Raw genomic sequence first — 1,136,579 nt, 5'->3', positions numbered from 1 at the left:
CTTATAGACTAGTGCGTAAACTATAAGCATTTAGAAATAAAAATGGGTGCAGTACCAAAATTATAGCCTTCCTTTGTAAATTCATAAATCATCTGCTACCATGGGAAACCAGGCTTCTATGCTGGCTCAGTGGTCAAGGATCTGCCTGCCAATCCAGAAGACCCAGGTTCAATGCATGGTCTGGGAAGATCCCCGGAGAAGGAAATGGCAACCCACTCCAGCACTCTTGCCTGGAGAAGCCCATGGACAGAGGAGCCCGGCGGGCTGCAATCCGTGGGGTCACAGAGAGTTGGCACGACTGAACAGCAGCAGCGATTTGAGACCATAATCGGAGCCCCTTTTGCGATTTCAGATGGCCCATCCGCACCCCTTTCTTCTCTCAGTCCACAAAGAGACCATAGTGGTGGAGCCCTAAACGTCGCCCAACGCCACAGCCCCTTCTCCTTGAGAGTGTGATGGGATTTCACACCCAAGACTAGCTTACTGATCAGCCAAGTCAGAAAGAAGATTGCCCTGAGTGGACCTGACAGCAAGGAGGTGACTCTTGAGAGAGACACTCCTGCCGTCCTGAGAAGATGAAGCGAGCTGCCACACGGGGAGGGGCAGCATGGAGGCAGCCCAGGGACAGCCCTGACTGTCAGCCCCACAAATCAGGACCTGCGTCCTAGAGCCGCAGTGAACTGGGAGAGGATCTCAGGTGAGGCCCTCCGAGAGGACTCAGCTAACACTTCACTTGCCTTCCTACAGCTGAGCAGAGGGCCCAGAGAGGTCATGCAAGCCCATCTTCATTACTGGTAAACACTGAAAGACGGCTTGACTCGATGCCTGGCTTCAGTTGGGGGGTCTCAAGTGTACTGCCTAATTCAGACATCCCAATGAACACCAGGGCTCCCCTCAGAGGCACAGAGCTTCCTCAGGGCTCCTGAGGGCTGAGCTGTATTCAGTAGATAAGTTTCATCATGGAGACAAGCATCAAGTATAGACAAAATTAACTCACTACAACAAAAGGCTTCTCAGAAGTGGAGACATACAAATCGGGTTTTGAAAGATGCATGGGAGTTTTGCATAAAGACAGAAGGAAAAAGTCCAGACACAGAGAAGAGCGGTGCAGGTGCAAAGGCTTGGAGAGACAGAGGGACAAAAGTGAGGTTTGGCGAGAGCACGTGGGGAGCAACGTGGTGGTGCAGGGTGCAGACCCTGGGTGAGGCGAGACACAGGCCAGACAAGTAAAGCAGGTGAAACGAGTCTGCTGGAGAGCTCTGCTTGCTCTGCAGAAGGCCTCTAACTTCACAGGAGAGGAAAAGGGGACAGTCTATAAGCAGGGGAGAGAGGCAATCAAACTCGCACTCTACATTGGCCATTTGATAGAAATAGGGACTTTCAAAAATAAGTTTTGAAATAATTTCAAATTTGGAGAAAATATTTGAGCACAAAAGTCTCCATCACCAGATCCCCACTGTGAACCTCAACAGCATGTGCTCTCCTCGCCTGACCCCATCTCTCATTTAGCAAGCATCTCTACACACACACACACACACAGACACACACACACACACACACACACACACACACACACGCTTGTGCTTAGTCACTTAGTCATGTCTGACTCTTTGAGACCCCATGGACTGTAGCCCAACAGGCTCCTCTGTCCATGGGGATTCTCCAGGCAAGAATACTGGAGTGGGTTGTCATGTCCTCCTCCAGGGGATCTTTTTGACTCAGGGATCGAACCCAGGTCTCCTGCATTGCGGGTGGATTCTTTACCATCTGAGCCACAAGGGAAGCCCAAGAGTTCTGGAGTGGATAGCCTATCCAATCTCCAGGGGAACTTCCAGACCCAGGAACCGAACCAGGGTCTCCTGAATTGCAGGCAGATTCTTTACCAGCTGAGCTACCAGCTGAGCTTACCTATCATTATTAGTCTTTTTCTGAGTCATCTGACAAAGGCTTTCAGATATGATTACTCATCGCCCTGAAATACTCCAGTGCCCAATTCCCCAAAGTAAGGACAGCCTCTCCTCCACAGCCCTCTTGCTCAAGAAGCAAAGGCTGATACTGCTCTACTATCTAACCCACAGACTGTCCCCAGGGCATTTCCTCTGTGGCCCCAACCCCACTCCAGAGCACACGCTGCAAGGAGTGGTGTCCTTTCAGTCTCCTGGGGTCTGAAACAATCACAGTTTCTCAGTAGGTAAAAGGGCACCTGAACACCCCATCTGTCTGAATAGCTCGCAGGCCACACTTGGGCCAAGCTTTCTCGCAGAAATGCCCCAGGCACGCTGCTCTGCTCCTCTCCACTTGCAGAGTCAGGACACAAAATTCCACCCTGGCCCCCCACCCCAACTAGGTCACATCTTCCAGTTTTTCCCTTTGAGATTGAAGAGTACCTTGTGACAGGTATTAAGGCCTCCACTACCATCCTTAGCCTCCACTAACAACTCACTGCAGCCCCATGATGACTGCTAAATGGTGATTTTTCAGTTTTCATCACTCCCAATTATTTACTTCTACACATTCAACACTCACTTGTCTACGTACCTTGGTATGGACTCACGGGTTCCTGTTTTACTCACTGGATGGTAATCAGTCAACATCATTCTTGAATTTGCTGCTCAAATTCAGTTCAGTTCAGTCACTCAGTTGTGTCCAAGTCTTTGCAACACCATGGACTGCAGCATGCCAGGCCTCCCTGTCCATCACCAACTCCCAGAGTTTATTCAAACTCATGTCCATCGAGTCAGTGATGCAATCCAATCATCTCATCCTCTGTCAGCCCCTTCTCCTCCCACCTTCAATCTTTCCCAGCATCAGGGTCTTTTCAAATGAGTCAGTTCCTCATATCAGGTGGCCAGCGTATTGGAGTTTCAGCTTCAGCATCAGTGCTTGCAATGAACATTCAGGACTGATCTCCCTTAGGATGGACTGGATGGATCTCCTTGCAGTCCAAGGGACTCTCAAGAGTCTTCTCCAACACCGCAGTCCAAAAGCATCAATTCTTCTGCACTCAGCTTTCTTTATAGTCCAACTCTCACATCCATACATGACTACTGGAAAAACCATAGCTTTGACTAGACGGGCCTTTGTTGGCCTTTGTCTCTGCTTTTTAATTAGCTGTCTATGTTGGTCATAACTTCTCTTCCAAGGAGTAAGCAACTTTTAATTTCATGATTGCAGTCACCATCTGCAGTGATTTTGAAGCCCCCCAAAATAACGTCTGTCACTGTTTCCACTGTTTTCCCATCTGTTTGCTAAATTACCCATATTTAATCAGGGGGCACCCTTCCCATTACCTCCCATGTGTCCTTTGACATCACTCAATTCTTTGATAATTTTCTTACTTTTTGGCACGACAAAGTATTTCAGGCTCAACGGAAGTACTTTCACTTCTTCAGCCCTGAAGTCAGCTATTTCTCAAAAGATCCCTAGTTCCTTTTACTGGAGAATGGTATTTAGGAGCAAGATCTGGGAACTATGCACATGATCTGTACACTTACATCATACTCCCTCCAGTGCCAGCCCAACACCTCAGGGCTCTTTCCAGCCTTCCCCTTTCCCATGGTTAGAAGATCTCCAACAGCAGGAAACCTGGCTTGCAATATCCAGCGTAGGTGTCTCTGCCAGTGTATCCAGGCTGACTAGCCACTAGCACTAGGCCTACCACTGTCCCTTCTGTGCTGGGGAGCAGAGGCCTCTCGAGAGCTTTTAAAGAGAGAAAGATTAAAGGGGTATCAATCAGTTAAGACACAACTGTAATAATCTAAGTGAGCCAACGAGGACCAAGCTTTCTCCGATTCCTCTAGTTGCACAGCAAAGAGATCCACTTGGTGACTCAGATGAAGAATTCATGATTGTGTCACCAGAGAAGCATCTCAGAGACACAGGAATAGCAGTCTTGAATAGTTTGGGTAAAACAAGTCTGGTTGGTAGAGTCAGCTAACAATTGTCATCCGCTATCTGCCTCTACAAGGATGAGGTCACCAGCCACTGCAGTAGCTGCCCTTCCACACCCCTGAAAGGAGTTCAGGGCAGAGACCAGGAATGAGGGAGGCCCTCTGTGCTCTGGGGAAACTGGCAGAACAGGCTTTTAGGCAGTTTGATATGTTCAGGAGAAGATTTTATGAGCTCAATTTCTTGCATCCTGTCATAGCTTAGAAAAGCACTACGATCATTAACAAAGACGCCTGCCCTTGTGACTAGTAGCAACCTTCTGCCAAAACGTGTCCCATTTCATGCACCTCCTTCACCAAAATCACACATATACTACACCCCCACCCCAGCCTCGACCATCTCTTTGGAACAGTTCCTCAGAACTATCTTACAGGCTGTCTTCTGAACTATGGTCCTCATTTTGCCCCAAATAAAACTTCACTCACAAGTCTCACTTTGTGTGTTTATTCAGTCGACAGCATGAAAGGGAGGCTGACTGTGCCCCTCCCCTCTGCAGTGAAGAGGTGCAGGGAATGAGCGAGGACACAAAGCTGGGAAAGGTTCATTAAGGCCCAGCCCTCCACCAGAGGGGAATCTAAAACAAAGCAGAACGGATTGAACTTAGAGAAGGCAGCACTTTGCTCTGAAACTAGACAGGATGAATGCAGAGGCTGAACTTCTACAGCTCTGCACTGGAACAGTCATGATCATGCTCGTCTCCTCTGAAAACTGTCTGCCCCAAAGGTAAGCAGCACCATGAAGAGGTTACAGGAGACTGGGGTGTAGAGTAACATGCCGTCAAAACCTAAGAGCTGGGCTGTGTTTGCCGACAGGCTCAGTGCAGAAGGAGATGGTTCCACCCTGCTGGGAAGGGGCCCGAAGTTCAGTGGGGGCACAAAGGCAGCAGAGAGGCTGGAGACAGACTGGTGCACAGAGTGTTTTATTAGGTTGGTGCAAACATGATTTCAGTTTCAGGCCACGAATTTTAAAGCATAACTAGGCTCAAACACATCTTTATTAATCAAAATAGGAGCCATTACAATCGACACAGCTTTCCCAATGAGAAATAAGTCTGCTTATTCTTCTAGCTTAAAAATCCATGCTTTGGGATTCGATGAACTCTTGGAAAGCATTTCTTGCCTCCTCTGGTTGTGGAAGTGTTTTCCCTGCAAAAATTTGTCAAGATGCTTCAAGAAGTGGTAGTTGGTTGGCAAGAGTCAGGTGAATATGGCAGATGAGGCAGAACTTCGTAGCCCAATCCATCCACCTTTGGTTGGTTGTACGTGCAGCTGGGCATTGTCGCGGAGAATTGCACCCTTTCTGCTGACCAATGCCAGTGCTGCAGTTTCAGGGCATCTAACCCATTTGCTGAGCATTCTTCTCAGATTTCACGGTTTCACCGGGATTCACAAAGCTGTAGTGGATCAGAAGGGCAGCAGAGCACCAAACAGTGACCATGCCCCTTTACTGGTGCAAGCTTGACCTTGGGAAGTGCTTTGGAGCCTCCTCTAGGTCCAACCATTGAGCTGGTCATCGTCAGTTGTATAAAATCTACTTTTCATCACATGTCACAGTCCAGTTGAGAAATGGTTCGTTGTTGTTGCACAGAATAAGAGAAGATGATGATTTTTCAAAACAACGATTTTTAAATTTTCAGTCAGCTCATGAGGCACCCACTTACAGAGCTTTTTCACCTTTCCAATTTACTTCAAATGTCCAACAACTGTAGAATTCTGAGTTCTACAGCAACTTCTTGTGTAGTTGTAAGAGGATCAGCATCAGTGATCCTCTCAGCTGGTCACTGTCGACTTCTGATGTCAGGCCACTACACTCCTCATCAAGGCTCTCATCTCCTTTGCAAACCTTCTTGAACCACCACTGCACTGAACATTCATTAGCAGTTCCTGAGCCAAATGTGTTGATGTTGCAAGTTGTCTCTGCTGCTTCACAAGCCATTTTGAATTTGAATAATAAAATTGCTTAAATTTGCTTTTTAATATAATTTTCCAAGTTTCAAATAAATATAAAATATACAGTAAGTAGCAAGTCATTAGCAAAAAATATAAAAGCAAGAAATTCACATTAAAATTATGTATAACATAACCACTTTTATTTAAGAATGTACTCCGGTATCAAACAGCAAAGTTTAACAATGCAAAACTGTAATTACTTTTGCACCAACTTAATACATCCCTAGGTCCCCAGGAAGCTTCCACAAGCCTCTTATCCTCATCTATCAGAGGGCAGAAAGAATGAAAATCACAATCACAGAAAACTAACCAAACTGATCACATGGATCACAGCCTTGTCTAACTCAATGAAACTATGAGTCATGTCGTGTAAGGCCACCCAAGATGGACGGGGTCATGGTGGAGAGTTCTGACAAAATGTAGTTCTCTGGAGAAAGGAATGGCGAACCACTTCAGCCTTCTTGCCTTGAGAACTCCATGAATAGTATGAAAAGGCAAAAATATAGGACACTGAGAGATGAACTCCCCAGGTCGGTAGGTGCCCAATATGCTACTGGAGAATAGCGGAGAAATAGCTTCTGAAGGAACGATGAGGCTGAGCCAAATCAGAAACAATGACCAGTTGTGGATGTGACTGGTGATGGAAGTAAAGTCTGACGCTGTAAAGAATATTGCGTCAGTCCAGTTCAGTTCGGTCGTTCAGTCGTGTCCTACTCTTTGCGACCCCATGAACCACAGCACGCCAGGCCTCCCTGTCCATCACCAACTCTCAGAGTCCACCCAAACCCATGTCCATTGAGTCGGTGATGCCATCCAACCATATCATCCTCTGTCGTCCCCTTCTCCTCCTGCCCGCAATCTTTCCCAGCATCAGGGTCTTTTCAAATGAGTCAGCTCTCTGCATCAGGTTGCCAAAGTATTGGAGTTTCAGCTTCAACATCAGTCCCTCCAATGAACACCCAGGACTGATCTCCTTTAGGATGGACTGGTTGGATCTCCTTGCAGTCCAAGGGACTTTCAAGAGTCTTCTTTAACACCACAGTTTAAAAGCAGCAATTCTTCGGTGCACAGCTTTCTTTACAGTCCAACTCTCACATCCATACCTGACTACTGGAAAAACCATAGCCTTGACTAGACGGACCTTTGTTCACAAAGCAATGTCTCTGCTTTTTAATGTGCTGTGGGTCAAAGTGGAGAGGCCTGACAGAATGTGGTCCACTGGAGAAGAATACTGCACAGGAAGCTGGAATGGTGGGATCATGAATCAGAGTAAATTGGAAGTGGTCAAGCAGGAGAGGGCAAGGGTGAACGTCGACATTGTAGGAATTGGTGGATCTAAAATGGACTGGAATGGGCAAATTTATTCAGATGATCATTATATCTACTACCGTGGGCAAGAATCCCTTAGAAGAAATGGAGTAGCTCTCAGTCAACAAAAGTGTCTGAAATGCAGTAGTTGGGTGCAGTCTCAACAATGACAGAATGATCTCTGTTCATTTCCAAGGCAAATCATTCAGTATCACAGTAATCCAAGACTATGCCCCAATTGCTGATGCTAAAGAAGCTGAAGTTGAAAAGTTCTATGAAGACCTACAAGACCTTCTAGAACGAACACCCAAAAAAGATATTCTTTTCATCATATGGGACTGGAATGCAAAAGTGGAAGTCAAGAGATACCTGGAGTACTGGGCAAGTTTGGCCCTGGAGTACAAAATGAAGTAGGATAAAGGCCAAGAGAACACACTGGTCATAGCAAACACCCTCTTCCAGCAACACAAGAGACAACTCTACATGTGAACATCACCAGATGGAAAATACCGAAATCAGATTGATTATATTCTTTGCAGCTGAAGATGGAGAAGCTCTATACAGACAGCAAAAACAAGACCAGGAGCTGACTGTGGCTCAGATCATGAACTCCTTATTGCCAAATTCAGGCTTAAATTGAAGAAAGTAGGGAAAACCACCAGCAGCCGTAACCATTCAGGTATGACCTAAATCAAATCGCTTACAATTATACAGTGGAAGTGACAAACAGATTCAAGGGACTGGATCTGATAGTCAGAGTGCCTGAAGAACTGTGGATGGAGGTTTGTAACAGGAGGCAGTGATATAGGCCATAATCAAGAAAAAGAAAGGCAAAATGGTTGTCTGAGGAGGCCTTACAAAAGGCAAAGGCAAAAGGCAAAGACAAAGGCAAAGGAGAAAAGGAAAAATATCCCCATCTGAATGCAGAGTTCCAGAGAATAGCAAGGAGAGATGAGAAACCCTTCCTAAGCGATCAACGCAAATAGAGGAAAACAATAGAACAGGAAAGACTAGCGATCTCTTCAAGAAACAGACAGCTTTGACGAACTCCTTTCCCAATTTGGAACCAGTCCATTGTCCCTTGTCCAGTTCTGGCTGGTGCTTCTTGACCTGTATGCAGGTTTCTCAGGAGGCAGGTGAGGTGATCTGGTGTTCCCATGGCATTAAGAATTTTCCAGTTTGTTGTGATCCATGGTAAGGATAACAACAAATTTTCCCTTCGAGAAAATTAGAGACATGAAGGGAACATTTCATGCAAAAATGGGGACAATAAATGACAGAAATAGTATGGACCTAACAAAAGCGGATGATATTAAGAAGAGGTGGCAAGAATACACAGAACTCTGCAAAAAATATCTTCATGACAAAGATAACCACCATGGTGTGATCACTCACCCTAGAGCCAGACTTTCTGGAGTGGGAAGTCAAGTAGGCCTTAGGAAGCATTACTACAAACAAAGCTAGTGGAGTTGATGAAATTCCCATTGAGCTATCTCAAATCCTAGAAGATGGTGCTGTGAAAGAGCTGCACTCAATACGCCAGCAAATTTGGCAAGTTCAGAAGTGGCCACAGGACTGGAAAAGGTCAGTTTTCATTCTAATCTCAAAGGAAGGTGGTGCCAAAGTAGGTACACCTTACTGTGGATCACAACAAACCGTGGAAAATTCTTAAAGCCATGGGAATACCAGACCACCTTACCTGCCTCCTGAGAAACCTGTATACAGGTCAAGAAGGCCCAGTTAGAACTGGACATGGAATAACAGACTGGTTCCAAATCAGGAAAGGAGTACATCAAGGCTGTGTATTGTCACCCTGCTTATTTAACTTATGTGCTGAGTACATCATGAATATTGTCACCCTGCTTATTTAATTTGTGTGCAGAGTACATCATGAAAAATGCTGGGCTGGCTGAATTACAAACTGGAATCAAGAATGGCAAGAGAAATACCAATAACCTCAGATATGCAAATGACACCACCCTTATGGTAGAAAGTGAAGAGAAACTAAAAAGCCTCTTGATGAAAGAGGAGAGTGAAAAAGCTGGCTTAAAACTCAGCATTCAAAAAGCTAAGATCATAGCATCCGGTCCCAACACTTCATGGCAAATAGATGAGGAAACAATGGAAACAGTGACGGATTTTATTTTCTTGGGCTCCAGAATCACTGCAGATGGTGACTGCAAACCATGAAATTAAAAGATGCTTGCTCCATGAATAAAACGTATGACAAACCTAGACAGCATATTAAGAAGCAGAGACATTACTTTGTAACACAGGTTCGTATGGTCAAAGCTATGGTTTTTCCAGACGTTATGTATGGATGTGAGAGTTGAACCATAAAGAAGGCTGAGCACCAGGGAATCGATGCTTTTGAACTCTGGTGTTAGAGAAGACTCTTGAGAGTCCCTTGGAGAGCCAGGAGATCCAACCAGTCATTGGAAGGACTGATGCTGAAGCTGAAACTCCAATACTTTGACCACCTGATGTGAAGAACTGACTCATTTGAAAAGACCCTGATGCTGGGAAAGATTGAAGGTGGGAGGAGAAGGAGCTGACAGAGGATGAGGTGATTGGATGGCATCACTGACTCAATGGACATGAGTTTGAATAAACTTCAGGAGTTGATGATGGACAGGTGCCGGGGGCCAGCGTGAGGAACTCCGCCCATGGCAAAACTCATGAGGAAGGAGGCTTGGCATACGCAAAGGTGTGATCAAGCCTCAGGAAACCCCCTGTTCCCGAGCATCTACCCCAAAACCAGAGTCTGTTTTATGCTCTCACCTACACCTCTGACTTTACGGGGGGCTCTCCCCCATAACCGTTTCTCTTGGAGAAGGAGTAAACGTGCAACTCCAAGGCAATAAAAATTCTTCGGCGTGACAAGAGTGTTTCAGCTTACGGACTCCTCTGAAGATTATCTAGCCCACCTGTATAGGTTCGTCCGGCCACATGTGATTGTTTACAGCCTCCCAACCTGAGAGGCATGAGATGTTTTAGACTTATTAAAGGCGAATTCTTTTGGGGAGTTAGAAATTATTAGTACAGCGGGTTGGTTAGGAATTATATTGGTGAAGGGTTTTTCATTTGTTGTGCCAATAATTGCTGCTAATTCCCTGCTCTGGGTGGGACAAGGATGTCTCAGGTCAAACCTCTCTGCTGACAGACTAGCTTGTGTGACAGGATTATCTATACTCCTGCCACATGATTGTTTACTACCTCTCAACCATAAACAGCACAGAGAGTTTTGGAGTATTTTGAGAGTCTTAATTAGCATAGGGTTTTTTCTTTTTGTTGAGTCAATGATTGCCTCCATATCCTTAGGCACCTGGGAATATATTAATCAATGTATTTGGACTATAGAAAAGGAAATATAGTAGTTTTTAAGGTTAGCAATACTAGACTTTTTGAGTGAATGAATTTTCTCTTTTGTAATAGATCACTGTGCTTGGTTATAAATCACTGTGTCCTTGTTATGTAAAAATGTAACTTTATCACTATCTTAAGACTAAACAGATCTTAAGGGGAACAGTGGTGAAAGGATTTTCATTTGTTGGGCTGATGTTTGCTGCTAAATCTCCATGTTCCCTATTCTTATAATGAATATAACTAGCATATAGGAAGAAGTAAATATTAACCTTTAAGCATATAGGAGAAATAAGCATTAACCTTTAAGATTAATCATGTTAAGCTTGGGTCAAATAAATTCCTTTCTTGATTGTAACTCACTACACCCTCACCCTATAGGAATGTAACTTTATTTGGAGGGTGGTGCCTGGTTTAAGAAAAAACACCCTTGGAAAAAATAAGTTTCTGGTTATCAGAAAGAAAGGATCATAAAATCCCTAAGACCTTTTTATGTGAAGCACCTGATTTTGATAAAGGTCAGGACTACTGACCCCCACGTGACTCTGTATTCATCCCTATGTGTAACAAAAGGTATATAAGCAAACCTAAAAATAAAGAAAATCGATCGGTTTCCTGAAAGACCGATTCCCTCATGTCGTTCTTTTCTGCTCCCCATTTTTCGGCCTGAATTCCCATCTGGAGCGTGGGTGCCCTCCAAGTCTACTTATTTGCCCTGGTTTTCAAGCCCACGCAAGAAGGAGCCCAAGGAGGGGCACCTTCCGATATTCACGTGGCACCGGTGGCCCAACGTAGATGGTGCAAATTCCTTGTCTTGGAATTTTATTGGTATCCCACGTAAGCCAAGTTATTCGGCCCCTTTTCTCTCTTACTATTTTCTGGCCGAATTCCCATCTGGTGCATGGGTACCCACCAAGCCTATTAATTTTGCCTGGGCTTCTAAGATCGGACGGGGGGACCTCAGTGCCTCCTCTCCTTCAGGAGAACGGGAAGACGCCTGCGGCCTATGTAGGTGGTGATTGGTATCCCATGTGAACCAAGTTATTCAGCCTCTTTTTCTCTGCTAATCTTCTAATCCCTCTCTATCTGTAATTAAATAAATTATTCCCAAAGACGCCGACTCCGTCCCCCCACCTTCAAATCACCCTGGATCCACCGGGGCTGGACCCCGGCAGACAGGGAAGCCTGGTGTGTTGCAGTCCATGGGGTCACAAAAAGTCAGACATGACTGAGTGAACTGAACTGAACTGAGGCTTTAAGTTGGTAAGGGCAGGAACCATATTTATTATGTTGATCATCATATCTTCAGGCTAGCACAGTACACGTCACAGCAGGTCCTGAGTGAATAAAGGATATCCCCTCCCCTCACCTGTGAGTCTGTATGTAATAGGTACACGTAAGTGTAGGTGTTTGTGGCTATGGAGATATATGTAAATATATAATCTCATAACATTGCTCTAGGATCTGAAACATACAACATTAAGCAAGGGCACTAAACCACAAGCAAGGGAAGGAGTGGTGTTTTCTTTCTGTTCCCCAAATTACATTATGTGAGTTATAGATATGTAAAAGGGTGAGTCTCATCCCTTTTGCTAGGCAGCAGCTTAAAGCTGGAAGGCCACCTGTCACTCAAGGCCAATTTACAACCTCAAAACAAGTAATTGCCTTGTTAACCTAGGAAGAAGCATGAGCCTTTCTGTCTTGTGGTATTTCCTCTAAAAAGCTGTAGAATCATATCCTATAGATAAAAATTTGGACGAACATGATCCACATGAGAAATCCTGCATGTCTGTGATAAAGCCTTTGACCTGGCGGCCTTGTTGTTTAGTCCATCAGTTGTGTCCGACTCTTTGTGACCCCATGAACTGCAGCACACCAGGCTTCCCTGTCCTTCACCATCTCCTGGAGCTTGCTCAAACTCATGTCTGTTGAGTCGGTGCTACTATCCAACCATCTCATCCTCTGTCATCCCCTTCTCCTGCCTTCAGTCTTTCCCAGCATCAGTCTTTTCTGATGAGTTGACTCTTCAAAACAGGCGGCCAAAGTATTGGACTTCAGCATCAGTCCTTCCAGTGAGTATTCAGGACTGACTTCCTTTAGGGTTGACTGGTTGGATCTCCTGGCTCTCCAAGGGACTCTCAAGAGTCTTCTCTAACACCAGAGTTCAAAAGCATCGATTCCCTGGTGCTCAGCCTTCTTTATGGTTCAACTCTCACATCCATACATAACGTCTGGAAAAACCATAGCTTTGACCATACGAACCTGTGTTACAAAGTAATGTCTCTGCTTCTTAATATGCTGTCTAGGTTTGTCATACGTTTTATTCATGGAGCAAGCATCTTTTAATTTCATGGTTTGCAGTCACCATCTGCAGTGATTCTGGAGCCCAAGAAAATAAAATCCGTCACTGTTTCCATTGTTTCCTCATCTATTTGCCATGAAGTGTTGGGACCGGATGCTATGATCTTAGCCTTTTGAATGCTGAGTTTTAAGCCAGCTTTTTCACTCTCCTCTTTCATCAAGAGGGTTTTTAGTTTCTCTTCACTTTCTACCATAAGGGTGGTGTCATTTGCATATCTGAGGTTATTGGTATTTCTCTTGGCATTCTTGATTCCAGTTTGTAATTCAGCCAGCCCAGCATTTTTCATGATGTACTCTGCACACAAATTAAATAAGCAGGGTGACAATATTCATGATGTACTCAGCACATAAGTTAAATAAGCAGGGTGACAATACACAGCCTTGATGTACTCCTTTCCTGATTTGGAACCAGTCTGTTGTTCCATGTCCAATAGGCTCTGTCCCTCCTAAAGGTGATCATTCAAGGCTGCCAGAAACTGAATTAAAATATCCTTCGAAACTACTGGATATGCTTTAAAAACTTACTTAGGCTGTCCTCTGCAACTGTTTGGCTTTAAGGAGACTAGAGTGCAAATGTTACTTTGCCGACTAAGGTCCGTCTAGTCAAGGCTATGGTTTTTCCTGTGGTCATGTACGGATGTGAGAGTTGGACTGTGAAGAAGGCTGAGCGCTGAAGAATTGATGCTTTTCAACTGTGGTGCTGGAGAAGACTCTTGAGAGTCCCTTGGACTGCAAGGAGATCCAGCCAGTCCATCCTAAAGCAGCTACGTCCTGGGTGTTCATTGGAAGGACTGATGCTGAAGCTGAAACTCCAGTACTTTGGCCACCTCATGCGAAGAGCTGACTCATTGGAAAAGACTCTGATGCTGGGAGGGATTGGGGGCAGGAGGAGAAGGGGATGACCCAGGATGAGACGGCTGGATGGCATCACCGACTGGATGGACGTGAGTCTGAGTGAACTCCGGGAGTGGGTGATGGACAGGGAGGCCTGCTGTGCTGCGATTCATGGGCTCGCAAAGAGTCGGACACGACTGAGCGACCGAACTGAACTGAACTGAGAGTGCAAATACAATTACCCTGCCTGAGTTTAAGCGGAAACACAGCGGTCAAGGGCGGTTTGCCCTTCTAAAGAAGGCATTCGGGAACCGCGGGCGCCCGTCGGAAACCCTGCTGAGGGCGGGTGCCGGGTCCCCGCGATCCCGCGGGCGAGAACAAGTGCCGCCCTCGCGCACAGAGCGGCCTAGCCGAGCTTCCTCGCCTCCAGGGCCGCGGAGAGAATTCCGTCAGGAAACCGTCCGTCGGCTGTGAGCGGTCAGGACCCGCAAACTCAGGAGCGCGGGCTTCTTCCGCAGTATCCCGGCACGAAGCGCCGCCCAGGTCACTGGGCGAGCGGAGCATCCTCGGTGAACACGGAAGTCCGCGGACGCCCCGTTCCCCGCCGCAACCTCCACGCAAAACCCGCCCGCCGCGCCTCAGGGGCGCCCCGCCCATCCGTGATGGCGTCACGAAGCACCGCCCACTCCGCCTCAGGGCCGCTCTCTTAAGCCCGTGAGGCGACACCCACGCCGGGCCCGGCCCCCCAGCGTCAGAGGCGCCCCGCCCCCCCGCGCGAGGAAGCCACACGCCAGCCAGCCCGGCCCACCCCCGCCTCCGCGGCGCTGGCGGGCCCTGTGGCGTGACGTCCCACGCGGGCCGGGCCCACCCCGTGTTGGGCCGCACCCAGGCCCGGGGCCGCGCCCGGCTGCCGCAGGGGGACACCTCCGCTCCTGGCCGCCCGCGCCCCCGCCGCGCCCTGCGTGCTGACGTCACACGGCGCCGCGGGCGGAAGCGCGGGCGGGCGGCTGCGCCGTGCCCTCGGAGGGGCGCTGCCGCGCGGGCGGAGGCGCCTCGGCCGGGAGCCGGGGGCAGCGCTACGCGGCGGGGCCATGAGCGGCTCCAGGGCTCCGGGCCCCGAGGCGGGCGCCTCCAGGCCCGAGCCCCCCGGCGCGGCGCTGAGCGTGGACGTGGCAGGGCTGCTGGCACAGCTGGCGCGCAGCTTCGCGCTGCTGTTGCCGGTGTACGCGCTGGGCTACCTGGGCCTGAGCTTCAGCTGGGTGCTGCTGGCGCTCGGGCTGCTCGTGTGGTGCCGCAGGAGCCGCGGCCTCAAGGCCACCCGCCTGTGCCGCGCGCTGGCGCTACTGGAGGACGAGGAGCGCGCCGTGCGCCTGGGGGTGCGCGCCTGCGACCTGCCGGCCTGGGTGAGTGGGCGCCGCGGACCCCGGCCCGCCTCCGCCGGGCAGGGCCAGGGGCCCCGGGCCCGCTCTGACCCCGCCTTCCCACTCGCTCTGGGGGCTCCTCGGCTCCCTTGACTCTGGCTCAGGCCAGACCGGGGATGCCCGCCCGCCCGCCACGGTCCCGGCCGGGAAAGCGCCGGGAGTACCGACCCGCCACTACCCGGCCCGGGTCGGGTCCCCGGCTGCCCGCTGGGTCGGGGGTCCCGCCCGCCCCGTCCGGGGTTCCCGCCTGTCCTCGCCCCGCCCGAGTCGGGGTCCCGGCCCTGACCGCGCCCGCCCGCCGGGTCGGAAGTCCGGGCTCGTCCCCGCCGCTCCCGGGTCTGGGGTCCCCTCTCTCCTCGGCCCTCCCACCTGGGGCGTTCTGAGCCCCGGGCGCCGGCGTCTGTCCGAGCCGTGTAAACCGGGGGTCGCCGCCGCTGTCGCTGGGCCCCCAGCCCCCGGCCCACTGTCGGCCCGCAGACCCCGCGGGTGGGCGCCTTCCCCTCTCCGCGCGGGCGGTCCCCGAGCACAGGTGAGGCGCGCCCCGCGCGCTCCTCCCGCGGCCACGTCCCCAGGCCTCCCGCCGCTGGAATGTGAGCTCGGGGCGCCTGGTGCGCTCCGCGGGCCTGAACGCCGCTCCCTTCTCTGCTGCGGAGAAGGCAGCCAGCGGTGAGCTGGGAAGGGCGGTTTCCTCCTCCCCTGAGACGCCTCAGCCGTTTCTTGGTTGTTTCTGACACAGTTGAGCAGTGAGGGTCCGCCGAAAAGTCCTCTGATGTTAGGATAATTGGAGGTTTGTTTCACTTCTTTGGAAGTAACGTTAGGAGCTGAGTAGCTTTTATGTAGGGTAGACTTGAATCCAAGGCGAATTTTAGGTGGGTGGGGGCAGGAAGTTTTGGAATAGTTGCGCTAATGGAAAGAGTCCTGGTACTGATTATTTTTACACCCAGCAATTCTCATAATTTATTTATGCAATGTGGAAACTAATGGAGTTGGCTCCCTCCTGCTTTCTTAACCATAAGTTGGTGTCGCAGTTTCAGGCAACAGGAAATAGTGCTTATTTTAAGATGAATGATGCTCGTGTTAGGCTTGATGTAAAACTTCATGGGGAAATGGCCAGCCAGTGACTTTCAAAAGGGTCGTTTTCTCTTAGCGGAGAAAAGGACTTGGAGTGTGATCCCTGTTTCCAGTCATAAGACATTTGTCATGGAGTATATGACACAGGCAGACAGGTTGGAAAGCTGGAGTGCCCAGGGTCAGGAGGAACCTAACCTAGTGGCTGCTGCCTGTGAGGACAGGGAGCAGTTGTAGTAAGAATCTCACAGTCAGGGACTTTGGGAATTTAAAATTCTATCAATACGTGGTGGATGTGTGCCCAGTAGTATTTGGAAGAGTCAGAATAAGTAGTGTGGCGTGAAGTGTAAAAACAGGAACTTAGAAACCCAGGTGTGAAAAGCCAGGAACAGAGGTGCGCTTTTTGGAAAGGCAGAGGACTTTCAAGTGGCATCTTGTGTCTTATGTTACCCCAAATTAAATGATTACAGAAAGTAGCCAAAAACAGTGAGTAGGGACATTACCCAAACAGCAGACATAATCAGGGTCGAGTCACAGGAATTGGGGGTGTTGACATTCATAGATAGTTGGTTATGGAACAGTTCGCTAACATCAGATTTGCTTGTCAAAGTTGTGAAATGCATGCTACTTTAACAATAATTTAAAAGGTATGTTTGTTACCATATTGAAGGACATGACAAATTATTATTTTTTTACCAGAAGAAAGGGTGATTAGCCAAAGATTCCTTTCTTGGATTTTCCTCTGTGTGACTTAAACTGATGAACCTTGGTGTTCATCTCATACAGTATGGAATTTTTGTTTTTTTCACGCAGCTTTTCACTTGTTCATCAAATTTGTATTTGCGCTCACATTACACGTATATACACTTAAACATGCCTGTATTGCTTAGAAAACTGCTGTGAGAATTCATGCAAAACTTGATTGTGATCATATCCAAGAAAAGCCTAGGAGTCTGAGGTTTGAGGAAGTTGTTTTAATACCTTTTTAATTGTAATACCCATGTGTTACTTTCCTAATAAAACCAGTGAATTGCACTGCCTAGAAGTGGGCCTGCTGTTCTGTTATAGCTAGGGACTAAATCAGCACTAGACATCGCTCATAGATACACAGAGTTGTTAAGATTTCTGTATTAGTAGTTCTTTGATTTTTACTGTACAAACTTAGGTTCTTCAGGTTGGTATTCTGCTTTGAACAAGATGTGTTTGTGCAGATTTCGTAGTGGGCCATTGACAGCTGTGATTCACAGCAGGGTAGAAGCAGAGGAAAACGTGAAGTAATGTGGTGCTCACTTCCTAGCTTCACTTTTGAGTATGTTTACTCACAATTTTTCTTCTTTTTATTTAGTAAAGTAAAAATTTATGTTGGCTGTAAAATGAGATGATAAATACGAATACTTTGAGAAAAATATATATACTATTTCAAATCAAGGCTATTAGGAGGATATGAAAAACAGCTCTCATTTAACATGTGACAGTTCTGTAAGGCTTTGATCTTACAGCTTTAATGAACCGCAGTACTATTCATTTCTTTACTCTTTTTTTCCTTCAACAGGGAAATCACCTGGTAAGTCTGAGTTGACAGATCGAGGACTGGCCTTTTTGCTGTCCCTGTGGTCATCCTTTGTTAACTGAGCCCTGTAAAATTAGACTGTGGGTGAAGAAAATTCTGAAGAGTTTTTAATAGAGATGTGTAAAGATGGTTTTCCACTACGGTTTTTGTTTATTTGAAAAATTAGAACTTGCTGTGGAGTCTACCCTTTTTCTGTTTTCACTGCTGCCAATTAGTGTTGATTCTGTGGCTGCAAATATAGAAACCCAAACCTGCCATAAATGACAATTGGTCTTCTGTTCTTCTTACACCTTGATGATCGAGATTAAAGCATAGTCAGCTTATGTGTTCTGCCGTTTTTACTATTATGCACTAGCTTTTCTTTAGGGAGAGCTTTCTTCCCATGGTTCTTCTGGGAAGCGCAGGAGAATTTTAAGTCTAGCCAAAATTTATTATGTGTAGACTAAAAACCAAATGAGCAAAAGAGAAGAATACACTTTGGTCTTATGTAAAGGAAGGGCAAATACTTTTATTCTCAGTGTTAATCGTTGATTTATACTATTAAAAAATTTTGTGAAGACTCGTCAACAGACTTGTAACTACATCATGTCCCAGAGTTTAGCTATTTTAAACTGCAGTTGCAACTTTAGGTCCTAGACCAATTAAGTGCTTGGAGAAACTGTTAGAACCTCCTCAGAGCTATGAAAGAGAGATGGATACTCCTTGGGTTTCTTTTACGCACCCGCTACTGCTGTAGTCACCCGCAGCTCGCTGTTACGCTTAGAGCTCCATGAAGTTAGAGCAGAGGCTCCACGGTTGCTGGACATGAAGCAGTAAATGCCTATTTTTTAGTTCAAGCTGAAAAGTGGATTTAAATTCAGGATCTATGCATGCATCTGGTTTTTCTGCTTTAGGTGACTATTAGCCTCACTTTATATTTCAAGATTGGAGAATGTAGAGCTAGGACTAAACTGTAAATAATTAAACAGATACAGGAATTTTAAATATATGTAAGTATATTAAATTATATTTAGTTAATATGTTGTGTTAAATTATATTAAATATATGTGTAAAATATAGATCTTGGTCCTGTGAAGAAGCAATTATGAACAACTGACTAGTCACTTAGTGTTCTCCTTAGGCCTGGTGAACCTCTTACTATATTCTTTGTGAGTTTTCATGATTTCTACATTGGTTGTGATATTTAACCTTAAATGATATCACAGATGTTGAAAGTAGATTAAAAACAACTGAATTGTAGACATTAAATGAGTGAGTTTTATGATATGTGAATTACTTGTCAGTAGTGCTATTGAAAAATATTATAGACATTACATTTCTTTTTAACATAAGTGAAACAGGTGATTAATTATAGTACAGAGTAAGCCACACAAACCACCTTGCTTATGGAATTCCAGCTAAAGCTGTTATAACTTTTTAAAATTATTGTTTGAATGTAAATTTGGAATAATTTATAAAGAATGCTTAATGAACGAGGAGGGCTTATGAATGAAAAAAGTAACTCCATAAATATTTTTACCTTAAACCTAATGTTACTTTCTACTTCCCTATGGCTCAGTGGTAAAGAATCCGCCTGGTAAAGAATCCAGGGATGTGGGTTTGATCCCTGGTTCTTGAAGATCCCCTGGAGAAGAAGGAAGTAGCAACCCACTCCAGTACTCTTACCCATGGACAGAGAATCTGACACAACTTAGTGACTAAACAGCAACAGATGTTACTTTAAGCATCGCTGCTAACGGAAGGAATAGAGATTTTGCTTCAAAGATATAAATAGCCTAAATGTGTGTGCCTGTAGGAGGTTGCGTGTGAGTTATTCTAAACGCTTAACTGTAATTCTGGGTAATGATACGTAATTGCCATGTGTGTTTGGGAAATATAGCTGATACATTGGTTTGTTTTTATAAGATACATTGTATCATAGGGCTTCCTGGAGGCTCAGACTGTAAAGAATCTGCCTGCAGTGCAGGAGACCCAGGCTAGATCCCTGGGTTGGGCAGATTCCCTGGGGAAGGAAACAGCAACACATTCCAGTATTCTTGCCTGGGAAGTCCCATGGACGGAGGAGCCTGGCGGGGTACAGCCTGTGGGATCGCAAAGAGTCAGACATGTCTGAGCAGCTAACACTTACGCTATCATAGCGTGATTTTATTTTTTTAAGGCCCACTGTTTTTTTAGAATTTTAATTAATTTATTTGTGTATTTGGGCCACCGTCATGTGGCATGCAGTATCTTGGTTTCTCTACCAGGGCTAGAACCTGTACTCCCTGCAGTGGACGTGAGAAGTTTTTATACAATACAGTTCTCCATGTTTATTTCGTGTATTGTGTGGCTGTGTGGGGCCTTCGCTGCCGCGTGGCCGTTCTCCTGGGACCGCTCTCTGGCTGCAGGGCTCTGCCGTCTCAGCGTGCTGCCTCCTCCTGCTGAGCGTGCGTTCTAGGGCACTTGGGCTTCAGGAGTTGGCGGCGAGAGGGCTCAGTAGCTGCGGTTCGCGGGCTCTAGGGCACAGGCTCACTAGTCGGGGTACAGGGCTTAGTTGCCCCACAGCATGTGGGGTCCCCCTGGGACCAGGGATCTAACCCCTGTGTCCTGCGTTGGCAGGTGGATTCTTTACTACTGAGCCCCCAGGGAGTCCTGGAAATGTGGAGTCTTAGCCATTCGGCCACCAGGGAACTCTTCATAGCATGACTTTAGAATGAATGTACCATTTGTAGACTCTTGGATTTTGTTGTTTTGTTATTCTCTTTTTTGGTTTCCATGCCAACACTGTGTCAGATTAGTTTTCCGTCTTCATTTAAAGCTCTAAGGACCCACCATCTCCAGTCGCGTTAGAGGTCACCTTCCCTTCCTGTGTGTGCTTATTCCAGGCAGCTGTGCAGTGGGCTGTGCTGTGAAGATGCCCTGGTGGTCAGAGAGTGGTTGGTGGGGGGTGTGTGTGGACACCCTAAAGGGCACTGAAGAATAAGAGGGAACAGCAGAATCGGGCGTGTCTCAGGGTGGAGGTGTCGCGCGTCAGAGCCCAGCAGGACAGCACAGTGGATCCCTGGGCTCTTCCTTGGGGCGGGGGCTGGGGGGGAGTTGTAAGTAAGGTGGGAGTTGTCAGCTGGGCCCAGGGGTGAGGAACGGAGGTGCTCAGACTGGGGCCTGGACCACCTGTCAGGGCGGCACTCCCATGTCTCTGGGAGGCTGCGCGATGTATTCAGAGCCAGGCTTGTGAGGTCGGAACATGGAGCCCTGCGCCGTCTGGAGAGCTCCTCCCCTGGCTGCAGAGCGCTCAGCGCTGCGCTGCTCAGCGCCTGGAGGGTGCTGCTGGAGGTGCCCGGCCACCTTCCCTCAAACACTCTGCTCTTTTACTCCTAAGGATCTCATTGTGCTGTAAACACTGAGTCACCTTGTGTTCTTTTGGAACTGGGTGGGGCATAGTTCTTGTATAAATAGTGTCTGTAGTTGTCTTGCATGGCATTTTTCCATTTAACATGTTTAATTCATAAGTTTTCTCATGGTCTTTTCTCCCTGTCAGTTGTTTTGCTTCATTTTTTTCCCTGCTTAACTGTTTTTTAACAAAAGTCTTATAAGTTTTGTTTAAAGGAAACTATTTTGGTGAATTTTTCCTAGAGTAAATGACATTTTAAGTAACAAGCCTAGCTTAAGTGCGGGAATCAAAAATGAGCTTTTATTGATTCATCTGTTCACTGAGCCAGTATTTATTAAACCTTTGGTATGTTCCATGTACTGTACTAGGTGATAAGTAAGACAAGGCCTTAAACTCAGAAATTTATAGCTAATAATAACACAAATCTAGGAATAATCCTAATTTTAGTTATAGTGTGCACTAGCGGTTTTTTCTTTTTTAAAAAATAAAAATAATACATACTCATTTTTCTTAAATCAAAAAACTGTATTAAAACATTCATATGGAAAAAGAAAGGCAAACCTTTATTAGATCTTTCAGTTGGTAAAATGATATGTTCATTTTTTTAAAAGAGTCTGCCTTTTAGAGCATTTTGTGCATTTGTTTAAGTAATAGCTCATCTCTTTAAAGGAGAAGGCGATGGCACCCCACTCCAGTACTCTTGCCTGGAAAATTCCATGGACAGAGGAGCCTGGTAGGCTACAGTCCATGGGGTCCCGAAGAGTTGGACACGACTGAGCAACTTCACTTCCACTTTTCACTTTCATGCATTGGAGAAGGAAATGGCAACCCACTCCAGTGTTCTTGCCTGGAGAATCCCAGGGATGGGCGAGCCTTGTGGGGTTGCACAGAGTCGGACACGACTGATGCGACTTAGCAGCAGCAGCAGCATTTCTTTAAAGCAGTGTATTGTGAAAGGGTTTATTGGTAAGGATTAAACCCTTTCTTCCAGGGTTTGTAGATGTAGCTAGCTGTGCATATAACTTCAATTTTATGTTGTCCTGTCTTTGCCTATTTTGGGAAAGGCAGCCTTGTGATTACTCATAGTGGATGCCTCTGAGACCTGTAGTTCAACATCTGTGTCTATTAAATGGATTACAGCAGGATGTGCAGAGGAAAACATCAGAGCGATAGCACTGTCAGCAGCAGTGACTTTGTTTTTTAAAGAACGTCGTCGTCGTACCTGGTGACTATACTTGAGAGTTAGTGATAACCGCACAAATGGAAGATGTGGAAATACTAATATGAAAGTGTTTATTATTCTTTCTTTTTTATTATTTCCAAAAATGTCATTGACGTTGAGCTTGCAGTTCTTTCTTCGTTCAGTCGCTTAGTGGACTTCATCTCTCCACTCTGAATGAATATGCGGTCTCGTATTCCTTTCATTGTGGCTGTGTGCTCAGGGGCTCAGTCCTGTCTGACTCTTGGCAACCCCGTGGACTGACTGCAGCCTGCCAGGCTCCTCTGTCCATGGATTTCCCAGGCAAGAATACTGAAGTGGGCTGCCCTCTCCTGCTCCAGGGGATCTTCCTGACCCAGGGATAAACCTGTGTCTCTTGTGACTCGTGTGTTGGCAGGCAGATTCTTTACCACTAAGCCATCGGGAAAGCCCTTTATATTAGGGCTAGACAAGTTTTAAAAACATGCTTTTCCGGTATGAGAACACATACTCATTGTAGAGCATTTCAAGCTTTGGAGAAGAATAAAAGGAAAAAAGCTATCTGCCGTCCTGCTAACCAGTGATAGCCATTATTAGTGTGTTGGTGATTCTCTGAATCTTCAGTATTGACATGATTGGAGGTCCATGGATGTATGTGTCTGTTGTATTTGCCTTCATTAAGCATTATGATGTGAACATTATGTCATTGTTCTTCAGAAGCATGCCTGGTTTTTGCAATAGTGTCTTGTTTATGGAGTGCCATGCTTTATTTAAATTGTCTCATGTACAGATTCCAAAAATAAGATTGTTAGTTACTGAAGGTTAAGAAAAGATAAAACTAGAGTCTGAAATATTTAATTTTTTACCTTTTCAAGTTAACGAAAGATGGTTTGCGTGAGCCATTCATGTAATCTGTCCAGGATATGTGAACTATTTTTGAACTCCTAAGAGTGGCATAGTAATTTTATAAGCAGAAGTCTAGCTTTAGAGGGCAGTGTTTGTTTTTGAATAGTGTGATGTTAAAATAAGCACAGTAGATTTATCCAGATCCCCTCTTATGTAAATAACCTTTAGAAGAAGAGAGTGCTCCCACGCAGTTACTCTTCGAAGGGCTTTTCTTCCTCTGTGCTGTGTTGGCAAGTGAGAGTTGGGTAAGCCAAGTCATTGCTTTTTGTAACACGGTAGCAGCATAGGGATGGTTGTTTGGAAATGGCTGAGAGGGCTCACTGCATTGTCCTTGATCTCGTCTGAAAATAGCCAGCTGTGTGATGGGCGTCGTCAGTGTTACCTGGCAGTCCTTGGGCACTGAGTGCTGTGGGTCACCCTCAGGGGCCTGTGTCACACGTGACGGCGTTGCCGCTCGGGCACACACTCGATCAGCAGGCTCGGTCTGGCCCGTGTGGTTTCCTGTCTGAGGCCCACCCACTCCCAGCTCTGTGCTCTCTGACAGGTCAGCACCCCTTTCAGAACCTTAGTTCCGACACCGTGAGGTGGGCACTGACAGGAGCCTCGGCTTGCGTGTTGTGCTCTTGAGGCTGGAATAAGGAAGGCCCCGGGCTGGCAGGGTGGCTGCAGGTCCCCTGGGCTTAGGAGTCCCTGCTGATGCCTCCTTTGAACTGGCTGGCTGTTAACCCCCAGCTTCCTGCTGCCTGAGGCGTGTCTCTCACCTTGCCACCGCCTCCCCCACTTCAGCTGGAGCAGGCAAATGACGGAGCTTCACTTCGTTTCTGTTTCACTGGGGTTGTTTGTGTTCTTGCTAAGAGTTTATCCACCATAATGCTTTATTATGAGTGGCACTTGAAAATATACCTTGTATTTTCTTTCTCTTTTTTCTCTGAACGTCCTGACGTAATATCCAAGGAGCCTGTGTTATCACCCCTCATCCTCGCTGCCTCTTCCTTAAAACAAATTCTGTCCTGCTGCTGTTCAGTCCCTCAGTCGTGTCCAACTCTTTGTGACCCCATGAACGCTGCAGAATGCCAGGCTTCCCTGTCCTTCACTGCCTCCTGGAGCTTGCTCAGACTCGGTCCACGGAGCCGCCTCGTCCTCTGTCCCCGTCTCCTGCCTGAGGCTGTGGTTGCCCTCGCTCTGCTGCAGCAGCCGCCCTGACACAGCAGATGGCCGGAGCTCATTCCATTCCCAGACTGTCACGCAAAACCTTCAAGTTCATGTGCTCATTTCCTTCCCCTTGTGAGTAAGTGTTGGTTGGGGACTAAAGTAGGGGTTTGAAACTGCATATCAATAACCTCAGATGCGCAGATGACACCACCCTAATGGCAGAAAGTGAAGGGGAACTTGGTGAAAATGAAAGAGGAGAGTGGTATAACTGGCTTAAAACTCAGCATTCAGGAAGCTAAGATCATGGCGTCTGGTCCCGTCAGTGGCAGATGGATGGGGGAAATGGAAACAGTGACAGACTTTATTTTCTTGTGCTCCAGAATCACTGTGGACAGTGACTGCAGCCATGAAATTAAAAGACACTGCTTGGAAGAGAAGCTATGACAAACCTAGACAGTGTATTAAAACCAAAGAGATGTCTTTGAGACCTTTGCTGACAAAAGTCCGTCTAGTCAAAGCTATGTTTTTTCCAGTAGTCTTGTCTGGAGGTGAGAGTTTGACCATAAAGAAGGCTGAGTGCTGAAGAATTGATGCTTTCAAACTGTGGTGCTGGAGAAGACTCTTGAGAGTCCCTTGGACTGCAAGGAGATCCAACCAGCCCATCCTAAAGGAGATCAGTCCTGGGTGTTCATTGGAAGGAATGATGCTGAAGCTGAACCTCTGATATTCTGGCCACCTGATGCAAAGAGCCAACTCATTGGAAAAGAGCCTGCTGCTGGGAAAGATTGAAGGCAAAAGGAGAAGGGGATGACAGGATGAGATGGTTGGATGGCATCACTGAGTCAATGAATGCGCTTGAGCAGGCTCCAGGAGATGGTGAAAAACAGGGAAGCCTGGCGTGCTGCAGTCCACGGGGTCGCAAAGAGTCGGACACGACTGAGCTGAACAACAACAGTAAAATTTTGGGCCAACTATAATAGTTTAATTTAACTTACATTAGATGTAGAGTTGTTTCCTTCTGTTTCCATCTGGTGGGCTGTGTTTCGGGTTTCTTAGAGTGCGGTGGATCTGCAGAAGATGAATCCAGTGATGAGGAAGGACAACGTCCTCCAGCCTGCTTTGTGCCATAAATTCTGCCCTGGAGTGCGTGTGAGATGCTGGGTTTTGAGTGTGCCACTCATATTCTGAGATACCAGCATCAGGGGAAAGTTACTCATCTGGGTGATGCTCTTCTTGTTTTCTCACAGAACTATTTCGTATCAGTCATTCAGTTAAGTGTGCTTAGTCTTGTAATTCTGGATCAAGAGTTTGAAGACAGGGACTTTTTCTGTCTGCTGCAGCATCTAACAGTTTGCAAGGAGTTTGCACAGAAAACCTAGTGAGTGGTTGAAACAGTGAACTACTAATACGAGGACTCTCTACACTCGATTATAAATGGTCGGGTAATGCCTGTGTCGCCAATATACGTATCTGGAGTGAGCTGCCTACTGACATCATTCATTTATTTCATTTGTGCCATAAACATTTGCATGCATGGCAAGTGAACACGTAAGGACTATTAATGCTAAATTAATGTACCAGATTTTTAAAACCAAAAAGCCAAATATAACCTGTAACAGAAATGAAAATAATTTTTAATTATGTTTTTTCATATACATAGATTTAAAAAAACTATTTGGAGCTGTTAGAAAGTGTTGATTTTACTTAATAGCTTGAATCTGATTGTGGTTTTACACTGGGGGAATGAAAGCATGAACACTGCTGTGTGTGTGAGGGATAGTCTTAGCGGGGCTGTTTCATCATGGATGGGCAGGAGGGGAAGGGGGCAGCCCCCTTGGCTTGCTCCCGGGACTGGGGCCACCGGAGAAAAGCTCTGCAAACTGGTGGCTTAAAACAGCACAGATTTATCATTTACAGTTCTGGGGGCCAGAAGTCTGGAAGCAGTTCCCGAGGGCTGAAACCAGGGGATCGACAGGCCCTTCCCAGCTTCTGGAGCTGCGTTCCTGGGTGCGTGGCTCCGCACCCTCACTGCCGGCAGCTGCTCAGTCCTCACATACTTTCTGTTTTCTGTCTGTGTCTGTTCCGCCTCTGCGCCCACCTGAGAGGACGTGTGTGATTGCATCACAGCCCACACAGGATGCAGGACAGCTCCTCAACTCAAGAGCCTTAACTTATCACATCTGCTAAGTCGTTTTTTTTTGTTTCGTAAGGAAACACGAGCCCTAAGGAATGAAACGTGGCCATCTCCTGCAGGGCCACCCGTACCCCTGCGTCTTGGATACTCAGCAGGAGGGTAGCTGAGCGCAGTGGCTATGGCTCAGCTTTGTCTCATCTGCTCTGAAAGGCCTTTCCCTCCACTGGACCTCTGGGCTCAGATTCATGTTGTGTCTTGGGTTCAGTACTGTGACTATTCCCCTTCATTGCCGTTCTCCTGGTGCCTGGGAATCACGTGTGTCCTTGTGGGTGCAGGCGGCGGAGAGGAGCTGAGCCCTTGGATGCAGCGTGGCCCAGCTGGGCCACAGTGTTTGTGTCAGGAGCTGAGGAGCGGAGCAGGGCCTCTCGCTGCTGGTGTTTGGGCCAGATCTGAACAACGCCAGGAAAACACCGAAACATTTAAAGCAATGGCATGTCCCAGTTTGAAAACTGGACGTGTAGCAAGATAAATCTGGCAGTGATGACCAAGGAGACTGAGGGGACAGAGTGGGGACCGGCTCCGAGCTGGAGGAAGGAAGCAGCGCCTGGCCCTGAGGGCTCCCTGGAGGGAGGGCCACTGGGCTGGGCTGGCGGAGGGAAGGCGGCTCCACTCCAGCTGAGCCCCTGGGGGAGCGCGCATGATGGCCTTCGCCAGTAACCATTCAGTAGGAGCAGGAGTTTGGAGGCCTAGGGATAAGGCTGGGAGATGGTTATCTTATCTTTTAAATGTTGAGCTTAAGAACCCTAAAGGAGTTCTTAGAGGAGTTGTCCAACAGCAGCCAGTGGCTGGTAGGGGAGACCTGGGAGCATAGCCAGATACCTCAGTTTGCAGGCAGTGCGTGCTTGAGATCATGCTTGAAGTGGAGAAATGGAGGAAATGAGTGTAGACAGTGTAAAAAGACCAGAGGCCCCAGGACAGGCCTTTGCTCCCCGGAGGAAATCAGGAGGTGGAAAGTGAGGAAAGGGAGTTCCCTGGCCGTCCAGTCGTTATGAGTCCTCGCTTTCACTGCCATGGCCCAGGCTCAGACCCTGGTCAGGAAACTAACATAGCACCAGCCACACAGCACGGCCGAAAAAAGGAGGGACACGGTGCATGCGCTAGTGCTCACCTTGCGCAGCTTCTCTTCCAAGCACTCTGCGTAGAGGAAGCCAGGTACGGCCACAGCGCACCTGCTACCGCCTCTTAGGAATGAGGGGACAGGCCACGCCAGCACTTATTCTGGGTCTGCGACAGATTTTGAACTGGGAAGTCTGTGAGTTCTCTGCCCTCTCTTGATGGTGGTGAGGAAGAAATTGGGGATTAGACATCACTTCATCTAGTCATTTACTAATGTGGGCAAGAATCCCTTAGAAGAAATGGAGTAGCCTTCATTGTCAACAAAAGAGTCCAAAATGCAGTACTTGGGTGCAGTCTCAAAAACAACAGAATGAGCATGGTTCATTTCCAAGACAAACCACTCAGCATCACAGTGACCCAAATCTGTGCCCCAACCACGGATGCCAGAGAAGCTGAAGTTGATCAGTTCCAAGACCTTCTAGAACTAACAACAAAGAAAGATGTCTTTTTCATCATATGGGATTGGAATGCAAAGTAGGAAGTCAAGAGATACCTGGAATAACAGGTTAAGTTTTGCCTTGGAGTACAAAATGAAGCAGGGCAAAGGCTAACAAAGTTTTGTCAAGAGAACACACTGGTCATAGCAAACACCGTTTTCCAACAACACAAGATACGCCTCTACACATGGACATCACCAGATGGTCAAAACCGAGATCAGACTGTATTCTTTGCAGCCGAAGATGGAGACGCTCTAATGCAGTCAGCAAAAGCAAGACCTGGAACTGACTGTGGCTCAGATCATGAACTCCTTATTGGAAAATTCAGGCTCAAGTTGAAGACAGTAGGGAAAGCCACTAGACCTAAGTCAGATCCCTTGGACAGTTGGTGACAGTGGAGGTGGCAAATAGATTCAAGGGATTGGATCTGGTAGACAGAGGGCCTGAGGAACCATGGACAGAGGCTTACAACATGCTATAGGAGTCAGTGACCAAAGCCGCCCTGTCGCTGAGTCCAAGCTCACTCTGCTCAGAGCACAGCAGACCAGTGAGTCTAAGAGACAAGGGGTCGAGGCAAGAAAGAGGCTTCATTCAGGGAGCCTGCTGATGAAGGAGATGCCTCGGAATACCCATCCCATCGGGTCTGGATGCCAGGTTCTGCTACAGATCAGAGATGGGGGAGGGTCAGTAAGTCAGTTCAGTCACTCAGTTATGTCCGACTCTTTGCAACCCCATGAATCGCAGCACGCCAGGCCTCCCTGTCCTTCACCAACTCCCGGAGTTCACTCAAACCCATGTCCATTGAGTCGGTGATGCCATCCAGCCATCTCATCCTCTGTGATCCCCTGCTCCTCCTGCCCCCAATGCCTCCCAGTATCAGGGTCTTTTCCAATGAGTCAACTCTTCGCATCAGGTGGCCAGAGTACTGGAGTTTCAGCTTCAGCATCACTCCTTGAACGCCCAGGACTAATCTCCTTTAGGATGGACTGGCTGGATCTCCTTGCAGTCCAAGGGACTCTCAAGAGTCTTCTCCAACACCACAGTTCAAAAGCATCAATTCTTAAGTGCTCAGCTGTCTTCACAGTCCAACTCTCACATCCATACATGACCACTGGAAAAACCATAGCCTTGACTAGACAGACCTTTGTTAGCAAAGTAATATCTCTGCTTTTGAATATGCTATCTAGGTTGGTCATAACTTTTCTTCCAAGGAGTAAGCATCTTTTAATTTCATGGCTGCACTCATCATCTGCAGTGATTTTGGAGCCCAAAAAAATAAAGTCTGACACTGTTTCCACTGTTTCCCCATCTATTTCCCATGAAGTGATGGGACCAGATGCCGTGATCTTAGTTTTCTGAATGTTGAGCTTTAAGCCAACTTTTTCACCCTCCTCTTTCTCTTTCATCAAGAGGCTTTTCAGGTCCTCTTCACTTTCTGCCACAAGGGTGGTGTCATCTGCATATCTGAGGAAATTGATATTTCTCCTAGGAATCTTGATTCCAGCTTGTGTTTCTTCCAGTCCAGCATTTCTCATGATGTACTCTGCATATAAGTTAAATAAGCAGGGTGACAATATACAGCCTTGATGTACTCCTTTTGCTATGTGGAACCAGTCTGTTGTTCCATGTCCAGTTCTAACTGTTGCTTCCTGACCTGCAGGTTTCTCAAGAGGCAGATCAGGTGGTCTGGTATTCCCATCTCTTTCAGAATTTTCCACAGTTTCTTGTGATCCACACAGTCAAAGGCTTTGGCATAGTCAGTAAAGCAGAAATAGATGTTTTTTGGAACTCTTTTGCTTTTGCCATGATCCAGTGGATGTTGGCAATTTGATCTCTGGTTCCTCTGCCTTTTCTAAAACCAGCTTGAACATCTGGAAGTTTGCGGTTCACGTATTGCTGAGGCCTGGCTTGGAGAGTTTTGAGTATTACTTTACTAGCGTGTGAGATGAGTGCAATTGTGTGGTAGTTTGAGCATTCTTTGGCATTGCCTTTCTTTGGGATTGGAATGAAAACTGACCTTTTCCAGTCCTGTGGCCACTGCTGAGTTTTCCAAATTTGCTGGCATATTGAGTGCAGCACTTTCACAGCATCATCTTTCAGGATTTGAAATATCTCAACTGGGATTCCATCACCTGCACTAGCTTTGTTCATAGTGATGCTTTCTAAGGCCCATTTGACTTCACATTCCAGGATGTCTGGCTCTAGGTGAGTGATCACACCATCATGATTATCTGGGTCGTGAAGCTCTTTTTTGTACAGTTCTTCTGTGTATTCTTGCCACCTCTCCTTAATATCTTCTGCTTCTGTTAGGTCCAGACCATTTCTGTCCTTTATCGAGCCCATCTTTGCATGAAATGTTCCCTTGGTATTTCTAATTTTCTTGAAGAGATCTCTAGTCTTTCCCATTTTGTTGTTTTCCTCTATTTCTTTGCATTGATTGCTGAGGAAGGCTTTATCTCTCCTTGCTATTCTTTGGAACTCTGCATTCAGATGGTTATATCTTTCCTTTTCTCCTTTGCTTTTCGCTTCTCTTCTTTTCACAGCTATTTTTAAGGCCTCCTAGACAGCCATTTTGCTTTTTTGCATTTCTTTTCCATGGGGATGGTCTTGATTCCTGTCTCCTGTACAATGTCACGAACCTCTGTCCATAGTTCATAAGGCACTCTGTCTATCAGATCTAGTCTCTTAAATCTATTTCTCACTTACACTGTATAATCATAAGAGATTTGATTTAGGTCATACCTGGTTTTCCCAGGTATGATCTAGTGGTTTTCCCCACTTTCTTCAATTTAAGTCTGAATTTGGTAATAAGGAGTTCATGATCTGAGCCACAGTCAGCTCCCTGTCTTTTTTTCGCTGACTGTATAGAGCTTCTCCATCTTTGGCTGCAAAGAATCTAATCAATCTGATTTCAGTGTTGACTGTCTGGTGATGTCCATGTGTAGAGTCTTCTCTTGTGTTGTTGGAAGAGGGTGTTTGCTATGACTAGTGCGTTCTCTTGGTAAAACTCTTATTAGCCTTTGCCCTGCTTCATTCCGTACTCCAAGGCCAAATTTGCCTGTTACTCCAGGTGTTTCTTGACTTCCTACTTTTGCATTCCAGTCCCCTATAATGAAAAGGGCATCTTCTTTGGGTGTTAGTTCTAAAAGGTCTTGTAGGTCTTCATAGAACCATTCAACTTCAGCTTCTTCAGCATTACTGGTTGGGGTATAGGCTTGGATTACCATGATATTAAATGGTTTGCCTTGGAAATGAACAGAAATCATTCTGTCGTTTTTGAGATTGCATCCAGGTACTGCATTTTGGACTCTTTTGTTGACCATGATGGCTACTCCATTTCTTCTGAGGGATTCCTGCCCACAGTAGTACATGTAATGGTCATCTGAGTTAAATTCACCCATTCCAGTCCATTTTAGTTCGCTGATTCCTAGAATGTCGACGTTCACCCTTGCCATCTCCTGTTTGACCACTTCCAATTTGCCTTGATTCATGGACCTGACATTCCAGGTTCCTATGCAATATTGCTCTTTACAGGATTGGACCTTGCTTCTATCACCAGTCACATCCACAGCTGGGTATTGTTTTTGCTTTGGCTCCATCCCTTCATTCTTTCTGGAGTTTATTTCTCCACTGATCTCCAGTAGCATATTGGGCACCTAATGACCTGGGGAGTTCCTCTTTTGGTATCCTATCATTTTGCCTTTTCATACTGTTCATGGGGTTGTCAAGGCAAGAATACTGAAGTGGCTTGCCATTCCCTTCTCCAGCGGACCACATTCTGTCAGACCTCTCCACCATGACCCGTCCGTCTTGGGTGGCCCCACACGGCATGGCTTGGTTTCATTGAGTTAGACAAGGTTGTGATCCATGTAGTGACATTGGCTAGTTTTCTGTGTGTATGGTTTCAGTGTGTCTGCCCTCTGATGCCCTCTTGCAGCACCTACCGTCTTACTTGGGTTTCTCTTACCTTGGGCGTAGAGTATCTCTTCACGGCTGCTCCAGCAAAGCGCAGCCGCTGCTCCTTACCTTGGACTAGAGCCAAATAAGGCCATCAGTCTTGCAAACACTGTCTAGAATGGTGCGCCTCAGGAAGAGAATGTGTTAGTTTCTTCTTCTGTGCCCCCTGCAGGTGGACAGGGCTCTGAGCAGAGGCGCTTCCGTTTAACAGGCAGAGGGGCAGCGTTCTCTGAGGCAGGCCATTCTGTGTGATTATACAGAAGCTACTAAAGGCAAGTCAAAGAAACAGTGCCAACATGGAGTCAGAATTGGCTTCCTCTCTGCAACAGTCCCTGAGAAAAATAAATGGAAGAAGGCAAAGTGGTTGTCTGAGGAAGCTTTACAAATACCCGAGGAAGGAAAAGAAGCAAAAAGCAAGGGAGAAGGGGAAAGATACACATAACTGAATGTAGACTTCCAAAGAATAGCAAGGAGAGAGAAATCCTTTTTAAGTAAGCAGTGCAAAGAAATAGGATGGGAAAGACCAGAGATCTCTTCAAGAATATTGGAAATACCAAGGGAACATTTCATACAAGGGTGGGCACAATCTCTAAGGACCTAACAGAAACAGAAGAGGTTAAAAAGAGGTGGCAAGAATACACAGAATATAAAAGAAAAGGTCTTAATGACCTGTATAGCCACAATGGTGTGGTCACTCACCTGTAGCCAGACATCCTTGAGTCTGATCAAGTGGGCCTTCGAAAGCTTTACTACAAACAAGGCTAGTGGAGGTGATGGAATTTTAGCTGAACTATTTCAAATCCTAAAAGATGATGCTGTTACAGTGGTGTACTCAAAATGTCAGCACATTTGGAAAACTTACCAGTTGCCACAGGACTGAAAAAGGTCAGTTTTCATTCTAATCTCAAAGAAGGGCAGTGCCAAAGAAGATATACCCTGCTGTACAGTTGTGCTCATTTCACATGCTAGTAAAGTTATGCTCAAAACCCTTCAAGCTAGACTTCAGCAGTGCATGAACCAAGAACTTTCAGATGTACAAGCTGAGTTTAGAAAAGGCAAAGGAACCAGAGATCAAATTGCCAACATTCTTTGGATCACAGAGCCCAAGAATACTGGAGTGGGTAGCCTTTCCCTTTTCCAGTGGATCTTCCCAACCTAGAAATCGAGCCTAGGAATCCTGAATTGCAGGCAGATTCTTTACCAACTGAGCTTTCAGGGAAGCCCAGATCATAGAGAAAGCATGGGAATTCCAGAAAAAAACATCTTCATTGACTAAGCTATAGCCTTTGTGTGGATCACAATAAACTCTGGTAAATTCTTCAAGAGATGGAAATACCAGACCACATTACCTGTCTCCTGAGAATTGTGTAGCAACAGGTCAAGAAGCAACAGCTAGAACTGGACATGGAACAACAGACTGGTTCCAAATTGAGACATGAGTACGTCAAGGCTGTATATTGTCACCCTGCTTATTTAACTTCTATGCAAAGTGCATCATGGGAAATGAAAGGCTGGCTGAATCACAAGCTGGAGTTAAGATTGCCTGAAGAAATATCAACAGTCTCAGGTGTGCGGATGTTACCATTCTAATGGCAGAAAGTGAAGAGGAACTGAAGAGGGTCTTGATGAGGGTGAAAAGGAGAGAAAAAGTTGGCTTAAAACTCAACATTCAGAAAGGTAAGATCATGGCATCTGGTCCCATCACTTCATGGCAAATAGTTGGGGAAAACGTGGAAGCAGTGACAGATTTTATTTTCTTAGGCTCCAAAGTCACTGTGAACGGTTACTGCAGCCATGAAATTAAAAGACACTTGCTCCTTGGAAGGAAAGTTATAACCAACCTAGACAGCATATTGAAAAGCAGAGACATCACTTTGCCAGCAAAGGTCCATCTAGTCAAAGCAATGGTTTTTCCAGTAGTCATGTACAGATGTGAGAGTTGGACCATGAGGAAGGCTGAACACTGAAGAACTGATGCTTTCAAATTATGATACTGGAGAAGACGCTTGAGAATCCCTTGGACTGCATTGAGATCAAACCAGTCCATCCTAAAGGAAATCAATCCTGAATATTCGTTGGAACGATTGATGCTGAAGTTCTGATACTTTGGCCACATGATGTGAAGAGCCTTCTCACTGGAAAAGACCCCGATGCTGGGAAAGATTGAAAGCAGAAGAAGAGGGCGACAGAGGATGAGATGGTTAGATAGCATCAGTGACTCAATGGATGTGAATCTGAGCAAACTCTAGGAGTTAGTGAAGGACAGGGAAGACTGATGTGCTGCAGTCAATGGAGTTGAAAAAGTTGGACATGAGTTTGCAACTGAACAACAATCTGGTAATTTTTATGTTAATAATGTCTACGTTTCAAAGAGGAGGAGACTCAGGCCTGGGGGTTCAGCTGTCACCACAGTCTCACAAGAATGAGAGGGGATGTCCCTGCAACCACGCCCTCTGCACCCCCCCCACCCTTGGCCCAGAGAGCACCCTCATTGCACTGGGGCCTGGCTCACTGCGTATGCAGCATCAGTCTCCTGAGGTTTGTGTTAAGCAGCAGGATAGACTTGGAGCATTTTTAGTCTCTATAATTGTGACAAGACCTCCTTCCATTTCCACGTTTTTGTGTGGGATCATTTTCTTTCTACCTGAAAAGCTCACATTAAAACTTCTTTTAATGCAAGTTGGACAGCAACAGGTTTTCTGTACTCACTTGGTTTACAGAAAAGTCAAGCAGATACAGTTCCCATATCCCCCAGGCAGGCAGTTTCTTGAGTTAGTGTCTTGTATTAGCATGCTACATTGTTGCAATTATTGAAACAGTGTGATACATTATTAAGTAAAGTCCCTGCCCACATTAGGAGGCTCTATGCTAGTCTTCCCTCCTCCGATCCCTGAACTCTTGGTGGCCACTTACCTTTTTCCTTCTCCAGTGCCTCAGGGAGTTGGAGTCATACACTGTGTAGTGTTCTCACGCTGGCTTCTGTTTCTCTTAGCAATATGTGTTTAAGCTTTCTTCTTATTTTTTCCTGGCATGATAGTTCATTTGTTTTATTTTTACTGCAGTCAGTTTCAAGTAACATAAAGTTATTCAAGGTCATTTAGTACCTTCACAGTGTCGTGCAACCATCACCTCTGTCTGGTTCCCTGAGTTTTCATCACCCCAAAAGAAAGCCTATAGCCCTTAGCAGTCATGCCACGTTTCACCCTCCCTGTGGTTGTGCCATCACATATATTTCTGTCTTTATAATTTTACCTTTTCTTAATGTTTCATATATATGGAATCATACAATATTGAACTTCTGCATCTTTCACTTAGCGTAACATTTTTAAGATCTTGTCTGACAGCATGCTTCTTTTATGGCTGAAGAGTGTTCCATTGCACAGGTATGCCCCACTTTGTTTATCCTTTCATCCTTTGAAGAACTTCTTGGGTTGCTTCTGTCTTTTGGCTATTATGAGTTGTGTCCTGAACATTGATGTTCACATTTTTGTTTGAATACTTGTGTTCCGTTTTGGATGGTATATACCTAGAAGTAGAATTGATGGGTTTAACTTTTGGAGGAGCTGCTAAACTGCTTTCCATAATGGTGGGAATATTTTATAGTCTCACCAGCAATGCAAGAAGGTTCTAATTCCTGCACTTGCCTGCAAACACGTATCATTTTGTGTTTCGATTGGAAGTCCTCCTAGAGTGCGTGACCTGGAATGTCGCCGTGGATAGATCTGCGTTCTCCAATGACTGATGCGCCTTCCCACACGCACTTCCTCCCAGCTTCACAGGGCGAGGCTGTCTCGCAGCGTGAAACGGCCATGCTGGGCCAGTGTGCCCTGGCATTCGGCAGCCCTGGGAACTGGCTGTGGACGTGTGCCAGCCCTGCCACTGCCCCGAGCCGTCTTCGCTCCCCTCCTCCAGAGATCTGCACCTCAGTCGCTAAGGGCAGGGGGAGCAGACGCTGTAGCCCAGCAGGCTGGAGGTGGCCGAGGGCGGGGACGCGGGAGAGTGCTCGCTGGTCTGGACCCACCTGTGCGCCGGGCGCCGGGCTCCGTACGGTGGAGGCTGTAACAGAAGAGGACCTGCCCTGTTGACCGGGCCCCTCCAGTCCCTGTCAGGGCCCAGGCTGTGCTTTCTCAGTGCAGGACACCTGCCAAAAGCTCTAGTTTGCTTTTTATAGGCTAGCTTCTTGCCCTCAGCAGCTCAGGAGTTTGGCAGATGCCTGAAGGGAAGCTTAGCTGGCCTCTCCTCCCCACCCCAGCCCCCCCCCACCCAGGGTCTGGGCCCCCAGTGTCGCTCAGCCGGCCTGAACTCCAGTTCCCTCTCCCTGGTCTGGTGAGGTTTCTGTCGGCTCCTCTGGCTTCTCAGCTGCACTCCTCTGGGTTTCTCAGCCCCTGGTGCCACAGCGGTGGGGGACAGGCGCCGCAGAGTGCTGCCTCGCTGCCCCGCGTGCCTTCTGCCCTGTGTCCTCGTCCTCCGCGCCGTGAGTGCCCTGTGACCTCAGACAGCCGTGCACTCTGGTCTCTTCTGGGTTTCTCATGTTCTCAGCAGATGGGCTGCTGCACGGTGCTCTGATCATCATATCTGGAAGCCAGTGTTATTTTTAGAGAAGAAACAGATTTGAACTCTAGTGTAATTCCATGTGAAAGTTGGAAGAACAGATACTTTCTGTTGGGAGATAGGTTTAGAAGAAAGAGGGCGGAGGTTGAGTTTTAGATGTGTAATTTGTTTCAAAATATTTCTCTGGGTAAATATTTTAAATTTAGGTGGGTTTCATGGTTTTGGGGGTTTGTTGTAATTGTTGTTTTCAGGAAAATACTGCCCAAGGTGTGAGGTAAATTTTAAGCAGTGAGGCTTGACGTAAACAGCTGTAGAAAAATTACAGTCAGGGCTTCACTTATTTTACCTGTGAAGTGCCACCTAGCAGGTCTGGTAAACTCTTGGAAATACCTGTTGAGCTTGACCATTTAGCGGACTTATATCTTTATGAGTGGTGAGTACTGTTTCTTGCATTTTATGCTTTGTAGCTTCAGGACAAAGACACCCTGAAAACACTGGGACTATTATAAATAATGGAGAAAAGAGTTCTGAAAAATGGGTTTTAGGACTTTTCACTAGAGCCCCTCCTGTGTAAGGAGGGGCCGAGAACCTGCCCCTGGAACAGTTTGGCCTGGCACTGCCTCGGGGACCCCAGGACCCGGCCTGGCGCTGGGGCTGCGTTGGAGGACAGCCTCGGCATGCGCATCTGCGCTCCGTGGCCTCTGGCTAGCGCCCGCTTTCTGGAACTCAGATTCTTCGCCTGCCGAGTGGGGAGGAAGCACAGTGGTTCACCTGTCAGGTTCCTGCACGGCCTTAGAGATAAAACAGCAAACGGGCCAGGAGTCGGGCCTTCAGGGAGGGCAGCGGCGAGCAGGGCAGTGCAGACGGGGGAGAGGCTGCTTTCAGGTGGGCAGCGGGCGTTAGCACGCTGAGGAGGAAGCGAGAGGTGCTGAGGGAAGGAGCAGCTGGCCGCCAGGAAGGACAAGCGTTGGTTGTTGTATATACACAGTGGATCGTATGACAACGCAGTTTATTTTCATAGTTTTATGGCTTTAGGAAGTGTTTTGCTTCTGGTGTATAAGCAGGTTTTAACTTCAGGAATCATCTGGGGGCCCCAGTGGTGTGACTCGGCTCTTCCTTCACAAGTGAGTGGACCAGGGGTCCTTTAAGGCCAGACCATCACCAGCGTGTCCTCATTTACTGGCTGATCCACTGACAGCTCTGAGGCAAGCCACTGGTCTGCCTTGGGACTCTGCAGTCACTTACTTGGTTTTGCTGTTATTTGGGGAAATATTTGATCCGCATGAGTACACAATACTACATGATCCACGGTCCATTGGAACTGGGGATTCGGAGCACTGACTGTAAATCATATGCAGATTTTTGGCTGGGCAGAGGGTCAGCTCCTCTAACCCCTAAGCTGTTCAGGAGTCAGCTGTATATGGTTGAGTTTTTTGTTATAGTCACAAGATTGTGTCAGTTCAGTTCAGTTCAGTCGCTCAGTCATGTCCGACTCTTTGCAACCCCATGAATTGCAGCACGCCAGGCCTCCCTGTCCATCACCATCTCCCAGAGTTCACTCAGACTCACGTCCATCAAGTCCATGATGCCATCCAGCCATCTCATCCTCTGTCATCCCCTTCTCCTCCTGCCCCCAATCCCTCCCAGCATCAGAGTCTTTTCCAATGAGTCAACTGTTCGCATGAGGTGGCCAAAGTACTGGAGTTTCAGCTTCAGCATCATTCCCTCCAAAGAAATCCCAGGGTTGATCTCCTTCAGAATGGACTGGTTGGATCTCCCTGCAGTCCAAGGGACTCTCAAGAGTCTTCTCCAACACCACAGTTCAAAGCATCAATTCTTCGGTGCTCAGCCTTCTTCACAGTCCAACTCTCACATCCATACATGACCACAGGAAAAACCATAGCCTTGACTAGACGGACCTTAGTCAGCAATGTCTCTGCTTTTGAATATGCTATCTAGGTTGGTCATAACTTTTCTTCCAAGGAGTAAGCGTCTTTTAATTTCATGGCTGCAGTCACCATCTGCAGTGATTTTGGAGCCCCCCCAAAAAATAAAGTCTGACACTGTTTCCACTGTTCCCCATCTATTTCCCATGGAGTGATGGGACCAGATGCCATGATCTTCATTTTCTGAATGTTGAGCTTTAAGCCAACGTTTTCACTCTCCTCTTTCACTTTCATCAAGAGGGTTTTTAGTTCCTCTTCACTTTCTGCCATAAGGGTGGTGTCATCTGCATATCTGAGGTTATTGATATTTCTCCCAGCAATCTTGATTCCAGCTTGTGCTTCTTCCAGCCCAGCGTTTCTTGTGATGTACTCTGCATGGAAGTTAAATAAGCAGGGTGACAATATACAGCCTTGACGTACTCCTTTGCATTGTGTAACCATCATCAAAATCTAATTTTAGAATGTTTTTGTCCATAAGCACTGGCACTCACTCTCCACTCCCTCTGCATTCCTTATGCCAGCCTCAGGCAACAGCTAGTCTCCCTTCTGTCTCAAGGCCTCCCTTTTCTGGATGTCCATGCCTGTGGAATCAGACACTGTGTGATCCTTGTGGCTTGGACAACCCATGTGATAGATGATAGAGGTCGGTAGATAGGTGATAGAAAATGAGAGAGGTGATGTGATTGATAGATACGATGGTGATGCGTTGATGATTGATAGATACGGTGCTGATGGGTTGATAGATAAATGGAGATAAACAGAGACACCTGTCCATTCCCTCTTGTGATGTACTCTAGTTGTATAATATGTAACCACTGGGGAAGTCTGGGTGACGTGCACACAGGGACTTTCTTTTGTAATATTGGTCTTTTGCAATATCTGTAATTATTTCAAAAGAAAAAAAATTGAGAGTGATCTTATGATCTAGTTACTGGTTTCTATATAATTATGCATTTATAGTGAAGAAACTAGTGGGTTTTTCTAGGAAAAATTGCACAGAGTTTGGGATTTGATCAAGAGATATATAAAAATTTTTGTAGTGTTTTCCCCTGAGATTTCTTATTTTCTTTTCCCCCTGAGATTTTTGTGTGGAAAACAAAGAATGACAAGGTAAGCTGTAGTATTTCTCCCTGGGTTATCAGTGTAACACCAAAACTGAAGGGCTTCTCTTTTTATTTTTGTTTTTAGGCATTTCTGTATTCCATGATCACAGTTAATTATAGACAAGCACTGAGGGATGTACTGGGACTTCTGTCTCAAACCTCCAATAAAGATAAATGATTATATTCAGGAAAAAGTCTCAGGGTTTTCAGGTGCTTGATTCTCTATTGTTTCTACATTGCATACAAATAAAGGAATAAAAGGAGAAAACAATAAGATTTTAGGTTCATAAATTTCTCTGACTTCATTCTCATAACTTGAGATATTTGTGTCAGTGTGAGAGAATGAAATTAAGCTTTTAGAAATATATATTTCTTTACTGTAAATCAAAAGATTCATTCATGGCTTTTCTGAATTTGCATTTGAAAAAACAAAACCAAAACAAACACCTCTCCCCCCAAAAAACTCCCACACGTTTTTCCAGCATAATTTCTCAGAGCTCTAAGATTTTGCTACACTTATTACAATGGTAGTTTTCCCCCAGGATAATTGTGTAGATATCTACAGAATGGAAATACAGCTGAAAGGCACTCTATGTTAGTGTTTAATTACAGAGTTGCTTTTTCTCCTTAGAAGAGTATTTAAAAATTTAATAAATATTGCATGGTACTAAGCCTATTTCTTGAAAATGAAAAATTTATAGTAAAATTTCAAACATAAGGTGACTTCTGATTTCATGTGGATGTTTGGTGTACCTGTCCGTTCTGTCATCTGTAAGTTTAACCCCAGCATCACAACATCGTGGTCTCATAGGTTCTTTCTTCCCTTCCTCCTTCCCTCCCTTCTTTCCCTTTTCCTTTCCTTTTCATTTTTATAGCAGAAAAAAGCTGGGTTGATTCCACTTAGTACAGAATGTGTCCAGTTAATTCAGCGCAGTAATTACCTCTCTATCTTCTTGTCCATTCCAGTCAAGATGTAAGCTTGTAAATTTGAATGGTAGCTCTCGATTTGAATTTAAAATAAAAAACAACCATATTGTCTTATGTGTTTAGCAAAGGAGATGAGAAGACATGTTTCCTGTTGTTGGACTCATTTTAATTTGTGAGATATATCTCATGCCAAAACCTCAACTTTAAACCAAGATTGTCAAGTAATTTCCTTGTGTAAGTTTTTTTTTTTTTCTTTTTAGCATTTATGGAAAGAAATGTCCATGACTTTAGAATTTTATTAAAATATGCTTCAAGTCTTTGAAAAATATCACAAACATGCATCTGTATGTAAGGCATTAACCCTCTTGGCATTAGTGTTTTGATGAAGGGGGATGTCTGATTGTTCTCCTGGGTGGAAGCTGTGGTGCATCCCTGTTGGGTTTTTTTTTTTTTTTTTGGGTTTTGCTTGTTTTCTTCTATCCCTGTTTTGACCCAGCCATTGATTCTGAGTCCTGGCTTAAATCCCCTTAATCATTCTATGCATGCAGTGAAATTTAAGTCCCCTTCAAAATTAAATGGATAGATAAATAGTGTGCCTAACACAGCAGATGCATGAGATTATAGGGCCTCACAGTGGCACTCTCCTCAGTGAATCAGAAGTAAGGGCTTGTTTTCACATAGCTTGGGCAGCTTTCCTGATTGTGGAAATCGTGCTGGGATAGACCTTGCTCTCTTTTCCTCTTGGCCATGCCGTGTGGCACATGAGACTTCAGTTCCCTGCCCGGGGAGTGAGCCCGTGGCCCCTGCGGTGGAAGCGTGGAGCCCTGACCACTGGACCACCGGGAGATTCCCCACGCCCAGCTTTTTCAGTTTCATTTCACTGTTTCCTGATCTGCAAAAACAGGTAGTGGTGAGCAATCAAAGTCTGCACAAAGCTGATCAGACCAGCCAAGGAATAGTAATTGTGGGTGCTGAGAAATATTAATTGCTGTATTTACTGTGTGACTATGGATTGATTGCCTCCTTTTTTGTGCACTAGACATAGATGAACCGAATTATTCTTTTACCCTCCAAAGGAGTATTTTGGCTTGCTGCTACCATTTGACAGAGGTTCTGAAAGACATTCTTCCCCCCACATTTTTAGCCTTGAATACTTTATTCTTTATAGAAGTAGCTATTAGAAGAAAGTGTCCCGGTATTTAGAAAAAAATATTAAGGTTTCTTGACCCTATTTTTCCAATTTCCATGCACACTGAATCTCTGGAGAAGATGGGAGCCAGCAGATTGGAACTGGGAATTGTGAGGCTTTAAAGACAGATGGTTTAATAACCCACGCGAAATGGATAAAGAAGTTTTAATACAGAAAATTAGAGGCCACACATGTAGCTGATGCTGATTTGCGTTTGAGTCATTTTCTCCTGACACGCTCCCCAGCCAGTCTTGAGGATGCTCAGAGTCCCCCTGTGCGGTGCTGGAAGGAGCTGGCGGGGGCCTGCAGGATGCGGTGCCGTTTAAACCTTGTTCAGACCCTCTTATTTGGAAGTTCTCGCCAGTGTCAGTGCTTGTTAGTGTCTCTGATGCTCTTTTCCCGTCATAATTACATCGCATAAAGAGGTTTTGAGGGACTTTTCTCCAGGCCTCATACAGACGCTCCCAGTGCCCCCAGTTCATCGCAGCAGGCCAGTCACAGGCGGTGTTCTGAAAGCACTGGCATAGAGACCGGTAGGTGTCTGATTGACCCAGGGTCCAGAGAGGGAGAACGGTTTCTGACCTCTTGGACTGGTGTCTGTCTTTCCCCATCATTGACATCTCCCAGATCCTGGTTTCTCCAGGCAGTCCTGGCTTGATTGGCCAGTTTACTGTTTGAAGTTTAATGACATTTCATTTCTAAATTGATCATTTTATCCATTATCTTTTGTATTTTACTTAAAGATGTTAAATCAGTAATGCCTCCGGTGTAGCTTAGATAGGCCATCTTTACTTCGATTTCCCAGACTGCCGGGGTCCGGCCCCGGTGGATCCAGGGAATTCGAAGGGTGGACGGCGTTGGCGAGGAAAGACTTGTTTATTTATTAATATAAGATTAGATTAGAAAGAAATAGTGTAGTAAAAAAATTAAGTGGAGGAAGAGGGCTGAATAGCTTGGATTACGCGGAAGACCAATAAAATTCCAGACAAGGAATTTGCACCATCTACGTTGGGCCACCGGCGCCCGCTTGAATATCTAAGGGTGCCTCGCCTTAGGCTCCCTTTTGCTCGAATCTTAACAGCCAGGGCAAGTAAGTAGACTTGGCGACCCTCCGCACCCCAGGTGGAAATTCAGCCTGAAGTTAAAGTAAAGAGGAAAGAGAGACACGGGGAAAACCAGTCCAGCGACTGGCTCCCGGCGCCAGACGTTGACTGCCTTCTTTTAGATGTTTAAATAAAGGAGTGAGTTACTTTCCACCGCAGTTTCAGTACTAATGGTGCTCGTGGGGTTTCAGTAGGGTTCCCTGCGGCCGCACTGTGTGGTTGTCTTGGGCTGAACAGAGATGTCTGCACGAGTGCTGACCATCAGCCGCGTCTCCCAGAAGAGAGTCCTCTGTTTAGCTTCAGTTCCAAACATTATCTCATGTTCAGAAATGGGGGAAATAGGATTTAAGTAGAAGATGTCAGCTGTGTGTAAACTGGTTCCATCCTTTATGCTTCAGGGAGGACTTTACAGTCATCGGGGTCTGGGCCTCTTCCCTCTAACTCACTTGTTTCCTCGGGACTTTGAAGAGATTATCCCTGGAGAGACTGTGTTTCCTCATCTGTTAGGTGGTACATGGACTGCTGACAAGGTTGTTGTGAGGACTAAAAAAAGGCATTGTTTGCAGGGTTCTGGCATACAGTCAGTGTTGTGTCTTGGATTTATTTTCCCTAAGCAAGCAGCTTTGATACTATCAACATCACATTAGAATCAAAAATATGCCTTTGTTCTTTTTGAGGAAAAGATTAAAGAGATTTCTTAGTGTCAACTCTTAAGTATAGTCAGAATTTCAGTGCTCCTACAGTGGTTATTTCTAGTTTGTAAAGATACTATGAATAATAAATGTGAAAACATGTTTCATAATTAGACATATAGAGATTTGAATGGATTTTCTTCTTTTCTTTGGATTTTTTAAAATGATTTAGAACCAAATGACATGTGTTCATTATTCTTCAATGCTTTGGGGACACATTTTCTATTTTCCCTGTACATCTTTACCTATCTCTCTGAGTTTTTTGCTACTTTAAATTGTTTTGTGGAATATAAACAAATGTCTGTGAGTATGTATTAGTGAGAAGCAGATTTTTTACTTAGTAAACAGAATGAAAATGTAACAGGTTTACTTTCTTCAATTTTGAAATATTCTTTTTCTTTGGCACTTTGAAACAATCTCTTATAAATTGAAAACCACAGAATTGTTGAATGTCTTGGGATTCTTTACTAAGAGATGGCTTGATTTTCAAATTCTTCTTATATAAACTTTAGTGATGTAAGCCTGTTCTCTTGCCTTGAAAGCTTACTTGTGCAGATGGTTTCTCTGCCCTCTCCTCTGGTAGTTACAAAATAGAATTCCTCAGATATTAATCTTATGTAATTTTCCTCCTAAAAAGCCCCAGGTTGACCCACTGCCAGTAGAACAAAACCCACACTCCTCTCTGTGGTGCAGAAGGCACATTGGGTGGGTCTGGACCTGATTTTCCAGCTTCAGCTCCTACTGTTCTTCCCTTCTCTTGGTCCAGCCAGAGTAAATTGCATGCTCCATTATTTTTGTTCAGAATGTTCTCGTTCTTTGCATGGCAGACCCCAGCTAACCCCATCCAAGCCATGTCGCGTGCTCTCTTCCCGAGTCTCTCCCATGGACTCTCAGAGGCAGCGTCGGGCCCTCCCCAGCCCGCACTGTGCTGCTCTCCTAGGCTGGTGGGCACACCTGTCCTCGCCAGTGCGAGCCTCCAAGGACACGCCCACACCCAGTTCTACGTTATGTCCTTGGCGCTGGACACAGCGCCAGACCCAGCTACCTTAAAAGCGACTTCTTCAACCTGTTTTTCTAAAAGAACTGTCTGTACGTTTCCGGTAGATTAAGGAATAGCATCTGGTCCCATCACTTCATGGGAAGTAGATGGGGAAACAGTGTCAGATTTTATTTTGGGGAGCTCCAAAATCACTGCAGATGGTGACTGCAGCCATGAAATTAAAAGACGCTTACTCTTTGGAAGAAAAGTTATGACCAGCCTAGGTAGTATATTCAAAAGCAGAGACATGACTTTGCCGACTAAGGTCCATCTAGTCAAGGCTATGGTTTTTCCTGTGGTCATGTATGGATGTGAGAGTTGGACTGTGAAGAAGGCTGAGCGCCGAAGAATTGGTGCTTTTGAACTGTGGTGTTGGAGAGACTCCTGAGAGTCCCTTGGACTGCTAGGACATCCAACCAGTCCATTCTGAAGGAGATCAACCCTGGGATTTCTTTGGAAGGAATGATGCTAAAGCTGAAACTCCAGTACTTTGGCCACCTCATGAGAAGAGTTGACTCATTGGAAAAAAACTCTGATGCTGGGAGGGATTGGGCGCAGGAGGAGAAGGGGACGACAGAGGATGAGATGGCTGGATGGCATCACGGACTCGATGGACGTGAGTCTGAGTGAACTCCGGGAGTTGGTGATGGACAGGGAGGCCTGGCGTGCTGCGATTCGTGGGGTCGCGGAGAGTCGGACACGACTGAGCGACTGAACTGACTGAGGAATATCACAGTGGTGAAGATGCAGTAACAGAATCAGACCTTACACCCGGTGAGCTGTCCCCTTCCTGGTGCATGGTGGTGAGTAGAGAAGTCCTCTTATTAGGTGTAGGTGACTCAAGGGACTGGTGTGTTTTGCCTGAGGTGTGTGACAGGATGCATAGGAGCTGGTGGTTTGTTAGCAGGAATGGCTTGAGGAATATCAGTGAACTTGAAGAAATCACGTTATGTTAGAGAAGGCAGATATTATATTTTTGAATAGTTTTGCAAGAGTAATTATTGTATTTGATCATTAAGGTGTTTGTTTCAACGTAGTCAAACTTTAGCTTTAAAACTTGAGGATTCAGAAAAAATTTTTTTTCGAATCAGATTCAGAGTAGGTTACTTGTATTATAAGAAAGTCTTGTTTCCAAGTATTCTCGCTGATATAATCAGTATGTTCAAAATCAATTTATGAAAACTCTTGTTACACAGTTTGAGTTACTTATTATATAAAATACTACTTTCTGTGTTAGAAAATTCTTGGTTATAATCTTAAGTTAGACTAATAACTGGAAAAGTAGTTCATGTATAGAAATAGAGGAAAATGTAAAAGCCTCATTCCGCTTCTTTACACTAGTTTGATATTTTTGCAGAGTTTTTCTGTACGCTTATAAGCATGTGTAACATATATAAAAGCATATGTTTATATGTACACAGAGAAACATACCAGTGTTTTTAAGAATGTGTGATCTCTGTTTAGTACATTTTCATTAATTGGAAAGTTTGGCAATACTTTATTACCAAACATAGTAATTTCTTGAACTGCTTTCATTGAGAGTAGAAGTTCATTGAATGATATTTGCACAGGTGAATTTGGTCCACTGTACTGACTTGCTCCTTGGAAGAGAAACTGTGACAAACCTAGACAGTGTATTAAAAAGCCGAGACATTACTGACAAAGGTCCGTGTAGTCAAAGTTACACTTTTTCCAGTAGTCATGTATGGATGTGAGAGTTGGACTATAAAGAAAGCTGAGTGCTGAAGAATTGATGCTTTTGAGCTGTGGTGTTGGAGAAGACTCTTGAGAGTCCCTTGGACTGCAAGGAGATCCAGCCACTCCCGGGTGTTCATTGGAAGGACTGATGCTAAAGCTGAAAAACTCCAGTACTTTGGCCACCTCATGCGAAGAGCTGCTGATGCTGGGAAAGATTGAAGGCAGGAGGAGAAGGGGACAACAGAGGATGAGATGGTTGGATGGCATCACCAGCTCGATGGACGTGAGTTTAAGCAGGCTCCGGGAGTTGGTGATGGACAGGGAGGCCTGGCGTGCTGCAGTCCATGGGATTGCAAAGAGTCGGACACGATTGAGTGACTGAACTGAACTGACAGGAAGACAGAGGGGCTGACAAGGGCCCAGTTGGTAAATGAAGTCCCTCGTTTGGTCTGTGAAGGAGTTCTCTGACCCTGGGAAAGTAGAAAGGAGCCATGTAAGTGTCTTGAGGATGTGAAGAGTTGGATGGGGAGGCGGGAGCTGAGGACGTGCCCCACCCCTGCTGGTGAACCGCGAGGCCTGTCTGTGCGGTGACTGTGGGACGGCTGGCCTGCCCCAGACCCAGACGGGAGCAGGACCGGGGAGCTCACTTCCACCTGGGGCCCTTCCCCTGCTCTCGTCTCTCCTCTCTCGTCCCCTTCCTTGAGAACTGTGTTTGTAAGTTTTTGTTCATTTTTATTTTAAAACTTTATTATATACACCTCCTCCCTCCACCCCACCCCCCTGAATGAATGGTAGCCAGTTGTAGCTGCTTTTCTCTGTATTTTCACTGAAAACAAATCTTGGCAGGTACTCTACCGAAGTGCTCCAGCAGCTCTGGCAGCCCCCGCCTGGGGCCGCTCCACGCTCCAGTAGCTGCGCAGCCCTCGCGCGTGGGCACGCCTGTCCCCCCGGCCGCTCGGGGCGGTGGTGGCCGCTCCCGGCGTGCTGTGCGTGCACCGTTTTCCTAGGCAGATTCTGAGAGATGGGATTGCTGGTTCACAGGGTGGAGGGACGCACGTGGGATTCTGTCATTACTCCTTCATCGTTGTTGGGTGTTCATGGACACGAGCGCTTTCCTGTGGCAGGTTTGGATGCTAAGTGAGACCAGTCTTGAACTGCTCTGCTCTGGGTCTCGGGGGAGCACTAGGCCTGGCAGCAGTGTTTCGCTGTGAGCTGCTGTCTGGTCTCTGTGCTTTGCCGTCAGCTGTTTCAGGCTTCGTACAGCCTTTGGGGTGTAGGTTCCTGCTGCTCAGTCGCTCAGTTGTGTCCGACTCTCTGCAACCCCGTGGACTGCAGCACTCCAGGCTTCCCCGTCCTTCACCATCTCCCGGAGCGTGCTTGAACTCATGTCCATGGAGTCAGTGATGCCATCCAGCCGTTGCATCTTTTGCCAGCCTCGTCTCCTCCCGCCTTCAGTCTTTCCCAGTGTCAAGGTCTTTTCCAATGAGTCAGCTCTTTGCATCAGGTGGCCAGAATATCAGAGGTTCAGCTTCAGCATCAGTCCTTCCAATGAACACCCAGGACTGATCTCCTTTAGGATGGACTGGTTGGATCTCCTCGCAGTCCAAGGGACTCTCAAGAGTCTTCTCCAGCACCACAGTTTGAGAGCATCAGTTCTTCAGCACTCAGCCTTTATGGTCCAACTCTAGGTAATCACCATTAAACACACATTTTCTACCTCTGGCTACCACTCAGGATCTCGTACATTTTAAGGCATGAAATCAGACTTTCAGGTTCTGCTCTTTCAGGGGGTGTGTTCTCTTGAGGGTTCGGCAGGCTCTGTGAATGGCGATCGTCATGCACCTGCCACTTCCCTTGGTAGCAGAGGGGCCAAGAGCACAGGCAGACAGCCTACTTTTCACCCCCATCTTTCACTAGGAGCGGCCCTGTACATTTGCGAGAGTAATAGTCCCAATTTGCAGATTTGTTGTAAGAATCAACTCAGGGAATGTCTCTGACTAACTTAGCGCAGCACCTGCTGCATAGATAGCAGTTTATACTCAGTCAGTGGTAGTTCAGTCTGGTGCTCAGTAGCTCAGTCATGTCCAGCTCTTTGTGACCCCGTAGACTGTAGCCCGCAAGGCTTCTCTGTCCATGGGATTCTCCAGGCAAGAATACTGGACTGGGTTGCCATACCCTACTCCAGGGGATCTTCCCGACCCAGGGATCGAACCCCCAACTCTTGCATCACCTGCACTGGCAGCCAGATTCTTCACCACTAGCACCACCTGGGGAGCCCAAAGGGTAGTCACTCTTATGATTTTATACAAAAGTGGTTGCATGGCATCACTGACTCAGTGGACATGAGTTTGAGCAGACTCCGGGAGATGGTGAGCGACGGGAAGCCCAGATTTCTGCTGCAACCTGTGGGGCCACAAAGAGCCAGACACGACTGAGCGACTGAAGGGCAAACACAAAAATAGCTTATAGTTCAGTCGTGTTGTCCGCCTTGCTCTCCAGAGGCCGCCCTAAGGGCAGGTTTATGGTGTGTGCCTTGGCCCGCCCTCAGCGTCCACCTTTCCTCACTGGCTGCTCCTCTGAAGCATTCACCTGAACGACCTTGCAGAGACCTTGCCCTCTTCGTCCCCCAGCCCCCACCCCTCTTGTAGCCTAGTCTGGCTGGTCTGGAGAGCCCTCCGCTTTCTCCAGCCCCGCACGCCTCCTGCCTCTGGGGGAAGTGCAGTCCTTCTGGTGCTCCGGTTCCCCTCAGGTAGAAATGGCTCCTCTGCAGCGACGTGACCTCCAGACAGGAGCAGCATCGCCGGCATCCTTTCCTAAATCTCTGCTTCTTAAGCATCATCTTTCTCAACTCTTGAGCCTTTTCCTTAATTCTGGAAGGTTACCATCTGTTTGGTTTTGTTCCAGGATGGGTTCAAGCTAAAACTTAATTTAGAAAACTTGTTGCCGGCGTTCCCGCCCGCCCTTGGGGTTCAGGCAGATGGAAGGCTTCCCATCCTGCGGCGTGAAGGGGCCGGTCTTAGGCGTGTGGGCGCGAGGAAGGCGGGGCTGTTTAGCCGCGGCAGACGTGGAGACAGTGGTCTCGCCAGCCAGGACCTGGCGGGTCATGGCCCTGTGCCCTGGTTTGTGCTCGGGGACCAAGCCTGAGAGGTGGGATTAGTCCTCAAGGAAGCATCTTCTTGGGCACATACCCCAAAGCAGCTGCGCTCAGCCGAGGCTGGGATGGGGCTTGGCTGTTACTGCCTGCAGCGTGGCCGTGCCAGGCCCTCCCTCCCCCCACCCCCCCACCCCCACCCCCCAGTCCCCAGGACAAAACTGCCGCACTCCAGCCTACTCCAGGCTGTCTCAGGGCCCCAGAGCAGTTTTCAGAATGTTTGCGTGGCCAGCATGTTCTTCTTTCTTGAAGGGGCGTGGAAGCATTTCTCAGACCACTCCCTGCTCAAAACTGCTTTAGCCTTTTTTCTGCAGGGGTTGTTTTAATAACAAAGAAAGCACTTTCTCAGCTATTTCTAAGTAGGTGTTTTGTTTTTTTTTTTTTTTCCCTACCCCTCCACTTATTTTCTCCAGTATACAGGCCCCATCATGGAGAACTGTAATTATAATCCTCGCTTGGGAGACTCTGTGGAGAGGGGCCAATTAAGGAACATTGTGTGCCGGATCCTTTGGGCCAGAAGGGGAAGAGAAAGGTGGGCTTCTGAGGCTCTGAGCCTGGAGGCCTACGGAGGGTGGGGTGCTAAGGGATGAGCTCGAGGTTTCGGGCTCTGCGGGTGCTCCTGAGGCCACCCGGGAGGTGGGCAGGGGTTTCAGAGTGTCCTCACAACATGAGAGCCTGGGCCACACGCTTCTGTGGAAGCTTTCCCAGCACTGGGTGAAAGAACCGCAGACACAGAGTAGATATACAGTAAGAATACCAACTGGCCTGGGAGAGATTTTACTTAGAGTTGTCAGGAGTTGCTAAGTCGTGTGTGTGTTTTCCTCTTAGGTTCATTTTCCAGACACTGAGAGAGCAGAATGGCTAAATAAGGTAAGAGAAGAGAGCACGAAACACCAGATATCAGCGGGGACTCGGGGGTGAGACGCCGCCTTCCCGTATTTGGGGATTTGGATGTTGACAGTATGTGAGCGCATTTGGACTTAGCGCGTTGGCTTCTGCTCTCAAAATAACTGAGACATTACTTTCCTTTCTAAGCAATGCAGACTGTGTCTTTGACATAGAAAGCTAACAGTACTCTCATAGTTGGACATTTGGCCCTGTATCTCCTCACTCTGATGGTAGTCTTAAGTGAAAATTTTAGAACATTCTTACGAAGAGGGGAATAACTCCCAAGAAATCTAGCCTTTTTAGAAAGGTTATGTGTTTAAATCATTATACTTTGAAGTAGATCTCTCTTATCTCTGTATTTTATATATCCTTAGAATTGTATAGTAAAAGCTAATATAGGTAATGATTACCCGTAATGTAATCACTGGAAGTTAGTCCATCCTTAAAGACAACTCATCAGTGTTTGCTAAGAGCAACACAGTTTTAGGAAGTTTTTAGCGCTGAGTTGAAGCTACAGGATTATCTGACTGTCTGCGCATACCAAGTTGCTTCAGTCACATCCAACTCTTTGACCCCATGGACTGTAACCCACCAGGCTCTTCTGTCCATGGGATTCTCCAGGCAAGAATATTTGAGTGAGTCGCCATGCCCTTCTAAAGGGATCTTCCCTACCCAAGGATTGAACCCTCGTCTCCTGTGGCTCCTGCGTTGCAGGCAGACTGTTTACTGATGGGCCACTGGGGACGCCCCTTTCTGACTTGTTAGTAGTGACTAAATGTGCTGATGTGTATAAACAGAACATTCAGCTAGAGTAACTGATCCCTGCAGTGTGCTGGTCAGTTAACCAGTAGTTTATTGTCATGATACATTTTTAAATTTTAGATGCTGTTTTTGCCTAACAAAAAAGGACGCCCCCCCACTTTTGCCTTTCAAAAATTCTGGTAAACTGTACGAGCATGATTTTTCATGGTGATTTAGGTACTGTACTATTTATTTGAGTGAGTGAAAGTTGCTCAGTCATGTCCGAGTCTTTGTGACCCCACAGACTATACAGTCCATGGAATTCTCCAGGCCAGAATACTGGAGTGGGTAGCCTTTCCCTTCTGCAGGGGATCCTCCCAACCCAGGGATTGAACCCAGGTCTCCGGCATTGCAGGCGGATTCTTTACCAGCTGAGCCATGTTTAACCTGAACTCCTTCTCTTTTCCAGACTGTAAAACACATGTGGCCTTTTATTTGCCAGTTTATAGAGAAGTTGTTTCGAGAAACCATAGAGCCGGCCGTGCGGGGTGCACACACCCACCTCAGCACCTTCAGCTTCACGAGGGTGGACCTGGGGCAGCAGGTATGTTTCCTCCCAGGCTCTCTTACCTGCGTGCCACTGGAGAGAACGCTCAGCCACCTCACGTTATTCTCTGGAGCGAGCTGTTTTCTGGAAGGCTGGCTGTGGGCGCAGGTCCCCCCCGGTCTCCTGTCTTGGGGTCTCTGCTCTATCGGGACCTCGCCTCCTTCGTCCGCTGGGGTGTCTCTGTCAGTCCGGCCAGGTCCATCTGCGGGCCCCTCAGCCGCACGTTCTCCCGTCACAGTCACCTTCGTACTGTCCTGCTGGAGGGGGGCTGCTGTGGAAGCTCACTAATGATGAATACAAGCGGGAAGGAGCCCCCGCCCCCTCCCCCGTGCTCCAGAGCAGCAGCTCGGGGCTCCAGTGCTGGGCTCGCAGCCCCGAGTTAGTGAGACCGCGTTAGTGACACCGTGAAGGGAAAGGTGGACTTGGTTCTTGGAGTCGAGTTACGTACAGGGGGTGGCCGCTAACTCCAGCGCTGCGGGAAGCCTCGGGACCACCATAACAGCTAGTTTCCTTTTTTATTTTTTTATGTCAGTGTTCACAATAGCTAGCAACCGCTGAAGGTAGCATTTTTCTATTGAGGCATAATTGACACATAACTTTATATTAATTTCAAGATAACATTGTTTTTATGCCGAATAAGAGTTCAGAGTCCAACAGTACTTTTTTTTATTTTTTGGCTACACTGCGACCCTGCAGGATCCTAACTCGCCAGCCAGGGGTCACGGCTGCAGAGCCCCACAAGCACCTTCCCCGCCCTGCGAGCACCTTCCCCGCGCTGCGTCCTGATGCCGGTGCTCCCGCCCAGCAGCGGTTCAGCGGGGCAGAGGACCGTGACCCCAGCCGTGCCCCTGCCCCAGGCCCCCTCCCAGCCCACACTCCCAGGTGTCGGTCGCCTTTCCTTGTCGAGGTCCATCTTCTTTGTGCACAGACAGGTGTGTGTGTCCTGCCCAGCTGGGTCATGCAGCTGTTTGCCCTCTTGGCTGAGTCTGCAGCACGCTGCCATTTTGGATGTGGTCCCTGTTCAGCTCATGGGGCCAGCGCAGGACTCCTGTGGGACACTGCCTCTCATTTCCACTTTACCTCAGTCCCCTAAAGGGACCACGACAAGTGGGAATGCACAGTTAGAAACCGGAATGCCACGTGAATGTGAAATGGGGGTTGCAAGGTTTTCTGTGAGGGGCAGGTGGTGAATAGCAAGTGTTTTGACAGCTGCAGACTCTTTCGGAGGCATGTCCTCCCCCGCCCCGCCCCCTCCTCCTCCTGTAAAATAACAGTCTCCAGCCCACAGGCTGTGTCTCTTGGTCAGGCGCGCTCACGTGCGTGCACATCTGGAATTCTTGCTCCAGCTGAGTTTGTCCCAGAAAGAATTACATTTATGTTTGTGTGTGTGCTTCCAACCTACTGCTGACGAAGGGTGAGGATGTTGAGAGCAGCGCAGGCCTGGTCAGAGAGCTCAGTGTCACAGGGCGCTTGGACTTCTGCTAGGAATAGGGGGCCCAGGCGTCTGATGCAGGGACCCTGCGACCTGGGGTGGTGGCAGCGTGGGCCCGGAGTGTGCTCCTGTGGCCGACTGGGGGGTCAGACTTCAGGACACCCGCACCGTCGGCGTGGGCGTGGGGACCCGGTGGTTCTTCAGCTCGAGTTTTTCGTGCCCAGCTGTTATATTGAGAACTTTCTTAGAAGGGGGTCTCAAATCAGCAAATTGAGAAAAGTTTCTGAAATGATGTTGAAATATATTATTGTCTGCCTTTTCTTTTTATAGTCATTTGATTCTCACCTTGTTGCCTGTATCGTCTGTTGAAAATATAGTTAATATTTTTGATTCACTCAAAAAGTCCCATTTTTATAAAAATATTAAAAAATAGAAAGTTATGACATAAAGATAAAATGAGAAGAACTTCTGTTTTAGACAGGGTATTAAGGGTGCGGGAGGGAGCGGGTCAGAGTCCCCTGGGGGAGACAAGGACTGAGGGCCTGGGGCGGGAGTGAAGCCAGGCCCCGGCCCCGGCGCCTGTGAGCTAGGCAGCGTTCTGTGGCCTGCTGGCCCTGCGCCCCGTGGGCGGCTCTCAGCCTGCAGGGCCCTGCTGAGTGCCTCACAGATGAGGGTGCTCAGGGCCAGAGGCCCCGGCGCACGGGGGGTGAGACGACAGCACCTTGAAGCAGAGTGTTCCTGCCCAGGCCTGGGACCCAGGCTCGTTTTCTCAGCTCTGCTGGGTCACGGGGTTGGTGTTCTTTACCCTTCCTATGTTTTAAAGAAGCCAATTTTTGTTTCAGCCCCTCAGGATCAATGGTGTTAAGGTGTATACTGAAAATGTGGATAAAAGGCAGATTATTTTGGACCTTCAGATTAGGTAAGTTTGTGTGTTTGTCATCGTTAATGATGTGTGATGTCACTTAGCTATGCCCATAAAGTAGAGAATATAATGAGCGCATATCTTACTGCTATTTGATGGGATTGGACTAGCTTCTTGTTGAGGATCTAAACTTAGCTATTTCTGGGTTTAGTTCCTGATAGCTTAGATAATTGCCATTCGTAGAACATGTTAAAATAAAAAAAATTAAAGGCACTACAAGAAAACTACAGGCCCATATCCCTTGTGAACACTGATGCCATAATCTTCAAGAAAATGCTCGCAAACTGAACTCAGCAACATAGTGAAAGGATTATACACCATGACCAAATGAGATTTATTTCCAGAATGTAAGAATGATTCATCGTAAGTGATTAATGTAATACTCCACGTTAATAAGAGTGAAGGGGAAAACCGCCTAATCATCTCAGTTGATGCAGAAAAGGCATTTGTTGAAATCCAGCACTTTCATGATAAAAGCATTTAGGGCACAGACGTCAGCATGATGGGCTTGTTTATTGGGCTTGGAATGCTTGGCATGTGTCCCCAGCAAGTAGCACGCTCAATGGTGAAAACCTGAAACCTCTCCTCTGAGCTCAGGAGCCCGGCGAGGACCCCCCTGTCACCACCGTTGCCCAGCACGGCACTGGAAGCTCTTCCAGAGCAACTAGGTGTGAAAGAAGCAAAACGCATACGTTGTTGGAGAGGAAGCAGTAGTGAAGTAGGAGGGTACAGAGTCAGTGCAGAGACTCTGTACGCTACCAATGAACACGTCCAGAGAGGAAGTTAAGAAAACGCCATTGACGGTAGAAACAGGAAGAACGAAATACTTAGAAATTAACCGCAGCGGTGGAAGGCTCGTGCAGTGAATACTACGAAACATTGATGTGAAAAAGAAGACGTAAATACACAGAGATACGGCACATGTGTGTGGTTTGGAAGACTTAATATTGTTAAAAGCCAACACTAGAAGCACTGTAAAGAGCCAGTGCAATCAGATATATGCATATAATCAAATATGTGGTAAAGGATTGAGATTCAGAATATGTAGAGAACTGCTACACTCAGCAACAACAGCAGCAAAGCAGTGTGGTTCAGAAACGAGCAAGGGACTGGAATGGACGTTTCTCCAAGGCAGATAGACTAGTGCTCACAACCGCACGAGGGCTGCAGACGCCGCTGCTAAAGCCACTGCGAGGCGGCGCCTCAACCCATCAGACTGCAGCTCTGAACCCAGAATGGCGAGTGAGAACGTGCAGAGGTCGGAAGCCCGGCACACTGATGGTGGGACTACAGAGGGCACGGTTGCTGTAGAAACAGAGCAGTCGCTCCTTAGAAACAAGGAACAGTCACTATATGACCCAGCACTTCCACTTCTGGGTGCATACCCCGAGGAACGGAAGACAGACTCCCAGAGGGGTAGTTGCGTACTTCAGTCCACGGCCGCTTTCTTCACGATAGCTAAGGCATGGAGGCGACCCGGGTGCTCACTGACTGTTGGACGGGTAAGAAGGCGTGTTGTGTGCGTGCAGGGGAGCGTCGTTCAGGCTGTACAGAGAAGGAGATCCCACAGTGGGCCGTGTCCATCCAGCTACGGTGGGTGCACGGGCCTTGGGGTCATCATGCCAAATGAAGCAGGACAGTCACAAAGAGATGGTGTGTGATTCCCCCCGTGGGAGACCTCTCGAGGAGCAGACCCACACAGGCAGAGAGCAGGCTGCAGGCTGCTGGGGAGGGGAGGATGGAAGTCACTGAGTGATGGGCATAGACTTTCAGTTTTGCAGGATGAAGAGAGTTCTGGAAATGATGGTAGTGATGGTTGCACAGCAGCCTGAATGAGCTTAATGCCACCGCCTTGCACTTCAGAATGCGTGAGATGGTAGTGTTATGTATATTTTACCACGATAAAAAATAATTGGGAGAAATCGATTAGGGATCTGCCAAGTGCCTTCCCTGGTGGTAAAGGGCTTCTCTGGCTCTCGTCTTTGTCCTTCAAGAACCTGCTTATGGCTTTGTGAGGCCCCTGCCCAGCTGTGTGCCAGCTACTGACTGACACGGCTCAGCAGGGTTGGTTTTGTTTTGATTAAGGGTCATTTTTTTTATCGTGTCATCTTTGAGTTTCTAAAGTGTATTAATGTAGTAAATGAACAGAGTCCGCACCAATTGCCTTTATTTTAGAAAGAAACAGAGTGTTATGATGATGTAATGTGATGGGAAAACTCTGCGTTCAACACATTTGGCACCACTGCAAATACTGCTGTCATGAGTGGAGTTAAAGAGGTGGCCCCGTGTTTGCCTTGGGGCCAGCTGCACCTGGCAAGGCTGCCCACAGGGCTGAGGGCGAGCTTCAGGGGGTGGGAACCTTGTTCTCTCATTCCATCACCGAGGGAGCCCTTCGCACACGTCTGTTAAGCAAACACTGAAATGAGTCTCTTACCTGGTGTCATTTTGAAGACTGCAGTCTGGCTTTTGTGGTTTCAGCAGACACAGCAGCGTATGCAAATTAGGCAGCTTAGATCTTTACGTCTCTGAAGCAGTCTGCATTCTACCTTTCCCTATGTTCCAGACAAGAACTGTAACTAGAGTACTGCCTGTAGAGCTGGGGAGGGAGTCACTGAGAGAGAATATAACATCGCAAGATCCCATCTTAGGGTGTGTGGAGAAAGCTTGCCATCCGCCATCTGCCTCTACAAGGGTGCGGTCACCAGCCACCGGGGTCGCTGCCCTTCCACACCCCTGGAAGGAGCTCAGAGCAGAGACCAGGAATGAGGCCCTCTGTGCTCTCGGAAAACTGGCAGAACTGACTTTCAAGCAGTTCGGTATTTTCAAGAGAAGATTTTATGAGCCCAGTTTCTTTCATCTTCTCATAGCTAGAAAAACTCTACAGTCATTAACAAAGATGTCTGCTTCTTGTGACTACTAGCAACCTTCTGCCAAAATGTGTCCTTGATTGTGTGCACCTCCTTCACCAAAAGAATCTATAGGTAGTGACTGTTACGGCAGGAGTGTGACTGTTGGCAGACTTCATCCCAGATGCCTTCTGTTGATATTTTGCTCATGTGCTTGGACACTGTCTGTTGTGGACACTGTTCCTCCCAATGCTCCAGGGCAGGAGCAGGATGACCCACTTCTAGAATCAAGGGTGGGCATCAGACCATTCAGGATCCACAAAAACATCGTGGGCCTGTCACGTTTTTATGAAGATAGACAAAGCCTTACATGCAGCGTCACACAGCGTTCATGGGTGTTCACATTAACGATTGAAGGGACAGTCGCTGAGTAAAACTGATACCTCAAACAGGTGTAACGTCTCTGAGGGCCTGAGCACTGCTGGTTTCTCACGGTGGGGGAGCCCGGGCACATTGTTTGTGATGAAATATGACCTAAGCTTTGTATATGTTTTAAACAAACAGAGTTATTTATGAGACAAATGAAAACTATACTCCATCAAGACACTGCTCCAGAAGCTGCCCTTTGAGAAGTGACATTTGTAACAAGGCCTCTGGCCAGGCAGCCCGCCTCGCCCTCCATGTGGCCGTGCTGAGCCTGGGGGCTGCGGCTGCCGCGGCCCAGGTGCTGGAACCCTGGCCTGGCTGGCCTGCGGGTTGCAGCCCGCCTACAGCCCAGCTTTGGTGGCTTTACTAGCACTGTATTCAGATTGTAGAGCCTGGGTCTGTGATTGTGAAGAGAGTGTAATCAGAACTTTTTCTTTGCTAGTTTTGTAGGGAACTGTGAGATCGATCTGGAGATCAAGCGATATTTTTGTAGAGCTGGTGTGCAGAGTATACAGGTAAGGTTTTTTTAAGTTTCATTTTATTTTCAGATGCTCTGTGCTCTATTCAGAAAGAAAACTGTGACGTTTTTATTAACTCAGAATTTCTTTGAAGTTAGAGAAACCTGAAGTCATATGCTCAGGAGTCACTGTCAGGATCTTGCATTCTCCTTTTGAGTCAATAAGGGCCTGTGAAATTATTTCCATTAATGTTTTGTTTTCCCATTTAAATTTAGATTCATGGTACAATGCGGGTGATCCTGGAACCATTGATTGGAGACATGCCCTTAGTAGGAGCTTTGTCTGTCTTCTTCCTTAGAAAGCCAGTAAGTCAAGGCCTATTTCATTCTCTTCTTCCCATTCACTGGCAAGAACGTGTGCATACCAAAGAGCGGAGTGAAGGGAAAGAGCTTATCGCACTTTATTCCCTTTGAGGCCTGAATCCTGTATGTTTTCACCTCTTTATGCTTTAACATCTCTTGATAGACTACTTTTTCCTCATAAAACTAATACGTTTGGGAATTCCCTGGTGGTCCAGTGGTTGAGACTCAATACTTCCACTGCAGGGGGTGAGGGTTCTATCCTGTTCAGGGAGCTAGATCCCGCATGCCGCATAGCCAAAAAATAAAAATAAAGTTATAATATTAATTTCCAAATGAAATTTTAGTACTCAGAAAAGCAGGATGTGGCTGTGAGAGGTTGAGAATCACTGGTACCCTTATATGGTGAATTACAGCCCCTAAGCACAATCTTCAGAGAAAAGGGGCTTTTTCGGTCACTTTCATCTGGAAAATATGAGAGCACAGTTCCCTGCCGTCTACCAAGTCCTTCCCCACCCCGATGAGAAATGAAGATTTTGGGATTTTGACTAGATGATTGAGACGTATGGGAATCTTTGAATTTGAAACTCTTGTACATCGTTTTGCTTGCTGATTTGTTTAGATTGCTACTTGCTTTATAAAAAACAAAACTGCAAGTTTCTGAAGTGCTGCCCTCGTGGAGCGCATGGACGGACGCGCTGCCCCATTTCAGGCTCAGTGATGGACGCAGGCCTCCCAGCCTCACTTCCCACTCTCGGTTCCTCCTGTTCTTTGATCAAACTGCCATCTCCCGCCACCGGTCTCCATAGGGGACGGTCCCAAGACTCCCACAACCAAGGTCCACAGATGCTCAGGTTCCTTAGGAAATGGCGTAGTGTTTGCTCATAACCTCTGCACAGCCTCTTGCATCCTTTAAATCATCTCCAGATCAGTAGTGACACCTAATACAGTGTAACTTCTATGTAAATAGTTGAAATGTAAATGATATGTAAATGGTTGCCTTAGTGCAGCAGATTCAAGTTTTGCTTTTTGGAACTTTCAGGAATATTTTTTCTTTCTGAATACTTTTGATCCTTGATTGGTTACATCTGAGGAGATGGAGCTGGAACCCTTGGACACTGAGGCCCAACTGTTTTTGATTTCTGTAAGCCTCAGTTTTCCCATCAGTAACGTGGAGAGTACAGTAATACCTCCAGTAAAAGATTAGATGTGACAACTAAATGTCCGTGGGTAAAAACACTCAGTATAGTACCTGGCATACAGAAGTCTTCAGGTATTTAACAAATAAAATATTTTCCTCTATGTAGGTTTAGTGTTCTGGTGGGGTCCTGACAGCAGAGGTCAAGGTTTGGTAAGCTTGGATGAAGGTTCTGGAAAGAGCCAGGGAGACCCACTGTCTGCCCTTGGACATGTCCCAGAAATTGGTGGCCACCCAGTCATGCTGACTTGACATTATTGGCGTTGCCTCTGTGGTATACTCTTGAGGGTGTTTCAGAATCCTTAGGTCACATTTAGGTTCATCTCAGGAGTGTGGATTAGACTAGACTGAATCGGGAGGCCTTTTCTAGAACTCCTCCAGGAGGTGGTCTGGGTTCCCCGGTAGCAAAGCACATGTCTTCTGAGTCTGTGATCCACGGATTGAGTTTCTTCATCTATAAAATGGAATTAATATCTTCCTTTAAGAGTGATTGTGAAAAGAAATTGAATCCATCTAGCTAGGACTCCAGCAATTGACGTCATTGTTTAGTCGCTCAGTTATGTCTGACTCTACGACCCCATGGACTGCAGCACGCCAGACCTCCCTGTCCATCACCAACTCCCAGAGCTTACTCAAACTCATGGCCATTGAGCCAGTGATGCCATCCAACCATCTCATCCTCTGCCAGCCCCTTCTCCTCCCGCCTTCAGTCCTTCCCAGCATCAGGGTCTTTTCAGATGAGTCAGCTCTTCGCATCAGGGGCTAAAGTATTGGCGCTTCAGCTTCAGCATCAGTCCTTCCAATGAATACTTAGGACTAATTTCCTTTAGGAGTGACTGGTTTGATCTTCTTGCAGTCCAAGGGACTCTCAAGAGTCTTCTCCAACCCCACAGTTCAAAAGTCTCGGCGCTCTGCCTTCTTTATGGTCCAACTCACATCCATTCATGACCACTGGAAAAACCATAGCTTTGACTGGATGGACCGTTGGCAGCAGAGTGACGTCTCTGCTTTTTAGTCCGCTGTCTACATTTGTCATAGCTTTTCTTCCAAGGAGCAAGCAGTTGATGTACATTAAGCAAAGGAGGAGGGGGAAGGGGGCCTTTAAAAGCAGAAGGAGCCTGTCCTGCTGTCTCATGGAGCCCATGCAGGGGCTGCAGCCGAGCATCAGGAACAGGGCGACTGGCGCGTGGCCACTGGGGCTGCCGTCCTCTCTCAGGCCTGTTCTGCCTGCTTCGTTCTCTCCCCCCGAGACTGTGGCCTCTGGTCCTTCAGGCCGCAGGCCAGAGTCCCAGCTGCCATGGCCCCAAGGAGGAGCGAGCCTCCTCGTCTCCCTCTGTCCTGGCCTGCCCCTCCCTTCCAGCTGCACCAGGCACAGGTCCTTGGCCCTGAGACCAGGAGTGGGCAGGACACAGCGTTTGAACGAGGGTCTTGGAGGCTGATCCTGCCACCCTCTGTGGGAAGCAGCAGTGAGGTGATGAGGCAGAAACTGGCAGGGGGGTCCTCGGAGCCCACTGCGCTGAGGAGGGCCCAGAATGGGGCCCCTGGGGAGTTTGGGGGTATTTATCCTGCCAGATGTTCTCTGAGTTTCCTGGAGGGGGGCTGATACCCTGCATTATTTTGGAGCTTCTTGCCGCACCACCCGGGTGCTGGAGCTCTCAGCGGCACCCCCCCAACCCCCACCCCCGTGTCCCGGGAGGGCCTGGCCTGCTCTCAGCACCCTGCAGCTGTGCGGTGCAGAGGGAGTTCTGCCCTGGCCTCTGGGCAGCCGGTCTGTCTCTCCTGTTTTTCTGTCTTGGCTCTCTCAGGGCTTGCTCCGGCTCGCCTGCCACCTCAGCTCTCTGTGCATTCAGGAGTGACACTCTTCCCAGCTTGCTGCGTCCCAAGTGGAAGCTGGAAGTCTCAGGGCTGTTAAAGCATAAGAAAAACATTCGTGACCTTGATCACCAGCCCAGACCAGCAAATTCAAAAGCTCTGGGGAAGGGCGGAGCCACCAGTCTGTCTGTAACAAACTTCCTGTGTAGGAGGCTGGCAGGCAGCCCTGAAATGAGCAGTGTCTCTGGGTTCGGATTCTGCTGGACCCACAGGCCCTCAGAGGGCGCTCAGGCTGAGGGTGCCCTGCTCCTGTACCTGCTCAGGCTGCTGAGGCTCCAGGTGCAGGGGGTCTCCTCCCCGCCCGGCCTGGCCCGGCCACGCCCCGGCCCGGCCACGCCCACCCTGCCTCGCCCCGCCCCTGCCCTGCCCGCACCCCACCCCACCCCACCCCACCCCCGCCCCATCCCTCACTGCTGCTTCTCAACCTTCAGAAAGAGGTAATTTCCTGTTCTTTGGAAACACTTCCCACTGGCTTTTCAGTGTCCCAAAGGGAGATCCATCCAGACTGCGGGCTGATAGGGAGGGCACTAATTTTAGTTGCTTTTCCTCTATCTGCCCCTAGGGCTGGGTGAACTTTTCTCTCTCACATACCTGGACACCTGTTCAGTAACACACCCTCAGTCTCGTCCTCAAACAGTCACTCACATTCCTCTCCCTCCATAGCCCTCCAGCTTGGATCTTGTGTCCTCTGGCCTCCCTTGTGCTCAGGGACAGGCCAGCTCCCCCTTCAGAGCCTTGAACAGGCGTGCCTGGAGCTTGCCTTCTTGCATTCATATGTCTTCAAACTCAACTGAGTCTGTCCTCCTGTGGATTCTTTCTCCGTCCCCCTAGTATTCTGCTTCTCTGAACTTGGGTAGCATTCGGGTACCTCCCATCATTCTGACCAGCGTCCTGCAAGTGGGCGCCCTGGTACCCCCGAGTGTACAATCTAGTTGTAGTCCCTCGACGCGATCGCCCTTTGGGAAGGCCATTGAGAGTCTCTTTGACCTTCTGATTCAGCAACATGCCCCAGGCTCCTGTTACCAGTTTTTGCCCCAGACCCAGAATCAGCCATTTCTTCAAAGTCCCCTGTTCCCTTTAGTGGAAGATACATCCAGAGATCACAGTCGCGGTCTAGGGCGTCCATGGGGCTTCCCTCTTCGTTCAGTCGGTAAAGAGTCTGTTTGCAAGACAGGAGACCTGGCTTTGATTCCTGGGTTGAAAGATGCCCTGGAGGAGGGCATGGCTACCCACTCCAGTATTCTTGCTTGGAGAATGCCATGGACAGAGGCGCCTGGCAGGCTACAGTCTATGGTGTCGCAAGAGTTGGACACGCCTTAGCAACTAAACCACCGGGGAGTCCTATGGAGGTTGGTTTCTCAGGACTTTATTAGAGTTGTTGCTTTGGAGTTTGGGTTCGTCCCCAGGAATCTTGACCCTTCAGTTACTCACAGCTGCTCACTCCCCAGCTCTGCCACTCGCGTGGCTGAGTAGTCGAGGCCATGCACTTTCACTAGCGGCTTCTACAGCGTAAAGCACAAGTGACTGCGTTATGTGCAGTATCCATCTTGACAGGAGCAGCAGTGCTTCAATCGGTACTTTTTACCTGTCCACATCTGTTTAATGGAATCTTAGCCAACTATATAGAAATTATTCTAAGATAAATACTCACTAGCTGCTGCTGCTGCTGCTGCTAAGTCGCTTTAGTCGTGTTCGACTCTGTGCGACCCCATAGATGGCAGCCCACCAGGCTCTGCCGTCCCTGGGATTCTCCAAGCAAGAATAGTTGAGTGGGTTGCCATTTCCTTCTCCAATGCATGAAAGTGAAAAATGAAAGTGAAGTCGCTCAGTCGTGTCCGACTCTTAGTGACCCCATGGACTGGAGCCAACCAGACTCCTCCGTCCATGGGATTTTCCAGGCAAGAGTACTGGAGTGGGGTGCGATTGCCTTCTCCGAAATACCCACTAGAAAAATGAGCAAAAGAAATACAAAAGTTGACTAAATGGATGGAACATATCCCAGTAATATCAGGAAAAAAGTGAAACTGAAAGTCGCTCAGTCGTGTCCAACTCTTTGCGACCCCATGGGACTGTCCAGTCCAGGGAATGCTCCAAGCCAGAATACTGGAGTGGGTAGCTGTTCCCTTCTCCAAATATCAAGAAAATGCTGTTTGAAATAGTGATAGAGTAACCATTCTTTAACTGCCAAATAGACTGATTTTTAACATCTGTGTTTGGTGTGGCTGTAAAGAAAGTACATTTCATACAGTTTTGATGGAAGTGTAAATTGGTACACTATTAGAGCAGTTAGGTAGTGACACGACTTAGCAACTGAACAACAAGGTAGTGTATGTCACCATAAAAAAATAAACATATATCTTTGACCAGAGCTTCCACTTTGTGACTGCTCGTCTCTGTGAGAACATGTGTGTGGAAAGATAGTCACGGAATCATTTTGTTGCTGTTCTTCAGTTGCTAAGTCATGTCTGACTCTGCATTCCCATGGACTGCAGCGCAGCAGGCTTCCCTGTCCTTCCCTATCTCCCTGAGCTTGCTCAAACTCATGTCCACTGAGCCAGTGATGCCATCCAGCCGTTTCATCCTGTCACTCCCTTCTCCTCTTGCCCTCAAACTTTTCCAGCATCAGGGTCCTTTTCAGTGAATCAGCTCTTCACATCAGGTGGCCAAAGTATCAGAGCTTCCAGTGAATATTCAGAGCTGATTTCCTTTTGGACTGGTTGGATCTCCTTGCAGTCCAAGGGACTCTCAAGAGTCTCCACACCACAGTTCAAAAGCAGCAATTCTTTGGCATTCAGCCTTCTTTATGGTCCAACTCTCATATCCATACATGACTACTGAAAAAACCAGAGCTTTGCATATACAGACCTTTGTCAGCAAAGTGATGTCTCTGCTTTTTAACACGCTGGCTAGTTTTGTCATAGCTATTCTTCCAAGGAGCAAGTGTCTTTTAATTTCATGGCTTCAGTCACCATCCGCATTGATTTTGGAGCCCAGGAAAATGAAATCTGACACTGTTTCCACTTTTTCCCCATCCATTTGCCATGAAGTGATGGGACCGGATGCCATGATCTTAGTTTTCTGATTGTTGAGTTTTAAGCCAACTTTTTCACTCTCCACTTTCATCTTCATCAAGAGGCTCCTTAGTTCCTCCTCACGTTCTGCCATTAAGGTGGTGTCATCTGCATATCTGAGATTGTTGATATCTCTCCTTGCAATCTTGATTCTAGCTTGTGATTCATCCAGTCTGGCATTTCCCGTGATGTACTCTGTACATAAGTTAGATAAGCAAGAATGACAATATACAGCTTTGACGTACTCCTATACAGGTTTCTCACGAGGCAGGTCAGGTGGTCTGGTATTCTCATCTAAGAATATTCCACAGTTTGTTGTGATCCACACAGCCAAAGGCTGTAGCATAGTCAATGAAGCAGAAGTAGATGTTTTTTTAGAATTCCCATGCTTTTTCCATGGTCCAGTGGATGTTGGCAGTTTGATCTCTGGTTCCTCTCCCTGTCTAAATCAAGCTTATACATCTGGAAGTTCTCGGTTCATGTACTGCTGAAGCCTGGCTAGAAGCATTTTGATCATAATCTTGCTAGCATGTGAAATGAATGCAATTGTAGAGTAATTTGAACATTCTTTGGCATTGCCTTTCTTTGGGATTGGAGTGAAAACTGACCTTTTCGAGTCCTGTGGCCACTACTGAGTTTTCCAAATTTGCTGGTATAATGAGTGTAGCACTTTAACAACATCATCTTTTAGGATTTGAAATAACTCAGCTGGAATTCCATCACCTTCACTAGCTTTTTTCATAGTAATGCTTCCTAAGGGCCCCTCAGGATGTCTGGCTCTAGGTGAGTGATCATACCATCGTGGTTATCCGAGTCATTAAGAGCTTTTTTGTATAGTTGTTCTGTGTATTCTCACCACCTCTTCTTAATCTCTTCTGCTTCTGTTAGATCCTTGCCATTTTTGTCCTTTGTTGTGCCTGTCTTTGCATGAAATGTTCCCTTGGTATCTCCAATTTTATAAAGAGATCTCTAGTCTTTTCCTTTCTATTGTTTTCCTCTATTTCTTTGCATTGTTCACTTAAGAAAACTTTCTTATCTCTCTTTGTTATTCCCTGGTGGCTCAGAGGTTAAAGCGTCTGCCTGCAATGCGGGAGACCTGGGTTCGATCCCTGAGTCGGGAAGTTCCCCTGGAGAAGGAAATGGCAACCCACTCCAGTATTCTTGCCTGGAGAATCACAAGGACGGAGGAGCCTGGTGAGCCCCGGTTCATGAGGTCACAAAGAGTCGGATACGACTGAGCGACTTCACTTTCACTTTCTTTCTTTGTTATTCTCTGGAGCTAGGCATTCAGTAGGGCATATCTTTCCCTTTCTCCTTTGCCTTTTGCTTCTCTTCTTTTCTCGGCTATTTGTAAGGCCTCCTCAGACAACCACTTTTCCTTCTTGCATTTCGTTTTCTTGGGAGTGGTTTTGGTTATCACCTTCTGTACAGTGTTATAAACCTCCGTCCATAGTAATTCAGGCACTGTCTCTAGCAGGTCTAGTCCCTTGAATCTATTTCTCACTTCCACTGTGTAACGATAAGGGATTTGATTTAGGTCATACCTGAATGGCCTAATGGTTTTCCCTACTTTCTTCAGTTTGAGCCTGAATTTTGCAATAAGGAGCTCATGATCTCTGAGCCACTGTCAGCTCCCGGTCTTATTTTTGCCGACTGTTTAGAGCTGCTCCATCTTTGGCTGCAAAGAATATGATCAGTCTGATTTGGGTGTTGACCATCTGGTTATGTAGATGTGTAGAGTCATCTCTTGTGTTGTGGGAAGAGGGTGTTTGCTATGACCATTACTTACAAAAAAGATAAACTGCAAATATTCTGAGTGCTCATCAATAGGAAGGTGGGTATATAAATAATAACGATTTTACTGGAGAAAATTATGACATCAAAAAACATAAGAACAGGCAAGCTATCAGTACCAATAAGGGACAACAGCTCTGATATTTTATAAAGTGAAAATCAAGGTATAGGGCAGCATTATGTACTGAGCAGCCCATTTCATTTATAAAGAAACAGACTTGTATAATTTGATAATGATAATTAGAAGTAGTTTGCATACTTACTATATTTGCCATTTTTTTAAAAACAGCTTTTAGAAATTAACTGGACAGGACTGACTAATCTTCTCGACATTCCTGGATTGAAGTAAGTACTCTGTCGTGCCCTGTGGCCAGCTTGCTGATGGCATGTGCGTTGTCGGCGTCGTGAGACAGCCCAGCGGCTGAGCGCCGTCTCCCGGGCCCCGTCTCTGCCTCTCAGGCAGGGCGCTCAGGCTCCGGAACCCGAGTTGCGCCTCAGGCTCTGGGTTGCAGCTGCACGCGAGCCCTGTTGGGGCTCAGTGGAGCCATTTCATTTGTCACGAGGTGTCTTTCCAGTTTTGGTGTTTTAATATCCCAGAAAAATAAAGAAAAGTTTAAAAAGTTTTCACGCTTACATGTTTCAAGACAAGCCCTTTCTGGCTGCGTTGAAGCTGTGCCGCCCCATCCCTTGCTGCCTTCTCTGCCTTGACGCGTTCCTCCAGGGCGGGGAGGAGTCCGCTCCGACACGCGGCTGCGGGATGCGCTGGGGGGCTTTGCTGTTCCGTGTGCTCTAGTGTCTGAACCTGAGGACTCCTTCCCCACCAGCGGCGAAGCCTTCGGGGCACGTCCCTCCGGTGAGGGCGGTGAGGTTTCCTAGTCAGGCTGCAGGCTGTCTGTCCTCCAAGACGGAAGGCGACAGCGGCAGACCTTCAGTCACCACCAAGCAGGAAGCTCGCTTCTTCCGATTTCACCGCTGCATTTTCAGGTTACGGTGCGCTGAGTGTTGGCTGCAGTTACGCGTGTTCCTGGTGGACACTTTGTTAATCTGTGAGGCTCTTCTCCCTGTTTCGCTTAGAAAATTGCATTATGAAAGCCTTGGTTCAGGCTGCTTTTTTTTCTGTTCCTTTGTATGTATTATCTCCTTGAAGTGGCCATTAGAAAGAATTTTATTCTGTTTCATTATCAGGAAAAAATGAAGGCTTTAATAAACTGAGGCATAGTTGTAATAATAAGACTTTTTTAGGTACTATGATTTTTTGGATATAGAAAAGTACCGTTATTTTTAAAAGATACTTGGAAAGGACAGCTTTAAAAGAATTTTGTAAAAGGGTTGATTAGGATTCTTACTTTCAAGAACAAACCCAGCTCACTTGGTCTTCATTAAGCGAGTAAAGGTTTTGACACACAGTTTGTTCTTCCATCTGCCAAGCGTGTGGAGAGCGCCTGCTCTGGGCGCTGTGTGGCCTGCGGCCCTGTCAGGTGGCCAGGGGGCCAGGCACTGGCGTCCATGGGATGGCTCCTGACCCACGTTCCCTGTGTGTGGCTCTGTTGCCAGGCAGGCTCTTGCTGTGAAGTAGCAGCTTCTAGATTCTATGCTGTGGCATGCTTAGCAACCTCAGTAGAAGATTCCAGCAAATGTCCCTCTGGTTCCAGCTGAAGTTCCAGAGTTGACCTCTGTTGGTCTACCTTTCCTTGGACAAATTTTCCTGGTTCTGATGATCAGGTCTGGGTCTCGTGCCCACCCTGAGAGGAGGCAGAGAATTCCTTGAAAAAGTTGCAGTGAAGGACAGGAAGTACCCCAAAGGAAGGGGTCCAGGAGTTGGAGGAAAGGGTGCCGGTCAGTGGCCAGAACAGCAAGTCCCTGCTGTTCCTTAGTGCAGAGAAGAATGTGCGTTCTGCTTGCCTGCCTTCAGTGCCATGACCCGTGCTTGCCAGGCGTCTCTGCAGTAGCGTTGTGGCAGAGAGAGCCAGTGGGCGCAGCCCGCAGCTCTGGAGTCAGTCCCAAACCAGCGGAAAGGGAGAAACGCACATACACGAGGACACACAGATACACACGTGCAGACGCAGCTTCGGCTCACTTCGTGGATTCATGTGAAGACAGACTCTGTGTGGCATACCTTCAAGCTGTTGTTTTATATATAGATTTCTATACACATATAAAACATTCTTATTTATTAGGTTTATATAGGATTGCATATATTGTTAAGAATATATATGCATATATATTAGAAATACAGGTGGAAACAGACACGCCATGCAAAAATGAGGCCATGGTATAAAAGAAATATAGTAAAATACTCCTTTGAAATTACGTATATTTATATATGACATTGGAGAAGGAAATGGCACCCCACTCCAGTGTTCTTGCCTGGAGAATCCCAGGGACGGGGAGCCTGGCGGGCTGCCGCCTCTGGGGTCGCGCAGAGTCGGACACGCCTGCAGCGACTGAGCAGCACATATGACATGATTCATATATGATTATGTACATTTCAGGCGGCAAAATATATGCATGTGTGCTTAACATAAAACTTGGGCCAGTATTTTGTGAAGATCTTATCAAGTAACAGCTGTGGCAGGCCTTTATCTTGTAAAAGTAAATATTTAATAACTTTGAACCTAACATAATGAAATCTTACCCCAAGCTTTACTAAATGAACGTCTGCCTGCTCCCTGCATTGACTGCAGAGCAGAAGCCAAGGTGTGAGGAGGTGGCAGGATGCCTGAGTCACTTCACCTCACCACGCGTATTCGCTCTCCCCACCACTGTTGAGTGAGGAGCCCTAACCTGAGTGTGAGAGGTGAAGGCTGTAGGTGATGGCCAGGGCCGGATCAGGAAGACTGGGAGGGCGGACGGCATGAGGAAGCTGTGCTGTGTGCTGAGCCCTGCCGCAGTCAGGACGGGGGGAACGGCAGCTCGGGGGGTGTGCAGCCCCACTCGGGAGCCGTCGGTGGAGGTGCCAGCTGGGCCTTCTGCTGGGGCACGGGCATCAGCGGGAGGTGAGGCGCAGCCCACCACCGGGGCAGCGAGCAGCTTCCTGAAGCACTTGCGTCAGCAGTGAGGTGCCTTCTGTCTCAGTAGATTTTTCGAAATAAACAAAACTCGTGCTTCTGCAGGGAGATTGCCTGAAGTAAGTGTGCTGGGTGCTAAAGCTTTGAGGGACCACTTCATTGTCAGCTTGGGGAGCACCGATCCAGTGTCCGCAGCTTACGCCCTCTGAGTTCCTCTGGAGTGTAGACACTGGTTAACTGGCCTCTTCACAAGAGCAGAGCTGTTTGGGGAACGTGGTTCCCACGTTGAGCTGAGAGGGCTGGCCCTGAGCCTCCACGCCTTTGTTGACATTTGGACCCCAGCCTGCAGCGAGGCTCGGCCATCTCTCAGGGCGTGATAGGACTGTCACTGTGTCCCAGGGAATGTTCTGGCTGTGGTCCCTTACATCTGCCTTGTCCGTAATGCTGACATCTGAGAAGTGCTGGCAAGAAGTAAGTTTCTCCTAAGACTCTGCAGCTCTGGCCAAAGGCTCTCTCGCACAGCCGTCTCTCAGGGCGCGGTAGGACTGTCACTGTGTCCCAGGGAATGCTCCGGCTGTAGTCCCTTACATCTGCCATGTCCGCAATGCTGACATCTGAGGAGCACTGGCGAGAAGTCAGTTTCTCCCAGGACTGCAGTTCTGGCCAAAGGTTCTCTCGCACAGCCATGCAGCTCAGGTTCTGTGCCTCAGGAGTGGCGTTGCAGAGACCCTTGACTCTCCATTTACACACATGTACAAAGAAGAGACAAAAAAGATGTTGGAAGGACATTCGTTTCTTTAGCCCCCACAGCTCTATTCCTGCTACTGAATGTGCAGTGGCGTATACTGTCTCAGATTGATTACGGAATTCAGTGCCCAATAAAGTGCAAAGAAGAATGAACTGTCAACTCTTCTACTTCATTAGGAGCTCTGCATATATAACAAGAAAGATGAGTTTGATGTAATAAATGCGAAACGAGTAAATGCTTGTTTTCACATTCTCTGCACTTTTATGTATGTTTGAAAGTTTATGTTAAAATAAGAAATTTAATTAAATGTATATTCAGTGTTAAATCAATGATAAAGTTACGTGGAAATGTATGAGTGTGATTTAGGACGTTGAGAAATGTAGCCAGAATCTTACCTCATGTTCTTAGAATAAATCCCACGTAATTGTCACCACAGCAGCATAAATACTGTGTTAGGAGAACTCGCTCTGACGTGTTGGTGGGATATTGGATCATGTTTATGCCGAGTTCACTGTTACGGGTGGTAACTATCATGAAGTGTCTGATCGCTGTGTTTTTTTTTACCTCCCACCTAACAGTGGTTTATCAGATACTATCATTTTGGATATAATATCAAACTATCTGGTGCTTCCCAATCGAATCACAGTTCCTCTTGTCAGCGAAGTTCAGATAGCTCAGCTGCGATTTCCTGTACCAAAGGTAAGCATGTGCTCATTGACACTTAAAAGGGACTGAGGAACTTTTCACGTACATGGGTGCTGAGTGTTGTATTTCTCCTAACAATGACTTTGCCATGTGGATCTTGATGCTGTAAAAGTGGTCTGTCCTGCCCATCCTTAGGAGGTGACTCGGTGGACGTGAGTCTGAGTGAACTCCGGGAGTTGGTGATGGACAGGGAGGCCTGGCGTGCTGCGATTCATGGGGTTGCAAAGAGTTGGACACCACTGAGTGACTGGACTGGACTGAACTGAACTGAACTGAACTGAAGGGCCACTTGGCCTAAAGCTTTCGGAGACTTAAGGGCAGTTCTTAAACCTCAGAGGTACTCACAGAAATTTAATTCTGCAGATGTCACTGCACGCTGTAAAGGACAGCTGTGACAACTTATTTACTGCCTCAGAAAGCACTTTCTGCTTGTGTGTAAGATGTACATTTTAGCCTGAGCTGGGAACCTTGTGTTAGGCTCCTGCCAGGCGTGAGGAGCAGTCGTCTGGAGTGCTTCAGGGTTGGATGCGGCAGGCGTGCCGTGGGTGTTAAGCCCCCGGACGGAGTGAGCGGGCAGGGCTGGGCTGAGTCACGGCCTGGGGCTTGGCGGCAGCTTCAGTCTGGGAGTGCATTCCTCAGAGTGTCTTCATCTGTAGGTTGGGGTGGCACCTCACACACAGAGGTGACCACACATCTTGGAGGCACCTTCATTTCAGTAAAGTAAACGACCTCAGCCCAAGACCACGAGGGCCTGCCAGCCACGGGTGTGGAATCCTGCCCGAGGTCCAGAGCACGTTCTCGGAGGGCTGCTCCTACTGGTTTGCGCCCCGCCCGTGTGGTCTCACCAACCGTGGGCTCCAGAGGTGGAGTGGGCAGCCTGTCACGTGGTGTCTGGTCTCAGTTCACAGTTTGTTTCATGAAGTAGAAGTAGCCAGCCTTTCCCCCTGCCTGTTACCCTTCTACTAAGCTCGATCTTAGTAACAGTGCACAGACCAACATTCATGAGCAGTCCTGCTCTTTTCAAAGTAACAGCATCCCAGTGCTCATATCCCCGTTAGTCTATTGCTGGCATTCAGCAGGTGTGATGGGACACGGGTGAAGTGGGGATGTCTTTCTCCCTTCACTTAGCGTCCTCGGCTCGGAGAACGCAGGCCTGCCTCTGCACACAGGGATCCTCGTGCTCCTGGGCTGCGGGCTCTGTGCTCGGTGAGCACTGGGGACCGTCTGAGCCTGCCCGGACCCACCCTTCATGCTGCTTAAACATGTGACCACAGTGTCTAAGCACTCAGTTCAGTTCAGTTGCTCACTCGTGTCCGACTCTTTGCGACCCCATGAATCGCAGCACGCCAGGCCTCCCTGTCCATCACCAACTCCCGGAGTTCACTCAGACTCAGGTCCATCGAGTCAGTGATGCCATCCAGCCATCTCATCCTCTGTCATCCCCTTCTCCTCCTCCCCCCAATCCCTCCCAGCATCAGGGTCTTTTCCAATGAGTCAACTCTTCGCATGAGGTGGCCACAGTACTGGAGTTTCAGCTTCAGCATCAGTCCTTCCAATGAACACCCAGGACTGATCTCCTTTAGGATGGACTGGTTGGGTCTCCTTGCAGTCCAAGGGACTCTCAAGAGTCTTCTCCAACACCACGGCTCAAATACATCAATTCTTCGGTGCTCAGCTTTCTTCACAGTCCAACTCTCACATCCATACATGACCACTGCAAAAACCATAGCCTTGACTAGACGGACCTTAGTTGGCAAAGTAATGTCTCTGCTTTTGAATATGCTATCTAGGTTGGTCACAACTTTCCTTCCAAGGAGTAAGGGTCTTTTAATTTCATGGCTGCAATCACCATCTGCACTGATTTTGGAGCTCAAAAATATAAAGTCTGACACTGTTTCCACTGTTTCCCCATCTATTTCCCATGAAGTGATGGGACCAGATGCCATGATCTTCGTTTTCTGAATGTTGAGCTTTAAGCCAACTTTTTCACTCTCCTCTTTCACTTTCATCAAGAGGGTTTTTAGTTCCTCTTTACTTTCTGCCATAAGGGTGGTGTCATCTGCATATATTTATCTGTAAAAATATGTGTCATCCTCTGCTGATTGGTTCATGAACAGTACCTGGTAACTTGAAGTATTTATGGTATAGAATGCTACCCCCTCAAAAGATAACTTTACCACTTGTGTTTACCTTGAAAGAAATATGGGTGGATGTTTTTTATCAATTAAGGAACATCTTAGGGAAAGAGAACTATGTTGTCTGTGAATGTATGTATCTCAGAGTTTCAGTTTCCTATGCATAAAATAGGTTTAATGACAGTATTTCATAGGATTATTCTAAAAATTCAGCTCAGTGATCGGTGCGTATGAAGGACTTAGGAAGAGTCACCTACATCCCTGGGTGCTGGTCTCCACTGCAGTTACCGCCCGTGGAATTCCTTCCAGGACACCGCACTGTTCCGGGCCCACGAGGCCCTGTGTCGTCTGCCTGGCTCCTGCCGCCGGCCCTGCCCAGCTGGGGCCCCTCCCTCCCAGGAGGGTCAGCAGTTCACTCAGGCTCCTCCGTCCCTGGCCTCTGGTCAGACCCTTGGGCCCCGTGGTCTTGCCCCTGAGGCACTCGTGCTTGCCTTCTTTGCGCAGGGGAGAGGCTCTGTCATGTCCCCGAGCCAGCCTTTGCTCCAGGCCTGCGGGTGAAGCGGTGAATAGTCTGTTCGCTCTTCTTTCCAGGGTGTCCTGAGGATACATTTTATTGAAGCTCAGGATCTTCAGGGAAAAGACACTTACCTTAAGGGACTTGTCAAGGGGAAGTCAGACCCCTATGGAGTGATTCGAGTTGGCAACCAGATCTTCCAAAGCAAGGTCATCAAGGAGAACCTCAGTCCGAAGTGGAACGAGGTCTATGAGGTGAGGGAGTAGGGAGTGCTTAGTGTGAGGTGAGGGGTGGGTGCTGAGAGTCCTTCCCCGGGGTCCGCTCCCGCCCGTCCCCGGGGTCCGCTCCGGCCCCCGCTGTGTGCTGGTGGCGTGCTTGTTCAGTGCGCAGTTCTCTTTGCTTTGATTTTCCATCTTTAAACATACTTCACCTTGTATCCCTACCTCACACACAATTTTAAACCTTAATCACGTTAAGCTATCTCAGTAAACAACAGGCCATTAACACACAAGCGTGCTCCACGATGAGGTTAGTTGTGTGCTGTTGTGTAAGTTTTCATGTAGCGCATCTGGACATCTCTCCATGTCCCAGGTACAGCCACTCACGTGAGAAGACGCCCTCATATCTCCACACGAGGGATCTGGCCTTTGGGCTCAGCACTGTAACCAGTGCCTTTTGGGTGTCGTGGGGCCGTATTTAGTGCACTTGGCCAAGATGCCTCCAGAGAATCCCTCTCAGAGGGAACTGCTGTATCACAGGGCATGCGGCTTGGAAAGAACTGGAAGGGGGTACAGTTTCTACCCCACCAGCCTCTGGTCCCCCTGCCAGTCTGTTGCCGGACCTCCCAGCTTCTGAGTGGTGGTGAGGGCCCAGCGCTGACCAGGGCTGCTGAAGGAGGGGACAGACGTCCGCAGCTGCAGCCCCGGAGACTGGGAGCAAGCGCGGCGCCGTGTGCAAGGGGAGTTCCCCGGGGCTCCTGCCATCAGCCGTGTCTCGGGTCCGACTGTGGGGCCTGGGTGCGGAGCAGCTGCTGGCACCGACGTCAGCTGCGGTTACGCTTGTAAGGGTGAGACAGCCGTGCACCGGTGCCTTCCAGGCTCTGGTCTATGAACATCCCGGACAGGAACTGGAGATCGAGCTCTTTGACGAAGACCCAGACAAGGACGACTTTCTCGGGAGGTAAGTCCTCGGTGACCAGGGGTGTGGACTCTTCCTCTTTGATAGTCACTCTTAAACTTGTAACATCAGAGCAGGTTTATTACATGTTACATGTGTGTTAAAATGGCTTTTTGATGCCAGGTTTGTTTCACCTTAGACCTCTTAAAACATGTTTTGTTCCTAAAACAAGTTTTACATGTAAGTAAGAAAAGGAAAGCTAAGTTAAACAAAACTTGAAATTCACTTTCTTGGGTGTGCTGCCCCATTTAAGTGCTCAGCCACCAACTGTGGCCCCGTACGCAGCCCAGCTCCCCAGCCTTGCACCCAGCAGGCCGCTGGGCTCCGGGCTCTAGAAACAGGTTTGTGAACTTCTGATTTGTTATTGGCCTATGGGGGTGGGGATAGATGGTAATTTACATTGCGCCTGTATATTGGAAAAATAAATACTGAGTTGTTTACTTAAACTGAACATGTACAGCTGAAAAAATATGAACTATCAAAAAATACACTTTAGCCTGATCTGTAACTATATAGATTATATAGTTATATATGCTGTATAACTGAATTTCTTGTGGCAAAAAAGATAGAAGGGTAAATGACACTGAACAGGTCTGGTTTCATCCAGGGTGGCCTGCGTGTTAGGCTGTGACCTCAGAATTCATTTGCAAGACCCTTTATCGAAGAACAACGAAAAGGGTGTAAGCAAGGCAACGGGCAGATGAGACTTGGAGAAAGCCTCTGTTAGATTCCGGCGTCAGCGGCTGAGACCGGGGCTGGCTGGGCCCCGGGCGTCTGTAATGGAGCAGGGGACGCGGGGCCGTGCAGGGCAGTGCGCAGGGACAGAGGAGGGGCTGCGGAAGACAGGCGTGCGATTGTCCCGCCCTGCTCGTCTCTGGCTCCGGGCTGCCTCACGCTTCCCAGCAGAGCAGGACTATTGAGGGAAGTGAGACGGGCTGTTGGGGTCGTTCCAGGCACGAGGCAGAGGCCTTCGTGGCCCTGGAGGTGCCGGTCAGAGCTGAGGAAGCAGGGCTAGAAAGGCGGTCAGCGCCTGATTCAGCGCACCGCGACGGAGCCCGATCCGGAGCAGCTGGTGTCGCTCAGACAGAGCACGTGCCACCCACCCTGGTTGAATGCGCCCGCCCCGCACATCCTGGGCTCCCCTGTAGACCCGCCCACCCCACCGCTCCCCTGTACACATGCCCGCATGCCGGGGTTGCCTCCAGATCACTGCCTGTGGGGAGGACCAGTGTTCCCAGCCCTGACCTGCCGCGCTGCGTGCCCCCTGCTCACTTCACACCTGGGTGGAATCTTGCAGGATGGAGCTTGTTTCTTGATAAACTAGCATTCTGTTGCTTTTCTGGAGTACTTTTTCATAGAGTAATGCTTAAGTTAATTTCAGTTTTCAGAAGTGGTTTTCTGTGTTCTAAAGTTGTTGTGTTGTTATTTCTGTAGTCTTATGATTGATCTTACTGAAGTTGAAAAGGAGCGCCTTTTGGATGAAGTAAGTTTCCTTCGAGTATTGTTCTGTTTCGTGAGTGTTGGTGGCGAGCATCCACGGCCACCACCCCCGGCGGTCTGAGAACTTAGCAGCCGCTCACAGACGTTGGGAACTTAGGCCTTCCAGTACCAGCGAAGTGAAAATAAATCAGCACCTGCCAGAAACACAAAATCCCCAAGGGTCCAAACACATGCCCACTCTGTGTCAGGCAGGCGTGGTCTGCTTCGGAGTCAGGGCAGAGTCTGGTAAGAGCTCCCGAGAATCGGGCATCAAAAGGTGGCTGGGAGGCATAGCAGAGCGGCACAGTGCAGTTGATGAGACATTGTCCCAGGAAAGATCCCCACAAACGCATCATGAGCTGACAGCCACAGACGCTGCTTCAAGCAAGATGCTGCTATCAGCATAAAAAGGATAAAAAGGCAAGTTTGTGATGGCTGCTAAAAGATGGGTAAGATTTGGATAAATAAGGCACAGTTAAGCAAGTCCCTGTGAGAGCCGCTCTCAGCCACACACAGCACACCCTGGACAGGCGTCTGCAGTGGCCCTGCTGCTGCGTGCCGTGTGCTGCACGGGGCCTCCCAGACACGCCCTGCACTCGGACGTCTCTCCTAACGCCGAGTGTTTGAGCACCGTCCTCAGTTAACAGCTTGATGGCTTTTAAGCTGAAACAAGTGTGAACCGATTATTGTTACATAGTCATGAGGAAAAGCACACTTGTTAGCATGTCTGATACTGGAACTCAGTGCTTGGGATCAATGTTATATTTTTTCTTGGCCCCTAAATTCTATGGATGTCCATATGTAGAATCCTGGTAGTGCTGGGTGGTACGAGAGGACATTTGAGTCCTTGCATGTCAGACAGGGATGGCATTGGGAGTCAGTGCGTTAACACACAGAGCGGCCCCTGCTGTCAGCTTCTGGGGCCAGCCGCTCGTTCTCAGGCCTGGAGCTAAAGTGGCAGGACTTCTGGGTTTGTAGAGACTGCTCATCTCGCGTGTCTGGTCCAGGAGGGCTTTGGCTGACCGCTCTCACTTTCTCCGCAGTGGTTCACCCTGGACGAGGTGCCCAGAGGCAAGCTGCACTTGAAGCTGGAGTGGCTCACGCTCATGCCCGACGCGTCGAACCTTGAGCAGGTGCTGGAGGGGCCCCCGGCAGCCCACAGTCCTGGCCCTAAGATTAGTGCCGGAATCTGTGCTGCTCACTCACAGACTCGGAGCAGTGACCTGACTCGCGTGCTATGCATCGCCGTGGTGGCGTTGGTGCAGATTAGAGCCAGCGGGGGTTTGCAGGCGTCCACAGGCTCTCGGAGGCCTCGGGTCTCCTGCTCGGGTGCCCTTCGGGGGCTTGGGGAGCCTCAGGTCGCCTGAGCACGGTGACCTGAACGGAGGCTCGTCGTGTTCATTCTCTGTGCTGAGTATATAGGATGCTTATTTCTCCATCTTCCTTGTTTTCTTGAGCAGTGTAGGCATAATTAGACAGAAACAGGGTAGAGCTTGGAAACCCACCTGCTGAGGCTTTTCCCTTCCGCTGTAGGTGCTGACAGACATCAGAGCTGACAAAGACCAAGCCGACGACGGGCTGTCCTCCTCGCTGCTCATCTTGTACCTGGACTCGGCCCGGAACCTTCCGGTAGGTGCTGGCTTCTGGCAGCGGCTCCTGCTGGGTTTAGCCATGTGCTCTGCGCGCGTTGCTGTGCTTTCCCTTCCCTGCAGCCCAGGAGAGCAGCGGTGGAGAGGGATACAGCTGCACTCCCTTCGTGAATGTAGTGTTACTTTCCACCTTTCTGGCTTACCCAGGGTGGTCAGAATTCGCTGGCGTGTTTTAGTACACAGGAAAAGAAGGCACTTAGTAGTTAGGAAAGAAAATACCCTGTGGGAAAGTGCTGATTACTGAAATTCATGCCTGAAGATGAAAATCGAATCCCTTTGGCATCCCCCCGGCTGTGGCACAGCGGGGTGAGGGGCCGCATGGAGGCAGGGATGCCCTGCGCACGGCTTCTAGCCCCGAGCACGCTCCGTGGAGGACAGTTTCACAGATGGTGCCAGCGCTTGGAGAGGAGGAGGCGAGCGAGCCAGCCCTGCTGTGGCGCTGCCTCCACGCTGAGGGCGCTGGCTTGTCATCAGAGTTCACCGCTGCAACAGCATGTTTTAGAGCCCGTCTACCTGTTCAACAGATGGCCTGTCTGCTCTATTTCATCGTGCTGGAGGCCAGTTTTGTTAAAGACTGCTGTCTCCAGAGGCAGGGTGTTTCCTTCTGAGACGGCGTGGTGGTCAGTGCCCAGTCACCTGAGGGCCCTGTGTGTGCCCACTGCGTGCATCCTTGTTGCGGGTGGGTGCCTAGGCGTCCCTCCTGACTGTGGCCACACCACCCTGTCCCTTTACCTCATGAAACGCACACCCTAATTCTGTTCAGCACTTCTCCAGGGTTTAAATGGTACATTATTTGGCTTTGCTCAAAAGCAGACTTGATGTATTTTGTGCATCTCTGTTTTATTTAAAATTTTTAACAATTAAAATCTGATTGATCATCTGTTTTTTTCGTTTTGCAAAGATGTTAACTGTGTTTATGAATGTGTATAATTGTACCCTTTCTTTCAGTGAAGGTTTAACCTTTCTGCAGAATTACTTGTACGGTAGAACTTTTTGTTTTTAAACACAGTTTAAGTTTTGAAGTCTTTTATAGTGCCTGATGGGACTGAGTTTGCTGTATGTTTTAGAATAGAGGGAAGGAGTGGCGAAGGGGCTTCTCTTGAGAACTGTGTGTTTTGTCACATTAAATTAAAATGGAATGGTGTCACGTAAGCAAGAGACAGAAAGGAACGTGAATGTATCAACCTGCTGTTAGAAGGCCACTCTGTGCATGAAGTGTGCTCTGGCCATCAGAGGCAGAGATCTTGAGTAGCCCCACCCGTGGGCCTGCTGGGACGGGGGTGTGCGGCGCCCCCGCGTCTCTGTGCGGCTCTCTGACTCTGCCTGTTGCATCCTGGGTTTAGTGCTTCTGTGCCTCCATTGACCACAACCCACCATTCTTTGCTTTCTCCTCCCATTCCCACCTTCCCAAGAGTATCTACGAGGGAAACTTTGGGTGTGGCTACTTAAAAGAGAGGCGAGCGTCGGGACTAGTGTTTTGTGAAAATACTGCCTCAGTCTATAGAGCACTATTTGTGAGTTCTCAGTGTTCTTCCTTCTTGTGTTTGGTGGAGGCTGCTAGAATGTGGACTGGGGATTAGTGCCGTCTGCTCGGTGCCGGAATGACGCGCATGCCTTTCCGTCTTGCATGCTTTCCGTTCCTGTGCGTGCTGCTCTCGTGCTTGTCTTGTGAAACGTAACTCTGCTTTAACTAACATTGTTGACTGCATCTGATACCAAGGTGGACCAGCCCGATGAGCCATGGAGGAGCCTTGGGCTCTGACGCTGCTCCTGGCCCTGAAAATTCTTTTTTTTTTTAAATCATCTAAGTAAACAGTGAAGCTGTAATGATTAAAATGGATTTTCTTATGGTTCATCTCAACGTGAGATGTAAATATTTCTTTGCAAGCTTTCAGAAATCTTTCTTAAATCTCCTTTCTCCTCCTGACCAGACACAAGGGGTATCAGAGCTTGGCTTTCCATAAAGGCCCTGTGAACAGTGGTGAGACAGACGCTCACTGCTGCCTGAAGATGCGCCTTCTCCCCCGCAGAGCTCCTGGGGGAAGAAGTGTATGTTGCCTTTACGATTCGCTGCTTTTAAGGAGCTCCCAGAATTCCCGGGGTGGGTAGCTGAGCATTCTGACCTTTGTCTGGGAAGTGGTTTCACCCCTGTGTCTCCTGAGTCTGTGCTCTGGAGCCTAGGCTCCTGGCACTGTTCTGGTCCTTTTAGCAGAGTTAGTCTCCCTTGCTTCGGGCTCAGAGAAAGCCGATGGCTTGGTCCTTAGTCTAGAAACTAATTATTGATTTAACTCAATAGCTAGTGAGATTCTTAAAGCTCATTTGTTTCATTTTTATTTCAGCATGCATACTCAATTTATTTTTATTTTTTAAAAAAGGGGGCGGGGAGCAGCATTTTGTCCCATTTAATGGATGAAGACAGTCAAGCCAAACGAGGGGCGGGTGGGCTGCTGTCCCCCCTCCTGTTGGGGGGTCAGGAGGCGGCGGTTGTGCCTCTGGCTGCTGCTTCCGGTCGCTCCCAGGAGTGTCCCAGTGGGGCCTGTGCTGGAAGCTGCTGCCCTGCCAGCCGAGCTGGCTGTATAGCTACTGTTTTCTGTAGCTGCTCCTTTTATAGGAAATGCTTCTGACCTTGTGTCGGAATTTTTTTAATTGCTTTGTTATATTTAGCTAAGGTGTTGATTTATCCAAACTAACTTTCCTCCTGAGTTATCAAAACCACATACTCTGCGTGATGATTCAAATATAGGTGTCACCAAAAAGTCCTGCAAAATGAATCTGGATAGATTGATCACTTTCCCCCTCTGGTTTTCAGTATGTTGTAGATCTGTCCCTTTGTCAGCTGTCCCCAAAGGCTGAGCCTGTTGCTATTTCCAGCGGAGGTTTTGGGTGGTTGCCAGCCCCACACTCTGGTACCTTCTGCTGCTCAGAACACTCCTCCTGTTCAGCCCCGTGAATGTGCTTTCACCCCTGGTCCTGTCTGGAAAACTCAGCACACAGACCTTGCTCCCAAGCTGGAAAGGGCCTCTTTATCCTGTGGCCTCAGCACTTGGACCTCCTCCTCTGGCCAGAGGAACAAGAGGGTGTTTTCTGACCCATAAAGGCCTCCGTGACCACATGCATCTCCCGAGCACTATCCAAGGGCTCTGCGTGCAGAGCTCATTGCGTCTCAGGCCAGCGGGATCCCTTCTTAGATGAGGTGCTGAGATTAGAGACCAGGGTTGCCTCTAGGAAGCCGCAGAGCCAGGATGCTCTGAGCTCAGCCGTGTGACCCGGAGCCCAGTTCTCCACCCTCCTGTCCAGTCCATCCTCGTATAAAGGGAACTCGTTACCGCTTCACTCAGGCTGTGAGTTCATAGTGCTGTCTATGGAGTCCGTCTGGGAGGAGTGCTGTTTGCACTGATGCCCACTCCACCTGCAGAGATGCTGGCTGTGTGACGTGGAGCCCTTGGGCGAGGTGCTCCTCCGCACTCTGTCAAAAGTAATTTCAGCTCGCGCTTGGGAACAGCGCAGGTGACTATTGGTGGTGAGTCGCCCCAGTGCCGGCAGTGATGTCCAGAGGCTTCATGCTGGGCCCCCACCGAGCTCTGTCTCGCCCCAGGCCTGGGCAGCCTCCCATGCCCTCACATGGCTCCTCTTGCTCGCTTAGCCCACACCAGAGCCTCTCTCCTTGCATCACGTCAGCTGGTGCACGCTGGAGTAACACGCATGCAGTAAGGTCACGTCTGTAGAGAGGGAGCTAGCTGCAGGATGGGTTCTCGATGTCTGCACTCAGCTCTCCTCAGCCTCAGGGCTGCAGTTCCCAGCCCGGCCCAGCCCCACCCCAAGGGGATCTGCTGGACCCACTGTTCCAGGGTGCTTCATAAAGAATAACACTCTATTTGAAGTTTATTCCAACTCAGGTGATAAAATCTCTCATCTTAAATGTTAATCCTCAAAGGATCTTGCAAAACAACTCTATCTTGCCTTTCTGAGGGCAATAAAGTAATGAGTTTTTAAAACCAATAAAAGTAGGACGTGAAGCCCATAAAAATAATTATAATGGAATAGTACAACTTTAAAGCGAGGGGAGCTTCTGAGATGGTCTGATCCGCTTCTGCGTTGCTTGCTTGTAGAGGGGACGAGGTAGATCAGGTCCCATCTTTGCTGTGATTTTTTTTCATGAGAAGATAAAATTCAGAAGGAAGAAAGGTACCATTTGCTCTTCCAGGATATGATTGGCTGGAGAGCAGTTGGGGCGTCTCTGGCCCATTGATTTGTACTTTAGATGAAACCTTCAGCTTAATTATGGTTGAAACGTTACGATTTTTTTCAAGGGACAAATCCTAGGGTTTGTTCGAGCTAAGGAGACCAAACAGAACCCTTTCCTCAGGTGTCATTTTTGGATTTTTCAAACCCCAAAGACGAGAGGGGTGGGAATAAAAGAACAGTGATGTAGAGGCTGATCTGTCTTAATGTTTACGGATTAAATGTTTAGTCTAAGAAAATCTTGGACATAAAGGTACTTTTACAGCTAATATTTACTGTTTCTTTGTGTAATTCTTTGTGGGTTTTGTTTAAAAAAATTTTTGTTCTCATAAGTTTTCATGTCATTAACCTTAACATAAACTCCTCATTGCATGTTTATTAACCCTTGGTATATTCATTTTCTTCTGACTTGAAAGAGTAACCCATTAGAATTTAACCCTGATGTCTTGAAGAAGGCTGCAATTCAGAAAGCTTTAAAGGTAAACTAATAGTTTTCCCTTCGAAAGTTGATGAAAACATATTGAAAGAGATGATGCTTTAACCCATATAGGTTTATTGACAGATTCTTCACAAAGTAATAGAGTAATAATTACTTGTTTGGTTGAAGAGAGGCTACTTTTATTGTTAAAGAATTTAGTAGTTAGAAGAATTTAAATCAACTGTGATGATAAATTTGTAAGATATCAACGTGGTCAATTAGACTTTTGTCCTGTTGGCCTTAGGCAGCAGTGTCTAAGATGCTTTTAAATCATCTGTACTTTAATTGGATTTGAGTTTGTGAAAATGGTGAGATAGAAGTTCTGTTTAAAATCGTAACCAATTTTAGACTATGATTAGAATGTGTGCCCAGTGCACTGTGACTTCCCATTAAAAAATCGCCTCTTCCAATATGCCACAGCAGGGCCATCTCTGGGTCGGTGGCCTCGGGCGTTTGGTGCTGCTCGCTGGGTGGCAGATCTTTCAAGAAGCTGTGAATCTCATTGAGTGAGGTTTATTGAAAACTAAGCTCCACTTCTTAAAACAACATGCGCATGTATTTTCTTGCTAAATTAAAAATGTTTTACTATTTTTTTCTGATTTCTTTGAGGCCTTATTTTAAGCTTAAATATTTAGGGGAAGGCGGGAGGAGTTCAGTGTAGTTCTTTTAATTCTATGCAAAGGAATCAACAGTGGGTTTTGATCCGTTTCATCCAGAAGAATAAGTTAAACTTCAAAAGAGGAAGACTAGCATTCTGCGTTGATACAGGATTTAGAAAGCCCTTAGCACACTCCACTGAGGAGGGGAGGTGGATCTCCTTTGGAGTACTAGTTGGTTAGTGGGGTATTTCCTCACCAGAACACTGGGAAGGAACATCTCCACAGCCTTGGCTCCCCGCTTCTTTTGTAAGGGAAGATTATTGACCTGCAGAGCGTGATGGCTAGAATGAAGGCTCTCCAGTTAGACTAGACTTGCAGGGCTTGAACCCCTGCACAGCCAGCCGCTCGTCAGTGGGCCCTGCAGTAGGCAGCAGAGGCCTCCCTGCTTTGCTCCTCGGAGCAGAGCGGAGCTGACGTTCTCACCCCTGTGGGAGTGCCGAGTTTGTTAACTGAGGTTGTGCATTTAAAGGGCCCAGTGTCGCTAGCAGAATCCGTATATTTTTAATTGCTATTGTGTTACCTTATTTAAGCCTAACAACTCGGTTCTGGAAATGGTTTTACGCCCATGAAAACTGAGGTTCAAATAAATGAAATACTTGTAGATCTTAGTAATCAAGTAGAGAAAAGCTAAGATGTAGATTTAAGACAGTCTGACTTTAAAAGCTCCTGTTTTCACTATACCCTGTGTGTCTGTCTGGTGCTGAAGCATTTTGAATATTGCGTCCTGATATAAGACTTAGTCACTGATGTAACCTTTTTTCATAGCATCCAGAATATCATCCATTTCAGGACAGTCAGCCCTCGGTATCTGCGGATTTTGTATCCACTAGTTCAATCTAGGATCGAAAATACCCTGGAAAAATCTATAGAAAGCTCCAAATTGCAGCATTTACATTGTGTTTACAGCTATTTACGTAGCATTTACACACTTTATTAGGTAGTGCATATAATCTGGAGACGACGTAAATTATACAGAGGATAATACTAGGTCATTTCATAAGTGAAATCTGAGCATCTTTGGATTTGGCATCCTGACGGGGTCTTGGAACGAAGCCCCAGCAGATACCGAGGGATGACTCAACACCGTTATTCTGTATGTGACTGAGACAGAACCCGGGGGCTTCCTTCCTGGCCTAGTGGTAAAAGCCAACTTAGCAACACAGGAGACTGTAGTTTGATTCCCTGGGTCAGGAAGATCCCCTGGAGAAGGAAATGGCAACCCATTCCAGTATTCCTGCCTGGAAAATCCCATGGACAGAGGAGCCTGGCAGGCTACAGTCCATGGGGTTGCAAATGAGTCGGACACAACTTGGTAACTAAATAACAACAACAACAAAGAAAGAAAATAAGGTGCCAGTTAAGGTTTGATAGCATTTATTTTACACTTACTGAAAGAATTTTTAGACTTAGGATAAACATTTTTCAGGATGCCATTCACACACACACACACACATAAAAGGAAAATATAAGCAAAATAAATTGGGGGAGGCAGTGATAGCTGCCTTTCTGCTATAGATCTGCCCCAAAGCAGGCACTTAAAGTCACCCATTGTAAATTTCATTTTGTTTTCAGAAATGTTAGAGTGTTTAGACAAGGGGCTGGGGGAATGTATTTAAATTGATAAGCTACAGTAAATAGGGACGAATGGCTACTTTTTCAGAGACTAATTAAGTGTATAAAGTTAGCTTCAGTATCAAAGACACAAAAGTAGCAGTAGCTTAAGTGAGACAGAAGTGTATGTCCCTTGGATGCCACCGAATGCTGACTTGTGGCTTGTGGTGCTCCATACCTCCAGCCAGAAGGGGCACACAGCAAAGGCAAGACCCCCAGACCATTATGGGGCCACACCTCCCACAAGGGAGATTCAGAAACAGTACCGCTGTCACACAGGATGTGTGCTCAGCTCTGGCCCCAGGGCTCTCACATTAAGGGAAGGAGGAGTGGATTTAGGGGGAAATTAGTATTCTCCCGAAGTAGTCTGTAGCCTTGTTTTTTTTTTTTAACAGTGTTTATTTCATTTTGCAGAATTAATTCACATCAGAAAGCTGAACCAGAAACTAGATTATCACAGTAGGTTCGGGCTAGTAATATTTTATTCCAATAATCATAAATTTCACGTCTGTCATTGCTACAGTGTTGAGGATTGACTCTAAAATTACTTACCTTAAAAACATTTTGTGACTTTCTTCTAATTTCCACTAACACAAATATTTAACTGCATCTTCTTGTGGGGCTAAGTTATAAATAAACCTCATATATGTTGCATTTTACCGTGTTTTCTTCTATCAGCTGTCTGCACTAAAGTATGCTTCTTACCATTTTAACTCATTCCTGAGTGTTTCTCATTGCATTTGTATCTGCTTAAATGCAATTTAGATTGATGTCTATCCTTCCAGTCAAAATTACTTAGCAGCTGGTAAGCAAGATTTGATGATTGCTACATGTTCAAGCAGAAGATACTAAATTAAAAATGTAAAACCATGCCTCTGACACGTTAGTATTTTTAAGATTCCAACCAAAAAACCTGTTCTGAACCGCAGGCTCTCACACTTGTCCTTCTTGTGCTTTTCTCTTTCCATTTGTCTCACTTTATTCAGTTGTTACCTGAGTTTTCAGAGCTGGAATTAACATGAAAGATTTTCAGAAGATTCCATTTTTTCAGGGTTGCTTGCTTTAAACGTAAAATACCTTAACGTTTTAAAATTGTTTGCAAATACAAGTTTCATTGCTTTATGTAGATACAGTTATGGCTTTGGGGGGTGCTTAGCAATTAATTGTTTTCCACTTAAATCGTGTCTAGATACTCCCTGTAGCTGAAGTATCAGAAGTAAATAGAAGTGACTTAATATAAGCAGTAATTCCATTTTTAGTAATCCCTATTTCAAGACATGCTTATTGATTTTATCTATTTTCTCTTTTTGGATAGTCTGGGAAGAAAGTAAACAGCAACCCAAACCCTCTTGTCCAAATGTCCGTTGGTCACACGGCCCAGGAGAGCAAGGTAAGGTGGTGACGCTCTGACTGCCCCTGCGACCTTCCTGCCACAGGCTCCGTTGAGGAGGGGGAGGGTGCAGGTATTGAGACTGTTGGCTTCCATGTCTTTGTTTTGTATTCTCAAATCAGTCATTTGATAATGAGCTACTTAATTTGGAATAAAATATATTCACTTAAAAATAACATGAAAAAGACATGAATTTGTTAATTATGTTTTTGCTTGATTTCATGGGTAGATGACATGGGACAAACTTCTCAGTTTCCTTTGAATGCACTACTAATACTTTGTTTAAAAGACAACGGTGTACTTAAAATTCAAGAAATGAGAATTGAATAGAAGACATTGCTGTTGCTACAACATGTGCTACCTTCAGGAAACATTCCTCCCTTTTTTTGACTGCTAACCGTTAATTTAAGAAACTTCCTGACAAGCAGCACTCCACAGGCCAGGGGAGTGGGGTCTGTCCATGCAGATGACACGCTGTGGCGGGGCCGGGACCTGGGCTGGGAGCTGCTGGCAGTCATCCCCCTGACACACGGCAGCTTGCATAGTTGATGCCTAGCAGCACAGCCCAGCTGGAGAAGGGGTAGGCTACCCACTCCAGTGTTCTTGCCTGAAGAATCCCCAAGAACAGAGGAGCCTGGCGGGCTACAGTCCATGGGGTCGCAAAGAGTCAGACACGGCTAAGCACAGCACAGCCCAGAAAACAGGTGTCATCTCAGCTTCCGTACACGGTGCTGGCTGCACTTGTCCACAGAAGACATCCTAGAGCTGATTCAGGATATTTATTTCAGATTCGGTACAAAACCAACGAACCTGTGTGGGAGGAAAATTTCACCTTCTTCATTCACAATCCCAAGCGCCAGGAGCTCGAAGTGGAGGTAATTTATTCGCATGTTTACATAGATGTGTTTATATCTCCACGTCACACCGCACACAGAGAACTGCCACCACGGACCCACCAGATGTGTCCCTGCTGTGCGTGTGAGCAGCAGGGCGGGAAGGGTTCAGTCTTCACCTTCTGGCTGATTGCTCCTGGTGTCTAGAACTGCAGCTGGCGTCTGTATGGTGGCGCCGCTATCAGCCTTGCTGTGCGGGCGCCCCGGGCGCTGCTGCGTGTCGCCTGCTCCCAGTCAGGGCACCTCCCTTCCTCCCTTGCCTCACTGCCCGCCCGGCCTCGGCCCGAGTGGACACCTCTGCCTCCTTCAGGTCCTGAGGCACAGCCTGGATATCTCCCTGTTGCTAAGTCTGATGTTGGAGGAAGTTTCTTTCTACTTCTGCTGGTTTGCTATAGGTTTTTGTCATGAGTGGATGTTGAATATTGTCAAAGACTTTTCTATGATGTTTGAGAGGATCATGTGGTTTTTCCTTTTGAAGTTTGTAAGTATGGTGAAATGCAGTACTGATTTTCAAATCTTAAAGTTTATAAACCTCGATTGATTTTCAAGGTTTAACATTAGAAAGCCTTGCAAGCAAACCTTTTTTGGGGAATAACCCCGCTTACTTGTGATGTAGTATCCTTTTTACATACTCAATTTAATTTGCTAAAATTGTATTAAGAATTTTTGCATCATAAATAAGAATAAAGATGTGTGGTGCAACACAGAGAAACAGAGCCATTATTTTGTGATAACTTTAAATGGAGTCTAGTCTGTAAAATTACTCAATCACGTTCGCACACCTAAAACTAATGTTACAAACTGTACTTCAATTTAAGAAAAAGAATAAGACGGGATAATAATTTTAAAAGATAATTTTTACACTGCATCTCAGGGATTGAACCTGTGTCTCCTGCATTCCAGGCAGGTTCTTTACCTACTGAGCCACCTGGGAAGCCCACTCACAAAATAATTTATAGTAACTGGACCTTGAATTTACAACAATAACTTTTCAAGTTCTGTAAACTTAGTTATTTCATTCTAAAATGCTTTTGTGTTTACAGTTTAAAAAATAAGCAATGAGGCTTTTAGGTTTTCATGTGTAGTTAACTCATTTGGTCATTTTTGTGTAGTCTGTGAAACCATCAAAGTTCTCACTTTTTTTGTTTAAACGGTCTGTAGCGTGACAATCTTAACAGGAATAGCTCCTGTTGTAGAGGTGAAGCTGAAAGTTATTATTCAGCAGCCAGATATTGCCACGCCTTTAAAGCAGGTATTGTGGATTCTGAATAGAAAGCGTAAAAGAAACTTAGAAATGTGTCTTCTCCGTGAGTGCCCATGTTTACCCAGCAGAGACTTGGCACAGCACTAGGAATATGTGTCGTCACCATTTTCGCAGGACTTGAGACGCTTCTCTCGAAGCTCTGGGTCTGCATGGACCGCTGCCTCCGGCTCAGGGCTCTTGCAGCAGATTCTTTGGACGAGACTTTCCATCTCTTATTCTCAGTATGCCTGTGAGGAGATGGCGGCCCTGTGACACGGGTGCCCTGTAGCTCCACTTGATACAGTGTTGGGTTTCCCTGAGGAGCTTTCCTTCTGCTCCATGTATGGACACGTGGCTGAGCAGGGCAGGCTGAGCCGTGTCTCCGGCACCCAGGTTTTGGGCCCCCTGCGCGGCCTGTCTCTGTCTCCACGCTGAGCGCTCTGTGTGTTCGCAGGTGCGAGATGAGCAGCACCAGTGCTCCCTGGGGAACCTCAGGATCCCGCTCAGCCAGCTGCTCACCCGCGAGGACATGACCCTGAGCCAGCGGTTCCAGCTCAGCAACTCAGGTCCCAACAGCTCTCTGAAGATGAAGCTCGCCCTCAGGGTACTGAGTGTCCAGAGTGGCTGGGGGAAGGGTCCCGGGTGGACACGGTCCCAGTGCCAGACGCAGGGCAGAGGGGAGTGGGCAGACGACTGCTGAGGGCTGTGTAGCTCAGGGCAGCCGTGACCAAGGCTTGTGCTCAGACGCCGATGGCAGCGGTGTTTCCTGGCTGTTGAGCAGGCCGGAGCCGTTCCTCACACTTTCAGATGAATCCAGCCAGTCTTTTTTTTTTTTTTTAATCCTTTGGCCCAGAAAGTATTGCTATCTGGATCAATAAAGTTTTCTGCTATTGTTAAATTTTCAAAGTCATTCAGAAGGGAGAATTTAATAAAACTGTAAGATGGTAGAGATTACAGGAAAGACAAATTCTGTCCAAAATAGACAATGATTCATTTGTAAGTACCTAAGGAAATGCTGAAAATAAAACTGGCAAACATATGGGAAAGTGCTAAAACTCTCCAATTTTTAAAATGCAAATTTAAATGAAGAACCAACTTCTTAAAAAATTCAGTAGTCTGTGGAGGGTGTGGTAGAAGCAGTCTCCTTGGGCCTGGTCACAGCCCCTCCAGGTGGGACCACAGTGTCTCCAGTGGCGAATCATAGAGCTCTGTGTCTGGAAGCCCGACTCCTGGGGCCAGCATAGCACTGGGGCTGTTGGCTGCAGCTTTACTTGGGGAGAGGCCTCAGGCTGTCGAGATGACCCCCGATGCCAGGTGTTCACGTGTAGGCTGCTCAGGGGATGTGTGCACACACAGAGCAGGTATGGAAGGAGCATGCGGGGTGGGGCTGCTTGCACGTCGACCCTCAGAGTCTGGCAGCCTCTCTTTCCGTGATCACTTGTAAGATGGTGGGATGGGGGTCTGTGGAGGAGGAGCTATGACCTGGGCTCTTCCTCCACAAAGCTGCCACCACCGTGCCAAGAGTGGCTGCCAGCAGAGGCCAGAGTGCGCTGCACTGTTGAGTGATGTGCGCACCCCTGTCTTACACTTTCTGTGATGTGGTAGGGTAGCTAAATAGGCCGAATGCTTTGAATGTTTTGTGCCAGGGTTTAAAGAAACTTTGCAAATGAGGATCCCTAAAGCTGTTCATGCGTGAGCCTGTGACCAGCATCAGCGGTTTTCATCCTGTGTCTGTTTTCACCCCGAGGTGCTCCACCTTGAGAAGCAGGAGAGGCCTCCGGACCACCAGCACTCAGCTCAAGTAAAACGGCCCTCTGTGTCCAAGGAAGGGAGGAAAGTCTCTGCCAGGCCTCAGATGTCTGCGTCGCCGGGCTCGGGTGACAGCGGCACGGCCCCATCCACGCCGGTCGCCGGGGGCGGTGAGAGGCCTGGCATGGAGGAGCAAGGCTTGCCGGCAGAGGCCGGCCTGCAGGGCCCAAGGGACCTCGGCCGGAGCTCTTCCAGCCTCCAGGCGGGCCCCGCCGGCTCCCCCAGCCACATCTCCGTAAAGGAGCCCACCCCAAGCATCGCCTCAGACATCTCGCTGCCCATCGCCACACAGGAGCTGCGGCAGAGGCTGCGGCAGCTTGAGAAGTAACTAGACGTGCCCTCGCTCTTGCGGAATTGACGCGGGCCCCAGGGGCTCTGGGGGGAATGCAGTCTTAACCAGACGGTTTCAGGCAGTGTGGCCCTTTTGCTCCCTGAGCCTCTGGCTTTCAGAGTAAACCTGCTGTTTTCTGGCGCCTAGTGTTTGGCTCACTTAAAGCTTAAGTTAAGAACAGTGGGGTGATCCTCAGGTCAGGAAGGCAGCATCTACAGCGGGCCTGTTGGACCTTAGCCCAGGCCACGGAAAGGCCTGGTGGGGCGTGCTTGTTGTTGAGGACAGCCCTGCTCTTTCATGCTGGGTCCACACCCGCTGCACCACCCAGCGCTTTGTCTGGGGATGTTTGTGTGGGCTTCCTACTCACGCCCATTTGTCACAGGTGTGTCCTTGGCTCCCTTAGATAACGACAGAGTCTGGTTACCCTGAGCCTCAGATGTGAGCCTTTTCCTCTCAGGAAGAGAGACTTGCCCTTTGAAGCAGCTTCCTCTGCTGCCCTGCTACGCTTAGTGTGAGGCGGGCCAGGTGGTACAGAGAGAGCACCTCTCCGCCCGCGAGCTCTGTGCTTCAGCCTGAGACAGGCCGGGGCTATGACCTCATCAGATGACCCGCGAGGCTGGGGCCGGGGCCTCTGAGAAAGGAGCGCAGATTCGGGCAGTGCCCGGGTAGACAGAGCCTCAGGAAGACAGAGTTGATGTCTGTAAGGAGAGCCCCTGTCTTGATTTTACTTTGGGCCCCAGCTTTTAGGAATTGGGCTATATTGAACCCTTGAGTGGAATGTGAATCCTGCTGGTCCATTTGTGCCCAGAAGTTTAGACAGGGCTCCCCTTCGTCGGCTTGCCGCCTCCTCATGCGAGGGAAGGAACGGGCTCACAGCCTCTGAGCCGTCTGTAGAGCTCGCTGTCCGCTGTGTCTCCCCAGCGGAACCACCCTGGGACAGTCCCCCTTGGGGCAGATCCAGCTGACCATCCGGCACAGCTCGCAGAGGAACAAGCTGGTGGTGGTCGTGCACGCCTGCAGGTGAGCGGCCTTGCCGAGCAGAGCGGGCAGGCGGGCTCCGAGTAGGGACTGTGGCCCTGGTTCTCACGGCATTCTCTGTTCACAACCATTCTGTTTCTTTTAATGCTCCCTTAAATGCCCCCTGTTACTGAGCCTTTAGACACAATAACGGGTGTATTTTCCTGTTTTTGAAGTGTCTTTGGGGATTCAGTTTCCAGAGCAGCTAACAGTTCAGAAGATCCAGGCGGGTCTGTGGGGTCATGGCAGGAGCAGCTGTAGCCTTTCAGGACGAGCAGGCCGAGGCAGCCCGGTGTGCACTCACTCAGCACAGCGTGCGACGGCAGTGCCGCTGTGCTTGTGTTTGGTTGTTAGTGGTAGGCCGAGGCAGACCGGTGTGTACTCACTCTGAGCACAGCACGCGACAGCAGTGCCGCTGTGCGTGCTTGGCTGTTAGTGGCAACGGTGCAGAGCTGGCTGGTCGCTCTCCTTTATGTGGCATGTCGGTCTCTGTATGAGGCTTGTTGAGTCTCTGCTGTGAGACTTGTTGGTCTCACTAGTAGCTCTGATGTAAGTAGGCGACATGAAAATTTGGATGTTCTGAAAAAGTGTTGGAAACAGGGAAGAAAAATTAGTAACGTTTAGAAACATGATTATGTGAGCGCGGAGGTCAGTTCAACATGTGCTTATTTACTGAGCACCTCCTGTGTTCCTGCTGCTGAGGTGGGTGCTTCCTCGGAGAGCTTCCAGAGCAGCAGGCTGGCCAAACGACCCTCCTCTGGGCTTTCGGGCTCCTCGAGATGAGTGAGCGGTTGGAAATGGCTGCAGGGACAGTTGAGCCTGGGACACTGTAGGTTTGAGCAGTGTGGCTACACCAACACGAAGATTTTTTTTCAGTCCTAAATATCACCACTCTACACCACTTGGCATTGGCTGACTCCGCGGGATCAGCTGATTCTGAACCACATAGGTCCGCATAGGTCCTTAACCTCTGTGCAGTTCAAGATCAGCTGTAATTAAATACTAGGTGTGTTTGGCCCAGTTGTTGGGACAAGAGCAGCGAGGAGGAGGTGGGCATGTGTCTGTGACAGAAGGGTTCAGGGGGACGAAAGGCAGAGGAGGGCATCCTTTGCCTGAGCAGAGGCCAGGGAGTGGTCCTGAGGACTGCAGCTGCACGGCCTCTGGGGCCTCCCGGGAGGCTGACCGAGCCCCTCCCTCTCCGGGGCCTCCCGGGAGGCTGACCGCGTCCCTCCCTCTCCGGGGTCTCCCGGGAGGTGACCGCGTCCCTCTCTGGGAGGGCCAGTGAAGCAGTGTGGAGGGCGATGCTGTGGTTTCCCTGTTGGCAGCAGAGCAGGGAGTCAGAGCGTCCCCCAGACTCTGGGCTGAAGAGACGGGCTGAGGCCACCTCCGTGGCTGCTGGAAGCCCGTGAGCACGGGAGAGGACAGTTGCCCCCGAGTCCTCAGCGCTGGGATCAGTGCGAGCGTGGGGGCAGGGGAGAGGACAGTCGCCCCCCGAGTCCTCAGCGCTGGGATCAGTGCAAGCGTGGGGGCAGGGGAGAGGACAGTCGCCCCCTGAGTCCTCAGCGCTGGGATCAGTGTGAGTGTGGGGGCAGGGGAGAGGACAGTCGCCCCCCGAGTCCTCAGCGCTGGGATCAGTGTGAGTGTGGGGGCAGGGGAGAGGACAGTCGCCCCCCGAGTCCTCAGCGCTGGGATCAGTGCGAGCGTGGGGCAGGGGAGAGGACAGTCGCCCCCCGAGTCCTCAGCGCTGGGATCAGTGCGAGCGTGGGGGCAGGGGAGAGGACAGTCGCCCCCCGAGTCCTCAGCGCTGGGATCGGTGTGAGTGTGGGGCAGGATCTCACTCACTCGCTTGCTGCCGTGTTTCTAGACCTAACACCCAGTGTTCCCTGGTCTGTGTTACCAGGAACCTCATCGCCTTCTCTGAGGATGGCTCTGATCCCTACGTCCGCCTGTATTTGTTACCAGACAAGAGGAGGTCGGGAAGGAGGAAAACACACGTGTCGAAGAAGACGCTGAACCCCGTGTTTGATCAGAGGTATGGTCCACGCTGCAGGGCGGACGTTCCACACCACCCTTCGAGGAAGGCCTGGTGGTGCCTGTGGGGAGGCTGACCGAAAAACACCTCCCTGTGAGCAGTCGGGGGCTTGTTGATAGATTTGAGTACCACATGGATCCTCAGACCACACCCCAGCAGCCTTGGCCTGCACACATGTGGCTGGACCCCAGTCCACGTGGCTCAAACACCACCGGCATCTGGGGAGACGACTAGTTGAGTGATGCTGACGTCCACTGATCCAGTTTACATTCCGTCGCTGAAAGTACTAGCTGCTCACCGTGCCTTCTGACCTGTGGCTGCACTTAAACCGAGGCCAGAGACCAATGAGCAGGCGCCGGTCTCGGTCAGCCACAGCCGCTACAAGTTTGGGGACCCACCTGCAAACCCGGGAGTCAGGCTGCTCACTCTGGGAAGACCAGCACATCCACGTGGCCCTGCGAGGCCTCCGACCTCGTCCTCTGCTTTGCCAGCCTGGCTGCTGGAGGCTTGTCCGGCAGCCTCTGGCCTCAGCCACCAGGAGCTGCCTGCAGATGCCTCCTCCACAAGGCTGCTTTGAGGGTGCTGGTCTTCTCCACACGGGGCTCTGAGCTCTCGCCCCTTGGTCTGCAGGGGAGGGACTAGCCTGGCCTGCCCGGCTGTCTCACACCACAGCCTAGGTTTTTCCCCAGGAGTCAGGCACTGTGTGCACACCGGGGCCACAGGGTCAGCTTCGCACGTTTAGGGTTCCAGTCTCCTGTTGTGTTTGGGAAATAATGGGGGGGGACGCGGGAAACAGTCTTCCTGAAGGGCCAGGTTTAAACATCTAGCTGAAGAGATCACTTCTACGATAAAGAAACAAAGATCATGTTTGGAGTGGACTCAAAAACAAATGTCAGTTTTTAGTTACAATAAAACAGAGCAAAAGGATGGAGGAGTGTAGGGTGATCCTCTTTTTCTGCTTCAGCTTTGATTTCAGCGTCTCACTGCCAGACGTGCAGAGGAGAACCTTGGATGTGGCCGTGAAGAACAGCGGCGGCTTCCTGTCCAAAGACAAAGGGCTTCTTGGCAAAGTAGGTTTAAAAAGTTCTGCATTTTGCAAAAACTAAACACTTGACCCAAAGTATGCATTTTAGACTGGATTTATGCACATGGGTGACCCACGCCAGCTAAGCTGCTGTGAGTGGTCTGAGTCAGTGTCGTGGATCGTCTCCACTGACACTGCGTGCTAACCTGCCAGCAAGGCCGTTTGTTGGCTGCAGGAAGGGCCTCTTGGGTATAATCGACCATAGGTTGTGGGTGGATCTTAAGGGTGGAAGAATTGAAAAGCGAGACACCCAAAATGCAAGTTGCCAGAACCCACTTCTATAGGCGTTTTCTAACCGACAGGTGCTGGTTGGTCTGGCATCTGAAGAGCTCGCCAAAGGCTGGACCCAGTGGTGAGTGTCCCCCCGACAGACACGGAGCCCGCAAGTCCGCTCGGGAGCCTGGCCCCCGTGACCGCGTGTCTGCTGTCTTCCTATGTCTCAGGTACGACCTCACAGAAGACGGGACGAGGCCCCCCGTGGTGACGTAGGCCGCCGCCAAGAAGCCCCGGCTGCACCTGCCCGCCCTGCACCAACAGGCCCCGCACACCCCCAAAGACACACCCACGCTGCCCCGCCCGGACACCCTCCCCGCCCCCGAAGACACACCCACGCTGCCCCGCCCCACAACCCTCCCCCCACCCCCAAAGACACACCCATGCTCTTCTCATAATTTCACGGACTTGGTTACTGGCCCCATGATGGTTTTATAAAATGTTGGTATTTTAGGCGTATTTGGCCAATATTAGCATTAAGTTTTGTATGTTTAAATTTCCTCTAGTATTTCAGCAGTTGTCACGGTGTGCATAGCATAGCGGCCAGCTGTTGTGTGTGTAAAGCTATATGTCGGCTGTCTCTCCTAGGAAGCCGATGTATGGACCTGCTTATTATTGCCTTGTTTTGTATATCACTGAGGTGTACTATGCTATGTAAATGGACTATTTTTTATGATCTCTACATGCTGGTTTGAAATTCAGAGAAAGTGGATCAAGGAAATATATATATATTTTTTCTTCTAAAACTTATTAAATTCTTATTACAAATAATCATTTTTGTCTTTGCAGGAAAAAGTTCTCAGTGACCTATTTTGTGGTGTTTCTTTTTAAAAAAGAAAAGCTGAAAGATTAGTAAATGCTAGTATATTTCTGCTCGTTATAAATGGTAAAAGAATATATGCAAAATACTTACACTTTCATAAATATAAAGATGTATTATAAGGAGTCAGTTGTAGCGCTTATAAGGAAAAATGTATAACTGAGCAATATAAAATATCACAAGAATTGTCATGGTTCACAGTGCACTAATCTGAAATTTCTCACATAAAATAGAATGTCTTAACTTTATTTTTAGTTGCTTGTTACAACTTATTCATGAAACAGTACAGATACATAATGCTTTCCCTGAAATACAGTACTTCAGTGTTAGCGGTTAGTCTGTTGTGGAATTTTCAGTGTTTTCTCAGCTGTAAACGAAAGACTAACTCAGGTTGTCTCTGCAAAGGCTGTGAGACAGGTCGGGGTGAGCAGATAGGACACGATGCGGGAAGCCGCCACCGGCGCAGGCGTGTTGGTGTGACGCGCACGGGGCGGGGCTGGTGCACGTGTGATGCGCACGGGGCGGAGCCGGCGCCTCCACCGCGGGGACCAGGGGTCTTGGCACGGCGGCCGCAGGCTGTCAGTAACCTCCTACTGGGTTTCCTCACCTCATGCCATGACTGACCTCAGTATTGGGATGTTGTTGTACAACTTTTATTTGGGAGTATTTTTTCTTAGATTAGGAAAAGCATGTTTTATATCCATGTATATAAAGGTCCCAAGCCTCTTGGGAAGTGAGATTCCATAGCCTGCGGCAGCTGTGCGTGCCCCAAACACGGTGCACGTGTGCAGAAAGCTTTAAATATTCGACGCTGCGGGATACAGATGACTTCCTGAGCCATGAGGACATCCTCCAGCCCTGTGTAAATACCGGGGGAAATGTGGCTCTGAGCTTAGCGACCTCACCGTGCGTCCCGCGTGACTCCTGGACGCTCGCGGGGCCTGACTGCCCAAGTGCCTGTGGGCGCTGCCTCTGCTCTGCCTCTCCTGCCCTCGGGGCTCAGCTCTGGCCCGTCACACTCTGACCCCGGGGGGTGGTGGAGCCCGGAGCCTCGCAACACGTTTCACGCAGCCGTGCAGACCCGGTGCCCTTGCAGCTTCCTGGGCCGTAACGCTTCTCCGAAGCCCCAGCGGAGACCACCTCCTCCGTCAGAGGGGGAGGCGTTGCAGACCTGACGACCGCACAGAAAACACCTAACTCTGGTGTTTTAGCAGCAGGAGAAAAACCGGTCATTACTAAATCCAGTGGCCTGCCCGTGGTTTTAGATTTATTGGAGACTTTTTAAAAATTGGGTTTGTTGTGGGAATTCCCTGGCGGTCCAGTGCTAAGAGTTGGATGTTTCACTACCAGGGACCTGGATTTAACCCCTGGTCAGGAACTGAGATCCCACAAGCCATGAGGTACCTGCTGCAAAAATCAGGGTTTTTGAAGGGCTTCTGGCATAATTTCTAAAAGAAGGGAAACCCTCACTGAAATTCAGCACACCCGTGGTTTCTGCCACCAGCCCCGGTGTTTGGGTCTTGCAGCCGTGCATTTCACCTGCTCAGCATGTTCTAGTACACGTTCTACATGGAACACTTTACTTAAGCAGTCAGGCAAAATAAATGCCACCAAAGGGGCAAAATCAAACAAAGCCAGTTAGCTGCACGATGCCCACCCTTTGTGTAGCCGGTGGGGCCTGCACAGACTCAGCAGCCAGCGCCATTCTCTGTAAAGGAAGAGATGACTCCAAGGCCGGGACTCTGCCTTTGTGGCTGACGGGCCTTCAGAGGAGACCTTTTGTGCCCAGTGGGGCAGCTGAGACTCGGCTTTAGGCCGGACCCCGGGCTCCATGATCCTGGCGATGGACAGTCAGTTCTCAGAACCTTCGTCACCAGTTCTGACTAACTGCTTCATCTGGGAAAAGGGAACTTCAACTTTTCTACCTTGACCCAAACCAATGGAAGGAAAATTAACGTTGGTTAATTTGAATTGTTACTTTATTGCTTATCCTGTGCCTTAAAGTATGAAGCGTGAGGCATTGCTTCAGGTTAAAACAAAATACGCCTCGCAGCCGAGTTCGCAGCCGAGTTCACCACAGTTGATTCCTTGTCAAGGGTCAGCCCTCCTTTGTCAGGAAGTGAAGCCAAATGCAAATAGTGGTTGTTTGTACGCGGTTGTTGCTTTAACGTCATTCTAGCTGGACCACCCCCTGCAGATGGAACACAGCAGAGGGTTTTTTTGTTTTTGTTTTTTATTGTAAAATGCCCTTTTTGCTCAACTAATTTTACATGACAGTGCATGTATTTATTCAATAAAACTTTTTGTTATCTTGCTTGTGATTTATTCTTCCTTTGTCTTTTGAAGTAAAATTTTTAGTGTGGAACCAGGCAGTTTGAAGTGTGTGTAGTATAGTACTTGTATGTTATTTGTGAATTCTTTTGTTTTCAAAACTGTATCAGCTCACTGATATTACTCCTTAGTTTCCATCATAACTTGACTCCTCTGCCTCTCTCAGACTCAGTTTTGAAAACAGCTCTTCTGAAAGATAATCATGAGTAGAAACAACAAGTCTTTAAAGCCAGAGCTCTGCGAAGTTGTTAAGAGAGTCTGGTCTGAACAGAAAGAGGGAAACCCCCGGAGGCAGTGTCACTGAGTACAGGCTCGCCTGGAGGGGCCGGGAAACCGGGGAGACGGCGCGCTGAGGCAAGGGATGCAGAGAGCTGGCGGACCTAGAGGATGGCAGGCTAATGTCTGAAACTAATCACCTGGACCAGGCCTGGATGCCAGGTTCTTTTATGTGTCAGACATGGTGGGAGGCGAGAAAACAAAATAAAACGACCGTTTAAGTTTTGCGAATGGCTCCTAGAGTGGCAAGCCTCGGGCGAGGGGATTTGTTAGTTTCATCTTCTTACAGCCATTTCACACGTGGTGTGAAAAAGAATATTTTCTGCCGTATCAATAAACAAGGATGAGCTAACAAGGGTTAGCAGTCTGTCATTTCAGACCCCAAATGTGAACTTTGAGCAGGTACCCCTCCCCACACAAGAAACTCTAGAATGCCACGGGTCATTCACAGGTGGGGGTGGGGGGCAGGTTACCTCCCAGTGAGCTAAACAAAGTCACATTAGCCCTGTTCCTGGCACACAGTTGATGAAAAGGTATCTATTGAATAAAGGATGTATAAACTGCAGTTCAGTTCAGTTGCTCAGTCGTTTCTGACTCTTTGTGACCCCATGAATCGCAGCACGCCAGGCCTCCCTGTCCCTCACCAACTCCCGGAGTCCACCCAAACTCATGTCCATCGAGTTGGTGATGCCATCCAGCCATCTCATCCTCTGTCGTCCCCTTCTCCTGCCTTCAATTTTTCCCAGCATCAGGGTTTTTTGAAATGAGCCAGCTCTCTGCATCAGGTGGCCGAAGTATTGGAGTTTCAGCTTCAAAATCAGTCCTTCCCAAGAACACCTAGGACTGATCTCCTTGAGAATGGACTGGTTGGATCTCCTTGCAGTCCAAAGGACTCTCAAGAGTCTTCTCCAACACCACAGCTCAAAAGCATCAATTCTTTGGCGCTCAGCTTTCTTCACAGTCCAACTCACATCCATACATGACCACTGGAAAATCCATAGCCTTGACTAGACGGACCTTTGTTAAACTTGGCAGACCTTAAATAACAATAACATGAATTTGTCCTAACAAGTTTCCATTTAAAGAAAACCAATTGGCAGTTCTTAGTTATGGCTAAACAGAAAGATACTGGAACACAGTGAAGAATCCTGTTGAGACAAAAGCCAGTGTATAATTGTCTGAGAAGTAATTGAACCAGGAAGTCTGTTTTTGTCTTAATCTGGAAACCCTGGGCAATACAACAAGGACAGAAGCAGGTTATAAATTTTGTCTTGGGAAAGAAGGTCATTTTCAAATACGAGATTGTCAACGTGAAAAACCTAAGCAATCGTATGAAAACTCTTGAACAGGTATTTCATAAAGGACCAGTTATAAAAACAAATTTATGTGTCTTATCCAATAATAGCTATTAGAAAACAAAATGGAAGACATCCTACAGCAGGCCTGGTGCCACACTGGCAGTGAGACCTGCGGCCGACCAGGAGCGGGCGCGGCTGGGCTCCGCTCCGCAGAACCCACCCTGGAGCAGTGCTGCTCTGGGTCCTGGGGACACCGTGTCGAAAACAGTGGTGGTTCTTTCACGCTGCAGCTCCCTGGGGTGGTGAGGCCAGATGGGACCAACAGGAGACTGACCAAAAAATCTTAAAGGAAAACCTGGGAAATAGATGTCAAAGAGGGCTTGGGAAACCTCTCGCGTCCCTGGGCGTCTAGGACGGTGTGCTCGTGCGTGAGAGTTGGCCGGTCGCCTGCAGCTGTGCTGAGGCTCTGTCGGGGGTGAGGGCCGAGCAGGAGCACGTGATGGGGCACTGAAAACACCCCCCCTTCCCCAGCTCTCCCCAAGTACCGGGAAAGGGACAGTCGCTCAGTCGTGCCTCTGCGACCCCACGGACTACACAGTCCATGGAATTGTCCAGGCCAGAGCACTGCAGTGGGCAGCCGTTCCCTTCTCCAGGGGATCTTCCCAAGGCAGGGATCAAACCCTGCCCGCATTGCAGGCGGATTCTTTACCAGCTGAGCTTTCAGGGAAGCCCAAGAATACTGGGAGAGAAGCCCAAAGTATTAAAGAAACCTCTGACTGGTCACTAGCTGACCAAATTGGCTGAGTGGACACTTCAGAGGCAGCATGTGAACAAGAACATGCCTTCTAGACAATTTATCCAAGAAGCTACTAAGTGAAAAATATCTGAGTCGAGGCAAGTATGTTCAAAGAAAACGATCCAAAGAATTCACAGAAAGTAGAGTGATTTTCAGGGGAAGAGAAATGATCAGAAGAACGAAGGAGAACTCTGGAGTGCAAACCACAGTACGTGAGACGTAAATGTCCCTGAAGTCCAGCGATAGGCTGGAGCTGACGGGAGAGTCAGAAGCTGGAGGCCGAGTCACAGACGCCGCCTCTCCCGCGAGCCCAGCGAGCAGGACGCAGCGCGGACCCGGCCGCTCGCGAAGCCCCGGAGGGCGGGGCAGCGGGACCCGGAAGCACATGCGCCGGGTGACCGGAAACGTCCCGCGTGAACGGCGCTCGCCGGGCGCCGCCGCGGGCGCGGCTCCGCCGTGAGGAGGGCCTCGGGCGCCTCCCGCCAGCGCGCGGTGAGGAGCCGCCAGGGGCTTCCGCGCGACGCCGGAGGCCAGGGCGCGGGAGACCGTGCCCGGCGCTGGACGAGCCCATCTCCAGCAGGACTCCCACGGCAGGAAGGGCGGCGCGTCCCCGTTCTCTCCTCACCGCCTCACCTGCCCTGCAAGGGCCGGCCGAGGACGGACGTCTGCTTCCGGCCATCCCCGTGGGAGTGGGTCATCTGCTTCTGCCGGGAGTGGCCGGGCCGAGAGCGGAGCCCCAGTCAGAGCGGCCCGCGCGGCCCCGCACGCGGCTCGGCCTCGGCTGAGCGGACCCAGGGGGCCGGAGCGGCTGCAGCCGTGCCTGGCGAGCGAGCGGGACGCAGGGGCCGTGTCGCGGGGTCCGTGGGAAGGCGCCTGGCGTGCGCGGGTGGGGGGCAGCCGCCGCGGCCTCAGCTCTGCGCCGGCTGCAGGCCCCCGCGCAGCGGCCCCGCGGGCGCCATCTGCTGCCCGCGGCCTGCCTGGGCCTGTGGGCCGGGGCCTCCGAGGGCCGCTCCCCGCGGCACAAGCAGGGCCAGTTTGTAAATACTGTTTTCATTCATCGCGGCGTAAGATACAGATATGTGCAGAAGCCCTAATCTTTCTGCCCTGAACTTTCCCAAACTGGCTGCCCTGTGCCCCACATGTGGTGACCAAGAGCACCCAGGTGCCCCCCCCCCCACCCAACCCAGGTGCCCTCCCCCCCCACCCAACCCAGGTGCCCTCCCCCCCCCCACCCAACCCAGGTGCCCTCCCCCCCCACCCAACCCAGGTGCCCTCCCCCCCCACCCAACCCAGGTGCCCTCCCCCCCCACCCAACCCAGGTGCCCTCCCCCCCCACCCAACCCAGGTGCCCCCCCCCCACCCAACCCAGGTGCCCCCCCCCAACCCAGGTGCCCTCCCCCCCCCAACCCAGGTGCCCCCCCCCAACCCAGGTGCCCCCCCACCCACCCAACCCAGGTGCCCTCCCCCCCCACCCAACCCAGGTGCCCTTCAGGATGCCTGGCCTGGCCCACGAGACTTCCACCAGCTCCCTGCACACCCTGAGCCGTATGCCCACCCCGGGCGGTGCCTGCCTTCTGAGGCCTGGTGGGTTCTACTTGAAGTAACTGCAGACGAGAGCCCGGGGGCCAGGCCAGGCAGCACCAGGGCAACCCCAGGAGGGTTTCCTGTGCCAGCCACGAGGGCCCAGTCATGGGCTACACATCGCTGCACTCAGGCTCCAGGCTGGTTCCTGTCCCCAGTCCCAAACGGGACAGTCGCACACAAGACACATCCTTTTCTAGAAGCTTCTCTAGAATCCGACAGTGTGGGGAAGGCTGGTCCTCAGGTGCTGGGTCATTTCACTGCTACCAACTGCAGGGCTGGATTTGTCCCCAAGGTGAAAGGCAAGCTGTTCATGGCAGTTTTCTAAATAAGTAAAAGTGTAAAGGGGTAACCCTCTGTTCTGTGTGCAAGCCCAGGCCCATGGGATGGAGATGGGTTTTCTTTTGTCCGACTTTGCTTTCATTTTCATGCTGATATTTCATATCAAATAACCTAAGATTCCCTTTCACTTGTCTGCAGGTTTGCAAGCTGCTTCAACTTGGGAGGCTGAGCTCTTTATTGGTGAACACGTTCAGTTCACTCGCTCAGTCGTGTCCGACTCTTTGCGACCCCATGAATCGCAGCACGCCAGGCCTCCCTGTCCATCACCAACTCCCAGAGTTCACTCAAACTCATGTCCATCGAGTCAGTGATGCCATCCAGCCATCTCATCCTCTGTCCCCTTCTCCTCCTGCCCCCAATCCCTCCCAGCATCAGAGTCTTTTCCAATGAGTCAACTCTTCGCATGAGGTGGCCAAAGTACTGGAGTTTCAGCTACAAAATCAGTCCTTCCCATGAACACCCAGGACTGATCTCCTTCAGAATGGACTGGTTGGGTCTCCTTGCAGTCCAAGGGACTCTCAAGAGTCTTCTCCAACACGACAATTCAAAAGCATCAGTTCTTCAGTTCTCAGCTTTCTTCACAGACCAACTCTCACATCCATACATGACCACAGGAAAAACCATAGCCTTGACTAGATGGACCTTAGTTGGCAAAGTAATGTCTCTGCTTTTGAATATGCTATCTAGGTTGGTCATAACTTTTCTTCCAAGGAGTAAGCGTCTTTTAATTTCATGGCTGCAGGCACCATCTGCAGTGATTTTGGAGCCCCCAAAAAGAAAGTCTGACACTGTTTCCCCATCTGTTTCCCATGAAGTGATGGGACCAGATGCCATGATCTTAGTTTTCTGCAAGTTGAGGTTTAGGCCAACGTTTTCACTCTCCTCTTTCACTTTCATCAAGAGGGTTTTTAGTTCCTCTTCACTTTCTACCATAAGGGTGGTGTCATCTGCATATCTGAGGTTAGTGATATTTCTCCCAGCAATCTTGATTCCAGCTTGTGCTTCCAGTCCAGCGTTTCTCATGATGTACTCTGCATATAAGTTAAATAAGCAGGGTGACAATATACAGCCTTGATGTACACCTTTTCCTATTTGGAACCAGTCTGTTGTTCCATGACCAGTTCTAACTGTTGCTCCCTGACCTGCATACAGGTTTCTCAAGAGGCAGGTGAGGTGGTCTGGTATTCCCATCTTTCAGAATTTTCCACAGTTTCTTGTGATCCACACAGTCAAAGGCTTTGGCATAGTCAAACACGTTAGCATAACTTAAATGAAACATAACACCAAGAGCTTCTTAGATCATTTTTTATGAACAATTTTTCCAAAACCTTGCCCGGATTGTCCCTCATGCCCTTCCAAGTGTGTGAATGCCCCCAACACGAGGAGCCAGGTCTATCTGTTCTTTAAAGAGTGCAGAAAACAGCTTTGGGGAAATTTGGGTGTATACACGGTACCCTTCTTTGAAAGTGTAAACCTCTGAAATAGCATGTTGAATTCTCCCAAATGTAAAAGGCCAGCTGCTTACGATGCTCCCCATCGCTTGGCAGCATTCACAGCCCACTGCGCACAAGACAGCGTGCAGGGCCGTGAGGAGCGGCCTGTCTTCAGGGGCCAGATGTGGACGTGTGCCTGGGCATGCATGGACGAGGATGCGGGAGTTGCCAGTGCACACACGAGTGGACATGTGTGTGCTGTGTGCTTGTTGACTGTGCACACGCCTGCCTTGTGTGCTTACACGTGTGTGCATGCAAGTATGTGGGTATGTGCTTGTGTTGCATGTGTTTGTGGTGTGTGCATGTGTGTGCACTTTGTGTGCGTGTGTATAAGTATGCGTGAGCATGTTTGGCTCTTCCGAGATGTTCTTCTCAAACCCAGGGTTTCAGTCTGGACCTCCTTGAGAGCAGAGCCTAAGGCAAGGCCCGTGTGCGTGTGGTTGTTTGGTAACGTGGGGCTGAGAGCGAGACTTCCCTTCTCCTCTGGTCTCTGAAAAGATAAGTTTGCATGAGAGAGTGATCGCCTATTTCTTAACACTTTGGTGAAATTTGCCTATGAAAACTTCTGAGCCGCCTTTCAGGAAGAGTTGGGTTGCCATTTTAACATTTGGTATTAGTTTATTCTCAATTTCTCATCAAATCAGTTTTGCAGACTATCTACCTCATGCTTTCCGATTTTTTGGAAAACAATTTCTTATCAATCTCTATTATATTTGTAGTTGCAGCTCCTTTTAATTTCGTAACACTGTTTCTGTGTCCCTTCTACTTTTTTCTTGATTAGAATTGCGAGAAATCCATGTATCTTATTAGTTTTGTGAAGAAGAAAAAAAGAAAATGAAAGTGTTAATCGCTCAGTTGTGTCTGACTCTTTGCAACCCCATGGACTGTAGCCTATCCAGGCTCCGCGGTTCTTGGGATTCTGCAGGCAAGGATACTGCAGTGGGCGGCGTTCCTTTCTCCAGGGGGTCTTACTGACCCAGGGATCGAGCCTGGGTCTCCTGCATTACAGATGGATTCTTTACCACCTGAGCCGCCCAGGAAGCAGATTCGTTTTGTAAAGATATTATTTTATTATGTCAATTGTTTTCTTTATATTAAATTCTGCTCTTGCCTCCCTTCTGTCTACCTTGGTTTACAGAGTTGAACATCAAACTTATTTTCCATCCTTCTTTTAAGACAGTTGAATTCATCTAATGCTAGAAGTTTTCCGTACATGCTGCTCTGCTTCCCCTCGCCTTCGGCTAAGCGAGTGCTTTCATCTAGATCTAGATGTCTGATAACTTCCATTGAGAGTTCCTCTTTATTCCCAGAGTTACACAGAAGATCTTTTAGCTTTCCAAACATGCTCCCCCACCTTCTGGTGCTGGCTGTGAATCTGATTGCACTGATGTCAGAGAAGACCCTCGTCATGAATCACTGCCTTGCCATGGGAAAGGGGCTCGGGTAACTCAGTGAAGCTACGAGCCAGGCCGTGCAGGGCCACCCAGGACGGATGGGTCGTGGTGAAGAGTGCTCACAGAAACGTGCTCCACTGGAGGAGGGGATGGCAGACCACTTCAGTGTTCTTGCCTCAAGAACCCCGTAAACAGTGTGAAAAGACAAAAAGACGTCACACCGGAAGCCCCTCAGGCTGTCCGATATGCTACTGAGAGGGAGTGGGAGACATTTGCTAACAGCTCCAGAAAGAACGAAGAGGCCGGGCCAAATCGGAAATGATGCCCAACTGTGGATGTGTCTGTGGTGAAAGCACAGTCCAGTGCGGTAAAGAACAACATCGCACAGGAACCTGGAATGGTAAGTCCATCCATCAAGGTAAATAGGACATAGTCAAGCAGAAGATGGCAAGAGTGAATGAACATCGACATCTTTGGAATCAGTGACCTAAGATAGGCAGGAATGGGCAATTTTAATTGGGATGACCATCATAACTACTGCTATGGGCAATAATCCTTAGAAGAAATGAAGCAGGCTTCATAGTCAACAGAAGAGTCTGAAATTCAGTACTTGGCCACAGTCCCCCAAAACGACAGAACGATCTTGGTTCATTTCCAATGCAAACCATTCAGCATCACAGAAATTCAAGTCTATGCCCAACCACTAACATTGAAGAAGCTGAAGTTGACCAGTTCTATGAAGATCTATAAGACCTTCTAGAACTGACACGGAAAAAAGATGTCCTTTTCATCACAGGGGACTGGAATGCAAAAGAAGGAAGTCAGGAGATACTGGAAATAACAGACACATTTGGCCTTGGAATACAAAATACAGCAGGGCAGAGGCTAACAGTTTTGTCAAGAGAACACACCAGTCATGGCAAACACCCATTTCCGATGACACAAGAGATGACTCTACACATGGACATCACCAGATGGTCAATACCCAAATCAGATTGATTATATACTTTGCAGTCAATGATGGAGAAACTCTATATAGTCAGCAGAAATAAGACCTGGAGCTGACTGACACAGATTATCAGCTCCTTATTGCAAAATTCAAGCTTAAATTGAAGAAAGTGGGGAAAATCCCTAGACCATTCACATATGACCTAAAGCAAATCCCTTATGATTATACAGTGGAGGTAACAAATATTTTCCAGGGATTAGATCTGGTAGACAGAGTGCCTGAAGAACTGTGGCCAGAGGTTCGTAACATTGTACTGGGGGTGGTGACCAAAGCCATCCCAAAGAAAAGCAAATGCAAGAAGGCAGAGTGGTTGTCTGAGGAGGCCTTACAAATAGCCGAGGAAGGACGAGAAGCAAAAGGCAAAGGAGAAAAGGAAAGATATACCCATCTAAATGCAGAGTTCCAGAGAATAGCAAGGAGAGATAAGAAGGCCTTCTTAAGTGAACAATGCAAAGAAATAGAAGAAAACAATAAATGGGAAAAATTAGAGATCTCTCCAAGAAAATTGGAGATATCAAGGGAACATTTCATGCAAGGATGGGCATGATAAAGAAAGAAACAGTATGGACCTAACAGAAGTAGAAGAGATTAAGAAAAGATGGCAAGAATACACAGAAGAACTGTACGAAAAAGGTCTCAATGACCCAGATAACCACGATGGTGCGGTCACTCCTAGAGCCAGACAGCCTGGAGTGTGAAGTCAAGTGGCCCTTAGGAAGCATCACTATGAACAAAGCTAGTGGAGGTGATGAAGTTCCAGCTGAGCAATTTAAATTCCTAAAAGATGATGCTGTGAAAGTGCTGCACTCAATATGCCAGCAAATTTGGAAAAGTCAGCAGTGGCCACAGGAGTGGAAAAGGTCAGTTTTCATTCCAGTCCCAAAGAAGGGCAATGCCAAAGAATGTTCAGACTACTGGACAACTGCATTCATTTCACACACTAGGAAAGTAATGCTCCAAATCCTTCAAGTCAGATTTCAACAGTAGGTGAGCCAAGAAGTTTCAGATGTACTAGCTAGATTTAGAAAAGACAGGGGAACCAAGGATCAAATTGCCAACATTTGTTAGATTTTAGAGAAAGCAAAGGAATTTCAGAAATACATCTACTTCTGCTTCATTGACTACACGAAAGCATTTGACTGTGTGGATCACAACAAACTGTGGAAAATTCTTGAAGAGATGCGAATGCCAGACCACCTGATCTGCCTCCCGAGAAACCTATATGCAGGTCAACAAGCAACAGTTAGAATATTACATGAAACAACTGATTGGTTCAAAAGTTGGAAAGAAGTACAACAAGGCTGTATATTGTCACCCTTTTTACTCAACTTATATATAGAGAACGTGGTGGGAAATGCCAGACTGGCTGAATCACGAGCTGGAGTCAAGATTGCCTGGAGAAATATCAACAGTCTCAGGTATGCAGGTGTTACCACTCTAATGGCAGAAAGTGAAGAGGAACTGAAGAGGGTCTTGATGAGGGTGAAAAAGGAGAGTGAAGAAGCTGGCTTGAAAGTCAACATTCAAAAACCTAAGATCATGGCATCTGGTCCCATCACTTCAAGGCAAATAGGAGGGGAAAAAAGTGGAAACAGTGACAGACTTTATTTCTTGGGCTTCAGAGTTCCTGCAAATGGTGACTGCAGCCATGAAATTAAAAGATTCTTGCTCCTTGGAAGAAAAGCTATGACAAACCTGGACAGCATATTAAAAAGCAGAGACATTACTTTGCTAACAGAGGTCCGTCTAGTCAAGGCTATGGTTTTCCAGTGGTCATGGATGGATGTGAGAGTTGGACTGTGAAGAAAGCTGAGCACCAAAGAATTGATGCTTTTGAACTGTGGTGTTGGAGAAGACTCTTGAGAGTCCCTTGGACTGCAAGGAGATCCAACTAGTCCATTCTGAAGGAGATCAGCCCTGGGTGTTCATGAAGGACTGATGCTGAAGCTGAAACTCCAATCGTTTGGCCACCTGATGTGGAGAGCTGACTCACTGGAAAAGATCCTGATGTTGGGAAAGATTGAAGGCAGGAGGAGAAGGGGATGACAGAGGATCAGATGGTTGGATGGCATCACTGACTCGATGGACATAAATCGGAGAAAACTCTGGGAGATGGTGGAGGACGTGCTGTGCTGCAGTCCATGGGTCACAAACGGACACGGCTTGGTGACCGAACAACAACATAGATGTCTCCACAATGCTCACTCTTCGGGGGGAGTCGAGCTTGTACCCCATCCTCGTCTTTGCCTCCTGGCCCCTGGCCCAGAGCAGATCCTAAAGGAGATTCTGAGACCCACTCCTTGAGAGCTGGGGTCTTGAGACAGCAGCTCCTGTGACCAACTGGGAGGGGCCTTGGCGTGGCTGCTGCTCAGGCTCTGGGTCCGGGGCTCCTGCACCAGAAGCACCAGTTTTTGAACCTTTCAGCCTCTTTTGCTGGGCAGGTGGGTCTGCCCGGTGCTTGGCTGCAGGCAGAGAGCCCAGACCTGGCATTGGTCCTCCGTGGGGCACGCCCAGCACACTTGATGGCAAATAGAAGGGGAAGAAAGTGCAACGAGTGACGGTTTTATTTTCTTGGACTCTAAAATGGCTGCGGACAGTAACTGCAGCCATGAAATTAAGACGCTTGCTCCTTGGAAGGAAAGCTATGACCAACCTAGACAGCGTATGAAGAAGGAGGACCCACACTCAGGCTGTAGCTGCTGTCCGTGACCTGCACACCCGTGGCCCCAGGACCTCATTCTGCATTCCTGTTCCAATTTTGCTCCACGGGTGCAGCGATGCATTTTCTGTTTTCTCCATTTATATCCTGACTCCTGCAGCTGCTGGGGCAGGAGAAATGAGCAGAGCACCGAAGTGAGCAGTCACGTCACCCTGACCCAGAGTCCTCACGTCTCTGTCATCCTGAGACAGCCGGGCTGCTGCTGACCGACACCTCCTCACCGTCAGGAGCCGTGGTCCACCAGGTGGCGCTGTGGTCAGGGCGATACCTTGCGGCTTTTGAAGGTTCAGGAAGGAGCCGTTTCATTCATTTCTGCATGTGCTTTAGAGCCGAAGGAGCCACTAATTGTGACAGCTCTGCCTTCCACTTTCCAAGTGAGGAGACAGGCTCTCAAAGAAAACGATTTGCCCAAGATCTTGTTAATTGCAAGAACCAGGTCCATCCCACCAGCATGCTATACAGGCGTCTTAGGACGGCAAACTTGCCTAACAAGGAATCTCCTTCTAAAGCCGAGATACTGCCAAATCTAAATACAACAAGATACTTACAATGAAGTCATTCTTATGAGATTAGATGAGTTGGTGGTCAGTTATTATTTTACTAAACTATCTCAATATCACAAAAACCTTTAGGCCATCTCTTGAATTTAATTATTCAGTAACAGCCAATTATTATAGTTTCCTTACTCTTTCACGAATGGACTTATAGGAAAATACCCACTACATGTAAGATAAAGTTTATGGTGTAAAGTGATTTAACAGGATAGACAGTTGATGTCAATTTGGACAAGACAAGGCTAACCTCTGAGCTGTGTGCTGTAGGTGCTCAACATGTATGTTCCTGGGAAAGGTTGTGAAAGGCAAGCCTCACTTTCCCACGCACAGAACAGTGTTGAGGGCTCTGCTCCTCACTAGGAGGTCCAAACCACATATTTCGTCAACACTGCTGGCCATGTGCGGAGAAGGCAATGGCACCCCACTCCAGTACTCTTGCCTGGAAAATCCCATGGACAGAGGAGCCTGGTGGGCTGCAGTCCATAGGGTCGCTAAGAGTCAGATACGACTGAGCGACTTCAGTTTCACTTTTCACTTTCATGCGTTGGAGAAGGAAATGGCAACCCACTCCAGTGTTCTTGCCTGGAGAATCCCAGGGATGGGGGAGCCCGGTGGGCTGCCATCTCTGGGGTCGCACAGAGTCGGACACGACTGCAGCGACTTGGCAGCAGCAGCAGCAGCAGCGGCCATGTGTGAGTGGCGGCAGGAAGGACTCCCTGCAGGGACAGCTGTGCACAGGGGCCGCTCTCCTACGTCCTGGGAACCGCCACCTGCTCTGTCTGCTGCCCCGCGCAAGGAGCAGACACGAAAGGCTGCACTGCATTGGAATGTTCAGAGCAGACAGATCCACAGCGGTGCTGTGCCAACTCCCGTTCCTGTCTTCCCAGCAGGCTCCCCTGGGACCATGCGCACACAGGGCCCCCAAGAGACCCGCTCCCACCTCCAGAGAGCTTGGCCAGGTCAGTCCGAGGAGGCCCAGGCTGGGCCGTAAGCACTCCCGGGTGATCCTGGTGCGTCTCGAGGTGAGAGCGCCTGTTGCTGAGTGCGGCCGCCTTCCGAAAGCTTCCTGCACATCCTGCTGCCTGTGAGCACTGCCCAGGAGTGTGGGCCTGGGAGAGGTTTCCATAGCAGCCCTGCTTTCCCACTTCACTAACTCGGATTCGAATCCCCAGCTAGGTACGTCTGTGTTGGTACTCAGCCTGCTGAGATTTGTTTATCACAGCTTTATTAACATATAATTCATACACTATAAAATTTACCGTTCTAAAGTATGCAATTCACAAGGCTGTGAACACATTACAGCCAACTCCAGATGGTTTTCATCACATGAAAGGCACCCTGCACCCATCAGCAGTCATTGTCAGCCTCTGCCATCTCCTAAGCTACCTTTGCCTATGGGTCTGTCTGCTGCGGACATTCCCTGCTAGTGGAATCACACACGGTGTGTCTTCTGCGTCTGCTTCTTTCACTGGGCATCGTGTCTTCGGGCTTATCGACATTATAGCGTGAGTTAGAGCCCCGTTCCCTCTAAGGCTGAAGAGTATGCCACCGTATGGGTGGGCTCACATTGTGTGCCCATTTGTCTGTTGGTGGACATTGGGTTGTGTCCAGTTTCATCGTGCTGGTGCTCTTTGAGAGGACAGTGATCATGACAGGGGTTGGAAGTCTGGCTCAGAAAGATTCAGACAGGGGCAGCGCCCCGCAGGTGATGCTCACATACGGTGGGCTCAGCACTATAGGTTCTATGCTTGTGCCACTCAAATTCCCTCTTTCCCCATCTTTTCCGACTTCGCTGGTGGCTCAGACAGGAAAGTATCTGCCTGCAATGCGAGAGACCCAAGTTCAATCCCTCGGTTGGGAAGATCTCCTGGAGAAGGAAATGGCAACGTACTCCAGTACTCTTTCCTGGATAGTCCCATGGATGGAGGAACCTGGTAGGCCATAGTCCATGGGGTGGCAAAAAGTCGGACACGACTGAGCGACTTCACTTTCACTTTTCCATCTTTTCTGCCAGCAACTTCTGCCCATTAGGATCGCCTGGGGATTCTGACTCTGGTTAAACACACGAGCGCTCACTGGCCTCCCTCCCATGGTCTGAATTCATTGGTCTGCACAGGTGTAGGCTCATGTTCTCATTAGCAGCTCAGGAAGTTCTAACCGGCATCATGACTAGCGGTGGTTTGCTCTGGCACATATCGCACACTCCTCGGAGCTACCTACCCAAGAGACCCCCACCTAGCTCAGTGGGGCTCTCCTGGGAGGTGCTGCCCCGGCCGCAGGAGCCCCGAGGAAGATGAAGGCAGATCGCTCCCCTTTCCCATCTTGTTCCAAGGTCATCATAGAAGGTTCAGTTCAGTTCAGTTACTCAGTCGTGTCCGACTCTTTTCAACCCCATGGACTGCAACACGCCAGGCTACCCTATCCACCACCACCTCCTGGACCTTGCTCAAACTCATGTCCATCGGGTTGGTGATGCCATCCAACCATCTCATCCTCTGTCATCCCCTTCTCCTCCTGCCTTCAATCTTTCCTAGAATCGGGGTGTTTTCTAACGTGTCAGTTCTTCCCATTAAGTAGCCAAAGTATTGGACCTTTAGCTTCAGTATCATTTCTTCCAATAAATATTCAGGACTGATTTTCTTTAATAAGAAAAGATCTCTTTGCAGTCCAAGGGACTCTCAAAAGTTTTCTTCAATACCACAGCTGAAAAGTATCAGCTCTTCGGTGCTCAGCTTTCTTTGTGGTCCAACTCTTAACATCCATACATGACTACTGGAAAAACCATAGCTTTGACTACACAGACATTTGTCGGTAACTAATGTCTCTGCTTTTCAATATGCTGTCTAGGTTGGTCATAGCTTTTCTTCCAAGGAGCAAGTGTCTTTTAATTTCATGGCTGCAGTCACCATCTGCATTGATTTTGGAGCCCAAGAAAATAAACTCTGTCACTGTTTCCATTGTTTCCCCATCTATTTGTCTTTAAGTGATGGACCAGATGTCATGATCTTAGTTTTCTGAATGTTGAGTTTTAAGCCAACTTTTTCACTCTCCTCTTCCACTTTCGTCAAGAGGCTCTTTAGTTCCTTTTGGCTTTCTGCCATAAGGGTGGTGTCATCTGTATATCTGAGGTTATTGATATTTCTCCCAGCCACCTTGATTCCAGCTTATGCTTCATTCAGCCCAGCATTTTGCATGATGTACTCTGCATATAAGTTAAATAAGCAAGGTGACAATATATAGCTTATTGACATACTCCTTTCCCAATCTGGAAAAATTCTGTTGTTCTATGTCCAGTGCTAACTATTGCTTCTTGACCTGCATACAGATTTCTCAGGAGGCAGGTCAGTTCAGTTCAGTCACTCAGTTGTGTGTGACCCCATGAACTGCAGCATGCCAGGCATCCCTGTCCATCACCAACTCCTGGAGTTCACCCAAACTTATGTCCATTGAGTCAGTGATGCCATCTAACCATCTCATCCTCTGTCATCCCCTTCTCCTGCCTTCAATCTTTCCCAACATCAGGGTCTTTTCAAATGAGTCAGATCTTTGCATCAGGTGGCCAAAATATTGGAGTTTCAGCTTCAACATCAGTCCTTCCAATGAACACCCAGGACTGATTTCCTTTAGGATAGACTGGTTGGATCTCCTTGCAGTCCAAGGGACTCTCAGGAGTCTTCTCCAACACCACAGTTCAAAAGCATCAATTCTTTGGCCCTCAGCTTTCTTTATAGTCCAACTCTCACATCCATACATGACTACTGGAAAAACCATAGCCTTGAATAGACAGACCTTTGTTGACAAAGTAATGTCTTTGCTTTTCAAGTTGACAAAGTAATGTCTCTGCTTTTTAATATGCTGTCTATGTTGGTCATAACTTTCCTTCCAAGGAGGCAGGTCAGGTGGTCTGTTCTTCCCATCTCTTGAAGAATTCTCCACAGTTTGTTGTGATCCACACAGTCAAAGGTTTTAGTGTAACCAATAAGGCAGAAGTAGATGTTTTCCTTGAATTCGCTTGCTTTCCTATGATCCAGCATATTTTGGCCATTTGGTCTCTTGTTCCTCTGCCTTTTCTAAATCCAGCTTAAACATCTGGAAGTTCTCAGTTCATGTACTGTTGAAGCCTAGCTTGGAGAATTTTGAGTGTTACTTTACAGTGTGTGAGATGCATGCAACTGTACAGCAGTTTGAGCGTTCTTTGGCATTGCCTTTCTTTGGGATTGGAATGAAAACTGACCTTTTCCAGTCCTATGGTCACTGCTGAGTTTTTCAGATTTGCTGGCATATTGAGTGCAGCACTTTCACAGCATCATCTTTTAGGAGTTGAAATAGCTTAGCTGGAATTTCATCACCTCTACTTGCTTTGTTCATAGTGATGCTTCCTAAGACCCTCTTGACTTTGGACTCCAGGATGTCTGGCTCTAGATGAATGATCACACCATCATGATTATCTGGGTCATGAAGATCTTTTTTGTATAGTTCTCTGTGTATTCTTGACACCTCTTCTTAATATCTTCTGCTTCTGTTGGTTCCATACCATTTCTGTCCTTTATTGTGCCCATCTTTGTATGGAATGTTCCCTTGGTATCTCTAATTTTCTTGAAAAGATCTCTAATCTTTCCCATTCTACTCTTTTCCTCTATTTCTTTGCACTGATCACTGAGAAAGGCTCCCTTATCTCTCTTTGCTATTCTCTGGAACTCTACCTTCAGGTGGCCAAAGTATTGGAGTTTCAGCTTCAGTATTAGTCCTTCCAGTGAACATTCAGGACCAATTTCCTTTAGGATGGATTGGTTGGATCTCCTTAGAGTCCAAGGAACTCTCAAGAGTCTTCTCTAACACCACATTTCAAAAGCATCAATTCTTCGGTGCTCAGCTTTCTTTATGGTCCACCCTTACATCCATACACGACTACTGGAAAAACCATATTTGACTAGATGGACCTTTGTTGGCAAAGTGATGTCTCTGCTTTTTAATATGCTGTCTAGGTGGGTCATAGCTTTTCTTCCAAAGAGCAAGCGTCTTTTAATTTCATGGCTGCAGTCATCATCTGCAGTGATTTTGGAGCCCGAGGAAATAAAAGTCTGTCACTGTTTCCATTGTTTCCCCATTTATTTGCTATGAAGTGATGGGACAAGATGCCATGATCTTAGTTTTTCGAACGCTGAGTTTTAAGCCAAGTTTTTCACTCTCCTCTATCACTTTCCTCAAGAGGCTCTTCAGTTCCTCTTCGCTTTCTGCCATGTGGGTGGTGTCATCTACCTCTCTGAGGTTATTAATATTTATGTGAGGTTTGTTTCTAAACATGATTTTGCCCCTCTTACCTTCTTATTGGGGCTTCTCCTTTGCCCTTGACAGGGGTATTTTTTTTTGGTGGGATCCAACATTCTCCTGTCAATGGTTGTTCAGTGGTTAGTTTCAAGTCTGGAGTTCTCATAGGAGAAGATGAGCCCACATCCTTCTACTCTGCCATCCTGAGAGGCAGTTGTGTGTGCAGATGCCTTTGGGGACCATGTGGAAGAGTCTTACGTCTAGGAGTGGTGGCACCTGCAGAGGGGCCCCTGTCTTCACACCCCTCCTCCTGGGTGTTGCCTGAGGTCCTCCAGTCTTGGGTGCAGTCCCCAGGCAGAGCAAGGGTGGGCCTTGAGCTTCCAGTTACTTCTGCTTTACCTTTCATTGTTGAATCCACCCCATGCACGTTTCCCAAGTTCAGACTTTTACTGCAGAGAAGGCAGAGTGTCCAACCACAAAAAGGACAGGCTTCTGCAGGGCCCCCCCAGCCCTGTGTGCCTCCAGAACTACTTGCTTTGATCACTTTCTGCCCCAGGAACTGAGCACCCCCAACCCAGAGAGTGGACTGGAATGGAAAGAGGGAGGAAGCGGAGCAAGGTTCCGCGTGGGGCAGCGAGGAGGATATGGGGTGTGTGGGACTTGTGGGTGTTTTGGGGTATGTATGTGGGGTTGGGTGTGTAGGTATTGGGGGTGTGGGGATGTGGAGTGTGTGTGGGGGGATGTGCTGTGTGGGGGTGTGGGGTGTGTGGGGTTTGGGGGATATCGGGTGTGTATGTATGAGGTGTGGGTTTGTGTGGGTTGTGTGCATGTGTGTGGGGGTGTGTGGAGTGTGTGTGTATGGGGGTGTGTGTGGGATGTGTGGGTGTGTGGGGGGATGTGTGGGGTTTGGGGACTTGGGGCCTGGGTATGTGGGTGTGGGGTGTATGGGTGGGTGTGTGGGTGTGTGTGGGGATGTGTGAGTTTAGGGGGTGGGGGTGGGTATGTGGGTGTGTGTGGGGGTTGTGAGGTGTGTGGGTGTGTGTGGGGTGTAGGGGTTGTGTGTGGGTGTGTGTGGGGCTGTGAGGGGTGTGTAGGGTGTGTGTGTGTGTAGGTGTGTGTGACGTGAGGGGTGTGTGGGTGTGTGTGAGGGGTGTGTGGGTGTGTGTGAGGGGTGTGTGGAGGGTGTGGGGGATGGGTGGGGTATGTGGGTGTGTGTGTGGGGTGTGAGGTGTGTGGATATGGGGTATGTAGGGTGTGTGTGGGGTGTGAGGTGTGTGGATATGGGGTATGTAGGGTGTGTGTGAGGTGTGTGGGAATGTGGAGTGTGTGTGGGGGGGAGTGTGTGTGGGTGTTGTGTGGGGATGTGTGGGTGTGAGCTGTGTGGGGGAGTGTGGGGTGTGTGGGTGTCGAGTATGTGGGGATTGTGTGTGTGCAGGTGTTGTGTGTGGGATGAGGGGTGTGAGGTGTGTGTGTGGGGTGTGTGGGTGTATGGGATTATGTGTGTGTGGGTGTTGTGTGGACATGTGGGGGAATGTGGGGTGTGTGTGGCGTGGGGTGTAAAGTGTGTGGGGGTTGTGTATGTGCGGGTGTGGGGGAGTGTGGGATGTGTGGGTGTGAGCTGTACGTGGGTGTTGGGTGTGTGGGTTCCAGGTGTGTGAGGGTTGTATGTGTGTGGGTGTGGGCATGGGTGGGGTGTGTGTGCGGTGTGTGTGTATGGGGGGTGTGTGCGATGTGTGGGTGTGTGGGGGGATGTGTGGGGTTTGGGGACTTGGGGGCTGGGTATGTGGGTGTGAGGTGTGTGTATGTGTGGGGTGTGTGTGGGGTGAGGTGTGTGTGCGTGTGGTGTGTGTGGGGTGTGTGGGTGTGGGGGTTGTATGTGTGGGTGTTGTGTGGACGTGTGGGGGAGTGTGTGGTGTGTGGTGTGGGGTGTGAGGTGTGTGGGGGGCTGTGGTGTGTGGGTGTCAGGTGTGTGTGGGTTGTGTGCGTGTGGGTGTTGTGTGGGGGTGGGGGATGTGGGTGTGGGTGGGCTGTGAAAATGTGGAGGCTGTGGGGGTGTGTGGCGTGTGTGTGTGCGGGTGTTGTGTGGGGGTGTGAGGGTGTGTGGACGTGTGGAGGGGTGTGTGGGGGGGTTGTGTGTGTGCGGGTGTTGTGTGGGAGTGTGGGGTGTGGAGGTGGGGGTGTGTGGACGTGTGGAGGGGGTGTGTGGGGGGGTTGTGTGTGTGCGGGTGTTGTGTGGGAGTGTGGGGTGTGGAGGTGGGGGTGTGTGGACGTGTGGAGGGGGTGTGTGGGGGGGTTGCGTGTGGGCGGGTGTTGTGTCGGGGTGTGGGGAGTGTGGGGTGTGGAGGTGGGGGTGTGTGTGTGTGGGTTGTGTGTGTGCGGGTGTTGTGTGGGAGTGTGGGGTGTGGAGGTGGGGGTGTGTGGACGTGTGGAGGGGATGTGTGGGTGGGTTGTGTGTGGGCGGGTGTTGTGTGGGGGTGTGGGGGTGTGTGGACGTGTGGAGGGGGTGTGTGGGGGGGTTGTGTGTGGGCGGGTGTTGTGTGGGGGTGTGGGGGTGTGTGGACGTGTGGAGGGGGTGTGAGGGGGGGTTGTGTGTGGGCGGGTGTTGTGTGGGGTGTGGAGGTGGGGGTGTGTGGACGTGTGGAGGGGATGTGTGGGTGGGTTGTGTGTGGGCGGGTGTTGTGTGGGGGTGTGGGGGTGTGGGGGTGTGTGGGGGGTTGTGTGTGTGGGGGGTTGCGTGTGGGCGGGTGTTGTGTGGGGGTGTGGGGGGGTTGTGTGTGTGGGGGTTGTGTGTGTGCGGGGGTTGCGTGTGGGCGGGGGTTGTGTGGGGGTGTGGGGGTGTGGGGGTGTGTGGGGGGTTGCGTGTGGGCGGGTGTTGTGTGGGGCTGTGGGGGTGTGTGGACGTGTGGAGGGGGTGTGTGGGGGGTTGTGTGTGTGGGGGGTTGCGTGTGGGCGGGTGTTGTGTGGGGGTGTGGGGGTGTGTGGACGTGTGGAGGGGGTGTGTGGGGGGTTGCGTGTGGGCGGGTGTTGTGTGGGTGTGTGGGGGGGTTGTGTGTGTGGGGGTTGTGTGTGTGCGGGGGTTGCGTGTGGGCGGGGGTTGTGTGGGGGTGTGGGGGTGTGTAGACGTGTGGAGGGGGTGTGTGGGGGGGTTGCGTGTGTGGGGGGGTTGCGTGTGGGCGGGTGTTGTGTGGGGGTGTGGGGGTGTGTGGACGTGTGGAGGGGGTGTGTGGGGGGGTTGTGTGGGGGGTTGCGTGTGGGCGGGTGTTGTGTGGGTGTGTGGGGGGGTTGTGTGTGTGGGGGTTGTGTGTGTGCGGGGGTTGCGTGTGGGCGGGGGTTGTGTGGGGGTGTGGGGAGTGTGGGCTGTGGAGGGGGTGTGTGGGGGGGTTGCGTGTGGGCGGGTGTTGTGTGGGGGTGTGGGGGTGTGGGGGTGTGTGGGGGGTTGTGTGTGTGCGGGGGTTGCGTGTGGGCGGGTGTTGTGTGGGGGTGTGGGGGTGTGTGGGTGTGTGGGGGGTTGTGTGTGTGGGGGGTTGCGTGTGGGCGGGTGTTGTGTGGGGGTGTGGGGGTGTGGGGGTGTGTGGGGGGTTGTGTGTGTGCGGGGGTTGCGTGTGGGCGGGTGTTGTGTGGGGGTGTGGGGGTGTGTGGGTGTGTGGGGGGTTGTGTGTGTGGGGGGTTGCGTGTGGGCGGGTGTTGTGTGGGGGTGTGGGGGGGTTGTGTGTGTGGGGGGTTGTGTGTGTGGGGGGTTGCGTGTGGGCGGGTGTTGTGTGGGGGTGTGGGGGTGTGTGGACGTGTGGAGGGGGTGTGTGGGGCGGTTGCGTGTGGGCGGGTGTTGTGTTGGGGTGTGGGGGTGTTGTGTGTGTGGGGGGTTGTGTGTGTGCGGGGGTTGCGTGTGGGCGGGTGTTGTGTGGGTGTGTGGGGGGGTTGTGTGTGTGTGGGGGGGGGTTGTGTGTGTGGGGGTTGTGTGTGGGGGGGTTGCGTGTGGGCGGGTGTTGTGTGGGGGTGTGGGGGTGTGTGGGGGGTTGCGTGTGGGCGGGTGTTGTGTGGGTGTGTGGGGGGGTTGTGTGTGTGGGGGTTGTGTGTGTGCGGGGGTTGCGTGTGGGCGGGTGTTTTGTGGGTGTGGGGGTGTGGGGGTGTGCGGGGGGTTGTGTGTGTGGGGGGTTGCGTGTGGGCGGGTGTTGTGGGGGTGTGGGGGTGTGGGGGTGTGTGGGGGTTGTGTGTGTGGGGGGTTGCGTGTGGGCGGGTGTTGTGTGGGGGTGTGGGGGTGTGTGGACGTGTGGAGGGGGTGTGTGGGGGGTTGCGTGTGGGCGGGTGTTGTGTGGGTGTGTGGGGGGTTGTGTGTGGGGGGGGTTGCGTGTGGGCGGGTGTTGTGTGGGTGTGTGGGGGGGTTGTGTGTGTGGGGGTTGTGTGTGTGCGGGGGTTGCGTGTGGGCGGGTGTTGTGTGGGGGTGTGGGGGTGTGGGGGTGTGTGGGGGGTTGTGTGTGGGGGTTGTGTGTGTGGGGGTTGTGTGTGTGCGGGGGTTGCGTGTGGGCGGGGGTTGTGTGGGGGTGTGGGGAGTGTGGGGTGTGGAGGTGGGGGTGTGTGGACGTGTGGAAGGGGTGTGTGGGGGGGGTTGCGTGTGTGGGGGGGTTGCGTGTGGGCGGGGGTTGTGTGGGGGTGTGGGGGTGTGTGGGTGTGTGGGGGTTTTGTGTGTGGGGGTTTGCGTGTGGGCGGGTGTTGTGTGGGGGTGTGGGGGTGTGTGGGTGTGTGGGGGGGTTGTGTGCGGGGGTTGCGTGTGGGCGGGTGTTGTGTGGGGGTGTGGGGGTGTGTGGACGTGTGGAGGGGGTTTGTGGGGGGTTGCGTGTGGGCGGGTGTTGTGTGGGTGTGTGTGGGGGTTGTGTGTGTGGGGGTTGCGTGTGTGGGGGGGTTGCGTGTGGGCGGGGGTTGTGTGGGGGTGTGGGGGTGTGTGGACGTGTGGAGGGGGTGTGTGGGCGGGTGTTGTGTGGGGGTGTGGGGGTGTGTGGGTGTGTGGGGGGGTTGTGTGCGGGGGTTGCGTGTGGGCGGGTGTTGTGTGGGGGTGTGGGGGGTTGTGTGTGTGGAGGGGGTGTGTGCGGGGGTTGCGTGTGGGCGGGTGTTGTGTGGGGGTGTGGGGGTGTGTGGACGTGTGGAGGGGGTGTGTGGGGGGTTGCGTGTGGGCGGGTGTTGTGTGGGTGTGTGGGGGGGTTGTGTGTGTGGGGGTTGTGTGTGTGCGGGGGTTGCGTGTGGGCGGGTGTTGTGTGGGGGTGTGGGGGGGTTGTGTGTGTGGGGGTTGTGTGTGTGCGGGGGTTGCGTGTGGGCGGGTGTTGTGTGGGGGTTTGGGGGTGTGGGGGTGTGTGGGGGGTTGTGTGTGTGCGGGGGTTGCGTGTGGGCGGGTGTTGTGTGGGGGTGTGGGGGTGTGTGGGTGTGTGGGGGGTTGTGTGTGTGGGGGGTTGCGTGTGGGCGGGTGTTGTGTGGGGGTGTGGGGGTGTGGGGGTGTGTGGGGGGTTGTGTGTGTGCGGGGGTTGCGTGTGGGCGGGTGTTGTGTGGGGGTGTGGGGGTGTGTGGGTGTGTGGGGGGTTGTGTGTGGGGGGGGTTGCGTGTGGGCGGGTGTTGTGTGGGGGTGTGGGGGGGTTGTGTGTGTGGGGGGTTGTGTGTGTGGGGGGTTGCGTGTGGGCGGGTGTTGTGTGGGGGTGTGGGGGTGTGTGGACGTGTGGAGGGGGTGTGTGGGGCGGTTGCGTGTGGGCGGGTGTTGTGTGGGGGTGTGGGGGGGTTGTGTGTGTGGGGGTTGTGTGTGTGGGGGGTTGCGTGTGGGCGGGGGTTGTGTGGGGGTGTGGGGGTGTGGGGGTGTGTGGGGGTTGTGTGTGTGGGGGGTTGCGTGTGGGCGGGTGTTGTGTGGGGGTGTGGGGGGGTTGTGTGTGTGGGGGTTGTGTGTGTGGGGGGTTGCGTGTGGGCGGGTGTTGTGTGGGGGTGTGGGGGTGTGTGGACGTGTGGAGGGGGTGTGTGGGGGGTTGCGTGTGGGCGGGTGTTGTGTGGGTGTGTGTGGGGGTTGTGTGTGTGTGGGGTTGCGTGTGGGCGGGGGTTGTGTGGGGGTGTGGGGGTGTGTGGACGTGTGGAGGGGGTGTGTGGGGGGTTGCGTGTGGGCGGGTGTTGTGTGGGTGTGGGGGTGTGGGGGTGTGTGGGGGGTTGTGTGTGTGGGGGGTTGCGTGTGGGCGGGTGTTGTGTGGGGGTGTGGGGGGGTTGTGTGTGTGGGGGTTGTGTGTGTGGGGGGTTGCGTGTGGGCGGGGGTTGTGTGGGGGTGTGGGGGTGTGGGGGTGTGTGGGGGTTGTGTGTGTGGGGGGTTGCGTGTGGGCGGGTGTTGTGTGGGGGTGTCGGGGGGTTGTGTGTGTGGGGGTTGTGTGTGTGGGGGGTTGCGTGTGGGCGGGTGTTGTGTGGGGGTGTGGGGGTGTGTGGACGTGTGGAGGGGGTGTGTGGGGGGTTGCGTGTGGGCGGGTGTTGTGTGGGGGTGTGGGGGGGTTGTGTGTGTGGGGGTTGTGTGTGTGGGGGGTTGCGTGTGGGCGGGTGTTGTGTGGGGGTGTGTGGGGGTTGTGTGTGTGGGGGGTTGCGTGTGGGCGGGTGTTGTGTGGGTGTGGGGGTGTGGGGGTGTGTGTGGGGTTGTGTGTGTGGGGGGTTGCGTGTGGGCGGGTGTTGTGTGGGGGTGTGGGGGTGTGTGGACGTGTGGAGGGGGTGTGTGGGGGGTTGCGTGTGGGCGGGTGTTGTGTGGGGGTGTGTGGGGGTTGTGTGTGTGGGGGGTTGCGTGTGGGCGGGTGTTGTGTGGGGGTGTGGGGGTGTGGGGGTGTGTGGGGGGTTGTGTGTGTGGGGGGTTGCGTGTGGGCGGGTGTTGTGTGGGTGTGTGTGGGGGTTGTGTGTGTGGGGGGTTGCGTGTGGGCGGGGGTTATGTGGGGGTGTGGGGGTGTGTGGACGTGTGGAGGGGGTGTGTGGGGGGTTGCGTGTGGGCGGGTGTTGTGTGGGTGTGGGGGTGTGGGGGTGTGTGGGGGGTTGTGTGTGTGGGGGGTTGCGTGTGGGCGGGTGTAGTGTGGGGGTGTGGGGGGGTTGTGTGTGTGGGGGTTGTGTGTGTGGGGGGTTGCGTGTGGGCGGGGGTTGTGTGGGGGTGTGGGGGTGTGGGGGTGTGTGGGGGGTTGCGTGTGGGCGGGTGTTGTGTGGGTGTGTGGGGGTGTGGGGGTGTGTGGGGGGTTGTGTGTGTGGGGGGTTGCGTGTGGGCGGGTGTTGTGTGGGGGTGTGGGGGTGTGTGGACGTGTGGAGGGGGTGTGTGGGGGGTTGCGTGTGGGCGGGTGTTGTGTGGGGGTGTGGGGGGGTTGTGTGTGTGGGGGTTGTGTGTGTGGGGGGTTGCGTGTGGGCGGGTGTTGTGTGGGGGTGTGGGGGGGTTGTGTGTGTGGGGGTTGTGTGTGTGGGGGGTTGCGTGTGGGCGGGGGTTGTGTGGGGGTGTGGGGGTGTGGGGGTGTGTGGGGGGTTGCGTGTGGGCGGGTGTTGTGTGGGTGTGTGGGGGTGTGGGGGTGTGTGGGGGGTTGTGTGTGTGGGGGGTTGCGTGTGGGCGGGTGTTGTGTGGGGGTGTGGGGGTGTGTGGACGTGTGGAGGGGGTGTGTGGGGGGTTGCGTGTGGGCGGGTGTTGTGTGGGGGTGTGGGGGGGTTGTGTGTGTGGGGGTTGTGTGTGTGGGGGGTTGCGTGTGGGCGGGTGTTGTGTGGGGGTGTGTGGGGGTTGTGTGTGTGGGGGGTTGCGTGTGGGCGGGTGTTGTGTGGGTGTGGGGGTGTGGGGGTGTGTGTGGGGTTGTGTGTGTGGGGGGTTGCGTGTGGGCGGGTGTTGTGTGGGGGTGTGGGGGTGTGTGGACGTGTGGAGGGGGTGTGTGGGGGGTTGCGTGTGGGCGGGTGTTGTGTGGGGGTGTGTGGGGGTTGTGTGTGTGGGGGGTTGCGTGTGGGCGGGGGTTGTGTGTGGGTGTGGGGGTGTGTGGACGTGTGGAGGGGGTGTGTGGGGGGTTGCGTGTGGGCGGGGGTTGTGTGGGGGTGTGGGGGTGTGGGGGTGTGTGGGGGGTTGTGTGTGTGGGGGGTTGCGTGTGGGCGGGTGTTGTGTGGGGGTGTGTGGGGGTTGTGTGTGTGGGGGGTTGCGTGTGGGCGGGGGTTGTGTGGGGGTGTGGGGGTGTGTGGGGGGTTGTGTGTGTGGGGGGTTGCGTGTGGGCGGGTGTTGTGTGGGTGTGTGTGGGGGTTGTGTGTGTGCGGGGTTGCGTGTGGGCGGGGGTTGTGTGGGGGTGTGGGGAGTGTGGGTGTGTGGGGGGTTGTGTGTGTGGGGGGTTGTGTGTGGGCGGGTGTTGTGTGGGGGTGTGTGGGTGTGTGGACGTGTGGAGGGGGTTTGTGGGGGGTTGCGTGTGGGCGGGTGTTGTGTGGGTGTGGGGGTGTGGGGGTGTGTGTGGGGGTTGTGTGTGTGCGGGGTTGCGTGTGGGCGGGGGTTGTGTGGGGGTGTGGGGGTGTGGGGGTGTGTGGGGGGTTGTGTGTGTGGGGGGTTGCGTGTGGGCGGGTGTTGTGTGGGGGTGTGTGGGGGTTGTGTGTGTGGGGGGTTGCGTGTGGGCGGGGGTTGTGTGGGGGTGTGTGGGGGTTGTGTGTGTGGGGGGTTGCGTGTGGGCGGGGGTTGTGTGGGGGTGTGTGGGGGTTGTGTGTGTGGGGGGTTGCGTGTGGGCGGGGGTTGTGTGGGGGTGTGTGGGGGTTGTGTGTGTGGGGGGTTGCGTGTGGGCGGGGGTTGTGTGGGGGTGTGGGGGCAGCCGGGGCGCCGGGCGGCGGGAGCGCGCACAGCCCAGGTTACTGAGGCAGGAGGTGGGCGTGGCCGCCTGGCGGGTGAGGAGCAGGGTGGCGGGGCGTGGCGTCCGGGGACTGCAGGGGCGGGGCTGCTCCCGAGGGGAAGGGGGCGGGGCCGCGCCGACCCCTGGGGACCGAGCCTCCAGTGCGCGCCTCCAGCGTCGCTGTCACAAGCTTCTTGACAGAGCAGGACCACCCGCTACCTCCCCAGATGGGCTGTTAGTCCAGGGTCCGCTCTGGACGGTTCAGCCTGAGGAGTGGCAGCTGCAGGCCTGTCCCCACAGGCGCAGTGAAAGGACTTCAGACGTCGGGGTGGGTGCGCGAAGGGCTAGTCCACGGCCTCGCGGGACAGCGGCTGGGGTTCGGGGTGCCGCTTTGTGTGGTGACCGCTGGAACTGGGCAGAGGGCGCAGGAGGCGCAGAGCACCTGCCCCACAGATGGGCCCTCACAGCAACACCCAAAGCCTCAGGACACGAAGGGTGGGCTCACGCTGGAGCCCTGGGGACGGTCCTCCTCCAGGTCTCGATTCCAGGTGGAGGACAGGCCTGGGGTGGGTCCCGGGGGACTTTGTTCCTTTGTCCTGGTGGTCTCAGTGGGCCCACGGCCAGAGTCTTAGAGATGGATTCTTTGTTCCTCCGCAGTCTGTGAACAGTTCCTCAGACCTTCTCAGGGTTCAGTCTGATCTGGCTGAGGAGTGAGTGAGTGAGATCCGCAGATCCCCACGGTGTGGGAAAGACATATAAAGCAAGAAAAGAAGCTTCTATCCAAAAAACTGTATTGGCAAAAGTGCCTTCAAATCGAGTAGCTGATATGATTAATAGTAATTCAATGTATCTGGATTAAGGTTTCTCAGAAACTGAGAAGGAAATTATTTCAAGTGACTGGGTTCAAATTCTTTTGAAATTCACATGGTTTCCAAGTCTTTGCTTTCAACGAAAATTGAAGGAAAGTCCAATCAAATTGTTAGCTGATACAAGTTAAATTAAAAGAAATTGATGATAGATCAGTATGTGATTTTCGGCATTTAAGTAAAATATGTTCATTGTTAGGGTATGAACATATTTTAGTTAAATGCTATTGTATTTAACTAGGGTATATTGCTATATTGCTATCAATTGTTTTTTCATTTCTGTCTGCTTTTTTTTTTTTTTTTAGTGTAAAAATGTTTTCTTGGGAAAGAGAGAGGGTGGGATGACTTGGGAGAATGGCATTGAAACATGTATAATATCATATATGAAACGAATCTCCAGTGCAGGTTCAATGCATGATACAGGATGCTTGGGGCTGGTGCACTGGGATGTCCCAGAGGGATGGTACAGGGAAGGAGGTGGAAGGCGGGTTCAGGATGGGAAACACGTGTATACCCATGGCGGATTCATGTTGATGTGTGGCAAAACCAGTACAATACTGTAAAGTAATTAGGTTCCAATTAAAATAAATAAATTTATATTTAAAAAGTTTCTCAGTATTTACAGCAATAAACATAAATCAGAATATACAACTTATTAGAAAACAGTCTTAAACATAGTATTAAGGAGTGTGTTTCAACAAGTTTAGTTTTATATGCAATACTTACCGCATTTACAATCAATTTATATATGACTTTGATATATGTGTAGGCTTCCCTGGTGGCTCAGATGACAAAGAATCTGCCTACAATTCAGGAGACCCAGTTTCCATCCGTGGGTAGGGAAGACACCCAGGAGAAGGGATTGGCTACCCACTGCAGTATGCTTGCCTGAAGAATCCCACGGACAGAGGAGCCTGGCGGGCTACAGTCCATGGGGTCACAGAGAGTCGGACTCGACTGAACCACTAACACTTTCGCTTTCATTCTGATATATTTGTATCCAAATTAATATGTTTGTAAATCTAGAGGATTTTGATCACAAGATAGTAAGTATATGTGTATGCATTTATTTATAAATATATTTTGCTGGACACATGGTCCATAGAAATCGCATGGCAGAAACAGATACTGCGTTAAGGACACAATTATGTGGGAAGCGTAGAGTTCACCCAGACCCGGAGTTCACTTGCTATTGTTCAGACGTCACTGGATGCATATAAAGGGTGATGTCACAGTTTTATTCTGAGTCAGTCTTTCTAATTATGTCAGAGGTTGTATCTGTTTCAATCACTTAAGCCAAGACAAATTTTGATGTCAAGCTAAAAAACGTCACGATCCGAGCTCGCGTGGAGAGGCGTGGCCGGCGCAGCGTCTCGGGCGGGGCCTCGGAGGCGGGGCCTCGGAGGCGGGGCCTCGGAGGCGGGGCCTCGGGGGCGGGGCCTCGGGGCGGGGCCTCGGGGCGGGGCCTCGGGGCGGGGCCTCGGAGGCGGGCGGGGCCCCGGAGGCGGGCGGGGCCTCGGGCGGGCGCGCGCCCTCCGGCGGCCCAGTGCACGCCCAGTTATCGCGAGAGCGGCTCGTGTGACGCGCGGGCGGGCGGGGCGCGTCCGGGGAGCCGGCGGGCGGGTTTGAATCTGGTCAGAACGCGGGAAACGGCGGGTCCCGGGGACAAGGTGAGCGCCGCGAGGTCGGCCGGCGGAGGGCTGGGGCGGGGGGCCGGGAGACGGGGGGTTCGGTCGGGTCGGCTCCCTAGCACCGCAGCCTCCGCGTGGGCCGCGATCTGAGCCCGCGGCCCGGCCGGGGCTCTGAGGCGGCCAGGGAGGCGGGCGCCGGGCCGGGAGCGCGCCACACTCCGCGCCTGTTCCCCCGGGACTGCGTTCAGGGGCCCCGCAGCCTGGGCCGGGCTGACCCCGGGCGGGATCGCCTGAGCCCCGGGCCGGGGGCTGATCCCAGGCAGGGTCCCCGAGCCCTGGACCGGTGACTGATCTCAGAGCTCACTTCTCTGAGCCCTTGTGCCCTGGGGGAACTGTCCTCAGGTGTCTCTCCTAGTTCGGAGATGAATGGTTGGCTCCAGGTGACAGGGGTTTTCTGCGGTGACAGCGTGACAGAAGTCTCTCTGAAATGTTTATCTTAGTTCAGTGCCAGACCTCCTGTGTACAGAGCACCCTGCCGTTGGGGATGGGAGTTGCCTGGCGAGGTGATCTCTCCTAGAAAGTCCCTCTGGTTGGAGGGACAGGGCCCTGTGCACATAGTAGTGGTCACTTTGAGAGAGACTGAGTGAAGTTGGAAAATTAATTACCCTTAAAGAACTACAGTCACAGTGCCAGAGAGAAAATGGGGGCTATGGCAGTGACTCTGGTCTCCTACTGGAAGTGGCTTACTGTGGAAATTACGTTTGGAAATAGAGCAAACCAGAAAAGCTACTAGAATCACAAACAAGCAGGGTCCCCATTTTAAGGTAAATGGTTCTGTGTAGTTGGCTGCACCTTTTTTGGAATATTGTTCATTTAAACTCGAACTCAGACTAGCCACCACCATGCATCAGGCTGTTGCTAGTGGCCCTCTTGCCTGCTTGGCGGATCAGAAGTCATGCCTGTCTCTCGGCCATCTGAGTTGAGGGCTGAGGCGGCCATACTTCAGTGTTGCTTATGTGGAGAAGTTATCTTCTGTTCTTGTTGTTTGATTTAAATGCTAAGATCTTGGGTTCTGCATTTGAGATGACTCTGTCATGGTAGTTGTTGCCGTTGGTACCGGTAATTTTCCCTGTTGCTCTGCTTGTGGCTGCAGGGTGTTTTCATTTATTTTTAAGGTAAGTGTCTTGCTACATGCATGTTCTTTGCAGTTGCTTCCTGACGTCTTTCGAATCAGGTGCTGCAAGCACTAGGCGGTGTAAATAGAAAATAGGATTTTTTAGGGGAGACACAGTCCCTGAGCTCTCGTCCCGCGGGGCTGGGGAGGAGTGCACCTGATGTGCACACTAACAAGCTCCCAGGCGGCCCCAAGGCCACACACTGCCTAGCAAGGCGACTGGCAGGGGTTTTCGGGATGCAGGAATGGTGCTTGAGGAAGGAGAGTCTTGAGGCGTTAGCAGCTCGGCTCCGTCTGTTCTTTGCTGAGCTGCCTCAGACCTGAAGGAGCATCTTGTGAAGGTCCTAGAAAGGGAGAGAGGTGAGCCTCCTAGAGCTGTTGGATTTCTCTTTCCTTAGTTGGTAACTTCATTAACAATCAATAAAAACATGATGTTATGTTGATACTGTTCTCAGTGAAGATAAGAAGGAAGTTATTTTTAATTATTTTTTATCGATATAGTTGATTTACAGTGTTGTGTTAGTTTCTGCTGTACGGGATCAATTGTGCACTTATCCACTCTCTTTTAGATTCTTTCCCATATATGTCATTACAGAGCGTTGAGTAGATCCCCCAGTGCTATAATTAGGCTCTTACTAGTTACCTTTTCATATCCAGTAGTGTGTATATGTCAATCCCTTTCCTCCTTGGTAAAGTTATTTTTTAGATGTTATAGCTTGTTTACGTCAGAATATTGTTAGAAAGTGTCCATCACAGGTAGTGTATGGATTTTCTTGCAGTTTTGGATACTAACTATGATTGTGTTTTTTTACTAGTGTTGCAGAATAAATGCCATATGAAAAACAGTTTGATCTGCTATGGAAAAACGTGAGACATTCATACAAGCAGTGTCTAAGGAGCTGATTGGAAAATTTTTGCAATTCATTCAACTTGATGTAAGTTTTATGTTTAGCTTAATTGTGATCTTGACTGTTAATATAAGACGTTTTGCTAAAATCATTATATCCACAGGTGAAATGTAGTCATTTCAGTGAATCTCTATGGACCAAGGTGTATTTAAAAAAGTAAAGCAAAACTATACACAATTAGATCTGCCGATGGGCAACTACTCACAAAAAGTGTTTCCTGTTTGCTTTAAGAGGGTTGTTGTGAGGATGCTAAGTGGTGTAACACAAGATGTTTCTGATTACTTACTTAAATGTTTATTGATCTCCTGTGGTATGCATGGCATCGTGAGGAAGACATCCTTTTTTTATCCTTAGGTTATTTACGTGTTGTGGTGAAACCAGGTGTGTAAATACAGCAGGGTAAGGGTTAAACTCATGCGAAGAGTTGACTCATTGGAAAAGACTCTGATGCTGGGAGGGATTGGGGGCAGGAGGAAAAGGGGACGACAGAGGATGAGATGGCTGGATGGCATCCTTGACTCGATGGATGTGAGTGTGAGTGAACTCCGGGAGATGGTGATGGACAGGGAGGCCTGGCGTGCTGCGATTCATGGGGTCGCAGAGAGTCGGACACAACTGAGCGACTGAACTGAACTGAACTGAAGGGCTAAACTGGGGCAGAGGCGTAGAGGGACCCAGATTTAGACATGGAATGTTTCCCATCCTGATGAAAAGGCTGTGGAACCAAAGATCTAAAAGGTGAAATAAGTTAACCAGTCAGAGAGGGGATGGAGGAGGGCTGTGCTAACCAACAGGGCTAACTCTGAAGACTGGAGAAGTGCCTTGTGCTTGAACTTAGAGATGTATGGTGTAAAAACACCAGCTGAGGAAGAAGGCAAGAGGTGGCACTTGGAATGAGGCCTCGACCATTCTGAGGGGTTGAGACTGTCCTGAGAGGAACAGGGACTTTTAAGCAGAGAGTGACCTGTGTGCAAAAGGATGAAAGAGAGAGAAAGACAGAAAGAGAAGACTCACCTTTTGGGAATATTCCTTTGAACACGAAGGAAAGGACCTCGTTCGTTCAGCGAGGTCCTAAGTGGGAAGAAGGCCAGCTTGAGGGAGGAGATGGCTCACGTGGGACGTGCTGAGAGGCTCCAGGACGCACGTGTGAGAGGCATGCAGGAGGAGGTGGAGGGGCAGGCCTGGAGGCAGGAGCAGCTCTGGGCTGGAGGCAGGCTCGGGGGCGTCAGCTCCGGCTGGGGTGCGTGGGATCATCTATGCAGTGTAACAGGAGAAAGGCCTAGGACCGACTCTGCAGGACCCCCGCTTTAGGGCCCCGACTCTAGAGTCTGTGCCCTCGGGGCGCATGGCACTTGCCTCACTCGTTCTGATCATGCAGTGAAAGCCAGAGCAGTGACAGCGAGGAACTGCGTGGAGGTTGCGGGGGAGAGCTCTGGACAAAAGCAGTGGGAGACAGAGAGCCCTGGGCCACGCGGACGGGCCCGCGGGGAGGAGGCTGGTGGGGCTGGGAGAGCTCTGGACAAAAGCAGTGGGAGACAGAGAGCCCTGGGCCACGCGGACGGGCCCGCGGGGAGGAGGCTGGTGGGGCTGGGATGGAGAGGTGGCCTTGTTCCGCTGCCCTGCCTCGCGAGTCTCTTCACTCCAGAGTGCCACGGCCCCCACCTCTGTGACTGACAGTCTGGAAGCGTGAGGCAGCTGCTCTGAGGCCTGCCCTTCCGCTGCCCTTGTTTGCTCATTTGTGCATATGCAGGGGCTGGTGTGTAAGTGGCGTCACGGCCTCCTTGGTGAGGCGCGTGGTGTTGATTTGTGTCATTGCTGGTGCGTTAGTGGTCCCATTTTTGTAGTTAACAAGTGATCTGTGGGGAAATGGGCTTCCCAGGTGGCTCAGTGGTAAAGAATCCACCTGCCAGTGCAGGAGACACAGGAGACGCGGGCTCGATCCCGGGGTGGGGAAGATCCCCTGGAGGAGGAAGTGACAGCTCACTCCAGCATTCTTGCCTGGGAAGTCCCATGGACAGAGGAGCCTGGCGGGCTACCGTCTATGGAGTCCCAGACACGAAGCGACTGACCATGCACGCATGCTGCAGGGAAGTAAGCTGAGACTAGGTCAGTTCTTTTCTCCTCATCCAGCTTCTGCCCTTAGGAAAAAACGAAAAGATGAAATACTGCTGTCTCCCGCCAGACTGAAAGTACTACGTGTTGGGGAGACGTGGCATATTTGAGAATTTCATCACTGCTGGGGATATGGAGACTGCTACACTGTTTAGAGTAACAAATACCTATTCAACTGATAGAGGTGAATGTATACAGACTTTTCAGTTGGCAATCCATTCTTTATTTAGTCCTTAAATAAGAGCCATGTAAAACAATGTTTTTTGCAGTGTTTTTGTGAAATACCCCAAACCCAGAAACAACTAAATGATGATCAACAGACGAATGGATAAATATATTTTGTTATGTTTATGCAATGGAAAGCTCTACAAAAGTAAAAACAACACTACAATGGAAATGAAATGAAACTAAATGAACTATAATGACATGCAGTGTATGGATGAGCGTCACTAAATAATGTTGGGCAAGAGAAGCAAGATATGAAAGAACAGAGACCCTGTGACCCAATTCTCTGCCAAGTGGAAAATAGACCTATTTACAGGACATGGTTTATGGATGCAGACGGTGGTGACGTTATCAAGAAAAGCACTGCAGTAATTACCATAAATGCTGAAGAAACGGGGAGGGAGGGCGGCAGCCCTGGAGGGGTGGTGGAGACACGTGGCTTTGTTTATTTACCTACAGTCACACTTGGTGCACTTTTCCATATGTGTATTTCACAATATCTTTAAAATATATTCATAGTTGTGGTTTCTTGCCTGAATCAATTATTACTGTGCTCACTACAAACTGTGATTTTCCAGTCCCAAACTGCTGCTGTTTATTTATTGCTTCTAACAGCATGCCAGTGCCATTAGTTAGTTATTGATAAGTTATTGGCTGTGTGAGCATGCTCAGTTGCTTCATTTGTGTCTGACTTTTTGTGATGCTGTGGACTGCAGCCCGCCAGGCTCCTCTGTCTGTGAGATTCTGCAGGCAAGAATACTGGAGTGGGTTGTAATGCCCTCCTCCAGGGGATCTTCCTGACCGAGGGATCCAACCTACGTCGTCTGCATCTCCTGCACTGTAGGCAGATTCTTCACTGCTGAGCCCCTGGGGAAGCCCAGTTATTGGCTACTATTTATTATCAGTATGGCCTCATTGGCTTTTATTTTATTCAAAGAGTTATAGTCCCTTCCTGTGGCTGTAGTGGTGCTCAGGTTGTGCCAGGTTGGATACAGGGACAAAGTTGGGGCCCAAGACTGGCTGGGGACCAGAAAATCAGCTTGCAGTCCTTGGCATGGCCGTATTATTACTATTGTGGCTCTTATGTAACCAGATTTCAGGCCTGGAGACGGAGGACATCTGGGTGGATTGGTGTGGGGGGCAGTTTTGCTAAGGGGGTGAAGGGGACTGACTAGGGGCAGAGGAATCTTCTGCTTTCTGTCTAATCATTCCTGTACTTTGCCCTTTTAGGACTGGATTTCAAAAACTACAGCCCGACTCTCGAATTTCAAACTTAGTTATTAGCACATAAATTTCTTTTGATGCCATTATAAGGAAGATAGAACTGTTCTCTTGTATTTGAAATGTAACAGTTGCTGTTTATTTTGCAGAATGATACTTGTGACCCGTTCAACCTAAATGAGTTGATAGATGAATTATCAAGGAAGCAGAAAGAAGAACTATGGCAAAGGCTCAAGAATTTGCTAATAGACGTGTTGTTGGAGAGCCCAGTGGAGGGGTGGCAGGCAGCAAAAGCCCCCAGTGAAGACAGTCTGAAAGCAGAGCAGGGTTCAAAAATGGTAACCCTCGTCCTTCAAAGATAAATTTCCTTTTTCTTGTTAAAAAAGTAATTGTTTATTGTGTATAATTGAATTTTACATGGTTAAAATTAAAGTTAGAAGACGAGAGTACCAGAAGTCTATTTAATGTAATTATACCTTTTTTGATCCTACCATTATTTACCTAGTATTCAGGGTTGCTCTTTTCAAACTGCTGACCTGTGTTCAGCTTTAACTAACTTTTTAGAATAAGTGTCAAGTGTGGCTTTATTTTCATAAATTTAGTAAGTTTTACATTTAAAATTAAATTTTATTTATTTATTTTTTTACTTATAGCATAGAAACATAGAAATAATCCATGCAATTACATCTGTGATTCTTGCTTCTGTGTCAGTAATAAATGAAAGAGAGAACTATGAAGCCTTACTGGAATGTGCTGTTATATTAAATGGTAAGTTGACTTTGCAGTAACGTGGGGTGTGAATGAGTGCTGTGTCTGAGTGACACAATAAAGGGAAGCCCCCAGCAGTGGAGAAGCAGGGCTCTTGTACTTCAGCTGGAAAAAACAAGCAAAGGAGCATTCCTTTAGGGGCTGTCCTGAGTAATTATTTCATTTGAGCCACATATAAATGTTTCAGATGGTGAAAATGTGCATTACTGGACAACTGATTGCTGTTTAGAGGTTTTTTACAAATATCTTATTTGAACCTTCAGGACCAATAAGAGCTGATAAAGGGGAAGCAGTCGTTGCACGTTCCTCAGCTGGTGATTTCCCGCCCAGCAGTTCAAGGAAGCCCAGTACCCGTGACACTGCCTTTTCCTCTCTTAATTGTGTCATGAGTATAACCTGGGGAGCAGGTGTTGACTCCTCCTGCTCAAATGTTCCTAAGTTGGTACTCTAAATTTTAAGTAAACTGTGAAGTGACAGTTATTAATTTAGTAGGAACACTAGTATGAATTTATGAGAAGATCTGATTATATAATATTTGAATGAAATTATAGCTATAAAAGGTGCAAAGATAACTTTGAGTGATTTTTTTTTTTTTTTTTAAGAAAAATCTCACAGGTACCCTTACCTCCCACTGTGTGAATCTGATTAGTTCCCTAATCAGAGTTTGTCATCAAATTCTCACTGGCATTTTCATTTCACACAGAAACTAGAGCCACTTGGCTTATGTATCTGTTTAGTATGCTCTCTCTTATTCAGAATTCTTGTGTGGAATTAATGTCTCTTATTAAGATTACCCCGGTCAGTATGAAAGGAGCTCGCAGATGCTTGTGGCTGTTACCACCAGTTCATCCTCAGTCTCCAAACATGAAATTCCCCATTAATTCAGGAATTTCGCTTTAGAGTAATGGCTTTCAGATGTCTGGATTATAGTTACGAGCACACTGTCAGTATTTTAATTTAGTTCTTGAGCTCTTTTGTTAATAACAGCACTACAGCTTTTCTATTCATTATAATAGTTGCTTTTACTATTTTTCACCAGTGAGCTGAGGCGTAGTTGTGGGGTAGCTGGTCACTCGGCCTGCCCTGGCTCAGCCGTTGAGTGTTGCCATGGGTGTCCCTGCGCTCGGGTATGGAGCGCTCATCGCTAGGAGTTTGGGCGATAGGGCCTCTTGGTCTTCTGAGATTTCCTGCTCTGTTGGGTCCGCTGTTACAGCAGCGGTGGGACAGTGTTTCCGTTGGCATTGTTTGTATGCTGTAAACGGGGTAGAAGTCTTGGTGAGTCACGCCAGTGTCTGCTGGGCGCACTGTGAGTCGCGTGCTCGTCTGGGCCGGATCTGGACTGGCCCCGGTTCCCTGCACGCACTCACTGTGCAGCGGCTGCTCTGTTGCAGGAATTTTGTACGCGCTGCCAGAGGGTGAGCGAGTGCTACAGGGCTCCATCCAGGACCTGTGCGTGAAGTGGTGGGAGAGAGGCCTGCCCGCCAAGGAGAACATGGGCAAGACCGCCTTCGTCATGCTGCTGCGGAGGAGTCTCAGGACGAGGACAGTGCGTTCCCTTTCTGCAGTACACGCTGCGCTTTGCTGAGAAGTGCACACGCTTATTCCAGTTAGGAGTCATCTCTGATCGAGAGAGGCCTGGCATGGTGGCTCCCAGTCGGGGTTTTCCCTGGGTGATGCTCAGAGGTGGGCCGTCAAGGGTGGGCCGAGCTCCACGTGTGTGCGTTGTGCACAGACTCTCTCCCCGTCTTCCTTGGTGTGTGGCCTACGGAAGGCTGTCCCCTCGATGGGAACTGCTCCAGGGAGGACTGAGCGGGGGCGTGTCAGGGAAAGCCTGCCAACCCGAGTGGGTGGGCAGGAGGGCAGCCGGGGCGGGGCTGTAGACTGCAGCCCAGGCCTGCGGACGCTTGGGCGGGCCCGCAGGAAGCATGGCGAGTGCAGGATATCACACATCCTTCAGTCCTTGGCATGCAACTCAGAGATCCAGAGAAAGAGCAGTTTTCTCCCCTGATCAAACAACAGCAGATACTTCTGTTCATCTTAGAAAACTGGGCAAATGAAGAGGGAAAACTGAAAAAAACAAAAATCATCAGTAATTCCACTGCCAAGGCAACCCTTGTCAGTTGAGGGATCTTGGGGTTTCTCTTTGCCCTCCCTCTACATCTTTGCTGACTTGTCACAGATTCCTACAAGTGAAATCTGTAGGTCAGTGGGTTTGAACTTGGAGCTCTTGGTACACATTGCCAACAGCTTTCTACATACCTTGCAGCTGATCCTGTTCTTACCTCCCATGGAACAGACTGTCCCACGGTGGCCTCCAAGGAGCAGTCAATTTCACGGCAGAAACCGTATCCTCAGCTCGCACTCCGACTCCCTGCTGGGCATAGGAGTGATTGAAAACTCACTGTTTGTGTCAGAACTTATCCATAAGCCATCCTTGGTTTCCCTTTTTAAAATCCATTTTCCCTGCCATCCTTGTTCACCTTTAAAATCAAGACTTTATTTAAACGTCTGCACTTGTGCCGTTTACCACAGTAGCCACCAGCCACACGGGCTGATTACGTTTCCAGTTAAGAACGTTCACGGTCTGTTTCCTGGCGGCGCAGTCCTGTGGCAGTCACTCCGTGGCCTGGCGTGGCTCAGCGCAGGCTCACCTCCTCGCTGGTGCATAAAATGGTGCGCAGGCTGGCTGTCAGCATCGCTGCTTGCTTTTGCCTGGGTTTTAGGAAAATGTTCTCTGGAGCTTTGTTTGCAAATTTTAAAATGTTTTCTCCTGTCATTTTTTTCTTTTTTGATGACATAAAATAGTCTCATAGTTAATTTGAAATGTGGCCTTACCCGTTATTAAAAAAAAAAAAAAATTAGTTGATTTTCTTTCCCTGTCATCCCCAGGGTGCAGACATATGTCGGCTGTGGCGTATCCATCAGGCTTTATATTGCTTTGATTATCATTTGGAAGAAAGTAGAGAAATTAAAGACATGCTGCTTGAGTGCTTCATAAATGTCAATTACATCAAAAAAGAAGAGGCAAGTGGTTTTTCATCTTGGTGTGTTTGTGAACTGCTTTTAAAAAAATTAATTTATTTTCTGACTGTGCCGAGTCGTCTTTGCTGCGTGCAGGGGCCATTCTTCGCTGCAATGTGTGGGGTTCTCAGGGCTTCTCTTATTGTGGAGCACGGTCTAAGTTGGGGTACAGCATGTGCGGTTTTCCTGGACCAGGGAGCGAACCCATGTTCCCTGCGTTGGTAGGCGGATTCTTACCCACTGGAGCGCCAGGAAAGCCCTGTGAGCTGCTTTTTGATGGAAGTTTTTCCTAAGTTTGTGAGTTTGCTGTTTGCACCATGCTCAGTGTCTTAATAAAAGGGCCAGCTTAACTGTCAAGAGCTATTATATTTGTTGCAATTCATATTTACTGCATGACAGTGTTAAGCAAACATTTTACAAGTCATTGTGTATTTCATCATTAAAGGAGATGGTAACAGGTGGCTGTGTGAATCCTGGGGGAGCCATGATTGCATTTTAAATTAAAAATGACTAAAAATAAGGTTGAGAAGGCACTTCCCCATGGATCAGATCTGGCCTTCTGCCCTAATTCCGGGTTAATTGGCATATAACTCAAAGCTATCATAATAAGGTTCTTGGTTTTTCATACCCATCAGTAAATCCAAAGCGAGGCTCCTGGCCCAGTGCCCCACTGTCCACCAGTGGCCACTCCCACACTCGGCTACCAAGCACATGAAGTATGGCCAGTCCAGCTGTGGCCTTAAATGTGAAATACGTAGGCATTTGAAACTTGATATGGAAAAAGAAAGTTAAATATCACATTAATAATTTTTGTGTATTTATTACATATTTAAATAACACTTTTGATATGTTAGATTACATAAATACATTATTAAAGTTAATTTAATCTTTCTTACTTTTATTAATGTGGCTATTAGAGAATTGAAATTACAGAGTGGCTTGCCTAGCTCTCTTGGACATGCTCATCTGTTATCTTTAGAGTTTGCTGTACTTGTTTTACTTTATTTATTTTTTTAAGAAGCGCTGCGAACATGAGCCTCAAATAATTTGTTGTGATTTTGGGCAGAGGTTTAGATTAAATAGAAAAGTTGTCTTTGTCCCGGCTCCCCTGGGGCTCTGCTGCTGCTCGGCTCTCCGGCTGCAGCGGCGGGACCGTCGCGGCGGTGGCTTCTGTTACTGCAGAGCGTGGGCTCCAGAGCAGACTCAGCGGCTGTGGGGCGCGGGCTTGGCTGCCGCATGGCATGGGGTCTTCCTGGAGTGGGGATCGAGCTGGTGTCCCCTGCACTGGCAGCCGGATTTGCTACCACTGAGCCCCCAGGGAAGCCCCTCTGTAGTCTTTTTGGTCATTGTTTCGTCACTCAGTCATGTCTGACCCCTTGCGACCCCATGGACTGCAGCACGCCAGGCTTCCGTGTCCTTCAGTGTCTCCCAGAGTTTGCTCAAACTTACGTCCATTGAGTCAGTGATACCATCTAACCATCTCCTCTGTCACCCCCTTCTCTTCCTGCCCTCATTCTTTCCCAGCATCAGGCTCTTTTCCAGTGAGTTGGCTGTTCGCATTAGGTGGCCAAAGTATTGGAGCTTCAGCATCAGTCCTTCCAATGGATAATCAGGGTTATTCCTTTAAGATTGACTGGTCTTTTTAGATTGACTGTATTTCCATGTTGGGATGCAAAGCATGTTGTTTTTGATATAGCATATAGCCCTGTTTCTGACTGCTTATGGCCTGGCGGACATGATTTGAGGCAAAAGGGGGCAGCGGTCACCCGTCCCCGAAGGAGGTGTTGGGAAGGACCTCGCAGAGGAAGAGGGCCCCCTGAGGAACTTGCTCAGGCCTCACACTCACGGTGGGGCAGGGCAGGCTTTGACCCCAGCGTGCCTGCTCCCCATGCACCCTCTCACTGGTGGCACCGAACGGCTGGACCTGATTGCTGCCCACAGTGGCCGAAACCTTCAGCTCTGGGGTTCAGAAAGGCTGACCCCTGGTGTCCACTGAACAGGTGGTAGGTCGCCTTGATCATACACCGTACAGTCTCAGTGTTTCCTTCTGCGGTGTAGGAATAGCGGCCGCCACCTCCCAGGGTCCCCTCGGGGGCACCCTCGGCCTTTCACGGGGCCCTCGGTGCCCGGGTGACGGGAGATACACTGACTGCCGCTGCTGCTCTGACGTCGTCATTGTTGGAGAGACGCTGGGCCTCTGCCCTGGGCGCCCAGGGCAGTTGTGAAGTTTGGGAGAGTAAAGTATAGAGTGGATTCAGACACACTTTATATTGACTTATACGTGGGCGTGTGTTCGCCGCTCAGTTGCGTCCAGCTGTTTGCAACCCCATGGACTGTAGCCCGCTGGGCTCCTCTGTCCATGGAATTACACACAGCAGTGGGTGAAGTGCACTTGTTGAACACACACACGCACACACACAGATGCAAACATAGATGTACATGGTCTTTCCCAGGTGGCTCAAGTGGTAAAGAATCTGCCTGCTCGTGCAAGAGATGTGGGTGCGATCCCTGGGATGGAAAGATCCCTTGGAGGAGGAAAGGGCAGCCATCCCAGTATTTTTCCACGGGAAACCGCACGGACAGAGCAGCCTGGCGGGCTGTGGTCTGTGGAGCTGCGAAGACTTGGGCATGATACCGAATGAGCACTTAGACGTACACGTGTGTGTTAGAGCCCTCTCGCTAGCCTTTGGGCCTCTCTTAAGTCTAGGGCGGCTGAGCTAGCTCCCTGGCCAGTTACTGATTTGGTCAGGCCAGTCTCCAGCCATTCTAGCTCAGTGGCAAGCCTCTTCTGGACTCCACTGGCAACTTATTTCCAGTACATGCTGTTAACCCTGCCTGTCGAGGCCTGATGGCCCTGCTGCTCGCACCAGAGTGTGCGGCCCCGCCTGCCCTGCTGCCCCGCGCGGGCCCCGCCGCTGCAGCGTGCAGCTTCCGGGTTAGAAGTACGGGTGCTCCCTTTGTCGGGAGCAGCGAGCTTCAGCACTAGTCACTACGCTTTCAAAGACCTGTTTGTTTTTAGTTACTGGGGACTTTTTATTTGGTTGCAATTGTAACATCACATTCTATTTTTAATTTATAGGGAAGAAGATTTCTTAGTTCTCTCTTCAATTGGAATATAAATTTCATTAAAATGATTCATGGGGCCATTAAAAACCAGTTACAGGGACTACCAAAGTAAGTATGAAAAACAAGTAGCATTTTGTGCTTAGTCTGGTTTTGAAAGTTTCTACTTGACCTGACTTTGGTCAGGTCAACGTTTAGGGGCTGCCCTGGGGGCTCAGCTGGTAAAGAATCCGCCTGCAGTGCAGGAGACGTGGGTTCGATCCCTGGGTCGGGAAGACCCCCTGGAGAAAGGAGTGACTACCCACTGCAGTGTTCTTGCCTGGAGAGCCCCATGGACAGAGGGGCCTGCTGGGCCGTAGTCTGTGGGGTCACGTCACAGTCAGACATGACCGAGTGACTAGCATGGTGATGATGATTAGCAGCTTTAGAAACTCTCTCTTCTTATTTATCATGTACTGTGGTATTACTGAATACTTATTTTCCTTGCTATAGGAAGCCGTTCTTTTTCAGTAGTGACATTGAAATTAAGACTTTACTTAGTGGTAATTCTTTACATAGATTATTCACCGGTTCCATCTCAGCCTCAGTCGTAGTAAAGTTCATGTGGCTGGAACGTCTGGTCCTTTGGGTCTGTGCGCACACTTCGATCTCCCTAAGGCGGAGCTGTGTGGGTGGTGGAGGAGCCCCCGAGGAGGGGCCCTCTACCGATTCCCCAGCCTCTGGGCCCTGGCAGTGTTGGGAGCTGTTTGCCGCATTCGAGGTCAAGTGCTTAACCTGCCCTGGAATTTTCAGATCCTCTATCCCGTCAGGCGGCTGTGTGAGAACTCAGCTGGGACTCAGTGCTGGCTCTCTGATTGTTCACTGGAATGCTGCTCCCTCCTCTCCCCTCATTTGCACAATATTTGGGTTGAGTCAGATTTTCCTCATTATGAGTCTATGTGAAACCTGGTATTTTAGGATTCCCTGTACCTGAGCTAATTAGTCTAGAATGACTCCAAATTAAAGTGTATTTGTATTTAAACTTTTTATATTTATAGTTCTTATTATAAATTTATCTTTAAAGTTTTTTACTTAAGAATTTGGTTCTGGGCGTACGTTTCATAGTTTCACAGAAAATAGTGAAGTTCTGGGGAAGCAGTGACTGAGGAGGAAGAAGTTGACATCTCAGTCCTTCTCCAGACTAGTTTCTGCTTCCTGCTCCAGGCAGACAACCTGTCTCTACTTTGGGAAGCACTAGTATAAAACAGTGTCTTCTTCCCTGGGAGAGGAGACTGCCTGAAATGATACATGTGAAAAATATAATTCTTCAAATTTGCATTAAATTTTTTTTTTTCCCAGATCTTTGATGGTACACATTGCGGAAATTTATTTCAGAGCTTGGAAAAAGGCTTCAGGGAAAATAATGGAGGTATTTCCTTTTTGTTTTATGAAAGGTTAGCACATTTTCATTGTGTTCTGGTTACTAAATAAATAGCCACACTAGGGCTGTTTGAAACCCGTTCGTGCCTGTCTGTCAAGCCAAAGCTCACAGTGAGCGTCCACATGGCGCAGGCGTGGTGTCATCCACAGCTACTCGGTCACGCCCACACCAAGCACCGCCTCAGGATGTCCCTCCCTCCCCACGACCTGCAGCTTGAGTGGAACCAAGGCTTTTGCGCATTTTGGCAGCTCTGGACCTGCAGTGTCCGACCACGTATATCTGCTGGGCCTTTGAAACGTGGCCAGTCCAAGCTGAGACGGGCTGTAAGTGTAAGAAACTCACCAGATTTGCAAGACAGTCTGGAAAAAGAAGAATATAAAGTATCTCATGGATATTTTAAAAAGAATATTAATTGCATGTTGAAATGATAGTGTGTTGGATAATTGGGCTAAACAAGATATATTATTAAAGTAAGTTGGCCTTTTTTTTCTGTTTTTAGTGTGGCCACTGGGAGGCTTAAAACTGCATTTGTGGCTGATGTTGTGTTTCTGTTGGCCAGTTCTCCTTGGGAGACTCAGGCCATCTCTTCAGCAACACAATTTGAGAATTTAAAGGTGTTTGTCTGAATCAGGCTTATAACCTTTAATGACTGTAATACCTACCTACTGGCTGTGTAATTCACAATTAAACAGTCATAGGCTCTTTTGGAAAAAAATCAAAAGAAAATGTCTGACATCCCTTACGTTTTTCTCACACTAGGTTCTTAGATGTGTTTTTTTCCTTCTGAGAGTAAAGGGGGCTTTTCTCCTGGGGAAGCAGGCCCTGGACCGGTGTCGGGGGCCGAGGGGAGGCTAACCACCCGTGTTTGTAGTTTATTTCTGTACATTCTCCTCTCTTGCCCGGCTTGCACTTCAGTTAAATATGCTGTCAGTTATCACTGCTGTCTGCTTCTGGGAAACAAGAACTTACCATTCCCGTGTCCCTGTAGACAGATTCTACAATAGTTTCTCAGTGCATAGTTTTTTGGGGACCTGGCAGAACCAGGATGTTCTTATGCATTTTTTGCATTGCTCTATAGTTCATGAAACAGTTCTCAGGAAGGAGTTTTTGTTCCCCCTTTTCTCTAGCAGTGATTTGAAAATAGGAGTTTGTGATTTAAATGTAACTGTTTAGGTCTGCACCAAATTAGTACCAGAAATGTATGCGTCTCAGTGTCACTTCATTCCCTCTGTCCCTTCAAGTTTTTAAAGCAAACTCCGGATGTGACGCCTTACTCCTGTGCACTTCAGGATGCGTCCTCTCTAGAAGGCCTGGTTGTACAGCGCCATCATCATGCTTACTTTGTGACCCCTAAGAGCCAACAGTCCGCCAGGCTCCTCTGTCCATGGGATTCTCCAGGCAAGAGTGCTGGAGTGGGTTGCCATTTCCTTCTCCAGGGGATCTTCCTGACCCAGGGATCGAAGCCAGGTCTCCTGCACTGTGGGCAGATTCTTTACCATCTGAGCCACCAGGGAAGCCCTGTACTAATATTTGAACTTCTCTGCTTTGTTAAGAATGTCTTCATTTTGAAGTCAGGATCCAACAAGTCTCCCAGTGGCATTTGCTTGTTACGTCATTTAAAGCCTTCTTCTCTTTGAAGAAATCTCTGCCATTGACATGTTGGCAAACCTGGTCAGTTGCAGAATGCCCGTGTTCTGGTGGTTAGCTCTCAAGGGTCAACTTCTGTGGCCCAGATGCCTGGCTGGTGGTGCCGTGAACCTCCTGTGTGATCACAGGTCGGGCAGCGTGGTTCCCACAGGAGTCACGCTGAAACCGAGGGGTAGCCTCAGGGAGCATTCTCAGTTAGTGGAGACAAGGTAAATGTTAGTAACGAGTCTCCCTCGGGTCCTTCCCTACTGCCGTGGAGTCCTGGGAACTGCCTGTGCTGCCCCTCGCCTGGGTTGCCTGCGAGACGTCTGTTTCTGTCAGTTTGGAATCCTGGCCCCCACCTTAGAGGCAGTTCAGTGTGAGTTCTTGGGCGGGGGGTGAGGTAAACTCTTGGAACAGATCCAGTTTTCTGAGATTATCAGATGAGTCAGGAGGGGTGCTCCCAGACCCACCTTTGTCTCTGAGCCCTCTCTGGCTTGATCCAGGCTCGCGTGCCATGTGGGGGCGCGCTCACCCATGCTCTCCTGCCCTCTCCGCCGTGCCCCCCCCCCACCCCGCTCTCTCTGAGGCTGCGCTCACCCGTGCTCTCCTGCCCTCTCGTGCCGTGCCCCCCCCGCTCTCTGTGGGGCACGCTCACCCACGCTCTCCTGCCGGCTGTTCCAGGCCATCGAGAACGACTGCATCCAGGACTTCATGCACCACGGTGTCCACCTTCCTCGGAGGTCTCCAGTGCACTCCAGAGTGCGCAAGGTGAGCCACACTCTTGCAGCACTTTTGAAAATTGTGTCTCATATTTTCTGTTTTTAGAGAGTTGTTTTTGTGAAATTTGTTAAGCTTTCACAGGCATCAGTTAAAGGAATTTTTCAGAATCTTGACATTTGGAATTCTGGGAGATCTACCTTGGCGCCAAAGGTTTGGTTAGGAAAGCAAACACCTGTTGTTAAGGCATAGGAACTGCGTTCAGACAGCCTTCGACTGCGTCCCTGGACATAAAGGCATCCAGAACCGCCACTCTTTACTGCCACTACTGCTGCTCTCTAAGAAGAGGCTGTCTGAGGCTGCTCTCACTGTTGGCTCTCATAGACCACATTTCCACCTTGTAGTCTGCAAACTGTATTGGATAAATGTTCTGATAGTTTCTCTTGATAGAATTTTGTTTCTAAAAGGTGGTCTCAGAATTTGGGTGTGGGTTTTATCCTCATGTTGTACATGATCGGACTGAACAAGTCTGCTGTTGGTGCGGTGGTTGTTCTGACGGAGTCTGATAAGCGGGGCTCCTGCAGGAGGACGTGGGGGCTCTGGTCGGCTGTGCGGGGCCGTGTCTGCCCCAGGCGAGGCCTCTGTGCTGTCTGCTGGTTTGGGCAACTGTGTGTCAGGAAGCTAGAGGAATAGAGATGAGGTGCCTGCTACTGTTTGTGTAGTGGAGTCATTATTTGTAGGCGTGAACTATATTAAGTTTGAATGGATAAAAAACATTTCTTATTATTGATGATTTAGTTTGTATTATCCAAAGATAAAGAACCAGAGATGAAAATACATCCGTGTGCCTTCCCCACCACCCACCCCACCCAGCACACACGGTCCCTGGCACTTCATAAGTGGTGGATAGTTTGGGTCATTTACTTCGCATGTCTGATTTAATGTTCAGATTCTGCTTAACTGTAAGGAGTGGTGTTTTATTAAACTGTACATATCTGTGATGTGGTTACTTTACTGCTGCTACCAAATAACTGAAGGCTTTTTCGTACCTGACTTTCCGTTGTGTAGAAGAAATGAAGGTGAGTACAGGTATCCTTGTCTGTTAGGTTTATGGGAGAATGCACAGCCAGAATGAAAGGCAGAATATCAGGTTTCACTTCTCAAGTGAAATGTATTCTTGGACTCCAAGGCATTGTTCTCACTGCTTATAACATATCATAGCTTCTTGCTTGAATCCTTTTTTTGATAAATACCGAATTTACCTGATAAGTCATTTTATTGATATGTTGAAAGACGCTTCAGAAAATACCTTAGAAGTCACTTGAAAGTAAGAAATCCCCTTATTGTTGATGAAGGTCTTCTAAAATTAGATAGTAGTGATGGTTGCACAGCTCTATACTAAACCCACTGAATTACACACTTGGTAAGTGTGACTTACGGTTTATGAATTGTACCTCATATAGTTGTTTAAAAGCTCTCTGTGAAGCAAGTACCATTAATACCCAATTAACGTCGCACACAGAAAGCAGACGACAGGCTGAAATCTCCTAAATGAAGCGTCTGCAGCCAGAAAAGGAGATCCCTAGATTGCAGCTCTCAGCTGCTGTTCAGTCACTAGGTCACGTCTGACTCTCTGCAACGCCATGAGCTCCAGTTCTCCAGGCTTCCCAGTCCTTGACTATCTCCCGGAGTTTGCTCAAACTCATGTCTATTGAGTTGGTGATTTGTAGTTCTTTTAGGGCAAAGTTGGTTGACATTCACTTAAAGTCTATTGTTTTATAGCCTAATTTATAAAAAAAATTCTATTTTTCACTAATATAACTTTGGCTGCAAGAATTGTGAATTAAAGACAAAAGGCAACACTGATTGTTGTTGGGGACAAGAATCTGAAGAGTCGCAGGAAGGTCCTGGCTGGTTAAAGCAGTGTGTTTTCTGATTGTCTGTGCCTTTGGGGAGGGACCTGACATCCAGGTTTCTCCTGGGAAGGATCACTGGGCAGTGACACCCCTTTGAGATGCAGTCACCCCTCGAGGTCTGCGGGCGATCGGGCAGCCAGATCCATGGATGCCCCAGGGCCTTCCTGAGCACTTTTCATCCTCTCTGGATCACGTATACCCGTTGCAGTGAAAGTGCTTGTAAGAGGCTGTGAATCTGACGTGATTATTACATAAACAGTTGCCAGCAAGTGACAGTTTCAAGCTTTGCTTTGAACCTTTCTGGAATTTTTTGCCCTCAAATATTTTCTATCCACGCTTGGTGGAGTCTGCAGAGGCAGAGCCCGTGGGTGTAAAGGGCTGACTCTTCGCATCATTCTGAATGCCCGAAAGAGGTTCTCAGAACAAGACAGTTGTAGCCAGTGCACTTTAGAGACAGAATGGGCTATAGGAACAGTCAGGCTGGCTCCTTTTCCATTTGACCCTGAAGGTCAGAGGTGTGTCTTTTTATGAGGCTTTGTGGCTATTGGTAGGTGAGTAGGAGCTGGAACCCGAGCCTTTGTGCAGCCCAAGGCTGTAGGTCTTCCTTTCCAGCACAGGTGCCTTTGTGAGCTGGCCGTGTTCCGAGCTGTCAGCGTGTGTTCTTGTTGTGGTTCCTGTTAGAAAGAACTGTGCATCCAAGACTTGTGAATGCAGGGGCAGCCTGTGCTCCCTGTTTGCTCAAAGTGGGATCTTAAGTGCTTTTTTGAAAACACCAATATTACTGTTCTTTTCTTCTTTTCTTGGCTCTTAGGTGCTGAGTTATTTTCACCATCAAAAGGAAGTTCGGCAGGGAGTGGAAGAGATGCTTTACAAGTTATACAAGCCCATCCTTTGGAGAGGATTAAAGGTGTGCCTCTTAACTGTCCATGTTTAGGATGCTAACATGCTGTGGGGTTTAGCATCTTCTGATTCAGGCACTAAAAGTAAGACTTGAGGCTGAGCACGCGTGAGATTCTGAATGAATACTCGATGCTTCTATTGAAAGCTTTTCTTAAGCTGGGGATCTGAATGGGTCTAGTGCTGCATGCCCAGCTGAAGGAGGGTCGCCATGCTCGGCGGGGTGGTGTGTGCAGAGCTGGGCGGAGCCTTCCTGGCCCTTAGGGCCTCCTGCTGGTGACTGGGGCCACGGTCACAGCACGCGAGGAGGTGTTGGACGAGCATGCGGGTCATTCTAACGCAGGTGACTCTGGTCTGGGGGCAGGACATGACTGATTCTTCATGACACAGTGGACCTTGAGGTAGGGAAACGTCTCTGTCGACTTGGAACTGGGAGTTTGGCTTCATTTAAGGAAGGTCTCACAAGCTTGGCTAGTTTAAATGTTACAGTTGTCTTTCATATGTAAATAGGAATGTGTCTGTGTTGAGACACTAGAAGTGTTGCTTGAGGGATTCTGCACTGACGCCTTTTTGACTGTCAGCTCTTTGGATTCTGAAACTCCTCTCATCATTCCAGGCCAGAAACTCAGAAGTCCGGTCCAATGCTGCACTGCTGTTCGTTGAAGCGTTTCCTATTCGGCATCCAGGGTTTAACGCCATTGAGATGGACAGCGAGATTCAGAAACAGTTTGAAGAACTCTACGTATGTATTCATGTGGCCGGGCTCCCAGCCTGCAGCAGTCTGGGCCTGGATGTCCCTGGGACGCCCCCGTGCGGCCTCCAGAGGGCAGTCTTTCCAGATCCTGACGTTCTTCCAGGAACCTGGCCTCTCCCGGTGCCTTCTGTGGCAGCGAGGACTCTCAGGGTCTGTTTCCTCTTCCTCTCCGTCTGTTTTGGAACCTCTCGTCATTTATTGTGTGTAGTTTGAAGTGTCTTATGTGTTCCCCCAGCATAGAGGCTGTGTCACAATGGTCAGGACAGAGCCCGGGGTTGGTGCCTCTGTCTGATAGCTGTGTACCTTGGGGCAAGTTGGGCACTGACTTTTCTGTCTTTATCTGTGTGCTGGGCGTGGTGGTAGCACCTGTGTAAAGTGCAGCAGTGTCGTGAACACAAACGCAGCTAGTTAGCTTTTAAGGAGGTTCGTGACATTGTACAGGAGACAGGGATCAAGAACATCCCCATGGAAAAAAAAATGCAAAAAAGGAAAATGGCTGTCTGGGGAGGCCTTACAAATAGCTGTGAAAAGAAGAGAGGCAAAAAGCAAAGGAGAAAAGGAAAGATATAAGCATCTGAATGCAGAGTTCCAAAGAATAGCAAGAAGAGATAAGAAAGCCTTCTTCAGCGATCAATGCAAAGAAATAGAGGAAAAGAACAGAATGGGAAAGACTAGAGATCTCTTCAAGAAAATTAGAGATACCAAGGGAACATTTCATGCAAAAATGGGCTTGATAAAGGACAGAAATGGTCTGGACCTAACAGAAACAGAAGATATTAAGGAGAGGTGGCAAGAATACACGGAAGAACTGTATAAAAAAGATCTTCACGACCCAGATAATCATGATGATGTGATCACTCATCTAGAGCCAGACATCTTAGAATGTGAAGTCAAGTGGGCCTTAGAAAGCATCACTACGAACAAAGCTAGTGGAGGTGATGGAATTCCAGTTGAGCTGTTTCAAATCCTGAAAGATGATGCTGTGAAAGTGCTGCACTCAATATGCCAGCAAGTTTGGAAAACTCAGCAGTGGCCACAGGACTGGAAAAGGTCAGTTTTCAATCCAATCCCAAAGAAAGGCAATGCCAAAGAATGCTCAAACTACCGCACAATTGCACTCATCTCACATGCTAGTAAAATAATGCTCAAAATTCTCCAAGCCAGACTTCACCAATTCGTGAATGGTGAACTTCCAGATGTTCAGGCTGGTTTTAGAAAAGGCAGAGGAACCAGAGATCAAATTGCCAACATCCGCTGGATCATGGAAAAAGCAAGAGAGTTCCAGAAAAACATCTATTTCTGCTTTATTGACTATGCCAAAGCCTTTGACTGTGTGGATCACAAGAAACTGTGGAAAATTCTGAAAGAGATGGGAATACCAGACCACCTGACCTGCCTTTTGAGAAACCTGTATGCAGGTCGGGAAGCAACAGTTAGAACTGGACATGGAACAACAGACTGGTTCCAAATAGGAAAAGGTGTATGTCAAGGCTGTATATTGTCACCCTGCTTATTTAACTTATATGCAGAGTACATCATGAGAAACGCTGGACTGGAAGAAACACAAGCTGGAATCAAGATTGCCGGGAGAAACATCACTAACCTCAGATATGCAGATGACACCACCCTTATGGCAGAAAGTGAAGAGGAGCTAAAAAGCCTCTTGATGAAAGTGAAAGAGGAGAGTGAAAAAGTTGGCTTAAAGCTCAACATTCAGAAAACGAAGATCATGGCATCCGGTCCCATCACTTCATGGGAAATAGATGGGGAAACAGTGGAAACAGTGTCAGACTTTATATTTTTGGGCTCCAAAATCACTGCAGATGGTGACTGCAGCCATGAAATTAAAAGACGCTTACTCCTTGGAAGAAAAGTTATGACCAACCTAGATAGTATATTCAGAAGCAGAGACATTACTTTGCTGACTAATGTCCGTCTAGTCAAGGCTATGGTTTTTGCAGTGGTCATGTATGGATGTGAGAGCTGGACTGTGAAGAAGGCTGAGCACCGAAGAATTGATGCGTTTGAACTGTGGTGTTGGAGAAGACTCTTGAGAGTCCCTTGGACTGCAAGGAGATCCAACCAGTCCATTCTGAAGGAGATCAGCCCTGGGATTTCTTTGGAAGGAATGATGCAAAAGCTGAAGCCCCAGTACTTTGGCCACCTCATGCGAAGAGTTGACTCATTGGAAAAGACTGATGCTGGGAGGGATTGGGGGCAGGCGGAGAAGGGGACGACGAAGGATGAGATGGCTGGATGGCATCACGGACTCGATGGACGTGAGTCTGAGTGAACTCCGGGAGTTGGTGATGGACAGGGAGGCCTGGCGTGCTGCAATTCATGGGGTCACAAAGAGTCGGACACGACTGAGCAACTGAACTGAACTGAATTGAATGCCTGTTGCAGTGGGTTTTTTCCGATGACTGATTTTCCTAGTGAGTCGTTAGGACATCAGGATGTGACATTTATTCCCACGGGGTAATCTCCAATCTTTTACTTGGTAGGACAGTGTGAGCCTCTGCTGATTCCTCTACAGCGCCTGCCATTTGCAGGGTCTCCTGACACAAGCGAAGAGATACTACTTATTGTCCTAGTCAGTAGAATAACATTTTAGGAAGGGATAGCAAAAATGCCATGATAGTGATGGTTACCCATAGCTGTCCTAAAATACTTCCTTTGGTTTGTTTGTTTTCTGACCCGCTATAAAAGAATATTAGACATGCAAAAAGCTGAAATAGTATAATGAGTATGTCCTGCTTAACCTCTTCACATTTACTCACCTGTGCACTCACATCTCACCCACGGTACCGCCCGCACATGCAGGGACACGCACCCGCACATGCAGGGACACGCACCCGCACATGCAGGGACATGCACCCTCCTGGAGGGAACCATCGTCAGTGTTTCTCCAGGTGCGCCGCATCCACATGTGTGTTTATTTAAAAGTCCCTTTGGGGATCATGGTTAATTTTGTGGACAAATGTTGCTGGACAAACCACAACTAGATTTTGGAAGCTTTTAGCCATAAGACCGTGAAAAACTTATGCTCTTTTTAGCTCAGGTGTCCAGCCTGTGAAGCACTTGTGGTTTTGCCTGAAGCGCTGAAGACTCTGCACTTGGACGCAGAGATGGGGTGTGCGCTGGAGGTCTAGCACTTCCCCTCTCACATGGGATCTGCCGCGGGTGCTTGGCCCTGGCTGTGGGCCTGACCGTTGATGAGGAAGGTGTCATCCCAGCCCACAGACGGGGAGGCAGGTTGCATGGGGGTTTAGAGTGTGGAGTCAGGCGATTTGAATCCCAGTTACCAGTTAATGTCTGATTTTTCTCAAATTAACCTCTTTCAAGTCCTGTTTCTTTAAAACTGGAGAAAATATTTTATCAGATTGTGATGTTTCCAATGAAAAATTGTATATAAAGCATTTAGTTCAGCCCCTAGCACTAAGGTAACAGTGGTTATAACTGTCCAAAAGGACATTACAATCTGTAAAGTGATGTAACCGTCCCACAGAGTCCGCTCTAGCATCAGTTCGGGTCAGTTGCTCAGCAGTATCTGACTCTTTCTGACCCCATGGGCTGCAGCACGCCAGGTTTTCCTGTCCATCACCAACTCCCAGAGCTTAATATAGTGCCCCTATATCATAGACAGTCTGTATTCAGGTTAATCATTGTGAGTTTTGTATGTGCTTTATTAACTATTTAAAATATAAAAATTAATACTTCCTATTTTGTTTGAATTTAAGGAAGGAAAAACACTAAAGGAATTTCGAGTCAATTAAATTTTTTTTTCAGAACTGTAAATATTAAATTCTAAATAGCTCCTTTAAATTAAAAAAAATACCCTAGATCATAGAGAACATTGATTTTACGTTTTTTTTTTCAGTTCAGTTCAGTTACTCAGTTGTGTCCAAATTTTACAACTGCATGGACTGCAGCACGCCAGGCTACCCTGTCCATCAAGATGTCCCAGAGCTTGCTCAGGGTGGGTGGCTGAGGTTGATGGTCAACACCATTGAGTCAGTGATGCCATCAACCATTTCATCCTCTGTCGTCCCCTTCTCCTCCTGCCTTGAATCTTTCCCAGCATCAGGTTCTTTTCCAGTGAGTCAGTTCTTCCCATGAGGTGGCCCAAGTATTGGAGCTTCAGCTTCAGCATCAGTCCTTCCAATGAATATTCAGGACTGATTTCTTTTAGGATGGACTGGTTGGATCTCCTTGCAGTCCAAGGGGCTCTCAGGAGTCTTCTCCACACCACAGTTCAAAAGCATCAGCTTTTCAGTGCTCAACTTTCTTTATGGTCCGACTCTCACATCCATACATGACTACTGGAAAAACCATAGCTTTGAGTACCTGGACCTTTGTCAGAAAAGTAATGTCTCTGTTTTTTAATATGCTGTCTAGATTGATCATAGCTTTTCTTCCAAGGAGGAAGCACCTTTTTTTCCCTTCACTTTCATGGCTGCAGTCACCATCTGCAGTGATTTTGGAGCCCAAGAAAATAAAGTCTGTCACTATTTCCCTTGTTTCCCCATCCATTTGCCATTAGGTGATGGGATTGAATGCTGTGATGTTAATTTCTTGAATATTGAGTTTTAAGCCAGCTTTTTCACTCTCTTCTTTCACTTTCATCAAGAGACTCTTTAGTTCTTCTCTTTCTGCCATAGTGATTTTGGAGCCCCCAGAAATGAAGTCTGACACTGTTTCCACTGTTTCCCCATCTATTTCCCGTGAAGTGATGGGACCAGATGCCATGATCTTAGTTTTCTGAATGTTGAGCTTTAAGCCAACTTTTTCACTCTCCTCTTTCACTTTCATCAAGAGGCTTTTTAGTTCCTCTTCACTTTCTGCCATAAGGGTGGTGTCATCTGCATATCTGAGGTTAGTGATACTTCTCCCAGCAATCTTAATTCCAGCTTGCGTTTTTTCCAGTCCAGCGTTTCTCATGATGTACTCTGCATATAAGTTAAATAAGCAGGGTGACAATATATAGCCTTGACATACTCTTTTTCCTATTTGGAACCAGGCTGTTGTTCCATGTCCAGTTCTAACTGTTGCTTCCCGACCTTCATACAGGTTTCTCAAGAGTCAGGTCAGGTGGTCTGGTATTCCCATCTCTTTCAGAATTTTCCACAGTTTCCTGTGATCCACAGTCAAAGGCTTTGGCATAGTCAATAAAGCAGAAATAGATGTTTTTCTGGAACTCTCTTGCCTTTTCAGTGATCCAGCGGATGTTGGCAATGTGATCTCTGGTTCCTCTGCCTTTTCTAAAACCAGCCTGAACATCTGGAAGTTCACCGTTCACGTATTGCTGAAGCCTGGCTTGGAGAATTTTGAGCATTACTTTACTAGCATGTGAGATGAGTGCAATTGTGCGGTAGTTTGAGCATTCTTTGGCATTGCCTTTCTTTGGGATTGGATTGAAAACTGACCTTTTCCAGTCCTGTGGCCACTGCTGAGTTTTCCAAATTTGCTGGCATATTGAGTGCAGCACTTTCACAGCATCATCTTTCAGGATTTGAAATAGCTCCACTGGAATTCCATTACCTCCACTAGCTTTGTCCGTAGTGATGTTTTCTAAGGCCCACTTGACTTCACACTCCAGGATGTCTGGCTCTAGGTGAGTGGTCACACCATCATGATTATCTGGGTCGTGAAGATCTTTTTTGTACAGTTCTTCTGTGTATTCTTGCCACCTCTCCTTAATATCTTCTGTTTCTGTTAGGTCCAGACCATTTCTGTCCTTGATCAAGCCCATATTTGCATGAAATGTTCCCTTGGTATCTCTAATTTTCTTGAAGAGATCTCTAGTCTTTCCCATTCTGTTCTTTTCCTCTATTTCTTTGCATTGATCGCTGAGGAAGGCTTTCTTATCTCTTCTTGCTATTCTTTGGAACTCTGCATTCAGATGCTTATATGTTTCCTTTTCTCCTTTGCTTTTTGCCTCTCTTTTTTCACAGCTATTTGTAAGGCCTCCCCAGACAGCCGTTTTAATGGTGACCTCCTCCAAAAGGACTTATGCCAGCATGTCCTGGGGCTTCCAGGACTGTTGTGTTCAGTGCCCCTGTGGTGTTGGAAAAGACTGTTGAGAGTCCATTGAACTGTAAGGAGATCAAACCAGCCAGTCCTAAAGAAAACCAGTCCTGAATATTTGTTGGAAGGACTGTTGCTGGAGCTGAAACTCTAATACTTTGGCCACCTGATGGGCAGAACTGACTCATTGGAAAAGACCCTGATCGTGGGAAGGATCGAAGGCGGGAGGAAAAAGGGACAACAGAGGATGAGATGGATGGCGTTACCGGCTCAATGGACATGAGTTTATGCAAGCTCTGGGAGTTGGTGATGGACAGGGAAGCCTGGCTTGCTACAGTCCATGGGGTCGCAAAGAGTCAGACACAACTAAGTGACTGAACTGAACTGACCCTGTGGCAGGCCACTGTCGACCCACGCCTCCATTGGAGACTCCTGGACACCCACAGCAAGTCTGGCTTGGTCTCCTGTGGGGTCACTGCTCCTTTCTCCTCGGTCCTGGTATGCACAAGGTTTTGTTTGTGCCCTCCAAGAGTCTGTTCCCCAGACCTGTGGAAGTTATGTAGTCAAGTCCCACTGGCTTCCAGAGTCAAACTCCCTGGGTCAGCGCCTTTGCCCGACCCCCAGGGTGGGGATCTGCTGTGGGCCCTGGAGCGTCTGTAGCAGTGCAGAGGCTTCTTGGATGCCATCGCTCTCCAGTCTGTGGGTCGTCTGCCCCATGGCTCTGCGGTGGGGCTAGTGGTGACCTCCTGCCTGTGGATTTATGCCACATCGTGTGCCTTCCAGGTCTGCTGCAGCCAGAGATGCTGACCCCTCCGCAGACCACTGCAGACCCATGCCTCTGCAAGAAACACTCAAACACTCACAGGCAGGTCTGGCTTCACGGAAGCCCACACATGCTGGAGTATGTAGCGTATCCCTTCTTCAGTGGATCTTCCTGGCCCAGGAATCAAATTGGGGTCTCTTGCATTGCAGGCGGATTCTTTACCAGCTGAGCTACCAGGGAAGTCCTCCGGTTTTTTCTTAGTGGAGATGGGTTTATGTTTTTCAAGTAGCAAAACTTTGTCAACAATCTTATAGAAATGGGATGTCACTGTGAAAACACGTATTTTAAAGACCTTTGAAAATTAAAACTGCCAATAACGGAATCTTGTTTGGGATGAAATGGATAGGGAGAGGCTTTTGTGTGAGCGGAGCGTGCTGTGACAGCCTTGGATCTCTTCTGGGAGTGAAGTGAGCGCGTCTGGGGAGGTGGTTGTGAACAGCCGCTTGAGAGCTGAGTTGCCGTGATCCTTGCTTTGCTGTGGATGTCCTTGGGGCGGCAGGTGCCTCTGACTGAACCCTAAAATGTCCTTTATTTTTCTGTGACAGTTTATAGTTCAGCCAGGTAGAAATTTTGTGTTCAAAATCATTTTATTCCAGGACTGCCAAAATATTTTGTATGTTTTCTGGCATTGAGGGCTCCTGAAATTTTAAGGATGATTTTCTTTATCTTTTGATTTTTTTTCTTCCACTATAACATGAAGTTCAGTGTGTTGGTTGCATGTTAGACACGGGAAACTTTCTTAGTAATCTTTTTCTTCTCTTCTTTCCTGTGTCCATTTGTCCCTAACCCCTTTTAGGGAGCAGTGCCGTGTCATGGTTAAATCAGTAACAGAGCTAGTTACGAGCAGGAGTTGTTTCTGGGGAGGGTGAGACAATAGTGGTTTTAGGCTGTGGCCACGTGGTCCCGCCACGGCCTCTACTGCTCGGCAGGAAGGCAGCGGAGTGGTTTATTCCAATGAAACTGACCTACAGATACTGATCCGTGAATTCTATATGATATTTACATGTTTCAGAATATTATTCATTGTTTCCAACCACTTGGAAGCAAAAAACAATTCTCATGTCCTGTGGGCCACACAGAGGCAGGCATGGGCCTCTCTGGCCTGTGGGTCGGCAGCGAGCTCAGGACCCTGTGGGTCAGGGCCTGAGTAGGGGGTTGGGGGGATCCAGGAGGTGAGGGAAGGCTTGATGAAGATGACAGAGGAGGCCCCCGGCATGTCTGTGGTCCCTGGAGGGCAGTGGCTCTCTGTGTGGAAACCGCATCACACGTTAAGTGCCGTTGTCCTGGAGGCTGACTGAGCCTCTGATGTGGGCTGTGTGCCTTAAGGCGATCATCTGGAATCATTGTTGAAGAATACTGTAAGTGACCCACACAGAACAGAAGCTATGAAACTTGAGCTCTCTCTCTTCCTTCCTGTTCTTTATTTTGTCTCTCTTCCTTGCTTTTTGTTTTTCTCAAGTGACCTATCGTCTTCACTTTCCCTCCCCGTTGTGAAGAAAGGGTTGGCCGGAGGCGGCGGCTGGCTCGGGGTCTCGCTGGCGGTGTGGCGCTGTCCTCCATGGCCGTCTTCCCTGCCTGCCGCGCTGGTCGTGGTTTTGCGTCCGTGGGTGGGTCGGGTGCCGGCGGACTCCCCGGGGCCTCGGCCTGGGCAGCAGGCAGGCCTGCCCGCGGGGCAGGGACGCAGGGTGTCCTGTGCGTGTGCTCCGCTCGTCCCGCCTGGGCAGCCGGCAGGGCTTCTGCCCGCTCCCCGGTGTGCCTGGCTCTCAGCACCTGTCTCCAGGCTTCCCAGTGGCTTGCTTACTGCCCCGCCGCCCGCCCCGACCCAGCCCTCCCCCCGCGGTGTCTAAGGCCTGGCCCGGCTCGGCTGCTCTGAGCCCTGTGGGCACAGTGCCGCCTACTCACAGCCCTGCTCTTGGGGAGCAGAGCCCCCCCGGTGTTTGCAGCTCCGCCTGCTCTTGTCACCCGGGAGGAGAGGAGGAAGGAAGTGCTTACTCAGCTGAGTCCAGCCTCCTTCTGGCCTAATTATGTAGTGAGGACTATTTTTGCTTTTAAATTCTGGGTTGGAAAGTTCCGCACGTAGCAGTAGAGGGTCTTGTGCAGGGGATCCCTGCGCCCTCAGACAGTCCTGGCGGTGCTGACCCGGCCCACTTGGTTCCTCCTCCCTGTTTTTAAGCAGATCTGAGCCACAAAGTATTTCAACTCTTAATTACTTCCGTGAATGTGTTTGTTGCTCGGTCATGTCCAGCTACTTGTGACTCTAATAGCTTCTGGTGAATGGTGTCAGATTCTTGATCTCCAAAGATTTAACTTGCGAACAGGGAGCAGACTTGATCACTCAAGAGCGTTTTTGTAGCAGAATTGAGGGTCAAAAAGGGCAGAGAAAGCTTCCGACACAAACCTCAGAAGGGGACAGAGAGTGCCCCCCACCGGTGCTAGTCTAAGCAAGGCCTCGTATACTCTGGCCAGACCCACTCCCGTAACTGATCTTAAGTTAACAAGATTAGAATTAGCAATAGAAAGCTCCCACCACTTATGGGATCCACTCCCGCAAGTCTTAATATAACAAGATTCAGAAGGTTTTTGTTAAAAAGGAGAAGCATGTCCTCAAGCAAGATACATTGTTGTTATATAATCCTTAGTATATAAGGTCCCATCACTTGATGGCAAATAGATGGGGAAACAATGGAAACAGTGGCAGACTCTCATTTTCTTGGGCTCCAAAGTCACTGAAGATGGTGACTGCCGCCACAAAAGTGAAAGACACTTGTTCCTTGGAAGGAAAGCTGTGACCAACCCTGACAGCGAAAGCAGAGACATTGCTTTGCCAACAAAAGTCTGTCTAGTCAGAACTATGGTTTTTCCTGTGGTCATGTATGGATGTGAGAGTTGGACTATAAGAAAGCTGACCGCCGAACAATTGATGCTTTTGAGCTGTGGTGTTGGAGAAGACTCTTGAGAGTCCCTTGAACTGCAAGGAGATCCAACCAGTCCATCCTAAAGGAGATCAGTCCTAAATATTCATTGGAAGGACTGATGCTGAAGCTGAAACTCCAATACTTTGGCCACTTGATGCGAAGAACTGACTGATTGGAAAAGGCCCTGATGCTGGGAAAGATTGAAGGCAGGAGGAGAAGGGGATGACAGAGGATGAGATGGTTGGATGGCATCACCAGCTCAATGGACATGAGTTTGAGCAAGCTCCGGGAGACAGTGAAGGACAGGGAAGCCTGGTGTGCTGCAGTCCATGGGGTCACAAAGAGTCAGACACAACTGAACAACTAAACTGACTAAATCCTTAGCACAGAGCTTAAGATGAATTGTTTTGTTGTGTGGTCATTAGCTCTGGTCCTAAACAAAGTGAGGTGTTAGTTGTAGTCTTCTCTTAGGAGAAGGCAACGGCACCCCACTCCAGTGCTCTTGCCTGGCAGATCCCATGGACAGAGGAGCCAGGTGGGCTGCAGTCCATGGGGTCGCTAAGTCGGACTCGACTGAGCAGCTTCACTTTCACTTTTCACTTTCATGCATTGGAGAAGGAAATGGCAACCCACTCCAGTGTTCTTGCCTGGAGAATCCCAGGGACGGGGGAGCCTGGTGGGCTGCCATCTGTGGGGTCGCACAGAGTCGGACACGACTGAAGCGACTTAGCAGCAGCAGTCTTACGTGATGGAGACAAAGCACAAAGACAAAAGTGTGTCCTTTTCTCCTCCTTGAGGGCCCCAGACCCTTTTCTCTTCCTCAAGGTCCCTGGACCGCTTCCTCCTTGAGGGCCCTGGATTCCTTATCAATCTATCTAAGATTAGCTCTCTTGACGCCACGGAGTGTAGCCTACGAGTCTTCCTCTGTCCATGGGACACTCCAGGCAAGAATCCTGGAGTGGGTAGCCATTCCCTTCTCCAGGGGATCTTCCTAATTCAGGGATCGAACCCAGGTCGCGTACACTGCAGGCGCATCCTTTACCATCTGGGCTGCCAGGGAAGCCCCTTTACTTCAGTAGGTGTCCTTAAAAGACAGGGTCCCTTTTTTTAAACATAATCCCACCACTGGCACAACTCAAGTAAGATGAATGGTGATTCCTTATTTGATCAAATATTCAGTCATTGTTCTTCAGTGACATTTCAGTGGGTTTTTTTTCCAGTTTTGCTTGAATCTGTGCCCGGGCGAGACCTGCGTTGTGACTGGACAACCAGCTCGCGCTCCAGCAGTCGCGCCATCTCCCTCTCTGCTTTCTTCTTTAGTGCTGGCTTCTGTTGTTGAGGAAACACAGCTACTTTCTCGTTTCCCACAGAACCTGTCCTACTTGTCATTCGTATGTTCCTCTGCCCTTTAACTCTCCTGTAAGTTGGTTAAATATGCAGTGGGTTAGGGTCACGTCTCCTTTGCACGTGCTCTGTGGGACCCATGTTTGTGGATCAGGGCTGTGTAGCCTCCTGTCCCCACCCGCCCCCTTGCCCGCCGCTTGGACAGCTGACCACAAGCAGGTTCACTGTGTCCTGAGCTGAGTGTGTTCTGGCATTTTGGAAGTCCATGAGAGTGGTTAAGACCCTGTGTTTCACAGGAACAACCAAAGTCCTTGTGTGTCCCTCTGTGGCAGTGTGGTGCTGGAGTCCCTGCAGGCAGCAGAGCCGTCGGCAGGGGCGGCAGGCAAGGCACCACACGTGTCTAGATCAGTTCGGTTCAGTCACTCGGTCGTGTCCGACTGTTTGCTGCCCCACGGACTGCAGCACGCCAGGCTTCCCAGTCTATCACCAGCTCCTGGCGCTTGCTCAAACTCATGTCCATCGAGTGGGAGATGCTGTCCAACCACCTCATCCTCTGTTGTCCCCTTCTCCTCCTGCCTTCAATCTTTCCTAGCATCAGGGTCTTTTCCAGTGAATCAGTTCTTTGCATCAGGTGGCCACAGTATTGGAGCTTCAGCTTCAGCATCAGTCCTTCCAATGAATATTCAGGACTGATTTCCTTAGGATGGACTGGTTGGATCTCCTTGCAGTCCAAGGGACTCTCAAGAGTCTCCTCCAACACCACAGTTCAAAAGCATCAATTCTTTGGCGCTTAGCTTTTTTTATGGTGTAACTCTCACATCCGTACATGACTACTTGAAAAACTATAGCTTTGACTAGATGGAACCTTGTTGGTCAGGTAATGTCTTTGCTTTTTAATATTCTGTCTAGGTTTGTCATAGCTTTTCTTTCAAGGAGCAAGCATCTTTTAATTTCATGGCTGCAGTCACCATTTGCCATGATTTTGGAGCCCAAGAAAGTAAAGTCTCTCACTGTTTCCATTGTTTCCCCATCTATTCTCTGCGAAGTGATGGGACCAGATGCTATGATCTTAGGTTTTTGAATGTTGACTTTTGAGCCAGCTTTTTCACTCTCCTGTTTCACTTTCACCTTCATCAAGAGGCTTTTTTGTTCCTCTTCACTTTCTGCCATAATGGTTGTGTCATGTATATATCTGAGTTTATTGATATTTCTCCCGGCAATCTTGATTCCAGCTTGTGCTTCCTCCAGTCCAGCGTTTCTCATGATGTACTCTGCGTATAAGTTAAATAAGCAGGGTGACAATAAGCAGTCTTGACGCACTCCTATCTAGATGGTTTTCTGTAAACACTCGACTACAGGAAGCACACGTGACTGGAGGTCCCCGGGTCTGCGTGTGACTGTGCGGGAACGACACGTGACTGGAGGTCCCCGGGTGTGCCCGGGTCTGTTTGTGTGACTGTGTAGGAACAACACGTGACTGGAGGTCCCAGGGTCTGCTTGTTTGTGGACTTGAAATGTCTGTTGGGTTGTGACTGCTGTTGTGCCCACGAGTAAAGCCAATGTGGAAAAAAGTGAACTAATTTAAGAGAATTTGGCCTTTTTCCCTTTTGTACTTGTAGAGCCTTTTAGAAGATCCTTACCCGATGGTCCGTTCTGCAGGGATCCTTGGTGTTTGTAAAATAACCTCCAAATACTGGGAGATGATGCCTCCGACCATTCTTATTGACCTGCTCAAGAAGGTAACCGAGGAGCTGGCATTTGATTTGAGCTCCGCTGATGTGCGCTGTTCGGTCTTTAAGGTAAGCTTTTAAATTATATAAGGAGTACCTGTTTATTATAGGATAGTTCTAAATTATAGAGAAAGAAGGAGAAGGCACTGGCGCCCCACTCCAGTACGCTTGCCTGGAGAATCCCAGGGACAGAGGAGCCCGGTGGGCTGCAGTCCACGGGGTTGTGGAGAGTCGGACGCGACTGAGCAACTTCCCTTTCACTTTTCACTTTCATGCATTGGAGAAGGAAATGGCAACCCACTCCAGTGTTCTTGCCTGGAGAATCCCAGGGACAGAGGAGCCTAGTGGGCTGCCGTCTATGGGGTCACACAGAGTTGGACACAACTGAAGCGACTTAGCAGCAGCAGCAGCAGCATAGGGAAAGAAAAATTTAAAAATCACCCCAGCCCTACTCCATAAGTATAGCATTATTCACATTTTTGTTGGATATCCAATGTCACTTGTGAAGAAAACAGAATGAAAGTGTCACCCAAAATAGAAGAAGGCTGCTTGAAATAATGCTAGTTTGTCATGTATGCTAGCAGAGGGGGCACAGTGTTTTAGAACAGGAGCTGCATGTCTTTAAAATTTCTTAATGGTGTTATCTATCAGAATGAACTTTTTTGTATACTGTGCGTACTTTGCACAAGAACCTACACGAACATTCTCTGTCCATCGCCCATTGCAGCAGTTCTCAGGACGCAGCCACACTTGTCTCATTGTAGCTGCTTCTGTCATCTCTCACACAGTTACTTTGAAGCAAATGCAGGACATGTATCAGCTCATCTGTAATCATTTCATTGTGATGTTTAAAATACATAGTCTTCTAGCGATGTCCTTGGTAGGTCCTCCTGGAGAAGGAAACAGCAACCCACTCCAGTACTCTTGCCTGGAAAATCCTATGGACAGAGGCTCCTGGCAGGCTACAGTCCATGGGGTCGCACAGAGCTGGTCACGACTGAGTGACTTCACTTTCACTTTGGTAGGTGTGCTTAAGACTTTGTGCTTTCACTGCAGGGGGCGCAGGTTTCATCCCGGGCAGGAAGTAAGATCCCACATGCTGTTCGACAGCCAAAACAATAAAGAATAAAGTCTCTTAAAAATACATATCTTTTTCCTAATAACTGGAAAGAGAGCGTGGTGCAGCGTGTCAGCTCTCCAGACTCGCGTGTCTGGTCTGAGCCTGGGCCGCTCCCTCTGATCCCCACCTAGGTGCAGGGCGGCTGTGGGGGCACACGGGTCTGAGACGTGGGGGGCGCTGTGCCCCCCCGTTTCCACGCAGCATTGAGTCAGGACATACAGGGGCGCAGTGGGCTGTGAGGAGGACGGGAAGGACTCGGACTCTGGCTTTGGGACCTCCCCACCAGAGCCTCCTCTTTCTTTCAATTCCTGTAAAACCCTTTAACGTTTAGCTTGGAAAGCTCTGAAAATTCTTTCATAACTGCCTGAGTCTTGGTTGAATGAAACAATGGATGACTGGACTACCAAGCACTGAACCCAGATCGATTCATTCAGTGAATGCCTTTCTATGAAATTGTGTTGGCAAAAGCGTTATTTTCTGTGGGAATATCTATTTTACTGATGGTTTTAGTAAAGATAGAACTGAATTTTTCTTACCTGAACTTTTCCTTGTTTATGTTCCAGTTTTGAACTGTTTGTCTTTCTTCTTTCTCGTAGTGTCTGCCGATCATTTTGGATAATAAATTAAGCCACCCGTTATTAGAACAGCTTTTGCCAGCATTAAAATACTGTCTGCATGACAATTCGGAGAAAGTGAGGGTGGCTTTTGTTGATATGCTGCTGAAAGTTAAGGCAGTGAGGGCTGCTAAGGTAAGGTGACTAGAGCTTTCTTATTTAGTACATGAGATAAATAAGTTTATTTATTTTCATCAACAAAAGGACAGAGCCGTTTTAGTTCCAGGAGCTTCAGTGGCCGCATTTTAAACTAACTGATGCCTGGTGTATTCTACCAGTTGTGTCATAAAATACAATTTGTTTTGTCAGTGTGTGCTTTCTTTCTGAGAGACATTAATGTAAGCAGTCCCCACCTTAAATTACAGTTTTATCATATACCTGAAAGTTTTTGTTGCAATATTTAAATGCTTGGCACACAGTAAGCACTTAAAATATTACTTGAACATATAGAATATGAGATCCCCATCCTCCAACATCTTACAGAAGGAAGCAAGGAGGCGTTTGTTGGTTTGTATGCATTTTGGTGTAAACCCCTGAGGTGAGAGTGTTTTCCCTTAAGTCTAATTCTGTTCAGCTTTTGGCTACCAATGTCACTTATGAGGTTGCTAACTGCATTATTATTTGGTAACAGGGTTTTCTTTCCCTACACAAGAGTCCTCTGAAGTTTACTTTAGAGTGGTCTTCTGTCGAGGCTCAGGGTTTGGGAACAAGCTGACACTCTTGTCGGTGTGGAGTCAGTGCCCAGCCCTGGGGTGTGTTCATGCCGTGAAATGCTGCCGCGTGGCCATGGCGAGGGGCACACTTCGTGGAAAGACCACTAAGTTAGACAGAGGGAGTGCAGATGAGTTGTGGGGTGTTGCCAGCTCTGAGAACAGGGACACAGCTGTGTGTTTGCTCAGAGCCGCCTCACACATCCCTGGAGGCAAACAGGAAGTGGACAGCAGTTTCTGAGGCCGGGGTGGGGGCGGCGCTGGGGGTCTGGAGACGGGGTGCTGGGGGGGACTTGCCCCTCCCGAGCATGCACATTGGTGTATGCTTTTCGAAATTTGAGCTGGATATTTTTTTAATGAGAAAGAGGTATTTTACGTGGCTTCCGTGGTCTCACTGCCTTGGTGTGTGGTCTGTTTCCGGACCATGCCTGTCCATCCTTGGCCAGAGCCACAGCCCGAGCTCCCTGCAGCTCTGCGGACGTCCCGGTGTGTTTGCCCTCCAGCTCTTCCTTCAGAGTTCCTGGTGGTCTGGGCCTTTGTATTTCTGTATGGAGTCTAGGATCAGCTTGTTAGTTCAACTGAAAGGCTGGCTGCAGGGTTGACTGGATTGTTGTAACAGCCTGTCGAAAGTGTGGTTATGAGTCTGAAGCAGGAGTTGTGGACTGTTTTGTTTGAAGTGCACATCCGTTTGCAAAGGACCACTGAGGGGACGGCTGGTGAGACGGCAGAGAGACCAGATGTCCTGAGACCTGTGGGTCTCCCGAGGAGAGCAGGGGAGGGGCCAGGTAGGACCTGGACAACATCTGTGACCGGAGAGTCTGGGGTCTGGAAAAGGAGGAGGAGCAGAGGAGGAAGCGAAACGCTTTAGTGAGACACTTCTTGTATCTTAATGCCCAGCTTGCCCAAGCAAGGCAGAGAGTGATTTAGCTGTAAGATCTCTGGAAGGTTTTGTTACGGGCACACAAGCCAGTTCTCTGAAAATCAAGATCACAGATGGACAGGCCGGTGGAGAGGCAGCTAGGAGGAGCGGGTGGGTGTCGCTTGCCCCCAGGTTGGAGCGCGGGCGCGTGGGCGGCACGGGCAGGGCCCTGCTGTCAGCGTGCCGCCCTGGCCTCTGTGCGCAGTGGGAGGCGTCCTGCCCTCACGTCCCTGTGAGCTCTGGAGGGGCTGCCCCGGAGGGCCAGGCAGAGGCTCTGGGCACAGACACGGAAAGGTGCTGGATAATCAACGCTGATTATACAGTCAGGTCCTGAGGCCCGGGGCCGTCACCGCTTAGTTAATTAGGCTTCTGTTTATGCTTTCCATCCTCAGTGCTGGTGATTTCAAGTTGTTTACTGTTTGTTTTGAAATTCTGCAGTTTTTATATTGTATAGCTGAGATTTAGGCCAAATCAACAGTATACTAATATTGAGATATCTTTATTAAGAAACCAATTTGGGATTTCTTAATATGCAATTATTTTTAACTTTAGAAATGAAACACAGGTTAGCAATTTTGTTTATGGTCTTGTCTGCTGTTAATGTCACCTGTGGGTAATATGTTTGGATAAAAATAAAACCTCAGGTAAGTGAAGAATTAATCCAAATTGTTCTGTTTTATTTCAGGAAAAGTAAATAAAAGAAAAATAGGTTAATATGGGGCTTTTCTGGAAAGGCAGACTTGCAGGAAATGTTCACTGTGAGAACCACCGACCCCTGGAGCCTTGGCATTCGGCATTTGTGCCAATTACTTGTTTCCATTCAAGGCGGTCTGGTCTCCAGGAGTGCTCAGGAACCGACCCTTTCAGTGTGAAGAGCCTCTCTTCTTGGCGCTCTCCCTTGGTCAGGGTTTCCTGGGTGTCTTGGTTGGTTTCAGCAGCTTTGGATGGACTCTGTGGTCTTGAGGCTGAAGGGCCCTGCTCTCCCGAGCACCCGGCTTCCCTCTTTGCATCTGGTGCTGTGCCAGCTGCTCTGGGTGACAGTCTGCTGATGGTGTGGCTGTCGCGCGGCTCCTGTCTTCCCTGCAGTAACTTTAAGAAATACCAAGTGTGTGCATGGAAGTGTCCCAGGGGCGTGTGGGGAGTGGTGGTAGGGTTGATGCTCAGACATTCCCACCAGGGGAGGTGGAGTGTGTGCGTCGGAAAGTGCAGGGTCCTCAGACCTGCAGGGCACACTGAGGTGTTGCGGGAGTGTGGAAGGCACTGGGCAGGCAGCTCAAGGAGGCCGGTCCCCGGGGAGGGGCCTCTGTGTTTACGGCTTGGAAACGACCTGAAAATACATGCTGACGAGAAGGATCCACCGAAAGTCCTGGAGAGGGGACTGTTGTGGGAGCAAGGTCCTTGAGCAACGTCCGTGTCGCTTTGCTGCTCCCGTCACACAGATGAGTGTGCCTGCACAAGTGACAGACAGGCTCTGACCCCGTGGCCCCTTCCCATCGAAGTCTGTACAGGCTCTGACCCCCATGACCCCTTCCCATCGAAGTCTGTACAGGCTCTGACCCCCCGTGACCCCTTCCCATCGAAGTCTGTTGTAATGTCTGCTAATCTGTGGTGGTCCCCATTGTTTTAAACTACCTGTCGAGGAGTTTGGCCCTTTTCTATGGGCGGTGGACAACTTGGACGCTTTTGAGCTGAGGGCAGCAGGCAGTTGTATGTGCACGTGTGTGCGGCAGCTGTGGGTGGTGGAGGAGGCACGGGGCCGCCCGGTCAGCACTTGGGAGATGGCAGGAGGGGCACCCGCCAGGGAGGCCTGTGTCTGAGGTGGGAGACCAGGTGCTTGCTTTAGCTTTCTGTGCCAAACCTGTTGCACGTGTTTAAATCCACTTTTCACGTTAATGGCCCAAAAGTTGTGTTGTTTCAGGAAACTTTAAAATTATTAGGCTGATACTCATTTGGGAGTCCACTGCTGCCCTGATGGATTATAATTAACCCCGGCAGCCTCCTGCTTAGCTGTCATGCGTGTCAGTCTCCTTCAAATATGGGCTTGATTTTTCTGCAGAAGAGTCCCACGTCCTGGTGGAGTCATTTGAAATGAGTTTTCTTGAGTATAAAAATTAGCTCCTTTTTTATTGTGATCTTGCAATTTTGTTTAAAATGTTCTCATGGTTTTCTTTTGCACATGTGCCGCGTTCACAGTTTTGGAAAATATGCCCCATGGAGCACATTCTGGCCCGTCTGGAGTCAGACTCCCGGCCGGTGTGCCGGCGCCTGGTGGGGCTCATCTTCAACTCCTTCCTGCCGGTGAACCAGCCCGAGGCCGTGTGGTGCGAGCGCTGCGTGGCGCTGCTGCAGATGAGCCACGCGGCTGCGCGCAGGTTCTACCAGTACGCGCACGAGCACACGGCCTGCACCAACATAGGTATGCGCGGCCCTGGGCCCGCCCCACGCTGTGCCCCCGCACCCTGCACCCCCTGCCCCTCCGCCCCCAGGCCCCCGCACCCCCAGGCCCGGCCCTTCACCCCAGCGCCTCGTCCCGCTCCCCGCCTGCCCCACGTGCTCGCCTCGTGTGCAGCGCAGTCTGTGCCATGACTGAGAACATGCGGTGTACACACACCAGTGCAGTTCTTAATGAGGTCCCTTAAAATAACGCTCTAAGTATCTGAGATTATAATTTCACTGTTAGACAATTCTGTTGAAGAAACGTGTGTCTTACTCGCTTTAGCAAAGCTGATCCATGTGATCCGCCATTGCCTGAACGCCTGCATCCGGAGGGCCCTGAGCGCCTGCAGGGAGGACGCCGAGGAGCCGGGGAAGGAGAATGCGAGCGTGAGTCCGGCGCCCGCTGGGGGTGGGGCCTGGGCGGGCAGCTCCCCGGTGCTTAGAGAGGGCTGGGTGGCAAGGCAGAGGCGCTGCTTCCGCGAGCTGTTACCTTGGCAGTCTTTTATTTTTCATTTATGCCTTTAGTTCTGATACACCAACTAATTATTTTGGAGAATCATAAGTAATTTTTTGGAGCAACTTCCTGTGTATTCTTTGTAGTTCACTGTGGAGTCTGAGTAGGATATAATACAAAGGAATTATTATTGATGACACCCTTTTCCCAGTTTTCTTTGCCTTAAGCGTCTGTGTATTTTAATGAGATGGGGGTGGCACACCTGGATGGGCCTGTTGATCTCCGTGTTTTACAACTAGATGGTGGTGGGGCCCCTAAGGATTTGTTCACTGCTCCTGCCCTAAGATTCTACTAGAAACATCGTCGGGTTGAATTTCAGGATACAAGCTTCATTGAGAATAGTTTAAAATGATTTATCGAGGAGACTATGTAGCTGATACTTCTTCAGAATCTGAAGTGATCAATTATATCATTAAAAAAGGAACATTTAAGACTTAGATACTTATTACTTACAAACAGTATCTTAAGCTTATAAATAAACTGTCATGCTTATGTGCTGGGGTCCAGCCCCAGTGGATCCAGGGTAATTCAAAGCGGGGACGGTGTGGCGAGGAAAAACTTATTTGTTTAGAAATATAAAGAGAGATTAGGAAGAAATAGTGTAGTAGGAAAATTAGTGGAGAAAAGAGGCTGAATAACTTGGTTTACGTGGAAAACCAATAAAGTTCCACACAAGGAACTTGCACCGTCTTCGTTAGGCCACCGGCGCCCACTTGAGTAGCGGAGGGTGCCCCGCCTTAGGCTCCCTCTCACGTGGGTCTCAGAAGCCAGGGCAAGTAAGTAGACTGGAGAGCCTCCACGCCCCAGATGGGAATTCAGCCTGAAAAGGAGAGGGAGGGAGAGGGAGAAAGAGAGAGAGATTTGACACGGGGGAAACCAGTCTTTCCAGAGACTGGCCCATCCTCTATTGTCCGGAAAGGCCTTATATACTTTTGATTTTACATAGAGATCAATGGATAACACAAAATTATGCAGCGTCAGCAGCCCTGACTCTTATCGAGACCAGGCTTTCTCTGTGCATACCTAGTTGTATACGCAAGTCTTAGGTGATTTACTGGAGAAGGCAATGGCGCCCCACTCCAGTACTCTTGCCTGGAAAATCCCATGGATGGAGGAGCCTGGGAGGCTGCAGTCTATGGGGTCGCTGAGAGTCGGACACGACTGAGCGACTTCACTTTCACTTTTCACTTTCCTGCGTTGGAGAAGGAAATGGCAACCCACTCCAGTGTTCTTGCCTGGAGAATCCCAGGGATGGGGGAGCCTGGTGGGCTGCCATCTCTGGGGTCACACAGAGTCGGATACGACTGAAGTGACTTAGCAGCAGCAGGTGATTTACATCATCTTCTGGCCAGAAGGCCAATTAGCATTTTACAGCCCTTTTCTGATAAGGGTAATAGTGTTGTTCTTCCCAAAGTCTGGTGCCACTCTGAGAAAGCACTAAATAAAGTTACATTGTTACATAGCAAGGACACGACAATTTATAACAAGGAAAAGGAGTACAGTGATTTATAACAAAGAGAAAAGTAATTAACTCAGAAGTCTAGTGTCGCTAACATCAAAACTACTATATTCCTATTTCTGCATCCCGTTTTCATTGATTAATATCCTCCCAGGTGCCTAAAAGATAAAGGATATGGAGGCCTGGCGGCAAACATCAACTCAACAAACTCTTCACCAAACTAATTCTTAACTCTAAAAGGCTCTGTATCTTTAAGATGCCTTAAGCTGCATGCCTCTCGCTGTTGGGGGGCTGTAAACAATTACAAGTTGTAAAAGTCCGGGCAGACGGGTCAGGTAAGTTAGAAAGGCATCAAAGGGGTTAAGCCGAGACATGCTTTTTATATGCAGGAGACTGTTTACTGGAGCTCTGAGTTAACGCTCTCCAGAGAAAGGTGGTCAGGGAGAGCCCCCTGTAATGTCACAGAGTGTAGTATAGCAGACAGTGAACAGACTGACTTTGGTCTCGGGGGAGATGCTCAGGCAGAGGACCCCTCGAGACCTGACTCGCCTTGCCCGCCAGGCCTCTCCGCATGACCTTGTCGTGGGTGGGGTCTCTGGTGCTGGCTCCCGGCACTTATGTACCTCTAAGGCAGGGTCCCCGGGCCGGACTGGCCTGTCTGTGGCGTGTAAGGAGCCAGGCTGCACAGCAGGCGTTCGCAGATGCTCCCCATCCCTGGCATTACCGCCTGAGCGCCCCCTCCTGCAGCTCACCAGCGGCACTAGACTCTCGGCGGGGTGCGAGCCCTACTGTGAGCTGTGCGTGCGAGGGCTCCGGATTGCTCACTCCTCGTGAGACTGTTAACGCCTGATGCGCTGGAGCTGAGGCAGTGATGCTAACGCTGGGGGGCAGCTGCAAATACAGAGTGTCCGTAGTTGAGGGTCTGACTGCGCGAAGGCCGCAGTGAACAGCTGCTCGCAGCCTCACATCTAAACCCTGTCAAGTGAGCTGCAGCTGACAGGCAAGCTGCGTCTGGCAGCAGGCTCCGAGTCAAAGCCTCGCCCTTGCTTCAGCCTGTGCCTGGCCTGCTCCTTACTTTATTTACCACCTCCGTCTCCGCCTCTTTCTCGCTGTGCCCATAAGCTTGCCCTAGCAAAATGATTACAAAACCAGATGTCACTGAGCTGCTGTGAAAATGGGGAAAGACGCCATGGTGAGAGAGGAGAAGGCTCTAAGACTGCCAACAAAAGAAATGTGCGTTGAATAGAACACAACGAGTCCTACTTAAACGATGAGTTCACAGCAACAGGTGGTTCACATTCTCCAAGCCTGCTTGGTATAATATGTGGCAACCAGCTATCCAGTGAAGCCAGGAAATCATCAAAAGTGCTTCACCACATGGAGACCAAGCACCCTGTGTTAAAAGACAAGCCTTTGAAGGTTTTCAAAACGAAAAAACATGAACATGAAGAACAGAAGCAATTACTGAAGGGCCACCACTTGATCAAATGTGTCTGCACTGAGAGTAGCATTCTTACTGGCTAACTGCGTTGCTAAACCTAAGATGCCTTTCACTGTTGGTGAAGAGTTGATCTTGCCTGCTGCTAAGGACGTTTGTTGCGAACTTTTAGGAGATGCTGTAGTTCAAAAGGTGGCATGTGGGCCTCTTTCGGCTAGCACCGTAGCTAGATGAATTGATGAAACAGGATAGTGAGGCACAGCTGTTAGACAGGATTGAATCACCATGATATGCAGTCTAGGTTGAGGAGCCTGCTGACGTTAGTAAGGCAGCGGTGCCTGTTTTTGGTAACATTTTTCAGGAAGGTGTGCACGAGGCTGTGTGCACTTTTGTTGCCAACCAACACCTCAGCTGCAGAACTACTCGAGTCTTTGAGTGACTGCATGCCAGGGAAATTGAACTGGTCGTTCTGTGTCAGCGTATACTGTGTTGGTGTGTACACGGATGGAGCAGCCATCAAGACTGGGCGGCCTCTGGCCTTACTGCTCGGGTCAGAGAGGCCACTTCTGACTGTGTCTGCACACGTGTCATCCGTGGAGAAATGCTGGCCAGCTGAGAGATGGCAGCTGAGCTTCATGCTGCAGGCCGTGATTAAGATTACCAACCACATTTAAGTCCACGCCTTTAACTCACATCTGTCTGCACAACTTTGTGAGGAAATGGATGCAGAGCACACATGTGTTCTCTTATACACATGAGTGAGATGGCTTTCGAAAGGTAGATCGCTGGCCAGAGTTTTTGAGTTATGAGAGCTGCTCCAGAGATTTCTTTTAGAAAAATAGTCATGGCTGGCAGCCTGTTTTAGTGACACAGAACGGGTCGCAAAACTTGCTCCCTTGTGTGGCGTAGTCAGCCTGCTCAGTGAACTCAGTCTGCTGCTTCAGGTAGGAATGGCAACTGCGCTCCAGTCAGAAGGCAAAGTGGCTGTATTCAGAGGCAACCGAACTGTGAGGGCTATGAGTGAACACTGGCGTTTTTGACATGTTTCAGACATAAGCGGAGATTCTGAAAGAGACTGAAGAGGGCCATCTTTCTCGGTTCATGCACTGTTGAAGCCTCACTTGGAAAATCCTGAGCATTGCTTTGCTAGCGTGTGAGAGGGCTGCAATTGTACAGTAGTTTGAGCATGTCCAGTCTGCTCCGTAATCCCGTTGTGGTTGCTGTCACTTTGGAAAACCCTGCTTCATAAAGACAGGATGTTGGAAATGGAAGTGGGCCTTAGGAAGCATCACTGTGAGCAAAACTACTGGAGGTGACGGAATTCCAGTTGAGCCATTTCAGTTCATAAGAGATGATGCTGTGAAAGTGCTGCACTCAGTATGCCAGCAAATTGGAAAAACTCAGCAGTGGCCACAGGACTGAATAAGGTCAGTTTTCATTCCAATCCCAAAGAAAGGCAATACCAAAAAATGTTCAAACTGCCGTACAATTGTACTCATCTCATACGCTAGCAAAGTAATGCTCAAAATTCTCCAGGCGAGGCTTTACCAGTACGTGAATCGAGAACTTCCAGACGTTCAAGGTGGATTTAGAAAAGTCAAGGGACCAGAGATCAAATTGCCAACATTGTTGGGTCATAGAAAAAGCAAGAGAGCTCAAGAAAAACAGCTACTTCTGCTTTATTGACTACACCAAAGCTTTTGACTGTGTGGATCACAGCAAACTGGAAAATTTTTAAAGAGATGGGAATACCAGAACACCTGACCTGCCTCCTGAGAAATCTGTATCCAGGTCAAGAAGCAGCAGTTAGAACCAAACATGGAACAACAGACTGCTTCCAAATTGGGAAAAGGAGTACATCAAGGCTGTATATTGTCACCTTGCTTATTTAACTTATACGCAGAGTATATCATGTGAAATGCTGGGCTGGATGAAGCACAAGCTGGAATCAAGGTTGCTGGGAGAAATATCAATAACCTCAGATACATAGATGACACCACCCTATGGCAGAAAGCGAAGGAGAATTAAAGAGCCTCTGGATGAAAGTGAAAGAGGAGAGTGAAAAGCTGGCTTAAAACTCAACATTCAGAAAACCTAAGATCATGTCATCCAGTCCCATCACTTCATGGCAAATAGATGGGGAAACAGTGGAAACAGTGGCAGACTTTATTTTCTTGGGCTCCAAAATCACTGCAGACGGTGACTGCAGTCATGAAATTAAAAGGTTCTTGCTCCTTGGAAGGAAAGCTATAACCAACCTAGTTCACTTCAGTTCAGTCCAGTCACTCAGTCATGTCCAACTCTTTGCCACCCCATGAATGGCAGCACGCCAGGCCTCCCTGTCCATCACCAACTCCTGGAGTTCACTCAAACTCACGTCCATTGAGTCAGTGATGCCATCCAGCCATCTCATCCTCGGTCATCCCCTTTTCCTCCTGCCCCCAATCCCTCCCAGCATCAGAGCCTTTTCCAATGAGTCAGACCAACCTAGACAGCATATTAAAAAACAGAAACATTACTTTGCCTACCAAGGTCCGTCTAAGTCAAAGCTGTCTATGGTTTTTCCAGTCGTCATGTATGGATGTGAGAGTTGGACCATAAAGAAAGCTGAGATACCATAAAGTGCTGAAAAACTGATGCTTTTGTGGTGTTGGAGAAGACTCTTGAGAGTCCCTTGGAGAGCAAGGAGATCCAACCAGTCCATCTTAAAGGAAATCAGTCCTGAATATTCATTGGAAGGGCTGATGCTGAAGATGAAACTCCAGTCCTTTGGCCACTTAATGTGAAGAACTGACTCATTGGAAAAGACCCTGATGCTGGGAAAGATTGAAGGCAGGAGGAGACGGGGACGACAGAGGATGAGATGGTTGGATGGTTGGACTCGATGGCCATGAGTTTGAGCAAGCTCCGGGAGTTGGTGAAGGACAGGGAGGCCTGGTGTGCTGCATTCAATGGGGCTGCAAAGAGTTGGACCCGACTGAGCGACTGAACTGAACTGAACTGATTATAACTGGTAGTAGAAAAGAAATACAAATTGCCATCTGGATGTTGTCATTCTAAGAACATATAATGGCTAAAAGCAAAAGTTTCTGAGTTTATTCTTTTACTTTTTCCCATTGCTATCTACTAAAAATCTCTGCTTTCTATTTAATGAAATCTTTGGAACTTAGCATATTTTTGTAAAGGAAAAGTGGTGCCTTTCTCAGGGGACTTTAGTGATAAGATTGCTATGCCTAATGTTAGAATGTAAAAACTAAAATCCAGATCGAAATTTTGTTAATTTGTTGTTTTTGTCATTCACGTAGTATTTTCTAAACCCCTGATAGTGTTACTGGTTTTAAATTTAGCCGTGAGTCGTTCCAAGTATTAAGAGCCTATTGAGAATCTGCCTTTGCGTCGCGGCTGGTTTTGGTTTACTGTACACCCTCTTTTGTTGCTCACTCAGTCGTGTCTGACTCTTTGTGACCCTGTGGACTGCAGCACGCCAGGCCTCCCTGTCCTGCACCATCTCCCAGAGCTTGCTCAGACTCATTTGAGTCATAGTTGCCATCCAACCATCTCATCGTCTTGTACCCCCTTCTCTTCCTGCCTTCAATCTCTCCCAGCATCAGGATCTTTTCCGATGAGTCAGTTCTTCACATCAGGTGGCCAAAGTATTGGAGCTTCAGCTTTGGCATCAGTCCTTCCAATGAATATTCATGAATGGTTTCCTTTAGGATGGACTGGCTGGATCTCCTTGCAGTGCAAGGGACTCTCAAGAGTCTTCTCCAGCACACAGCTCGAAAGTGTCAGTTCTTTGGTGCTCAGCCTTCTTTATAGTCCAACTCTCGCATCCGTATATGACTACTGGGAAACCCGTGGCTTTGACTAGATGGACCTTTTTTGGCAGAGTAATGTCTCTGCTTTTTAATATACTGTCAAGGCTTATCATAGCCTTTCTTCCAAGGAGCAAGCATCTTTTAATTTCATGGCTGACAAAGCGTGGTCCACTGAAGAAGGGAATGGTGATGTTCTTGCCTGGAGAACCCCGTGAACAGTAGTGAAAAGGCACCCTCTTTAGTTCAGGTTATTTGCTCCCTATACCTTCTCCCATTCCATTTGAGTAGCACAGAAATCCCAGCACTTGGAATGAATCATCCTTTGCACTTCGAGGTGGTGATGGGTGTGGGCTCCCACCCTGCACAAACGCGGAGGAGTCATAGAACCCTCAGGACATGGCGGTGCTGCCGTCCCCTGCCCGCCGAGCTTGGAAGGCGCATGTAGGCCTGCTGCTTGAGACCAAGCTGGAACAGCCCCTGGTCGAGGGCGGTGGGTCCCCTCAGACGCCACACCGCAGCCTTGGGGGTTCTCCCTGCCCGTCGTTTGCGTTTCCACTGTAGGGCTGGAATTCTGAGACGTGCTGTTAAAGACAGTGCCCTTCCCTTAATAGTCGAGTGACTCATTCTTTCACGGTGATTTTTGTCTCAGGCTCTGGACCAGACGCTGTCGGTGAGCGATGCCACGTCTATGGCAGGGCTGCTGGAGATCGTGGTGATTCTCTGGAGGAGCATTCACAGGAGCCTGGAGAGTAACAAGGAGGCCCGGATGTACACTGTGGACAAGTTTGCCTCGGTGCTGCCGCAGTACATGCGAGTGTTCACGGTAAGACGGCCGCCCTGAGGAGCGGAGCAGCCCCCGTGCGCGTGGCTGAGCCAGCTGCTGCCGGGACCCGCGGCGCTCGCCCTGTGTGGTGGGGCTGGGCGGCCTCCAGCCTCCGTCCCAGCGCGTGTCCAGGCGGCTCTGGTCTTCCATTGCTAATGGCCTGCAACCCGGTTTTAGAATCTAGTTTGATGTGCTGGGAATTGAGAGAGGAGTCTGTGAACATCCAGGATGCACGGCACCCTGGTGTGGGGGCCTCTGACGGCACCTGGTAAGCACCTGTTTCTGAAGCCTCTGAGTCGTGTCTGTGTTACTGGGGCAGATGGACCGTGTGTGTATCTTCTGCTTAAGTGAAGGAAACCCAAAGGCCATATTTCAGAACTAATGGAAATAAAACTACTATGTAAAAGTGCAGGTTTATTTCCAATTACAAAGAAAGTGTGGCTTAAACATAGAATGGTCATAGGTCTTAGGGATCGCTCTTCTCTTGGGAAAGTTTACTTCTGGTTCTTATACAGCTGCTTGTGTGACCTTAGACCTTTTAGCTTTTGGAGCTGTACTTCTGTGACTGTTAGGTCTCCGAGCTCCATTCAGCCCTTGAAACGCCCATGTGACCTGTCTGTGAAGGTGAAGGACGAAGGCTGCCCCATCACTAGGACGTTTAAAGGCTCAGACAGCCCCACTAGGCTGAGAAGTAGATAGAACACGGAGGAGGTCGGGTCCTGGATGAGCTGATAGAAGAGCAGTGTTCCTGGGGAGTGTCTGGGAAAAGGCAGGTGGTCCATTAAGTGCTTCAGTCCCGAGTGATTCTGGCCAGAGAGCCTCTCTGCCATCAGTCCGTCCGAGAACCTTGTGGTCTTCCTGTCAGTGGGTAAACCGTCTGTGAGCCACGCTTAGAGCAGAATTGGGAGTAGCGATCAGCTGTCTGTTGTGACGTTAAGAAAATATTTTGTGTATTGGAAGTTGGGGGTGAGGGTGGGTTCACTCTGCCTGAATGCAGATTAGTTACAGATGGAACTGTGAGTTTGCTCCTGTTTATTTTTCAGGAAAATTGTTGTTTCTTTTCCTTTTAGGACCCATCTTCTCTGGTTGTGTTGCCATCTGAGGGTATTTCTTATTAGTGATCTGGGTGGCGTCTGGCCTGTCGGCCCTGTTACGGCAACAGGGATGGCTGTGGTGAGGTGGCTGCCATGTGCAAAGTGGCTCCGGGGGCCTGTGTGCTTTCCTCACGGGTCCCTGCCAGCCCTGCCCAGAGAGCAGCCTTCTCCCTGCTGGTCCCTGCTGGCTGGGCTGTGGGCTCCACTGGGACTTGGGCTTGGCCAGGTAGCTCCGTTGCACTGCCCTGCCTTCTGAAGGTGTTCTGATTAAGAACTTTTCTGATGAGCTTCGTTTTCTTGAGTTTTGTACTGAGGGCACACCAGGTACATAGGATTGTAGTTTTTTTCTTTCATCAGTATTCTTTTTAGAATGCAAGTCAGTGCCTTCACAGCTAGGACTTTGGTCTGTTCTGGGCACTGCTGTGTCCCCGGGGTCTCCTGGTACACAGTGGGTGTTTAATAAGAATGACACATCACGGAAAGTAGGGAAGCATCCTGGGAAAGCCTGAGAAGACCCAGCACACCTGGAGCCTCGCAGAGCCCGGGTCCTGTTGTGTGCTGTCCCCACCCAGCGGCCCTGCAGCGGGTTCCTCGGGCCGCACTGCTCACATTCCCCTCTGTGTCTTTCCCTGCCCCCAGGACGACCGCTGCAGGACCCCTCTGTGCGTGCTGGCGTCCCTGATGCCCGCCCCGGCCGTGCCCACCTTCAGGTGCCTGCTACCCGCCCTCTGGTCTCCCCGGCGACGCCCGCGTGGCCTGCAGGCGGGAGGGCAGGGCAGCGGCTTCCAGGGCCCGGGGCACTGAGTGCCGGGACTCATCCAAGTGCAGGTGGGGACACGCGGTCTGAGCTGAGCCGCCGCAGAGCTGCAGCCGCACGTGGCCCTGAGTGCCTGGGACGCGGCGCTGGGATGAGCTGTGCGTGCAGGGTGCACTCTGACTCGGGTCTGGTGTGGAAAGAGGGCTGTGGCGTGCCACACCACGGTTTTCTACTCTGACTGCGTCTAGTGTTGCAGGTGGGCTGGGCTGATGTATCACTGAGGTCAGTCTTCCTTTTCAGATATGGTTATTAGAACCTTTAGAATGACACACTGGCCTGTTTTTGTGGCTCAAGTTATATTTTATTGGGCAGTGTTGCTTTAGAGTGTTGATTATTAACTCAGTAAAAATTACTTATTTTTATTCATATATATTTAAAAATGAATGTTTTGATGCTAGGCAAATTATTTCCCCAAAATGAAGAATCTGTACAGTCTGACAGACGCAGCACAGAAACAAAAGACTGGGGTTTTATGTGCCTGGCGGGCGCCTGGCACCTCACGCCCAAGGCACGTGGGCTTGGGTCCCCGACGCTGCTTGCAGAGTCACCGTTTTGTCCTGGAACTTACCCTGCCAGTGACTGTGGAAAACGGTGGATTTTTCCTGCAGTGGAGGATGTCCGCATGCTCCCGTGATAGGAAGGGTTTGTGTTCTGCAGCTTTTAGCGTCTCCGTTTTCCCCACCTTTTAGGAAAGTGAATAGTCGTTATCGAGAAACAGACGTGATTGTATGTGTGTGGCCCTTGCAGCTGCGGTGTGATTTCCACACTGAGGAACCAAGAGGAGGGAGCCGCCGACAGGACCTACTGCATCCTGCTCGACTGCCTCTGCTCCTGGGGCCACGTGGGGCACGTCCTGGAGCTTGTCTGCGACTGGCTGCCTGAGGAGCCACCTCAGAGCAAGGTAGGCGTCTCCCTGCTGCGCTCCCCTGAGGGCGGCGTGCCGGGGCTCACAGCTCTCCTCCCGCCGGTCTCTCCCTGCCCCTCAGGGTAACTCGGCCTCCAAGCGGAGAGTGCGGGTCCAGGACCCGTGTCCGGCCAAACCTGGGCTGGCGCTGGTCTACGTGGAGTATTTGCTGACCCACCCCAGGAACCGCGAGTGCCTCCTCTCTGCGCCCCAGAAGAAGCTGAACTGTCTTTTGAAAGCACTTGAAACATCCAAGGTAGGTCTGTAGGACAGACACAGGCTGCATGGAAGGTGACTGATGAAGTCAGATCTGAGTTTTCTGTGTCATGGTGTCGCTCTTCACCTGGGGGCGGGAGGGGGCCAGGCGCACATTTCTGGGCCCTGCTCCTTGTACCAGGCCCCGTCAGAGCCCGGCGTCCTGTCCTGTCTGCCTCTGCGGGTGGGCCTGCCTGCCGGAGCCGGCCACGGGCAGGAGGCCCCACTCCCAGGCGCTTCGCTCTCCGCCTCGTGTGGCCGTGGGGGCTCCAGCCCCCGAGTTTGGGGCAGGCCGCCCCGGGCTGTCGCCGTGCCGCCCTGTGCATTCACTCCCTCTCTCTGCGGCTGTCTCTGCAGGCCCGCCCCGGCTGCTGCTGCCTGGTCCTGTCGCGCCAGAGGCCCCCATGCACTAGCAGCGGGCGGGACGGGCGGGGGTGTGGGAGGCATGAGCTGGCAGAGCTTGGTCCTGGGCCCTGGGGGCAGCGCCTGGAAGAGCGGTGATCTTGCCGCTTTGTGGGAGGCCTGGCGGAGGGAGGAGGCACGGGATTCTCAGGACGGCCCGCGGCGCTGTACCTGCCCGGCACTCCGGGCCGCGGTGTCTTCGCCTTCCATGTGGGTTGCTTGGCCAGAGCACGGCCTGAGGAGTCCTGTTCCGCAGGGGAGTCTGGAGTCCATTCTGCAGACGCCAGGTGGCAGCCCTCCGCGCCTGAGTGAGGGCGCCGCCCTGCGGGCCTTCAGCCTGTACTGTCGGCTGAGTATCCATCTTCAACACAAGGTGTGTCTGTGGCTCGGGGCAGGGCGCGGGCTGAGCAGGCCCGGGGCTCTGCACTGACCTCTCTGCTCTTGTTTTTGGGCAGTTCTGCTCAGAAGGCAAAGTGTACCTGTCCACTTTGGAAGATACCGGGTCTTGGTTAGAAAGCAAAGTTTTATCCTTCATTCGCGATCAAGATGAAGAATACCTGAAGCTTTACAGGGTGGTTTATCAGCAGATTATCCAGGTTAGGAGTCTTGGGACATGGAAACCCTGCTCCACTGTGATGGGCTTCCGGGTCTCATTTCCAATCTGAACTGTGACTTCAGTCAGTAATGCTGCTTTCTTGAGTACCTACGCTAGCCTCTGAGTGTCCAGAGTTTATCTTTTGCGAAGCACAAACTGTGTAATTTTAATGCAATTTTGCACAGTACAGGTAACAGGTGCTGTTTTTAGAATTACAGAAAATGTGTTTCTAGATTTCCTATAGAAAGAAAAATGAGAATTGATGTGTCTTTATGGAAACCACTGTGTGAATACCTTCTCTCTGATTCACCGGGCAGCCCCTTAGGTATTAGGAGCTGTGCCAGCTGCGTGCGGCCCCTCTCGCCTCTGTGAGGAGGTCACAGCAGCATGTCTGTCTCTCTTCCAGACCTACTTGACTGTGTGTAAGGATGTCATCATGGTTGGCCTTGGCGACCGCAAGTTCCAGATGCATCTTCTACAGTGGAGCCTTGGAATCATGCAGACAGGTACCTGGTTTGTTAAAGGACTAGTTAAGAGCAACTCCCAATAAGAAGCAGTGCCTCCCTTTGCTCGACTCTCACTTTTGAGTGACAGACGTGTAACAAACTGGTTTACGTCAAAAAAAGAACTAGCAGGCCGAGGCAGCCAGGGAGTCCATGGTGCTTTCAGTACTGGCCGTGACAGGTGCACCATTTCTGGCGGGGTCTTAGGCTTCTCCCTTGGGGGCCGTGTGGCTGTGGACGGCTGCGCTGTGTGCCCACCTGTCTGTGGCTCACGTCGGGTGTCGTGGGCAGAGCTCACAGAAGAGAGCTCGCTGTCTGCCTGTGAGTCAGGAGTTGTTTAATGGCCCCCCACCCTGGGACCCCTGGGAAGTCGCTGTCACCCTGAGGATGGGGTGACACTGTGGCCCTGGTGACTGACACCGTGGTGTCCACACCTGCCTTGGAGGAGGTGCCAGGTGGTACATGCTGAGAGAGTGCCTGGGAAGTTGGCTGCCCTCAGGCCATCCAGGCTGAGGGTTATCTGGAGCCCCCCGGGATCGGGCGGGTTCTTGCAGCCCCTCACACAGTGGTGGGAGGAGTGTGGGGCCCAGGCCGTCCCCTCGGCCTCGGGCCAGGCTCTGGCTGAGAGCCCGCTGCCATGAGCCCCGCCCTGCGGCCTCCCAGCTGCTGCCACGTGGGCTCACTGCACAGCTGGAGCTGCACGTGCTCCTCTGAGAGCCGCAGAGGCTGGGAAGGAGGGGTTAAGTGGCCCTAACTGAGACACTTGCTAGAGGAGACTGAGAATGGTATGGTCATGGAGCAAGCCCAGCAGTGAGTTTGCGCCGGTCCCCTGGGGTCTTGTGTGGTCTTGAGCACTGGGGTGCAGGCCTCAGACCCCACAGTTGCTCCCTCCCTGTGCTGCTGCCCCTAGGGTGGTGGCTGGCCTGCCCCCGAGCTGCTGGCAGTTGCTTTGCTCTGCTGCCTCGATTATACGTTTCCTTATCTGTAACTAAAGGGCTTCAAAATACCCACAGAGGCTAAATAGTGAATAGGAGAAATCTTTTTGTTCCAAGATCTAACTTTCTGCTTTGTTTAATTCATTATGAGTCTCACTTCCATCTTAAGTTTAGGGCCTGCCCTGGTGGTCCAGTGGCTGACTCCATGCTGCCGATGTGGGGGCCCAGGTTCAATCCCTGGGCAGGGAGCTAGATACCACATGCCGCAGCAAAGACCAGCACAGCCAAATAAACAAACAAATACTTTAAATAAATCTAAGGCTAATAATTGAAACATTAAAAATGATTTGCATTTGGGTAACTCAGTTTATCATCTGGCAATTATTTTCCCCTAAGGATTGAATCTGGGCTTCCCAGGTGGCACTAGTGGTAAGTGTGGAGGAGTGTGGGAGTGCAGGAGTCCTAAGAGATACAGATTCGATCCCTGGGTGGGGAAGATCCCCTGGAGGAGGGCATGGCGACCCACTCCAGTATTCTTGCCTAAAGAATCCCATGGACAAAGAAGCCTGCAGGCTGCAGTCCAGGGGGTCACAAAGAGTCAGACACAGCTGACGTGACTTAGCAGCACACAAGGATTGAATCTGTTTTTAACACTTCTAAAATTCTAATTAGCTCCATGGAAATTTTTATATCTCCAATGTAGGCGGATTTATTACATAGAGTTGTCTTTTCCCCTCAAGTATAAGGCCCTAAGCTTCTAACCTTACCTTGGACCCAGCTGAAATGATCTTTGTATTTAGATATTTTAATAATCAGCATTTCCCGGGAGAGAATCTGCTATGAGCTCATTCTTTTAGAGTTTTGTTGCAAACAGAAATAGGTCTTTGTCATGAGGCTTTTGGGCCTTTCCTCTCAGACTCGTCGTCAGTGTCTCCGTCATGTGGGGAGGCACCTGCGGCTGCAGGAGCTGCGCTGTCCGCGCAAGCCGAGTCTGTCCACACTGTTTGTGAGGACAGTGGCTTTGTGTCTAATAAAAGGAGCCAGTTGTGTGGATGTCAGATTTTATATTAATCTGATCAACTTGGTACTGGCTCACCAGTAACACTCCTCTAAGTTACCATAATATATGTGTTAAGTGAAAAATGTAATAATTTCAACTAAATTGTGTGATTAAACAACAGATTTTCCCAACTTTGTTTCCAGTGAAGGGATTCTTTTATGTTTCATTGCTTCTCGGCATTCTGAAAGAGATAACTGGAAGTTCCTTGATGTGGAAAGCAGACTCAGAGGAAGAGGTCGCCGTGGTGTTTGACATGGTCCAGAAAGTATTTCAGCAGATGCTGGAGTGCATGGCACGGAGCTTCAAGAAGCAGCCAGAAGAGGGTTTGCAGGTGTGGGCTCCTCCCCCGGCAGGGTCAGAACTAAAAGGGCAGCACCCAGCTGGCGGCCCAGGGTGTGGAGCCAGGCCTGCAGGCCCTGGAGCCCGTGGGTGCTGTTGGCGTTGCGGGGAGGTGCCATGCAGCAGGAGACGGCTGCCCAGTGCCCCTTTCCACTGGTGCTGCCCCCTCTCCCTGGGGCAGCATGCTCCAGGGAGGAGGCCGGGAGGCCAGGAGCCCACCTCTGAGCGCTGCTCTGGGGACTGTGTTGGCAGTTCGGGTCAGCGGGCCATTGGCCCAGGAGCTCTTCTGCTCAGCAGGACAGAAGCAGAGAACTAATTGCAGTAGCTTGTGAGTACTCAGCTGCCAGGAGTGAAGAGTTAAAAAATGCTTCAGTGGGAGGATGTTTATGAGTTATTGGAACTTTCCATTTTATTCTGCCTTTAGCTTGTAGAGGTAATTGAAGGTCATTGGCCATATTTTCTGTAGCCTAGGTCATATTTGAGTTAATTTGAAAAAGTCCTGTTTTTGAGGAGTTCGTTCAGGTGTCTGTGATCTGTTATGTAATTTGTGCCAGAATTTTTTTTCCTCACTATTGGCTGTGCAGCTTTGTTCGGAACACGTGGCCTCATAGTGGGTGTCTTCCCTTAATGTCAGTGATATTTCTTCCTCTTTCGTTTTGAGAACTTTATTAATGTTGCTGATGCTCCTGTTCTCAGAGTTTTTCTCTGCTCTGGGGTAGAGTGTGTTCAAGGTACTGCCCAGGGCCTTCGGGCTGTGTGTCGTCTCCGGCACCAGAGAGGAGGGCGTGGGCAGCAGGGGCATCAGGCGGGACGGGCCTCGGCCCCGCGGATACAGGAGGAGGCTGTGTCCCTGATGGAGACTGTTCAGGACTAACGGTGGCTGATGTGTTTCTCGTAGCTCCTCTACTCTGTTCAGACTCCTCTGCATGAATTCATCAGCACCGTGCAGTCCTGGCACGTGGGCACGCCTGTTCACCGGGGCGTGTTCTCCACCCTAATCGCTGCGTCTGTGGTTGAGATAAGCCACTGGCTCCGGAAGGTGCGTTGTCCCGAAGCTGCTGTGTCTCGTTTTGGCTACTGAAGAGGCTGTTTTCTGCTGGCAGCATGTTCTTGCCTTTCTCTAGCTATTTTTCAGAGCTCAGGTACTGCGGGAGGTCCGCTTCTTCCATAGCTGCACCTCACGGTTCCGTGGCTGGTTTGTGTTCACAGCCGTGCTTGGCGGTGAGCAGGGTGTGAGAGTGCCCTGGTCCTGTTTCTGGAGCAGCTCACATCTCTGACTGCCGTGCAATACATAAGCCTTACTTTTTCTTTTAAGCACAGGAAGTATGAATCTGTAATATCAGTTTAGACAGATAGTTTGCTCCTAGTCCATAAAGGACTGGCCAGTTCCTGGCAGGAGCCTGTTTCATATGATTAGCCTGCTTGGTTCAAGGCCGACGTAACCAGGATGATGATTCAGCTCACAATAAAGCGCACGCTGTCAGGGCCTGGAGCCCTGATGCTAGTGTGTGAGGCCATGCAGCAGCGCCTGAAGACAGTAAACAGTGGGGTTTCTCTCTCAGTATGGAAGGGAGAGATTGACAGGAAATACCGTGGAAATATATAAATGCGAACATACAATTTCTACAAATGTTGTATTATGAAATCACAAATGTAAAAGAAGTTGACAAAATTGTAGGACATTAACAGAATTTCAGGCCCTCCTGAAAGCTTGAAGGGAGATCATTCTGGTTTAGGAGCGTGATTCCTGGCCTATACACAGCCTAATAACTGGAAGTTACTCAGGCCCGCAAGGCACACAGCTGACAACTGTGAGTCCATCAGTGGCTTGTGGGCCACTGTGGCCCATTTATTTACATTTTTTTCCTATGGCTGCTTTGTGCTATAACAGCAGAATTGAGTAGTTGTGGCTGAGATCATTTTGCCCACAAAGTTTAAAATGTTTACTACTTACTATTTACTATTTTACTGCTTTATAGAAAAAGTTTGAGTTGAGAAAACCTGATCTAGGCTAATAAGAATAACAGTTAAATTTGCTTAGTGTAGAAACACATTGTTGACAAAAGTAGATAATCAAAGAGTGTTTGACAGAGGGCTTGTCGAGTGACATGTGTCTTTTTCCTTCTGTCCAATTGATTGATACCACTGTGAATCATGATTATGATAGCCATTGCAAAAGTTAACAAAAATACTTACTTTGAGTTTCTGGAAAGCCTTTTTCAAGTTTGTAGGAAAGTTCAGAGAAATATAAAACGAGTGCTTAGCCCAGTCCCAGTCTCGATTCATGTTACTAACTTGACTTTTTTTTAGGTTTCTGATACGGAAGAGCTTACCCCGCCAGAGGGTCTTTCAGCCCTTCCGCCATTTTCAAGGTGTTTAATAGGAATAATAATAAAGTCTCCAAATATAGTCAGGTAATCCTTTTCTCTTTACTGTCTTCTTACTCCTCTGGCTGTAAGCTCTCAGTAACATTGGCTCTCTTCCTTTTACTCTCAAGATATTAGCATTATACTTGTACAAAGAGAAATTTTAACTTTCTGAAAGGAACATTCATCCACATAGTCTCTGGTTATGCTTATTGTAACTCCAGTTCATTCAGAGGGAAACATGTGCAGCGTTACTGTGCACCGCAGTGCTTCTGACAGTGGGTGCTTGGTTAGGCTCCGTGTGGTTCTCACTGGGTACGTGCTCATCTCTCCACGTGGGCATCACCTGGCCTGACTCCAGGGTGTCTTGTGCACAGGCAGCACTGGTGGGCCACACAAGGGAGAGCCCTGCGGATGGCTAATGCCTGCGGACCTTCCACAGTGGATATGTTTGCTGCAGACTCCAAAAGCATCATTTCAACAGCTGTGAATTATCTTTCAATAGCACATTATGTCTTTCTTGTGATATTATAAGTATGCAGAGGGCTTCATTCACTTACCAGAACATCCCTGTTCTCTTACTAGCAGCAGCATCTGATTTTAGTGTCTCACCTGTATGATTGGTCATGTTTACAGTGAAGAGTGTGGAAAGACTTTAATCATCCCATGTTACTGAAACGTGGTATTTCCCATTCTCTGAAATCTGGAATTCATGGTGGTTGATGAATCTGACAGAGTGTGGTCCACTGGAGAAGGGAATGGCAAACCACTTCAGTATTCTTGCCTTGAGAACTCCATGAACAGTATGAAAAGGCAAAATGATAGGATACTGAAAGGGAAGCTCCCCGGGTTGGTAGGTGCCCAATATGCTACTGGAGATCAGTGGAGAAATAACTCCAGAAAGAATGAAGGGATGGAGCCAAAGCAAAAACAATACCCAGCTGTGGATGTGACTGGTGATAGAAGCAAGATCCAATGCTGTAAAGAGCAATATTGCATAGGAACCTGGAATGTCAGGTCCATGAATCAAGGCAAATTGGAAGTGGTCAAACAAGAGATGGCAAGAGTGAACTTTCGACATTCTAGGAATCAGCAAACTAAGATGGACTGGGATGGGTGAATTTAACTCAGATGACCGTTATATCTACGATTGTGGTCAGGAATCCCTCAGAAGAAATGGAGTAGCCATCATGGTCAACAAAAGAGTCCGAAATGCAGTACTTGGATGCAATCTCAAAAACGACAGAATGATCTCTGTTCATTTCCAAGGCAAACCATTCAATATCACAGTAATCCAAGTCTATGCCCCAACCAGTAATGCTGAAGAAGCTGAGGTTGAATGGTTCTGTGAAGACCTACAAGACCTTTTAGAACTAACACCCAAAAAAGATGCCCTTTTCATTACAGGGGACTGGAATGCAAAAGTAGGAAGTCAAGAAACACCTGGAGTAACAGGCAAATTTGGCCTTGGAATGCGGAATGAAGCAGGGCAAAGGCTAATAAAGTTTTGCCAAGAGAACACACTGGTCATAGCAAACACCCTCCTCCAACAACACAAGAGAAGACTCTACACATGGACATCACCAGATGGTCAACACCGAAATCAGATTGATTATATTCTTTGCAGCCAAAGATGGAGAAGCTCTATACAGTCAAGGAGCTGAGTGTGGCTCAGATCCTGAACTCTTTATTGCCAAATTCAGACTTAAATTGAAGAAAGTAGGGAAAACCACTAGGCCATTCAGGTATGACCTAAATCACATCCCTTATGATTATACAGTGGAAGTAAGAAATAGATTTAGGGGACTAGATCTGATAGATAGAGTGCCTGATGAACTACGGACCGAGGTTCATGACATTGTATAGGAGGCAGGGATCAAGACCATCCCCATGGAAAAGAAATGCAAAAAAAGAAAAATGGCTGTCAAGGAGGCCTTACAAATAGCTGTGAAAAGAAGAGAAGCGAAAAGCAAAGGAAAAAAGGAAAGATATAAGCATCTGAATGCAGAGTTCCAAAGAATAGCAAGAAGAGATAAGAAACCCTTCCTCAGTGATCAGTGCAGGGAAATAGAGGAAAAGAACAGAATGGGAAAGACTAGAGATCTCTTCAAGAAAATTAGAGATACCAAGGGAACATTTCATGCAAAGATGGGCTCGATCAAGGACAGAAATGGTCTGGACCTAACAGAAGCAGAAGATATTAAGAAGAGGTGACAAGAATACACAGAAGAACTGTACAAAAGAGCTTTACAACCAAGGTAATCACAATGGTGTGATCACTCATCTAGAGCCAGACATCCTGGAATGTGAAGTCAAGTGGGCCTTAGAAAGCATCACTACGAACAAAGCTAGTGGAGGTGATGGAATTCCAGTTGAGCTGTTTCAAATCCTGAAAGATGATGCTGTGAAAGTGCTACACTCAATATGCAAGCAAATTCGGAAAACTCAGCAGTGGCCACAAGACTGGAAAAGGTCAGTTTTCATTCCAATCCCAAAGAAAGGCAATGGCAAAGAATGCCCAAACTACCACACAATTGCACTCATCTCACACGCTAGTAAAGTAATGCTCAAAATTCTCCAAGCCAGGCTTCAGCAATACGTGAACTGTGAACTTCTTGATGTTCAAGCTGGTTTTCGAAAAGGCAGAGGAACCAGAGATCAAATTGCCAACATCCGCTGGATCATGGAAAAAGCAAGAGAGTTCCAGAAGAACATCTATTTCTGCTTTATTGACTATGCCAAAGCCTTTGACTGTATGGATCACAAGAAACTGTGGAAAATTCTAAAAGAGATGGCAATACCAGACCACCTGACCTGCCTCTTGAGAAACCTATATGCAGGTCAGGAAGCAGCAGATAGAACTGGACATGGAACAACAGACTGGTTCCAAATAGGAAAAGGAGTACGTCAAGTCTGTATATTGTCACCCTGCTTATTTAACTTATATGCAGAGCACATCATGAGAAATGTTGGGCTGGAAGAAACACAAGCTGGAATTAATGTCATATGCAGATGACACCACCCTTATGGCAGAAAGTGAAGAGGAACTAAAAAGCCTCTTGATGAAAGTGAAAGAGGAGAGTGAAAAAGTTGGCTTAAAGCTCAACATTCAGGAAACTAAGATCACGGCATGTGGTCCCATCACTGCATGCGAAATAAATGGGGAAACAGTGGAAACAGTGTCAGACTTTATTTTGGGGGGCTCAAAAATAACTGCAGATGGTGACTGCAGCCATGAAATTAAAAGATGCTTACTCCTTGTAAGGAAAGTTATGACCAACCTGGATAGTATATTCAAAAGCAGACATTACTTTGCCAACAGAGGTCCGTGTAGTCAAGGCTATGGTTTTTCCAGTAGTCACGTATGGATGTGAGAGTTGGACTGTGAAGAAGGCTGAGCGCCAAAGAATTGATGCTTTTGAACTGTGGTGTTGGAGAAAACTCTTGAGAGTCCCTTGGACTGTAGGGAGATCCAACCAGTCCATTCTGAAGGAGATCAACCCTGGGATTTCTTTGGGAGGAATGATGCTGAAGCTGAAACTCCAGTACTTTGGCCACCTCATGCGAAGAGTTGACTCATTGGAAGACCCTGATGCTGGGAGGGATTGGGGGCAGGCGGAGAAGGGGACGACCGAGGATGAGATGGCTGGATGGCATCACGGACTCGACGGACGTGAGTCTGAGTGAACTCCGGGAGATGGTGATGGACAGGGAGGCCTGGCGTGCTGCGATTCATGGGGTCGCAAAGAGTCGGACACGACTGAGCGACTGGACTGAACTGCACTGATGAATCTTGGCCATTATTTGTCTTTCTATAATGGATTAAGATGTACCATTAAGTAATCGCATTGTTTCCTTTGTTTCAGGTCATTTTTAGAGGAACTGAAGGCTTGTGTCGTTTCTGAGGATATTGAAGGCATCGTATGTCTCACAGCTGTTGTGCACATTATCTTGGTTATTAATAAAGGTTGGTTAAGTCTCCTCTTATATTACCTGTGATACTGCCGAGTGTGTCTTACTTTGATCCATTTTAGAATGTTTGGGAACGAGTCCCCTGCCAGTCAGGCTCTCAAGGCGCTTTCCCCCAGCTTTCCATGTTCCACACATGTGCTGTCTGCCTGGGCGTCTGCTGTGTAGCTGCCCTGTACCAGCATGAATCACAATAGTTCCCTAACGTATCTCCTGTCCACTCTTCCCAGGACACATTATTTCTCCTTCTCTGTACCTCAGACCAAATTTCTGTTGATTTGTCACTTATTGCCTTTATCGTGTATGTTTAAAAGTCAGAATCATTTTTGCCAATGATAGTGTGTTTTGGTATTAATATTTTACGTATCTGTGTTTCGCTTAACTGTGTGTACTCTTGAGTGTTATAGGCAGTGGAAATACTACTGGAAAAATAGAGATACCTCTGAGTTCCTTACCAAAGTGTCAAATAGAGTAATAACTCTGCACGTGACTACTGCTGTGTTTCTATATTTTTTGACTAGTTTTAGTAACGTTCAAATTATTTTCTAAGGTATTATGCATAGGGGGCTCTCCGCAAAACAAGTGTCCCCATAAGCATGAGTGCATGGCAGGCTGCAGATTCGTGACAGGAGTTGGTAGCTAGTGTGGCCCCAGCCGGGAATCTGGAAGGACTTGCCTCGGCATGTCTCCTGGGGGCCAGTCAGCAAGGTGAGGGATGTTCTCCACGTGCAGGTTATGTGACTGAGGAGCGTCTGCGGGTGAGGGACGTTCCCCACGTGGAGGGTGTGAGAATGGAGATTGAGGAGTGAATGAGCACCTCGTGCTTAATAAGTGCTTAGACATTTGCCAAGCAGAGGTTGATTCTGAAATGTGTTAGTTTCATTACTGTTGAAGACAGTGATGATGAAGTCTGATGGCACGGACAGCAGAATGGGATCATGCCTTTGAGAACTACTTCAGATGTGAGGAAGTGTTTTTGTAATCCCTCACTGGATCTTCTAGCATCCTTTTAAAGGGCTTATTTCTGTTCCACAGGTCAATGATGCACTAATGTAGGCGAGGATAGGAGGCTTTGTCTTAACTAAAACTGTCCCTGCATTGAAAAAGTGCGTGTCCTTTTTGATTGGTTGTGTTCAATATTTTTCTGTCTCTAACAGGTAAACATAAGAGCCCAAAAGTGAAGGATGTTGCAGCTAGCATTGAGAGAAAACTGAAGACATTCATGGAGATCACTCTGGAGGAGGACAGCTTGGAAAGGTAGAGCGCCAAATATGCACCAGCGGCGGCTATCTGAGCTCTGCTAGGCAAGCCTTAATATGTGCTAGGTCTCACTTCCATTCCTGCCAGTTGCAGGCAGGTGGAGAACTGGGGATTGAAGGGGCAGAAGTGTTTCTGTTGGCAAGACCCCTTGCGCGTGTTTTACCTGCTTCCCCATTCTGTCTTTAAAAAGAAAACAAAACTGTTATTTATGAGATTCTTCCCTAGAAAAGTAAGGGCGTACAAACTCACTTTGTATGATTCTAACCCTAAGCAGGTTGCATTTGGCGGTTTGCTGCCCTTTTGAAACGGGGATCTTCACCGGATGCAGTCGTCTGTTCATGGGTGTGCGGGGCGGGCGCGGGGAGGTCGCTCTGGAGACTGGAGCGGCGCGCACTGCTGCCTGCCGTGGGGTGGCCCGCTGCCGCCTCGGGGGCTCCTCTCTAAGGACGCGCTCATAGCTGTTTCCCACCAAGGGTTTCTGCTGCCATGTACCGGTCTTGACATGCTGTGCGATTTCCTGTAGACTCTTCTGAATTGTGTCTGACTCTCAGACCAGCCACAGAAGCAGTGTTTCCCTTCCATTTTCTGAACACCATATGGTTAGGTGTTACAGGGCTTTGAACCAGGTAGTTCGTTTTATACAAGCCTAGGAGATAAACCACTTTCTAGATCTACTTTCTCCTCAGAAGAAAGGCTTTCAAAACCCTAAATTGCTGCCTTTTAACAAGATAGCCTTGTCTTCTTGGCAATCTGTAGACCTTTCTTTACTTTTCTTACCTTACTGCATCAGCTAGGGCTTCCAGCACAACATGGAAAGGGAGCGGTGAAAAGAGCCAGCTGTCGTGCACAAGGGCCAGTGGGAGAGCTTCCTGCTTCTCCCCATTAAGCACAGTGTTAGCGCTAGACGCCCTTTACCAAGTTGAGGTGTTCCCGGCTACTCCTGAGCCACAAATGGCTCTCATCACGGTGGTGTTGGGTCTTGTCAGAAGCCTTTTCTGCGTCTACTTACAGGACCATATCATTTTTCTTTTTGAGCCTGCTGATGTGATGGGTTACACTAGTTGATTTCCAGATACCAACCCAGCTTTGCATATCTGGGATAAATCCCAGTTGGTCGTGGTATGTAATTTTTTAATATACTGTTGAGTTTATGTTTTATTGAGTGTTTTTGCATCTGTGGGGTTTCCCTGATAGCTCAGTTGGTAAAGAATCCGCCTGCAGTGCAGGAGACCCCGGTTCAATTCCTGGGTTGGGAAGATCCGCTGGAGAAGGGATAGGCTACCCACTCCAGTATTCTTGGGCTTCCCTTGTGGCTCACCTGGTAAAGAATCCACCTGCAGTGCGGGAGACCTGGGTTTGATCCCTGAGTTGGGATGATCTCTTGGAGAAGGGAAAGGCTACCCACTCCAGTATTCTGGCCTGGAGAATTCCACGGACTGTATAGTTTGTGGGGTTGCAAAGAGTCAGATATGACTGAGTGGCTCTCATGAGAGAGGTCATTCTGTAGTTGTCTTTCCTTGTGATGTGTTGTCTGGCTTTGCTACTAGGGAGGTGCTCGCCTCATAGAATGAGTTAGAAAGTATTCCTTTCCTTTCTTCTGAAAGAGACTGTAAATAATTGGTAAACTTCTTCCTCAAACATTTCGCAGAATTAATTCTTCAGTGAATCCATCTGGGTCTGACGCTTTGGAAGGTTATTAATCATTTATTCAAGTTTTTGAGATCCTGGTCCCATTCCTGGGTCAAGAAGTTCCCCTGGAGAAGGGATTGGCTACCCACTGCAGTCTTCTTGGGTTTCCCTGATGGCTCAGCTGTAAAGAATCTGCCTGCAGTGTGGGAGACCTGGGTTCAGTCCCTGGGCTGGGAAGATCCCCTGGAAAAGGGAACATCTACCCACTCGAGTATGCTGGCCTGGAGAATTCCAGGGACTATACAGTCCATGGGGTCGCAAAGAGTTGGACATGACTGAGTGACTTTCACTTTCTGTTCATGCTGTCTGTTTCTTCTTGTATTTCAGTTTTGGCAGACTGTGCCTTTCAGGAATTTGGATCTCATCTAGATTGTCAACTTTGTGGGCGTAGTATTCCTTAATTATCTTTTATAATGTCCATGGGATCTGTAGTCATGTCCCCTCTTTCATTTCTGATATTAGTAATTTGTATCCTCTTTTTTTTTCCAGCCTGACTAGAGGCTTGTTGGGCTTTCCTGGTGCCTCAGTGGTAAAGAATCTGCCTGCCAAGCAGGAGACCTGGGTTCCATCCCTGGGTGGGGAAGATCCCCTGGCAAAGGGCATGGCAACGCACTCTAGTATTCTTGCCTGAGAAATCCCATGGACAGAGGAGCCTGGTGGGCTTCAGACCACGGGGTCACAAAGGAGTCGGACACAACCTAGCCACTAAACAACAACAAAGAGGCGTATTGGTTTTATTGATCTTCAGAAGAGCCAGATTTTAGTTTCTTTGATTTCCTCTATTGATTTCTTTTTCTTAATTTTTTTGCTTTCTGTCCTAATTTTTATTTTTATTTTTTCTTTTGCCTGCTTTGGATTTAATTTAGTCTTTTTTTTTTTTTTTTTTTTCTGGCTTCCTAAGGTAGAAGCCTAATTACTGATTTTGGATGTTCTTGCTTTTCTAATATATTCAGTTGGTGCTATAGATTATTATTACCGATTAAGCATTGCTTTTGCAGCATGGCACAAATTTCTATGTTACATTTTCACTTAGTTAAAAATATTTTAAAATCTCTCTTGAAATTTCTTCTTTGCTCTATGTGTTCTTTAGAAATGTATTATTTAATCTCTCAATTTTCCAGTTATTTTTCTGTAATTGATCTCTAGTTTAATTCCATGTTATCTGAGAGAAGACACTGTATGGATTTCTATTCTTTTAAGTTTATTAAGGTGTGTTTTATGGCCTAATATGTGACCTATCGTGGTGAGTGTTCCATATGAGCTTGAGAAGAACACATGTTTTGCTGTTGTTGGGTGAAGGCATGTCTAAATGGCAGTTGTATCCTGTTGGTGGTGGTGGGTTCATCTCTGTCTTTACTGATACTCTGCTTGCTGGATCTGTCTGTCTGTTTTTGATAGAGGGGTTTTGCTTTGTATATTTTGTTATCCTGATATTAGGAGCATGTGAATTTAGAACTACTATATCTTCTTGATGAATTGACCCTTTTACTTTTATGAGAGGTCCATCTTTTTCTCTAGCAGTGCTTTTCTCCATAGAATCCATTTTGTTAGGTATTAAGACGGCTCCTGAGCCTTGTTTGGTGAACATTTTCAGAATGTTAGTGATGTTTCAAGGAGGCAGAAACCGCACAGTGACAGGACAGCCTGAGCTCCCAGTCACGTTCCTGTCAGGGTGCCGGTGTGATGGGTTGGGGCTGGTGAGGGTTGTAGCGAACGCTCAAGTGTGGAGGAGCCATGCTCCCACTGGGGAGGACTTGCAGCCCGAGGCTGACCCTGACTCCCGGGAGGGCGAGACCCTGAGGCCTCCTGGGGGGACGCTGCCTGTCCGGCCCCTGGGAACTCAGGGGCCCTGCACGCACGGCGGTGCTGAGAGCTGCCGGGCCAAGCGAGCCTCGCCGCGCCCGTGCACTCCCCCAGCCAGCAGGCACCGTGGAGGGCCTGGAGGGCCGGGCCCCGCAGTGCCGCCCCTGTGGTCCGGCCTCCCGGCAAAGGTGGAGCCTTGTGCGGAGCCCTCCAGTGTCCCTGCCGACCTGCTTGGCGCCATGCCTCAGTGACAGGCAGCCGGGCACTGGAGGAGGGGGCTGGAGTGTCCTTGGTCATCCGCCAAGCACACGCGTTCAGCTGCATGCTTTATTTTGGAGACTGCTGACTGTTTCCTGTGCAGTTTAAGAAGGATCTTTGAGGGAGAAACCAGCAGACTCTATGTTTTATGAACCTGTTTTATTTCTGCGTCTGTGGGGAAGAGGAACGTGAGCCTCTGATGTGGAGGAAACTGAGTGTGTGTGTGTGTGTGTTTCTGAAAACACTCTCACCATTTAGTCGCTCACTCGTGTCTGACTCCTTTGTGACCCAATGGACTGTAGCCCACCAGGTTCCTCTGTCCATGGGATTTCCCAGGCAAGAATACTGGAGTTGGTTGCCGTTTCCTTCTCCAGGGGATCTTCCTGTCCCGGGGATCTTCCTGTCCCAAGGTTCAAACCCTTGTCTCTTGCATTGGCAGGCAGATTCTTTACCACTGAGCCACCTGGGAAGCCAGGAGAGGGAGGCAAAAAGCCTATGGCACCCGGTGTTCCCAGGTGATCCCCTATTCAAGTACCAACCAGGCCCGATCCTGCTTAGCTTTCGCGACCAGACGAGATTGGGCGCGTTGCAGGTGGTATGGCTTTCAACAACTGGGCAGTGCAGATATTCAGTAAGCCTGTGAGAATTACACACCAGATAATGACAAGTAATTGTCATAGCACATAGTCATACCCTCCGAAATGTGAGCCTCTTACAGGATTTCTTTGTTAGCAATACCGTCTGTAAGGACAGTTTTTTTGAATAGTATGGTATGAACTGCTCTGAGGGACATTTTCACTTGCACAGACGTTCAAGGCGAGTACTTGAATTGTGTTATTAGTTAACATTGACAGAAAAAAGGCCTTAGAAGTTCAGAACTTACTCTATGGAAAAGAAAAGAATATTCATAGAATTTAAAAACGGGTGTGTAAGATTTGGAGGGCTAACGGCTGAGCCCGTGACCAGAATCATGAGTCAGTTGGGCTCAGTGACTGAGCAACCAAGTGCAACGTTTCGTTTATTCATTGTTTCCGGAACTACATGCGGTTCCTCTGCTGAGCTGACACGCAGAGGGCAAGAAAGAGTTATTCCCTTTAAGGAGGAAACGTCCTAAAAAGGCAAATAGGTAGAGGCTGAAACACTGGCTTCCTTCTTAAATATTCAGGAAGCGCACTGTAGAAAAACCAGTGTGTGAGGGAAAAGAGGGACCTAGAAACCGAAACATAAAGAGCAGTCCAGTGGAGGACATGCAGCTAAGGTTTGAGACTGTATTTTTAAATATTATTTATTTTTGTCAGCATAGCGACATTAAGGCAGGTTTGCCTTCCAGGCTCTAGGAGCCTTTTGGTCTAGTTAGAGCTTAAGGCAGTGGGGCGTTAATTGGGAAGTGAGTGTTTTCTGAGCAGACACCCCGGCCGTCTCTGCAGGGGGGTCAGTGTCTTGTTGACTGGTCCGTTGGGTGCTGTCTCGTTGCACTTTCAGAGCCTCGCCTGCCGGGAGAGCCAGGCGGGAGGGGCGCCGAGGCGCCCTTGTGTCCCGGGAGCAGACACCTGCGTGCTGTTTTGCAGGTGGTTTCCGTGGGCTCCGTGCTGCCCACTGCCTGCTGTCTCCACCCCCCCCCGCCGCATCCCCAGGGCGCAGACGCACGTGACGGCACGTGTGCGGTGGTGGAGCAGTGAGAGAGACAGGCAGGCAGCCATCGGCGAGGCAGCAGGGCTGGGCCAGCCAGACACCGATAGGAGTCTTTAAAGAAAAGATCAGTTGCAGCCCGAACTAAAAGCCCTTCATTGGAAGCACAGCTGATGAACCAGAGCCTCAGCTCCTCGGGGGTCCAAACGGCCTCCATGCAGGGCAACCCAGAGCAGGACAGACACCGCTGTGGAGGAGGGTCCTAGGGGAGGCAGCCGTGCGACCACTGTTGGGAGAGAGTTTTCATGGCAGGCTAAAGACATACCCACTTGTCAAGGTTCTTTTCTGTTGTTGTTTCTGTAAGTAAACTTTAGGTGAGACTGGAGAGAAAAATGACCTCAACAGAAGCCCGCAGGCCCACGCACAGCGTGGCTAAGCAATACTGAGACTGCGGCGTGCGGGGCAGAGAAAGGGTCACAGCAGGGCCACACGCAGAGATGCGTGGCTCACGCCACAGAAACCCCAGACTCCCCGAAACCTGTCAGCAGAGCCCTTGTCTAGGCAAGCTGAGGGGGTGTGGTTGGCTGTGGCAGACTTGTCGGCGTCAGATCCTTCGTCCTTGAGGTCGAGTCACGGTCAGGTAGCAAAGTTCCTGTAAATCTCCACCACACGAATGTTCTTCTCTGTTCTGACAAGAAAGGGCACAGTCCCAGGACACTCATGTCACCCTCCGAGGTCACAGTCCTGGCTGAGGAGCAGGGCTCCGCTGGCGGCTCCCTCAGGGCCGGGCCATCCCCAGACCCTGCTCAGCTCTCATCCCCGAGAGAGCCAGGCACTCGGGACCCAACTGACACTCGACTCCTCAGGCGGCCGAAACGGGGGCAGTGGAGGAGGGCAGTTCCTGCAGACTGCTTCCATGCAGACCACCGCCGCCGTGAGGGTGTAGACACAGGCGTGCGTGAGGCTCACCACTGCCTTGAGGTCTGGGCCACGGCTGGCAGGCAGCCTTGGCGAGGGCTCTGGAGCCCCAGCTAACCTGCTGGCCCAAGGTGGGGTGAGCCGGGGCACCAGGGACAAGGCTGGGGCCTGCCTCTTGCCTCGCTTACCACCCAACAGCCACCATCGACAGCTGGTTGAATTGGCACTAATGGTCACTCACGGACAGGTGGTCCCTTAAGGGAATCGCTGCGGTGCCAACCAGTGGCTGAGCAAGACCACTCACTATTGGTCATTGACAGTTGATTGCTGTGGGCTGAGCCACCGCAGCGCTGACCAGCGGCTGAGAGGGACCACCAGTGGTCGCGTGCTCACTTGCCTGGCGATGGGGGCGGGTGATGGCACACAGCAGTGACCACCTGCCAAGGGCGGTGCTCCGCCACAACAGCACACCTGAGTCTGAACCAGATTCCTGAATTTTGAGACAAAGAAACATCTTAAAAACTTTCCTGTGTTGGCCTCCACGTGGCCCCTTGTGAAAGCTGGGACACATGAGTCTTACTGGAGATGTAGCCCTGCTGTGGAAACGCACAGGCTCCGCTGCTGGTGTGCAGGGGCCCTGAGCTGCGTCGGCGACGCTGTGTTGGTTACAGGTCGCCTTCCTTCGATGTATGGAGTTAGGTAAGATATGCTGTTGGCTGTTGGACAGCACAAGTCTGCACTGTGTGAGTCCACTTGTATGCAGGTACCTCCGGGGTAAATACTCTGGGACTGCCCTGTCCTGGCTGGCTGAATCTGTGCATGTGGGGGGCCATGTTCTCAGAGGGCTAAGTTATATTCAGATTTTCCACTTCGCAGAGGGTTGGCATCCCAAACCCCTGTGTTGTTCAAGGGCCACCTGTATTTCTTGAATTTCACCTGATTTCTCCTGATCTCTCTGAACGTGGCTACTAGAAAATGTCCAGTTACCCTGAGCCTGTGTTGATACTGTTTGGAGCAGGACTCAGGCAGGCCCAAGTGCCCGTGACAGCTCCGGGCTGAAGAGGGAATAAGCCGAGAGGCCACTTGGGGCCCAGATCGTGCCGCGTGTCAGCAGGGACGCAGAGGTTGGCTGGCCCACACCCTCTGAAGGAGCTCAGGGAAGGGAGAAGCAAGGCGAGGGGCTGACAAGCTGCCTCGCATCTGTGAGCCCCTAACAAGCGTCACCGGGGACGGGAGTGCAGGGGTGGGAGGGGAAGGGTGTGCGGGTCGCGGGCGGTAGAGGAAGTGGTGTGCGTCGTGCGCTGCTGGGGAAGCGGGCCTCGTTCACCGGCGCGCAGCGGGCCGCTGACCGTGGGCATGGGAGGGGCACCCAGGCCGCACTGCTTGCCCGAGCGTGTCAGCACCTTGAGCGGGCCCTCCTGGGGCCAGGGCGCGGCCTTGTGCGGGACGGACTATGCGCCGGCGAGTGCGGGCCTGTGAGGCGCTCTGTCGGTCCGTCTGTCCTGGGGCGAGTGTGGGCCCCGTGAGGTGCTCCGTCTGTCTGTCTGTCCTGGGGCGAGTGCAGGCCTGTGAGGTGCTCCGTCTGTCTGTCCTGGGGCGAGTGTGGGCCCCGTGAGGTGTTCCGTCTGTCTGTCTGTCCTGGGGCGAGTGCAGGCCTGTGAGGTGCTCCGTCTGTCTGTCCTGGGGAGAGTGTGGGCCCGCCTGGGTGCTCTGTCTGTCTGACTCTCTGAGGCGAGCGCGGGCCTGTGAGGTGCTCTGTCCGTCCGTCTGTCTGTCTGGGGCGAGTGCGGGCCTGTGAGGTACTCCGTTTGTCTGTCTGTCTGGGGCGAGTGTGGGTCTATGAGATGCTCTGTCTGTCTGTCCTGGGGCGAGCGCGGACCTGTGAGGTGCTCCGTCTGTCTGTCTGCCCCGCGGGCCTGTGAGGTGGTCCGTCTGTCTGTCCTGGGGCGAGTGCAGGCCTGCCGGGGTGCTCTGTCCATCCGTCTGTCTGGGGCGAGCACAGGCCTGTGAGGTGCTCTGTCCGTCCGTCCGTCTGTCTGGGGCGAGCACGGGCCTGTGAGGTGCTCCGTCTGTCTGTCTGGGGCGAGCACGGGCCTGTGAGGTGCTCTGTCCGTCCGTCCGTCCGTCTGGGGCGAGCGCGGCCCTGTGAGGTGCTGCGTCTGCCCGGGGCGGGGCGGGGGGCAGCGCCCACAGGCGGCCCGTGGCGGCGCAGCGCCGAGTCTGGCGCGGGTCTCACCCCGCTGCCCGCGGGCCCTGGCCGCCCGCCCGCGCTCTGCCTGGTGGAGGCTGCGTGGCGCCCGCGCTGTGGACGTGTGGGCGCGTGTCCGCCGCTGACTCTCTCTCTCTCTTTCAGGTTTCTCTACGAGTCCTCATCAAGAACTTTGGGAGCACTTTTGAATTCATAACCAAGCCAACGTCTTGGTCACGTAAAAATACACGAAAAGGACTTTACAGAAAGTGAGATGACTATTTTTCTAGTTTTTTTAACGTTAATAACCCATATAATAGAGAAGAGGCAGGGCTTCTTTTGGGGTGGGTATGAGTAGAAAACTGAGGTCTTTACATTTTTGTGGAGTGCCTGCACAAAGGATGCATTTAATTTAACAGGTTCTAGGTGTCACTGGTGCAGAAACCCCCATTGCATGGAAAAAAAGACAATTTTTTAGCAAACCTGATTGTTATAAAAATGACTTATGTATAATATTGCTTGCAAACTCTGAGTAATAAAGTGGTGGCAACTTTTTGTGCACTTGATTAATAAATACTAGTGTGTGTTTTCCCCTCCAGGGATAAGGGCTGAGTTCTGGGCCAGGCCTGACTCTCTGCCAGGGGCAGCGGTGAGACCCATGGCGGGGCCAGGTAGGTGTTGGGAGGGGGCCACTCAGGGGGCCTGCCGCAACCGCCCCCTGCCCCCGGGCATGGACGGGGCCCTAAGGCTGTGTGCACGGCACACGGACCAGCCCAACGCTGAGCCAGCTTTTCTTCCCAAGAGCCGCCCTGGCGGTGTCCTGCTGACTTCGTCTCAGCGCCCCCGTCACTGGGGTCTCTGCGTTCAGGTCCCGATAGCCCTGGCTCGGTCCGAGGCCGGCAGCCTGCATCCTGGGCGCTGCGCTGAACGCGCGCACATTCGCTCTCAGCACCAGCAGGAAGGCGGGCAGTTCTGATGGCGCAGGGCCTCTGCCCCTCCAAGAACGGCCTGTGCAGCAACGGTGCTGAGGGGAGGCCTCCCCGTGGGGCGTCTGCAGGCTGAGGCAGGCTGCTTGTCGCAGCTAACTCTGAACCTGAGACCCTGAACACCTTTGCTGCTTAACTAAGCCATGGTTTATACTGGTGAATGTCCTTTCTTTTCTTTTTCGCCCTTGATTTAGTTTCTAGAAGAGTCGAGCCTCATAAAGTGAGCTGAGGAGTGTTCTGTCTTTATTCCTGGGAGAGTTTGTGCAAGATGAGAAGTAGCTCCTGGGATTTTTGTAGCACTGAACTCTAAAAGGGACCTTGGTGTTTGTTTTCTTAGTGGGAAGAAGTTAATTTGCTTTTTAATTCACATATAAGCCTTCAGTCAGGTTTTCTTTTGTGTGAAACAATGTGTGAAGTAATGCAGTTTGTGGAAAAATATAATTCAGTTTGTATTGGGTCAAAATAGTTCAGAAAATCCTGATGTAGGCATATGCCCTAGAGAAATTCCGATATGTGTGCATGGAAGACAAGGAGGGTCTCAGATGGGGAGTGTGGGGCACTGGGAGGGTGGGGCTTCACGAGAGGAGTGGGTTTAGCACACACAACACTGAACACTGTTCACTCACGCTCACACGTGACGCTAGTATGTGGGTGAGCAGGACGAGAACACTGAATACTACGCTCACGTGTGTGACAGTATGTGGGTGAAACACGTGAACACTACGCTCACGCGTGACGACAGTATGTGGCTGAACAGGACGGATGAAGACACTTCCTGCCAGTCCTCCCCGCTCGTTCCTGCCCTCCACTCACAGAAGGCCTCCGACGCGTCTTCACACATGGAGTAAAGGCAGGTCCCTTCACTGGGGCTTCGTCACTCCCAGCGGGAGGCCCTTCTTGCTGCGCCCACCTCTGGGGCTCACGGGCCTATGTGAACACGTCAGCGAGTGTGTCCCAGCCGGCTCTCCAGACATCAAGACAGTGTGCCTCCAGCCCCCGGGGGTGGGTCTCAGCCCCGAGAGATCCCGTGGCGGCCGTGGGGTGCTCCGCGGGGCTGAGGGACAACCGCCTTGAGCCTCTCACCCCAGGGGTGTGTCCAGCGGCGGAGGGCGCACGGGGCTGACGCAGGCCCGGCTGCAGAGGATTGCGAGTGCACTGCCGCCCCCGAGAAGCCCACTCGCCTCGCTCTCTCCAGCCTCTGGGGGACGCACAGGAGGAGGGAACGGCGCTGGGACCACAGTGGACGCGTCCTGCCGGGGGAGGAGACCCCTGCAGGCAGACGGCACTCTCGGGGGCCGCCCCGAGGCCGCCGGGTCAAAGACAGGATAGGACTTAGGCCCGGCCTGCTAGGCAGGGGGGACAGACGCGCACTGCCTCTGGGCACAGGCGTGGGGTGCGGGGGGAGGCAGACCGGCCCAGCACTCAACCCCGTCCGTGGGGCTGGTCCAGCTGTCTGCCACCCCGGTGCCCGCACAGCCCTGCCTCATCTGGGCTGGGAGGCTGGGGGGAGGGCCACGGGCACAGCTGACCCGGGGCCAAGCCAGGGAGCCAAGGACACCGAGGGCCGAGTGGGCAGGGTGTGAGGGCACAGTCAGCCAAACACGCACGCACGCACCTCACTGCTGACACACGCAGACACGCATGCACACACCTCACTGAGTATACACACAGACATGCACCCTCACACCTCACTGGTGACACACATAGACACACACACACCTCACTGCTGACACACACAGACACACGCACACCTCACTGCTGACACGCAGACACCCACGCACACACCTCACTGAGTACACACACCTCACTGAGTAGACACACAGACACGCACGCACACACCTCACTGCTGACACACGCAGACACCCACGCACACACCTCACTGAGTACACACACAGACACACACACACACCTCACTGCTGACACATGCAGACACGCACGCACACACCTCAGTACACACAGACACGCGCACACACACACCTCACTGCTGACACATGCAGACACGCACGTACACACCTCAGTACAGACGCAGACAGGCATGCACACACCTCACTGAGTACACACGCAGACACGCACGCACACACCTCACTGAGTACACATGCAGACATGCACACACCTCACTGCTGACACGCAGACGCATGCAGACGCATGCACACACCTCACTGAGTACACACGCAGACACACGCACACACCTCACTGCTGACACACGCAGACACGCACGCACACGCCTCACTGCTGACACATGCAGACACGCACACCTCACTGCTGACACACGCAGACAAGCATACACACACCTCACTGCTGACAGACATGCAGACACACATGCAGACACGCATGCACACAACTCAGTACACACACCTCACTGAGTACACACACACACACACCTCACTGCTGACACACGCAGACACACACACCTCACTGAGTACACAGACGCACACACACACCTCACTGTTGACACATAGACACACACACGCACAAACACACCTCACTGCTGACAGACACATGCACGCACAAATCTGAGTACACAGACATGCACACACCTCACTTCTGACATACACAGACACTCATGTACACATACTTCTGACACACACAGACACACACACCTCACTTCTGACACAAAAAGACACACACGCACACAGCCCATCTCTCACACAGATACACACACATAGACATACACACCTCACTTCTCTCTGACACACACAGACCATGCACTCACACAGCCCACCTCTCACACACACACACACACACGCATGCATACAGCCCACCTCTCATACACACACACACATGCACGCACAAAGCCAACCTCTCTAACACACAGACACACACGTAGAGCCCACCTCTCTCACACACACAAACACGCATGCACATAGCCCACCTCTCACACACACACACATGCATGTACATACCTCACTTCTCTGACACACACATACATAGCCCACCTCTCTCACACACACACACATGCACACAGCCCACCTCTCTCTCTCACACACACACATGCACACACCCTACCTCACACACACACTTCTGACACACAGACACACACTCATGCACATACCTCACTTCTCTGTGACACACACACACATGCACACACCCTACCTCACACACACACTTCTGACACACAGACACACACTCATGCACATACCTCACTTCTCTGTGACACACACACACACAGAGCCCCCATCTGCTGAAGGAACCCCACACGCGGTGCCCAGGTCTTTAGAGAGAAAGCCTCCTGGGGAGGAACACATGGTCCCCAGCGCCCCTTTCGGACCGCAGGGAGGAGGGAAGAGCCTCCGGAGACTCCACCTCGGGCCGGGTTCCTGCTGTGGAATCCCGACCTGGCGGACCGGCGCGGCTTCCGGGGCCGCGGGCCCGTCCCCGCTGACCCCCAGGTTAGGCTCCCACGGCCTCTCAGTCCCAGGCTGAGGACCCCCACAAGCCCTACACGGCGCCCCTCCTCAGGAAGCCCGGCCCCCTTCCGGGCAGGCCCGCGCGGCCTGCGCTGCCCGCGCGTCAGGCGCTCCGACTCAGGCCCCATCGTGGGGTATGAGGGGGGCGGGGGGGGGTCTGCAGGCCAGGAGACGCAGCGAGGAGGCTCAGGCGGCCCGGAGCTCTGAGCTCGTCTCGGGGACTCCTTCTCGAGTCGGGGTCGCGGAGCGCGGGCAGCGGGAGGGCCCGGGGCGGGGCGGGGCGGGGCCGGGCGTGCCGGGGGCGGGGCCGGGCTCGGAGGGGCGGGACCAAGCGTCGAGGGGCGGGGCCGGGCGTGCCGGGGGCGGGGCCGGGCGTGCCGGGGGCGGGGCCGGGCGTGCCGGGGCGGGGCCGGGCTCGGAGGGGCGGGACCAAGCGTCGAGGGGCGGGGCCGGGCGTGCCGGGGGCGGGGCCGGGCGTGCCGGGGCGGGGCCGGGCTCGGAGGGGCGGGACCAAGCGTCGAGGGGCGGGGCCGGGCGTGCCGGGGGCGGGGCCGGGCGTGCCGGGGGCGGGGCCGGGCGTGCCGGGGCGGGGCCGGGCTCGGAGGGGCGGGACCAAGCGTCGAGGGGCGGGGCCGGGCGTGCCGGGGGCGGGGGCGGCGGCGCTGTCCGGTGCTGAAGCCGCGGCGGCGCCGGGAGCGCGGGGAGGAGCGGCCGCCATGGACTGAGCGCCGCCGACATGGGGCCGCCGCTCGCGCTCCTGCTGCTGCTGCTGCTGCCGCGCGGCCCGCCCGTCGCCCCCGCGCCCGCGCCCCGCGCCCGGCCGCTCCCGGGGCTGCTCGGTGAGTGGGGTCGCGGTCGGGGTCGCGGGGCGGCAGGGGCGCCTGACTGCGCGCGGGCGCGCTCCTGGGGGCCGGGGTGCGGAGCGGTGGGGAAGAGGCGTGCGGCGGCCGGGTGTGGGGCCGCGGCAGCGCCCAGCGAGCGGCGCGGGGTCGCGGGCGCGGCGGCGGGCGCGCGCTCTGCGGGGGCGCCCCCGCGCGTCCCCCCCGCGCGTCCCCCCCGCGCGTCCCCCCCGCGCGTCCCCCCCGCGCGTCCCCCCCGCGCGTCCCCCCCGCGCGTCCCCCCCGCGCCTCGCGGTCGCGCGGGCGTCCCCCCGAGGGGAGTGGGGGCGGCGGGGCGCGGGGGGGGCCAGGCCGCCGCCCCGCGGCCTGCGACGCGCGCCCGCCTTGCTGTTGAGGAGGGTCGGTAGAGGAGGGGCGGTTGAGGCGGGTCCGCGGGCTCCGGCCCCGGGCCCCTGAGGTGAGAGGAGCGCCTGTCGCGGAGCTGCGAGCAGAGCCGGCCCGGGCCTCGCCCCGCCGCCCCCCGGGCGCCGCCGTCCCAGAGACCGCGGACTGCCGACACAGGTGGGCACGGCCGCCCCAGGTCCCGGGCCCTCAGCGCCGCCTCGGCTTTCCTGGGCGCGCACGCAGCCCCGGCCTGCGCACAGCGAGCACGGAGAAGGCCAGCGCCACTCGGGAGGAGGCCCTCGCCTGCCCGGGGAGGCCCTGAGGGGGACAGCGAGTCTGGTCCTCGCACCTGGCGTCCCCGTCGTCCAGCCACTTCCCCCCGAGCCACGCCGGGCCCAGGTGAGCCTGCCCCGCTGAGCCCCGCGCGGGAGGCTCGGGCCCCCCGCCCCCCTCACTCTGCCTTGACCTCCAGGACCTTGCCCCAGAGCAGCCACAGAGGCCTGGCTGTGTGCTGGTCAGCCTTAGCTGGGCTGTGCTCCTTCCTTCATCTGGCCGGAACTGGCATGTCACCTCCTGTGAGAGCTGTTTGCTCAGCTCTCCCGACGCCGCCCTCCACACACACGGTCAGGGAGAACCAGGGTCAGCTGACACTGGCCACTCGGTGTTCCAGGGAGGGCAGTTTCCAGGGGATGAAGGCAAGACTGGTCCTCAGCTATTCTGTTTCCATTGTAACTGCCCGTTCATCGCAAGCTGAAAATCTCTCCCACTTTCAGAAATGGTAGAGAAAGGAGGAAGGAGGGGGTGGCTCAGGGAGCGAGCAAAGGAAAACCCAAAGGCAGACACAAGTGAACAGAAGAGAATCGCTAAGCTGCCTGGGACAGCGCGGCCCGACACAGCAGTGGTGTTCTGGCTGCCAGCAAAGTTGACTTGTATCATTAAGGAGAGCCTTATTCCCCCTCTGTTCTTGATGTGCTTCTAGGGAGCCTCCTGAACACAGTCTTGGTGTGGGTCAACCTTAGGGGCCCAGACCTTTTTGAACTGTCTCAGGGACTCCAGCTGATCGCTGTAGCCTGCTGGATCCCAGAATGATTGGACACTACCATGGCGGGGCGCACAGATAGCCAGATACTGGGGGACCCATCCTGGGGCTGCATGTAGCCACGCCCACCCACATACACTCCCAGCGTCCTGGGCACTCAGCCTTCTATCCCTGCACCATCCTCACCCAGGGGATGCTGCTGTGTCCTTAAGGGTCACACGCACAGTCTCCAGATGGCGCAGGGGGACCATGGCCACCCATGAAAGGCATATGCTGCCATGTTTGTTTTTCTCAACTCTCTGGATCTGGTACGTAACGGTCACAGCAACTGCAGTGTCCCAAATAACGATGGACAAGGAGAGATGTACCCAGAGACCATAGATCTGGTCCCAGCCATGTCACTCATACCTATTTATTTATTTAACTGTTAACACTCAGCTTCAGGTTAAGGTCTATAGAACACATGGTTCAAGGCGATACACATTTTGCCTCCTCAGTTGAGTCCTAGAGTCTAGAACTCACCAAGACCCGAGGCCATCTCTTTCTGCAGAGGATGCCTTGCCTTGAATTAGGGGCCTTTTCACATTTAGACAGTGAAGGAGCTCTTGTTGAAACCCTGGATTGACAAAACTACCACGTCTGAGTGTATGTTCATTGCTCTGAGCCACGTGCCACAGTAACTGTTGGCAGCATCTCAGTGACCATGGACATCTCACCGCTCCCTTTCCTCAAGGGCGCCCTCTCCCCCTTAATCACGTTAGCCTCCTGACCTTCAGCACCTATTCTGCCCGTGTCTTTCTGGTGCAGAAGGCTCCCTTATGGCACATGGTGGCCTATTATTTATGACACGGTGATCAGAGGTGCATGGGGCAGGAATAAGGCGCCCCTTCTCAAGGCTCTGACTTCACTCTGCTTGCGGCCAGAACAGCACTGCTCAGGTGGCGCTGTCCTGGGCAGCTTAGCGATTCTCTTCTGTCTTTGGGTTTTCTTTCTTCCTCACTCTGCCATTCTCTGTGATTTTAGGACATCCTTTTGTTCGGGTGCTCAGTACTTTTTCCATTATGCTGCTGTGAACTTGAGCCTTTTGTCTTTGAATCATTCTTCAGTTATAGGGAGGCTAGTTTGTGAACCTGCTCTGGCAGCCCCCACGTTTAAAGGCAGTCATACGTATTAAAGATCTTCCTTTTTTGCTAAAGAAACACGAATTTCATTTGCTATAGGACAGAATCCACCTTTTGTGCAAATTTAGCTTGGAGAATGCAAAGTCAGACCTGCTTGGCTTTGAAGATGGGCGCCTGTTTCTTTTTCTCCTTTGTCTTTGCCTCTGGCTTTGCCCGCGTGTCTCTCGCTCACCAGTGAGCCCACGCAGAGCTGAGGAGGGCGCTGCCAGGAGCAGTCGGCGTGCTCTGTCGCCGAGATGGCATGATGTTTCTCTTTAAATCAGTGCTCTTCCTGCCACAAGAGCACAGGTCCATCTTTGCTTCTTGGGGTCCGGAGCTGTTGGTTTTGCCTCTTGTATGATGGTGAGCAGCCTGCTCCTCCCCCGAGCGAGAGCCCCGCAGCCTGCGGCCTTCTCTCCAGCTGTGAGCCTTTCCTCTGCCGGTGGTTTCCGCCTCCTCCTGCTCTGGCCCTGCAGCCCCAGGTACTGATTGGTGTCCCTGTGCGGCAGGACTGGGGCACAAGGAGAACCTCAGGCTTTCAGGAGAGGGAGGTGCCGACAGTGGGCACCCCCGCAGATGCAGGGGCGTTGGGTGGGATGGTGGTGTGGCTGTCTCCCGTGTCCAGAGATGGCAGTTAAATGTATCAGGCTCAGGAAAAATGTGCAGGGAATGAACGCGGTTCTCAGATGGCTTCTTCTCTGTGCGAAGCTCAGCTGTGCATCTCGGCATCTCTCATCTCTCCTTTTAAACGCTCATCTGGTTTCGCACCTGGTTACCAAGCTCGTCGTCTGCGTGTGCGCCGGGGAGGTGTGGGGGTGTGCTCAATTTGTCATAGTCCTCTTTCTCTTTTCCTCGGTGGTGGTGCTGGCCCCCACTGACAATTTCTGAATGCCGTGAAATGTGCAGGCTTGGCTGGAGCCCCGGCTTCCCCTGAAGAAGGGCAGCAGGGTGCCCACAGCTCAGGCAGGGTGCAGCCCCAGGCTTGTCGTCCCGGGGCACGTGGTTTGATGAGTTCTGTGGCAATCATTGGTTCTTTTACATGATAATAATTTCTACATTCTGAGTTTATTTTGTTCTGTGTTTTACATGTAGTACTACCTAACTTGCAAATGCAGTTATTCACCCCTTTCCTCAGGATTTTTGGAAGTTAGGATATGGAGTGAGGTAGTAAAGTATGGAGAGATGGGGTCAGCTGAGCTGTCATTACACACGGTCTTATTAAGAAGGGTTTCCATTTCCACAGCCTCTTTGAGCAATACCTTAGAATTTCAAGATTTTTAAATGAAAACATGTTTGTAATTAAATGGGACCCAAACTGAAAAAAACCCTCAGGCTTTGGGTGACAGATATTTAAGATATGTCTGTGTATATGCAAATATTGCTAGTTTAGGGATGTTTTATGGGTTGGAGAGGCGGATAAAAGCTTAAGGAGTGGGCGAGGCTTTCATCTAGATGTGTGTCCGTAGATGCAGGCCTGGCAAGGCTCAGCTAGCTAAGAACCTATCTTATCTCTTCTGACTAGATGTTCCATTTCCCGAGAAAGCAAACAGTTGAATTCATGGGAGATAACCCTCTGTGCCATATAAAAGCACCTGGCAGCTGTTTTCACATTAGTCTAAACTGACCTTCATAAATGTAGACCCAGCTGGACTTATTTTTCACATCTTGGTTGATAGGAGGCCAGAAAACCGGAGAAGCAGAAAACAGTCAATGCTCTTTTCTGTTGGCTGGAAACAGAGCTTGTTAGGAGGACGAGGAAATTTTTTCTTTTAACTCCTGCCTTCTCTAACAGCTTGGCCACAACTGCTGTTTAAGTATCTAGGGCAGGAAGTGAAAAGAGGTGCGGTTCTCCTGGAAGCACTTATGTTCACATATTAAGTAACATTTTTGTTTGTTAGTCAGCTTCCAAGCTGATAAGTGAGTGACTCCCACATTAGTCTAAGAAACTGGACTTTGGACTTGGAAGTGCTGACGTGTGAAACATCAGGGTCCATCTGTCTTTAAAATGGCCTTCATGTGAGGTGTGAAGAAAGGAGGAGAGCATTGAGGGTTTTCAATGATCACTTGGTGTTGACTCTCCTGTGTGGAGGTGGATAAGGGAGCATTTGGGTCACTTATTTCGCCAGAGTATCGGCTGTAATTCAGAAAACACAAGGACATGCCCTCTTGACCTCATGTGACTAGTAATGGTTCCCATGAGGGCAGTTCAAGAGTGTGATGGGCTGGAGGAAATGAGCTAATAGTTATAAAACAGATTGGGGTGATTTCTCTCTGTATTCAATTAAAAATTATCACACATGAAATCGAGCTTCTCTTTTGGTGTGTGTTCTGTGTACAGATTCCAGTGACAGGTGGCAGGACAGTCCCGTAACCCCAGCTCTGCCCTGTGCCTTCCCTCAGCAGCCCCTGGAGTGCCGTGTGTGTGCTTACGTGTTGGCCCCAGAAGAGCTCTGGTGGGCACACGTTTCTTTCTGGGTTCCACAGGTGGGAAGCCTGAGGCCCAGAGCAGCTGAGAAGCACGCTGTGGGACGCCCGGTGCTGGGACTGGGTCCTGGGCTCTGGCCTCCTCCAGCAGCTGGCCCAGGATGGGGCAGGGCCAGCCCCGAGCGTGCAGGTCCCGGCAGACGATCTGTGTGCCCTCAGCACCTGCCCCTCCAGTTCCCAAGAACAGGACGTCTGTAGGAGGGCAGTGGTGTTCCAGACTGGGGCTTGTTCGGGCTGTCGGGCTCAGTTATCTGGTTGGCCTTTCCGAGGGAATCTTGATGCTTAGAAGCGGCCGGCTTGCTTTTGGACACCAGCCCTTCCCAAGATGGCAGGGGTGCAGTGCCACCATAGCACTCGTGGACTCCTGTGTGCATGCCCCCTGCTCAGACGCCTCTCTGCTTCCATCAGCTTTCTGAATGTAGCAATACAAACACTGAAGAAGCCAGCTTTCACTTAAGACTCATCATAGCAAATAATCTAATTCAGAGTAAGGGAGGAAGGAGGGGTTACTTTCATAAGAAAAAGTTAAGAGTGGTTCCATCTAAGTTGACATTTAGAGTAGCAGACAGGTAAGGGAGGGTGCCTTCTGATCAGTCCTTCTTCTTGCCTGAGGAGGTGAAAGAATGAAGCTTCCCTTGTGTGATGTGGGCAGTCTTTGTCCCAGGTGATTCTCAAAGCCCATTTTGCAGTCTGCTAATGTACAGTACAAAGGATGTGTTTGGAAGTTTGTTTGGGGGGAAGAATTTTCAGAAGAAAAACTGACCTGGTTTCCGAAAGGGAAAGGACTTCACATTAACGGTGCAAGTCAATTCTGACTCCAACAGCGAAATGTAGTCAACTCGTAAATGGACGGAGCAGCCCCTGAAGTTGGCCCTGGGAGGCTGATGCCTTTTCCATCTGGGGCTGTGGCTTTAATCCAGCTCAGAGCAGTAATTAACCTGAGGTGCGGCTGGAAGCCAGTTCAGCGATGTGTATGTTCTCTGAAGTAGCTGGTATTTTAGTGGCAGCGGCTGAAGCAAACCAGTGAGAGGAAGCACAGTCTCTCCGTGGCGGGTGGGAACGGGCACGTGGGTGAAGAAGCAGCCTGAGCGGCGGTCCACCAGCCTTCCCGCCTCGAACCGTCTTCCTTCCCGGAAAGGCACGTTTGCTTTGTCAGTACTGCGGGTCTTCTTGAATCTCCTTGTCTGGTTTTGCCTGAAAATAGGCCAAGGTTCAGATCACCACACTTGCATCTGAGTTAAGTGTTGTCTGAGCAACACATGAGGAAGTACCAGGGTCAGTTCTGGGCGACCAGGGCCCGCCCTTGTGACTGAGCCTCCCCCGCCTAGCAGCTGCCTCACCAGGGCGTTCTGGTCCTCGATCCATGACACGGTCAGCGTGGAGACCAGAGAGGATTCTAGCAGTTTCCAAACACGTGGTGGGGGCTGAGTGGATATGGGTCCAGGACACAGATGACATGCGAAAGGTTATCATTTCGGGGTGGGGTGGGCATGTTGATAGACTAAGAAGCTGCCTCATCTTTCTGTCAGCACTCACAGTGGGAGTCAAGAGAAATGGAGGACTCCACCTGAATCTCTCTGAATTTATACCACAAGCAAAATGCCAATTTTTTTGTGTGCTTTTGAGAGAATGTTATGAGATGGTGGGAGAATTCTTGATAATGGCAGTCCTAGTTGTAACCCTAGTTGTTTTTAGAAGCTGTAGGTTTCTCCAGCTTGGTGGCCTTACACAGTGGAATATTGTTATTATTGAAAACAGTGTGATTTTGCTGAGTCCAAGTCTCAGCTGAATCGATTACTGAGGTTTTTTTTTAAAAACATTACCATTTAAAATAGTGACATCAGAAATTCCCTGGTGGCCCAGTGGTTAGGATTCTGCATGTTTGCTTCTAAGGGCCTGGGTTTGATCCCTGGTTGGGGAACTAAGATCCCACAAGCCATGCGGTGCAGGCAAAGAAAAAAAAAGGTCAACATTATTTATGTCTTCTAGTAAACATATTTAATAAATTGTCACTAGTTCAACTAAGTAGAATGCAGGCCCGATTATGCTGTAACAATGAGGACAAGTAGTGGTGATAACATGTCTGTAGCTTATGCCATCCCTTCAGAGAGCATAAGGCCCCTGAGTAGAAGAAAGAGGGCTTGGATAATAGGCAGGCAGATTTTATACGTTTGAGCGTAAAGTGTACTAAAAAGAGATAGCACATTCTTTTCTCAAACGGTCAACACTTTCTTTTAAATAATATTTAACTGTTTGACATTTGACAAATTCAAAAATCAGAGCACCTTTGGGGGCATATTTGGCATGTCCAGTCTGCACTGTTTTTGAGTGTCTGTATTTTTGTCTTATCTCCAAAGTGTAAACAGTAGAGACCAAAGCCCTCGCGTGTCTTGTGGAAGCACTGGAGGGGTCACACCAGCACTTGGTACCCACGCGGGGCTCCCGAGGCCACTGCCGTCCGCACCACTCGCCTGGGCGGGTGTGAGGACGCCCCCGTCCTGCTGGTGAAGATGGCCGTGATGGTGGCAGTGGGGTGCGGAGGCTCCCTGCCCCCAGGTCTGAGGACCACAGCATCTCTCTGCAGGACCCAGGCTCAGACCTTGATTTCCGACCGAGGGTGTGTGGGCCGGGTGCCAGGCCCCCTCTGGGTCCGGTGGGCACTGCAGTCTGTCCCTTGGGCCTGTCTGTGTGGCTGCAGGAGGGAGCTAGCGAACCTGGCTGGTTGCCTGCCCCTTACCTACAGTTTGAGGGGTGATTCGTGCCCCGTATTGGCAGGCCTGCCCCCTCCCTGGGCCGCTGGGTTCCTGCTGGGAGCCCTGCTGGGCTCGGATCAGTGCCCCTTCCCCCTGGTGCGCACCCTGCGTTCACCCCTCCTTCCCCGCAGCCTTCCTTGTGCAGAAGGGCTTCAGTCAGAGTGTGGGTGGGAGGGAGAGACAGCAGTGTCAGAAGCCGAGGTGCCCATTTCTCGCAGCGCCAGAGGTGGCCTGGTGCCTGGCTGTGCACAGTCTGTCTCCCTGGAAGTGGCCGTGGCAGGCTGGGGTCTCCCGTTGGCTTGTGTCTTGTCTGGGGCAAGCACTCTAAAGGGTGCGTCAAGGGCAGGTGCTCTTGAGATTGCTCTCCTACATGAGTTTGTCATTGCTGGGAGTTTAAGCAGAAGGAAGTATTTCGACAACTTGAGTAAAGAAACCGTCTTTAAATGAAAAGAATATTTTTCAGAATAAAGATTGGATTCTCAGTCTGCTAAGAACCAGTATCACTTACTTCCTGATATCTGTGATCATTTCTAATGGTTCTGTATTCCTAACATGTCATAATGAACTTAAGCTTTAATTTACCCTCATCATAGAGAGTATGGGTGCATACACACAGATCTATAACCAGGACATGTAGAGATATTGCCAGTGTGCTGAAAACCATTGTGCAGAATTCATCGGACAACTACGTGTCCAGAGGAACAAACTGGTGCGATATCGAAGGAGCAGCCTGGGAAGGGAAGCTCTGTCAGTAAAGAATACTGCACGTGGGTACGGGGTAAAGAGCATCAGTGCGTCAGTGCTCAGTGGTGAGCTAGGTTCTGCTTAGTTACATCTGTTCTATCTGAGGAGAAGCAGTTCTCAAAGAATATCTTGATTTAGCTCTGTCCTGAGAAGATAAAAATATGCAATCTGTTAAAGGCAGAAACTTGGATATTCATATACATATGCCTACTCTTGTCCGCCTGTGTTTACATATGCGTTTATTCATTGGGCTGCCTCGGGTCTCAGCTGTGGGCCCCCACTGCACCAGGCAGGGTCCTCTGCCGCAGCGCGGACGCTCACTGTGCCTCCCAGGTCCAAGAGTTGCTGCATGTGGGCTTGTTAGTTGCTCTGCGCCACGGGGATCCCAGTTCCCTGACCAGGGATCGAACCCATGTCCCCTGCATTGCAAAGTGGATTCTTAACCACAGGACCATCAGGGAAATCCTTCTGAAGATTCTGAGGGAGTGAAACTAGTGTCGAACTAATTTTAGTGTTCCAGGAGACTGCGTTATTGGCATGTCAGTCTGTTGGTGATGTTAAAAAGTGATGTATTTGATCTGAATTGATACTGTTGAAGAATATGTTGCATTTGTTTAATGATTAAATGTTTTCCTTAGGAACTCTGAAAGAACATCAGATATCCACGGTATGTTTAAAGTCAAACACTAGGGAAAAAGAGTGATCGAGATTGTTAGAGGAGATCTTGCAGGAAATGAGATGTTTCACAGTGATTGTAGGAGATTGAATGGGTACTCGCTCCCAAATCAAAGCCTTAGCTTGACCGTGTCTGTGTGGGCATGGGTATATGCGCTTCATGTGCTGTGATAGTTCCTCCAGGATATCACAAGGTGCTGCTTTGCTGTGTAAAATAAATGACCAATGGAGGAAGAGGATGTCCTCTGCAGACAAGAGCGAGGGCTGCTTGAAGCGGCCCCTTGAGAGCGAGGTGCTGAGCTCCTTTACTAGCCCAGTGGTCCTCCACTGGGGTCTGGGCTGCCATGGGGACGTTTCTGGCTGTCTCAGCTCAGGTGGGAGGTGTGCTGCGAGGGTCTCCAGAGAAGGGGTTGGGGTGTTGGACAGCCTGCAGTGCACCGGGTGCCCCCACCTCGGAGGGCTGGCTAGACCCCCTGAGGAGCCCTGCTGTAGATGGGGCTTGGGAGGAGCTGCTGGCTGTGTGCTCACATCCGGGGGGAGAGGCGGGCTGAGAGGGCAGCAGGACAGCTGTAACAGAGAGAAGCTTGCCTTCTCCCCACGGCCCTCCAGTTCTGGTGGGGTGGCCGAGGACCACCCTCGAATCTGGCTCTGTGACTGCTCTGCGAGAAACCTCACCTCATGCACGTGGCCCGTGCCGCGTGCCTGTGTGCACGCATCGGTGTGCATGTGTGTGTCCATGGGCTTGCAAGTCACAGCTGCTTTACTGAGCTACTGCTTATTGTAGAGCTAAACACGAGTTCAGAAAGGGTGAGACAACGCTGCTGTTGTTCAGTCTCTCAGTCGTGTCCGACTCTGACCCCATGGACTGCAGCACGTCTGGCCTCCCTGTCCGTCAGCACCTCCTGGAGCTGGCTCAAACTCATGTCCATTGACTCGGTGATGCCATCCACCCATCTCATCCTCTGTCGTCCCCTGCTCCTCCTGCCTTCTATCTTTCTCAGCATCAGGGTCTTTTCTAATGAGTCAACTCTTCGCATCAACTGGCCCAAGTATTGGAGCTTTAGCTTCAGCATCAGTCCTTCCGATGAATATTCAGGGTTGATTTCCTTTAGGATTGACTGGTTTGCTCTCCTTGCAGTCTCAAGAGTCTTCTCCAACACCACAGTTCAAAAACATTAGTTTTCTGGCACTCAGCCTTCTTAATGGTCCAACTCTCACATCTGTACATGACTACCGGAAAAACCATAGCTTTGACTATACTAACCTTTGTTGTCAAAGTGACGTCTCTGCTTTCTAATACGCTATCTAGGCTTGTCATAACTTTTCTTCCAAGGAGCAAGCGTCTTTTAATTTAATGGCTGCAGTCACCATCTGAAGTGATTTTGGAGTCCAAGGAAATAAGTCTGTCACTGTTCTCATTGTTTCCCCATCTATTTGCCATGAAGTGATGGGACTGGATGCTATGATCTTAGTTTTTTGAATGTTGAATTTTGAGCCAGCTTTTTCACTCTCCTCTTTAACCTTCTCTAAGAGGTTCCTCTTCGTTTTCTACCTTAAGGGTGGTGTCATCTGCATATCTGAGGTTATCAATATTCTCCTGGTGACCTTGATTCCCACTTGTGCTTCATGCAGCCTGACGTTTCTCCTGATGTATCTGCATAGAAGTTAAATAAGCGGGGTGACAATATACAGGCTTGATGCACTCCTGTCCCAGTCTGGACTAGTTCATTGGTCCATGTCTAGTTCTAACTGTTGCTTCTTGATACAGGTTTCTCAGGAGGCAGGTAAGGTGCTCTGGTATTCCTTTACCTTTAAGAATTTTCCCCAGTTTATTGTGATCCACACGGTCAAAGGCTTTAGTGTACTCAATGAAGCAGAAGTAGATGTTTTTCTTGAGCTCTCTTGCTTTTTCTATGATCCAACGATGTTGGCAATTTGATCTCTGGTTTCTTTGCCTTTTCTAAATCTAGCTTGAACATCTGGAAGTTCTTGGTTCATGTACTGTTGAAGCCTGGCTTGGAGAATTTTGAGCATTACTTTACTAGCGTGTGAGATGAGTACAATTGTACAGTAGTTTGAACATCCTTTGGCATTACCTTTCTTTGGGATTGGAATGAAAACTGACCTTTTCCAGTCCTGTGGCCACTGCTGAGTTTTCCAAATTTGCTGGCATATTGAGTGTAGCACTTTCACAGCATCATCTTTTAGGATTTGAAATAGCTCCACTGGAATTCCATCACCTCCACTAGCTTTGTTCATAGTGATGCTTTCTAAGGCCCACTTGACTTCACACTCCAGGATGTCTGGCTCTAGGTGAGTGATCACACCATTGTGCTTATCTGGGTCACTAAGGTCTTTACTATAGAGTTCTTCTGTGTATTCTTGCCACCTCTTCTTAATATCTTCTGCTTCTGTTGGGTCCGTACCATTTCTATCCTTTATTGTTCCCATCTTTGCATGAAATGTTCCCTTGCTATCTCTAGTTTTCTTGAGGAGATCTCTAGTCTTTCCCATTCTATTGTTTTCCTCTATTTCTTTGCGTTGATCACTGAGGAAGGCTTTCTTATCTCTCCTTGCTATTCTCTGGAACTCTGCATTCAGATGGATATATCTTTCCTTTTCTCCTTTGCCTTTTGCTTCTCTTCTTTTCTCAGCTATCTGTAAGGCCTCCTCAGACAACCATTTTTCCTTTTTGCATTTCTCTTCCTTGGAGATGATTCTAATCACTGCCTCCTGCACAGTGTTATGAACTTCTGTTCATAGTTCTTCAGGCACTCTATCAAATCTAACCCTTGAATCTACTTGTCACTTCCACTGTGTAACTGTAAGGGGTTTGTTTAGGTCAGTCCTGAGTGGGGTGGTGCCGTCCAGCTTGTGCCTTATCCAGCCCAGCATCTCTTATGGTGTATTCTGCATGATGGACACGGCTTCCCAGGTGGCGCTAGTGGTAAAGAGCCCTCTTGCCAGCACAGGAGACATAAGAAATGTGGGTTCAGTCCCTGGGTTGGGATGATCCCCTGGAGGAGGGCATTGCAACCAGCTCCAATATTCTTGCCTGGAGAATCCCAAGGCAGAGGAGCTGGCAGGCTATAGCCCATGGGGTCACAAAGAGTTGGATATGACTGAAGCACGCACAGCACGCACTCTGCATATCAGTTGAATAAGCAGGCTGACAATATACGGCCTTGACGCACTCCTTTCCCAATTTTGAACCAGTCCATTGTTCCATGTTCAATTCTAACTGCTGCTTCTTGACCTGCATATAGATTTCTCAGGAGGCAAGTAAGGTGGTCTGGTAATTCTCTTTAAGATAACATTGCCAATGATTAATTATTGTTGTCGAAAGTAAAAAAACTTTTGTACTCATTAATATTAATATTGTTTCAGATGCTTAGTTTTTAAATGTTTTTTCAATCTCAGTAGTTTCAGGGTATACTTATCTACTGTATCAAGGCATAATATGCAGTTAGAACAATGTTTACTATTAATGATAATATATAGAAATCCATATTTGAAAAAGTCTGAAGGATGATTTTTAATCTTCCTGACCACTTTCTTGTTGGGTCTGATTAAATTGCCATTCCTTTCCCTGCCCTCTACAACTTTCCATGCCCTCCAGAACTTCCCATGCCCTCCAGAACTTTCCATGCCCTCCAGAACTTTCCATGACCTCCAGAACTCTTCTTGCTTTCGAGAACTTCCCAGAACTTTCCATGCCCTCTAGAACGTCTCATGATCTTCAGAACTTTCCATGACCTCCAGAACTTTCCATGACCTCCATGGAAGATATCTCCATGGGAGACAGAAGAAGAATCAGAGTGAAGAGTTGGGGGGAACTCTAGGAGAAGGTGGATCAGAGCATCAGCCAGTTCTGGGGAGGGCTCCCCACTTCCCAGGCAGGGGTCCTGGTAGTGTGTCTGAGGTGCTGTTCGGGACCCAAGTGGGTTGTGGATGAGAAGTGGTTCGGGGAGAGAGGACAGGCCTTGCAGGGTCAGAGGCCCAGCGTGAGCTGTCCCATCTTCGCCAGATAAGGTGTCGGGGGCCTTGCCTTTGCCTCCAGCCGGAAGCAGAAGTCAGCCTTTTCTGAGGAAGATGACATCCCCAGAAATTACAGGGGGCTCCAAGTTCACGTCTGTGCCCAGGACACAGACAGCAATCCACCCGTGAATGGCACGGGTTTGCACTGCACAAATCCACTTACATATTGGTGTTTTTCCATTAATAAGTCACACTGCAGTCTGAGGTTGGGTGAATCCATTGATAAAGAACTGCAGATACAGATATGGGACTGTAGCATCCATGGATCTGGTGTCCGTGGTGGGTCCTGGGGCTAACCCCATGTATACCAATGGGCAACTGTACGTCTTGAGGAAAATCCAGATATTTATCCTTCATCAGGTTTCTCTGTTCTCATTATGAACAAGGAGTGTCAATTTTCCCTTGAGCTATACAATAGTCATATAATGCGCTGAGCACTCACTGAGTGCCAGGCCCTGTGCCAGCACTGGACAAGCAAACATGTCAGTGTCCTTGTCCCCCAACCCTCCCTTGCCTCTGAGAACCTTCCCTGCCCTCCAGAACTTTCCATGCCCTCCAGAACTTCCCATGACCTCCAGAACTCTCCTTGCTTTTGAGAACTTTCCAGAACTTTCCAGAACTTTCCATGCCTTCTAGAACTTTCCATGACCTCCAGAACTTTCCTTGCTTTTGAGAATCTTCCCTGCCCTCCAGAACTTTCCATGGCTTCCAGAACTTTCCATGACCTCCAGAACTCTTCTTGCTTTCGAGAACTTCCCAGAATTTTCCATGCCCTCTAGAATGTCTCATGATCTTCAGAACCTTCCCTGCGCTCCAGAGCTTTCTGCGACCTCCAGAACTCTCCTTTCTTTTGAGAACTTTTTATGCCCTCTAGAACTTTTCATGATTTCCAGAACTTTCCATGACCTCCAGAACTTTCCTTGCTCTTGAGAACTTTCTAGAACTTTCCCCAGCCTCCAGAACCTTCCTTCCCTGCCCTCCAGAAGCTCACCAGGGCCCCTCTCCCGTGCATTCCTAGTGCTTGTCATACAGTGAAATTTTCCCACGTGAGAAGACCTTCATGTGTAAGTACTGTGTTTTTCCTTCTGTGGATAGTTATTTTGTTGTGCCTCCTAATTCTTGCCAGGAAATGCAGGTAACACTTGTGAAGTTGACTTTTACCTTTCGGGACCCTGAAGGAATAGATGTTTCTCATTAGCTGTGCTGACGAACATAGGCTTTATTAAAAAAATAACAGCATGCCAAAACAAACAAAAATCCCAAACCCTGCAACAGGCAGAATAAAATAAATGAAATATGGCCCTAGTTTGAACCTGGAGACTCGGCAGGCAAAGCTTCAGGTCCAGCTTGAGAACACACCTTTCAAAACGCTTCTGTGTGAATGTGGTGGCCCTGGGGAAGCAGGCATTTGGGAAGGCAAGCCTTGCTCCCCACCTCCTCCTCCACAGGCTCGGTTATTTGTTGTTTGGGTCCTTTGGGGCTTGGCATGGGGTAGCTGCTGGGGTGAGAGAAGAAAGCCCTTCTGTGAACCCTTAATCGAGGAGCTGTCCCTAAAAAGATAGAACGGTCACAGCTGTGCTGTGAATTGTTTCCTTAGGCACTGTTGGCCTCGATCTGGCAGTTTATGCACACTCCATGTGTCAGCCCTGAGCGGCTGAGGGGGGGCCCGCAGTCTGCAGGTGCCTTGCTGGCTGCTCCAGGGCCTGTGAGCGTGCTCTCTGTTTCTCTGCTCTGGGCTCTGCGTGGCTTGAGTTTGGAGTTGACCTTCAGCAGCTTCTCTAAAAGCCGTGTCCTAAATTAACAACTAGGAGAAACTGGAAGTGAGGTGTTTGTGGAAAGGACGCAAGAGTGAGGAGGAAGGACCCTTGCCTAGATCTGCACACTTGGTGGTGCAGGCAGGGGCGTGAGCGTGCAGACCGTGTGTGATGCTCGGCCAGTCATGGTCTTGCAGGCCCATGGCCCAGGCTGTGAGTGGACAGCACCTGAATCTTCGGTCGGTTTGTGGTCCGAGCTGCTAGTGTCCTCTCTCTGGCGGCTCCAGTTTGGCTCAGAGCTCACGTGTTCATCGCCTCAGAGGCTCCCCTGTTTCTGTAATGGGGTTCCAGGGGTCAGGGCAACACCCCTGTAGTAAGACCTGGCAGAGCAGCTCCGGCCCTGAGACCTGGAGGTCCTGAAGCCAGAGAGGGCGGGCCAGAGGCGGGGGGTGGGGGGGTCGAAGAAGAGGCCTCCTGCTCGGCGCCGGGCAGAGGCCTGGGGGCTAGGCTTGGCACCCGGGCAGGGAGGAGACGAGACTGAGCAGGGGGCTCTGACCGACTGAGGTGAGCTTTCCCTCTGCGCTGGTCCTGGGCCTCCTCCTCCTGGGCCTGGCGCTCTGCCTTTCCTGACGGGGTGAATGCCTGGTGGTGCCGGCAGCCTGAGAATTCAGACTGGCGTGCGTGCTCGCTGCTGGAAGGAAGGGGTGGTGTGGTCGTGGCCAGTGGAAGGAAAGGCGGCCCGCTGTGGCCTCCGTGGTCACTTGGTCTCTTGAGAGGGCGGCCCCTCCACGGGAGAGCGGGGTGCAGCTGCAACGCGGGCCCTCCAGCCCTCCTCCTGCCGACGCTGGTTCTCCTCCTGTTACTGTCGGTGGCCGAGTGCCTTCTGGGGGCAGCGCTGAGGTGGGTGCTCAGCCCCGCTCCACCCAGCGCTCCGGGCTCACCAGACCGCCCTCACCCGGCTCTCTGGCTTCTGCCCAGCCTGCAGTGGTCAGCGTTGTATCAGGCCACCGCGTGTCAGCGCTGTGGGCAGGGGTGCGCCCTCTGTTTTGGGAAGGCCTGACTCGATTTCTTGCTAGGCTGCTCAGGGATGATTCAATTCCAGGAACTCAGTCCCCACTCCTCACAAAGCCCGATCTGTAACCCACAGGTCAGCATAGCACCGGGAGGGGTGGGGAGTGTGTGTCCCAGGCAGTGGCACTCGTGGACCGTTCCCCTGGGCCGCCCCAGAGGTGGGGCTGCCCCCCGGAGATGGCGCACAGACCTCTCGTCCCCCCGGAGACAGCGCACAGACCTCGCATCCGCATCCCGATGGCAAAGGGGCAATCTCTTCACCTCGAAAGACTTAAAAGATTATATTCGCTCTTTTAAAATATACAGTTTGATCAAGTAACTTAGGTTTGGTGGTGCGGGGCCTTCGTTGCTGGTGGGTTCTTTCTAGCTGTGGGGAGTTGCTGCTCATTGCAGTGTTGGGTGGGGCGTCTGCTGCCGGTGGCTTCTCGTCGTGCAGCGTGGGCTGCAGGGCTCGACAGTCGTGGGGCGCGTGGGCCTCGGTGCTCCGCGCCTGTGGAGTCTTGCTGGATCAAGGCTCGAACCCGTGTTTCCTGCATTGACGGGCAGATTCTTTACCACTGAGCCGAAAAGGAAGTCCTCTTTTCTCTTTTTCTGATGCTTTTGATTTTTCTAGGATGTGATTGTGATAGCAGCTGGTAGGGTTTTTCCTTTAAGCATTTTAAATTGGAAATGTAAAGATTTGGCAACTTTGTATTGGTTCTCCCAATTTGAAAAAATGGTTACTAGTTTGTGGGATTAAAAAAATGCAGACTGATATTTTAAGGAACAGTCATGTTTCAAATTTCAGCTTTATTGTGTACAGCTGACACACAGCCCTGTGTAAGGTGTGCAGCGCTATGACGTGACTTCCATTTATCATGAAGTGATTACAGTAGGTTTACTTAACTAACATCCACCATACAGATAACAACAACAAAAAAAAGGAAACCGTTTTTTACTTTGGGATGAGAACTTTTAAGATCTACTCTCTCGGCGACTTCCGACTGCTCTGCATGGAGCGCCCCCTGCCCCGCTGATGCAGTGTCTCTGCGCGTGTGGCGGCCGACGGTCTGCCCCCGGAACTTTTCAGGGCATCTGTGGTAAGAATCACGGTGGGTGCGATGTGTACATCAGGCGTGTGACTGACAGCAATATTTGAAGACCTCCTTTCCCTGCAGACTCCCTTGTGTGTCGGAAAAAGGAAATCTGGTCTAAAAGTTGTTTTTCCTCCCAGACCGAGGACCCCGGAAGGAATGATTTAATGCCTCTATCATGTCTGTGAGTAACAGAAAAGAAGGAAGGGGTTTCGTGATATGAGTGACCGAATTCTCTACTCTCTGGGGACCTCTGCTTCCCTGTCTGTCTAATAAGGAAGCTCAACTAGATGTATTCATAGGTATACAGTTTGTAAACACTTGTTCAGTCGCCCAGTTGTGTCCAACCATTTGTGACACCAGGGAGTGCAGCGCGCCAGGCCTCCCAGAGCCCACCTTCTCCTGGAGTTTGCCCGAGCTCGTGTCCGCTGCGTCAGTGATGCCATCCAGCTGTCTCGGCCTCCAATGCCCTCTTCTGCTCTCAGTTTTTCCAGCATCAGGTACTTTTCCAACGAGCTGGCTCTTCACATCAGATGACCAAAATACTGGAGCTTCAGCTTGAGCATTCCAGTGAGTATTTAGGGTGATTCCGCTTAATATTGACTGGTTTTACCTCCTTGCTGTCAAGGGACTTTCGGGAGTCTGAAGGCATCAATTCTTCCGTGCTCTGCCTTTACGGTCCAGCTCTCCCAGCTGTATGTGACCACTGGGAAGGCCATAGCCTTGACTAAACAGACCTTTGTTGGCAGAGTAATGTTTCTGCTTTTCAATACACCATCTAGGTTTGCCGTAGCTTTCCTGCCAAGAAGCAGTTGTCTTCTGATGTCATACCACCGCGGTGGTTTTGGAGCCCGAGAAGAGGAAATCTGTCACTGCTTCCACCTACTACTCCCTTCTACTTGCCATGGAGTAATGAGGCCACATGCCATGATCTTGGTTTCTTTCATATCTAGTTTTAAACTGGCTCTTTCACTGTCCTCCTCCACCCTCAGCAAGAGGCTCTTTAGCTTCCCTTCGCTTTCTGCCACTGGAGTGGTGCCATCCACGTATCTGAGGCCGCTGATGTTTCCCCTGCCTATCTCGACTCCTGCTTGAGCTCGTCCAGCCCAGCATTCCCCATGCCCTGCTCAGCGTGCAGTCAGACAAACAGGAGGGCCACGGGCAGCCCTGCCGTGCGCTTTTCTCAATCCTGAGCCCATCGGTTGCTCTATATGGGCTTTACCTGTTGCTCCTTGACCTGCATACAGGTTTTTCAGGAGACGGGTAAGATGGTCTGGTATTCCCGTCTCTTTAAGGGCTTTCCACAGTTTGTTATCATTCACAGTCAAAGGCATTAATGTAGTTAGTAAGACAGAGGCAGATGTTTTTCTGGAACTCTCTTGGTTTCTCTATGATCCAGTGGATGTTGGCAATTTGATCTCTGGTTCCTCTGCCTGTTTTAAACCCACGCTGAACATCCGGAAGTTCTTGGTTTGCATAATGCCTAGCATGACGGCACTCGCATGGGCGATGGGTGCGATTGTCCGACGGTTAGAGCGTTCTTTGGTACTACCCTTCTTGGGAATCGGGATGAGGATCAGCCCTTTCCAGTCCTGTGGCCACTGCTGGGTCTTTCCGATTTGCTGACACAGTGAATGCAACACCTTGGTAGCATCATCCTCTAGGGCTTTCAGTGTCTCGACCGGAATCCCACCACATCCACTAGCTTTATTAATAGCAGTGCTTCCCAAGGCCTACTCACCATCACGGTCTGGAATGTCTGGCTCTGGGTGGCTGACCACACCTGTGTGGGAATCCAGCTCATTAAGCTCTTTCGTGCAGTGCTTCTGTGTCTTCTTTCCATCTCTTCTTGATCTCTTTAGTGTCTAACAGATCTCTCCCATTTCTGCCCTTTATTATGCCCATCTTTGGGCGAACTGTTCCCCTGATGTCTCTCGTTTTCCTGAAGAGATCTCTAGGCTTTCCACTTTTGCTGTTCTTTTCTTCTTCTAGTTTTATGCAGTGTTCATTGAAGAAGGCTTTCTTGGTTCTCCTTTTTATTCTCTGGAAGTCTGTGTTTATTTGGATGTGCCTTCCCTTTCTCCCTTGCTTTTCCCTTCTCTTCATTCTTCAGCTATTTTTCAGTTCAGTTCAGTTCAGTTGCTCAGTCGAGTCTGACTCTTTGTGACCCCGTGGACTGCAGCACACCAGGCCTCCCTGTCCATCACCAACTCCTGGAGCGTACTCAAACTCATGTCCATGGAGTCGGTGATGCCATCCAACTATCTCATGCTCTGTCGTCCCCTTCTCCTCCTGCCTTCAGTCTTTCCCAGCATCAGGGTCTTTTCCAATCAGTCAGTTCTTCACATGAGGTGGCCAAAGTATTGGAGTTTCAGTTTCAGCATCAGTCCTTCCAATGAACACCCAGGACTGATCTCCTTTAGGATGGACTGGTTGGATCTCCTCGCAGTCCAAGGGACTCTCAAGAGTCTTTCCCAGTTCAAAAGCATCAGTTCTTTGGTGCTCAGCTTTCTTTATAATCCAACTCTCACATCCATACATGACCACTGGAAAAACCACAGCTTTGACTAGACGGACCTTTGTTGGCCAAGTAATGTGTCTGCTTTTTAATATGCTGTCTAGGTTGCTCAGCTGTTTTTAAGCCTGCTCAGATGGCCGCTTTGCCCTCTTGTTTTTCTTTTCCTTTGGGACGGTTTTGTTCGCTGCCTCCTGGACGATATTGTAGACCCCCATGCATGGTTCTTCAGGCGTCCTGTTCACTAGGTATGATCCCTTGAATCTACTCATTACCTCCACTGCATACTCATAGGGGATTTGATTTAAGTTGCTCCTGGCTGGCCTAGTGGTTTTCCCTGCTTTCTTTAGTTTAAGCCTGAATTTTGCCATGAGAAGGTGATGATCTGAGCCACAGTTAGCTCCAGGTCTTGTTTTTGCTGACTGTATACAGCTTTTCCATCCTTGGCTACAAAGATTGTAATCAATTTGCTTGTGGTGTTGGCCATTCGGTGATGTCCATGTGTAAGCACCAGTTTTCAATACATAAAGGAATCGCCTCCCTTTGTTCTGTCTCAGCTGATGTAGCTGGCAGCGTGCTGGTCATCTCTGCATCCAGGACAGCTTGCTCTCCATCCTGCACCTTGGGGCTGGGCACGTCCCCTCGCCGAGAGTCCTTCATCTCTGCTCCTCCTCCCCGAGCACTCGCCACAGGAGGCGCCTGCCTCCCCCCTCCGTCTTGGAGGCAGCCTTCCTGCAGCATTTCCAACCTTTAATTAACTTGGACGTTGGGTTGCCTGCTTTCAGGGGTGGGCCAGGCCGCCCAGCACAGGTCAGGAACGTGTGTGTCAGGTAACGAGTGAGCCTAGAGGTCTGGAGGGAGCCCACGGAGTCAGCCTTGACATTTACATCGCCATAATGAAAAGCCTTCCTAAAATACACGCTGCCCGGGTAATGTCTGATCATCTCTGCTCAGAGGGTGGAAGTGCAATCGCGGGCAGCGCGGCCTCAGCCAGCCGGGTTGCCACAGTGACACGACAGGCTGCCGGGAGCCCACAGAAGCTGGGAAGCAAGCCCACACGCATCCAGAGACGCGCAGGGGAAGGCGCGCTTCATTCGCTCGGCTGATGAAGGCCTTTCGGCCTCCGTTACCACTGGGTCACTTCTCGGCCTTAGTGCTTGCTCACAGACCCGCCATGGACAGCGCTGTTGTCACCTGCGAGGGCCCGGGAGCTGTGCCCCGCGCACCGTGAGGATGAAAATCCTTTTCTCCTCTGGAGACGTTCGAAGGGAGGGAGCCTGGGAGCTCAGAGACGACCCTGATTGTGCCAGTCCAGGGCCCCCCACCTTCGAGGTCGCAAGCACAGGGACGTCAGCACCCTGGGTTAAATGCGGGCTGCCCGGCGGGTGAGCACAGGCGTGGGTAGGGAGGCAGGCCGCGGGGTCACGGGCAGGCCTGGAGGGCTCTGCAGTGGGCGCTGAGCCTCCGTCTGATGGGCTTGGCATGCAGTGTTCAGAAGCTAACAGGACTTTCTGCCCCCTCTGGGTGGGCTTCAGTGTCTTCAGACCAGTTTATAATCTTTGGGAGAGGTTTTCAGGAGGAGGAAATGGCTCGGACAAAGACCTCTTGGGGTGCTGCTGTGGTCGATGAGTGGGCTTGGGCTCAGATGAGGGGAGGCAGGCCCCTCCGTGCCTCCCCCTGTGGTCCTGGAAGGTGCGCTTTGCACAGACGCTGGAGTCAGATTGTTCATGTTTGTCACGCGGAGTTGTGACGCGGCAGAGCGAGTCTGCTCCGGGGGCTCCACTTGGACGCTTGGCTGAGGCTGGGTGAGTCGCACGTGCAGTCACGGGCCCTCACCGTGCTGGGTTTCCCAGGGAAGCTGCACTTCTGTGGGCACGGCCACTTAGTGCTGGGTTGGACGGAGCCTGGTGGCCCCTGGGTGGAGCTGACCGGCCGGTGGAGATGGCTCCGTCTCCTCCTCCAGGTGGGACCCTGCCGACTGCAAAGCTCCCATTGCAGATGGCAGTACTGGGAATGCACTTATTTAGCTCTGTTTTGACTGTCTGTGTCTTGGCATCACAAATCCTGGATGCATGAACTGTGTATTTGCAGTTAAAAGGTAACCCTTGCTGCAAGTACAGTCAGATCCCATTGCCTAGACCCCAGGCAGCGTGGGGCACCTTCATGCGTGGGACCCTAACGGCTTAGAAGGGGGAAGCCTCCAGCCTGTTTGGTCCGATAGCCTCCACATGGCACGTCCTGGGGCTGCTCTCTGCCCCAGGGCCTGGACCTGGTCTCTGGCGGCTTCTCCCAGCTGCAGACCCCAGGGAGAGGCAAGAGCTGGCATGAGGACAGCGTGGCCCTGCTGGCCCAGGCACAGTCCCTCAGGCCTGCGTGCGCTGCTCTCTGCTCAGCAAGACGCTTCCTCGCCCTCCTTGGTGTTCCTGGCTGACTGAAGTCACAGAGCCTGTTCTGGAGTGAAGGACTGGTCTGCTGGCTGGGCTGGGCCTCAGCTGCCCTGTAAGTAAACACGTGCAGGTGAAGGCAAAGCAGAATGGATCTATACGGAGGTGGGGACACAGTTGGAGTAAGGGGAATCAGGGAGGTGCCCCCAGGGCGTCCGTTGCTGGGACGGGGCAGCCACTCCCAGGCTGGCTCTCTGCTCACGTGTCACCCTGGGCTTGGGGGCCGTTCACATTCTTGTTCGGTCTCCACGCCTCGCAGAGCACGAGGGTGACTGGTGAGGGCGTGAGGGCGCCCCTGCCTCTTCACTCCTGGTGGGAGTGGGGTCACCTCAGCTTCTGCACAGATCTTCACGTGCACAGATCTTCATGTGCACAGATCTTCGCAGCTGCATTTTTCTGTTACAAAATTGTCCTGGAAACAACTTCCTGTTTGGAAGGAAGTTGAATGCGTGCTGTATTCATCCCGCAGAATCTGCAGCTGTTGGAAAGAATGGGGTGGACGAGTCTTTGGAGGTGCGGTGAACAATCCTCGGAGGAAAGTTGGCCCCTGGAGAGCTTGCCGTGGGCCTGCGCCACCCTGCCCTCTGTCCCCTCGGTCTGCTGTAATCCTCGCCACTGCCCTGTGCCGGGGGGGCTCCTCTGACGGGTGTTCTGTAGACCCACTCAGGCTTCAGCTCTCAACTGAGCCAGTGAGTGTCAGGTGTGAGGATGCACCCCACTCCAGGTTCTAAATATGTATACATGCTGCCTGTAAGTAGAGAAGACTGCTCATTAAAAGATGGGAATCTTTTCACAGTTTACTGGGGAATGGGATGAAGGGAGGTGAGGTGGGCCTGTGGAGACCCCTGGGGTCTCAGGCCCCCTTCCACTTTTCCGGCCAGGCTGGGCCTGTTTCAGGCTGTGGGGCTCACCGAAGGCTGCTGGCCCATGCTGACAAGGATGCCCAGATGCCAGAGGCAAGAGCGAAAGTCCGGCGTTCCTATTCAAGCGGTTGGCGCGGCTGAATGCGGTGTGATTAGCTCATCTGGGAGGGGCGCTGGTTGCCATTGAGTCGCGTTTCCGAGGTTTTGCAGCCCCGTTGTTTCTCCAGCCTGCACCAGCTGGGTGTCGGCCCTGCCTCCCCCAGACTTCAAATTAGGTAACATCAGGCCAGTTTGCACACTGCTGCATGAATGTGGCTTGCATTCATTATGCTTCTGGTTCTTCCTGAGCCCTCTGTGTCCGTTACATTTGAATCCTTCCGGTGTCACACTTCAAGAAAAGGGCACAGGTGAGTAGTTAATGCTGGATGATCCATCAGTGATTCAGCCTTTTCCAAGAAGCCACTTCAGGAAACACTGCCCCGACCCCCAGACTTCAGCTGTGAGTCTGTGCTCCTGCCCCCGCCCCCACCCCAGACTTCAGCTGTGAGTCTGTGGTCCTGTCCCCCGGCCAAGACTTCAGCTGTGAGTCTGTGGTCCTGCCACCCCCAGAATTCAGCTGTGAGTCTATGGTCCTGCCCACCCCCAGAATTCAGCTGTGAGTCTATGGTCCTGCCCACCCCCAGAATTCAGCTGTGAGTCTGTGGTCCTGCCACCCCCCCAGACGTCAGCTGTGAGTCTATGGTCCTGCCACCCCCAGAGTTCAGCTGTGAGTCTATGGTCCTGCCCCCCCCCCGAATTCAGCTGTGAGTCTGTGGTCCTGCCACCCCCAGAATTCAGCTGTGAGTCTGTGGTCCTGCCACCCCCAGAATTCAGCTGTGAGTCTGTGGTCCTGCCACCCTCCCAGACGTCAGCTGTGAGTCTATGGTCCTGCCACCCCCAGAGTTCAGCTGTGAGTCTGTGGTCCTGCCACCCCCAGACTTCAGCTGTGAGTCTGTGGTCCTGCCACCCCCAGACTTCAGCTGTGAGTCTGTGGTCCTGCCACCCCCAGAATTCAGCTGTGAGTCTGTGGTCCTGCCACCCCCAGAATTCAGCTGTGAGTCTGTGGTCCTGCCACCCCCAGAATTCAGCTGTGAGTCTGTGGTCCTGCCACCCCCAGAATTCAGCTGTGAGTCTATGGTCCTGCCACCCCCAGAATTCAGCTGTGAGTCTGTGGTCCTGCCACCCCCCCAAGACGTCAGCTGTGAGTCTATGGTCCTGCCACCCCCAGAGTTCAGCTGTGAGTCTGTGGTCCTGCCACCCCCAGACTTCAGCTGTGAGTCTGTGGTCCTGCCACCCCCAGACTTCAGCTGTGAGTCTGTGGTCCTGCCACCCCCAGAGTTCAGCTGTGAGTCTGTGGTCCTGCCACCCCCAGACTTCAGCTGTGAGTCTGTGGTCCTGCCACCCCCAGACTTCAGCTGTGAGTCTGTGGTCCTGCCCCCGCCCCCACCCCAGACGTCAGCTGTGTCTGTGGTCCTGCCACCCCCAGACTTCAGCTGTGAGTCTGTGCTCCTGCCCCCGCCCCCACCCCAGACGTCAGCTGTGTCTGTGGTCCTCCCCGCTCCTAGACTTCAGCTGTGAGTCTGTGGTCCTGCCTCGTTGGCAGAGGTTATGGCTCTCATGTCGCTCCAACCCAGGTACCGTCCTTGTCTGCATGAGGCAGTGGATGCTCCTGTGCGTGAGGGTTTGGCCGCGGCAGGCGGTTTCTCTGCAGCCAGGAGGACCACTGTCTGCCTCAGAGAGCAATTGCTGTAGGACACACAGGACTACCAGCGTTTCCAAACTTGGACCCGCTCACCAGATGCACAGCAAACCGGTCCACTGACACGAGGCTGTGGTGAGCGGAAGTTCAGTGTTTATTGCAGGGCCAAGCGTGGACAGTGGGCAGCTCGGGCTCAAAAGACCCGAACTCCGGATGGTTCTCAGGGGAGGGGCTTTAAAGACAAGGTGAGGGAGAGGGTCCCCAGGTGTGTGATCAGCCTGTGCACACTCTGACTGTTGGTGGTGAGGGAGAGGGTCCCCGGGTGTGTGATCAGCCTGTGCACACTTCTCTGGCTGCTGGTGGTGAGGAAGAGGGTCCCAGGGTTGTGATCAGCCTGGGCACACTGACTGTTGGTGGTGAGGAAGAGAGTCCCATGGTGTGTGGTTGGCTTGTGCACACTTCTCTGTTGGTGGTGAGGTGTCAGGGCGATATTTTGGGACCCTCAGTCACTGGCGTCTGGTTCCAGCTGGCCCAGGGTCTGTGTCCTGGTATCAGCATTAGCTCCCTCTCCTTGTGGGCTTGCCATCTCTGCAGAACAGCTCCTATGGTTCACAATGTTATCTGCGGCCTTGAGGCCCTTGCCTTTGTTCTATGTCTAAACTCTTTACTGTTTTGTCTTGCTTGATTGTTTTTGTTTTTGCATTTTCTCATTTTTCTGATTAAATTTTCTCTTTGAAACTTGGGGAAGACCTAGGAGGCTAAACCTTCTTTTAGAAACAAGAGGTGGGGGTGTAAGGGGCTCTGTCCCCAGGAAGGCTCTCCCAGTGTCCTGCTGGGTGTCACAGCCTCTGCTGCCCACTGGTGCCAGGACAGAGGGGGGAGACGCTCCGTGCCCTTGAAGGAGACGGTGCTCAGAGTGAGGAAGGCGTTTACGTCTCTGGTCGGCACTAACCTGCTCTGTCCACAGAGCTGGCTCCTGTCACATCCTGGCATGGCCCTGCGCCCCCCTCGTGTGCTCCAGCCTGGGCTCCTGCTGCAGGCCTTCCAGCCCCGAGGAAGAGGCGGTGGCACAGTAGAGGACAGGCTCTGTGAACTATCGAGCCGCTGGGGACTGCAGCGCCTCCTGCTCACGGTGTTGCTCAGCCGTCGTGGTCCCCCCAGCCTCCCGGGCAAGCGCCAGCACGTGCTGTCAGCCCTGAACGCCCGAGGGTGACGGGAGCTGTCCCTCGAGCGCTGGCTCCGTCTGTGGAAGGTGGAGGGGGCCCTCGTGCAGACAGGCTCTGGGTGCGGCCGTGTGGACTTGGTCCACTGGTCCCTTTTGGCTCACGCCCCTCTCCATCTCAGAAGACGGGGACGGGGGTCAGGTGGTCTCAGGAGGACTCATGTCCATTGGCCTCCGTGCTGGCTCCCGTGGCCCTAGACCTACGCTTGCAGGTCTCACTGTTGAGATGTCCAGAGACTTCCATCTGTGCACAGCCTTCAGGTTGCTTTCTCAGTGCCCACACTCACCCAAACCGTGGAGTCCCCGCTGAGGAATCCCGTGTGATCTCAGGAGTGGCACGTTCGCCACAGCGACGCCCGCCGGGCAAGCAGCCTCTGTCTCCACAGAGATTCTCCACCTGAGAGGTGATCGAGTCGCTGGGGGATGCCTTAGGATGTGGCTGCAGGTCTGGAGCCGCGATTCCGCATTTCTGGGGCCGCACCTGGAGAGGAAGAGTTTGTGCTTGTAAGCTCTGTCCTAGGCGGGAGGAGCCGCATCCTCTGTCCGGTGACGTGTTGGGGGTTTCCTCGTCTGACGGTGGGACGGGCGGCTGGACTGCACCCACGGTCTCCCGGGACTCGATGCAGCGCCTGGTCCCGGGTGTGCAGGGGGCAGGGCCTGCTGTTCCCACTCACTGAGCTCCGAGAGCTTGGCCCCTAGTTGGCACTCAGTAAATATCAGTTCCACTTTCCCCTGATGACAAACTGAAGGCAACCCTGTATGTTTCCCCTTACTGGGTCAGCACATTCACTTATCATTCTGTCACCTCATCAGAAACCATGTAATGTAAACATGAACATATGCCCCCTTCTTAGACCCAGAATAACTGAAAGCAGGGCTTCGAGAGATCCTTGATGTTCACACCAGCATTATTCACCAGAGTCAGACTGTGGAAGTGAGCCAAGTACCCATCGAGGGATGAGTGGTCCTTCCACACGCTGGAATATTAGTCAGCCTTGATCTGAACTTGGAGGACACTATGCGCAGGGAAATGAGCCAGTCCCCTGGGGACAAGCACTGTGACTGTCTTGTAGGAGCCCCTGGAGCCGCCAGACATGCAGACAAAGCAGAAAGGTGGGGCCAGGGACTGGGGTGGAGAGTTTGTGTTCCGTGGGGACAGAGTTTCAGATTTGTGAGATGGGAAAGTTGGAAAGGTCTGTTGCACAAAATGTGCAAATACTTAACACTTAAAAATGATTAAGGTGGTAACTTTTGTGAAGTGTGCTTTTTCTCACATTGAAAATGTTAAAATGGATAAACGGGAAGAGAAGAGCAGAGAGGATTGAGTTTTGCAGTGGCGTCCCCGCGTGGTGCCGTGTGGAGCCCTGCGCCCCGCGCCATGGCCGCAGCTGTGTGCAGTGGCTGCGCGCGCCCCTCCCTGCCGTCGGCGTGGGGAGGCGGGGGGCCTGCTCTGACCGAGTCACCGTGAGAGGCCGTCCTCGCCCCTTCACCGGGGCCACGGCTGCCTCGTCACCCGCGCAGTGTGTTGAGGCTGTTTTCCTCCTCCGCGTGACAGAACAGCCGTCTTCACGAACCTTCGCGGGCGGTGACTGTGGGGGCTGAAGCGTGTCCCCGGGCGCCCAGGTGCCAGGCCGTCCGTGCAGCAGGCGCCAGCCTCGCCGCCGCGGCTCCCAGGAGTTCTCCGGTCCTCTGCATCTTCCTCCCCAGTTCCGTTCTCACCTACAAGACCGAAGCTTCTAGGCTTCCTCCTGGTACAGACACACGCCGGGATGTTCCTGCTGGCTCTGCGGCAGCCGTCAGGGTGCAGGGCCACCGCGGGAGGGTTGGCAGACCGTGGGCAGCCTGGGCAGGCGCGCCGGGTGATAGCCCACCCCAGCCAGCGCCAGGCAGAGCAGCTCTGCTTCTGCCCTGCATGTCCTTGAAAGGACTCAACCTCCACTTTACAGACAGCAGGCTGTTATGCCCGTCGCGAAATCTCCCAGTGACCACCAGGGAGCCGATATCCGATGCAAAAGCAAGAGAGTTTTTATTACCAAGCTCGAGCTGGGGCTCCCACCGATACCGAGGCAGCAGCTATAGGGAGGAGCCCTGAGCTCTGGGTTACATTGCTTATATAGGGTATTATCGCGCGAAAAATTCAAAAAACGGGAGTCTCCGGGTCTGATTGGTCACCTTCTGGTGAAGGGTTAGGTGTTGAGTTCTGATTGGTTCTCCTTTCCTGGGCTTGACTCGAATTTCCCAGGCTGGCCAAGGGTTCTGATTGGCTCGAAGGTGGTGGGGTGAGGTCAGGGGATTTCCAAAGACTCTCTTCCCGGAACCTTACAAAATGGAGTAGCTTTGATTCTTCACAGGCGAGGACTGGGGCCCAGGGACAAGCCCCCTTCCCAAAGCCCATGCCCAGGCTAGGGTCTCTGAGCAGTGTGTCTTCCTAATCAGGTGCTCCTGGGCGCAGAGGCACCGGCAGCAGGGATCTCAGCGTGGCTGCGCAGCTCCGCCCCGAGGGCAGGTCCGCTGCGGGCCAGCACAGGCACCTGCTGCGGCGAGCACTTCCTGGGCAAGAGCCGCGTCCTGGGAGCCACCCCGGGGACATCCCGGCTCCTGCCAGAGGCCGCACAGGCCCGAGAGGCAGGGCCGGCATGCCTGCTGGGCTGGGGTGGGGGATTCAGGTCCACGGCTGCCAGAGGGGCCTCTGGGCGGTCCCTGGGTGCAGAGGGGAGCAGAGGGGGGCCGTGTCTAGGATGTAAGGACGATGCTTCCTTCACCACCGTGGCCCATGCTCTCATGGGAACCCCTCAGCCAAGCTCCCTGTGGCTTTGGGGGCACAGTGGCAGGCCCCCTCGGGCCTGTACGGGGGCATCCAGCAGGGCCGCTCTATGAGGCTGGCGGGCCGGAGTTGCCCGGCCTGCCCCGGACTCACGTTTGGCTCAGTGCTGTGTCGTAACTGACACCAGTCGGCGTCTTGTGCCCTCTGGGTTCCTGCCCTCGACTCCAGCTCTGCCGGCCTCTGTGGATCCACTGCCCTTGCATTATTCAAGGAGGAACTGGATCCACACAGGAAAGCCCAGGGGAGGAGCACAGCGGCGGTTATCTCTGCCTTCTGAGGGCACACACAGGGTAAAATGAGGCTTGTAGTCGGGGACCACCGCTTTCCTGAGGGCTTGGTGAGCCTTTAGGTTTGTTCTATAAGCTGGTGCCTGGAGCCCAGTGCAGTCCTGGCAAGTGTCCTCAAAGCACCGAGGGCGGGGCGGGGCTGCGGGTGGTCTTGGATCGGCAGCTGCTAGGGCACTCGGAATGCTGGCTGCCTCCATGAACTTGGCGCTTCCAGGACTCTGCAGTAAGGGTCCTCCATTTCCACGGGAAATAGGCTGTCTGACCCACCTGAACACCATTCTGAGGGGGTTTGGGTATTCCATAAGAGGAAGCAAGAATAAAGCAACTTGAAAAAAGTCAGCTCTCCCTGCTTGAGTGGGATGGTGGACAGAGGTCCACAGAGAGGAGTGCAGGCCAGAGAGCAGCTCTGTGAATCTCTGGCTGCTCGACAGCCTGCCTGTTGCACCTGCTCCGTGGCCTCGCTCCGGGGGGAGGGGGCACTGGACACGCGCGGCTGCCCTCCTGCCCAGCAGGTAGGCACTCAATGTGCATGTGCCCTGGGGAGACGTGTGACCTGTGACCACTGTGCACGTGCTGGGGAGGGAAGGTGTGACCTGTGACCCCTGTGCACACCCTGGGGAGAGAAGGCGTGATCTGTGACCACTCTGCACCCTGGGGAGAGAAGGTGAGACCCCTGACCACTGTGCACGCCCTAGGGAGGGAATGTGTGACCTGTGACCACTGTGCACACCCTGGGGAGAGAAGGCGTGATCTGTGGCCACTCTGCACCCTGGGGAGGGAAGGTATGACCTGACCACTGTGCACGCCCTGGGGAGGGAAGGTATGATCTGTGACCCCTGTGCATGCCCTGGGGAGGGAAGGTGTGACCCTTGACCACTGTGCACGCCCTGGGGAGGGAAGGTGTGACCCTTGACCACTGTGCATGCCCTGGGGAGGGAAGGTGTGACCTCTGACCACTGTGCACGCCCTGGGGAGGGAAGGTGTGACCCTTGACCACTGTGCACGCCCTGGGGAGAGAAGGTGTGACCCTTGACCACTGTGCATGCCCTGGGGAGAGAAGGTGTGACCCCTGACCACTGTGCACACCCTGGGGAGAGAAGGTGTGACCCTTGACCACTGTGCACGCCCTGGGGAGAGGTGTGACCCCTGACCACTCTGCACGCCCTGGGGAGAGAAGGTGTGACCCCTGACCACTGTGCACACCCTGGGGAGAGAAGGTGTGAGCTGTGACCACTGTGCACGCCCTGGGGAGAGAAGGTGTGACCCTTGACCACTGTGCACGCCCTGGGGAGGGAAGGTGTGACCCTTGACCACTGTGCACGCCCTGGGGAGGGAAGGTATGATCTGTGACCACCTGTCATGCATGTGCCCTGGGGAGGGAAGGTGTGACCTTTGACTTGATGGTTGCAGGCACAGGAGCCCTTCTCAGCCCACGCCCTCCTGGCTGCTGTCATGGGCGGCGCCTGGTGGGGTGACAGCTTTCCATGGAAGGTCATGCATTGGCCCTCTGATCACCTCAGACATATTTCACTTATTTCTCAGGGGACAGAGGCTGCTTCTGTCCAGCGAGCACGTGCTTTCAGAGAGTGACCTTGGAGAGCAGCCAGTGGATGCCTCCAGGCTGTGCACTTTGCCAGCAGCGACTTGTGAAAGGTCCAAAGCTGTGCTCAGAGACTGTGGTGCAGGAACCCCCATCTCCGAGGCGAGTGGGACTCTCAGGATGCTGGCGCGTTCTCGTGCGTGGGGCTGAAGCTGAGTCCTCTGTGCCCCTGAGCCAGGAGGGTGTGCCCATGGCCGTGATTCCTGCTGCTCTCGTGCTCGCTCCCAGGACACACCCCGACCCCAGACGCCTCACTTACTGTCACCATGCCCTGTTGGCATGCCAGAGTCCCCTGGAACATGACGCAGGCTGGACCGAGCCCCTGGCTGTGTTGCTTGTCCAGTTTGCTGAGGGCTCTCCCGGGGTGATGGTGAGGGGTCCGGCCTGGCTCTCCTGAAGCCTGCTGGGCATTAGGGTAGGCCTAGGAGCTCCTCCGAGAGTGAGAGGGTGACGTGCCCTTTGCACATCTGCATTCTGCGTCTCAGTTTCCTCGAATGTAAAGTGGGCCCTGCAGTCCCTGCCCCAAGGGCTGGGAGGGACGACTGAGACGCAGTGGAGCGCCTCGGAGTCATGAGGGCGCTCGGGGGGCTGGGCCATCACCGACCTCTCCCTCAGCAACAGGCCAGCTGGGCATCAGTTGCCAGCTGCTCAGGGTCAAACATTCTGGTAAAAGTCCAGCGTGCAGATGTTCCAGTGAAAATGTAAATGCTTTGCTAACAGACGTGACACAGTTATGTCTTAATCGTGAAGTGAGCTCTGAGCTTCCCAGCAGCCAAAGCAAAAACAAAAACTCAGACCCCACAGCTTATATTCACAGATCAAAGGAAGCATCGCAAAGGAGCTGTGCACCTTTGTTTCAGCAAAGGCCCCACCTGGGCACAGAATCACCTTTAGCTTCTTGTGGGAAAGAGTTCAGAACTGTTGCCCCGAGTGGGAGGTGTGTTTCCGGTTGGACAGGGGGGACAGCGAGGGTGCCGAGGCCAGGCCCAGCCTCGCGTCCTGCTCCTGCTTCTAGCGGAGCTGGCTGGCTCGGCAGGTGCGGAGTCTCCCTGGCTGGTCTCCAACTGTAACTGCTCCTCGGTTACATCTTGTAACATTTGGGGTCTTGAAGGAAGAAGGGGCATGAAGCGATCCCGCGGGACAGCAGTTTAGAGCAGAGTGCCTGGCCACCTGCTGCTTGCCTGGGGGTCCTTGCTTCCCCTCCACGGTCTCTCCAGGGCCCCATGCTCCACCTGCACACCTCCAGTAGCCGGTGCGGGGCTCAGGAAGCAGCTCCGTGGCGCTGTTTTGAGAGGGCGCTAATTCGAGGCCTGTCTGGGCTGAAAGTGACTGTCTCTGTGCTGGGAAGGGGGTGGGAAGGGAAGGGACTGAGCCGTGCACGTCACTGGAGGGAGGCTGGAGGCTTTACGTGGGAACTAGAGGACTTCCAGGCTTTGTGTGCCCTGACAGTTGTTCTCGAGGGTAGGGAAGGTTCGATGGAACACTGATGTGGCCAAGCTGCGCCCCACCCGCCCCCTTTTGGACCTTTGTTGGCTCTCTGGCATTGCCTTGGTGTTGCCAAGAGCCCGGAAGCGCTGGCATTGGAGCGGTGTGCAGGTTCCACATGCTGTGGCACCTTCTGGAAGAATCCTCTTGTGGATCGCTGCGGTGTGACAAAGGCCAGGCAGGATGCGGGACGGTGGTGAGACTGATGGAGGGGACAGTGGGGTTGAGCGTCGAGCTGAAAGACAGGGCTGGCGCTGCCCTTCCTCGTGGGCACCGGAAAGCAGGCATGGGCACCTTCCTGCTCCACGCTGTGCGCATCCTCACCAGAGGGCAGGGACCACGCCCAACTGAGTGTGTGCTTCTGCGATGTTCCAGACCAGGCTGAGAAGTCAGTAAGAAAGTAACAAAAGTAAGGGAGCTGATGAAAAATCTAGAAAACATACTCAGTTCTATTTTTTATGAAGAACGGGACTAAGGCCAGACAGACCAATGTTTGCATCTGTTCTTCCTTAGGGCTCTTACTTGACGTGTGTGTGTGTGTGTGTGTGCATGCTAGTCAGCACGTCAGTGGGTGGTTGAAGGTGGATGCTTGTAATCCAGCAGTGTCTGTGCTCGCAAGTAGATAAACCAGTTTGCTGCGTGAATCAGTTTACCAAGCACAGTGTGACGGCCGTCCTGCTCCGTGCGGGTGCCGTGCAGGCTGGAGCCTGGCTCCTCTGCGTCCTTCCGCCTCCGGTTCTCCACGTGGCCCTCTTCCTCCCGGCAGTCTCTTTTGGCAGCGCGGCAGCTGCCTCCATTCTCAGCCGTGGCGAGCGTGAGCGTCTCGGCCTTGGGCTCGCCTGCTGAGCCTTAAAGCACTACCTGCCACCCTACTGCTGTCCCGCCTGCTCTGCTTGGCAGAGTCACAGCCGGAGTGTGCGGAGCTCAGGGGGCGGCGGCCCCGCGGCCGCAGGGCCAGGCTCATCGGGGCGGCAGCACGCTTCCTGGCTCGACGGCGTGCTGCGTGCGAGCTCACCTGGCTCGGCCCGTCGCCTGTCTCTGTGGTGGTGGCACTTGGGTTGCTCAGCACGATGGGAGGAGGGGGCACCTGACCCTGGGGTGCAGCAGGATGGGGCGAAGAACTGCTGCCTGTCTGGTGTCTTGACTTGAATTTTAAAAACAAGTTCCGTTTGCCATGGGCCTCCCCTGTGGCTTAGCTGGTAAAGAATCTGTGCAATGCGGGAGACCTTGGTTTGATTCCTGGGTTGGGAAGATCCCCTGGAGAAGGAAAAAGGCTACCCACCCCAGTATTCTGGCCTGCAGAATCCCATGGACTGTGAGTCGATGGGGTCACAGAGTTGGACCCGACTGAGCAGCTTTCACTCCACGTGCTGTGCTTCTGGGCAGATCAGGCCGGTGGCTCCCTGCCATTGCAGCCCTCACTCTGGGCACTTCAGGTGGCACGTGGCAACAGAAAGTCCTCCGGAAGTCCCAGAGTGCCTCCCCAACACTTGCGACCAAACCCTGCCCTCTGTCTCCCAGAGGAGGGGCCGGTGGCTGCAGGCTGGGAGGGCTGTGCACTCTGAGAGCAGGTTTGCTTGGGGGTTTGTGGCCGTACGGTCTCAAGCAGGCCTGGATTCCAGCCCCAGCCCTGCTGCTGGACGAGCAGCCTCAGATCATTCAACGTCTCAGAGCCTCTGTGTCCTCATCTGCAAAGTGGGAACTTCTGACTCACAGGTTGTCGTGAGGATTAAATGAGGTCATTACAGAGAGCACTCTGTGGATGGGACTCAAGAACTGCTTGATAAATGTGGCATATTCTCACTAGACGTCAGATGACCAGAACTGAAGGTATAACCCTGTAGACGGATGCAGGCGCAGAATACTGTTTGGTTGATCCAAGTGGAAGGAAAAGCTGGTGAGATTTTGAGAGTGGATGAGGCTCAGACGGTGGGGAGCTGTGTGAGCACCCCCGGGGGCCCAGAAAGGCCTGGGGCTGCCCCCTCCCCAACCTGCCGCAGGTCCCGGGTGCTGGAGGAGGGCGGGAGCTCTGCTCGACATCCCTGAGCATGGGGGAGGCCACCTCAGAGACTCCACCGCTCACCGTTCCCAGGAGATGGGGGTCACACAGCCTGGCCCCCTCGCCCACGGGGCCCCACCGGCCACCGTGGCCTGTGCTATAGACTCGGGTGGGGAGCCAGCAGCCTGTGCAGCCCCAGGAAAGTGACTCAGCGCTGGAGTCTTCTGTTTTGGGCTGAAGCCAGTGACTTAGGCGTCGGAGGCCCTCTGTAGGGAGATGGCAGTGACCCTGGAGTGGGCCCCGCAGCAGGAGGAGGCAGGAAACACAGACCCGGGCAGCGGGAGCGACGTGCGGCGACAGCCCGGGCTGAGCGCCTTCCTGACGGCGGCGGGCATGGCGCTGCGGGCGCAGCTCCGCGCGTTGAGGTCCGGCGCGCTTCCAGCGGACGCTCCGCGGCCCAGGGCCCAGATCCAGAGCAGACGGTGCGGAGACGGCCCCGCAGAGGGCGGCGGAGGAGGCCCGCCCTGGTCAGCTCTGCAGGCGTGTTCTCTGCAGGCCTCTGGGCCCCTCCTCCCCACAGCGGCGGCCCTTCGGACACCTTCTCCCTGCCCAAAGGCGGGAGCCCAGCGCCCTCCGGGCCGTCAGGGTTTGCTCTGTGGACTCATGTGGGGGCGGTATCGGCCAGGTTCCGCGTTCCCACCTGAGGTGCTGAGCTGCTCAGGGTGACTTCTCAGTGGAAATGAAACAGCTCTTTTAAAGCAGCAGCCCCTAGGCTGTTTAAAAGGCAAGCACCTTGCCAATTTTGGGGTAAATCTGTAAGTTAAATGCAGACAACCAATATTAATATTAGTTGTGAGGAGTATGTCAAGGCTGTATATTGTCACCCTGCTTATTTAACTTATATGCAGAGTACATCATGAGAAACTCTGGACTGGAAGAAACACAAGCTGGAATCAAGATTGCTGGGAGAAATATCAATTACCTCAGATATGCAAATAACACTACCCTTATGGCAGAAAGTGAAGAGGAGCTAAAGAGCCTCTTGATGAAAGTGAAAGAGGAGAGTGAAAAAGTTGGCTTAAAGCTCAACATTCAGAAGACGAAGATCATGGCATCCGGTCCCATCACTCCATGGGAAATAGATGGGGAAACAGTGGAAACAGTGTCAGACTTTATTTTTGGGGGGCTCCAAAATCACTGCAGATGGTGATTGCAGCCATGAAATTAAAAGACACTTACTCCTTGTAAGGAAAGTGATGACCAACCCCGAGAGCATATTCAAAAGCAGAGACATTACTTTGCTGACTAAGGTCCATCTAGTCAAGGCTATGGTTTTTCCTGTGGTCATGTGTGGATGTGAGAGTTGGACTGTGAAGAAGACTGAGTGCCGAAGAATGGATGCTTTTGAACTGTGGTGTTGGAGAAGACTCTTGAGGGTCCCTTGGACTGCAAGGAGATCCAACCAGTCCATTCTGAAGGAGATCGGCCCTGGGATTTCTTTGGAGGGAATGATGCTAAAGCTGAAGCTCCAGTACTTTGGCCACCTCATGTGAAGAGTTGACTCATTGGAAAAGACTCTGATGCTGGGAGGGATTGGGGGCAGGAGGAGAAGGGGACGACAGAGGAGGAGATGGTTGGATGGCATCACTGACTTGATGGACGCGAGTCTGAGTGAACTCCGGGAGTTGGTGATGGACAGGGAGGCCTGGCGTGCTGCGATTCATGGGGTCGCAAAGAGTCGGACACGACTGAGCGACTGAACTGAACTGAACTGTGGCTTAAAGCACAGAAAACGTGAATAAGATAAATAGTAAATCCACATCTCAGTACATTTGAATATAAATTTCAAAAGATTCTCAGGCTCATTTGAATTCATAGTCATATTTTTAGATGCAATTTGGAGAAATATTTCATGGGAAAATGTGCCAGTTTCCTAGTTTGTTATCAGTGTAAATCTTTTCAGCGTCTAACTGTGGAGAATTACAGCTAACACCCAGGAGCATGGTTTTCCTTGGATCTGTGCTTTCATTCCCTCCAGAGCTTTTGGAAGCTAAGGGGCGATCACCCCCCTGGGTTTGGGAAGAGTGAGGGCGTGGGCTTGGGGGTGAGACCTCAGGGTGCAGGGCAGCCAGCCTGCCGCCCTCTGTCTCCTCACCTCTAAGATGAGAGTGGGGTGCTGAGTCTGCGTGATTGAATTTCCAGGTGAGAGGGTGAGCGCTGGGTCCGGTGCCCGCACGTGGCCTGTGTCCACGGACAGCAGCAGCTGTCCCTCCTAGGCCCAGCCAGCCTGTCCCCGCACCCTCCTGCTTGGACCACGCAACACATGCTCCTTTCTGGAGCACAGCATGCCAGCAGGCTCAGAGCCGCAGAGGGCCCGGCTCCGCCCGTGCTGCTGGGGCAGGGCCCTGCTCCCATCCACGCAGGGACCCGCCCCTGGGGCTCAGGGGCACCGCGGACCTCGGGTCCTCCCGTCTGTTCCTGAAGCCGGCGGGTCAGCTGCATTGGATGCCGGGACACGCACGTCCTCGGGGAACTCGAGGTGTGTCCTGGCTGGTGTGGGCACACGGGCACTCAGATGTGAGGTGTCCACTAGCGGGATTCCACGGATGCCTTAAGCACCACAGCAGATGAGTGGCTCGGAGGGAAATCACGGAAAATAAAGGCCTATAAATGTGCTCATTAACTATGGGGCAAACAGAAGGAGAGCCCTGAAGACTGCTCCAGAGTGAGAGGCGGGTCCCAGCCCTGGCCGTTTGCTCTGTGACGTGTGAAAATAAAGCAGCCCACGGGGCTCCCTGAAAGCTTGACACCGATCCAGAGGCGCCTGTGCTGTGGTGTCTAGTCACTGTCCAGAGCAGAGCTCCTCCACCGCCCCGGGGGGAGCGTGAAACTCCCTGCTGGTTTACTCAGTGCAGCACTTGGAAAACCAGCGTTTTGCTTCCAGAACTAGAAGAAAGAAATTATGAGCAAACCCAGTGTTTCTGTCCTCAGCTCTAAAGTGACGGCTTTCCGGCATTTTGAAAAGCAATTCTGCTGCTAGAATTTGAAACAACAAATTAAATTTATGTGGTCAAGGTGAAACTAGCAAATATAACAAGGAAACAAACATTCATAAATAAAAATGAAGAAGAGACAGTCATTTATTAGAGAGCTAAATAAGAAATAAGCTGAGAGTGCAATCAAGCGAAAATGTTCATATAAGGGTAATTTAGCCCAATGTTCAGATTTTTATGCAAGAAATAAGAGTTTGGCAGAGGAGCCCAGGGCAGGCTGTTTGCTGTGCTGGCAGGATGTGACGGGGTGTGCTTTTTCCCTCTGGGGTGCCCCCCTCTCCTGTCCACTTGAGCCCCTCTGGGGTGCTCCCCTCCTGTCCACTCGAGCCCCTCTGGGGTGCTCCCCTCCTGTCTGCTCGAGCCCCTCTGGGGTGCTCCCCTCCTGTCCCCTCGAGTACCTCTGGGGTGCTCCCCTCCTGTCCCCTCGAGTACCTCTGGGGTGCTCCCCTCCTGTCCACTCGAGTCCCTCTGGGGTGCTCCCCTCCTGTCCACTCGAGCCCCTCTGGGGTGCTCCCCTCCTGTCCACTCGAGTCTCTGGGGTGCTCCCCTCCTGTCCACTCAAGTCCCTCTGGGGTGCTCCCCTCCTGTCCGCTTGAGTACCTCTGGGGTGCTCCCCTCCTGTCTGCTCGAGCCCCTCTGGGGTGCTCCCCTCCTGTCCACTCGAGTCCCTCTGGGGTGCTCCCCTCCTGTCCCCTCGAGCCCCTCTGGGGTGCGGTCCTCATGACTCTGTTGCCGGTGGCCCTGGGTCCCCGGGCAGCAGGACCCAGGCAGGCGCTGAGAGGAGCAGGGGTGTCTGGGGTCTCCTCCTCAGAGCCCTCCTAGTCGGCCCTGTCCTGGGCCTCGGGTCACTGCCCCCACAGCGTCTTCATCCCCGGGTGCCAGCCTGGAGCTCCCGCAGAGCCCTCCACACACCCCTGTAAGCGGTCCCTATGTTAAGCACTCTCCCTGTGACTGTAACTTGGCTGAGCCCTCTGTCCTGGTCCTTTTGGACTCCTGTGGTAAGATACCATGCAGATATCTTACGCAGCTCACACAGCAGACGTTTGTTCCTCGCGGTTCTGCAGGCTGGAAGTCGACGGCCAGGGTGCAGTCCTGCGGAGCCTTGTGTGCTGAGCGCTCTCCCCAAGCCCGCAGACGGCCGCCTTCCTGCCATGTTGTCATGAGGTGGACAGAGAGGCGGGAAGCGCACTCGCGTCTCCTCCTACCAGAGCACCGCTCCCGCCGCAGGGCCCTGCCCCGGGGACCCACCTGCAGTGTCACCTTGGGGCCCAGGGGCTCAGCATGAACTTGGGGAGGCAGCCATACCGTGCACAGCCCGGCCTCCTCACCGCCTCCCTGACTCAGAGGACGGCCTCTCCGGCCTCTCCTGAGTGCTGGCTCAGCCGTGGTAGAGCTGCACGCCCACCACCAGCCCAGCCCAGCCCAGCGGGTCTCTTACGGACCGGGTACAGAATTCAGACATCGCTCAAGCAGGCTCATTTACTTAGTTACTGCTTACTGTTTGTTTTTCTCGAAAGTGTCATCAACCCAGAAGGCCTCAAGCCTGAAATCTTCAGTTTAACTTGGCAAGGTGTCCCTCCCCATCTGGACCCTGGACGGGAGTGAGGACTCAGCCAACCTGAAAGAGCATTTCAGACCTTCCTGTTTCAACTCTCGTGTTGTCAGATGTATTGTTTTAATCGACTGATGAATGACATCTGGGCACTGGATCACCAACAACCACAATAAAGACGGACTGGGGACTGGCCTGGTGTACAGTTGCTTTAGGAAGTCTTCACCAAAATCTTATTTTCCCTGTGCATCTTATCTAGGACTTGCCCTTTTAGATGATTCATTTTTGAAGTGTTTTTCTGAAATAAAAATAACACAGGCTCATGGCAGAAAATTTAGACATTCTGTAAAGAATGAAGAGAAAACCGATACCACTAAGTACAGCCCCTGTATTAAAATTTGCTATGCTTCTTTCCATCTTTTTTTAAATGAGTGGTTGAAGAAGCATTCATGGTTGTGGACATACTTGACGTACAGTTAGCACCCCGTTCTTTTCACTTTGCATTGTGTGAGCGAGTTACGAGTAATCGAAAACCTCTTCACTGCCTCCTTTTTAATGGTTGCCTCATCAGTGTTTTCATGTTTTGAACGAGGAACCACCTGAACGCTGTGAGAGGGAGTCGCCTACGCCATGATCCGGCCCCCAGGGAGGAGCTGACCACCCCTCTGGCTTTCTCTCTCTTTTTCCAAATGTGCGTTTGACAGCGGTTCAGGCGCTGAAGGCAGGGCTGCAGACACAGCCATGTACAGAGGGAGCGAAGCCAGCACTGCCTGCAGGCTCCCACGCCCCTGGTGCCCACGAGGTGGGGACCATCCGGTTCCCATTGCACAGAAAGGAAAACGGAGGCACAGGCGGCGGAAACAGCCTGCCCGGGTCTCTCAGCTGGAAGGGATGAGGTGGGGATTTAAATCAGGTGCATTTGGCCAAAGCCCCTGGCTCCCCACTGCCCTGTGTTCCCAAGAGTATCAGAGACCAAAGCTGCTGTTTTCTTTGACGAGATTGTGGCAGGAACATAAATTGCCTTTTCTAGAGGGTAACTTGGAGAGGAAACCCTTCCTCAGATTATGTAAGAGCCCCAGCCCCCTGGAGACTTGACCTTCCCAGCCTGGGACTCGTCGGGGTGGTTGTGCAGGACCTTTCCGAGGCGTGGGCCCTGGGCTGGTGTGTGGGGTGGGGCTTTGAGGCGGCTCTGGGTCAGGCTGACGAGCCCCGCTTGCCGGCACTGTCGCCCTCTGTGGCTCCCACGCAGGCGTGCCTAAGTCGCGCCCGTCCGCCTCAGTGGTGCAGAGAGGGGGAGCTGGGCGTTGCCCTTGTGGTCCAGCAGCGCGTCTTGGTTGATAAGCTTCCTGGGAAGGTCACGCTGCCTCCAGAGCCGAGGTCAGACACTGTGCTGTGGCGGCGACAGTGAGTGACATCGCTTAGCGTCGGCCTGCACGGTGAGGGCCAGCTCGGCAGAGGCGGCTGTGCAGGGAGGTGCTGGGTGGCCAGCCTGAGCTGCGACCCCATGGGCCTCCGGGGTGCCAGGAGCACTGGGGAGGCTGGACGGGCCGAGCCCCCTTTCAGAAGTCCAGGGATGGGTCTGGGGTGCCCAGCGTAGCTCAGCGCTGGCCCTGACCACACCCGGGGCTGGGGCAGCTATGACCCCACATCAGGCACTGGGTACTTGGGCCGGGCCTGGCCGGGACACAGCCTGCAGGCCTCTCTGGGTGAGGTGTCCCTCCAGCAAGGCCGCCATCTGGACAGGTGAGGGCAGGCTGGACCACAGCCAGGGGGTGAGCGTCACCGTGGGTGCTCAAGCTCTGCTCTGTTCTCCCCGCGTGGGGGTCTTGAGAGGGGGTCCCTGGGACGCTGTGGAGAGCCCACCAGGGCCCCTTGGAGCGCTTGGTTAGGCTTTGTGTGGGGAAAATGGCCCCTGTTCTACGTGGCTTTGGCTGGTTCCACATGCCTCAAAGCCATGTGAACCTCGGTGCCCCTGTGCGTCTGCAGGGTGGGGAGCAGCTGGGTTGGGGTGAGCGCGTTCCCTTCTCTCTGCTTCTGTTGTTTGCAGTTTTAACGCAGAAAACCCCGTTCTAAGAGCAACATAAGTATGATTTACTATCAGTGGAAGAGCACACAGACTGGCTCTTGGCGCCCGTGTTCCTGTGGACAGCTGGCCCGGGCACCTGGGCTCTCACCCCCAGCTGAGAGGACACGCAGCGGGTTTGCATGGAGCTCAGGCTTCCAGGTGGCTCTGCAGGGGTGGGGCTGGCGTTGCTTGGCGGCCTGAGTGTGAGTGGATGTGTGCTGTAGAAGGGTGGTGGGAGGTGTACGGCCAGACGGTCTCTCTCTCCTCTCTACCCAGGGGCTGGGCGCCGGAGCAGGGGGCCTGGGGTGGGTGTCTGAGCATTGTTTTCATCCTTAAGTTATTTCTCCACGGATGGAGATTTAAGAGCTCTTTGGTTTTATTCTTCGCTGACCTCTCTGAAGGCCGTGCCTCTCTTGGCCAGGACAGGTCACTTTCACCTGCCCTTTCCAGGAGGCTGTCTGTGAAGCGTGCGTATCTGCTCACCCACTGCAGTGCCCCGGGCCTTGGAGAGAGCCGCGGGCAGGCCCGTCACTGTCCCTGGGCCGAGCTTTGGCCTCGGTTCACGACCTGCGTCTGGACGGCCTCACGCCTGCTCCTGGCCCCCATGAGCATTCAGAGCGGTCACGGCGCGTGGGTGCAACGCAGCCACTGGCTGTGAGATGAGACTCGATGGGGTGACGTGGAGAGGGCTGGCATCCCTGGGCCAGTGGCGGGCAGCCTGGGCGGGCAGCCTGGGCGGGCAGGGCCCGGGGCTGCCGCCTTGCTTGCTCTACCAGGGGCCCTGAGGGTCCGCAGGGGCCCGCGCCGCCCTGTCCCCAGCCGCACTGCCGCCCTGTCTCTGGCTTGGAACAGCCTCGGTTTTGGTTTTGATTAGTTTGTTGTTGGTCTTTTGGTGCTGAGTAGCGTTCGCGAGAGTTCCATCAATGGACTTTGATCAGGCGGTAATGCTGACTTTTCTTTGAGGAAAAATGAGCTCTGTCTGCAACTCTAAAGTTGCTTGTAGGTTTTTCCTTGATTTTCTTCCTTTTTAAATAAAAAAAACATCCTGAAACAGAAAGTGCTTCAGCTCCTGGGCTCTGCTTGTGCCACTTGTGGAAGCAGCGGTGGTTCAGCGAGAGGCGCGGGTGTGCCTGTGTGTGCAGCTGAGGCCACGCTCCTGTGTACTTCCCCTCCCCCCGCACCGTGGGAGATTCCAGCCCCAGCCCGCACACACACCCTCCCTGCACAGTGCGCGCACACATTCACACTCGCAGCCATGTACACACTCACCGCACACGCGCCTGTGGCTGTGTCCCCGTCTTTCTCTCCTGGTGGCCCAGGGCGCTTCTGCGCCCCCTGCTCACACCTGTGTCTCACACCCCCCACACTGCACAGCGCTCCTCAGGGCCGGGAGCCGTGCGAGCGGTCCTGAGGGGAAGCATTCAGACAGGAGGGGTGAGGGCAGGGGATGAGCCGGGGCCGTGCTGGAGGACCCGCCCTCGCCCGGAAGGCTCCTGGGAACCCCAAGTCCCCTCCCCGTCCACGGCCCGCGCTCGCCCGGCTGGCCCCCTCAGGTCGTTGCATCGGCACTCAGGATAAAAATTTACTGGGACTTCAGTTCGATTGTTTTTGGTCAAATATTGTTGCATAGAGCATGTTTCCCATTACTTTTTATTGCAGATATGTAGTACTTAAAGTGTATTTTGTATTAAAAAGGCTTTGTGGGCTAGCCCGGCCACCAAACCACTAATTCCGAGTTCCGAATATCTGACTTGACTTGACTGGGAGTCTGTTCTGAGAGCGAATCTCAATCTGTCTGTGTGTTCTGCTTCTGTGTTGGTTGCAACAGAAACTCAGGGCTGGAGTGTGAGCTGGGGTGCGTGTGCACATGTCTAGGAAGGGGGTGGAGAAGGACAGAACTCATCCCATGTTTCTGCTCAACTCCTTACCTGCCCCCTTGGCCCCCTCGTGCCAAATGGTCTGGCCCCCCATGGACACCCCGAGTGGGCAAGGGGGGTGAGTCGGGGGCCCCCCACGGCCCCATCTCCTCACACTGCCCGCTGCTCAGCTTCCCAGTCTCATTCCGCCCGTCTGTTCTCTTTCATCCAAACTACACACAATCCTGACCTGGAGGACTCAGGTCGTTCCAGATGACCGGTGTCCCTTAGGAGACGGGAATTTGCAGCTGTATCCGAGTGCGGTCCTGGAACATCCATGCCCAACCCAGCGTCTTCTGTCTGACACGTCTGTGGCGTACCCGCGCTGGGGCCGTGTCTGGGTCGGGCGTGCTCTGCTCGCCTGCTGTGGGTGGGTCAGGTGTGCGCAGGGCGGGCTCCCCTGAGGCCGTGTCCTCACACGGCCCCCCGTGTGTCTGTGTCCTGGTCTCATAAGGACGCCGGCCACACAGGATCAGGACCTGCTCGTGGCTCGTGGCTCTAACTCGACCGCCTCTTCACAGCTCCCCGTCTCCGAGAGCAGTCACGCCCCACGGTCCTGGGTCAGGACTGCCATCTGTGAATTTGGGGTGACCCAGCCCAGCCTGCCGCACCTACACACAGTAATGAGGTCCGCAGTGCAGGATGATGGAGTCAGCTTTCTGAGCCCTGGGGGGCCCTCTGGAGGTGGAGAGCTGGGAGGCAGGGAGAGGTGAGGCCAGAGCCGGGGTTCACAGCCTGTCCGCAGCAGGACGGGGATTCTTGTCCGGACCCCGCAAGTGGGTTCAGGAGCACAGGTCTCACGGCTCACACCTGGGTGTCTCATGGGAAAGCCCTCTGGGCCCCGTGAGTGCTGCCCGGGACCCCTGACCCCACACACACAGCAGATCCTGGGCCCCTGGGCTGGCAGGGCAAGTCACGTCTCTGCGCCGTGTGTCTGGGGTCCCTTTCAGAAGTTTCTGGAAGTTGTGACCCCCTCAGAGGCTCAAGGGCACGCTGGTTTCCGCAGAGTCCCATGGCAGCTGGATGCCAGGGGCGGCCCTGTGCGTTTGCAGGGCGGTGGGTCCTGAGTGGGCTGGGTGGGGGCCTGCAGTTCACACGGGGAGCCTCGTGGGGCTCCTGCTGCTCCAGGCCCTGAGGCCGTGGCTTTTGCGCCAGAGGGCTGTGCCCTGGCGTGAACCTGGGTGTTGGGCTGGGCTCTTAGGGCCCCGAGGCTCTGCCAGGCTCCCAGGAGGCCTTCGATGAGCCGTGGCCTCTCCCTCTCCAGACAGGGAGGCAACAGTTGACCCTCGGGCCTGGTGGGAGCGGTCAGCAGGGGTCCACCTGTGACAGCGCAGGGAGGAGGGCCAGCCTGCCTCCGGAGCACCTCAGACGAATCTGTGCTCATGAGCAAGGGGAGTGCTGAAATTCCTGTCATATGTTTTAATTACACCAAATAATAATTAAACGATTCACCTGTTATGCTCACGTCCCTGGGGACCTGTAGCTGAGGCTCCCCTCAGGAGGGACAGGGGAGCGGGAAGTGTCACTTCCAGAGAACCTCAGCCTGGGCCTCGGAAGCGCCGGGAGGTGGCCACCGGCTGCTTCTGCAGAGGCACCCCCACCCCCGGCCCAGGGGCTGCAGAGCAGCACAGCTTGGCCTGGAGGAGGTTCAGCCTGCGTCTCTTTTCCAAACCCACTAGGGGCTCAGGGGCCAAGCACACTGGGAGAGGGTGAGTGAGCTGAGGTCTAGAGTGGGAGCTTTCCTTGGGGTCCAGTGGGAAGAGGAGCATTCCAGACCCGGGAATATCGTGTGCACAAGCAGGGAGGCGGAAGACGCCCAGAGCTCGGGGGCCAGGACCCCCAAAAGGGCCCTGTGGCTTTTACCGAAGAGACTGGCCCATCGTTGGGGGGTTCCTGTCGTTGGATGCAGATCATCTGGTGTCGCACGAAGTCCTAGTTCAGAGAATGGCTGGACTGGAGATGGCCTGAAGCCTAGGACTACTGAGAGGGCTGCTGAGGCGGGAGAAGGCGGGAGGGAAGGCGCGCGGCGGGGCGGGCGGAGGCTTTGCGAGGCGCGGCCATGTGGGCCCGAGGTGGTGGGGGGTGGGGTGGGGTCCTTGGTGTGATCAGCTGGGCAGTGGAGGAGTCCAGCCTAGGGCCACTTAGGAAGAGGGCACGCACCGTAGGGTGACTGTCCGGAGAGGCTGGATTCACACTGGGGCTCTCGGAAGAGTCTGGAAATGTATTCAGGACGCATTACTGTCGAAGGCCATCCACGTGGACAGAGACCCGGGAAAGCGTGTAGAATGTAAGATGGGAGAGGCAGCGCTGAAAGTGGTCCCCGTGGACATGTGGTGTGAAGAGGGGAACTGGCAGCGAGGCGAGGGGCGGCTGAGAAACGGGCGAGGGTGGCTCGTGGCCGTCTGCTCAGCGCGTCGGGTGCCTGATGGAGCTTCCGGAAGGCGCGGGGGACCGCCTGCCTGCGAGGGGCCGTGGGCCCCTGGGGCAGCTGAACCGAGAGGGAGGGGGTCCTCTTCACATCAAGACGCCGGGAGGGGCAAGATCGACGCACCAGTGCCGCTGCCAACCAACGCTCACCGCTGCGGTTGGCTCTTCTGCTGCTTACACGTTCCCGACCGTCCTCAGTGTTCTATGCTTTAATGCTCACTGAAAGTTACTTGGGCAAGAAATAGTACTGTGGGTGTAAATTACAGTGATGCAGGTGGATGCCTTTGCGCTGGGTCCTTTTTCCTTCACTGGCTCCTCTGAGGTGCTTGTGACGAGAGAGCAGGGGTCCGGCTGGCCGCCAGCAGGCGTTTCTCAGACACTCGGTTTCCTAAGAGGAGGCAGTCACGCGGTTACATCTGTGAGGGCCACTTCCAGCCCCTCTTTTCTTTTCTTTCTTTTTTAAAGAATACTGGATCAACTTTGAAAGGGGAGTTTTCAGAGGGAAATATCTTTTGATCTTGAAATTCTACAGAAACTGTCTGTTTTCTTTTTAATAGAACAGACTGGGGCAGATTCATCCTTCAATGTTTACTTTTCATAAATATTTTCCAAATCTTTCATTAGCTCTAAGTGAGGAAGAAGCAAACTCAAGAAGCTAGCTGCTTATGTGTTGGTGGGTGCTGTGTTTGTGTATTGGTGGTGTGTGTGTGTTCGTATGTGTGCATGTTGGTGATGTGTTTGCGTGTTGGTATGTTTGTCTTTTGGTGGTGTGTGTGCATGTTGGTGGTATCTGTGTGTGGTGGTGTATGCGTTGGTGTGTTTGCATGTTGGTGTGTTTGTTGGTGATATGTGTGTGTGTCTTGGTGTGTTTGTTGGTGGTGTGTTTATGTGTTGGTGTGTGTGTGTGGTGTGTATGCATGTTGGTGTTTGTATGTTGGTTATGTGTGCGTGTGTTGGTGTGTTTGTGATATGTTTGCATGTCAGTGTGTTTGTGTGTTGGTGGTGTGTTTGTGTGTTGGTGTGTGTTGGTGGTGTTTTTGTGTGTTGGTGTGTGTGTGTGTTGGTGGTGTGTGTGTGTGTGTGCGTGTTGGGGTATGTGTGTTGGTGGTATGTTTGTGTGTTGGTAGTGTGTGTTGGTGTGTGTGCATGTTAGTAATGGGTTTACATGTTGGTGTGTTTGTTGGTTGTGTGTGCGTGTTGGGGTGTGTGTGTTGGTGATTGTTTTTATGTTGGTGTGTTTCTCTGTTGGTGCTGTGTTGTGTGTTGGTGGTGTGTGTGCATGTTAGTGGTGTGTGTGCATGTTAGTGCTGTGTTTGCATGTTGGTGTGTTTGTGTGTTGGTGGTATGTGTTGGTGGTGTGTTGTGTGTTGGTGGTGTGTGTGCATCTTGGGGTGTGTGTTGGTGGTGGGTGTGTGTTGATGGTGGGTGTGTGTTGGTGTGTGTGTTTGTGGTGGTAGTTTGTGTGTTTGTGGTGGTGGTGTGTGTTGGTGGGGTGTGTGCACGTGCATGTTGGGGTGTGTGTTGGTGTGTTGGTGTGTGTACATGTTGGGGTGTGTGTTTGGGTGTGTGTTGGTGTGTGTGTGCATGTTGGGGTGTGTGTTGATGGTATGTTGTGTGTTGGTGTATGTGCATCTTGGGGTGTGTGTTGGTGGTGTGTGTGTGTTGGTGGGGTGTGTGTGTGTGTTGGTGGTGTGTGAGTTGGTGTGTGTGCATCTTGGGGTGTGTGTTGGTGGTGGGTTTTGTGTGTTGGTGGTGTTTTGCATGTTAGTGACGTGTTTGCATGTTGGTGTGTGTGTATTGGTGGGGTGTGTGTGTTTACATGTTGGTGTGTGTGTTGGTGGGGTGTGTGTGTGTGTGCATGTTGGGGTGTGTGTTGGTAGTGTGTGTGTGTGTGTGTTGGTGGGGTGTGTGCATGTTAGTGATGTGTTTACATGTTGGTGTGTGTGTGTGTTGGTGGGGTGTGTGTGTGTTGGGTGTGTTGGTGGTGTGTGTGTGTGTTGTGTGTTGTGTGTGGTGGTGTGTGTGCATGTTAGTGATGTGTTTGCATGTTGGTGTGTGTGTTAGTGTGTGTGTATGTTGGTGGTGGGTGTGCATGTTAGTGATGTGTTTGCATGTTGGTGTGTGTTGGGGTGTGTGTTGGTATGTATGTGTGTTGGTGGTGGGTGTGTGAGTTGGTGTGTGTGCATCTTGGGGTGTGTGTTGGTGGTGGTTTTTGTGTGTGTTGGTGTTTTGCATGTTAGTGACGTGTTTGCATGTTGGTGTGTGTGTGTGTATTGGTGGGGTGTGTGTGTTTACATGTTGGTGTGTGTGTGTTGGTGGGGTGTGTGTGTGTGTGCATGTTGGGGTGTGGGTTGGTAGTGTGTGTGTGTGTGTGTGTGTTGGTGGGGTGTGTGCATGTTAGTGATGTGTTTACATGTTGATTGTGTGTGTGTTGGTGGGGTGTGTGTGTGTTGGGTATGTTGGTGGTGTGTGTGTGTTGCGTGGTGTGTGTGGTGGTGTGTGTGCATGTTAGTGATGTGTTTGCATGTTGGTGTGTGTGTGTATTGGTAGTGTGTGTGTTGGTGTGTGTGTGTTGGTATGTATGTGTGTTGGTGGGTGTGTGTTGGTGGTGTGTGTGTATGTGTGTTGGTGGTGTGCATGTTAGTGATGTGTTTGCATGTTGGTGTGTGTGTGTTGGTGGTGTGTGTGTGTGTTGTGTGTTGTGTGTGGTGGTGTGTGTGCATGTTAGTGATGTGTTTGCATGTTGGGGTGTGTGTGTATTAGTGTGTGTGTGTTGGTGTGTGTGTGTTAGTGTGTGTCTGTGTTGGTGATGGGTGTGCATGTTAATGATGTGTTTGCATGTTGGTGTGTGTGTGTTGGTGGGGTGTGTGTTGGTATGTATGTGTGTTGGTGGTGGGTGTGTGTTGGTGGTGTGTATGTGTGTTGGTGGTGTTGTGCATGTTAGTGATGTGTTTGCATGTTGGTGTGTGTGTGTGTATTGGTAGTGTGTGTGTTGGGGTGTGTGTGTTGGGGGGTGTGTGTGTGTGTTGGTATGTATGTGTGTTGGTGGGTGTGTGTTGGTGGTGTGTGTGTATGTGTGTTGGTGGTGTGCATGTTAGTGATGTGTTTGCATGTTGGTGTGTGTGTGTTGGTGGGGTGTGTGTGTGTGTGTGTTGGGGTGTGTGTTGGTAGTGTGTGTTGGTGATGTGTTGGTGGTGTGTGTGTGTTGGTGTGTATGTGTTGGTATCTGTGTGTTGGTGGTGTGTGTGTTGGTGTGTTGGTGGTGTGTGTGTGTTGGTGTGTGTGTATGTGTGTTGGTGGTGTGCATGTTAGTGATGTGTTTGTATGTTGGTGTGTGTGTGTGTTGGTGGTGTGTGTGTGTGTCTTGGGGTGTGTGTTGGTAGTGTGTGTGTGTTGGTAGTGTGTGTGTGTTGGTGATGGTGGTGTGTGTGTGTTGGTGTGTGTGTGTTGGTGTGTATGTGTTGGTATGTGTGTGTTGGTGGTGTGTTGGTAGTGTGTGTGTGTGTTGGTGTGCATGTGTTGGTGTGTGTGTGTATGTGTGTTGGTGGTGTGCATGTTAGTGATGTGTTTGCATGTTGGTGTGTGTGTGTGTTGGTGGTTTGTGTGTGTGTGCGTGTTGGTGTGTATGTGTGTTGGTGGTGTGTTTGCATGTTGGTGGGTGATATGTTTGGGAAGCGTGTTTGGTTCTTACCTGTTCCCTTGACTGCTCTGGGTGCAGAGGAGGTGTGGCTCTTACGCATGTGTGAGCTCTTGCGGCTGAAACGATGACTCATCTGCCAGTGGGAGCCATCTTCTTGTCCTGGACTGTGGGGTGTGTTATGTTCCTGGGGGACACCCAAAGCTCCAGCACACCCAAAGCTGAGACTGTCTCGTCTTGGGCCACATGGGCTAAATTATTTCCCTGGCTCTGAGCATCGCCTCTGATTGGCTCCTGCCTGTTATCACAAGCTTGTCCCCACCAACTTTGTGTGCCTTCCTAGGTTGTTGGCGTGTGGTCAAGAGATCTCAGCCCGGAACCCCTGATATTCCTGGGTGTGATGAGGAAACCCTCGAAGACAAAAGACAAGGTTGAGACCTGTTGAGTTACCCTTCTTGGACTCAGTCTTGGAGCATCAGGAGGGTCATGTGGTTACAGCTTCTCAGTTTGGGATCTGCTTTGTTCAATTCAGGATTTGTTGATACAAGGTGCTGGGCATTTTAAACATGAAGCAGACCTCTTGGTTTTCTTGGGGTGATGGGCTGAGCAAGTGAACAGTCAAAACCACTTTCAAACTGTGAAGAAATCAAGACCCTGTCCTCAGCTTCTTTTATCCAATGAGTTATAAATCCAGTAACTGATAACCTGTAGAATTTTTCATACTACAAAGACAATAGCATGTTTTAAAACACAGATTCACAAAAGAGGAAAATAAGATGGCAATATATTCCTACTGCTCGATATAGAAGGCCACTAGAGACTTCAGTGCTGCTGTTTATACTCTTGGTATTTTTAGCAAGCTTTTCAGAACTTAATGTAGCATAAGCTTAAATTGAAGAAAGTAGGGAAAACCACTAGCCCATTCAGGTATGACCTAAATCAAATCCCTTATGATTATACAGTGGAAGATTTAAGGGACTAGATCTGATAGAGTGCCTGACGAATTATGGAATGAGGTTCGTGACATTGTACAGGAGACAGGGATCAAGACCATCCCCATGGAAAAGAAATGCAAAAAAGCAAAATGGCTATCTGAGGGGGCCTTACAAATAGCTGTGAAAAGAAGAGAAGTGAAAAGCAAAGGAGAAAAAGAAAGATATAAGCATCTGAATGCAGAGTTCCAAAGAATAGCAAGGAGAGACAAGAAAGCCTTCCTCAGCAATCAATGCAAGGAAATAGAGGAAAACAACAGAATGGGAAAGACTAGAGACCTCTTTGAGAAAATTAGAGATACCAAGGGAACATTTCATGCAAAGATGGGCTCGATCAAGGACAGAAATGGTATGGATCTAACGAAGCAGAAGATATTAAGAAGAGGTGGCAGGAATACACAGAAGAACTGTACAAAAAAGAGCTTCACAACCCAGATAATCACAATGGTGTGATCACTCACCTAGAGCCAGACATCCTGGAATGTGAAGTCAAGTGGGCCTTAGAAAGCATCACTACGAACAAAGCTAGTGGAGGTGATGGAATTCCAGTTGAACTATTACAAATCCTGAAAGATGACGCTGTGAAAGTGCTACACTCAATATGCAAGCAAATTTGGAAAACTCAGCAGTGGCCACAGGACTGGAAAAGGTCCGTTTTCGTTCCAATCCCAAAGAAAGGCAATGGCAAAGAATGCTCTCACACACTAGTAAAGTCATGCTCAAAATTCTCTAAGCCAGGCTTCAGCAATACGTGAACCATCAACTTCCAGATGTTCAAGCTGGTTTTAGAAAAGGCAGAGGAACCGGAGATCAAATTGCCAACATCTGCTGGATCATCGAAAAAGCAAGAGAGCTCCAGAAAAACATCTATTTCTGCTTTATTGACTATGCCAACGCCTTTGACTGTGTGGATCACAATAAACTGTGGAAAATTCTGAAAGAGATGGGAATACCAGATCACCTGACCTGCCTCTTGAGAAACCTATATGCAGATCAGGAAGCAACAGTTAGAACTGGACATGGAACAACAGACTGGTTCCATATAGGAAAAGGAGTACGTCAAGGCTGTATATTGTCACCCTGCTTATTTAACTTTTGTGCAGAGTACATCATGAGAAAAGCTGGGCTGGAAGAAGCACAAGCTGGAATCAAGATTGCTGGGAAAAATATCAATAACCTCAGATATGCAGATGACACCACTCTTGTGGCAGAAAGTGAAGAGGAGCTAAAAAGCCTCTTGATGAAAGTGAAAGAGGAGAGTGAAAAAGTTGGCTTAAAGCTCAACATTCAGAAAACGAAGATCATGGCATCTGGTCCCATCACTTCATGGGAAATAGATGGGGAAACAGTGGAAACAGTGTCAGACTTTATTTTTGGGGGGCTCCAAAATCACTGCAGATGGTGATTGCAGCCATGAAATTAAAAGACGCTTACTCCTTGGAAAGAAGGTTATGACCAACCTAGATAGCATATTCAAAAGCAGAGACATTACTTTGCCAACAAAGTCCGTCTAGTCAAGGCTGTGATTTTCCAGTGGTCATGTGTGGATGTGAGAGTTGGACTGTGAAGAAAGCTGAGCGCCGAAGAATTGATGCTTTTGAGCTGTCGTGTTGGAGAAGACTCTTGAGCGTCCCCTGGACCGCAAGGAGATCCAACCAGTCCATTCTAAAGGAGATCAGCCCTGGGTGTTCATTGGAAGGACTGATGCTGAAGCTGAAACTCCAATACTTTGGCTACCTCATGCGAAGAGTTGACTCATTGGAAAAGACTCTGATGCTGGGAGGGATTGGGGGCAGGAGGAGAAGGGGACGACCGAGGATGAGATGGCTGGATGGCATCACGGACTCGATGGACGTGAGTCTGAGTGAACTCCAGGAGATGGTGATGGACAGGGAGGCCTGGCGTGCTGCGATTCATGGGGTCACAGAGTTGGACACGACAGAGCGGCTTAACTGGACTGAACGGAAGCTTATCCTCGTATTATAGAAACACTGCCTTGTGGAATGTTGGTTTCCTGTACTCCGTCGTGTGACTGCACTGTGTATGAGTCTGTACACACTGGGTTGGTCACAGAGTTCGCCCAGTTTTCTGCATAGCGTCATATGTGTGTGTGTGTGTGCGGTCACTCAGTCATGCCTGACTCTCTGCGACCTCACACACTGCAGCCCACCAGGCTCCTCTGTCCATAGGGTTTTCCAAGCAAGAATACTGGAGTGGGTTGCCATTTCCTCCTCCAGGGGATCTTCCCAACCCAGGGATCAAACCCGTCTCCTGCATTGTAGGTGGATTCTTTACCACTGAGCCACAGGGGAAGCCCGTATAAATGCATATATATTTGTTTATTGAAAAACAACTTTTTAAAGGAACAATGAAAGATTTGCAAAAAATGCTGACGATAGCACAGAGGATTCTCATATAATGCACACCCAGTTTCTTTTCTTATGAAATCTTATATTAGCACATATATTTGTTGTAATTAATGAACCAATATTGATACATGTGTGTGGGAATGTGTGGTCGCTTCAGTCATGTCTGACTTTCTGTGGCTGTGTGGACCGTAGCCCTCCCGGCTCCTGTGTCCACAGGATTCTCCAGGCAAGAATACTGGAGTGCATAGACATGCCCTCCTCCAGGGGGTCTTCCCGACCCAGGGATGAAACCCACGTCTCTGATGTCTCCTCCATTGGCAGGTGGGTTGTTCACCACTCATGTCAGCTGGGAAGCCCAGTGTTGACACACTGCTGTTAGCTGAACCTCACATCTCATGTAGCTTCCCCTAGTTTTTCTCGTGTCCTCTTTGTGCTCCAGGAGCCCTTCCAGCTCCAGGCACAGTAGCCGTCATGGCTCCTGAGGCTCCCTTGGCTGTGACCTTTCCTGAGACCCCCTTGGTTTTCGGTGACCTTGACAGTTTTGAGGAGTGTTGCTCAGGTGTTTTGCAGACTGTCCCTCAGTTTGGCTTTGTTGACAGTTTTTCATGGTCACACTGGGCTATGGGTGTCTGGAAGGAGGACCACTGGAAGGAGGGCCACAGAGGCAGACACTGTCCCTGTCTCGACACATTGCACTGAGGGTGCGCACGAGCAAGAGGACCCTCCCGGTCGACGCTGACCTTGCTCTCCTGGCTGAGCTGTGTCTGCTAGGTGTCTGTGTGTAAAGTGACTCTCTCCTCTGTTTCCACACTGTTCCCTTTGGAAGGAAGTCACTGTGTACGGCTCCCATCTAATGACTGGGGTTATGTTGCACATTCTTTGGAATTCTGCACAGGAGCTTTGTCTCTTTTTATCATTTATTTATTCACTGATTCCTTTTATACTTTGGTTAATAATCTTGTACTACTTTATTTTTTCTGCTAAAAATTTCCAGCTTTTGGTCATTGGGAGCTCCTTCAGTTGGCTCTCCCTGAATACTCCCATCTATATGGCTTTTAAAAAAATGTATTTATGTATTTATTAATTTCTGGCTGTGTGGGTCTCTTACTGTGTTCAGGCTTTTCCTGGTTGCAGTGGGCGGGCTGCTCTCTCATGGAGTGCAGGCGTCTCTCTGCTGCAGCTTCTCCTGCTGCAGGTCAGGGACTCTGGACTCACAGCTCCAGTCACTGCTGTCTGTGGGCTCAGCAGCTGTGGTGCGTGGGCTAAGTTTCCCCGAGCCACATGGAATCATCTCAGACCAGGGAGCAAAGCTGTGTCCCCTGCAAGGGCAGGTGAATTCTTATCCAGTAGACCTCAGTGGACTTTAACAGGCCATGTAGAGTCAGCTGTGCACGATTTCACAATATATAGAGACGTCTCAGTGCTCTAAAATTACTCCGTGCTTCAGCTAGTCAGCCCTGTCACCCTGGGCCCCTGGCAACCACTGATTTTTTTCCTGTCTCTGTAGTTGTGCCTTTTCCAAAAGTCCCAGACTGGCTTCGTTCACTTACGGATGATTTCTCCTAAATGCTGCACTAACAACCCTGGTCTGCGCGGGGGCACAGTGCAGGGCTCCTGCCCACATGCTCGTGCTGACCCTCTGGGGCCAAAGGGACATGATGCTCGAGCGGAAACGTTCAGGAGATCCACGGGTCACCCGCAGGGCAGGGCTGTGGAAGTTTCCCCTTCTCTTCAGCAAGGCCTGTGGACTGTCTGCTGGGGTATATCCAGGGGACAAGGGTACCCGCCTCTCCGGAGGGTCTTCCACGCGGCTCCAAGGTGCACAGTCTAGAAAAACTGGAGGGAGAAACAGTTCTGTGGTCCGCAGGTCTCTCCTACTTCTGGCTGCCACGTCATTGATGTAATCCCATGTACATGCCTCAGAGGGTCGCCTGCGTCCAGTCGCTTAAGTGGAACCACAAAACCCGCGCTGCTCTCTAGGGACAGGGCGAGGCTGGGGACACCAGCCCTGGGGACGGGCCCCGCCACGGTCTTGCCAATCCGGACACATCCGTTCTCCCCACTGCCTCTCTGTTGCAGGAGAGGGAGGAGGAGGAGAAGGCCTGGAGGGGGTCAGGAGGGAGGGGGTTCCATGGCGATTTGCCCCTTGAAAGAGGGTGGAGAGTTGTAGCCGTCAGGAATAAAGTTAACCTGGCATTTTTCCTGGCCCCGAGTCCCAGCCAACTCTTCTCAGCCTTTTGATTCCAGAAAACAAAACAAAACAAAACTGACAATGGCGCATCAGTTGCGGACGTTGCGCTGCTGAGATTCTCCGCGAGCTACAGACGGTCGTGCATCTGAGACGAGGCTGCTGTGGGAGGGGCCGTCAGATGGCAGAGCGCGGTTCTCAAGGCTCCGCCCTGTGCCGCGAGCAGGACCCGGGCAGGACCGAGCAGGACCCGGGCAGGACCTGAGCAGGACCGAGCAGCACCAAGCAGCACTGAGCAGGACCCGAGCAGGACCGAGCAGCACCGAGCAGCACTGAGCAGGACCCGAGCAGCACCGAGCAGGACCGAGCAGGACCCGAGCAGCACCGAGCAGGACCTGAGCAGGACCCGAGCAGCACGGAGCAGGACCTGAGCAGGACCTGAGCAGGACCCGAGCAGGACCGAGCAGCACCGAGCAGGACCGAGCAGGACCCGAGCAGCACCGAGCAGGACCCGAGTAGGACCTGAGCAGCACCGAGCAGGACCGAGCAGGACCCGGGCAGGACCGAGCAGGACCGAGCAGCACTGAGCAGGACCCGAGCAGCACCGAGCAGGACCTGAGCAGCACTGAGCAGGACCGAGCAGGACTGAGCAGCACCGAGCAGCACCGAGCAGGACCCAAGCAGCAAGGAGCAGGACCTGAGCAGGACCGAGCAAGACCGAGCAGCACTGAGCAGGACCCGAGCAGCACCGAGCAGGACCGAGCAGCACCGAGCAGGACCCGAGCAGCACCGAGCAGGACTGAGCAGCACCGAGCAGCACCGAGCAGCACCGAGCGGGACCCGGCCCTCCCTCGTCAGCTCCGCGGCTCTGGGGTCGCGCTCGCCTGCTCCGAGCCGTCTTCGTGCCCTTTCTGATGGCCTTTCTAACTCACCTCTGACCTCCTCGCGGCTGCCTCTCCTCTTCTCCTCCTCATTCCTAAGAACGTGGCTGTTTCTCCCAGAGGGAATTCTAGGTTTTCGTCAAGTGGGAGAATTTCTGACGTCTGTGAGCTGCTTTACTGTTACAATAGGAAAGAGAGAGCGGGGCTACAAGGGGGTGACAGTGGCTGTGAGAGGGGCAGAGCTTCCTTCTTGTGATGGAATCTTTGAGAAGATAAAATAGGCTTATTCTGCGCTTGTGAGAATGAGAAAGGGGGCTGAGGGAGTGAGGTTTTCACGGGGCGAGAGTTTGAGAAGAGGCTCCCTCATTCACACGCGTTTAGTTTCTCGCTGCTGAACCTCTGCTGTGGGTTAAGTGGGCACCTGGGACGTCAAAGTTATTCTCTGTCTTGGGGCCACCAGGGACCCAAGCAGGAGAGGCCAAGATGCACGGTCATAAAGCTGGGAGCATCAAGTGTTCCCTCTGAGAACCAGGCCCAGAGGGATGTCCCCAAGCGTTCACAAGACATGGCACGTTTTCCAGCCTGTCCTCGACACTTTGTGGACAGAGGCCCTGAAACATTCCCAGGTGGGGTCACCATCCCCAAAGCAAGGTTTGCAGCACGCTTCTTGCAGCGGCTTCTGGGGACGAGCCTCTGTATTTCACTCGTGTTTGTCTGTATTTTTTAATTTAAGGCCCGTAAAGGACCTTGAATGAACGCTTGCTGAGTGAAACTGCAGTTTGAGAGGGCTGAGCTGCTCACGGCCCTGCACGAGGCGTGGAGCAAAGTGGTCGTGCCAACGCCCCGCGCTTCTCCGGTGCAGACCTACAGGCAGAGGTGCTCTCCCGCCCGTGCCCAGCAGGGCCTCCGGCCAGCCTGCCAGTGCGGGACAGAGGCGGGGCTCAGTGCCCTGTCTCTGCCGCGCCGCCCGTGAGCTCGTGCCTGGGGAATGCCGGCTGGCGGCTTGCCCTCTTCTAGAGCGTATTGTCAGCAGAACCCATATCAGAGATGTCAGTGAGGCCGTGGAGACTGAAACGGGGTGAGGAGTCTCGAGAGTGGATTCCTCCTAATTCCATGGGGGAATGTGCGCAGTTCTGGTCCTGCTCTCTGCGATGACGCTCAACTTTGGTTCTCCATCACCTCGACTTTTTCGGCTGTGCCATGCAGCATGTGGGTTCTTCCCTGATGAGGGATCAAACCTGTGTCCCCTGTGATGGGAGTGTGGAGGCTTAACCACTGCACTGCCGGGGAAGCCCCATCTTGGCCTGTTAACTCTGGTCTGTAGAAGGGGAATGGTGAGGATGCCGGCTCCTTGACCTGAATCGCAGCACTGACTCGCAGTTCCTGCGCCTCCTGTGGGGCAGGGTTTGGGGGCCCGTGGCTCGTTGCCTGTGGTCTCCCCCTCCTCTGGAGGAAGAGTCCGCGGTCCTGCTCGCGGGGTCAAAGAGCTGCGGCAAGCGCAGAAGGCTCGTGTGGGCATTTGGGGCAGTTTTTTCACCAAAGACGCTGGTGGTTAGACCACTCTGGACATGGTCCCGCATCCAGTGCAGGACTTGGCTCGACCCTGGCGGTCTGAGACGTAGATACAGCTGGGAAGGACTGACCTGCTTATTAGATCTGTACAGGACTCCCATCTGGGAGGGCTGGAGAGAGGCTGGAATTGCACAGATAGACTCCAGACTTAGGCTGCGGCTTCGGCAAGACTGCATTTCCACGAGAATGGGGACAGTCAGTTCTTGGTGTCCAGAGGCCAGTGCTGGGAACGGTACAGGATGGGCCAGCTGAGTGACTCAGCTGCAAGTGTGAAAAGAAAACGGATTGTGTTCTAAGTGAGCTTAGAGCCCACGGTGTCAGGGCCCCCAGAACGGCCCACGGGTTCCTGGGTGACGGTGTCCAGGCCTGGGGGCATGGGGTTGCCCCGTGTGAGCTGTGCTGGGGACACAAGCCCACTTGGCTGAGGCGAGGCCAGCCGGTGCCCCCTCCCACCCTGAGCAGGGCGGTGGGGAGGGAGGCCCCGAGGAGCTCCCTGGGTTGGCTGCACCCCTGGATAGGTCCTGGAGCTGTCTTGTCTTGGTTCCTGCCCATCTTTTAAGCCCAATTTCTAACCTCCTAGTCCTAGAGCAGCCTGCTTCCCTTCTAAGGGGCTGGGCCACCTAAGTTTTCTGTTAATAATGGTGTAGCTCAGTTGGTAAAGAATCCACCTGCAATGCAGGAGACCTGAGTTCAATCCCTGGGTTGGGGAGATTCTCTGGAGAGGGATAAGCTACCCACTCCAGTATTCTTGGGCTTCCCTTGTGGCTCAGCTGGAAAAGAATCTGCCCACAATGCGGGAGACCTGGGTTGGATCCCTGGGTTGGGAAGATCCCCTGGAGAAGGCGAAGGCTACCCACTCCAGTATTCTGGCCTGGAGAATTCCACGGACTGTATAGTCCATGGGGTTGCAAAGTTGGACACAACTGAGTGACTTTCACACATTCAGGCCACAGCATCTGTCACAGGTGTTGTGCTCAGCTGCTGTAGGGCAGCACGGCCGCAGGAGGTGGGAGCAGGCGGGTGGGCTGGTCCCAAGAGGATCTGGCCTGCAGCAGCCTGTGGCCGTGGCCTGCACACCCCGGGGAGCCTGCAGTGCCCCCTCTTGGGCCCGGGCACTGATGGGTGCAGGTGACAGGGCGGGCGGGTTGGAACCAGGGCCCGCGGCGGCCTGTTGCACAGTTGTCTTGTTTCAAGAGAGAAGCTTTGCTCTGCGCAATGCTCAGAATCACAAGGTCAGTAAAGGAAGTACCCAGCAGATAAAGTCACACTGCGCAGAATAGAATGCTTGAAATACTTGCAGCTGTCCCAACACGAAGCTCCCCCTCATCATGGATGATGTCTGCTGGGCTGGGGGCCTTGTCCGGCGGCGAGGCTTGCTTGGGAGGCTGTGGCTCCTCCAGCGTGAGACCCTCTCTGGGGGCATCACTTGGGTCGTCTCTTTTCAGCGCTCAGTTCTGCTGCCTCCTGAGACGCAGAGCAGCTGTGTGCTCGAGCTGCTCCTCTATGCCGTCGGGGCGAGAAAGCCAGCAGTGCCCGGCAGACCTGTTCTCCAGGACTCCTGCCTCCCAGACATTGGCGGGAGGGTTTGGAAGAGCCAGCGCCAGCCTCCCGGACGTCCCTCGTGATAAGGAGGTGCCTTGTGTGGCCGGGGGCCGGATTCCCGGCCGAGGGCGCTGTGCTCACGCCCTCAGTGAGCCTGGCCATCTCGTGCGGGCCTGGGGGCACCACGTGTGGGGGCCTGAGCCGAGGGAGCGTCTGCTGGCCCCCCAGCGGGCGCAGTGCTCAGATCTCAGGGGTGCTAGGCAGCGTGGCATTCGGTTGACTGTGGCGGAGGCCAGGAGAGGACTGGAGAGGAGCCTAACTGAACCCCGAGAGAGGAGGAAGGAGACAGCTTCTCTCAGCTCGCAGCCCCGCCTGAACGGGGCTCAGCGAGCTGGACGCTGCATGCTCGCCTCACTGCAGCGCCGTCTTCAGTTCTTCTTCTTTGTTCCGCCGTGTCAGCTGGTCCTGCACTGGACAGCAGGCTGCAGGAGACGAAAGATGCAGGAATGCAACGTCAGGAGTACGGAAGCCACCCCCCAGACACCCTTCCTCGACCCCCAGCTCGTCCTCCTGGTGTGTCTGTGTCCCCAGCGTGGCGGGCATCTGTGCGGGAGGGACCTGCGGTGACAGTCGTCTCATCTGCGTTTCCGCGTTGGCATGAAGACCACACTCAGCGCCCTGTGTCCCTCCTGGACAAGCACTCATATGTAGCAAACTTTTTTTTTAGCGTTCATTTCTTTGACTGTCGGGTCTCCGTTGCAGCATGTAGGACCCTCACTGCGGCATGCAGGACCTTTTGTTGAGGCCCGAGGGCTCAGCTCCCCTGGGGCATGTGGAGTCTTACCTCCCCAACCCAGGATCAGACCTGTGTCCCCTGCACTGGAAGGCAGATTCTTAACCACTCACCCATCAGGGAAATGCCAAATGTTCTTTCTTATCTCATCATTTCAAAACTGAATTAAAAAATTATCTGAAGTAGACATCTGATGGTTTTGAGTTCATAGTGTAAGAATTCTAAACATCAGGCCTGGGATCGGTTCTCGCCTTTTTAATCCTGATTAAATTAAAATATATGTTTAAATATAGATCTGTCTTAAAATTGAACTTAAGATACTCATAAACAATAAATGATCTATGACTTTTCTTTCATAGCTCTTACATGGTAATTTGAATAAGGCATGTCCCTTGGCGTATGGGAAAATACAGAATTTGGATCCAAAGAATACACCATAAAGAGTTTGTTACATTTACTCTATAATACAATCCTTAGTAACACAGTATTCATTGAAAACATCCAATGAAGGGGAGGGGTGGGGGGCGTGGGGGAATGGGGACATGTAATGCCTGTGGCTGACTCATGTTGACGTGAGGCAGAGCCCAACACAACACTGGAAAGCCATTATCCTGGATTCAAAATAGAAAAATTAAAAATGTAGTAGGCTGATTCAAAATTTTAAAGTGAAATCATTTCTACATGCGATGCCATTGCTTCTTGTTGGAAATGAAGAAACTTGGGATCCGCCCCTGGCCTCTGGAGTCAGCGTGGCGTTTTACCAGGACCCTGGATGATTCACAGGCACAGAGGCTTGAGAACCGTGTGTTCTATCATGTGAGGATGACAAAATGAGATAGATTTCCTGAGGAGGGTCCTGGAGTTTATACGACTGTGCGGGGCCTGTACGTGGTGGAATCGCTGGCCTGGTCTTCCCCCCTCACCGCAGCCGGAGCGCAGCCAGCAGCCCTGCGGGGCTGGCCCTGCGCCCGCTGCATCTGTCTCTGGCAGCTGCTGTCCCCTCCATGCCGCTCCTTCACGGGGAGCTGCTGCCCTTGGCCTGGCTCATGACTGCGAGCCGGGGGTCTCTGGGTTCCCGTTCTTCCTCCTAACGCAGCGGCTATTTGTACCCTCAGTATCTGACATTCAAGGCTCTTTCTTAAATATTTTTTTCCCAAAGCTTTGCTTTACTTTTGTGTCTATGCAAACAAGCTTAAAAATGCTTTCTAAATCCAAAAGAATAAATCAGCAAATATCCATTTTTTGGAAGATACTATTGTGTTTCAGAAAACCTGTCTGAGGACAGAAAGCTAGGAGACACTCACAGTACCACTCAGAACTCACCTCGTCCTGGTGAAGCGGGCGTGTGGAGCTGAACTTACTGCCCTCGGTGTGCCTTGCCCGCCGCGCAGCTGGCCACCCAGGTCTGCCGCAGGGAGAGGCCTGCACGGCCCTCGCAGAGCCTGGCCTGTCCGCCTGTGAGGGGAAGGAGCCGGTGGACGGGTAGGGGAGGGGGCGTGCCGGCCGTGAGAGCAGGCCTGCCTCTGCGGCTCCTCCCAGCCGTCGTGGGCGGCCCCCATCTCCCCTTCCCCTCCCACTCCCCCCTCCCGCCCCCCCGCCCCCCCCCCCCCTGCAGAGTCTTGTTCCAAGAGAAGGGGGTGCTTATGTGGAAGTGGTTTTCTGCTCCTGCCTGGATACCCTGCCCTGAAACACGTTTTTGCTTTTGATCTGATGGAAACATCCAGAAGCAGTGCAGTGGGTGCAGGGGCGCCTGTGTGGGGTCTGTGCCTGGGGTTGAGACGGGGAGAAGACAGGGCAGAGCCGGCCTTGCGCTTCCGCTTGGAATATTACGGATGAAGATGGCTTTCGAGAGGGCATCTCTTCATCCTCACACCTTCTCTGCCGATGGAGTTCCTAGAAAAGGATGCAGGGCAATTCACAGAACTTTAGGGCTTCAAGCCCTTAGTGTTTCCACGAGAGACATGGCGACAAAGTGGCGTTTAGGCTCTGGCATTGAAGCCACATTGATAAGGGGAGACTGCTACCCAAGGTGTGTGGACTCCTGAAGGTTAGGGGGAGTGGGCAGACATAGCATCCCTGCCGGGGTGTGGCCGTGTGTCAGGGGGCGTGGGTGTGTGCCGGGGGGCGTGGCCATGCCCTGAGGGCGGGGCTGTGGGCAGGGGCGTGGCCGTGTGCCCGGGGGCGTGGCCGTGCCCTGAGGGCGGGGCTATGGGCAGGGGCGTGGCCATGCGCCCGGGGGCGTGGCCGTGCCCTGAGGGCGGGGCTGTGGGCAGGGGCGTGGCCATGCACCCGGGGGCGTGGCCGTGCCCTGAGGGCGGGGCTATGGGCAGGGGCGTGGCCGTGTGCCTGGGGGCGTGGCCGTGCCCTGAGGGCGGGGCTGTGGGCAGGGGCGTGGCCGTGCGCCTGGGGGCGTGGCCGTGCCCTGAGGGCGGGGCTATGGGCAGGGGCGTGGCCGTGTGCCTGGGGGCGTGGCCGTGCCCTGAGGGCGGGGCTATGGGCAGGGGCGTGGCCGTGTGCCTGGGGGCGTGGCCGTGCCCTGAGGGCGGGGCTGTGGGCAGGGGCGTGGCCATGGGCCCGGGGGCGTGGCCGTGCCCTGAGGGCGGGGCTATGGGCAGGGGCGTGGCCGTGTGCCTGGGGGCGGGGCCGTGCCCTGAGGGCGGGGCTGTGGGCAGGACCGTGGCTGTGCTGGGGGCGTGGCCGTGTGGGCAGGGGCCTGGGACTGTGTTGGAGCAGGGTCACTGTGCTGGGGGCGTCTGCAAGTGAGGGACAGGCAGGTTTCTGTCCTGCCGTCTTAGAGTGTGTAGGCTGTCATGTCTGCCGCATTCCTCCGCCAGCGCCGCTACAGCTGTGGTGAAAACACCTCCTCAGACGCTGTGGCTGAGGGGTTGAGTGCCTGTCCCGAGAGGCCGGCGTTCGCGCTCGCAGGACTCTGTGCGCCCCGTGTGAGCCCCTGGGCTGCACCGGTACCGCCCTCCACCTGGGGACCGGGGGTAACTGCTCAGCGGAGAGGGTGGGCGCATGAGTGCAGGCAGCTGCCGCGGGCCTCAGGACGACAGGCCTGGGCCGATGTCCAGGTGACGGCGCTGATCCTGCCCGGCTGACGGCCGCTTCCTGTGTCAGACGCGAGCTCCGTTCCGCCGGGATTGACAGGCGTTCTACGAGGCGGGTCAGTGCTGGCCCACAGCCGTCTGTGGTCCCTGCGGCCATCTCTCGGGGGGGCTGAGGCTGGACCTCCCCTGCGGCCGTGGAGGACGCGCCCACCACACAGGCCCAGCGCATCTGCTTCTTGCTCTCCAGGGTGGTCCCCGCACCGCGAGCCCGGCAGCCACGGAGAGAGAGGGGTCCATTGGCGCCGGCCCACCAGGCCCTGCCCTGGACCTCTGCCCTCAGCAAGGGCCCCTCCCGCTGCCCAGTGGCTGGTCAGACATGGTGCGGGGGCGTCCGGCCTCTGGAGGAGGGTGGGTGCTCATGGGGTGAGGGGGGACGTGCTGCACCGAGCGCCTCGTGCCGCTGTGTCGGTGCCCGGCTCTGAACAGCGGGAGCGACCAGCGGGCTGAGTCTCAGGCCGAGTGTGGATGCCTCAGGTCAGGGAGGGAGGCTTTGGAGAGTTCTTGTCCAGCTACTTCATGAGCGGGGGAGTGCTCCTCACAGCCAGCTCTGCTGGTTTACCCAGCACCTACCCTGCCCCCGGGAGGGCCTGGACTGCCTGCCACCTGCGCAGGCATCACGAGGGACCGGGGACCTGTGCCCAGCTCTGCTCCGATGGGCCCCGGGACCCATCCCGAGAGCCCCCCAGCCTGCGAGCACTGTGCTGGGGGCTCCTGCCTGCTCCCCGCTGGGGTTCAGTTGCTCACAGTTTGGTTCAGGCATGAAGCGTCATTTACAGAGGCCACACGTGTGTACAGCTTCTAGGCTGCTGCTGTTTCGATGTTTACAGCCGAGGAGCAGCTCCTGGAAAAGAAAAATGGCCCAGATGAGTGGAGAAAAAGTGAAAGACTTACCAGTCAACATCAACACCAAAACCGGAAAAACACCAACCAAACCCGCATCCCAAACAGCCGTCTGCCCAGCGGCTGGGTTTCCTTGTGCCCGGGGCGGGCCTGCTCCTGGCTGTCCTCCTCTTGTTCCCTGTGGTTTCCCCAGTGTCCGCTCTCAGACGTGCCTCAGCCCGGCCTCCTGGCACCCGGTGCGTGGGTGGGCTTTGTCGTGCCTTCCCTGGTCTGCAGGGCACTGATGGCCCTGAGTCCAGGAACACCAGCGGCCCTCTCCGAGTGACCTCCCGTCCTCCCTGCCGGATCAGGAGCTGCTCCCGGGGCGCTGGCCTGGGGGCAGAGCCACTGCGGGGGTGTCGCCATGGGGGTGTGGCAGAGGGCCCCCAAGGGTGTCAGTGCCTGCCCTCTGTGCCCCTCCCTCCAGCCCTCTGCCCCCCCCCCCCCCCGGGGGGCTGGTCACCGGTGGAATAACGCGCAGACTGCTCTCCTCCCCCAGGTCTGCCCCCTGCACAAGGGAGAGAAGGGCCGCAGGGCGGGGGCAGCTTGAGGAGTCCGGCTGAGGTCTGGACCTGCCTCCACCAGTGAAAGTTGCGTGGCCTTACTTGCTCCGGGAGCTGTGGTGAGCACACACCCTTTTCCCTGGAAAGGCGTGGAGTTGTGGGGAGGAGCATGTTTGGGGCAGAGACAAATTGGGCTTCTGTACACGGGTGATTATTCTTTTTGGGTCCTGGTTTCCTCATCTGTAAAACGGGAACAGCGAAGCAGTGTTGTCGTAGGACCAGGTCACTGCGCCCGCCCGACGCGGGGCCGGGTCACGGCGCTCATCCAACGTGGGGCCGGGTCACAGGGCTCACCTGACGCGGGGCTGGCTCGCGGCACTCATCGGACGGCAGCTGGGAACAAACTAAACGAGGTATTGAGAGGGCCGCACAATGTCGTTCACCCAGGGGAAGGGACAGGCGATGGAGAAACGGAAGGCCCACGTGTGAGGAGACATTCTGGGGAGAACTGCCGCTGGGAATCGCGACATACTTGTTATCAGCACGCTCCACGTCGCCCTGTGCCAGGCGATGTCGCTGTGGTTTTCTTTGGCTGCGATAGAAACCGCTCTTGGCTGAGGAGCGAGATCAGTTCCCAGCTTGACAAAGCTGGGTGTGAATGTCGTGGCTTCTGAGGCTCTTCCTGTTGCCTTGTAGATGGCCCATTGTTGCTGCCCCCGTTCTTGTTCCGTGTGAGAGGGAGACTGTTCCTTCTGGTGAGATGATTTGTTTCGCGTTCATTTTTTCCTTACATTTTTCAGTCATAAAGCCCCTGTGTTATGTCAGTGAGTGTTTATGCCCACCTCGGCACTTTTAGAAGCCCTGGGGGAGGGGAGCAAGCTGTTTTGATTCGGGCTGGGTGAGAAGGCCAGGCTGGGAGGTGACGGGCTGGGGCAGAGGGGCCGGAGTTGGGGGGCCGGGCCTGGGGGCTCCCTTGCAGGGCCCGTTGGGCTGGGGGTGCTGCAGTGGAGAGGACAGGTCGGGGCCGGTGGGGGTGAGTCCCCGGCCAGCAGTGTGACGGGGTCCAGCTCACACAGGACAAAACCCTTCCCAAATGCCTGTGGGAGTGAGCGGGTGTGAGAGGCAGGGCTGGCCCCACCTGGGAGAGCAGGTCGATCGCAGTTCTGATGAGAGCAGCAGGAGGCAGAGCAGGATGGCCACGAGGCCCCACTCAGTGTTCAGAGGGAGCGAAGGAGGGTGTTGCACTGAAGCTCTGTGTGTGTGTGCGCGCGCGCGTGTCTCCTGCATGCTCACGTGCACGTGAGCTCTGAAGCCAAGGGAAATCTGTGGCTGTCAGGAGTCAGGGGACTGTGCTCACACCGCCTCCATGGACGGGGGTGTCAGGGGACTGTGCTCACACGGCCCATGCTTCAGGGACAGGGTGGCCCGCATCCTTACAGTGAGCCAGCCTGGGCTTTCTTCCCAGATTTACCTCTGGCCCTGGTGAGTGGAGGCCGGGGGGTATGCAGGCCTTGGCCAGGAGTGTGTCTGAACCAAGCTCTGGCAGACAAAGCTCTCTGTCTCTCCTGCTGATGTACGGCTTGTATTTAGAATGGAGTATGGTCTTTCTTAATTCTAGCACAAGTATCAACACAAGTACATTAGTGGTCAAATCAGTGAGTATCCTGGCTGGGAGAGATGTGCTCTGGCTGTGAGAACCAAGAAACGTTGAGGTCTCTGCCACGCGTTTTCTCCAGCCCCCTGGCATGGACCAAGCCGGGTGAACACTGAGCAGGTCTTTGTTCCGGGGCTGGTGATCGAGTGAATTGTGAGGCACATCCTATCCACACCTGGCTGTCAGCAGGAGGCAGGCAGGCTGGGGAGTGAATACAGCGTCTCCCTGCTGTCTGCTCTGGCAGCGCCACCTGCCACTCATACACGACACACTCAGCTCTCACTGTGAGCGAGTCTCTGGCCCCAGTGGGCGCCTGCCCTCGCCCCTGCACCCTGCCTTCCTTGAGGTCTTCTGTGGGCAAGGGAATGCACTGCCATCATCCCAGGCAGTAACGGAGAGGGGCCGCCCTGCGGGCCCGAGCCCCAGGAACCTCCAAGGCCCTCAGCAGCGGCTCCCGGTGGTTGGCCAAGGCTTCTCCCTCTGGGTCATTGAGCAGTGGCTCCCGGTGGTCGGCCGAGGCCTTCTCCCTCTGGCCCTCAGCAGTGGCTCCTGGTGGTCGGCCAAGGCTTCTCCCTCTGGCCCTCAGCAGCGGCTCCTGGTGGTCGGCCGAGGCTTCTCCCTCTGGGTCATTGAGCAGCGGCTCCTGGTGGTCGGCTGAGGCCTTCTCCCTCTGGCCCTCAGCAGCGGCTCCTGGTGGTCGGCCGAGGCTTCTCCCTCTGGCCCTCAGCAGCGGCTCCTGGTGGTCGGCCGAGGCTTCTCCCTCTGGGTCATTGAGCAGCGGCTCCTGGTGGTCGGCCGAGGCTTCTCCCTCTGGGTCATTGAGCAGTGGCTCCTGGTGCTCGGCCGAGGCCTTCTCCCTCTGGGTCATTGAGCAGCGGCTCCTGGTGGTCGGCCGAGGCCTTCTCCCTCTGGCCCTCAGCAGTGGCTCCTGGTGGTCGGCCGAGGCCTTCTCCCTCTGAGTCATTGAGCAGCGGCTCCTGGTGGTCGGCCGAGGCCTTCTCCCTCTGGCCCTCAGCAGCGGCTCCTGGTGGTTGGCCGAGGCTTCTCCCTCTGGGTCATTGAGCAGCGGCTCCTGGTGGTCGGCCGAGGCCTTCTCCCTCTGGGTCATTGAGCAGCAGCTCCTGGAGGTCGGCCGAGGCGTTCTCCCTCTGGCCCTCAGCAGCGGCTCCTGGTGGTCGGCCGAGGCTTCTCCCTCTGGCCCTCAGCAGTGGCTCCTGGTAGTCGGCCGAGGCCTTCTCCCTCTGGGTCATTGAGCAGCGGCTCCTGGTGGTCGGCTGAGGCCTTCTCCCTCTGGCCCTCAGCAGCGGCTCCTGGTGGTCGGCCGAGGCTTCTCCCTCTGGCCCTCAGCAGCGGCTCCTGGTGGTCGGCCGAGGCTTCTCCCTCTGGGTCATTGAGCAGCGGCTCCTGGTGGTCGGCCGAGGCTTCTCCCTCTGGGTCATTGAGCAGTGGCTCCTGGTGGTCGGCCGAGGCCTTCTCCCTCTGGGTCATTGAGCAGCGGCTCCTGGTGGTCGGCCGAGGCCTTCTCCCTCTGGCCCTCAGCAGTGGCTCCTGGTGGTCGGCCGAGGCCTTCTCCCTCTGAGTCATTGAGCAGCGGCTCCTGGTGGTCGGCCGAGGCCTTCTCCCTCTGGCCCTCAGCAGCGGCTCCTGGTGGTTGGCCGAGGCTTCTCCCTCTGGGTCATTGAGCAGCGGCTCCTGGTGGTCGGCTGAGGCCTTCTCCCTCTGGGTCATTGAGCAGCAGCTCCTGGAGGTCGGCCGAGGCGTTCTCCCTCTGGCCCTCAGCAGCGGCTCCTGGTGGTCGGCCGAGGCTTCTCCCTCTGGCCCTCAGCAGTGGCTCCTGGTAGTCGGCCGAGGCCTTCTCCCTCTGGGTCATTGAGCAGCGGCTCCTGGTGGTCGGCCGAGGCTTCTCCCTCTGGCCCTCAGCAGTGGCTCCTGGTAGTCGGCCGAGGCCTTCTCCCTCTGGGTCATTGAGCAGCGGCTCCTGGTGGTCGGCCGAGGCCTTCTCCCTCTGGCCCTCAGCAGCGGCTCCTGGTGGTCGGCCGAGGCCTTCTCCCTCTGGGTCATTGAGCAGCGGCTCCTGGTGGTCGGCCGAGGCTTCTCCCTCTGGCCCTCAGCAGTGGCTCCTGGTAGTCGGCCGAGGCCTTCTCCCTCTGGGTCATTGCGCAGCGGCTCCTGGTGGTCGGCCGAGGCCTTCTCCCTCTGGCCCTCAGCAGCGGCTCCTGGTGGTCGGCCGAGGCCTTCTCCCTCTGGGTCATTGAGCAGCGGCTCCTGGTGGTCGGCCGAGGCCTTCTCCCTCTGGGTCATTGAGCAGCGGCTCCTGGTGGTCGGCCGAGGCTTCTCCCTCTGGGTCATTGAGCAGCCTGTGCTGTCATTCAGTTGCTCAGGCGTGTCCGACTCACGACCCCATGCACTGCAGCACGCCAGGCCTCCCTGGCCATCACCAACTCCCAGATTTTGCTCAAATCATGTCCATTCAGTTGGTGATGCCATCCAACCATCTCATCCTCTGTTGCCCCCTTCTCCTCCTGCCCTCAGTCTTGCCCAGCATGAGGGTCTTTTTCTAATGAGTCAGCTCTTCGCATCAGGTGGCCAGAGGATTGGAGTTTCAGCCTCAACATCAGTCCTTCCAATGAATACTCAGGACTGATTTCCTTTAGGATGGACTGGTTGGATCTCCTTGAAGTCCAAGGGACTATCAAGAGTCTTCTCCAGCATCAACAGTTCAAAAGCATCAGCTCTCCAGCGCTCAGTCTTCTTAATGTCCAGCTCTCACATTCATATGTGACCACTGGAAAAACAATAGCTTTGACTCTATGGACCTTTGTTGGCAAAGTAATGCCTCTGCTTTTTAATGTGCTCTCTAGGTTGGTCATAGCCTTCCTTCCAAGGAGCAAGCATGTTTTAATTTCATGGCTGCAGTCACCATCCACCATGATTTTGGAGCCGAAGGGAAAAAAAATCCGTCACTGTTTTGACTTTCCCCCCATCTATTTACCATGAAATGATGGGACTGGATGCCATGATCTTAGTTTTTTGAATGTTGAGTTCTAAGTTTTCACACTCTTCAAGGGCTCTTCAGTTCCTCTCCACTTTCTGCCTTTAGTGAGGTGTCATCTGCATATCTGAGATTGTTGGTATTTCTCCCGGCAATCTTGATTCCAGCTTGTGCTTCATCCAGCCCAGCGCTTTGCCTGATATTCTCTGCATAGAAGTTGAATAAAGCAGGGTGACAGTATACAGCCTTGTCTTGCTGTGCTGAGTCACTTCAGTCCCACTCTTTGCAACCCTTTGAGTGTAGCCTGCCAGGCTCCTCTGTCCATGGGATTCTCTAGGCAAGAATACGAGAGTGGGTTGCTGTGCCCTCCTCCAGAGGATCTTCCTGACCCACCTATCAAACCCATGTCTTCTGTGGCTTCCACACTGTACTCAGATTCTTTACTGCTGAGCCACCGGAGAAGCCCACAGCCTCATCATATTCCTTTGCCAGTTATGAACCAGTCTGTTGTTCCATGTCTGGTTCTAGCTGTTGCTTCTTGACCTGTATACAGGTTTCTCAGGAGGCAGGTGAGGTGGTCTGGTATTCCCATCTCTTAAAAAATTTTCCACTGTTCGTGGTGATCCACACAGTCAAAGGATTTAGCATATCAGTGAAGCAGAAGTAGATGTTTTGTTGGAATTCCCTTGCTTTTTATATGATCCAGTGGATGTTGGCAATTTGGTCGCAGGTTCCTCTGCCTTTTCTAAACCCAGCTTGAACATCTGGAAGTTCACGGTTCATGTACTGTTGAAGCTGTACTTGGAGCATTTTCAGCGTTACTGTGCTAGCGTGTGAGATGAGTGCAATTGTACAGTAGTTTGAGCATTCTTTGGCATTGCCTTTCTTTGGGATTGAAATGAAAACTGACCTTTTCCAGTCCTATAGCCACTGCTGAGTTTTTCAAATTTGTTGGCATATTGAGTGCAGCACTTTCACAGCATCGTCTTTTAGGATTTGAAACAGCTCAACTGGAATTCCATCACCTTCACTAGCTTTGTTTGTAGTGATGCTTCCTAAGGCCCACTTGACTTCACACTCCATGATGTCTGGCTCTAGGTGAGTGATCACAGAATCATGATTATCTGGGCCATTGGGACCTTTTTTATATCATTCTCCTGTGTATTTCTGCCACATCTTCTTAATAACTTCTACTTCTGTTAATTCCTTGCCATTTCTGTCCTTTATTGAGCCCATCTTTGCATGAAATATTCCCTTTGTATCTCTAGTTTCCTTGAAAAGATCTCTAATCTTTCCCATTCTATTATTTTATATTTCTTTTCATTGTGCACTTAAGAAGACTTTCTTACCTCTCGATATTCTCTGGAACTCTGCATTCAGTTGAGTGTATCTTTCCTTTTCTCCTTTGCCTTTTGCTTCTCTTCTTTTCTCAGCTATTTGTAAGCCCTCCTCAGACAACCGCTTTGCCTTCTTGCGTCTTTTTTTCCTTTGTAATGGTTTTGATCACTGCTTCGTGTGCTGTGTTATGAACCTCTGCCCATACTTCTTCAGGCACCTTGTCTACCAGATCTAATCCCTTAAGTCTATTTGTCACCTCCACTGTGTAATCATAGGGGATTTGATTTAGGTCATGGCAGAATGGCCTAGTGCTCTTCCCACTTTATTCAACTTGAGTCTGAATTTTGCACTAAGGAGCTGATTATCTGAATCACAGTCAGCTCCCAGTCTTGTTTTTACTGACCGGATAGAGCTTCTCCATCTTTGGCTGAAAAGAATATGATCAGTCTGATTTCAGTATTGACCATCTGGTGATGTCCGTGTGTAGAGTCACCTCTTGTGTTGTTGGAAGAGGGTGTTTGCCATGACCAGTGCATTCTCTTGGCAAAGCCTTTGCCCCACTTCATTTTGTATTCCAAGGCTGAACTTGTCTGTTGTTCCAGGTATCTCTTGACTTCCTACTTTTGCCTTCCAGTCCCCTATGATGAAAAGGACATCTTTTTTGTTAGTTTTAGAAAGTGTTGTAGGTCTTCATGAAACCAGTCCACTTCAGCTTCTTTGGCATCAGTGATTGCGGCTAGACGTGGATTACCATGATGCTGAATGCTTTGCCTTGGAAACAAACAGAGATCATGCTGCTGTTTTGGAGATTGCACCCAAATACTGCATTTTGGACTCTTCTGTTGACTGTGAGGACTACTCCACTTCTTCTGAGGGATTCCTGCCCACAGTAGTAGATGTAACGGTCAGCTGAGTTAAAATTGCCCATTCCCATTGATTTTAGTTCGCTGACTCCTGAGACGTCAGTGTTCACTCTTGGCACTCCTGCTGGACCGTGTCCAATTTAAATGATTCATGAGCCTAACATTCCAGGTTCCTGTGCAATATTGTTCTTTATAAGCATTGGATTTTACTTTAACCACCAGCCAACTGAGCATCGTTTCTGCTTTGGGCCAGCCTCTTCATTCTTTCTAGAGCTATTTCTCTGCTCTCCCCACCAGCAGTTTGCACACCTACTGACCTGAGGGGCTCACTTCTGGTGTCCTATCTTTTTGCCTTTTCATACTGTTCATGGGGTTCTTGAGGCAAGAATACTGGAGTGGTTTGCCATCCCCTCCTCCAGAGGACCAGGTTTTATCAGAAACTCTCCACCATGACCCATGCGTCTTGGGTGTCCTTGCGCAGCGTGGCTCACAACTTCCTTGAGTTGTACAAGGCTGTGATCCATGTGATCATTTTGGTTAGCTTTCTGATTGTGGTTTTCATTCTGGAGCCTGTGGGACTGTAGTTCTTGCTTCTTCTGTCTGCCCTCTGACGGATGAGGATTAATAGCTTATGCACGTTTCCTGATGGGATGGACTGGCTGTGGGGAAAACTCAATCTTGTTCTGGTTGGCAGGGCCGTGCTCAGTAAATCTTTATGCCACATGTCTGCTGATTGGTGGGGCTATCCCTGTTAGTTGTTTGGCTCAAGGCAACCCAGTCCTGGAGTCCACAGCTCTGTGGTAGGGCTCAGGGCGACCTCCTAAAGGACTTACTTCAACATGCACCTCCCAGGACTGATGCCGCCAGTGCCCCTGACCTGTGGCAGGCCACCGTCGACCCGTGCCTGTGCAGGGACCCGCACACTCAGAGGCAGGCCTGGCTCAGTCCCCGGTGGGGTCAGTGCTCCTCCACCCTAAGCTCTGGTGTGCATTTGGTTTGTACCCTCCAAGAGTCTCTGTTTCCCCCAGTCCTGTGGAAGTTCTGTAGTCAAATGCCAGTATTCCTCCCAGTCAGATTCCCTGGGGATTCCCAGTCCCTTGGCTGGACCCCCACTTGAGAGGTCTGCTGTGGGGTGTAGAACCTTTGCAACAGTGTGAGAACTTCTTTGATATTACTGTTCTTCAGTTTGTGGGTCACCCACACGGCGGGTATGGGATTTGACTTTTAACGTGATTGTGCCCCTCCTACCATCTCTTTGGGGCTCCTCCGGTGTCCTTGGACGTAGGGTGGAGGTCAGCTACCCTGGCCTGATTTCACAGCTCACAGTGCCGAGACCAGAGGAGCCGGGGGACCTCCTCAAGGTCACTACTTTGGGGGAAAGCAGAGCAGAGTCAGTCTCCCTAGGCTTCCCCGTGCCTGGCTGTCTCTGGGCGAGTGGGGGCGTTCGCTGGCTTCCCCCCAGGGTGTTACCCTCTCCTCCGCTTGGCCAGGCTCTGCAGGGAGAACGGAGCGAGCAGGGAGCAGAGCTCTGAGAAGAGGGGCAGGGCACGGGGGTCTGTGCACGGATGAGGGAGGCAGTGACGGCGTGTGCTGAGACTGGACTGAGGAGGAATGCTGTTCTCACAAGGTTTGTTATTTCAGGAGGACGGAGCTCTGCTTGGAGCTGGGGCCGCGGGCAGCGTCCGGGTCACGGCGCATCTGTGCCCGGGGCCTCCCTCTCAGGGCTTCTCCTCTGGGGCAAAGGGGCGTAAGAGTGGGTGTGTAAAGCTGTCACAGGGCGGGTGAGACTCCTTTATTCTTGCGAGTGTGGGCGGTTTCACCCTCTGTGAGACCCGCACCCTTGGTCCTGGCACCGTGCTCCGCCTCCTCTGCAGAGCTGGGCCTTCCTCAGTCCACATCTGCCTGGGGGATGAGTTCTCCAGCTGTGGGATTTCAGAGCGATTCCCTGTGAGGAAATTGATGATCGCAGACTTTGCAGGGCCCTGGGGTGGATCTCCCTGTAGCTAGTGGCTTCCTGCTCCTCGTCCTCCTCTGCCGCTCTGCCGTTGACTCTCAAGCATCTGCCATTGGCCAGACACAGGTAGCCATTCGGGCAACAGTGGAGGGTAAGAAGCTACATTTCTGTGGTTCCTCACCTCGAGAGTCTCCTGTTCGGAGAAGTTTGCCCTCGGGTTGACATCACAACACAATGTGGAGAGTCCTGCGGTGGACGCCTGGACTGAAGCAGCTGACTGGCCGAGTCAAGGGCATTTCCCTGGGCGATTGTGGACTTGGGTCTCAGTGGCCGAATAGGAGTGTCAGCTGGAGACACAGGAGTACAGGCTTTATGCTTCTAAGCGAACGTGTGTATTCAGGAACCATCTGGCTTTAGCTGGGTCCTGCTGGAGCAGGCGTGGCTATGCCTGGGGCACCCCAAGGATCGCTCTGAGTGCTGTTCCCTTGCTCACACCCTCCTGGCTGGCCACAGCAGGCCCCGAGGGTGCATTTCAGATGACCCTGGACGCAAGGCAGCACGGCCCCCTCCATGCACTTCCCCTGACCCGCTTGCGAATGAGCGCTTTCCTCACCTCCCGCCTGGTTTCCTTACGGAGCACACGGGCCTCCGTTCGTCCGCCTCTGCTGTCCGTGTGCCCTGGTGACGCCTCGGTGTGCGCCGTGGGCGTGAGGCACAGGGGCTTTGACAGAGGGCCCCGAGGTGCTACACGAGTGGTGGTGTGCACAGAGCACGGTGGGCCTGGCCCCGAGGGGAGCTTGCTATGGAGGTGCCCCTGACGGGCTCATCACCACCTCCCAGCAGGAGGGGGATGGCCCTCCCGGTGACGGAGCGACAGGATGACTGGTCGTCCTCCCGGGGGGGCCAGCCCTGCTTCATGCCCTCCCCCCGACCCGAGCCAGGGGCGTGTGGCCTGGCTTCCAATGCCCAGCATCCTCTCACTGAAGCAGGCCCCCAGCTCCGTGCGGCCCCCTGGACTCCGGGGCCAGCAGGGCCATGGCCCTCAGCGCACTGAGGCTCTGACTGTCTCTCCTCTGTTCTCCCTCCCAGGCTGCCTGTTTGAGGATGGCCTCTGCAGACCCGCTGAGACCTGTGTGAACGGTAAGTGCCAGCCACGGTGACCCCAAGGCTGGCTTCACTACGTGCAGTGGGGTCCTGGGTGGGCTCATGTTTGATTCTTCCGAGTGTGTGCAGATGTTGGCCTCGGCACCCCAGGCACTGACAGGGGTTAGGCCAGAGCGCCCACCACGCCCTCTGCACGCAGGGCCCCAAGTGTGCTGTGAGGCCCCGTGTGAGGTGGGGTCCCCTCTCCCCCACAGTGAGTGTTTGCAGGGTAGGCTCTGTCCCTGCCTGCATCCAGCCGCGTTCTCCCCGCCTGGCGTGGGTGCCCCAGCTGCACCCAGCTCTCTGTGCCAACCAGAGGCCTGCAGGTGGAGCCCACAAGTGGAACGTGCCCCCGGGACCCTTTGGTCCAGTGCAGCCTCTGCCCCGCCGCTTCTGAGCTGGCTTGTCTCTGCCAGGCCCCCAGGCGCGCTGTTGAGGGCCTGAAGGCCAAGACCAGGGGCAGCTAGGCCAGCGTCCTGGCGAGAAAGTCCTGCTCGGAGCCCGTGGACGGGGGGCTGGGACAGCTGTGTGTGTGTCCCTGTGGCAAACGTGCCCTGGGGACCACGCCAATGGGCTGGACGGCTCTGTCTTGTGTTCATTCTTTTGGGGGAGAACTCTGAAGGTTGTGGCGAGCACTGACCTGGGTTGGGGGCTGCAGCAGCTGTGTGATGGGAGCCCACCCGGGTCGGGCCATCGCACACTGGCTGGCCTGAGAGCCTCCTTGCCACGGCCGCGCGGTTGAGCCTCTCACTGGGCCCCAGCACGGTTCCTCGTGCTTACACCTCGTGAAGCTTTTATCTGGAGGCAGCTTTTGAGAAAATAATTTACTAAAAAAATGTGTCATCTGCTCTGACTTGGTGAAGTTGGATTCTAAAAGAAACAGGTGTGTGTTTAATGTGAGTGCAGGCTCGGGCGGACCGGCAGCGTGAATGCTGCAGCTCAGAGCCTCCCCCCTGTCCCTGACAGGGAGCAGGCCTGTAGCTGTCATGGCTCCTGTGGGCTCTGCTTCCCCCAAACCTTCGCTTGCCTCCCTGGTGTGGAGGGTACTGATGTTACGTAACAGAGTAGCTCTGAGTTGTGTGGAAACGGAAGGCAATTTAAGTATAAACAGAAACACGTGGGCCTTGACTTATGGAGACAGCTGGTGTTTGATATTCCTCCGGTCCAGCTGAGGGCCCGCTGTGGCCTGACCAAGCGAGGGGACAGCAGCGAGCAGGGATGGAAGGTGCTGGCCCAGCTCGTGACCCTGGGCGAGGCTGTGGGGCTCAGCCTGGCTGGAGGTGTGGGGGGCATCAACGGACACTGAAGTCCCTTTGCATGCCTTCGTTTATTAAAGCGGTCCTGTGTTACTTTTACAATAAGACTCTTCTAATAAAGGCATTGCAGCATCTGCTGAGCTGATTCTGAGAGGCAGGTCTGGCTTGGGCCTGCCGCCGTGGGCGCTGACTGAGTGGGCCCAGCCCCCAGCTCCTGCTCAGGGTAGCCCTGGGGAGTCATGGACCCTGTTCTGGCCGCAGTGGGGAGCTTCTTGGCAGAAATGTGCTGGGTATCTGAAGTGGGTGGGCAGAAGGACAGACTGGAGTTCGGGCTGGCACTGAGGGTGGTAATGGGGTGAGAATCTGGGCAGGGAACAGCTCCCCAAGTCTGGTGTTCAGCTGCAGGGGCCCCAGAAAGGAGGGGCAGAGGCCAGGGCTGGGAGGGGCTCTAGGACAGCGCCCAGCTCATGCAACAGTGTCTGTCCCATGGCAGCCACTCACAGGGCCGGCAGGCAGGGCCTCCGAGCTGGGAGGAGCTTAGGTCAGCTCTCAGGGCACCCCACCTTCTTCTCGAGTTGGCCCTTCTGGGGTCTCAGATATGCGGCCTCCAGTCCTCAGGGCACAGACCCCCAGGCTTGTGAAGACCATTCCCCCTCCCTCCCTCCCCCGTTCTTCGTTTCCTTCTGAAGCTTTCTTGAAAGAAGCAGACCAAATCAGTAACTTTGTTGGAAGCTCTCAGAACACTTTTTTCCATGTAAATGTTCGGCGACCACAGGCGGAGTTTGCCAGCTGCTGCTGTGGCCTGCTGTGCACCCGGCGTGTCTCGGCTAGTTTGATAAACAGGGCTGTTCCGTTCTATTGCACTGGAAAAATGGAATAGTAAGGAGCCTTAATTTGACAACTTGGAGACCATGAAGAAGTACAGCCGGTCTGGAAACAGATTGGGTCGGAGCAACAGAATGGATGTGGTCTGAATCATGGGCCACCCGAGAGCCTGGCGAGGCCGTGTGGTCCGGACACCCCAGGCCGCAGGCGGAGGCTCTGGGACTCAGCGCTGGCGGCTGCCAGCTCTGGGCGGAGCAGCGTGCGGAGGGGCTGCTCGGTGTTCCCCACCACCAGCTCTGAAGGCTGACTTTGAAGCTTGATGGGGTTCCCGTGGAATGGCTTGACAAAGTCCGCTTTATGAGAACCGTTCTCACCTTGTTTCAGGAAGGTCATGCTCCTGTTTTGGCTTCTGCTGTTGAGGTAATAAAAGCAGCCCTGAGAAACGGTTGGCTTACTGGCTCTTCACTGGATGATACCATCCTGACTGGGCTTCTAGAGGCCAAGGAGGCAGGGTTTGGTGATAAGTTGTCCGGATACAACTCGAGTTCACAGCGCTTGGTTAGGGATGTTGAGGACGTGGCCTTTCCAGCACAGTTTTGTCAGCAGGATGCAGGGGCCAGCCAGCAGGCCTGGCCCTCACCAGTGGGCCCTCCTCACGCTCCGCTCCGGCGAGTCCAGCTCCTGCAGCAGCTCTTCAGGGTTAGGCTGCAGCCTTTGCGAGATGCTGGGGCATATCTGAGGAGACCCCTGTGCTGGGAGACGACGGCTTGGGGCCAACCCCCTCCGCCACCACCTCCCCTCGAAGCACTTGCTGACCTTACTGTGGTGGAGATGGCAGATGAGACCAGTCACGTGCCCCCAAGGACCAGGAGGAGGTGCAGGGTTTGAATATTCTGAAGTCTATAGTTTGGGGCAGCCCGGCTGCTGTCTCTGATCCATGCTGCTCTCGTTCTCTGAGAGGGGTTTTCCTTGAAAAGTTCCTGAATCATGGGAGAGAAGTTGTGTCCATCTGTCTGCAGTTTGCCCAGATGGAGGGGTGGCATTTGTAACCTGGGGAGTTTTCAACTGTCCTGTGAGTCCACTTGTCTGCATCAGAGAAGCGATTCCTCTAAGGAAGCACATTCTCGAGCCGTGTCCTTGGCCTTTCAGTCTCATCTCCTCCCTTCCCTGTGTCCTGGGTCCTTGACGGTGTCCTGCTCTTTCTGCAGAGGAGAAGCTCAGGGAGGAGGCTGTGTCCCGGCCAAGGAGAGTGTCAGGTGGACAAGCGTCCGTCCTTGGCGGCCTGGGGACAGGAGCCCTGAGTGGTGATGTGACTGCTTTTGCCTCAGCCGCCCGGGCCCAGAGGGAGGGCCTGGTCCCCGCCGCTGGTCTGCAGACAGCCTGAGCTGGCCTGGGGCAGTGAGCTGTGGGAGTGTTGTCACCGCAGCCAGGCGTTTCCTCACAAGAAAGATCTAGCAGGTGTTGGGACCTGACCTGAGCCATGACAGGCTCGACAGGCCACACTGGGCCTAGGCCTCAGGTTCTTGTGAGCATGAGTCACAATTCTGGGAAGCCCCACCAAGGTCCCCGATGACACCAAGGTCCCCGATGACACCAAGGTCCCCCCCGATGACGCCAAGGTCCCTGATGACACCAAGGTCCCCCCCGATGATGCCAAGGTTGAGTCAATCACCACGATGACCCAAGGTTGAGTCAATCACCACACGCCAACTACACTATTGCTGAGACAAAAGACCGCCTGTATATAAGCAGCTGTGATTCAGAGCTCGGGGCCCTCGTCAAGACTCCACTGTGCCGGATGAGACTTGGGCCCTAACTCGAGCTAGTAATAAACCCCTTTATGCTTTTGCATTGCTGTGGACATCTTATTCTCTCAGTTTTGGGAACTCGGACACTGGGCATAACTGCAGGGAGCACATGGAATGGCCTCACCTGTCTCGTACCGGGAGGGCGTGGGTCCACGGCTCTGTGGGCAGGACCTGGCTCCAGCCACAGCTGCCCAGAGGTGTGTGGCTGGGAAGCTCGTTCCCTTCCCAGATCCCAGTTAACCACAACTCAGGGGGAATGAATGGGGATTAATTACTGAGTTAAACGGTGCGAAGCAGAGTTTAATTTGGCATGTTAACAGGAAAAAAAAATGCAATTTCGAGCCTCACATGAATGACTGGAGATGAGTTACAATTGATTCGGCTCCATTTGAGCGGCTGCCACGCACAGGAACGTGCACGCAGCTGGTGTGCCCGCAGGCTCCCTAGGCTCTGAGGGCCCCTTTGCTGCCATCCCTCAGGCTCGGCTCCTGCAGGACCGGTCTTCTCACGCCTTGCCTGGCCACGCTTGCATCGCAGCTCAGGGGCCAGGAAGCTGCCCTGGGAGCGCCCTGCATCTCCGCCTCTGGGGTGGCCGTCGGGTCGCCTTGCAGGAAGCAGGCTGGCGTTCCCCTCCCCTCAGCGGCCCCGGGCCTGAATTCCCAGGGAGCCCCTGGGCCACCTCTTCCTACTCCTGGGCGGGCATTTCTGGGGGACTAGAGATGCCCGTGTCAGAGGCTGAGGACTCGCTTCTTTGCATCTCATGGGGTGGCTCACAGCATAGCTGGTGTGACCCTCGTGTTTGGATCTGGTGTGTTTTTGTCACCAGAGTAACCAGTCCTGGAGGGGACGGGGGTGTTCTATTGTTCTGAGTAAACAACGAGAGGACACAGCCCGTGCATAAGAGTGTAGCTCCAGATCTTGCTGTCTGCGGCCTTCCTGGGGGGCTGGGGGCTAAGGAGGCAAGCTCCTGAGGGTCCACCCTGTATGGGGCGGGCGTGAGTGCCCTGATCCCAGACTCCCCAGCGCACTGCCGACCGGCTTCACCTAGCCTGTCCTGCCGCCGCTGCTGGACTCGGTCAGCCCCGCGTGTGCATCCGTGTGCTTCGGGTTTTGGGGTGCTGTCCGAGGTCCCTGCTGCGTCTCCTGCTCCCAGGGCTCACAGGCGACTGCAGCAGCCGCTCCCAGCTCTCCGTCAGTGCTCGTCCCAGGGGGCAGTTAGATGGTCCCTCTGGGGCCTTGGCCTCCCCAGGCCTCTCAAGGAATTCCTCCCGTGGGACACGCCCTCTATCAGGACACGCCCCTGATGGGCATGCCCTCTGTTGGGACACGCCCTCCGGCCAAGCAGCCCATTCTTTCCCAGCGCCCACTGCCTGCCTGCCTACCCGTCCTCAGCTGTCGCCTGCCTGGGGTATCTCCCACCCTGGGGTCCCCCTCCCCACGGAGGAATGAGGGGAGATGGGAGGCAGCGTTGCCATCTCCCAGCAGAACGACACCTTTGAGGGGAGCACCCTGCGTGGGGTGCGTGTGTGTCTTAAGACGTCATTTCTTCCTTCTGTAGCAGTTTCTAGATTGACTTTCCAGTTAGCTCAGTTAACTCTTCAAAGTCTTTAATTGTAAACATGGAAGAGGATAATGAATTGTCTAGCAGGTCAAACCTTCTTGCATGTTTTCCATTGTATCCCAACCAGGGCTGTTTAGAGTGTTCTGCGGGGAAAGTTACCTTGACGTGCCAGTTATGGACAGTGTCTCCTACGAGGTCCCTGGTCCCTGGGTCTGCCCATGATCTCAGCGTGTGACGGCTTCTTGGCGGATGAGCAGTCTGCGCAGACTCCTGAGGCTCTGTGGCTCCTTCCCTTGGGTCAGGGTTTGCTGTGGTGATGTCCAGTGGGCCACACTGCCGGGCTCCGTGCAGGTGGGTGCGGGCGTGAGACCCGCCCCCTACCCCGTGCCCACCAGGGCTCCTTTCTGGCCTGAGTCTCTGCTCATCAATGCTCTGGTTTCGGTTTTGGTCTTATAAGTACTAGCTCTTGGTGTCTACTGAGGAATGTCACCGACATAGAGAAGAGAGCTGTTGGGCAGGCGTGTCGGGGCCTGGGTGGAGCAAGTTAAGCCAAGTAGACTTTGTCAGTCAGGGCCAAGACGCTTCCCTGTTTGAGCTGTTTATTGAAGTGGTACCTGCCTTGCAGTTTTTTTCTTTTCCTTTCGAATGCCTAAAAATTTGTTTTTAAAGATACTATGGCAACCTGTTTTTTTCCTGCATTAATGTTTAAAACAGCATTCCTTTCCCCAGTTTGTCATTGGTAACTGTTAGATGGTTGGACGGTCTGAGCTGTCTCTCAGAGCCAAGATTGGAGTTTTAATTAGCTCATTTCAGACGAATTTGGATTTTCTGAGGCTATGGCCATGCCTCTCTTGGGAGCCCTGTGTCTGCATCTCTGTGCTTTAGGAGGCGTCCACTGCTCAGAGTGGGTGCCCTCCCTCTCCCAGCCCCTGCCCATCCAGTTGCACGGTGATTGTAGCACGTCCTGTTAGGCGCAGGGCTGCGGTGTGGCCCCGGCTGCAGGTGCACCTTCTCCCCTGCTGAGCACAGATGATGTGGGCATGCGCCCTCTCTGCCCTTTGCAACATCAGCCTGCCCTCTTGGAGCTGTCCCAGGTGTGGGCTTCTGCTTACCCCCCTGCCCACACTCACACCCTGAAGCGGCTCCTTATGGAGACAGTTGCTTGTTGCTCTTGAGGAGGGCTGTGGGTTTGCAGCAGGGAGGGTGTTACAGTTCTGACATTTTCACGGCTGCTCCTTCTCCGCTCGTAGGACTTTGAGTCTAGAATTGCTGCAATGTTGAGAGAAATGTGCTAAATCCTCAGTCAGCTTTGGTTCGTTTTGCCGGAGGTGTTGGAGGAGACTGGGGTCTGGCACTGGGGGCCCTGAGCTCTTGATGCTTTTAGCCATGGCCAGAGATGGGGTGAGCAGTACGTACGGTGCGACCAGAGCTTCGAGTGTGCCCGTAGTCATGCACTGTGGAAGCACAAAAGTCTGTATTGTTAAAGCAAAGTTTTATACTAAACTTGAGTCCTAGAGATTATATAGTGGTATTTTTTAAAAGCTTTTTTTTTTTATATAGTCTCTGGGTAACCGTGTGGGGCCTAGTTTCAGTGGTTCGGCCAGTACTATGTTGGTCAGTGGTCAGCAGCTAGCTCCGGGCGAGCTGTGTTGATTTTCAGTCAGTTTCTGTGGCCTAAACTTGGCCACTGGGCTGATTTCCAGTCAGCGCAGCTCCACCGTGGGGCAGCTGGGGAGACACCGTCAGGAGCCTTCACCACTCCTGGGAGCCTCTGCCTGCCTGGGACACTGGACGCACAGGTTTCACAGGGCAGGTCTGCAGAGGGTCAGCTGGCGGCTGGGTAACGGCAGAGGTCTCTGCCTCCCCCGACTCAGGAGTGACCTCGCAGTCGAGCTCGGTGGGGCTGTTTTGGAATGTGCCCTGGCTGGCTCCCTGGCTCAGAGCCTGTGAGGGAGTCTGAGTGGATCCGCGCCCCTCACGTCTTTCTGGAACTAAAACAGCATTACCTGGTAACAGTGCGCTTGCAGGAGGCTTTGTGCTTTTCTGGGTGTTTTACACAGAAATCTCCTTGGGTTATCGCAACATCCCTGAGAGACTCTTTCCTCCTGAGATAATTTTGTCCTCATTTAGTGGATGGCAGACCTGATCTTATCGATGTTGAATTTGGGTAAACAGGTCAGAATCAAATCTAGAACCAGGGCTGACCCACCGTCCCCCAGCTGAGCTCAGTGTTTGCTTCTCACGACGGCACAGGAGGTATTGGGGTCAGCGTTGTGGTTTTGCCATTTATGAATCTGCAGATGCTGCCACGGCAGGGAAATGGCCATCTGTGGTGAGGTGGGTGTTGAGGCGAGAATGATCGCGTTGCAGGCACCTTCACAAGGGCCTGGGGCCTGGCTGGAAGCACCAGCCGGGCGAGCTGCCAACTGGTGTCATCTTGTTCCCTGAAGGCAGATTCCGATGATGGAATGAGCTGGGAGCCCCATGCTCACCCAAACCCCGGAGAGATCCTGGGCCGGGGCACGCGTCACCCAGGGTCTCAGTTGCTTCTGCTCTCATAAATATTAATCAGAGGAAACTGCCTGTGGAAGGGCCTCCCCTTTATTCATTTGGCTTGAAATCGGTTTTGTTAATGGGTTTTGAACTTGTTCTCAGAATTGGAAGAAATCACAGAGACTGGAAGCCAGGTGATACTGTGGGTGGGAGAGACCCTGTGGACACAGCCTGTGGCCAGCCTGGGGCTTTGTCAGGAGGGCCGGCCCTGTGCAGACCTCCTCGATCCTTGAGGAGGCGGCCCAGCAGCTCCGTCGTCTTCCAGGGAGGAGGCGCTTCCTCAGCTGCCCGCTGTGAGGTCTGACGGGCCAGTTTACTTTCCTGTTGTTTCCTCTTTTTTGGAAAAAAGTAACAGCTCTGATTTTTGCTTAGAGTAGAACTGATCCCCTGGGAATACTTGGAGAGAAAGAGGGGGAAAGCATGATGGTCTGAAGGCCTCTTGGTGGTGGGGCCAGTCTGCACAGACCCCAGGCTCCCCAGATCCACACCCCCAACCCTGCTGCTCTGGGTCCGTGGAAGTTAGGCCAGCTCAAGGTCACGTGTCCAGGTTTGTAAACATTGTGATGGTGAAGAGATTGGAAGTAGTACAAGATTAATGGAGACATTAAAATAGCGATTACCTAGGCTGTGGTCCAGACGTGCACTGGCTTTATCAAGACTGATGACCAGGGTTTTATGTCCTCAAGCAGCCAGTCCACCAGAATGTGGGCAGTCTGGACATCCCGTGGGTCCCAGCCCATTCCCACAGTGTTGCCCGGTCTTCAGGGAGACCCTGGCTGCCCAGGTGGACTCACCCGGGACAGAGCAGACCCTTCCTACCCCGGTGCCTTCTCTGCTCACCCAGCAGCAGACACCCCACACCTTCCTACAATTCTGTGTGATGTAAAAATCCATGGAGACTCACGCTCAGGGTTGTGTCTGTGTGTGACCCTCCCCCAGTGACGGGGGTCCTGAGCTTCCTCCCCGCCTGGTCATCGGCACCGGCCGTCACCTGGCCCTCCCTGGCCCGCGCCTCCTGCTCTGATGCTGAGCCCTGGTCTGTCGGTGCTTGGGCCATTTCCGGTGGTTTCCAGTGTTTGGCTGTGGTAGGAGGGCCCCTGGGAACACCCTGCATGGGCCTTTAGGGGCTTGCTGACCTCCTTGTGGAGGAGAAGGCGGGGCTTGTCTTGGGGTACCTACCTGGGAAGTTCTCTTGAGTCAGGTTACTGGAGATTCTGGTAAGATGCAGAAATGTAAGAAATAAAAGGCAGATTATCCCACAGGCCACTAGAAAATCATGCATTTGGGAAAACCCACCATAGGATTGCGTTTTGAACAGTCTTAGTTCTTCAGCAAAACAGAATAAATTGTATGTTCCCAGCTGCTGGAATAGAACACTGTGACCTTATTTGATTATAACCTGTTTCCAGATGGAATTCTTCCAGCTCTACTTTATGTTTTCCAGTGTCAGCCCTTGTTCCGATGGGAGGAAAACCCCCCACGCCTTTGCTTACCACTGGCCAGGGCCTCTGCCTCACTTGCCCAGTGGACTGAACAGATGCTCTGAAGGCAGCTCTGATGGCTTGCAGGACGCACATATTCTCATCTGCTTCGGGGAACCAAAATGCACTCCAGCGTTACCCAGACCGCTGAGGGTCCTGGGGACGGCGTCGGTGTCAGTTCACACGCCTGAGCCCAGGTCGCCAGCCCCACCTCTGGTCTGACCGGCTGGCCTCTGTGGCCATCAGCCTCCACGTCACGTGTCTCCTTCTGCCCAGTGGCTGGGGTCAGGGGCCCGGGCTGCCGACGGCCAGTGTCCGCAGGCTGGCCGCTCTTGCCTGCCACAGACAGAGGTGCGTCAGCAACTTGCACTTGGTTTCTCTACCCTTTAAAAGGAATCACAAACAAAACAACTAGACCCAAACTTTACAGACACTCTTTACTTGTATTGGGTACAGTGACTGAGCACACACACAGGCAACACGCACCGGCTGACGGGCCGACTGACAGCCCGGCTCACAGCCCGGCTCACGGCCCGACTGATGGCCCGGCTGACGGGCCGACTCACAGCCCAGCTCATAGCCCGACTGACGGCCCAGCCACAGCCACACTGATGGCCCAGCTGAGGGCCTGACTCACAGCCCAGCTCACAGCCCAGCTCACGGCCCGACTGATGGCCCGGCTGACGGGCTGACTGACAGCCCGGCTCACAGCCCGGCTGACGGGCCGACTGACAGCCCGGCTCACAGCCCGGCTCACAGCCCGACTGATGGCCCAGCTGAGGGTCCGACTCACAGCCCGGCTCACGGGCCGACTGACAGCCCGGCTCACAGCCCAACTGACAGCCCGACTCACAGCCCAGCTCACAGCCCGACTGACGGCCCAGCCACAGCCAGACTGACGGCCCGGCTGAGGGCCTGACTCACAGCCCGGCTCACAGCCGGCTGACGGCCCGGCTGACAGCGTGGTGGCAGTGTCAGCTGCATAGCGAGGGGGCTCAGCCACAGACACACGTGCACGCTGCTGCTAGACCCCGGTCTTCACGTTTGGGGTCTGTTCGCTGTGGATTATGTTTTTATCTTCTTAATCTGAAGGCCGATGCCGTTGATTGTCTGGTGTGTGTGTGTAAGCGCCTTCGTGCACACACCGTTGTCCTGATTTCTGAGGCATGGACAGAATGGACTGAGAGTCACGGCACTCAGGGCCAGTCTAGGCTCTGCCGCCAGCCTTTCCTGGCCTTGCTATTTAAGTGAATTCTTCATGGAAGGAGCTTTCTCCTCCTTGGAAAGAGCCCGTTTTCTTACCTGTAAAATGAGGTGTTTGACTACATCACGGTGTGTAGCTCCATCAGGGGCTGCCGACCGTGGCTGTGCATTGAAGCTTTTAAACAACTGATGGCCAGGCATTGCCAGGGTGGGGGAGAGGGGATTGGCATCAGCTCTTTCCTTTCCTGTTTTAAAGCTCCCTGAAGCGGTTCTATCTCACAGCCATAGCTGAGAAACACTGGGCCAGATGATTCCTAAGAAACGTTCCAACCCTGAAAATTCCTCAACATCTACACTGAAATGCCAGCTGTGCTTTGTGCAACAAAGCCAAGCATATGGAGGGCAGTCCAGTCTCCTCAGTGTTACTTGTATGGTTTGTTAGCAAGAGCATCATTAGCATAGAAGACAGTTCTCTGTGGACGTGCAAATCAGTGCACACGACGAGTCTGCCATTTAAGAAACTGCAGATTCCAACACAAGGCTGTCTTAGGTAAATAACTCTAGTCCAAGGCATTGACAGTATTCTGCACTTCGTTATTTAGGATTATTTCCCCAAACACAGAAGACTGTAAACAGCTATAAATATTATTAACACCTGCACAGTGTTATATAACTTATGGGAGATTTCGTACACTTTATTTCATTTGGGCCTCAAAATACCAGTTGCACCGTAGACTGGCTGCTTGTCCGGCCCTTTGCTCAGGTGGAGACAGGACAGGGTGCCTGGCAGAACAGGGATGTAAACAGTTGGCACAACTCAGTATAACCTGACCCCCCAACAAGGCCAGACCTGGTGTGGGGCTGCCAGATCTTTGGCAGTAGAATTACCGAAGTTCTGAAGGCCGGCGGCTCAAACGTGTGCCGTGGAAAGCGAGGGAAGGAGCGCCGTGCTAAGTGCAAATGTGTCCTTCCTGTCGCAGCACGAAGCACCATCCAACAGAGACCCCCGAGGAGGGCAGGGCGCCCGGGTCAGGGTCTGAAACACCGCCCAACAGAGAGACCCCCGGGGACGGGGCAGGGCGCCTGGGTCAGGGTCTGAAACATCGCCCGACAGAGAGACCCCCGGGGACGGGGCAGGGCGCCTGGGTCAGGGTCTGAAACATCGCCCGACAGAGAGACCCCCGGGGAGGGGGCAGGGAGCCCGGGTCAGGGTCTGAAACACCGCCCAACAGAGAGAGCCCAGGGGAGGGGGCAGGGAGCCCGGGTCAGGGTCTGAAACACCGCCCAACAGAGAGAGCCCAGGGGAGGGCAGAGTGCCTAGGTCAGGGTCTGAAACATCGTCCAACAGAGAGATCCCAGGGGAGGGGGCAGGGCGCCCAGGTCAGGGTCTGAAAGTAGGGCCCCAAGTGAGCAGCCTCACAGCGTGACCTGGGAGCTCTATGCGGGAGCCTCGGGAGGTCAGAGGCCCTCTGCCCAATTCCCCCAGTGCCCAGGTGCAGCAGATGCCCTGTGGGCCAGCCCTCAGCAGGCACCCGCTGGAGACCAGGTACTTAGGGCAATGTCCAGTGCATGGGACCTCTCACCAATCTGGGCTCGCTGTGCGTGTGATTTCCAGGCTGTCTGCTCCTAGAGTGTGAGCCGCATGGCGGGGTCTTGCCTGTCCGGCTAATTGATGTTTCTGGGCACCTACAGCAGTGTCCGTGGCAGAGCTGGTCACAGCAGATGTCAGTTTATTTTGTGTTCATGGGACGTCGTGCTTTAAACTTTCCCTGTTAACTTTATCAAAGGGATGCATACGCATGGTTTAAACAGTCAATTGACGTGAGGTTCTAATAAAGTCAGAACACTCTGCCGGCCTGCCCAGGCCGCCCACTCACAAGTGCCGCCTGGCTGTCCAGTCTGTCTAGTGGCCACTGTGTATTCACATTGTGCGCTTCTGCCCTGGGTCACTGGGGTCCCCTGGTCCTCCTCTTGCTCCTGTTGTAACAGAGCAGGACACTGTGGGGCCTTCCCAGAACAGACTCTGCACCCTTGCCCCAGTCCTCTGTTTACATTTTGTCTGTAGAAAAACATTAAAGAATGAATTCAATCAGAGAAGCCAGAAAATGCCGAAACAAGGGAAATAGCCAAAATGAAATAACAATGTTGAGCCGCTCAGCCTTGTCTGACTCTTTGCAACCCCATGGACTGCAGCAGGCCAGGCCTCCCTGTCCTTCACCGTCTCCCGGAGCCTGCTCAAACCCATGTCCATCGAGTCGGTGATGCCATCCAACCATCTCATCCTCTGTTGTCCCCTTCTCCTCCCGCCTTCAGTCTTGCCCAGCATCAGGGTTTTTTCCAATTAGTCAGCTCTTCCAGTCAGTTCGTCAGAGTATTAGAGGTTCAGCTTCAGCATCAGTCCTTCCAATGACTATTCAGGACTGATTTTCTTTAGGATTGACTATTTGATCTCCTTGTAGTCCAAGGGACTCGCAAGAGTTTTTTCTAGCACCACAATTCGAAAGCATCCATTTTTCCATGCTCAGCCTACCTTATGGTCCAACTCTCACATCCATACATAACTACTGGAAAAACCATACCTTTGACTATACACACCTTTGTCAGCAAAATGATGTCTGGTTTTTAATATGTTGTCTAGGTTTGTCGTAGCTTTTCTTCCAAGGAGCAAGAGTCTTTTAATTTCCTGGTTGCAATCACTGTTCGCGATGGTTTTAGAGCCCAAGAAAATAACGTCTGTCACTGTTTCCATTGTTTCCCCATCTATTTGCTATGAAGTGATGGTACCAGGTGCCCTGATCTTAGTTTTTTGAATGTTGAATTTTTTGAATGCTGAAATAGTAATAGTTTAGCTATTAAAGAGTCAAGGAGCTTTAGTCCTCCTTAAGGACTGCAGGCAGTATTCTGAGCCATGTCCTCTGGGCTGGTTTGTGCATGCCAAAAGCCTCACTGGGCGGAAGACGTCAACTGCATGACGAGCAGACTGCAGCCATGGTGTGAGCTGGCAGCCTGGAGAACTGGCCTCAAGGAAATAGGAAGAAACCAGCCCTGGAACTGGAGACTAACCATGCTTAAAACAAGATGGCGCTGGTCAGACCACCACCAATTTCAAGACAACTGTCAGAGCTGCCTATTTCCCAGCTGACGTGTTGGGGTGGCGAGAGGGCTCTCGGGAGCATGCGGTGCAGACGGGCTGCAGATGGTCTGCTTAGGTGGGGATGAGCTGCAGAACTGTCTCCCCCTGAGAAGGAGGGAGGCCCCTGTTTTAGTTCTTTCCTGGTTCCTAGAGGGCTGTGGGTGGGGCTTCCCGGCATTAGGCTGAGCGCTGCGTAGCTCAGGCACGTGGGAGAGTCTCCAGTGGTGCTGTGTCCACTGCAGACTCCTGCCTCAGCGCTCCCCATGTCCAGGGCCAGGGCGGACCCACGTGGACTCCTTGCTCTGCTCCTGGTTTGTACTCAGCATGTGGTGGGAAGTGCTGGGGGTCTGACAGTCTATGAACTGTTTCTTGGGGTCCGAGGCAGGCAAGGGGCCTCACGCCCGCCTTGCCCACTTCCCGAGTTCCAGACGGCAGAGTGTCCCCCAGCCCCACGGCCTGTCCCAGGGCTGGGTCTGAGTTACTCCTCCGGGGGTGGGTGGGGGGCAAGTACCGACCTCCATGCAGCCCACGGAGAAGGCCAGCTGCTGTGGGGCACCGCTCGTGGGTGCCCCGAGCATGACGGGGTGAAGCTCCCTGCCCACTGTGCTGAGAGGCGTGAGATGCCCCGCTCTGGACTGCGATGTCCCGGGGAGACTCACGGAGCTGAGCGCTCTCACACCCATGTGCCACTGTAACTATCTGGGCGTGGGGGACCCTGCGTGGGGCGCAGTGTCATCTGCGGTCTGAGCGCCTATCGCTCCTCACTGTCTCCCAAACATTGTCGTCGACAGAGAGGGTAGCATGGAAGAAGCCTGAGTGCTTGAGTGGAAATGGGAACCAAACTTGAAAATCTCCACAGATACTGCTTTGGGCAGAAGTAGGTAAAAAAGCGTACTGCAGATTAATGATTATTAAAAGTCATTCAAGAGTGATCTTTTTTCCTATTCAAATCTGTTCCCAATTTTATCTGATTCCCTTAAGATCAGAGGTTTTAAACAATGTACTTTGGTTTTCTCGTTTGTTTCCCCTATCCTGAGACGGGCTCCTCTCCAGTCGTGGGTAGCGGCGGTCAGTCTGTCCTGTGGGGTAAGAGGCCTTGCTCCCTGGGCACGAGCAGGCTGGGTGGGAGGCGTGCTGAGTCCCAGCGGCCTGTGCGTGCGTGCTCCGTCATTCAGTCCTGTCTGATTCTCGGCAACCCTGTGGACTGTGGCCCACCAGGCTCCTCTGTCATGGGATTCTCCATGCGAGGATACTGAGGGGGTTGCCGTGCCCCGCCGGGGGTCCAGCCCCAGTGGATCCAGGGTTATTCAAAGGTGGGGACGGCGTCGGCGTCCTTGGAAAAATACGTATTTAATTACAGATATATAGAGAGATTAGAAACAGAGAGTGTAGTAGGAAAATTAGTGGAGAAAAAGAGGCTGAATAACTTGGAATTCAGCCAGAGAAATGGGGAGCAAGAAAGAAGCGACATGGGGGTATCAGTCTTTCTGGAAACTGATCCGATCCCTTTATTTTGGGGTTTGCTTTATAATACCTTTTGTTACACATAGGGATGAATACAGAGTCATGTGGGGGTCAGCAGTCCTGACCTTTATCAAAATCAGGTGCTTCACATAAATGTATAAAAAAAAGGTCTTAGGGATATTACATCATCTTCTGGCCTTGAGACCTGCTGACATTTTATGATTCTTTCTTTCTGATAACCAAAAAACTTATTTTTTCCAAGGGTGTTTTTTCTTAAACCAGGCACCACCCTCCAAATAAAGATACATTCCTATAGGGTGAGGGTGTAGTGAGTTACAATCAAGAAAGGAATTTATTTAACCCAAGGTTAACATGATTAATCTTAAAGGTTAATACTTATTTCTCCTATATGCTTAAAGGTTAATACTTATTTCTCCTATATGTTAGTTATATTCATTATAAGGGCAGGGAACATGGAGATTTAGCAGCAAACATCAGCCCAACAAATGAAAATCCTTTCACCAATGTTCCCCTTAAGATCTATTTAGTCTTAAGATAGTGATAAAGTTACATTTTTACATAGCAAGGATACAGTGATTTATAACAAAGTACAGTGATCTATTACAAAAGAGAAAATTCATTAACTCAAAAAGTCTAGTAATGCTAACATCAAAAACTACTGTATTTCCTTTGCTATATTCCAAATACATTGATTAATATATTCCCAGGTGCCTAAGGATATGGAGGCCTGGCAGCAATCATTGACTCAACAATGAGAAAAGCCCTATGCTAATTAAGACTCTCAAAATACTCCAAACTCTCTGTGCTGTTTATGGTTGAGAGGTAGTCAACAATCATGTGGCAGGAGTATGGTAATCCTGTCTCACAAGCTAGTCTGCCAGCAGAGAGGTTTGACCTGAAACACCCTTGTCCCACCCAGGGCAGGGAATTAGCAGCAATTATTGACACAACAAATGAAAAACCCTTCACCAATATAATTCCTAACCAACCCACTATACTAATAATTTCCAACTCCCCAAAGAATTTGCCTTTAGTAAGTCTAAAACATCTCGTGCCTCTCAGGTTGGGAGGCTGTAAACAATCACATGTGGCCGGATGAACCTATACAGGCGGGCTAGATAAACTTCAGAGGAGTCCATAAGCTGAAACACTCTTGTCAGGCCCAGGAATTTTTATTGCCTTGGAGCTGCATGTTTACTCCTTCTCCGAGAGAAATGGTTATGGGGGAGAGCCCCCCGTAAAGTCAGAGGTGTAGGTGAGAGCATAAAACAGACTCTGATTTTGGGGTAGATGCTCAGGAACAGGGGGTTTCCTGAGGCTTGATCACGCCTTTGCATATGCCAAGCCTCCTTCCTCATGACCTTTGCCATGGGCAGAGCTCCTCACGCTGGCCCCCCGGCAGTGCCCTCCTCCAGGGGTCTTCCTGCACTGGCAGGGGGCTGTTTACCACTAGCGCCACGTGGGAAGCCCCCAGTGGCCTGAAGGCAGTGCTTCTTGTAAGCAAAAGGTGCTGACTGGTGTGGCCCAAAGTGCAGAGCTTTATGGAGGCTTTTTTTTTCCATTCTCAAAGCAGTTCATCACGAAAGGAAAGTTAGCGTGCGCAGGAGAGCAGGGAAGAGGTGAGCCTGTGGGCCAGTCACTGGAGACAGCTCCGTTTTGATCTCTTTTTTATGTGTCCTTGCATTTGAACATGTTTTATGCATTTATAAATGTATCATTATTATAATTCTCTTTTGAATTTATATAATACACATTTTCCTATCTACTTCACTCTCTTCTTAAATATAACCTTTAAAAGAATAATAGTTCGGGATCGTAAAATCAATGTCAAAATCACGATCCCTCTTTCTTGCCTAAAAAATCCACTTTGTTCCTTTGTTCATTCAATAACTCATTTCGTGAAGAGACTCACGGTTGCCTGTCAGTGGCAGGCGCTGGCTGGAGCTGGGGATTAGCACCCCCACCCAGGAAGGACGCAGGCGTGTGGGGAGCTAGACTGCCGAATCATGGTGATGGGTGATGCCCCACCCAGCGATGGCACCTCTAACCCCACCCCATGTGGGGAGGGGGTGGCCAAGGCCCAGGGGCTTAAGGAAGAGGAGCTTTGAGGACAGAGAGAAGCATTATGGGCAGGAGTTACTAAAAGTTTACTGCTGGTCTCAATGAGGCTTCTTCTCTGAATTCTCCCTGACGTTTTGTGATGGTTGCTTGTATCCGTTTTCCTCCCCGGGGAAGGGAAGTTTTGTGTCATCCAAGACCGGTGACCAATACGGGCACCTGCGGGCGTGGGCTGTGCTGGTCACCCTCACTGACACAGCGCGGGGAGCCGGGTGGCTCTCATGTGGACTCAGCTGTTGTCTGGATAGACTTGGACGCTGGCAGGGCTGTGTGGGGTGCTGTGGCCACCCGTCCTGTGTGTGTGCTTTGCCTTAAGTCCATCTTCGAAGAAATGAACTGCACAGAGCAAGTTACTACAGCAACAGTGTTTATTAAAATGCAGTCTTTCTATCCAGCTTCCAAAGAATTGATAAACCCAGGGGTGACATGACACACAGAGAGCCTGCAAATTCTCTGTTACAGAAGCAGCGCTGATACAGAAACTGAGAGACGGCTCACAGGGCTCCCCTGGGGCCAGCGGCTGAGAGTCTGCAGCCAGCGCAGGGGGCACGGGCGCCACCCCCGCTCCAGGAAGAGCCCGAGCGCGGCGGAGCAGCTAAGCCCGTGCGCCGACACTGCTGAGACAGGACGCTCTGGAGCACTCTTACACACGCCTAGTGCCACTCACGCACTCTTACACACGCCTAGTGCCGCTCACGCACTCTTACACACGCCTAGTGCCACTCACGCACTCTTACACACGCCTAGTGCCGCTCACGCACTCTTACGCCTAGTGCCGCTCACGCACTCTTACACAAGCCTAGTGCCACTCAAGCACTCTTACACACACCTAGTGCCACTCAAGCACTGTTACACAAGCCTAGTGCCGCTCAGGCATTCTTACACACACCTAGATAGCATGTTGCCAGCATGATCCAGTGCCATGCTGAAAAAATACTCTTCTCAGAGTAAAGAGTAGCCCAGTACTGAGGCACTGTATGACTTACCATGGCAGCAGGTTAGCGGGCATACATACATTCACTTGTAGAGTACCAGAGAGAGGACATTCAAGCTCTGGTCCTTGAGACGACGAGACACAGGCGGATAGACTGAGCACCGACGCCCAGCTGCGCCGCGTGGATTCTGCCCATGCGCGACTGGCACCCCGTCACTGAGCACAGCTTTGAGCCCCGGCCTGGGGTCCACAGCCTCGCCCTCCATCGGGGCCACCTGGGGACACTCAGGAGCATCCTGTGTTCATTCTGCCCCAGGCCAATGGAATCAGAATTTCCAGGGCGAGACCTCTGTATCAGCTCATCAAACAAATGTGAAAAACATAAGAGGCATAAAACCAAAGGGAAGAGACAGCATGACCGTCGTTTTCAGATGATATGATTATTTACTTGGAAAACCTCAATGAACCCACTGAAGAACTACTGACAGTGTAAGTTACATGCTTAATGTAGAGATGAAGGGTTTTCCTAAATACCAACAACCAAAAGAAGACACAGTGAAAGAAAGTAGGGACGTCAGGAGTTTAAGCCGTCTTGGAGTAACCTGAAGAATGCAGAGGTCATTTATGAAGCCCCCTTGAATTTTGCTGAGGACATTTCTGCTTCTGGGTGTGATGGCCAGTTTGCAACAGAAAAATTTTACCTCAAAGCAAATAGAAAAGCTGGATAAAGTACAGAAAACTTCTGGTAGAAGATGCATGGAGCTATGACAACAGCCGGGACCTGAAGTCCCAGGACCGCAGGACAAGGGGCCAGTCCAGGCCGATCAGTCATCAAGGCCCTCGGAGGGAGGCTGAGAGAGACCAGGCCCAGAGCAGGTGTGCAGAGCTGCCGCGGGCGTGTGTGCTGGGCCAGGGCCTGCCTCGGTGTGAGGACCCCGGTGGACCAGCGAGGCCTCTGGTCAGCCCGTGAAAGGCTGGGAAAGCAGCAGGATGAAGGGTGCGTGGCCGGCGCCCTGCGCCTCTGGCTGCCAGGAGCTGAGGAGAGGCCCTGTGTGCAGTGGAGAGCCCGGCGAGGGGTTCCTCCGTTCACATGCTGCATTAGCGTTCAGCCAAGACCGCCGTGCTTGTCGACAGGGCGAGAGGGAATGGGGGGTGGCAGAGGCAGATGCGAAGTGGTGCGGGTGTTGAGGTCATCAGCCTCTGATGGCGAAACACCGGTGATTCAGCTGTTTGAAACAGTAGTTGGTAAGTGGAGAGTTTCAGAGAATTTTTAGATTTTCTACAGTCTGTAGAGAAGAACCACGTGGACATGGTAGCCCTGTAAAATGCATATGTTGAATTTAGAAATGCAGCCAATGGGTCTAGTAGCAGATGAGACATAGTGTAAGTGGGGAAGAGTGACATAGGTCAGTAGACCGTATCCAGGGACTTCCCTGGGGGTCCAGTGGTGAAGACTTCGATTTCCAGGGCAGGGCTTGCAAGTCTGGTCCCTGGTCAGGGAGCTCAGATCCCTCATGCCTCAGGGCCAAAAAACCAAACATGAAACAGAAGCGATAGTGTAACAAATTCAATAAAGGCTTTGAAAAATGGTTCACATAAACAAAAATCTTAAAAAGAAGACACTATCCAGAGAGAAAAAAGGATGGAGAATATAAAGAGAGGGAGAGACCCATGAACAGGGAGGGAGCTTACTGTGAGTCACAGCCCACAGGGGAGGAGGTGGAGAAGGGACAGAGCGCCTGAGGAGATGGAGACTAGCAGGTTTCCAAAGCAAGGGAGAGACACCACGCAAAAGCTCAGGAAGCACCGCGAATCCCGAGGATAGGTGTGTGTGCGTGCACACACACACCTGGGAGCAATATAGTGAAGCTGTTGAAAACACAAGTCAAAAAAAGCCATCATAGCCAGAGAAAACATGTCTAACCTCAAAGGTTCTAAGAAGACCACGGGCAAGATGGCAGTAAGCCCCAGGTCTTCCCTCTTCCTGCACACATGCCCTCTACCAGGCAAGCCTGGATCACAGGAGGAGCTTCCGCCCCGCTGCCTGATTCTGGCCTTGGCTATGACTTGTTTGACCATCAGGTGAGGTCAGAAGGATGAGGTCTTGATGCTGCTGCTCTGACGTTGTTATACCCAGACCCCCAGGAGGAGAGTCGCAGGAGCACAGCCCCGCAGCTGGCCCCCGCTCCCTTGCAGACTCATGCAGAATTGCACCGCTTGTTGTTTTCAGCCATGGGTTTTGGGGGTGGTTTCTTATGCCATTGACAGCAGCTTCCGCAGAGTTGGGGGTAGCTAGAAGATAATGGAATGATGTCTTCAAAGAACTGAAACAAAACAGCCACCAAACTGAATGTCTATCCCAGAGAAAGAATCTTTCTAAACAGAAAGGGAAATTATGACATTTTCAGGCCATCAGAAAAACAAAATTTATTGCTAGTGCTCTGACTAGGAACAACCAGCAGGAGGTCTTCAGGCAGAAAGCCTGTGACCCCAGATGGCAGCTGTGGGAGAAGGGCCTGGAGAGAAGGGAAAGGCGTGCACGCGTGCACACAGACACACACACAGACACACAAACGGACAGACACGTGTGCACACACAGACACACATGCACACACATGTGCACGTGCACGCATACACAGACACACGTGCACACACAGAGACACATGCACACACAGATATGCACACACACACAGAGACGTGCCCATGCACACAGACACACGCACACACATGCACACACACAGATGTGCGTGCATGCACATATGCACACACACACAGAGACATGCACACACAGATACACATGCACGCACACATGTGTGCACACACAGACACACGCACACACACAGACACACAGAGACACGTGCACGTGTGCACACACACGTGCACACACACAGACACACACACGTGCACACACAGACACACAGACACACGTGCACATGCACACAGAGACATGCATGCGCATACACACGCACACACACATCCACGGTCACACATACACAAACACACATGCACGCATTCACACATACAGACATGCGTGTGCACACACATGCACATGTGCATGCACGCACACACATGCACATGTGCATGCATGCACACACGGACACACATGCACGCACGCACACACACACATGCACACACACATAGAGCAAGACGGGACCTGCTCTCAGACTGGGAAGGAGTGAGTTGTCAGCAGATAGTGTTTCTGGGTAGGAAGCTCCAACACTGTAGTGTATCAGTGTTCTCTGAGTACCTCGGTGTTTCAGTGAGCACAACAAAACATTCACAGAATTTCTTTTGAAACCGAGCAGGCTAGTTTTAAAGTTCACACTGAGACATAACGGGAAGGTCGTGAAGCAGGGAGGCTGTGTGGGGGCCGCTGACTGCCCCACGCCCGGTGCTCCGAGACGATGGGGTCCTTACACCCGAGCGGCAGCGATGAGGAACAGACAGACAGATTGAAGGGAGGGGACAGAAAGCCCCGAAACAGCCTCCGTGCTGCGAGCATTTAGCATATGATAATGACGACATTTAAATCAGCGGGGAAAGATGCATTATTCAATAATGATTTGGGGACAACTGGCCAGACATTCGGAAAATATATAGCTGGATCCCTCCCAAACTTCTCACCCCAAAATAAAATCCAGATGGCTCAAAGACTTAAGAATATAATGGGACTTCATAAACACTAAAGGAAAACTTAGGGGAATTTTTAATAATTTTGACAGAGTATTAAATTTTTAAAGCAAGACAGAAAACCCAATATCTAAGAAAATATAAAATGCCTTTGCTTTTAACTCCCTAGGCCTACACCTATGAAATCCATGATGAATATGCTTAAATATGTGTGTAAAGAATCAAATGTAAAATGAGCCTTTGAAACACTGGAATAGAAAACCACATGAATATCCTAATTACTCTTCAAATTATGACTTATCCTCAAGATGGAACTGTGTATGTGCAGATACAGAAAGATCTCAAGGTATTTTGAATGAAAAAACGAAGCTGTAGAACAGCTGGGATCCATACTAGAAAAAATGAAACTGGACCTCATTTCTTCATGTAGATCAACTCCTAGATACGTAAGTGAAAACTGTGAAGATTTTTCTATGAGAACATACATTTTCATGACCTCAGAGTAGACAGAGGTTTTTGAAATAGGACTTAAAAAGCACTAACGACAAAGTTCTTCTTGTTCAGTCGCTTAGTTGTGTCCACGAATTAAAAGATTGGTAATTTCAGCTGTCAAGAACGTCGTTTAAAATCAAGAACATCTCTTAATAAAGACAGAACTAAGACAAGGGACAGTCGTGGGAGAAGGTGAACGATGTGCGCCCAGGAAAGGCCTCATGATCAGTGACGTAGAGACGCCCCATAAACCTTTAAGGAAAAGACAGACATCCAAGAAAAAATTGGTTAAACACTTGCACAGGAATTTCTGAGGTAGAAGCACAAATGACTGAAACTAATAAGATGGTGTTCAACTAGTTACTGAAGCAGAAAAGTGAAACGGAAGCCATGTGACACATGGCGGGCCACCGACTAGACGGGTGGAAACAAGTCCGCCAGTTCCGGGTGCTGCTGAGAATGCAGAGCACGAGCGTGTGGGCTGGTGGTGGAGTAAAGTCTGCCCGAGCCCAGCCGGCCGTGGACGGCAGCTGCAGTGCCCTGCACGCCCAGGACACTCCCAAACGATGCTCACAAGTAGCCTTGTTCCTAAGCTTGCCAGTCCGGAAATCCCCAAACGCACTTAAGGGGCAGAAGACACAAAATGAATATTTCATATGATGGAATTTATGTATTTTCTATGTTGTATGAATATTCTTCATATTTATGAGTATAAACTGAATATATTGTGCGTTCCTTACATTCACACAGTAGAGACATTCCACGGCAGTGAAACTGAGCAAACCGTGACGACTCATATCACGTATAAAGTCGAGTGAAAGCAGGAAGGCACACGGGAGTCCAGGCCACGTGAGTCCAGATCTACGAGGGGAAGGCTAGAGAATTAGAGGACACGGCGGCGCCCTGCATGGCTGTGCTTGGCCTGGGGGCTTCCGGCTGGGTTATATTTCTTGGCCGGGGGAGTGATTCTACGAACAGTTGTGTGTTATACTTAATAACTGTGTGTTATACTATCAAGCTTTGTGCACACTTCTCTGTGTTGATTAACTTTCACAAGAAGACTCAAAGAATGCAAGAATGAAGACCTATTGAGTTTAAGCAATGCGGTTCTGTACAGTCGGCAAAAACAAGACGAGGAGCGGACTGTGGCTCAGATCATGAATTCCTTTTGCCAAATTCAGAATTAAATTGAAGAAAGTAGGGAAATCCACTCGACCTTTCAGGTATGACCTAAATCAAATCCCTTACGATTATACAGTGGAAGTGACAAATAAATTTAAGGGATTAGATCTGATACAGTGCCTGAAGAACTATGGATGGAGATTTGTGACATTGTACAGGAGGCAGTGAGCAAGACCATCCCCAAGAAAAAGAAATGCAAAAAGGCAAAATGGTTGTCTCAGAAGGCCTTACAAATAGCTGAGAAAAGAAGAGAAAGACAAAGGAGAAAAGGAAAGATGTACTCATCTGAATGCAGAGTTCCAAAGAATAGCAAGAGAGATAAGAAAGCCTTCCTCAGTGATCAATGCAAAGAAACAGAGGAAAACAACAGAATGGGAAAGACTAGAGATCTCTTCGAGAAAATTAAGAGATACCAAGGGACCATTTCATGCAAAAATGGGCACAATAAAGGACAGAAACAGTTTGGACCTAGAGAAGCAGAAGAAATTAAGAAGTGGCAAGAATACACAGATAAACTATACAAAAAAGATCTTATTGACCTGGATAACCACAATGGTGTGATCACTCACCTAGAGCCAGACATCCTGGAGTGTGAAGTCAAGAGGGTCTTAGGAAGCATCACTACAAACAAAGCTAGTGGAGGTGATGGAATTCCAGTGGAGCTATTTCAAATCCTGAAAGATGATGCTGTGAAAGTGCTGCACTCAATATGCCAGCAAGTTTGGAAAACTCAGCAGTGGCCACAGGACTGGAAAAGGTCCATTTTCATTCCAATCTCAAAGAAAGGCAATGCCAAAGAATGCTCAAACTACCGCACAGTTGCACTCATCTCACATGCTAGTAAAGTAATGCTCAAAATTCTCCAAGCCAGGCTTCAACAGTCTGTGAAGTGAGAACTTTCAGATGTTCAAGCTGGATTTAGAAAAGGCAGAGGAGCCAGAGATCAAAGTGCCAACATCTGCTTGATCGTAGAAAGAGAAAGCAAGAGAGTTCCAGAAAAACAGCTGCTTTTGCTTTATTGACTATGCCAAAGCCTTTGACTGTGTGGATCAGAACAAACTGTGGAAAATTCTTAGAGATGGGACTACCAGACCACCTGACCTGCCTCCTGAGAAATCTGTATGCAGGTCAGGAAGCAACAGTTAGAACTGGACATGGAACAATGGACTGGTTCCAAATTGGGAAAGGAGTACGTCAAGGCTGTATATTGTCACCCTGCTTATTTAACTTATATGCAGAGTTCATCATGCAAAATGCCGGGCTGGAAGAAGCACAAGCTGGAATCAAGATTGCCAGGAGAAATATCAATAACCTCAGATATGCAGATGACACCACCCTTATGGCAGAAAGTGAAGAGGAACTGAAAAGCCTCTTGATGAAAGTGAAAGAGGAGAGTGAAAAAGCTGGCTTAAAGCTCAACATTCAGAAAACTGAAATCATGGCATCTGGTCCCATCACTTCATGGCGAATAGATGGGAAACAATGGAAATAGCAACAGACTTTATTTTCCTGGGCTCCAAAATCACTGCAGATGGTGACTGAAGCCATGAAATTAAAAGACATTTGCTCCTTGGAAATAAAGCTATGACCAACCAAGACAACATATTAAAAAGCAGAGACATGACTTCACTGACAAAGGCCCATCGATTCAATGCTACGCTTTTTCAATAGTCATGTATGGATGTGAGCGTTAGACTATAAAGAAAACTGAGCACCGAAGAATTGATGCTTTTGAACTCTGCTGCTGGAGAAGACTTGGGAGTCCCTTGGACTGCAAGGAGAGATCTAACCCGTCAATCCTAAAGGAAATCAGTTCTGAATATTGATTGGAAGAACTGATGTTGAAGTTGAAGCTCCAATACTTTGGTCACCTGATGCAAAGAACTGACTCACTGAAAAAGACCCTGATGCTGGGAACAAAACGGGGTGACAGAGGATGAGATGGTTGGATGGCATCACCGACTCGACTCCAGGAGTTAGTGATGGACAGGAAGGCCTGGTGTGCTATAGTCCATGGGGTTGCAAAGAGGTGGCCACAACTGAGCGACTGAACTGAACTGAATGTGGTTCTGTCCTTGTGTGTGGGAGAACATTCTATGGAGGATGCCAAGAATCCGCTGGCAGCTGGAGGTTGCAAGACTGGACTGGAAGACAATTTATATTCTATTGTAAATTCTTTTTTATTAATTTTTTAAATGAAAAAATTCATTTTTAGACTTATACAGTGCATATGAAAACCCTTCAACTTAAAAAAATTAAACAACGTTCAGCTTTTTCACGACCGTGTCAGCTGTGTTCAGTGGAGTCCTGTGCTCTGTGTGTGGAAGGGAAGATGGTGCGGGGACCTATGCGCGGCGGGCCTGCCCCTGGCGGCCCTTCTGCTGCCCCAGGGCCGCAGCTGCTGGGGTCGCACGTGAAGATTAGGCAAGGTTTGGGCACGTGTCCTGTAGGTAGTGTTGTTGTTGAGCTACGCAGTCGTGTCTGACGCTTTTGAGACCCCGTGGACTGTAGCCCCCCAGGCTCCTCTGTCCATGGGATTCTCCAGGCAAGAATCCTGGAGTGCGTCGCATTTCCTCCTCCAGGGGGTCTTCCCGACCCAGAGATTGAACCTGGCTCTCCCGCATTGTCAGGGGCATCCTTTACCACTGAGCCATGTGGGAAGCGTGTGAAGGCTGCACTGCGCAGGTCTGATAATACTGCCCTGCAGGCAAGTGTGTGCCCGACGTGGGCAAAGTCCCTGGAGCCCCTAAGGGGGGCCGCACCCACCGTGCGTCTCCTGTGCCCATTTCAGCTCCCAGCGTCTCCTGAGTGGCTGCATCTACAGCTGTGACTCCTGAAGAGATCAGACTTGTCTGTCTTCCTGTGTTTTAGCCAAATGAAACCATGTATGTAGAAACCTTCCTGGGAGTTCCCTGGTCGTCCAGTGGCTCAGACTCCTCACTCCCAATGCAGGGGTCCCGGGCTGGACCCCTGGTCAAGGAAACTAGATTCCACACGCACAGCGAAGGATTGGAGATCCCACTTCCCCCAACAAAGACCCGGCACAGCCAGAGATATCCATATGTATAAAACCCCTACTCCTTCAACACGTTCGGTAGACAATAATGAATGTTTTTACAATTAAGAGATTATATTGATACCTGTTTCCCTTCATGAGGAAGAAAAAATTTAGTTCAGGGACATGCTTGTGGTTTCATCTTATAAAGTGGTAACAAATGAAGGATGGATTCATTCTCACCGTGAATGTTTGGCTGCCTCCAAATTGACTGGGGAACAAATGATGAGATAGCCTTTTAAAAACTAACAAATTCTGGGCGTGCAGAATGTCATGGATGTGGGGTCCCCCCGTGGGGGGTCCCCCCATGGCCCACGCTCCGCCCTGTGGCTCCAGTGCGGTGGTGAGGACCAGGCCTGCACGCTCCTCTCTCTGCTGCCTGCCTGGCTGCCGGTCTGCACCCACGTCCCCACCAGGACTTGGGGCATCTGGGTGACCCCGGAGGTGCTGCGAGCATTTGAAAGCATGGTGAAGAGACAGACAGGCATCCTCCGTTCCTGCTGCATGCTTTAGAGCCCAAGTCCCAGACAGCAAGAGACCCACATGCTGGTCATGTTAGCAGGTCTGGCACCTACACAAGGCCGTAAAGAAAGCTGGGCCCTGAAGGACTGATGCTTTCCGACTGTGCTGCTGGAGAAGACGCTTGACAGTCCCTTGGACTGCAAGGAGATCCAAATAGTCCATCCTAAAGGAAATCAGTCCTGAATGTTCATTGAAAGGACTGATGCTGAAGCTGAAACTGCAATCCTACGGCCACCTGATGTGAAGAACTGACTCATTGAAAAAGACCCTGATGCTGGGAAAGACTGAAGGCGGGAGGAGAAGGGGGTGACAGAGGATGAGATGGTTGGATGGCATCACTGACTCGATGGACATGAGTTTGAGCAAAGTCTGGGAGTTAGTTGGTTAAGGACAGGGAAGCCTGGCGTGCTGCAGCCCATGGGGTCGCAAAGAGTCGGACAGGACAGAGGGACTGGATAGCAAGATCAAGAACAACGGAAGGCCAGGAAGGGTGGGTGCTCCGGAAGCAGGCGTAACACGAATCGGCTCGTTTTCCTCTCACACCCCTGAAGTCTATCGCAAGTGGAACCACGAGGCTGGCTTCCTGGCGCCACTGTCTCTTCAACCCCTAGAGAGAACGTGCTCAGGCGTGAACTGCCTTTTTCTCGGGTGATTATGTGGGCAACGCACCCCCTCCACCCCCACCTGAGTCTGACTACTGACAGATGTGGATCCAGGAGCCGTCTCCCCAGAGCCCAGTTCCAGGACTCTCCATGGGGCACAGCCATCCCCAAGGATGGCTCCCAGGGTGGGCACCCCGTGCCTTCTGCCGCCTCCCAGCCTCCACCTAGATGTGTGAGTGTGTTTAAGACCAGGGCACGTGGCAGCCAGCATCACTTTGTCACACGGTGTCTTTCCTGTAGCAAGACGTGGGGAGATGGGGAGGGGAGACTGGAGTTCTGGGGGTCGGCCGCTCCCTCCGACCAGCAGCAGGCCTGCCAGGTGAGCTCTTTCCCGGGTGAGGTCAGGCCGGATCCTCCCTGCTGTGTGTGATCAGCAAGGGCACGGGCGTGCATGTGAGCTCGGTGTCTGCGCCCAATTTCCTGTCTCTATTAAAGCAAGGTTTGAGGTTGGACCTGGCTCTGCTGGCTTCATTTTAATACCGATTATAACGTGATTTTGAGAAGCAAATACTTTAGGAATAAAAAGAGGTTCAGGATTGATATTTGTTTGCTGGGAAAATCAGAAAGGGTTACTTGATTACAGAAATGATGAAAGGCCACAACCAGTTATGTGGCTGCTGGAAACAGCATGACTTGTCAACGGTTTCATTAAGATGCTCCAGCGGCAGTCCTCAGGCTGCTGAACACAGGGGACAAGCTTTCAGCTCCATCCTGGTCTCCTTTACCAGGGAGCCGGTGATGTGGGTGACCTCAGGAAGGACCCAGCAAACATCTAAGCACTCAGCGCTTTCACCGCTACCACCTGAAACCCCTCGGTTCAGTCCTGCTCGACGGGCGGTGCCCCTGCCAGCCTCTGTCAGTGGGCACCAGCTCTGCGTGCGCGTCCCTGCTTCACGACCGAGGCGGCCTCCCGTCCCCAGGGCCAGGGAAGCTGGGGGCGGCTTTCTGTCCGAGGCAGGCGGCAGCGGTCAGCAGGCGGGCTGACGTTTGTCCAGCGCGTGCAGCTGTCAAGTGGTTGCACAGTCAGGCTCAGAGGAGGTCCCGTGCAGCAGTCAGACCTCCAGCGGGCCAGCTCGGGGGGAGGGGGGCAACCACAGCCTGGGTCTCTCTAGGGAAGGGATGGCCGGTTAAAGGGGCAGGAGAGGCCCAGCGCGTCTGGCAGAGCTGCTGTGAAGCTTGGCTGCAGGCCCCCTGCACGGCATCCCTGGCTCTCACGCCCAGGGCCTCTGCCAGGCAGGGAGGGGGGAGCCGCTTCCGCAGACTGCTGTGTGCCCTGGCCCTGTCACATCATGCCTGTCTGCATCAGCCCAGCGTGCACACCCTCACCCCGCACGTGGCAGGCCCTCTTCTCATTACTGCAGGCACCTTTCCTCTCCCTCACGTTTTGTGAGAGAGCCTCACTCGGCTGGAGTCTGGGGAGCTCTCCATGGTCCTGGCCGCAGTGATGGGGCAGGAGTGATCATGTGACCCCACCACCCAATCAGGGTGAGCCATAGGACTTCCTGTGAGTGCTCAGGCGGACAGACTGCAGGTGTGAGCATGCAGCCACTGTCACCCAGAGGCGGGAGCCCGCAGATGAGCTCCGAGGCGGGGGGTGGCGGCAATCAGAGAGGAGCACAGGGCGGCCAGGCGTGCAGCTCCCCAAGATCGGCGGTATCTTCTGGGTGCTTTAGTTATGCGAACCAACACATTCCCAGATTTCAAGCTGGTTTCAGTTATATTTTCTCTGATTTGCAATGAAAGTGTCTTAATTGATACCGAGACAGAAGTTTTAATTGCTTCTGATTTCTTCCAAATTTGTTCTGGTAACAAATTATTGTTGTTGTTCAGACTCTCAGTCGTGTCCGGCTCTTTGCGACCCCATGGACTGCAGCACGCCAGGCCTCCCTGTCCATCACCAACTCCCAGAGTTTACTCAAGCTCATGTCCATCGAGTCAGTGATGCCATCCATCCATCTCATCCTCTGTCGTCCCCTTCTCCTCCTGCCTTCAATCCTTCCCAGCATCAGGGCCTTTTCCAGTGACTCATCTCTTCACATCAGGGGCTAAAGTATTGGAGCTTCAGCTTCAGTATCCTTCCAGTGAATATTCAGGACTGATTTCCTTTGGGATTGACTCATTTGATCAATCCTAATTGATCATGGTTTCCCATAATAGCTTCTTTTTATTTTTTGCTGTAAATTCCCATTGCTATAAAAAAAATAGCTATCTTTATTGGAAATAATTCTGGAAGAAGTGACTAAATAAAATATAAATACATGGGTGGAACTTTCTGAGCAAAATCTGGGGTGATAGCTGTAATCAAATTGTAACTCCCTCCCCGTTGTATTTTGTTGGCTGCTGAGAATCTGCCACAGTCCACTCAGAGGACATTTGCTGATCGGAAATGACCCTCCTATGCAGAAGAGTGCACTAGTGGTGAGAACCCGCCTGTCAGTGCAGGAGACCCATGAGATGCAGGCTTGATCCCTGGGTCAGGAAGCTCCCCTGGAGGAGGGCATGGCCACCCACTCCAGTGTCCTTGCCTGGAGAACCCCACGGACAGAGGAGCCTGGCGGGCTACGGTCCATGGGGTCGCAGAGAGTCGGACACGGCTGAGCAGTCACAGCACACACACGTGCAGAAGAGAAGTGTGGCAGAGCAGCCACGAGCAGATGACAGGTGCTTTGTGCCATTAAAATGGAAAAAAAATGGACATTTTCTAGGACAAAAAGCTTCCTGAGGCACAGTGTTAGTGAGAAAGGAATCCACGATTGTGCAAACATCGCCACCTCCACTGCGTGCAGACAGCCTGGACGGGAAGGGGAGGGGCTGCGCAGATATGGCAGCAGCCCCTCAGACTGCCGGGGCTGCGAGTGCTGTGGGTTTTCCCCTTCACACTCTTCTGTGTGGGAACAAAAGTTCTCTGAAAGGGCAGCCTTTGACAGGACTTTCAGGAAAGCGTCCCTGAAGGCCCTCACCACCCGCCTCCTTCTGAGCCGCAGAAAGCAGCCGTCGCGGACGCTCTGCGAATTACCCTGAACCTTGCATGCGCTCACCAGGTATGCTGCCTGTTGGGAAGATGACTTTCCTCTCTTTCAGCCTGAAGTGAAGCCATCAGTGCTGCATTCCTCTCACAGAAGCCAGTTTCATATGCAGCCCAGGTTAGAGATGGGTTCGTTGGGTTTCACGACACCTTCTTTTAACACTTGGTTATAGGTTAAGAGAGCCACTGTAATTTGGAGACGAAGCAAAATTTCAGGTCTGGGCAGAATTAGATATGCGCACCAGCCTCTCTCCTGGTAGCGAATCAGGCTGCACTTCCGGTGTATCGTTCCGGGCTCCTGGCTGCGCGTCCCAGCGGGTGGGAGCTGCCCTCCACAGCACTCTCCCCTCTGCTTCTGGCAGCACGCAGCACGCCCCCAACCCCTCCTGGGCACCATCTTCGCCTGCACCTGCTCTGTGTGGACCTACCCCTTCCCGGTGTGCGCTGGATCACGTATTCAGATGAAGGTCCAACCCCCCTCCCGTGAGCGTCTCTCTGACTCCAGGTTCACACTGACCAAGCCTGGTGCGTCTCCCCTGCACCCCACGTGCTTGTGCAAACCTGTGGGTCGATGCCTGTCTCACGACGTACCCTTGTAAGGACGTATTTGCATATTTCTCTCCCTCCTCACCCCAACCCTGCCCTGACTGCTGTACTGTCAGGGTTCCCAGAGATGCAAAATTGACAGGGTGTGTGTGTGTGTGCGCGTGCATGTGCGCGCGTGCGCGTGCAGGGTTCATCTGCAGGGGTTGGCTCCTGTGATCGTGGGGTGGGCCTGAGGCTGCAAGCTCAGGCAGGAGATGACGCTGTGGCCTTGGGCAGAGCCCCTCCTCCCCGGGGAGCCCCAGTCTTTGCTCCTCAGGCCTCAGGTGAGTGGCTGAGGCCGAGCCCGTGGAGGGCAGTGCCTTTTACCTACAGTTACCAATGACAGCTTGCAGTCCCGCCGCAGGGCACTGGCACAGCCACATGGGGACCCGTGTTTGTTTGAACAGCGAGGACCACCTGACCACGTGCAGGGCAGCATGGAGCCCCCCAGCGCGCAGCTCTTCCCGGGCCCGGACAGGCGGGTGCCCACCCTGCTCTGAGGACGGCTCCTGCTGGAGGGCCCCACTGACGTCAGCCGCACTGGAGGACGTGTGCAGTCTGCTCTGTGTGCTCAGCATGTGCTTAAGCTTGGCCAGAGGCCTGTCGGGAAAGGAGCCGGGAGGGCCACCACGTCCCTGCTCCCGTGAAGGTGTGCCCCCGGGCACTCGGAACCAAGTTCTCATCACAGACTCGGGCAGCATGTGCTCCAGGGTGGGGGGGGGTGCCCCCGCTTACCCCAGACCGCGTCCTTTACAGCCAAGTGGGGTCAGTGTGACAGGGTTCACCCCTGCCTCCCTTCGGCTTCACCAAGCCGAGCGGAGAATGGCCCCCGTGAGGAGGGCGGGCGGGGCCACTCACCCTGCTGCAGGCTTCATGTGTGTGGGGACGCCTGTGGGGCATGGGCCCCATGGGCCACGTGTGTGTGCACCAGCCCCCCTTCCCCCCCCCCCCCCCCCCCGGAACGCGCTCGGCCCACCAGCCACGTGCATGTGCGCGCCTCCCCCGGGGAACGCGCACTCGGCCCGCAGGCTGGGAGGGCTGCGCAGGGCTGGTCGAATACAGGGCCCGGGCTCCACGACCCTGCTGCCGTCTGCTGAAGGTCCCGTTGGCCCTGCTCCTCTGCCAGCTCTCTGCTTCCCTTTGTCTGCATCTGGAAGAGGAGGAACCGGTCAGGCCCGTCAGAGGAGCCCCGGGACGTCCTGGTCTCAGTGAAGACAGGCTGTATGGGGGCCACAGCTGGACAGCCGGGCCTTGAGGGTGCAGGGAGGCCCCCAGGACCAGGCTGCCTGATGCTGGCCACCTGCGCTTTGCCAGGGCCCTGCCAGCCTGAAGCCCGGCCGAGGAGGGTGGCCAGGCTCCCCTGACTTCAGCCCTGGGCCTCTCGCCTGAGTGTTTTCCCAAAGGCCCGCCTCATCCGCCCGATGCCGCTCAGCCTGTCCTTTGCTACCTTTAAAAAGGAGGGCTTAGACACACTTTCAGACGAGGGGTGCTGGCCTGCGGCCTCTGCTCCTTGCTGCTCTGGGTCGATGAGCAGAGCTGGAGCCTGTGGCCTCAGATTCAGGCAGGATTGTCCCCACCCCGGGGGCCGCCTCGCTGACCTGTCCTGTCTCCGTCGCTGCCGCACAGTGAGTCGGATGGACTGGTCGGCTGGCCGATTTCTGGAGCCCAGTGCCCAGCCATCAGCGTCACCCGGAGCTCAAGTCTCCCCCGGTCACGGCCTCTCGTGGGGTATCTGCCGCTTCGGGTGCAGCGGGCGGTCATTTTTCTTCTTTTTTCTTATTCCCATCTTACCTTTATTTTATCCTCTTTGAGATGTGCAAGAGTACATGTGTGTCTGTGACTTGGGAACTGGTGGCATTGGGAGTGTTCCTGCTCACACCCGCGTCCATATCTGTGTCTCAGGAAACGGGGGGTGCCCCCTGCATGTGCCCTGAGTCTCCCTGAGCCCAGAGACCCCCATCTCCACCTCCAGGGGTGTCTGTGCAGCCCAGAGCCCGCCTGGCCCACGGCCCCTTCATGTTTAAATGTCGTGATTGGGTTTCTGTGGAACCCTAACCTCAGCCCTGCCGGCTCCGTCACAGTTTCCATCCCAGAGGCGAGATTCAGTAACTTGTGAAATAGGAATTCCAGGAAATTTGCGTTTTCATGACAGGTTTTTGTAGGTATTCTTTGAATGGTGGATTTTACTGAAGTATCTCTGTGATGAAGCTCGACTGCTAACGACAAACCTCCGCTCTGACAGCAGTGTGGCCTCGGTCTCAGCCCCTCTGGAGAGACTGCACAGATCTTACAGTGAGGGAAAGAGACCTAGCTGCTTAGAGCGAAGACAAGCTCTATTTTTTATCCCCAATAGTAATTCTTTATTCCCTCACAGCTACTGCTGAATATGTGACATAAATGTTTGATCACTACTTCTAAATGTAAAAGGTTTAAATTTCAGCTATAGCCCATTTATATCAAACAGACCATATGGCTCTCAAAGCAGCACGGAGCGTGTTGGAGAGAAAACCAGCGCCTTGCTCCCCATTCAGCTTCATTTCCCTCACTTTCATGGAAGCCATAGACTGTTTCTGTGTTTCAGATCAAACATGTTGTTGAGCAAAGAGTACATTACCCAGCTGTCCTAAAAGTCATTACTCGCTGCTGCTGGATTCAATCCGAGCCATCTGGTGTGCTTCGTTCTCTGCATTTATTTTTGAGGCACATCGCAGGAAAGCTGCTTCTCGACATATCTCACTTGGAAAAGTTACAAAAAGGAAGATATGCCAGAAACTTTAGGTATCGTTTTATCAATGCATTTTTGCATAACTAATTCAGCTATAGTCTAGTTAGGGTTCAAAACCTCAGTGCTATTACCCCAACTTAGAAATAAACTTGAAGACTCCAGAAAACAAACAAAACTTATGATTCTAAATGGGGTGGGTCTCAATAATGTGCAACAGGCTAAGCGCTTCCTTTTAAATGTGGTTCTGTTGAAACTGCTGTCTGAAGACCTGAGAGTACATGGGAGTTAGTGTGTGGTGTCTGAGCTAGCGTCTTTGTAATTGGTCGTGTGCCTGGTAAACAGGCAGAACTGGAGCATTTTTATTCTGAAGCCTGAAAGGAAGATCTGGGCCGCAGGGGCTTCAGGAAGTGTAAGAGTCGCCTCTCCAGAAATGAGCTTGAGACTCATTCGTGCCATTACACGACCGTGGGGAAACGGGGCCCAGGGCTGCTTTCTGAAAAGTGCATCGGCTTTAGAAACCACAGGAGATAAGGGTGGGGTTCTCTGCGTGGCTCTGCTGGAACCTGGGGTGTCTTGTTCCCCTGGCTGCAGCCCCCACTGTTTCCCACTCTGTGACTCACTGAAAAGGACAGGGAGGGCGCGACTCTGGCCACAGCGTCCAGGCGGTGTTACAGGTTTTAGAGCAGGAAGTGGGACAAGCGACAGAATAGGTTTTTCTGGAAGCCGTTTGGTTTAGAGTGACGACACTGCTTTCCCGATCCACATCCGTGACAGCCCCGTCTTTGGGGGAAGGAGAGCTCAGCAGTAACGCCTCCGCATGTGGATGGCTGTATAACGCCGAGGGCGCCTCCGCTTCCCGGAAACGCCTCCTGAATTGGGAGCGGAAGCCCGCCTTGCCGCTGCGCTGCTCTCCTTTGCCGTGCAGGGGCTTGCGGGCGCCTCTGCTGGGGTGGTCCTGGGCTGCACCCTGGCGAGGGCGGCCCGAGGGCTGTGCACTGAAAGGAGGTGGGGAGGTCTGGGCCGCCGTGGGAGGCGTGGTCCTGCTCCAAGCCCGGCCGGAGGCCTCAGTCGGCCTTGGCTCCTCTGGTGTCTGCGTCCGAGCTCCAGCCCAGGCCGTGGCTGTGGCACGCGCTGCGGGCCTGCTCTGGGAAGGAGGGCGGACAGCGGTTTGTTGGGAGAGAGGCGGCTCTCGATGTCCTCTGCTGTCTTACCGAGGGCAGGACCCCACCGAGCAGAAACCACTGCCTTGTGGCTTGCTGCCACTTGGGCTTGGCGGGGACGGGTGGAATCGTGTGCACTGACAGCCCCCGCTTCCCGAGTGGATGGCGGAGGTGGGCGGCGTCTCCCTGCCAGGCAGGCTCTGCCTGGCTGCTTCTGGCTCAGGACTGGCGGCCTCCCCCAAGGCGCAGCTTCGGGCCAGAGACCTCCACCTGCCTCCGCCCTTAGAGGTGGGGAAGGACGGAATGCTGAGCGTCCCGAAACAGTGAAGCATCCTTCTCAGCAGCTTGGAGATCTGAAGACATTGAAGCATCCTTCTCAGCAGCTTGGAGATCTGAAGACACCGAAGCATTCCTTCCCAGCAGCTGAGAGATCTGAGGACGTTGAAGCATCCTTCTCAGCAGCTTGGAGATCTGAAGACGTTGAAGCATCCTTCTCAGCAGCTTGGAGATCTGAAGACACCGAAGCATTCCTTCCCAGCAGCTGAGAGATCTGAGGACGTTGAAGCATCCTTCTCAGCAGCTTGGAGATCTGAAGACGTTGAAGCATCCTTCTCAGCAGCTTGGAGATCTGAAGACATTGAAGCATCCTTCTCAGCAGCTTGGAGATCTGAAGATGCTGAAACATCCTTCTCAGCAGCTTGGAGATGTCCTGGTGGTGAGCGTTGGCGTGGGAAGGGAACCTGGGCTTGTTAATCGGGCTCTTTACCCTCATACATCATTTTAATTCCGGCTGGCGGTGCACTGCTGACTGGCCTGCTGGTGTGAAGCGGAAGAGGAAGGTCTGCACAGATCGGTGTCAATACTGGGAAGACTCATGATTGGGAAGCAAAGAGCTGACGCTCGTCTGACTTTCCCCTTTAACAGTGTTTTTGTGAAGCTGTGCATTTTTGTGAGTCTCAAAGACTCTCCAATGCACTTGATACAGACTTCCTAAGTCTAAGATTAGTAGTTAAAGCAGCAAAGGGATCCTGTCTTACTGTGTGTAATGTCTGGCAAAACAGCCGTTTCCTAAAGTGGGACCTTCTTGGCCAAAAGGACATCCTGTTCAGAAAAGCCTCGCAGGCCCGTGCCGTCCTCCCAGAGTACTCTGGGAGACGGAGGTGCTCGTGCGGCCAGCCACGGCTTGCAGGCTGCATGTCTCCCCTCAACGCTTGGTGCACAGCTGTGTGCCGAGCGAGGCATTTGAACATGGAAGGCGTTCACGGGGCCGGTGCCTGAGGCCCTCGCCCTGTGCAGGCGCAGGACTGGGCTGAGGCCTGGCCCGGCCACCCCAAGACTCGGTGAGCCTCAACCATCAGTGGGGAAATTGTGGTAATCCCAGGGCCTTTAAAATAGTTTTTAAAAAATCAAAAGTCTCTTAATGCTGGTTATGTGTGTACAAGTGGAAATAGAAACCCTGATATTGATTTAGGGCCTATAACTTAAGGCATCAGACGCCCTGAAGGCCGGTCATCTAAAGTCCAGCCCCAGTGACGCCCAGCCTCTTGGGTCACAGCCTGCTTGGAGGAGCACCTTCCCTGTGACTCGGTGGGTTGTCCTGTACCTTTCTACCTCTGGCCCAGCCTCCCCCGTTCTATCCTCTGCACGTTCCGCGTCCAGAGTTCCCAGCGTGAGTATTTCTGCTGACGTCACCTCCTCTGCTTCACCCCCTTCGAAACCACGTCCCTTGTTGACCTGGTGAATCGTCTTCACGGCCTTCCTGGGGCCGCGTGTCTGGAGTGTCTCCGAGGGCAGCCGTGTGCATGCTCCCCTGGTCAGCAGTCTGCTCCACAACTCAGGTTTCCCTGCGGCCTGCTCAGCTTTCCTCTCTGCTGCGCTCCCATCCTCCAGGATTAGCCTCTGCTCCGATGACCCGCTTCTGGGAGCTGTTCTGTGGCTTGTCCTGGGCGTCCGGGCATCAGCACACACCCCGCTTCTCTGACGGGCCCTGGAGAGGAGCTGTGCGTGGTGCCCAGCACCGTGAGATCTGCTACAGACACGGTGATTTGTGGGTGGAGGACTGGCAGCAGACTCTGTCCTTTGGGCACCGTCATCATCACGGGAACCAGATGCGAATGTGTGCCCCGGGCTGCGCCGTGTAACCTAGCTGCCCGCCTGGGGCGGGCGGGGCTGGGCCGCCACCGTCATCACGGACAGCAGGGCCGGACCCGAAGACCTGAGTGGAACTGGACCCCGGGTCCTGCAACGCTCGAAGACACTGTCAGGGCAGCTCCGACTCGGCTGGGTGGGGTGCCGACAGGTGGGGCCACTGTCCATGGTCAGGTGTGGCCAGACGCAGGCCAGGCTCGCCGTGGGGGTGCTGCAGGGGAGCCTCACGGACCGGGAGCAGGGATGGGGTGCAGGGGAGGCCCAGGGCAGCCCCGGGGCCCCGCCTCACAGCTGCACAGCTTCTGAGGGGAACATCCAGCCCCCCGACGCGCTCCCACGAAAGATGCTGGCAGCCGTGACTTCAGGAAGTGCCCCGGAGTCTGTCCTGGGGGCTGAGTCTAGACTCCGTCACCCTGAGTCGCCGACTCGTCCTTGAGAGGTTTTCCGTTTATCGCGCACCAGGCAGACGCAGCTTGGCCAAGGAGCCTGGAAGGGGGTCTCTGTGTGTGTGCGATGAGTCACCACAGGAGGGTGGCCTGGGGCGGGGAGGAAGTCGGCAGAGACCCTCTGAAGGGGGCGCCGTGGTGTCTGGTTTGTGGCTGCGGGCTCAGCATGGGTTCTAACGCTTGTAGAGGCCCCGTGCTGGAGGGCATCCGTGCTCGAGTCGGTGAGGCTGCCTGCCCCCGCCTCCAGTCCCAGCAGAGCCGGACCCAGGCCTTGTATCCCCAGGGCCCAGGTGCCTGCGGGGTGCTGCCTGGGTGCAGAGTTTGGTGGGGCAGTGGGCAGGCCCAGGGACCACAGGCCAGGAGGGGCTGGCCTCTGGCTGGCTCGAGCAGCTGGTGGAGGGGCCGCTTTGCCCAGTGCAGACGAGCGGTCTCGGAGCAGAGGCTGGAGAGGAGAGTGAAGCTGGAAGCGAGAAGCCGCAGGTGCAGCCTGTGGCCCGCCGGTCAGTCAGGAAGGTTGTCGCCTGGGCTGCTGTTACGAGGCCTTGTGCGGGAGCAGCCGGTTCCTGTCCCGTCCAGAGAGGGTGTCTTCCCCACCCCGGAGGGTGGGTGGCTCATACAGCCTCCTTCCAGCGCCACAGCCTGGCTGCTAGTGTGAGGGGCTTGCAGAGGGTGGGGACCCACAGCCTGTGTCCACAGCCCCGGACGTGAGGGGACGGTGAAGCGTCAGCCGTGCTGGTGTGCACTCTGAAGCAGCCGCGTCCGTGGGCTCGTTGCCCAGGAGCTGCCTCTGGTGGGGCTCTGGGTGGGTGGCTCTGATACGTCACTCGCCGCTGAGCTCGAGACGCCTTCTTGTCCCCGTGCCCGAGGCGCCCGCTACCCGCGCCCCCCGCCCCGTGCCCAAGGCGCCTGCTCTCCCCTGTGCCCCCTCTCACAGACGGCTCGGGAAGATGTGGTGAGCTTCTGTCTGGGGGGCGTCTTCCCTCCAGAGGGAAGCCTCTCAGCCGTGGCTGACAGCCGCTGCCCCCCGGGCCGCCCTTGGGGCCCAGCGCCCCAGCTCCTGAGCCTGCCCCCAGCCATCCTGGCAGCTGCTCTGGGCAGCGCCCCGTCTCAGTCCCTGCTTCAGCGGCCCCCCTCCTCCGGCTGGGCTGGGAGCCCGCCTTCCTCGGGGGTGGGTTGAGGGGTGACCACACCAGCCCGGGCGTCAGGGAGCTCTCCTGTCCAGTCTGCTGGACTCGTGGGCCCCTGGCTCCCCCTGTCTGACTGGACCCGCCGGCAGGCCCAACCTCATTCAGGCTTGATGGGTCGGGAGTGGATGTCTCCATGTGACGGGTGCCCCCCAGAGCCTGCCAGCCACACAGGAAGACCTCCAACCTTAGTGCCCCGCAGAGCCTGCCAGCCACACAGGAAGACCCCCAACCTTCATGCCCCCCAGAGCCTGCACAGGAAGACCCCCGACCTTCGTGCCCCCCAGAGCCTGCACAGGAAGACCCCCAAGCTCTGGGGTGGGGGCTGTGACTCAGGCTCAGGGACTGCAGGTGATGCCTGGGCTGTGGCTCGCCCCTGACCCGAGGTCTGCCTCCCCGGGTGCTTTCTCCGAGAAGACAGCCATCACTGCGGGACAGCTGGGAGCCGCCCGCTGTGCTGTGTCCGGGCTGAGCCCTGGACAGACGGCGGGAAGGGCCAGGCCTGGGCCCCAGTGCCTGCCAGCCTCTGGTTGGGAAGGCAGGCGGGAGGGGCGGGGCGGCCGACACAGGCCCGCGTGGTGCTTGCTGGAGGGCGCGTCTGGCCCGTCCTATCTGTGCCTCTGTCTGGGTTCAGGCACCGAGTGAGCCGCACAGGAAATGCACACATACGCTAGAATCGGGGTTTTTTCATAACTTCCTACAACTGGTTGCAAACCCAGTACAGAGGATTACTTTGCTCCTGAACTGAACCTGAGTTCAGATTTTGTTGTCATGGGCCTTTAGCCAGCTCACCTCTGTTAGGTTGGAATGGGAAGGCTGAGGTCTGCACTGTAGAGGAAGGAATTGGGGGGTCATGGAGGGAAGGCGTGTGGGGCATCAGCTGGGCCTCCCTATGCTTGCAGGATGGGGACGGGGTCCACCCAGGTCACAGAGAGAGCCCAAGGATCCCTGCTGCCCAGGGTCCACAGCCCTCCGGTGGGGAGGTCTTACCTTGGGGGACGTCTGCTTACCTCGGGTGGGGGGCTGCAACTCCAGGGAGCCCTGACTTACACGGGGGGCTCCTGGCTGAGAACCCACGTGGGCAGCATGAGCCTGGGTGGTGGGGTCCCTGCCCTTGGACTCCAGTGGGCCCAGTGCTGGCCACACATCCCAGCTGAATGGAAGACGCCTCGTGGGGAGGGGTCTCGGCGCTGGAGGTCTCTGACGGCCTCCGCCTTGTGCGGCGGACTTGCCGCTCAGAGACCAGAGGGGTGCATGGAGGCACTTCGCCAGGCATGGTGGCCCCTTCCTGGGACAGACTGAGGGTGATGCTGGGGGCTTCTGGTGCCCGACGGGGACAGTGGGAAGCTGCTGGGCACTGTGAGCTGGGGCTCTGCGCCCAGCAGGCAGACGAGCAGAACCCTGCCTTGTGTGGGCTGCCTCCGCCCGCCAGCCACCAGCTGGGAGAGAAACAGACGCTGCCATCGACGAAGCGGCGAGCTCCCCGACTCTGCACAGGAGACCCTATACGGTGGACACTAGTGAGGGCCGAGCTCTCGGCATGAAGGCAGGACTCATCTCAGAGGCGCTGGGCGGTCACAGCGCAGGCTTCAGGCCAGCGCCCGTCCTGCTGGTGCCTCCCTGAGGCTCGGCACAGCTCAGAGGTCAGAGACGGGACTGTCCCGCCTCTCAGCGCGGTGTGCGGGCGGATGCTCATCCTGAGGCCGCGGCCGAGGGGCCCGGAGCCAGTTCCTCCGAGGCTGTTGTTGAGCTGCATCCTCCCCCGTTTGGGGAGACCAAGGACGTGTGACCTTCGAACCCCAGTCTGGAGGGGCTCTTAAGGACCCCTTGGCGAACTGAGCTAGTTTCTGCAGACGCTGAGGACTGTGGCGTGAAGTCTGGCCCCGACCCCCTGATGGCAGGACCAGCTGCTGGGACGCAGGACTTCCTGTGGCCCCATGCGCTGTGTGGGAGGGCGTGGGGACCCTGGTGGGATGAGTCGGGCAGGAGGAGGAGCCAGGAGACCAGTGAGAGGTGCTCGGTGCCTCTGGGTGGAGGCCCGGGGCTGCGCACACCCACCCGTGGGGTCGGAAGGGCCAGGCCCACGGGCACGCTCGCGGAAGCAGGGGCTCTATCCCTGGGGCCTGCTGTGCGCCCGCCCAGTGCCTGCTCCGTGGGAGGCGCAGCCCCAGGTGGAGACAGCATCTCGTCTTGAGGACCCCGCCTCTGAGGGGGAGACGGTGTCCTGAGATGCCCCGTCCTGGCCTCCCCGTGCTCCGTGTGCCTTCTTCTTCCGGAAGGACCCGGTCAGTGGGTTGTGGGCCCGGCCTAAACCTAGGATGGCCTCATCTCGAGAGCCTCAGCCCTGCAGAGACCCCATTTCCAAGTGTGGTCGCGTCCCAGGTGGGCGTGAATCTTGTGAGGACTCCAGCCCGTTGCAGGGCCCTATCCTCAAAGGGCTGAAGAGCCACAGACACGTTAGCTCTTCCAGGCTCAGGAGACGGACGCTCGCAGAGGCTGGTCTCACTCAAAGGCTTCATCTGGTTTGGGGCACCCTGGGAGCCTCTGCCGCCTGGTGCCCAGAGGGCCTCAGAGTCACTGGCTTTAGCAGGAAGGGGCAGCGGCTGGGGCTGGAGGTCAGCTGAGAGAGTGCCTACTCCATCTCCTTCCTCCTGCAGAAGTGTGGGGTCAGCTGTGTAGCCTGGCAGGACACAGTGGACCCTGCCGTCCTGACCATCGGCTCTCCTCCCAAGCGGCTTCCCCAGTGTCCCGTTGCCTCTGATGAGGCTGCCGCTCTGGGGAGAGGAGGGGCTGCAGAAAGAACGGGCCCTAGTGGGCGTGTGCCGGGCGGTGGGCGTGTGCCGGAGGTGGGCGTGAGCCGGGCGGTGGGCGTGTGCCGGAGGTGGGCGTGAGCCGGGCGGTGGGCGTGTGGGGAGGTGGGCGTGTGCCGGAGGTGGGCGTGTGCCGGAGGTGGGCGTGAGCCGGGCGGTGGGCGTGTGCCGGAGGTGGGCGTGTGCCGGAGGTGGGCGTGAGCCGGGCGGTGGGCGTGTGCCGGAGGTGGGCGTGAGCCGGGAGGTGGGCGTGAGCCGGGCGGTGGGCGTGAGCCGGGCGGTGGGCGTGAGCCGGAGGTGGGCGTGTGCCGGAGGTGGGCGTGAGCCGGGAGGTGGGCGTGTGCCGGAGGTGGGCGTGTGCCGGAGGTGGGCGTGAGCCGGGCGGTGGGCGTGAGCCGGGAGGTGGGCGTGAGCCGGGAGGTGGGCGTGTGCCGGAGGTGGGCGTGAGCCGGGCGGTGGGCGTGTGCCGGAGGTGGGCGTGAGCCGGGCGGTGGGCGTGAGCCGGGAGGTGGGCGTGAGCCGGGCGGTGGGCGTGAGCCGGAGGTGGGCGTGTGCCGGAGGTGGGCGTGAGCCGGGAGGTGGGCGTGAGCCGGGCGGTGGGCGTGTGCCGGAGGTGGGCGTGAGCCGGGCGGTGGGCGTGAGCCGGGAGGTGGGCGTGAGCCGGGCGGTGGGCGTGAGCCGGAGGTGGGCGTGTGCCGGAGGTGGGCGTGAGCCGGGAGGTGGGCGTGTGCCGGAGGTGGGCGTGTGCCGGAGGTGGGCGTGTGCCGGAGGTGGGCGTGAGCCGGGCGGTGGGCGTGTGCCGGAGGTGGGCGTGTGCCGGAGGTGGGCGTGAGCCGGGCGGTGGGCGTGTGCCGGAGGTGGGCGTGTGCCGGAGGTGGGCGTGAGCCGGGCGGTGGGCGTGAGCCGGGCGGTGGGCGTGTGCCGGAGGTGGGCGTGAGCCGGGCGGTGGGCGTGTGCCGGAGGTGGGCGTGTGCCGGAGGTGGGCGTGTGCCGGAGGTGGGCGTGAGCCGGGGGGTGGGCGTGTGCCGGAGGTGGGCGTGAGCCGGGAGGTGGGCGTGAGCCGGGCGGTGGGCGTGTGCCGGAGGTGGGCGTGAGCCGGGGGGTGGGCGTGTGCCGGAGGTGGGCGTGAGCCGGGAGGTGGCCCCGTGGACCAGGGCTGCCTGTTTCTTAAGCAGCTGCATGGAGCGTCCGCTCCGGGCGGCATCAGCTTGCTCTCTGCGGCTGCGTCTCTGCGTGGGCGACGCCGGCGCACGTGTCTGACCTCCGCACCTTGGTCTTGGAAGGCTCCTCAGCTCCTGCAGAAGTGTTGTGAGTGTCCGCCCTTCGCAAGAACGGCCCTCCCCAGTCTCGGCGGCTGAGGCTGGAGCCAGCCAGCAGCTCCGTGCCCTGGGGACCTCCAGGGACGCCCTTGCCTTCGTCAGCCGCTCGGGGTTCGCTCCTGAGCCTCCTCGGGGCCTGGGCCGACGTGTCCCGCGTGTGGTGGTGGTCCTCTCGCTGGTGGACGAGCCTGGGTCCCGAGGAGCAGGGCTCCCTGTCTGGTAGGCGTGCCGGCAGCGGCAGCGGCTGCAGCCCTGAGGCCGAGGGGACGCGCTGAGCGGCCTCGCCCCGCCCCCCGGCGGCCCCTCCTCCTCAGAGGGGCGTGGCTGCCCGGCCGGCGGCTGAGCCTTGGTCGAGCCCGCGCAGGAGCAGAGCCCCACGGGCGGGGAGCAGGCAGGACCCCCGCTGCAGACCTGCGGCAGGCTCTATCCTGACCCCACGAGGGGTGGGCCCGGGCCCCTCCTCAGACCTCACGACTGTCCAGGCCGCAGGCTTTCCCTTCTCGCCCGGTGGTCTGCAGGGCTCTTCAGAAGCCGCGGCAGCTCAAAGGTCCAGGGCCTGGCTGCAGCCTCAGGGTGTCCTCCCAGCCCGGGGGCCGGCGGTGGGCTGGAGGGGGGGCGGGAGAAGGGCTGCTGAGTGCCTGTGCTCCGGCCAGGGGGGGCTCCTCCCTGTGGGGCTCCTCCCTGGTGGGAGTGGGTGTTGCCTGGGAGGAGGAGCAGTGGGAGGGTGGGCGGGAGAAACGGGGGCCAGACCCCGGGCCACCCTGCGCATCTGGGGAGCTGAGAATGTCCCGAGGCTGGAACGCAAGCCCGTGGTGGGTACCGTCCGCACCTGGAGCCGCCGCTGGTTCATCTGTGAGATGGGAGTCATGCATGAGACGTCACTCCTGGGCGCAACGAACATTAGATGAGACCCTGCTTGCTGAGGGAGGTATGGATGGTCAGCCTTTGATTTTTGTTTTAATTAAAGAGGGTAAAGGGATTGCTGGGCTTCCCTGGTGGCTCAGAGGGTAAAACGTCTGCCTGCAATGCAGGAAACCCGGGTTCGATTCCTGGGTCAGGAAGATCCCCTGGAGAAGGAAATAGCAACCTACTCCAGAATTCTTGCCTGGAAAATCCCATGGATGGAGAAGCTTGGGGTCCATGGGGTCACAAAGAGTCAGACATGACTGAGCGACTTCACTTCACTTCACTTCAAAGTGATTGCTAGAATGGGTGGCAAATGTGGGGATTAACTTTATATCTTTTAAAGTAACATTTTCAGTAGCAGACAAGCCAACAAACAGGAACACCACTGGGGACGTCCAGAGTCTGTGTTAGCAGTATTTTGCAGAGACACGTTTGGCCTTTGATCAAAGTTGGAATTTTGATCTGACCTCCCATCTTCTCCGTGGTTCACAGTCACCACCGCAGTCAGACTGAAAGGGTGCATGAGTGAATGTATTTCCACAAACTCGGGAGAAACACATATACCACGAAAGTACCTCTTCCCATGATTTGGACTTTTCTGGGCCCTTTGCATTACCCATTTTATTAGTTTGCTCTTGACACACAAAATAATCAAGGTTACTTATGCCGAAATAAGTGGTGAATGTTCCCTTTCTCCTAGCTTTGCAACAGAAGACTGTCAGGCACTTCCTGTGAGGTGCTCCTGGCTGCCCCGCGTCTGCGTTTGCAGCTTCCCAAGAGGCCTGCTGGCTGCGCCCATGGGGCTGGCTTCCTCCTCTGCATCTTCTTGTTCAATTCTGTTTAAAAACTTCCACTGAGCACAGAGCTGCTCCAGTTTGGCTGTTAGACTGTGACCCAGGAACAGGCTTATTCAAATAAAAATGGTATAAAGGTGGGTTCTTAATAGTTTCTTCCCTGTTTTGTGAACACCTTCTGCTGCCTATGATGGTGTTAGTTTCCCGTCACAGAGAAGGGGGGAAGGTGCGCTTGGCTCACGTGCGTGTCTTGGGTACAGAGTGAGACCGCCGCCCTGCGGCTTCTGTCAGGGCGTCTCCACTGACCGGGGAGCTGTGAGGACTGACGACTCGAGTCCTGAAGCATCGCTGTCGCCCTGAAGTGTGTCCGGTCGGCCTGCTCTGTCTCAGCTGCACAGCTTCCCAGTTCACGAGAGGGCCCGCTCACGCCGAGGTGGTCCAGTCGGGTCTGAGGTCTGTGTCCGCACTCGGCTCCTCAGAGGCGGACCCCCAGGGGTTCTCACTCCAGGGCCTCGCTCACAGCCAGAGGGCGAGCGCCTGTGGGGTGCGTGTCCCGCGGGGCCAGCGGCTGAGCAACTGCTGCGGCCGAGCCTCTGTTGGCGCCTGCTTTATCCACTGCATGTTGATAGCTTCCCGCGTTGCACAGTCAAGGCAGTAAAGTAATTTGCCTGAAGGCACTGGTCTGTCCGGTTGGGAATTTGGCTGTTTGATGTCAGGCAAGAGAAACAAAGCTAGCTGAAACACAAACCTCAAACAGACCCCAGGGCAGGGGCGTTTGAGTCCAGAAGGTTTTCACAGTCGCCGAGTGCGGAAGGTGGCAGCTGCCCGTTCAGCAGGACAGAGGGTGAGACAGTGGGCTTGTGACGCCACAGCGGGACGGGAGCTGGGCGACGAGTCCAGGCTTCCGCAGGAGGCCATCGGGTGACCGAGGCGTACAGACGGGGGTGCCAGCCCGGCCTCCATGGGGGCCGCCCTGGGGCCGCGGGGGGCATCCAGTCCTCAGGGCACCAGCCTTCCCCCCCCCTCCATCAGAGGCCACTCTCCCGTCTCCATTTCAGTCGAATGTCTCAAGCCTTGGCATCTTTGGCCGGAGGACATGGCTTCCCCACTTTGCTGCTGGAAAGGTTTCCAGGCTCTCCAGGGTGAGGCCCCACAGAGGAACTTCACTTTTTCAGGCACGGACAGAGTACAAACTAGGTGGAGTTCAGAAAAGTGAATTCTGCACGTTCAGGAAAATCCTGGCCACTGCACAGCTGCACGAGCCACAGTTTGCAGTAGGGAGGACTGTGCAGGCTAAACACTGTTCATCAGAGGCTCTTGCAGTGTGTGGTTTGCTCCCTGCCCATTCCCACGGGTCAGATGCCTGCAGCTCCTTTTCTGTCCCTTTGAACAAGCGCTGACCAAGCGTTTCCTCCAGAGGCCTGTGCTGGACAGGCCAGCTCTGCGGAGGTTTTCATTAGGACTTCAGGGTCAGGACCAAGCCGGGGATCACAGCCAAAGCCCGCGAAACCTCCACGGCCACACCTGGCCTTGGCTCTGTCATCCAACGCTTGATGCACACTGCCCTCCTTGCCGAGCATTGGGCACACATTTACAGTCACTAAAGCCAACGTTAAAACTTTGGGGAGGGGCAGTGCATTCTGAGTAAGTAATTTTTATAGAATTAATTTTTCTTATTGTCACGGTGATGCCTTTTAACTTAGAAAGTTCAGAGGGCACAGGTGATCAACAGGAAGGTCTGGGCCACTCCAGGGATCTGTCCCTGTGTCTGTGTGTCCTGTCTTCCCTATAAGAGGTGCCTGAGTGTTCCTAGAGATGAAGGCATAGTGTAATTTGTGCCTTTTAACCTGCACTGAAAACAGGCTTCCCTCATAGCTCAGCTGGTAAAGAATCCGCCTGCAATGCAGGAGACCCTGGTTCGATCCCGAGGTTGGGAAGATCCCCTGGAGAAGGGATAGGCTACCCACTGCAGTAATCTGGCCTGGAGAATCCCATGGACTGTGTAGTCTGTGGGGTCACAAAGAGTCGGACACGACTGAGCGACTTTCCCTGAGCACTGACCACTGAAAATGTTATTACCTTGATTGGGTGAACTTTTACATTAACCTGAGAGGTAAGGCAAATATCCACTTCCTCTCTTTCCACAGCTGTTGATTTTCCCAAAGTGTGTTACCCTATAACCAGCTTCAGAACTCCGCGGAAGCCAGTGGAGTCAGATCTCAGGACTGGTGGGTGGGTCTCCTCTGAGCAGTGGTGGCCAGTCTGACCGCCAGCCTGCCGCGGCGCCCCCACCCAGCTGGGCCACAGGTGGGCTCTCGGTGCCACACGGACCCCCCTTCTGAAGTCGGGGCCTCGCGTGCTCTGACCTTACTATTAGCCCCTGCTTCTCAGACCTGCTGCTCCAGGGGACCGCCTGGCAGCCTGGGTTCGGCACGCAGGGCCTCGTCTAACCGGCCTGCACATCCCTACGAATGTTCTTGGTGGATTCCCACGCCCAGTCAGGATGGAGGAGGACTGCTCTAGGTCACACCCGTGATTATTTTTAAAAATTGCACAGAAAGGAAATCCCTGCTTTTGTGCCATTGGCTTGTTTAGCTAAGAGGCCCTTTGATGGATTTCTGTTAGTGGAGCCCGTGAGCCCCAGTTGTGCCCTCTGAGCCTTTGCTGGGGCAGCTCTGTCCCGTCACGGGGCTGAACATGCTTCGCCTCCCGTGGGCACATCGAGAGACGTACCGTGCTGCCTTCCTGGGCTTCTTGCCGCCTTCCTGGGCCTCTTTCCTGAACTCCTGAGCCGTCTTACCAGAGGCAGGACGTCCATCCCCGAGGTGGGGATGTGTGGGGACAGAGGGCGGGAGGTCTCCAGGGTCCCCCAAGCTTGGAGGGAAGTGTGGGGTCAGGAGACTCTGAAGATGCACCTGCTGCTGGTCCTGTCTCAGCTGAGCTGTGCCCCGAGTTCCCCGTTGATGCCCTAACCCTGGGCCCTGCAGAACGTGACTGACACTTGGAAGCAGGGTTGTGCCAAGTGTGATGCGTTGAGGTGAGTCATTGGAGTGGCCCTCCTCCCGTGTGACAGGGTGTGTGAGCGGAGGGCCAGCCCTGTGAGGACAGGGGAGGAGACAGCCCAGGGGCAAGGCCCCTGAGGGCCGGCTTCCAGGAGTGAGGACGTGCGACTCCTTCTCTGAGCCGCCTGGTCTGTGGACTTGGCTACGGCTGCCCCCCTGCCGCGTTAGCTGGGACTCGGGCCCGTCCTGTCTGGGGCGTCGTCTGGCTTCTCCAGGACGCGTAAGCCACCCCAGTGGCCTTCTCGCCTCTGACTCTGGGTGCACGCCCACTTTTCCTCTCACTCAGCTCTCAGCCTTCCTGCCCCTGAAACCAAAAATCTCAACTTCCCATTTGTGCGCCAGATGGAAAAAAATGCTCACTTGGTCTTTGCCCAAAAGTAGCCTCTTTTTTTCTCCTGAAAGTCAGTTCAGCCTCTCTTGAGTGACAGGAACAGGGAGAGCCTGTGAACTTTTCTTGGGAGTAAAAATAATGTCTTGACAAGGTTGCCATATCCATTCTGGTTTGATGGGAGCTGGTTTTCAGTCCAACCTCAGAGTATTTTTAAACACATGCAGATAGAGTCACGTGCTTTGGGAGGAAGGGCAAGCAGCAGATGAGGCAGCTGACTGGCCCTGGAGTCTCCGTGGCATGAGGTTTTGTGGCCTCAAAACGGGGTGGGGAAGGCTGGCTCCTATCTCAAGAGACACCAGGACGAGTGGCTGCCACTGTGTCCTCAGTCACACTCCAATCTGTCTGGTGAAGGACTGAAGCCCCCACTGTGGGCGCTGGGGAGGGCCAGGGACGACCCCTGCAAGGCCGGGCCTTGGGAAGCACTCCGTCCCTGTGGCTGCTTCCTGTTTGGTGCAGGTTCCCAGCTCTCTCTTCTGCTCAATTGCTGCAAACCCTGAAATTAGCCTGGGATTTGCCGCCATCAAGAGGTGATGCCGGTGGCCCACTGTAATTCCACGATAGCGCACTTCCAGCTGCACGTGTCCAGGGGCCTGGGGTGCAGGTGGCGATTGCGACAGAGTTCCAAGTTCCCTGGAGCTGTCTTTCTGTGCAGGCTGTGCCAGCCTTGCACGTGTGAGGCATTTGGAGGGCTGAGGTGGATGGAAGTGAACCGACAGTCCCATAACCTCCCGAGAGGGCCAGTGGGGTGGAGGCCACGACTCGGTGACCAGGTGGTGGAGAGTCCGGCCCCTGCTTGTCTGATGGGAGAGGATGTGGAGGTGTAGACCCGCTCCCACGCATGGAGTGGAGGCAGGAGGACGGGGACTCAGCGCCCGTCCGCACAGACAGCCTCCGGGTCGCTGGCCGGGCGTTGAGCGGAGGCCGCCAGCTGGCTGTGCCCCAGGAGAGGCTTCAGGAGGGAAGCTTCTCTTCTGTTTGCACAGGTTACCAGCTAACCTGACTTTAGCCTCAGGGACTAAGGCGTGTTGTAGGGAACAGGCTTTTGGGAGGAGCGACTGCGTGCTATCTCAGGAAATGCCCTGCGCTTTAATTATGTCTGTCATTACGAGACGGGAAAATTCTGATAACGTTCGTGGACCTGTTTGCAAAATGTTGATGCGAAGGCACAAGCACAGGGATGCTCAGGCCCGTTGTTATCTCCCGGGAGCCCCTCGGTCGTGCCGAGGGAGCCGTGGTTCAGTCACGGGAGAGGGATGAGAGGTGTTACAGGACTGACTGGGAGGTGCTCATGTGATGTCTCTCCACAGAAGACCCAGCTAGAGGCTGCTTAATCACGTGCACACTGTCTAGGGCAGTAACTCAGGCCCAGAATCCGCGGAGAGCTGCAAGTTCAACTGAGGGATACGTTTCACTGAGAAAGAAAAAAAGCAGGAGGGTTCTGAGGAAGTGGAGAAGCAGGAAGTAGCGGAGTCTGTCTCCCACCTGACCGCCGCTGAGCCGGCAGCACCTCCCGGACGGCACTGTCTGGGGACCCGGCAGTCTCGTGAAGGCTCACGACTCCCAGGAGAAGCCCTGGGTGAATGGCACAGTAGCAGTTGCCTGCTCCCTCCAGCCGCGTGGCGGCCCCGTGCATATTCCCGGAGCCGCCTGCACCGACTGCGGCAGGGAAACTGGGGTGCATCCTCCAAGTGTGGGGGCCCTGGGCGCTGCTCTGACTGCACAGGTGCCCGCGTGGTTGCACCTCCCTGTTGTCACACGGCCCTCACCCTCTGGCTGAAGTCACTTCCAGGGCATGTAAAGGGCCAGCATCCTTTTATTCACCCTTTCATTTTTCATTTCCCCCTTTTGGGAGCTAGACGTTAAAGATTAGGACATTAAAAACAACCACATATACGGGAAAATTAGAAAGTGACTATATATACCCCAAGAAAGGTTCCAGAAAAGACCCCCAAGGACATTAAGGTCACACCTCAGACTGACCCTCAGCACAGAGCCAAGTGTGCAGAGACAGTCACAGAAATGGCAAACCTGCGTAGGGGGCGAATCTGGTCTCCAGACTTACCACGTTACTAGAGCTCAACAACAACAGCAGCAGCAAATCGCAGGGCACGCAAAGAAACAGGAAACACGGCCTAGTCGAGGGAAGCCCGCAGAATCCGTCCCGGAAACCAAGCTAATAACAGTGCAACGGCCATCAGAGAGACGCTCGCAGAGCTGAGCAGTGATGCGGGGAAGGGCAAGAAGACAGTGTGCGAACAGATGGAAGTATCGGTGAAGAGGCAGAAATCTAAAAAGAAATCAAAAAGAAATTCTAGGGAAAATACGAGTTTTGCTGTCTGCACCAGCGTGGAGGGCTTTAAGGGTGTTCTGCTAAGTGAAGTGTCTGGAGAAAGACTGACACCACATGCTTTCGGTCACGTGTGGGTGTAAAAACACACGGATGAACGAACAAACCAGATCAAACAGGAATGAGCGTGCAGATACAGAGGACAGAGTGGAGGGTGCAGAGGGGAAGGGGCGGGATGGGAGAGCGGGTAAAGGGAGCGAGCTGTCCGGGGACGGATGTGCGGTGGTGAGCGCGCAGAAATGGAGATGCAACCCTGTCCACGTGGAGCCTACGGAAGTTTGCAAACCGCTGCTGCCGTGGTTAAACAATAAATTCTGGAGCTGAAAAGTACACTGACTCAAGCGAAAAGTTAAGTAGAAGGATCCAAGCGAAGATTTGAGTGGGCAGAAAAGAGGATCAGTGGATTTGGAGACGGGACAATGGAGACTGAGTGTGAGGAACAAAAGAAAGTGCAAGAGAAGCGAACAGAGCCCGTGTCCCGGGGGCGCTGTCAGCTGCCACTTGAAGACGCACTTTGTGGGGTTCCTGGGGGGGGCGGTGGGGAGGATACTTGAAGAAAGAGAGGCTGAAAACATCCCCGATTTGTGGAAAGACACGAGTCCAAGGAGTTCAGTGGACTCCAACAAGGTCAACTCAAAGAGACCCGCATCCAGACTCACTATAATCAGGCTTTCAGAAGCCGAACATTAAACCTTAAAAGCAGCAAGCAAGGCACGAATCACCACATACAATGGTCTGAATAAGATCATCAACAGATTCCTCATCAGAAATTCTGGCGGTCTGAAAGCAGGGGGCTGACATAGTAGAAGTGCTGAAAGAAAAAGTATTAACCAAGAATCCTGTATCCGCAAAAATGTCCTTAAAAAGTGAAGGATAAATCAAGACATTCCCAGGTAAACAAAGGCTGAGGGATCTCTTGACCACTAGACCTGCCCTTCAAATAATGCTCAAGACAGCCCTGCAGGGGAGCCAAGGGGCACACACGGCACCTCTTCGCCGTGTATGGGATGAAGGTCTCACTAGAGGTAAAGATGCGGGCTGTTGCAGAAGCAGGGTTCTGTAACCTGGGTTGTAGCTGCACTCTTCATTTTTCCATAATTTAAGAGACTAGTGCACTTAAACTCCAGGAGTTGGTGATGGACAGGGAGGCCTGGCGTGCTGCGATTCATGGGGTCGCGAAGAGTCGGACATGACTGAGCGACTGAACTGAACTGAACTGAGCGCATTTAAAGGAAAAAAAGGTAGTGCCAAAGCCAACGTTATGTAACTTGCTTTGTAAATGTAAATCTCATTTCCTACATAATCTAGTGGACTGATGCATTTAATAGTTGTTAGTTTGTGTTTGGGGGCACACAGTGTGTGAAGATGTAGTTTTGTGGCAACAAATGGAGGTGTGGAGACGGAGCTGCACGGGAGCAGTTTTGTATGTTGCTGAAGTCAGGTTTCTATGCATTCAGATTGCAGTGTTAAAACTGTAGGGTGCCAAATATGATCCACATAGTAAACACAAAAGAATCGCTATAGAACGCACACAAAAGCAAAGGACTGGAAGGCACTGAAACATCTCACTGTAAAAAATCAGGTAGACACAGAAGACAGGGTGCAGGAAGCGAGGGGCAAAAGCTACGGGGTGTGTAGAAAACAAAGAGCGAAAGGCTGGAAGTACGTTGGTCCTTTAAGCGGAGATGCAGCGAATGTTCCGAAAGACAGAGATGGACAGAATGGGTGAAAGTGCCCACGCTGTGTGCTGTCATCCAGAGACTCTGTTGAGGCGCAGGACCCAAGAGGCGCGCGAATGAAGAGGCGCAGGCCGGCAGCTGCTGAGCAGGCAGCAGCGAGTGCTGGTGAGGGTGTGAGGAGGCTGGAGCCCTGTGCCCGCGCGGTGGGGGCGCGACCGGTGCCACCATCGTGGAAAAGAGCTGAATTTATTTCCTCAAAAAGCTAGCATGGAGCTGCCAGGGACCCCGAAGGTGTCTGCATCCCTACGTTCACGCAGCCCTGACTTACGATCGCTAACTGTGGGGGCAGTGGCACGGTGGCCTGTTACTCAGCCTTAAAGGAAGGAAATTCCATGATGCGATACAACCCGGGTGAGCCTTGAAGACGCGGCGCTCACTGAGCTGAACGGTGCAAAAGGACGGGCGCTGAGAGGCCCCTGGAGGAGTCCCGATCAGACGTGGAAAGCAGAGAGGTGGGGGCCAGGGTCTGGGCCGGGGGGCAGTTAGTGTTCAGTGGGGATAGTCTCAGTTTTCGAAGATGAAGAAGTTCTGGAGATGACGGTGGTGAGGCTGCGCGACAGTGTGAGGGTCACCCTGAACCCACGCGTGGGTGGTCACGTGGGGCGGTGGGGCGACGGCGGATCCTCCGCCAAGACCCCCGTTCCCGGGGGGAGCTGCAGGGCCGCCCAGGGCGTCAGCCTCAGGAGGGGCTCAGACGGAGCGCCTGCAGTGGGGGCGGGGTCACGTCCCTCCAGCAGCCGTGGGCTGGGCGCTGCACGCAGGTCAGGGCGGGCGGTGCTGTGGCGTCACGTGTGTGCCCGCAGCGACACCTGGGTTCTCACTGGTGTGCGCTCGCCTGCGTGGAGCACGGGGCTGCGTTAGACCACCGCACCGCCGCCCGCTCCCGAGCGCCCAGGAGCCCCTCTGACCGTGAGAGCCACCCTCCCACCTGAACAGACGTGCGCGGCGGCACTGAGCCGCGAGCCTCCCCACACGGAAGAGCAGGGTGCCAGGCCCTGCGCCTGTGGTCACGGCCCCGAGGTGGGCACAGTCGTCGGGGCCGCTGCGCCGCGGGACTCGGGTGCTTGCGCACGCGCGGTGCTCCGGCCGCGTGCGCGCTGAGGCTGGCGGCGCCGCCCTCCCAGCGCCTCTGTCCCCAGCGCGGCGCTTTCCCAGGCCCCCCTGGTCAGCGACCGGTACTCCTTTCCAAGTGTCTCGACTTCCCTGCAGGTGGGGACCACGGCGGACAGCGCAGACGGCCCTCCCGCCGCGTGCTCAGCCTCCCGTGTCCGCCCTGCGCCGGCTGTGTGCAGGCTCCGCCAGGGCCGCCCCTCGACCTCCCGTCGCCTGCCCCCGGATCCCCTCAGACCCGGTTTTCCGCTGTTCTTTCTCTTTTCTTTTTAAAATTATTTATTTTGATTGGAGGCTACTTTACAGTACTGTAGTGGTTTTTGCCATACATTGCCATGAATCGGCCGTGGGGGTGCATGTTCCCCGATCCTTTCATCTTCTGGTACATCAAGGTGTCTAACTATACCTTTCACATGAGAATCTACGGTTGGCTGTTTTTCTTTCTCTTCCACGGCTGAGCTGAGCCTTCGTGGCCACACGTGGGTTTTCTCCAGTTGCGGTGACTGGGCTGCTCTCCACTGGGGGGTGCGTGGGCCTCTCGTTGAGGAGCTGGCTCTGGGCACGCAAGCTCCAGCCGTAGCACTCGGGTTAGTTACCCCGCAGCAAGTGGGGTTTTCCTGGACCAGGGATCAGGCCTGCGTCCCCTGCACTTAGGGGGATCCTTACCACTGAGGCACCAGGGAAGCCGCACAGCTGGCTGTGAAACCTACCCTCCTCTCCCTACTCACGGCCTTCGTGGAGTGACCCCGGCCCCAGGGACCCCCTGCTTCACATGCAGGGTGCGGCCCTCCTGTCGTTGCCTCAGCTCCCGGCCTTGCGGCCCCGTGGCCTCCGTTGCAGGTGCAGTGCAGGGCAGGGGCTCCTGGCTTGTCTGCTGCCCTGCGGCGGCCCTGAGAGACTCTTCCGGAAGAGCACGAAGCACAGTGAAGCCACAGAGGAGGAACCGAGTCCCGTGCCCCAGGCCCCCGCCACTGTGCCCGGAAGGGGCCTGCCTCGCCGACCTTGCTCCGTGCTTCTGAGCAACCGTCAGAGCCTCAGGCGTCTCAGCAACCCTGGGGCTCCTGAGGATCACAGCGCAAGCTGCACCCCCGTCCCTCCCGTTTTATTCCCCGTTTCTCAGCGATGCAAAGAGCGCCATCAGAGCGATGAGCCTGCAGGTCGGCAGGGGCCGGAGGAGCACCCGGGCCAGGTTGGCGGAAACCCAGGTTTCCTGCTTGCTCAGCTCGTCCCCACGAAGGGAGATGACCCCAGACCCTTGGTATTTTTCACGGGGTCCGGAGAGGGAAGGTGAGGGATGGGGTCGTTGGCCGGTGTTTGAGGAGCCCCCCAGAGCCAGACTGCCTGGAGACCCACCCAGGCCGGTGCGGCTCAGGCCCTGCCTGTGCGCCGGGCGCTGTGGTGAGAAGCAACGAGCTTCTGGTCGGGCCGTGGGGTTACGCGTCCCACCTGCACTCCTGTCCGGAGGGCCGGCCACCGAGCCTCCTGCTCGCTGGTGGGTCTCAGTGCTGCCCGCGGTGCGGGCTCGCGGTCCCCGGGGGCCATTCCTCACTGCGGTCTTAACCGAAGCCAGAGGCTCTTTCGATGGGGTTTGCAGCGGACGGTGCAGCGTTGTGGCGTCAAGATGGCTCGGGCACCAGAGGCGCAGGCTTGAGTGATGGCGGAGCAGCCCCTTTGATTCCTGTGGCTGTTGCTTTGTTGTGATATGAAGAGGTTGCTCTGTCAGGTTTCTGAGGGGCTGTATATCTGATAAAACACACGCAATACCGCGAGGCCTCTTTTCCCTCCGCAGCCCTCGGCTTTGCTGAGTGGCCGCCCCGTGACCGCGCCCCCGTGGGCCCCCCGAGCACCCGCGTCACGCTCGCGGGCACGCGCCCCTCCGGGTTTCTGATGGCTCGGGCTGCCGGGAGCCTCCGAGGGCGCTTACTCCGTTTGCTTTGCGCGCGTCTATATATTCGAGCAGCTGCTTTTACTCTGCGGTTATGCGTTTCTTCTGTTTGTTTCTTGTTTCTTTTTGGTTGCAAACACCTCACGAGACCTCGAGGAGCAGCCCAAGCCGAGCCTCAGAGGGTTGGCGACTGGTCCTAGCGGCAGGACCAGGCCCCCAGGGAGCCCGGGGCCAGCATCAGAAGTGCCGTCCGTCTCTTCCTCCTCCCGGGAGGCCCAGCGAATCGCCAGGATGTGAGGGGCTCGAGTGGAGTGGCCCCGGCCCCCGGCTCCCCAGGGTCGGCCTGCTTCCGTCCCATCCGAGGCGATGACACCAGGAACTGTTTCTCTGGGAGGGCCGGCGTGGTCCTGGGACGCGAGAGACCTGGGCACCAGCCCTCGCGTCCAGCCCGGCTGCCCCAGCCATGCTCCCAGGGCAGGTCTGCGGGGGCGTCCTGGCCCCCGTCAGCAGGATCGGTCAGACTGGACTGAGCTGCCCACCTCCATGGGGGGGCCCACGCCCCTGGCCCCCGATGCAGGCGGCGGGTCCCCCAGAATCTTGCTAGATTTGAGAATGATGCAGGGCAGAGGGACGAGCAGAAGTCCGAGCTCACTCGAGTTGGCGGAGTGGGGCAGGGGGCGCCTACAGCAGGAGGCTCTTCTGGGTCAGAGAGGACCATGGCTCCCAGCCTCAGGGCCTGGGCGCCCCCTCCTGGTCTGCGGCTGGAGCGCAAGGGTGGGGCGGCAGCCCCTTTCTGTGCCGGTTTCCGGGGGAATTCTGGTTTTAGGCCATTTTGCATATTTGAAAGTGAAAGTATATATAGTACCATTACCCTCGGAGCTTCCCCGCTGGCTCAGCGCTAACGAATCTGCTTGAAATGTAGGAGCCGCAGGAAAAACCGGTTTGATCCCTGGGTCAGGAAGATCCCCCAGAGAAGAAATAGAAACCCACTACAGCGCTAAAGAAACTGCCGCCAACGCAGGAGACCTAAGAGATGTGGGTTTGATCGCTGGGTTGGGAAGATCCCCTGGAGGAGGGCACAGTAACCCACTCCCGCGTTCTTGCCGGGAGAAGCCCATGGACAGAGGAGCCTGGCGGGCCACAGTCCCCGGGGTCCCAAAGAGGTGGACACATTGAAGCAGCTTAGCCCACATGCACACACCGTGACCCTCACGATGTTTTTATTCTGTTTCAAATAGCTGCTGCTGCTGCTTTTTTTTTTTTTTTTAGTAAAAATGTTCAAAAGTGATTTGGTGCTGAAAGTGAGAGAAATGGCCTTGGTGGGGAACAGCGTCTCCACTGGAAGAGGGGCCCTCGGTTCTGTGACCTGTGGCCCTGAGCAGCATCCCCAGGCTGTCCCCAGAGCAGTCCGGGATCCGAATCCAGCCTCTTCTTCTGCCTGAGAACTTGGGCAGCTTGGTCACGGTGCAAGGAGGCTGGGGCCAGCCTAAATGTGAAACACGCTTTTGAGGGGGTGGCTCACCCCCTTGCTCACCTTGGACTCGCTGGACCCGCCCGGGGAGCTTGAATTGCCCTCTCTTGGGCCCTTCTGCAGGGGGTCTGGGTGGTCCTGAGAGCCCAGCCTTCACCCTGTGAAAGCCGGGAGGGAGGAGCTGAATCCGCCTCTCGCTGCAGCCCTGGGAGCCAGCTCCTGCTTCGGGAGGGAGGGCGCTGACGGGCAGCTTCCCCGGGGCCCGTGAGGCCCCGCAACGCCTCCTGTAGGCGGCTGTGCCTGGGATTCGGGGAAAGCCTCTTCTTGGCGCCATCTTGTGGCCACTTCCTGGTATTGCAACCCTGTTTCCCAAGCCGGGCGCCCGTGCTAAGCCGCTCAGTTGTGGCCAACTCGGTGAGCCCGTGGACTGCAGCCCGCCAGGCTCCTCTGTCCATGGGGTTTTCCACGCAAGAATACTGGAGTGGGTTGCCATGCGCTCCTTCAGAAGATCTTCCCGACCCCGGGATGGAACCCGAGTCTCCTATGTCTCTTGCACCGGCAGGCGGGTTCTTCCCACTAGCACCGCCTGACCAAGCCCGAATCCCACAGGTGGGTGGAATTAATTCCACGCTAGCGGCCTCCCTGGGGGAGCAGATGGTAAAGAATCAGCCTGCAGTGCGGGAGCCCTGGTGGCCGGGGAAGGTGGCAGGGGGCTGCAGGCAGGCGTCTGATGTGCCGTTAGGGGCGTCAGGCTGCCCTCGGGGTCCCAGCTGCGTCCCCAGGTCTGTGCACCTGCCCCTGGGGTGCGCTTGCTGCCGAAGCTCCCCCAGCGCCTTCCATCTATCTGCTCGCTACAGCCTTTGCTGCCCCACCCCACTCCAGTGCTCCTGCCTGGAAAATCCCATGGGCGGAGGAGCCTGTGGGCTGCAGCCCATGGGGTCTCGAAGAGTCGGACACGACTGAGTGACTTCACTTTCACTTTTCACTTTCATGCACTGGAGAAGGAAATGGCAACCCACTCCAGTGTTCTTGCCTGGAGAATCCCAGGGACGGGGGAGCCTGTGGGCTGCCGTCTATGGGGTCGCACAGAGTCGGACACGACTGAAGCGACTTAGCCAGAGATTTAGAAGCTCTGAGGTTTATTTTTCTTCCGCCAGAAGGGAAGTTTCTCTGTCCGCTCAGCTCACCTTGTCTAACCTCCTCCCCTTGCTTGGGGGGCCCCGTGGTGCTCAGTGGTGCCTCTGGGTGGGGGCGCAGGGGGCTCACGGGTCCTGAGCAGCAGTGCTCCCAGCCCAGCCCGTCCTGCAGGCAGCGGCCACCACATCACCCCACACACCAGCGCCTCTGCCTGCTGGGCCCTCCTGCCCCTGCACCGGGAAGATTCTGGAAGATTCTGGAATCCTGGGAGATTGCTCCAGGCCTTGTCTTACCTGCTCCTGCCTTTCTCTTCTGAATCCCGTGTCCCCGGGACTCCCTCACTTTGCCACCCAGGCCCTGGGCACCGGCCACAGTGGTGTCTGGAGGTGTTGTGCGGTGGGTGGGGGAGTAGGCGGGCGGTGGAAGCAAAGCCGGTAAATGATACTCCGTCGTGAGGAGCTTCATTGCCGCACTTTGCAATCACACTTCGTAATTCCACCTTTTCCAGTGTTAGGTAATTGGGTTGTAATGAACACCATTAGAGTAATTACACCGTTTGGAAGGCTCACCCAGTAAGCCACGAGAAATTGCTTTGAAAAACAAGAAACTTTATCTGATGAAAATTACATTTGAGGAATTTCAATTCTAAGGTGCCAATTCACCAAAGTAAGAAATCCAGAGTGACGTTTATTTTACCCCAGCAGGCCCCAGAAGGGGGCCCTTGTGTTCTCTAGAGAAACGCTTCAGCCCCCGGTTTCGCCCTGTTTGCCGCCGCGCAGTCCCTGCGGGGCCGAGCGCAGACCTAGCCCGGTGCTCGGGGCTGGGTTCCCCCGGGCGCCCCAGTGGGCGTGTCCGAGAAGCCGGGCTGCCCCGCGGTCTCCCAGGTGGGAGTTGGGGCCCGTGGGCCGTTCTGAGTTTATAGGCTGTTAGGTCTTAGGTGTCTCGAGTGCCTACAGGGTTTTCGAAGTCGGGTGTTCGGGCTGAAAGTAGACCCGGGGAGGGAGGCGGACGTGGCTGCGGTCGCCTCCTGTGCAGCCTCTGCCGCACCCGGCCCTGCGCCCGCCTGCCCCTTGCTGCTTTCTGGGAAAAATCAGAGTCGGCCCACGGCTCCTCTGGGTACAGGGGCCCATCTTTTTAGGGGGTCCTGGGGTGGAGAGAGGGAGGCAGTGCAGCGGGCAATGCAGCACCTGCCCCACCAGGGCACAAGGGGCGGTCAGACGCGTGGACAGGCTGCCCGCTGTGTCCTGGTCACCGCCCCCCTCAACAAAGGAGTTACTTCCCAGTTGCACGCAGGGGCTGCATGGGGGCGACCTGGGCCCTACACGAGGCCTGGGAACTTGGTGGGAGACGGGTGTGGAGGCCAGGTTGTGGAGGACAGCGTGCAGGTGTGGAGGCCAGCGTGTGGGTTCCTGCTGGAGGCGGTAGGCGGGCAGGGAGGGGTTGGTCCGGCGCCTGGTGGGGCTCAGGGCTCAGCTTTGTGTCCTGCAGGAACCCTCCTTTGCGCGTCATCGCCACGTGGAGGCGTCTGGTGCTTGAGCTGGCTTGCCCGCAGGGCACGTGCACTTGGGCTGCCGGGTGGGAGCCCCAGCCCACGCAGGCTGCGCCCTGGGTCTCTGACCTGGTCAGCAGTGAGGGTCCAGTCCCTTCCTTTCTTATTTTAGGTTGACGTATGTAGGTTCTTCAAATGGACCTGAGGCCCTCCTCGTGTCAGGAGCGGCATCCAGGGGGCTGGACATGGGGGGCCACTTCCTGCCTCCTCCTGCCCGCAGGGCTGATATGCAGACAGACTCATTCATTTGCCCACTTTTCATCTGCTTTTCCCAGGAGGAGCCGTGGGTCCTTCTTGTCTCAGCCTCCCAGGGCCAGCGCCCTTGGTGGTGCCCTCAGGGTGCCCCCATGTAGCCCCCAGTGTCTGTCCTCCAGTTCTGCCCACCGTGGGCACACCAGCCAGGCCGCTGCCCTTGGTCAGAAGCCACTCCACACCAACCTTCCCCAGGGCATGTCCCCTCCCTGGCCCCTCACCAACCCCCTGGTGGGGCATTGTCCCCGAGACGCCATCCCACACCCACGTGGCCCTGGGAGTGTCCACCCGCTAAACCCTCGTAGCTGCCCAAGTGGGGCTGCTGTCTGTCCGTGCGCCCAGGGTGGCGGGAGAGCACTGTCTGAGGGTGTCCCTGTTCATGAGGCTGGCTTTGCGTGGGCTGCAGCTCCTCGCCCTCACTGACCACTGGGGCTCCCGGCCCAGCTCGGGGCAGCGTGCTCCCATGGAGAGGCCTCCTCTCCACCCCCCCTCTCGTCCACCCATGGTGCCCCAGCGACTCTCTGCCTTCGTGGGGGCCTCAGGAGCATCAGCACCAAGCGTCCACACTGGAAGGCCCATGTCCTGTGGGGGTTACGGGTTTCCTGTCATATGCCGAGCCAGTTTATCCCCTGGTTTGGTGATTTCAGTTACAGGAAGAGCAGGGGGTGTCCTGCTCAGGTGGGGGCCCTTCCCGGAGCTGGCCACCCCGTGATGGGGCTCCAATAGCCAGTGTCTCGGAGGAGGGCCTTTGGCTCAGAGATGGAGCAGGACCTAGCTTCCAGGAGAGGCTGAGGAATGGCCAGGAGAGGGGCGTCTTCAGAGACTGCAGGCCCTGGTGCACCGGTGTCACTGAGTCCCAGCCGGTCTGCTCCCCACACAGCAGGCCAGTGAGCCTGAAAGATGAGGGGTTAGGCAACAAGCATGTGCTGGCCGACTGAGAAGACGGCAGACTGATGTCTCAAAATGACCATCTTACTGGGGTCTGGATGCCAGGCTCTTTTATAGATCAGAGATGGGGGAGGAGGGGAGACAAAGGGGGGCACCACTAATCTCGCTGGCATCGCTCGAATGGCACGCGTGGGCAGCGGCGTTGATTCCTTCTTTCGCGTCACCTGCAAGCGGACAGGGTTCTGAACAGGGCTGCTTCGGTTTAACAGTCAGGCCGAGGGCAGGAGTCTCTGCGGCAGGCCATTCTGTGTGATTGTAGTAATGGAGGCTATGAAAAGCAAGTCAGCACGGCAGCTGCGACACGGAGGCAGAGCTGGGTTTCCTGCGGCGGCACCCCCGCCCAGGAGCTTTTCAGGAGCAGGATTGCCGCCTGGGTGGTGCCTCTGTTGTCGAGGAGCAGCAGCTACAGGTCGGGGCCTTTGGAATAAGAAGCGTTTGTTTCAGCTTGTAACTGGTGGTGTCGCACCTGAGCTTTAGAGCACCGTGGCTGCGCTCAAAGCCTTCCAGCGCGGGAGTGGCAGCTAGTCTGCTGCTGGAACGTTTCGCCCCACGCACTTCGTGTTTGTGATGAGCGGTCTGCACCGCGAGCGTGGAGGCTGGGGCAGCGTGTGGTGTGGGCACCGAGGCGCTGCCGCAGCTTTCCGGCTGCCTTCCTCTGGTGTTTCGCAGTCTCCCCTGCCTTGCGTTCGGACGCTGCACAGGCAGGTCCCCTGTTGGCCCTGGTGCTGTGCTCCGTGAGGGTGTCTGGAACACAGCAGGTGGGGAGTGGCGAGGCGGGGACAGGCCCTCCCATGGAGGGAAGCAGGGCATCCGCAGCTGCGGAGGCCGCCGGCTGCACCCGGCGGAGGGCGGGCCAACCCCGAGGACACTCCGGCTCGGTGGAGTCCTGCCTCAGACGGGGCGGCCGGGCCGCGGCTCCGAGCCCTGAGCCTCACTTCCTCTGAGTCATCTTTCTCAGGGCCAGGGAGGAAGGCCCAGCAGTCCGGGTCCCCACCCCATTCCACAGGGAGGGGTTCTTGCTCTCACCCCCCAGCCTTTCCAGCTGTTGGCTTCACTTTGCACTTTTTTTTGAAGGCAAGTCCATTTTCCATAAAGCAGATTAGTTTGATTTGACTTTTCCTTGTTCGCTGCCTCCAAATAGCTTCTCAGGGAGGACTCGCTCCTGCTTCTCCAGAGCTGCAAGCGCTCCGTGGGCTGAGCTGAGCTGTGGGGCCCATCAGAGAAACGGGGAGAGGCTTGGGGCAAGCGATGCGCGGGTGTCCAGCTGGACTGTGTTTGCACACTTTTCAGTGCATCCGGCAGGTGGGTGATGGGGGCGATGGCCGTGATGACGATGGGTCCGAATGGAAGTGGCTGAGACTTGAATGATTAGAGTTATGACCCTCTTAGGCTGGCTCCGTCTGGTCTTGGGAGGGGACCGTGAGTGTGAAGACGTAGTGTCGTTTCCCGGCCCCTGGACGGGCAAGCTGGCTCCACCCCTGCGGGAGGCAGGCTGATCTCCAGGCTGCGCTGCTTTGACCGAAGCCCAGCCCAGGCCCTCCTGTGTCTGGGCTGTATCTGTGCAAACTTCGACCCTTGCCTGAAGACTGCTGCTTTGCACCTGTTTTCTCCCTAGTGGTCCTGCTCGTGAAAATGAAGAGGACGTGGTGAGGAGGCAGGGAAAAAAGTGGGAAGGACAGGTTTCCACCTGGCGGCCTCTGTCTTGGGGGCTGTCAGGCATCTAACAGAGGGACAGACCGCCATGTCCTTCAGGCCCCTGGGGAGGCCAGGGCCCTGCTCTGCAGCCAGACCAGAGTCGGGTTTGTGAAGACAGCATCCCTTCATTTTCAGTGTGTTTTCTCCTGTGTCCGTGTCACAGGGCCTGCTATTTTGAACTCACTCACCGAGCAGAGTGTCTGTCACCGGTTCAGAAGCAGCGCTGCGGTTGTTCACGTTTGCTCCCGTATCTGGTGGGGCCGTGGGCCACCCTCCCCTGCTCAGTGACAGAGAGCTGGGGCAGGTGCCCCCAAGTCTCCCTCCTGATGGACTTGTGCTGAGGAGCTTCAAGCCCAAGAAACAGAGTTCTGTAGCCAAGGGCTCAAGCTTTACTTCTCGTGGTCAATGAATGCAGCCACGTGTCATCCACGAGTTTCCTCGTGTGCGCGCTGATTCCAGAAACAGCTCCATGAACAGTCGTGTGTTGGGTTTTACTCGTGAGGAGTCACTGACTGTACGTGGGCCAGGCTGGGGTGTTAGCGGGTCCTCCCCGGCGTTGCCCGCGTTCACCTTGTGTTCCTGCGGTTTCTGGCCCACGTGCGGGTGGCGTCACCGTCAGCTGTTCCTTCTCCTGTCGGATTGCGACCCTGGCCTCAGGTTCTGTGTCCCCTGGAGACCCACCACGGCCGAGCCCAGCGCCGGGGGTTGGAGTGACGCTGAGTTTGGCAGGATCTTGTGAGCTGCAGTCTGCTCTTACCAAAGCAAGTGTTAGGTCTCCACTTCTGAGTCAGCAGACTGCTTTCCAGAGCAGTGTCGGCCCCGATGACATTGGGTGGGCCTCGGGAGTCCCCACGCCCGCAGCCCCGCTGGTACCGCCATCCTGCATCCACATCCACGTCTGTGCGGACGCTCAGCGTCGTGGTTTGTCGGGACCAGAACGAAGAGGAGGGTGAGACTCAGTGTGGGCCCTGGGCTGCATGGCGTCTGTCTGTGCCCTGGTCCACCGCTCGCGGCTCCTGAGACCCTGGAGTCTCCAAGGGACGAGTAAGAACTCTTGTGCGCTGATGCGGCGTCTGGTGTCTAGGGCCTGGGATGGGGGCAGGGTGGGGCTGCTCCCCAGAAAGACCAGGCACGGATTGAGGGCTGGGCTCAGCACCCCCCACCCCTGCCGGGACTTCCAGGGGGGAGAGGGGCTGCACGTGGGACCAGGCCAACGGCCAGTGAGTTGATCACAGTCACGCCTTTGTGATGGAACCTCCATAAACCATGTAAAGGACTGCAATGAGCTTTGGGCCGTGAGTGTGAGCAGGGCTGGGAACTGGCGCCCCGAGGGCGTGGAGCTCTGCCCCTCCCACACTAGGCATCCCCCTCCCCCAGTGGTTCCCGAACTGTGTCCATGGGCCGTGTGGGCAGGTTACCAGCCCTGTGGTGGCAGGCGTGGGGGTCAGAGGGGGTTGTGGGGACCCCGGTTTGTAGCTGGGACTGGGGCTGGCATCTGAAGCCGGGCAGCCTCGTGGGACAGAGCCGTGACCTGGGGGTCTGCCCGAACTCCAGTGTGAGTGTCAGACATGGGTTAAGTCCTAGGACATCTAGTCTGTGTCAGGTGTTGGGGGACTGGGCATTGGGGGAGCCTCAGGCTGTGCTTGCTGCCACAAATGAAGACTTGGACTTGTGTGCGTTAAGTGCAGATTGCTCACCGATGGGCACGATCCTCACCTGCTTGGCCTGGGAGAGTATGACAAACACAAGGGAGCCACTTTCTCGGTGCATGCAGGTTGACACCGACACCCGGGAGGAGGGCAGGGCCAGGGTGGAGGTGGCCATCCCGGAAGAGCCCATTCTTGGGTTTTTGTGGCCAGTTTAGTACTAGGTATTGTTGGGGGGAAATAAAACATGCTCATGAAACCATAATGAAGTGTTAGCCAGCTGGGGGGAAGTTGAAACTTCGGGTGAGGGGGCCCAGAACAGCAGTTGCGAGCGTCTGGTCTCCAGGCTGGCCTCCGGCTCTAGCATTTGCGTGAGGGTAATCCCCTCGAAACACATCCCCTGGAGCACATCCCCCTGAAACACACCCCCTGGAGCACATCCCCTGGAAGCACATCCCCCTGAAACACATCCCGTGGAGCGCATCCCCCTGAAAGCACCCCCCCCACACACACACACCCCCACCCCCCGCTGAGGCACATCCTAGTGTGGAGACATGCCAGCAGCTGCACCTGTGGCTCCCACCACATGAGGCTCAGCCTCTGGGCTGGACGGGCACCACCTCCCCTGGGCAGAGGGTGATGGTAAGTCCTGAGCCTAAGTGAGCGTTTGCTCCAGGGCCCAGGCTGGATTGTATCTCAAGGACACATCTGAGCAGACTGTGGGCAGCAGACCCTGATGGTATGTGAGGGGCCCCGGGTGGCCGTCCCACCAGATGGGAAAGGATGAGCTGGAAGGAGGGGCTGCCCTGGGAACAGAGAGCCGTGCAGGCCCAGATCCCATGGAGCAGGGCCCACCACCCTGCCCGGCAAGTGCAGGCAGAGCCTCTGTCCAGTCTGGGGACAGAGTTTCACGATCTGGGCCGCTCAAAGCACACTTGACTTTGGGAACAGGCTGTGACAGGAACAATTGATTCGGGTTTTCAGGAGAACAGCCTCAAGTTTCCTTCAGTTCAGAGGAGGTATGACCCTGCGCCTGCCTGTCTTGGGCACAAGGACAAGGAAGGGGGGACAGGGTGAGAGGCCTCCTGGGGAGCTGGGGAGCTCAGCATGTCCCCAGCATGGCGGGGACCACTCTTGGTTTGGCCAGTGTGGCCTGAATTAAAAAGAATGTTTCCTGAAACTTGGAATTTAAAGAGGAGGTGATTGGCATTCTAATCACTGAGAAAAATGATGTTATGGTCTCAATTATCTGATTTTCAGTTAACCAGGACATTGTATGTTTCCCCGGGTGAATTTGGGCCTTTGAATTTGATTACTGCCGAACAGCTCTTGTTGGTTGTAATGCCACAAGAAATAAAAACAGAAGTCAACGCTACTTTGGTAGTTTTGTGTTAACTTTTAAATCCCTTCAAAGCTGAACTTCCATCAGAGCAAATTTTCATGACTGCAATTAAGAAAATTTCCCTGGGCCTGTTGCTTTAATTATAATGGATGAAACAGAATTGGCTGGAGTTCTGGTTTCCTGAGCTGCTCCCAGGACCTCATATCAAAGCAGCTTTTGTCACACGGGACTCGAAGAGTGGAGGCCTCCGAAGAGGGAGTCCAGGTTCTTGTCCATGGTTCCAGAAGGGATGAGTCATCTGCTCGTTATCAGCGTCCCCAGGGCACTGGGACTGGGGACAGAAAGCTCGGAGGAGGTTCACCCATGCAGGCGGCTGAGTCTGGTGGGACTTTCCCGTGAGCTCTGCTCAGGCCTGCACGGCTTGTCCCCTGATGACCGTCGCTTCAGGGCTGTGCTTCTGGTGCCTTGTGCATGCAGGCGCGTTCCAGAGTTGAATATCATCATTTTTCCTTAAATGAAATGTATCTTAAACCTACAGAGTTTGCAGTGATTTTGGACGAGGTGAAGGTTGTTCTCCTTGCCCAGGAGCCCTCGGGGGCTGACGGGCCTCAGGGGGGTCTCCAAGACCCAGAGCCTGTGGGCATGCTCCTCGCTCTTGGGCAGAAGCCTCGGCACGCCGGAGCCCCGCCACCCCGCAGACGATGGCAAGGGCGCGGCCTTGAGGCGGCACTGCTGCTGCCACTTCCGCGCTAGCCGTCTCTGCTGCCCGTGGCCCCTGCAGCTGGGTCCCTTCCCATGCCGTCTCCAGTGTGTGCGGCTGGAGGCCCTTCCTGGTCCCCGGTGGCCTCGGGCCCTCTGAAGCCAAGGACTGCTCGCTGTGGAAGGTGTGGCAATGCAGACCCTAGTGGCCTTTCTCCTCCGCCTCCCACGCCGCCCTCGGGGCTGTCGGTGGACAGAGACGTGTCCAACGAGGGCAGATGAGGAGGGCAGGAGGCAAGGCAGGTGGCTCCCGCGGTCACTGTGCAGGACATTTGAGGCTGGTCAGTGCTGGGGACACAGAGTCCTGAGAGGGAGTCTTCAGAGTGCACTGTCTGCCGTGGTCTCTTTCTTATCTGTAAGAGTGCTGCTGCTGCTAAGTCGCTTCAGTCGTGTCCGACTCTGTGTGACCCCATAGACGGCAGCCCACCAGGCTCCCCCATCCCTGGGATTCTCCAGGCAAGAACACTGGAATGGGTTGCCATTTCCTTCTCCAAGGCATGAAAGTGAAAAGTGAAAGTGAAGTTGCTCAGTCGTGTCTGACCCTCAGCGACCCCATGGACTGCAGCCCACCAGCTCCTCCGTCCATGGGATTTTCCAGGCAAGAGGACTAGAGTGGGGTGCCATCGCCTTCTCCCTGTCAGAGCACAGATGTTCTCATGTTAAAACGTCCCAAGTGTTGAAGGTCCTCGATGGAAAGGCACAGCGCACAGTCAGGAGCCTTTGCAGGCGAAGGCTTCTGGCCGGGACAGCTGCTTCCGCGTGCTCAGGCCTTTTGCACTGTAGCATCTCTCCCGCACTAAAGCACTGCAGAAGCGTCTCTGCCCATGCCTGTCAGTGCCTCTGCACACTCCCAGAGGAGGGGACCCGGGCTGGTGAGCCCTGTGCCCACCGCGGCCTGCCCTGCCACCCGGGCCCCTTGCTGCCCCGTCCCCGGGCTCTGGCTCCTGACCGTCGAGTCTGGCTCCCCTGCCCCGTCCCCGGGCTCCGGCTCTGGCTCCTGACTGACTGTGGAGTCTGGCTCCCCTGCCCTGCAAGCGCCTCTCTTGCCCTCTGTCCTGATGACTCTGTTTAGACTGTTACCTTGACCTTTGAACTTCAGATTGCATTTCTGACACTCTGACAGGTTTAAAGTCATCTCTTGGACCTCCCGCAGGATAGTCAGTGTCTGTAAGTCCGTGTAATTAGGAAGAACTGGAGCACGCTGGGCCCAGATTCCCTGTGTCGTCCCGGCGGCTCTGGAGGGCTGGGAGCAGGCTTCGCAAGACGCTCGTATTTAAACCCCAGGGTGCTCAGGTTTCTGTTTTGTTGGTAGGAGTGATGTTATTTACATGGCTGCTGTGTCATAGCTTTTCTTCCAAGGAGCAAGCGTCTTTTAATTTCATGGCTGCAGTCACCATCCACATTGATTTTGGAGCCCAAGAAAATAAAATCTGTCAGTGTTTCCACTTTTTACCCATCTATTTGCCATGAAGTGATGGGACCGGATGCCATGATCTTAGTTTTTTGAATATTGTTTTAAGCCAGCTTTTTGACTCTCCTCTTTTACCTTCATCAAGAGGCTCTTTAGTTCCTCTTCAATTTCTGCCGATAAAGTGGTGTCATCTGCATATCTGAGGTTGTTGATATTTCTCCCAGCAATCTAGATTCCAGCTTGTGCTTCACCCAGCGCAGCGTTTCTCGTGATGTGCTCTGCGTATGAGTTAAATAAACAAGCAGCCTTGACATATCCTTTCCCAGTTTTGAGCCAGACAGTTTTCTCATGTTGCTTCTTGACCTGCATACAGATTTCTCAGAGACAGGTACAGTGTTTCCGTGTCTTGAAGAATTTTCCGCAGGTCGTTTTGATCCACACAGCCAAAGGCTTTTGTGTGTGTTAGTCGCTCAGTCGTGTCCGACTCTGCAGCCCCGTGGACTGTAGCGCACCAGGCTCCTCTGTCCATGGGGTTCTCCAGACAGGAATACTGGAGTGGGCTGCCATGCCCTCCTCCAGGGGATCTTCCCGACCGAGGGAGTGAACCCAGGTCTCTTGCATTGCAGGTGGACTCTTTACCATCTGAGCCACCAGGGTGTAGAAATCAGAAGTAGATGTTTTTCTGGAATTCCCTTGCTTTTTTGTGTGATCCAACGGATGTCAGCAATTTGATCTCTGGTTCTTCTGCCTTTTCTAAATCCAGCCGTACATTTTTTCCCATGACATTTCCTAATTGGTAATTCCTTGTATATTTTTAACTTAAAAAAAAATTTCTTCCATGCTTATATGTTTATTCAGGAATTTTTCAACTGCTTTCTGAGTCAAATCTGGTATTTGTTTCCCAGGAAAATAACGATTTGCCCAGATTTTCATTTTTTAAGCATAATTGTATACAGTGTATATTTTTTAACTCTTGTCTTACAATGGGCTGCTTTACCAAGACTCTTTAATTTTAATAGTTCGTTTGATTCTCTGTAATTCAAAGAAGTCACATGTAAGGACTGTAATGTGGTGTGTGGGAAACCCTTCCATCCTCAGACTAGAGCTTTGGTCCTGGAAGCCTCCCTGGCCCCGGCCTTGGTTCTGCTGCCTTCCCTCTTCCTTCTCCCCTCCCCTTCCTTTTCTGCGTGCTTGTCCTGACACTGCCTCTCATTCTCAGCCTTGTCTGCGTGCCATCTCCTCCACCACAGCTCCCAGCTCTGCGGTCTGCCTGTTAACCGAGCTTTTCGTGTTTCCAAGTCTGGCTTCCCTGTGGCCGCCTGGCTTCTCCTGGGGATGGCTCTGTCCTGTGAGTCTGGGGTCCAGACTCCATCATCACTTCTTCCCTCTTTTTCTATTCAAACCTCCTGTTTCCTTTGAGTCTTTCACTCAGCTCTCTCTACATCTGGCCTGCTGTCCTGTTAGCTTCTTTTCTGTAGTTGCCATTTCCCTAGATTTTACTGGGAACAAAAATCAGATGCTTTTTAGAATGTCTGTGGGTTTCTGGTAAAAGAGCGGTTCTCGTACCACCCACGCAGGTTTACCGTTCATGTCACGGGATCGTTGCTCTGCCCTCACGCTCTTGTTTTGGTGTCTGATGTTGACTGTAGCTGTTCTTTATCCTCATGACGAGGAAGCATCTATTCAGGCTGATCCTGCCCAGAGCAGGACACGTGGGTGTCTTGGATCTCAGGGGAGAGTGGTGTCCTCATGGATGGGCAGGGCCCCCGCCACGAATGCCCTCCCTGGCCTGTTTCTTTCATGGCCTCGCCGGGCAGGGGCACCCTGCTCCTGCCTGCTGGCTGCTGGCCAGGTGTTGAGGGCTTGGTCCTTGGACGCTGGGTGGTAAAGTAGTGCTCACAACCCACCTCCTGTTTCTTCACCTTTGTCCCATGCGTTTTTGTCCTAAAATCATCATTCTTACATGGACCCTGGGGCAGAGAAACCAGACCTGAGGTTCCCCGCGGCCTCTGCATGGGCTCACCCCCACCTTCTAGTGAACTTGCCTTTCCGAGTGGAGTCCGTTCCCCGACCCTTGTGTGAACCTGTTCAAGTCTGCGGGGAAGAGGGCAGGTCTTTGCAGCCTTGGTGGGTTTGCACCGCTGCAGCAGGAGCACCCACCAGAAGCTGGGAGAGGGATGACTTCACCCTCCTCTCCTTGCACGTCCTTAGTTATCTTCAAGGATTTTTTCCATCTGCAAACCCTGGAGGCAGAAATTAGTTTTGCGGCAGCTGGTTCGGATCTCTGGTGACCAGAGGTAAAGGGAAAAGCCTCGGAGCCAGCCACCCGCCCAGCTGGGAGTGATGATTGATTTAGCAGGAGCATTCCTTGACCCAGGCCCCCAAACGGGGCGAGAGAGCTGCCCGTAACTGTGTGGCCTCCCGTCCTTCAAACGGCGTTGAGTGCGGGTCGCCAAGCCGCTGCTCTGGCTCTGGCGCGGCTCGGGGGACACCGGAGGGGCCGCTCCTGTTCCGGTTGCCATGGCGACCTCTCATTACCGCCGACCTGCCGGGAGAGCGTGCGCGCGAGGTGGCTCACGTGTGTCCTGCTGCGTCCTGTTGTGCTTGTGTTTGTGCGCATGAATGGTGCACACCCGAGCACACGCCAGGGCCCTGAATGGGCACAGGCTTCTGGCGCCCCCCCCACCGCTGCACACTTCAGTCTGCACCCCTACCCTGGAGAATAAATACCACATCGCTTGTGGTCGGAGGAAGGAAGAGACAGTCCACAGCTTTTTCATGCACAAAAATCTCTGTAGACCCAGGCTATGGAAATTTATTCCTTTCATTTCTGTGAACCTTTTTAAAAATATAAACACTTTCTGTAGAAAATTAAGGCAGGCATGCAAAACCAACATCTCACATTTTGCAAATGGGTATTATTTTTCTATAGAATTAAAAGGATTTTTTCTTAACTAACTGAACGTTCTCTACCCACTGAGCCCCTAAATATCCCATACAGTCATAATGTGATAATTTAAATGTAATAGCTTGTTTTTGGAGACTGCAGGAGTTTAGAAGAATTGATCAGAAGTACCAGTCCTTACCCTGTTGCTTTGGCCACGACCTGGTGACAAGCAGGGGAGAAGCTGGGCTTGTGTTGCTGACCCCACCCACAGGTTAACTTCGGAGCCTGGTTACGGCCGCGCTGCCCTAGAGTCATCGGGGGCCCCCGAGACAGCACGTGCCTGCGGGTGTTTGTCAAGGTCAGCTCTCTGGGGATGCCCGGTGCCTTAGAGAGTGCTGCCAATAGTTTATAACTTTTTGACAAAACTGTAATTCAAAAAGGGTATGGCCCACTTACACGCTTCCAAGATTATTTAGTTTTGAAATGGACAAACCTGCCACACTCACCCCACGCCAGCAGCCAGACTGTCAGCTGCCAAAGCCTTTGCCGCCCTCTGGGCAAAGCCGCTCTTTGCTGTCGTTTGTGCCTCCTTCATTACAGGTCAAGAAAAAAGTTCCTGTGTGTGTGTGTGTGTGTGTGTGTGTGTGAGAGAGAGTGTATCTGTGTGTATGTGTAACTGTGTGTGTGTATGTGTATATGTGTGAGTGTATATGTGTGTGAGCGTGTGTATCTGTGTGAGCGTGTGTATGCGTATATGTGTGAGTGTATGTGGATGAGTGTATGTGTGTGTGTGGGTGTACATGTGTGTATGTATATGTGTGAGTGTGAATGTAAGTTTGTATGTGAGTGTACATGTGTGTGTGTGACTCTATGTGTGTATGTGTGTTTGAGTGTATGTGTGTATGTCTGTGTGTGTGTCTGTGTGAGTGTATATGTGTGAGAGTGTGTGTGGGTGTATATGTGTGAGTGTATGTGTGTATGTGTGAGTCTGTGTGTCTGTGTGAGTGTATATGTGTCTGTGTGTGCGAATGTGTGTGTGCATGTGTATGTATGTGTGTGTGTGTCTGAGTATATGTGTGGGTGTGTGTGAGTCTGTGAGTCTGTGAGTGTACATGTGTGCGTATGTGTGTGTGTGTGTGCATGTGTGTATGTATGTGTGAGTGTGTGAGTGTATGTGTGTGTGTGTGTGTGTGTGTGTGTGTGTGTGTGTGCGTGTGCCCTCTGTGCCAGCCCTCCTCTGGCTGTCTGGCTCCACTGCCCGGCTGCACAGTGCTCTGATGTTTGGTGACAGCGGGTAGAGGCGTCCTCAGCTCTGCACTCTGGGGCTGGGTCTTGGTCACATCAGAGGAAAGATCAGGATCAGACGGTGCACAAGAAGGGTGACGACACCAGAGAGCGAGGAGAGAGACCAGACGTGGGCGAGGGGAGCAGGGAGCGGGGCCGGCATTCAGAGAGAAGTGAGGCTGACCACAGGGGGATGGTCGCAGGCCGCGCAGGCCAGCCGGGAGCGCTCTGCACCTCCACCCCGGCACACCGTGCACGGCTGTCAAGACACCCTGGAGGCTCGAGCCCACCCAAAGCCCCGGGTGACTGGCCGTGGGCAGGGCAGGCCTGGGCGCCGCCTTCCCAAGGCCCGCGTGGCTCATCTGTGGGGCCGCTGAGAACACAGGTCCTCACGGCCACACCCACAGTGGGCCCCACCTGGAAGGTCGGCTGGTCGACTCCCCTGGCAGGCTCCGGCTGGCTGCAGAGCCTGTGCTCAGATCCCACAGCTCCATGTGGCAGCATCTCAGGAACCTGCTGTGTGTCCCCGTGGCCTCAGAGGCTGGAACTTAAGCCCAGACTTGGTGGAGACTCGGTCAGCAGTGCCCAGGGCGTGCCGGGTGCAGTGGGCCCTGGGGCCCAGGCCCCCGTCTGCGGGACTCTGTTAGTGAGGCCCCGCTTCCGCATGTGCCCCAGCTGTCGGTTCTGAGAGGACGCCCGTCTGTGGGCGCAGGGCCTTGGTATTAAAGCTGTCAGAGGGGACAGTGGCCTCCTGCAGGCCTGAGCTAATGAGGCTGGCTGCACACCCCTCCCCTCAGGCACCTGGGCTCTTGCAGGGACTGCCATTCTTAATCATATTTTAATTTTCAGATAAATTACTTTCATTATCCTTCCATTTGCCATACCACGTGCGCATCCCTGCCTATTAGTGTCTGTCAGCTCCTCTGTGAGCCCGGTTTCCAGTGGCCGTGGCGGCCGTGCAGTCACTAAGGACCGTGCATGTTGGTTTACAGGGATGATTACTTTTTACTCTTTGAGAAAACATCGTAGAGAGCTGCTGAAACTGGTCCTTCTGATGAAAGCATGACGGCCGTGTGAGGACAGACTGTTAGTGACTTTGTTGGGATGAGGCCCCTGTGTCTGGCTGGCTCTCCATCAGGCCCGTCCAGGGGCTGGCAGGGGCCAGACCGGCAGTCAGCCTCGCTGGACCTCTCTTTGCCAACAGGAAAGAGTTGTGTTTCAAAATCTACGGTTTAAAGCACGCACCCCCTGCCCTCCACCCCCGCCCCCCAGAAGCTGCTTTCGTCCAAACTGAAGCCACGGCCGCTCCGGGCTGCGTCCTGGGCTGCTGTGCTGCTCTCTGATCTCTGTGAGGCCTTGGGTTTAGTTGGCAGGTTCCGACCCACACGTGGACAGTGCTGGGCCGTGGGTTCTGGCGCCTTGGCCTTGGGTCAGCGAGGCTGCTTCCCCACCTCCAGGCAGCTCTCCAGCCGTCTGGAATTCACAGCTTGGCGAGTCTGCAGGCCTGTCCGCATCACCCGTCTCCACATGGAGAGTTTCTGTGTCCATTGTCCCTCGTTCTTTGGTCAAGTATCTATCACTCTTTAAGAACCATTGTGAAATACACATGGCATAAAGTTTGCCAGGATTCCGTCTTAATAAGACTGCCTTTCCAGTGGTTCCAGTGTGGGGGGGCATGTGTTCAGTTCTCTGGTTGGGGAACTAAGATCCCACGTGCCATGCAGCGCGGCCAAAAGGTTAAAAAAGAAAGCGGAATGTTTAGTGACAAAAATGAGATGCACAGTAAAATATCATTAACATAGCAACAATCCATGTGCATAAATAACACACGCACTTGGAACTTAGATTCATTTTAACCTGAGTGCACGGTTCTGTGGCTGTCAGCACGTTCACACCGTCGTCTCCAGGACACTTCACCTTCCCAAACAGAGCCTTTCTCTTCATCACACGAGACCCCCACCCCAGCCGCGGGGACCCGCATCTACATTCCGCTTGTGTGAGTTTGATCACTGTGGATGCTTCTCGGACGGCACAGTGGTGAAGAATCTGCGCAAACTCCGGGAAGTGGTGGAGGGCAGAGCAGCCTGTGTGCTGCAGGCTGTGGGGTCACAGAGGGCCAGGCACCACTTGGCGACTGAGCCGCAGCGAGGTGCTTGCGGAAGAGGGGTCCCACGGCGCTCCTGCTCTGCGTGTGGCTCGCGGCAGTCAGCCTGACGGCCTCGGGGTTCTTCCCTGTTGTGGCAAGGGTCGGGGTGTCTTTCCTTTCTCAGGCTGGATCGTGGTGGACATTTTGTTTACGTGCTCAGCCATCAGTGGACCCTTGAGTGGCCTCCTGGCTGCTGTGCCCGCGGAGGTACAAATATCTCCCTAAGGCCGTGTGTTAGACTTTGGTGTGTTATTCCTAAGTAACTTCCACAGGCCAAGCATTCTGGTGAGCGAGACGCACCTTCCCTACTGCAGGGGGGCAGACAGGTAAGGATGGTTCTGGAGTGTAGGACTCACTGGGCACCGAGGGCGGCAGGAGAGGGGGTCCCGGGAGAGAGATCCGGGGGCCCAGACTGGGCTCGGGGTGGAGAGGCCCTGGACTGCTGGGTGGACACGAGTGAGTAGGGGTGGGGCCTTCCACACGGCTGAGCACGGGGAGCGCTGGGGGGCCAGAGCAGAGGGCATCGGAGCGGTCATCGGCCGTTGCTCGGTGCTCAGCTGGTCTGCCTGGGCTCGAAGGCACAGCTGTGGGTGACTCAATGGGTGGGACCCTCCATTCTGAGGAGCTGCGCTCACCCTGTGAGTGGAGGGGCCGGGAGGGGCCTGGAGGGGGAGAAGGAGGAGGAGAGAAGGGAGGAGGGCTGGGGCCTGACACTAAGGCTGGTGTGGACAAGTCCCCGCCCTCCCTTCCTCCCCCTCTCTCCCCTCTCGTCCCCTCCCCCTCCCCCATTCTTCCCTCCCCCTCCCCTCCCCCTCTCCCCTCCCCTCCCCGCTCCCTGGGAGGTGGAACAGGAGTGGATGCAGGGCAGGTGATGGACGGCTGTTTCTGAGTGACTGTCAGCGTCCGGATAAGATGAGGCTGACAGCTGCTGCTCCCGGGATTCCGCATGATGCGCCGTTCTCCTTCAGCACTGCTGACGGCCCACAGCGCCAGGCCTTTCTATTCTCGTCGGAATAGTCAACGGAACGGTCCAGGCTGATAAGAGGGGCGGCCCGGTTACCTGGCAACGGGTAGGAGTGGAGGGCTGCTGATGGGAAGATCAGCTGCGGCGATAAACCGCCTTCCTTCCCCGCTGCTTCTCTGTGGACCATGGCAGACAGCCGCGGCAGCCCCAGAGACTTGGGAGGGGTCTGAGCTCCCAAAGGAAGCTTACTGCGTGCTCTTGTGCCAGCCTTGGGCAGGTGCCCCTGCCAGGAGGAGCCTGGCTTCCTGGGACCTGCAGGGGAGGTCTCTAAGGAAGCGGGAAAGAAAGAGAAAGAAAGAAAGAAAGTGAAGTCCCTTAGTCGTGTCCCCCTCTGCGATCCCATGGACTGTAGCCCACCAGGTTCCTCCATCCATGGAATTTTCTAGGCAAGAGCACTGGAGTGGGTTGCCATTTCCCTCTCCAAGGCAGCAGGCAAAGCACCACTGAAATCCCGCAGCCTGGCCGGCATGTCAGCCAGGCCAGGTAGAGGCAGGAGCGGGGCGGGCTGGCCCGGGGGCAGGGTCAGCCCCACTGGGACCCCGAGAGCTGGCAGCGAGGCTTGACGATCGGGTGCGGTCAGTGGTTTGGTTCCCACTTCTTCATGGTCTTTCTTTCAGTAAACACCTTTCATGTGGATGAGACCTGCCGGCCGCAGCGTCAGGAAGCTGCCTCCCTCCCCGCAGGCCCGTGTCCACTCCACTCTCCTCTGCCCTTGAATCTTGCCTTTTGTCTGCTGGTCATTCGTACAAGATCCTGAAATTTTAGAACTGGGAGAGGTTCAGATCATTTAGTTCTCTTCCATTATTTTCAGAAACAAACAATCCAAACCCCAGACCCCCGAGGGCCGGAGAGGTGGAGTCGCACAGACTCTGGGCTCCTCCAGGCCAGGCCCCCAGCCGGCACTGCAAGGCTGAGTGGCCACCACGCATTTCCGCTGGCCCACGGGAGCGTTCGTCCTCGTCGTTCCATTGGATTTCACGTAGGAAAGGTAAAGGCAACTTGGCTGCTAGAAACTGTGCTTCAGCGTTTTCGCTGCGATGCTCGGCTGCTCAGATGCGAGGTGAGCTCCGTCTCCATCACTGCATTTCCTTCTGTGCACGGCTGGTGCAGGTCGAGTCTGGCTTCTCACTCTGCTTCCTGCGAGGCCTGCCTACCGGAACTGGATCTCTGGTCGTCTTTCAGACGGGAGTTTGCTGTGACAGTGTTTGGTCATGTTCTGCTTTCCTCTAACGACAGCAGTGACGGGAGCAACACGGAGCTGTGGGAGCCTGGTGCATCTGAGCTGAAACGTGACATCCTTGCCGAGGAGCGGAGGGAAGCAGGTGGCCTGCCGGTGGCTGGAGGGCGGCCCCCATGGGCCCCGCTGTGCCGCCTTTCACTCTCTGTGGGACGAAAGGCCTGGTGCAGGATGAGGGGGTGCTGGCGGGGCGAGCTGCTGCTCAGAAGGGGTGAAGCGGGGCAGGTCCTGCTCTCAGAACAGCTGGAGGCTCACCTGTGCCCAGGGGTTTCCACTCGAGCCCAGAGCCCTCCAGCTGAAGAGACCTTAGGAAAGGTCTGATTTGGCAGTTGTGTTTCAGGAACTGGCGCAGAGAAGGGAGGCCGTGCACCCAGGCTGCACAGCAGGCTGGGGAAACGGCGGGACGGGGGCCTGGCTCCTGCCACTGTCTCCTCGCCCTTTAGTGGGGCTCAGGACACAGCCATGCCACCCGGGGAGGGGGAGCCGCAGCTCCAGTCAAAAATCCAGCAAAAATTATTGATGTTTTCCCTTTCCAGGGAGAGGGATCAGCCTCCCATTCTAGACACGTGCTAGACAGACTCCACACGAGCCCCGGTGCCTCTGAACCGCCGGCAGCGTGCTTGGTCGCCTAGGAGGCAGCCGTCTTGTCCTGGGGGCCTTGGCATCCCTCCCGGTCCTGTCCTTGGATCCACCCACTCTCGGTCCCAGTCTCTGCTCTGCAGATAAAGGGGGCTGTGGCTGCGGCCTCAGAATTCCGCTGGGCTCATGAAGCTTTGGAGTCTTCAGTCCTTGCCCGCACCTGTGGCTGCTGTGGTCACTCTGCAGGGAGGTCTGGGGCCTTCCAGACTGTGCTCGCCTGGAGGCCCGTGGGCAATGCCCGCGCTCTGCGATGCCTCCTCCCAGAACACGCCTGCACCCCAGAGCCTCTCTGGGCCGCACGCCCCCCGCCCTGTAGATGCGCGCTCACCTCTGAAGAGGCGGTGGGTCTGTCCAGTTCTTCCATCTGCATTGCCCCACCCTTGCCAAGACCCCATCCCCCATGGAAGCTCCCTTCGGCCCTGCGGCTCCTGGCACAGAGTGGCCCCAGTTCAGCGCTTCCTGCGCTCCTGGAGGACGGCCGACTCCCTGCCCAGACTCCTAGCCCTTGCGTCCGCTGGACCCGCCGCTCACTCTGGCATTGGACCTCTGCCCTCTTGGCCCCAGTGACCATCCATCCCGCTGCCCAGCCTGCATGGCCCCCGCAGCCCTGTGCGGCCGCCCCCCGGGTCCTCCGCCTCCTGTGGGTGGAGGAGCTGATGCCCCTCTGCTGTCCTCGAGGCTCGTCCCCCGTTGCCCACATCACAGTTACAGGTAGATGCTGCTCGTGGGAGTTGTGCCCCCAAGTCCAGAGGCCCCGAGAGCAGAGCCTGTGTTGTCCATTTGCCCCGAGCGCCTGTCCTGCGGCTCTTCTGCCTGCTTGTCCAGCGGGGCGTTACGGCAGGGCTGTGTCCCGGGGTCAGGGCAGCGCAGGGCAGTGTGAATGGAGACGAGTCCACTGTGAGAGCAGGAGGGGCCTCACAGACTCGCCGTGGACACGGGCCGGACATGCACGGGTGTGCTGAGCAGAGTGCAGCCCGCCCGCCCGCGGAGGTGGACGAGAAGCTCTTTGTTGAGGAATGGGTGGGGCGGGGGGTCAGGTTTCTGGGATGAGTGTGGAGGTTGGAGAAGCAGCTTCCTTGTTCTGTTGCTGAGTTTGGCAGATTAAAACATGTAGGAGGCTGTGTGTGTGTATATACACACGCACACACATATTCACATGGACACGCATTATGTTACTGTTCAGTCACCAAGTCAAGTCTGAGTCTGTGACCCCTGGGCTGCAGCACGCCAGGCTTCTCTGTCCCTCAGCATCTCCCAGAGTCTGTCCCAGTAGTGTCCATCGACTTTGTGATGCCATCCGTCTCGTCCTCTGCTGCCCCTTCTCCTTCTGCCCTCAGTCTTTCCCAGCACCAGGGTCTTTTCCAATGAGTCAACTCTTCATGTCAGGTGGCCAAATTATTGGAGCTTCAGCTACATCATCAGTGCTTCCAGTGAATGTTCAGCATTGATTTCCTTTAGGATTGACTGGTTTGACCTCCTTGCAGTCCAAGGGACTCTCAAGAGTCTTGTCCACACCACAGTTCCAAAGCATCCATTCTTCTGCACTCTGCCTTCTTTGTGGTCCGACTCTCACATCCGTGCATGACCACTGGAAAAGCATAGCCCTGACTCGACGGACCTTTGTCAGAAAAGCGACGCCTCCGCTTTTTCATGCGCTGTCTAGGTTTGTCATAGTTTTCCTTCCAAGGAGCTATCCTCTCTAATGTCACGACTGCAGCCACCATTTACAGTGATTTCAGAGCCAAGAAGAGGAAGTCTGTCACTGTTTCTACTGTTTCCCCATCTATTTGCCATGAAGTGACGGGACCGGATGCCATGATCTTAGTTTTTTAACATTGGCTTTTAAGCTGGCTTTCTCACTGTCCTCTTTGACACTTATCAAGAGGCTCCTTGGTTCCTCTTCACTTTCTGCCTTTAAAGTGTTATCGTCTGTGTATCTGAGGTTGTTGACATTTCTCCTGGCAATCTTGATTCCACCCTATAACTCATCCAGCCCAGCATTTTGCATGATGTGCTCTACGTATAAGTTGAATAAACAGGGTGACAATAAACAGACTTGTCAGGCCATGCAGGGCCACCCAAGGAGAACAGGCCACAGTGAAGAGTTCTGACAAAATGTGATCCGCAGGAGGAGGGAATGGCAAGCCCCTCCAGAATGCTTGCCGTGAGAGCCCTGTGAGCTGTTCAAAAAGACACACACTATCCATTCAGTTCATTCATTCAGGTGTTTCCAACTCTTTGCGGCCCCATGAACCGCAGCACACCAGGCCTCCCTGTCCATCACCAACCCCCGGAGTTTACTCAAATTCATGTCCATTGAGTCAGTAATGCCATCCAGCCATGTCATCCTCTGTCGTCCCCTTCTCCTCCTGCCTTCAGTCTTTTCCTGCATCAGGGTCTTCTCCAATGAGTCAGCTCTTCGCATGAGGTGGCCAAAGTACTGGCATTTCAGCTTCAACATCAGTCCTTCCAATGAACACCCAGGGCTGATCTCCTTTAGGATGGACTGGTTGGATCTCCTTGCAGTCTAAGGGACTCTCAAGCGTCTTCTGCAACACCACAGTTCAAAAGCATCAATTCTTCGGCGCTCAGCCTTCTTCACAGTCCAACTCTCACATCCATACATGACCACTGGAAAAACCATAGCCTTGACTAGACAGACCTTTGTAATGTCTCTGCTTTTTAATACACTGTCTAGGTTGGTCATAACTTTCCTTCCAAGGAGTAAGTGGTCACCATCTGCAGTGATTTTGGAGCCCAAGAAAATAAAGTTTGTCACTGTTTCCATTGTTTCCCCAACTATTTGCCATGAAGTGATGAGGCCGGCTGCCATAATCTTAGTTTTTTGAATGTTGAGTTTTAAGTCAGCTTTTTCACTCTCCTCTTTCACTTTCATCAAGAGGCTCTTTAGTTCTTCATTTTCTGCCGTAAGGGTGGTGTCATCTGCATATCTGAGGTTATTGACATAATTGGTATTTATATTGATGACACATTATACACATACTCGTAAAATACACACAGTAGACATGTATATACACATACATACATGTAGGTAGACACACATTCAGATACACACACCTACACACATGCGTGTACACACACACATAAACACACATGTAGACATGCAGTGCACGCACACACATGCACGCATGCCTTTCAGCAAGGTGAGAAAGATGGATTACGTCATGAAAAGTGCTCTGGATAAGACGACAGCGCCGCAGCAGCGTGCGCCGGGCGAAACCGCCGGAAGCCGGACACTGAGAACGGTGGGCGCGGCGAGGGTGCGGAGCCCCGGGGACGCGGGTGCGTGCTGGCGGAGGTGCGAAGTGGCGCCGCCCCTTCGGGCGAAGGAGTGGTGGCTGATCACAGAAGCAGGCGCGCTCGCACCACGTGGTCAGCAGCTGCTCTCCTTGGCATTTACCCAGAGGGACTGACGGCGCGTCCACGCAAAACCTGCAGACGGACGCCTCGGGCAGCTTTCTCCATAACCGCCCGAACCTGGAAACAACCACGGGGTCCTTGGGTGGGTGAGTGAGGGGAGAAGCGGTGGCCCACCCAGATGATGGGATGTCATTCAGTGCTAATGAGAAATGAGCTGTCAGCCCTTGAAAAGACGTGGAGGGAACGCACATGAATATTACTGAGTGAGAGACGCCAACCTGAAAAGACCCAGCACTGTGAGATTCCGACCGTATGACGCTCCGGGAGAGGCAGAGGTACGGAGACGGTGGGACGCCACCAGCTGCCGGGCGAGGGAGGCGCAGGGGTGGGTAGAGGGGCACAGCGGCCGTGCAGGGCAGCAGGGCGGCCCCGTGTGGAGCTGTGTGGCCACACGCCACTCCACCTGTGTTCAAGCCCGAGGCCTGGGCAGTGCCGAGACCAAGCCCTCGCGTGCCCGGCGGCTCTGCCCGCAGTGCTGGGTCATGGGCGGTCATCGGTCGTAGCAAAGGTCCCGTTTGACCGGAAGGCTGATAAGTGGGGAGGCTGTGCCCGCGTGGGGGCAGGAGGCTGATGGGAAGGCCACGTGCCCGCCTCCTAATTCTGCTGTGAGCCCAGCACTGCTCTGAAAAATAGAGTTTATTAATTAAAATGATCCACTGGGGGACGGTGTCTCTGCGTCATCAGCATGGCTGCAGTCTAGGGGCAAAAAGAATCCACAGTTAGCTTTCAAGCAATTCCGTTTTTAGATAAAACTAATTCTAAAAGCACAAACAGCAAGATGTATTATGTTATATATATATCTAAATATAAATTTAAAAGAAAGGTTTCAAGAAAATCTAGTTGATGTTTTTCTTAGAATATATTTACAACACTGTCCACCACAGACCAAATTTAAAGAATTATTCCATTATACTGCAGACCGGAAGTGACTTACAAGGTGTGTTCCAAAAGACATAGGAATGTCTCTGCGCGTTTTCCTCCGAGCCAGCCTGAGTGGTGGGGTGTTTCCTGTGGGTCTCAGGTGGGTCCTGGAGGCCTGGGGCCCGGGGGCTCCGCTGCTGGCGCTGACCTGCTGACCCCTGCCTGCGCTGCAGGCCGACACTCGGCTTTCTCGCCTGTGAGGTTTGGGGCAGCTTCGGGTCCCTGCTTTCAGGGTGTTTGGGTTCAGCGTGTAGAGGGGAAGCCCGAGTGCCCTGAAGACCGTGCTCTCGCATTCTCCCCAGCGCCACCCACAGGCACTGACTGCAGCTCTTTGCGGGAAACGGGCAGAGAATACGGACACGCACTGTCTGAGTCCCAGCCGCACAGACTGTCCACCCTGCCGGCGACGGCGGGGGCGAGACCCTCCCTCAGGGACAGCAGGGCCCCAGCCCCCGGTGGCAGGCGGGTTGGTTTTAGCCGCGCTCAGAGGAGGGGCAGTGGCCGGTCCGAGAGGGAGGCAGAAGGCTGAGCCCCACGGCCAGTCGGGCAGCTGGGCAGGTTGCCGCCTGGGTCCTTCAGGCTCCGCAGAGGCCCCAGAAATCCAGGAGCCGCTTGCGATACTTCAGATGCCTTTCTGCTGCTCCTGCAAGGCATCTCGGTGTGAGCACAGGGAGCGCCTGACCAGCACTTACCCGCCAGCCCGGCTGGCAACGCACTCCTGATAATGAAATGGGCCGCGTGTGAGGCTCTCCTCTGCTGCATCCCTGCAGCGAGACTGTGAACAACGGAGGCGCCTCCGCCTGCAGCCGGCACAGACGCACCCTGTGTGAGGCCCTGGGCCCTGAACTAGCCTTTTGTACCCAAGACAGTGATTTGAATGTTTGAACCCCCACAGGAAGCTTGTCTCAAAGTGAACAATTCCCAAATAAGGGCTAATTAGGGCCTAAATTAATTAGAAGGTGCAGTTTGAAAAGAGGTTGAGGAGCAGAGTCTGTCATTTCAGGTAAATGGGACAGAGCGGGATAAATGGGGCCCCACTAATATCTCACTCTTCCCGGAGCCCCCCTTCCCTTCCGCGTTCTCAGGAGGCCCCCGGAAGCAGCCCCACTGGCCTGGTGGCCCCACCGCCGGCACCTCCTGCAAACCAGAGCATCTGTCCTGTCTCTCCCCTGGAAACCAGCCCTGAGTGCTGTCCACTTTGTGGTCACCGGACGGTCAGAAGCAAAGCTTCACATCACAAGTGTGTTGGTCTCAGGCTGAAAAGGACAGAAAGGCGAGGGGTGGGGGTGAGAGGGCGAGCTGGAAGGCAGCCTGGAAGCCACGCTGCACTGGACTCACCTTTGTGTTTGTGGTTTTCACGATGAGCTGCGTTTTGTTTAAAACCATTCCTTTCCATTAGGCCTCCCTGGTGGCTCAGTTGGTAAAGAATCTGCCTGCAATGCAGGAGACCCGGGTTTGATCCCTGGGCCGGGAACATCCCTTGGAGAAGGGAATGGCAACCCACTGCAGTATTCTTGCCTGGAAAGTCCCATGGACAGAGGAGCCTAGCAGGCAACACCCCATGGGGTCACAAACAGTCGGACACAACTTAGCAGCTAACACACCACACGCTCATTCCTTTCCAAGGGCTTCCGACCCTGGCAGCTGCTCGGAGCTGTGCCTCGGGCTCGGCCAGGGCTGTCCGCCCGTCTGTCTGTCGCCCCCTCACGGTCTCTCTTCTCTGCCTCCCTTCTCGCAGACGGAGTGTTTGGACGGTGTCAGGAGTTTCCGGCCACAGACGTGCTCCGCTATGAAGTGTCACCGGGGGTTCTGCAGCACCTGACGGCCACCCTGCAGAGGCTCTCCCGCACAGGTGGGCGGGCCCAGCCCATCCGCGTCCTCCCGGGTGCTGAGGTGTTAGAAAAGGAGCGGGCCAGCCAGCCAGTGGCGGGCAGGGAGAGGCGGCCTGGGTCCCTCCCAGGAGCTGTGGCCAATGCTGTGGGTCAGTGGCGGTGGAGGGTCAGTGCCCAGGAGATGACCGCACTGCTGAGACCCTGGTCCCAGTGTCCCAGCCCCGCCGCCCGGCTCCTCGGGGCCTGCAGTCAGGCGCCTGTGGCCCTGGCTGAGGCCAAGGATCGGCGAGAGCAGCTCCTACAGAGGAGGGGCGTCTCCTCCAAAAGATGTCGTGCATTCACCCCCAGACCCCAAGGACCCGCGCTGTAGCTTCAACTGCCACAGCCACCCAGGCTCCACGGCGTCCTATCTGCTGCCGACCCTCTGGGCCCAGGGCTGTGGGCTGTGCACGTGTGCCTGTGTAGACCTGTGCACATGGGCCCATGGCGGCCTCCAGCCCCGTGTCCTCCATGTCCCCACATCCCCTGCATGAGTCTCGGGGGAGGAAAGGTGATGAGACCCCTGAGCCCCAGAGGATGCTGGGGGCTGGAGTGCTGGTAGGAGGCAGTCGCTGGCCTGGCGAGGGGAGAACGGGTCACCTCTGCTCACCACCCCTCTCGGCGGCAGCAGCCGGGCCCCAGGCGGGTCCTGTCCTGGAGCTGCAGCCGTTGACCCCCAGGGCCCGCTGTCTGCAGACGGCGTGTGTGTTGAGGGACCATCAGCCCTCCGTGGTGGCAGCCCCAGCCCCTGCCAGCCCCCTGTGGATTGCTGCTGCCTTTGGCCTGCGAGCTTGTCAGTGGAAGTCGTGGCGAGTGGTGCTGAGTGGGGCAGTTTGGGTGCCCTTGCACCTCGATGACCCTCACCCCACAGGTCAGGGAGTACGGGCGTCCTAGCAGCTACCGAGTGCATGCGTTCCAGGCCGGGGAACAGGCCCAGGATGGCTCTGACCACTGGCCGGTAAGCCCCAGGGTGTCTGGTGGATGCTGTGAAGTTCGGGGTCTTCTGGTGCTAGTATCAGCTGAGGGCCGGTCCAGTGGTCACTGGAGAGTCTGCTGATGTCCTTTCCTGGTCAGAGGCCTCCTGGGGGCAGACGGAAGGATGAGCATTGCTTGTGTGGCAGGGCCTTTCCTCCAGGTCCCCTGTCACCCCCACTGCCCCGCCATTCCAGGGCCCCCGCCCCTGACCCCCGTTCCCGGGCTCTGATCTGTGAGGCGGAATTCCTCCATCTGGAAAGTGCAGGAGGGGCCATGACGGTTCTGCTGCCTCGGTGGACACAGGGCTCTCCTGCCGGGCAGGCCCTGGGCGCCAGCAGAAGGCCGTCCAGTCCACTCTGGGAACGCTGCAGCCCAGGTCTCCGCAGTCCCTCCCTCGTGGTCAGCGCCCCGTGGCGGCCACAGGCCTTTCCCTCAGTGCTGAGTGCCCCCCCTCCCTGGGCCATGCCTCCCCCAAGCAGTGCCCCCAGCAGTCCCGGATGGAGGCACACAGTGCCCACTGCATTCCTGACGTGCAGGGCCTCTCCTGAGCTCTCAGAGGAGGCTGGGCTCACGGACTTATTCCTCGTGACCCCGGGGCCTCCAGAGCCAGGTCTACTGTGAGCCCGTCATGGGACGAGGAGGCTGCTGCGTGTCCTCCTCACTTCACGGAGGCACGTGCCCCTGTCTGTGTGGGCCGGCGGTGGAGAGCCACGCTCTGGGCCTGGGTCAGCAGGCCCACCTGGCCCGGCTCCGTTCGTCCCCCTTGTCTCACGCTCCGGCCCCACGCCCACGGGCGTTCCTGCTGCTGCAGAGTGGCTGCGCACAGCTCTCTGTGTGCCCTGCTCTCACGGCCAGGCCTCGCCGTCCGGGCCCGGCGCAACCGTCCAGATGCCGGCGGGCCGCTGTGTCCCGGGAGGGTGTGCGGGCCGCAGGGCCACCAGCTGGGGGTCAGGGTTCCTCAGGAGAGGACGGGTGCCCTTCCCTGCAGAGCAGGCTGCAGGGCCCGTGTCTCCGCTGGGTCAGGGTGCGTCCACACCCGCGTCCAGCACCCTCCCCATCACAGTCCGCTCATGGGCTCAGACTCTGGGCTCCTTCCAGAGGGAATCTGAGACACACGGAGGGTGCTTCCTGGAGGAGGCAACACAGACAGGGAGTACATGTTTAAATGCGTAGGTGTCCTTGTTGAGAGCAGTTTTAGATTGACAGAAAGGTTGAGCAGAACGAGTAGGGCGTGCGTACCTGCCCCCCAAAAGGTACCCTGACTCCGGGGGGCACCTGGATTGGCACTGAGCGTCAGTGTTGCCGCGTTATGATCAGAATATGCCCATGGCTCACTCTAGGGTTAACTTTGTCCTGCACGTCCTGTGGGTTTGACAGACACGTGATGTCACGCAGCGCCGTTCCGGGTCTGGGTGGGGAAAGCTCACTGCCCTAAGGGCCCCGTGTGCGCCTGGTCATCCCCCCGCGCCCCGCGTCCTGGCAGCCACTCCCCTTCCCACCGCTGTTTCCAGAACGCCACATAGCTGGGATCAAGCAGTGTGAACCTTTTCAGACTGGCTTCATGTGCTTTGAAGTTCCTTCCATGACTTCTGATGGCTTGATAGCTCACTTATTTTTAGTGCTGAATGACAGTCAGTTGTCTGAATGGACCAGTTTTCCAGTTGACCCACTGAAAGACATCTTGATTGCTCCCAACCACTGGCAATGGTGAATTGAGCTGCTATGAATGTCCGTGTGCAGGGTTTTGTGCGGACAGGAGTTTTCAACGCCTTTGGGTAAATACCAGATCTTACAGTAAGAGCGCACTTAGTTTTGTAATTGACTGTCTCCAAGCAGCAGCTGTGGCCGGTGAGGGCGGGGTCGGTGGGGGACTTCCTAAAGCTCTTAGAGGTGCAGTTTCTTCATCGGATGAATGTGGGCATCAAACAGGCCATCGTGAAGGTCAAACGATGACATCAAGTAAAGAGCTTTAAACCTGTTATGAATGTGCTTCCGAACGTTGGCTATGATCCCTTGGATGCTCTGTCCCCAGTTTATGGAGCTGTTATCCAGCTCACAGGCCTCCCAGGTGGCGGTAGTGGTAAACAGTGAGTGAGTGACAGTCGCCCAGCTGTGTCTGACTGTGACCCCATGGACTAACCCGCCAGGCTCCTCTGTCCATGGAATTCTCCAGGCAAGAATACTGGAGTGCGTCTGTTCCTTTCTCCAGGGGATCTTCCCAACCTAGGGATGGAACCCAGGCCTCCGCATTGCAGGCAGATTCTTTACATCACCCGGGAAGCCCAAGAATACTGGAGTGGGTACCCTATCCTTTCTCCAGGGGGTCCCCACCTGCCAGTGTAGGAGATGCGGGTTCGATCCCTGGGTCAGGAAGATCCCCTGGAGGAGGGCTTGGCAACCCACTCCGGTATTCTTGCCTGGAAAGTTTCATGGACAGAGGAGCCTGGTGGGCTACAGTCCATGGGGTCACAAAGAGTTGGACACGGCTGAAGTGACTTAGTATGCATGAATCAACCAGTTCATACCCACCTATTTTTTCTCTATTGCAAAGTTTCTGCTAAGTTGGTTAGCTCTGTGCATCGACTCTGATGCCAGAAGAGCAGCCATTTCTCACAGGACACAGGTATGCTCTAGGTCTTTCCTTACATCAGTGGTGGTGATGATGGTGATGCAGGTCGACTCACTGACCGATGAAGATGGCCGTGCCTCAAGGGAGCCTGTCCAGAGGCTCCCTGTGGCCACCAGTGACGGGACAGGCAGGATGCACCCTTGGGGCCTGGAACAGAACCCACGTCCTTCTCTGAGCCAACTCAGCCCTCCTTGGACACCCATTCCTTCTGTGGAACTCCTCCCCCTCCCCCAGAACACACCTGTTTTTTTAAACTTTCTATTTTCTTGGGCTCCAAAATTACTGCAGATGGTGGCTGCAGCCATGAAATTAAAAGACGCTTGCTCCTTGGAAGAAAAGCTATGATCAACCTAGATAGCATATTAAAAAGTAGAGACATCACTTTGCTGACAAAGGTCCGTCTAGTCAAAGCTATGGTTTTTCCAGTAGTCATGTATGGTTGTGAGAGTTGGACTATAAAGAAAGCTGAGAGCTGAATTGATGCTTTTGAACTGTGGTGTTAGAGAACACTCTTGAGAGTCCCTTGGACTGAAGGGTGATCAAACCAGTCAGTCCTAAAGGAAATCAGTCCTGAATAGTCTTTGGAAGGACTAATGTTGAAGCTGAAGCTCCAATACTTTGGCCATCTGATGCAAAGTGCCGACTCATTGGGAAAGACCCTGGGAAAGATTGAAGGCGGGAGAAGAAGGGGACGACAGAGGATGAGATGGTTGGATGGCATCACCGGCTCAATGGACATGAGTCTGAGCAAACTCTGGGAGATAATGAGGGACAGGGAAGCCTGGCGTGCTGCAGTCAGTGGGGTCACAAAGAGTCAGACAGGACTGAGCTGAGCAACGGAACAACAATTTTGTGTTGAGGTGTAGCCGATTACCAGTGTCGTAACAATTTCAGGTAAACGGCGAAGGGACTCAGCCAGACGTATACATGATCCATTCTCCGTGAAACCCTCCTTCCATCCAGACTGACACTTATCACTGAGCAGAGTTCCCTGTGCTTTATAGTATGTCCTTGTTGGTTATACATTTTAAATACAGCAGAGAGCACCCTGTTTTTAAGTTAGCTCCCACCAGCCAGTCCTGAGCCCGTTGCGCCCAGTGTCTTGGGAGCCACGTGGACGCCTCCCACAGAAGCTGGAGCAGTTCTGCTGGGCTTGGGCTCCTGGCGGGGATAGCATTTCGGCTTCTGCTGCTGGGCCACCAGAGGGCGTGTTGGAGTGCCTGGATGGGCCCAGCTGCTGTGCCTGGTGGCAGATTAGATTTCCTTGTGTTGCCAAGGCACTGGGGGACTTCCCCGGTGAGCCAGGCAGTGTAGACGAGAAATAAAATTTTATAGGCTTGGTTGAGAGCAACACCGTGGGGATACTTGTGGTCTCCTAAACTGCATATCCTAGCACTTTCTGGAAATGATCTTGTGTTTCTCTCTGGACCCATCTGCCCGCTCTGCCTGCTAGCGCTGTAGCTCTCTGCCCTCCCGGGTCAGCCCGCTGGAGGGGTCGCCTCCTGTCCAGACTCCCATCGCCCTTGGGTGTGAGGCTCAGCTTCTGCAGGTCAGGCCTGCAGCCCTTGTACGGCGTGATGCTGGTTCCTGGGGAAAGTCACCCCTCTTTGTCGGGGGTGGTCGCGCATGGAAGACCTCAGGAGGCAGTCTCCCTGCCATCCAGTGGGCTCGGCCGCGTCGGGCAGAGTGGGCGGTGCGTCTCCCCTGCCCCGCTTCTTCAGAGCCACGCCCAGAAACACAGGCCCGGTCCCAGCGAAGGCAGCGGCTGGCGGGGCTGTCAGGAGCCTTCCTTTTGAAGAATGGAAAATGGGGCTTAATTGTGTAACATAAATACACACACGGAAGAACAGAAGATGTTCACGTTATTTACTACTCTTGTCTCCCGCTGGCAACATTGTTTTGTGCGTGGATACACTGTTCTCTCATGTATTAAGATTTTTAAAAATGCATTTCACTTCTGACACTTCATTAGATTCAGCACGTAAATGTCACTTGTTGGCACGTAATTTGGTGTCATAAAAACAACGCTGGATTTACTTTCTGGCAAGAATCTCCTGATATATTGAGCTGTGTGTCAAAAGCAAGAAACAAAACCGCAAAAGTTAAAAATCTAACACAATGTCACATTTCCTTAAAAGAGAATGAGAAGGCATCCCCTAATGAAGTGGAGCAGAACGCAGGAAGCCAGCACGGGCGGCAGGGGTGGCCCGGCGCGACTGTGGCCGCGGTGCCGGCCTGCGCAGGACGCTCCCGCCGGTCAGCGGGCTGAACTTTGACCCCTGCTTGGCAGCTCCCCAGCTGCTGGTGCTGAGAGCAGTCCCGCCTTGCCTTTGTCTCGGCCTCTGCTCTTCCGCGCTCGGCATCCCATTCGTGTGCACGGCTGTATCTATCGACCTGGGTGCCTGGTGTCTTGGTGAGTCTGAGCTGCAGTCTTCCCGGGACCTGCGTTGACTCCCGAGCCCACAGGAGCCGAGTCACTGCCCTCCGCCGCTCCATGCAGCCTGCTTTTCCGTGCTGGCGGTGACGCTGCTATCCCTTCCTTTATTTCTTGCCTCCTGGCAGCTTGTTACAGGATTTGATGCCTATAGCCTTTTTTTTTTTTGCCCTTTTGAAAAATGTGAACTTAGTTTCCCTGAACATTTAGAAAGAGGCTGGGCTCCTAAAGCTTTTCTAACTCTGGAGCTCACCCTTCTGTGGGTTTTTGTGTGTGTGTGTGTGTGTGTGCAGTGTCAAAAAATACGTGGCAGGTTACTTCACTTCATTACCGTGATAGAATTGGCAAGCTGCAAGTGAAGCCTTTGGAGGCGTAGAGTTTAGTAGCTTTTATTATGTTCAGGTGTTCACCGCCACTGTCCAGCATCAGGAACTAAGCCTCAACGACGACTCAATCCTCACTCCATCTCCCTGCCCCGCTGCTCCTGGCTACCGTGATCTAGTTTCTCTCTTAATGGATTGGACTGCTTTGGATATTCCATACAGACGAGTCCGTACGAACATGGCCGTCTCGTGTCTGGCTCCTTCCCCTTGGCATACGCTTTCAAGCTGTGTCCATTCTGGGGCGTGTGCCAGCTCTGTGCTCACTTTTAAGGCTGAATAATATTCTGTTGCCTGGATATACTGTATTTTGTTTATCCATTTATTAGCTGTTAAAGTGCTGTACTCAATATGCCAGCAAATCTTGAAAACTCTGCAGTGGCCACAGGACTGGAAAAGGTCAATTTTCATTCCAATCCCAAAGAAAGGCAATGCCAAAGAAAGTTCAAACTACGGCACAATTGCACTCATCTCACACGCTAGCAAAGTAATGCTCAAAATTCTCCAAATGAGGCTTCAACAGTACGTCAACTGAGAACTTCCAGATATACAAGTTGGATTTAGAAAAGGCAGAGGAACCAATGATCAATTTGCCGATTTGGATCATAGAAAAAGCAAGAGAATTCCAGAAAAACATCTGCTGCTGCTTTATTGACTATGCCAAAGCCTTTGACTGTGTGGATCACAACAAACCATGGAAAATTCTTAAAGAGACAGGAATACTAGACCACTTTACCTGCCTCTTCAGAAATTTGTATGCTAGTCAAGAAGCGATAGTTAGAACCAGAGATGGATCAATGGAGTAGTTCCAAACTGAGAAAGGATTACATCAAGGCTGTATATTGTCACCTTGCTTATTTACCTTATATGCAGAGTGAAAGTGAAAGTGAAGTCACTCAGTCATGTCTGACTCTTTGTGACCCCGTGGACTGTAGCCCACCAGGCTTCTCCGTCCGTGGGATTCTCCAGGCAAGAATACTGGAGTGGGTTGCCATTTTATGTGAAATGCTGGGCTGGATGAAGCACAAGCTGGAATCAAGATTGCTGGGAGAAAGAACAATAATCTCAGATACACAGACAACACCACCCTTATGGCAGAAACAAAGAAGAACTAAAGAGCCTCTTGATGAAAGTAAAAGATAAGAGTGAAAAAGCTGGCTTAAAACTCAGCATTCAGAAAACTAAGATCATGGCACCCAGTCCCATCATTTCATGGCAAATCGATGGGGAAACAATGGAAACAGTGACAGACTTTATTTTCTTGGGCTCCAAAATCACTGAAGATAGTGACTGCAGCCATGAAATTAAAAGACCCTTGCTCCTTGGAAGAAAAGCTATGACCAACCTAGATAGCATATTAAAAAGCAGAGACATTACTTTGCCAACAAAGGTCTGTCTAGACAAAGCTATGGTTTTTCCAGTTGTCATGTATGGATGTGAGAGTTGGACTATAAAGAAAGCTGAGCGCTGAAGAATTGATGCTTTTGAAATGTGGTGTTGGAGAAGACTCTTGAGAGTCCCTTGGACTGCAAAGAGATCTAACCAGTCCATCCGAAAGGAAATCAGTCCTTAATATTCATTATTGGAAGCACTGGTGCTGCAGCTGAAACCCCAATACTTTGGCCACTTGATGTGAAGAACTGACTCATTGGAAAAGACCCTGATGATGGGAAAGATTGAAGGCAGGAGGAGAAGGGGGTGACGGAGGATGAGATGGTTGAATGGCATCACCAACTCAATGGACATGAGTTTGAGCAAGATTTGGGACCCGATGATGGACAGGGAAGCCTGGAATGCTGCAGTTCATGCCTTTGCAAAGAGTGAGACACGACTGAGCAACTAAACTGGACAGAACTGATTTAGCATTTGGCAGACTTTTCAGTGTTCCACTTTCGGCCATGATGAAAAATACTGTTGTGAATCCTCAGTACCCGTCTTTGTGACAACATATGTTTGCAGTTCTTTTGGGTACACCTGAAGTGGGGCTTCCGGGTCACATATAGTGGCTTTATCCTTGCTTTGTGGCCTGAAAGCTAGTCTGCCTGTGAGAGCCTTCCTGGGCACTGCTCTGTCGCGCGGCGTGTGCTGTGCTGCCTGTTGGGTCGAGTTGGGCTGCAGTGCTGTCCAAGTCCCCTGTCCTCTCGTTCATCTTTTCTTCAGCTTCTCTTTCCATTATTGAAAGTATAGTCTCGAAATCTCCAACCATCGCTGTCTATTCTTCGCTTCAGTTCTGATGGTTCTTCTTTTTGTATATTGAGCTTCACTTTCAGGTGCATATATATTTGTAGCATGAGAGACGCTGGGCTGGAGGAAGCACAAGCTGGAATCCAGGTTGCCGGGAGAAATATCAATAACCTCAGGTGTGCACATGACACCACCCTTATGGCAGAAAGTGAAGAGGAACTAAAAGGCCTCTTGATGAAAGTGAAAGAGGAGAGCGAAAAAGTTGGCTTAAAGCTCAACATTCAGAAAACGAAGATCATGGCATCTGGTCCCATCACTTCATGGGAAATAGATGGAGAAACAGTGGAAACAGTGTCAGACTTTCTTTTTTTGGGCTCCAAAATCACTGCAGGTGGTGACTGCAGCCATGAAATTAAAAGACGCTTACTCCTGGGAAGGAAAGTTATGACCAACCTAGGTAGCATATTCAGAAGCAGTGACGTTACTTTGCCAACAAAGGTCCACCTGGTCAAGGGTATGGTTTTTCCTGTGGTCATGTATGGATGTGAGAGTTGGACTGTGAAGAAACCTGAGCACTGAAGAATTGATGCTTTTGAACTGTGATGTTGGAGAAGACTCTTGAGCATCCCTTGGACTGCAAGGAGATCAAACCAGTCAATCCTAAATGAAATCAATCCTAAATATTCTTTGGAAGGACTGATTGCCACACAAATTATATTTTTATACAATATCTACCTTTCAAAACAGGTTCATAATTATTGCCTTGTGTAGTTGTTTTTAATTTGGAAGCAAGAAAAGTGGGACACACAAAATATACATGTTCTGTCGTTTCCATTGCTCACATAGTTACCTTTTACCGTGCTCGTGATTCCTTCACTGGGATGATTTGTCTAGTTTCCTTTTTATTCCTTATTTCCTTTATTGTCTAGTTTCCTTTTGCTTTTGTCTGAAGCAATCTCTTTAATATTTATTTTAGGGAACATCTACGAGCAGTGGATTCTCTGTTTTTATTTGTCTTAATTTGGAAAGATAGCTTTGCTGGGTATAGAATTCTTGACTGACCATCTTTCTTTTGGGATTCTGAAAGTGTCGTCTCTCCGCCCGTGGTCTCCACAGTCTCTGATGGAAACTGGCTGCTAGCATTGTTGAGGACCCGAATATGTCATCTCTCTGCCTGTGGTCCCCAGAGCCTCTGATGGAAACTGGCTGCTAGCATTGTTGAGGACCCGAATATGTCATCTCTCTGCCTGTGGTCCCCAGAGCCTCTGATGGAAACTGGCTGCTAGCATTGTTGAGGCCCCATTGTTGAGCACCCATTGTTGAGGACCCATATTGTATGGGATGGATCGCTCTTTCTTGCGCTTCCAGGATTCTCAATTTGGCTTCTGTAAGTTTGATACTGATGAGGCTCTCTTTGAGTTTGCCCTACTTAGAATTTCTCAAGCTTATGGATGTCTGGATTTGTAGTTTTGTCAAATTTGGGGAGTTTGGGTCATTATTTGCTTAAATATTCTTCCTGCCCCCCTCTCTTTCTCCTCCATCTGAGGCTTCTGTTATGTGTATATTTGGGACATTTGATGATGCCTCACCAGCTCTGTTCATTTTTCATCATTCTCTTTTTCTTTCTGCTCCTCAAGCTGGATAATCTCAACTGACTATCTGCAGTTCAGTTCAGTTCAGTGACTCAGTTGTGTCCATCTCTTTGCGACCCCATGAACTGCAGCCCGCCAGGCCTCCCTGTCTATCACCAACTCTTGGGTTTCTCCAAACTCATGTCCATTGAGTCAGTGATGCCATCTAACCATCTCATCCTCTGTCGTCCCCTTCTCCTCCTGCCCTCAATCTTTCCCAGCATCAGGGTCTTTTCAAATGAGTCAGCTCTTTGCATCAGGTGGCCAAAGTATTGGAGTTTCAGCTTCAACATCAGTCCTTCCAATGACTATAGTCAGGATTACTGATTCTTACTCTGCCTGCTCTGATCCACTGTTGAGCTCTTCTGGAGAACTTTTCATTTCATTTTTAATAAATTTTAACTGAAGAATTTCTATTGTTTTTTAATATTATTTTATCTCTTTATTGATATTTTCTATTTGATGACTCATTCTTTCCATGAATTCTTTAGACATGGCACCTTTTGGGTTCTTGAACATCTTTAAAATAACTCCTTTAAGCTGTCTAGTAATCTCAGCATCCAGTTCCTCAGGGACAGTTTTTATTATTGTCTTCCCCCTCTACGTGTGAAGTGTACTTTCTTATTTCTCTGCATGTCCCCAACATTTTCATTAAAAACTGGACATTTTAAATGATACAGCCTGGCAGCCCTTGGGATCAGGCTCTCCCGCACTCCAGGCCTGCTGGCGTTGTTCCTGTTTACGTGGTGACTCTGGTAAACCAATGCCCTACAGCCTGTACTCTGTGCCACGAGCGGCCACTGAAGTCTCCGCCCAGCTAGCTCAGTGGTCAGAAATGATGGGACCAGTTCCCCTGAACACCTGAAACCAAGTCTCTAGGCCTTGCAGTTCTGTGTGTGCTGGGCAGGCCCTCATTGCTCAGCCAGGCAGTGGAGAGCTCTGTCTTGGCCTTGCTTCCTGCCGGCTCAGAGCCTGAAGGTCACACAGAGGCGAGCTTCTCGTGTCTTTCCTGGGCACGTGCCCCGTCCTGCACACGCTTGTGACTGTGGAGAGCTCTACGGAGCCCTGTGGGTGTCTCGTCGCTGGCTCTCTCCTCCACACCTTCTGCTCTGTCTGCTGTTTGCCGCAACAGCTACCCCTGCCCGCGGCTGCTGAGCAGCTCAGTGCACCTCTAAGTGCTTTCAGCAGCTGCCCTGGGGACGAGGCTTTCACACACAGTGAGCTGTGAGTCAGATTTGATAAAGGCCTGTTGGGTCATCTAGGGAACCACAGGCAGGTCGCGTGGCGACGGCGCCCTGGTAGCGAGGCTGAGAAGGGGCTCGAGCCCAGCCTGCCCTGTCGCATGGCTGCCAGCCTTCCGTTTCTGCTGCGGCTCTGCCTGCTCAGCTCCAGGCTGTGGTGGAGCTGCAGAGGCTGGTGGGAACAGGCTACGAAGCCAGCCCGTTGACGACTGGTACTGAGAAGCAGCCACATTTCTTGACTGAATGCTGCCCCCCTACCGATTCCTGCCAGCCTTTGACTTCCAGAGTTTTGAAAAGGCTGATTCTGACCATCTTTGATGGGTTTCTCATCATTGTGTTTTACTGAGGACTGTCATTTTTACTATGCCCAGGGCTGGCTTCTTGAGGCTTCTCATCTCCGGTCCTTTTCCTGGACACTGTCTTGGGGTTCCTGTCCCTGGAGATGACTGCACTTAGATTTGACCTAAATGTGCTCCTGGATTTTGCCCACTACCTAGTCCCTATCTCTACCTCTATGTGGCAGTTGGGGATTATCTAAAATGTTGCTGCCGCCACCGCATCCATCTCCCCAGAGTCAGTTGTTCACTGAACTGATTTCTATCCGCCCTCCGTGTATATGGGAGAATATGTGTCCTCCCTGTTGCCCAACGTGGACACGAACACCTGTGTAACCCATGGCCTTCTTCTTGGTGGGAGTACCCACTGCATCACTCTGCATGCAGGAAGTGAGCCATTCTGTCTCCAGAGCATGTCTCAGCCTTCGCTCACACAGCATAACTCAGGAGGCCTCAGAAAAGAGGATGTCTGGGCCTTACCCCAAAGAGCCTAACCTAAATACTTTCATAACAGGCCTGCCTTCAGCAGCTCTTAAAAATTCCCCTGGTGATTCTGATGTCTTAATATCTCTTTTTTTTTTTCATATAAAATGGGACTAACAGTCTCTGAATTACCTAGAACTTATTTAAATACAAACATACAAATCACTTTTTCCGTATTCATGTCTTACATTTTTTATCTGAATGTTGTAAGATTTTCAAGTTGCATGTTTAATGGCATTTTACTCCTATAAGGTACATTAATATGGTATATTTCGTTATAATTTTCATAAAATAATGGAGAATAGCAATACTTGGTATAGTGCAGTATAATTTTTAGATAGTTACAACTTCACTATTCAGCACAAGCTTTCTTTTTGCTGTAAGAAGAATATAGCTTTTTATTTAGAAGATTAAAAAAAAAAAAAAAAGTGGTTGAAGGATGTTCCTAGTCCCAACAGCAGAGTATAGAACAAGAGCTCTCAGAATTCTGACCTCAGGACACCTTCATACTACTAAAAATTACTGAAGACCCTAAAGAGCTTCTGTTTTTTGTGGGTTAGTGCTATCCGCATTTACTGTCTTAGAAATTTAAAAATTTAGAAAAATTAAAAAGCTACATGTTAATCCATTTTAAAATTAAAGTAGTCATAATAAACGATACGTAATAACCACAGTGGCTCTGTCTTCCAAAGTATTAAAGTGGTGTGATGCTTTGTTAATGCATTTTTGCATATTTCCTTACTGTTTGTCTTCAGAGGAAACAGCTGGGTCCTCCTGTCTGTTTCTGCACTCATGCCAGGCAGTCTCCGCCCACACAGCCCTGGAAAACTCCAGTGTAATTGAAAATACAATGAAGAGGAAAGTAGAGCCTTAGTGTTTTATGGAAATAATTTTGACCTGTTTCCCACTTAGAGCCCCAGGGACCCACAGAGGCCCTCAGGTTGTGCTTTGAGAACAGCTGCAGAGAAAAGAGTGTGGGTCCGCAGTCAGGAGCTAGCGTCTGCTCCAGCTGTGCCCCCAGTGGGCCCTTTCGGCTCGGCGCACACGTCCTGACAGCACGCAAGCTCTCCCACTTGCTCTGCCTGTGAAACAGGGGCAGCCCCGCACCACTTTGGTCTGGCACCCTGGACCCGAGGCTGAGATGGAGTGTACCGAGGGCGGGTCACTGGGCATGCTCGCAGCAGCACACCTGTGCTGGTGGCAGGAGTCAGACTGGGCAGAGGGGACAGAGAAGGGTGTGCCCTGCAAGGGCTCCAGGTCTGGAGGCAACCCCGTGAGGGCACGGGGCTGGGCCTCTGTGCCCCAAGGGACACCTGGACGGGGCACGCTCTGCCCAGGAGGAGGTGCGGGGTGGGGCCTTGGGGAGGGGCAGTTCCCGAGGCGGAGGCTGAGAGCTGCGGGCCACCAGTGTCAGAGCCAGGTGTGTGTGGGGGGGGGGTTCCTGTGCAGCACGAGCCCCACAGCCGCCACAAGGTGACCCCTCCTTTCTCAGAGGCACTTTGTGTTCACATGTTAACACCCCTGAAACCAGCGTGCATCCTACACCAATAGCGCGTCATCATTTACCTTGCAGCACTTTGGCTTTTTCTTAGTAAGACTTGAATCAAGGATTTCTTATCTTGGATGAAACGTAGTAATAGCATCTCATGGAGTTGCTCCTTAGATGAAGTCAGGCGGTGCTATTCTCTAAACACTCAGGAAACACCCTTCCACGCGGGCGTGAGTGGGGCGGCCGGGGCAACACTGACCATCCTCAGCTTAAGACTGCTGGCTGGCATGACCATTTCGTGGGCGAGTTAATGAATCTAGAGCATTCTGCTAAGTGTCTCAGGAGCTAAAACGAAAAACCAGAATTGGGAACGCTGGTTAGGTGCTTGTGACTCTGAATGAATACATTTGTTCAGCTTTTCACAACTGGGCACAAACTAGCACACTACAGTTCAGTTCAGTCGCTCAGTTGTGTCTGACTCTTTGCGACCCCATGAATCGCAGCACGCCAGGCCTCCCTGTCCATCACCATCTCCCGGAGTTCACTCAGACTCACGTCCATCGAGTCGGTGATGACATCCAGCCATCTCATCCTCAGTCATCCCCTTCTCCTCCTGCCCCCAATTCCTCCCAGCATCAGAGTCTTTTCCAATGAGTCAACTCTTCACATGAGGTGGCCAAAATACTGGAGTTTCAGCTTTAGCATCATTCCTTCCAAAGAAATCCCAGGGCTGATCTCCTTTAGAATGGACTGGTTGGATCTCCTTGAGGAACTCTCAAGAGTCTTCTCCAACACCACAGTTGAAAAGCATCAGTTCTTTGGCACTCAGCCTTCTTCACAGTCCAACTCTCACATCCACACATGACCACTGGAAAAACCATAGCCTTGACTAGATGGACCTTAGTCAGCAAAGTAATGTCTCTGCTTTTGAATATACTATCTAGGTTGGTCATAACTTTCCTTCCAAGGAGTAAGCATCTTTTAATTTCATGGCTGCAGTGACCATCTGCAGTGATTTTGGAGCCCTGCCAAATAAAGTCTGACACTGTTTCCACTGTTTCCCCATCTATTTCCCATGAAGTGATGGGACCGGATGCCATGATCTTCGTTTTCTGAATGTTGAGCTTTAAGCCAACTTTTTCACTCTCCTCTTTCACTTTCATCAAGAGGCTTTTTAGTTCCTGTTTACTTTCTGCCATAAAGGTGATATCATCTGCATATCTGAGGTTATCGATATTTCTCCCAGCAATCTTGATTCCAGCTTGTGCTTCTTCCAGCCCAGCGTTTCTCATGATGTACTCTGCATATAAGTTAAATAAGCAGGGTGACAATATACAGCCTTGACGTACTCCTTTTCCTATTTGGAACCAGTCTGTTGTTCCATGTCCAGTTCTAACTGTTGCTTCCTGACCTGCATACCGGTTTCTCAAGAGGCAGGTCAAGTGGTCTGGTATTCCCATCTCTTTCAGAAATTTCCACAGTTTATTGTGATCCACACAGTCAAAGGCTTTGGCATAGTCAATAAAGCAGAAATAGATGTTTTTCTGGAATTCTCTTGCCTTTTCCATGATCCAGCGGATGTTGGCAATTTGATCTCTGGTTCCTCTGCCTTTTCTAAAGCCAGCTTGAACATCTGGAAGTTCACAGTTCACGTATTGCTGAAGCCCAGCTTGGAGAATTTTGAGCATGACTTTACTAGCGTGTGAGATGAGTGCAATTGTGCGGTAGTTTGAGCGTTCTTTGGCATTGCCTTTCTTTGGGATTGGAATGAAAACTGACCTTTTCCAGTCCTGTGGCCACTGCTGAGTTTTCCAAATTTGCTGGCATACTGAGTGCAGCACTTTCACAGCATCATATTCCAGGATTTGAAATAGCTCAACTGGAATGCCATCACCTCTACTAGCTTTGTTCATAGTGATGCTTTCTAAGGCCCACTTGGAGAAGGGAATGGCAAACCACTTCAGTATTCTTGCCTTGAGAACCCCATGAACAGTATGAAAAGGCAAAATGATAGGATACTGAAAGGGGAACTCCCCAGGTCGGTTGGTGCCCAACACGCTACTGGAGATCAGTGGAGAAATAACTCCAGAAAGAATGAAAGGATGGAGCCAAAGCAAAAACAATACCCAGTTGTGGATGTGACTGGTGATAGAAGCAAGGTCCGATGCTGTAAAGAGCAATATTGCATAGGAACCTGGAATGTCAGGTCCATGAATCAAGGCAAATTGGAAGTGGTCAAACAGGAGATGGCAAGAGTGAACATTGACATTCTAGGAATCAGCGAACTAAAATGGACTGGAATGGGTGAATTTAACTCAGATGACCATTACATCTACTACTGCCGGCAGGAAGCCCTTAGAAGAAATGGAGTAGCCATCATGGAAAACAAAAGAGTCCGAAATGCAGTACTTGGACGCAGTCTCAAAAACGACAGAATGATCTCTGTTCACTTCTGAGGCAAACCATTCAATATCACAGTAATCCAAGTCTATGCCCCAACCAGTAACGCTGAAGAAGCTGAAGTTAAACGGTTCTATGAAGACCTACAATACCTTTTAGAACTAACACCCCAAAAAGATGTCCTTTTCATTACAGGGGACTGGATTGCAAAAGTAGGAAGTCAAGAAACACCTGGAGTAACAGGCAAATTTGGCCTTGGAATGCGGAATGAAGCAGGGCAAAGGCTAATAGAGTTTTGCCGAGAGAACGCACTGCTAATAGGAAACACCCTCTTCCAACAAACTAGCACAAGCCGATCCTTAAAGGAAGGCAGAGGTGCGGGCTGTCTCCGCGCAGAGTATCAGCACAGAGCATCTCAACACCCAGCCCAGAGCAAGCTCTGGCAGGGCTAACGTCTGCGCATGCTCGGCCTGCGCCTCCGAGGCCCGATGCCGGGGACGGGCAGGGGGGTCTGCGCATGGTCGGCCTGTGCTACAGCCGACCCGACGCCAGGTCATGCAGAGGAGGGACCCCGCAGAACGGAGGAGTCATGTGTCCCCTCCACCTGCTCTGATGTTAATACTTGCTGTTCAGGGTCATTCTGAGTCAAGAAAAATTATTAGCATAGACTTTTATCATTCATCTTCCTATTGTGCAGTTCTGGTTTTAAATGCAAGTGGGTGGCACACTGGTTAAGAATCTGCCTGCAGTGCAGGAGAGGCAGGTTTGATCCCTGAGTCCGAAGACCCCCTGGAGGAGGGCACGGCAACCCACTCCAGCATTCTTGCCTGGAGAGCCCCATGGACCGAGGAGCCTGGCGGGCTGCAGTCCGTGGGGAGGCAAAGAGTGGGACACGATTGAGCAGATGAGTACAAACATCAGAGCATGTAACTCACACCCCAGATCACCACAGTTGTCCCACTGCAGTCTACAGTTCGGATGTGCGTGCACGCTCGGGGATGCCAGATGGTAGAGACGCTCTGCACCACCTCCTGATTCGCCTACATCCTCACCCTGGGCTCCCGGTGGGCGTGAGGACTGTGGGCCCCACCGGCCCCTCCTTACAGGTCCTCACTCAGCATCAAGGGCGGGAATCGGGGAAGCAGCAGGAATCAGAGATGGAGCCCTGGGTGGTTTGTGTTTCTCAGAACACCGCTGCTTGCTTTATGCGTGGGAAGCGGTTATGGGCACTGCAGAGCTGGTCTCTGGGAGCCCCTGGGTTCTGAGTTGGGGGTGTCTCCGAGTCCACAGTGTGAGCGGACCAAGAAGGGCAGTGGGCACACAAATGGGGCACCCCCCACACAAACAGTCACTGAGCGTGCGTCGCTAGGAATGCTTGCTTCTGCCTGCGCCCACCTCCTAATTTCAGAGGCAGCGTCTGTGGCTCAGAGGGATATCAGTTGCTTGCTGCGAAAGGCGTCCCAGGTTTACTTAGAACATAGATCCCTTGACTCTCTGACTCTGGGAAGATGTACTTCCCAGAGGAATGGGGGCTTGTGCTGTCCACCTGACCCCACGAGCCCCTGGAGGCTGATTCTGTGAAAGGTGTCTGCAGGACTCGCGGCAGTTCTAACTGGAGGAGGGGGCGTGAGATGGGGGAGGCCGTGAGGGTGGGAGAGGAGGCGCATCCCCTGGTGGGCTCACCATGAGCTCCATGCGGGCAGGGTTGGGGTGGGGCGCACCACTGGGGCTGAGCGCGGGCAGTGTGGGGCACAGGTGGGGTGTGTGGGGCAGAACGCAGGGCTGAGATGGTGTGGTGGGGGGCACGGGTGGGTGTGGCCGTGGGGCAAGAAGGGCCTTCTTTTAACAGCTTTGCCCCTTGCCTGTAAGAGCACCCTGGTCTGAAGCAGGAAGGTCAGGTATATGGGGAGGAGACTAAGTGGCCTGCTAAGGCCACTGCCAGAGGATGGGCATGGGCACAGGCCCACTCTGAGCTGGAAAGAGGTCCCTGGCTTTGTGAGTTTTTACACATGTGGCCAGCAGGAGTGGGCAGCCATTGGAGAAGGCCCCCAGCTGTAGGTGATGGGGGCCCTGCCAGATGGGTTGGTGGTCAACCTGCCCCTGACACCTCTGTTCCTGACCCTGATGCACTACAGCGTGGCTGAGAGCTTGGCCCAGAGCCAGTGTGCATGGCTTGAAATCACACACAGGCCAGGGAAGCATTTCAGAATTAGCCAGTGGTCTATCAGGTATCCTTAGATTGCATGGTTCACTCTAGATTATGTGAGTTCTCTTGAAAAGTTAATTTTCTATTAAATGAGTCAAGACAGAGCAGAACAATTTCGTGTTTTAGTCTGGCTTCTTCTGGAGATGGTGGTGAACATTAGTTTCCTCCATTAATGAGCCTTCCCACTTTGGTTTCAAAACCAGTGATGCCCTCAGACTGATCCAGGCACTGAGCGCTGGAGAGTGGTTGACTCCAGGGCGGTTCCTGAGAGGCTGAGCTCCCTCTGCTGATGGCACTGTGGAGGCTGCGCTTGAAGACGTGCCCAGAGACCAGTCTGCCTGCTTAAGTGTTCACTGGGGGGGAGCAGCTCATGTGGGAAAATATATGGCGATTCTAAGGCCTCTAAATGTGCCTTGGAGTTAAGCAAAACAATCCGGAAGCCTTTCTGTGAGAAACAACATTACGCAATGAAGAATATGCACCATTCACAGACAACCATGAAGGCAGCTCCTGGAGAAAGCCTCTGAAGCCACTCTGGAGGCCGGCATTTCTGCATGTGTGTTTGTGCGCTGCATCTCAGAGGCCTGTGTATACTGGACAGTTTTCCAACTGCCGAGGTCTCAGAGGCAAGTGGAGGCCATGCCTTCCTGACTTTGGATCTGGGGTGAGCTGGAAATCCTGATTTAAATGATCAAAAAGTAAAGATCACAGGAAGAAATAACCCAATAGGTTGAGCCAGAAGCAGCAGCAGATGAAAGAATCAGCTAGAACAGAAAGCACGGAGTAGGGTGACGAGACTGCCCATCCAGGGTTTGAGATAATTAAGGACAATGCAAGCAATAATAAAAAAAAATGCAGCAGAATGAAAACGAAATGAGAGGTTAAAACAAAATTACCAGAACTTATGGAAGCAGAAAATGTGGGCCTGGAAGCTAGAGACTCTGTGGATGGATCAGACGGTTGGTCAGGGGTCCATCAAGTGGGGGTCATCAAGGTGTAGCGTGGGTCTGGAGAGATGATCCCAAGTGCGGCGTCCAGAGCAACAGGTGTGGAAACGTGCGGGACTGGGGAAGGACGGACAGTCCAGGTGGCGTCCTGTGTGAGTTCCCGAAGGGGTGGAGATGGGAACGGTGGCAGAGGCCCCAGAAGGGCAAGGAGGTGCCAGGCTGTGTGTCGCTGGAGGTCACGGGTTCCCAGCAGGATGTTCCAAACCGGACAGTCAGGTGGGATACATCGTAGTAGGCAGCAGGAGGCCAAGGCCCAAGATAAGAGACAAACGGCCTGGGGAAGGGCGCCGTTCAGGCCGCGCCTGAACAGCAGCGGCAAGGGTGGCGGGAACAGCAGGAGTCCTTCCAGACTCTGAGAGCTGACTGTCGTCAGGAATTGTGCGTCCCCTGAAGCTGGGAAGGACAAAGGGAGAGATGACAAATGGCAACCAAACTCCCCTAACAAGCCGGAGGCGCGTCTCACGAGCCAGCGGCGCAGCTAAAGCGCTTATCTCAGGAGCAGCGCAGGCCCCGGGAAAGATGCTGGGGTGCAAGCCGAGGGGGAGCGGGGCGAGAAGGGACTGGAGCGTCGAGACAGAGAGCGTGTCGGGGGCACGGCAGGAGGGGGCGTGGAGAAGGGTGTGGGCGGACAGGGACCCCACGACGTGCACAGGGCGCCCAGCCCCAAGGAACGCACGCCCGCCAGGAGGGACCGGAGGCCGCTCGGGCTCACCAGAGATCCCAGAGGGTGAGGCTCAAATCACGAGATTCTATTTCATTAGCTGTTCAGACTGGCAAAGGGAAAGACTGCCAGCCTCAAGTGTGGGCCAGAATCCGGGGCAAACTGGAAATTCTTAGACGCCGCTGATCAAACCGTTTCGATGCTGTTTTGGCAACGGCAAAGCACAGCGACTGTGTGCAAGGCCTCCCCGAAGCTCCGTGCGCAGGCGTCCCCGGCTGTGTTCCGCGCTCTAGGAAAGCCTGTCCCTAACAAGGGTCAGGGCCACGGCCGTCCTAACAGCAGTCAGACGGCAGTGCCCGCAGCCCCGCCGCCGGAGAGGAACTCAGCGCCACAGCCGCGGGAGGCGCCGGAGCCGCGTCTCTCGTCTCGGGGCTGGGGGCGCGCTGAAGCACGCAGCGGGAGCGTGTGAGGGCAGGAGCAGCCCCTCCGCGCGCTGCTGGGCAGCGCCTGCACGCACAGGCGCGCGGCGCGGGGCTCGCGCGGTGTGGCAGCCGGCGGCCCCGGCCCCGGGGGAGGGCGCGCCCTCAGCGGCGGTGCGCCGCCCCCACACGGCAGTGACGCGCCCGGGCTCTTCCGCGGGCTGCTTTCCCCCTCGGCGACCCCCGAAACAGTCCACAACGGAGTGAACGGGCCAGAAGACCAAGCGGAAGACACTGGCAAGAGGGGCACGAAGAAGGAAGGGGCAGGACAGGAGCAGCAGATGAGGCAGGCTTCGCGGAAGCAGACAGACAGAACGCCTGGCTCTTCGGGGAGACCCCTGAGACGGGCCCGGCTCTTCGGGGAGACCCCTGAGACGGGCCCGGCTCTTCGGGGAGACCCCTGAGACGGGCCCGGCTCTTCGGGGAGACCCCTGAGACGGGCCCGGCTCTTCGGGGAGACCCCTGAGACGGGCCCGGCTCTTCGGGGAGACCCCTGAGACGGGCCCGGCTCTTCGGGGAGACCCCTGAGACGGGCCCGGCTCTTCGGGGAGACCCCTGAGACGGGCCCGGCTCTTCGGGGAGACCCCTGAGACGGGCCCGGCTCTTCGGGGAGACCCCTGAGACGGGCCCGGCTCTTCGGGGAGACCCCTGAGACGGGCCCGGCTCTTCGGGGAGACCCCTGAGACGGGCCCGGCTCTTCGGGGAGACCCCTGAGACGGGCCCGGCTCTTCGGGGAGACCCCTGAGACGGGCCCGGCTCTTCGGGGAGACCCCTGAGACGGGCCCGGCTCTTCGGGGAGACCCCTGAGACGGGCCCGGCTCTTCGGGGAGACCCCTGAGACGGGCCCGGCTCTTCGGGGAGACCCCTGAGACGGGCCTGGCTCTTCGGGGAGACCCCTGAGACGGGCCTGGCTCCACCAACAGCCTCGTTAGAGCGCGCGGGCGCAGTTACCGGGGGAGGGGGCAGCTCGGTGAGCTGCGGGTAAAAATCGCGAGAGGAAACTGGAGGGCTTGTGAAAGCGATTTAGAAGACTGGAGGCCAGCAAGAGTGACTCAAAAAGGCCGCACTTGAGTCAGCTTGTAATAGTTAAAAAGGCACACCCTGAATTTTCAGGAAGCTGAGTTTGAGGAGTCCACGGGCGCAGTCGGCACGCGCCGTGGGAAGCGCACGCGGTCCCCAGATTGCGCTCTTGCAATGACTCCCCGAGCCTGGGACTGGCTCCCAGAGGGAGGCGCGCGGCCGCGGCAGGCCGCTCCAGCCCAGCCACGGGGCACGTGGAAGCCCGACTCTGCAGGAGTCTGCCTGAGCCTGAGCAGTGGCCGTCATCTCCTGTTGAGCAAGAAAGCCCTGAACCTTATATTCTTCTAGGTCCATATTCGGCTTGTGACATTTCCTTACTGGCTCTAAAGAACCCCTCCTTATTGGTGGGTTTTGCAAGGAGAGCCTTAATTCCGTGAAGACCCTTCCAAGACAAATGCCTCTGTGTCTCTGAAGCAGTGGAAAGAAGAGCGGAAGGAGCTCGCTGTGTCCTGGGCCGAGGGTTGCTGAACCGGAAGGAAAGACAGTGCGCGGCCGAACACCTCGGCGACCTCGCCGACGTTGCAGGGGGGCTTCTCAAAGCATTCTCTGCAGGTTCCCTTTGAGCGACGCACCCTTGGAACATTCCGGATCCTCACCTCAGGGCAGACGTGAACACCAGAGAGCTCACAGCTAAATGTTACCAGCCTGGAAAGAAGAGAGAGCTGCCCCGTGGTTAGAACAGAAAACGCCATGGGTTTCTAAGGCTCCCTGCCCCGCCCCTCAGAGCCGTGATTCCAGAAGCGGTGCCCGTCGCGCCCCTGCTCCTCTGGGGCACGGTTCTGAGAGTCGGTTTGTTGGCACATTGCGTTCTCAGCGTTTCCCCTGAAGGAGCAGAGTAACCAGGAGGCCCTGTGTCTGTGGGGTGGGCAGGGCGAGTTTCCTGTGGCATTGAGGACTCCGTGTGTTGCCGTCTGCGTGGCCCTCGCCAGGCCCCCAGCCTGGCCTCTGGGGGACTCAGCAGCACGTCTGTCGGGGTGGGGCCCCCAGGCAGAGGCACAGGGGCCAGAGACCACAGGTTCTGCCCTTCAGATGCTGCAGAAAGACGGTCAGTGACCGTGAGGGGAGGGACTGAGGGGGCTCGGGGTCATCAGCACAGACACACCCTCCAGCCACCTTGGTCCTGTGTCTGAGAGTCGACAGTGTGACTTGTAGGTGGCACCAGGTGTCTGCGAACAAGCTGGTTACCATGGAAGTACAGGAAGGTGCTGACCAGGCCAGTCGTGGACACCCGCCTCAGGTCTCAGCCAGAGGGCGCCCGTGGACGTGTGCCCTGGGGTCTCCCCCAGGCTCTTCATCATCTGTCCCCACCAGGCTCTCTGCTCTGGCTCACCCCCGTCCTGTTCTTCCATGGGCCCTGGGGGGTCCCTGCAACCATCGGACGTGACGCAGACGCGTTTCTGAGGCCGCAGCATGTCGCTCTGGGGTGGATGGCTGGGACTGCATGACGTACCATCATGGTGGAAAGAGCTCCCTGTCACCCGAGGTGACCCCTGGGCGAAGCTTGAGGTTGCACGAAAGGCCCGGAAATGCAGACAAAAGTCTCCCGGAAGTGTCACCACTCTGGGGGCAAACCAGAGTCATTCTTATTCATTAATACACGTATTTGAGAGGCGAGTTTTTATCTCTTAGGAGATACCTAGGTATCCCAATAGGTTCAAGAAATACTGACAAACTGTTTACTGTTCTTATAATTAAAGCTAGATTTCTTAACTTTGAACACTTTAAAGCTTGCATCTTCTTCTGAGGCAAGTTAGAGATTTTTCCTTTTAATTTTGTCCTATGAGGTCAGGTAGACTTAATCTGCACTAATATTTAACAAGCTGAGTGAAGGCTTGGTTCAGGGTGTGGCTGAGCATTAATGGAAGTGACGAACAGGGAGGCAGGCAGGCGGCCATCCGCCTTTGAGCGCCCTGGAGTGGGGTCTTTCTGTCCAACACAACAGAGTCTTCACCTTCAGGAGAACTGGATGTCACAGCAGAGGCTGAAGCGGAGACCCGCGGAAACCCGGGCGCGTCCCAGATGGTGCCAAACCCCGCATTTCTGGGAGCAGTGACCCATTTATGGGCTGTATGGAATTAATTTTGTCTTAAGCCTCACTAAAAGCAGTATGGGTCATGGAGACAATCAGGCTTTTATTCTTTGAAATAATTTACATTGCAGGCTTGCGTGTTACTTGCCTTATCAAACGGAAGCCTGTAGCCTTGCGGGGCGGATAATTGCAAATTGATGTCTGGGCTTCTCGTTTGCCCTCCTGCCCTTCTTCCTCTCCCTCTCATCTCCCTCTCTCCTCCAGTTAAACTCCAGTTAAACCCTACGTGGTCACGTAGGGTTCTGGGGCTGCTAGCCGGCCATATGAGTGGATGGCAAAGCTATATGAAGTCACTTTTATTTGAACGCAGGAACTGAATTACAAAGCGCAGGAACATGGGTGCAGGCAGAGACTTTCTTCTAAGATTGGGTTCAGCCTCTGAAGGATCCGTACAGGCCAGAAGCAGTAAGCCCAGCCCCAGAGGTGCTGGCAGTGCCCGTCACGGTGGTTCCAGGCTGCGTTCTTGACACAGGACTTTTTCTTACTCACGCCATCAAATCTCAAGTTTCAAGACAAAAAGAGGTGGAAAACACCTTTTGTAAAACACTAGAAACCAACCAAAATCTAGTTTATTCACCAAAGCAAAGTGGGATCAGTCCTGGGTGTCCATTGGAAGGACTGATGTTGAAGCTGAAACTCCAGTACTGTGACCACCTGATGCAAAGAACTGACTCATTTGAAAAGACCCTGATGCTGGGAAAGATTGAAGGCAGGAGGAGAAGGGGACAACAGAGGATGAGACGGTTGGATGGCATCACTGACTCAATGGACATGAGTTTGAGCCAGCTCCGGGAGTTGGTGATGGACGGAGAGGCCTGGCGTGCTGCAGTCCATGGGGTCACAAAGAGTCGGACACGACTGAGCAACTGAACTGAACTGAAAGTGGGAGGGTTGGAGGGTCCTAGACCTTAGACTGGAAAACAAGACGACAGTAAACACTCACATGAACGAAATCTCCATTATCTCCCAGACCTACAGACACGTCCAGTTCTGCCCCACGACTCTGTCTAGAGCCCTCAGAAGCATTCGGACGGTCAGACGTAGTCAACAGTGCAGAGTAACATGGCCGGATTGCAGCAGAGAGCCGAGAAGTCCCACGGGTGGGGGTGGGTGCGTGCCCTGGGAGGACACGGGGCAGGGGTGGCCCTGTGGGGGCAGTGGAGACCCCACCCGGCCGGGCTGGGACCACGAAGCCCGGCTCTGCCGCCCCAGTGCTGGGTGATTACTGCGTCCTGTTCGCCCTGAAGAGGCACTCTGTTCCCGGGCCATCTGCTTCACCTCAGGCTTCAGAAGCGAAGCGTGCTTCCCCCTCCGCTTTTGATCAGTCACTTCCCCAGACAGCAGGAAAAGGCAGGTGGCTCGGGTGTCGTTTTTAGGATTAAGTGCAGCTTGCGCTGTGCAGAAACAGCAGAAAGGCGCCCGGAGCTTTCCAGGCAGGCGCCTGCTGCGGTCTGATTCGCTGCTGCAAGGAGCCGTGCAGGGGCAGCAGGGTCATGAACCACAGGCTCTCCGTCAATAGGCGCGACATGACTGCACGAAAACCTTTCAGGGCAGGCTCTGGGCCCTCACTAGGCCGAGGCCGGGGCCCGCTCGCAGAAGGCAGCGTCCGCTCACCCTGGACGGCCGCGCATTTCCACCAGGCCACGGAGCCTGGGAGGCAGTGGCCGGGAGGCAGCGGCCAGGCCTTGCATCCCGTTAGCTGAGGCACGCTGTGTGGGGTCAGGCACCTGAGACCCTCGAACCTCAGGAGAACAATCAGGATTTCTCCTGGTTTGTCTGTTACTGACTCGCCAGCCTGCACGGAGGGCTGTCTTTGCCGGGAGTGCGGATGGGGGGCAGTGGCCCCGAAGGGCTTGGATTCTCGGGCAGGTTCCCGTGACCTTTGGGAGCGTGTGGGGAGAAGAGCCAGTCCTCTGGGACCAGCACTGGGCTCCGGGCCGCCGCCCCCCACGCCACCTGCGTGTGTCTGATCAGGGGCTTGGGCTCCTGTCTCGGTTGGTAGGGTGGTGCTTGTGGTGACAGCCTCTGCCAGCCTCGGGGTCGGCTGGTGACCCCGTTCTCTGGGGCAGGACAGTGAGCCGGAGCACGGGCCCCCAGGTGGGAGCCGCGTGCCACTGCAGCGTCAGGGCCCCACGCAGCCGGCGGCTCTGGGGCTCCTCCTGCTGCTGCCCCCCACTTCATGCCCCTCCTCTTAGGCTTGGCTTTTCATTTCTTAAACTCTCTCTGAAGAAAACATTCCCATTGTTCTGCGTTTGGGAAAATTTTTAAATTGATAATATGGTCCTTGAAGGAAAGAGGTCTGCACTGTCCTCTGGTTGAGTTAATGGAGTGGCTCTGAGATCGGGGCTGGGGAGCCCAGGGCTGCGCCTGGCCCGCGCTGTGTCCTCACGTGCCTGCTTCTGTCGTCCGTTCCTCCTTTCATCTCCTGCTTCTCATTTTATCTGCTCTTTCCTCTCGCGATAAACCCCTGCTCTTTCGAGTTTTATCTCAGCACCACAATGAAAGGTCTTCAAAGAGCTAGTTTCAAAAACATCCCCCAGAGAGACCCAATTAAATACATGAAAATGGTTTGTGGTGGAGGCTGGAGTCATTGGGGTCATAAGAGTGTCTGGAATTTGCTGGTGAAGCATGGAAGCTGGGGGCATCCCCCCCGCCCCGACTCCCCTGCCTCCTCCAGCAGAGGGCTAGAGCCCTGCGGGCCCGGGGGAGCGTCCTGTCCTGCACAGGGCCTTCCCAGGTGGGCAGAGCGTCTTCAGCTGCCAGCTGGCACATTGAGGAGAAAGCACAGCTTCTCTGAGCTTCACCTTCTGCTCAGGCCACTGGCTAGGAAGGCTGCAAACCAGGGCCCATGGGTTCAGGGCCCATGGACCCAGGACTATGAACCCAGGGCCTGTGTATCCAAGGTCTGTGGACCCAGGCCTGTGGACCTAGGGCACATGTATCCAGAGCCCATGGACCTAGGGCACGTCGACCTAGGGCACATCGACCCAAGGCACGTCGACCCAGGGCCCGTGGACCCAGGACTGTGGATCAGGAGTGGAAGAACCCAGCGGCCACGTCTGCACAGACACATCAGAGCCTCATGTTCCCTGGGCTGGAACTCCACCAGCCTCTCCCAGCTTTGTATACACAGGGTGGTCCCGTTGGCTTGGGTTTAGTCAGGTCAGGAGCTGGTGGTCTCCTCAATCATAGCGACTGATTCAGTGGTGACCCTTGACCTTGAACCCCTTTCTTCTGGGGGGAGGCAACCTGTGGGAGGCAGCTGGTTCCTGCTGCTTCACCCATGAGCAGTTGCATCTGGGAAGGAGCCCTGTCCTGCTGGAAGCATCCATGGTGAGGCTGGAGGAGGAGGCTGGCTGCCCCAGGAGCTCTGAATCCCACACGTTTCTCTGGACAGACAGCACCCTCATCGGGGGAAGGCGGTGGCCACCTGGCCCTGCCGGCTGCCTTCTCTCCTGGGAGACCTGCCTGGGGGCACCGCCCACAGAGGCGCCTCGAGGGAGGCCCAGTCTGGCCAGGCAGCAGAACACAGCACCTTGCCTCTCACCAAAGAGCAAAAATTACTCCCAATTACATGCAATTAGCTATTTTAAATTATTAATGGTGGTGAAAGAATGTGTCTATTCAACAAGTAATTTGTGATAATTTTTAGTAATTAAAAGTCATTTCTAGCAATTAAGTCCTAATTTACTGCATTTTCGGGTGATGCTTTTTTCCAGGGGTGCCTCTGAGTTGCATTGCTGGGCCTTTTCTCTAGGCACTTTGCTCAGTAAATTTGCTGGCTTGGGTATTTGGGGGAGCCCAGTAACTGTGGTGTGGGAGAGGAAGTAAGAACAAAGGGTTGACCCTTGTTGACACAGGACAACAAAGGTCCGTCTAGTCAAGGCTATGGTTTTTCCAGTGGTCATGTATGGATGTGAGAGTTGGACTATGAAGAAGGCTGAGCGCTGAAGAATTGATGCTTTTGAACTGTGGTGTTGGAGAAGACTCTTGAGAGTTCCTTGGACTGCAAGGAGATCCAACCAGTCCATCCTAAGGGAAATCAGTCTTGCATACTCATTGGAAGGACTGATGTTGAAGCTGAAGCTCCAATATTTTGGCCACCTGATGCAAAGGCTGACTCATCTGAAAAGACTCTGATGCTGGGAAAGATTGAAGGTGGGAGGAGAAGGAGACAGAGGATGTGACGGTTGGCTTGCATCACCGACTCGATGGACATGAGTTTGGGTGAACTCTGGGAGTTGGTGATGGACAGGGAGTCCACGGGGTCACAAAGAGTGAGACACGACTGAGCGCCTGCACTGAACTGAACACAGGATCCCCCATGGAGCCCCCCTCTTGGTTTGTGCAGAGTCACTTATGGAGCTTGGTCTACTGAGGAGCCCAGAGCCAAGCTGGGCCTTGGAGCACCTGCTTGCCAGGTCCTTGCAGGCCAGGGCGGCTGCTGGCCCTCTGGATGGCAGCCTGGAGCCAGGCAGCCCAAGGGAACAGGTCTCCTTGCCGTCTTCTGCCTTCACTTCCGGAACCGAACCCCCTGCTCAGTGGTGTGGGAGAGCTGGGCCAGTGAGGGCAGGGTCCAGTCTCACTAAGTCAGCCTCCTTGAGGTGGTCTGCACGTGGATGGCAGGCAGGAGACCACCTCTGTCGATAGACAGGGGACCCTGTCCCCAGGGAACTCTGCCCCCCTTTTGTCATGTGGTAGGTAAACATTCCGAGTAAAGTCTTCAGACATGAAATGACTTGGGTTCCTCTGGAAACCGTGCAAACTGATCATTCTAACCGAGACGATGCCTGTGTCCTGGGTGGAGGTTGAAACGTTAGTGTGGTTCCTGCCCGCCCGGGTTTATTTTCTGTTAAGATGGGTGGGAGTAGCCTCCAGAGACCAGAGACCAGAGACCAAGGGCACCCATGATTACACACGTTTCTTTCTCCCAAGAAAACCCAGGGCCAGGGTGACCCCTTCTCTCCTGGATGGCTACCCTGTTCACGGGACCAGCGGTGCCCTGGGCACGGGGCCGCTGCCCCCCCATGCAGATGCCGGCGTCCCCGCCATCCCAGCGTGTCCAGGCCTCCCACCTCGTCTTTCTCTGGTCGTTCAGCTTCCTCTGCTGAATCCACAAGCCCCACCCCGGAGCCCCTCAAGTCCAAGTCCGCAGCTGCTGCAGGAAGTCACGGTGGGTCTCATGTTGCCCAAATGGTGGGGTTCAAGCTTCAGCCAGATCCCAGCCCTCTTTATAACAAGTATTTTGTAAGCCCCCTTTACTATCCTGAAATAATAATGGCACCCCATCACGCAAGAAATTAAAACAGTGAAATACTGTGATACAGAGGGCAGGCAGGGGAAACGAGTGACGATGAAGCGTCGCGGGTCTGGATCTGTGCACACCTGCGCCCAGCGGGGCTGGGGGTGGGAGAGGGCACCTGGTGCAGGTCTCTGGGCCAGCGTGCTCCTCTGGGGGCTGGGGGTGCAGCCCCGAGTCTGAGTTGTGACAGGGCCCCAAAGCGGTGCACAGAGATCGACACTGCTTCCTGCCCGAATCTGCAGAAGGTGACCGGGACCCCAAGGAGCAGGCAGGGTGGGTCCTCTCAGGTCCTCCCTCCCGGCGGCTCAGGGACGCCTGAGAGCTGAGGTGGGGGTGTCCTGGGAGGGCCTCGGGGAGGCCAAGCTCTCTGTGCGATGGAGGCTGGACACCTGGTCTTCTCCCACCGGCCATCTGCCCTCGGGCCTGACGTTGGAGACACAGTGCCTGGCAGCGTGGGCTGCTCCCCGAAGGCTGGCAGGGGCTGGGTTCACCAGCGAGGGTGCCCTGGTTACAACAGCATGAGGGCCTCCAGGACGCGGAGAGGCCCGGCGGCTGCCCATCCCCTGGGTGGCTGGGCGGGGAGCTGGGCCTGGCCTTTTCCGCTCCCGTCAGCCGATCCTTCCCAGGGAACACCTGCCGGCGTCGCCTCAGGCAGAGAGGCTGGCGTGAAGGAAGCAAGGGCGGTGGGATCCCTGCAGATGCCACGAGAGGGAGGGGAGGGCTGCAGGTGACAGCGGGGTGGCCAGAGCAGTGACCAGCGGGGTGGCCAGAGCAGTGACCAGCGGGGTGCCCTCGGGGGTGGCAGCGGGGTGCCCTCAGGGGTGGCAGCAGGGTGCCCTCGGGGGTGACAGCGGGGTGGCCAGAGCAGTGACCAGCGGGGTGCCCTCGGGGGTGACAGCGGGGTGGCCAGAGCAGTGACCAGCAGGGTGGCCCTCGGGGGTGGCAGCAGGGTGCCCTCGGGGGTGACAGTGGGCTGGCCAGAGCAGTGACCAGCGGGGTGGCCAGAGCAGTGACCAGCGGGGTGGCCTCAGGGGTGACAGTGGGGTGGCCCTCGGGAGTGGCAGTGGGGTGGCCCTCGGGGGTGGCAGCGGGGTGGCCAGTGCAGTGACCAGCGGCGATGCCTCGGGCCCTCTGTCGGTCGCCCTGACTCCGCCCCACCCCTTTCCAGTTAGCGCCTGCCATCACGCCCACAGGCGCCCAGGACGCCTCCCTGGGCACTCGTGAGCATCACGTTGCAGCACACAAAGGCAGGTCTCATCGCAAAGGGCGCCCTGGCCCACAGCAGCTACTTCAGATTCCCAGCTCCCGGCACTCAGAGCCTGGGCTTCACCCCTGGTGTTGCTGCGCAAGCCTCGTGCGCCGGGTGTCCTGTCCCCTGGATCGTGCCATGGAGGTGGGACCATGTGCCGGAGTCGCGGGGCAGGGTGGGGGTGGGGAAGGACCGCCTGACCTGGGGAGCGGGGCTCTGTCTTCCAGCAAACCTGTTGAGTGTCTTGGTGACCAGGCGCGTACGCAGGATCTGCGACTCAGGGTCCCTCCCCACCTCTGCCGAGCGACACTTCCAGAGTCAGTCAGGTTGGCTGCACTTGGTGTCCTGCCCCTCAATGCTTAAGGGTCTGGATGGTGGAGTCTGTTGTGCCAGCTTTCGTGTGACTTTGCAGCAGAGGAGGCGGCGGGACCAGGGACCAGTGTCCTGCCGTGTAGACGTTTAAGGAACTGGCTGGTGGAGTCCCTGGTTCCAGCCTTCCTGTGACTTTTCAGCCCAGGAGGTGGCAGGAGCAGGAAGCAGTACCGGCAGCAGGGGCCCCTCCAGCAGCCTGAAGCAGAGCCCAAGGCTTGCTGCGGAGAAGGCAGGAGCCTCGCCGGGCTTCCCTTGCTGCCCCGATCATGTGCAGTGCTGAGCACCGAGATGTGCGTGTGATGAAGTCGTTCACGCAGTGACGTGTGCCCTTAACTTTTGGAAGGAGGACAGACAGATGCACGGGAAGGGGGAACGGGCCGTGGGACCGGGTGTCTGCGTCCAGCGAGGGCAGTTAGGGCCACGCTCTGCCCGGAGCTGCCCCCAGTGTGCCGTCGTCCGCTCTCAGACAGGCCGCCTCCCAGGCTCCGGCCTCGCGCGTTTAGCTAGAGCGGCCCCGATGGCCCCCACCTCCTCTCAGAGTCTCTGCGTCAGAGGGTGGGGCGCTCCTGACCCCTGGAGCTCTGTGGCCCGGAGGCTGTGGCCTCTGTGCGCACACTCGCCGGCCTGCCTGAAGACGCGGGGGAGCGCGACGTCCTGCCTCCGCGCCTCTGCCTCCGTGGGCCCACAGCTCTGTGGTCCAGCTGCCCTCCCGGGTCCCCGTGGCTCCTGCCGGCGGAGCGGCTAGAGCCCCTGGCGAGGCGGCGGCCTTTCTGAAGCTCATCAGTGAAGGGTTTCCTGGCGAGGGCGGGCGGAGGCTGCAGCGGGTGGGGTGTGTCCCGGGTGAACCATCGGGAAGGAGGCGTGGGAGCGAGCGAGGCAGCCTTGCTGCGGCGCGTCCACCCTCAGCAGCCGGGGAGACGGGAGGACGCGGGGCGCGGGCCAGCGGAGGCGAGGCGGCCCACTCCTGGTTCACAGGGGCTTGCGGCCACCGCCCGTTGTGACAGCTGGGGCCTATTTTCCTTCTCTTTGGTGCGGGCGATGAATGAAAACGTCTAAAATCTGACATCTTTGACTCCACCTTTGAACGTCGCCGTGAACCTGTGCTGGGAGTTCGGCCTTCACAGATAGCAGAGCTTCACCGCCGCTCTGACGGCGACTGCGCCGTCCCTGGCCCAACCTGCGAGGCCTCAGAGCCCGTAACTGTGCAGAGTCAGGCGCCGTCCACAGTCCCCCCCGACATCTGGTTCCCTCTTGCCGGACGCTGCTGAGCCAGGAAGGTGCCTGAGGCCCGGGATGCGCCGGCTGCGTGCCTCCTGGAGACGTGTCTGAACCACCACCCGCTGTCCGTTCCCCTGAGTGCCAGAGCTCCTGGCACCCGCCATGTGGGAGCGCCTGCCTGAGGCTGCCTGTGCCGCCTGTCCAGGGCCACGTGTGCCTGTGTGACCCCCCTCCCACACCTGGCAGGACCCCAGGCCTCCCAGGGGGTGGGAGGCCTCAGCCAAGGCGGGAAGACAGTGCTCTACGCCGGCCACGGGGCTGCTCGGGGGTCCCCTGCAGAACAGCCTGTGGGGCCTGGAGCCAGGGCCCCTGGGTCACAGCCGAGACCGCTGCCTGCCAGCCTCTGAGGAGCCACCACAAAGCGACCCTGCTGTCAGAGGCCGCGCTCCTGAGGGACAGGGGTGCTCCGCTGGGAGGAGCGGCCTTGGCCAGGGGCGAGCTGGGCAGAGAGCCCGGGGTTTGCCGGGGGGCTGCAGCAGAGGCAGCCTCTGGTCCGCCCGCGGTGAGCGGGAGGGAGACGGGGCTGTCCACATAGGGAGAAGCGGGATGGGAGCGGGCGCGGGGCCCGCCGCCCCCCAGCGCTGTGAGGGAAGTGCCCAGAGTGGACGGGGCCCTGGTCAGGCGGAGGTCAGGCTGTACAGAGGGTGCTGGGCACCGTTCCAGGGCTTCCTACCAGGAAGGCACGTGGCACAGGCCACCTTCGGAAATTGACTGTCTGCAGCCAAAGAAGGGTTTGGAGCTCTGGTGTGGGCAGGGGCCCGGGGAGAGGCCTTCCCCGCCAGCCCCCGCCTGTCCCTGCGGGATTTGGAACCGTGTCAAGTCTCCATCCAGAGGCGGCCTCTCGTCCGGACTGTCGCCCCTGAAGGCCCCTCCTGCCGCCCTCGCCTGCCGGAGGCTGCACAGGACACACTGGGCAGCCTTCGTGCCCTGAGCGGGCCCGGGAGGCCCTGGTGTCCCAGGAATCGTGAGCGTCCAGCGCCAGGCGTGGACTCTGCCTGCACCGTGTGCAGTAAGAGCCTAACAGGCAGGCCCGCCTGGAGTGTAACGCGGCTTCACACACGCGTGTCAGCAGCTCGCGCAGTAACTCTGCACATCTGGCTTCTGCACCGCGTTTATTCATTTCCATCGAAATGCACATGACATGCGATGTGTATGTTTGCTTCTCTGCCGAGTTGGGTGATCTTATTCCCCGCGTGGGAGCTGGTGCCCTCTGGGAAGATGACTGTGCCTGGTGACACATTATTGATGGGGGCAGTGATGCCAGGGGGTCAGAAGTTGGGACGGAGTCAGCTCTGCAGCGTCCGGCCTCCTTCCACTTCGCCCTCCCCAGGATGTAAAACGTGGGGTCGGGGGGCAAGTGTGGGGAGGCCAGACCTGGTCTGATTTCAGGGAGGGAAGCTGGTCGGTGGGTTGCCAGTCCTCACTAGCTGGGAACCTTGGCATCAGGCCAGCTGTACGCACACGTTGCTGAGCGTTTGTGGAGTCAGTGTGACCACACCTGGTGCAGGAGAGGCTCCCAACTGGGGAAGGGGAGCCCCGTGGGCTGTGCCTGTGTGCACCTGTGTGTGTGCACCTGTGTGTGTGCACCTGTGTGCGTGCACAGGGCTGTGTAACCCATGTTTGTGTGTGCACAGGGGTGTGTGCACTCATATGAGTGCATCTGTAGGTCAGGAGAGCAGGGTGGGGGGTGAGAGCCCCGAGGCCCTGGGGCGGTCGCTTCGGCTGTCCGGCCTGAGGAGGCAGCGCCTGCCCCGTCAGCCTGCAGGCCTCGGGCTCTGAGATGGTGGGCCCTCAGTCCGCAGGCCTGGGAGCAGGGAGCCCGGGATTCCCGGGGGTCGGGCGTGAACTGCGGTGGGTTTGGGTTTGAGGTGGTGTGTGCTCCAAAAGTCCTGAGTGCTGTGTGTGGAACTGGTTTTCTCTGAAATACTGGAAAACCCACAGAATATTCAAAAGGCAGAGGACACAGCCTAGAGGCCAGATCTGAACCGTTTCCTGCGTCCTCGTCCGCGGGAGCACTGGCGCTGGTCTCCCGGGGAACAGCCTGAGTCCGGCCCGTTCCGCTGCTCTGTCTGTCCCACCCCAGGCTCCGCCCAGCCAGACTGTGGGGCCCCAGCCTCTCCGCGGTCCACCCCTCGTCCCTGGGCTTGGCCCAGCACTCCTCGAGTGTGCCTGGGCCTCCGCAGGGACTCACTGCGGGGTGGGAGGTGTCCCTCAGTTCTGCACACTGCTCCTCTTTGCGGGATGACCTCTCCCTGGGGACCCCTGCAGCCAGCCTTCGTCCGCAGCTTGCTCACCAGCCCTGGCCTCACATGCTGTCCTCGGGGCTGCTCGGCCCCTTGCACTGCATCCTCTGGGCAGGGCCCACCTGTCCCTCTCGGCCACCCCGTCTACAGCTTACAGAAGCGTGAGCTGTCTAGCTTGACTGGTGGCTCCCTGCTCAGATGCCCAGGTTCCCGCTGGAAAGAAGCGGCTCAGTGGGCTCATTCCTGTTCACCCCGAGGGCGCTGGACCGCCGAGCTGAGCTGGAGGAGCTGCGGTCGCGGCTCACACAGGCGGATCTATGTTCTTGGCTCCCTGTCCCCTGCCTGAGCGTCCTGGCCCGTGGACTTCACAGACTGCTCCTCCTCCTCCTCCTCTGCGGAGGAGTGCAGGCAAGCGGGTCGGAGGCCTTGCTGCCGACAGGCCCGCCAGCAGCACAGCAGCAGCTGCTTTGTGCCCGCGGCTGAGAGTGCTTCTGGGCCACAGGACACCAGTCGCGGGGCGGTGTTCCGCAGCCGGTGGGGGCACACCCTCTGGAGTTGCAGCCCTTCTGGGCTCTGTCCATCCAGACGCTGGTCTCTCTGGCCCTCAGGAGAAGTCAAACCCGGCTGGGTGCACGGTTTCTCTCCCACAGTGCACGAGCGCCCGCATCACCATGCATCACTGACGAAGTATTTACAAGGCAAAGTTTTTTTTGTGTGGAAAATCTTGTTTCCCTGTGGAATTATTTAATAAAATTTGAGCAGTGCTGAGGAGGCAGTCTTGCAGGCAGTGCTACGGTGGACAGCAGAAGGCAGCTTCCTGGCCCCACTGGTATTTGCTGGACTTTGCTGGGTTTAGAATGTCTGGTGGATGCACACATGTGCGCCTCCAAGCCTCATGGGTGGACAGACAGGCCTCTTGTCCATCAAGCATATGGGTGTTCTGTTTCCACCTGCAGACTCTAATCCCCAGCCCATGTGTGCTCATGCACACACACAAAGCACAAATGTGCACACATGTTCACACGTGCACACACACACACATGAAGGTACACACACACATGTACACATGCACACAAATGCACACACATGCAGACACTCCCGCACAGCTGTGTCTGGTTCCTGGCAGAGGTTGCAGGGGTGCGTCCCACTCCCCCCAGCGAGGATCCCCCACCATCTGCATGCAGAGGAGGGGATGCGAGGAGGTGCTGGGTGGCGTTTCTGGAAGTCTGGGCTCGGGTGGGTTTGGGGGTTTGGGCCCAGGCACCAAGGCAGAGAGAGTGGAGAAGACGCTGGGTTGGGCGTCTGGAAAAGACGCACAAGGAGCATCAGTTGAGAGAGAATCAGGGCCAGCCCTTGGTAAACCCACCTGAAGGCGAGCTACACGTGGGACCTCTCAACAAGCAGCTGGTTTCTTGAAGCAGGGTTAGTCCTCCACCTCGAAAGTAAAAGCTTCCACAGAAGTGGCCGAGATGGGAAAGAGCGAGTGGAAAGTAGCCAGAACAGATGCGCATGGCGCTCAGCACTGCTGGGGTGGGGCGGGGGCGGCACTCAGAGGGAGAGCCGGGCCCTCACCGCCCATGCTGCTTTGCAGGCAGAGCGCTTCCCGGCGAGGGGAAGGAGCCCAGTGGTGGGCTGCCGTGCAGGAAGTTCTGGTCTCCCCTCACAAGGAGGCTGGGAGTGAGTGTCTGTTTACTGGGCCATGATATTGGTTCTGACCCAGACCCCTCCTTCAGAACTCCTCCAGAGTCCTCAGCATGCCAGCGCCCCTCTCCCCCCTTCTCACCCCATCCTTGTTAACTCAGGGCCCCTCTCCCCCCTTCTCACCCCATCCTTGTTACCTCAGGGCCCCAGATGCCTCCTGCAGCCCAGCCATCACATCTGCGATGAAAGCGGAGGGAAAGAGGCGGAAGGGGTTTCCTCGAGTGGCCCCTTCCTTTCACAGCCAAGGAGCTCATTTCCACCCCAGCCCAGCACACCCTCCGTGGGGGGACTCCCGTCTTTTCCAGTGGTCAGAACTGGTCCCCTCTGACCCCCAGGTGTGTGGTCCGTTCTTCTAGCCTTGATGGGAGTAGTGAAGGCCCGGGCCGGCTGTGCACAAGAGTCCTCACGATGCCTGCAGCAGAAAGGCTGGGAAAACGAGCGAGGCATTTGTTAAGAAGTTAGAAAAAGGAGACACACTCGGGAAAGATAGGAAGTAAACAGAGATGAAGACGACAAGCAGCAGTTAGTGGGTTAAATACGGAAAGCCAGCAAAAACTGACGAACAACGTTAAGAGCCAGTTCTCTGGGAAAAAAGAACAAGAAAATGAACGCTGGCTAATCAGGAAAAAAGAGAGAGAACACAGATATACAGAATTAGATGCAAAAAGATAGATGATTAGAACAAAAAGTGAGTGCTTTGTAGAAGCATACAAGTATATTTAACATCTGAGCAAAATAAAAACGTTACTAAATCTGATCACAGAAGATGGGGGCTACCTAAACAGGTCCCTGGTAGTGGGAGACCAACCAGTTACACAACCAGCCCCAGCCCCCTCCACCAAGTGCCAGACTAGTTGGTTTCACAGGTAAATTACTTCAGATCTTCAAGAAATGGACAGTTTCAGTGCTACATGAACTATTCCAGAGTAACTTCTTAGAGAAACAGAGGAGAGTCCAGAAATAGACTAAAATATGTATGGAGTTTGACTCTGATGAAGATAGGTTTTTAAAACAACGGTCAGTTCAGTTCAGTCTCTCAGTTGAGTCCGACTCTTTGTGACCCCATGGACTGCAGCACACCAGGCCTCCCTGTTCATTGCCAACTCCCAGAGTTTGCTCAAACTCATGTCCATTGAGTTGGTGATGCCATCCAACCGTCTCATCCTCTGTCGTCCCCTTCTCCTCCTGCCTTCAGTCTTCCCCAGGATCAGGGTCTTTCCAATGAGTCAGTTCTTCACATCAGGTGGCCAAAGTATTGGATAAAGATAGGTTTTTAAATCAACAGATAGATTGGACAAAGATAGATTTTTAAATCAACAAGAAGACAAATTGTACAATAAACTGTGTTCTAATTTTTTGGGGAAAAGTATTTGAATTCTTATTTCTTTCAATAAAAACAAATTTGGAAAGAATCAATAAAGGAAAGTGATAAAAATTGCTGTAGAAGAAAGCATGGTGAACTTGATTTGCATCATGGAGCCCCTTTTAAATTGTGATGCAAATCTTAAGAAGCCATAAATGGAAAGAGTAATAAATTTGACTATATAAAACTTTTAAAAAATTGGATGGAAAAAATATCCTAAGAACAGTCTCAAGACACATGTGACTGGCAAGAGCTAAACTCCTGTGTCCCGTTATACCTCATACACATGGGTGCAAAGAGCACAAACCAGCTGATGGAGAATGGCCCAGGCCGTGAGCAGGAGGCTTGCAGAAGCAGGCGTGCGAGTCGGCTACAGGCGTGTGCCTCCAGCCTCACCGCGATTAGAGGAATGGACGAAGCGACGCCTAGAGCCCCCACTCAGTGAGGCTCTTGCTGGTGCCTGGTGCCCGGAGAGGTGGGAAGAGGCGCCCTCACACACAGCCGGTGGGAATTTAAATCACACGCTTTCTGGGAGGAGAGGCTGTCGTTGTCTCTTCTTTACAAGCTCACGTGCCTTTGGACCAGAGTCCCTGCCGTGAGGATCGACCTCTGTCCCTGCAGTGGACCCACAGGTGTGCGGTTCTGGGTGCAGTTGTGGCTGGAGCCGAGACAAGCCAAGGGTTTGTGGCAGCTGGTGCTCCTGCCGTGGTGCTGTTCAGAGGACCGCTGCGCCCTGCAGCAGGCTTCTCATCCCTCCTGCCCCCCAGCAGGCTGGTGGGGCCCACTTTGCCCCCCTGCCCGCCCCTCCTCTGCAGGCAGCAGGCAGCCATGCTGGGCCTGTCTCCCCAGACTCGGCCTCTGACGGCCTAACCCACGTGTTTCCTTTAAGCTCATCCGAAGCACTTCTTCTTCTGACCCGAGTCCGGGCCGGGCCGCGGGGGCAGCCATGTGCGGGCATGCTCACGCACCGCTCTCTGCTGGAAGCAGGGCCCACTCCCTCTGTTCTGCCCTGGCCCCCACCACAAACTCCTGGGTTCAGGGCTGGTGGAGACATGACAGACGGTTCAGATCCCAGACGGGCTGTGCCGGGCGGCCCTGGAGGAGGCATGGGGCTGGTGTTTCTCCCAGCAGGTGGCTCTCTGTACACCCTGAGCAGGAGGGCTTGGTGGGGCTTGTTCTGAAGGGTCAGCAGCACCACATCCCGCAGCCAGAGGCTCCTGCACCCAGGGGGCAGCTTGGCCATGTGTCCAGTGAGGTAGCCTGGTGACTGTATGGTGAGGGGGCAGCCTGGTGACCCTGTGGGGGGGCAGCCTGGTGGCCGTGTGGGGGGGCAGCCTGGTGACTGTATGGTGAGGGGGCAGCCTGGTGACCCTGTTGGGGGGGCAGCCTGGTGGCCGTGTGGGGGGGCAGCCTGGTGGCCATGTGGGGGGGGAGCCTGGTGACCCTGTCGGGGGGCAGCCTGGTGGCCGTGGTGGGGGCAGCCTGGTGACCGTGGGGGTGGAGCAGAGCGCGCCTCGGGCAGCCGTGGTCTCTGGGGGCAGGGAGGCTCTGCAGGATTTGCAGAGCTCATCGCTTGGGACCACGGGCTGGCTCATCAGCGTCTGTGAGCAGAAGGTCCCGGAGACCGAATGCAGGGCCTGAGGCAGGGGACTCCAGGGGTGCAGCCCGCCCCCTCCTCTGTGGGCTCCCCAGAAGCCCCTGCCCCATCACCCTGCCCTCACCCCAGCCCCCCCAGAGCGGCTCAGGGGCCAGGCCCCCGGGTGAGAGGAGACACTGCCGCTGGGCTGCTCAGGACGGCCCTGCCGCAGCTAGTCCAGTGCGTCTGGGTCCAGGGGGTGACGCGAGGCGGTGACTCTGAGGACTGCCCAAGGAGGAGACCGGAGGCAGGGCTCCCGTCGAGGCTGCCCTGAGTGTGGGCCCTCTTTTTCTCCAGGAGCTTGGCCCCCAGGGCGCTGAGCACCGTTGACCAGGGCAGGTCCGTGGGTCTGTTTATTCTGTGCTGTGACCTGAGGGACGCTGGTGGGGAGGGTCAGACAGGCCCTGGTGTTTTTCCCAAACGTGCTCTGCTGGAGCCCCGTTCTTGGTGTTCTGGGGGGAGGTCACAGCCTTGTGCGAGTTCTGTGTGTGTGTGTGTGTGTGTGTGTGTGTGTGTGTGTGTGTGTGTGGCCGTGCCGTGTGCTTATGCATGCTGAGTGTGCATGCTGCACCCGTGTGTGTGTTGCATGTGTCACACGTTCACGCAGGCTGTGTATACGCATCTGTGCATGCTTTGCACACACGTGTGCATGTATGGTCCATGTGCACACATTTCACGCGTGTGTGTACATGCGTGTGCACACGCGTGTCATGTCAGGCATGCCTGGGCTCCCGTGTGAGGTGCTGGGCGCTCTGACACTGGGCGTCAGGAATGGACAGGGCCCCGTGGAGGGAGGGGCTGGAGGGCAGTGAGGAGGGACACACAGCTAACAGCCTGAGTGTTGGTTTACGTCCTCCACAGGTTTTCCTGGCCCGAGCGCACCTCTCGGGTTTCCCTGTCACTCAACAATTCCTGTTTCTTGTCTGGGGTCTGTTTTGCTAGACAAAGTATGTTTGTCTGTGAAATAAATGTTGGGGCTCAATGGAGTTGAAGTGCTTGGTTTTCCAGGAGCAAAGGTGACTGAGGTCGCCCCCTCTGCCCTTTGGGGAGCTAAACCCATGCCCTCTCCTTCCCTAACGTGGGGTTCAGGGCCATCCGTGCCCTTGGGAAGCGGCAAGTCTGCGCTCCTGTGGTGCTGTGCTTCACTCCTGTGAAGCCCCCTGTGGTGCTCGGCGTTGGGACGAGTCCTCCCCGGCAGGGGAGTGGGGTGTGAACCCCTGCAGTGGCCTGTTTGGAGCTGGCCCAGCCCTCTTTGAGCCGTTTTCTCAGTGTCTGCCTCCTTTCGAAGCACTGGCCTGGAGAAGTCCCAGATCCTAGCCTTGGACCCGTCAGCTGCTGTGGGCAGGAGCAGGGTCAGCAGCAAGCTGTGCTGTGCTGACCCGGCCGGGTGCCATGTGCGGGGGGCAGCCCGCCTGGGGGGCAGTCTTGGGATGTCCTGGTCTGTGCAGGCTTCTTTGTAGAAGCAACACGTGCCTGGAATCATGGGACCCGCCAAGAGTCCTTTGAAGGGACAGCCTAACAACTGACCAGCTAGCTAGCTCTCTGGTGGCCAGTGACCAGACCCGCTCTGGTTACTGGCTCACCCTGGGCGCCTGTGTTTGCCCAGGTTCAGCTGACCAGATGTGACACGGCCTGACTGAGGAGGTCAGTTAGTGGGAGCGGAGATCATAAGTTTATGGTAAGCTCTCCCAGCATCAGCGCTCGATGCGCATTTGAAGGGCTTGGCATGAGGGGGAGTACACTTCTGCACATCCATGCGGTGCGGGGCAGCCGTGCCCTCACCTCCTCTCTGGTTCTGGGGTTGTGACGAGCAGGTGAGGGACCCCGGGTCGAATGGACCCCTCCGTGGTGAGCCTCAGTTCCGGGAAGAAAGGCAGGCCTCCCTGCGTGGGCGGTGTCCATCCAGGCAGCGGGTCTGTCTGTCCCCTCTCTGGGCAGCGGGAGGAGGGCTGGGTCGGGGCAGGCAGAGGCCCGCCTTGGGTCTGCACATCACACCACCCACCTTGTTTAGGGAGCTCGTGCTGTTTCCCGGCCAGCACTTCCCTGGATCAACTGCTCAGCATCCCTCGATTTCCGTGCTCAGCTGTGACCACACCCTGACCCCTCCTGTCCTCTGAAGCCTGCCCAGGGACCATGGCGGGGGCTGGGCGCTGGGCTTGCGTCCCTCGAGATGGTTGGGGAACGCGAGCGTCGTTCGCTGCCTTAACCAGTGCGGAGGTGAGGATGGGGTCAGCTCTGCCCTGCGGGGCGCCAGGAACTGCGCACAAGTAACCAAGGAGCAACAGTCGCCAGTCCGCCCGCACAGAGCTGTCTGTTCCCATCGCCTGGCCAGCCCAGAGGCGTGGGGGCGGGGGTGTCATTGATGCCAGGGGGCCAGCTCCGCCCCTGCCCCAGCCCAGACTCTACGGTGGAAGTGGCCGTGAGGCAGCCGTGCTGGAGCTGGCGGGTGTGGGGTCCAGGCTGCAGACCCCACCCTCCACCTGCCCCAGGGGCTACAGTGCAGGGGTCGCCATGGCAACAGAGAGGCAGGCTCAGGCAGGTGACAGGACCTTGGACTCAGGCCTCCTCTCATGTGGAGCGTGGGTGTCCTGCGAGGTGCCCGAGAGCCCAGACCACAGAGTCGTGGCCCTGGTGTGGCTGTGACCCTCGGGGGACCTGCCCCGGACCAGCGCCGCAGCTCACACCATCCTCGGGTGTGTGATCAGGCCCGGGACCTACACGCTCACCTTGCTCACTGAACATATTCTGCCTCATTCCTCTCTGAGTGGAGCCCCAGATGGGGCGGAAGCTGCGCACAGTCTGGGGGCCAGAGGTCCAAGGTCACGGCGCCCTGCTTTGTCGCTGGCGCGGACACGCGTTTTGTGTTGCAGACGGCGCCTTCCCTCCGTCCTGATAAGCCGGCAGGGGGCGGGGTCCTCTTCTGCTAAGGGCTTTGGTCCCACCAGGCAGCCTCCTGCAGGGCCCTCAGCCCCGCCCCAGGCCCCGCCCCCCGGGGACGCCCCCCCCCAGGCTGGGGTTTAGCACGTGGATTTGGGGGACACAAGCCCGCAGCCCACGACACCTCCTGTTTCTCTTCATTGCTCACCCCAAGGAAGCTGTCTCCAGGTCACAGGAGCCCCTACCACACTGGGCCTCAACACGGCCGTCGCCAAAGCCCAGTCGCACTCTCGTCTCCGCCCGCTGGGGCCTGACCCCTTCCCCTAAGTGCGGCCCTCAACTCCTGTGGGCGTCTGTATCGTGCTCCACGTGCCACTGTGGGAGCCCTGGGTTCGGTCCAGGGGTTGGAAACTTCCTCTGAAGGGCACAGCCTCCCACTCCAGTGTTCTTGCCTGGATTGTGTGGTCCATGGGGTCGCAAAGAGTTGGACAAGGCTGAGTGACGTTCGCTCACTCTCTCACTTCATGTACCAGAGGCAGGAGAAAGTGTGTCTTAAACAAGTGCCAGGGTCCAGCCCCGGTGGATCCAGGGAATTCGAAGCGGGGACGGAGTCGGCGAGGAAAGACTTATTTACTCAGAGATATAAAGAGAGATTAGGAAAGAATAGTGTAGTAGGAAAATTAGTGGAGAAAAGAGGCTGAATAACTTGGTTTACACAGAGAACCAATAAAACTCCGAGACAGGGGTTTGCACCATCTACGTAGGCAACCGGCACCCACTTGAATAGCAGAGGGTGCCCTGCCTTGGGCTCCCTCTCGCGTGGGTCTTAGAAGCCAGGGCAAATAAGTAGACACGGTGAGCCTCCACACTCCAGATGGGAATTCAGCCAGAAAAGGGAGAAAAAACGACGTGGGGGAGCCAAGCATCTGTGCCAGACCCACAACTTCATGTTCTAAAGCAGCTTATATACCCCAAGTTGTCCATAAAGAAATAATGGAATATGCGGAGTTATGCAGGGGCAGCAGTCCTGACCCTCATTGAGACCAGGCTTTCTTTTTGCATACCTTCCCGTACACAAAAGGTCTCAGGTGGTTTTACATCATCTTCTGGCCAGGGGGCCTGTTAACATTTTTATGGCTCTTTTCTTAGATAAATGTCTATCAACCAGAAAACTCATTTTCTCTTGAAGCGTTTTTTCTTTAATCTGCATCACCCTCAAAGTACTAAATAAAGTTACATTCCTGTAGAACAAAGGTACAGTGGGTTATAACAAAGAAAGCACGCAACTCAAAGATCTAATGTTACTAATACCAGGGCTTGGTTCAGTTCAGTTCAGTTGCTCAGTCGTGTCTGACTCTTTGCGACCCCATGAATCGCAGCACGCCAGGCCCCTCTGTCCATCACCAACTCCCAGAGTTCACTCAGACTCACGTCCATCGAGTCCGTGATGCCATCCAGCCATCTCATCCTCGGTCGTCCCCTTCTCCGCCTGCCCCCAATCCCTCCCAGCATCAGTCTTTTCCAATGAGTCAACTCTTCGCATGAGGTGGCCAAAGTACTGGAGTTTCAGCTTTTAGCATCATTCCTTCCAAAGAAATCCCAGGGTTGATCTCCTTCAGAATGGACTGGTTGGATCTCCTTGCAGTCCAAGGGACTCTCAAGAGTCTTCTCTAACACCACAGTTCAAAAGCATCCATTCTTCGGCTCTCAGCCTTCTTCACAGTCCAACTCTCACATCCATACATGACCACTGGAAAAACCATAGCCTTGACTAGATGGACCTTAGTCGGCAAAGTACTGTCTCTGCTTTTGAATATGCTGTCTAGGTTGGTCATAACTTTTCTTCCAAGGAGTAAGTGTCTTTTAATTTAATGGCTGCAAACACCATCTGCAGTGATTTGGGAGCCCAAAAAATTAAGTCTGACACTATTTCCACTGTTTCCCCATCTATATCCCATGAAGTGATGAGACCAGAGGCCATGATCTTCATTTTCTGAATGTTGAGCTTTAAGCCAACTTTTTCACTCTCCTCTTTCCCTTTCATCAAGAGGCTTTTTAGTTCCTGTTCACTTTCTGCCACAAGGGTGGTGTCATCTGCATATCTGAGGTTATTGATATTTCTCCTGGCAATCTTGATTCCAGCTTGTGTTTCTTCCAGTCCAGCGTTTCTCATGATGTACTCTGCATATAAGTTAAATAAGCAGGGTGACAATATACAGCCTTGACGTGTTCCTTTTCCTATTTGGAACCAGTCTGTTGTTCCATGTCCAGTTCTAACTGTTGCTTCCTGACCTGCACACCGGTTTCTCGAGAGGCAGGTCAGGTAGTCTGGTATTCCCATCTCTCTCAGAATTTTCCACAGTTTATTGTGATCCACACAGTCAAAGGCTTTGGCATAGTCAATAAAGCAGAAATAGATGTTTTTCTGGAACTCTCTTGCTTTTTCCATGATCCAGCGGATGTTGGCAATTTGATCTCTGGTTCCTCTGCCTTTTCTAAAACCAGCTTGAACATTAGGAAGTTCACGGTTTTCGTATTGCTGAAGCCCAGCTTGGAGAATTTTGAGCATGACTTTACTAGCATGTGAGATGAGTGCAGTTGTGCGGTAGTTTGAGCATTCTTTGGCATTGCCTTTCTTTGGGATTGGAATGAAAACTGACCTTTTCCAGTCCTGTGGCCACTGCTGAGTTTTCCAAATTTGCTGGCATACTGAATGCAGCACTTTCACAGCATCATCTTTCAGGATTTGAAACAGCTCTACTGGAATTCCATCACTTCCACTAGCTTTGTTCGTAGTGATGCTTTCTAAGGCCCACTTGACTTCACATTCCAGGATGTCTGGCTCTAGATGAGTGATCACACCATCGTGATTATCCAGGTCGTGAGGATCTTTTTTGTACAGTTCTTCTGTGTATTCCTGCCACCTCTTCTTAATAGCTTCTGCTTCTGTTAGGTCCAGACCATTTCTGTCCTTGATCGAGGCCATCTTTGCATGAAATGTTCCCTTGGTATCTCTAATTTTCTCGAAGAGATCTCTAGTCTTTCCCATTCCGTTCTTTTCCTCTATTTCTTTGCATTGATCGCTGAAGAAGGCTTTCTTATCTCTTCTTGCTACTCTTTGGAACTCTGCATTCAGATGCTTATATCTTTCCTTTTCTCCTTTGCTTTTCACCTCTCTTCTTTTCACAGCTATTTGTAAGGCCTCCCCAGACAGCCATTTTGCTTTTTTGCATTTCTTTTCCATGGGGATTGTCTTGATCCCTGTCTCCTGTACAGTGTCACGAACCTCATTCCATAGTTCATCAGGCACTCTATCTATCAGATCTAGGCCCTTAAATCTATTTCTCACTTCCACTGTATAATCATAAGGGATTTGATTTAGGTCATACCTGAATGGTCTAGCAGTTTTCCCTACTTACTACCTGTTTTTTCTACATACCAACTATATTAACAAATAAAAGATATGAAAACTTGGCAGCAAGTATTGGCTCAACAAATGAAACTCTTAATCAGTTCTATTCTAATGATTTTGACTCCTCGGACGCCCCTACGTTCCTCGGATGTTTTAAGCTTCCTGTGCCTCTCGTGGTCAGGAGGCCACAAACAATCACATGCACAGCTGTACGAGTCTGGCAGGCAGGCTAGAAAGCCATCAGAGGGGTTTTTGGATTGAAACACTCTTATTATGCCCAGGAGACTTATTATCTAAAAGCGCTAAATTAACTTTTTCCAGAAAAAGGTGGTGGGGGACAGCCCCCTGTCAATGTCAGAAGAGTAGGTGGAAAACATAACGCAGTAAGGCAGGCAGACTCTGGTTTTGGGGCAGATGCACGAGCAGGTCCAGTGAGGCTCCCTTAAGGCCTGACTCGCCTTTGCCTGTCGGGCCCCTTAGCCTCATGACCTTTGCCATGGGCGGGATTCCTCGGGCTGGCTCCTGGCAGACAAGTCTAATAGATAGAGCCGTCCGTCTGTGCCGAGCCTCGCCCACATCGTCCACTTGTGTGGTGTCCAGACCCATCACCATCTGCGCACCACGGAGGCAGCATCGTGCCAACTTAGGGCTCAGGGAGGCGGCCTCCCAACCTCTGTGTCCCTGCCTCTGTCGCTGGGCCTCAGCGTGGCTGAGATCGTGTCCCAGGCGGGCTCTCTGGGGGACTCGGCGCTCACGGTGCCAGGCAGGTGGTAACAGGGACTCTGTCGGGACTGCGGGTCCTGTGCCCACCCCTCCTGTGCGGCCTCTGGGTCCTGCTCGCAGCCTGGTGGGTGCGTCCAGGTCTCAGGAGAACTGATGCTGCTGCTGTGCCCTCGGCGTGCCCAGCAAGCAGGTCCCATCTGGGGCTCCTTCGGGGGGTGCCGTTCTGTGTCGAGGGGCCCGCTGGATCAGGCTTCTCAGACGAGGCTTCTCTGCTGGGGCTCTGACCCCCGAGGAGGACGTTGCTGGCACCCCTCAGGCCACACACCCAGGCCGTGACCGAGCACGGCCTGGAACCTCGCGCCCACTGGGAGCTGCCTGTGGGTGCCCGAGATGCAGGGGCTGGGGCCTCGGCCGCCTTGGAGAGGCCAGACTCCACCACGGGGGTCCCGTCCACCTGTCGTTTCCATGGGTGCCTCCGTTACAGGGGGGCCACGGGCCGGAGTGACTGAGACACATTCGGTCTGATCTCTGGCTTGTGGCAAACGTGAGACGGTCCTTTTACACCTGAGGAAGCTCGTCACCAGAAGGGTGATGTCCCTGCCTGGAGTCTGCTGCCTGAGGCGTGGGCCTCCCCCTGCTCCTCCCCCTCCCCCTCCTGGTCTCACCCCTCCTCCTCCCCCTCCTGGTCTCACTCCTCCCCTGCACACAGCACCTTCCTGCTCAGAATACTGTTCTGGCTCTGTGCTGCGTGCAGAGACTGCCAGCCCTCCTGGTGTGGTGTCCAGGCCTGCTGTGGCCTCACACCGACCCTCTGGCCCCTCCTGTGCCCCGCTGGACTTACATCCTTGCCGACTGCATCCCGCCCTGGCCGCGCTCTTCCATTTCTGCTCAGCCCCTCTCTGTCCGTTAGGATTCTGTGTATCCTTCCAACATTGGCTCGAATACCACTTTTCTCTCTGAAGTTTCTCCCAGTTCCTCATCCCAGTGAGTCTCTCTGTGTCTCTATTTTCCACAGATGTTTGCTGACAACTTTATTACATAGTCATCACAGTCCAGCTTGGACCCTAGCTGACTGTAAGGGGTCAGGGGTCAGGTGTCCTGGCTGGCCTCTGGAGGGCCTGCCTGTGGTGGAGCAGAGTAGGTTACGAATGTGTAAGTGAAGTCGCGCAGCGGGTAGCTGTTTGGGTTGGCTTTTTTCACTGGGCAGAATGTTGTGGCTGTGTCTGCGGTCCCTCCCTTTTGCTCACTGGGTTGTTATTGCTGAGAACTAACCAATCCACAGTCTGGACAGACCTGCTTGACTCCCCCTCACTCACTGGGCAGCATCTGGGCTGTTTCCAGTTCATTGTTGCTCAGTGGCTCAGTCGTGTCCAGCTCTCTGCGACTCCGTGGACTGCAGCACGCCTGGCTCCCCTGTCCATCACCAGCTCCCGGAGCTTGCTCAAACTCCTGTCCATGGAGTCAGTGATGCCATCCACCCCCCTCATCCTCTGTCGCCCCCTTCTCCTCCTGCCTTCAATCTTTCCCAGCATCAGGGTCTTTTCCAACGAGTTGGCTCTTCACATCAGGTGACCTAAGTATTAGAGTTTCAGCTTCACCATCAGTCATTCTTTCCAATGAATATTCAGGACTGATTTCCTTTAGGATGGACTGATTGGATCTCCTTGCTGTCCAGGGGACTCTCAAGAGTCTTCTCCAGCATCACGGTTTGAAAGCATCAATTCTTCTAGGAGTTCTTTGTAGATTCATTGGAATTTTCCACGTGGAAAATTATCTTATCTGGAAATAGGTATCTTTGTTTCTTTTTCATATGTGTGCCTTGTATTTCCTTGTCTTGCCCCGTTGCCCTGCTGAGAACTTTTAGCTCTGCTGGGATCAGTGCTGAGAGAGGACGTCCTCGCCTCGTTCCTGATCCGAGCGGGAAGGGTTCTAGTTTCTCACCATTAGGTACAATGGCAGCTGTAGGGCCTGTGTGGACAGATGTTCAGTATCAAGTGGATGAATATTCATCATAAAAAGGTGTTGAAGTAATTGATTTACTTTGTATTAAACCAGTCTTGCGCCCCTTTAATAAACCCCATGCTGTGTAATGATTTTCATATGTTGCTGGATCTGGCATGTTGATATTATCTTATGGATCTTTCTGTCAATGTTCATGAAGGATGTGAGTCTGCAGGTTTCTTTTGTGTGTGTGGTGCAGTGTTTGTCTGCTTTTGGTTCAGGTTAATATTTGCTGCTGCTGCTGCTGCTAAGTCGCGTCAGTGACGGCAGCCCACCAGGCTCCCCCGTCCCTGGGATTCTCCAGGCAAGAACCCTGGAGTGGGTTGCCATTTCCTTCTCCAATGCATAAAAGTGAAAGGTGAAAGTGAAGTCGCTCAGTCATGTCCGACTGTTAGTGACCCCATGGATTGCAGCCTACCAGGCTCCTCCGTCCATGGGATTTTCCAGGCAAGAGTACTGGAGTGGGGTGCCAGTGCCTTCTAATATTACCTACATAAAGTTAAATGGAAACTTTTCCCTCCTTTTCTATTTTCCAGAAGGGATTCTGTAGAACTCATACTGATTCTTTCTTAGATGTTTGGTAGAATTATCCAGGGAAATAATCTGGGTCAGGAGATCTGTTTTGGGGAGGTCTTAAATTAAGAATTCAACTTGTCTAACAATTATAGGGCTCTCAAATGATCTGCTCCATACTGGGTGAGCTGTGGTGGTTTGTGTTTCCAGGGGTGGGTCCGTTCCATCTCAGTTGCTGTGGGCGGGGGGGGGGGCGCTTGTTTGTCCCCTTGGAGGTCTGCAGGGCCTGCACTGCCGTCCCTGTCTCGCTGCTGATGGTGATCGTGGCTTCTCTCCCTGTTTCGTTGTCAGTCTTGCTAGAGGTTTGCCAATTTCACTGATCTTTTCAGGGAAGCAGCTTTTGTTTTCACTGACTTCTCTATTTTTACACTGAAGCTTTATTGATTCGTTCTCTTTCCTTCTTTTTACTTATTTGGGTTTATTTTGCTCTCCTTTTTCTAGCTTCTTCATGTGGGAATTTATATGATTGATTTGAGACTTTTTAATCTAAGTATTTAGTGCTAAAAATTTCACTCAGTGCACCTTTAGCCATGCAGCTTTAAACACAGGTTTGGGTATGTTGTATTTTCATGTTCACCCAGCTCAGTGTATTTTCTCCTTGGATTCGCTTTGCCCTGTGGCTTAGTTAGAAGTGTTGTTTCAGTTGCACGTGTTTGGAGACTTTTCTTGTGTTTATGTTATTGATTTCTAGTTTGACTCCATTGTGACTGGAGAACATACTCTGAATGATTTTGGTTCTTTTCGTTTTGCTGAGTTTTATTTGTGTTCCAGGACATGGTCCACCTTAGTTGGATGAAGATGCACATGTTTAAGAAGGTGACTGAGATGATGAGAATGTGGGAATTTTGTCAGTTTCTGCTTCTCCTATTTGCAGCTCTGGTGTTGAGTGCATATACATTCAGAATTGACATATCTTCTTGGCAAATTTACCCTCTCGTCTTTATATTATGTCTGTGTCCCTAGTAAGTTTCTTTCTTTTGAAGACAATTCATGTGCTATTACAGTAACTACTGCTATTTTTCTTTGATTAATGATGTATGTTTTTTTATCCTTTTACTTCCGCTCGAATATTGGAGTGAGATTCTTATTAACAGAATATAGTTGGGTCATGCGTTTTTAATCCACTCAGTCAGTGTCTGTCTTCATAGGTTTACTTAACCTATTTATATTTAATGTAATTATTGATTTATTAAGACTTAAACTCTTACTTTTTGTTTTCTTTTGACTTCCCTGGTGGCTCAGACGGTAAAGCGTTTGCCTTCAATGCGGGAGACCTGGGTTCAATCCCTGGGTTGGGAAGATCCCCTGGAGAAGGAAATGGCAACCCACTCCAGTACTCTTGCCTGAAGAATCCCACGGACGGAGGAGCCTGGTAGGCTACAGTCCACAGGGTCACAAAGAGTCGGACACGACTGAGCAGCTTTACTTCACTTAAACGCCTATTTTTTGTTTTCTACCTGTTCTATTTCATCCGTATTCTGTTTCCTACGTTACTCTAGTGTAACAGGTTTTACAGTCCATTTTAACGTCTCTGCAGATTTGCCTCTTGCTCAGCTTTTTAGGGGTTGGTATAGATGGGGCACTGTATATACAAAACTCTCAGAGTTTACTGCTGTGGTGATCTTGCCGTTTTGAGTGGGGTCTAGAACCCTTACCTCCCTTTATGACTCTTCCCCTGTTTTTATCATTACTTTGAATATTCCCTCTGCATACACTGAGGAGTGCATCATGGTGTTGCTTACGGCCCAGCAAACCTTAGGAAGCTCCGGAGACGGGCGCTCCTCACAGTTATCGTGTCTTTGCTTTTCATGCTCCCCCCCCCCCCCCCCGCCCCCGGATGTCCCAAGGTTCCTTCTGCCATCACCTTATTTAGGGAGGTTCCTTCAGCAGTCCTTCTGGGGCAGGTCTGCTGGTAAAGCAGGCTCTCATTCTCACTTATCTGAGGAGGCCTCCTTTGCCCTGCCATTCCTGAACTGCACTTTTGCCAGGATCTGAGTTGGCTGCCTGTCAGGATTGGGGACGGACAGCTTCTCCTTTTAGCTCTTGGAAAATGTCCTGTGATTTGATGTGGCCCCCCTGGTTTCTGATGAGAAATCCTCTGTCATTTGAATCATGTTTCCCTGTAGCTAAGGCATCATTTCTCTGGCTATGTTCAACATTTTTTCTTGCATTTAGGTCTCAGGAATTTAATTGTCGTGTGTCTTGGAGGAGATTTGGGTTTATCCTCTGTGGGTGCTCGGCTTCAGGGATCTTCTGGTTTATGTCATCGTTCAGTCACTAAGTCATGTCCAACTCTCTGTGTCCCTGTGGACTGCAGCACGCCAGGCTTCCTGGTCCTTCAGTGTCTCCCAGGATTTGCTCAAACTCATGTCCACTGAGTTGGTGATGCCATCCAACCATCTCATCCTCTGTCGTCCCCTTTTCTTTTTGCCTTCAAACTTTCCCAGCATCAGGGCCTTTACAAATGAGCTGGCTCTTTGCATCAGGTGGCTGAGATATTGGAGCTTCAAGTTTATCTCTTGCCAAAACTGAGAAATTTTCAGCCATGATGATTATTATTATTGAGTGGTTCTTCAGCCCGCCTTCTTTCTCCTCTTCTCCTGGGATCTTATATTACCTTAGTCCTTTTGTTTTAGCCCCACAGCCAGAGGCTCTGTCCTTTTTTGTCAGACTGTCTTCTCTCTGTTGCTGGCATTGGGTGACTTTTATTGTCCTCTCTTCCAGGTCCCTGATTCGTCTCCCTGTCCCCTCCATCCTGCAATGAGGTGCATCCACTGAGCTGTATATTTTGGTTATTGTATTCTTAGTTATAACATTTTCACTTGGTCCTTTTTATTTCTTCACTGAGAATTCCCACTTTTCATTTGCTTTCCGGAATGTTCGTGACTGTTCCCTAAGGCATTTGTATCGTGGCTGGGTTACATCTTTGTCAGATTAGGCCGACATTTCAGTGTTGGTGTCTGCGGAGTGTCTTTTTTTCAGTTTGAGGTTTCCTTGGTTTTGGCAAGAGTGGTTTTCTGTGGAAGCCTGGGCGTTGGGTTTTATGTTGAGACTCCAGATTTCACTGAAACTTGTGCAGGAGCTGCCTTTTCCTGGCGCTGCTCTGCCGAGGTAGGGTGGGGGCCCTGTTGCTGCTGATGGAGGTAGAAGCCCAGGTGCCCCCCAGAGCTCTGCGGACCTTGAGGGCCGGCTCCTGTCCTCACTGCTGGGCAGTGGGGTCGGTGGGAGTCTGAGCCCCCGCTTGGTCTCCACTGGGGCCCGCGGAGGTGTGACCCCCAGTGGGGAGGAAAGACCCCTCCCCATCAGCCGCTCTGCCGACACTGGCAGGGTCCCTGGCCTGAGGAGGAGGGTGCCCAGCCCCCCTGTGGGCCTCTGCGGTGCTTGCTGGGAGTGGAGCTGTTCTGTCTGCACCTGCTCAGTGGCTCCTCTCCTGACCCTCTCACTGGAGCCAGGCGGCTTCGCTGGGGTCTGGCCGGCACCCGGGCTGCTGGTGACTCAGCTCCAAGTCTGAGATCACAAGCCAGGGAGGCCCCAGGGGCCCAGCACCTGTTTCTTGGCCCCTGGCCATCTGATTCCGTGCTCTCAGCTGCCCATGTGTGCTTCCCAGGGCCCGGCTGTGCTGCAAGGGCGAGCGCGGCCCGTGTGTCTCACCGTCTTCCAGACGGGGACAGTCTCTCCCGGGGACGCCCAGCCCCCAGAGCTGCGCCTTCCTCTGACTCTCTACCCAAGCGCCCTGTTTCTGCCCACTCCAGGACAGCTGAGCAGTCTGGGCTAGGGGTTCAGCGCCCTTCTTACGGCCCATACAGACCCCAGAGTTGGCATGACTTCTGCACTCTTCAGATAGAAATGTTATCAAAGCTCTGTTATTTAAATTTTAACTTGAACTTTCTTCCACCAAAATTCCTCCTGTGCTCTGAGTCTTCCTGTTCCCGGTGGACGTCAACGCGGAGACCGGACTTTGGGGAGGAAGACCAGGCCTGTTTTCCGGGCTGAGGTGCTAGACACTACGCTCGCGTTGCAAATGTGCTTTCGCTCGTGGGTCTTCTGGGAATGGGCCAGCGACAGCCACACAGGCACATTTCACGTGGGGTGCTTTCTCGCTGAGCCTGTCACGTGGAGCACGCTTGCTGACAGTGAGCGCATGCCATCCTGAAGCAAGGGCGGTGGTGCCTGTGGGGCTGGAAATGGCAACCCCCTCCAGTATTCTTGCCTGGAGAATCCCACAGATGGAGGAGCCTGGTTGGTTACAGTCCGTGGGGTCGCAAAGAGTCGGACACGACTGAGCGACTTCACCTCCCTGCAGGGCAGAAGCTGAGCTGCCCACGGCTGCACGTCCTGCAGCTCCTGCTCAGGATAGGGCCACAGGCTTCTGAGACTTAGAAGTGATCCAGCTGTTTGAATCTTGCCGTTCATAAATTTTAAAAAATGTTAGGTTTACATTTGAAAATTACTGAAGTGTGTTCATGAAGGCAGCTTATGTGCGAGACGTTCTTCTAATTCTGCCCAGAAAAAGTGTTCTCAGCAAGCTGTGGACCTCCTTGCTCCCCGCTCACGCACACACGCAAACAAGCACAGCCGTCCTGATGCGAAGATTTTTGGTAATGTGTTTTTGTACAGGGCATAAAAATATATCTCTGTAATTACATGATATTTAGTGATTAGATAATTATGGATAATTGCATGGGGTAGTTCTAAGTGCTAAAGTGTTACCATAAGATCTAAAATGTACAAATTGCATAATAATTATTCTTGGGAGTTATTTGGTAATTCTGAGCATAATTATCATGTGATCCGCAGTGCATGTAATTAATGCATAGACACGTGGATTTTGCCTTCATAACTACTTCGCCCTTGTTATAAAGCTCTTTGTCATAACATTTGAGTATTAAATATAATGTAATTGGCTCCCAGATACAGTACATTAAGCCCCATGATAATTGCTTTCGTAGTAACAATAACCCTTATTTCATTTCCAACGTGTGGCTCTTGAGCAGGTCAGGGTTGCAAGGAGCAAATGGCCAGGACGTGGCAGCCGCGAGCAGGCGGAGCGGCACTGAGTGCTGGCCGCTGGCTCACTGTTGGGTGAGGAGCACCTCCTGTGGCCAGGCCTCCCCAGGTGGAAGGGTCTCGTCTTCCCCGTGGACATAGTCTGTCTGCTGACCATAGCGTGTACCTCCTGTCCAGCCCGGCCCCACCCCGCCTGTGTTGTTCATATAGCAAAGCACCCACCACGTTTCTGGTCTAGGGTGAAGGGCTGGGATTTGATAAGGAGAAGAGCTCGTAAGAAACCGCAGAGAGGGGCCTTGGCTGATTGGTGAGATTGCGGGAAAGCACCCGCAGCAGTGACTCAGGGACTGCAGCCGGGCCTCTGGCTCGGCCTCCACGCTAACACGGTGCCCACCACTCTCTCTCCAGGTCTCACGTGGCAGGATGACCACACCCAGCGCGTGATGGCCCGGGAACTCGCCAGCCTTCCCCAGACTTACCCGCGCCACCCCGAGGTGTCCAGCCCCGCCAGGTAAAGCGGACCTGTTCATGTCTCTTCCCTGGCCTGTGTCCACCAGCCCTCTCTTTGTTTCATGGAGCGAAGAACCCCGTCTTTCTGGTGTAGATGCTCCGGGAAGTTGGGATGTGGGGAAGGGGCAGATGGGACTCCCTCCACCACAGGCTCCTGGCCCCCGGGGAGGGTGTGACGGGGACCCTCCCACGAGGGGGTGGTCTCAACCACGGACATGCCCAAGGGCCTGTCTCCCTTCCTGGGACCTTTGGAGAGTCTGCCTCTCCAGAGCCTTGGTTAAGAGCAGGAGGGCCAAGAATTCTCACTTCCCAGTAAGAATTTATGCTCAGTTCAGCACAAAAAGCAAATCAGACCACGGAATCTGTGTTCGGGCCCCCAGCACAGCAGCCGTGAGAGCCGGATTTGTTCCACCTCGTCGTCTCCAGACACGTGCAGAGGGTGTGGACGTTTTGCCCACTTGTGCAGGACACCGACCCGGGGAGGGGAGGCGTGCCCCACAGGCAGCGTGCGGGAGCTGGCTGCCATCCCTGAGCTGACGGGCGGCTCCTCCTCAAGGTCAGACAGCAGGGAAGGGAACTCCCCCTCGGTTTAGTGGGGAAGCCCAGCGTCTGCCCGCAGCCTTTGTACAGTAATTCCAGTGCAGAAGCATCGGCCTCCTCCTTCCTGCTCAGTCCATCCAGCAGAGGGGCAGCGAGGCCGCCGGGTCCCGCAGAGGCAACGCACCAGACGTGAGAGCACGTTCACCGGGCAGCCCTCCCCGGCCAGGCTGTGCGCGTCTTGAGGGTGGGTAGGAGCTCTGCCTTGTCACCCTCGCCGGTCTGTTGAGCTTCGTCAACGAGAACCTGCCTCGGGAGTCCGTTCTGTAAAAATAACACTCAAAAAGCAGTCAGGCTGTCCGTGTTCATCCGGGCGCGTCCACACTCTTCGCGCTGGTCTTTGGGCGACACGTGGGCGCTTCACGCAGCCCGCGGCGCCTTCCTGCCAGTGCCGAGGCTCCAAGCGGGCTGCGCCGTCACAGGCGACCCCGGACGCCACCGAGGAGGCCACGGCACGGGGGGTGGGGGGACCGGGACACACAGCAGGGACAAGGGCAACACCCAGGTGGCCACGTTCTTACCACTGGTGATACTGTCACTTAAAACAATTGCCCATTTGCTATGAAAAATAACGTGGCTTTTTAGATTACATGTGAGATTGAAAGTTTAAAAATACACATATGAAGAGGTTGGAGTTTTCTACGTGAACTTCCTGTGCACGATCTGTGTCCGTACAGAAGTGTTTCTGTATGTTCCTGGGCTGTTTCTCTCCGTATGGAGTCTTCTGTGTAAGGCTGGTAGCTCTTCACGTGCCCCGCTCTGGAGAAGCAGATTTGTGGTCTGTTCTACCCGTCAACGAGGTGTGGTCGCCAGTGGAACTGGGCTCATAGCCTCCTGGGCTGGATGGGTCATGTCTTTCTCAAGGGTGTTGAACCCGAATAAACCAACCATCTGGCTCTAAAGGCGGAGCCTCGTGCCGGGGGTGGCACGCTGGGATGCTCCCCAGTAGCTGCCCCCCCATACTCCACCCCAGGAGACGGGCTTCCTGGCAACCAGCAGGCATTGGCCTCAGGCTCGGTGGGTTTGGGCAGACTCACCCCCGGCTGGCGGGCAGGGCTGGCAGCACACCCACCTCGGACCACGGCCACTCGGACCCCTGCTCTGCCTCTTCAAGCCCTCCCTCCCTAGACCCGGCCATTCTCTGCCGTGAGCTTGTGGTTCTCCTGGTCCTGCTGTGTGTTTGCAAGGAGCTCCCTTATTGGAGATGCCGCGTGTCCCGTTGGGCGTCTGCTGGTGACTCAGCAGCCGGAACGGGAATCAGTGTTTGTCAGCAAACAAACATACACACACAGTAATGCACGTGGATACGCATGGAATAATGTTCCTTCTTTTCAAAAACCTTCTGCTACATTTTCTTTGGTGTTGAACTGTCTGCTGCCCAGTATATACTTTAAATGATCTTTCTATGTGGTTAAATCCCGTACCACTTCCATTCTTCTCAGGTTATTGGTGAAATACGCTCACAGGTCTCACTGTGTGAATTTGGAGCGTTCACATTTCTGCAGAGCACTCTCATCCTTTTCACAGGGATTCCCAAATGTGTTGACTTAGTGTGATCACAGTACTGCTATCACTTAAAACTTGCTCATTGCATGTGTGGTTATTACACTTTGCCATTGACTTCTACCTTTACCCTTTAACACAGTTTATAAAGAGTTATCTCCTGGGTTTTCCTCTTTCTACTATCATTGGATTTACTATCGTTTCTCTTTTAAATGAAACTCTTGAGCCGAAAGTTCACCCTTATTCTTTCATCACGTAAGGCCGTGCATTCGCCTGTGAGTGTGGCCCTGGCGTCATCCTGCAGCGCCGACAGGCCGTTTGCCTTTGTTCTCGACTGTCTGCCACTGCGGCTGTGTGCCCTGCGGGAGCAGCGAGTGCAGGCTTGCATTTTGTCTGAGTCGTATGTCCTTTAGAGTTTAAATGACTGTCTGCTTTTACTGCGTTTTCATCAGAGAATGTGACACGTTCAGCTTTTTCTTTTTAGAAATTTGGGATTTCTTTGTGGCCTAGTTTATAGCACGTTTATTAATTTTCAGTGGATGCTTAAAAACTTTGTATCCAGTATATAAGAGTACACATTTTTATAGATGGTTAGACATAAAATTTATAACTATGTATAAATATAAATTATTCAGAGTCAAATTCTTTATTTACATTTTGACTTATTGAAACGTCTCGGGCAAACCCTTGTTTCCGTAAGCTGTGCGTCCATTTCTAGCGTATTTCGCTTCGCACACTGGGGTTCTGACATCAGCTCCCGGCATCCCCTCCTCGCTGTGGGCGTCACGCCTGCTGTGGTTTAGATGGAGCCTTTGTCGTCTTTATTGCTCTTTGTCTTGATCCCACTTTTCTACGACTGGTATTGCCACGCCTGTGTCCTCTGGGTTCTGCTGCCTAATTCATCCTCTAAAAGCCTGCCCTTTGGATGCTCTGATTGGCGGGTGGCATTCTTAGAGCCCCTGGGGCATCTCTGTGAGACCCCTACCTTCTCTGCCCCTTCTCCCCCGTGACCGTGACTCTGCTTCCATCCCCTTTGGTGTTTGCAGCTGAGTCTCTCACTTTACACTTAGTCCGCAGCCGTCGCCTCTAGGCTCTCCAGGTAGGTTTTGAAGTGACAGGTCTGAGTTACTCTTGGAGGAGGAATCCCACCTTTGGGCGCCCCGCCTCTGTCCCGGCGCAGCCCTGGCAGCTGGCATGGACCGTGTCCAGGGGGGCGTCCAGCCCAGAGCTGGTGACTAAAGAAGGAGTGCGTGAAAGATCGCGTGGCACTTGGTTGCTTCAGGAGTCACCACAGTGCCCAGAATCCTGCTTGCCCTTTGTTCCACAGAGGACATGACTGAGTTGTGAGCTCTGCTTCCATGAAAAATAAAACGGTTAGAAATAACCATTTCCAAAAATAAATGATGGTGAGATGGGTTAGGGTTGTGGACAAAGGGAGTGAGAGCCAGGCTGCGGTGTGCTCTTTGCAACAATTCTACTTATAATTCGGAGTTTTTCCTCTAGCAAACTGAGGGACAACGTAAAGCAGCCCATGTTATTGGCGCCTGAAGGTCAGTGCACGGAGTGGGAAAGTGACCAGTGGAGACGACACGCTTGCTCTTCCGAGGTAGAAAATGGACTCTTACAAAGTTTTGATCCGCTTCAGGAGAATGACAGGGCAGAAGTCAGGCTGCCAGCTAATTCCTGCAACACCTCACAGCATGGTGACGGCTGTGCCCGTCGCTGTTATGTGTTAGAGTGTCGCGAACAGTCCTCTAGCACAGACACCCGGGAAGAGGAGTAAGACAATTTAAAGGCGCATTTATGAGGTGGTTCTATTTGCATTGATTAGCAGTTAGTGAGAACAATAGACAAAGTGCCAGAAACGTAAACTGACTTCAGTTAAATCACTCTGACAACACAGAGCATGAAATTTCATCCATTAAAAAATGGTCAGGTAAGCTATAGCCATGATTTGAGATGCAAAGAACCATGTGGCTCCTGATCGTTTACATCCTATTAAGTCTGAGCCACCGTAGCTCGAAAAGGCTTCAGAAATAATAACAGGACAGTTTTGTTAATTGTGATAATTAAGCTCAAATGTGAAGATTTTCTGTAGGTCCCAGTTTGTGTGAAATACACACGGGTATCGAGCCCCTCACACCAGTGGCCTGTTCTTGAGAACCAGACTTTCCCTGTGGAAACAGTGGCCAGGAGCCTGTTCTCCGCGACCCCAAGTGGGAAATCACACCCACCTGCACCCCATACACTGCTGGAGCGTCAGCACTCAGTCGTGTGCGACTCTTGCAACCCCATGGACTGTAGCCCGCCAGCCCCTCTGTCCATGGAACTTTCAAGGCAAGAAGACTGCAATGGGCAGCCATTCCTTTCTCCAGGGCATCTTCCCGACCCAGGGATGGAACCCAGGTCTCCTGCACTCCAGGCAGATTCTCTATCGTCTCAGACACCAGGGAACATGCCCAGAGTGTGTCTAAACCACAGCAAAGACCCACATGGAGGTGACAGGTGTTTGTTACCATGTGTAGGTAACGGTCACGTTTGGAGCAGAGCACTTAAAACATTGCTCCCTGGTCACTGAAAGTGGATATGGTTGTTAGTAGCACAGCCTCACCCACCACCTGCACAACACACAGACACACACAGGCACACAGGCACACACTTGGCTACATACACATACACACTTAGGAACACACAGACACACACAGACACACACACAGACACACAGACAAATAGACACACAGGCACACACACTTAGATACATACACACTTAGGAACACACAGACACGCACACATAGACACACAGACACACACAGACACACACAGACACACACAGGCACACAGGCACACACTTGGCTACATACACATACACACTTAGGAACACACAGACACACATACAGACACACAGACAAATAGACACACAGGCACACAAACAGACACACAGACAAATAGACACACAGCACACACACTTAGATACATACACACTTCGGAACACACAGACATGCACACATAGACACAAATAGACACACAGACACACACAGACACACAGACACACACACAGAGACACAGACACCTAGACACATACATGCGAGATGCTCACATGGAGGAAGCTCAGCTTTGACTGCGATTTCCAGGCACAACCAGAGCTGGCATCATCGTGAGACCCAGGGATGCGCTAGGCCTCGCCCTCTCACCTGGACGATGGGTCAGATCCCTCCTCTTCAGGTTGCTGTCCGAGAAGACACCAGGCCGGGGGGCAGGGGGCTGGGCCCTCGAGCCCAGCAAGATCCTGCCCGGGCACCCAGGGAGCTCCCTCAGTCGGGTCTGAGCTTCGCAGGCTCTGGTCCCAGGGAGCTTGGAGAAGAGGCCGGCGGTGATAACAGGCTCCAGAGCCCTGACCCTCGGGGCTCCGGGGCTGGCGCAGGTCTCCCACAGGAGACCCAGGCAGGCGGGCACTCCTCTCTGCACACAGGCTGCAGGCCGCCTTCCGGCCGTAGAGCGAAGCCAGCCCTGCTGTCAGCTCCCGGCGCGCAGAGGCAGCCGGTTCTCTGTTGCTCGCTGTGTCCACGGCCTCCCCGCACACTCCGCCGCCCTCCCCGCCTGGCTGGGGGCGCCGCAGGCCCACTTCTGCCCGCCCTTTCCCGCAGGTGTCACGACTTTTACCACACAACATGCGTTTGTAAGGAAACATGAAAATCCAGCTGTTCCTGCAAAGCCACGTCTCTGCAAACACAAACACCAGGGGAAGGACGGGACAAATAAGGCAGTCATCAGACGCACACTCGCCCTCGGCCTCTGCTGGGGGGCCGGGCTAGCCTCCTCCAACCTCTGGGGCACTTCCGGCAGTTAACGCGAGAGCAGCACAGGTGAAACCCAGCGTTCACCTGTGTGAGCGCCAAGCGCACCTAGCAGCTGCGAGGACGCCGGGGCCACGGTCCGCAGGCCGCGGCTCTCGGTTGCCACCCGCTGCCGGGCACCCGCAGAGCGCACTGTGAGCCGTGTGTGCCGCCTCGGGAGCCTGCCCAGTCCTTTGCCCACAGACGGCGCCTGCAGTTGTCTGAGTCTGACAGGGGCTGAGTACTGTGTTTTACATGATTTTTAAATGCATTTTCATTAAAGAAAAAGGAAACAGGACATTTTATTTCCCCGAGTAAGTTCATGACCTGCGTCACTGCCTTTCACCGCAGGCAGCCATTGGTTGTCCTAAACTCACCCCCAGTGACAGCAGAGTCTGGTCACAGGGCTGCCCTTCCTGATGCTGGAGAGGTGCCCTCCGCGAGGTCAGCGGTGGGGACACGGGTTCTGCACTAACTCGACGTCACCTGAGTCCACCACGTGTTTCCAAGCTCATTTGTTCAGCGGACACTGTTTTCCAGTGCTGACTGTGGCCGAGGCCCCATGCAGAAAACCCACAAGAACAAGGTCCCTTACTCCAGGCAGCTTCCCGGGATTGCTGCCTGCCTTTTGTGGTCACACTGGGGCGCCAGGAGGGCCCGGGGTCATCTCCCCGTCAGCTGACTAGCATGCCGATGCCCCGCGGACCCCTGTGGTCCCCGCTTCCGGGAGGTGGGTGAGCACGACCTTCTCACTCCGTGTGCCTGCTCCTCGGCACCGGGTGGGGAGCGGAGGGGAGGCCACTGACAGAGACAGGCCCAGGGCAGGGGGTGGCAGGCCCAGGGCTCACCAGTCTCCCCTCCCCGCCCGGGAAGCCTCTCTGCCGCTGAGGTTCTCCCTGCACTTAGTAAGTCCTGGCCGACTCCCCACTCCGGCTTGCTTCTGCCCCCAGTGGCGGGGCGGCTGCTGAGAAAGGAAGTCGGGGTCGCTCACCAGGTCCCCCTGTGTGCCAGCACCAGGCTTGGGTGCAGACAGGGCCCCGCCGTGGGCGGTGTGAGCGGTGGGTCAGGCCCTCATCGCCTGGCCTGGCGCCTGAGTGCCCACACGGCCCTGCCGCCCCCGTGCCTGCCGTGAGCTCCGCGGGTGGAGCCAGCGCCGTGCCCATGGACTGCCTGACACCTCCCTCTCCTTCGCAGGAGCTCGAAGCAAACCGTCCCGGACGAGCAGAGCCTCAGCCTGGAGGGCGGCATGCTGGCCGAGGCCCTGCAGCGCTACCTGCCCTACCTGGAGGCCCTGTCCCAGGCTGCCACCGCCGACGCGCTCCCGGGGCCGGAGCTGGACAGGCCACCTGCCCAGGTGAGCCTCACAGCCCTCAGGTCGGGGTGGTGACCCTCGTGGCCCTGCAGTCGGGGTGGTGACCCCTGCAGCCCCGGGGTCGGGGTGTTTCGTTGTCCAGGCGCACACAGGGGACGTTTCCTGTGCCTGCAGCCCCTCTGGGCTCTCCCCCTGTGTCCGGGGCGAGTGGGGGCCAGGGTGGAAGGACAGGGCACCTCTCCGCCCCTTGGAGGGCCTGTGTGCACCCGCGTACTCCTACGGCCCCCAACAGCTGTGGGCCCTCCTGTTGGGGGTGCCCAACAGCTGAGTGCACTCCAACGGACGTGGGCACTCCTCCTTCGGGGCGTCCTGTGTACCAGCTGTCAGGCCCTCGGGTGGGAGTTCCTTCTGCAGCGGGGCCAGTCTGCTCTGGAGCCCTCCGGGACTCGAAGCCCATGGAAAAGAACAGTTTACAGACGCAACGAGCAGTCTCGTAACCTTATGGATGGGAAAGAAGGCGTGCTTTCATGACAGCCGCTTAGAGCGGCGCTGCCAGCTTTCGACTTGCCTGGGGCAGCAGGGCCTAGAGGTGGCGTCCGGGGCCCTCACGCATCCCGAGGAGGGACTCTGGGGGCAGCACCCAGGTCCGCGTGCTCGGGAGGGCACCGCCGCCTGCAGAACTCGGCCTTGGGTCTGACCCAGAGGCCGCCCGGAAGGCGGATGAACACCTCGAGCTTCGGTCCGGTCACTCGCCCAGCCCCGCCCCAGGCCGCGCCCAGGGCTCCGGAGGCAGGTTGGGCCACTTCGCAGCGCTGTGTCCCTCTGGCCAGCTCGGCGCTGCGTGTTGGTGGCAAACACGCCCCTTAGCGCAGCCTCACGGTCGGCAGCTCTTCCCTGTTCGTAGCTCCCGGAGAAGGGGCGCTGACTCGGTTCCCTGGGTTCCGCAGCCCGAGCAGCCCTCGTCAGCCCGGTTCTCAGACCCCTCCCGGCTTCGGGCTCTGGGGCCATGCAGGGCGGCCGTGTGGGGCGCGGGGCTGCCGAGTGCAGGGCCGGGAGGGGAATCGCACAAAGAGGGAGGGTCTGCATCCCCACTCCAGCCCGAGGCCCCCTGCTCCGCGGAGCCGCCTGAGGGGGGAGGGGCGGGGGCGGGTTGAAAGCTCCCGCCTGCGAGCTCCTCTGCGCAGGCCGCACCCCTACTGGCCCGGCCACATGGACACTCTGTTTCAGCGGATGCGGCAGCCCACTCCAGCATTCTTGCCTGCAGAATCCCGTGCACAGCGGAGCTTGGAGGGCTGCTGTCCATAGGGCCGCACAGAATCGGACACGACTGAAGCGACTTAGCATGCATGCAGGGCTGCTGAAGCGAGCACCACACTGTGTATCTTAATGTTAAACTCGGGTTTTCCACCTTGCACTTTCTGTGAAGCAGACACCGAGCTGGGTACCGTGGGGCTGCATCGACGCCAAGACCCTGTCTTGGGGGCCGACGGCGGGCAGCGCACGAGGTGCCCGAGGTTCCGACGCTGCGGCTCCTCCGCTGGCGCTGTGCCGCTTCGGGAGGCCACGCCCCTTCTCTGTCCTCCCGGATCCTGCCGTGACGTTGGGCAGTGATGGTCGGGACGTCAGTGGGAGGATGAAGCTCTCAGCCCAGGGCTCAGTTCACTGCAGTTTCTACAAGTTTCTACAAATAGTCATCCCTGTTTTAGAGACTAAACGGAAACCAGGTCAAGTCTGAAAGCCATCTGCTGGATGCTCAGAGGCGTGCTTGGCTCCACGAGAGACTCACAGGGGCGCAGCCTGCTCACGAAGAAAATCTGATCTGTGCCCCAGCCCGCCCAGCACCCAGGGGCGAGGCCGCTGCCTGGCACACCGCAGGCCGGGATGGACTCCGTCTCCTCTCACAGCAGGAAGCCAGCCTCGCTCCTCGCCCTCTTGATGCTGGGGATTTGAGAACGTAAAACAGAAATCGTCTGGGGCTCCCTCCAGGGGCCTGGCGAGTCTTTACCAGCCCGTCCTCGGCTCCGGCCGTGGGCGTCCCGACTCGGTCGTGGGGACCCCGGGGCGGGTGCCTGGGCGGCTGGCGCGAGCCATCGGTAATGAGCGACCCGCGTGGAGTGCGCGCGATGAGCAGGCGGGGACGCGGCGCAGCGACAGGCGCGGGAGAAGTCTGCGCGGAAGGCGTTGCGGTCAAGTCTCCCCGCGAAGCAGCTGGACGGGCCTTCCTGCTGAGGCGTTGGTGGCGCCGAATGAAGCCTTGAGCCCAGGTCCCGGCAGGCGCGGCGGCCCGTGGAGGTCAGTCCCGAGCCCGTCGGCCCGTTTCTCATTAAGTTTTGGGCTCTCTGTGGCGTGAGCTCTGGCACCAGAACTGGAAACACACGTGGGCAGCGTTGCCCCCCTGGACCCCGGCTGGCTGTCGGTGCGCAGGAGACCGGGGTTAGGGGTGACGGCGGCCCGGCGGGGCGTGGGAGGTGGGGCCTCGGTCCTCTGGGAGGGGCCGTGGCGAAGCCCAGGAACGCGCGCTCAGCTCTGCCGCCTCTCGGGGACCAGGCTCTGACCCTGGGATTTACGCAGAGCCTCAGCGCCCGCCCCAGCTCGGAGGGCCCGGCCCCGGCTCGGAGGGCCCGGCCCCGGGCCGCCTGTCCCGCGCCCACCCCACCGAGGGGGAGCCGCCGCTCTCTGCCGGCCCCGGTCGTTCCTCCGGGGGCTGCGCCCTGCGCCCTGGGCTGCCCGCGAGAGGAAGCCCGTGCCCCAGGCCTCTCTCTGTCTCAGGACACACGGCCGCCGACACACCACGGTCCTGTCCAGCCGCCTTCAGCAGCCGCCACCGGCCAGCAGACCTGGCTTCCGCGGTCTTTGGAACGCCCAGCCAGGAATGGCGGCCCCGGGCTCCTGCCTGGGCGGTGCTGGGTTGGGCTGATGCCCCTGCAGTCCAGCGGGCCCTCCCCTCTCAGAAGCGCCCAGTTTGAACGCCGGGCTCTGCGCTCATCTCACCACGCGGCTGTTTGAGCAGGATGGTCACAAGCATGGTTCAGAAAAGGAGCTCTCGGCGGCTTAGGCTCGGGTATTGCTATGCTGTGTTGACAGCGGCTTCTCCACACTGGCTTCTGGCTCGGGCGTTTTTAGTCTGTGTGAGATAGATGCTTCTTGATATGTAAGAAAGGTGCAAAAGCCTAGAAATTATCTTCTCTGTCCAGAGTTTAACTGAGGAGAAAGCCCTGGTCATGTCTCCGATGAGCTGACGTGGACTCTGGTGTGAGGAGTGTTGGTGCAGACCCGGCCAGGGCTTTGGGCGGTGCTGGCTGATCTCCGCAGCCCCGTCAGCTGATGACATATCTCAGCTGGAAGCGTAAGCTTTCTACACTGATGATGCAGCCAGTGTCCAGTGGGCTGCTCTATGCATCATCTTTCCTGTGTACGCGTCAGCAAGCACACAGCTGTCACGACCGTCATCAGACATGTAACTGTCATGATCGTCAGCAAACATGCAGCTGTCACGACCGTCATCAGACATGCAGCTGTCACTACCGTCATCAGACATGCAGCTGTCACGACCGTCATCAGACATGCAGCTGTCACGATCGTCATCAGACATGTAACTGTCACGGTCGTCAACAAACATGTAACTGTCATGACCGTCATCAAACATGTAGCTGTCACGATCGTCATCAGACATGTAACTGTCACGATCGTCAGCAAACATGCAGCTGCCACAATCGTCATCAGACATGCAGCTGTCATGACCGTCAGCCAACATGCAGCTGTCATGATCGTCAGAGAAGAGCCGTGAATTTATTGTGCTGAACTGTGTCGTTTAGTACTAATGACTGGCTGAACTCGAGCCCGATGAGCATGTGGGGTCAGGGGCTTCCCAGAGGATGGGCGTTGGACGAACAACCAGAAGTCAGCAGTTGAAGATGTTTGGATTATCTCAAAGGGCAGAATGTCAAGAGGCCACCCTAGTCCACTCTGACAATAGGAACAAGCCAGGTGAGCTGCTAAACCATAGCCTTAAGGGAAAAAGCCCAGGGAGCTGAGAATATAAAGAGCCCTGAATGAACTAAATTCAGAAAGGGAGGAGATCCTTCTAGGGAAGAAGAGACCCAGAGACTTCCCTGGAGGCAGGGACCAGGGGGGCACGCAGGGAGAATGTGCTGAGGTTTTTAAGGAGCTGTTTTCAGTGGAGACTAGCGTGAGGGTAGGGCCCAGAGTCAGGCTGCACAGAGCACCGAGTGCCCAAGACGGGAGCTGGGAGAAGGGACAGGCGCTGAGAGATATCCTTCCAAGGGGCGCCAAGCCCTGCTGAGCACACCTCCCCCCTTGAAAGCTTTGGATGAGGCAGCATGGTGGAGAAAGATTGATGTGTAGGGTGCAGAAAGCCAGGGAAAGAAGTTTCTTGCACATGTCATGTGGGGCTGTGACTCAGAGAGAGCTCCAGGTTCAGAAAGCTGGCGGCTGTCTGCAAAGCATGAGGCAGCCCTCAAGGCTGACTCCAGCTTGGACTTGAGCCCTGAGCCTGCCCTCAGCATTACTGTGGGGAGGAGTGACCGAATCTGACCGACTCGGCAACAAAGTCCTCACCCATTTCAGTGACAGATTCCGTGGACTCGGATGGAGAGAAGAAGGGTTAAATATGATTTGCTTTGGTCTCCATTGCTTATTCATGCAACAATCAAACGTACAATCCCAATTATGTATGACTGATCCAACATACAGTCAGAAGTCGGGAGATGCGTGAAGGAACAACAAAACGTCACTCTGGTCGAGAGAGTAAAGAGTTGGCAGGAGGAGAGCCAGATATGACTCAGGTGTTGGGATTACTAGAAAAGGTCATCTTAATAAGTAAGGTAAATATGTTAAAGGATTGAGTGGGAAAGGTGAAAAAACATAAATGAACAAATGGAAAATCACAGCAGGAGATGGAAACAGTGAAAAAGAAGCAAATGGAAATGCTAGAAATTAAAGGAAGATCAGAGGTGAAAAACTCGTCTGAGGAGCTTAATGATAGACTAGCCGCAGCAGAGAAAAGCATCAGTGAAAGCGTGTGAAGTGAAACAAAGCCCCCAAGACACGGGGTGCCATGTCAAGCAGGCTAGCCTGTATGTTCGGGATCCTACATGGGAAAGAGGAAGCGGAGGAAGCAGAAGAAATGGGTAAAGAAGTAGCGGCTGGTGTTTTTCCAAAAACTGATAAAGCTAATCAAAACATAGATGCAGGAAACTTACTGAGCCTCAAGCAGGATAAATACAAAGAAAACAAAATCCAGGCATATCATAAGCAACCGGGGGAAAGCCACAGATAAAGAGAAAATCTTAGCGGTATCTTCAGGTAAACAGATGCCTTACATCCGGGGGCTGTTTATAAGGACGATGTCTCGCGTCTCATTAGCAGACCAGAAAACAGTGGAACCAACAGAAAGGGGACAAAACCCTGTCAACTTGAATCCTGCACTGTTCACAGCCGTAGGGGGAACGGGGAGAGTCTGTGTCTGGAAGCCTCATGCCTCAGACGTGCTGACAGACATTCTTCAGCTCAAAGAAAATTGACGCAGAGACACCAGTATCTGCTAAGGGGAAGAAAACAACCAGAAATAGTAAACTGGCGAGCAACCAGGAATGAGAAACCCACATAATACATGTAAATTTCTGGACAAAAACAATTGGATGTTTAAGGCAAAATAATTAACACGCGCTGTGAGGTTTTTAGCTTATGTGGAAGAAAAGTGCGTGACGGCAAGGACACATAGCCTCGGAGGAAAACTGCAGTCAGGTGAGAAGCACAGAACTTGGGCCTGGAGTTGTTGTTCAGCTTTCACATGTTCATTCCTTTTAAGCCAAAGCAAGGTCCCCGAGTTGCCTCCTTCAGGCCCGCTGAGCGCAGTTCTGCATTTTCCAGCAGGCAGCCTGCTGGTTGGGCCTGCTTCCCTAGGGCTCTGCCCGAAGCCAGGCCTGGGGCCGCATCCCAGCTGGGACCCCCTTCCCAGAGAGCTTGTCTCCTAATCCAGGAAATGAGGGTAGTCATGTCTCTATGCGAGGGTGGCTGAGAGGGTCAGAAAGAAGGGAAATACGTCAAGTCAAAGCCTGGCCTGGCCCTGGCGCTCGGAAAATGCCACCCACGCTGCGACCGTCATCCTGAGTCCTCCGGACAGACCCTGCAGGCGGCACGCCTGCGCCCACCTCGCGCTGACCTGGGCACACAGGAGGCAGCGGCTGCCTGCCTCGGAGCATCCCCTGGGCCTTCTGACCCCAGGCGTGAGCCTGTGGGTACAGCTGAGGAGGACAGAGAGGGAGGAGGGTGTGCTGGAGCAGAGGTGAGGGAAGGCGGGGCGGGGGGGGGGGGGGACACCACACACGCTTCCTGTCGTCCATGGTCTTTGAGACCAGTTCCAAGCCACTTAATGTGACATCACGGGCAGACGTTCGGAACTGAACACCTAGGGTTCGCATTGCTGTAAGCCTCCTGCGGAAATTGTCGCCCCTGTGGTTTGGAATTAAACACCTCTTCAACCTCAGGTTTAGTGAGCTCTAGAAGCTGATAGCTCGCACAGCAGAGACAGCACAGGCACCGTGGTCAGAGAGGGGCCAGCGTGGGGCTCCCCCGGACGGAGGAACGCCTGCCCTGGACACAGCGCTGCCGTGGTCAGAGAGGGGCCAGCGTGGGGCTCCCCCGGACGGAGGAACGCTGCCCTGGACACAGCGCTGTCAGCAGGAATGACACCTGCCAGCCACCAGTGCGGGAAGTGGGCAGGGCGCGGAGAGCCTGAAGTGTGGCGCACTGATAGCCCCTCCACTGTGCTGAGAGAGACCAGGAGCAGCTGGCTAGCTTCGCCCTCTATGGCCTGAGCGCAACAAGGCAGGGCGAGCACCCTGTTAATGCTCTGGAAGCGGGGGCTTTGAGGCTCCCTCCAGCCCCCAGACCTTGCCGCCCCCATGCACTGTGGGGCCGCCTCGCTGGGCAGCCTGTGGACAGCCCCACCGCCTCATGCTTCGTCACGCCCGCAGCAAGCGTGCCTTGATCAGCGTGCTTGTCAGTGCTGCCTTCAGGCTGTGAGACAAACTGGAGGAAATGTTTGTTATGTGGTCAAAAGATGGCCCAATTTGGGCTTCCTAATTTGTTTTGGATGCTTGGCACAAGAGAATATCTGACGAGCGTGAGTGGCCAGTGTATACACAGAGATCTCCTTCACTCAGCGTCTGCTGGCTTGTGGCACCTGAGAGCCTGCAGGCTCTGGCAGGCTGAGCTCGTAATTGAGTGACCTGGGACTGGGGCCGGCGGACTTCCATGGGAGGAAGGAGCCCGACTTTCGGCACGGCTCGGGGCAAGGGGAGATGTCCAGGCAAGGAAGTGACGCGCACTGTGGCTCCAGGAAGCGGCCGTGGTTTCCCCAGCTCAGGATGACTACTGCCTTCTAAACTGCCTGTCACCAAACCTCTTTGATACTCTTTCCACTACCAAGTCTGTGACTTGACTCCATTTCAGTCGGCAAGCTGTTTGAAGACAGGCCCATGTTTGAGGCATCCTTCTCCCCCTGCCCCCCTCCCCAAAATGTAGACCATGGTCCAGAGCTCAGCACAGAGCAGCGGTGGTGGCTGTGATGCTGGTGATGCTGGTGATGGCTGTGATGCTGGTGATGCTGATGCTGTGATGCTGCTGATGCTGCTGATGCTGGTGATGCTGTGATGCTGCTGATGCTGCTGATGCTGTGATGCTGCTGATGCTGCTGATGCTGGTGATGCTGTGATGCTGCTGATGCTGATGCTGTGATGCTGCTGATGCTGTGATGCTGCTGATGCTGATGCTGTGATGCTGCTGCTGCTGGTGATGGCTGTGATGCTGGTGATGCTGCTGCTGCTGCTGCTGCTGCTGCTGATGCTGATGCTGGCTGGAGCCTGGCGAGTTCTCATGCTTTTCAGTTGCTAAGCTCCTGATTTGGGCAACTGTTGTCTTAACGATTACTCAGCGTTATCTTAGGAAACCTGAGGTCATAGGTCTGTTGAATTGAAGTTTAAAACACCTTCAAAACAGGGCTTTGAGAACTGTCCCAGAATCTTACTGACTCAGAGGTGCGAGTGGACAGAGTCCACCAGATCGCTGCCCCAGGGCTTGTGCCTGGGTCCCTGAGTCTTATAGGAGGCGCAGGTATGAGATGGTAAAGAGAGCAACATCACTGGTGTGAGCGGGCCAGAGGCAAGCCACGAGGAAGCGGGAGCCCCTCCACGTCTGTGCTGGGTGCCACGGCCACCCCCACTGGACTTGGAGTTAGATGACCCATTAGGGCAAAGGTCACTGAGAGCAGAAGTAGGGTCCAAGCCAGGGGCCAGCGCCCTCTGCTCGCTCGCTCAGTCAGGACATGAAACCACAGACGGGGGGTTACCATGAGGACTCTCTCTGCCCCTGACCCATGCTGGCCTGGGCACCAGGCTGTGGGGTGCACAGTCCCCAACACCAGGGCCCCCATGGGACTCGGCGTGACTTGGGAGAGCTGGCGTTTCTATTATTTCACAGTCTGCCTGCTAAAACCCTCTCGCCCTCTTCACCTTAACCTGGCTCAGAGCACACAGGACCCCACAGGCTGTTCATCACGGTCGGTCCCAGAGCTCACTGGCCTGACGGTCACTCACCTGGAGGGCCAGCGGGGCCTCCACCCCCCTCTCCACTGACCGTAACGGAAGGCCCTTCGAGCAGAAGCTGCCTTCGCACATAGAGAGCCAGTGCTTCTGGCAGGTTGATGAGCCTATCAGAGGCCGTCCAGCCCCGCGCTGGGACCCCAGGCGTTCCTAGGCAGCCTTGCTCAGCAGGAGTTCAGCTGAACTTGAGATTGAGCCGTGTGCCCAGTTTGTGCAGAAGTGCGAGGGCCGTTTGCTGTGGAGACGTCTTGTCTCCTCCCGTCCGTCTTTCCCTTGTGGATCTTTTCTCCCGCTAAAGGAAAAGCAGTTGATTTCAGCCAGCACTTGGATGGAATTAAACATTTCTATGACAACTACGTTACATCCCTGGGGGCTCAGCTGGTAAAGAATCTGCCTACAACGCGGGAGGCCTGGGCTCGATCCCTGAGTCGGGAAGAGCCCCTGGAGGAGGGCAACCCACTCCAGCATTCTTGCCTGGTGAATCCCCACGGATAGAGGAGCCGGGGGCTGCCGTCCAAGGACTCGCAGAGTCGGACACGACTGAGTGGCTAAGCACAGCACAGTTGCATCGTTTTAGAAATAAACGCAGTGTGACAGGTGATGGTCAATCTCCTGTAACAGAGGAAGACCAAGCGTCAGAACGCCAAGCGATCGGCCCAGGTTCCTACGTGAGAAAGGGGAGCAGCGTGCAGAGCCCGGGGTTCCGGATCCAGGCTTGCTGCCCCAGATCCGTGCTGTGGGCTAAGCCCCAGGGTCACTGATAGAAACAGACAGCAGCCTTGGGAGTCCGAACCACCGTCGTAGGTTCAGTGGTGGCTAAACGTCTTAGCTAGGTCCCCAGGCACGCACCCCTGGCCCAATACTGTGCCCCAACAGAGGGGCACGTGGAGAACAGGAAGGCCGAGATTCTGAGAGCTTGCGGACCCCGCACCCAACCCGGAGTGCACGGTGAAGGCCGCGGCAAGTCAGACCCTAGTGGGAAATTACTGTTTGTCCATGAACTTTTGATGGCGCCGTGTCAGAGGCAGGACACTGAGACTTCTAAGGTTTTTACAGCCACCCTCAAGGTGAGGAAACTGGGCCTTGTTCTGTGGGCAAATCAGAATGTGATGAGACCACATCCTTCTGGGAGAGTGTCCTGAGTGAGGAGGGAAGGCAGGGGAGGCCAGGGAAAGGCCTGGATCCGCACTGTGTGTGTGAAACCAGGGGCCCCAGCAGCGTTGCCGGCTGGGCAGCACTGCCAAACGGATCAGATCCAAAGCGGGTTTCAGTGACCAGGGAAGAAGGGAGCTGCAGGGAAACAGAGACGTCAGACACAGGGTGCAGCCCTGGGGAGCCCCTCTGTGGAGCCACAGCAAACCCCGGGGTAGGGAGAGGCCTAGGCAGACCTTCCCGCCGACACACAGCACGGGAGAAGGGGTCGGCATCGCTCCGCGGCCTCCTCACCGCGCAGGCGGCCGAAGGCAGACGGGGGTCACTGCGGTAGAAGAGGGCGACCGCGGACAGCAAGCCTGCCGGCGGGAACGCAGTCCGCGGCTCCTGCATAGTCAGCGCAGGGCCGCCCAGCCGTCAGCCAGGAGGAGGAACCCACGTCCACACAGAGGCTTTCCAGGGCGGTTCACAGCAGCGTTCCTCACATCAGCCCCAAGGCGGAAAGGGACCCAAAGGTTCCCCAACTGATGAATAAAAACACAAGCGCGTCCTCTGTCCTTAGAGCAGACTTCAGGGGTACAAGGGAGCAAGGCACCTACCGCTGCCTGCTGGCGCAGCTGGGGTGGGCATGGTCGGGGCGAGACGTGAGGGGAAGCGACGCTCAGTCGTGTGGGACTCTGCGACCTCGCGGACTACACAGCCCATGAAATTCTCCAGGCCAGAATACTGGAGTGGGTAGCCTTTGCCTTCTCCAGGGGATCTTCCTGGAACCCAGGTCTCCCGCATTGCAGGCAGACTCTTTACCAGCTGAGCCACCAGCGAAGCCCACTTCTTGCAAGAAGCAGACACCAAAGGCTGCGCGGGGCTGCCCTACAGGAAGCGTCTGAACACGCGGGAGAAGGACGCGGATGAGCCGCTGCCTGCGGGAAGGGAGCCGGAAGGGGTGCAGGTGTGCGGGCGGCAGACAGGTGGTGTCCGCGCCGCTCAGTGCCGGCACGGATGGGCCGAGGCTCCCGGCGACCCGGCTGCGCTTCGGTAAAGCTGCTGTGTTAAGACTGCGGGAGGACCGCGGACGCGCCCGCCTGTCGGTGCAGGCGAACCTGGGCGCGCTCCGGGGCCACTCCGGGGCATGGCTGGCGATGGGCGCTCACTCCCTGTTTGTCCCCCGCCCCTGCAGGGTGAGGACCCCCTGGCCGACAGCGTGCTAACCTTCGTGGCCCAGAAGTCCGCCCTGACCTACCCTCCCGTGGCGCGCGCCAACCTCGCAGGGGGCCGCCCCCTGCGCACGCTCCACCGGCTCCAGCCTGACGAGCTCAGCCCCAAAGTGGCCGGCGGGGTGGACAGGCAGCGTCTGGTGGCTGCACTGGGCGCCTACGCGGCCCGGAAGGCCCCTGCGCCCGCCAGGGACCGCGACCCCGCGCCCCGCGGCCTTGTGCGCGCGCCTTGGAGAGCGCCCCGGGTCCTGTCGGCGCCGGCGGCCCCCCAGAGATGGCCTTCGCCTGCGGACCCCAGAGACGCCCCGGTCACAGACGATGGTAAGCACCCTGGGCCTTTTCGGAGGCTCCAGTCTTTCTCTGGCGCCTGCCTAGGCTGGACCTTCGAGGGTCTCTTGCCCTTCCCGGGGCTCCCCCTTAGAGAGGGGTGGGGTGTGGGGAGGTGGCCAGGCTGGTCCTGTGGGGAGGAGTGTCAGACTCGGGGCTCAGTGTTTAGGTCTCCTGCCCCAGCAGCCTCACTGTTCCCTGGCCTTGTTGAGAAGGATGCTAGGGGTAGGGTCACAGGCCCATCGGGCCCACATGGTGTCTGCAGGGTTGACCATGAACGGCGTCACTGTTTCCATGCCTCTCCTGGGCAAGCTCATGCTCAGCTGCTTGGTCTGTGGGTATCACAGGTCCCCAGGAGACCCCAGCCTAAAGTGAGTGCCGTCCCAGTTGCTGCAGGGAACTTGGGCCTGTGAAGTGACTGACCCCCAAGCCACACCCCAGCACCCTGGTGTGAGTCAGCCCCACAGCGGTCATCGCTGGGGGACCGATGACCGCTGGCCCAGCCTGGTCTCTATGACACCCGGGGCCCTCATCTCTTCTAGCAGCCTTTCCCTGAGACCGTAAAATGTGAAGTGAGACTGGGATCAAGTCTGATTTCCCCTTTGAAGATATGCAAATCATAACATCAATCAGGTAGCGGATTAACAGAAAACACTGCGAGCCTCTGGTTAGCGCTCCCCCCTGAGCAGAGGCGTCACTGAAGCCACTGTGAGTCCCCTGTTGCCCACGTTGTGCCCTTCAGCTGCTGGCTATCTCCTCAGCCCCCTTGTCCAGACAGCCGCTGTGGTGCTGCAGCTGGAGGGGTGCAGAGCTGTGACTGCGGGCAAGGGTTAGGTGGTCATCGGCCACTCCCGTCTCGGGGGAGAAGGCGCACTGGGCTCAGCTGGTCCTGGCGGGTGGCCTGCGGGGAGCGGCTCCTTTGCTCCCCACGTTCCCCTCCCCGGGGTTGCGCCCGCTCTAAACCGTAGGCTCCCCTGGAGCCCCTCTTGCTGGCCTTGCTGCTTCCCGCTGCCCGTCGTTCCCTAGCGTGGTCGGTGGTCTCCAGGGCCACTGTGCTTCCTGATCTGGCCCCACTCAACCCACCACCACTGTCCGCACGCTGTCGACGGCCAGCCTGGCCCGCGATGGGCAGGCAGAGGCCTGTGTGTGGACCCCTGCCCCTATCCATGGTGCTGACGCCACCGCCTCTGCCGCGTGTGCCCACCCTGCCGACGTGTATAACGTCTGAGCGCCCCTTCTCTGGCTCCTTCCTCATCGCCCCCAGCTTAACACAAGCCCCGTTTGTCGACTGCCTCTGCCCCTGATGTTGGAACCGGGAAGAGAGAAATACCGTCTCAGGCGGCAGGTGGCCGGCCCCTGTGTCTGTAGTGCCCCCGCCCCGCGTTCAGCTCCCCCGCCGCATCACTGGCCCCTCTTCGCTCCGCACACTCCGAGGTGCGGGGCTTCCGGAACACCCGCCGGAGATGCTTCTCCTCTCTCCGTGGCCCTTACTAACGGCATCTCTGGGCTGTGGTTTTTCCTGCGCTAAGCTGCAGTGTCGGCTATCTTTTTATATATGTTGTCTTCCCAGCTGCCCCGTGTGCTTTAAACGGAGTCACGTAAGATGTCAGTCACGGAACAAGCAGAGAGCCTTGTAGGACGGACGCCCACACACGCCTCGCTGGGCTCCGACAAGCAGCTCCGAGCTCCTCTCGCTGCTTCTGTGACCCCCCCCCCTCCCCTGCACAACCCCGTCAGATTTCATCTGTCACGCATGGCACTGCATTGCCCAAAGACACGGCTCTCAAATAGACCTCATGAGTAGCTTTATCACGTGCTAAAGTTGATGCTCATGTCTTCATATCACCAAACAGCTAATCCATGCTTAAATTTTTCAGTTGAAAATTTTCTTTACAGTTGGTTCTTTGAAGCCAGATCTGAAGAAGGCTCATTGAATAGGGGGATGTACCTGTTAAGCCCCTTTTAAACTACAGAAGCTTCCTCCTCCCTCCTTTCTCCCCTTCCATCATTATTTTTTTAATATCTGAAAGTTTCAGGTGCACAACATTTTAGCTTGAAACCTGTGTGCACTGCAGAGTGATCACCACCAGAGGCCCAGTTGCCACCCTTCCCCATGCAGCTCACCTCTGCACCCATCTCGTGCCCCCCACCCCTTCTCCTCTGGTAGCCACCGATCTGTTCCGTGTATCTATGAGTTTCTGTTTGATTTCGTTTGGTTTGGGTTCCACATGTGAGTGAAATCCTACGGTATTTGTCTCTTTCCACCCGACTTATTTTACTACTTAATGCCCTCTAGGTCCATCCATGTTGCGGCAAATGGCAGAGTTCCACTCTTTTTCGTGACTGCGTGATATTCCATTATATAGAGAATGGATAAAGACGTGGTGTGGCACACACACCCCACCTCATCTTTATCCATGCGTCTGTTAACAGACACGTCGGTTGCCTCCGTATCTCGGCTGTTGTAAACAATGCTGAACATGGGCTGCATGTTATATACGTGTTTTGAATTAGTGTTTTTGCTTGCTTTGGGATGAGTACCCAAGCGTGGAATTGCTGGATTATATGGTAGTCTTTTTTTTTGTTTGTTTCTTCAGGAGCCTCCATGCTCTTTACTAAAGTAGCGGCACTGACTGTGTTTCTGCCAGTAGCCACGAGCGTTTCCTGTTCTCCACATTCTGTCCAATGCTTATGTTTCTTTTCTTTTCAATAACAGCTGTTCTAACAGGCATGAGGTGATAGCTCAGTGTTGTTTTGATTTTCATCTCTCTGATGATTAGTGATGCCGAGCTTCTCTGTACATCTTCCTTGGAAAAATGACTCTTCAGATCCTCAACCCATTTAAAAAATTCAGGTTGTTTGGCGTTTCTCGTTGTCGTTGTTGAGATGTATTAGTTCTCTTTATATTTGGGGTATTAACCCCTTATTGTCATATACTTTTAAGACCTCTTTCCCCTTTCAGGAGGGTGCATTCACATTTTCATAATGACATTCTTTGTTCTGTAGAAGGTTTTCTTTTCTAGGAATCAGCGAACTAAAATGGACTGGAATGGGTGATTTTAACTCAGATGACCATTATATCTACTACTGTGGGCAGGAATACCTTAGAAGAAATGGACTAGCCATCATGGTCAACAAAAGAGTCCAAAATGCAGTACTTGGATGCAATCTCGAAAACAACAGAATGATCTCTGTTTGTTTCCAAGGCAAACCATTGAATATCACAGTTATCCAAGTCTATACCCCAACCAGTAACGCTGAAGAAGCTGAAGTTGAACAGTGCTATGAAGACCTATAAGACCTTTCAGAACTAACACCCAAAAAAGATGTCCTTTTCATTATAGGGGACTGGAATGCAAAAGTCAGAAGTTAAGAAACACCTGCAGTAACAGGTAAAATTGGCCTTGAAATATGGAATGAAGCAGGGCAAAGGCTAATAGAGTTTTGCCAAGAGAACACACTGGTCATAGCAAACACCCTCTTCCAACAGCACAAGAGAAGACTCTACACATGGACATCACCAGATGGTCAATACCGAAATCAGATTGATTATATTCTTTGCAACCAAAGATGGAGAAGCTCTATACAGTCAACAAAAACAAGACCGGGAGCTGACTGTGGCTCAGATCATGAACTCCTTATCACCAAATTCAGACTTAAATTGAAGAAAGTAGGGAAAACCACTAGACCATTCAGGTATGACCTAAATCAAATCCCTTATGATTATACAGTGGAAGTGAGAAATAGATTTAAGGGCCTAGATCTGATAGATAGAGTGCCTGATGAACTATGGAATGAGGTTTGTGACATTGTACAGGAGACAGGGATCAAGACCATCCCCATGGAAAAGAAATGCAAAAAAGCAAAATGGCTGTCTGGGGAGGCCTTACAAATAGCTGTGAAAAGAGGAGAGGCGAAAAGCAAAAGAGAAAAGGAAAGATATAAGCATCTGAATGCAGAGTTCCAAAGAATAGCAAGAAGAGATAAGAAAGCCTTCTTCAGCGATCAATGCAAAGAAATAGAGGAAAAAACCAGAAAGGGAAAGACTAGAGATCTCTTCAAGAAAATTAGAGATACCAAGGGAACATTTCATGCAAAGATGGGCTCGATCAAGGACAGAAATGGTCTGGACCTAACAGAAGCAGAAGATATTAAGAAGAGGTGGCAGGAATACACAGAAGAACTATACAAAAAAGACCTTAACGACCCAGATAATCACGATGGTGTGATCACTCACCTAGAGCCAGACATCCTGGAATGTGAAGTCAAGTGGGCCTTAGAAAGCATCACTACGGACAAAGCTAGTGGAGGTGATGGAATCCCAGTGGAGCTATTTCAAATCCTGAAAGATGATGCTGTGAAAGTGCTGCACTCAGTATGCCAGCAAATTTGGAAAACTCAGCAGTGGCCACAGGACTGGAAAAGGTCAGTTTTCATCCCAATCCCAAAGAAAGGCAATGCCAAAGAATGCTCAAACTACCACACAATTGCACTCATCTCACATGCTAGTAAAGTCATGCTCGAAGTTCTCCAAGCTGGGCTTCAGCAATACGTGAACCGTGAACTTTCTAATGTTCAAGCTGGTTTTAGAAAAGGCAGAGGAACCAGAGATCAAATTGCCAACATCCGCTGGATCATCGAAAAAGCAAGAGAGTTCCAAAAATAAACATCTATTTCTGCTTTATTGACTATGCCAAAGCCTTTGACTGTGTGGATCACAATAAACTGTGGAAAATTCTGAGAGAGATGGGACTACCAGACCACCTGAACTGCCTCTTGAGAAACCCGAAAAGGAGTACATCAAGGCTGTATATTGTCACCCTGCTTATTTAACTTATGTGCAGAGTACATCATGAGAAACACTGGACTGGAAGAAACACAAGCTGGAATCAAGATTGCTGGGAGAAATATCAATCACCTCAGATATGCAGATGACACCACCCTTATGGCAGAAAGTGAAGAGGAACTAAAAAGCCTCTTGATGAAAGGGAAAGAGGAGGGTGAAAAAGTTGGCTTAAAGCTCAACATTCAGAAAACTAAGATCATGGCATCCAGTCCCATCACTTCATGGGACATAGATGGGGAAACAGTGGAAACAATGTCAGACTTTATTTTGGGGGGCTCCAAAATCACTGCAGATGGTGACTGCAGCCATGAAATTAAAAGACGCTTACTCCATGGAAGAAAAGTTATGACCAACCTAGACAGCACATTCAAAAGCAGAGACATTACTTTGCAGACTAAGGTCTGTCTAGTCAAGGCTATGGTTTTCCCAGTGGTCATGTATGGATGTGAGGGTTGGACTGTGAAGAAAGCTGAGCACCGGAGATTGATGCTTTTGAACTGTGGTATTGGAGAAGACTCTTGAGAGTCCCTTGGACTGCCTGGAGATCCAACCAGTCCATCCTAAAGGAGATCAGTCCTGGGATTCCTTTGGAAGGAATGACGCTGAAGCTGAAACTCCAGCACTTTGGCCACCTCATGCGAAGAGTTGACTCATTGGAAAAGACTCTGATGCTGGGAGGGATTGGGGGCAGGAGGAGAAGGGGACGACAGAGGATGAGATGGCTGGATGGCATCACTGACTCGATGGATGCGAGTCTGGGTGAACTCCGGGAGTTGATGATGGATAGGGAGGCCTGGCGTGCTGCGATTCATGGGGTCGCAGAGAGTTGGACGTGACTGAGTGACTGAACTGACTGGTTCTTCGCTGAGTAGAAGCTTTTCAGTCTGACGTTGTTCCGTTCGTGTGTTTCCTGCATGCGTTTCCCTTGCCTTTGGTGTCAGATCCACGGAAGTATCTCCAGGATGCCATGAAGTCGCTGTGTGTGTTTTCGTCTAGGACTTTCAGGATTTCGGGTCTTAGATTCAAGTCTTTAATGCATTTGAAGTTAATGTTTGTCTGTGGTGTAAGGTTGCAGTATAGTTTCATTCTTTTACATGTGGCTGTTCAGTTTTCCTGACACCATTTACTGAAGAGACTGTCTTTTCTCCCTTATATATTTTTAGCTCCTTTATTGTAGATTAACTGACCGTACAAGCTCTCAGTTTTGCTCCATTGATCTATGTGTCTGTTTTTGTGCCAATACCTTGCTGTTTTATAACTGTGCCTGCATGTGTGGTCAGTCATGTCTGATTCTTTGCAACCCTGTGGACTGGGGCCCAAGGCTCCTCTGTCCATGGAATTCTCTAGGCAAGAATCCTGGAGTGGGTTGCCATTTCCTCCTCCATGGGATCTTCCTGTCCCAGGGATTGAATTGACATCTCCTGAGCCTCCTGCATTGGCAGGCAGTTTCTTTAACCACTAAGCCACCTTGGAAAACCCTTGGGGTAGTATGAACAGTTTAGCAATATTAATTCTTCTGATCCATGAGCAAGGAATGATAACCTTGCCTACTAGAGAATTCTTGGTTGAAAGTGGTTTCCTTTCAGCACTTTGAACATGTCATGCCTCTCTGTTCTGGCCTGCAAAGTTTCTGCTAAAAAACCTTCTGACAGCCTCATGGGGGTTCCCTTACATACAACAAGTTGTTTTTCTCTTGCTGCTTTTAAGATTCTCTCATTATCCTTAACTTTTACTGTTTTAGTTATAATACGTGTTGGTGTTAGTGGAGATGATAGAACAATGGACTGGTTCCAAATTGGGAAAGGAGTACGTCAAGGCTGTATATTGTCACCCTGCTTATTTAACTTATACACAGAGTACATCATGAGAAATGCCCGGCTGGATGAAGCACAAGATGGAATCAAGACTGCTGGGAGAAATTTCAGTAACTTCAGATATGCAGATGACACCACCCTTATGTCAGAAAGTGACGAAGAACTAAAGAGCCTCTTGATGAAAGTGAAAGAGGAGAGTGAAAAAGCTGGCTTAAAGGTCAACATTCAGAAAACTAAGATCGTGGCATCTGGTCTCATCACTTCATGGCAAATAGATGGGGAAACAATGGAAACAGTGAGAGACTTTATTTTCTTGGGCTCCAAAATCACTGCAGATGGTGACTGCAGCCATCAAATTAAAAAGACGCTTGCTCCGTGGAAGAAAAGCTATGACCAACCTAGACAGCATATTAAAAAGCAGCGACATTATTTTGCCAACAAAGATCCATCTAGTCAAGGCTATGGTTTTTCCAGTGGTCATGTATGGATGTGAGTTGGACTATAAAGGAAGCTGAGCACAGAAGAATGGATGCTTTTGAACTGTGGTGTTGGAGAAGACTCTTGAGAGTCCCTTGGACTCCAAGGAGATCCAAGCAGTCCATCCTAAAGGAAATCAGTCCTGAATATTTGTTGGAAGGATTGATGCTGAAGCTGAAGCTCCAATACTTCGGCCACCTGATGCAAAGAACTGACTTCTTGGAAAAGACTCTGACGCTGGGAGAGATTGAAGGCCGGAAGAGAAGGGGACAACAGAGGATGAGGTGGCATCACCGACTCAATGGACATGAGTTTGAGTAAGCTCTGGGAGTTGGTGATGGACAGGGAAGCCTGGTGTGCTGTAGTCCATGGGGTCTCAAAGAGTCAGACACCACTTAGCAACTGAACTGATGTTTTGTTGTGTCTCTTTGGGTTCATCTTCTCCAGAATTCTGTGCGCTTCCAGGACCTGCATATCATGTCCAGTTCTTTGCGATCCTGTGGACTGGGCCCTTCAAGGCTCCTCTGACCATGGAACTCTCCAGGCAAGAATCCTGGAGTGGGTTGCCATTTCCTTCTCCAGGGCATGTTCCCAATCAAGGGATTGAATTGACCGTCTCCTGAGCCTCCTGCACTGGCAGGCAGCCTGGATGTCTGTTTCCTTCCCCAGATTGGGGAAGTTTTTATCTCTGTTTCTCCCACTAGTTTTCTGGCCCTTTGTCTCGTATCCTTCTGGAGTGCCCATAAAGCAGACATTGTTTCAGTGGATCTTGTCCCAAGGCCCTTTAGGGTGTCTTCACGTTCTCTTTCATTTTGCGGCTCGGTCTGGGTGAGCTCCACGGCTTGTCTTCCAGCTGCTGATTTCGTTTCTGCCTCATATAGTCTGCGGCTGCACCCTTCCAGCACATTTTTATGTTCAGTTATAGCTTCTGTTTGGAACTTTCTTACAATTCCTATCCCTTCGTCAATCTCTGGTTGTGTTCATCCATTCTTCTCCTGGGTTCAGTGAGCGTCTTTATTATTTCACACCCTTCCAGGTGAGTTGCTTACCTGTTTCACTGAGTTCTTTTTCAGAGGTTTTGTCTTGTTCTTTTCATTGGAACATATTCCTCTGTCTCTTCATTTTTTTGCCTAATTTCTCTGTGCCTGTTTCTCTGTGTTATTAGATGTATCAACCACCTCCCCAGTCTTGAAGGAGCGGCTGTTTGTCAGAGGTGTCTTGGGGGCCCAGAGGTGCAGCCCTACTGGCCACCAGAGCCAGGGCTCGGGGTGTTGCGTTGGGACCAGGGTTATGATGGGACACTGGTGGGCAGTGTCATCGCCTGACTGGCTGAGACCCCGGAGGTGCTAGGGTGACCCTACCCTCGGCACGGCGCTAAGGGTTTGGGTGGCAGATTCCCACGCTGGCGCCCGCAGTGTCTCAGTCCCTGGGGAGCAGCCCACGTGCTCTTGTCCCTCCAGCAGGTGCTTTAAGGTCAGTGAGTGGGTGCCCTTCCTCTGCGGCTGTGCTGGGCACCCAGAGGGCTGAAGCGCAGATGAGAGGTGTGGGTGACTCAGAGCAGGTCCCCTCCCGTAGGACGGTCGAGTCCAACTTGTGGCGGCATGGCTCAGGAGAACCCATCCCTGCTCCCAAGTACGTCAGTCTGACTGCAGACTTCATGTATGTGGGAAATGTGCGTTTGGTAAAAACTTAGACATGAGACCCTCTTCCTTTGTTTATTCAGTATTTACACCTTGTTCCTGTGAAAAAGCTTGAATTCACATAACATTAAAAGCCCCGCGTGCAGTAGGAGCCCGGGAAGGGCGCGTGCCGGGGCGCGGGGTGGGGTGCAGCCGCCGGGCCCGCGTCTGCTCAGGACGGAGCCCCGGTCGGCAGCCGGGAACGCGGCTCACTGAGCACTGCTCTCGGGTTCTGTCCTCGGCTCTCCACGGGAACCAGAGCCTGTGAAGACTGTTTGCTGTGCTTGTAACCAGTTGTGAAAGTGGTGAATGGTTACGGGGGGACCCCGAATTCTCCATGTGCAGAGTAGGTTGCCTCTGAGTGCGCCGCCCTGGGTCAGCGCCGTGCGCTGCTGTGCCCTCTGGTGCCTCGGCGTGTTTGCGAGGCCTCACCCCCCCACCGCCAGCCCACCTGGGGCGCGGCCTGCTGCTCCCCAGGCCCAGCCCACCCGGGGCACGGCCCGCTGCTCCCCAACCCCCCCCCCCCCCACCGACCCGTCCCTCCGGCTCATCTGCCGGGGCTTGCTCTTCCTCCAGCTCTAGGTGAAAATTCAGGCGAGGCTCATGAACCCTGGGCACCCTTAGGTGATGAAAACTGCCCCGTCCACTTTTTGTCTGTAAAAGCTGAGGTGCATGCACGCCAGCTCTGGTCCAGATGTGGCTCTCAGCTGCGAAACTGCAGAGTGGAGCTGCACGCCTGGCCGCCTGCCATCCAGCCTTTGCTCGGAGAGGGTTCACAGCTCTCACACCCAGAGTGGATCCTGTGAGTGGGATCCAGGCACCTTGTGGGCTCAGCCTACTGAGCTGACAGACAGGTTTCCAGGGCTGGTCCTGGGCAACCCTTCCCGAGGCGTTTCCTGCTCCAGGCTGCATTTGTCCCCCAGCACGTGTCTAGGATGCTCCCCTGAGGGTTCAGCCTCACGTGAATCTAAACCAACCATCCCTTAGCAACACTTAGACTTCCAGCCTCACTACCAAGTGAATCACGTGAGCAAGGCCGAAGCTGGTTTGATTTTTTGTGCTGTGACTCTTATGTGTGATAGAGAGAGATTGGTGCCTGCAGTCTGTGAGTATGAACTCCATGGCCTGCATGGGTCCTGGGTGCTCTGTCCCGGCTGCAGGCTTTCCATGCTGCCTGAGTGATGCATGCCACCTGGCCGGGACGCCACAGGCCCCAGGTTGGGAGGAAAACACAGCCTACTTGTACTGTTTTCAGTGGAAACAGACAGGAAGCCAACGCATGACAATTATGCCCGAATCTCCTGGGTGGAGGCCCAGGCGAGGTCAGGAGAAAGTAATAATCTCTCACGGAATTTGTCTAAACCCTTTGCAAAATACCGGAGATGGACTCTAGCAATTATATGAATTGTATACTTTCTAAACAAAAGGAACCCAGGAAATTCCTCCTGATGATGGTGGTGGTAGTGATGGTGATTGTGAGGGCGATAGTCTTTATGGTGATAACGGTGGTGGTGATGTGGATGGTGGTGATGAAGGTGACGGTGGTGGTGATGGTGATGGTGATGAAGGTGATGGTGATTGGTGATTGGTGGTGGTGGTGGTAATGGTGATGATGGTGATGGTGGTGGTGATGGTGATGAAGGTGATGGTCATGGTGATGGTGGTGATGTGGATGGTGGTGATGATGGTGATAGTGATGGTCATGGTCATGGTCATGGTGATGATGGTGGTGGTGATGATGCTGATGGTGATTGGTGATTGGTGGTGGTGGTAGTGGTGGTGGTGGTGGTGATGAAGCTTATGGTCTAGTGATGATGGTGGTGATGGTGGTGATGATGGTGATGAAGGTCATGGTGATGGTGATGATGGTGATGGTGATGGTGGTGGTAGTGGTGGTGGTGATGGTGATGAAGCTGATGGGGGTGGTGATGATGGTGATGGTGGTGATGGTGATTGGTGACTGGTGGTGGTGGTAGTGGTGGTGGTGATGGTGATGAAGCTGATGGTGGTGGTCATGGTGATGGTGGTGATGGTGATGGTGATGGTGATTGGTGACTGGTGGTGGTGGTAGTGGTGGTGGTGATGGTGATGAAGCTGATGGTGATGGTCATGGTGATGGTGGTGGTGATGCCGTGTGTGTATGGACCTGCCTGAATGGTGTACTCTCATGAACACTTGCTGACAGAGGCACTTGGGAGTAGGATCTGTCTGCCCAAGTCGCACCCTCTGTGGCAGTGGCTTTCTGGTGAGGCTGGCTGCTCGCCGCTGCATCTTCTCTGGAGCTGCAGCGTGTGTCTGGGGCCCTGTTCAGACGTTGCTTCCCAGGGGTTGGGCCCGTGGCAGCTGTGCAGGGAGCTGGCCTCCTGCTCCAGGCCCCCGTATCTTATGTCCTGACATTTCATGTAATTGCTCCACTAGAGCCCACTTGGCACACTGAAAGCTACTTAAAATGTCATTAAAAGCCGGCTGGAACTCGGAATTACACGGTGCAGCTGACAGAACAGAGCTCCGCTTTGACGCGGGTGACGTTTGACCGCGCTGCAGTTCCTCCTCAGGCCACGGGGCCGGCTGCACTCTTTAAAGAGGGCCTCCTCGCCCCGCTCATCTTCAGAGGCCGACAGCGGACACCTCTGTGCTGACTCAGCGTGGGTGGCAGCGCTCCCGTGGTGGGTGATCCCTAACTCGCGTCGCCCACTCTCCTCCGAAATGGCCAGCCGCTCAGCATCTCGCACTGCGGCCCTAAGGCTTCCTGAGTGTCTTTCACTCATGATCTGAAAAGTCTCCCTTTTGTGTGGGAAGAGACAGTGTTAGCAGTCTGTTATCATTCCGCTTTGAAGGCGGGTGTTTCTCACTGTATCACAGAGGCCGTGGGAGGCCCGTCCTGTTCACTAGTCTTTGACTCAGTGAGCACGAGCTTTCTCGTGCTGCGCTTCCCTCAGATAAGGAGACGAGAGCGGAGGGACATCAAAGGGAAGACGTGCGGTGACCTAGGGAGGGTTTCCCGAGCTGTTGGGCATCAGGACAGGTCGTTGGAGGAGGGCACAGCTTCCCCCTTCACTCTGCTTGTTGGATATGGTCGACAATCTGCACGTTTGAGTTCGTTTTCTCTGTAACCCCTTCCAGCGGGAATCCCTGCCTCGTCTACACAGGCAGGGCCCAAGACTGGAAGGGTCTCTGCAGAGCACTCTGTAGCCTCACACGATCGTGGCCCTCGTCTGTGGTGGGTCTTCTAGGATTTGTGGTCTCACTTGCCCTGCGTGGATTGCATAAAACATACCACCACTCGGTGGGATGCTTTGAGGGGCTGTTGAGGGCCCCAGGTTCCCGGACTTTGGGAGCTGACCTCATAAGCTCCAGCCTCGCCATTGGTCACTGTCTGCTGGGCTCAGCGCTGACCCCTGCGCCCACGTCCGTCGCGCCCAGCCCTGCCGTGGAAGCCCGTGTGGACACCCAGTAGCTCCGCCTGCCCCACGCCATCCTGCCGGGTTCCTGCGGGAGCCCCGTGTGGCCACCCTGCTCTGCCCTATCTCAAGCCTGCAGGCCTCGTGACGTTGTGAATCAGTTGACGGCTTACTACTCAAACCCAGCAGGGGCTTCTCGTCCCACTCAGCAGAATCCTGGGGGCTTGTTGCAGTCTGAGAGCCTGTGAGCCCCCCACCCTGTGCCGCCGCTTCGCTGCTCCGGGTCACCCTCTGGCCATCCTCTGTCCTTCCAGCCCCACTGCTCAGGGCTTTGCACTCGTCTCCTCTGCCCACAGAGCATGTCCTCCGGGTGGCCCCTGGGCTCAGGAACCCCTCCCCGGGTCTCTGTGAGCTTTTCTCTGACAGTACTGTCGGAGCATCTGCCCTTCCCACTGCCCCGGCCTCCAACTCTGGGTTCTCATTTCCACAGCCTCATCAGCACCAGGACCTTCCCTGGTGGCTCAGACGGTAAAGAAATCCACCTGCAGTGCGGGAGACCTGGGTTGGATCCCTGGATTGGGAAGAGCCCCTGGAGGAGGGCGTGCCCCACTCTAGTACTCTTGCCTGGAGACTCCCATGGACGGAGGAGCCTGGCAGGCTGCAGGCCCTGGGGTTGCAGAGTCGGGCACGACTGAGCGGCTAGGCAGGCACAGCGCGGCACCGCCGGGCGTGCGTGCTGGCGTTTGTCCGCTTTGTCTCTCCCACGATGGGTGAGTGCTCTGTGGAAGCCGGGGCTTTGCTGACTGCTTTGCTCCGGCTTCCTGACAGACCGCTGGGCAGAGAAAATGCACCCAGGCATTTGAGGCAGGAAGAAGAAGAGGGGAGGACAGGGGAGGCGCCCTGCTCCTGAGCACCGCAGTTTAGGTTGAGCCCCTGGGAGGCCTGGGTCTCGTGGTCACAAGCCTCTCTTGTGACCTGGCCTCTGGCAGCCTGAGAGCCCGGTGAAGGGATGCGTGCGGGCAGAAAGGATGGAGGGTCTGCTGCACAGGGAGCTGGCAGACCCCGGCTGCCTCCACGGAGGCAGGCACCGGGGAGGCAGGGGACACGGACACTGTCACCCGCCAGCCAGACGTGCCCGCGAGACTGCGATGCCTCAGCTACAGTTTTGTCCGTGGCCAGTTCGCTGCAGCCCAGGGTCTGAGCTCTTACCCTGACCCTTGTGTGCTCCATTCTCATTGTGGTTCTAGCACGGTCACCCCACCCAGCCGTGCTCCAGGTCTGGAGGTGGGGCAGGGGCCCCCAGTCCCCGGGCCGTGGACAGGCGCTGGCCCACAGTCCGTCAGAAGCCGGGCACAGCAGGAGGGGAGCGGCGGGCAGCTGGCCCAGCTTCGTCTGCAGCCCCCGTTGCCCCCTGTCACTCACATCACCGCCTGAGCCATGCCCCTGTCCTGTCCGTAGAAAAACTGCATGAAATTGGCCCCTGGTGCCAAACAGGTTGGGGACTGCTGAGGGTGGGAGGGGCTGGAGAGAAAGACCTGGGAAGGAACTGTTCTAGACGCCTTGAGGCCAGCCATCAGCACGGCTCGGGGGCTTACCTGGGTCCTGAGACGTCCTCGCGGGGTGCAGTTGGGGCGGGGCGCAGTTGGAGCGGGGGTCTGCCTTTTGTACCCTCACTAGCATGGATGCCACCCTGTGGCTCGGGTGGCGCAGTGGGGACCCAGAGCAGATCCCAGGTGAGCCCCGGGGCTCAGCAATAGAGCGTCATCCTGGGCCACCTTTCCTGGCTAAGTCTGCGTCCAGCAGAAACACACGTTGGATCCAATACTTGTCAAGACCTCTCGTTCGTGCACGGATCCATTTCCTGCCGGGGTCAGTGTCCAGGATGCCGTGGTGGGTCCGGCGTGCTCTGGCCCCTGGGGGGATGGCGCCTGACGGGCCTGTCCTGTCCTCTGACCCCAGGCCGTGTGTCTCCTCCCCTCTTCACCCTGGCTGTGACGGGACGGTGAAGGGTGACGTGTTTGTGAGGCAGGAGGCTTAAGAAACCGCTGAGCGTTGTTCTCGCTTTTCACTGGGCCTTAGTTTCTCTCGTCTGTAAACAGCACGGGCCCTTCGTCAGTCCAGGAGAGCGGGAACCCTGGCCGTGCTGTGCGCGCTGGGAGGGGTAGTGCACGCCTGCAGCCCCCGCGCCGCTGTGTCAGGCACGCTTTTCTGTATTTTACAGTGTTTGTGTTTGTGAGGAAATGGGAAGTGTTTTCCCGAGTTCACCGCTGGAAGTTATTTCTGAGCAAGTGTTGGGTCCCCAAACGTTTGAGGGGCGTCTGTGGGGCTGCAGGTAGGGCTGTTGGGGAGGGGTGCGGGCGCAGGGCCTCCCCAGGCTCTGGGGCGTGGCCTCTGGGGCAGCAGCACCGGGAAGGCTTCCAGCTCACTTCCCTCCAGGGGGAGCTGTCTCAAAGCGCAGGTTTTATCACTGTCCCGGCCTGGTGAGACTAGCAGGTCGGGAGAGTGTTCTGATGGAAAGATGGCTTCCCTAGAGGCAGGTGCTGGTAGGGTGGAGGCAGGGAGCCGCGGCGGGGCCTTGCGGTGGTTTTGCAGGAGGTGGGTGAGGCAGGCAGGGTTCGGGACGCAGGTCTGGCAGGTGAGAGTGAGGCCGGTGCTCTAGCGCAGAGGGCGGCCCCAGATCAGAAGGGCTGGCGGCCCAGGGGGCTGGGACCTGTCTCTTTTTCAATAATGCGAAAATGAATGTCTTTCTTCCACTCTGGCATTTGAAGAATATTTTCGCTGGGTGACTAGACTTCTGAATTTAGACACGTTCCCTCTCAGTGGTTCAAATGCGTCCCTCATGTATAAATGGCCCAGTGTGTAACTGTGCATCATGTCACGTGTGTCAGTTACGTGTGTGTGTGTCCCATCACGTGTGTCACAGTTATGCATGTGTAAGTGTGCGTCCCATCACGTGCGTCAGTTACGTGTGTGCGTGTACGTCCCATCACGTGTGTCAGTTATGTGTGTGTGCGTGTGCATCCCGTCACGTGTGTCCTGCTCCAGGGCAGGGCGTGTCCTGGCCCCTGGGCGGTGTAATGTCCTGTCCACCTGGTTTTCTCAGGGGAGCCTGGCCGTGCGCTGCTCTTTGTTCCTCTTCCTGGAGCTGACCGAGGGCCTCGAGCCTTGGACTTGATGCTGGTGCTGGTCCTGGGGGTGTGTGGGGTTGGTGCTGGTCGCTGGTCCTGGGGGTGTGTGGGGTTTTCCTTCCTCTGCCCCTCCCTCTCAGGTCCTGTCTCACCTCTGCTACCCGATGCTGTGCCTGCGCGCCAGGGTTCTCTCTGTCCTGCCGATCCCTGTCCTTCCCAAGGTCTGCCCACAGACTCACTGGCCCTTGTTCCCCATCAGTCTGCGGGCGGCCTGTCCAGGGAGCTCTCGGCTTCAGACGCCCTGCTCTGCCCCCGCAGAACTTCCGCTCGGGGGTTCCTGCTCCCACTTTATGGCTGTGTGCGCCGTCCACCGGCCTGCTCCTCGGCCGGCTTCGCCTCCTCCTCCTAATGATGCCCCTGCTTCCATGTGTCTCCCTTTTGTGTGTCTGTCTAGAAGCTCGTGTTCAGACACTGCTGAAGGACCTGCGGAAGCGCCCGGCCGGTGTGGAGGGTCTGAGTGCCCTGGACATGGACGAGGTGGCCCGCGCCCTTGCGAGCGCAATGCCAAGTGGGGGTGCGGCCGGGGCGCCGGGCGCGGCCGGGAGGAGCGGTGGACGCGGAGCGGAGGCGAACGGGGCGGGGGCCGCCCTGCACAGAGACCGCGTGCCAGGTGAGCCCGCACGTGCATGCACCCAGGCGCGTGGCCACAGGCTCGCCGCACGGTTCTGCCTGCTTGCTGCTGGGAGATGGGTCTGCAGTGACGGCTTTGGTCCGCGTGACCCTGCCTCTGGACGCTGTCCTAACAGGCTGAGCTTGCAGGGCAGGCACGTTGGAGGGTGGGCTGCTCTCTGGCAAGGGAGGGGAGGCGCCTCCGTGCAGGGGCAGGGCTGGTGGAAGCGCTTTGTGTGGGGTTTGTGAGTGAGAGTTAGGGTCAGAGACTCCAATGGTCAAGTGAAGGGTCTGTACGAGGCTCACACCTGCCTCCGAGGGGCTCCAGCGAGAACGCAGAGACCTTCATACCACAGCACACACACATCCTTCTCACACACTCACACAGTCCACATCACACACACAAACCCACATACCGTCTCACACACTCAGACACTCACCCACCATATGCACACACAGACACTCACCCACATACAGTCACACACTCACACTCACTCACCGTACACACACAACCCACATCACACACTCATACACAGGTACACTCACACACATAGACGCACCCAGTCTCACACACTCGCATACATGCACGCACAGAGACACTCCCTCGCTCGCCCCCAGCACACACACAGACACATACACAAACACCCGGCAGCTCACGCACATGCACGCAGACTCCCACACTCACGCTCACTCACACACAGAGACAGCAGCCCGGCCCTTGGGGGTGGAGGGCTGACCCGGCAGGCTCGTCTCCCTGACGAGCAGTGACCCTGACCCCTGGGCGGTGCCGGGCACACAGTGGGCCCCAGGAGGAGCCGGAGAGGGCGCAGGGCCCCCTCTCGTTGGGGGATGGGCTTGGCTGGTGCAGGAGAGGATGCCCATTGCTGTCTGGAGGAGGTGGTCTCTGGTGACGGTCCCTGTGCTGGGCTGGGGGTTCTCGGGGCCGGCTGCCCGAGGAGCCACGCACAGCTGCTGCTGTGTCTTTGGAGAATCGGCCATGGCAGAGAAGTAACGCAGCTGAAGGTGCCTCGAGCCGACACGACTGGGCCCACACTCCGCGCCCCTCCTGTGACTGCTCTCTGCCCCGGCCCAGCGGCTCTCCCCACTCTGAGCGGACGTGAAGGAGCAGCGTGGCTCCCTGGACCTGGTGTTGCAGCCCCTCAGCGGCCACCCTTGTGCCATGGAGCTTATGGAGGGCACACCGTCCCTGGTCTGTCAGGGTGTCGGGCAGTGGTCCTCACACCGCAGAAGGACCCTGGCGTCCGCCCCGGCGTGTGGTGACCTCGTGCTGTGTCTTCCACAGAGAGCAGACTGCAAGACAGCGACGGGGGACTCTACCAGGAGGTGAGGCCCGCCCGCGAGCTCAGGCCCCTGCAGCACGAGCTGCGTCGCCTGCCTTCTCAACCGTGGTCCAGGAACATAGGGGAAATATGAAAACTCTTTCAGGGAAAAGAAAACCCCTCATAATCTCAAAATTGAGAGAAATCAAGAAGAGTACACACAAAATTGTATGGAGTTTAATATATACTGTTGTCTGTTTTCAGATTAGATGCTAATGTCTATCCATTGTAGGAGTATGGAAGATGGTCAATACAGGCAGCACATTAATATCCCTTAGAACTTCGTCACCCAGGGAGATGGGGGGGTCACGTCGCGCAACAGCACCGCACGCCCGCCTTGTGCCGTCAAGGCCGCCCCATGTGTGCCGGTCACCGGGGTCCCTTTAATGGACATCAGCACCCCTGGATCCTTCAGACCTGTGCTGTCCACGTGGCAGCCGCCAGGCACACGGGGCTGTGTGGACTCGAATCCACTAAAATTAAGTAAATAAAAACTCACATCCCCAGCAGGGCAGCTCCTGGTAGACGGGGGGTGGTGGGGGGTTTCCATCATGCCCAGGTTTCCACAGCAGTGCTGGTCAGGAGGGTCTGGGAAAGGCTGGACGTGGGCAACACCTACCCACTGAGGGGCCTGTCCTCCTGCTGAAGAGCCTTTGCTGGCCTGTCGTCGTCTCATGGACGCAGGAAATCTGTTCACAGGCAAGGGCAGGGCTGTGGCTGTAGACACTCTGTTCTGTGGGTGGGAAGGAAGACCGTGTGGGAGCGCTTCTCCACAGGTCGTGTTAGCGGATCCTAGCTCGGTGCCTGAGCACCAGTGGGGAAGGAAACACCGATGATTGTTCCAAATGTCCATCAGAAACACAACGTGGAGGGAGGTGTGGGGCCTGGGGACACGGTTCCTAATTCCAGTCGCAGGGGACTAGGCCAGCGGAGCTTGGGGTCTCCAGATGAGATGCACACAGCCAGACCCTAATTCTGCCCACTGTGGGCCCCAGGCCCACATACACCAGCACCCCATGCCCTGAGCATCCAAAATGGACAGTCTGCCGCTCAGGGCACGTTCCATGCTGGTTTCCTTTCTGCCAGGTGAACCGTCTGGGCGTCCAACTGGGAGACCTCCTGCAGGGCCCTGGGTCTCCATTCCTGCTTGCAGCCCCCCGTCTCACCGAGACCTTCAAGACGGAGAGCAAGAAAGGGGATGACGCTGAGGCCTCGCTGTCTTCGGAGGAGGAGCGCGCGGGCGTGGAGAACGTGCGGAGCCAGACCTCCTCCAGGGAGCTGCTGCAGAGGCCGCTGCAGGCAAGGCCCGGGCTGGGCACGGCCCCCCAGGAGGACCTGCACCTCGGGGCTGGCGCACAGGAACCCGCCGGCCCAGACCTGCGGCTGCAAGTCCAGGCCCCCGAGGAGGAGTATGGCTACATCGTGATGGAAAATGAGTGAGTGGGCGGTTCCGTCTCTCGTGGGCACGATCTGGCGCTGCAGGCCAGGGACATGCCCTCGCTTTTCCATGCTCACCTGGAGGCGGCCCTGCTCCTGCAGTGCAGGAGAACGGTCGGCAGTCAGCCCGTCCCCCAGACCCGTGTTCTTGGCGGGGACCCCGAGCTTGAGGTTAGTCCTCCACTAACCAGCCCGGACAAAGCCCTGCGGCTCCCTGGCCCTGTCCCCACGCCCCGCCGTAGCTCAGAGTGAGGGGCGCCTGCGGGGCTGGAAGCCCAGCAGGCTGTGTGGGCCTGGGGTGCCCAGGGCAGCGGGCAGGATGGGGGCTGTGCTGAATGCTGGCTCCACACCCAGGAAGCTCCAGAAGCTTTACACCGACTGCATCCCAGGGTATGTGTCACCCTTCAGGGGAAAGACACACCTCAGGGCATTGATGTCCTGTCCTCACCTTAGTTCTGACGGGAGCCTGACATGGGACAGGGTGTAGCATTGTGTGCCCACTGAGCAGTGGGGTCGGGCCCGTCCTCAGCCCCATCACCGATGAGTCTGACATGGACGCTGTGGTTTGTAACTGTGCTTTCTTCAAGGGACGGAGGCAGTGTGTCCAAGGGGAAGCATGTCTGTCTGTCTGCGTGCACAGGCATGTGTGTGTGCAGGTGTGTGTACAGGTGCGTGTTGAGGCGTGTGCAGGTGTGTGTCCATGTGCTGGTGTGTGCAGGTGTGTGCAGGTGCGTGTTGAGGGGTGTGCAGGTGTGTGTCCATGTGCTGGTGTGTGCAGGTGTGTGCAGGTGTGTGTTGAGGCGTGTGCAGGTGTGTGTCCATGTGCTGGTGTGTGCAGGTGTGTGTGTAGGTGTGCGTGCAGGTGTGCACACAGCCCCACCTCGTAGTTGATTTTGCGCCATAGTGCACATCGGCTCAGGGGGTGAGCCTCCTTCCGTGCTGACCCCCGTGGAAGGGGCTGTGTTGGAGCTGGGACCCTCTCTCTCTCCTGACCCCGCCGTGGCCTCTGTGCTCTTGCCTCCATGCGTGTTTGCTCTCGCTACACTGCACGCTGCAAACCCAGCCCACATCAGAGCCAGACAGAGCTGAAGGTGCCGGTCTTGTCTGTGTCGGGCTGGCATCGCTCCAGCCTTTTCTGAAGACCCGCCTGCCTGTTCTGGCCTCGTCACCTCCAGACGGAGACCGCGCTCTCTCTGCCTCCACTTTCTTTGGTCAGAACTGTTAGCTCCACTGCGTGTGTCAGAATCACGAGTGACACAGATACACGGGGCCTGGACGGTGGTCCTGCTGAGGGCGCAGCTCCAGCTGTTGAGTCAGACCCTTCCTGCTGCCCGGGGGGACCTGTGCTGGGGGTTTCCCGTTTCATGGCAAACACTGCTGCCGCACTTGTGTGTGTGCTGTGTGTGTTGTCCCTGTGTCTGCATGTTGTGTGCCTGTTTCCATGTCTGTATTTCGTATGTGTTTGTGTATGTGGATGCATATGTGTGTGTGCCGTGTGTGTCCCTGTGTTTGTGTGTCATGTTCATGTTTCCGTGTCTGTTTGTGTTTGTGTGTGAGTACATGTGTGTGTACGTGGGTACGTGTGTACCTGTGTTTGTGTGTCGTGTGCATGTTTCCGTGTCTATGTGTGTGTGTACATGTGTGTGTACATGGGTACATGTGTGTGTCCCTGTGTTTGTGTGTCGTGTGCATGTTTCCGTGTCTGTGTTTGTGTGTGTGTGTGAGTACATGTGTGTGTACATGGGTACGCGTGTGTGTCCCTGTGTTTGTGTGTCGTGTGCATGTTTCTGTGTCTATATCTGTGTATATGTGTACCTGCGTCTGTGTGCGTGGGTACATGCGTGTGTGTGTACTTGGGTGCGTGTGTGTAGTGTATGTGTCCCTGTGTGTCCGTGTGCCGTGTGTGTGCGCGGCCGCTGGTGGGACCACCGCTCCGCGGCTCTGAGTGCTTTTCCTCCCGCCAGCGTGTCCTGATGCTGGGGGACTGGTCCCAGCATGGGTGCAGGGTTGCTCCTGTCTGGGGCACGAGTGTGAGTCGGGAAAGTGCTGGACAGGATTCTGACCTCGGGAGGACTCTGAGTCTGTGTGAGCCATGGAGGACAGAGGATGGTGGCTTCAGGGTGGGACCTTCCAGGCTGAGCATCCTCCGCATCACAGGACGTCCAGTGCGAGCGGCTGGCACCTGGACGCAGGGAGACCCTCGCGTTGGGCTCGCCGGTTGCTCTCACTGACTTTCATGTAAGAGGGGGCCGCTGTCAGAGGGTCTCTTCTCTGCATCCCGAGTCCATCCCCTCGGCCGCATCTCTGGGCCTGAGCACTGACCTGCTCTGAGCACTGGCAAAGTAAAAGACCACTGTTTTATCTTGGCTTCTTCTGCCAAGTGGAAGGTCTGTGGTGCAGACACGAGCTCTGTGTCCGTAACTCGGTCTGCCCCAAGTGGGATGCTCACAGACACACGGAGTCTCCCCTCTGTTTTCAGATTAGTGGGGATTTGAGGTTCTCTGGGGCGGGATTTCACCAGGTCTCAGCTTAAGCCTTAATGGATCAGCTATTAACTGACAAGAATCCAACACCATTCTTTTTTTTTTTTTTTTTAAAATAGGAAAGGACTTTGTGTGTTTGGTTTTTCACAAAAGGAGAAGGAGCGTGGTGGGCAGCTTGGCGTTCTCTCTGAGGTTCATGGGGACCACGCAGCTGACCTCACTGCCTGCCTTGCCCTCACTCATACGTTTCCTGGTGGGCAGGCAGGAGTCTGATCCTCCCCGTTTGCATTTTCACACTTGTCACAAACTGGGTGGATTCGATGTGTGTGAGGGGCAAGGTAGCCATCCCTGGTCCTCCCAGGGTGATTTGAGAGTTATTTCAAGTCAGGCTGACTGCAGAAGGCCACAGTGGACAGTGTGTGTAAGACAGAGAAGAGCCCGCGGTCACGGTGGTGACGCAGGCGCTGAGGCCCCCGATCCTGGACGGCAGCGACGCAGGTGCTGGGGCACCGGCCAGCAAGTCCCGCAGGGCCCCCAATCCTGCACAGGGGCCATCCCAGCTGCGGAGCCTGAGTTCGGGGAAGTGAACCCGCAGCTGGAAGCATGTGCAGAGGTGCTGCCCACCTCTAGTGGCTTGTGGACGAGGAAACCGAGGCTGGACCCTGTGAGCCCAGCAGCCCTCCTGTGGCTGCAGTCCGGGGGCCTGGGAGGCGTCCCCACAGCCTGGGCTCAAGGACTCGGGAGCCCCGGTAACGGGATGGAGCCACGAGTCCCTGTCCGACAGGCTGGATGGGGGAGCAGGTTTGTGTTCCTCTTCTTCGTGCAGAGTTGAAGTGCACACGAGCAGGATGCTGACCTAGGCCCAGAGGCCTGGCCAGTCACCCCACCCAGTCCCCCCTCTCCTGCTGCTCTGGCGTAAATCCCAGCGACGGTGTCTTAGAGGCGTGCCATGAAGTGTCTCTAAAATAGCAGGATTCTTTCTTTCCAGCATACGTGATGCCACACCACACCTGGGAAGGAGCCCAGATCCCTTACCATCATCACGCACGTAGCCAGTTCCCATGTCTGTGTCCGGAACCTGTGTGTCTGCTGGGTGGCCTGGAGGCAGAGGAGGTGGCCCCTGGTTGGTGGCTCTTTGCTCTGCAGTGGCCAGGAGCCGTGGGCTCATGTTCGGAGGGCTCCAGAGCTGGGCTGGGCCTTGCAGGCTGCTGTTGGCTGGAATTCTAGGAAGAACTGGAGGATATCTCACGTTGCCTGGGCTCTAACCATGGCGGGCCGGAAAGTGAGAGAACGCCATCGAAGTGCAGCTATGCCAGTGTCCCTTGGGCCCCAACCTCCAGGTCAGCGTGGCCGCATCTGGCTGCCAGCAGGTGCCAGGAGGAATGGTGGTATTAGGGGCTCCTGTGGTCTCTGACCGTGAGCCCCCTGCCCCCATTGGATCCTGCTGCTGCAGCAAAGGTCTGTCATTGGGGTGGGTGGGCAGGGGAAGGAAGCCTGGCCCGGCCCACCAGCTGGGCCTGAGCCTGGCCTCACCCTGTCTCTGTGCGTGGTCCCCAGGCTGACTCCTGCCGGCGACGCTGCAGCTCAGCCTGGAAGCGTGAGGCGAAGCAGGCTCTTAGAAGGTTCTGGCAAAGTGGAAACCCTGTTCTCTTCTCGCTGAGCTGACATGGTGGCAGGAAGGAGGCCGCAGTAGACACGTGCACCTGAATCTGTGTGTCTCCAGCACGCCTGCGCTGACGCCTGTGTCTGCTCACCCGCATCTGTGTCGGCCGCTTAGTCTGTATCACCTGAACCTGTGTATCTACAGCACTGATCTGTCTGTGCCAACACGTCTGCGTCTACACCCGCACCTGTATGTCTGCATGCACACCTGCTTGTGCACACACACGTATGTTTACACGCACACCTGTATGTTTGTACACATCTGCATGTTCCGCACGCACATCTGTATCATCTCCATCTGCACGCACACTTGCGTGTATACACACCCACCTCTGTGTCATCTACATCCACATCCACATCTGTATCTACCCAGCCATCGGCTTTGCTGTTGGATTTCCATAATCATCGGGGAAGTTTAGCTTTTCATCTCCAGTGGTGCCCTGAGAGTCCACGGTAATCTCCACGGGCCCTCACTCCCTCACCCCTGCAATTGATTTTTTGCGAAGTGTCGTCTGTGTTATAAACGGGCTGAGACTAAATCTGTCAAAGTTAAGAAGTTTAAATTCTACTTCTACATACAAAGGAGTAGGAAAGAGAGAAAATATGAAAAGATGAGATTTTCTTTGCTGTCAAAATAGTAGTAAGTCTGCAAATGAATAATGAAGCCAGAGGGAAAAGGAAAAACGGAAAAAACTGTGTCCTGAGATGGCAAGTGTTCCACTGGAAGTGCTGGCCCATGACCACGTCAGGGTCGGTTTCAAGCTTCCGATGCTGGACGGGCCCCCTTGGGGTTGGGAGGCACAGGTGGGTGCAGAAGTGTACAAAGGCCCCGTGTGACCCTTTCTAGTCAGGAGAAGGCTGGGGAGGGGCAGTGTTCCCCGACACACGCTCCGCAGTCTGGGACACACGGTGTGTCTTGATCGCACTGTGTCGTGGAAGCAGGTGAGAGTGACCCTCTTAAGAAGAAAAAGTTCAATTTCCGTTAGTGGTACAAACTCCTAACAAAGCAGGTGTAGAGGGAACATCCTCAACACAGCAAGGTCTGCATACCACAAACCCACAGGTAGCACCACACTCAATGGGGAAAGGCTGAAAGCTTTCTAAGATTGCGCTACTGTTGACTTCGGCTCTGTGGTTACCATGAGGCTTATGTAAAGCATCTTATCGTTACAGGTCTGCTTAGGTTGATAGCAACTTAACTCTGAATGCATACAAAAGCTTTACATTTTTACATTACTCCCTTTTATGTTTTTAATTTCCATGCAGTTTTTATAAAGGTGACTGTAAGACATTTTGTACTTAGACTTGTATTAAGCATTTGGCAGATTTTTTTTCCCCTGGAGAGTACAGTTGTTATGGAGACTATATTTGTGGAAAATATGTTTATTCAAATGTCCTATGGAGAACATATTTACTAAAATTTTGAATATATTTATGTTGAGAAGCACAGTCTCATCTTGGTGTTAAAAAATGATGTTGGAAAACAGCAGTTTTTTTCTTCCATTTTTTTTTTTTTTACCTCTGAAGAGTTGATGATTGTTGGAGAAGGCAACGGCTGGGGTCTTTGTTAGACTTCTGCAGGGAAGGAAGGTGGTGCACCCTGGAGCTGGAATTCTGAATTATCACGGTGGCCTCCGCCTGCATCCCTGTCCTCGTCAGAAGCATCACTCGTCTGCGCTAGAGAGAATTCCTGTGGCTTAACAAAAATGTTAGCTCCCTTGGAAGATGATTTTAAAAGATAAACATCATAATTCTTATAGAACAATTGGTGAATCCCATGAAAGTCTCATTTTATTGACTGATTTCAAGTATCATCTCAGCAAAAACCTTGGTATCGAGGTCGACTCGTTTCCGTTTTTTGTGATCCATCACTCAGTTAGTTCCCGACCTTTGGACAATTTTTTAATAAACCGTGACACGCTCACAGTTGGGAAGTGAAGCAGCCGAAGCCCCGCCCGCTCTGGGACGAAGCACCCCCGAGGTGGACGTCTGTGGGCGGGAGTGACAGCCCGTTTGGAGGTGGATCTCATCTGTCTCAGAAGAGGCAGTGACACTAGGAAAAGCAGGCCTGAGGGACTGCGGGAGCAGCTGCTTGGGGTGCAGCGTCGGGTGCGGGAGCCTTGGGGTGGGGGCGTGGTCAGGGTGAGGGCGTGGTCGGGTGAGGGCGTGGTCACGGCGAGGCATTGTCGGGTGAGGGCGTGGTTGGGTGAGGTGTGCGGTCAGGGTGCGCACTTGCCCCAAAGTCGCGAAGCTGCCACCCCAGGTCACACCTCACCCTTTCAGTTTGTGTCTTTCTTTGAGGATTTACTCATAGTGTGATCTTCGGCACTGAATTTAATTTCTGGAGTCTCAGTTTCCACCTCTTTCAAGGGAGGTTAATACAGGCCCTTCCTTCCAGGTTTGTTGTGAGCAATGAATGAGATAATTTCCATAGAATCCCTTGTGGTTGAGGGCGGAGAGTTGCCTTTAAGTTCTGCCTGGTCTTAATGTTTCTGAAAAGACTCTGATGCTGGGAAAGACTGAAGGCAGGAGGAGAAGGGGACGGCAGAGGATGAGATGGCTGGATGGCATCACCGACTCCATGGGGATGAGTTTGAGTAAACTCTGGGAGTTGGTGATGGACAGGGAGGCCTGGCGTGCTGCAGTCCATGGGGTCGCAGAGTCGGACACTACCGAGCGACTGAACTGAATGTTTCTGACCCTCAGGTCATGGTCCCTAGTTTTTGTTTGGAGAATGGCCTCAATGCTCCCCGGACAGACTTGGATTTTCTCATTTTGACCCAGTGGTGACCTAGGCTGTGCAGGAGTGGGGCGGCTGCCATGAGAATGGGGTGTGGCAGCCTCTCGGCATGCTTCCTGTCCGGGATTACGGGGCCCTTTCCCCGTTTTGCTGATTTAAAGGCTCCCCAGCACACGCCTTGCTTAAAGATCAGGCTGTCTCAGGAAGGAAGTGCCTTAGAGGGGAGGCCCCGCCAGCTCTTGACGGTGACCGTTCCTGCCCTGACGGCAGCGCGGCAGGCGGAGCACCCGCCGCCACTCCCGCTCAGACCTCTGACCTCCAACCTCTGGCTGCTAGAAGGGTGCCGTCTCTCTTCCAGGCGGCGGGCATCCGGGAGACCCTGAGCCAGGTGTCACAGTCGGGCCCAGGAAATTACAAGTGTCCATCCAGTGATTTTTGAGATTAACTACAACTGCTTTCTAAGGAAGTTCAGACCATGAAGTGACAGCTGATGGCCACGTAGTTTAAAAACAAAAGAGAAATAATTGCGTGCTGGGTTTAAGTACAGTCGACAGCCTCTCATCTGTCTGACTTGAACAAGAATGGAGCCGCCGTTGTCACTAGCCGTTTGCCCTGCCTGCCCTGATAGCGCAGGGAGGGCTGAGCCTGCAGCTCCTGGGGAGTGTCTGTGTCCACAGGCGTGTGTGCACACCTTGGGAGTGTCTTTCTGCAAGGGTGTGTGTGCACACCCGGGGAGTGTCTGTGTCCACAGGGGTGTGTCTGTGTCTGCAGGGGTGTGTGTGCACACACGGAGAGTGTCTGTGTCTGCAGGGTGTGTGGCACACCCAGAGAGTGTCTGTCCGCAGGGGTGTGTGTGCACACCGGGGGGTGTCTGTGTCCGCAGAGGTGTGTGTGCACACCTGGGGGTGTCTGTGTCCGCAGGGGTGTGTGTGCACACCGGGGGGTGTCTGTGTCCGCAGGGGTGTGTGTGCACACCGGGGGGTGTCTGTGTCCGCAGAGGTGTGTGTGCACACCTGGGGGTGTCTGTGTCCGCAGGGGTGTGTGTGCACACCGGGGGGTGTCTGTGTCTGCAGGGGTGTGTGTGCACACCGGGGGGTGTCTGTGTCTGCAGAGGTGTGTGTGCACACCTGGGGGTGTCTGTGTCCACAGGGGTGTGTGTGCACACCGGGGGGGGTGTCTGTGTCTGCAGGGGTGTGTGTGCACACCTGGGGGTGTCTGTGTCCGCAGGGGTGTGTGTGGCACACCGAGGGAGTGTCTGTGTCCGCAAGGATGTGCACACCCTGGGGTGTCTGTGTCTGCAGGGGTGTGTGTGCATACCCATGGGTGTCTGTGTCTGCAGGGGTGTGGTGTGGCTGTGGCTCTCCTCAGTTGCCACCTTCTGGGCTCAGCCGCACCACAGGGCCTGGCTGCAGCTGTGGTTCTGCCCCCAGGGCAGCGGGTGGGAGGACTCCAGGGTGGCCACACATGCAGAGGCACCACTCTTAAAACTCTGATTTTAAGACCTGGGCACATAAAAGCCTGTGGAGAGTGTGTCTGCCTGGTTTGGGGTCTCATCCATCCTTGATGAATGGGTTCCCAGGTCTGAGGGCTACTCACTGTCTCAGGAAGCAGGATGGCGGGGGTGGGGGGGAAGCCCCCATCGCAGAGGGACCAACCTAATGCTCCCTGGGCCCATCTCGCTCCCCAACACCCCCATTCCCACCGTGTCACTCCTCTCACTGGTTTAAAGTGCGGTGATTCATCCCGGCTGGGGAGACAGGTGCTCCCAGCTGCCCTCTGCCCGACCCCAGGCCGAATAATGGAAATACATGCGGGGCGGCTCTTGGATCAGCGCGGGGTGGGGGCGCGGAGTCCCAGGGGGCAGCGGGGCCTGGTTCCTCAGAGTGAGGGGGCGGGAGGGGGCAGGGCCCCGTTGCTCGAGTAGGGGGGGGGGGTCCGGGGGCCCCATTCCTTGCAGTGAGGGGACGTGGGGGTCGTGGGCCCCGTTCCTCACAGTGAGGGGGTGGGGTCCGGGATCCCCATTCCTCACAGTGGGGGGTGGGGTCCAGGGGCCCCGTTCCTTGCAGTGAGGGGGCAGGGGGGTTGCGGGGCCCTGTTCCTCACAGTGAGAATCCTGCCCGGTAACCCTGCCGTCTCCCCACAGCTCCCTGAGCCTGGACGAGGGCACGCAGGCGCTGGAGGGCGTGGCGCGGCTCCTGGAGGTGCCGGCGGGTGTCTTCACGGACGTTGAGTGAGTGCGGGTGGGGCTTGGGCGCCTCCTCCTTCTGAGCATCCCTCCAGCAGTTCCCCGTGGGGAGCGTTCACTGTGTCACAGAGGCTGGTGCTGGAGGAACAGGGGGGAGCACCCAGGGGGTCCGGTTAGCTCTGTAAGCGCAGCTGAAACCTGAGTGTCAGCAGGACAGCGATCCCGAGAGGGCCCCGCTGACCTGGAACCCCTGGGGGCTCTGGACGGCGGGGCGGGTCCACCGCGGGTGTGCCAGGGCCTGGGGAGCCACTCAGGCCCTGGAAGGTGGGGGCGGCCCCATGGCAGGTGAGCCAGGGCCTGGGGCTGGCACCTGCGGTGTGCACATCCAAAGAGTGGGCCCTGAAGTCCCCAAGTGCCCCAGCCCGTCTCGCCCTCAGTGGGCTGGGTTTTAGAAAGAGCTGGTGGCATGGAGTCCAGGGCTGGCACGTGACAGGTGCGTGGGTCTGGGGCCCACGCCTGTTTTCTGATGGAACCCTGAGGCTAGAAGCGTGAGGGGCTGTTGGAAATGCACTGGGGCCCAGGGCTTCTGGTGGGAGGGGCGGGCCCGGGGGCTCGAGTGGGAGGGGCGGGCGGGCCTGGGACGTAAGGAGACAGGTTTTGACCTGGTGCCTCCTCTCCGGCCCCTCACCTCGCTCTGCTCCTCACTCCTTGGCTCAGCCCTTCCTAGACTACCACCTCCAAGTCTGGGGGTACTGGGGGCTTTCCCGCCCCCATGGTTATCAGCTCAGCTCTTTCGTAAATATCACTTGCTGGGGTCTCTTTCTTGCTCGGTGAACGCAGGCCTCCGGCATCCCCTGGGGGCCACAACGACGCCACCGCCCTCTTTCAGCCTCTGTCAGTCTTGGCCACAGCTCCTGTGACCGAGTCCTACCCCGAGGCCTCGCCCTGCCCTGGAGCCCCGAGCCAGCCCGCACGTCTGTGCCTCGGGAGCCCGGGTCCTGCCCAGTTGATGTGGGGCCGGCACCTCTGGGTCTTTAATGCTGCACGCGTGTGGGGTGTGTGTGGCATCCCAACGAGTCCTGTATGTCGCCCCCAGGACACAGCACGTGCGGGTCCACAGCACCTGCAGGGGTGACCCGGGCGGGGGCCTGGAGGGGACGACCGCACGGCCGCAGGGGGTCTCTGCGTCGCGTTGCTGGCACGGCAGATCGTGGCTCCTGGAGAGGCGCGGAGGGCGCCGCTCGGAGCGCTGTTCCAGGGCTGTGTGTGTTTCTGTGGAAGGACTAGTTATGCTTAATATGTTTTGTTAATGGCTCTGTAGCTGTCAAGTAAATTCCATTATATCTTACTACATCATTAGAGGCCATTAAGACGGCATCGGCATGCCGCTGTAATTACGCCGGCAGATGCCCGGCCACCGCGCTTATGGTTTTATAATCGAGTCCCGGCTGTTGGTGGTGCCGATGGATGCGCTGCTCTGGGCTCTCGCCGGGCAGGCGGATTGGAGGCCGTCTGCGCGCGCTGGATCCCCAGCCCGGGGCCTTCAGCTGAGCCCAAGGCCAGCCCAGGCGGCCGGCGCTGCCTCAGCCTGACTCTTCCCCGAGTCTGCAGCAGGCCAGCAGCGTGCGGTCTGCCGTCCGCATGGTGTCCTGCGTGGCGGGAGGGCCGTTCCTGAAGACAGTGGGAATTCAGCACCAGACAGGCCCGAGGCTCCCTCCTGCAGGGGTCCCACCCCCCCAACCCGCACCCCCGCCCCTCCCACCCCGTGAGGACCCCTGGGGGAGGGAGGGTCCTCGAAGTCTTGCTTCAGTTTCCCGCTGCGGGGTCTGTGCTTATTTGCCCCCATATTGTCTCCCTGGCGACTTGAACCACCTCCCGTTTTACACCTGAGCCGCGGAAGGCCTCAGAGCCTAAAAGGCTCAGCGGGGTGACAGGTGGTGACCTGGGACACAGACATGCAGAGATCTCTGTGCAAAGACTCCATGTGCCGAAAGAGCAGGTGCTGGGGAGAGAGCCCTGAACTCACGCCGAGGCCAGCCAGGAGGTTGGATCTGCCTGGCACAGCCGGTGATCTTTCCTTCACTGGCGCCAGGGCAGAGCTCGGCCACGTGGGGCGGGGCGGTCAGAGACGCGGAACCTCCCTTCACAGCGTGCTGGGCTTTCCACGCTGGGCAGTCCCAGGGTCACATAGTGTGTGTGTCCTAAGGTCACGTGTGCAGCATCCCAGGACCACGTGTGTGCACGTCCCAGGAACTTGCACGTGGTACCCTGGAAGGAAGGAAGGAAGGAGGGCGGGCCATGGTGCTGCAAGTGAGAACAGGTGAATGAACGGCGGTGCTCTGTCTTTTGGGAACCAGGAGTGTTCACTAGATCTTCGGAGAACACTCTCAGCACCCAGGGGAAGGGTAGGTTTGGGGGTCCCTACTTACCCGGGACTCTCCAGATGTAGGTTAGAGTAGAAATGTCACCTCACTGGTCCCCAGGAAGAGCAGCTGTCCTGTGGGCCCTCCTGGTGGGAAGGGCCGCCGGCGCGGCTCCCGCTCCTGGGACCCGAGCCCCTGGGGGGGTGTCCAGGGGGTGACGGGCCAGGAGATGCAGGGCTTGGGGAGTCCTGACGGAAACAGCCTCCCGCCCACCTCAGACGGATCAGTTGTTTAAAAACGGAGGCACTTTTCAAAGTCATGTTCAACAAAGTATCTAAAATGCTTTGAACAGTTTTGATAACTCCTGGCCAGCAGTCCCCTGCCAGTTATTTTTATACTGAGTAGTTCTTAAAGATTTTAATAAGTTTTCAAGAGAATTTTAAAAATGCTTCTCTTTCCCATCTGTTCTTGGCTCCTGTGGCTCCCTGGGGAACTGACTATTAAAACCTGTTTCCATAACAATTTTCTCTTTCCATGCAGGAGTGTCTGCTGGTTGCTGTTGGTTTACTGGGGTTGATTTGAATTTTTCTGTAAGAGCCCTGCCACATGTATTTTTAGAGTAGCAGAGCCTGTGGGCAGAGCCCCTGGGACCCACGGTGGCCCTGGGGTGTGTGGGGTGTGCCGAGCAGTCCTGACGCCTCCTAAACGATCTCTTCCAGGGTCGAGGGGCCAGCGGTGACCTTCAGGGTGCGCGCCAACGCCCAGAACGTGACCGCGGCAGCCGCGGCGAAGGCGGCAGGTAAGGCTGTTTCTGCATGCGCTGCGCTGGGCACGGGATGCCCGGATGTAGCACAGGGTGACTGTTTCAGCCAGCCTTCACTGGTCCTGTACATCGCTAAGCATATAAACTCCTTTAACGGGGTCGACGCTTCCAGGGTGCAGTGCAGCGCGTGTCCTGGGTGACTGAGAGAGTTCCTGGCAGTTGAGGTCATGTTACGTCTGTTAACTTAAAGTTTCTCTATCCACTGACAGTAAACAGGCATAAAAATAGTGGTAATGCCCCTTTAGTGGAACAAACCCTGGGTCGTCTTGATCCCGGTTGCTGTTGGCTTTTCCTTGCAGTGGATCTTGGTGCCCTTAGTAACGCGTATTTGTTCACAGTAATGATTTTGGGGGCTCCCAGTTGGCGTGGGTGGCGCACATCCCACCTGCCAATGCAAGCAACATGAGACGTGGGTTCGATCCTGGGTTAGGGTGCTCCCTGGAGGAGGACATGGCAGCCCACTCCAGTATTTTTGCCTGGAGAAGCCCATGGACAGAGGAGCCTGGCAGGCTACAGCCCATGGGGTTACAGAGAGTCGGACAAGACTGAAGCAACTTAGCACGATGATTTTGGGGACAAGAACTGTCTGTTAAAGAAGAATTCCTCGCACAGTCGTACCAGTTCCCGTAAATCTGACAGGTCTGCCTGTGGAGACTGAGCCTGCTCCCAGGCTTCATTCCACTGTCGGGGTGGAGCTTGGGGGGAGTGGGGGGACCGGCCCGCTGGGCAGTCTCCCCGTCCGGCAGAGTACCCGAGCGGGCCCTGGCAGCGGGCAGCAGACTCCAGTCTGAAGTCTCTGCACCCGAGCGGCCACGGGCCCCCTCGATGCGTGGAATGGCTTCATGTCCCTCCTTCCTCAGTCCAAGAGGTTACGGAATATGCTTAAGACCAAAACAGACATCAGTGTTTTACCGAGATATGCACTAATCATTCCATGAGTGGCAGTTCATCCCAGTACTGGGAAATAATACTTTCAGGGGTGGATTTGTTGGAACTCAAGAACAATATGAATGGAATGAAATGAAGTCTCATTTTAGACTCGAGGCCATGCACTTGTGACAGTGGCCTGTCACTATTTTGCTGCTCTCTGGGGGAGTGAGGTTGGCTGCTTGAAACCTGGCATCTTCGTTTTTGTCTCATGTGTCCCTGTCATGCATGGAGAGGGAAGGGCACCTGCGGCTTGAGCGTCAAGTCACAGCCTCTAAACTCAGATTTCTACGTTACTCCAGCGTGCCCGTGAGCCAGCGTGGGTGCAGAACCGGGATGTGGGGAGGGTTGGCATAGCTTCAGGGTGTCCATGCCGAGGATGCTGAGCCCCGCTGTCTCTGAGGGCCCAGGCGTCTCCAGGAGATGCCTTCAGTCGAGGCCAGCCCCCCGCTTAGGGGTTGTTGGTCGGTACCAGTGTGGTTCAGCCGCACTAGGCTCTGTGCGGGCCGGGGCATGCTGAGGTCTGACCGAACAGAGACTCGGCCCTGGTGAAGGTGCAGCCCCGCGGGGGAGGCGAGGAGGGGGTAATGTGGCGCATAAAGCGACGTGGTGTGGCTGGTGACGCGACGTGCGCTGTGTGTGATCGGCGAGGTATCAGCTATGCAAGGGAGCCTCACGCGTAACGTCATATAATGTAGCAACACTGTTCCGTGACTGCAGTGTTGCCTGACGTGCTGTATACCACGTGGAAGGTGCGGCGCGGGGCGGGGCGGGGCGGGGCGGGGCGGGGCGGGGCGGGGCGGGGCGGGGCGGGGCGGGGCGGGGCGCGGGGCGGGGCGCGGGGCATGGGGCGGGGCGGGGCGGGGCGGGGCGGGGCGGGGCGGGGCGGGGCGCGGCGGGGCGCGGGGCGGGGCGGGGCGGGGCGGGGCGCGGCGGGGCGCGGGGCGGGGCGGGGCGGGGCAGGGCGGGGCGCGGGGCGGGGCGGGGCGCGGGGCGGGGCGCGGGGCGGGGCGCGGGGTGTGGCATGGTGAGTGGCAGCGTGCTGTAGTGAAGCGCAGTTCCCTGCACTGTCGTGCGTTGCTCATCGCATTATGTCAGGAAGTGGAGGGGTTTCTGTAAAGAAACCAGGCCGCAGTGGGACCAGAACAGATGCCGGCCAGCGGAGGCCGGGGCTGCCAGGCGCCGGCGTCTGGGGCTGCGCTGCTCAGGAGGCGGCGGGGAGGCCGGGCGGGTGGCTTGGGGAGGCGGCGGGGAGCCGGTCGGGCGGGCCGGGGACTCGCCGTGCTGGGCTTGGGGCTCCGAGGACGAGCGGCCGGGCATCTGCATGGGGGCCGGGCCTGGTCTGGGAGCCGGCGGCGTGGCGCCCAGCCCATCCTGGAGTCATCTGTGGCGTCCAGGTGGGTTTTGTAGTTTCTCCTTTATCGGCCCCTCCCCTTCCTTCTCTTTCCCGCTCTGTGCAGAGTGCCATCGGCCACAGAGAACCAGGGAGAACTGCCCTTGTCTTCACTGGGCCTGAAAGAGACGTTTGGGCCCAGACATGCTGAAGAGGCAGGGAGGGCTTTCTGGAGGGGGCAGCCTGAGGAGAGAGCCCTGGGGCTTCACGGGCGACGGTGGGATGGGACCTGCAGCGTTAACTTCGGACAGTTCCCGGCTTCCACGTGAGGGTCGTCCAGTGGGTGGGGTGGCCCGGCGGGGAGTCAGGAAACACTCTCGAGGCATTTGGGTGATGGGGCCTCGAGTCACGGATGGGACATGGTGGCATCGTGGATGAGCTCGGTGCTGAGGAGCTGGCCTCGGGCCCTGGAGACGCGGCTGGCGTGTGCTGACGTATGGGAAGCACCCAGGCCGAGGGCCCCTTCTCTGGCTGGGCCCAGCGGAGGGGAGCTTGTCGGGGAGGCAGGAGGTGCTATGCAGACAGGCCCATGCACACTGGCCGTGTTCTCTGGGGCCTCAAGTATCTGAGATGAGACGTGCCTGTGTGGCTGGAGAGAGGCGGCCCCTGTGGGCAAGCAGGTGCCCAGCGGGGTCTGCGTTGAGGCTCGCAGCCCGCCCCTGCCGGGCCCCAACGGTGCTGGGCAGGGTAGCCTGGGCCCACGTGGGAGCGGGGCTTCCTTCCTGACGCGAGGTGATGCTCAGGTTTCTGATTCTCGAATTGTTCCAATGCAGTAATTTCAGAAGCCCTGTGATGCCCAGCTCATAACATCTAACGGAGTCTTCCCACGGGCCTGTTGGCATCAGCAGTCCACCCCCTTCCTCCTGGCCTTACCCGCAGCCCTCTGCCTGCCTGGTCACCTGGCTGGCCTGGGGCAGGGCCTGTGGATGTTGGGAAAAGGGGCAGGAGAAGCACCGCTCGCTGAAGGCCTGCTGGGAGGGGCCAGGCCCCGGCCTTGGGGGCCAGCCTGAGTCCGTGGCGCTCAGCAGGAGGCCCTGAGGAGCTGGCGGGGACGGTGGGCACAGGTGGGTCTCGCTGTCAGGCTGCTGCGGCCAAGGCTGCCTCCCGGGGCTGGCTCCCACCACTCGCTCGTTTCCTCCTGCACAGCGGCCCTGAGGCTCCGACAGCCGTTACTGAAAGTGAACTTCTAATTCACAAGGCATGCCGTACCACAAGTTCACAGGACATGCTGTGAACATAGTCATACAGTTCACAGGGCACACTGCACCCCAAGTCCATGTAGTTCACAGGGCGTTCTGGTACCCCAGTCCATCTAACTCACAGTGGACATTGACACCCCCAAATCCGTCTAACTCACACGGGCCGTTGGGACCCCAGTCCACCTGGCCCTGAGACACAACTCTGTGATAACTCAGCGTGTGCCTCAGGGCATGGAGGAGACACGGTGGGGGGCCGTGTTATGGGACCACACTCTCGCGGTGACGATGAATGTGTGAGACGTAGATCAGTCAGCAAACGAGTCGCCCATGGTCTGCAGGGTGCGACCGGCTGCCCACGGAAGAGCCGGGAAGCAGGCCCGGGGGTCGGAGCCCTGGGGCTGATCCAGGTGCTTGTATAGCTACTCCTTTCTTCCCTAAAGATGGTTTGCTCTCGGTCAACACCTCATATTATTACAATTGCACAGTCAGAAGAAGCCAATTCAAAATGAAGTCTTCGGCGAGAGCAGCGATAGGGCTTCCTCCCACGGGATGGAGCAGTATAGGTAGTCTCGTGGCGTCGCAAGCAGCCCCACGCCCTCGGGGAGGCAGCTCGAGCTGCCCCTTGCCGGCGGAGACCCGGCGGTGGTGAGCCCGCGCAGCCGCAGCCGTCCCCGCCCGCGACGGCAGCCTCGTCCTGCAGGGCTCGCCAGGCACGGTGACCCCCAGGCCTGTGTCTGGGCGTGGGCAGCAGCGCTGTCTGTGAGCCTTCCCGCAGGGCGCCGGCTCCTCCCGGCTGCAGAGCCTGGAGCAGGGCATGGCTGTGTGCCCTCTGTGACACCCACAGCCGGCGTTCCTCGGCCTCCTTGTTTCCTTCCCCTGAATGTCTTGGGGTGAAAGGGAGGGTCGGGCGGGGCCCAGCACCCCTGCCGGGGTTGGGGGGGTGCCTGCTCATGGGCTCTGCCCAGCCAGGAACCCACTGTCCTGCCCACCGTCCACTGGGATGCCGCCAGCCCTCCCCGCCCCTGCCAGCTCTTCCCCCCAGCACCCCCCTCCGAAGCCACTCGACCATGTCTGTGGCCCATCCTCCCCAGGGCGGCCAGACAGAGGGTGGGCAGCGTGGAGTGGGCCCATGCAGAGACGTGGCCCCGGCTGCAGGGGCCCGTGGAGGTGGGTGACCGAAACAAGGCTGCCGGGGAGGCAGAGCTGGAAGGGGCCGCCCTCCTCAGGTCGGTTACTAGTATCCCCCTGACCACCGACCACTGTGGGGCCACTGAGCAGACACAGGTGTGGGCCTCAGGCCTCTGCCTGGACCAGCACCCAGGACTCGGAGCACAGACGCGGGCAGCTGGTGAGCCCACGGGGCTGGCAGGCTGGACGGAGGGGCAGAAATGCCAGGGCGAATGGCCTGCAGGCTCCCAGCTTTGTCAGCGGGTACATCCGGGGGGGTGTCAGGCCAGGGTGCCGCCCACCGTGGGGCCCCCGTGGTCTCTGGCTGCTGGAGAGCTGGGCTGCCCAACAGGCCTCTCCCACCAGCCACGGGAGGTGTTCAGAAATGTCAGTCAGCTCAAGACTGCATCTCAGAGTGATTCCACGTTTGTAAGACTAGATGCAGGGGGCGGGGCGGAGGTGAGCCCTACACAGCCCCATGGAAGGTCCACTCCCCCGAGCTGCCCTGGAGCGGGGCACCCACCCCCATCATCCCTTCTTGGATGGCGGGTTCCCTCCTTGTTCTCAGGGTGCAGACTGACTGCAGCAGCCCCGAGTGGAGCAGGGGGCCCCGTGGGGTGGGGGGGCTGCCTGTGGAGCAGGGGGCCCCGTGGGGCAGGGGGCCGCATGGGGCAGGGGACTCCCCATGGGGCAGGTGGCATCATGGGGCAAGGGGGCCTTGTGGGGCAGGCGGGCCCTGTGGGGCAGGGGGCTCTGTGTGGGCCACGTGGCGTGGGGGGCCGCGTGGGGCAGGGGTCCCATGGGGCAGGGGTCCCGTGGGGCGGTGGGCTCCCTGTGGGGCAGGGGCTCCTCCCCAGGTGCTCCCCATCCAAGGACCCCCATCTGAGCTCCCTTCCCGCCGACATCCTCCCCACAGGGCCACACGCTGGTGCTGGGGGTTCCTCAGATCCTCCGCTGGGCTCACACAGCGTTTACATGCAGAAAAGCTTGCTTATGGCGGCCTCCGTAGCGCGCCTCTGTTCTGCATGAATGGTTTTATTTGACCACATTAAACAGGTTTAGCCCCTTTGGTGGCAGTTTAGTTGCTAAGTTGTGTTCAGCTCTCGAAATCCCGTGGACTGTAGTCTGCAGGCTCCTCTGTCCATGGGATTCTCCTAGCAAGGATCCTGGAGTGCGTTGCCATTTCCTCGGCCAGGGACTCTTCCCAACCCAGGGATGAGGCCCGGGTCCCCTGCACTGTGGGCGGGCTCTTTCCGCTGAGCCCCCGGGAGGCCCTGTTCTAGTCTGTGACACAGCTCAAGGGGCAGCGTGTCTGCACTGGGGCACGGGGCTCCTTGCCCTCTGGGAAGCCCACTTGGGCAGAAGATGCGTCCTTCTCTCTCCCCTTCGAATGCTCTCTTCTCTGTCCCACTCGCTAGCGACCCTCCCCCAGAGCCTCCCAGCTTCACAGGCCCCCCGCTGCCCCCTCCCCTGTGGGAACCCTCAGCCGCTGCAGTGCTGGCCCTGAGCCCTGAGCCCACAGACACTGCTCTGTCAGGCCCTGAGTGGGTAGGAACAGGGCAGGGTTAACAGCCCCCCCAACGTCTGTCCCCGTCTGGGAACAGCCAGGACCCTGGACCTAGGGAGAGGACTGGGCCGCTGGCCGGCCGTGCCCCTGCGGCAGGTCCCCAACAGAGATCGGAGCCCCTGGGGGTGAAGACACCCACTCCCAGGTGGGTAGGACCAGCTCTCCCCCAGGTCTGGTGATGAAGGAATGGCTGAACCGTTTCATCAGTGTAAGAATCTCCCCCACATCACTCACAGACCCCTTGGTCACTGATTCTGGAGGAATCTGGTGAGGGCTGTCTGTTCTTCCTTAACTTTCAAAGCCCAATTTCCAGACTCCATTTTGCTCCCTTCTGAAGAGAAAGTCAGAAAGCAGAGGACAAGCGACTACGGAGTCAGAGATCACTTACGTGAGAAGACGCTGCCCGTGCTAAGCGCTGGCACCCGCTCAGCAAGGAAGCCTGCTCCCCGGCGGCACGCCCCAGTTCATGCCGCTGTCTGCGAGAACGTCCTGCCTCTGAACCAGCCCCTCAACTTCTCTGCCCGGGACGCTCTGATCAGAGGTCGAGCGTCCACCTCCGATGGGCCCGTCCAAGGCGGCAGCTGCTGATGCAGGTGGGGACCCTCCTGCCAGAGACAGAGAGAGGCTTGCGCGTGTCTTCACGCCTCCCCTTTGCACGAGCGATGCCCACTCCGGGCCCTTGCTCCCTCACGCCAGGCACTCATGGCAGAAGCAAACTTCAGCCTTTGTGTTTGGAGCCGGCTGTGCCCTGGGGCTGTTTAGGGAGGCCTGGAAGCCGTGTCCAAGTTCAGTGTGAGTTCTGACATGTAAATTCATACGAGGCATATTTAATCAGTCACAGTGATATGCTAATTGGATTCATCTGTGGACTGAATGAGACGCACATTTGAAGAAAAATGAAGGGAGCGCATCGCCAGCTGAGACACTTTGTAACCAGTGCTGTGCGTCATCAAAGTGCGAGAAGACCAAGGCGCCAGGCGCGTGTGGGGCCTCCGCCGCCCATTCAGGTCTGTGTCCTGCCTCACGATGGGGCTGACGCTGTCCGCGGTGCTGAGTTTAGGAGCCCTGGGGCGCCTGACACCCCGGAGACCCAGGAGTCCACGATGGAGTGTGTGTATGAGCGCAGCCTGAGACACCGTGCGGAGCATGGGTGTGATCATGCAAACCCAAGTGCAGGCGTGTGCAAGTGTGCAAGCACCAGTGTGCAGGCCCGCAGAAGTGGAGAGGAGGCGGTGTGCCTACCTGTCCCAAAGTCTCCCTGGCTCAGATGGGGCTCCCATCCTCCACACACGTAGTGTGTTCAGAGGGGCCTGGGGTCCCCCTCGGGGAGCCACACAGGGGCCGCGGGTGGTCTGCCTGCATCCAGCTCGGGGGGGACAGTGACCACCCCTGCCCCTCACAGCATGCCCTCCTGTGCCACTGTGGGCACCCTGCTCACCATCACGTCTGCCTTGTGTCCTTTCACACGGGCAGAGGGAGGCTGGAGCTCTCAGGCGTGAGGGCCCCTGGGCCCGGGTGCCCTGCAGGGGCAGTGTCTCCGGGTCCCACCCTCCTGTCCTCACCAGCCCCCCGCACACGACCGCAGTTGGGGGCTTCCCGCGCTGTCCGCTGCAGCAGTGTGCAGGGCAAAACTTACCCCGCGAAGCCGTGGTGCATGGGGAGGGCCAGTGTGGCCGGATGGAGCCAGGTTGGCAGGACCTCTGCCATGTTGAGTGTCTTTTTGCAGGAACAGAGGTGTGTGAGTGATGAGTAGGCTTTCCCTTTCTGGTGGGCAGGGACTCACCAAACAGACTCACCCAGCCCGGAGCAGGCAGGCAGGGCGGTGGGGGCTCAGGGTTGGGCGGGGTCCCGGCCATTCCCCACTGAGGATGCCTCTGAACCCTGTGGAGGAAGGAGCCCAGCCTGGCTGCAGAAACCAGGAGGGTGTGCGGGGAGGGGGGGTGGGGCGGGAAGCAGGCCAGGACGCAGGTACATGGCCGGTGGGCGGTAGGAACGCCTGGGGAGAAGGCCTCAGGGCTGGTTCGCCGTCCCCAGAGGACCCGGAGTGGTCGGCTCTGGGCCCGCAGGGTGAGTCATGCAAGCGGGTCAGGGTTGCTGCGCGATTCCTTTCTCTGGTTGAGCGAGAGGGCACGTGTCGGCATGGTGCCCCGGGTAGTGACCGTGGGGTGTGGAGCAGGGCTCCGCTACGTGACTTGTGGTTTTACTTCCATTCGAAGAGGACAGAAGTAGAAGCGAGGGTGCTGCAGAACACGCGTGATTCGTGAAAACCTGCATCCTGGGTGGGCCTACTCTTCAGAATTGTTCTGTGCGGTTTTCACCATGGCTCTTCTCAGGCGATTTAAGCCGTGGTTTGCGTGGCCAGTCTTCCCAAGGACGCGCTTGTTCCAGGTCTGGGCACCTGCTGGGGCGTTCGCAGGGGGTCCGTGTCCTCTGTGCGCTAACTCCTGGGCCCTGGAAGTGGCTGAGCACCAAGAGTCTGCCCGGAAGCGAGGAGCCGCCCGGCTGTGCGCGGAAGCCTGAGCCCAGGAGCTCAGGGCTCAGCCACAGGTTGAGCACCAGGCCTGCTGGTGCAGCCATTTGAGGGTCTTCGTGAGCAGGCGCAGAGATGAGGCAGCGTCCGCCGGGGAGGCCGACGGCCACGGGACCCGAGACAGTGGCCGGGAGGCGGCGGGGGCAGCTGGCTGAGAGCGAGGAAGTGGGCAGGCGGCACCAGTCCCGGGAGCGGCCGGGCCCCCGGTGGGCCGGCAGGACGTTGGGGCCGCTGGAAAGAGGGCACCTGCTCTGCCTGCTTCACCCACCCCGACCCCCAGCGCAGCCTCCTTTGTTCCCTATGGCTCAGGGGCGTCTAGGTGGCCGGTGTCCTGCGGAGTCCCGCCGTCCGTAGCTCCGCCCCTCGCCCCGGCTCCCCTTCCGGCTCCGCCTCCATCCCCGGGCCCTCCCTGTGCTGGGCGCCGGCAGGCGGGAGGCTCCAGCTCCTTCCCCGGGGCTGCGGCGATGTGTCTGGTTATCGCCTGCGTCCCTGGCCCTCCTCCCAGACGGAAGACCTCCTGGGAGGGAAGGAAGGTGCCGTCTGCCGCAGTCCACCGAGCAGGTTCTGGGGTGCGTGGCTCCCAGGGGTCCTTCTGATACCCCACAGAGAGCTTGGTGCGCTCGCTGTGCATGGAGCGGGCGCAGAGCCCTTGTTTCCTGTTGGTCAGCGATGTGTCTGGGGTCCTACCCCGGCCGGGGGCCCCCGCCCTCCCTGGCCTGACTGTAGGCGGGTGGCCCGCCCCTCTGCTGACCCAGGAGGGCTGAGGTTAAGGTAGAACCGCACCTCCCTGGGTGGAGACCGTCTTCTCCCATGCCCGGGGAGGGCAGGGTACAGCGGTGGGGGGCGAGGGGTCCTCGCAGGAAAGCCCGCCCCCGTCCCGCAGGCGCAGAGGACCCCGTCCCGCAGGCACAGGGGCCCCGTCCCGCAGGCGCTGCCGGCTCCCCGCCTCGTCCAGGTGCACGGTGTCGGCAGGCTTGGTGTCGTTACCACGGGGACAGTGTGGGGAGTGCGCCTCCTGGGAAAGTTCCAGGTGGACTCAGTGACCGGAAGGGCGGTGCCCGGGGAGAGGCAGCGTCAGGACCATGGGGTTAGGTTTTGCCCAGGTCTGGGCTTAACTGGCTGTGTCAGCATCGCCAACTAGTTGTGCAGTGATTAAGAGCCGCTCGCCCCACGGGTCCCTCCAGCCCTGAAAGACAGAACCGGAGGCGTCTGCTAGGCAACCTCTGGAACCCCTTCCGACGGGACGCGGGGACGGGAGGCGGCTCGCGTCCCAGGCGTGTCCAACTGCTCTCGCCTCCCTGGCTGCGCACGTGCCTCAGGCCTCTCTCTCTCTCTCTTTCTTGCTAGTGTCCGCACGGCTGACCCGGGCCGGCCCCACCGGCAATTCTGGGTGCCTCCCAGGTGCCTCCCCGGCATTTGTCTGCGTGCCACGGTCTTTACCGCTGGAAGGTGGAAAAGTGGAAATCCGAAGAATGCAAATATCTTTCCAGTTTTCTTTTTTAAAAATAAAAGCAGTTATTTCTGCAGCCACTTGGAGCCGCCTGATGCAGAGGCTGGCTCAGCTTCCCTTGTTCTCCGTGTCTTCGCCAGAAATAGACGCTGGTGCTGCACTCCAGGTTTCTGAAAAGCCTCGGCTCTTGCGAGGCAGGTCCACACGCCGGGCTGTACGTTCGGGTGGTGTCAGCATGAGCCTCTGGTGGAAGTTGGGGTCGGTGCTCGGGTGTGGGCCCAGCACAGGGCATTCGGCAGGAGGCCCCTTTGGTTCTGAAAGTGGGAGGTGTGCTCGGAAGTTGCCCCACAGGGCTCATCTGTGGTCCTGCTCCTCCTCTTGGCTCCTGCCCGCCCCACTGAGAGGGAAGGGCAGCCCCGGTCACCTCCTCAGGGCTTCCTCTACTTAAGCCGAACGTCTGGAGGTTGTGTGCAGCACAGGACACCTTCCCTGGGCATCCAACACCCCAGCTCCAGCGCCCAGGCCAGCCCCCTTGTGGTCGTCTGGGTTGGGGTGAGGATTAGGGTCATCTCAGTTTCTCCCCTGCGCCTTGCACTCCACTGATGAGTCTGATTTAATAGGCATCTTTGTAATGATAGCTCAGCTGGTAAAGAATCCACCTGCAATGCAGGAGACCCCGGTTCGATTCCTGGGTTGGGAAGATTCCCTGGAGAAGGGATAGGCCACCCACTCCAGTATTCTGAGGATTCCCTAGTGGCTCAGCTGGTAAAGAATCCGTCTGCACTGTGGGAGACCTGGGTTCAATCCCTGGGTTCTATCTCTGGGTTGGGAAGATTCCCTGGAGGAAGGAACGGCTGCCTGCTCCAGTATTCTGGGCTGGAGAATTCCCTGGACTGTATAGTCCTGGGGTCGCAGAGTCACACAGGACCGACCGACTCTCACTCACTGGGCCCCGAGCCCTCACGCAGGGTCATCCTCAGCACTGGCTGAGCCCTCCTCCCGGCCCCTGATGTCTGTTCTCCCCTTGGGGCTGCGTGATTTAAACCCGGCCCCTGGTTAGCAGGAACTGGAGAGACCCAGAGGTGGAACGCTCTTTGCTTTGTGTTTTCCGGTTTCTGCAGAGGTGCGGAGTCAGGGGGGCGGGGCGAGGGCAGACACGGATGAAAGGGTCACGGGCGCCCCCAGCCCCGCGCCCCTTTCTGTTCTTCGTGCTTCATCCTGCAAAGTGCTCCTAGACGCATCGGCTTCATCACTCGTCTCCTGTTTCCTGTGCCACTCAACCACTTATTTAACCAAAGACTGCTTCGGACATTTCACGGGCTGTTGGTTTGTAAAACCTTGTAACTCAAATAAAGTGTTTTGAAGATTTTCTGATCATAAGGAGCCTATAGGGTGCTCTGGGGGTTAGGTAACTGTATGGAAATTGTGTGTGTGGTGGTGCAGGGCAGCAGTGTGAGGCGCGGTGCTGGCGGCCAGCCTGTCCTCTTCCCAGAGTCCTTCCCCTCCCCCATCCCTGCCCTGGCCCCTCCCCCTCTGGTGCTGGGCAAGCCCTTCAGTGAAAGAAGCAAGCTAACCTCGCAAGCCCCACGGAGGCTGCGCTGGCCTGCCGTGGGTCCTGGCGGCGGCACATGTCCTCAGGGCGCATGTCCAGCTTCAGGATCTCTTGGCGTCTTTAACTGCATCTTCCTTTCAGTTAGTTGTGTCCAACTCTCTGCGACCCCATGGACTGCAGCACGCTAGGCTTCCCTGTCCATCCCCAACTCCCGGAGGTTGCTCAAACCCACGTCCATCACATCGGTGATGCCACTGAACCATCTCATCCTCTGTCGTCCCCTTCTCCTCCCGCCTTCAATCTTTCACAGCATCAGGGTCTTTTCCAATGAGTCAGCTCTTCCCATCAGGTGGCCAAAGTATTGGAGTTTCAGCTTCAGAATCAGTCCTTCCAGTGACTATTCAGGACTGATTTCCTTTAGACTTGCTTCTGTTGACTTTACTTTCCAGGAGGCTTCTAACAAGTGCTGTCTATACAGGAAGCCCCCAGACCGTGTGATGAGGAAGAGCTTTGCAAGATGGAAGCATTAGTAAAGGAACCAGTGGTAGTCTGTCAGTCGCTCGGTCGTGTCTGACTCTCTGTGACCCCGTGGACTGTAGGCCACCGGGCTCCTCCATCCATGGAATTCTCCAGGCGAGAATGCTGGCATGGGTTGCCATTTCCTTCTCCAGGGGATCTTCCCAACCCAGGGATCAAATACCTGTCTCCTGCACTTCGGGCATATTCTTTACTGTCTGAGCTACCTTCTCAAACATGAGCTTAGTCATTGGCAGGAAAGGGTGTCATTGGGAAAAGTCTTGTGGCAAAGACTTAGGGAGAGCTGAGAGCTGACCTTACAAGAGCCAAATCCACAGAAATTTGATTCCTTTTTCTGGACCTAAGTACTCAGGTCTCTGTCTGGCCAGGGGTTTTCCGAGAGAATAAATATTGACTATTTGTAGCTTCCAATTGTTTCTTTATATTAATGGTATTATGAACCACTTCAGGGAAAAGCAGTCAACACATTGTAGGGGATAATGGACTTTTATCCTTACTTTCCTTGGCCCTTATTAACGAGCAGGTGTATTTCAGCTTCTGGGTCCTCCTCGGATGCTCCCCGCAGGATCCCTGGGCCCCTGCAGGCGCCTCCCTGATACTTGCATTTCTTTACATAGATTCAAGTTTCTCACCTACTTTGCAGAGAAATGGGCTTCCCTGGTGGCTCAGATGGTAAAGTGTCTGCCTGCAATGCCAAAGACCCGGGTTCAATTCCTGGGTTGGAAGATCCCCTGGAAAAGGAAATGGCAACCCACTCCAGTATCCTTGCCTGGAGAATCCTATGAACAGCGGAGCCTGGTGGGCCACAGTCCACGGGGTCGCAAAGAGTCGGACACGACTGAGCGACTTCACTTTCCTCTAAGTTTCTCACCCACGTCGCTTCCCTTCCCTCTAAGGAGCTTCTTTCAACGTCTCTTTCAAGGCGGCTCAGTTGTGGGCAAGTTCGCTCCTTTCTCACATCTGAGTCTCGGTTTCTGCTTTACTTCCGCAGGCTGCGGAACGGCGCGGATGGTGCGGGTGCTCTCTGCCTGGCTCACTGAAGGCTTCCTCCGCTCTCTCCTTGCTCACGTGGGGCAGGTCTCTCCTTGCGCCCGCAGCTGCTCTTCTCTGCCTTGCATGTCGTGCAGTGGGAGCTGCCGTGCGACTCTGAGGGCGCGTGCTCTGCTGGGCGCTCCCTGAGCTCCCTGGGTGTGTTCCGTGGCACGCGCACTCTGAGCCTCTCCAGCCGTCCTGTCTGCAGTGGCGCCCTCTCCGTGTTGGAGGTGCGCCTCTGCAGCCGCCCCCGGGTCCTGGGTTGCCGCGCCTGCCTCTCTCTCTGTGCAGAGCAGCTTCGAGGTGTCCCCCTCAGCCCTGCCCGCCCAGGCGTTCGCCGTCTCCGCGACAGTGCTCCAGCTTCTAGCATTTCTTTTTGGTTCTTCTTGAACATCTGCATTTCTCTACTTTGCCCAGCGGTTGTTACATGCTATCCCTTTTCCCATTAGCGACCTTAGCAGATTGACGATAGAGATTTGAAATCTCTGGCCTGGTCATCCCAGTCTCTGTTCTGCCTGAGTCTCATTTTGATCTCACTTTGTCTTTTCAGACTGTGATGTTTTGTTTCTGTTTTGCTTTTTTTGCCATGTAATGTGCTTTGTAATTTACTTGTTGTTGTTGGAAGCCAGGTGTGTGTGCGTGTGTGAGTGCATGCTCAGGCCCTTCAGGCGTGACTGACTCTGTGCGCCCTGTGGACTGCAGCCCACCAGGCTCCTCTGTCCATGGGCTTCTCCAGGCAAGAACACCAGAGTGGGTTGCCATGCGCTCCTCCAGGGGATCTTCCCGACCCAGGGATGGAACCTGTGTCTTACACCTCCTGCATGGGCCGCCGGGTTCTTCACCACTGGAGCCACCTGGGAAACCCTAGAAGCCACACGGCAGGGCAAAATGGCCCAGGGTGCACAAGCCTTCAGCGTGAGGCCTTGTGTCCCTCTGGGTGCGCGTTGGGTGGGGTGCACTGTCCACGCAGCCGCGGCCGCCAGAGGCTGATAGCTTTCCAGTGTCTTTGTTTTGCCTGTTTCCTTTGGGTTTCCCCAGGGGACCCTTCTTCTCAGAGGAGTCACCTGCAATTCCCTGTGATGTGCGGGCGGGCGGCCCAGGTCCCGGCCCGAGGGTGACTCTCAGTCTTCAGTGAGCCTGGGCTGTGCGCCCCACTCAGCTGCCCAGTGTGTCTGTCCCTAAAGTGAGGCAGGAAGGCTGCAGGGGCTGGAGTCGGGAGCCTGTGGGCACACTTGGTGTCTTATCCGTGGCGCACACGTAGGATTTGCAGCGTCCTGTGTATTACATGATGTGTGCACTGTGAATGCTGTACACGTTTTACATGGACACGTGCGCTCACCCTGGAACCGCGTGGGAACCACGGCGCCAGTGCTCCCACAGGCGACGCTCTGCAGGTGACTGTATAGTCAGTATCTGCGTGTTCACTTCTACGGCTGAGCCAGCCACCGGCCTCTGGCGTTCACTACCCCAGACCCTGCAGTTCAAGCCTGTGCTGTTCAAGGGTCAGCTGTATTTTATTAAAATATGTAAATATAATGACTTACATACAAATGTCAAATACTTTTACATATACTGTATATTGCATATAGGGTAATACTCTGTTATATATCATAAGAAAGTATCATATATGACTACTAATTCTTTTCAGTTCATTATATATGTTACAAAGATAAAGATACAGCTTAATTTTTATCTATTTATATGGTATCTTCTTATTGGATAGAATTTAAAAATTAATCTCATCAAGTCTATCAGTATTTTTCTCTATGATGTTTTATTTTATGTATGCATGGATTATTATTCAGCCATAAAAATAAGGAAACCCTGCCACTGGCAACAGTATAATGAAGTTTGAGGGTATTACGGGAAGTGAAATAGTCAGGCAGAAAAATACAAAATACAACGACTGTATGATTGATCGCTCCTCCTCGTCGTTTCTGGAAAACCAAACCTGTAGAAACCGAGAGTAGACTGCCGTTTACCAGGGTCGGGGGCAACAGGGAGACAGTCAGAGGCTGAAGTTTCCAGCTGGAAGATGAGTAAGTACTGCAGACCTCGAGTCAGCCTGGTGGGCACGGCTGCGGCGTTGTGTTACAGACATGAGTGTGCTGACAGCAGGCCTCACGTGCTCCACCACACACGCACACGCACGCACGCACACACATGCATGCACACACATGCATGTCCACGCACGCACATGCACACACACATGCACATGCACACACGCATGCACGCACATGCACACACGCACAGTAACAGTGTGAGGTGGTGGCGTGTTAACTAATCTTACTGTGGTCACCATCACATCACCACGTTGTACACCTCAAACTTAGACGATGTTGCTTGTCAATTATATCTTAATAAAGCTGGGAAAATAGTAAACATTCAGTTCAGTTCAGTTCAGTCACTCAGTCGTGTCCGACTCTCTGTGATCCCATGAATCGCAGCACGCCAGGCCTCCCTGTCCATCACCAACTCCCGGAATTTATTCAAACTCACGTCCATCGAGTCAGTGATGCCATCCAACCATCTCATCCTCTGTCATCCCCTTCTCCTCCCGCCTTCAATCTTTCACAGCACCAGGGTCTTTTCAAATGAGTCGGCTCTTTATATCAGGTGGCCAGGGTACTGGAGCTTCAGCTTCAGCATCAGTCCTTCCAGTGAGTATTCAAAATTGATTTCCTTTAGGATCGACTGGTTTGATCTTGTAATTTTTCTTACTATAAGTCTTGTTGGATCCTCTGTTAAATTAAAGGACTCTACTCACCCTTCACTTTTTCAGTGTTTCGTTTTCCAAAGGAATGAGGTTTGCTGAACGATTTTTAGCCGAAAACCTTTACTGAATTAAGGAAGTTGTATTCTTAGTTTCTTAAAATTTTTAAAAATTTGAATGGATGAAAGGCTCGTTCCTGATCTCTGAAATGCTATTGGGCCTTTCCTCTCTTTATCTCTCGGTAAAACAAATGGCATGGACAGACTCCCTGCTGTAGGAGCATTTTTGCAATTCTGGGTTAGACGCTTTGGTTGTGAACTTTTGTTGGACTCAGTTGCTAGTATTTTTCGAGGAGTGAGATTCACTTATTTTTCTTTCTCGTGTTTTTGATGTCCAGTTCTACTATCCAGGGGTCTCCCGACTGTGGGAAAACCCGAGTAAGACAGAGAGCAGATGGTGCTGGGGTGCTGGCCCCCCGGGAGCCGCTCGGTGTTGGGACAGCAGTCAGCGTCTAGTCTCCTCAGTTCAGCTTTGGAACTTCGTGTTTTTTCCCGAGAATGATGCATCTCCTTTACGTTTTCCAATTATGTTTATTTTGCATTATTTACAGCGTTCTCTCATGATTTTGTGAATCTCTGCTGTGTCTGCTGCCGCGTCCTTTCTTTGCTCCTGATGGTGCTTATTTCTGCCCTCTCTGCTCTCCTGATAATCCTGATTGGATGTCTTCTGGGTTTACTGTTCAGTCGACCAGCTCTGGGTTTCTGTCATTGTTCTCTATTATTTACCTTTTCATTAATTTCTACTGTTAGAGTCTCTTTCAGATGATGACACTGTCTCAGTTTTATGGTGTTAATTGTCCTGTTTGCCTTTTCTTTTGAATCTTGCTGACATCTCTTCTTTACGGTTCATGTTCTGTGTGGCTTATAATTGTCACTGTAAACTTACCTTCGATGTTTCCCTTCTTCTTGGGAGAATCGTTTGGGAGACCCCAAACCCCTCACTGTTGGAAACGTTCCTCCAAGTGGTTTTAAGGAAAGTGATTCCAGCTGGAGTGTTAAGTACACGAGAGTCCACTGTGTGAGGACGTGATAGTTAGCTTGTGTGGTGCACACACTGGGGCCCTTTCCCGCCAGAGAGATTCCTGCTTCCTTCCAGAGCCTGAAGACAAGGGGCCCCCAGCCCGGCAAGGGCAGGCCTTTCTGACCCACTTGTGGGTGGAGGCGGTGGTTCTGCCCTTGCCTGGCACCCCCGAGGTCATCGCCCACCTTTGTGTAGGTGTCAGGACCCGCGTCTGCACCCCCTGCCTGTCGGAGCCCCACTGTCCGGCGCCTGCAGCCCCTCGTGCTGACTCTAAGCTGCTCCAGTGTTTGGCTGCATTTCTGGTGCTTCTGGGGAGCAGGGCCACAAGATCGGCGCCGTTGTGAAGGGCAGGACTGACCCTGCTTGTCCGAGACCCTTGTGTCTTGCTGTGTGATTATTCTGGTAAATATGTAAACCACAGACACTCGAGGACTTGTTTAGAAAACGCACTTTGGGGTGATTGATTTGTAGAGCTGTATTTTGTGTGCATTAAGTGGATGGTAACCTCAAGCATCTGCCTGGCACTGTGTCCTCCTGGGGCCGAGCTAGCCGCCTGTTCTGTGGCCTCGTCATTTAATTGTAGGTAAGCTGGGACTTCGTGCCTCAGTTTGGGGCACGTCTAGTGCAACTGGCAGAGAGCAGGGTGGTGGCCGAACACGTGTCCTGGGCTTCCTCTGGGTCCTTCTCAGCCGCGGAGGATGTGTCCTCTCGGGCGTCACTCCACACTCCTGCCAGGGTGCTCTCAGGGGCTGCAGACCTATATCAGAGCCCCCACCACTGGCCTCTGCCCTCCGGAACCAAGAGCATCTCACGCCCCAGGAAAGGCAGTGATTACAGAAAACGGAGACACCCGCCAGCTCAGATGCCCAGAACGCGAAGTGGAGGAAACCGAGGAACCTGAAAGGTATCTGGGCGGCGCCCCCAGCCCTTGGGGCCCTTCTCATCTGTGGTTTCACCGGGACAGTGCCTAACAGGGTCGGTGTCCTGCTGCGTGAAGACAGCCCGCCCACACATGCCAGCCCCCTTCTCTGCACAGTTTATATAGTTCCTGCCGTGTTATCTAGTGACTCCTGACCTTGCTTCCTTTCCCTTTTTTAAAAAATATGAATAGTAACAAGCATTACTATGTGACTCAGCCATTACTATGCGGACTCAAGCACCTTTTGAAGGTGTGAGGACGCTGTTCCTACAAATAGCTTCTGCCTCCCCTTCAGTTATTTTACCTGAAGTCAGAAAAAACATTAATTTACCAGTTCCTGAATGTGCATTGCTAGTCTAACTTTTCATTTAAAAAATAAATATAAAGCAGCTTCTTCACACTCTCATTTGTGGACAACATTTTATCTCAGAGCAATGGCATTTCATGCAAGCACACTGCTTATAGGTGGATATCTTATTATAATTAAGGACATTTCTGTGGCTTTACTGTCTGCTGTTGTACCCTTGGCAAGACCCATCCTTCCTTGAAAACAAAGTATTAATAGACCTCAGGTGTCAGACATGGGAACCTCTGAGTGCAGAAATGCAAGAAAACTCGGAAAGGTGTGTAGAAGGTTTACTGCGCTGGCATTGGTGTTTGTGTCATTGCAGGATCAAGGCTCCTGTCAGATCACAGTCTTCCAGAACAGATGTTTGGCTTTGCTTCTGAATTTTAGCAAAGCCAGGCAGACAAGGGAAACACTAAAGAAAGCAGCGGCTCAGTAAGCAAGCCGTGTTGTTTTCCATTCTGCACCCACGGCTGGCTGGTTGAATGCGTTACCTTGGATCTTGGGCGTATATTGCGAAATACTCAATGGCATTATTCAATGTAATTCTGCTTCCAACTTGGAATTTTCCAGGCAAGAACACTGTAGTGGGTTACCATTTCCTTCTCCAGGGGATCTTCCTGAGTCTACGCAGGGATTGAACCTGGGTCTCCTGTATTTCAGATGGCCTTCTGCACTGCAGGCCCATTCTTTACCAGCTGAGCCACAGGGAAATCCCTGACTACCACAGGGTGGAAAGTAAAGCGAGACCCTGGAAGGGAGCAGCTGTGGGCCGGGAGGAGGCCCTGGGCGTGGGTGGGGTGGCCATGGGCCGCGTTGGTCCTTCCGCCTGTGTCTTTGGTTATATTTGAAATTGGTCCCTGAAGGGTGGTTTACGTGCATCACGTCCTCCCAGTTCTGTCAGCCGTCTGACTGCTGATCTGGGGGTTGTGCCGGGCAGGCCGAGGTGCCCAGCGCTCCCCGCACATGTGGTCAGAGCTCATGGCTGGTCTGGCTGTGCTGGGGGCAGGTGTCAGTGTCTCACACAGGCCATGTGCTTGGTCCTCTTCTCTTCTCGGGCTGACTGAGCTTCGTCCCCATTATATTCCATGTTCTAAAGGACACAACTCAGGGAAATGCAGATGGAGGGGCGGAGACGAGCAGGGACGGGGCTCCAGCCCCCATCCCCACCGCCCACCAGCTCGGAAGCTCGGCCAGCCCTGCAGTTGGGGGTGTCGTGGACTCCTGTGCAGGGTCTGTGATTGACTGGCTGCGTGACGACCGGACCCCTGCTGTTGGGGCTGAGCTCAGTGTCCACCCTCTCCCCCTACCCCCAGACGTGGAGGCTGCAGCTGAGAGTTCAGGCTTCTGATCAAGGTTTGCTCTCTCTGGTGACCAGCCTGTTCTGAAGCCCCCAGGGGCCCCGAGAGCCGCCGTGTTAGAGCAGAGGTGCCGTCATCCTTGTCCCTCAGGAAATGTGGGGGTGTTAGGAGCTTGTGTCTGGAAACGGGGACATGGACCAATATACTTCCCTCGGGCAGCTTCAGGCTTCAGGAGGGCTGGTGCTGAGATGCATGCGAGGCTGGTTCCCTCAGGGTCGGCGGCGGTGCTGGGGGAGGAAGGTCACAGGACCACCTCTCTGTTGAGGGAGGCACAGAGCAGACAGGACAGGGGCCAGGGACTTGCCCTCCTAGAGGCGGAGGGAGGGCTGTGGGCAGTCTGGCCGTTCCACCCAGTTGCTGGGGCACTTTGCTCCCAGTGGACGACTGGTCTGAGCCCGCAGCGGGATGTTCCGACCGGGTGTTAAGACAGCTGGTTTCACAGGGTTGATGGATCTTCGACCAGGTGGGCCTTGTGTGGCCCTCGCCTGCTTCACGGTCCTTTCTCCTGCTCGGGAAGGGGGTCTCGCTCCCTCCATGCTGCTGTGTGCTGTTCCCCCTCCGTGGATCACGATTCCTTCCTGAGGGTGCTGGTTTAGTCCCTGACCCCTGCTGCCCACCCATCCCTCGAAGGTGGTGACCCTGGGGCAGGACGCACGGGTCTGAGTTCACATGAAAACTTAGCCACCACCCTGGGCAAAGGATGTGAAACTTGTAATCACTGCCTGGGACTGGTGTTTGAACACAGAAGCTGACGCAGCTCACCACAGTTAGAAGTCTGTCCCCTGAGACACGCAGTGTTGAGCATGTTGGTTTAAAACCTCCAAAGACCCAACACTGTACCACTGGGGTCAGGATCTGTGTTCCCTGTTCAATTACCGATATTTATCTTCCTGTGTGTTTTCCATAAAGACTTGCTATATTCTCTTTTGTAACATGTAGTTGTTTGGGGCCACATCACTGATTTTCTCGTCATCTTGTCCTAAATTAGGAAAGGTGTTGTCTGTTGGTCGTTATTGCGATTTCTTTTTCTCTCCCTTTTCCTTGGTTTCATTCAAGGCTTTTGAACTTGGTTTCCTATGATGACTGTGGCTTGAATCTCATCCAACTTCTTTCTAATGCCTGCTGTGTCCTAACAAGTACATACAAGCATTTAAAACCTGAGAAGCCAAAAAGGATGCCGGCAAGTTGGAGGAAATTCAGAGCAAAGTACAGAAATGATTGAGGTTGGAAGGTCGACTTGTGAGGAAGCTGTGAAGGAGTTGAATGGCCATAGCAAAGCCGCGGCCATGGCAGCAGAAACGCCACGGGGAGTGTTGAGTGTGATGACGCAGAGAGAGACGGCGGCTGGGGCTGCAGAGGGCGTTTTGTGAGAGAGGAGAGATGTGTGGAGGGAGGTCTTCTGCGAAGGTGGGCGCGGCGGAGGGGAGGGGGCGTGGGGTGAGCCCGGACGCGGCGGGAAATGAGCTCGGGTCGGGGGTGACGGCCTGAGTGTGCCCACGCGCCCCAGCTCCTCGGGGCAGAGGAGCCCTCTGCCTTCACCTCCTGCAGAGCACACTCCTCGGGGCCCCCCGGGCTTGGCTTCTCCCTGCTCTGCCCTCCTTCTGTGTGAGGATCATTTTTGCCGTGGTCTTGGGAGCGCCGGCAAGGTGGGTTTGGTGCCCTCAGCACGCCACGCTGACGTCCCCTCCAGGAGGACCCTGTGCCAGCCCCTCAGCTGGCCACCCAATGCCGTGTGCAAAGACATACCCCCTGTCTTGGCCAGCTCTCCGCAGACCAGAGCGCGCCGGGGGCCACTGGACGCAGATGGAGCCCCAGGGTCCCCGCCGCTTCCCGCGTCCCTTCCCAGGCTCCCAGCAGCCTCACGTGCTAGGTCGCTCCTCCAGACTTCGACCGGGGCGTCTCCTGCCTGGAATCCGCCCCCTACCCCCCCTCCCCGAGGGAGCCCCTGCTGGTGTCGGAAGCTCAGTGTGGGCAGGGAAGGAAGGCCTCCCAAGACCCCGGGGCACGCCAGAGGTGGCTGCCGTGGGCCCCTCGCTCTGCGGCGTTGCCCCCAAGGCGGGGAGTCAGGATGTGGGAATGGAGTCGCACTGGCCCGTAGTAGTAGCACGATGTCACGGGCAGGAGAGGGCGGCAGGGACACCACTCGGTCCATACAGCACCGAGCAAGCGTGGGGCCCAGCCTCAGCCATCTGGGAGGACTGTGACACAGAAGTCCCCGGTCAGCACAGCGCTGGAATTCCCAGCGACCCTGGGCCATGGCCTGGACATGAGGGTCAGGGTCCGGCCTAAACAGCATGGCCTGGGGAGGCCAAAGGGACGGTGGGAGCAGCGGAGGTCCTGCCCCGAACCGGCCTGACTCCCGGAGGCTCCTCGTCCGCGGTCAGCCTCGCCCACGCGGCCGGCGAAGGTGTTTGATGGGACTGTGGGCGGAGCCGATGAGACCCCGTTCCCGTCAAACATGTGTCACGCACTCCCCAGGTGGTCCGCGGAATACGAGTCTTCTGCTCTCGGGAAACTGCAGTTTCTCCACTAATGTGTAAGCTCCCCGCCTCATCTTTGGTATTTAGAGAAAAGAGACCAAGGAAGAAAAGAAGCCTCATAAACACGGTCACTCTGCTGGTGGGTCCTGCAGGCTCACTGCTCTCCGGCATCCTGCCCTTCAGCCGGGGCCCGTCCACCGGGACCCTCCCACCCGGAGTATCTTCACCCATCTTCCTGTGCCCACTCCCTGAGGAGCGGGGCTTCAGACACTCACCGTCTCCCCACCCCCCTTTCGTATGTCCAGCCCCTTCGCTGTTTATTTACAATGCTCGTTAATTTATAGCTATTTGCACATGGAAAACACTGACAAAAAATAAGCGTTGTTACAACCACAGACACAGTCCTGGAATCAAGAAGGCGGTCCCCTGCGTCTGGAATGCATGTAGCCTCTTGTGTGCAGGTCAGGATGACCTTTGCCCTTGAGGTCTTTTCTGGGAACCACTTGATGGGTGGACACTGGCCCGAGGCCCTCTCTGCATTTCTCCTGGCAGCTCAGAAGGACCTAGACCACTTCCATCACCCTGTTACAGGTGATCACACTCAGGTTGTAACATGTTATGCTTCCTAATGTTAGTGAAGTAATTTAACCGGATTTACACATTTCTTATATTCTTTAAAACATTTAAAAAATTTTATATAACTTCATGAATTGAGGTTTAGTTGATGTACAGTGTTTCAGATGTACAACACAGTGTTTCACAACTTTTAAAGATTACACTCCATTTATAGTTATTAGCAAATATAGGCTGTACTCCCTGTCCTATATGATATATCCTCATAGCTTATTTATACATAGAAGTCTGTGCCTCCCATTCCCTACTCCTGTCTGGTCCCTCCCCCTCCCACCCACACTGCTACCCACGAGTCTGTTCTTATGTCCGTGAGTCTGCTTCTGCCTTGCTATGGTCCGTCAGCTCAGTTCAGTGGCTCAGTCATGTCTGACTCTTTGTGACCCTTGGGCTGCAGCACACCAGGCCTCCCTGTCCATCACCAGCTCCCAGAGCTTGCTCAAACTCATGTCCATTGAGTTGGTGATGCCATCCAACCATCTCGTCCTCTGTCGCCCCCTTCTCCTCCCGCCTTCAATCTTTCCCAGCATCAGGGTCTTTTCCAGTGAGTCAGTTCTTCACATCAGGTGGCCAGAATATTGGAGTTTCAGCTTCAACATCAGTTCTTCCAACGAATACCCAGGACTGATTTCCTTTAGAATGGACTGGTTGGATCTCCTTGCAGTCCAAGGGACTCTCAAGAGTCTTCTCCAACACCACAGCTCAAAAGCATCAATTCTTCAGTGCTCAGCCTTCTTCACAGTCCAACTCTCACATCCATACATGACCACTGGAAAAACCACAGCCTTGACTAGCCGGACCTTAGTCGGCAAAGTGATGTCCCTGCTTTTGAATATACTATTAGGTTGGTCATAGCTTTTCTTCCAAGGAGCAAGTGTCTTATAATTCCATGGCTGCAGTCACCCTCTGTGGTGATTCTGGAGCCCAAGAAAATGAAGTCTCTCACTGTTTCTACTGCTTCCCCATCTGTTTGCCATGAAGTGCTGGGACTGGATGCCAGGATCTTAGTTTTTGAATGTTGAGTTTTAAGCCAACTTTTTCACTGTCCTCTTTCACTTTCATCAAGAGGCTCTGTAGTTCTTCACTTTCTGCCATAAGAGTGGTGTCATCTGCATATCTGAGGTTATTGATATTTCTCCCGGCAATCTTGACTCCAGCTTGTGCGTCCTCCAGCCTGGCATTTCTCATGATGTACTCTGCATATAAGTTATATACGCAGGGTGACAATATACAGCCTTGACGTACCCCGTTTCACAATTTGGAACCAGTCCATTGTTCCATGTAGGGTTCTAACTGTTGCTTCTTGACTTGCATACAGATTTCCCAGGAGGCAGGTAAGGTGGTCTGGTATTCCCATCTCTTTCAGAATTTTCCACAGTTTGTTGTGGTCCACACAGTCAAAGGCTTTGGCATAGTCAATAAAGCAGAAATAGCTGCTTTTCTTGAATGCTCTTGCTTTTTATATGATCCAGTGGATGTTGGCAATTTGATCTCTGATTCTTCTGCCTTTTCTAAAACCAGCTTGAACATCAGGAAGTTCACAGTTCATGCAATGCTGAAGCCTGGCTTGGAGAATTTTGAGCATTACTTTGCTAGCATGTGAGATGAGTACAATTGTGTGGTAGTTTGAGCATTCTTTGGCATTGCCTTTCTTTGGGATTAGAATGAAAACTGACCTTTTCCAGTCCTGTGGCCACTGCTAGGGTTTCCAAATTTGCTGGCATATTGAGTGCAGCACTTAAACAGCATCATCCTGTAGGACCTGAAATAACTCAGCTGGAATTCCATCACCTCCACTAGCTTTGTTTATAGTGATGCTTCCTATGGCTCACTTGACTTAGGACTCCAGGATGTCTGGCTCTAGGTGAGTGATCACAGCATCATGGTTATTCAGGTCATGAAGATCTTTTTTTGTACAGTTCTGTGTATTTTTGCCACCTCTTCTTAATATCTTCTGCTTCTGTTAGGTCCATACCATTTCTGTCCTTTATTGTGCCCATCTTTGCATGAAATATTCCCCTTGGTATCTCTAATTTCCTTGAAGAGATCTCTAGCCTTTCCCATTCTGTTGTTTTCCTCTATTTCTTTGCATTGATCACTGAGGAAGGCTTTCTTATCTCTCCTTGCTGTTCTTTGGAATGCTGCGTTCAGATAGGTATATCTTTCCTTTTCTCCTTTGCCTTTCACTTCTCTTGTCTCAGCTATTTGTAAGGCCTCCTGAGACACCATTTGCCTTTTTCATTCCTTTTTCTTGGGGATGGTCTTGATCACTGCCTCCTGTGCAGTGTCACGAACCTCTTGTCCACAGTTCTTCAGGCTCTCTGTCGGTCAGATCTAATCCCTTGAATCTATTTGTTACTTCCACAGTATAATTGTAAGGGATTTGATTTAGGTCGAACCTGAATGGTCTAGTGATTTTCCCTACTTTCTTCAATTTAAGTCTGAATTTGGCAATAAGGAGTTCATGATCTGAGCCATAGTCAGCTCCCGGTCTTGTTTTTGCTGACTGTATAGAGCTTCTCCATCTTTGGCTGCAAAGAATATAATCAGTCTGATTTCGGTATTGACAATCTGGTGATGTCCATGTATAGAGTCTTCTCTTGTGTTGTTGGAAGAGGATTTTTGCTATAATCAGTGTGTTGTCTTGGCAAAACTCTGTTAGCCTTTGCCCTGCTTCATTTTGTACTCCAAGGCCAAACTTTACTCCAGGTTTCTCTTGAATTTCTACTTTTGCATTCCAGTCCCCTGTGATGAAAAGGAAATCTTTTTTTGGTGTTAGTTCTAAAAGGTCTTGTAGATCGTCATAGAGCCATTCAACTTCAGCTTTGACATTAGTGATTGGGGCATAGACTTAGATTATTGTGATATTAAATGGTTTGCCTTAGAAATGACCAGAGGACTTTCTGTCGTTTTTGAGATTGCACCCAAGTACTGGATTTCCGACTCTTTTGTTGACTGTGAGAGCTACTCCATTTCTTCTAAGGGATTCTTGCCCACAGTAGTCGATATAATGGTCAGCTGAGTTAAATTTGCCCATTTCAGTCCATTTTAGTTCACTGATTCCTAAATGTCAGTGTTCACTCTTTTCATCTCCTGTTTGACCACTTCCAATTTACCTTGTTTCATGGACCTAACCCGTATGGATGTGAGAGTTGGACTGTGAAGAAAGCTGAGCGCCAAAGAATTGATGCTTTTCAACTGTGGTGTTGGAGAAGACTCTTGAGAGTCCCTTGGACTGCAAGGAGATCCAACCAGTCCATTCTAATGGAGATCAGCCCTGGGATTTCTTTGGAAGGAGTAATGCTAAAGCTGAAACTCCAGTACTTTGGCCACCTCATGCGAAGAGTTGACTCATTGGAAAAGACTCTGATGTCGGAAGGGATTGGGGGCAGGAGGAGAAGGGGACGACAGGATGAGATGGCTGGATGGCATCACAGACTCGATGGACGTGAGTCTGAGTGAACTCCGGGAGTTGGTGATGGACAGGGAGGCCTGGTGTGCTGCAATTCATGGGGTCGTGAAGAGTCGGACACGACTGAGCGACTAAACTGAACTGAACTGAACTGATGGACCTAACATCCCAGGTTCCTATACAATGTTGTTCTTTACAGCACCGGACTTTACTTCCATCATCAGTCACGTCCACAACTGGGCATTGTTTTCGCTTTGGCTCCATCTCCCACAAGTTTGTTTTATTTTTTGGATTTCGTATGTAAGGGATGCCATGCAGTGGTCGTCTTCTCTGTCTGATTTGCTTCACTAAGGATTATGTTCTCCAGGTCCATCCATGTTGTTGTGAATGGCAAAACTTTATCCTCTTAATATCTGGGTAATATTCCATTCTTTATATTGCACACACCCCACATCTTCATCCATGCATCTGTCTGACACATAGGATGCTCCCGTGTCTTGGCAGCTATAAATGCTGTTGCAGTGAATGCTGGGGCATGTGTCTTTTCTAAGTGTTTTCATTCTCTTCAGGCAGAGACCCAGAGTAGAATTGCTGAATCACATATTAACTCTGTTTTCATTTGTTTGAGGAAGCTCTGTGCTATTTTCCATAGTGGCTGAAGCAACTTTCATTCCCACCAGCAATGTAGGAGGGTTCCTTCTCCACACTCTCTCCTACATTTGGTATTTGTAGGCTTTTTTTTTTTTTCAGACTGCCATTCTGACAAGGATGATGATGTATCTCATTGTCATTTTGAATTGGTTTTCTCTGAATATATTGAACATTTTTCATATGCTTGTTGTTAATCTGTGTGTTCTTTGGGAAAATGGCTATTCAGATCTTCTGCTCATTATTTAATTGAGTTGCTTGCTATTTTGATACTAAGTTATATGATTTGTTTATATATTCGGGATATTAACCCGTTATTGGTTATCTCATTTGCAAATGTTTTCTCCCATTCAGTAGGTTGTCTTTTTGTTTTGTTAATGATTTACTTTGCTGTACAAAAGCTTTTAAGTTTAATTAGATCCCGTTTGTTTATTTTCGCTTTTATTTCCTTTGCCTTAGGAGACAGACCCAAAAAACACAGCCATGATTTCTGTCAAAGAGTGTTGTGCCTATCTTCCTCTGTGGTTTCATGATTTCTGGTCTCACACCTAAGCATTTAATCCATTTTGAGTTTCTTCTGCATGTGGTATTAGAAAATGTTCTAATTTCATTCTTTTACGCTGCCCAGCATTCCCAGCACCACTTGCTGAAGAGACTGTCATTTCTCCATGGCGTATTCTTGCCTCCTTTGGCATAGGTTAATTGACCGTTAGTATCTGAGTGTATTTCTGGGCTTTCTCCCCTGTCCCACTGATCTCTGTGTCTAGGTGGTGCTGGTACCACACTGCTTCGATTACTGCAGCTTTGTAGTATAGTCTGAAGTTAGGGAGCATGATACTACCAACTCTGTTCTTCTTTGTCAAGGTTGCTTTGGCTATTCATGGTCTTTTGTGTTTCTATATGAATTTTAGCATTTTTTGTTCTAGTTTTTGTGAGAAATACTGCTGATATTTTGCTAGGGATTGCATTGAATCTGTAGATTGTCTTGGGTATTGTGGTCATCTTAACAGTATTAATTCTTCCAGCTCATGAGCACAGCATATCTTTCCATCTGCCTCTATTGTGTTCAGCTTCTATCATAAGTGTCTTAAAAGTTTTCTGAGTGAGGTCTTTTATATCCTTAGGTAAGTGTTTCCCCGGGTAATTTATTTTTTGGATATGGTTGTAAATGGGATGTTTCCTTGATTTCTCTTTCTGATAGTTCATTGTTTGTGTATGGAAATGGAGCTGATTTCTGTATATTAATTTTGTATCCTGCAGCTTTACTGAATTCATTGATGAGCCCTAGTTTTGTTTTGTTTTTTTTGGTGGCATCTTTAGAATTATCTGTGTGCAGTATCATGTTCTCTGCAAACACTGACAATTTTACATCTTTTCCTTGCCAATTTGGATTTTTTAAAATTTGTTAATGTTGTCTGATTGCTATGGCTAGGACTTCCAAAACTGTGTTGAATAAAAGCAGTGAGAGTGGGTGTCCTTGTCTTGTTCTTGATCTTAGAGGAAATGCTTAGTTTTTCATCCTTGAGTTTTATGTTAGTGATTATCTTAAATGGCCTTGGTTATGTGAGAGATATTCCCTTTATGCTCACATTTGGGAAAGTTTTTTTTTAATCATAAATAGATGTAAATATTGAATTTTGTCAGAAGCTTTTTCTACATCTATTGAGATTATTGCATGGTTTTTATTCTTCAGTTTGTTAACATGGATTGATTTGAAGATACTGAAAAATCCTTATATTTCTAGTATAAATCCCACTTGACCATGGTGTATGATTCTTTAAATGTGTTGTTGGATTTGGTTTGATAAGATTTTGTTGATGATATTTGCCCCTGAATTCATCATTGATATGGGCCTGTAATTTTATTTTTTGTATATCTTTGTCTGGTTTTGATATCAGCATGATGCTCATCCCAGAATGAGTTTGGAAACATTCTTCCCTCTGTAATTTTGTAGAATGGTTTAAGGAGAGGCTTTAACTCATCTATTGGGTAGAATTCACCTATGAAACGATCTGGTCTTGGATCTTTGTTTGTTGGGAGTTTTTTTAAAATAACTGATTCAGTTTCATTTCTGGTAATTTGGTCTTTTCATACTTTCTGTTCCTCCTGGTTCCGTTTTGGAAGATTGTATGTTTCTCAGAATTTTTCCATTTCTTCTGGGCTCTTCCTTTCATTGGCATATAGCGCTGGCAGTAGTCTCTTAATGATCCTCTGTGTGTCTGTGGCACAGCTTGTAACTTCTGCTTTTCGAGTTCTGATTCTATTATTCATTCTTCTTTTTCTAGCTCCTTTAGGTGTAATGCTGTGTTGTTTATTTGAGATTTTTATTGTGTCCTGAGACCAGCTCTATCACTCTGAGCTTCCTTTTTAGAGTCACTTTAACTAAATCTCGTAGATTTTGGATCATCGTGGTTTTGTTTTCATTTGTCTCTAGGTATCTTTTATTTTCTCTGTGATTTCTTCAGTGAGTCATTGGTTGTTTTGTAGCACATTATTTAGTCCCCATGTGTTTGAGTTTTTTGAAGTTTTTTTCTTACAGTTGATTTCTAGTCTTGTAGCATTGTGGTCATAAAAGATGCCAGATATGATTTTAATCTTTGTAAATTTATGGAGACTTGTTTTATGGCCTAGCATGTTATCTGTCCTGGAGAATGTTTCTTATGCTGTTGAAAAGCATACGGATTTGGCTGCTTTGGGATATAATGTTCTTTGTATATCGATTAATCTCCTTTGGTCTACGTGTCATTTAAAGTCTGTGTTTCCTTGTTGCTGTTCTGTCTGATGGCCTGTCCTTGGATGTGAGTGGATGATGGTGTCCCCTCCTGTTCCTGTGTTACTGTCAGTTTTTGCCTTTATGTTAGCTAATTTTCCCTTGATGTATTCAGGTGCCCCTATGTTGGTTGCATATATGTTTACAGTTGTTATATCTTCTTGGATTGATCATTTGATCATTTTGTAGTGTACTTCTTTGTCTGTTGGAACAGCCTTTGGTTTAAAGACCATTTTGTCAGATATAAATACTGTCAACCTGGTTTTCTTTTGGCTTCTGTTTGCACAGAATACCTTTCCCATCCCCTCACTTTCAGTCTCTGTGTGACTTTGAATTTGATGTGGTCTCTTGTTGACAGCTTATATGTGGGTCTTGCTTTTATAGGCATGCAGCCAGTCTGTGCTTTTGGTCGGGGCCTTCAGTCCGTTCTCATTTAGAGTAGTTGTTGCTGTGCTGTGCTTCATTGCCGTGTTGGTGAGTGTTGGGGGTTTTGCTGCAGTTCGGTTTTGCTCCTTTCTTCTTCAGCGCTCCTCTCGTGATCTGATGACGACTTTAGTGTTGTGTTTGGGTTCCTTTCTCTTTTTGTGTATATGCAGTTACCATGCAGTTTCCATGAGGTTTATATACAGCCAGCTATTTACATATGTGATTGTTACAAGTTGCTACTTCTTAATTTCAGATACATTTGACAATCCTGCATTTGTGCTCCCTTCCCCTCATAATGACTGTTTTTTATAAAATATTTTTCATCTACTTATTTTGTTTATCCCATAACTACTTGTTGTGGATATAAATGATTTTACTGCTTTTGTCTTTAACTTTCCTACTAGCTTTCTGTGTGGATGATTTTTTATGACCTTCACTGTGTATTTGTCCTAATCAATGAACTTTTTCTTTCATAATTATTGTATTTCTAGTTGTAACCTTTTCTTTTTCATTTTAAGAAGTCCATTTATCATCTATTATAAAGCTGGTTTAGTGATGCCGAATATTTTAGCTTTTTCTTGTCTGTAAAACTTTTAATCTCTGCATCAAATCTGAATGAGAACCTTGCCGAGCAGAGTATTGTTGATTGTAGATTTTTCCTTTTCATCATTTTACATATATGTGGCACACGCTTCTGGTCTGCAGAGTTCCTGCTTCACGGTCAGCTGACCGTTGACTACGGGGCAGTTCCCTTGTCTGTTACTTGTTGCTTTTCTCTTGCTCCTTTTTATCTTTAGTTTTTGTCATTTAAAATACAGTGTTCCATGGTGTATTCCTGTTTGGTCTAATCCTGTTTGGGACTCTGTCTGCTTCCTGGACTTGGGTGACTGTTTCCTTTCCCAGGTTAGGGAAGTTTTCCAGCTATTGTGTCTTCAAATATTCTCTCAGCCCTTTTCTCTCTGTCTTCTCCTTCTGGGACCTCTATAATGTGAATATTAATATGCATGATGTTGCCCCAAAGTCTCTTAAGTTGTCCTCATTTCTTTTCATTCTTTTTCTCTTTGGCAGCAGTGATTTCCACTACTCTGTCTTCCAGTTCACTAATCCCTTCTTCCAAAAACTTAGTCTGCTGTCAGTCCCTTCTGGTGTACTTTTCATTTCGGTTATTGTAGTCTTCATCTCGGTTCTTTATGTTTTCTAACTCTTTGTTAAGAACTTCCGATTTCTCACTTTGTGCACGCATTCTCTTCCTGAGTCCCTTGGTCATCTGCATGATTTTACCCTGAGCTCTGTATCAGGTAGGATGCCTGTCTCCACTTCACTTGGTCCTTTTTTCTGTGTACATGGCAGGTTGTTTATGTTTCTGACCTTTTGTCTTCAGCACCTGCTGTGAAAGTCTGCAAAGCATTCTCCATCTTGACCAGATAATCAGAACTCTGCAGGAACCCTCCAAGGCCTTTGGGGCAGTGACAGCCACACCTGTCACGGGCACCCAAGAGCCCACGTTGTAGGGATGCTGGGGAGGATGCACCATCACTTGGGCTGAAAACCACCCAGCTCCTGTCTTCACAGTGATGTTTCTGCAGTGAGAGGAAACGAAGAGAGGGAAGCAACTTCCTGAGAGGCAGTTTGTTGGCACAAATGAATCTCGTTTGTCTCCATGTCTGTGTCAGGCTGCCTGGCCAATTGGTTGCTAGCATGTCAGTTAGAAAAGATGGTATGTTCGTACGTGGGGCGGCCATGGTGCATATGGGCCTCAGAGACCTTCTGTGTGAGGTCAGATTGCTGACACTCCAGTTGGAGGGACCATGGGGCTGTGTCCCTCCCACCTTGCTTCCTCATCCATCTCCATGCCCTGCTTTTTCTTGGCTTTATTAGGAAATCAGTGACAAACAACATTAAAATATAGGACGGTTTGACATATGTATCTATTGTGAAACTGTTCTCCAGGTTAATTAGCACTTCCGTCCCCGCACACCATTGCCTCCTACACGTTTCTTGGTGAGAATGCTTACAGTTTGCTCTGTTGTTAGCCCATTTCAAGGACATGACTCAGTGTGGTCAACCAGTCTGCACTGCATCTGCAGAACACCCAGCCACTCACTCCTGGGACGGGGCTCCTGTGACCACTGGGAGGGCCTTCTGCAACACCTAGCATCCAGATGAGGAGCGAGGGTAACTGCCTGCATCCTGCCCTTTCTTGGTTCCTGGTTTGTTCCTCAGTCACTGCCAATACACTGTAACATGAACTTAGGCAGAAGTAGGGCAGGTAATTTGAGAAATGAGAAAAAGCGCATAAATCCTTCTGAGGCACTTTAAAACCAAACCTAACCCAGATGTGGCCACCCCTCCAGGACGACTTCTCCTCAGAGCTGGACTCGCTGTTCAAAAGCCCTGAAGCAGCGCCAGTGCGGCCAGGAGACCTCTCTGTGTCCTGGGTCTGGGTCCAGAGGTCCACCCGTCCCCAGCCTGGCTACTGGGCGGTGACTCAGAACTCTCAGGACCTTCCTTCTCCCTGACTCGAGGATGGCCTCTGTCTGATGTTCCTTGTTGGGAAAATCAACAGTGGATAATTATCACGACCTTTCTTCTCTAATAAGTTTAAGCCACACTTGTCAGGAGGTGCTGGCGTTCATCTGCAAATACACCTTTCTGTAATTCTGAGGCGGAAAATGCATTTCAAGAGACACCAGCCCGCTCTTTGCCTTGGTGTTTATTAACATTATTAATCTGATTTAAGTGAAAATCATCCTTTATATTGCTTCCCACATATGCACATTTTTCCCTTTAAAATTGGGAGGTTATGCCAAATGCTATGTTGTCCTTTCCTGCGAGGATGTACGGGGCTGTTTTAACACAGATTAGTCCAAGTGCAATAGCAAAGCTCTGTAGGTGGTGAAACTCACTTATCATTTGTATGATTAGTTTCACCTTGTAGCTGTGTCTCCGAAAATGCAATTAACAGTTTCATATTCAGCTTAGCCAGCTTTTATTTCTGCTGCGTGCTGTGCAACATTTGCATCATAAAAAAAACTAATTGGTAAACACAGTCTTGCCAGCTTCTCTGCAATCCACCCAATTCTCTTCACGTTAATTGGCTCAGCTTCAACACACACTGGATGGAATTTCAAAGGCTGCTGCAGATGAGAGAGCTCGGGAGCACTTGTGTTTCACAGAACCGACTCCAAGGAGACTGGGGGAAAGTATTTTAAATTAATGCCGAATACAGGCAACTCTTGTCCAGCTGTTGCCATGGAAACCATTTTGTCTGCTAATCTGATGGGGCTGTGTGTGTTTACTGGGATTGGTCCCCAGTGACCTTCAGAGAGGAAGTGGGCTCCGAGGGCCCCCTGCCCTTGGCCGCTGAGGGAGGACCCTGGACCCCTGTGTGTCTCTCAGAGGCGTCCTCTCTGCCCCAGCTCAGTCCTAGAGTGCACGGCCAATCTGCCTGTGAGTGACCCCAGGTCGCAGCGCTGCAGTGGAGACTCATCCATCCACACAGAGATGCGGCTCCCTGGACAGCACCATCGCCCACTGTCCCCTCCTCTCCACGTCTCTCCTGTGAGCTTTCACGGCATCATTTGGCGCTGTAGAGATGTGCTTGTGTTTTCTTTCTCGCAGAGAAATGCTGATGGTTGGCCAGAATGGGCCAGGTCTTGAAAGCAGTTCTTACTCCTCGAGTAGGGGCCAGCCTGTGGGACATGTGTGCTGTGTCTTCCGTGGAGCTTCACAGAGCCTGAGCAGCTGTGGCGAATGTCCACTCAGGGTCATTCCCTACAGCCCGAGGCATTCAGCAGTGCCTGGTGATGGGAGAATCTGCTGGCCTTAAAGTTAGACTCTTCTCTGCTGTCCTGCCCTCCTTCCCGCCCCATCCCTCCCCGTGGCTCCTCCCCCTCCCCTCTTGTAGACCCTAGACTCTGTGCTGCTCTGTCTTAATTGCCAGGATCTAAGGAATAGATGTTTTCTCTGACGGTTTATCATGAGGACCGTCAGACAATTGTAATAGATGTATTTGTTGTCTCCTTTGAATTCATATAAATAGCTTTTTTGCTTCATTGCAGAAAAAAAGGAAGAAAGACCCCATATATTCAGCTTCCTTTGAAAGTGGATTCTGACATGTAGATGGGGAGTGGCGGGGGGGGGTGAGGGGGTACGGCAGAAGCTGATGCTGTCCCTGCTCTGGGCAGGGGAAAGTGGAAGGAAGTGTGAGATGGGGCCACAGTGCAAGGATGCGGAACCAGGAAGGGTCCAGACCGAGCGCACGGGGCCTCCAGCCTCCGTGCTCCCCGTCAGCAGTCGAAGGTCGTGCCCCACCCTGTCTCCCAGAGACGCGGCTCAAGCTCCAGGCCTGTCCTTTCCCTCGTTTGACACAACTTTTCTAAAATACTGAGTGCTTCTTTATTAATAGACCAGGAATTCACTCATTTCAGTACTTTAGGTTGCAAACAAAATGAGCAAATGAGGACAAATGGAGAAAAGGTAACTGAAGCTGTTGTGGTTTAGAGAAGCTCAAAGGTAGACAGGCCAGTCACTGGATCCAACACAAAGACAGATGGGGCCAGACTGGTGCTAGGCCCTGCTTGTACAGACAGTTCAGCTACGTACTGGGCTCCCTGGGCATTTGGAGCTAGCATATTTTCTTTTGCTCTGCCCAAGCCTCCAATTTCAGCTGTCTACTTTTCTCTGTGGAATTTGCAAGATAAAAGGGAAGAAAAAAAGAATAGAAGGGGAAACATCTGAAAAGTTTTAGTATATTAAATATTAGAAATGAAAGTAAATTTTTTTATTTAAAAGAGTTTTCATGAAAAACAGTAGCCTTAGTTTATTTTTTTCAGAACAAAGGGAAAGATAGATAAATATCATAGAAGTATACAATGGATGAATGGATGATGGATGGATAGATGGATGATGGGTGAATGGATGAGTGGGTGGGTGGATGGGTTGATGAATGGATAGATGATGGATGGATGGATGATGGATGGGTGGGTGGATGGGTAGGTGAATGGATGGATGATAGATAGATGGTGGATGGGTGGATGGATGATGGATGGATGGTGGATGGGTGGATGGGTGATGGATGGATGGTAGATGGATGGATGATGGATGATGGGTAGATGGGTGAGTGGGTGGATGGATGGGTTGCTGAATGAATAGATGATAGATGGATGGGTAGGTGGATGGATGGATGATGGATAGATGGTAGATGGGTGGATGGATGATGAATGGATGGGTAGGTGGATGGATGGATAATGGATGGGTGGATGGATGGTGGATGGATGGATGGTGGATGGATGATGGACAGATGGGTGGTGGATGGATGGATGATGGATGGATGATGGATGGATGGGTGGTAGATGGATGGATGGTGGATGGGTGGATGGATGATGGATGATGGGTAGATGGGTGAGTGGGTGGATGGATGGGTGGTGGATGGAGGATGGATGGATGGTAGATGGGTGGATGGATGCATTGATGGATGGATAGATGATGGATGGATGGGTAGGGGGATGGATAAGTGATGGATGGATGGATGGTGGATGGGTGGATAGATGATTGATGGATGGTGGATAGGTGTATGGATGATGGATGGATGGTGGATGGGTGGATGGATGATGGATGGATGGGTAGGTGGATGGATGGATAATGGATGGGTGGATGGATGGTGGATGGATGGATAATGGATGGATGATGGACAGATGGGTGGTGGATGGATGGATGGTGGATGGATGATGGATGGGTGGATGGATGATGGATGGATGGGTAGGTGGATGGATGGATAATGGATGGGTGGATGGATGGTGGGTGGATGGATGGTGGGTGGATGGATGGATAATGGATGGGTAGGTGGATGGATGGATAATGGATGGGTGGATGGATGGTGGGTGGATGGATGGAGAATGGATGGATGGTAGATGGATGGATGGTGGATGGGTGGATGGATGATGGATGGATGGTGGATGGGTGGATGGATGATGGATGGATGGTGGATAGGTGTATGGATGATGGATGGATGGTAGATGGATGGATGATGGATGATGGGTAGATGGGTGAGTGGGTGGATGGATGGGTTGATGAATGAATAGATGATGGATGGATGGGTAGGTGGATGGATGGATGATGGATGGGTGGATGGATGGATGATGGATGGGTGGATGGATGGTGGATAGATGGATGGTGGCTGGATGGTGGACAGATGGGTGGTGGATGGATGGATGATGGATGGATAATGGATGGATGGTGGATAGATGATGGATGGGTGGATGGATGATGGATGGATGGTGGATGGGTGATGGATGGATGGGTGGTGGATGGATGGATGATGGATGGATGGTGGATGGGTGATGGATGCATTGATGGATGGATAGATGATGGATGGATGGGTAGGTGGATGGATAAGGGATGGATGGATGGTGGATGGGTGGATAGATGATGGATGATGGATGGATGATGGACAGGTGGATAGATGGATGAAGGATGGATGGATGTAAGAATGGATGAGTGAATGTATGGTAGGTGGATAGATGAATGGATGGAAGATGGCAGATGGAAGGAGAGAATTCAACAGGGGCTAATCCCCCTAGAAACTGTGCCTAATGGATTGGTAGCTTGGCAATTTGCCTAATCTGCTCAGGAGCTGCCTGGCTGAGAGAGAGGGCACTGGGCTGTGACTCTGAAGTGGAATTCAGGGAAGATGTTTTCTTATAGAAGCATGCCGTTAGGGCAGTGGGAACCTTAGTGAGCAGAGCATGAGTGGTAATGTGAACTTTTCTCTTTGGTTATGTTTTTGGCAACCCCATGCGTCTCTTCCCGTCCAGCAGAGCAGCTCTCCATCGAGTGAGGACAGATCCAGGTCTCCATTGTGAGCATTGTGGGCTGGACATGCAGGTGGTTGTGAGCAGTGTGCCCTCCCAATGGCCATTTCCTTCAGATCATTGCAGGCGGGCCCCGTGACTAAGTCCTGCCCAGTAGGTATCAGCCAGAGTGTTTTGCACACCTTCTCTGTTCCTTCCTCATTTCCTCTATCTCATTCCTGCTTCCAGAGTATCGATGTGACGGCCAGAACTGCTGCCACACCGTGGTCCATGAGGTGACTTGGGAGTTGAGGCCGCACATCTGAGAGCAAGAGAGGGAAAGGAGGATTCATGAAGTCAAGTCCCCGTCTTAGCCCTGAATTGCCAAGTTCCCAGTTTACATGAGAGACCATCCCTGTCACACGCCGCCAAAGTCAACAACAGCAGACACTGACTGCACATGGATCCCCACCCATCCCACCCCACGCTGATAGCTTGATCCACCTTTAAAAATCTCCCTTCTGCTCTTGAATTCTGGTTTTTCTTCCATGGAGATTTGTTATCCTTCACTTCAGCATTTTTCCACTCTGGTTTACCAAACACCATAGGGTTTCTTCCTTGAAATGCTGCTGCCTAAACTCTGCGGCTTGCTTACGTCTGCTTCACCATGGCTCACTTTACGTCCTCTGGATATGACACTCAGTCCAGGCCTTTCTCTCCTCTCCCATCACTCATCCACTCACACCAGGCAGATATTTTCAGATGTCCTCTTGGTAAACAGTGTGTATCAAGCACTATGAAAAATACACAAATGGATGAGCTGTGGGCCCTGCCCTCTGGGCTCCTACAACCCATTAGGAAAGATTCTAAAGGAAACAGATATCTAATAATTCTACAATAAATAACTTCTACAGAGCAGAAATTAGAGTGACTTTCATAACAACCTTGAAGTCACCCGCATGCAGTAAAAGGCTTCTATTCTTTGTCCTAGGTTGAGTCTGAAATTCTTGCCAAGTTATGAAATGGCTATTTTGATATCTTATTGTTATGGTTTTCTGAAAAGAAAGAAAGAAAGGAGGAAAATGAAAGGAAAAAGAATTCTACACCATGAGTGGACTGAGAAAGAGCTGGGAAAGGTGCCTTGTTATAAACTTTCATTAATTACCTACGACCAGCTGAGCCAGCTAGGCTTAAAAACTGATATTATCCTCTCAGTGTCGTGTCCCCCAAGTCCATCTGTGTCATCACAAATGGCAGAATGCCTTTCTTTTTAAAGGCTGAATAATATCCCACTGTATGCACACACGTAACTTCTTTATCCGTTCATCCACTGACTCACTGTTAGGCAGTCTCCACGTCTTAGCTATTATGAATAACGCTGTGATGAGCGGGTGCAGGAGTCCCCTACAGATATGACTGTTTCCTTAGGACTTTGACCTGGAAGTAGAATTGCTGGCAGTTCAGTCGTTGGAGGAAGCTTCATACTGCTTTCCCCAGGGCTGCCCCAACTTACATTCTTTCACTGGTGCACAGCAGTTGCTTTCTCTCCACGTCCTTCTCGCAATAAAACAAAAAATAAGATTATTCTTGCTCTCTTGTTAAGAAGTAAGACCGGTCTTGCGCACGTCGCCTTTCAGCTTGTTCAGTGTGGCGTCTCTGCGGTGCACTGGTCGGCTCGCACCGCTGGTCCCTGACCCCGTGTGTGTCATGGCCTCTAGTCTGTACCCCGGTGTCTGCAAACAGCAGAACGGACAGAATGCAAGGCTGGGCTCCTCCTTTGATCTTGTTTTGTATTCTATTTTCATTGAATGTAGTTGGCTTACAATGTTGTGTTAGTTTCTGATGTAAAGTGATTCAGGGGCGCATGTATATATTCTTTATCATCTCCGCCTCCATTGTGGGTACTGAATATCGTCCCCTGTGCCCTGGGGTAGGGCCTGTTGTCCTCTGTGTATAGTCCCAGCTGCCCCCTCCCCACCCCCAGCCCCCTTTGGCAGCCATAAGTTTGTGTTCTATGTCTGTGAGTCTGTTTCTGTTTTATGTAATAAGTTCACTGATGTCAAAGTTCAGATTGCACATGTAAATATCCTATGATATTTGCCTTCCTCTGTCTGGCTTACTTCGCTTAGTATGATAATTTCTAGATCCAGCTGTTTCTGTCAGTGGCATTTTTCGTTCTTTTTTTATGGCTGAGGAGTATTCCACTGTATAAAGGCATCACGTCTTCTCTGTCTGTTCGTCTGTCCACAGCCGTGAAGGTTGTGTCCAGTTCCTGGCTATTGTGAACAGTGCTGCAATGAACGTAGGAATGCACGTGTCTTTTCAGATTAGAGTTTTCTCTGGATTTATGCCAGGGAGTAGGATTGCTCGGTCATATGAGAGTTCTATTTTTAGCTTTTTAAGAAACTCCGTATGATTCTTCATATTGACTGCACCGATTTACTTTCCCACCAGTAGTACTGGAAGGTTCTCCTTCCTCCACACTCTCTTCAGCATCTGGTATTTACAGATTTTTTTGATAATGACCATCCTGACCCATGTGAAGCTGTAGTTTTGATTTGCTTTCTCTACTAATTAGCACCCCTTCATGGATCACAGGTTTGTCACGGCAAAAGGACTTGTGTAACTCAGTGAAGCTATGAACCATGCCGTGCAGGGTTACCCAAGATAGATGGGTCATGGTGAAGAGTTCTGACAAAATGCTCTCCACTGGAGGAGGGGATGGCGAACCACTCCAGTATTGCCGTGAGAAGCCCAAGAACAGTATGAAAAGGCAAAAAGATATGACACCAGAAGATGAGCCCCCAAGTCGGGAAGTGTCCAACGTGCTCCTGGGGAAGAGCAGAGAGCAATTATTAATAGCTCCTGGAAGAAAGCAGCAGCTGGGCTGAAGTGGAAGTGACGCTCGGTTGTGGATATGTCTCATGGTGAAAGTAAAGTCTGTTGCTTAAAGAACAACACTGCATAGGAACCTGGAACATTAGGTCCGTGAATCAAGGGAAATTGGATGTGGTTAAGCAGGAGATGGAAAGATTGAACATCAGCATCTTAGGAATCAGTGGACGCAGATGGACGGGAATGGGTGAATTTAATTCAGATGGCCATTATATCTACTACTGTGGGCAAGAATCCCTTAGAGGAAATGGAGTAGCCGTCACAGTCAACAAAAGAGTCTGAAATGCAGTTGCTGTTGGTCAGTCACTAAGTTCAGTCTCACTCTTTGTGGACTGCAGCATGCCAGGCTTCCCTGTCCTTCACTATCTCCTGGAATTTGCTGAAATTCAGTACTTGGGTGCAATCTCATAAATGACAATGATCTGAGTTCGTTTCCAAGGCAAACCACTCAACATCACAGTAATCCAAGTCTGTGCCGCAACCACTGACGCCAAACGAGCTGAAGTTGATCGGTTCTATGAAGACCCACAAGACCTTCTAGAACTAACACCCAAAAAAAGATGTCCTTTTCATCATAGGGGACTGGAATGCAAAAGTAGGAAGTCAAGAGATAACCAGAATAACAGGCAAGTTTGGCCTTGGAGTACAAAAGGAAGCAAGGCAAAGGCTAACAGAGTTTTGTCAAGAGAATGCACTGCTCATGGCAAACACCCTTTTCCAGCAACATAAGAGATGACTCTACACATGGAAATCATCAGCTGGTCAATACTGAAAGCAGATTGGTTATGTTCTTTGCAGCCAAAGCTGGAGAAGTTCTATACAGTTTGCAAGAACAAGACCTGGAGCTAACTGTGGCTCAGATCATGAGCTCCTTATTGAAAATTCAGGCTTAAATTGAAGGAAGTAGGGAAAACCACTAAGCCATTCAGGTCTGACCTAAATCAAATCCCTTATGATTATACAGTGGAGGTAACAAATAGATTCAAGGAATTAGATCTGATAGGCAGAGTGCCTGAAGAAATATGGACAGAAATTCGTAACATTGCGCATGAGGCACCGACCAAAACCATCCCAAAGAAAAAGAAATGCAGGAAGGTGAGATGGCTGCCTGAGGAGGCCGTACAAACAGCTGAGAAAAGAAGGAAGCAAAAGGAGAAAGGGAGAGAAAACCCTGACAACGCAGAGTTCCGAAGCAGAGCAAGGAGAGGTAGCAAGGCCTTCTTCAGTGAACAATGCAAAGAAGCAGAGGAAAACAACAGAATGGGAAAGACTAGAGATCTCAAGAAAGATTGGTGAGATCAAGGGAATATTTCATGCAGGAATGGGCACAATAAAGGACAGAAATGGTAAGGACCTAACAGAAGCAGAAGAGATTAAGAAGAGGTGGCAAGATATGGATGGGCCTAGAGAGTGTCAAACTGACACTGAGAGTGAAGTAAGTCAGAGAAGGCAAAATATTTGGCATCCCTAATATGTGGACTCTACAAGGAAATGACACAGTTGACCTTGCAAAACAGAGAGGACTCAACAGACTTAGAAAACAAACGTATGGTTGCAGGGGGAAGGGATAGTGAGGGAGTCTGGGAAGGTCATGTACATACTACTGTATTTAAACTGGATAACCAACAAGGACCTAACGTGTAGCACATGGAACTCTGCTCAGTGTAGTGTGCCAGCCTTGATAGGAGTGCGGTTCAGGGGGAATGGATACTTGTATGGCTGACTCCATTCACTGTTCACCTGAAGCTACCACAGCATGGTTAATCGGTTATACTCCAATGCAAAATAAAACGTTTAAAGTTTAAAAAAAAAAAAGGAAGAGAGGACAAGGATACACAGAAGAACTATACAAAAAAGGTCTTAATGACCCAGATAACTACGGTGGTGTGGTCACTCACCTAGAGACAGACATCCTGGAGTGTGAAGCAGAGTGGGCCTCAGGAAGCATTAGCACGAACAATGCTAATGAGGGTGACAGAATCCCAGCTGAGCTATTTCACATCCTAAAAGATGATGCTGTGAAAGTGCTGCATTCAGTGTGTCAGCAGATTTGGAAAGCTCAGCAGTGGCCACAGACTGGAAAAGGTCAGTTTTCATTCCAGCCCCAAACAGGGGCACTGCCCAAGAATGTTCAGACTACTGTATCGTCATGCTCATTTCACATGCTAGCAAAGCAATGCTCAAAATCCTTCAGGCTCAGCTTCAGCAGTATATGAACTGAGAATTTCCAGAGGAACCAGAGGTCAAATTGCCAACATCCATTGGATCATGGAGAAAGCAAAGGAATTCCAGAAAAGTATCTGCTTCTGCTTCATTGACTATGCTAAAGCCTTTGACTCTGTGGATTACAACAAACTGGAAAATTCGTAAAGAGATGGGAATACCAGACCACCTTACCTGTCTCCTGAGAAACCTGTATGCAGGTCAAGAAGCAACAGAACTGAATATGGAACAACTGACTGCTTCAAAATTGGGAAAGGAGTACAACAAGCCTGTATATTGTCACCCTGCTTATTTAACTTATATGCAGAGCACCCTAGTGGCAGAAGGTAAAGAGGAACTAAAGAGCCTTGTGATGAAAGTGAAAGAGGAGAGTGAAAAAGCTGGCTTAAATCTCAACATTAAAAAAATGAAGATCATGGCATCTGGTCCCATCATTTCATGGCAAATAGGTGGGGAAACGAAAGTGACAGACTTTATTTTCTTGGGCTTCAAAATCACTGAGGATAGTGACTGAAGCCATGATATTAAAAGATGCTTGCTCCTTGGCAGAAAAGCTATGACCAACCTAGACAGTGTATTAATAAGCAGAGACATCACTTTGCCAACAAAGGTCCATACAGTCAAAGCTATAGTTTTTTCATTAGTCATGTACGGATGTGAGAGTTGGACTATAAAGAAGGCTGAGTGCCGAAGAATTGATGCTATCAAACTGTGAGGCTGGAGAAGACTCTTGAGAGCCCCTTGGACTTCAAGGAGATCAAATCATTCAGTCCTAAAGGAAATCAACCCTAACTCAGCTGGTAAAGAATCTGACTGTAATTCAGAATACCCTGGTTTCATTCCTGAGTTGGGAAGATCCCCTGCAGAAGGGATAGGCTACCCACTCCAGTATTCTTGGGCTTCCCTGGTGGCTCAGATGATAAAGAAACCACCTGCAATGCAGGAAACCTGGGTTCCATCCCTGGGTTGGAAAGATGCCCTGGAGGAGGGCATGGCAACCCCCTCCAGTATTCTTGCCAAGAGAATCCCCATGGACAGAGGATCCTGGCAGGCTACAGTTTATGGGGTCGCAAAGAGTCAGACACGACTGAGCAACTAAGGACAGCACATTCGTTGGAAGGACTGAAGCTGAAGCTCCAACACTTTGGCCACCTGATGCGAGGAGTTGACTTATTGGAAAGTCAACTGATGCTGAGAAAGAATGAAGGCAGGAGGAGAAGGGGACGACAGAGAATGAGATGGCTGGATGGCTTCACTAGCTCAATGGATGTCAGTTTGAGCAAGCTCTGGGAGATAGTGGAGAACAGAAGCCTGGCAGTCCACCGGGGTCACAAAGAGTCAGATACGTCTTAGCAACTGAGCGGTAACGACAGTAATTGGTGATGTTGAGCATCTTTACCTGTGTCTATTGGCCATCTGTTTGACCTCTTTGGAGAAACATCTGTTTAGGTCTTCTGCCCGTTTTTAAAATTGGGTTGTTTGTTTCATTGTTACTGAGGGGCGTATCCTGTTTGAATATTTTGGAAATTAAGCCCTTGTTGGTCGCATCATTTGCAAATATTTTCTCCTAGTCTGTACGTGGACTGTTGGAATATTTTCCCCTAGTCTGTATGTGGACTGTTGGAATATTTTCTCCGAGTCTGTACATGGACTGTTGGAATATTTTCTCCGAGTCTGTACATGGACTGTTGGAATATTTTCCCCTAGTCTGTACGTGGACTGTTGGAATATTTTCTCCAAGTCTGTACATGGACTGTTGGAATATTTTCTCCGAGTCTGTACTTGGACTGTTGGAATATTTTCCCCTAGTCTGTACGTGGACTGTTGGAATATTTTCCCCTAGTCTGTACGTGGACTGTTGGAATATTTTCCCCTAGTCTGTACGTGGACTGTTGGAATATTTTCCCCTAGTCTGTACGTGGACTGTGGGAATATTTTCTCCTAGTCTGTACGTGGACTGTGGGAATATTTTCTCCTAGTCTATAAGTGGACTGTTGGTTTTCTTTATGGCTTCCTTCACGGTGGAGAAGCTTAAAAGTCTGATTGGGTACCCTTGTTTATCTTTGCTTTTATTTCTGTTGCCTTGATAAACTGACCTAAGAAAACATTGGTACGATTCCTGTCAGAGAATGTTTTGCCTATGTTCTCTTCTAGGAGTTTCCTAGTGTCCTGTCTTATATTTAAGTGCTTAAGCCATTTTGAGTTTGTCCTTGCAAATAGTGTGAGGCAGTGTTCTAACTTCATTAGTTTACATGCAGCTGTCCAGTTTTCCCAGAACCACTTGCTGAAGAGACTGCTTTTTCTCTGTTGTGCATGCTTGTCTCCTCTGTTGAAGGTTAATTGGCCATCGATGTGTGGATTTACTTCTAGGCTCTCTGCTCTGTCTCACTGATCCATGTGTCTGTTTTTGTGCCAATACCAGGCTGTTTTGATCACGGTAGTTTTGTAATATTGTCTGAAGTCTGGGATGGTTATGCCTCTAGCTTTGTTCTTTTCCTTCAGGATTGCTTTGGCAGTTCTGAGTCTTTTGTGGTTGCATATAAATTTTAGGTTATTTGTTCTATTGGTGGAAAATGTCATGGGTAATTTGATAGTTGTTGTGTGTTGTTATTTAGTTGCCAAGTCATATCTCTTTTGTGACCCCATGGACTGTGGCCCCCCAGGCTCCTCTGTCCATGGAATTCTACAGGCAAAAGACTGGAGTGGTTTGCCATTTCTTTCTCCAGGGAATCTTCCCAGCTTAGAGATTCAATCCACATCTGCTGCATCGGCAGGCGGGTTCTTTACTCCTGAGCCGCCAGAGAAGCCCTGTATGATAGGGATAACGTTAAATCTGTATATCGCTTTGAGTAGTATGGCCATTTTGATAGTATTAATTCTTCTAACCTGAGAGCATGGGATATTTTTCCATTCTTTGAGACATCTTCAGTTTCCTTTATCAGTGTGTATTTTTTCTCAGCATATAAGTCCTTTACCTCCTTGGTCAGGTTTATTCCCGAGTATTTTATTATATTTTTGATGCAATTTAAAAAGGGATTGTTCTTTTACTTTCCCTTTTTTATATTTCTTTGTTCGTGTAAAGAAATGCAACCGATTTCTGCGTGTTGATCTTGTATCCTGCTGCCTTGCAGAATTCTTTTATTAGTTTTAGTAGTTTTTGTGTGCAGTCTTCAAGGTTTTCTATGTATAGTATCATGTTGTCTACATATAATGACAATTTTACCTCTTCTCTTCCAGTTTGGATAGTGTTTATTTCTTTTTCTTACCTGATTGCTGTGGCTAGGATTTCCAATAGCATGGTGAATAGAAATGGTAAGAGTAGGCATCCTTGTCTTGCTTCAGATTTTGGTGACAAAGCTTTCAGCTTTTCACTATTACATATTATATTGGCTGTGGGTTTGTCATAAATAGCTTTTATTATGTTGAACTCTGTTTCTTTTATACCCGCTTTGGTAAGAGTTTTTATCATGACTGGATATTGAATTTTGTCAAATGCTCTCTTCTGCATTTATTGAAATGATTGTATGATTTTTTTTCTTTTGTCCATGTGGTGTATCACATTGATTGATTTGCATATGTTGAACCATCCTTGTGACTATGGAATGAATCCAGCTTGATCATGGTGTATGATCATTTGTTGGATTTGGTTGGCTAATATTTTGTTGAGAATTTTTGCATCTATATGCATCAAAGATATTGGCCTGTAATTTTCTTTATTGGTAGCATCTTTGTCTGATTTTGGTATCAGCAAGATGGTGGCTTTATTGAACGACTTTGGGAGTGTTCCTTCCTCTTCCGTCTCTTGGAAGAGTCTGAAAAGGATTTGTATGAATTCTTTGTGTATTTTGTAGAATTAATCTCTGAAGCCATTTCCTCCTGGACTTCTGTGTTCAGGGAGTTGTTTTTTTGTTTTTTCCTTTAGTTACAGGTTGTGTTTCACTTCTAGTGACCAATCTGTTCAAATTATCTATTTTTTTTCTTGATTCAGTTTTGATGGGCTATATGTTTCTAGAAACTTTTATATTTCTTCAAGGTTGTCCAGTTTGTTGGCATATAACTGTCCATAGTATTTTCTTATGGGTTTTTGTTTTTTTATTTCTGCGGTACAGGTGTGATTTCTCCTCTTTTCGTTATTATTTTATTTATTCTGATGCTCTCTCTTTGCTTCCTCGGGAGACTGGCCAGAAGTTGGTCGATTTGTTTACCGTCTCAATGAACTAGCCTTTGGTTTTATCGATTTTTACTTTTGTTTCTTAATCTCTGTTTTATTTATTTCATCTCTGATCTTTATTATTTCCTTTCTTCTACTGACTTTAGGTTTTGTTTGTTCTTTTTTCCTGCTAATTCTTTTAGGTGTTAGGTGAGGTTGTTTACTTCAGACTTCTCTTATTTTTTTGAAGAAGACCTGTATTCCATGAACTTGCCCCTAAAAACTGCTTTGGCTACATCCTGTAGACTCTGTGTGCTTTTGTTTGGTTTTCCCATGTTATTTCTCTTGGCTCACATCTTCTTAGGAACCCAAGCACATAGTATGTGCTCAGCCTAATCTATAGTTCTGTATTACCAGATGCTGTTATTCTGGTTGTGATGATGACTGACTGCTCAGGGCTGTTTTAAGCACGTGCTCCCTCTTCTGGTTGGATGGATGCTTTGAACTGGAGTGGAACCAAGCACATGTGCACCTGTGATTGAGGGTGATGGTACTTTTAAAAACCATTCCAATAAAGGGCTTCAAAAATGAAGATAACAGAGAAGAGCTTCTACCAGCTCTTGGGAGATAGAGACTGTGGTGCTGTTCTTTTTGTAAAAGCCATCTGTAGGCATCACAAGGAAGCAGAGGCCACCGTGAGAGTCATTTTCAGTGTCACAGAGGCCCATTCTGTCTTCTTTAGCAATGGCATGCAGACAGGATCTTGTGTTGGTGAAGACACCATGGAGATCCCATGATGAACATCTTCAGTCATTTTCAAAGACAACTTGACTGTCGCATTCCATGAGCCCATCTGTGTTCCTAAATTGGTGCACTTCTAAAATCTTCTGTGTGTAGAGGTGGGTTTTATTCAAAGCAGAAAGATGCTATAGAGGGGGGATGGGCCTTACCTTCCACAGCCAAATGGGACCATTGGAATGGGAGCAGCAACCTCCTGTCGCACAGTATCTCAGGCCTTGAGTGTGACCGAAAGCCCTGTGCTGATATGTGCAATGAGGCCTCTATTCATTCTGCCAGGCTCAAGGCATCAGAGAAATAAGCAATCTTTTTACAGAAGGCTTTAATTTAAAGCCTCTCCAATGGGCTCTTATGTATGCATGTTTAAGTTACCCTGGAAATACATTTTCTGGAAAAACTTTTACCTACTTTATGCTAACTGAGTGAGATGCTGCTGTACCAACTCTAAAACTGAACTTTTCTCTGAAAGTGAAAGTTGCTCAGTCGTGTCTGACTCTTTGCAACCCCATAACTATACAGTCCATGGAATTATCCAGGCCAGAATACTGGAGTGGGTAGCCTTTCCCTCTTCCAGGGGATCTTCCCAACCCAGAGAGTGAACCCAGATCTCCTGCATTGCAGGCGGATTGTTTACCAGCTGAGCCACCAGGGAAGCCCAAGAATACTGGAGTGGGTAGCCTTTCCCTTCTCCAGGGGATCTTCCCGACCCAGGAGTCGAACCAGGGTCTCCCACATTGCCGGCGGATTCTTTACCAGCTGAGCCACCAGCTAGAACTTTTCTCTAGTTGTCAGTATTTGCAAGACTCTTCCATTGCTTGTTAACTGCATGCATGGAGTCAGTGTGAAGTGGAACTGGTTTCATCCCCCACCGTAACCACTGATCTGGGGATTCTTGCTTCTTGAAGTTCAGAAGAGATGTGTGTGTAGCTGACTGGACCCGTGCATGATGCCACTGAAGTAGCCCTGTTCGTGGCTCCGCGTTTCTGTCAGTGTGGATCAGTGGATTCCAGACAAGGCTTGGTGACCTTTCTCTCCTCTGCATTTTCTAGAAGAAGTCAACAGAGACAGCTATGGTAACCTTTCCATGCTCATTACCATAAGCTGTAGTGACCTTAAGAAGAGGCCTGGCACTCATGGCGGCCTGGACGCTGGACGCCTCTCCTCGCCTCTTGAGCAGGCGATCCTGCAGCTTCCAGGCAGAAGGGAAATTGATTGTCTCACATCTTGTTTACGAGGCTATTAGCATTTCTGCAGCATGTCTTACGCTCCTAGAGGCTCTAAAATCATCATCGTGGGTATCTCTATTATTGTGTGAAAAACGGAAATAAGCATTTTAGACATAAAATCTGGTAAAGTGGATGTAACACTTCTCAAGCCATTCTTTGAAAATGAACGCAGAGTCAGAGTGAAATTTACATTTATTTGCTTGAAGGACATGGTTTATAAAACCTCCAGGAATAATATATTGTCACAAATTTTTAAAAATGGAAACAAAATTTAGGGAGTGCAGAAAGCAAGGGGATAAACATTCTCACACATGCATGTCGTGTTACACAGTCCTGAAATTAAGCTGTCGGCAGATGATACGATTTGTCCAATTCTATTACCTCAGAGAAATATAACGTAAACAAGCAGCAAAACCGTAGTAAAAAAAAAAAGGCTCAATTTTTAATCCCTTCCTGTGTGAAAGATGAGGCATTGATGACGGCAGAGGAACAAGTCCGGTCCTTTAGGAGCACCTCGATTAACATGACATGTGCTGGTACGAGCAGTGGCCCTGTGGTGGAGGCTGAGGCAGGTCAGTGAGGGGTGGGATGGAGGTCTCTTGGTTGCGATCAGAGCTTGTCTCAAGGGCATGAGAGTTCTCCTGGGGCAGGATGGGGCGAGTGGACGTGTCCAGGAGACACGCAGAGATGGCTGAAACCCCATGTGCTTTCCTCAGGCTGACATCACATTGGTCTCTTTCAGGTGATAATATTCATTCTTTTCCCCAAAATTGGACACTGGAAGCATTAACAGAGCGATTGCGTGCCTTCTGCATGTCTCCGGGGCACAAAGGGAGGAGCTAAAACACAGCTTCTATTTGGACCAGTTTATTTTAGTTCAGTATACATTTTCTGAACTCAGGGAAATGAGAAACATCAGATGGGGAACAAGGTGCTCACAAGTTGGCTATAATACGTGACAGTAGGTAGCAAATGAGTTTTGCAGTTTATAAAATTGTAAATGAAGTTTCTGATTAAGCCAGCAGCAGTGATGAAATTAACAGATACACTTGAAGTAATTAGACAAGCAGGCTATTCTTTAAACAGGAGATAACCTGGAAAACTTTATTCTATTTTGTCAGTGACCTCAGACACCGGGGGAGGGAAGGGGCTAATGGGCCCAGAGGGGAGGCCGCTGCCTCCTGCGAGGGTTCCGAGCCATGCTCACCCGCAAAGACCGAGGAGCCTGTCCTGTGCTGGTCAGCTGCCCCGACAGAGCCCACAGTCCCAAGAGGGCGGCCCACTGTCCCCAGGCACCTTCAGGCTGCTGCTCCTGCCCATGACCAGGGAAGGGAGGGTGCCCCAGCCCGGCCCCACACCTAGGTGGAGCATCGCTGCGGCCCAGCGTCTGTCGGAGGCCTTCCGGGCCCCAACCCAGCCAGCACTGTCCCTCCTCACCCCTTCCTCTCGCTCCCTGCAGGCCAGACCCCACGGCCCAGAGGTGTTTCTGTGAATGAGCACAGAGCCTTGAGCGCCTGGCCCTCTGCTTCTCAATAGGCCGTGCGGGGCCGTGTGCTCCTGGAGGGGCTGGGCGAGGAGATCCCCTTCCTACATCCTCCTCGGCTGTGCGCTTGGTCTAGGCCTCACGTGCTGTGTGGGGATTTCAGGGGCTGTTCGTCCACCTCGTTCCTGTGGCAAGCTTAAGCTTTCCGGGTGCCGCCTGCTGTGCGAAGCATCAGGGCCCAGAGTGGTCATCCAGCGAGAGACTGCAGCGTCCAGCATTCTCCTCCTCACCATCTAACACAGCCTCTTAACCAGGCACACGGATCCTGGTGCCCACCCCCTCCCCAGGGGCTGAGTCCTGCGCTTTCTGTCCTCAGCTGAGCTAGCACTGAGGACAGCTGCCCCTGAGTGAGTGAATGAATGAATGAGTGGACGGGTGAATGCATGCATGAGTATGAATGAATGCATGAATGAGTGGGTGAATGAGTGAGCAAATGAAAGTGAGTGAATGAGTAATGAATGAGTGAGTGAGTGATGAGTGAGCAATCAGTGAATGAATGAGTAATGAGTAAGTGAATGAATGAATGCATGCATGAATGAGTGAATGAATGAGTGAGTAATGACTGAGTGACTGAGAGAGTGAACGGCGATAGCACCAGCAGGGAGCTTGCAGGAGCCCGGCGCCGCATCCCTGAAAGGGGCCTCCCGGTGGTCAGTGCTGGCCAGGACCACTCCTGCTTGGGTGGCCGGCAGCCTGGCCAGTTGGCAGGCTGTTTCTCACAAGGGCGTGTGAGAAGGCCGAGTTCCCACCTCAGCCCGAGGTGCTGGCGGGGCTCCTGCGTGCGCCCTGTGGCTGCTGGTCTCACTCAGAGAGAAGCGGCACTGGGTGCTTCTTGGTGCCGGCCTCGCAGCCTGCGGCTTTCTTTATGGCCCCGTCCTGGGAGTGGGGACGGTCTGCCTCGGTCACGGTACTCCTCTGTTCTCTGATTCTGAGGGGCCAGGGCATTTGTGTCCAGACGGTCTCAGAAGTGTTGCCATAACCCAGTGGTCTCCTTCAGACAGATCTGGTTCTGGGTGAGAAGCCACAGTGAGCACGACAGACCAGCTGTCTAGACACGTGAACAGTCTCACCCGTTTGAAGCAGGGGTGCACCTTCAGAAGCACTTGAGAATTGAAGCACAGAGGTGGCTGGGCTCCCAACGTGCTTTCACAGCTCATATTCCACCAGTTACAACACTGCGTACATCTGTTTGCAACGCCCAGCTCCCAGTAGATGTGGGGGTCAGTCCTGCCACCTTCTGGCCCCTAGGAAAAGCCCTGACTTCGCTGCCAGGATTCCAAATTCTGGCTCTGGTTGTAGTGAGAGCTGAGGCACGTCCTATAGGTGTCTGAGCTTCAGACCCTCATGCGTCACTGGCCAAGCGCAGACCCCCTTCCAGCCCACCCCTGCCATCCCCGCCCCCGGCGGTGGAGGCCCCAGTCACCTGCTGGTCCAGAGTCTCCACTGCAGCTCCTCTGCGCTTGGTGGCCTTGGAGTTGTTGAGAAACCAGGGAACCAGCACTTGACACGGACCCAGGTCCATTTGGGAGACAAGCTGTGAAGATGGTTTGCTGTTTATCTGAAAGAGGATGAAGATGGACAGGCAGACTAAACCCCAAAGGCCGGAGCAATGTCGACTCGGGCGGATGGAGACCTCTGCCAGCGGTGGGAGCCTGGGAGATCCAACCCGCAGAGCCAGTGCCGCCATTCTAAGACAACCCCGAGGTCCTTGCCCGTGCTGAAGAGGAACGCGAATGGACTGCTGGCCCAACAGGAAAAATGGAGGCGACGGGGCGGGAGGAGCCCGGCCTCCACAGCAGACATGCTTGCTGTGCTCAGTGCATGCATCACGCACTCCCTTCCCACCTGCTCCACTTCCCACCTGAGTCGTCTAACCGCACCTGCGTCTCATCGCCCCACTGCCTGCAAAGCCGAGCTTCCCGCTGACCGGGGGCTGCTGGGCGTCCTGGGCGCTGTCCTGGAGAACTTCTGGTGGGTGGCACCCCAGTGGACGCCTCTCAACACAGGTTGTCCGAGGCACTGGCCCTGTGGGTAGTCGAGTCAAGGGACTGAATTTTTACTTTACATTTAAATAGCCACGTGGGGGTTGTCGCTCCGATCGAATAGGACAGGCCCCGCATCTCTGGCCCCATGGGCTGTTTGATAGAGTGCAGTGTTTGGAGCCAAGACCGTGGACAGAAAGTGCTAGAGCGTCACCGTCCACCACCCTGCAGCCACGGGCCCGTCGACTTCACTGTCTCCTCTCCCCGTCCTGCGGAAGGGGTGAGGGGAGGAGGGGGCCCCGCACCAGGCCCTGTGCGGTGTGGACGTCAGGTCAGGCGCTTCACGCATGGCCCACACCCAGGGAGTGAGTGGCCCGCAGAGCCCAGCGTGGACTCACCAGGACCTCCTTGTCTCCACTGTTGTTTCTGTTCGGACGTTTGATGGTGAAGCCTGCGTGTCTTCCGAGGTCCAAAGGGAAAACCCTCATCTCAGAACTGGAAGCAGATCCCAGCTCCTATAAGGCCATTTTCCCGGAGGTTTCACCCATGAAGAAGATGGGTTTTCTGAATGCTGGGATCCTTTGTGGCGAATTCGTCACCAGGCTCTCCATCAGATGAACAAATGATGAATCAAAATAGAAGCTGAAGCAGCCACTCCCCAGCCCCACAGGTCATTCACCACCCCGAGCAGCACAGACTTGGATTGTTCCCATCAGAACCCCTCATCCACTCGTGGGAGTGGAGCCTCAAAGATGCTGGGTCCTTGGGGTCGGGGCACATTGTAGAAGCACTTCAGCAACAAAAGAGAGAAAAGATGTAATCATTTTTCTCTCCCAGTGGCCCCTACTTTAATAATGCTGTCCAGTCAGTCCCTGTTGGGCACCCAGGTGACCCCTGCCCTCAGCAGAGCTCAGCTTCACCTGAGACCAAGGAGGAAGCATCTGGTGGAAATGCCGGCTGCCTCGCTTGGGGATGGAAGCGAGCGCCCTGCTTCCACACACGCAAGGCAGAGCACCAAGCCATGCGATAGCCCTGCGAGCTGGAGCCCCGGCTCCCTCAGATAAGGAGCCCACGGCATGCTCTGACCGACCAGACCCATGTGAGTGCCACGCAGGCTCTGATGCCCTCGCTTCATCGGAGCATCTGCTCAGGCTGGGAAGCCGGTTAGAGTTTGTGACCAGCCCCCCAGCACACCAGCACTCAGGCTGGCCCGGGATCACGGGGATTCCAGGCTGGGCTCTGGGAAGCTGTGACGTGGAGGAGGGAGCCCACGGGCCTGCCAGCCCCGCCTTTGGCAGGGGAGGCAAGGGCCTCTCATGCCCGCTCACCACCACCCTCACTCCACAGACCAGCTGGCCCTCCTTCCAGCCTTCCTTGAGGGGGGCGCCCCAGCTCCAGACAGCTCCTGACCACCCGTCTCCCCTCTAAATAGTAGCTGCCTGGGGCGAGGGGGAAGTCCGCCCCCGCTGGTCACTAATTATTGAGGCACGTGGACGCTTCCCAGGGCCACCGGCGGATCCTCGTAGTGAGGACAAAAGCCGTGACTGCTGAGGCCGGTCCCTGGGACACAGGGGCTGAGAAGATCACGGCCAGGGCCCTCACGCAAACTGAGGGTCCCTGTGGAGAGGCTGAGTTTCCTGTCTGGGGCGGGACGCTCCACTGACGGCCTTTCCCCTTGAATCTGATGGAAGTGACTGAGGCTGAAAGCCAGGCAGAGCCGCTCGCCCAGAAGAGGGGCTGGAAGGCATGGATGTTCGGAACCACCCCCGCTCCCCAAGCTTCGAGACTGTGTTTTGTGAGGAAAGAGCCTGGTCTGGACCACGGAGGTCCCTCCTCAGAGCGGGAGGTGCCGCAGGGGCCTCCACTGGCCCTTGGGCCTGAGCTGCCGGACCATCCAGGGTAGCAGGGTGAGCCCCGGGGAGCAGATGAGTCGAGGGGCAGGTCCCTCCCAGGGACACGGGGGCGAGTGGGGCATCGGGGCTGCCCCAAGCACTGGGGACCTAGCGTGGAGCCCGAGGACGTGGCAGGCGCTGGCAGGTCAGGTCTCTCCCGTGGTTCTGTCTGGGGTTCAGCGTGGCCAGGGGAGGGGAGGACCCAGGCACAATGAGGTCACACATCTGTGCACACACAACAGCGTATGCGTCAGGAATAGGGGACCCTCACCAAAGCCATCCAATGGGGTCGTTACTAATCTTAACCGTAAATGCGAGGCTTTGACTCTGGGCCCCGAGGGTTGAGCATGCGGGCCCCCTCCTGCTGTCCGGAGTGGAGCCCTGTGCGGGGCGGGGCGGGGTCAGATCGTGCTTCTGGACTCCTGAAACTTGGGCGTCCTTGCCCTATGGGGATCATGATTCCGGGCCGTTGGGTGTGTTTAATAAGTGCTAGTTGAGTTGAGATGGACAATGATCACTTTCCAGATTTGTGCGTTTATCTTCCAGGTGCAGCCGGACTGGCCAAATAGTCTCCGAGTGACAGGCAGGCCCCAGGACAGTCGGACGGGAATAGAACGGGACAGAAACCGCAGAGCATGGCTAGGCGTTTATAAGTGGGGAGCCTGACCTTTGGGGTCCGTGACCGCTGTGTGCAGAGAGGCCGGGCTGGCTCCCGTGCCCTGATCCCCCTCCTGGGCATGGATGCTGTCTTCTGTTGGCTTGTTTATGTTTCGTCAGCTTTAAGGACAGAGATCTTGGAAAACTCCAGGATTCTTACTGAAGGAAATGAAAACCTGGGGCAGAAGTCACGGCTGGCTGGGTCTCCTCAGGCCCCGCCCCCCAGGTAGCCCTGGCTCCTCCTGAGGCCTCGCCTCCCAGGATGCCCTGGGGTCTCCTCAGGCCCCGCCTCCCAGGAAGCCCTGGCTCCTCCTGAGGCCCCGCCTTCCAGGACTCCCCGGGGTCTCCTCAGGCCCCGCCCCCCAGGTAGCCCTGGCGCCTCCTCAGGCCCCGCCCCCCAGGTAGCCCTGGGGTCTCCTCAGGCCCCGCCCCCCAGGTAGCCCTGGGGTCTCCTCAGGCCCCGCCTCCCAGGAAGCCCTGGCTCCTCCTGAGGCCCCGCCTTCCAGGACTCCCCGGGGTCTCCTCAGGCCCCGCCCCCCAGGTAGCCCTGGCGCCTCCTCAGGCCCCGCCTCCCAGGATGCCCTGGGGTCTCCTCAGGCCCCGCCTCCCAGGAAGCCCTGGCACCTCCCCAGGCCCCGCCCCCTGGGCTCTCTGGGGTCTCCCTGGCCCCGCCCCCTCGTGTGCGGGTTGGGTTGGGAAGTGATGGCTCTTCTTGGCTGGAAGCTGCGGTCTTCTAGACGGGCAGGGGATTGAAATGGCATCTGCCCCTCTTTGTTGAGCATTTCTGGAGCCTGGAGGTTTCCTGCTGCGCTGTCTCTTTCGCAGTCCCCAGTCCTGGGTGGGTACAACGTGGAAATTACTTTTCTGAAAGGAAAAGAAAATTGACACCCGCAGTGAGCATGTCAGCTCTGCCCGAGCGCCGGGCCGGGCTTGTGGGTCTGGTGGCTGCTCAGATGCTAATATTTTTTAATGTCAAGTCGTACCACCTAGAAAAAAATCTATTTTCTTCTACGTCCTTGGACTTAACCTGGACTGCTGCACTGATATGGGAAACCTGCTCTTCAGAGAAATCTGAATCTATTTAAGTGTGATGGAAAATCTTGAGAGCCGCCTGTAATACATTGTGGGAAAATGAGTGCGCTGGCAGTCAGAAAGTGGTCCCTGTGATACGCGGCCTGTTGGAAGCGCATGGCGACGATCAATGATCGGGGTCAGAGCCGAGAGCTGCGGGAGGAGGGGCTGAGAGCCGGCCCCGCGGCCCATGGGAGGGCGCCTGCCTTCCTGGGCGCTGCGGCTCCTCCACCGGGAGCTGCCGACTCCTTGTCTATCTCCTTCAAGGAGCCTGTGTGGCAGATACAGACAGGGCTTTCCAGTGCTTCCTAAATGAAGACATCCCGGGGCTGTTTTATTTGGCGTTCATTCCTAACACTTAGGTGTGTGCAGTGATCAAGCCTAGACTCTGGAGACACCTGCACGATTGTTTGGAAACCATAGGACACTGATGAGCCGTGACCCCGGGGTCCCCAGGCTCCTGGTGTGGCTTGACCTCCGTCTCTGGCCTCAGGCCTGGGCCCGGCTGGGATGAGAGCTGAGCCTGCCTCCACAGGTATCTTCCAGGGGCAGTTGAGTCTGGCTTTTATTTTAGCTTCTCTGTGTTATTTAATGTGTGTGGAGAAACTCACACTGTGAACCACGACTTCACCAGGACTGAGTGGACACGGGGCTGTGAGGTTGTCCTGGTGGACCCGGATCCTGCCTCTGCTGGACAGCTCAGCATCCCACCCAAACTGCCCCTGCAATTCCTGCCTCCACACCCCACATGGGCCAGCACTCAGGATCAGCTCCAGACCGCCCTCTTCCTGTTGAAAGAGGGTCCTCCCCCAGAACTTCACTGGTTTTCTTTTTAATGTAACGTAACACTGTGTTTTATTTTCATTGTTCTCATCTTTAGAACTGCTTTCTTGCAGCAGTGATGCTGGTTTTCATTAACAATAGTGGCATGCCCTTTTCCTGTAGTACTAGTTCACTCAATTAAAAAGAGGCTTGGAAGACATCGTGCACACAGTAGCTCAGGGGGTGGGTGAGAGACCTGAGGAGCAGGGTCCACGGGTTTATTCTGTTTGTTCTAAACACCCACCTGGAGTCTTCCGCGTGCCCGGTCAGTGTGCCGTGACCACAGGCACCTCTGTGGGCTTCAGTCTCTGCATTCGTAGAATGGAGAGGTTGGATGCACTGGCCGCTTGGGCCTTTATCTGCTCCAGAGTCCCACGATTTTAAAGACTCTAAGCTAGCGATGTTCCAGTTCTGCCCGAGGCCTCGTGGTAGAAACTGCAAGCTGCTCAACTGGTGATAACGAGTCAAGTGGTTCAGCCGCCCCAACGCCAGGGCTCCTGGCTGTGGATGAGGTCGTCTCAGAGCTCCTCTCACACGCAGGTATGCTCACCTCTCTTGCTGCTGCTGGAGTCCCTGGTCGCGTTCCGGGAGGGGCTTTGTCCACGGGGGCTCAGGAGTCGCCCTCACTGAGGGACCTGGTGGGACGGCCATCTGGCTTTCCTGCTCCCAGTATCTGGGCTCAGGGCCTGTTACTTACACGTCTCCCAGGACTTTGCTCAGGAGAGAAGCTGGCTTGCATCACGTAGAAGACACACTTGCTGTGTCCCACACAGAGGGAATGATTAAAAAGAGCAGAAGAAGGATGGAGCCTTCAAGACCACAGTGACGGATCTGAGGGTGATTGAATCTTCAATACTGTACATATTCCTCTCCGGCCAAGGCCTTCCATAGCATCACGGCATTTCTTGTCTCTAATCACTAGTGCTATGTGTCAGTATCTTTTATTTCTTTCCCATTTTGAGTGACACAGTGTGATATGTCTAATGACAACTAGAACAAATTCTGGTAATGAGGTCACCTTGGGCCTGTATCACTGTCTGACTGCTGTTTTCCATAGAAATTATTTGTGAAAGCACCCCACGTGCTCAGAATAACTTCCTCTACCTGAGTGTGGGTGTCGACAGGCAGATATGGTAAAACTCGCGAGATACAAATGGCTTGCTTTGGCCTCTCCAGTTTAGAGTGTAAATTGGTCTGTAATGAGACAGCTTCTGCTTTCATCGAAAGGAAAGAGTGATTGGTTGTGATTAAGTTATTTAGTGTCCTTTAGATGCAGGCTTCTTATGCAGGATGTACTGAGTGGTTTAAATGTCAATTGGGCCCAGAACATCTTATTAATTTTTTAAGAGGGAGTTTTTAGTGAGCACATGCCATGCTTCCAGAATTCTGGCAAGGACTGTAGTCGCGATGGGGGTCTGGGGGGGGGACAGAAGGAGGCCGTGGGGACCTGGGGAGAGGGGCAGGACTTGGGGAGGGAGGGGGGTGCGGGGCAGAGGGTGCTATGGGCCAGGACTGAGCAGGACGCAGGGCCGGGGGATGGGCACCGGGAGGAGCCACAGCAGGTTCCAAGGGCTCGAGCTGGGAGGGTGGAGTGTGCCTGGGGCCGGGCGTTGCCCTGGCAGATGTGAGTATTGTGCCTGCCACATTGTGTGGCAGCTATGTGGAAAGTGTGACACCACTCGAGGGTGGGGGACTGCTCGGAGGCCGGAGTCACGGAGAAGGTGCCAGGAGGACCCCGCTGCTCCCTCCCCACCTGGATGCCGCGTGCAGGGTGACGAGGGAGCACAGGGGTGCATGGACACCGCTGCCGACACCGGCCCCACGGCTCCCTTTGTTTGTGCTTGGCCACGCAGGTGCCTGTAAACCAGCTCTGAGTTCTAATCCCGAGGGCCAGGCAGCACCTGCTGAGCTCCCGACCGCTCTCACAACCCGCGACACGTCTCATCCTCACCATGTAAATAGCCTGTCGGGGGCCAGGGCCATACGGAGATCAGGGCAGCAGTCAGCCAGGTCTGTCTGCAGACACTCACAAACATGGGCATCTCGCCCCTGCACACACACGTGTGGAGCACGGACACACGTGTGGAGCACGGACACACGTGTGCCCACCGTGTGCACACGTGCACACACCGGCTGCTGCCCCTGCGGGACGCAGGCCCACCAGGGGCTGTGTGGCGGTGGCTGGAGGCCCTCTGCTCGGCGGAAGGTGGCACGTGCATGAACGGGCACCTCCTTTGAAGTCACGTGTCAGTGTCTGCTGAGTCAGGCTCGTGAGAACCCCGCCTGCTCTCCTGTCTCCTGAGTGTGACTCGCAGGTCTGGGTGAGGCAGCAGTCTGCATTTCTAACTGTTCCCAGGTGATGCCTGTTTGGAGGCTATACTCGGAATCCCTCTGCTTTAAGAAACCTGTGAAGAGCTGCTTCACTTGATCAGGGAGCAACAATTACCTTAACTTGAGGCCTCCAGATCGTAACTGCGCCGTTCCAGAAGTGGTGTCCATTAATCAGCTTGGTCTCGGGCCACTTGTAATACCCAAGGCAGTTCTGGAGCAAGCCCTGCTGATGCAACAGACGTGGGTGCTGAGAAGTTACGAGCCAGTAGGACTTTAGAACCCTGGATCGTTAAGTCACTTGGTGTACTGATTTTGTTTAATTTTAAAACTGAATTATTAAAAAAGAAATAGAAGGACTTCCTGGTTAAGTCAAAGGGAAAAAACTTTTAACACAGAGAAAATTATTATTTTAGAAAAAAATATTGTTTTTTTAAAATCTTCTCCTTTATCCATGATTGGAGTCAGATTTCTTTCTGTGTTAAAGTTTGCAAGCTGAGTTTATTCCAGAAGAGTTCCACCACTTTCTGCCAGCACAGGGCAGGCTCAGAGGCGCCCTGCCACACCTCTGTCTGCAGGGCCTCCTTGGAATCTCTGTGGGGCTCTTGCAGGACGTGAGGTCACTCCTTGGGTAAAGTCTGTTTATCCAGTGGATGTTGGCGTGTGTTTTCTGCGTGTTCCTGATCCATACATTTTGCCTGAGGACTGTGCCATGGGGAGGCTGGGGGTCAGGGGCGTGCGTGGGGGCCTGGGATTGAGTGGCCCTCCATGACCCCGAGGATGTTAGCATATCTTTTCCTGCCTCTTGGGCCAACTCTAGTTGTTGGAACGTCTTCATCTGTGTTATTTGTACAGACTCAGAGAGAAGAGAACGCCTTCACTCTCCCATTTCAACCCCAAAGCCCGGGGTAGCAATGACTGCTTTTAAAACTCCTGCTCTTTTATCTATGACTGGAGTCAGAACTTGGCATGTGTAAAATGTCTTAGCTGATTGTTGACTTCAGGAGGGCAGATGCTGGCTGGGGTGTCATCGCCTTGCTCTCAGCTCCTCCATGGAAGGGAACCTCCCTGACTCCTGGGGCCACTGCAGGCTCAGCGCCGACCCTTCGTGGGGCCAAAGATGGTTCTGGCTCAGAGCTGCTTAGGAGTCAAGCCGTGCCTGAGGGCTTGACTGGGGCCACTTCTGAAGGGACCCCTTCACACACCTGTCGGCTGAAGGCCTCAGTTCCTCACTGCACAAACGTCTCCGAGGCATGTCCATGGCAGGGCACTGGCTGCCCCCGGGGCAAGTGATCCCGGGCGTAGAGAGCCAGCAGGAAGCCGCAGCACCGTGGAGACCGAGTCTTGTCTGTTTTATTCTATTCGCTGGACGTGGATTTTTAGATCCAGGTCACCTTCCACAACAGGGGAGTTTGGCTCCTCCTCTTGAAGGGCGCAGCACTGAGCAGTCTGTGGACATCATAGAAACACCGCACATACTGATAATAAGTCAAGGAGCCAAAAACGTAGGACTCTTCTGCAGCTAGCTGCCTGGGATAAGATGCTGGCTTTTCTATGTGGTGAGCAAGTCAGCTTGGACAAGCTTCCTCAGTTTCTCCACCTACAGAACAGTTATAATAGCACCTCCTTCACAGGATTCTGATGAGTGAAATATGATGTGAACACTTAAGGTAATGACATAGCCAACACTCCACAGGACAGTGTTGCTACTGACATCGTCATCACCACCATCACCGTCACCAGGATCACATCAGCGTCACCCAGCACCACCACCACCATCAGCACCATCATCACTATCATCAGCAGCACCACCACCATTAATATCATCACATCACCGTCATCATCACTCCCATCACCATCACCAGGATCACATCAGCGTCACCCAGCACCACCACCACCATCAGCACCATCATCACCACCACCACCACCATTAATATTGCCACATCACTGTCACCATCACCACCATCACCGTCACCCCCATCGCCGTCACCATGACTATCATCATCACCACCGTCACCGTCACTCCCGTCACCATCACCATGGCTATCACCACCACCACCACCACCATTAATATCGCCACATCACCGTCACCATCACCACTGTCGCTGTCACCCCCGTCACCATCACCATGGCTACCATCATCACCGCCGTCGCCTCCACCGCTCTCACCAGCATCAGCAGTACTATGTCCTGTGTTATCACTGCTTCAGCCACAGCCATGCAAAGAGTGTTTTCTGTGATGCTTAAAATTCTAGAGTGGTGGTTTTTCCAGAGAAAACCATGGAATAAGGATAGTGTTTTTTAAACTATACTATATAGTTGACATGTCTTTCTATTGGGAATTTTTTCCCTGTTAAATTAAATAATGTACTTCCCTGGTGGCTCAGATGGTAAAGCATCTGTCTACAATGCGGGAGACCCGGGTTCGATCCCTGGATTGGGAAGATCCAGCCCTTCATCTAGTATTTCAATTTTTTTTTCTTTTTCTTTGTTATCCATTCAATACACATTCATTAACCACCTCTGGTAGATTCTGAGTGTACAAAGAAAAAGAAATGGTTTCTTCTGCCCGGGTACTCCCAGGGCCATGGGGTAATAAACACATAAACCGGGCAGTGGGGCTGCACTAGGGGGTCGGGGTGGGGTGGCCCCAAGCACACATGGTCCATTTTCCAGTTGCAGCAGCATCCTGGCTGAGTAAGCTTGAGCAAGCCACTGTGCCTCCCCAACGACCAGGCCCCCTGCCTGTAACAGAGCCGCAGCTTCCAGCTTCACAGGGCACTCGTGAAGATCGGGCCGTGGCCCCGGGCGCAGGGTCAGGCCCCTGCTGGGCTCTGTCCATAGTGGCCAGGCGCCAGGGCCCTGAAGGAAGCATGCCGGCACCCAGTGGGGTGAGCGCCGACCTCCCCGAGGGTGAAACGCTGCCTCACGCCCCGAGAGAAGCAGGAGAGAGGGACAGGAGGGCACATCTGAGAAAAGGCTCAAACCATGCCTGATTCCGGAGGGGACCTGGGGAGGCGGAAGAACCCTCTCTGGCCCCGTAAAGTGCCAGTCCTTGAAAATGTGGATGGTGTGGTCAGCGCTCAGCCTCGAGACATTTAGCTCTGGTGTCTGTTTTCCTGGCTTTGTGACTTTGATGGGTTGGTTCAAGTTGCCAAAATTGATACCTTTCTGTTAATTAGTTCCACAAACACTATCACTGTGGGGCCGAAGGGACGGCTGCCGGGCCGGAAACTCAGATGTGCTGGCGCGCAGAGCCTTCTTGGGAGCGTGGTTGGCAGTTCCCACGGGCCTGACTCCTCTTTGCTTGCGGGTTGCGAGGGGCAGGTGGCGGATTTTGATCTGTATTTTCCGGGGGGAGAGGCTTGGCCCTGAAAAGGGGGATCAAGCAAACGTGATGAGTATGACGAGTCACGGTGTCATGCACCCCTGACACGGACCGACCCCACCAGCCTGTCCCAGCTGAGCTGTTTGAGGAGCAGGAGGGAGAGGCATGGAGCCCTTGGCAGGGAGCCCCTGGGGCAGCCTGCCCGCCCCGTCACCCTCAACAGCACGAGCAGTGAAGACTCACCCGACCATCGCCACCTCTGTTTAAAAATCTGTCTGGGATTGAACCTGTGGGTGACCAGGTGGGCCTCGCCTTGCCTGAGTCACCCTGCCGGCCCCCTCCTCACCACAGCTGCATCAGCGCTTCCGTGGATGGCAGTTTCTGCTGCCCCCGTGGCCGCCGTGTCCCCCGAGAATCACCACGTGCCCCACACCTGCCTGCCCCTCCCCTCCACCCTCTTGTTCCCCCCAGGGCCCCGAGCGGGGTCACTGATGGCTCAGCCGCAGAGCCCCTCGGCTGGCCTGTCCTGGTTCCTGCATCTCAAACAGACCTGCTCATCAGAGCTCTTACTCATCTCAGAACCATGTCACCGTCAGAAATAATCTTGTTCCGTCATTGGTCTGCTCCCTGGCGGCCGGAGACGCCGCTGGTGGGGAGCTCCGTGCCACCCGCGGCAGGGTCCACGCTGGGACCCAGCACCCAGAGCAGCTCCTCCCTCCTGGGCCGTGCTTAATCGATGAGGCTGTGTCAGTTAGTTCACTGATTAATTAGACGCCAGGGCTGCTGCCTCTGGTTCACGTCCTGGAGTCCATTTCATTTTCCACAGCCACTGATAGTTTTGACTGAAACTGTTACTGTTGGTCCTCACATATACCTTTGAAATTTGGTAAATCTGTGACAATTTATGACACATCAGTGACCTTTGTCAATGACCTCTAATGCGGGTCAACTCACTTTTCTTATCTGAAAGATGGTTCTGGTGATTCTGGGGCTTCAACAAAGGCACTTATGTTGTCTAGTGACTTTGCGAAACGCTCCCCACCCCCACACAACTTAATATAAACTCGGTAAAGTGAGTGTCGGTACCTCTGCAACAAAGCATTGAGAGCTGTTATGAATTGCGTCTGAAACCTGCTGTCTTAGTTATCTGGCGTAAGGGTATTTAGTTCAGCTCAACACATTGATGAGGGGCTTGAGTCACATTTGGGCTTCCCAGGTGGCGCTAATGTAAAGAACCCGGCTGCCGTGGCAAGAGCCGCGCTCAGGGCCTCTCCCAGATGGTCTGGAAGACGCGGCAAGGAGGAAGCTGCCGGGGGACAGGGCTCCTCGGGCTCTGTAGGAGGTGGCTGCGTGGCAGAGCCAGGCTGCGTGGCAGAGCCAGGAGAGGGCAGGGTTTGTAGCATTGTCACGAGGGGTGCCCCCAGCACTGGGCACAGACTCCCGGCCGGGGCTCAGTGACTTGGGAGGAGGAGGAAGCCGCTGGGGAGGTCAGAGTGCGGTGGCCTGAGTGTGCAGAGCAGGACGAGGCAGAAGACGGCAGGCTCAGGGACTGGAGGCCTCCGCCGGGGCGGGGCGGGGGCAGGGGTGTGCGGGAGAGCGTGGGCACGCGCTGGGCTCAGCCTCGAAGAGCTGAGGCATGCTTGGCTTGTCCCGGGCGCCTCCGAGTGTACCTGTCGGCCCTAGAAAGACAGGCACGTGAACCCGCAGGGAGAGTGGGAGACGGGGCTGACTTCCGACAAGGCTCTTGTGAGGGCGGAGGTGTCCGTTTGCGCGACCCTGCTCTAACCACACCTTTGCACCCGGCCGCGGCCCGTTCGCGACCCTCCCACCACCCCGACGGCCGGACGCCCATCACAGCAGAGAAGGCGGTGTTACCGCATGCGGCGGCCGCACTTTATCCCCTGAAAATTGAAAACTTAACCTTAAGTGGCGAAGAAGGTTTTTTTCTGAACCTCGATCTAAGTTTGCATGTAAATCTCTGCCTTCCCGTATGTCATGCACGTATACTGTGTCTCTCTGCGAATCAGTCTCTCGGATTTCACTGGAGTGTTTAATGCACATTTTAAAACCGCTTCTGTGCCCCGTAGGCAGTTCATAGGTTAGAGTCCAGGAAGAGATGTTCCGGTCTGCAGCCCCCGCCCCCTGGGAGTTGGGTCCAGCCAGTGTGGCTGCGATGGTGAAGGTGGGGGGAAGGCTGTGCTTCTTTGCTCCCCGATTTCCTTTTCCACCGGCTCAGGAGCTGTGTCTCAATCAGCGTGAGCAGGCAGCGCGCTCGCTCTGGAGGCATGGTGACACTGACGAACCGCTCCGGTTAATTGACGCGGGGTGGCGGGGGACCTGCGGGAGTGCCTGCGAGCTTCCATTTACACCAGGCGAGTCTGCTGTGATTAATGTTATCGTAGGAAATATCAAAGGAATTAATAATGATTAGGCCATTACTTCCAAGTGGTGCTGGAAACTCAGAGATCTTCACTCATCACCACAAGAGCTTTCGGAAGATCCACCAGCTCAGAGTCCTCGCTGAGCACCCTGAGCGCCAGTGGAGCCAGCCCCCAGACCTTCCTGCCGGCGTTCGGCGTTCTCTTCCAGAAGTATTCAAGTTTGAGGTCGTGATGGGTCAGAAGAAGGACTTAAAGTGTTTTGAGGGGTTAATGCTTCAAAAATTCACTTATTCATTTCCAAACATATTAAGTACCAATACAAGCCTTTACTGTGCACGAGGCCCCGAGTTAGGTATTCAGGGGGAGGCAGAATTGAACGAGACGTGGCCCCTTTTCTTGTGGACCAGGGAGGACACACTGCACACACAGATAAGGGAGGATGCGTGGTGCAGAAGCTGAGATGGATACGCCCAGGGAGGGGGCCACAGTGACCCCCGGGGAGGGGGCTGGGGTGACTCCTGGGAAGGGGACCGGGGTGACCCCCGGGGAGGGGACCACACTGACCCCTGGGGAGGGGGCCGGGGTGACTCCTCGGAAGGGGACCGGGGTGACTCCCGGGGGGGGGACCACACTGACCCCTGGGGAGGGGGCCGGGGTGACTCCTGCGAAGGGGACCAGGGTGACCCCCGGGGAGGGGGCCACACTGACCCCTGGGGAGGGGGCCGGGGTGACCCCCGGGGAGGGGGCCACACTGACCCCTGGGGAGGGGGCTGGGGTGACCCCCGGGGAGGGCGCCACACTGACCTCTGGGGAGGGGGCCGGGGTGACCCCGGGGAGGGGGCCACACTGACCTCTGGGGAGGGGGCCAGGGTGACTCCTGGGAAGGGTACCAGGGTGACCCCCGGGGCCATCTCCAGGGCCTCCAGGACAGAAGGAACTCCTGTGGACCCCAGGTGGCGGGGTCACCAGGTGGAGGAGCCCAGGGGCCTGCAGTCTGGTGCCTGCGGGCAGGAGGACTGGGTGAGGCCTGGGAAGGCCCCGGCATAGCAGAGCAGCCGGGACGGACAGGGCATCCTGCTGTGTGGAGGCGGCGTAGCCACCGCGGGCACCGAGCCGCAGGCCCTGTGAATCTGGGCGGAAACCACAGGGTGAGGACTGGGAGCACTGGGGGTGCCCCACCATGCAGCACCCCCAGCCAGGCCCCAAGGGGGTGTGCCAGGGCCGCAGCGCTGCTGTCCCGGGCAGGCCTGGGGCACGAGCAGCCTCTGAACCTGCTGGGCGGGCTGAGGCAGGGCAGCCCGGCCCTGGCCTGGGTGACAGGGCGCTGACCAGGAACTGGGGGGCCGCAGGCCAACGTGGCTCCACCCGCTTGCTGGCCCAGCCCTCCCAGCACTTGGCCCTCCTCCTCCTGACATCGCGGCCTTGGACGAGACTGGAGACAGGACCTCCCAGCCCGGGTGCCCTTCTCCTCTGGGTGGTTGGGTGGGACACTGCCCAGACGGTCCAGAGCTGGCCTGACGCGTGTGCCCGAAATGCTGTTCCCGAGTGTGTTCGGCCCTCGGAGGTGGAGGGCGGAGGGGGTGAGCGCTCTGGAGCCTTCCGCTTGGAGACTGGATCCCCACTGAACAGTCCTGTGTTCCCGCGCCGCCTGGGCCCCGCCACCCCGGCCTCCCGCCCGCGGCCTCCTTCCTTGGCCTCTCCTGTGTCCCTCCCTGGCCCTCTCCCTCCAGCCCCCCGCCCCTCCCAGGACCGCAGTCACTGCCCTCCAGACCTGGGCCTCCAGCCCCTCACTGCCTTTGGGCTTGGGGCCTCCTTGCTGTCTGCTCCACCAGCCTGGACCCAGACCACCTGGGGGCCGCTCCTGAACCCGCCCCACCCCTCCCGTCAGCGCCCAGGATTCAGCCCACATTCTCAAAGCTTCCTTCCAGGCCTCTATTCATGCTCCCTCGTTTCCATGGTGACCACCAGGTCCCTGGGGTCCCTCTGATGAAGCCGTGGTCCTGTCTGCCCTGCTCAGGCAAGCCTTCCTGCTGCGACTCCACTTCGGCCCCAGACAGGCCCAGGCTGCAGAGTGGGACCTGGCGGGTTTGGGGGGGCTGTAGCCCCTACGCACCTCTTCTTGGGGGAGAGGGGAGACTCGTCATTTAACCTGGATTAAAAGATTAAACAAGAGCAGATTTAAAGGGGAAATTACTGTGTGACTTGTGGGAGCGAGCAGCCTCTTGCTCTTCTCTGCAGCCTCCTCAAGCCCGGGAGGGCAGCCGTCTGCACAGGGCAGCCCCGCGGGGTGGGGGGCAGGGGGGCGGGGGCGCCCCTACCGCTGCCTGCAGCCCTGGGGTGTGACGGGCGTGCGCTGGGGGCCCTCCTCCTACTGCGCATGCTCCTTCTTCACAACAGGCGTGGAAGCAAAATGAGTAAGGTCATATCAGAAATTCCCTTTCACAAACAAAGCAATTCCTGGCTACACCCCACGGCCCAGGTCCTCCGTATGCAGAGCTGAGAGCCTGCTGCGGGGCCTGGGCCAGCCTCCATCCTCCAGGAAAGGAGAAACGGAGGTGGAGAAAGTTGACCCCGTTTTCTGAGCATGGGATGCCTCCCAGGGCGCTGATTGCCTAACCCCCAAATCACGGTCAGCTTGGACAAGCCCTGGCTCACGGCCCGGGGACACCCCCAGAAATGCAACGAGCTGGCCCCCGCTCTACCCCCCCGTGCAGCCGCCCTCCTGCTCATCGACCCCAGAAGCTCCGGGGAGCCACACGTTTTCTCAGGGCCCTCCTGGCAGCAGGCTCCTGAACTGCTGTGAGTTCCGTGCTGACCACAGCCCCTAGGTGGGTCCGTTCTGCTGCAGGACAGTGGGCGCCAGCCTTTGGGGTGTGGCCGGCGCCTGCCACCGGCCCGGCCTGATCATGGGCGGGAACCATGCCTCTTGGGATGCTCTGAGTCCCACACAGTGTCAGCGGCCGGCGGGGTGAGGGCTGGGCCTGGAGTGCCGGCCTCTCATGGCTAATTTGAGATGAATAGTGAGTGAGGCGCTTCCCGGGGGCTCTGATGGTAAAGAGTCTGCCGGCAGTGCAGGAGACTGAGGTCTGATCCCTGGGTCAGAAAGACCCCCTGGAGAAGGGAGAGGTGCTTGGGGGACCACGGATGGTCGGGCAGCTGCTGTCCATCCGCCCTCGACGGCGCCGAGCAGCCCGGCTGGCAGCTCAGGCCCTGGCCCCGGACGTCCGAGAGCCCCCACTCGGCTCCCGGGCCCGCCCTCCTCCCCCTCAATCACGCTCCAAGCCTTCTGGTGCCCTGGCGGCTTCTGTTTGCGGGAACTTGAAGAAGAGGCGAGTCTGAAGGTCAGTGCCTCCGTGGAGAAGGAAGTGTGCTCCTCTTCCTGTTTATGTTTACCTTCATCTTTCCTGATGATTCCCCCCGAGGTGAACTTGTCTTCCCCACAGGAGGCCGCCCGGTGCTGTTCTCCGCTTCTGTCCCCTTCCTTTCTGCTTGCTTCCTCTCTGCACCCAGCAGCTTTGAGGCTGTAACTGACGCACTACGTGGCGGGTGCCCGCCTGGACCGTCTGCTCAGCTGGGAGCAGCCAGCACCTTGCCCCTGCGTCCACCTCTGGTACCTCGGCCCCCCTGCCCAGCGTCCAGTTCCAGCTGCTCCTCTGCCCTATAAGGGTGTAAGTGACAGGAGTGACTCAGACACCACCGCGGTTCCCACTACAGGGACGGGGGTCAGTCCTGAAAAAGGATTTCCCCTGCCCCCTGTCCTGGGGTGGCTGTCATGCCCCCCGTGGCCCTGAAGGTACACGGCGCGTCTGGTGATCATGGGGGAGAGAGCACAGGCTCCTGGGGGTCGTCACCCCCGTGGGGCCCTGTGAGCCTAACCCCACACCGTCTCACACCTGGAGAAGCCACCGTCCACACAGTAGCAAGCACCATGTACGGTGACAGGCCACCAGGAGCTGGTGGGGTTGGGCAGCTGAAGGGGGGTGGGACAGGGGTCCCGAGGAGGAAAGGGCTGTGGGGTCCACTCAGCCTGGTGACGAGTCTCAGGCTGGTGGGAACAGAAGCAAGTTCCCATGGGGAGGGCGGTCAGTCTGGACTTGGATGGTGGGAAATGTCCCTAACACCACTCTGTCCTGCCCAGAGTCACTGACTGGACCATTTGACCAGCTCGCTGACCTCCAGAGTGGAACACTTCAAACGCAGTAAGCTTAACTCTGAATTCTGTTCTGATCAGTCACTCAGTTCAGTTCAGTCGCTCAGTCGTGTCCGACTCTTTGCGACCTCATGAATCGCAGCACGTCAGGCCTCCCTATCCATCACCAACTCCCAGAGTTCACTCAAGCTCACGTCCATTAAGTCGGTGATGCCATCCAGCCATCTCATCCTCTGTTGTCTCCTTCTCCTCCTGCCCCCAATCCCTCCCAGCATCAGAGTCTTTTCCAATGAGTCAACTCTTCACACGAGGTGGCCAAAGTTTGGAGTCTCAGCTTCAGCATCATTCCTTCCAAAGAACACCCAGGACTGATCTCCTTTAGGATGGACTAGTTGGATCTCCTTGCAGTCCAAGGGACTCTCAAGAGTCTTCTCCAACACCACAGTTCAAAAGCATCAATTCTTCGGTGCTCAGCTTTCTTCACTGTCCAACTTTCACATCATACATGACCACTGGAAAAACCATAGCCTTGAATAGACAGACCTTGTTGGCAAAGTAATGTCTCTGCTTTTCAATATGCTATCTAGGTTGGTCATAACTTTTCTTTCAAGGAGTAAGTGTCTTTTAATTTCATGGCTGCAATCACCATCTGCAGTGATTTTGGAGCCCCCAAAATAAAGTCTGACACTGTTTCCACTGTTTCCCCATCTATGTCCCATGAAGTGATGGGACCAGATGCCATGATCTTCGTTTTCTGAATGTTGAGCTTTAAGCCAACTTTTTCACTCTCCTCTTTCCCTTTCATCAAGAGGCTTTTTAGTTCCTCTTCACTTTTTGCCATAAGGGTGGTGTCATCTGCATATCTGAGGTTATTGATATTTCTCCCGGCAATCTTGATTCCAGTTTGTGCTTCTTCTTGCCCAGCGTTTCTCATGATGGACTCTGCATAGAAGTTAAATAAGCAGGGTGACAATATACAGCCTTGACGAAGGAACCAGTCTGTTGTTCCATGTCCAGTTCTAACTGTTGCTTCCTGACCTGCATACAGATTTCTCAAGAGGCAGGTCAGGTGGCCTGGTATTCCCATCTCTTTCAGAATTTTCCACAGTTTATTTTGATCCACACAGTCAAAGGCTTTGGCATAGTCAATAAAGCAGAAATAGATGTTGTTCTGGAACTCTCTTGCTTTTTCCATGATCCAGCGGATGTTGGCAATTTGATCTCTGGTTCCTCTGCCTTTTCTAAAACCAGCTTGAACATCTGGAAGTTCACGGTTCACGTATTGCTGAAGCCTGGCTTGGAGAATTTTGAGCATTACTTTACTAGCATGTGAGATGAGTGCAATTGTGTGGTAGTTTGAGCATTGTTTGGCATTGCCTTTCTTTGGCATTGGAATGAAAACTGACCTTTTCCAGTCCTGTGGCCACTGCTGAGTTTTCCAAATTTGCTGGCATATTGAGTGCAGCACTTTCACAGCATCATCTTTCAGGATTTGAAATAGCTCTACTGGAATTCCATCACTTCCACTAGCTTTGTTCGTAGTGATGCTTTCTAAGGCCCATTTGACTTCACATTCCAGGATGTCTGGCTCTAGATGAGTGATCACACCATCATGATTATCTGGGTCGTGAAGATCTTTTTTGTATAGTTCTTCCGTGTATTCTTGCCACCTCTTCTTAATATCTTCTGCTTCTGTTAGGTCCAGACCATTTCTGTCCTTTATCGAGCCCATCTTTCCATGAAATGTTCCCTTGGTATCTCTAATTTTCTTGAAGAGATCTCTAGTCTTTCCCATTCTGTTCTTTTCCTCTATTTCTGTGCATTGATCACTGAAGAAGGCTTTCTTATCTCTCCTTGCTATTCTTTGGAACTCTGCATTCAGATGCTTATATCTTTCTTTTCTCCTTTGCTTTTCACCTCTCTTCTTTTCACAGCTATTTGTAAGGCTTCCCCAGACAGCCATTTTGCTTTTTTGCATTTCTTTCCATGGGGGATGGTCTTGATCCCTGTCTCCTGTACAATGTCACGAACCTCATTCCATAGTTCATCAGGCACTCTATCTATCAGATCTGGTCCCTTAAATCTATTTCTCACTTCCACTGTATAATCATAAGGGATTTGATTTAGGTCATACCTGAATGGTCTAGTGGTTTTCCCTACTTTCTTCAATTTAAGTCTGCATTTGGCAATAAGGAGTTCATGATCTGAGCCACAGTCAGCTCCCAGTCTTGTTTTTGGTGACTGTATAGAGCTTCTCCATCTTTGGCTGCAAATAATATAATCAATCTGATTTCAGTGTTGACCATCTGCTAAGTCTTTTCAGTCGTGTCCGACTCTGTGCGACCCCATAGACAGCAGCCCATCAGGCTCCCCCCGTCCCTGGGATTCTCCAGGCAAGAACACTGGAGTGGGTTGCCATTTCCTTCTCCATTGACCATCTAGTGATGTCCATGTGTAGCGTCTTCTCTTGTGTTGTTGGAAGAGGGTGTTTCTTATGACCAGTGCATTCTTTTGGCAAAACTCTATTAGCCTTTGCCCTGCTTTATTCCGTATTCCAAGGCCAAATTTGCCTGTTACCCCAGGTGTTTCTTGATTTCCTACTTTTGCATTCCAGTCCCCTGTAATGAAAAGGACATCTTTTTTGGGTGTTAGTTCTAAAAGGTCTTATAGGTCTTCATAGAACCGTTCAACTTCAGCTTCTTCAGTGTTACTGGTTGGGGCATAGGCTTGGATTACTGTGATTTGCCTTGGAAATGAATAGAGATCATTCTGTTGTTTTTGAGATTGCGTCCAAGTACTGCATTTCAGACTCTTTTGTTGACCATGGTGGCCACTCCATTTCTTCTAAGGGATTCCATCATCTGAGATAAATTCACCCATTCCAGTCCATTTTAGTTCACTGATTCCTAGAATGTCGACATTCACCCTTGCCGTCTCTTGTTTGACCACTTCCAATTCGCCTTGATTCATGGACCTAACATTCCAGGTTCCTATGCAATATTGCTCTTTACAGCATCAGACCTTGCTTCTATCACCAGTCACATCCACAACTGGGTATTGTTTTTGCTTTGGCTCCATCCCTTCATTCTTTCTAGAGTTATTTCTCCATTGATTTCCAGTAGCATACTGGGCACCTACCGACCCAGGGAGTTCCTCTTTCAGTATCCTATCATTTTGCCTTTTCATACTGTTCATGGGGTTCTCAAGGCAAGAATACTGAAGTGGTTTGCCATTCCCTTCTCCAGTGGACCACATTCTGTCAGACCTCTCCACCATGACCCGCCCGTCTTGGGTGGCCCCACACGGCATAGTGCTGGGGTACAGCCCCAGTGGATCCAGGGTAATTCGAAGGGGAGATGGAATCGGCATCCTAGGAAAAAACTTATTTAATTAAAAGTATAAAGAAAGATTAAAAAGGAAGAGTGTAGTAGGAAAATTAGTGGAGAAAAAGAGGCTGAATAACTTAGTTTACATGGAACACCAATAAAACTCAAAGACAAGTAGTTTACACCACCTACGCAGGCCACAGGCGTCTTTCCGTTCTCCGGAAGGAGAGGAGGCACTGAGGCCTCCCCGGTCTGATCTTAGAAGCCCAGGCAAAATGAGCAGGCTTGGTGAGTACCCAAGTTCCAGATGGGAATTCAGCCAGAAGGGGAAAGAAAGAACAACACAGGGGAATCAGTCTTTCCAGAAACTGATCCGTTTTCTTTATTTTCAGGTTTGCTTATATACTTTTTGTTATACATAGGGATGAATACAGAGTCACACGGGGTCAGCAGACCTGACCCTTGTCACAATCAGGTGCTTCATATAAAATTATACAAAGGCCTTAGGGGTTTTACATCATCTTCTGGCCATGAGGCCTGCTGACATTTTATGGCCCTTTCTGATAACAGTCAGTCAACCAGAAAACTTATTTTTTCCAGGGGTGGTTTTTTTCTTAAAGCAGGCACCACCCTCCAAATAAAGTTGCATTTCTATAGGGTGAGGGTGTAGTGGGTTACAATCAAGAAAAGGAATTTACTCAGTCTAAGGTTTAACATGATTAATCTTAAAGGTTAATACTTATTTTTCCTATATGGTAGTTATATTCATTATAAGGGCGGGGAATATGGAGATTTAGCAGCAAATATTGGCTCAACAAATGAAAAACCCTTCACCAATATAATTTCTAATCAACCCACTAATACTATACTAATAATTTTATAACTTCTCAAAAGAATCTGTATATAGAAAGTTTAAAGCATCTCATGCCTCTCATGGTTGGGAGGCTGTAAACAATCACATGTGGCTGGACGAACCTGCTCTGGCAGGCTAGAGAACCTTCAGAGGAGTTTGTAAGTTGAAACCCTCTTGTCACACCCAGGAATTTTTATTAACTGGAGCTGCAAGTTAACTCCTGCTCCGAGAGAGGTGGTGGGGGAACAGCCCCCTGTAAAGTCAGAGGTGTAGGTGAGAGCATGACACAGTAAAGTAGGCGGACTCTGGCTTTGGGGGTAGATGCTCGGGAACAGGGGGTCTCCTGAGGCTCGATCCCGCCTTTGTGTAATGCTGAGCCTCCTTCCTCGTGACCTTTGCCGTGGGCGGAGCTCCTCACACTGGCTCCCAGCAACATAGCTTAGTTTCATGGAGTTAACAAGGCTGTGGTCCGTGTGGTCAGATTGGCTAGTTTTCTGTGACTATGGTTTCAGTGTGTCTGCCCTCTGATGCCCTCTAGCAACACCTCCCGTCTTACTTGGTTTTCTCTTACCCTGGACGTCAGGTATCTCTTCATGGCTGCTCCAGCAAAGCGCCTGATCAGTCGCTCAGTCGTGTTCAACTCTTTGCAACCCCATGAATCACAGCACGCCAGGCCTCCCTGTCCATCACCAACTCCCGGAGCTTGCTCAAACTCATATGCATCGAGTTGGTGATGCCATCCAACCATCTCATCCTCTGGCATCCCCTTCTCCTTCCACCTCCAATCTTTCCCAGCATCAGGGTCTTTTCCAGTGAGTCAGTTCTTCGCATCAGGTGGCCAAAGTATTGGAGTTTCAGCTTCAGCATCAGTCCTTCCAGTGAATATTTAGGACTGATTTCTTTCCTTTAGGATTGACTTGTTGGATCTCCTTGCAGTCCAAGGGACTCTAAAGAGTCTTCTCCAACACCACAGCTCAAAAGCATCAATTCTTCCGTGCTCAGCTTTCTCTATAGTCCAACTCTCACATCCATACATGACTACTGGAAAAGCCATAGCTTTGACTAGATGGATGTTTGTCAACAAATTATCTCAATTAATCCCTCTCAAATCCAAGCTGTCCTGAAGCTTTCCTGTCCTGATTGGTTCAAGTGACCCTTTCATGACTGTAGTGTCCAGAACCAACAATCACCTTAATGTCTCAACGACCGTCCGATCCAGAATCCCACCTCTTGCTGCTCTTAGGAATCATCTGGGAAGATTTATAATTTTTTCACTTGTCTCTTTTTATTTGTTTCCTTAACTGGAGCACAGTTGATTCACACTGCTATGCTAATCTCTGCTGTACAGAAGGTGATCCATCTGTACACGTCTATATTCTTTTTCATGTTATTTTCTACTATAGGTTTTTACAGAATATTAGGTATAGTTCTTTGTGCTATAGAAGAGGACGTGTTGGTTGTCTGTTTTCCATATAGTAGTGTGTTTATCCAGAGAAGGCGATGGCACCCCACTCCAGTGCTCTTGCCTGGAAAATCCCATGGATGGAGGAGCCTGGTGGGCTGCGGTCCATGGGGTCGCAAAGAGTCGGACACGACTGAGTGACTTCCCTTTCACTTTTCACTTCCGTGCACTGGAGAAGGAAATGGCAACCCACTCCCGTGTTCTTGCCTGGAGAATTCCAGGGACGGGGGAGCCTGGTGGGCTGCCGTCTATGGGGTCGCACAGAGTCGGACACGACTGAGTGACTTAGCAGCAGCAGCAGTAGTGTGTTTATCTTAGCCCCAAACTCCTGATTGATCCCTACCCTCCTTTCCCTTTGGTAACCATAAGTTTGCTTTCTATATCTGTGAGCCTGTTTTTATTTTGTAAATAAGTTCATTTGTATCTCTTTTTTTCCAGATTTCACATGTGAGAGATAACATAATGATGTCTGTCTGTGTCCGCCTGGCTCCCTTCACTCCGTGTGATAATCCCCAGGCCCCCTCATGTTGCTGCCAGGGGCATTATTCCATTCTTTCTCGCGGCTGAGTGATGTTCCACTGTATGTATATGCCACGGCTCCGCCCGTGCATCTGTTGATAGACATGCACATTGCTCCCATGTCTTGGCTACTGTGAATAGTGCTACAGTGGAGATGGGGCGCATGTATTTCTTCAAATTAGAGCTTTCCCTGGATATATGCCGAGGAGTGGGATTGCAGGATCGTATGGTAGTTCTGTTTTCAGCATTTTAAGGAACTCCCATACTGTTCTCTATAGTGGCTGCACCAATTTACCTTCCCACTAACAATGCAAGAGGTTCCCTCTTCTCCACACTCTCTCCAGCATTTATTATCTGTTGGCTTTTTAAAAAATGATGGCCATGCTCCCTGATGTGAAGGGATGCCTCCTCATGGTTTTTGACTGCGCTTCTCTGATAGTGAGTGATGAGCATCTTTTCGTGTGCCTATTGGCCATCTGTGTCTTTCTCTTTAGGTCTTCTGGCCCCCCCCCCCCCTTTCTTTTGGATTGGGTTGTTTGTTGTTGTTGATTTGTTTCTTAGTTGTATGAGCTGTTTGTATATTTTGGCCATTAACCCCTTGTTGGTCACATCTTTTGCAAGTATTTTCTTCCAGTCTATAGGTTGTCTTTTTGTTTATGGTTTCCTTTGCTGTGCAAAATCTTACAAGTGATTAGGTCCCATTTGTTTATTTTTCACTTTTATTTCGACCACTTTGGGAGACTGACCTATGAAGACATTGGTACAGTTAATGTCAAAGAACATTTTGCCTGTGTTCTCTTTGAGGACTTTTATGGTGTCGTGTGTCATATTTAGGTCTTTAAGCCAGTCTGAGTTTGTTTTCGTGTCTGGTGTCAGGGAGTGTTCTAACTTCATGGACCTACATGCACTGTCCAGCTGGGGAAGATTGTTTAAATGCTGACGTCCAGACCCCAGACTCAGCACCTCGTGAGTCAGCTGCAGGCAGTGGGGCCTAAAGTCTGCACCCTGGATCCCCCATGAGATCCCCTGTGCACACAGGCCAGAGCCCGGGCTGGTGTGTGTCCTCACAGAACGAGGGTGCAGAGGACACTGGCTCTGGGTCCAGGGTGGGGGGGACCCAGCACGGCACTCGGTGCTCCCCCCTCCCAGAGCTGGGGGCCAAGGTGAGGGAAGGCCAGGCGAGAGTGGATGGCCCACAGATGGCGGTTCCCTAACTGCACCTTACAGACGCAGAGCAAAATCTTCTGAGAATAGTCCTCAAGGAAGTATATGTTGCTTGAGTGCAACCAGGACAAACAGCACATACATACGGCTCCATAGAAATCACATGGCATCGATGCAGCCGTCCCTGCTATCAAGTTGGAAAGGTACACAGAATCTCCGAGCAACTAGGATTGGTGCCCTGTCCTCTTCGAGAGCTTTCTCTGCTGGTGCTGAGTGAGCTCCACTGTCGAAGGCTTCGGTTGTGAGCGTGAGAACCTGCCCAAAGGCCAGGCACCGGCACTTGCGCCCCAGGACGGAGCTGTTCGCAGGCGAGGTTGCCAGGAGATTCTTTACGTTTATGGAGCACATTCCCAGAGAAAATGTGAAGTAATTAAATCCCAGCTAATGGGCTATTTAGCAGCTGAACTGATGTCTTTAACATGCATCCCGTGTAATTCTTTTTAAGAACTGAATCTTAACCACAGCCACAGTGCTTAAAGAGAAATAATAAAGCTGAATCAACTCGTAATTATTTTAGCCCGAGAACAGGAGAATGCTTTCAGTAAGTGAGGTGCGCAGGCCGCTCGGAGCCTCGTCTCTGAGGGAGGTGGGTTCTGTGTCTTGCGTGCGCTGTTCTGGGTGTAGACCTGCCTGCTTCTGCTCTTACCCACGGCCCCCGGCCCCCGGCCATGGCGGAGACCACGCTCCCGTCTGTCATCCCGGGAGGGCACATCACCCTCACTTTGCAGACGGAGGCTGGAACCTGCCTGCCCGTCCACCGCACACGCTGCTGGTGTGTCGCTGCCACGCGTGGTTCACTGGCCCCGTGATCCACGCAGCAGACGGTCCCCAGGCCGGACAATAACAACTCTCCCAAAACAGGGAGCCTCAGATGACCTCCATGAGTCCCAGAGGCCGAGGCTGGGACAGATGAACTTTCCCTGTGGCTCTGTAGCATTCATTGGAGGGACTGATGCTGAATATGACGCTCCAGTACTCTGGCTGCCTGACGGGAAGAGCTGACTCACTGGAAAAGCCCCTGACGCTGGGAAAGATTGAAGGCGGGAGGAGAAGGGGCCGACAGAGGATGAGATGGCTGGATGGCATCACCGACTCAATGGACATGAGTTTGAGCAAGCTCCAGGAGTTGGCAATGGACAGGGAATCCTGGCATGCTGCAGTCCACGGGGTCGCGAAGAGTCGGACACGACTGAGCGACTGAACAACAGCAACTGTTGCGGGAGCAGAGGTCAGAAACCGTGCTCCTCCGGAGGCTGACTCCCACCTCCTCCCTGAGGGTCCTCTTCCCATCACGGAGGCCATCGAGCTCCCGCCCTGGGCTGGACTCCAGACAGCACAGATGACAGAGGGCCTTCAGGTCTTCAGGTGCATACTCAAAACTGCGAACGCAGGGTCTCACAGTGATTCACTAACCGTGTTCAAGTGGTGATTCAGTAATTTCAACTATTTCACTACATTTTTGAGGAACTATTTTACATTGTAGCTGCATGAATTTATGTTCCCATCAGCAAGGGCTTTAATTTTTCCACACCTTTCCCCACTCTGGGCTTCCCAGGTGGTAAAGAATCCACCTGCCATGTGGGAGACCCTGGTTCGATCCCTGGGTTAGGAAGATCCTCTGGAGAAGGGAATGGCAACCCACTCCAGTATTCTTGTCTGGGTAACCCCATGGACAGAGGAACCTGGTGGGCTACAATTCATGGGGCCACAAAGTCAGGCACGACTGAGTGACGAGCACTTTCACTTTCCCAACTTTTTATTATTTTCTGGGCTTTTTGGATAATAGTCATTGTGAGGGAGTGCAAGGTGATATCTCGTTGTGGTTTTGAGTTGCATTTTCCTAATGATTGGTGATCGGGCTTCCCTGGTGGCTCAGATGGTAAAGAATCTGCCTGCAATGCAGGAGACCCGGGTTTGATACCTGGGTGGGGAAGATGCCTAGAGAACGGAACAGCAACCCACTCCAGTATTCTGGCCTGGAGAATTCCATGGACTACAGTCCCTGAGGTTGCAAAGAGTCGGACACAACTGAGCGACTTTCACTTTCAGTGGTTGGTGATGCTGAGCTTCTCTTCATGTTTAATGACCCTTTTTTTTGGAAACACCATGAGGCATTCGGGATCTGATTTCCCCGACCAAGGCTTGAAACCACTCTCCTTGCAGTGGACGCGATGACCACTTTTTCTATTTTCTTGGGAGAAATATCTATTCAAATCTTTTTTCCATTTTTCAATTATTTGGTTTACTTTTAATTGGAGGATAATTGGTTTATAATATTGTGTTGGTTTCTACTGGAGAGGATGTGGAGAAAAGGGCAACTGCTTGCACTGTTGGTGGGAATGGAAATTGATACAGCCACTAGGGAGAACACTATGGCGATTCCATTAAAAAAAAAAAAAAAAAAAAACTAGGAATAAAACCACCGTATGACCAAACAGTCCCACTACTGGGCACACACCCTGAGAAAAGCAAAATTGAAAAGACACATGTACCCCAGTGTTCATCAAAACACTATTTATAATAGCTAGGACAGGGAAGCCACCTAGATGCCCATCTACAGATGGATGGATAAGGAAGGTGAGATACATATACACAATGGAGTATTACTCAGCCATAGAAAGGACGGCATGGGACTCAGTTCTAATGAGGTGGATGGACGTAGAGCCTATTGTGCAGAGTGAAGTCAGTCAGAAAAAGAAACATAAATCTCATATGTTAGCACATATATATGGAATCTAGAAAGATGGCACTGATGGCTCTATCCGCAGGGCATGGAGACGCAGACGACAGAGGAGAGCCTTGTGGACACGGGGGAGGAAGGGGCGGGTGGGACGACCTGAGAGAGAGGCGTTGAAGCTTATACAGTTACCACGTGTCGACTGGATAGCCAGCGGGAATTTGCTGTATGGTTCAGGGAGCTCAAACCTGGTGCTTTGTGACAACCTAGAGGGGTGGGAAGGGGTGGGAGATGGGAGGGGGGCTCAAGAGGGAGGGAACATGTGTGTACCTGTGGACGATTCATGTTGGTATATAGAGCCTGTTTGCTTTTTTAAATTATTCTGTATTGAGGCTGAGAGTTCTCTATATATTCCATCTGGATTAACCCTTTACAAAATAGGTGATTTGGAAGCACTTCCCCCATTCTGTGGGTTGCCTTTTCACTTCCTCGACGCTGTCCTTTGATGCACAGACACTTTAACTTTGGTGGAGTCCAGTTTACTCTTTCGTTCTTTTGTTACCTATGCTTTTGATGCATACCCAGGAAACCGCCGCAAAGTCCCGTGTCAAGAAGATCTCCTCCTGTTTCCTTCTCAGAGCTTTGCAGCTTTGCCTCTTGTAGTTGGGCCTTCGGCCCGTTGTGATCCCGCTTTGTAGATTATGTGAGACACACGTGCAGCTTTATCCTTGTGCATGGTGGATATCAAGTTGTCCCAGCACATTTGTTGAAAAGTCTGTGCTTTCTCCAGTGAATGGTCTCGGCACACTGTCAAAAGCTGTTTGGTCCTACACGAGAGACTGATTCCGGGCTCTCTGTTTCATTCCACTGTTCTGAGTCTGTCTTTACTTCAGGGTCACGTTGCTTTGATTACTGGCTTTTGAAGCCAGGAAGTCTGAGCCCTCCAGTTTCGTTATTTTTTTCCAGGTGAGTTTGGCTACCTGAGAGTTTTGAGAGTCCATATAAACCTTGGGATGGATTTTTCCTAAATGGAACACTGCAAAATGTGGGGCGCTGGAAAGACTAGGGTTCCGACAGGGCGTGTGTCGACTCGTACTTTGCGGAGTATTGACATCTTAACACCATTAAGTACCACAGCCCCAGAACACGGAATGGCTTTCCATTTATTTGTGTCTTTTAAAATTTCCTTCAGCAATGTTTTATAGGTTTCACTGTACAGTCTTTCACCTCTTTGATTGTTTATTCTTATGTATTTTATTTTTTGTTGCTGTTGTATAATGATTGGAATCATGTTTTAAATTAGCTTTTCAGATTTTTTTGTGTATAGAGACACAACTGACTTTGTATGCTGCTTTTGTATCCTTCAACTTTGTCAAGTTCGTGTATTACTTCTAACAACCTTTGTGGCGTTTTAAGATTTCTCTATATAGAGGACCCTATCACCTGCAAACACAGCTAATCTTACTTAATGCTTATGGATTTATATGCCTTTGACTTCTTTTCCTTACCTGATTGCTCTGCCCAGAACATCCAATACTGTATTGGATAGAAGTGGTGAAAACAAGTGTGCGTGTCTTTTTCCTGGTCCTGGGGAGAAGCTTTCACTCTTTCATCATTGAATATGATGTTTGCTGTGGGTTTTCATGTTTAGCCTTTGTATTGTTGTAGCTTACTTCTACTCCTAGTTTGCTGAGTGTTTGTTAATCATGAAAAGATGTTGAATTTTGTCAAATGCTTTTTTCTTTTACATTAACTGAGATAATCATGGATTTTCCCCCTTTTCATTTTCTCAAAGTATATAACACACTCTATTTTTGTATGTAGACTCATCCTTGCATTCCAGGAATAAATCCCTCTTGGTCATAGTGTATAATTCTTTTAATATCCTGCTGAATTTTGTTTGCTAGCATGTTGTTGAGGATTTGTACATCAATATTTTTAAGGGTCTATTTTTTTTTTTGCAGTGTCAGTATTTGCCTTTGGTATCAGAATAATGTTGCTCTCGTAGAATGAGTTAGAGAGTGCTCCTTCCCTCCTAGTTTTTGGCAGAGTTTGGAAGGCTTTGCCGTTAACTCTTCTTTGGATGTTTCTGTCTGATCAAGGGCTTTTCTTTGTTGGGAGGCTTCTGACGCCTGGCTCCGTGTTTTTGCTGGCTGAGTATCTGCTCATATTTTCTGTCCCTTCGTGACTTCGTCTTGGTAGGTTGTTTCCCAGGCATGTGCACACTTCATTATCCAATCTGTCGGCAAATACTTGTTTGTAGTCGTCTCTTGCAATACTGTATATTTCAGAGCATACTTTGAAAGTGTCAGATGTTACTATATGAAAGCATGACTTGACGTTTTCATTTTTTATCCATTTGTATTATAAATATTTTCCTCTAGAGATCGTTTCACCACGCTCTGGTTCTTACTTTGTTCTGTAAATATACTTCCTTCCTGGGCTCTTACCCTGATGAGTCTTTAGGGTGTGGGGATCCTTCATATGGCCTAATGCTCAAGCCCCAGAGTGGGACACAGACATGCCACGTGTGCACACTGTGATGCGGTTATGCTGCGTGGAAGGAGCCGGCCCTGGCATGTGGGCACCGCCACCCCAGGGCGGGGGGACGGGAGTGAGTGTGGGCACCGCCACCCCTGCCACTCCAGGAGGGGACGGGAGTGAGTGTGGGCACCGCCAACCTGGGAGGGGACGGAAGTGACTGTGGGCACCGCCACCCTGGGCGGGGGGATGGGAGTGAGTGTGGGTACCACCAACCTGGGAGGGGACAGGAGTGAGTGTGGGCACCGCCACCCTGGGTGGGGGGAGGGGAGTGAGTGTGGGCACTGCCAACCCCTGCCACTCCAGGAGGGTACGGGAATGAGTGTGGGCACTACCACCCCAGGGGTGGACGGGAGTGGGTGTGGGCACTGCCGCCCTGGTGGGGGGAGGGGAGTGGGTGTGGGCACCGCCACCCTGGGTGGGGGGAGGGGAGTGAGTGTGGGCACTGCCAACCCCTGCCACTCCAGGAGGGTACGGGAGTGAGTGTGGGCACTACCACCCCAGGGGTGGACGGGAGTGAGTGTGAGCACTACCACCCCAGGGGGAGACGGGAGTGGGTGTGGGCACTGCCGCCCTGGCGGGGGGAGGGGAGTGGGTGTGGGCACTACCACCCCGGTGGGGGACAGGCGAGTGTGGGCACCTGGGGCTGCCATGAGCTGGGAGCAGAGAGAGGCGGAAGCGCTCACCACTCACCACCTCGGCCAGTCTCCCTGCCTCCCTCCATCAGGGTCAGACGTGCATGTTCTGGGGGGCTGCCCTCCACGCCCCTCGGGTCGGGTGCCCGCTTTCATTGTCCGCCCCGTTCCTCTCGAGGGGCCTTCGTGAAAACCAGAAGGTGCTCCGTCTCAGGTGCTGACGGCTCTCACCAGGAGCTCTGGCCAGGATGCAAATTGAAGTCCCCCCTTTGTGACAGTGAACAGACTCTTCTTGTGAATTTCTCGTGAATAAGTCCCTCGGATTAATTCCACCTGCCAGACCTAGCACCCAAAAGACAGCAGGCTCTGTATAAAGAAACGCATCCTCTGGAAAGTAAGATTTTTATGAAGATCTGAAGGAGGGACCGGGGCCCTGGGCCGCCTCTGTGGGCCTGGCGTGCTGGAGTCTCCGCCCCGTGTGGGCGTCCCTCCCCGCGGGGCTCGGGGCTGCAGCGTGGCCTGCTTACTCCTCCGTTTCCTGAAGGCTGAGGGCTGGCGCCCAGGACCGGCAGGGCCCGAGGGCCCAGTGCTCTCACGGCCCCGCCTCACAGCTCCCCAGTCCAGCAGGGCCCGAGGATTGCCCCGTGCGTCTCAAGCCAGGGCCCGCCTGTCCCAGCCTCGCTGACCGACTCGGAGGGTCAGCGTGTCCCCGCGGCTCACGCAGTCTCTCGTGGGCACCGCGCCGACCCCCTGTGAGCCAGGCTGTGGTTGGAGCCATCGCCGCCCCCGCCCGCGGCCCCGCCGCGCCTCCTCCTGGTCGCCTGCGCCCGCGGGCGGGCGCCCGGATCCGCTGCTCGGCCTCCGCGCCGCCCCGCACCGCGACGCCGGGCGGTTCCCTCGCGACGCTCACACAGCGGCCGCCCGTGGGCCGTGGCCGCTGATCGGCTTCGAGGTGTCGGGCGCGGCGCGCCCGCGGCTGACCCTGGGATGAGCCCGGGGACGCGCTCGGCACCATTCGCGTGTTTCCTCCCTGTCTTCCCGGGTCCCTGCTGAGCGGACCCTCCTTAGAAATACGCAGAGGCCACTTTTCGTCGCCGACAGCGGCACTGGTTCAGGAGCTTTCTCGGAGGTGATGCTTGGGAGCCTCTGGCCTGTGTCTCGGGCGCCGAGAGCCTGCCACATGCTGCGTGCTGACGCCCCGGAGGCGCGGGGGCCGCGGCGCCTCCCTCGGGCCTCGCTCAGGCCCCTGCGCCCCTGGGCCGACCTTACCCTTCCTGTCCCCTCCTCTGAGTTGCACCCTGACCCCTAAAAGCAGGACGGGGAGTGTCTGAAGCAGGGATGCAAGCCGGGGACCCTATCTCCCTAACCAGGGTGCCGAGGTGCAGACGCCTGTGCAGAACCCGGGGGGCGGTCAGGGAGGGGGAGCTGCCTCCCTGAGGGTCCAGAGAGGGCTGCAGTGCTTTCCAGGCTTTGCCTTCAGAGGAGTTGATGTGGTTTGAAGATTGCTGGCAGGGCCTCCCTGTCCACTGATTAGATCTAGAAATAGCCCCCTGCTGGGAGGGCGTGAGCCTGTCTCGCCTCCATGATGGGTTTCCAGCAGCAGGGAATTTCAACTATCACAAACATGATGGTTCTTTTGGCTACAGCACTTAGAATTGCTTTTCTCCCCCAAAGTACTTATGATCTGGCATAAATTCAAGGTATTTATTGCCCCCAAAGAAGGCTGCCTAATCAGCAGAGAAGGCCTACGCTGAGACAGAAAATTCCAGGCTTCGCTCGAAACTCACATATGGGTGTGCTGTTCCAGGGCCCAGGAGTGGCCTCGGAGAATCGATACTCCTGGAATACAGGTTGGAGGGGTGTTCCTCTCACAGAAAAAAGAGATTTATTTACGCCCACCCAGCGGCACTCCGCTCCATCCCTGGGCAGAGTGTGAAATGAACAAAAGAAGCAGAGCTTTGTCAAGTTCAAGGAGAATGCCAGAAGCACCCCAGTTTTTATATTTTACATCTATTATTTTGATGTATTATTCTTACTTATTTTAAAAGACGGATTATTGGGAATAGACATAATTACTGTGGAAGCACGTGGAATACTTAACTCCATCAGCTGACTTGGTTCCAGAGATTCAGAAGGAAGTGGCCAGTTCTCCGCAGGAACTCAGAGAGTGATCCCCACCCCCGTGGGGTGACCTACCAGCCCCCGGGGACGCCAAGAGCCCCCTGCCCTCCCCAGGGCTCCTCACTTCTGAGTCTAGCATCACTGGCCTCCCCCTGCCCCCCACCATCTAAAGGTCCTTCAGGCAATTAGGAGCGAAATAACAATTTAAGATCAAATGCGTAGCATTCACTTTTTAGCGCAGAGCCTGAAACTGGTTCGCCGTTGCTGGAACCTCCACTAATGTGACATTTTGAAAAACTACGAGCTCTTTGAACTGCCTTTTAAGCTTGTCCTCTGGGCCAAGCTGCTCCCGCGAGCAGGCATCTTCAAAGGGGAGCGTGTTTGGCTCAGAAAGAGGAGGAGACATCCGCACGCGCTTTCTGCTTCCCTGACGCCCGTGTTTCCTGGCGTCGCTGCCGGTCGCCCCCTCACAGTGCGCCCTCTCCCTCAGTCCCTCTGCACGTCTCCTCCCTGGGGCGGCCCTGCGTCCGTGAGCCCCGTTCCCGCCTGGCCCCCGACCATGGCGCAGCAGGGAACAGCCCTCAGACCTCCCGAAGGCCGGGTGTGGACAGGGGCCAGACCACTCGCTCCTGCGGGCCTGGAATGGATCAGGGCTGGGGGGAGAGCTGGAGCTTGGGCGGGCGCAGGCGAATGTCCCCCGCGAGGAAGACGTGGCTGCGCCGGGTGGTGTCACGGGGGAGCTGCAGCTTCAGACACTCAGACGGTCCTTTTGCTTGCCCCCGTGCCCCGTCGAGGGGGAGGCCCAGGACGGACCCCAGGCCCCACAGCAGGGCCTGGGGCACCCTGAAGGGTCGTGGGCAACGGTGATGGCAGACCCCACCTGAGCCCAAGTACACGGAGGGACACTCATGTCGGGGGTCTGGGGGCACAAAAGTGGACAGGCCCCTGAGCCCCCAGGCCAGCTCTCCAGCTGGGCAGCAGGTGTGCACGCCCCACGCTGGCGCCTGGGGTACCCACGCTGGCGCCCGGGGTCTTCACACTGGTGCCCCGGGCCCCCACGCTGCCTACCCATGCACGGGAGTGGCTGGCCAGCCGGGAAGGAGGAAACCCTTGAGGGGCTGGTGCCTGTGGGCTCACAAAGGCTTATTTAAACCAGACACTGGTCCCCTGTAGCAGACTTGAGATCCAATGGCCAACATGGACGAGCAGAAAAGCAAGCATCAGGCCCCCTCTCCTCCCGCAAATGCCGGCGGCTGCGGGCCTCCCGGGGCCGCAGCGAGAGGAGCTCGAGGCTGGACGGAGTTGCCGGCCGAGCAGGGGCAGGGGCCCCAGGCGCGTGGACTGAGGCGCCCATCTGCGGGGCTGCTCAGCGGGGCTGGACCGTGAGAGCGGGGCTGCCCCGGGCGCTGCGCCTCCGAGGCCAGCGCCTGAGGGGACGGGCCTGCCGCATGTCCTTCATATCCATGCAGAGCCTCCGCGCGTCCTCTCGGACCCCCTCTGCCTCCCCAGCTGCCGTGGAAACAGCCAGCCCAGCGCCCTCCTTACGCTGGCCTGCTGGCTCCTCTGGTGACCACGTGTGTGCAGGCTCCCCCCACCCCAGGGCCCAGGTGGCCCGTGCCTCACGGTCTCAGCCGGGCCTCCCCGGACGCCCCCCCCGGGGTGGCGCCCCCTCCCCTGACCGCTTCCCTCACGTCCATCGCGAATTTGTCGTCGATGTTGTCGTCGGCCTCCCCTGCCGGGATGGCGCCTCCAGGAGACCAGAGCTTCTGCCCGTTTCTCCTGTGCAGCTGGTGGCTGAGGGTGGTGCTGGGGCGTGGGCCTCGGGCAGCGGGCTTGGGGAGGGTGCACGTGGGCCCCCGTCTCGGCAGAAACCTGTCGAACGTGCCACACGCCCCTCGTAGCCACAGGAAGCGGGCCGGTCATCGTCCTGTTCTCACACGTAGGACTTCACAGGCTGTCAGGAAACATCCTTAGGAGCGAAACCGACTGTTTTGAATATAACCCTCTTCCTCCGTCTCTATAGCTTCCAAGTATGTTGACTCCACCCCCAGGACCCCCCTGCAGCCCTGCCCACCCCCGCCCCCAGGACCCCTCTGCAGCCCTGCTCACCCCTGCCCCCGGGACCCCCCTGCAGCCCTGCGGGGCAGCCCCTATCTGTGGGCAGTGTGGGGCCCTAAGCCCTGCCTCCCTCTAGCAGAACAAGCATGTTTGGTCCAAGTCCAAGTTGGGTCAGGGCAGCTCGGAGGCTATTCCTCAGAGACCTTCAGGGGGTGAGGGTGGACCTGATGGATCCATACCTGCTTCTCTGCCCCGCAGAGATGCTGGGGCACATTCCACGGCCCCCAGCCGCTCCCCTTCCTGGCACTCACTCACCTTCACCTCCCCTCCTGGTCTCACCATCTCAGCTCTTTCCTGGGATCACCTCCCAGACAGTTACACACTCCCATGTCCTTATTCAGGGTCTGTTTTTGTGAAAGCAACAACCTTTCAAGTGTTTAATGCCACGGCCATGCCCGCGGCTCATGGTCAGCCTTGGCGCCCACTCAGCGGCAGGAACTACGCCTCACGGGCATGCCCCTGCTGCTGGCTGTGCATCTGGGTCACACGTTAGTACTTAGAGGCTCCTCATTTGTATACACACGTGTCACCGTGGGGATGTGCAGCATCCTTGCCTTGGGACAGGGATAGGAACGTGTGAAGCAGTGTGGAAAAAATGGTTTACAGTGTTTCTGCCCCCTGTGACCTCACTCAGCGCACAAGCGGGGTGTCCCAGCTGAATTTCCCAGGCATGGAAACCTTTCTCTGTAAGGACTAGCAGGATCTTCCTTTTTTTTGTTTAGTGTCTTAGCAGAAAGATCTATAAAAGCTCTAATGAGGGATTAGCCGGCGGATGAGACTTCAGAAAGCTGGTTGGTTATTTTACAAGAGCAAAAAGTTGATGCTTTTTTCTCCACTTTTCCTCAGGTGAGGTTGGGAAGAGCTAACCGTTCCGTCTCTGGTTCTGAGAAACAGCTGAGCGACTTCTCTCATCCTCCCCTGGCTCCGTCCCCCGGCTCGGAAGGCCGTGGCCAGCTCCAGCGGGGAGCGAGTCCTGGTCCTTCTCGCCATGGGGGCTGCACCCCACCCTGGGCCCTGTTAGCGTGAGCCCCGGGAGCGGTGTGGGGGGGTGGCGGGCGTGGTCAGGGCCGAGGCCAGGATGGGACACAGCCTGTCTGCAGTCATACTCTTTTCTGGTTGCCCTTCCTAACTGCGGACAGTGACCACAACACGCGGACCAAACGGAATGGTGCCTGCTCACGTGCCAGGCTGACCTGGGGCAGAACAGGGGCCTTAACCCACTCGGGCCCCGGGGCTCAGCCCCCATCTCGCTCTCTGCTCTGCTGACAGGCGGCCTGCACCACACTCGACACGGCCTCGGTCACAGCCCTGGGCTGCGGGGAGCCCTCTGAAGGCAGGTTCTGGCTGACTCTCCCCCGGCAGCTCGGGGCTGGGCAGCTCAGCCACCATCTGACAAAGGCCAGTGGCTTGGCAATGTATCTTCTTGACGGGAGCACCCAAGAGCTCAGAGATCCCTGTGGTGCCTCCAAGAGCATGGAGGTCGCTGGGCAGCCCCTGAGAGCTCTGTCCACGTGCAGGGTCCAGGCAGGAGGCAGGGGGTGGTGAGGGCACGGGGGCTGCTCCAGCCAGTCCTCCTCCCATCCCTGCCCAGCCGTCTGAGGCCGCAGGGGAGGTGGGCGGGGCAGGCTGACATCAGGAGTGGCTGGATTCGCAGGAAGCAGGTTAGGGAACTTACTCTCAACAAAGCAGCCCTCCAGAGTGCTGCACTCGATATGTCAGCAATTTTGGAAAACTCAGCAGTGGCTACAGGACTGGAAAAGGTCAGTCCATTTTCATTCTGATCCCAGAGAAAGGCCATGCCAAAGATGCTCAAACTGCCGCACAGTTCCACTCCTCTCACAAGCTAGAAAGGTAATGCTCAGAACCCTTCAAGTGAGCCTTCAGCAGTACGTGACCAAGAACTTTCAGATGTACAAGCTGGATTTAGAAAAGGCAGAGAAACCAGAGATCAAATTCCCAACATCTGCTGGATCATAGAGAAAATAAGAGAATTCCAGAAAAACATCTGCTTCATTGACTATGCTAAAGCCTTTGACTGTGCAGATCACAACAAGCTGTGGGAAATTCTTAAAGAGATGAGACTACCAGACCACCTTACCTGCCTCCTGAGAAATCTGTATGCAGGTCAGGAAGCAACAGTTAGAACCGGAGATGGAACAACAGACTGGTTCCAAATAGGAAAAGGAACGCGTCAAGGCTGTATATTGTCACCCTGCTTATTTAACTTATATGCAGAGTACATCATGCAAAATGCTGGGCTGAATGAAGCACAAGCTGCAATTAAAACTGCCGGGAGAAATATCAGTAACCTCAGATATGCAGATGACACCACCCTAATGGCAGAAAGTGAAGAGGAACTAAAGAGCCTCTTGATGAAAGTGAAAGAGGAGAGTGAAAAAGCTGGCTTAAAGCTCAACATTCAGAAGACGAAGATCATGGCATCCAGTCCCATCACTTCATGGGAAATAGATGGGGAAACAATGGAAGCGGTGACAGACTTTATTTTCTTGGGCTCCAAAATCACTGCAGATGGTGACTGCAGCCATGAAATTAAAAGATGCTTACTCCTTGGAAGGAAAGTTATGACCAACCTAGACAGCATATTAAAAAGCAGAAATTTGCTGACAAAGGTCCATCTAGTTATAACTGGCTTTTCCAGGAGTCATGTATGGATGTGAGAGTTGGACTATAAAGAAAGCGAGCACTGAAGAACTGATGCTTTTGAACTGTGGTGTTGGAGAAGACTCTTGAGAGTCCCTTGGACTGCAAGGAGATCCAACCAGTCCATCCTAAAGGAAATCAGTCCTGAATATTCATTGGAAGTATTGATGCTGAAGCTGAAACCCCAATACTTTGGTTACCTGATCGGAAGAACTGACTCCTTTGATGCTGGGAAAGATTGAAGGCAGAAGGAGAAGAGGGTGACAGAGGAGGAGATGGTTGGATGGCACCATGGACTCAATGGACATGAGCTTGAGCAAACTCTGGGAGATAGTGAAGGACAGGGAGGCCTGGCGTTCTGCATTCTGTGGGGTCACATAGAGTCAGACACAACTTAGCAACTGAATACCAACAACCAGGCTCACACTGGAATTTACACGCAGGATGGACCTCTGAAACAGGAAGGCAGAACCTTCCAGAACCAGTGAGGCTCTTCTGTGTCCTGGGCCCTCGGTCAGCAGGTGTTCGGTCTGTTCTGAGCCTGGTCTGGGGGCGAGCCCCAGTGTCCCTGCAGTTCTGGGCCCTGGGAGCCAGCGTGGCGGACACCACCTCTCACTGAGCTTTCTGGGTCTGGGTCGAGAGAAGCCTCGTAGATCACTGACGCTCATGTGCTTGCTGGACATCCTGGGTAAAGGAGACGCCCCTTCAGGGAGACAGCCCCCTGCAGGGCATTCGCTGGAGGCCCCCCCGCCCCGGCCAGACATGCGCTGGAGGTCTCCAGCACACGCTGGCTACCCCCCCGCAGGGCATGTGCTGGAGCCCCCCTCCCCCCGCAGGGCGTGCGCTGGAGGTCTTCAGCACACGCTGGCTCCCCCCCTGCAGGGCATGGGCTGGAGGTCTCCAGCACACGCCGGCTGGATTCACTCTCCTGGGAAGGGCTCCCCTGCTGGTTTCACGGGTTTCTTCCTGTTCAAAGCTTCTCCCCTTCCCGCCGGGCCTGCACAGCTGGGCAGAGGGGCCGCCTCCTCCCTGCCCACTCACCCGACCCTGGGCTGACCCCGGCTGCACAAGCTCCCCACCTGCCCCGGTCACAGCCGACCTCGTCTGTGGTCCCTGCTGTGTGAGTGTGAGTGGCAGGTGTGTGCGCGTGTGCCAGCCACAGAAAACTCTGCTTATAAAGAGTCCAGTTCCAGCAGCAGGACTCACCTGCTGTGGCCGCCATTTCAGTGGATGTCTCCTGACCTCACAGACACAGCAGCCAGTCCACGCTTCCCTGAGATCAGGGGGCTGATGACCGACGGAGCCCCAGGGGTTTGGGGCCCCCCTCAGGCCTTGTTCAGGCCGTCCTGTGGGTTCAGAGGGAGCCGGGCAGCAGGACCCGTGAGGCTGTGAGCTCCCCCTTCTGACAACGGGCACCGAGGCCAGGCCGGGGGCTGGTCTACCTGTGTGCCCTCCCCGCAGAGAGGCGTCTACCTGTTGGTGAGCCCCACCCAGACACACACACTTGCAGGGTGCAGTGGCCAGTCCCCAGGGCAGTCCCAGGATGACGGGGACGTGGATTTGCTGTCGGGGAGGTGGTGTCGGCGAGGCGGCTGAGCACGTGGGGTGCTGCTGGTGTGACTGAGGACTTTAACTCTGCATGTCATTTGATCCCAGGTGATTTATTGTGCAGCCTGCGGCTCCTGGTTGTGTGCGGGGGGTCTCTCGTGGGCCTGAGGACCTGGCTCATTTGCTTTAGTGCCCACGTGACCATCGTGACAGGGATGTTGCTCCTTGTGGGCCAAACCAGTAGATTTTTAAACTCTCTGTCTCACTATTAGACGTCAGATTGTCCTGCATGAGTGCTGAGGCCCACGAGGTGTGGTTGTTTTCATGAGAAAGTGACCATGTTCAGTGGATCGGGAAGATGATGTGTCTTTGGTATTGAAAAGCACTTTAATATTTGACTTTGACAAAACCTAGACATGTACCGTCCCATGTGCTGCTGTGGGAGGCCTCATACCGGCCACGCCGATGTGTGGTGCGGGCCAGACGGAGTCCGGGTCGTGCCTCGGGACAGTGTGTGGCGAGCAACCTCCTGGGTCCCCCCTCCAGGTCCACTGGGAAGGGGAAGCCCTGGCTCATGGTGCGCTGATGGGAGGGCAGGATCACAGCAGGGATGAGCCTGCAAGCCTCGTCCATCAGGAAAGTGCTTCTGATGCTCCCTGAGGATTCGGGAATTCTCAGACGACAGCAAGAGGCCTTTGATGAGCCCTGTTCAGGGTCTTGTGTGATCAGACTTGCAACTTAGAGCTCCTGCTCTGGCTTCAGAGTAGAAGAGGTGCTGGGAATGAGAACTGCTGGTGTTGGAGAAGTAAGGAGTCTGTGCAATGATCCAGGAAGGCAGGGTCACCTTCCTGGTAAGCAGAAGGTGGGAGGAGAAGGGGGGCCACCAGAGAGCAATGAGCAGAAGCTCAGCAGGTTCTGGTACGGTGAGCGGGTGTGCAGGTCAGGGCCAGGGGCCAGCTCCAGAGGCTGCAGCTGGGTCGACACGCACAGGCAGCCATGGCCACGGAGCCTAGGCTCTCGGTGTGATCTCCCAGCAGCACAGGAGAGCTCAGCCCAGTGAACCGCAGGCTCTCTTTTCTGAAAAATAACTTGAGGCAAAACACCTTTTCAGACTTCCACGTAATAGTGTCACGGTAGTAGTAAAATTCAGCAGTAGTATTAAGCATCCTCGTACAAGAAATTGTGGGAGTAAGTTAAAGTAAAGTGAATATGTTTGTGTTCACTGTAGTAATAGATACGTGATTAGTTCACTTCGGGATTGCAAAGTGTACATGTCAGAATACCACTGGTGCATGTTCCAGGGGTCACTGAACAGCTCTACAGGGAGGAAAACATATGCTCACAGATGTGACGCTAGCAACTCACAGTTATTTCTGAAGTGGTTCATGAGGCGTGACTAGAGTCCCATGATGTCTGTCCACAATGTCCAGCACGCAATCAGTGATTACTAAACTGTGGCAAAGCAGGACAACGTGACCAGCAATGAAAGAAGAACGTAGTCAGCAGACACCATCCGGAGGTGGACAGGCACGGACTTTAAAACAACCATCACAAATACACACAAGAACTGAAAAAGCCAAAATATGCTTATGGTGATTGGAGACATGGAGAAACTCAGCAGAAACGTGAGCACCATGCAGAACACCACACAGCCATTTCAGAAAACTACATGAAAAATTACAAACAGCCCCTGGATGGACTGAACTGCGGATCTGAGACTGCAGAATAAAGGATGCGCAAACATGAAGATAAACCAATGGGAAGCATCCACTCTGAAGAGCAGAGAGACACAGTGAAAACAAGGCCCAGAGCCAAGGTGATGTGTCGGGCAACATCAAGTCATCTAACAGGCACATAGGGGGAGCCCCGGGAAAGAGGAGGAGCCGGAGCAGCTCAGGAACCCCGGGAAAGAGGAGGAGCCGGAGCAGCTCAGGGGGGAGGAGAGGAGGAGCCGGAGCAGCTCAGGAGCCCCGGGAAAGAGGAGGAGCCGGAGCAGCTCAGGGGGGAGGAGAGGAGGAGCCGGAGCAGCTCAGGAGCCCCGGGAAAGAGGAGGAGCCGGAGCAGCTCAGGGGGGAGGAGAGGAGAAGCCGGAGCAGCTCAGGGGGGAGGAGAGGAGAAGCCGGAGCAGCTCAGGGGGGAGGAGAGGAGAAGCCGGAGCAGCTCAGGAGCCCCGGGAAAGAGGAGGAGCCGGAGCAGCTCAGGGGGGAGGAGAGGAGAAGCCGGAGCAGCTCAGGGGGGAGGAGAGGAGAAGCCGGAGCAGCTCAGGGGGGAGGAGAGGAGAAGCCGGAGCAGCTCAGGGGGGAGGAGAGGAGAAGCCGGAGCAGCTCAGGAGCCCCGGGAAAGAGGAAGAGCCGGAGCAGCTCAGGGGGGAGGAGAGGAGAAGCCGGAGCAGCTCAGGGGGGAGGAGAGGAGAAGCCGGAGCAGCTCAGGGGGGAGGAGAGGAGAAGCCGGAGCAGCTCAGGGGGAGGAGAGGAGAAGCCGGAGCAGCTCAGGGGGGAGGAGAGGAGAAGCCGGAGCAGCTCAGGGGGGAGGAGAGGAGAAGCCGGAGCAGCTCAGGAGCCCCGGGAAAGAGGAGGAGCCGGAGCAGCTCAGGGGGGAGGAGAGGAGAAGCCGGAGCAGCTCAGGGGGGAGGAGAGGAGAAGCCGGAGCAGCTCAGGAGCCCCAGGAAAGAGGAGGAGCCGGAGCAGCTCAGGGGGGAGGAGAGGAGAAGCCGGAGCAGCTCAGGAACCCCGGGAAAGAGGAAGAGCCGGAGCAGCTCAGGGGGGAGGAGAGGAGAAGCCGGAGCAGCTCAGGAGCCCCGGGAGAAGAGGAAGAGCCGGAGCAGCTCAGGGGGGAGGAGAGGAGAAGCCGGAGCAGCTCAGGAGCCCCAGGAAAGAGGAGGAGCCGGAGCAGCTCAGGGGGGAGGAGAGGAGAAGCCGGAGCAGCTCAGGAACCCCGGGAAAGAGGAAGAGCCGGAGCAGCTCAGGGGGGAGGAGAGGAGAAGCCGGAGCAGCTCAGGAGCCCCGGGAAAGAGGAAGAGCCGGAGCAGCTCAGGGGGGAGGAGAGGAGAAGCCGGAGCAGCTCAGGAGCCCCGGGAGAAGAGGAAGAGCCGGAGCAGCTCAGGGGGGAGGAGAGGAGAAGCCGGAGCAGCTCAGGGGGGAGGAGAGGAGAAGCCGGAGCAGCTCAGGAACCCCGGGAGAAGAGGAAGAGCCGGAGCAGCTCAGGGGGGAGGAGAGGAGAAGCCGGAGCAGCTCAGGAGCCCCAGGAAAGAGGAAGAGCCGGAGCAGCTCAGGGGGGAGGAGAGGAGAAGCCGGAGCAGCTCAGGAGCCCCAGGAAAGAGGAAGAGCCGGAGCAGCTCAGGGGGGAGGAGAGGAGAAGCCGGAGCAGCTCAGGAACCCCGGGAGAAGAGGAAGAGCCGGAGCAGCTCAGGGGGGAGGAGAGGAGAAGCCGGAGCAGCTCAGGAACCCCAGGAAAGAGGAAGAGCCGGAGCAGCTCAGGGAGGAGGAGAGGAGAAGCCGGAGCAGCTCAGGAACCCCGGGAGAAGAGGAAGAGCCGGAGCAGCTCAGGGGGGAGGAGAGGAGAAGCCGGAGCAGCTCAGGAACCCCAGGAAAGAGGAAGAGCCGGAGCAGCTCAGGGAGGAGGAGAGGAGAAGCCGGAGCAGCTCAGGAACCCCGGGAGAAGAGGAAGAGCCGGAGCAGCTCAGGGGGGAGGAGAGGAGAAGCCGGAGCAGCTCAGGAACCCCGGGAAAGAGGAAGAGCCGGAGCAGCTCAGGGGGGAGGAGAGGAGAAGCCGGAGCAGCTCAGGAACCCCGGGAGAAGAGGAAGAGCCGGAGCAGCTCAGGGGGGAGGAGAGGAGAAGCCGGAGCAGCTCAGGAACCCCGGGAGAAGAGGAAGAGCCGGAGCAGCTCAGGGGGGAGGAGAGGAGAAGCCGGAGCAGCTCAGGAACCCCGGGAGAAGAGGAAGAGCCGGAGCAGCACACGGAAGAAGAGCAACGTGCACGCCCCCCAGATCTGTGGAAAAGCAGCTCAGTGAACTCGGCGCAGAATCGGCGAAAACAGAACCAACCTAAGAAGGTCACACTGCAGCTGCTCAGATGTCAAAGCCAGAAAATCTTAAAAACCGCCGGGAGCAGAGGCACATTGCTTTCTGAAGAGGGGTGACAAGGCTGACAGGTGACTTCACTTCACCCTGGAAACAATAGAAGCCAGGAGACCATTTAACATCTTAAAAGTTCTGCGAGGGGGATAAAAAGTCAGCCCAGAGCTATACATCCATCAGAAACATTCTCTCAGATAGGGTGAAATGCAGGCATTTTCACGTCAGCTCAGCACGAGAGAATCTGCAGACTTGGACTGTGACTCTCCAAATGCCGAAGGATGCTCTTCCACTGAGGGAGGAGCCAGCAGGTGGAGACCCACCTCTGCAGGAATGGGCAGCAGGAAGTGGCGGGTTCTCAGTGACCCAGGGGCAGAGCAGGGCTCGGGACGAGGGGGCAGGGGAGCCATATGACCCTGCAGTGGAGCCGGAGGGCTCCCGCGCTCGTCTGTCCTCCCAGGAAGAGGCCATGGACCAAGGGAGGCTGTGCGGAGGGGCGGAGGACAGGGGGAGGGAAGCCTGCGGAGACGGCAGGCAGACGTCTGTCCATCTGTCCCATGCAGATGATGGCAGGGAAGACTGAGGCACAGACGGCTTGTCTGCCCAGACCCTCCTCCCTCGTTATTCCACGGAAGGAAGGATCCCACATTCACCCATTAATATTAATGCTTAAAATCTCCTTTAGTGCTTAAAAACTGATATTCTTTACAGTAAAGTCAAATACATCTTGATGGTATTTGATTCAGACCGGAATCATCAATGCCTCTGAAGATGACTGGGTACCATTCTGAGGGAGAGCAGGATGGACTCATCACAGGAATTAACTCCAGCGGGAATGTGGTGACGTTTCCATGGGGACATCCGGCTGACAAGACCCTAGCACGGCACCCAAAGTGCTGGGGGGCAGGCAACACCCCTGCCCCTTGACACATGCCCTTCCACGATGCTCATGCCGAAATGCAAAGCCTGCATCTCACACAAACGTGAATCAAGGAAAGTGAAAGTGAAGTCGCTCAGTCGTGTCCGACTCTTCGCGACCCCGTGGACTGTAGCCCACCAGGCTCCTCCATCCATGGGATTCTCCAGGCACGAGCACTGGAGTGGCTGCCATTTCCTTCTCCAGCACAGAGTAAAATAATTGACGAGCACACGGTAAAAATGCTACCATTATGAGAGACGAGGGGACCCTGAGAGCGCGTTCTTAATTGGAGGTGTTCTCTGGAAGGAATGGTGCTGAAGCTGAAACTCCAGTACTTCGGCCACCTCGAGTGAAGAGTTGACTCATTGGAAAAGAGTCTGATGCTGGGAGGGATTGGGGGCAGGAGGAGAAGGGGACGACCGAGGATGAGATGGCTGGATGGGATCACTGACTCAATGGACGTGAGTTCGAGTGAACTCCGGGAGTCGGTGATGGACAGGGAGGCCTGGCGTGCTGTGAGTCATGGGGTTGCAAAGAGTCGGACACGACTGAGCGACTGAACTGAAAGAGATAGGACCACCCAATGTGATGCGTGATCTAGGCTTTGTCTCGTCATAAAAAATGTTACTGGGATAGCTGGACAAATCTAAATAAATTCTGTTGATTAGATATTGGTACCATATCAACGTCATTTTCCTGACCTTGATAATTGTACTGTGATTATGTGGGAGAATGCCTTTGCTTTTGGAAAATACACACCAAAGTTTTTAGGCTGAAGGGATACCGTGTCTGCCTCTCAGTTGAGGATAATAAAATATAAATGTAGAGTTGGCAAGAGGGATACAGAGGGATAAACTATTGGAGGGGTGAAGGGCTTCCAGCATTCTAGCGTGATATTCTTACAACTTTTCTGTAAATCTGACACATATCAAATAACAAGAATCAGCAGAAAACCAGGGCCTCCCTAACCAGTGTCCACCAGGGGAACTGGTGGCATTCCTGATTTAGGCACCGTTTCTACAGATGGCCGTTGGCATCCCCAGGGGGCTTATTCCACCCCTGGCTGATTCCGCAATCCACAGGTCTCACATGCCCGGTATAGATGGGGTAGTGTTTGTGTACAGCCTGGGCGTGTCCTCACACACACCGGAAATCCCCTCCAGGTCACTTGTAACACCCAATACAGTGTAAGCCCTAGGTCACTAGTTGCTCATGCACGGCAAATTCAAGTTAACTTTTTGGAAATTTCTGGGACTTTTTTTCAAGCATGTTTGATCCTCGGTTGGTTAAATCTGCAGATGTGGAACCTACAGGTACAGACTGCACAGCAGAAGCCCTGGGGGGTTGCCGAGCACAGAGCCAGTCAGTGATAAAAGCCCAGTCATTCACTGAGGTTAGTTCACCAAGGCTAACCTAACAATGGACTGTAAAGAGCCCTTAGTCATGTAAAAGTGAGATTGCGTGGAATTAGCCATACACATTTTGAAAATTATTTGCATTTTGGTTCATTGATGACCCATTGAGATGTCCGTGAAGTTGCCCCCAGGGCAGCGGGTTCAGTGTTAGAATAGGTGATTTCACCCCAAGCGGACGCCTAGGCCCCTGTGAACAGGGGGGACAAGCAGTGTAGCCCCTGTTTAACCGAGATTCTCTAAGTGTCTGTTCCGCGTGTATCTGGGAGACTGGGAGCAGAGAAGAGTCCCCTGACCCCTGCTGCTTCCACTCAGGCCCCAAGCTTGCACACCCTCCTCGGCATCACGGTTTCTCTCCTGGACCTGCCTTTTTGTTGCGTGTCACACGCTGGAGAACTCCGGGAGATGGTGGAGGGCAGGGGAGGCGGGCGGGCTGCAGTCCATGGGGTCACGAAGGATCGGACACGACTTAGCAACGGAACAGCAACAACCCTCTGGAGACCCTGTCCTTTGCTCGCCCCAGCATCTTGCAGCAGTCAGAATTCTTGCAATCAGCAGAAGAGCCTGGTGTGAGCCGCCAAGTCCATTCTGAAAGGTGTCGGTCAGCCCAGAGACCCACCTGGAGAGCTGGAACCAGGCCCCACCGCCTGGAGGCACTGGGGCCATGTCCTGGTGCTATGGGCGCTGACGTTCGCGCCTCAGGGTCTAGAGACCCCCTCTTGCAGCAAGCCCCTCAGCCCCCCAGAGTCCTGGCTCCTCCACTCCCAGCCCTGGTCCAGCAGGAGGGAGGGCAGGGCTGTGCCCGCACCCTTCCGGGGAGAGGGGGAGGAAGCCGAGGTCAGGGTCGGCATCCCGACTGCTGTGCAGGGAGCTGGTCTGCCTTTTGCCCAAAGAAGCCTCTAAACACAGGGAGGCAGCAGGGATGTGGGCGACAGAGCCGTCACGTTCCCACAAGCACAGACATTTCATCCACAGGAGCCCAGTCGGCGTGCAGTCCCAGGAGACACACGCGCCTTCTGCATCTCGCTCACTTCCGTGGCCCTGGCCTCCCTGTGGACGCTCCGCCCCGGGGAGGTCTGGCCGTGAGGGGCGGCCGAGCAGAGCCCCTGCGGGAGCGCAGCGGCGCCCTGAGAGCCTCTGCGGCCCTGGGTGTGCCGCCTTCGTGATCAAAGATCAACATGTCAGGCCCGCCCTAACTGCTGCCATTTGGCACACCGCACGCCGCGAGTGTTTTAGGGTTGTGGTCAAGTGGGGCTTACGGAGGTGTTCTCAAGGGAGTGCAGACCCCACCACGTGGGCCAGGGGCCAGGCTGTGCACCCCTCTGCAGTCCCGAGGACCCCCCCACAGGGCCCCTGAGGCTCCCTCCATGGGGCCATCTGGGTTCACCCGGGGTGAAACAGCAGCTGCAACTCCAGTGCGAGTCCCTGATTCTCCCAGAGGCTCCTGGAGGCGCAGGGCGTGGGAGCCCCGCACGTTCGCCCTTGTTTGGGGCTGCGGCCCCTGGGCTGAGCCTCTGAGCCTGGATTCGGGCCTGGCCACATGGGTGGGCATGCTGTTCACCCGCCCAGGTGGACATGGGGGTGATGGTGGGTCCCTACGACATGGGTCCAGGGGACGCCTGCATCCAGGCCCTCTGAGGAAGATTGTGTGTGGCGGCAGGGACAGCTCCTTGGGAAGAGAGGTCCAAGGGTTGTGAATAAATGTGCTTAATGAGGCGGGGGGACTACAGATGGGGGATGAGGGAAGGGGCGTTCCAGGGGAAAAGTGGCCGGTCTCCTGGCAGCTCCTTGCGTTTGAGCTCAGGAATCCCTCCAGGGCCTCGACATCAGAGGAGCTGCTGAGGCCCAGAGCCGTCAGGACATTTGTCCTCAGGGACTGGGGGTCCCCTTGTACTGGCCTTTGGGTCTCCTGAGCCCATCCAGGGTCCCCCCATGAGGGGGTCCCTGTCAAAGAGGCAGGGGGAGTGGAATAGGGGTGCCTGGCTGTGGGCTGTCGGGGTGCGGAGGGAGGCCTGGGCTGAAGGCTCTTCCTTGCTTGGGATCTTCAGCCAGCCACCGCGTCCTATCTCGGTTCTCTGGCCTCTAGGTGGCCGTGGGGCGCCACTTCCTCCTGCTTCACGTTCTGGGGCACTCTGGGGACCTGAGAACATGGAACAGTGTCCTCCTCTGGCCGTGAGGACGGGCAGGCCGGTGGAGGGAGAGATGCTGGGTAAATGGGCCATAGGTGGTAACAGTGGTCACACAAGGGCAAAGACAGATACAGGAAATAAACAGGTATCAAATCCACTCGTGTGTGTCACAGATGTACTCGAGAGCTTAGCAAAGTCTCTCTTGATATGCCTTAATTATTGTGCATGTATTGAAAATTATGACAAAAGTGCAAAGTGTGTTTTGTAGGGAAATAACCCTCTCATCCCTGGGAGAAGGGGTTTATAATTACTCAGAATAAGGGAAATCTGATGAAGAACGCTTCGAATAGCTGCCGGTGTTCTTCCACTTTTTAAAAACATCGCTTCGTTTTGTCCTGATTGTTTTAGGTTCGGGTGGGGCGATTAGGCGCTTGTTTCTCGAGGCCTCGACCTGGAGCTGCCGGGAATTCAGGCTCTCCTGCGTCAAAAGTCTGCATTCTGACAAGATTGCAGGTGACCCCTGCATGCCCACAGCTCGAGAAGCCCCATCCAGGGTGACCTGCGGTCCCCACGTGCCCCCCAGGGGCCAGCCACAGAGACGGGTCCATGCGGCAGCTCCGAGCAGAGCCCGGGCAGGCCCGGATGGTGCAGGGACCACCAGGAGCAGACGTCATGGGGCTCTGACAGCAGACACAGTTGTCTAGACTTACTGGACCTGGAAGGTTCTGGAGAAGATCTAACCCCTGCAGTGAGGTCTGGCCCCCAATGGCTCATGAACGTCGGCGCGTGCCCTTTCGAGCCTCAGCTGCCTTGTTCTCATCACCCAGCGAGCGTGAGGCCCACGCATCCTCGTTCATTGCAGCTGGACGAGCTGAAGGGTAGGGAGTGCAGCTCGGCATCCTGACGCAGGGCTTCTTACCCTGGTGGCACCCTGTATAGCTGGGGCACCTCTCCAGGCCTGGAGAGCCCACACTCATCTTCTTTTGGGCTCAGGAACGGAAATGGCCATCATGGGGCGGGGACACTTCTGCTGGCTGCGACTCGGGACCACACACGGGGCCTCTATAGGCCCTCCTGGGATGGGGGTCCCGGGGTCGGAGCCGCGGTCATGGAGGAGCCGCTGCCCCCACCCCGGGCCGCTCGCCTCACAGCTTCAATGGAAGAAGACGCCTCTGCACCGAACCTGGGATTCTTCCTTATGATGCTTCGTCTGAGAGCTCCCCTGTCAGGGAAAAGGAGGACTAACGGGAGGGTGTCCCCCCAGGAAGCCCCCCAGCTTTCCCGACCCTCTCTGTGCTCTGGTCCTGCCCCTGGTGAGGAGGGTCCCTGCCAAGACTGGGGATGCTCTGAGCCCCCAGCCCCTTTCCAACGTGACCTTTATGACAGGGTTTCTCCTCTCGGGCCATGGGGCCTGAAGAGGTGCCACTGGAACCAAAACTGTATTCAGATGGTTCACCTTAACCGAGAGGCTGGAGCCCAGTACTTCCACGTGTCAGGGCCCTTTGCAGAAGTGACCGCTTCTCTAAGTTTCTGCGTTTTGTCCATGGTTGAGGGGCTGAGAGTCAGGCCCTCTGAGGTCTGGCTCTGCCCCAGACACTGAGCTCAGATGCTTCAGAGCTTGGTCCTGGCCTCAGTCTGGACCAGCTGGACTGCAGGGACGATGTGATGATGTTCTCGGCGGTTCCAGCTGTGTGGGGGGCAGGTCCCGCACCCCCACCCTCCGCAGAACCGCTGGCCTCCCCAGGGTACAGCCGGCGTCTTGCCTCGCCCGCCCCCCAGCCCCACCGGCTCCCGGCCTGGACACACCCTGCTGCTCTTGCCTCAGTCTCAGGCAGTAACGAAGCGCCAGCTGCTCCCGCTACACCCACGCCGGCTCATAGGAAGGTTCCCGGTGGCTTATCTGATTTTTATAGCTTGGGGTTAAAGAATTTCCCAGTGGAACTGCTCTAATATTGAGCTCTGCAGCGTGCTGGAATAAAGATGAAAAACCCAGAATGATGTTTTATTTATAGACCCGCATTGAAACACACACCGTTTAGGCTACATTTCACGTGAGGCCCTGGTGACAAATACGCATGTCCATCTGAGTCAGCAGTCTCTGGGGTCTTTATTAGCATTGCTTTGTGGAGAGGGGTTTTAACCGCCAGTGATGGGAGACCCTGGGTCAGCTGGGCCCAGGGCGCCAGTGCTGGTGGCACCACTCATAATGAAGCAGAGCAGAGAGATGTTTGTGAGCGAGGGACCCGTGGATGCGCCGCGTTGCTTGGACTCGGGGACGCAGTCAGCTGAAATATTGAAAATGTTTCCCCACTCGGCTAATGCCAGCACGGCACACACAGGGCATCAGCCCCCTCGCACGGCCTCCGAGGCTTGGAGCGAAGGACGTAGCCCAACGCTGATGCTGCTCCCTGCCCAGGGAGGGGGCCCCCGAGCGGGCATCTGGGCAGCTGTCTTCGGCAAGAGCAGAGGGTCGCATCGCAGCCAGCGCCTGGCCATGCGCGAGAGTCTTCTCCGGCTCTGCTGGTAATCTCCTCTGCAACCTCAGTTTCCCAGGGGTGACTGGGTGCTGCCCGCCCCGGCCTCTCGTGCAGCAGGACCGTGGCCTAGAGGCCTGTTTTCATCTATGCTGCAGGTCAGCGTGTGCAAGGGCCCCAGGGCACGGGGCGAGGAGTCGGCCGGGACCCAGCCTCTGCAGGGAGCGCCCCCACTGCCCCGCCACCTGGTTTTAAAAAATTAAAAATCCTGTATTTGAGATGTTAGACACCGAACAGCAGTCAGTTGGGGTGGAAAAATAATAATCGCTCTTCAAGATTCCCCCAAACTTCCCTCTGCGGTGATCATCTTTTTCTGAGAGGACGCCCTTTTCCTGAAGTCCTTAAGATGTTTGAGTGTCTGCCCAGGGCTGTCTGCACTTCACACACCAACAGCTGCCCCCATGTTGGGCTTTCAGGCTGGTTGTCCCCGCTCCCTCAGCATCCCTGCTGTGCACACCCAGCACTGGCTGGCGCACGGGTCGTGCCTGATTATTGATTGAAGCCAGCTTGCAGCAGGGGTCACTCGTCGTGCCGAATGTTCTGTGGGTTTGAGAAGCGTCTGTTGCCGTGTCTCCCCTTTCCGGCGTCCTGTAGAGCCTTTCCCTGTCCTATGGAGCCTCTGTGCTCCGCAGTTCATCCCCCACCCAACCCCGACACCCACTGGTCTTTCTGCTCCATAGTTTTGCTTTTTCCAGAACGTCATATAGTTGGGATCTGTGTAGCTTTTTCAGACTGGTTTCTTTCACCTAATGATAGGCATTTACGTTTCCTCCACATCTTTTCAGGGCTTGATAGCTCATTAGATTTTAGCGCTGAATAATACTCCGTTGTCTGGATGGACCACAGTTCATTTGTCCCTTCACCTTCAGAAGCACATCTTGGTTGCTTCCAAGTTTTAGCATCAGTTGTGAATAAAGCCGCCATCGACATCCCTGTGCAGGCCCTGCGTGGGTATGGTGTTCAGCTCCTTTGGGGGGATATCAAGGAGTGGGATTGCTGGATTGTCTGATAAGATTACGTTCAGTTTTGTAATTGACTGAAAAACTGTCTTCCAAAGTGGCTGTGTCGTGCCAAGTCACTTCAGGCATGTCCGACTCTGCAAAACCATGGACTGTAGCCCGCCAGGCTCCTCTGTCCATGGATTCTCCAGGCAAGAATCCTGGAGTGGGTTGCCATCTTCTTCAGAGTGGCTGTCCCGTTTTGTGTTTGCACCAGCAGCGGGGGCTCCTGTCACTCCACGTCCTTACCGGCGTTCGGTGTTCGCAGGCTCACATTTGGCCTTTCTGGCGGGTGTGTGGTGGTGCCTCGCTGCTTTAGTTTGCATTTCCCTGACGACGTGTGACACGGAGCATCTTTTCACAGGTGCTTGTTTACTGTCTAGCTGCTTTGTTGAGGTCTGTTCAGGTCATTTGTACACTTTTAATTAGGTTGTCTCCTTACTATTGAGTTTTAAGAGTTCTCTGCATACATTTTTAAGGTACTTGTATGTTTTGTATATACATACATCCTGTGTCAGATATGACTTTTGAAATTTTTTCTAGCTTTTCTTTCCATTCTCTTCAGTGTCTCTTGCAGAAGTTCCTAACTGTAATGAAGTCCCATTTATAGATCATGCTGTTCATGTTGTGTCTGAAAAGTCATCACTGAGCCCCAGGTCACCTATGTCTTCTCCTCTGTTACCGTCTAGAGGTTATTTAGTTTTACAATTTACATTTTCTTCTCTCATTGGATTAATTTTCGTAAGAGGTGTGGGTCTGCCCGGAACCACCCTGTGCGCATGGTCGACAGTTGCCCCTGCCCCCCCCCAGTTAGGGGCTGGCCCTCCGCCACGAGCTGCCCTGGCCCCTTTGTCTGAGGTCAGCCGCCCCCTCCTATGCAACTCTGTAAGTGCAGAGATGAGATGGGCAGTCCTGGAGTGGCCCCACCGGCCCTGTCTGTCTGCAGTGTCACGCTGAAGCCAGAAGAGGTCAGCTGGGCCATGGGGCCGTGAGGCCAGTCCCCAGGCTGCCCTCGGCCGCCAGGGGCTCCAGCCCCAACCGCTCACTCCACAGGCTCCCATGCCAGCTGCACCCCCGAGAGGAGCCGAGCAGGGTCATTCACTCCACGGTGTTCAGAGCTGTTACTGACCCAAACTTGGGTATGCTCACCCAGCCCAATAAAGCCCTCCTGCCCCTGCGTGATGGTGAAGGAAAGGGCAGCATTATTGCAGGGCCTGGCAAGGAGAATGGGCAGCTCGTGCTTAAAAGGCCTGAAGGCTTTGGGGAAAGATTCTTAAACATCCGGTGCAGGAGAGGGCTTCAAGGTGTGTGAGCAGGTTGTGGGCATCCTCCTGGCTGTTTGGTGGTGACGGGATCGAGGGTCAGCGTTCCCAAACCTCTGCTTCCACCCCGACTGAGGTCTAGTGCTGGTGGGCAGCATGCAGTTGGCTTCTTCCACCTGGTGGCGGTGTCAGTAGCTGCAGACAGCTCAAAGGACCGGGCTCAGAAAATTATCTGCAGCCCTGGAGGAGGTGCCAGAGGCCCTTGGCGTTGCTCGGTGGCTACACTCCTATTATTTTGTCTTGTTTGACTCTTTTCCTTTCTTTCTGCATTTTCTCACTTCTCTTGTTTATTCTTTGACTAAAATTTTCCTGCAGACAAAAGGCAGATGGAGTGCGTGGCGTGGGCCGCCCGTCCCGGGAAGACCTGCTCGGTTTCAGAGCCGCTCTGCCTCCTCAGTCTGGGCCTCGTGCTTATCCTGGAGGAAGTTTCTTTGACAGTCTTTTCTATTTCTTCAGAGTTTCTCTCTTCATACTTGACCAGTTTAGTAATTTATATTTTCTTTCTTCATAGTTCCATTCCTTATGAGTTCTGATTTTTTTATATACTAAGTGGTATCATTAGCTTACAACTCTCAAATTTCCACTGTATCTGTGTTTATGTTTTATTTTCATTATCAATTTTTCGTAATTTTTGGATTAGGGGTATCTTACACTGCCATGTTAGACTTCTAGTAAGAGCTTTTGTGTCTTCCTCCCTAAAACCAAGTTCTTGGATTCATTCATCAGTCCTGTTTCCCTTCGATGATTTATTAATTTATCATTTTATTACTTGTTTCTGCTTCTTCCCTCAAGTTTCAGCTATTTCACTTTTGACTCCTTAATTCGGATGCCTGGTCTATTGTGCCCTTCATTTCCTACGTGACAGTGGAGGTGGCGGTGGTCCACCCGCTGTGGCAGCTCCACAGTTCACACTTGCCGGGACCTCACCATCATTGTTTCCTGTGTGTCCAGTAACCACAGCTTTGATTTATTCTCTAACCTAAGAGTTATTGAAGAGCGTACTTTTCCGTGCCCAGCTGATTAGAGAGTTTATTTCCTGTTGCTGTTCATTTCTAATTTTATTAGGTTATGCTTGGAGATGCAAGTTTTTACTCTGGGGGTACCATGAAGACCTTCTCTGAGACCCAATATCTTTCCAGTTATGACTTTGATTTTATTCCAGGGAGTCTGCCCAACTGCTCCTGAGCTATTTTTATTAATTGGGTTATTAAGACTCTCTGTGTGCCCCTTGGGTTGGAGACACCAGTTTCGAGTCTGGCTGCTCTTTGCCCAGGGCCAGCGGATGGCACCTGCCCCGGGGGCTGCCCCCAGGGAGTGTTGTGCTGGCAGAGCGCTGGGCTCTGCTCCCGGGCCTCTGAACCGTCAGTCAGAGCTTCCGTCTCTGAGTCTGAGCAGGAGTCTGTTCTTTATTATTTCAGCCTTTTGTTTTATTTCTTGGCACATGCTGGTTCATGAATACTATGCCTTCATTCGGGACTTGTTGTAACATTAATATGCGGTTACCTTATTTCACTTAAAAACGTATACATGGCCTTGATGTTAGTGCCGTGACCACTGCTTCATTTGTTTATATTTGCCTCATTTTTCTACTCTTTCTGAACTGCTGTTTTAGATGGGCTTTCTGTAGATAACATATAGTTAGGCCTGAGTGAGAGGATTTGTCCTTGTGTAATCTAACCTCTTTGCATCGACTGTCATAGTGAGATATATACATGACTCTGTTTCATGCTCTCCCTTTCTGTGCCTCCTCCCGTCTCTTATTTCATTCTGCCACGTAGGTTGCATTGGTTTCATATTGTTCCCAAGTGAGTTGGAGATGACAGTCACTCTTTTATGTTTTTTAGACTTTTCAAAAACCATTTTGATCTGCATATTTCTAATTATCAACTTCAGGAATTTAGCTAATTCTCTCCTCTTAGGAAGGCACTTGAGGCCCTGTGACTCCCCCATTTTGTGATGTGGAGGCCTGACTTAACTTCACGTTCACCTTATCAAAAGCGTGTCTTTACCAGTGTCTGTGCACCAGCGAACAAAAATACAGTGAAAAGTATAAGAAAGTTCCAACAGTGTCTCTGAGGGGAAGGCTCCTGTGGGGGCAGGTTAAAGCCTGATGGCTGAGAATCGATCAGAAAGATGTGTTGATGAGGGAATGTGGCTGTTTAGATACCTTATAATAAAAACACCTTTGTCAGATTTCACTGAAATTTGCTTTGGGAAAGCCAATTACACAGTGAAATTGGTGGAAAATCTTATTATTATGAGCTCCTAGCCCTTGCTCTACCTGCTTTAATGTCTAGAGATGAACGGCAAGAAGGCAAGCCTCCATCTCTCCTGAACACCAGGCCCCTCCTCCCTCATCACTTTTATTGGACTCTCAGTTTGCTGGGACCCACGCATGGAAAATTGTTGAAGATAAACATTGTATTTTAAATTACTGCAGGCAGCCAGGCAGCCTGGAAAAAATCATTTGAACAAATTGAAAACTGAAATGTTGATATCAGATATTAAATTAATGTAAGTGAGATTGAAACAATATCTAATTAAAATAATTTGAAAAATGAGTTGGAAATTGAAGCTGACATAGCTTTTACCAGCTTGTCATTGTCATCGCCGTGCAATGAAGCTCTGTCCCCACCAAAGCCCAGCCTCTCCTGGGAGACCTCACGGGACACCCGGCAGATAAGAGCCTTTTTACTCAGTCGGGGCTGGAAGGTGAGGCTGGGAGGACCTTCCTTGGGACCCCACGGCAGGGGCTGGCATCGGGCTGTCGTCCCCAAGGGAGGATGGCTCTAGGAGGCCCACTTGGCACTTGAGACTGAATGTGTTCAGCACTCCGCTTCGCACGGGGCGGTAGGCAGAGGAGGGCGGGTCTGGACTGCGGACTGGAGGCCCGAGCTCCGAGACGCAGGGGCCCTGCAAGCAGGCTCGGGTGCGCCGGCACTCTGCTCCGGGAGCTGGGAGCGCCCCGAGGTCGGGGTGCCACGGCCGCTCACCACCTGAGGCCGGGGCAGGGCTGGTGCTCTTCAGGCCTCTCAGCAGCTGCTTGGGACCGTCCGCATCCTCTGCTTGTGAACAAACGGTGACGGGGCGGGAGCCGAGCGCTGCACTGGAGCACGTGGTTCTTTCTGATCTCAGTCGTCCTCAGGCCAAAGATGACCAGGGGTAAGGACAGCCTGGCTGAGTGCCAGCGGCCTCACTGAGGGCCTGGAAGGATGAGGTCCAGGGGTCAGGACAGCCTGGCTGAGTGCCCACGGCCTCACTGAGAGCCTGGAGGGGTGAGGTCCAGGGGTCAGGACGGCCTGGCTGAGTGCCCTCGGCCTCACTGAGAGCCTGGAGGGGTGACGTCCAGGGGTCAGGACGGCCTGGCTGGGTGCCCACGGCCTCACTGAGGGCCTGGAGGGATGAGGTCCAGGGATCAGGACAGCCTGGCTGAGTGCCTGCAGCCTCACTGAGCACCTGGAGGGGTGAGGTCCAGGGGTTAAGACGGCCTGGCTGAGTGCCCACGGCCTCACTGAGGGCCTGGAGGGGTGAGGTCCAGGGATCAGGACGGCCTGGCTGAGTGCCCGCAGCCTCACTGAGCACCTGGAGGGGTGAGGTCCAGGGGTTAAGACTGCCTGGCTGAGTGCCCACGGCCTCACTGAGAGCCTGGAGGGGTGAGGTCCAGGGGTCAGGATGGCTTGGCTGAGTGCCCACGGCCTCACTGAGAGCCTGGAGGGGTGAGGTCCAGGGGTCAGGATGGCCTGGCTGAGTGCCCTCGGCCTCACTGAGAGCCTGGAGGGGTGACGTCCAGGGGTCAGGACGGCCTGGCTGGGTGCCCACGGCCTCACTGAGGGCCTGGAGGGATGAGGTCCAGGGATCAGGACAGCCTGGCTGAGTGCCTGCAGCCTCACTGAGCACCTGGAGGGGTGAGGTCCAGGGATCAGGACGGCCTGGCTGAGTGCCTGCAGCCTCACTGAGCACCTGGAGGGGTGAGGTCCAGGGGTTAAGACGGCCTGGCTGAGTGCCCACGGCCTCACTGAGAGCCTCGAGGGGTGAGGTCCAGGGGTCAGGATGGCCTGGCTGAGTGCCCACAGCCACACTGAGAGCCTGGAGGGGTGAGGTCCAGGGGTCAGGATGGCCTGGCTGCGTGCCCATGGCCTCACTGAGAGCCTGGAGGGGTGAGGTCCAGGGGTCAGGATGGCTTGGCTGAGTGCCCACAGCCACACTGAGAGCCTGGAGGGGTGAGGTCCAGGGGTCAGGACAGCCTGGCTGAGTGCCTGCAGCCTCACTGAGCACCTGGAGGGGTGAGGTCCAGGGGTTAAGACGGCCTGGCTGAGTGCCCACGGCCTCACTGAGAGCCTCGAGGGGTGAGGTCCAGGGGTCAGGATGGCCTGGCTGAGTGCCCACAGCCACACTGAGAGCCTGGAGGGGTGAGGTCCAGGGGTCAGGATGGCCTGGCTGAGTGCCCACAGCCACACTGAGAGCCTGGAGGGGTGAGGTCCAGGGGTCAGGATGGCCTGGCTGAGTGCCCGCAGCCACACTGAGGGCCTGGAGGGGTGAGGTCCAGGGGTCAGGACGGCCTGGCTGAGTGCCCACAGCCACACTGAGAGCCTGGAGGGGTGAGGTCCAGGGGTCAGGATGGCCTGGCTGCGTGCCCACAGCCACACTGAGAGCCTGGAGGGGTGAGGTCCAGGGGTCAGGATGGCCTGGCTGAGTGCCCACAGCCACACTGAGAGCCTGGAGGGGTGAGGTCCAGGGGTCAGGATGGCCTGGCTGAGTGCCCGCAGCCACACTGAGGGCCTGGAGGGGTGAGGTCCAGGGGTCAGGACGGCCTGGCTGAGTGCCCCCAGCCTCCCTGAGAGCCTGGAGGGATGAGGTCCAAGGGTCAGGATGGCCTGGCTGCGTGCCCATGGCCTCACTGAGGGCCTGGAGGGGTGAGGTCCAGGGGTCAGGACGGCCTGGCTGAGTGCCCGCGGCCTCACTGAGAGCCTGGAGGGGTGAGGTCCAGGGGTCAGGACAGCCTAGCTGAGTGCCCCGAGCCTCCCTGAGAGCCTGGAGGGGTGACAGCCAGGGGTCAGGATGGCCTGGCTGAGTGCCCCGAGCCTCCCTGAGAGCCTGGAGGGGTGAGGTCCAGGGGTCAGGACAGCCTGGCTGAGTGCCCGTGGCCTCACTGAGAGCCTGGAATGACTCCACCTGTCTCTGAGCCAGCTGCTCTGGGGTTGGTCAGGCCCAGGCAGCTCCCCTAATTGTAGAAGAGAGACTCAGGAACGTGCAGGTTGGGTGGAAGGACCTTGTCCAGACTCTGCATGACATGGAGTGCAGCAGCTACTGACTCCCCGCCCCACAGCCCACACAGGCGCCCCTGCAGCAGGCCACACACGACACCGAAGAATCCGAGCATGTAACAAGCGTTTACCTGTAGTGATGTTCAGTGTAACATACCCTGGCTCGGGATGATCCCCTGGAGGACAAGAAGGCAGCCTGCTCCGGTGTTCTTACCTGGAAACTGCCATGGACAGAGGATTCTGGTGGGCCAGAGTCCATGGGGTTGCAGAGGCAGACGCAGCTGAGTGAGCACACCCGCCCCCCATTGCCCGTTGCCTGCAGTGGCACGCCTCGTATCTGCCATTCCCGCCACTTTGCTCAAAGCCCGCTAACCGGAAGCTGTCAGTGCAGGGGTGGCGGCCTCCCAGAGGGTGGCTGGAGTTTCTCCGCTTCATCGTTGCGCCCAGAAAGCCAGGTACTGGGACTAACCCTCGTTCAGAAAGCAACAAAAATGCCAACATGTCAATCTGCAAAGATGGCAAGCACATTAGCGATCTGGCAGACTGAGTGAAAACAGTAAGCTGAGGCGTGAGGGACACTGATGTTGACCTTCATCTTAAGAGGACTTTTCAAAGCAGGACGCACTTGAACTGTAGCGTCTGTGACCCTGGAGACTGTGGAGGGCAGGAGGAAGACCCAGGGTGGGACTAACCCAGAAGGGCGGTGAGGACCCACACAGGCCGCCGGGGCCACCCCAGAGCCACCGGGCGACATGGCCCCCATCCGCTCAGTCTGAGCCCATGTGGTCACCAGGTGTGAGGGTGGTGCGGAGCAGGCCCAGCCCCGAGGGAGCACTCCCAGCCCCAGGGGGCAGGCCCAGCCCCAGGGAGCACGCCCAGCCCCGAGGGAGCATCCGTCCAGCTGCACGCCACCTGCTGGCCACAAACCCAAAGCACACATCTCATTTTAGACTGGGGCCCCAACTGAGTGGGCTTCCAGAAGCCTGAAAGAAGGAAGTGCAAATCCTCTGGAGGAACGCTGCTTTTTCTCTGTCCTCAAAGCAGTCCCATAGTTAAAACCTCCAGAAATAGGAATTTCAGAACATGCTGGAGAATAAGACACCATGAGAAAGGTTGCCTGCAAGCACAGTCAGAATGAAACCTCGGACACTGACTAGGAGAATTCTTAGTGAACCCAAGGATCTTAGTCTGTTTGTAGGAATACAAAAGGAAGTTAACACAACCCGAAGATCAAGAGTCTTAATAATGACCAAAGATACTTTTTAAAATGAAAAGTACAATTATAGAAATTTTAAACACAGGAGGTGAGTTTAACGCCAGATTAAATGTAATTGCAGAGGGGATTCATAAACTAAAAGATAGAGCGGACTAAATTATCCAGAACGCAGCCTAGAGAGAGGGAAAGAAATGGAAAGCATGTAAAGAAAAGAAAAAGGTAAGTATTCTTTGCAGAAAGTGATCAAGCTTCAGTGTTTGAAGATATAATGGCTAAAGAATCACGTCACTGATGAAAGACATGAATCCTCAGATTCAAGAAGTCTAGTGGAGTGAAAAAGAATTCCACGTGCAGACTCATAACAGAGAAACTGCAGGACACCCGAGACAAAGAGGTCTAACAGTGGCCAAGGAGAGAGACAAGCAACGCAGGGAAGGAAGAGAGCCCGCCTGCAGCTGATGCCTCAGCAGCTGGGAGGAGACTGGGCGGCAGAAGTGCCGTGCCTATATCGCTGCAGGGGAATTGCGTCCACCGAGAACTGTACTGGACCTCCCTGGTGACCCAGACAGTAAAGAATCCGCCTGCAAGGCGGGAGACCTGGGTTCCATCCCTGGGAAATTCCATGGACAGAAGAGCCTGGTGGGCTATATAGTCCATGGGGTTGCAAAGAGTCAGACACGTCTTAGCAACTAAATAATAAATACAGCAAGAAAGAGAGAGAAACAATATATATCAAAATACAAATTTTAAAGCTATAATGCTTAATGCATAATAGAAATACCAAAGTATGTTTTAATACCTGGGAGTTTGCATTTAAATCTGCAAGTTGAGGGAAATTTATTGTTTTAACTGTGTTAGAAAAGAAAGAAAAATTAAATAACTGAGTCTTTAAGAAGTTAGAAAAAAAAGAACAGAATAAACCCAAGTAAAGTGGAAGGAAGGAAATAATAAAGATAGAAGCAGAAATGACTGAAATAGAGAAAAATATAAAATGGAGATATAAAATATAAAAAATGTTTTATAAAAAGCAGAAGTATTTCTTTTTGGAAAAAAACTGATAAAATCTCCATTGTAAATGGTCAAGATAAAAGAAAAGAAGCAAAAACTATATTGGGAGGCTTCCCTTGTGGCTCAGCGGGTAAAGAATCTGCCTGCAGTTCAGGAGACCTGGGTTTGATCCCTGGGTTGGGAAGATCCCCTGGAGAAGGGAAAGGCTACCCACTCCAGTATTCTGGCCTGGAGAATCCCACAGACTGTTTAGTCCATGGGGTCGCAAAGAGTCAGACACGACTGAGCAACTTTCACTTTCAACTTTCAACTTCATATTGGGAGTCAAAAGTGGAATGTAACTGCAGATGCTTTACTGTATGAAAGGTTAGCAAGAGGGTTAACAGTGTTGTGACTCTTTGCTCAAAAACTTAGATACCATGACCAAAATAAAGAAATAGAAAGGCTGTGTATTGTCACCCTGCTTTTTTAACTCAATATACAGAGGACACCGTGCAAAATGCCTGTCTGGATGAATCACAAGCTGGATCAAGATGTTTACCTACTAACTTCATTTCTTCTTTGGTTATAGGATTGTTCTTGTTCAGTTGCTAAATCATGTCTGACTCTTAGCACCTCCATGGACTGCAGCATGCCAAGCTCCTCTGTCCTTCACTATCTCCTAAAGTTTGCTCAAATTAATGTTCATTGAGTCAGTGATGCCATCCAACCATCTCATCTTCTGCTGTCCCCTTCTTCTCCTGCCTTCAACCTTTCCCAGCATCAGGGTCTTTTCCAGTGAGTCAGTTTTTCACATCAGGTGGCCAAAGTATTGGAGCTTCAGCATCAGCGTCAGCATTAGTCCTTCCAATAAATATTCAGGGCTGATTTCCTTTAGGATGGACTGGTTTGTTCTCCTTGCTGTCCAAGGGACTCTCAAGAGTCTTCTCCAACACCACAATTACAAGCATCAATTCTTTGGTGCTCAGCCTTCTTTATGGTTCAAATCTCACATACATACATGGCTACTGGAAAAGCCATAGCTTTGACTAGACAGACCTTTGTTGGCAATGTGATGTCTCTGCCTTTTAATATGCTGTCTAGGTTTGTCATAGCTTTCCTTCCAAGGAGTCTTAATTTCATGACTGCAGTCACCATCCACAGTAATTTTGGAGACCAAGAAAAGAAAATCTGTCACCAGTTTTTCCCTTTCCATTTGCCATGAAGTGATGGGACCAGATGCCATGATCTTACAAGCCAGCTTTTCCACTCTCCTCTTTCACCCTCATCAAGAGGCTCTTTAGTTCCTCTTCGATTTCTGCCATTAGGGAGGTGTCATCTGCATAACTGAGGTTGATGTTTCTCCCCGCAATCTTGATTCCTCTGTCCTTCCACTCTCTCCTAGAGTTTGCTCAAACTCCATTGAGTCTGTGATGCCATCTAATCATCTTATCCTCTGCCGTCCCCTTCTCCTCCTGCCTCAGTCTTTCCCAGCATCAGGGTCTCTTCCAGTGAGTCAGCTCTTCACATCAGGTGGCCAAAGTATTGGAGCTTCAGCTTCAGCATCAGTCCTTCCAATGAATATTCAGGGTTGATTTCCTTTAGGATTGATTGGTTTGATCTTCCTACAGTCCAAGGGACTCTCGAGAGTCTTCTCCAACACCACAGTTCGAAAACATCAGTTCTTTGGCGCTCAGCCTTCTTTATGACCCAACTCTCACATTTGTACTTGGCTACTGGAAAAACCATAGCTTTGACTATACAGACCTTTGTGTAATGATTTAAAGACATACACTTCCTAAATTATAGCATATTTATTTATAAATGTATTTTCTTCCCTTTGTTTCGCAAAATCACTGACAACATTGTTTAAAAAAGATTTTCACAAAATCTATGCGCTTCCCAAGTGGTCCAGTGGCTAAGATGCCATCCTCCCAGTGCAGGGGCCCTGGGTTCAATCCTTGCTCAGGGAACCAGATCACATGTGCCACAACTAAAGGGTTTGCATGTCACAAGACCTGTTGCAGCCAAATAAGTGAGAAACAGCAAAAATCATTTTCAAAAAATCTGTGCATTTCGACAGAAATAATCCAGCTGTAATTGCACACACTGTATACAATGTGAAACTATTTTCATCAAAAATATAAGATACATGTGAAATTGCAAATTAAAATTATATCCCTTCAAAAAGACATTTTAAAAAGTTAAAGTGAAATATTAAGTTATAAAATAAAATATAATTAATAAGTAAGAAAGCTTTAAATCTAAAGTGTTTAAATAAAGCTGAATTTTTATCCTGTTTTTGAAACTGTAATCGAATTGTAGTCATTTTATAAAAATAAAGTGTGGGAAGTTCAACTTCAACATCCATCTAGTTGCCAGTACGATGAGCCGGGGGCCTGATGAGTGACATTCCGCCCAGACAGACAAACAGAGACGGACAGATGCCCTTCCGGTTGCGAAACGCTTCTCGGCCGCGCAGACTGCGTGATGGCCCACAGGGACCTGCAGAACTTGCAGAACCACAAACCGAGGTGCTGGGAAATGAGAGCGGGCTCAGCCCCACAGGCGGGAAGGCTTTGCTTTCTGGCTGAGGGGCAGGATGGAGAAGTCAACTAAGGTGTGTCTTCTCCCCCCAGCTCTCTTCCTTGACATGCAGACCCGCCCCAGCTCAAAGGCTTGTGGGGTTGGGATGAGCAGACAGGACAAGCAGGGTGTGGCCCCTGCCCAGGCCTGCAGCTTGGCCAGATGGCCCCTGCTGACGCCCGCACCTGTGCTCGCGCCCTTCGGGGCCCCGACCCTTGCCCTGGGGTCTGCAGGTGGACTCGCTGCTGGGGCCCCAGCCTGTGCCTCGCTGGGCCCGAGACGGAGGAGGGGCCCCTCCCAGGGCTGGGCCTCCTCGAGTCCTTGGGCAGGCAACTCGCAGCTCCCCTGGGGCCTGGGGGGGACTGCTGCTCACCTGGGCCCCCAACTCAGAGCCGAGGGGGAGGCCAGGCTCCCAGAACTGTGGCATCAACTTTCCTACCAATCCGCCCCCTTCCCAGGCCTAGCTTCGCCCAGCAAGTTCTGAGCAGCTGGCATCTCTAAGGAAAGGCCCAGTCCCTCCCTGGGCTGCTGACCAGAGGCCGTGCCGCTTTCAGCAAGGCTGGTGCCGGGGCAATGGGTCCAGTCAGTGTCCCAGATGCTCTGGGCTGTTCACTTCTGCAGAGGCCGCTGGTAGGAGCCGGTGCAGAGTGACGCGTGTCTCCTCGGGCAGACGAACACAGGCGTGCGGATCCGCACCTGGGAGCGGCACCTCTGTCTCTGCCAGAGCCTCCCTGAAGCGGCGGGTCCCCCGTCCACCCGCCGCCCAGCCCCGCTCCCCTCCTCCCACTTTCTAACGGGCGCGGTCATTAAGTTGTCCCTGTAGCAATTTAGATCACAGAAGAGACTTCTGCACATCCTTTCAGGTTAAAATCACGAGGATAAAGAAGGAGGCAAAATTATTCCACTGTAGCTACGTGCTTAATTATATGGAATGCTGCATAAATTGTCAAGTGCGAAGAATTATTCTGATAAATTAAAATACTAATTAAATAGGCTATTGCGGAGTTTTGAGAACATTGTGGGGTTCTGCTCCTCCAGGTAATTTGCATATCCTTCATCTAGCGAATTTAATTTTAAAGGACTTCTTTTTGTGTTTGGAAACCCTTTTTGTCTCCTGTGAAGATAAGAATGGGCTTTATGCATTGTTCTCGCCTTTATTAAAGCAGCGTCTCCCGGAGTCTCTGCGTCCTGGCCTGCTGGCGCTCACACCCACCAGCGCAGGGTCCACGTTTGGCCATAAAAATAACCTGGAGCCGACATCCAGCAGGACATCCAGGCCCAGCAGGGCTCCTCTGTCCCCTCGAAAGGCTCCAGCCCCGCCTGGGAGTGGAGATGAGCTCCATGCCCCGTGGAGGGTGAAACTCATCTCCCTTGTGTCTCCAGGGGGAGCTGGGCAGGGGGCACATGGGGGTCGGTTCCCGGGAGCCAGGTCTGGATGCCTGACGGAGCTCAAGGCACACGTCTGGGTGAGGGACACGATGTGTGAACACGTGAGATCCCCTCCACTCGGCAGAAGGGACGCATGAGACAAAGTCCATGCAGCTGGGCCAGGAAGCCTTGGAGCAAACGGACACAGTGCTGACTGTCTAAGAGCAACGCGGGGAGGACTCGGGATGGCTGAGACCTACAGAGCGTGCTGAAGACCCACAGGCTCCTGGTCCTTTTAGATCAACGTGAGCTACAATAAATGGATGTAAATAAACAACCACAAAAGGGCTCAGCCTAATACAAATGGCACCGTTGACACAGGCTGGAAGAAAGGACCATCCCAGAGCGTGTGTGCGGCGGCCACCCCACCGGCGAGAAATTTCAAAAGGGAGACAGGCTTTGCTGAAAAGGACTTAGTGCCCAAGGCTGAGGTCACAGCAGAGCCTGAGACTTGAAGAAGAGCGTTTAGGTCCCATAGATGCACACGCGCCAGCCGCCGAGGGGACACGCGTGCGGCCGGGAGCCGCACTGCCTCCTGGGAGGCTTCTCAGCTGAGAGCGGGAAGATGCAGGCGGCTCTCGGAGGATCCCCACTCCAGGCGGCGCCTCGGGCACTGCTGCTCTCTGGCTGAGGATGGAGGTGGGCTGGAGGTGGCCCCGGAGTCCAACTCAAGGCCGCATGATTTGGGATTCTAGTTCGAGTCGTTCGGAGGTGCCCGTGGCCTCTGGAGGCCCCGGTGAGCATCCCGGCAAAGGCTCCACGTGTTGTTTGCGAAAGAGCCTGTTGGGGAGGGGGTGGGCAGCCTCAGGGGGGCACTGGTGGCTCATGCTTTTCTTGGACAACGAGACAGAAGTGGGCGGTGTCAGGTGTTTGGGGCAGACTCACCACTCACTGAACCACGGCTGCCACAGAACAGAGTCTGTGGGTTAGCATGAAGCTGATCGAAGGTGGCTGGTCCTCCCCGCAGGGTGCTGCTTCAGGATATGCCGTGTGCACGTGCGTGCCCATGTGTGTGTGTGTGCGTGCGTGTGTGTGCGCACGTGTGTGCACGTGCGCTTATTTGGACGAGGCCCACTTACGGAGGGGTGTTAACACCCTGCAGCGCGTGAGGGCCACAGCAGGATCGGAGATGGGGCAGACTCTGCAAATGAGAAGAGAGCAGGGGCAGACACGCATCCTGACCCAGGAGGCAGGGACGCTCCTGGGCTTCTGTGGGTGGTAATGGACTGTCCGGAGAGGCGGGGATCCCTCCGGCCGATGCTGGAGGGACCGGGCCACGTCCAGCCCCTCCCAGCAGACCCTGGATGTTCCGGCTGCCTGCAGGACACACTGGACCCAGCATTTTGTCTGTCCCACCTGTTTGGTTTTTCCGGGACGGCCCCCTTGAGTGCTGTGTCCGTTCCCAGTGAAAATCGTTTAGAGCAGAACCAGCCCTTTGTCAGTGCGAGGCTGAGTTCCCAGGCTCCCTGGCTGGCCCCCTGAGAGGTGGGCAGCTGGGGGAGCTCTCCGCGGGCACACTTGAGGATGGCGAGGATCCTTGGCGGCTGAGCCTCAGGAGTCCCCCCCGGCCTTTCCTGGCAGGTGTGCGGACCCCTGGCTGGGTACGTGCAGGCTCCCTGCCCGGCTGGCTTTTCACCCTGCTCCTGGAACGCCTGTCCCTTCTCGGCAGCGATAGTGGAGCACGTTTAATTCCATCTTCAGTGCTTTGTGTCCTCAGCCTATTGAAGACTCACTATTATCCCCCCAAAGTAGCCTGTCATTCAGTAAAATGCCTCCTTTGTTCGCAGAAGAACATTAAAATCAATTGCTTTATACCCTATCTCTTAAAGAATATCCTCCACTCAAGGCTTACCTTTGAGCTGCTGCCCCCTCACTACCCTGCCACCCCCTCCCCAGCTTAGAGCCTCTTAAAGTGCTGTGCAGTAACCCTGGGTTTGCGTCTGCCTCCCCCAGGGCTCCCATAATTACCTAAATCTACGAAATAACATTCATTTGTTCAAAGGAAAACTTTCTGCCAGACAAGGAGAGGGCCCCAGAGGCTGGGGAGGTGGCTATGACAGGCTCTGTGTGTATCCCTCTGAAAGATATAATTCCATCACCTCAGATGCACGGAGGTGTTTCACAACAAGAGTGAAAGTAATTCTTGTTTTGCTGTCTCATTCTGCATTAATCACAATTGCAATGCACTCTTCCTTCTTAGGGTTTGCAATAAAATTCTATTTCTTCTGGTTTTCATTTCCAAAATGACATGGGCTTTATCCGAAAGAATATTCCCGCAGAATCATAAGCCAAGGTCAATTGCCTTGTGACACACTCCCTCTCCAGGAGGTGGGGACCGCACGCCTGCTGTGCTGGTGTCGGGATTAACTGGGCTTCGTCTCCGGCGGCTAATTGTTTCCAGGGCCCATTCCACTTGCTCTGATATGGAGGGTAATTCATTTTCTGAGAGTCTTGCTCATTCTAAGTCAGGAGCAAACTAGGACAAGGGTAGTGCTGGAGATGGGTCCTTACAGGATGTTCCGCCAGGGGTAGGAGCCAGAGGGGTAGGCAGCTCTGGGAGCGGGTGAGGAAGGCTCAGTCGGGGCCCCCGGCTGGTGAGCCTGTCTGTGAACGCAAGCCTTGGGACCAGAACCTACTTCCCAGTGATTACACACCTGCAACCCGCCTGTCGTTCAAACCAAGATTCCGGGCGGCAGGCCTGCCTCCCGTCTCTTGTCCAGGCTCCATAGGATGCTGTGAATTTCCTACGACGATGGTTTATGGGAGGGACCCACATCCTGCCCTGGGTGGGGAGCCCCCTGCCCAGGTCTCCACCGCAGGCTCCTCCACAGCTAGCTGTCCACAGCTAACCAGGCAGGCAGTGACTGTGGGGCTGGGTGGTAGGGGGTGCTCAGGTGTCTGGAGAACGCTCTTCTCTCCTCGCTGACCTCTTGTCTCTCCATCTCTCCCGCAGCCGACAACAAGGAGAAACTGCAGACCATGTCTGGGCTGAGAGTTCTTCAGGCCGGAGTCGGCTCGGTGAGTGACTGCGTGGCCGGGCGCCTGGCAGGCCCCGGCCGGGGCTCAGTCGCGCCGTGCGGGGTCGGAGCGGAGGCCGGAGGGCAGGCCAGGCTGGTCTTCCGGTCGGGCGGGGCGGTGCTCACGTTTGGAGCCCGGCTTGTGTGACGCTGTTTGGTTGCCTTTGAAACTGTGCTCGGTGTCTCCCCGAGAAAACGCTGGAGCCTCTGGGAGCGCAATCTCCCTTCTTCCAGTGACTCAGGTGTGAGGCCTGCAGCGGGAAGGTGGTTCTCTTCTCCCGTGGGCGGGGCCCTTCGTCTCCCCAGTTACAGACCCCGTGGGGCGGGGCGGAGAGGGCGGGGCGCCTGCGCGCAGAAGTAACACCCTCGGAGGCCTCCAGTCCCAGCATCACCGCGCCGGCCGCAGAAGTAGGCCCTCCATCGGCAATTAGAGCCGAAGGCACTCAGCCCCGGAGCCCTGGCGCAGGCCGAGCCGATCACGGGCAGTTAATGAAACGTGCGCTGTGCGCCGCCCTGGGGTGCTTGTCCCCGTCGTGAGTCAGCGGGCCCGCAGCCAGTCTGTGCTCGGGCATCTGAAATCCCTGATTTCACGCCCGCCGCGACAGTAATTAACCGTTAAGGGCGCTTATTTACCCGCTCCTGGCTCGGGGCGAGATGCCTCCACGTGGCCACTCCGAGGCCCGCCGGAGTCCTGGCTCTTGAAATAGGAACGTATTTAGCAGCTGCTTCAGCACAGAGGCAGGTTCTGTGCTCCACAGACGCCGGGCAGGGCACCTTGCGGGGGGCCTGCCTCGAAGTCCTTGTGTCCCCAACCTTGGCGATCGGTGACAGGGAGGGGACACCAGGGGTCTGTGGGTCCCCAAAACCATCTGTAACCCTCGGGGGTGCAGTGACCACTGGCTGGAAGGCAGAGGGTTCGGAGGACCCGGGCCCAGATGGAAGGTTCTGATCCGCGGCTCCCAGCCTCTGCAGGGTGTTCTTCCTGCGGGGGGTGCCTGGTGCCCGGTAGTGGAGCGGACCCAGACCGACTCCGGCGAGGGCCCTGAGCGTTGGGGGTCATAGGCTGCTCAGGTTCTGGGCCCCTCCCTCCTGTGCGGTGGGCGAGCGTGTGCCTTGGAGGTGGCAGACCGCCCTGGATGGGGGGAGGGGAGGAAGGACCCGGGCGGGGGTGCGGAGCCAGGGGCTGCTGTGGTTCTGGGCGGGCGGCGGGGAGCTGCGACCTTGCGGACTCTTCTGACTAGAGGTCGTAGGGACAGGTCTCAGAAGAGGGCACTGGCCACCGCCCCCTGCTCCTGGTCTGGCTGGGCACACACCCAGCTTGCACGCAGGGCCGCCTGTCTGTAATCTGACGCCCGCGTCACAGCTCGGAGACCCGCCCCGCCCCCTGGCCCCGCCGCCTGCCCCCGCCGCCTGCCCCCGCCGCCTGTGAACCGCGGGCCCCCACGCCGCATCCTGCCCTCGCGCTCTCCCGCACAGCCGCTGCTCCCTGGCTCCTCCTGTCGGCACAAACGCGTGCACCGACGTGTCCAGCTCATACAGTGAAAGCTCCCTGGACGCCAGTCTCTCGGCATGCTGGCCTTCTCGCCTCCCTGCTGCTCGCTGCCTCCTCCTTCCCAAAACCACCCCCAAATGTGCAAAGGCGTCTGGACACCTCGCGCTGGCAGGTCAGCACCTGCCCACTCCTCTACCCGGCCCGGCCCGGCCCCCAGCGTCCCCCGGATGGTCCACATCTGTGGCCCCAGGAGCTCAGTGGTCAGCAGCAGCAGTCACTGTCCTGAGCGTGGCCTCTGGTCCTCCTGTCCTGCCTGCCTGGCCTCCTGCTGAAGCCAGCTGCACTTAGGGGTCTTCGTGTGGGGTCTGTGTGTCCCTGGGGGTCTCCCTGAGGCCACAACCCTTACGTCATCCTGTGACGATGACCCCACCTGGCCCGTTCTCCACGCTCCTAACTTTCTGTCCTTGGAGACCAGCAAGGAGTCCCCAAGGCTGGGTGAAGCAAGGACCCTAAAGCTCTCCCCACACACACACCTGCCCCTGCCCCAGACTCCAGCTCATGGCAGAAATTGGTGGCGTACTTTCTGGGGCCTGGGGGACCCCACAAGGGGAGCCCAAGTCGCTGGTGGCTTGTCTGCAGAGATGACAACCTACACTCAGAGGGGAGCCCATGCCCATTTCTGGGTGCCCTTCCACTAGCTGGCAGCGGTCCCGCCTGAACGGTGGGGGTGCAGGGCAGAGCAGACCCCAGCCCCACAGCACTGCTCCTGCGTCTTCGTCCTTGCTTGCTTCCTCTCTGCTCCTCAAGCGGCCAGAAGCCTGACCTCACCCTCCCCAGGGGCAGGAAACGGCCACATCCCAGACCTCGTGTTCCATCCAGGGGCTGAAGCGTGGCCGCGGGTGGCCGTCCTCCCCTGACTCTCCCCGAGTCGCCCGTGTCTTCCCGGGGCCCCAGGTTTCCGCAGCCACGGGGCTCTCTGAGCCCGGCTCCCAGGCCCCGTCCTTTTTCATCTGCAGAGGCAGTGCTGCCATCACCTTTGGGGTTGTCTGAGGTCATTCTGATGGGCCCTCAGGCCTGGAACCGAGGTCCCATGTAGTCTGCCGGATAGAGGGAAGGGGGTGTGCGTGCGTGGGGTGGGATCTGGATCGTGGAAACGGGCGCAGGAGGGGCAAGTGGAGATATGTGTAAGAAGCTAATGTTTCTTTTTCTAATTTTAATTGCCTCATGCAGTGTTGAGCCTGACTTTGATGCTTCTGATTTTCCTTGAAATGTATTTGATATGAATGTCTCTGCTAATTCCTGACTCTGGAAAGTGGAGCAGAGTCTTGATTCCTAGAAATCTGCCAGCATTTACGGGATGTAAATGCTGATTCAACATGCGATGACAGATAGCGGAATTAACGCCTTTTAAGCCAAATGGAAATATCTCAAAACAAAATTTAAAGACAATGAACAGATTAGAGGGGATGCACGCGTTCCTGATAGATTGGTGGTATTTTGACATTTTTCAAAATCCAGTTTCTGTTGTCTTGAATGTCTTCACATTTTTTCAAGTGAATAAAGTCATGGTTTTTTCCCAAGGGAAAATTATGATATTACCAAGAAAAAAAACTCAAACATTTGGAAGAAAAACCATCTAAAAACTGTCTGCAGGCCAGCGTTTCTGAGAGTGGCTCGCGTGCTGTGTCTGAAGTAACCCGGGGCTTCCTGGTTCTCCAGAGTGTCGTAAATGCAGTGCGGTTAGCAATGTGCCTGCCTGCGTTTCAGCCGGCCCGGCGCGGAGGCCCTGGCATAGCCCCGCACGCGGCCATGGGGCAGAGCCAGGTGGGAGGGAGGGCTGCCTCCTCACTGGCGGTGGGAAGAGGAGGAGGGGTTCTCCCGCACCCCCTGCAGGCCCCCCGCCCTGCAAGTTAAACTGACAAAGGCGCGCAGGAGCAAAGCAGCACGCTCACTTGATCTGAGTTTCCCGGGGCGCGTGGGGAGAGAAGCCCACGTTTGTGGGTGGACCAGCTGCCTTCTGCTGGGTCAGGGGCTGGGGGTGCGGACACCAGGTGGGTCTCTGCAGAGGGTGTCTCTTCCTGAGGGTCTGGGCCTGCCTCAGGGAGAAGGGGTGGGTGAGGCTGGAGCCGCCCTCGGCCACGGGGGCGTGGGGGGGGGGCGTGTCCTGGTCCCCCACTCGTCCTTGAGAGGGTGCACGTGGTTTTGGGGGTGTCTCAGAGCCTGGGCTCTGGGAGCTCTGCGGGGCGGGGCAGGCGGCCGTCCACTCCCCAGTTCAGCCCAGCTGCACTTCCTTCCCGTCGGTCACCGTTCTGGCTCCTGGGTAAGATTTTTGTCCAGAGAAAGGATTCTGCGGCCAAGCGCGAGTCGGTCTCCGCAGACCCTGAGAGGCTGTGAAGCTGTGGTCACGCTCCTCCCCCGATGACTTAACGTGACTCAGCTGTGTGCTGTGTGTGCTGGCGGGTGTGTGCGGTTGCCCACAGTCATCACGGGGGGCCGAGCGGGTGGCGCGGAGACACGCCACGGTCATTTGAGGAACGGCGTAGTTTCCCCCGGAAGCGCCCCCAGCGTTGCCCGTCTGTGGAAGGACGTGGCTGTTTCAGTGGCTGTCGGGAAAGCTCAAGGTGCAGGGAGGCTCTGAGAGGAACTGGGTATTGCTCAGCAGCCAGACAACGGCAGGCCGGCTGGCCCGGGGCACGGGGACCCTCGGGGTGGGGGGTAGTGTTGAGCCGAGTCCCCCGGGGCCCTGCGGCCAGTCCGCTTGGACTTGGGGATGGATTGATGTTGACAGCCCTTGCCAAGGTGGGAAGAAGGCACGTGGGGCCAATCCACTGCCCTGAGAAGATGGTGGGGACAGAGCCCCGTGTGGGCCTCAGGCCACGGGGAAGCTGTCACCCCCAGGGGTCACTTTTCACGTGTGAATGGAGTGGCACTTCATCACGCTTAGTAAACACCCACAGGTGTGCAGTCAGTACCCACAGGTGTGCAGTCAGTACTCACAGGTGCATGGTCAGTACCCACAGGTGTGCAGGCAGTACCCATAGGTGTGCAGGCAGTACCCACAGGTGTGCAGGTGGTACCCACAGGTGCATAGTCAGTACCCACAGGTGTGCAGGCAGTACCCACAGGTGTGCAGGCGGTACCCACAGGTGTGCAGGCAGTACCCACAGGCACATAATCAGTACCCACAGGTGCACAGTCAGTACCCACAGGTGCACAGTCAGTACCCACAGGTGCATGGTCAGTACCCACAGGTGTGCAGTCAGTACTCACAGGTGCATGGTCAGTACCCACAGGTGTGCAGGCAGTACTCACAGGTGCATGGTCAGTACCCACAGGTGTACAGTCAGTACCCACAGGTGTGCAGGCAGTACTCACAGGTGCATGGTCAGTACCCACAGGTGTACAGTCAGTACCCACAGGTGTGCAGGCAGCACCTATAGGTGTGCAGGCAGTACCCACAGGTACATGGTCAGTACCCACAGGTGCACAGTCAGTACCCACAGGTGCACGGATGGTCAGTACCCACAGGTGTGCAAGCAGTACCAACAGGTGTGCAGTCAGTACCCACAGGTACATGGTCAGTACCCACAGGTGCACAGGGAGTACCCACAGGTGCACAGTCAGTACCCACAGGTGTGCAGGTGGTACCCACAGATGTTCAGTCAGTACTCACAGTTGCATGGTCAATACCCACAGGTGCATGGTCAGTACCCACAGGTGTGCAGTCAGTACTCACAGGTGCATGGTCAGTACCCACTGGTGTGCAGGCAGTGCCCACAGATCCTCAGGCGGTACCCACAGGTGTGCAGGCAGTACCCACAGGTGCATGGTCAGTATTCACAGTGACGAGATGCTCGTCACAACAATGCCTCGTGGCTGTGCTGCCCGGGGACGGCTCTCTGGGGGATAAATTCGTGGTGATGCAGGAAGCCCCATGGCAGCTGTGGGGGTGGGGACATGGCAGAGGACCCTGGAGTGTGGAGCCTGCGGACGCGCTGGGGACGTCCCAGCCTGATCTGAAGCCTCATCCTTGGATGTGGTTTCAGAGGTGGCTGGTGGGTAATAGTCTCAGATCTTGAACAGAGATCAGAAGCGCTACCAGTTCCACTGGACTCAGGAAGCTGCAGGACAGTGGGGATCTGACACTTTAAGAAGGTCCTCAGTCTCAGTGAGTCCTCACACCCCCAGAAACTTGTCTTATGAGGATAATGCACCAGGCGAGAAAATGAAGGGCTTCCCTTGTGGCTCAGCTGGTAAAGGATCCGCCTGCAATGCGGGAGGCCTGGGTTCGACCCCTGGGTCGGGAAGATCCCCTGGGGAAGGGAAAGGCTACCCACTCCAGTATTCTGGCCTGGAGAATTTCATGGACTGTATAGGCCATGGGGTCACAAAGAGTCGGACACGAGTGAACATCTTTTGCTAAGAAAATGGAAATGCAGAGCTTTGGAAGTACCAAAACTGACCTAAGTATAAAACCCCAGGAAGATCACTAATTATGTCGCATTATTCCATGAAAATTGTCGCGACAGCTCTGAACCTCAGCGCAGCTGGGGAAACTGGCATGGACTCGGGCTGGGGCAGCACGTACTGACGTGAGGTCACCCCTAGGATGGTGGAGTCTCAGCCAGCTCTCTCCTTTTCCAAAACCTCGGTCAGGATCATTTGTAGCTCTCTATTTCAACATCGTTGTAGGTTCGCAGGGAGTTGCAGGGAGGGCCCGGCGATGCCGTGTACAGTTACTGGGCCCCCACCCCTCGGTGGCTGCACCCACGTCATTGCAGGTTGAGAGGCAAACCAGGAGATGGGTATCAGTTCAGCGTGTGTGTCTGGAGAAGGAAATGGCAACCCGCTCCAGTAATCTTGCCTGGAGGATAACTTGGACGGAGGAGCCTGGCGGGCTACAGTCCATGGGGTTGCAGAGTCGGGCATGACTGAGCGACTGTCACTCACTCGATGTGTGTGTAGGTATTTGTCATTTTATCTTTGATACCATGTGTTATAGTTCTAGTAAAGAAAAAGCTGGCAACCAAAGTGACAGAGTACATATTTGTTTTCGAATAAGTGAGGACGCGAGAGGAAACGCCACCACGTGTGTGCTGGAGTGTGGCTCCCAGTTGCTGTGGAGGACATTCCAGGTAACTCGGGTCCTCACACACTCATATCTGTGGTGCTGTGTGTTAACATAGACATGTAGGCAGGACGTGGTAAGTGGTCACAAATGTCCCGGGTTTAGACCGAGGCCCGTGTTTGGAAACCCAAGGGGAAGCAGCCTGGGGGTGTGTGGACAGCAGAGGGCGGGAGCGGCCTGCAGGGACCGCAGCTGGGCCCGGGCAGGTGGGGAGCTGTGACAGGTGGCACTGGGGGGTGGGTCTTGTGAGACAGGAGGAGCTGCAGGCTCCAGAGTGTGTGAAGCAGGAGCCAGTCACTTTTGAGGATGAGTGCTGACACAAATCAGATGGACACGTCGGAGCCGGCAGGCTGTCTTGCGTAAAGACTGTGAGCTGAGTTTGAGACGATGCTGGGTGTTGGCAGGTGCCAATGGACCCTGAAGACTTCAGGGCTGCTTGGCGGGGCCGCTCTCACCCCTGCGGCTCCCCCTCCCTGTCCAGCTGTGACCAGACAGTGGAGGGTGGACCCTGGCAGCCACCTGGGGCTCGGGCTGCTGGGGCTCTGCCCTGTGCCCATCCTCGTGGGCTCTGGTTCCTCAAGTTATATGCCTGTGCCTGTCACTTAATTTTTATTCTAATCTGTGTTTCCGGACAGAGAAAGTTGATTTTTTTTTCAAAGTGTAAAATGTGCATCATCCCAAGAAAGGCCTCTTTAGCCTTCTAAATATTCCTGTTTATGTTTGAAAAAGAAAATCTGCATAAAATTGCATTAAAACATTTGCCGCGGTCTGTCCAGGCTGCCCTGAGAATTCCAGTGCTAGGCTGAGGGCGCGGTGGCAGAGGTCAGATTTCAGGGGTGGCCATGTGGTCCCTTCCATGATGACGGGTCCCCCATTCTGCTGGCTGGGCCCCTCGGAGCTCAGCGCAGCGGCCCCCATGCAGCCTTAACCAGGGCTTCTCCTACTATTTTCTTATTTCTCAGGAGTGAAGAGACTCAGACGAAAATACACTGGATATGATTAACGGCACTTGGCGCCGCGGCAGACACGAGTTGAGTGTGAGATGGCACCCTCTCCCTCCGAGGTGCTGTGCAAAGTCACCATCACGTGGGCCCACAGGGGCTTGTGAGTGCTTCCCGTGGTCTAAAGCAGGCGAGGTGCCGTGTGATGAGGCAGTTGCCGTGGAGACACATTCAGTTTTGATGCGGCGTCAGGGTAAACAGTCATATAAGATGGAGTGCGTGCGGTCTGCCTGCGGCATCCCCCACCAGCCCGGTCTGACATGTCAGCTGCGTTGCTATGGAAAGTGCCTGGCGCGTGTCTCCCTGCCGGGCCACGCTGTGGCCCAGCTGGGGCTGGGTGACTGTCCCCCTGGGATGCGGGAGCGGGCGTGTCTCAGTGGTCTGTGAGCTGGTTCGGGGTCCTTCTCCCCAGAGCTGAGCAGCCTGGATCAGAAGGCAGTGTTGATGTCAAGCCGAGCTCTGCAGATGCTCAGAAGAGCCCCCAGAATGCGGTGTTCCAGAAGCCCCCTTCCTGTCCTCAGCCCCAGGACTTGGAATTGCCGAGAGAACGCAAAGACCGCTGGAGGGGGCGCGCCCAGCCTCGTTCAGGGCAGCGGCCGTGTGGCTGGGCTCAGCCCCCGGGAGACGAGTGTCCCTGGTGCCCACGTGCCCACCCTGCCAGGCGGAGGCAGGCAATCCCCGGGTGGGGAGCCGGGCGTGGGGGATTGATGTCAGAAGCACCTCTCCAGGCATCACCTCCAGAGGCCGAGCCTTGGTCCCTGAATCCAGCCTTGCCTTGAAATTAGAAATGTCCTGAGCTCTGCCTTTTAGCTGAAGGGCCCCTGAGGCTCCCGTCACTTGGAAGTGCATCCACTAGAGGGTCAGCCCCGGGGTTGCCTTCCCATCTCCTGCCGACAGATGCGGGTCCTCTGGGGGCCCCCACACCCACTGACCCCCGAGTCCCCACCCGAAATGCTGTGGGGGAGATGAGTCGTGCGGGCATCACTTGGTGGGGAGCCTGGGCTCAGGCCGACCCCAGTGACCTCCCTGGACTGCACTCCTCTGTAAAGGTTGTGTCCCAAAGTCCTGGGAGTCAGCATCCCACTGTCCATCCTGGGGGGACATGGGTCACCTGAGGCAGGCTGCTGGTGCTTGCCTCCTGCTGCCCACCCCCCGCCCCCAGATCGGCTCTTTCACAGCCTCCCTCCCTCCCTGGGGATCCCAGGGTTGGGGGTGGCGGGAAGCTGCTCTGAGTGGATGGCTGCTCTGCCGTGGGGGATCCGTCCCCTGCCTCTGACCCGCCCCCTCCAGGGTGCTCCCCAGGCTGTGCTGGGTAACGTGAGCTGAAGCTGGTCCCTCCGCTTCTGCGAGCTCGGGAGCGAAGCCGCCTGCGTCTCCACCGCCCGGTGCCTCCAGCTTGTGGTCTGACTCTCCGCGGCAGTTCAGTCACCCCTGCTCGGGGCAGAGTGACCTCGAGCCCCGGGCAGCAGCTGGACGCCCGCCTGGGCACATTCAGTCTTTAACTGTGAACATCCCAGGCCACGTCTCCATGGCAACAGGTGTGCAGCCCTTAACTGCTGATTTGAATACTTCCCCTCTGCTTTATCCGTGAGTTCCAAAAAAAAAGTAAAAGCTGTGTTCACCCATATGAAGTAATTAGTAATCAATGTAACACTACATATAATCAGACACCAAATTTAAAACAATCTCACGTCAGAACAGATACGCAGCCGGCACCGCGCTGGCGACCGCGGCGAGGGCCTGCTCTGTGGAGATGGCGCACGGCTCCCCTGCAGTGAGGAGCGGGCCCCACGCAGGCATCTGCCCGGGGCCGGGCCCCTTCCTCGGTGCGTCCGGGCCCAGCCAGGCTGTGCTTCGCCAGCCATCACGAGCAAACCCGCCTCTGAGCAGAAGCGCAGCTGGTGCTGGAGCCACAGCCCCGGGCCGGGGCTCGGTCCTGAAAGCATCCAGGGAGGTCAGAGGTCCTGTGGGCCCAGCGGAACCGCCCTCTCTTTGCCCGGACCCCCAGACCCCTGGGCGCAGTGCCGCTCTGTGCGTGGCTCCACCCAGGCCCTGAGATGGCCCACAAACTCCGCCCTCACTGGGGCCACTGGTCCTCTGACGTCCCTGCGACACCACGTGGGACCCTGTTAACAGGCCCTGGTGCCCGTGTCCCATGTCATCCCTCTGCAGGACTGGCCTCCCCGGCTGGCGGGCACCTCCCGCTGGCTGCTCTCTCCCAGACCGTGGGCACCTCTGACCCGGCGTCGGGTCCCAGGGCTGACAGTGGTAACCAAGCACCACAGACCGGGGCTACAAACACAGGGTCCTTTCCCAGCTCTGAGGCCAGAACTCAGAGCGCAGACAGAGCGGGGCTGCGTGCCCTGGGGGCTCCCAGGGAGGGTGCATCCCTCCTTGTCCCGCGCCTGGGGCTGCCCCGTCCTCGGCCGCCTCCTCCAGCCTCTGCCCCGCCGCCTCACGGCCTCCCCAGGTGTCTCCTCTTAGGAGGACTAGGGCCACCCTTCCCCCAAGTGACCTCTCTTCCCTGGATCCCCCACCAAGACCCCACGGCCAGGGAGGCTCCCTCCCAGGACTGGGGCTGAAGAGGCGCACAGCTTTCAGGGAGACAGTTCACCCTCAACACCCACAAATCACAGACATCATCCAAGCACCGCGAGCGACTGTCCGCTGACCCACAGCCGAATTTCTCTCCTTTCAGGGTTAAGGTGCCTTGCTCACCTGGTTGGTAAATGGGGTTCACCTCTCCAGCTGATTAAGAGTCAAGTTTGATTGAATAGACCTCGGGCTACACTGGATCCCCTGCTCCCCAGGGCCCTGTGTACTCACACACAAGCACACGCACGCACACACATGCTCCCGGCTCCCCGCCCCCAACTGCCCGGTCTGACGGGTGTGACCTATGGTGGAGGAATCGGGGCTGGAGAGCTGGGCTGAACCACTGTCTGTACCCAGGGTTGGAGCTGTGATTGATCTCACCTGTCCTGAGAAACGCATGGAAATGTTCCCTTATAGCCCTTCCTGACAATCGCACGCTTCAAAGACAACACGGAACGTAAAGAGTCTGATCTGTTACTTGTCATTAAATTAGTCAATTCTCGATCTCTTGCCACGCTCTCTTTTCCTCAAGACTCTTGAAAGTTGAAATCCCGTAGGTGCTTCTTGAGGCACGCAACACCTGCTGAACTCCATGAATAGGATGTATTTTAAAGCCAGGTTAGCTGCATATACGAAAGCTTGGCTGCAAAGTTCATGAGGAGTTGTTGTTTAGTCGCTGAGTCATGTCTGACTCTACGACCCCATGGACTGCAGCACACCAGGCTTCCCTGTCCTTCACTATCTCCCAGAATTTGCTCAGATTCATGTCCATTGAGTCGGTGATGCCATCCAACCATCTCATCCTCTGTCGTCCCCTTCTCCCTCTTGCCTTCAATCTTTCCCATCATCAGGGTCTTTTTCAGTGAGTCAGCTCTTGGCATCAGGGGCTAAAGTATTGGAACTTCAGCTTCAGCACCAGTCCTTCCAGTGAATATTCAGGGTTGATTTCCTTTAGGATTGATGGGTTTGATCTCCTTGCTGTCCAAGGGAGACAAGGGTAAAACCTGAACTTCCCAACTTCTGGATAAGCTGCGGGGTGGGGGAGTGGGCAGGTGACCGAGCTTGGCTCCTAGAATGAGGCAGTGGTCCTCCCACACACAGGGCACCCCGGATGCACCTGGGCCAGAGCCTAGGGGCTGTCCTGCTGACACCAGGACGGCCCTTCCTGCCTGTGTCTTACTCGTGGCCACTCTTCGGGGGAGCCCAGGACAGCAGGTGTAGGGAGAGCCCCTCCCTGGGGGTGATGGTGCCCAGTCACTCAGAGTGGGGGGGCACCAGACTCTCAATTGACGTGTCTGCACAGACTTCACCTCTTGTTCATGAGGAAGGGATGATGTTTTCAGAGGTGAGTCAGGCTTCGGCAAGTGTAAACTCTGAGCCACAGCTCTGGTATTGAGCAAGAGCATAAAGCAGAAAGAAGTTTTATAAGAGGTCTCCTTCTTCCCCTGACAAGCACTCGACTTCACCCAGCAGTAAAGACGTCTAAGTCTTTGCTGTTCCTGGGGGCGACACTGCCTGCAGTGGAGGGGAAGGGCGGCCAGGGTGAGCGTCTGCTCGCTGATGCTCTGGTTTCCTGGGGCTGCTAACCCTCGGGCCTCCTGGGAGCTGGGATCTGACGCCCGGGCGTCCTTCCCAAGGCCTCTCTCCTTGGCCCCGTGGACACTGTGCCCCTCTGTGTCCTCACGTGGTCACCCCCCGTGCGTGGCCATGTCCTGATCGCGTCCTCTTATAAGGACCCCAGTCACACTAGATCATAACCCACCCACAGGATCTCATTTTGCCTTAATTCTCTCCTCAAAGGCTCATCTCCAAGTACGGTCAGACCCTCAGGTCCTGGGGTCGCGGCTCAGCCCCCAGCACTGACCCGCAGTCACCTCTGTCCTGTCGGTGTCTCATTAGACTCAGTGTCGCCTGGATGAGTCAGCTTCTAAGAAATGTCCCTGTCCTATGCTCTGCACCATGCCAGACAATAAATGAAACAGTGGAGACTCTACGTGCCAGTCACAGAGACAAGCACAAATAAATACAAGGCACTGTGGATGGCTAGAAGCATGTGGGATGGTCGTGCCCAGAGCCCCACCGGACCCATGGTTTCATCTGGGACCCCCGTTGTAGCAATAAGGTGACAGCAAGCTACCTTGCAAGGTAGCTTGCAAGCTCTACTTGCTCAGTCCTATACAACTCTCTGCGACCCCATGGACTGCAGCCCACCAGGCTCCTCTGTCCATGGGATGCTCCAGGCAAGAATGCAGGAGTGGGTTGCCATTCCCTTCTCCAGGGGATCTTCCTGGCCCAGGGTTGGAACCCGGGTCTCCTGCACTGTGGGCAGATTCTTTACCTTCTGAGCCACCAGGGAAGCCCAGCAGCTATGTTATTGGAGTACAAAATGAAGCGGGGCAAAGACTAACAGGGCTTTGCCAAGACACCTCACAGGCCATAGCAAACACCCTCTTCCAAAAACACAGGAGATGGCTCTACACATGGACTTCACCAGACGGTCGACACCGAAATCAGAGTAATTATATTCTCTGCAGCCACAGATGGAGAAGCTCTGTACAGTCAGCAAAAATAGGACCGGGAGCTGACTGTGGCTCAGATCGTGAACTCCATACTGCAAAGTTCAGACTTAAATTAAGAAAGTAGGGAAAACCACTAGACCATTCAGGTATGACCTAAATCAAATCCTTACAGTTATACAGTGGAAGTGAGAAATAGATTCAAGGGACTAGATCTGATAGACAGAGTGCCTGAAGAACTATGGAAGGAGGTTTGTAACATTGTACAAGAGATGGTGATCAAAACCATCCCCAAGAAAAATAAACGCAAAAAGGCAAAATGGTTGTCTGAGGAGGCCTTACCAATAGCTGAGAAAAGAGAAGTGAAAGGCAAAGGAGAAAAGAAAAGATATCCATCTGAATGCAGAGTTCCAGAGAATAGCAAGGAGAGATTAAAAAAAAAAGCCTTCCTAAGTTATCAATGCAAAGAAATAGAGGAAAACAATAGAATGGGAAAGACTAGAGATCTCTTCAAGGAAATTAGAGATCCCAGGGAACATTTCATGCAAAGATGGGTACAATAAAGGACAGAAATGGTATGGACCTAACGGAAGCAGAAGGTATTAAGCAGAGGTGGCAAGAATACACAGAAGAACTCTATAAAAAAGATATTAATGACCTGGATAACCACGATGGTGTGATCACTCACCTAGAACCAGACATCCTGGAGTTCAAAATCAAGTGGGCCTTAGGAAGCATCACTACAAACAAAGCTAGTGGAGGTGATGGAACTCCAGCTGAGCTATTTCAAATCCTAAAAGATGATGCTGTTAAAGTGCTACACTCAATGTGCCGGCCAATTTTGAAATCAGCAGTGGCCATAGGACTGGAAAAGGTCAGTTTTCATTCCAGTCCCAAGGAAAGCCAATGCCAAAGAATGCTCAAACTCCACACAGTTGTAGTCATCTGACACGCTAGCAAGGTAATGCTCAAAATTCTCCAAGCCAGGCTTCAACAATATGTGAACCGAGAATTTCCAGATATTCAAGCTGGATTTAGAGAAGTCAGAGAAACCAGAGATAAATTGCCAACATCTGTTGGATCATAGAAAAAGCAAGAAAATTCCAAAGAAACATCGTCTTCTGCTTTATTTACTACACCAAAGCCTTTGACTGTGTGGATCACAACAAACTGGGGAAAATTCTTAAAGAGATGGGAATACCAGACCACCTGACCTGCCTCTTGAGAAACCTGTATGCAGGTCAAAAAGCAACAGTTAGAACTCAACATGGAATAACAGACTGGTTCCAAATTGGAAAAGGAGTACCTCAAGGCTGTGTATTGTCACCCTGCTTATCTAACTTATATGCAGAGTACATCATGAGAAATGCTGGATTCGATGAAGCACAAACTGGAATCAAGTTTGCCGGGAGAAATATCAGTAACCTCAGATATGCAGATGACACCACCCTTATGGCAGAAAGTGAAGAAGAACTGAAGAGCCTCTTGATGAAAGTGAAAGAGGAGAGTGAAAAAGCTGGCTTAAAGCTCAACATTCAGAAAACGAAGATCATGGCATCTGGTCCCATCACTCCATGGCAAATAGATGGGGAAACAATGGGAACAGTGACAGACTATTTTCTTGGGCTCCAAAATCACTGCAGATGGTGACTGCAGCCATGAAATTAAAAGATGCTTGCTCCTTGAAAGAAAAGTTATGACCAACCTAGACAGCATATTAAAAAGCAGAGACGTTACTTTACTGACAAAGGTCCATATAGTCAGAGCTATGGTTTTCCCAGTGGCCACATACAGATATGAGAGTTGGACTATAAAGAAAGCAGAGCAGCGAAGAAGTGATGCTTCTGAGCTGTGGTGTTGGAGAAGACTCTGGAGAGTCCCTTGGACTGCAAGGAGATCCAACCAGTCCATCCTAAATCAGTCCTAAATGTTCACTGGAAGGACTGATGCTGGAGCTGAAACTCCAATACTTTGGCCACCTGATGTGAAGAACTGACTCATTTGAAAAGACCCTGATGCTGGGAAAGATTGAAAGCAGGAGGAGAAGGGGACGACAGAGGATGAGATGGTTGGATGGCATCACCGAGTCGATGGACATAAGTTTGAGCAAGCTCCAGGAGTTGGTGAGAGACAGGGAGGCCTGGGGTGCTGCAGTTCATGGGGTCGCAAAGAGTTGGACACGACTGAGCGACTGAACTGAACTGAACCACCTGGTTCAGATGCACGATCATCCCCAGCGCCCACTGTGCCCACGGTGCCCCCCGTGCCCATGGTTGTTCACTGGGGACGACTGGCCATGCTCACCACCTACCGGGCCCCCTCGGCAATTCTGCAGGACCGGCATGTCTCAGGATGTGAGGACCAGCGTGTGAGGAAGACACACACTCCCTTCCGGGGAGAGGAGGGAGGCTGAGTGATCCCTGACACTGAGACAGCTTCTGTGGTGTTGCCATTGTATTTCTTTGGTGAAGGCCATCTTTCTTTGACTTGCTTTCCTCTGGGTGTACAGCAGGTGGCCGACAATTTATTTTAGGATTTACTTAGAAATGTCCGTGATGTTGCCTTCGGCAGCAACATTAAAGGGCCTGCTTGTTAAACTGCTAATTTATGGATCTTCTCTAAGTAAATGCAAACAAAGCCCTGCTAATGTATAATGTTCAATTTTTAATTTCCAGTCCATCTTAGATTATAGGACTAAAAACAATATTTAATCCCTCGTTAACACATGACTAAGCGGAAGCTGTCATTTTCAACCAGACGATAACGGGATTATCTCAAGAACTGTCAGTTTATGTGAAAACATTATGTTGCCCAAATTTTCATAAAAATTAGTGGTGGATAATATTCAAGAACAGAGCAATGGAAGGGGGAAAGTCTATCCATGGTAATAAATATTCATATTTGTCTGCTCAGGAGATGAGAATCTAATCAAGGGACTATTGACGCACTGGCTTTCTTTTTAAACCAAGACTTTTCATCTAAATTGGGTTTGATATGGAAATTCCTCACTGGAGCCTCCCAGGCCATGAGCACTCAGGGCTCGGGGACGGGGTGTCCGCCGGGTCAGGTGTGGCCACTGGAGACCAGCTCCACCCGCGCAGCGGGCCTTAGCGACGGGCCAGCTCACTGCCCCCAGCATCCTCTGCAGTGTGTGTGTGTGTGTGTGTGTGTGTGGCACAATGGGCCCTCCCTCCTTTTTTTTTTTTTAAGGAAAAACTACATAATCTCGTGCCGGTTAATTCCAAGAGTCTGTAGGGTTAAAATTGCATCTTTGCTTTTGTTGACAATTACCATAAATCAGAAGACACTCTGCCTGAAGCTTAATGAAACATGTATGATTTTAAAGAGAAAAGACGGCGACTTCAGGACACTGTGCGTGTGTGTTCCCGTGACCGTCCCGGCCCGTCGCAGCTATGAGAACACCGCATAGACCATGGGCCAGTGAGCTCCGACACGGGGGGCCGCACGTGGCTGCTGGCCCCTCGACGTGCCTGGCCTTCCCGCATAGGGGCGTCCAGGCCCCTCGGACCCCCGTGCTTAGACTTGGGCCTCCGGGTAAGCAGAGCCTTCGCTAGTTCACGCTCATAAACCCGAGCAGGCCGGACAAGAGCTGGTGGCTTCAGCCCCAGCCAAGCAGCAGACGCGGCCCTCAGCCGGTCTAACAGGATGTTGACATGGATGTGTATGTTAAATTATGACCCGACGTGCCCTTCCCATTCACTTTACCCCCTGACTCAAGTAGAGTGGTCTCGGGGTGGTCTGGTCATCTGGAGAACACGTGGACATGTGACCCTGAAGGGGCCCCCCAGCTCTCCGCGCAGGGGCAGGCTGGGGGCTGCGGTCTCCACACTCAGATCACGTGGCTCTGGCACCCTGTCTATTTCCCTGTCCTGCCCACGCACACAGCACCAGGCCCTCACGTCTCCTGCCCAGGGACGTCTCAGGCCCCAGCACGGGCTGGGGGCGCTGTGTGCTGAGAGGAGAAGAGCGTGACCCCAGGACGGGAGTCTCACAGGTCTCTCAGCTGAGCCGCGCCCCCAGCGCCCGCCCGGTGCCCCGAGGGCCGCTCCTGTGCAGATGGAGCCGGTCGGTCTCCGTGTTTTCAGGAGACCCTCCTCCCAGAAGTCAGGCTTGGGGGCATCCCCTCAGGGCCCCCACAGCTTCACCGACTCCTGATGTGTCTCCATTGCGCCGTGCGCCTCACCCTCCCCTCACCTGCCGGGGGAGCTGCCGCCACCACCGCGGTCAGAGCCGCGTCATGTCCGTCTGTGCGCGTGGCGGGTGAGCCGTGAGCACCGCCACCACCGCGGTCAGAGCCGCATCATGTCCGTCTGTGCGCGTGGCGGGTGAGCCGTGAGCACCGCCACCACCGCGGTCAGAGCCGCGTCATGTCCGTCTGTGCGCGTGGCGGGTGAGCCGTGAGCACCGCCACCACTGCGGTCAGAGCCGCATCGGTCCATCTGTGCGCGTGGCGGGTGAGCCGTGAGCACCGCCGCCACTGCGGTCAGAGCCGCATCTGTGCATCTGTGCGCGTGGCGGGTGAGCCGTGAGCACCACCACCACTGTGGTCAGAGCCGCATCTGTGCATCTGTGCGCGTGGCGGGTGAGCCTTGAGCACCACCCCCAAGTGCTGGGCCAGCACTCACAGCCCTGTGTCAGCCAGGGCTCCCAAGGGCAGCAGAGCCACCAGGGTAAAGAGAGACGACTCGTGGCGAGCAACCGGACGTCCATCCGGAGGCTGCCGTCTGCCACCTGCAGGCCGGAGGCCCAGGGCAGCCAGTGCTGTAAGTTCCGGGTCGATCCCGAAGGCCTGGGACCTGGGGGATCCACAGTACAAGTCCCATCCCACGTCTGAGCCAAGACCCCGGAGCACCAGTGTCTGCAGAAGGGAGAACGCGGTCTCCACCCAGGCAGCCGGCAAGGTCACCTTCCTCCGCCCCCTTGCTTCTCCTGCAGGGCTTGGGGTTCGGGGGGCAGGATTGGTATTGCGTTTCACGCTGAGCTTCCTCCAGGCTGGGTTCCGCTGCCGTGACCTGGAGCGTCGTCCTCATGGATTAGGGGGGACAGTGTCCTATGACTTCTGGGCTCATCCTTCCCTGGAGGCGAAGACTCACCATGGCAGGTGCCCCTGTCCCTGCTCCTGGTGGGCTGAGCGGATCCTCACCGCCCGGGGGCCTGGACCAGGAGGAGCAGCGGCAGGAGGGGGCGGGGGAGAAGGGGACGCCCCGGTGACTGTGTCTGCCAGCCGGGGCTAGTCTGCAACTGGGATTGTGGTGGTGCCAGCGTCGAATCTGTTCTTTCAAGGGAGAGCATTTACTTAGTATGTGTGAGGTGTGTCCCATGTGTGCATGTGTGACGTGTGTACATGTGTATGTGTGTCACGTGTACATGTGGTGTGTGGGTGTGTACATATGTGTACATGTTTAAGTGTGTGTGTGCATGGTGACATGTTGCCTGTGTAAGCATTGTGTACACGTGTGGTGTGTTACATGTGTGATGTGTGTGCATGTGTGTGTGCATGTGTACATGTGTGAGTGTGCTTGGGTATGCACATGTGAATGTGTGTGTGTACATGTGTGTGAGTGCGCTTGGGTATGCACATGTGTATGTGTGTACATATTTAAGTATGTGTGTGCACAGTGACGTGTGTGCATGTGTAAGCATTGTGTACACGTGTGGTGTGTTACATGTGTGCGTGTGTGTGCGTGTGTGCATGTGTACATGTGTGAGTGTGTTTGAGTATGCACATGTGTATGTGTGTACATGTGTGGTGTGTGTGCACAGTGTGTACCAGTGTGGTGTGTGTACATGTGTGTGTGCACGTGTGTGCATGTGTGTGGCTGTGTGTGGTGTGTGAGAGGGATCCTTTGCCGCAGCAAGCACTATAAGCACAGTAGTAGGATTTGGGCACACTCTGGTGGCCCAGTCCGCCCGAGACTGCTGCTCCTCGGCTCCTCCTCCGCGGCGCTGAGATATATCTACGGGACGATGGCCCAGAAGACGTACTGCAGCAGAGTCACTCCCAGAGCCAGGGTGGGAGGGGGTGCCGAATAGGTAGCAAGTGGTCTCCCGCAACAGCAGGGACCACAGGACTTCCTGGTGAAGTCACGGCACTCGCTTACCGGTTCGGTCATCCAGACTCCCCATGAAGGAGGCAGGTCCGGCCTCGGGGCACATGCAGGAGGCAAGTGGGTTGAACACACAGGAGTCAGATCTCGACCCTGACCTTGTAGGAAGCAGCCCCCACGGACATCTCCCCAGACGAGGACCAGCTTCCTTCTCTGCAGCCGTGGCCAAGGCCCCGTCCTTGGGCGGAGCAGGACTGGCCTCATCTGACCTCCCCTCGTGTGTCAGAGTCACGGGCCTGATCGGAGGGCAGCTCCAGGTGCCGAGCTGACCCCGTAGCATCTTGGAGCGGGTAGGCGGAGGTCAAGGGGGGGCAGCAGGCACAGGCAGGTGGACCCGTCCACGCTCTGGTCTTGGGGAGTGCCCAATGTCCAGGCCTAGGCTCCCTGTGGTCCAGTCTGTGGGGGCGGGGCTGTGGGACTCAGCCCTCGTGCTGGCGTCAGAATGGAAGGTCCACGGTTGTCAGAAGCAGGCTGGAGGGCAGGGGCCTTGGGCTCCAGGTGAGGGGCTGGTGTGTTGGCAACAACAGGGGAGGTGAGAGCTGGGTGGGCAGCAGCCCGTCCAGCTGGGCCTGGAAGGGGCGGAGGAACAGGAAGCCCGGGGGCATCTTGGGGGCTGGGGGGTGCGGTGTAGGGCAGCCCCGACCCCACCTGGCCAGACGTGCATGTGGTGGGTTCCCCCCAGCACCCCAGGGCTAGACCAGGCTGCCAAGGACTCTCGGGTTCTGTGGAAGTTCGGATTGTGAGGTGGTGGGAGGCCAGGTGAGGAGGAGGGAAGATGTGGTGTGAAGCAGGGAAGAATTTAGGAGCTGGGGAGAAGAGGTGGGCGGGCAGCCCTGTGGCTGGAAGGGCCTCCCTCTCACTGGGTTTCTGGCTCTATCTGAGCCTCCTGTACAAACCAGAATCACAGAGAAGGTCAAGGCTGGGAGCACACGGCCCTTCCGGGGGGCTCACTGGGTGCTGGACACAGGAAAGGGGCAGCGACGCCTCCCACCTCCACCCCTAGCCACCCTCCCCCTCCCTGGCCACCAGCAGGGAAGCCGGCAGGACTCGGGCCTGGCAGCAGTTTGCTGAGTGCACTTGTCCCATCCTCAAGCCTACGGTCAGCCTGGCGGTGGGCCATGTCTAACCCCGGTCCAGCCCGGGACACATCTCAGGCAGGACAGCACAGTCCTCGTGTGTGTGTGCGTGCATGCGTGTACACGAGTGCAGGCGTGTGTTTGCAGGAACTTTAGCCCTTTGACATCCTCACTCCCTAGGAAACCTTCCCTCAGTAAATAACAGAGGAGCTGAGGACTTAGTAGCCGTGAGGGGTGGGCAGGGCCTGCGGGTGAAGTGGGGCTGCTGGCCGTGGGCTGGAGCAGATATTCCGGGCGCTTCCTGGCCGAGTGCCCCCAGGGACCCCAGAGGTGGTACTCACTGTCAGGAGCTCTGACTCTGGACGCTCACATCTGCCCCCGGCCTGGGGTTCAGGGATCAGGGCCGGGGCCCCTGGGAGTGTGCTCCTCCAAAGGCCAAAGTTCGGGAAGCAGCGCTCCCCAGGGGCCCAGGTCTGAGCAGGCAAGGCGAGAGGGGCGTCGGGCCCCCAACAGTGACCCTCAGGGCCTAGGAAGCCCAGCTTTCCCCCGAGGCGCCATGTGACTTTGCTGTGCTGTGGCAGGTGGCGTGTAAGAGCCCCCAGCCCCACTCCATTCACGCTGGGAAGGCCCAGGTAGGGGGTGTTCTGGGCACCGTGGAGCCCAGGTGAGCTGTCCCCATCACGTGACCTTTGCAGCCCTCCTGGGCGTCCACGGGCTGCCTCGGTGCCCAGCAGGCCCACAAAGTGCTCATTCTAAGCCTGGCAAACTGGAGGCCCTGGAAACATTTGTAGAAACAACTGATATTTCAGTAAAACATCTGAATGTTTTGGCACCAAGATGGGAATCACCATGCTGACCTCTTTACTCTCATCCTGAAGCCCTCATCCTGCGTGTGGTGTGGCTTCAAGGGTGCAGGGAAGTCCGTGACCTTGACTTCAGAGCCACTGTGAGTCCTGAGTCCGTCTCTCCAGAGCCTGGCCTGAAAGCAGCCAGGTGGTGGCGAGCTTGGTGGCCGGGCCGCCCCTCGACGTCCCGGAACCTGGGAGCTGTGGACCCCCAGCCGCCCCAGCCACAGGGGCAGGAAGTGGGGGGACGGCCCTGGAGAGGCCACTGTCTGGTGGACCAGCTCTGTGCTCGGCCCGTGAGGGTGGCCCGTCATTCTCCCAGGCCGCGGTGACCAGCCCTCAGCTCCCTCCCAGCGGCTCCCAGCTATTGTCCCAGCTGGTCCTAGGAGCCGGTAGCCTTGGTGGCCTTGGACTCTGCCCCCTCGGAGACTGGCCACCAGTTGGCTCCGGCCCTCACGGCCCTTGGCTCTGGGCCGCTGAGCTTCACACTGAGACGTGCACAGCGTGGGGGCCCAGGCATGAAGAGGGGGCCGGCTCCCCTGGCCCGCCTTCTCAAGCACCGGGCAGTGCACAGGCCTGGCCAGCCTTTCCTCTGCTGGTCTCTGAGGTCCACTAAGGCTCGTGGACGGGAATCCGCCCAACCTTCTGGCCCTGGTGTTGGGCTCCGGTTTAAACCCTAGTCTTGATTTATCCGTCCACCCCAAGGACGGTCCAGCCGTCCCACTGCACCTGAACAGTGCACATTCCACATGCCAGCTGTGTGGGTCCTTCTTACACAGCATCTTGTGTTGGATAAGAGGCCCTGGGGGGGGGTGTGTGTGTGTGTGTGTGTGTGTGTGTGTGTGTGTGTTAAAGGTTCCTTGTTTCATTCCATAAGCACTTTGTTAACCTCAGGGTCCATACTCGGCTCTGGAACCACACACTCCGGGGCCTTCATTCTCAAGGCTTTCCAAGGCATCAGGGTGCCAATTTCTGTGCTGAAATAGAGCGAATTTGAAGATGAAAAGCCACATACCCTGCCCTCCCCGGCCTTAGAATCCAGTGGGAGGAATGTGAAGACAAGTCAGCAGTGTGTGATGAATTAGCATGTAGAAATAAACGAGAAACTCCTGGTATTCAGAAGAGACTCTGGTGGCTGAAGGCTCCAGTCCCCAGGGAACGTGGGACAAGAAGGTGCTTAGGCTGCTGTCCAGGGCCCTGAACGTCCCCTTGTTTGGAGCCAGGGTGGCTCTCTGTCACTACTTTAGTTGAGATGAGGCCTCGCGAGGGCAGGTGGGCCCTTAACCCCATGCAGCCGTGTCCTTAGAGAGGGGACAGCATGGGACAGAGCAGAGGCCGCAGGGGGGCTGGGTGCCGAAGGCAAGGTGCCCACCCGCGAAGACCAGGGTGGGGGCCCCCGCACCCTGACCTCAGGCCTCGGCCTCCAGACTCTGGGAGACTAAACGTCTGCTGTTCTGGGTGCTCAGGGTGCAGTGACGAGTGCTGGCCACCCAGGGGGCTCGGGCAGCTGGACATCCATACGAGGCAAGCTGTCTGGGCAGAGATGGGGTGGGCAGCGGCCGGGGCTCGAAGAGGGCGTGGTTCCCGGGGGGCTGGTGGCGTGGCCAGCCAGGAGCCACGCGCTGGTCCAGGGGGGGAGGCGGGGTCGGGCTGCTCTGATGGGGTGGTGTTGGGTTGGATGCACGCGGGTAGAGAGGCTGGGCCCCCGACGGCCACCAGCGTACCCGCACCGCTCCAGGCAGGGTGCTGGGCTCCTGGCCGCCTGCGGACCCCCCACCACACCGGATGGCACCCAGACCGTAGGGTAGTTTTACACATTTCCCACGTAAAGAACACAGGAACAGCACTCGGGTCTCACAGGGTCGAACTGTCCACCAGGAAAACCACCTGCTTCCCGTGGCGGCTGCTCTCATGCCCCTTTAAGAGAGAAGAGATGCCCCCCTCCGCCTCCAGGCTCCCTCGAAGGAGCCGCGTTTCATTTATCCTGCTCTTGATTTTTAATTAACTTTAGGCTGGTCCAGCTGTGCCTGTTCTGGACTCCAATTTTGACAACTATTGACTGAATTGCCTGGTCAGTCCCATGAAAAAATAAAAATAAAAATGAACCCAGCCAGCCAGTTGCTGATTGAATTGACCGTGCGATCAAACGGGTTCTCAAGTCGCCCGCTTTAGACGGGTCTCCAGATGCATTCAGTTGCTTTATTTAAAGCTGGTGCGTTTATATGAACGTAAGGGACGGTCTCCTCTCTGCCCACTGAGGAATTGTCTGGCTCGACCACTTAATTATCTCCACACGGTTAGTGACCAAGATATTAAAACAGAAGATCAGATATTAAAGGCATGGTTAAAACACAGAAATGAGATTTGCATCGATGTCTAATTCCAAACCAGAAATTTGCTGGGGATGCAGTTAGATACTGAGCCCCGTCCTGGAAAATCCACGCAGGAGAATAAACGAAAATTCGTGACTGCATCCAAAAGATTGAGCTCTGCCATGTTTAAAATTTTTGTACTCTTTTATTTTTATTTTATTAATTCAAGACTGTCGTACAACCTTTGTCATAAATTTTGTACTAAAATAGGGACAAACCAGAAAATGTGTGCCACGCAGGGGTTAGCTGGTTATGTCGTGAAATATTTCAAAAGAACTGAAGGGCTGTATGGACCTGTGTTCACAGCGTCCCGATGGATGGACGGACGGATGGATTGGAGGCTTCCCAGAAAATGTTTGCAGATAAAATGAACCTTCAGAGCAAAGGAGACATTTGGAGATATTTCCCTTTCTGTGTGAGACCTTTTAGGATTTGAAGTAGTTCAGTGAAAGTGCTGCACTCAATATGCCAGCAAATTTGGAAAACTCAGCAGTGGCCACAGGACCGGAAAAGGTCAGTTTTCATTCCAATCCCAAAGAAAGGCAATGCCAAAGAATGTTCAAACTACTGCAGAATTGCACTCATCTCACACACTAGCCAAGTAATTCTCAAATTTCTCCAAGCTAAGCTCCAACAGTGTGTGAACCAAGAACTTCCAGATGTTCAAGCTGGACCTAGAAAAGGCAGAAGAACCAGATATCAAATTGCTAACATCCATTGGATCATAGAAAAAAAACAACAGAATTTCACAAAACATCTACTGCTTCACTAACTATGCTAAAGCCTTTGAGATGGGAATACTAGACCACCTTATCTGCCTCCTGAGAAATCTGTATGCAGATCAAGAAGTAACAGTTAGAACAAGACATGGAACAACTGACTGGTTCCAAATTGAGAAAGGAGTACATCAAGGCTGTATATTGTCACCTTGCTTATTTAACTTATATGCAGAGTACATCATGCGAAATGCCAGGCTGGCTGAAGCACAAGCTGGAATCAAGATTGCTGGGAGAAATATCAATAACCTCAGATGCATAGATGACACCACCCTTATGGCAGAAAGTGAAGAACTAAAGAGCCTCTTGATGAAAGTGAAAGAGGGAGACTGAAAAAGCGGGCTTAAAGCTCAGCATTCAAAAAACAAAGATCATGGCATCCGGTCCCATCACTTCGTGGCAAATAGTTGGGGAAACAATGGAAACAGTGACTGACTTTATTTTCTTGGGCTCCAAAATCACTGCAGATGGTGACTGCAGCCATGAAATTAAAAAGATGCTTGCTCCTTGGAAGAAAAGCTATGACCAACTCAGACAGCATATTAAAAAGCAGAAACATTACTTTGCCAACGAAGGTCCGTCTAGTCAAAGCTATGGTTTTTCCAGTAGTCATGGATGGATGTGAGAGTTGGGCCATAAAGAAGGCTGAGTGCTGAAGAATTGATGCTTTCGAACTGTGGTATTGGAGAAGACTCTTGAGAGTCCCTTGAACTGCAAGGAGAGCAAACTAGTCAATCCTAAAGGAAATCATTCCTGAATATTCTTTGGAAGGACTGATGTTGAAGCTGAAGCTCCAATACTTTGGCTACCTGATATGAAGAGCCAACTCATTTGAAAAGACCCTGAAGCTGGGAAAGATTGAAGGTGGGAGGAGAGGGGGGTAACAGAGGTGAAATGGTTGGATGCCATCACCAACCCAAGGGACATGAGTTTGAGTAAACTCCGGGAGTTGGGGATGGACAGGGAGGCCTGGCGGGCTGCAGTCCATGGGGTCACAGAGAGTTGGACACGACTGAGCGACTGAACTGAATAGCTGAATAGTGTGAGACCTTACAGCTTCAAGAGCCATTAGAACAAGGATCAAAATAATACACGGTTGGTATCAGACCTTCAGATGTCTTTAGGACAAGGTATAAATCCAATCTTAGCAAAAATAATGAGGCCTAGTCTGTAGAGTCGCAAAGAGTCGGACGTGACTGAGCGACTGAACTGAACTGAACTGAACTGATGCAACCATATGTTTGAAACTGGTTATCACTGAAGTATATTTGAGAGCAGAATGATCTTTATGTGCTCATGTAAGATAGGGAGTTACTTTTAAATGCTGTTTATTTCATCTTTTTCTCATGCTTTAAAAGTTATTTCATAGATGCTCTACAGAATACGGCTTCCCAGGTGTTACTAGTGGTAAAGAACCCACCTGCCAATGCAGCTAGGCGTAAGAGACCTAGGTTCAATCCCTGGGTCTGGAAGATCCCCTGGAGAGGGAAATAGCAACCCTCTCTAGTATTCTTGCCTGGAGTCCCACGCACAGAAGGGCCTGACGGGCTGCGGTCCATAGGATCGCACAGAGTCGGGCGCGACTGAGGCGACTCAGCACGCACTGCAGAATCCCCTGTGTATCAGGCCAGTGGTAGACAGATGCATTGCCGTGGATCAGTAACCACGGGCAGGCGCTCAAGTGCCACGGAACGAGGACATTCTAGGGTGGAGCCCGATGGCTGATGCTGGTTTGGACGTTGACATTTTTTTCTCATTTATGTCTGTATCTCTGCTGTTTCTCCCAAAACGCTGACCTTTGTGATCCTAACCTCTGACCTAGGTCCCCGAGGACAAAGGTCAGCTTCCTGCCGGGCTCCTGCCGGCCGGTCCCTCTGGCCGAGCGCCCCAGGCCGGGCTCCCTCTCTCCTCAGCACAGCCCCAGGGGCCATCTGCATGGCGTCCTGTGTCCCCAGCAGGGCCTCTCCTGTCCCCCGGCCTGGGGCAGCCATGCTTGGACCCTGGACAGACCGTATCCCTCAGTCCAGGTAGAGGGGCTTCAGGTCAAGCGCATGTACACAACAGAGCCCTGGCCCGAAGGCCCACAGCTCAGACCCGGAAGCGGCCAGGCTGGACCCGGGAGCCTGGCCCTGACCTGCCCGCCTGCCCTCGGGCACTGGCTGTCCTGGCGGCAGCCTGGGAGACCCTCCATGCTCCCGCAGGGCCCGAGGCTCAGGACACAAAGCAGGAGACGTGGCTGTGGCCGTGGTGTGGCTAAGGCGGGCATGGGGCACGGGTTCCCGGTTCTCTCCGGCTCAGACGTGTGTCTCGCATCCGGACGCTAGAACCCCAGATCCAGGCGCCTCAGGGCCGGGTACTCCTGAGGCCCGTCTCCTCAGGTGTAGATGCCGTCGTCGCCCCACTTCCTCACGCGGTCGTCCCTGTGTGCGTGCCTGTGTCCTGATCCCTTCTTACAGGACACAGCCCTGTGGGGCCAGGGTTAGGGTCGCCCCCTTGCCTCCACAGACCTGCCCCAGGTGCGTCCTGGGGACCTGGGGTTGGCATTCGGCACGTGAGTTGGGGGCACGGCTCAGCCCTAACCTGCAGGAAGCAGTGTCTCCTCTCCAAGCCCGACTTCCCGCACACGCCAGAGGATGGAACCCTCTCCCTGTCGATGGAAATGCCCGCTGGTCCCCTCGGGAAGAACTTCCTGGCAGAGGTCCGGCTCCGCCTCCTCTGTCTGATCTTCCAGGCCTTTCTGCTGAGGCGTCACCAAGGAGACGCGGCCGTGACAAAGGGCCTCCTGCCCTCTGGGAGGAAGGGCTTAAGGTGTTGACCGCAAGGATTTCCACTTCACATTTACACAGTCAGACACAAAGGAGCTGAGCGAGGTGCTGGGTGGGGGGGCACAGACAAAGCTCCGGCCCTGGATTAGGGGTCCCCGCGCCCCTGCCTTCCTCACGGGTCTTAAAGAAGACGCGCCTCCTTCCCGCCCGCGCTCGGCACCGGGGCCCCTGGGCCCAGGTCTGCGCCCTCCCTGCCGCTCGCTGGGGAATTAATTGCCCCCAGGAGAGCCGGGCTCTCCACCCCGGTCAGCCCTTGTCTCGATCTTTCAGACAAGCCCCTCTGGGAGCGCCCGGCAGGTTGGCGACAGGCCGTGGGTGGACCCTAGGCAGGAAGCCTGCTGCCCCCAGGGCCCCCAACCAGGGGGACCCCTTCCTTCCAACGTAAGTGCCCTTCCCGTGGCCTGGACAGTGAGTGCCCTCCAGAACTGTGGGCCAGCAGGAGCCACTCTGAGCCTCAAGCTCGGATGGTTTGCTGGGTCACTAACAACATCCACATCCCTCCCCGAGATCTGAAAAATCCGCCCATCCTTCGTGAGCTCTGACCCACGCCACAGGCAGACTACATTTTCTAAGATAAAGTTATTTAGGCAGCTCACTTTAAAACAACCGTTTTGGTGGGAAGGCGACCTGGTGTGGCAGTCGTAAGATTAACGTGTCTTGTTATGGCCTCATCACCTGAACGCTGTCAAGAAATTTGTCTCAGTGTGAGCAGACCTCCCTGCACTTGGTAGAGTAACGAGCTGCTTAATACTTGTTTTCCTAATTGTTTTCAACAGAGATATGCAAATTAACTTTGTAAAGAAAGACATTGGTGTCTCTTACTGAAAGCATGTTTAATTGGGCAAAGAGTGTGCTAACATTTGGACTTTTAAAACAAAATAATCTCTATAGAAATAGTTCTCCTTGGTTCTATCACTGTGACCCTGGATTGTTTTTAGCATATTTAAAAAATCTAGATACAAAGGTGGGCACCATTTTAAGCAAACTTGACCCTAAAGCCTGGCAACACTGTGGTATCGTTTTTAGGAGGAAAAAACTCTGCGCGGAGGTGATTGTCCTTGCCGTGTTGCCCTGTCTGCCTTTGCCAGGCAGGGAAGCGTCCCATGTAGACTGGAATTCTGACTGCGCGTGCTCTTCCAGTCTCTGGGGGTGTGTGCTGTGACTGAGGCCGTGGGCAGGTGTGAGTTGTCTCGAGCGAGTCGGGGCAGGTGTGTGCTGCGTCAGAGCCTGGAGAGGAGACTTTGCTCAAACACACACACAGGCCATGGGGCTTGCACACGCGTGTCGTGCTTCTTGTATGAAAGAGAACCCCGTGCGTCAGAGGATCTGAGGACACATGGGTGCGTCCCGAGAGGTCCCATGCGTCCCCAGGGCCTGACTGCGCCCCAGTTCTGGTCTGGTCCTTGTGGAGAGTGGCTGTGGTGGCCGGCACCCCGGCCTGCGGGGTGGCGGCTCCTGCTGCTGCCCACAGCAGGCAGGAAGGTGCGTGCTGCCCAGCGTGACCCCACGGGCCGGCCTGTCCTCAGGACGGGCTCGTGTGCTTGGCCCAGCCCGGCCGGAGTGACTCTGGATGGGAAGCCCCTGGACAGAGGGGCCAGCAGAGCTGCCCTCAGGATCAGAGCCGAGGATGCCTGGAGGGGGTGTCACGGAGCTCCTGTTCGTGCAGGTTTGTCCTTAGGAAACAGAAGCACGCGGGAAAGGCCCTGACACTGGGACCGACTGAGAGCAGGAGGAGACAGGGGTGACAGAGGAGGAGGTGGGTGGGTGGCATCGCCAACTCCACGGACATGCAAGGCTCTGGGAGCTGGTGAAGGACAGGGAGGCCTGGCGTGCTGCGGCCCATGGGGTCGCAAAGAGTCGGACACGCCTGAGCGATGGAACAGCAGCAACGGCAGGGGCGTCTGAGTAGAAGCCGGTATAAACTATAACAGGAGAGTCTAAGCGTGCCAGTTCCTGGAGGGCAGCCCAAGGTGCAGGGGAGCCCCCCACCGCACAGTCTACCCTCCCCCTGTGACCGACCCTGGGCTCATCCCAGCCCAGCACCACGGCTGCAGGCGCGCACCCTGCCTCCGGGCCGGCATGAGCTCCGCCGTTGCCAGCAGCCGGTGGCCTGGGGGTGGCCGTGGGAGGGGGGGACTGCAGGGGGACCTGAGAAATGCCGCCTCCTGCCGTTTGGAGCTCCTGGAGGGCCAGGGCCGTCTCCTCACCTGGACGTGGGCGGTCGGGTCTCCCTCCGGGCAGGGCCCCGATCACTGCCGTAACAGGAGGCCCTGTGCACGTCCCGTCCGTCCAGGGGGCTGGTCTGTGGCGGCATCATGGCGACCATCTCGGCAGTGCTGGGCCTAGGCTGGCTCCTGCAGCTCACTGACCCGGGGTGGGGCTCCCCACTGTTGGGGACCCCCTGCTCGCCCTGCCACCAGGGGGAGGCAAGGGCCTTGTGTCTTGGGAGCCCCCTGCTCTCTGCCCCTCAGCTTTCTCCTCGAGGCCCCCAGACTGCCTTCTGCGCCCCTCCGAAGGAGACATGGGTGTTTAGGGTCCATAAGAACCCAGCTGTCCTCACGGTCAAATGAAGCAGCTCTCAGTCTTCAGGGTCCGCTTCCTGGTCTGTGCTTCCGTTGGTCTGGCTGTGCCCGGGCTTCGTTGTGGCACGCGGGATCCTTCTGTGCAGCCTGTGGGCTCCAGTTGTGCGTGGGCCAGAGTGCCAGCTCAGGAGTTGCAGCGTCACGTGGGATCTTAGTTCCCCAACCAGGGATCAAACCTGCACCCCCTGCATTGCAAGGCGATCCTTAACCCCTCAGTTCAGTCACAGTCATGTCCACCTCTTTGCGACCCCATGGACTACAGCAGGCCAGGCCTCCCTGTCCATCACCATCTCCCAGAACTTGCTCAAACTCATGTCCATCAAGTTGGTGATGCCATCCAACCATCTCACCCTGTCATCCCCTTCTCTTCCCACCTTCAGTCTTTCCCAGCATCAGGGTGTTTTCCAATGAGTCAGTTTTTTGCATCAGGTTGCCACAGTATTGGAGCCTCAGCTTCAACATCAGTCCTTCCAATGAATATTCAGGACTGATCTCCTTTAGGATGGACTGGTTGGATCTCCTTGCAGTCCAAGGGACTCTCCAGAGTCTTCTCCACACCACAGTTCAAAAGCGTCAATTCTTCGGTGCTCAGCTTTCTTTATGGTCCAACTCTCTTAACCCCTGGACAACCAGGAAGTCCCTAGGTCAGTGTCCACTTTTCTAATTTCCTCAGATGCAAACTGGAGCCACAGCTGGGAGCTTCTGAAGACCCAGCTCTGTGATTTCCGCCTTGCCTTCTGAAAACACCAGCAGCCCCTCCTCTACAGGCCCTCGCTGCCCTGGCACAGGTGACAGGACCACTCGCTCTGCTCGGCTCCTCAGGTTTCCGACCGCCCGGTCCCTGCTGTCCAGCAAGTCCCGAGAGGCCCAGGAGACTCTCCTTTGCCACATTTTGTTGTCTTTCCCTTGGTGATTTGCGCCCCCTGCATTCAGAGTGGTGTTTCGATATTTTCCTTCGAAGTGTTTACAGTTCCGTGTTCGCCCACCCAGGGCTGGCTCTCACGTGTTGAGGAACACAGGTCCAGCCGAGCTTCCTTCCTCCCCGAGTGGCTCTGGTGCCACCACGGCATCCTCGCATGTCTGAGACCCCTCCTCTGCCCCTCCTCGCGGCGCCCACGTGGGGTCCTGTTGCTGGACGCCGAGTCCCTGGGCAGTAGGGTGGGCCCCCGCCTCAGCCACCAGGCTGTCTCTGTGTCCGTGGCCGGTGACTGACAGCACATGTGCACGCGTCTGGGGAGAGAAGCCTCAGAAACAGGGATTTCAGCAGCATCCGTACCAGAGCAGCCGTCTGTGGGGTGTGGGCCGTGAGAGCCGCAGGCCGGGCCCCGCGCGTCTGCCTCCTAACCCTGCTGCACAAGCACTCTCTCCAGGTGGAGCAGCATCCGCTTGGGAAAGCGGAGAGAGAATCTCTTGGTCCTTCTCTGTCTTGATGGAGATGCCCTGGGGTCCGGGCCCCGCCTGTCGCCTGTCTGCCTGATCCTGTGGGCTCCAGAGCCCTGAAGGGCACCCAGTGTTGCTCTCTGGACGGGAAAGCAGGCTGCCGGACCTCCCGCTGGGCCTCGGTCGGAGCCCAGGAGAACACAGTGACAGTAGGGAAACAGAAGGAACACGTTCCACGGGGGTTCGTGGCCACAGGCAGGCGTTTGGGGCAACCCGTCCTGGCCCAGCCCTGCTCCCCAGCCTGGGGGCTGGGGATCAAGGCCCTCCCCTCACCCCCCACTCCCGTCCCTCCACCCTTTGGCCGGCAGCCCTGCCCATGGCATCAAAGGGACCCAACGCAGAGACGCTGTGCCCCAGGTCTGTGGGCACTGCACTGCCCGCCTCCCCACCGCTCTCCTCCTCATCCGAAAACCTGCGTCCCATCCACGTGCAGGCCTGGCAGTGGGTGAGCAGCACAGAGGCAGGAAGTGAGGAGCCGGGTGCCAACCTGTCGGGACGCATTTAGGGACGAGCCCGAGGGTGCCCGCTGTGTTAATACTCACCCAGCGACCAGCCTCCGACACCTCGCTGTTCTCGGCCTGGCCTCTCCCACCCGCGGGGACTCAGCCTCCAGTGCCCAGGGAAGGAGGTGCAGCAGGAAAGTGACCCAGGTAAGGGCAGGTGGGCGCAGACCCAGGAGGCGGTGTGTGGGCCAGGGCGCCACACCGACCCCTGGGGGTGACTAATTCATTAGCGCCCGAGCCAGCCTGGATTGTTCCCTTGTAATTACACCCACCTCACACGCTTGCCTTTGAAGACATTAATTGCGTGATTAGTTTTATGATTTCTTCTGATTACCAATTAAGTTACCTTTTTTTTTGTATTTCATACATGCCATTAGGGTTTATAGTGCAGCTTTTTTAATTTCTCACCTAGCGGGGGATCTCACACGTTGGAAGGCTACATTATCCACCCAATAAACAGGGAGAGTTTAATTTTCTGCACAAAGTGTTGGTGCGGACTTGGAAAGATGGTGTTTCAGGCACTGCGCTGTCAGGAGTGACGTTTAATTTCTCAGGGGAGAAATCTTGTTTTCCACTGTCACAACGATGTTCACAGAGCGTGATTCAGGGCCGTGCGGGGCCCAGCGCGATGCTCCCACGTCTGCCACCGCGCGCCTTCCCTGACCGAGCCTGCGGTCACTGTTCCCCCGCCTCCGGCACCTGCACGGCTGGCTCCGCTGCTCCCAAAGGCCCCGGAGCCACGTGGTGGGCCACCCCTGCCACCCCTGTCGGGCACTGGGTGCCCAACTCGCACCAGGCAGGTCCAGGGGGCCACACCAGACAGGGACCCCGCAGAGGCACCCACAAGCGTGTTCCCACGAGGTCAAGGAGAAAGCAGCCCGGCCAGGCTCCTGCAGCTGCTCGCAAGGTGGCCTTCGACCATCCATTCCGCTCCAAACTCTCCCCCTTCCCACAGGAAAAGAAGTGCAAATAGATGTGTAATCAACAGCCAGTCACGGGAAGAGCCGCCTAATTGGACGCACTGAAATGACTCCGCGAGCGGGCGTGCGGGAGGGAGCCCAGCCCCGTGATTGAGCGTGATTGAGCAGCATCGATTCACAGCCCAGCACAAAGGGCCGATGAATCACGCCCTTTACAATATCGTGTGTGGGCTGGGGGCCGGCGCCTCGGTTGAGAGTGTCTGTGTGGTTCCCGCCTCTGATAGCCAGGCCGCCCGGCAGGGAGGCTGCTGGAGGTCCAGGGACTTTTAATTGGATGTGGCTACAGAGAGAGAAAGTTCCAATTTTGATGTTGATCCTTGAAGCATTAGCTGACAAAGCCCTGCAGTGCGGTGGGGGAAGGGAGGGACCCCCACCCAGGGCCTCAAGCCCGCCAGGAGAGTGCAGGATGGAAGACGCCTGCTGGGGAGGGAGGCACCCAGGCCCCCAGGCTGCAGTCTGTCCCCAAATGTAGGGGAAAATAGTGCGATCTCTTGAGTAACATTTATTTTCTTCCCGCTTCCCTTTTACACCAGACTTTCTCTCTTTGGAAGGCAGCTTCAGGCATGCTCCTGAATAATGTACGAGCCGGCTCCGTCAGCCCCGAGCCACAGAGGTCCCCTCGGGGCGGGGTTCGCGGCCCATGCCCCCTCCCAGGGGCTCCCCCTGTATCTCCGAGTCTCTCTCTAAGGCTAATTCGGGGTTTCTTTAGGGCTTGAAGAAGCCTCCGTGTGGAGTGTCATGGGAAGGGGGAGCCTTCCCCCAGGTTTCATTGAAACACAAATACAATATTATATTACACAGTTATATACAGTGTTATAAGTCAAAGAAAGCCCATCAGAAAGAGGACCATCCTGTTGGCTGGCCATGAGCTGGGCCGCGTCCTGTGGCAGCACCTGCCTGGGCTTTTTCCTGAGTGGGCAGCTGTCTGCCCAGCTGCCCCAGGCCATGGGGAGCAGGGGAAGGCTGAATGTGGCAAGATAAAAATGGTCCAGGCCAGTACACTGTGTCAGGACGCGGCTCATAGGCAGCTTTCTACCTTTTCAAAGACGGGAAATGCATGTGCTTGTTAAAACACTTGTCTTATTTTATTAACTTCTTGATGACTACTCCTCTTGTAGCTCAGTGAGTAAAGAATCTGCCTGCAATGCAGGAGACCTGGGTTCAGTCCCTGGGTTGGGAAGATTCCCTGGAGAAGGAAATGGCAACACACGCCAGTATTCTTAGCTGGAGAAGCCCATGGACAGAGGAGCCTGGCGGGCTACAGTCCACAGGGTGGCAAGAGTCAGACACGACTGAGCAACTAAACCACCACCACCACTTGATGGAAAACTTAAAAAATGCAGTTTGTCGTTCAGTCGCTCAGTCGTGTCCAACTCTTTGTGGCCCCATGGACTTCAGCACGACAAGCTTCACTGTCCTTCACCTTCTCCCAGAGTTTGCTCAAACTCATGTCCATTGAGTCGGTGATGCCATCCAACCACCTCATCCTCTGCTGTCCCCTTCTCCTCCTGCCTTCCATCTTTCCCAGCACCAGAGTCTTTTCCAATGAGTCAGCTCTTCGCATCACATGGCCAAATTATTGAAGCTTCAGCTTCAGCATTGGTCCTTCCAATGAACAGTCAGGACCGATTTCCTTTAGGACTGACTGTTCTGATCTTCTTGCAGCCCAAGGGACTCTCAAGAGTCTTCTCCAGCACCACAATTCAAAATCATCAGTTATTTGGCACTCAGCCTTCTTTATGGTCCAACTCTCATATCCATACATGACTACTGGAAAAATCATAGCTTTGACTAGATGGACCTTTATTAGCAAAGAAGTGTGTCTGCTTTTTAATATGCTGTCTAGGTTGGTCATAACTTCTCTTCCAAGGAGCAAGCATCTTTTAATTTCATGGCTGCAGTCACCATCTGCAGTGATTTTGGAGCCCAAGAAAATAAAGTCAGTCACTGTTTCCATTGTTTCTCCATCTATTTGCCACGAAGTGATGGGACCGGATGCCATGATCTTTGTTTTCTGAATGTTGAGCTTTAAGCCAACTTTTTCACTCTCCTCTTTCACCTTCATCAAGAGGCTTTTTAGCTCCTCTTCACTTTCTGCCGTAAGGGTGGTGTCATCTGCGTATCTGAGGTTACTGATATTTCTCCCGGCAGTCTTGATTCCAGCTTGTGAGTCATCCAGGCTAGCATTTCGCATGATGTACTCTGCATATGAGTTAAATAAGCAGGGTGACAATATGCAGCCTTGACGTACTGCTTTCCCAATTTTGAAAGAGAAAGTGCAACAAAACAAAAAATTAGAATATGACGCGGTACGACCGCTAGTTCTGCCACTCAAGTTTTCTCGCTCGTTGGTATTGCTTTTAGAATACGTGCGCGGCTCACACGTGTACAATGCACAGTTCACAGATGGTTCATCCAGCTTTTTACTCTGTGCGATTGGCCTCGCCAGATGGTCTTTAGAGTGCCACTGTGTTGTGGTTTGTTGTTCAGTTGCCAAGTCGTGTCTGACTCTCTGTGACCCCATGGACTGCAGTACCCCAGGCTTCCCTATCCTTCACCATCTCCCAGAGTTTGCTCACATTCATGTCCATTGAGTTGGGGATGCTATCTAACCATCTTATCCTCCGTTGTCCCCTTCTCTTCCCACCCTCAATCTTTCCCAGAATTAAGGTATTTTCCAACGAGGCTCTTTGCATCCAGTGTTACTTTAAGGAACCATAATTTGTCTATTATTAAATAACCAATCTGCTAGTGCTGAACATTTAGGCTGTTCCAAGGTCTTCACTTTTACAAATCTTGCTGCAATTAATGTCCATATATGTAGGTTTGGTCTTTGTGACTTTCTTCTCTAGGACACATCCCTAAAATTATAACTCCTATGTCAAAAGGTGCAGATTCTTCTTGGTCTCTTGGTTCTTATTACCCAGCAGAGCCATTGACTCCCCAGATCCCAGAAGGTTTGGGAAGGAGTCTGACAGGCTCTTGGCAGCAAGGAGACGTCCGCCCGGCTTGTGTTTCAGCGTTCTTTTTAAATATGCACTTGTATTCATTTCCTGATGGCTGTGCTGGGTCTCCCTTGCTGTGCGAGCTTGCTCTGGGTGTGGGGCGCAGGGGCCACTCTCCAGTTGAGGGGCACGGGCTTCTGGCTGCGGTGGCCTCTCTCTCCATGGACCATGGGCCCTAGAGCACACAGACCCCGTAGTCGTGGCTCCTGGGCTCCAGGGCACAGGCTCAGTAACTGTGACCCGGGAGCTTAGTTGCCCTTGGCATGTGGGCTCTTCCCAGACCAGGGATTGAATCCAAGCCCCCTCTTTGGCAGGCAGGTTCTTTACCCCTGAGCCACTAGGGAAGCCCTGTTTGGGGCATTCTTTAAGGCAAATTATGTCGTCTTTTCATTGCGTCACTCCGAGGGTTTGAAGTCTCATAAAGCGGAGGTAGTCCCTGAGGTGTGGTTGTGAGTCGCTCTGCTTCTGGGTGCGCCCTGCTCAGGAACCTTTGCCGTCTCTCTTCCCATCTCTCGCCTCCCGTTCTACAGTCTCTGGACCGCAGTGTCTCTGCTGGACGGGTGAGAACTTCAGGGTGTATCTGATGCGCCAAGCACATTGTCGGCCTCCCGTTCTGCGGTCTCTGCACCGCGGTGTCTCTGCTGGAAGGGTGTGAACTTCAGGGTGTATCTGATGCACCAAGCAGATTGTCGCTCCCTTCCGAGTTCACCAGCTGCTCTCACACTCAGAGGAGCCCCGATCACTCTGTGGCCAGCTCAGCAGCAGCTTTTCCCTTCGGCTCTCCTTTGGTCTGTGTTGTCCCACTTACTCTTTCGGTTTACCTGGATCGCTCTGGGCGCCTGTCGTCTCGTGCCGTGCAGGGAGGCAGGACGCGGGCTCGCCCCAGGCGACACCCCCGTTTGTTGGGTAGTGTCTTGGGCAGTGTCCCCCCAGCCGGGTCATCAGCTGCGCCTGAGACGAGGCTGCACGGGGACAGACCTGTGTTGACTCCTCCTGAGAGTCCTTCTGAGCCTCACCCCAGCGTCCGTGCAGTCCTAGGGGCTCTTCCTCAAGCGCGAGTCTGCTCTCGTTCCTACCGGCGACCCCAGCCGCCCCTCTGGTCACGTCCAGGAGGAAGTCCCCGCTCCCAAGGCAGGTCTGCTCAGCTTTGCTGGGTGTGATTTACTTACGACAAAACCCACCCACCTGATGAGTTCTGACAGCTGTACAGCAGAACCTCCCCCAGCCCCTCCAGGCTCTCTCCCCCACCCCCGGGCCCTCCTCGCCCCTCACCCTATCCCCCCACTCCTAGGCTCTCCCCAGCCTCCCCATAACCCTGGGCCCATCCCGCCCTACCCCCTCACCCCGACTCTGGCCAACACCCATTTGCTTTCTTTCACTCTGGCCCCGCCTGTTCTGGAATTTCATAAAGATGGGAAAGTGTGGATCCTATCTGTGTTTCTGGGGTTTTCCACAGGGCAGGTGCTGGCCGCTGTCCTGTGACAGAGGCCTGGGCCTAGTTGGGAGGAGGGGTGAGGGCGCAGGGCCACCCACCCGGGTCCTCCGAGAGCAGCCTCTCCCCGTGGGGCCAACTGACCTGCTCCCGGGCTGGGCTTCCAAGTCTAGGCCAGAGGAACATGCAGAAACCTCCCCCCAGCCCGGCTTCCACACAACACCCCAAGGCCCCAGCTCCCCCAGCCCAGGGAGACGCGACCCTGAATCCCCGGGGGCCAGCCAGCCCTTGGCTGGGGGGCGGCCAGCGAGGTCTCGAGGCCATATCTACACAGGACTCTGTCAGCGCCCCTCCTGGGCTGTTAGCCAGGTTCGTGACATGTTTACAAGTCGCCCTGGATCAGGAGGACTGGCCGGCCCGTCTCAGAGGCTCTTTCCTCCCAGACAGGTCCTTGCCGTCAGCGAGGGTCTCGTCTGCAGCTTCCCCGCACGTCCTCCGGGGCATCTCCCTCCTCAACCCCGTCCCTCCACACCTGCCTGCCCACAGGGGGCTCAGCGCAGGCCCAGCCCACCGCCAGTCCAGCACCTGGCTGACGTGCGCGTGGAGGACTGGGAGGCCAAGGCCCTGGGCGGGAGCAGACCTCCGCCACCAGGGCTCTGGGCGGGGTGGCCGCGTCCACGTCACGGCCCCAGGCGTCCCAGGGATAGCGACGAGGGGACCCGCTGTCCACCCGCCACCACCCCAACATGGCTCATGATGGCCTGCTGCTTGATGGGGCTGGTGAATCCTTAGTCCTGCCGTTTCCTTAAGGAAGAGTTTGACCAGGAAAATGCGAAGTGCTGGTTTCTTTCTGGAAGGAGGCCTGGGTGGGTCAGCTAATAGTGCCCGCGGCTGGCGGGCTTGAGCCTGCACCTGGATCCCGGGCACCGCCATGTCCAGGCCTCGGGACAGCGTCTTTGTCCGCCTTCCTCCTGGGGACTCTGGGAGCACTTCGGTAAATTTGCTCGCTGCCACATCTGGATTCAACCCAGACATCCTGCTCTCCTTGGTTGCTTTCACCAGAAGAAGGAGGGGAGAGGCTGAAGGAGCAGAAATACTGGGCCGGGCCTCCAGCGATGGAAGAGCCTCCTAAACAGCCCGGATTCCTGCTCAGGACACGCTTCTGAAAACTGCTGGAGACGGCGCGTGTTTCCTTCTCCCCACTCCGTCCTCCACACTGTTCCTCTCCTTCGTGTTTGGAGGCTCCTTTTTCCCTTTTTCAGTGATGACTTGTGCCGTCAGGAAATAAGCACAGGGATCTCTGGGTCTTGGAGCGGGGGTGCATCCACCCGCTGGGCACAGTTCAGGATCAGACTGATGCGGGGCATATCTGTCCCCTCAGCTGAGCCGCTGAGCTGTCCTGCCTCCCACCTGCTCCTCAGATTCATATTTAAAACAAAAGCAACAGTCTCCCATCTCCAGTTTACACAAACGCAGCCATCCTTAACAGCCCAAATGGATTAGAGCCGCTGCCTCCGTGGAGCCCACTTAGCAAAGTGTGAGACAGTCACCGCACAAGGTAATTTGCAAAAGGCAGTCGCCTCTGATCAATTTGAAATAATCCTCCTGTTTATAAAGCAGAACATAGGGTGGGGCACTGAGCCTGATGCCAATTACGCTGGAAACGCGGTTTTCAAGTGGCGCCCGAGCCGGGGCGCCTGGGGGCCGGCCAGGCACCGTGTCGCCTGGCAGCCTAGGCTGTTCCCTTTCTGGGGTGGCTGGAGGGTTAATCCCGTAGCAGTGGAGCAGTTTCCATGCTCAGGAATCAACAGCAGCAGCAGACACTGCGCACCACTGACGTCCTGCCGGCCCACGAGGCCCCAGAGACAGGAGCAGAATGGGGAACTTCTGCCCCTTGTCAGCAGGCTCAGCCGTCCAGAGGGCGCGCGTCCACACCCCTTCAGGGCTCCGTGGCATCGAACCTCTGACCCACGCTATATTTCAGGTTCAATGCCCGCTCTGCAAAGGGCTCCCTTCAAGGAGCGTCAGCAGCTGCCTCGTGGGACACCTGTGTGGGAACACTAGCCCAGGGGCTGCCCACAAGCCTTCCCCGGCCTCCGTCCCAGCCCCGAAGCCCAGAGGAACTCAGGAGAGCACCTCTGTGCGGTGGCTTCTGGAGGGCCAAGTGTCCTCCCACGTTTGGCCAGTGATGGCGGCTCTGACCCTCCGGGCCCCAGGGAGAGAGGGCTGGGCCTGCAGAGGAGGCCGGATCGGGAGGCAGGGGTTCCGAGGCGGGCGAATCCAGCCATCCTCCCCGTGGAGGCTTCTGGCCCAAGCTTGTCCCCGTGGCCATGGGATGCAAGTCCGTGCCCAGCACCTCCTCTCCCCACGGCTGAGCTCGTGGCAGAAAGGAGACTTCCTTCATGTCTCTCCTCTGATTTTCTTTTGCACATTTCAAACTTGCAAGCAAGCTGAAAGAACAGTCAAGTCAGCGCCCACAACCTTTCATCTGGATTCAGCAGTGGTCAGCAGTGTCCCCCGTCACTCACCCACCACCTGATGAAGCTGTTGAGAGTGAGCTGCAGGCATGAAACTCCACACGAAGCGTGCTTTTAAACGTGGGTGTTCTCTGACACCGTCCCCGAGCACAGCTTGGATGTCATTCACCACGACTTGCGCTCAGATTTCCCTGGGCCCAGTAGCGCGCTTCAAGCTGCTATTTCATTTTTGACCCAGACTGCAGTCAGGGAGCACTGCTGCCCTGGTGGTCGCATGTCCTTAACTGCCTCTAAGCTGCAGCACTCTCCCTGCCTTCTGATTCGGTTTCATTATTGGCCTTTCCCAGTATTGCAGCTTTTAAAGACCCTGGGCCAACCGTCCCATGGATACGTCTTCATCTGGGTTTGTCTGTTGTTCCCACGAGGTCGACGAAAGGTTTGGGGAGGAATGCCGCATACGTGGGTCTGTGTGCACCTCCCGGGCGTCCTGTCAGGAGCTGGACGGCCCTCTGCTGAGGCTGAGGCCCCCTGCTGAGAGCGGGGCCCAGCTCATGACTCCTCGAGGAAGGGACCCTCTCTCCTAGCTGTTGTTCAGTCCCTCAGTTGTGTCCAACTCTTTGTGACCCCATAGAGTGCAGCACGCCAGGCCTCCCTGTCCATCACCATCTCCCAGAGTTTGCTCAAACTCATGTCCCTTGAGTTGGTGATGCCATCCAGCCATCTCGTCCTCTGTCTCCCTCTTCTCTTGCCCCCAACCTTTCCCAGCATCAGGGTCTTTCCAAAGAGTGTGCTCTTCGCATCAGGCGGCCAAAATATTGGAGCTTCAGCATCAGTCCTTCCAATGAAGATTCAGGACTGATTTCCTTTAGGATGGACTGGTTTGATCTCCTTGCAGTCCAAGGGACTCTCAACAGTCTTCAACACCACAGCTCAAAAGCATCAATTCTTCAGTGCTCAGCTTTCTTTATAGTCCAACTCTCATATCCATGCATGACTGCTGGAAAAACCATAGCTTTGAGTAGACAGACCTTTGTTGGCAAAGTAATGTCTCTGCTTTTTAATATGCTGTCTAGGTTGGTCATAGCTTTTCTTCCAAGCAGCAAGTGTCTTTTAATTTCATGGCTGCAGTCAACCTCTGCAGTGATTTTGGAGCCCAAGAAAATAAAGTCTGTCACTGTTTCCACTGTTTCCCCATCTATTTGTCATGAAGGGATGGGACCAGATGCCATGATCTTAGTTTTTTAATGTTGAGTTTTAAGCCAACTTTTCCATTCTTCTTTTTCACCTTCATCCACCTCTCCTGGGTAGTTAACCAATAATCTGGGACATACTTTGAGATAGTGAGACGCCCTGATCCCCTGAAGAGCTACCTTCCCCAGGCGCCCCTTGTTTCAGGCCCAGTGGGGGAGCTGGGTGGGTCTTTACCCGCGGAGGAGCCTGTTGCCCACCTGCATGGCCCCGAGGCTATCAGCGGTGCCCCGCAGCCAAGCAGACAGCGATATGGCACCTCGTCCCATCTCATCACTGTGGGAGCTTATCCTGGGGCCAGGAAGCAGGACAGTGCGGGACCAGCTCGGGAGACAGGGAAGTGGGGAGCGTCCTGTGCAGATGGGGCTCTGGGGGTCGGGAGGCCTGAGGTTTGGAGCCGGAGGACGGAGAGTGTCCCTGAGACAGGCTGTTCCCCCAGAGTGAGAGCCTGCCGGTGTCTCAGGAGAGGGGGCAGCTCTGAGGGACAGAGGGGATGGTCTTGCTGTGGAAGACTGCTGTCTGAACGGGATGCTGTCTGCCCAGGGCTGGGTGTGGGCCCCCAAGTCTGTGTCTATGGCCAGGCACTCGGGGAGGATCACACCCCCAGGGAAACCCTCAAGATGGACAGTCCCCACACTGTCCCTCGGGGCCTGGGCACAGCCACACAGCCTCCCTGGAGCGGTGGCCGTCTAGACACGGTGCGGCTCCGAGCTGCGGTCCTTCTCGAGGTTTTGAATGCGGCCTCTGCACATGTCCCAGCCGAGCTCCCCTCAGTCCTGCAGGAGCCTCGGAACAGCGGCGCTCCCCTGCCGTTTGACAGACCTCCTGTGGGGACGCCCCCGGGGGACACAGCCCTGCCAGCAGGTGGCCCTCGCGCCCGGCTCACGTGAGGTCTACACAGGTGCTCGTGGGCACATGTGGCCTTAGAGCAGGGTGACCCCAGAAGGGCCCCCAGATCATGGCCTGGTTGATGTGGAGAAGCTCTGCTTGTCACTTTTACAGACGTCTGCTAACCGACCAGCTTTGCAAACCACGGTGAAATCTGGTGTCTCTGCAGTGTGCCGACAATTTTGGCGTGTGGGTGGCACCTGTCCGGACAGTTGCTTTGGGAACAAGGCTTTGGATGTCTGCTTTTGACTTTAAATAGTTTCTCTTTAGAGACGGCAGTTTAAAATCCACTTGTAAGGTGACAGATTTAGCCGTCCTCTCTAAAAATGTATTGCATTATTTCAAAACTAAGCGGCTCCCTGAGATGCCAGCGTGGTTGCGCCTCACGCACCAGCAGAGCGTGAGAGGAAGTGCTCCGAATGCCTGTGAAATTAAAATAGTGTTTACTTTTAAGGTGGGGACATGATCAGTTTTCCTTAGAAAATTACAGAAACTGAGATGCAGAGAAACGTGGTTTGAAGAAACGGTGACGCCGTCTTGTTTGAATTCACGAGTCCGGACACCCGCCCCAGAAATGACGTTCACAGCGGCCGCGGGAGCCGCGTCCAGGCGCGGGGGCGTCCCCCACCGCTGCCGGCTGTTCTGCGGGAAGCAGCACTGGCCGTCCGTCTATTGGAGTTTGCCTGGTTTTGAGTTCCCGTCGGCACACTGTTGACGTAGGTTTCACGTCTGTAGTGACCAGAGGCCCCGTCCAGCCTCCCCCGACTGGCCCGTGTCTCCCCACTTCCCTCCCCTCCACCCTCTGGGCATCGCCGGGGCTGCCAGGTGGGGGGCGGCGGGCATAGACGTCTCCTACCCGATGGCTCCCTGGCTTCACACACCGGCTCCTTGATCGGCTCGCCCTCTGATGTGCAGCACTGAAACTCGGATCATGTCCATGTACAGACGCAGTCCAAGGCAGAGAGAAGACCCCCAGGATCCAGACAGGTCGGGAAGGGAGGCTGGTGTGGGGAGGGGTCTGTTAAGAGGCCTTAGCCTGGGAGAGCCAGCACTGGGGTCCAGGGAAGGCGGTGGTGGTGCCCACGGTCTGTCCAGGGCTCACGGCACACCCCCTAGACGGCAGCTGCCTGGGTCAGGGCCCGGCCGCCTGGTCTGCACAGGGGGCCCCGAGACCAGAGCTTGAAGTACGGCCGAGGAGGAGAGCGAGGAGGGCGGTGCGCTGGCTCTTCACGACGGCTCTGTGTGTGGGGAAGCCAGAAACAGGTTATCGACTCGTCCAGAGGTGCGCCGTCAGCCCCAACGCCGTGAGGAGCAGCACGTCTTCTGGGTCCTCGTCCTGCCCTCCCTCTGCTGGGATTCTCCACGACTCTCCCGCTCAGAGCCTGCCGTTCACACCGCTCAGGATCCGGACGTCTGGCTGATGGTTCAGGAAGCTCGCCGAAATCCTCTGGATGAGGCAACTGACCCCTGATCCTCCACCTCCGCCTCTGACACCAAGGTCTCTGGCTCCGACCAGCTGCTGCTGCTCTCTGGGGAGCTCACCCCGGAGGAAGCCTTGGCAGCGCTGGAGTAGACAGTGAAGTCCGTGAGCCTGTGCCCGTCTCTCGGACGTGGAGCCCGAGGCTTAGAGAAGCCGGCTGCCACTCCAGGTCCCTCAGTGGGGGAACGCTTCCGCCACCTTCAGCCAGGGCTTCCTAGTGGCAGGAGCAGACCGGATCTGGTTTTCTTCTGCTGGATCACACCCCTGTGAGCCTGGCCCATCTCTCCCATCAGCTCTGAGTGAGGCTGCAGGACCGCGTCCAGGGAAGGAGGCCCCTTCTCTCCTCCCCGCATCTCGCTGGGGCTGGTGCTGCACTGCACTGGGAAGGACGGCTGTCGCCTCTGTTTGTGTGAGACACTGTGGTTAGTTGCTAAGTTTTTTTCTGACTCAGAAAACCAGGCTGATCCCAGCTCTTGTCTGAATCTGGGGGAAATTAACCCAGGGAAGGAGGGCCACCAGCCCCGCATGCTTGGAGGGGGCACCTAGCTGCAAGGAATCACCCAATTTGATTTTACCTTCCTGGCAGTTTCTTTTCTCGCTTTCTCTTTGAATAATGCGAATAGGGTCCCGATACGGTCCCAAGTCTTAACCTGAAACGGGCTCAGCAGGAGAAGAAGCAAGATGGTGGGAAACCCCCGAGGAGCACAGAACCAGCTTCTAGATGCTTCCTGGCCCAAAGAGCGACTGTCAGCTCAACCCAGATGGTCTCCGCCGGGTTCCTCCCTGAGTGTCTTCCCGCACTTCTTATCCCGGGGGCTGTTGGCATCATGCTAAGTGGGTTCCTGAGCCATCTGAACATGGGGTGTCTCCCCCAGGGCCATCTGAACGTGGGGTTCTTCTGAAGTGGTCCTGAGGAAGCAGTTACCCAGACCACAGTGGCAGGATGTGGGGCTGTGGCCCAGGTCCCACGTGTCAGGAGGGAGACCAGTGAAAGCGAGAGAGCCATTCAGCCCTGTCCAACGTGTGCTGCCCACGGACTGCAGCCCACAGGCTCCTCTGTGCATGGAATTCTCCAGGCAGGAACACTGGAGTGGGCTGCCTTGCCCCCTCCAGGGCAATCTCCCTGACCCAGGGATTGAGCCCACATCTCCCGCACTGCAGGCAGGTTCTGTACCGTCGGAGCCCCATGTCAGGGGGGAGTCCTTGGCAAAGTTGCCCTGGGAGGCAGCGCCATTCCCGGCCTGCGCGTCCCAAGGACCACCTGACCTCTGACCTCTGCGGGGAGGGGCTCGACCCCAGGCTTCATCGGAGCCCCAGGCCCGCCCTGCGTGTCCCAAGGACCACCTGACCTCTGCGGGGAAGGGCTCGACCCCAGGCTTCGTCGGAGCCCCAGGCCCGCCCTGTGCTCGGCCCAGATCTGAGCTCCTTCCTGGTCCTGTGGAAAGCGAGCCCGCTTTCTCCTGCTTCATCTGCGGGGAGGCCCAGTCTCTCAACACTGGAAGGCAGAATCACGTTTAGGCGAGCACACAAAGGGCATTCCTGACAGTCTCCTGGGAAAGGTGATTCCAGAAACCCGTGGGCTCTCTGAACGCTGCTGAGGGGAGGTGGGTTTTATATTTTAGAAACGTTGGTACAGGGTTGATATTTACAGATGAAAACTCAGAGCCAGCCTGCCTGCTCAGACGGCACCCTCAGACCGAGGGCAGCGCCGCTTTCCGACCATGCTGTCCATCTGGGGAGATGCCCGTTGGCAGAATCACTGAGACACGCACACCTCTCTCAGACACTTGCGGGTCCCGTGCACGGAGCTGCCTGGGGGTAACGCGGGTTCTAGACCAGATGCAGTGGCCCGTCAGCAGGGAGTCAGGGGTGCCAGGCTCCCTAGACACTGGCCTTTGCTCAGCGGTCCCACCACGTCCAGGGGTGCCCCCACCAGGCTGGATACCCCATCACTGCCTGGCCGAGCTCAGGCTCCGTCCCCATGGCTCCTGGCTCCCCACAGGACCTTCTGCCTGGGGTCCTCACTTGGAAAAGGGGACAAGCAAGGTCTCCCCATGTGGAAGGTGCCCAGCTCCAGACTCGTCACACTCACCTGCCAGGGTGTCCTCACCCCTACCCTCTGCCCCCAAGGCAGGACCACACTCACCCTCGAACACACAGGTGAGGAAGTGGAAAATGGACAAGGGGCACTGAGCTCTTCCAGAGGAAGCTGTGGGCTGAGTGCCCAGATGAGCCCCCAGTGCCCGGTGTCCACCCCTGCCCAGCGCTCGGCCGGGAGCTCTGCCCGGAAGCCCCTTCTGCACTCAGGGAGCAGGAGGGGCAGAAGGACCAGGGGACAGCTTAGCCTCCCCAATCCTTCCCCCAGGCCCTGCCCGGGGTCTTCCCCACGGCCTGGGCCCCAGCTGTACACTGAGCTGTGGGGGCACAGGGGGCCCCTGGGGTCCTGTCTGCCTGCCGTCGCAGCCTCCCCTTGGCCTCCCAGGCTGCATGTGAAGGCTCCCTTATCCAAAAGTGTGGTTCAGAGGCTGACTTGGTGTTCTCACACGTTTGAGAGGATAATCCGTTTACTGGCAAACATTATTCAGGATTAGTGTGACTGACTGTGACAGAAAATCCAAAATAATAGCAGCTTAAACAACTAGAAATTTATTTTCATTTCTTGGAGAAGAAAAAGTCCAGAGTCAGGCAGTCCAGGAACCACCTGGCACCTGCGGAGACAGAGGCCCCTGCCCTTGCACGGCTCCCACACCCTCCGCACAGGACTCCCTCCTCACGGCCCAAGGTGGCTGCCCACCTCCTACCATCAGCCCACATCCCAACATCAGTGACTGCGGAAAGCACGCACCAGGGGACACCACCAGGAGGAAGCACTGGCCTCACCACGGGAGTGGCCAGCAGGTAGAAGCTTCATTCTGGCAGTCGTGGGTCCAGCTTTAAAGGCCAGGGGCTCCAGGAAATCAAGGGGGAGTAGCAGGCACAGCATGAAAATCTGGCTTCAGTGGTGCCCTGGTGACTCTGCCCAGACCCCCTCGCAGCCCCAGGCCGTGTTACCCATGGGCGGTCACCTGCCGCTTTTCTGAGTCCTGGAATCTGCTCACTCCGGAGAAAACTTTTCAGCCAGTCCACCCTCCCATCCCTGGGGAGACAGGAAATGCACTGGTTTCTCCCTGGGGCCAACGAGCTGCCCACCCAGCGCCTCCTCCAGGCTCCAGGCTCCGACCAGGCCCCAGGCCCCGCCCAGGCTCTGCCGAGGCCCCGCCCACATCCACCTCCAGGCCCCGCCCTGGAAGAGCTGAGGCGCGCAGCGGGCACCCAAACCCACTGGGAGCCATGCCCACCAGGTTTCTGAGTCCTTGGGGCGTCTTCATCCTCAAGGAAGAGTTCGATATGATGGGAATCAAGCCGCAGGACCTGAGCCCGGCCGTTTAAGGGGGACTGGACAGCAGGGCCCTGAGCGGTTCACAGGAAGCCCGCCAGTGAGTGAAAGGAGGCCTGCCCACCCACCCGGTGAGCTTGGATGCCGGCGCCTCAGAGACCCAGCTTCCAAACGGTGTCCTGCAGGATGGAGACACCAGGCTGCCGGGGGCCCAGCTCCAGACAGGTCTTTTGTCAGAAGCGAAGGTGGGTGCAGCCCCCGGCACAAGGGAGCGCCTGACCTGTTGCAGGGGCTGGCAGGCCCAGCGCCGGAACCCGTGCTCCACGTCAGGAGCCCGGACTCTGCGCCTGAGACAGGGAGTCTCTCAAGGCTGACGATAACCTTGTAAATGTTAATTAAAGAGTTCTCCATTTCATTCTGCTAATAATTTATTTTTCCAGGCTTTTATATTCTAAGTAGTCATAATATTTTAGGTTTTATTAAGGATTTTATATAAATATCAAAAAGCAGTGACATTACTTTACCGACAAAGGTCCATATAGTCAAAACTATGATTTTTCCAGTGGTCATGTATGGATGTGAGAGTTGGACTATAAAGAAAGCTCAGAGCAGAAGAATTGATGCTTTTGAACTGTGGTGCTAGAGAAGGTTCTTGAGAGTCCCGTGGACTGCAGGGAGATCCAACCAGTCCATCCTAAAAGAAATTAGTCCTAAATGTTCATTGGAAGGACTGATGCTGAAGCTGAAGCTGAAGCTCCAATACTTTGGCCACCTGATATGAAGAGCTGACTCATTTGAAAAGACCCTGATGCTGGGAAAGATTGAAGGCAGGAGGAGAAGGGGACCACAGAGGATGAGATGGTTGGATGGCATCACCAACTTGATGGACATGAATCTGAATAAGCTCCAGGAGTTGATGATGGACCGGGAAGGCTGGCGTGCTGCAGTCCGTGGAGTCGCAGAGTCAGACACAATTGAGTGACTGAACTGACTGAACTGATACAGATATCAGCTCGCTTTTGTGCAACATGTGTTCACAGTAGTTCAGAGGTGTGCGTGCATGTGACGTTGGATGGAGGGAAGGACGGATGCAAGGACAGATGGATGCTGGGTGAAGATGGACAGATGGACGGATGAAGAGGTCCATGGATAACTAGGTTGGTGGGTGCATAAAATAGAGGGAATGAGGGTCCCTGGTGTGGTTTTCCCGAGTAGAAAGAAAGGACAGAAGGACAAGCGGGAAGGGGCGAGGTATGCAGTGGAGGAGGGGCGTCAGGGGCTGACCAGCCAGGGGCTGGAGTCGACCCCGGCAGCCGCAGCCCCAGAAGCAGGTGGCTGCCATGTGGGCAGCTGAGCCCCTAGAGCGCATGGTGGGTGGGGGAGCCTCGCAGTGAGCAGGGTCATGAAAGAACACGTGTGTGTCATACATGAGCACGTTGGCGATTCCGCCTCCCCGTGTGTCACACCGTGTCCCCTGGCGTGGCCGTCTCTCTCCAGGCTCCCTTGTAACAAGGACTCTCGTGACACTGGATAGGGGCCCCCCAGGCGAGCCCATCGTGACCCCATTGTCTGCAGAGGCCCCCCTTCCCACAGTCACTGAGGTCACAGTGACTGCGGGTTACAACGGCCTCATCTCTCAAAGGGACACAGTTTAACCACGACACCTGCTGGTGACGGCCTTTGAACCCTGCTGACCGTTTTTCTCCAAGTTGTTCCATGAACACTAAGACAGCAATGGTGCCATCGGGCTGTGCCCTTCAATTTCCACGGACAGAGCTCATGGCCCTGCCCAGGTCACAGCGGGCAATTGGCAGGAGAACCTCAGCCTGAGGGTGGAAAGGGCCAGGCCCGGACCCACCCTGCATCCAGGACCTCAGAGCCCAGCCTCACCCCAAACACGCCTGTGGGTAACCTCAGAGCAGAGGGGCTGGGGGTGAAACCAGGCTGCCAGACACGCAGGGGCCAGAGCCGGGGGTCGCATATCCACCTTCCAAATCAGGAAGAGGGGCTCACGCCCCCCCCCCAAGTTCTCCAGGGCCTGAGGGCATGCCAAGTGTAGATGCTAATCGTGAGGATTTGCGTGTGATCATTGATTTGCATGTGAACATTCGGGCCGAGTGAAAGGGATGTTTAAAGTTCAGGAGAGAGCTTTCTTTCTGCCAGTTCTGCTGGGAATGAAGCGCCGACTCTTGCGCTGTTTTATGGCCCAAAGGCAGTTCAAAGACTGAAAGATGTTTGCACCCTTTTCATTCTCCAGGTTTTCAATAATTCCTGCTGGTGTGGGGCTGGGGGTCCTGGGGTGACGATGCTGATGGAGGCAGGGCCGCTGCAGCGAGACCTGGACTCGGTCCGAGCCCCTGACCCTCCTCTCTCTGCCGGGGTCCTGTCTGCACTGTCACCCCTCCATCCTCCGGTCAAACCTCAGGGGGTTACCACAGTGTGTCCTGTGAGCTTGGTATTAATTCAGGGCCATCAGCACCCTGAGTTCTTCCCTTGGACGTATGCAATCTGCGCTGCATCTGGAGTTGCTCTGGAAGCGAGCAGAGGGTGGGGGAGGAACAGAGTTCGGCTGGAAGGAAGGGACGTCTGGGGTGGGGTTCCTGAGAAGGTCGCCGGGGCAGCTCTCCAGCCGTAGCTTCGGGGGCCGAGCCAACCCTGGGGCCCTGCCGGCTGTGTGCAGGGCCTCGCCTGGGGACACAGGTGCGGCTGGCGGTCAGCCCCCCTTGCCAGGCAGGACAAAGGAGCGGCCTCTGGACCCTGTGGTCCACGGCAGTGCATCTCCAAGGGGGTCCCTGGAGAAGCAGGAACCTGGGAAATGTTGAGTGTCAGGCCCACGCCAGACCCAGGGGCTCAGCACCTCTGAGGGCAGGAGGAGGGCAAGTCTCCTGTGATTCTGACTCGTGAACAGGTTTGAAAACCACTGGACGAAGGGGTGCCCGCCATGTAGACAGCCACCCGGGAGACAGGTCCAGGGCAGGGGGTGGCCAGCAGGGAGTGCGGGAGGGGCTCGAGGGGACGGTGAGGCGCTGAGCCCCGGGTGGCCCTGGGGACTGGCGCCCCTGCGAGGGAGCTGAGTTCTGCCCCCAGAGCTGGTGCCCCCTCCCACCTGCCGCCCCACCCCCCACCGGCCATCTCCCCTTTCCTGCGCCTGCCCAGGTGCCCGCCACTTCCTCCAGACCCCCTCAGCTGTCCTGCCCCCAGGAGCCTCTTCTGCGGCGTGTCCTGGCTTAGCCTGCAGCCCCCCGGGGTGGCTCCCCTGTCAGTGTGGCTGTGGTAGGAATGCCCTTGGCTCTGCGCAGGGCAGTTCTCTCCGAGAGGGGAGCCAGGCTGACCACACGCTCCGTCCTGCTCTGCACCCTGAGTGTGTGACGCCACACCCACAGCCCCGAGACGCATCCCGACCCCCCGCGCGCTGTGTGTTAGGAGATCACAGACGGCCTGGCCCAGAGCCTGGCCCCAGGGCCCCGCGCACCAAGATTCTGAGCTGTGGCTCCTTGCTGCGCCGTCCCTTCTTCACTGGAGTGAACTGCGGTTTGCTTTTGGAGCCATCGGTGCTGAGCTCGCTGTGGAGGTTCCTCTCTTTGCAAACAAACGTACTGGACTTGTTCCACGGAGCGAGGATCAGCGCCTTTTAATGCCGAGTCTGATTTGCGGGCGGCTGATTTGCATGTGTTGGTTGTAATTGCTCCGGAGTTGCTACCGGAAGCTCTGCTCTCCACGCTCCCATGACGGACGGGCCCCTGGAAATTCAGAAACCTTTGGTTGGAATTTTCACAAGACTACTTAGTATTTACTAAGGTGCTGTTCCCAGCCCATCCCAAAGTGCCTGCTACTCTGGCCCTATGGTCTCAGGTTCCCACTGCCTGTTGTTTACAGCTCGCTCGGCGGTGCCCGGGTGGGACAGACGGCGTGCGGTCTGTGCAGTGTGGGCAGGGGGGATGGGCCGAGCCACGGGCACCATTGCACTCGAGGGGCACCTCAGAGAAAGGCCGTGTGGTCCTCAGGTGAGAGCAGAGCCCCTGAGCCCCGCGCTGACGTGTGGCGGGTCCGGACCCCATCTGCTTTGTCCCAGCCTGTGTTCAGGACCCCTGAGTGGGCTCCCTGGTGGGAAGCCGCCATCTCCAGGCTCCTACAGAGAATGTCCTGCAGAGGCTGCTTGCCCGGGCTAAGCTCTTCCCAAAGAAGGAAATAAAACAGACAGACGATGCTGATGGAGGCAGGGCCGCTGCAGCGAGACCTGGACTCGGTCCGAGCCCCTGACCCTCCTCTCTCTGCCGGGGTCCTGTCTGCACTGTCACCCCTCCATCCTCCGGTCAAACCTCAGGGGGTTACCACAGTGTGTCCTGTGAGCTTGGTATTAATTCAGGGCCATCAGCACCCACAGAAGTGCCAGGTGGGATGTGCTGAGCTGACCGCTCCCGGGGGGGCCCCAAAGCCGGTGCCGAGATGGGGTGCAGCCACATGGAGAATGCGGACCTCTCGTCCACCTCCTCACTCCTGGGCACCCTACCTGCCCCACCTGCCCCCGCCTGCACCCCACCTCCCTGCCCCCACCCTGGGGCTGCGATCTAACCCTGTCTGACCAATAAGTAATGCAGGATCCTCATGGGACTTTCGGAAAGCCCTGGGGCCACGGAGAACAAGGAAAGTCCCCTGTCCCCTGCCTCCTTCCTGGGGCACTTCGCTGGGCTTTTTCCCTATAACATTGAGCTTCCTTTTGTGCAGAAGTGGGACCAGCAGGTTTTGTGTACTGAACTTTTAGATGAAGCAGACCATTCCCACATCCCGAGCTTTCACACGGAGCTGCTCTCGGACCCTCAAATTGTCCCCTCTGCTGGGCCCAGGCCACACTCCCGCCTTGGTCTCCCCGGCAGGAGTCCTGCTCCTTTCCAGCCAGTGAGTGACCAGGGCCCATCCCGCCCTGTGGGAGACCCCTGGGGACCAAAGCATATGTTTACAGGGCTGTTGCGTAGCTGGAGGGTTCCTATCCCGTATGTTATCTACATTGTATGTACGTGTCACATATGCATGCGTGTGTGTAGATCATGTATGTGGCGTGTCGCCCATGTCAACAAGGACCTCGGCATGTGCCTGGCACGCGGTGGTGCCAGAGATGCTGCCGAAATTCCTCACGTCCCCTTCGGGCCCCAGTTCTCTCTGAAACCAGACGCCTGTTTAGAGGCCAGCCTGATTCACAGGGTCAGCCAGAGGAGGCTGGAAGGTGAACAGGAATGTGCGACTCCTGAGCAAAAGGCAGAGGTCTGCTGGATAGGGGTGGGGGCAAGTCTTCCACATTTTGCTGCCACATTCTGCTGCCGTTTTGCACAATATTGGTCCCCGACTGGAGTCTCAGCGCAGGGACACAGCGACAGCAAAGCTTAGGGTCCCTTCTCCATGAATTCAATCTCTGTTCCCACGGACCCGTCTCTCTTGGGTTGTAGGTCAGATGGATGAGATTACAGGCCTCTCTGGCTATAAATTAGATGGAAATGGGCTGACTGCCTGGTCGCCGTAGGTGACTTTGGAGGACTTCAGGTGCCTCTCATCTCTTCTTGGGCCAGCTTCCCGGCAACACACAGCCCCGTGTGCTCTGGCCATTTCTGCTCCTAGAATCGGGGAAACGCCCTTCATTTCCGCCAGCTGAGGGCCAGTGCTATATGCGCAAGGAAGGCGCTCTTCCCGCTGCTCGGGGTGCGCGAGGGCCCTGGACCAGGGCTCCCATCCTGCTGGCATCTGCTCCCCTACACGGCTGCCGTGTGTAAGGACCCCTGGGGCGCATGCTGCTGCTGCAGGTGCCAGGGTCTTCCTCCTCCACAGGGAAGCGCAGTGAGGCCGCCTGGCGTCTGCCGGGGAGCGGGGGCAGGGGTGTTGGGGGGAATGTCAATTCACATCCTTCAGCACAGACCCCCACGTGTCTGCCTCCCACGCCTGGGCCTCCCCGGGCCCCCATCCAGGCTCCGCTCCCACATCTGGGAGCCCACAGCCCCGCCCACCTGGGCTCTTGAGCAAAGAGCGGGCTCAGCTCTGACAAGTGCTGCGCCCAGGGCATCTGGCTCACCAGGCCCCTCTGGATGCCCAAGGGCACCGTGGCCAGCAGACCCTCTAGATGAACTGCTGTTGGAAATCCCCGCCACTTCGGACTGTAGAATCACAGCCCTGGAGACCCTGCCCACCCCAGGCGTGGGCGCTTCTAAGCACAGGGGCCAAGCTTAGCCAGACGCGCACGTCCGCCCGCAAAGAAGCTCTGTTCCTGGCAAAATGAGGGGAAGGACAGCCCACCTGTCAGGGTCCCAGAGCAGTGTGGGGATGGAGGGCACGGCTCTCCATAGTGACCGGGAACCGCCCCTGCTTCCCTAGCTCTGCAATGGGGCCTGGATGAGCGGAGGGAGGGTCTGGGGACCAAGACCGGGGGGCAGGCCAGGCTAGCAGCAGAGGCTCGGCCAGGCTGACCCTGAGATGTGGGTCAGGATCCACGGGGACCTGGTATCCAGGCAGAGAGCCAGCTGGGAGGCCCAGGGACAGGTCGACAAGGAGACGGAGCCCTGAGGGGAAGAGCAGGCTCTGAGACCTGAGCCCCAGGGTCTGAGGGTGCTGAAGCCTGGGCTGAGGGCAGGGGGCGAGGCCTCAGGATGGGTTTGCTGGCGCCTGACGAGGGCGGTTCTCTGGGTCTGCACTGGACAGTGTAACGACAGCATCGCCGTAATGGCATCCTGTCCCCACGCCATCCTGCTGGGCCTGTGTCCTGATCACCTCCTCATATAAGGACACAGGTTACACCGGATCGCGGCCCACTCTCTGCCTCATTCCACCTTGATCACCTCTTCAAAGACCCACCTCCAAGTGCAGTCACGCTCTGGGGTCGCCTCTAACCGTCGCTGTTTCCCTTTTCGTTTCATTGCTCCTGTTCCATTTTTTAACAAAATATGGTTCTTTCACGAAAGTTACATTGTCAAGCCAGTTAATTAAGATTTTCCTCTTCCTTAAATATTAGCCACGTCCTGCCCTGCCCCCTGCCCCGTGAGTGAGGCCAGGAGCCATCCATTGACCATATTAATCGCGTGTCGATGCATGTTGCCCGCCTCCGACTTTCCTTCCTGCTGCCCATTGAAATTCTTCACATGTTTTAGAATCTTATTTCTTCTTTTCCCATCTCCCGGAATTTTACACTCGCCTAATTTATAGGAGAAATGTGCTTTGAACTTTTAACTAGGATGTTGGAGCAGAAGTCAGCTTTCCTTCTTAATAAGCTGATGTCCCTTTCCTTGTCTTTAATCCTTCAATTGCTGCTATGTTATGTATTTTCTCTCCCTTTCTCGAGAAAACAGCTAGTCTTCAAAAGGTCATTCACAAGTGGGGAGGAAGTTAATAATCACCATTAGAGGAGAGAGCTGGTCCTGAATTCTGGCTGGGATTGGCCATTTCTGGTTTTCTGGAGAAGGCGTCTGAGCGTGTCGGCGCGCCGGGGGCGGGAGCCTGTGGCTTTGTGGTTGTTTTCAAGAGCTGAAGGGAGGGGTCTTTGTCGACAGCGCTGCACGAGCCGCCTGCACCACGCAAAATGAGGACAGACCGCACGAACCACGATCAGAGCAGGAGGACACGGACCCCCACCTGGGCGAGGTGCCCACGTGGGGCTGCAGGTGTGACTGGGAGGGAAGTGACTTCAGAGCTCTTGACAAAATCACCACCACAAGCGGTCAGGTCTCAGGTTCTGTCTGGAGGACGGGCTGGTGGTCTCCTTAATCACCTGCTGGTCACCTGCCAGGGTCAGGAGGGCCAGAGGGAGGCAGAGGGAGGGGTGTGTGTGTGTGTGTGTGTGTGTGTGTGTGTGTGCACGCGCATGCTTGTGTACATGCCTGGGTTCTCAGCTGTACGTGCCGTGGTCTTGTCAAGAGCTGTTTAGCTGGAAACAGAAACTCCCTCTCAGAGCAACTCCCAGGCGAGTCAGCTTGTTGCGTGAACTAGGAAATTCATCTTCCCAACCTGGGTAGCTGGGCACGACCAAGCTATGACATCTCAGCACTTTCTAGTGGAGCCATTCCGTGCATGAGGGAGATGTGTGTGCTGCTGGAGACGGAGGGCTTCAGCCTGCTTCTTAGGGAATCCTGGATGGTGCGATTTCTAAATTCCACAGAATGAGGTCTTTTATTTCAACTCTTCGCCAGTTAAGGGTCCATCACTATTACTCACTGTTCACCTACTTATTCCAGATGTTTTCAGTAGCTCCTCTGAAGGGGCTCTTAGAAAATGTTTATTTCATTGTCAAAGGAAAATGTGAGCTGGCAATGAAAAAATTACCCCAAACGGAGCAGTTGGCATGCTATGCTGTGATGATAAACCTGCCCAGAAGGCGATCAAAGATTCTGTAGCAGCTCCTGATCTCAGAACACATCACAGAGCTCTGGCCGCTGGAACAGTGTGGCACCAGAACAGACCCAGGGTCAACAGGCCACGAAGTTACAAGACACCTGCTCCTTGGAAAGAAAACAATGACAAACCTAGACAGTGTATTCAAAACGCAGAGCCATTACTTTGCCAACAGAGGTCTGTCTAGTCAAAGCTATGGTTTTTCCAGTAGTCATGGATGGATGTGAGAGTTGGATTATAAAGAAAGTTGAGTGCCAAAGAATTGATGCTTTTGAACTGTGGTGTTGGAGAAGACTCTTGAGAGTCCCTTGGACTGCAAGGAAAGCAAACCAGGCAATCCTAAAGGAGATCAGTCCTGAGTATTCATTGGAAGGACTGATGCTGAAGCTGAAGCTCGAGTACTTTGGCCACGGGATGCAAAGAGCCAACTGGTTAGAAAAGATCCTGATGCTGAGAAAAATTGAAGGCAGGAGGAGAAGGGGCAACAGAGGATGAGGTGGTTGGATGGCATCACCGGCTCAATGTACATGAACTTCTGTACAAATTCTGGGAGATGGTGGAGGACAGGGAGGCCTGCTGTGCTGCAGTCCATGGGGTCACAAAGAGTCGGACACGACTGAGCGATTGAACAACAGCGTGGGTCAGTGGAACAGAGTAGAGAGCCTGACAGTCAACCCACGTGTGAATGGGTGACTCAGCTGCTACAAGATCGCTAAGAATACACTATGGGCAAAGGACAGTCTCTTCAATAAATGTTGTTGGGAAAACTGGGCAACCACATAAAACTGGACCTTTATACCATACATAAACATCAGCTGAAGACGGGCTACAGTTTCAGCATAAGACATGAAACTGTGAAACTCCTAGAGGAAAGCGGAGAAGAGCTTCGTGACATTTGGCTTGACAGTGATGTCCTGGACATGACACCGAAAGCTCAAGTAACAAAAGCAAAAACAGATGGGACCGCATCATGCTAAAGCTTGTGCACAGCAAAGGAAATGGTCAGCAGAGTAGAAAGGCAACCTACCGAGTGGGAGAAAACAGTACTTGTTTGATCAGTGGTTAATATCCAAATATGTAAGGAACTCCTATAATGCAATAGCAAAATCGTAACATTAATCTGATTCTGAGATGAGCAAAGGACTTGAATAGATATTTCTCCAAAGAAAACATAGAAATGGCCAACAGGTATGTGAAAAGATGCTCAACATCACTCACCGTTAGGAAATGCAAACTAAGATCACAGTGAGGTGTCACCTCACACCTATTAGGGCGGCTGTCTTCAAAATGGCAAGAGATGACAAGTGGCGGCAAGAGTACAGAGGAGCTGGAGCTCTTTTGCACTGTAGGTAGGAATGCAAAATGGTGCAAAATGTGTAGCTTCCTCAGAAAGCTGAAAAAGAGAGCTGCCATAAGATGGAGCAGTCCCACGTGTGGCTATTTGTCCAAGAATTAAAATCTGGATCTTGTAGAGACTTCTGCACCCCGCTGCAGCATTGTTCGCAAAAGCCCAGCTGTGGGAACAATCCAAGTGACCGTCGTAGATGAGCAGGAAGGAGAGCCTCGTTTGCCCGCAGTGACTGTGCTTCAGCCTCTGCAAGCAGGCCGTCCTGGGATGGGCAACCCCAGGGCGGACCTGGCGGGCGAGATGCTGAGTGAGAGAGGCAATCGTGGGGCAGACACTCCTGATCTGCTCCGTGAAAAACCTGAGCGGGCCAGACTCACTGGAGCAGAGGGCAGACTGGCCAGGCTGGAGCTGCGGTTCCTGCACTGTGAAGGCCTCAGTTGTGGAGACCTGCTCTCCCACCTGCACCTGTGGCCAGCGGCCCTTGAGAGGTGCCAAGCGGGCAGAGGGCAGCCTCCATGCCCTCTCTTTCTGCCCGGGAGAGGCGCCGGAAGGTGGCAGGGTCGGAGGGCAGCAGCTGCTGGCTTCGAGAGGCCAAGGGGCAGGGAACACAGAAACTGAGGCAGTGAGACCAGCCCACGGTCCCAACCCCACGGAGCCGTCTGGGACGTCTGGCCTCCAAAGCAAGTGAGGGCAGAGAGTGAGAAAGCATGCAAGTTTCCCAGAAGTCTGGGGGCTTTGGGGAAGACCGTGGAGCTGAGGATGAGGCTGCAGCCTCTGTGCCCTTCCTGTCCAGGTGACAGGGAGGCCCCCCTGCCCCAAGGCATCACCAGCCATTCCTCCTCCTGTGCATCTTCCTCGGAAAACCATTCAGCAGTAATAGTACCACGCCCACTCGTCCTCCCGAGAGCACCCTCAGAGCGCTGGCTCCTTCCTTCCTCCAAGATAATATTTGCTTTCAAGCAGACTGTTTGCGCGTGGAGTCTGATGTAAAAACCCGGTATGGCTGCCCCCCTCCCTCCACTGCCCCTGCCCTGGGAGGCTGGCCTCGCCCTCCAGTGGGTTCATGAGTCGCGCTCTGGACCCACTCATCCCAGGAGCCTGATGGGTCACCGCAGCCCTTTCTGGACCCGGGGAAGCAGTGCTGGCTCAGTGGTGGCATTTATTCTGATTTACTGTTGTTGGTCCAAATGGAGGACCCGGGGGGCTGATGCCAGGAGGGTTATGGGGGGCAGGGGGGCCTGGCCGAACCGTGATGCTCCTTCACTTCCTGGTTCAGAGTCACCGCTGCCTGCACCAGAAGCGAAGCACAAAGCCCACCGCGGGCCCAGCAGGGTTCAGGGTGGCCTGTGAACCGGATACTCACACTTTAAAGTTTCCACAGGTCCTCTCTTTAACAAGGCCTCGATTCAATTGCAAGTGAGCCCAGGGAAGCAGGGACATGGTTCTGCTTCAGTGAGGACCATGCTGCCTGCCGGGCACCAGCACCTTCGAGGTCGGCAGGGACACACCGCAGAGGCTGCCGGGTCCTGGGGCCCAGGTTCTAAACCAGCAGGCGCACGGGATTATCTCAGATGACGAGAGATTCGAAGAAGACAGACCAGGGAGGAGACCCTGAGCGGGGTGATAAGAAGCGGCCCCTGGCTCCAAAGGAGAGCGAGGACGGGATGTGTGGAGACCACGTGCCTCTGGCCAGACACAGCAGGGACCTGGAGGACAGGCAGCCTGGGGGGATGGGCAACTACGGTCTCCAGGCTTGCCCAGCACCAACAGGCATCCTGTCTGGGCTCTGTCCCAACAGGACGAGAGCCAGGAGGTGGTCAGTTAGCACAGGAACGTGGTTTAAATCTTGCAGTTTGGAAAGGTTGGTGCGATTCCCCCTTGGGGACGGAATGTAGGACATGCAGGGTCGCGGGCTGTGGCCCTGTGACCAGCCTGGAGGGCGGCGCGGTGGGTGGGCCGGGTGACTGCGCAGCAGGAGGGGGCGGCAGTGGCTGTCTCAGAGGCCGGCGCCAAAATGGAAAGGTGCTCACGGGGCCATGTGGAGCCCGGGCCCCCCGCCGCACCCTCACTGGGCCTGCAAAGCCAAGCAGAGAAGCATCTGTCATACCTCACAGCCTCAGAGTTCTTCAGATCAACAGGCAGAGAAGAGGTAATTAATAAAACGAACACGAAGCCCTGATTGTAGGGTGTAAATATCTCTCATCAGCATCATTAAGGCGAGAGACGGGCTTGTGATACGTAGGCGAAGGAAGTGACTTATTCGAGGGGTGGAAAGGGGGCAGAGGCCCTCAAATGCAATTGATGAGTGTGTGTGCATCTGTGTGTGCACGCATGTGTCTGCGTGAGTGTGCATGTGTGTGCAGGAGACGCCGCGAGGACTGCATAGGCACACGGAAGCCGCGGCTGCCCTGAACCGCATGGGGACGGGGGCCCAGCCTGGGGGCTGACGGGAAGGCACCCTGGCAGCTCGGGAGGGGACAGTCCCCGGGTCTTCTCAGAGGCCCTGTCCCACCCAGAGGCAAGGTCGCTCTTGAGAGCAAGGCAGGGGGGCAGACTTCGGGCCCCCCAGTGTGGATGCCGAGGCGGCCCCGAAGGTCCGGCTGGTGTCAGAGCCGTGGCCTGAACAGGAAAGCGCACAGGATGTCAGCGCAGCAGGGAGCAAGCGGGGCCCGAAGAGAGACGCGGGGGCGGTGGAAAGTTCTGGGCAGGGCTTGCTGAGCCAGGCTGGTCAGCACAGCCCCTCAGCCGTGGTCTCAGCAGCCGGAACACAGCCAAGGCCTCCAGGCTCGGGCGGTTGGGATGCGGTGTTGTTTAAATCCAGGCCTTTTCACTCACATGTCTGCCCCCGACACTGGCTCTGTGCTGTGTCCAGCGCTGTCGGTCGGGCCCGTCTACCTGAACCAGGAGGTGGACCCACTTTGGGTCCCGTGTTCCTGTCGTCAGTCTCGGGAGCCGGGCAGGTGGGCCTCACCCGGACCAGGTGAGCTCCTTCCACCTGCCCAAGAGCCCCTGCAGAGATGCCCCAGCACCCATTTCTTGTGGAAACTCCTCTCAGCTGGGCACCGTGTGGGAGGAGCTGGGAGGTGAGCCCCAGGTGCCAGCTGGGCACCTGGGGGGCGCCATGCAGCTCAGGAGAAGGGGGGACCACGTCCAGCCCTGGCCCCTGGACCGTCTCCGCATGGTTTGCAGGGAATCTGGCCCTGCCTGACGGGGGCCTGGGCGGCCAGGGGCAGCCCGGTGGGTCTCAGCACCTCAGTCAAGGATGCGCTGGCGTATGCGGCCTGCAGAGCTTCAGGGAGACGGTGGGCCTGGGTCTTGGCAGGACAGCGACTGGACAGGCAGCACCTGCAAGTCCTGGTGAGGCGGGCTCCGTGTGCATCGTCTCAGAGGGGTTTTGGTGGGAAGGCTCCTGGGAAGAAAGCAGGCGCTCTCTGCCTGCGAGAGGCCCGCACACTCAGCGGGCGTGTTCCAGGTTTCCTGGGCTCCTTTGCAGGAAATGGTAATAAAAGATGCAGAAATGCATCCGGGGCCAGGCTCTCCCTTTCTGGGTTCCCTGTGGGTTCACAGGAATACCAGCAGTGGAGAAATGGACTCCCAGCACACGGGCGGAGCAGAGACAGCTGGGCAAGGGTCCTGCGGTAACCGCCCCCCGCCCCGTCCCTCACGGGAGGGGGCCATGGCGAGGGGGCCCTGTGCTCCCCATCACCTAGAGGCAGGGCAGCTCCACGAGGACACAGCTCACCCCACTGACGCCTCATGACCGGGTCCCTGGGGCCCAGACCCCGCGTGCAGCCTGAGAAACGGGTGCTGGACAGGGCCAGGCCAGAAGGGAAGGGTGTCTGAGAGCAGGGTGGTTCAAGCTGCTTTGGTCACAGAAGCCAGGATCCAGAACCCAGGACGGTCCTGAGACGCTGCCCGAGCTGCCCACAGCCAAGTCCTGGCCCCGAGTGTGGCATAGCTGCACCCGTGGGCCTGTTGCAACCTATGCCCCCCTCCCTGGTTCCGTGCAGCAAGGGCACGGCTGAGGGACCAACGGAGGCAGGTCAGCTGTCCCCTCTGCAGCGGGGGTGGGAGGACTGCCTCCTCCCCCAGCAGGGAGGGGAGGGGAGACCAGGGACTAGAACCCTTCCCCCCATGGCAGGGGCTTCACGGTGGTGCCCTCTGCCCTCCACGCCGCTGTGCAAATAGGTCCTGTCAACCTCAGATCCAGGTGAGGACGCCCGGGCCCAGAGATTACGTAGGTTTCTAAAGATTAGATGGGGGGACGTGCCAACACCAGCTCCGTCTGACCCCAATGTCAACCGCCAGCCCCTCTACCCGAGGCCTTCGTGGGCCTTTGGGGACCAAGCCGTTCCCAAAGCCCTGCCCTGCACAGCTCAGCTCAGCGGACAGGGCACCACACTCGTCCCTGCCCCTCGTGATGCTCCTGGCCCACCGGGGCCCTTCAGGGGTCCGGAACGAACAACATGCAAATTCACGAAGAGCACGGAGGAGCCAGCAGGGCTGAGCACGCCTGGCATAGGACAGTGGGTAAAGGCGCCTGGGGTCCTGTGTCCTCAGACACCTGGGTGGGCTCAGGCGTCCCACGGAGGCCGCCTCACGGGGAGGTGGGTGTCTGGCCTCCATAGGAAGCCTCAGTAGGAGGCCCACCTGCCGGCCAGGACAAAACATCAGACACACCGCTGGGCTCAGACACCCGGGCTTTGCAACCCCTCGGTGTGGGCATGTCCTCCAGGCTGAGGTGGCTGACGGCACGTGTTGCCCCTCGGGAGCCCCAGTTCAGGCTTCGAGCGGGACAGCGGTTCCTTGCTCCTCTCAGCTGGGCGGGGGGGCTCAAGGTGGACCCAACTCCACGCGCATCCCTCATCCCCCTCGAAAAACATGACACTGAGGTGTCAGACTGGACTCCAAGCCCTTCCTGCCCCAGTTCCTGTGATTTTGTGAGAGTCACCCATTTTGTGATTTTGTGATAGTCTGAATGATTCGAGCATGAAATTCTACCCCTGGACACACAAGTGTCTGTAGGGCCAGTGCGACGGGGAGCCCCCACATTAGAGCTTCACCCCATCACCTCTGAAGTGGACGCCGAGGTCTGGAATGTCACATAAAGCACCAATTAAACGTCTCCAGCAAGCCTTGCGTTTTATTAATGTGTGACATTCACTTTCAGTAAACACAGCTCTTTGCTGTGCAAATGTAACGGCAGGCGTGCAGCTGGGCGCCATCCCCCGGCCCTGGAGGACGCTCCTGGGCACCCCACCCCCACCCTCGCAGCACACAGGGGCTCCATGAATTTGGGCAAAAGAAGCCCTGCAAGATATACAGAAAATTCATCTCGTTTATTTAAGCTCATCACTGTTGATTAATCCCAAACCGAAGTCCCGAGGCTCCGCTTTAGAGAGAAGCAATGGGCTTTAAACCCGAGTCGGTGGCCGCGCGAGCATGACAGAGAAATTGATCCGCCCGGCGAGCTCTGCGGTCAAAGCGGAGTGCGCATTGATTTCTTGTGTTAAATCACCAGCGCCGCTTTCAAATGTAAAGCCCACGGATAAGAAGTGCCCGAGCTCCTGCAGTCACGGAGAAGCGCGAGCTCCCCAGGCCCTAGCCCGGCCTCGGGTGAGAGTGTGACCCCTGCTCCCCACATCCTGGGATGTTGCACCCCACCCCTGGGGCCCGCACATCAGAGGCCTTACATCCCTGGGCCGGAGCAGCGAGGGCGCCTGGGCGTCCGGCGGGCAGAGGAGCGGGTTCTCTGTTCACTGAAGCCCGGCTCTGTGAGCACCTGGCATTCCCGGGTCCTCCCAGCGGGCTGGGGGGTCCGGAGGAGCTCAGTGACCACAGAGACCCTCTGCATGTGCTGGGCGCCGTGCCCCGGCCAGACCCTTCTCCAGACCCCGGAAATCCTGGGCTGAAGTTCAGGCCTTCCGGGCACCGGGCTCAAGGTCTGCTCCTGATCAGCCTGCAGCCCTCTGTCCCTCTCCACCCACAGACACCCAGGAGAGGGGCCAGTCTATAGGGGAGATCAGGAGACACCTCTAAAGTAGGTCAGGGGACACTCTATAGGGGAGGTCAGGGGACAGTCTATAGGGAGGTCAGGGGACAGTCTATAGGGAGGTCAGGGGACACTCTATAGGGAGGTCAGGGGACACTCTATAGGGGAGGTCAGGGACACTATAGGGGGATCAGGGGACACTCTATAGGGAGGTCGGGGACACTCTATAGGGAAGTCAGGGGACAGTCTATAGGGAGGTCAGGGGACACTCTATAGGGAGGTCAGGGACACTATAGGGGGGTCAGGGGAAACTATAGGGGAGGTCAGGGGACAGTCTATAGGGGAGGTCAGGGACACTATAGGGAAGTCAGGGGACACTATAGGGAGGTCAGGGGACACTCTATAGGGGAGGTCAGGGACACTATAGGGAGGTCAGGGGACACTCTATAGGGATATCAGGGGACAGTCTATAGGGAGGTCAGGGGATATTCTAGGAGGTCAGGGACAGTCTATAGGTCAGGGGACAGTCTATAGGGAGGTCAGGGGATTGGCTGGGGGCTGGCCTGGGACAGGGACCCAGTCCCCCCACGAAGTACCCTGGAGCCTCTCGCTCCAAGCGTGTGCTCTGCCGTGAACCTCAGGAAAACAGCGGATGTGGGTCTTCTGGTTGTTGTGGAGACAGGTGGGAGGGGCCGTGGAGCCCCTCCTGCTGGGGCCTGGTGCGGGGGCGGCCGGGGGCACTTGCCTGCTTTGGCCGTAGAACATGGAGTGAGGCGGGGGGTGGCGGGGGAGCGGGACTCTTGGGGGGCCCAGCCTATTTCAAAGGTCAGGTCTCTGGGAAAGAGCCTGGCCACAGAAAGCTCCGAGACTAACAACCCGGCTGCTCAGCAAGAGCAGGGATCCTTGAGGCCCTGAGCAGGGATGCAGCTGGGACTCTGCCAAACTAACCTAAAAGCCAGAGGGTCTTGGCTGAAAGGCTGTTGTAGGAAAGTGAATAAAGCCCGGGGGCTGGGAGCTTGGCCCGGGGGCTGGGAGCTGGGGCTGATTTGAGACTCAGGTTTGGAGGGAGGAGAAAGTGGTGTCCACGGAGACTCAGGCCCTGAGCCCAGGTGCCCCTGCGCGATTGGGGCCAGCCCTGCAGGCCACCGCGTTGGTCCACGTGAAGCCTGGCCTCAAAGCCACGCTCAGTGCCACCTGGCGTCTTCCGTGAAGACGGGCGGTGTTTCTCCACACATTGCCACAGAAGGACCCGCCATCAACACTGTCCCGGCCACCTACTTGCCTGGGCTGGGCGGGCAGTCGTCCTTGTAGGCTTTTCCCTCACCCAAAAAATGCCAAAAAGCACAAGCAGCAGGGGAAAACGAACACAGCCTCCACCCGCCTCAGGGTCGCGTCCGAGGAGGGTGTGCGCACAGCAGGTCTCAGCTCATGCCCCGCCCGCCATGGCCCCCAGAAACGAGCCCCGTGAGGAGCCTGGGTTCCCCCAGGCACACAGCACTCAGACACGCAGGCTAGGGGCATTGTTTCTTGTTAGGTTTTTATTGTTTTATTTTCAGAAGTAAAATTGGATGTTGGCTATTGTTCCATGATTTGCTTAAAACACGTAACAGCAAGCTATGGATATCTTTCCCAGGCAGAACCTAGAGGTACATTCTTTTTAAGAACAAAATAGTTAAAGACCCTCACTGCTGGGCCGTCTCCTATTTGTTTATTTGCTATTGCAGGCGATGCTGGGGTTACTATTTTTGTACAAGTATATGCATTTATGCTATAATTTTTGTAAATCAGATTACAAGAAATGGGATTTTTTTGCTCATAGAGTATGTGCATTTTTATTGCCAGATTACCCTCCAAAAGGGCTTTACCAATTTATACGTATAATAGAAGTATACGGGGGAAAGGTATTATCAAGCTTTTCAGCTTTTGCCAGTGCAATAGGCAACTATGGCTCCGTTTTTATTTTATAATCGATACAAAGGTGAGCGTCCCATTCATGTCCTCTGCAGCTCACCTGGTCACCGTCTATGCTCGTTTTTTCTCACTGTTTTCTGTACTGGTTGGAAGGAGCCATTTATACGTTGCAAATATTAATATTTTAAGATGCACGGACTTTTAAAAATGGCTTAGGTTTTGTGACAATGGAGTATCTTGCAGTTTGTTTCTAACTGCTTCACAGTTCATTGTTTTTTTTTTAATGTGTGGGTTTAAGCCATCCCTTTTTCCGGATGGGATGTGGTAGGAGTCTCACTGGGTGCTCTTGCCGGCGGATGTGTGTTGCTCGGGCGGCGCCTCCGTGGCCCGGCGTGAAGCGCTGCTTCCGTCGCCAGGCTCCCGGGTGTCACCCGCTCTGCTTCCAGACGATCCGTCCCATTCCGACGCTGGTTCCCATGCCCGCACGGTGCCTCCTCGGTGCTCGATGATGTGCCTTAATGTCTGCAGAGCCAGCTGTTTTTTCTCTGCCCCGGTTTCTTGGCCGCTCCTGGACGTTTATTCTTCTGGGACCTGAATCCCAGTGACCTTGAGAGCCAGGTCATCAAGTCACACTCAGCCTGCGAGACTCACCTGGTCGGGGTTCTCATCACGAATGTGTGCAGATCACACGTTACTTTGTGATGACTGGCTCCTCACCTCTGAGAGCCTTGCCATCCAGAAGCGTAATTAATTTCTCCGTTTCTGAAGGACTTACTTCAAGTGTCTGGACAGCGCTGTGTCTCCTCTGCAGACACCCCGCCTCTGTGGTCGGGTGCGCCCACGGCTTCCACTGCTCCGAGGCCTTTCTGCGGCTCGGTCTCCCGCAGAGCAGAGCAGAGAGGCTCTGGACTGCACGTGCCCCCGTGCGCCTGCCCTGCTGGTTCCCGTCAGCACTGGCGTGGTTGGCGGGGCCTTTGGGGCTCCCTGGTTGCACAGTGGGGCTGCCCTAGTGGCGCCGTGGTGGAGAGTCCCCTGCGAAGCAGGAGATGCACAGGAGACGCGGGTTCCATCCCTGGGTCGGGAACATCCCCTGGAGGAGGAAATGGCCGCCCACTCCAGTGTTCTTGCCTGGGCCGCAGTCTCCCCAGTCACTCCTTAGCCTCCGGTGTTCACGTGTCGCCACGCAGCAGGGGCCCGACACGTGAGTGGCCCGGTCCTGCTGGTCCCGTGCTCTCCGCTTCAGTCTGCCGTCCCAGAGTGTCCGGGTCCCGGATGCTGCCACCAGCGCGCCAGCCGTCCTGACGGCAGAAGGCAACCCAGATGGCACAATCGCCGGGTCCAGCCTCCCTGGGCTGAGGCGGGGGCCGGAGAAGCAGACCCTCCTGCCTCGGCGCTGTCCGCCAGCCTCCCTCCCCCGCCGGTGGAGCCTGGGGCCGTGGGCTCGGGGGACTTAGCTGGTTCCTCTCCCAGGAGAGCAGCCGCGGCTGGGGCTGTGGGCAGCTTGGCCAGCGGCCACTCCTGTCATCGTCAAGGGGCCATTTGGAGGTGATAAAATTAGTCCCGGGACATCTGACTTCATGATCTCACCAAAGAGGATCAGTTAGCCAGAAAATGGTGGGGTTTTCCCCCCTCATCAAATGTAGGCATTATTAGAAGATCTGACCTAGAATTTCCATCACACTTGGCAGGTTCAGCAGTTTCCCTAAATCCATGATTTCCACACACGTGCTGGCTCTTGCCGTGACTCCTCTGGGTGAGGAAGCTGGGGAACAGGCGGGAGCGCAGCAGGCCTCGCCTGACATGGGTCGCCACCGGCTGTGCATCTCTGAGAAGGGAGGCAGTTCTCTTGTGAGTGAGGGCAGGCACAGCAGCAGCCCCGGTGCGACTGTGTGCAGACACCTGACAGGCCCAGCAAGCCTTCGGCCTTGCTCTCCATCCGGAGGGGCCTGTGTCCCAGTGGCCGGGCTTCCTGCGTTGACACTGTGCTGGGGTATCTTCCTGGCTGCAGCTACTTGAGCTCAGTGGTGGGACCTTCAGAGCCTCAGCAGCTCCGGGACCAGGCCTGCTAGGCTCCTTTCTGAACCAGAGCCGGTTCTGGAGGACGGGGTGGACGGAGCCTTCATCCAGGCCGGGTGCTGGGAGGTTACAGCGCCAGCCCGCCTCTGCGTCTCCTTTCTGCTCCTGCCTGAACTTGGTTTGCATTTGGAGACTGCGATGTGGCAGAGAGGAAGGGGCTCGGGGCACCCACGGCGGTCCCGTCCCCGGGCCCATCAGAGAAACCTGGGCGCCTCCTGTGTCCACCGCCAGGCTGTTCCAGGTGCCAAGGTGTTCCCCTGCACCTGGTCGTGCTCTGAGGGGGCCAGCATCAGCCCAGCAGGGCTCCCACCCCAGCGTCCCCGCACACCAGCGCCCCCCACGCCAGCCCCCGAGTGCTGGTGTCTCTGGGCCGTGGGTTGTGCCCTGCCGTCTCACCCGGCCTCGACCGTCAGGCCCTCCTGGGGCTCCGGTCGTGGCCTCGTGGGCTGGAGCTGGGCCTGAGGGAGGGAGGTGCGTACCGGGGGCCATGCCCGCTGACCACAGGGTCTGGAGCTGGACGCGGCCCTGCCCCGAGCCCAGACCGTGCCCCGCGATCTGCTGTCTGAGCCGCTCACGTTCCCGCTCCCCCTCCTCGGGCGGTGGGGTGCTGGGTCCTGGCCCGCGCCCACCTCTGGGCACAGGGTTTGGCTCCCAGAGGAGAAACAGCCCCTCACGTGGGGTCACTGCTGTCCCCAGAGCTCTCCCACCCCAGTAGAGCTTCCTTATTAAAGTTATATTGTGCTATTAAAAAACAAACAACAAGATGAAACCCAGCGGGCACCTGGGCGTGTATCTCTTAGGCTCCGGGGAAGGAGAGGGTTCTCAGATGTCTGGACCTGCCCCACCCCAACCCCGGATCCCGGGGGGCTGCTTGCTCCCAGCCAGCCGCAGGACGGCTCTCTCATCCACGACAGTGTGGAGGGTGCTCTTCGCCTCCAGAGGCGGGACCCCCCACAGAGGCACTGAGGCTCTGCGTCTGCCCGGGAAGGGCCCCCACACGCAGAGGACGCGCCTGGGGCAGGGAGGGAGGGACGGACGCGCCTGCAGCTCAGCCCAACGGCTGCTCCCTGCGAGCCTGAGCGCCCGGCTATCACCTTGAAATTCATGAAAGGACCCAGCGGCACCAGCAGGGACCCCGGTGGCCTGCTGGATGGGGCAGCCCACACGTCAGGGGCTGGGTGTCCAGGAGTGACACCGCCTCCCCCAGTCCCATGCAGTGGGTGGCAGACGGCAGGCAGGACGCGGCAGCCACCTCAGCTCCTGGGGGGAGCGGACAGCCGTTCCCAGGGAAACCGGCGGCCCCTCCGGCCCTCAGGTTAGCCATCACCCCAGGGCGATGTTCCCCTTTAACAATGAGCATCAGGGCCCTTCTGGCCCGGGGACTAGGGCAGGCACTAACCATGGTCGAGGGGTGGGGGGGGCGCCGTCATGAGTGGGGTGCCGATCAGGTGAGGGGCCCAGAGAACGACGGAGCAGCCGCCCCAGCTGCCTGACCGCACACCTGCCCGCGCCCCGCGGCCCCTCTGAGAGACGCTTCTTTTCTCGCCTCCCCTTCTTGCTCTGGGCCTGGAGTCAGGATCAGATGTCAACAGATCCCAACGACCATCGTCCAAAAGCGAAACCTCCCAGTGTCGTCCAGGAACCACAGGAAAGCTGGTCCAGGTGGGAAGCAGGGTGGAAGCCGCAGTCTGAGCCACGGCCGCACGCACAGTGTGAGCGTCAGGCCGCGGTCTGAGCCAAGGCCACACACGCAGTGTGAGCGTCGGGCCACAGTGTGAGCATTGGGCCGCGGTCTGAGCCAAGGCCACACGCACAGTGTGAGCGTCGAGCCGTGGAGCCGTCCTGCTTGTCCTGGAATCTCACTGAGGACAGTGACTCATCACGGATCAGGCCAGTCGGCTCTAGTGAGGACCTGGTGGATTCCGAAATCTGAATGACTGCAGTTCCTGCTCACAAGACTACTCTGTTAAATGAACACGGTGAAGTATTCAGAGTTGAAACACCCAGCTTGAAGGCACGTGGCCATCCTTCTCGTGGAGGGTGCTGGGTGGGTTTCCCGGGTCTTGTTGGGAGCTCCCATCGCAGCTCGTCATAGCAACCTGTTCAGGGAACCACACGCTCCTGTGGCCCCGTTGCAGGCGGACAGCACAGGGCGCAGAACCCACCCTCAGGGCTGGAGTCGGCCAGTTCCCCAACCGGATGCCTCTTCTCTTCAAGGACAGGAGATGAGCCCCTGTCATCCACCCTCCTGATTCCTTGCTCTGCACCGGACGCTTGTGTGCTGGACACTGAGGGGCAGTCGTGTGGTCATCACTGTCTAGAGCATCTTCGAGGGCACACACTGGTCTTCCTCCGGGAGGGACCCTGGAGCAGGCGGGCCTTGCACACACATGAGTGTGTAGCTGGTCTTGGCTGCATCTGTCAAGACAGCAGACAACAGCCCTGGACGGGGCGGCCCCAGCAGACCCGCGCGTGGATGACCGCGTTCCCGCAGAGCATGTGCTGCGGCCGTTTCCACTTCCTCCTGACTCACGCCGTCTTCCCCAGTGCAGGCTCCAGGCGCTCCCAGGGGTGCGTCCTGCGCTCAGCAGCTCACCAATGAGCCTACAAACCCCGCTCCCCGTGGGCATCATGAGCTGCTGGCCTCTGATGCACACGGCAGCCGAAGAACAACTTTGTCCCTCGAAAGCTACCATTAGGCGTGATATTGATCATTTTAATTAATAATAATTTCAGCAAAGCTGGTCTTCACTTATCACCCGGCCTCCCTCTGTTCTCAGCGGGCAAGAGGTATGGTGACTATTAATAACGTTTGCCTGAGGAGAGTTTCTGGGACCAGGGAACCCAGATGGGCCTGCTCCATCTGCCCCACGCCTCTCCTCTCACGGCAAAGCTCAGGAAGCAGACGCAGAGCCCAGCCCCTGACTCAGCACCTGTGGCCACCACACTGGGTGGGGCCCAGAGTGACCAGAGCCGGGCCCCCCATCACCTGAGCACACACTCCTGCTCCCACCCCCAGGCCCTTCGCTGGGGCGGGTCAGAGAGACCACGTCAGGGGGCGTACCGGTGACCTTCAAGAGCCTCGCTTAAGAGACACACTGCTCATTTCTAGCAACCACAGAGAATTAGACCAGCAGGTTAACGACCCACAGGCTGGTCCATCTCAGACGTGCATTCAGGCAGCCCAGTGGCTCGGACGGTGAGGCCGAGGCCGTCATCTGCTGTAACCCAGGAAATACTGCGCATCAGGACCACTCGTGGTACCCTGTGGTCAGGACGTATACCTGGCCAGCTTCCTGACCCCCAGCTCCTCCTGTTCAGTGTCAAGGGCTCATCTTTGGACCCTGAGACCCGGGAGCAGAGCTGGGAGCATGTGAAGGCTGTTGGAGGAGCAGGCTTCCGGACGGTCTCCCGCCCACCCCACCCACTGCCGGGCCTGGGGGAACAGACCCCCGGGACAGTCTTATGCCCCCCACCCCCAGGCCTGGGGGAGCAGACCCCCAGGAGAGTCTCCTGCCCACCCCACCCCGGCCTATGGCAGTGAAGGCGGTCCTCATCGGGGTGGTCCCCCTGCCTGGTGGGAGGGGGATGTGCCAGGGCATGTGGCAGAGCCGTGAGGAGGGTTATTCAGGCAGGCTCCCAAGGGCTGGTCCCCCTGGGCGGTCCAATGAGGACCCGTGCTCTGTGCGGACACTAAGGCTGCCCCCGAGGGGCACGGACCCGCTGAATGCCCCGCAGGCCCTTGTCAGCAGGTGCCAGGCCCCAGGGCTCGACTTCCTGCATCACCAATCCCCCGAGAACAATATTCTGGCATTTTTGATGGAGCGTTGCCACCTAAACTCAAGAGGTGTCCTACTCAAGTTGGAGCCATGGTTATATTTAAGGCTGGCATCTGGTGACCGGGAAAAGTGTTCAACTCAAGTGCCATTTGCTTGAGGGGCCCCAGACCCCAGGGAGGGATCGTCTGAGGCCCCGGCGAGGCCGATGGAGGCTTTCCTTGAGCGTTGCTTGACCCGGTGCTTTGTGAGAGCGATTCTGTCTGTTTCTGGCGAGGTGGGAATTGTGTGGAGCAGACTGAATGGAAGCTGGTCCAGTGGTTGCTGTCGTGATGATGGTTTAGAGACAGGCAGCAGCAGAAGGATACAGCCCCGGCTCCGGGGGCATCTGAGCCCCTTCCAGCCCAAGCCCTGACCACCATCCTTGAGCCGAATCCTCCGCAGGGTCCTCAGGACGCCGCCACCCCTGGACACTCCAGTTTTCCCCAGAGTCTGCTCTGTTCACTTGAAGCCTCTGTTCTGTGACGTGATTCCTTGGGGGTTCTTGTCTGAGCTGATTTTCACTCTAGTCTGCTTTGAATTTGGGCATCTTGTGTCGCGCTGACTCGTCTGAAGGCGCTTTAGCACTGCCATCAATCATGTGTCAATATTATTGATCAAAGCATTTTCCTCGGTGGTTGAAGAGAACTAACTTTAGGTAGACGTTTTGTTCTGTTTTTCCTTCACGTCCATGGTTAAAGGGGAAGTAAAGAACAATGAGCATATTTCCATGTATGTTTCAAGATCCGATTCTGGGGGTCGCGTCCAGACTATCAGAGATTGCCGTCCCTGGTGCGTGAGGCTGCGTCCACACTGGGAGCAAAGCGCAGGCAGTCGTGTCCTGGGAAGAGACAGACTCGCCACTCGCCGGGCGGGAACGCAGGTCAGGATGCTCTTTTCAGTCCGGAGGTGTGGGCTGTGGCCTGGTCACTGAGGGAGGCACCTGCCAGGCTTCCTGGGGGACAGGGCCAGCTGGGCGCCTGGCCTCACTGCGCCGAAGTGTCTGTTTGCAGTGTGACTTCCCTGGGAGCCCTGAGAAGGAAACCCCACGCTCCCCGCGTGTCTGTGACGCACGGTCTCCAAAGAGGACCTGTGTATCTGTTTGCTCTTGGAAGAAGGCAGACGGCAGATTCTCTGGGCGCCCGGAGGGAGGTGGCCTTCGCACTTCGTCTTGCGTCCAAGGAGCAGACTGTCGGGTCCCCAGGGAGCTGCGCGCCCCCCGCTTCCGCCCTGGGCCTGAGAGCGCCCTCAAAGTCCCACCACAGAGCCAGTCTCTCTGCTCTCTCTTGAACGTTTTTGGTGACGAGGAAACACAGGCAGATCCTAGGGGTGGTTCCGACAGGACAGTGTGTGGAGACGCTCCTAAGTGCCCTGGGGCTGGGGGCAGAGGTGGGGTGGGGGTCCTGGGCCCCTTCCAGCTTCCTTCCCACGGGACAAGAAGGATCAGCTCAGGAAGCTCATAGAAAGTTCTAGAAACAGGAGAGTGAAGCCTCCAAATGACCGCTAACAATCTTCACAAACATCTCTGAAGTGGTCCCCCTCCATTCGGGATGATGTGTGTGTGTGTAAAAAGAAAAAAAAAATCTAGAAAGAAATACACAAAAATATCCACAGTGATCACAGTTTATTTTCCCTATATCTTGCTGTATTTTTCAGTTTTTCTTTTTCAATCAGAAAGAAAGAGCTGATTTTTAGTGCCACGTTCAGTTCTCCCTTCCTTGTGCGCGGATCCCAGCAGCCGGGACCATGTTGGGCCGGGCTCAGCGCTCAGCCCAGTGAGCGTGTGCGCAGACCCCGAGGGACGCGCCTGCTGATTGCAGGACCAGGACGCGCGTGGGAAGCTTCTCGACTGTCAGTCCCACGACCCGGGTTGCGGAGCCCGAGAGCCCAAGTCCCAGTGCTGCCCAAGTCCCAGTGAGTGCGGCTGAGCGCAGGTCCACATGCTGAGCCCTCCTCCCCTCGCGGTTGCCCCTTCCTGGGAAAGTGCTGCCTTTGTTCAAGCTCTTCCAGCAAAACCGTCCCCAGGCCCTCCGTCCCTCCAAGCACCAGCAAGAGGTCAGCACTCGGCTGGTGGAGAGGCGTCTGTGCTCACACAGTGCTGGAGCCTTGGGCTGAGCAAACGTGCAAGCTTACCTGCTCTGGGCATTGACCAGGTCAATCCCGCGTCCTGAGGGGGCAGAGACGGGCGGGAGCTGCCGCTGAGATGCTCAGGGGTGGTTGCTAAATGGTAGCTGCTCGACTGACCTAGAGGGGGAAGGATGCTCCATGGTGAGAAGTGAAGGAAATGGGCTTTGGCTGAAATAAAGCTCGAGCCAAACTACGTGGAGGCCTGCCCACCTGTAACCCTGACCTGGCGGGGTCTCCCACACCGGCCCCCACTCAGCTCTGAGACCTCCACCCACCACCACTACACATGGGTCTGTCTCCAGCTCCACGTGGGGGGCTGACCCACGTGAGGGATGCCCAGGAAGACAGGTCGCTGTGTGACCCCCAAGCCCAGGCTGCGCCCCACCACCAGGAGCTGCACTGCCAACAGTCCCGGAGGCTCCCTCGTGGGCCTGGAGAAATAGTAATAAGACGAACCCCCTACCCCCTTGCTTGTAATCAGTCCCCTCCAGCCCGCAGCATGCAGAGGGCAGGGATGCTGGTTTGGCGGCCGTACTCGGTGACACTGGAGAAGCACCTAGACCAGGGCAGAGCCGTCGGGGGCAGCGATTTGGGGGTGCGGCGATTTAGGGGTGCAGCCAGCCTCCTGCCTGCTGACCCGCACTTAGATCCTGGGAGGCAGGCCGCCTCTGTCTCATTTCAGTAAAGGGAGCTGATGCCGGGAGACTCAGAATTCTGGGCCACAAGGCTGCGCTGGTGCGGGACCCTGTGTGCGGAGGGGCTCCGCTCAGGGGCCAGGTCCCAGGGGGCTCAGAGTCACGGCATTTCATCGCCCCCCTCGCCCCCTCCCCCGTGGAGGGTGTGCCGGGGACGGGGCCGTGCCAGATAGACCAGGCAGCCCGGCCTCCGGGGCTCCCTCCTGGGCAGTGCAGGGCCAGCAGGCCGGTCACAGAGCACCAGGGGGCCATTTCCCAGAGCACTTCAGAGTGAGCCTCAGCCCTGGGCAGACTGTGCCAAAGCAGGGCTCGCGCTCCGAAACGGTGACCCTCCCCAACCACTGTCCCCACTCTGCCTTCTTCCGTGGGGAGTTTTTGTGAGCATGCAGTTTAAATGTGGGGAGGGTCTCCCGTGGTGAGCGTCACATGCCCTGGCCTGCCGACCCCGACAGAAAGGCCCTCTCAGTCAGTCCTCTCGAAGCCCTACAAGCAGGCTCCACTGACCACAGCACCTCCCTCCTGAGGCCACGGGGACAGTGTCCTGACTGAGACAGCAGGGCCTTGGGTGGAAAGGGCTGGCTTGGGATAGGAGATGGGAGTCCCACAGGGGAGCCCAGAGTGAGAGGGGCCTCAGCTCTGCAGAGAGGGGGCCGGGCCCAGGAAACACCCGCCAAGAACACCAGCCTCTCCTCATTGTAGAAAAGTCTGTTTGGTCCGAAGAGCAGGCTTCGTTGCAGACTAGACCTGGGATTGGAGACCTGGCACTGGTGGTTTAGTTGCTCAGTCGTGTCTGACTCTGCAACCCTGTGGACTGCAGCCCGCCAGGTTCCTCTCTCCATGGGATTCTCCAGGCAAGAACCCTGGAGTGGGTAGCCATTTCTTCTCCAGGGGATCTTCCTGACCCGGGAATCGAACCCAGGTCTCCTGCATTGCAGGCAGATTCTTTACCGACTGAGCTGTGAGGGAAGCCCTTCATTGCAGACTAGGCCTGGAATCGGAAAACTAGCTGTTGGCTAAGGAAGCAGAACAAACCTTTGTTAAGGACCACAGCGGCAGGAGAGGGGTGGGGAGGCAGGCAGTGGCCACCCCACCTGACAGCTGGGAGCCCAGGTCCGAGGCTTGGCCCGGCCAGACTCTCAGGGCACCAGGCCGTGTCCCCGGGATCCACCCGACCTTTGGTTTCACCCCTGGGAAGCGGCATTGACATTCTCCCCTGCAACTCCTTTCTGAAGGCGAGGATGAGCCGGGCCCTGGCGGCCAAGGGGGATAGGCCCTGTGGGAGGATTGGAGGCCTCACATGGCCCACGTTCCAGCCGGTGGAAGAGACATCTCCCCACTGAGAGCCACGCAGGGGCGAGTCCTGATGGCTGTCCCTGGGGGGGCAGGTTTGCGGTCTCGGGACTGCAGAGAGAATCCGGCCTCAGCCTCCCCAGCCGTCAGGTCCGTGAGAATTCTGCTCAAACACGAGGAGGCATCGCCACCCTCTGGGTGGAGCGGAGGGCGCCCGGCCTGGCCTCTGGGGAGCCTTCCTCTTGGGTCATGTCCTGGCGTTGGGTCCCCTTCGGTCCACGGCTCAGCCACCCTGTCGAGGGCAGGGAACCAGGAAGCCGCCTGTCCATGGCCGCAGTCTTGGCCCCCAGCCTCGCCGCCCTCCTGCCCCAGGAGCCCCGGCCCCTGCGCCTCTGGAGTTCATCGGGGCAGTCACCTCGCCTCCACGGGGCAGACCATGGAGGGCAGCAGCCGTGACAGGTTGTAAACTGGAACCACTCAAACAATCCAGGACATGCAGTTCAGTGACCTCGGGCCGTGCCCGGGAGCGGAGCGCCACAGGGAAGTCCAGCCTGGGGGGCCGGTGTGCCGGCCGGGGACCTGCAGGAGGGACAACAGGCCCCCCGGCCCAGCCCAGGACCCACAAGCCTGTGTTCCCTGCTGTGGACACCGGGCACTACGGGGACGCCCCCTCCGTGCCCCCCTACCCCACCCTCCTCCTTGCCCTCAACCAGGGATGGAGGGGGTCACTGCCAAGACTGTGTGATCACACAGCTGGCAGGTGGGGGCTGGTGGTCAGCCAGGAGCCATATGAGGCTGCCGCCCGCTGGTCTCAGATCCTCCCCAGGGGGCCTGGGCTTCCCCCAGAACGGTGGAGAGGGTCCCGGGGGACAGGCCTCAAGCCTGGGCGGGAGGCCAGACGCTGGGGTGTCACTGCTGCTGGCCCCATGGGTGCAGGGCTGCTGGGAGGACACAGAGGCCTCTCTGCTGGGTCGGGTGTCAAGGTTTGGGCCGCTTTCATCCCCCAGCGAGTGCCCGCAGCTGTGCCCAGACTGAGGTGGCCCAGCACCTGTGCCCTGAGGAGCAGCTCGGGGTACGAGTGTCTGGGAGGACATAGAGGGCTCTCTTGGGTCTGCCCCCCCGCCACCGCCTCCCACCCCACGGCTGCAGAACGTTCCTGGAGCACCCCCGCCCCGGGAGCGAGCGCCTGGGAAGGTGCACAGACCCCTGAAGGGAAGAGAACGCAACCAGCCTGGTGGCCAGGGAGACCCCGCATGAAGCGTGAAGACAGGAAGGCCGCTCCGGCCTCCGCTCGAAAGTGCCTCATTGAAAACGCAGTTCCTCTCCGGGCCCTGTTGCTGCTGCTGCTAAGTCACTTCAGTCGTGTCCAACTCTGTGTGACCCCATAGACAGCAGCCCCCCAGGCTCCCCCGTCCCCGGGATTCTCCAGGCAGGAATACTGGAGTGGGGTGCCATTGCCTTCTCCGCCGGGCCCTGTTAGGGATACTTAATTAGCGTCATCACGAAGCAGGGTCATGAAGCAGGATGACATCACGGGCTCTGTGACAGACACGTTTGAACCAGTTATGCTCTGTCTCCACGAACCCTGCTCTGGAGCTGAGCTCCATTCTGATGCGTTGCGGAAATTAAATGACTGGATTAAAGAGCACAAGTGAGGGCACCAGGGTTTTGTGTCTGATGCGCACCTCGTGGGGGAAGCTAACGAGAGGCCTCGTTCCTGGGGGGCTGCCCCCCCAAATGGAGCCATGCGCTGCATGGCACCGTCCTGGCAGCAGTGTCTTCGCTGGGGAGCTCCAAGGGGAGCCAGGCTCTGGTCAGGGTCCTGGGTCAGCAGGCGAGCCTCCCCCGAGCCGTCCTGGCGTCTCATCTCCTTGGTGTTTTTTGAGGGACCTTCAGGATCAACCTACAGAGCCTGCCTGTACCACCAGCGATGCCTTGGCCATAGAACCACATCGCCTGGTGTGGGGCGGGGGGCGAGGGTGTCCTTGCAGACGCTGCGAAGCACAGGGCTGACTCTGGTTCCGCTCTGGCCTCTGAGAAACTCAGGGGTCGAGTCCGTGGCTCAGAGCAGGCGTGCTGCCTGCAGGCCTGATACCCAGCCTCACACCGGGATTTGCTCTTTTCTTGTTTCTGTCAGTGTCTGCCCTGGCCCTGATTTCTTTTTTAATGTTGATTTATTTATGTGGCTGCACGGGACCCTACTTGAGGCGCGTGAACTCTTAGTTGCAGCAGGTGGGGACTAGACCCCGCTGATCAGGGAGGGAGCCCAGTCCCCTTGCTTCGGAAGTGCGGAGTCTAAAACGCTGGACCACCAAATTGTTTTTATTCACATATTTTCCACTTTATTGTATGTATTTTTGTCTTTTGTGGAATAAGGAGACAAATAAATAAATTTTAGTGCACAAATAGATAAATAAAAATATAAAATGTTGGTATATCAGATACATATTTTAGTGAAGTCAAAATCATTCAGTCACGTCTGATTCTTTTTGACCCCGAGGACTATAGAGTCCACGGAATTCTCCAGGCACAATACTGGAGTAGGGAGCCTTTCCCTTCTCCAAGAGATCTTTCCAACCCAGGGATCGAACCCAGGTTTCCCACATTGCAGGCGGATTCTTTACCAGCTGAGCCGCAAGGGAAGCCCAAGAACACTGGAGTGGGTGGCCTATCCCTTCCTTCACTAGAGGATCTTCCCCACCCAGGAATCAAACCGGGATCTCCTGCATGGCAGGCGGACTCTTTACCAACTGAGCCACGAGGGAAGCCCAGATATGCATTATCCCTTTAACATTCTGTTATGCGGAGGTGAAATGAACGCTGTGTGCAGAGCATGCTTTCTGCTTACTCGTTCAACAGCTAATTACTGTGTTGACGCCACGTGGGTGACTATGGCCTGGTCCCAGCTCAGCATCTAGTGGAGGGGACAGTCTTCACTGTGGGACCAGGTGCCCCCGCCTAAACGCGTGGAGAGCAGGGCATAGCGAGAGGTGGGGAAGGGGCGCGGGGCGGGGAGATGGCAGAGGCCTGGTGGAGGGACACAAGCCCTTCCTTGATGCAGGTCTGGGAGCGCAGCCTGGACACCGTGGGGCGCGGAGCCACGAGGGTCCTCGCAGGCCCAGTGTGGACTCTGCAGGGCGTGCAGAGGACTCGGGGTCTGCGCCTGTAAGCAGCGGCCACCTCTGAAAGCTTAAGCCGGAGGGACAGGCAGCGCAATCTGGGGGGGGTCGTGGGAAGAACAGACCGGGGCGGGAGGAGGGCCGTGGACGTCCCCGCAGGGTGGCTGGGTTGTCGGGGGGATCCGTGTTTAGGACACGGTTGGCAGGGCCCGGGGAGGAGGGCAGGGAGGATCGGGAGGGGCTGGCGTTGGGGCCGCTGGGAAATCCTGGGGGGGCCGCACGTGGAGGCCGCTCTCAGCTCCGCTCTGCTGGTCGGAATCTGAGGCCCGTGTGGAGTGCTGGAGTGAGCACCCGGACCCCAGGGACCCCAGGACGCGGCCAGCCCAAGTCCTCGAAGCCCAGGGTCTGGCAGGGACCCCCTGCCGCCTGCGGGGCACGGCCCCCAAGCGTGTGCCGCTCGCTCGGGATGGCCGGGGCGCCCGGCTCCACAGCCTCCGTGGTCGTCCACCTGGAGGCCGAGCGCTTAGGGGCACAGGGGCGGGGGGCGCGGGCCGCAGGCAGCTCATTAGCACGCCCCCCTCAGATTAGCAGTAATTAAACTGTGAAATCAGCCCCGGCCACGAGCCCAGACACCATGCCAGGCTGTCAAGAGCGGCCGCGGGAATAAATCAGCGGCGCGCGCCGCGTCCCCCGGCACGGGCGGGGCGGCATAATGAGGACATTGAGCGGCTCCCCTCGAGTGGACGCCGCGCGGGGACCCGCGAAGCGTTGCCATGACGATAGCAGCGGCTGCCTCCCGCTCGCAGGGCCTGGGGGAGCGGCTGGGCAGTCCGGCCAGCAGCGGCCGCTGCACCCGCGGCCTCCAGACCCTGGGGAGGCACTGAGCACCTTCCGCCCCGGAGCCCGCCTTCTCGGACCCTCCCGTCGTGGCCTTGGCCTCCGGAAACGCCTCTAATTACTCTCCGTTGTTTACGAAAGAAAAGGCAGAGTGATTAAAGCGAAAACTGCTCCCTCAGCAGAACCCAGGAGGCCAAGATAAATTAGAATGGTTTGAAAAAATTTTTAAGGAAATCAGTATTATTTTCAAATTACTTTTCCTGTGGAGTGACGTTGTTTTTTTGTTTTTTATTAAACTGCTTTTCTCTGGACGTCAGCCTTTGGGCTGGACTGCTGCAGGCCGGGGCAGCGATGTCACCCTCCATCCTCACCGCCACCGACCGGCCGGCCATGCTCTGCCCCGGGCGGGGGTCGCTTCCTGCCCTGCACTGCCGGGCCCCCTGGACAGGCTCAGAGGGCACAAACACATGCCGCTGAGCCCCTGAGAGGAGCAGCTGGTCATTCACCCACTGTGAGGTGGGCCTGCAGGACGGTGCTCTGGCATCTCCTGGAGGGGCCAGAAGTCCTGCTCGCGCAGGGGTACCCCAGGGTGGCGGGTGGCGTCTGCTCTGGGAGTGTCTGGGGGCCCCCTGAGGGTGGCGGGGTAACGTCTGCTGTGGGAGTGTCTGGGGGCCCCGGGGGAGGCATCTGCTCTGGGAGTATCTGGGGGGCCCTGGGGGTGGCGGGGTAACGTCTGCTGTGGGAGTGTCTGGGGGCCCCGGGGGAGGCATCTGCTCTGGGAGTATCTGGGGGACCCCCAGGGGTGGCGGGTGGCATCTGCTGTAGGAGTATCTGGGGGCCCCCGGGGGAGGCGTCTGCTGTGGGAGTGTCTGGGGGCACGGTGCCCGGCCGTCACTGGCACATGTGACTCTGGGGAGCTCCTCTCTGTCCACAGCTCACCTTCAGTGGCAGGGCTGGAGGGAGGCCATGCTCCCGTCATGACGCCCTCGAGTCCTGGATGTCCAGCCAAGCACCCTCAGGTCCTCCTCTTCTCCTCCTGCGGCCCTCGCTGCGCCTGGCAGTGCCAAGTCCTGAGCGCTGGTCGCTTCCCACCCGTGTTTATAAACATGTGAGAACCGTCGACTCCAGGCTGCCCGTCTGGCCTGGGTGCCGTGGACGGTCAGGCTGATGATCACAAAGAGAACTCCAGGAAGAGGGCGGGGCCGCTCCCGGCTTGCTCTGCCCTCGGTGTCCCTGTGGCGGGTGTGAGGTCAGAGGGTGCATGTGTGACAGCGACGTGAAAGCTGACAGTGGGGATGCTCATTGCGCTGCATTGGGCTGCTGGCCTTGGAACAGCCGAGCCGGCGGAGCCCCGCGTCCCTGTCCTGTAGACAACGGAGGTGCACCCGGACCTGGAGTGCCTCGTCTCCCGGGGAAGCGGGGCTCTCATCTCCCACGGCGCCCTGTGCTTCACCGCTTCCCCCAGAACCACAGGTCTGCACTCAAGTCGGAACCCGGGGGAGGGGCTCTCATGCCGCGAAGCCTGAGCAGATTGAGAGGCGAGTCGGCGGCCCAGACCGACTGCTGCGCCACTGTGGCGGCCGGGGAGGGCCCTTGCTGAAGAGACAGAGGAGGCTGGGGGGCCCGGGGGTGCTGGGAGTGGGCCCCCAGCGACAGAACGCTGTGCGTCACTGAGCCCCGAGCACGCAGGGCTCAGCTCCGCCTGCCCGTGGACTGGGGTGGGAGCAGAGCAGGGTCTCAGCGAGGGGCCCCAGGTGCCCAGGGTGCCCTCGGGACAGAGCCTGGCACTCAAGTTCCCAGCGAATGTGAGTCCCCGGAGCAGACGCTCCCCCGAGCACGGGCTTTGTTCTGCCCTTGTATGTGCGGTGGATGTTTGCTGACGGGATGGATGGGCTGATGGACCGACGGAAGGGTACACAGAGGCTAAGTAACCCGTCTGTGCCAAATGGTGCTGCCTCTGGGGCGTTGCCCGGCTGTCTGGACCGCAGACCCGCAGCCTGGGGTGGGCTTTCCGAGCCTGGGAGCATGTGGACGGCCTCCCCCTCCTACGCTGGTTCAGAACAGCCTACCTTCTCCCCCGTGGTTGAGGGAACCCTGGGGGCCTGTGTCCACTCCTTGGCAAGGAGGGGGCTGTCCAGATCCTGTTCTGAGAGCAGGGAAACCCAGGGGCAGCCTGAGCCCTGGGGAGGGCAGGGGGCCAGGGCCGCCAGACCAGCCTCCCCACGCACAGCACCGGGAGACCCCAGGGCTGGGCCTGCCGGGCGCCCTGGTGCCACTCCTGGTTGTTCCAGGCCCCGTGAGGCTGATCCAGCCATGATCCCAGGTGCAGCGAGTCTGTCCCTCTGACCGGTGTCTGGCTGGTCCTCTGATGCTTCCCAAAGCCCTCCAACGTGGGCCAGAGGGAGGGTCCTCGTGTCTCGTTAGAGAACAGTGGGCAAGGGCCCCCTGGGTGTCAGGGCGGCTCCACGTGCAGGCTCCAGGCCAGGAGGGGAGGCGGCTGGGTCAGGACTGGGCGCCCGGGGCACGCGGGAGTCAGACCTCGCAGCCCCCCGCCCCCCCACCCACATGTGGCGGACGTCCATCCGCGTCCGTCCCCGCCGTCCCCTGCCGCAGCGTCCTGCCTCCCAGGGTGTAACTCTGTCCCCGGGAAGCGCAGCCTCCCCAGCCCCTGCCCCGGCCGGGTCCCCGCTCTGCTCTCCCTTCTGTGAGGCTGGCTCCTCCGGGGGCGCTCGCAGCCGTGGGGTGACACAGGTCTCATCCTTTGGTGCCCGGCCCCCCCACTCAGCATGACACCCCCAGGTTCACCCACAGGGTAGCTGTGTCAGGGTTTCCTTCCTTGGAAGGCTGGATCGCGGCTGGACCACGTTCCGTTTGTCCATTTATCCATCCATCAGGGGACGTTGGGATCGTCTCGGCCTCCTTCTTGGGAATAACGCTGCCAAGGACGCGGGTGCTCACAGACCTCCGAGCCCCTGATTTCGGTTCTCCTGGATGAACGCCTGCAGGGCGTTGCTGGGCCGCACGCAGCTCTGATCTGCGCTGTCTGAGGGCCCGCCTCAGCGTTCTCCCCGGTGGCTGCTCCACTCTCCACGCCCACCCAGGGGCACAAGGACCCCTTCTCCTCCACCTCCCCAGCGACACCTATTTCCCGGTTGGTTTGTTTTTTAATTGCACCTTCCTGGTGGGCAAGCACACAGCCTCTCGACCTGCGCTGCGTCTTCTCAGGGTGGACTCAGGCCGGCCCAGGCTCAGGGCACCTGGGAGGTCCGCTGAGTGTGAAGGAGCGCGGGGGCGGGGGCCGCAGCTCGGGTGGGACAGCAGGAGTTGTGGTTTCTCCGAGTCGCGATGCTGGCATGAGCCGGGCTGCGCCGGGTGCAGTCAGCCCCTGGCGAGTAGCCGGGGAGAGAGACCCCCGGCAGAGCAGGGAGACGGGGTACAGCCCGCCCCGGCCCCCCACGGCTCCCCACTACCCAGCGCCTCTGTCCTGCCCCAAGGAGACGCGAACACCCACACGAGCTGGCTGCCAGGGCCAAGTCCCTCCCCGGCGGGCAGTGTGTCCGGACGCCAGTCTGTCTGTTCCCCGGAGGCTCCCCACCTCCCCGCCTTGCGTGGCTCTGTGTCAGGAGAGGACGTGCCACCAGCCAGCGCCATCTGAGTGAGAAATTAATGCCTAATGAGGGAGGAATCAGCCGATGAAGCGCTCAGCCCTGAAGTGGACTTTGATCCGCGGCACAGCGCCTTCGTGGAGGGGCGGGCGCTAGTCTGAGGGCCAGGCCGTGGGGGCCACTGCCCGCTCTCAGGGCAGCCTGCCAGTCCTGCAGGGAGGCCTGGGGCCGCGGGAAGGGCTGCCACCCAGGCCGCCAGCCCAGCCGACCTGTGCGCTCCAGGGTCAGTGCTACAAGGACTGGCCCCTGGCCACCTCCTCTCCAGCCTTGAGAGCCCAGCTCTGGTGTCACGGTGGCCCTGTGCCCATGGCGGGTGCCCCTTTGTGGGAAACAGGAGGGAGAGATGGATGAGGAGGGCTGGGCCCCTCCAGCTCCACCCCCTGACACCCCACCCACTGTGCCCCGTGCCCATGGGCCCCGAGGAGGGCGGGCACCCCACCCACTATGTCCTGTGCCCTGGGCCCCAAGGAGGGGCGGGCACCCCACCCACTATGTCCTGTGCCCTGGGCCCCGAGGAGGGGCGGGCACCCCACCCACTGTGCCCCGTGCCCATGGGCCCCGAGGAGGGCTAGCCCCGGAATAGCAGGACAGTGTGGGGTCCCCCCTTCAGAGGGGCTTTGCCCCATCCCTTCTGTCCACTTCCTGGCCCTCACCCCTCACTTTGGCTCTTAAGTTTTTTCCCCAATTCCAGACACCTTGATAAAAAGCTGGTATCCCAGAACGCCCTGTGGCCAGACTGCCCACCAGAGCGGCCATAGTGGGAGGCCAGCCAGGGTCTGAGGAGGACAGGGCGGGCCAGTCACTTGCTCTTCCCCTTCGCAGTTGCATCGCGAGTCTGCCCAGGGCCAGATGGTGGTCAGTTCAGAGCCAGCCTTGCGGTGACTTTATCTGCATCCTGAGCATTCGGGAAGCTTGGGGTGGTGTGTGTGGAGCAGGATGTGAGGCCCAGGGATCGCAGCTGGCTGTGCAGAGTCTGCTCCATGCAGACACTGACCGCCTGCTCCATGTGGGCCAGACAGGGGCACCCTGTGCAGGGAGGCCCCCAGCGCCCAGGGCTGTGCTGTGGTTCTCGCCAGCATCACAAGTCTGCTCCCTGCGTCGGGCAGGCGTGGCCAGGTTTAGGGGTCTGTTGTGTCTGGGCTGCTTTCTTGAAGGGCTGGAATCGGGTCTCCACCAAGAGCTGAATGTGTCCATGAATGAAAGAGACAGCTGCAGAAGGCAGTCTCCTCTGACCTAGATTCACCCAGAACAGGCGCTGCCCCGGCCTCTGGGAGGCGGACAGGAGAGCGCAGGCCGCGCCCAAGTGCAGCAGGGAGCACGTGGTGTCCCCACCCAGCCCGAGAGCCCTGCCTAATCCAGGGGTTCTCAAAGGCTTCCGGGTGCCGGGTTTTTTCAGACCCAAGGGGGATGCCAAAATCAGCCCAGGTGTGACTTGGGTAACTTTGAACGTGTGACATGAATTCTAAGTGCAGAAATTCCAGAACAATTCCCTCCTTCACTTTCTCCACTCTCCTCTGTGAGTCAGGGAAGCCTGGCAGGAAGCAGGAAGCTCAGGGCTGCCGACTGGAGCAGAAACGCTGACCGACCGTCAGGGACCAGGTGAGGCAGGCAGCTGCTGCAGCCGGGGGTCTCGAGCCCCTGCGGGCCCACAGGACAGGTGGCCAGTGGGAAGCGCAGGAGGCTGAGGTGGCCCTGGCCTCCCCCTGCCTGACCGGAGGTCAGTGACAGTGAGGCGGGCGTCCTGGAGAGGCTCGGCTCGGCAGGCTGATGAGGGTCTCTGCTCTGTGTCCAGGGGCAAGGCTGCCTGTCTGTGTCCTCTCTTTGAGGGTCTCTGCAGCAGTCTGTTCTTAGAGCAGAGGGGTCTTTGGGCAACTATTCCTCAAAATGTTTTGCAAGTTTAGTTGTTTTTTTTTTTCAGTTCCGTTCAGTCGTTCAGTCATGTCCGACTCTCTGCGCCCCTTGGACTGTAGCATGCCAGGCTTCCCTGTCCATCACCAAGTCCCAGAGCTTGCTCAAACTCATGTCCCAATTGTTTTGTATATAACATAATATAGGGATGAGGGGGGTTCTTTAAAAACACACACACACACAAAAGCAAACATGTATTTAGAAAACAATCTAATGAGTGAGTGAAATACCCGGCGTCTGGACTCTCCTCAGTGGACAAAGGCAGGCTAAGTTGCTTAGTCGTGTCCAACTTTTTGTGGCCCCCTGGACCGTAGTCTGCCAGGCTCCTTCATGGGGTTCCCCAGGCAAGAATGGTGGGATGGCTTGCCATCTCCTCCTCCAGGGGATCTTCCCGTCCCAGGCATGGAACCCGTATCTCTTACGTCTCCTGCATTGGCAGGCGGCTTCTCTACCACCAACTAGTGGACAAATGAAACTGGCTTAATAAGGCGTGGACGACACCTGCCCTGAACCAGGACGGGCCCCACAGCCAGCCGGCACCCAGAAGTCGCAGCTCCATGTCTGCCCAGCCTGCTCCTGGTTGCCAGCTGGCCTGGAGCTTGTGGGGAGTTCAGCCTGCCCCCTGCCGGCCTGACCCTCGTTGATGCCAGCGGTCACTGGGGACACTGAGCGCTCCTGCCTGGGGCCTGGCGGGAGTGGGGGTCCCTCGTAGCAAGGCTGCTTCTGCCGTGGGTGCCCACACGGCCCCGTGGGGGGAAAGCTTGCATCTAGCTGCCCTTGGGGTCTCTTGCCTGCGCTCCACTGTCGTCTCCCCATTTCCTGCCGGGAACCCGCGGCCCGCCTGCCTGCTGGGGCCCTTCCCTGTCTCACCCTGGACCATCTGATGGTCTTGGAGCGGCGTCGCCCACGCGGGCTCCCAGGCCTCTCAGAGGCTGCCTCCTCCTTCCGGATTATCGACTGGCGGCTCAACCCATTCCGCATTGGCAGGAGAATAATGGAGTGGAAAAGCTATTTCTCCTCTCTCTTGAGCGGATTCTCATCCGTCAGGAGCAGGCTGGTCTCCCTCCCTTCTCCTGACCCCCCTCCAAGCCTGCTGTAAACCGAGCGGGGCCGGCTGTGCTCGCCGCTTCCCGGGCTCTGCTGGCCTCATTGCTGAGGGGGCTTTGCAGTCCTAACGTGACAGCAACGTTCTCACTGTTCCTGCCTCCCCCACAAACGGGACAGAACCGAGACCCCCCAGCCAGAGCCCAGCCAGCCACCGAGGCCAACATTGTACCCGTCGACAGAAACTCCTTTCTGGAAATACGACTTTTCCAGGGAATTCCACCTCCACATGTGCACACACATACATGCACATACACACACACATACACACAGAGAGACACACATACACCAGAAACCACATATACAAACACACGTGCACATACATATACACACGTGCCTGCACACGCATATACCCGTACACAAACACAACACATGCACACACGTGCACACACAGAGACACACACACAAAACCCCACATATACGCACACATACACACATATATAAACACACATGCATATACACACGTATGCACACATGCATATACATGCATACAAACACACATACACACAGAGAGAGATACACACACCCAAAAACACATGCGCACAATGCACACACATACACACATATATAAACACACATGCATATACACACATGCGTATACATGCACACAAACACACAACACACATAGACACAGAGACACACATACACCAGAAACCACATATACAAACACACATGCACATACATATACACACATGCATGCACATGCATATACCCACACACAAACACACAACACATGCACACACGTGTACACACAGAGACACACAAAAAACCCTCATATATGCACACACATACACACATATATAAATGCACGCATGCATATACTCACGTATGCACACATGCATATACATGCACACAAACATACAACACATACACAAAAAACCCACATACATGCACACACATGCACACACACAGAGGCGCACATATACACACGCACACATATACAAACACACGTGTGCTTACATATACACACATGTATGCACACATGCATGCACATGCATATACCCACACACAACACGTGCACACACGTGCACACACAGAGACACACATACACAAAAACTGCATATACACACACATACACACATATAAACACGCACATACACATGCACACGTATACACACATGCGTATACATGCACACAAACACACAACACACATATACACACTCAAAAAACCACATACACGCACCCCCATGCACACACATACACAGAGACACATATACACACGCACACATATACAGACACAAACACGCGCGTGCATACATATATACAGGTGTATATACATACACTTATATGCACACAAACATAGCACACATACATGCACACACACACTACTACTATTTTATAATTACAACCTATCCTGTCACTACATTTTGTACCATTTTTCACATGTGTACTTTGCTTAAAACTATTCTTTGGTTGCACAAATCCTGCCCGTAAACTGTCAGAACAGTCAGCCACCAAGTGCCACTCGGCTTTCTGCCCGTGATGTTCACGCTTGTACTGTCCTGGGGTCCAGGACACGACCGTGGGAAGAACATTTGACAACCGAAAATTGTCCCATTTTTATGCCAAATGGAGATGATTCAACTGTACAAAACTCACCCACAAACCCAAAGACATAAAAACCAAGCTCTCAAATTTGGTGAACTTCTGAAAGAAATATCCTCTGTAATTCTCATGGGCACCCTAGTACCACGTGACCGTTTAAAAATGAAAACTCATTAGAAGCCCATGCTTTAAATTACAGTGTCTCTGGTTTTCTCAACATTTAGAAGGTATCCGTTTCCTGGGTGTCTTTCCAGCTTGCTTAATCTAAAGTTTCCATGTTTGTGTTTTCCACAAAGAGTAATTTAAAATAAAACTTCATATTAAAGCTTATTTGCACTGAAGCAGACCATGCCACAGCCTTTCCCTCACAGACCTTAATTTCAGCGCAAGCCCAGTGTTTCCTCCAGTGTTTCTCTGCAGTGATCGGTGTTGTGCAGCTGTTTCCCCCCTCCCACAACCCGGGCAGGGGTCCTCAGGCAGACAGCAGTGGCGTGTCCGGGACAGGCCTGAGCTCAGGGGGCTGCGGAACGGGCTGCCCACCAGGCTCCGCTCTTCCCGCCTGCAGGGTGTCGGCCGAGTGGGCCTGTATGGTCCTCCCTGTCTGCCCGACACCCGGATGTTGGCTCCTCACGGCATGGCCATCATCCCCTCACCCAGCACCTACTCACAGACGTGGCAGGCGTGGGGCCTGCAGGACAGGACTTTATGAGGGTTGGGGTTAACTGGTGATGAGCCCTCGGGTGGAGGCCCAGCTGGCTGGAGCAAGTGCTCGGCCCCAGTGGACATGTGAGTGCAGGGGGCCCAGTCAAGGCCTGACCGCTGGCTGGGGCCATTCCCGGCCTCCAAGGAGCCAATGGTGTGAACTGGGGGTGAGCAGAGGTGAACGTCCACAACAGCAAGTGGAAAGCAGTGAAGCAGGAGGGGGCGGCCGAGAGGTGGACGCTCCCTGCGGCAGGGATGGGGCGGCTGGGGAGGGCAGAGCCACGTGCCCAGGGGTGGCATCCACCTGACTTCTGGTGGAGCTGGGTGAGCTGGGGCCCTGGCCACATCTGCAGCGGCGTCTTCCGGGGCCGTGTACTGACGGCGCGGGGGGGACACGGGCAGAGAAACAAACAGCTGTGCAGTGAGCAGTGCTTCGTGGTCATCTGCGGAAGCATCCCTGAGCAAAGGGCCTCTGAACACGTGTCTGCAGCACTTTTATCACGAGGGTCCACGCAGCACCAGCTCACCTGAAGGTCGTGGCTGCAGCTCCTGTGGTAGCGCCTCAGGGAGCCTGGTGCCCCGAGGGCCCCGCGTGTCCCTGCCAGCCTGGCTGGGCCTCCGCGGGGTTAGGGTCAGCCTCGCCCTGACCAGCCTGTCTCCTCCTGGAACCAGAGAACCACACCGCAGCCAGCACCCTGCCCGGGCCACCCCTGTTTCCAACCCTGCCGACCCCTCGGAAGCCGTCTGGGACCGTGTCCCCAGCTGGACTTCCTCCATGATGATCATGCCTGGGTGATGGCCAGCCCCCTCCCTGGCCAGGCCTGGACAGGCCGGAACGGCTGGGCTGCAGGGTTAGATTCCCCGGAGCCCCCGTGTGCTGGAGCAGGGCCCAGGGTCCCTCCAGCACTGCCCCCTTGCTGAGGTCACCCAGCCTCTCCTTGTCCCTCTGGACCCGCCGCTTTGGGGTGTCTGCCCCAGAAATGAGGTGGCCTCGCAGAGCAGGCGCTTCATGGAAGTTGTGCAGGGACCCAGGCTCTGAGGCTCAGGCCCTGGAAGCTGGATGTGGTCCCAGCACCTCTGACCCTCGAGGGTCAGGAAACCTCCCAGGCCATGTTCTCTAAGGCAGGTTCAGGCCCCGTGGCTGCCCAGGCGGAGGCCGTCCAGGTCAAAAAGGAGAGGCGTGGAGGGGGGGTGCTCCCTTCACCTGGACCCCCAGCCCCTCCTCCCTGCTCCTTTTGGTTCTCTCTCCCTCCCCCTCCTCCTGCCTCCTTCAGGGGCAGGAAGCTGTTAGAGGGGCGTCTTCCCCACAAGAAAGGGTCCCCTCATTTTTGGGGGGTGGGTACAGAGAACAGAGGGTCATTACCGTGAGACTCAGCTCCACCCTCCTTGATGTCCACACCCCCCAGGGCGGTGGGACAGAAGGAGGGCAGGGCCCTCCAGACCCGGCCTCACCTGTTCCAGTGGCTGCAGCCCCTCTGCACCTTGGCAGAGACCCTCTCCTGAAAGGAGACGGAGATCTCACCCCCACCCGAGGTCTCAGAGAGGGCGCGAGAGGAGGCGCAGCAATTAACCACTCAGGAGAGCTGTCGGCCCGCGCACGCCTGGAGCCGGTGATGCCTCCCTGCGAAATTATATCTGACATTTAATTTAAATGCACAGAGCTCTCATTCAGAAGTAAAGCCCACTGCCAAAGGCGGGCTGCTCCTGGGATGGATTCCTTTCTCTCCGCCGCTCTCCTCGCTGACCCGGCCTCACTGTGTCGGGCGTGCACACCGCATTTGGCAGTCTCTCTACTCTGGACGTGGCCCCGCGCCCCCGGGCTTCCCTTCACCTGGCAGGATGTCTCCATTTGCAATTTGTAACTGAGAAAGAAATCAATTCCCCAGATGGCCCCTGTGTGTAACCCCCGGGCCATTAGTGGGCATTTGGAAGGCCACCCCCCTCGCACCTTCACGATCAGACGGCCGCAGCTGGAGTGACACAGGAGGGGGAGGGCGCTCACGGGTGAGTCGTGTCTGCAGGGAGCTCTGGCCCGGTAACCCTTTCCATGCAGATGCTGAGTTCCAGGGCGCTCCTGCCCGGCAGGACAAGCTGATGCCCGCACCCCCAGAGCCTACGCCCGGGCCACCGGCAGGGTCTCTGCAGGTCGGCTTCTGATCGGTCTGGTCATCTCAGGATCCCGGCATCCTGGCTGCTTCTAAGCTGACTGAGGAGCCCACCCCCACACCCCGGCAGTTACATAGGCCCCTCTTTGCAAGTGGGGAGGGTCTCAGCCACGGATCCTGGGAGGGCACATGCTAGAGGCCAGAGACGTTTGTTTGGCTGCCAAAACCTGTTTTTGAAAGAACTGGAGACACACTCCAATCATTGCCGGAGAGAGGACAGGGCCCAGGGCCTGCCCCTGCTTCCTCTTGGCCCCTCACCCTCCCCTTGCTGGCGGGGGGTGTGTGGGAATGCCCAGGGCTCGAAGAGACAGTGGTCAGCAGCTGTGAGGTGTCTGCACCTGGGAGCTGGGCTCCAGCGGCAGGCCCAGGATTGCCTGGACAAGAGGCTGGGGGCGGCGTGGCTCACAGTGTGTCCTTGGGGACCAGACATGGGGAGTCCCCACAGGAATGGCGTGGCCTGAGTGGGGGTGGGGCTCAGCCAGGCTCATCCCAGGACCCCGCCCCCCGAGTCCTTGCAGGCCAGGCCAGCCCACTGGCCACCACGTCTCCTCTCTCCTGGACCACGTTCTCAGGTGCTTCACACATCAGAACGTGCAGAGAGCAGACATCGGTATTTCCTGAGGTTCAAAAGCAGACCAGCCTCATATCCTAACTGAGGTGGCTGCAGTATCACAGGTCTGCTTGTTTTAAATAAAGAGTGCCTTGTAACATTTTAATACTAAATGGGATTCTGGCCGTGTTTCCAGAAGAGCCGTTCATTCCCTACTGCTGCCATAGCCCCCCCAGGGCCTGGACGCTAAGAGTGGGGGTCGGGGCAGTGAAACGCCAGACCGGGGGCCCCGGCCACCTGCATTTAGGTGGATGTCCCAAAGCCTTCCATTTCTCTGAATTCTAAACTCTGTAATTCAACTCAGTGTCTAGGAATCCCCGTGCTGGGGGGGTTCATGAGCCCCCACGCCAAGGGACGCCCCGCCCCACCCTCTGTCACCTCGCCCTCTGTCTGCCCCCTCCGCCTGGACCCTCCATCTCCCGGGCACTCACGGGTGCTTGTCCCTTCACCACAGTCACTAACATGCGGCAGCTGTGCAGCAAACGCGTGTTGAATTAAAGACTCTGCACAAAGCAGAAGACAGAAAGTAAAGTGCTGGATACCAGCTCTGCCAGCGGTCGAGTCGCGGCACAGAAAACGGCCCAGCGGAGCCGCTGCCTGACTTGCCGATCGATGGTCCTCCGGGGGCGCGTGGACACGCAGTGTGGCCGGAGCTCACGGTCCCACGGGTGCAGCAAGGCGGGTTAGCATCTCCGTAGCATCCTTGGCGGGGCCTTGCTAGAAACTCACCCGGCCGACCAGGAAACAGTCATGTCGTCTCAGCGTGAGAAGGGCGGGCGATGGAGGCAGAGCGTGTGGGCCATCCCCTCCCATGCCCCGGGCGGTGGGAGGCACGGGGCTCCATCGGCATCTCTGGAGACAGCATCTCCTCAGCAGAATAGAACGCGGGGGAGATTGGGGTTGACTGCCACTTTTCATTCTCCCCAGGCATTCCTAACCACCCCCGACTTGGTGGCCACGGGGCAGATTGCTGGGCTGAGATCCCCACCGTGTTGTGGGCAGCACCCCGGCTGGAGGGGTGGCCCTGAGGGCCGTGCGGGGCCCGCCTGTGGCTGAGTCTGTGTCTCGAGCGCCCAGAGAACCTGCTCTCTCGGTGCAGATGTTAGTGAGGGCGTGTGTCCGCTGTGGTGAACCTGCCTCCAGGAGGGCCACGGGCGGCTCACCATGGACGGAAGCGCGCGTCTGTGTAGAGCGGGGTGAAACTGACAGGTTGGGGCTAGAGTGTCTGTGGAAGAAGGTGGCGCTGCGGGCCAGCAGAGCAGCTCCCGTGACGCCTGTGTCTGAACAGACACTGAGGTGAGAGGTCGGCAGGAAATCCCAGCTGGGCGAGGTGTAGGCGTGCGTGCTGGTGGGCTCCAGCGGAGGAGGCCATCGCTGGGAGCCCTGCAGTCTCTGGCTGGAGTCCCCAGGCGGGCACCCCTCCCCCGTGGGCACCCCTCCCCCGTGGGCACCGCCCCAGACCCGGGTGCAGAGCCGGCCCGTGTGTGTGAACACGCTCAGACCCTGTGTCCGCACCTCTGAGCTGCCCCCTGCCTTCCAGTGACACAGAGCTCAGCGCACAGAGGCCGGTGGTGCCTCTGGGGGAGGGCCGGCAGAGAGGCTGGAGTGAGCCTCCTCCATGTTCGCCATCAGATTCATCCTGCGCTGGCTGAGACTCGGGGTGTGCACTGAGCCCGCTGCGGCAACGGTGGGACGCGGAGGGGCCGTCACAGCATTGAATGTGCCCCGAAGCTTCCAGCCGCTGGTGTCTCCCCCTCTACGGAGAGAGGAGGGCAAGGTGCAGGACCCCTGGGGTCACATGAGGACCACCCTCCCCAGGTGAAGGACTCAGCGTGGACCCATCCCCAGAGGCCTCCAGGGCTTGGGAGGCAGGAACTCAGACAGGCCAGGAGGTGAGGCCCGACACCGCCTGCACAGGCTGTGACCGCCCCTGGCTGCCCCTGGCCCCGCGCTGTGACGTCCCTGGGGCCACGGGCGGCGTCCCAGCAGCTGCGATTCTGGCAGGGGTGGGGAGGGAGGCCAGGCTGACCGCAGGATCGCAGGTCCCCTGTGACCACAGCAGGTCACGTCCCTCACTGGGCTTCACGGCTTCTTCTCCACCATGCTCTGTAAAAGGAGACATTCCCCCATGTCACAGGGACCTGGGGACAAGAGGTAAACACTGGCGTTCAAAGCGCTCGGCGCTCCCTGCAAGGAGGACTCTGTCTTAGTTGGAGGCGCCAATGAGCGATAACTTAACACAGCATTACTCTTGCGTTCAAACGGTTGAAGGGCACCCTTTCGTCTGCTCGTAACTCCTAGCGACCGTCCTGGCTGGGTCTGGTGGCCGGCGGCTGGACCGGCCTGCTTTGGCTCGGGAACATCTAAAGGTCTGGCCCCCCTTACTCTTCAAGTCACTAAATGGCAGCACAAAACCGTGGAACGGGGTCTGGGAGCGGGAGAGGGCTCTCCTTCCTGCGATGATGGCCGTGACTCTTGGAGCGTCGGCTACCAGGTGACTCCGCTTAAAATGACCGCGTGGGTGCTGGGCGTGCTGGAGCTGCCTGCGGGGAGGGGACGACGGCAGCGGGAGCAAGCCCGTCCGCCCCGCGCTGTGTGTCAGCTTGGGTTGGACTCAGGAGAGGCCGTGGCCCCGCAGGCTTCCAGACCACAGAACGTCTGGGTCCCCAGGCCTGCGTCTGCGCTGCCTCCGAGCAAACCTGCAGCCCCACCCCCCTCCGGCTCCGGGTGGTCCCTTCCCACCTGAGGGGCCGCAGGCGGTGACCGCGTGGCATCTGTCCCCCAGGGCTGTTCAGGGGCTGGCCGTGGCTGACCTGTGGGTCACTGGTTCCTGGCTAGCTGCATGTGACAGGCTGATCCTAATCAATCCAATAAACAATCAATAAATGGGCATTTTAAAGAAATACAGTACCGAGAGGGCTTGTTGCTGTTCAGTCACTAAGTTGTGTCTAACTCTTTGTGACCCCATGGACTGCAGTGCGCCAGGCTTCCCTGTCCATCACCAGCTCCTGGAGTTTGCTCAAACTCATGTCCATCAAGTCAGTGATGCCGTCTAACCCTCTCATCCTCTACCTGCCTCTTGACCCATGGACTGTAGCCCTCCAGGCTCCCGGTCCTTGGGATTCTCCAGGCAAGAATACTGGAACGGGTTGTCATGCCCTACTCCAGGGGATCTTCCCCACACAGGGATGGAACCCAGGTCTCCTTCATTGTTAGGCAGGTTCTCTGCCACTAGCGCCCCCTGGGAAGCCCCCAGGAGGGCTTAATATTGTTTAACAGTGAGAGTGCTCAGGCCAAAGTGCAAGCTCTAAACGGCGATCCAGGGCAGGGAGGCCCTTTGGGGCCTTGGGGAGGAAAGGCAGAGAGGGGGCCTCTCCAGCCGCCGCCCAGAGGCCCCGTGAGCAGGCCCAGTGGCCCAGGAAGGACGGTGCTGGCGGAGCCTCTCCTCTGGCAGGCGTGTCCACCTGCACCCTGGCCCTGAGCCCCGGCCACCGGGAGCCTCCGCCTCACTAGCCTCGGACGAGGCCGCTCCCCGTCGGTGGGGGTGCGTGTGCTGTAACACGCGGCATCTGAGTCACGAGCGGGTCTCTCCAGACGTTGCAGCAGGCGACGTGGGGCCTGTGTGCTCTGTCCCGCAGACTGCGGGCAGCCCTTCAGCCGGGACACTGCGCCCAAAGACGAGCACTCCGGCCTTGCTGGGAAGCACTGGCTCCTTCCCGCCAGCTCTGACCCGGGACCGCGGAGCCAGAATGGGAGCACCGACCCTGGGTGGGGGCCAGGGGCCCCGGGACCTCCCCACGCGGCTCCTGCTTCACAGGAGCGGACGGCCCAGGGCCCCTGGAGCCAGAGCCTCTCGGGGACAGGGCTTGGGGGCCAGAGCATCCTCCACGGGCAGGTGCCGGGGCACGCACGCTGAGTGCAGGAGCTGCGGCCACCGGCCCACAGGCTGATCCGGCGGGGACCCCGGCCCAGCTGCAGTTGGGAGAAGCCTGGCCCGGCATCTGGCGAAGGACAGACAGGCCATGGTGAAACCGCAGGCCGCTGCAGAATGTGCCGAGGCTGCACGAGTACCTGTGCAGTTACCTGTAACGAGAGCAGTCCGCACACATCTGGACCCGGGCCCCGGCCACACGTGTGGCTCCACGTGCCTGTGGGCATCCGCTGGGCTCCCCTTCGCGAGGACACGCGTTCCCCAGGGGCTCCAGTGCCTCTGGAAAGGGCAGCCAAAGCTGGAGCAAATTTACTCTCCCCTTTAGAAATGTCACACGCAGGCACACACACACACACACACACACACACACACACACACGCACGCACGCACACACCCTGCCAGCACGGAGCAGGCTGTCTGCGGAGGGCAGAGCTGCCCCTCGGCTCCAAGGCCAGTATGTGTCTAGCCTGGCCCGGGAGGAACTGTGTCCTTTTTGATCTTTGTCTCTCAAAGTGGTGGCAGCTACACAGAACCCGGGTGAACGGCACGCTCTGCGTGAAACGGGAAACAGGAGGTGCTGCAGGGCGAGGCTCTGGTGCCCCCAGGGAGATGCTGGACACCCGTTTCACCTGGAGACGGGCCCTGCCTTCCCAGGGCTGCCCAAGGCCTCGCGCCCTCAGTCTGCGTCAGCCCAGGCTGCCGAGTACCGACTGCCACAAGCGTGGGCCATCTTGCAGTCCTAAAGCTGGACGTCTGGGATCCAGGGGTGAGTTCCTTTGCATTCGAGCACCTGCTGTCCCTGCGCTTTGAGCTCACTTCCGAGGGGCGGGTTCGAACTTCTCAGAGCCAGTCCACAGGCCCGTGCCTGGGACTCCTGCTCGGGTGGGAGGGGCCCAGGTAGGAGGTGGGTCCACTCCGACTCCGACCTCTCGGACGCCCGAGGCCCTGGACCAGCGGCATGAAGAGCCTGCCTGCCCCCCACCGAACGGCCAAAGGGATGCCCTTACCCGCCGACTTGGCTGCCCAGCAGCCGCAGCTCCGGGGGGGTCTCCGCCAAACCCACTCAAGGCTTGTCCAGCTCGTCTGTTTGGTCGAAGCTGCCCATCCAGGTGTGCGGGTGAGCGCGATTGGTGAGAAAGTGTGTAATATGGAAATGCGCGTTCCACTGAGGCCTCTGCAAAGTGCTGCAGTCCAGGTGCCTGGCACAGCTCGGCAGCCACCAGCGGCCCCCATGCCCTGGGCCACTGCTGTGCACACAGCTCCATCCCAGCCCAGTGAGGCGGACTCACCTGAGACACAGCAGGCCCGCCCACAGAGTGTCGGGACCACTGCTGATCGGGGGACAGCAGCCCCCACAGCGGCTGTCAGTGGCCGACGCCAGGTCTCACAGGTGTGTCTCCTGAGAGCGGCACTGCGGCCGCCGCGGGGGCAGCCCTGGTCAGAGCCCTGGGGGCCCGGCGTGGCTTTGCCCCGCCCTGGCCGACCCCACCCCCTGCATCTCCATCCGTGATGTGTGCGTGGGGCTGAGTGACTGGCGGGGGTGGCCCTCGTGGTTCCTGGCAGTCATGATGCTCCGCCGTGTCACTGCCAAGCCGCGTGAGAGCGGCCATGTCCCAGGTGTAAGCCCGGTGACGGTCGGGGAATGGTGCAGATGAGAACAGAGAGCCGTTCACTCAGGCCGTGTTGGCTGAGTCACGGTTCAGTCATCGGATGTTGCTAAAATATTTGCGCATCTCTGGGCCTGGAGGATGCTGAAATGTCATCTCTGCCTCCCTCTTTGCTGCAAGCCTGAGGAGCTGAGAGTCACTACGAAGCGAGCCAGTCTCCCTGCAGCACACAGTTACCGGCTGTGGAGCCTCACTAAGGACTGGGCTTGTTTTCCCGGCACAGACATTTACGGCGCGCTCCCCGTATACCCGCAGCACGCCGCGCTGAGCGCCTGAGGCGCCGAGGTGAGCGGCAGCGCCCCTGTGCCCAAGGAGCTGACTCACTGCTCCCCAGGGGGTCTTCCCGAGCTTCTGTTCCGAGCCGGATGCCGCCCAGCAGCCGCCCGGCTCACAGTGCGGACAAGCCTGGGGATCTGATCTGGGCGTGGCAGGCGGGCATCCCCCCCTGGGCAGCGCTGGCTTCCAGGCGGGGTTGAGCACTCACACTCGGACTCAGAGACCCTGATTACATTCCCACCCCACAGGGGCGCACCCTTCACCCTGGAGTGACCTCGGCGTCTCAGAGAAGGCGGCAAGGGGCTGAAGCCCCAGGAAGGGGATCACCGTGGGCAGGGCGGGGGTGTCTTCAGTGTTCCCGGCTCGTGGCCTCACTGTCCCCAGGACAAGATTTGGCTTCGGCCAGGCTCAACCTGGCCAGGTCATGCTCGCCGCGTGCAGCCAGTTCAGCTCACCATCTGCGCCAGTCACCGCACTTCACGGGAGCTGTCCTGAGCTGGGTCTGTGAGAGGCAGTCAGCCCTGCCGCAGTGCCGACGTGGGGGACCGGGGCCCGGGGCGAGGCCTCCGCGGGGGCCACAGCCCCTGACCGTGGCTGGCAGGCGGGGGTGCGGGGCGGGACTCGGGCCGGAGGAGGTTGACAAGGACTCAGGCCTGCGGGGCGCTGCCCCGGCCTGGCAGGGGTGCCGTGTGCTGAGCGCTCATTGCTCGCTGGGGCCTCTCTGGCTTGTCGTGAAAATAACCTGAAAGGCAAAGGGGGCGAGGTGGAGACAGAGAGGAGGGAGCCTGGGACCCCTGAGCCCTCAGCCCTCCTGGCCTGTCCCCCGGGGCCCCCGGACCCCCATAGGGCCGGCTGAGCTCAGGGGGTCCTGGCCCGCCCTCCTGGGGCAGTCCCACCCCGCCATCGCAGCCCACCGGCAGAGGGCGCCACATCCACCGTCGCCCGTCGTGGTCCCTGGGGGCCTGGGTGACAGGGTGGCGTCTGCTCTCGTATCTCCCACATCCGTCCTTTAAGCCGACAGCAGCATTCACACAAGTTTCAGCAGCGGAAACCTTTCTTCAGAGAGGCGTTTTCTAGGAATTCCAGTGCAGGACGGAGCTCAAGACGGAGCGCAGGTCCAGGCAGGCATCCAGCCACCGAGCCCTGGGCTGGGTGCTCTCTGCAACCGTGGACCCAGCAGGCACCCGCACGGGTCTGCACCAGCAGCCTAGCACCTCCAGCTTCCTCCTGCAACGCCTGGAAGTTCAGAGAAGGACAGAGGGGGAGACGAAAAATACAGTGCTCTACGTTAGACAGCTGAAGTTGGAACAGTGACTTTTTATACTGCTTTTAAGTCATTTTGGTAGTACAGGTAAATTAGGAACCCATTCTACTTAAAACTCATTAGAAAAGACCCTGATGCTGGGAAAGATTGAAGGCGGGAGGAGAAGGGGACGACAGAGGATGAGATGGCTGGATGGCATCACTGACTCCATGGACATGAATTTGAGCAAGCTCCGGGAGATGGTGAGGAATGGGGAAGCCTGGCGCGCTGCGGTCCGTGGGGTCGCAGAGAGTCGGACCCGACTGAGCGACTGAACAACAACAAATACTATATTTAGTGAAGCGTCTACCACCTCGGTGTTCTTGCCTGGAAAATCCCGGGGACGGGGGAGCCTGGTGGGCTGCTGTCTATGGGATCGCACAGAGTCGGACACGACTGAAGCGACTTAGCAGCAGCTACTCCGAAAGACTCGTGAATCCAGGTGATTACTGGCCTCCCACCTTTGAGGTCTCCTCCTCCTCGTTTATTTTCATTTCCCAGCATTGACGCCTGGCTCTCCAAGGCTGGGGACCGCCCAGACTCTATGCCTGTGCGCTGGGGCAGCCTCTGGGGGTGCCTCCCGCGTCAGGGCCTGGACCCCAGTGGCGACCGTGCTGGGTGTCCAGCCTCCACCAACAGGGCCGCCGCCAGGCCGAGCTCACCCCTGAGGAAGTCCCCGGGGCAGAGCAGCGATACCACCGGTCCCGGCTCCATGGGGAGGAGGTCTCTGGGCTGGGGTCCCGGGCTTTGGGGATTCACCCCGCTTTGTTCGCATTTCATTAACTGCATATGAGAAGCAGGTGAAAGCAATTTATGCAAATCCTCTTTTCAACAGTGTCAGACTTTTTACCTTTTGATAACAGCAGCCTGCCCGGGGGGGAGGGGGACCGCAGACCAGCACATTTTGAGGCCCAGTTTAAAATTTGAGCTCCCTCCCCCTACCACTTCTTCAAAGGCTTCTCTGAGGATAAGATAAGAGTGTAATCCCTTAGTTTGGTACAAATGTTTAAGACTCTGTGTCTCTAAAATCCAATTTGAGTTAGCCTCGTACTTTAAAGCCCTTTCGTCGGCTGAACTGAGAGACACGTTTGTGACACGTTTAATGGACAGCACTGTGCGGCCTCCGTCCCCCACTGACCCTGCCAGGAGGCGGGGAAGACGGGCCAGGGGCCAGCGTCACGGCTCCAGAAAGCGGCAGCCTCGTCTTAGCAATCCGAGACTTGCCTAAGTTCCCTCCCTGGGGCTTGAGGACCCTGAAAACATCAGAGCCGCCTGGCTCTCAGACACGCGTGTCCCGACCTTGGCATCCTCAGAAGGTCACTGCACACACCCTCGATCCTCGGGGAGGTTGGCTCAGCCCATCCTTGCCTGGGCCCCGGGGGCCCGGGCCACCCGCGCCTCACAGGACTTAACCACGGTTCACTCCCTGGGCGCCCACGGGGTCCCAGGCACCTCACAGGAGCCAATGTGAGGCTCAGGCGTAGACACTGAGGCCCACGGGGCAGGACGGGCCGGAGCTCAGCTGGGCAGAGGCGCCAGCACCAGTGGGAAGACAGCCCCACAGGCACAGCCGCTCCCAGAGACCCAGGACGCAGCCCCAAGGGTGCAGGGCCTGACCCAGGGCTTTGCTGGACTTCCAAAGCTCCTCTATGAGTAGAATCGTTCAGTATCTGTCCTCCTGTGACGGGCTCATTTCACTGAGCACAATGTCTTCAACGTTCACCCATGCTGTGGCGGGTGAGAGAATTTCCTTCTTTTGTGTGTGTGTGTGTGTGTTTTTGTTTTATATATATATATATATATATTTTTTTTTTTTTACTTTACAATATGGTATTGGTTTTGCCACACATCAACATTAAGACTCAGTAGTATTCCATGGAGCTGACTCATTGGAAAAGACCCTGATGCTGGGAAAGATTGAAGGCAAAAGGAGACGAGGGCAGCAGAGTTTGAGATGATTGGATGGCATCACTGACTCAATGGGCATGAATCTGAGCAAACACCAAGAGATGGTGGAGGACAGGGAAGCCTGGTGTGCTGCAGTCCATGGAGTCAAATATAGTCAGACACAACTTAATGACTGAACCGCAGAAACAACACATATCCCGTGGTCTGTATGTATCCCTCCGCTGTAGATGGCCCCTGGACCTGCTTCCATCTTCCCGCTGCTGTGAACACCGGTCCTTGGGTCTGCTGGGCCCTTGTTTTCAGTTGCACGTGGTGTATAATGCGGGTGGAATTGCTGGAACATACGGTAATTCCAGGGCTCCCTGCTGGCTCAGATGGTAAAGAATTTGCCTGCAATACAGGAGACTTGGTTTCGATCCCTGAGTCGGAAAGGTTCCCTGGAGAAGGGAATTGCTACCCACTCCAGTGTTCTTGCCTGGAGAATCCCATGGACAGAGGAGCCTGGCGGGCCACAGTCCACGGGGCTGCAGAGTCAGGCACGACTGAGCGGCTGACACACAAACACGGTAATTCCATGCTTGGCTTTCTGGAGAATCAGCAGACTGTGTTCCACCGTGGTTGCACCAGTTTGCATTTCGACTAGTCGTGCGTGGAGGTTCTGATTTCTGCACACCCTCCCTGCATTTTACCCTTGTTTGTTTTGCTTCCTAGTAGCCATTCTGACAGGTGAGACGGTGTCTCCTTGTGGCTTGGGTTTGCGTTTTCCTGAGGGTCACTGACCTCGAGCATCTGTGCATGTGCTTATGGCCATCGGTGTGTCTTTCTGGAGAAAGGCCTCTCCCGCTCTGTCTACTCTGGAATGGGCTTGTTTGCTTCACGTTGTGGTTGAGCTGTAGTTCTTCATTCTGGACACTAACCCGTGGTGGATGCGTGACCTGTAGTTCGCCCGTTCCCTGGGTGTCTTCACTTCTGTAAGGGTGTTCTTTGATGCACTGAAGTTTTTGTTGGATGAAGTCAGATTCATCTGTGTTTATCCTTGGTTGCCTCGGCTTTTGGTGTCGTGTGCAGGAAATCCAGTGTCATGAAGACTCTTCCTCAGGTTTTCCTCTGTTTACAGTTTTCCCTCTTACCTTAGTTGACGTTTGTATCTGGTAGAACATGAGGGTCCAGCCTGGTTCTTCTGCTTTCCAACACAATTTCTAGAGAAGACTATTTTCCCCTGAAAGGATTTTAATGGAGAAGGAAATGGCAACCTACTCCAGTACTGTTGCCGGGAAAACCCCATGGACCAAGGAGCCTGGCAGGCTACAGTCCACGGGGTCACGAAGACCTGGACGTGACGGAGCAACTAAACAACAGCAACAGCGTTAAAGCCTTATTTTCTTTGGAATCGTGACTCTGTAATCGGGCTTTCCTGGTAGCTCTGGCAAAGAATCTGCCTGCACTGCAGGAGACTCAGGTTCGATCCCTAGGGCAGGAAGATCTCCTGGAGAAGGAAATGGCAACCCACACCAGTATTATTGCCTGGGACATCCCATGGACAGAGGAGACTGGCAGGCTACAACCCATGAGGTCGCAAAGAGTCAGGCATCAGTTAGTGACTAAACAGCAATAAGACCTTTTCTTTGGAATCCGAAAAAAAAAAAAAAGATTTTTTAAAAGTCAGTTTGTTTCTGTATAATATATGGGGAAAGAGGCAACTTTTTACGTAAAAGAATTTGTTACAGTTCCTGTTGGTGTCTCAGTTCAGTTCACTTCAGTCGCTCAGTCGTGTCCAACTCTTTGCGACCCCATGAATCGCAGCACGCCAGGCCTCCCTGTCCATCACCATCTCCCGGAGTTCACCCAGACTCACGTCCATCGAGTCCGTGATGCCATCCAGCCATCTCATCCTCTGTCGTCCCCTTCTCCCCCTGCCCTCAATCCCTCCCAGCATCAGAGTCTTTTCCAATAAGTCAACTCTTCGCATGAGGTGGCCAAAGTACTGGAGCTTCAGCTTTAGCATCATTCCTTCCAAAGAAATCCCAGGGCTGGTCTCCTTCAGAATGGACTGGTTGGATCTCCTTGCAGTCCAAGGGACTCTCAAGAGTCTTCTCCAACACCACAGTTCAAAAGCATCAATTCTTTGGTGCTCAGCCTTCTTCACAGCCCAACTCTCACATCCATACATGACCACTGGAAAAACCATAGCCTTGACTAGACGGACCTTAGTTGGCAAAGTAATGTCTCTGCTTTTGAATATGCTGTCTAGGTTGGTCATAACTCTCCTTCCAAGGAGTCAGCGTCTTTTAATTATACAGTGTATTCACTATCACCCTTTAAATATTGATAATATATATAATAAAGCTGACTTTTTACTGCCCTGCTTAACACATGCTGCATACTTTTAAATTGGCTTTAAATTAATTTTGTAAAAACGCATCATTTGTGAAAGTAAACGTAACAATAATATATCAGGCTTAGTTTGGGACCCAAATACATAAATGTAAAAAGTTAAAATTTAAATAGGTGTTATGATGATAAAAGACAAAAGAAAATGCTTTAATGACCTGACATTTGAACATTCTTTTTCAATTAAAAATGGTTTATTTTTATAATTTCAGTTTTTAAAATGCAGTTTCAGGGCACTGTTGGTAAGCAAGCCTTTGTAAATAAGCACATATTAGTTGTGAGTGATCTAAATTCTTTCCAGGTTCGACACCCTCCCCAGGTGCCTCAACTCTGACCTTGACTCTGGAGTGCAGGGTACGACGGGAGGGGGCCCTCAGGAGCTGGCCACCCCCAGCTGGCCACTCCCCAGAGCCCACCCTTAGCCAGCCCTGCAGGCCTCTCAGTAGCAGGCTGAAGGTGTGGAGTGCGTACCACGTGGACCTTCCATGCTGCTGCGGCGGTCAAGGCTGAGATGGGCTGTCTGAGCCAGGATGCCCAGGTCAGGGTGGCGTCTACTGGGGCCGGAGCCAGGGAGCCAGGCCGCAGCACCAGAGGGATGGAGGGTGTGGGCCTGTGAGTGGCAGGATGGATGCGGGTTAAGAGGTCAGAGTCAGGGTGCCGTCTGGGACTCGTGCCGCAGACCGAGAGGGGCTGGGCGGGGGCGCCAGACCTCCATGGGGCCCAGCCCAGGACTCCAGGGGAGACCGAGGCCAGAGCTGGAGGCAGAGCTCCGGCCGCTCAGGGGCTGGAGGTCAGGGACGGAGCCCGGGGTCTGCCCGCTAACAGGGGCCCAGTCTAGGCACCGCGCGGCACCCCCTCCCCAGCTGGATCCAGTGAGCCCTCCGTCGGGGAGGGTTCCTGAGCCCTGCCCACTCCCTCTTGAACTCCTCCCCCCGTTAACCACGACGCAGGGACCGCCCGCCTCACAGAGCAGCTCGAGGCAGCGTGCACTGTAGACCGTGTGACTCCCCGTGTCCGGCGGTGCGGCTCACAGGTGGCATGTGGGTGGCGTGCATGGCTGCGACTGCTTCCCGAGCACTGGCCCTGCACAGGAGCAGCCCCCGCCCACTGCCTGTTCCTGCCTCTCCTCATGAGACAAGCCCATGGACTCCCGGTGGGGGGACCCCTAGCAGAAGCAGCCGACCCCAAGGGCCCCCTCACAGGGTTGCAGGTGTACGTCCTGCAAAAAGCCCAGACCCAGTAACCCGCACAACTGGCGATGGGGCAGACCTGTCCCTGGCGTCCCCTCTCAGTCCCCCAGGTCCCCTCTCAGCCCCCGGCATCCCCTCCCAGCCCCCGAGGTCCCCTCCCAGGCCCCGAGGTCCCCTCTCAGCCCCCAGCGTCCCCTCTCAGCCCCCAGGATCCCATCCCAGCCCCCAAGGGCCCCTCTCAGCCCCCGGCCTCCCCTCCCAGCCCCCGAGGTCCCCTCCCAGCCCCCGAGGTCCCCTCCCAGCCCCCGAGGTCCCCTCTCAGCCCCCAGTGTCCCCTCTCAGCCGCCAGGGTCTCCTCTCAGCCCCCGGCATCCCCTCTCAGCCCCCAGGATCCCATCCCAGCCCCCAAGGGCCCCTCTCAGCCCCCAGCGTCCCCTCTCAGCCCCCAGGATCCCCTCTCAGCCCCCGGCGTCCCCTCCCAGCCCCCGAGGTCCCCTCTCAGCCCCCAGGATCCCATCCCAGCCCCCAAGGGCCCCTCTCAGCCCCCAGCGTCCCCTCTCAGCCCCCAGGATCCCCTCTCAGCCCCCGGCGTCCCCTCTCAGCCCCCAGGGTCCCCTCTCAGCCTCCAGGGGTCTCCCTGCGCCCCCTCCCACAGAGCCAGCATCCGTGTCTCTGCTCCCACATCTCGTCCAGTCTGACCCATCTCTTCCCATGGCCGTGTCCTGAGCCCCCAGATGCCAGCGATCAGGGGGCTCCGCACACTAGCTCCCCAGATGCCCCTGGTGACTCTGCTGAGGGCCCAGCCGGGGGTCACTCTGAGCTCGGAGGCCATAGCCGCTGCCCGTCTCAGCCTCCTCAAGGACCCCGCACTGGCGGCCCCCCAAGGACAGGCAGAGCAGGGCCCTGGTGCCCAGAGTCCCTCACTTCACGGCCTCCCTGAGCCAAACCTGCCTGGACTTCGGGCAGAAGGGGCTTGGTATGCACTTGTGTGACCCAGGAGGAGTGGCTGCAGGCGGGTCCTCTGGGGCCAACGAGCTTGCAAGCAGGATGGCGCCCTCCGCAGTGGGAGCAAAGCTGGGGATGGGGCTGACCCTGCAGTGGGGGGCCTCCTGCCCAGGGTCTCCCCCTGGTCTTGGGGCTCAGCTGTTCTACATGTGTGTGGACCTGATGGGGGTGAGGGCCCCCAGAGACCTCCCTGTGGCCGTGGGGCCTGAAATGCTCATCCGGGGGCTGTGGCCAGTAGAGACCAGCCCACAGGGGGCCTGACAGGCGTGGGGGGGGGACCTGTGACACAAGCCCCCAGCACGGGCTGGCCTCTCGAGAGACACCAGAGCCGCAGGGGCCAGCCCAGCCTCAGGACGGTGCAGCTGGCTGCGGTCCCAGGCATCTGCTCCAAAAAGCTTGTCCTTGCCTGGGACGCAGCTCCTGGTGGGGGAGCCCAGGTGGGACCCAGACCCCAGTGGATGTCTGTGTCCTGAGGGCCTCGGGAGGTGGGGGGTTCTGGCACGTCGCCCCGTGAAGCTGAGTCTTGGCACCTTCACCCATGTTCTCTGACCCCAGCACCTTGCCCCTGAGGGTCACCCTGGGTTCGTGCACTGTGAGTCATGGGAACTGATGTTCTGAAAAATGTCCAACAGAATAGTTCCTGGTTTTGATCATCTTTTCTTACTTAATTTTCTTCTGTGGGCTTTTCAAACCAAGAACGCATCTTGGGGTGAGAGGGGAGTTTCATATTAGAAGGTTTAAATTTTAAATAACTAAGTAAACCATTTTCATTTAGGAATCCCAGCACTAATGTCCCTTCAGGAATTCCAGCTGACTCTGACTGGATTTTCAGCTGGTTGTGTGCATCACAAAATCACTCAGTAAACAGCCACGTGCTGCAGAGGTTTCTTTCTCTGCCTGTCTCCCAGAGATCGTGTAATGAAGTGCACAGACCGGGTGACTTAAACAAAAGCAGAGCCTGCTTCTCTCACAGTCCTGGCGGCGTTTTGCGGTGCAGGTGTCAGCCGGGCCAGGTCGCTCTGAAAGCTCTAGAAGACGACCATCTGGGGCTGTTGGTTTCCGTGGTGAGAGCGCTTAAGGCCTACTCTCTCGGCAAATTTCAGGCTTTTAATACAGTGTTATTAACGTTACCATGCTGTACGTTAGTTCTCAGAACGTAATCATCTGCTGACTCAAATTTGTCCCTATCGACAGGCAGCTGCCACTCCCCACCCCCACCCTCAACAGCCTCCGTACTCTGTTTCTCTGAGGTTTATTTTTTTTTAGATGCTGCACATAAAAGCGATCCTAAGGTAGCTGTCTTTGACCCGCTTCACTTTCAATAATGCCCTCAAAGTCCGTCTGTGCTGTTGCAGATGGCATTGCTTCTTTTTTATGGCTGAGCAGTATTCCATCATGTATGTATATACGCATCTTCTGGACCCGTCCTCTGCGGCTGGACGCTTCGGTTGCCTCCATATCCTGGCTACGGTGACTACCGCTGCAGTGAACACACGGGTGCATGAGTGTGCGTGCGTGTGTGTGTGCATGTGTGCCTGTGCGTCTGTGTGTGCATGTGTGCGTGCGTGTGTGCACGTGTGTGCATGTGTGCGTGTGTGTGTGTGCGTGTGCGTGCATGCGTGCATCGTGTGTGCGTGTGTGGGTGCATGTGTGTGCGTGCGTGTGTGTGTGTGCGTGTGTGTGCGCGAGCACTCAGTCCCTTCAGTCGTGCCCGACTTGTGACCTTATGGACCATAGTCCTCTGGGTTCCTCTGTCCATGGGATGCTCCAGGCAAGAATGGGAGTGGGTCCTCACGCCCTCCTTCCGGGGGTCTTCCCGACCCAGAGCTGGAACATGCCTCTCCTGTATTGCAGGCACTTTCTTTTCCGCTGAGCCCTCAGGGAAGCCCAGGGATGTGTGTAACTTTTCAAATTAGATTTTTTGTTTTCCTCAGATGTGTACCCAGGAGTGGAATTGCTGGCTCATATGTGGCCCTATTTCTTGATCCTTAGGGAATCTCTCCTGTCCTCCACAGAGGCTGCGCCTCCTTACGTCCCCACAGCAGTGCAGGAGGCTCCCGTTTCTCCACATCCTCGCTGGCACTTGCTACTTCATGTCATTAGGATAGCAGCCATTCTGACAGGAGAGGCGCTACCTCACGGCGGTCTGACTTGCATTTCCCTGGTGATAGGCGGTGGTGAGCATCCCGTGGGCCACCTGTGCATCTCCTTTGGAGCCGTGTCTGTTCAGCAGGCTCCTTCCTCACCCCTCCGGTTTTGGGTGCCCCTGATCATCCTTGGTGCTCCCCTCCGTCCTCTGCCCACGCCAACACTGCGTCTGTCTTCAAACAGTGCACCTTCTTGTAAGAGCAGCAGTCGCATTGGATCAGGGCCACCCTTTGACCTGACCCTAACAATCTCGCTTCCAAAAAGGCCACATTCTAAGGCGCTGGCAGGTCTCGGTCCACCCAGGTTGCAACAACAGCAACAGAACAGTCTACGTGGTCTAAACATCAAACGCTCATTTCTCACAGTTCTGGAGGCCGGAAGGCTGAAACCTAGCTGCCAGCAGATTGATGTCTGACCGGGGCCGGCTTCCTGGTTCACAGCCGGCCGTCTTCTCGCCGTGTCCTCCGGGGGGAAGAGTGAGGGAACTCTCGGGGGTCTCCTCATTCAGAGCACTGACCCCATCGCCTCCCAAAGGCACTACCTCCAAACACCTTCACAGAGGTGGGGATTTCACCAGACGCGTCCCGGGGGACACAGACTCGGTCCATAACCTGGGGGCTGGGCGCCAGCATTTCTTGTTCTGGAGGCAACAGAGCTGAGCCCTGACTCTGCCTGGGGTGCCATGTGCTTCCCCATGAGACAGACCTTCACTCATACATGCTGATATTTGTGCGTTGTTAGATGGGTGGGAAGAGGAGCTGCCAGCCGCTCACCAGCCCTGCCCTCCCCACACCCCGGCCCTCACTCTGGACCAAGGAGACCCGGCTGGGAGGTAGCCAAGGGCACAGGAAGGTGAAGCGCGTGGCCCACTGGATGGTGGCGTCTGGAGCCGGTCGTGACAGGAAGGGCCCCTGCGGCAGTGAGGGGCTGGTGAGGAAGCAGTCCCGGGAATGAGTCTGAGCCCGGGAACCGTCCTCGCCTCTAAGCCCCAGGAGCCCAGTCCACCTGTTACAGCAGTGCCCGCGAGCTCCCCCTGCCGCAGCCATTCGTGTGGACGGCTGCCTGTCTGCTTCCCTTAAAAGGGAACTGCGTCTCTCGTGTTCACAGCCCCATGGCTCGACGGAGCGCGTTGGACTCACAAGGACACAAAAACACTTGAACAGACACCAGTGGGTTAATTGGCTGACGTGCGACCTCCTTAGTAGTGGGTCTAACGTATCTCTTGGTCCAGTTAGACAGTAGATTAGCGAGGCCTCTGAGACGTCGGGGGATGGATGGGAGATTCCAGGAGGCAAGAGGTTGAAGAATTCCTCAGGAGAGGAGGCTCTGGAGTAGGCTCCCCAGCTCCCTGCCCACGCCACCAACACGCAAAGGGCCGTCAGCAGAGGGGCTGGGAGGAGGCTGCCTCCCATGTCGGCACGCACTCACACCTTGGCGCGTTTGCCTCTCAGACTGGAGGAGAGGTTCGTGCCAGCGGTCCCACCGCTGTCCAGCATGACAGAGAGGGACAGAAGTAGAGAATAAGCCTGAATAGTTGGTGAGTGTCCTGAATTCTCATTCTGAAGAGGCCCTCACCAACCCTCCAGGAGCCCCGCTGGCCCTGGTCCCACACAGATGGTCGGCTTCCTCTGTGTGCGGGCTGCCCTGGGGTCTCACCCTGCTGTCCTGGGGGAGACTCACCCCTTTAGCCCCCAGGCCGTCCGTGTGCTCTGGGTTCCGCATCATTTGCCTGACTCTCCCCAACACTGAGAGGCCCATGGGAAGGGAGCCCTGAGCCCACGTCCAGGGCCGGGGCAGGTCAGTGCCCTGGGGCTTGCAGGGGGCGGTCGGGGCGTGCAGGCTGCAGGAGACAGGGAAGCCCCTTTCCGGGGCCTGGGAAGCAAGCGGCCAGCGTTTTCCTTCCACTCCACTGGTGAGGCTCCCCATCCCCAAACCTAAATGGGGCTCTGGGGTCCCCCGGAGGGAGACTGGGGGACACAGGCCTACAGAGAACTGGCCTGGACCGCCCGGAGCCGGTGGGCAAGGAGTCAGAACACTCCCACGACCCCAGGGGACCCAGGACCCAGATCTACAGGGGTCCACTCGGTGGCGGGGTCCTGCTTGAAGGGCACCTCCATCAGAAAGGATCCGGGGCTTGGACTTGGCTGCAGAACCAAGCGGGCGGGTGGAGAGGTGGACAGCCATCAGGAGAAAGGAACCACGTAAGCACGCTGGGGATCCCTTCTTAGGACCCCGAGAGTCAGGACATCCAACGGGAGGCCCAGGGAGCTCCACCAGGGCTCAGAGCCAGCAGAAGAAGGAGGGGTGCCTGCCTGGAGGAGGAAGTCAGAGAGCTGGGTGGGCATGGAGAGCACACGTCAGAGACCGCTGACCACACCGAGACAGGACAGACTGCGTCTCACTGTCCCTGAGGACTGCGGAGGTGCTGTGCTGCCCAGGAGGCGCCCAGGATGGAGCAACAGAGCCCCCGAGGAGGCCCCAAGGCGCGGGGAAAGCTCACACCCTGCACAGCGCCTTGAGTGACCGTGCGGTTTCCGGCCGGCCTGTCCCCTTGCTCAGGGAGGTCAGCGCAGGAGGCGTGTTCTCAGCCCCACTGTCTGCAGCACATGTGAAGGCGGAGACACCAAGTTGTTTGTAAAAATAGCCTCCTTTTCTAATGAGCTGATAGTTGAAAACCCTACAGTTGTTCGATGCGTTCATTCAAACTATTCTGATCTTTACTGTTCGTCCCACACCCCATGTTTATTGCAGGCTTGTTTCCTCTTTGCTGCCGGCTCTCTCTGTGTGATGGCTCAGAGCCATTGCAGAGGTCATTTATTAGGGGTTAAGAAAGAGCAGTCACCCCACAAGTGTCGGGCAGGGAGGCCTCTCGCCAGAGGCCGGCGTGGGTGTGGGGAGGCGAGTGAGGACGGGGAGGTGGAAGGGCCTGGCATGTGCGTCTCGGTTGCCAAGGGATGCATCGCATCAACTCCTTGAAGCCACATGGGGGTCGGAGCCCCTGGTTCTCCTCTGCCCGCTGTGGCTCCAGGGGGCTCCTTGCCAGTGTCATACAAGAGATACAGGTGAGGGTGAGGCGCTGGGGTGGCACCTACGGGAAGGCTGGGCTGCTCTGAGCACGTGGAGTGAGCAGGTCCTCCAGGGCTGAGCCGAGAGGCCCAGGTGCCAGTCCCCACAGACACTCATGGCCGAGGACCCGGGACAGACCAGCCCTGCTCCACGTCCCCCGAGGCCGGGACGGGGGTGGGGCTGTGCCCAAGCAGGTGACTCCCCAGGAGCAGCTCAGCACTGCACATGGGCGGGGACCCTGACGGCTGTGCTCCCACACACACAGATACACACACACATGTGCACACACATATACACATCTATGCGTGCCCTCGCACATGACATCATTTCTGCGACGCTGAGGAGGACCTGGGCTCCAGGTGGGTGGGTGAGTGGTGTTCAGAGCTGGGCGGGGTGGCCCACGCCTCCTCCATCAAGTGCTTTCTCATGAGGGATCCCAGGGCACCGGCTCGGGGTCTCTGTCAGTCACCCCAACCCGTGGGCTCCACCTCTACTGGGCTGTTCGGCCTCTTCTGGCTCCTGAGGTTGTGGTCTTTGTCCCTCGTCTTGCGGACAGTTGGGGTCTCAGATAGGTTTGGGTTGAACGGAAAACCTTAGCTAATCTGAGACTTGACCCCAGAACCCTCAAAGCCTCTGCGTGTCACCATGTGTCACTCGCAGCTTCACCCACGGGGGTCCCTACACCTGGTCCCCTTGGTCCAGGAGCCGCTGGGAGGGTAGGGCCCCCGCCCAAGACGGCACGTCCTCCAAGCCCATGCTCCCCTTGGCGGTTCCAGCTCCTGGCGGGTTTCCTGGGAGTCTCTGTTGTCAGTGTCCTGGGCTGATGGTTCCTGGAGTGGCTGAAAGTCAGGAGGGCCAAGAGGAAGGGTGGGTCAGCGTTCAGGCCACAGCCGGGGTCAGCAGAGCCCAGAACCAATGAGAAGAAGGCTGCACATCCCCGAATCCTGGGCCCCCGCCCCATCCCTTCTCCCGTCCTGACCCCTCCTCAACCCGTCTGGGGCACTGCAGGAGGGGGACTCGTGTCCCGAGGGCCTCGAGGCTCATCTGGGTGCCAGGCCATGCGTCCCTGTCCTTACTAGGCTCCAGCCCTGACCCGCCCCAGCGCCCATAGGCTTCCACATCCCCAAGGCAGCACCCCCGCGGGCCCGCCACCCCACCCCTGGCATCACCAGGCCCCGGCCCTGACCCGCCCCAGCGCCCACAGGCATCCACGTCCCCGCGGGCCCACCACCCCGCCCCTGGCATCACCAGGCCCCGGCCCTGACCCGCCCCAGCGCCCACAGGCATCCACGTCCCCGCGGGCCCGCCGCCCCGCCCCTGGCATCACCAGGCCCCGGCCCTGACCCGCCCCAGCGCCCACAGGCGTCCACGTCCCCACGGGCCCGCCACCCCGCCCCTGGCATCATCAGGCCCCAGCCCTGACCCGCCCCAGCGCCCACAGGCGTCCACGTCCCCACAGGCCCGCCACCCCGCCCCTGGCATCATCAGGCCCCAGCCCTGGCCCGCCCCAGTGCCCACAGGCGTCCACGTCCCCGCGGGCCCACCGCCCCGCCCCTGGCGTCTCCAGGTGTGTCTCCCAACCTGCGGGAGAGACAGTCTCTTGGCAGAGACTCTCGTGGGCAGGCTCACTCGTCAGGACGAAGTCAACACAAAAGGCCCTGGACGCGCGTTTGGAAGCGGGAGCTGTGGTGTTTCCCAGGCTGGGTGGCATGTTCCCACGGGACGTGGGTTCTATGTGCCCCCCCCAACCGCCTGACCCCATGACGGCCAACACCTGCTTTCCTGAGGTGCCAGCATGTTGATTTTCTGAGGAAGAAATTGGGTTGAACACTGTACGCGGTAGCTCTCGGTCAGTTCAGCTCAGTCGTGTCCGACTCTTTGCGGCCTCGCGGACTGAATTCTTAATTTTTCACAGCGGTATGTGTCCCTCGTGAAATGACAGGGGCAACCGAGCTCACCTAAGACCAGCCACCACCTGCTGGTCAAGAATGAAACGTGGGAGGGGCGCCCGAGAGCAGGCTGCACAGCTCCCAGTTCAGCTCAGCTCAGCCGCTCAGGCGCGTCCGACTCTCCGCAACCCCATGAACCGCAGCGCGCCAGGCCTCCCTGTCCATCACCAACTCCCGGAGTCCACTCAGACTCACGTCCATCGAGTCAGTGATGCCATCCAGCCATCTCATCCTCTGTCGTCCCCTTCTCCTCCCGCCCTCAATCTTTCCCAGCATGAGGGTCTTTTCAAATGACTCAGCTTTTTGCATCAGGTGGCCAAAGTATTGGAGTTTCAGCTTCAGCATCAGTCCTTCTAATGAACACCCAGGACTGATCTCCTTTAGGATAGACTGGTTGGATCTCCTTGCAGTCCAAGGGACTCTCAAGAGTCTTCTCCAGCACCACAGTTCAAAAGCATCAGTTCCTTGGCAGTCAGCTTTCTTTATAGTCCAACCTTCACATCCATACATGACCACTGGAAAAACCATAGCCTTGACTAGATGGACCTTTGCTGGCAAAGTAATGTCTCTGCTTTTTAATATGCTGTCTAGGTTGGTCATAATCACTCACAGAATCTTCTCACTAAGACATAGTCACCACACTGGTAGCCGGGGGTGACAATGCATCTTTGAAGTGATGGGTGCTTGGCAGCTCCTTCATGGGGACAGAGCCCCTGTGGCCTGGGGGACTCGCCTTGTCTGTCCTGGTCTGCGTCTAGCTGAGCAAGTCCTGACTTGGGGGTCAGAGAAAGTTGGGTCAGGCCCCGAGGCGGCCGTGACAGGGCCACAGGGAGCAGGGCTGGCGGGTGGCAGAATCGGGTGAGTGGTCACTGAGGGCTCAGGGCAGGTTCAGGGAACACTGGCCAAGGTACTCACCTTGGTCTTGTAAAATCCTGGACCTACTGCAAACAGGTGGCTCCCGGCACTTCAGGGGATCAGGCGTTGCTGGTCTCTTCCTTGAAGGTGTCTCTCTGGGGAGTCAAGGAACTGCTGTTGACCAAGAATATAGATTCCAGCGATTTCTTTTAAACAGAATCTTCAAAAGCAAACCTAGGGAAGTAGAATGAAAGCGCCTTCAGATAAATGTCTCACTGAGTAAACCAACCTCTTCTCACAGGCTGTGGGGTAAACAGCCAGCGAGGAAAGCTGGGCACACTAGAGGGGCCCCCTGGGGAGGGCCGTGCCAGGTGTGGCCTGAGCTCCGCCCAGCAGCCTTGCCAGGAGCCTAGCTGAAGGACATCTGTGCGTGCGCGCACGCTCCGTCGCTCAGGCGTGTCTGATTCTCTGCAGCCCCACGGACTGTAGCCCGCCCGCCAGACTCCTCTGTCCATGGGATTCTCCAAGCAAGAAGACTGGAGTGGGCTGCCCTGCCCTCCTCCAGGGGATCTTCCCGACCCAGGGATCAAACCCACGTCTCTTACACCTCCTGCCCTGGCAGGCAGGCTCTTTACCACTGCGCCACCTGGGAAGCCTGATAAAGATGTCCAGTTGGGTTTATTAAAGGTGTGAATGACCCGGGCCAGGAAGCCAGTAGGAACAAAGAAGGTGAGTGGGAGTCGGTCTCACGCTGGAACCTGAGGTGGAGACCCCCTCTCTCCAGCGAGCTGGGGGCACCTCCCCTCCCACTGTGCAGCCAAAACTGCCCCACGTGCGGCAGATGCCACGGCCCTGGTCGGAGGTGCGTGCATCGCACACGCGGTCACACATATGCACACATGACCCACAGCTCTGCCTGCGCTGGCCTGAGAGGACCCAGCCTGCCCGGGCAAGTCCAGCGCTGGGATCCAGATGGAAGGACTCAGGGACCCGGGGGTCAAGCTGGGCCGTGTTGGGACCCCTGGCCCAGCCCGTGACGTGGCCTCACTGGGGTGTCCTTCTGGGGGCACCCGCCTTTCACTGGACAGAGACAAACAAGAAGCGCTCAGCGCTGCCGCTGCTGAGTGTGCCCAAGACACCTGGGCGTTTTTCTCATCTGAGACAAACACTGAAGAAAATGTCAGTGCACAGCTCGGACTTGACGGCGGGCAGAGCAGTGTAGAGCACCTCGAGTCTGCCTTCTGGGGGCCGTGGACCGACCGCCTCACTGCTCCTGAAGCAGGCTTCGCCTTGAGATCCATCTTGCCAGCTCCGTCATGCTGCTGGAAATGGGAGCCCCTCCCTGCCCCCCGCTCAGAAATAGGCCTCCTCCCTGCCCCCCAGGCTAAGTTCAGCCGCAGGCCAGGGCTTGGTTCCCCTAGAGGGGTCAGCGGCCGTCTCCTCTTTGCTGGGAACCTGACTTCCCAGCGGCTTGGGCATGTCTGCTGCAGGCTCAGGCTCTGGGCCTGACTGGGCCTGACGTGGGCTCCTCCCAGGGCTGGAGTCCGTGCTCATCGCCAGGCCTCCTCCTCGTGTGTTTGTGTGTGTCTTATGCCCAGTCTGTCTTCCCCTCCTCTCGGGCCCCCTAGACCCTACACCTCCCAGGCTGGATGACCCACCTTGCATGGAGGAACTGACCTTCCCAACTGTTGTGTGTGTGTGTGTGTGTGTGTGTGTGTGTGTGTGTGTGTGTGTGTGATTAGTCCCTCAGTTGTGTCCGACTTTTTTTGACTCCATGGACCCTAGTCCGCCAGGCTCCTCTCTGTCCATGGGATTCTCCAGGCCAGAATACTGCAGTGGGTGGCCATTCCCTCCTCCAGGGGATCTTCCCCACCCAGGGATCGAGCTTGGGTCTTCCACACTGCAGGCAGATTCTTTACCATCTGAGCCATCAGGGAAGCCCCAGAGAAATGAGCGTATCGTCCCGTGATGGACCCCGAAGGCCTCCTCATGGTTTGGCCAGCGGCTAGAAAGGGAGCAGAGGAGGACGCTGAGGCCCCATGCGGCTGCGGCGTGAGAAACAAAAGGAAGCCTCCTGGGGGCGTGGCTGTTCCGGCAGGGACACGCCCGCCACCTGTGTGCCCCTGAGACCGCCGGGAGGAAGCGAGTCTTCTCGGGCGAGGGCAGAGGCCCACCGTTGCTGCGCAGCTCATCTCCTTTCGCTAGTGTCTCTCTCAAACCGGAAACCGGAAACGTCTCGCCTCTTACATGTCATTTCTATAACAGGTCTATTGGGTGCCTAAATCTGTTTCTCCTCTTCCTCACTGTCCCTTTTGCCACTGCCTTAAAGTGAAAGTGAAGTCGCTCAGTCGTGTCCGACTCTTTGCGACCCAGTGGACTGTAACCTACCGGGCTCCTCCATCCATGAGATTCTCCAGGCAAGAATACTGGAGTGGGTCGCCATTTCCTTCTCCAGGGGATCTTCCTGACCCAGGGATTGAACCCGGGTCTCCCACCTTGCAGGCAGATGCTTTAACCTCTGAGCCACCACTGCCTTAATTCAGGTCCTCGTAATCTGGCATCAGAATTTTTGGGAAAAGTAAGTTGACTCATTGGAAAAGACTGTGATGCTGGGGGCAGGAGGAGAAGGGGACGACAGAGGATGAGATGGCTGGATAGCATTACTGAGTCGATGGACGTGAGTCTGAGTGAACTCCGGGCGTTGGTGATGGACAGGGAGGCCTGGCGTGCTGGCATTCATGGGGTCACAAAGAGTCGGACACGACTGAACTGACCTGAAGTCTTGATGAACACGTAACCATGTCTTCACATTTGAAAGGCCAGACAGGGAGAGACGGGGGTTACGTTTGTCCCGAACATTCCAGAAAGCACGGCTAGAACTGATGGCTGGAGAGGTCGGGGGGAGGGCTCCTCACCCAGCCTCCTTTTGCCAGGGGTTCAACCTGGACTCCCCGCTGGAGAAGTCGCTTGGAGCCCTGGCCCATAGCCTCGCCTCCTGATAAGTGGGCCCCCCCGGGCGTCTTTCTGTTCACTTCGCGTGGTTTTCTCTTCTGGGTTTCCATGGCCCCTGCTTGAACTCTTAACTCCCGGGAGGACCCACCTAATCAGGGGCCCACCTCTGTTCTGCCGCCTGGGACCTCTGGAGCCCGAGCAGTCAGGGGGCATCTGAACAGAGGAGGTGCTGCTTAGCTCCGGGAGCAGATTGTGAACTTCTAAGCACCGTATCCTTGCAGCTGCCCCGCCGTGGATGAGACCTCCGAGGAGGCAGAGGCTGGATGCTGGGAGAGAGATGGCCTCTCTGGAGGGTCTGGGCCTCCTGCCCCTCTGTCTCCTAGACCTAGGAAATCCAGCTGTCAAGTCTGTGCGAGGGTTTTCACACACAGCACATTTGCCTTCCACGCCTCACACAGGCTTTCAGTTCCTTGAAGAAGGGAGAAGCTAAAACAATAGTCAGAGGTCAAAATCATCACCGTCATCTTCTGGGAAATAAAATTCAGCAGCTCCATCCAGACCTGAGGGGTTAGGAGCTTCTGTACAGAACCTGTGCTTTTGTACAGATGTGTGCCCACTTCCACATGGAGCCCCGGGTCACGTCGGGCAGCCCCACAAACAGGCCTGGCTCTGTTCGCAGCAGGACTCTGCCCCGGGCAGCATCTCCCTGAGGCCCGTAGCCTTCCTCCGTCGGAGGACGGGGGGCTGCAGGGACCCTCCCAGGCTCACTCAGCGTCGGCCCCGGGCAGCCTCTCGTCATTCCGGAAGCGGTGCCCACTCTATGGTGACGGTTAATCTCTGCTCAGGACCCCGTGCAAGAGCCAGACTCGGCAGAGAAAATTAACGGAAGAACGTGTCCAGCTCTTCGTGGTAATTTTTATTGAGCCCCACTTGATTGGTTATTAAATTGTGCCTATGACCCATAGTATGTCTGAGAGAAAGGATAAGGATATTAGGTACCTCTGGGTGATGACACTGTCCTCGTTGGTTTATGAACCTCTCAGTCCCACAGAGAGAATTCCCCATCACAAGGCACCTTCACGGCTAACGTGAAGCGTCAAGTCGGACATGGCTTTAGAGCTTGTACAGGCAGGGCGCTCACTTCCGGCCATGCTGCCGAGGTCTCGCGGGCGAGGCCCCCGGAGGACTGAAGCAGAGACAGTGACTGTCCGGGCCCTGCTGGGAGCTCCTCCCGGGGCTCGAGGGCCAGCCCTGATGAGCTGTCCTGCTGACCCTCATGGGCAGGCAGGAGGGACTTGGTGAGCGTAGACGGGGCACTCAGCACCTGCACGGCCTTCTCAGGAGGAAGGCAGGGAGTCCCGCGCGATGCAGAAAGGAGGCGTGAGTGGCAGGGGGGCCACGGCAATGGCAGAGCACGGCCCCGGGGAGGGAGGCCTGGCTCCTGGGGACGAGCACCCATGGATGGCCGTGGTCCCGCCCAGCCGCAGAGCCCCAGGACCGGTCACCCGGCTTTCCCCTCGGTGTCTACAGCGTGAACGTCAGAGTGCTCGGGACTGTCAGACCCCCGTGGTTTCGGTGCTGTTTGCTGAAATCAGATAAGCACGCGGATTTTCCTTTGAGGATGAAAACCAGAGGCACCAGATCGCTCAGGGCACTCTGGTCCTGAAGTCTCGTGAGGAGTGCTGGGTCGGATGATATTGGAAGGAAGATCCCTGCGGCCTTCACTGACACAGAGGGGCTGGGCGCTTTGGGGATTCTGTTCAACCACGGCTGTTAACCATCATCTCTGCCACCGCAAGGACCCCAGAGGGGCCGGTCAGACATGCTCCCACCATAACCTGCCCTGGGCCTGCAGCCCGGCCCCAGATCTGGGCAGACCCGAGTTCCTGCTCAAGGTCCTGCCTCCACCCACAGGCGACCCCGAGAAGCACCTGGCGCCCGAGCGCTGCCCTGGATCCTGCCCGTGACAGTTCCGTGAGGCCGAGCTGCCCTTCCCTGTCCTCGTCTGGATTACAGAGGCAGTAACAGTTCCAGCACCACAGGGTCGTCACTGGTTTCAGGGAAGGTGCCTGGAGTGACTCCCACAGGCTGGCACGGCAGCACAGAGCTTGGGGCTCACAAGCGTCGTCCTGACAGTCTTGGCGGGAGAGGGCTGTCCTTAGGTGCAGGTATTTAGATCTGAATGTGACGAGGGCAATGACCACTCTGTAGATGCACCCGTCTCTGGGCCTGAGCCTCCAGGGCCTGCCCTCCGCGTGCTCTCCTGGGAGGAGCAAGTGGACCGACCTGAGACCCCCACCCTTCCTCTGATGGCCCTGGGGAGAAGCTGCAGGCCAGGGGGTGCCGGGAGCAGGGGGCAGAACTGGGGGCCTACTCTCAGACGGGCGGGGCCTCCTGCCTCTGTCTCAGACACTTCCTCTTTGCACTTCTGTTGCTGAGCTGTGGCACCTTAAACCGCAGCGTCAGCGTTTGTCTGCACACAGGACCTCCATGCGCCTCAGTGGAAATGATGGCAGCGCCTGCAGGTGGAGAAAACGCTAACAACGGGCAACAAGAGCCCGCAGCACGGACCTCCACCCTGCTCCGAGGCCAGCCCTCTGTTGTGACCCTTCCAATACACCCCCTCATCTCCATTTCCAGAGGCACCTGGAACCGGAGCGCCTCACTCAGGCCAGAGTCAGGAAGCGGCAGCAGTCGGGTGGGAGTCCTCTAAACCACCTCACTGGGTTTCCCCCTGTGTGGGTGTGCTAAGTCACCTCAGTCGTGTCTGACTTTCTTCGACCCCCGTGAACGTAACCCTCCAGGCGCCTCTGTCCATAGTGTTCTCCAGGCGAGAATACTGGAGTGGGTTGCCATTGCCTTCTTCAGAGCATCTTCCTGACCCAGGGATCAAACCTGGGTCTTGCGCGTTGCAGGCGGATTCTTTACCGACTGAGTCACCAGGGCTTCCCAGAGAAGGTAGATGGGGCTGCAGAAGTGGGGGGAGATCCGCAGTCTCCTGCCAGGTGTCTCCGTGATGGTCTATCTGTTTGACTTAAGGGTTGTCTTGCCAACCCAGGGCTTGAACCTGGGCCTCTTAAGTCTCCTGCATTGGCAGGTGGATTCTTTACCCCTAGCACCACCTGGGAAGTCTGGGTGGCCCCTAGGCCCCCCAGTAATGTGAGCAGAACAGGAGTTTCTCAGCAGGCACCTTAATCCCAAGCAGGAAGTCTGATTGGAAAGTAACCGCAGCTATTTAGCTGGACACTAGGTGAGAACTTCAGAGGAACCTGGCCCCGTCATGATGCCGAGTAGGGAATGGTTGCTCCACTCGACAGCACCAATATTACAGAGTGTATGAGAGGATGCGTGTTCACATGGGAGGTGACGTGTGCACATGTATGTGAGAGGGTTGTACACGTGTGAGAGGGCTGATGCATGTTGTAGGTGGGCTGTGACCTGGAGAGGAGGTATGTGTGCCTGTAGCTTGGATGGTGGGAGGAGAGGGTCCCATGACCTGGGGATGAGCTGGCGCAGGTCACAGTGAGAAGGGAAGGGGTCAGATGGAGGGGTGGACCCTGAGGGCAGTGCCCTGCGGACACGGGATGCGGCCGACCTGTGCTGGCTCGGGGGGGGGGAGGGACCACAGTAGGAGATCAGAGCCCACCGTGGTCTGCAGGAAGGGACACGCCTGACCGCAGGGGGACGGAGGATGAGAAAGCCTCAAGCCTCACCCTCAGAAGGATGTTGAGGACAGAGAGGCCGTTGTCATGGAAACCAGGACACCCAGCAGAAGAGAAGGAGCCGCATCTGCTCTGACCATACTGAGCCCACAGGGGCCTCACCCGGGAAGCCCCACGCCCCAGCACACCACATTTGGGCACTGCCCATGTAACGGTCGAAAGTAATCTTTCTTCAAAGGTTTATTTTTAAAAATACTCAAGAAGCCATTTGGCAATAAGGACAGTGAACTGGACCGCGATCAGGGTAAATAATAGTGTCTTGGGGGAATGAGAAATCCAAAATGTTTAGAAAGCATAAAGCCAGATTCTGAGTTTTGTTTGAGCACATCCCCAGGTAATTCTGAACGGGAATTTCAAATGTGACAGAGAAAGGTCGGAGGAAGTATGTAATTTCCTAAAGGGTTTGAACTGAGAGATCTTGGGGGATCCTATGTGTATGCATACCTGGGGTGGGTGTCTCGGTCCACCCCAGCACCCTGTGTGCGGAGCACGCTCGTTGCACACTGGTTGACTGTGTCCCCGACTCGCTAAGTGCAAACGTGCGTCGTGCTGTATCCACAGAGAAGACCCCACTGTTCTTTATTCACTCGGCTGTTTGGCAGCTACGGGTGAATTCGTTCGGAATCCTGAAGGGCCATTACTGGATTTCTCAGCGTGACAGCTAACCCTGAGCCCTCTGGGACTGCTCCACGTGGTGTCAGAATGACACGCCACTGGCTGCTTCCAAGAGCTCTGTGCCCATCAGGTCTCAACACTTGTACACCTATTGGCAACGTAAAACCAGAAAGACCACTTTATACTGAGTCCTCTTCTGCGGACTCCAGGTGCTAAGCCCGCTGTCAGGCTGTGATGGTTTTACAGTTGACGTGATCACACAAAATCATCATCTCCATACACCTGGGAACCCATCTCCATACACCCGTCCGTGTTTTCCTAAACAAGTATGTGTGGACAGTAGGGAGCTGAAATGCACAATTATGAAACAAACATTGGTGTGGATTATTGTTCTTCTTTTAATTCCAAAGCAACTTCAGGGAAAAAATAAAACTATTTCCAAACAACTGTAATGGACATGCTTATGTAATATACGTGTGACATGTATGACAAAGCGTGTGGAGGCCCTTCTAGCCTCAAAGCAGAGAGAAGCCACACAGTCTTCACAGCACTTCTGTGCTTCATCTGAACCTAACGGCCTGATGCACATATTCTCAAAAAAGTCAGGTGCTCGGTCAACGGTAATGAGTCTTTCTTACCAGTATTCGCTGCACTGTACAGAATTTCAGGTCAGTTTTGTGAAGAATAAAATCTAAAATGAACATACAGTATATTTACTATACTGGACGTCAGTTACTAAATATGTATTTTACAGCATTGTTTTGTAAATAATAAAGATCTTTACAAAGAGGTAAATTGAAAATAATATATCTTCTAGGCTAGCATCTAGAGAATAAAAACCAAATCAACCTGTAGCGAGTCTGCTCTGTTTGTAAACCTCTGTCCCTAGGAAGTTTTTCAGAAAGCTACTTTTAATGGACAGACTAAGAATAATAATAGTCATGTTTTGAAACTTTTCCTGTCCTTACAGGAACTGTAATTTCAAAGTTTGACAAAGTCTAAAATTCCTGCATATTTGTTAATCATCCTTCAAGCACAGATTCTCGCTGAAATTCGTTTTTTGGTTTTAATATGATGCTTTTGTGTCAGCATGTTAAGCCATTGGAGGGAAGTGCAACTCTGTTTCATAACAGAGTTCCTATTTTTGTATTTCAAAAATTCTAGATCAATCTGCGTATGTGTGTGCGTGCGTGCGTGCGCACGCAGTCATATCTGACTCTGCGGCCCCGTGGACTGTAGCCCGCCAGGCTCCTCTGTCCATGGGATTCTCTAGGCAAGAACACTGCAGTGGGTTTCCATTTTCTCCTCCAGGGGATCTTCCTGACCCAGGGATCGAGCCCAAGTCTCCTGCATTGGCAGGCAGGTTCTTTACCACTGAGCCCCCAGGGAAGCTCTAGATCAATCTGAACAGGAGCCAAATGAGAATTAATAATAGAAGCGGAATTATGTTGGTAATTTTTTTAAAAGCAAAACTAAAGACTTTCTTTGAGTAAAGAATTTACATTTTTCTTGAAATAAAGTAAAATATCTGAACCAATAATTTTATTATTTTTCCATTCCTCTCAGTTCTAAAGGTTTTGCAACAATGTGTTACAGTTGCTAAAGAGTTGGCCCTGTCTGTAAACTGGATAGTTCTTCTCTGGCATGCAAGGGAGACTGGTGAGAACTGTGCCCAGACACGCAAGGGACTGTCCTCTGTCTCCACGAGGAAGGACTTGTCATTAGTGTCTAAAGCTCTTCCAAATGTTGCCCTTGAAAATGCTGCCATTCACAACTAGTGCAGTCCAATTCTGAGCCGTCTGTACTGCCCTGCACAAGCAGCCTTTTTAGAAAATTATCTGTGCCAGTTAGCTTCCCTAGGAGGCTGACCAATTAAAGCACCCTACTTTCCAAAGTTCATTCACTGATATAAAATGTCACATTATTTAACATTATATATGTATGAAAATACAACATACACATAGCTACAGTATTCAAAAGGATCAAATTTCATTTTTATAATTTAAAGTCATTTGTATGGATTTACAAATCAAAAGTATTTTAAATATAATTCATGTGCCATTATTCTATATTTTTAACAAAATTGAGTCAGATTTTATGAAATCAGGCAAGTATTTCAGAGGTGTTTTTGCCATTTTCTATCATCATAATATTGAAGTTTTCTGAAATAGGTACTGTTTTGCTTTATAATAATGTTTCCCATGATTGTCTTTCTCTACATTGTTTTAAAATACATTTTCTTTGATAATTTAGTTCATTGGAACTTTATTCTAATCAGTTAAACATGTGATCTATAACAGTTTGGTGTTCCCTAAATTGAAAATGAGATTTTTAACACAGAACATTAGGTTTTACGTATAACAAATGTGAACTTCACTTTAAAAGAAGTCTTAGCGAAACCAGCATGTCGTTTTAAGCTGTTGATACTATTTAGACACTGCAGAATTTCACATATGCTCTTCCTTTTATTCATCAGCTAGACAGTCCTTTTATATGAATAATATACTCATCGTATATAAATACTTTCAGTCAACATGCCTCTCCAAAACAGTCTGCATCACGCTTAAAGCCTTCCTCTGAAAATGTCATTGAAATTGTAAACTGGAATTTATTATTAAATGAAGTCTAAGCTCTCAGGACAAAAACCAAAATCCTAACATTCTCCAAGTTATAAGCTGAACCTAGTCTTACATTATTGTCTAAACACTTTCCTACTAAAGTATTTTCACGAATTAAAAGATAGATACATTTTCCCTTGCCCTGGATATAAGAAAGGATTTTAAAATAAAGGGAACTAGAATGAAAATCTGGTGAATTAGTTTATCAGTTTCTGAAAAGGATCAGAACCTAAAATACAAATACCTTCTTTAATGAATTCCCTAGGCAATGCGTTTATCTTTAAGCTCTGAGAGGGAGTGTTGGAGTCAGGCGTGGTGTCCTGGGGTGGGGTTGGGGGGTGTCGGAGAGGAAGGGGTAGAGGAACTTGACAAGTCAGGACCCCACAAAGAACATACCACGTGGTGTGGGGTGAGAAAAGACTCTCCTGCTTATGAAAACCTGCATTCAGAGTTTAAGGCCCCTCTAACTATGCGCTAAAGCGACCGCGAGCCAACCAACTGTGCGTCCATGGCGCCTCCCTCCCTTTCTGAAAGCACCAGAAAGACGGAACCGGAACGTGCGGCTTTGGAGTCGGAACTGGAGCGCTTGGGACGGTGGGGGAGCCAGCAGAATACGGTGGATGTATGCGGCACTCTTTACGTCTTCAACATGTCCTGCGGCGTCTGTGGAAAGCAGGACAGCACCTGGCTCTGAGCTGCACGTCCCCTCTGCGGTCGCCGACCCTCTGACCCCCAGCCCACCCCAGGGGCTCTGGACCCCGCGGCCGCGGTCCTGCGCGCAGCCATAGGGCCGGGAGGCGCGTGGGGGCCGCACCACCTTGGTGACCGAGGCACAGGACCGGGCCCCCCCCCGGGCCACGCCCCAGCCCGCCCGAGGGGGTCCTCACACCTGGTGGTGGCTCCCGGCCATCGAGTGGAGCGCGAGGAAAGCCAGAGGGGTGCGCCGCGGCGCCGGCGGCGAGGGTGCAGCCGAGCCCCTCGCGCGTCGCTGGGGGCCCGGGCAGGGTCCCCTCCGCGCGCTTCCCGGCCACGCGAGCCCAGCCGCCCCGCGCGCCGACCGCAGGTGCGCCCGGCGGACCCCGCGCGGGCCGGGAGGCAGGCGCGGCTACCGCGGCTGCGGGGCCTCCGCCCTCCCCGCCGCACCCCGCGCCGCACCGCGCTGGGTCTAGGTGAAGACCACCGCCCGCGCTCGGCCCGCCAAGCCCCAGGTCCCCGTGACCGCAGCAGGCGGCCGAACAGCCGGGGCCAGGCGCCTCGGTGCCCCTACGGCCCAGTGCGGGGGGCCCGGGCTCATCCCCCCTGCTCGGCCGGTGCCTGCCGCCGCGTGCCCAGATCCCAGAGTCCCCAGCACCTCCGAAAAGGCCGCCCCCCACCCCTGTTCCGGAGAGAACTTCCCTGTCCCCCACGCCCAGGGCTCGAGATCCCCCCACCCGGGCCGAGGAGGCCCGCGAGCCCACTCCCCCGCACACAAACGAGCGCGCGCGCAGACATGCGCGCGGGCGCGCGCGCACAGGCGGTTGCTATGGAGAGGCCGGTTCCCAGCCAGGCTGAGGGCCGCAGGTCCCCTCCCGCAGGCCTCCCCTGCTCTCTGAGGCCCTCCCGCCTCCTCCCTTTCCCCTCCTCTTTCCAGGAGGTACCTGGGCCCCGCAGAGGGAGGCCGGGAGGGGGTCTGCACCCTGTACCCCCGCGCGGGGACGCGAGGTTTGGGGTGGCTCCCTCCTGTCCTGCCGGCTGTCTGGGGATGGGGTGCGCAGCTGGAGAGAACACTGGTTCCCCTTTGCCCCCGGCCCCAGAACCGAGTTTCCGCTGGCGCTTCTGGCAGCCGGGCGAAGCGGCCCGCAGACCTCCAGCCCCCACGAGCTCGGGCCCTCCCAGGCCTAGCGAGCCCGGGTTCGCTGAAGCGCTCCACTCTCGGCTCCTCAAGTGTTAGTCGCTCAGTCCTGTCCGACGCTTTGCGACCCCATGGACTGTAGCCCACCAGGCTCCCCTGTCCACAAAACTCTCCAGGCGAGAATACTGGAGCGGGTTGCTATTCCGGTTCTCCAGGGGATCTTCCCGACCCAGGGATCGAACCCTGGTCTCCTGCACTGCGGGCAGACTTTTTACCAGCTAAGCCATCAGGGAAGCACCAAACACAAGTAGTTCTCTGCTTAGGTCAGAGGAAGGAGTCCTTCGGACACTTTAGCCGGAGACGAGCCCTTCACAGGCCCTCTTGCCCTGAGCCCCGGGTGGAGGGTTTAGGCATTTCTGTGGCCATGAGGGGGCCTCGGCGCGCGGCTAGTCTGGGGGCAGCGCTCCAGGGGCCTGGGGTGGGCTGGGGGCGGGGCTGGCCACCGAGGAGCTTGGGGGCTTCAGCCGGGCCGCCGGGAGCGGGCAGGAGGGGCTTCGGTGAGGAGGGGCCGCCCTGCTGGCGCGGGCCGCCGTCTCCAGCTGTCCTGAGCGCGGGAACAATGGGAAGGCGGCGGGAGAGGGGGCCAGGGAGGAGGGCGCCGGGGTCTCCAGAAAAGGAGACACGAAAGAGCCCTCCGCAGACTGTCATCGCCTGTGACAGGGTCTCCCCCTGCTCCCTGCCTTTCTTCCCCCTGTGCCTGCAGCTGTGGGCCCGCGAGCGCATTGTACACACAGATGTTGGGTTTCTTCTCTCCCTCCCGGCTCTCGGCCGGGGCGCCGCGCATCCGGCGGCCCCGACCTGTGGCTGTGACCAGGCGTCCACGGTGCGGAGGCGGAGAATGTGGCAGAGGGGCCTGGGCAGCCCTGGAGAGGCCGCTCGCGGGCCGCAGCGGGTCTGGCCGCCCTCCGTTTGACCTGGGGCGCCGCCGGCCTGGCTGACTCGCGCCCTGGGCCCTGTGAGCGCTCTGCCCTTCCCGCCGGCCGGCGGGCCAGGCCGAGCCTGCGACCTGGGCGGCTCGACGCCTTCGTTTCCCCGTCATCTCGGTCCGACGTCTTGGGCAGACGGCCCCGCGGCCGGCCTGGACCAAACGACGGCAAAAGTTCTCGGTAGTTCCTGCGTCCGCCCAGGCGAAGGCGGGAGTCGGGGGTGGGGGCGGGGCGGTATTTACGCGCCGATTGGCAGGTGGTCCTGAGCCGGCTTCTATTCGGAAAGGGAGTGGAAGGCCCCCAGGGCCAAAGTGTTCAAACTACCTCGGAAGAAGGATGTGCCCTGAGATTTTCTCCTGCCAAGAGTTTGGACGCCCGCCCCCTCCCCTCCCCCCCCCCCCCCATAGCAGAGGTCACGGTAGAGCCGCGCAGGTTGACATTTCTTGCCGAGTGCCCTCTCCCCCGGGTGCCACCCTGAACTTGCCCAGTCTGAAGTGCGACGCGGCCGATGAAAGGGAGAAAGGCTGAAAAGAAAGAAAAGGCGAGGGCCCGGGCTGCCGCGCTGTACAAATGACTGACAAAGCCGATGTCCATTCATCGTCTCGGGCGGGAGAGGGTGCGCGGAGAGCCGCGGCCCCTTAGCCAATTGCTGTCAGCAACATGTGGGGGGTGGGGGGGACATCGCTATAGCAACCGGTGGCTGGGCCGCGAGCCGCGCCGCCGCCGGCCGGGTGCGCGCCGGGCCGGATATAAAGCGGGGCGCGGCGGCCGCGCTGGATGGAGCTGCGCGCGCGGCCGGGGGCCCTGCGGGGACCGTCCCGCGCCCAGCCGGGCACCCGCCCTCGCCGCACCCTAACCCGAGCGCCTTGCCCCGGGCCCGGGCCCTGGCGGAGCCCACAGAGCCCGGCTGAGCGACCGAGCGGAGCGGCGGGCTCCCGCGGGCTCCGAGCTGGTACCGCCGCCGCCGCGGCCGGGGGAGCTGCGGCGCGCGGCACCTTTGTCTCCGCCGGCTGCCCAAGAAGTTTGTGGTCAGGAGCAGGATGGCCCCGCTTGTCTGTGGCTCCGGCGCCGGGAAAAGGCTGGCAGTGGTGATGGCGCCGCCGCTGCCCGCGGCCGCCGCACCCCGAGGCCGTTTGGCCGGGCACACGTCCCCCTTCTCCTCCGGCTCGGGCGCCCGCGCCCGCCCCGCTGCAGGTAACCAGGGACGCCGGGCCGGGGCGTGGGCACTGGTGGGGCCATCGGAGAAGGGACAGGGGCTGGTTCGGGGGCGGGAGGGAGCGGGCGAGTCCCACTGAAGGGGGCGCCTGCCAGGCAAGTCAGTGGCGCGGAGAGGAGCCCGAGCCGGGGAAGGACGGAGACTGCACTCGGCGTGGGAGGAGGGGGTCGGGCGGGCGCCCCGGGCTTTGAAGAGAGCCCAGTCCAGGGGCTGACTCGCAGCAGGCTGCCTGCCAAAGGCGCTGTTTGGTTGAGGAGGTCTGCGTCTGAGGTCATCCCCCGAGTGGGTCAGGGGTGGGCATCCCCGGGTGACCCGGCCAGTGGCAGCTCGTCCTGAGCGCTGAGACTGAGGCGGGGTGGCCGCCGTCCCGCCGCACAGCACTGGCGGAGACCCCCGGGCCGGGCTGTGGCCGCTGCCTCTCGGACTCCCCCTTCGCAACGGCAGCCCCTCCGGGCAGTTCTGACCCGCAGCAGAGCGGGGGGCTGGGGGCGCGGGGCGCAGACAGGCAGGGTGGTGGGAAAAGGTGAAGGGCATGCCGCGCAGCCAGGGTGGGAGGAACCAGAGTGGGGGCATTTTCCTCCCAGCCTATTTTGGGGGCGCTCTTCGCCCTCCTCATTGGGTCCGGAGCGCGCCCCTGAGCCGTCCAGAGCCAGAGAGGAGAGCGCGGGGGCCAGGGGGGCGGCCTGAGAGAGGACCGGGGTCCCTGGACCTCCCGGCACAGTGGAGAAACGCCTCAGCGCGGCCGCCTCCCCTCCCCCGAAAGGAACCTGCGCCTTCTCGGCCCCCTCCCCGGCGGGGCGGGCGCGCGCTTGCCAGAGAAACTTCTGACGCGGAGCTGTTTGAATGAGAGACTTGATTTCCTTCCTTCAGCAGTCCCTGCGTGGTTCTGAACTGAGACTTGCTTCGGGTTTTCCAGCAGCCTCGCTCGAGGCAGTCGGGCAGACCCCGACCTAGGGGAGGGAACCTCAGCCGAAGAGGCCTTTTTGAGCCGGAGATGGACTCCCGCCCTTTGGCGTTATCAGTGCTCGGAGGTTGCTCCACGTTGGCGGCTGTGGCTGTCCTCACCGTCACTTCTGCCCAGGCACCCCTCCAAACACACAGCCGGGGGGTGAGGGGCCGGGAGCCGCCGCCGCTTGGGCCGCAGCGCTCACCGCGCTCCGGCCGGCTGCCCAGCGTCAAGGGCCGGCCCTGCCCCGGCCCTGGCCCTGCGCGCTCCGGCCCTGCGGCCCGGTGGCTGAGCGAAGTGCGCAGACAGCGGCCCCAGGTCTGCACCGGGGAGCCTCCTCGCCTGGGGTCAAGCGCGCTGTAGGGCAAACCCACCTTCTCTGAATTTAACTCGAACCGAAGTGTGAGAAGGTGGAGGTCTGTGTGCAGGAGGCATCTGAACCCCCGTCTCTGTATCACCCCCTCACACCCAACGAGCCCCATGCTTGGCTTTCTCGAGAAGGGTGGCGAGGTGAGGCGGGGGGCCTGCCGGGCTCCCCCCTCCCTGGGCCCTGGGGTGGGCATCTATCCGAGCTCCGCGGCCCGCGCGTTGTGTGGTGGGCGAGGTTAGGCCCCCCATTGTCCCCGGGAAACGAGCTGAGGCCGCCTGGGGACCCCTCGGTGCCGTGAATACCGGCGGCGCCCAGGAACCCTGAACCCTTTGTGTCCAGCGCTGCGGTCTGATCTTTCTGACCTCGGTGCGGATCGCGTAAATAGGAAGGGGGTAGGGACTGGGAAGGAGGAGGGAGAAAGCCCGGGCCTGCCGAAAGGGGAGGGGCCGCAAACGGCCGTGCGCCCCCGGGAACCCCGCTCCGAGCTGCGCCGCAGCCGGGGCCTGACCCGCGCGATTCCGGGCGATTCCAGGCAGCGGCTTCTCAGGCTCCGCGAAGGAGACGAAGCGGAAAGTTCAGTGCGAAGAAGGGCTGGGTCCTTGCGGAGGGAAAGCTCCTTGGAGAGCAGGGGCGAGCCAGCGGACCGCTGACCCTGGGGGCGCGCCCGGGTCCAGGCCGGCCGTGGACAGACTGTGCGCGCCGGCCGCGCTCCGAGTCGATTGGCGAAGCCGAGTTCGGGTGCAGTGAACCTGCCACGGAGTCTGAGAGATGGCCCGGCCGAGGCGCGCCCGCCCCTTCGCGGAGCGCCGCCGTTCGTGCCCCCCTCCCCGGACCCCACTCCGCACCCCGCTCCCCCCCACCCCCCCCGCCGCCGCACCAGACAATTTGGTGCTTATGAAGCTCTGCTAAAAATTAGTTCACAGGGGAGTGTTTTTCCCACTTTAAACATAAATGTCGTAAATCTTCCCTGACACCCGAAAACAGTGTCTCCCCAAAACTGATCTTCCAGGAGTGCTTAAAGATGCAAATAGTTTATCACCTTTTATGTATTTATTTTTATGCCTATGTCTGAAAAACACCTCACAAATAGCCGATTTTAAAACAGCGTATCCCCACTTTATTTTCATTAAAGTTTATATTTAGCAATAATTGTTTCTTAGAGATTGTTTTCTTTTGCCCTTATAGGTTTTTTTTTTTTTTTTGGCTACTTGAATGGCAGATTTGCAAGTACAATTTCATCTGCACAGACGAACAATAGCCTTCAGCTGCACAAAGGATTTCTCCCACCCTGAATTCAGACCGCAATGCCTCTTGCTCTGATAATAGCTTCTGAAAAGATTTTGTAATGCAGAGAATTAATACATGATTATTTCCGCCTGACTTCTCTCATTTATTAGAATTCTGTGGCAGGGTCCAAATTAAAAATAGTTCAGTTAACAGCTTTTAAAAATACTTTTAAAATATTTTAAGATACCTCCCCCCCCCCTATATTTTTAAGTTTGGTCATTCCCATGGCCTGAAAAATGTTAAAAAAAAAATTTTTATCAGCTTTAAGGTGATAGTTACTGTATAGCAAATATATTTTAGTAAATTTACCGTGAAATTCCCAAGTAATTCTAAGATGATTCATCTGGGAAACCAAAGACAGACTTGTTTTAGCAGCTCATTAGTAGTCCCTAAAATTAATTTCTAAATTTTACAGAGAAAACTATCTTTACCATTATAGTAACATAAAAGTGCAGAGGAACATAGGATAAGGCTGGGTTTGCGAATCAAATTCTTTAGAAATTATGCAAATGAAAGCATCCACAGTATTAGAACTTTAGCATCAATGAAATTGCTACATGCTAGTGCCCATAAGTTTTTGGGTACAACTGTGTTTTAAAACTGAAGTCAATGACTTAGGTAATGAATTACTCTTGCTAACTGGTTACATAGCACAGTCTTAGAAAAATACTAACATTTTCTACCTGTCAACAAATATTTTTACCAGAAAGTTTTATGTTTGTGTGGCTGCCTCAATTCCCAATCAAGTTTGGGTATAGAGTGTTCTTTTTTCTCTGCTCTTATTTTAAGATTACCACATGGACTGCTAAAAAAAACGTTCTGAAGATATTTTGCCAGAAATGGCTCAGAAGATAACATAAAGGAAGCCCCATGCACCTTCACTTGTAAGCACAGATCAAAATAGTCTAACTAGGTCAGGACAACGTCTGTGGGTGCTAAGGGCAGTTCCACTGATTGCTTCTGCGGTCACATGTGCATTTCAAATCACAGCTTCTGAAATATTTTATATTATAAATTCCGGGAGCTGCAGGTGGAGATGGCTGAGTGGGGAAAATATGAGCTACCATGCTTCAGTTTACTCTCAAGATGCATCTAATCTGATGTAAAGCTGACTTCACTCTTCCTGAACTATTTCTAAAAAGCACACTTTTCCTACTTCTGAAACTCAGTAATGGGTGCCAGTTGTATATGTGTCCCCTACATCCTAGGGTACACGACACCCCACGCCCCCTGTGTGCCCAGGCTGCTGGGGACTGCTTTCGCCAACCCCCCTCCTTCCTGCTCCAAACTTTCCGGGAGGGAAGCGAGCTGCCACTGTACAGGAGGAGGCGGTCCGCTTTTAAAAGACGCCTGACTGTAAATGTCAAAGTCATAAATATTTAAACATTATTTTCTTTCAATTCCAAGTCAAGACTGACAAGACGCCTCTAATTAGTGGAGGGCTCTCTGCAGGGCTCAGCCCCAGGTTGGGATGGCAGGAAAGCACCTGTAGTGGCAGGCGCTCCGCAGGGGGACCCGGGGCCCCGGTTACTCCCGGAAGGACGGAGGGTCAGACTGCCTTTAAGCGAAAGCACACGTGTCCTTCTCTCACCTCTCCTGGTTAGCAGGGATCCTGAGATTTTTTTTTAACTCCACAAAAAAGAAAGGAGATAAAATAATCCTAAATTATTTCAGCACAATCACTGTGACAAGGAGGGCGTTTATGCTCTTTAATTTTAAAAAAATGAATATAAATTTTTGTTTCTTCCAAGATTCCTAAGACCGGACATGCTGTCGACAGTCCCCGCCTCTGCACCCTTCCGGCGGCACTCTGTAGCCGTGGAGTCACTGAGGGGCCCGCCAGGAGCGGGACTTGTCAGGTTCGGGCTGAGGTGCCCCGGCGCCAGCGGGAGGCAGGCTGCCCAGCCGGCCGCTAAACTCCTGCGGCCTCACAGCACAGGGGTCGGAACCGGGTCTCCGGCCTCTCCTAGCCCCACATCCCTGCAGCCGCGTCAGCTCCTTCCTCTCCCCCACCTGCTCCGGCCGCCCCGCCCGCCATCCTCAGCCTCACCACACTTCTCCCGGTCCGCCCAGCCTGCTGACCCCGGCCATCCATTCCCTGGGGGGCAGCTCCGGCCCGGGGAAGCGGAGAGCCGGGCAGGAGCGTAGAAGAGGGGACTCCGTGGGCGTGGGTCCAGTCCTACGCCCTCCGGAGGCACCGGGGGCCCCGCGGGGACTGGGCAGCGGGCCCGGGAGGAGGGACCCGCAGTCCCGCTCCCGGACGCTCTTCTTTGACCTCTGAGCCAATTGCTGAGCAGGCAGGCTCCTTTCCGCTCCCCAGGCCAAGCGCGCTGCTGGTCACGGCAACCGTCGGGTTCCAGCATCAAGGACGCTGAGGTCTCCTGGCCTCCCCGGGAAGAGCCTCCGGGGGGTGCGCGCCCCGCCGGGACCTCTCCTGCCGCCCCAGGCCTGGGCCAGGGTAACGTGTAGGCCGCGGCCGGCCTCCCCCGGGGGCTCCTGCGCGCTCACGGCCTCCCGCCTGGACCCGAGGGGCTAGCGGGCGGCGTTTGTGCCCCTTATGCCCGGCCGCCAGGCGTGCACCGCCCGGGAGGAGTCCCGCGCAGGCCTCTGTCCCCAGCGCGCTGCGACCGCCCGTCGGTGCGCACTGAGCTGTGGGCCACCCACCGAGGCGCCGCGCGTCCCCTCGGAGCCAGGCTGGTCACCGCGCGCCTGTGCGCGTCCTGTCGCGGGCCGAGAAGCTTCGGGAAGCCTCCGTTCCGGGGCGCGGTCAGGCACGTGGGCGGGACCCCCTAGGTAGGGCGCGGGGACCGCCTGTCGTCTGCCTGGGCGGAGTGGGGGTGCCGCGATGGCCGGGAGGGCCGAGGTGGGGGGCAGCGGGACGCCCCCTCCGCCAGCCGCGCCCCTCCTTTGTTGTGGTCCGGCTGGTCTGCGAAGACGGCGCGGGGCTGGAGGACCCCCGTCTCTCCGGGAGCAGGGGCGCCGCACTTGCGGAGCAGGGCGCTGCGGCGGAGCGGGAACCCGCGCGGCCGAGCCCCGCCGGCCTCTCGGAGGAGCGTCCCAGGCCGGAGCGCGTGGAGAGGGGCGCGCCTCCCAGTTAACAGGCCGCGCGCGGCCCGACGGGCGCCAACCACGGGCACCGCGCGAGGGCGAGGAACTGCGCGCAGGGTGGGAGGCGCAGGGGTGTCGGACGCCCTCCAGGCCAGCCCGGGGGTCCGGCACCGCGGATGGGACTCCCCCCCCCACGTCTGTTTCTGGGCGCGGGGCGGGGAGAGCGGAGAGCCGGGGAGGCAGCCGGCGGCCTCGAGGGTGACTGTTCTGGATGCAGCAGGGTGGGCCGGGGGAGGGGCGAGGGGAGGGTCTCCCGCCCGGCACTCGGCCCACCTGGAGGGCCCGGCTGGCCGGCCGCCCCGGCCGGGGGCCCGCGCCCGCTCCCCGCGCTGCCCGGCGCCCGCGTCCCTCCCCCGACCCCTTCCCCCGAGTCCCCGCGCCTCCGTCCCTCCCGCCGCGGGCGGACCTGCCGTCCTCCTCGGAGCCGAGCATCCAGGCAAGAAAATCCGGCGTCTTTTCTCATTTCGCCCGCTTTTCCATTAACCCAGTCCTGGCATCAGCTAATCCGCCGCACGGAAGGCAAAGGAGGCTAATTAATGACCAGCTTTTCCAGTCAAGACCGGCGATAATTGCTTTGGTGGCCTTTATGATTACAAGATAAAAACGGCCCGGCCTGACATAAGAGGCCCTGTGTACGCTGGGAGCTGGAGGAAGTGAGGAGCTGGAGGCCGAACGCGGCGCAGAAAATCACTAATAGAAGGGAGATAATGAATAGGCCGGCCAGGCATTCATGGGGAAAAATCCATTTTGTTACCACGCGAAATTAGGTGGTGGAAAGGAGTTTGCTAATTGTGCTCATCCCGTAGCGACCCGCACTGAGGCGGGCGCGTCTCTATTCATTTCCTGGGTAATTGTGGACGGCGTGCTGGCCGGAGCCGGTCCATCGTCCCCCTGGCGTTTTTTAATTGTTGCTAATATTCCTCATAATGAAGCTAATGAGGGCGAGCACTGTGCAGCTTTGGGCGCACGGAGACAGTGAGACGCCCGAAAGGGTGTTCCCACCCCCACCCCCACCCCCACCCCCACCCCCACCCCCACCCCCGTCAAGCCTGAAAAGCTGATGGCCCTGGGCTCCTTACTCTCACCCACCGAGAAGTGAACTGGACCATCGTCAGCCCCTGTCTTGCAGCTGCTCTCAAGGAAAAGTGTGCAAGTGCGTGATGTGGGGGTCTGCGTGGGTGCAAGGGCCCCCCGCCACCCCGCCGGAGGTCTGTGGGGGGTGGGGTGCGCCTGTGAAGGAGAGCAGAAGGGCTTCTGAACTGGCCTCCCCCTGCAGTGGAGCCGGAAGTAGTCGCCTGCCTTCAAAGCTCAGCCACTGGTCCGACCTGTGCTGAGGCTTCTACCCCTCCGCCACCAGTCTCTCCACCCCAGAAACCTCGGTGGTGGCCCTAAATGCCCCTCTTACCCGTTGAGAAGGGAGAAAGGCTCTGTTTTACTTAAGGCAGTGAGTTAGGTCCCAGGTACTTCCTGTCATTGAGTTGAGCGATGCTGCTGCTGACCTTCCTGGTGAAAGGCCTGCTGACCCAGGCGTGCTGTGTCCAGAGGACCCTGGCCGCTGGGCTGGGGGCTGCACTGCTGGACGCCCTTGGGTCGGTCTGGTGCCAGCCCAGAGCTGTACACTTGTGGGTGTCTTTGGAAAGGACGGTCTCAGGAGCTGGGTACTCACCTGCCCCTCTCCTGTTCGCAGAGAAGCAGAATCAAGCTTCTGCCTCACCAGGCAGCACGGGAGGACTCCACCAAGTTCGTGGTGCTCACCCTGGTCTCCATCGTGGCCATCGTGGGGGTCTTGCTGGCGTCCGGTGTCATCTACTGCCTGCGACACAACTCTCACTACAGGCTGAAGGAGAAGCTCTCCGGGCTGGTGGGTGACCCGGGCCGAGACGCCACCAACGCCTATCAGGTAAAGAGACGCTTTTCTCTGTGCCGTGGCCATTCCGTCCACCCTTAGAACAGGCCTCCCCCGCGCCCGGCAGTTGTTCGTAGTTTGGGTTCTTGTGTGATGACGATTTGAAACTTCTCATTAGCATTCATGTAAATACCTTGCAACCCCGGTTTTCCTGCTCTAAATTAATCTTATGCTGCTGTGGGATGGTCTCACGTTAGCTGTGAGAGCAGGCTGCTAATTAGAAATGTGGCGAATGTACAATACATGAATTATGTATTATCTGTTATCTTTCTTAGTTTGGCCACTAGTAATAAAAAAGTTGCAAGATAAATTGGTTGTATAGATGTATGAAGATGTTCCTTAAATCATTGACTTCCTCGGGGTCTTAGGTGAAAAGACCCTCTGACCCTGTCTGTTGCCACCTTCGCTGTGTCCTGGATGACGTGAAATCTCAGGCTGATGGCTGGAAAGCAAACCAAGGCGTCTTTAGGAGAGCCGTGGGAGCGGGGGATGTCTGTGGGGAGGGGTTACAGGAACAGTCCCAACATACCTGGAGATAAATGGGGACCAACGAGAGTGAGGGGAGGCAAGTTCAAACCAAACTGGGCAGGAAGCAAATTCACAGAATGCTTGGGGGTTCTGGAGCGCACACTCCAGATCTAACGGTGCTCTGTAAGGAAAACACACTTCCAGTTTTAACAGCCGTGCAAGCCCGGAATATGTGCCAGTCAGGGCATTTGCTTGCTTTTAACAGAAAATATGATGTAACTCTAAGCATGTTTTCCACCTGGGAAAGTAGTGTACTCAGTCATCTTTTTAGAATTCAGTCGTCGGTTTTGTAAGGGCTCTCTCCCGTTGGATTGGAGGGAGACTTTGTTTTCCTCAGGTCGCGCGACTGTGGTATGGAGTATGTCATGTAAATAGTGTATCCTGCTTTACAGGCACAGCTATAAACATTACCATTCTGCAGTCACAGTTGCACTGTTGGAGGCTGCTCAAGCTCTTTCCAGAACCACCTGCCCCCAGGAGCTTGTCTGAGAGACACCCTGACCCTATCTCGCATAAGGCACTGGGATGAGTTTATAAAATCACTCTGCTTAAAAGAGACCAGAAGACAGCCTTCTTCCCCGTTTCAAAACTCTTGGTGGTGGTGTTGAATGAAGAGAACCTCTGGTTTTCTGGAGGGGGTCAGAAGCCTGGTCGGTGCAGTCTTTTCTTATTAAAGAAACAGCAACTTCAGATGTGTGGGAGATGGCATTTCAAGAGCAGAGCTAGCTTTGCTTCAAAGCAAAAGAAAAAGCACGTTTGAAGGAGAAGCTTGGGGAAAAATGTCACACCAACTAGTAAGACTTTATCCAGAAATTCTATTGAGCAAGGCCAGTATAGGCAGCCGGGTCTGCTGGGCCAGGCCTGTGCCAGGACATAAATAAATTATCACACCGGTTCTGTTCCGTGTGTGAGAGACGGGAGATCATACGGGCGGAGGGTTTTAGAAAGCATGGCATCCTTTGATACGCTTTGAAATTCGAATATGAAATATTGATAGAATGGAAAGGTTGGGCTTGCATGCAGAAGTGACTCTTTCTGACAAAAGTGCGGGTTGCAAATGCATACTTAGGGCCGAGTTTGTGATAATTAACAGGAAAAAAAAGCATCCCAGTGACAGCTCTAATTAATAGTATCTGTAATTAAAATCATGCCCTTCCAGCAGGAAAATTGTTTGAATTTCTTAGAGTGACCTTTATGTGGTTCCTCCTGGGGGCATGGTGGTTAAGTTGATATTGATTTTATAATGAGCTCTGGTTTGTTTAATAAGAATCTGTAATCCAGGCAATAAATGAAATGTATGCTTTCCTCCAATCCAGATTAAAAAAAAAAAAAGGAAAGAACACAGAAAAAAAAACTTTAAAAATAGGGTCTAGGAAAATTTGGAAATGAAAGCATTGTAGAGATTTTCTGGTGGGCTTGGTTTTGAGGTTCCTACAGAACACCCTTGTGGGAGCTACTTTGGTTAAATGTGGGGGTTTGCTCCCCTGAAGTGGACTGTTCACTGCTCAGAACATGCACTGGGCTGTCGTCTTGTTTGCGCTTGTTTTTAGCAGAGCGCACTCAGCAGATGGGGTGAGGCTGTCCTGATTCTTAGCTCTGCGTTTGCTGAGTCATGTATTAAGGGCTGGCGGGGAAGCGGTTGCATACAGAGGAGTTTGCAACTGGAAACGGCAGGCTTTCATCCATTCATGGATCCATACTTCATTAGGGTTTTCTATAACTGCCGAAGTCTGCCTGAAAAAGTTTTTTAAAGTATTTCGAAGCCCAAACAGTCATTTTCAGACAGTACCTTGCTGGCTTCGTTTTCAAATCCCTGGACTTCCGCGCTTTGCCAATTCTTCCCACGCTTACGGGTGCCGTCCAGGTAACCCTCATCCTGGGGTTACAAGGAAGACGGAATGACTTAATACGGAGCTTTCTTTCGTGGGGCGTCTGGGAATGTCCCATTCATTTTATAAAGTTTCTGAAGGAGAAGATAGATGAGCACTCTGCACGTTCGGGGAGGAGGGAGTGGCCCTGGAGCGGTGGAGTGGTAGGTGGCAGTGTCGTAAGCTTTACTGACCTCAGAGCAGGAGGAGGTCAGCCTTTAAAGGAGAGAGGCCTTGAGGGGCGGGCAGTGGAAGCTCGAGGCTGATGGTCTGCAGGCGGTGCCCCTGGGCGTCTGCCTCCTTCCCAAGCAGAGAGGCCACGCAGAGCTGTGGCACTGCCGTCTGCCTCTTCCAGCGGGGCGGCCCTCGGGTGGCCGACCCTTCATGCAGCCCTGGTCTTCCTCTGCTAAAATCCGTCCCTGTACGTCCCTGGTGCTCTGGGCCAGCCCCCGCCTGCTCGTCGTAACCCATGGTTTGGGGTTCGGGGTTCCTGTGTGCTCGCGGAGTGTCCCTGAGTCCTCGGCGGGTTTTTTTTTTTTTAAAAACTTGTTTCCAAACAGCGAGTGATTTGCATTATTAGCTTCCAGTGCAAATACGTTTAAACGTTTTTTCATCTTGTTCCTTAAAATAGACCTATTTTATAGACAGGAGTCAGCATTTTAAAGGCTCTTGCGTATGTGTGAGAGAGGGTGGTATTTCATTTGCTTTTCCTGTTGGAAAAGTCACATCTTTCTCAATAGATTCATATTTTAACACATAACAAGATATCAATTTCACCAGGTAATCTATTGAAGTTTAATTTGCTTGGACTTGAAAGAATTGGGTGTATTAACTTTTAGAAGAACTGAAATCCATCTTTAAAGGTCATGTTTTAATGGGATTCTGCAATTAAACTTTCTCCATTGTTTCAGTAAATGTTATTTTTGTTCTCTAAGTAGATAAGCATAAGATACTTTGATTAAATCTGTATTTTTGGTCTACAAGGCCAATTTCTTTGCCTTTATTCCTATTTTCTCCCCAACTGGCACGTCACGTGACACGCACATTATGTGCATACGCGAGCGTGTATTTACACACACGCGCTCACTGAGGGCAACCCCGGGGCTGCGGGACGAAGCCACAGCCCATCAGTGAGTTTTGTCACGCCAGTGTCCCACTTCCGTGGAAGGGGATTGGGCAAGACTGGGCAGAAACAAGCCCCTGGACGATCAGAGGCGTCCCCACCTTCCCCCCCGAGTCTCTTTGAACGCTGCTGTTTCCAGGCTTTGATCGTCTCTGAGCAGCAGCCGCTCCACTTCCCCTTGCCAGGGCGCAGCTCTGCAGAATCTCTGGCGAGGAGGCCTCCTCTGATGGTCTGTCTCCCAGTGCCCACAGGCCCCAGGGTATTTGGGGCCTTTGGAGCCAGACCCAGAGGAGAGGGCGGGGGCGGGGTGGGGGTGCCCATGGACAGTGGTTCCAGGAGCCCATAGGCCCTCCAACCTCCCCGCTGGGGCGAGGAGAGCCTGGCTCAGGGAGAGGGAGGCCCCAAGCTGGCTCTGCTCCTGACCTTTGACTCAGGGGCCTCTTCCTCGTGGGTGTCTCCTCACTCGGTGTTGCTCTCAACGCAGACACCGTCCCCCCTCGAGGTGGAATGCAGGGAACTCCTGGGGTTTACCTGATCCGGGCTCTAAACCAGCCCTTCCCACTTCAGTCCACTGCACATCTTTTAGCAGCTTGACGTGGCTTTATGTTTAAATCCTCAGGCTGAAATAATTCTTTGTGCAAAATTCCAATAAGCAAAATCTATCCTGCTTCAAAACTGGAAGGGTGCCCTGAAATGCTATTAAAGAACATTTCTTTCTATGATGACCTAGTCAGGCCTCAGGACTGGAGTCTTTCGGGTTTTGCCTCTGCAGAAGTGGCCGTCAGTACCAACCACCGCAGGCAGAATTCCCTTGAAACGTCCCAAATTCTGGTCATGTGGCAGGGGTGTGGGCTGCCGGGCAGCAGCCAAGCTGCTGAGGGCACGGCCCGGTGACCCCCGGACAGGCCTGGGCCCCTTGGTGAATCAGTTGAGCTTCCCTGCCTGCAGCCTTGTGAGAACCCCAGGAAAACGTGCTCACTTTCCCGGTGGTGGGAGCAAAGGGGCCCGTTTGAGGGACCTGCCTTTTTCCTGTGTTTTCCGTGTCAGGGGGCCCGGCTCAGGGTCGAGAGGCTCTGACCTGCACGCTCAGACCTTCCCAATACCTCTCCACTCCGGGTCTGAACACATCTCTGGAAGACCTGAATTGGTAGCGTGTTTTTCTCATAAATCTTAAATTTTCAAGCGTGCCGTTTCCAAAAGCAGCGACTGCACGCGCGTTCCCTGGATCCTGTGCAACGCGTTCCCTCAGAAATAGCCCCTGAGATCGGGAAACGTCTTCTAGGGGAGGCTGAGTCTAGAAAGGTGGCCAAAGAGACATCCACACGTGCCCGGAAAACACGCTGCCTTCCCGATGTAGCAGCCGCTGCCCCGATCAGACAGTGACAGTCAGGCCAGACTCACTAAACACCGAAGACCCCTCAGTGAGGTGTCTGGGAAGTGAACAGTCAGGACGTCTAACACGAAGGGTGCTGGGGCCTGGCCTCTGCAGCTCCCCTGGGATCCCGTGCTTCATCTATGGTCAGCTCTCGTCTTGCCGCTGTGTCCGTGGATCTGGGCTTGGCCCCAGGCGGGCCCGGGGCAAGGGGGCCTGAGGGGGCTCACCTGCCTCCTTGGGGTCAGGCCGCTTTCCTGGGCCTCGTGTCGGGACAGCCGAGGGCAGAAAGTGTACCCGAGAGGGAGATCCAGGCAGCACGGTGCGGGGCAGGCAGGGAGGGAAGGCGTGTCACTTGAATTGGCTGATTCTGGCGGGGGTGGGTGGAATGTTCGCGCGTCCGCCTACCCCTCTCTTAGCATGGGCCCCCACTTCCACCTCCGTGAGGCCCAAGCAGCACGCCCTAGGAGCCCGGGGCCTGGAGGACCCTCCGAGAGCCCCGCTTCTGCCCCCAGCCTCCGGCTCCCATGAGTGGTGCCCATAGACACGCTGGGAAAGCCCACTCCGGCCCTGGCCTGTGCCGCGGGGCCGCTCCGGGCGGCAGGCCTGTCTTGCGCATGCGGGAAGCAGGCGTGGGGTGGGCATGACTGGTCCTGGGCCCCAGGTGGCAGGTGGCAGAGCTGAACTGGCCACGGGACAGGCAGGCGGCAGGGACGCTCGCTGGACAGGCTTCCCCTCGCCAGGCCTGACGGCCCCTGTGCCACCATCCTCCTCGAGGTGAGGGGCACCGGAGAGGCGGGCGTCGTGCCCTGCCGACGCGGCGTCAGCTGTAAACCCACCCCAGGCCTGGGCACCGCTCCACCCAGATGACCGAGGGGTCGCTGGCCCAATGGGGACCGCGAGCACGGGGCCACAGGGGGGGCACAGAGCCCGCTGGAGGGCAGGGCGGCGTGCTGGAGCCTCAGTGTGGCCCCTCAGGCGGACGTGCCGGCAGGAGGATGCGCCGAGGCGCCGTGCCCCTGCGCTGTGGAGCGGGGATGGGGTCCAGGGCCATGGGGCCAGCGACCCTCCACACCTTGGAGAGAGGGCCGTGCGGCCCCTGCGGGTGGCCGGCTTCCCCTGCATGAGGGCGACTGTGGGCCAGGCTTGTCGCCCCGCCCAGCTGGGCTCCTTGCCCTCTTGTCTTCCCACCACACTTTCCAGTCTCTCTCCGTTCCTTCCCCGCCCCCATGCTTGATCTCGCAGAAGGCCCTGTCCTACTTCCTGGCGACAGCAGCGGGCATGTCCCTGGGCCCCACGCTCCTCACCCACAGGACAGGAAGAGAAGCACATCGGGCTGGTCCCTGGGCTCTAGAAGGTCCGAGAAGGTCACGGAGGTGCCCGGGCACCTCACTTCTATGTTCTGTTCAGGGAGCAGCTGTGTGTGCTAACCGTGGCGTGTGTGTGTGCTGACCGTGGCACTCGGGTGTTGCTGGGTGTGGGTTCTTCTGGAGGCGCGGCTCGGGGACCCCAGCCCAGGTGAACGTCTCTGACTTCTCGCCCTGAGAGGGCTGTTCTCTCTGCTTTCGACCCTGATCCAGAGATACAAGCACATTTCCTGGACCACAGTTTAGCACATACGTGCTGCAAGGATAGCAGTGTGCTTCTGGAGAAAGCCAGAGAGAAACCCGAGGCCTGACTGTTCTGCGGAGTCCAGGACATTGTGGGGAGGGCGCTGCTCGGGGCGCGCTGTGGGGACAGTGGCCGTGGTGTCCGTGGGGCGCTGCTCCCTGTCTGTCCAGGACCAGAGGCCGGTCCCGCCGTCCTCCAGCGTCTGGAAGAAGGTGGGCGCGTGTGCGAGCGCCCAGGGCCTCCTGAATCTGGCGGGCCTGCTCCCCCTGCCCGGCCGCTGGCGCCCCTCAGCGGGCGGCGGAGCCCGTGTCCCGGGAGACCCCCTTGGGCTTCTCAGGCGATGCCGAGCTCTGCTGAAAGGTGGGCGCTGGGAGGAGAAGCCTGCGAGAGCCCAGGGAAGTGTGAAAATGGATTCAACGGGGATTTAGACCCAGACGACAGGAGGGCGGGAGGGAATGCTACAAGGCAGGTAATCAGAGACCAAGGTCCTCGTGAGTGAGCCAGGCAGTCCCGCGAAGCCCAGCGGCAGGCCCACGACCCGCCTCCCCTTGCAGGGTCTGCCTCCTGCTCCGCGGCTTCTGCCGGCCCGGCCCCGGGGGCTCCACAGAGGCCTGTGCCCACAGAGCCCGCTGTCTGTCCCCCGGTCCTATGGGGCCGGCCTGGCGTGGGCAGCTGTGAGCAGAGCCCCGCAGCACCGCCTGGTCCTCTCCTGAGTCCCTGCTGGCCCGACGGCACCTGTGGACCCGGGGAGCCCCCATGCCACGTGTGGTGATGTCCACCCGCCCATCAAAGGCGGCCAAGCCCAGCTCTTAACTCAACACGGGCCTGGCACGACAGAGGGCAGAGCTCACAGAGGGGAAAGCCGAGGGCTGTCGGCTCCGACCGTTGGGGGCCACAGAAATGTGTGTTTAGGAGGGGAGAACGCTTTGGAAAGGGCAGCTGCACAGCCCAACCCAGGGGAGCCAGGCAGGGCACAGCGGTTTCCCAACATCAGAGGGGACTGTGCGGGGACACAGCGAGGAGGACGGCCCCCGCGAGCCCCCGACGCAGGGCGGTGCACTGACCCACCCGGGCAGGCTCAACATCCACACCGCTGTCTCCTGAGGCCCCTTTGGCGTGGAGTCTGTGTGCCTCGGTGCTGGGACCCTGTCCCCACCCCTGGCCAGCAGCTGCACGGCCTGTGTCTCTGGGTCCCTGCTGGCCTGCAGGTCACCCTGGGGGAGGGATGCCTCGGGGAGCCTCGGGAAGACCACCTGCCTCAAGCGAAGTAGGCCTCTTCCAGAAAGTCTTTTCCAGAATCCACTCCTCCCAGTGATGACGTCACAGTTTCTAAAGCGGCAGGGGCGGAAGAGAACTGTTTCAAAGCAGTTTACAGAGAGGACCGGTTCACACTGGGTTAGGCACGTGCCTGAGACGAGCAGCTCTGAGAGGGGCCCCTGGGAACCTGGGGTGGTCAGGGAGGGCTTCCCAGAGGAGGTGAGCAAGGGGGCTCAGACGGAGAGACAAGAGGCAGAGTGCCTGGGAAAGGAGGGGGCTGGAGTCTGGGCAGTGGACAGAGGCGTCTCCTTGGAGCTGACGCTTACACTGAGGAGAGAGAGGCCTTTGGAGGCGGCTGAGCCCAAATCCGAGAGCATCTTGGACAGGAGCCGGGAGGCATGTCTGTGCTGCACGCGAGTCACTTCGGGAGATGTCACCAGAGGGATGCCCGTGACAGGGGAGAAGCTCCGTAACAGTGTTTCTCTTCTCCATCAACTGCTCTTAAATTTTGTGGCTCAAAATATTTGAATCTCCGTTGGGGTTTTCTGTTTTGGAAATGAAAGTTGCTCAGTTGTATCTGACTCTTTGCAACCCCATGAATGGAATTCTCCAGGCCAGAATACTGGAGTGAATAGCCTTTCCCTTCTCCAGGGAATCTTCCCAACCCAGGGATCGAACCCAGGTCTCCTGCATTGCAGGCAGATTCTTTACCAGCTGAGCTACCAGGGAAGCCCAAGAATAATGGAGAGGGCAGCCTGTCCCTTCTCCAGGGGATCTTCCCAACCCAGGAATCGAACCAGGGTCTCCTGCATTGCAGGCAGATTCTTTACCGACTGAGCTATGAGTGAAGCTCTCCAAAGCCTTCCTGCTTTGAAAGACTTGCTGATAATTAAGAATGGAATTGTGGTGGGTTATTTATTAGCAAGGGCAAGGTATTCATACAGGTGACTTCCGATTAGGAAGGCGACAGTCATGAAAAAGTATTGTTTTAAGGTTCTTTAGTGTAAAAAATAATGCAACCAGCAAAGTTAGGTATCTAGGTGTGTGTTTGCATGCGTCTGTGACTATTTGGAGAATGAAAAAAGGAAGACTCGCAAATGATTGTATCAGCAAGGAAGGCCACATGGTTTAAGAAGCTCAGTTGTGTAAGGTGTGTGAGGATTACGGACAGGAAGCACAGGTTAGTGATGTTTCATCGCACATGAGCTAGAAGACTCTGTGTGACAGACGCTGGGGTTTTAACACCACCCAGGGTGTTAGTGTCAGTAAGGGACTAGATGGATATCCTCTAAAGTTAAAAGTTTGGGATTTGTTTTATACGTAAGCCTTTTATCATTTTCGTGTTTTGTAGACAGTGAAGCAGAAGAATAGCAAGTGAAAGGAATGTTCTTTAGATTACGTCCTTCACAATCCTGAACACCGTGCTCTCTAAGTCGAGTCCACGGCGGTCTTGGGTGAGAGGAAAGCGTTGTTTGTGCAGCAGCCGTCAGCTGGGAGGGCGGTTCCAGCTGGTTTACCTGTCCCCGGTCATCCCCACCCCGGCTTCCCCTTCCTCTCCCACATCCAAGAGAATGGGAAGGGAAGGACTGAGTTCAGCCACCGCTGAATCTGACATTGAAACGCCAAGGGGAAACTTCGGCGGCGTGACTGGGTCCCCGAAGGGTGCTGGGAGTTTGTCTCTGAGGGGAGGCAGCTGCCTGTGCCCGCCCACGCCCCCGCGGCCCTGCCCTCTGCCTTAATGAGGCTGCAGGAGGGAGGGGGAGCTGTGAAGCCCTTTTGTGCCCCTGCCTGGATCCGTGCTGGCCTTGGACCCTCCCTTGCGCTGCTCTGTCCTGGAACCTTTGTGCGGGCTGCGGCCCTCACTCTGAAAGCCCTCCCCCAGCTCTACCGCTCCACCAGCGTCCCGTCTGTCCCCCAGCCGGACCCCACACCCCCCGCCTGCCTAGCACGGCCCCTCCTGAGGGACCCCTCCAGGCACCTTGGAACACCCTTTACTTCTGGAGGGGCTTTCGCCACAGGCTGAGCCAGACCAGAACTCGGCTTGTTCCTTGCCCGGCATGTCCTCTGAAAAGAAGGCGAGGATCCGGGGAATGGACGCTCAGCCCCAGCAGGGATCTCTCAGGGCCCGGTAAAGCCTGGTCAGCAGGTGGGTCTAAGGTATCGTTGTGAGAGGAGCTGGTCGGGGGCGTGTTTAGAACTCTCGTGAAGACATCACCCTTGGCTTCCAGCGTCCAGAGCAGCGCCCCACACACGGCCCCAGGTGCGTGTTGAGCTCCATGTGTGGATGGACGTGACGACGGTGATGGCAGGCCTTGGGGATTCAGTATCTGCTGAGCAAGGAGAAAATTAGGATGGTGCAAAAGCTTTTGGCAGGAGATGGCTGCTCGTCCACGTCCACGTCAGGAGCAGGGCTCCCTGAAGAGGTGCGCAGTTCGTTCCCACTTGACGTGGCTGCTTTTTATTGTCTGAATATGAAATATGAGCCTGAAACGCCATGCACACAGATGGAGCCACTCCAGACTGCCTTTGCTCGCAGAGGCCGAGTTGAATGTGAGCTGTGAGGTGTTTCTGACATTCAGGACCCTGTGAGCTGTCAGCTGCAGGAGTCCAGGGAGTTCGGGATTTGTGTTTACTGTTTTATTTGTCTTAACGATGGTGGCCCCGCTGGGGCCCTTCTAGCTGGACTGGAACCCTCCTGTGAGGGCTTCTGGGTCTTGCTGGGGTTGTGGGTCAGACACACTCTCTCCTGCATCTCCGTGAATTCCAGCTTTCAGTCAAAGCATCAGAGATCGTTGCAGAAACCATGGTAACTGGGTTAGGAGAGAAGATGCTCGTGGAGTTACGTGTTTCCTTCCTGTGTTTTCCTTGTCGCAGCTCTTCCCCGATTTCACCCTGATGGTGATCAGAGATAGAGCATGTCCCAGAGCATGTCCCGGAGTATGTCCCAGGCCTGAAAGGACACTCAGGCTTGGGGTGGGACCTGGTAGACGGTGGGTGAGTCAGACACACCAGGGAGGAACTGAGTAGCGTGTCTTCTGGGCCCATCATTAGGCAGCAGGCCAGCCGTAATTTGGTGGTTTTATCCCCTGCACTAGAGAGCTATGGAAAATGAGACCGGACTTGAGCTGTCACCTGCGGCTCACCAGTGACATCCCAGCCCCACCTGAGGACCCGAGTCCAGCTCCTAGGCAGCCCCGCCCCCCGCAGCCTCTCGTGGGGGCGGCCCTTCCCCAGCGTCTCGGCCACTGCCCAGCGTAGGCGGCCTGGGCCCTAGGGGCTGCTGGCTGCAGGCATTACCCACTGATAAGCGGGCATTGGGAGAGCCTCGCTGATCTGTGCTGGACACTGAGGGGGACAGAGAAGGGGAAAGTGACCGCTGCCCTCGGTCTGGCAGGCGAGGACCGTCTGCGTGGCAGTGACCAGACAGCAGGCAGGGGCCGCGCGTCTCTGACTGTGGGCTGCTCCAGACACAGAAGCGAGCGGGACGCCCTTCTCACCTCTGCCAGCGGAGATGTGTCCGTGTCTTTACCCCTCATTTAGAGAAAGCGTTTACAAAATGGGAGCCGTGACTCAGTGTTGCTCCGTAAACACTGCTGACCGGGGGCTGTCCTGGACAGTTGACTGACGCCACGGGAGCCGGCACTGAAGGCGGCTGCACTCTGGCCAGAGGAGCCCGGGTCTGCAGCCACAGCTGTTCTCAGGGCATTGGGGTGCTGGTGGGGCACAGGTTAAAGGTCAGAATGAGCACCGCCTTGTGGAGACTCTCAGGCCAGCTCAGGATTCACTCTGGAGACGTGCTTCTCCCCTGCATGGCACGTGCATGGATGTGTGAGTGTGTGCACGCGTGTGCATTCATGTGTGTACACATAACGCATCCATGTGTACATGCACGTGTGTGTGCACACGTGTGCATTCGTGTGTGCACAGTGTGTGTTCGTGTGTGCACACACATGCATTTCTGTGTGTGTGCACAAGTGTGTGCACAGTGTGTGCTGTGTGCATGTGTGTACACATGCATGCACATGGTCTGTGCACGTGTGAGCATGCTGTTCCACCAAGGGAATGTAAACGTGATCTGGGCATCACTGAGCAGCTGCTGGATGCAGTGAAGAGGGTCCAGGATGAGTGGTGGGGACCCCGTGACACACGCCAGAGCTGGAGAGACAGGCTGAGCACCAGCTCTCATCCAGAGAGCAGGAGGAGGCCTGAATTGGGGACCCCACCCACTGCACCTGCTGCGCCTCTAACCACCCCCCGCCAGGGTTCTCTGCTTCCTACCCAGAAACAGCCAGGGCACCCAGTCCCTTACGAGGTCGCCGGGGAGAGCCGTCCTGGTGTGCACGGAGCACACACCTGTGTCCACTTCCCAGGGCAACGCTGAGCAGATGAGCTGCTTTCAGTGGAGGGGTCCCGTGAAACCACACCCTCACCCAGCGTGACTCTGTGCTCACAGGCCTGGAGGCCGTTCCTCCCAGTCACACTTGTCATGCGTCACAGCTGCTGGGGGAGAGCCCGGCTCACCAGGCGAGGCTTCACTTTTCTTCCTGGGCTTCTTCTTGATGGGACATTCCTGGGCCCAGAGTGTCCAGGTCAGACATTTCGCTCGTCTATTCACTGTGAATGTAGAAGTTGCTGTGTGTCAGACATACCTCGTGTGGGGTTTTATTGGGAAAGTGAAGCCTGACCAGTCAACTACAAACCAGCAAACAGCGGGAAGAGCAGACGTGCCCGGGCCTCACCCTAAGCGCCCGCCCCAGGGCTCCCCTGCTGCCTGCGGGCCACGCTTGTGGTCACGCCACCTCCGAGCATGTTCGCGGCACCTTCCGTCATCGCGTCTCCGTGACCTCCTGCACGCAACCCCCCAAACACCAGTCTGGGTCCCTTGTGCCCCTTGCCTCACCATGTTGTGGGGTCCGCAGTGCCTTCCGAGCTGGGCTGAGGCCTCCCAGGGCAGCCGCTCCTTTTCAGTGTTTTTATCCACCAGGAGAGTAATTGCCCCCCACCCCGCCTCACCGGGCACCTAATGAAACCCTTTCACTTTCTCTCGGCTTTGTGTGTCCCTCGCCAGCTTTGCCCTGCTACACTAATTACGATCCCAAACAGCCCCACAAACCCGGTGCCTTTGTGTGCACACTCGGCGTCCGCTGCTTTGTTCCCGCTGCTCCGTGAAAGGTACAAAGAGGCTGTTCTCAAGCCCGGGGAGTCCCGTCTTTCCTCGGGCGGAGTCTGGGGACGGCAGCCTTTTCTCTCAGAGCAAGCGCCACTCGGTCCAGGTTCCCCATCGGATAAGATTCCGCGTGTGAGGGTGGCCTTCTGCCGCCAGCGTCCTGTTCGGCTCACTTTGCAGGTTGTGCTTCAGCGCAGGGATGCTGGGCACTCTGCAGACGCATCCCAGGGCCGCGGCCGCAGGCGAGGGGAAAGCAGGTGGCTTCATAGACAACGATCCGCATGCCCTGTGTGTGCCTGGCGTCTGAGCCCACACCCCTGCACCCCCTCCTGCACCCCACACCCCCGCATGCCCGCACTCCCGCACGCCCACACCCTGAGGACCCCTGGAGTGGGAGGCTTCAGAGCTTCAGCAGATGCTGCGCTGACTCTGTTCTCTGGACCTGCCCGCTTGGGTGGCTGGCGGGGCTGGATGGACTGAGGGGGCGCCCTGCATGGTGCCAGGAATGGGGACCCGCGTTGGCTTGATGGGAAGTTCACGCCCCGTCTCACGTCTCTTGACCTACGAGGACGCATTCAGACGTAAAGTGTCAGGACACCTGTGTCACGTGTTTGATGATTCTGTGATGGAGTACTGGATTTTAGGGGGACTGAAAATGCTGTTCTTTTCTCTTTAGACTTCTGAACGCTGGTTTCCCCAAGAAGGGAGGGGAGAGATCCTTCCCACTGCAGACAATGGTCAGTTGGCAAACTGGGTTCCGCATGGCCCATGCCCTCCCCAGCAGGGGGACAGGGCACGTGGAACCCCGCCTTCCAGTTGCAGTGTCCTGGGAGCAGGACCTAGCGGGGGGTCCTGACTGCTTCCGCACACCCATGCACAATCCAGGAAGCTGGTCGGGGAGCCCGTGTCTGGCAGAAGGAAGGCATGGATGGCGGCTGCACACTCGCCTCACGCCCCAGCCCTGTGTTAGCTCCTTGCCCTTTTGCTGTTGGAATGCCCCCTGCAGCCCTGTGCAGCCCTGCTAACACCATCCCCACCCCCACAGGTCAGCAGGCTGACGTCCAGACACAGGCAGCTTGTCCAAAGCCTTGCAGCTGCTGAGCGCCCAAGCTGGGACTCAGGCCCGGGGCTTCTGGGTGGGACGCGTTGCCTGGACACCCTCGACCCAAAATGTCTGGCATGGACAGGGTCTGTCCTGGACCAAGCTCTGTCCCCCGACCCTCTTAACCCAAGGACAGGGTCTGTCCCGGGCCAAGCTCTGTCCCCCGACCCCCTTAACCCAAGGACAGGGTCTGTCCCGGGCCAAGCTCTGTCCCCCGACCCCCTTAACCCAAGGACAGGGTCTGTCCCGGGCCAAGCTCTGTCCCCCGACCCCCTTAACCCAAGGACAGGGTCTGTCCCGGGCCAAGCTCTGTCCCCCGACCCCCTTAACCCAAGGACAGGGTCTGTCCCGGGCCAAGCTCTGTCCCCCGACCCCCTTAACCCAAGGACAGGGTCTGTCCCGGGCCAAGCTCTGTCCCCCGACCCCCTTAACCCAAGGACAGGGTCTGTCCCGGACCAAGCTCTGTCCCCCGACCCCCTTAACCCAAGGACAGGGTCTGTCCCGGACCAAGCTCTGTCCCCCGACCCCCTTAACCCAAGGACAGGGTCTGCCTCCAGCCGATCTCTGTCCCCCGACCCCCTTAACCCAAGGACAGGGTCTGTCCCGGACCAAGCTCTGTCCCCCGACCCCCTTAACCCAAGGACAGGGTCTGTCCCGGACCAAGCTCTGTCCCCCGACTCCCTTAACCCAAGGACAGGGTCTGTCCCGGACCAAGCTCTGTCCCCCAACCCCCTTAACCCAAGGACAGGGTCTGTCTCCAGCCGATCTCTGTCTCCCGACCCCCTTGACCCAAGGACGGGGTCTGTCTTGGGCCGAGCTCTCTGCCCCGTTGATGCTGCTGATGCTGCTATGGGCTCGCCAGCCAAAGGGCCCCATCTCTGCGTGATTGCATGCGCCGCCCCCCCGACAGGAGCTCGGGACACTGCCTCTGGCCTCTCCGTGACTGTCCCCAGACCTGAGAGAGTCCGGAAGCTGAAGACACACAGCCACGCAGAGAAATATCAGCTCCCCAGAGACTGGCATCCTGGAAACCACAGTAGCGTGGTCCCAAACAGGCGGTTTCCTCTTCGCTGTCAGAAAAGCACTTCTTTTCCTTCGCATACGCCGTCTTCTCTCCTGCCGAAGCACAGGCACTGTGAGGAGAGACAGATCCGGCCAGACTCCTAGTGGGAGCGATCCCTGGGCCAGGGCTCCGGTCACAGCTGCAGAGAGCACTTGGTGGGAAGGGAGCCCCACGTCTGTGGGTGCAGCCCTGGGGCTCCAGCTCTGTGCTGGCACCCACTCTGCAGGGATGGACAAGGGGCGCCCCCAAGCCAAGAGCCATTTGAAGGGAACCCACAGACGGCTGGTCGACCCCGCGTGTAGGTCTGCGAGCAAAAGGTGCCTGTGGCTGAATCTGCCCATCTTTCTCTTCGTAACAGATTGCTCTTGGTTGTTGAGTCACGTGAATCGGGACCCGAGGATGGTAATTGCCTTTATCCACTCAAGGGCATCGTGCTAAATGCTCAGGATTGTTCTTCTGAGGGCAGCATGTCCTCGATCATGAGCAGAGTCCGTTTTTAATCAAAAGAGAGTGAGTCTGGATCTTAAACTCCTTAAAGATTTCTTGTCCAGTGGAGGGGCTGGAAGGTGCCATCCAGCCGAGCAAAGGCTATTTGCCAGACTGTCATCTGTGCTCAGGATGTGGCCACGTCTGCAAAGTTGAAGGGGACTGTGATTTCAGGGAGGCTGCGCTGTAGTCCATGGGCTTCACTGTGGCTCAGTGGTGAAGAACACCAGCTCAGGAGATGCAAGTTCCGTGGGTCGGGAAGATCCCCTGGAGAAGAAAACGGAGGCCACTGCAGTATTCCTGCCTGGGAAATCCCATGGGCAGAGGAGCCTGGCGGGCTACAGTCCATGGGGTCACAAAGAGCTGGGCACGACCAAGTGACACACACACGCACGCACACACATGCACACGCATGCACGCACGCACACGCACACGTTCACACCTCGACGGGCTGTGTCCCACAGTTTTCATTCTGGGGTTCCGTGGCCTCACCTGGGGATCAGTGCTCGGTGTGGACTCTGCCCCGCCTGCTGGCTGCCGGGGTGACGAGTGAGGAAAAGTCTCGAGCGTGAGCGGGCTTGTCTCTGGGTTTCTTTCAGAGCCGGCTGTGGAGTTCGTTCAGCACGGCCAGTTTCCTTTCACTCAAGCGGGCCGTCTTCCCCGGACGATCCTAGCTCACAGCTCTGCACTCTAACCCCCGTCACAGACTGCAGTGTTTATCACTCAATGGTGCGCGTGTCCTGGATGATGCCGCATGGCCCTTCCTGGTCGTAAACGCAGGCAGTTACTAAGGCAGGTAGGAATGTTCTAAAAGGTTCATTTTTCCTTAGAAATTTTTAATTTTCAAGCAATAGCTCAGAGCGTGGACAAACATAGAATCTCTGACATTTACTTACAAGCTAAGAGCAACGTAAAGGACAAACTTAAAAGGCTGCACGGTGACCCTCGGGGTTTCCGCATCTTTCTGTGACCGTCTGCCTCTCTGGGTTCACCCAGAGCGTGCTGCGACCGTGTGGGGGGTGACGTGGCCGCAGTGACCGTGAGGGACTCTGCCTGGTACCGGGTGGAAGGAGCCAGGACCGAAGGTGCACTTGAGCCCTTTCCTCAGACACTGGGACCCGCATGTCCCCTCCAGGGGGGTGTGGTCATCATCAGACTGGGGCAGGTCAGACTGAACCACTTTGGGGTGAGCCCTGTTTTTGCTGTGGACAGACTGGCCTGGCTCTCTTCGGTTAGGTCAGGAGCCGCTGCGGGGGTGGGACTTGCCTGCTTACAGGCCTGGCGTGTGCGCGGCGTGGCGCTCAGCTCTGTCATCCTGCAGCAAGCACAGACAAGCCCCACAGCTTCTGACGGTGCCACGGCCTGCTAATCCGAGCCGGACGCAACTCATCGCCACGTCTCGGCTCCAGAGCGCAAGGCTGGAACCCCAGCCTCGAGGCCTGCAGCAGGCAGACCCCCGGGGGAGCCGAGCTGCAGGTTGGGGGGACCGGGGAGCTCGGCCCTGACCCTCACTGCCCACTTCTTGCTTCCGGACCCAGGTCCCTCAATGGGGGCCCAGCATTGCTCCCCAAGGGGTGACACGGCGGTCCTGGCCCCCTGCCGCCTCCCCCACCTGCGGCCCCCCTCCTGGGGGGTTCTTCCAGCCACATGGGCCTCCTGCCCTCTCGCCCTCGCTGCCCACCTCCTGGCCTCCACGTCCGCCTTCGTCTGCCCATAGGGCTCCCAGCGGACGGACCCCTCGAGGTCCCTTGTCACCGCTCAGCTCCATCGGCCTGCCAGCCAGAACGTGGGGCCTGGCTGCACCCCCGCCAGGGCCCCCAGTGTCCAGTGTCAGGTGAGCGGCTTGCTGAGAAAGTTCCTGACAATGCTGATGGCTACCCGGGAGCTCAGGCTTGTTCGCAAACGCTCCACCTGAGCCTGGTCCCCACGCGGGCCTCTGGAGAGCTTTGCCCGTGTCCCCATTTCAGAGGAGGAGGTGGGGGCGCAGAGAGGCTCACCGGTTTGCTCAAAGTCACACAGCTGGCGACTGCTGCCCCCAGGACTCAGCGTCAGCATCACAACTCTGGATGTGAGTGGATGGACCCTTCCCAGAGCCAGGAGAGAATCAGCGTGGGGGATGCCGCTGTTCCCATCGCAGCCTTTGGAGCAGCAGGTGCTCTGGGCTCCAGGGGGCCTGTGCTCAGCCAGAGCGGCCTGGCGTGCTGTCTGGAGGGGTGGCTTTGCAGAGGCAGGGCTGCCCAGTGTCTGCTCGGGGCCCTCGGAACTCGCCTCCGCTGGTGACTTGCGGGAGCTGGGGCGAGGCGGCTGCTGGGCCCCTGGCATATCACCTCCCCCCTGACTCATCCACTGGCGCCAAGCTGGGCCCTCCCAGGCCCCCAGGAGCAGTGGCTCCAGCTCCCAGATGTCTCATCTCTGCCTGACCCTCCCCTTGCTCCACCACCTCTCAGGTCGTCCCGCCTCATCATCTATCATGTAGAAGCTGGACTGTGGTCAGTTTGCGGTCAAGCGTCCTCCCTTAGCGGCTGCACCCACTTTTATCTGCAGGTGAAAGAGGCCTGACCCCACGTGGGCGCCCCCGGCAGTGGGCCTGAGCGGCCCGGAGCCCCGCTCTGGGCAGGCGAGGGGCCTCCTCTGCAGCCTGGGGGCCCTGTGGTCAGTGTTGGTGCTCTTGGATGGAGGAGTGACAGCTTTTCTTGGATTGTTGCCGCAGCTTTTATTTAAAACACAGAGACCCACAAGGAGAGTCCACTCTCAGTAGCAGCCTGGCGAGTGCTGGGCCTGAGTCGCAGGGCCAGTCCCGGGGGGCCGCAGGCACCTGTGTGGGCTTGGCCGGCTCTCCAGGTCAGTCGTAATCACCAGTGACCCATGAGGAGGCCACGGGGTGATGTGGGGCACCCCCACCTCTAAAAGTCCTGCTTCCAGAGAAGTGTCTCTGGCTCGCCAGGCCACCAAGAGCAGATCTGGTTTAGAGAGCATTCCTGTCCCCACTGCACCAACTCCCACTCCTGCACTGACAGTGAGGGGCCCCTCCAACCCCGCTCTGACAGTGACAGGGACGGTGACGGGGTCTGTGATGGACCTCGTGGCGGGGCCTCGCTGGCGTTCCGCACACTGGAACCCTTGAGTCTTCTGCGCTCTCCGGTTCCTTCCATCTCAGGATGCAAGCACTCGGGCCGGGGCCCTGAATGCCTCGCCCGAGGTCACACAGGGAGTCTGGCCAGGCAGGGGCCCTGCCAGGGCGCGCCCTCTCCATGGGGACCGAGGAGGGATGGAATCGGGAGTGGCCGTCACCCTTCATCCCGGCGCCTCCGGGGCAGACAGCAGCTGCCCTGATGTTCTGCTGTTGGGGGGTGAACCGCCAGCTTCTCAGATCCTCTTCCCCGGAGGAGCCATTCTTGGAGGGCATGTTCTGTTCTTCAGGTGAACAACGTGAAACCTCACGAGTTACTGCAGAAAGTTCCTGGTGTGCTTTTCTCGAAGTCAGGGAACATCCGCTGTGCCTAAGTGGGAAGCGGTGGGACGTGGCTTGGCCCCTGGAGTCGTCTTCCTCGGTATCGGCACAGTCGCCTGCCGTGCGGCTTCCTGGTGGCTCGGGGGTAAAGAGCCCACCTGCAGGGCATGAGACGCAGCAGGTGCGGGTTCGATCCCTGAGTCGGGGAGATGCCCTGGAGGAGGGTGCAGCAACCCACTCCAGTATTCGAGCTTGGAGACTCCCGCGGACAGAGGAGCCCTGGCCAGCGGTCCCTGGGTGGCCTGTGGACACGGCTGAGCACGTCCGCCGTGCCTGGGCTCCTCGTTGCTTCTAAGGTTCCGTGAAGCCGAGAGGGAGTCTCAAGCAGACTGGCTGTCTGGGAGCCACGGGTAACTCCCGAGCCCTGGGGTAGAGCGGCAGGCCCCCCTCAGCACCGCCCTTCCTCCCCTTTGGTCTCTTCCGCCGGCTTCTGCAGTGCCCACACCGCCCCCCGCAGATGCTCTGACGGGGCTGGGGCCTCTCGGCCAGGCGGGCCCCCTCACAGCACGCCTGAGCCATCCTCTGACCCAGAGAAGGGTTAGCACAGCGTCCCCGGGGAGAGCGAGCCCTCAGCGGCCTCAGGACGAGCTTTCATCCCAGAGACGGGCGGCCGGGCGAGAGGACACGGAGCGGAGACCTCCTTGCCCGCAGGACCTTGAGGCCGGGACAGCAGCCTGGTGTGCAGGGTGCGGCCCCCGAGGGCGCCAGGGAAGAGGAGGCCCCTCGGGTCTCCACACCGCCTCTTTGCCCCAAGCAGTCTTCAGCTCGTGGGCCCAGATTCTCTTGTAGACTTTCTCTACACATCCTTTTGCTGGACAGCTCTGCTGACAGTGCTCACTGGGCAGGGCTAGGAGGCCCCGCAGCGTGACTGATGGGATCCCCCAAAGGCACTTCTGTGGGTCAGAAGCGGGGGAGCGTCCAGCTGGGTCTCCTGGGGGCCGGGTGACCAGCGAGCCCTGAGTCTGGCGGCTGCGGGCATGGCTGGGCCTCCCCCTCCAGACTGGTCACACACCCCTGTGCTGGGGCCCTGAGGCCCCACGGTGACCCAGCCGAGCTCCGTCGGGCCCGGGGAACCCGTCCGGCAGGCCCGTCCCCACGTCCGTGTCGCCCGGCAGGCCTGTCCCCATCCACCCTGCGCGTTCCCCATGCGCGCTTCTGCTGAGTCTCTCCCGTGTGGCCTCACCACTGCAAGCGAGGCTTTGGGAACAAGAAGAACCAAAGAGAGGGTTTTTTCCTAACGCTGTGACGAAGGTGCAAGTGTCTGTATTTCATTCTAACCCCTGCCCCCGCCAGAGCCCACATTCTGAGGAGCGAGGAGGCGCCTGGAGTCTGTCCACACAGCACACGGGGTGGCCCCGCCTGAGCCTGTGCTCATCTGTGTGTGTGTCTGTGTCTGTGTGTGTGTGTCTATGTGCCTGTGTGTGTCTATGTGTGTGTCTGTGTGTGTCTGTGTCTATCTCTGTGTGTGTGTCTGTGTGTGTGTCTGTGTTTCTGTGTCTGTGTCTATGTGTGTGTCTGTGTGTGTCTCTGTGTGTGTCCCTGTGTGTGTCTGTGTGTGTGTCTGTGTGTCTCTGTGTGTGTGTCTCTATGTGTCTGTGTGTGTGTCTCTGTGTGTGTCTGTGTGTGTCTCTGTGTGTGTCTGTGTGTCTCTGTGTGTCTGTGGGTGTCTCTGTGTGTCTATGTGTGTGTGTGTCTGTGTGTCTGTGTGTGTGTCTCTGTGTGTCTCTCTGTGTGTGTCTGTGTGTCTCTCTATGTGTCTGTGTGTGTGTCTGTGTGTGTGTCTCTGTGTGTCTGTGTGTGTGTCTCTGTGTCTGTGTGTGTCTCTGTGTGTGTCTGTGTGTGTCTCTGTGTGTGTGTGTCTCTGTGTGTCTGTGTGTGTGTCTCTGTGTGTGTGTCTCTGTGCGTCTGTGTGTGTCTCTGTGTCTGTGTGTCTCTGTGTCTCTGTGTGTGTCTGTGTGTGTCTGTGTGTCTCTGTGTGTGTCTGTGTGTCTGTGTGTGTCTCTGTGTGTGTCTCTGTGTGTGTCTCTGTCTCTGTGTGTGTCTCTGTGTGTGTCTCTGTCTCTGTGTGTGTCTCTGTGTGTGTCCGTGTGTGTGCGTGTGTCTGTGTGCCTGTCTCTCTGTAGCACGTGCACCCTTGTGCGTGTCTGTGCATACCTGTAGGGTGTGCATGGTCTCGGGTGAACCCTGTCCCCGCCGCCCCGGCACTCAGGTGGGAGGCTCTGATCACCCGCTGTCTTACAGGAGCTGTGCCGTCAGCGCATGGCGGTGCGCACGACCGAGCGCCCCGAGGCCACGCACACGTCCCGCGTCAGCAGTGTGTCCTCCCAGTTCAGCGACGGGCCCATGCCCAGCCCCTCCGCGCGGAGCAGCACCTCGTCCTGGTCAGAGGAGCCCGTGCAGCCCAACATGGACATCTCCACCGGCCACATGGTCCTGGTAAGGCCCTGGGCCCTGCCACGCAGAGTGGCCGCAAGAGGCTGGGGGGCTGTCCCTCACTGCCCGGCCGCAGCGTGCCCACCAGGGGAGCGGCTGGGAGGGACGGGGTGGGGCGACTGCCCAGCCTGCGCCCCGCCCACCAGGGGAGGGGCTGGGAGAGGTGAGGTTGTTGGGGGAGGGTCCCCGATTGCCCAGCCAGCACCCTGCCCACTGGGGGAGCGGCTGGGAGAGGTGGGGTTGCTGGGGGAGGGTCCCCAACTGCCCAGCACACTGGCGAGGTGGTGAGGGGAGGGCACCCTGACATCCAGCCTGCCCCCGAGGCCTCCCCAAGGGAGGGCTGTCCCCACTCTACACAGGACACTGGCCCCAATGAGCAGCTGTGGGGTTTGCCCTGGGAATGCACACAGGTGAGTGCCAACTGAGTGCACGCAGTTGAGTGCTGACTGTGTGCCAGGCTTTCTGAGCAGCAGCGTCTCAGTGAATAAATGTCCCCCCACCCCCTGCTGCTTCTCGTGGGAAGGGTCTTCTGCCCGCCCAGCACAGAAGCCTCCCCACAGGAAGCCCCCCGCCCGTGCTGGAGCATGTGGTCCTTGATGCGTAGTCACCGTCCAGGTTTTATAAGAGGCGCTCATTCACAGCTCAGCCGCTCGCACCGTGTGGACAGGTCCTGACAGCCGTGGCCCCCGCCCTCCGGTCTCTCCCTGGTCAGTACCGTCTCGCTGGCCACAGCCCGGCCTGCTGGGGGCAGGCTGCAGATGACCCTGGGCAGAGCCCGGGCTGCTGCCCTCAGAACAGCTGGGACCCCACGGTCAGGGAGGAGCGTCCACCGTACTTAGCGTCCGGAGACCCGCCGTGGGGCGGGGCCTCCACACTGCCCTTATGGTAAACGCTTGCTCTTCGTGGGGACTCTCCTAGGTGTTTATCTGCTAACAGCACGCACCCTGGGGTGCACCCACAGGAAGCCAGTGTCTTGGTCCCCCCGGCACAGAGACCAGCATAGACGGGCGGCTCAGCAGACACTCGAGTCCCTCAGTCTGGAGGCGGGGGCTGAGACGAGGCCGGCAGACATGGGGTTCAGTGGGAGCGCGCGTCCTGGCTCTCAGATGGCAGCCTCTCGGCATGTCCTCTGTGGGGAGGGGGCAGGGAGCTCTGGGGTCTCGTGAGGGCCCTGATCCCAGCGCAAAGGCCGCACCTCTGACCTCGTCACCTTGGGGGCCAGAATTCCAGGGAATGTGGAGGACACAGACGTTCGCCCCAGAGCAGCTGGGAGACCACGTGTTCGCTAAAGAGCTTCGGTGGGCAGCTGGAGGTGAGGCCTGGGGTTGCCCACAGTCACCTCGGTGGGCAGAGGCCTCACTCCCAGATGTGTGAGTCCCAGGGCAGGAGATATAGGTGCCTCACGGACTGATGGATGCAGCTGAGACCACAGGACAGGAGGAAGCCGAAGTCCAGGAGCTCAGCTCTGCTCCCGCCCCTGCAGGCAGAGGGCCCGGGGCTCAGGCCGCACGACGCTCCCAGCGCTCCGCGTGGACGTGGGGGCGTCCTGAGTCCCGGGTCTGCAGTTTCCTGGGGAGGCAGCTCACCCTTGGGCCTCAGACGTGCTGCCCTGCTGCGCCCACAGCCAGCATCCCAGGAAGAGCCTCTCCTGCGGGTTGTGGCTCAGGCGCTCAGTCGTCTCTGACTGCGAGCCCGCGGACTGCAGCCCCCAGGCTTCCCTGTCCAGGGGATCCCCCAGGCAAGGACACTGGAGTGGGTTGCCATTCACTTCTCCAGGGGATTTTCCCCACCCAGGGGTCGAACCCAGGTCACCCGCATTGCAGGCGTATTCTTAACAGACCAAGCCACCATCTGTGGATAAATAACTGTGGTTATATTACTTTAGAGCTGATTTTTTAGAGAACATGCCCCTTTTAGAAAAGGAAATTCATCCGAAAGTTCAGTTTTCTCATGGAAGTCAGTCCTGGGCCAGCATGTCAGCGAGGGATGTTTGTCTGGCAAGTTCCCTCTGGGGGCACGGGTTGAGAGTCTTTGCCCTGCTGTGATGTCTCCGTATTTCCAGACCTTCAAGTTGCAACTTGATGTATCTCACCTCCAAACGGGAGGTGAGAGTATTGTTTTCCATAGAAAATTGTGTCTCCCGGTTCCCTGTGTGACAGCAGGTGTGAGAGGGAGCCTGGTGGTAGTCTCTGGGTGAGTCCCTACCTCACAGAGCTGACCCACCATCCCCCGGCCACCCGCAGCCCCACTAACGTGCGGCGAGCCCCGGCGACGGCAGCAACCCCCGTCCACCACCATCCAACACAGACACCTGCATGCCCTGGGCCGGCCCGTGGACTCAAGGCTCCCTCTCATTAACCGACTTCGTCTGAATGGGGGTCACCAGCTGCTCTTCCCGACTTGGAGTGGGGAGCAAACCCCGTGGAGAGAGGCCAGTGGGGCCACGAGGACGCCACTGCACACGGCCCGGGCCGCTGCCCCCTGACCCGGGCCTCTGCCCCCTGACCCGGGCACAAAGAGGCCTCTCAGCCCTCCATGGTCGTTGTCCCCCGCACAGGGCACCGAGATGTGGAGACGGGCAGAAGCGAGTTCCTGTGGCCTTTTTACGCCGTCTCACCCACGACGGCAGGTGGCACGGCTCGTCTCTTAGGCTCGGGAACCGCGGCCCTTTCTCATGGGGCCACCTCCCCGGGCCAGGCGGTCTTGTCAGTGGACGCTGGCCTCACGTCCGCATGGGCTGTGGAGCACCTGAACCTCAGGACCTGACCCCCCGACCTGCTGACGCGTGAAGGCCGCCGGGACACGGGCGTCAGGCCCGCTCCCGGCACAGCCAGCCAGCCAGCCCCCGGGGCCAGTCGCTGATGCTGCGGGGGCCACGAGGGCAGCTGTGCCAAAGTCCAGGCAGACCCCAGGAGCCAACCAGGAACCCGCTGGGAGGCGCGCTCGCCCCAGGGTAGAGGACAGAACGTGCCCCTCCGCAGAGCCGGGAGCCTCTGAAGGACCGGAGCAGACTGCTGCTGAGCCAGGCCGCTGTAGCCAGAGGGCGGTGGGGGCCGCCTGGTGGGAGCCCTCAGCCCTGAGCACCCTCGCCCCGCACCCCGGCCACCCCATCCATGCGGCATATGGTCGGGGTCTGCTCCGAGGCCCCACACTGGGAGTGCCATACAGGGCTCTCGACACACCAGTCCTCCTGGGGGTGAGAGGAGCCGTCAGCCCTCCCCCCAGGGGAGGCAGGCGGCCCCGCGAGGCCTTCGCAGGAGAAGTGCACGCAGTCACAGGCTGCGGTGCCGACGACGGAGCCACTGACCGCAGCCCACCCAACCAGGGCGGTCTCCAAGACGGAGGAGGCCAAGCCAGCTCAACGGCAGGGATGGCCTTCCCACTGCACTGGGGGTCCCGGGCGGAAGGACAAGACCCAGAGAAGTGGGCCAGGGAGGCAGGTGTTGGTGCAGGCCCAGAGGCAGTGAGGTCTCAGGCTGGCCATCAGGAGCCCGCTGCCCCCAGAGCCACCTCCCCCGATGGGGTCCAGCACAGCCTCAGAGGCTGCCAAGCCCGGGGCTAGACCTGGAGATCGATGGACGTCTTGCTGGCACCAAGGGCACCAGGCCCCCACAACTGGCAGAAGCTAGGAAGCATGGCCATATCCTGGCCCCGAGTCCCTGATGAACCCTCTGACCTTTGCTTTCTCATCCTCAACACAGGCTCAGTGGTAGCATCCTTGCGAGTTCCCCGTGAGGGTTAAACCAGGGAGGTTAAACCAGGAGGTTTAACCCAGGGAGATGCTGGGCCTGTGGACCTGCAGCTGTGACGAGTAAACTGGGAAGGATTAGGGCCAAAATCTGAATAATTTTCCTCCGATGAAGCTGAGGAGACAAGGGCCTGCTCCGCAGGGAGACATCCGGTATGCAGGACACTGCAGCCCTGGGTGCAAGTGGCAGTGCTTGGGGTGGGGGTTGCGAGCCCAGGAAGGGGGCCTGGAGGCTGGGCCTGACCATGCAGCACGCAGGCCTGGGGCGAGGTGGGGGCCCCAGCGTCACCACGAGGGGAGCTAGGGAGGAAACGCCCTCGGCGGTAAACCGGGCTGGCTTCTGAAGACGCGTTTCCAAGGCAATGTGACCAGGTCTGATGCAGCTCAAGACAGTGCTCTGGAGATGGAGGCGTCGGGCCAGGGACTGCATGGAGCTGCGGTCAGCATCGTCATTTACACTCGTGACGGGCATGGCTTCTTCAGACCCCCATCCACCCTTTGGAAAGCTAAAGGGTCACCTTTGAATTTACCCTTTCAAAAGGCCTGTTTCTAGACCACGCTCATCTTCAGAGCCTGACTTGTCAGCATGCGGCTTTGGGGTGGTGCTGAGAGCAGGTGGGGGTCCCTAGAGCCTGGAGTTGGAGGACCTCATGTGCGGGGCTGTGTAGACGGGGTGGCCGTGTCTTCAAGTTGAAGGTCTGGGCCTGGACTGGATCTCTGCAACCCCCTCACTCCTGGAAAATACAGGCGTGAGCACCCTGAGCGTGAGATGCAGCACTGTCCCGAGAAGCCTGACGCAGGACCTGGGTTCAGCCCATTTCACAGATGAAGACGGTAAAACTGAGGGTGGTAAAGTGAGCCCTGGAAACTGGGAAGTCAGTACACTGCAAACCATGACCGAGGCCGCCTCTCAAAGGGAGGACACTTAACGGACGGAGCTGGGGTGTTTGGTGACGGGCTACACGGGCGGAGGACGTGCTGTGTCCACGGAGAGGGCGGCCACTCGGCCCTCACGGCCAGCCACAGCAGGGCTCCCCGGAGCCGCCTGCTTTGCACCCTGACCGCTGGGCCTGAGAGTGCTGGCATGGTCTCCTCCCCCTCAGGCTCCTCAGTTCAGGTTAATACTTCTGTGCCCCCAACGGCAGAAGTCAGAGGCCCAAGCCGGAAGCCGCGTCTCTTCCCCAAGGCCCGGTCTGTCAGAGGAGGGCGTGGGCAGCCCCAGCTTCCTGGTCTTTAAATTCGGCGCCTGTGTTCCTACCCCTGGAGGCGTGAGTGTCCAGCTGCTGTGGGTCATTGGCCCTCACATGGCCTGTCTTAGCCCGGCGGTCGGCACCCTAGATAGGGTAGCTCAGATGACAGAATCTGACTGTCTCTAGTCCTGGCGGCTGGAAGCCCGAGGTCGGGGTGTGGGAAGGTTTACCGGGGCCTCTCTCTGCCACGTGGCCGCAGTCCTCCCCGCGTCCTCACACGGCCGACCCTCTGCATGCGTGTCCTCATCTCGTCTTATAAGGACCCCATCAGAGTGGACCACGGCCCACCCACCACTTGATCACCTCTTTCGAGGCTCCACCTCCAGGCAAACTCACACCCGAGGTCTTGGGGGCCGGACTTACCCTGTGGGTTTGGGGGACACAGCACGTGATGGGGCCTGAGGCCTGAACCGTACACGTTTGCTGCTCATGTGAAGGCAGGGAGAGGCCGGACTCCTTTCTGCCGCAGCCCTCCACCACGCACTGTGCTGGAGGTGATGGGCTTACACTGCCGGGAGGCGGCCGGCTCCCCAGGCTCCGGGGGCGTCTGCTCTGCAGCCCCCACCTGCGGCGAGTGGGCTGGAGGGGCGGCTGGTGGACAGAGGCTGTCTCCTCCCACTCTGGGTGCAGCGACCCCACCCCCCTGGTGCAGTGACCCCAGGGTGCAGTGATCCCACCCCTCCCCTTCTGTGCACAGTGACCCCCACCCCTCCCCCTCCGGGTGCAGTGACCCCACCCCTCCCCCTCTGGGCACGGTGACCACACCCCTCCCCCTCTGGGTGTAGTGACCCCACCCCTCCCCCTCGGGGTACAGTGACCCCCCACCTCTCTCCACTCTGGGTGCAGTGACCCCCCAATCCTCCCCAGGTACAGTGACCCCCACCCCTCCCCCTCTGGGCACGGTGACCCTCCCCCTCCCCCTCGGCATGGTGACCCCCACCCCCCCTTTAGGCCCAGTGACCCCCACCCCTCCCCCTCTGGGTGTGGAGACCCCACCCCTCCCCTCTGGGCACGGTGACCACACCCCTCCGCCTCTGGGCACGGTGACCCTCCCCCTCCCCCTCTGGGCACAGTGACCCCCGCCCCCCTGGGAGAAGGCGCGTCTCCAGGAGGGTCCTCAGGAAAGGAGGGTGTTAGCACAGGAAGCAACAGCAGGTGGCAGGAACCACGTGGGCCGTCAGCTTCTCACCAGGAGCTGGGGCGGGGGCCACTGCTCAGCGGGGAATAGAAGGTGCGGGGAGGCGGGGCAACACTCAGACACTCGGGCCTGGGCCCCGGGCTTCTGCAGAGCCAACCCGGGGCCTCGGCTAACCGTGCCGCCCACTCGGCTGGCCCTCCACACGGGGCTGCTCTGGCGCTTCGAGGTCGATGCCTTTTTTCCTGGCCGCACCTCAAAGCATGTGGAACCTTAGTTCCCCAAGCAGAAAGTGAGGCTGCACCCCTGCGCTGGAAGCACAGCGTCTTAACCACTGGGCCGCCAGGGAGGCCCCGGTGGCGTCGGTGGCTCCTCGCTGCTTGGTCCTGAGGGACTGCCGTCTCCCCTGCGCAGCACTGGGGGCGCAGAACCGTCGTTACATTTTTGGTGGAACTTGTCTTTGTTTGTCTGTGATTATTAAACCGCTGATTTATCGTTTAAAGTGCTAGGATGATGCCGGAACGACGTCCTTGCTTGTCATGCCTTCTTGTTGAGAGCGAGCTGTGTAAGATAGCGTGGGATTCAGCACTCAGTCAGGGTTGGCTGAATTAGACTGAACGCTCAAACACAATCTGTAAGCTTGTGAGTTAACGTTTCCGAGGGGAAAAAATGGAAACTGGCGTCCAGATAGCACTTGGGAAGTGTCCATTCACACGCACAGACACGAAACGCACCCCGTGTGCCTGACCGCCTCCCTCAGCGAAACCTGCATGTCACCCAGAAAAGAGGCCACGTTCTTCCAGCCCAAAGGGCTCTTCTGGGGTCTGGCAGATTTAGAAACACTCGGGAAGCGGAGTGACCGCAGTGTGAGTCCAGGCCCAGGGCGGAACTGTGTGTAAAATCAGTAGTATATAACGTGTTGTTGTTCTTGTTGAGCCTCCAAGACGTGTCTGACTCTTTGCGACCCCATGGACTACAGCACACCAGGCTTCCTGTCCTTCACTATCTCCTGGAGCTTGCTCAGACTCATGTCCATCGAGTTGGTGATGCCATCCAACCATCTCATCCTCTGTCGTCCCCTTCTCCTCCTGCCTTCAACCTTTCTCAGCATCAGGGTCTTTTCCAATGAGTCAGCTCTTCGCATCAGGTGGCCAAAGTATTGGAGTTTCAGCTTCAGCATCAGTCCTTCCAATGAATACTCAGGACTGATCTCCTTTAGGATGGACTGATTGGATCTCCTTGCAGTCCAAGGGACTCTCAAGAGTCCTTCAACACCACAGCTCAAAAGCATCGATTCTTCTGTGCTCAGCTTTCTTTATAGTCCAACTCTCACATCCATATGTGACTGCTGGGAAAACCACAGCTTTGACTGTGCAGACTTTTGTGGGGAAAGTGGTGTCTCTGCCTCTTAATATGCTGTCTAGGCTTGTCGTAGCTTTCTTGTATAACATGTAGCTTCTGAAATCGCACCTCACTGGTAGTTTGTCCGTGAACCACTTTGGCTCATCCTCCGTCCCTGCCACGTGGCGCAGCTGCAGGGCACAGCGCGCGCTCCTGAGTCTGAGTGAAGCAGTCAGTCAGTGTGCTGTCCCGAGAAGGCTTCAGTCTGTTTGCAGTGAGCAGGAGGGTGCGGCTGGAGAAGGGTGGATGCAGCCGAGTGCCGGGCACAGTCCTTTGCTGGGAGACCTGCTGTCCTGGGAGGCCTGGGCAGGGAGGGGCCGCTGGTCCGGGTGGGCAGGAGATGGCAGGAAAGGTCACAGCCCCTCCGGGAACCCTGATCCTGCTCCCAGGGTGAGAGTGCTCGGGAGAAGCGGGGCAATCACACAGCCTTGAACGGCTGTGACCCTGCCCAGCGTGAGGGGCTGCTCTCCGTCCGCATGTGGCCCCTGCGGCTCCCTGAGCAGGGAGGGTCCAGCTCCCCCTTTGCTCAGTTGAGCGCGTCTGCCAGAGGTGAGGGAGTGACCCGCAAGCGGGACCCCAGGGGTCACGACCTCTGTCCTCTGACGGCTTCTCTTCCGGAGTCAGAGGGGAGAGGCGCTGATGAAAGATGGTCCCAAACCCAAAGGCTGCCTCCCAGGGCGACCCCTGGGCCGCTCAAGACCGTCGGCTTGGTCTCCCCACCCGCGGAACAGGGCGGCTCACGAAGCCCCGTGAGGGTGCGCGAGCGCTCAGCCTGTGCAGGGCCGCCCAGGCCTCCATGTACCGCGCCCCGCGTGCCGCGGCGTCCCCTCGCCTCCTCTGCGAGGCCTGGCTTCGCCTGAGTCCCTCTCCCGCCCCCGACAGGCTCAGCAGTTGCAATTTAATTATTGTCTGGGTGATTTTACCAAGCACATCTCCGCCCCCTCCCAGATGACCTCCGGGTCGCTGACTCTGACCCTGGTACCTCCCTCTGAGACAAGTTTCGTCCTTATTTTAGTTTCACCTTATGTTTATACCCTTAAACTAACCCTTTGTTAATTGCTGATTTTCACACTCAGCCCTTATTTAGGCTGACTCATTTTTTCCACATCAACATCACTTTTCTCAGTTCTTTGTTTTGGGTAAAATTTCCTCTTGTCCTAAAACATATTCTTCTTGCAGTCCTTTAGAAGGAAAGCCTTCCCGTTTTTGTCTGAAAATGTCTTTAATTAATCCTCACACTTGCGAGATCGATTAGACAAGGGTCCGATTCTAGTCACCTTTCTCTCATTGCTGTGAAAGCACTATTTTCTTGCCTTTGATGCTGTTGACAGGCTGTTTGTTGTTGGTGTGGAGGCTGTACCTTCAGGACGTACCTTACTTTCTTCCTGACGTCCCCAGCTCCGTTGCTGAGGAACTTCCTTGTGCCCTGTCTTCGTGTGGACCCTACTTTATGATATGTTTTTCTTTTGCTCCAGCCTTGCTGCGATTCCTGAAGTCAGAATTCCTGTCTCCCACCAGCTCTGGGAGATGAAGCGCCGTTTACAGCTTGCCCCTGACTGCGGGCTGCTGTTCCGCCCCGTGCGCATCCCTCTCTGTCCCCCCGCCTTGCATCCCAGCGCGCCTCGCCCCTCAGCAGTGTCTAGCTGGCCACGTGGCTCGCCCCTGTGTCTGCCGTCTCCGGGACTGTCTTCTCATTTGCAGTTGTCCTGTTGCCTGTCCCAAGTCTGCCGGCTGCCTTGCACTTGTCCTATATTGTTGAACCTCCTTTGACAGTTCTAAATGTAGCGTTTGACTGTTTCCATGTAATATTAATATTTCTATTATCTAGGTTCCTATGAGCTGAAACTCACACTTGGGTATGTTTGCCATCTGTTGGATTCTGGAATTTCAGATTATAAGCTGCTCATTAGTGGGGCTTTGTCTCTCAGAATTTTCTGTAGCCCATGCTGACAGTGTTGACCTCAAAGGAGAAGTTTTAAGATTGATATTCCAGCCACTCCTGGCTTTCATGAAACCAGAACCATCTTTACATCAGCTCCCCATCCAGAGAGTCCCAGGTGAAGTACATATTGTGAATTTGACCCTCAACCCTAGATGAGGCCCCAGGTCCAAATGTTTTCCCATTTTGAGTCTGTAGGGAGATAGGTAAGCTCCCTGTGGCCTGAGCAAACGCTTTCACTGGCAGTGTGGCCTCTGAGCGTCCTGGTTTGGGGAGGAGGTGTCTCACACCCAGCACCCTGCCTCCTACGTGTCCGGTTGCCCAAGGTCTCGTGTGGACAGTGGAAGCGCAGCACCCGGGACTTCCCTTTAACTTGTGAAAGGCTGACTGTGCCGTCCACCCAGCATCTCCGGGTTCTCACAGAGGAGGCCTTTCAGGTTGCTTGTTCTCCTCTTCAGGAACATGAGACTCATTGCAGGTTAAACACAGTGTGGACGGCTGCTGCCAGTTGCCTTCACACCACCTTCAGAGTCACATCTAAGGCCCAGCTTGACGTTCTACGTCGTGAATGAGACACCTCAAGGTGCTCCCGTGTTCTGAGAGTGACCAGCCGCCTCATCCAGGCCAGTTCCCACACTTCCCTTTGGTACATGGGCAAAGGGGTCACCAGTCCCAAAGAAGGGCAATGCCAAAGAATGTTCAGCCTGCCACACAGTTGCACTCATCTCACACAGTAGCAAAGTAATGCTCAAAATTCTCCAAGCCAGGCTTCAACAGTACATGAACCGTGAACTTCCAGATATTCAAGCTGGATTTAGAAAAGGCAGAGGAACCAGAGATCAAATTGCCAGCATCCGTTGGATCATAAAAAAAGCAACAGAATTCCAGAAAAACATCTCCTTCTGCTTTATTGATTATGCCAAAGCCTTTGACTGTATAGATTGCAATAAATTGTGGAAAATTCTTCAAGAGATGGGAATACCAGACCACCTGACCTGCTTCCTGAGAAATATGTATGCAGGTCAAGAAGCAACAGTTAGAACCAGACATGGAACAACAGACTGGTTCCAAATTGGGAAAAGAGTACATCAAGGCTGTATATTGTCACCCTGCTTATTTAACTTATATGCAGTATAAAATGCCAGGCTGGATGACGCACAAGCTGGAATCAAGATTTTCGGGAGGAATATCAATAACCTCAGATACAGAGATGACACCACCCTTATGGCAGAAAGTGAAGAGGAACTGAAGAGTCTCTTGATGAAAGAGGAGAGTGAAGAAGCTGGCTTAAAAATCAACATTCAGAAAACTAAGATCATGGCATCTGGTCCCATCACTTCATGGCAAATAGACGGGGAAACAGTGAGAAACATTATTTTGGGGGCTCCAAAATCACTGCAGATGGTGACTGCAGCCATGAAGTTAAAAGATGCTTGCTCCTTGGAAGAAAAGCTATGACCAACCTAGACAGCATTTTAAAAAGCAGAGACATTTCTTTGCCTACAAGGGTCCGTCTAGTCAAAGCTATGATTTTTCCAGTAGTCATGTACGGATGTGAGAGCTGGACTGTGAAGAAGGCTGAGCGCCGAAGAATTGATGCTTTTGAACTGTGGTGTTAGAGAAGACTCTTGAGAGTCCCTTGGACTGCAAGGAGATCCAATCAGTCCATCCTAAAGGAAATCAGTCCTGAATATTCATTGGAAGGCCTGATGCTGAAGCTGAAGCTCCAATACTTTGGCCACCTGATGCGAAGAACTGACTCCTTGGAAAAGACCCTGATGCTGGGAAAGATGGAAGGCAGGAGGAGAAGGGGACAACAGAGGATGAGGTGGTTGGATGGCATCACCACCTCGATGGACATGAGTTTGAGCAAGCGCCGGGAGTTGGTGATGGACAGGGAGGCCTGGGGTGCTGCCATCCATGGGGTCACAAAGAGTCGGACACGCCTGAGGGACTGAACTGAAAGGGGTCACCTTGCTTCAGGAAGTGCCTGCACAGCTGTGTGCAGCACAGGCCGTCTGTGGACATGTATGGACAGGCACCTTGGTCAGCAGCAGCTGGGCGGGTGAGTGGACCCTGGACACTCACGTCTGGTGGCCACGGGGAAATGCCAGTGATGTGAGTGTTGCTGTAACAGTCGAGGCAGCTTTGGGAGGGGCCCTGATGGTTCCCGGTTGGGTTGTGCTGGAGGAGCAGGAAGACTGACGTCTGACAACCCTCTGCTTCACCCCTCAGAGCCTGAGAGCGCGTGGGCGTGTCATTCGGGCAGCGCACGGTGTGATTGGCAGCTGAACTGGGAGAGGTGGAAAATGCATTTGGTAGTCTTATCTCCAACTTTTCACCCTAAAAAGTGAAAATAATTTTTTTTTTGAAAATAATTTTTGATAGATCAGCTCTCTTCTCTCTTCCACCTTGAACTCCCCGTTTGAAAGCAACTGAACAAAGAACGCTTGTCAACCAAATCCTGGTTATTGTGGCTGACGATCAAAGCTTCATCTTTCCCTTTCTCTTTGCTGTATTTTGGCAGTTTCGCTGCTGGTTGGAAGGTCTTGGGGAGGACAGGAGACACAGGTCTAGGCTTCATTCCCTTTCAGCAAGTTTGGTTGGTGAGAAGATGAGGGTAAACGCTTGTGTCTTATATTAGCTTTTCCTGTCTTGGTGTCACTTCTATTCCCTTGCTCTCATATTATTGCCAAAGAGCGTGTGGCCTGTTGGTTTCAGAAAATTAAAATCCAGACATTGTACTTCCAAATAGCACTTTTAGATCGTGTGCAAATATCCCCTAATACTATTCTGTAGAGTCCAGCCTTTCCCCTCTGGATACGGGAGAGGAAATTCTTGTGTATGCTGCTCTCCTAGCTAACCTTTACTGCACCCGCTGGAATTCTTTCTTCTCCCTGAAAACTCCATCAGAAAATTGTAATGAGTACATCACTGGTACAGAACAGAAAAGACTGCTGCTAAGAAAAGCCCTACTGCTTGGCGTCGCGCACGATGCTGTCTCTGTGTTGCTAGGCAACCATCCCCCCTCCTCCCTCTTCCTGAGAGGTTTCCCTGTTAAGCGGTTGCCGTCGTCTTTCGAGTGAAAATTGCCTCCTCTCAGCTTTTTCGTGTCAGCTAGGTGATGGTGAAGGTGCTGGGTCTCAGAATCTGCTCTTACCATTGTGATTTGAGATTGGCCACTTGAATTTTGTAGGTGACCATCTGGTTGGGGAGGTGTGGGCGGATGGCCCTTTAAACATATGGGCCTGCTGGTGCACACACAGGAACGTCATCGCTACTGCTTTTCACAATGATCTTGAGGCAGCACTGCCTGAGTCGCCGAATGACAGTGAAAACGCAGTGATTTCTCCATCGCTCACCTTCCTGTCTGACGTCACCCGTCAGGCCCCCCACCCCAAGCTAGAGGTGGCAGGGGTGTCCTTGGGAGAGTGCTGTCTCCCAGAATTCGTTTCTTCGTTAGAAGATCTTTGAGAGTTGGTTATCTTAAAACTGCACTGTCGTGATTCTTTTTTTCCTCTTATTGCCTGTCAGCTCTGGAATCCAAGGTTGGTTTCCAACTACATTTTGAACATTAATGGAATTTCTGAATAACTCATGGTTGAAAGTATTTTTCATATATCAAAAAGACATGACTGAGGCTGGAATCAAATGCTTATTATCTCATTTAATAAAGACTCTTTGGGATTTTCCAGGCAAGAGTACTGGAGTGGGTTGCCATTGCCTTCTCCATTATTAATCTATATTAATTTAAAAAATTGTTTAAAACTAATATTTGCAAATGCATCCTTTCCTATTGTCCAAGTAATTTATAAAAAGTGGACAGAGAGGTAGCTACAGCTAGACAGTTCACTTTTCTCGTTAAACCATTCTGCTTTCTCTTCCACATCAAAGCCTCAGACATTAACTGTCTTTGTAAATGCTAACATTGGCTTCTGCACTAAACCATCTATGGACCAACTCTGATTATCCAAGGAATGAGAGGATTTAATTATTGGTAAACACAGGGGTTTTCAGTGGATGAGAAATGCCTCAGGAGAGTGTAGTCTACTCAGAATGACGGGCGTCTGCGTCTTGCTTGCAGTTTCTCCTAGTTTTCCATTTATCTATGAAGGTGAGTGTATCGTTGGTAGAAATAAGACAGCTTAATGGTAATTTTTTGTTTGATAAACAGCTGTTTCAGGCATTTAAAATGCCATGGGTAGACATCTTAAGCTTTTAAAAGGCAGAAATTAGTAGAAATATAATGAACTTGAATTAATGTTTCTTTGGACTTGCGTTAATGGAAGTAGCTGCAGCCTGAGAGACCGATGTTCAAAATCACCACATTGTCAATTGTGAGGTCTTTTTTTTTTTTTTTTTTTTACTGTCTGTAGACCAAAAGTACAAAAAGAAGAGAAGCTTACAAAAGATATTTGGTGAAAGCAGGTGGTCCGGATGAATAATGTTTCTTTCATTAACATATTTCCCTTATTAACTGTATAATTAATTGTACATAGCCAAGGGAAGCTATGGAAATTGCATTTTGAGATGTATCAAAGCCGCCTTATGCTTCAGACTTCCATGCAATTTACCATTAATGAATCCAGAGATGGGAGCCTCCAGTCTATAATTATTACTTACTATTTGAATGACAAGCAAAGAATTTTATCAGCAGAGTTTTAAATGAAAGGGGATTAGCTGCTAATGTTGAAATTGTTCATCTTATGAAAATAATTTTGAAGAAAATGTTTTAGTGGAAAGAGAGGTTTGAGGAAAGCATTTGCCATTAAAATAGCCATTTTCTGATACTCTGTATGAATCTGTCCACGTTTGACAGCAGGGTGCAAATACTTTTGAAAGTGAATGAATATTTTATAAGCTGCAGAGCTGCTCATGCATCCCAGGAATAGATTATGCAATATTCCCAAATATCCCAATGAAGGTGAGAGCGTTGGTAAGCTAGGCAGAGAAAAAAGCGAGGCAGAAAAAATGAAATACATGAAAATATATTGAAATACAATGAAATATATTCTGCAAGAAATTAAAATTTGTTTCACAGCATAGAAGTCTGTCTTTCCCTCTGCTGAGTGCTCATTTAAGATAGTAAATATGGTGGAGAAAACTGAAAAATGAAGCGCTGAGACCCATTCTTCCCAACGGCTTTCACTGTTGAGGCCGGCACGGCTCAGTGTGTCTCGGAGTGACCCCCGCGTCCACCAGGGGGTCTGGCCTTGGTGCTGAGGCTGCATCGGAGGCCCCTTCTCCAGGTGGGGCTCAGTGGGTGGGTGCACCCGCCTCGTTCATCAAGTGTTACTAACCACCTAGGCTGTGCTGGGCTCCACGCCAGGCACTGGGGCGGTGAGGAGTACAGCGATTGGCCTGGAAACGCATCTTTCACTTCTCTGTGCTGGCTCGTCCCGCTGAATCGATAGCCGGTTTATGGCATCACCTGGCTGGAGCCTGGTGTCCTGCGAACGGGAGAGCAGCCATGCTGCGGTTTCCCAAAGCGTGGAAAGGTTGGTCTGGGGCTGGGGCATGGCTTCTAGGGCCTGTGGCAACCCCCACGAGTGTCCTGGGGGTGGTCCTGGAGCCCCACGGGCTGGGCCCAGGCTCTGGGTGGTTCCCTGGGAGCCCTGGATCCCTTCCCATGTGGGGCCCGGAAATGGCCAGCCAGCAAGGACAGCTGGTGCAGGTGTGTGCTCTGGTCCTTCCTTAGAAGTTCTCATTTTCTCAAAGCCTGGGATCATCCTGGTTTCACTCAAGTGTATTCGAGTGCACTGGGCCTGTTGGCTACTCCAGGGTGCGAATCTCTCAGAGGACGTGTCCGTGTCGTCTGAGAACCAGTCCGCAATCAGCATGGGGACTGAACTCCTGGGCCCATGTGACCTGAAGAGCAGATCAGTGCTTTTGTGCCGCCAGGAGCATTTGCTCCCTGGGACGGTGACCGGTTGCCACGTGCTTCCTCAGGGCTGTTCTTGTGTTTGGAGATGCACACATGCTCACACACCCTTGTCTGTATTTCAGGAGTTGCCTTATTTGTCTAAGTATATCGACGTATCCCATGGACAGAGGAGCCTGGCAGGCCACAGTTCCTAGGATCGCACAGAGCTGGACCTGACTGAAGCAACTTACACAGCTCAGCACATCCAAGGATATCAAGTTGGTTTAGTCGTCAGGCTGATCTTATGTATGAAGTTTGGGTTAAGTATTGACTGTTTCCTGTCGGGCAAACTGATCTTCAGTGAAACATTGTGTGCAGTCGCTCAGGCGTGTCCAACTCTCTGCGACCCCGTGGACCGTGGCCCACCAGGCTCCTCCATCCATGGGATTTTCCAGGCAAGAACACTGGAGTGGGCTGCCATTTCCTTCTCCAGAGGATCTTCCCAACCCAGGGACTGAACCCAGGTCTCCTGCATTGAAGGCAGACGCTTTACCGTCTGAGCCACAAGGGAAGCCCTGAGATAAAGTTAGTGTCAGCAAATATCTGAAGATTTTGTCTGGGTAGCGAAGCATGGAGGCTGTGAGAAGTGTCAGCGTCGTTGGGCATTCAGATTTCTACCCAGGTCTTTACTTCGAGTGGATCAGACGAAGCTTCGGTTCTGAGACCAGACCTGTCCTCACCGGTCGTGTCGGGGGTCAGACTGCGACTCTGCCTCCTCACCAGTCGAGTGAGGCGTCAGGGTTTGCAGACATTTGGGAGGGTGAGGAGGCGCAGGCAGGAGGATGAAATGCGCAGAATCTGCACGCGCTTGCCCGCAGCCCCTGCTGCTTCTGTTCGGGGTCCCTGGCAGCCCTGCCTGCACTGTCGCCCCTAGCCCAGCCCCAAGCCCCCCTTGGGACGCCTGGCTGGTGTCCTCGGTCCTGCCCGGGGCTGGCACAGAACGGGGCATCTTTGTCATCCTGTGCCTCTGCGTGAAGCTCCCACCCGGCCCTCGCCGCTCTCGAGCAAGCCTCATCTCCCGCTCCCCACCCGCAGCTTTCAAGCTCCCAGCCCTGGCCCCTGGTGCCCCCTCCTGGGCCCCGCCACCCCGGCCTCCTCTCTGGTTCTGGAACCACGGGGCCCATTCCCGCCCAGAGCATTCTCCCTCCAGTGACACCCCGCTGTCCCCTGCAGCCTCACCTCCCCATCTTTCAGGAGGGGCCTGCCTTCCTGGGCTCCTCACCCCCCAGTCGCCTGTTTCAGTCCCCTCACCCGCTGCCATTGTCTGAAACTATCTTCTAAACAGTGCTGACCGACTGTGTGTGGTCTTTCTCCAGCTAAAACCCCAGCACCCTGAGGACAGAGTCTTTGACTTGCTGGGTCCCCGGAACATACAACACCCCAGCTCCTACGATGCTTTTAATAAAGCTGGTTGAATGAACAGATAAATGGCTGAATCTACCAACACATGAACAAGGTTCTGAAATAATACTGCAGTTCTCAGCTTCCTCGTCCACAATTAGAGGTAGAATCCATGTTTCACTCATAATGCCCGGCAAAGCTCTTTTTGCCTTCAGTTTAGATTTAAATAGCTGTACATTTATGGAAATATGGTATAATTCTGTTAATTATTTTCCACTGCTTATAAAAAGTCACCTTTGAATTTTGCCTATGTTCATAGAACCTTAATTGTTAAGATGTTAAATAAGATAATAAGGTTCATACAATTGTTCATTTAAACTTCTTTGAGATTCTTGAACATGTCAGCCCTGAAAGGCAGGTGAAGTTACTGCTGCTGTTACCATTACCCGTGGTTCTCGCTCAGCCTCCTGCAAAAGACCTTTGTCACTCTCTCCTACGCACACACCCAAAATTACATGGCACTAAAGTGCCCAGCGTGAAACAAACCCAGTTGTGTAAAGAGACTTTCTCCTGTTTAGTAAGAAGAGGTGGTGAGGACAAAATATTTATTTTTTAAAGTTTACTGATTAGAACGTTTCTGGAACAGAGTGTGTCCCTTATTAACATTTTCCACCAGAGTTTCGGTTTAAGTCTTCATAAAATTGTGATTTTCCTTTTCCATATATCTGTAAAGCAAGGTGAGCGCAGGTCACAGCAGGTTTGATGGGCACATCAGTTAGTGTGGAAGGGTCTCTGAGGGCATCTCCCACCCGCTCAGCCCTCCGTGGGGACGACCCAGCTGTGAAGCTGGAGGCTTCCTGAGCCTGACCCTGCAGAATTCAGGAAATTCCTGTTATCAGTAAGTGAAAGTGAAGGCCGCTCAGTCGTGTCCGACTCTTTGCAACCCCATGGACTATACAGTCCATGGAATTCTCCAGACCAGAATACTGGAGTGGGTAGCCTATCCCTTCTCCAGGGGATCTTCCTGACCCAGGAATTGAACCAGGGTGTCCTGCGTTGCAGGCAGATTCTTTACTAGCTGAGCTCTGAGGGAATCCTATGTTATCAGTAAGCCTCCCTGCAATTAAGGACCCTTCTAGAGTTAGAATACCAAAACTCAGAATTATAATGAAAATATATTAAGTGAAGCTTCCGATCGGTCAAGCTCTACAAAATCGAGACTGAACTAGTTCGTGGGCTCTCAACGCCCTGCTTTGCGAGCAGTCGCCATTTCCTTCTCTCCCAAAAGCACAGCCTTCTCGGTGCCACGTAGGGGCAAAGAACTCATCCTGGGGAGGCTATCCCGGCAGTACTTTGAAAAAGCACGTGGTTTTCTTCAAAGCTTTGGTTTCTTTGTTTTCTTGGTTCTTCCATGTAGTTTATTTTTTCAAGTACAGAAAGAACTTTAGACCAAACCGATAACCCAGGGCTCACAGCCCCCAGCCCAGCCCAGCGTCTCCCGTTTCTCCTTTGCTGCCTCTCTGTCCCGTCTCCGCCTGTATGAGCGTCAGCTGGGGACTTCCTCCTAAAGGTTTTGCATTTGGAACCACGTGAGCTTCTCAGCACTGCTCTAACAACTTAACACCCCTACCACCGCACAGTCGGCTTGGTCAGCACGTCGGAACGGGGAGCTCGATTCTAACTCTCGCCGAGGCAGCCTGAGAGCAGCTTTCGGGGTCGCTGGGCCTGCCGAGACTCCACGCCGCCTTCAGAGCAGCTCGGCCTGGGCCACAGAGCTTTCAGGGGAGGACGGGGGGGAAACGGCCTTGATGCACACGTGTTGGTGAGGCCACCTCTGCTGCGCACGCTCGCTGCTTCTGCTGGTCAGTGTCAGGCTTTCGTCCTCTTCCCAGCTCACCAGGATAAAGGAGGCGCGCTGCCCCCTGCGAGCTCCTGTGTGAACGTCCCCTCCTCAAAAACGGGTTTCCCCGGCGGCGATACGGAAAGTGTAACAGAAAGAGGAAAGGCCACGGGAACGGGCCTTCATTCCTCCTTCCTAATTCCTCTCTCCAATGGGGCTCCCTCAGGCTTTGCACACGCAGCCCAGGGGCTGGATTCCAAGTCATGCAGGCTTTCCCCGAGTGAGCCCCCGCGGCCGGCACAGGGCCGCGCGCTGAGCCGCCTGGTCTGGGTCCCTGCGTGTTCCCTCTCTCTAGTGGGATGCGTGTGTAGCTGCGCTGCAGTTTAAGTTCCCGGGTTGAAGGAGATAAAACAGCGTGTGTAACTGTCCGGTGAGACCCTTCGTCCCTCGGCAGGTGAGACTGGGCGGGTGGGGCAGGGGTGAGAACTTGCTGGGAGGAGGGTGCCGGCCGTGTCCGGAGGTTCCAGTGTGGTTATTGTCCCTGGAGTCAGATGGCAGTTTGAATACGCGTGATTGTATGGTTTGTGATTCCCATTTCAAGCAAATCTTTCCTAAGCTAAGAAACAGCAGAACTACCCTCTGCTCACCTAACCATATCTGCCCTCGCTTGAGTTTGAACAGACTACTTTGAATTTCTAATTCCAAATGTCTTAGCCTGCCTGACGCATAATATCAACAAATACCATTTAAATTATGCCAGATGTGGCAACCTATGACAGACAGAACACCCTCCTGATCCAGCAGGTTACTGTGCCTGCATCTGTGTGCGTGTGGGCTGAGCCCGGACAGCTGACCCCACGTTTCTCCTTTCATCTTTTTTGCTCATAACGTAAATGTCTTACTTTTGGAATTTAGACATTCAGCATACACGTCTTCCTTTAATGCATTAACAAAGACAGGTGACCATGTTTATTTTTAAGGGAGAAAGGTCATCATCTCCCCAAATGGCAGCAGAAGCAGCTCCCTCCTTGCTGTTAAAAGCCTGCATCTGATTCCATCTGATCTTAAAGCTCCAACCTTTAACGGTCTGATTGCTGTTGTGGGCACCCATACCAGCTTCCCAGGTGGCCAAGTGGTAAAGAGCCCACCTGCCAGTGCAGGGGATGTGGGCTCAATCCCTGGGTCGGGAAGACCCCGTGGAGAAGGGCATGGCTACCCACTCCAGTGTCCTTGCCTGGAGAATCCTGTGGACAGAGGAGCCTGGCGGGCTCCGGTCCAGGGGGTCACAGAGTTGGACGTGACTGCGTGCATGCATGCAGAGCAGGAGAGAATAGAGACAAAGCTTTCCGAGCAATGACTGGATCTCCCAAAACCCCAGCCTCCCTCACGACACCCTCCTCTGGCAGAAGCTTGTTTCCAGCAGTGTCACTGTGAAATGGACTTTCACTGGGACAGCCTCTACTGGTTTCGTGTCTGAAGACCCGCAGAGCCACAGGAGTCTCCAGAGATGTGTGCAGACATGGTTTTGCGCCGACATGAGTGGTTTCCGTGTGTACTGATCATTGTGACATGAAGTCAACGGGACCTTAGAGTTTGCTAGGTTTTAGCAATGGTCCACCCTCCTTATGAGTTCTAGTTTTTTGTGTTAAAAGCTTCCAAATTTTGTGTTAAAAGCTTATCTTCATCATTATCTTTAGCAAGTCCTCTTGCCCCTCTCAGGATGTTACCCTCCCATTGCTGGTGGCACAAGCGTGCGGGCTCCATTGCTCAGTCGTGTCTGACTCTTTGCGACCCCATGGACTGTCACCCGCCAGGCTCCTCTGTCCATGGGCTTCTCCAGGCAAGAATCCTGGAGTGGGGTGCCACTCCCTTCTCCAGGGGATCTTCCTCACCCAGGGATCGAACCCGTGTCTCCTGCAACCTCTTATCGGCAAATGGACTCCTCACCACCGGACCACCTGGGAAGCCCCACTGGTGGTGGTAAGAAATGCCTAAGGGACATCATTTCTGTGGCTTTTACCAGAACTAAAACCGCACTGTTCACCCAGGCTCTCGTGACCACTCCATGTCGGTTTGGTCAAGCACTTTGGCAGCCGGGATCTGCCAGGATCCCAGCTCTGTGGGCTGGATTCAGACCAACTCGCACAGGTCTCCAGACCCGTCCTCCCAGCGTTCACAGGTGGGCAGCAACACTCCTGCAGCACGGAGGACCGCCTGGGGGCCAGGGAGCCGAGAGCCCTTGGCTCTCCTTGGAGCAGTCACAGTCCAAAGCCCTTGGGGCCACAGATGCTGGCTTGTTCTGTTGCTGTTCAGTTGCTAAGTCATGCCCAACCACACCAGGCTTCCCTGTCCTTCACTCTCCCAGAGCTTGCTCAAACTCATGTCCATTGAGTCTGTGATGCCATCCAACCATCTCATCCTCTGTCGTCCCCTTCTCCCCCTGCCCTCAAACTTTCCCAGCATTAGGGTCTTTTCCAATGAGTTGGCTCTTTGCATCAGGTGGCCAAAATATTGCAGCTTCAGCATCAGTCCCTCCAATGGATATTCTGTTTCATGAGGAAAGTGCTGGCTTGTTGCTGTTTGACGAAGACAAATTGAGCTAGTCGTGTAGTGGTGAAGTAGATGATTTTAGTAACTGGGATTCTTTCCTTGTGACCCTGGAGCCTGACCCTTGATATCAACGCTGGTAAAACAGTGCTGGTGAAACAGTCCAGATCCTGACATATCTGAGGTGCCAGGTCACAGTCCCACATGGCATCACTAGCTCTTTCTGCCCAGAAATCGGCAGCTCAGCTTCAGGTCTCTAAACTGGCATTCCCAGTGGCGCCTCAAGACTGGCTCATGACACCTCCATCTGAAGCCGGTGATAAGAAGCACGCAGTGGGGAGGAGCTCGAGGAGGCAGTGGGTTGGGTAGAAGGACCACCCTCCCTGGTGAATTGGAAGCAGCACTGAAACCATGACCAGGGTGCTTGGGGATGCCGCGTCTCGTCTCCTTAATCGTGTCAGGAGGGCTGACCACAGCCACGGTGGCTTCGTAGCAGCAACGCCTCTGTGATCCCCCCTCCTGTGCTCAGGCGGCAGTTGGCAGCTGCTGTCCGTGGAGGCTTAACATACTGTATTTCATTAGGTAATGACAGTGTTCCCAGGACACTGTGGTCACAGAATATGGAAGAGACGTTAAGATGCTCTCTAATGAGAAACACCATCTTTTCCATCTGCGTCTAGTTTATAGTCACAAAGTATAATTCATATATTAACTCGGCCAAGCCCCAAACTACCTTAGAAATACGTACTAGAATTCCCATTTTTGCATAGCAGTATATTAAGGGTAAGTAAAATTAGATGGTTTGCCCAAAAAGTCTCTGTGTGGGGACCAAACCTTTTTGTTTATTACATCATTAAGAAGTTTTTTGAAATCAAGCTCACTGCCTTCTCTGTTTTATTAAAGTTGCCTTCCTATTGGAAAACTCCCTTAGGCATTCACAAAGGCTCTGAGAGTGATGGTAAAATTAACTTCCCAAAGATACAAAAGTGTGCCTGTGATTATTTTTTTAATATGTGCCTATGATTATTAACAAAACTCTTTTATACTCCAAAGTATCCCAGACGCTCCATATTCTTAGGAATCACTTTCTTGACCGGAAGGTGTTGACAATTTGATCAGAAAACCATGCAAAAAATACTGGGGCGATATTAACAAACTGTGGACGTACGTCTCCACGTTACAATGCAGCAACTTTTGTCCCAAAGGTTCGAGATTCTGTGTGAATTGATTCTATTAAGTGTGGAAGCCAGCTGGTTTTTCCAACATCTGGAGAGCATTTCCTGAAAAGTTGTGTCGTGGCACGTGGTCCTCGTGGCCCAGAAACTGTTGGTCGTTTTCCTATCCAAACAGTCTAATTATGTGGGCCAGAAAAGGGCATGTGAGCTCGGGAACTGGAAGGTTAAAGTCAGAAATACGAGGAAGATTAAAGAGGAACACCTTAGATTGAGTCAGTATCTCATGAACTAGGTCCTGTGAAAGCTGTCCTCATGGTAACGTCATGTGGTCAAGGCTCAAGAGGTCAGTGTCAGCCAGGTTGACTGCAAATGTAGAAAACCCATATTCTGAAAACCCATATTCTGAAAGCTCAAGACTTTTTTCCATGAATGGTTTGATCTGGAGATTATCTTCTATGCAAGTGCTTCAAACCTAGGCTCTTAGAAAGTACCACAATTCAAGAAGATTTTAGAAACCTTTGCACTCAGGAGTTACCTGAACTCAACCCGAGTGAAGTTCCCCTGATGGACCCAGGCTTTTGGGAACACAATTCCCGTAAGCCCAGAGCCGGCCAGAACCCACGTCCAGGGGAGCGTACTGAGCAACTCTTCAGGATTAAAGACTTGCTTCCAAAGGACCCTTACGAACTGCGGTAGCTGTCTTAACTATCTAAGCTCTTCAAGTTGAGCCAACGGGTGCTGAGCCCTGACTCTGCACTTGACTGGAGTCTTCCAAGTGGTGGGGGGTCTCCCTCACTTGGCCAGCCCCGCTCCAGGGCTGGTGACCCATGCTCTGCTCTGTGTACCCAGAGCTTCCTCTGTGCGGGTGATGGTGTTGGTGTAGGACAGGTCCCTACGCCCCAGGAGCTCACCACCCGTGGGGAAGACAGGTTCCTTACAGTGGGACCGTGCACAGCACCTCCCTAACGAGGCTGCTCACCCAGGGCACGAGGTCCACAGAAGTGACCCACAGGGACACCACAGACCCGGATGCTGAAGGGGGTTAAGATCAAACAGTGGGGGAGACTGGGAGAAGACCTTTCTGAACTCTGGCCATGCCTCCAAACCTGTGAGACCTTGAGATTGTCACAGGAACATTCGACATGAATTGTATGGATGTTCCTTGGGTAACTCAGAAAGGAAGAAGGCAGCAGGAAATATTTAATGAAACATCCCAAACTCCTTATGGTACTTTGGGGGGAGGTTCTTCCAAGTTTTAGATTTGATGGCAAAAATTTTGGATTGCCAGTTATCAACATACAACTGAAGTAATACAAATTACTTCAATCTGTGGTCCTGGAGAAGACTCTTGAGAGTCCACCAGTCCTTGGATTGGTGCAGAGAGATCAAACCAGTCCATCCTAAAGGAAAGCAACCCTGCATATTCATTGGAAGGACTGATGCTGAAGCTGAAGCTCCAATACTCTGGCCACCTGATGCGAAGAGCCGACTCACTGGAAAAGACCCTGATGCTGGGAAAGATTGAGGGCAGGAGAAGGGGACGACAGAGGATGAGACGGTTAGATAGTATCACTGACTCAATGGACACGAATGAGCAAACTCTGGGAGATGGTGATGCACAGGGAAGCCTGGCGTGCTGCAGTCCATGGGGTTGCAGAGCTGGACGTGACTTAGCAACTGGGAAACAACACACAGGTTCCCAGATTGCGTCAGTCATTCAGCAAACACTGACTCTGTGCTAAGTGCACGCAGCACGGGCCGCAGCCTGGAACAGGTACTCTCACGAGAGGATGGAGGGCCTGGCACCCGCAAAGCAGAACAGGATTCGCGTCGCAGAGACGCAGGTTTTACAGCAGTGAGTATCTGATGTGGGGAGTGGGTGGTGGGAAAGGAAGGTCGGGGCAGGGACGAGCCTGAAGGAGGAGGTGGCGTCTGCGCTGACCTGGACGTCTGGGTGGGTTCACAGCAGAATCGGCGTGAAGTGTGGAGAGTGACGGTGACGGGGGACGAGTTCACGCGGGGAAGTGTTCCTGCTGGGCCGGCGTGGCAGGCTGGTGGCATGAAGTCTGGACAGAGCACAGGCTGTCGGGGCACCAGGGGCGGCGTTTGGAGCAGGTGGTGTTGTGACCACAGTCCCGCCTGTGGAGGAACCGGACGGGGCCTGAGGGAGGAAGCGGAGGAGGCGGCAGGATGGTGCGGCTGGGAGACCCCCGTCTCAGCATCGTTTCAGCTCAAGTGAGAAAACCCCGTAGTACTGATGTCGTCCAAGGCCTAGGCAGCAGCTGTCAGGACGGAAAAACAATAGCAACAGCAAAAGGCAGCCCACGCGTGTGCCAAGGACGGTGGCAAGCCACCACAGCCCACGGCTTCGCTCGGGGCGGGGGGCTGTCAGCGGCTTCTGCTTTCACGCTGCTTCCCTTCACTTTCTGTCCTTTCCTGCATGTGCTGTTTACGGAATAAAAAGGTACCGTTTCTTTTAAACCAAGCCCTCCTGCCATACCCACTGTCCCCCACACACACACACGTACATGCACACACACACGTGTACCCGCACGCACACACGTACGCGCGCACACGTACGCACACACGTACACGCACGCGCACGTACACGCGCGTGCACACGTTAAATGAAAGCATTTTAAGTGTCAGCTTTTAGAACACCTACAGTCTGGGGGAGGAGCACACGGAGTGTGTGAATTTCATGCTCACTCACCTAGTTATTCCAGGAGCCGACTGTGTCTGGGGAGGACCCCTCCACCTGTTCTCACATCTTGAAAAGAAGGGGCCTCATGGTATTGAGTCATGGCGGCAGGTTTTGTTTTTGTGTAAAACTCATTGTTTTACGACCAAAGCCTCGCTTCCCCACGGAACGTGAAACCCACTCCCATGTCTCGGAAGCAAAGCATTGGATCCACAAGCATAGGGAGCCAAGGCTCCTCAGACGTGGATGGAAATTATATCCGTTTATTCCGGTGAGCGACGCTCTGTAAAGATACTAACAGAGACGCTCAGAACAGATCCGCTGAGACGGCCAGAGCAGGGCGAGCACGGATGACTGCGGCAGTGCACGCCGAGGGGAGGAACGCTCTGCCTCGGTGTTTGCTTTTCTTTCCCTCGTTTTCCCTTCTGGCTGCGCTCGGGCTCTCCCAGCTGCGGGAGCCGGGGCCCTCACCGCGGTCGCTTCCGTGGCGGCGCGCGGGCTCTGGGGCGCACCGGTGCAGTAGTTGCTGTTCGCGGGCTCGAGCATGAGGCCCCTTTTGCAGACAACATTTGAGATCGGATTAAGCCTTCCAAGGCTCATCATTTTAGAGTCCATCATGCTTTATTGAAAGAAGCTCATTTGGGGCTTCCCCGATTGCTCAAGCAGTGAAGAACCTGCCTGCAATGCAGGAGAGCCTGGTTGGACCCCTGGGTCAGGAAGATCCCCTGGAGAAGGAAAGGGCAACCCACTCCACTGTTGTCGCCTGGGGAATCCCATGGACAGAGGAGCCTGGTGGGCTCCATACAGTCCGTGGGGTCACAAAAGTTGGACACAACCTTGAGCTACTGTGACAGGAGAGAACCAGCAACTCCCCACATGGCTTACTTCTAGAAAACGGCGGTTCTCAGAAAAAAGCTCATTCTTCCTTGATGGGCTTCGTGAACAGCATTTTCCAAAGAAAAGTGAGGATCCCGAATCATTTTGCCAGAAACCGTTTTCCGCCCATGAGTAAGACTGCACATTAACCAGTCTTGGGAAAAGGAACCCCAGAAGCACGGAGACTATACGCTTAGCCAGAACTCCCCCTCCTTCCAGGGACCTCCGCACACACCATAACTTAGGCAAGGTAATAAGCTGGTCAGTATTTACACAGATTTAAGTGCTGTGTCGTGGAAAAATGTCACCCTTTTTAGAGTAACTTTGGTACAAAAAATATGTATGTGATGTTCCATGATGATTGTCCCCAAAGAAAGCAGTGTGTGGTGTATGTTTTCTGGACTGTGCCCTAAAGTTGCTTCTTTAAAGATGTTTCATTTTGCTGTGTGGTCATATGTGAAAACCCATAAGCAAGACGTCAGAAGATGAGACTGTTTCCTTTGGGCCCAATCAGACCACCTGGGCCAGTCCTTTGAAATTCTTTTCCTGAGACCCAAGGGCCGTGTCGGGCAGCGGGCTTAGAACTGCCGTGATGCTTCTTTTCCTCACGAGGGCGAGCTACTGAGGTTCACGGTCTGTCCCTGAAGAGGGTTCACGGTCACAGTCCTTGGTCATCTGCACGAAAGGCCATCCGCTGGTCCCCTAAGCGGCTGTAGCAGGGGATCGAGGGACGTGTGATAATAGCCCAGGGCCTCGTCACTGGCCCTGCCGGAGCTACAGCCCAGGGGCGCCTCAGCTAGGCCAGGCAACCCGGAGCGTGAGCCCTCCCCTGGAGCAGCGCCCTCGGGCGCCCGGCCTCCACACGCTGGCTCAGCGCACACTCACTGATACACACACCAGTCTGACCAACATGGGCAGAGTAAGTGTTTGCTAAGTGAGTGATACAAAGCAGTGCAGGTCAGCTGTACTCCGCACTTTACTGAGATCTCAGCCCGACCGTCTGGTGGGCTTCCTTCCTTTTCAGGTGCCCGTCTGTCCGCTGGGGTGGGTGCCAATGAGGCGGGGCAGCCAAGGACAGTGGTGGTCACTGGAGTGGTGGTTGCTGGACTGAGCAGATGAAGGGGCCGACAGAGGGATCAGGGTGGGCGTGGAAGAGGTGTAAATCTTGGCCGGACATTGGAGTGCCTGACCAGGGACCTGGCTCCGTGTGTGCATGTGTGCACACGTGTGTGTGTTTCATTTTGCTGTGTGGACATATTTGAAAATCCACAAGCAAGACGTTGGAAGATGAGACTATTTCCTTTGGGCCCAATCAAACCACCTGGGTCGGTCCTTTGAAATTCTTTTCCTTAAAACTGTGGTCATCTCTGGACTAAACAGATCAATAAGGCGAGTGAACAAGACCAGCTCTGGAGTCTGTGGAGGGAATGTTCCGGAGGCCTGTTTGCCCGTCCACCTCTCCTGTGTCCCTGCCCAGAGGCAGGTGCCTGGAAAAATTGAGATCAGAGCAGATGAGGGTCAGATATTTGGTTTGTGTTTGGGGTTTTGTTTTTTAACACTAACGGCCACATAACACTGCGCCCATCAGAGCAAACTGCATTCCCCTGGTGGGTTCAGAGAAGCCGGCCTGTTATAAGCAAAACGACTTCTGTGCAAACAGAGGTGGGAGCGAGGTCAGCAGCCCCAGCGAGGGCTTGGCGCAGGCTCCCTGCCCTGCGACGCGGGACACACGCCCCCGCCACGTCTGCTGTCTGCTCCGTGCTCGGCCCCCTTCCCGCCCCCTCCGCGCAGGTGGAGCGTGGGCTCCGCCTGAGGCCGCCCCCGGGCCCACGCCCCCGCGGGCAGCCCTGCCGACGCTCGCTCTCTGTTCCAGGCCTACATGGAGGACCACCTGAAGAACAAGAACCGCCTGGAGAAGGAGTGGGAGGCGCTGTGTGCCTACCAGGCCGAGCCCAACAGCTCGCTCGTGGCCCAGAGGGAAGAGAACCTGCCGAAGAACCGCTGCCCCGCGGTGCTCACCTGTACGTACTGCCCGGCTCCGGGGGGCGGGGAGCGGAGGGCAGGCCCGGCAGTGCTCAGGCGGTGCTCACCTGTAGGTACCGCCCGGCTCCGGGGGCGGGGGGCGGGCCCGGCGGTGCTCACCTGTAATCGCTGCCCGGCTCCGGGGGGCGGGGAGCGGAGGGCAGGCCCGGCAGTGCTCAGGCGGTGCTCACCTGTAGGTACCGCCCGGCTCCGGGGGCGGGGGGCGGGCCCGGCGGTGCTCACCTGTAATCGCTGCCCGGCTCCGGGGGGCGGGGGGCGGGGGGCGGGCCCGGCGGTGCTCAGGCGGTGCTCACCTGTAGGTACCGCCCGGCTCCGGGGGCGGGGGGGCCCGGCGGTGCTCAGGCGGTGCTCACCTGTAGGTACCGCCCGGCTCCGGGGGCGGGGGGGCGGGCCCGGCGGTGCTCACCTGTACGTACTGCCCGGCTCCGGGGGGCGGGGGCGGGCCCGGCGGTGCTCACCTGTACGTACTGCCCGGCTCCGGGGGGCGGGGGGGGGGCCCGGCGGTGCTCAGGCGGTGCTCACCTGTACGTACTGCCCGGCTCCGGGGGGCGGGGGGGGGCCCGGCGGTGCTCAGGCGGTGCTCACCTGTACGTACTGCCCGGCTCCGGGGGGCGGGGGGCGGGGGGCGGGGGGCGGGCCCGGCGGTGCTCAGGCGGTGCTCACCTGTACGTACCGCCCGGCTGGTTGGGGGGGGGGGGGCCCGGAGGTGCTCTGGGGGCGGCAGGGAGGGGCTGCGCCCGCCCCATCCAAGGTCTCCTCCAGGGCTCATCGGGCTACAGAGCCCTCCCTCCTCCTGCCTACCCACTCTGCCGACAAACGGTCCTTTCACTTTTTTTTTGGCGTAGAGTTGATTTAATGTTGCGTTAGTTTCAGGTGTACAGCGAAGTGACTCAGTGACACACACACCCATGTCCTTTTTCAGATTCTTTTCACTTAGGTTATTACCAAATATTGAGTATAGTTCCCCGAGCTGTGCAGTAGGAGCTTGTTGTGTATCTGCTTTATATATAGAAGTGAGTGTATGTTGACCCCAAACTCTTGTCACCCCTTCCCCGCCTCCCCTTTGGTAGCCAACCATCAGTTTGTTTTCTGCATCTCTGTGTCCTTCCCTGTTCTGTAAGTTCGTTTGTGTTGTATTTTGGATTCCATGCCCGGCGCCCTGCGAGCCCCGCTCGGTCCTGGAGGTGTGGTGGTGGGGGTGGGCACAGGTAGATGCCAGCAAGCTCAAGCTTTGCTGCTGCTGTCGCTCTGGACTCCGGCTCGGTTCCAAGCACCTGGAGCCTCGTCCTGCCCTGTCCTGGGGGTCACACCGTCCCCCTTGGACTCTCAGGGCTGTGGGGACAGTGAGGCAGTCTTGCAGGCCGGGCAGGCTGTGCGAGGAGCAGACGGGTGTCCCCAGCATCGCTGGGCACCTGCTGCCTCGCAGGAGTCGCTGCCAAGAGAGGGAACATGGGGAGATGCCAGCCCTCCGTCTCCCTGACGTTGTGTGAGCCAACAGGCAGAGGCCCCCGGGGGCGTGAAGGGCTGTGCGGGCTGAATGCGCGTCTCCCACCCGGCTGTTCCTGCCTTCCGCCACTATCTGGAGATGCTCCAGCCTCCCATGTTCCAGCAGGTTCCAGGCTGGGGTTGGGGGGGGGGGTGGTCTGCAATTAATACACACCCCCTGTGGGGGCGGGAGTCTGACGTGTGTTGTGAGCAAAGTGTCTGACGTAAGCGCCAGCTTCACGTGATGAGTGACTTGCGTGCGTGGAGTGAGTTTGCGGTGGAGGGCAGGAGGGATTCTGGCAGACTTCAGACGTGACAGCACATACTTTGTGGGCTGAGGTGTCTGAGGGCTCAGCAAAGCCACTCAGGTCTCAGGGAAGACCAGAGCCCTCGCGGGGACACAGCCTCCACCCTGCACTGGGAGCCAGGGGGCCAGGCGGTGCCACCCAAGGGCAGGAGCCCACCCCTGCTGCCCACCTGCCCGGGGGCACAGTGGCCAACACTCCGGCTCGTGGGCAACGGCAGCGACGCACTCCCTGCTCACAGGACAGGGAGCACCAAGACACGCGCCTGTGTGGCTGTGGACCCAAGCCTGGGAATGGCACACTGCTGTGAAAATCTTAACACGCTTCTAGGTGTAAGGTTTTCCTAACAGTTTAGTTGGTGTTCAGACCAGTTCTGTGATGTCTGAAGGGCTTTTCCCGAAAGAGCTCCAAAAATAGGGGCCATTGCAATTTGTGGTTTATATTTAGAAGGAAAGCAAATAACAAACAGATATTTAAGTACCTGCTGTGCGCCAAGAAATATCAATATATCAGTAACCTCAGATATGCAGATGACACCACCCTTATGGCAGAAAGCGAAGAAGAACTAAAGAGTCTCTTGATGAAAGTGAAAGAGGAGAGTGAAAACGTTGGCCTAAAGCTCCACATTCATGGTATCCGGCTGACATCATGCCGGATCATCTGGCATGACCCAGCTAAGATCACGGCATCCAGTCCCATCACTTCATGGCAAATAGATGGGGCAACAGTGGAAACAGTGACAGACTTTATCTTTTTGGGCTCCAAAATCACTGCAGATGGTGACTGCAGCCATGAAATTAAAAGATGCTTGCTCCTCGGAAGAGAAGTTATGACCAACCTAGACAGCATATTAAAAAGCAGAGACATTACTCCGGGAGTTGGTGATGGACAGGGAGGCCTGGAGTGCTGAAGTATGTGGGGTCACAAAGAGTCAGACACAACTGAGCGACGGAACTGAACTGAGCACTGAGGACTGCTGGCCGACACAGCGACATCCAGCCAACCACGCTCGGCCCTTGTCCTCGGGGAGGATCTGGGTGGGGGATTCCACGGCACCCCAGATGAGTAGCCGTCGGGGGCAGACGGTCAGCCTGTGTGGAAGCCTCTGGTTTCCTTGGTTGTCGGGGCCACCCGATAAACACTCAAGTTCAAAGGCTCTTCCTCAAGCACCCTCCTGCAGCACCAACCAGATCGCTACACGTTCCGGGCCACACGCCCTGCAGCCGGTGGGTCCACAGGCCGGGGCCTCAGGGACACAGGACAGCCTGTCTTCAGCCTCCAGTGGGGGCGGGGGGCCAGCCCCGAGGGGACCAGGGCCCTGGGAGCCCTCGGACCGGAGCCTTGGGCCTACTGCCTGCTAGTGGGCTGGAGCCAGGGCTCCACAAGGAAGTGCTTTCTCGGCCAGACTCCGGCGCGGAGGCGTGAGCCAGAAGCCGCCATTCCTGACCGTGTGGCCATCACAGAGCCTGGCCTCAGAGACAGGCGGGCAGGCGGAGCCTCCCCGGACATTTGGGTCTCATCCCGCACACGCATCCCCGGCTCGGTCCTCCACACTCCCGCCTTCTCAGCTTTCAGAAGGAGAGCCGGTGGTCAGGTCTCAGCCTGCACCCTCCCCGAGCAGGACCCTAGGGCGATGGCGTGCATTAAACTCCTGGTGGTCTCACCAGACCAGGGAGAACGGCGCTTCCTGAGACCTGCTTCATGTTGTCCAACTGTTCCTTCCGCACGTGCAGCGATGTCCGTGGCAAAGCAGAGCGTGTGGACAGGGTGGGCCTCCGTGCACCCTGACCCCTGAAGCTGATGTTTACACCACGTGGGTGTCAGGGTGCTCATTACACCGTCGTGTGTCAGACACGCTCCCCCAGCAACCACGTCCGCCCTCGACCCAAGAGACAGGAGTGCTGCTGGGCTTCCATCACACTCCCTGATGGGCACAGCCGGGGGCACCCACCTGGACCCCCCCTAGGGCAGCGTGCGGGCTCTGCCCCTCCACCCCATCCACGTCTCGGTCCAGCTGAGGCTGGGACACCCGCTGTGTCCCCATCAGCAGGTTGGTGGGAAGTTCAAAGTGGCTGGACAAGCAACTTTCCCATCCCTGACAGCCCAGAGGTTCTAGCTGCAAACAAATTGTCTTTCAAAGAAGAAGGCAGATTTACAAGATGTTGGCTGGTGCTGTGCTGGGTCCTGTTATATAGCTCAGAAGTTTAAAGAATTTAAAATGCTTTAAAGTGGTTTTTTTTTTGCATTTTTAAAAGAATTATGCAATATTCCCTCCTATTCCTGTTCTTTACAAGCTGAGGACAGGAATATGATGCTATGGTGGTGTGCCATCTTAAAGTTTGTGATTCAAGAGAGAGACACGGAGGTACGGGGGTACTTAGCTATGAAACCAGAGAGAAGGTCAAGTCAAGGACGCAGACATGCAGGATGGACAGAAGGTCCTTGAAGCCGTGTCTCGAGGTGTGGCCTTTAGGGTGTAGCTGCTGATGCACTCACAGCCATGTCCATGGCCTTACCTGGCAGACAGGGTGGGGGAGGGTCTGAGCGACTCCCGCCCGGCTCTTTTTGGGAGCCACGTCACCCGCGGCACCAGCTTCAGCTTCAGCCGCATGTGACGAAAAAGACAGAGGCCGGCTGAGCATGTCCCATGCCATCCCCGAGCTCCCGGGCCTGCCCCCCACCCCTCCCGGGCCTGCCCCCCACCCTTCTCCGGCCTGCCCACCTCCCCTTCTGGGCTTTCCCCCCACCCCTCCCTGGCCTGCCCCCCACCCCTCCCAGGCCTGCCCCCCACCCTTCTCTGGCCTGCCCCCCACCCCTCCTGGGCCTCCTCCACCCCGCCCCAGCCTGCCTGCCTCCCCTTCCGGGCCTGTCCCCCACCCCTCCCCGGCCTGCCCCCCACCCCTCCCGGGCCTGCCGCCCACCCCTTCCTGGCCTGCCCCCCACCCCTCCCAGGCCTGCCACCCACCCCGCCCGGCCTCCCCCACCTGACGGATGAAGGGGCTGGGATTCAAGTCTGTCTGTGTGCCCTGCGATGACGAACACCCTGCGTGTTTCTGTGGACTCATCTGAGACTCTCATGTCAGGAAAGTGAGCAAAGACTTCACACTTCCACGGACTGAACGTCTAAAATACACCCACAGCCGCCATCCTTGACAAAGCACCACTCCCCTCAAAACACACAGAAAATTTCTTTCCAAGCAAACCTTGGGTTGACGCTTCTCCCCACTCTGAGCAGGATCTCCGCAGTGAACATCCTGGTGGGGTCACACCTGAGTGACCAGCTTTGCCTGTAGTGATCAGTCGTGGGAAATTCTGAATCTGACAGCGAGCCGGATCTCTTCTCGTGTGAGGAAGCCGCCCAGGAAAGTGGCGCGTCCGGAGAAATTGCTGACCCGCTGTCTTTTCTTCACCCCGCCTTTTATGGCCTCAGAACGAGCTGAGTGACTGCCTCCAGACAGGGGAGGCCGTGGATACATTGGTGCCGAAAAGGAAATCCCGCGGCAGTGCGTGTGCGGGCTTCTTCTTCCTTCACAGAGGTTGGGTTGCCTGGGACTGAACAGTTCCTAAGGGAAGCAGAGAAGAGGCGAAGGCCGTGTTCCAGACGCTCCCAGCCTTCCTCGTGGGGCTGAGCCCTGCAGGGCCAGAGCCTCTGGAGTGGGGCCTGGGGCTGAGGGCACAACACCCCGGAGCCCCCCAGAGCAGAGGGGCTGCTTGGCGGGCTGGGGGCCGCGCCGGCCATCTGTAAGTTCAGCCACCCGGGTCCAGCTTCTGCTTCCTGTTCACTCCCTTCCTGGAAGCTGGACCACTGGACACGTGAGACGTCCGACCTCCTGTGGCCTGGTGTCTGCGCGTCTCACCTCTCACAGCCGAGGCTGCACAGAGTCTCCGCTTTGGGGGACCTCAGGGGTGGGGGCCAGGCCTGGGCCCTGTCCTGGACGCCTGCTGGTTCCCACACCCCGAGCAGCTGATCACAACCTTCGGAGGGCCACACTGGGCTGTGTCTCCTCTGCCAAGACGTTCCCAGTGTCCGTTCATCGTGCAGTGGGCTCCTCACGGGGCCCAGCCCCCGTCCGTCCATCCTGACTCGGCACTGAACTCTGCATTCACTTCCGATAAACGCACCCTGTTCAGAGCCTAGGGGAGATTGACACCCGCTCATCACATGCCGCATTGTCCGCGCAGTTTATGAGCGTGTTTCAGATGACTTCGAGTCACTGATGAGATCGTATTCAAGGAGATGAATGCAGAGCGCTGCCTCCCAAGGCACGGACCCGGAAGGACCATGCCCATGGCTGCTCCCTGCCTGACCCTGGCCCGCCTGCCGCCACCCTGCAGCCCTGACACACCCACACAGCAGAAAGGCCACGTGTGCAACGTCCCCTTTACACTGCCACCCAGGAACCGGGAGCCAGAGGCGAGCCAGGGCATCGGGGGTGACAGGGTCATCCCCCGTCCTCCTGACCCCGGGGGGCTCCTGGCCACCTAGTCCCGCGGGTGCTTTGCAAAGAAAGCCGGCTTGGCATCATTTCCCCCACACTTTTTATTGCAAAAGTTTTCGGATTCTCAGGTTGAAGTCATAATTTGGTGATCGCCTGCATCCCCACGGGCCGGACTCCACGTGGCTGCCGCTCAGTATTGTGCCTTTCCTGTGTGATCTGTCTGCTTTACTTCATTGCTGGCTGAACTGTTTCAAAGTGGGTTTTGTGTGTCTAAATGGTTTAGCCTGTGTCTCCTAAAAGTAAAGACCTTCTCCTCCATAACTATGACCCCATCGTTATAGCTGACAGCAGTGGTTACCTGCAGGTGGTGACGAAGCCGTGAAATTGAAAGACGCTTGCTCCTTGGAAGGAAAGTGATGACCAACCTAGACGGCATATTGAAAAGCAGAGGCATTACTTTGCCAACAAAGGTCCATCTAGTCAAGGCTATGGTTTTCCCAGTGGTCACATATGGATGTGAGAGTTGGACTATAAAGAAAGCTGAGCACCAAAGAATGGATGCTTTTGAACTGTGGTGTTGGAGAAGACTCTTGAGAGTCCCTTGGACTGCAAGGAGATCCAACCAGTCCATCCTAATGGAGATCAGTCCTGGGTGTTCATTGGAAGGACTGATGCTGAAGCTGAAACTCCAATACTTTGGCCACCTGATACAAAGAACTAACTCCTTGGAGAAAGACCCTGATGCTGGGAAAGACTGAAGGCAGGAGAAGGGGATGACAGAGGATGAGATGGCTGGATGGCATCACCGACTCGACGGATGTGAGTTTGAGTGAACTCTGGGAGTTGGTGATGGACAGGGAGGCCTGGCGTGCTGCAGTCCATGGGGTCGCCGAGAGTTGGACACGACTGAGCGACTGAACTGAACTGAGTGGCTACCTGCTTAGACTTCCAGGAGGTCAGCATTTAGCAGGAGGGTCAGACTGCCAGCTGTACTCCCGTTTCTGACCCTCCTCCCCTCCCCTCCCTCCTCCTTCTTGCCCCCTCTTCTCGCTGCTCACTTCGGTTAGACTTCTTAGCAGACTGAGGCGTCAGGAGCCGTCAGGTTCACTGCGGTCTCCGTCAGCCTCGTTGCTGATCTCGGCCCTGGGTGAGGGGCGCACCACCCACACGGCCCTGGGCCTGTGACAGGCAACAGACACCCCAGATCGCAGAGTCACTTTGCTCCTGAGAGGGAGCCAGAGTCTGACGGGTCCCACTCGGTCCCCCTCCCCGTGCGGCAGCAGACGAGCAGCCCCAGGACCCACGTCCTGCCCCCGGGACCCATGCAGATGCCACCTTCGCAACAAAGTGAAGGGGGAGTTGCGGATGAGCCTGAGGTTTGCTCATCAGCTGACCTTGACTTAGGGAGAGGGGCCTGGGTTTTCCAGACAGGCCCAGGGTCATCACCAGGGTCCTTGGCATGGAGAAGGGAAGCCAGGCTGCTTGGGGTGACATGGTGAAGAGGGATGGTCCTGGCCAGGATCCTGGGTGCAGCCGGAGGCTGGAACCCGGAGAACTACCTTGATTCAGACTCACCCCAGGCTTCTGGGCGGAAGGACAGTCAAGCATAAATGGGCGGCGTTGAAGTGCTAGGTCTGCGGACACGGGTTCCGCTGGTCCTGCCCCCTCGCTTAGCTGGGTTCTGCCCCACACCCCGCCCTCTGCTGCAGCTCACCCAGAGCATTGTGAACATGTTCCTGTGTGAAAAGCCACGCTGTCAGTACGGCCAGCTGCCTTTCTGGTGGAAATGAAGACACGGAGAAGCGCAGCTGTCTCACTAATTACGCCCATGTTGGTGGACCCCCCGGTCTGAAACCACAAGTGACCAGACTGTTTGTTTAGGCTTCGGCACCTGCTGGGATCGGGAAGATCCCCTGAGAAGGAAATGCATCCCACCCCAGCGTTCTTGCCTGGAGAATCCCATAGACAGAGGAGCCTGGAGGGCTACAGTCCACGGGGCCACAGAGTCAGACAACTGAGCGACTGGCACACCAGGAGGGCAGATTATCTGCTGCAGCAGTGCCAAGCGCTGGGGGCCTCGGGGGCTTCTGGGCCACGTCCCCCCATGCCCGATCTCCAAGTCTCGACCTGAGCCGCGGCCCTGTGCACCCCCAGCTGTGCTGGGCCCTGGCCCGCGCCCCTCCCGAGGGCTCTCCTTTCCACCCTCCTGTGCTGTCCCATCCTGCGCTGCACACACAGGCCCGGGACCCCGAGGCGGGCTTCCGTGCGGGGCGAGGTTGCGGACGGCCGCCCCCGACCCGTCACAGGTGCAGCGGAGTCACACGCACTGCTCCACCTCGTGTCCCTGTGACTCCGTCCCCAGACCCCCGCGGGTCCCCTGCCCCGGCCCCCTTCCGCCACGTCAGCCTCGGTCTGAGTGTCCTCCGGCTCCCTCTCCCCACCTGCCGTCGCAGGTGTGTCTCTTAAGGTGACTGAGTTCCTGCCAGACTTGCTCCCCTTCCTTCCCCAGGCGTCCTTGTTGGCAAGGCCTGGGGGCAGGGGGTTTCATCTTGTTCTCAGACCCCGTCCCAAAGACTCAGGCCGCACATCCGCCCTGGTCCCTGTTGGTGCTGAGACTATGAGCTACAGGTGACACCGGTGTGACCCTCCGTTGACCCTCAGTCAGCCCAGAGGAGGCCACTTGCTTCCCGCTGACAGCCTGTGCTCAGCAGGCCGGGGTTGCCCCGTCTCGTGTAAGCGTGGCTGAGCTGCCCCCCACCCGGGCCCTCGGAGGCCGTGCCCCTCGCTGTCTGTCTGCAGCCTCCACTCCGCCCGGGGCGGGGTGCCTCGCTCGGAGAAGCGGGTGGCCGGGGTACACCGACTGCCAGTCTCTGGGTGGACGGTGCGATGGCGCGGTTTCGCTTGCTCGGTGTCTGTGCTTCTGTTTCTGCAGAGCTGCTCTTGGATGTGTGCCACACGACTGCTGCAGCAAGCGTGCACACCGTGCTCCCCGCCACCCTGCAGCCCCTGGTGTCTGCCCTGCACCTGCCGAGGGCTGGGCCGGAGCCTCCCGCGGTCCCAATGCCTCCCACAGTCCCGGTGCCTCTGGGGCCTCTGGGCAGAGCTCCCCTCTCTTTCCTCAAGGCTCATGAGGGCCCACCTCGTGCCTGTTCCCTGCTTTCCTCATAGAAAACTCACTTTTTTAGGCTGGTAGGAAAGTCCTGTTCTTGGTCATTGAAGGTATGGGACCTGGAAGAGCTGAGATGCGGGACCAGGGCACACAGGTCGGTGCGTCCTAAGGGAGCTGGGCTCAGACACAGGCCAGCCCCGGGGCAGGCGCACCCGGGCCGCAGAGCTGTGTCCTCACGGGCTGGAGGCCGGGCCCAGGATGAGACTGGCCGTTCAGGGCTCTGAGGGGCGTCCGTCCCAGGCCGTCTCCTCAGCCTTCACGTCTGCGTGCCCCCTTCCGTCTGCCCGGGTCTGAGTCCAAAGCTCCCCGCTTCTCTCCAGGCCCTAAACACGTGGGGTGAGGCCCACCCGTGCCTGTGAGCTCACTGTGCCCAACCCCTCTGCACAGACCTAGCTCCGCGTCAAGGCCACAGCCCAAGGTCCTGGGAGGCACAGTTCAACCTTTGACCCCAGGAGCCCCAGGACAGCCTGGGCCACGACCTGAAGCCTGTGGGGTCCGTTCCTGCCCGGCACCCAGGCCGAGCCCCGAGAGGCCTCCCCCTCGTAGAGGCTGAGTGTGAGGTCTGTGCATGGTTAGAACAGGGGGCCCCGCTGTGCTCCAGCCCCTGTGACCCACCTTCAGGGCCACTCACCTGCCGAGCTGGGCGGCCATCCTGCAGGAAGCCTCCACAATGCTTGTGGTTTGCTCACCCACTGGGAGACCCACGAAGTTCAGGAAGGAGCTGGTGACCACTGGGTCATTCCCGAGCACGGCCCGACGTGGGGTCTCTGTGGAGGACTTGCAGCCCTCCGGACAGAGCTGGCCCATCTCAGACGCCCCTGCCACGCCTTCCAGGTGGAGAAACTGCTGTCAGCCAGCGTGATGGTCCCACCTCAGGCTTAACAGCAAATTGAGAAGCTCAAGGGCCCTGAGGCAACACTGGCAGACCATCCGGGGGCAGAAGCTCCCTCGGCTGGAGCCGCTGTCAACCAGGGGGTTCTACAGACGCCCAGCCCGCGCTGCCATCAGCAGCACCGATGAGTCACGTCCTCCAGGGAGGTGAAGCCTGTTAACTCGCCCATGGATCAGCACACTCGGCAATGTGAGTGATGTGACCGGGGAGCCCAGGAAAGCCCCATTCTGAGGGCCCGTGTGGGAGATCACAGTGGAGGCGGCCTCCGCACGGTCCGGAGCTGGGTTCCGGCAGTGCGGGGAGGGTCTACGCCGTGGCCCAGGCTGGAAGGAAGCGTGGACGGCGACACTCAGTGACCTCCAGAGTCTGCCGCTTCAAGGCTCCTCTGCCCTCGCCGTAGCCAAGCAGTTCTAGAACGTGTTCCTCACTGGCATTTGTGAAAACCATCCTGAGGTTGCTGACGACTCGTCGCAGCCACACAGGGAGCGTCGCCAGCCCAGCCAACCCTCCATCAGTCAGGCGTGCGTCCGTCTGTCGTCTCGACCTCATTTCTAAGTCCCTTCTGTCTGCCAGGCCTCACGTGGCACCTGACAGAAGCTGTTCACACAACGGCCCTGTGAGTCGGACTTCATCATCCAACTTCGGATGATAACTCTGACACTTTAAGATGCTGAACCGTTTACTCAGCCATCACGTGGCTAGCAGGAGGCAGGGCTGGGTTGAGCCCTTAGCTCTGTGGCCTTTGCCACGCCAGTTACTTGATCTTCTGGAGCCTTAATTTCTTCAGCCTAAAATGGGAAAATGGTCCCTGCTCTGTCTGGCACAGTGTTCCAGGAAGAAGGAGGTGATGAGCTTGAAACGCTAGGACAGATAGTGGATAGAACATGAGAGGAATTCAAGACATCATTTTTAAACATGGGAATAACACCAGTAATTCTTCAGGGATTCAGAAAAGGGACACTCACAGAGGGCTAGTTCATCAAGCTTCTTCTTGAGAGGAGTTCTCCTTCCCTTCTTGGCTGAAGTTACCACTGCGGGTCTCGTGAGAGGAGAATGGCCCAGTGGTGGAGCCAGGTGCAGTGGGGAGATGCGACCTGAACTTCTTCGTGTCCTGGCTTCCAAGGGCGTCTCAGACGAAGACCTCAAGGACACACCCACCTCTCATTCAGACACCAGCGCTGCAGGTGCGAAATGTCTTGGTCCGTGGTTGGGGTCGTCGTGTTGAGTTTGGTCCGGGAAAAGGCGTGTGTGTTCGTCCGAGGAAGACGAAGGCATCATTCGGGGGAGGGGCGGGGACTTGCTCGCCCCAGCCCTGGCGTCAGCTCCACTGCACCTGCTGACCGCGAGCGAATCGCTGACCCTGCCAGGCACTCTCTCTGCCTTTCACATCATGAAGAAAACTTGAGGCTGTCCTCAAAACAGGAACTGCGAGCCACAAACTACAAGACGTGCCCAGCCAAGTGAAATGTCCCGTGGAGCGTCCCTGCTACCCGCAACCGCCCTTCACTGGACCATGGCCCTTCCAGGGTGGCGCTCAGTGTCTCCGAGGGAGGTCAGGATGGTGCCACGCTAAAACAATCAACTTCATTGTCAATTTTAGTATGAGCATGTTGCCACCAAGTCAGATACATGATGGGAAGGAAGCGGAACTCTGAGCTTTGGAAACCTTTGCCCCAGACTCAGGAATGTCTCAGAAAGGGTGCCTTGCAGGGACGAAGGCGGCTGGGCCAGCGCCCGCAGGGTGCAGGAGGCTGCGTGCTGTCCTCACGGGCACGCTCGCGCTCCAGCCCTGCTCAGTCTGTCCCGTAAACCATCAGAGAGCCGAGCTCACTAGGACACCCAAACTTAGAACCTGCTTTCTCGATTCTCCTGCTAGAAAATCCAGCTGGTGCTTGTTTACTGGGCCCGGTTGCTCGTGGGGCTCCGTGGAGATGAAGGGGACCCGACAGCCCCCCAAGGCTATGCCAGTTCAGTGCTACACAGGGGCCACCCTGCTCCGGGTGGGACAGGACCCTCTGAAGCTCCAGGCCCTGCTCCCTTGCGATGGCCAGCAGCCCTGCCCTGGGTCCTGGGTTCTCAGACCCTGGGAGCAGCTGAGTGCTGCTGTCAGCAGAGCCCACAGTGGGCTCATGGAGAGTGCATGCGATGAGGCCCTCAGGAGCCCTCTGGAAGGTGCTGGAAGCCCTGCCCTGTGCGTCCAGACTCCTGTGTGGCTGCAGCAAGCGCAGCCTCCATTCAGAGAGGGGCCCGGCTTCCTAGCAACTCGCCCCCTCCCCCCAACACACCGAGAAACTGGGCTCTTGAAGTGCATTTAAGGGTTCGTGTTTGTAGCACGTTGGAATGTCAGAGCTGACAGACTATTCTTGTAAGTTTTTTGTAACTTCCTGCTGCAGTCATTTCTCAGTCTCCCAAGAAAATAAATCTGTGCAGGACCCAAAGTCATTGGGTCCAGGGGACTTTAGAATAGGTGGCATCTTAGCAGGAGGCTTGGCAGCTGCCGTCGTAAACACCTTCAGAACATTCCACAGGGTATGTTCCATGTCACCTCTGCTCAGGTAAGCGTGCCAAGTGTGAACTCCTTCCTGATACCTGGATGGTTCTTACCTGTCTTATCTCTGCTGGGAAACGGCCAATGTTAATACCTTAATAAGATGCATAGGAGGGTATCCGGTCTCCAGTAGATGGTAACTTCCAGGTTCAGTCAGCTATAGGCCTCGCCAAGCTTCCTGACTCCCAGAACCGTCTAAAACAAGAAATAAGTGAAGAAAGTCTCCCAGAGAAGTGAAAGAAGCCGCCACAGCAAAGCCCCGAGCTCTCCTGCCCCCACTGCGCGAGCTGCTCCCGGGGGTGGGGCGGGAAGTAGGGAGACCCGGCTGAGGGGCCGGGAATCCGGACTCGGACTTGGGGTGGTGTGCTCGCCAGCGTGGAAACGCAGGCCTCTGGGGCTGCAGAAGCAGGTGGGGTGGGGCCCTCGGGCCCCGCTGTAGCATGGGCTGACAGCGGAGCTCAGCACTTCCCATTTTCAAGGTCACACCTTGCTGAGGGATACGAGGAAGGCGGGAGACTCGAGGCCCCTCGGGGTGCCCTGCTCACTGTGAGGTCCCTGCAAATGGGCAGAGAGAGTCATCACTGAAGGCAGGGGAATGCTTGTTCCAGAACCAAAATTAGAGATGATTCACAGACCAGACACATCAAGCTATGATGGAGCATGTCCTTACTCCCCACCAAAGTGTCTGATTTCAGCATCAGTCAAGTTATTGTGCCCATTGAAAGCACATTTTCATGTCGATGAGTCCCCATGTGGCTCCTGGCTCCCTCTTCAACCTCATTTTCTTTTGCCCTTGTTCCCCTTTTAAATCTCCATTCTTCTAAACACAAGTATCTTGTCATTTCTAGACCACAAAACTGAGTGTATTGAATGGTGGGCTAATAGCTTAATATCTGTGTTGGTATTTATTTTCTCTATGTTACTGAATACGTGTCATTTGAAAGCAAACACTGCATGAGCTATTGCCATGGAGTTGATTAGCTCAGAAAGTAAAGAATCTGCCTGCAATCCAGGAGACCCAGGTTCAGTCCCTGGGCCAGGAAGATTCCGTAGAGAAGGAAATGGCAACCCATTCCCATCTTCTTGCCTGGAAAATTCCATGAATAGAGGATCCTGTTGGGCTACAATCCATGGGGTCGCAAAGAGTCAGCCACAACTGAGTGATAGCCAGCTTTGGCATTGAGCTTGACACAAGAGCAACACTGGGTGCCCACACACCCTGACCCTCTGCTGGTGGACTGAAGGGCCCCAGTGGGGTGATGGGAGGAGGCATGGACCGGGAGCAGCTGGGAGGGGCGAGCGGTGGCCCCAGTGGGGTGAGGGGCGAGCGGTGGCCCCAGTGGGGTGAGGGAGGAGGCATGGACCGGGAGCAGCTGGGAGGGGCGAGCGGTGGCCCCAGTGGGGTGAGGGGCGAGCGGTGGCCCCAGTGGGGTGAGGGAGGAGGCATGGACCGGGAGCAGCTGGGAGGGGCGAGCGGTGGCCCCAGCGGGGTGAGGGGCGAGCGGTGGCCCCAGCGGGGTGAGGGGCGAGCGGTGGCCCCAGCGGGGTGAGGGGCGAGCGGTGGCCCCAGCGGGGTGAGGGGCGAGCGGTGGCCCCAGCGGGGTGAGGGGCGAGCGGTGGCCCCAGCGGGGTGAGGGGCGAGCGGTGGCCCCAGCGGGGTGAGGGGCGAGCGGTGGCCCCAGCGGGGTGAGGGGCGAGCGGTGGCCCCAGCGGGGTGAGGGGCGAGCGGTGGCCCCAGTGGGGTGAGGGGCGAGCGGTGGCCCTTGAAGACGCACCACGTGGGTTAATGCTCTGCCCTTGGGCTTGCAGATGACCACTCCCGGATCCGGCTGAAATCAGAGAACAGCCACAGCAGCTCTGACTACATCAACGCCAGCCCCATCGTGAGTACCAGCCCTGCCACCCACCAAGGCTGGGGGGAGGAGTAGGCAAGCCCAGCCCTGGGTCAAGAGCTGATAGCTAATCTCCACCTGGTAACTAGTCTCCACCAGGTAACTACTTCCATCTGGTAATTAGTCTCCACCAGGTAACTCTCCACCCAGTAACTAGCCTCCACCCATTAACTAGTCTCCCCCCGGGTAAGTAGCCTCCAGTCTGTAATTAGTTTCCACCTGGTAATTAGCCGCCTCCTCCAGGTTACTAGCCTCCACAATATAACTAGCCTCCACCTGGTAACTAACATCCACTCTGTAACTAGTCTCCACCTAGTAACTACCATCCACCTTGTAACTAGCCTCCTCCAGGTTACCAGCCCCCACACTATAGCTAGTCTCCACTTGATAACTAACATCCACCCTGTAACTACCCTCCACCCTGTAACTAGCCTCCACCGGGTAACTAGTCTCCACACTGTAACTACCCTCCACCCTGTAACTAGTCTCTACCTGGTAACTAGTCTCCACCTGATAACTAGTCTCCAGCTGGTAACGAGCCTCCACCCTATAACTAGCCTCCACCCTGAAACTAGTCTCTACCTGATAACTAGCCTCTGCTGGTAACTAGTCTCCACCTAGTAACTACCATCCACCTTGTAACCAGCCTCCTCCAGGTTACCAGCCCCCACACTGTAACTAATCTCCACCTGATAACTAACATCCACCCTGAAACTAGCCTCCACCTGGTAACTAGCCTCCAGCCTGAAACTAGTCTCCACCTGGTAACTAGCATCCACACTGTAACTAGTCTCTACTTGGTAACTATCCTCTACTAGGTAACTACCTTCCACCTGGTAACTAGCCTGCACCCTGAAGCTAACCTCTACCTGATAACTAGCCTCCACCTGGTAACTAGCATCCACCCTGAAACTAGCCTCCACCTGATAACTAGCCTCCACCTGGTAAGTAGCATCCACCCTGTAACTAGTCTCTACCTGGTAACTAGCGTCTACTAGATAACTATCCTTCACCTGGTAACTAGCATCCACCCTGAAACTAGTCTCCACCTGATAACTAGCCTCCTCCTGGTAACTAGCATCCGCCCTGAAACTAGTCTACCTGGTAACTAGTCTCCACCTGATAGCTAGTCTCCACCTGGTAACTAGCCTCCGCTGGTAACTAGCCTCCACCTGGTAACGAACCTCCACCCTGTAACTAGCCTCCACCTGGTAATGAGCCTCTACCCTGTAGCTAGTCTCCACCTGAGAACTAGCCTCCGCTGGTAACCAGCCTCCGCTGGTAGCCAGCCTCCGCTGGTAGCGAGCCTCCACCTGGTAGCGAGCCTCCACGAGGTTACGGCCCCTGTCAGGTGCCAGGGCTGGTGCGCTGCCCCGGCCTGCTCTCGATGGCCCTTGTCCCCAGCGTCCGGAGCAGCAGGGGCACGGTGCAGGGCACAGGGCCTGGTCACCCCATAGCAACAGCGTCCTGCGAAGTTGCTGCTGGAACCCATGACTCTGGGGAAGTCCTTATTCCCCACTTGGGGGAAACGGGAAAAAACAGACCCAAACCTGGTGCGTGTTGAGTGATGGAGGGCGTAGAGGTGGTGGAAACCAGGTTGGCTTCCTCTGATTTTTCCCACAGGCAGGGTCTTCACTTCCTGGGGTGGGGGGGCCGCAGCCGTGCCTCCCTGAGCAGCTGGCATCAGACGGGGGGCTGGGGGAGGGTCTCTGTCCTGTCCACCCTGTGGCCTGCAGGCATTGCTGGCTTCCGGAGAGTCCCCCCCACCCCCAGCCACAGCGCTATTCCCGCTGCTTCCTGCGCTGCGCCCAGGGCAGGGGCGGGCTTAGAAGGAAACTCTGGAGCGCCCCCCAGCACAAGGGGAAGAGGGGCTGGAAGGTGGGCCTGAGGGCTGGAGTGAGTGTAGGTGGCAGGTGGTGAGATGAGCCTGCTATCTACAGAGCGCCGCGTTGGCACCACCTGGACCCGCAGCAGAGCGTGGGGAGTGGGTGTGGGCTGTGTCCCCTTGGTCTCGGCGCCGGTCCTCGGGGAGGGTCAGGCCACCTCACTCAGTTCTCAAGTTGGCTTCACAGACAGGCGCGCCGGATGCAGCACGTCCTGGGGCTCTGATGACGGAGGTTCTGGAAGTGTCGGTGGCCGAGGGGGCGGGGCCGTCTCTGATCGCTGAGCCGCCAGGCGCAGTCCCCGCTGTCCTCGGTGGCGACCCTGGCGAGACAGCTCACCGAGCAGGACCGCCGACCGCAGGCCACTGTCACCGTGGCGGCTTCCTTCAGTGCCCCTGCTCCATGCACTGTGTTATCAGGGCGCCGGTGCCCGCTTCCCGACACTTCACAGCCACACAGCGGGGGCTCCGTGCACCACGCGCTGTGAGAAGGGGGTCTGCAGTGAGCACCCCGTCTGCACCCGCCCAAGCCCAGGCCCGTGTTTCTGGGACTATATTTAAGGAGTCGCGCCTTCGCTTCTGGCCGCGTAGACATCAAATGTTGGCTCCGTGTGTGCAGAGGCCTCACTGGGGCCCTTCAGTCAGTCTTCTCAGTAAACACTCTTGGTGAGTTTGGTATTTTTCCATCAATTCTAATTCAAAAAGCCAAGCGAAAGCCCCATTGATTTCCCCATGTCTCCTCCGATGAGGCTGGGGTTTGTGCCTGCCGGGTCTCAGTGATGGGCTGCAGAAGCGGGGAGCAGCCTTTGTCCTGTTCGGCTCCTTCCCTGGAATGAACACGTAACAGGCAGAGACATTCCTTCAAGTCTGAGAGACGGGAGTTCAGTGTGGGAGTGCCCAACTCTCCCCCTTGAATGGCATCTGGCTTTCAGAAGTCTGGGCCACTTGAGGCTAGTTAGGACCGGCGGAGGCTAAGGGGCTGGAGGCCACATCACCAGCCCCTCTTCTCTGAGCTGCCCAGCCCCCCACTCCTACACCCTCCCCGTCTGTCTCCTGCGGAGATTTAGAACAGCCTCCCAGGCCCAAAGATGGGGCAGGGGCACGGGTCAGAAGGTGAGGCCAGGAGGGAGACATGACTTTTCAGTGTCTTTTTATATTTTCCTTTTATTTTGCCCCACGATTCTTTCTGTTCATATTTGGGGTGTAAGTATGGATTAGAAGAACTCCTTGACTCCTCTTCTCCCTGAAATGACTGACGGTCCCGTGACAACCAGCTTCCTGGCAGAGCTGAATGAGAAGCTTACGATTAGAGCCCAAGAAGCCCCAGCTGTGCAGAACAATACTACAATAATTACACCCGTCATATTTGTACTTAGTCCTCATTAAAGTTCAGGGAAACCATCAGTGCTAGGTAATGTGCCATCTCTGCTTTGAAATCAGAGGTCACCAGAGTCTGTGGGAGTTCTGGGAGAGAAACCGTCAGCCACGCGCGAGCTCGGTCACCAGAGTCTGTGGGAGTTCTGGGAGAGAAACCGTCAGCCACGCGCGAGCTCGGTCACTTTTGGGCGTGGACTAGGGATATTGTTACCACTGTTGTGAGAGCACGCACGTTCCTCACCAGGGGCAAGTCTGAACATCTCAGTGACGCTTGAAATTAAACTTACTCTTCACTCCTCTGTTTAGTAATAAAGGGGGAGGATTGTTTAATTTTTAAACTCAGTTCGTTTAACAAATTTAAGTAGTACAAATTGACTCCTCAGAAAATACCTGCTCAGACGCACTGAACATCACAATAAATTGTCCAAATAGGGGGGACAATTCCTTGGTTTTCAGATTTATAAGCGAACATCCATATGTTTATAATTATAGTTGGCATGCGTACATGCTAAGTTACTTCAGTCGTGTCCGACTCTTTCGGCCCCCTGGACTGTAGCCCAGCAGGCTCTGTCTGTGGGATTCTCCAGGCAAGAATACTGGAGCCGGTTGCCATGCCCTCGTCCAGGGGAGCTTCCTAACCCAGGGATCAAACCCACATCTCTTACGCCTCCTGCACTGGCAGGTGGGTTCTTTACCACTGGCGCCACTTGGGAAGCCCAATTATAGTTTATATCCATTATTTTTCTTAAATCTCAACTCGTAAGAATATTAAAATAATTCAGGTTCATAAGCCACACTCTCTCCCACTGATTATACTAGTTTCCCAGCAAACTCTCACCGTAAGACTTGGTATCTGGAAAAGTGGCTTGAAAACTCTGCCTGATAGGGTCTAGTTTTTAGAAACCATGTGTGAAATTTGCTCTGCATATTATGAAAAGCAAGTATAAGTGGTCCGGGGGCAGAACCAACGTTGCGCTAACCTGCACACCAGCCCGCAGCCTCGCCCCAAGTCACTCTTCAAGGCTTCAGGACATGGGTGCCCTGGTCTTAACATACTGAAGGCTTAACTTTTAAGAAGAGTTTTGTTTGGAACATCAGGGAAATATTGGTACATTTTCTGATGCAGATTAGAGCTAGTCACTCTATTATAACTCTCCTCCTACAGCTTGAACCAAATCTCTAGGGATATACCCTTCAGGCACCCTGGTTCAGGTTATGTCTTTTTTTCATATTGGCGAATAGTTGATTAATAATGCTGTCTTAGTTTAAGGTATATGGCAAAGTGATTCAGTTAAGCATATACATGTATCTCAGTTCAGTTCAGTCGCTCAGTCGTGTCTGACTCTTTGCAACCCCATCGACTGCAGCATGCCAGGCTTCCTTGTCCATCACCAGCTCCCAGAGCCTACTCAAACTCATGTCCATTACATTGGTGATGCCATCCAACCATCTCATCCTTTGTCGTCCCCTTCTCCTCCCACCTTCAGTCTTTCCCAGCATCAGGCTCTTTTCCAATGAGTCAGCTCTTCGCATCAGGTGGCCAAAGTATTGGAGCTTCAGCTTCAGCATCAGTCCTTCCAATGCATATTCAGGACTGATTTCCCTTAGGATTGACTGGTTGGACCTCCTTGAAGTCCAAGGGACTCTCAATAGTCTTCTCCACACCACAGGTCAAAAGCATGAATTCTTCGGTGCTCAGCTTTCTTTAGAGTCCAACTCTCTCATCCATACATGACTACTAGAAAAACCACAGCCTTGACTAGATGGACCTTTGTTGGTAAAGTAATGTCTCTATTCTTTTTCAAGTTCTTTTCCCATTTAGGTTATTACAGAGTACTGAGCAGAGTTCCTTGTGCCACACAGTAGGTCCTTGTTGGTTATCCAGGTGGCATCTTCATGAGACTCAACCCAAACTTTGGGGGTCTACTTTTTCTGAAAAAAAATCCCAGAATCTCAGAGCTATAGGACCCGTAGAGACCACATCCCACTTCTCCAGCCCCTCCCACCCCATTTTACAGACAGTGAGATGGAAGCCAGAGAGCCTGACTTTGCCCACGGTCCTGGCGCCTTGTGTGGCCACAGCGATCATACAGATGAAAATGTGCTACAGAGAAGTGAGGAAGAAGGGGGACGATCAGCCTTGATGTCAGCGGAAGCTGACGCTCATCCCCACCAGGAGTGCTGGTGGAGACGCCCTCACCCAGCCGCCGGGGCGGCAGCCAGTGTGCCTGCGTGAGGAGTCGTGTTCCCAGAAGCTGGCGATTCCCTCCAGTCACCACACCCACCCTGCCCTGCAGGTCCTAAGTGTGCTGAGGCTTCTGCCATTCAGTTCAATGCTTGCTTTACTTTCCTTCAGTCACCGCTGCACAAAACTGGACAGAGGCTGCCGTGTACGAGCAAGGCCTCATCTTTGCAACACGCACAGAACGTGCTCAGGATGAGGCGATGGCGCTTGTCCTCCGAGCGACTGTTGAGCTGGTGGCACAGGTCACCGCGCTGTGATCATTTACTGCCTTCTGAGCGGCAGCCACGTGATATAGTCAAGGGGGAGGGGAGTGACATGGGCCACCACGCACCCCCTGCGCCCAACCCCACATCCTCCCATCTCCAGCTCGGGTTGATGGCAACGGAGTTACATGGAGACCTCTCCCCACAGGAGGCCTTATTTACCTCCTGAAACCCTGATCCGATGTTTGCTTTCAATCACATATTTCTCACTGGGAAAGCAGCTAAATGTGCTGGGTTGTACATGCGAAGGATTTTAAAATGCGTTGCTCTCTGAATTGCTTTGGGCAAAAAAGCACATTTGAAAAGGAGGTGGGGTTATACTTTTCATGCAGAACTATTTGCAAGGAAGAGACAGGGTCCCTGTAAATAGCTGTCACCCCCAACAAATGCATATTTTAAACATCAAAACTCCTTATTTCTGCCAAGCACGTTCCCACTGAAACATTCTAATTGGAGCTTTCAGCAAGAGTAACGTAATTTTACCTGTATTGTGTGTTGTTGTGAATTTCCAGTTTTAATTACGAATCACTAAATTAGATGCACAGAAAGCGTTTTTTCCTGCCCCCCCACCCCTTAGCTAGCGTCACATTGCTGTGCTGATGGAGTGACTTGCATCTGTTCTCCTGTGCTCTTTCCCGCTCTCGTGGTGCACATAATTATAAGGCGCACTGGGGGCGTCCTTTCAGACTGACAGCCGTGGGCTCTGAAAGTGCTGACGGGCAGGCGACACCGGATGCATGTTAAAGGGGACATGAGCCCTTCTCAGACCCAGACGCGGAGGGGCCTTCAGGTGCCCCAGGGCTCCCAGCCGACATCCTCACGTGTCACCGTTGACTCGTGCGTGGTTGCACCTTTCTTGTTTTCGCCATGTTGGGAAATGAGTTCCTAACAAGTACCTTTAAATTTGGAGCATTTTAACTCTTTCATCAAACCCTGGTGTCAAAACAGTAAAAACCAGTGCTGGATGGAAAGAATAAAGGAGGCTGTCTGTCTGATAGGTGAGCGGTCGCCTGACACCCAGCGGAGACCCGCCTGCTCTCCTCTGGGGGGTGTGTCTGTGGTCCCCAAGGCGGGGCAGGGAGGACATCCTGCTGACACCTCGCCCGGCCCCTCCCTTGTCCTGTTGGGACACCAGCGTGAGAGGGAGAACACCGTCTGATTTAATCCGATTTGCTGCTCCAGGCTTTGTTCTCATGTTTTTTTCCTGCTTAGTCTTGGAATTAACTGTTCTAATGAAGGTCTTTTAAGCCAGACTTCCTCTCTTGGAGCCAGCAGGCAGATCGACAGCCAGGAAGCTCACCGCTGCATTCTCCTTTGTTTGTTTGTTTTCGGTCCTTGTCTGGCGAGGTGGAAAGAGAATATGAAATGAGCTGCTGGAAGCCTGGGCCCGCCCCCAGCCAGTGCCTGCTGGGCTGGCTCCCGGACCCTAGTGGCTCGGCTGGGCCCTTTCGGGGCGCAGAGCAGCACAGCACGGCGGGGGGGGGGGGGGGGAGGGGGGGGGCTCTGCCTCACCCTGAGAGGCAGGGGGCACTGATGCTGGGCCCCTCCAGGTCCAAGCGATGCCCGCCCTCTGCCCAGCCCAGTGCCCGCAGTGACAGCCTCGGCCGCATCACTTTTGAGCCCTGTGTGTGGCAGTGGTGCCTATGGAGGCCGCGCACGCCAGTGGAACACCTCCGCAGTCACAGTCATCGTGGGCTTATCGCCACGTGGGTGACCTGGGTGCCTTCCCTGCCTCCCCTCGGCCCCACTTCATGTGGCCCCTACCTGGCTGATGCCCTGGCGTCCGGTCTCTGGCTGGCCTCCGCTCTACTGATGCGGCTCAGTTACCGTGTCAGAAGCACGTTCAGCCCCATCACCAGGCTCCAGGCAGAGGGTCCCCAGGCCCCCCTAAACTCCAGACATCAGGCCCCCGTAAACTCCAGGCACCAGGCCCCCCTAAACTCCAGGCACCAGCCCCCAGGCCCCAGTCCCCAGGCCCCACCTAAACTCCAGGCACCAGGTCCCTAGGCCCTCCTAAAATTCAGGCCCCAGCCCCTAGGCCCCCCTAAACTCCAGGCACCAGGCCCCCAAGCCCCCCTAAAATTCAGGCCCCAGCCCCTAGGCCCCCCTAAACTCCAGGTGCTGGCCCCCAGGCCCCCCTAAACTCCAGGCACCAGGTCCCTAGGCCCCCCTAAACTCCAGGCACCAGCCCCCAGGCCCCGCTAAACTCCAGGCACTGGCCCCCAGGCCCCCCTAAACTCCAGCCACCAGCCCCCAGGCCCCGCTAAACTCCAGGCACTGGCCCCCAGGCCCCTCTAGAATCCTGGGGGTTGTTAGGTCAGGAGAGGTCTGGCAGGGGCCAGGGGGTTTCCGGCCTCCACAGAGGTGGTGTGTGTCGGGCCTGGGGGCTGTCAGCGCAGGACTCAGGGCCCCGGGTCTCCCCAGCCCTGCCTTTCCCGAGTTCATCTTCCTCCTGTGCTCTTGTCTCCGCAGATGGACCACGACCCCAGGAAGCCCGCGTACATCGCCACCCAAGGACCCCTGCCCTCGACTGTGGCTGACTTCTGGCAGGTGACTCTTTTTAAATTAAATTTTGTTCTGAGTCTAACGGCTTAATAAATTGATCATGAGTAATGCCTTGGACAGAGAAGGCAATGGCACCCCACTCCAATACTCTTGCCTGGAGAATCCCGTGGATGGAGGAGCCTGGTAGGCTGCAGTCCATGGGGTCGCGAAGAGTCGGACACGACTGAGCAACTTCACTTTCACTTTTCACTTCCATGCATTGGAGAAGGAAATGGCAACCCACTCCAGTGTTCTTGCCTGGAGAATCCCAGGGACGGGGGAGCCTGGTGGGCTGCCGTCTATGGGATCACACAGAGTCGGACACGACTGAAGTGACTTAGCAGCAGCAGCAGCAGCAGCATTGCCTTGGATTCAATTAAGCCAACCCCGATTTGTTTACAGGTGCTCATCCCACGTTCCTTGGTTTCAGAATTTATATGAGCTCATTCATATTTTTTATGATCAACCTTCTTTTCAAAAGCTTGAGTATGAAAACTTCCCTTTGAGATATTAAGTCTTTAAAGACTCTTACTTGTTAAGCTGCTCCAGTCACTTTATCTTATGAAATATAATGGAATGACGCATGCGCAAATTATTGCATTTTCGTCAGATGTGTCTCGTATCGATGGTTTTAATCTTATGAAGGCTAGAAAATGGTGCTCAGATTATAGTCTCTCTCCTTGTGGATTCTCTGTAGTAATGCATTTGAGAAGCCAGGCTGGTCTCTTTTCATCCAGCAAATACTGCATGCTAGGATCAGGCTCGGGCACTGGGGACACTGGCCAGTGAGAGGAGAGCCAGGGGCCAGTGGGGCCTCGCCTCCGCAACCCGGTCTCCCTGCCCACCGTCCAGCAGGCGGCAGAGCTTTGGGGGCACACGGGGTCCCGCCACTGCCTGACGGTTGAAACAGGGCCCTACTGTGAGTCAGGCCCATGGGCGTCCTAGGACTGGCAGAGTGCACCCTGAGAACGAGATGAGGGAGGCGTGGCCTCTGGGTCGGCAGGTGATGGGCGGGAGCAGCGTGAGGGCCACAGGGCCAGCCTGTCGGAGTCCGGTGGCCACGCCACCTCTAACCCAGAGGGACCTGCTGAAGTTGGCAGAGCCCACATTCCCCGCTTCCTGTGCCCCGAGGGCTGAGTCTCCTCGTCACACCTCCTGAGAGGTCATGCACCCCGGGAGGACCAGGCGGCCGGCTCCGGCCTGGACCCGAGGGGCCTCCCCACCCCACGCAGAGCTGTCCCCCTGAGCCATGAGCCCACCCATCCTAGCCTGCCTGCGGAGCGCTGCTGGAATTCCATGGAGGGTGTGCTCGGTCACCTTCCTGCTGCCCCCCAGGCTCTGTGCTCAGACAGAAAGAACACAGAAAGCCCCGAGTCGTGTGGCAGAACAAGGGACCAGCGGAACTGCACGGTCACGGCGTCTCCCAGTCGGCCTCAGCCCGCCATCCCAGCACGTTTGTGCAGGAGTGCCTCAGAAGGGTGGTTTCACTTCTACCAGCTTCAGGCCCCGGTCGCAACTGCCTGTAGGCAAAGCTTCTCTTGCCAACAGAAGCACAAGTTCCTAAGATCGTGTCGACATTCACACAGTCATCGCTTACATCCATGGACCACCTACCCTGGGGCAGGCCCTGTGGTGGGGTTTGTATATTTTGACCCCTAGACTTTGCGTTCTACGAGACTCGCAGTTCGTCCTCTGCCCTGGTTCACGTGGTTGGCACATGGGGCCAATGGTATACTTTTCTTGCTGCTTGTTCTGAGCAGTTGCCATTGTTGGGGGCCATTCATTGTGCCAGCATTTGTAAACCATGGGATGTCCTAGAGCTTTTATGGAGGTCTGATATTAAGGAGCATTCTTGAAATGGAAAGGAAACATCTCTGAAAGCTGCGACGGGAGAAAACTATTCGAGTGAGATGCAGTGCAAGACACTGTGAGAGACACCCCAGTCAGCACTTACCAAACCTCCGGGAAACGCTGGGTCCCTCGAGGCGGCAGTGGACACTGGCCACTAGGCCGCTGTCCCAGGCCGTCGCAGGCCCGTCAGCTCATCACAGCTCCCGAGACACCCTGCAGCAAAAGGACGTCCCTGACTGTGTCCCCACAGTGCCCTTGAGCCAGAGGCACGGTCTCCACACCAAGCCTCCGGGTCCAGTTGCAGGGAGAACACAACGGAGAGGTGCTGGCCTCGGACAGGGGGTGTCTTAGCACCTGCCCCTTGGCACAGCCACACGGGCTGGACTGGGCTCCAGAGTGTTTGTTCTAGAGATGGCATCCAGCAAGCATGGCTCCTGATTAACCACCCAAGGCCACAGGCTCGAAATTCCAGGTTCCCTTCACTGCCTTGGGCTCTACAGAAAGTGCGTGGAGAAGAACGCCTGCCTTTAAATTTCTTGCAGAAGACAGAGCCTCTCAAAAACCATGGTGAAATGGAAGTTCCTTTAAGAATAAAACCTGCTTTGAAGCATAAGAAGTTTTCTGTTGGAAAGACAATACGTTCTGAGTGAGTTCATGTCTGGATTTATGCCTTCCCCAATAATTCAGCGGAGAAGACACTGGCACCCCACTCCAGCACTCCTGCCTGGAGAATCCCAGGGACGGAGGGGCCTGGTAGGCTGCAGTCCATGGGGTTGCCAGGAGTCAGACATGACTGAGCAACTTCACTTTCACTTTTCACTTTCATGCATCGGAGAAGGAAATGGCAACCCACTCCAGTGTTCTTGCCTGGAGAATCCCAGGGACGGGGGAGCCTGGTGGGCCGCCATCTGTGGGGTCGCACAGAGTCGGACACGACTGAAGCGACTCAGCAGCAGCAGCAGCAGCAGTAGTTCAGCAGGTAAAGAACCTGCCTGCAGTGCACAAGACACAGGAGACGTGGTTTGATCTGTGGTCGGGAAGATCCCCTGGAGAAGGAAATAGCACTCACTCCAGGATTCTTGCCTGGAGAGTCCCAGGGACAGAGGAGCTGGGTGGGCTATAGTCCAATGCGTTGCAAATTGCTGGACATGACTGAGCAACTAAGCACGGCACACATGGCCTTTGACAGGGTTGGACACAGGAACTCAGCACCCATAACAGAAAATATTGAAGCATCTTCCTTTCATTTGAGCTCTGGGGTGCTGCCCTGAGCCCTTCCCCGGAGGATCTCACGGGGTTTGTCTCCGGTGAGAGGCCCTGGTCCACGGTGAGAGGTCCTGCAGGAGAGGCCCTGCTGCGTGGGTGGTGTGGGCAGCGCAGAGCCCAGGCCGGGAGGGGAACACAGTGGGGTGTTCCTCCACCTGCTTCCAAATGAGGCCGCGTTCACAGGCTCCGTGGACGTGGATCTGGGGGACATTATTCCACCCAATAGGATGCCAAGGAGGAAAACAGACACGGAGCCCCAGACGGCAGCGGGGGCGGGCGGGCAGAGGACGCCGGCAAAGCAGAGACGCCCGGGGCCGTCAGCAGGGGGCACACGAGGTGGGCGCCGCAGGCCCAGGATGAGGGGCGACACCCAGAGGAGGGGCTGGGGGAGGCTCTGTCTTCACACAAGCGTGGCGCTTCCAGAACATTACATTGTGGGTGTGACCCAGCGGCAGCCCACACTGCAGTCACCTCAAGGCGGGGTCTCCCGCCCCAGCCAGGCCCTTCCCTCCTGACCCTGCACCCCCTCAGGCTCTGCCAGGACGCAGCGCCACTCGCCCTCCAGCCACTAGAAAGCTTTCTCTGAATTCACACCTCACGTTCTAAGAATTTGATTCCAAAACCAAATGCACATAAGACCCACAACCTTCCTGTAGAAATGTGTTCTGATCTGTGAGGACAGCCCGGGTATTCCTGGGCCTGAAGTGCCTGCTCTGAGAGAAGTCAGCCAGCATCCAAGTCCATGAATGGGAGGCAACAGTTATTGAGCACTTACTGTATGCCTCACCCTGGGCAGGCACAGGGGGATGTGACCTCACCTGATGACCTGGGATGAAGCTATCACGAGTGCGTGATCCCCAAAGGCATTCCTGCAAGACGGGAGGTAGCTAGTGGTCGGGGGGTCAGGGAGTTGGTGTTTGATGGCACAGAGTCTCAGTCTGGGGAGGTGGGAGGGCTCTAGGGGCAGTGGTGGTGGATGTCCTGAGTGCTCTTGAACTATATACTCAAAGCCCATCAAGACGGTGTTTTTACGTTACGTATACTTTACTAGAATAAAAGAAAGTCAGGATCCCGATGCAGCAGAGCACTGAGGCCCAGGGCCCCACACGGCCCGCCCGACCCCCACAGCAGCTGCCCAGGTGTCAGACCCGACCCCATGATCAGACCCGACCCCCGTTATCAGACCCGACCCCCGTGATCAGGCCTGACCCCCGTGATCAAAGCCAATCCCCAAGGTCAGACCCCACCCCCGAAATCAGACCCGACCCCTGTGATCAGACTTGACCCCATGATCAGACCCCACCCTGTGGTCCACAGTGCTTCTTCCTGCCCCACAGGCTGTGAAGTGAGGGGGCAGTGAGTGGGCATGTGAGTCCCTGTAGAGGAGAGAGAGGCCATCGGCGGTGGGGACACTGTGCTCAGGGCCAGCCCCTGCTATGAGGACCTCAGGGTGCGTCCTCTCCAGGCACAGAGGGCGTGTACCACACCCTCCAGCTGTGCACGTGTGCAAGGCTAGAGCCAGGCTAGATCGGGGTGAGGACTTCTCGGGGGGCTGTGGTTTCCACACGGGGAGAAGGGCAGGCCTGCCACCTGCCGGGGGCCAGGCTCACACATGAGCACAGGGTAACTGGGAGCCTGGGGGCAGCTTTCTCAGAGAACAGCGCCTTGGGGCTGTGAGCAGGGAGGACGAGTCCTGGGCACAGGCTGCCGGCACTGAGCCGCCCGGTCCGGCATCACCCACCCGTCCTAGAGCTGCTCCGGCCCCCAGTCCGCCAGCCCCCTCGCCACCGTCCAAGGAGCCCTGTCTGCCGTCCCCCCTGTATTTTCGGACCACAGTGTGGTCAGCTGGTTCAGGCGCATGAGCACTGTCCACGCATGTGGACCCTGCCGCCGGCCGAGCGGTGCCCGAGCTCAGCCCGGTGCCTCTCGGGGCTGGGACTGGTGGCCGGCTCTGCTCACCGGGAGCTGAGGGGCAGGGAAGACACTCTAGGATTTCCAGCCTTGCCCTCCCTGCTTGGCAGGCTTTTTGGTGACTTTCAGATGATGCAATCAGAGGCTGGGGAGCTGGGCCTCGACCCCCAGGTACAGGCGCTGAAGGCAGCTGGAATTCAGCTGGTGCCCAATTAGTACAAACACTTGTTAACATTTTACCAAGAAAAAGTCCACCTATTGCTTTCTGTTTCCCACTTTCTGCAAGCATATTCTACTAGAAGTCTTCACTGGGGCAATGTACTTTCTTTTCCAAGCAGTGGGGCTTGGTTTAACTGAAGAACTTAAGCTCCTCAGCACTCAGTTACTGCTCTTAGGATGGACAAGGAGAGACCCGAGTGGAGGGCTGTGGGAGGTCCCAAGAGCCTAAGCGTTCTCCTTCAGGAGCTTCTGATGAGCACGGCAGTGATGAGCTCCATGGCTGACCGCTGCACCCGGGCAGTGGCGGGTCCAGCAGACAGGGAGCCGAGAGGCGGCAGCCCTTGCCCCCACCTCTGGCAGGTCAGCTAAGGGTGACCCCTTTATAGCGAGTACCACCAAGCCCCCAGGAGCCAAGCCTGGAGCAGCCAGAGGTGGTCCTTGCAGACACCCAGCACCCCCCAGTCTGCAGGACGCCCGGTCAAATCATACCCACTGGCTCAGAGACCACGACACATCGGGGCTCGTGGCTTCTGGTGGTCCTACGAGGCGGGACACAGAGTAGGAGGAGGTCCCCAGTCCCTGTCCCACATGATGCCCACACAGTCACTTCCTCTGTTCATCCTGCACAAGCCCTGGGCAACGAGTGATGGGAGAGGAGCTTGCAGAGGTACCGGTTCTGGAATATTAAGAGGCTGTGGGTGGAGCAATGGACTCAGGGGCCCTGTTAACTTACAGACTGATTGATTCTAGAGCACATTATCTAATTGGCTGTCCAGTTGCTCAGTCATGTCCGCTCTTTGCAACCCCATGGACTACAGCATGCCAGGCTTCCCTGTCCTTCACCATCTCCCAGGGTTTGTTCAAACTCATGTCCATCGAGTCAGTGATGCCATCCAACCATCTCATCCTCTGTCGTCTCCTTCTGCCTTCAGTCTGTCCCAGCATCAGGGTCTTTTCCAATTAGTCAGCTCTTTGCATCAGGTGGCCAAAGTATTGGAGCTTCAGCTTTAACCTCAGTCCGTCCGATGAATATTCAGGACTGATTTCCTTTAGGATTGACTGGTTGGATCTTCTTGTAGTCCAAGGGACTCTCAAGAGTCTTCTCCAGCAACACAGCTTGAAAGCATCCATTCTTTGGGTCCCAACCTTCTTTGTGGTCCAGGTCTCACATCCATACACAAAACCATAGCTATACAGACTTTTGTCAGCAAAGTAGTGTCTCTGCTTTTGAATATGCTGTCCAGGTTGGTCATAGCTTTTCTTCCAAGGAGCAAGCATCTTTTAATTTCATGGCTGCAGTCACCATCTGCAGTGATTTTGGAGCCCAAGAGAAGAAAGTCTGCCACTGTTTCCATCGTTTCCCCATCTATTTTCCATGAAGTGATGGGACCAGATGCCATGATCTTCGTTTTCTGAATGTTGAACTTTAAGCCAGCTTTTTCACTCTCCTCTTTCACTTTCATCCAGAGGCTCTTTAGCTCCTCTTCACTTTCTGCCATAAGGGTGGTGTCATCTGCATATCCAAGGTTATCGATATTTCTCCTGGCAATCTTGATTCCAGCTTGTGCTTCATCCATCCTGGCATTTCGAATGATGTACTCTGCATATAAGTTAAATAAGCAGGATTATCTGATTAAATTAAAGGACTACAGGAATTGAGGACAGTGAGTTTCTTGAGAAAAACCTGATCTTTTGTTTCCGTGTTTTAACCTCAGAAGCATTTTAACCACAGGCCCTAGATTTTCCAGGATGTTTTTCTTCAAACATTCACTCTGATTGAATTTTCTGCACATGAGTTCACAAACCTTTGCAGATAAAAGGGAGCTTCTGTCAGGTCATCTTACATCAAGGAGGGATTTGGGAGCCGTGCCCTGTGTGGCCGGGCATGGTGTGCCTCGCACCCAGCTATGCGTGTGTCCTGCCACCAGGCACTCGGGTCAGAGCTCAGGCTCGCGTGGAAGCACAGCCTGGGCCTTGATTTTCACAGCCCTCAGCCGGGAACTCCCTGCTTTCATTTGTGATATCAGTTCCCTCATCCGTCCTTCTTCTTCCTTTCATTCTTTTTTCATTCATTCTTTGACTTTTTCTTCTTCTTTCTCCTCCTTCTTCTCACAAGCGGATCTGATGCACCCACGTCAGGTCCTGGTTTTGAAACGATGACAGCTTGAGTGGCGCTTTTACCCAAGAAGCCAACGTGTGTGTTAGGTGTGAAACGTGAGCGCAGCCCAGGGGCGGTAAGCGCTTCTCCGTGACAACACGCCCGGGCTCAGGCGACTTCCCACACAGTCGAGCGCCTGACAGATACCTCTGCGGCAGCTGCATGAGGTTCAGGTGAACGGGCAGCTTGGTTTGCGCGTGGCCTCGCTGTAGAAGTGCTTGAGCAGCACACACGAGCCGCCTCGCCTCTGCTCACAGAGAAGCAGGCCGTTCTGTCTTTGCAAAAGGACGCTCGCCGGATTCCAGTGAACGAGCAAGTGTTTCCACACAGATGGTTCTCCTTCCTGCCTGGGCACAAACACTGCTGGTGGGAAAGCACCCAGAGGGGCCTGCTACAGTTGATCAGCATCGGGACTGACTTGAGCTCAGGTCAGACTCTTTTTAAGGTTTATTTATCTGCTTCTTTATTTCTGGATGCTCCGGGTCTTCGTTGCCTCCCTCAGGCTTTCTCTGGTTGTGACGAGCAAGGACCACCCTCTAGTGTGGGGCACAGGCTCATCACTGTGGCGACTTCCCTCGTTGCAGGGCGCAGGCTCAGTAGCTGCGGCGCACGAGCTTAGTGGCCCCGTGGCATGTGGGGTCCTCTGGACCAGGGATTGATCCCGTGTCCCCTGGGTTGGCAGGCTGACTGTTAACCACAGGGAAGCCCTGGGTCCAATCCTAATGTCTGTGAGACTCCTTCCTCCCTGCTCAGCCCTTCCCGGGGGTCAGGATTAAGTATTGGCTTTGCTCCCATTACTTCGGGGTTTTATCTGCGAAAGAGGCCCATGCTGACGGCTTTGTTTACAGAGAAACAAACCACGTGGGTTTGTGTTATGAGTCCTGCATGAAGACATAAGAAGACTTCATCACCTTCGTTCACATTTAGCCGGATTGCCACCTGCCTCACTCACAGCTTGACTCAGGGACAGTGACTGTGTGGCTGAAACAGACCAGAGGCTGGGAAGACTTCAGGGCACACTTCTTAGGACCTTCCTCTGGACAGGGCGAGAAAGGGACTGGGGGTCTACTCTGCAGAAGGTGCTCAGGCACTGCTGTTTTCTCTTCTTTAATCGATTACAGAGTGCGTGGTTCGAGCTGATTGACATAAAATGTGTTCTCAGACCTCTTTGTCAGCATCCTCACTGCCAGGCTTAAGCTGATCTCTCCTCCACCTATGAAAAGAAGTTGGCAGCGGAAATGAATCGTGCGTCAGGGATGGAGGGGCACATTCGGCCTGCTCTGGAGAAAAGCTGTCTCCACTTCACGTAGCCACTGCTGCAGCAGGCGTGCAAACAGCACATGGGCTTTCAAGAGGCACGTGTCTGCACCGAACAGGCCCTGGGAGGACTCTGCCAGGCCAGCCTTTGATAGCGTTTTCTTTGAGTTCTCTTTTCAGAGAGGCAGTCAAATGGTCTCTTTTTAAAATATCTATTGTTTTCAGCTGAGCATCAACTATAACAAAGCCTGGCGCCAGACGCCTTGGAGGTAGAGCTGGCAGCCAGACGGGCTGCCGTCTTCAAGGAGCTGACAGTCTGGTGGAAGAGAGCCATGCCCACACAGGCGAGAGCAGAGCAAGGTGGAGGGGCTTCACAGGACATGCGGGGAAGGGGGGACGTGTGCCCCGGAGGGACCAGAGCTCCTCACAGAGCCCGCGGCCCCAGGCTTGACCTGTCCGCGCGGACCGCCTGCCTTTAATCAGGCCTTATGCACTCCAAAGGAGTTTCTTTTTTTTGCTAAACACTTGGTACTCAAGAAAGACTTCGGGTGAAGAAAATCTACAGTTTCCTTCCATCTGGGGTAATTCGATGAATAAAAGAAGGTTCGAACGGACGTTTCCCGACTCCTGTGGACGATCTGGGGGCTGGCATAGAGGCTGGGCCTCGGTGAGTGTGTTCATTTCCTGTGCTGCTGTGACAGATTTCCATCAACGGAGCGGCCGAGAGCTGCAGAAGCGTGCTCCCTCTCAATTCCAGAGGCCAAGTCCAGCCCTGGTGCCGGCAGGGCTGTTCTCCCAGCCCTGAAGCACCGAGACGAGGCTCCTTCCTGCTCGCAGGGCCCGTATGTTCCAGCTGCATCTCTGCAGCGCCATCCTTGCGTTCACCTGGCGTCTCCCTCCTTTGTGCTCAATTAGGCCCCACCCTGATGCATCAGAACCTCGTCTTCTTATCCCGGTGACATCTGCAGAGACACTCCTTGCAAATCAGGCCGCAGTCATCGGTGGCAGGGGTTACGACGTCAGCGTGTCATTTCAGGGACTAAGTCCAGCCCATAGCCAAGAGCAGCACGGCGCCTCTTCTTTAACCAGCAGTTGGTAAACTTGCTGTTACTGTCTAGTCGCTCAGTTGTGTCTGACTCTGTGACCCCACGGACTGTGGCTCACCAGGCCCCTCTATCATGGGCGTCTCCAGGCCAGAATACTGGAGTGGGTCACCATTTCCTCCTCCAGGGGACCTTCCCGACCCAGGGATTGAACCCACCTGTCCTGCGTCTCTGCACTGCAGGCAGACTTTTTACCGCTGATCCACCTGGGAAGCTCACTTGTTTGGATGAAACAGCCGCCAAAGTGTGTGTGCCGCAGCACGCGCGCCCGAGGTCTGAACTGCTGCGTGTTAGCCTCTCCGTGCACCCAGGTCTGATGGCCGTGAACGGGCTCCCGTGCTCGGCTGTGTGAGCTGTGTTACCATCACGTGCCCCTTCCCTGGGTGGCCTCTGAGTGCCACAGAGGGGCTGGGGGCGTGGTTTGTCGCTGGTGTGTTTTATGACAGCCCAGGACCCCTGAGGCGGCGCTACTGGTTAAGAACCTGCCTGCCAGTGCAGGAGACGTAGGTGTGGGTTCAGTCCCTGGGTTGGGAAGGGTCCCCTGGGGAAGGGAATGGCAGCCCACTCCGGTATTCTTGCCTGGAGAATCCCATGGGCAGAGGGGCCTGGTGGGCTCCAGTCCATGGAGTCACCCAGAGTCAGACACGACTGAGCGTCTGAGCGCAGCCCAGGACCCCTGAGCCGCCGCCCCGACTCCCGTGACACGCCCGCTAGTGAAGCAGTGATTGTCGCCGCCGGGGGCCCCGTCGCTCCCCGCCGCCGCGTGCCAGGTGACGGCGTGTGTTCAGGGTGGCCTTCCACGGTCGGTGCCGTGCGTCAGAGGAGACACTCAGGAGAAGGGGGCATTTCTGGTTGTTCTCCAAGCACAGCACCGGGAGGGACCTGTCCTTGGGATCCCCGCCCGAGATCATGTTCCCGCCGACCCAGGACCGGCAGTGCCTGCCTCCTGTTTGGGAGAAGGAACCCACTTTTTGCCGGTGAAAGCTGTTACAGCCCGATCCCGCTCCCTGCGCCGTGGCCTGGGGTGTCCTGACCTGTGTTAGGTCCCCAGTAAACGTGCCGCGTGCTCCGGGAGATGACACTGTGCTGTCTGAGCCCTAACCAAACGGGAAGTGTAGACAGGGCCGTTTCTGGTATCAACCATCCGCTCCTTGGCTCAGCAAAGCCGCTGCTTCAGAGGACCACAGCAGGGTCAGGGAGGACTCAGGCGGCTGCCTGCTTCCTTGAAGAGAGCGCTGGAGGTATCTCAAAGACTGGGCACAGAAGTCGTGCCTTACTCTTGCCCGGCATGACCCTGTGAAACTGGCCCCGAAAGAGTGCGATCTCCTGTCCAGAAACGGACCCTACTTGACCAGGACTTTCACCAGACCCTGTGTTCCCTCCAAAACCCACCGTGGATTCCCTGGTGTGCCCTGAAGTCCAGCCCTGTGAGCAGGGCACCACGGTGGGAGGTGAGCAGGGAGTGGGCGCCCGAGCGGGTGAGACAGCTTCGATTTAGTCAGTCCCTCTCTGCTTCCACACAGTGACCTAAAAAGAAGTATTATCCCCTGGGGTGCTTTTGGAGTTGTTGGTCTAAATTGTTTCTTTTGGATTCACTCTCAACCACGCCTTCAGAGAGGCCCGAGCGTCCCCGGACGGAGGGAACCTCGGTGGGGAGGGCTTCCTGATTCCACACTCGGGGGTGCAGCAGAGCCTCGGTGATTAGTTTATGGCCCGGATCATTGTATTTTTATTACGCTCATAAAACCTGTGTTTCTCCTCATTTTCCTAATGGCTTCAGTGAGCTTCTGTACCTTCTCCAGGCACATTAAACCGCGGCGCGCAAGAAGGGCCGATTAGGGCCAGTCTGGGAGCTGGCGAAGCTTAGACCAGGGCATCCGCCTTGATTGTTGGATTTCCGCTGAAGAAGAGGGGAGCGTGTGGGCTTGAGTGTAATTCATGTTTGTGTGGGCTTTTTTGTAAACATTGCAGCAAGTCCCATTAAATTCTACCGCGGATGATACACCATGAGGGGCCTTAAGAATCTTAGCTGTTTCTATCACAGGGGTGGGGGTGATACCACCCCCGCCAATTTAAAAGAGACACCAGTATTAAAAGAGACAGCATCGCGCACACGTCTGATTTTCAGAATATAATTTAAAGGGGAACTCAGTACCAAGAACATGAAAAGAAAGCATTTTATATCTGAGTTATGTGGATTTTATAAACTACAAGATCTTAATCAGATTGTTGAATCTATGCTGTAAAGAAATGGAAGCTCTGATACCAACTTCACATCTAGATGCAGTTGTCTGTAAAGACTTCTGAGAAGTTAGCGTAACCCAGCACAGGGGACGCGGAGACTTTGTCCCTGCACTTCACGTGCCACAGGTCCTCAGGCTGCTCAGGGATCCCTTAGAGTCAGTGAGTTGAGCGACTGAGCTCCAAGTCCACGGCCACTGGCTTTGATACGTGTCTGAAAAGGAGTCGAGTTCGAGGGCCTGTGTGTCTTCACGGGTCTGGTGTTCAAATGCGGGTCCGTTTGCTTGCGTGTCCTGGAGCTGGTGTAGGGGCTGCGGTGGATGACCGTCAGTTCAGGATGCCCTCTCCTTTGGGCAGAGCTGCTGTATTTTGGTAGAAGTGGGCACGCACTCTCTGTAACACACGTGGGCAGGAATCTTCCAGAGTCAGCTTCGGGTGGGATGGCAGCTCCACAAAGCAGACTGCTTCTCTGGTCCCACGGTGGTGACGAGCATACAAACGTGCCCGTGATCTCCCCCGTGTCCCTCAGAACAGCGGTGTGTCCGAGCCGGCAGGCTGCCTGCCTGGGGCCCAGCACCCGATGCCCGGTGGCCTGTTTGTGGCACGTCAGAGACCAGCAGGGAGGACCTGAGGCTGAGTGGAGCAGGGAACCTAAGGGGTGTTAAGGCGTGGAACGGGTTTACTACATCCTGTTTGCAATGTCTCCTGGAACGTGCAGGCTGGGCCCATGTACTCAGCTGCAAAGGCAGAGCTCACTGCCTAAGGATCCAGTTTCCCGGGGACGGGGCCGTGTGCGCCGTGTGTCTGGGGCGCTGACTCCGCGCATGGCAGGGCTCGGCGCCTCACCCGCCTCTCGGTCCGCAGATGGTGTGGGAGAGCGGCTGCGTGGTCGTCGTCATGCTGACCCCCCTCTCGGAGAACGGCGTCCGGCAGTGCTACCACTACTGGCCCGACGAGGGCTCCAACCTCTACCACATCTACGAGGTACTTCCCAGGGCGCCCGCCGGGCCGTGGGCAGGGGGCCGTGGCAGCTGTGGGTGGGCCCGTCCTGGGCAGACACCGGGCCGCCGTCCCTGGAAGCCCCAGGAGGTTTGCCCAGCCCTGCGGTCAGCAGACCCTGCAGACAGCCGTGCCGCAGGAACTCTGCCAGGAAGGGCGTGGTTTCCATTTTTAAATTCCAAGAATCCAAATTCGGACAGAAAGCACCCAAGAAAGGACTCACGGGGGCCTGTTTTTGGGAAGCGGCCCCTGCTGACCCTGGCTCTTCGCCGCCCGCCTGCCCCGGCTCCCGCTCCTTCGCGGGGCCTGTGCCCATAGCGCCCACTCGGCCTTTGGACTCGCGGGTCCCCTGCTGGCCAGCTCGTTTCCTTGGCTGGCTTTTTGCCCACATCAAGAAGGAAGTAAGTAACCTTGGGCAGTTAAACCAATACAGAGTGTGCCCTTCGACTTCGCTTCCCATTAAAATTCATCAGAACACCAGAGTCCCTCAGGAGGGTTCACCTCAGACGCCTGCCTGGATGTTCCCCTCTAAGCTGGTCATGCTTTTGGGGTCCCCGCCTGGGCTCCCAGCGCTCAGAGCCTGGCAGTGTCTATACGAACCTTTCGGTTTCGGCTTTCTGCAGCTGGGTGGGGCCTCTCTTAGGAAAGGCCAGTGAGGATAGAGCCCCGTTTGAGTTTTTGTCCGAAAGTGTAATTTTTTTCTGGTGATTTTTCTTGGAGGTTTATATGGCTTGGAAAAGACAGAAAGTGCACTCGTTCTGATTGGAACGCATTTTTCCCAATAATTTGACTATTTTGCCCCTGAGTGACATGTAGAGAAAGAAGCACAAAGTGACCTTTTGCATAAACCGTGCTGAACTTGGAAAGCTGGACAGGCCCCCCGCCTGCCGCGTGCAGTCTGCCCTCAGGGTCCCCAGCCCCCTCCCCACAAAGTGGCTGCATGCTCGGGGAGCCGGGCCCCCAGCCGACGCGCTCTCTGCCCGCCCCCGCCCCGTCCGCTCCCCCTCCAGGTGCATCTGGTCTCTGAGCACATCTGGTGCGAGGATTTCCTCGTGAGGAGCTTCTACCTGAAGAACCTGCAGACGAACGAGACCCGCACGGTGACTCAGTTCCACTTCCTGAGCTGGTATGACCAGGGGGTGCCTTCCTCCACCAGGTCCCTCCTGGATTTCCGCAGGTAAGACCCGCGGCCCGCCAGCGGGGTAGCGCACTCGGGTTGCCCGCGGAGAGAGGGGACGTCTGGGTCCGAGGGGCTGTTTGCTGTAAGACGTGCCGTCTGTCTGATGCTTGTATGTCACAGGTACATCCGTGTTATCTGCAGTGGAGGGGGGGAGACTGTGGTAACTCACATGTTGGTTGTAAAGCGTCTGTAGCTTTAGAGGTGTTAGATGCTAGTGGGGCTGGGTATCTTAGAATTGTGGAAATGTGGTCATGGTTATCAATAAGATTCTTCACGTAGGGAAGAATTCCTGGGGTTCTTATTTCACAAGGTATGGATGAATACAGCCCAGAGTTTTGGCTACTTGGCTGCTTAGAGATGGTGGTGAGAATGAGGCCCAGATGACTAGCTAATGGGTGACCTTGGATAAAACGCCTGGCTGGGGGTCACACATAACCCTGTATCTGTGGTGCAGTTTCGAAACTGACTGTTTTAAACATCTAGAAAGAAAATGAAGATGTTGAGGGCTACCCAGAACCATACTCTACGCTCCCTGGAACCTCTGATTGGAAGTAGGCTTCCAGTAAATCTTCAAAACGAGAAATTGGAGAGTCAAGACAAAACACTCTTTAACACACTTGAATTGCACGTGGTCAGAAACTGACTTGTGTCTGAACGGTTCACAGACACGTAACTCCTGGGAAGTCAGAATGGCGACTGCTGTTGTCGTCAACGGGGGGTTTCGAGTGTAAAGCTGGGTTTCTTGAATTTGGGGCACAGATTCTGAAGGTTACTTTGATACTGCTTCTCTTCCTTTTAGTCCACTTTGGAAAAACAAAACAGGGCTTGTTTTCTTTTTTTTATTAGATAATCCTTTGTATCAAATAGCACGTGAAACAGCTCCCGGAGAGACACTTGCTTGGCGTCACACCCGTCACCCTCAGTCCGTCCCCAGGGAGGCAGGGGGTGCGTGGCACACACCCAGACGTGCCCCCAGCCCCCACCCATCCCAATTGCCTGGTCATTTTTTACATTTTCTTAATACAAATTTATTTCTAAAAACCTTGCTTAGAGCCCGTTTCCTGATAGAATCTTCAAAAAGCAGTCAGTACTGGCAGAATGGGTGCAGCTGCACAGACGGCCACCCCTGCGCTCCGACCGGGGTACTTGCTCATGTGTGCATATGGGCGTGTTTCCAGCTCCATATCCATGTGTGGAATCGGACAATCCACAACCCACCCTCTGTGTGTGCAGTCCGTCAGGAAGACAGATCGGATTCCCCCGCTTCCCTCTCTCCAGAGTCCCAGGAGACAGGGCCCGAGAAGGTTTCAGGAAATGAGATGCGTACAGGCCTGCGGGCCCATCTCGCTGGAGAACGCTGGGGGCTGCTCGTGCGGCCCCAGGCCTTGGTCCCGTCACATGCTCAGGGCACGTGGCGCTCCCACGCGGCCGCTGCTCTGTGACTCTCTGTCCGGCAGAGGAGACTGCTGGGAAGACGCTGGTCACTGCAGGGCAGCGGGCTGCGTGGCCCCCTCTGAGCAATAGGCCCAGCTCATTCCGTCTCTGGCCGAGCGCGTTCATCAGAGACCGAGATGTGTAATTAAATATTTCTGGCGCCCAGAGGGAGCACATTTACACTTTAAAGAGAAAGTGCCACGCTAAGAGATAATTAGCATCACATGCGAGGGCCTTGCTCTGGAAGAACTCTCCCTGTCTCTGTCTCTCTCGTGGCTGTGTGCACTGACACTCACTGATGCTGCTCTCTGTAAAGATGGACATGCTCTCTGTAAACCGGACAACCCTTACTCTGCCAGCCAATTAGCGGTGGCCGGTGTCATTTTTGTGATGTTGCAGCTAGTAATATGAGCCCAGTTGCATAGTCACAAAAGTGATCATTGGAAACTGTGACTGTGCTGCAGGGACAGTGTGGGAAGCCCCCTTTCTGAGCCTCTCACGCCCTCTGGCCTTTGCTTGCTGGTGGTTGCATGGCGGTTCCCTCTCACGCAGTGACCATGGGTCGGTTTGTATCACTAACCGTTCTCTCTCGGTGACTTCCTCCTGTTCCAGTATGCGCGGTGGCCACTTTTCTCAGTGTTTGACCTCTTGCTGACTGACGATTTGTTCCAGTAAAGTAAGCCAGACAGCCGTGCGTTGCTCCTCTCCACCAATAACCCGCGGCGCTGTCTCGGGTCGACCAGATGGACGCTGTGTGGACTCTGTGCTGCTTCTGCTTTGCCCTTTGTGATGCTCTGTGTGGTAATAACACAAGTGCCTGGTTCTCTCTGATAAACTTCTCCACCACAGCAGCACCCCGGACCTCACTGCTCGCCTCCTCGGTTGCTTGTGGCTGTCGACAGGCAGGGTTAGCACAGGGCAGGGCTGGCGTGGACGTCAAATTGCAGTGAGACCTCCCTGGGGTCCCCCACGAGCCAGCCGGTCACAACACGCGTGCAAGAATGACATTTTAGACAGGTGCCACAGGAGAGGCCGGGACTGCAGGCATGGGGAAGCCAGTGCCGCCAGGAACCCACGTCTCAGCAGCGATTCTTAGCCAGGGAGGTGACGCTCACTGCCTTCTGCCACAGGGCAGCCTGACCAGCCGTACAGGAGGCTCCACTGGCCTGCCGACTCCTTATGTGGTTCTTGGCCAAACCAGCACAGTTTAAAGAAGGCTGTCTGCTTGTTATGTTTATTTCTCTTTTAATGGACCCATTTGTGCTTGGTCCCATCAGAAAAAAAATGAGCAAAACTGGGTGACTGACCAAAAGTTGGGTCTAGCCTTTAGAAACACAGGCAGGACCTTCAGGCAGGAAATATAACTGGAGGGGCCAAGCCGAGGTGGTCCACACACTAAAGATGTGCACACTGAGAAGCGTCCAGGATGACTTGCCCTCTGAAGGCTCCGGGCCTGTAGCAGCAAGCCGCCCCAGCTCGCAGCTCTGCACACACACACACAGTGCGTGCATCACGCCTGGACACACGCCTGTGCACACGCACACACACGACCTGCGTGGGGCTGGCGGGCTCCCCGCCGCTCACACTTGAGGCACGTCCTCGGGGTCTGGCATCTGTTTTGTCGGAGCTGAAGCTCCCGTTGCCTTGACAACCTGAGTCGGGAAAGGGAGGCTTAGAAGGAGGAGCAGGCGGGTCTGTTTTCCAATCCCGTTCATCCTCAGAGGGCAGAGCACTTTCCGGGGACCCCACGCCCGTGCGCCCTCAGCTCTGAGCCATCCGCATTCCCTCTGCCCCAAGCCTTGGCCCAGCTGCCAGCCCGAGCAGGGAGCCGCTGCACAGCGGCGATGACGCGGCCTCGGGGAGCAGCCTGTGGGCCCGGGTCCTCACCCGCAGCTGGAGGGCTGGGCCCAGGCGTGGCCGCCTCCAGGCCTGTCTTACCGGGACTGCACAGCCAGGCCTGCCGGCCGTCCTGCTGGTCAGGAGGGTGGAGCCTCCCTTAGAGGCACCTGTTCTGTTCAGTCCACAGCATAAGTGGGAGCTCAGCCCAGCTCCAATGTCTGGGCATCAGCATCATTGTGCGTGATGCTGGAATACCCCTCGGCTCCTCCGTCAGACACCACCCTGGGCTTCCTCCCAGCCCCACACCCTCCCAGGCTGTCGTGGCAAAAGGACCCGCTGATTGGTGTCCACGTTCAGCTATCTCCCTGCTGAGCGGACAAGCCTTGGCAGAGAAGTGTGACATTTTCCCATTTCCGGTATGAAGTAAGAGGTTTTTCTCCACCGTCGTCCTTTTCAAAATTTTATTTTCCGTCTTAAATTGTGTAAACTCACACTCAGAGCCCGTCTCACACACCTGCTCACACACTTCTCCTCCCAGTTAACCGAAGCTCTGTGTTTGCTTTTCCTCATTTAGGAAGATTTTCCTAAGAACTTGGACGTACTTTGTAAACATGTGTATTTCTTTCCTTGAATTACAAGAAATTTCAGCTTACACAGTAAATATTAAACTGTGCTCTGTTTTGATTTAGGACTTGGGTACAAAATCCTAATCTATGCTTCTTGTTAATTTGCATAAACTCTGATCTAAAATCTGCACAAGAGTTGTTTTACATAAAATCAGGTTTGTAAAAGTGGAAAAACTTGTCTTGGACATAGTTGAGGTTTCTCCAAAATTTAGATGTCTTTGCAAAACTGACAGATCAAGAAAGCTCTTTAAGATGCTGTTCTGAGATGTCACAGTAATAGTACATTCTAGTATGATGTCTGGACTGTAAGAAATTCAGTGTATAAATTGCTAAACTCAAAAATTTCAGTGAGGAGTCTAGACACGCCACAACAACAAAAGTCAAATGGACTAGTCAATAGGAGGGGAGGGGAGGGGACAGGGGGAGGGGGGCCCAAGCCGGTGGGCTGGCTGACCCGAGGCCAGAGTTCATACTTCTTAAGGGAGAAAGCAAACTGCACAAATGTAAGAATTGTTTCCAAAGCTCTGTCTAATAATGTAATATTGGAAAGAAAAATAAACCTTGGAAAATGTGTGTGTAATTTTGATTTTCTTTGTCAAAACAGGCCATTACAGAACAATGTCCATAAGACGGTCTGTTTGCTTTGGCTGCGGGCTGTTTGGTGACTGCCACGGAGCCTAGCACATAGTCATAACTTCTGTGTCTCTCTTTATTTCAGAAAAGTAAACAAGTGCTACAGGGGCCGTTCTTGTCCAATAATTGTCCACTGCAGGCAAGTACAACTTCACCCTGGATTAACATGTGTCCACTGCCTCAAAAGTAAACACTGTTAAATATAGGAGCTCAACTTCCCAATTGCTTAATAACATATCTAACTGGTGCTTCTTAAGGAAACAGAGGATAATAGCTTATTTTGTGTTAAACCTCCCGGGGCCGCTACACGAGCACCTTGAGATGGTGTGTGTTGTGTGGTGGGGTCTCAGCCCAGCACCCTTTACAGACATGTGGAACCTGTGCCAAGCACTTGGGGCCACTGGTGGACGGGACAGAACCTGGAATCAAAGGAGTGGCCTTTGGGTGGAAGTTCAGCGGCTCGTGTCCTTGAGAAGGTTACACCCAGCCTGGAAGAGAGAGCCCCTGGAAGACAGCTCCCTCTGAGGGTGGGCTCCGCACCCGCCTGCGCCAGTGAAGAAGTGTGCTCTGGCTTCCAGAACGTCTCACAGACTGTTCCCTCTGTCTGGGATGAAGAAGAACTAGGTCTCCAAAGACCGAGCACCAAGTCCGCCGATTCTGTCAAGGGTGTGCACGTGCATGTATGTGCGTGCACTCATCTGGGTGGGCTCTAAGTGTGTGCGTCTGAGTGCATGCACCCATCTGAGTGTGTGTCTGGGTGTGCCTGTGTCTGGGCGGGGTGTCTGTGTATGGACCTGCGTGCGTGTGTGTGTCTGCGTGCATGTGTGCAGGCACCCGTGTGTGTGTCTGTGTGTGCATCTGCCTGAGTGTGCGTGTGAGTGCATGCTCCCGTGTGTGTCTGTGTGTGCCTGAGTGTGCGTGTGAGTGCATGCTCCCGTGTGTGTGTCCGTGTGTGCATCTGCATGAGTGTGTGTGTGAGTGCATGCTCCCATCTGAGTGTGTGCCTGTGCATGTGACTGGGTGTGCATTTCTGAGTGTGTGCACCCATCTGACTGTGTGTGCGTGTGTGTGCATGCATCTGAGTATGTGTCTCAGTGTGTCTGCATCTGCACGTGTGTGAGAATGCGTCTGAGTGTACCTGCATACACACATCTGTGTGGGTGTGGATGTGAGTGTTTTTGAGTGTGTGTGTGAGTGCATGCACCTGTCTGTGTGTGTGTGTCTGAGTGTGCATCTCTGTGGGTGTGTATGTGTGTCTGAGTGAGTGTGTGTTTTTGAGTGTGTGAGTGCGTGCTTTGAGTCTGTGTGTGTGTGTGTCTGAGCGTGTGTGTCGTGTGTGTACGCTTGCATCTGAGTGTGTGTTGTGTGTGTCTGAGGGAGGAGGAGTACACAGTGGTTTGGGTCCCCGGGAAGTGGACCAGAACACCCTTGACCCGCCCGAGGAGCAGCTCTGGTCGGCGCTGGCTCCGAGGCGGGTCTGGGAGGAGCCTTCGGCAGCCGGCATGTCACTGGGGCACCGGGGGCCTCGGCACGGCTGTGTCCCCGCCCAGCAGCACTATGCGGGGTGGTTCTCTTTCCACCTGAGGCTTTTTCTGCTCTTTGAGAAATACATTGACGCCAAACCCAGTGACTCTGTGCTGTGAAAGGACAACTGACAGGCTCCTGGGCTACCGGCCCGCCGGCAGGTCTGAGACTGGGCAGACGCGGTGGCCACGCAGGTCCCCAGGTCCTGAAACGGAGACACTTCCCTGCCAAGTCAGCGGGTCCCGCCGGGAGTGCCCGTGGGCGGGGGACAGCCTGCTGGGCCGACAGCCCGCTCAGGGCACCGCACGAGGGACGCCGGGCTGCCCCCCAGAAGGCCGCCTTCCTTTCCTCCTGCTGCCGAGCCACGTCTCTCGGAACACGCTCACAACCCTCGCCCGGAGGAGGACTTTCCACCGGGGCTGAGGGAGACTGCAGGGCGGCTGGAGGAGGTGATGGGGGCGGACGCGCCCCGCAGTGCAGCAGATGATCGGTGGACCAGCCTGAGGCCTGCACCCAGCCTTCCTGCCCCGCAGCCAGCCCCCTGCAGGCTCCGAATACAAGGGCCGTCAGCTCCGACGCTGCCAGCCAGCTCCTTATTTCCTTTTTCCCTGACAAAATTTGCTGAATCTTTGACCAAAGAGGGGGGAAAAAGGGGAGAAAGAACAAATCAACACAGGCAAAATAGCTAATCCATACTGCTGTTAGCGCAGGCCCGCAGGCCGGAAGAAAGCTTCGACTCCTCCCCTCCCCTCCCTCCTCTCCCCTCCCCTCCCTCCTCTCCCCTCCCCTCCCTCCTCTCCCCTCCCCCTCCCTCCTCTCCCCTCCCCCTCCTTCCTCTCCCCTCCCCCATCCTCTACCCCCCTCCCCCTCCCTCATCTACCCCCCTCCCCCTCCCTCCTCTCCCCTCCCCCATCCTCTACCCCCTCCCCCTCCCTCCTCTACCCCCCTCCCCCTCCCTCCTCTCCCCTCCCCCTCCCTCCTCTCCCCTCCCCCTCCCTCCTCTCCCCTCCCCCTCCCTCCTCTCCCCTCCCCCCTCCTCTACCCCCTCCCCCTCCCTCCTCTCCCCTCCCCCTCCCTCCTCTCCCCTCCCCCTCCCTCCTCTCCCCTCCCCCTCCCTCCTCTCCCCTCCCCCTCCCTCCTCTCCCCTCCCCCTCCCTCCTCTCCCCTCCCCCTCCCTCCTCTCCCCCCCTCCCCCTCCCTCCTCTCCCCTCCCCCTCCCTCCTCTCCCCTCCCCCCCTCCTCTACCCCCCTCCCCCTCCCTCCTCTCCCTCCCCCTCCCTCCTCTCCCCTCCCCCTCCCTCCTCTCCCCTCCCCCTCCCCCTCCCTCCTCTACCCCCCTCCCCCTCCCTCCTCTCCCCTCCCCCTCCCTCCTCTCCCCTCCCCTCCCTCCTCTTCCCCCTCCCCCTCCCTCCTCTCCCCTCCCCCTCCCTTCTCTTCCCCCCCTTCCCTTCCTCCCCTCCCTCCCTCCTCTCTCCCTCCTCTTCTCCCCTCCCCCTCCCCCTCCCTCTCCTCCCCCTCCCCCTCCCTCTCCCCTCCCCCTCCCACCCTGACCCCCCATGCCCCACTCTGTGTCTCTTCCTCTCCAGTTGCCCACCCTCCCCTCCTCCCGTGGGCCCCCTGGACCGCGAGGGCACACGCTGTCGTGGGCACGTGGGGAGTGGGGGCAGCATGGCCTGTTGCGTCCTCATCTCTCTCCTTCTGTTGACAGTGACGGCGCCGGCAGGAGTGGCACCTACGTCCTGATCGACATGGTTCTCAATAAGATGGCCAAAGGTAAGAGCCGGGTAGGGGCTGCTCTGTGAGGCTGCAGCCGGATGGTGTTGCCATGGCAACCTTGGTGCAGCAGTCGCAGAAAGCCATGGGGAAATTGGCCTGCTGCCCCTCTTCTGACTCGCAGGGAAGCTGTTTGCAGCAGGCACGTCCGCTTCTGAGGGCCCTCCCTTGTCACCACCTCCGCCCGGGGTCGCATGCCGGGCTCAGGGCGCAGCGGGCGATCGGCGTCCTGTGTTAACGTCACAAGTGGGGAGAAGGCCATCTTGATCTTCCAGGGCTGTGGTGGCTCAGAAGAGCCTTAAACCCTCCCTGTTGTTACAACTGTATTTGCAAAATTCAGAGCCTAGACTCTCTGGTGGAGACTGCCTCTGCAGGGGCCCCCGTTTATCTCTGGTGGGGATTGTCTCTGAAGTAGCCCCCTTCAGATGCCCTGTGTGTAACAGCATCTGGGCGCTTGGGCTCAGAGAACTGTGATCTGAGCACGGACCCTGGGTGAGCTTGTGGGCTTGCGTGGGGTTTAGCCCCCAAGAGTGCGGGGACTGAGGGGGCTGGCGGCTCCCCGGCGTGCTCTACACGCCAAACCTGTGAGGTGTCCCCTGCAAGGCCAGCACGCTCCAGAGCCAAGTGGGAGATTCCCTCGGACCCGCCTCTGGGGGAACCAGGCACATGTCAGCGGGGAGACCCCAGCCTGACCTGTGGGGCCCCTCCTTGTCCTCAGCCTCTGGGGGCTTGGGAAGGAAGCCCTGGGATGGGCGCCGTCTCACGCGCTCCTTCCTGCCTGAGAAAACACCGTCTCCTCTACGTGGGCACACACGTACACGTGTGTCCTTAGCTGGGGCGCCTAGCTTCCAGGAACCCACCCTTCACCCTTTGCCTGGCAAGAAGAGCAGACACCAGTCGTAGAAATGGGTTTCTATACATAGTCAGACAAGTGCCAGCAACTCTGAAACAGGCGTCTTTCTTGCTCCATCTTCTCCTGGTTAAAAGAAAAGCAGAAAAGCAGAACGCACCTCTAGCCCAAGGATATGGTTGCATGAACATGAAACCGTTGTGTTACGCCGGGACTACAGAGCATGGGCGGGTTCCGCGCAGCGGGGGCCCAGACAGCCCCCACCCCCACCACCCCCCGCCCCCGCCGCAGGCTCCCTGCCGGCTTTAGGGTCCGGGGGACGGTGGGCCCGGCTCATACACCAGAGGCTGCTTCTCATGCCCTGAGGCAGCTCAGTGCTGAGACACGCAGACAAAGACCCCGCAAGCCCGCCGCCAGCGCGGGGCTCTGACTGACGCGGCTTGGTCTTACATCCGCAGAGCTAGCTCTAGTGTGCCTCTGCCTCGTCACCTGGGTCTCTCTCCATTTGCAAGCGGATGGCTGCTGCAAACCCAGAGTCTCCGTGGGACTCCTGCCTTCTCCCACCCTTGCCCCCCACCCCCCGCTGTCAGGCCCAGAGCGCCTCCCCCTGCTGAACCAAACACCTTCCGAGAACGTGGGTCATCTCACACGTTTGAGGAGACATCTTTGTGTGCGGGCAGGTGACACGCGGCCTCACGGGCACACACCGCCACGTGGAGTCCGGCTCCCCCCGAGGAGCGGGCCCCAGCAGTGTTGGAGGGGGTCGGTGTCCAGCTCGCCGGTGTGACAGCACCGGGCGCTGAGCAAAGCCACAGCCCGGGGCAGGGGCAGCGACTCCCTGTCCCAGCTGGCCCCCGCGTTCAGCAGCCGGTCTGCCTGCCGCGTCCTGTCAGATTCCACTGGAAGTGCAGGCTGGCGGCGACAATGTGAGCCCAGCCACGTGGAACCGGCCCGGGAGGGTGGGCACTGGGCCCTTTCTGAGATCAGTCACCCCTCACTCTGCCCCTGACCTGCTCCCCTCTGCCCAAGGGGCCCACGCTGAGCCATCCCCTGACCCGGGGCCCGGCCGAGGTCTCGGGGCAGATCAAAGGGCAGGGCGGCCCCTCGGCCGGCGAGGGGCCCTTTCCCGGGCCGCCCCGGCGAGCAGCCACCAGGGTTTTGTCCTGGGCCCGGCCGTGCTGCCCGGGCGGTGGGGGTGCCTTTGTCTGGCCGCCTGTGCTTGTCTAATGATCAAAGGCCGCAGGCCTGGACACAAATGCTTTCTTCCCGTCTCCTTCACTTAAAAGAAATGAATTGCAGAAGGGCTGGGAATGCCTCTGCTGCGGCCGGGCCCCCGCGTCAGCCCTGGGCCCCGAGTCCGCGGGGGCGCTCAGCGGCCAGGCCGGACCACCGCCCAGGGCCTGGCCTGTTAGTGCTGCTGCTCTGCCAGCTGGTGGGAAAGCAGGAAACCCCGGAAAATCCTTCTGCGTATTTTTCCTGTGGCCTCGAACACGCTTCTAACTCAGGGCTAACATCTCGGGTAGAATCAGGGTTTGGTGGCATTCCCCTCTCACGGAGGAAAGAGCGCAGCGCTGGCCTTGCAGCCAGGGTGCTCTCCAAGCTGTGCCTGTTATATTTTTGTCCGAGATGTCTCTTCGCCCAGGGGTTTTCATATTTCGCCACAATTTTTTAAATGAATGGAGAGCACCAGACAGATGAGGGGCTTCCCAAGGATCGCGTTGGCTGGGTTGTCGGGAGGTGGCAGCCTCGCTGGCTGAGGGCCGCTCAGCAGGAGCCCCACCTCTAGGAAGCCAGCTGTGCCGCCTGAGCTCCGGCCACTGGGGTGTCCGCGGGCGGGGCCAGCCTGGGAGCCGTTCCTTCTGTTTGGCGGGAGCCGCAGGACTGGGATTTCATCGCATGACGCAGAGCGTGGGCCCGAGTCCGCAGGTGGGCCCGGAGACGCCCAGGAAGCTCGCAGCGGCTGGGAGCTGCTTCTAAGTGGTCTCAGCACGGAGCGTGTGTGGATGTCCAGCACCTGCGTGGCTGTCTGTCCAGCCCCCGGTCTCCGTCCTCAGCAAGCTCACCTGTTTGCCGCTTCCCCGTCACACGGTGACATCGGTGAACATCTCCTCTTCCAAGGGGCGTATAACCGTCCCCTGTGCTCCCTGTCTCTGTGGCTCCGACGTCTCCAGGGACCTTGAGTGGGTGGAAACACATGGGTGTGCCCCTCTGTGTCTGGCTTCTCTCTGAGCGTCATGTCCTGGGGCTCACCGTGCCGTAGCAGGTGTCGGGACCGCCTCCGTAGTTGAGCCGGGACCGCCTCCGTAGTTGAGCCAGGACCGCCTCCGTAGTTGAGCCGGAGTAACGTTCCCCCCCGGGACGGACCATGCTTACCTTGTTCACCGTCCATCCGGGGACACGGGTTCCCTGCACCTTTCAGCTATTGGATCACTACTATTCCAGTCACGGTGTGCAAATATCTGCCTGGTTTCTGCTCTCAGTTCTTTGGGGTGAAATACCCAGAGCGGAATTGCTGGGTCATGTGGTCTTGTTCTGATTTCTCGAGGAGCTCCCATTACTGTTTTCCATGGCAGCTGCACCATTTCCCGCCCCCAGCAGCAGCTCACAGGGCAGCGCTGTGGCCGACGTCCCCACACCCGCTTGCATACTGTTTTGCACACTGTTTTGCACACGGCTTTGACAGTAGCCGTCCTGGTCACCGCGAGGTCTCGCTGCGGTTTTGCTTTGCATTTTCCTGAAGACTGGAAATGTCAAGCATCTTTTCCTGTGTGTGTTGACCCTTTGGATATGTTCTTTGGGGAAATGCCTATTCAGGTTCTTTTCTTCCATCTCTTAACTGGGCTGTTGCATTGTGGGTGTTCTTTATACACTGAGGATATCAACCCCTTATCAGATATGTGGTGGTGCAAATACTTCCTCCCATTCTGGGAGAAATAACATTTCTCCCTGAACTTTAAAACCCAGCACTCCTCCAGAGCTGTGCCGCTCAGTCAGCAGCCGCCAGTCACAGGCGGCAGCTTTCGTGGTGAGACTGAAACACTGGTCACGTGCTGAGCGCCCAATAGCACAGATGCCCAGGGCCTGCCACGCGCACGGTGCAGAGAAGGCCTCCAGGCAGGAGGCCCCATGCGATAGCTCTGCTCCAGGGAACGTGCCAGGGGCTCATGCACGCGTGCCCAGACCGCTGTCTCTCTGTCTCCCTGGGCCCCTCACCCTGCATCTCCCCTTCTGTGACCCCTTGACTGGTCTCTTCTGCTCACGGCGGTTGGTAGGATGTGAGAGTGGCCCCAGGAGACCCCTCGCTCGGGGCCACGCCAGCTCTTTCCTGCAGGACCTGGGTCCCGGCCCGGACTGTGGGGTAGGCGCCCCTCCCCAGCCCCTTTCCCCTCTCACAGGTCCTTCTGCTCCTCTCGGCCACCACTACCGTCCTATTCCTCCGTTCAGCAAACACTGGGCTGAAGCACGGAAGTGCCTTTCCACCCTGCTATCAACTGAGCAGGAGGTCTACACGGCAAGCAACGGGAGGCGAGCCCACCCTCCTGGGGCCTGCACTCTGCAGAGAGAAGCGGGCGGTGTCCGCAGCTCAGTGGGGTGCTGAGCACCGTCGAGGCCCTGGGGTGCAGGGCTGGGGTCTACTTTGCCCCTCACCCCCGTCACAGAGTCCCGTGTACATCTGTAGCCCATCCTCACACCACCAAGGGCCCTCAGGGCTCACCGATTCTGACACCTGGTTGCAAACTGAGAAAGCAGATTGCCAAGGTTTGGGGACTTTCTGGGAAGCACCCGATGGCCGGGCAATGCAGAGCCCTGGTCTTGCTGCAAAGTGGCCGAGCTCCAGTGGCTGGCGGGGGGTTCAGCACAGCAGAGATGCCACCAGGCTGCGTGGTCCAGGGACAGGGTGGAGCGGGCAGCTGGTCTGTTACAGCTGCAGCGGAAACTCCGCCAGGGAGGGGAGACGGAGATCGGACGATGGGGCCCTGGAACCGCTGGCTCACTGATTCGGGTCTGCCTGGTGCCACGGGGAAAAAACACATAGAGCTGGTCCCGGCAGGACTGACTTGGCGCCTCTGGACAAGAGGGCTGGGGGTGGGGCAGGACCCCAGGGGTCTGTGCCCACGGGGCTCTGCAGGGAGGGCTGAGCTGACCCCAGCCATGGATGACCCTTCCACAGGCAGGACTGATTGGGAGAGGCAGGCTGCAAAGAGCAGGGTATGTAGGGAGAAACGTCTCAATTTTATGTTTGGCTGAAGCACGAAGACCCAGCAGAAGATGGATTCTATAGACTGGTCTGCCTTCTCCGTGGCTTCACAGTGGTAAGACCCTGTCTCCAGCTTGTTGGAGTTTCAGGCTGAGAGAAGTATTCGGAACCAGGGAGAAGAGAGTCTTCCTTTTGCATGGAGAACTTGTATCCTGTGAGGTGACGGGCACCCACCTCTTCCTTTGTCTGTCTCTCCGTTTGGAGCTGAGACTCAGGTTGGGGGGGGCGCCGCAGGTAGGGGTCCAGGAACAGCATGGCTGGGGTGTGACCCAGGCCTGGGTGACATTATACACAAAGTGAATTTAATCGGAGAGAAATGAGACAAAATGGAACCAGCTGTTCCTGGAGAACTTCCTGACAAGCCCATCATCTGATCTGGATAGTTTTGTGAACCGTATCCCGCAATTGGCCTCCGAAATGGCCTCCAGCCTGCGGACCGTGCCTGGCCAGGTACAGCTGACGGTTCTTCCCTCTCTCCCACCTGACGACAGGTAGGCAGGGGCCCTGTGCCCCTTGGGCTACAGCAGGGGCTCCTGGCCGGTGTGGCCGCCCACCCCCTCCCCCGTGCCTCTCAGGGGTCAGACCCGCCCACACGGCCCCCAGGCTGCTGCTCCCTCCTCACTCGCCCGGTGAGAAGCCGGGAACCTGGCTGGACCCGCCCTGCTGCCAGTTCAGGGCTGTCTCTCCCGGAGTGCCTCCTCCCCGGACAGGCAGCAGCCAGCCTGTCCTCTGGGTTCTCTCACTCGCCCCCAAACCCAGACTGTCCCCGTCCCCGTGAGTGTCGTCCCCGTCTGTCCTGCTGGCCCTGGCAGGCCTGGCTGTCCGTGTTGAGTGGCATCACTTCAGCTCAGAGGCCAGGAGAGTCCCCCTGCTGTGCAGGTGCCCTGCAGAGCCCTGTGGCCACTCGGACCCTGGCTGCCTCCCCAAACCCACGCACCATCTCCCTGGAGGCCGCTGGGGCCCAGGAAGACTGCCATGCCCCGGCCCCTTCCAGCAGTAGTTCACAGCTCCTCACCAGGCAGTGAGGGCCTGTCTCTGCTCCTGCCAAGGACCTCTCATCCCTTGCGGGTGATAGGAAGTCCCAGAGCACAGCCACCCAGTCGCTGGACAGTGGCAGTCCAAACACTGTGTTAAGAAGGTGCTCTGAGCAGGCAGCAGGGTCGGGAACCAGGTCACTTTGCATCAGTGACCCCCCAAAAAACTCCTGTAGAACATTCTATGACAAGTGCTGATGTCCGTGATGCCCTCAGGAGCTCACAGCACCCCTGGGGCCTCCTTGGGCCCCTGCATCTCCTTTCACCAGGAGAGGAGGCGCGAGGAGTCCTTAGAACGGGGTCTGGAGCTGCCGTCCGCTGAGAAACTGAATGGTACAGCCCCCAGCCAGGCCGCGAGCTGGCCACACTCTCAGCTTCGACTCAGGGCCGAGGGGGCCAGGGGGCAAGGAGGGCCTTCGATGGGGTTGGGGGGCCGCATGGCGTCCAGCTCCCCTGGAGCACTCGTCCCACAGTCCACGGGAAACAAGGGTCTCCCCGGTCAGGGCAGCTGTGGGTCTGTGAGGCCTGGCTCCCCCACACTTCTGCCCTCATGCTCTGACCCTGCAGGGACTCAGGAGCATGTCCAGGGCCCCGCATGCAGGTCCTGGGGGAGATGGGGCCGGTGGGGTGGGGGGTGCCCTCAGAGACCCCTGCTCCTGAAGCCTCCGTGTCATTGGGGACTCAGTGGGTCCCCCGCCTCTTCTCTGCAGCCACAGACATAGCCCAGATGACCACTCACTGTCCCCTCAGAATTCTGACTCGTCCACTCGGGAGCCGAGTGTGTCCTGGGCCCTGTGTGTCCAGCATAGCTCCTGTGTCACTCAGGCCGTGGTGCTGGGAGGTAGTGAGGTCACCGTGGCGGAGGTCTCTGCCCCTGTGTGGCCCAACTGTGACTGCAGGGTAGGGGTGTGGTGGGGGGGATCAGGGGCGGGGTTAGGGGATGATCAGGCAGGGTTGGGGGCGATCAGGGGGCAGGGCTGGGGTGGTCAGGGGTGGGGTTGGGATGATCAGGGGTCGGGGTTGGGGTGATCAGGGCTGGGGTTGGGGTGATCAGGGGCTGGGGTTGGGGTGATCAGGGGGTGGGGTTGGGGGGCTGATCAGGGGACAGGTTAGGGTTGTGATCAGGGGTCGGGGTTGGGGGCTGATCAGGGGACAGGTTAGGGTTGTGATCAGGGGTCGGGGTTGGGGTGATCAGGGGGCAGGGTTAGGGGTGTTATTGGGGCAGGGTTGGGGTGGTCAGGGGGCGGGGTTGGGGTGATCAGGGGGTAGGTTTGGGGGTGATCATGGGGCAGGTTTGGGGGTGATCAGGGGATTGGGGTTGGTGGCTTATCAGGGGCCGGGGTTGGGTTGGTCAGGGGCAGGGTTGGGGTGATCAGGGGGTGGGGTTAGGGTTGTGATCAGGGGTCGTGGTTGAGGTGATCAGGGGCTGGGTTGGAGTGATCAGGGTGTTGAGGTTAGGGGGCTTATCAGGGGCCGGGGTTGGGTTGGTCAGGGGTGGGGTTGGGGTGATCAGGGGGCGGAGTTGGGTTGGTCAGGGGCGGGGTTGGGGTGGTCAGGGGGTGGGGTTAGGGGTGTGATTAGGGCGGGGTTGGGGTGGTCAGGGGGCGGGGTTGGGGGTGATCAGGGGATTGGGGTTGGGGGCTTATCAGGGGCGGGGTTGGGGTGGTCAGGGGGTGGGGTTAGGGGTGTGATTAGGGCGGGGTTGGGGTGGTCAGGGGCGGGGTTGGGGTGATCAGGGGGTGGGGTTGGGGTGATCAGGGGCAGGGTTGGGGTGATCAGGGGGGTGGGGTTAGGGGGCTTATCAGGGGCCTGAGTTGGGGTGATCAGGGGGCGGAGTTGGGTTGGTCAGGGGCGGGGTTGGAGTAGTCAGGGGGTGGGGTTAGGGGTGTGATTGGGGCGGGGTTGGGGTGGTCAGGGGGCGGGGTTGGGGGTGATGGGGGGGATTGGGGTTGGGGGCTTATCAGGGGCCGGGGTTGGGTTGGTCAGGGACTTGGTTGGTGTGATCAGGGGCGGGGTTGGGGGGCTGATCATGGGGCAGGGTTAGGGTTGTGATCAGGGGTCGGGGTTGGGATGATCCAAACAGGGAGCGAGCGTCTGGCGACTCTCAGCTTCTCCTGGCCTCCCGCCCACCCGTCCTCTACGAGTTTAACAGTCGCGCCTTCCTGATAGCCTGCATCTGCAGCGGCCGAGTGCTCGCAGGCCCGCGGTGCCAGGCTCCAGGTCTGGGCGTTGATCCCAGGGGTGCGCACCGTATCACAGGTGGCCTTGACGGAGCATCGCCGGACGCGTCACGCAGTTCCGGCGCCTCCTGGCGTGTTACGTGGTGGCTACCTTACTGGGGCGATACACACACAGTCCTACTTGTGTTTTTTATGACGATGTGGAGGCATCCCAGTTTCTCCTGAAAAAAAAATGTTTTCGAGTTCGTTTCTAAAAGCTTGAGAAGTACGTAGGCTATTTGGGTTCTGAGGTCCCCAGTTATCCGTGCACAAGATGCTCATTTGTCTCCATCCCAGCGAAACCTCATGAACAGGAGATTACAGTTAATCTAGAGAGCCTGCAAAAAATCGTCCTAATTGTAATTTTGACAACTCTCATCGATTCTGAGCATCCAGAAACATGCACAGAAGACCCAGGACAGAGCGTGCGTCTGTGTGTGTGTGTGCGCGTCAGTGTGGGGCTGAGGTCTGGAGGGGGCACCCCCACCTGGAGGCACCCGGAGTGGGAGGAAGGCTGCCCTCTGGCTGCGGTGACAGCCGCTGGGGCCGACCGCCGGGTGAGGACTCGCACAGCCCCTGCCCGTCACTGCCCAGCCCTTCCTTCCAAAACAGAGCTCAGCCAACAAGCACAGACCTTGGGGCCCAGCTCAGCACACGGACAGCTCCGCCCCGGCCCTGGTCCCTTCAGGTGTAATTAGCATTTTCTGGGTACCCCCCCAGAGGGCGGAGTTGAGACAGCTTCCTCCCGCAACATTCAGGCCTTTCTGTCTTGTGCCCTCGACACGTGGTGTCTTTCATGCTGAAAAGGATGCATCGCATCCCTGCGGTGCGGTTCGCGAAGCCTTCTGGGTAAAAGTCCGACCAGAACGTATTTCTGTTTCTGACATGACGTCAGCGAGGACGCCGTGGACGCGCTGCAGAAGGGAGAGACGAGGCTGGCTCCTGACCACGCGCCGCAGCCCCTCGGTCACGTGGGAGGAGGTAGCGTGGCCAAGATCGTGAGTCCCACGCCTCCCTCTGCCAGCTGGCCAGCTCCGGGAGAAATCGATGCAGGCCTGGGAAAGAGGCGCCGGTGGCCTATTTGCTTGGTTTTCTCCCACTTCGAATTGATTCTCTCATCATAAAAAAAAAAAAGCAATTTTAATATCTTTAACACTAGTGCTCTTTTAATGTTTCTCGTTTAATGGTTACTACTTCTATCTAAAGCTTAAAAAACCGCTGTTGTCTTAAGAACGCATTTAACCAATATATGAACTCCAAGCCGATGGCCCCTGAATGCCTTAGGGAGCCAAAGCCCCAGCTGTTCCTGAGTACCAAGCGGTGCCCGGGATGGCAGCAGGCCAGGCTCTTTCCGGACCCAGCCGGCCAGCCCATGTGCCTGCAGTCTGCAGCGTGCCGGTGGGGTCGCGGGCACTGGGAGAGATGGGTCAGGCTGCACACTCACCTCGTATGTGGCTGGGTCCACACCCACAGGCTGCAGCCACCTCGGCTGCACATTCTTGGAGTCACCAGCTTAAAGACCACGGAACCACTTACATACACTCATCTCACATTTGAACAGTGGTGACTTTCTCCAGTAGAAGATACTGGAAGCCTGTCCTCCGAACCACACTGTGCCCTCCCCTGTATTGGTTGTTAGCCCGTCTTCTGTTTGAGTTTTATTTGCATCTATGGAGGCTGAGCACTGAAGAACTGATGCTTTCAAACTTTGGTGCTGGAAAAGACTCTTGAGAATCCCTTGGACTGCAAGGAGATCAAACCAGTGAATACTAAAGGAAATCAACCTGAATATTCATTGGAAGGACTGTTGCTGAAGCTCCAATACTTTGGCCGCCTCATGCGAAGAGCTGACTCGTTGGAAAAGATTCTGATGCTGGGAAAGATTGAAGGCAGGAGAAGGCGACGACAGAGGATGAGACGGTTGGACGGCATCACTGAGTCAATGGATATGAGTTTGAGCAAGCTCCGGGAGATGGTGAAGGACAGAGGAGTCTGGCTTGCTGCAGTGCCTGGGGTCACAAACAGTCACTATTCACATGCCTTTCGACCTGGGCAGCGCACCACGTGTATCTATTCACCTGGACTCTAATGTGTGGTCAGTAGAATGGGATTTGTAGAAAGGACTCCATCTGAATGTGCTCAAGGGAGCTTCCTACGTGCTTGAGGGATTTAAGTAAATCCTTTTACCATCGTCTGTGAAGCCTGTTAGAAAGACACACACTGCCCACCCCGCCCGCCCCAAGGTGGCCTGTCCACTCCCGCACCACGAGGCCACCAGGATGCTCAGGGTCACTGAACGAGGTGCAGGGTCACACCTCCCCACCCCCCAGAAGAGGTCCTGCATGGGCGTGCTCTTAAAACGTCTCCCTGCATGCCTCAGGTGACTAATTACTCCAGTCCTAACGTGCAGGGAGACGGTAGCCCTGAGCCAGCTGATAAACCCATTCCGTCTGTTTCCAGCTACACATTTTTAAGCATTCCTTTGATTTCCTCCACTGCAGAGTTTTGGGTTCAGGCTAAGCTTGATTCTGAGACATCGTGCCCTGGCATTCCATATTTTAAAGACCCACTTTCTCTGTCCTCTTTGTTGCTTCCTCACCCAGCATCCCTGCAGTAAAGCCGGAGAGATTTTGTCCGTGGCAGCTGACTGGAGTGTGGCCCTGACACAGCCCAGGGAGGGGACCTCCCGTGGCCCCATGTGGAGCCCTGCAGGGAGCCATCTCAGGGCGACCAAGTAACGGGGGTCCAAGACCGCATGCCAGCCCTCCTGTCAGACCAGCCTTTCGGGCACAAACGGCTGCTGGAAAAGTGTTTCAAACCAGTTCCGAGGCACAAAGATGCACCTGAGCAAACTTGAGAGCGAAGAGAGAGGGGTTAGGCCTGGACCCCCTGGGCCCCTGAGGCTTTCATAGTAAAGGACTAGGCTCGTCTCCGTCTGATGAATCCGAACCACACACAGCAGGTGTGACGGAGGTGGGGGCCAGAGCTGCCCCAGGAGGCGGCCGGCCCAGGGTTTCTTCCACGTCTGGGTGCAACGATCACCGGCTCTGAGACCCGGACAAAGCCTTGATTTCCTTTGAACGGGGGGTGGTAACCGGCCTGATGCGTGAGAGGAAGTGTTGACAGGACACCCTGGTGGGTGGGTCCCGGCCAACCCCACTGTGCCACCCGCCCAGCCCCCACATCTGGCAAGATCGCACTGCAGACTCTCACCTCTGACCTGTAAGAGGCTTGGGCGCTGGGGACCCAGTCCTGTTCACTGTTCACCTACCAGAGGTCCTGGCAAGACAGGAAAACGAGAGTATATGTGGAATTCATAATTCATGAGATTACATTTTTAACTTAAATAGTATTGTTTCCGCAGCCCCCGGGGCACCTGGAGTCGGGGCAGGGGGGGAACGCGTCTGAGGGGCACTGGGCCACAGCACCGACCCGCCCGTGAGCACACGGGGCGCCCCAGCCTTCCTTAGTGGTGGGAACACTCACTTCTAACAGAAGGCAGCTCTTTAGAAGCCAGCATTAGGGGTATAAGGTGGACGAGGTTAGTCTGCCTTTTCATCTCTCTAAGTGAAAACCCTATGCAGGAGAAGCGAAAGCTCACCTGCTCCGTTCTCTGAAAACGGCCGGGACCTCCTGGTGGCCTTGTGGTTGGGACAGTGCCCTCACTGCCCTGGCCGGGGTGCAGGCCCTGATCGGGAAACAGACATCTTACAAGTCTCACAGCCGAGAAAATAGAAGTCTAGAGACACCACCAGATAAAGCCGAGTAGAGACCTAGTCTGTCCTGGCCGCGGCTTGCCATAGTGTGTGTATCTGCCTCTGATGCAAGCTTCTGCCCAGCTTTCTTTGGAGAAGGCAATGGCACCCCACTCCAGTGCTCTTGCCTGGAAGATCCCATGGACGGAGGAGCCTGGTGGGCTGCAGTCCATGGGGTCGCTGAGAGTCAGACACAACTGAGCGACTTCACTTTCACTTTTCACTTTCATGCATTGGAGAAGGAAATGGCAACCCACTCCAGTGTTCTTCCCTGGAGAATCCTAGGGATGGGGGAGCCTGGTGTGCTGCCGTCTATGGGGTCACACAGAGTTGGACACAACTGAAGTGACTTAGCAGCAGCAGCCCAGCTTTCTTGAGCCAACACGAACGAAAGCCGCCTTGCCCTGTGTTCCTGTGTGAACCCCGAAATGCCCCTCCCGGCCAGGCAGTTGAAGGGTGACGGTCACCGTCATTTGGCCGCTGAGCCCGGAGGCCCCAGCAGCGGGTGAGGGGCCCCGTGTGCACTGTGCCCGTGTGAGCCCGGCGTGTGTCTGTCAGCCCCGTGTGCACTGTGCCCGTGTGAGCCCGGCGTGTGTCTGTCGGCCCCGTGTGCACTGTGCCCGTGTGAGCCCGGCGTGTGTCTGTCGGCCCCGTGTGCACAGCGCCATCTGAGCCCGGCGTGTGTCTGTCGGCCCCGTGTGCACTGTGCCCGTGTGAGGCCGGCGTGTGTCTGTCGGCCCCGCGTGCACGGCGCCATCTGAGCCCAGCGTATGTCTTGCAGGCGCCAAGGAGATCGACATCGCCGCCACCCTGGAGCATCTGCGGGACCAGCGGCCAGGCATGGTCCAGACTAAGGTACCCGGCCAGGCCTGGGGCTCGGGGTCGGGGTGCATGGGGCGGTTTTCTCCAAAGGAGCGAGGCGCAGGCTGGCCAGCTGCCTCCCGCACCACCTCCACTCGGGACTGGACGCAGGCTGCCCATCCCAGGAGGTCGGGGCGGCTCCAGCTGCAGCCCCAGTGTTCCAGCCTGAGCAGATGCGGTTGGACCTCAGGGCCCGGGACCCTCCGTGTGCCAGACGGGGGGAGTGGGGGAACAGCGGGGTCTCCCCATCAGAGGCCAGCGACGTGTGTGGTGTGTTCCGCCCAAGCCCACAGCCACAGCCTCACTGCGAGGTTATTAGGACAGCTGTCACCAGAGTGTCCCCAGGCCATGCTGGGCCCCTGAGCACCCTGAGTAGCTTACTGAAACAGCCCCACTGCAAGGTTATTAGGACGGCGGTCACCAGAGTGTCCCCGGGCCGTGCTGGGCCCCTGAGCACCCTGAGTAGCTTACTGAAAACGCTAAGTTTGCAGCGAAAGCAGCAGAGCCTAAAGATCCCTGGATAGCCTTGGGTTCCTTGGAGCCGGAACCAACGTCCACATACTGGCCCATTCCCTTAGCACTGCAGAAGTGTCCATGTCCAGCCACAGACACCCCACACACATGTCCTGCACAGGGTCCTCTCCTTCCTGGCGTGGCCCAGACTCTCCGGGTGCCATCAGCGCCTCCACTAAAGCCGCCCTTGCAGAGGATTTCAGTTCTAAAAATCATAAAAGCCCTCCCAGGAGACCAGGCCACATTGTGCTCCGGTGCCAAGTAGTGAGGGTCTGGGACCCCCATCGTCCCAGCTTGGGGTCTTACTGTCCCCACAGGGTGTCAGCAGCTCCTGGGCCCTGTTCCATGCCACAGACGGGACAGGGCAGCGTCTGAGCCTCGAGGGAGGGTGCACAGGCTTCACTCAGCCTGCTCTGTCGGGCGGGAAGGAGCCCAGTGCCTAGTAAGCACGGCAAGCACACTTTGACCCCGAAGGTCATTTCTCAGAACAGCTTCATGGGCCCCTATGGCTGGTTCCATGTGGTCAAAGTCAGCCCCGAGCATGGAGGCAAAACCAACTCAGCTCCTTCGTGCAGAGCCAGGAAACCGTTCCGGGTGGAGCCGGAGCACATGCCTAGCGGCCAGGTCTCTGGCGCTCGCTGTTCCTCCACCGGCAGTGGATGGGGCCCTGGGAGAGCTGGACCCTGCCCGCGCCTGCCTGCCATCCCAGTGACAGGCAGCCCTCGGGTCCAGGGGCCCTGGTGGGGCAGTCCTGCTGGGCTGCCTGTGCCGTGGGAGGTGGCCTGCTCATCCAGAAATCCAGGGTTGGCTCACTGTCCGGGACCCAGCCCCAGGCGGCCGCTGCACGTGGGCCTGGAGGCTCGTCCCTGGGAGAGCCCACTGTGCTTCGGGAGGCTCGTGGCCGCCAGCAGAGGCTCTGAGCTAGAACCTGGCAGGTCGTCCCTGGTGGCTGCGATGGTAAAGAATCTGCCTGCAGCGCAGGAGACCCGGGTTTGATTCCTGGACCAGGAAGATCCCCTGGAGAAGGGAATGTTTACCCACTCCAGTATGCTTGCCTGGAGAAGCCCATGGACAGAGGGGCCTGGCGGGCTACAGTCCCTGGGGTCGCAGAGAGCCGGACACGACTGAGCGACCGAGCAACTTAGCGCAGAACAGCACACAGGTTTCCACTATGTACCAGCCGCTCAGTGGGGATCCACCATTCCTCCCGGCACTGGGCTCAAGTCTGTCGATGACTGGAGCTATCGAGTATCTAAGCCATTGATAGGGCTCTCCTCCATCAGAGCCCCTTAACTGCTATCGAGGGAGTCGGCCTAGTTTGCTCTTTTGCAGTTTCTTTGGTGTGACGGGGAAGTACTGGGGACACTGCTGCGAGTGTGGCATGCCGAGTTGGGAGCAGGTTGTGGACCCGGGAAGCCTGCCGGACAGGTGGGCCTGTCCTCTGTCTGCCGAGCCCCCGTTTCTGGAGGGGCAGACGGTTCCGACACCCAGGACTCGCCCCTAGTTTCTACTCAGCAGTCCTGCAGGTTCCGCCTGCACGAGAAGCGTGTCCCGTCCCAGGTGCCCTGGTGTCCGTGGGCACACGCATGCCTAAGCTGGCACAGTGGAGGGTGAGACGAGGTTTCTTGGCAAACGGAAGTGAGTCGGATTGAGCCGGATGGTGGGAGGATTTTCAAAGAGCACGAGTACCACCCTTTCCATTCTGAGGCCAGGGAACCCCGAGGGGTCGTGACTGTGACCGTTTCCAGTGAGTCTCAGAGGGACGGGAGGCTGCATCCAGCCCCACCCCTCAGGGGCCATGCTGGGGCTGGGGTCAGAAGGAGCTGGGGGAGGGGGTGCACAGAGCCTGCGGCAGCCACTGTCCCGCTCACACGTCCACCCCAGCTTCTCCAGCGACAGAAGCGGAGATGAACACGGCGCAGCCGTCTGCTCCGGGCCTCCGCCCGCAAACCCGTGCCCTGCCCACCTCCCGCGGCAGTCTGCAGCTTTTCCCGTCCTCCCTAAACAGCTTCTCTCCGCAGGGTGGCACACGGAGCCCGCGGCTGCAGCAGAAGGGCGCCGCTCACGTCTCCCTCCTCTGTCCCTCCAGGAGCAGTTCGAGTTCGCCCTGACGGCCGTGGCCGAGGAGGTGAACGCCATCCTCAAAGCCTTTCCCCAGTGAGGCCGGAGGCGCCCACAACCGGCGCCCCGTCAGCGCCCACGGACGCCGTGCCCGCCTCTCCTGCGGCAGCTGCCTAGTGATCTAGTCCTTAAGACTCTACAGTCAGCGCAGCTTAGCAGTTAAAACGTGTGTTTTTGTTCAGCCAAGTAACAAAGGGAGGTCTACAGGCAGACGCAATGACGGGGGCAATCAGTTCTTCTATTCTCGATTTCTTGAAAAAACTTTATTTTTCCTTAAAACACACATCCGTGTTCTTAATTGCCAATCATATCATATGGACGGCACCATCAGTGTGGTCCCCAGAAGAGGGCTGGTTTGTGACCTGTCACTCTCTGGAGGGTCAGCCATGCAGGGCGGGGCCCAGAGGGGCCACCAGGCCACCCCAGTAGAAGACATACTTGGCGTTTGTCCTTATGACTGTGCACCGGGAGAAACCGCCCGCTTCCGCAGCAGCTGGGTGGACGTGACGGCGACATTCTGCAGCCTTGGGGTAGATCATTAAACACAGTCGTGCCAGCTCCTCATCCGATCTGGGCTGCTGCACACCCTCCCCCAAGCACTGCTGGGGGACAGTGACAGCCCCTCCCAAACTTCCACTCCCCCAGGACAGCCAGGGCCCCCTGGGGCAAACGCGTTCCCACCCAGAGTGCCTCCTTCCAGGCCAGCAGACAGGGACACTTGGCAAGGCCCTGGCAGAGCCCCAACCTCCAGACACGGCTTTTAGCTACAAATAGGGGTTTACACGTGTGTCTGTCACTTCAGTCATGTTCGACTCCTTGCGACCCCCTGGACTGTAGCCCGCCAGGCTCCTCTGTCCACGGGATTGCCCAGGCAGGGATACTGGATTTCACTCAGATGCAGCTAAACGCTTCCCTGAGGGGTAATGAAAATGGAGGGCAGGCCTGCGTGGTGCCCTCCCCAGGAAGGCCTGGGCCCTGCTGGCATCCAGAGAGGACCAGGAGTGCCCACACCGTGGGGGAAGGGCAGGGAGGCCTGCCGTTGTCTGCTTCTTTCCTGCATGGGATCCAGGCACCTGGGAAGCGGAGGCAGCCGGGCCCCTCCGGGGCTCAGGCTCCTGGCCTCTCGGGCAGATCCCCGTGTCACACAGACACGCGTCTAGCGACCCTTCAGATTTGCCAAAACAGCACTTGGGCACCAAGTTACCGCCCCCACCCCGAAGCAAGAGTGTGCTTCACTGGACTGAGCACAGCTGGACGCGGAGGGGGCTGTGCGGCTGCTGCGCGTGGCGCTGCCTCGGTTTAGGGAGTAAGACGCTCCGGTGACCCTGGGCCCTCTGCTTCCCATGTGGCACGCCGTCCGGGCATCTTAAACAGATGCCACGCCTCGTAACACGGGACAGGGGAGGTGGCCGACCGGATGGGGAGAAAGGTGCCAAAATACCGTGTGTGTCTCTAAATGGTGGTGTCGTGCGTATCTGCTTCAACATGCTGATCATTTCCTTCCCAAAGCTGTTTCTCTACCTGGAATCTAAACAGTTAATGGAAACTAGTTTATCTGAACGTAGGAAGCATATTCCTACTCGTAATTCCTTACATTTTATGTCTTCAGTGTGAGATATACAAATATATTTAATTGTGTCTGATTAAACTTCTGATTTCACATCTGAGCGGTCTTTATTTGGATGAGAGCAGTTTTTTGGGTTCTTTGTGTGTGTCCCATCCATCCTGTCTCCTGAAGCTGTGGGCGTTTAGATGCCAGAACAAACTGTGCGTCCATGGAGCTCCGTACTGAGTTCTAGTTTTATTTGCGGAGCTGGGTGTGTACAGGGGGCCAGAGTGTCACGTGTGGCTGCGAGTCTATTCATTAAAAAGAGATGAAACAGTCTCGGGTGAGCGTTGGGGCGTGCTCCGCCTCTGGTGTCCCTGCCCCTCTTCACTGCATGTGTCTGCCCAGGGAGCGTCCGGGAGTGGTGGCCCATCTTTGCTGCCCACAGGGGAGGGCGGCTCCCCATCTCACAGAGACACGAGCCGCCCCAGGAGCCTCTCAGGCCCGGGACCCCCTGGGAGCAGTGAGACCCAGCCGGACGACCCTGCCGCCGTGACCCGCCGCCCCGCTCTCGCCTGTGCGGTCTCCGCGGGCGGTGGTGAGACGCGGGGGTCTGTGCTTCCAGAGCAGACACAGGTGTTCGTTTCTCAGGAAATCAGCCCCCCGTCTCGGCTGCAGGGCACCCAGCTCTGCTCCGTAGGCTCCGCCCCTGCGGGCCCTTCCTTCCCTGAGCTCGCTTCTCATCGGGGCCCTGCCCTGGGTCTGGCACACTTCTGCTGTCCATGTGATGGGAGTCGCTGTCATTCATGCACACACACTTGACAACAGGTGGCACATCTCGAGACACGCGCGTGTGAGTCTGCTTGGGGCCTAAAGAGGCCCCTCCATCCAGGGTACTCGGGTGCTGAGCAGGATGGACTTTGAAAATGTCATGCAGAGCCAGCTCTGAAGACAGACAGGATGCAGACGGAGGGCGTGCCCTCAGGCTGGGGAACCCCATCCACGTGTCCACGTGGGGCCAGCCGCCCTGCCGTCAGCACCCCCGAGCTGACAGGCCCGCAGGAGCCAGCTTCAGTGCCCTGGGAGTCCCCAGTCAGCAGCTCCCCGTACACGCCGGCGGCCGCTGTCACCCGGCCTGGCGAGGTGGCGGGGACGTGCTCACCCGCAGGCCAGCGACTCCTCTGTGGAGCTGGGTCACGGTCTCGGGGCCTGCAGGACTGTGTCCACATGTCTGCGTGCTCTTCAGATTCTCACCTGCAGACGCCACACGTTCTTAAGTTTAATCCGCGTTTGCAGTGTCTTCCCCTACTGTGCTTAAGGTCTAGGCAATCCCCCAGACAACAGTAAAGTCTCGATTGGCCAGACTCGCTGATTTCTGGGCCGCAAACACACCCGCCAGGAATGGTGTTAATGCCAGCTCACTCGGTGAACTGCGAAGACAGCTGCTAGAGTCGCGGGAGGGAAGTGCCGTCCAAACAGGAAGGGATGCGTTTTGAGTGTTTATCACCGATGTCTTCATCTAATGTGTCAGTTAACATAATTTGATTTTAATTGTGGCTATATTTAACAACCAGCCTGTAACACTCCCAGAAATTTAAGTCTGCTCCTGCAAGTCCACAGGAGCCGGCTGTGGTACACCTCTGCCTCGAGACCATGGAGAAGTCTGCAGAAAGGCCGGCCCCACCATCCAGCCTGAAGAAGGTGGGCGCCCTGTCTGAGAGGCCGGGGCTTGTTCCCCACGCCCAGGGGACACAGGGAGTCCTCAACGTGAACAGGATGAAAAACTGATGAGACGCGGATGAAGCCCTGAGGTCTCCACCTCACGGAGGCAAAACGGCTCAGATAGACCACATGCAAGCCCCAGAGGAGATGTCCCCGTGGGGCTCAGCTCCGGATGAACCGTCACCGAGCCCAGGAGGCCAAGGTCACCACTGTGATGACACGCGGTGATACGACTCGGGAAGACAGTCGCAGATTTAAACTCTGTAAATGCCAGTGAGGAGAACAGCACAAAACGAGCGCAAGGGGCTCTGAAAAAGAACCGGCAGACAAGACGGAGCAGCAGCCGCGTCCTAGAAACAGAGGCCAGGCTGCCCGAGGCGAAGACAGAGATGGTGCGGGAGCCTGGGGGCCGAGCTTCCAGGCACGAAGGAAGGGTCTCGGGATGAGATGAAGTCAGGCACTGCCTACCATCTTCGCACAGTGACACGTGGTAGCCAGACATCCCAGCCATGGTTCTGAAACGTGCAGAAATATTGAACAACCATGTTGTGTAACAAGAACTTACATAGCGTTGAAGGTAAACACTACTTCAAAAACCAACAAAGTTGTGGGAAAAGATGAGATTTGTGGTTACCAGAGGCAGGAGGTGGGAGGAAGCAGAATTGGATGAAGGCTGTCAAAGGTACAAGCTTCCAGTTATAAGATAAGTAAGTACCAGCGATGTGATTTACAACATGATAGATATAATTAACACTGTGTTATATAGGAAAGTTCTTAGAGTAAATCCTGAGTTCTCATCACAAGGAAACAATTCGATTTCTTTAATTTTGTATCTGTTTGAAATGATGGGTGTTTACTGTAATTATTGTAGTCACATTTCACGATGTATGTGTCCGGTCGTTCTGTACATACCTTGCTCACCCCGTGTGTGTGTAAACTATAGCTCATTAGACTGAAAGGAGAGAGGAAAGGAACCCAACCAAGCTCTGGAAGGAAACCCAAGGGGAGCAGTTATTCAGAAACCAGAGAACGCCAGGCTCATTTTACAGGCCGTCCAGATGAGACAGAAGGGAGGCAGCAGCTGAAGCCGAGCTGTGGATGGAGGATGGGGCTGCAGACACGCCGTGAGCGTGCGACGACGTGACGCGTGCAGCTCGCAGCGGGCAGGACGCATGCGCTGAACCAGGGACGGAAGAGGTTGCCCAGGCTCGCAGGAGCGGCGGTCCCCTCCAGGGCAGATGCCAAGGCTGCATCCAGGGCCCACATTCCGTCCTGTCTCAGCCAGGAGAGCCGGGCCCTCTGCACCCTGCCCACGCCCAGCTCCAACTCAGAGCCGGCAGCAGGCCGCGTGTGGAGTTTTACTATCGAGGTGGAGAAGACTCTTGAGAGTCCCTTGGACTGCAAGGAGATCCAACCAGTCCATCCTAAAGGAAATCAGTCCTGAATACTCATTGGAAGGACTGATGCTGAAGCTGAAACTTCAATACTTTGGCCACCTGATGGGAAGAACTGACTCATTTGAAAAGACCCTGATGCTGGGAAAGACTGAAGGAGGGAGGAGAAGGGGACAACAGAGGATGAGGTGGTTGGATGGCATCACCGACTTGGTGGACATGAGTTTGAGCAGGCTTCGGGAGTTGGTGATGGACAGGGAGGCCTGGCGTGCTGCAGTCCTTTGGGTCGCAAAGAGTCAGACACGACTGAGTGACTGAAATGAACTGAACTGAGCCTTCCTTGTCTATTGGCACCAGGGACCCAAACTATGAGTCTCCCAACCACGAGGAGGACATTCTTCCCCGACAATACCCACCAATTAGTGTGCGCCACGTGTATACCCTGCTGGAGGTGGGCCGTGCGGTGGGAGGTCCAGTCCCTGGTCTTCAAGATCCACCAGGAAACATGGGCGCCTGGGGGGCCTCAGAGCAGCGTGTGACAGGTCCTCTGCAGGGGCCTGTGAGGAGGGATCTGGGGGTGAGCCACCCCCCTTCACAGGCTCGGCGGCTCTCAGAGCACACCTGGGACGACACAGGCTCCGAATTCGTCCTGACACTCGCCAACGCCCCCACATCTCCCTGGGCACGGAGCGTGCCAGGGGCGGGCGTCTCACTGCTCACCTTCGCGACACCTCAGGGCTGAACCGTCACTGCTGCCTGAGATGACGGTGACTTTCACAAGCTGTTAGATGCGATCTGGCAAACAGAAAGCGAAGGGCCCACCTATCGAGTGCCATAAACTAGGCCATCCATGGCGTGCCCAGCGCTTCTCCAGACAGCAACCCCGGGGTCTATGTCGGGGTGGGGGTGGGCTCGCTGGAATTCCCGGAAGATGCGCCGGGTGGGGGCAGACAGCCTCGCACCAGCTGGCAGATCCAGCCTTGTTAAAAATGGCCGCCTCCCCCAGGAGTCCTGAGCCCTTGCTTGATGACGTGGGGTCCCTGGAGCAGCCCACAGCCTGACTCGAAGAGTCTGCCCCTCCCCCGGTGTCACTCTCCAGCCCTGCCCCCCAAAAACTAACTGCAAGTGTCTTCAGGCACCCCAGCCTGCCCTGGGGGTTGGTGCTTGTAGAGAATTCTCCATCCTCCCCTAAGACACCCAGGTCACAGGGGTCAGCAACCCCCTCTCCACCCACACCAAGTCCATTCGCCACCTTGGCCTGGCACCAAGGTCCTGCAGCTGGGTCACCCAGGTCCACCCGCTGTCCACGCTGCTCTGTCTCCCTGGCTGGGAGCAGCGTCCCCTCTGCAGGGTCGTGGGTGAAAACGCTCCCCACAAACCTCTGCCCCACCCTGGCCCACCTGGGCCCCCCTGGCCAGGACGAGCCACGTTGAGTCGATACTGTTGGTCTGATTTATTGGGTGGTGCAGGCGGAGAGGGCACATTCAGGAAGCTTTAGTTTTTTCTTACAAAACTGACACCCGTGCTTTCAGAGGCCGGTCTGCTCACCTCTGCTCCCAACCTTTTCCCTGCTCTCTCACTCCTGCTTTCAAATTCCAACAAGAAAGCCCCACCATCACCCCGCGGGGGAGTGACAGCAATATTATGTGTTGTCTGTGTTGTGTGTTTATTAATCAAGTAGAACGCTAATTAAAAAAACCTTCATAATTAGCAGAACAGGCATTAATTCAAAGACGGTTATTGGAATAGAAAATTAGAATTTGATTACACCTTTGTTCCTAAACAATGGCTGGCTTTCATTTTGTTGGGGTATTTGTTTAGAGACTGGTCTTCGCCGTCTAGGCCGCTCCGTTTCTTAGCCGAGCTACACGGCCCGTGTCCCGGCTCCGCGGCTCAGCGCCGCTGATGGCTGCCGCTGTCGGCTCGGACGGTGCTCCCAGGAGCCGGGACTGTGCTCCCAGGAGCCGGGACGGTGCTCCCAGGAGCCGGGACTGTGCCCTTCCGCCGGGCCGTGATGGCCGGGCCCCGGGCCGAGCCCGGCGCGGTGGAGACTCGGCCCGGGGTGGGCGTGGGGACGCGTGGGGACCCTCGCGGGCACGGCCCCCTCTTGTCCGGAACCCGGGTTTCCAGAGTCCGTCCCGCGCACGTCGGGGCGCTGAGGGCTGGCGGGTTTGCTCCCGTCTCTGAGAGAAGTTGCAGAGAAGGCAATGGCACCCCACTCCAGTACCCTTGCCTGGAAAATCCCATGGACCGAGGAGCCTGGTGGGCTGCAGTCCGTCAGGCACAACTGAGCGACTTCACTTTCACTTTTCACTTTCATGCATTGAGAAGGAAATGGCAACCCACTCCAGTGTTCTTGCCTGGAGAATCCCAAGGACGGAGGAGCCTGGTGCGCTGCCGTCTATGGGGTCACACAGAGTCGGACACGACTGAAGCGACTTAGCAGCAGCTGCAGAAGCTGAGAAAAGCCGAGTCCCCAGAGAGGCCGCCGGTGAGGGGGCCAGTTCTCGGACGAAAGGAGGCGAGAGGTGCCTCCGCGCCGCCCTGGGCTCGCCCTCCCCTGCTCACCCTGGCCGGGGGGCGGGGGTGCCTCCAACAGCCGCCCTGGTTTCTTCGCCCTCCTCTCCTCGCCTTGGCTGGGGGCGGCCTTGGGTCCAGCCCCTCTGCTGGCCTCTCTCTCTGCTTGTCTGTCCTCTGCCTGTCTGTGTGTCTCTCTCTCCTCCCTCCTGGGGCATCTGCTTTGAAAGAGCAGCTTACACACACGTCTCAGGGTTTGGACTGGCTCAATGTCTAATTCAAACCCATCTTTCTTGAACATTTCCTCCCGTCTCTACTTCATTACCTGACACAATCATAGTTAAAATATAGTGATAATTTATCAAGTCGTTAAAAATAGCTTCTCCCGTCCACAGACGCTGTTTCATCAGGTCCCGAGTCTGTCAGACCGACTTTGTCATATGCCTGGTGGCAGGATGTTTGGGGCTCTCTCTCTTCACTCCTGTAAACTGTCCCAGGAGCGGAGGCACCCTCGCGAGGCCACAGCCTCTGATGCCCTCATACCCAGCCTCCGCCCTGAGCCCTGAGCCCTGAGCCCTGGGTCTGTCCCCAGGTTTAGAAGAAGGACATAGTCACCGCCCCCAGCATGGACGGGGCCCAGCCACGCCTCCTGCCCAGCCCCGGGCAGGCCATCCCTCACCCGCTTAGGCCACAGAGCTTGGGATCAGCCCCGGCTGCTTCCTCTGGGGCCACTGGGCGCCCCCCTTCTGCTTATCTGCAGCCAGACTGCTTCCTTCTGGTTCTCTGAGGGCCTCACACACTCTCATTTTCTTTCCCATTTTCATGGAAATCAGAAAAATCGATCCACAAGCAGTCAGACCGGTCACTCCCTGCAGAGAAGGAACAGACCACCCCTGAGCAGGGTCCCCAGGCGCCTTTCCAGGGGCTCCCCTGCCCCCCCTGCCTCCTGCAGGCAGATGGTGCCCCCACCATACCCACTGTGTGCCAGGCCCCAACTGGGGGCCACAGCCAGGAGGGTGGATGGCAGGCATGGAATCCCCTCCCTTCTCACCACGTCGGCAGCCAATGCCTTGTTTAATCACATTTGATAATTGTATTTTGTGAGTTCAAATGTGTATTTATTATCAGAACACATTCTCACTAAAAAACAATGAAAATTTTCAGAATACTGAGAAACGAGGCTGTTTCAGTCAACTCCAAAATCCTAAAGTCAAGATTTATAGAGAATCCCCGCAGTCTCATAGCAAATGGGACCCAGTGGAAGGTCAAGGATCCTGGCCCCTCCAGGCTTGGGGGGCTCAGCATCTGGAAGGCCCAGGACTGAGGGCTGGCTCTGCAGGGGTGGGGACGCCCCAACAAGGGCTGCTGGAGGAGCTACAAGACCCCCGTTAAGAGGCTGACCTCACAGAAGACCTTCTGCTGGGGACAGAGGGGCACAGAGAGACAGTATTGGCAGGTGGGAGGGGGTGGGCATGCGGTCAGCAGAGGGGGTGCGCATGTGTGTGCTCGTGTGTGCTTGAGTGTGTGCACATGTGCACACGTGTATGTGCATGCCTGTGCTTGTTTTCGCATGTGCATGCATGTGCTTGTGTGTATTCCTATCTGTGTGTATTGTGTGCACTTGTATGTGTGCTCATATACATGTGCGCGTGTGCTCATGTGTGTGCGCGCTCAAGTGTGTGCATGTGCTCGAGTGTGTGCACGTGTGCACACGTGTGTGTGTGCATGCATGTGCTTTTCACGTGTGTGCATGCATGTACTTGTGTGTGTGCTCCTATCTGTGTGTGCTGTGTGCACTTGTATGTGTGCTCATATACATGTGCGTGTGTGCTCGAGAGTGCGTGCTCGAGTGTATGTGTGCTCGAGTGTGTGCACGTGTGTGCCCATGTGTGCTCGTGTCTGTGTGCATTGTGTGCACTTGTTTGTGCTCATATACATGTGCGTGTGCTCGAGTGTGCACACGTGTGCTTGCATGTGCACATGAGCTCGAGTGTGTGCAAATGTGCTTGTGTGTGTGCCCGTGCATCAGCGTGAGGAGGTGGAGAAGCAGCAGGAGAGGTGGGTGGAGGGGCCCTGGGGCAGTGCTGGGGAGGGTGGGGGAGGCACCAGAGAAAGTCAGGGCACAGAGCTGGGGGTGAGGCACAGAGCAGGCAGGACTGGCCCCTGTGGACCCCAGCTGGGGCTGACTGGCTGTCGTGGTCAGTCAAGCTGCTTAGCACCCGGGAGGAGGTGTCACTGAGGCCTCGGTGGCTCGTGGGCACCAGAGCAGCTGCTGGCCCTGCAGCCACGTGTGCTGCTTTGGCCCACAGGCCAGGGCTGGGTTTCAGCCCCCATTTGTCCCCTCAGCCGAGGGCCCTTGTGCAGTGCACAACATACCAAACTGCCCTCGGGTGGTGGAAAGCCAGGGCACCCGGCCTGCCGCACACAAGGCCAAGCAGCAGCTGGACGGGCACAGGAAGGTGGCCAAAAGCTAGTGGCACCAAGTCCCGCCAGCTGCCCAGGCTCAGAACATGGGGTCCCACCTAGCCATGAGGGCCGTGGGGAAGCCGAGGGCAGAGTCCAGGGCCCAGCTCACTGAGAGAAGCTGGGCATCTGGGTTTGTAACAAGCATCACAGGAGCATCAACATCCACGTCCAGAGAGACGCCTGACCTCAGGCTTGGGGGGAACAGGGGGCAGAGAGCAAGAGAGACGGGGCACGCCTCTGGGCTGCACTCTGCCCCCATCACCCCCTCCATGCGGTCATCTTTGCAAACCACTCCCGGTTCTATTGTGGAACAAGATAAAAGACAGAAATAACAGAGGCAACACCCGTCACCCGGAGAGGTTCTGTCCAGAGACCACCTGGTCCACCTGCCCTACGCCAAGTCTGCTGATCGTCCTTAAGTGACTTCTTTGCCCAGAGTCGACCCTGCATCCCGGTCCTGTCCTCAAACCAGAAGGGGCTGAGAAGTGGAGGGTAAATGTCATACAGACAAAGGTCTTTTCAAATTCAGTTCAGTTCGGTCACTCAGTCATGTCAGACTCTTTGCGACCCCACGGACTGCAGCATACCAGGCCTCCCTGTCCATCACCAACTCCCAGAGTTCACCCAAACCCATGGCCATCGAGTCGGTGATGCCATCCAGCCATCTGCCATCCCCTTCTCCTCCCGCCTTCAATCTTTCCCAGCATCAGGATCTTTTCCAATGAGTCAGTTTTTCACATCAGGTGGCCAAAGTAAAGTTTCCAGGCTCCCGTAAACATGGGGAAGCCATGATCAGGGGCTCTGAAAGACTCAGAAGCCAACCAAAGGGAAATCGGGTTTGGCGGTAAGAGAAGATTTGCCTGCCTAGCGAGTGTTCAGCCAAAGCCAGAAACGACTGCGTCCTTCTGTGCGGCTTACTAAACTTCAATTTCAGCAACAGTATATTTTCAGCAGGAAACAGAAGTAGCTTCAAATTCAGTTTTACCAAAAATATGAAATCAGAGGTGTATTCTTTGATCTACAGTAAAGGCTGAGACCACAAGCGTTCAGCAAGGTTGGGAGACACCCGTTTTCCGCCGGCCACCCCGGCCTCCCAGTCCGCACGCCCGTCCCGCCCAGGGAGATGCGGGTCACAGCTCAGCCACCACAGGGGAGGAGCCAGCGGGGACCCGGCGCCACACAGCCCGTCCCACAGGAGGCCGCGGCACCCACCAGCACGGACCAGCGCTGCGGCCACTGCGGACGGTCAGAGGCAGAGGGGCTTCACGGAGGTGTCACACTTCGGGGGTCAAAAAATACGCACCCGAGTGTGACCAGCAGCCTGAGGCATAAAACCTGAGAGCACATTGTGTCCTGTTCACAATTTGTATGAAACTGTTCTGTGTGCAAGCATAAGACGCAAGCAAATGATGCTCAAGAATCTTCAGTGATTTGCCGACATTTAGAAAATCAAGAACAATTCTAACTTGAGAATACGTTCCAGCTTTTGAGAATGAACGAAAAGCTGAATGTTAACTTTGCAATTTCACAAAGAGGAAAAAGTCCATCCATGGACACGTCAACTTTGGTTCAAGTGTGAAAAATAGAGCTTGTGTGAGGACAAGAAGAGCGTGTGAGGGACCTGACGAGTCCTGCGTCCCACCGATGGAGTCAGAGGCCTCCCCTCATCACAGACGCGACACAGGACAGGGGCCAGTCACTGGTGTGCTGAGAAGTCCGTGTTTTGCTACACAAACTCCTTAAACTTTAATGCTGACTGTTTGCTTCCTAATAATAAAATTGTGACTGTGCAGTTGCTGGGCCGGAGCACCTCCTGCAGTGGAGACGTCTGGCTTCCGCCTCAGCGTGGACTGGCTTTGATTCTAACGTTCGGTCAGAAGCCATTTGGCCATGAGGCTGTTTCTGGGCGCCTGTGGTCAGAGCCTTGCTGGACCAAGACAGCGGCCAGCTCCACCCTGCCCTCCTCCCTTCGGCCCTCCCAGCTCCAGGATGACCCGGGTCCCAGCAGGTCCTGGGCACGCAGCGTGTGCAGCCTGCAGCAGGGCCCTGGGCCTGGAGAAGGCCACAGAGGGTGTGGGGATGACGGAGATGGGAGGGAGGGCCCGTGTGTGTGAAGACGCTCGGGTTTGCAGCCCCTACCCTGAGGCTTGCCCTGGCCTCACCAGGAGAGAGAGAGGCCCTGTGGGTGGTCCTGGAGTCTGGGGTCTAGACAGAGAGGCAAGAGGGCTCCCCGGCTGGGCCAGGAGGCCTGGGAGGGACTGTGAGCAGAAGGTGGAGTGGCCAAGCTCCAGGCGGCGGGCCAAGCCCCACCTCCCAGACCTGCCTGTGAGCGTCTTCCCACCAGCACCTCTGCATCCGTCAGCTCTCACTGCATAACAAGCATCCCAGGCTCCCTGGCTTCAGATGACTGCCACTTGATTCTCTCTCACGATTCTGGTGCTGAGCAGACTCAACCTCAGGTATCACTGGGGTCTCTTGTGGGGCTGCAGTCAGGTGACTGCTGTGCTGGGATGCCCATGATGCCTCTGCCACCTGCCACGGGGGGACAGACCAGGGCCTCTGTGTGTGTCTCTGTCTCACACACACGCGCGCACACACACATGCACACATACACACACTTCTGGTTTTCTCCCCAGAACTCCCAGTGGCCCGTGTGCCCCAGGGCCCTGCAGGCAGCAACCTGAAGCATTGGTGGCACAGACGGTGAAGGGCACTGGCTGCCCGCCTGGCCTGGGGATGCATGGGGACACCACTGGTGAACCTCCGGCTAGGAGGCGGTTGGCTCTGGAACCATCAGTCCAGGGCAATCTCCCTTTTCATCTGAAAGGGAGGGTGTCCTCTTGGCTTAGGAACAAGTTGCTTTTCATAAGTGGTTTAGAATTGTTGGCTAAAGTTACACCCTGCTCAGCAGACATTTTTGGACTCGGCAGTCTTCCACGTGGGCTGTGCGGTAGGTGTTCCGCTTTATTGGAAGAAAACACCTGTCCTGATTGTGCACAGGTTACGGGACACATGGGAAGGGCCCCTGTGTGTCCAGGCTGGGCCCTGAGACAGCAGCAGGAGGTCCAGCTCCATCCCCAATCCCAGGCCCCTCAAGGGCGTGGACAGTGAGCGGCCTGGGGCCCCAGCTCCCATCGTCCTCGGGTGGGCCAGGGCAGCCGCAGGCCCTGGATACACGGAGGCTGTGTAGGGGGAGGCCTGGCTCCTGGGATGGTGACGGCCAGGGGTGCTCAGGGGAGGAGGACAGACGGGAACAGGAGCCGTGGACACCAGGCGCAGGCGGTGGGGCACTGCTGTGCAGGGGGCCCTGCGTGACCGGCCCCCAGGGCAGGTCAGCCCCCAGACAGGGGGGCCTGCCTGAGGGCACATGGCCAGCTGGTGGGGCAGGTGTGCAGGCTGCCCGGCTCAGGACGCTCGCTTCTGCCCCTGGGGGCCAGACACCGAGCACTTCCAGAGAAGTAAGGACGGGGTGGGGGGGTTAAAGCCGCGTGAAAGGCCCCAGCCCAGAAGTGGGGACTGATGAGATCCCCAACAGGCCAGAAGCCAGTGTCGGCCTCAGGGGGAAAGGGGGCAGGAGGGAGCCTGCCGGGAGCCAGCGTGAGGAACTCCACCCTTGGCAAAGGTCATGAGGAAGGAGGCTCGGCATACGCAAAGGCAGGATTGAGCCTCAGGAAACCCCATTCCCGAGCATCTACCCCCAAAACCAGAGTCTGTTTTATGCTCTCACCTACACCTCTGACTTTACGGGGGGCTCTCCCCCATCACCATTTCTCTCGGAGAAGGAGTTAATTTGCAGCTCCAGTTAATAAAAATTCCTGGGCATGACAAGTGTTTCAACTTACAAACTTCTCTGAAGGTTCTCTAGCCTACCTAAACAAGTTCGTCCGGCCACATGTGATTGTTTACAGCCTCCCAACCATGAGAGGCATGAGATGCTTTAAAACTTTCTAAATACAGACTCTTTTGAGAAGTTAGAAAATTATTAGTATAGTACATTGATTACAAATTATATTGGTGAAGGGTTTTTCATTTGTTGAGCCAATATTTGCTGCTAAATCTCCATATTCCCTGCCCTTATAATGAATATAACTAGCATATAGGAGAAATAAATATTAACCTTTAAGATTAATCATGTTAACCTTAGGTTAAATAAATTCCTTTCTTAGTTGTAACTCGCTACACCCTCACCCTATAGGACTGCAACTTTATCTGCTACCTTCAGAGGGTGGTGCCTAGTTTAAGAAAAAACACCCTTGGAAAAAATAAGTTTTTTGGTTATCAGAAAGAAAGAATCATAAAATGTCAGCAGGCCTCATGGCCAGAAGATGATGTAAAACCCCTAAGACCTTTGTATAATTTTATATGAAGCACCTGATTGTGACAAGGGTCAGGTCTGCTGACCCCCACGTGACTCTGTATTCATCCCTATGTATAACAAAAAGGTATATAAGCAAACCTGAAAAATAAAGCAATGGGATCAGTTTCTGGAAAGACTGGTTCCCCCATGTCGTTCTTTCTTGCTCCCCGTTTTTCTGGCTGAATTCCCATCTGGTATGTGGGTACTCACCAAGCCTGCTAATTTTGCCTGGGCTTCTAAGATCAGACCAGGGAGGCCTCAGTGCCTCCTCTCCTTCGGGAGAACAGAAAGACGCCTGTGGCCTACGTAGGTGGTGATTGGTATTCCACGTAAACCAAGTTATTCAGCCTCTTTTTCTCCGCTAATTTTTTAATCTCTCTCTATCTGTAATTAAATAAGCTTTTTCCTAGGACACCGATTCCGTCCCCACCTTCGAATTACCTTGGATCCACCGGGGCTGGACCCCGGCAGGAGCTTCAGGGGCCCAGCAGCTCAGGCAGGGCCGCCCAGACGGCGGTGCAGGTCGCGCACTGCACCATCCCCGGCCGGCTGCGGCGACACGCCCCAAGCTGGGCGGCCCCGCGTGTGACCAGGCCTCGGGACTCAGGATGGCAGGGAGGTGCGGCTGCGAGGGGGCCCAGGGTGGGAGCCAGGGCTCCAGGGGCCTCATCTCCAGATGAAGGCACTGGACTCTGCTTCTGTAGAGGCCACGTGAGTCCTCACCACGTGGGTGCTTCTGTAGGCATGGCTGCACATGCTGGGGGCGACGAAGCCTCCCCGCGGCAGGGAGAGTGGAGCGCAGCCGGCAGAGCCCTGGAGGGGCCAGCCCCGAGCAGAAGCGCGCCACGGGGGAGCGCCTGCGGTCACCCTCGGGGTGGCCTGGCGCTGGGGCCGCAGGACAGCCGGCGCTACCGAAGGGCAGGCCCCGGCATCCAGGGCAACCACAGCCTCTGAGCAGCGCGGGAGGAACCCGAACGGGGGCCTTCAAGCTCTGCCCCAACCCCTGCCAGCCCTGCAGAAGCAAGCCCAGGGCTCCAAGCGGAGGCCCCACCCCCGAGGATGAGCCTGAACTGGGGCGGAGGCCCCACCCCCGGGGATAAACCTGAACTGGGGCGGAGGCCCCTTCCTGAGGATGAACCTGAACTGAGGAGGAGGCCCCACCCCCGGGGATGAGCCTGAACTGGGGCGGAGGCCCCACCCCCGAGGATGAACCTGAACTGGGAGGAGCCGTCACTGGAGGACAGTTTGCAGTCTGAGCTGAGCTGCTACGGAAACAAAGGCGAGGGAACATGTCCTCTGGACCAGCAGGTCCTCCACCAAAAGGAAGCAGCAGGGGTCACAGTGCACGACCTCTGGGGCGGGGTCATCAGAGCCCGGGGACTTCCACCCGCTCCTCCGCCCCACGTGCTCACCCGCAGACCCGGCCGCCGTGTGCAGGCCGTGGGAGCCCGTGTGCACGTGACCTGCCAATCGCCCCGCTGGGACCCGGCCCGCAGCCGTCACTGCCGGCCAGACGTGTGGGGAAGGCATCTCAGCGTCCTCCTGCCGAAGCGCCAGACACCACGAGAGAGGCAAGGCTTCCCCGCCTGCCTAGGATGCACAGCTCGCCCGCAGACTCTGCAGCAACAATGGCTCACCATTACTACTGTGGTTTTCTAAATTGCACAGTGGGTTTAGGGCTTCCCTGGGGGCTGAGACATAGAGAATCTGCCTGTAACGCAGGAGACAGGGGTGCGATCCCCGGGTCAGGAAGATGCCCTGGAGGAGGGCTCGGCACCCCACTCCAGTATTCCTGCCTGGAGAATCCCAGGACAGAGGAGCCTGGGGGGCTACAGTCCACGGGGTCGCCGAGAGTCGGACATGACTGAGCACCTGAGCAGTGAACACACACAGGCACACACACACCACATAATGCCTGTGCACACACACGCCACACACACGAGGGCGCAGGGCCCGGAGGGGCGGCCTGACTTCCTGAGTTAGAATACAGGCAGCATCTGGGCAGCGAGGGAGAACGTTTCTAGAAACACATCAGAACCCGCACGAGGGGACTACGTGTGACGACTTCCCACTTGTCCTGGGGCCCCTTTCCCAGAGCAGAAGCTCCCCGGGGGGAGGGCTGGCCTGTCAACGACTCGGCCCCAGAGAAGAGTCAGCTGCTGACCCCGCAGAGAGAGCAGCCACGTGGGCGAGCCAACGGGGGAGACCCGACCCTGTGGCTTCCCCGTCCGCGGTCCCCCGATGGCCCCGGGGCCCGCCGTGCTCTGGAGAGGCCAGGCTGTCCACCAGATGCCAGGAGACCACCAGTCCGCACACACGGGGCCCGCCACGCAGCGGGCCCTGAGCTTCTCCCAGGCCGCACGAGGTGGGGGCTCAGACAGGCTGGTGGACACCTGCCCCGTCACAGAGGCGACCAAGCACGGCCCCCTAGCCTGGCCCAGACGCGCCTGCGCCAGAGCCTGAGCCAGCTACCCTTGGGTGCCCTGCTGCCGGAGGGGCCTGGGCGCCAAGGAGGGCAGAGACCTGCTGGCTCGCCGGCCACCCCAGCACGTCTGCACCAGCTGCACTCACAGCTGGCCCCACGCACGCGTGCTGGCATGGCAGAAGCGGTCTTACCCAGCTCACTCCGTCTCCCAGGCCTTGCAGACAGAGCCAGAGACGAGGCTGCATAGACCCACCCGGGCACTGGGGCACAGACCCACCCAGCTCCAGGCACTGGGCCCGGGGCCCTCCATTCGGGGGAGCTCACACCTGCTCCTGTCCTCACGGGGCTCCATCTGCTCCTGTGCAGAATCAAACTTCCGAGGGCCTGAGTCTTCTGCTGTCCTGGGACACGGAAGTCTGACCAGCAGCCTGACCACAACTGCTCCTCTGCTGAAAAGAAAACTAGGAACCCCAGCACCACGAACTGCGCCTCCGTTTCCAGGCGCACCAAGGCCGTGCCTCCCCTCTGCCTGGCATGGACTCTGTCCTGCGGAGCGTCACCTCTGCGAGGGCGCCCGTGGACTCTGGGGGTCCCTTCCAGCTCAGTCTAGGGCCCCTGCGATTGCTCATGCTCTGGGCGGGCTGTGTTCCTGCTAGTTTTGCTTGGGTGTTGGGCAGGGCAGGGCACCCCTCCGAGCTGGGGTGGGCGCGGCTGTAAGGGTGGCCTGTGCATTCCCGGGAGTCAGAAGGGATGGGGTTCAGAGGTCGCTGCTCCGTCCCGCCTCCCTGCTCCGTCCCCGCCTCACGGGATGTCTCAGGGCCACACGCGCTGACCACTCACACGTCAAGGCTGTGAGTTGATACCTGATGAGGGCTGCCCCCTTCCACTCCCGCCGGCCCCCACCCCCTGCTGAACACCCCTGGATTTCTGCAAGAGTGTATAGAGAGCCTTGGTGGGATTAACTGTGAGCAGGGACCCTTCTGAGCTGCAAAGGTGCTTTCCAAGCAGGCGCCTGGAAGCTGGAGAGGCAGGAACCCCGTGGCTCGCTCAGGCTGGACTGAGGGGTGCAGACAGTGGCGGCGGGGGGGGGCTCTCCCAGCTGGAGGACTCCCTCCCCAGCCCTGCCCCTGCCCACCGGGAGCCTCCAGCCAGCACTCATTAGCCCTCGCATCTCTCATCCAGCTTCTGGGTGTGATCAAAAATTAGGTTTAGCATATTAGGTGAGGAGAGGGGGCTTGGAAATGACACCTCGGTGATTGATGCTGCTAATAAGCCTTCAGCCGGGAGTTCCCACCCCATACCCGCCCCCACCCCCACCCCCCGGGGCTCACCCCCCTGGGCTCCGTCCCCGGCGCCAGGAGGAGGGGGCACCCAGCCCCGCCTGTGTCTCCCAGGGTGGTGCGGGCCTGCATTCCCAGACCGGGTCTTTCTTCTTCCATCCTCCTCTCCTCCCACGGCCCCTCAGATACTCACACCTCCCTAAACTGAAGGAAGGGGTGGACTGGCCCCTCACGCATCACCCTCGAGCTCAGCCCATCTGCCTCCGTCTCGGGGTCTCGCTCCATTTTCCTCCCCTCTGGGAGGCGCACCCACTGGCTACACTCCACTGACTGCAGCCCACTGTCCATGTTCCTCCTGGTGAGACCATCTGTAGAAGCAAGCCCGCCCTCAGGCCGGTTCCCCTTAAGACACAGCTCATTCTAGCAGAGAAAAGCGTCCAAGCAACTAAACGTTGCTTTTCAACTCACGGTAGGCGAGAACCTTCTCGGAGCAGCGCGTTGTCCTGGGTGCAGTGGGAGCGCACAGCACCTGCCCTTCAGCGGGCGACGGCAGAGGCCAAAGGTGCCCTAAAAACTAAGGCAGGGGGTTGGCAGGAAGTTGCCAGAGGCACAGGAGTCCAGCCGCAGGGGTGCTCCCTGCTGTTCCAACGTGGGGACCGGGAACAAGGGCAGACCCGCAGGGCAGGGCAGGGCACCAGCTCCAACAGGCGGCAGGCTCGCATGGGAGCGTGAACCTTCATGCGGGGTTCACATCAGGCCAACAACTTAGAAATTCTCCTGGAGGTATCGGGAGCTGTTAAGGGGTCTAACCAGAGACCACCAACACAGCAAAGAGGCCTCACTGGGCTGAGCCATCCTGCAAAGAAGAGGCAACACGGGTGTCCACAGCAGAAAGGCTGGTGTGTCCCTCCCGAGAGCAAGCCCCCCTCCAGGCAGGGCGATCCCCACCTCACTGTCCTCCTTCTGAGCCACTGATGCCCCAAGGCCATCGCACATCCCACCCCGTCCGGGACCACCGTGATGGCTACTGAGTTAGCCTGTCCGCCGCAGTATTGTCCTGGCCAGCACGGATTAAATTACTTCACTGGCAAATGCTGCTCCCAGACTCACAGCAGAGTGTTCACCCCTGGCTCCCGGAAGCGGGGGTCCCGTCTCGGGAAGGCTCCTGGGGGTGGGGTAGGAAGATCCACCTTCCTCTTTTTCATGAGGAGTCTTGTCGAGCACAGTCCTGTGACAGCAGAGGGGCTGGTGGGAGGTGGACGGGTCCCACTCTGGGAAAGACACTTAACATCTGCTGATCAGGTCACCAGGACAAATAAAACCCTGTATGGGAGCCTGTGCGCTGAACGGGGCACCCGCATTGGCGGAGCACTGGGGCGCGGATGGAGGTTCCGGGAATGACGGTCCCGTTTCCACATCGACGGTGTTTCCCAGGAAGGAGTCCTCACCAGCTGCCAACCCTGCACACACGAGGTCTGAGTCTGTCCAGCCCCCACCTGCAGCTACACGTGGCTTCTACATGTGGCTTCTCCCCCGGAAACCACCACACCCCGGATCTGCGTGGCAAAACTGAGCGCCTCCTCTCGAAGCCTCCACCCCACGTGCCTCCAAAGTAACCCCAAGCCCAGGGAAGGTCTTCCTGGAGTTTCTTCTCTGTCCCTCCCCCCCGCCCCACCGTTCCTCCAGACCCTTCCCTCCGTCTGCACCATCCCTGGGGGCCACGATCTCGCTGCTTTTCTCATGTTCACAAGACCCACCTTCCCCGCCCCTCCCCCGCCCCGGCCACTGTCTCCCTCCGCGCTGACCCCTAACCCACGCCCACCTCCAGGGCTCCGTCCTTCCAACAGCAAATCTGACAGCGCCACTCCAGACGGCAGCAGCTCTCCGTCCCCGGATAAGATGCTTCCAAGGACCTTCACAACCTCCCCCCAGCCCCAGTGCACACTGGGCTCTGGCCACGCTGCACTCCTGCAGCCCAGGGCCCCACCTTCTTCCAGGGCCGTTCCCATGACAGCAGCAGCCTCTCTGGTCCCTCCATGAAACCTTGCTGGTCCTTAAAGATGGGCCAGGTTTGGGGACATCGCAGCCAATGGGCTGTGACACTCCCCAGCAGACCACTCATGCCTCCCTCACCGCAGCACTGTCCCGGGGTCTCCTTCGCTGCCCACCCCACGAGCCCTCCTGGAAGGGCTCTCTGTTCTTCCTGGCACCCTCAGAGCCTTGCACAGGTCAGGCGGCCAGTGGACATATGCTGGACATGGAAACCACGAGCTCCTTCCCTCCCCCAGCACCGACATCCACCATCTTCGCAGGTATTATTTCTGTCCCGCCTCATTCCAAAAGGATTGAAGGATGCTTTGATCAAAACTTCACAAAGACCGATTTACCGGGATCATAATGATAAATCTATTCATTTGACCAAGAAATAACGTGTTCAGCTCAAAGTGCGGCAATGATTGAGTCCCAGCTCCAAGTCCACCCTGGACGTTCTCAGAAGCCAGACTTTCCTCTTGATTCTGGAGGTTTGGATGCAAACAACATCCGCCCGTGGTTCGTACATGATTCCAGGGGAAGGCAGTGAGAAGTCGCTCATCCATTCTTTGAAAAAAAGCTGCAGAGGACGCTAGTTCTGGGCACCCCCACCTCGACTATGAGCTCGTTTTCCGAGGAGCTAGTCCACCCAGGCGGCTGGCTTCCACAGAGGGGTCAGGAACGCCAGCAGGGCAGGAGGGATGCAGGGCCCTGGGAGCCATCCCCAGCGGGCATCCAAGCTCAGATTCACCCCAGTAAAGGGGGGAGCTAGACGGGGCCCTCAGAGCCCTTCCGTGTCGGGAACCCTGAGGTTCTGAGTTTCTGCTCCACCGGAGGGGGGCTGTCTGAAAGAAAAACCCACTAAGGCTGAGGGGCGCGGCCTCTGCAAAGAGATCCCCGTGCGGGGGCCTCCGGGGCGGGGGCTGAGGGAGGCCGCCAGCGGACTTTGCTCCTCCGCTCGTTCCGCGCGGATCAGAACCCTTACCCGCAAGACGCCGCCTGCACCGCGGGTGGGCAGCCCTGAGCAAGGCGAGCAAAGTCCCGCTGCGGCCAGACATGGCGCGGCTGCGGCGAGGCCGAGGGGGCACGCAGCCCGCGGGGAGGTCGGAGCCGCGGAGGGCGAGGGAGGCTGCGGCCCAGCCCGCCCGGGAACGGCCAGCCGCGCAGACCGAGGACGCGCGCCTGTGCGCACCGGCGGCGCGACGGGGGCGGCGCCTGAGGGCGCGGCGCGGGACCGGGAGCCCGGAGCACGCTGCCCAGGAGCTGCCGGCGGGCGGGAGGCGTGCTGGCCCGAGGCCCGGCCCAGAGCAGCCCGGGGGCCGCCCTTCTCAGAGGCGGAGGGCCTCCCGGGCTTTGTCCCACTGCCCACCGCCCTGCCCATGTTCCCCATTTCTCCGCTTTCTGCAGGACCCACCCTGGAGAAGAAATCAGGCTACAGTGGCGCTGGGTGGCCGCATCCTCCCACTGCGGCCGGTGAGCAGAGCACAGGGGACAGCGGACTGGACTCCAAGGTCAGGCTGGACCAGTCGGCCGGGCCTGCCCGCCCCCATCCGAGGTCGGGGGGACCAGCGGGCCTGCCCGCCCCCATCCGAGGTCGGGGGGAACCAGCCGGGCCTGCCCGCCCCCATCCGAGGTCAGGGGGACCAGCGGGCCTGCCCGCCCCCATCCGAGGTCAGGGGGGATCCGAGGTCGGGGGGACCAGCCAGCTTTGCCCCCACTCCCATAGCTCCTCCTCCTCTGCCATCAGGACCCCTGAGGCTCTGAGCCCGAGGGTCTCTACAGCCGCTCCGTCCCCTCTGAACCGTGATGTGGTGGCATCTGGAAGGGAGCCCACATGGGACCAGCCCTGACCGGACAGAAACAGGCGAGCTGTGGACACGAGTGCCGTGGGGGACAGCACCCACCCCCGTGGGCCCGGGGCCCCCCTGAGAGCAGAGGCGAGGAGGGGCCCATGGGCCAGTGAGACGCCAGCTGAGCGGTGTCTGACACACCTCAAGGGCACATCCCGGTGCACCTCCTGCCTCCGGTCCCAGGACTGGAGATTCAGCAATGGCGATACCAGCAAATGTCATGTCGACCATTAGCAAAATCCTAAAGCAGTTTGTACCTCAGCCACCTGATGCAAAGAGCCGACTCATTAGAAAAGACCCTGATGCTGGGAAAGATTGAAGGCAGGAGGAGAAGGGGACGACAGAAGATGAGAGGGTTGGATGGCATCACTGACTCGATGGCCGTGAGTTTGAGCAAGCTCTGGGAGTTGGTGATGGACAAGGAGGCCTGGTGTGCTACAGTCTATGGGGTCGCAAAGAGTCGGACATGACTGAGAGACTGAACTGAGCTGAAACCCTGAACAAACCCCCGCAGACTGAATCCAGCAACGTGTGAGAGTTATACATGAGGACTGGGTGGGATTTATCCCAGGAACACAAGTCATTTAAATCTGAAGATCAATAAAGGGATATATCAAACTGATAGAATAAAAAACAAAACAAAACACATGACCGTTTCAACACACACAGAAGAAGCATTTGAAAACCCATGATCCTTGTATACTATCATGTAAGAATCGAATCGCCAGTCTATGTCTGACGCAGGATACAGCATGCTTGGGGCTGGTGCATGGGGATGACCCAGAGAGACGTTATGGGGAGGGAGGTGGGAGGGGGGTCATGTTTGGGAACGCATGTAAGAATTAAAGATTTTAAAATTTAAAAAAAAAAAACCATGATCTTTTCGTGATAACAACACTCAGCAAGGTAGGAAAAGAAGGGAAATTTCTCAGCCTAACAAAGGGCATCTGAAGGAAAACCCACAGCCAATGTCACACTTCACCGTGAAAGTCTGATGACTTATTTCCCTGTAGGATCATGAAGACAGATATCCAGTCTCACCCGGCCATTCGTAAACCTGCTGGGGGCTCTCCCCTGGACAGCGAGGCAGGAACAGGAAATAAAAGACATCCAAGTGGGAAAGGAATAAGCAGAACTGTCCTCAGACAGGTGACATGAAGCAGAGTGTAAACCCTAAGGGAGCTGCTGAGAAACTGTCACAACTAATAAACTAGTTCAGCAAAATAGTGTGATCGGGTCAGTATACAAAAGCAATTATATTCCTGTCCTCTTGCAGTGAACAAACTAAAACATGAAATTATGGAAACAGTTACATTCAAGATAATATCAAAAAGAATGAACTGCTTAGGAATAAACTTAACAAGTGAAACGTGAAATGTAAAGTGTATGCTCTGAAAACTCCCAAGTGGTATTGTGAGAAATGAAGATCTGAAAGAATGGAAGGACATCCCATGTTCATGGAAGACGGAGCATTCCCCAGGCTGAGAGCAGATTCACCTCAGTTCATATCAGAATACCAGCCCTCTTCCTCGTAGAAGCTGAGAAACTGCTGTAACAAGGGTTGTATTGGGACACACTGAACCCCACACAGCTCTGGAGCCCAGAAGTCTGCTGCCAGTTGGGTGGGCTGGGTTCCCTCTGCGGCCCCCAAAAGGGAGGTTCTCACCCGTTCAGCCCACATGGTTATGGCCCGCAGGTCTCCCAGGCTCACAGAGCATCAGCCCGGCCCCTGTCTCCGTCGTCAGGGCCTTCCCTGCGCGACTGCGCCTCCCTCTCCACTGTGGATGCCTGTGCTGGGCCGGCCACCTCCTCCAGGGCGCCCTCCTATCAATGATAACTGCAAAGACCCAACTCCAGGTACGGGGTCAGGACTTAATATATCTTAGTAGGGGGGAGGCACAACATTCTACCCTCAGCTGGCCACAGGGACTTGCCTTTACCACATGCTTTACTGACCTCTCCTTGGGCCTGGGGGACACCAGAGGGCAGCAGGCTGTGTCACGAGGAAGCACCCGTCCATCCACCGGCCTGCGGTCCTGCTGTGTCCTGGCTCGTTCACTTTGCCTTCATGGATTTCACTGTGTTTGACTTTGTGAGTTTTTCTTTTTTTGTTAAACAGTGTTCACTGTACGAGCATCGAGCATCACACACAGTCTTCAAGGGCCTACTCCCTACTTTCTGTCATCACAACTTGGGCCTGGGATGCACCCTAGGAAAGGTGTTTCAGGAGTTAAGCACCATCCTAAGATGCAACCAGTCAATCCTAAAGGAAATCAACCCTGAATATTCATTGGAAGGACTGATGCTGAAGCTGAAGCCCCAACACTTTGGCCAGTTGAAGCGAAGAGCATCAGGAGAAAAGAGCATCACTGGAAAAGACCCTGATGCTGGGGAAGACTGAGGGCAGGCGGAGAAGGGGACGACAGAGGATGAGACGGCTGGATGGCATCACCGACTCAACAGACATGAGTTTGAGCGAGCTCCAGGAGATGGTGAAGGACAGGGAGGCCTGGCGTGCTGCAGCCCAGGGGGTCGTCGAGTCGGACACGACTGAGCAACCGCTCAACAACAAATGTGGAGGGAAGATGCCATTCCTCCCACAGGGGCCGGAGCCGCATGACATCAGATCTCCGGTGTTTGGACAGGAGCGGTGCCGCTGGGCCTTGCAGGTCAGAGCAAAGGGAGGCGGGCCCCCAGCCCCGCCCCGCTCCTCTGACCCTCTGGGCAGGGCTTCAGGCGGCGGCGCCCCCCCAAACCCCCGCCTTGTTTTGCTGCCTTTCTTGCTCCCCGTGTGCTGTCCTGGAGGGGGCAGGGGGGTGCCGCCTGACTCATCTTCACCTTTGCGTCCCCAGCACACACTGGGAACATTTCTAGAGGCTCCGTCAGGGTATCTGTAGACTGAAAGCTCACAAGCGTGGAGTGATGATAACAGAACGCCTGGCCTGCAACCACGGAGATGCTCTGATTGACAGCTCCCACTGCCTTCCCTCCCCCAGGACCCCTGCTTCTCCAGCCCCGGCCCTCTGGGTGGTCACCTTGCCCGGGCAGCTGCCGGCTCGAGGTTGCCCCCGGGAGAGTCCAAGGTGGGCCTCCCTAGCATGGTGTCCCAAGGTGCTCTGAGAGCAGCTGGCCCCAGGGGACAGGAGGAGACGCCACCGGGGCCATCCACCCTGGAGCCCAGCCAGGAGAGTGCAGTGGGGAATACGGGGAAGAGGGACTCGTGACAAAGGCTAGGACATCGGCCCAAACGCGAGGGGAAGACAGACCCCAGGTCACTCCAGAGTTGCGAACAACAGGGGCTTTAACAGGGAAAGGGCTTTAAAGGTTATTATGCATTTATCAGTAAAAAAGCAATAGGAATTTCTAACAGCGACAGCTGGAAGGAGCAGAAGACACCCTCCTTCAATCACCATGGAAATCTCTGCTCATCACGCACAATCATATTTAGTTATTAATAGACGTCGGCGAGACTGACATTCTGCACATTTCATCCCAAGACGCGTCGGGGACACTTCTGGCATTTAGCTTATCATTTTCATCAGTGTCTCCCATGGATTGACCAGCCTGACCCCAAAATCTCACACTGTCGTTCACCGTAAGCGAATTTATCAACATGTACGGAGTCGGAATACACACGAGAGCTTTAACTGTTTGCATACGAAATTGCTTCATTCTCCACGCTTCAAAAAAATTCAATTTTGCATAATAAATGATGATAAGGGCCAGTTGACAATTATATAGGTGGGAAGAGTGGGAGGGAGTGATTGGAATTTCAATAGGCCTGTGAGTGTGTCTGGGGGTTGCCTAAGTAATCAGCGTGCGGGCTGATTCTCTCCATTGTTGGGGGTTAATACAAAGCCCTTCAGCTCCTATTAGAGGTGGCCCTACTTCAGCTGCAAATTGGCACATTCCTATTAGTATTTTCCTCCTCTGACACATCCTGCAACTGACTTAGATGCACAGTCAGGCGAATATTAAAATTAATTAGGCTATTATTTGAATTCAGAGAAACAGCAGCCTGCCTCAAAAAAATCTTACTTGGGGACACACGCGCGTGCACACACACCACAGCCAGCCTCGCACAAAACACAAAAGCCTGCCGTCACCTGCCGCAGACCCACCCAGAACGTCCCCGAGTGCCTTGGGGGTGGGACCATCACATCAAAGAAGAGGGAGCAGAGCTCACTCTGGGCTTTTCTGCCACGGCCGCTCTCCCACCAGGGCGAGGCTGTGCGCAGAGGGAAGTGTGATTTTAGTCTGATTTACGTCCAGTTGCACTGGTTTCGGGCCAGGGCTGTGATTCACCTCCCTAGGCAGAGGTGTCCCCCGTGTTCTAACCCCGTTATCGGATCCGCTGTCCTGCTGCTCTGCACCCGCTCCGACCACGTCAGGCTGAGGCACGAACACAGCTGCGGGAGGCTCTCGTCCTGACCGCGGACGGCCGCCTGCTGGTCGCTCGCACCGCAGGGCACCCACGGCTGTTGCACAGAGAGGGCTTTGGGGGAGCACTAACCGCACTTGTGATTAGCACGCGAATCCGTACACCCGCCTCAGCCTGAGCGCTCCTTTTGAAGGTGTGTGCTCTGTACTCAGTCGCTTCCCTTCTGGCTGACTCTCTGCCACCCCGTGGACTGCAGCCCAGCAGGCTCCTCTGTCCATGAAATTCCCCAAGCAAGAACACTGGAGTGGGTTGCCATTTCCTCCTCCAGGGGATCTTCCTCACCGGGGATCGAACCCAGGCCTCCCACACTGCAGGTGGATTTTTCGCCATCTGAACCACCAGGGAGGTCCAAGGTGTCTTGACTGCAAAACTGAGTTGTACATTCTCACCTAAAAAATTCCAATTTTTTTCCATGGTGTGTCTGCACATTGCAGCCTCTGAAACCGCGTGGGACTTTCTCAGCCATGATGTTGCAGAGAGTACTGGGGTCCACACCATGCATGACCCTGACGCCCACCCCCATCGGAGGGGCTGTGCACTCTGGGCTCCATGTTGGGCGCCTGCCCTCCTGACTCCTCCCAGACCCAGTGTGGAGTGGTAGCCACAGTCAGTCTCTGAGGAGGGAAGTGGGAGATGAGAAGCCGAGGAGAGGAGTCCCCTGTGCTGGCCCCTGATGGTGACTCCGCCGCCCGGGCACGCGGGGGACTCTGTCCCGAAGGGCGCCCACCTGGGACACCCGCAACCTTGGCTTAAAAGGGGGTGAAGTCGGGTCCACCCACATCTCCTAGGATGTGGGCCAATCATCCGTCATCAGACTCGCCTGATCTGAATATCTGCCCAGAGAAGGGGTCAGGGGGACACACCAGCCTTCCAGACTTGGCTCTAGATTCATGAAAAAGAAAACACTGCCGTTTAAACCCTAAAGAACAGGACAGAATTTAGTGGAAACAAGGATACTTCTTAACAGCTGACCGCTAAGTCCAAGAGCGTGTGACAGGGTGGGGTGGTGCACACGTGAGGGCTCGGGTCTGGTCCGGCCGAGGAAGGGGTCACGGCCCCGACGCCTCAGATCCAGGCTGACGTGGTCTGGCAGCAGCAGCCGCCCCGCCCACATGCACGCCAGCCTGCGGAAGGGCAGGCCTGCCTCCACTGCTGGGCGGCAGAGGGTCCAGGTGAGCCCAGGTTCCAGCTCGGGGTGGGCCACCAGAGACTCTAGACCCCACTGTGCCCCCTGTGACCCCCCACGACCCGTGTAACCCCCTCCCCGTGACCCCCTCCCTGGGACTCCACCACGACCCCGTGTGAACCCTTCCCGTCGACCCCCTCACGTGGTCCCCTCCCCACGCCGCCCTCAGGCGTAAGCCCAGAGCGGCGCTGTGTCTCCAGGGCGGAAGCCACTGTTCCCCTCCCGCCCATGCTCAGCCGTGCTGTGCTGGGCTCAGTCGCTCAGTCGTGTCCAGCTAGTTGCGACCCCATGGACTGTATCTGGCCAGGCTCCTCTGTCCATGGGATTCTCCAGGCCAGGATACTGGACCAGGTTGCCATCCCCTCTTCCAGGGGGTTTTCCCGACCCAGGGATCAAACCCAGCTCTCCCACGTTGCAGGTGGATTCTTTACCAGCTGAGCCACCAGGGAAGCTCCCCATGTCCGTCTGCACACCACCAAGTGCCACGCCAGCCGCGGAATCTCCCCTCCCACGTGGCGCTGCCCTCAGCCCTGCACCCCAGTGTGTCCCAGGGTGCTGCAGCCCTAGGCCCCGAACCTCACGTCCCTCCACATCACCCAGGGTGAATTCTGCAGAAACGTGTGCATGGACTCCAAGGGTCTAACCCACGAGGAGTGGTGAACAGGGGACACAGGGGAAGGAGAAACTCCTGGAAGCCGGAAAGTTGATCTGCTTGTCCAGACTGACTCAGTAGAGCAATGACTGCAGATGCTGACTCCTCGGTGGGGCAGTGGGTGCAGAGGGCCGTGGCGGGCGCCGCAGTCTAGAGTGGGTGCAGAGGGCCATGGCGGGCGCCGCGGTCTAGAGTGGGTGCAGAGGGCCATGGCGGGCGCCACGGTCTAGAGTGGGTGCAGAGGGCCATGGCGGGCGCCACGGTCTAGAGTGGGGTGCTGTGGGTCTATAGTGGGGTGCCATGGGTCTATAGTGGGGTGCTGTGGGTTTATAGTGGGGTTCCGTGGGTCTATAGTGGGGTGACATGGTCTATAGTGGGGTGCTATGGTCTATAGTGGGGTGCCATGGGTCTATAGTGGGGTGCTGTGGGTTTATAGTGGGGTCCCGTGGGTCTATAGTGGGGTGACATGGTCTATAGTGGGGTGCTATGGGTCTATAGTGGGGTGCTATGGGTCTATAGTGGGGTGCCATGGGTCTATAGTGGGGTGTCATGGTCTATAGTGGGGTGTCTGGTCTATAGTGGGGTGCCATGGTCTATAGTGGGGTGCCATGGCCTATAATGGATGCCATGGTCTATAGTGGGGTGCCATGGGTCCATTCTGAAGGAGATCAGCCCTGGGATTTCTTTGGAAGAAATGATGCTAAAGCTGAAACTCCAGTACTTTGGCCACCTCATGCGAAGAGCTGACTCATTGGAAAAAACTCTGATGCTGGGAGGGATTGGGGGCAGGAGGAGGAGGGGACGACAGAGGATGAGATGGCTGGATGGCATCACCGACTCGATGGACATGAGTCTGAGTGAACTCCGGGAGTTGGTGATGGACAGGGAAGCCTGGCGTGCTGCGATTCATGGGGTCGCAAAGAGTCGGACACGACTGAGCGACTGAACTGAACTGAACTGAACTTAAATGAACTGTGGGTCTATAGTGGGGTGCCATGGTTCTATAGTGGGGTGCTGTGGTTTCTAGGGGAGTGCCACAGTTATATAGTGGGGTGTCTGGCCTATAGTGGGGTGTCATGGTTTTTAGTGGGGCGTTGTGGTCAATAGTGGGTGTCGTCTATAGTGGGGTACTGTGGTCTGTGTGGGGTGCTGTGGTCTCTATGGGGTGCTCTGGTCTGTGTGGGGTGCTGTGGTCTGTGTGGGGTGCTGTGGTCTGTGTGGGGTGCTCTGGTCTGTGTGGGGTGCTGTGGTCTGTGTGAGGTGCTCTGGCCTGTGTGGGGTGCCAAGGTCTACAGTGGGTGCAGGGGAGCGGTGGGTGCAAGTGTGGCTGTTTTCAATCCACAGGCCCCGGACGCCTTGAGATGGAAGGCTGGGGGAAGGGCTGGAGAGCAGGGGCGGGAGTGTGGGAGAGCTGCCCACTGGATCCCCCGGGGAGCCGGCCCTGAGATGGAGCTGAGCCGGCAGGACATGCATTGGGGTGACTGTGGGACCAGTGACTCTGGGGGCAAGGGGGGGCCACACATGGTCTCACTGGAGCCCCTGCCAGCCCAGCAGTGCACGGTGGAGCTGGAGGGCCCTTCAGAACGGACAGGCTGAGCCTGAGGGTGGGGCCGTATACCTGTGCGCTCACACACGTGCACACGCAGACATGCACACACACAGCTGTGGCCCTGAGGAGCCCCCCCTCTCAGCTGGGACCATTCCAGAGGGGCTGGTAGAGGCCTGACCCCCTCCAGCCCTTCCAACCACTCACAGCAGGCCCTCCACTCAGGAGGGGGGCCCCGGCACCCCCCACCCCTGCTGCCCAGCTACGAGGCCACCCTCCCCCACCCAGCTCAAGACAGCCGCACCCTAGGGAGGATGCTACAGGGGGGGTCTCTGGACTGAGACCCCAGGAACAACTGAGGGCAGGGGCCAGCCTCACTAAAGGGGGCCACCTGCCAAAGCCTACACATGGGGACACCCAGACAGCGGGCACACGGGGACACCCAGACACTGGGCACACGGGGACACCCAGACAGCAGGCACACGGGGACACCCAGACAGCGGACACATGGGGACACCCAGACAGCAGGCACACGGGGACACCCAGACAGCGGGCACACGGGGACACCCTAACACTGGGTACGTGGGGACACCCAGACAGTGGACATACGGGCATACCCAGACACCGGGCACACGGGGACACCCAGACAGCGGGCACACAGGAACACCCAGACAGCGGACATACGGGGACACCCTAACACTGGGTACACGGGGACATCCAGACAGCAGGCACACGGGGAAACCCAGACAGCGGGCACACGGGGACACCCTAACACAGGGTACATGGGGACACCCAGACGGCGGGCACATGGGGATATCCTAACACTGGGTACACAGGTATACCCAGAGAGTGGGTGGGTGGGCATACCCAGACACCAGCAGCAAGGCTCACACGCTGAGCAGGCTGTGGCCTCCCGAGGAGGCAGCGGTGGATGGGCCCCGTGGGGAGACAGCAGGAGGCCGCTGAGCCAGCTGCGAGAGCCTGACTCAGATCCCGGCACACGCCCACGCCTGAGGGCTTTATTTATGGACCAAAGCTACAGGGAGAGGAAAGCCTCATAGAAAATATAATCAGAATGTTCAGAGGGATGAGAGAAGAGATTGCAGCCACGGGGGCGGGGGTTGGGGGGAAGCAAGATGCTGTTTAAACAGAACAGAACAAAGAATCAAAAGAACTCCTGTGACAGGAGAGATAAAATTTTTAATAGAATGTTTGGAAGAAACAGCTGAGGGAAGGGCCCTAAAAGTGAAACTAAGGCTGAACCATGGGGAAAGGGGCACGCAGAGCACAGCCTCCGTGAGGGGGCCTGGAATGAGGCGGGAAGGGCTGCAGAGAGCGCGCCCGGGAGGCCACTGTGGACCGAGGCCCTGGGCCCACGCAGGGCCCACGCTGCCCCCTCGGGGCTGACCCCAGCTGCACCGGGCTCCGCCTGGAGAGGGAAGGGGTGGGGACCCTGAGCACGACCCAGGACGAATTTCTGCCAGAGCCTCCCTTCAAGACGGCAGGGGTGTGCTAGGCTCGGAGGAAGCTTCCAGCAGACCCAGAGTCTTGCTCTTGCCCTCTCTGTCCAGTCTGTGGTTGCAGAGGGCGTGAAGTACGAACCCTGAGCTGGTTGTATGCACTGGCTGTGTGACATTAATTCACGTCACGCTCAGCTTTGCACGTGTACAGCTCTGGACCTACTGCGTGTGAACTGCCAGATCCCTCACAGTCCTAACCAGATGGCTGTCAGGCAGGAACCAAGAGTAGCTGTGTCTTTCCAGCATGTGAGGGCTTCCCTGCTTCCCAGGTGGCACTTGGGGTAAAGAATTTGCCTGCAATGCAGGAGATGCAGGAAGTGTGGGTTCGATCCCTGGGTTGGGAAGATCCCCTGGAGGAGGGCACGGCAACCCACTCCAGCATTCTGGCCTGGAGAATCCCACAGACAGAGGAGCCTGGCGGGCTACAGTCCATGGGGTCGCACAGAGTCAGGCACGACTGAGTGACTAACAACGGGTTCAGTTCGCTGTACAGCAGAAACTAACACATTTTAAATCAACTATCGTCCAATAAAAATTTTTAAATAAAGACAAATGAGAGTTGAGCATAAAAATAATAAAGTGCCTCATTTACAATGTTTAAAAAACTGTGTCCCTTTGAGTCAACACACACACTAGGAAGAGAGAGGACAGAGAGATGTGAAAGCAAAGGATTGGGTCAGGGGAAGGCCACACGAGCACCGTCCCGGGGGGTTTGCAGTGTTTCCAGACTTAAAAACGGAATGAAAGAAGACAAGCAAATAAGCACAATCTAACATGGGGGAAACACAAAGGAAAGATGCACGTTGGTAGGAGACGGTGAAAAGCCGAAGCCGAAGTCATGGGAACCGTCGTAAAGACCTGCGTGCTCTCTCAGGGAGGCTTGGCTATCAAAAACGATGTCAGTAACTCGTCTGCGGGACTTCTCTAGTCGTCCAGTGGTTGAGAGTTGCCTGAAAGGCACGAAACATGGTTCGATTCCTGGTCCAGGAAGATTCCCCATGCCTCGGGCAGTGAAGCCTGTGCCCCACGGCAAAGAGAAGCCGCCGCAGTGAGAAGCCCGCGGACCACAGCTAGAGAAAGCCCGCGCGCAGCTAGGGCCAGAAATAAATCACAAGTTTTTAAAAAACAGCTACTGTTTAGGGTAGGCTTGTAAACAAAATGGAATTAAAATGCCAGATGGAAATCGTATGGGAGAAGGGCGGAGCCATCAGGTGAAGCCGCCCAAGGTCTGCATGTTCCGAAGATGCCTGCTCGTGTAGGGATCGGACGTCCTATCTCTGTGAAGGTGGCTCCCCGAGAACGGGGTCCTGGAGGGATAAAGAACCTGATCGACCCAACAGCGAGTCATGGCGGGGGGGGAGGAGCAACGGCAGAAACCCGAGAAATAACACAAAATGGGATTACAGCGAGAAGTCCCAAGTCATCCACTTTCACCAGAAACGCAACTGAATTTAATTATCAGTTAAAATAGACTCTCCAGCTGGAGCTTAAAAAATATATACAGTTTAGAAGAACATGTCTAAAATGAAACAGTTTGACAAAAAAAAAGAAATGCAAAAACTAAACCAGGCACGTGCTGAACAGCAAAGACCGGCATAAAAATCCCGAGTTTAGGACACGTGTTGTCCAGTCCCCCAAAAGTGCAGAAGCAGAGGGGGACCAGGGAAGCTCCCAGGAGACAGAAAGTCATTGACACACCCGAGACCAGAGACAGGAGAGCGGGCCTTAAAGAGGCAGGAGAGGCCAACCTCATCCGCTCTCCACCAGCGGGCAGAGGGACACAGGAGAGACCCTGTCTGCCCAGACATGTGCTCTCACCCCTCCGTCCGAACCGCACCCCTCTGCCGGCTTGTGCACCGCCAGGACCGCAGGCTGGGCGCCCTGGCTTGCTCCAGCAGCAGGGCCGCCCCCGCCCCCCGCGGGGTGCCCCCCCAGGCATCAGCAGGGGCCTGCCTTCAGCACTGGACCCCCGCGGTTCCTGTGGTCCTGACCTGCATCTCGGGGCCCATGCCCCCAGGGCACTGGGCTGGGCCCACCGCGGTCAGACAGCAGCCCACATCCTGCAGGAGGCCCACAGCTCCTCGGGACCTTCGAGCGCCAGGTCCGCCACAGGCTCCTGAAACCACGCGCAGCGATGTCAGCCCGCTGTGGGCGCTGGGGCAGGAACCAGCGGCCACGCCTCGCCTCCCGCCTGGAGCCCGTGCTATGCGGCCGGAGGCGTCCAGGCGAGCATCTTCTCCAGGTGCAAAGGTGCCCCACCCTGGTCTCCGTGGCCAAGACCCACCCGCTGCTTAGGCACCGTGGCCTCACCCCGACCCCCTCCACCCTCAGAGACCCCCCCTTCCTCGACGTGAAACACCCGCCCAGGCTTGGGCCCCGCAGGTCCCCGGGTGTGCAGGGGTCCCAGTGAACCGCGGGAGGTGGTGGGGTAGCTGTCAAGGCTCTGGGTCGTCACCGGGAGGCTTAGCTTCATCAGTTCAACCAGGAGCGGCCTGGACGCAGGCTACCCCGGGCCGGCCAGCACCACCTCCCTTTCTGACCTGCATCTCATCCGCTCTGCTAAAGCGACTCGGCCGGGTCCACAGGCCCGAGCCCGCCGTTCCCAGCCTGTCCTCGCGCTCCGTGCGTCTCCCGCGGGCGGTGACGCAGACGTGATGCTCGTCCTGACCCGTCTGTCCTCCCAGCAGTTACCCTGCTGCTTGCGCCTGACACGTTGGAGGGCCCACAGAACTAACCGTGCACCAACAGTCACTCCGAGCTGGTCAACCGGACAGGCTGTGTTTTAATAACAGTCACTGGTCCTGGAACTGGTGCAGATTTTGCCTAGCACAGAAACAGAGGGGCGCCAGCTTCGCTGCATTTCAGCTGAGGTGGCACCTCTTGGCTCGCAGGCTGTCCTGGGTGGATTCTTCTCGGTGTTGGCTTGTCTCACTGTTTTCATGACAAGAAATGGGTAACACCAAACCTCCCTCTTCAGACATCACTTTCCCACGAGCCCGTCTGCACGGCGTCCGTGCTCAGCCGCCCCCAGCGTGTCTGACCCTTTGCGACCCTGCCTCAGAAGCTCCCAAACGGAGCCCTTCGTGGGCCTCCAACGCGGGGGCCATCAGCCCGTCCCCGCAGTTCCACCAGCTGCAGGAGCCCCGGCGACTCTGTCCGTTGCCCGTTTCCACCTCCCCGTGGGGCGCCCAGGCCGGCCGCACACGCGCCGCAAAGGGATGAGACTGGCGGCCTCGGGCAGGAAGGATGCTTGCACGCTTGCGTCCAGTACCTGGACTCTGACGCCTTCTTCCAACTGAGCGCCTTTGTCTGCCCGCCGCCGCTGCGGGTGGACACGGAAGAGAGCTGGGGACTCCCAGCTTTTCTGTTTCGCTGCTTTTAAATTCTTAAACAATCGATGCTACCAGTGACTGTCTCCAGGTGACCCTGGAAAGAGCGGGTGACTCATGGCTCTTCATGAAAACCGTCCCCACAATTCTGAAAACAACACAACCCCACCATCCCTGCAACAGAAAGATGGAAAGGCTCAGACTTCAGAAACAGACGGCGTTCTGGAAGGAAGTTCGGTCGATTGTTCCTCTCATCTTTGGGGTCTTGCAATGCTTAGAAATTCCTGGGCTGAACCGGGCCTCGCGCAATAAACGCTGCGATGCGGGAGTGACGAATGCAATTTTCACCTAAACCGCTTCTCTGTCCCTCTGGAATAAAGCCTCTGCCTCTGAAATAAAGTTCTTTCTCTCCTCTTTCTTCCACGTAATAGTCGCAGGGCTCCGGGTAGTGAGAGACGGCCTGCTGGTCCGGGCAGGTAATGACAGGTATTTTCACAGCTTTTTCAGAGAATTGGCTCTTTGTGTTGAGTGCTGGGCACAGGTCACCTTCTCCCTCGCGGAGGCCACGTCTGTGAGTCCGTCTGTCCTCAGGAGCCTCATGTCCTGCCTCCAGAGCAGGGTCTGGGGTTAGGGGAGCCGCGGGAACGGGGGTGGAACTTGGGAGCCCACAGCCAGGGGCGCACGGCCGGCTCCCCTCCCCAGGCAGGACAGGCCCTGAAGAGGAGCTCTAACCCCCCGGCGTTTACTGCGGACCGAGCTCCTGGGCTGTTAACCAAGCTCTGGGCCCTCAGACGCTGCCCAGCCCGCCTGCTCGGAGCCCAGTGCCAGGGGAGGCGACAAGGTGGGGGGTGCCTGGCCCTCTGCCCTCCATGCCCCTCTGCCTGCCACGGGCCAGGCAGTGGGGCAGCAGACACCACCGTGCGGAGACCAGCCCAGGAACACAAGCTGCTGTGGATGGGAGGGCCCCAGAAAGGGGGCCAGGCCACTCTTCCCCAGCAGGGAGGGAGGGCCCCGTGACCACGGCCACGCTGGTCCACGCTCCAGGAAAGGAAGAAAGGCCCGAGAGCCTGTCGGTAAATGTTTCTTTGCCTCTGGGGTGTAGGTTGAGGGATCTGCAGCGGGAGGTGGGAGAGGGGTCCTCGGTGATCCGCCAGCCAAGGACCCAACCCTGCCCGGCTCCCGGCCCCGCGGGCCCGGAGGAAAAGCATCTCAAATTCAGAAAATGCCACTTCTAGTGTTTCTATCCCATTTTGTCTCTGATCACACACACAAAAAAAGGATGCCCCTAAAGGGTCACAAGGTTCAGCGAAAAATCCTACAAGCTTTTCCAGAACAAATAACAGACACTGACCCCTGGCCCTCTCTTTGCATAAGAATTAACGCCGGCGGCCCAGCCCCTCTAGTGGCAACTGGGACTTCGTAAATGCCAGCTTCTGATTTAAAACTCTGATTTTTTTTTTCTTTTCCCCCTTAAGAAGCCAGAAGAAAAGGGGTAACTCGGAGCTCATCTGCATCACAGATCAGGCCTCTCCGAGAAAATCAAGCATCCATAATTCATGGCATGTTTCCTGCCGGGGCTGGAGGCAGCGAGATCCTAGCAACAGAGTCCTGGCAACGCGGCGCAGCCAATGGGGCGGGCTCGCTGCCCGCGGGAGGGGACGCGTGCCTGTGGCGCCCTCACGCCTGCAGCCGCTTCATTCAGGGGCTCTTGCTCGTGAGCGAGCGGCTCGGCTCGGCTCGGCTCGGCTCGGCTCGGCTCGGCTTGACTCTGCTCGGCTCGGCTCGGCTCGGCTCGGCTGGGTTCGGCTCGGCTCGGCTCGGCTCGGCTCGGCTCGGCTCGGCTCCGCTCGGCTGGGTTCGGTTCGGCTCGGCTCGGCTCGGCTCGGCTCGGCTCGGCTCGGCTCCGCTCGGCTCGGCTCCGCTCGGCTCCGCTCGGCTCGGCTCCGCTCGGCTCGGCTCGGCTCGGCTCGGCTCCGCTCGGCTCCGCTCGGCTCGGCTCCGCTCGGCTCCGCTCGGCTCGGCTCCGCTCGGCTCCGCTCGGCTCCGCTCGGCTCGGCTCCGCTCGGCTCCGCTCGGCTCGGGCGGGAGGACGAGGGCCGCTTAAAATCGGGCCGGGCCTGGGTTTTCCGAAGCCGCGGTCGCCGGCATGCCCGCTGGCAGACGCGAGAGCGCGCGCTACTAAACTTAAAACAGCACCTTCCCTCACCAGCCACACAGCCCCCGACTGCCGGTCTGCGAGGGGCCCCGTCGGCGCTCGAGGGCTCGTCGCGTGCGAGCAGCCCCGCTGGGCCTCCGCTTCTGCAGCCGCGGGCGCGCTTGCCTCGCTCTGAGACGTGCTCTCGGCACCCCAGCTGCTGGAAGCCACGCCCAAGCCGGGGCGCTCGTCCCGCCGCAGCGGCGAAGCGCACACCGCGTAGCCCGCGGGTCCTCCGGCAGGCTTGCGCTCAAGTCACCCCACCGCCGGCGAACCCCGCACCCGCCGGCAGCGCAGGCCCAGCCCGGTGCCCGCTCAGGGCCCTGCCGCGGAAGCTGGGCGTCGGGTCCTGCGCATCTCAGCTTCCACTCCGCACACACAGACACCCTCTCTTTCTACTCGGAGGTGCTACCGTGCGGTGTGGTCTATGCGGGCAGAGCCTTCAGCGTGCCCGTCCCACGAGGAGACACCAGAGAAGCCTCGGGTGCTGGCAGCAACGGAAACATTTCTTACGGATGCTCCAAGCCGTATCTGGGGACTCGCTGCCCTGCATTGAACTCCGGTGAATTGAATAAATTAGCAAGAGTGGGCAAGCTGCCAAGAGCAAAGCGGAACCCGCAGGATCCCCACCGAGCCCAGGTCTAGCTCAGAAGCCCCTCAGAAAGCGGGAGGGGCTCACCTTCAAAACCGCTCTGGAAGGAGAGCTCGGGAGAGGTGGTGATTCCCTGGCTCAGTTCATACTGATGGCTCTTCAAGCGTTACTGCAAAAAATACTCATCTCTGAAAAATCAGTGGTTTTTTTCCTTGTTGAAATGGGTGTTTTCCATCAAGTCAGATGAGAACGTCACCTTTGCCAATGGTTTAGATTTAAAATCACACAGCTCTGCAGACTCAAATGGGCTCTGCAAAGCTCATCGCACTTTAAGGAAGAAATGCACGGGTCTCCCCTGTGGTCCAGGGGTTTAGGACTCAGCACTTCCAATTCAGGGTGTGCCGGTCCAATCTCTGGTCAGGGAACTAGTCGCTCAGTTGTGTCTTTGCGACCCTGTGGTCTGTAGCCCACCAGGCTCCTCTTTCCATGGGATTCCCCAGGCAAGAATACTGGAGTGGGTAACCTTTCCTTTCTCCAGGGGATCTTCCCCACCCAGGGACTGAACCCAGGTCTCCCACATTGCAGGCAGTTTCTTAACAGACTGCGCCACCAGGGAAGCCCCAGATCCCACATGCCATGGGACCAAAAAAAAAAAAAAAAAATTCTTTTTAATCTGAAAAAGAAAAAGCAGACAAACACACCCAGAGTCAGTCACTGCAGTGGAAATACGAGAGACTGCGGGGGTGTCAGTAATGGGACACCTCTTTTCTGTCCTGTGTTTAGGCACAGGAAGGAAGTCTGTGTGTAGCAGATCTGACCTTTCATTCAGACCACCCCAGGATCCTCTGGTGTGTGCGGCTGAAAGGCACACCCGCTAGGGAGGGTGCTCCTGGCCACCCCTGCTTCCTTCAGGGGCACACATTCCCCCCAGACACCCCCTGAGGAAAGCAAGCTTTAAGAGCCGCTGGGAGCACAGAATTCCAGTGAAGACATTTCTTTTCCTCTCATACTGATAAAAGCTTGCAATGGGAATCAAAAAAGATGCCTGCTATTTTAAATACCTTTGCACATTCTCGTTTATCACAATATATTCCCTAAAAAAGAAAAAAGACCCTGGCGATCGGGCAGCAGCCTAACTCCCTGGTGGCCCCCCTCATCATCAGAGGCCCGTGGGGAGCAGAGAGCCTGCACACGCGCGGTAGTGACAGACGTGGGGAAGGCCTGGCTCCCGGAAGAGCGAGCCTCTCCCTGAGGATGGCTCGTGACCGACGTCACCACTGCCTCCTGCCGCCAGGTGGCAGCACATGGAAACCCACCGGGCGTCCATGGCACAGTGCGTGGTCCTCGTCCGCAGTCTGCAGGCCCGATGACCGCAGCACGGCCCCGCCTGGCTACCGCCGCGCCCAGCAGCCCCAACCCGAGAGGACTCTGGGTCCCACTGGGCCGCCTCTGCGGGCTCTGTGTGACTGTGACATACGGCGATGTCGGGGTCCCCAGACCCTCCACCCCAAGAGAGGAGCAGGCGGAGGCCTCCGTGTCGCCAGCTCTGTGCCTGGGTCTGATGCCAGGCGCGTGCACACCCGTGCGTGCACACGCACATTCACGTGCAGGCTTACTGCTCTCCCTGCTGGCTTTCTCGCGCCTCAGGTGGGCGGCCCCTGGGCTGGCAAGCGAGCAGCAGGGCGTGTGCCCACTGCCCAGTGCCTGTCTCGGGAGTGCTCTCTGCAGGAGCCAGCCGGATTCCCAGGGGTTCCCATGTCGGGCTTGAACAAGAACCAAGCGCGAGTGAGCTCACACACAAAACAGAAACAGACTCGGACACAAGCAGACTGATGGTCACCAAAGGGAGAGGGGTGGGGATAAGCCAGGAGTGTGGGGTTAACACAGACACACCGCTGTGCATGAAACAGGCAGCCACCAGGGAGCTGCTGAACAGCGCAGGGACGTCTACCCCACAGTTTTAAATAACTTCGGAGGGAAAGGAATCTGAAAAAATAGATACGGTGGTAGTACCCGAGTCATGGCGCTGTATAAACTAACACAACGTTGTAAATCAAGTGTGTGTGTGTGTGTGTGTGTGTGTCCAACTCTGTGCAGCCCCACGGACCATAGCCCGTCAGGCTCCTCTGTCCATGGAATTCCCCAGGCAAGGAGACTGGAGTGGGTAGCCATCCCCTTCTCCAGGGGATCTTCCCAACCCAGGGATCAAATCTGGGCCTCCCAATTAAAAAACTAAAATTAAAACAGAAACAAGAACAGGCACGCTGCAACAGCTCTGAAGGGGGCTCTCCACGGCTGTTTCAGTGATGTCCCAGAAAGGGCTATGACGTGAGAAGTGTCCAGGACACGCACTGTTGAGTGGGAAGGCAGGATTCACACCTGTGTCTGTATGAGGACGCACTTTGTAACGAAACGTGTACACAAATCTGCTCCCTAGCAGGAAGGAATGTTCTGACACTTTCACAACGGCACTCTCCATGATGGACTGTTAACGTGGTCTTCGTCCACTTCCCTTGCTCTTCGGCTTCTCGTGAGCCAGGGTCTTTGTGACAGGGGCGTGCCGTTAGCCGAAGGTTCTAGAGCCTGTGGCCTGGTGGCAGGGTTGACAGCTGCCTCTGGCGCTGGTGGGACTTTTAGAAGGACCAGGAAGCAGCGAGGGCCAAAGAGGGGGGCTTCCACGAGGGTGGGAGAGGGGCTGCGGCAGGAGTCCCGCGGCCTGAGGGCAGGAGGGGGAAGGACGCAGGCCCGCGAGGACCTCCAACCTCAGCACAGGCCCCTCGCGCCCCACATGGCCTTCCATGCCCTTGGCTTCCACTTTCTGAGGAGCAAGAGGTTGGTGGTGGCCCCCCAGCTCCTCCCGCAGGAGGGGAGGGGAGGACGTCAGATGGCGCGGTCCCCGCTCTTGGAGGGGACGTGCCCTCGCTGACCCCGCTCACGGGCCGTGGTGTGCCCGGTGATGCAGACTCTGATTTCCTCCTCCAAAGGCCCAGAGGGGGGTGCGCTGCCCAGGACGGGCCTGGTCTTCTCCTCCCTCTTCCCCCTTTCTCAGCGCCCACCCTGGGCACGGGGGAGCCCTGCTGCATCAAGGTCCGGGTCCCCAGAGCCTGTCCTCCAGAGACAAGCCGATGCTCGGAGCCTGGGCCCGCTTCCCACGGCTGCCCAGGACAGCCTCCGGGGTGAGCCCAGCCAGGGAAGCTGAGAACGTGACCTTTAGCCCTTGGCGCAGCAGGGGTTAGGGTTCAAGAGAGGTCAAGGATGACGGTGATCAGGCCCCTTGCTGCACTGTGGGAGCCCCAACTGCCCCTCTGGTCGCCCCATCCTTCACGCCAGGTGGAAGCTCTGAGCCCATTTGAAGCAAGAATGAGGCTCAAAGTCTCTGAGCCAGAAATAAGAAGAGTGGGAAAAAATTAAATAAAAAATCAGGGACAAGACAGAGAGTCGGGGGTCCCTGCCAGAGGGACCTAATCAAGACAGAGTCACAAGTTGTGATGTTTTGATTAAAGAACAAGTTGCCGAGGAGGCCTAAGCTGCGACCACGCCTCTCCCTCCTGCAGGCATGGAGCCCCGAGCAGAGCAGGTGGACACCAGGGGCAGCTTCAGGCCAGACCTGGTCAAGCGTGGACAGTCGAGCACGTGGCCCAATGGCTCCAGTGTCCGCGCCTATAAAACAACAGTGGTGAGAGTGCCCCCACAGAGGGTTTTGTGACGATCGAACGAGGCCCGCGTGCGGGAGGCTTACAGACAGCAAGCGCTGCGTCCCCGTGGGGCGTTAGTGATGGCACTGACCGCGCGGACACAGGCAACTAGAAGACACAGAGTTCCAGTCTGGAAGAAGTCTCCAAAAGGTGAGGGGCCAACAGAGTTCTGACCACGCTGGAATTCGCAAAAGAGGGGGAGGGGATCATTAGGAATCTGTTTAACCGAAAAAAGCAAAACCTACACCCTGCAGCCTACAGAACATTGTTGAAGGAAGTTAAAGGTCTAAATAAAAGTATCCCGTGATCACAGGTCAGAAGACACGGTGTTACTACGATACCGATTCTCCCCAAACTCAGCTACAGATCTGATTCAGTTCTGATCAGAATCCCAGCTGATTGATAGAGTTTAAAAAATGAGAAACTGATTTAATATTCACATGAAACTTCAAGGGACCCAAAAAGAGCCAAGGCAGTGCCACTCCTGCCACTAGAACGCACGCTGCTGGAGACGAGCGTCCCCCGCGTGCCCAGTGAGAGGCGCGTCCGAGCCAGCAGGGACCAGGCCCCGCCACACAGCCAGAAGCCTCAGGCTCAGCGGGACTCACCGCTGCCTTGGTGGTGCCCAGTGGGACTGATGGGTTTACAGGCAGGGACAACGTGCCGTGCCGCTGACATCCTGCTCGCCCACAGTTAGGGGCGTGGAGAAGGAAGGAGGTATGCAGACGGCAGACGCGGACAGACAAGGCGCAGCGGGACAGAGGCCGGCTCTGCACAAAGGCTGGGCACTGGGACCGAAAGGCGGGCCTCCGCCCGAGTGCACCAAGGTTGGACCGAGTGGCCATCAAGATTCCATCTGCTTTCGCCTCCAGTGTGAACACAGTGGCAGGTCCCTGGTGCCAAATACTCGATGAAACACTGTCTGGGCCGGACTCTGAAATGAATGGTCAGCCATCAGCAGGGCCCTGCCACCTGGGAGCAGCCAGTACCGCCCCCCGCCGGGGGTGCTTTTTCTGCTTTCCCAAGGGCCCCCCACCCAGCGGGAGCTCCTTGAGCCAGGATCTGGGTGTGAAGGCCAAAGGTCCAGATGGTGCGGCCAGGACAGAGCCTGTCCAGGGCAGGTGCCCGGCCTCCTGGGTTCGGGGGGACCCGAGGCTGGGACGCGATGGGGAAGCCTGCTCAGGTCACCTGGATGGGGCTCGCTGGACTGAGTCACTGAAAACTCACGGTTGCCGAGTTTGCTTTCTTTCCGACACTTCCCTTGGTCTCTAAGTTTCTGTGTGGGAAGCAGTAGCATCTAGAGGAATTTAATCATTGAACGGCATCCGCTTTTAAAAAGAAAATTTTAAATAATTAAAAAATACTCAGATCTCTCCTTCCAACCCGCCCCCCTCCCCGGAGCAGAGGCCTCAGCATAAGAAGCAGGAGAACGCAGACGGAGCAGAGCTTGAAGTGGGAGCTCCCCACACCACGTTCCCCAGCCCTCAGCCGCAGCCCCCGCTCCCGGCTCAGCTGGCGAGGAGCCCACGCCCGCCGCGGGCAGACAGCTGGGAGGACGGGCCCCTCGGCTCCTGGGCCAGGGTGCTCGTGTGCGCGCAGACGCCCAGGCCTCTGCCCTGGCCAGCCGGCCCTCCCAGCCCCAACTCGTTGTGCACCCCTGCACGCCCTGGAATCTCTCTCCCCTTAAGAGGATGCTAATCTTGTGGGCCCAGGCCCCATCCCACTCATGACTCCTCTTCACCTTCATCACGTGACTCCCTGAAGGCCCCGTGGGGGGTCAGGGCCCCAACACAGGGGGCAGGGGGCCCTCCAGGCCCCTGTCTTCGAACCTGCCCGTGTCCTCAGGAGGCTCCGGTCCAGCTATCACTACAGACCCGCCCTGGGGCCCCAGGTCACCTGCATCTGACACTTAGGACAGCCTCCTTCTAGCTCTGCCCCTGTGTGCAGGGTCAGGGGGCCCAGATGAGGGGACAGCACCCGAGGAAAGGGGGTGGCAGGCGAGCGGGGGCAGGGGAGGCAAGGGGACGGGCCCTCCAGGACCAGAAGTCCCTGCTGGCTGGTGACAGCCCTCCTGGAAAGGAATCTGCCCGAGCAGGCGTCTCTGCCCTGGGGACGCCAGGAACCCATGCCGGGGCGCCCTGTCCACGCAGGGAGGGCACAGGTGCTGCCCTCGAGGAGACGTCTGCAGCCCATCAGCAAAGCGGGGAGCAGAGGCTTCTTCCTGCCCCGTCTGGCTCTTCGGCGTCTCACTGCCATTAGCTTTGTCACCTGTTGCACTGGGGGTCCCCCGTCTGACTTGTTGGCTCAGCGGCACCCCCAGGCACTCACACTTCTGTTGGACGCACCTCCTGTCACGTGGTGACCCCACAACTGCCCTTGGTGGGGGCGGCTCATGTGTGCGGAGTTGGGGCCAGCCCCGCCCACCGTCCGTCCATCGAGGGTCTCTGCCCCTGAGCCGCTGGGCAGGCCCCTGACCAGGGTCTCTCTACCTCTCAGTCTCTCTCTCATCGTGATTTCTAAGCTGGCAGGAGAGTGCTCCCAGCCTGACGACCACAGCAAGGCCGGGGCTCCTGGGCCAGCGGTAGTGTCGCCCAACCCAGCTGATGGCGGCCACACTTGGTTCCTCGGGAACTGGAGGGGTTGGAATGGTGGTCATGCAGGGCGGAGGCCGGCCTCCTCTGCCCCCTCCCCTCCAGGCCCCCCGCTTCCCCACAGAGTGACGGCCCAGGGCAGGGGGCACCTAGCCTGCCTGGCTCCCAGCAGCTCCACAAAGCTCAGCACTCACCTCCCCAGGGCTGGGTGCCCACACCAGGCAATGCCTGGAGTCCCATCTCCCCCAAGTGACCCCTGGGGACATTTGCGGCTGCCCGCTGGCAGTGGCTGAACATGGGAAAATAGTGGTGGGGATGGAATAACGCTCCCAGAGACGTCCAGCACTGACCACTGGAGCCGGGGGCACCCTCGGCAGTGGGCAAAGGGTCTCGGCAGATGGCAAGGGCTACGGCTGCACCCCGCTGACCGCAGCTCCCCTCGAAGGCTGAGGGGCTCCTGGAACAGGCACTGGGGAGCGGACGCAGGAGGAGAGGTTAGGCGGTGGGGGCCCCTTGCTGGGCCCTGTGGGGCCCCAGGAGGAGCCGGCAGCCTGGGGGAAAAGATGCCCGCGGCGGGGAGGAAGTGACTCCTGTGCTCCGGCCCCAAGACCAGGACCACACAGCCCCGTGGCCTCCTCCCGGAGCCCGCAGCCCAGCCCCGCCCCAACGCCTCCCTCAGCCACAGGCCTGTGAGGGCACCGGACGTGTGAGTGTGAGCACGCGCTCGCACGATGGAGGACGTGGGCAGATGCCATCGCGATGGGGACGAGGCAGCAGCACTTCTCGAGGGCGAGATGCCACTTAGGGAAGGACAGAGAGCTGGCGAGACGGACACACGCCGCCCTCGTCAGGATGGCAGTTCCATGGGAGCCGGGCGTGATCCAAGGATTTAGGAAGGCTGGAGCGCGCGGGCTGCGCTGGTCTCCCGGTGGGATGACGGACTGGGGCTGGTTGCCTGTGCACACACGTGTGGCACAAGGTCTGAGCCACGACCGGGACACGTGGAGCTAACGTCTGACTCCTCCTGCACAAGTGGCCCGTGTGGAGGCTGGTGTGACCCTTGTGGGTGCCCCCTCGAGGACCGCTCGGAGAACCAGTGATGGTGTCGGCCAGCTCGGGTTAAATCTCTTCTTCCCTCTCACTGAGCACCCCACCGCACCTCCACCGGCCCCCACCACCAAGCCCCACTGCGCCCCCACCACAGTCCCCAGCACACCCCCACCAAGCCCCACCAAGCCCCCACCACAGTCCCCAGCACGCCCCCAGCACACCCCCACCACGCCCCACCATGCCCCACCATGTCCCTACCACGCCCCACAGCAGTCCCCAGCACGCCCCACCGCACCCCACCGTGCCCCTACCTCGCCCCACCACGCCCCCATCGCAGTCCCCACTACGCCCCACCACGCCCTCACAGCGCATCACCATGCGCCACCACGCCCCCACCGCAGTCCCCAGCACGCCCCACCATGTCCCTACCACGCCCCACCGCAGTCCCCAGCACGCCCCACAGGGCGAGGCTGCCCAACCTGTGGTGCCCTCCCCTCCACTCGCCAGGCTCCCTGGTGAGCCCCTGGCTGTTCCCAGGATCAAGCGCTCTCGGCCAAGCACAGAGTCCTCAGCCCGCTGTCCTCCCAGGTGGCCACCGCGCGGCGGCGCAGCTGGACGCGTCACGTGCCGTGACCGTGTGTTTCGCCATGTGGCACCTCAGGGCCAGCAGGGGCTGCGAGCACCTCTCATCCAGGCGATGGTGCCGCAAGAGATGCCGCGGAAAACCCGGGCCTGTGGGTCAGCGAGTCCTGCCTCTTCGTCTCGAGAGGCTCTCCAGGACCGTCCAGCCGGGACCGCGCTTCCCCGTGACGGCGGTGCATCGTCTGCAGAGAGCTTCCCCTGACCACTCACCCCACGCGACCACGTGGCCGGATTCCAGTCCCCACCTAGGAGCGCGAGGACTTCAGACAAACCTGGACTCTGCTCTGATTCCAGCCGCTGCCATCGGCTCGGGCCCACCAGCCAGGCCTGATCACAAAGGTGGCTGTAAGCCGGGGCTTCACAGCCTCCACGGAGCCGCAGGAACGGAGTCCCCCTCCCTGACCAGGAGGGCGTCGGGCATCAGCCTCCTCCGCGTTTCTCTGCAAAGGCTCCAGGCACCTGCTACCCTGGACTTCGTGCACCGTCCAGCAAACGCTCGCATCCTGGCTCCAGGCTTCGAGACCAGCAAGGCTTCTCCAGACATCCCCTGCTTAGACAACCCTACCAGTTCCTTCCACCCTGAAAAAGAAGGGTTTCAGCAAAAACCACTGGAAAAAAAGAAAAGGAAAATTGTGAGTGCTCCCCACAGACTCGGTTGTCAGTTTGTTTGCTGTGATCAACATCAACGCTCAAGACATAAAGTGTTTCTGTGTCATCAGAGCCACATTTAGGAAGGAGACAGGATGCTCAATTCTGGGAAATCTCCGGAGTCATTGGCACCCGCTGTGACAGAGGCGAGGCAGCCGGCATCCAGGCTGCGTCCCCGCCACTGGCCGCCCAGGGTCAGCTCACGTAAGTATGTACATGTACCTGTTAGTCGCTCGGTCGTGTCTGACTCTGCGACCCCATGGACTGCAGCCCGCCAGGCTCCTCTGTCCATGGGAGTCTCCAGGCAAGAATGCTGGAGTGGGGTGCCCTTTCCCTGTATCTACTTCAGCTTTCAGTATTTTCTACATTATCTATCATTCTGAACACTTCATAAATGGTTTTTTAAATGTGACGAACACCTGGGAGGTGCCACGGACAGCCTTAAACACACACAGCCTTAACCACACACACAGCCTTAACCACACACACAGCCTTAACCACACACACACACAGCCTTAACCACACACACACACAGCCTTAACCACACACACACACAGCCTTAACCACACACACAGCCTTAACCACACACACAGCCTTAACCACACACACAGCCTTAACCACACACACACACAGCCTTAACCACACACACAGCCTTAACCACACACACAGCCTTAACCACACACACACACAGCCTTAACCACACACACAGCCTTAACCACACACACAGCCTTAACCACACACACACACAGCCTTAACCACACACACAGCCTTAACCACACACACAGCCTTAACCACACACACACACAGCCTTAACCACACACACAGCCTTAACCACACACACAGCCTTAACCACACACACACACAGCCTTAACCACACACACAGCCTTAACCACACACACACACAGCCTTAACCACACACACACACAGCCTTAACCACACACACAGCCTTAACCACACACATAGCCTTAACCACACACACACCCAGCCTTAACCGCACACCCAGCCTTAACCGCACACACAGCCTTAACCGCACACACAGCCTTAACCACACACACACACAGCCTTAACCACACACACAGCCTTAACTGCACCACATTTTGACTGATGGCCACGTTTTGATGACTACTCCACCTCTGGTGATGTCCAGGACATGAATTCCTTAGGGAATTTCCTGGGGCAGCTATAATGACCACTATTTCTATCAAATTTAGAACGTATATATTGTTAACCCATGTCCCTGAAAGTAGTAATGAAAGTATATATTTCAGAGCAAGAACCATTTCATCCCAGGGATCTTATTTTATGAAATGCTTGCTTGCCAAAGACCACAGTTTATTTTTTACACTTTCATTGAATGACTGACATTTGAGACATTCCCTAATTAACTCCAGCTCTTTCTAAGCCGGCTGTGATAAACATAACCTGTGCCAAGATCAGAGCCGTCAGTTCTGGCAAGTCCACAGCCGGGATGAAGGGGAGACACACACGTGCGCAGAGTTCGGTTCTGCCAGGGAACCCACTGCGGGGGGGTGGGGGTGGAGCCTGGGCTTCTGATTGGCCCACAGACATCGCATCAAAGTCTGCAAACCGTAGACTGTGTATAAGGAAGAGAGCTCCGGAGATGTGCAGACAGCCTCTGAACCCGCAACAGAGCTGGCCGCCTGGCTCTAATGACACGTGTTTAGCTGGCAGATAAGACTGTCTTTATAGTCTCTCGAGACGGCTGGGACTCACAGAGAAGGGCCCGTCAATGCAGCTCAAGATTAGCAGAAAGTAGATTTAAGAGCCCAGGGGCGGAGGGAAGAGGTCTCCAGCCCACCTTCTACCTCCTCATCTGGAATTTGGACGACAGGGTGCTGTGACGGCCCGGCCCCCTCCCGCCAACCCCCACGATCAGAAAGGTCTGGCTGGAGTCTCAGCAGGGAGGGTGGAGTCAGGAGACTCTCAAGGCTCCAGATGAAGCAAAGCTGCCACCATGATCCAGAAAGATGCCTGAATCCCATCCTCACTGCCACACGCTGGGCTTTCAAGGCAGACAGTAAGCCCTCTGCGCATCGGACTGCAGTTCACAGGGGAGTCTGATATTATTAACAACTGATGCCATACATCAGCTGACTGGCATCAAAACGGAAGCCTAGGGACCTCGCTGGTGGTCCAGGGGTCGAGAATCTGCCTTCCAATGCAGGGTGCTGACCTCCTCTGTGCCGCAGAGCAATCAAGCCACGCGCTGCAACCAGAGAAAGCTGAGCCCCGCAGTGAAGACCCCGCACAGCCATCAAAACAAAACCGGAAGCCAGTCTCACAGAAGGATGTGTTTCCCTGGACTGACTGGTGACCCGGGAGGGTCTTCTCCGTCCGAGTTTGGATCAGGAGGTTGTTTTGAGGACGAGGCCGTGGCAGGCTTGCCGAGCGCTGCACGCGTTTCCTAGTCCTCCCAGGCGTTTACATGGGACTGCGCGGCGGGGTGGGGGTGGCGGGGTCCTAGTTAGGACTGGGGCAGCTCGGGCCTGGCCTCTGCCTGTTTCCCCTCTGCTTTGTTTCTTTCCATCTCGGTATCAAGAACAGCCTGGTAGGGAGCCAAGGACGGGGCCACCAGGTGTCACCCTCTCTGATGTCGCCGTGTCAGGAGCGAGACTCGCCGTGCACTGAGGTGACAAGACACACAAAACCGAGGGGTTCGGTATGAGGATGTTATACCACACCCTGGAGAAACAGCTAATTAGTCGTAAAAGTTCGGATTAATGAAACAGCTGCGTGTTTGCACCAAAGGCTTCAGAAACAGTTCAAGAGAGCTTTGGTCAAGCGCAGAGGCACACGCCTCCTGTGTGCTCCCAGCCCGCAGGCATGCTGGGGGCCTGGTCACGTGAACAGCCCCTGCAGCCTCGATGACCTCGCTCTGGTGCAGGTTTGGGCAGACTCGGCGTTTTCTCCTTGTTGCCCCGTAGTAGGGGACAGGTGTGGGGTGCAGAGGGTCACAGGATTATTTTAGCTAGAAGGTGCTAGATACATTAACAACCAATTTTTTTTCCCATTAGCCCAGAAAACTAGAAGTTACCATTTTCAAATATTATTTGAGTAAAAGCTGTAGGAATGTTCTTGGCGTGAGTGTAGGGAAAAATCTAGAACTTTCGGTAGAGCCAAATTTTACCTTTGGAAGAGTTCTTGTGAGCCCTTTGATGTGTTATTTATAACACGGTGAGACTAGATGGTAAATGTTGAATGAGAAAGCTCCCTGCTCTCCATTAAAACAGTTATACTCCACCAGGGGACAGGAAACCCTGTGGCCCCCCACTTGGACTCACTTTAGCTTTGATTAACTTCAACATTATTACAGCGTCTGATTTACTGATTTACTCTATCGTGTGTGCCTGTGTTCGTGTGTGTTATATGTGTGCATGCAGGACGTGTGTGCGTGTCTAGGTGTGCACGTGTATGCATGTGTGTGCAGGTATGTGTCTGCATGTGTGCATACCTGTGTGTGCAAGTGTGTGTGTGTGCAGGTGTGCAGTTATATGTGTGCATGCCTGTGTGTGCAAGTATGCATGTCTGGATGTGTGTGCATGTGTGAACATCTGTGTGCATGCGTGTGCGTGTGCGAGTATGCGTGTGTGCGTGCACGTGCCTGTGCGTGTATTCATACCTGTGTGTGCGTGTGCGCAAGTATGCATGTGTGTGGATATCTGTGTGCGTGTGTGCGTGTTGTGTAGGTGTGTGTGCATGCGTGTGCAAGTATGTGCAGGTTGGGGCAGAGGTGGGGGGCGGCGCTCCTGCCCAGTCGTTTTCCTTTATGGAGGCGCCCTCTTGTGGCCACATAAAATATTGCACCACAGCCGTCTTGCACACACTTTTCTCTGCGATGGCCTTGGATAAGGAAAAATTCCCTCTAAGCTGCATAGCCATGAGAACTTTCAGGAAATACTTGATGTGGGTTTTTTTAAGTGGAGATGTTGGAGTGTTATGGCACGGGAACCACATTCTAAGCTAGGATCTCCCAGATGAGGGCCGCAGGCAATGGACTGGCAGATGACGGACTGACCAGGATGATGGGGCCAGCGAGTGACTCAGGCCGTGGCAGCCATGCCCCCGCTCCCCCTGGGCTCCCCCCAGCGTCCCCGCCTCCCTCAGGATGCCAGTCACCGCTCTGCGACTACCCTCACTCACACCGCCAGGCCCTGGGGGGTCTGGGGGCGTGGTGGGCGGGCAGCTGTGGCCCACAGGCAGCAGAATGCTTGCGCCCGGCCTGGCCCTGCGCCCAGGCTGCTCGGCCCGGCGGGCATTCTTGGTGCCGCCCCTCACCCCAAGTCCGGCTCCAGGCTCCTCTCCCGTCAGGCGTCCACCAGGCCTGCGTGGTGCTGCCCGCGGGTGGTCGAGACGGCGGGGGAGCAGCCCCTCGCGGGCTCCTCAGGGATGAGCACCGAGGAGGAGGGGGCAGAACCCACAATGTGTCAGGTGATGAGGACCTCAAGGCCACCGGAAGACACCGGTGTCACCGCCTTTGGAGCAGCGGGTGCTCACGGTGAGAGTGAGTGGGCAGAGGAACCACCCCGCCGCCCACAGCCCCACCCCGACCTGGCTCCCTCTGTCCAGCCTGGGCCTGAGCTCAAGGGGCGCCTCTGACACGGGGAGGGGCCCTCACAGGTGAGCCTGCCCTGCCCTCCTCGGGCAGACATGGCCCCCAGGGCCGGCCCACCAGCACGCAGCGGGCGCTGCGGGAGGGGGCAGGGGCCCCAGCCCCTCTCCCCTGCCTGCCATGTCCAGGCCAGGCTGGCTCTGCCGGCCGCAGCACCATGCCCGGACTCTGCCTGTCCTGGAGGCTGCCCTCCCCTGGCCCCCACCCCAAGGTCCCCGTCCTCTCGCCCAGACCCTCCTCCCCAAGAGTTCTCACCGCCCGGCTCCACCCACCTGCCTCCTCAGGGGCCCAACTCCGCTGGCGTGGCAGCAAGGCCTGCACTCCCCTGCACCCAGGCCGTGGCAGGAGCCGGGCAAGGCCGTGGGGCCTGCTCATCCCACTCAAACAGCCGTGAGCGCGTCCCGAAGGGCTGCCAACATCGGCCGGCACAGACACGCCGCCCCTCTGCTCACAGGCCACAGCCTCCTGCTCCGGGTCCTGGGAGGACCCCCGCTAGATGCACGCCTCCCTCAATCACCCAGAGCACCCTGGGCCGTCCGGGTATTTGAGACTAAACAGAGAAAGGGACTCTGGTTTTTAGCTGTCACCTGGGGTGTCCTTGGAGGAAGCCAGGGGATGAGCAGTATTCTGAGCACTGGTATTAACACGTCGGAAAACACACAGCGTGCCAGGCCTTTGCTGCGCACTGGACCTCAGGGAAAACCGCCTCTGCAGAACCAGCTGAGGGCGCAGAGAGAATGCGGCGAACACTCAGAGGCGAGAGGAGACGACGCCAGGCCTCGGCCAGAGGATCTGGCAGGCAGACCGTGTCCTTCTCCACGGCCCCCAAGGGCCTGCCGCCCCCAGTCCCAGGGGGCACAGGACACAGGCAGGGCCCAGGCGGGTCACCCCCGGGGACGGGCCGCATTTTGGAGGCCTGACCGGTGGACACAGGGTGTCCCCGGGGCCTGCCCTCTTCCGCCTGGGCCCCATCGTGCAGCAAGGAGCCCTCCGCCCAGAAGCAGGCCTCTGGGCCAGGGGCACGGCCAGCGTTCCGGCCAGCCCCAGCCCTTCCTCCAGAGCCCACCGCCCGGCCGGACCCACACATCACGCACCCTTTCCCCGGAACAAGAGACCCATCGCACTGTCATCCGTGGCTGCCCAGTCACTGTGTGAACAGCTACTCGGCCAGAGAAACAGTCATTTCTGTGCCATAAAACGGAATTCCGCTTGTTCACTAAAAAGGAATGCTGTTAATCAAGCGAAACCTATGAAGCCCCGGACACAAAGGCGAAGGGTCGCCTGATGCACTGGGGCCCTGGGGAGCCGCGCCCCTGGGCTGCTGAGGGAACACGGCCGAACCCTCAACCCGCCCCCGCTCCAGGCCGCGGTCAGAGCTGCTGGGCCCGGGCGTGGACAGAGTCCGTCCGCTTCTCCTGGGAAAGAAGCTGGCGGTGCTGACGGAACAGCTGAGCCGTGTTCTGGCGAGCATCAGCGGGGCGTGGGTCCACCTGAGAGCCGAGCGCCCGTCAGCAGCAGGTCCAGGGCCGGTGCCCACCTGCTGACTGGCCCACGTGACCCCTGCCTAGGGTTGCCTTGAGCCGGGCGGAAACCCCGACTGTGAGACGGCGCTTCCACGCGCGACCCTGACCCCCACCCCAACACGGGGCGGCTCCTGACCCCCATCCTCACTCTGCAGACTCAGCCGCAACCCCCGTGGATGCGGCAAGCAGGGGTGCGGCCAGGTGCCCTGGGCACAGGGAAAGCCAACAGAAAACCTGGGCCTCCCAGCGTGGCAGCGGGGTCTGGGCGAGCCGTGGGGGCAGCAGAAGTGGGGGGCCCACTCTGAGGGCCAGTGGCGCGTGGGAGGAGGGCGGCCAGATGGGCCGGGTCAGGACCCCGACGCCCAGACGGCAGGACACCCCTGCCAGCTGCCACGTGGGCCCAGAGTGGACCCAGCGCCGCCCGCGGAGGACGGACGCCCTGCTGCTCAGACGTCAGGACGCAGGCAGCTTGCAGCTCAGCGACAGCGACCCAGGCATCCAGCCCTCCTGGGACCGATGGACAGGCAAGCGTGGTCCCCTGACACGGACGCTCCTCAGCCCCCCAGACGGGCCTGCCCAGGGACACAGGCCAGTCACAGGAGCACAGACCCTGCGGGCCTCTCCTCAAAGGAGGCCCTGGAGCCCCTGAATCAGAGACAGGAAGGAGGATGGGGCGGGGTCGTGCTGTTGGGGACACTTTAGGAATACGAGAACGTCTGGGAAGGATGGTGCGATGTCTGCCCAGCTGTGTAAAGGTGCTGAACGTCCTGAGCTACTCAGTAAAAACTGGCTAATACGGTAAATTCACTCATCGGCACCGGAAGGGCTGATGCTGAGAAGCTCTAGTACTTCAGCCACCTGATGGAAAGAGCCTACTCTTTGGAAAAGACCCTGATGCTGGGAAAGACTGAAGGCAGGAGAAGGGAACGCCAGAGGATGAGATGGGTGGATGGCATCACCAACTCAATGGACATGAGTTTGAGCTCCGGGAGTCGGTGACGGACAGGGAGGCCTGGCGTGCTGCAGTCCATGAGGTGGCAGAGTCGGACACGACTGAGCGAATGAACATCAGTATTTCACCGGGACTAAAAAGAACAAAACTCCAAGCAGCTCAAGGCCCGCTGTCAGCTCCTCCGCAGGCAGAGCCGGGCCCCTCAGCCTTATCTCCCAAACGCGGCCATTCATCCATTCACTCCTTCTGTTTGTCAAGATACACGGATTGAGCAGCCCCCTGCGAAGCCCTGGGCTGGACGTGGTCTGGCAGGATCCCAGGCCAGGCCCCTCTGATTCTGCGGTAGAGGCAGGGCTGTCAGGGTCTCCAGTTATTGGCCGAGGCCTCTGGCTCCATCACTGCTGGCCCGGTGAGGGTCGCAGGCCAGCGGGCCACGTGCGTGGTGGGGCATCGGCCGTCTGGGGGTGCACGGCCTCTTGGCAGGGCCTGTGGGTGGGGGATGACAGCCCCGACCTCCGGGTGAGATGTGGGCCCCCTGCTCTCAACAGGGTGACAGGCCTGCACGTCCTGGAAGGGTGGGGACCTCAGGCCTGGCTGAGAAGGTGGCGAGGGCACCTGGCTGCCTCACTGGACAGCCCGTACTCCCAGGGGCCTGTCCCCAGGTCCCCCCAGCCAGGCAGGCACAGCGGAGGGCCAGCCCAGGGAAGCTCTGAGGGGCCTCTTCAGGGAGGGGGGTGGTGTGGGGCAAGGGAGGGACCCGGCCCCCAGAGCGCCCCCCACCTCTGCCAGCTCGGTGGGGGCCATCCGCTCCTGTCCAGGAGGATGGGAAGCGGGTACACGCTGGGCATCTTTCAAGCCCGGAGGCCCCTGCCTGCTCCTGCCCATCCCCCACGCCTGGGCTGGGAGCCCCCCAAGGGTCCTCACCCACTCTGGTCCCAGGCCACCTTCAGGCCCCAAGGATGACACCCGCGGAGGCCCGGATGCGCTGCCGACTGGGATGTGTGGACCCCCAGGCGAGCAGAGACGTGGCCTGGACCCTGAGTCTGGGGCGGGGGGCAGGGGTGGGGTTGGGGGTGGGTCCTAGGTCCCTCTGCTGATCTACAGAAGAAAACCTCATTCATCAGGCAGGACTGTTAACGCCACTGGGGCCCACGTCTTTAAGGCTCCAGCAGTAGTCTGGAAGCTTCTCCAGGAACGGGTCCTGGTTCCATGCTGCCCCGACTGACTGAGGACGGCACACGGGCCCAACGGTGCCTCTTCTAAGTGCACCGCTTTCAAAACGAACGTTTCCAAACCTCTGCTGCGGTGAGGTCCTCAGCCCCCAGCACGGGGAAGCGGCGGTGCCTGGGAGGCCTCCTGGGGGTGAGCCCAGCCCCCTCCCGTGCCCCTGCCTCCCCGGCGCTGCCCGCGGGCGGCTGACTCCGCCCCGCCGTCCTGGGAGGCGGGACCGCGGGGGCCTGGCCTCCGTGTGCCGCGCTGCTCGCTCCGGAGCCGCGCGCGGCCTGGCCGCGTGGAGACGCACGTGGGGGCACGGCGGCTGGCTGACGCCTCGCAGATGACCGCCCCGTCCTGGGTCCCCGCAGCAGGACGCTCCGCGGGGTGGCCCACTGAGCTGGACCGCAGTCAGAGGCCGAGAGGGGGGTGGTCCTCACGGGGGCTACTGCGGGCCGTGTCCCCCTCCCTCGGCCAGGGACGTACTCCTACGGCCCGCCACCGTCCGGCTTCCCGCGCGTCGGCAAGGCCGCTGTCTCACCGCCCCGTGCTCGGTGGGGACGTCTCCCCCTGCGGTCACACGTGTCAGGGCCTAGACCCCAAAACCTCACTGGATCCCTCTTGACAGACGACGGAGAAGGGTTGCTCTGTTTACCCCTAACTGGGGTTCACAAACGATGTCAAGTGTCAGTCGGTAACGCTTAGTTTATTCACGTGGGTAGCACTTAAAATCCGTTACGCTTTCATGGTTACATGTTCCACACTAAGCATCAAACACCGTCCACTCTACCCCCCAAGGGCCCCGCACGACCTCCCTCCACGGTCACCCGAAAACCACACGCGGCACGCTCGCTCCTGGTGCCCACGCTCACGGAGCCGCCCCGCACACCCGGGCCCCTGGGCAAGGGCCGCTGGCCTGTGGAAGCTTCTCACGGAGCCCTCGGCGCCCGGGGCGAGGGCGAGGGGCTGCTGTCGAGGAAGGCTCTGCCAGGGCGGCTGCCAAAAGCTGGGGACCCCCGCCCGAGGCGGGGAGCTCTTTGGAGGAGCGGGGCCGAAGCTCTAGCTTTCAGCTCAGCGCACGCGCTCGGGACCCGACGAGCCCAGACCCGCACTAGGACTCGGAGGTGGCCCCGCGGGGCAGAAGCTTGCAGACTCCCGCCTTCCTGCCAGGAGAACAGCTCCGGGTCCAGGAGATGGGCGAGCTGAGGCGGAACGCGGACTGCTCGCAGAGGACGGGGATGAAAGCCGTCAGCGTGAGAGGGACTGCAGCCCTCGGGCGGCCAGGTCGCCTGGGGAAGGTCTGGCTCCCTGAAGCTCCGGGAGGGGTCGCCCGGCGTCGGAGGTCACCTTCACACCGCCCTGCGCTCAAACGGAGCCTAGATTCACACACGCAGCGGCAGGAGGAGAGGGCGTGTCAGAGCATGCACACACGCCCGGGCCACGCACGGCCGGGGCGGCGGGACCCCGCGTGTGTGCCGGGCAGCGAGGGGGCCGAGGCCGCCAGAGGGGACGCGCGGGCGCGGCGGGAGGGGCAGGGGCGGCCGGCGGCGCCGCCCTCCGCCCCCCCGGCCCCGGCCCCGGGCGCCGCCCGCAGGAGGCGGGCCGCACGCGAGTGCCCTCGGCTGCTCCGCCGCAGCCGTCTAGAGGGGGCCCTTGGTCGACTTCTTCTTCTTCGACTCCTCTCTGTGCTTCGGCTTCTTCCTCTTGCCGCCTTCTTTGAATCCTAAGGAGACAGGCTTGTGAGACGCTGCAGGCGGCAGTGCGTGGCTCTAAACATCCCCTCCCCGGCTGACACACCGCACGGCCAACGCCACCTGCTCCGTATCCGAGGCCCAACAGAAACACGAGCTGACTCAATGCCTGGCGATGAAAGCCTCTCACACCAGCACCCCGGGTCCCAGAGGCCGAGTGCCCGCCCGCCCGCCCGCCTGCCCGCCGGGAGCCCACGGCCCCACGCCCGGCCCCACAACCCACCCCAAAGCACCCAGGGGCTCCTCTGTAGGCAGAAGCCCAGCAGTGACCATGTCCCGCCTTCCTGCCTGCCCGAGGCTGGGGAGAAGGACAAGGGCCCAAACCACTCGCCTTCTGGAGTTCTACCTGGAGCCAGGCACCCAGGGCCGCTCTGCACAAACGGCTCAGGGCCTGTGGGCGCGTCCACACGGATGCAGGGGGCGGGGACGCTGAGTATGGGGGAGAAGAGACCACTGTGACGTCCTGCCCAGAACCAGACCAGGGCCACTGCGGACCCGTGAGCCAGCACACGTGGCCCCAAGCCTGAGAAGGCCCCCTAAGCGGCCCCGGGTTTCATATTACGCAGCAGGTGCATCTCAGAGCGAAACCACTGGGGCCCCAGCCTGTTCAAAGGCCCTGCACCCACTCGGGGACCCCTTCTCAGAACCAACACCCAGTGGGCAGGGTGCTCAGGGACCCCTTCTCAGAACCAACACCCGGTGGGCGGGGCGCTCAGGGACCCCCTTCTCTCAGAACCAACATCCAGTGGGCAACACCCGGGGACCCCTTCTCAGAGGACCAACACCCAGTGGGCGGGCCCACTCGGGGACCCCTTCTCTCAGAACCAAAACCTGGTGGGCAGGCCCACTCAGGGACCCCCTTCTCAGAACCAACACCTGGTGGGCAACACCCGGGGATCCCCTTCTCAGAACCAACACCCGGTGGGCAGGCCAGCTCAGGGACCCCTTCTCAGAATCAACGCCCAGGTGGGTGGGCCCACTCGGGTGTCAACAGGGCTGGTGTCAACCACAGTCTCCCACCTGCAGGCACCTGGGCGGGACCCGCGGCCAAGCGCGAGGCCACAGTCACTCTGCTTTTCCTGCCGAACCCTCCTCTCCCGAGACGCCCTGCAGCAGCCGCTGTCCTCCCCCTGCACGGGCCTGGCCTCCACTACCCACGGGCTGCATGGGCCTCGCTGTGGCCCCTGGTTCCACCTCCTGACCAGACGTCTAAACAAGCGCCTCGAGGCAGGTCCTACCAACCAGAGGGACCCCTTCCAGCCAGGAGACCCCCATCAAGTCCTGTGTGTCCAGGAAGCTGGACTCACGGCCATGTCCCCCACCACGTCCAGCCTGCGTGCCGTCAGGGCCAGGAGGTGGCAATTAGCCGGGGGAGGATGCCCGCAGGCCCACAAGAGGCACAGCAAGCCTGTCCCGAACTCACCCAGCCCTTCTGTCCGCCTCCATCTTTCACTCGACCACCCAGAAGGTTATCTGCCATCCCTGGGGCTCTGCGGACCTGGCTCAGGGCCCAGCACACCCAGCATCCGGCGGGCAGCCCTGGACCTGTTCCACGTTGAGGGGGCGCCAGGGGGGCTACAGGCACTGAGCTGCCAGCAGGAAGTTCCAGGAGAAGAAAGCAGCAGGCCCTGTCCTTTCAGGTCCCTGCCTTGCCCCAGGTGCAGAGTCAGCCCCACTGAGACGCCATCCCGACCCCGCAGGTGAGGGGCCACCTGTCCCTCCACCTTGTGGCCAGCTGTGGTCAGCCTGGCGACTTCCGGCCCTGAGAACCAAAGTGATCGCTGAGAACTGACGAACAACCCCAGCTATAGATGCCCGACGCCTGGCTCCAGACTCAGCCAGGTCCGGCCTGCACACAGCCGTGCCCTCAGACGTGATACAGAACCTTCTATGGGGACCGCAGTTCAAAGACCCCCCTGGGCCCCCCAAGATAACGGCGGGTCAAGAAGCTGAAATAGGACGGGACAGGGCCCGTGTGATCCCGGGCGGGAGCCCTCCACTGGAGGGGGGAGCGGGGCCAGGTCGGCACCCAGGACCCAGCGAGAGGGCCCCCGAGGGCAGGGGGCCCCAAGGCCGCGCGCGTGATCAGCACGAGGGTGGGGAGCGCGGTCAAGCGGCAGACGGAGGGCTCCCGGGGGCAGGCTGTGCCCGCAGGCTCTGCCGAGTCCACACGCACACGCGGTGCTGGGAGCCTGGCGCCCGTTTAATGTGGCCGCGCACGGCCGCCCCCACCCCCCCGTCAGGCCAGCACGCAGCAGCACAGGCGGCGTCTCGGTCCTCGGGGGCCCCGCGGCGGCCGCGGGGCGGGCTCGCGGTGCACACCTGCGCAGAAGGCGCCCGGCGCGTCCTCGTCCTCCCCCGCGGCGTGCGCCGCCGGCCGGGGCGGGGGCGCGGGCCGCGGCGGCCGCAGCGAGCGGGCGCTGGAGCTGGCGGGCTGGGCGGGCAGCGCGCTCTGGCCTCGTCGCAGGCACTCCTCCGCGAAGGCGTCCTCGTCGGCCACACCTGAAAGCAGAGGGCGAGACGCGCGTGAGCCGGGCCGGGGCCGCGTCCTCGCGCCTGCGCGGCCGGAGCTGAGCCTCGCGGAGAGAAAGGGGGGACCAGGCTGGGCCTCGCCGCGCCCCGGGCTCAAGGATCCCGAAAGCCCCCCGTTGGCCCCGGGGCAACGGCGGGGCCGTGCTGCACGGGCATCGCCCCGGGGAGAGGGCAGGGCCGGCCGTGGGCCCTGCCGCGATGGAGGCAGCAGACTCCCCGCGTCCCCCGCGCAGGCCGGAGCGCCGCTGGAGCTCTGAGCCGAGGACCCGCACACTCGGTCACTTGTCACACCAGACAAACGGCCGAGCGCGTGCCTCCGCGCTCAGGGGGTGTGTTTCTATCAGTCTTTTCGAAAAACGGGAGGAAGTTCTGCATGTGATGCGAACACCAGGGACACCAGAAGGAAACAAGTGGCAGCCGCGAGCGACTTCCGGCTTCCTTCTCTGCAGTCACAGCGCCCTAAGCGAGGGCACGCAGCCAGCAGCCCAGTAACGGCGGGAAATGGGGACCCCGGGTGCCCCCCAGGGGCAAGCCCCATGGGGTCATGCACGCCAGTGCCCCCTCAGCTGCCCCGCCCACCGCAGACCCCACTCCAGTCCCGCTGCCCCCGGGGGAGGACAAGATGACCGCTATGCTCCTGAGATGAAAGCCCTGCTCTGCCCTGGTAACCGGGCCCCAGGCCCCAGGCTCGGTGCTGGGCAGGGGCGCCGGGCCTCGCCTCTGTCCTCTCCAGACACGCCTCCTCCCCAAACCCCACACCTGCCGCGGCCAAGGAGTCCTCCTCCAGGAGCACAGGCGCTCACCCTCCAGGCGCAGCTGACTCTGGGGAGCCCAGACCCGGGGCCTGCGCCTCCAGGGCTCCTGAGCGGGCGCTGCGCCCTGCAAAGCCTCTGCCCGCCCTGCAGGCCTGGCAGGCGCCCTGGGGCGGGCCGCCACCAGCCTCATGGTCCCCTCCAGCAACACACATGCAGGCCTGGCAGCAGGGAGGGTCGCCTGGTGGTCAGCGTGGGGCCCTGGCCGATCTCACAGCAGACATCCACCCCGAGGGGCGCTGGCTGAGGAAGCAAGCCTGGCTGTGACCCTCACCCCCGGCCCCCTGCCTGCGCAGGGCTGTCTCACCACCCCCAAGGGGTCACCAGCACCACGGGGACACGGGCTGTGTGCGTGAACAGAGCGCCTCTGGGACACGACCGTCTGCGGGAGGAAAGTGCCTGAGTGCAGGGGCCCGAGGTGGAGCAGGGCTGGGAGCTCCCAGGGACCTAGGGGCTGTGGGGTCCAGCACACAGACACAGGCATGACCCCCAAATACACGGAGCACTCCGGGGGAGGGGGCCCCAGAGCCACAGCTAATATACGACCGTGACGGTGACGCGACCTCCAACCCGCAGGACGCAAGTGGGGAAGGTGGGCGGCCCAACCCTGCCGCTGAGGGTCGCCCCCAGGCCCACACTGGGCTCCCGTCCACCCGGCAGGAAGCAGCTGGCTGACCACTCCCGGGGGCTTCAACATGCTTTTGCGGGGACACCGCGCCGCCAGGTGGGGCCCAAGTGTCCAGGTGCTACACAGGCTCACTGTGGGCAGCCACGTGCCCACAACGGCCTGGATGTGGCAGGGTGGGCATCCTGGGGGTCGGCCTGCTGCCGGTACCCACCTCGGGTCACCTCAGAACCCCAGGGACCATCAGCTGTGCAGGAGAGGCGGGGCTCCCCCAGCCCCGTCCAGCTCAGGGAAACCCCCGGCGCGTCCGTGTGAGGGTGAGGCCAGCCCACCAGGCTGTGCGCGGGATGCCCCTCTGCTCTGGATGGGCTCCAGGGGCGCGAGCACACAGACAGGGGGGCCCCGTGGGAGCCGCAGAGCCCCTCCCGGCCCCAGCACCTCCTCAGTCCTCGGGGCTGCACCTGCCGTCTGTCTGGGCACGAAGCTCTCTGGAGACGCCAGGACCGCCGTGCGGGGCACACAGGATGCCCCCCATCCAGTGGTCAGGACGCCAGGCTTCCACTCCACTGCAGGGGAGAGGGTTCGGTCCCTGGTTAGGGAACTAAGATCCCGTGTGCCCCGTGGCATATAAATAAAATGAAAAACATGTTTAAGTTCGACAGCTGCTCTTATTTTACAAAAGCACACAGCACAGAGCGCACTCCAGGGCTCAGGGCCTGGCGATCCCCCCGAAGACTGGGGCCCACTGTGGGCCAAGGGGGGACCCTCCTGGGCCCCAGGGTCCTCTCGGCATGCAGACGGCCGTCTACCCCCGAACAGGGCGCACACGCACCCTCGAGGCTGGAACCAAGGGCAGCTCGTGCACTCTCGCGCGGAGTGGCCCCTCCCACACCCCCGGGCCACACCCAGCTCGGCGAGGGGCCCGTGCTGTGCTGTGCTGTGCTGACCCGGCGCCCCCCAGGCTCACAGCTGACTCCTGGCATCCTCCCACCTCCTGCCTGCCGCCATGAAGCCCTCTCTCTAACGAGCACCAGGCCACAGGGTCTTTGAACCGGGCATCATCCAGGGATGACGGAGGGGGCGTGGCCTCTGTGACCCGCTGATAAGCGGTGGTACCTGCATGGCTAGGCTCTTCACGTCGCATGAGCCAGCCCCCCGCAGCGTCAGGAGCCCAGAGGCCCTGGGTCTGGAGCAGCGTGATCACGTCGCTGACCCCACAAGGTTCCCCTAAAATCCCGCCTGTGTCATGCACCAGGAGAGAGTCCTCTGCAGGGTGGGGGGTGGGGCTTGAGAGAAAGAGAACTTGTCCCACTAGTCCCGCTGGGCACTTTCTGAAAGAGATCCTTCCATGTGTATCCACGCAAGCGCTCATTATGAACCCACTATTACATGCGGAGTAACACTGGGCATTAACAGGTTTACAAAACATGAGGCCACCATCCTCTTAGACGCAGAGGACATCACGCGGAACGCCCGGCTGCAGGAGGCTCAAGCTGAAATCAAGATTGCCGGCTGCGTGCTTAGCCGCTCAGTCGGGCCCGACTCACTCCGACCCCATGGACTGTAGCCCACCAGGATCCTCTGTCCATGGGGACTGTCCAGGCCAGAATACTGGAGAGAGTTGCCATGCCCTCCTCCAAGGGATCTTCCCAACTCAGGGATTGAACCCAGGTCTCCTGCTTTGCAGGCGATTCTTTACCAGTTGATACCAGGGAATGACCTCAGATATGCAGATGACACCACCCTGATGACAGAAAGTGCAGAGGAACTAAAGAGCCTCTTGATAAAAGTGAAAGAGGAGAGTGAAAAAGCTGGCTTAAAACTCAACACTCAGAAAACGAAGATCATGGCTTCCGGTCCCATTACTTCACGGCAAACAGATGGGGAAACAATGGAAACAGTGAGAGACTATTTTCTTGACCTCCAAAATCCCTGCAGACAGTGAGTACAGCCATGAAATTAAAAGGCGCTGTTCCTTGGAAGAGAAGCTACAACAAGCCTAGATAGCGTATTAAGACAGCAGAGACATCACTTTGCTGACAAAGATCCAAATAATTAAACTATGGTTTGTCCATGTATAGATGTGAAAGTTGGACTATAAAGAAAGCTGACTGCCCAAGAATTGATGACGTTGGACAAGACTCTTGAGAGTCCCTTGGACTGCATGGAGATCCAACCAATCCATCCTAAAGGAAGTCAGTTCTGAATATTCATTGGAAGGACTGATGCCAAAGCTCCAATATTCTGGCCACGTGATGTAAAGAGCTGACTCACTGAAGACTCTAATGCTGGGAAAGACTGAGGGCAGGAGAAGGGGACTGCTAAGAGGATGAGATGGTTGGATGGCCTCATGGATCTGATGGACATGAGTTTGAGCAAACTCCAGAGACGGTGAAGCACAGGGAGGCCTGGTGTGCTGCAGTCCACGGGGTCGCAGAGTCAGACAGAACTGAGCGACGGAACCACCACCATCCTCAAAACCGTGCTCGGCGGCAGGCGACACAGACCGCTGCTAGAACACGCTCCCCAGAGTGAGCTCACGCACACGCTGGGCACTGGCAAGCCCGCCCCGCGAGGCCCAGGCTGCGACCGCAGCTGGGACCAGGCCCGGGTGAGGCGGGCTCGCACCTCCCACAGCTTCTCGAGACGAGCAAGCACCCAGGAGGAGCAGCACCTAGGCATGGGCCCAGGTGGCATCTCAGAGCCATGGCCAGCCTCTGCCGGGTCCCTACGCGCTGCAGCCAGGCCCAGCCCGGGACCTGCCCCGATGGCCACGCAACGTGCACGGCAGGGCCTGCAAGGCGCCCAGCAACGGGCATGCGCACCCCCAGCCCAGCCCCAAGCCGATGCCCCGGACGCCTCCAGCCTCTCCCCGCGCAGCGGCGTCCAGAGCAGAGATGGCTCTGCCCTCAGGGCGCCGGGGCCACACGTGCCAGTGCCCCTACTCCCCGCCCAGGAGCCAGATGCCCCACCCCAAGGGGGCACGGGACACTCCTGGCAGAGGCAGGGCCAGCGCTGGAGACAGAGGCACCGCAGACAGCTGGGGCGGTCTCGCCCGTGTCCACTCTGGGGCTCCCGGTCACGCTGCCCTGGCCTCGTGCCCACAGCCTCCCCGGCACCCATGTCCTCCTGCAAGACCTGCCCCCACTCCCAGGGCTGCGTGCACCTCCGTCAGGGCAGGAGGCCAGGGCCCCAGGGTAGGTCTCTGCTCGAAGGCGGAGCAGGTCAGGAGCCAGCCAGCCCGCAGCCGTGGCCACAGGCCCAGCCGCCAACCCCTTGCGCCCCTGGGAAACAAGGCGCCCCCGGGGCAAGGACAGATGCGGCTCCTTCCTGGGAAAGCCCAGGGCAGCAGAGGCGCCCCAAGCTGCGAGGGGACGAGCCTCAGCGAGGCCTGGGAAGACTGTTCACTGGCCACCCCCCGCACTCAGCCCACAGGGCCTGGACGGGGGTCTGGCGCCTGGAGACAGACTCCGGGATGTGCCTGCACTGCTGAGACGCCGGATCTGCGGGACCGCCATGGAGCCTCGCGGTCGCCGGGCCGCGGGTGTCCGAGCCCACCCTCGGTTTTGGGCTGGAGAGCCTGTTTCTCACGGGGCCACCGGTCCTTGGAGGCCCTTAGGGTCCTGATTTCAGGCGGCAGGAGGGCGGGACAGATGCACCAGCCGCGAGTCCAGTGCGAGAGACACACAGCCCGAGGCCCCCGCCACTGCGACAGTGCCCGGGCTGCAGCCCCCAACGGCAGACGCTGCCCAGGAGGCCGACAGAGGGTCTTCCCTAAGGACAGGGTGTCCCCAGCCCAGGAAACGCCTGCAGCCAGGAGTCTTGCACTTTAAGTCGCAGCCTTGGGCCCCGCGATGCTCAGCTGCTACACTCAGGGCCAGGGCCCCACACGGCGAGCATCCATCTCTCCTTCCCCCGGGTCCCCTCTGCACTCACGACCCTGGCCCCGGGGCGACCCCCAGGCTGACCCCCCGGCCCTGCTGTGGACAATTCAACAATGGCCCAGGGCTGCTCCTCGCCAAACAGAAACCTCTTCTAGAAAAAGCCCGCTGTCCGCCAAGGGTCACAGAATGCAGAGTGCCCCCACTGAAGGCTCCCGCTGCGGGCCAGCCCACACCTGCAGGGGCCAGCCCCCCACCAACCCACCCACCACGGCACGGCACCAAATCCTCAGGAGTCCACGCACTGCCCCTGTGGCACGACCTAAAATTCCAGGAGCTTAAACCAGCAGTGATGGCCACCACCATCCCACCCCCACACCTAACGTCGCACCTGCTGAAAACCAGCCCCGTTTTAGGCTGCTTCCTACAGCTGCTTCTGAGCTTTCCATACAATACCATCCGTTAATTGTAAGATACTCCTCTCTGAGAATTCACCGTGCGTTTTGTTTCAACAACTTACTACATAAACGCAAAGCACGTCACGAAGGACAGTCAGTCACATCCAATTCAACCACCCAGAGCTGCCTGGGTGCCACTTCTGCTCGCCTTCTCCCAGCGCAGGAACCGCAAACGCGCAGGAACTAACTGGAGCTCCTGTGGGTTACCTCTCCGCATCCTTTCACTTGGGGAACTACACACACACCAGAGACCATCCTGCCCCGTGGCTCCAAGGGAGATAAAATTTCAACACAAACCGCGACCTGCAGCCCCTGCGCAGAAGCTCGGTGGCGTCAGCGAGCAGCTATGAGGGGAATGTCCCAGCAGCGGCCACACGCATGGCCGGGACCCCAAACGCTTGGCTTTCCTCAGATGGAGCCCCAGCAGGGGCAGGGATCCGGCTGACAACCTGGAAACAGAAGCAAACCTCCTCGTGTAAAAACAGTCGCTTTTCCCTAATGTGTACAACCCCCCAGGGCCTCGATGGCGGCTGCTTTTTGCTCTTCTCTGTTAAGGGAGTGGGCGGGGTTAATCCCATGCTTCCCCACATCAGGAATCCCACTGACACACACTGGGATTACTCAAACACCCAAAAATGCACCAGCGGCCCAACAGGGGACCCCAGGGTGCAGGGTCTGGTATGCGTCGTTCTCACAGGGCTCAGTGCTGGCCCCGCAGCTCGGGCTCACACACAGCCCCGGGCGGGGACGCAGACCCACGGGGGCAGGGAGGGAGCAAACCCCAGGAGACTGGGGACAGGAGACACGAAACGCAGGCCTCAACCACAGGCAGAGCACACGGGGCGCAGGCCTCAACCACAGGCAGACGGAGAAGGCAGGCGGCAGCAGGGAAGAGTCAGGACGGGAGGGACGCAGCTGGGTGTGGAGGCCAAAGCCACAGCAAGAGCCTCCTGTGTTGCCACCCCAGCCCAAGCGCTGCAGGGCATCCACGCCGCTGAAGCCCCAGGGGGCCGGCCGCCCCAGCAGCGCTGCGCTCAGGAGAGCCCTCGTGCTCTCACCCTGCCCTGAGGCAGCCCCCACGCGCGCCCTCCTCCCCCGAGCGCCTGCAGGGCTCGTCACAAGGGGCGCCCATGCGCCTCGGGCTGCTCCAGGCACGGCCCACTGCTCACACACCAGGGGTGGACTGCTGGAGCCCCGAGGGACAGCCACCAGGAAGGTGGAGGCCAGCCGGGCCCGCTGGTGCGCCCAAGGGCCCCCAACCCCCGTCCAGGCCCCTGCGCACCCGGCGAGAGCCCAGCAGCTCGCCCAGAGCCCCCTCCCCTCCCCTGCAGAGCCCCCAGCCCACAGAGCCCCCTCCCCCACAGTGCCCCCTCCCCTCCCTGGCAGAGCCCCCAGCCCACAGAGCCCCCTCCCCCACAGTGCCCCCTCCCCTCCCCTGCAGAGCCCCCAGCCCACAGAGCCCCCTCCCCCACAGTGCCCCCTCCCCTCCCCTGCAGAGCCCCCAGCCCACAGAGCCCCCTCCCCCACAGTGCCCCCTCCCCTCCCTGGCAGAGCCCCCAGCCCACAGAGCCCCCTCCCCCACAGTGCCCCCTCCCCTCCCCTGCAGAGCCCCCAGCCCACAGAGCCCCCTCCCCCACAGTGCCCCCTCCCCTCCCCTGCAGAGCCCCCAGCCCACAGAGCCCCCTCCCCCACAGTGCCCCCTCCCCTCCCTGGCAGAGCCCCCAGCCCACAGAGCCCCAGGCCTGAGGCCCTTCCCCTCTCATTCCGCTAGCAGAGCCCCCTCCCCTCACCTGCAGAGCCCCAAGCCCCACAGGGCCCCCAGGCCCATGCCGCCTCCCAGAGAGACGGCTGGCTGGCTCCTGGAAGAGGCCCCAAGAGAAGCTGGGTCAGGGCCAGGCAGGACTGGTGAATGGCCAGGGCCCCTAAGCACCTGAGGGGGTGGCCTGGGCCCTCCCCAGCTCAGTCTGCACTCAGGAGGAAGCAGGGCCCTCCCCAGGATGACTGAAGGCCATCCCCACAGACACTGACCAACATAAACCATCAGAGGGCTGACTGCTGCAGGGCCCCACGGCCACAAAATCTGACTTTTCTCGAGACACCATTTAAAAAACGTAAAATTCTCAGAATGAGTGAGCCTAGTGTAGTGGTGATATCCGTTGAATATTTTTTAAAAACCTGTATTACCTAGACTAGCAGACACGTGCCAAGGAACTCGCAAGCATTTCATCAAAATACCCCACCAGCAGGCACCACAGTGGCAGCGCCACCTGGGTGGCAAGAAGACCCAGACAGGACAACGCGAGAGCCCCCAGCGGGGGGCGCCACACAGGGCTTCAGGGATGCCAACACTGGCAAGAGATCTGGGAGCAGGCTGCGTGATCTCAACACACGCCAACGCTCCAAGTAATCAAAGCCACACACGGACAAATACCAGTGAAAATACGTGAAGGAAAACTACAAAACGTTCAGACGCGCAATGTGTACGCCGTTCAACCGGAGGCTACCCCCAGACACAACAGCTTCCAGTCACGTGAGCGTGTGGCAGCTGACAAGAGGGAGGACTCCGTCGGGGTGAGCAGACAGCAGACGGCGATGGGACAGGCGCCCCGAGATCCAAGGACGACTGCAGGGACACAGGGATGCCTGATGCTCACCCTCCAGCAGAGGCTCCGCGTCACCTCGTGCGCGAGGAGTCCCCCGCTCCCTGCAGGAGGTACCTGACGACTACCAGCTTTCAACGCACACACATCTGCGCCCGATTATTCCACATCGTCCAGGCGCCGAGTTCAGCGGGACCTCTCCTACGGGAACACCACCCCACACAGACACACAGATGGTCAAAGAACAAGCGAACATCCACACTTCACCGGGCAGCACCACCCTGGGGCGGGGGCCGCGATGGACGCCCACGGCCACCAGCAGACCACAGCTGGAACAGCTGCCCCGGCCGCACCGGCGGGGCCACAGCCGTTCCAGAATCAACTGGAACCCGGACCCCGTGTGGCAGGATGCCAGCAGCCAGGCCCCGGACTCCACAGGAGCCTTCCCTGACCTCCTCAGACTCGAGCCCAGGTCAGCCGCACTCGGGCCCCTCACCCAGCCCCCAAAGAAGGGGCGCAGACACAGGACTCAGAGGGACCGCCTCTCTTCTTGCCCAGCTCTGGGCTCCGCGTCGCCTCCACACATGGCAGGGCCTCGGGCTGCCAGCTCCGGTGAGGGGAAAGCTCGTCAGCGTGGGAAGACAGTAGCAGGAAAGGCCGGCAGGGCCTGCCTGCACTGGCCTGCAAGGGGCGCAGCCATGCCAACGGGAGGCCCCGTCTCTCTCTCAGGCAATGCTGGGTAAATGCACCATCCTTCTAGGAGCTCCAGGAGCACCTTTAGTTAGAAGGCAAGTCCACTTCATTCCACTTTTAAGTGTGAATGCTCTTCAAGAGGTCAAATCACATGGGGTGATTTTTTGGTGCAAGCAGAAAAGAGTGCTTTTTGAATGTCAGCAAACATTTCAAAGGTGGTGGGATCACAGCCCGCCAGGCTCCACTGTCCATAGAACTCCCCTCCAGACAAGAATACTGGTGTGGGTGGCCATTTCCTTCTCCAGGGGATCTTCCCCACCCAGGGATCGAACTCCCATCTCCTGCGGCCCATGCGTCGGCAGGGGGATTCTTAACCAGAGCCACCTGGGAAGCCCAGTACCTGGCGTATCGCACATCACACAGCTCCTGCGTCTGGACTATTTTAAGTAACTTCTACCCCCCACCTCCCGCCTGCGCCTCGGTGCTGACCTCCACCCCATAGTGCTGGGCTGTCCATCCAGGGGTAAACCGACGTGTACACGTGACTAGCACAGCATGTGTGCAGTACTCTGGGCAGCTGCTGGACTCAGGCCACAGCCATCTGGCCACTTCTCAAGGTGCTGGTACTTGACATCCTTTTAATGAAATTATGACTCCCCATTTTAAGCTGGAAAGTCGCTTGCAATTACTGCTTAAAAAAGAATCACAGGTACATGACTTTTTAGACTTCCGACACCTAGTAACGACTGTGTGCAAACTAAAACGTTCTGTGTACTGATTCTCACAACCACCAATATACCGCAAATCACTGAAAAAAAAAAGAATAGAAGCCTAACGCGCAGATGTCTCTCAAGCCCAGGGGCTCTGGCATGGAGGGGCGGCTGCAGGACGAGGAAGGCCCCAGAAGGCCGAGGGCTGAGCACATCCACCAAGGCAGGCCGCCCACTGCTGAGCGCCCGCCCGAGTGGGGCTCCGCGGGGGCAGGGCGCCACACACCCCCAGGAGACAGGACGGTCCCCGCAGAGCAGGGAGGGGGGAGGCCACGCCACACCCGCTCCAGCACTCCCGGGACCGGGGGCCTGCAGCCCGGGCTCGCTCCCCTGCTCCTGGGCCTCCCGCGACACCAGGCCGAGGGAGAGGGCGGGGAGGGCGCAGGCCATGGGCCAGGCGCCCCTCCAAGGGCAGATGAGCCCTCTGTGGGGAGAGACGGCCGACGCGTAATCCGCTGCGGCATCTGCTGTGAGACCGAACCACCGGCAACCATGACGCACTGGTCCAAAAAACCGGAATGGCACACCCGGAGGCACCAAGGCCTCCCACGCTGGACGCAGGGGTCACAGGGGGCGGGAGGCCCGGGGAACAAGGCGCCCAGCTCACGGCACCACTGCCAGGGCTGCGGGGGTGAGCCCTGCGGGGGGGCAGGCACCCTGCTGAACACGCGACAGACGCCTCGGGCAGGCCCAGCGCCCCAGCGCCGGTGCGGGGAGGCAGCGCACGAACGGCCAGCCCGCCCTCGTGGGCCCTGTCCTCCCACGGCGGCTGGGATGCAGAAGACGACTCTGCTCTCTGAGAACCGCGTCAGAGGGAAAGGGGAAGACGTCCAGCCACGGTTTCCACGAGGCGCACACCTCACCCGGTCCAAACCTCAGTCAAGGCCCAGGGGGGCAGTCTGGTGAGACGGGTGGACGGAGCGTGAGCAGAGAGCAAGCAACGGGCCTTGGAGGCCCAGTCCCCCCGCTCACCGGCAGGACGCTGCCACCGAGTCCCAGCGAGGCCTAGTCTTGCACACCCCTCACCACCGTGATGCCGATTGCTGCTCAGAGAAAGAGCTACCCTGACCTCCCTTCCTCTGACCTTGATAAGTAGCAAGACAGTATGACTAGTCACCAAAAACAGGGAAACAAAAAAGTCTTACCACATTTTCGTTGCTGGTTACACTCAGTACTAAATCTCCACCTAGCTAAGTCAATTCATTGCAACTGCAAGGACTAGCAGATTCAAAGGTGCGAGACACGGATGGAAACTCACCACGTGAACAGTTCTAGAAGCAGAAGCCTCAGACTTAAAGGGCGCAGCCAAGAATGACAGGAAGGAACCGATGATTCAGGCCAACGCCTTCACACCTGTGCCACTAAACCACCCCCTCTGAAAGCAGCAACCACCTCGAGCATCACTCAGGTGGGGCAGGATCCGGGGTTTAAAGTAAAAGGCCGTGGCTCACACACATGCAGTCCAACCTCAGACCACACAGCAACAAGGGAGCAAACTCACTCAACAACCCTTGCTCCAAAGCCCCCTGAAACCGCAGTGATCACCTCTGTCTTGGCTGTGAACTTCCTGACGACTAGCCACTGAGAAACAAGACCACTAACACCTGATCAGAAAGTTGCTGCTGGATTCTCTGCTGGATTCTGGTGACGTGAGACCGCCCCTGCAGAGGCCAAGCACAGCTGGTGGGCGACCAGGCAGGCAGGGCGAGGCTTCAGCAGACAAGGGGGTGAGGACCGAGAGGAACGACGCCGGCCCACGACAGTGGCCGAGACCCCGGCAGACCAGACCCGAGGCACAGGCGCTAGCTGCGGGCGGTCTACAGCTGTCTCCGCAGACCTCCACAACGCACCCTGCATGGACCGTCGGGAGGAGGAAAGGGGAGCAGGCGCGAACACCGGGATCGTCCGGATCACAGAAACCCTGACTGGGCTTCGGAACGCAAGCCTGAACCTTTGGAGCCTGGAAATGACAGGGCAGAGGCACCCGCCGTCGGGAAGGGGCGCGGAGACGAGGAAAGAAACAGCATGAGCACCGCTCTCCCCGAGACTGGGCTCCAAGGGCTCCACGAACGTGCAGAGCGCACAGGCGACGAGACTGTCTGGAGCTTGGCCACCGGCAGCCTAGCGGGAAGCGGGGCCCAGTCTCCTCCCGCAAAGACCCCCGGAGCTCCAGGAAGACCTTCAACCACGAGTGCAGGGACCAGCCAAGGAGCAGCACCGTGAGGACAGTGAGAAGCCGCTGCCCATGGGGCCGGGGGCTCTGGCGGCGCCGCACCCAGCAGCCTGCCCACACACAGCCACATCCCAGCACAGGGCCGAAGGCTGCAGACACCCGCCCGCCCACGTCCCAGGGCGCCGGGAAGAAGGCCCCACCGTGCCGAGCTCTCCGCCCACGTCACCGATGGGCCTATCCATGGTCGTGCCAACACCAGCGCCTCCCCGAGCGGGGACGGTGGCGCCCCCAGAGCACCGTCGCCGGCAGACGGCCCTCTTCCCCCGCGCTCGGCCAACCCAGGGGTGCGCTCTCAGGCACCAGGACCGCTGAGGGGCGCACCAGACTCCTCTTCACTGACCTGGTGTGCCGAGGCGGCCTTGAACCTGTTCTCCTCAACAGTTCATCCCACCCGTCAGACACCGATTTCAAGTCCCGGGACCCTCTCCCTGAGGGACTGAGGCCAGCCACGTCTGGGCTGACAGCGCAGACGCAGCACGCCCCCCAGGCCAGGCTGTCGGCCGGGCGGACTTCACAGCGCGGCTTCCCAGCGTGACCGCCCACACTTTGCGGGCCCCGTGTGCTAAGACGGAGCCGCGCGGCCACACTTTCCTTGCCTCCCTGGGCCCAGCCGTCTCCTCGTGCGCACATCCACGTCTGCATCGCTTCTTTAAATAGCTCCTTCCAGCAGTCTCACACTGTTCAGGCTCAGAACCACCGAGCAGGGCAGTAAGACGACCACCTAGCTCTCGGTAATATCCCTCTGGCGGGAATTCCAGCTATCAGTGGCAATGACAGATCACACTGATCGAAAAACAAAAGAAAACCCCTTTATGTCCGCCCACGCCAGCATCAAGTGACCGTCCTGCGCATGTTACCTTTCAACGAGCTGGTGTCAAACACAGCCTAGAGAACTGGGAAGGATGGGAATGTGGACAGCTGGTTCTCCCCTCCCTGAAGAAATGTTCAATAAACTGCTAATCATTATTCCACATCAAAAGGCGATTTTCATACACTCTCCAAATACATCAAAGAACACGTGTCAATAAGGTCCAGCGTCAGCCTCAGCGTCCAGACGCAGAACGCAGGACTCCAGGAGCCCGGCACGGAGTCACACACACACAGGACAGGCTCCACTCGGGAAAGAATGCACCGAACACATTTGCATTTATTTTCTTTTTTTTTTTTTTTAAAAGCAAATGACAAAGACCCAGTTTACCAGCTTAACTTTTTTAAACCTAAGCTTAACATTACATATTTAAACAATTGTCAAAACTTACTAAGTTGCCAGCATTCATGCACGACTGAAAACATCCTCAATGCACATTAAACCAGAAATGCATTACCATTAACGTATTAATATCATCACTACTAAATACTGAAAAAACTGAGATTATCTTGTGGAAGAGTCATCCTGGCAATGTTAACTTCACAGCAGGCTGAGACTACTCGGCTCACGTTTCAAACACAATGGAAAAGCAGTCCGTGCTGGTGTTAGTGTACGAAAGAGTCACGGCCACCTTGGATTACGTTTAATAAAAAGCAAAGTGCGTACAGAGATTTACAACAATTTTAAAGACAAATAAAATAGTCCTATTACGTGGTCCCAACAGTAAACTCAAAAGTCTATGACAAACAGGGCTCCGAAGAGCTGTGTATAAATACTTTAGATTAGGTACAGTTATACTGAAAGTCGAGTTCGTTTGAAATCTTCAAAAAAATGTTCCTGTTAATCCTCACATGGCGCGTGCCAGAGTTAGGGTTCTGCTACGCACGTGCGGTCAGCTACTTGTTATCCAAGCGCAGCAGCTGCTCCTTACCATTTATCGTCAAGGACTTTAACTGGCCGTCTTCTTCAACTTCCACCCTTTCTTGACCATTCTCGACAATCCTGTGGGAGGGGAGGCAAGGGGGATAACACACACCGTAAGATCGTCATTTGAGGTGAGCAGGCCTGCCTATGGACCTGAGCGCGCACCTTTAGAGGACCCGCCGCGGGCACCCCTGAAGCCAGCGACTCTGTGGCTGAAGCCAGCGTCCTGAGCGCGGGCGCCTCTGGCTGAGCACAGGCAGCAGCTGCCGAAGCGGCCAAGGTGCTACAACGGAGGCACTGCCATCCCAACACCCCCCTGCACACTGGACGGGGCGGCACCCAATGTGCCACAGGAAGCAGACATCTCAAAGGACAAGCTCTGATCGGAGGGGGCCCAGATGGCCCAGACACCCTGCCCTTCCCGGGGGTGGCACTGGTGATGCCCCCCACACCTATGCCTGAGGACACAGACGCCAGGCCCGCACCTCTTGGTGGTGATCTTCCTGCCGTTCACCACTTTCGTCGACGTCGATACGGACTTGTAGTTGCCCATCCCACTCCCGCCGAAGGCCGAGGAGGAGGAGAACGCCGTGAGGCCCCCGTGGCTTAGCGAGCCGAAGGAAGTGAGCCCTGTAAGAGACAGCAGAGGGGTCAGAGACGAGCGCAGCACGCGCGGCCAGCCCAGGGAAGCAGACGCAAGCCCCTGTGGGGCCGCCCGGCCACCTCCCCTACCAACGGGCCAGCACCCCGCCCCCACACATCTCACAGGATGGAGCAAACCCCGCCACAGACTGGCACACCCAACAAGCTTCTGCTGGCTCCCTGTAACTGTGACCACAGGGGATACAAATCTCCATTGCCAGGAAGCTGAAATAATTTTAGCAAGAATACCACAATTATCAGGAGAAGTATGGGTCTGGAGTTCCTGGACTAACTCTCAGCTATGAAGTGCTCACCTAGGACATGAACCCTGACTCTCAGAAGTCACAACAAAGCAAGTCCACTCTGGGCTGGGGCTGAGGCTGCTCTGCCTGTTGGAGCCCGCTGCCTGTCCCATCCTGAATGCCCCCTTACAGCAGAAACACGCCCTCCCCACGGCTCCTTAAAGGGGAGGACTGCATGCCACACATACTCCTTAAGTGAAATGCTCTTTGACAGGCTTGCCCAGCTTTCTTTTCTCTGACTCTCCCTTAAATCCCGGCATACTACGTAGCATCTGAGGAGAGGGCCTGCCAGAGGGAAGCACAGCTTCACTGGCCCTGGGTAGCACAGACCCCTGGCTTCGGAGGAGCAGAGTCTGGGAGCTGCATCCCCTGTGCTGCCCACAGAGTGTGGGACACTCACACAAGGGAGGCCCAGAACAGATAGAGGAACTGGGCGAGCACCAGAGAAGAGCTGAGATTCCAACTCTCCACGTGAAATGCGGCTGCGCCAGGCTGTGTGCCTGACTCCAGCTGATGGATGGCCTCCAGTCGCCAGCCAGTGCCACGCACCAAACCGCACCAGTAGACTCCGCATGGCACACGCAGGCCCCACTACAGCCTTAGCTCCTGACCCCATCGACTTGGACTCCCCAGGACATTTTTTTTCCTTAAACTGCTGAGGAGGTTAGATTAAAAAGGATTTAATGAGATTATCTGAGTTATTCCAGTTATTTATCCCAAAACCTCACTCCTTTTAACCAAGAATTTCATTAAATACTGGCCTTTAATAGTGAAGATCTGAAGTAGGTTCTCAAGTATAACATTCTTTGGAAAATTAGGGCGGGGGCGGGGGGGGAATGTGGGTTACTAAGCAAAGATCTGTATATACACAAACAGTGGCAAATCCAAGTTGTTCCACAAAAGGCATGTGCACACTACAAAGTGCCCTGAATGAAAGAAGCCTGCACTGGCATCCACTCAGACACCAGGGTAAGTCTGAGGGTGTAGTACCTGCATCAAAGGAAGGAAATCCCCCTCCAAAGGGGGGAAATCCGCTGAAAGCAGAGAAGAACGAGCCCGTGCCTCGGCTCCGGCTTCCGCGGGGGCCCCTTCGATTCCCAAAGAAGTCCTCAAACGGGTCTTCTAAAAAGAAACAGAAGTGCTTAGTGAAACCTTGACCCCAGGGTGCTTCTCCACAGGAGAGCCGCACAGGGAATGCGGGCGACGCCTCCTGACACTGTTCCAGCAGGAGCAAAGCTTCTCCACAGCGCAGCTCGCCTTCAGAGCAACCCATCTAACCTGCGGCTTTACTGCGGTTTCCGAGACTCATCTAAAACCAGAACACAACGTGTCCCAACATAAAGCTCAAGGTCATCAATACGCACCGCAGACTGAGCAGAGAGCTGGGGGCAGAGCTGTCCACACGGAGCTCTTTCTGGTGGCTGTCACCAATCAATGAGCACTTACTGAAAACATGAATCAGACAAACTTTTAAAATTCACTGAGGTTCCCTATTAAGTTCACTATGAAATCCATCAGTGCTGTATTTTTTCTAGGAAATGGGAATTCTCTGAGAAATAAAAGCAAGGACTCCTGACAGATGGTTAAGAGAAACGAACCCATGACACAGAAGCAAGAGAACCGGCACGGCCTATTTCTAAACCAGGCAGGCGTGATCAAAGCAGGAAATTCACGCATCTGGGTGGCGAAAGGAACAGGAGAACAGTGAGCAGAACACGGTCATGAGCATGCAGGCGAGCGGGGACTGCGGCTCACAGCGCACCCCGCGCGCAGGCGACCATGACTGGGAACCCCCCAGGTAGCCGGCAGTGACCAGAGGCAGACCCGAGCTGGAGGGACGCTCAGAGTGGGGATGGGCAAGCAGGTGGAAAGACTACAAGCCTTTCTTAAGAGAGCCGTTAACAGTGCAGGAAAGCAGGCCTGAAGAAGCAGGCATTAGAAAGCACGGTCACTGGCGGCTTCTTCAGAGACCCAGAAAGAAGGCAGGAGAGGGAGGAGGACCGAACAGGAGCCGGCCCAAGGCAGACACTGCTTCACCAGCTCCACGGGGAGCCGAGGCAGGACGGAGCCCAGAGGCTGCTGCTTCTGAGCCGCAGGGCCCCGCTCCACAGTGCGTGTGTGCGTGCCGCCACGTGAGGCGCAGCCTCAAGAGGCCACTCCTGTCAGCAGCTGTGTAAGCGTGCCTGCCAGTCCCATCATTCCCAGTTAGGAGCATAAAGACAAAGCCTAAGCATAAACTTTGGAGTCAAAACACTTTATAGATCTCTAGAGAGACTTCATTCTGTTCAAATAAAATTCAAGCATTCGATTAAGTTACTTTTCACCTTATTCTCACCGGGGTCTGCACAGCGACGCTGACACGTTTTCCATTCATCCAGTCACAGGACAGCAGGTAATCACACTCATGTTACGACCGCCCAGGTAAAGGCACAGCTGTGGCGAGTGCAGCTTGGACTCGGTGTGATCGCATTCTCAAGAAGAGCCACATGAGCAGCCTCAGACGCTCACTGCCCTTGCGAGAGCTCCTGACCCTCAGGTCTCCGCAGGCTCCCGGGGCCACAGCCAGCCACAGCCTGCGCCCTCCTGCAGCCTCCCCTCATTACCGCTGACAATCGTTTAGTTATGATTTAAGGCTCACACAGCAACTGGAACCTTCAGGACTCTCCACAAAACTACTGGGGCCAACTTAAACCAGGGTCCATTTGATACCACCATTAAATGGTTTTCATTTGTTTACATGAAGCTAAGTGAACTTTCATAATTATAAGTCACCTTGTTCAGAAGCTACTTCAAAAGATAGTTGAGTAGCATTATAAGAATAAGGCCAGTTGGGTTTTCAGTTACATTTTTTTTGTTTTCTTGTATTCTTTCATTTTTGAAGTCTTTTATCTTGCACACTTCTGTATTATACAGCCTAAATATGGATTTTTACAATTCCAGTAGCCACCGAATTTTAACGTGTAATTTCAGATAGTAAAGTCACAACAGCTAACCCTAAAAATGAAGTCTCATCTGTAAGTCATGGTGACGCTAGAAAACAGGTCTTTTAAGAAAGTCGCGACGACGATCCTGTGTTGACAGGAGCCAGGCCGAGACCAGCACTCCCACCTCCCGCCACAGGCTGCGGCGGGTGTGGAGAACAGGCGGCGTGAGCTTTGGGCTTCCCAGGCGACTCAGTGTAAGGAATCTGCCTGCCCATGCAGGAGGCGTGGGTTTGATCCCTGGCTCGGGAAGATCCTCTGCAGGAGAAAATGGAAACCCACTGCAGTATTCTTTGGACAGAGGAGCCTGGCGGACTACAGCTCATGGGGTCACGAAAGAGTCGGACGTGACTGAGCAGGCCATAAGCTTTCACAACCTTTAGGCTCCAAGCTAAATACAATAGTTAATTAACAGACCCTCTCATCCAGCAATTCAATCTACTTCATGGACATCAACTCATCAAACATGGAAATAACTTACTGAAGGGCCCCCAAGCTTTTATAGTGAAAATTCCCTAATTACGTAATTTTCCAATATAGAAATGGAGAGCATGTTAAATGAAGGTTATTGAAGGGTCATCAGGTTTAAGCTTTAGAAAAAACACACATCCCAACTCTAACATCTGAAAAGCGTTCACAGTGGGCTTTCAACTGGCAACAAGACAAGGGTGGTTCCCCGCTCTGTCCTTCGACCTCGATTGTTTTCCAAATTCTTATGTTCAATCTGTATGGTTATTATTTTTAAGGGTAAAAGGGGTAAAAACTGCATTTATCTTGTAAGTAAATCTGAATCAGACACAACGTCACCGAACATGCTGCCCAGAAACACTCCTCTGCAATCTTACATGGTCCTGCTCTTCTCAGAAACACCAAGCCAAGTCCACTAAGGTGATGCTTGCAAACACCTAAGTAATAATGTCAATCTTATGACAAAAAACACGCCAACCGAATGCTGTGAAAAACCACCACCAGACGTGTTCCAAATGTTCACACAAGCACATTCTCGTAGAAAGACTTAAGGGGAAAGCTAAGCGAAAAGATAGTTTAGAGCCATACGTGCCCCCAGGAGCAGAGGCCAAGGGCCTGACCGAGGGCACTCAGCGAAGGCGTGCAGCTCCTGTCCTCACAGAGCTCACCACCCAGTCCCCGGGCCACACGCACACAACTGCACAGCAAAGGAAAACACCACCAACTCTAACAAGCATCCTGAGCATGTCAAACAAAAACAGGCCCCTCCACTACAGTCTCGGTGCTAAGGCACAGCAACCCTGAGGAAAAAGCGACACGTGACTCAAAAGCCAGGACAGCAGACAGACTCCAGGGCGACCACCCCACCTGCACTGACCCCAACGCCACAAGCTAAGGTCAAAACACTCCTTCGCAACAACTCGAAGTTTGTAATGTTTTCTTCTCGCATATTCAGAAGTAGAAAACAACATATTTGAAAAGTTATTTGAAATAAACAAACCTAAGTGACTCAAAAACAGCCATGGGTGACACACGGCTGGGACCCCGGGGAGGAGGGCTTTGGGGCGCTTCTCCATGGCTGACCCGGCATTGGGGTGGTACCTGGCAGTGCACGGCAAGCTCAAGATTAATACTCGGCAAATGACCATCCTGCTTCCAGCTGTGCACACAGCTTCATTACAAATGTGACTCCTAGTTACGCCACAGGCCTAGCTGGAACACTATTTTCTAGCAGTTACAAACAGCCATCCAAGCCAAGGGTGCTGAGCACACGCAAGGGATCCAGACCCCCTACTTCAGTGGCGACGGAAGCCGGGCCCCTGCAACTCTACCCCTCACCAAGCAGCTGCGAGGGAGCCGCCCTCCCCCTGCCTGCGGCCAGGACAGCCCACCGCCCTCAGCCACAGGGACCACCACGCCAGGAGGAAGGAGTCCAGCCTGGACTCCTGCATGGGCTCGGGAAGCTCCCCCATGGGGGAGCCGGGAAAGCCACTAAAGTCTCAAAACCAACTCTGGATTCCCAGGAAGATCATGCAAAGCCTGGGGCCCAGCCACTGCTCTCGTGACCCAGAAAACAACTCTGAGAGTGGCCTTCTCAGAAGCCTTTCCTCTCCGTCGAGGGTGGAGGTGGTAGGACCACAAGGCCCATCCACCCGGCACCCACCCGCATGAAACTGTCCTGCAACAGCAGCTCCAGCCCCAGCTCCACCCGCAGGAGGTCCCAGCCACTGACGGGCCGGGCCAGCCCAGCCCAGCACCCCTCCCCTGAGGGGACAGGGGCTCAGCAGGGCCTTCGCAGTCACTGAGCCACAGGGGAGTGCCCCCTTGGGAGGGGTCATCACACCTGCCCTGCCTCCACAGCCACAGGCTACGCTTTCCCACTTGTGGCTTCTCTCAGCAGCACAACTTCACCAGTGCCTACTTCCAAACCACGCTGCCTCCAAGCTGAGCGGACAGCTGTGTACGCCACAGGATGCACAGGGCCCCCAACGATGGCCCGCGACCCTGACCTCGGGCGGGAGGCAGGGCCGCTGCAGACAAGCAGGCCCCCTGTCCACATAAGGAGGGACACGCAGGCGTACAGAGGAGACCCCGTGCAAAGACATAGCAGCCGTCTGAGGCGGCCAGAGCAGCGGGAGACCGCCGTCCTTGGGGCCGCGGCTCCTCCCGAGCCCCTGGTTCCCTCGGGGCCCCAGGGAGCCATCAGGTGCGGGTGGTGGAAACTCTTTATTCTAGAGGCTCCGCTCAGCGGGCCGGCCGCGGGGCAGCGGCAGGGCCTCGGGCTCGGGCCCGCTGTCCTCACTGAGTAGCTCCTCACACTCCTCGAGGAGCTCCTCCGGGTCCCCCGGGCTGGCCTCATCCTCACTGGAGATGAACTCCAAGTCCTCACTGGGGGGCTCGCCCCCACCCAGGCTAGCGCCCTCGCTGGGCTCGTCGTCACTAAAGAGGTCGCGCTCCTCGCTGGACACCACGTCCAGCGCCTCACTGTCCTCCTCGCTCGCGCTCTCCGCCACCGCCTCCTCTTCAGGCTCCAACTCCTCGCTGGCCGCCTCCTCGAACCCTGGGGGGAGAACGACCGGCTCACTACCCTCCAGCACCGGGCCGGGCGCTGGGCGGGCCTGCCTGGCCGGACGCGAGGGGCCGCCGGGCAGCGTGCGCACGCCCAGGGGAGCTCCCGGCCTCAGAGCTGGGCCACAGAGACGCCTCCCCACACGGTGGCCCCCGCTAGGGTTCCAGGGCTCAGCGGCTCTTCCGTCTGAGAACCTCATTTCACTAGCACCATCCTTTAATGATAAACCAAGGAAGGGGTCATCGCAATTTAAAGTAACATGATCCCTACACTTGAATGTTTCCAAAGGAGGTTCTCCCAGGGCTAGGGGGAAGTCAGCTCAGCCCACAGCCCTGCCGGCACCCCTCCGTCGGAAAGCCAGGCGCCTGGCTGCTGGGCCCGCGGCCTCTGCCCACAGGGGGCAGGCCTCACAACGAGTGTGGCCCCGGGTACAGGACTCCGTCCTTCCCACCAGCTCTCCGCTTCAAGGTCCCTCCCCTTTCACCTGGGCCGTCTGAAACCAGACCCGGGGTATTACGTTCCGATAAATGCAAAACGAACCTCAGAATGTCTTTTAACAGACTCTGAGCTACTCTTTTTGGAAAACAGGAGAGGAAAAGAGTTGGTCGTGTGGAAAATTAAGACAAGAAATAACACACTCCTCTAAATGGACAGCGTGACAGGGCTGGTGTGGCTGCCGGGAAACAACTCCACGCCTGCTGAGGCAGCACACCCTCGGCCCCACGGCCGCTCAGCCCTGCTCTCAAGTACCGCCAGCGCGCTGCACTGTCACTTCGCACAGGTAGTAGCCGTGGAGCAGCTCCTTTGCCCGGGCGTAAATCCTGAGAGCCTGAAAATGGAAGTCGCCTAGAACACCTACAAGAACGGACTGGAGGAGGGCCACCGCCGCAGGGGCCACGAGAGACGGGGGGGCTGCTAGCGCAGCGTGGGCCTCGAGCCCCGGGCAGAGGCCGAGGGGCCCAGCCCCCAGCGGACCCGGAACCCAGGAGAAGAAACCTCCACCCAGCGACCCGCACACCCAAACTCTTCTGATTCAAGTCACGTGCACATCAAGACCTCCTCACGTGCACAAACCTCAACTCAGAAGACGTGAAGGTCGGTGCTCACAAGGGTAAAACCGCATTATTTGCTCTCCCAGCCCCAACTACCCTTGCCCCTCTTCACTCCGGAAAGAGCTGCTCAGGGAAAACCATTCTTAGTGAGGAAGCTTAACCCATCAGATCTTTTTCCCCAAAAAAAACACAATCTGGCTACCATTACACACTGAGGACTCTTTCCTGACACTCTTTTTTAAGAAAACCACCCTGTGCCAGAGCTGGTGTGAGCAGGCCGGCCTCGGGCGTGGTGAGGTGGCCTGCCCTGCCCTCCTCAGCCTGAGGGACCCTCCATCCCCGGCTCAAGCGGCCAGACTCCTGGCCAGTTTCACCGGACACTACCCTGCTCCCCCAAAACACATCGGGAGCTTGTTAAAGGTTGTAATGAGACACCAAGGTAATCTTAAGGCAGAAAAGTCATTAAAACTCTTCTGTGTCTTTCTTACAGTAATATTTCCTACAATTATAAAGGACAATTAATAAAGAATGTAATTAATTTCATATGATACTTACAGGGAGCCTTCCCAATGTTTCCTGCAGCAGTAATTAACGCAAAAAAAGCCTTCGAAACAGATGAGTCTCCTCCCCCACCCCTCACACTGCCCTGCTTAGCTTCCACTGCTCTGTTCTGTACACTAGCGTATATACACATCCCTCCTCCACAAGCCACTCTCCCCAAAAGTAGGCGGCACCACAGTAAACAGGAAGCACAGTCTCTTCGAACCCCCACGGAGTCACAGGAGGACTGCCCCCAAGAAGGGCCACACCTACCGGACACAGCAGCGCCTTACTCTTCGCCACGCCCGCCGTGTGCAGGGCCCACGGCTCCCCTGTGCTATCTACAGACACAGCTGCTCTTCCTGTCGCCCTCCCGAGGGGCTGCAGCAGGTGTCTTGTCTTTTCCACCAGGCTCCGGGCAGTGAAGGAGCAGACACAGGGCGCTGTCTCCCCACCCAGGGGCAGAGACAACAGGCATCACGGTGCGCACGGCAGGCGGCCCAGCTCACACCACTGCCAACGCCAGACCCTGCCACGCATTCCTGCCACGCCGCCTCGCATCGGGCACCAGGACCCAGAGGCCAGCGGCTGGGAACGCTCTCCTACAGTGAAGAGCAGCCAGAGCAGCAAGGTCTCCCGGCAAAGCTATTCTCAAAGACTAACAACTTGTGATACCTTGCTCTAGAGGTGTCCTTTCTTTCCAAGAACTGCAAACTCAACAGTCCTAACACCACAATCAGAAAAACAAAGAGAAGTTTATGAATCAAATGTCTTCTGAGCAACATCTGCCTTGATGCTTAGTGTTTTCAATCAGACTCCTACACAGGAAATTCAGAGAATTCATTGTCTGACCAGGAGCAGCCCCACCTCCTTCCCACTGCAGAGGAAGCTAATTAGAGTGAAACGCATAGCCGAGGACACGAAGCGTTCAAACCTTTATTATGTTCACGTGCAAGGTGTCAATTCCACATTCAAACTCTTATTATGTTAACGTGCAAGGTATAAATTCTGAAACATTTTCCAAAGGAAGAAGGGAAAAGGGTTTAGTTAAACTCGTGCACTGCTCAAACAGCAAGTTTAAGGACAAGCTACAAGAGTGGTGAAACGGAAAGGGTACATCCGTTGTCGTGAGTCATGAACACGTTATGCAAATGATGACCCAGATAATGAACTTACCGAAGAAGTCGAATGAAAATGGGTCCCTTCCACCAAAAAATTCCCTGAAGACTTCATCTGGGTTTCGGAATGTGAAGCCAAACTCAAACGGACTGTCAAAGTGACTTCCACCTACAGAAGCAAGCACAGCTCAGTCAGGGCCTCCCGCGTGGCAGGCACACAAACACTGTCCACGCATTACTACCTGCATCCTGACCCAAACAAGGCATGAGTTCCATACACCCGAAGCTCGCTCAAGTCCTGCTGGGAGCAAAGTCTCCTGCGCCAGGAGCTGAGAAACACGCGCAGGTCCATGTCCCCGAGCCGCCCCCGAGCCACCCGCGCACTGGGGGCTCCCGCCGCTCTGGGTGCAGCAGCCACACACAGCATTTCAGGCTGTGGAGCAGCTGCTCGGGCATGTGCAGGAGGTCTGAGGCGCGCGAGCCCAAACGCCCACCGCGGAGCTCGCAGGGCAGCAGGTCACTGCGCCACTCTCCATCAAAACGCACACGCCCAAGCCTCATGACCAGAGGCAGCCACTGCGGTGGCTCTTTAGTTTTTTGATAGAACATCCAGTAAGGATGCTTTTGACACAACCTCCAGTATTGATCTCAGGGTACACTCAGCGTACGACAGTAAGGTTTTACCTTATTTCCTAACTACAAAAGGTACACTAGTAGGTACTTTCTAGTACAAGATTTTTAATAGGCCTTTTCCAGGCCATCCATCTCTCCTTCCTCTCCCCAGTTCAGCCTGCTCTCCGGACTGCATTCCTATTTACTGACAGACTGGATCACCGTAAGACTGTATCATCAGGCCACCTCCTTTCATCACAAGGCCAGGAGAAGGACCAGTGTGCACATACGTACCTCCACCGCCACCGTTTAATCCTTCTTTGCCATATCTGTCATAGATGTCCCGTTTTTTAGCTATAAATTTAAAAAGATAAATCAGTAAAGACCAAGTTCTCTTCCCTCAAATTTAGTAAAGCGTTTCTGAAGCTGTGAACCAAAGGCCCCCCACAGCTCTCAAGGTCCACACTTGTTTTTGAAGAGCTGGGACCCCCTTACTGTGACACTTGAGGGCATCAAAGTCTGGCGGCTGCAGCCCCCGGGGTCGCAAAGAGTCCGGCTGCAACTTAGGGACTGAACAACAACAACTCCCTTAAAAACACCTCAGAATATTTTTAAGTAAAGCTTAAAAGACTTATTTCAAAAAAAAAAAACTTATTTCACTCTACTGCTAACTGTGTGCCACGCACTGCATCAAAACCCCACTACAAAGCTGCAAAGCGACTCCACCCCTAGACATGGACCTGACTACAAAGTGCCACTCGGGAGAAAACCCACGGCACAGCAAGGAGCAGGACAGGGCCTTGGCGAGGGCAGAGAGGGGCCACGCGGAGCCAGCCCCGAGCCTGGCCGTCCCTGGCCAGGCAGCAGCCCGCCCGAGCCCGGGCGATGGTTCTCAAACAAGAGCAGTGACAGTGCAGCCCTGCTCAGACACACAGGCTCTGCAGACACACTGTGTGTGGCAAGTGAGGGGGTAACGGGGAAACAAGTGTGGAAGCAAGCTATCCGCAGCCAGGGTGGGCATCAGTGCCTTAAGAACAGTAGCTGTGTGTCTGTGCCGGTAACTCCTGGACCTGAAGGCTTCCTAAGGAAGCATGAAGAATAGACTCCCCCTTACAAATACACACAAAAAGCAGCATTTTCATGGGAGCTTTAAAGGTTCTGCTGCTGCCAAAAATCACGTTTGACATCTGAATTTACTTCTCAAATTGTCTCATGTTCTTGGTCTGCGAATCCACAAATCTGGGAGTGCTGATCAGGCACACAAGCAGGACAATGAGAGTCAACTACACCAGACGCTCATGGAGTGAGGTGACGAGGCCTTCTTCTAAACCAGAGCAGGTGTCCGCTTCCTCTGGTCTAGTCTTTTAAGCGCCTCGGCCGAGAGTCACACCAGGTCACTCAGGGCTGCTTCCCGGCAAGGCGCTGTGAGCACTTTTCCAGTTTTCTCACGAAGTTCCACAGTCCTCGCCCTGCCCCAAGGCTTCTCTTACCAAGAACCCAAGGTCTGGCTAACACCCTCTGTACGACCCATGAAGCTAAACCAACAGGCCTGAGCTTCCAGTGCCGTTCAGCTCCCAACTCTAACAGGGCAGGGAAGCCTACAAGCTGTGGAGTCCACACCTCAGCAGTGTGCGCAACACCTGACTTCCCGAAACTCAGGAGGGCCTTCCCAGGAGGCCAGCACCTCAGCACAGGGTGCTCAGGAGGGCGACGGGGGCCAGAGGCCACGACACCCCAGCCCCGGCGGCCTCCGGTGCCAGGCAGAGACTTACAGAGCCGCCCGGGAGACGCCTAGAGGCCAGGGGACACAGCACTCACAGGGCCTTATCGGGAGGCTGGCGGGGACAGGGCACCCAGTCTGCCCAGAAAACCCCCCTCACGACCCCAAAGCCCCTCGGCCAGGCCTTCCTCTGCAGGCCCCACCCGGGGGCACAGCCCCCACGCTCCCCACTCACCGTCTGACAACACTTCATACGCCTCAGCTACTTGCTTGAATTTTCTCTCTGCTTCTTCTTTGTTCTCAGGATTTTTATCTGGATGCCACTTCAGTGCCAGTTTCCTGTATCTTAAAAAGGAGTTAAGGGTACTGATCACATCCCACTTCCAGGGTGGTGTCTAATGTGTCACATGAAGCAAACATTTCAAAGCAAAAGCTCTAAGCGGAGACTAGACAGGCGTGGCGCACACCCTGCCCTTCCCCCAGGGGCAGCACCAGTGACGCCCCCACCACCACACCAACGCAGGAGAACACAGAAGCCAGGCCCGCCCCTCTTGGTGGTGGTCTTCATGCCATTCACACCTTATTTAAGAAGAGCACCATCACTGCACCATGCCGTTCCTGGCTGTGGCCAGGCGCAGTGTGAACGCCACGGCCCACCGTGACACAGCTAAAACACCATCCACGTCCTGCTCGACATTAACACCGAGGGAACTACACAGACCTCAGCGCGCCCTGAGGCTGCCTGCGGCCTGAGACTCGCCTCAGGCGCGCCACGGACTGCAGCGAGGACACAGGGGCGCAGGCTCAAACCCCACCACGGACCCGAGCCAGCCACACAACGGGGGCTGGCAGCAGCCCACTGAGGATGGGCGGCGGCGCCCGTGAGCGCCAGGGCTGCTCCGCTGCCAAATCCAACAGCAAAGCTCTTTGGGCTGATTTCATACCTTCGGGGAGTTTTTGATCTAATTCCAGCAGAAATGAAATCCATGTCCCAAGATAAAGTGCCAGAGGAAAGCAAGTGGCCCCTTCCCTGGGTGACAGGTGAGCCTAGGTCTCAGGGGGCACAAGCTCACCTGCCAACCGGGGCCTAAGATTCCAACTTAGCGCACAGCAGACTCACAGCACGCAAACTGCAATTCAGTTTCCACAGGCCGTGCAAACTCACACCACGGTGACCAGGTGCACTCCTTCAGAACACGGTTACTTACGCCTTTTTAATATCCTCGGCCGAGGCGTGTCTCTGCACGCCTAGAACTTCATAGTAATCCACCATGTTTTAACAGGCTGCTGGAACAAGTCCTGCAATCAGAAATCCATGGTCAGTGACGAGACGGCCCAGGCTGGGCTGGTAGCGGGGGTACGGGGTGGGGAGACGGAGCAGGAGGTAGGAGATGTCACCTCGCCTGGGCACTAACCACCAGCCTGTCAGGCCAGAGCCTCATCTGGGAGCCGCTTCCAAGTCTCACACTCTAAGACCCTTCCTGATGTAGGAAAAAACGCTTTGAAATAAGCTAAGAATAGCCTCAACTAAATAAAACTGACAGGTGACTCTGCAGCAGCCTTGGGGCCTGCTGCCCACCAGCTGCCAGGTCCCTGGTCCAGACCGACCAAAGCGCTGTCCCCTCCTCACACCCTGTGCCAGGTGCTGGGCAAGACTGCAGCCACTTGATGAACACCTTGTGCCCAGCCTGGGGACGCCACAAGGAACCGCAGACACATTCCACCCGCCGGCTCGGACTCGGGGCTATCCCTGTGGCTGCCTCCCGGGCCTCCAACATCTGACGTGGGGACACACAGCACCACCCTGCTGGCAGTGCAGGGAGAGGGCAGCCTCGGAGTGGGCCCGCAGAGGTTCACAGGAGAGGAGCCCCTGCTCCACCTCCTCTGCGAAGAGGGGGCCTCGAGTCACACGCCAGTCACGACCGACACACCTGCCACCTCTCAAGATATGAAGTCCAGCAAGCGTCCGTCTTTAACCTGACTGGTAAGTCACCTCACTAAACCAGTGACCAACAACCGACACGAAACAGACCCACACGACACAAGCCTACAGAACAATTTCAGCCAATAAATCAAGTTCTTCTGTCAGGCTACTGAGTGCTAAACTGAAGCCAGGCTTTCGGTAGCCTTTCCCCAAATTCTAGGACCAGATTTTGAGAAGAAACGTTCTGACTGTAAACAAATACCTGAGACCATAACCTCCCTGAGCCCGTTCTGCTAAGGTTAGATATAAACACTGCCGCAACTGGGACACAGTCTCTCAACACAGGGCGCACAGCTGGATTGTGTTTCCACTCTTCCATACTGGGGAGCAACTCACGGTGAAAAACACAAGCCTGCTGCACCGTGACTCAGCATACAGGCATGCATAGCCCGCGTGCACAGCCCTCCTTGACTTTACAGAGGCTGGCTGCTATCTGAAGGCCAGACACACACAGGGAAAAGCCCTCCTCACCAGTCCAAGGACTTCATGCAGAAAATGATAGATAAGAAAGCAGAATCAAAACCAGAAACCCCTCTGACCAACTCAAAACTCCTAGAAATGTTATGTGAAAACCCAGCACACACATCTGAAGAGCCAGCTGAGCGCCCAGGAAAGCAGGAGCTCAAGTACCAGAAACAGAATTAATTATACCAAGAATGGTGAGCCAGAGATTGGGGGGCGGCTTTGCTCTGTTTTCAGGATGGGACTTGTTTCAGTGGACAGGAAACTAACGGCTGCGATGAGGACTCACAAAATACAGGTCCCTCTAAAGGCTGTAGCGTTCCTCGGCACCACCTTTGGGATTGGAATAAACACTGACCTCTTCCGGTCCTGTGGCCACTGCTGAGTTTCCCACATTTGCTGGCATACTGAGTGCAGCACTTTCACAGCATCATCTTTCAGGATTTGAAATACTTCAACTGGAATTCCATCACCTCCACTAGCTTTGTTCATAGTGATGCTTCCTAAGGCCCACTGGACTTCACATTCCAGGATGTCTGGCTCTAGGTGAGTGATCACACCATCGTGATTAACTGGGTCATAAAGATGTTTATTATATAGTTCTGTGTATTCTTGCTACCTCTTCCTAGTATCTTCTGCTTCTGTTAGCTTCATACCATTTCTGTCCTTTATTGAGCCCATCTTTGCATGGAATGTTCCCTTGGTATCTCTAATTTTCTTCATCACTAGTCTTGCCCATTCTATTGTTTTCCCCTCTTTTGCACTGATCACTGAGGAAGGCTTTCTTATCTCTCCTCGCTATTCTTTGGAACGCTACATTCAAATGGGTGTATCTTTCCTTTTCTCCTTTGCCTTTACCTTCTCTCTACAGCTATTTGTAAGGCCTCCTCAGACAGCCATTTTGCCTGTTTTGCATTTCTTTTTCTTGGGGATGGTCTTGCTCACTGCCTCCTGTACAATGTCACGAACCTCTGTCCAACCTCTTCAGGCACTCTATCAGATCTAATACCATGAATTTATTCGTCACTTCGTGTATAATCGTAAAGGATTTGATTTAGGTCATACCTGAATGGTCTAGTGGTTTTCCTTACTTTCTTCAATTAAAGTCGGAATTTGGCAACAAGGAGTTCATGATCTGAGCCACAGTCAGCTCCCGGTCTTGTTTTTGCTGACTGTATAGAGCTTCTCCATTCTGTGGCTGCAAAGAATATGATCTATCTGATTTCAGTGTTGACCATCTGGTGATGTCCATGTATAGAGTCTTCTCTTGTATTGTAGGAAGAGGGTGTTTGCTATGACCAGTGTTTTCTCTTGGCCAAACTGTTAGCCTTTGCCCTGCTTCATTCTGTACTCCAAGGCCAAATCTGCCTCCAGGTTCTCTTGACCTCCTACTCTTGCCTTCCAGTCCCTAAGATGCAAAGCACATCTTTCTGTGGTGTTAGTTCTCGCACTCATCTCACACACTAGCAAAGTGATGCTCAAAATTCTCCAAGCCGGGCTTCAACAATATGTGAACCATGAACTTCCCAATGTTCAAGCTGGTTTTAGAAAAGGCAGAGGAAATTGCCAACATCAGTCGGATCATTGAAGAAACAAGAGAATTTCAGAGAAGCACCTCCTTTTGCTTTACTGACTACGTGAAAGCCTTTGACTGTGTGGATCACAACAAACTGTGGAAAATTCTTCAAGAGATGGGAATACCAGACCACCTGACCTGCCTCCTGAGAAATCTATATGCCAGTCAAAAAGCAACAGTTAGACCTGGACATGGAACAACAGACTGTTTCCAAACCGGCAAAGGAGTTATGTCAAGACTGGATATTGTCATCCTGTTTATTTAACTTATATGCAGAGTACATCATGTGAAATGCTAGGCTGGATGAAGCACAAGCTGGAATCAAGACTGCTGGGAGAAATATCAATAACCTCAGATAGACAGGTAATACCAGCCTTATGGCAGAAAATTAAGAACTAAAGAGCCTCTTGATGAAAGTGAGGAGAGTGAAAAACCTGGCTTAAAACTCAACATTCAGAAAACTAAGATCATGGCATCTGGTCCCATCACTTCATAGCAAATAGATGGGGAAACAGTGACAGACATTACCTTTTTAGGCTCTAAAATCACTGCAGATGGTTGACTGCAGCCATGAAATTAAAAGACATTTGCTCCTTGGAAGAAAAGTTATGACCAACCTAGACAGCATATTAAAGAGCAGAGACATTACTTTGCCAACAAATGTCCGGATAGTCAAAGCTATGGTTTTTCCGGTAGTCAGGTATGGATGTGAGAGTTGGACTATAAAGAAAGCTGAGCACCGAAGAATTGATGCTTTTGAACTGTGGTGTTGGAGAAGACTCCACGCCCGCCAGAGGTGGCCACTGCTGGCACCTACAGCACCTCCTGGATGAGCCGCCCACCCCCAGGACCAGCCCTGGCTGGGGGGCGCACAAGCTCCACAAGCACCAGCCCCGGGGACAGAGGCACCCGGCCACAGGGGCTCTTTCTTTCTCAGCGGAGACTGCCCCGGAAGGAAGTTCCTTCACCACAGTCCTGGCCAGCACCCAGCCAGCCCACCACTTGAACCTTACTCTTTTTTACGGTCACGAGAAAGCGCTTCCCCCGTTAACACCCAGGGCACATTTTCAGGGCTCAGGCTGGCGGACCTGGCAAGCCCGAGCACACGTGGGCTTTCTTCTCGGAGGCCCCCAGTTTGCATTCCACCTGCCTGCCTGCTCCCCTCAGTCAGCTGTGGGAACGCCGGGGGCTCAGAGCCCTCTCACCCTACTCCCGCGCTTTCATCTGCTCTGTTATTTAACTACCGTTTATGAAGCAATGATTCCCTCCTGTTAGCCCCAATCATAGGCCTCACTCTGGCATTTCAGACACAAATAGACAGATGGCTCTCAACACAGCCACTTGGACGTCTGACAAGACACCCCAAATAGAACGTGACCACATCTCATGCTGTCCTCCCCGCTCCCACCTGGCCTCTTCCTATAACTCCACTCCCCGGCTGGAAACCCTCGCCACGCTCTACACTGCTCCACCCCACGCACAGCAAACCAACCCACAGTTTCGTGTGGTTCACTGCAGACCCCTCAAACCCCTTCACTTTTCTCATCTTTGGTGGCACCAGATACCCTTTCTGACATCCTGTGGGAGCCTCTTTTCTCACAGCCAAGATGAGCTATAAATATGCAAACAGTATCACAACAGATACAACATGCTGTCCAGACCAGAAAAAACCAGCTCTAAAGGACACGGTCGGCTCCACTGGGGATTCCTGGAATGGCGCTTTGCTGCCCCAGCTAATGCTAGGTCTCGAACAGGCAAGGCACAAGACGAGCCTAGGAGATGTTGTCAGTCGAGAGAGTAAAGATGCTACTAGCAAAAACTGCAGGCCTGGTCAGGAAAAAACAAGGAGAGACTGTGGAGCAGTGCCAGCTTGGAAGTGACTAAGAATAAATGAAAACTAAGCGCTGTCTGAGCTCCTGGACTGGTATCTGGGGCAGCAAGAGAATGCTGGGGGTGGGAGTGAGGCAGGAAACTGGTGTGATGTGAATGAAGTCTGCAGTTAACAGCACTATGCCAACCTGATTTTTTATTTTTCAAAACCACACCATGGTTACATGTTATGATACTAAGGAAAGCTCGGTAAGAGGCATACAGGAAAGCTCTTGTATTATCTCCGCAACTCTCCAATAAATACACAATGGTTTCAAAATAAAAAGTTAAAAATAAGCCAAAAACAGAAAAAAGTACAACTACGTCAAAATGACACCGGAACAAAACTGATGAAACACCCACAAATCAGAAGGGATTCTCAACATCTGGCGTGTATTTTTCCTTCCAGTTTCACTGAGACGTAACTGGCATATACCACTATAAACATTTCAGGTGTACAGAATCACAATCTGATCACCACAATCAGTTTAGTGAACACCTATCATCTCATATGGGCTTCCCTGGGGGCTCGGCGGTAAAGAACGTGCCCGCCAATGCAGGAGACTTGGGTCTGATCCCTGGGTCAGGAAGATCTCCTAGAGAAGGAACTGGCAACCCACTCCAGTATTCCTCCCTGGGAAATCCCATGGTCAGAGAGGCCTGTAGCCTGGCAGGCTACAGTTCATGGGGTCACAAGAGAGTCAGACATGACTTCGCAACTAAACCACCACCACCATCTCATATAAACACAAAATGAAAGAAACAGAAAAGCACTTTTTCCTTGTGATGAGAACTCAGGATTCACTCTTGACTCTTGACCACCTGAGCCACCGGGGAAGCTCACATGACATGCCGCAGTGTTAACTGTACTCCTTATGCTACACCTTCAATCCCTAGCATTCATCTCTGGTAACCTGAGTGACTGTCATGCGTTTCAAGTGCAGACACCAGGCCATGGCCTGGTGGTCCAGCGGTCAGCTCTCCACCCTCCCACTGCAGGAGGCACAGTGGACCCCACTACTGTTTTTCTCAAGTTGTCAGCGCTGTGTCAGCTCTCCTGGGAAACCTCGGAACTTGATGGTCAACACAAACCGGGCCAAGCCGCGGCCTTTTCAGGCCTGCAGCCTCGTCCTCTCTCCTGCCGTTCCCTTTGTGCGACTGTGGCTCTCCAGATAAGTGCAGTCCACGGCTTGCCTGGTACACTCCACCTTGGGTATCTTGGCCCACTGACTCAACAGATCAAAACCTTTTGGGTACCAATTATACCATCAACACATTCATTCTCAGTAAAAACTAAAGTAATTCTGAGCAAATTTATGTATATTTACTACGCAATAACAATCGTGACACTTTTGGGACCAAGTTACCAAGTTCAGAAGACAGACATGTAAAAAAAAACAACTTAGGCATACAAAATTAAGTATGAACGGTGTTGGGGAGAGGTTATAGACACAGTGGGTAAAGAAATAAGTTTATGGACCCAGCCTATGCCACCAGGCCATGCCGTGACCATCTTTCAAATGTCTTTCAAAACTGGACTCAATCCTCAAATACTGCCACTGCTTTTTCAACTAAGGTCATGTGATATTCTCAATCTGCTGTAAAGCCAACAACCTTCAGAGCCTCTTCAACAGGAGCAGACCCCGTCTCAAGACGCCACCTTCTTTGCGCACTCTTTTAAAGCAGCAACCCCTCACCGCCTCAGAGGCTCTCGCAGGGCGGCAGCAGGCCAGGCCCGCCTTCAGGGCCCGCCTCCAAGTCTGGCTCTCCAGCTGTCTCCACCGCGCCTGCCCTCCCTCCTCCACTGAGCCGAGCGCCCGAGTCACCCGCGAAGGCCAGAACCAACCTATCCCAAACTCCTGTTAGTTAGGGTTAGTTGGTGCTTCACCCTCTTCCCATGAATTGCAAATACGCTTAACGGCATCTAGAATGGTGAGTCCTTCTCTGAGAGTTTTCGACTGACTTTGTCCAGATCATCAGAGGAGTCACCGCCTATGGCACCAACAGCCTTACAAAGCGTATTTCTTAAATAACAAGACTGGAAAGTCTAAAATTACTCCTTGACCCATGGGCTGCAGAATGGAGGTTGTGCTAGCTGGAACGAAACAACATGAATCTCACCATACATCTCCGGAGTTCTTGGGTCATGGTCAGTGAGCAGTAACTTCTGAAAGAATGTTTTAACCCGAGCAGCGGGCCTCAGCAGTGGGTGTGAAGCATCCAGGGAGCCGCGCTGCCGACAGCTCTGCTGTCATCCAGGCTCTGTGCGGTTCCAGAGCGCAGGCAGAGCAGCTCCAGCGTAACTCACAAGGACCCCAGCACTCCCAGACGGCCGCCGAGCACTGGCTTCACCTCCAAGTCCCGCGCCACGTTAGCCTCTCACGGAGAGCCCGCCCATCCTCAGACGCTCTGAAGACAGGCGCTGACTTCTCTCTAGTCTGAACGTCCGACAGTGTCTCCTTCCAGCATCAGGCTGACTCACCTACACTGAAAATCTGCTGCTCTGTGCAGCCGCCTTCTCCAGGGATCTGAGCTGGATCTTCTGGATATCGCTGCAGCTTCCACGTCAGCAGCGGCTGCTTCACCTCGCGCTTGACGTTACACAGACAGCTTCTCTCCTCAAACTTCATGAACCAGCTTCTGCCAGCTTCAGACTTCCCCAGCAGCTTCCTCATCTCTGTCAGCCTTCACACAACTGAAGAGTTAGAGCCACGCCTGGGCTTTGGCAGACCACGAAAACCTTCTCCACCACAGCAGTAAGGCGATTTTGCTTTCTCACCACTCATGTGTTCACTGGAGTGGCACTTTCCTTCAAGAATCTTTCCTTTGCATTCAGAACCTGGCTATTCGGCACAAGAGGCCTAGCTCTAGCTTTCCGCAGGCCTTTTGTCAGTAAACATCTTCATTCCTGGCTTCTAATTTAAAATGAGAGGGAGACTCTTCCTTTCACTTGAAGAGCCCACTGCAGAGATCTAACTGGCCTAATTTCAGTATTGTTGTGTCTCAGGGAACAGGGAGGCCTGAGGAGGGGGAGAAAGATGGTGGGGTCGGTGAAGCAGTCAGAACACAGGGTCTTAGACGGTCTTAGAAGGGCCTAAAACAATTACAACAGTAACATCAGAGATCACTGATCACAGATCATTAACGTAATCATGAAAAACCCTGAAATATTGTGAGAATTACCAAACTGACAGTCACAAAGTAAGCAAATGCTGTGAGAAAAACGGGGCCAATAGACTTGATCGACGCAAGGTTGTCACAAACCATCGACTTGTTCAGGGAAAAAAAAGGCTACACCTCCACTGAAGTGAACCGCTATAAACCGGGGCCTGCCTGGGCCTGAACGACTGCTGCACACATCCAAACCAGAATTATCAATGCCGAAACGAGGGGTACTTGTCTGCGCTTACCCCCACACACGGCTTCACACGGTGTTCAGCCACTGTCTCGAGGCGCCCCGGAAGGAGAGGCGCACAGCTGCTCAAGAGGGGTCGCCAGCATGAGCGCCCAGCTGCTGCGGTCTCTCACCCCTCGGCCAGTCCAGTGGCACAGGCGTCCCCTACTCTAGAAAGAAAGACCTTTAAGAAAGACCTATATGGAGCTTCCCTGGCGGTCCAGTGGCTGGGCCTCCACACTCCCAATGCAGGGCCCGGGCTGGGGAACTGGATCCCACGGTCGCGGCTGGGAGTTGGCATGCCACCACTAAATCCCCCATGCCACAGCTGAGACCTGGTGCAGCCAAGTATATAATTTAAAAAAAAAAAAAGAATGCTTAAAAAATAACCCACATTTAGTACCACCTGTTTTTGACAATCGCAAGAAATCTGAAGAGGATTTTCCCTTTTACAAGAGAAGGAAAGGCTGACAGCAGCGCCCACGCCAGCAGCGAGCGGCCGCGCGCCTTCCCAGGGCCACACACAGCTCCCCGGCCGCGGGCAGCAACAGCTGTGAGCACCTGGGCTTCTCCTCCATTCATGCTGTGCCTCGGTGAGCGAGACGGGTCCTCAGCTAACTGCTTCTTCCCTACAGACCTCTGTAGCTCAGAAAGGGCTTCCCAGGACGCCCCTTCTTCTGACAGTGAGTGTGACTGTACAGGCCTCACGGGGCACACACCACAACGTCGCCAACACCTGAGACAGAGCTGTAAACCTTCCAAGGCTCTCGCTCCTCAGCCTGGGTCGCTCCTCTCAGCGGTCACGGGGGAGGGGGGCTGCCAGGACGTATGTGTAGAATTTAACTTACAATGGCCCACTCAGAGAAGCATCTCCTTTTCCGTCTTCCTCAACTATTCATATGCAAGATTCTGAACAAGCACCTCAGGTGACAGTCACAAACATCCTTCCAGGAGAGGTGCCCTATGAGTCAGCTCTGAAAAGCCAAGTTTCTTGAACTGCTTAACTAGTTCCTTTTAGGTTATAACCCTGTGTCTCTACTGAATTTCTAAAGGAGAATTTCCAAGTCATTACACAGGCCCCATGGTCTCATAGACACTAAAGAACTTTTGTGCCAACACATCGGCCTTCCTGCCTCTACACGATGACCCCGAGCCATGTTCCTCAAGCTCGGGGTGTGACAAAGACATCTCTGCACTGAGTCCTTTGGCTATTCTGTCCCAAATCTTGCCCATCCACGCAAATTAAAACTGTGTAACTGGGCTAACCTGACAACCTTGAGAATTCCCCGGCAGCCCATTGGCCTGGGCTCCTCAATCCCCCTGCAGGAGGCACAGGTCTGATCCCTGGCTGGGGAACCAAGATCCCGCATGCCACACAGCACAGCAAAAGAATTTTTAAATAACCATCTTTCCACCCAAAAGACTGTTCTGATATCTCTCCATCTAACACCTAAGAAACCTCACTCTGCTTGCAATAAAAACGCTCCTTATTCCTTTCTAATCCAAGAGACTCCATGTTGAAAATGGAGCTGAAGGGGGAAAATCAACGTTCCTCCTTCCAGATAGCTTTGCCCCACAGACTGCTACCTATTACACAGTGTTTTACGTTATGCAATTTGTCTCTTGAAGATGTTCTCTATTCTTCAGCTTAAAAAATCAGCAAATCAAAATACGTGTTACCTTCTAACTTCCAAGTGGAGAAACTTTAAAGTAAACACGTTGTTTAAATGTTGAATTCATGTTGTGACATGGAACTAATTTTGTGCAATACTACTGCTTAATGGAAAGGGGGCAAGTTTTAAAAGAAACAGATGGCAAACGTGGACAAGTTCCTCCACATCATCTCAGTATCTGATGAATGAGATGTAGCACAGAGAGCAGGGGACAAAGACAGAGATCAACTGTCATTCCTTATCACAAATCATCATCTTCTGTGTCTTGTTCTTACTCAACATGCCTTAAAGTATTCCAGAAACAAACAAGGGAATTTATTTCCTCTATAACTCAAGATCCAAGACCATTCTCTCATCTGGCAATCATCACCCATTAGACACTTACAGGTATGACTAACGTCCTTTCATTAAAATAATACATGGCACGTACTGGTGTTTCATCAGTCCTGGTACTTGTGAACTGAATCTGCACGCTAGCTGTATTGTCCTCTAAACTCCCCTAACCTCTGGATTCCATTATTAACCACAGAAAGGGGCACAGATAAACCAGGAAAAAAGGATCCAGTTCCACCGCTATCTTCCGAGCACTCTGGGTCCAGGACAACTCTACAGTCACAGGAGCACACGACGGAAAATGCCAGGTCTGCCCAAAGGCCCTCACAGGAGGGCCCAGTGCACCAGCACACACAGTGAAAGAGTGAGTGATAGTCACTCAGTCGTGTCCGACTCTTTGCGACCCCATGGACTGTTGCCTGCCAGGCTCCGCTGTCCAAGGGATTCTCCAGACAAGAACACTGGAGTGGGCTGCCATTTCCCCACCTCTCTTGGTGAAAAAGGTAGGATAAAAATTTCAAAAGACACAAAATCACATGCTGCCGTAAGAAATCACCATTCCAAAGACATGTGATCTTTGCACCTGAGTTTAAGAACCCTAAAATACCTGGAGTATTCTGACACACGAATAGAGCCACCGCCTCACAGCCAAATGCGATGACTGCTGCTTTTTATTTAGAATAATCAAGACGTCCTTACAAACAGGTTAGGTTTTCAGAGAAAACCAAACTATGCCTAAATGAGGTATAGCTTTTGAAGTAAGGTTTAGAATATAAATTAGACGGAACCTTCTCTACTCTGATATATACTACAACACTTAAAAATTTAACCTTTTAGTCCTTTTTCCAGAAACTCCCCTCACTTTAAAAATGAAGTATTTTTAAAATTCACCTTTTTTCAGTTCAGAAATAAAGTAAAAATTTTACTCTAATAAAAGGATAGGCGCAAGCTTGCCCTCTAAGGCACTCTCCAACACTAACAAAAGGAGTCAACTGTTCTTTGTATGTCTCCCTAAAAATAAAAGTTTGAAAAACACCTTATAATCTATAATAGAAGCACCAACTTTTTTTCTTGTTGACAAATCCAGTAAGCCGGCAGGCTTTCTTCAATCAGGCTTTAAAACTGTCTTTCTGTGCACTATTCTTACCTTCACCAACTTCTCTTTTCTTCATTTATTTCACTTTTTTTAAGTTTGAAGTTCTCTTAAATTCTATTCACCAAGAGAAACCAAAGCACTTCTTAAACCTTGCCACTGATCCCACCCTAGATCACAAATGAGCCCGCAGTTAACCTGCTCTTGCCACTGGGTGGCGTCCTGGACGAATTTTAAGCAAACCAGGTTTATAACACAGAACACCAGCCTACCTTCTAGATCATTTCCAAGGAAGTAAAAAAGCAAAAACAAAAACACGCTTTCTAAAAATTCTGTTAAGATATCAAAAGACTGACTACGTTCACTTACTTCTTACCAACAGACACCAAGAGTGACATTTAATCATCCTTAAGCACTAACCCAGGTAGCAGCAGCTGACCTTGAACGTGCAGTCACGTGCGACTGCACCCCGGTGGAACGTGAGGTGACCGCTACATCACTAAGCTGGCGCGCTGAGGGTTACACTGTGATGCCGAAAAACCGAACTGAAAATGACTGTGTCTTCTTTAAAACTATGAAAGGCACAGACGCATTCCACCCCAAACCTGAGTCCAGGTGGAAAACGTCACTGCTGGTGAGGAGTACAATTCTGTTTGGAGCTGTTCAAAATAGAGTCAATACAAGGGAAACTGGTTCTACCCTGAGATCAAACACCTAAAAATTCAATGGGTTTGCCTGAAGAGTAAGGCTATTGTTTGCCACGCACTGCAGGTAGTCACACCACAATTCCCGATCCTCCACTTAGTATCCAGAGTATTACTCAAACCATACTCTCCACCCAGCCCTCCAGGTAAGTCTCTCTCCTGCAGTCAGAAATAATTCTCGAATCTACCTCTTTCGAGTCAAGAGAAACGAATTTAAAACAATGATATTTTAAAGAAGGTGCTGAACACATGTCAAATTTTTGGAAAAACCCTTAAATTCCCAACTTTCTCGTATTGTACAGCACTACACACCAAGCCTGCTTAAGCCAATCTGTAAAACCAACATCTCATCCCCTTTTGTTCTCCTCCCACTTCAAGTCATCCACACCTACAAACGACTAACCTAGCCAATTTACTCCCCAAGTTCACACTCTGCATAATCCCCCAAATTCCACAGCTCCTTAGCACGCACAAGGGACACTCATAATGGTTCAGATGGTAAAGAACCCGCCTGCAATGCAGGAGACTTGGGTTCGATGCCTGGGCTGGGAAGATCCCCTGGCGAAGGGAACGGCTACCCACTCCAGTATTTTTGCCTGGAGAACCCCCTGACAGAAAAGGCTAGCGGACTAGAGTCCGCAGCGCAGCAGAGCCGGACAGGAATGAGAGGCTAACACAAACACACCCCCAGGAGCACTGGAAACAGGAGAAGCGTGAACTAAACTCCCCAGAAACCATCAGGGGAGCGGCAGTCTAGAAATAGGCTGGGGAAAGAAGTACAAAATGCCTTTCACAAATCAAGGTGACACCGATTCGGTTAACTACTAGGAAAAAGCGACTAAAACACGAACAAGTAAGTTCAAACGGTAAGAGCTTCTCTTTCCTTTTTTGGGCAGTCAGCCTAACTTTTCCACTGAATCAATTAGTCGCCTTAAAAGAGTCTAGCCATAAAGTCTTAGTACGATTCCACAACTGCAATTAAAACGTTGCGAATACAGAGGGCGCCGCCGCGCCCACGCTTGCCAGGCAGCCCCCTCGGGTTGGTGCGGAGACCTTTCCACAAAGGCCGTGTCCTTTCCGTGGCTCGTGAGTTAGCAGTGAGATTCAAACGTCTTGACTGGCGACCCAACACGCTCTGAAAACGTTTCGCGAAACAACGCAAGCTTGCAATTTCCACTTCTTGCGTCAATTCTTTCCTTACTTGGGCAAAACTTGACAGAAACTTCAGTTATATAAACTGCCATACCCCCTGAACAGAAACCAAGCGAACCGTTTTGGTGAGCTGAAAGCCGAACCATTTCGACCATCCCATCCACACGCTTCGGAAGAGCAGGCAGGGAGTTCCGGACACGCGGCCCCCGACTCCTCCCGCAAACCCACCTCCCTCCTGGGCTCAGGGGCGTCCCCGCGGGGCCTTCAAACACTCAGACCCTCAGCCTCCCACGTGGCAGCTCCCTCGCCCCTTCCCCGGCCGCTGCTCGGCGCCTCCACCCCGAGCCCGCCGCTCGGTCCCGGCACCCGCCCGGCCCCAACCGCCGGCGCGGGGCCCCCAGGGCGCCGGGAGCGGCGGCGGCCGGGAGCGGCGGCGGCCGGGAGGGGGAGGAGCGGAGAAGGGGGCGAGGGGACGGCCGGAGCCCGCCCCGACACGCGACCCCAACGCGGGCCCGCGGCCCGAGCCGGCGCGGCCCCACACCAAACCCCGTCTCCAGCCCTCGGGCCCCTTCCCCGAGTCCTCGGCCCCCGGCCCCACACGCCGCAGCCGAGGCCCGGGCCAGGTGGGCCGCCGGGCCCTCCCCGCGGCCGCTGGCGGCCCTCACCGAGGACGCGGGAGCCGGCGGCGGAAGGCGCGCTGGGGCTACGGCCGGGGCTCCTCGGCTCCGGCGCGGCGGCGCGGTGGCGGAGGCGGCGACGGTCCTCGCGCTTTCCTTTCTCTCCTTTCTCCAACAACAAACAGGAAGTGCGTCAGGCGGCGGCGGCGCGGCGACGACACTTCCGCCCGGCCCCGAGGCCGCGCGTGCGCAAAGCGCCGACCGCCCCGACCCCCTCCTCCCCCGCCTTCCCGAAGATTCTGCGCGGCCCGGGACGCGGCCCGCAGCGCGCATGCGCAGCCGAGGCCCGGTCGCCGGCAGCCGCGCGGCGCCGCGTGCGGGTTCCTGGCGCGCGCCCGTGTCGGTTGGGGCCCGAGGCGTGGGCGCTGTGGGTTTTGGTCTTCCCGCCCTGGATTCTCTGGAGTCATTTCTGGTGTTTCTTCAGTCCTCCCTGTCTTACTTACCTGGCCCTGGGCAGGTGACCAGTTAGCAAAAGAGAACGTGTTTACGCTGAGTCCATGCTCGCTCCCTTCCTTTGGAAGGTCACAGCAGCCTCCGCGGGCGGGGCGGCTCAGTTTGTTGGGTGTTCGCGTCTCCTGACGAAGCGGAGAAGCCGCGGCGGGGCTGGAATTTCCCTCAGGACCGGCGCCGCACGCAGCCCTATCTGTCTGCAGGCCCCAGGCTTGCTTTCCCTCCGGGGTGACAGTGCTGACGAGCGACGAGCGACGTCTCACATTTAATGAGACCCCACCTGAGGCGAGCGGGAGCTAACCTGGACACACAAGCAGCAACAGACGTGGTGTCCAGTGGGCTAGCCACGAATAACTTGGTCTTCCTCCGGAAAGATACGGATTAAAACATCTGTCCATGCAGGGAAGTGTGTCAGGAGGAAACCAAAGGCTACCAACAAAGCGCCTCCCGGCATTCCAGGGGGACAAACACCCAGAGCGTTAGCCAATACTCCATCTGTAAAAAGCGGTCTGTAAAACAACAGAGAAGCTCTTCAGCGATGAAAGACATTGTACAATAAGTGTTAGCTCAGATGGCGGTGCTGCCGGACGGTACTTCAATGGAAGATTACAAAAGGGAACCGCAAGGATTTGTATTTGCAGACGCGTGGGGGGAAGGGAAGCCTGGGCCTGTTAACCTGGTGGGAAGGGAAGCCCGGCCAGGACTAATCTGCAGTTTGCAGGTTGGAAGAAAGAGCAGGGAGACAGTGACTTTGGCTCCCCATCTGTAAAATGGGGATATGGACTTCCTGGGAAGGTTCATTGTCTGCCCTGGGCTCTGTGCTTATCACTTAGTGATAACTCAGGAATTCATAGCTCTTCTGTGTCGAGAAACTTCTGTCTCTTTGAGAAACTGATAAAAGGCATGGACTTCTCCCCAGCCAAACGTGCAAGTGATAGGAGAAAATTTGTATACCCGGCACACACACACACAGGCAGCCTGCCGAGTCCAGGAACCAAAGGTGAAGGTCCTCAATGACAGCTTGGCAATTTTAACTATGCTGAAAAATTCATCTCTGATGGAAGAATAACGTTTGTAAATAATTTGCCCTGAGGCAATAAATGCAAGAACAGAAAATGAAAGAAAAAAGAACATACAAGGTTACTGATATCGACTTTGGAGATAATCTGTTCCTTATCAGGAATACTTGGCAAGCCATAAAAATAATAATGTAATTATGCTTACTAACATCGAATGTATCCAACTTGCATTATTGAGACAGTGGGTATAGTGCTCTTCTAGTAAAATTGTATTTGCCGGGGTGGGGGTGGGGGTGGGTGGATGGGGCTGGGGCCGTACACATATAATTTTCTGTCTTTGCTTTTGAGTTCTTGGTTATAATGAAACTCTATAATGAAATACAAAAGAGAAAAATAAATACAGGTTGTATTAACATGTATGTTCTCAGTCGTGTCCCTCTCTTTGTGACTCCATGGACTGTAGCCTGCCAGTCTCCTTTCCATGAGATTTCAGGCAAGAATGACGAGTGGGTTGCCATTTCCGTCTCCAGGGATCTTCCCAACCCTGAGATGGAACTGGAGTCTCCGGCATTGCAGGCAGACTCTGTGCCACTGCCACCTGGGAAGCCCCTCAGGGAGGAAGATGCATACACAAATGGAGATTTCTCTTATAAATGCAAATTCCCCCACAAAAGGGTAAAGTTTGATTTGGTTCTCAGTTTCTCCTGCTCCTGCAGTTTCTCAAAAATAAAGTTGCCAAATAATCTTTACGCCCAAGAGTCATACCTAGGATGGAATATTCTACCAGTTCAACACACGGAGAACTGGGAGACTGTTCAGCAAAGAGTATTTCACATAATTCTCACTTACTTTTTTCTTTTCCTTTTAAAAAAATATTTATTTATTTGGCTGTGCCGGGCCTTAGTTGTGACGCGCCAGATCTTTAGTTGCAGCACGTGGGGTCTCGTTCCTTGACCAGGGATCGAACCCGGGCCCTGTGCACTGGGAGCTTGGAGTCTCGGCCGCTGGACCACCAGGGAAGCCCCCTCGCTTTCTTTTTCCTGATTTGAAGCATTGTTTGAACTTTTGTGTTGGGTATAAAATATTTTTATTTTAGTATTACTTTTCAAAACTAATAAAATCATTTTTATGAAGTTGAAATCATGAGTCTTCCATAACACACAGTGGTGTGAAGTGGTGAGAGATTGAATACAGCTGTGGGATAAACATGAGTATGTTTTCATTTATCCATCTCGTGAGCATACGTTGAGCGCCTGCTGTACACCAGGACTCTTCCCCTCGAAGACCTCTGAATCCGTTGAGGAAGACAGGGCCATAAGCCAGAGCTTCGGGGATCTCAGCTTACAGGCTCTGGGGCCCAGAGGGGAGACATTCAAACCAGGATGGGGGTGGGGGGTGGGGCTGGGCACAGATGGAGAAAAACTCCTCAGAAGAAGCCAGTCTTTGTTTGCTCTGTATTTTTAATTTTTACAATGTTGTGTTGGTTTCTGCCATACAAAAATGCAAAGCTGCACTCACCCTCTGCGATGGCCCACACTGTGGAGAGTGCTTCTCTCTGAATCTGAATAAATCTTCTTACCTATCAAAAACAAAAAAAGCAAAAGGAAAGTGAAAAAGTCTTCATCGTTCAGTTGTGTCCGACTCTGTGACTCCAAGGACTGTAGCCCGCCAGGCTCCTGTCCATGGGATTCTCCAGGCAAGAACACTGGAGTGAGTAGCCATGCCCTCCTCCAGGGGAGCTTCCCCACCTGGGGATGGAACCCAGGTCTCCTGCATTGCAGGCAGATTCTAACCAGCCATAATTATACATATAGCCCCTCCCTCTTGAGCCCCCCCCCCCCCACCCCACCCCTCTAGGTCATCACAGAGCACCAGAGTGGGCTCCCTGGGTTACAGGGCAACTTCTCATCAAGGATCCACTCTACACAGGCTAGTGTACGTATGCTGATGCTACCTGCTCCGTTTGCCCCCGTCCCCCTCCCCCACTGTGTCCACAGGTCAGCTCTCTGCATCTGCGCCTCCATTCAGAAGCGGCCCCGCTCGAGTGAGTTCTGAAAGAACAGGAGGAGTTAATGTTTGAAGCCCTGTGTGGGTGGAGAGAACTCCAGACCAATGAAATCCTTCCAAGGGTCACGAAGAAGCTGACTGAATGGCTGATTAGTACTCTTTCTAAAACTAAAGTTGTCCCACACTGTAGGAATGGCAACAGGCCTCTCATTTCAGAAGGAAACCTCCTTTTTGGCTCTGCAAATGTACGGGTGTCAACGAAGTCTAGCGGAGAGAGGCTGATTGGAGGGCTGTGTGACGTGGTGACACTGTGGAGAAAAGCATCTTTGCAAAAGTTGTGACTGTTTTACCTGCAGAAGGTGGACAGGAAGGGAGGGCTGGAGGTGGGGAGTAGAGGCCTGGTTGGGAGGATGGCTGGGAGGGGCCACCTTGTGGGGAGGACAGAGCAGGGAGCCCGGGGACCTGTGGTCACTGATGCCGGATCACGAGCTGTTTCCAAGCATTTTCACTCCTTCTATGACATCTCTGGGTTGCAGAAATGGGGATCAGCCTTTCCAGCCTGGTGTTATCTTTTCGTGTGTGAAAGGTCATCTTGAGGAAGAAGCAGGGGCCGGGCCTGTGTTCAAAAGACGGTGACCACGGGGTGGATCCCAGCCCGGAGACCCTGGGAGAGGAGCCCAGGGAGGGGACAGGATCTGGATTTCTTGCAGCCATGTTATTATTATTTTAATAGATGTACTCTCTTTTTAAACCATTTTTTAAAAGCGATTGAGTGAGTGTAGCTGGCCTGGGTCTCTGTCACTGCTCGGGGCTTTCTCCAGTCCCTCTGAGCAGGGCTCCTCTGCAGTTGTGATGCGAGGGCCTCTCACTGCGGTGGCTTCTTGTCTCGGAGCACTGGCTCTAGGCCTGCAGGCTCAGTAGTTGGGCTTTGTTGTGGGATCTTCCCGGACCAGGCATCGAACCCGAGTCCCCTGCATCGGCAGGTGGCTCTTATCCACTGGGCCCCCAGGGCAGTCCTTGCAGCCACTTTAGGAGGAGGCTCAGATTATTTCACTGGACAGTGAAAGGAAACGGTGACCGTGAAACCTTGGAAACGCTTCTGCGTTATAGAGGAAAAAGAAGTCTCGAGTGCCTGTGCCTGACGAGGTGTGGGGGTGAAGGAAAGGAAAACTCAGTTCCACGCTGTGATGGTTCTGACCAGGAGGAACAGCTGGTGTGGGTGAAGACAGTGCAGATGTCGGCTGTGGGGAAAAGGGACCCTGGAGGTCTGCTGGAAACACCCAGCAGGTGGTGTCACCGGGACCCAGGACTCCCAAGGCCTGTCAGAGCTGCTCACCAAGGCTTGAGAGCCTCGTTGCCATGGCAAGAGAAGGGGCAGCCGAGCTAAAAGCTGGGAGTAGGGGTGAGCCCAGGAAATAGTCAACATCGTCATGTAAGGAAAGACGGAGAGGAGCTGAGACCCGGTCATGGTTCACAGGTCGGTGGCCTTTTCTGGAGTGATTCTAGGGGACTGGATTACAGCCCGGTGCTTGGTGGGAAACCCTGGCAGCAGTTAGACGGATTTGTCTCCAAGAGAGAAGGAAGGAAAGAAGATACCAAGAAAGAGAAGCTCACCGGAAGGCCTGGTGTTTACCTGGCTTTGCTGTGTTTATTTCTGCAGACAGACATTCCTGCGTCTTTCTAACTAAAGAGGCCATGGACAGAAAAGGAACTGAAGATGCTGGAGAGAAAGCGAAGGTTACAGTCATTCTCAAGGAGTCTGGATGCTTGGAACCCCACGTTCTTTTAAAACAGATGGGAAGTCGAGGGGGTAGTGACCAGGGGGGTCAGAGGTGGAACCCCACCATCTGACACAGGACCACCCCCCCCCCAGGGGAGGAGGTAAGGAGGACACAGATGGATTGCAGAGAGCTGTGAGTGAGGAGCTTTGGAATTCCAGAACACATTCAGCATGCGTAAAGGGCGAGCAATAGAGAAGGTCCTTCATCTCAACAGAAAAGGAACAGGGAGGAGCTTGTATCTGGAAACCGCCACACTGCCGGACCTCTGGACAGTGTGGTCTTGGCTGAGCGGGAAGGGGACAGAGTGCCAGCGCCGGGGCCGAGGAGGAGAAAGGCTGCTCTTCCGTTGGGACCCCCAGCACTTGAGGCACGAGCTTAGCTGTGTGCCCGGCGTCCCCAGGAGGCCCACTGAGGCGTCAGTGTTGACGAGCTGTGACGTTGACTCTGCCAGGAGCCTCGGTTCCCTGTCGGTGAGATAGGAATGACGGGGACTGCCGTGCCATGTGCGTGCGCTGGAACTGTGAAGATCAGAGTCGCAGATAAAGGGTATGGTGAAAGCTCCAGGTGTTGAGTGAGACATGGGCAGTTTCACAGACATATTTAGCGTATATGTTTCTCTACTCAGAACACTGCCTTCAACGGCCGACAGGAACGTATCAACCAAAAGTCTCCGCACAGGTCAGAACGCTCAAAAAGTCTACAAACAAGGGCTGGAGAGGGTGTGGGGAAACGGAGCTCTTCTACACTGTCAGTGGGGGTGTAAACTGGTGCAGCCACTATGGAGAACAGTGCGGAGGGTCTTTAAAAAACTAGAAATAGGGACTTGCCTGGTGGTCCAGTGGTTAGAACTCCATGCTTCCGCTGCAGGGAGTTCGATCCCTGGTAAGGGAACTAAGATTCCATATGCCCCCCATGCCCCCCCAGCCCCCCCACCACACACACACACACACTAGAACCACCGTATGACCCAGCAATCCCGTTCCTAGGAACATGTCCGACTCTTTGTGAGTCCATGGACTGCAGCCCGCCAGGCGCCTCTGTCCATGGGACTCTCCAGGCAGGAACACTGGAGTACGTCGCGGTGCCCTCCTCCAGAGCATCTTCCCGACCCGGGATCAAGCCCGCGTCTCTTGCGTCTCTTGCGTCTCTTGCGTCTCTTGCGTCTCTCTTGCGTCTCTTGCGTCTCTTGCGTCTCTCTTGCGTCTCTTGCGTCTCTTGCGTCTCTCTTGCGTCTCTTGCATCCCTTGCGTCCCTTGCGTCTCTCTTGCGTCTCTTGCGTCTCTTGCGTCTCTCTTGCGTCTCTTGCGTCTCTCTTGCGTCTCTTGCGTCTCTTGCGTCTCTTGCGTCCCTTGCGTCCCTTGCGTCTCTCTTGCGTCTCTTGCGTCTCTTGCGTCTCTCTTGCGTCTCTTGCGTCCCTTGCGTCCCTTGCGTCTCTCTTGCGTCTCTTGCGTCTCTTGCGTCTCTCTTGCGTCTCTTGCGTCTCTTGCGTCTCTCTTGCGTCTCTTGCGTCTCTCTTGCGTCTCTTGCGTCTCTTGCGTCCCTTGCGTCCCTTGCGTCCCTTGCGTCTCTCTTGCGTCTCTTGCGTCCCTTGCGTCCCTTGCGTCTCTTGCGTCTCTCTTGCGTCTCTTGCGTCTCTTGCGTCTCTTGCGTCTCTCTTGCGTCTCTTGCGTCTCTCTTGCGTCTCTTGCGTCCCTTGCGTCTCTTGCGTCTCTGCATTGGCAGGCGGGCTCTTAGCACTGGCGCCCGCTGCCACTAGTTCCCTGTTGTTCCCGAAGAAAGACATATTCAATATCTTGTAATAAACTATAATGGAAAATAACTGTCAAAAGGAATATAGTTGTGTACCTATATGTATACGTGTAACCAAATCACTTGCTATGCACCTGAAACATTTTAAGTTAACTGTTGCTTCAGTGTTTTAAAAAAGATAAAAAAACAGTGGCTTTTCCTTGATGCCCAGCTGGCTGGCCAGTATCGTGCCAGTGACAATGACGTATTAGCGTGATTTAAGTGATGAGACAGCTAGAGAGTAGTCCGCTCTCTGCAGCTAGAGGAAGCTTGCACAGCAACGGAGACTCAGTTCAGCCAAAAATAAGTTAATTTTCAAAAGGACATCATAGACCCAAATGTCGATCTAAAACTATAAAACTTCTAGAAGAAAACACGGGTGAAAATATTTGTACAGGCACAAAAAGCATTCACTACAAAAGAAAAAAAATGAAAAACTGGACTCATTAAAAGCAAAAACTTTTGTTCATCAAAAAGCACAGTGTTGTACCAAAGGAGAGAAGGCTAGCATTCCGCTTGACAAGGATGGAAGGGACTCTCAGGCCTGACAGCATGCATGTGGCTGAGGCATTACCACTTACTTCGTGGCATCGAACCACTGTTTTTAGAAGACACACAGACAGCTAACAAACACATGAAAAGATGCCCAACATCACTCATTATTAGAGAAATGCAAATCAAACCTACAATGAGATATCACCTCACACTGGTCAGAATGGCCATCATCAAAAAGTCTACAAACAATAAATGCTGGAGAGGGTGTGGAGAAAAGGGAACACTCCTGCACTGTTGGTGGGAATGTAAATTGATACAGCCACTGTGGAAGATGGTCTGGAGATTCCTTAAAAAACTAGGAATAAAACCACCATATGACCCAGCAATCCCACTCCTAGACATATACCCTGAGGAAACCAAAATGGAAAGAGACACGTGTATGCCACTGTTCATTGCAGCACTATTTACAATACCTAGAACATGGAAGCATCTAGACGTCCATCGACAGACGAATGGATAAGAAAGCTGAGGTACACATACACAGTGGAGTATTACTCGGCCATCAAAAGGAACACATTTGAGTCAGCTCTAATGAGGTGGATGAACCTGCTGCTGCTGCTGCTAAGTTGCTTCAGTCATGTCCGACTCTGTGCGACCCCATAGACGGCAGCCCACCAAGCTCCCCCGTCCCTAGGAGTCTCCAGGCAAGAACACTGGAGTGAGTTGCCATTTCCTTCTCCAATGCATGAAAGTGAAAAGTGAAAGTGAAGTCGCTCAGTCATGCTGGACTCTTAGCAACCCCATGGACTGAAGCCTGCCAGGCTCCTCCGTCCTCGGGATTTGCCAGGTAAGAGTACTGGAGTGGGGTGCCATTGCCTTCTCTAGAACCTATTATTCACAGTGAAGTAAGTCAGAAAGAGAGAGATACATATCCTATCCTAATGCACAGATACAGAATCTAGAAAAATGGTACTGAAGACTTTATTTGCAGGGCAGCAATGGAGAAACAGACACAGAGAACAGACTCACGGACCTGGGGAGAGGGGACGAGAGGTTGAGATGCATGGAGACAGTAACATGGAAACTTACCTTACCATATGTGACACAGACCGCCAACGGGAATTTACTGTGTGGCTTAGGAAACTCAAACAGGGGCTCTGTATCAACCTAGGGCCGTGGGATGGGGCAGGAGACTGGAGAGAGGTTCAAAAGGGAGGGGATGTATGTATACCTATGACTGATTCAAGCTGAGGTTTGACAGAAAACAGCAAAATTCTGTAAAGCAATTATCCTTCAATAAAAAAATTAATTTTAAAAAAAAGCACAATTAGGAAAGTGAAAAGACAAGCCAGAGTCCGAGGAGTCCAACTCTGGGGCAAAAATCCCCTGTTCGCTGTTTACGACCTCACACCCACTGGGACAGCTGAGCAGCTGCTGGGGAAAGTGGTATTCTAGTTCCTCAAAAAATTAAAAATAGAGACATTTTCCTGGCAGACCTGTAGTTAAAACTCCCTGGTTCCACTGCAGGAGACACACATTCAGTCCCTGGTTGGGGAAACAAGATGCCACATACACGCACGGTGGGGCCAATAAAATAAAATAAAATGATTTAAATTAAAAATAGAACTATCATGTGACCCAGCAGTTCTAACTCCTGAGTAGACACACAAAAGAATGGAAGCAGGGTCTCAAGGAGGCATTTGCACGGCATGTTCATTAGCATTATTCACACTGGCCTAGAGGTAGAGCAACCCAGTGTCCTTTCATGGATGATGGATAAACAAAATGTGGTCCCTCCACGCAACGGCATGTGACTCAGCCTTAAACAGGAAGGCCAGCCTGCCACTCGCTCCAACAGGGATGGGCCTTGAGCAGATGAGCCAGTCCCCAAAGAATTAAGATTCCACCTACTGAGGCCCCTGTGTGTGTGTGTTCAGTTGCTTCAATCGTGTCCGACTCTCTGTGACCCCATGGACTGCAGCCCGCCAGGCTCCTCTGTCCACGGGATTCTCCAGGCAAGGATACTGGAGCGGGGTGCCATGCCCTCCTCCAGGGGGTCTTCCCCACCTAGGGATTGAACTCACGTCTCTCCAGTCTCTTGCACTGCAGGTGGATTTTTTTTACCACTGACCCACTGGGAGAGCCCCTGAGGTCCCTAAGGTCGTCAAATTCATAGAAAGTAGATGGGGGGGGGGGGCCGGGCGGGGCGGCCAAGAGCTGGTGGGGGGAGTCTGTGTTTACTGGGGACAGAGTATCAGCTTTACAAGGTGAGTGATGGAGACAGTGGTGGTTAAGTGTGTCCCACCAGCCTTAGAGATGGTCCCCATGGTGAAGTTCATGCTGAGTGTGTTTTATCACAGTGAAAAGATGGGAGGGAAGCCATCTTTCTGGTGGGTCATAAGCAAGCACAGGCTTTGTCCAAGGCTCAGCCCCACCCCCTGTCCCTCTCACTAGACTTCAACACTTGCTCCGGAACAGTCACCGCCAGCCACTCGCCAATCCCTGCCGGCCCCTGGGCAGCAGGGACTGGATTTGGGCAGCAGGCGGTGAGCCTGAAACAAAGCCATCACAGCTTCCCCCATAGGACTGGGCTCCTGCAGGGTAACCAGACCGTGATCCTGGAGGCACTCAGGCTGCAAACCAATACTATCAGGCTTCTGGGAGGAGTGCACGTGATGAGGTTTCTCTGGAGGAGAATCGGGCACCTGGGAGACAGGACCGGGGCGGGGGTCCCACGGCCCAGGGTGTGCAGCCTGTCGGGTCCCTTTTCCTCTCAGTCACGTGGCCTCTTCTTTATTTAACCAACACATACAGAACGTTTATTATTTCCCATGTGAGCCAAGAAATGCAGAGCGGATGACCTGCAGGCCAGCCAGGTGCCAGGACGTACCCAGAGTTCACTCCCACCACGGCTTCTGGAAAGTGGCCTCTGGCTCTGGATCATGGAGAATCTCGGGGTTCGGACCGAGTGCCTGGCTGAGCTTGAGGACCACCTCCATCACTCTGGAGTTCTGCTCCGAGTTCTGCCCACTGGGTGGGTTGCATCACCGCTTTGGAAGACTCCCCTGGAGGAAATCTGAAGCAACAAACCAGACGCGCTTGGGCAGCTGGAGGTTTCACACCAGTGCTCGCAGCATGCAAAGCCCCTGCTCGGCCCTTTGCCTTTCCTCTCCACGACTGCTCTGCCCAGAACCAGGTCCCTCGGATCTCCAGAGGACGAAACTGAGGCTCAGAGACGAGGCAGAGGGGTGCCCGAGGCAGTCTCGGGGGCCTGGGGACAGGGAAGAACTCCTGGAGGCAAGGCCTCCTCCAGCGGACCGCCACTTGCTCCGCAAAGGAGTGAGAGCAGCTTGGCGCCCGCTCTTAGAGCTCAGACCCACTGCCCGGGCACAGCGCGCCCAGCTGAGAAGAGGAGGAAGCGGGAACCTGCCGGTCCCGGAGATTCGCCGCCTGTCACGGCGCTTCCTACACTCCGAGAAGGACAAGCAGAGAGAAGGAGCGCGGTTCTGTAGCTGAAGCCACACGGGTCCTCGCTCACCCCTTGAAAGCTTCTCCAGTGGACGGCCTCTCCTCTCCAGCAGCATCCCTGCAGGATGACCGTGTCCCGGTTCCCAGTAAGCTGGCATATTCCCCTCACTTCCCCCCGCTACTTTTTTACTTTATCTCTTAACATATTTGACTTAAAAAAAATTATTTAGTTTTAATTGAAGGATAATTGCTTTGCAGGATTGGTTGGTTTCTGTTGAATCAGCCGTAGGTGGACCCGCGTCCCCCCATCCTGAGCCTCCCCCACACACCCTACTGTTCTGAACCCCAGATGAAGCTGGAAAGGGCTGTCTGGGGTTGAAATGGAAACTATGGTCACAGGACAGGGCTTCCCCAGCACATAGCCACCAGCAAATGGAATCCCCCTCCCCCGCCCAAGATGGAGCCAGGGTTCCCAGGTCTGCCACGATCCAGGCAGACAAGCCAGGGCAGCCCCCTGACCCCCCAGCTCTAACGGACTGTCCCTTCAGCACAGACCCTGCCCCCCTAGTCTGAGTTCTTAGTTTCTCAGAACTCCGGGAAAATTGAAAAACCAGTCGAACGAACAGGTGTCTTCGCCTCCATTCGCCAACTGCTGCCTCCCCCCACAGCTCAGTCTTTCTTCCTTTCCCAGTTTTTGCTGAGCCATCTGAACGCGGGTTACAGACATCCTGACATTTTGCCTCCAGCTGTCTTAGCACGTATGATCTCATAAGGAAAGCCTCCTGTGTAACCTCGTGTAACGTCATCACTCGTAAGAAAAGAGACGTTCGTGCAAGAACGTGATCTAACGTGTAACTGAAGGGGGCCAGAGTCACCCTGGCCTTCCCAGGCAGCGCTGGTGGTGAAGAACCCACCTGTCAATGCTGTGGGTGAAGAGTAAGAAGAATGAGAGTCAGAGGTTCGATCCCTGGGTCGGGAAGGTCCCCAGGAGGAGGGTGTGGCAGCTCACCACAGCATTCTTGCCTGGAGACTCCCCAGGACAGAGGAGCCTGGAGGGCCACAGTCCATGGGTTGCAAAGAGTCAGACATGACTGAGCGTGCATGTACCTAGAGTCAGTTCAGCTTTTATGGGGCCCCCGCAGGGATGGAAGTCGCTTTCTCCCTGTTAGTCTGTCTTATGTCAGTTTAACTGTTAGACTGGCCAGAGTCTAGAAGAGCAAGGAAAGATTTTCCTCCCCAACAGAGTCCCCAGCTGCATCCACAGCGTCTCACTTTGTTCTGACGTTGAGGAGGAGGAAGACTCCCAGCCTGTCCGAGGGAGGCCTGGCTTGGAGTGGAGTGGACGTGGGGCAGCAGGGGCGTCCCAGGGCCGGTGCCCACGCAGGGGTCACCTCGGGTCAGTTCCCCAGCCTGGACGGAAGGCCTGCTCCCTCTCGTTCCCGAGTCCCCCGGCTTCGAGGGGACCACTCTCCGCAGCTGCGCCCAGCACCTGTGTCTTCTGTGCCCCGTGCCCTGGAAATCAGGCCCTCTGGAAGTAGACCCTCCCAGGCCTCTCCTCCCTGGGGACGTCCACCAGAATCACCGTGGCCCAAACCCTCCCAGTGCTGGCTACCCCTCCAGCCAGCAGCCACAGCCCCATGCCCAACCCCCACTGCCTTCCAGGGTCTGAAGCCCAGAGTAGGTCTCCGCAAATGTTTATGGACTAGATGGGTGAATGCGTACTGACACCTTCCTGCACCCAGAGGCTGGAGATGGTGGTCCAGGAGAACCTTGGCCCAGAGGGCTCGCTCCAGCCAGAAGGATGCTGACAGCCAGCCCGGGGCCCAAAGAGCAACCTAGGGGGCCAGGGGCGATTCTGTAGCCAGAGGGCAGGCTCCGAGCTCCCTGGGTGCAGGCTCCAGGCTCACAGTCCTGCCAGCCATGGGGGTGGGGGCGTCAGGCTCAGGGGACTGAGGCCCTCTGAGGAATACTGGCGCTGGGGGGCGGGCTGCCTTCCTGTGACCCTGCCCCCCAGCAGTCCCCTGTGCTGTGCAGGCGGAGGAGGGCCACACAGACGTGCCCCAGTGCCCAGGTCCCCGGCCCGCTCCTGTCCTGTGTCCCATTCACCCTCTGATGGACTCGGGACATTGCCTCAGCAGCCAGCTCGGCCAGCGGTCACCCTCCGGGAAGGAGAGGCCTTACTGTGCTCCGGGGTGGGAAGGAGAGGATGCAGGCAGACCACCGGCCGCTCAGAGGTGTTTAGAGGTGAAGCTTCTCGGGCTGGGGTCGCAGGAGCCCCCAGGGCTCTGAGAGCTGGGCCCCAAAGGCCCAGCAAAGGGACCCCACCAGGGGCACGTCTGCATGCCTGACGACATCTTACAGTGAGCATCAGCGGCGTTAGCCATCAACGCGGGCCTGTGTTTTCCAGAAAGAAGGAAGGCCTGGGAGCCCGCCAGCCGCCCTCACTTAGACACCGTCCGGCTCTCAGACCCACGGCCGTCACCAGGATGACCCCAGGAAACCTCACACCGCTCAACAGATGAGGGGGACAACTCAGGACAGCCACTCGCAAGGGCTGAAAGTAAGGCGGGCTCTTGTCTGTCTGAACTGCACCTTTTTATCCAGAGTGAAAGCGCTCACGAAGCTGGGAAATCAGGACGGCTGCGTGGTCTGCCCACTGGAGTCCCGCTGCTCCTGCGGTCGCTTCCGGGGGGGTGGACGGCTCACCGCCGGCTGCAGGCCCCTTTCTCCGGGCATCAGGAGCCGGAAGTCTCGCTCGCCTGACCTGACAGGCGAGCAAACCCTCGTCCGCGCCCAGCTCTCTGGTTGCCTGGCACCCGCTGGCCGCGGCCCACATTCCTTCCTATCTGCACCCACGTGGCTCTTGGCGCCCTTACAGCAGCTGGACGCCCCTCGTCTTTCCAGCCCCTCATCACTTGGCAAACAGTCCCGGTATTAGCAGGATTTGCGGGTCAGAACGATAGAGGCAGACAAACCAGATCCAACTGGACGGGGTTTCAATCCTCCCAGAGCTGCAGCCGCATCTGGAAGGGGCTGTTGGCCAGCATCCCCGTGGGGCACGGGCGCGCTCCAGCCACCCCGGGAGAGCCGAGGCCCTCCGCCAGCTGGTGGGCCCCCTGTCCCGCCAGGGGGCGGTCCCTGGTCCTTAGGGACCCTGTGCTCGGGGGTGGAAGCCTCAGTCCCGCTGGGTCAGCAGCTGATTGTTTCCAGGGGGGATCTGGTAGAAACTGCCCTGCCCTCCCTACACGTTCCCCACTTTCTTCTCTAGAATTAAGCCTCAGGGTCTAGGTTCTTGGCCATTTAGAACCGCATGCTGATTACAACAAAGTAAAATAAATGCAACTTCTTACGTCTGTTAAGATCAGAGAAGATCTTGGAGTGATGGGAATTAATTATTTTTCCCCCCAAAGTTGTTTTAATTATACTACTCACTGGAAAAGACCCTGATGTTGGGAAAGATTGAGGGCAGGAGGAGAAGGGGGCGACAGAGGATGAGGTGGTTGGATGGCATCACCGACTCGATGGACGTGGGTTTGGGTGGACTCCGGGAGTTGGTGATGGACAGGGAGGCCTGGCGTGCTGCAGTTCATGGGGTCACAAAGACTCGGACACGACTGAGCGACTGAACTGAACTGAACTGAGAATGAAGACAGCATCCCAGTCCGGCTCTGGCCAACGGGGCGAGTGAAGGGTAAGGCGGCAGACTTCCAGCACTTTCTTTACGATGCCCCAACCTCCTGGAGCAGGGCCCAGACCCCCCCGGCCCCGGCCCCGGCCTGCCCCGTCCTGGAGCAGGGCCCAGACCCCCCCTGCCCCGGCCCCGGCCTGCCCCGTCCTGGACCCCCCCTCTGCTCCTCCTCGGGCCACGTCCTGGGCAGGCACCAGGTCTCTCCTTTCTGCCCACTTGTCCTGATGAACACAGCAGGAAGTACTCCGGAATCCCAAGAAAGTTAGGATGGGAACCTCCCTGGCGGTGCAGCGGTTAAGAGTCCATGCCTTCAATGCTGGAATGAGAGTTTGATCCGGTCAAGGAGCTGAAAGCCCACATGCTGTGCGGCCGAAAGAAAAGTTAGGACCAAGCTTAGAAACGGCAGAGGGACCCCGACCCTGCCGGTCAGCTGGCACCAGTGACAAGTGCTGAGACTTAACACAAATGTATGCAGCCTTCCTCTGCGTCTGGCACAGACCGCTAAGACCCTGGGGATTTCCTGAGCCATAGTTTGAGATTCATAAGAAGCCCCTTTCAACCACACCTGGGCTCCTGTGAATGGGGTGACTTTTGTGAACCCCCCGAGGAGCATCGCCAGGGGAACCAACTCTGTGATTAGGAGTTGGACTGTCAGCCCCACTCTGGTGACCTCTGGGCAGGGGACAAGCTGGAGCTTGAGCTCATCTCTGATATGATCAGAGCAAAAGGGAACAGCAGGTGATTAAACAGCTCATCCCACTAGGGGACTGTAAGCAGGAAAATATGGCAGACCCTATGAGTTGATCACTCGAGAAAGCAGGTTTGCTTAACCACAAAACCAACAGCCTAGCTTAGCAACAAAACCAGGCAACATAAACACAGACCTGCCCCCAGACAATGAAACAATGGGGCAAGAGGCCCGCCTGCTGCCCAGGGGCTCAGGGAGTTACTGATCCCTAGGACATGTCCTCTGCGCACGGGGAGAGCAATCATTTGTGGACCTAGCTCGACCATGCAGGGCCCAGAGAACTCCCCTGCTCAACCTGGAGGAGGAACTGCAGATGGGAGCATGCCATCCACTCAGGAAAGACAGACAAAGTCTCTCCCTGCCCAGTTCTTTGATTATAAAGCTGGAGCCCAGTAGTTCTCGGGGCACCGCGCCCCCTCACCAGCTCGCTTGTGAGCCTCACTAGCGTTCTTTTCTAATAAATCACCTTCTCTCTTGTTGAAGTATTTTCTACATCAAGACATAAAGGACCGTGGTACGGGAGCTCCTCTGAGCCCCCTGCAAGGACACCAGTTCCATCACCAGCAGGCACTCATTTAATCCAGCAGGCCCACAGAGAGAAGCTATGCATACATGAAAACCGCCACCTGAAGGGATTCCGAGAGCTTCCGGGTCAGTGGCCACGTGGGGGCTCTGGGAGGGTGGGGCACCCTGGGAGGAAAGGGGGTTCAGTGCCCCCAAAGCCTGGCCTGGGGGTCTCTCCCCGCTGGCTGGCCCTGACCTGCATCCTTCAAGGGAGGCAGGTCATCCAGTGAAAGAACTGCTGCCCAGCTTCCTGCAAGCTGCTCTGGAAGCGGCTGGGCTGGAGGAGGGGGTCTTGGGCTCTGCTGTGGAGCGGGCTGGGCAGAGGCCCAGGTGATGGCCTGCACTTGGGGCTGGCTTCTGGGAGGGGGCCAGGTAGATCATCATGTCAGAGCTGAGCTACACTGCAGGACCCCAGCTGGCCTCCCCGGGTAGCTTGGTGGGCGCAGCTCCCCCTCACATTTGGGGAGCAGCAGCGAGTGTGTGGAGGAGGGCACGGCAGCCCACTCCAGTGTCCGTGCCTGGAGAATGCCGCAGACAGAGGAGCCTGGAGGCTAGTCCTTGTGGGCGCAGAGTTGGACACGGCTGACTGACCAACAGCGTTGTGCAGCCCAGTGATGAGAAGGGCCGACGGCGTGACGTGAATGCAGTCGGTCGCTTTTCTCCATGTTCATTCCCAACACTAGTCACTGGGTTTGGGGTCCCCACCCACATCCCGTAAGACCTCACCTTCACTCAGGACGCCTGCAGAGACGCTTCTCCGAATAAGGCCCCATCCTGGGGCCCTGGGTGGACATGCAAACCAGGGACACTGTTCAGTCCAGTGCAACGTCTAGTGAAGTCAGCATGCACCCGGACCCATGCGGACGGAGTGCTCTGGGCAGGTCACTTCCAGCCTCTCAGAGCCTCAAATGCCACACCTGTTACCCCCGATGCGCATGGGTGGGTCGGCAAGCCCTTCTGAAAAACTCCTGGGGCCAAACATGCTTTGGACTTCTGAATTCTCCTTGACTTGGAGGGGGAATTCAGTGCGAGGACCGCATAGTCCCTCGTATCTGTGGACAGAAGCATGTGACCCACCATCCAGCCATCAACCACTGCGGGCCCCCACCCCCACCCCCGGACAGTGCATGCTGAACTCAGGACGTAGAGAAACAGCTCGCAGGCCCTCCGCAGCTGAGACACACGTGCAGGGCTAATTTGAATGACCCCAGACTCTCGCATCTCCCCCGACACAGCACTAAAGCCACAGACCTGAATGGCTGGTTTATGTGACTAGCAGTAATGTTTGGATGTTCAACTTTTTTTTCACCAGAACTCCTGGCTCCTCCCTGGCCTCTTTGGAGCAGTTCCCCAGAGCGATCGGAGAGGATGGTTTCCCGGCTATAGTCCTCAGTAAGGTCCCTCAACAAAGCCAAACTCAAAACTTGTGTGTGTGTTTTTTCAGTTGCCACATTCTGGAATTCCTGGCCGTAAAACGGATGAATGTTCACACTGACGATTATAAATGGCCTCAGGTCAGTTTACTTCAGGTTTCACACTCAATGACCTGTGGGGGGAAAATGTGCTTTGTAGAGATTTTTGTGTTTCCAAATTGTGAATACAGGGTCTTGGAGAGATGGACACACACACGCAGACTGAATTCAAAGGGTGGCTAGGTGGTGGAGCCCGCCCTGCCCATCCTGGGAGGAGCACAGGCGTTACTGTCCCGTCATCTGTGGTCAAGGGACCGCCTTCAGTCTTCTTGTTGATGGACATTTCAGTTCTTTCTAAGCTTCCCCCCTTATAATCTGTTCGGTTTCCATCTTTCTAAATTTGTGAGATCCTAGCAGTCCATGCGGTCGCTGAGAGTTGGACACAACTCAGTGACTTCACTTTCAAGTTTCACTTTCATGCACTGGAGAAGGAAATGGCCACCCACTCCAGTGTTCTTGTCTGGAGAATACCCGGGACGGTGGAGCCTGGTGGGCTGCAGTCCATGGGGACGCACAGAGTCGGACACGACAAGCGACTCAGCAGCAGCAGCAGCTGTCAGAAAGGGACTTCCCTGGAGACTCAGCAGTAAGTACCCAGTGCCGATGCAGGCACAATCCCTGGGTCGGAAAGATCCCCTGGAGAAGGATGACAAGCCACCCCAGTGTTCTTGCCTGGGAAATCCCATGGACAGAGCAGCCTGTCAGGCTACAGTCCACAGGGTCCCAAAGGAATAGCAGACAACTTAGCAACTAAACCATCACAACACTCTGTCAGAAAACACAGGAAAGGGTCTCTACAGGAGTGAGGCAGTGAGTCCAGGGCGGGCTGCGCACACTAGCTACAGGAGTGAGGTGGTGATCACAGGGTGGGCTGTGCACACCAGCCACAGGAGTGAAGCAGTGATTCCAGGGTGGGCTGTGCACACCAGCTACAGGAATGAAGCTGTGAGTCCAGGCCAGGCTGTGCACACCAGCTACAGGAGTGAAGCGGTGAGTCCAGGGCAGGCTGTGCACACCAGCTACAGGAGTGAGGCGGTGATCACAGGGCGGGCTGTGCACACCAGCTACAGGAGTGAAGCTGTGAGTCCAGGCCGGGCTGTGCACACCAGCTACAGGAGTGAAGCGTGATCACAGGGCGGGCTGTGCACACCAGCTACAGGAGTGAAGCAGTGAGTCCAGGCCGGGCTGTGCACACCAGCTACAGGAGTGAAGCTGTGAGTCCAGGCCAGGCTGTGCACACCAGCTACAGGAGTGAAGTGGTGAGTCCAGGGCAGGCTGTGCACACCAGCTACAGGAGTGAAGCAGTGATTCCAGGGTGGGCTGTGCACACCAGCCACAGGAGTGAAGCAGTGATTCCAGGCCGAGCTGTGCACACCAGCTACAGGAGTGAAGCGGTGATCACAGGGTGGGCTGTGCACACCAGCTACAGGAGTGAGGCGGTGATCACAGGGCAGGCTGTGCACACCAGCTACAGGAGTGAGGCGGTGATCACAGGGTGGGCTGTGCACACCAGCTACAGGAGTGAAGCAGTGATTCCAGGCCGGGCTGTGCACACTAGCTACAGGAGTGAAGAGGTGAGTCCAGGCTGGGCTGTGCACACCAGCTACAGGAGTGAAGCGTGATCACAGGGCAGGCTGTGCACACCAGCTACAGGAGTGAAGCGGTGAGTCCAGGCCGGGCTGTGCACACCAGCTACAGGAGTGAAGCAGTGATTCCAGGGTGGGCTGTGCACACCAGCTACAGGAGTGAGGCGGTGATCACAGGGCGGGCTGTGCACACCAGCTACAGGAGTGAAGCAGTGATTCCAGGCCGGGCTGTGCACACCAGCTACAGGAGTGAGGCGGTGATCACAGGGCGGGCTGTGCACACCAGCTACAGGATTGAGGTGGTGATCACAGGGCAGGCTGTGCACACCAGCTACAGGAGTGAGGCGGTGATCACAGGGCGGGCTGTGCACACCAGCTACAGGAGTGAAGCAGTGATTCCAGGGTGGGCTGTGCACACCAGCTACAGGAGTGAAGCAGTGATTCCAGGCCGAGCTGTGCACACCAGCTACAGGAGTGAAGCGGTGATCACAGGGTGGGCTGTGCACACCAGCTACAGGAGTGAGGCGGTGATCGCAGGGCAGGCTGTGCACACCAGCTACAGGAGTGAGGCGGTGATCACAGGGTGGGCTGTGCACACCAGCTACAGGAGTGAAGCGGTGATCACAGGGTGGGCTGTGCACACCAGCTACAGGAGTGAAGCGGTGAGTCCAGGCCGAGCTGTGCACACCAGCTACAGGAGTGAAGCGGTGAGTCCAGGGCAGGCTGTGCACACTAGCTACAGGAGTGAGGCGGTGATCACAGGGCGGGCTGTGCACACTAGCTACAGGAGTGAAGCAGTGATTCCAGGGCAGGCTGTGCACACCAGCTACAGGAGTGAAGCAGTGAGTCCAGGCTGGGCTGTGCACACCAGCTACAGGAGTGAAGCAGTGATTCCAGGCCGGGCTGTGCACACTAGCTACAGGAGTGAAGCAGTGATTCCAGGCCGGGCTGTGCACACTAGCTACAGGAGTGAAGAGGTGAGTCCAGGCCGGGCTGTGCACACCAGCTACAGGAGTGAAGCGTGATCACAGGGCGGGCTGTGCACACTAGCTACAGGAGTGAAGCGGTGAGTCCAGGGCAGGCTGTGCACACCAGCTACAGGAGTGAAGCAGTGATTCCAGGGTGGGCTGTGCACACCAGCTACAGGAGTGAGGCGGTGATCACAGGGCGGGCTGTGCACACCAGCTACAGGAGTGAAGCAGTGATTCCAGGCCAGGCTGTGCACACTAGCTACAGGAGTGAAGAGGTGAGTCCAGGCCGGGCTGTGCACACCAGCTACAGGAGTGAAGCGTGATCACAGGGCGGGCTGTGCACACCAGCTACAGGAGTGAAGCAGTGATTCCAGGGCAGGCTGTGCACACCAGCTACAGGAGTGAAGCGGTGAGTCCAGGCCGGGCTGTGGACACCAGCTACAGGAGTGAAGCGGTGAGTCCAGGCCGGGCTGTGCACACCAGCTACAGGAGTGAAGCAATGATTCCAGGGTGGGCTGTGCACACCAGCTACAGGAGTGAAGCAGTGAGTCCAGGGTGGGCTGTGCACACCAGCTACAGGAGTGAAGCAGTGATTCCAGGGTGGGCTGTGCACACCAGCTATAGGAGTGAGGCGGTGATCACAGGGCGGGCTGTGCACACCAGCTACAGGAGTGAAGTGTGATCACAGGGCGGGCTGTGCACACTAGCTACAGGAGTGAAGCGGTGAGTCCAGGCCGGGCTGTGCACACCAGCTACAGGAGTGAAGCAGTGAGTCCAGGGTGGGCTGTGCACACCAGCTACAGGAGTGAAGCAGTGATTCCAGGGTGGGCTGTGCACACCAGCTATAGGAGTGAGGCGGTGATCACAGGGCGGGCTGTGCACACCAGCTACAGGAGTGAAGTGTGATCACAGGGCGGGCTGTGCACACTAGCTACAGGAGTGAAGCGGTGAGTCCAGGCCGGGCTGTGCACACCAGCTACAGGAGTGAGGCGGTGATCACAGGGCGGGCTGTGCACACCAGCTACAGGAGTGAAGCGGTGAGTCCAGGCCGGGCTGTGCACACCAGCTACAGGAGTGAGGCGGTGATCACAGGGCGGGCTGTGCACACCAGCTACAGGAGTGAAGCGGTGAGTCCAGGCCGGGCTGTGCACACCAGCTACAGGAGTGAGGCGGTGATCACAGGCCGGGCTGTGCACACCAGCTACAGGAGTGAAGTGGTGAGTCCAGGGCAGGCTGTGCACACTAGCTACAGGAGTGAGGCGGTGATCACAGAGCAGGCTGTGCACACTAGCTGACCCAGCAGTTACTCACGCCTTTCACTGTCCTGGAGATAATTTACGGCTCTGTAATCTCAGAAGACACAATGCAAGGGTGCTGTGCCCACAGAGGTGAAAGTGTGAAGCCAAAGCATTAGTCGCTCCGTCGCGTCCGACTCTTTCCAAAACTAATAGCTACTTTTGGTGTTGGTGTTATGATTATTTTACTCTTAAAAATTAAGAATATTTTCTTGGCCTCAGGCACCAGGCCGTTTTCCCACATTCTCTTGGTGGCTCTCAAACTCTAACGCCAGTTGGGATTACCTGGAGAGCCGAGGATGCCCAGCTCTGCCGGTCCCTCCCGCGGAGTTTGCTCAGGCAGGTCTGGGTGAGGCCTGAGAACGTAGGTTTCTGGCACGTTTCCAGGAACCCCACTTAGAGAACCACTGCTGAAAGCACTCTGCAGGGTGACTAACTGAGGCGCGGTGGCCTCCGCAGAGGTGAGTCAGCAGGCCCGCCAGGCCCAGGGTCGGTTAGCACCGCGGCGGAGACTGGAGGGGACGAAGGGGTGCCACAGCAGAACAGCACCGTCAGCAGAGAGCCCGTCGGACACTCAGGACAGCGGAGCACCTGCAGACGAGGCGCCAGGCCTGCCCGTCACCTTCCTGTCTGACTGAGAGAGTGACTGCCGGGAAATGAGGCCCCCAGGAGCTCCCTTCTGAGCAGAAGGGAGAAGAAAACCCACCCAGCTCCTTTCCCAGGGCAGATGCGAGGCCTTGAAGGAGATGGGAAGACTGCTCGCCGCCCTGTGCAGGGAAACATCCTCCCCAACTGGATCTCCTGTCTGCTCTCCTGAAAACCATTTATCTTCCCCCAGAGTTGTCTGTTTTCCCACAAGTGCCTTCCCTTCCGCCTCACGCATTAACGTGGTACTTAAACCCCAGTTTGAACCACCCCTCTGAGTTACTCGTCACTGAGTTCTGCTGTGTCCGTGTCTGTCACCTGTGGAAATAAACTCCGGGTTTCCCCTCCTGTTATTCTGGCTCTTCGTCAGTTTGACTTGCAGTGCCTCATGGACAGAACATAAGAGGGTGGAGAAAACAGGTCTTCCTCCCCTACAAGACCGACTTGAACTCAGGGACTTCCTTTTCATATTCACGGATGCCAGTGTGAACCATACCCAGAAAAGAGCTGATATGCCAACAGGAAGCGTCACAGTGCCCGCCCTTATGGAACTGACGTCTAGTACCTCAGTAAAGTGCGATTCACGGTGGAAAGTCTGTCCAAAGAGTGGACTGGCAACACCTTTAGAGGGAGCTGTTAGTGCCCGGACCACCCACTGGGGAAACCGCCTTTCGGCTTCTAGATATTAACCGCTGTAGAGACCTGACCGCGGTCGCACTGGGCCCAGCGTTTCAGGGTTCGCTGGAGGACGGGAGACGTGGGTGTGGACCTGAAGTACCAAGGACTCTTCCCTTTGTCTCAGGGGAGCTGCAGCGCAGTCAGTCTGAGCCCGTGGACGAAGGACCTCAGGGTGAAACTCTCGCCCGCTTCATGAAGGCTTAACCGAGCAGCTCTGCAGTGATTACGCAGCTTGAGCAGCCCGCCCTCCAGCCAGAGAGGCGGTACCTGGCTCGCAGCAGCAGCAGCAGCCTTTGCGCGTTCAGCTTTTCCATATTAGGGTTTTGCAGAAGGCCAGAGGGCAGGCAGCCTTGGGGGGGTTGGTGCTGAGGGCCCAGGTCGCAGCCCTGCACTGTTTGGCCCAAGGCAGGGGCGACCCCGGGGCGGCTGACCTGCTCTGACACCTTCAGCCTGGCTGGCACCAGGGGCTCCTGGAAGGAACTGGCAGCGCCCCGCTCTGCCCGAGGACGGCCTGCCCTCTCACACCCCAGCCTGCAGAGGCGGCTCCCGCCGACTCCCACTGACCCGGAGGGCTGCAGACATCCACCCCGTGACCATGCCCACTTGCTCTGAGTCTTCTCTGGCCACTGGAAATTCCATGTTACCAATATTAACTCTTTTCCAGAAGTCTCACAACTGAAATGATTTCTATTTTTACACATCTTTGCAAAGAATAGCTGTTAGCATCCTGCGAAAGTCTGAAGCTCTCGTTTGAAAAGTCTCTTCTTGTACAGAATGGCTCGAAGACACTCAAATGCATTCTGGAGCACACCAGAACAAGGTGAGGGGCCAGGAAATCCTTAAACCAGCGAACGCTGTCACAGCCTCACCTCCCAGGCCCGGGGCGTCTCAGGAAAGTGGGCCTGGGAACAAGGTGGGTTCCAGCCACGGGATGAAGGGCAGGAGCCTGGGGGAGTGCCCACCGGCGAGGCGGCCGGAGCAGGGCGCTGGTGCCGGGCAGTGGAAGCCAGGCTCCGCACCGGAGCCCCACGAGCAAGGACCCAGTGAGCCACGGAAGAAATGCAAGTGGCCGGAAATGACAGCTCGCGGGGACGGCGTCGGATTCGTGACCTCTGAAGAGGAAGATTTAGCTGCAGGACCAGGGACCAGGCTTGATCACTCAAGAGCTTTCGTGTAGCCAAGTTTTATTAAGGCATAAAAGGGGACTGGGAAAGCTTCTGGCATAGACATCCGAAGGGGGACGGGGTGAGCCCCCACGCTAGTTTCAGCAAACTGTTCCAGGTGTCAGAAAGCTCTTAATCAGTTAAGAGAGACACCTCGAGGCTGACCGGGTTTCAGCAGGCCCCTCTCCCACAAAAAGCATTTTTGAGACAGGATGTCATGAGCTGTGTCATCCCCCAGCCATAAAACAACTGATATGAACATTGGTTTCTTGAGCTATTATCAGTCAAAAGTTAGTCTTTGGTGGAAACCTTCTGAAGAAAGGCAAATTTCAAAGCAAACACATCCTTTTGTTACCATAGCTTAAGGAAAACATTTCCATAAGAAAAACACATTGGTTACCTCAAGGTGTGAGAAAGGTTAAGTTCAGGTGGAACCAGGTGTCGTCATAGCAACACAGAACTTGAAGAGACACTTGCAGCCTATTCCCTCTGTCTGGAGACCCCCGGCCCTCCAGCCTGTGACCCTCTCATAAACACAAGCACGAACCTCCCCCAGTGCTCAGAGGAGGGCCACCACCCCCAGGAGCAAGACACCGCTGCTGAGCAGAGGGGCAGCAGCAGTGAGTTCGGCGGCACCAGGGTTCCGAGCGCTCTGGGGACCGCCGCAGCCTTGATGCGGGGACGGCATCTGGATGTCGAACACATGTCACCTTCTCAAGTTCGGTTCAGGTTTAGATTTTCCATGGAGACCCAGTTCACATACGTGAAACTCACCCTCTTCACGGTCTCTGAACATCCTCTGGCTGTGCAGCTTTCTGGCAGCAACTCCGACTCCGGGACCTCTGCGCCGCTCTCAGCCCAGAACACTCTGCTTTCTGTCTCTGCCTCTGCCAGTTCTGATTGATCCATGTAAAGGGGGTCTCTTCCTTCCTTTTCTTTTAAACTGATAGATGTTTCCAGAAAAACATCTATTTCTGCTTTATTGACTATGCCAAAGCCTTTGACTGTGTGGATCACAACAAACTGTGGAAAATTCTGAGAGAGATGGGAATACCAGACCACCTGCCTCTCGAGAAACCTGTATGCAGGTCAGGACACAACAGTCAGAACTGGACATGGAACAACAGACTGGTTCCAAATAGAAAAAGGGAGTACGTCAAGGCTGTATATTGTCACCCTGCTTATTTAACTTCTATGCAGAGTACATCATGAGAAACGCTGGGCTGGAGGAAGCACAAGCTGGAATCAAAATTGCCAGAAGAAATATCAATAACCTCAGATATGCAGATGACACCACCCTTATGGCAGAGAGTGAAGAGGAACTAAAAAGCCTCTTGATGAAAGTGAAAGTGGAGAGTGAAAAAGTTGGCTTAAAGCTCAACATTCAGAAAACGAAGATCATGGCATCTGGTCCCATCACTTCATGGGAAATAGATGGGGAAACAGTGGAAACAGTGTCAGACTTTATTTTGGGGGGCTCCAAAATCACTGCAGATGGTGATTGCAGCAATGAAATTAAAAGACGCTTACTCCTTGGAAGAAAAGTCATGACCAACCTAGATAGCATATTCAAAAGCAGAGACATTACTTTGCCAACAAAGGTCTGTCTACTCAAGGCTATGGTTTTTCCTGTGGTCATGTATGGATGTGAGAGTTGGACTGTGAAGAAAGCTGAGCGCCAAAGAATTGATGCTTTTGAACTGTGGTGTTCGAGAAGACTCTTAAGAGTCCCTTGGATTGCAAGGAGATCCAACCAGTCCACCCTAAAGTAGATCAGTCCTGGGTGTTCATTGGAAGGACTGATGTTGAAGCTGAAACTCCAGTACTTTGGCCACCTCATGTGAAGAGTTGACTCATTGGAAAAGACTCTGATGCTGGGAGGGATTGGGGGCAGGAGGAGAAGGGGACGACAGAGGATGAGATGGCTGGATGGCATCACCGACTCGATGGACATGGGTTTGGGTGGACTCCGGAAGTTGGTGATGGACAGGGAGGCCTGGCGTGCTGGGATTCATGGGGTTGCAAAGAGTCGGACACGACTGAGGGACTGATTTGATCTGAATCTGGATTTTACTCAACACAGCAGCACCTAAGTTTTAGAATCAGTAACCTACCGTGTGCGCTCACTGCCCAGCCAGGAGCAGAGAAGATGTGCACGACCTCTGCCCCCAGCTCTGCTAAGAAGCCACGTCGCACAGGCCAGGCACATGCTGGTGCTGCCGGAGCCGCAGAAATCAGGGATTCGCCCCGACGCTCACGGCTCGAGCACGCAGCCCCCACCTCCAGGAGATGCAGCCGCGTCCCAGCCTGGCGCAGAGGCCGTCCATGTTTCACAGTGAACGTGCGTTTCTGCATTGTGGGAAATAGATTAAAATCCAGAAATACAGATCGAAGTCGGGACTTCCCCAGGGGTCCAGGGGTTAGGGCTCCATGCTTCCAGAGGTGGCTGGGAACTGGGACCCCACAAGCTGTGCGGCAGTGCGGCCAGAAAAAAAAGAAAAGGAGTCAAAGTCAACAGGAGAAGACAAAACCCAGCCAGCAGGCGAGTCAGGAAACCGCTCAGGATGCTCACCGAGCGCACCAGGCGCCCACATGGTCAGCAGAGGCCCCGGGGACCAGGCTTCTGAGGACCCAACGTTGTCATCCCCAGCGCGGGGTGAGCACACCCCAAGCAAACAGAGTGTGTGGTCTCTGGGTTGTTATGCTTGAGTTTGTTTGGCTTCCAGAACAGCAGTTATCTCTTCAGGCTAGAACACCAGGGGGAGGAGGGGCGCGGGGGCAGGGAAGTTGGGGGGTTAGTGGGTGAGGGCAGGGAAGTTGGGGGTTGGGGTAAGGGGGTGGGGGGCAGGGAAGTTGGGGGTTGGGGTTAGGGGGCAGGGGGCAGGGAAGTTGGGGGTTGGGGTTAGGGGGCAGGGGGCAGGGAAGTTGGGGGTTGGGGTTAGGGGGCAGGGGGCAGGGAAGTTGGGGGTTGGGGTTAGGGGGCATGGGGAGGCAGGGAAGTTGGGGGTTGGGTTAGGAGGTGGGGGGCAGGGAAGTCGGGGGGTGGGGTTAGAGGGCGGGGGGCAGGGAAGTTGGGGGTTGGGGTTAGCGGATGGGGCAGGGAAGTTGGGGGATTAGAGGGTGGGGGGCAGGGAAGTTGGGGGTTAGAGGGCGGGGGGCAGGGAAGTTGGGGGTTGGGGTAACAAGGAGCAGGCTCCCCTGCCCTTCATTCTCTCCTCCATCCCCACCCCTCTATCCCCCCTCCATCCCCGCCCCCCACCAGGGGACCAGCCAGCCCGGCCTCCTCAGATGCAGTCCCATCAGCGCTCACTAAGCTGCTTTCTCCGACTTCCCCTTTTGTGGTCAAAAGGGGATCTCCCCAAAGGTCTCCCCACTTTTCCTCAGAGGCAAAGACCGAGCATTTCCACTGAGGCTGTGTGTTGGGGCTGAACTGCGTCCCCAAGGGTCACATGCCGGAGTCCTGACCCCCAGTCCCTTCAGGGGACCATATCTGGAGACAGGTCTTCACGGGGTGATCGGGGTCCTGAGCCCTTAGGGTGCTCGGGTCTGTGGTTTGTCAGTTGCCAAGTCAAGTCTGACCTTTTGCAACCCCATTGCACCTCTGTAGCCCGCCAGGCTCCCCTGTCCATGGGACTCTCCAGGCAAGAACACTGCAGTGGGCTGCCATTCCCTTCTCCAGGGGATCTTCCCAACCTGGGGATTGAACCCATGTCTCCCGCACTGCAGGCGGGGTCCTTACTGCTGAGCGCCCAGGGAAGCTCCCCTCGGGTCTTGGGTGACCCTACCCGGCATGGCGGTGTCCCTTCACAGACGGGAAACTTGGACACAGGCCCAGGGAGGGTGACAAGGCCGCAGGGAGGAGAAGGCCGCACAACACACGCCGAGAGGGCCGCACACACACGCCGAGAGGGCGCAGGGTGGCCCTTCAAGCCCCAGCTGGAAGCAGCCCTGCTGAGCCGAGGCCTGGGCTTCGGGGGACACTCGCCCTCTGTGGTGCTCGCGGCCAGGCGCGGGGAGGCGCCCACACAGCCCTGTTCCGTCAGCAAAGGGGACAGAGGCTTCCGGCCCGCGCGGCCGCCGCGATCACCAGCCTGCACTCTGCCCGGCTGCTCCAGCTCTGGGGTTTCCAGTGAGTCACTCAGCAGCTTGACGTCTCACTGCGCTGAGGTTCTGCTCACCCCTCAGGACATCTCCTAGAGCCGGCTTTGTTTCAGACACACTTCTCTCTGTTACAGCCTCCCTGTCTAGGATGTGGGCGTGTCCCACCTCGCCGATTCCAGACCTCCTCAGGCGCATCCGTGCTCGTTGGTCCGCAGCCTAAGGGACCACCCGTGTCTCCACGGCAGTGACAGTGTCCTGCTGCCACGGGCAGGAGGCGGGGTCCACCCTGGGGTGTCGGTGAAGGGGATCCACCCCAGGGTGTTGGGGAAGGGGGTCCACCCCGGGGTGTCGGTGAAGGGGGTCCATCCCAGAGTGTTGGGGAAGGGGGGTCCACCCCAGGATGTTCCGGGAACGGGGTCCACGCCGGGGTGTCGGTGAATGCGGTCCACCCCAGAGTGTCCGGGAAGGGGGTCCATCCCCGGGATGTCGGTGAAGGGGGTCCACCCCGGGGTGTCGGGGAAGGGGGTCCACCCCAGGTGTCCCGGGAATGGGGTCCACCCCAGGGTGTTGGTGAAGGGGGTCCATCCCCGGGGTGTTGGTGAAGGGGGTCCACCCCAGAGTGTCCGGGAAGGGAGTACACCCCAGTGTCCCGGGAAGGGGGTCCACCCCGGGGCGTCCGGGAAGGGGGTCCACCCCGGGGTTTCCGGGAAGGGGTTCCACCCAGAGTGTCGGGGAAGGGGGTCCACCCCGGGGCGTCCGGGAAAGGGCCCACCCCGGGGCCCGGGAAGGGTCCACCCCGGCGCCCGGGAAGGGTCCACCCCGGCACCCGGGGAGGGCCGGGCGGCGGTGCAGCCCTCTGGGCCCACAGGCGGCCTCTGCTGCCCCTGCCGCGCTTTTGCCTGTTTACAGTCCTCTCCGTTGCTGCTGTCCACTTGCTCAGTCGTGTCCGACTCTTTGCGACCCGGTGGACTGCAGCGCGCAGGGCTTCCCTGCCCTCAGGACCTCCCGGAGTCTGCAACCCTTTATGAAAAGAAAGCAGGAAAGCCGCCGCTGGCTCCAGGGCCGTGTGGGATCTGTCTGACTGCATTTGGTTCCAGGGCTGTAGCCGCTGTCCCTGCGGGAGGCAGGGCCGTTCGGTCTCAGTTTCCGAAGGACCCGCAGGGATGACGCTGAGCAAACCAGTCAGAGGAGCACCCAGGTGAGGCAGCATGAGCGACAGGGAGCAGCTGAGGAGTCGGGTCCCCGGCCGACGTCCATCCCAGCGCCGGGAGGCAGGGAGCAGCTGAGGAGTCGGGTCCCCGGCCGACGTCCATCCCAGCGCCGGGAGGCAGGGAGCAGCTGAGGAGTCGGGTCCCCGGCCGACGTCCATCCCAGCGCCGGGAGGCCCACAGGAGGCAGCCAAGCTCTAGTTCTCCGCAGGTGGAGGTCGGGGGTGCACAGGGAGGGCTGTGTAAAGAATGAATGAGCAACACTCTAGCTGTTCTGCCGAGGACTCCACCAGACAGAGCCTGTGTGGTTTCCCTCTTCCCACTCAGTTTGTCCGAGTCCTGTTCTAAGCAGCTCCTGATTCACCCCCAGCAGCCCCAGCCTTTGCCAGGGTCAGGGGTCCATCCACACGACGGCAAAGCGGGGTAAAGCAGAGAAAGCAAAGGACAGCAGGGCCCATACACGCGGCAGGGGCAGTTGGCATGGCGCCTGTATTTATAACAGCCCATCATTGAGTGATTTCCTATTTCTCTAATAAATAAACGAACACCAATGCTCTCAGTGATTACAAAACCAAGCTGTCCTGGAGTTTGTTTGAGAGAAGGGCTAACTGTTCACCGGGAAACCTGTACACAGAGCCTCACTGCACCTTGACTCATCAGAAATAAACGCAGTGAACTGGAGCAGCCCAGCCCTTCAGCAGGTCACTGGCACACGAGCCCTGGGCACTGCCCAGCAGTAAAAAGAAACAAACCACAATCCCACAGCACCCAGCTGACTCTGGGGAGGTGGGCTGAGAGCTGACGGCTATGGACCAGCTGTCCACACCATCCACGGCTCCCAAGCCCTTGGAATTTCCTGAGGGATGGGATAATGTCTGTCTCTTGTCCTCAATTCTGGACAATGCACCGGGCAAGGGAACTTTTGGATGCCACCCAGGGGTGGGGGCTGGCTCCAGGGAGAAGCTGCTCAGTGGTTACAGGGTTGAAACTTTCCACCCCGTCCCGGCCACCTGAGCTAAGAGTGGCTGAGTAAGAATCCGTCACAGAGGCTGAGGAGCCAGTCAGTCATCCTGGGAAGCGAGGCTCCATGAAACCCAGAAGTCCCGGGCAGGGGCAGGCCGGTTGGCGAGCAAGGGGGCTGGAAGCGTGTGTCTCGGGGACAGGAAAGCCTGTGCCCACGTCCTGTCGGGGGGTCTTCACCTGACTGTGTCCTTTATAGTAAGCTGGGAATCCAGGAAGTTAAGCGAGTCTTCCTCAGCTCTGTGAGCCGACCTAGCAGACAAATTGAATCCAAGGAGGGCATCTTGCAGGCCCTCTGATTTACAGCCAGTTGGACAACCACCATGGAGGTTCCTTAAAAAAAATAAATAGAGCTAAAAATGATCCAGCAATCCCACTCCCGGGCATATATCCAGAGAAAACCATGACTCAGAAAGGCACGCATACCCCAGCGTTCATTGCAGCAGTGTCCACAATAGCTAGGACTCAGAAGAACCATCCGCAGAGGGCTGGATAAGGAAGACGTGGAACGTCAATACCATGGACTGTTACTCAGCCGCTAAAAGAATGAAGGGATGCCATTCGCAGCGACACGGATAGGCCTACAGAGCGTCATGCTGACTGAAGTAAGTCAGACAGAGAAGGAGAAATATCGTATGACACCCCTTGGATGTGGCATCTAAAAAAAAAGTGGTACAAATGAACTTGGGCTCCCAGATGGTGCCAGGGGTGAAGAACACGCCTGCCAGTGCAGGGGACAAAAGAGACCTGGGCTCGATCCCTGGGTCAGGACGCTCCCCTGGAGAGGGCGTGGCACCCCACTCCAGAGTTCCTGCCTGGAGAGTCCCATGGACAGAGGAGCCTGGCAGGCTACAGTCCATGGGGTCGAACAGGGCCAGACACGACTGAAGCATGCATGCACACACTCACAGATGAACTCACTTATAAAAGAAAAACAGACCCACACACTTAGAGAACTAAGTTACGGTTGCTGGGGGGAAGGATGGGGAGATGGGACGGTTAGGGAGTTTGGGATGAACAGGTACACACTGCTGTATTTAAAATAGATAATCAACAAGGACCTACTATGGGCTTCCCTGGTGGCTCAGAGGATAAAGCGTCTGCCTGCAATGCAGGAGACCCGGGTTCGATCCCTGGGTTGGGAAGATCCCCTGGAGAAGGAAATGGCAACCCACTCCAGTATTCTTGCCTGCAGAATCCCATGGACAAAGGAGCCTGGTGGGCTACAGTCCACAGGGTTGCAAAGAGTCAGACACGACTGAGCGACTTCAATTCACTTCACTTCACTTCAAGGACCTAGTGTATCACACAGGAAACTCTGCTCAATGTTATGTGGCAGCTTATTTAACTTATATGCAGAGTACATCATGAGAAACGCTGGACTTGAAGAAACACAAGCTGGAATCAAGATTGCCAGGAGAAATATCAATAACCTCAGATATGCAGATGACACCACCCTTATGGCAGAAAGTCAAGAGGAACTAAAGAGCCTCTTGATGAAAGTGAAAGAGGAGAGTGAAAAAGTTGGCTTAAAGCTCAACATTCCAAAAACGAAGATCATGGCATCCGGTCCCATCACTTCATGGGAAATAGATGGGGAAACAGTGGAAACAGTGGCTGACTTTTTTGGGGGGGGGGGCTCCAAAATCACTGCAGATGGTGACTGCAGCCATGAAATTAAAAGACACTTACTCCTTGGAAGGAAAGTTATGACCAACCTAGACAGCATATTAAAAAGCAGAGACATTACTTTGCCAACAAAGGTCCGTCTAGCGATCCTTGCGGTCTCCACCTCTCTCGGGGCTTTCTCCCTGTGGCTCTAAATCCCCCTCCTTACAAGGACACCCTGTTCCAGTACGACCTCACCGTGATCGCGTCTGCAAGGATTCACAAGTCCGGGGCCATCAGCACGTCTTTCTGGAAACACAGTTCGATGCCCCAGAACGCAGAGGCTGCACCTCCCAGGGCGGGCCCCTCCTGGTGGGCTGCCACCCTGGGCATCGTGCACGCAGCAGACCCGTGCAGACCCGGGCGTCGGCAGAAAGCATGGCTGCTAGAGAAGCGAGACGGACACACGCGCGCAACTGACAGACAGACTGAAGGCCACGGCAAACTCCTGAACTCCCTCCGGTCGATAAGCAAGCAAATCATAGCTGCTGCTGCTGGAGGGGGCCCGGTCAGGTTCTGGAGTCAAACGTGGTCCCCACAGTCAGAAAATGGAAGACGACACCTGTTGTGTTCAACTTCAAAGATAAATATTGTTAAAACACCTATTGTTGGACCCAATACATTTGAAGATCTTATTTTTTATTGCGGAGGTGGGGGGTGTCCTCTTTTGAGGGGGGTCCTAGTTCCCTGACCAGGGGTGGAGCCTGGGCCCCAGCAGTGGAAGCAAGTAGTTGTGACCGCTGGAGCCTGGGGAAGTCCCGGGAGTTTCCAGACCTAACGGGCTCTGTGAAGCGCTCTGCGGTAGGCCGCGTCCCATCTGGTGAGCAGGAGGCTCTGCGGGAGGCCGCACAGAGTGGGTCGTCTTCTTAGGCAGCAGGAAGGCAGAGCAAGGAGCCCTGAGCGAGAGAAAGGCAGGACTGTCTTCCTCGGGGACAGAGCGGCTTCAGGACAGATGACCCCGCTGGGCCGCCAGGATTACAGGCTGGTGGGCGCGGGAACGTCCCTGGGGAGGCCGAGCCTCCAGCGAGGTCAGGTGCCCTGGGCCTGAGTGCAGGTGACCGCTTGGGGCCTGGCTTTCGCTGTGAGCAGACGCTCCCCTGTAACTGCCTTAGCAGGGTGACAGCGTTCTGCTGTAGGTCCCAGGGGCCGAGACGTGACCAAGGGCAGACCCCACGTGGCCCTTGCTCAGCAGGAGGTGACTCAAAGGGTCAACAGGAAACAAACCCAGGTCATGAGGGAGTCTCTCCCTTCCTGGGTGCCGGCCTGGGAGAAGGACCTCCGGCCCAGGGAAAACGGCCCCAGGGCATCTCAGCAGTCCTGCTGGAACTCCCTTTTCAGTTTTGCTTTCTGCTCTCACAGAAACTCCCTCTGCAATCTCTGGGGAATTCCCAGTTCGCCAACAGGGCGGGGACGGAGCAATAGTGCCCTCAGCGACTTCCCTGGCGGCCCTGCGGTCAAGACTCCGCAGTCCCTGCACTGGGGGGCGCAGGCGGGACCCTGGTCAGGGAGCTTAGAGGCCATGCGCAGCCAGGATGAGACAGCGCCCTCAGGGCGGGCGTCGATGGCTCCCCACCACGGGTGACTGTGCAGCTCGGTCCTGGGAACTGCAAGGCGATCGCAGGTCCTCTTGTGTTGTTAGGAGACTTGGGTGGAAGGGGCAAGAGAAAGGCAGGGCTGGGGGCGGGGGCTGGGGCAGGGGTCCACCGACTCTGCACACCTGTGCTGCCCGTGAACGCAGAGAGGCGTCCGTCTCGCACTCCCGCCTGGCCTCTGGGCAGGGACACGCCCTTCTGGGATCAAGGGAGTTAAAGCGAGTGCTTTAAACAGGGGATTTAATGATCGCTCCTGGGGCGGGTGGCCCGGCTGTCCTCTGAGGGGTGCTGGGTCAGATACCAGGGATTCCCCATGTGAAGTGGACTCTCCCAGCCCGGCAGCCGTGCCCTGAGCGGGGGGACAGGTCAGCTGGGCCCTGGGCGGGGCTGGGGTGGGTTAGCACAGCTCAGCACCCGATGCCCAAGTCCACTCTGCCAGCGGGCCCTGCTCACCACCGGGCTTCCCCGAGGTCGAGGTCCGGCCAGGCCAGGGAGCGCCGCCCAGCGTCCTGTCCCGGCCTTGCCCCTCCCCTGAGCGGCTCCCCGGGCCTGCAGCCGTCCTCCCCGCCCCTCCTGCCACTCCGCGGCCAGCTCCTCACTTCCCAGAGTCCAGATTGCCAGCACTTCCGCAGGCTGCTACGAAGCCAGGACCCCCGGAAACCGAGTTCCTCTGCCGCGCTCGAAACTGCCCTCCCACCCTTAACTCCCCGCGCCCTTCACGGTTCAGGGAGCATCAGGGAAAAGCGGGCCCTCCTGGGCGCAGAAGCCCCCCGGGTCCTGTTCATCCTGTTTCTCGTTTGCGGAGAAAGGCTTTGGGCTCCGAGGCCCTCGCTGAGTTCCAGAGAGTGGACTCACGCGGTGACTAAGCAGGGACGTGAGGGAATGGGACGGGGACAAAGGAAAGACAGGCAAGCAAGGAAGGTAAGGACGGTTCAGCACAGTCCCAGCTCCTCCTCAGGGGACCTGCGTGACAGCCCGAGGCATGCCTCCGACCGTGACCACCGCTGACCACGAGCACGGGACCCCAGGAGGTCGATGACTGAGGTTCCTGGAGCACCAACCTGTCCCCTCCCCCCAGCCAGGTGGAAGGGAGTGCGCGAGCGGCAACCCTCACCCCAGGCGTCGCCTTCAAACCCTCCCGAGGGCCTTCTGGGAGTCTGGGTCTTTTGAACCCCCGTCTCCTCGGTGGGCTGCAGCAAACACTGCAGCTTTCTGCACTGCAACCCGGGGGCGGGGGGTGGGCTCTGCTGCTCGTCCGGTGAGTGGACTCGGGCTCTGCCCAGCTGGGCTGGGACCGCGGACTTCCTTCGTGGCATCTTTCAGAGCTCTCACTGAAACCCTGCTTGTGGAACGCGGACTCAGGGTCCACGCGTGAGGTCAGGGGCTCCGTCTGCCCCATGTCCTGCAGCCGGTGCGGCCCGCCCGCACCCAGACGCCCAAGAGGCGGCCTTCGAACAGACAGGTGATGGATGAGGCTGGGACGCGACCATGGGGGCTGGGTGGAGGGGAGGGCTGACGGACTCACGGCAGCGGAGACAGTTTTCAGTCTGGTGATGGGGTGGGATAGGGCTTCCCTGGTGGCTCAGATGGTAAACAATCTGCCTGCCGTGCAGGAGACCCGGGTTCGATCGCTGGGTTGGGAAGATCCCCTGGAGGAGGGCATGGCACCCCACCCCAGTTTTCTGGGCAGGAGAGTCCCACAGACAGCGGGGCCTGGCGGGCTGCAGCCCACGGGATCGCAGAGTCAGACACGACTGAGCGACTGACGGTTTCAGTTTTGGGTGGGGTGCTTACACTGGGATCCGTGACTCAGCTTTGGTTCTCTGACGTTTCTGCCTTCTGCACCTGGAGAGGTGACCCTAACGGAGGGGGCTGGATGGACACCCCTCAGGAGATGGACTCCTGTTACTTCTGTGTCCGGGGGGTGGGGATGAAGGTCCTGCCCCAGGAAGGGCTAGCGCACCCTCAGAGCCCAGGCAGCAGTGTGCTCACCTGGCCCAGCTCCACCACGATCAGAACGTTTCCAGAAGGTTCCCGCGGACTTTTGAGTGGAGGTCACGGCTGACTGTGCCCAGAAGCTCCTGGGGGCACGTGGCCCGAGACAGGCACAGGGGAGGCTGGGCCAGGCAGTCCTGATAAGGTAGGCGCCCCTTCCTGCCTTCTTTCAGGTTCACTTGCTGACGGCGGGCACAACCATGCCACGGGCACAGGCTGACCCTCCCGCCCACGGGGACCTTGGTCACCGTCCGATGCAGGCCCAGGGCTTTCTGGGGCCTGCCCTGGGGTTGGTCACTGGGCAGCCCCACCCTGCCATCCACACCCAGGGCTAAGCCCACAGATCCCGGCCTCGCCCAGCGCTCACCTGGGCCGGAGCTGCAGCCGGGCCTCCCAGCCCTTCCTGCCCGCGGCCCGGTGCCCCTCGTCCCAGGCCCAGCCTTCCGCAGAGCCGGCATGGTGGGTCCAGGCTCTGGGGTCACAGTGAGGGGAAGCTGCCCAACTCACAGGCGTGTGAGCGCCCCGTGCCCCATGGATGGTTCTCCAGGCCTCCTGGAGCCAGTGGTGCCACAGACACACACACACTGGCACACACGTGTGCACACTCCCATTCCTGTACACGCACGCTCCCTGCACGCTCACATGGGGTCATGGTGAGCTCCCGTTGCCCTTCACTGAAGGTCTGGGGACAAAGAAAAAGTTTGCGTGTAACAACCAGCACCTTAACCTTTACCCTTAGGTGTGTCTTTGGTCTGAAAGTGAAAGTGGAAGTGTTAGTCGCTCAGTCGTGTCTGACTCTGCGACCCCACGGACTGCAGCCCGCCAGGCTCCTCTGCCCATGGGAGTCTCCAGGCAAGAACCCTGGAGTGGGTAGCCATGTCCTCCTCCAGGGGATCTTCCCCACCCAGGCATTGAACCCAGGTCTCCCGCATTACAGGCTGATTCTTTACCAGCTGAGCCGCCAGGGAAGCCCTTTTTATTTACTTAGCCACATGGAACGTGACTTGTTAGCTCCCTGACCAGGGACCAAACCTGCGCCCCCTTTGGCAGTGGGGTGTCTTAACCTCTGGACTACCTGGGGATGCTTTACGTCCCTTTAAAACCAATGTTTTAAATCACAATGTGAACACTGGCCCACAGCAAATATTCAAACAGCACAAGTGAGTCCTCCACCCCGAGGCAGCCACTGTCTGTCCCTTATCTACGGGCCATGCCAACCTCAGACGCCTGCCCACGGGGCCTCCCGGGAGGCCCGCTGGGAGGGGCAGGTTCCCCGGGCGCTGCTTCCTGCCCCCCAGCCCTGCACCTGTCTCTCCTCTTATCTTCTCTTGGCTGCTGATGTGTCTTTTACCTTCGCTTTTGGATTCCTTTTCTTTTTCGGATCGTAGTGAAAATGCTCACAACATAAAGTTCACCACTGTCGCCAGCTTTAAGTGCGCAGCTCAGGGTCACGTTGTTTCTTTGTGCTGGGTCTTTGCTGTGTCATGTGGGACCCAGCTCCCAGATCAAGGAGCGAACCCTGGACCCCCCACCCTGGGGGCATGGAGTCTTACCACAGGACCCCCAGGGAAGTCCCGGGGTCACACGGCTGTGCAGCCACCATCACTGCAGGATTTCCGGAACCGTCTGCATCAAACACGACACTCCTGCCCCCCTACCCCCTTCCCCAGGCCCCGCCTTCTGTCTGTCTCTAGGTCCTGACGACCCCAGGACCACGTACAAGTGGAACCAGACAATATTTTTCTTTGCCTCTGGCTTCTCTCACTGAGCGTCTGTCCCAGGGTTCACCTCAAGGCAGAGTCAGGATTCCCTTCCCCGCTGAGGCTGAACACCCCGGGAATCTGTTTAGACTGTCCCCCTGGGGCTCTCTCCACCCAGGACAGGCCCTGCCGGCTCCCCTCCTCCTCCAGTGGGGCACCCAGGGAGGAGGCCTCCCCCAGACGCTGCAGAGCTCACACTGGTGGGCGCCAAGCAGGTGCGAGGTGACCGCCAGGCACGACAGGTGACTGTCACTCAGCCGCTCTGAGTGCCTGGCAGTGGCACGCGCGGGCCCTCTCGCATCCTCATCCCAGAGCAGACGGAAGGGTGGACAGACAGACGGACAGACAGACGGATGCACGGTCCTCAAGGCTAAGACCCTGGTGCCGGGGGCCCGCGCCCACCCGGAGGCCGGAGGTCGGGCCTGGCCTTTCCCCTGCACCTCCCGCGCGGCTCCTCACGCAGGGGCGCCCAAGGGCGCGCCTGACCCTGTCCTCGGGCCGCCCTCCAGGCCACAGGCGTGTACCAGGTTACCGGCTGCCCTGGATGCTCGCCCTGGTTCCGGGAATATTTGCATTTCCTCCGGGAGCCTTGGAGGCCTCAGGTGGGTGAGGACTGTGGGCAGGGAGCCGGGTCAGGCCGTGGTGGACTCGAGGTCGGTTCTGCCGGGGGCACGCCCAGCCCCGCCGCGCCCCGCCCCTCCCGCCCCGCCGCGCCCCGCCCCTCCCGCCCCGCCGCGCCCCGCCCCTCCCGCCCCGCCCCGCCCCGCCCCTCCCGCCCCGCCCCGCCCCGCCCCTCCCGCCCCGCCGCGCCCCGCCCCTCCCGCCCCGCCGCGCCCCGCCCCGCCCCGCCCCGCCCCGCCGCGCCCCGCCCCGCCCCTCCCGCCCCGCCGCGCCCCGCCCCGCCCCTCCCGCCCCGCCGCGCCCCGCCCCTCCCGCCCCGCCGCGCCCCGCCCCTCCCGCCACGCCGCGCCCCGCCCCTCCCGCCCCGCCGCGCCCCGCCCCGCCCCTCCCGCCCCGCCCCGCCGCGCCCCGCCCCTCCCGCCCCGCCGCGCCCCGCCCCGCCCGCCCCGCCGCGCCCCGCCCCTCCCGCCCCGCCGCGCCCCGCCCCTCCCGCCCCGCCGCGCCCCGCCCCTCCCGCCCCGCCGCGCCCCGCCCCGCCCCTCCCGCCCCGCCGCGCCCCGCCCCTCCCGCCCCGCCCCTCCCGCCCAGCCCCGCCCCGCCCCTCCCGCCCCGCCCCTCCCGCCCCGCCGCGCCCCGCCCCTCCCGCCCCGCCCCGCCCCTCCCGCCCCGCCGCGCCCCGCCCCTCCCGCCCCGCCGCGCCCCGCCCCTCCCGCCCCGCCGCGCCCCGCCCCTCCCGCCCCGCCGCGCCCCGCCCCTCCCGCCCCGCCGCGCCCCGCCCCTCTCGCCCCGCCGCGCCCCGCCCCACCCCACCTCCAGACCCCGCCCGCCGCCCTCCCTCGCCCCGCCCCGTCCCTCCAGACCCCGCCCAGCACCTCCCACCCCTCCGGCCCGGCTGCCGTCCAGGCACCGACTGTACCTCAGGGAGACAGAGAGCACGCCCCTCCCCTCCCCTCCCCTCCCGCCCCGCCCCCACCCTCCCCCGCCCCTCCCCAGACCCCGCCCAGCACCTCCCACCCCTCCGGCCCGGCTGCCGTCCAGGCGCCGACTGTACCTCAGGGAGACAGAGAGCACGCCCCTCCCCTCCCGCCCCGCCCCCACCCTCCCCCGCCCCTCCCCAGACCCCGCCCAGCACCTCCCACCCCTCCGGCCCGGCTGCCTTCCAGGCGCCGACTCTGCCTCAGGGAGACAGAGCGGCCTTTCAGGGCCGGGCGGGCCGGGAGCGCAGGAGCGGCTCTCCCCCAGCGAGCGGGTCGGGAGGGGCCTGGCAGGAGGCCCCGGATCCCCAGAGAAAGGCCTGCGTGTGAGGAGCCTCAGGCAGGACAAGCGGGCCCCTCAGGATGCCTGTCCTGCGCCCTGGGGCTGGGACGGGCCTGCTTCCTCGGGTGGCATCGGGGCCGTCCTGGGACCCGGGACCGCGTCCTCTCTGGGTCTCCGTGCGGCCGGCACTGACCGCTCCGTGGGCCGGGCTCCCGGACGTCCCCTCCAGGCGGTGGCGTGTACCGCTTAGCCCCCGGGGTTTCCGTCTTCTGAGGAGGGACGCGGGTGCTGGGACAGCCCCCGCCTTGGTAAGAGATAGGGACTCGCTGGGGGCAAAGCTCAGAGGAGACCTCAGGCCCCACTGCCAGCCCGAGCGCCTGCCCTGGTCACTTGGGTGAGCTCTGCCCTCTCCTCCTCCAAGGGGCGTGTGGGGGAGGAGGCGGCAAACAAGAAGCCCTTTCTCTGCCTCAGGGAAATGAACTCCCTCTGACGCGGGGTCTCATCGCAGGCTTCTTTCCTCTTTGTCAGCCCTGCCTGAGCCCCTGCCTGCCTCAGTTGGTGACCCCGCCCGGGGAGACGGTGATGGACAGGGAGGCATGGCGGGCTGCAGTCCACGGGGTGGCCATGAGTCAGACATAACTGAACACCTGAACAACAGCAGCCCGGGGACCCCACACCAGGGTCGGCCAGGGCCAGGCACTCTCAGGGACCCGTGGGTGACAGGCTCTGCTGCTCCTGGTCTGGCCGGTGGTCTTCAGGCTTCTACAACTGGACACCCGGATGGATAAATGTGTGTGCACTCAGTGATGTGTCTCTGTAAAACCTCCGCTTCGTGAGGCCCCATCAAGCTTGGAACAGGTCGGCCTCCCTTGTTGTCAACTTTGAAAGTTAAGTGTTGTCCCCAAATTAAGACCTAACATGCTGGACACCCCTGGTCCAGTGGTTGAGAATCTGCCTTCCAGGACAGGGGCTTGGGTTTGATCCTTGACCTGGGAACTAGATCCCACATGCAGTGGGGCTCTGGAGCCCTGGTGTCTCAACGAGATAAGAAAGACTTAAGGTGCTAAGGAAAGGCCTTACAAATGGCTGAGAAAAGAAGAAAAGCGAAAGGCAAGGGAGAAAGGGAAAAATATACCCAACTGAATGCAGAGTTCGAGAATAAAAAGGAGAGACAGGAAAGCCTTCCTAAGTGATCAGTGCAAACAAATAGAGGAAGACAATAAAATGAGAAAGACTAGAGATCTCTTCAGGAAAATTGGAGATACCAATTTTTGCAAGTTTGGGTACAATAAAGGACAGAAATGGCAAGGACCTAACAGAAGCAGAAGAGATTAAGAAATGGCAAGAATACACAGAAAAACTATAAAAAAAAGTCTCTTTTCTTCCATGTGCCAAATAGATGTCTCAACGCCCACTTTTTTGATTACTCCCGAGAGAAGTACTGTTAGCCCCGGGCCAGGAGGGACCTAAAGTCCAGTCTAGAGTCCTTTGCAGCCCCCACCCCTCCCCCTGCAGCCCCCAGGCTGTGCCCAAGCTGCTCTGCCCACAGGGTGCTGGCCTCAGAGACCTGCTGGCCGACTTGTGCAAGCCAGCCAGTGGCCAGGCAAGCCTGACTGAGTCCTGTTTCCCCGCAGGACTTCCTTCCAGGAGTTCTCAGGAAATTCATATGTATTTTTGAATCCCAAGAGAAATTGGTAAGACGGGAAAACAGATGATCATTCTCCTGGAAGAATTAGAGCTTACTAATCAACCCAGAGACGCTGCCAGCTGGGGAAGCCCCTGGAGTCACGTCACAGCTGGGAAAGGGGACGGCGGTGGGGGCAGGTTCTGGAACCGGCTGCATCACGTGGGAGAGGTCCACGCAGCCTCCCTGCGAGCCGCTGGCAGGGCGGAAGATGCCTGCAGGCTCGTGAGTCATTCCTGCCCACAAACTCCAGCACAGTCAGCATACAGGCACAGCGCTCCGTTCAAACCCTGCGGGACGTGCTGAGGAGCAGCGTCCTTGGGGCGGGGGTCCGGGTCTTCATCACGTTGTCCCGGACTTAATTTTCCTCCTTCAACAGAACTCCCTAAACATCCACAGTGACGAAGAGGGCCTGAGAAGTGTTGCAAGTATTTTAAGAGCAATAAAGGGGGCCTACCAAGTTGGCCAGAGCTGTTTTAACTCACAGAGAACGGTGCACTTACTATCATATCTTTTTAAAATAGCAAAGGGAACTTCCCGGTGCTTTCACTGCTTGGGGGCCTGGGTTCAGTCCCTGGTTGGGGAACTCAGATTCCGCAAGCCACCTAGGGCAGCCCAAACAGTAAATACATAAAGGAAACAGAAAAGCCACCAAACTTTATTTTCCTGAGAGGGGGAGCGGGCACTGAGTGCCATGTGGGATCTTAGTCCCCAGACCAGGGATGGAACACCAGGCCCCCTGCCCTTGAAGCCCAGAGCCTTAACTAACCACCGGACCATGGGAAGTCCCAGGCCCTCAAACTTTCAACACAACCTATCATAGGAAAATGATTCAGTCATTTTAAGCAATCAACATTAGAGACATGGAAATTCTCAGGTGTTTTGACCTCCCGCCCTGGACTCTCGGGGATGAAGACTGTCAGGAATTCGGGATGCTGGACGCCCCGCCCAGGGATGGTCCTTTCCCTGTGGTCATTGCTCCCTGCCCTCCTCAGCTGTATCAGGCCCTTGTTCATCTGACCACGCTTCGAGAACTCTGACCACACCCAGGGCGAGGCCCTGGGATGCAGAGTGACTGGCTGAGGGCCCTGCCCACCAGGAGTCATCAGAGAGACTGGGGCAGCTGCGAACGGGTAGCTCAAACTCCAGGCCCGGAGCGGGGTGGGGGCGGCAGCCAACAGTTTGGGAACAACAGCCCCCACCCCTGGGCTGGGTGGGGCTCCGACGCCCACCTGTGTGCCCAGCAGACCTGCAGCCACAATTAGAGACAATGCCATTAGGTCATGGAGTCTGGGGCCCCACCCAGCCGGGCAGCCCTGATTCACGTGGGGTGTGGCCGTCAGCAGCCCGAAGGGCACACTCAGGCAGTGGACCTCCCAGGGCAGCCCCTGTGGGGACACCCACGCAGGGGGCCTTGGCCCACCGAGGGGCAGGCCCGAGTGCGGCCCCCCACCGCCCCAGAGCCTGCTCTTCCCTTCGCCTGGTGCCCCCAGTACACGTTTATCCCCCGGACATGCAGATCGCGAGGGCAGCTTGCTCCCAGTGGTCCAGAGCAGACTGGCCCCACACCCCTCGGAAAGGCCAGGAAAACAGCTCGTGGATGGACGGCGGGCGCTGCCCACAGCGGTCTCCAGTGTTCACACGGGATGTGTGCAAGCGTGAATTCACGTCACCGAGTTAGGAAGCCTGGGGTGACATTCGAGGAGCGCTCACAGGCCGGGCACCAAGACACCGGTGGGGGTGGGATGAGGGTCGCTCCGGGCGAGTGGCCCCAGACGTCACGGCGCCTTGGAGGGGGCACAGTGTGCCCTGGGGAGAAGGCTGCCCAGGCACCAAGGCACCTCAGAGGATGGCGTTCGGCTCCCACCGGGCTCCCCAGGACAACGGGGCACACCACAGCCGGGTGCAGCCCAGCTGGTGGCCTCCATGCTACTGAAGGGTGACGAGCGGCCGACCCTCCCCCAGGACCACCCCCATCCTTGCGCGCTGTGCCCACCTCGTTTCTTGTTTGTAGACTCTCTGGCCCTTTGCCCCCAGGGCTGGGCTGGGCAGAGGGCAGAGTCCACCTGCCCTGAATCCTCTGTCCTGACCCCCAACCTTAGGCTCGGCCTGTTCCAGCGTCTGGACCTGTATCCAGTTGCCGTCTGTCCTCTGCCCCAGCAGGCCTGCCTCCTTCCCCCAGGCCCCAGCGTGACGGGAGGAGGCCCTGAAGATGCCTGGTGACCTGGAGGAGCTGGCGGTGGAGCTGGTCACCCTGGCCGCACCTCTGCCCACGCCAGCCTGTGGCCCCACTGTGCTCCCTGGGCGGGCTGCCAGAGCACACCCGGGAGGCCCAGGAGGGGGGATCCCACCCGTGCTGCGGGCCACTGTCCACTGTCAGCCGAGACCCCTTCCCGCTGGACGCCAGCTCGCAGGCCTGGGGACGGCTGTGACCTCCCCGGGGGGCCGTGACCTCTGGGGGCGGCTGTGACCTCCCTGGGGGGCCGTGACCTCTGGGGGCGGCTGTGACCTCCCCGGGGGGCCGTGACCTCTGGGGGCGGCTGTGACCTCCCTAGGGAGCCGTGACCTCCCTGTGGTAGCCATGACCTCCCTGGGGGGCCGTGACCTCTGGGGGCGGCTGTGACCTCCCTGTGGTAGCCATGACCTTCCTGGGGGGCCATGACCTCTGGAAGCAACTATGACCACCCTGGGGGGCTCTGACCTCTGGGGGTAGCTGTGACCTCTCTGGAGGGTCGTGACCTCCCTGTGGGGCTGTGACCTCTGGAGGGGGCATAATCTCTCTGGGGGAGCTGTGACCTCTGGGGGTAGCTGTGACCTCTCTGGGAGGTCATGACCTTCCTGGGGGGCTGCGACCTCTGGGGGTCGTGACCTCCTGGGGGGCTGTGACCTCTGGGGGCGCCGTGACCTCCCTCGGGGCTTTGACCTCTGGGGGCGGATGTGATCTTCCCACGTGGCTGGTGCCCGGGCACCCGGCACCCAGGTGCTCCATGCTGCCCGCTCGCCTGTGGTCAGTGTCCTGGTAGCTGAGCCGTGGGAGGCGGCGCTGGGCACTGCATGGCCTGGAAGCCCCTGCAGAAGGTGCGAGAAGCGACATTCTTCCCCACCCTGCAGGCCACCTGCACCTCCATGTGGGTTGGGCGTTTGCAGAGATGGCAGCACCTCAGGCAACCAATGCTTCTGCCGATGGTGTGAATAACTGAAGCTACGTCTTCAGTTACTTGAGACTAAGTGTACTCTGCAAACCCCGCAGCCCAGCCTGGCACCTCCCACGCACGGAAACTGAGCATGGATGCCCCCGGGGAGGGTATGGGTTGGTGGATGAGGGCAGAGGCCCGAGAGCAGGTGTCCCAGAGCCACTGACTTGCTCGGCTGCCCGCTCCTCACAGGGGCCTGGGCCGGGGGGTGTCTGGGCTCAGCGGGCGGGGCACAGCCATCGGGCCTCCCACCCACCTCGTGCTAGGGTCTTCCTGCCCCCACCGGCTGACGCCCCAGAATGTGCCCAGAGGGTGGCTGGCATCCCCTGGGGGCACACAGAGCCGCGGGTGCAGCGGGAGAGACAGGTGAGGGGGGCAGCAGGTGGTGACATGGGTGCTCAGCGCCCGAGACGGCAGGGACCCCGCGGCCCGCGGGGGTCTGGGGGGCCCCTGCGGCTGGGTCTTTAAGAAGCGCTGCCTCCAGGTGCCACCCTGGGGGCACCCGGGCAGGAAACATGTTCTTCAAGCTCCTCAGCGCTGAGGAGGCCCAGTCACCAAGCTGGCACGGGTGTCACCCGAGTGACCTGGGCAGCTGCCCCCGGACCAGTGTCGACAGCCGTGCTGACCTCGGTGTCCCTGCCCAGTGCGTCACCAAACGGCTCCGCGCCCCAGGGAGACCCTGGAGGACCAGCGGGTGCTTTCCGTGCCGGGCTTTGCCCCTGCCCTGCAGACGTGTGGCATGCTCAGAACAGCTGCCTCCAGACACCCTCTCCCCCAGCGGTCTCTGCACGGCTGCCTCCTGGCCCTCAGGTTTCACGCTTTAGCCTAGCCGACCCCGAGCAAGCTTCTTGACCTGAGAGGGACCCAGGGTTGCCTCCTCCCTCCACACCCGCCCTGCGGTCCTTCAGGGGACCAGCCCACCACGAGGATGGGATGCAGATGCCCCAGCAATCCAGGAGCGGCTCGGGAGGAAGGCCCCCAGCTGAGACAGGCGACAAGGCCTTCCAGGCTGCTGTGGCCCGCAGTCGCGAATGGCAGTTGTCCTAGCTGCTCAGCTGGCGTCAGACCTAAGCGAGTCCTGCGGGTCCACCTCTGTGCCAGGCAGTGTGCAGAGCGGGGTTCAGGCAGCTGTGGATGGGGTCGGGGAATTCTCTTCGTATTTTTATCAAATTAAAGAATCAACGGACTCTTTGTACCGTGTGCACGTGCAACTCTGATTGAACAAAAGCAGCAGCTAAAATCGCCACGGACGACGGAGGGAGGGACGTGGGGTCGGGTGGGAAGGCAGGGTCCCTGAGGAGCCCGCCCTGAGCACTGGGCCCTGGGGCTTGCCGGCAGGGAGGGCCTGTGACCCAGAAAACACGCCCAGCAGAGGGAGGGGCTGAGGAAAGACTTAAACCCAAAAACCACCAGCAGGCAGAGCAGGAAAGGACACCGAGCTGCATTCTGCACTCCCGCCGCAGGGGGCTTGGGTTCCATCCCTGGATGGGGAACGAAGACCCCACAAGCTCAGGGCTGCCTGTGGTGGGCTGGGCGGCCCCAGAGGGCATCGTGTCCCGAATGTGGTGAAGTGGCGGCCAGGGCAGGGCCAGCGCACGCAGGGGGGGGCCCGTCCACAGAGCAGGGAAGGGTGGGTGTGGGGAGACGAGATGCTGCCCTGGTCTGTCCCGTCAGTCCTGCGTGCTTCCCCTGGGCTGAGGGCCCCCTCCCCTCAGGAACCCTCCCCTTCTGTGTGTGTGTGTGTGTGTGTGTGTGTACAAGTGCGCACATACACAGGTCTGGGTCTGGCTGCGCAGCCTCAGCGCCCCCTGCCGGCCTCATGGGGAGAGGGCTCAGCGGGCGCGGGGTCCCAGGGAAAGGAGGGCCGAGGGGTGGAGAGGCAGCCGGGCAGGCCTGTGCCTGCCAGACACCACAGCAGCAGTGCTGCCTGCACGTCCTGGGTGCCCGGCATCACCCCCAAAGCGCGGCACGTGTGAGGCTCCCACTCTGGCACTCAGCAGCCCCAGGTGTGGCCCGGCCCTGCCCACGCTGTGGGCTCCCCTCTCCCGGGGCACACAGGTGCAACGTCTGTGCACGGACGCCAGGTGGCTCAGCCGCGGCCGACTCTGCGACCCCACGGACTGTAGCCCCTGGGGTTCTCCAGACAAGAAGACTGGAGTGGGCGACGATCTCCTCCTCCAGGGGACCTTCCCGACCCAGGGATCAAACATATCTCTCGAGTCCTGCACTGGAAAGTGGGTTCTTTACCACTGGTGCCACCTGGGAAGCCCATGAGATGCCCCCCAAACCCTGGGCACTGGGCCTCAGGTGGCACGCCCAAGCCACACAGCTCCTGGCAGGGACCCTGAAAGGACCGTCCTGCCGCACGCCACCCCCAACCCCCGGGCCCTAACCTGCACCCTTCCCACGATGGCCCAGCCCCGAGGGTTTGGGGGGTCAGGCCTGGGGGACCCTGGGTGGTGGGTGGGCACGGGGGAGGGGGACGGGCCCACGAGGTCTGGACGTGGGGCCTCAGACACTCATGTCGGGACAGGCCAGCCTCTTCTCCAGGTGACACGTCACGACAAATGACTTTCCATCTGACCCATGAAAGGTAATAGCCCATCAATGTCTCAGCACACTCATTTCAAGGGCGCTGGCCCCCGTGTGCCCGTCTCCCGCCCCTCGCCTCTCCTGGCTGCCTACACAGCGCTCAGGGCTGGGGCCCAGCCTCCCGCCGTCCCGAGGGCGCTGGTGGGAGGCAGACAGCAGCCCCACGCGCTCCCAGAGGTGTGGTCACTCAGAGAAACGAGGCGCTGAAGGCTGCCTCTTCTGCTTGTCGCCGCAGAGGAAAAGGGGATGGTGTTGCCTAGGGTGACAATGTTACAGCCGAGGTGCAAACGGCAAAATGTGACGTCTGCTGCCTGTGACATCAAACTGCTTAAGTTAAAACACGGTTCTATAATCGTGTTCCTAAACGCTGACATCACAAGCTTATTTACAGCCCTCATCAAAGCTGTGTCTCCCTCCTGTGAAGACAAAGCCCAGGGTCCCCGCTCTCCGACGGAGACCCTCCCTGAGCTGCAAAGGCCTAAAGGGAAGCAGGAGTCGCCAGAGGAGCCGTCCGGCTCGTGGAGGCACAAGGGAAACCGACGAAGCCCAGATGCTCAGGGACCCGGTTCACAGCAGGGCAGCTCCACCTGAGATGCTGCGTGTGGCCCCAGGGGAAGGAGCCGGGCGGGGCTGCTCCCTGTGGGGTGGATGCCGCCTCTGAAATGCTCCCTGCAAGACAGGCTAAGCGAACTCAATCTTCACCTTGCTCCCTTTTTTCTTGGTAAAAGTGCAAATCCTTGTTGAATTTCTTTTGGTTACCAAAAACAGGTGCTGAAGAGGGTCTGTCTTAGTGGGGGGGAGACCGGTATTTAATTGTCCCCGTTTCACAGAAAGGCCTGAGTACTTTGCACCTCAGCTTACCTAAGAGCTCGCCGAGTTTCCTGGAAGCAGAGGCCTCCGGCGGGCCATGGCTCTCCGGGGCGCCAGGGGCTCCTGGCCAGCCCCGCCTCCTTCCTCTCAGCCCTCTCCTGACTCCCCACCTGTGCCTGCTGGTCACCGGCCTCGGCCGTCCGCTCTGGCCACCACTGCGATGCCGGGAAGGAGCCTTTGGAAGCCCACAGCGGGCTCGGCGACTCACCTTGTCTGAGGAGTGGATGTTAACTCCTCCCAGGACAAACTCCGGGGACGTCTGCTATTCCGTGTGGCAGATGAGGCTGTGTGATCCGGGACACCCTTCACTTCGCTACTGGAAGCCTTTCAGACCTGGAGCAGAGGAACTCGGGACAGGTGACTAAGACACCAGCGGAATACTAGCAAGGCTCCAGTTCCAGGCCTTCAGCTTCTATCTTTCTGCGTCGCGGTATGCCTTCAGCTGTTCTCCCTGGCACAAGCACACACACACCAGCAGGAAGCAGGAAGCCAGGACGGCCAGGAGACGGCAGACAGGATGATGGAGAAGGGCGAGCCTTACTTGAGCGCTTCTTCTCAGTAATGTGATGCCAAGCCCTCGGGACCTGGCAAGGTGGCAGCGGTCCCTGGCGAGCCTGGCTCTCCCCAGGGCCTGAGCTGGAGGGGCTGCTGCAGGTCTGCCTTCTCGAAGCCTCACTTAGGGCGTTTCAGATGCCAGGCGTCACTGTCTGGTGTACCAGATTCTGAACACAGCCTGTTATTACCCTGTCTCAACTGATGACATTTAAACAATGTGATAAACTGATGTTTAGAAGCCGTGGCTTTACTAGGGCAGAACGGAACCAATCACAATGATTTGGGGTATGAGTCCAACACAAACTTGGGAAAAAAATTTAATGCAAATATTTAGCCATTGGAACATACAAATAAATAAATAAGCTCAGATTAGCCGAGGAAGAAAATCCAAGTAAAGAGTAACTGCCCATTTCTCTTCAGTCCCAGATATTCCACTTCCGAAATAATGATAATATACAAATCAATTAATAAGGTATAGAACATCCAACATAATATGACCTAAAATAAAAAAATAAAACCAAGGACAAACCCTAATTATTTTATTTCTGTATATCAAGACTACAAATAGCATTTAAACACTTAATTTATTCTTCAAATTAAGAAATTATACATTTTGTTTTGATAATGGTCACTGTCTTAAAAGTGTCATTCGGCTCCCCCACATTTAAAAGGATATTGCTAATTGTGGCCCGTCCCCCACGTCAGCCCAGAGCTCCAGTGACAGCGAGCACCGGCCAGCGCCTGCGTCCTCCGGCGACGCTCTCAGACGCTCCTCTCGCCAGGTCCTGATAAAGTGCCGAATCCCGAGGACCGCCCCGCCCCGCCCCGGGCGCCCGCCCCCTGCAACGCAGCACCCAGAGGCGAGGGGGCGGGGCCCGGGCCGCAGTGCAAAGGCGCAGCGCCACTTTGGTTCAAGTGACTCGGGAGGGGCTGCGGGCCTCCTCCCCAAGCATCGCTCACCGCGGGTCGCACACGCGCAGGAGCAGGACGGAGCCCCCCCTCCCCCCACACCCCAAAAGCTCTCCAGGCACGAGGTGGAGACAGAAAGGAAGAGAGTGAAGGACCCGCCTCACACACACCCACACACAGGAATGCCCAAACCATCACGATGCAGGTCAGCGGCAGACTGGAAACAAGCATGCTAGTCCCGATCTGGGGAGATGGCTTAAAAACACAAATAAAATATTACCATTGTTATCTATTTTCCAACCTAACCACTTTGGGAAAAGGCAGCAGGAAAAAAAAAAAAAAAGCCTGTAGTTTTAACAATGAGGCTTGTAAACAATTCAACCACACGAGAAGCAGTGGCCCACGTTTCCCCAGAGGCCCGAGTCTCTGGAGACCAGAGCCAGGTCGGAGCAGCGGCCTCCTCCCCAGGTGCCAGGTCACCAGCTTGGGGGGCTCATCCGCAGCACAGCCAAAGCTTCATCTTTGGTTAATTTCACTGAGTTGCCACCAGCCTTAAAACTGTGCTCTTCTTGGCAAAATTACTATATTAGCCACGTGGCATGTAACATTTGTTATTTTAAGTTATTTGAAAAGCAACGTCCATCTAAATACGTGAGCACAACTTAATAAATCACTTAAAAATGCAGGAAGGGGTGGCGGAGAGGGACCCGGGAGAGCTGGGAGTCCAGCTCGAGCGCCCTGCTGGCTGGGGGCGCACGGAGGCCAGGCCGTCTCCGCAGGGGGTGGGCCACGGCCACGGGTCAGCTCAGCTCGAAGCCCGCGGCGCACTCGATGGCGTACAGGAGCTTGCTCCGCAGCAGCGCCTCATCCTGGAACTCGGGGAGCTTCAGCAGGTTCATGCAGGTGCTGGCGGTGGGCAGCCGCTCCAGGTCGGAGCCCCCGTTGTGGATGCAGAATGCGGGGTACAGCTCCTGCAAGACAGCGGGCGCACGAGCGGTCACCAAGCACAGCCTGCAGGGAGCCTGTCAGACGCGCACAGACGCAATGGCTATTCTCGTCTATCCCCTTGGGGACACCCGCTTTCTCACTGCCCTCAAACTTGGCTCCAAATTTCTACCCAATATCGTGTCTGGGCTCCAGGCATTAAAAGGACAGAAGCAGCGTGAATACATGGAGCAGAGAGTCCTTCTGGTGAAAAGGCCTCTAAAGCTTTTATCTTTTTGCCTTTTAAAAATAAGTTTAAAATTTTAAAAGGTACAGTGTAAAGAGCTGAATGCATAAATAAACCTCTTTGCTGAAAACATGGGAAGGGCCTTCTCCAAGTGAACCACAAAGGGACCCGGGAGCAGGGTGCGGCGGCAGTGTCAGTCAAGGAGAAAAGGCGGTCCCTCTAAACACGGGATGATGGGTGCTGGGGCCCACTTACAGAGGGCGGTGTTCCCAGAGCCCTAGAACCACAGGGACCGTCCTGGCGGGCCAGTGGTTAAGGCATGAGCTCCCAGTGAAGGGGACGGGGGTTCAAACTCTGATTGGGGAACCAAGATCCCATGCGGCGTGGCCAAAAAAAGAAGGCAGGGGGAGAAATCTTAAATGGTTTTCAGAAATGTCACCGTAAATTACCGGTACTGTTGTTCTGAAATCACAGTAGTGTTACATATAACTATTATGTGAGAATTACATTTAACTTATTGTAGGATCCTATAATTTACTAGAGCAAGCAAATGAACTATTAATAATAGGAGCCAAGATTAATCACTGGTCAAGAGAGATCCAAATATACAATCAAAGAAATAAAAACCTCTCACCCCTGAATGTCAGCTGGAAAAAGTGGTGTGAACTTTGATGAATTTTTCTCTCAAGAAGACAGCGCCCACGTCCTAGCTCTGTGCACTGGAAAGGCCTGGACACAGTAACCTCCGGTGACAACGAGCACACCAAGGGCCCAGCCCTGCCCTCTACCAACCTGGTCTCCAGGAAAGGAACCAGGGCCTCTTGGAAAACATATGATCCCGACATGGGCCAGGAGATGTCAAGTAAGAGTCACTATCCCGTCACATCAGGAAGCAAGAAGTCTCCCACAGCTGCTTGGGACCTATTTACAGACCCAGAGCCCACCGCCCAGCCGCGGATGGGACACGGAAGATCAAAGGGAGGGGGTGCCATGGGCGGAAGCACAGCAAACGCTAGAGGGTCAGAACGACAGGAAAACTAAAATGGACTAGCTGTCCTGAAAAAGCCAGCTGCCCCTCAATAACTGGTAGATGAGGACCAGCCCAGACCTACTCCATCTTTTCTGTAGCAGCACTCCTCAGGGTAACCTAAGAGCTGATGAGAAAAAATAGTCTTTCTTTACGGAGAAATCAGCTCAGAAAGGAAGAAAGGATGCATCAGAACATGGGCGCTTTGGGGCCAGTGAAGAATGGTCTGGGCAGGGACCGTGCACACGGGGTGGTCCAGCTCCTTGGCGCCAGGACGCCCACAGCGGGGCCAGGCAGAGCAGTTGCAGGCATTGTTCTCTCTCATAACTAACCACAACTCTCAACTTTCTATAATGAAAACGTTAATTTTGTTACAAGGAAAAACACGAACAGTGTAAAAAAAAAATTACCTACTAACCACTGCCGAGGAAAACAGAACAAGACTGGAGTGCCGCTCCTGCCCAGCCGCGGCCTCGGGGCACCGGTCACACGGCGGGTGCCTGAGCAGCCGAGCGCGTGTCTCGGCTGGACCCCGCCACGTGTGAGCTGAGCGCGGCACACACGCCACGCTGCGGCCAACGCTGAGTGTGGGCGCGGCACACACGCGGCTCTGCCCTATCTCTGTGCTCCTCCGCTGGCAAACGGAAACCGCACCTCCTCAGCGACCTCTGTGGCAGGCAGCATGTGCTAGAACCACTGTCTTTCCTCTAATTATACTTTACCTGCCACTTCAAATATGTTTCAGTAGAAAACCAAAAGAGGAAAAGAAAGAATATCTGCTGCATTTATTACTTAGCACCCTGAAGATGCTGAGGGAAGCGATTTCCTCAAATGCCTGAACATACTAAAAACACCGCATCTGGAAACAGAAGGACCACTGTACACACAGTCAGTGCTCAACTGGAAGTCTGAAATACATTTTGCAGATATGCGCCACATTTTACTGTTTCCTTCATAATGCTAATTAAATTTCCTACTTGGAGTCTCAGAACCTAAAAAATGAAGTTCTTCACTGAAATCTGAGTCAAGGGCACCACTCTGTGCATATTTAAGCAGAGTACAACGGGAATTTGCATTAATTCAGAGTGAGAAAAACATCAATTTATTATGAGGCCTGATGGCAACTGAACAATTTTCTACAGCACTTTAATGACTTCTGTGTCTGTAACAGTCACATTTGTTAAGCATATTAAGCTTTAATTAGCTTCAGCAGATGCTGCTCTTCTCAGCAAACTGGCCAGGAGCAGAGGCCTAACTTCCAGATTACGTGTGGCCACCCTGGCTGCTGAGGGTGCTTCAGCCAAGATACGCTCTCTGCTTTCAAGCCTGAGTCTGCCATCCCGCCAGCAGGCACCCTGAGCGAACTGGGGAGCACACACATCACAGTGGTTTACCCAAATCTGGAGTCTAAGGATGACGTCAAAAGCACCGGAAAACGCTTATCCTCACACTTAATATGATTTCGATCACTGGAAAAACCCCTGAAATAGGATGACTATTTCATGGCTTCCAGAAAATTATTTTTCATGGTATAATGATAACTCAACCATGCTTATACGGGACCATCAACAGGCGACCAGAGAGTTTCAACCGCAATTCTACTCGGGACAGGAAACGCTAATGCGACTCCCGCAGCTTTCCCAGCCCCAAACCTCCGACATGCCGACCGGCTCCTCCACTGGCCAGAGCATCCAGACTCTTCCAGCCAGACTCCCCGTTTCTACCGGGGCAAATGCCTCCCACTCAGCTCTCTGATGGAGCAGGCCCTCTAAATCTCCCTTCTTGAAACCACACACTCAGTTTTCTTCCAGGTTTAGTGTGGTTTTTGAAACTGGAAGACTATAAGCTTTGTCTAAAACTATATGCTTTGTCTCTCCTTATAAATGTTACTGACAAAATTACCTAATCATACTAAAATCTTAATATATAAGGATTTAACTCATGTAACTGTTTATATCACTAGACAATAAAAACTTCTGATCGATGGAAAGCCTTTTATATTAACTCCATTTAAATGAGCCACTGGGCACATTTCATCTGCATTCTTCCTGCTCTTTAAATCCTTCCTACACAGCAAGATTTCCAGACTTCACTACAAGCCTGCTGCTGCTGCTGCTGCTAAGTTGCTTCAGTCGTTTCTGACTCTGTGCGACCCCTTAGACGGCAGCCCACCAGGCTCCTCTGTCCCCGGGATGCTCCAGGCAAGAACGCTGGAGTGGCTTGCCATTTCCTTCTCCAGTGCATGAAAGGGAAAAGTGAGAGTGGGGCCGCTCAGCCGTCTAATACCTGCGTCTCCTCTCTGCGTGCTCACCGCTCTGGCGCTTCAGCCTGCTCTCATTTCTACGCTTTCTGCTTTGTGCCTGTCCACATTAACTTTGTGCTCTACTACCTGGTAAACGCAGTTGGCACTGGCTGTCCTGTTTTGCAGGCTTTATTTCCTCCCTCTGAGAACTTGGAAGACAGAAGGGACATCAGCTCTGCCAGCACCACTGAGCAGCGTTACTCATGATCGCTTACACTCACCTTGCTACCCACTGCTCCCCCACCTCCTGTGGAGACAGAATCACCGCACCCTCGCCACAGCTTGCGCCCCATGTCTCCACATCCCCGTTCCAGTCCTTTATTTCATCTGGCTTCATCAGGCCTTAAGTCTTAGCAGCACGCGGGAGCCTTTGTTGCAGCACACGGGCTTAGCTGCCTTCGGGCACGTGGGGTCTTGGCTCCCCAATCAGGGATGGAACCCTTGGGCCCTGCATTGCAAGGCGGATTCTCAACCACTGGACTACCAGGGACGTTCCCACTGCTCTAGTCCTGGGACACTCTTTGGGACACTGTATTAAGCTATTAATGTCAATTAAAAAAAATTTTAAAGTGTAATTCACATACTATAATATTTACTCATTTAAATGTAGTTTAAATTCAACTTCAGAATGCTGCCATCTCTCCCCCAAAGTCCTCCATTTCCACCCCTTTAAAGACGTTTTGTGTAAAATGAACCACACAACCTCCTGTGTCTCACTCCATTCACTGACCACAACGTTCTCAACGTTCACACACAGGGCATCTGTATCAGCAATCCATTCCATTTAATTTTTGAATACACCCCACTGCCTGGACAGACCACACTCTCTTTCTCCATGACCAGCTGTGGGCTGCTGCAGTTCTGTGAACGCTGTGTGAACATGTGAGGGTGTCTGTCTTGAGTACACGTGTCCTGAGGGTGGAACTGCTCCACTGCACAGAGGGACATTCTCAGCTAACGTGACTGGACCGCTGAAGACAGCACAGACTGGAGGCAACCGGCCACTAAACACAACGTGTGGCTTCAACTGACTCCAGACCAGGAAGCACGAGGTCCACGGAGGACGCCGCGGGGCTGGAGGCACTGCCGGCGCCCTCGACGCCTGAGGGCGGGTGGAAACAGGCGGCTGGCCCCCTCCTCGAGCTGATTCAGGGGGTCTGGCTGAGCCCTGGCAGCGTTTGCCTGTGACAAGTTCTCAGGTGATGCTGGAGCCGCTGGTCTCAGGTCCACACTTGTGAACCAGAGGGCTAGGTAATCTCCGTCTATCACCGCACACTCCTCATCTTTGATAATTTAACTGTGGCTGTTAAGAGAGACTGGTGTTGCAAGAAAAATGTGCAGGAGCACGGTATTTTCTACTTACTCCCAAATGATTCCGAAAAGAAATGCATGAGTACAGAATGAGGAAACAAATGTGACTCAACGTTAACAGCTGGTCGACGTGGGCTGGGAAGTCCTCTATTCAATTGTTGCACCTCTTCTATACGTTGTGAGTGATTTCAAAGTAAAATAACTAACACATAGCTCATCAATGAAAAGTTACTGGAGGGCGGAGAGTTACTGGAGGACGACTGTCAACCTGTGAGCCTCACAAGCACACCCAAGGTACATGCTCCCCTAACTCGGCATTACGTCACGTTATGCACAACCACTGTCTTTCTCTTTACTAAACCTAGCTTCGTTTCTTTTACTATGAGTAAGGAAAATCCAAGCTGTCCCATGACCAATCTCAGCTGATAAGAATATCCAGTCAATTTATGAGACCAACGGGAACTGCCAGCAACAACACAGCAAGGCCAAGGAACGTGAAATGAGATGGCAGGGAGCACTAAGGAAAGGCCAACTTCTGCTCTATCACTCCTGGCAACAGACCCACGAGCACGTGGAGCCCGCGTCCTCTTCAGCTGGGAAGGGAGGCCAGCCTGCGCTGCACAGACCCCAGGACAGGTGACGGGCGTCAGGGTCAGCCTGCCCGCTGCAGCGTCTGCTCACGCTTAAGCCTCGTCACAGCGACACCCCAGCAATACGTCAGGACTGTGAACGCAGGAAAAAAAACAAATAAGACCAGCTCCAGGTACACAGAGAACAGCTAATCCTTCAGTGACCAAGTTGAAACACTGGATTAATGAGGCTATAGACACAGTGAAAAGTAACAGCCTGGTGCTGTGACCGCTGCAGTAAACACTGTTCCCTGAAAACGATGTGCGCGCCCTGGCTCACTTGGCCCCTACTGCCCCCCCACCCCACTCCCCACCGCTGGGCCCCGAGCTTGGGTACCTTAAACCCCAAGAGAGGGGGCCGGGAGCAGCTGGTCACAAACTTCAGCAGTTTGCGCTTCTCCTCATCCGTGAAGCCCTCCACGACTCTCCAGAAGACCTTGATCACGGGGTGCTCAGCAGAGTAGCCTCCTAGGACACAGAGGAAGACATCTTCAGGAAAAACAAGGTCAGCGCAGAATCGGGGCTCTCCCAAAGGCACCGGAGCAGCTCCTCTCCGTCGTGCCGGGCCAGGGAGGGGCAGAGGCTTGCGGCTCAAAGCCGACCCTGTCCTGGGGGGCGATGGGCAAGGATGCAGGGGACAGAAGGGCAAAGCACCGGAGCCAGAGTGAGGACCAAGCACGACGGGCTCTGGCAGGAAAGCGTGCTGCCAGGATCGGCGCCTCCAGAGCTCCGCGAGGAGCTGGGCTTCGGCTTCGGCTTCGGCTGGGGAGCAAGCCCCACAGAACACAGGGCTCGCGCGACAGCCACGCACCCAGAAATGGTGGACTCACGGGGTTTTTATAGAGCGAGTCACTCCACCAACACATCTTGGTATGTAAATTTATCACCCATCCTTCTGACAACAAGGTACAGACCATGGATACCAACCAACCCCAGCACGCGATTAGACCAACGCTCTGAAGAGTAATGTCTGCTACTTACAACTTTTAATCTAGTTAAGTGCTTCCTAAAACTAAAATAATTGCTATATATTGTTCCCTCACTGTTAATATACTACAGAAATATCATCAATAAAGTATCTTAAGTGTATTAATTGGCAACAAAATGAATATGGTAATATTTTAAATCTATTTACTGGAATAGGAACAGTTAAGATCGTTAAAGGTAAATGCTATCAGTGCAGACAGGATAATGCAAACAGGACAAGACCAATTCTGGGCAAGGAAAGGCTGGACTGGTGGGGAGGACAATGAGACCTTAGGCATCACCTCCCTGGACAGAAGCATCAGAGTTCCAATTTAGAGAAATACAAATGAGTAATTACCGAAAGGGGAGATGCAAGCACATGTCTACATACAGATCCGTTTCCAAAGCCTTCTCAAAAGTGACCCTAGAGGAAAGGTGGGGTGATAGCCCTCAACAGAACAGAGGGCTCCGGGTAGATGAGTCTGGACAGGTTTTGTTAGTTGTGGTAAAAGACACACCATAACACCTACCATTTAGGCCACTTTCAGCTGTGTGACCCCACGCACACTGCCGGGCAGCCACCAGTGCCCTCTCCAACCCAACACTCCCATCATCCCAGGCAGACACGCCTCCGACCACGAGGCAGGACTGCCCATGCTCTTCCTAGCCCCTGGTGACTCCAGGCCAGCATCGCGGAACTTGCCTCTTCGAGGTATTTCACGTAAGGTGAGCCCTACAGTATACATCCTCTGCGCCTGTCATCATTTCATTTATCATAATGCTTTCAAGAGTTCATCCACCCTGAAGCGTGTACTTGAGCGTCATTGCTTTAGACTTAGTTACAGTCCCACCCTATGTCTATAGCACACTTACTTATCCATCATCTCAGCGGATACTGTGGTTATTTCCGGTTTCTGGCTCTTGTGAACAATGTCTCGTGAACACAGGTGTTTTGGCCCCTGCCTCCATCCCCTTGGGTACAGGACCTAGGAGCAGAGTTGCCGGTTTACAGAGTATTTCTACACTGAGCTTTCTGGGAACCACCGTTTTCCACAGCTGCTACTTCACGCTCCCACCAGCAACGAATGAGGGCTGCAGCTTCACCACCCCCTCACCAACACTCGTCTGCGGCCTGTGCGCCTCTCCCTTGGGCTCTGGTTTTCATTTCCCTAGTGGGTAGTCCGCTGAACATCTTCTGGAGCACACTGGCCTTTGGTTGCATCTTCTTTGGCAAAGGTCTACTCAAGTCCTTGGCCCGCTGCTGAACCAGCCTGCCTGCCTATTTAGCTGCAAGGGCTCTTCGCGCATTCTGGGTACTAGACCCTCACCAGACGCATGGTTTCCAAGTGCTTCCCTCCCATTCGGAAGGCTGTCTTTTCACCTTCTTAATAATGTTCTCTGATGCGTAAATCTAGTCTTGATGAAGCTCCATTTATTCACCTTTCCTTTCTCTGGTCATGCTTCCGATGTCGTATCTAAGAACTTACTGCCAAATCCAAGGCCATGAGGAGCTATCCCTGTGTTCTCCTAAGACTTTTATGGTTTTAGGTACTAAGGTTCTTGAGCCATTTTTAGTTAATTTTTGTATATGGTGTGACTTGTGGGTACAGCTTCATTGTTATGCAAAAATCCAGTTGTTCTACATTTTTATATAACCTGTAAACTTTTCCAAAGAAGTTCTACATTTCGCATTGCTACTAGTCAAGAGAGTTCAAATTTCTTCCCATATCAACCCTGAGCACTGCTATCTTTCTGAGAAGCCATTTCAGTGGATATGTAGTAGTGCTGCACTAGTTTAATTTGCATTTTAATGATTAACAGTGTTCATGTACTTATTTGCTTACCAGATATTTGTATATATCTTAAGTGAAACTTTTGTTTTTTCCCCATGTTTTAAAAACCAATTATTTATCTTACTATTAAGTTGCAGAAGTTCTTGATATATAATGTGTACAAAGGAACAGAAACCATTATTAGATACATTATTTGAAAATATTTTCTCTTAACCTGTGGTTTGTTTTTTCACTTTTTTGATGGTATTTTTTGAAGCACAAAATCTTTAATTTTGAGGACGTCCAAATTTCTATCCATTTCTTTTTTCTAGACCATGCTTTTGGTGTCCAACTAAAAACTCTACCTAGTCCAAAAGTCATGAGAACTTTCTCCTATGTTCTTCCAGAAGTTTTACAGTTCTGGCTTTTAACTACAGGCCTCTGATCCTGTTGAACTCACTTCTGCACACTGTGTGAGGTCAAGGTCTAAGCACTTCTTTTCCAAGCACACACCATTCCAGCACTACTGAGCTGCTGAAAGTCACTGGCTGTAAATCTAAGGATTTGTTTCTTTCCCTATTGCTCTCCATCAACCAGTATGCCTATCCCTGTGACAATTCCACAATGTCTTTAAAAAAATACTGTTACACATTTTTGTTTGTGCTGGGTCCTTGCTGCTGCACATAGGCTTTCTCTCATCGAAGAGTGGGGCCTCCTCTCGAGCTGCAGAGCAGGGCTCCAGGGTGTGCAGGCGTTGGCAGCTGTGGTGCACGGTGGTTAGTTGCTGCATGGCACGTGAAATCTTCCTGGACCAGGGACTGAACTGGCTGTCTGCTGTACTGGCAGGCAGATTGTTTACTACTGAGCCACCAAGGAAGCCCCATCAGTTCAGTTCAGGCGCTCAGTCGTGTCCGACTCTTTGCGACCCCACGGACTGCAGCACGCCAGGCCTTCCTGGCCATCACCAACTCCCGGAGTTCACCCAAACTCATGTCCACTGAGTCGGTGATGCCATCCAATCATCTCATCCTCTGTTGTCCCCTTCTCCTCCTGCCTCCAATCTTTCCCAGCATCAGGGTCTTTTCCAGTGAGTCAGTTCTTTGCATCAGGTGGCCAGAGTACTGGAGTTTCAGCTTTAGCATCAGTCCTTCCAATGAATATTCAGAACTGATTTCCTTTAGGATGGACTGGTTGGACCTCCTTGCAGTGCAAGGGACTCTCAAGAGTCTTCTGCAACACCACAGCTCAAAAGCATCAATTCTTTGGCACTTTCTTTATAGTCCAGCTCTCACATTCATATGTGACTACTGGAACCCATAGCTTTGACTAGACAGAGCTGTGTTCACAAAGTAATGTCTCTGCTTTTTAATATGCTGTCTAGGCTGGTCATAGCTTTTCTTTCAAGGAGCAAGCGTCTTTTAATTTCATGCCTGCAGTCACCATCTGTGGTGATTTTGGAGCCCAAAAAGATAAAAGTCTCTCACTGTTTCCATTGGTTCTCCACTATTTGCCATGAAGTGATGGGACCGGATGCCGTGATTTTAGTTTTCTGACTGTTGCTGAGTTTTAAGCCAACCTTTTCACTCTCTTCTTTCACTTTCATTAAGACGATCTTTAGTTCTTTGCTTTCTGCCATAAGGGTGGTGTCATCTGTATATCTGAGGTTATTGATGTTTCTCCCAGCAATCTTGATTCCAGCTTGAGCTTCATCCAGCCCGACATTTCGCATGACGTACTCTGCATATAAGTTAAATAAGCAGAGTGACAATATACAGCCTTGACACACTTCTTTCCTGATTTGGAACCCGTCTGTTTTTTCATGTCCAGTTCTAACTTGCTTCTTGACCTGCTCACAGATTTCTCAGGAGGCAGGCAAGGTGGTCTGGTATTGCCATCTCTTTAAGAATTTTCCACAGTTTGTTGTGACGCACACAGTCAAAGGCTTTGGCGTAGTGAATAAAGCAGAAACAGATGTTTTTCTGGAACTCTCTTGCTTTTTCTATGATCCAACAGATGTTGGCAATTTGATCTCTGTCTTTTCTAAATCCAGCTTGAACATCTGGAAGTTGACGGTTCACGTACTGTTGAAGGCTGGCTTGGAGAATTTTGAGCATTACTTTGCTAGTATGTGAGATGAGTGCAATTGTATGGTAGTTTGAACATTCTTTGGAAGCCCCTATACAAAGTTTTAAATCAGTGTTAGTCTTTCAACTTTGCTCCTACAAAATATTGAGACTATTTTAGGTCCTTAACATTTTCATATAAATTTAAAAATCAGTCTGTTGACTTTTACCAAAAAAACCCTGAAAATACTAGAATAACAGACTATGATTAAGGAAAAGACACCAAAATAGTAGTAGCTGTTTGAAGCAGCACTGTTTTCTTTTTCCTTGCCCTCAAACATGTAGCATGCAGTTAGTGCGGCTTCCTGGTGGCCCCGTGGCCGCGCCGCCAGGCGGCCCTGCAGCCGGCGCTGGGCTGTGCCCCTCTCTGGTCAGGGAGGCGGCTCTTGGTCTGGTGCGTGGGGTTCCCGCTGCCGTGGCTTCTCGTGTTGTGACACACGGACCTCAGTCGTTGTGGAGCACAAGCTAAGTTGCTGCACAGCATGTGGGGCCTGCCCAGCTCAGGGACTGAACCCATGTCCCCTGCAATGGCAGGCAGATTCTTATTTCCACCTCACCACCAGGGAAGTCAAACTTTTGTTAGTGGTCTCTTTTTTTGCAGGGGGAGGGGGGTTTAGCACTGTTTTTCAAAGCAGAAGACTGGACACAACCCTATGGCCTTAAGGAGAGGCTTAGGAGGGCTTCCCAGGTGGCACTAGTGGTAAAGAGCCTGCCTGGCGATGCAGGAGACATTAAGAAAATGAGGCTCGATCCTTGGGTGGAGAAGATCTCCTGGAGGAGGCAACAGCCACCTACTCCACTCCTCTTGCCTGGAGAATCCCATGGACAGAGGAGCCTTGTGAAGTATGGTCCACACTGTCACAAAGAGGTAAGGCTGAAGTGACTTAGCACAGCACGCAGTGGCTGAAGAGGATAGTCTATGAAGAGAAAAAAACCAGGATGCAGAATAGCATGCACAAAGAAAACAAGAATGGAGTTTGCACTTGTGTGTAAACATGTAAAGGCGCCAAGCACAGTGGTGCTCACAGTGGGCAGAAGCAGGGGAGGAATGGACAGGGGAGGAAACAGGAACAGGAAGCGGATTTCACTGTAATCTCATCTTGCCCGGGTGTTAAACCATGCGAGCAAACTGCCCATATAAACAAGTACATTACAATTACTTTGGAAACGTGACCACGGATAACATATTCAGGAATAAAAAACAAGCAGCGATAACATACCTGAATAGTTTGTAAAGGATTTTAGGTCCTCTAGACTTATGGGAACTTGTGCACCAGAAATCAACACCTAAAAAAAAAGTTCACATTATAAAACTTGAGGTGGATTTTAAGAAAGATTTTCATGTCAGGAAACAACTGTGTCCCCAAACACAAGAAGTGGACCTGGATCTCCTGCTGGTCGAACATCCGCAGCCACTCCAGGCTCACCACGTTGGCCAGGCCCTGCCGGAACGCCAGGCAGTGCGGGCGGATCTGCCGGTTCAGCCGGTAGTCGGCCACCAGGTGGATGTACGCAATGCGATTGGCACTGGTCACCGGGATGTCCTTCCCACCAGATTTCAGTTCAACTACCTGTGGATTTAAAACAAGAGTCGGAAAGATCGCCGAGTATAGCCACAGGGCAAAACAAGAGCAAGAAACACTTATTTGAAGGGAACGTGACTGTGTTGCTCCACACACGAGCATTTTAGTGAGAAGTGTGTAGCCAGCACACGTGGCCTCACGGACAGGAAGAGTCCTCTGACGGGGCCTCCAGAGCTCGGCATGCTACTCTGCGTCTACGCTCACTAACCAGCCCCGCTTTCTGCAAAGTCCTGAGGATCCAGGTTACAATGCAACCATGGCATTTCGTCACAAAAGAAATCAGAGATCACAAAGGGCAAAGATGTGAGCCAGACGATCCGCAAAGGTCAGAAGGGCCCCGCTGGGGAGAAGAGGCAGCGTACGGAGCCGATGCGGCGCACAGGCAGCGTGCAGCCCCTCGGGATCTCTGTGGCCACGGCTCACCTCAGCTCAGCCCAGTCGCTCAGCTGTGTGCGACTCTTTGCGACCCCATGGACTGCAGCACGCCAGGCCTCCCTGTCCATCACCAGCTCCTGGAGTTCACCCAAACTCATGCATGGCCATTGAGTCGGTGATGCCATCCAGCCATCTCATCCGCTGTCCTCCCCTTCTCCTGCCCTCAGTTTTCCCCAGCATCAGGGTCTTTTCAACGAAGCCAGCTCTTCCCGTCAGGTGGCTGTACAGGACTGCAGATGAGAGGCAGAGGGCAGTGGTCTTCATCAGGCACCCTGGTCAGCCCGTCTCTGATGCACCGGCAGGCACGTGACAGAGCTTCTGCGTCACTGCACAGGGACACACCCTCTCGGGTCGAGCGCAGGGTCAGGACCCCATGGGGCGTCCCTGGGGTACAGTGGGGAGGAGCCGGACTCCGGCGCCCTGCCCCCATTTCAGTATGTGCCACCGAGGAGTCCCTCGGCCCCAAAGCCCGCTGTCATCAACGAGGTGGTGACATGTGCCTTATCCACCTTGGGCTGGGACTATGTGAACTCACACAAGTAAAGCTGACTGACGAAACTCCACAGACAACTAGAGACGCGTCTGCCTGACTTACAGCGGGAGACCTGCAGAGCCCTGGTGTGTGGGGCCGGGGCCGCTGCCAGCGGGGGCGCCTGGGGGAGAGCGGAGGAGCGCTAGACGCTGCCCGCACCGCGGCTTCCTTCTCCGCCTTGGGCCTCTGCGGAGCCGCTGTATTCCAGGCGCAGCGCAAACAACCGGACTCCCTCTGAGAGAGAGCATTTCACCACCACCAGCCCCTTTAAAAAAAGTATCGCTTTACAGAAAAGGTACTTTAGAAGCGGCTCAAAGCTCTACCTAAACGCTCTGTGGGAAGGTTACACAGCCACGTGTGGTCAGGGCCGCCCGCAGGGTCTGACGACACTTCACCGCTCCAGATTTGCGCGCTCAGCACCAGAAGAGCGAGGTCCGACAAGGCGCTGGGTGGGCGCGGGCTACTCTGGGTCACGGCTGAGAGAGCCTGAATCACAGGCAGGCAGGTACTAAAGGGGGTGGTGCCCATGATCTGGAACACAGACGCCCCCCCAGCCCCGTTACCAGCAGCATTTTCTGCAGCTTTGAAGAGGTGACTCTGCTGCACCTGAAAGGCATCACGTTACACCTATCCTTGGGAGCCCCACTCTGAGGAGCACCAGCAGCCTGGGAGCTCTGCACCCCGCGTCCTCCAAGACGCTCAGGCGCAGTCACGCCCGCGCCGCCGCCGCCACGCACATGCAGGCGCAGGCACGCACGGACAGGGGCCACCGCGAACGCACCGGCGCCGCTGGCGCTTGCCCCACCCTCCCGGCCGCCCGTCCCCTGCTGGAGGAGCTCGGGTCAACGACTCGCCCAAGCGCACACAGCAAAGCAGCAAAACCTGGGCTTTAACCAAGGTCTCGTGACTTGAGTTCAATGCTTTTCTACAGAACAGATGATTATTTATGGATCTATCTTAAACCCTGAGCATTCTCCTCAAGGGACATATGTGTATAAATCAGTGATCTGAAATTTCATGTTCTTTTTTAAGTAGGCTAACAAGCAGCCATATTGATTAAAGAAAAAAAATTTGAGAGCAACATCATTATTCTAAAAGGGAAGATTCATTAACATAAGCTGCTAACATAATGAAGTATTTGCATACTACCAATCTTTAAATCACGACATTTTATAAACCTAAACCTCTATCAGAGAACTAGGTTTTTATATATGTTTCTACAGAAATCCATATGATCTCTCCCCAAATTAAGTACTTTACCAGTGACTCTAATTTTTCCAATTAGACTCTTTAGTATAATTATTCTTATGCATTATCATCTATAATTTACTCAGTGGGAATTTCTATGAATAACTGGAACATCTTCACACTTTCACTTTTAACAGATTACAGTATTATCAGTAGCACTTTAAGGGGACACTCACATATGCGACATTGCACCATGACCATCTATTTCAGAAGGGAAATGGGGAACACCCATCAGCAAAGGCCTCAAACAGGTCCTTACACAGCCCAGGGCCCAGAGCTTTCATTTCGTGCCCAAGACACCCACTAGGTGGGGCCAGGGGGCAGCAACACTGCACGCGGACATTTTCTTCTGACCATGATCAACCCTGTCTTCAAAAGCCTTTCACTTTGCAGGGCTGAGATTTCAGCTCCATGAGAGGGAAGAAGATAAGCAACCAAGGGACACCGGGCTCTGAGGCCCACCCCTGCGTCTCAGAGCACCCCTGCCAGCTCACAGAGATGCCTGGACCTCAGCAGGCAGGGGGAAGCATTACTTCCTTGTCACTGGTTAGGATTCAGTCTCACCTATTTCTGAAACAGAGAGCTTTACAGACTAAGAGAGATGGAAAACTCAAAAACCACAAAGACGCTCTTTTAAGAAATATCAAGGTTTAGACAGGAGGACGTATGACTCTTTGTGCATGCTTTTTAGAAGACATCACGATGGTACATTAGCTACAGAACACTTCCAAGTCTAGGGAGGAAGAAAGAAAAAGACACAAAACTTCTCCCGTTCTCCTGAGGGGCTCTGTGTACGGTTTGTGACACCCCAGCACTTCACACCTGCTCCAAGGGCTACAGTTTACGAAACAGAGGGAAAAAGCAGAAAAGAACAAGTGTAGAAGAAAGAGCACATGGAGAAGTCAGAACCTCTGCATGACCCGATGATTCCACTTCTAGGCACACACTCCAAATACCTGAAAACAGGGTCCCCACAGGTATTTATACAGCAATGGTAGGTCGTGTCCATCAACAGCTGGATGAACCAACGGAACGCGCCCAGCAACGGCAGACTCATCAGCTTGAGGAGCTCCGACGCCCGCTGTGCATCACGGTGGCCTTGGAGGGTGCTGTGCTCAGTGAGGTGAGCCAGTCACTGAGGGACAAGCGCGCCTGCCTCCATTCACAGGAGGGGCTGAGGCCGCCAGTCCTAGAGACAGACAGCAGAGAGGTGGGGGCCAGCAGCTGCTGGAGGGCAGTTTAGTACCAGAACATCCCACCCAGTGCACCTCTTCTCCAACTCAAATCAAATCTTAGTCCCGGATGCTGACCTACAGAATCTAATTTGCAAGATGAACATTACAGCTGAAGTCCTCTCATCAGGCCTTTCATTGCTTAACCAAATTGCAGTTTCTCTGAATTCTGGAACTGCCTGGCCCAGCGACACTCGGGCTCACAGAACCAGAACCTCCGCTTCTGCTGACAGCACACCCAGATGCTTTCTCATCTTTCCCTTTCCTGAAAGTGAGAGTGTCAGCCGCTCAGTCATGTCCGATTCTTTGGGGCCCCACAGCCTCTTCTGTCTGTGGCATTCTCCAGGCAAGTATACTGGAGTGGCTTGCCATTTCATTCTCCAGGGGATCTTCCCAACCTAGGGATTGAACCCAGGTCCCCTGCACTGCAGATGGATCCTCTACCATCTGAGCCACAGGGAAGCCCTATCCTAGCAGCTCTGAAACACACCTGTTAGGCTCTTACCCTAACAGGTGTAGGTCCAGCGGTCCTAAAGCCTGAGGCCTCGAAAGCTTCTCCACAGCATCATCTACTCTCCTCCATGGATGCTAAACATCAGCCTCATCCAAATCTGTTCACTGACCTGGTGACCCCTTATCACCCATAACGGGCCTCCTTCAGGCAGCCCTCCAGGAGCACTCCTGCTGAACTTCTATTGTGCTAAACAGCACAGATCTCACAACACAGACCGTATCTGCCTCTTGTGAGAATGAGTGTGCTCTTACAGTTAAAACACACCTCTTCTGCCGAGCTCAAGGCCAATACCCACTCACTAGTATCTCCTGAGTGACAAAGGAAGAGGAAGAAAGAGCAGCGTGGAGGTAAGCAGGGAAAGGAGAGAGACAAACGTCCAAACGGGTTCAGTGTGCGTTCTGCCAAAATCAGCGGTCAGTGCTGCACCCGGGTCAGGCACTGTGGGGGTGAGCTTACATTCAGTGCCGCCTGGACTGAACACTAGGGCCTACTTAATATGCAGTTACTTCTAAGCTGGCAAAGCTGGTAACTTCTGAAAGCCTGGACTAGAAATCAAGTCAGAACAAGAAGTTAGAGAAGCAATTATGAAGTCTAAAGCTAACACTATTTTCACAGTTTAAATCCAACCACGAGTTGCAAAAAAGACTATCAGTCTCATCGATCTGTGTTAGGGCAACAGGAAAGATGCAGTTTCCCTGCAAAAGAGATGCGTTTGTCTGGAACCAAATGTGAATGAGAAACACACAGCGGGGTACTTTCAAATAGTTAGAATTATTTTAATCTGACTGAAAACATATTACAAGTATAAACACACTAAGGTAATTTTAGAACTCCAAATAGACACCAAGTCACAGCTACTCTTAAACATTTTGTATAGTTAAATTCATCACAATCCATTCTCATTAGAATGTTAACTGGAACTATAATATAGTTCTGTTTTATGTACACAGTTCACTTCAACTCTTGCCAGATAAAGTGTTAATATTAAATAGAAAAATGGAGAAAACATTTCTGAAAATGAGCATACTGGTGATGGAGTATAACAAATAGGAAAAGAGAAACTGATACCGAGAAAATGCTAAATGAAATTATTTTAATCAGGGAGAAAAAATTATGTTTTATGCTATGGTTAGCCGAATTTGCTCTGTAGTCTTAAATTTGAAGTGAATAACACTTCTCCTCCAGAGTCACTCGCTGTCCCCTATTCTCTCCAGAATTAACTGCACAGTGCACAGGGAAGCAAGGGGCACTTAAAAACAACCAGAAATAAAGGGATTCAATGAGGACTACCGTACAAACCGGTTACTTCAGAAATCCAACGAGATAGTACCAAACAATCTCGTTTGCCCGTATGCACTCTGAGAAGTTCTCGGTGTCACAGGAACACGACGGAGCGGCATGCCAAGCCCCTCTGTCCCGCCCGCACCTTCTGCGAGCAGCTCCACATGGCCAACCCAGGCCCCTGGGCCTCCACTACTGCCCCTGTGCATAGCACGTGAACGTACGTGGCAGTATTATTCACAAGAACCAAAAAAGCGCAAACAACTCAGACGCCTATCAACTGGTGAAGAAAAGGTGGTCTATCCGTATGCCATTTCTGGACGCCACTAGACTGGAAAAGGGGGGGAAGCACCAGCCCTTGTAGCCCCCAGGAAGTGAAGTGCCATAGGCCACACGCCCTGCGACCCCAGGTGTGTAGACTGTGCAGACGACAGGGCCTGGGGACGGGAGCAGCAGGGCGCGGCTGGGCCGGGGCAGGTACGGCCTGCCAACGGACACACTGTCTCCTCCGTGCGGCCAAAGTCTCCTACGATTTGGATGTGGGGCTGGCTGCCCTAACCCTCACTGCACACGGTACAGGGTGGAATCTATGGTACATGGATCATACCTCAGTAAAGCAGCTATTATAAAACTTAGCTTGAATTTCTAGTATGTTTTTTTTTACGGGTAAAAATAGCAAAAGCACCGAGATGGACAGGTTCAGCAGTTGAGGGCCACTTTACAGGGCGAGGAGCCAAGAAGCACCCCTGAGCCCGAGGCTCCAGAAACGAGGCAGAAAGGCAGGGTGCCTTGCCGGGAGCCAGCGTGACGAACGCCGCCCATGGCAAAGGTCATGAGGAAGGAGACTTGGCATACGCAAAGCTGTGATCAAGCCTCAGGAAACGCCCTGTTCCCGAGCATCTACCCCAAAATCAGAGTCTGTTTTATGCTCTCACCTACACCTCTGACTTTACGGGGGGCTCTCCCCCATAACCGTTTTTCTCGGAGAAGGAGTAAACGTGCAGCTCCAAGGCAATAAAAATTTTTGGGCGTGACAAGTGTTTTAGCTTACGGACTCCTCTGAAGGTTATCTAGCCCGCCTGTATAGGTTTGTCCAGCCACATGTGATTGTTTCAGTTCAGTTCAGTCGCTCAGTCGTGTCCGACTCTTTGCAACCCCATGAATCGCAGCACGCCAGGCCTCCCTGTCCATCACCATCTCCCGGAGTTCACTCAGACTCACGTCCATCGAGTCGGTGATGCCATCCAGCCATCTCATCCTCGGTCGTCCCCTTCTCCTCCTGCCCCCAATCCCTCCCAGCATCAGAGTCTTTTCCAATGAGTCCACTCTTCGCATGAGGTGGCCAAAGTACTGGAGCTTCAGCTTTAGCATCAGTCCTTCCAAAGAAATCCCAGGGCTGATCTCCTTCAGAATGGACTGGTTGGAGCTCCTTGCAGTCCAAGGGACTCTCGAGAGTCTTCTCCAACACCACAGTTCAAAAGCATCAATTCTTTGGCGCTCAGCCTTCTTCATAGTCCAGCTCTCACATCCATACATGACTACTGGAAAAACCATAGTCTTGATTAGACGGACCTTATTCGGCAAAGTAATGTCTCTGCTTTTGAATATGCTATCTAGGTTGGTCATAACTTTTCTTCCAAGGAGTAAGCGTCTTTTAATTTCATGGCTGCAGTCACCATCTGCAGTGATTTTGGAGCCCAAAAAATAAAGTCTGACACTGTTTCTACTGTTTCCCCGTCTGTTTCCCATGAAGTGATGGGACCGGATGCCATGATCTTCGTTTTCTGAATGTTGAGCTTTAAGCCAACTTTTTCACTCTCCTCTTTCACTTTCATCAAGAGGCTTTTTAGCTCCTCTTCACTTTCTGCCATAACGGTAGTGTCATTTGCATATCTGAGGTGATTGATATTTCTCCCGGCAATCTTGATTCCAGCTTGTGTTTCTTCCAACGCAGCATTTCTCATGATGTACTCTGCATATAAGTTAAATAAGCAGGGTGACAATATACAGCCTTGACGTACTCCTTTTCCTATTTGGAACCAGTCTGTTGTTCCATGTCCAGTTCTAACTGTTGCTTCCTGACCTGCATACAGATTTCTCAAGAGGCAGGTCAGGTGGTCTGGTATTCCCATCTCTCTCAGAATTTTCCAGTTTATTGTGATCCACACAGTCAAAGGCTTTGGCATAGTCAATAAAGCAGAAATAGATGTTTTTCTGGAATTCTCTTGCTTCTTCCATGATCCAGCAGAGGTTGGCAAATTGATCTCTGGTTCCTCTGCCTTTCCTAAAACCAGCTTGAACATCAGGGAGTTCACGGTTCACATATTGCTAAAGCCTGGCTTGGAGAATTTTGAGCATTACTTTACTAGCATGTGAGATGAGTGCAATTGTGCGGTAGTTTGAGCATTCTTTGGCATTGCCTTTCTTTGGGATTGGAATGAAAACTGACCTTTTCCAGTCCTGTGGCCACTACTGAGTTTTCCAAATTTGCTGGCATATTGAGTGCAGCACTTTCACAGCATCGTCTTTCAGGATTTGAAACAGCTCAACTGGAATTCCATCACCTCCAGTAGCTTTGTTCGTAGTGATGCTTTCTAAGGCCCGCTTGACTTCACATTCCAAGATGTCTGGCTCTAGATGAGTGATCACACCACTGTGATTATCTGGGTCGTGAAGATCTTTTTTGTACAGTTCTTCCGTGTATTCTTGCCACCTCTTCTTAATATCTTCTGCTTCTGTTAGGTCCAGACCATTTCTGTCCTTTATCGAGCCCATCTTTGCGTGACAGCCTCCCAATCTGAGAGGCACGAGATGTTTTAGACTTACTAAAGGCAAATTCTTTTGGGGAGTTGGAAATTATTAGTATAGTGGGTTGGTTAGGAATTATATTGGTGAAGGGTTTTTTATTTGTTGTGCCAATAATTGCTGCTAATTCCCTGCCCTGGGTGGGACAAGGGTGTCTTAGGTCAAACCTCTCTGCTGACAGACTAGCTTGTGTAACAGGATTATCCATACTCCTGCCACTACGCACATGATTGTTTACTACCTCTCAACCATAAACAGCACAGAGAGTTTTGGAGTATTTTGAGAGTCTTAATTAGCATAGGGCTTTTCTCATTGTTGAGTCGATGATTGCCACCAGGCCTCCATATCCTTAGGCACCTGGGAATATATTAATGTATTTGGAATAGAGAAAAGGAAATACAGTAGTTTAAAGGTTAGCAATACTAGACTTTTTGAGTTAATGAATTTTCTCTTTTGTAATAGATCACTTTACTTTGTTATAAATCACTGTGTCCTTGCTATGTAAAAATGTAACTTTATCACTATCTTAAGACTAAATAGATCTTAAGGGGAACATTGGTGAAACGATTTTCATTTGTTGGGTTGATGTTTGCTGCTAAATCTCCATGTCCCTTGCCCTTATAATGAATATAACTAGCATACAGGAGAAATAAGCATTAACCTTTAAGCATATAGGAGAAATAAGTATTAACCTTTAAGATTAATCATGTTAACCTTGGGTTAAATAAATTCCTTTCTTGATTGTAACTCACTACACCCTCACCCTATAGGAATGCAACTTTATTTGGAGGGTGGTGCCTGGTTTAAGAAAAAACACCCTTGGAAAAAATAAGTTTTTTGGTTATCAGAAAGAAAGGATCATAAAATGTCAGCAGGTCTCATAGCCAGAAGGTGATGTAAAATCCCTAAGACCTTTTTATGTGAAGCACCTGATTTTGATAAAGGTCAGGACTGCTGACCCCCGAGTGACTCTGTATTCATCCCTATGTGTAACAAAAGGTATATAAGCAAACCCCAAAATAAAGAAATGGGATCAGTTTCTGGAAAGACTGATTCCCTCATGTCGTTCTTTTCTGCTCCCCGTTTTTCTGGCTGAATTCCCATCTGGAGTGTGGGTGTCCTCCAAGTCTACTTATTTGCCCCAGTTTTCAAACCCACGCGAGAAGGAGCCCAGGGAGGGGCACCTTCCGATATTCAAGTGGCGCCGGTGGCCCAACATAGATGGTGCAAATTCCTTGTTTGGGGATTTTATTGGTATCCCACGTAAACCAAGTTATTCAGCCTCTTTTTCTCTCCTACTATTTTCTGGCCGAATTCCCATCTGGTGCATGGGTACCCACCAAGCCTATTCATTTTGCCTGGGCTTCTAAGATTGGACCGGGGGGCCTCAGTGCCTCCTCTCCTTCGGGAGAACGGGAAGACGCCTGCAGCCTACATAGGTGGTGATTGGTATTCCATGTGAACCAAGTTATTCAGCCTCTTTTTCTCTGCTAATTTTCTAATCCCTCTCTATCTGTAATTAAATAAGTTACTTCTAAGGATGCCGACGCCGTCCCCACCTTCGAATTCCCTGGATCCACCGGGGCTGGACCCCGGCAGTGCCTCCCAGCCGCACGCAGGAGGGGAGCTGAGGCGGCACTCGGCTGGCCCCCTGGGCTCTGGCTCTGCCCTGCGAGTCTCTAACTGAAACGTGCACAAGCTCCCACAGCATGAAGCCCGCGTGTGCAGACGGGGACACTCAGGTGTGACGGCCCCACCTGCCTGGGCCTCTCCGAGGCGGCGTGTCGGCCAGCGCACGCTACAGGGTGCGCGCAGGCGCGGGAGCCCCAGCCCCACTTGCCTGGGCCTCTCCGAGGTCGTTGTTCACCACCGTGAAGTTCAGCCCTAGCTCCTCCACGTCGCCCTCGTAGCTCTTGAGGAAGAGCAGGTTCCGGTACACCTCGGGGTCTAGGGACGCCAAGTGGTGGATGTCCACGTCGGCACTGGTCCCCAGCAGCTTGGACAGGAAGAAGCCAGCGAAGGGCAGCTCCACCAGCATGTTCTCATAGAGGGCCTGTGAGCGAGAGCAGGGGCCACTGGTTAGCACTTCATAGGGCCGCCTCTCACCCTGCCTGCAGGCGAGGCCGGGTGCTCAGCCTGGCCTTTATGGGCCCGAGACGGCCGAGCCCAGCCCAGCCCCCACGGGTCTGAGGCAGCCGACTCCTCTCCCCACGCGGATGAGGATGCAAGCGCCACCACACAGCGCAGGCGTTCACACATACGCCCCATGCAGAGAACCCTACAACAGACGGCAGCGGGCCTGAGGGCTCGAGTGTGGCGGGGGCCTGCCAAGTTTTCCTGTGAAGCCTCTGCAGGTGGGTCAGCCTCCCAGGGCTGCTGCAGTAAGTGTGCCGACCAGTGGCTTCACCCAACACAGTCTGGAAAAGTCTGAACCCAGGTGTCAGCAGGCCACGCTCTCTGGGAAGGTCCTGCCAGCTGCGGGGCTGCCAGCCCCCCAGCCTCTGTGGGGCTGCTCCCCCTCAATTTGCTCTGTGCCTCCACCCTGCCCTCCTGCCTCTGATGCAGACGCCACTCACTGGATCCTGGGACCCACTCCACCCAGGATGACCTCTGCTGAGCCTGCTCACATATGCAAAGACGTCTTTCCAAATAAGGTCACACTCACAGGGACAGGGCTTCCCTGGTGGCTCAGCAGTGAAGAGCCTGCTTGCGATGCAGGAGACCTGGGTTCAATCCCTGGGCTGGGAAGATCCCTGGGTGAAGGCAACAGCTGCCCACTCCAGTATTCTTACTGGGACAATTCCATGGACACAGAAGCCAGGCGGGCTACAGGCCATGGGGTCACAGAGAGTGACTGAGCGACTATCACTCTCACTTTCTCTCACAGGCACAAGATATTAGAATTTGAGTGAGTCTTTCTGGGGGTCACAGTTCTACCCACAGTAGCAGGCAGGCCAGAGCGCCCCGGTGACCAGCCCTCTCCTCTGGGTGGAGTACAGTGAGCGCAGGCATGGGCACTATGTGCCAAAGTTGGGTTTCATGTAATTTTTGACATCAAGGAAGACAATTATTCTTTAGAATTTTTTTTTTTTCAACCATCAAATGGGGAGAAAGCAGCATTCTTAGCTCAGCGACCACAGCCGCTCTTCCCACAGAGAGGTTGCCGCCTGGCCACACCCACACCCACCAAATGCTCAGCACAGGGTTCCTGAGACAGGCGTGTGTGATGTCACTTTTGCCCTGCCCCACCTCCCCACATGAGATGGCAGGCTTGTGCCACGGCCCAGTTTGGAGGGGCCCTTCCGTGTGCACACGGCCAGCACCGCTGCACCCCCGGACAGCCGTCTCACACGCAGGGCAGTCTACAGTCACGACCTTCAATGCACCAACCTTACGTGCTCCCATTAGGCTCAGACACCCTCTGAGACCCGCATCTTAGCTCTCACCCACTGATGTGACTGGAGCAGGCTACGAAACAGCCATGGATTGCAGCCACGAAACGTCCCCCAGAAGAGAGCATCCTCCCAGGGGCGGACGCCCTCCCAGGGGCCGCGCGGGCTCCTGGACACCACCTCCCCGAGGGTGGTCACCACACTTGGAGTTCAGGCTAACCCTCTCCCCCTCCAGCTATGTCCCCACACTTCTCTGATTTGAAGACTGATGATTACTCAATTAGTTCTGAAAAAAAGGCAAAAAAGGCTTTCTTAGTGAAAGAATGCATAATAAAACGGCAACCGGCACTTAGGTCCTCTCCTGACGATGTGAAGAAGGGCTGTTTTGAGACGCCAGGCTTTGCCTCAAGTTAAGGATGGCCAATACTATTAACCTGGCCCACTTAGGAACCCCATTACTTCTAATGAATGATGCCGTCAAAGCTAAGGAGCATTCTGCAGAGACGACAAGACTGATCCCAGGTGTCGAGAAAAGCCTCATTTGTACAGTAGGCTGTGAGTAAACTCAAGAGAGTAAATCATCGGGTGTTGAGTATGGAAGGTCATTGTTTGCCATTCCTGCATTAGTAACAGTAAACTTGGGAAGCCCACTCAATCCATCAGAGCTACCTGAATTTTAAACAGAAACTCCACTGTGACTCATAAAATGTAAATGCACAGGTATAATTTTTTACACAAGGCAGGTTTAAGCCTTTACAGCATTTAATATACAAGCACTAATAAATGATAGCACTAAAAACTGTGGCTGCATCAGCTAAATGGATTATAAATTAAATTTCCATAATGTATGCAACTGAGATACAAATGTAAGCATAAATCAAGGTATTTCCTAAACACAGGTTAATTACACAACCTCAAAAACTGCCAATTTTTTATGCAAAATAATCCACTTAGCATTTTTCATATTGGCCTCAATCCTCAGTCCGCTGCACGCTTGTTCCTAGAAGCGTATCAATAACCACTTGTCACGAAAACAGAGCAATAGGTATATGGAGAAAACCTGTAACGTATTTTTCAACTGTCTGTCTTTTATGAGTGTTTATAGCTAGAAATTGTGCCAAAATGATCTGAAATAAAAAGGATTAATTACGGTAGAAGCCTTTTAATATAAGTGAGTGCAGTCGCCATGCAATTAATGCAAACCGTGCCCCTGCCCGGACGGGCGGTGTGAGCCGCATCTCAGGCTGGTTCTGTTTGCTGCCAAATAACTTCAGTAATTTACTACATTAAGAATCAATAAAAAAATAATGCTTTTCAAATGCATCTCTATCAATCTTCAGGTAGTTCTAAAGTGAACATTTATAACTTAATCTAAAAACTATATCAGAGATGTCCTGTTTTAAGGCCACTCTAATTGAACAAGGAGATAATAATTTTAATTATTTCAGATCATGCTAACCTTGGGGTCTACAAAATTAAAGATATGTAAAATAAGGATGTAAGCTGATACTAATATGCTATTTAATTTAGCAGTTGTGTCTCAGAAGAAATGACGGCGAGCTGAAAGCCGTGCTCTCTGACTGGGCTACTGTGGACTCTCAGGCTGAGGCTCCTGCAGGGCGGGGGTGCTCCTGGCTGTTAGCCCACCGACGGTGCCCAGTCACAGAGCGCAGCGAGGGAGTGCCCGCTGTGTGCGGGGACCTCTATCGGCAGGAAGGAATTCTGCATTCACAAACTGGTTTGCAAAAAACCATTTATTCTCTTTTGAGACATTTCAGATTGTCAAAATTACATACATGGAGATTCGCTTCAAATCCTAACTGCTCTCTCCTTTAGCTCTGTCCACACAGCTGCCTGACCCTCAGTGACGAGGGCGCTGTGTGTCGGGTTTGACCTGCCCCCCACCACCTAGGGGGACGAGGTGTCCCACCAGCCCCGGAAGCCAAGGAGAGACCTACTCCATCATTGCAACAGGTAATCTGCACCAAGGGTTTGACAGCTTTATTTCTGAAAACAGCCCGTTCACTTCTGAAAACCTCTGAGGATGCTGGGTGGGTGGGAGATGAGAGGTCACGCCTTCAAGCCGCTCTCCTCACTGGGCATTGGGAAATCCTCCCAGGCACACAGCCACTGCCCAGCAAGTGCCCACTCCCAGCCACTCCTCCAGGCTCAGGCTCCCCGCCCACCAGGTGATGGAAAAGTCACGTCCCCTTCCCCTGCCGAGAAGTCAGTACTGGTATATTCACAGAGCTGTGCGGCCATCACCCTCCAGCTGAGTTTTGAACATGTCACCCCCCACAGCAGAAGCCTTGAGCCCTGGGCTGTCCCCCCTCACTCCTGCACCCCCAGCACAGAACTCTTGGAGGCCTTTTCCGTAGCCACACGCACCTTTGGGTGAGCCACCTAGCCTTTGGGCGCCTCTGACGGTACCCTGCCTGAGTTTCTGCTGCCCGTGCCCATCCACACCAGCAGAGGCCAGGAGGCCTGCTCACCTTGTCTCTGACCCCCGGGGGTGGCACCAGGAGCCCCTGCCTGGTCTGCCTCACGGAGGAGCTCAACACCCCCCAGCCGCCTCCCAGAGAAGCTACCCCGATGTGAGGAACAAGAGCAGAAGTATACGTCTTCACCAGGCTCACTTTTCACAGTGACTATTCATTTATCTTTAAAATGTATTTATTTGGCTGGGTCTTCACTGTGGCATGTGGGGTCTAGATCCTTGACCAGGGATCGAACCCAGGCCCCCTGCATTGGGAACAGGGAGTCTTAACACACTGGACCACAGGCAAGTCCCCAAAGTGCCTATCTGAATGTATAGAAGGATTTAAATGGGCAGATTTTATTCATTTTTTAGATAATTACTGTGCTTACTGCACAAATAAAGACCAAGGAAAGACACGCAGTGCACTTTAGGCAGCACCAGCAAAGTCTGTGTTCCTGATTTTCCCGGTGAGAATCTAACATGGCTTAGAAGAAGAAAAACAGCCCTATGTAACACTGACCCACGCTACACTAGTGTGTGGAGGGCTTCAGCATGTGAGAAGGGAGTCTGTGCCCCGCAGCCAGGACACTGCCGGAGCCCTGGAGCCCGCGTCCACAGCCAGAGAGGCCGCTGCAGCGAGGGGCCTGCCCCTCAACCGAGAGCAGCCCCCACGTGTCACAACTGGAGAAAGCCCCTGCAGACCAGCACAGCCAAAAATTTTTTTTTTTAAATAAAGAAAAATTTTTAAAAATGTGACAAGGGATATCTCAATGGAAAGCCAGATCTGCTTATGCGGGGGCAGAAAGAATTCTGGTGACTATCTCAGAATAGCTAAAACTTCAATAATACTTTTAAGTACTGAAATCAACTGATTTCTGGCACACACTTGCCATTTTTTACTGTTCGGTAAGACCATTTTAACTTCACGTTTAATTTTGAAAAAACAAACTTATATAGACAACTATGACCTTAACTAGGAAGAAGAAGAATCTCCAGATTTGGGAACGTGTTGCTTTTAATGGAAAAGAATATAAATTGTGATTAGAATGCTATAAAAGCAGTACAATTCTCCGAAGGGAAAAGGGTCAAATAAGTAATCACTTATAATAAATTATAAGTTTTACATATTTGTTAATTATGATCTTTGATTTTTCTGTTTCTCAAAAAAGTTGAAGGTCAACAAGAGGAAACGCATGGTGAATCATCCCTGCGGTTAATTAACTGGGAGATTCAGAGAAAGCCTGCTTCTGAAATCCGCTGACCTCTAAATAAAAACAGTCTTAACATTAGAGAGTCTCAACATGCAAGTCTTGATTGGAAGACTTGTGCTTAGCACAGAACGATCAACTACTGGCTGAATGATATGTTTAAAAAAGCCTAAAGGAAAGATACAATTAACTTCAGAGCTCAATCAGATGAAGCAGCTCAACTATGCTGACCCTTAATGAGCTGGCGAGTTCGAAACAAGACGTTATACAACAGAAGCTTTGTCATTTAAGGACCAAAGTAACTTAAATTACTAGTATTCACCTCAGTTGACAGTTTCAAAGCCTCAGCAAATTCAGTGAGCATTCTATAAAAGGATTCTAATGAATACAAAAATAATTTTCCCAACTCTCAAAAGTCTCAGGATAAACTGTTAACTGCCAATACTACAGTGTATGATTCATTAAGTGTAGACTGAACTCCACTCAAATACAAAATTATAAAGTATGCTGAAGTTTTACATCTGTTAATTAAAAATTTGAAATATATGACCAAGATATGATCAAACAACCTGATTTACAGACATTCTGTTCTAATTAAATCAATATTCCAAAGCAAGGGGGAAAAAAAAAAATTTCCAAGTACAATTCAAATATGATAAAAGATTTCCTTCAATAAATATTCTGAACTTAATTGGCTTAAATGGACATAGGTGCTTCTATCTGTTTAAAAAAAAAGTTCAAGATGACATTACCACATCCTTGAACTGTTTATTTATTCCCTGTCCAGAGTCTGATTTACAGGCGATAAAATGCAATCACAACCCACACCAGAGCAGGAATCATCTGCTAATGGAACTTTTAGCGAGAAGTGACCAGTGACATGAGGTAATTCTTCCTATGCAGGAGCGCTCCTGAGGACCTCACTGCACTTCATCACAGTAAACAATCACTAACATATGCATTAAAGAAAATTTAAATACATTATGACCCAATAAATATCATAATCAATCAATAGACAATTTTCTTCTCTTAAAGATTTAATGTTCGGATCCCACACTACTAGTGCTCTGCTACTACACTCACTTAGACATGGACAGCTTCTAACATGCTGGTGCCAAGTTTAACCGTTTATAGGCAGATATGTTTTAGAAACTAGTGCTCCCTTAGGAATCCCCTTGCAGAAAAGTATACAAGTAAAATCTTTAAAACGAGGAACTAAATTAAGTACCATTCTCAAACAACGACAGTTTTGTTGTTGCTTCTGTCTAAACTTTATTATTTCAAGATCTTTATTAAGACAGCATTTATACACACTTCACTTTTAGGACCTGGAATCTGGTTTACAGAGCTGATACATTCTGGAACGGAGGAGTAAGAGGGTCTGCTCTCCTCTGGATCTGCAGCTTCACAGCAGATGTGTCCTTAGGGAGGCTCCCACACGAGCAGCGCGATTATGCAGACACACACACACACACGCGTGCGCGCACATGAGCAGCGCCACTATGCAGACACACACACACACAGGCACACGAGCAGCGCCACTATGCAGTCACACACACACACACGCACATGAGCAGCGTCATTATGCAGACACACACACACGCACATGAGCAGCGCCACTATGCAGTCACACACACACACACGCACATGAGCAGCGTCATTATGCAGACACACACACACGCACATGAGCAGCGCCACTATGCAGAGACACACACACACGCACGCACATGAGCAGCGCCACTATGCAGACACACACACACACGCACGCACATGAGCAGCACCACTATGCAGACACACACACACACAGGCACACGAGCAGCGCCACTATGCAGTCACACACACACACACGCACATGAGCAGCACCACTATGCAGACACACACACACACACGCACATGAGCAGCGCCACTATGCAGAGACACACACACACGCACGCACATGAGCAGCGCCACTATGCAGAGACACACACACACGCACGCACATGAGCAGCGCCACTATGCAGACACACACACACACGCACGCACATGAGCAGTGCCACTATGCAGACACACACACACACACGCACGCACATGAGCAGTGTCATTATGCAGACACACACACATGCATGTGCACGAGCAGCGCCACTATGCAGACACACACACGTGCGCACATGAGCAGTGCCACTATGCAGACACACAACACGCACATGAGCAGTGCCACTATGCAGACACACACACACGCGTGTGTGCAAGAGTAGTGCCACTATGCAGACACACACACACACGCCTGCGCACGAGCAGCGCCCTCTGCACACACACATCCAGTATCACACCAGGGCCTCCCTGGCAGAAGGCTGGACACAGAGAGGAATGGAACAGGGGCAAAACAAACCCGCACATGTGTGGCCAACTCAGCAAGACCGCCAGGACGGTCAGACATGCACACGCAACAGCACACGCAGACACTATCCACACAAAGCCTTGCACATGAATGTCCACAGCAGAATTACTCCTAAGAGCCAAATCTGAGCCTCCATGAATTAACAAACTGATAAACTGTGGTAGTTAGTCGCATGACGACATCCTGTCCAGAAAAGAAAGGAATGAAGCACGGATAATACGCCACCACGTGGAGGAACCCTGAAAGCACTACGCCAAGGCAAGGAAGCCAGTCATGAATGGCCACATGGCACGCGACTCGGCTCACAGGAAAAGTCTACAGCGGGCAAGCTGCAGAGACAGAAAGGAGCTGAGAGGTGGCTCAGGACTCGCAGGGCTGGAGCAGAAGGGGAGTAACTGTGAATGACGTGAGGTTTCCTTCTTTAACATTTTCTTCTGAAATCTTGGTGGTGACGGCTGCACAGCTCAGTGAACAAACTCTCACTCACTGACCTGTGCCCCTTAGAAAGGCAGAACTTCACGGAGTGTAGACTGTGGCTTCTGGTAAGTCACAAGAGCATCGTCTGCTCCGCAGGCCCCGAGTTTTAATTAGGGTGCTTCTCTGACGGGCCACTCCGTCCAAGGAGCTCCAGGGGGAGAGCGGAGGTCTGCTGGAGACAGCATGGACCGTATGGAACAGACCTCAAATGCGCTGCATAAAGGGATTCAATGATAAAGTTGAAATTTACTATAGTTCTGACTAACTTTTATAGAAAATCACATCGCAACACTGGTCTCTAAATTACTTCAGGGTGACAAAGCTCCTGGGCCGCCCACCCTGGACACGCATCCCGTCCGGTCTGTCCCCCAGGCTGTGTGTCCTGCCGCCAGGAGGACTGTGCCTGCCCTGCGCCCACCTCCCTGACCCCACAGCTGCCTCGCACGCAGCACTCAGCCTCCTCCAGGCTATGCTCTCCTCCAGACAGAGACCCCTCCTCCGTGGCCTTCCCCGCTGTGCTCAGTTAGGACGCTCCAGTGCGCCCCGCTGCGCTACCAGAACGACCCCACGGGGCAGAGCCCGGCCCAGGCCAGGGCAGCTTGCCGCACGTCCCCGGAGGGCGTGGCACTTGCTCGTCAGCTCTCTGCAGGGTCTCCCAGGATCCCAAACCACCCCCCGTCTGGTTCTGCATCCACGGTCACTTCACCAAAGACGGCCACCCCAGCTGGGAACACCAACCCACCTGTCCACTGTCCTTCTCCAGAACCTCTCTCATCCCTTGGGGGCCAGGCCTGCTGAGAGGCCAACACGATCCACCTGTAACCCTCCCACCCCCTCCCCCGGAAGCACCCGAAGAACTCATTTCTATCATGCCGCCCCCTAAAAACATCATCCAGAACAACCCTGAGGTCCACGACTGAGGGACGATTCCGTAACGCGGGTGTCACAGCACCGAGGACCACTTGGCAGTAACAGGAACACAGTCCTGACACCTCACAACCAGATCGGCCCTTGAAAAGGGGCTGAGGGAAACGAGCCAATCGCAGAGGGGGCCACTTCAGAGGCCACGCGCAGGAGCGCACAGAAAGGAGACACACGGCACGCTTCCCGAGAGCCGGCTGGCGCCTGCCTCGCTTCTTTCTGGAGGGGGAGGGTTGACACGGGTGATGAAAATGCCCTGCGCTCACAGCGGTGACCGTGCAACTCTGCGCTTGCACTGGAGCCCCTCATCCGTGCTTTTCAACTGGGTGAGCTGCATGGCTGGCGAACTCTATCTCAATAAAACCAGGACAAGAAAAAAACAGACACCCAGGTCACCAACACGTGCCCAGCAATCCAGCGTCACTTTCCTGTCCCCACACGTGTCTCCAGGAGCCTGGGCACCAGCGCCGGGGCTGGCTGCCATCCCCGCCTCTGGAGACCGCTGTCCTCACGCTTCCCCAGGGCCTCCCTGAAACCAGCACACCTGTCACCCCAGCACTTGCTGAGAACAGAGGCTGCAAGCCAGGGCGCGGGGAGCCAGTTCCCGCCACGGAGACCCCGGCCCGTGTGTCCCCACTGCACAGCGCACAGACCGCCGAGGGAGAGGGCCCAGAGCACCGAGCCCAGCGCTGCCCACCCGCTCCCACCGCGGGGAGAGCAGCCGGCTCCGCCACAGCGCGGGAGCCTTGCTCATTCCCTAAGCAATGGAACCGGGGGAGACCTGGTCAGGGGCTGGAGTCTGCTGCCCTGAGTTTCCGAGCTGCCTCCGGCCATTCCTTTGACCTCAGAATATGAACTCATTCCTGTCCCTGTGTTACAGTCCAGTCTCTAAAAATGTGGTGGACCGCAATTAAACATCAGGCATCCCTCTCCACCATCTCAAACAGGGGAAGTAAAAGAACCGGACGGAAACTGCGCACCTGCGGGCTATGCCCGGCACATCCGCGGGCCACGCCACGGTCTGATTTCCCCAACCCCACGACGTGCCAGTGCTGGGAGACGCAGCCCCTGGCGCTTAGGGCACGAGGGTGCGGCTCGCATGAACAGCGTCAGCGCCCTTACAGAGAAGCCCCGCGGAGCTCCCCGGGCCCTTGCACCCTGTGAGGACACAGGAGCTATATGAGGACACGGGCACCGGCCACGGCCCAGGACAGGGGCCGCACCAAACAGGACATGTGGTGCCCTGAGCCAGAGGCCGGCCCCGCGCTGTGAGAAGCCAGCCTCTGCGGGGTGTAAGCTGCCGGCCTGCGGCACCCTACGGCAGCAGCCTGGACAGACGGAGGCCAGGGCCGGTCTAGTCTACTGATGGTGACTGTCCTGCTCCTGACTTCAATGGGAACGTGTGCTTTCAAAGTTGCATCACTAAACAGGAAGTCTCCAACAGGTTATATAATAAAGTTTTCCTTTCATCTACAACAAAGAGTAAGCTCTGTCTGGCAAGACGGTGCACACCATCAGGCGTTACATTCTGGCCACTGCAGCGTTATGGCAGCATCCTTAAGGGGCCACATGCCAGAAGAAACGGCACGCAGCATAAACATTCAACGCACGCTGAGTAACTACGGCCATCTGTCTCACAGCACTTTGAACACTTCATAGAACCTTCAAAGAATCACTTTTAATGCTAGTTATCAACAAGAGCAACTGTGGAAAGACTTACAATATCTGCACTGCCTATGCACGCAGGTAATAACTGTGAGGCTTATAAGCAGAATTTCATAGCTGTGTTCTCTAGTTTCTACACATGTAAATTTTTTTTTTTTTTTAATTTTTTGCCGCTGCCACTGTAGCTGCCCGGGTCAACATCCTCCAGTCCTCTCCCCCTTCTCCTACACCAATACTTTTTAATGTTATGTATGCATGTAATATAGCTATAAAAGAAAACACTATTCAGGGGTCCATCAAGATTACATAAGCAATTCTGAATAGAGATCGTCACAGCAGCCACACAGGAGCACACCATGTCAGCACCCGCGGTTGGGGACCCACGTTCACGCCGAGTGTACGTTACCTTTCCGAGCATCCTGCCCAGGAAGTAGTAATGTCTGGCAAAGGCATCGCCCACAAGCATCTGAGCAGCTGGGCTGGGGTACAGAAGCCCTTCGTTAGTGGTCTTAAAGAACCCCTGGTTGGGGTTAAACCCCGACTTCAGTAGCTCGTTTAGGAACTCTCTGAAAATGCCACCGCCGTCAATGCCGGCTTCGTCCAGGCCGTGCGCATTCAGTAAGTGCACACGGATCCGCTTTTTCAAGTCAGGCTCTGTTAAAAAAGGGGGGTGGGGTGAGGAGAAAATATCTTTTTAAAAAGCAATAAAACAAGTTGGTATTACAGGAAGTTAGGGAAGGGGAGCAAGAATATTGAAACTATTTTAATGCAAGGCTTAAAAAAAACCAGCAACATTGAGAGGAGACAATGAGCTAGGCTGACCAGGGCTCCCCTGGGACAACTCCACTCTGATCAGGAATGGAGCGGGCAGGGGCAGGAGGCAGGTGTTCAGGAGAAAATATGAACCCCCCCAACATTGTAACAAACTCAAACACTAGAAGGGAGCAGGCAGAGTTAGGACCTAAGGATAATACAGGCACACAAAGTCGCCAAGGAAGGCAAAGAGACGCACAAACAAAGAAGTCCTCGACGCTAACGTAACACAGACATTCTGAAAGAAGTGAATGGCATGAGAGTCAGGACGCCAGAGGCTGCACCATCACTTAAAACAATATTTGGCTGAAAAACGGGGAAAATTCTGGTTATATAATGTGCCACAAGGCTAAATTTAAAAAAACCCTGCGAAGCTGAAGCCTGCCTGACACGCGAGACACACCTGCACACGGTCCTCGTGAGGGCAGTCCTCGTGAGGGCAGCGCACAGGAGGACTCCAGGCCCCAGACTCGCAGCGAGTGCAACAGTTTCCACTACAGGCTTCAGGACACAGGCCACCAAAGACCGCTCCGCACGTCACAAAGGCCCTGCCCGGCTCAGTCCCAGAGCAGGTGGGTGTGTGACCCCGAAGGCGCGTCCTGCCTCGCTTCCCGCTGCACCCTTCAGGCGCCTGGCACGGAAGGGGTGGGCGCGGGGCCCGGCCGCAGGTCTGCTCCGCAGCCACTGCTAAGGCAGTGTGCAGTCGCTCACACGGGTCCGGCCCGAAGCACCTCCCGAAGCACCTCAAGGCACCAGGGGGCCTCCAGGAAACAGCCTGGAGACGGGCTTCTCCAGCGCAGGTTCCACTGAACCCCACCACACCATGGGCAAGCGCCAGCGTTAAGGTCCCAGGACCTGCCGTGTGAGCCTGTGCGCCCTGACCGCGCCTGCGCGGAGGGCCCCCCACCCCACCAGGGAGGACAAACGCTGTGCCTGGCACGCGCACAGCCACCTGATTCCTACCCCGGGCAGGAACCCACACCAGGAACCACACACACACAGGAACCGCTTCCAATGCCCCAACCGTCTCCGGCTAAGAACAGCCCATTCCCTTGTGACAAAGCCAAGGACAGGGACAGTGAACTACTCATCCAAGGGCACGCAGCACGCAGGGCCAGGGCAGGGCTGCACTTTAACAGACACTATTTGACACCTAACTACACTTAAATGAGGGGCTGTTCACTGGTGACTCAATTCCACAGACATGCTATCTGCATCTGTTTTGATCAATTACCAGACACAGTCATCCTCAGAGAGAATTTCAAGCAGGTGACTGTGGGTGCAACACAGCCTCCACATCTACGCTCCCAATACGCAGCCTTAAGGACGAACTGTGAGCATTCAGCATATACAATACTTCTCAAGCTGAACGTCAGCAGTTAGCAGCGTCATATTCTGAAAGTTCTAAGTGTAAGTAAACGTTGTGTAACTGGGAAACGCTCAACCAAGGCACACCCGTTAACTGCTGGCACTGACGCTCCAGGCAGGGGAGGAGGGGTCCATCTCAGAGACTTCACAGAAGCTGCCTCTCAGTTCTGGCGAGAGCTGAGGGCCTGTGGCTCCCCAAATCTCACTTCTGTAAACAACAAGACACAGCAACACAGTATTTTTAGAATCAAATCTAGGCTTCTTGGCACTGGATTCAAAAGACAAATTAAAAGCACCCACTTACGGAGGTAAGACTGGGAGGGGGCCCTAAGTAAATTGACCCTTGAACAATTGAGCAGGAGTCGGGGTCCACACAGTTGAGAATCCAGGTGTAACTGTGCCTCTCTCACTGATAACATGAACAGTCAATTAGTACATGTCATATGGTATACAAGTTACACACTGTACTCTCAGGTGAAGTAAGCGAGGAAAGGGGAACATTACTACAAAAGTCGAAAGCAAGAGAGAAGACATTCACAGCACTGCGCTCACTCACTGCCAGCTCAAGTGTACATCATCCGCTTTTAGGAGCCACCACCGGCTCTCAGCACCTGCGACAGCACCGTCTACACGACACACAGCACCGCAGATGCTGTGCGTGCCACCAACACCTGACATCAAACAACACGCAAACGGGAGGAAGCGTCAGCTGCTCAGTTGTGTCCACCTCTTTGCGACCCTATGGACTGTAGCATTCTAGGCTCCTCGTCCACGGAATTCTCCAGGCAAGTACTGGAGTGGGCTGCCCTCCTCCAGGGGATTGTCCCGACCCAGGCATCAAACCCTGGGTAAAAAGCCACTGCAGGCAGATTCTTTATCATCTGAGCCACCAGGGAAGAGCAAACTCTAGGAGATGGTGAGGGACAGGGAAGCCTGGCGTGCTGCAGTCCCTGGGGTCACAAAGAGTCAGAAACGACTTAGGGACTGAACAACGTGAAAAAGAAACGCCTATCTGTTTAGGGGTCTAGTGGCTCAGGCATTGATGACGAAGCACCGGGAATGCGCTCTGCAGTAGTCTAGCTGGTGCACTAAGGAACGAGTGCAGAGGAGTGTTCGCAGCGCACGCTGTCCCAGTTCTGTTCACCATTCAGGGCTGGCGCCACGGCTCCATGGTTTGAGAACCCCTTACCTGTGATGATAAGGCGACTAGCAGTTCCCTCAATCATGAGAGAGAGAGGCAGAGTGCTGGGTAACACAGCCCCTTGAAGGCCAAGTCAAAGCAGGAAGAAAGCTAACACGGCATTATTACGGCCGGCAGCCCTCACTCTAGGCCTCTGAAAGCACAGGCTGTCCACTTCCCCGCAAGCCCTGACCAGGATGGTCTGCAGGATCAACACTCGGGTGACGAGGACGATGATGAAGACACTGCAGTCTCTTATACAGACACCGGGCTTTAACAGGAAGGCGCTCACGTACACAGCAGCTAACGTGTTACTGGGCGGTGTGACGATTCTTTACCATGAAGTGGAAGTGGGTCACTACAGAAGCCGTCCCCTCCCGTCTTCAGGCTCATTAGGCTGGGTGGGGCGGGGGAGGGAGCAGGAAGAGGGGTGGTCTTGCTGCACAGGGTGGCAGAGGCAGGTGGTGGAGGGGACAGGAGGGGCAGGCCCATTTGGCCTAACTTGATAGGAGACACATCACAGCTTCTGCCCCGACGTTTCTGCTCTTCTCTGAACCTGTCTGTACAGCGGTGACCCCGCTCCCACTGTTCGCTGTAGTCTCGGCGCCCGTATCCCGGGAGACCCAGGGTGTGACACAAGTCAGAAGCCGTCCTCGACGAGCAGAAGGCCCTGCCCGGGGCTCTGCGTGCGTCTCCCGCTCCGCTGCCTCTGGCGTCTCTTCCTCGTCATCAGGCCTGGGTCGGAGGCAGTCGTCGCCCAGCAGCTCCCTTCACGTGGAGTCCTCTGGCTGCCCGGGGCCTGCTCCGAGGCCCCCGTGCCTATCACCAGCCGCCCCCCACCCCCACCCCCGCCCATGCCTTCCCCGACCGGCTCAGCCGGAAGTCCTGTGAAGTCACATGCCGCATCCGGACGGCTCCCCAGCAGGAACGTGTTGCCCCGGCTCGGGTGCGTTCTTGGCTCTCTCTCCAGCAAGGATGGCATCTCCAAAGGTGTGGTCCCCCCAAGCTCACGTGATGCTCTCTCTGCCGGGTTCTCTGACACGTTGCTGACGAGCCTTTCCTTGGAGAACCGTTGTGTACAGAGTCTGGAAGGTCCCCGTGGCCCCGACCTAGAGGTTCCATTAGAGACGTGCTCCGTGAGAAAGCAGACCCTCCTGTACTTTCACGGGGTCTGGCGGCCACGGGCACCGCCTGAGGTCAGAACCCCCGTGAAGGCCGTTCTGAACCACCAGATGCTTCCTGACGGTAAGGACCAGGCGTTGACAGAACAATCCAGAAAAAGGGCTCTCGGGTCCTGGCCCTCGCATCGTCCCACCAAAGGATGGACTGCTGGGGGTGAGCGAACGCCCGCGCACAGGACCTGCTCCAACACTGCTGCTCATGTGCCTTCCTTTTAGTAACTGTCCTTTGTGGCAGTCTTTCCCAGAACACGCATTGCTGTCTGGCTGGAGCCCTGTTCAGGCAGCTGTCCCTTCTCCTCAGTGACCATCCCAATGGCACGGGGAGCGCCCTGCTGCCCGTGGGGGCCAGGCACTGCCTCTCCTGTCCTCATGGCACCTTTAAAGCCAGACTGCTTTCTACGCTGCTTTCCGTTTTGGCTCTGCCACCTTCCTTTTCCTGCAGGCTGTCATATAAGGTATGAAATAGCAACATAACATGCCATTTTGAACAAACTGGAAACAAATTTTAGGGTTCTCTTCACAATTTTAAGACTCTCTTGAAAACGCTTGACAATTTTTAAAGCAACATGGTTACTAAGTGATTTTTTTTCTTTACAGCTAATAAGAGAAAGTAAATTTTAAGGTATGTAAGATAAGTGTTGCAGAAGGAAATGGCAACCCACTGCAGTACTCTTGCCTGGAGAATCCCATGGACAGAGGAGCCTGGCGGGCTACAGTCCACAGGGTCACAAGAGTTGGGCACGACTGAGCGACTAAACCCAGGTAAATGTAAAGCTTTAACAGAACATATGGATATACTTTGAGCTGGAAAATTTTTCAGAAAAAGGAAATTAACTGAAAATGCATCTGAATTTTGTATAAATATGTAAACTTAAAATGTTATGAAAATAATCACAACCACTTAGTAATTTTTAATTACATCAATGTCACTGGAAATTAAACAATTAGTAAAAGCACGCATAGAAGAAAAAACGTTATTATACATGTGGACTTCACTTTGTCTCAAATCATGTCTGTAGGAATGCCTTTCTTATGACAATCCTGAACACGCCTTCAATACAAGATAAAAACGGGATGCCACAAGACGCGCAAGGCTCTCCTGCCTGTGTGTAGCTGCCGCCACAGCTTCACAAATCTTTCCTTCGTCTCCCTTTCCCTGACAGTGGTCCTCACACTGGGTTCTCTGCCTTGCAGGGGTGGTACCCACAGCTGCGGACACAGACCAGACAGCTGGACATCTCCCAGGAGCGTCCTGCCTCTTCCCTGCGCCCCGGGAGCGCGCCCGGCACCATGAGCAGCACTCCGTGGGGCTTGCGGGGCTGCGCCAGCCACGAGGGAGACACAGGGATGCACAAGTGGGCGCTTTCCACTGGCCTCTGTTTGGCATGGGGCGTGATCAGGCAGAGGCGGGGCTCAGGCAGCAGCAAGCAGAGGCGGCCCTGGTCGAGGGGGTGGACTGACCCTGCAGACAGGCGGCTCCCACGGCTCCGGCTCCCCTGCACCCCCGCGCCTGTTTCCATCCCTCCCAGCTGCGGGCCCCACACATGTCCTCTGAGTGTCTCCATAAGTTTTGATACATTTTAACTTTTTATAATAGATTTGTGCATATTTTTGGCAACAAGTGATAAAACAGACTAGCCTCTACATATGTCTCATGCATTCGTGACAAATTTTTCTTAACTTCTGCAGTATTCTAGGTTGAGTAGTTCACCTGCCAGGGTTTTGAAATTGTCACAAATCTCCAAAAAGTTCCTGGAGAAGGAAATGGCAATCCACTCCAGGACTATTGCCTGGAAAATCCCATGGACAGAGGAGCCTGGTAGGCTACAGCCCACGTGGTCGCAAAGAGTCGGACACGACTGAGTGACTTCACTTCACTTCCAAAAAGTTTGCCAATGTATTTCTTGAAAAGAAAAAAAAATTTGCCCAAGTGGACCTGCACAGTTCAAACCTGCATTGTTCAAGGGTCAACCGGATTTTGATTTTACTGTTATCACTTCTTCTTCAGAAAAACAAGGTAACAAATCTTGCCCATTAAACAAAACAAAACCAGCAGGCAGGAGCAGGAGCGCGCTCTCAGGAACTGAGCGGAGCCCAGTGCGGCTCCAGCCGCCACCCCACACTGAGCGTGCCGTGGTGGGAGGCGCCAGCTCCCCTCTCAGAGCCACGGGCTCCAAGGGCAGGTGCGCTCCCGCCCACAGTCCACACAGAGAAATGCACGTGTCACCCTGCTCGCCGAGCTCCCAACTGCAAAAGAGACCACACAGCTGCTCTGAGCTCCACCACATCAGCTCTCGTGTCAAAGGAGGCGAAACCCACAATTCATAAGACTGTTCTGAGACGATATGAGATACGAGAGCCCATAACAAATGGCCACTATTTGCTTCCGTGACTAAATGATATATGGAAAAATCATACTTATTGGTTACATGTAAATGACGAGGCAACAAAGCACTTCAAACCAATTTTCCGTAAGTAAACTAAACATACTGAGATGGTATTTAATTTTACAATCTGCATAGCAAAATATCAAACAATTTTAATATATGGTTTAAAACTTCTTAATTAATAAGGGTCAGACTTAAAGAACACTTTAAAGATTTAAAGCACTGTAATACAGATATTATATGATTTTTCCAAATTCTTCAGACTCGGTGAGACTATCAGCAAGCACAGCTGAAGAGCTGGCGTGTGGCCAACTTCTGAGTAATTCTCAAGCTTAAGGAGTCATTAGGAATCTGGGGCTTGTGTCATTGAGCAGGAACAGCGTACTCTCCATGAAACAGTTTTAGAGTTAATTGAAAACTGTTGCTAAGCACACGATCTCATTTTGGCTGAAGAGCTCAGAGATATTCAAGCCCCTGACAGAAGCCCCGGTTCACCAGCGCAGAAGCGGGTCTGCTGTGGACAGCCACGCCCTCCCCTGCGGCCCCCTCACGCGGCACTGGGCTCCTGGTTCCCAAGTCCTGCCTCGCGTCCTGCATTTCAGGAAGCCTCCAAGCATCAAGCACACCTCGGCTCCTCCCTGAACACTCTGCCAACCGTGGCCAATTTGACACCCTGTTACAGCTCATTTTCCTTGTTTTCAAACACAAGTTCAACAAACATCTACTGAGCGCTAGCTGTGGGGACCCTGGCTTAGACCACGAGGCCTCCAGTGAAGCGGGACACACAGACAGAGGACTGCCAACACAGTGACACGCGGCACGGCACGACTGTGGCTGGGACTCGTCTCCAAGGAGCTGCAGGGCCCAGAGCGGGAGCTCTCGCTTCCTCCCCAAAGCACCTACGCTAGGGATCAGAGCAGCTGATCTCTGCCTCGCTCATACAGAAAGCTCTGAAAGCATGGCGTCCCAGGCAAGAGTGACCCACAGAGTGGGGCACTCAGTCTACGGTCAGACTGCAGCTCAGTCCGCCTCAGTGTGCGGTGCTGGACGTTAGAGGGCTACGGCATACGTAACAAAACTAAGTTGTGTGTAGAACAAAAATTCGGCACACAAAATCGAGAACAGAGTAAGGGAACAAGTGAAGCCAGCCTTCCTCTGCTGCTCCTACAAAATGACAAAAATAGCTCTTTATCTGAGAAGAGAGAAAGTATTCAAAATGAAAGGCTCTGCTTTTCTGGAAGAAAATTAAATTGCTGCCCTAAAAGAACAGGCAATTGCTATCCCACAGCTCACAAGCTCCCATCACCTGTACTGATGTGACACTGGTTTCATGTGATAGCATGGACACCAAATTCTGAAGGTAAAATTATTAATAAATAAATTAGTAACACTAAACCTGTTAACACTGAGTGCCAAAGATTAACATAAGACAAAAATGTGTCGTTCACCCCTAAATGCTGTCCAAATCAACGTTATCATGCAATTCTCTTATCTCATAGAAGTGTCACTGAAGCACACTTACCTTTCTATCAAGAAATTTGGATTGCAATGGTGTTTACTTTAGTATATTTAACTTGGCTTACATTTTATGATATTTACATAGACTGTTATAAACAAAATACAGTCTGTATATGGCTCTCCACCAACATTTTTATAATTAAAGCTTGTCAACTAAATTTTAAAGACAGATATTTGGGGACAGAAAGAGTTTCTTATCTTAAAAAAACAAAAACAACATCTGAAAGGTTTCTGTGGCAATAAGTATTTGCCAATATTAGAATTATTATTTGATAATAGATATACATTCCCCCAAATCTGATGTACATTTGTTTTAAACAGTCATCACAGAATAAGATGATCAACACTAATTTTTGTAATGATCACCCTTTCCTATAACCCCCCCAGCCTCCCCGTCATATGAACACATACAGAGAGAATGATATGTACCATTTTCAGGGGAAAGTTTGTCATAAGCATCTTCATAAATATAATTTCTTCTTATTGTGACATTAATTCCATCCAGAAATGGACCATCTCCTTGAACTTCTTGCTTATCTGCATAAATCAATCTCTGAAAGATCTAACAAAGGAGAAATTATAAGGTTACTTGAAAACAACATTTTGTTATAAACACAAGCAACCAAAAGAAGAAATTGTTACATAAACCTTAAGTTTTTTATCTGCATAAATTCTGAGACGAGTTTTAAAGGCCAAGATACCAAATATTGATGTTATGCCTTATCAATAAATGTGCAGTATTTATGTAATATTGCTCCTTTCCCCCACTTCACAACAAACTTTTAAAATCCCATGCTATGGCACATTTTCGGTACTTCCTTCTGGAGACTTCTATACAACTCCAGGTGGAGCAGGAAGAAGAGCAGCTGTGAGAAGCGGTACATTGATGCTGGTATCAGTAGGGCGATCCCCAGGGTGAGAAAACCCCAGTAGCTGGTTTTATGCTAAAAGTCCAGTAGAGGGCGCTCAGGAGTTATGTAACGCCATGTGAGTATGAGTGTGCAAGTGTGTGTGAGGTTTCTTTTTTTACTTTTTACCGGAGCATATTTGATTTACAATGTTGTGTTAATGTGTGTGGTTTAATGAAGAAATGTCAATAGTGTTAAATGTTCACCCTGTGAGAAGAGTGGGCAGGCCTAAAAACACCCCCTTGAAGCTGTTTTGTAAGTAGAGAAGTGAGGCCGTTTTCAGAAATTTGCTAAGTTGGTGAATAGAAACAAAACATCTTTCAAGAGGTATTTGGTTGGGTTATGCTTTTATAAACCATGGTCAACTATTACATCTAGTGAGAAAACACATTATTCAATCACAGGCTTCAGAAAACTTCCCACTGGTGTTACTTTTTCACACTGAACCCGCTGAGTCAATCTGCAGAGAACCAACTGGAAGCGTACCTTCACCCGCTCCTCAAATGGAACCACAAAGGGCAGCTGAGTCAGGATGGCGAGCTGCCTCTCTTCGGACACGGACAGCGGCGGGGACTCCAGACCTACTGCAACCAGAGGACGCCCCGTGAGCCTGCCCGCCCCTGCAGATCCGGGGCTGCGCTCTGCCAGGCTGCACTCCCAGACACCCTGGCACAGGGGGCACTACTGGGGCTGCCAGGGGTGGGAGGGGGCTGGCTCCCAGTCACGAGGTGCTTTCCAGAGATGAGACTCCTGACCCAGCTGACCGAGGTCAGAGGCCACAGGCCAGGAACCCGTGGCGTGCGTGGCAGCACACAGCCCATGCTCGGCCAGCTCAGGGCACGGGGCGCATGGGCGCAGGGCACGCACCGTCCAGCGTGGCCCACAGGGCATGCACGGCAGCACACAGCCCACGCTCGGCCAGCTCAGGGCACGGGGCGCGCAGGTGCAGGGCACGCACCGTCCAGTGTGGCCTGCAGGGCACGCGCAGCAGCACACAGCCCACGCTCGGCCAGCTCGGGGCATGGGGTGCGTGGGCGCAGGGCACTCACCGTCCAGCGTGGACCGCAGGGGCCCAATCCTCCCCATCCGCCGGAACCGCCACGCATTCCTGGACGCTGGGACGTAGAGCTGGGTGACCTGCGGGGCCACAGACTGCTCAGTCCCGCCTGCTCTTTCCCAGGAGACGCTCTCATACTCTCGCCTACGTGGGCCACCTTTCACATTTTCACACTGCAGTTATTTTTCCTAAATACACTCCAGGGAAATCTCTACTTGCTCTAATCAACAACATGTAATATCTGGACATAGTAAATCACCACACAATGATTGCTTTACAAAGAAACCAGATTACCCTTAAAATCTAGCAGTTTATTACCATTACCAAATATTCATGACTAAAACAAGTTGTATGAATGAGTAGCCAAATAAGGCTGGTAAGTACTAACCCACTGTCTCTCAGGTCCCCTCATCTGACCCCTGTCAGAAAGGCCCACAGGCCCGAGGCCCTTGCCGCTACAGGACCGGCCGCAGCTCCTCAGCCTGGGCCATGGGCAGGGCTGGGCGCCACAAGCTTAATGCAAAGATGCAGCGTGCGTGCGGACAAAGCAACGCTTCTGAAACGCTCCTGATGTTTCTTTTCTTTACCATTTCTGCAGTCCTGCTCCTTCTATACCCAGTCACTCTCTGCCCCCAGCCCCGAGATTCTGAGATGAATCCAGTCATGTGTTTTCCTGACAAACAAAAATGAAAGCACCCGAGTCTTTTGGCAACGCTGTTTCACTATTTCGGAGCAGGCCACGCTACCGAATTTACTTTACATCTAGACCTTATAACACTCACATGTGCCTCTATCCCTTTAGAAAGTCATAGGTAAGTCCCATCTCTTTTAAGTATTAATACTAAAAATATACTGATACAATAAAAGCAAAAGTTTTTCAACTCCCCCAAAAACCCATTACACGCCAATACACTTTGTGGCTTAAAGCAAATCAGGATTAACAACGATTGCAGGACACACGCCTAAGTCAGTGACGTCGCTACGTGCTCCATTACGTGATCTAAGAGTTGGCAACAAAAGTGTACTCCTAATTATTAATTACATGATAGACAACCTGAAAAGATTTATTCTTCTCAGAAAAGATGCAAGCTGAAAGAATAAGTTTAATGAAAAATACGTAAAAGATCTTCCAGGAATACCTTATCTGCTTTGATATCCTCTTGCTCTGACAGCCAGTGATTGGGGGGGCAGAAGCTCCTCCGCGTGTCCCTGGACTTCAGCATCTTCACCAGGTTGGTGATGACCTGGGGGGGGGAGGGGGCAGGACCAGGTCACGCAGGCAGCCCGGGGACACCCGCACACCACGGAGGCCGAGGCGCACACGGCTCCCCGAGGGGCTGCCAGACCAACACCAAGCCCGCTCACAGAAGAGCATCTCGCTCCGTGACCACAGCAGGAAGCTTATGTACAAAGCGATCAACGACCCACCAACAAAGAGAGAAAATGACACAAACGTGTGCAAGGGCTGACTTTTTAAAAGCTACAAGGGAGGCAGTAATTTTTAAAACACAACGTGGAAATGCATAAGCTCACCTGAGCTATAATAAAAGACACCTCCAGGTACAGCAGTTCTCCTAAGGTTAAAACACATTAATTCTTCTGAAAAACACTCTATCTGAGGATGCCGGTGGGGAGAGGGGGGCAGTGTCCTAGATGCGCCTTGTCCATCTTCCAGAGACATTTTCAGTATCTCCCGGACAGAAGCCTCTGGAGTTCGTCCACGGCTCCCCCCGAATTCTACACAAGCCCAGCCAACCCTCCTCCAGAAAGCCTCCCCGCACACTCTGGTTGCCCAACGCCACCTGCTATCCCAGCCCAGACCACACTGCTGTCCCCTCAGGGGACATCAGCCCCTCCATAAACAGAACCCTGCCGTGAGCCCCCCGAAACAGAATACAACTGGCTACCTAGAGAAGCAGCCGGCGCCCACTGACCGACTGGTAATCCTGTGATGTGCGATCAAAAGCGTCTGACAGTCCTGCCGGGCTTCAAAAGACATGAAGTGACACAAGGAGCAGAAACGTGTTTGCAGTAAACAAGGGAAAACCAACACGGAACTGGGAGACCCAAGTGTCTTTACAAGACCACGGCCTTTGTGAGCAGGAGTGGGTCCTGCAACCACTATGTACGTAGTGACTCTGACCGTGTTTTCTGAAAGTCAGCCAGGCTTCTGTACACGCTGCTTCCAATTCAGTAAAATACAATTTGAACAATGCATTAGGAAATGTCATTCTGTGTTCAACCAAAGTGGGAGAGAAGGGGTCCTTGGTTGCTATCTCAGGGCTCCACGACACAGACTCCAGCTAGACCACATAACCAGGAAAGAGGAAGAGTAACACCTGAGCAGCTCGGCCATCCAGACAAAACGACACCAGTAAAAACCACTCAAGCTCTAGAACACAGCTTTCACACTGGTGGGCATACGCTGCCGATTTTGCTGTGACGTCCACCGCAGAGCACATTAAAGCCTACTGTGATGCTACGGCAACGTCCTTTCTAAGTCAGCAGGAACGCGGCACAGGTAAGCAGCGAGAGCCTGTGGTCCTGCGGCTGCGGCGCCTGCTCGGGGGTTAGGCCACACACAGCCAGTGCTTGAGGGAGACTGATTTTAAGCCCAGTCGAAGTGGACTGAGCGTCCGGTTCCACCTGGCGAACTGCTGGTCACAAGCAGGGTACGGCCGCTGACCTCACACACCTGACTCCTGGGTGTCTCTCAGTTTTGCTCCCAGGAGAAAGGATACCTCAGTGAGCTACGTTCTGCTCATTGAGGTTCGGGACAAACTCAGCGGGGTTCACACGGAGCACACCAGCAGAAGCTCTTCCAACAGTGGGGACAGAAGCAGGATCCCTAGGCATGATGAGCGTGGCACAGCATCTCTCCTTTCGCACACCCACACTAGTATTCTACGTAAATTCAGCTGTAACAGCTACTGTGCTGAAATTTACCCACCACTCACAACTGTCAACAAAAGCCGTGCCTTCTGACAGTTAATGTGTTTATTTAAAGGCACCCGTTCACCTGTGGCTCCCACGCATCACCCCCCGCACCCCCTCCGAGTCCTGACACTTTCGCACAGCACAGCTGAGGAGATGGCGCTCCGCAGAGCGGTCATGTGCTCACGTCCGCGGCTACCTGACCCCAGGAGACAAGCTGTCCTCCACGTTCTGGTGTTCAAGACCGGCCAACCTCTCCTGCCGAGGACGTTTCTGTTCTGGAGGTGGCAAACATGGTCCAGCTCTTCAGCGATGACTACTGCCATGACTTACTCTAAATCACTGTGAGAGTGAACATGCACTCTCGGCACAGGCACTCCCTCCCACACTCTCATATTCTAGAGATGAAAGAGAAGTAGTGCAAAGTGTCCTCTCCTGGCATCACTGTATCCTCTTTCAAAACCAGAGGAAAGAGGGCTCGCCTGGAGGCTCAGTGGTCAAGACTCCGCCGGCCAGTGCAGGAGACCTGGGCTTGATCCCTTAACAGGAGGATCCCACATGCTAGGAGAAGCTAGCTCTGGGAGCCACAGGCCCGGAGCCCGTGTGCCCGAGAGCCCGCGCCGCACAGGGGAGGCCACCACCACCACAGACGCGGTGCAGCCACTGGAGAGCAGGCCCCGCCCCCACGGCTGGAGAACAGCCCTGCAGCAACGAAGACTAGCACGACCCAGAGAAAGTGCACACAGAAAGCCTTCTAGGAACGAGAGGAAGAGAGAGGTGGGGGACGGGAGGCAGGCAGCACGGACAAGGCACAGGCGGAGCCGGGCCTGAGCGGAAGGGCTGGCGGCAGAAGCCCCTGAGGAAAAGCGCATCCGAAAGCGGACGGGAAGCGGGACTCGAGGCGCCAGGGAGGACACAGCCCGGCCAGAGGAGCGCACGGCCCGGCCAGGGAGCGCACGGCCCGGTCAGGGGAGGGCACGGCCCGGCCAGAGGAGCTGACTCTCAGACAAACGCCAAACACAATTCTTAGCATAGCTGTCTTCTACACAGAGCTTTATTCAAAGTGTGTCTCAAACACAGGTTTTAAGAAGCATAAACGTACCCCAAGTATCACACAGGATGCACTTGCATCTAAAATGCGTTTGCTGTTTCTCTGAAATCCAAGTTTAACTGGGTGACACATATTTTTGTGTGTTATATTTGGCAATATGAGGTGTGGACAAATTCCCAAAATATTTTAGAAATGTCATATCTCCTAAGAACATTTTTGTCCTTTCCTTAAATTATTTTTTCTAACTTGTAGAGAAAAATACAAATTTTAAGAAATCATGAAAATTTAACTGGATCCAGAGGATCATTACCAAAATCAGATTCGTTATAGTCTTCATAGACGAAAATGGACACGCTCTATACAGTCAGCAAAAGAGCTGACTGTGGCTCAGACCATCAGCTCCTTATGGCAAAATTCAGACTTAAACTGGAAAAGCAGGGAAAGCCGCTGGGTCACTCTGGTATGGCCTGAATTCAGCCCCCATGATTACACAGAGGTGACAAGCAGACTCACGGTACTAGGTCTGGTAGACAGAGTGCCTGAAGAACTACCGACGAGGCTCGCACCACTGTACAGGAAGCAGTGACCAAAACCACCCCAAGAAAAACAAACGCAACAAGGCAAACTGGTTGTCTGAGGAGGCCTTACAAAAACAGCTGAGAAAAGAGCAGTGAAAGGCAAAGGAGAAAGAGAAAGATAAACCCATCTGAATGCAGAGTTCCAAGCAGCAAGCCTTCTTAACTCAACAATGCAAAAAAATAGAGAGATACCAAGGGAACATTTCATGCAAAGATGGATACAATAAAGGACAGAAACAGGACGGACCTAACAGAAGCAGAAGATATTAAGAAGAGGTGGCAAGAATACACAGAAGAACTGTACAAAAAAGATCTTATTGACCCAGATAACCACGATGGTGTGATCACTTACCCAGAGCCAGACTTCCTGGAATGTGAAGTCAAGTGGGCCTTAGCTAAGAAGCATCACTATGAACAAAGCTAGTGGAGGTGATAGAATTCCCGATGAGCTATTTCAAATCCTGAAAGATGATGATGCTCTGAAATGCTGCACTCAATATGCCAGCAAATTGGGAAAACACCGCAGTGGCCACAGGACAGGAAAACGGTCAGTTTTCATTCCAATCCCAAAGAAAGGCAGTACCAAAGAATGCTCAAACTACCGCACAACTGCACTCATCTCACATGCCAGCAAAGTGTTAGTCACTCAGTGCTGACTCTCTGTGACCCCATGGACTGCAGCCTGCTAGGCTCTTCTGTCCACGGAACTCTCCAGGCAAGAATACTGGAGTGGGTTACCATTCCCTTCTCCAGGGGATCCTTCCAACCCAGGGACTGAATTCAGGCCTCCTGCATCGCAGGCAGATTCTCTACTGCTCAGCCACGAAGGAAGCCCACACGCCAGCAAAGTGACGCTCAGAACCCTTCAGAGCCAGCCGCAGTAGTGCACGAGCCGCGAGCTTCCAGATGGAAGCCCTTCAGAGCAGGCCGCAGCAGTGCACGAGCCGCGAGCTTCCAGATGGAAGCCCTTCAGAGCCGGCTGCGCACTGCACGAGCCGTGAGCTTCCAGATGGAAGCCCTTCAGAGCCGGCTGCGCACTGCACGAGCCGTGAGCTTCCAGATGGAAGCCCTTCAGAGCCGGCTGCGCACTGCACGAGCCGTGAGCTTCCAGATGGAAGCCCTTCAGAGCCAGCTGCGCAGTGCACGAGCCGCGAGCTTCCAGATGGAAGCCCTTCAGAGCAGGCCACAGCAGTGCACGAGCCGCGAGCTTCCAGATGGAAGCCCTTCAGAGCCGGCCGCAGCAGTGCACGAGCCGCGAGCTTCCAGATGGAAGCCCTTCAGAGCCGGCTGCGCACTGCACGAGCCGCGAGCTTCCAGATGGAAGCCCTTCAGAGCCGGCTGCGCAGTGCATGAGCCGCGAGCTTCCAGATGGAAGCCCATACGCCAGCAAAGTGACGCTCAGAACCCTTCAGAGCAGGCCGCAGCAGTACCTGAGCCATGAGCTTCCAGATGGACAGGCTGCATTTTAAAAAGGCAGAGGAATCAGAGATCAAATTGCCAACATCCGTTGGATGAGAGAAAGAGAATCCAGAAAAACATCTATGTCTGCTTCACTGAGTACGCTAAAGCCTCTGACTGTGTGGATCACAACTGTAGAATGTTCTTAAGAGATGAGAATACCAGACCACCTGACCTGCCTCCTAAGAAACCTGTATGCAGGTCAAGAAGCAATGGTTAGAACTGAACATGAAAAAATGGACTTGTTCAAAATTGGGAAAGGAGTACATCAAGGCTGTATACTGTCACCCTGCTTATTTAACATATGCAGAGTACATCATGTGAAATGCTGGGCTGGATGAAACACAAGCTGGAATCAAGACTGCTGGGAAAAACAACAACTTCAGATATGTAGATGATACCATTCTAATGTCAAAAAGTGAAGAGGAACTAAAGAGCCCCTTAATGAGAAGGAAAGGAGAGTGGAAAAGCTGGCTTAAATCGCAACATTCAAAAACGAAGATCATGGCATCTGGTCCCATCACTTCATGGCAAACAGATGGGGGGAAAAGTGGAAACAGTGGTACATTTTATTTTTCTGGGCTCCAAAATCACTGTGGACAGTGACTGCAGCCGTGAAATTAAAAGATGCTTGCTCCTTGGAAGAAAAGCTATGACAAACCCAGACAGCATAGTAAAAAGCAGAGACATTACTTTGCCAGCAAAGTCATACAGTCAAAGAAATGATTTTTCTAGTAGTCATGCATGGATGTGAAAGTTGGACCATAAAGAAGGCTGCTGCTGCTGCTAAGTCACTTCAGTCATGTCCGACTCTGTGCGACCCCAGAGGTGGCAGCCCACCAAGGCTCCCCCGTCCCTGGGATTCTCCAGGCAAGAACACTGGAGTGGGTTGCCATTTCCTTCTCCAATGCATGAAAGTGAAAAGTGAAAGTGAAGTCGCTCAGTCGTGTCTGACTCCTAGCGAACCCATGGACTGCAGCCCACCAGGCTCCTCTTTCCAAGGGATTTGCCAGGCAAGAGTACTGGAGTGGGTTGCCATTTCCTTCTCCTAAAGAAGGCTGAGGGCTGAAGAACTAATGCTTTTGAACTGTGGTGTTGGAGGAGACTCTTGAGAGTCCCTTGGACTGCAAGGAGACCCAACCAGTCCATCCTAAATGAAACCAACCCTGAATATTCATTGGAAGGACTGATGCTAAAGCTGAAGCTCCAATACTTTGGCCACCAGATGCGAACAGCCAACTCACTGGAAGAGACCCTGCCTGATGCTGGGAAAGATTGAGGGCAGGAGGAGAAGGGGGCGGCAGAGGATGAGATGGTTGGATGGCATCACCAACTCAATGGACATGCGTTTGAGCAAGCTCCGGGAGATGGTGATGGACAGGGAAGCCTGGCGTGCTGCAGTCCATGGGGTCGCAAAGAGTCAGACACAACTCAAATTCTGTGATTTCAAAACACCTTCAAACATACTCCCTTTCTGTACATTCATTTTTAGTACCACAAGCTGCTAGTGGCACTTAGTACTGAAAAACCAAAGCTCACAGAAGTAACCATTAAAAAACCACATGAAGTGATGAAAGAGTGTCAAAGGCAATGAAAGCTGACGTAACCATTTTAAACTGGATCAACAGACACCCAGTGTTGAGATTCAAAAGACAGCTTTCCTCTCAGTAAATTTTATCTAATTTCCCATGCAGATATGCCTACTACAGAAGACTGGCACGATTTTAGATTTAAACAGGCCTTCAGTCACGGCAGTGCAAGTCTGCAGACTGAGGTTAAGAGGCCACTAACGCCTGCCCCACGGGGACTAACTGCACGTGGGCCTGGAGCCTCCGGCTGGCAAGCACCCACAAAAGGCAGCACCCGCAGCAGCTCTAACTCCAGGCAACAGCCGCCACCTGGTCCTGAGGAGACCCTGAGACAGTGAGACCCGAGAACCAGTGCGTCAAGAAATATGAGCAAAGGCAACGAACAAGTGAACACCAGGATGACTGACATGTGAGCACAACACAACAGCTTCAGGAGGCTTCCACAGTGTAAACGCGCCCTTTCGTGGTTATGCCATGCGTTTACTTGGCTCCCACATCGTGCTCTTCTGCGCTGGAGCTGAACCTTAAATAAATACTGGAGAACTAACGAGATTATCTAAGCAAATATTCAGAAATGCACTGAACTGGTGCGCGTGTGGGGACATGCCACTAAAGGGAAAGCAAAGGGACTCCCTGGTGGCCTGGCGGCCAGGACTCCGTGCGTCACTGCTGAGGGCCCCGGGGTCACTCCCAGCTAGGGAGCTGGGGTCCAGGAGCCGCACAGCCGGAAGCCAAACAGCGACGCCCTCAAACCCGGGGTTAAAAGACCACGCAGACAACCAATTAGAGACACACAGATGTCTCATAAAAGTCACACCTGACAACTGTCCAAGCTCAAGGCTTTAAATTAATATGCACTGTCTCACAAGATTGCTGTGTATCTGAAAGTCGACTGGCTATCAAGATCGCAAGGAAATCTAGACCTTACGGAGACAGTCTTAAGCATTACAGACTTTAAGCCATAGGAGAGATCACACACATAAAGAGTGCATCTGACGAGGACTTAGAGCTATGGATGCTCAACTACGACATTTCTGAGTGGAGATCACTGACGTTCAGCTTCATTAGCGCAACCAAAGGAAAGCATCGATGCTCCACAACTGGAAAGGCGCCTGTAACAATCTTCTGAGCTTAAACGCAGTGGGCAAAATCAGATATCTTAGGTGATTACCTTCAAACTTTAAAACAAGCATAGGACAAGGCACATCATTTACGGGTACCTAACTGGCTTAAAGCTCAACATTCAGAAAACGAAGATCATGGCATCTGGTCCCATCACTTCATGGGAAATAGATGGGGAAACAGTGGAAACAGTGTCAGACTTTATTTTTTTGGGCTCCAAAATTACTGCAGATGGTGACTGCAGCCATGAAATTAAAAGACACTTACTCCTTGGAAGGAAAGTTATGACCAACCTAGATAGTATATTCAAAAGCAGAGACGTTATTTTGCCGACTAAGGTCCATCTAGTCAAGGCTATGGTTTTTCCAGTGATCATGTATGTATGTGAGAGCTGGACTGTGAAGAAGGCTGAGCACCGAAGAATTGATGCTTTTGAACTGTGGTGTTGGAGAAGACGTTGAGAGTCCCTTGGACTGCAAGGAGATCCAACCAGTTCATTCTAAAGGAGATCAGCCCTGGGATTTCTTTGGAAGGACGATGCTAAAGCTGAAACTCCAGTACTTTGGCCACCTCATGAGAAGAGTTGACTCACTGGAAAAGACTCTGATGCTGGGAGGGATTGGGGGCAGGAGGAGAAGGGGACGACAGAGGATGAGATGGCTGGATGGCATCACGGACTCAATGGACGTGAGCCTGAGTGAACTCCGGGAGTGGGTGATGGACAGGGAGGCCTGGCGCGCTGTGATTCATGGGGTCGCAAAGAGTCGGACACGACTGAGCGACTGAACGGAACTGAACTGGGTAAATGTGTGATGTGGCCAATATATAATAAAGAGTTTTTTAGATTTTGATTTCCTAACGAAGAATATGTAAAAACGAAATATGAGAAAAACCAGTCAAGTACCAGCTCTAAGATTATTCTCATAGAAAGCCAGAATGATTTTCCCCGTGTAATCCTAAGCTCAGAATGACTTCAGCAGTTGTGTCTCTGTCCTGTGTGCTCTCAGCTTTGCTGCTGAGTCTCTTTCCTTATGTAGTGATGCTCCAAGAACAGGGACTGTCCAATTTCATTCATGGTTCCCCAGCACAGGGCAGAGCCAGGGTTCCTGGGATAAACACCATGGGTGTTTAAAATAACTGATATTAATGACACCCCAGCCTATAAAAGCCATTAAGTATCTGATATGGATTCCTGTTGTCGATGGCTAACCTAGTTTTACAGAGCCTTTAGTTATTAGTATTCTCTAGCATGTTTAAAACACTACACAATTACTTCTTAAGGTAACCACTTTATTCAGTAGGCAAAACCAAAGCCAAGAGAAAACTTTCAAAGACAGAGAAAGACACAGCAGGCAGCTTGGCCACTTTAGAGGAAGGCTGGATCTGCCTCACTGGTCAACACTGATGGTTAACGGTAGCACGGTTCAATCACAGCTAGGGCACTGCTGTGGTTTTCTGTTTTCACTTTTTAATGAGTCTTTTTGACACTGAAAAATCCAAATCAACCACCAGGTAGGAGAAAGCCCCTCCTCTCCGAGTCCCTCTGCGCACAGATGAGTGCAGTAAGCAAGCAGGTTCCCGCACACCTTCCCCCCTTGGGGTTAACGGCAGCGCAGCCTGGCAGCTGCTCACAAAGGCACATCAAACAGGACTTCCTGTTGCCTCCCAGGGCTAACGCAGTTACCGCTGTAAATTACACTTGGAGAGAAGCTGATAAGTTTGATAAATGTACAAACTGTTTCAGCAGTGTCAATGCGGGGCTCAGAACTGACCTCAGTTCCTACAGTGACAAAGAAGGATGACTCCATCCACTTAGAAGTCTGTTCTGTGACCAGCCCCCAGAGCCCTCTCGGAAACCGGTCTGGGAGGACCATCAGGAGCTAAAAAATGAAAATGGCTGGTGGCTGGAGGAGCCAGGTCTCCTCACGCACAGCTCTGTCAAAGTCAGCAGAATGCAGGCAATTATTGCAAAATGCTACTGCTTTCTTTGGTGGATTCTACTCCTTGAATTGTTCACCTCAAATGCGACACTGAAACATACAGAAGCGCTAAACTTCCATCTTCACACTTCCCAGGGGCAGTGGAGAGGAGCGGCACAGTCCTCATGCCGGCTCCGCCAGCCCTGGGCTGTGTGTCCCCATCTGTAAAATGGGGACACCTGCAGCGCCTTCCTTACAGAACTACCGCTCGCGTGGACTGGTCCCTGTTAAGTCCTCAGAATACTGTCTGAGACAGCAACCACTCACTCAGAGTTACATTCTACTTCATATTAAAGACAATTTTTTCTTAAAAGAAAATAACAAGTATCAGCTGAATCTGTTCAAAGACCATGCCTTGATTTTTTTCTTTTTTTGGGGGGGGTGCTGGGCTTAGCTCAACAGTAGGCAGAACAATAGCAACAAAATCTTTACAAAGAAGAGGAATCTTATTCAAAAATTTGTCTTCAAACAAGTCTACTCTAAATTCAGATCTTCATAACTCAATTTGAAACCTAAAGACAATCCTGTTTCAGAAAAGGTGAATGCTCACGCTAATTTTTAAAACAAACAGAAACTCTGCAATCCTTAATAAACTAGTAGTGAATCATTTTGCAGCCTAAGAACAAATTCACTATAAAGTTTTCAGTTAATTCTGATGCGAAATAAAGCAGGACTGGGGAAAAACACCGTAATACAGCAGAATTAAATTCAGGAGGTTCTGGGTACTAAAGATAAGCCTGGTATACGAAAATTATGAAACTGTGAATAGGCGCTGTGGAATAATGGAATTATCTGACACTGTGCACAAAACCTGGTAACATGCACAGTGGAAAGTTTCACTAACAAAGATCCCAGAGTTTAATTAGATCCTTAAAAGAAAAACATATGCTACAATTAACAGCCACATCCAGGAGAAGCTTACACAAGAGTTACAAGTCTTAAATGGGTGACACAGCTTATTTTAACTTAGAGAAGATGCAGAAGTGTCAGTCTTTAAGCAAGGATATATTAAGGGCTCAACATGTGACCTTAAGAGTTTACTTAGGAATACAGAGACAGGTAATTAAAATAAATTGTGCAAATATATATTACATCAATCCGCACATATTATAAATTCAATGATGCATTAGTACTGTATTCAGTGCAATCAAAACATTCTCAGTTACTCTCACTGCTCCTAATGCTGGTGCTCAGAAGTGAAATGTGCTGTAAAACCAGGCAGAACGGGCCACACAGAGCCCATCGTGGGCTTGCAGGATGAATAAGCAGTCCTTAATTAGCCCATCAGGTTAAGTGCAAGCATTAATGGGCCTTTCCTAAAGTCTAGCTTGACATCTTTCTCCAAACATGGCCAAGAAGAAAGTTCCATTAGCAATATTAATACAAGCTTAGTTGATCATTTTCATTCAATTAACTTCTTTCAATTAAATAGATCGCTTGACAAAAGCAGTGATAAAAGGCCTGCAGGGACAGCTGACGACTCCAGCTGAACATTAGGGAGCGAGAGGTCGCCGGCACTAAACGGACTGTAAATCTAGCACCAATTTGGAAAATGCGCTTCTTCTGCTCCCACTCCTATAATGAGCGATTTTTAGCTGACGAGATGTGTTTGCTGCAGAAATTTCATGGGAAGTCAAGCACCCTTTTCCTTTTCTTTTTTTCTACCCCAGTAGTTGTATTCTCTCAGTGGTGGTGGTTTCTTGCCAACATTTCAGCCACAGTAACTCATAACTTCTCTTTCTGCACAGTTAAAAATGAAGGTATTTTAAAATAATTCATATTCAACTTGCATTAAGTTAATGATCTTATTCCACCTTTGTTAATCAATTTCTTAAGATTAAATAAATAAAACTCGTAAGAGATCTTTTACTGAAAAATAAAAAAAAAATTTTAATTATACATCACCTTGTCATCCAAAGTACTTGGGGCAAGTTATAAAAGATATATTTTACAATGTAAAAACAAGGCTTTAAAAGGAGGCAAATATAAAATGAAAAAGACTCTTCTTACAAGTTTTGCAAATTAACAATCAAGCCAGAAAGAAACCTGTATCTCTAGTCTTCTAAAATGAGTCATCCAAAAATAAAATCTGTATGTTATTTGACCTCAGTAAACAAAAATATTCATACACTCATTACCTTAAATAACTGAATCCATCGTTTCTGCTCCATCTGTATACACTGCTGCATTTCAGAACTGGTAGTCACTCCAATACTTTGAAAGGCGGTGATATACTCTTCTCGAACTTCTGGCTTTGTTTCTGGATATGCCAGTTTGATGATCCCTAAGCACGCGTCGCGAAGGCATCGAGACAACACTACCAGCTCTTCTAAGGTAAAAGGCATCATTGACGATTGTCTTTGACCTACAACTGAAAAACAATCCAATTTTCTATTATATTTGGGCTCCCCCTTCTATCTCTTACACACTCAAAGACTTAAAAGGCTTAAAACTTTTCTATCATCTATGAAAATGGACACGGCATGAGGTCAGCAACAAATGGATTGCTCAGAATTCTCACCTTCTATGGGGTCTCCGAAGAATTCGTTATCATGTATGGAAATCAGTGAGTGACTGAACAAAGAGCTAAACAGGTAAAAGAGTGGGATGATTCTACTTGAATCTTCAAAAGACATAGGCGAGCCCCTTGATATCACCTGAAGCAATGGTACCATAGACCTTGAATTGGGAGAAAGGAGAAGAAAACACAATGGCTGAGTTTGGGAACAAATTAAGACATGACATCAGACAAACATAATCAGGGAAAATAACATTTACATTAGCAATTCAAAGACCCAGAGGGGAGGCAAAGTCACTCTAACAACACAGGTTAATAAATAACGTAAATTAAAGAAATGTCCCTGCTGCGATTTTCCACCGGATAAAGCTAGTTGTTTGAGAGTGAGCCGAGGCCCCAAGGGTCCCTGAAGGGCAGTAAGGCTCTGCGTCGGCACTCCTCAGGACGCACACTCTGCTACTGACGCTGAACCCCGTCCCCATCCCCTCTACAAAGGCAGACAGTTCTGGTCTCAGGCAAGGTCTGTCCAGGGCTGTAGAGAGGAACACGAGAAGCAGCCCACTACCGAACCCAGAGACGCAGCTGCAGGCCAGCACCGCTTCAGTCCCGTGCCATGCCTCCACTCACCAGACCCGCAGCTGCGCTCCTTGGAAGGAGACCCCCGGGCCTGCGGCAGGTCCAGGTGGGCCGGCCCCCTTCCCTCCCAAGAGCTGGGGCCCTCACACTACACCCCCATTAAACACGGGCTCACACAGCTTTCCCAGTCTCCAGGGCACACCCATCCAGTCCCGGGCGGCAGCCTGCGGGCCAGCCAGCTCTCACCTGCCCCACCCCTCCTCCCCTGGGTCCTCAGTCCCACGCAGCCACTCTCGTCTAGGAGGCGAGGCGCGGCTCTCCAGGGGCTGGCCCGCCGGCGCTGCCACCATCCCCCGGGTGGCGGGGCTGGAGTTGAGGCCACCGGAGGCACCGCTCTCGCTGTGGGCGAGGGGGAGCCACCTGGTGCCAGGTGTCCAGCAGCCCCGCTCCAGCGCTCGCACAGGAGCCCGGCTGGGCACAAACGCAGCCCAGACACGCAGCGGCACTCAGCGCAGAGCACCCTGCCGAGGGAAGCCACCCGCCCACAGGAGAAGTGCAGCGAGAGCACACACGCAGAGGGACAAGCGCGCCCGTCCTGTCGCCTCCCTCACCACCCACAGGGGACGAGAGGAAAAGGCTGCGCGCCCAGAGCAAGCCCAAGCCCTGAGGGAGAGGAGGCCCCCGCCACTCAATGCCAAGTAGCCTCACCAAGCCCAGTCCTGTGCTGTCTGCACAGTAGAAGAAACAAGGTGTAGCGCCGTCTGCTTTGCTGAGTGAGTGAGGCTAATGGTTTCTATCTTTCAGCTGCCTCGTCACTAACTGCAGAAGTACAAAGACTGTAGATGCTGCCAAACAACAGTGAGGGGAACACGGGACAAGTCGGGCTGACCAGCTGCCACGCGGACAGAGCATGTCCTGAGTCTAAATGCATGATTAAACTGCTTAGCTGTGCCCCTGTTGACAACACTCGCACTTGAAATCCTCATCACCCGCCACGCACCTATGTGCCAGGATGCAGAAAACTCATAAACTGCTTCCCGCAAACAAGATGGGGGCAAGCGTTCAACATTCGCTCACTTGTTCTAACTCCCATGAGGTCAGTTCATCTGAACGACGAAGGTGACTGGCAAGAAGGGTCAGCTATGTGCCTGCGGCCTTAACCAACCAGGATGGGCATGAGTATTATCTCTCGACTCTCTGCTGACCATTCTTTTTGCCATTAACACCGACTCAAATATTTCTTTGAAAACAGGCCCATCTCAAACACTTGTTGCTCAGTCTTGTCCAACTCTTTCGAACCCCATGGACTGCAGCACACCAGGCTTCGCTGTCCTTCACTACCTCCTGGAGCTTGGCAAGCTCATGTCCATTGAGCTGGGGATGCCATCCACTCATCTCATCCTCTGTCATCCCCTTCTGCTCCTGCCCTCAAATGTCCCAGCGTCAGGGTCTATCACAGTGAGCTGGCTCTTCGCATCAGGTGGCCAAAGAGTTGGAGCTTCAACTTTAGTATCAGTTTTTCCAATGAATATTCAGGGTTGACTTCTTCTAGGACTGACTGGTTTGATCTCCTTGTGCAAATAAAAAGTCCATAATTTAACTACAATGAAAGGAAAAGACACTGACTTGTGACTGGGAGAGCTGGCTGGACCAGCAGCATGAACGAGAAGTCAGACAGCCCTCCCTTCTGCACGCACCCTCAGAACAAGGGTCTTCAGAGGGGAAACTCTTTGGCAACTGCACTCGCCCCCTGAACTGACGGAGCTTCTCGTCTTCTGCAGAAGTTTTCAGAGAATGCGTCTTTGTCTTGAAAAGCTTTAAGAGGACTACTGCAGTACTACTGCCATTGCAGTCAATGTGAAAAGACACGGGCAGGGTGTAATCAAAACAGGCCCCGTTGAGCTAAAGACAAGGATGAAGCAGGTCAGCCTCGCCGCACAGGCCCGTGACAGGCTGAGCTCTGGCCCTCTCAGCTGCACTTGCGCCCCAATCAGCGAGGAGCCAGTGCGCCCCAAGACCAAGGGAGGTGGGGGCCAGGAGTCCACACCCGGACACGCTCCCCATTAGCCTCATGCTCGCCAAAGCTCACAGTCCCAGCTGTGTAAGCCCTGCTGCCACACTACTTTCAAAGTACCCTTCGTGCTGTTTTCAGGGGAATCTGGCACTTCACCTTCATTTATTCTGATAATAAACATGATGAGCCACATACCAAGAAGGTGTTAACGAACACACACTGTAAGTTTCTTGTGGGACTTCGAATAAATCGTATGAGCAAAAAGAAACACTTTCTCAAATGGGCTGTCTAAGAAATAATGAGTTTTTAAAAATGTGTGTAACTTCACTGACTTTTAATGCTGATAATTTAATACAATCAACACCACATGACGGCAACACCTGCACACACCGTGGCTCCCGCCCCGGCGGGAGACCAACGCCAGGAACACACAGGCTGTCAGCAGGCAGGGCCAGGACGGGAGTTCTGTTGCTAAGCTAAGACACCTGCAGGGCGATGATAACCTCCTGCGCCTCAATGACCCCCAGGCTCTCTTGCTTAAACAAACCTGTCGCTCACCAACGCCAAGGTGGGTACAGCCACCAGCAGCTGAAATACACACATATCAAGAAACCAGAAACCTCTCGCTTTAATTTAAAAAGGAAAGGATACAGAAGGTACGTTCTGGACGGTAAGCCACTTCTCCCACGTCTCTACTGCTGGGCTGTGAGGTACAGGACCTCGTCGCCCTGAGCTCCTTCAGCTGCAGCGCAGTCACTCAGAACCCCCTCACTCACAAAGATGCGTTAAAATCACAAGAAAGCACCTCCGCCTGTGCCACAAGCGCCTGCCAGTCCCTCTCTGAGGCTTCCTAGCACAGGGCCGGCGGGGGCCCACCCACAGGCACTCTTCCACCCTCCACCCCAACGAGCTCCAACCCAGAGAGCACGGTGCAGGCGGCAGCCACAGAGCAGGGGAGGAGGGCAGCAGGTGGTACTGAGCGCAGCGCCAGGCACCCAGACTCCAGCGCGGCTTCCCGTCTCGGGTCCCTCCTGCCAGAGGCTGTCCTGCAGCTGGGGAGGCGGGCTGGCGGCTGCAGGTGGGACCTCCGGCAGTGACCACTGCAGGTAAGTGTGCGTGGGAAGCTGAGTCTCCGAGAACTGAGGTCACACTTCTCACACTACCGCAGAGAGGACGGAGCCGTCACAGAGAAATTCAGCATGGCAAGGGCCTCCATCTGCTTACCATGAAGGATTTCTGAGTATCAAATGAATTCTTGACATATTACACACATTCAATAAATACAAACATTAAAGATTCTAGCCTGCAAGTTACACAAGACTTTATATAAAAAAATCAAAATATTTCAACAAAGAGGTTTAGGAACCAATTTTTACAATATTTTGTATGTTTTAATGTTTGTAATGGTGGCAGACTTGCTCCAAGTCTGTATCTTCACTATCCAAAGCACAGAAAAGACATGTGGAGCAAAGAAATGTCCAGTTTCTGGTTTCCCAAAAATGACTGGGATTTTGTGTGTGTGGTCACACTGAGCAGCATCAGGGCCTCAGCTCCCTGACCAGAGGCCCCTCTGCGTCGCCTGCAGCGGCAGCGCCGAGCCTCGATCCCCAGACCTCAGGGAGGGCCAGCTATGATTTGTAAAACAAATTCACCCTCAGATAAAGCCATACACTTAATAATACACACAGATTAGGCATTAATGTTTTCTTTTTGTGAAACTGAGACATCTAGACTTTTTTCCCTAATGAAATAAGCTTGGTATAAGTAGTACTTAAAAATACCTCCTTACAGTGCTTTTTATTTGGTGGCCACTTGTCACGTCCTTAAGCTCAACGTGTCAGTCTGTGTAACACCTACCCTGTTATCATCCGCGTTGTCATTGAAGATATGAGAAACCAGAGATGTCTCAGAAACCTGGCATTGAAGGCTAAACTGTAGAGAAGCCTAAAAAGGAATGGGGAAAATAAGTAAGAGTTAGCAAACCGTCATTCAACGTATTTCTTCAAAAAGAGAAAAGTGGCAGGCGGAAGATAACGTGCAACTGAGGAGATACCTGCCCTAACGCCCCCACGGCGGGCTGCTCCCGCAGCTGAGAGGAGCCCGAGCACCCCGACTGCTGGGGGCCTGTTCTCACTGCTGTGGCGCTAAGCCGGCCCCGAGCTGCGCCTGCGAGACCAACCCCAAAGAGAGCTGGGAGTGCCCTTCACACGCACACTCGCGCGTGCCGCCCCTCAGGACATACCACAGTGCAGCAACGGACTCCAGGGCTGCGTCACTAATATTACTAACACGCAGCAACATTTACCAACTGATTGTAATGCCCTACCTCTAACACACACACACACACACACACACACACGTAAATGTTTTTTAATACTAACACGTCAAAATTAAATCTAAAAATATATTTTAAAGGCTTAAAAAACCCCTCCTGTACAAAATCAGAAGACTAAGGAGCTTTTGGGGTGCCTAAGTTTAATTTTAAATTAGTTTTACTTACTATACTGCATTTTTGTAATAGGACTTAATTTCTAGTCACATTTTTAGACAGGCAGGACTTAGAAATTAAATTCCAAACTTAAGAGACTGATCACACTAAGAAAAGGTTTAGGACAGCAGGGAAACATGGTTTTAAGAAAGGGATGTGATCTGCCTTTAGAATCATCTCAGAAGAACCATGAAGTCCAAGAGCGAAGACTAAGCTGGCTCAGTGAGCAGAACTGCAGGGATAAAGCCTTCATGGTGGAGTTAGAGAACGCACGAGGAATGAGCCTGGCACCCAAACTTTAGGATGAAAGCAGTGTGAGAGCAGAATTCCGTGTTCTAGAAACGTACATCCATCTCGTCTTACACACTTTTCGCGTGATGCTGAATTTCACACGGAATCACTGTATTCTCAGGGTGGAAAAGACCTCTGAGATGGCGTGGGACCCAAGCTGTCAAGCGAGCTTGTGACGGAGCCGGCAGAGGCTGCCCTCTCTCCTCAGCAGTGAGGCCGCCAGCCCTGGGGCCTCCGTGGCCAGCGTCGACCGTAATGGGATGATCTAAATAGAAGCACCAGGCAATGTGCATCCACAATTCTCTACCGAGCTGGTTACCAGTTGCTGTGCATACTGTTCTGAGTATAAAAGAAGGTGTTTTAGCAGAACAAACTTTGCCAAAAGTGTATTAATTCAAATGCCCGTAGTGGAAGAGAAACGAATGGGATTTAGATAAATAAATCACTCTTCAAGTCTCAAGTTGGTTATTTTCCTGCATTCAATCAAAAACATCAGATATATTCCTCAGCACTAGCATTTTCTAAGTATACAACAGGGGCTACAGAGTACTGGTTTTTAAAAATCCAATCCTGTCTTAGCGTGGTGCATTTTGAGATGTCCAAATGACATTAAAAGCGTTATCACTGAGCTTCCCTGGGGGTCCAGTGGATAAGAATCCACCCGCCAACGCAGGGGACACGGGTTTGTGCCTGGTCTGGGAAGATACCATAACAAAGCCCGAGGGCTACCAGTCCTGAGCCTGCAGGCCTAGGGCCCGTGCTCCACGACGAGAGAAGCCACCACAGTGAGAAGCCGGGCGCCACAGCGGAGACTCGTAAGACAGAGGGAGCCCTCTCGCAGCAGCAGGACCCAGTGCTGCCGAAAGTAAGTACACCTAAAAGGTGATCACCTGAAAACTACTGAGAGCACAAACGACTACGTGAGATGCACCTGGAATCGCAGGTCTCAGGCTGGACAGACTCTGTTAGATCATTCCGCCCACCACCCTTCCAGTGTCATGTGGCCCAGAGCAACGCTTTCATCAGAGAACGAGGGGACCCTACCGCTCCAAGGCTAAGGTCTCTTCCAGCTTAAAAATAGAAGAGTCTGCAGAAGTGAGTTACGCCTGTCCTGAGTACACACTCACATATGGTATCGGCACCACACTAATTCATTCAGTTGAGAAATTAAAAAATAAGAATCACTGGAATAATGAAAAATGGTAAGAAGACAATAGATCAATTAAATAAACCATGGAAAACAATAAGAACAAAGCTATGAAAACCATGAACTTTCAACAGAAGAGTTCAAGAAGGTTCTGCTTGCCTTACTTGTCTTTAATCGAGAAACCGAGGCCTCTGTGAAAGAATGGACTACGTAGTGTGTCACTGATGTGACATCTTAACTTGGTGTCAATATAGATCCTGACACTTGCTCCTCAGAGACCCGAGCAAGGACTGCTCTAAGGAGGCACGGCCTTTTTTCTTCACAGCAGCAACACGAGAGACAAGGTCTTCCACAGCATTTCACCCATCTTCCCAGAAGTAATCAGTTAGTACCTTGGGGTAAATCACCCAGACACACTGGACAGAAGTAAACAGAAGTGGGTTCTCTCAACATATCCTCCTCTAATACGGCCTTTCACCCAAAGTTGTAAACATCTTTCCACATGAATACACATATGCATTTCAAAAGTTATACTTCAAGTCAACATTCTGAAACAGTCTCTAAATTAATCACTCAATAGGCAATAAAAACAAATTATTAAACCTTTTTCTTTAAGTTATTTGGGCTTGACTGCTAAAAGGCGAGGAGGGGACGTATGCTTTACATACACTGGGATATAGTTAAAACTACCCATTAAGCTTTATTTAGCTGAGACAATGCTATGAGTTAATTAGTAAAGGGCAACATTTCCAACCTAGGTCATAAATTCAGAGCAGTCTGTCTGCAAGGACAATTTAAGTTATAAAAGAGAACACAGTGGAAGACTCCTGCTCACACACAGGCAGTGAAGGTCGCGACAGCAAGGCGTTCTCAGAGGCCGCCTCTGTGCGTAAAGGCGTCACAGGTAAGAGAAACACGACAGACCAGCCACCCGAGGGCCAGCCCGCTCCTGCGACCTCCGGTGGAAATGTGGCCTCTGTGTCTTCCTGCTCAAAGGAGCACTTTTCTGGCAAAGTCAATACGAAAATACGTATATAAGTTTCATCTGTGAGATAATGAAAGATAAAAAATAAACTCCAATTTCCTTAATAGTAATAAGAGTTTAAAGATGAATTTCAGTTTGAGACAACCTGCTAAAACATCTTTCCTTCACAGACAAACCGGGGACTAAGGACAGAAGGTCAGCTTCGACAGACAGCTGCGCTCGGTCAGCATCCCAGCACCAAAGCCGCACAGCTCACACAGGCAGCTCCCTTCCCCTGACAGCAAGGCTCCTTTCAAGCTTCCGTCCAAGAGGAACAGACTGCAGCAGTGTACCTCCACTCGAACTGCAGAAGCACCACTGTTACCTTACACAACTTCTTGGATAATCCTTTCCCTTGCTTTTCTTACAAGAAAACTTAAAAAAACTTTTAAATACGCTTTGTGTATGCTTTTCCAACTTTACTTGTATTTCCTGTGAGGTGTCAATAATGTTTAGAAAATTATGTTTCAAAACTCACTATATTATATTCCTAAATTTCACTAAAGCAGGCCTAGTTTATTAATTTCATATCTCCAACAATAACTGCTGCCAATTCATTTATAAATATGAGTTCAAGATAGACAATAAAATCATTGTGTACTGAAATGTTAAAAAGCTCACAAATCTTATGTGATCTTTTCAACAATACAAATTATAACAATAATCAAACAGCTCCTTAAATCTATCATTTATATTGAAAATATCGTTGATAACAAATGTAAACATGAAATCACAGTCCCCCCCAAAAAACTGTTTCTCTCTGTAGGTACATTCTCGGTATTGGTTCTAAAACCCTCTAAAACTCTCTTTACAAAGACATGAACAGTGTAGACTACTTCTGGGACGTACACGAAACACGAGCTTGTATTCTCCTCTGAAGTCATCTGCATAGTCATTCTATCTCAAATTATTAAAACTATGATTCTGTAATCAAGAGCTAAGGAGTGTCCCCGACCACAGTGGTGGTGCTGAGAGCACAGACGAGGCAGCACTGCGCCCGACTGCCCAGACCAGGGGTCAGGGACCAGGGGTCGGGGACGTGAGGCCCGGGACCAGACCAGGGGTCAGGGACCAGGGGTCGGGGACGTGAGGCGCAGGCCCAGACCAGGGGTCAGGGACCAGGGGTCAGGGACCAGGGGTCGGGGACGTGAGGCGCAGGCCCAGACCAGGGGTCAGGGACCAGGGGTCAGGGACCAGGGGTCAGGGACCAGGGGTCAGGGACGTGAGGCCCAGGCCCAGACCAGGGGTCAGGGACCAGGGGTCGGGGACGTGAGGCGCAGGCCCAGACCAGGGGTCAGGGACCAGGGGTCAGGGACCAGGGGTCAGGGACGTGAGGCCCAGGCCCAGACCAGGGGTCAGGGACCAGGGGTCGGGGACGTGAGGCGCAGGCCCAGACCAGGGGTCAGGGACGTGAGGCCCGGGCCCAGACCAGGGGTCAGGGACGTGAGGCCCGGGCCCAGACCAGGGGTCAGGGACGTGAGGCCCGGGCCCAGACCAGGGGTCAGGGACGTGAGGCGCGGGCCCAGACCAGGGGTCAGGGACGTGAGGCGCGGGCCCAGACCAGGGGTCAGGGACGTGAGGCGCGGGCCCAGACCAGGGGTCAGGGACGTGAGGCGCGGGCCCAGACCAGGGGTCAGGGACGTGAGGCCCGGGCCCAGACCAGCGGTCAGGGACATGAGGCACAGTCAGGCTGGCTTGTTCTAGTTTCTGGTAGAAGAACGGAGCACAGGATATAATAAACGAATTCTAATGGCTTATGATTTGATATATGAACAAGAACAATAAAGGAAAATGGTCACCTCAACCTTTCTGATCCTTCCAGTGTCAGCCGCTCAGCCGTGTCCGACTCTTTGCGACTCCATGGACTGTAGTCCACCAGGCTCCTCCATTCACGGGATTCTCCAGGCAAGAATCCTGGAGCGGGTTGCCATTTCCTTCTCCAGGGGATCTTCCCCACCCAGGGATCGAACCCAAGTCTCCCAAACTGCAGGCAGATTCTTTACCATCTGAGTTACCAGGGAGGCCATGATCCTTAAAACATTATCTTTAAAATGCCATTTCAAAATCTTTAGATGTTAATGAAACAAAAGAGCCCCCAAGAATATGCTCTTCTGCCCACCTTAAGTATAAATCCAAACTCCTTAAAATCAGCTCTCTAAAAGAGACCCTACAGGGAAGTGAAAGGTTCCCTGGGAGCTGCAGTCACAGGTGAACTCTCAGGATATAAACCAGGAGGGTTTCTGAAAGGCGATAGCCTCTGCAGGGCTCTGACGAACACGGCAGCCAGGAGGCGGCAGGGGGGCGGCAGCTGTCCCTGGACAGACACTAGCCCAGGCAGAGGGAGGGCGTGGGACACCTGGAGGCGCAGAGGAAAGCGACAACATGAAAGGAGCAAAGCCGGGCTGAGGCAGGGACAGCCTTCCACAGCGAGAAACGGAGCCGGAGAGGCAAGCAACGCTGGGTTAGGAAAGGACACCGCACTACAGTCCGCAAAGGAAAGGGAAGATTTCCCCAACAGAAGGATTCACCGGCAGGTGTTTAAGCAGGACAACGAAATAGTGAGGGTCGTACTTTGACAATTCAGTCTGGGAACACGCGACACGAGGCCCGCAGCACGCACACACCATGGGGACTGAAGGCACACAGGGAATCACTGAGACAGGAGCGAGTGTCAGCCTAGACGCCCAGGCAGCACTGCTCCGCACGACCGTCTGTGCTGAGGAGCCGGCCACGTGGGGCTGCAGTGAGCGCCCGCGACGTGGCTGGTGTGCCGGGGAAAGCGGAGGGGCCACGATTCATTAGTGGCTGCCTTCGGGACACCGCGGCCCCAGCGTGACCCCAGGTTTTGGGGAAGATGCTGAGCTCCACCGCAGGCACTGTGAAAGGAGAGGACAGCCCCGCGGAGGCGGTGAAGTCGAGTCTGGGGCTTGGGAAAGCCATCTGCGTGGACAAGACCGCAGAGAATCTACCAGGCAGAGAGGAAGAAAGACACTGAACACGAAGAGAGGGCGAAGGCTAACAAACACTGACGGAGAGGCCAGGACGCACGTGCAGAAGGCAGCGAGGAGGAGAAGCCCAGGAGCAAAGAGAGGGCGAGGTTAGGAAACAGTGAAGCAGACGCCACGACGCGCCTGCAGAAGGCCGCGAGGAGGAGCCCAGGAGGAAAGGGAGCTCAGGCGAGCCCTGCGTCTGCCGGGCAGCACGCAGACCGGCTCCCAGGACAGGGACGTGGTGGAGGGGGAGGCCGGGCTCAGGGTCCCGCCACCGCGCAGAGCGCCAGGGAGATGGGTGGCAGCGAGCAGGCCCTCCTGCACGGTGGACGGCCCCCAGCAGCACAAACCCACCAGTAAAACACCAGACTCCTGCCCAAGAAGCCAGAGGAGAGTCGGCCAAGAGCGAAGCTGAGTGCCTGCGAGCCGCTGTCCTCATGGCTGCGAAGTATCCACCTACGAGGCTCAGTTCTCGCGACACTGGGAGAGAGCCGGCCTTCTCCCAGCCCCAGCACAACCAGTGAATGCCTGCTCACATTCAAAGTTAGTGAATATGTTTTCCAAAAGAAGAGCAATTTTTAAATTCAAAAATTTATTCAGATTTCCAAGTTCAATGGTAAGATCTACAGACTTTCATAAAAGGAGATAGAGGTTCATTAACTACTTAATCTTTAAAAATTAAAATAATTCACATAATTCAAAACCCAAAACCCTGTTAAAGTATACAGTTCAAAGTCCACTCTCTCCACCTCCTCGACCGGCGCCCCCCACCCCCACAAAACCAGACGTGATTAATCACGTCTGTGAATTTCCTGTGAATGCTGCCAGGTTTCTTTATGCAAATACACATTCTACCTTTCCCACCTTTTAAGGCACAAAACATTATTACTCACTGTTCTGAAACCTTTTTTTCACTTACACATGTATCTTAGAAACCTTCCCATATCAATGTAGAAAGGGCCTCCAAATTCCTTCAGAGTTCCTGACGATTAACGGTAAACAGAAGCGAAAGCCACAAACCCCACCCCTGAAAATAAGAGGGACTACTACGAGCCTGGGAGGAGCTGAGAGAGAGTTATTAGCCTAGACTTTCCTAATCATCTTTTAAATACCTTCGTAAAAAGATGAAAGCAGTTAACATCTACAACAGCGAAAATAAGCCTCTTTGCTCTTTTATGAGCTATGAAAAACACTCTAAATACTCAGAACCTAATATATTTAAACCATAAATAAAATTCCTAGAGTACTTTCTTAGAGGAAACAGGTGCTGTACTCATAAAACCCAGGCTACGTATAAAGCTCCTCTCCCATTAAACACCTTTTGGAAGCGGTTCTGTAGTAAACCTCAGGCCAGGGCAGTGATACATCAAGTCCAGTCATTACTGCCCAGAGCCATGGACTTTGGGCTCCAATAAAACCAGCGGCCTGCTTGGGCTGCAGGTCCTCAGATCTCACATCCTGCTCCGATGCAATTAGCCCACCGTGAGCTAATCAACTCACCCAGGGCTCACTGCCTCACGCCGCCTCACTTCCTCAGACAGTAATAAACACCAGCGAGCCAAGATCGCACCTAATTGGCTGGCTGCATGACTGTTTACAAGGCCGCTGCGGCCGAGTGCTCCCTGCACGCAGTTCGTGTCAAAGAATGCTTTCCTAGCCAAAGAAACAGCTCTCCACAGAAGAGGGGCTCTGCCAGGCCGCCGGGGATGCACGCCCCCACATGCCTGCAGCGGGAGGACCTCAGCTCCCGGTGGACCGCCCACAACCGTGCCCGCTCTCACGTCCTGCCCTGAGCACATGTCTGCCGAAGCCTAGGAACCTGCTCAGCTGTCCCTCAAAGCACAGGGACAGGGGAGCTGAAAGTTACCGTCACACCTGACCGGCCACATTCAAACTTCCATGCTTTGTCCTTCAAACATTCACTTCACTGCTTTGAAGAACAAAAGGATTCCTCAGGCACCAAAGTGGACCGTCACGGCGCTCTGGCAGCCCGAGCCTCTGCGGGCCCCCTCCCCGGGCCCCAGGCAGGCCTGAGCGCCCCCCCAGGGCGGGAGGCCCGGGGCGCCCGCGCGGCGGGGGCGTGGCACTTGCCTGGCCCGCGGCACCAGGACGCGGTGCTGCACCATGAGCGTGTGGCAGACGGCCGCCATCAGCGCGCAGGCCTCCTCGCTGGCCGAGTCCCTCCACACCAGGCTCAGCAGCGTGTTGGTCTGCTGCTTCGTGTCCAGCTTCTTCAGACACTCCTCGGCGATGTACAGCACAGACAGCCGCCCGTCCTCCTGAAAGGCAGAGGGACCGCTCGGTCAGCCACGTCCTGGCAGAGCTCAGCGCGACTCACACACGACAGGCACTATCTAAAGGTCACCCGCATCACGACGGACAACATCAGCATCTCTGCTAAGTCGTGCACCGAAGGGCCCTCAGGTCCCCTGCAGACCGAGGGCACCCCTGCGGGTCCCTCTGTGCCTGCGGAGCAGGGCCGTGAGTGCGGGTGCTGGGGGACTGACGAGCTCTAGGTCCTCACACTGAGAGCAGGGCTCACTCCACAGTGCTCAGACCGTTCCAGACGAAGCACCCGTGTGAAAACGGATTAGCATCTGGCAAAATTTCCACTTTAGATGACTTGAGATATCACAGTTTAAGCAAATATTTAAAAACGTTAAAAAAAATCAAAATACATACATAAACCTGTTATTTTGTATCTTAACTTCTCTCGAATATCTGATACACTGACTAAAATCTGAGCTAATACTCAATGAAGTTTACCTATCTGGTATATTAATGAAACACAGACTCTCCTCATACATGTATGCACGTGTATATATATATATGAGTAAACAAAATGTGACTACATGTGCAGTTTGGGCACTGCTGACTGTACTGCCTGGAAGCCTGGATGGATGCAGCTTGTGTGACCTGTAACACTCTGCCACATGACACGCCCTGCGAGACACAGCTCACACGCGTGCATCTGCACTTCGCTGCTACTGTTCAGTCACTCAGTCGTGTCTGACTCTCTGCGACCACATGGACCGCAGCACGTCAGGCCTCCCTGTCCTTCACCATCTCCCAGAGCTTGCGCAAACTCATGTCCATTCAGTCAGTGATGCCATCCAACCCTCTCATCCTTGGTCGTCCCCTTCTCCTCCTGCCCTCAATCTTTCCCAGCATCAGGGTCTTCTCAAATGAGTCGGCTCTTCCAAAGTACTGGAGCTTCAGCTTCAGCATCAGTCCTTTCTATGAATATTCCGGACTGATTTCCTTTAGGAATAACTGGTTTGATCTCCTTGCAGTCCAAGGGACTCTCAAGAGTCTTCTCTAGCATCACAATTCAAAAGCATCAGCTCTTCAGCACCCCGCCCTCTTCATGGTCTAACTCTCCCATCTGTATCTGACTACCTGAAGAACCAGCAGCTTTGACTAGCAGGCCCCCATCAACAGACTGGTGTCTCTGCTCTTCAATATGCTATGCTTGCCATGGCTTTTCTTCCAAGGAGCAAGCGTCTTAATCTCGTGGCTGCAGTCACTGTCTGCAGCGATGTCGGAGCCCAAGAAAATGAAATGTCACTGTTTCCCCATCGATTTGCCCATGAAGTGATGGGACCTGGTGCCATGATGTTCGCTTTCTGATGCTGAGTTTTGAGCCAGCTCTCTCTCTCTCTTCTTTCACACTCAGGCATAAATTACACTGTGTAGCGGCACTCGGTGGAGATGGCACAGGCGTGGCTCCAGATCACCACGGCAAAGCGAACATCGAAATAAAGTGAGTCACATGAACTTCCTGCCTTACCAGTGCATGTGAAAACTGTGTTTATTCTCTCTTGTAGCCTGCTGCTGCTGCTGCTAAGTCGCTTCAGTCGTGTCCGACTCTGTGCGACCCCACAGATGGCAGCCCACCAGGCTGCCCCATCCCTGGGATTCTCCAGGCAAGAACACTGGAGTGGGTTGCCATTTCCTTCTCCAATGCATGAAAGGGAAAGTGAAGTCTCTCAGTCATGTCCGACCCTCAGCGACCCCATGGACTGCAGCCTTCCAGGCTCCTCCGTCCATGGGATTTTCCAGACAAGAGTACTGGAGTGGGGTGCCATTGCCTTCTCCCTATTGTAGCCTAGGAAGTGCATAATGTGATGGCAATGTCTAATAAAACAACGCACCTACCTTAATTTAAAAATGTTTTATTGCTAAAAATGCTCACTATCAATGTATAAAAGCAGAGTAGCTGAGAAATATAATAAGATGAGGTGTGCCTACACAGATAACATTTAAATGTCACAGAGTCTCTAGAAGGTAAGTATGAACAAACTGTCTTCTGAAAACAGTTTTATCGACTTTTCATTTATCAGATCTCACTTTTTTTTGACCATACAATTCACACTTTTTTGCATCTGAGTTGTGACAAGATGTAGCAAGAGTTCCAGCACCCATCAAAACCCTCTGTTTTGCCCTTTGTAACAAGCCCTGCCCTGGCCACACTGGCTGTCCCCCATCCTTCTGCTGGGCTGGCTTCCTCTCTGCTAAGGGAGCCTCTGAGCCCTTCTGCTCCACCCCCTGATCCCCCTCCCCCCAGCATATTCTCAAGTGTATTTTCCTGGGACTAGACTTGGCACCAACCAAAGAGACATATTCTAAACAAAAAAAACAAACAAAAAAACAAAAACCTTAAACCTAGTACAGCCACACCTCAAGGCACTGCAACTGTGTAATTAAGAGAAAAAGACATCAGTGGCAGACTATACCACTTAGGTAAGACAAACAGCGTGTGTGACATGAAGTTTTTATTCCTTGAAAACACACAGGAAGCACTGCTAGGTAAGAAGAGGGAGAAGGGGAACTTGGAGATAAAATGTGACAACGTGCATAAAATGAGTTTCAAAGTGAATCATAATGCTGATCATCTATAAAACCTGTGGAAAAGACAAAAGATGCTCTGCAGTGTTCAAGAGACAGTTAAGAGGAAACCTGGCCTGCTCTTCTTTTAGGGGCCGGGGAGGAGGGGCAGGAGAGGGCCTGACCGGGGCGCCTCTGTGGAGTGACGAAGATGTTCTAGACCCAGTGGGACGGATGCCTAGCTTTGCTCATGCACTGGAAAGTCACTGAGCAGTGTGTCACTTTAAGTGGGCTCATTCCGGGACTTTCCTGGTGGTCCAGTGGTTAGGACTCTGCACTTCCACTGCAGAAGGCACAGATTCAATTCCTGGGTGGGGAACTAAGAGATTTTACAAGATCCACATGCTGGGGAGCAAAAAAAACAAAAAACAAAAAACAAAAAACAGACAGGTAAGAATTTATTTTAAAAAATAAAAGGGCGAATTTTATGGAAAAATGTATGCCAATCAAGCTGTTATTTTTAAAAATTCTTAAAAATAAAAATAAAAGAGTGGAATAGTGCCTGGCACACAGTAAGTGCTCCTCCTGTAAACAGGAGCTTAACCTTCTAACCCAATAACTTCACTTGAAGAGTGGTGTCCTGAATAATAATTAAACTGATACAAAGAGCAGCCCTACTTGGCACTGAAAGGCCAAACATAAGACTGCACGTCTCTGCGCTGGAAAAGACCTTGATTCTGGGCAAGACTGCAGGCAAAGGGAGAAGGGGGTGGCAGAGGATGAAGTGGTTAGATGTCATCGCCGACTCAACGGACATGAATCTGAGCAAACTCCGGGAGGTGGTGAAGGACAGGGCATCCTGGCCTGCTGCAGTCCATGGGGTCGCGAAGAGTCGGCCACGACTGAGCGACTGAAGAGCAAGCTAAACTGACAGACTGTGCTCCTAGTTTACACCAAAAAGCAGACGCACAGCTGTGCGTGCCCACACGTGTGAGCGTGGGTGTAAGGAAGAGGCCTGGGGAGCACAGGGCGTGCACACGCACAGCTGGGGGCTCACCGGAGCGCTGGCCGGCCTGTCGGCCTCCTCCCCCTCCTCTTCGTCTGAGTCGCTGGCCGCATCCTGGCCGCTGGCGCGGGTGGGCGAGACGGGCAGCTGGGACAGGAGGGCCTGGAGGACTCGCAGGTGCGCCAGCAGCCCGTCCTCGGAGAGCGCGCCTTGGTGAGACAGCCACACCGTTAGTTAGGAGGGGTGAGAAACTGACAGATGCGGGGGACCGCTTCTCCTGAACTCCGAGAGGCATTTCCGACCAGGACACACATCACATCTCTAATATTTCGCGTGCAGATGTGGGCACTCAAGTATTTTAGCATAAGATACCCAAATGCTATGCCAGGCAGCCCAGCAGCTTAGCACAGATGGGGGAGAGCAGCCCCGCACTCACAGAGATCGGCCCATCCAACCCTAAGACTCGTTTTAATCTGTGTGGCCCTGTTAAGTCAGACTTTTCATCCTGCCTGGACACTATGCCCGGGGACACTGCCAGGCCACGGCCTTAAGCAAACATGTTCTTCCGAGGAGCTCCTCCCCCAGAGGCCGTGCTGACAAGGGGACATCCGGCCATGCACCCCACCCCGCCCTGCTCCCATCTACGCATGCTGCCTCTACGTGAGCTCAGCGCGACACCCTATGTTTCATACCCAAATAATTGTCACCAACAGTTAAGACGAAGTAGAAGAGCCACGGCGCGCCCCCACTGGTGGTGGGGCGTCTGCCCTCCAGGGACAGCAGTGCAGTCAGGAAGGGCTCGTAGGGGAAGACGGTCCGTGGGTCCGCCAGGGCAGGGATGACGAAGTGGAAGACCTGCTCCGTGAAGGGGGCCGCCAGGACCTCCTTCGTGAAGGCTGTAAAAACCTGTTGCCTAATGAAGAAAGATGGAAGCTCGTAATAAAATCATAACACGCTGTCCACAAAATCATTGATAAAATCACTGCACACAAAATAACCTTTTCGTCAGTCAAGTTTTTCAGATTAACTAGAGCACCCTAAACTTAATGCTCTATTATTCCTATTAAAAAAAAAACACAACAAGACTTTGCTATGTTTTTCTATCTTCTGATAGCTACTAGAAAGCAAGAAAATAACCAGGTCACCAGAATTATAAATTTATGTTGGGTGCAGGCCAGATAGAAAAAATATATTTTTCTTTAAACTGAGTCACACTAATAAAGCACAACTGACTTTCAAGTCCATATTTCAGACAGCATCCTATGTCAAAGTTAGTTAGATACAGATCTTGTGGAATTACAAAATCAATAAACTGATTTCATTCTCACCTTGCACCTTCTGGACAGGAGTTGTACGTAAAGTGCAATGGTTTTAAAACATTCTCTAGCAAAATTTTTGCTATAGGAACTCGAGATAAATCAGAATATTCAATACTTGATGGAAGCTTGCTGTTAATTAACAAATAGAGAGATCTATAATACCCTGAAAGAAAAAAAAAATTTATAAGTTGTATCAATTTGTATTAAAATATCAATACCCCTCCCTATCTTTTTTTTTTTTATAACAAGGGGAAAACAAACTTGGCAATTTTTAACTGCTCTTTATAAAAATCTCCATAAGTCCAAATTCAAGTTAGTTTTTCCTTCAAGTTTTTATCAAGTAAACCTTTTGGTTCCCAAGTAACTTGAAGTGATGTGTAAAGTCGAGGAACCCACTGCTCAGCACCAACAACGATCAACTACACCCAATCACCTACACCACCTCTCACCTGGGACCAGCCCAAGAGACAACTATTTCAGCACATCATCAAAGAACACTATTATCTTAAAATAAATTAGTAACAACTTCTTAATACCACAAATACCTATGAGTGACCAGGTCTCCAACTGTCTCTAAACTTTTTTTTAAACTAGTTTGCAGGAGCCAAGTAAAAAGCTCACAGTGGGATTTTCAAAAGCTATCTCCTAGGCATCCTCCAAGTAACCACGCCACTGTGTGGCTGTAGAACCCATCACGCTGACCCAGGCCTGCAGGTCCTGAGCAGACTCCGTCCACAGCGCTGTGCTCCTGGCTGTCACCCCACGCCCGGACTCTGGCGCGCCTGTCTGCCTTCTGATGGGATAAGATGTCTGGGTCCCGCCTGCTCATCTCCCAGCCGTTCCTCCCGGGACTCAAGTTCCCTTTAAAGGAACGGCTCCTTCTGGAGACCACAGTGTGGGCACCGAGGGGCTCACGTGTTTTACAGGCGACCTGTGTGAAGCAGACACATGGGCATGGCCCGCCTAAGCAGTGGGAGGGCTCCTCTGCCACCTCTAACATCCTGGGCCACCAGCCCTGCGGGGCTGTGCCCTCTCCTGCGGCAGGACGTACATCTCCAGCTGTAGTCTGTGAGCACCTCGCCATTGTAAGCACGCACAAACACACTCCCCACTTGTCAGGGGCTCCCCACTCTGCACCCAAGGTTCGGCTGCTGAACAGGGCATCCCCACAGGGGACCACTAGATCTGCTCCGTGACCACCCCAACCCTAACCTCACAGACACTGCTTAACCAGCAACACTTCACAAGACAGGGAAAGCTCTTCTGCTATAAGACTGAGAATACAGGGCCCTCCCTGGTGGTCCAGCGGTTAAGGACCCACCTGCCAATGCAGGAGACACAGGTTTGATCCCTGGCCTGCAGAGACCCCACATGCCAGGGAGCAGCTGAGCCCATGAGCCACAACTGCCAAGCCTGTGCTCTAGAACCCGGGAGCCGTGAGCAAAGAAGCCACTGTGATGAGAGGCCCCAGGACCCAAGTAACCAGAGAGGAGCCCCCACTCGCTGCAGCCAGAGAAAGCCGCTCAGCCGTGAAAGCCCACCACAGTCAAAAAATACTAAAAATATATTTTTTTAAAACCTGAAAAAACAAATACAACCAAAAAATTTTTAACATATCAAGAAGAATTCTGGAGCGTCACACTATTCTATCAGCATCGCAGATGTGCGCACTGAACAGACTGACAGCAGGAACAGCGCATCAAGGAGCAGCTGAGTCACGACTCTGAAAAGCTCCAGGTTAAGGCAGCCTGGTGCGCGGCGACACAAACTGATGGGTAGACAGGATGTCACAATGTCATAGACTAGTGATGTCAGGAAGTAACTTATCGAAAAAGATGAAACGCAGCTATGCCACAGAAGATGCTGGAAGCAGCACTTTCTGGGTAAGATTTAAAAGTGTTGCCTCGTTCAACACACGTTCAAGAATAATGCATATTCCTTAGTTATCTTCTTCACACTTTTAGAAAGCAAAAGTAAAAACTTTTTATGAAATGCTTAGCCTTAATATCTATATATGCAATAATACATCAACACAGTGGACTTTAAAATTTTTTCTTTAAAGATCACATTCTGTAATTTTCAATTTAGTTTTAATTAACTCAGTAATTTCCCTGATTTTTCAACAAACTAAGTAGGGTTTCTTTTTTTTTTTAACCAACCAATCAGTAAGGCTGGATGTATAAGAATTTAATTTCTACAATTTTAATCTTGAGGATTAAATCAGCTAGATTTAACCTAGAGCAGTCCATCAAGAAAACAAAAGCAAAATTATGTTTTTATCAGTAACTGCTGCTTCCTGGAATGTCTTCTGAAAGCTCCTTTTATGGCCAGTAACACACCCACTTTAACGTTAAGGCTCCTGGACTCCAGGAGCGGCGGCACCCCACCTGTGAGAACAAGTCAGAGCTTTGCTGCTGTTGCTGACCACGTGGTGCGGCCCATGGGATCTCAGTTCCCCAGCGAGGGGCCGAACCAGGGCCCCTGGCACTGAAAGCGCCGAGTCCTAACCACAAGGCCGCCAGGGACTCCCTGGAATAAACTCGAGAAGGTTTATTTTATGGTACTCAACTGTCAGAGAAGTCTTAAGAACCGTGTGCACGTCCTCGTCTTTCTGCCAACGTCACTAACGCGTCCTCAGAGGACTTTCAGATGGAGGTTATTACACCCAACAGCACAGTCGCTTGAAGATGGGTGTCAATAAGAAACCTCAAACAAACTGAGCATCTTCCTCTTCTCTACTGAACCATTTGATTCCCGGGACAGGCTCTCTCCAGGTGGGTCGGCATGTCGCTGTGCTGGAGGCTGACTGTGCCCAGCAAGCAGGCCGCCAAGTTTAGCCATGGCAGCCCGACCCGGCCCAGCCCGGCCCGGCCCAGCCCGGCAGGCCCAGGTATCTGCACCTCGGATGACCTAGTTTCCTTCACTTTCAAGCACCAGGGAAAGTTTGAGATTAGATGCATCTCCAAATTCTGAGGGGGGTAGAGAAGAGGAGAGATGCTAGAATCTGTGACCCACAAAGGTCCCATCCCAGCCGCAGACTCACGGTCCCTGCCCTGAAAAGTGCCCTAGCCACTGCCAACTGCTCACAACAGCGCCACCCTCAGTTCTGACACCACCAACTCACCATTCTGAATCATGTAGTGCAAAATTTGTTCAATGATGGACACCACGTAGCTAGCATCTTGTAAAACAGGCAAGTACGTGTCCTCAGAGGAGAACACCTCCAGCATCCTCATGGGGAGCGCAACATTCAGACTGTCATCGTTACAGCTCTGCAGCAACCTGTAAAAGCGGAAAAGGCGTCCCAGGGGCCGCAGACGGCAAGTGCCACCCAGAGGCCCTCACACTCTCCTCACTCAGGCGTGGGAAGTGCTCGGGCCCCTCTGCCCTAGTCCTACAACGCCCCCGAAAGCAGACGGGCCTCAGCAAACAGGCAAGCACCGCGTCATTCGCACCTTGAGTCCTCCTTATGAGCCACACAGGACGCTGGCTCCGGGCTGAGAGAGGGGCGTGCACAATCAAGGAGGGAGGGAGGAGCAGGCGAGGAGAGTCAGTGTGGGGAGGCTCTGACCGTGGAGCGCCCCTGCCCGCCCGTGCTCCATCTAACCCAGCTCAGCTAGGGGGGCTCCTTAGAAGTGCCCACCAGCTCCTTCCAACATGCCTCCTTCAAGATTTCTCATGCCCCAAACATCCCCCAAGAAGACAGCTTAATCTACTTCCGGTCCTTAGTCACCCAGCATTTTAACTAAAGACTCTGATCTCACTATGAGAATTACAGGCAGAAAGGAAGGCTTAGCTGTTACAAAACTAAGTTTTATTTTCAGAGAAAGTATTTTTTTAAAATCAACTTTATGGAGACATAATTTACGTGTGATAATTTGTACCCATCTGAAGCAGGCAATACAGTGAGTTCATTAAAAAAAACTAAGACAAAAAAAAAAAAAAACTAAGACCATGGCATCCAGTCCCATCACTTTGAGGCAAACAGATAGGGGAAAAGTGGCAACAGAGGCAAATTTTATTTTCTTGGGCTCAAAAATCACCACAGACAGTGACTGCAGCCAGAAAATTAAGAGACTTGCTCCTTGGAAGGAAAGTTGTAACAAATCTAGAGATTAAAAAGTAGAGACATTACTTTCCCAACAAAGCTCTGTAGAATCAAAGCTACAGTTTCTCCAGTAGTCATGTACAGATGTGAGAACTGGACCATAAAGAAGGCTGAGCACTGAAGAATTGATGCTTTCAAACTGTGGTGCTGGAGAAGACTCCTGAGAGTCCCTCAGAATGCCAAGAGATCAAACCAGTCAATCCTTAATGAAATCAACCTTGAATATTCACTGGAAGGACTGATGCTGAAGCTGAAGCTCCAATACTTCGGCCACCTGATGGGAAGAGCTGATTCATTACAAATGACTCTGATGCTGGGAAAGACTGAGGAGAGGGGGAGAAGAGAGGATGAGATGGCTGGATGGCATCACCAACTCGATGGACATGAGCGTGAGCAAGTTCTGGGAGACAGTGAAGGACAGGGATGCCTGGCGTGCTGCAGTTGTGGGGTTGCAAAGCTTGGGACACGACTGGGTGACTGAACAATCACAACAGTGAGTTCTGACATCACACCCTCACAGACACTGGACACGTCTCCGCTCCACCTCTCGGCCCTCTAGTGAAGTCTCCCTCCACTCCCCCCCGAGCTGTGCTGTCACTGGAGACTCGGCTGCACTTTCTCCTGTTCTACACAGATCTTCTAAGGTGTTAAGTGGCTAATCAAGTGATCCCAGCTCTGTTGCCCCAAGATTTGTTCTTCTATTTTCCCTGTTGGTTTTCCTACTGAAGCCATGATGGTACTGGAGCACTCCCCTCCCATGATGTACACATGTGTGTGCACGCTCAGCGGCACTCTCAAAGCTCTTCCTTAAGAGAAGACAAAAAGACCCTTTCCTGGATATATTATTTAAAGGAGAAAGAGGCAGTAAAGAATCCGCCTTCAATGCAGGATACAGGACGTGCACATCAAGGTCCAGAGCCTCCCCTCAGCGACCTTCTGAGACTCAGCCGGCACACACTAACAACGCGGCCCCTTTACTGCTGGGACTGCTCCACAGCACGGAAACACCAGGTTTCGGTTATCTGTTCACGTGCTGACGGGGACCTGGGTCATTTCCAGTCTTTTCTTGTTATAAATAAAGCTGTCTGAACATTCAAAGCAGCCTTGTGGACCTGCCTCACTTCTCCTGGTAAGATCCTGGGCGAGGAACTGCAGGTCACATGGCAGCCGGACATCACAAGGAACCATCAACGTGAGAGGCGGGGCTGAGAGCCCCAGCTGCTCCGTCCCCACCTCACACAGTCCTGACACTTCAAAGTGTAGCCGTTCTAGCAGCCGGACCAGCGTGCTTTACTGTGGTCTGACAAGCGATTTCCGTGAACGCCGTTTCAGGTGCTCACTGGACATCTGCATGTCTCCTTTGCCATGGGGCTGTTTCTTGAGACAATGAGTAACCCATCCTCGCTGCACCAAGGCCCGACCCCAGGCCCTCCAGCCGCACAGCCTCTGCCCATTTCAGGCCGGGCTCCCCAGGCCCATCTCCCTGCCCCGGGATCCTCACTAAGCAGGCTGTCAGCTTCCCCATGTCACTCTCCAGACACCACCACCTCTCCCACCCGGGCCCGCATCTGTGCGTGTGCAGCTCTCTTCTCCCTTCTCAATTCCTCTTACAGCCGAGCCAACAAGACCCCCGTGCCCACCCTCCATCACAGCTCTCATCACAGGGACCAACAGGCTTACTGCAGGGAAAAATCACCAGACTGTGAAATAGGGGGGAGGAGGGGAGAGGGAGACTGGTGGCCAGCTCAGCTCAGTCACTGGGTTCCCTCCACCCCCACCTTCCACAGGCTCGCCCCCAACTCTGCAGACAGGCTCGAGCCTGGAGAAAGCTGACGGCAGTGCAAATGTTTCCCACACAGAGCCACACGAATTACTCCTGTTCCTGGCAATGCAGAGGGCTCTGTCAGACAGGGAATACAAATTCCCTGAGGCAGGTTCATCTGAATCAGCTGGAACATCTTACTGGTTCCCTCCTTGAGTAACCAGTTAAGTGAAGTCACTGGCACGTGCTCACACGCGAGTCCTGACTTTGCTTAACACTGAGCATCACCAACTCAACGACCGATTCCGCCTGCACGCCCCACACCGTGCCTGGCCTCTCCTGCTCCACCCCGGGCTCCCCCTCCTCTCGCAGCAGGGACCAGCCTCTGGCTCTCGGCCTATGCTTTTCTTGCTCCAGACAGTGGACCTGAATCCCCCCGGGGACTGAGAGAACGCGGCACACGCCCCTTCTCTGGTGACTTGCCTACACACCTGAAATTCAGCGCCCTGCACCTGGCCGGCAATATAAAACAACTGACGTTTCTAACAGATTACTGTTTTGATTTTACTTTGTTAAAATTTCACTCCTCATCTAAGAGAACCAGCTTCCTCAGAGAAAACAGTCCCAAGCTCGGGCTTGCAGGGGAGGTATTAAGTGAGCCCAAAGTACCGTGGTCCCAGGAGACACGGAGGCTTGGAAGATGGGGCAGGGGGCTTCTGAGAAGAGCTCCCTCCATCAAGCACTGAAAGACAGCACGAGGCGGGGCGAGCTTAAACGGGGAGGAGGCAGGGTCCTTTCCACAAGCAAGCCAACAAGCCAGCACTGAAGGAACGCCGCCGCTGGAGAAACCAGCACCGAGTGAGCCATGGACACCACACAGGGTCCAGCACAGGTCATCAAACGTGAACACCCCCAGGTGGAAGGCAGCGCCCAACAACAGAGGGCAGCGCGGGCCTGCACAACGTGGAGAGGAGTCTTCAGCGGCACTGGGCCTCTCTGAGCACAGACACGCCTCGGGATGCGGCGGTGGTGTGAGGTGTGGGGTCCCTCACACGCCCTGCTCCGAGGCAGTCTGGTTATACACATTTAAACTGAATCGAGTGTGCCCCATGCCAGCAACTTTCACAGGGCGCCACTGGGCAGTGTCTGGAGACCTGCAGGGTCAAGTGACTGCAGGCCAGGATCCTGGCAGGCAAACGTCGCACGACGCAGGACCACGCCCCCCACACACGGGGCCACGCCCCCCACAGAGGCTGCATCAGCCCCAAACGGACAAGGGGAGAAAAGCTGTCCTCCAGACCCGATACCCTGCTGAAAGGAAACAGAGGAGAAGAAGGAACCAAAGGGATGCTAGGGCCATCAAAACAAACAGAGAAGATAAAGCTTTTGAGATAACCGAGGAAATCCGAATGGGGAGCAGATCAGGACACCAGAGAATTACCATGTGTTCTCTCGGAGGAGGAGACAGCACTGCTGTTACCAGAATGCGCCTTCCCAGGACAAGTACAGGGGAGCAGGGGAGCAGGGGCGCGCCATGCTGTCTGCAGCCCCCTTCCACACGCGTCACAGAAGCAGCACACTGTGTGTGCACAGACGGAGGGAGAGCACACGCAGCAAATGGACCCTGAGTCCAGGAGCGGGAGTAAGGGCTTCCCGCCACTTTTCTCACGTCAGAAATCTTCCAAGACAGAACGTTGGGGGAAAGAGCAGAAACTGCAGTTGGATCTATGATCTACTGAAATTACTTGCTCGATGAATACCTTCAAAAGCACATTAAGTGCCACAAACTACAATCCCCAGGTCAAGAGAGCCCCAGACTGTGCTGCTCTGGGGGAGGGCATGCCTGACACCTCTGAGGGCTTCGGGGGAAAAGCCGTGTGTGTAACAGAGGCCACGGCGCCCAGGCCCCACTGTCCCGTGCAGGCATCTACAGACAACGTCCACAGACCCCTGCTCCAGAGAATCAACACACACAGTGTGTTTTCCAAAGGACATTTTTCGAGAAATAAAAGGGGTTTGGGGGAAAAAAAAAAGATTTCCAGGGACTCTTAGTCGTCCACATTCTCTCTGTGGGGGTTTTCTGCTTCGCCTCTAGCGCACCTCAGGATCTGGAAAAGTCAGCTAACAGGCCTCATTCTGATAGGAGCCCTAAATAAACCTTACTACACGCAGCTTCCAGAAAAGTAGCTGAGAGTGTATTAAAGGCTCAGAATCATTTGAAAGGTGGCTACGGTGCAGACATCATCAAATTTTAGAAAAATGGTGAAGATGTTAATTTGCTTTTTCATTCGAGTGCTACTGCTCACGTTGCCTCAGTGTGCTCTGTACTGAGTCCAGGACACAGGTCAGGACAGCCTGATGAAAGGCCTGACCCTTCACCCGCAGGCAGCGACCCCGAGGCCTGGGATCAGTGACCATCGGCACAGAGACGGGCCTTTCAGCTGGCCTGTCCACTCGCCAAGCAACCAGATGCCTGACGTCCCACAGGGCGATTACAGGCCACACCTGGAAGAAAACAGCCCCTGGAAGGTATGCTTAACTACATTTTAATTTCTAAAGAGAGGATCAGAGGAGTAAAAACTAATACACATAACATTTCAGTCTCAAAAAAAACAAACCCAAAATCCAACAGCAACAGGGAAACCACTAAGACACTGACACACACAGTGTTTTTCTAGACAACGAGACCACCACGCCACCCGCGCTGGGGTGACAACGGGTTTACCTGCAACAGAGGCTCATCAGCCTCTTTATTTGAAACAAGCATGTGAGCCTCTCAGATCCTTCCAACTGCTGGACAAACAGAGCACTGTGTTTAATCAGGTTCTGATACATCCATATCTGAAAGAGCAAAACATACAACTCGTTAGTCTGTAAAAAGTTAACTGTTTTCTAATTACATAACATGCCACATTTCCTTCATTAGTGGACACAATCAAAGTAATCACAAAGTAATCGTGGTTAAGAAATTAATCTTCTAAGTCAAGTTTTTAGTGAGCAGGATTCACACACCCTGACTTTTCCACCCTAAAAGAGCACAGCAGCATGAAGTTAAATTACTAAACACTGAAAGCCCTTGAAAACTCACATAAGTGCGAAACAAAAAGTTCATTTGCAAAATCTAGCAGCCTACAACAAAAACACTGAGAATCACAGTTTTAATCCTCAATTACAAAGGACAGCGGTTCCTTCTCACCCGTCTTCTCTAGCTTCCAGCACCGTTTCTGTGGATGCTCTCCTCCCCAATCCCGTGAAATGCCAGTGGAAAAGGCGATCTTACAGCCCCACCACCTCCGCTAAAAGGCCAGGTGTGTAACACGTCAGGTGAGAGGTATGTCACAGCTAGGTGGAGGAATCCCACCGCAGTGTTCATACAAGCCATCACAGGGTGCACTAAAATATTACAGCTTTACTTGTCAATTATACTGCAGTACGCTTGAGGGGAGAAAAGGTCACAGCTGTGGGGGGATGGCTGAACCCCCACCGTCCTGGACACGACCAGTGATGGGGCCACAAGCTCAGCAAGCGTAGGCTCAGACTCCCATCCAGCTCCACCCCGGGAGCCTCTCTAGTGTGGACGCCGCTGCCGTGAGTGACTAAAAACACCAGGCCCACGAGGAACCTCCTGGACTCACTTTCTCTGCGATGTGTTTGCTGCTGCCTGCTTGTTCATCAACAGAAACAGCTACAATTGAGAGAGCCCCTCACGCGGGCCTCTCACGTTCAGTCTCTCCTCTGACAGTGGAACTCACTTAATGCGAGACGCTATCGAAGTCTGAGCACACGAGTTCTGCCCGGTAACTCCCTGGCGGGCCCACAGCTGGTGGAAAGGAACTCTGAGACCCAGCCCAGCTGCTCATCTGCCTGCACAGCAGCTCATCCTGAGGCATTTGGAGCTGCCTGTCCCTATTTCCTCAGGAGCCAGCGTGACACGGGTGCGCTCTGCGCTACCTGACACGTAGAGCCTGCTAACATCCAGGCTATCCACTCAGTTCAGTCTCGCTCAGGCGCTCAGCCGTGTCCGACTCCTTGCGACGCCACGGACTGCAGCACGCCAGGCCTCCCTGGCCATCACCAGCTCCCGGAGCTGGCTCAAACTCAAGTCTACCGAGTCGGTGATGCCATCCAACCATCTCATCCTCTGTCACCCCCTTCTCCTCCCACCTTTAATCTTTCCCAGTATCAGGGCCTTTTCAAATGAGTCTGTTCTTCGCATCAGTGGGCCAAAGGACTGGTGCTTCAGCTTTAGCAGCAGTCCTTCCAATGAATATTCAGGACCGATTTCCTTTAGGATGGACTGGCTGGACCTCCTTGCAGTCCAAGGGACTCTCAAGAGTCTTCTCCAGCACCACAGTTCAAATGCATCAATTCTTTAGCACTCAGCTTTCTTTATGGTCCAACTCTCACATCCATACGTGACCACTGGAAAAACCATAGCCTTAACTAGACGGACCTTCGTTGGCAAAGTAATGTCTCTGCTTTTCAATATGCTATCTAGGTTGGCCATAATTTTCCTTCCAAGGAGTAAGCATCTTTTAATTTGATGGCTGCAGTCACCATATGCAGTGATTTTAGAGCCCCCCAAAATAAAGTCTCTCACTGTTTCCATTGTTTCCGCACCTATTTGCCATGAAGTGATGGGACCAGATGCCATGATTAGTTTTCTGAATGCTGAGTTTTAAGGCAACTTTTTCACTCTTCTCTTTCACTTTGATGAAGAGGATCTTTAGTTCTTTGCTTTCTGCTATAAGGGTGATGTCATCTGGTATCAATATCTGAGGTTACCGATATTTCTCCCGGCAATCTAGATTCTACCTTGTGCCTCATCCGGCCTAGCATTATACGTTAAATAAGGAGAGTGACAATATACAGCCCTGACGAACTCCATTTGCAATTTGGAACCAGTCTGTAGCTCCATGTCTGGTTCTGACTGTTGCTTCCTGACCTGCATACAGATTTATCAGGTCAGGTAGTCTGGTATTCCCACCTCTTAACCCATTAACAAATAGCTGTAGAAGGTGTAGTAGACACTGTAGCAATCTAATGGGCAACTGCAGGAACTATAAGAAAAAGGTTGTAAATACACTAGTCAAGTAATTATGGTTCAACGACATAAAGAAACCCTCAAAGCACTTTAACACTTCTTGGACTGCGTTTGTTTTTTTTTTTAAATTAAGGCCAACTGATGTTCCTGGAGGAGGAAATGGTAACTCTCTCCAGTATCCTTGCCTGGAACATCCCACAGACAGAGGAGCCTGGAGGGCTGCGGCCCACAGGGCCTCACAGAGTCAGCCGTGACTGAGCACACTCGTGCACGTGAGGGGCGCGTGGTATTGTGTATGTCTCATGGGCACAGCACAGGATTAGAATGCTTAAAGGGATACCCCACTCACAGTTACCGTAAAATGCTGGCTTTATGCCCTGTGCTGTATACTGTATCTCTGGAGTGGACTGGACTTTGACACTGTTTTTAAATTTCTCGAGAAATGCACCAATATCATCATTCCCAAAGTTCTAAGTACATTAAATATCTGCTTTCCTTCACTTTTTTTCCCTGCTTAACTCTTTTTTTTTTTTTTTTACTAAATTCACTTTACTAAAGTTTACTAAATAAACTAAATAAGTTTACTAAATACACTTTCCTTCTATGCATCCTTTCTCAGGAAGTCAACTGAAGGTGTGTATCAATAAAACGAGGGAGTACACCAAGCAAGCAAACAGGAATGCGATCAGGAGAGGGTGTGAAACTGAAGAGAAGCAGAGTGAGGGGTCCCAGGGTGCCTGCACCACTGCCACAGCGCAGCGAGCGCCCCGGCGTGGAGGACGCCCGGGGGGGGGGGGGCGAGCGCCAGCGGCCTGGCTGAGCGGCAGCTGGAAGAGCACCCGACCCTCAGAGATCACAGACGAGGAAACAAAAGCGACCCAATATTTAACTCCAGAGTAATTCAGGAAGACTACACAAAAGAAAACAGCCTTTTAGCAGATAGCATATTTAGTCATAATAATAAAAAATAAGTCAAGGGAGCAGGTGAGGAAGGGAGAGCCACATATGCTGTTTCGTAGGGAGCACCTTAAATAAACTCCCAATAGTGGTGCCCACCTGCTCTTCAGATAGGAATCAGGGAACCTGAAGATGGGGCAGGAGACCTACCCTCCCCGTATGATGTGACTGGTTTATTGCTCTTGCATTTGTGTTTGCAAAATGAATAAACCATCTGGCTCGTTTTCGCCGTATGAGCCCGGTCTGAGGAGCTGGCTAACCCTAACTCTGCGTAAGCCACGGGGCTGGGCCACTGCACACCTAGAAACCAGGCGGGGCTGCTGACCGGGCCTCGGGGCAGCCATGGGCCGCTCTCCAAAGGCAAGGGCGCTCTGGAGAGACACTCGACCCTCCCGACCCTCTAGCCCCACAGCTGCCCTTCAGTCCGCGAGCTCGGGAAGGAGGCACAGTCTGCTCCGATAGAGCGCCGAGGCCCCGCTGCGGTGCATTTCTCATTCCTCTCCTCATTGGCTTCAGACAGAGCCAAGAAAAGGTGCGTCTAAGGCAGCCACCTTCACCGCTCTCGAGACCTATGGAATGTTCCTCCCACGGCGCCTCCCGGCTCAGAACAGGAAGCAGCGTGGGTGTCAGAACCAGAGCCCACCCAGGCAGTGAGGCGCCCTCCATCTCCTGTCCTTGAGTTTCACACAAGGGTGCTGCCGGTCGCGCGGCTGGACCGCGGAAGGCTGACCTTTCACTGCAGACTCATCCTTCAAATTGAAACTTTTGTGACAAATAGAGGTTTCTAAGAATAAGTATGTATTTAACCTAACGATTACACACCAATCTCTACTACTTCCTGGGAAACTGGATGCAGTGACAAGTTCTACTTTTTTTTAAAAGAGACTGAGCCAGTCATGGATGTCCCCCATTAATACACACCACTCCTCGTCACTGGTAGCCTCACAACCTGTAAGATGTTTTCAGTTAATGTTCTGGGTGTTTCAGAGTGAGGCCCTAGAGGTCAGAGCCTCGCCCTGAAGTGCTCCCGGGTTGAGGCTGTGACACTGAAGGCGGTGGCCCAGGGATGGCGGCGGGCTCCGGGCCACGGTACGCAGCGCGTGCACAGCAGAGCGGCCCAGTTCCGTCTACTTGAAATTTCCCTAATTAAAAAAAAATGAAAAAGCCTACCGAAAGTATGTATCAACTTTAAGAGGGAAAACACATGATCACAAAGACAACCCAGCGCCGCTGACCGCGGAGGTTCACAGGAGAGCTGTGCTGGAGGGGTTGTCTGCCCACAGTGAATCAAGAGCTGGAAAACACGCATCCGAGGGTTGGAGAAAGCAGAGCCCACACTCACCAAGCGCTTCGAGTCTTCACTCTGTCTGTAAAAAAACAGAAGCTGCCTCACCAGGAGGGTAAGGTTGGGGCCACTGGCAAGGGGAAAGGCGCCACCGGACTGGGACAGGCTGGCACAGCGGTCGAACGCACTCCTCTGGATGGAACACTGGAAACAGAGCGAGACAGAGGGCGGCGTCAGGGCTCGAGCAGCCTGAGGCCTCCCGGGCCGGATGAGAGCGCAGACCAACCGCCAGGGTCACGCCGCGTGCCAGGGCTGTGCCGCGTGGAGGCCACGGCTGGTCAAGCCTGGGGAGTAACCGCGACACACCCTCCACAGGGGTCACCACCACCTCCGTCTACTGTGATCTGTAGCCCGGGTTTGGCCTAGGTTTGTATTTTATAATTTAAAAACCACCAAAAAACTCATCTAAACTAGTAAAACTATTTGTTGGGGAAAATACTATTATCCACATTAACTTTCCTTTTTTTTTTTTTTCATTTTTTTATTGAAGGATAATTGCTTTACAGAATTCTTTTCTGAACATTAACTTTCATTAAACAAGTACACACAAAAATGCGCATAAAATGAATTCTACCTCTAAGAATCCAACACTAAATAAGCTTTCTCATGCCTCTCTAATTCCTTCTCAGGTTAAAAGCAAACTTACTTGCTGTTTTCTGTCTCTATAGCCTCGAATAAATGACTGGATGATTATTGCATTTTTCAATCTTCGCCTTTCTTCCTGAATAGCACAGGGAGGAAGAACAACTGGTCAGAATCAGTGAAAATGACACATACTAGCTAAGACCACACACCACAAAATCCACTCTTTGAAACATGCCATCCACCACTTTCTAACGTATTCAAAGTTGTGCAGTCACGCCCACTGTCTGCACTCAGAACGTTTTCAGCGCTCGGCCCCATAGAGCCCCTGACCTGCTGGCCGTCAGCCACCCGCCCCTCCCCGTCCCAGGCCACCCCGCCAGCCTGGCCGGCAAGCACTAGTCAGCTTTCTGTCTCCATGGGACTCTGCTCTGCACACTCCACACAAGGGAAGCGTACTATGCAGCCGCTGAGCCTGAGCAGCCTCTGAGCCTGACTGGTCATCGGCACTGTGTTCTTGAGCCTCAGCCACGGCGTATCCTGGGTGACCACCCTTCCGGCGGCCGCTGCACTGTCTTTTTCGTTCATTCACTTACCGGCTGGTGGACACTTGGGCTCTTTCCACTCTGGCTCTTATGAATAATACTCTTGTGGACACTCATGTACCGACTTCTGTGGGGACACAGGTTTCCATTTCTCTTGGGTGTATACCCAGGCATAGAATTAATATTTGAGGAACTGCTGGACTGTTTTCCAAAACAGCTAACTATTTTACAATTCTGCCAGCACAATCAGACTTTTTAAAAAAAGTTTTTAACTGGGATGACCCTGAGGGATGGGATGGAGAGGGAGGTGGGTTCAGGATGGGGAACACATGTACACCCATGGCTGATTCATGTCAATGCATGGCAAAAACCACTACAATACTGTAAAGTAATTAGACTCCAGTTAAAATAAAAATAAAAAATAAAAGCTTTTAAGTATTAAAAAAAAAATACAGACACACAGCGTTTATTTTAAAGGGCACTCTATCTCCAAGCAGAAAACCCCAATCATCATCGACCTGAGGCTGTCTTCAGAGCTCTCAGTGATGGGGCAGAACCAAGGTTCGCCGCTGCTCCGACCCTGCAGCTGCCGCTGTCTGAGGGCCCCCAAGCAACCTGCCAGGCGAGCGCCACTCCTGTTCCAAAGACACAGAGACTCGAGTCTCCACAGAGACTAGGGAGGCCGAAAGATACGCGTCAGAGAGCAAACGCAGGTGCGGCACGAGAACCGGCACTCGCTCTGAGCAGTGACGCCACCTCCCAGCCTCTCTGAATGCCACCTACAGGCGTGGGCGGCACACACACTCACACAGTCACACAGCCAGGCCACACAAGGGCGCCTTCTCAGCCTGAGATGGTTATGAGGGAACCCCTGAGCTTGAACCACGTTTGGGCATCAATTCATAACTATGATTCTAAGGGTACTTGATGATAAACTCAAATCATCCCAGGCATTTTCAACACATTCTTTTCTGTTCGTTCAGTTGTTAACTAGGGAGGAAGCCTCAGTAACACTCCAGCTCTCTGGCAGGTGTCCCGGAAACAGATCAGCCCTCACAAGGCCTGAAAGTCAGCCTGCAACCAGCTCATCCCTCCCTCGGTTAAAGGGGGTTTACTGACCCGCTCCCTACTGCCTGCCAGAAACAAATGCAATGCTCTCTGAAAAGAAGAAGAGGTCACATTCTAGAATCTGAACGCATCATTCTGGTTAGAACATACAATGCCCAGTATTCAACCAAAATAAGCAGGCAAAAGACAAGAATTTAAAATCAAGAGGACAAACAACACAAACAACCCACAGGAATTCCAAACACTGGAGTTTAAACATTATCTTTAAAATTGTGTTCAAGAAATTAAAAGACAAGAGAACTGGTAAATAAAAGAATCAAAGAAAATTCTAGAACTGAAATAAAAACCGGAATTCAGAACTCAGTGGATGTATTTAATAATCAGAGGTCATTTGTATATCAGAGGTTAGATAAGAAGAGACTAGCCAAATCAAAGCACAGACATTCAAAGGATAAACATGCAGAAAAGGGGGACACACAGGAGCGCGCGTCCTCACAGAGCGTGGAGGCCACACTGCATCTGTGCGGTGAGCCCGCAAGGAGGGGGAGGAGAGGCAGCTGGAGCAGAAGCACCGCAGGGCAGAGGGCTGCCTGAGAGCGCCCGAGGAGAGCCGACGCCGCAGCCAGGGCACCGGCTACCCCGGCGGCTCAGCCCGTGAAGAGCCCCCCTGCGGAGCCGGAGACTCGGGTGTGAACCCTGGGTCATGGAGATTCTCTGGAGGAGGGAACAGCTACCCGCTACGGTATCATCTCCTTGTTTTTCAGTATCCTTTACTTGTTTGGGCGGTGACTCTCAAGGGAGGGCAACCTCACCACCAAGGAAGCATTCGGTGATTTCTGGAGACAGCTGCGGTTGTCCCAGTGTGGGGAGGGAGGGTCGTGGCATCTGCTGGAGAGGCCCTATGTATGTACATGTGACATAACGTGTATCTGCATGTATGTTAAACTCCAGAAACCATTCTGAGTCTGTTGATCTTATGGTGCATCATCTACTCGGGAATCAATGTAGAGGCCAAGGGATGGGCTAACCCTGCAGCATGTGGGCAGGCGCCTGACAAGGCACCGCCTGGCCCAGGACCTACGTCAGCAGCCCGGAGGCCGGGAGAGCCTGCCCCAGCGTCCTTGCACCTGCGGCTCCCTGGCCCACAAGGCTCTAGTTCCAGCTGCCCACAGCGCTCCTGCTCCGTCCTCCAGGAATTCACTCAGCTCTGGCGAGCTCAGAGACGCCTTCCCTCAACACCGACAGCAGGCCCTCCGGGTCCCCGCTGCAGGACCCTGCCTCACACCTGCGGTCCACACCCCGCAGGAACACTGTCTTGCCTTACCCCACCCACACACCCAGCCGGCAGAGCACCACCCGGACGACGAGCTCTCAATATGGATGCGTTAAAGGGATGCATGACTTATTAAAAACAAACCAAGAAACCACCCAGAAAAGCAGGCCATAAGACACCACACTGATGGTGTGTCAACAAGGCAAAGCCATTTTAAGAGACTGTCCCCGAAGATTAACTGTACACTAGGCTGGAGCAGGGGGGTCCCTGGCCCCTTTCGTGTATTCAGCCTCTTCACACACACACACACAGTCCGCCTTCACAGGGAGTCTTCTCCTACTTCGTGAAATGCGAACATTATGCTCCAAGACCCCCTACACCTTCTAGAAGCCACACCACAAGCAACCCCTTGAACTGAAAGTCTATGTCCTCCCCCACTCTGGAAACTGCTCTTTTAAGCCCACCTTTTCTACATTCTTTTAGCCCATCTACATTAGATGACTCGCCATAAAATCAACAAATCCAGAATGGTTTCAGAAGTTTAACATACATACAAAAGCGCGTTACAGCACATATACATACACATATCTACATATATTAAACAGTAAACGCAGGGCCCAGCTGAATGCTCCGGAAAAGGCTTGTCGGCAGGGACTGTCACACACTGCTTACCTCCCTCTTTCTTCTTTCTTCCTGAGTTCGATGTAAAAGAGAAGCCTTTTCTTCCTAAACACAAAAAGAGAGAAAAGACAAAGGGTGTCATTTCAAAGTCTAAAATGCTCTCATGCAAAAATTACAGAATGCTGTGACCGAAAAAGAGTTCTAGAGATCACCCAATCGAACCGTCTGTCGATAAGAAATCCCAGGCACAGGGTTAGATGGCCCCTTCCCCAGCCCACCCCACCCCCAGGCCACACGCCACGTTAACGTCACAACGCTAGGAGTTTTCTAAGAATAGAACCTGATTTCTTTACATACACACACACACACGTTAGTTCAAGTAAAACTGGGGAGGTCTGAGTAACATCAGCGCACTGGCAGCACCCTGCCTGTGAGCTCACACCACAGCTCAGCAAAAGCACCCCAGGGAAAAGGCCAGGCCAACACAAGACCTCCCTGTGGGGTTTCCAACAGCTCTTTCATGTATTCAGCCCTTTCGTGTATTCAGGTATGTACACCATGTGACTGTACAATTATCTCAATAAAAATGTCAATGAAAAACTCAACTTTTCATTGTTACCAGAGTTTAAAAAAATTATTTTCATCATAAGTAAAACCGTATCCTGACCAACATTAGCTGATATGCAGAAGGAATGGAAATAACAAATGGGAAAGTTAAATGTTTCAAATAAAGATACTTACAGACAATCCCCCCCCCCAGAACAGTTTCAGTCCATACTGCAACGGTATTTTAATTTTGTGAATTTAATCCAAAATAAAATTAAAAGTCCAAGATCTTAACATATAAATGATTAGAAAAATTAATAAACTTAAATTTGTTAACACATACAGCTCATCAGAATAGTGTCAGTAAGCAAGCGATGAGCCAAATCAAAATCAACTTTGATATGTGAAGGAATACACAATGTGTAGAACAAAAGTTTCTCACTGACAAAATTTACAGCCAAAGAAATAAATCCTCCAGATATTTTCCAGTATAGAAAATTTCATTTCTTGGATTCAAATAAAAAAACCTTTCAAGCTACCACACATCAAAGGTCAGAAAAACATGTTATTTTTAATTGATTAATTAAAAAGAGGAGGGGGAATGGAAAAACCTAAAGCAAACGCTCAGAATTATGGGAAGGCTCTAGATAAAAATACAACCACACTTCTAGTTATCCTCTTTATTTGTGAATAGGAGTGGTAAGTGTACATCTGTAATCTCTTCTTCTCTCTTTGTCCAGATTTAATGTATATTCATTACCTGGGTACAACTAGAGCCAAGACTTCTTAAAATGCTGTTAAAACTACAAGAAAATATACTTAAAGCCATGTTTTACCTTTAAAAAAAGGTACATGTCAGAAAAACAGTCACCAGGTTGACTTCACAAGTGAGTTGCAGCATCGTTAACCTAAATGCCCCGGGGGTGAGGGTTCAAGGGCTAGGCCCCTCTCTTACCCCCGGTTCACTCCCACTGGCTTCAATCTCTTACCCCCAGTTCACTCCCACTGGCTTCAATGTCTGGCACCTGCAGCGCCGCCTCCTGCACAGTGAGCCCCTCAAGTCTCCATCGCCCTGCCCTCCTCCCACCTGGCCTTCCCCCTTGACACCGACGCGCATACCTGGCAAGCGCCCCTCGCCTCAGGTGAGACTCGGCTTAAACGCCACCTCCCCCAGGAGGGCAGACCAGCGCCTCCCTTACCCCTCCACCCATCAACAGGGAGCTCCTTCAAGCCGAGAGACCACGGGCACACATGACACTTACGGACGTGCTCCCAGCACACAGGCGTGCTACTCAGCACGCAGACTACCGACTCAATCTGCAGTCAGGACCCCGAGGCCACACGGGCATCACCCTCAAAGGTGTGGCTGCCAGATGGCGAGGACGCTCGCTCTTCAGCAGGTGAAGCCACACGGCCAGTGGGGGAGAGGCCTCTCCAGAGAGGAGCAGAAAACCAGAAAGCAAGACAAGTCCCATCGCCTGACCACAGCGCACCAAGGGGCTTCCCTGGTGGCTCAGCTGGCGAAGAATCCACTTGCAACGCAGGAGACCCTGGTTCGACCCCTGGGTTGGGATGATCCCCTGGAGAAGGGAAAGGCTACCCACTCCAGTATCCTTGGGCTTCCCTTGCCTCAGCTGGTAAAGAATCCACCTGCAATGCAGGAGACCTGGGTTCAATCCCTAGGTTGGGAAGATCCCCTGGAGAAGGGAATGGCTACCCACTCCAGTATTCTGGCCTGGAACAGTAAATAACCATCAGCTTCTGAAAGTGAAATTTCACCACACTGCGGAGAGAGTAAACCAGCAAGCCTGCTACCATGCACAGGCGAGCCAGGGCCCAGGACCCACACCAGCGCCGTGGGCCTTAGCCCGAGGAGCAGTCCACCCCGGGCACAAGCGCTGGCACAGGCCTGCCTACCACACCTGAACTGACACAGCATCCTAGCTCAGCTGCTCTATTGGGTGTTGAATAAACACGATTATGGTTTTAAATGTTCTCTCATGTCCCACTGGAAACATAACACTCCACACCCCGGGACGAACACTGAGCTGCACCGACAGGCTCCAGCAGGGGCAGGCAAGGCGCGGGGACAGGGCCTCCAGCAGGGGCAGGCAAGGCGCGGGGACAGGGCCTCCAGAGAGACAGAAATGAAAACGGGGATTCAGCCTTCCAGAAAGCAAAGCACATTAGTAAAGAGTGGTGCAACAGCTGAGAAGCCTGAATAAATGACATTATATCCCCATGTCTTCACATCAAGACAGACTCCTGACGGACCTGAGATCTGCACACATGCAGAGCACTTTATAAAAATGCGTGCGGGTGAAATACGTGCGGATGAAACGAGGATGGTTTTCAAACGCTCAGTGTGAAGGAAGACTTTCTCCAAGAAAGAAACACCACTCCACACATTAAATCTATGTTACTGCTTGTCATTAACTTAAGAATTATAAGTTTGATCCCATAAAAATTAAAACTTTATACACAGAAAAATATCATATCCAAGGTTTAAAAAGGTGACAGTGGGAATATTTGTAACACTGCAAAACCAGCTATTTGTAAAAGCTCTCAAAAATAATTTTAAAATGTCAACAATCAAATAGAAAAATTAGGAAATAAAGACATATTTTAAACAGAACTTCATTTTTACTCATTTTTAGGGAAAAAAAGGCAATAAAAATGCAATGGCAGGTTTTAACCTAACTGGCAAATTTAACCCTCAGGTAACAGGCTGAGATGAAGACGGGCAGCAGCTACTTTCATGCACTGATGTGCTCTCCTTAGAGGGCAGTTTAGAAATAACTATAAAAATTTACAATGTATATGGACTTTGATCAACCCTCCTAGCAATGTGGCCTGCAAACATTACTGGCACCCAATGCTGCTTAAATTAGCAAAAGTTGAAGACAACCTAAATGGCCATTATCTACATGACAGCTAGAGAACTTCAGAACACTCGTCACAGGGAGGATTACGGAGAGCCGCTTTAAAGCGCAGGAGATCCATCTGTACTGACCTGACTACCTCCAGACACAGCGCTCGGCGGGGCGGGGGGTGCAGCGGGGGGTTCAGCCCACTCCAGCATGCATTCAAACAAAGAGAGTGCACACCTCTGTGACTCACGTACAGAACACGGCTCTGCAAGGCCACTTAGAAGAGTCACACTCAGGGGTGAGCAGCAGGGCTGGAAGGCCAGGAGACGCTTCTTTTATTTGAATCTTATCTTTTCCTGTTTGATTATCCAAGTACAACAAATAACCTCTCACTCTTTCAGACTAAGACGCTAACGAAGCTACTCCACAACATAAGCTTTTAAATACAGCTCAATAAAGCCAAGAATAAGCTCATGGCATGTGTGACTGGGAGGAAGACAGCAGAGAGGTGCCAGCCAAAAAGCACATGCAGGCTGGCTTTTACAGGTTGCTGGTTTCAGCTTACTGCACGTGAAAGTGTCTCTTCCCTTTCAGCATCTACAGGCCTAGACAAGTCAGGGATTCCCAGCAGCAGTTGCACACTAGATTTATAAAAGGCACTGAAACAGGGAATGACTAACCCTCTTGTCCTAACGAAGACGTGCTGCTTTCAATGCCACTCTCTCACCTCCACAGCAGGGACACTAACCCTATTCATCAATAAGTAAACAAGAGTAAACCACAGCAGACTTCTCTATTTGACCTTTGACCTTCAGGCACAGTATCTTATCTTCTCTGAAGATTAAATATGGCCAAACTTCACAAATACATTAATAAAGATGCTTTTTCAAGGGGAAAAAAACGCTTTCTTCATGCAAATGAATTTAGTGGTAACAAAATGAACTTTTTAAAAAAAAGTCATACAGAGTTCAAAGTAGATTTCATTAACCATCAGAATTTTTAAAAAATGTATATTCAAAAATTTGACTATAGGTTAAACTAAGTTTACATAACATGAAAACTTCCATAAAGACAAACACTCAAACTGACTGTTAACCACTTAAAAAGAACTTCAGCATGTTTACTACTACGTTTATTTTAAAAAATAACATGAGATTTTCTGTTTTATCTACTATTTTCCACTAGAAATTTACCCCATTTACCAATATAAACAGACTCAGTCTTACATCTGTTTCAAGTTATGCACAATCCTAATACTTTTACATAATTTGAAGAATATTCAAGTAAAATACTTTGAGTTAATTAAAATTAGCAGAAGTTTTGTGAATAATGTACAACCTATGATCTCTGGATTTTTCCTTCTTTTATAGACCTATAAGAAAGAACCTTTATGAAAAGTACAATGGCAACCAGCTTCACACACAGGCAAACACAGTCCAAGGGGCAAAAAACACAGTCACAGGAGCTCACTCTGGCAGCACGTATCTTAAAACTGAGGGCTTCCCTGGGGGCTCAGACAGTAAAGAATCTGCCTGCAACGCAGGAGACTGGGTTCGATCCCTGGGTCAGGAAGAGCCCCTGGAGAAGGAAATGGCGACCCACCCCAGTACTCTTGCCTAGAGAATTCCATGGACAGAGGAGTCTGGCGGGCTACAGTCCATGGGGTCGCAAAGAGTCGGGCATGACTGAGCAACTAACACTTTCACCTCCTAAAACTGGAACAAAACAGTGACAAATTACGAAAATCACATTTATCCAACAACGCAACATGAGTCCCAATTCAAAATCTACACAGAAAAAACGCATTTGTGCTGATTTAAAAATTAAATTAATGCTCATTTAAAGTACCACAATAAAATGTAACGGGGCTTCCCTGGTAGCTCAGAGGTTAAAGCATCTGCCTGCAATGCGGGAGATCTGGGTTCGACCCCTGGGTTGGGAAGATCCCCTGGAGAAGGAAATGGCAACCCACTCCAGTATTCTTGCCTGGAGAATCCCATGGACGGAGGAGCTCGGTGGGGTACAGTCCATGGGTCGAAGAGTCGGACACGACTGAGCGACTTCACTTCCACTTTCATAAAATGTAACAGTGTATATTCCATTACAGTAAATTCCAAAAGACCTTCTGTTCCTCCACCAGAACTGTGTGGTAATTACGGCAGCTGCACTAGCAAAGCCCTAGAAACAGACTGCACAGTCCATCTAACCTCCAGAAAAGTGGCCGTGGGACATCACGCACCCACGGAGAGAAGCTGCCGTCAAGTGCTGCTGTGGAGGCGCCACCGAGGCACGGCGCTGAGGAGGACAGCAGCTCTCCTGGTGACTTAAAATGTCAGGGGGACGTGTTTATCTCCACTTACTCTAGCTGTGGAAACCCCGAGGAAGCTGGTAATAACTTTGGAAACCTTGAGGAAGCTGGTAATAATTTTGGAAAACTTGAGGAAGCTGGTAATAGTGGGGAAGTCTGGGATCTTCGAGAGAGGAAAGCTTCATTATATATGCCCTTTAGAATAATCTGTTTTTAAAACTTTTTCTAATTTAAAAAAAGAAACTTTTTTTGATGGCCACTGACTGGAGATTAGAAATGGAAACATCATCAGAATTAAGGAAGGTTAGTGATAATCTAAACATCTCATAATCAAGAATTATGACTTTCTCATTTCAAAGTTTCAGAAACAGAAGCCCAGAAAAGATGAGGAACTATGTTGCAGACAGCTGGTTACAGAGATAAGCATCTTGTCAAGTCCCCATTATACTTTTTACAATTTCACCTTTCACAGAGAAGACGGGCTATGAGCTGTGCTGCCTGCTGGCCCACTAGGGTTACTAACGTTCCTTCTAAAGTTAAAGGGAACATTTCTTACAACTACCGTAAGAAAATCAACTCAAAAAGACACAGGACTGCTAAAGCCACCCTTCCGGTGCCTGCAAGACAGGATCTTCACCTTGCCGAACAGTGAAAGGAAAGCTTACGCAGAGGCAACACTGGACGTGCAGGCTACACAACATCCAGACCAGGGCTCACGCACTTGAGCCTCGCGCTTTTCACTGCATGACCCGAGTCTCTGAGCCCTGATTCCTACCTCCACAGGCTGCTAGTGTCTCTGCCTCAGAGCGGGAGTCAGGAAGAAGCAAGAGCACATAGCAAGCAGGCAGACAGACCCCGAGATTCAGCCCGGCTTACAGCCACGAACAAGCAGAAAAGCAGAAGCCCCGGAGAGCAAGCGCCCTCGGAGGCTGGGGCTGCCTGCCGCGGCCCTCTGTGGCCAGCGCGTGCAGCTGCTTAGGCAGCAGGACTGCGCAGCCCAGGGGACACGCCAAAGTCGGCATGCACACGGGGACCGAGCAATCCAGCTTCTTCCTGCAATCTATCCCAAAGGTAATTATAAACCACAGGCTATAAAGATGGTGCTAGCAATAGGGGAGAAATAATCTACAAGCCCCAAAGTAAAGCACCAACACTTCATACACAGCTCATACAGAGAAGATGCACCGTCATTTTTTTAAATACAAACCTTTTTTTAATTATAAAAAAAACCTCTTAATTTGCGTTTGGCTGTGTGGGCCCTTCGTTGACGCACGGGCTCTTCTCCAGTTGCGCTGCGCAGGCTTCAGCAGCTGTGGCTCCCAGGCCCAGGGCAGAGGCTCAGGCACCGGGGCACACAGGCTAAGTTGCTCTGCAGCATGTAATTTCAGAAAACAGACTGAACTGGACCCTCGGTTTTGGGGGAGTAAATATGAATGCTTCGTGGTCAGGGCACAGGATAGAGTCTCAGCTACAGCAAATAAAACCACAAAACCAGTACCAAAGGTCCGAGGTCCTCCAACAAGCCCCACTTCTCCAAAGAGCTCTGCTCTGCCATCACCTCTGGGTCAGAACTACTGTCTGCACTTGCAGACACGCATACCGGCTGGCCATGCCCGGGGCCCTGGCAAGCCTCTCTCTGTTGTTCCTGTGAACGCTGGCGTCCCTTGGAGTTTTGTCCTGAGCCCACGCGTCTTCTCAGCAGAACACTTTCCAGCGCATTATGCAATTTCAACTACCTACTGATGGACCAACAGAGCGGACTTCCCAGTCTCTCCCTGAAGCTGCTCCTGCCGAATGCACATCCCCAAGCATTTTAAACTGAGCACGTCCTAGGGGCTCCTCAGCGCCCCGGATCATGTCCAGTCCTGTCGCCCCAGACTGACACCTGATGTGCCTGCCGCTGGTCCCTGCAGATCTCATCAACTCTAGCTCCTCAGCAGCGCTGGGGCCCTCCCCTCGGGGCCGGACACCTGCCTCAGGCGCCCACTACCCTGCCCGACTACAGCGGCTTCTCACCTGGGGTTCAGCCCTACACCGCCCCTGAGGGACGAGCTCCTCATGGGCCCCCTTTGTGAGCTGGCCCGACTGCCGTCCCCCCAGCCTCGTCTCCAGCCAGCCGCACAGTCTGTAAGTGACAGACACTTTCTCACGGTCGGACAACTCTGCCCATGGCTTCTCACTGGTGGCAACAATGTTCAATCAGAAACTGGGCAAGAATCCAGCCCAGCACACAGAGCCGAAGGCACCAGCACGAGGCTCGAGGGCAGGTCGTGGGCAGGTACTCGAAAAGGAGAACTAGCTTCCGCCCTGCGTCCTGGCACCAGACTGCCCAAGGCGGAAATACACTTCAGTCCTCTCCTACTTCACCCTCTCCCCCAAGCCCGCCCCGAGACCGTCAAGATTCCCAAGTCACTCGCCCCGCTGTGTATTCCCCGCTGTGCTCCAAGGGTGGCTGGGTTAAAAAGGTAAATGATCTAAGTGAATTCAAACTGGTGCAAATAAATGACAGCCCTTCCTGCTTCTAAGGCTTTTTTGACAAAGATGGCTAACTCCTAACAATTCAGGTCAGACTCTGCAGGTACGCCTGTTTTCCAGCAGCATAAGGTAACAGCTCAGTCAAGAAGCCTTGCCTAGGGGAAGGGAATTTTAAGTCAGTTCCTGAGTTCACCAGTTTCCTTCCTTATTACACCTCCACACTGGTGGGCTTCACCTAAAGCTCGGACTGGACCATCAAACAGGACAGAAGGGGAAATGCCTGACGCTCAGGACGCCCCCCAACAGGCACCGCACGTTCTCCCTGCTCTCCTGTGCCACTAGCTCTGCGGAAGCCAGCTGCCATGTCAGGAGCACACTCAAGCAGCCCTGAAGACGTCCAAGGGGCAGGGAACGGACACCTGCCACCAAGACCCAGCTCCAACCTCCAGGCGCAGACGTGAGCCAGCCCCGGAACGGAGGCCCCAACACCAAACAATGGTTTCCTGGTTTCCAACGCCTAGGCCTCCGAGAGACCACCGCACCAGCCCTCAGGTATCTGGCCCCACAGAGAGTGAAACTGTACTGCTTGAAGCCACTAGGATGCAGAAATAGACAACTAGACCTTTATTCACTGGAAATTAAGAGACTGGTAAAGCAAGAGATCATGACTGTTCAGATGAGCATAATTTAAACGGAGTAATGTTCTGCAATCTCAGTTCAGTTCAGTCACTCAGTCGTGTCTGACTCTTTGCTGGTTTGTATTAAAAATGACATTCTAATACAGATGATGAACAGACATCAATAAGTTATAAGCATTAAAAAATACAGATCGTGACCACTTTGAACAGCTGTATAGCACCCCACTGTACTGTCACATTACCACCTGCTTAACAACTCTTCTTCTGTTAGACATTTAGGCTGTTTTGAATTTTTCAATAACACAAGCAATGCCACAGCCGTCATCTTTTCTTTCCCAGGCATCTACACCGGCGCCTATTTGTGGCTCTGGGCGCCTGCCCTTGAACTGCCCCCGGGAGACTGTGCCAATCCATGCTGCCACCCACACCTGCACAGGTATCCCCGTCTTCAGCCTGGCCAGCACTGAAGGATGGACTCTGGGGACACTGGACAGAAGTGCCTGCTCCTGCCTCCGTGCTTACAGATGGCAGAGGAGACAGAAAGCGTGAAGAGGCCGTGGTCAGAGCACAAGTCGTGGGCAAAGAACAACACACTTAACTTCCAAACTCCTAAGTGCCCGCATTCTTTGAAGTTACAAGAAAAAGGGAAAATCACAGAGGAAAACTTTTCACTGCTTTTGCAATAACCTCTTTTGAGGGCTCTTCTACAGTCCTATGAAATGACTTGTTTATTACCTTAGTTAAGAGACCTAGTTGGCAACTAGCTCTGTAACTCCAGAAAATCAGGGCACACAAGTGTGCAAAGTCAGACAGGACAAGGGAAGGCAAGTGAGGCAGGTGCCGGACACGCTGCAGGAGGCGCTCGCTCTCAGGACCAAGCCCCCCCGGAGCCCACCTTAAGCCCTGCACCCATGCATCCCCCATCAGCGCCTCCGTGAGCGCTGTGCCCCAGGCCTGCTGCTCGCCGCCCCCTCTGAGGTCCAAAGACAGTTCAGCAAGGTCTCAGCTCTCCCATTCTGCTCACGTTCCCCGAGAACTAGATCAAGAACTTCTGACTTTATCTGCGACAGGGAACTCAAGAGTTCTGGTCTCATACGTGAAGGCTACAGATAATCACATTCAAGAGGACAGACTGGGGCCACTGGGAAAAACGGCGAGGTAATAATACCAGTCCTGACAGCAAATTTTAAAACCTGATCTCAGAAACCATCCTGCTTTCCCTGATGTCAGGCCTGTAAGAGGCCGCTTATGCTGCAACGCAATGTACACAGGGTGCAGAACACCACACACACCGAGTGTCAGCGTTTCACAGTGAAACAGCACATTCTCTTAAGTTAAAGTATTTAAGGCAAGACCTTCAATTACGCAACAGAGGGCAGCTGTATAAAGCTCACCAGTCAGAGAGCTTGCTATCTTAAGAGCAGTCTAGACTTAGGCACGGAGAGGGCAATGGCATCCCACTCCAGTACTCTCGCCTGGAAAATCCCATGGACGGAGGAGCCTGGTGGGCTGCAGTCCATGGGGTCCCTAAGAGTCCGACTGAGCGACTTCACTTTTATTTTTCACTTTCCTGCATCGGAGAAGGCGATGGCAACCCACTCCAGTGTTCTTGCCTGGAGAATCCCAGGGATGGGGGAGTCTGGTGGGCTGCCGTCTATGGGGTCGCACAGAGTCGGATATGACTGAAGCGACTTAGCAGCGGCAGCAGCAGCAGCAGACTTAGGCAAAGGCGAAGTTAAAATTCCAGTAGCGGGCTTCGGGAACCTCTAGAGTAAAACCTGCTCTGTGAACCAGCAGCACCCTAACACCCAAACCAGAAAAAAATATCACAGGAGGTGAAACCTACAGACAGTTCTCCCCTGAACACAGGCGCAAGAACCCCCAAATAAAACACTACAAACTGAATGCAACAATGTATAAAAAGAAGTCTATATCACAAGCAAGTGGGACTTATGCTAGGTATTCAGGGCGGGTTCAGCATTTATTAGGTTGGTGAAACAGTAATTGCAGTTTTGGGCCATAAATTTTAAATTTTTATAACTAGGCTCAAACACATCTTTATTAATCAAAACAGGAACCATTACAATCAACACATTTTTGCCAAAAAGAAATAACTATTTTCCGTAGCAAAAAAATCCATGCTTGGGGATTCGACGAACACTTGGAAGGCATTTTCTGCATCCTGCTGGTTGTAGGAGCATTTTCGCTGCAAACAGTTGTTGAGACGTTTGAAGAAGTGGGAGCAGGTGGGTGAGAGGCCAGGTGAGTGTGGTGGACGAGGCAAAACTCTGCAGCCCAATTCGTCCCACGTCTGAAGTGCTGCTTGTGCGGCAGGCGGTCAGGTATGCTGGGGAGAAGAGTCGGGCCCTTTCTGTTGGCCAGAGCCGGCTGCGGCGTTCAGTGCATCTCATCCACTTGCTGAGCGGACTTCTCAGATGTGACGCTTTCGCCAGGACTCAGACTCCAGCAAACCCGTTACAGGCGCAGTCAATCAGACGGGCAGCAGACCACCCAACAGTGACCATGACCTCTTCTGGTGCAAGTCTGGCTCTGGGAAGTGTTTTGGAGCTTCTTCTTGGTCCAACTACTGAGCTGGTCATCGCTAGTTAGTCATATAAAATCCACTTTTCATGGCAAGCCAAAATCCAATCAAGAAATGGTTATTTGTTGCTGCACAGAATAAGAGAAGATGACATTTCAAGACAATTTTTTTGATGTGCAGTCAGCTCATGAGGAGCTTCCCTGGTGGCTCAGACAGTAAGGAATCAGCCTGCAATGCAGGAGACCTGGGTTTGATCCCTGGCTGGGGAAGATCCCCTGGAGGAGGGCGTGGCAACCCACTCCAGTATTCTTGCCTGGAGAATCCTATGGACAGAGGAGCCCGGCGGGACTGCAGTCCACGGGGTCGCAGAGAGTCAGACACGACGGCACGACTTAGCACACATGCAGCCCATGAGGCGCTCACTTATCGAGCTTTTCCAACTTCGTGGATCCTCTCAACTGGTCATTGTCAACTTCTGATGACCAGCCACTGCACGCATCTTCAAGGCTCTGGGCATCTTCAAGTTCTTTTGCAGAACTTCTAAAACCACCACTGCACTGTACATTTGTTAGGAGTTCCTGGGCCAAATGCATTGTTGATGTTGTGAGTTGTCTCTGCAGCTTTATGAAGTATTTTGAACTCTAATTAAAAGAAAATCGCTCAAATTTGCTTTTTGCCTAACATCATTTCCCCAGTCTAAAATATATATAAAACTGCAAGTAATGAGTTGCTAGTGAAAAAACGTAAGACTTAAATGATGCATAACATCGACACATTTACTTAAGAATGCATTCCAATACCAAATGGCAAAGTTCAACAATGCAAAACTGCAATTACTTTTGCACCAACCTAATAAAACACTTGGTATAATCCATTATAACAACAGACTAAAGAAAAAGCATATAATCAGATCAGTGCTCAGCTCCTCAGTCATATCCAACTGTGTGACCCCATGGACGGCAGCCCGCCAGGCTCTCTGTCCATGGTGTTTCCTAAGCAAGAACACTGGAGTGGGTTGCCATTTCCTACTTCAGGGGACCTTCCCGATGCAGGGATTGAACCCATGTCTTGTGTCTCCTGCACTGACAGGCAGATTCTTTCCCACTAGCATCTCCTGGGAAGCAACCCCTCCAGGGGCTGCTCTCTTGATTTACAGATTCAACAGAATCCCAGTCAAAACCCCAGTGAGTCCACACAACACAGAGAACACAGCCAATACTGCATGTGGCCACGGTGGCAGGGTTTAGTTGCTGAGTCGTGTCTGACTCTGGACTGTAGCCGCCAGGCTCCTCGGTCCATGGGATTCTCCAGGCGAGAATACTAGAGTGGGCTGCCATTCCTTCTCCAATAACCACCATAAATGGAGCATAACCCTTAACAACTGTGAATTACTATACACCTGCAGTTTATGTGATATTGTTCATTAACTATACTTAAACTTAAAAAAACCTGATGTAACAAATACACTTAAAACACAATGGTTTTTTTTTAAAGAAAAAAAAAAAGCACAGTTATTTTGTGATTATCAACAAAGTGACTCTAAGGTTGCTATGAAAGGGCAAAAGACTCAAAAAAGCCAACACGATGCTGAAGAAATATGTGAACAAATTCAGAGGACTGACACTACCCAACTCTGAGACTTACTATAAAGCTCCAGAGAGCAAGATAACGTGGCACTGGCAAAAACAGCAAAACAAACCAAAACACCCCAAACAGACAAACAGATCCATGAACCAGAATACCAAGCCCAGACACAGACACACAATTGAGCCAACTGATCTTTGACGAGAGCAAAGGCAATGCAATGGAGAAAGAACAGCATTTCAACAAACGTGTTGAAACTGGATATTCACATGCCAAAACAGAAAGAAAGAAAAAAAAAAAATCTAGACGCAGACCTTAAGACAGTTCACAAAAATTAACCCAAAATGGATCACAGACAAAAAGGTAAAATACAAAATTATAAAACTACTACAAGTTAACACAGGAGAAGAGCCAGGTGACATTCTGTTTGGCATGACTTTTTTTTAAAAAGAATTTTATTTATTTTTTGGCCATGCTGGCTCTTTGCTGCTTCACAAGCTTTTCTCTAGTTTTGGCAAACGGGGGCTGCTCTCTAGTTGCCCCACGTGGGCCATCACTGCAGCGGCTTCTCCTGTCGTGGAGCACGGGCTCTAGGGTGCTCAGGCTTCAGCAGGCGCCGCGCGGAAGCAGTTGTGGGTCCCAGGCCACAGAGCACAGGCTCACCGTCGTGGCTCATGGGCTTAGTCACGCCGAGGCAAGCGGGATCCTCCCAGACCAGGCATCGAACCCATGACTCCTGCATCAACAGGCAGATTCTTTACCTCTGAGCCACCAGGGAAGCCCTGGGTGACTTTTCAGATGCAACATGAGACAATGCATGCAAGAGAAAAAACGATAAAACTGGACTTCACTGCAATTAAAAACTCCTGCTCCACAAAAGACAGTATTAAGAAAACGAGAAGTTAAAAACCGGGCCAAGATATATGCAAAAGACATATCTGAAAAAGGAGCTTACGTATACAAAATACATAAAAGTACATTAAAAATGTATGTAAGGAACTCTTAAAACTTAACAGTAAGAAAACAATCTGATTAAAATATAGAATAAAGACCTGAACAGACCTCAACAAAGCAGCTAGACGGTAAGTAAGCACCTGTGAAAAGAGGCTCCATGTCACACGTCGTCAGGGAAATGCAAACTAAAGCAGCGAGGCACCACCACACACCCGCCAGAAAGGCCAAATGTGAGCCTGCCAACACCGAACGCCAGTAAGGACGTGGAGTGACAGGAGCCCCCTGCTGGAGTTTGCTGCTGGTGCAAACGCAAAACGGGACAGCCACTCTGAAGAAGATGGCAACCCACTCCAGGATTCTTGCCTGGAGAATCCATGGGCAGAGGAGCCTGGCGGGCTACAGTCCATGGTTTTGCAAAGAGTCGGACATGCCTGAAGTGACTTGGCAGGAACGCACAGCCACTTTGGAAGACAGTTTTTCAGTCAATTACAAAACTGAATGTAATCTTATCAGACAATCCAGCAATCCCACTCCTTGATATCCCCCCAAAGGAGCTGAACACCATACCCACGCAGGGCCTGCACAGGGATGTCGATGGCGGCTTTATTCACAACTGATGCTAAAACTTGGAAGCAACCAAGATGTGCTTCTGAAGGTAAAGGGACAAATGAACTGTGGTCCATCCAGACAACGGAGTATTATTCAACAACTGGGGAGGGGAAGAAGCTACCAGGCCACAAAAGGGACTTCCCCGGCCGCCCAGTGGTTAAGCCTCCGCCTTCCAATGCAGGTGCAAGGGCTCGATCCCTGGTTGGGGGACTAAGGTCCTGCATGATGTGGGGTGCATCCAGAAAAAAAAATTAGACCACAAAAGACATGGAACAACCTTAGAAGAAAATTCCTAAATTCAAGGAGTCAGTTTCAAAAGATCAAACCCCACAGAATGTACACCACCTGGAGTGAACTCTGATAAGCTGACTTAAAAATAACTTCTCAGTATTAATCCATCAATTGTAGCAAATGTACCACGTAACAACAAGACGGAAATGAGACAGGAAACAAAGGCGTTGCAGAGAGGGACTGTGTGAGAACTCCCTGTACTTTCCCAGCAGTTTTTTCTGCAAGCCTACAACTGCTCTAATAAAATAGTTTGCTAATAGAAAATAAGGTTTAAAAAAAAGCAAGCTATCAAAGCTTACAAAAAGGCAAGGAAGAAGCATGCATGCATTTAAGCGTGCTGCTAAGTGAAAAAAGCCAACTGAAGACTACACACTGTGTGATTCCAACTGCACGACACTCTAGAAGCGCAAAGCTATGGTGACAGTAAAAAGACCACCGGAGGCCAGAGATTTGGGGCGGGGGGGGGCGGCAGGGAAAGCCTGGGATAAGGGAGATGAACAGGGGAAGCACAGGGCAACACACCACGCTCTGTGACACTGCAACGGAGGATGCACGTCACTGTGCACATGTCAGAACCCACTTAAGGCAACACAAAGAGCGAACTTTAATGTATTGATATTGGTTTATCAGTGCAGCAAATGAACCACACTCGGGCAAGATGTAGTGAACCTTCAGATGTACAAGGTGGATTTAGAAAAGGTAAAGGAACCAGATATCAAATTGCCAACATCTGCTGGATCATATACAAGGCAAGGGCATTCCAGAACAACATCTATGTCTGCTTCAATGACTAAACTAAGGCCTTTGACTGTGTGGATCACAACAAACTGTGGAAAATTCTTGAAGAGATGGCAATACCAGACCACCTGACCTGCCTCCTGAGAAGTCTGTATGCAGGTCAAGAAGCAACAGTGAGAACCAGAAACGGAACAAACTGGTCCAAAATTGAGAAAGGATTTTGTCAAGGCTGCAATATTGTCACCCTGCTTATTTAACTTCTATGCAGAGTACATCATGTGAAATCCTGGGCTGGATGAATCACAAGCAGGAACTGAGATCACCAGGAGAAACATCAACAACCTCAGATATGCAGATGACACCACTCTAATGGCAGAAAGTGAAGAGGAACTAAAAAGCCTCTTTTATCAAGAAGGTAAAAGAGGAGCGTGAAAACCTGGCATGAAACTCAGCATTCAAAAAACTAAGATCATGGCATCTGGTCCCATCACTTCATGGCAAATAAAAGGGGGAAAAGTGGAAACAGTGACCTACTTTATTTTCTAGGCTCCAAAATCACTGCAGGCAGTCAGTGCAGCCATGAAAGTAAATACACTTGCTCCTTGGAGGAAAAACTATGACCAACCTAGACAGTGCATTAAAAAGCAGAGACATCACTTTGCTGGCAAAGGTCCATCTACCCAAAGCCATGGTTCTCCCATTAGTCATATACAGATGTGAGAACTGGACCATAAAGGCTGAGCGCCGAAGAATTGATGCTTTTGAACTGTGGTGTTGGAGAAGACTCGAGAGTCCCTTGGACTGCAAGGAGATCCAACCAGTCCATCCTAAAGGAGATCAACCCTGAATATTCACTGGGAAGACTGATGCTGAAGCTGAAGCTCCAATACTCTGGCCATCTGATGGCAAGACCCAACTCACTGGAAAAGACCCTGATGCTGGGAAAGACTTGAGGGCAGCAGAAGGGATAGATAGAGGATGAGATGGTTGGATGGCATCACCGACTCGATGGACATGAGTTTGCGCAAACTCTGGGAGATGATGAAGGACAAGGAAGCCTGGCATGCTGCGGTCCATGGGGTCACAAAGAGTTGGACACGACTGAGCGACTGAATAACAAGGCAAGATGCTAATAACAGCAGATTTCTAAACTTATAATCAAATGACCTCTAAGATATTCTTCTATGTACTACTGAGAAAACCAAAAATTACTGCCAATAAGCTGTGTCATGTTACCAAGATGTACTCTGACTTCAGAAATACTAACTGGAGACCGTAGTGACTCAGCATCAGAGGAATCCAGTATACACTAAGACACACGAACCCTCCCACCCACCTGCAATACTTGCTTCCCACCCACCCTCGTTCGACCCACCCTTCAAGACCAAGCCCACCAACGCTGTCCTTTCCTGAGTCAGCTCCAAGGGAAATCCAGAATGTGGTATTTACTCCCTCTATGGTTATTTAAGGTTTAACTAGGTAAGTCTTATCTCCCTAACAAGATTACAAGGAGGGCATGAACTTTTCCTTACAATGTTTCAGATCCTTCAAAGAACCTTCACAAATAAATATAATTTGAAGGAAAAATTTATATTCACTCAAAAAATGGCACCTACTCAGTTTCCACTAAGCTTAAGAAAGAAGAGAAAGGACTTAAGTTGCAGAGAAAGAGAATTAAAGAAAACAAGCAAATGTGGGTGCTCATTTAGTTGTTAGGAAACAAAATCCAAACAATGAAACTACATACCCACCAGAACAACAAAAGAATTTTCAAATTAAAAGGATCGATAACACTAAGTGCTGGCAAAAAGTGGAGCCCCTGAGACCCTCAGACGCTGCGGGTCTGCGTCCAAGGGGACGGGGCAGAGCGCACAGAGCCAAACCTGTGTGCAACGTGTGGCCAGCACATGAGAGCAGGTGTCCACCTGGAGACTCATACAGCAAACATGGGTCAACTGCGCTGCGTTCAGACAGTGCATCAACAGAAGAGAATGGGCTCCACCTCTCGGAGCGCTGAGCCACAAGAAGCCAGCTCCAAAAAGAGGGGATTCCAAGCACAGGAAGCTTAACAGGCAGAATTACTCTGTGGTAATAAAGCTGAAAACAGGAGATAACTCTGGGTTGTTGTTCAGTCACTAAGTCATTTCAACTCTTTCCAACCCCATGGACTGCAGCACGCCAGGCTTTCCTGTTTTTCACTATCTTCCAGAGTTTGGTCAAACTCATGTCCATCGAGTCGGTGATGCCATCCAATCACCTCATCCTCTGTCATCCCCTTCTCCTCCTGCCCTCAATCTTTCCCAGAATCAGCGAGTTGGCTCCTGGCATCAGGTGGCCAAAGTACTGGAGTTTCAGCTTCAGCATCAGTCCTCCCAGTGAATGTTCAGGGCTGATTTCCTTTCGGGTTGACTCGTTTGATCTCCTTGATGTCCAAGGGACTCTCAAGAGTCTTCTCCAGCACTACAGTTCAAAAGCATCAATTCTTCAGTGCTCAGCCTTCTTTACAGTCCAATTCTCACATCTGTACATGACTACTGGAAAAACCATAGCTTTGGCAAATAGACATTTATCAGCAAAGTAAAGTTTCTGCTTTTTAACACGCTGTCTAGGTTTGTCATAGCTTTTCCTCTAAGGAGCAAGCATCTTTTAATTTCATGGCTGTACTGACCATCTACAGTGATTTTGGAGCCTAGAAAATAAAATCTGTCACTGTTTCCACTTTTTTCCCTTGTATTTGCCATGAAATGATGGGACCAGATGCCATGATCTTAGTTTTTTGAATGCTGAGTTTCAAGGCAGCTTTTTCATTCTCCTCTTTTACCCTCCTGATAACAGAGGCTCTTTAGTTCCTCTTCACTTTCTGCCATTAGAGTGGTATTATCTGCATATCTGAGGTTGTTGATGTTTCTCCTGATAATCTCGATTCCAACTTATACCTCATTTAGTCCGACATTTCACATGATGTACTCGGCATAAAAGTTAAATAAGGGTGACAATATACAGCCTTGAGAAACGTCTTTGTCAATTTTTGAAGCAGTCCATTGTTCCATGTCTGGTTCTCACTGTTGCTTCCTGACCTGAGCACTGGTTTCTCAGGAAGCAGGTAAGAAGGTCTGGTATTCCCACCTCTTTAAGAATTTTCCAGTTTGTTGTGATCCACACAGTCAAAGGCTTTAGCTTAGTCAGTGAAGCAGTAGATGTTTTTCTGGAATTCGCTTACTTTTTATATGATGCAACGGATGTTGGCAATTTGATCTCTGGTTCCTCTGTCTTTTCTAAATCTAACTTGTACATCTGGAATTTCTTGGTTCACATACTGTTGTGCCCATCCTTGAATGAAACGTTCCCTATCTCTGGACAGGAGGGCTCAGAATGGAAGGGTGCAGAAGGCAGCCTCTGGAATGCTAGGCAAGTGATCTGATGGGAATGGTGGGACCCAAGATGTGTTCACATGTAAAAATCCTTCAAGCAGAACCTACAGTTAATTCCCTGCCCAGATTCCATCCCCAACCACTTGAGAGTAACTGCTACCTCTCAGAACTGCACTCTCACCCACGCCAGGGGTGGCCTGCAGACAATGACTAAGTGATACAAGAAGCGGCAAGTCTGTGATGCCAGCCATGCTCCAGAGCTACCGGCGGGACTGGCTAAAGCTGGACTGCAACCCTGGTCCCCTGACCTCTCCTCTTCCTTCAACTTCACTCGTACAAGGATTTCCTCCTCAGGCTTCTGGCGGACGTGGCCTAAGATACAGACACTTAATGTTTGTGCCTTGACTGCATGTTAAGTCTAAACCTCAATGAAAAGGGGGATAAAAGGGGAAAGGAAAAAAAAAAAACTGTTTCACACAGTTGAAAAGCCAGATATACAATCTCCTCTTGAGATTCTGATTGACAGACCACTATTTTCCTCAGAGACGAGATGTGTTACCTGGTGAGAGAACAGGATCAGCACCCAAGCAGGACCTGTGGGGCACTCGTCGGTAATGAAGTCACAGGGTCGTAGAGAACTGAAGGGACATGGATTCTCAGGTGGTGACCTTCAGCCAGGCCACATGGCCGTGCAGTCACCCAGTGGCTCTTTATCCCACCTGAAAACTAACTCTGGCCCACAGGGTCTTCAAGGCCCCTTCCAAGGGCAGAAATCCTTTGATCTCACCTGGAATTGTCATGAACAGCCAAGCCTGAATACGGCCCATGCCAGCTCTGCCACACTTCAACACGTGTTCTACCCTGTTCTGCAGCCAGCTACATTCAACCAATCACCATCTTGCAAAACCCAAAGCCTGAAAACTATCAACACGCTTCTCTCCCAACTCCCTGCTGGGATCCCATCCTGCACCCTCAGAAACGATCACATACACGCCCCCGTGTGCGCTGTCTTGCCTGGCTCTTTTATGACCCCATGGACCGTAGCCCACCAGGCTTCCTCTGGCTGTGGAATTTTCTAGGGAACAATACTGGAGTGTGCAGCCATTCCCTTTTCCAGGGGATCTTCCTGACCCAGAGACTGAACCCAAGTCTCTTGTATCTTCTGCATTAGCAGGCAGATTCTTCACCACTATGCCACCTGGGAAGCCCACACACACTCACAGTGAAGTGAAAGTCACTCAGTCGTGTCCGACTCTTTGCGACCCCATGGACTGTAGTCTACCACACTCTTCTGTCCATGGGATTTCCCAGGCAAGGATACTGGAGTGGGTTGCCATTTCCTTCCCCAACATACACTCACAGTACAATTTAAAACAGATATCTTTACATTGAGCAATCACTTTAGAGTCACCAGTCACTAAATGTAACAAACAGTACATTAATATAGAAGAAAAATACACGAAGCATTTAAAGACCATTTTAGAAAACTATTTAGTAAACAACTAATTACACTTAGGTGAACTTTCCAAACACTCTAAGTAGGGAGGACCACACTCTATTTTCAGCCTGATAAAACTAAAACAGGCAAAAAAGGGACTCAGTGAAGTAGTGGGAAGCAAGCAAATGAAACGACACTGACGCTGCGCTGCTTCCCAGCAATTGCAGCCAATCAGCAGATGCCAGTCACCAGCGAGGACAGCAGAGTAACCCGTCTGTCCACTCTTACTCTGAACTGTTCTCTCAACAGCAACCATCCACCCTAAAAGAAATCAGCCCTGGACGCTCCCTGGAAGGACTGATGCTGAAGCTGAACCTCAATACTTTGGCCAGCTGATGTGAAGAGCTGACTCGTTAGAAAAGACCCTTTGCTGGGAAAGACTGAAGGCAGGAGGAGAAGGGGACGACAGAAGATGTGATGGTTGGATGGCATCACCGACTCAAATGGACACGAATCCGAGCAAACTCGGGGAGATAGCGAAGGACAGGGAAGCCTGGCGTGGGGCAGCTCATCGGGTCACAAAGGGTTGGGCAAGACTAACAACAAAAACAACTATCATAACAGAAAAAAAGTTCTAGAGTCTCTCCAGAAATGTTTCTCCAGAGGGTTACTGAAGAATAATTTTCATGCTCTTGGATTCAAACACACGGCCAAAGACGAGGAGTACGCCTCAGTTTCAGAGATTGTCGTCAAGAACGAGTACATCCTGCTCACCTCCTACAACAGAGACCTCCATAAAAGCAGTCACCACCAGCTGTCAAGGCTGACAAAAGTATCCAAAGCTCAATAAGGAAAGAAACACTGTGTCCCTGGCCCCGGGTTTTACACCATCTAAATGTAAAGGGCCGGCCACCCTCAGCATCCTCGCAGCTCCTGGGCGATCCCGGTGCACATGGCCCGGGCACCCATCAGCCTTCCTCCCGGACCCGGTGTGACCCTGGGGGGTGACCCCGCCGCCCGGCCGGACGCGCCCCGCCCCCGCCCGGCCCCGAGGCGCCGCCGCTCGCAGGCCGCTCTTACCTTCCGGCTCGCGCCTCCCAGGGACACCTTGGGCCTGGTTTTGAAGTCCCCCTCAAAACTAAACATCTTTAAAGCCTATCCCATCTGGGGGCCCGACCCAGAGAGCGCGGGCGGCGAGCGGTCGCCGGGGGAGCGCCCCGGCGGGGACGAGGCCGCGCCGGGCAGGGACCCCGCGCCCGCCGGCGTGCTGCCCGCTCGGCCTGCCCTGGGCGGGGGGGTGGCGACACAGGGGGCGGCCCTCGGCCACCGCCGCTCCCCTCATCCACGCCTCGCCGCCACTCCGGCCGAGCCCGAGCGCCAGCGGGGGCCGCGGACCCCTCACTCGCACCCAGAAGCAGCCGCTGTGAGGAAAGATGGCCGCCGCCGCCGCCGCCGCCGCCGCCGTCGTGCGCCGCCCCGTCGGCGTGCGCGCGCCCGGCACGGACGCCGCCGCGCCGCTCCCGGCGCCCGGCTCGCGTGCGCGCGCCCGTGCTGACGGCGCTGCGGAGCGTGGGAAGAAACCTCGGGGTCGAAAGCTGTGGCGGCAGGGGCGAGGGGCGGGGCCGGGGCCTTGAGGGGCGGGGCTGGTGAGGGGCGGGGCCGGGGCGCGGCGCGGCCGTGGGCGGGGCCGGGGCGCGGCGCTGCGGCGCAGGTGCAGGGGTAGGGAGCGCCCCCAGCAGGTGCCGCCGGGCAGAGGGCGCTGTCCGAGGGGCGCTGAAGCGTCCCGCGTGCACAGTGCTCCGGGGCTGGCTTCGTGGGCGCCTGCGTCCCGAAACTGGATTCGGATCCCCGTGTGTGCACTCTTCTGGGAAGCCGGCTCCAGGCTTTCCGTAAGATACCAGGCTTGATTGATACGAGAGGAGAAAGATCAGCTTTACTACTTAACGCCCTTAGAGAGTGCATCACTAAACGTTTTGACCTAGTTATGTGCGAACTTAGTACACACATGTGAAAGTGAAAGTGAAGTCGCTCAGTCGTGCCCGACTCTTTGTGACCCCATGGACTGTAGCCTACCAGGCTCCTCCGTCCGTGGGATTCTCCAGGCAAGAGTACTGGAGTGGGTTGCCATTTCCTTCTCCAGGAGATCTTCCCAACCCAGGGATCGAACCCGGGTCTCCCGCATTGCAGGCAGACGCTTCACCATCACACACACACAGATAAAAGCATGTCGCACACGCACAGCATAAAAGCACATCATGAACACACACACTGTCACATAAATGTCACAAGCACGTCAATGTGTACACAAGTACATATCATATGCACATGCATAAACATACGTGCAGACATATGCAGAGAAATAGATATCGCAGACACACATATATACATATCACATACACGCCAGATACATATATGCATTTCATATACACACGAGTAAAATCAGAATCGTGAAATCTGATACTCCCATTTCTATGCAAGAGGCACTGTTTTCTGTTACTCCGTTGTCTTTTTTTAATACTAGTTGCAAACCACTAAGTACATTTCACAACCCTCTAATGGGTTTTAATCTTAGTTTGAAAAATTCTGCCATGTACACAGACAGACACACAAACATATATATATAAAATGAGAATTAGGTCACAATAGGATCAAAAAACTTTGAAAGTCAATGATAGTGTGGCTTCCCAGTTAATGTTTAAGCTACTCTGATATGTCAAAAAATCCTTGCTTCATCAAATATGTCCAAATTGTATCAATTTTTAAATTGTACATATTTTATAAATAAACTGTCACTTTTTTTGAACCTGTCAGATGACAAAGATTTAAAATATTGATAATGTCCGTTCTGTGTCCTCAGAGAGTCTGCTCTGAGGCCTCAGGCTCTGCCCCAAATGAACTCTTCCAAGGTGCAGGCCACACATGAGGAGCAGGGGACCATTTCACCAGGATATCAAATTCAGTTCTCCACTTCAGCTTTGTTGGTAATTAAGGGTATTCTTCAAATTTTCTGAATTGTCTATCTTAGTTTCCTATCATTGTTGTAACAAATTACCATAAACTTAGTGGCTTTAACAACATGAACATATTGTCTTACGGTTCTGGAGGTCCGAAGTCTCTTTGGGCTAAAATCAAGGGGTCTACAGGGTTGTGCCCCTCCTGGGGATGGGACGGGCTGTAATTTATTATCTCACCATTTCCCTGTAGTTTGGCATTTAGGCTAACTCCATTTTGTCATTGTTAAAATTATACTTCAGGAACATGCTTGCATACAGGAATGAGTTCTTTCTGCAGGAAAGACACCCTAAAGCGTTGTGGCTGGGTTGTAGGGCCGCAGGCTCACCTCTGATGGGGTCTGTTCCCTGCTGTCCCCAGAGGATACGCAGCCTCTCCTCCAGCTATGTATGTGCTGGCTCCAGAGACCCTGGAGTGGGTCCAAGAAAACATCTGTTAAATTAACATCAAGGCCACTGTAGACCCGAGGCTGGAAATTCACTCCTTTTACCATCCACTCTGTCCAGTATAATTCCTCAGACTTCATGCAATGAGGTTAAGTGATCACAATCAGAATCTCTGATAATAAAATACCAAGATAATTCTAATGAATAAAGCGATGAAGAAATATACAGAAAATTTTGTCCCAAAGTGGAGATGGTATATTTACCGATGGGAGGAGACCTGAGGTGGAAGGAGGTGACTGGCAACATTGTTTCTCAATCTGCATAGTCTTTCCAGGCTTGTCTTTAAAGTATTGATATATGTTTAATATGCTTCCTATGTGTATAATAATTTTAATGATGAATTTCTTTCACAAAAAGAATTTTGATTATCTTTGTCCAGGCTGCTTTGATAGAATACCACAGACTGGGTGGCTTATAAAAAATGGAAATTTATTTCCCGCAGTCTGGAGGCTGGGAGCTCCAGATCAGGCCTGGTGGATTTGGTGTCACGGGAGGACTCATCTCCTGGCTGGTCACTGGCGCCTTCCCTCTGTGTCTTCGTGTCGGGGAGGGGACAGGGAGCTCTGGGGTGGGGGGGTTGCTTTCACAAGGACCCTCATCCCCATTCAGGAGGGCGCTACACCTGTGACCTCATCACCTCTCAACACCATCACACTGGAGGTTACGATTCAACACATGAATTCAGCATGAGGGGGATGCAGTCCGTAACACTGATTAATACAGTGGCAACAGTAAAATGCCCTAAATTTAAACACATGCTCCTCTTCCATTATCATATTTCAGGCAACATTAGAGGACAAAAATTAAATCTCTTTGCAAGATTAAATCCAGAGGTGAAAAAGTCCAAAAGAATCAAAATGTGAAAAAATGGACAGAAATGAAGGGAGAAGTTGACAATTTGAGAATATTAGTTGTAGGCTTCAGACACCCACTTTGAACACTGGCCAGAACACCTAGACAAAAGATCAAGGAATGAAGATTCTAAAGCCACTCTTAGCAACTTGACTCCCAGACTGTGGGGCACGCCCGCTTCCCGCAGTAGAGCGCCTGCTCCGCCCAGGGGTACCCGGAGCATACGCTGGGCCCTTCGGCAAAAGGACAGAACTACAAACGGTGTCCTCCAACCACAGTGGGATGAAACCAGAGATTCTAGACAGGAAAAAACCAGGACTCTCACCAATGTGGAAATTAGCTTCTAAGTAGCCCCAGCATCAAAGAAGAAATCAGAAGGGAAACCAGAAGTGAGTGCAAATCATCACGAGAGGCGTGGCCCACAGCAGGGGCTCAAGGGCGTTTAAGAGGCGGTTGGACAATCCTTGAAGTTCACAGACCTGCCGAGTCCGCGAGCTCTCAGTTCCTGCGAGGCACGTAATCACTGCAACCACCCGGAGCGGTGGGACACTTGCTCAAACACCTGGGCAAACGCTGCCTTTCACAAAGTGGTACCCACACGCAGCTGCGTTCTGCCTTGTCACGCTTTGCCAAGACCAGGCTGGCTGGAGGACCTTTCTCTCCCAGTCCACGGATCCAAGACCCCAGATCTTTCCACGCTTCCCCAAGCCCTGTATCCCTGGTGCTGAATGCCCAGCTCTGCCTGTGACATTGGCTGACGGGGGCTCCGAAGCTGTTCCGAGGCATGGCGGCCATCTGCCTGTGGCCTCTCGCTGCAGAAGGTTCCTGCTCCCCCACTTTGGATCCAGCTGACAGTCTCGAGCTGAAGCCTCTGTGGGAGTTGCCGTGGGGTCCCCAGGAACTCTTCCCTCTGTCTGTCCTCCACTCAACACAGTCCACACCGTGACCTGAAGCCAGGCCAGCTGCTGGCTGGCCCTCCTACCAAGAGCCCTGGTGGGGTGGCTGAGATGTCCTTCCAGCTGGGCCCGAGTGAAGAGTCTCACATATTAAAGGCCCAGACACGTGGCATTCACCTGTGGGCAAACCCACCATCATCGGCAGCCACCCGCATGGGCCAACACTTCGTGTGGCCCCCAGTGAGCATTCTCGCCCCCCAGGCAGCTAAAAGCCAGCTGATGTGCAGTGTGAGCAATGCCACCCTGGTGGGCCCCGGCTCAGCGTGGTGCCCCAAACCCCAGGGGCCCCAGGCCCATGCCCTGCCAGGGCCCCACGCAGGCAGGGCCCTGTAGCCAAGGCCTAAGTCATGCTCCCAGGCCTCAGAGGTGCATTACAGCCTGATATAGAGACCAGGGACTCCTGAAGAGAGGAGTCCAGGCCAGTGGTGGACGTGGAGGGACAGGGTGCGGGTCAAGCCAAGCCCAGCAGGAGTCATGGGGTGGGAGGCAAGTGCTGGGTAGAGAGAGCTCAGGAAGGCTGATTCCACACTCTCAGACTGACATTCGTCAGTGGTGACCCTTTTTCTTTTTATCATAAAGCTCCTTTTAAAAATACATATATTTATCTATGTATTTCCAGCCACAGAACTGGAAACAGTCAGTTTTCATTCCAATCCCAAAAAAGGCAATGCCAAAGAATGCTCAAACTATTGCACAATTGCATTCATCTCACACGCTAGTAAAGTAATGCTCAAAATTCTCCAAGCCAGGCTTCAACAGTACGGGAAACGTGAACTTCCAGATGTTCAAGCTGGATTTAGAAAAGGCAGAGGAACCAGAGATCAAATTGCCAATATCCATTAGATCATTGAAAAAGCAAGAGAGTTCCAGAAAAACATCTATTTCTGCTTTATTGACTATGCCAAAGCCTTTGACTGTGTGGATCACAATAAACTGTGGAAAATTCTGAAAGGGATGGGAATACCAGATCACCTGACTTGCCTCTTGAGTAGTCTGTATCCAGGTCAGGAAGCAACAGTTAGAACTGGACATGGAACAACAGACTGGTTCCAAATAGGAAAAGGAGTACATCAAGGCTGTATATTGTCACCCTGCTTATTTAACTTATATGCAGAGTACATGATGAGAAATGCTGGGCTAGAAGAAGCACAAGCTGGAATCAAGAGTGCTGGGAGAAACATCAATAACCTCAGATATGCAGATGACACCATCCGTATGGCAGAAAGTGAAGAAGAACTAAAGAGCCTCTTGATGAAAGTGAAAGAGGAGAGTAAAAAGTTGGCTTAAAGCTCAACATTCAGAAAACTAAGATCATGGCATCTGGTCCCATCACTTCATGGGAAATAGATGGGGAAACAGTGACAGACTTTATTTTGGGGGGCTGCAAAATCACTGCAGATGGTGACTGCAGCCATGAAATTAAAAGACGCTTGCTCCTTGGAAGAAAAGTTATGACCAACCTAGATAGCGTATTGAAAAGCAGAGACATTACTTTGCCAACAAAGGTCCGTCTAGTCCAAGCTCTGGTTTTTCCAGTAGTCCTGTATGGATATGAGATTTGGACTATAAAGAAAGCTGAGTGCCGGAGAACTGATGCTTTTGAATTGTGGTGTTGGAGAAGACTCTTGAGAGTTCCCTGGACTGAAAGAAGATCCAACCAGTCCATCCTAAAGGAAATCAGTCCTGAATATTCATTGGAAGGACTAATGCTGAAGCTGAAACACCACTGCTTTGGCCACCTGATGGGAAGAACTTACTCATTAAAAAAGACCCTGATGCTGGGAAAGATTGAAGGCAGGAGGAGAAGGGGACGACAGAGGATGAGATGGCTGGATGGCATCACGACTCGATGGACATGAGTCTGAGTAAGCTCCAGGAGCTGGTGATGGACAGGGAGGCCTGGCGTGCTGCAGTCCATGGGGTTGCAAAGAGTCGGACCCGACTGAGCGACTGAACTGAACTGATATTTATTTCGCTGTGCTGGGTCTTCGTTGCTGCGCAAGGGCTTTCTCTAGCTGTGGCTAATGGGGGCCGGCCGCTCTTCCTTGTGGCTCACGCGCTTCTCACTGCAGCGGCTTCTCCCGTCGTGGAGCACAGGCTCTAGGCACACGGACGTCACCATGGGGAACCACGCTCGATACCCTGTGATAAACCGTAATGGAAAAGAATACGAAAAAGCTAGTGTGTGTGTGCATGGATCGCTGAATATTTGCCATGCAGCAGAAATTAACACAACCTTGTAAATCACCCATACTTCAGTTAAAAAAAAGATTTAAGGTTTTTTTTTTCATGGTCAAGCACTGCTGCGACACAGGTTCCAGCTCTGCCCTCTCTGACTGCATGACTTTGGGTCAGCCATTGACCCCCACCGACTACATTTGCCACAGGGACCAAGTGCCCCCTGGGCTGACAGCAAGGCCTGGTCCCCATGGCTCAAGGCCTGTGCTTGGTGACGTGAGAACACTGGATAAAGCCAAGTTGTTTCCAGCTATCGTCATTAGCCTGAAGCATCGGTAGCATGTTGCTAAGTTCACAGGCCAAAAAAAAAAAAAAAAAATTAACAACAAACAACATTGAAAGAGCAAGTATTATTATGCTGTTAACATTCTACTGATACTATTTTCATGCATTATCATCATATCATTTTAATCATTTAAAAAGGTTAGACAATTAAGAGTGTGCTTGGCAGTCAGTCCGCACGGGGGATGTGGGAAGCCAAATTGCGAGAGCTCCAGACAGCCTTACAGAGACGCGAGCTGCCAGCACCACCACGGAGAGGGCCTCTTCCCGAAGCTCAGCTCAGGTATCAAATCTCCAAGTGAACCGGGCTTTGGAAAGCTAGCTAGACTTACACTTCTGTTCAGAGTCACCCAAAATAATCAAGTGCAGGAGTATATCAACACAGCAGTGGAAAGTAAAAGCTGCTGTTTACTGGGCATTCACTATCAGACCTTATACTCCACGCTACATAGACTTTCACTCAGTTACTTCTCACAGCAGCCCTGTGACTGAAATATCATTCTCCCCATTTGACCAGTGCAGAGACTGGACACAGGAGGGGTTAGCAATTTGACGGCCGGTCAGCACACAGCTGATGCCCCAAAACCTTTGTTGCTCAGTTGCTCAGTCAGGTCCAACTCTCTGTGACCCCGTGGACTGCAGCACTCCAGGCCTCCCTGTCCTTCACCATCTCCCAGAGTTTGCTCAGACTCATGTCCATCGAGTTGGTGATGCCATCCAAACATCTCATCCTCTGTCAAACCCTTCTCCTCCTGCCTTCAATCTTTCCTAGCATCAGGGTCCATTCCAATGAGTTGGCTCTTCGCATCAGGTGACCAAGGTATTGGAGCTTCAGCTTCAGCATCAGTCCTCCCAGTGAATATTCAGGGTTGAGCAATTTGACAGCCAGTCAGTGCACAGCTGATGCTCCAAAATCTGGTGTTTCCCTTCAAACATATCACCTTATAATCTAAAGTCAGCCTGGGTTCAATTTCTAGCAACATAATTGAGGCTTTGCCTCAAAGATTTCCATACAACTTTTTTTGTTTACTCTGAGCAGGAAAAAAAAGTGCTGTAAAACAAGCCAGTGTTGTAAAGACAATATTGTAGAGAGCACTCCACTTAAGTACCTCCCGACAGTTAAACATCAGGGCCGTGTGTGCTGCCAAAGAATGAAGACATTTTATTTAAAATTACACTGGCGCAAGACCATCAAAGTATCCTTAACATTTTCATTAAATTGAGATACAGATATACTTAGGGTAGTAAATCTCTTGTGATACAAAGAGCTTATGTGAGAGCCAAGCTTCTGGGCAGTGATGAGCCTGGAAGGAAACCCAGAGACGACGACACCTTGTTCAGAGCTCTCCCCATGACGCCTGGCCACACGGTCCACTGTCCCCCCAACATGGTCCCAGAGGGGCAGCCTCCAACGATGCCCCCACGCAGGTCTGCAACGGCACCGGGTGGGTGTCTGCAAGGGATGGCGAGAGCCCAGCTGGAACTCACAAATCCCGGGAGGAGGGGGTGTGCCGTAGCCCCGGGGGCGCAGTGCAAGTCAGGAGGTGATGGGGTGCAGCGGCCAGAGCAGCAGTCCCAGCCGTTTTGGCACCAGGCACGGTTGCATGTAAGAGAGTTTTTCCATAGACGGGGGCGAGGGTGGGCCTGGTTCTGGAACGATTCAGGAGCAGTACATTTACTGTGCATTTTATTTCTATTCTTATTCCATCAGCTCCATGTCAGATCATCGGGCGTTAGGTCCCAGAGGTCGGAGACCCGTGGGCTACAGCGTTTACTGTGGTTTCTGCAGGAAGAGACAGGTGTGCCGCAGACACCGGACTGGCTGGTACGGATAATTCAGGTGAGTCTAGGGCAGAGGGGTGGCCCCTCGTTGTTGGGACTGGCCCCGAGCTGGTACGCGCGGGGGGCGGTGGCCCAGCCCGGGAGAGCCTGATGGAAAGGGTGGAGATGGTTCGTGGAGGGCACTCGCCGGTGGCCGCGTGTCTGCGTTCTCCAGGAACTGGCTGAGCCTGGGGCAGGCAGTTCCTCCAGGGTCGCCGAGGCCCCCCATGGCAGAGCAGCAGATTACAGGGGACCGACGCCTCCCGCGGACAAGCAGGCCGGGCGCCGTCTTGAAGGCGGAGTCTTGGATGACGCTGCCTCACCTTTTCATTCCCCACAGCTTTATCTTCTGATTGAAGCAGACCTGATTTGCAGTGCTGTGTTAATTGCTGCTGTACAGCGAGGTGACTCAGTCACACACACACACATTCTCTTTACACGTCTTTGGCTTTCTCAGTCTCGGTGGCAGCAGCTGGGCTCTCTCATCACGGCACCTGGGCTTCCCTCCGGTCGTGGCCCTCGGGTCCCGGAGCGCCCAGGCTCAGCAGCTGCGGCCCGAGGGCTTGGTTGCTCTGCAGCATGTGGGATCTTAGTGTCCTGACCCGGATTGAGCCTGCATCCCTGCACTGAAAGGCAGAGTCTTAACCACTGGTCCACCAGGGATGTCCCCTCATCCTTTTTAAAAAATGTTCTTTTCCGTTAATGGTTTATCACAGGATATCGAATACCGGTCACTGTGCTGTAGAGTGAGACCTTGTTGTTTATCCATCCTGTATATCACCTAAACTAACATGCTAATCCCAGACTCCCAGTCCTTCCCTCCCCCGACCCCATCTTGAGTGCAGTCTCCCGGGAGTATACTTGTCCTTCGAGTCTGGCTCATTTCACTAATGTCCTCAGGGTTCATCCATGTTGTAGCTGGGGTCAGGGTTTCTTTCCTTTTAAAGGCTGATATTCCTCTGTATGGATGGACTTCACTGAGTCTGTTCACTCATCTGTTGGTGGACACTTGGGTTGGTTCCATGTTCCGGATGGCGTGAATAATACTCTGATCGTTGGTGTACAAGCATGTTTGAGTCCCTATTCTCAATTCCTTTGAGCACACAGCTAGATTCCAAATTGGTCAAGGAGTCATTTATTTATACTTATTTAACTTATATGCAGAGTACATCCTGCGAAATGCTGAACTGGATGAAGCACAAGTTGGAATCAAGATTGCTAGGAAAAATATTAATAACCTCAGGTATGCAGATGACACCACCCTTATGGCAGAAAGTGAAGAGGAACTAAAGAGCCTGTTGATCAAAGTGAAAGAGGAGAGTGAAAAAGTTGGCTTAAAACCCAACATTCAAAAAACAAAAATCATGGCATCCAGTCCCATCTCTTCATGGCAAATAGATGGGGAAACAATGGAAACAGTGAGAGACTTTATATCCTTGGGCTCCAAAATCACTGCAGATGGTGATTGCAGCCATGAAATTACAAGACGTTTGCTCCTTGGAAGAAAAGTTATGACAAACCTAGACAGAATATTAAAAAGCAGAGACATTACTTTACTGACAAAGGTCCGCCTAGTCAAGGCTCTGGTTTTCCAGTGGTCACAGGTGGATGTGAGAGTTGGACTATAAAGAAAGCTGAGCGCTGAAGAATTGATGCTTTCGAACTGTGGTGTTGGAGAAGACAGAGTCCCTTGGACTGCAAGGAGATCCAACCAGTCCATCCTAAAGGAAATCGGTCCTGAATATTCATCGGAAGGACTGATGCTGACGCTGAAACTCCAACACTTTGGTCACCTGATGCGAAGAACTGACTAGTTGGAAAAGATCTTGATGCTGGGAGAGACTGAAGGCGGGAGGAGAAGGGGACGACAGAGGATGAGATGGTTGGATGGCATCACTGACTCTGGTTAGATGGCATCACCGACTCGATGGATGTTAGTTTGAGTAAGCTCTGGGAGCTGGAGATGGACAAGGAGGCCTGGTGTGTTGTAGTCCATGGGGTCGCAAAGAGTCAGACTCGACTGAGGGACTGCGCTGAACTGAACTGAACTGACACAGCTAGGTGCTGAAAAAACCTGAAAGGTGAAGGCACACTTCTCCCTTATGGCAAAATCAGAGCAGCAAAAAGAAAACATGAAAACTGGTATGCACGAGAAAGGGGCTTCCTAGGTGGCGCTAATGGTAAAGAAACCGCTTGCCAATGCAGGAGACGCGGGTTCAGTCCCTGAGTTGGGATGATCCCCTGGAGGAAGGAACGGCAACCCACTCCAGGATTCCTCCCTGGAGAATCCCACGGACAGAGGAGCTGCGCAGGCTACAATCCATAGGATTGCACAGAGTCTGACATGCCTGAAGTCACTTAGCGCACGCAGGCATGAGAAAGCAAAGCGTGACTCAGATGCCTTTCCACCCAGGACAGTTTCTCAGAGAGTAGCTGCAAGGCTGTGATTCAGCGGAGAAGCACGATGCCAGGCCTCAGAGGCACAGAGGTTTTCCTCTTAAGACTGAAAATGTGACTGATTCAGTCTGTTGAAGAGTCTAAGTCCTGACACTTTGTAAAAAGAAATATACATAGAATTGATGTGCAATAGAGATTTAAAATTGAAAATTTGTGATAACAAGCTAGTCATATTCTGGTATCTGGGTTTTACACTCACTTCTACACAAAATACAGACGATACTAATAAATGAATGCAGAGGCATAAATATCATGCTAGAAAGCAACCAAGAGCCTGTGGCTCGTCTTTCAAATTAAATTTGGTAAGTAGGTTTATGATTGTATTTCTCCTGAGGAAATGTGATTACTTTAAAATAGTTTATGTTTTTTTGAGGTGCAAAGACTGACATACAGATATTAAATAGGTCGATATTAAATAGAACAGAGATTGATAGTTACAGATCTCGTCCAACCCCCTCATTTTACAGATTAGAAAATTTGAACTGTGAGAAATCAAGAAAATTACCCAAATGGATGCAAATTCCAGCTTCCATTCTTTGTATTAATATCATGATGCCTTTGCTTATTATTCTAAAATTATCTCCATCATGTTTCAAAGCGAGCCTTTTTCCTTGCATTTCAGGACTGGGAGGATGTTTAGCAAAACTGACTGAGGACTAGCTGAGCAGGCTGCCTGGCCAGGGCCCCGGACTGCATCGCCCTGGCCAGGGATCTGCTTCTCTGCAGACACTAAGGGTAAGTCCTCTTGATCAAGGGTATCTGTCCTGTATCCTGATTTCCTAGACCCCTAGTCTCAGCTACTGACCTGGAAAGAGGTGGCAGTGATGATGTTGTTGAGTTGTTCAGTTGTCTCCAACTCTTTGCGACCCCACGGACTGCAGCACGCCAGGCTCCTCTGTGACCCGCTACAGTCAACACGGGAAAGGAGGGCGAATGCTCTATTGCTTTTTCCCTTTCTCCACCAGCTCTGAAGGTTTCACACTGGTTCCTGGGTACTCTCCGTGTTTTGCCAGCTGTGGCAGTAGGACCTTGGCTGGTCTTTCCGGCCCCTTGGAGGGAAGCTCTGGGCCCTCCTGAGTGGTGGAGGGTCCTCATTAAGTACACGGACCACCCCGCCCACTTATGCTAATGAGGGGCCGGCCCCGGGAAAGGCCCACACATCCTCAGGGGGCGAGGCCGGGTGAGCCGGGAGCTCGGTCACACGTGGCTGCTGGGAGGTCAGGCGGCCCCGAAGGCCAGGACTCGCCCGTCCCCACCTTCTGCCTCTCCCTGCGGCTGGTCCTGATCTGTATCCTCTGCTACAACGAAACTGGAATTATCAGCGCTTGCAGAGGTTTTTGTTTTTAATATATTTTTACTTATTTATTAGGTTACTCTGGGTCTTAGGTGCAGCACGCAGGATACAGTTCCCTGAACATGGGTTGAACTTGGGCCCGCTGCACTGGAAGCTCACAGTCGTGGCCACTGGACCACCAGGAAACTTCTTTAAGAATAAGAAACCCCCATGGGTTGTCTGTCTTCGCCCACTGTAGTCAGTATTCTCACTGGGGCTTGGACCACCCCATCTCTGGCTGGGGGAGACGGGTAGACTCAGCTCCCGAGCCCGTCGGGCACGACTCTCGCCATCGTTGGCAGCTTCCTTGATGTGGGATGACGAGCTATAGCAGGCCCCACGTATGGGATTCTGGCCCCATTTGTGATGGAGCCCATCGCAATGCCTTCTGGCAGAAACACAGCAGAGACAATGCCACATGCAGACGAGCCGCTGTCACGGGGGAGTTCTCGCTCATCTTTCTCATGAGACGTCTCGAACGCAAGTACATGGAGTATAGCAAGCACACCCTCTGTCCTCGTCACCTAGATTAGGAATTGTTTCCCACTTCTGCTTCACACCTCTTTTCCTTTCCTGGCAGGGGTGGGAGGGTTGCTGCGCCATGCACCATATGGAACTTCCCCAACCAGGGGCTGAACGCGCAGCCCCGCAGTGGTAGCACAGGGTCTTAACCACCAGGTGGCTAGGAAAGCCCACACATTGTTTTTCCTTAAAGAAGCAGAACGTCAGCAATTGTTGGAGCCCTCATGTTGCCTCCGAGTTACCCTGCCCACCCCCCACCCCGAGGTGCTTTGCTAAGGAAGCTGTGCGTTCCCCCAGCCGTGCCATTCCGCTCCACCCACAGTACAGCTTGGAGTGTTCGTAGATTTAATCGTTATCAAAGTGATACACAGACCTCGTTTTCAAAATCAAGCAGTACTACATGGCTCTAAACAAAAGTAGGTCTCTCCAATAACAACTCAATAACAAACAAGCAAATAATTCAATTGAAAAACAGGCAAAGGAACTAAGTAGTCATTTCTCTGAAGACATACAAATGGCTTACATACGCATGGACAGGTGCTCCACGTCAACTCATCACCAGGGAAATGCAAATCAAAACCACAGTGAGGCCTAATCTCATACCTGTTAAACCCACTATTACCAAAACAAACAAACCAAAAATGATAACCCATGCGGGTAAGGATGTAGAGAATTGGGAAGCCTTATGCACTGTCGGTGGGAGCGTAAGTTGGTGCGGCCACCATGGAAAGCAGTAAGGAGGTTCCTCAGAAAATTAAAAATAGAACTACCAGACGATTCAGCAGTTCTACCTCTGGACATTAATAGTTTTCCGAAGGTCATGAAATCAGGACCTCCAGGAGCTGTCTGCACTCCCAAGTTCATTGAGGCGTTATTCACATTCCCTTTTCTTTTTTTTTTGAAATTAAACACTTATTCTGGTTGATTTCTCAATGTATAGTTCAATATAAGGCCAGTTTTTGATGGCAGAGATTTGGTTCCACTCAAACTGTTAGGAGAAACACACTGCCTGAAACCGCCCACCCTGGACAGGCACCATGGTAACCATTTCCATGAGTTGTTTTATGACAGAAGGTCCTGGTAAGGAGCACGGAACTAAGAAGCCACCACCAGCAGGGAGAGTTTGGGAAAGGTCGAAGGAGATGCCACGTGTCCGACCGCTTCCCAGAATCCTTCTCGCTGGCATCCATCTTGGCTGAACAGGGCGTGCACCACCAGGAAGGACCCTGAGTCAGAATGATTGGCTAAGGACAACCCGGAAATACTCCCATCATCATGAAACCCGAGACTGCGAGCCACGTGGCAGAGCAGCTCTCCTGGGTTCCCCTCCCCTCCTGCTCTCCGCCTGGGCGCCCCTTCCCAATAAAGTCTCTGACTTTGTGAGCACGTGTGTGTCTCCTCAGACGATTCATTTCCGAGCGTTAGAAAAGAGCCCGCTCTTGAGCCCTAGAAGGGGTCCCACTTCCTGCAACAAAATTTCGTGATGCTACAGAGAGCTACTACTTTTCCCGGAAGTAGGTGAACAGCTTTTTCATACTGTTCATGAAGATGGTCAGTACCAAACTCAGACTGATTAAATTCTTTGCAGCCAAAGATGGAGAACCCCTATACAGTCAGCAAAAATACAACGTGGAGCTGACTGTGGCTCAGATCATCCGCTCCTTATTGCACAATTCAGGCTCAAATGAAAAAAGTAGGGAAAACCATTAGTCCATTCATGTATGACCTAAATCAAATCCCTTATGGTTATACAGTGGAGGTGACGAATAGATTCAGGGGACTAGATCTTGTTGACAGACTGCCTGAAGAACTATGGACGGAGGTTCGTAACACTACAGGAGGTGGTGACCAAAACCATCCCGAGTGAAAGGAATGCAGAAAGGCAAAGTGGTTGTCTGAAGAGGCCTTACCAACAGCTGAGAAAAGAAGAGAAGTGAAAGGCAAGGGAGAAAGGGAAAGAGATACCCAACTGTTTGCAGAGTTCTCGAGAAAAGCAAGGAGAGATAAGAAAGCCTTCCTCAGCGATCAGTGCAAAGGAATGGAGGAAAACAATAGAATGGGAAAGACTAGAGGTCTCTTCAAGAAAATTAGAGATACCAAGGGAACATTTCATGCAAAGATGGGCTCAATAAAGGACAGAAATGGTAGGGACTAACAGAAGCAGAAGATATTAAGAAGAGGTGGCAACAATACACAGAAGAACTGTACAAAAAAGAGCTTCACGACCCAGATAACCACGATGATGTGATCACTCAACTAGAGCCAGACATCCTGGAATGTGAAGTCAAGTGGGCCTTAGGAAGCATCATTACAAACAAAGCTAGTGGAGGTGATAAAATTCCCTTTGACTATTTCAAATCCTAAAAGATGATGCTGTTAAAGTGATGCACTCAATATGCCAGCAAATTTGGAAAAGGCAGCAGTGGCCACAGGACTGGAAAAGTTAGTTTTCATTCCAATCCCAAAGAAAGGCAATGCCAGAGAATGCTCAAACTCCCGCGCAGTTGCACTCATTGTGATCTACCCAGTCAAAGGCATTAGCCTAGTCAAAAAAGCAGAAATAAATGTTTTTCTGGAATTCCCTTGCTTTTTCTATGATCCAACAGATGTTGGCAATTTGTTCTTTGGTTCTTCTGCCTTTTCTAAGTCCAGCTTATACAATTGGAAGTTCTCAGCTCAGGTACTGTTGAAGCCTAGCTTGAAGGATTTGCTAACATGTGAAATGGGCATAATTGTGCAGTAGTTTGAAAATCTTTGGTGTTGCCCTTTTTGGGGATTGGAATGAAAACTGACCTTTTCCAGTCATGCAAAGATGATGAAAACCCACATAGAGCTGTAAAGATTTCAAGGGATAATTATAGAAAAGAGAGTGAGTGAACACATTTAAAAATTTTAGCTATAAATATCATATATATGTGGGCTGCCCTTGTGGCTCAGCTGGTAAAGAATCTGCCTGCAATGTGGGAGTGCTAGGTTCAATCTCTGGGTTGAGAAGATCCCCTAGAGAAGGGAAAGGCTACCCATTCCAGTATTCTTGCCTGGAGAATTCCACAGATTGTATGGTCCATGGGGTTGCAAAGAGTTGGACACGCCTGAGTGACTTTCACTTTTATCATATATGTATTTTTACATATATGCACATATGATGGAATGCTTTTCAGCCTTTAAAGAAATAGGGAATTCCTGTCATGTGTGACATCACAGATGAAATCGGAGGACATTATGCATTAAATATGCACAGGTTTTGGTATATTTCTAAACTTAAAAAAAAATTTAGGTCTCTACCCCCAGTTCCCTGGATAGCCACGTTCCAGTTTTTCATTCTGGTTCTTTCTGTGTAAGGAGCATATGCAGCGAAATCTGGATTCAGTCTTCACCACGCTGACGTCATGACGCCGCGATGACGCGACCTCAGAGATGAGGATTTAAACCCTCTAATACCCCTCCCCACCGGCTTCCACAGACAGATGCATCAGTTCAGTTCAGCTCAGTTCAGTCACTGAGTCGTGTCCAACTCTTTGAGACCCCATGAATCGCAGCACACCAGGCCTCCCTGTCCATCACCAACTCCCGGAGTTCACTCAGACTCACGTCCATCGAGTCCATGATGCCATCCAGCCATCTCATCCTCGGTCGTCCCCTTCTCCTCCTGCCCCCAATCCCTCCCAGCATCAGACTCTTTTCCAATGAGTCAACTCTTCACATTAGGTGGCCAGAGTACTGGAGTTTCAGCTTCAGCATCATTCCTTCCAAAGAACACCCAGGGCTGATCTCCTTTAGAATGGACTGGTTGGAGCTCCTTGCAGTCCAAGGGACTCTCAAGAGTCTTCTCCAACACCACAGTTCAAAAGCATCAATTCTTCAGCGCTCAGCTTTCTTCACAGTCCAACTCTCACATCCATACATGACCACTGGGACAGTTGCATCACAGGTCCACATTACGTCGACGTTTAGTGTTTTCATCATTGTGATAATGTAAATATTTGTCTCTGCTGACCCAAAGCTCCATGTTAGCAGGCACTTTCCAACAGAACTTCCTGAGATGATGAAAATGTTTTACATATGAGCTGCCTAACTTCAGATATACGTGGCAATGCAGCTAAGGAACTGAATTTTGTTTCGTTCTAATTAATTACAATTTCAATAATCACCCCCGTCTCAGGGCTGTCATTCTGACAGCCCATGGAATCTGCACTATGATTGTATTTCCTTTCTTGTGCAACTTTTTTCCTAAGTTATAACTGTCTTCATTTTTATACATCTCTTTCTCTTTGCAGTGTGTCCTCACCTCCAGGGGCCACATAAAATGCGCCCCATTGTTCCCAGTGAGCTGTTGGCATGGGGACCCCCATCAGCCATGCCATCTCTCTGGAAACGCTGCGATCCCCTTCCACCTGGCTCACCTGTCACTGGGTGGGATGCGTTGGCCAGCAGCTTGCTAAGGACGAACCTGAGACAAGTAGATTTCACGACGTCCTCGATGTCTGTGAATTCTTTTTCCACACAGTTTGGTTGCATATAGGACGCTGGATTCCACGGCACGGCATCTTTCAGGATGCGAGGAGGCTCGGACCTCGATCCCTTGCACAGAACTTTGAGATTCTTTTCTCTCTGGAACCGTTTAGGATCTCACCCTTCATATTTTGAACTTCACACCATGTGGGACTTTACATTCATGATTCTAGGGCATGGAAAGGCCCCCTTTCAGACTCAAAACGTCTGTGTTTCAGTTCTGGGAAACTCCGCTCAATATTTCTGTGCGTATTCCCTCCGTGCCTTTTCCCTGCTTTGTCTTCCTGAGACAGTCACAGTCTGAGATCGGGCTCCCACGCGCCCCTCTGGCCCCACTGGGCTCCCTGAGCATCCCTTTGTCTGCAGACTCTCAGGGCGAATTCTTCCAACTTTTATCTGCTTGCTCATTATTCTCTTTCCTGTTCTCTGACTTTTACTTACTGGAGCTTTCCTGGTGGCTCAGATGGTAAAAGAATGTGCCTGTGATGTGGGAGACCCAGGTTCAATCCTTGGGTGGGGAAGATCCCCTGGAGAAGGGAATGTCAGCTCACTCCAGTATTCTTGCCTGGAGAATTCCATGGACAGGGGCTACTGTCCAGGGTTGAATTCCCTCAACTTTTATCTGCTTGTTTACTATTCTCTTTCCTGTCCTCTGACTTTGATTCATGGTTTTCCTGTGCCTTAAAGCTACAGTATTTTCTCTTGTTAGTCTGAAGAGCTTGGCAGTTATTTGGTAACTTTCTTCCACTTGTTCCACGGTCTCTGCTTCTTCTGAAAGCCTTTCATCATTTCACTTGTTTTTATCTCTTTCTGTCATGTTGGAAGCATCCCATAATGTTCTTCGTTGTCCATTCAACTGATTACAGCATTAAAAAAAACAAACCTTTGGAAGGTGTGTGAGTGGAGAGAATGTGGCATGTCAAATGCGGGCTTGTCTCTTGGAAAACGCTTCCATATTTGGTGGCATCTGTGCTTTGATTTGGAGAAGGCAATGGCACCCCACTCCAGTACTCTTGCCTGGAAAATCCCATGGGCGGAGGAGCCTGGTAGGTTGCAGTCCATGGGGTCGCTAAGAGTCAGACACGACTGAGCGACTTCACTTTGACTTTTCACTTTCGTGCGTTGGAGAAGGAAATGGCAACCCACTCCAGTGTTCTTGCCTAGAGAATCCCAGGGATGGGGGAGCCTGGTGGGCTGCTGTCTATGGGGTAACACAGAGTCGGACACGACTGAAGCGACTTAGTAGCAGCAGCAGCAGTTCTTTGATTGGAAACCCCAAAGGTCAACAACTGCATATCCTGCTCCTCCGTGTAGCTCTGTGTCTCCAGGGCAGGATGCTCGGGGCCCCGCCCCAAGGCTGCCCCCAGGGTGCAGAGTGGGACTCCTCCCTGGAGCTGGGGGCAGGGAGGCCTGCGGGCTGGTCCTGCCTGCCTGACCTCGGGCCGTGTCTCCCTTCCTGCTGCCATGCGCCTGGTTACCCATCTGGAGTCTGCCTCCAGTTTCTCCAAATAATACAACTCTAAGCCCCTGGACGCAGGGAGTGGCTGCCTGACCGTGGGGCTGGGTACTCCTCGAGCAGACCCCGAGTCCCCGGGGCGACGCCCCGTCCTCCCTGCCCTTGTATGCCCTTCTTGCCTCCCTCTGACCCTGGGGTTGGCCATCGGCAAGGTTGACGGCATTCTGAGCTGAAGAGGGTATTAGCCGCTAATCTTCCGAGACTACTGCTAGGGAGGAAGGGGTCCTTTCAAAGAAAGGAATGGGCAAAGTGAAAGCTGAGCCCAGCTGCTTTCAAGAGAGCCTCAGAAATCCGGATTAGTGGGTGTGAGGAGAGAGGATGAGGGCTGGGGGGCAAACTAGGCCAGTGGGTTGGCATCAGCCTGAAAGTCTCATGCAGAATTCAGGAAACCACCAGCGCAATGAAATGGCAACCTCCAGCCTGGGAGTGAAACATGCCAACCACATAGCTGAAGAGGGGTTGTTGATGTTGTTCAGTTGTGTCCGACTCTTCGAGACTCCGTGGACTACAGCACTCCAGGCTTCCCTGTCCTTCCCCATCTCTCGGAGCTTGCTTCAACTCATGCCCACTGAGTCAGTGATGCCATCCAACTACCTTATTCTCTGTCGCCCCCTTCTCAGTCTTTCCCACCATCAGGGGCTTTTCCAGTGAGTCAGCTCTTTCCATCAGGTGGCCTCTCCAAAGTCCACAAGGAACCCGTACAACTCAATAACAACAAATAAATTACCAGGCTGAAACAGAGACACAGGACCTGAATAGACATTTTTCTAAAGAAGGGATAAAGATGGCCAACGTAAAAAGATGCTCAACATCGCTAAACATCAGGGAAAGGCAAATCAAAACCACAATGAGACATCGCCTCACACCTGCCAGAATGGCTATTTCCCCCCAAAAAATGGCAAAAGATTGTGAATGTTTGCAAGGATGTGAAGAAAAGGGAACCCTTGTACACTGTTGAAACGTAAGCTCATGCAGCTGTAATGGAAAACAGTATGGAGGTGCCCTCCAAAATTAAAAATGGAACTGCCTTGTGATTCAGCAAATCCCACTTGTGGGTGTTTATCCAGAGGATTTAAAATGAGAATCTCAAGGAGACACCTGCAACTTCAGACTCACTGCAGCATCGTTCCTGATGGCCAAGACATGGGAACAAACCAAATGTCCTTCTCTGGGTGAGTGGATAAAGATGATGCGGTGAATGTCACATTACAACACCAGCCAGCCCCAAAAAAGAAGGAGATCCTGTCGTTTGCAACAACATGGACAGAGCAGAGGACATTATGCTAAAAAATAAAAGACCGGATCTAGTCTCAGAAGGACAGGTATTACATGATCTCACTTAGATGTGAAATCTAAAACCGTCGAACTGAGGACCTCCTTAGCCATCCAGTGGTTAAGACTCCACACTTTCAACACAGGGGACACAGGCTCGAACCCTGGTCGGGGAACTAAGATATGTGTGGCGAGGCCAAAGAGTAAAATAAAACAGTCAAACTCAGAGAAGCAGAGAGTGGCATGGCGAGTGCCCGGGGCTGGGGGCTGGGCTTGGAGAGGTGTTTGTCGACGGTTCACAGTTTCAGTTACACGAGAAGGATGGGTTGTGGAGACCCAAGGCACGGCCATGAGACTCCAGTTAACAGTGTGCTCTATACACTTGAAATTTTCAGCGAGGCTGTTGGATCCCAACACGACAGTTCCTATGGCTCGGTGACTATGGGAGGCGATGGCTGGGTGGACTTTTCACAATGTGTTGGGATGTCACAACACCCATGAGGCCTTGCAACTGGGTCTTCAGCCTTACCTGCTGATTCTACGTCAGGAAGTATCTGCAGGGGCCCTGAGATCCAGTCAGGCCAGCGGAGGTGCTAAGGTGATGCTGGGTGAAGGGACTACAAATAGCCAATGTGCCAATGATACACAGAGGTGCATGTGTCCCGTGGCTAGTAGGGTCCTGAAGATTTCGGAGGAAGATGTGCGTCCTGAAGGAAGAGCAAAGCATCTAAACCGCTGCTGCCACAAGCCCTGCGTCTTCCTGCGCTACATGCCGAAGCCACTGACCCTGAAAAGAAATTCATTTTCAGAAATCATTTTTAAAAGCTGCAAGCTCTTCCAGGAGTCTCGAAGCGTAAATCATGTCTTTCACAAAAACCCACAAAATATACTTGGCCTGTACGATGTAACGAAGCCGGGACACACCTAACATTCAGTTTCTCGGTCTGTGCCGGGCCCAGGCAGAAGGCCACCGCCGGGGGTCTCTGCCTCCGGACAACCAATTCATAAACCAGAGCAAGAACCGCTTGGAGCTTTTCGCTCTAGAAATTGCCATCCGGACATGTTTCGACAAGTCCCTGCTCTCTGGGATGGGAATGCACCTTCTGGGAAAGCGATTTTAAACTCATTCCTTTTTTGCACGCTGCTAGGAATTTTTCAGACCGACCGTAGAACAACTTGAACGGGATTTTGTCACCGAAGCAGCACATTTTAGAGATTCTTTCTCATAATATCTTGGTGAGGAGCAGCCCAGCCTCATGTGGGCACTGCTCTCGCGGCCCCAGAGAGTGGCAGGTTGCAGCCAAGAAATCAGTCGCATGGCAAATGTCGGCGTGTGCAATAGCCGTCCATCGGTTGTAGCTGATGGGGCTCTAAGCGCGAGCTGGTGAAACCCTGGAACCTTCCCAAGGATTTCAGAGCTTTAACACACAAACCGGGGGGGTATGAAACACCTCAAGATGAAAATACATTTTTAACCCTCTTTGACATCGAAAAAGCAAGAGAGTTCCAGAAAAACATCTATTTCTGCTTTATTGACTATGCCAAAGCCTTTGACTGTGTGGATCACAATAATCTGTGGAAAATTCTGAAAGAGATGGGAATACCAGACCACCTGACCTGCCTCTTGAGAAATCTGTATGCAGGTCAGGAAGCAACAGTTAGAACTGGACATGGAACAACAGACTGGTTCCAAATGGAAAAGGAGTACTTCAAGGCTGTATATTGTCACCCTGCTTATTTACCTTGCATGCAGAGTACATCATGAGAAATGCTGGGCTGGATGAAGCACCAGCTGGAATCAAGATTGCCGGGAGAAATATCAATAACCTCAGATATGACACCACCCTTATGGCAGAAAGTGAAGAGGAACTAAAAAGCCTCTTGATGAAAGTGAAAGAGGAGAGCGAAAAAGTTGGCCTAAAGCTCAACATTCAGAAAACGAAGATCATGGCATCCGGTCCCATCACTTCGTGGGAAATAGATGGGGAAACAGTGGAAACAGTGTCAGACTTTATTATTTTGGGGGGCTCCACAATCACTGCAGATGGTGATTGCAGCCATGAAATTAAAAGATGCTTACTCCTTGAAAGGAAAATTGTGACCAACCCAGATAGTATATTCAAAAGCAGAGACATTACTTTGCCAACAAAGGTCCGTCTAGGCAAGGCTATGGTTTTTCCTGTGGTCATGTATGGATGTGAGGGTTGGACTGTGAAGAAGGCTGAGCACCGAAGAATTGATGCTTTTGAACTGTGGTGTTGAAGAAGACTCTTGAGAGTCCCTTGGACTGCAAGGAGATCCAACCAGTCCATCCTAAAGGAGATCAGTCCTGGGTGTTCATTGGAAGGACTGATGCTGAAGCTGAAACTCCAATACTTTGGCCACCTCAAGCGACGAGTTGACTCATTGGAAAAGACCCTGATGCTGGGAGGGATTGGGGGCAGGAGGAAAAGGGGACGACAGAGGATGAGATGGCTGGATGGCAACACTGACTTGATGGACGTGAGTTTGAGTGAATTCCGGGAGTTGGTGATGGACAGGGAGGCCTGGTGTGCTGCTATTCATGGGGTCACAAAGAGTCAGACACGACTGGGCAACTGAACTGAACTGAATTGACTTTAAGTATGAACATCAGATTACCTGGTCTGCTGTGAGGATAAATACATTGGAAGGGTATTTTGAAATGAAAATAAAAAGTCTAGAATTTCAAAATCCAACAGCAGAGACTGTCCCACCTAGGCTGCCGAAGTGACTCGGTTACTTTGAATATGTGATGGATCGTTCACGCACTGGGCAACTCAGTCCGGCTTGCTCCTTGCTTCAGACAGTCTTAGGGTAATAACTGAGCAAACTGCACAAGTCAGCGGGGGCCTCCTGGGGACCTTGGTGTTGTGGCAACAGCCAGAACAAACCCAAGCAAGAGGGCCAGCTGATGCTTTGGCCCTGATCATTGGGGTGGTCATTTCCCAGAGATTCTGGGCAGACCATATATTTTTTTTAAATTTATGTATTTATGCACAAGTAAGACAGTAGGTATTGCGAGAGGGCATCAGAGGGCAGACACACTGAAACCATAATCACAGAAAATTAGCGAATCTGATCACATGGACCACAGCCCTGTCTAACTCAACAAAACTAAGCCATGCCCTGTGGGGCCACCCAAGACGGGCGGGTCATGGTGGAGAGTCCTGACAGAATGTGGGCCACTGGAGAAGGGAATGGCAAGCCACTTCAGTATTCTTGCCTTGAGAACCCCATGAACAGTATGAAAAGGCAAAGTGATAGGATACTGAAAGGACAGAAGTGGTATGGGCCTAACAGAAGCAGAAGATATTAAGAAGAGGTGGCAAGAATACATGGAAGAACTGTACAAAAAAGATCTTCATGACCCAGATAAGCACGATGGTGTGATCACTCACCTAGAGCCGGACATCCTGGAATGTGAAGTCAAGTGGGCTTTAGAAAGCATCACTACAAACAAAGCTAGTGGAGGTGATGGAATTCCAGTTGAGCTGTTTCAAATTCTTGGAAGACTCAGCAGTGGCCGCAGGACTGGAAAAGATCAGCTCATTCCAATCCCAAAGAAAGGCAATGCCAAAGAATGTTCAAACTACCACACAATTGCACTCATCTCACACGCTAGTAAAGTAGTGCTCAAAATTCTCCAAGCCAGGCTTCAGCAATACGTGAACCATGAACTTCCAGATGTTCAAGCTGGTTTTAGAAAAGGCAGAGGAACCAGAGATCAAATTGCCAACATCTGCTGGATCATGGAAAAAGCAAGAGAGTTCCAGAAAAACATCTATTTTTGTTTTATTGACTGTGCCAAAGCCTTTGACTATGTGGATCACAATAAACTGTGGAAAATTCTGAAAGAGATGGGAATACCAGACCACCTGACCTGCCTCTTGAGAAACCTATATGCAGGTCAGGAAGCAACAGTTAGAACTGGACAAGAAACAACAGACTGGTTCCAAATGGAAAAGGAATACATCAAGGCTGTATATTGTCACCCTGCTTATTTAATTGCTATGCAGAGTACATCATGAGAAACGCTGGGCTGGAAGAAGCACAAGCTGGAATCAAGATTGCCGGGAAAAATATCAATAACCTCAGATATGCAGATGACACCATCGTTATGGCAGAAAGTGTAGAGGAACTAAAGAGCCTCTTGATGAAAGTGAAAGAGGGAGAGTGAAAAAGTTGGCCTAAAGCTCAACATTCAGAAGACAAAGATCATGGCATCTGGTCCCATCACTTCATGGGATATAGATGGGGAAACAGTGGAAACAGTGTCAGAATTCATTTTTCTGGGCTCCAAAGTCAGTGCAGATGGTGACTGCAGCCATGAAATTAAAAGACACTTAGTCCTTGGAAGGAAAGTTATGACCAACCTAGACAGCATATTAAAAAGCAGAAACATTACTTTGCCAACAAAGGTCCGTCTAGGCAAGGCTATGGTTTTTTCAGTAATCATGTATGGATGTCAGAGTTTGACTATAAAGAAAGCTGAGCACCGAAGAATTGATGCTTTTGAACTGTGGTGTTGGAGTAGACTCTTGAGAGTCCCTTGGACTGCAAGGAGATCCAACCAGTCCATCCTAAAGGAGATCAGTCCTGGGTGTTCATTGCAAGGACTGATGCTGAAGCTGAAACTCCAATACTTTGGCCATCTCAAGCGACGAGTTGACTCATTGGAAAAGACCCTGATGCTGGGAGGGATTGGGGGCAGGAGGAGAAGGGGACGACAGAGGATGAGATGGCTGGATGGCATCACGGACTCGATGGACATGAGTCTGAGTGAACTCCGGGAGTTGGTGATGGACAGGGAGGCCTGGCATGCTGCGATTCATGGGGTCGCAAAGAGTCGGACACGACTGAGCGACTGAACTGAGGCACATGTTGACTCGTGTTTGGCTGCTGTGGGTCTTCACTGTGGCGAGCGGACTTTCTCTGGTTCAGCGCGTGGGCTCCTCGTCCCAGTGGCTGTCTTGTGGGGCCCAGGCCCTTGGCACATGGGCTCAGTTGTCTCGAGGCACGTGGGATCTTCTCAGACCAGGGATGAGCCCGTGTCCCCTGCCTTGGCAGGTGGACTCCCAAGCAGTGGACCACGGGGGGAGTCCTGGGCAGAACTTCCTGATTCTATTAAACTTTGCTCTTACGAAGCAAGGAAGGCTTATGTTTCCCATCGTAGGAGGTGACCATGTCACCCTTCATTCCTTTCCAAGGTGGCCGTTACGGAAGATCATAGACTGAGATGCTTACAACAGCTGTGTGTTCTGGTTCCTTCTGTGACTTAGGGGAGCACCCGTCTTCTCACCTTTCTGGCTTCTGGAGACAGTCACGCAGACTCATGGCTCCTCCCAGCCATCACTTCACTCCCCCTCTGCTTCCCCAGCACATCTCTTCCTACCTCCCTCTTATTAAGGACCCACCCAGATAATCCAGGACAATCCCCCGAGTCAGTATCCTTAACACCATCACGTCTGCCCAGCAAGGCAAAGTGCCCAGAGGCTCTGGGGATTATAATGTCAGCGTCTCCAGGGCGTCTTGAGCTCATGGCCACCAGTGTGTCTCTTCTTTAGAATACTCTTGCCTGGGGGGGTCCATGGACAGAGGAGTCTGGCGGGCTACAGCCCACGGGATGGCAAAGAGTCTGGAGGGCTACGGTCCACAGGACGGACACAAGTCAGCTACTAACTCTCCCTTGCACACTGAAGGAGGAGAAGCTCTTTTGAGGGGTCCAGAGGCAGCAGTGTTGCCAGAGCAGAGAGGCTACCTCGCGACACCTGGGGCCAGGTGAGGCCGCCTCTCGTCTCAGTGGGGGGCCAAAGAGGGACCCCAGGCATGACTCCCGGCGGGTGCGTCACAGCGGGGCTTGTGCACAGAACCGGAAGGGTCTCTGAGACCAGGAACTGCACCACTCAGCCGAGTCCCCTGAGCAGAGTGCTTTTGGAGCGCCTGCTGGGAGCCGTGACTGAGGGACGGCCCGTCCTGAGGATGTCGCTGTCTGGTTCAAGGACACGCAAGCACTGAGAAAGGCCAGCCTGGGAGGCAGGTGGGGCAGGAGCGCGCTAGGGCCTGGGGGCAGAGAGCAGAGGCCTCGGGGGCAAGGACGGAAGAGACTGGCTCTCTCTCGCCACTCACGCTGCCCGTCACAGCCCCGGAGTCCCGTCCGCCCCTGCCGTCTGTCCGCCTCCGCTCTGGGCTCCAGACCTAGCTGCCCACGCGCCAGCCCCACGGGTGCCCTCTGCCCCCGAACCTGTTTACGGGACACCCTCGGGACACCATGCTCTCGGCGTCAGCCGGGCGCTGGCTCCCCTGGACTCCGCTCTCCTTGTCCCTCCCCTTCCTGTCCGCATTTTGGCCACCACCCGCCAGTCCCATCGAGGTCGCCGGCCCTGGCCACCGGCCGCCCTCAGCCTCTCACAGGCTGCGCTCGCCTCTCCTGGCAAGCGGTCAGTGTCCGCGCGTCCCAGCTCCCTAAGCAGGTCTGGAGGAGCGCTGTGCACTGAGCTCTCGGGCAGCGCCTCCGTGCTCCCCGTTGCCTGTCGGCACCTGGGTGCCCTCTGTCCCTGTCGCCCACCTATGCGGGGTGCCCTGCACTCCTGGTCTCGGGGGGGGGCTTGTCAGCCCTGGACCCAGCCCCTCCTTCCAGGTGGCCTCCCCGAGAGAGGGCCAGCGCCAGGGCCCGTGGGTGCCACTCCTCGCTGCTCCAATTCTCCTCCCACCAGAGGAGGAAGGGTCACCTGTACCTGGAGGTGCCCACCCAGCTAGTGGTAGCCCTGGGGGGCCAGGCCCCGAGCTGCCTGCCCGGCTAGGGGGCCCCTGGGGGTGCCATCCCTCGGCCCTGAGTTCCTCCTCCAGCAGACCCGCCTGGCCCGTGGGAAGCCCGTCTTTCCTCTTCTCTCAGCGGCCTCCCCGGGTCCGTGTCAAAACTGATGAATCGCCGAGCCTGTCCCCTGAAGCAGTCAGCAGACCTGCCAAGCACCATATAAAAGCTTCTAGTTTAGAATAGATTTTCGTGGCACGGGCACGAGGGAAAAACCAACCTCTGCCCTCACGGAAATGCGGACGGCTGGTCCGTGTTGAGCCTGCCACCCACGCGTCTGGCTCCGGTCAGGTCCGATCCAGGTTCTGGAGACGTGACTCATGGTCAGTTCCTTGCCTGTCTGGAGTGCAGTGTCTGACAACCCTCTATCAGTGTGGTCTGGGGCATGCGTGCAGCCCTCCCCGTGTGGGATAAATCAAGATCCTTAATGAACAGGACGGGTGTGCCTGCCAAGGCAGTGAATCAGCCTGTGCCTTACCTGCGGGATCACAAAGCACAGTAGTTACAATTGATGGCTTTGATTTTAAATGCAAGGGCGTCCGTACCAAAGCGCTGAAGAAGTCCGTTTTGGCATTCTTATGACTCTTTAATTGTAATTGATGTACCTGGGAAAGATGTCAGCGGCCCGGGTTCCCACACAGGTGTGAAGCCCCCCTAATGCCCCCCTCCCCAGCCTCGCTGGTGATTGCCGCTTATCAGCAACATGGTTTTGATGAAACCCAAATTTATTAGGGTTATTAAAAGTCATTAATTATTTGGCACCATCTAGATTTCATTTGCTTCATCCTTAATGAAAATTGACAGCTTTACATTTTTAGGTGTAAAAACTGGGATTGCATTTTAAACGCTTCCGGTCCTGTATCGACAGCTGAGCCTCCCCTGTCTCTCCCCGCTTCTTGTCCCCGACCTCTGCTCCCCGCTTCCCGCTCGCCCCCCAGTATTGATCTGTAGTGCTTTTCCTTTCAAACAAATGCGTCATTTGTCTTCCCCTGGGTTCCTTTTCACAGGGCCTTCCTTGGAAACGGCCCCCAAACCCAAGGACAATGATTTCTGGCCACAAGTGGGCTCCGAGGGCATGAATCCAATCACCCCGCCTGGGGAGGAGCCCTCGGCCTGGGGAGAAGCCCTAGGTCTGAAAAGGAGCCTCGCCTCTCCATCTGACACTCCCTCTCCTGTTTGTGTCACGGATCTGGGTGAGAAATAGCTTAGCTGGGGTCTGTGGAAGAAAAGGCAGCCATCTGTGGGGTCACGCCTCACACTGGAGGCCGGCCCAGCCATCTGTCCCCACTCCCAGGGGCTCCTGACTGCGAGCGCCGTGCCCCGGACAAGTGGCTGGGGCTGGGAACCCGAGGGTGCAGGACGAGCCTCCGAGCTAAGGTCTCCTGGCTTTTCTCCAGAGCCAGCAGGGCTGCCCCGCTGGAGGGTGGTGGCGTCCAGGCTGTGACTTGCTGGAGGCGGGCACCACAGGGCCGTTCAGGGTGTCACAGAGAGCAGGCGCCCCTACTCTGAGAAGACAGTTCCCAGAGGGAGGAACGAGCAAGGGGAACAGAAACCTCGGCAGAGTTCCACCCATGCATGTTCATCTTCTGGCTCTGGAACTGGAAAGCCACCTGCTGGAAGGGCAGATGCAGTCAACACCGTTTACTGCTTATTATCTCCTCTGCGTGTAGGTAGGCAGAGTCGAGGGAGAGGGTGAAAGAATGCTTTCAAAGAAGATGAGGCGTCTCTGGTTGTCTTCACAGAAAAGGAGGAAGGAGTTGTTTGCACCCTTCAGACAGAAGATGCCGTGACTCAGGGAGGAGAGTTTGCACCTGGACCCCTGCAGTCCTCCGCGGTGCCCGCTGAGCCCAGGGCCGGGGGCCACCTCTCTGTCTCCTCCTTCCCCTCCCTCTGTGCCCGGCAGCACAAGCCACCTGGAGGTCTGTGCTGCCCTTGGTTAGAGGGACAGGCCTGGAATCCAGGCAGTGGTCTCTCCAAGGTCTTAGTTAAGGCACAGATGGGGTCATGTTGGATCCCACAGGACATGAGAGTCCCCGACACCGGCTCTACAGCAGCGGCCACTGGCCACCAGGGGGGCACCCCCGGTGCTCCTGGGCACTGGGCAGCCTCTCGGGTCGGGGTCCAGCTGGAGGGTTGCCTGGGAACCAGACACCTGTGACACCTGTGCAGAGGCCTGCCCCTCTCTCCTCCTTCCCACCACTTTCCAGAGAATAAGCGGCAAGAAATGAAGCCCAGGGAAGCTAGACCTGCTGGGTGAGGGGAGCGCGGGCCCAACAGGATCCCCTCCCTCCCCTTCCTGGGGCTGCTTCTGTGATTCGGCCTTGCTGAGGTTTTTTAATTTTGCATTTGGTTAGGACACTGCAGGTCAGGAGCCTACCTGTGCGTGTTCACTCCAAAAATGGCACGGTTGTCTCAAACGGGGTGCAGCTGTGCCTGGCTGCTGGCGACCTCCTCCAGGGGCTGGGTCTGGAGGGGAGGCAGCAAGGCTGGTCTCACAGGCTCCATCCAGGAAGGAACTGGGCAGCAGAGAGACCTTGACCTGGCCTTTCCCGGCTGCAACGGGCAGGCGGGCACCGAGCCCTGAGCTCTGCTTCCCCCCGGCAGACTGACTCACAGCCTGGACCCTGGGTCCCCTCAACCCACCCTTTATAGGGTCTGAAGGTGGAGAAGCAACAGTAAGCTCCCCCAAAGGCCCGCGCGGTGCCAGCTACCAAACCAGGGGCCCGAAGAGAAACAGCCTCCAGCCACAGATGCCTGTTCTGAAGTGTCCGGGGTCTGCTCCCGCCAGGCCCCACCTCCATGCTCTCACCCGGCGAGGTGAACACACAGCTGCATCCATTACTGCCTCAGCAAAGAGAGCATGGATGCCGCAGCAAATTAAAGACCAGGCTCCTGAGCATTAAAAGCCGCTTACTCCTTGGCAGGAAAGTTATGACCAACCTAGACAGCATATTAAAAAGAAGAGACATTACTTTGCAGCAAAGGTCCGTCTAGTCGAGGCTATGGTTTTTCCAGTAGTCATGTATGGATGTAAGAGTTGGACTCTAAAGAAAGCTGAGCGCCGAAAAATTGATGCTTTTGAACTGTGGTTTTGGAGAAGACTCTTGAGAGCCCCTTGGACTACAAGGAGATCCAACCAGTCCATCCTAAAGGAGATCAGTCCTGAATATTCACTGAAAGGACGGATTCTGAGGCTGAAACTCCAATACTTTGGCCACCTGATGGGAAGAACTGACTCATTGGAAAAGACCCTGATGCTGGGAAAGATTGAAGGTGAGAGGAGAAGGGGACGACAGAGGATGAGATTGTTGGATGGCATCACTGACTCAATGGACCTGAGTGTGAGTAAGCTCTGGGAGTTGGTGATGGACTAGGAGGCCTGGCGTGCTGCAGTCCGTGGGGTCACAAAGAGTCAGACACGACTGAGGGACTAAACCAAACTGAACTGAACCTGAGCTTTACCAGTAATAGACACGCTTGTTCTTTCTAATCAGTATAAAGAGGAGCAGCCTCCCAGACACCAAGGGAAGAATCAAACTGAAAAGTTCCAGAGTGTTCTGGGATGTCCTTCAGGCTTGCTTCACACCGAGCCACAGAAGAACATCTCTGGGAGGGGGAGAGCCCAGGCGAGGACTTTACCCATGAAAATTAGGATCCAAACACCGCCCCCATGGTCCCTGACACCAGCTAACACCCAACCCCTGGGAGTGATGGGGAGAAACAGCCCTGCTTCCCTTCCTCACCGCGCCCAGGAACCAATCACCCATAGTCATCGGAACAGGCTCGCAGAACGCAGGGGATTAACAAGCCCTGTCCTTGGGAAGCTACAGTCTCTGGGCAATTATGAGAATCCAGAATGATTTCCTTACCTGTAGCCACAGCTCAGCTCTCTGGTCTATTCAACTCCATAAGTTTACATGTATTTTACATACTTAGCAAGACCTTTCTCCCTGCAATTTAAGGTCCCCCTGGGAATCTGAAAAAAGAAGGAAAAGGCTAGAGCAATTTGTAAGTGCCATTTCTCCACTTATTCTCAAATATGTATGTGTTTAAGCTACAGCAGCTTAAAAGACGCAAGAAAATTGGAATATAAATTGAAGTGAGTTTCTGGTGTGTTCTAGAGCCTGTGCTCCGCAACAAGACAAACACCGCAATGAGGAGCCTGTGCACCGCACCTGAAAGGAGCCCCTACTCACAGCAGCAGCCAAAAATAAGCGAATAAATAAAATTTTTTAAAAAGCCATAGATTTCCACCTTAAAAAAATTTTTTTAAAGTAACTTCCAGCTCCAAAATTTACTACAGACAGATAGTTGGTGAAATCCAGGCCACAAATGTGTTTTATTCAATCTGTAGTGTTTTATCACTCTCTTTCTTGAACCCTGAGAGGCCACCGTAGGGTTATTAACTGGCCTCACCTTGATATTGTTGTCCTGGGGACAGGGCGGCGGACGCGAGGGGAAGCGGTGCAAAACCGCTGGTTAAAGGAGCAGCCAGAACACACCCAACGCTGGGAACATCTGCCGCCCTGCAGAGGGGCAGTCTGTGGAGTCCCGAAACAGTCACAGCGAGTATCGCTGACCACGGATCATGAAAACTAATACAGTAATAACGAACAGCTTCAGATATCATGGGAATCACCGAAATGTAGCAGAGACATGAAGTGGGAAAATGTGGAAAACTGTGTCTGCGGACTTGCTGGACTCAGGGTTGCCACAAACCTTCAGTCTGTACAAAACACAGTATCTGTGAAGCACAGTAAAGCAAAGCGCGATAAAAGGGGGTGTGCCTGCGCGTGTCAGTGTGGGTATAGGCGCCCATGTGGGTGTGTGCATACACGCTTTTAGCTGAAACATTTGAAAGCAAGTAGCAAACATGAAAAAGTTGGCTTAAAACTCAACATTCAGAAAACTAAGATCATGGCATCCGGTCCCATCACTTCATGGCAAATAGATGGGTGGAAACAGTGTCAGACTATTTTCTTGGGCTCCAAAATCACTGCACATAGTGACTGCAGCCATGAAATTAAAAGATGCTTACTCCTTGGAAGAAAAGTTATGACCGACCTAGATAGCATATTCAAAAGCAGAGACATTACTTTGCCAACAAAGGCCTGTCTAGTCAAGCTATGGATTTTCCAGTAGTCACGTATAGATGTGAGAGTTGGACTATAAAGAAAGCTGAGCATCAAAGAATTGATGCTTTTGACCTGTGGCGTTGGAGAAGACTCTTATTAAGAGTCGCTTGGACTGCAAGGAGATCCAACAGTCAATCCTAAAGGAAATCAGTCCTGAATACTCATTGGAAGGACTGATGCTGAAGCTCCAATACTTTGGCCACCTGATGTGAAGAACTGACTCATTGGAAAAGACCCTGATGGTGGGTAAGATTGAAGGCAGGAGGAGAAGGGGACAACAGAGGACGAGATGGTTGGACGGCATCACCGACTCGATGGACATGGGTTTGAGTAAGCTCTGGGAGTTTGTGACGGACAGGGAGGCCTGGCATGCTGCAGTCCATGGGGTCGCAAAGAGTCGGACGTGACTGAGCGACTGAACTGAACTGAGCAAGCATGACTTTTCACTCCTAAATACTCCATCTCGTAAAGTAACTTATGTAACCACACTGTCATTATCACACCAAAGGGAGCGGACAACTTGGTCACATCACGTAATGCTCGCATTCCCCAGTGGCCCCCTGTTGCTGTTATTCCGTCGCTCAGTCGTGTCTGACTCTTTGCGACCCCATGGACTGCAGCATGCCGGGCTCCTCTGTCCCTCAACCTTTCTAGGTATTTGCTCAGATTCATGTGCATTGAGTCGGGATGCCATCCAACCACCTCATCTTCTGCCGTCCCCTTCTCTTCCTGCCCTTTATCTTTCCCAGCATCAGGGTCTTTTTCCAGTGAGTCAGCTCTTCGCATCATGTGGCCAAAGTATTGGAGCTTCAGTTTTCGCATCAGTCCTTCCAATGAATATTCAGGATTGATGTCCCTTATATTGACTAGTTTAAAGCTGAATTGTGGAAGTTCAGATTCACGAAAGTTTCACACACAGCTTGGGAAGGGACCCATAAGCTGCCTGATGGTTTGTGTGTGGGGTCCGGCCACATCCAGACCATCCCACTGACCATGAGGGACTTGCAGCGCTAGCCCCAGGACACCCCCAGGCCTGATGGACTTGTGGTTTCGGGTTCTCAGAAAAGCCATGAATTCTGCCAGAACTCCTAGAAATGTCAAAAAAAAAAAAAGTAACAACTCTGCCTGATTTATATATACAACACTACATTTCCTAAACATTTTTTCATGTAGTAATTTTCACAGCTATCTAGTGAGGTCAGCAACATTCATCTCGTTTTACTGATGCAAGTGGCTTCCCAGAGACAGATAGACAGCGGCCAGCACAAGGCAGCGTGTGCACACCGAGCAGCATTCATGCAACAGAGTCCCATGACCACCAACAGACCAGAGAAAGAGCTTTCCAGATGGGACCTCGACCTGCTGTGCCCGGGTCACGCAGAGGAGCCCACGAACAAGAACCCAGAGAAGACAGAGCTCAGAGGGGCCAGGACTGCCCACGGGGCCCCAGGGCGCCAAGGGAAGGACGTTCGAGGGCTTCAGGAGGATGGTTAATTCTCAAGTAGCCCTGAAAGCTGGCCGGTCCACACTTCTCTGCCGCAGCAGAGCAGAAGCCAGAGGGAGGGCTGGAAAGAGAACGGAACAGCCAGAAGCAAGTGACCTCCCACCTGCTCCACAACTTCACCTTGATTCCGGACAGACAGCCAAGTCTAGGTTCAGAAAGAAAATTCAAAGGCACTCTTCCCGAAGCTCTCCGGATTACAAAGACATTAACCTTTACAAGCCATTTGGGGTCAGGCTCAGTGCATTTATTTAAAGACATATTGCTTTGCTCAAGGAGAAAGTAGGATTTGAAATATGAAACTAAAACACAGGAAAATCAGGTTGTTTTTTTTTTTTTAAAGAAATAGCTGCTGCCCTGGTGGCTCAGTGGTAAAGAATCTGCCTGTCAATGCAGGAGACACATGTTCGAGCCCTGGTCCAGGAATATCTCAGAGGCCACGGAGCCACCGAGACCGCGGCGCCACACCTCTGAACCCGTGCTCTAGCGGCTGTGCTCTGCAGTAAGAGGAACCGCCCAATGAGAGGCCCATGCATCACAGCTAGAGAGACGCCAGCACGGCAACAGAGACCCGCACAGCCAGAAGCAACTAAACAAGCAAACCAACCGCACAAAAACCCCCAACGGAAATCAGTAAAGACTTACTCTGTTCTCTGCCCCATAAATGAAAGAGAGAGAGAGAGAAGAAAACTTTCCCAGTGGTCTAGCCATAAATTTTGTGGTAAATAGGGCAACTATTAAATTAATTCTGTGTGATAGTAAAGTGATTAGCTTTGCAAAAAATCCTCGCCTGCAGTGTCCTCCCTGTTCCAGCCCTCGGTGGCCCAGTTTCCAGCCATTTCCACCTGATGTCTGGGCACGGCTGGGCGCACTCCGGCAAAGTTGGCTTGCAGACACGCCTGTGAGTCTCAATTAGGCAGGAATTTTAGGAGCAACAAAAATTATGGGAGGAACGTGGCTTCATCAGTCATTTTCCTGCAGGAACAGTGGCAATTTGAAGAGTTTTAGCACTTTGAAGGTCAAGATTAAAAACCAAGTAATTTATTACCACTGATTTAGAGATTAACATTGTGCCAATTAATCAATTACTCAATGTGACGAATTGACAATTAATTGACATTTCAGTTCCAACCTGGCAAAGCTTTCTGATTTCCATAGTGAATAATACGAAATCGCTAAATTGAAAGGTTATGAGGATTTCTTCCAAGAGCAAAATGAAAAGGAATTAAAAAAGGATACATAAGAGTAATCGTCCACAAAATTTTATCATAGGAGATATAGGCCATTGTTTCACCAGTGAGCAAACCAAAATCACTGAGTGATCGGGTTTAGGCAAAACAGGGCCTTTTATTGTTGATTCAGGAAGGTTTGCCCTAGGCGCTTTGTCCTTCTGCCTTTGCAAACACTCCTGTTGCCTTGAGCACTGAAGCTTGAAGCGCTGCCGGCCTCAAAGCCCTCAGCAGCACTTCAGTTCACAAACAAAGGGTGTTGTGAGGGGCCGGCTGCGTCGGTCTTGGGTCACCCCTCTGAACAGCCCTCACCGTGTTCCCCGCAGTCAGGGCCAGATCCAAGGTCAGAACAACTACACGCCAGTTGTCCAGCCAAGACCACACCGCTCCCTCTGGGGCGGAGGGCAACGTGGCCTGTGCTGGCCTGGGAAGTCAGCCGGTCACAGCAAGGGGTCAGATCAGAGGATGGCTCTGAAGGCCGGAGGACAGAGACACGGGGATGCTCAGCACACGGCGGGCCCGCCCGAGGTCGGGTGAGGAAGGAGGGGCAGGGACGCGCTTGAAGTTTGGGAAAGCCTGCTCTCTTCCAGGCTCCCAGGCCCGCTCCTGCCCCTGGCTGCACTTGTTCCCCGGCCTGCCTGGCAGGGGCTGGCTGACCTCGTGGGCCCTGACCTTGACCTCTTCCTGGAGCTTCTCCCACAGCTTCTCCGCCTTGTGTTTCCAGCGCAGCCCAGACCTACTCCGCTCCCTGCAGGAAGAAGACTCCCTGAGAAGACTCCTCCTCAGCCGAAGGGGAAGTGCGGCTGCCGCTGCGGAAGCCAGCCGGTCGGACAGGCAGCGGCCCAGACCTGAAGCTTAATTAGGTAAAGGGACCTCTGCAGCAAAAATGACATTCCTGATAGAAACAGCTGGAAAATAAACTCACAAGAGACTTTTTCAGTGTGTGCTTCAGTTCAGAGAGACCCTCCCATCCTCACAGCGATTGTCTGAGACCCCGAGTGAAGCCCCAGCTGTCAGGGTCCAACGAGCCGTCCCCACCCCCACCCCTCACTCCCTGGGCACTCTGATTTTTTAAGGCTCTCGCCTTTCCTTTGATTCGCTCAGAAAAGCCAGTCAGCTTCCTGGACTGAGGGCTCAGAGAAGGAAGGATGATGCCCAGAGGTTGCAAAGTGTGCTTCGTGCTGGGCGGGCACGGCTTGGGCATAAGGGCACCCACTGCGCGCTGTCTGAGGTCTCTTGCTCTTTCTCTCACTGTCTGCGGGATCCACAGACTGCCCGCAGGCCGGTCAGCTTCTGGCGAAGGCAGAGGTGTGGGGGGCGGGGCCTGTGCCCCCTTAACAAGACGATCAGGACTGGAAGCTGAGGCTGAGTTTGGGGTGAGAGATGCTGGGAAAGGAGAGAAACCCCCAGCAGAAGTCATTCAAGGACTCAAGAGGTCAGTTGTTGCCAGGCAAGCTCAGGAACAAGAGCAATCAACACAGGAGGGACGGAGGCCACGAATGTGGTAGGTGTTAGTTGCTCAGTCGTGTCTGACTCTGTGACTCCATGGACTGGAGCCTGCCAGGCTCCTCTGTCTACAGGATTCTCCAGGCAAGAGTATTGGAGTGGGTTGCCATTCCTGTCTCCGACAGATCTTCCTGACTTAGGGACTAAATCCAGGTGTCCCGCATGTCAGGCAGATTCTTTACCGTCTGAGACACCAGGGATGCCCCAGAGCCTGTGAGAGTCAGGTTTATAGCAGAGAGGAGGCTGGAACTGGCCAGAGTGGCCCCTGGTGGGTACTCATCCATATCCAAGCTTATCAGGCTGACCGTGGCTCAGCCTGCCCGCCACCCTGATGCGATCCTGTATCACCAGGATGGCAACTAGCTGCGAGTAACAAGCCAGTCTGACAGCGGCCCCCATGCCTAAGGACTTGGCCCCCATTGTAAGAAGTCCTGAGGTGGGGGACCCACGCAGGTGCAGCAGCTCAAAAACGCTGCCAGAGCCTCCATCTCCCTCTGCTCCATCCTGCCTAGTATGCGAGCTTCCAGACTCAGACTAAGCATAGCCCAGTGGTTTTAAGATGCACGCTGCCTATCCAGAATGCATCTGCCCTCCTGCCAGGCAGGAAAAAGGGAAGGGAAGAGAAGAAAAGGGAAAGAAAGAGAGGGGAGGAAGGAGTGCTTCCTGTGTCTGGTTAGCTGAGCTTTCCGGAAATCATGTTCATTGGTCAGGGCTGTGTCACGTGGTCACCTTTACTTTCCCAGAAGTCACACCCACACATCTCCTCACATCTCATTGGTCAGAACTGTGTCACATGGTCACCTTTACTTTCCCAGAAGTCACACTCACACATCTCCTTACATCTCATTGGTTAGAATGATGTCACATGGCCACACAAACTTTCCTAGCAGCCTCCTCCATACCTCTGCTCACATCCCATTGGTCAGAGCTGTGTCACATGGCCACCAGTTTCAAGAGAGATTTTGGAGCACTAGTGTTTGTGTTGGACATGTTTCCCCTCCTCCAAATTCAGAGTTCCTTTTTTAAAAATTAATTAATTAATTTGGCTGCATCAGGTCTTAGGTATGGTATTCAGGCCTACCTCTAGTTGCAGCGTGGACTCAGTTGTCCTGAGACATATGGGATCTCAGTTCCCTGACCAGGGTTTGAACTTGTGTCCCTTGCATTGATTGGAAGGTGGATTTTTCACCGCTGGACCACCAGGGAAATCCCTCAGAGTTCTTTTTGTGGGTAAAGACCCGGGCCTTAAGTGGAGGTGTCCGACTGATATTAAAGAGTCTGGTAAAATCTTGGGGGAAGGTGGAAGGTCAGCTGGGTAGAGAAGAGGTGTGCACACACAGCGTGTAGAGTGTGACCACAGGTCCTCTGTTCAGGGTATGAAAGATCTCAGTCATGCCCACCACAGACTGTGACCTGGAAATTATGTCTCCATGGGGACACTTAGCTTCTAGACCGAATTGTTCTTTAAGCAAATTAGAGATGGAGGCCAATTGCATCATTTCTCTTAATTAGCAAACCAATCTCTTTCAGAGACTGAGAGTCCAAAAATGAAATCTGTCATCCCCAGTTCTCTGTCAGCTCCCTCTCCAAGCAGAAAGGCAGAGGCATGCAAGTGATGCGCCTCCCAGCCCACCGGCGAAGACGGAGAGCGGAGGAGAGCATTAGCATTAAGCGGCCTGTTAATGTCTGGAAGCCTAAACAGTCAGAGAACAGCAATAAAGGAGCTCTTCAAATGTTGCTGGAGAATGTCCATAAAGAGGATATAATGAAAAGGACTGCCCAAATGTGCAAGGATAATATAGTTAATGTATTACTTCTTTTATTATTTTATCATCTTTCATTAATTGCTGGCACCATGCCTGCAGGAGTTGGTTCCATGGAAAGGGCTTTTAGTTAAATGTCTTAAATGAAACGACCACTTAGAACCTGCGAACAAGGTTGAACCAAGGTTCACTTGACTTCAGTAAATCTTGTCTGAAGGATGCAGGGGAGGGAGGAAAGGGATTCATTCTGGGACAACCCAGCAGTGCTCGTCTTTAGCCCCTCCACAGCTGCTTGGAGCTGACTGCCTCAAGTTTGGAAGCACAAAGGTGTGATTGTATTTTTGAAAGAAGGCCTTTTCTACCATCTGCTGCCTCTGATCTGCTGTGTGACCCTGAAGAAGTGACTTGCAGTCTCTGAACCTCAGTTTCCTCACTCTGCAAAGACTCCCTGACTCCAAGTTCATTACCTAGATATTTCAGGGTCACCAGGTCATATACTGGGTTTCCCAGGTGGTGCTAGTGGTAAAGAACCCACCTGCCAATGCTGGAGCCTGGGGAGGTGTGGATTTGACCCCCGGGTCAGGAAGATCCTCTGGAGGAGGGCATGATCACCCACTCCAGTATTCTTGCCTGGAGAATCCCATGGACAGAGAAGCCTGGCCGGCTTCAGTCCATAGGGTCCCGGAGTCAGACACGACTGAAGTCACTTAGCACGCAGGTCATATATTAATTAATGGAGAGGGTGGTGAGGTTGAGGAGAGGAGTGTGACCCGAAACCAAAAGATGGCCCCAGAAAGGGGACGCCCGCTGCTCAGAACTGCTCTGGGGCCCCCAGATGTATGAGCATGCACCCCTCCTTAAAGCCCCAGCTTCCTTCATGGCACCAGGCGCTCCACCACCTCCCTGTAGACAGCAGAGCGCCGAGGGATGAGGCGTCCCCAGGGGCAGGGTGCTCCTGCCTGAACGGCCTCCTTTTCCTGACCGTCTGGGGCAAAGTATGAAAATGCCGCCAACTCCTGATTTGAGCAGCTAGCTCTCCTGTCTTTTTGCACGTCACAGATATAGCTGCCCCTCACTCGAAGCTAGCATTTCTGCAGCCTGGCCTGAGCGCCTCGCGCTGCGAGGGCAACCACACAAGCCGCGGCTGCCCAGATGCAGCCTCAGGAGGTGAAGGGACAGGCAGGGCTGGGCTGCTTCTGGGACTGACTTTCCCAGGCTTGACCTCGGGTCAGCTGACCATTTCCACTTGAGGGTCCTGTTTGTACCTCCAAACCCCCAGGTCCCAAGCTGAATAAATCAACTTCCTCCTAAACTAACCCTTCTGCAGACATTCCAGTTTCTCTCAGCGGCTCTGTAGCTTTCTTCTCCTCCAGCCCTTTGTGCGCCCCCTAACCTCTGGCCTGTGTTCAGCGCCCAATCCCATCTAGGCACAAAAGTACCTGACTGTAAGCTAGTATAGACATGGCCAAGTTTTGATGCCCATAGGCACATAACAATTCATGAAATTTAACTGGAATGAATGACTCTCTCCTGGGTTAGACTCTGCCCTAGAACCACTTCCATCCCCTCACCCTAAGTCAAGGTCTTGATAAAAGAGACTGCCCTTCCCTGTCACTGTTGATCTTATTGTTGCATTTTATTCCGTTAATAACAGTTTTGCTACCTGAAATCATCTTGTGCATTTATCGACTTGCGCACACGCATCTTCCCCAAGTAGAATATAAATTTCACAGCAGCGGAGACCTTGTCTGCCCTGTCCCTCGCTGTATTCCCAGGGCCAAGCATGGGGCCTGGCAAATCACAGGAGCTCGATAAGCACTTGCTGAGTTAATGGACTCGTTCCGTGTCCTTTAATATTCCTCCTCAATCCATACTGCTCACCACTGCCAAGTCAGACTTCCCACTTGTCACCCACTGCTTAGACACGTGTGGTGTCCCCCAGTGGCCAGGGGACAGGGGCTCCAGCTCAGCCTTCCTCACCACCCATGGAGCCCCTCCAAGCTGACCTTCCACCTAAGCTTCTTATGCACACGGCCAAACCCTCCAGGAAGTACACACACCTGGCCCAGTCCCATGTGTCCTGGTTAGAACTCTTAGTGGCAAGTAATAGGAAGCACCTGGAGCTGATTCAGAAGGTGATAGAGCTTCGGTTTTGCCAGATGAAAGGAGTCAGGGAGATGGAAAGGGGGATGGATGCACAGCAATGTGAAGGGACGTGCTGTCACTGAGTTGAGCGCTTACAAATGGTTAAGATGGTCAATTTTATGTTATGCATACTCTGGCCACTTGATGCAAAGAGCTGACCCATCAGAGAAGACCCTGATGCTGGAAAAGATTGAAGGCGAAGGGGACGACAGAGGATGAGATGGCTGGATGGCATCACCGACTCAACGGACATGAGTTTGAGCAAACTCCAGGAGATGGTGAAGGACGGGTAAGCCTGGCGTGCTGCAGTCCAGGAGGTCACAAAGAGCTGGACACAATTTAGCAACTGAGCAACAACAATCCGAAAAAAAAGCAGGGTAGGATTTAGCATGATGATAATAAGGTTGTAGTGGTCACTGAGTTCCTGTGACCGAGACAGCACCGAGACAGTCCAGGCTCAAGGCTCAACCCATGAGGACCAACAGCAGCTGAGTCTCGATCCCCTGTCCCCAGAGCAGAAAACCCGTGTGGCCCGGGCTGGGTCAGGGTTCAGCTCCCCGGAAGTCAGCAATGGTGCACAGAGGTCGCCCTGGGGTCCTCCTCCGGGACCTTGCTTTTAGAGAGATGGCCGTTCTCCACGAGTGGAAATCAAGACGAGGGAGAACAGCCCCACGAGGGCTCACGCCTCACCTAGACTCAACTCAGCTAAGACTTCCTGCAGAAAGCAGCACTAATCTAAAATCTGAAAGATAAGGAGGCATGATCTGAGCAGAAACAGAACAGAGAGAGGAATTCTATCCTGGGACTGTGTGCACAAGCCTTGAGATGGTGCATCACGGAGTTTGACCACGAAGAATAATGGCGGCCTCCACCTCTTGATTCAAGCCATCGTGTCTATATTCCAGGAAGAAGGATGAGGCAAGGGTCCCATCTCCTCCATTAAGCATCCACTCCGGACGCCTCTTCCGCTTACAAACACTGACTAGAACCTAGTCATACAACCGCTAGACGTAGGGAAGGCTGAAAAAGGCCACCTTTATTCCGGGTGGATATATGTTAATAGGGAGCTAAGAGTCAGAGATTCTATTGTCACAGAAGAGACACAGACCCTGGGAGAAGCCTAGCGGCCTCCACTGAAGATGGGCTGGAGCATCACTTTGTCCAGGAAACGGGAAAGCATGGCATGAGGAATCTAAAGATTAAGGAGGGGAGCCTTTGACTGGTTTTAGAAGGTTGTCCACAGCTTTTAGTTGCTGCTTATTTATCACTGTCCATGTGTGTTCTTGCACGCTCAGTCATGTCCAACTCTGTGCGACCCCACGACTGTGGCCCTCCAGGCCCCTCTGTCTATGGGATTCTCCAGGCAAGAATACTGGAGTGGGTTGCATTCACTCTTCCAGGGGATCTTCCCGACCCAGGGATTGAACCTGTGTCTCCTGCGTCTCCTGCCTTGGCAGGTGGATTCTTTACCAATGCACCAACTTGGAAGCCCCTCTTTGTCCATGGGCCCAGCCTATTTTAAAATAAATTATTTATTTATTTGCCTGTGCTGAGTCTTAGTTGAGGCATATGGGATCCAACTCCCTGATTGGGGATTGAACCCAGGTCTCCTGCATTGGAAGCTCGGAGTCTCGGCCATTGGACCACCAGGGAAGTCTCAGGCCCAGCCTATTTTTTGAAAACCCTTAATTTATCAGTAACTGCAGAGTCATGAGAAGTTGCAAAGAAGGTCCCATGCACGGGGGAGGCGCCTGTGCAGGAGGGTCCCACGCACCCTTCCCTGTCACCGCCCCCCAGCATGAGCACCGTTCGCCACTGCAGTGCGCTGTCACAGCCAGAAACAAACGCTCGTGTGTGTGTGTGTGTGTGTGTGTGTGTGTGTGTGTGCGCGTGACTTATCACCTGTGGAGCCTCAAGCAGTCACCACAGTCAAGCCGCTGCACTGAGTCCTCACCACAGACCCCCTTATCCCCTCCCCCGCATCCCTAACTCCCCGCAACCACTAATCTGATAATTACGTTATCTCACTCAAGCCACATGTTTCCTAACAGGCAGAATAATTTCCCTGAGGCTCATCCAAGTTGTTGCGTGTATTAGCACTGGTTCCAATTTGTGGCTGAATCCTGTGGCCTAGGATGGCTATGCCCTTCGGTTTAGCCATTCACCTTCTGAAGGGCACGTGGGAAGTTTCCAGTTTGAGGCTAATACAAATAAAACTGCTATGAATATTTGCATACAGGTTTCTATGTGAAAATAAATTTTTATTTCTCTGGAATATATGGGGGCTTGACTGGTGGCTCAGACGGTAAAGTGTCTGCCTACAATGCCAGAGACCTGGGTTCAATTCCTGGGTCAGGAAGATCCCCTGGAGAAGGAAATGGCACCCCACTCCAGTACTCTTGCCTGGAAAATCCCATGGATGGAGGAGCCTGGTAGGCTGCAGTCCATGGGGTCGCGAAGAGTCGGACACGACTGAGCGACTTCCCTTTCCCTTTCTGGAATATATGGATAATTGCTGGGCTGCAGGAGAAGCCCATTTTTAATTTTTAGAGAAATCGCCAAACTGTGTTTGCAGTGGCTGGACCATCGTGCATCCCCACCAGAAACACACGAATGACCCAGTTCCTCTGCATCTCTGGCAGCATTTGGTTTTATCACAGTTTTAAATTTTGATGGACGTGGAGTGACGTCTCGTGTGACTTCCATTTCCGTGTCTCTGATGTCCAACTCTTCGTGTACTTGTTCTCTGCCTCTGTGTCAAATATCACCATGAAACCTGCGTGTCCCCTTCCTTCAGGAGACTGACGATTTCTTTTCTGGAATGATTGAACAAAAGAGGCTTCTTGCATAAGGACGTGGGTGCAGACAGATGCGTGGGGGGGTGGGCTCCGGTGGAGCCCCCACGCTGGCTCCAGGTGGGAGGTGGCCATGTCTGGTCTACAGTCAGGCGCCCAGGGGTTCACCAAACTAGAGGCCAGTTTGCCACCTGACCACCCCTGAGTGAGCACACTGTTGAAACCCCTGCCTAGCTGTAGCAGTGGTTGTCCATGCTGGGTACCAAACCAGCCCAAAATGTAGTGCCTTAAAACAATGGCAATCATTTGTGCACAAGTCCACAGTTTGGCAGAACTCAGTGTGGACAGCTTTCTCCTCCATACAATGGGCTGGGTGACTGGGGCTGGAGGATCAGCTTCTAGAACGGTTCAGCCCAGGGCTGTCAGTGTGGGGCTCAGACCAGGCTGCTGATCCTCTCCACGTGGGCCTCTCCGAGGGCTGCTTGCACTTCCCCACAGCATGGCAGCTGAACTGCACAGGCAAGAACTCCAGAAAGCTGGGGCAGCAGCCACAAGGCTGTTTGCCATCTGACCGTAGAACTCTCAGGAAGTAACTCAACGGCAGGAATAGAAGGAATTTACGGCCATATTTAAACCGCATGCCCAGAGCTCTGAACAGTTTTTAATGCCTTATCAAATGTGAGCTAATAGCCACATATCAGAAGACATTTGAGAAAAGCCTCCAATATGAAGACAAAGATAAAGAAAAGTAAAAGAGACTATAAAAAGCAAAGATAAAATAGGAGAATAAGAAAACACCACCACCACCACCAAACCTACCATAATTAATATCTGCAGAGAAGTAGGAGAAGATATTGGATTCATGCAGCAATGGAACTGAATGTTATCTTAACAGGGGAACAACTTATAAGTAAGAAAGTGCTCTTATACTGAAAAGATAAGAAATCTTTAAAATTTTAGAAAATTTGGCAAAGGAAGTTGAAGAAATCTCTCAGGGGAAAAAAAAATACAAGAAGACAAAGAGAGAAGCATAAAAAATAAGGAAATGAGGATCAACCCCCAAAAGTCACACATTACACTGATAGGAATTCCAGAAAAGGAGAGGAGATTCAACAAAAACGAAGAAATTAACAAAAAAGTAACGCCAGCACTTTTCCCAGAACTGAAAGACATGCGCATCGAGGTTGGGTTTGATAAGCATATAGCCCATTACCATTTTTTTAGCCCATTATCTTTTAAAGAAAACTTCTAATGAAGTATATTTGAGATACTGTTGGACTATAAAGACAGCTGAGCACCAAAGAATGGATGCTTTTGAACTGTGATATTGGAGAAGACTCTTGAGAGTCCCTCAGACTGCAAGGAGATCCAACCAGTCCATTCTAAAGGAGATCAGTCCTGAGTGTTCATTGGAAGGACTGATGCTGAAGCTGAAACTCCAATACTTTGGTCACCTGATGTGAAGAGCTGACTCATTGGAAAAGACCCTGATGCTGGGAAAGATTGAAGGCGGGAGGAGAAGGGGATGACAGAGAATGAGATGGTTGGATGGTATCACAGACTCGATGGACTTGAGTTTGTCAATAGACATAAATTGGAGCAAACTCGTCAAGACAGTGGACAAAGGAGCCTGGCTTGCTGCAGTCCATGGGGTCATGAAGAGTCAGACTGAACGACAATAACGTGTGCTGTTATCTACAGCATCAGCTCGATTCTCATCACCACCACATATTTCATTGAGCGAATATACCATCAATTATCTATCTGTTCTGTTGTTGATGAATTTGGGTTATTTCCAGTTGGGGTTATAACAAATTTTGTTGCTATGGACATTCCTGTTTGCTTCTTTGGTTGCTATGGACATTCCTGTTTGGTTCTTTGGTTGACTGGATTTGCATTTTGGGTCCATAGGGAGATGTAGGTTGTATGATTGGCTTTAGTAGATACCACTGAACAGTTTTCCAAAGTGGTTGAACCAACTTATGCTGCCATTAACAGCACTGGAGAGTTCCAGCTGTCTCTGCAACCTCTTCGACAGCTGATACTGTCTTCTTCACCTGCTCCCATCCAGGTCATCATGATAAGTTGTGAAAGGATGTTCAATAAGGGACAGCGTGTTGTCAGAAGATCTTCCAATCTTGTGCTGGGAAGGAGCTGAGTAAGAAAGTGGCTCAAGAGAGGCCAGGAGAGCAGCCAAACCCTGCAGGACTCACGAGCCCTGACCGGGGTCAGACTTCACCCCGTGTGCTTGGCAGGCCTGAAGACCACTTTTTGAGTGTCCGAAATGCCGTTTTGGCTTCACCGTGGACCGTGGGTTCAAGGAAGGCAATATAAACGCAGAGGGAGCTGTGAGCTACCGCAGAATCGAGGCTGGTACCCATGAAGCTTCAGACGAGCTTGAGAGGGCTGAAGAGAAGTCAGTTCAGGAGCAGTTCAGGTGGGAGACTAGCCGTCCCAGTGGCGGGTCCGCGGTGTCAGCTGAGGGTCAGGAGGATCATGGGGACCCCACGTGCCTGGCTCAGCCCCAGGGACTGACGCTGCACCTGTGGGGCGAGGAGGAGAGTCTGGTCCTGCGGGTGCTGAACCTGAATTGCCTGCGAGACACCCAAGTGAAGACCTCACACAGGCAGGGGGCTGTTTCAGCCTGGAGCTCTCTAAACAGAGGTGTGGCGGTGGCGGTGTGCAAAGATGTAGATCCGGGAGTCATAATCACGAAATGAGGTCAGGAGCGCAGGAAGAGCCCCTGGAGTGAGAAGAGGCATGGGCCGGCCTGAACCCTGAGAAAACGCAACCCTTCCTAGATGCAGGGAAGTCGGCAAGGTGCTGTGGGATGGAGGTGGGGACTGGGGAGGGCGTGGTCCAGGGCGGAAGGCTCTGCAACTTGGGGCCAGTCTCGGAGGGTGTCCTTGGGGGCGGGGGATTCGAACTTGCAAGGGAGTTGGGGCAGGAAGAGTCAGACAGGATGGAGGAGGAGGCCAGTGGTAAATCCTTCTTTAAAAAAATGAAGGTCTGAGGCTAGATAACTTTCTCCACAGCCAGATGACTTCCCGCTAAGCCCCTCCCACCAACCACAGTCTGCCTGAGGCCCCCTCGGGGGACAGAGGTGAGGATGGGATGCTTGCTCCAGACTGAACGTTGTGGACATCACGGACGCCCCAAGGTCAATTTCATCCAGGGCACAAGCCACAGGCGTGGGAGGAGGTTTCCTTTCCTCCTTCCCAGAGGCATGCCCCCGACTGTCCCGGCTGTGGACTGAGGAAGGGGAGGGTCTCGCCCTGAGACTTGAGAAGCCACTTGGGGGCGTCTCCAGGAGGCCGAGGACCTGAGACACCCAGAGAGACAGTGCCCTGATGGCGTCGGGAGCCGGTGAGGGGCGCGGGCTGCCCCAGTGGCCAGGGAGCTGACCTTCTGGGGAAGGCGTCCTGACCCCAGAATAAACGCCTGCATGACCCCATGGCCTCTTTGCCCACATGAGCAACGCCAGCCGTGTCCTTCACAGCGTGTCCTTCACAGAAGGCGTGAAGCAGCGCTGCCCCCTGGAGAAGGCGCACGGCGGCACCCGGGCTTGAGAGGGAGAGGCTGCGGCGGGAGAGCCCAGACTCGGGCTCAAGGTGAAGCGCCTGCTGTCCCTGGGCCTGCCGCCCCTGACCCAGAAGCTGCAGCTGTGACGTTTCTGAAGGGGCCAGCCGCTGGAGCCGAAACTGGGGCAGGCGCATTTGTGCGTGTGGTGTTGATTGCCAGCGGTTAATCACCAAGGGTAAGTGGAAGAAATCATTCCTGTTCATTTGCAAATGGAAATCAGACGAGGGCTGTGCTGAAATGCATCAGCGTTTTCCCTTCCAAATGAAAGGATTTCAGAAAGACAGCTGACCTTGGGGTGCCTGGCAGGCCCAGGCCGCCAGCTCCGAGTGTCCTGTGTCTCTTCCAGACGTTCCCGGCCCGCCGTGCCCGCGGGTCCCCAGCAGACCTACTTAGTTGAGAAAGTAGGAGCATCTTGGATGCCATGAAGTCACAGGCACACAAACAGCCAGGCTCCCTCTTTTATTACCTTGCAAAGCCCTGGAGACGCATTCACCTCACTTAAGGAGCCCCGGCAAATTATGCTGAAATCCTTCCAAGGGTTGAAATGATATGTTTATAAATCCTCCTTGCTGAACTGTTGGCCCCAAGAAATCTTACATTAATAAAGACATATGTGCTGGGGGCAGGAGGGGGGCTCTTTCCTCTCTGTCCATCCCCCCCACCACCAAATGTGCAGCTTTTTCTGCCTAGGGGCGGTGTGTTGATACTGCATTTTTGCCCGGCATTATCACCCTCCAAGGCACGTGATGTAGCCCCCTGATCAGACGTGTAATGAATGTCTCTCCATGCTGGTGGATTCATTACTGTGATTTATAGCTGTTTTAATGTACACAAGCTTCTTAAACAACTTAGAGTTGATTGTTCTGGAACTAGACCTGGGTCCCCGGGAACTCTTGGAGCTGAGCCACGGTTCAGGGAGTTATTGGTGTCCCTGGGCAGGTAAACAACCTTGGATCAAAGGTGCTAGGTTACCTGCAAACAGTGTCGATTGGAACAGGAAGCACCTTATAATGGGGAGTGGGGGCAGTCTAATAAGCCTCCTGAGCCTGGGCCAGCCCGCCTGGGCACGGCTGCACTTTGTAGCACGCAGGAAGGACGGGCTGAGGCCCAGGAGAGGTGAGTGCTCTCGCTGGCGTGCCTGAGCCGGCTGGGCACCTTCACAGAACTTCCCCAGGAGGCCTGCACGGGGACATGCAAAGAGGCTGACAAATGCCGGCGGAGAGAACCAACCTGGGTTACTCAGTGCACAGAGATCCCGCTTTTTTCGAAATACATTTTAACTTAGTCATCTTAGGAATGGCTCTAACGCTGTCCAGAATGTCAACCTAAACCAAGCGCCCGCTGGAACATTCTAGAACTGGGGGGCTGTGGGACTTCCCTGGTGGTGCAGTAGATAAGAATCTGCCTGCTGATGTGGGGAACACGGGTTCAGTCCCTGGTCCTGGAGTATCCCACGTCTGTTGGGACACCTAAGCCCTCACGCCACAACTACTGAGCCCACGAGCCCAAAAGCCCTAGCTTGGCAACAGGAGAAGGCAGCACCCCGGTGAGCAGCCCTGCTCGCCACAACCGGGGAAAGCGCGCCTGCAGCATTGAAGACCCAGCGCGGCCAAAAATAAATACATAGATAACTGAAAAGAAAAAGAGGGGAGGGAGGGGAACCAGTGACTGTGACCAGGAATGGAAAGCTTCAGCCGGACTGGGAGAGCTCAGGGAAAGACAGAAGGCTCCAGGAGGGGGCGGGCCAGGGGAGGGGGTGCTTTGCAGACAGAGGGCTGGCACCGTTCTGGAAGTTACCGCCTAGAAGGAGGGCTCTCCTGGGCCAGGGGGAGGCAGCGGTGGTGAGGGTGCCCAGGAGGGACTGCCCACCTGTGCCCAGGTGAGAACCCTTGAAAGGAGGCGATGCTCACAGGGTTTCAGGGACAGGTCCCTGGTACAGAAGGCTCTTCCTCTCCACCCACTGGAGGACCACCCAGTGAAGGTCAGTTAGTCCATCAACAGCCTTGGTGTCCGGAAAGCAAATGCAACTCACTCGGCTCATCTCCGTGGATGCGAGTTGTTTGACTAAGAGGGTTGGATTTGAAAAAAAAATCACGGCCTGAGGCTCGATGACTTAGTTCATGGCCGGATGACTCTTCTGTCTGAGCCCCACGTACCCTAGCTAGGATGAGGGGCGTCGGCTCCGTGGAGCCGGACACCCCTCAGTAAGGCCGATGCGCAGGAGTCCTGGGCTAAGCTGACCCCTCTGGACCCCCAGGCGGAAGGTCACAGAGGAGCCATGAGAACGCCTGCCCAATGGGCACACAGCCTCCTCACCCAGAGGGGGACAGCGGGGCCCGAGGTGGGCAAGGGATAGGCCACGGTCACCGCGGAGGGGCTGAGCCCGGGACACTCTTTCCCAGATTCCCGTGTTCTCCCGGCTCCATCCTGCTCCCGCTTCCATGGGACTGTCCCCCAAAATTCACAATGAGAGGCATGAGCCTCCCCCGCCCGCCTCTCCTGACCTCTGTCCCACAGAGGAGGAGACCCCAAGTCCTGTGTGGGCCCCTTTCCATCTGGGTGCAGGAACCTCTGCTAGTCAGTCAAGAGCGCAACTGTCTGGACAGTAGCCGACGGGTATTAATCGGCCAGACGGGGTGACAGTGTGCCCCACCGGCCAGCAACTTCAAGCCCAGCCGTGGCAGAGGGGATGCCCACAGGAAGGACAGCAGTGGAGCCCGTGAAGACCTCTCTCCGGCTGCCTCACTTCTGTGGGCTCCACTTCTCCAACCCTGGGCTGGTCTGAGCGTGGGCTCACCGTTAGTGATGCCACCGTGTCTGAGAGATGAGACGGAAGTGGGACCTGGCTCCTGATTTGAGAAGCTCCCAATTGCATAAGATATCATGCGCTTTATCAGTTGAATTACATTCTCCCCGCCCCGATTCACATGACAGAGTCCTAACCCTGAACCTCAGAAGGGGCCTCACCTGAAAATCAGGTCCTTGCAGACGTGATCAAGTTAAGATGAGGTCATTAGGGTGGGTCCTGATCCCACAGGACTGTCCTCACATGAGCGGGAGATCTGGGCACGGAGACAGATGCCCACAGAGAAGACCCCACGTGAAGTCGGAGGCAGACCAGGGGGTGATGCTCCTGCAAGCCCAGGGACACTGAGGACAGCAGAGACCACTGGAACTGAGGGAAGGCCTGGGACTGAGGCTGTCTCGTAGCCCCAGCAGGACCGCACCCTGCCTACAGCTTGGTCTCGGGCCTCTAGCCTCCAGGATGGTGATATAATACATTTCCACTGCAAAGGATATGAATTTGAGCAAACTCTGAGAGACAGTGAAGGTCAGGGAGCCTGGCGTGCTGCAGTCCATGGGGTTGCAAAGAGCCGGACACAACTGAGTGGCTGAGCAACAACAAAGCCATCCCGGCGGCGCTTTGCTCCAGCAGCCCCAGGACTCTAATAACACAGTGTGTGTAGTAAGTTACCACCTACAGGGACCCACGACCCCATGAGTCACGGGGAAGGCGGGACCCACTTATACAAGTCACACGGATCATTTTTTACCCGACCAACCAATTTAATTAAAGGGGGGAGAAAAAACAATTTAGTTGAACAGCTGGTTTCAGTGATATTTTTTTCTGTCTTTCACCAGCAGTTTGCCTGAATTTATATGGTCTTTCCATGGACAAGCGTTCCAGCCCCCTGACCCTAGGACGGGGTCTCTGGCGCTGTGCTGGAGCCCTGGCCTCATGCCTGGCCTTGACCCCTGGACGCCTGGGAAAGCACCTGACTGATCCAGTCGGGGACCCTGCTGAGGCCCGAGACGCACGCATGTGACTTCTTCAGGAAGTAAGGTTGCTCCAGCCACCACCGATGAATGGCTTGCTTGGGGCCAGGAAACTGTCTCCCCTGAGAAGATGCATTCTCCTATAATTTCCATAAAATATTAAAAGTGGAGTTTGGTTATGAGAGCCACACCTGCTGACTCCCACCCCTGAAGAGGAGATGGGTGAAGGGCTCTGGAGTGAGGTCAGGCTTCCTAACCCGAAGGCGGTCTTGGGAAGGTGGGCTTCTGCCGTATCCGCCGAGAGCACCCCGCTTCGGAGACCAGCAAACTTCCGCCCAGCACAAGATCACAGCAGGGCGAAGGCAGCCATGTGGCCAGAGGTCTGGGTTGTAGGGAAAGCAACGGTCACTCAGAAACCTGGGTGACAGTGAGCTGGCCAGTGGGAGAAGGGCAGTGAGTCTCCAGCTGAACTCCAAGGACAGTGCCTCTCAGGGCTGTGAGCCGAGGTGTCCCAGAGGCCCTTCCCGGGAGGTCTGCGGACCATGTTCGGCGGCGTGGATGGACCTAGAGACTCTCACTGAATGAAGTGAGCCAGAGAAGGACGAACACCCCGTGATGGCACTCACATGTGGAATCATAAAAAGTGGTGCAAATGAACAGAAGTAGTCACAGATGCAGAAAGAAAACTTACTTACAAAACAGAAATAGAGTCGGAGATGTAGAAAGCAAGCAAGGTTACCAAGGGCGGGGGAAGGGGGTACAAACAAATTGGGAGACCGGGACTGACATGTACGCACTACTATATATGGAAACGCGAAGTGAAGTGAAAGCCGCTCAGTCGTGCCCGACTCTTTGTGACCCCGTGGACTATACAGTCCACGGAATTCTCCAGGCCAGAATACTGGAGTGGGTAGCCTTTCCCTTCTCCAGGGGATCTTCCCAACCCAGGTCTCCCGCATTGCATATACAAAAACAGACAACTGATAAGAGCCCACTGCATAGTGCAGGGGACTACTCAATACTCTGTAATGACCTGTTTGGGGAAAGAATCTGAAAAACAGGTGGATATATGTCTGTGTATAACTGATTCACTTTGCTTCACACCCGAAACTAACACAGCATTGTAAATCAATGCTACTCCAATGAAAAGCTAAAAAAAAAATTCTGTGGATGAAAGTCAGGAGTCCCTGTACCTGGACAGGAAATAGTATCTTCGTTTTCACTAACCTGCGTCCAGAATACCGCGGGCCTTTTAATTGTGAATGTGGCAACAACCCACCGCCAGCAGCGGGAAGCAGACCGCCCAGCGTCACGTGACCGCAGGCCCCGGTCACGTGACCGCAGGGCCCTGTCACATGACTGCAGACTTGAGCCGCCCCGCACAGGTCTCCCAAGGTGGCTTGCACATGTCAGTCCGTCAGAGGCGTCCGCGCCGGGGACCTTGTGGTTGAAGTCGCTGGTTAAGAGGCGAGCGTGTTCCTCTCACACGTCTGTTCAAATGTTCTGATAAATATGTTTCAGAACCATTGTTTTCCTTTATAAGCCCCCACACACCTGTAATGCAGGAGACTGGGTTCGATTCCTGGGTAGGGAAGAACTCCTGGAGAAGGAAATGGCACCCACTCCAGCATTCTTGCCTGGAGAACGCCATGGATAGAGGCGCCTGGCGGGGTCGCACACAGCCGGACACAACGGGCCACTAACACTTCCACTGGCACATGGAGTATCACAGCCCGAAACCCTTTCCTCTGAGAAGCAGGTCCCTGGGCTCCACCAAGGGGCCAAAGCACCCATGACTTGTAAGACCAGCTCCTAATCCTCTAAGAGGCGACAGGAGCCAGGTCTGAACCAGGAAAATGGTCAAGGACTAAAGGGAGGCGACTCGGGGTGAGGGGGTACCAAGAGTGGGGGGCCAGGCAGCTGAGCAGGGGCAGAAAGATTCTCAGCAACTGTGACGGCAGAACCACTACCATCCCTCGAGCAGCACACAGAAGGGGCACAGGGTGCAGACTCCAGAGGCAGCCGGGGCTGTGGCAGAGACCCTCCGAGAGGAAGGCTGCCCGCCCCTCCCTCCTCCCCGGCTTCCAGAAAGCGACCTGTACCTCCTCTGGCTGAGTCCCAGTCGTGCGGGGCTGCCCCGTATCACCGTGCAGAGCCGCGAGGAGGCTCATCGCCCGGGCCGAGGCCCTTTCTCATGGGGCTGCAGTGGTCCTGGCCGGACAGCGGGAGGGGCCTGGCAAGACCGGGCGGCCCCACGCACAAGAGCCCCCGAGCGGCCGCACGCAGGAAATAGGATCGCAGCTCCTCCGCTCTGAACGCGGGACTCCTGCTAACGCGCCCTTTCTGACCTCCACCCCCACCCCTCATTGTCATCTTGTGCATTGACACGCTGTTGAGGGAGAAGAAATGAAATTATGAAGAGTTCTCATTGATTCGCCGGTCAGCAGGCAGGCCTGATCCGGAGGAGACAATAAATACGGGTGGTACCTGTGTGAATTCGAACAATCACTGGCTTATTAGCGTTTGGCACCAGGAGCATGGCTGGGATTAATGCCCCGGGATCCCTGGTGCTGCCTCCAATCTTATCTATTTTACGAGCCAGCGCTTTGCTTTCTGAGTCACTGGGAGAGTCGCGCTTGTACATCAATTACATTTCCATTAGCACTGAGATCTCTTTCTTCCCAGGGCAGGATCAGGCTGCAGAGACACAGAACATCAATACTCACTCCCCCTTCGTTATGCTGATCCTGGCCTCGCCCAGGGCCTAGAGGGGGGTTATGCTGATGCAGTGTTTACAGGCAGCTGGGCTTCCCGGACAGTGCGGTCTGTGGGCGCTCAGCCCCAGGGCTGGAGACTGGGGTGGAGACCCCACACGTCTACCCAGGTGACCTCCTGGTGGTCTGGGCACGGTCGCTCTGTCAGAGATGCTAGGGCCGCCTCTCCACACGGCAGTCAGAGCATCCTTACGTAGACGAGTGAAGAGGACACGATGGAGATGTTAGATCACCTCCAGGAGCTTGCTCTTTGCCTGGTTTTCCGTTGCTGACCTGACCCCCACCCAGAGTCGGACATGGCTGAGCCCACAGGCACAAGTAGGTTCTTTGGAAGGGTGACCATTCTGACT

General features: G+C 54.4%; 5 protein-coding genes and 1 non-coding gene across 8 annotated transcripts; 4 read left to right on the top strand and 2 right to left on the bottom strand.

Annotated features, from left to right (window-relative positions):
• The first annotated feature begins 14,854 nt into the window (after positions 1 to 14,854).
• On the top strand, positions 14,855 to 97,774 carry ESYT2 (extended synaptotagmin 2). Its single transcript, XM_052639261.1, has 22 exons — positions 14,855 to 15,166; positions 50,380 to 50,421; positions 51,650 to 51,784; positions 54,062 to 54,138; positions 57,856 to 57,928; positions 58,147 to 58,236; positions 66,455 to 66,510; positions 70,500 to 70,620; positions 73,353 to 73,529; positions 74,372 to 74,454; positions 75,886 to 75,934; positions 76,974 to 77,063; positions 77,464 to 77,559; positions 85,885 to 85,959; positions 86,748 to 86,834; positions 88,550 to 88,699; positions 89,843 to 90,228; positions 91,157 to 91,255; positions 93,153 to 93,284; positions 94,249 to 94,354; positions 94,671 to 94,720; positions 94,812 to 97,774. The coding sequence occupies exons 1-22, from the start codon at positions 14,855 to 14,857 to the stop codon at positions 94,855 to 94,857; spliced, it is 2,532 nt and encodes an 843-aa protein (XP_052495221.1). The 3' UTR covers positions 94,858 to 97,774.
• Positions 97,775 to 127,860: 30,086 nt separating this feature from the next.
• Positions 127,861 to 195,587, top strand: NCAPG2 (non-SMC condensin II complex subunit G2). Its single transcript, XM_052638858.1, has 27 exons — positions 127,861 to 127,938; positions 131,619 to 131,807; positions 132,123 to 132,237; positions 133,629 to 133,783; positions 135,127 to 135,261; positions 138,338 to 138,432; positions 139,660 to 139,729; positions 142,052 to 142,138; positions 144,815 to 144,910; positions 145,517 to 145,642; positions 158,383 to 158,562; positions 160,210 to 160,362; positions 164,050 to 164,272; positions 164,576 to 164,679; positions 172,171 to 172,344; positions 174,078 to 174,148; positions 175,003 to 175,156; positions 175,242 to 175,415; positions 176,073 to 176,189; positions 176,272 to 176,412; positions 176,818 to 176,917; positions 179,053 to 179,240; positions 180,147 to 180,287; positions 181,559 to 181,662; positions 185,481 to 185,581; positions 186,741 to 186,840; positions 195,494 to 195,587. The coding sequence occupies exons 1-27, from the start codon at positions 127,861 to 127,863 to the stop codon at positions 195,543 to 195,545; spliced, it is 3,423 nt and encodes a 1,140-aa protein (XP_052494818.1). The 3' UTR covers positions 195,546 to 195,587.
• A 161,233-nt stretch (positions 195,588 to 356,820) lies between these two features.
• On the top strand, positions 356,821 to 821,666 carry PTPRN2 (protein tyrosine phosphatase receptor type N2). The gene is made up of 22 exons (XM_052638438.1): positions 356,821 to 356,824; positions 357,199 to 357,312; positions 411,180 to 411,282; positions 418,409 to 418,568; positions 429,480 to 429,837; positions 445,643 to 445,858; positions 447,161 to 447,201; positions 448,284 to 448,633; positions 457,663 to 457,749; positions 460,787 to 460,866; positions 578,773 to 578,837; positions 711,302 to 711,514; positions 732,850 to 733,044; positions 760,791 to 760,938; positions 775,608 to 775,681; positions 783,930 to 784,007; positions 796,872 to 796,991; positions 798,017 to 798,183; positions 802,804 to 802,857; positions 805,951 to 806,015; positions 818,913 to 818,986; positions 821,595 to 821,666. Exons 1-22 carry the CDS (start codon positions 356,821 to 356,823, stop codon positions 821,664 to 821,666), a joined length of 2,838 nt encoding a protein of 945 aa, XP_052494398.1.
• Positions 821,667 to 877,193: 55,527 nt separating this feature from the next.
• DNAJB6 (DnaJ heat shock protein family (Hsp40) member B6) lies at positions 877,194 to 920,808 on the bottom strand. Its single transcript, XM_052639170.1, has 10 exons — positions 920,674 to 920,808; positions 906,977 to 907,067; positions 906,004 to 906,113; positions 904,343 to 904,402; positions 903,495 to 903,605; positions 895,699 to 895,830; positions 894,250 to 894,394; positions 893,772 to 893,842; positions 879,691 to 879,870; positions 877,194 to 877,340 (listed from the first exon to the last, which is right to left on the bottom strand). Exons 2-10 carry the CDS (start codon positions 907,039 to 907,041, stop codon positions 877,258 to 877,260), a joined length of 957 nt encoding a protein of 318 aa, XP_052495130.1. The 5' UTR covers positions 907,042 to 907,067; positions 920,674 to 920,808; the 3' UTR covers positions 877,194 to 877,257.
• A 7,403-nt stretch (positions 920,809 to 928,211) lies between these two features.
• On the top strand, positions 928,212 to 928,337 carry LOC128047098 (U6atac minor spliceosomal RNA). Its single transcript, XR_008199290.1, has one exon. It is a non-coding gene; the product is annotated as a U6atac minor spliceosomal RNA (small nuclear RNA).
• A 40,582-nt stretch (positions 928,338 to 968,919) lies between these two features.
• On the bottom strand, positions 968,920 to 1,083,187 carry UBE3C (ubiquitin protein ligase E3C). 3 transcript variants are annotated; one of them, XM_052638499.1, is made up of 23 exons: positions 1,083,052 to 1,083,187; positions 1,061,659 to 1,061,712; positions 1,058,165 to 1,058,239; positions 1,057,516 to 1,057,662; positions 1,052,898 to 1,053,013; positions 1,047,427 to 1,047,584; positions 1,044,312 to 1,044,465; positions 1,043,676 to 1,043,896; positions 1,043,035 to 1,043,192; positions 1,039,242 to 1,039,429; positions 1,031,068 to 1,031,154; positions 1,026,624 to 1,026,781; positions 1,026,241 to 1,026,473; positions 1,014,531 to 1,014,635; positions 1,013,384 to 1,013,471; positions 1,012,821 to 1,012,918; positions 1,011,856 to 1,011,988; positions 1,003,386 to 1,003,633; positions 992,297 to 992,513; positions 982,213 to 982,397; positions 982,051 to 982,117; positions 976,307 to 976,437; positions 968,920 to 970,500 (listed from the first exon to the last, which is right to left on the bottom strand). In XM_052638499.1, the coding sequence occupies exons 1-23, from the start codon at positions 1,083,115 to 1,083,117 to the stop codon at positions 970,330 to 970,332; spliced, it is 3,258 nt and encodes a 1,085-aa protein (XP_052494459.1). In that variant the 5' UTR covers positions 1,083,118 to 1,083,187; the 3' UTR covers positions 968,920 to 970,329. The 3 variants fall into 3 exon arrangements, with proteins under 3 accessions (XP_052494459.1, XP_052494461.1, XP_052494460.1); XM_052638501.1 differs by having other exon boundaries at positions 982,213 to 982,401; positions 992,301 to 992,513; XM_052638500.1 differs by having other exon boundaries at positions 1,012,821 to 1,012,915.
• Positions 1,083,188 to 1,136,579: the final 53,392 nt, after the last annotated feature.

The sequence above is a fragment of the Budorcas taxicolor genome, chromosome 4 (assembly GCF_023091745.1).
Source record: "Budorcas taxicolor isolate Tak-1 chromosome 4, Takin1.1, whole genome shotgun sequence".
NCBI lineage: Eukaryota > Metazoa > Chordata > Mammalia > Artiodactyla > Bovidae > Budorcas > Budorcas taxicolor.
Note: the sequence above shows the minus strand (reverse complement) of the source record. Positions and strands in the feature narration are given on the sequence as shown.

Coding starts and splice junctions, on each gene's coding strand:
- ESYT2 (XM_052639261.1), top strand. CDS start 14,855: ATGAGCGGCTCCAGGGCTCCGGGCCCCGAGGCGGGCGCCTCCAGGCCC. Junction 77,064..77,463: donor ACGCGTCGAACCTTGAGCAG/GTGCTGGAGGGG, acceptor CTTCCGCTGTAG/GTGCTGACAGACATCAGAGC. Junction 91,256..93,152: donor GTGGTCGTGCACGCCTGCAG/GTGAGCGGCCTT, acceptor CTGTGTTACCAG/GAACCTCATCGCCTTCTCTG.
- NCAPG2 (XM_052638858.1), top strand. CDS start 127,861: ATGGAAAAACGTGAGACATTCATACAAGCAGTGTCTAAGGAGCTGATT. Junction 131,808..132,122: donor CAGAGCAGGGTTCAAAAATG/GTAACCCTCGTC, acceptor TTTTACTTATAG/CATAGAAACATAGAAATAAT. Junction 176,190..176,271: donor GTATCCATCTTCAACACAAG/GTGTGTCTGTGG, acceptor GTTTTTGGGCAG/TTCTGCTCAGAAGGCAAAGT.
- PTPRN2 (XM_052638438.1), top strand. Junction 460,867..578,772: donor AGCCGCGGCGAAGGCGGCAG/GTAAGGCTGTTT, acceptor TCTCTCCCGCAG/CCGACAACAAGGAGAAACTG. Junction 733,045..760,790: donor CCACCGGCCACATGGTCCTG/GTAAGGCCCTGG, acceptor TCTCTGTTCCAG/GCCTACATGGAGGACCACCT.
- DNAJB6 (XM_052639170.1), bottom strand. CDS start 907,041: ATGGTGGATTACTATGAAGTTCTAGGCGTGCAGAGACACGCCTCGGCC. Junction 894,395..895,698: donor ATTTCCTTCCTTTGATGCAG/GTACTACACCCT, acceptor TGTCTCTTACAG/GGCTCACTTCCTTCGGCTCG. Junction 893,843..894,249: donor AGGAAGATCACCACCAAGAG/GTGCGGGCCTGG, acceptor CCCCTCCCACAG/GATTGTCGAGAATGGTCAAG.
- UBE3C (XM_052638499.1), bottom strand. CDS start 1,083,117: ATGTTTAGTTTTGAGGGGGACTTCAAAACCAGGCCCAAGGTGTCCCTG. Junction 1,026,782..1,031,067: donor ACAACGCGGATGATAACAGG/GTAGGTGTTACA, acceptor TCCCAATTCAAG/GTCTATGGTACCATTGCTTC. Junction 1,003,634..1,011,855: donor CAAACTTTCCCCTGAAAATG/GTACATATCATT, acceptor CTTTTTTAACAG/AGCCTGACTTGAAAAAGCGG.